General features: G+C 46.6%; 1 protein-coding gene across 4 annotated transcripts; it reads right to left on the bottom strand.

Annotated features, from left to right (window-relative positions):
• Positions 1–71,916: 71,916 nt before the first annotated feature.
• Positions 71,917–1,016,961, bottom strand: RAB11FIP3 (RAB11 family interacting protein 3). Of its 4 annotated transcripts, XM_069646893.1 has the most exons (16): positions 1,013,448–1,016,957; positions 843,848–843,941; positions 726,802–726,893; positions 602,258–602,433; positions 594,256–594,447; positions 591,433–591,567; positions 584,651–584,686; positions 503,953–504,040; positions 445,953–446,056; positions 445,255–445,395; positions 269,021–269,102; positions 240,650–240,787; positions 149,769–149,924; positions 76,538–76,678; positions 75,379–75,488; positions 71,917–75,292 (listed from the first exon to the last, which is right to left on the bottom strand). In XM_069646893.1, the coding sequence occupies exons 1-16, from the start codon at positions 1,014,426–1,014,428 to the stop codon at positions 75,283–75,285; spliced, it is 2,676 nt and encodes an 891-aa protein (XP_069502994.1). In that variant the 5' UTR covers positions 1,014,429–1,016,957; the 3' UTR covers positions 71,917–75,282. The 4 variants fall into 4 exon arrangements, with proteins under 4 accessions (XP_069502994.1, XP_069502995.1, XP_069502996.1 ...); XM_069646894.1 differs by lacking the exon at positions 591,433–591,567 and having other exon boundaries at positions 1,013,448–1,016,956; XM_069646895.1 differs by lacking the exons at positions 584,651–584,686; positions 591,433–591,567 and having other exon boundaries at positions 1,013,448–1,016,956.
• Positions 1,016,962–1,024,815: the final 7,854 nt, after the last annotated feature.

The following is a 1,024,815-nucleotide window of genomic DNA, read 5'->3' as shown; positions in this document are numbered from 1 at the left end:
TAGGGTGATGGTGGGAACCTGAGTGAATCTGGAGGGGGCATCAGAATGGGTCTGCAGCTGGTGCTAATGAAGAGGGGGAGTTGGATGAGCCTTATGACTAAGCAGGCTTGAAAGGAGCTATATAGGAAGGCTGCGGAAGGACAATGGCATAGAAGGGCGGTTCTATATGTGGCTTTGAAGAAAAATACTGGTGAGGCAAGCAGAGAGTCCTAGTGTAGCTGTGCAGATCAGTTTAGATTTGCTGTTGAAGCTGATAATCTAGTTGTGATTAGTTAAGCACACTTGCAGGTCCATCAGATGTCAAGAACATTGTGCCTCTACCCATTCAGGCCCCATTTGTTTGATCACAGAAAGAGCTGTTCCCTTGTAGTAGCCTTAGTTAACTTGTGAGTAACAGTGGTGGAACTACTTAGGTTAGCTCTGTAGCGATAGGTGTAGAATGAGCACACAACACAATAGAGCCATTCAGAAAATGTAATAAATTAGGCCCAGTCCAATTAGATGTTATTTATACAAGTTAAATTGCTTGATTAATGACATCTAGGACACATGCAGTAATAATAAAAGATTCATGGAAATCTTTCACAAAGGGTTTGATACATTAAAAACAATGCAATGCTGTATTAAATGGCATGGGGCACAAATGATAACTTTGCTGTAAAGAAATAGTATTGGTGTCTTTTTGATGGGCAGGGCTTTGCAAACCTCTGTCCTCTGGGTGCTTATGGTGAGCAGTGGCACTCTGTTGTTCTGGCTTTCTCCTTTGTGTGCTGCCATGAGCCCAACACAAAAATATAGTTCTTCAGACCAGTACGTTCAGACAACTCTAACATTGCAATTCTCCTCCTCCTACAAGCAACCTCATTTTATGTGCAGGGTTTCTGCATGGCAACCCTGTTAGAGTTCCTCTTCTAGCTATGCCACCAACTTGTACTGTGCACGTTCTGTAGAAAATTAGGTAATGACAAGCCTTCCATCTCACATCTCTGGATATATCTCCTTGGGGGGAGAGAAAGAGTGAACACCGTTAGGGTATTGAAGAAGGATGCTGAGACAAGGGTGGCATGATTATTGCTATAAACATTTATTTATCAAAAATTGCTATCCCCATCTTCTAAGAGGGGTTTCCTGTCTCAAACTAAAACTAAAGGATCTGTCCGAATATGTCAAAATCAAACTCCACCACCCCTACAACTAAAGAATAACTCAACAGAAAGTTCCTTCTCCTGGTGTTCAGGTGATGTACCAAAGTGTTCCTTTGTAAAAGAATGCCATGGGAAATGACTCCCTTCCTCTGGCTGGTGTTTCCAATGAAACGTTTGTTCAACTCTCGGGACCAGGAGAATGACTCCCTTCTTTCTCCTGGTGTTGATCCGTACCGCTTTATAATTCACAACACAGCCAGGGGGAATGACTCCCTCCCCTGGCATCTCATGAGTATACAAAGACGTCTGTTTGTTCTCTGGAAGAATTACTCCCTTCTCCTAGTGTTTGAAAGTTCTTTTCCAAATCTATTAACGTGATCTTTATTTTGCCATTCTCTCTCGCTATTAGCAAAGTCCCAAATCCTTCTCTGGATTTCAGTGGACCTATCGCTTCCATGCAACAAGCAAGATTTCCTTTGAGGTCCCAGAACCTTCCCTGGTTGGCAGTGGACTTATACCTGCCACTGCGACGAGGATACTTTTCTTGGATGCACAAATCCTCTCTCTGAAGGTTAGCAGCCTTGGGGCTACCACTGAGACGAGGAAACTTTCCTCGGATGCACAAATCTTCCCTATGGGGTTCCATCGCTTTGGGGCAACCACTGAGATGAGGAAGTTCTCCTGAGATGCACAACTCTTCAATATGGGGATCATCGACCCTATTAACAAAGTTCGTCTCATCACGAGTTGGCCAGGGGCTAAGCAGAAATCTTCTCACTGCCCGTGTCCCTACCGGTCCACCTGTGCCTCCAGTTACCTTCTCTGGACTCTTGGCACATCTCCAGTTCTCCCTGGGTCTGGGCACGGCATCTCGTCTGCTTCACACAACTTTCCTGTGCCCTGGATGTTCTCCGGCGGCTCTCAGCTTCTTACGGTCTCGGTGTCATTGTCGAGCCAACCGGCCCACCTCCCAGAGGTCACGCCAATGCTTCTCTAGGCTGTTCTTGGGTCAGCTCCTACCAGACCGGCCAAGGACTCTGTCACAGTTCGCTGGCGTCCTGCTTCGCCAGTCTCTGGTCTGCTGACAGGGTTTGAAAGTCCCGCCCTGGAGCATTTCCGCGCCTTTTGCCTCTCACGGTTGGGCTTCCCCTCTTTTGTCCATCTATTTTTATACAATGTTGCCAGTTCCGGCCTGGTGGATTGTCAACGTCCTTTGTTGATTTTAATGTTCTGCTCTTCAGGTCTCCCTGGCCCACCTCGTATCAGTACCAGCACAGTGAGTTATCTTCCTGTTTTCTGTGCTCTTCTTCATCTTAGTACTTTCTGTATCCCAAGCACTACAATAATACATGGGTCTGTTTTCAAGGAAGTGGCTTGGAGTGGAGGGGGAGGTTAGGGAAGGTTGGTGTTTGGGTATACTGGAGGACCAGGGTTCATACTGTTGAGAAGAAGCTAGCCCCTTCCTTCATTCCCAAGCGCTTTAGAATTGGGCAAGTCTGATCGGTCCCCTAAATAAAAAAACACGTCTTTCCTGAGTGGTTTTAGTAGAAGCCATTTTAAAAGAAATCCTCTCTGCTCACTGAAGCAGGGCGTGGCTCCAGAAAGACAGGCCAGCATGGGACTTCGTAACGGAGGAAAACGCAAGTGAAGCAGGTCCATGTCAGTTTACTCTTGCAAGTGATAACAACATTGGAACATGTATGTATGATATGGTGATGTGAATGATCGTATGGTGATGTGAACTAAATATTTGGTGATGTGAACGATAGTATGGTGATGTGGATGATGTACGAGGTCAATGGAATAGGACCTTTTGGTGATGTATTATGGAATAGGACTTTTTGGTGATGTGTTATGGAATGGGACTTTTGGTGAGGTATTATGGAATAGGAGTTTTTGGTGATAAGGAATAGATTGGATAGGATTTCAGGTTATGTGTTAAGGAGTAGATTGGAAAAGAGATGGGTTATGTATTGAAATCGTCACATATTTCTTTTTTTCGACTTTTTATAATGGAAAAAGGGAACCTGCGCATATAAAAGACTGAGATGAAAGGGAACCTCCTAGCTTATAAGGACTGGGAGGTAAGGGATCCTCAGCCATAACATGTTGAGAAGGTAGTACTACTCATTTAGTACTACTCATTTTTCTTTTATGATGATAAAAGCAATTGGTGGTATTGCAAAGGATATAAGGAAAAACAGCAGTGGCTCGGTATAAGGAATGGGCCTGGATTTTAGTCAATTATTTTTGTATATTTTCTCTTGCTGTCTTTTGTGGTAAAAAAAAAAAAGGAAGGAAGGTGGATGAGTAGTGGTGTGTGTATGTGTGAAATCAAAGTGGAAAAAGTGGGTTGATATGGATTTTTGTGTAAAAAAAAAAAAAATAGCTGCGTGTGCAGCATAACAGTAGGGTCTAAGTGAAGCATTAGGGACGTGCGCAACATTATGGGGGAAGAGATGCAAAGTATAATAGTACACTATTGTAAGAGAATGAAGGAGTAGGACAGGGAGACTGCCCAGAAGCGGCAAACGGATGAGGCAAAACTAGTGGAAAAGTAACGAAATAAGGTTGCCGTCCAAGCACCAGTGACAGCACCAGCTCAGGGGGAAAGACGGGAGGCACTCAACAAATTGTGAATGCCACAATTGTGGCACTATGGGGTGAAGGAGTACAGGGACAATGGGGTGGGGGGCAGTACCCCAACCCACAGTGGCAGTATGAAGGAGCACCAAGGGAAAGAGGTGGATTTTGAGGAGCAAGAGCAGGAGGCATTGGGAGGAGAGGGCCCTGGGGAGGAGGATTGGGAACATCATAGTGCTGGTATTGCGGGAAATGGGGACATTTTGCAAGAGAATGCAGGAACAGGCCTGGGATGGGATTTAATTATGGGCCATCACTTCAGGACAGGGATTCCAAGGGCCTCAAGGATTGGGACAACAGCAATTTGGGCAAGGGGGTCAAGATCAGTTCCCTTATGGGGCTGGCAGGCAAGGGCAACGTGGGCAACAACTACAGCAGGGTGAGGGAACACAGTTTAACAGGATGGCAGGGGGAACAGGTGCCCCATTCCACGGAGTTACAATGCGGGGGCAGCCCTTTTTCATTCCCCGGGACAAATACATATTCTGATTAGGACAGCCCACAGAGAGCACTCTCATGTCCAATCCTATTGATGACTGCAAGAGGAGCCCTTGGTGGAGGAGGAAATAGGAAACAGGCAATTTATATTTATGGTAGATTCAGGTGCAACTAAATCATGCATTATGGAGGGGAACTTTCCATTATCCTGTAAAACTCTTTACATGCAGGGACACTCTGGGGCTATTTCTACGGTTCCATACACTGAAGAGCTGGATATAAAAGTGGAGGGGAGGTAGTATGAGCCCCTGTTATAGTTGGAGAGTTCCCCTTTGAACTGTTATGGGTAGGGATCTGCTCAGTAAACTAAATATACCTATTTCATTCACTGACCAAATGGTAGTGTGTTTCACTCCAGGGATCTATGTAGCTCGAGCAATGGTAATAATGCAATAGCAAGGGAGTCAGTAGTCCACAGGGTTCCTGTAGTCTTAGATATATTTATTTTTATGGTATTAGTAAAAGCAGTGCCTCCAATTGCGACAAAGTGTTGGCGAGTGCCCACAGATTTTATTTTCCAACCCATGGTGCCACCCGAGATGTGACCCCAGTACAGATTACATTGAAGTCATGTACTTGGTCCAATCATCCAGTATGTAGATGATCGGTTGGTATGTAGTGAAAATGAACAACAGTGCAGGAGGGATTCTGTTGCATTATTGCAATTGCTGGCTCACAAAGGGTACAAGGCAGATAAAAAGAAGCTACAATACTGCCAACAGGACGGACTATACTTGGGACAACTCATTTTTGCTATGAGTACAAAATATTACCAGATAGGCCGGCGGCAGTACGTGCTGCCCCTTGGCCCAGTACTGTGAAGGAAAGGTAGCAGTGTTTTGGGCTTATGTAATTATTGTAGGGCATGGATCCTAGACTACGTAGTCTACACAATGCCACTGTTGCAAAGTCTCAGGGAAGGACAGAGGACTTAAAAGTAAATTGCAAAGGAATGACAAAATGAATAGACAATTTGAGGACTTGTTTTATTTATTTTCACACTCTGATGAACGGCGCATGCATTTTCGGAAGGCGACATATTACATGTTGATGGGGCATAAATAATTGACCAGGGGACAGGACAGTGGCACACAGGGGCCTTAGGCGGGCACGGTGAAGGGGCGGGAGGTGAGAAATAGTGACCAACCCTGTAGAAAGCGAGACCATAGTTCCATAGACAGCATTGCCCATATTACAACTGGACCCTTATTACCTGGGGAACTGATCAGCCCCAGGTTTGAAGGTCCATATGAGGTAGCATTCTGTACTCCTCGCTCCGTCCGTATGAAGGAGTTAGATATTGGGTGCATCTCTTGGATGTCCGAAGAGCACCTGAGACAAGGCAAAGCTCAATCAAGTGAGGACATAGCTCAAGAAGATTGTTTATTTTAAATGATCCATGCCAGGGTGGTGTGCAGTGGCACACACCTGATTTTTCTTGTCTTTTTTTTCTTTTTTTATTGTTTTTTCTTTTTTCGGTCTTGGTGGAAAAAGGGTCTCTTTCTCCCTCCCTTCCCTTTCTCTCTCCCTCCCTCCCTTCCCTTCTCTCCTCCCCTTTCTTTCTCTCGCTCTCTTTTCCTCTCTTTCTTTCTGTTACTTGATTACCTTTTTTCTCCTCTCCAGGAATAAGCAAAGATGGCTGACCGACCTCTCTGTTATGCAGGGATAATGATAATAAAGATGTTATTTATTCTAGAAATTAAGTAGTATAATTGTTTTGTGTGACACTGGTTGTGGTTGGAGTGGATGAAGGTATAATGGGGTGGCCATATAAAGAGGGGCGGACAGTTGGAAAATAAAATGAATATGTCTATAAAAAAGAAATACAAAATGGCTCACTTTTTGCCGGTCCACCCTGCAAGTTTTCTTAGACGAATGAAACGGGAAGTGTGAATGACGTTTGATTATATAAGGGGATGGGCTTTGACGTCATTTCTGATATTGAGTACCCAGAAGAATCCAATAGCTGGTACTCTGATATGCGCACTGCAGGAAGACATATAATCAATGAAAGCTGTTGCGTGTGTGCATTTATCCTGCACGTATCAGGGGCTCCTAAGGTTTTAGTTCCCCATCCAGTCCCAATTACAGAGGCACAATGCCTGGTACATCTTGCACTTTAAGGGGTAAAGGGTACATTCCAGGCACGAAGTGTGCAGTTGAGGAGCATTGATCTAGACCCAGCTACAATGGCAACACGAAATGCCGCCAGTGTCTACAAGTACCATATTTTTCCTGGGGATGTTACTCAAATGGCAGCGACAAATAGGAGGGCACCACAGTGACGTGTCCGGCAGATGGACTGATGGAGTACAGCGGAGAAGCAATGGCCCAAGTAGAGACTATGGGGGTGCAAATATGGTCCCAACACAGCACAAGGCCGACACAGATTGCAACAATGAAAAAGCCAGTGCGAATACATAGAGCCATAGACTCAATGAAGGAACAGTTCCTGGTGGCGCAAACCTACAGTGCAACCACACTCATGTGATCCCTGAAATGACGAAAGGTACGGCAGCAGTGATAGATTACTACTGGGGTTGTGGCCAACAAGGCTACTTGCACCTCCCACTCTCATGGAGGGGCAAGCATTCACTGGCCACCCTGCACTCAGTGCTACTAGTAACCCTGGAAGAACACCTGAAGGGAGAAAAAATGCCTGTCAAAGTGCCAACAGCCACTCCAGCACCTAAAGAAGCAGAAAGGAGTTTGCAGATCACACAAGAATTTGGTATGCTGACAGAAAAAGGATGATTTCAACGGCGGGGAAGAAAGAAGAGCTCAAACTGTCTCAAAAGACTCTTCTGCACTGCTCAGAGGAATACCTGACGAGTATCGGCTTTTTAGCTCAGCAGAGACTTTCTGTTCATCTTTTTTTGGCTCCCGGGGTACAAGCAAGTGCTGCACTTTTATCTCCCGGAAGATGGTGAGAATGGGTCACTATCCCACATCATCAAGACGCTGCACAATCTAGGTGTTCAAATGAAGAAAGAAGTTGGAGTTCAGAACATGGATTGTCTATCGCTTGCCTTTGATTGGGTCCTGTCATGGCTGGAGGCAGTAGTAAAAATACTGGTTCCTGTTATCGTATTCTTCTTGGTCCTCTTCTGCACGTGCCAATTGGGTCTCCGATGTGTTCATATAGTCCCTAATAGTGCAAAGATAATGATATCAATTGGGGGATCTAAAACACCTTGCCATATAATAAACAGCAAAACTCAAACTAATATTTCTGGGGTTGTAGATATGTTGGGTGGGGATGAGTTAGTTACTGTAGACGTAACACAAGGGGGGAATGTTGGGAAGAAGCTAGCGCCTTTCTTCATTCCCAAGGGCTTTAGAATTAGACAAGTCTTATTGTAACTATTTCTAAGCATTGCAAGAGTCCAGTGGGGAGGATAGCCACTAAATGAAGGTAGTTAGTATTTAAATATAAGGTGCAAATAACCATTAGCTGAATACACTTGCAAATGTTATTCTATGTAGTTTTTAAAATCTCAAAGCACAGTAAACAGCAGACTGCTCTGTGCCAAAAGGAATACAGCCTGTGCTAAAAATAGACTACAGGCATTGCCTGGATTTTGCTAAGGCTAGCGGAGAGCACGAGGTAACTCAGCAGCTGTTTCCTGTCCATCGAAAGACCACGCAGGCTAAAGTACTATGGAAAATAAGGTTTTAAGGGGAATTACTGGACCAGATAAAATGAGCATATTGAGTGAAGTGTGGAGAGTATGGCAGGAAGGTTTGTTTATATATAAATGTTTATAAGATTGCAAAATTATGATAAACAGGAGCTACAATATATTCTTGCACAGCTAGCAATATGCTAAGTAGTTTGTCCTAAATTGAAACCCGGACATGCAAGAGGGAAGACTGCAGCATCCCTTGTAAGGGAAGGACCGTTCTTGATGAGCCATTCCAGTATCCAAGTTAAACAGTATATAAGGCTCCTCCTTGGCATCAGTCTGCAGGAGCCAGCCATGGAAGAGGGACAGAACTCTGGTCGGGGAGCAGAGTTATTTGCCTCCTTCATCCTCATTGTCTTTAAAGAATACATTTGTTATCCTTGCAAGATACAGACTCTTAGCCTTCCTTCCCTAGAGGGGTGAACTTTAATCTGGTGTGAGCATGATTAGGGGTACCCCTGTAAATTGGGCTACCTTTCAACACTACATAAGAACCGTTCAGAGCACCCAGGGCTCAACAACCCTTCCCTCAGTATACAGATGGAGGACTCACCCAAGGGCGAGTTAGAACTGTCCTTTATTTTCCATAACAGACAGGGATCATACAGGAAATAGGAACATTTCCAGCAATCACAGCTGCTGAGCCCGTGTCGGGAGTGTTTGTTGTGGTTTGGCGTCATAAGCTGGGGCTATTCCCCAAAAACCTCTGAGCTTACACGATTGGATGGCTGGGGTGGTAGTGCCTATAGATGGCACCTATATAGGTTATCTGACTGGCCCTCACATGTCAGGTGGCTTTGCCTGAGCCTTCCCCAAGAACTATCTCTTACATTGTTGCAGGGTCGCAGGATTGGTCCTTGCCATTTCCCATCCACCCCTGGATTTGTGCACCCTGATTGGCTGGAGCAGGTCTCCTCAGTCTTGGGACCCAGCTCTGTTCTTAGCGCTCTGTGTACCTTCTCAAGGTGAGAAGAAAGACTGTGTCCCCATTGTTGCTACTGGCATAACCACTTTGCCTTAGAGAGTGCCTGCAGGGTTTCAATGTTGTAAAATATCACATGTATCAGTTTTTGTCTGCTTCGCTGGGAGCTGCTCCTTTTCCCACTGTGGGTAAATGGCTATTGTTCGGCCTCAGCAGGATCACGTGTTAGGACCGCAAACTGAGCTTTCTGGTCTGCAATTAGTGAGGATACTGTGAAATCTGTTTTCCTCCATTATTCTGAGGCCTGTGGCTTTATGTAATTCTGCTATAGTTATGCTATGATTTCTATATGTCTATATTGTATTGTTTTCCTTATGGGTTAGTGGTACTTGGTTCTTCCAGGTTCCTTATACGATCCTGTAGTTCCATATGGTTAGCTGCAATAAGCTGCTGCAATCTTGTTCTGCATCTCTTGCATTTCTGCGTTTAGCTAATGAGAGAAAAGAATAAAGGCTTTCGACAGTCTGCATATGTATCTGCCCTCTATCTACAGAACTGTGTAAGCATGTTCTTCGTGTGTGTCTGTTTAACTTTGTGCAGGGATGCAAGTTTGGTTCATGGCTAATGTTACTATGTCGTGGTGTCTGCACAGCTGGATATTTGTCATTAGTCGATAAGGTCCAGTGAGGCACCTGCATCCATGATCCGTGTCGAGGCACCTGTAGCCAGGAAAATGTCAGTTGGGTAAGGTTTGAATGGTTGTCTTAGAGAATATCTGTTTGCATATGTAGATGTCACTGGCCCTCCTGTGGGCTGGCCAAATGGTGACTGGCATCTTGCATTTCTGGCTCTTCGGGCTGTTATGCTTATGGGGGTCAGGAGGGCCATTCCAGGGACCCTTGCTTCAGTACCCCCTCTGGTCGACTTGTCAACCACTCCACCAAACCTATTCACCGTTGCTTTTGGTAGCCATATCTTTATTCCTCCCAAGATGTCCATAGTAATTTTCATGGTCATCAAAACTCCATGTCGTGTAACTGCAGTCTCCTTCCGGGTTATACCATACCCATTTCGACCAGTATTTCCTTTTGTCCATGGGATCATGGAATGTTATCATCTTGGTCGGGAACAATGGGCACTCCTTTATCTGTGTCCTTATTTTATTTCTTTCTTCTACTATCTTGTCTTCTTCACTATTTGTATTTATATCTACTAGTACTTTCATCCCTATTGTTTTCTCTGTCGTTTTGCGGCATTGTGGGATACAGAGCTTAATCACGCATAGTGCTACTAGTACCATTATTAGTGCTCCTAGTAATAATTTTAGTCCGTCTTCCATCCATGTTGGCACCCATAAAAATATATACGACAGCCAGCTTTGATCTTTTCTTGTACCTTTGGCTTTCCCCTCCATCTTGGCGTGCATTTTCGACAATATGGTTACTGCTTCTGAGAGTGACATTTGCTTCATCATTTGCGGGCACGAATGTACCTCAAGAAGACCCGATCTTGGCGCAAACTCCTCCTTCCATGGCTGTGAGAAGGTCTAGAACATGTCCGTTCTGGAGACCCATCAAGCTTTCTGCTCGGAGCTCTTCTTTTATTGTGTTGAAGCCATTTACAGTTGAGTTTGTGGTCTGCATCAGCTCCCATCTTGAAATCTGGAGCCATTTAGCATGTGTGTATGTCTGTACAGCTGGAACTACCGACGCAAAGAACATCTCTCTCCTACTAAACAATTGGTGTTCACGTGGTAAGTCATCCAGGGATGCTTCCAATGCTGATGAGAAGTAGTTCTGTCTTTTCACTCTACTCACTTCTACTGACTTCTTTCTTCTTGCATTGTCCGTCTTAGGGAACTCTTCTGTTTAGATTTCCTTTTGTGGCACTTCTAGTGCTGGCATATGGATGTGCACCAACAAACATATTCCTCCCCAGTTCGGTGGCAGCTTCTCAAATGCCTTAGATCTACATGCCCAATAATGATCCATTAATACTGCCGCCCCACCCTTCATACTTGGATGCTTTTTTGTGTACCTGCACTCTTTGTTTTCTCCAACCTTTACTGCGCCATCATTCTAGAAACGCAATGCTGCTTTCTTCAGTGGTATTATGGGCATTGGCCCAGCTTCATTTTCGACCCAGGTCAGTTACTTATTACTTGCATCCCCTTCTTTCAGGCATTTATCGTTCTTTGCTTGTACTGTGTTTACTGGAGCTTGTAGGAGCATGTGTGCCTTGCTGCCTACTACTCCCTCCTTCCATCCTTCAGCTGTGTACACTTGGCCATACACAAACATCTGTGGTCTCTCCCAGCTTCCTGGTTCTCCTATTTCCTTGGGTCCCTTTTTAGGACATGGCAATTCTTTCAGTGTTATTGTTTTTGTCTCTTCCCTTCTGTGGGCCGTCAGTTATGTATTCTATAGCCTCGTCTTTTTTCCAGTAATCGTCCATCATGTCAAGTGTTTTTATATAACTATATTCATATGGGAATGTTGCCTTAGACATCCATTGCAATGTTGCCGTTCTCCCTTGGAATCTTCCTCGGGTTGTAAACATGGACATGTACATAAGGCATTGTGCTCTTGCTGCTGGTATTTCAGTTGCTACAAACATTCTGGAGGCACTCATGGCATAGAGGATTAGTGAGCAGACATAGCAGCTCTCCCCTGTGGTTTGTTTACTTACTTTAGTCCTGTGCTTGTACCACACATTATTAGATACTCGAGCAGTATCAGTGAGATAGAGATCTGCCCCTCCCATGTCTGCATCAACACTGCTTCTACATCTCCTTACTGTACTTGCAGTGCTTAACTTTCCACCTGACATGGCCGTTCCACCTGCTGGAGTTGAGTTTGTGTTAGTAGAAGTTACAGTGGTATTACTTGCAACATATGACGTTCGCCAAGAGATGAGGGCAAATATACCACATGGAAATAAGACACAGGACACAATAAGCATTCTTTTAATAATGCCCCCCATCACTTACACCTCCTTGAGTTTTTGTGTGGTCTTCAAGATGTTTGTTGTCCACCTAAAATGTGCTAGAAAAGGTATTATTGTATTAGTTTTTTATTAATCCAAACACTGCAAACTTGGTGTTGGGTCATTGCAATAAGAATAGTTGTTACCAAACTTTGCATATTCTAGGATCATGAAGTACTGCAAGCACAGACTGGTTTCCTATCTCTAGGTGTGGGTTTACCTGGGCCAAATCAGATATAAAAACTCAGATAAACAACACATTAGGATGGCTTCTTCTGTTGCTGTCAGATCTCCTAACAAATTGGCCTTGGAAGATCTCGGGATAGGAATCGAGGGGAAGCATGGATAATGCAATAACAGTTGCACTTTCACAATGAATGCTGTCAGTGTGCAGAAAGAAAAATAATACTGTGCCCTCACTCTGGATGTGTAGGAAGTCCTTTCCCTATCTCTCTTGCTCTTGAGCGAGTAATCCTATGTTGGTCTCTGCTGGTCTGTGATGTTTTGAGGCAATTATTTTCTTCTGCTGGTGGATCGTTGGCCCTTTCATTGTTGGTGCTAGTAGCGGCCACTGCTTTGCAGGGCTTGAGTCTCCCATGTAATGCCACGTCTTCTTCCCTTTGACATTGGCATTACCACTTTTCCTGTGTTATTTTGCCGCCATAAGGCATCTGTTGGAGATACTGTACACCCCCTCTTTATCCATAACCCCGTTTTCTTCGCTGGGCCAGCTCCCTGCAATTCTATAATTTGTGTCACTGGTAATGTGTTATGTCCTTCGGTTAGTTTCATTGCTTGCGCATAATTGCGAGCTGGGGATGAAGCATCCATTTCTAAAATGTCCCCAAAATAGGCGGTGTGTTTTGCTTCCATGTCTACTGCTTCGTTGACCATAGAGATGGAGTCCTCCCACCTCGTGTGGGCCTGGCACTTCGCCACTGCCATGTGGAGTGGCCCTATCAGTCTGCCCAATAGAAGTGCGTGCTGCACCAGTGACCCATCACCACGTCTGAAGCCCCTCCTCAGCCAACGTGACAGCCCAGAATGCACTGTTGATATCACGTAGGCTGAATCTGAATATACTGTTACTACTTAGCCTCTGCTGTGCTCTAGTGCCAATATTAAAGCTAATCATTCTGCTGCTTGTACTGATAAATGAGTCGGTAGACGTGCACTTGTCACCAACTCGCTCATCCTGTCCCGTCATCTCTCAATCTCACTACTGCTGTCCTATTATGTCTTTCCTCAGTTGTTTGGTCAATTGTTGATGACCCAACAATATAAAGCACATCTCCCCCCTCAAGTGGATTCTTTTGTACCTTTGGTGTGTCGTTGAATTTTTCTATGTTGGCTGTGCAGTTGTGCACATATTCGCCCTCCTGTACGGGTTCGGCAATGAAAGTTGCCGGGTTGACAAGTCGGCATCTCACCATCTTGAGAGCTGGATTTGACAGTACCATCTTGTACCCTGAAGCTCTCTGTGTTGTCAATGTGCTTTTGGGCCTTTCCAGTATTGCGAAGAGAGCCTGCTCCACATAAAGAGTGGTGCTGCATCCCATGGTAATACTGGCTGATTTGTGAAAGCGGCAGCAGCCAATACATGTTCGCATGCATAATGTCCTCTCATTACTGGGTCTAATTTCCCACTGTAATGTGCTAGATGCTTGTGCCCCATGCTTGTTATTTGCATCAGTACTGCAGTCATAACCACTCCATTGGACTGTGAGAATAAGAAGAATTCACTTTGACAGTCTGGGATCCCTAACACTGGAGCTGTGCATATTGTTTCTTTCAGCTCGTCAAATGTCTGTCAGTTCTTGTGTCCATTGTAATGTACCCTCCCCTCGTTGTGCTTCCTTCAGTGCACTCAGTAAGGGCCTAGGGTAAGTGCTGTAGTCAAATACCCATGCTCTGCAATAATTACATAGTCCTAGGAACTGCTGCATTGGTTTTATAGCCATGGGCTTTGCTGTATTGCGTATTGCCTCTGCTCTTTCTGGTGTCACTTTTCACCCGTTGTGTGATATCAACTGTTGTAAGGAGAAACCTGTGCAGTTCACTCTGGGACTACTGCAAAAGATTTAAGACTACAGGTGGTTGGCAGTAAACCTAATTGGTAGCAGTCTGTACCACCGAGATTTACCTGGTAGCTGTGGCTGAGCAGTCCGACTTCTCTCAAGAAGAGTTAGGCAGTATACAGAGTATTCACAATAGGTCAATAGAACACAGTAGAACAAGCAAACACTGACCAGAGCTTGGTGTAAAAGAGATATAATTATTTATTTAAACACACATCTAGTTAAACACACTGGCACTAATATCAAGCAGTTCAAAAACACGGTCACTAAAAGATATACACTCCCTTCAACGATTATTAGACAAGTCTTAAGTAAAGCAACACTTATTTTCAGACAGCGGTGAGCGCTTAACGAGGATGGCACTCTAATCAATCGGTTTAAGAGGGAGAGAAAGGCAGAGCAAAGATAGCAACAGATTCCAACACTTTCGGAAAACACAGTAGGAGAAGAAGGCAGGTTAAAACCGTACACTCTAAGTTAAAAAGGCCAGACCCACTTTAAGAGGCTCCAGTCGAAATGTGTCCAAGGTCACACGGTTGAAAGTGCCCAAAAGTCTCGCAAAAGGTTCAGAAAGAGTTGGACCAAAAGAAAGGGACCAGTTAGATGGTCAAGGCTGCCAGCCCAGTCCAGAAGTTTAAGGGGTCATTGTTACCTTGTAGCAATCTTTAGAAAGGGAGTCCTGGCGGACACGGTACCTTAAAATGGTGAGAACGCTCCAGCGGGGGCAGTTGTTCCTGGAAGTGGGTGCAAGTCGTTGCTTTGTCCGGGGGAAGAGAGGATCTCGTCGGGGAGGAAAACAGGAGTCTGTTGCACTGCCAGGGAAGAAACCAGCCGCGGTGTTCTCAATTAAAAAGGAGCGGTCCTTTTATTCGCGGCCCAGTGGTAAGTGGCTATCCGGTTGCCGGGGTGCTTGGCACGGGAAATTCGACCACAAGACGTCCTGGGATGCGAGAAAAGAAGGTAAACTGTTGTGCCCACCAGTCAAGGGAAGAAGACTCTCCAGCAGGGAGATCTCCTCTGTCGTTGGGAAGTGGTGAGTCGGTTCAGCAAGGCTCCACCGGTGGTTTCGTCGTAGCAGGTCAGCTCAGCTTCTCCCTCGTCTGATTTTCAGGTCCTGTGGCGACTTCTGAAGTTCCAGTCCCCAAAGCCCTGCTTTTATGCAGAAAACCCCCATTCATTCAGCCTAGAAGTCAATCAAACATGCTAAGTGGTGAGCGGGGTGGCTCACCACTTGGGCCAATCACGTAAGAGTGCGACTTGGGTTGGCAAGGCAACTTAGTCCAAGGTGCCTAAACCCCCTGCCACACCCCCTGTGGTACCCAGACAGAGTGGCACCACTTTGGAGGGCTTCTGTGTAGAAGCCCGCCAAAAGTGGAAAAAAGGGCTCGACCTTTGGGTTGGAGTTACAGAGGCGAACACAAACGCCATTTTAAAACCAAGTTTTGGGAGAAAATACCAACCGGTGAATTAATATTAAATAAATAAACCGGCGGTATGTTAGAGGCTATGTAAAAAAGTATTAGCCTCAAACAATGGAAAAATCCCATAGAGATATATTTGCGGTTGAATATAAAAAGTAGTATCCACTGCCACCAGCCAAAACCCGACTAGGGGGGACGGGACAGTGCCCCCTCGAACAGACCCAGGGGCAATCAAATTGCCCCTACCAGCACGTCCACAATATGATGATTTGTACTGGTTCTGTTAGTAATTTGGGACTAGTAAAGCCAATGGTGACTTTACATGCCCTGAGAGACAGTAGTCAGTCCCAGGGTATGGAGTCTATGGTGGGGGGTCACTATGACACCCCGGTGTTACTGCACGGAGGTTGCTGTGTAACACATTTAGGAAAAACACATGAGACCCTATGGAGTAAAGGACCCCATAGCCCATGAAACACATTAACATTCAAAGTAACACCACAAATCATGTCCAAGAGTGGGAAAAAAGTGTCTCACTCTTGGCAGGAGACAAAAAAACAAACTCCAGAAATCCAGCAAAGCTGCTGGGGGACTCACTAGGTTAGGAAATTCAGCCTAAACAGAGAATTCTCCCTAACAACTGTCCAATGTATAACACTTCTTTCTGGCAATATTGTAATTTAGCCTTATCTACCTTGTACCACTTTTCTGCTAATACAGTCAACATATGCACAGAGTCATCTCTAAACTGTGTGGCTGTCTTGCTGCAAATCAATATGTCGTCTACGTACTGTATAACAACGCTCTCCAATTTTACATTTCCTAAATCCATTTGAAGGACTCTGTTGAATATTGAAGGTGATTCGCAGTACCCTTGAGGAAGTCTTGTATGTTTCCACTTCTTATTTCTATTTAGAAACAAAGTTAACGATTGTGAGTCTGGATGTAGTGGCATAGAGAAAAAAGTATTTGTCAAATCTGTGATCGTGAAGTAGGTAGCTTCCCTGGGAATTCTACACAAAATTGTTGCTGGATTCAGAACTAAAGGTAATTTGGCTTCTACAGTATGGTTCAGGGGCGCAAGTCCTGTATAAAATGCCATGCCCCCCCCCCTATTGCCTTCTTGACAGGGTACACCGCTGTGTTGCACGGTGATTCTGACTGATGGTACTAGGATGCCTTGCTTCACTAGTGCTGCAATTATCTCATAAACACCATGGTCTACCTCCCTCGACAGGGGATATTGCCTAGCTTGTGGTAAAATTTCTCCTGGCTTAAGTTTTATTTTCACTACTCCTAACCCATTCAGAAGCCCCACATCATAGGGACTTGTTGTCCATAAAATGCTGGGGACCTTTGCCAAGTCTTAATCGAGAAATGTCGGCGAAGCTTTTAGCATCATCACCATTCTTTGTGGTACCTCTCTGTACGTTACGCTCGCCCAGTATGTGATGCTAATTTCAAACACTACCTTGTGATCTGATTGTCTTTGAACAGTTCTTTGTCTGTGACTGTAGTCAATCTGTACCCTTCTGCCACAGCGAAAACTGATCGCCATGCTCGCCCTGTGACATCTGTCCCGTGTATGGCTATCCAGTCGTCCCCCACTATTCCTGCCTCTAATTCTAGTGGTGCCATCATCCCTTCTTTCTCGTCTAATGGTAATTCTGGCCTGAACAGGTACTCATTTGGAAGGTGCCACATGTTTCCCTGGGAGCCATGATATAATTATTTCAGTCCTATGTCGAAATAGTTCCTCGTCTGTTGGCACCACCCTCTGTACCTTGCGTCCACAATAAGCTTGAATAATCTCCCTCAAATGTAGGTGTTTCCCAGGTGTAGAACACACTATCGTCTTGTCAGTGAATGAGATGGTCATGTTAGGTTTGCTCATGTCTCTCCCCTGTATGTTTACTGGTGTCTGTCGGGAATACAGTAAGGGTAGAGCGAAGTTGTGCTCTCCTATAGAAAGTGCAATATTGTCTGTACATGGAACCAATTCAGTCGCCCCAGAGAATCCCTGAGCATTCATGGCATCGCCTGGCATTCTATACTTCCCTATATATACTAGTCGCCCCTGTTTCTACAAGAAAGGCAAATGTTTTGTCACCTATCGTCACCCCCCCTATGCGTGGGTCCTCTGCCGGGTTGGGTGTAATCGATAGGATGGAACACATCAGGTCTGTTTGGGGGCTATCCTATTGAGGATAGAATGGCATTCCTTTTCCTACAAATGGGTTGCCTCCATCCACAATAACCCCTCCTAGTTTCCTAATGGGAGAAGTCGCCATGGAGTCTGTGCTTGCCAGTGTCGCATTGTTTTGCCATGCCATCTATGATGGCTGTGTGTTTGGGACATCTGTGGGTAATGCTGCACTGGTGCCTGCATTTGTGACGTCTGTGTCATGGGCTGGTGTGTCTGTGGGTATGCGTTTGGTGCCTGTCCTTGTTGTCTGGTCCTGGGCATAGAACTCATTCTGTTCCCCTAGATATGCTGGCTGGTATTCTATTCCCCCATTCTTTGGCACCTCCCTTTGCTTCTACATACCATAGAGATATGTCTCATCTGTCCACACGCCCAGCACTGGGGTGGTTCTCTAATTTGCCTCGGATACCCTCCTGAGAACCCTTCTGGACCCTGCTGCATTTGATGCCCATACCCGTGTCGCCTAGGTGGCCCACTTCCTCAGAACCCATGCTACGAATGCCCCCGTACCATGAACCTTCCTTCCCGCGGGTGCATACTGTCTGTGGTGCGTTCTGTCCTCCCTTGCTTGTTAACATTGCCCCCTCCATGGCGTATTTAGACAGTTTCTTCTGCACTAACTTTGCTTCTTCCAGCTTTCTTTCCTCCCACTTTTTCCTTGCGCTTTCCTGCATTAACTGCAGTAATGTACTATTGTAAGTTGTATTTCTGACCACAGGTTTTCCTTCACCCCCACCAAATTCTTTAGTTGCCTTTGCACCTGTTCTTTCCACCCTTGGCATAATATATGATAGAATAATGCCACTGTTTTTTTCCCACAGTTCTCGCGTTTTCAAGGCGCTGTAACTCTTTAATAACCGGAATATACTGTAGGGGTCTTCGTGTTCTCTAATTCTGCGTGCCATAACCACACTAATATCTGACTTGTCGGTACTGCGCCCATAAAGCTTGCCATATGGCCGCTTGGCAGTTGTCAAACAGTGAAGCACCGTGTTCTGGGTACTGGTTGTTACTCCTGGGTACCCTGCCCTTTTCCTTATGTCATCAGCAATTCTCAGTGGGTAGCCACTAGTAAACCTTTTATGTCCCCCACTGCTAACTTTTGTCATGCTGTCATCCTCTCCATTTTGTATATCCATTTCCCCGCACCTGCGGTCAACAAAGGTAGCCTACACCTCAAATTTTCCTTGTCGATATGTTCCCATGGTATGTATTCAGGTCGCTCCCCTCCTTTTTCCAGTAAGGGGAACTATGTCAGCCCAGCCTCCCCATCCAGTCTCCCAGTGTCTTCAGTGGCAGTGAATGCCCTAGCCACTTCTCCCCTCCTTCGTGCTGAAAGGTCTCTAAGTCTCTGTGCATACAGGGTTATGTCATCTATGCTGTGTGTTGTAGGCCTGGACCGTCGTGGCCTCTCATCCTTGTCAACCTGCAATCCCCCTGTCTCTCTGTCTGCTCCCTGTCTTGAGCTCTGATCAGTGTGCTTCCCTGACGATCGATGAACAGGCTGCCCTACTCCCTAGCAAGTCATCTTCTGACTGGGTGTCTCCCAAGTCACTGCCGAAATCGTCATGGAAGTTCAGTCTCCTCAATACGTTTGCTCCCTGTGGTTCCCCTTCTAGGTCGATCAAGTTCTCGCAGGCCCCCTTATGGAAGACCCTGGGTTGGTTTTGTCTAGCAGCATAGCTGCCCTATCACTTTTCCTGCTGCGCTCTCGCTCGGGTTGCCTATCCCTTCCCACAGTGTCTGCTCCATCACTTTTCCTGCCACGCTCTTGCTAGTCTTGCCTATCCCTTCCCACGTTGTCTAAGTGGTCAATCCCAATCTTAGTCTTATGTCTCTTAGAAGCGTGTTCCTACTCCTTGCGTTTGTGCTCTTACGAGCCGCTCTATGTCCCACTTCCTCCTTTCCCTTTTTACTAAAACGTGCCTTTCCTTCTCCTCTTCGTCCCTTCACCTCCAGCTCTCTTTCTCCTCATTTCTCGCTGCCCCGGCTCTTTCTCTTCTGCCTTCTGCTTTTCTCTTCGCACTGTCTCACGTTGCTCCTTCTCCAGCATGGGTTTGGCATGGATTGACATCAAGAATATTCCCCATTGTCAGGCTGGGAATCCTCGGTAAAAGGTTTTGTTTCTAAACTGTCTTTCTCCTATAAACCAATGACTGAGCTCTGGGGTCATACTGCTCCCAGCCAATGACTGCTCTCTACCTAAGCCCTTCCTCAGGCAGCCATCTTCAGATTTTTACCACTTGTTCAAGTGTTGAGAGTCCTCTCGTTTCGCTCATCAAGCTTTCTGAGTTTTTTGGTAGGAAAACGTTTCGGTTCAATTGAGCCTGTGTGCTCCATCGCTTATCCTTTCGATTAACTGAGTCTAGTTTTTCGGCATCTTTCATTGCCCCTCAAGGGCAGAAATCATTGAGTGTTTATTCTTGGAAGCTTCCAGAAGTTCATCCGGCCTACACCGCTCCGGATCATGTCGGAGGAGAAGGACATAGCTTCCCTATTCAAGCTGTGCACCAGCTGCGGTTTGCGGAATGCTTTTACGGATGACAAGCATTCCCAGTGCCTGTATTCTCTACACCCGACGCATAAGCAGGAAGATTGTGAGATCTGCCGTGGCTTCACCAAGCGCACGATGAAGGATCAACGCGTCCGGTTGGCGACGTGGCTCAAGGCCAGGGCCTCTACCCCAGGCGGTTCACAGGGGCATGCCTCTTATGGATCCAGCCAACCTGAACAGGCTTCTAAGTCAATTTATGGCGCTCCATCCGTGGGGGTCCCAGACAGGGCCAAGCACTGTGAGTATGCTTCTGTCAGGGTTACTGCACAAGCGGGTCCTGCGGCGGTCAGGGCGTGTTCATCATCTCCGTCTGCCTCAATCTCCAGTCACCGCTCCAGCTCTTCGTCCAAGAGAATGTCCGCTACCCCAGGGAAGCTGCGAAAGAAACCGGAGAAGACCAAGCAGGACAAGTGTCCGACCTGCGCATGAAGGGCCAGGTGATCCAGGCCAAGACGTCCTTTTCCATTGAGATGGTTGATGCTGCCCTCTCAAAGGCAAAGGGGGCTGACCCGGTCCAGGGTGACCCGGTGGCGGCCAGAGTGACTCTTCCTCCCAGGCGGGAGGCTTCATCTAAGCCAGTAGAAAAGACTCGGGGAGAAGAGGATGCCAGAGCTTAGCCCGGGACCGACCCCTCAGGATCCGAAGAAGGGGGGGAGCGGGGAAGAACTCCAGGGCACAGACATTTCTTAGTCCAACAAGGAGGAGATACTTTCCGTCCACACCATCCAGGTGGCAATGTTGGGGAGACGCCCGCCGAAGGTGACGTCGACGTGGATGACGACATGGGCGCAGGGCGCAGCGACCCTGTTCCCCAGGTGCCTCCTAGAGACCTGTCACAGGATATCCTCTCGACCCTCCACATGCTGGTGTCAGAGATTCAGAAGAGGATGCCGATAGCTGCACCACCAGCGACAACCCCAGCGGTGACACTGGGGCAACCACCGGCGAAGAAGAGGAGGAGACACCCTAGAACTCCATTCCAACCGTCGCTGCCCTCCTCCCGCCTCCCAGGGGAATGGGGAGGGGTACAGCGACAACTGACAACGACGGTAGGATAGGAGATCCTGCATCAGTGCCGCTGAGGGCTTCTCCACCGAACGAAGTGGGATCCTGCCATGGTATCCCTACAAAATATCCCTGCCATACATATGGGCGTTTGTCTCGCCATAGACTATATTTTTGGGGAGGACATTTTGTGGGAGCAGGGGTTGTGGGGGTGTCCCCCGCACATTTTAAAATAACGCATGGGTTGCAGGGGTGTCCCCCGCAGGGTCCATGGGCCAATATCGCCGCAAAAATATCGCGATATTTTTGTAGCGCGATATTTTTGCGGGAATATTAACACATGGAACCCCTTCCATTCCATGATCGCCCGTGCATCAGAGCTTTTCCAGCTCACCCCAGAAGAAAAGGAGGGCCTCCTGTACCAGGGCCAGGAGGCGATAAGGAAGATCCTCCTGTCAGTACCACTCCTGGATGACTTCTGGGATGAGGGGCTGGCGCTACTGAGGAACCCCGCCTCAGCCCCAGTGAAGAGAGACCGACTTGAAAAGAAATACCAGGTGCCGGAGTCTGCGTCCAAGTGCCTGCGGTCTCAACCATCGTCAGATTCGGTGGTCTTGGCGGACGCCAGGAGGAAGTCATCAAGTTTGTTATCTTCATCTGCACCTCCGGACAACGAGGGGAAGAAATTGGATTCCATGGGTAGAAAGATAATCTACTCTGCGGCGACGACGGTCAAGGCAGCCAACGCCTTAGCGACTGCGGCCAGATACGACCGGGAGCTTTGGTACAAGATGGCTCCACTCCTGGATTTCCTCCCTGATGACAAATGTGTTGAGGCTTTGGAGATACTCCAGGAAGGTGAGGTGGCGTCAGACCACGCCATCACAGTGGCCCTGGACATTGCAGACACAGATTTCCGCCAGATGGGAAACAAGGTTTGCCTTTGCCATTGTGGCTGGCTCAAGGCCACCAACTTTAGACAAGAAGTCCAGACGAGGGTCCTGGACGTGCCGTTCGACGGAGACAACCTTTTCGGGAAGGCCGTCGAATCCCTCCAGGCCATCAAGACCGACGCGGAGACAGCCCCTGCCTTGGGCAATCTGCAACAATACCGGCCGTCCTTTTGTTCCTCAGGAGGGAAGTCTAGCAGGTCTTTGAAGGGTTTTCGGCAGGGGCTCATCCTCTTACAGCCAACCCTCCTGTGGCATGACCCAGGAAGCCAGCAGGGGTTGTTCCAAGGCCTTCAGAGGTGGATGCCATTGTCATCAAGGCTCCCAGGGTGGTGCGCCGGCATCCAAGCAGGACTGAACCGCCCAAGACGTCGGGGGCCCCCAACCCTGCACCCTGGTGGGAGGCTGGCTGGCGAACTTAGTATGCGTGTGGGAGACCATCTCCACTCACTGATGGGTGCTGGACGCTCTCACCCACGGACACACTTTGGAATTTTAACGGAAGTGTTCGCGAATACCACCAGTGGCTCGACCGGACCAACACATCCTTCAGCTGCTGCTGGAAGTTTGGGCCATGTTAAGAAAAGGGGCAATAGAGCTTGTTCCAAAGTGACTCCGGGGCTCCGGAGTTTACTCAAAATACTTTTTCATAAGAAAGAAGACCGGCGGCTGGAGGCCCATTCTCGACCTACGACGACTCAACAGGTACATAAAGTCCCAGAAGTTCAGGATGGTCACACTGAAGCACGTGCTCAGCCAGCTGGAGGAGGGAGACTTTCTGTCGTTGTTGGATCTAGAGGACGCGTACGTCCACGTCCCCATACACAAAAAGCATTGCAAGTTCCTGCGCTTCATCGTACAAGGAAAGCATTACTATTTCAAGGCTCTCCCCTTTGGACGGAAGTCAGTGCCCAGAGTCTTCACCAAGTGCCTGGCTCCGGTAGTGGCCCATCTATGACTACAGGGGATTCATGTGTACCCTTACCTGGACGACTAGCTCCTCTGGGCCAAGTCAAGGCACATTGCCATCGTTCACACGGCGAAGACCGTCCGACTGCTGATGGACCTGGGATTCTCAGTGAATTATGCAAAGTCCTGCTTGACTCCATTGCAGGACGCACTGTTCCTGGGATACAGGCTCGACACAGTGTCCTGCCTGGCATCACCGTCGGAGGAGAGTATAGGGGCCATCTTGGGTAAGGTGCAACGGCTGTTAGCACTGAAGATCGCCACGGTGAGGACCATCAAGTCGCTGCTCGGCATGATGTCATGCAAATACCTGATTCGGCTCCGCAGGTTGCGAATGCGTCCACTCCAGGAGTTCCTCAATGCCCGTTGAGTCCAGGTGTTGAGAGGCTTCCAGGACAGAATCGCTCTCGACGAGGAGTTCCGTCGAGCGATAAGGAAGTGAGGTGTGCACTCCAACATCGCCAGAGGCATGGACTTCCTGAGCCCCCGTACCAGGAGACGGTCATGACGGACTCTTCCCTGGAAGGTTGTGGAGCCCACACCAGACGTCTTCATGCCAGTTGCCTGTGGCTGCCGGAAGAGAAGAGGCTACACATCACTGTACTGGAACTAAAGGCTATGTTTTGGGCCATCAGGTCGTTTCTGCCATCCCTCAGGGGCAAAGTGGTGAGGGTCTTCACGGACAATATCACCACAATGTTTTACATCTGAAGCAGGGGGGCACCAGATCCCCAGCGCTCTCCAAACAGGTGCAGGACTTGTGGCACTGGGCCGTTGCCCAGGGGAAGTTCCTCATTCCGTTTCACCTGGCAGGAGTAAAGAACACAGTAGCTGACTCTCTCAGTAGAGAGCTGCGCTCTTGGCATGAGTGGGAGCTTCGGCAGGATCAAGTGGACAACCTTTTCCTCAATTAGGGCAGTCCCCAGATCGATCTGTTTGCAACGGCGACAAACACCAAGTGCTGGATGTTCGCCAGCAGGTTCCCCCAGCCGGGGAGCATGGGGGACGCATTCACCTTCCCTTGGGAAGGCCTGTTTCTACATGCGTTCCCTCCGTTGCCACTACTACTCAGACGGTACCGGTGCAGGATGATCCTCGTCGCACCGGTGTGGCCGAGGCAGATCTGGTAACCAGACCTTCTCAGCATGTCAGCGTCCCCCACAGTCAAGCTGCCAGTAGTCGCGGATCTCCTCGCCAGGGAAGGAGGCACAATTCTGCACCATGACTCGGGATCGCTGAACCTGAGGGCCTGGCTCCTGCAGCATTAGAGTTCAGTGATTAGGAGCTTCCGCCGGACTGCAGGGAGGTACTTGCCAAGGCGTCTTCGACTTTGAAGTGCTATGGGCATAAGTGGAAGCGTTCTGCGACTTGGTGCTGATCGCAGAAGATTTACCCTCTGAGGGTCAGGGTCACGGCCCCTCAAGTACTTCCGTATTTATTGTCATTGGCTAAATCGGGACTGGCGCACACCTCCATCAAGGTACATCTGGCGGCTATCTCCCGCTATACCAGGTCTCCGGAATGGTCTTCACTGTGGTTGCACCATCTAGTCAAAGAGTTAATCTACGGACTGTTCCGCTCGTTCCCGCCGGTGAAGGTTCCGGCCCCGGCATGGGAACTGAACGTGGTGCTGACTAGGCTCATGGGGTCCCCATTTGAACCTATGTATTCAGCTCTGCTCAAGTTTCTGTCGTGGAAGACAGCTTTCCTCGTGGCCATCACCTCTGCAAGAAGAGTAGGTGAGATGCAGGCCCTGTCCTGCAAGCAGCCTTACTTGACTTTCCACTAGACGAGGGTGGTGCTGCAGACGCACCCTATCTTCATGCCCAAGGTTCCGTCAGAATTTTATCTCAACGAGCCCTTGGTGTTAACTATGTTTTTTGCGACACCTTCGTTGCCGGCAGTAAGGACTTTGCACTCGCTGGATGTGGCCCGAGCGCTGAAGTTTTATGTGGCCCGCACGAAGAGTTTCTGGAAAACATCTCAGCTATTTGTGAACTTTGGTCCTGTGAACCATGGGAAGGCCCTGCCCAAGGGTTCAGTTTCTTGGTTACTCTCCGGCTGCATCACTCGTTGTCACTGGTTGTCAAACCGACCGCTGCCTGGCTGTCCGAGAGCCCATTCTACCAGAGCGATCGCTGCGACGACGGCGTTCCGGTCTGGTGTGCCCCAGCTGAACATTTGCGGGGCTGCTACGTGGAGGTCGACGCACACATTCACGAAATTCCACTGCATCAACAGGGATTCCAGGGAGGATTCCAGAGTTGGCCAAGCAGTGCTGCGCAACCTGTTCGCTTGAAGGTGAGCCTGGTGAGGAGGTAAGATATTGCTTCTGTTGAGCCTTGCCTGCTCCCGTGGTTTTGTAATTATGTACTGCTGTCTATTCTTTATTCATGAGCATGTGAATCCATGGCAGACCCCATGCTTGAGAAGGAACAAGTTACTTACCTGTAACTGTTGTTCTCCCGCATGGGTCGGGCATGGATTCACATGCAAACCCTCTCGCCTTCTCTTGGTCCTACTGCCACTCTACGTGCTACCAAATCTGAAGATGGCTGCCCGAGGAGGGGCTTAGGTAGAGGGCAGTCATTGGTTGGGGGCAGTATGACCCAGAGATCAGTGATTGGTTTATAGGAGAAAGTTTAGAAACTAAACCAAAACAGTTTTTTCTTTTACCGAGGATTCCCATCCTGACGACAGGGAATAGTCATGAGCATGTGAATCCATGCCAGACCCATGCTGGAGAACAACAGTTACAGGGAAGTAACTTGTCCTTTTCCTCTTTTTCTTGTCTCTCTACTTCTTCCATTAGCTCTGCCCACTTGCGTGCTTTGCTGTTCTCCATGCAACCATCTACTTCCTTACTTGACCCTCCTGTTTCTCCCGCGTTCTTCCCGTCTAATTTCAATAGTATTTGTCCTCCTACCCATTTGTTCAATGCTATACTCTCCAGTCCCTCCCTTGTACTTTTCTGTGTTTTGATGTGCACCCCTTTTCCACCTCCCCTGCTGCTTATCCAACCCCTTTCTGCCCCTCTTCCTTGCTATACAGTGGAGGTGTGAATGTTGGATTTGTGTACCCCTCCGTTGCTCTCAATTCTCATATAGGCTATAGTTCCTGTGCTCCTGCTGCAGCCACTTCGTTCCTATGTTCAGGAGGAGGTGGGGAAGTGGGGGAAGGGCTTTTTGCCCAGGGTCTTCTGTTGGCTCAGCATCCATTGACGCCACGCTACATCCCCCCGTCGTCCTGAAACGTTTTCCAGAGCTCCAATTTCACCATACGATTGCTCAACTTTTTCCCCTTACAAACCTCTTGTGTGTGTGTGTGTAACTGTTGCTGCACATATTTGGAGAAGCTCCCGCCTTTTGGCCATGGCTTAGTCAATTTACCGTCCATGCTTTTTGTCCATTCCCGTGCTATATTTAAATCTTGTCCTTGTATCACGCAAGGGCCTTACATAGGTACTGAGGGGCGTGTCCCCCGCACCATTACCACAATACATTGCTTTTTAATACTTGACTTCCTTTGTTATTCAGACACAAAAATTCGGTTTAAAATCTTGTTTTTCTCCAACTTTACAGATACAAGTTCTTTACAAAAATATCACAAGCCTCTCTGGCTCCCAACCAACTACTCAGGCGTGCTCCGCGCACCTCCCTTGTGCAACTCTCTGCCTCTTCAGTCACACCCAGCAATCTCACGCATACGCCTTCCACAAACCGTCACAGAACAGCCTACTCTGTCAATTTTTGATTGCCAAGACCGAACTCTTGTGCCCTCCTACACACAGACCTCCTTAATGACGTCACCTCTTCAGTAAGGGAATGATAGAAATCACTAATCACTAACAGAGCTCACAACAATATTGACCATTACAGACATTTTCACAAAACCCAACCAACACATAAACCCACGGCTGTCATCCTGCCTCCTAACAGGGGATACCAATATTTCACGTGCTCAATCTATACCTACTGCATCGCCTTTTAGATAAAACACCTCTGCGAGACTTAACCAGAAGAACACCTTACGCAATTCAAGCTAGCTCCATTTTCTAAACTCTATTCATGGGAATACCATCATCCATGACCTGAGCTAAAACGCCCAATCCACAGGAAATCCAATATCTACATAACTTCGGTCATTTGTACCCTTAAATCAATAGTCTAGGCTATTCGCATGAACCTTTTACCTCAGGATCGAATGTTCCTTAACCACAAACAAATGACATCTTACCTCTGCTCCTTTCTCTACTAAACTTCACAATACTTCGATACTCAACAATACTCATCACCACCCCCAACATTTCTTAGCCACGCAGCAATTGAGGGGGGTGGTAGAGCCAATACTCCCTTGATCCACTGACACTGCTCGGGCACCGGCTCTTCCCAAAACCGCCACACCGCCCTTCTGTTGGGCTCCTCACGGACCGTTGGCAGGATATTTCCCAAGACGGCTCCTGACAGTCTGTGCACTCCCTTGTGGTGTCTCGCTCCTCAGGGTGCCTCACAGTCATCCAGGCACTGCGACTGAAGAGGCGGCTCTATGCCAAACGGGCGTAGTGAACCATTCCTCTGCTACCACTTGTTTGGGTATAGCAGTGGACCGAGGTTCACACTACACAAGCACTGTTTAGATCACCCAGGGCCCAACAAACCCTCCCCCAGTAAACAGACGGAGGACTCAGCCAAGGGCAAGTTAGAACTGTCCTTTATTTTCCATAACAGACAGGGATCATACAGCAAATGGGAAAATCTCCAGCAGTCGCAGCTCCTGAGCCCATGTCAGGGGTTTTTGTTGTGGTTTGGCGTTGCAAGCTGGGGCTCTTCCCCAAACACCTGCGAGCTTACACGATTGGATGGCTGGGGTGGTAGTGGCTATAGCCGGCACCTATAGAGGTTATCTGACTGGCCCTCACATGTCAGGTGGCTTTGCCTGAGCCTTCCCCAAGAACCATCTATTACATTATTGCAGGGTCGCAGGATTACCATTGGCCCTTGCCATCCACCCCTGAATTTGTGTTCCCCGATTGGCTGGAGCGGGTCTTCTTAGGCCTGGAACCCAGCTCTGTTCTCAGCGCTGTGTACCTTTTCAAGGTGATGAGAAAGACTGTGTCCCCATTGTTGCTACTGGCATAACCACTTTGCTTTAGAGAGTGCCTGCAGGGTTGCAACATTGTAAAACAACACATATATCAGTTCTTGCCTGCTTTACTAGGAACCTCTCCTATCCGACGGGTAAATTGCTATTCTTCGGCTCGGTCGGATCACGTGTTAGGACTGCAAAACTGAGCTTCATGGTCTGCAATAAGTGAGGATTTATTCTGTTATTTTGCAGGTGGCTCCTTGTCTCTGGGGCCAGGAATGTTCTGCTCATCTCTGACCTTGGCCAGTGTGCTGCAAAATCTGTCCTCTTTGTCCCATAATCTGAGGCCTGTGGCTTCATGTAATTCTACTATAGTTATGCTATTGTTTCTATATTGTATTATTTTCCTTATGGGTTAGTAGTACCTGGTCTTTCCAGGTTCCTTCTACAATCCTGTAGTTCCATTTGGTTAGTTGCAATAAGCTGCTGCAAGCTTGTATTGCATTTCTTGCATTTGTGCGTTTAGCTAATGAGAGAAAATAATAACAGCTTTCGACAGTATGTATATGTATCTGTCCTCCATCTTCAGAACTTTGTAAGGATGTTCTTCGTGTGTGCAAGCTTGTGTCTGTGTAACTTTGTGCAGGGAGGCGAGTTTGCTTCATGGCTAACGTTACTATGTTGTGGTGTCTCTAATGACGTCAACACAGCTGTATATTTATCATTATTTGATCAGGTCCAGTGAGGCACCTGAATCCAGGAAAACGTCAGTTGGATAAGGTTTGAATGGTTGTCGTCTGAGAGAATATCTGTTCGCGTGTTTAGCTTTCACTGGCCCTCCTGGGGGCTGGCCAAATAGTCACTGGCATCTTGCATTTCTGGCTCTTCGGGCTGTCATGCTTATGTGGGTCAGGAGCGGGCATTCCAGGGACCCTCTCTTCAATGGGCTGTACCCTTGATGAACGTACTTATCCCCAGAGGGAGAATACCTCCCCATGAAGTGCTGTAGCATTAAACCACCCCTAGAGGGACTATTGGCCAGTGGCCACACTTCCCTAGCCTCATGGGAAAGGTCCCCCACCCCCAGCCCCTCTAAGGAGAAGTGACAATACCTGGCAAATCATCAAAAAACCCTCTGCACTTCTGGCTCTTCTTACTCTGGCCCGGCATGCTGACCTCTTTCTCTACTATGTTACAAGCGGCAACTTCATTTGTTTTTCTTTTCTGGAAATGGCTTGGGTGTGCCCACACCATCTGCTTCTCTCAGTTCTGGTGTCTACTGTGCAGGTCTCTGTATTGGACAGGTCCCTTTGCTGCAGGCTTATGGTTTTGCCCATGGATCTATACAGAACACGTTAATTACCTGTAACTACAGCATTTGTATCTTTCATAGATTCACATGCTGTTGAACATGTACCAAGGATTCCCAGTCTAAAAACGGGTAAATAACATAGCAGTGTTTATGTACAGAAACAAAAACAACACACACTTTAGTGCTGTGTCAAATCAATTTCATTCTTTTGGCTGCTGGCCAATGGGCACAGTTCCACCTAAGGAACTAATGTTTGTCTAAGCATTGTGTAGGGTTGGCTGATGGGTCCCATCCATATTAATCTATAAAAGATACTAATGCTGGAGAACTGTAGTTACAGGTAAATAACTTTTTCTTTTGAATCAGTGGATCTTTCATTGATTCAGATGCTGTTGTATAGATTACAAAGAATTTACACAAACTTACTCAAGGCAGGGATGATAAAACACAAGAGGCTTATCTTACGTGAACAGTCTGGGCAGGACTGCCTGTCCAACTCTGGAGTTGTCAGAAGACTTCTTGTCTGCACAGTATAACCCTGTGAAGGTATGTATGACCTTGCATTTTGCAGCTATGTAGATGTCTTCCAGTGGGACTCCTGCCAGCAGAATTGTAGTAGCCACCACCATCCTTGTTGAGAGCGCTCTTTATCTTCCCGGAAGCGGCCATCTAGCTTTCTTATGGCAGAAGGCAATGCAGACCGACAACAATCTGGTGATGCTAGTCTTTACAATGCCCTTGCATGCTGCAACTAGGATGAAGGCGCTAAACCGCTGGGTGGTTAAGGTCCCTTGTATGATCTACATAATACTTGAGGGCTCTTTTAACATCTATCAAATGCAGTGCCCCCACCCAGACACCCCCTTCCCCACCCCCTGCATGGACTGGATTGACGTAGGTTGGCAAGACTTCGGTTTTCTTTAGACAAAACATCAGTAGAACCTTATTCATGCATCAAGGGTTAGTGCTTGTCCTTGTAGAACTTGATAAGGTTTGTGGACCATCGGGACCTCATCACTCCCGCTGTTCTGGTCAAAGTAGTAGCCACCAAAAGGGTAGTAGGATTTGGGTTAGGGCCAGGAGAAATGATCCCATACATAAAAGGAACTTCAGCCAAGGCATAGGAACGGGTTAGAGTGTGAGTTTGTGTTTGGATATTAAACAAAAGGAGCATTAAAAAGTGCAGGTTGTTACTAGAAAGAATATGGTTGGCTTCAAAGTGATTCAGAATGATATTTGAATGAGTAAAAGTGCATAGAGTCAATCCTTTGTAGCTAACATTGCAGCCGTTCACTAATGATTTGTGTCATGCTTAGCTTTAGCCTGTTTCATGTCTGTGGCAAGCTATCAGAAGGCCATTAATCAACTTGCAATGCTTCTTACCTCAACAACGAAGATTGGACTACCAAACCTGCCGCAATCTTGGCTTCAAACTTACAATATACATAATCGTCAGATGACCATTTTTCTTACTAGTTAATGCTACAAGAAGACATACATAATCATCAGAGGACCATTATGCTGCAAGAAGACATATTCACAAAATCTAATTAATCTTGTGCAGGCCTGGATTGACTCCCCACAAACCTCATCCAGCAAGTGGGAACATTGGGGGATTGGATGTGTAGTATAGTGACATACTGACTAGTGTAATTTAGGATCTGTTTTGTAACACACCATTTATAGGCCACTTACCTTTTCATGTGTAAGCTACTCGTCTCAATGAACACTCATCTATGGAATGGATTTCGTGGGGCCTGTAGGCACTATGTGTACTTTGATCGACGAAAAAGCTAATCGTTGTTTTGCCTAATGAAGTAGATCTGAAAGAAGGTGGTATGGGCAACATTGAAGCAGGCGGATCCTTGCTGCCGACACCATGCATAGAACCGCTTCCATTTATTTTTTTGGTAACAGTTTGGTGAATTGAGCTCTCGCTGCAGTCGGGAGGATTCAACATTCCTGAAGCATTTCTATGTTACCAAACTCTCGGACCTCCAAGCCATATCATAGGCTCAGAGAGATGGTTGTTGTGCAGAATCTGACCCTGCTTCCTAGACAACAGGTTTACTGTTTGCAAAAGGCAAATGGGTTGGGCCAGGGATAGCTGGTTCAGAGTACTAGTTCTGCTGGGCCCATGCTAGGGCAATGAAGATCATCCGGTAGGATCATGTGGCGCAGAACCAGGGAAACTAATGGTAGCGTGGGGAAACTCGTATGGAAACATGTTTTCTAGGGGAGTGAGGAATTGCCTACTGGACTGTAAGGTGGGAGAATAGCTTTAGTCCACAATTTGGTGACATGATTTATCTGATCCTATTTCTGACTCGTGGCACAGTGTGAGGTCCCTGCTGAGCCAGTCAGCATTGGTGTAGTTTCTTTATCAGTTTCAATAACACCAACACCAACATGGTGATAACCCCTCCACCACACTCTAAGCATTTAGAGCACAGTGCAGTGTATTTTATTCCAAGTTTAACCATTGGTCCTGATGGCATTTGGCCTGGAACTCTCCTGTGTGGCACCAGTATTAGCAGCGGCAATGAGTTCATCTGTACCAAGTTCTTGCAACAGCTTATCTTACTATTCATAGGACCTTAAGAGGTGAGGGCCCCATTGTTGCCAGTGTAAGTTTCCAACTATACGTAGTTCTATGTAGTCTCATGGAGAGGGGGAGTCTCCCGGTTTCGGGGCTCCCAGCCGGATTGGGTGAGTTCTGCATCCTTTCGGCCATATAGTTTGTAAAAGGGCCCCAGTATTCATTTGGTCTGCTGGTACTTGGCAGTAGTGCTGCACATTGTGATTCTCTTCTCGCACAAGTTCATGGAGTTCAACTATCTCTGGAAACATATTTTCCCCAAGTCCTGGCGAGTAGGGATCTAGCTGTCATTGATGCCATAACCCAACAGTTTCCTTTCTGCATGGGTACCACCCTCAATCATTTCCATCAGCCACAACTCTGTGGAATAGAGTCTTTGGGTCATTAACATTTGAGACATGGCATTTTTGACCTTTTCCCATAATGGTCCGATATGTGGACAGGTCCAAGCAACGTGTAAGAAATCAGCCCGGCTGAGCCACATCTTATACAGGGAGAGGATCTATCGGGGAAAGAACCGGTGCAAGCGGGCAAGTAATAAACCTGATGCAGAAACTTAAAATGGATTAATCTGAAACCGGTTATTCAGGTACAGGTAAAGGGTATACATGCATAATGCCTTCCATTGTTCTTCAGATAGTAACTTCCCCAGTGCCAGTTCCCACTTAACTGTGTAGTTTTTCCCCTTACTTTCCTTTTGTGCTCTGATCAACTTTTATATAGAGGAGACCAGTTTCTTGGTGGTCAGTGGGGAAATTACATTGCAGTATCGGGGAGGGAGCAGGGGCTTGCAGGAAATCTGGCCATTTGGATTTTAGGATCTCCCTTAATCGGGAGTACAGCAGCATAGTCACTGATGTCCACTTTCCCTTAGTTCTTAAGGCATCCCATGTAATGAACTCCCTGTTTTGTACACAATCCCCCTGGGTTAGGATTCCTGTCTGTCAAAATGGGTCTGGAATATTCTTTCACGGGTGATAGGGACACAGCAGACTTTAAATATGGGCCGATTTGTGGAATACCAGGCTCCCTCCCCACCACCCTGTACACCTGGCTCCAGGCTCTACATGTGATTTCTACTGGTTGGATCTCCAGTCGCCCCGTCTTCTCCAGGTTTCCCCCACAGCAGTCCCTTCAAGTCGTTCGGCTAAATTATTGCTCTTTCTAGGTGTGTATGCGGGAGTTCAACAGTAGGGGACCACCACCAAACAGAATATTGTATTTGTGCTGCAAGGAAAAAAAAAATATACAAATCTTCGTACTCCATCCCACCCTATTCGTAAGGAAGTGCTGGGGTGTTGCAAGACACCCATGCCTGTTTACCTGCCCAGGCAAGTGGAACCATCAGGCTTTTTAGACAGGACCAGAAGCTCGCAGGGGGTCATTTGGGCACATTGTTGAATATGTATATTAGTTCTGGAAGGATCACCATTTTGGCCAGTGATATCCGGGCAGCTTGGGAGATGGGTAGAAGAGTCCACAATCCCACTCTATGCTCTAGTATCTTGAGTGTCTTCACATAACTTTCCCTATATAGGTCACCCGTGGATGGGGTCACGAGGATGCCAAAATACTGTATACCCTGTGGCCACCATTTGAATTCTTCCCCTATATCTGATTGATCTACCCCTGGAGTTAGAGGAAGTACCTCCGATTTGGGCCAGTTTATTTGCTGCCCTGTAAGGTCCCCAAACCTACTTATTTCCTGCACCAGCGGTCATGATTTCTGCCTGGAGTGTTTCACATATAGCAGTATGTCGTCCGCATATAGTGAAATAATGGAGGGATGCAAATTAATTCTGATGCCCCGGTGAGAGTGGTACTGCCATATGCAACATGCCAGCGGCTTGACAGCTAGGGCATATAGGATTGGCGACTGTGGGCAAATAAATTCTGAAGTCATTCCGTTAGTGTATACTGCCGCTCTGGGTGCCGTGCACTGCAATCGAGCCCATTGTAGAAAATGTAGTACCAGAGCTGCGGAGGACCTCGAGCAGAAATGACCACACCACAGAGTCGAACGCCTTCTCTGCGTCCAGAGCAGCCACTACGATTGGGATATCAGGATTTACGTTGTGCATGAGCGTAAACTGCCGCCTCAGTTTGTTTCGGGTGGCCCGCTCCGGGATGAAGCCCGCCTGGTCTGGGAGGGCCAATATCTGCATATATGGTAGAAGACGGTCGGCATGTACCACCATCGCAGTTCCCTCTTGTCTCTGGCAGCCTGGAGTAGAATATCTCTGTTGCAGTAATTGAATATTCTGGTGATAATAGGCCGTTCTGGTGACCGAGGAGGAGGTCTGGTCGCCAGAGACCTGTGTGTTTGCGCCACCATAAACATACTTGTGACCAGGGGGCTCTCCAGCAAATCCATGAGCAATTTTTCCACTAAGTTTTCCATGTTGTCTACAGGCCTGGATTCAGGAACCCCTAGGATACGGATGTTATTTCGCCCAGATCTGCCTTTGAGGTGCTAATTTTTTGCTGCTACCCTCTTGACTGCTGAAGTGCCGCTACCTCTAGTTGCAGGACGGCTACCTTATCTTCACCATCGGTTATCCGTTGCTCTGCCTCAGTCATGCAGTTAGTCAATTTGAGCAGCCAATACGTCAACCTTACAAGTTAGGGCGTCTATTTTGGCACTGAGGTAGTCAGTGCTGCTTTTCAGGGCCAGCAATGTTTGGTTTAGGGCCGATAAATCCAGCTGGATAGGGCCCTGGTTTGCCGCAGGAGGGCCCTGTGCTTGGTCCGATCGTGCAAATTGGTCCCTTTTTGCTTGTCTTTTTGGGTTGCCCATCACACAAGGACTGGTAAGGTGATGTCTGTTGTCTACACAACGTGGTGTGGGAGAGGCCCAGATCATGTTCCATTAGCAGTGCAGGATCCGCAGCCAGCACAGTTATTGCAAATGTCCCACAGAGGAGTACAGGCCACCTGACTTTCCCAGCAGGGGGGGCGGGTAGGCAGTTGTCCAGAACAAGGAACGCAGGCATTCAGTGCATATCGGACCTCCCGCACCGAGCTGCATATGGAAGTTTCATATGGAGCACAGCACCAGAGACTGCCAGGCTCGCAGGGCACACCACGAGGGCCAGGACGAGCCAGACCCCTGAGTCTTGGGGGTTTAGTATGGACCATGCAGTGGATCAGGGTTCCACCCGCTGTGTTAGCAGAGAAAGTCGGGGGGTGGGTATGTGGACCTCAACAGGGCCCAAAGGAAGCCCCCTTCCCCCCCCCCCTCAGGGACACACTTGTATTGCAGGCTGATCCGCATTGCCGATACAGCACGGCACTCCCCCGCCAATGTACTACCAGCCCGGGAAGGCCATGACGCGCAGCTCAGACGGGCCGGTATCTGCTCCCGCCGTCCAGCAGTGTGCCAGCTGTGGGACGGGAGGCACAACCACCGGGTAGCGGGGGAGCCAGACGGGGACTGCACAGAGGGTCTGTGGCTGCCAGAGCCGCAGTATCGCGCCACCACTTTAGCAGCCGGACCCCCGGGGGTATGTTCCTCACCCACTGTCTCTATTCAGCCGACAGGCTCTGCTAACATCGGCGAGCAATCCTCAACCTCTGCCCGGAGGTTAGTAAACAGAACGCTGTCGCTAGTGCAGGCTGCAGGCAGTATACACAAGGCTGTGGCGCTTCCCTCGGGTGCCCCGAGTCATCAGGCAAGGTGGGTGCCTTTCAGTCCAGGACCTTCACGTTCTACTGTCTCGGCCCTCAGACAGCCATACACCAATTTGTAGGACTAAACAAGTCCTCTGAAGGCAGGATATTAAAGAAGGATTCATAGCCATCGCTGGAGCTCTGTCAGGCAGCAGCAATTTTCTAGCTGTGTTACAGCAACCCCACCCCCCCTGCCTAGACCCCATTTCTATATCTGTTCCACATCCTCGATAGGATTTGGAAATCGGTTCCCCCCTGTTTTCATATATAAAACAAGGTTGTGGTTTTGTCAGGGAAGGCTCTGATGTTCTTTCCTATAAGTTGGAACAGGAAGAATTTGAGCATGTAATGAACCTCTTGGAGTTCCAGCAAATGTATGTTTAATCACTTCTCTAGGGAACACAGACCCGTAGCATGCAGCTTTCTCTGATGGGCTTCCCTGCCTTCTATGGACGCATCTATCGTGGTTGTCTCTATGACTGGCAGATTTGCAAGCAATGCCTCTCTCAACAGATTTTCCTTGTGTTGCCACCACACAAAATTGTATCGGAACTCATCTGTTAGGTGAACTTTGTTGTCCGATTCCCTTGATACTTGTCTCCAAGTGGCATCTAGATATTATTGGAGTGGCTGTATGTACGGCAGCAGTTTCGAAACTAGAGGGATGCAGAGTGAAAGTATGTCTACAATTGATTTGAATGAGTGATGTTCAATGGTCCTGTTGTCCTAAGGCCTCACTCTCAAGAAGGTCATATCCAGGAGACCCCCTATGTAAATAATGCTTCTGGATGCCTATGTGTATGATTTAAAAAAAAATAATAACTGAAAATCTGAACAATGTCAGGGTCTCCAGCATCATCTTCATTGCATGAGGGGCTCAAATCAGCCAGTAGTCCAAGACGGGGTAGAGCTGAAGCCCTTCCCTTCTTAAATGAGCAGCGGCAGGGGCCAAACATTTTGTTCAGATGCTCAGAGTTGACTTAGGTCCAAGCACATGAACCCTGAAATGATATAAACTGGAGGAACTTTCTGTGCTTGCAATGAACTTGATTATGGAAATAAGCATCTTCCAGTTAAAGTGAAGTGCAGAAATCTGGTTTAAGCTGCTGTCCTACTTTCTCCAGTGTTATCATCTGAAGGATTGTGACCTTAGAAACTTGTTGAGGAACCTGAGCAGGATGAGTCTCCAGGCCCCGAATTCCTTTCCGATCAGGCAGTAGCTGGAATATATGCTGCAATTCCTTTTGTAAATGTGGAATGTGTTGATTGCTCCTTTAAGGAAGAGCATGCTGACCTCTTCCTGGAGGCTATTATGATGGTATTCTTTCTTGTGCACCAGTTGTGTTATCAGTGACTTTTGCAGAAATTCTAGGGTAAACCCCAAGGCCAGCAGTGGTAACACCTAACAGTGTAATATCACAATGTGCTGAAATGCAGGGGCAGCTGGAATAGAGAATCAAGCTTGTGTGGGCATCTACCCTTTATGCTGGGAGATGTCCCTCCATCAGGCTGCCTTGTTAGCCCTGTGTGCATGCCTTATATGGGTTTACCAATGGATAGGCTGAGCCTTTGTATGTTTGTGAACAGTATGACAACTACACAGATGACTACAATCCGCCACTGACCGTTCAAATCTTCATCTAGGACAAAGGAGTGGCATGGATGTCTTTCTTGCAGAGATCCCTGTTATCGAGTCATGATAAGAATGCTGTCTACATTTTTACTGAAGCAGTATTCCCAGTCAAACGGCATGCCCAGCACGTTTGCCTGCACATTGGCCTGAAATTGGTTGCCTTGAGCCATCCCTCTATGTGAGGGATTGTGTTGTTTCCCAAGCACTGAAACCAGAATATGCAGTGTCTACCACCACATAAATGGCATAGTACAATGCAGCTTCCCCTATATGTAGGAGAGAGATGGCCTCGCCCTTCCAAGATGGGTCTTATCTTGTACCAGAGATCACAATCATACTGCAGTAAGATGGCCAGAGAAATTGCTGCTATTGCGATTACGCTTTCCGAAGAGGTCTGTTTTCCTTCCTTGTCTGGAGGGATAGCGCATAAGGAAGATTTGGCAGATCTCTTTAAGGCCGCTGCCAATAGAACATATTCTGCGCTAGGTCGGGGCTGGGGTCAAATCCATCTTCGCTGAACACAGGTCACCAAACTTACTGGCCACAAACACATGGACAGCAAAAGCATTGGTCCACTTTCTATGTACAGTTTTTGCTGCGCCCATCCACGTCAGCTAGTTAGGTGCTGCGTGCCATATCCTCTGCTATGTAGTAGTACAACCCCCAACATGTCCGAGTTGGGCTTAGCACCTTGGAAATTCTCTAGGATACACCCCTCTGTCATCTCCACCAAGTGTATGTGTACAGCTTCACAAGCTTTTATACCTGGAGCCCCCACTAGCATTCCTTACTATTCTGGGCCATTCTCTTCCTTCAGACCTGCACCCATGGCAGTTTCTTCTACACCCCTCACTACTATCGGCTTCTTGCCTGACTCACGTACTTCCTCCTTCACCTGCCACCTCCCATGGGCCAGCCCAGCCTACGAATTCCTTCCTACACGTATGGTTTTTGCCATTTCCTCCTTCATTTGTTACTGTCTCCTCATTAAGGTTATCATCTCCTTTTACCTCTGCCTTCTCCCACCACCTCCTCCTTTTGCCAGGTCTTACAATTATTAACCTCCTCCTGGTATAATCACCTCTAGCTCTTCACCGCCACTGCATGCTGTAACCATCTCCTCCAATTCTTTAACACCTCTCCCTGGCTCCTTCGCCCAGTTGGATTTAACGAGTGGACCAAAGCCTATAACTGGCCTGGCTGCTATGTAGAAGACCAGTACGCCCTCCATGCTCCTTCCCTTTGATCCGTGTACTTTGCTGGGAACTTCTGTATTCCCAGTGAGTGAATTTGTCATTGGAAACAGATCAGGTAAGCTTTTTCCATTCTTCGGTTTTCTGAACAGTCTGTGAGCCCGGGAAACCTGACACATTGGCCATCAATACAAGTGTGCCTGTCCGGAAGAAATGCTGGAAAAAAAGGCCAGTAATTCCGGGTCCGGCATTTATTTCCAGACCAGCGTACTTCAAGTCTGCCGGTGGGGGCCACGGATCATCTGGCAGCCCTGACCTGCAGGTAGATCAGGCCCCTACCAACCAAAAAATGATGGAATCACCAGCAACGGTGATTCCGGCAATCCCATCTCATGGAGTCATGGAAATGGGAACTCACCGGGACTCCACTGCCTGTAATATCACGGTAATACCACGGTATCAGGCGGCGGGACAGGAAGAACAGTTCCCCCGGTATCCCGCCGGTAATACTGGCAAACTCATAATGAGGTCCATTGAATTTCCACGAGAGAAACTCTTTGCCAAGAGACGAGGCTTCTATAACTGGTTTTGGCTTTGATACAATGTTCATTTGGAAAACTATGGGTTTGCAACATTGCTGGGACTCCGATTCTTCAAGTATTGCTTTTAATTAGTGAAATAACTTCTCTGATGTTCCAGACAAAGTTTGAACAATTTTATAGTATTTCCTGCAGTGTCTAGCAATGGGAAATGCTCTTCCTTCAGGGGACTGGAATTGTTCCTTTCACAGTGGAGCCGGAGGTCTGCTTAGGAACGGTTGCAGGAGCTTTCCTTTGGGAAGGGGATGCTTTAATATTATTCTGCAAGAGTTCTTCCCAGGGCTTTTGGGGAGGACAGCAGTTTCAGTACTAACCTGTGTTAGTGGACTCATGTATTGGGGGAGAATCCAGACCTTGTCCATAGGAGTACGACCTAGGGATCCTAAGCATTCTGCCCACAAGCCCATCATCCAAAGGATCAGTAAGTGCCCAGCCCACTGAGCCTACTCTCCTGGCAGTCAACAGAGTCAGGCAGGGGACGTCACCACATGTGTCTTAATATAACAGTGGGAAAGCACGATTGAGAGGGCTATTCAAATACTAGTCTAAGGTAGGAACATGGTCCTGAGTCTAAGTTCAATAGTCTACACCAGTTCATGATCGGTCTTGTATAGCCATTCATTATTCAAACTAATTCATTTACAGTTCTTGTGGCATCACCAAGTTGCAGTTTGACAGCAAATGTTGTTTCTCCTGGGCGGTGGTCACTTTACTTCCAGATGACAGTTGCTTTCTTCCTCGTCTATCCCTGGTGGGGTTTTTAGGCTGTAGTCCTTGGCCCTCATTACTGTTTTGCCAGTGCAGGAAAAATGCCAGTAAAAGTGCCAGTAATTCCATGCCTGGCACTTTTCCTGCACCGGCAAAACACAAGTTTGCCAGTGAGGGTCACTGATTTACCTCTAGCCAAAATCTGGAATTAAATCAGCCCCCCACTGGCAAATAAATGGCGGTATTACCGGCACCGGAATTACCGGTGCAGTAATACCAGCAATCCCCTCCATGGAATTGGGATTTATTGCCCTTTCCACCACCTGTAATATCCCGGTAATACAGGGATATGAGGCGATGGAAACGGTAGGGCAGTTTCCCGGTATCCTGCCAGAATTACCAGCGGAATACCAGGAAACATGTAATGAGGGCCATTGTCACACCCCCAGGCAAAGGGAGGCATGCTGAGATCTAAATTGGTGACTGGCTCAGGTCGATCAAGAACCCACCACTGGCTCTGTCTTTTCAGTGAGCCCTCCTGGCTCACAATCTCAGTGAAAGCCTTTGGTCTTCTTGGCTAGACCAATGCTCATCTACTTTGGGCCTTTCTGTCCACATCTCTCCTCCAACCACCTCCTATTAACTCTCACCTTTCTCATCCGCTGTCTCTCCTACATGCCAAACTCTCCCTCAGAAATCTGCCCCTCTGCTCCTTCCTGTGTCATGATGCCTACCTCCAAGGAGCCAGGTCCGACCCAGCAACCCCAGAGGCAGGCATCATTCCCCCCAGGGAAGTGCCAGCGGGCCCAAGCTGGGGCCCTTTGGACACAGTCCTGGCACCTTAGGCCCCAGGCTCATGTTGGACCCCCTGTCCTGGCGCCTTAGGTGCCAGGCTCATAAAGCTAGACATGTGTTCAAGTGTTTTAATGTGCACTTACCTGATGCAGACCACGCTGCTACATCCAGGCCCTCTTGAGGCCTGAATGGAACTAATTTACCTGTGGGACTACTTTCCACCTGGGTGTGGTCGGGGAAGGATACATACCTGATCGGTGGAAGGATACATGCCTGGAACTTCTTCCAAAGCTATTTAAACCACGCCCGATCAGCAACTCACGCTTCGCGTTGTTCTGCTCCTCGCAGCTGGACGCTCACCGTGTCAGCTCCTGCATCTGGACTTCAGCCACGCCTGTCAGCATCCTGGGTCGCCTGCAAAGGGAGATAAGAGAGAATTGGTGAGAAAGAAGACCTTACCTGCTAAAGCTGCATCACGGAGACATCACACTGACGATCCTGAAAGGGAAGACATCATTTTAAAAGCATTTCGCTTCGATCGCTGCAGCGCTGCATTTCACTCACCTTTCCTGGGCGCCTCCATCTTCAGCAGCGATCATCCGGATCCGCACCCACTTCCCAGAGCCTGGAGAGAAAAGACAAGAAAACAAGGTGAGAGAAGGAAGGGAAATAGGAAAAGCTAAGTTTCCTTCTAAGACTTACCTGTTGGGTCATTCCCATTTCATTTCGGGTCCTGCCGCTTCCTGGCATTCCGGACCCCGGCCCCTATGGGGGAAAAAAGACAAAGACATTGAATGAGCGAATGCAAAGACATTACCTGAACGCTCATCCAGAACTTACACTTCGGGTCGGCGCCATATCTCCGGCATTCCGAACCCCGGCCCCTAAGGGGAAAAAGACATCAGCATTAGCGCTTGCTGCAATAGGACAATGAACAATATTATTAAGCTTGAACTTTTGAACTTGCAACAGAACTCTTACAGCGCCTCACCTGAATAGTCAAGCTTATTTTGAACTTCCATCAAACCTCAATCCAGTGAAGTAACTGGGTTTCAACGTGCCCCTGCATCAGAAGCAGGATGGAGAACTCATCCTTCCAGACCCTAAGGTGAGACTTCACGGGGAATCGTGGAAGGGTATCGAGGAGGGTTGGAAGGGAGTGGGAGGCTTGAGCATTATTCCGTCAGTAGGTAATACTCCCTTTTCACGCACAGGGGAATATTCCTGCGAGCCAGAAAAGCCAGAGTAGAGGGGCCCTTCCTGTCCATCATCAGAGTCCTGCGCTTCACCATTGAAGAAGCATCAGCACTCGAAGCCAGACCTGCGCCTCCGTGGGAATCAGGTGAGCGTGACAGAACGCAAAGCCTACCCACAATTTCCCACCCGGGCGCTATGGAGACTTCCGAGACAGATCAGCTGGCCCAGCTTTTGGGGGAATTACGGGCAGAAGTGCACTCAGCCCGCCAGGAGACTAACGCTCTCAAAAGAGAACTGATCCTATCCAAGGAAAGAACTGATGACCTGGCTAAAAGGTTATTGCAGGCCCAGGCAGGGCACACTCCTTTACCTAATTCCGGAGGTATGTCCACTTCAATGGGTTTGAATAACCCGGTACAAATCAATCTACCTGGACACATGCCTTTGGTCACGCCTGAAAGTTTTGCGGGGGATCCCAAGAAATATGCCGTCTTTATGAACCAATGTCGTTTACACTTTCTATGCAGTCCCGGGGCCTTCCCTAACGACCAGACCAAGGTAGCCTTTATACTATCTTACCTCAGTGGCAGTGCTGCCGATTGGTCGATTCCATTGGTAAATCAGGATGATCCCATTCTCCAGGATTTTCAGGGCTTCCAGGCCAGCATGGAAAGATTGTTTGCTCGACACTCTCAAGGACAGGCCCTTGATAACGAACTGCTGTCCTTACGACAAGGTAATCAGGATCTCTTGTCCTACGTTGCCACCTTTAATAGACTGGTTGTGGAAACTGGATGGCCAGAAAACAAAAGGATCACATTGTTTCATCGAGGCCTGCGCGGAGAGCTTAAGGATGTTCTAGCTCAGATAGTAGATCCACCCCAGGTCTGCACAGACTACATAGACTTGGTGCTTCAACTTGATCACAGACTTCAAAATAGAAAAGCAGATCGGTTCAAGTACGAAACCCGAGTACCGATCAAAACCCACGCTAACTCCAAGAGTACCGACGTATCCAAACCTATGCAAATCGGCGGTGTTAAAGGACCATTAACGCAGAAGGAACGAGAGAGAAGGCGGCAAATGCAACTTTGTCTGTATTGCGGGACGTCCGGTCACTTACTTCGAAATTGTCCGGTTAAACCACCTAAGAAGGTGGTTGGAGCCACTGATAACGATTTATTGACACCTGATTCGGGAAACGACCTAGCCCGACAAGCGTAGGGGTCTGCTTGCCGAGCTTGAAAACAAACTCTTTGACCTCGCATTTTGTCATGCCAATGGTGCTCGTGGACCCAAAACAGCCTCAGCAGTTGCATGCTGTAAAAGCATACATCAACAGTGGAGCTATTGGAAACTACATAGACCGTGAATTGGCTTCCAGGATTAAGCTCCCTCTCCGCCCGAAAGTAACCCAAGATGTCATTACTACAGTAGATGGAACCGAAATAGCCTCAGAGCCTGTAACGCATTCCACTGTTGAAATGACACTGGTGGGTCAGGATGGACATCGGGAAGCAATCGTGTTTGATGTGATCAAGGCCCCACAATTTCAAGTAATTCTTGGAATTCCTTGGTTAGAAACACATAATCCCAGAATCGACTGGCGAGCAAAGAAGATAAGTTTTCCTGATTGTGAACCAACTTGTTATCCAAGAAATCCAGTTATGGGTCTAGCCTCAGCAACTTCCACCCCTGTACAGCTACCGTCTGAATACCAAGAATTCCAAGACGTTTTTCAGAAGGAACAGGCTAACACGTTACCTCCCCATCGGTCTTATGATTGCCAAATCGATCTGGTACCCAATACTCAACTACCTTGTAGTAGGATTTATGCTCTTACGGAACCTGAGAACCTGCATTTGCATCAGTATTTAGATCAGTACCTAGCCAATGGTTTTATTCGCCCGTCCAAGTCTCCTGTCTCCTCAGCTCTGTTCTTCGTGCCGAAAAAAGAGGGCGACCTTAGAACATGTATAGACTATCGCGCCCTAAATCAAATAACGATTAAGAATCGTTATCCTCTGCCCCTGATCCCTGAGCTTATCGACCAGGTGAAAGACGCTTGTGTGTACACCAAGTTAGATCTCCGAGGAGCTTATCACCTGGTGTGTATAAAAGAAGGCGACGAATGGAAGACTGCATTCCGCACCAAATTTGGGCTCTTCGAATATCAGGTGATGCCCTTCGGTTTGTGCAATGCAACTGCCGCCTTTCAGTACTTTATGAATGATGTTCTTCGGGAACTTATCGATGTCTGTGTCATTGTTTATATTGACGACATCCAGGTGTACTCTTCTTCAGAATCCGATCACAGAAAACATGTTAGGGCAGTTCTTGAGAAATTGCGCCAGCACAGACTATTTGCAAAGCTCGAAAAGTGCGTTGTTCATAACACAGAAGTTGAGTTTCTCGGATTCATCCTGACACCTCAAGGAGTCCGAATGGACTCGCGAAAGGTGGACGCCATCCTCAAATGGCCATCTCCTAGCTCAGTGAAGGGAGTTCAGAGCATGCTCGGCTTCGCCAATTTCTATCGATTCATTCCGGAATTTTCCCGAACAGTCCAACCCATCACAGCTCTCCTAAAGAAAAACAAACGCTTTGAATGGACTCTTGAGGCCGAACAAGCCTTTCAGGACCTGAAAACCAAATTCACCTCTGCACCTGTATTGAAGCACCCGCACCCAGATCTCCCTTACATTGTGGAAACCGACGCATCCAGTTCGGCCATGGGAGCTGTCCTGTCGCAAAGAGACCCAGAAACTAACCAACTACACCCTGTGGCCTTTTGGTCCAGGAAATGTTCTCCTCCTGAAATCAACTACCCAATTACCGACAAGGAGTTACTGGCTATTAAATCTGCTTTCAAGGCTTGGCGTCACTACCTTCTCGGGGCAAGACACACCATCACCGTAATTACGGACCACAGAAATTTACAATATTTAAAGACGGCCAAAGCTCAATCTTCACGACAACTCCGATGGGCTCTATTCTTTGCAGAATTTGATTTCGTAATTACCTATCCCCCTGGCTGCAAGAATGGTAAAGCGGACGCCTTATACCGGATTGGCATGGAAGAACCCAATTCGAGTTTAGAACCTGTGCCAATCATACCTGAACAAAGAATCTTAGGCCTAACTTCATTGCAAACTATTGAGGACATCCAAACGCAAGTAAAACAACTTCTAGACTCTTCAGCCTTACTGGAATGGAGTCAGAAGGGTCCTCATTACACCGTTAAGGATGATTTACCCTACTTCCAGGAGCGGTTGTTTCTGCCAAGTAAAGAATTGCAAGAACTTGTTATTGCCCATCATCATGAATCATTAATGGAAGGACACCCTGGTATCGCTAAAACGGAGGAAAAAATCAAACGCCACTTCTGGTGGCCTTCTTGGAGAAAAGACAAAGTCTTTTGTATTGTCTTGCGGAATTTGCGCCCAAAACAAGGGTCAAAAGAAAAGGCCAGCCGGCCTACTTCAACCCTTGGATATTCCACCGGCACCATGGCACACCTTGTCAATGGACTTTATAACTGACCTGCCTCCTTGTGCTTGTTACAACACGATCTTTGTAATTGTGGATCTATTCTCCAAAATGGCCCACTTTATCCCTTTAAAGGGTTTGCCTTCAGCTTCCACCTTGGCCAAGGAATTTCTGGAGAATATAGTTCGCATACATGGTTTTCCTTCCATATTAGTCTCGGATCGTGGAAGTCAATTTATCTCCCATTTTTGGAAGTAGTGTTGCCAACTAGCACAAATAGATGTGCGGTTATCCACCAGCCACCACCCCCAGACCGACGGACAAACCGAGAGAACCAATCAGACTCTCGAGCAATATCTTTGGTGCATGTTACACCAATCCGAGTTAAATTGGAAAGACATCCTTTGGATCGCAGAATATGCATACAACAATTCAGTGCATTCTGGAACCGGACAAACTCCTTTTTATACTTTGTATGGTCACCATCCTCGGACCTCTGACCTAGATCCACCTCTGACCCTGGAAATGCCCGCAGTAAATCATCTGCATTCCACAATAACCCGAGCCTTCAAAGAAGCTGCAACTCATTTACAGCAAGCCAAGAAAAAGTATAAAGAAAACGCTGATTTGCGCCGAAGTAAAACTCCTCCTTACCAAGTAGGAGACCAGGTATGGCTAGCAACGAAACATTTACCCCTCAAGGGCCCGCGAACCTTCAATCTCAGATTCATAGGACCTTATCCCATCAAGGCTATAATCAATCCTGTGGCCTTTAAACTGAATTTACCGTCTAACATGCGTATTCATCCAGTTTTTCATGCATCACTTTTGAAGCCAGTACAACCATGGACCCGACTGTCCAAGCCTCCAGACCCAGTTCAAATTGAAGGGGAATTAGAAGTTAAAGACATTTTAGACTCCAAGGTGTTACAGTCAAAACTCTTCTATCTTGTTGACTGGAAGGGATATGGACCTCAGGAGAGATCGTGGGAGCCTAGTAACCATGTTCACGCACCTCGATTAATACAAAGGTTCCACCGGAGATTTCCGAACAAGCCAAAACCCCCGGAGGGAACAACCTTGGGAGGGGCCTTGAGGGGGGGGTACTGTCATGATGCCTACCTCCAAGGAGCCAGGTCCGACCCAGCAACCCCAGAGGCAGGCATCATTCCCCCCAGGGAAGTGCCAGCAGGCCCAAGCTGGGGCCCTTTGGACACAGTCCTGGCGCCTTAGGCGCCAGGCTCATGTTGGACCCCTGTCCTGGCACCAGGCTCATAAAGCTAGACATGTGTTCAAGTGTTTTAATGTGCACGTACCTGAAGCAGACCATGCTGCTACATCCAGGCCCTCTTGAGGCCTGAATGGAACTACTTTACCTGTGGGACTACTTTCCACCTGGGTGTGGTCGGGGAAGGATACATGCCTGGAACTTCTTCCAAAGCTATTTAAACCACGCCCGATCAGCAACTCACGCTTCGCGTTGTTCTGCTCCTCGCAGCTGGACGCTCACCGTGTCAGCTCCTGCATCTGGACTTCAGCCACGCCTGTCAGCATCCTGGGTCGCCTGCAAAGGGAGATAAGAGAGAATTGGTGAGAAAGAAGACCTTACCTGCTAAAGCTGCATCACGGAGACATCACACTGACTATCCTGAAAGGGAAGACATCATTTTAAAAGCATTTCGCTTCGATCGCTGCAGCGCTGCATTTCACTCACCTTTCCTGGGCACCTCCATCTTCAGCAGGGATCATCCGGATCCGCACCCACTTCCCAGAGCCTAGAGAGAAAAGACAAGAAAACAAGGTGAGAGAAGGAAGGGAAATAGGAAAAGCTCAGTTTCCTTCTAAGACTTACCTGTTGGGTCATTCCCATTTCATTTCGGGTCCTGCCGCTTCCTGGCATTCCGGACCCCGGCCCCTATGGGGAAAAAAGACAAAGACATTGAATGAGCGAATGCAAAGACATTACCTGAACGCTCATCCAGAACTTACACTTCGGGTCGGCGCCATATCTCCGGCATTCCGAACCCCGGCCCCTAAGGGGAAAAAGACATAAGCATTAGCGCTTGCTGCAATAGGACAATGAACAATATTATTAAGCTTGAACTTTTGAACTTGCAACAGAACTCTTACAGCGCCTCACCTGAATAGTCCAGCTTATTTTGAACTTCCATCAAACCTCAATCCAGTGAAGTAACTGGGTTTCAACGCGCCCCTGCATCAGAAGCAGGATGGAGAACTCATCCTTCCAGACCCTAAGGTGAGACTTCACGGGGAATCATGGAAGGTTGGAAGGGAGTGGGAGGCTTGAGCATTATTCCGTCAGTAGGTAATACTCCCTTTTCACGCACAGGGGAATATTCCTGCGAGCCAGAAAAGCCAGAGTAGAGGGGCCCTTCCTGTCCATCATCAGAGTCCTGCGCTTCACCATTGAAGAAGCATCAGCACTCGAAGCCAGACCTGCGCCTCCGTGGGAATCAGGTGAGCGTGACATCCTGGCCCAGTCTCTCTCCCACGTCCATCACCACCCTTTACACAATTATTCCTTGATCCTCCCTCCCTCCAATGCCAATGTTTACCTTGCTCTACTTACTTTGTAGAGAATAAGGTGAGCCTTCTGAACATGGGAGGGTTATGGTGCCCTGGTCTTTGCAGACTCTCCAGACAGGCCTTTCTAGCGCCCCCGAGCCCTCCACGACCCTCCTCTGGCACAGCTCTGCAAGGCATGTCTGCAACAGCTTCTATTCAACTAGCATGAGGCAATGGAGCCTCTTCTATACTGGGTAGCCCAGGTGTCTGCTCCCTTATTGGCTGGTGTGGTCAGGTGGCTCCCTGCAGTAATAGGATTGCAGTGATGTTTTGTAGTTCAGAACTTTGAAAATGGTCTTTAAAAAGGATGGTTGCCATTTTGAAACCATGCCATGCAGCCTAGAGGTTGGTTTGATGAGAAAGGCGGTCTTCATCTCCCCCAAGTGTACTGCTTTTTCTGCAGATAAAAGTTAAAGCTGTGCTCATTTCAAATCCCTAAAGTCATTTTTCTTCCCTTTATTTTGGGTACAAGTTAGTGCTTCGTAAGAGGTTGAAAGGGAAAATTGATGTTTTGTTTGTGATAGACTTGTTGCTGAATTGGGGCAGGGGTGTTTTTTCCACTAGACTCTCCTGGGTGAGGGTATAGCACTATTAGAATGTGAGAGGAGTGCTGGGGCGTGTTTCCCTTTTCCCCTGGCTAATGCTGTAGCTCAATCCTTGTTCCCAAAATGGAGTAAATCCTTGTTAAATACTGGAGTTGTGCTCATCATTCAGCTTTTTTGGGTCTTAGGATGTTTGGAAGGGCACTCTAGAATCACCCCTGTATCACCTCCCAGGGTAATAGTTTCCATACAGGTCAATAGGACTAAGTTGTCCGACTTCTTTCACTTCAGGTTTCTAGCTTCTCTGGGCTCTTAGTCAAAACGTTTTGAGGGGGCCTTTCCCCATCTTTCACCCACCTGAAGGGCTTGGGACTTCCAGATTTCTGGCCCGGGTCTCTGGTCATGTGAATGAAAATATGTGTCCCAACATCCCCTGGTCACTTCTCGCGTCCATTCCTGCATTCCCAGGGCTTAGAGAAGCTTGTCTCGAGTCTGTACTATAGCTTAAATTTATTGTGGTCTATAGGGCTGTGGTATCTAGTTAATCTACCTGGTTTAGTAGGGAGAATAATCTCGGAGGAATACCCCATTTACCACCTCCATGGGTTGCATCACACAGTGGGGGCTTCTCCTCACTCCACAAGTCAGTCGCCTGACCCTCCTCTACGGATCTGTCTGGTATGACGGTTGTAGGCTATAAGGGAGCTACGAACCATGGACCAATCTTCAAGCAGAAAGATCTACCCCGTTTGCTGATGTTATACCAAGGTCTTCCTGACAGCCCTCAAGAAGGGGGCTTGGCCCAGCTCCCCAGTGTGACATTGGCAGGAAGAGTCACTGTGTCTCTGGATGACAAGTCACAGGAACACTGCTTCCATAATTCCAGTGGCAGAATATCTACTTCCTCCTTCCTGTTAGCTAAGTACTTTGTACTGTACTTCACATTTAAGATCTCTTAAATCTGTAACACCTTGTTTGACCGCCTTCCATTTTATTTCTCCTCGCCACTGCTCAATGTACTCTTTCCCTACTTTCCAAACCCATCTATTAGGCCCTGCCATTGGAGGAGGAACAGAATGCTTGATACAGTTATCAGTTGGGGAACAACAATACTTTATTATTATTCAACAGCCGGCATAAAATAGCAGATTAAAAAAAAAAGGATGGCCAACTTGGTGTTATTTGGCGGCCAGGCATCTGCAACCTTCGCCTCTCCAGATATTCTGGACTACAACTCTCATGAGCCTGTAACATTGAATATACTGGTGAGTGTGGCTGGGAGTTGTAGACCAAAACAACTGGAGCCAAAGTTGCAAACCTCTGTTCTAGACCAAGTCTACCCGACTGTAGTGTAGCAGGACACTGAATGTCTTTCTTTAGGGTTAACTTCACCCTTGAACTAAGAGTCTGGATTGGAGCACTTCCGAGACTATCTAGGGGATTACTGCTACAAAAAAGGTAGACTATAGAATAAATTGTTGCAAAGGTCTAATCTAAGCAGAACTAAATTCTGGAGTTTAATTTCCAATCTCTAGTCTAGCCATCAGGGTTGGCAAACTGCGGCACCATACTTCAAGTAACTGACACTCGCATGGCCTCATGGGACACCCAATCTTTCTTCTTTCTTGGCCTTGTCCTTTGGCCCAGAAGGTAAGTTTCCTCTTGGGATCTTTAGTTGCAGTCTTGACACACTCCTACCAGGGTAAGACAATGTAATTACCTTCTTGCTCTAGGGTAATCGTTGGGAAGAATTTTCTCCCCCATATCTCTTTTCAAGTTGCTGTAATTGTAATGTCCCAGCGAAGGGTCACCCTACTGGGTGTAAGCCAGTCACAGGCTGTTCTGAAATCCACCAAGATGTTGATGCCTCCCAGGCTCCCGCCCCAGCACTATAGCAACATGTTTCTCTTTCTAAACACCAGTGCTCTTAGTGCTACCACAAGGATCTGGCCTCTAGTCCGAACAGACTAATCACTCTGCTTCTCAGTGCTTTCTGGCTAGCCTCGGGTAATAACTCGCAGGAGGACACTTTCAGCAACCCCTCCTGGACTTTTCATCTCCCTCAGGGTTGAGAAGATGTGGCTTAGTCACATACAATTCTCTTCTCTCACTGTTCTCCCTGTAAACATACCAACTCTTTGGAACACTGTACTAACTCTCACACAGCATGGGGATTGATGTGTACCTCATTTCATGCTCTGGGTTTGTCTTTAATTACCCAGTAAGATTGGTAGGTCTGTTTTCCAATTATACAAAGTCTTGGGATTGGTCTGGGCTTTGTGGATGATCCTCTTTCCATGGGTTTCCTTTCTGTCGGGCCATCTTAATGGTATCTGGGGCCAAGGACACAGACAGCATTGGGGGCCCCCTAAACACCAAAACCCTTTTCCCACCCCCCTGAAACTCAAGTCATGCACCTCATCGAAAACCCATGCCCCTCCCAATCCGCAAAATCAAGTGATTACATACCTTGAGTCAAATTCAACAGAAACTCCTCTAGACTGTACATTGATTATCTAGTTAATAAAATACACATCTATGTGACATTGTTTCCAAAGAGGGTGCTATATTGGGGGTAGATCTCGGTCTTCGGCTGGGGACTCCCTCTGGAACAGCCTCCTTGCCACTCTAAAACTTGAGGAGAACCATCTCCGGTTCCGGAAGCACCTAAAGACATTCCTCTTTGCTCCCCCCTCTCCCCTGCTGATCTGTTCTCTCTTGGCACTGTGCACCTGGCCAACCTCTGTCCTCCGAGCCAGGTACCTACTCACCCTGCCACCCTCCCACACTGCTTCTGGGCCACCCCTTGCACTGGGGTCTGTATCTGTACCCCCACAGTCCCCCCTTTTTCTTCCTGCAATTATCAGACCTACCCTGTCTGTTGCCTTAAACCCAGCACTTGCCAATTGCTGGCTGCACTACCAATGTTTGTTGCCTTTATTATTTATGTATTTATTATTTATCTTTTTCTCTGCACTTTCCACTTCTCCCCCCTTCCATGCACTTTTCCCGTCTCCCGTGTACTTGCACGTTCTCAATGTCACTGGCCTAGTAAGATCGTTGTTTTGTTCTCCTCTGTTCAACTCCCGTGCCTTGGCACGCTCTAAAACACTTGTTTACGAGCGCAATAGATATAAAACATCAATATTGAAGCCATGTTCACTTTGTTTTTCCTAATATATTAATTTTGAAAGAAAATGAAGGAACATTATTTTAAAGTAATTATTTAATAAAGATGAAACAAGAAGCACCCAGTGAGTATATGCGTTCTACTGCCAAAGGCTGATGTGCCTGAAACACTGCCAAGATTAAACTATATATTTCCATCTAGATTTGCATATTGCAAAATCATTAATTATGTCAGAAGATTCTATCTCTTGAACCATTCCACACTCAATGCTTAACAGAGCCAAAGAGTTCAATCTGGCTTCAATCAAAGGTAAAACAGGGACAGTTGAGAGATATACCTCCTTCGCCTTTTGTGGTAACGTGGGCCGAGGGGAAAGCTAAGCAGTAGAGGCCCAAACAACACAGGATCACAGTCCAAAATAAAGGGAATGTCCAATTAAGGTTCTATAAAAATAGATACACTTACAAATAGAAAATACGGCACAAAAACCCACCCCTAAGGAAGAACAGACAAGATTTAAGAAGAAACTAGCACTCCGAGCATGGTTCCAGGGGTGGTAGGAAAATTACCAGCCATAAAAAGGATATGACGATGTTGAAAACAGGAGCCATCGTGGCCTAACCAGTCTCTAGGGCCCAAGTGGATTGAGGGGGCAGTTTAGGGTCAACCGTACCTGGATTTAGTTCTTGGAGGGCACTGAATGTGATCACACTGTGCAGCAGAAGGGGTGCTCTAAATGATGCAGTTCAGAGTGGTCCCAGGATTGCTGTATAGTTGGGCCAGGTCGAGTCAGGCTTTAGCCACTCGGAGGAGTCGATGAGTGACGCTCCAGTGGTTCTAGTAGACGGGTAACAGTCAAAGTGGTGACTTTGGGGGCATTGATGTGGCGGCCATTCAAGGGCTAGCTCGGACGAGCCATGGTTGTAACCCCTGATAAGAATCGGTGTGACTCACCACCAGTGATTCCGTTTGGGTCCATGCACCGAGCAGTCGATTCGGGCCTAGCAGATGATGGACTTAGGTAGGGCATGAGACAGTGTCAAGCTAGCTCCAAGTGCAAGCAATAGTTCGACTTAGTGGAGGAGCACAATAAACACGGTGCACGGTGATCGATTTGGTAGAACAGAGAGCTTCAGCTGATCTGGCCCTCTAGCTGTTGTGAAGCCTGCTCAGGGGGGCTTGAGGACAGGATGGTTCCATTCAGGGTCTGCTCTCCCAGATCCTAGTGCAGAGTGGTAGGTTCTGGTCCACAGCAAAGAGTGGGTAAGGGGCAGAACTTTCTTTATCCTTGGACGGTTCTTTCACCTCAGGCTGAGGGATTTGGAAAGCACAACTTTCCCAAAGAAAGTCCACTGAGTTCTTCTCCGGTTAATCCTCGTGCCTTGAGAGGATCAGAGAGAATCTAAAGAAGGGTGGGAGACACCTTTTAAAGACAAATGTCTCCAGGCGATTGGACTAAAGCTAGCCTGACTTAGTGGTCCAATCCCTGTTCTTGAATGGAGTGGACTTTGCCCTTCTGATGTCAAACCCAAAGTGTTTTGCCCCAGAGGAAGTGAAGGGGACAGGAAAGAGGGAGAGAAACACGATGGTGGAAGTTTCCTACCAATGACCAGTGCTACTGCCTACTCTAATCCTGCCCCTTTCCACTAAGAACAAACGCCCTTCGAGATGCAGCACCCTGGTGTGAAGCTACTTCATTTGAAAGGGTATGATCCTTCGATTCCCGGGCGCAGGACAGCTGCCCTTGGCAGGGGGTGTTACCTGCCCTCACAAGGTGGTCAAAGAAGAGACCCGGTCCTCTAGGTTCCTGACCTGCCATTTGGCATTCTCCACTCGGCTGTCAGAATACACATCACCTTCCACATCAGAGCTGACTCGCAGGATGTAGATGCCAGCCCTGCAACAAAGATGAACTGTAACAGACATGCTGCAAAGCGCATTCTAATGCGAGATTACAACCTATGTCTGCTTATTCTAATTTGTACAGCTTCTGCTACAACAGTTTGGGCACACACATAAGCGCCAGAGAAAGTATTCTCAATGAAAGCCATCACACACCAAAATGCATTTATTTTGCATTGGGTCAACATATTTACCATTACTATTACTTTCCGGTTACATCTGGGGACATGGCATAGCTGTCACCTGCTTTTGTTTTCTCTTGGAGACACAGGCTCCAGGGAGGTTACCCCCAGCCAATAACGACTGTGAATCAAATGTGCCACGGCTTAGAAATGGTTCAGTATCTGAGCGAGCGTGCATTTTCCTGGCCTATATGTGGTACAAGGCGCTATACAAACCATTAGAAGACAAAGACATGATATAGCACTTACAGCATGCTATGCGAAAACTATACTCAGTTGCTTTCAGAATTGTTGCCCTCTTGGGCTATACATCCCTGCTTTCGGAAACCATACACTTATTTACCGTCCTTGTGGATGGAGGAGCCCCCTCACTGTGCGTCTTGCAAAACCAAGGGCTCAGTGGTGCGGGGGCTGCAGATGCCAGAAATACATTCCACTAAAGTGAGGACCTGCCAATACCCTCCTCAGGCTCCCTCCCCCAATGTGACGACTCAATTTCTTCCTCAGACAAGCATTTTATTTTATCTACGCGTCAAGTTAATTTGGGCAATTTAAACTAACCTGGTGCTTAAGTAATCAGGGTTTTCAATGCTCGGCTAAACAGTACTCATATCTTCCTCTGCAAGGATGAAAGGCTGAGTCGGCCCGATTGGATGAAAGGCTGAGTAGGCCCGATTGGGTTCAGAAACGGTGTCCTGCAGGTTACAGAGCTCAGCGCCCCATTTCCTTTTCCTTTAAAGTTGTGTATATTTTTTTGTACTCTGAGCAGGTTATTACAAATCCAACATAATGTAAAAGGTGAACCGTTACAGCACGTCTCACATATCCTGCTAGATAAAAGCTGATATTTGATATAGATGGGTGTTGGGCCCCTTGAAATATGCGCTACCGCAGGCATAAAAATCTGGCCTTGGGGCTGTTGTGGCCGAATTAGAGAATGCTAGAAGTGATGGGATCTTATTAGCACACAGCAGCTCGTGGCTACATTGTCACAGCACATTCCACATAATTGCACTTTTAGACATAGGGAGATGCAGAGATTGGTCCAGAATAACACCATGCTGATCAGGTACTGAAGATGAGATTTAAATCAAAGTGTCTGCATTCTAAGCTCAGTAATATGGACACTAGGCCACACATCCCAATTTGTCATCACTAAGACTTCGCCGCAGATGCCAGAAGTGCTATGCAAATAATAACTTGCAACACAACACATGAGGAACCCCCAACTGGTGGAGTCTCCGTGGCCTGCACGGTCCGGGGCAGTTCGCCCCTTTGACCTGCACCCCCCCTTGTGACAGCCCTGCATGGATGATGAATGTACATACCTCCCCAAATTTGATGACAATTCATCTCCCTCCCCTCAAGCCTTGAGCAGGAGCGACTCTAGGAAGAGCTAAGGCTCCTGGCTGGCTGTCCTTCTGTGGCTGGCAGGCTCTAGGCAGCAAAGTGAAAGTGCGGATCATGGCGGGCAGACACACAGTAACAGTGGTGGCAACCTGCTACACCATACACCAAGTGAGGGCAGAGCAGCCATCTCAGGCAATCTGCTGCAGTGTGCAACCCGCACAGGAGGAGAGGAAGCATTAGACCCAAGGCAGGAAGGAATCCTTGCTCCGAGACTCGCGCAGTTACTCTCACTCGCTTTCATACCCAGCCATCACGGAAGGCAGAGAAAACAGTGACAAATGAGTGGCTCACTGCAAGGAGGAGTGTAGCCATCAGACAAAATGAACACCTCCATGCCATTCATCATTACTGTTTTTTAGTTTGGGCTATTAGGTTGTGCTATAAGTCAAAACTATTGTATTATTGTACAGATAGAGAGAAGTAGCATCTGAGGAGGGGCACAAAGCTTGTAGGTGTTGTTTGGTTATTTGCACACCAATTGACTGCCCATGGTTATGCTAATCCCTATGATCATTCCGACCCAGTTCCTGCCCCTCCCAGCCCAAAACACTTCCTCATGGGAACTCTTGTAGCATTGCCAGAGCTTGTTTAACATCTTCCTAGTTCCTGGCTGTCGTCCCACTCCGGCGCCAGCAGTGAGCAACACATGTCCAATCAGAAAACGGATTATTCTCCATGTGGGGGGGCTGCGCGGTCCAGGGGAGCAATAAGTCATCTCAGTTTGGGCTACTAGTTGGCAGAGCTTGAAGGTGTTGTTTGGCTATTTGCCCTCCCATTGACTGCCCATGGCTATGCTAATCCCTATGGCCATTACCTCCCAGTTCCTGCCCCTCCCCACCCAAAACGCCTCATAGGAACTCTTTCAGCTTGCTTTATTTAGGCTTTACAGCAACATTTGCTATTAAGTTGCCTGCCAGTGTTCTTTCAAAACAGTCTTCTGAGAGTTAATTACTTAATTTGAGTTGTCAACACGCAACTGGTGTACTAAAGTACTGTTAAAAACGAGCATTGGCAAAGCCAACAGCTTTGGCTTGTGTTTAAGTAGTAAGCATTTGCCAGTCACAGCTATAAGATGCCCAGGTACGCGCAACATTTTGCACCTTCCACCATCAATGGCCAGTTAACACCACTATGCAGTATCTGGCAAGTGCCTTCCCCATGCCTGTGCAGAAGCCCAAACTGTTGGCATTGTCAATGCTTGTTTTGTGTGTGTGTCAAATGTGCCTGCAGGCATACACGCACAAAGCATATGTTATTTTCAGAGTCTGAATTATGATGTAAATGAGAGAAATAAATTAATGCAAAATGTTTTCTGGCCTCGTGACTTTGCCACTGTGAGGAACCGGAGGGCATCCTCACTTCTTTTTCCCCCCAATATCCTCAACTCCAGTGACCAGGGAAGGGCCATCGCTTTTGAATCCCAACCCTGGGGGTGGATATGCGAGGGAGGATCACCTGGGTGGGGGAGACCTGGGGAGCGGAGTGGGGAAGTCCTCAAGTGAGACGCGGTATCCCCCATTTCCATTCCAGAATGAACCCTCAGTCCCAGCTGCATTTATGGGATATTGTTACCCTTTTCCATCTGGCCGGGATAACACCAGAAGACATCATCAATCTAGGAACATTAGGAAGAGGGTAAAGGAGGACGACTGCAGGCGAGAAATGGAATCCCCTTCCTTGTGAGAGCCAACCTCAAACCCCCCTGGCCTTTATAGGCTGTAGTAAATAATGTCCCCTCTTTTTCCTCATACATATACTTAAGACTACTGGGACGAGAAAGAGTTGACTAGGAGTAGTGCATGCCAACATGCCATTTCACCACTCTGCTACTGGGACCAGGAAGAGACTACAGGAGAAGTGCACACCAATATGCCATTTCACCACTCTAGTGCTCAGACGAGGCCTGTAGACTGTTGCAAGGATTAGGCATTACCGAAGTACTCCACTAACTATGGTCAGGCAAATGAGCCTGAGGACTCACACTTACAACCTATCAGATGGTTGCAGGTGCATAAAAGGTGGAGCCGACAAGGAGAACGGAGAGACCATCAGGAGAGAAGCGCGACTGATCGACGTGGGCCTGAAGGAAGAGGAACCCTGTGGCGGAGGAGGCAGCCGAGTTGGGTCCTGTCAGGAAACCAGGACTTTGGCAAGTAGCAGGAAGGAACTGTGGAGCCGAGGCCCGAGAGTGCCGTGAGAGGGCCACAAGGGTGGAAGCCTCACTGGACGGTGCCCGCAGCAGGAGCTGCGGGACACAGAAGAAGACAGGATAGTTGTAAGCTACCGGCAGCGTCCGCAGGAAGTTAGCAGAGCTGCCGGCAACTCGCAGAGAGTGGAAGGACCTGCAAGCAGGGCTCGCAATCCAATGGAAACGTGTACGCGAAGCTGAAGAAAATAAGCAGCCGCCCAGAGGTGATGCCAGGGACTGGTGAGTGAACGGAAGGGAAACACTGAAACCAGGATGCTCCTGGGGGCTGTTACATGGTTAAAGGGAATGCCGAGTGAACGAAAGATGATGTGCAAGATACCGTGAACCCACAGAAAAAGGTTGTGATGAATAATACGAATAAGATTAACTTTGAGCAAAAGAGAAGAACTTTGAACTATTGAATCCCAAACTAAAATAAAGCTTTTGACAAGCATAGGAAAGCTTTTGATAAACCTATGAACAGATGCCCAGTTTGTGTGAAGTGCACATACAATATATTGCAAGCTAAGAACCAAGCTTATGAAATTCAGTGAAAAGCAAGTATTTAGTATCGCTGAAGAGTGTAAAAGCAAGGTGGCGGAATAAAGAGCCCACCACAAAGTGAACTGAATGTAAGAACTCATTGTGGCAAAGTGAAGCGGCTGGCCAAGAGGAAAACGCATGGTGGTAAAGCCAAAAGGTTGACCAGGAGTAAGCCAATTGAGTGTTAACCAGAACACAGATGCATTTACAAAATAACCTGTGTGGGCAAGCAAGTCTTAGGTTACCGGTTGCACAACCTGTAGTGGGTGAACCATGTGGTCCAACAACTGCGCCTAGCTGTGCAAGACATGGAAATATACAGAGAGCAGAACCAAGTGTACGAGAGTAATTGCTAAAGTGAAGCAAAAGAAAGCAATCTGTATGAACTGCCAAGAAATCAGGTGTAAAGTTAACCTGGAACTGGTTTTTAAATATTGAGAGACCGAGACCAAGTACAAGTTGGCAAGCTGATGTCTTGGGGAAGGAAAACCTGAGACCTTTACGAACTTTGTTGCCTCCTTGAGGAAGGGAACCTTAAGGCCCCCCAGTTTTTGGAACTGTTGTCTTCTTGGGGTAGGGAAACCTTAAACTTTATGGAACTGTCTTGAACTTGGGGAAGGGGGGCTGGAAAGTAAGCCAGGAGCTGGAAGAAGGTCAGAACCTTATTTTGGAACACTATCTGGTTAATGGATGACATCCCTTCACATTGTTTAGTTTTAGTTGTGAGGGCAAGCTTAGGTTTTGGACATACAGACTTTTAAATAGAATTTACTGACTCAGACTTTCCTTTGTTTCGTTAGGTAGAGAAATCCCACCTTAGCATAGGGCAAGTTAGGCCTTCAACCACCCAGATATTTGAGTTCATAAATTACTTTTGTTTGAAATTTGAATCTATTGTCCGTCTCTTGCTTCATGATGCCTTCACACCACACACCATGAAGTACTGATTTCCCCCCCCCAAGCAGTGCCACCCCAAACCCCTGCAAATTGGGCAACACGGAGGTGAGCCCCGCTAAGCTTAACACCCTCGAGTGGACAGGGCAAGCGGGATCCCACTGGGGGTGACCAACTCCCCCGTGGAGGACAGGAAATCTCCAGAAAGGGTTATAAGGTATCTCAAGATCCATATATGTTTGTTGGCTATATAGGAGTTAAACTGGATGATGAATGGAAACTTCTTGTGCAAATGGCTAGTATGGTTTTTTGACCCTGTCCTCACCTGTAATGAGAGAACAGTGGATAGTCGCACCCCGTAACAGAGTGGGATATAAAGAGCCAATCAGAACTAAAGAGATAATGGAGACCCACAGAGCTGGAGAAGTCTGCGGACCACCCCTTGGGAGATGTGGCAGGAAACAGTGAGTGTACGCCAAGCACGGGAATGCTCACAGCTCCTGTTGGGCCAGAAGCACCTAACCCAGAAGGAGAGAATACCAGCCGAAACAGTGACAACCAGCACCCCAGGAAGCCGTCTGACATACTGCCAGAAGTCAGCGGGAAGAGAGGGCAAGCCACGCCCTACCCAGAGCACCATGGAGGAGCCGAAGAAACCATGCCGGGCAAATTTGTGAATCTCCTTAGGAGCACTGCCTGGAAACCAGAGGTAAACAATGGCTATGAGGAAGAGGGCAGCGAGGCCCAACAAGACCCTAGGTAGGGTGAGAAAAGCAAAATCCCAAGGTGGTGTATGAGAAACGAGCCCTAAGGCACAGTGAAAAAAACAAGGCCCTAAGGTGGAGCGAGATAAACTTGTTCCAAGGCAGGGTAAGAGAAGTGAGACCCCAAAGCGGGGTGAAGAACAGGCGACCCCAAGGTGGGGTGAGCTAAACGAGAACCCAAGGTGGGGTACAGACCAAGAAATCCCGATGTGGAGAGCGCACCAGGGGTTTCTTCATTGGTGGAGAACGCAAGGAGAACCTCCAGATAGGGGCTATGAGCCATTTATCCACAAATTGGAAAGAAGACAAGAGATGAGGATAGAACTCTGGTTGACCAGAGAAAAGCGAGACCAAACAAAGACTGACAACAAACTAGAGGAGGGAAAGAGCAAAGAGACTTTCAGTGAACCTGTTGGATCTGTGTTCCTGGGCGAGGAACCCCCTTTTTGATAAAGAGACACCAGGGGGAGGGGTCAGAAACCAGCCACTGTTCTTCTGTTTGGGTCAGGGCCTACTTATACCATAGTTAAATTTATATTTTCCTTTGGCAGAGGTAGGGACAGATCTCAGGTTAGTATAGGATTCTTGACGGAAGAACATTCTTGTTTTGTAAGACATCCTGACAAACACCCTTTGATGTGTTCCTTTGTAGAGTAGGACAAAGAATACTAGGCCTATGGACAGCTTAGGAATCATTCAGCCAACAATCTACCTTGCCTGTCTCTTGATTCTGACCTACTACAGTAATTACAGAATTGGCATATTGTTCTTTCAAGAAGAGATTCTGTTCCAATAAGAGACTAATCACTGAGAAAAATTGTGCATCAGTACATTCAGGAAATGTTTTTGTGGATCATAAATTGCCATGAAGGTGTGAATGCCATTCTCTGACCAGCGCTTGGAGCAATTCAGCAATATAGATGTGATAATGCATTCTTTAGTGCGATTTTGGTCCCTTCTTGTTTTGCACATTTCGTCGCAAATAAATTTGGGAGGACCCCTACAGGCCCCACCACAACTCCCCTACCTTAATTATTACCCCAACCCCACTCCCCATCTATTTTTGCAAAGTGATGTGTTTTTAAGTGATACCTTATGTACAAGAGTAAATGAGCATTAAGTCCAGGCGCAAGGAATGATTGGATCACCCATCCTTTATTAAAATCCATCTTTTAAATTCGGCACAATTAGTTCAGTGGCCTGGTGTTCTGGTCCCCTTCATCGATGATGAACATATTTCTTCTGTTCTGCATGTGTAAGACCTGATCGCTTTTCCATGTAACAAGCATCCGCTCTCCTCTAGGTTTTAGTTCATGCTTCACTTGGGATCTCCTGAGCCTTTGGACTGTACAGAGCAGACATTGCTGGCTCTGCAAGCAGGTTAGCAGAATAAGTTGAGAGAGATCTGGCTGCAGGTACCAAAGTTTTCACCAAACTAACTTTGTGCTAGGGAGCATATGTCTAAGGCACCTGGCATCACTACACCCTTTATTCTCTGTAAAGGGGAATAGGGTTGTAGAATATTCAGCTTTTTTGTTTGTTTTGGTTGAATTCTTTTTTCTCATTGTTTTGCTTAACTTTTTTTGATAGCAAGCTGGGGGAAAGGGGAGCGACTCCCTGCACCCAGTCACTGACCCTACCCTCCCCCAAACCCTCCTTCACCATCTACATTTTCGCTAGGAAAAAAACTGAGCAAAAGATTTGAGGAGAAATGGTTTTAACAGTTTTTGTTCAATCAATACACCTACTTCCAGGGAAGGTTGATGTCTATCATTTCCTTTTTTTTTCTTTTTTTCGAATCATCACAACCAACTCACCATCTCCCTTTTTGGGGAAAATGTGACCAAGAAAGTTCGAGCAAAGATGGCTCCACTAGGTTTTGTTCGATCAATAGACCTACTTCCCCACCTGCCACATAATACATCCCCACTGTCACAATGGGTGGGATCCCCTGTTGGGGTTTTCCCTGGATATGCTGCTGGGGAGTGGTAGACTGGAACAGCTCCTAGGGATTCCCCATATATTACCTCCTCCTACCCCCAGTCCCCCTCCCTGCTTTACCTAAATTGTAAAAGATATTGCACCTATAATCTGGTCCTATCTCTCCTCCCTCTTCATCCTCTCACTATTTACTGGGATCTTCCCTGCTTGCTTCAAAGTAGTGTGCTATCCCTAAGCAAATCAAGGTAGTGTAGCAAAGGTGAGCAAATCAAGGTTGTGTGGTAAAGCTGCGCAAAGACACAAAACAACAATGGAGAATGTTTCAAAACAAATGGTTTTATTCAGTGTTTGGTTATGGAAGGTGTTGGGCCAAACAATAGTATATGTTCTAGGTAAAACAAAGAAGAACCTATATCCATACCTAACCCAATAAGGAGGTTCCCAATTAAAATGGTATCACAGATGGGGCAAACCAAGTAAGGTTTGCCGCTAGTGTTCCACATCTACTGTCTGCGCCTTGAAACACATGTGTATAGGTGTGTTATAAATGCCATATCATATCACACCTCTAAAGATTAGAGTTCAAACTCTAACTATTTTAACCCAAACTTATGAGTCCTTGTCCCCCCAGGGATACCTTGTGCTACAAAAGCATATGCAACCAAGCGGGCAACAGAAAAGTTCCAAGTCCTATTTCTAATAGTCCTTCACGCCCGGTCTACCCTAATCTACAACACAATTGTTCTAACAATTGGCCAGCAAAACAGTTCTGAACCTAGTCTGAAATGTCCAGCCGTAATCTAAAACAAACTAGAACTAGATTTTCCAGAGAAGGCTCTCCCAGGGTTACTGCCAGTCAACTCTTCCTTCCTGCTTTCATAATGCTATGCAAGACCTCTCCCAGGTCTCGCCCTCACCAGTTACTTGCCTCAGTTGTCGCCGCCTTGTATTTTTTTATGGTTCGCCCCGATCTTGGGTTTCCCCGAATTCACATGCTATGTTACGCTGTCATAGGCAATGCTATGCAGTACTGCCACTTGTTGGCTTATGCTAACCTAAGTAGAGATTTGCCAAAGATCTATACTATGTTTAAACTGATGTTTTCATGTGAATTCCAATGCAAAGGAATACTTTCAAGCATATTGTACTATCACCTGCCACTGAGCATGCTCTTGTTTCAACAACGTGCACAGGGCTTTCTCAGGTAATCCACCACCGCATCCAGCCAGAACACTTCACAGCAAAGCGCTATGTTCATTAGAATGCCCCTACAGCAAAGGTTAAATGTCAGCCCACTTTATTTTACTATTTTTACACTCACTCTCTGCCCTCCACTAGAAGCGATTAGAGTATGGCGTAGGGTGGAGAGATTGTGTGATATAGTCCTTTTGTTCCCCCTCTCCACCCCCCAAGTTTCATGAAGCACACAGCCAATCCTTGGCACTGACACCTGTGCGGTAGGCTCAACATTACTAGGTCTCTTGAGTATTCCTTACAAGGGAACTCAAAACTAATACCTGTTTTTTATGCCCCCACAACTCACAGGAACTCTTGAGCACATCTCAAGGCCATCATAAATCGATATTAAATAATACCAACAATACATTGCACTGCTAATTGATTAATTAATAGTTCTTTACTCTTTTCATGACCTCTTTTGGTCTAAACCCATACTACTATACATGCATCCCAGCAATCACTATCACTCAACCTTATGTTATCGTTCCCTTTTAGTTGTGACCTATGTTTGTCTGTTTTCTCAGAGTTTACCATCTCCTGCTTACCTCACCACTCCCACACCCCGTTTCCTTTTCACTCCACAGGCCACAGTCTGGTTTAGGCCCTGGGTGGGGTCACATTTCACCCAATTGGACATGGTCTTGGTGCTTTAAGACCATCATGGGATGATGTGCGCAGTATAAAAGCAAATTAACATAACAAAGTTAGGTCTCTCAGCATTCACATTAGGCCTGTACCCGATCTTGGATTCCTCAGTATTCACATTAGGTCTCCCGCGACCATGAAGTTCTCAGGTTTAATGGGCATTTCTTCCCTATCATTCAGAGTCCTTTTCAGGCACATAATATTATTTGTTACTGCTGACAGTGGTCTGTTCTGTAGTAAGGCTTTAGGAAGCCCTTGACCTATGGGCTTCTTTTTGGTTCCTCTAGTTCTTTTGCAGATCCATATCAAGGGTTCTCTCTTCATTCAGCTTCCCTTCTTGTGCGACAGTTCTCAGGGTCACCATTCTCCAGAGCAGCTAAGGTACAACTATGCTCAGTTCATACATCTCCCTGCTATGAAGGTCCCCTTAATCCCACCATCAACAATATCCTTTTCCCTGACTACCTCTCTTAATACTACCTCAGGACCCAAAGTCCTGGGGTCCTTTTCGACAGCGACCTAAAGCACCAACATTTCATAGCCTCCTCCACTACAGCGGCAAGGATCCACCTACTAAGCAGGACTAGGTGACTAGTTATTCCTACTTAGTCCCCATCTCAGGGCATACATGGGAAGTGGAGATCATAGGGACCAAGGGAAATTAGGCTCTCCAGAACCCCTTAATACAGTGCTTTTGCTTCCACTGAAACTGGGGACTCTGTACCTATGTCCCTTTAAGAAAGCAGAATCCAGCCTTCCAATAGCAAAGGCTTTCACAAATCCCAGCTAACCTTCAGCTTTGCACCACAACCCATCATCCAAAAGCAACTATTACTGTTGCTGCAAGCGCCAATGTAGAAAACAACCTACTTCAAAGACCCATAGAAATTTTCCTGAAGACTTACATTCCCATGAGCTACAATATTGCCAGTCCATTGTTTACTGGCAGCACTATCACTCACGAGGAAACAGTTGCAAACTGAGGACACACACACATATTGCTGCCACATACAAAGTATCAGATACAGTTTTAAATTATTAACCACCCTCTAATCCCACAAGATGCGCAGTAAATGAAGCAGTTCAACTCTCTGACTGTTTCTACCAGCAGAAGGAGAGAGGAGAGGGAATGCATTCCAAGAAGCAAACAGGCTTGAAAAAGGCTTGGTCTCACCCTTTCACAGCCCCTCACCAATTCCAGGACACAGGTGCAGGCTCACATGGGCAGAGACAGAGACGGGATCAACGGGCAACCTAACAGCTGTGACCGTTTCCTTTTGATGAAACTAGAATGATATATATTGATTAAGACAGAAGAACAGACAGGCTTTCTACCTCACAGACACAATCAAGCCACATCAAACTGCATAGAGCCAGGTCTAAAAGTCATCTCAACATCGACTCGCTGAATCTCTAACGCGGTTTGACCAGAAGGACGGTGCAGAAAAGCCTGGTTCTACACTGTGAAATCACCCAAGTTCCAGAACAAGTGGGCCAGAATTTCCAATAAGTACGGCTAATGAGAAGTACTCAACACAACTAAATATTGCCTGCAACCAGCTATCCTTTTCCTGTCCTGAAGACGGCTACACTTGCAACAACAGACATATTGTGAAACTATGTGATTCTTTCTGTTGCCATTAGCCGAAACATATGTCGACCATCACAAAAAAGCCAAAGGTTTCGAATAGGCTTCTTTTTCGATAGAGCTGTTTATTAATAATAAGAGTACTCTACCCTTGTGTCTGTTTTTTGATTATTAGTTTAAAACAAGACACAATATTTACATACTAACCCCACCACAATTTTAATTGTGTTGTACCAGACCTTTAGTCTGTTTCTCACATTTCTTGTAATGTTTTCAGCTAAAGATCTTTGTAAAAAAAAAATAAATGTTTATTATTGTTTACATTTTTTATTGAGAATTTGAAAAAAATAAAATTGATATGTATTATTTACTGTAGGTTGATTTCAAAAATCTGTTTTCAAAAATCATTTTTTTCGTTTAACAACTATAATTGCCTCAAGTGATTTGGCATTCCCAGAAACACCGATTCAAAACTCTAATCCTGTTTTGTTAGTGAATGACCTCTTCCGACATTAGGTACATTCACTGGTAGATTGTAGTTTCAAGAGACACGGTCACCACCTTCACTGTTCCTTCTTTTTTCTCTAATTTGCATCCCCGAAGGTGCTGTTCCCCGAAATAGGATCTTCCCCCATCTCTCTTAACCGGCTCACATGGGGAGGCCTGCCCATGGGGAGGAAGCACAACTCTAAAGAAGCCCTAGGGCTCAATCTGACAGTGTGGTTGTTTGGAGTATGTGCTGGAGTCTGGAAACCAGAGAAAATTGTTTGTTCGGAAAAGGGTGAAGGAGAAAGCAAGAGATTAGGCAATACTGGAACCTGGAAACTGGAGAAAAAGACCCAGGTCACTAAACCAAAGAGCAAAGATAGCTGGAGTAAGATGCAAGGAGCAAGAGTGGTGACCAAAGAGGGTGTCATCATTGACAAAGAAGGTGGAATGGAGGAGGGAGAGATCTACAGACCGTTGAGCTGGAAAATAGAAGGTGGTTTCTTGAATGTGAAAATAAAGTGCAGGAGTGTGTTGCCCAAAGGGGCGAATGAGAGATTGGAAGTGTTCACGTGAAGAGGAACTCCGAAAGGGGTGAAGAAGTAGAGGGTGAAGCAGTAAGGAGGGCAACACTCAGTGGCGAGAATAAGGGTGCTGAGATGGGTGAAGACAGTAAAAGGGGTATGGTGGTCATTCATTCTGAGAATAGAAGTGACGTAGTGGTACTCTGAGTAGCACAGAAGAATACCAAGGGATTGTTCTCTAAATCCCTCTTCTCTATCCCACCTTCTACAATGACATTGGTACCCAGAGAGGTGAAGGTGGGAGAGAGAATAGTGATTTGCTGAACCAAGATGGAAAATGCCCAGAGGGGAGAAGAAGGTGAAAGAATCAGGCGAGATCTGCAGAGTATTTACAATAGAAACCAAAGGGGGTAAAGAAGATAAGAGAGAATGTAGATACTTTAAAATTGAAGGCTTGCAGAGGAATGTGGCCTAAAGGGCTGGAGGAGGTAAAAAAGGAGTGCAAAGAAGAGTACACAGATCAGAGATAGTAATGAAAGATGAGGGAATTAGAGGAGACAGCACCATATTTTATAGAAGGATTAACAGAAAAACTTCGTCTTGAACCGAGAATTAGGAACAGGTGACTCTAGATTGGTAAATAACAAGAGAGCCAGGATACGAAATCAGAAGTGTGGACGAAAGAATACTTTCTGGGAATACTGCCAACTCCAATTCCGTTACTGCATGTGGTAAGCATTAGATAATGGGGAAAAAACCCAGGATTAAAATCATGCAGTCCCTTCAACTATTCCCCATTTTGGAGTCTCATGGTACTTCATGGGGATCAGTAAATAACACATGCAGTAATGGTCGGATTTTACGAGTTTCACTTAAACTCTAAATATGCAGTGTGTTAAAAGTGGTAGTAATTGCAATTATGGATACAATTTCCTGCACCACTGCAATTCTTAGTGAGGCTCTATGTAAAACAACAACGTGGCATGCTCAGGCAGGGGCATTTGTGGTACACAAAAAAGATAATGCAGTAAAAGGGGTTTCATTTGTTACAATAGCAGGGCCAATGTCACCTTGCTTGAATCAGAATAGAGTCTAATGACCTCTGTTGGCCTTTTGATGATGTCTGGGGATACCTATCCCACTCGGGGTGACTATGGTCTCATGCAGCAGGTATGTGACCAAGCAGGTTTGGCTGGACTGCCCTTTTGGTGTGGGACGAAGCCTGATTTGCATATGATCTTTCCCCTTTGTGTAATGGCTTAGCAGGTGATGAACGATGGCCTGGAGGGTTGCACAGAGCAATGCCAGAGGTTAAGATTAATTCAAAACCTTCCAGCCATCACCTCTTTCGTTTTGCCACTATTCATGATCCTTGCTGCCACATCCAATTTGATATCACACATGGCTGCTTCTGTGAGCCAACTCAGCTGCGGGAGCTGATGTGTATTCTTGCCAGAAAGTCTGATCCTGCCAAATGACCGGACAAAATTCTGAATGGCCATGCGGTTACATGTCTTTATAATGAATCACTTTTTGAAGAATGCACTTATAAGGAAACCTTTATAATCAAAAATACATCGAATTTATTTTTGGGGGAGGGGGGACCCCACAAACCCCCGTTTCCCACCACTAAAAAAACACCCCAACTGTTTCCCCACAAGATTTAACAATTTACCCCACTCCTAAGTGCATTCTCCATAACATTTTTCGTTATAAAATATTCGATATAAGTTCATTCTTAATAAAAAGTTTGCTATAAAGACTGCATACCGGCCATGCCTCTTCCATTCAGATGGAGAGCCTCACACCAGGGTACTGCATTTCTAAAGGCCTTTGATCCTAGTGAGAAGGGAAGGGCGCAGGGTTAGTGGAGAAAGGAAATATCTGTACAGCGGGAGAATACTTCCACCATCTTGTTTCTCTCTGCCTCTTCTCGCCCCCTCCCCAGTTCCTCTAGAGCAAAGAACTTTGGCTGTGATGTCATAAGGGCACAGTCTAACCATTTCAAACGCCGGGACAGAACAACTAAGGTAGGCTAGCTTTAGTTCAATCACCTGTGGGCTTTTATCTTACACCACTTCTTTGAATCATCTTTTGGACTGCAACCCTTGGAGATTTAATTTGGACCCTGCTCGGATAGCAGCAAACTCTGTCCCCTAACCATCCCCAGTGACCATTGGGGTTGAACCTGCTGCAGGAGCAAGACTAGCCTCCTCTCTGCTAGCCACAGTTGTACTCATGAGCTACTGTGTTGAAGAACCCCTGAATCTGTGTGCTACTTCCCCACCCCATCAATGTGTGGGAGCACGATAAAATGACTCATCTTGTCTCTGAGACCCTGGATTGGGACTCGCAGCACCCTGAGTGCCAAGACAGCCAGGAGTCTAGTGTTTTTCACCATTGAACTATTTGGAGCTGTGTTTCAAGAACGGTTTGACACATTTGAGCTGCGAGGACCCTTCATTGCTGCCTTTTGCCCTCTTCCGATCTTTGAATTGCTTGTAGAGCGCCAAGAAGTCTGATTTGGTGCTGCCGGTCCACCAAGAACCACACAAAGGTACTACTGACTGATAATTGCCCCTCGTCCATTTTTAGGCCCTTGAAACTAATAAGGTCACTTGTATCCATTTTGCACCCAAGAACATATCCTTATTTAACATTGTGGTCTTTAATTGCCTTTTCACCCAGTCTCATTGCCCAGAGTGCTGTATCTGCTATCTTTGCATAGTATGTGTTCTTTCTACAGGGGCAGGTTTTTTGTAGTTTTTTAGTTAACACTGTATATAGTGTGTTTAATAAAAGTATACATGTTTTATAGAGCATTGACTGGACAATTTATTTTGGACTGTTGTACTTCCCCTTTTGGGTTGCTACTGAATCACATTCACATCACTCTTGAGAGTATATCCTTCCCTCAGCCCACATTACCACAAAAGGTGAAGAGGCGTATCTCTCAGCTGGGCCTGTTTTGCCTTTATGGATGCGTTCGTTGTTGGTTTGTAGACATGCGAGAGCTGTGTGGGCGCTTTATTCTCATCCTTGTACTCCTGCAGGGCAGAAGTCAATTTGTCTCAGTCAACCTCCTACATTTACTATTATTTTAATCTTAAAGTAGACTTCCAAAAGTCCACTCTTTTTTGTATTTTCCAAAGGGTTTGCTATTTTCAAAGAGGGTTTCCTCTATTACTTTCTTTACGTTTCGCTAACTACAGCTTTCCCCATTTTTCTATCTTTAATTCCTTTTTGAAAAAACGTGATCTTTTCCAGACAGCTTACCTTCTATTGCTAGAAAGTGTAGTTGAACTGCGTTTTGAAGCTTTTCACTGAAGAGATGGCTTTGACGACTGGGAGGAGAGCAGTCCAGTGAAGTGGGGTGAGTAGGGAAAGCGGGAGGCACGGGGGAGCGGAGCACACCACTAATGAGCAGTGAAGAGATGAGCAGAGAGTTTGAACAGGCAAGCACAGAAAGATGCATTTAGCAAGGTGGTGGGGGCAAGAACATGGATGCCTTTATAGACTATTAGCAGGAATTTAATGAGTAGTTTTGCATGGAGACCATCCAACGTGGTGACAGTAGGTGACAGTAGGTAAGAGGACTTTGTTGAGGGGATTAAAACTTATAGTGGTGTAGACCAACATGGCGGTACATACAGTTGTCAAGTCTCCTGCGTACAACAGTAGAGATATGCGTTTTATTTGAGTGGTGTGCGAGGTGTGGGCAGATTTATGCTAAGAAGTTGAGTACGGCTGCAATGAGAGTGGTCATGATAAACTCCCAAGAGTTTTGTGTCGCTGTCAAAGAGAACCCCAAGGTTGCAAGCCATGAGCTAGAGGGCGAAGAGGTCAGGGGGAGGAAAGATGAGAAATTGGGATGGCATTGGGGGTGGGGAGAAAGTATTTTCACCTTTGAAGAGTTGAGCATTAGGTAGCATTGAACCACCCATTGGTGGATGAATATTAGGAAGTTGGTTATACGTGTAGAAATTGCAGGGATGGATGGGAAGAAGGTCAGATTATACCCATCAAAGAAGTGATGGTTAAAGCCAAAGTCAGTTTTCTGAGAGAGGAGGTGTACAGGTTGAAGAGAATGTGGACACGTTTGTGGACATACTTGCACATTAACATATTTTGTCAAAGTTTTTGCCTATTAGACCTTCAGATCTATTAATCAAACTCAGGTCTATAATACATTCAGTTAGAGGTAAAACATGATTCCCTTTGAGTAGGTGGAGGTGCATTTTAGTTTTGAGCAAGGTGGCTACTTTAAGACCACTCTAATAAAGTTCCACCACTGAAGGCATTTCATTTGATTCATCTCAATAGATTGTTGCCCTAAAGCCGTAGTAGAGAAGACCAACTGTCATGTAGATTATTGTGATAGGGTGCTACTCACGAAAGGGACCATGTATAGAAATTCAGAATAGCCCTTCACTCATTTCTGGTGAAAGGAAGCATCCAGTTAAGTTCGGCTGGCTGGTCCAAAAGGCATCCACCCATACAATTCCCGGGTATTTGATTTAGAAGCTCATAAAATAAACCCCCAAATCACCCTCTCTGATCTCAGAACCTATTTCTTCTCTGTACTCAGATTTCAGATGGAAAGACAAATAAAGTATACTTTTGGGGTTCTGGAACCCAGCCTTTAAAGTAAACAACCTCACTCTACCCACCTGCCCTTTAGTTGGAGCCTAAATAACCCATACTTGTGTCACTGTATCTTGGCCAGGTCTTCCCTTGTTAGTCCCCCTGCCTCCCAACAATGGGATGCTGGTTGTCACTTGTGATTGTTGCATTGACATTCACATTGCTTGGAACCTCCCAGCGCATTGCTCCTATAATACGTGTTGTTTTATCTAGGTCACTGTCCTCATTTGCAATTTATTTTTGCAGTTTTCCTTGCTGTCATTGTCCTCAATTTTTTTTATATATTTTGTGTGTGGGGGTAGAGAGGCAGTGGAATGAGGGAGTCGGGTGTGATTAATTAAAAAACATATTTTTAGGAAAACTTCATGAATGAAGTGCAAACGAGGACAATGACCTTGAAAAAACACATAGAACCCATTGCTCCGCCTTAGAATGCCCTGGAAAATTAGCTACTCGTTCAAGGTGAGTTAGAGGGACCTTAATTGAGAGAAGGGAAATGGGGAAGGGATTATGAACGGATATGGCAGAATAGAGTGCAATTTATGGCTAACTGGGATCACCATGAGGGAGTAAAAGCTTTGTTTGGCTTGTAGGCTATGTTGAGAAACATAGATAAGGCAGGGTGGTAGACATTGAGACCAAGACAGTTAGTTTGATAACCAGAGGTTACCACATTTCTTTGATCTTGAGATGCTGGAAAAAGGTAAGAGTGGTGAAAGTGAGGATTTTATTGAGGGGCTGGAAAGAGGGAAGTTGGAAGCTAATGAAGAGTTGGATACAGTATCCGGTCTATTCAAGTGGGTATTGTGTCTATGTGGTGCTGTCTTTATGGAAGTAATTGAGGCAGTACCTTCTGTTTATTCAGTAATATGTAGTGTGGAGAGGTGGCAGCTTTGGTGGGAAAAGGCAAGAGAGCGAGTTTGCTGTCAAAGAGGTGGCTAAGGTTTTGGGTGAGAAGAGAGGGAAGAATGACCTTGGGATGAGGGGGCAGGATGTGGAATTCAGGACGGGGGAGAGTTTGATGATTTTGTGTGAGATTCAGGGAAAGTGCATTATCGCTTTTATTCAGCAGTGGCTGCATGTTTAACAGAAGGCCATTAAAGTGCCAAACTACTTCAGGGACAATGCTCAATAGCTCATCACCAAAAATTGTCGTCATCCCATTCCTGTTAACAGTTTATTTTAGAGAAAAGCGTACAAGTATTCCACTGAATGAGAGACTATATGGAGTATATTAAGACCTGTATATATTCTAAGTTACTTTCCACCATCTCAGCACTTTTAGCTATACACTTGGTTTGGGATGCGGTGCATGGATGGTCACATTGATAAAGAATCGGAAAGAAAAAATGGCACACCAAACAAAGTCATTGCAAATGTTTTTTTAATTGTGATCATTCATTAATATACAATGTCACACACTTCATATGAGGTCTTTTAAATCCTTAAGACATTTTCCTTCGTATACTGCGTGGCTATCTTCTTTCTCTTTGGAACTTCCTGTTTGTGCTCGAGGGTTCTTCTCTCAGTTGAGAAACTTTGCCATGAATGGTACCTCTCCATAGATTACACAAAATATGAAAGTTAATCCCCCCTCCTGCTCCTACATCACAAGGCAGGGCTGATCAACATATTCTGTGGTTTTGGGAAGTCCCACAACACAACCTGCTCCCTCCAACTCCCAGTTCTGGCTTTTCAAACGAGATACATATAAGATATCATCCAAGTATGCCTGTCACATTACATGCACTGCCAGCAAAGCCAAAGAATGTAGACGTTATGTGAGCAAGCTTTCTGAGTCCCTGAGCTTGCATGGTCTCAGTATAAAACAGACTGGTGTTCTCGAGTGTCCTCCAACATATTAACCGACTGGTGTCTTCTCAAACTTCTCCACCTTTAAAACATTTTCATTTCAAAAAAGGGGTTGAGGGGGAGGAGGCCTTGGCCAGCAGGCCCTGAGCAGCAATAGTGCAAGGACATTTTAGTCTGTAAAATCTCACTGCACAGATTTAAAATTTCACTGCACACAAACGCCCACAGGCACAATAGATTAGGCCTCGCTGCTTGGCTGAAAGAGCACCAAGAGAGGCAGAGAATGTCAGCAAAGGCAAGAAGTTCTAAATATATATACTGTATTTATATCATACAATTATATATGTACACGCACAGCGACAAAGGATTTGTTTTGTAAGGTATCCCAAAAAGCTTTTAGATCAGCCATCATTCTATAAAAAATACCTACTCTACAAGATAGAAAAATCTGTCCAAATATACACGAATTTACACAAACCTGAAAATGTACACCATGTATGGCTTCTTCTGCAAGCCAGGGGAAAAGGGTAGTAGGGGAAACAGTGTTTTAAAGGTGGGGGAGGTGGCCATCCAATAACCACATGGTTATCACTGAAACATACATCTTTAAACAATCCCATCACAAAATGCATCCTGATAATGCTTACACTTAAGACTTTTTCCATTCCATGTTCCTTTGCCTATTGATTTCTTTGTGAGACATTCAACCGAATACAGATTGTTCTCTATCCTGAATATGCCCTTCCAAAGCATGTGACATTGGGAAATGTTTTGCATAGCAAATTTCTAAGTAGGGAGATCATAGAGTAGTTGATACAGTTAGCAGGGAAATCCACAGAAGGCGATCTAGTGTTCTTTTACTCTGTCTGGAGGCTTCAGAGCTCAATATGAACCAAAGTCCTAAAGACTTTTATGACTGGATATGTAGTGTTAAAATCCATTCGAAAAATGATAATGCAGTTCTCATGAAGGTCCATGGATATCTACGGAGATATGTGGTCTTCGTATTATGAATATGGCGTGTGAAGAAATGGGTTGTGTGCATTTTTTTCCTTCCCCTCTACATCTTCTATCTGGCAGGTCTTCTATGTCTCAAAAGTGCAATACCCTTTACTCACGTTGAAACATTTACAATGTGAGTAAATGAGTATTAGAATAGTTATGAGACTAGTGTGACATTTTGGAGCCTGTTAAATCTGCTGATTCTATGAACGTATTCGTTTCCAACTTAAACTCCCTTGTATTTTGTGTTATTAAATAATTAAAGATTTGCAGGAGTCCAACAGCATATTCAAAGGAGTAGTTGAAATGTTGAATGCATAATTGTGGATTTATATGGGAAACTTGACCATGCACAGGAAATGGATGCACCCCTGTCCCACCAGGCAGAACACAGATCCGATGTAGTAGGACCTTCCTGCAGGCAGAACCTTGGCTCACCATAGGATTCCACAACCCTGGCTTGTTGGTTACCAGAGTGATAGGACAGATCATTAGGGATCATGTATTAGAGTTGTTAAGCCTGGCATTGTCTATACAAAACGATGGCTTGTGCTACCCAAGATTACTTTCCCTGTTTGTGACTAATTATCAGCTTTAAAACTATCTGCAAGCAAGCCTTTTACATCTTATTACACAATTTCACTAGTCCACCTTTTAAATTTGCCTCATCAAAAATCCTCTTTTAGCAGGATAGGGATATCGAAACCTTCAAAAGTCTTAACAGCTCCAGGAGCACTACGATTCAAATTATAGGATATATTTAGCAATTAATTGGTACCACTAGCTGATTGTTTCAATATTCAAACAAAAGAGCTATGGGGCAAATTACCCTAATGCTACAACTGGCCTATGGGCTAGAGATTGATGATCTGACTGCATATTGAACCTAGAACTTTAGCTTATGCAAACACATGATCATATAATAAATTAAAACAATCAACAGTGATTAATTTGTCATGCTTGACACGTAATAAATTATTTTCAACTAGAATGGTTGCCAACTGTATTCAGGATATACACCCAGCCACCTCTCATGGCTCCCATTTTTGTAGAAGAAAGGGTGATTCCAATTATAGTCAGATGTGTAATGGCTTTGCTGGTACTCTCACAATAAAAGGAGCCTTCTCAAGTGCATTTTGCAGTGCTGCAAACACGCGATCATGCAGTTCCATCTAGTGGCCATCCTTGTATGCGAGTTAACAAATTCACATACATATCACACACTGTGTGAGCAGGAAAACAAGTACAGCTTTAATTTAACGTCTTTCATTCACATCCCTCTCCTTTTTGCATTGCCCAACATCCTCTTGAGTCTCAGTTGACAATTCTAACCTAGCCTGAAAGTGATCCTGTTATTAGGTTGACTTCCTGTGATGGTGTTTTTCTGACACCCCGTGCAAAATGCATGCTGATAAACATTGGAAACTAACAATGTCATTATTAGGATGATTCATTTTTCTTCATTGCACAAAGAGTTCATGTCAGAGTCGAAGAATAGAAATCAAGATTTACATTCATTTACCAACTGTTTCTTCTTCACCGTTAACTTGCTTCCCCTTCTTGAGGACCATCTGTGGTCAGATTAATGCCAGTGGGACTAACGGGTCATGGAATAGCAGCAGGACCAGTCCGACACAAATAAAACTATTAAAACAATGGGAAGACATCAGACTCTAAGGAAGCAGCCTAGACTGATCTACAGCACTGGAGAAGATTTTCAGTTGGAGTGTGACCAGTTCCTGGAGTGTGATCCGCCTCAACATGGTTGAAGGTTTCATCAGCAGAGCTTCCCGTAGGCCAGAGCCCATTATTGCGACCAACGATTTCCATTTTCTCCCCTAAACATCTTTTTGTGGGGGGTTTACTTGGAAACATTCAGGCACATGGGGAAAAGGAAAACAAAAGCCGAGGTCCGGAGATCATTCCAACCTGTAAACAGAAGACAATATTGAAAGGTTTTGCCCATAGAATGAGAAGAATGAATAGTGTAAACGCTCAAGTGCTGTATTACTTACTTCACTTCCAAGATGGATGGATTGGTCTCCATGATTGCTACAATTATTCGGTCGATGTAGTCTTGAAGACGGAGATTGATTTCTTCCTGTTTATGAATAGCCTCCATGAGCTGTGGAGACAAGTGCAGAGAGGAGCAGTTACAGTAATAAACAACCTCATTAATTTATGAAAGCTGCATCTAATGAAAGGTTGAGTGATTCATGTTGGTATGCTGAGAATGTGTTGTCATATAAAAGAACGAACATAGGGATGTCTCAGTGAAGACCCCTACCCCTCTTGCCTTTGGTTATCACCTTGTTATTAGATCATATCTCTACATCTTGATTGCTTGGTTTCTACCATGACCTCTCCCCACCCGCTTCAACAACAACGGCCTTTGCCAGTCATCCTCCTCCTGCCTATAATCATTTCCTTACCGCAATACCAGGAGCTCCATACTCTAGTGCTTCCTACCTACCCTATCACTCACCCCATTTTCTCTTGCTTAGTTGGTATGTCATCAGATGTCGCCCCACTTCTGCCGGCCTGCTAGCCCAATCTTTCAGGTCCACAGTATGGTGTTTTGGTCCGAAACAATGTTGTTTGGATAACAAGGGACTGCATATTGTAGGGTTGATTTTTTTGTATTTACAATACATCACACAAATGTACAATTTAGATCGTGATACAATGAATTGCACAGAATCCTGTGATTTTTGGTTAAGCCGGGATCATGCCTCCAAAATGCAGCAACTTTGCCATTACATTACCACTCCTACAGCTCACCGTACAAACTGTCTTACATTTACTGTTTTTTTGTCACTGTAAGGTGTAACCACATTATAGCTACATCAGGTTTATAAATGTTTCTCTTTCTCTGCACCTTACTCAATGGAACAACAATGCCTGGTAGATGAGTTCAATTTTTCTGTAGGTTAGAATTACTGTTAAGACACCTTTCCAGCATTCGAACACTGGACTTGGTGCAGTTGCTTTACTCCCATTCACCATTTCTTTTCTCTTGGACTTGTGGTCTGGTTCACACTCCACCAACCCTCTGAATATAATCAATGGCTACTGGTTTTTCAGTCTGGGTCACAGTATTCATACTTGAAAAAACAAATCAACAAGTGCTTCCTTTTCTATTCACTGGTTGCTGAAGGTGATAATGTACATTACCTCATCCCTAGACACAGAACTAATCTCAGCAGCAAGGGAATCTGAGAACGATGTGGAAAAGAGATGCTTTGCTCCCTGAATGCTGAGGTTGATGATCTGCCCATTCAGCTCGTCATTCTGTTCCTTCAGATTCCGATTATCCTAATAAAAAGAAGTTGAATGAATATTAGTCTTCTTAGAGAATAATCTACCTAATTGATTTGGATACTGATCATCATCATGGTAAACTTAATTTTAAGATTTATAATTTGCCTTAGATTCGCAGTCATTTAAAACATGACTGCTCAAGTGATTTTATGACATTGGACAGTATGTATAAGGGAGTCAGCCTTTGTGGCTCCATAAGTACATAGCAATCAGGCTTAATGTTTTACTTTTTTCAGTTGTAACGGTGCAGAAGTATGACACAGTGGTGGTATGTTTGTTGGCAAGGACTTATTTGTATATAAAAGTAAAGAAAAGGAAACCCTATATTGCCCTATTTCTACAAGGGGTTGCCCTACCTGAACAAAAGACTAAGGACTCCGTCAGGATGTCCAATAAAGTAAAATGTCCACCGTCCTTTGTCCAAACATATTTCCATCCCTTACACTCTAGACTAACTAAAGAAAAAACAGGTATCTCCTTGATCCAGTAGAACACTTCTCTCACTCTGGATGCAAATTCAAATGCTCAGTTCTTAATGAGAATACACAATAACTAAAAGTTCTTGATGTTCATAGAAGCCATCACCAACATAGCCATCAACCCCGAACACCTAATCATCCTGGGGGACGTCCACATCTGGTTGGAAGACAGTCACGCCAACTCCCAAAACTCACAGATTGAACAACCCACTACCATGAAACTACGACAACTAGTCAACGGGGCAACACACTCGGCAGGACACACCCTCGACGCAATTTTCGCAAAGGGGAAAAACTCATCACCACGGCACCACCGATACAAATACCTTGGAGCAACCAAATCAACATCCCATTCGTGATCACTCTGCTTCCAACCTCCTAAACTGACAACCACCACAAAAAGAAACTGGAAACACGTCAAAGAAAGCAACCTATTCCAACAACTGGAGTTAACCAAACCCTCAACCACAGAACTAGAGCTAGCAGACCTAGACGAGAAAGCGGAGCTACTACACAAATGGATTGCAGATACAATAGACAAGATCGCCCCAGAAAAACCGTTCACCCCATCAAAAAAAAGAGCAATGGAAAATGGTTCACCCCACTATTAAGCACCATGAAAAAGGAAAACAAAAAGATGGAACTAGAATGGAGGAAAGAATACAACCCAGACAAAAACACTGTTGCAGAAACAAATCCGCGCATACAAGAAGGAAATTCAAAAGGCGAAACGAAGGCATTATGATGACAGAATCACCAATGCCACCAACACACAAAAACAAATGTTCAACATCATTAAAGAGATCAGAAACAACCAGGCTGCGATAACACCCCAACCGCCTCAGAGAAACTATGCAACGACCTAGCAGATCACTTCAAGAAAAAAAATCAATGACATCAATCAAACCATTAAAATCTACCCCACGAGTTAACGACTGTGGAGTACCACAAGAATCCTTACTATCACCACTGTACTTCAACACCTACCAGACTCCAATTATCGGAATCTTCAAAAAAATATATATATATATATATTTTTTTTTATTTTTTTTATTGTGTTTAACTGTTAGCAGTTTTTACAAAAGTGGAAGTGAAATTTGTTTTTTTCCCAGATTCTCATCAAAAACGGGCTAAGTCTTTTAAGGGCTCTCTGAACCTTCACCGATGGCGTCCAACTTCAGACTGTGTATAAAATTTACCACCGCGATGACCGGTCTTCGACTTAGCCCGTTCATCAAGTGCGCCCACCAGTAGTCCTCGTGTCTTTGAAAAGTTTGATTAGAGGTGGTCCAGGTGGATTTTCCGTTTGCTAGCTGTCCCTGGGCAATGGATGATCAGGTGTCTTAGGCTTTCCTTTAGCTCGGGATTCCGGCAGAATCTACAGCCATCGGATTTGGATTTTCCTCTAATTTTCAGTACCTCGTTGGTCTTTAGAATGTTTAATCTTGCTCTTAGGAAGGTAGCTCGGAAGATCTTATTCGGAAATTGAAGTAGGTAGCCGATGGGGTCGTTCAGTTTTTGGGCAAACGCCGGCAAGTGGGCTACTGATTTCTAGTTTGCTGATGTTTGTTGGGTCTCACACCAATCTAAGTCTGAGTTTTTTTGCCGTTCTTTTCGGGTTTGCCAAAAGCTCCTCGTCTGAGCTTCCAATTGTAACAAGGAGCTTTTGATTTTTTTCCCACCAGGTTTTGAGAGTTTTGTTAGACCCTTTTCCAATTTCTTCTCGAATCAGTGCATATATTTTCTCTGCCGATTATCTGACTTCTCTGTAAAACATCAAGGTATTGATGGATACTGTTCCTTGTAGAGAAGTGAGACCTTCTTATCAAGGCTATTGGAGTCGAGGGAGGTAAACGGAGCACTTTTTTCCAGAGTGCGCCTTCCAATTTGGGCCACATTGAATCAGGAATACCAAAAAATGCAGCTCTCCCATAGGTGAGTGCTGGCACCACTTTCATCTTGTAAAAATTTGTCGCCGCTTTTACTGAGAAGCGACCACTATATTTTTTGTCCACTATAATCAGTTGGTTTAGTAAAATTTTCTGTTTGTTGGTCAGTAGGTCTAGCATAGGTTGCTCGTTCCCTTTGTTGCTGAACATCGTACCCAGGTATCTAAAGGTGTCGACTTCTTCCAGACGGATGTTATTAAAAAACCAAGCCTTTGAAGTTTTGCGTTTGTCCGCTTTCATTAGTCGCATCACTTTAGTTTTTGTTGTATTGCTCTCAAGGTCGTTGATGTGGAGATATTCATTCAGGTTGTCTAGCTTTCGCTGTAACCCTATCATTGTCTGGTCAATAAGGATTATATCGTCCGCATAGAGTAATCTGCTGACTTTCTCGGATCCTATGGAGGGCGGGAAAGCTTTAACGTTCTTTTCGGCTTGTTGGTAATCACCAGTGTAGGCGTTGTAAAGTGCCGGTGCCAGAGGACATCCCTGCTTAACTCCGCTAGATGTTCCTATCACTGCCGATAGTAACCCAGTACCATTCAGTCTGACTCTCATGGATGTTTCTGAGTAAAGGTCTTAAATTGGGTCTAAGAGGTTCTGGGGGCAGTTCCAGTTGGCAAGTTTTATCCAAAGTTTTTCTCTGTTTACCTTATCGAAGGCTTTGGATAAGTCAATAAATGCCATGCAAAGGGGAAGGGCTCCTTCCTGAACTCTGGCTTTCAAGATGTTAATGGTGAAAATGTTCGCCATAGTGTTCAAGTTTTTCCTGAACCCTGTTTGAAAGTTATCCCATCCTTCAGAGGACTCTATCCAGGTTTTGAATTTGTCCAGTAAAAATGAACCGAAGAGTTTGCCAATGCAGTCCAACAGTGCTATTGGGCGATAGTTGTTGGGATCGCTTCTGTCTCCAGATTTGTAGATGGGGACTACATTGGCTGTTTTCCAGGACTTCGGAACAGATGTAGAGTTTGTACAGGATTCGAAAATTTCGGCTATTAAGGTTGACCAGACTTTTGGGTTACATTTTAAATCCATGTTCGCCAAACCATCAGGACCCGGAGCTTGTGATGATTTGAGGCTCTTGATTTTATCTTCAATGTTAAGTGGGCCAGGTTCTATTGCCCATCGGTCAGGTCTGCTTTTCCTGGGTTTCGTCTCGTTGCCCACTGGGCCGAAAAGGGTGGCGAAGTGTGTTATCCAAGCTTCTTCTGTTACGCTTGATGTTAAGGCGTCCTTGCTTGATGAGCTGTTAGAGTTGACCAGTGACCAGAATGATTTTGTTTGCTTACCGGCCAGCACTCGCAGCATTTGTTCTGAGTCGTCTTGGTAAAGTTGTAATCTAAAGCCTTTCAACCAAGTCTTGTAGGCTTTAGTGACTTTCGAAGCTGTTTCAACGTTAACACGTGATGGCGAGCTCCTGGCCTTTCTCACAGCTCTTCTCATCTCCCGCCTTTTGTTCCTGAGGGTTTCGTTGTTATGATGGTTGGTCTTTGCTTGTTTCCTATTTCCCGTCTTTTTGATGTAATATGGTTGGAGTAATGGGCAATAGTCCATAAGATGTTTCTCTTCTTTAGAATTTGCCCGCGCTTTTATTTGGCGGTAGTAAAAGGTTAGTGTCATTACTGCTGAGGTGTTCATCCTTAAGCGTGTGGAGTTTGCATAGGTCTCCATGTTGGTCGATCTCAGCGCCACATCACTTTCGTGCATTTTGAGGCGGGAAACTGACCATGTCAGTTTCAGGAGGTTGTGGTCACTATTAAGTGTTCTGGTGATGTCAAAGCCGGTGACCAGCGGGAGGAGATTTCTGGACAGATAGATGTGGTCTAAGGTGGCGCTCCTTCCAGCTAATTCCCAGGTCGGGATAGTCGGTTGCGATGCTTTTCCCAAGAAGTGGGCGTTGTGTAGGTCGTAGTTGTCCATCAGATTTGACCATTTGTTTCCTCTGTCTTGTGAGTTTTCCGGCAGTTGTGGCCAATTTGGTTTTGTTTGACAAAACTCCTGCCCATTCTTCTTGATGTTGACATTTAGGTCTCTGCAAATAACTATACTTTCCACTAGGTCGTTTGATAAGGCGTCTTTTAAAAGGTTTTCGATTTTCAGTAGAAAGGTGTCTGTTTCACATTCTACCGGGTTCCAGTACAAGTTAATCAGAAGGTATGTCGTTTTTTTTCCTTTATTAAAATTGTTTTGGTTGTTATTTCTCTGTATCAAAGTTGCCAGGATGTGCGGCTCTGTCTTTAACACTTTGAGAAGGTGAAGGTCGACTCCGATTCTTATTGCTGTGAGTAAACCTGCTCTTGGTCTCCCCGATGTTCCTTTCAAGGCTGGTGAGAAAGCGATCGTATAACCTTCTATCGACGGTTTGTGTTGGATCCAGGTTTCTTGAAGACACCAAATATCTACGGATCCTAGGTTAACGTCTGAGGAGTTCGTCAAATGGGAGAAGCCTCGGGTGTTCCACGAACCTAGGGTTATGTTGATCTCCGAACCCATGTTCAGTAGCTGGCCTGAGCACTTCTTGTTTAGCTGGCATTTGTTTAATTGCTAGTAATTGTGGTTTATTGCTAATGCTTTGGGCAGCCATGCCCAACGATTGACTTCTTCCTTTGTACTTTGTTGCTGCTTGTCCCAGTTTGGCTTTTCTTTTCCTTTTAGCGGAATATCTTGCTCAATTGTGATGTACCAATTTTTTGGGGGGCCCGGAGGTACCCTTTCCAATTCTAGAGAGCTTGGCCGGTGGGCCTCTGTCTGCTTTCGTGTAGTCAATCTTGGAAGGTGTTTCTCATTCACTACCGGAGCCTGGTTATTCCAGTATACAAGTTCGCTCTTTACATGGTCTTTCGTCTTTTTTTCCTGGGGGCGTCTCTCCGGGTAGTTCGTATAACATTACATGCTACAACTATGCAGACGATACTCAAATCATCTACAAAATCAAAGACACCCAAGACGATCATTCAACCCTAATCGACTGTCTAAAAGAAGTCTTCAACTGGATGAATGCCAACAGCCTGAAAATCAACCCAGGAGAGACAGAAATCATGATCATATCCAAAGACCAAGAGAATGTAACCACCCTCCCGTGGCAAACGGAAATAGGAACAGCACCGTCACCATCTAAGGTAGTAAAAAATCTGGGAGTCCTGATGGACTACACCCTAACCTTAGAACCACAGATAAATGCAACAGTCATTAAATGTTTTTTCCTCCTCCACACAGCAAGAAGAAACCTACCTTTCCTCCCCTTCACGTACAAAACACTCCCTATCTTTGCCCTCATCATGTCAAGAATCGACTATGAAAACAGGCTCTACCTCGGAATACCAGAATACCTCCTGAAGAAACTACAACGGATCCAAAATACAGCAGCCAGACTACTCCTCAAACTATCCAGAAGAGACCACATCACTCCTGCCCTAAAAACACTACACTGGCTGCCAGTAAAACATTGCATCACCTTCAAAAAAATGTGCATAACGCACAGGGCAATCAGTGGACAAGGAGCAGAATTCTTACAAAAGAAAATAATCTACAAGCCAACAAGACTCCTCAGGTCAAGCAACGAAATTCGCCTGGAACTAAAACCATACCTTAAGAAAAAACTTGGAGGTACCTCATTCTATCACTTAGCCGCAAAAACCTGGACCAACATCCCAAAAGAAATAACACCAAAGATTACCTAAAATTCAGGAAATTACTAAAAACCTGGCTCTTCAACAACCACAGACTCAAACGGAAAACCAAAACAACAGAAAGGAAAAGGATGACTAAACTGAGGACACGGACAGCCCCCAGAATGACGGGGAAGTTCCCACGGCACATGGACGGGAAACGCCGGGTAGAGTGGAACACAGGCGACACCCATGGAGATGGAGTCAACAACCCAGCCAATCCCACCTAACATCTTCACTCGCCCCTTAGTTCCTATCAGGTACCACAGTGTTGTTGAACTGTCGGGATATTGGCAATCATCACACTAGCTGAGTTGTGGACATTCACAGGTCCATTGGCTGTATGAGTGGGAAGGGAGGACAGGTGGGGTTGTGAGGGAGGCTGGGGTCAGATGTGGAAGGGACCTTGAATGCCGAACGGGCCCAGATCAGGACAGAGGCACAGGGGTGCTCCCACACACCATCTGGGTAGACTACACAAGCCCAGCGACACAATTCAGGATAGAGATGCCAACTAACCAATTCCACTAACAATTTCCCCTTCTGCATACACCTCTCAAACTCCAAACCAAACACAACCACAGACCTACCACACAACAAACAACACAAACTTCACTACATTGCAACAACAAAACAAAAACCACACATAGACTTGCACAATAGTACACAACGACTACGGGCCACAAGCCAACGGACCCACCGGGCTGAGGCCGCCAACAACACATCACTGCTCTCTTACACTTTTCTAGCTTCCTCCCACTACTCATCCTCTCTTCCTCTTTCAGAGCTGCCAGAGCGCCAGGGGACCACTCCGGTGGTGATAGTGCACGGTACAAATGTCCTTTAACATTAACATGTTGAATGCTCCTCCAAACGTAAACTAAAACACAACAAGATTAATGAGGAATTGCCTTCCCATCTCCTATTTCCCAGTCTCTCTTATTTACAAAAAAACAAACCGTTCCCAAGTATCTGGGTGGGGCAGGGGTTAGGGGTGTGGCAGGGGTATGTCTCTTCCCCTGTTCTTTCTGAAATGTAGAGTCAAGTCTGGATCACTGGTTCACCAGACTTGACTGTAGATGATATCATCACAAAAATACAGTTCCCAACTATTGGGTGGATTGGGGGGGGGGGGGGGGGGAGTCTCTTCCCCTGTTCATAACTGTAGCTTCAAGTCTGGTACACTATCCTGCCAGACATGACTGTAGATCTAAGTATTCCAGAAAATGTCCCTTCTGTTAGAAATGGGTCCTCAACCCCTTATCTTCACTTCTCGCACCTCTCTTTCTCTCTTATGTGGGTCCCAGACCTCACTAGGTTGTCTCAGGACCTCACTGACTTGTCCTACGCCACACCGTTTTTGTATGGGTCCTTGACTAGGGTTTTCTTTCCCCGTTGATTCTGCTATGGTTTTGCTAGATAGTAGGTAGGGACAGTGGGAATCTCATTCATCCATTCATGTGGGGCTGACTTCTTGTGGGTCCCAGACCATTGTGTGCCCCTCTTGCAGGGCTTCCCCAACCTCAGATGGGTCCCAGACCCTGGTGTGCTGCTCTTGCGGGGCTTGCCCGATTTTGCCCGAGTCCCAGACCATGGTGTGCTGCTCTTGCAGGGTTCCCCGACATTGTATGGGTCCCAGACCCCTCTTCTCAGGTTTATCGCATGTCGTACCGTAAGGAACCCATGGTGGCAACAGTAAAGACAGACAGATGTGATCACTGTAAATGCCGGGTGGAAGAATGCCTAATCTAAACCTAAATCTAAGAGGGGACCAAGCGTCAACATCAAATGAAAAATAAGGCAGTCTTTGTGGCACTGTGTCAAAAGGGCCTACACTAAGAAAAACCTATTGCCAATTCCTTACAACTAATTACACAAAAAGTGTGGGATAGGGGTTCAAAAAAGAAAGAAGTGTTCACAAATAATATGTCAGGATGTAATTGCCAGCGGTCTCTCTTCCACAAGTTTTCAGCAAGGGACAAGGTGGGACCTTGGAGCACAGCACACGCTCAAGCTTTCTCAGCACAAGGAAACAGTTCTGTTCCAGCTATCAGGTTCTTCTATGGATGAGTCTCTTTTCAATAAAAAAAAGTCTCTTGCCTTCATGGGTCTGATGTAGTCAACAACAAACAAACAAAAGGTTCCTTTCTTAATGGACTTTGGGTGAGGACTTTTCACCCTTGGATCTCCCTCAGCTGGGCTCAGTCCCACTTGACAAGGGGGACCATTCACTTCCCCTGGTCTTCCAATGCTTCTTACTTTCACGGGTCTTAATGTCTTTTTAAACAGTTCTTCAGGCTTCGCCTCGGATTGTCGGCTTCCCTCTGGCCAGCTTTTACACACAGTTCACCAGGGGACTTCAGACTTTGCCCCTTCTCGTTAGCATCCTTCCGCTGGGTTCACTCTTGCCAACTTTTAACAAACAGTTCATGTACTAATTTTCACCATGAAGGATTCATTTCTCTTTCTTTCACAATTATCGTTCGGTCAAAGACTTTCGACGGAACAGAGGATTTTACAAGACCCCTGTATGACCACTTTGAGCTCTTTTCGCCTCTTCCTAATGCCTTCTGTTTACGGTAGTCTCTTATCGGTTAATCGCCCAGAGTTTTCTGCGTGAGCACCCACGTGGTGCCAGTCGCCACTGTTAAGGGTTTTCCCCCTCTTTTCTCAATAGTTCCTTTCAAAGTTCAAATCAGCTCTCGCTAATTTACGTTCGACACAGTTCATTTTCTTATCAACTCTCCCATCGACTCACTGGCTGTGATAAACCACTTGGCTTTCTTCTCCTTCGAGTGAAGGTTGGTACCACCGAGACAAGCGTCTCTCCCCGGCTTGCTTATCAGCGGAGGAGGGTCTCGCGTACCATAGACATCTGCTGCAACACATACTGGCCTTTGTTTGCGGTCTTATGTTTCCGATGGCAGAGGTTTCATGGACCTGGATCGGAAAGGGTAAGGTCACGTCTCTCCTTGTCCCCCTCTCAGTATTCACTGTCGTTCCCCTCCTCTTGAACTGCCGTGCTGAGTTAGCCCTCATGTTATGTGGTCTGCCTTGCTCGTCCTGTACTCTCGTGCTCCACCTTTTATCCCTGTGGGGAAGGGAAAAGGGCATCAGGTGTGTGTGGTTTTGGTCAATTGCCTGACTATGCCTGACCTTTGTATTGGGACATTTCAGGTAAATGGCTCTGGTGTTAATCTGTTATCTTTTGTGTTGTGCAAAAGTGTTCGTCTCGGAAAAGGGGGGGGTAGTATTTTGGAATATCCTACTTGCTAGGAGGGGGAAAAGTTGTTGAAAGAAGGGGGCTACTGCGTCTCAACCATTGGTGTCCCACTCACACTCCCCTAGCACCCCACTATCCAGGTGATCCTCACTCACTGGTCCACCCTCAGGAACTGGATCCAACAGCGATGGCCGTGTCCTGGCCACCTGGATGACAGATCCCCGGGGACTAGCTAAGGAGACATCTTGAGGTTTCTCACATACCCATCCGCTATGCGATGTAGCCGCATTTGTTTCACAGGGGAACTGGGAAAGAAAATCAAAATGTTCCTGGTCTTTTCATTTTCAGTGATCCACAGTGAAACAATAGATTTGTATGTCTAGAAACCATTGCATGACCCGCGGGTTGGAGTCTTTGCGTTGGCTAATCCAAAGTAGGGGTGAGTGGTCTGTGACGAGTGTGAACTTTCATCCCAATAGGTAGTACCTAAGATGGCTAATGACCCACTTGATGGCCAGGGCCTCCAGTTCCAACACAGAGAAATGTCTTTCATGTGGGAACTGCTTGCAGCTGGTGAATAGTATGGGATGTTCCAATCCATCGCAAACCTGGGTAAGGGAGCCATCTGTCTGTAAGACAAACTCCTTAGAGAAGTCGACTACCTTTAGGACTGGATTCCGACCGCATCTGCTTCAAGGTGTTATAACATATCTCATCTTCGTCATTCCAATGATGTTTCTGGGATTCGGCATGCTTTCGTTTATCTGTCAGCCCGGCTGTTTTGTCCGAAAAGTTAGGTATAAACCTTCACTAATATCCTATTGACCCGAGAAAAGCTCCAAGATTTCTTTTGGTCTTGGGAGTTGGTTTATCTAAGACAGCTTTTACCTTCTGATGTTGAGGTTGTACATTCCCGTTCCCAATGAAGAAGCCAAGAGATTTTACAGCTGATTGGATCAACCTGCACTTAGCTGGATTAGCAGTTAGGCCAGCGTTTCTGAGAACTTTCATGATAGTATAAAGATGGAAGAGATAGTCCTCCCAAGTTTTACTATAAATGACGATATCGTCGATGTAAGCTCCACAGAAATCAGAATAGGGTTGTAGGATTTTATCCACGAATTGTTGGAAAGTGGCTGGTGCACCATGTAGACCGAAAGGAAGGACTTTAAATTAGAATAATCCGAACGGTGTGGAAAACGCGGTCTTTTCCTTATCTGGCCCATATACGGAAACTTGCCAGTACCCCTTAGTTAAGTCTAGGGTCGGTAGAAAGGTGGCTGCTCTGAGTTTATCAATTAGATTGTCGATGCGAGGCATGGGATAGGCATCGAAATCTGATATAGTGTTAACTTTATGGAAATCTATACAGAATCTCCAGAAACAGTCATGTTTATTGACCAACACTATAGGAGAGGACCATGGACTTGAGGAGAGCTCAATGATGTTAGCTGTCAACATTTTGTTGACTTCCTCAATCACTATCTGTTTACGGGCTTCCAGAAGTCAATATGGTTTTAAGTGTACACTTTACCTATAGGTGTTCTAATATAGTGGTATATACCTTTTACTCTTCCTGGTTTTTCTGAGAATACATCAGGAATTAAATTATTAAATTTTTTAGATCTTGTTGGTGTTGAGTGGATAACTCAGAAGAAATTAAATCTAAGTTATCTATATCTTTGAGAACCAGACAGGCTAGTCCTTTGGCGTGGGTGGCTGACGGGTTCTCTTTCCACTCTTTCAAGAGATTGACATGATATAATTGGATTTTCAGTTTTCTATCCGGTTGGGCTACTCTAGAAGTACAGGTTCCTGTTCTTTCTATTATCTCATAAGGTATGTGCCATTTGGAGACCAGCTTTTTCTCTGAGGTTGGTAAGAGGACAAGTTGCTGCCCGTTTGTTTGCATTTTCCTAGCCCAGGAGGGCCACCGTAGTAGAGGGGAGGCCACGCACCTCCCAACAAAACCACGAGCATTTACCCACAGGGCCGGAAGCCCGCGGGGTGCAAGGACACGGGTGTTGCAGCCTGTGTTTTTGCATTTTCCTAGCCTAGGAGGTGTTGCGCGTGCCCGTAGGGTGTTCGTCGCCTGGAGGGAGAGGCGCAAAGTTAGTCCAGTCTAATGGAGTGAGATCCCTGTGCATCACAGGTGTTTGTCGCAAGCTAGTGGAAGGAGGGAAAAGAAGTGTGGATCCTGAAGCACTAAAGCTACAAGGTTTCAAGCAAGGTAGGGCAAGACTGGATTATAGCTGCTTGAGGTCTGTTGGAACTGTTAGAACTGGAGTGAGAGGAGAACCAGCCACTGTTGTGCGCCATCAGCGTTGGGAGGGGAGAACCTGGCCTTTCTCCACCGGCACTCAAAGGCTCTGGGGGGTGTGGTGAGTCTCCTTGTCCCCCCTGGAGCTTGGAACTCTTGGATTTGTATTTTGATTTTTAGGAAACTCTTGTACCTCCTGAATGGTCTCCTAGAGTCCCCACTATCCAGTAAACCAACTACATGATGGTTGGTCCTCCTTGTGGTGCCACCTTTGGAGCCCCAGAAGAAGGAGACATCTCTTCCCCTTTCTCCCCCACCACCTTCTGCAATCCTCCCTCCTGTCGAACATTCAAGGTCCCCCTGTCCCTTTGGCATACTGCAAACCTATTCAAGGAAGAAGATTGAGGAGGGGCTTGATGTGTTTGGCTTCGGGGGCCATGCAGGTAAACGGAGCATGTCTAGGGACCCCCCTGTGGGATAGGGGCACCTTCCGACACTGCCTGCGATTAAGTGGGAGAGAAAGTGGGAGTCCCTGGGGAGCCCAGATCTATGCTCATCTTTACGCACAGCTTGCTGGCAGGGCCCCTACTATGATCCACCTGGTCCTGCAGTGCTGTGCCGTCTCCTTTCACTACAAATATTCTGGCTAGCCCCACCTTGGAAGGACTTGCACCCTCTGTTAACCTGCTCACCCCTGGTGGGGGCTTTGAATGTGTGGCTACATCGATCCTCTGAACAATCTGACCAATGGCTGTGAGGGGATATCAATGGAAATCTCAAAGCTGACTGGTGGTCTTGTTTCGCCAGCCCCACCCTTGGCTCCACCCTGTGCCCCTTTTCGGACCTGGCCCCCACTTATCCAACCTCTGGCTGAAACCCTGACATCCAAGCTCTGCAGTCGACATTGGCCCTTCCTGAGTCTAACTTACTCCCGCTGCCCGTGCCCATCTCTCCAGTTCCAGGGGGTGTGAGCAAAGTTGGCTTAGGCTCAGGCTTGGGAGAGAAGTTGAGCCCCCCCCCCCATCCAGTATTGGGAGTCAGCCCCTGTCTGATGCTCAATCTGGGGCTCATTCATTCCTTCGTCTTAGCCCTCTTTGGGCCTCCAAACCCCACACAAACGGAGAACGCTGTTCATCACCTCCAGCCTTCCACGGCTTCCACCAATCTGTCAGGTTGCCCCTGTCACCTCCTGCTCCCTGAACTGGCGAGATCAAAAATCTCCTACATGTCTTGATCAAGGTGGTGTTGGGGGCCAAAGGGGAAGGAGGTATGGGAAGGGGTGGAATGGGTCCACAGGGGGTCGAGGGGATTGAACCCAGTTTGTGTTAAAGGAATACATCCCTCGCACCCTGGACTGCCCACTGCCTCAGTGGATCAACCTACCCCCTTAGTCGTCCAGAGGCAGTCCACCCGCGAGTTTCATCTGTTCGGAGGGAGACTACCAGGTCCTTTGACTCGGGGTTGGGCCTTTACTATTGTGCAACCCCATAGAGCGAGCTCGGGGTAACATGTGGTCAGTAGGGAGGTCGGTTGGGGCTTCAACCTCTGGTCTGTGCAGGCCTCTGTCTGGGCATCATCTACCTGAAGGCGGTAGCAGCCCCGGGGTGTTCTCCATGGTGTCCCTAAACTTGTCATCCACTTAAGAGAACCAAGGGATGCCCTCCAGAACAAATGTCTCCACTGGTTGCGGCAGGTAGGTGGGGGATTGTGGGTTTGTGTCCAAGGGCCCTCTGTTGGAGTGTATCAGACTGTCTAATACCTTAGCCAAAACGGACACTGTTAAATTGGTCTTTGGGGACACCCTCATGGCAAGGACCATCCTGGAAAAGTTGAATGGCCATGGGCGGTCAAGGAACAGTAGTATTACAGCCAGTGCCTTCCCCACTCACGCCGTTGTGTGTCGGTCTGTGGACCCCACCTAGCAACAGTACCCTTTCAGGGGCAAACCTGACAGCCTTGGGCCCGAGGCACTACGATAATTGGTTGAGGCCAGGGGCTGGTGGGACATGACTATTGGCACAAAGACTTGTTCAGGGATTCACATGGAGGGTGTGGCCTTTCTGCACTGTTCTGTTCTAGCTTGTTTTGTGTCTTTTGAAAATTATGCACCAGAATGGTATCTTTATTTTCAGAATAGTATTTGTAGGATGCACTTTGATGGCCTTTTTTGGCCAAATAAAGTTGTTTGACTGACTGACAGACGACAAGTACTTTCTCTCCTATTGAGAATGATCTTAAATTCACTTTGTTGTCATAAGTGGTCTTTTGTTGGCTCTGGGCTTTTTCCATATGAGCGGAAACTAAGTCTTAGACCAACCTCATTTTCTCGCATTCGGGTGGCAGTTTGCGAGATGGGAATAGGGGCCTCCTCTCGTTGTTCCCAGGTTTCCCGGAGCAGGTCCACGACATCTCTCGGCTCTCTTCCATAGAGCAACTCCAAGGGTGAGAAACCTGTGGAAGCTTGGCGGGTTTTGCTCACTGCAAATAGTGCCCATGGGATCATTTGGTCCCAGTCCTTCTCGTCCTTGTCTACCAGTTTTCATAGAATTAGTTTTAGAGTTTTATTGAATCTTTCTACCAAGCTATCAGACTGAGGAGGGTAAACAGAAGTTTGCAAGGTGTCAAGGTGGAGTAGCTCTTTGATATGATATATGATATGGCATTTATAACGCGCCTATTCACAAGTGTTTCAAGGCGTGAGAACCATCAGCTTACTCAAAATTCAAACCCTGGTCCGTTGGGAAAACCTAACCTGGAAAAATACGGTAGAAGATGTTTAAGGATCTCCTGGGTAGTATTATTTTGCTTTGGGAATGCCTCGAGATATCGGGTTGCACAATCCACGATCACCAGGACATATTTATTACCTAATCTGGATGTTTCAAGCGGTCCAATTATGTCCATACCAATTCTCGAAAAGGATATTTCTATGATCGGCAATGGGTTCAGAGGGGCAGGTGGTGGGATGTGCGTGCTGGTCTTTTGACATATTTCGCACATATAGATGAAAGTTTTTACATCCCGGGCAGTAAGACTTCCCACTAATATGTGCCTGTGTTTTTGATTGTCCTAAATGCCCACTGGTAACATGGGAATGCACGATTTCCAATACAACTGTTTAGTGGCTTTTGGGTATCACTAATTGTGTGTTTCTACCATGCCTTCTGGGGTGGCATCTCTTCTGTAAAGCAATCCTTGTTTTACAAAGAAAAAGGGACTCCCCTTCTCTAAGCATTCTTCTGGAATTGCTTGTAAGAATGCTTCAGCTGGATCATTTCGCTGGGCGAAGGCTAGGCCGGGATAGATGGCGGGTTCTTCTCCCTTCCTTTCTTTCTTGGATGTTAATTTATCAGCTTTCCTAAAGCTGCCTCTTTCCGTTTTATCTGGTTCACTTTCTTTGAACTGAGGAAATAGAGCGCTTCCCAAAATTCCCATGGCAATTTGATCTCCCCGACGTACCTCGCCATGGTTTTGTAAAATAACCTTCACATCTCCCCGAAAGTCGGATCAATAACGCCTGCTAAGACCTCTATCCCCTAACTTCCACTCTAAGCCAGATTTTGAGGCCAGTCTAATGTAACCCCCCCAGGAGGGTGCATCAGAACCAAGTCTGTAGGAGTCATTCCTCTTTTCCCAGGGGGAATAATAGCTTCCCTACTGCTACAGATATCAAACCCTATTGATTCCTTAGTGGCGATGGAAGGGTTAGACGCACTCTGACTTAGGGGTTCCCCAATTAGTTTCAATTAAGTCACATCCTCCACCTGACACCATATTTAAGGAACTTATGGTGGCAACAGTAAAGACAGACACAAGTGATCACAGTTCAAAGGTGTTTATTAAACTGTAAATGAGGGTGGAAAAACACCTAATCCAAACCTAAATCTAAGATGGGAGCAAGCTTTGACAATCAAATGAAAAATAAGGCAGTCCTTGTGGCGTTGTGTCAAAATAAAAGGGCCTATACTAAGAAAAACCTATTGCCGATTCCTTACAACTAATTACACTGTGGGATATGGGTTCAAAAAAGAAAAGTGTTCACAAATAATAAGTCAGGATGTGATTGCCAGGGGTCTTTCTTCCCCACGTTTTCAGCATGGGACAAGGTGGGACCTTGGCGCACAGTACACGCTTGAGCTTTCTCAGCACAAGCAAGCAGTTCTGTTCCAGCTACCAGATTCTTCGATGCATGAGTCTCTTTTCAAAAAAAATTCTCTTACCTTTGAGGGCCTGATGTAGTCAAACAAACAAACAAAAAGTTCCTTTCTCAATGGACTTTCACTTCCCCTGGTATTCCAATCCTTCTTACTTTCACTGGTCTTAATGTCTTTTTAAAGAGTTCTTGAGGCTTCGCCTCTGATTGTCAGCTTCCCTCTGCCGGGTTCACTCTTGCCAACTTTTACACACAGTTCACCAGTGGACTTCAGACTTCGGCCCTTCTCGTTAGCATCCCCCTGCCGTGTTCACTCTTGCCAACTTTTAACAAACAGTTAATGTACTAATTGTCACCATCCGGGATACATTTACCTTTCTTTTACAATTATCGTTCGGTCAAAGACTTTCAACGGTACAGAGGGTTTTTACAAGACCCCTCTATGACCATTTTGACCCCTGCTTGACCCTCGTGTTGCCAGTAACCACTCTAACAGGTTTTTCCTTTATTTACTCAATAGTTCCTTTTAAAGTTCAAATCAGCTCTTGCTAATTTTCGTTCAACACAGTTTGGTTCCTTATCGACTCTCCCCTCGACTCACCGGCTGTGATGAACTGCTTGGCTTTCTTCCTTCGAGTCAAGGTTGGTACCACCGAGACAAGCATCTCTCCCCGACTTGGTCATCAGCAGAGGAGGGTCTCGCATACCATAGACATCTGCTGCAACTCGCGCTGGCCTTTGTTCGCTGTCTTATGTTTCCAATTGCAGAGATTTTCACAGACCTGATCGGGAAGGGCAAGGTCACGTCTCTGCTTGTCACCCTCTCAGTATTTGCTGTCTTTTGCCTCCTCTTGCGTTGTGCAGTCTGCCTTGCTCGTCCTGTCCTCATATGCGCCACATGTTATCCCTGTGGGGAAGGGAAAGGGCCATCTGGGGTGTGTGTGTGGTTTTGGTCAATTGCCTAACCCATGTATTAGGACATGTCAGGCAAACGGCTCTGGTGTAGTCTGTTGTCTTTCGTGTTGTGCGAAAGTGTTCGTGTCGGAAAAGGGTGGGGGGCAGTATGTTAGGGAGAATTCCATTAAATGTGCTAATTCCCCTCACCTTAGAGACCCCCCCAGCAACTTTGTTGGATTTTGAGGACTTGCTTTCTTTTACCTGGAGAAAGTGTGAGCCTTTTTTTCCCACTCTCTCGTGTATTTTGATGTGTGTTTTACTCTTGAGCTATTTGATTATGGGGTTTTAGATAACTACATAGGCATCATCTTTTCATGCGTCACAAAGCACCCTCAGTGCAGAGACACAGGGAAGCTTTTTAGGCTGTCCCAGGGTTGAAATACCTTCTCTGGGATAAACTACTGTTTCCTATAGAATGTAAGGTTAAATTGACTTTACTAGTATTTTTAAATTCCTAGACCCAGCAGACACTAGAGTGCTGAAAGGGTTACCTACTATCCCCTAGGTCTAGAAACTCATGTAGCAGTTAAATGCTACCCTTTCCTATCGAAATGGCTGGTGGCAGTGGTTTTACAACAAACTACCATGTTTTTTTCCAACCGCGAACACCGGTAGCTAAAAATCACGGGAGCCATGTTTTTCAAGATGGTGTCTGAGCCCCCTTTGTTTAAACAGGTCCCGGTCTTCTTTTTTTTCCATTTCTTTTTGGAAAGGTCCTTCTAGAGTTTGTCTCTGTGCGCCAAACCAGGTTTGGTCCCTTTATTTCCATGCCTTTGGCTGGCTTCAGGACTGAAGACCGCCTTTGGCGTCTGGGATGGGCAGGAAGTGAGGGAGTTGCCCGAAGCACCCTGTGCTTAGTCTTCTAGGAGAGCCAAATGCACTCGGGCGTGAATCGGTGGCTGACTGTCCGGCAAGGACAGCCACCCTGCTGGGTGAGTGGCAGCTAGGCTGGAATGAATGGGAGAAAACTGTTTAAAAGACGAGTCTCTTGGACTGAAAGGCAGAGTTGACCACTGGAATGAAAGAACCGAAGACGAGCTGGAACAGGACGGCTGCTGCAACTACTGGACCATTGGTTTGCCCAGTGGAGCCCTGCTGCAGGTCCGAATCGCCAAGTTCATCTCAACAGAGAAGCCACTTCAAGGACGACTTCTTCCTTTGAGTTGGTGGGACTAATCAACTCGTAAGCCACCTGGATGCCATTCTCAGAGCTGGTTAGGATTAACCAGGGGGAAGGATACCAGCTTGTGTGCTTGAAGAACAGCAACCGGAATCGAAGATTTGCCAATTTGCCAGCTTTGTGACCTGTCCGCGTGCAGTACAGGAGTTTCCCGACGTCCTCCCTCTTTTCCCCACTAATGAGGCCCAGGAACAGAGAGATTTGGAGGAACTGCCAGGAACAGAAGTCTTCAGCTACATCTTTTTCTTCAATATAAGGTACTGTGAAAACCTGACCGAAAGAACTTACTTCACACCGCAAAATATGAACCTTTCTTCCGTGAACTACTTCTAAGAACCGTGGCAAATACTTTTCCGTTTTAAATACTAGAACCGTTTTTACTTATACAAGACACTAGCCCATTGACTTTGGCCTACCTATTGCATTGAATCAACTCCTCTGGTGAACTCAAACTATTTGCACTGTTTTAGAGTAACTGTAATATTCGTTTTATTAACTTATGCCTTTTTGCTCTTACTTCAATGCCATTTGGCTCTAACTTCAAGGGAGCTCAACTGCTTAGTAATCAGTATTGTAGTATAATTCTTGTGTGATATTGGTTGCCTCATTTAGTGAATGCTTTATAAATGATTGTGTAATAAATTAATAAATGTTTTACCAAGAAACCTTGAGTATAAGTGTCTATCTGAATACTTGTCATTGTAGACCTTTGTGTAACGCAACTTACAAGCTCACATTCCCTCTTGAGATAAGCCTGGCTTCTCAGCTCACTACCAAAAACAGTGTGGTACAGACTTATACCAAAGGTTGGTTTTGCTTACACCTGTAATCCTAGTTGTGTGTAGTGGTCCCACAGGGTACTGCATGCAAACTCTGCCTAACACAGTATTTTGGAATATCCTATGTGGTAGGATGGGGAAAAGGTGTTGAAAGAAGGGGGATACCGCGTCTCACCTGCCAGTGCCCCACTCCCCAAGGACCCCCCATCCAGGAGATCCTCCCTCACTGGTCCACCCCCAGGAACTGGATGCAATAGCGATGGCCGTGTTCTTGCCACCTGGATGACAGATCCCCGGGCACTAGCTAGGGAGACACCTTCAGGTTTCTCACAGTACCCAGGCCTGGTTCACTAACCTGCAAGGCATTGTTTTTCATGTGACTGTCTCTTAGTATGATATGAGGGAGATGAGGTTCTTCAGCCTTCCCCAGCCACCTCCTTCGTTCTGTTCTATCTCCACCACCCGCTATGGTAACCCAAGTACCTTTTGTGGCATTACCGGCTTGCTTGTGCAGCTTCACAGAACTGCTTCTTCCTGCCGTAGACTTCTCCACGTGTCCTTGCAGCATTCCCAGTTCTGGTCGCTCTCAGCGTGTGCTTCTCAGTCTACCACACAGTCTTTTCTGGGCCTCCAATACTCCAGCCTGGTCAGCGGGGAACACAGCGTGTTCAGCGAGGCTCAGTCAGTCTTTCCTGTTCATCTCGGTGAGCCTCCAGCCAGCTCTCAGTTTCTCCAGGGAGGATCTGATAAGGTACACAGTCCTTCGCTTTTTTAATCGCTCGGACTGACTCTAGTTGACTCTACCACGTATATTGGTTTCGCGGTGGCCTTTTGCATCCTTGCCTGCTCTTCTTCGTGTAAGTGGTTGTAAGAACTCCATCTAGGTAAGCCTCACTCTTCCTCGTCCCAGTACAATCTGTATGGATGGAGGTCTTCTACACTACAGAGATACACAGACGTGTGAGGGGTCACATTGGACTGGTGAGAAGAAAGCGGGGACAGAAATGAGGGGTTGTATACCGTGTTCTCCCAAGATAATGACTGGTCCATTTGAGGGCTACCCTCCCCATGAGATTCAGCCGCTGAGTACCACGCCCAGGGGGATTATCGGGAAGCCGGCTCACCTCCCTCCCTGGCCTCAGCATTGAAAATACCCTGGGATTCGTCACACAGTATGGTAGTGTTATTTTAAGGACCTCAGTCTATTAAATGAGGAAAAAGGAAGAACAGGGAGAAAGACAGGCAGCAATGTTAGATATGTGTCAAAGTGTTGCATGGGACCAATGTTAGACAGAAACCTGTGCAGTTCCCTCTGGGACCACTGCAAAAGATTTAAGACTACAGGTGTTTGGCAGTAAACCCAATTGGTAGCAGTCTGTACCACCAGATTTACCTGGTAACCGTGGGTGAGCAGTCAGACTTCTCTCAAGAAGAGTTAGGCAGTATACAGAGTATTCACAATAGGTCAAAAGAACACAGTAGAACAAGCAAACACTGACCAGAGCTTGGTGTAAAAGAGATATAATTATTTATTTAAAAACACATCTAGTTAAACACACTGACACTAATATCAAGCAGTTCAAAAACACGGTCACTAAAAGATATACACTCCCCTCAACGATTATTAGACAAGTCTTAAGTAAAGCAACAATTATTTTCAGACAGCGATGAGCATTTAACGAATATGGCACTCTAATCAATCGGTTTAAAAGGGAGAGAAAGGCAGAGCAAAGATAGAAACAGATCCCAACACTTTCGGAAGAACACAGTAGGAGAAGAAGGCAGGTTAAAACCGTAAAGTGAAAGTCAAAAAGGCCGAACCCACTTTAAGAGGCTCCGGTCGAAATGTGTCCAAGGTCACACGGTTAAAAGTGCCCAACAATCTCGCAATAGTTTCAGAAGGAGTTGGATCAAAAAGAAAGAGACCAGTTAGATGGTCAAAGCGGCCAGCCCAGTCCAGAAGGTTAAGGGGTTATTGTTACCTTGTAGCAATCTTTAGAAAGGGAGGCCTGGCAGACACGGTACCTTAAAATGGTGAGAACGCTCCAGCGGGGGCAGTTGTTCCTGGCAGAGGGTGCAAGTCGGTGCTTCGTCCGGAGGAAGAGAGGATCTTGTCGGGGAGGAAAGCAGGAGTCCGTTGCACTGTCAGGGAAGAAACCAGCAGCGGAGTTCTCAATTAAAAGGAGCGGTCCTCTTATTCGCGGTCCAGTGGTAAGTGGCTATCCGGTTGCCGGGGTGCTTGGCACGGGCAATTCGATCACAAGACGTCCTGGGATGCGAGAAAGGAAGGTAAACTGGTTGTGCCCACCAGTCAGGGGAAGAAGACTCTCCAGCCGGGAGATCTCCTCTGTTGTTGGGAAGTGGTGAGTCGGTTCAGCAGGGCTCCACCGGTGGTGTCGTCGTAGCAGGTCGGCTCAGCTTCTCCCTCGTCGGATTTTCAGGTCCTGTGGTGACTTCTGAAGTTCCAGTCCCAAAAGCCCTGCTTTTATGCAGCGCACCCCCATTCACTCAGCCTAGCTGTCAATTAAACATGCTAAGTGGTGAGCCGGGCCAATCACACAAGAGTGCGACTTCAGTTACCAAGGTAACTCAGTCCAGGGTGCCTAAACCCCCTCCCACACCCCCTCTGGTACCCAGACAGAGTGGCACCACTTTTGGAGGCTTCTGTGGAGAAGCCCGCCAAAACGTGGAACAAAGGGTTCGACCTTTGGTTTGGAGTTACAGAGTCGAACACAAACGCCATTTTAAAACCGGGTTCTGGCAGAAAATACCAACCAGTGAATTAATATTAAATAAATAAACCGGCGGTAGGTTAGAGGCTATGTTAAAAAGTATTAGCCTCGAACAATGGGAAAATCCCATAGAGATATATTCGCGGTTGAATATAAAAAGTAGTATCCACTGCCACCAGCCAAAACTCGACGAGGGGGGACGGGACAGTGCCCCCTCGAATAACAGACCCAGGGGCAATCGAATTGCCCCTACCAGTACGTCCACAATATGATGGTTTGTACTGGTTTGGTTAGTAATTTGGGACTAGTAAAGCCAATGGTGACTTTACATGCCCGGGGAGACAGTAGTCAGTCCCAGGGTATGGAGTCTATGGTGGGGGGGTCACTATGACACCCCGGTGTTACTGCACAGAGGGTGCGGTGTAACACACATAAAAAAACATATGAGACCCTATGGAGTAAAAGACCCCATAGCCCATGAAACACATTAACATTCAAAGGAACACCATAAATCATGTCCAAGAGTGGGAGAAAAAGAGTCTCACTCTTGGCGGGAGAAAAAAACAAACTCCAGAAATCCAGCAAAGCTGCTGGGGTACTCACTAGGTTAGGAAATTCAGCCTAAACAGAGAATTCTCCCTAACAACCAAGAAGTACACAAAGTCCAGATGTTCAAGTTCAAAAACCTTTATAAGGAAATAATTAAAGTACAAACAAAGCAGAAAAGGGGATCTTCTTGTCCCCCTCGGCCATACTGTGTCCTCCTGACTACCACCCTCTTCTCTTTATATTGTCATCTCCTCCTGCCTCCTGGTCTTACCACCTCCACCTTCAATCTCTTAGCTCAAACCACTTCTTCTTGCTCACCACTGCTATCATGTCTCCATGTTCCTCCATCTCTCCAGCCGCCACTCTCTCAAATCTCCAGCTACCATCAAACTAGAACCCCTTGCGCCTCCAACTCACACTGGCTGACTGCATTCCTTGCTTTTTATAATGCTCTCACCTCACCCTGGGTTAGGATCCTGGTGAGGGTTTGTACCTCTGCCTTGAAATTGGGGCAGAGTTGGGGTTGGCTGCTGCTCTTGGATGCACCAAGCCTCACTTTTGAGTTGGGGGCCTAGTCTGCCACTTAGAATTGCACACCCCCACTCTAAAGCTTCTACAACGGCCAGTGCTAGACCCTTGTCATTTGACATCCCTTTCGTTGTGTTTAAACTCTTATAATATCTGTCCCATGGCGAATTTGCCACATTGTATCTCCAGCAAGGGAATGCTCTGCTAAAGGCAATGAATTGTAACTTTTATATCACATACAGTTAAATCGATAGTCAGGAAACTGAACCTTATGACATAGTTTCAAACATATTTCTCGGGAGCGCATACATGAAGAAACTCATGGTCAGAGACCTGCGAACTTGAAATGCTGTTTAAAGCACATGTCTCGAGGTCCCGGAGCATTGCACTGGGATTCATCAATGACTTCCATGACACTGTTTTGAACTGTAGCTGGATCGGAATGAAATCTGAGGCCGGGTGAATGAAATGGACTTTGAGGCAAATGTTTGTCCTTCCCCTGTAGGACATTGGGTCTGCTTAGGGAGAGCTTCAGGCTCGCTCTATTGGGCAGGAATATGGATATTGTTTTCTACCTTATCAGATCTAAATTAATATTCGTGAACCATGACTAGGCTTATGCTTGGGGAGACAGTGAAAACATGGAAAAGAAGAGGAATTCCTTTTAACATAATCCTTAAATATACCTGGACAACTTCAACATATGCTTTAGCACCAGAGGTTGCTTTTCAATTTTCAGAAATAGGCACAGTGCATCTGTAGCAAGTTTCCTTTTCACAAAATATCACTACAGGCTTTTCTGGGAGAATTAGATGTTCTTTCTGGTAACAATCTGCAGGAAATTATCCAGCATGCTATGGACTCCTTTGTAGCCAGAAAAACTGCCCTGACAGATTCATAATTGACAGAGTGGTCTTGAAGCTTTTTAGCACTTTTGTTCTGTCTAGGAAGTTTATATTTCATTTGCAGTTTTTGGAAAATGAAAAGTGCATCTCCAAAAAGCGGAGAATATTGAGGGGTGGACCACTCCCAAAGCAGAGTACTTTGCAAATATTTACAAAGCTATGATATATTAGTTTACATAGTAAAACATTGTCGGTGCTGGGAAGGCATTAAGAAATGTAAATGTGACCAGCACAACATAGTCTGTAAATATGTCTTCATTAATTAAATATTTCTACAGATTTGCAATCCAGTGCTATGGTTTCTTCGAGACATGTTGTAGGGTTGGATGAATTACTAAGGCTATAGAGGCATAACATTTTTCATTTCTTTTATATCACAATTCCCTTCAAGATTTACATGTGGTCACTTTTAAATATCAATACAGCTAGTACACAGGAGCCTTGCAGTGTAGATTGGCCATAACAGGCTGGGACGATTAATGGCTCTTGCGGTAGGTGAAGAAGGTCCGGGTACCATCATTGGTGAGGCAACACCTGTTTTATCAGGATAATGGTGGCTTTGGACTGCTTCACATTGAGAATGTTGTCAGCTACAGCTATGGAATGGGTTGTGGTTCATCCTGGACAGGAGATTCAATGTGCACAGCAGCCTATGATTGTCTAACGAGCGATGAAGATGTAGAAACCAGTACTGACTGCCAAGGCCATACCAGGGCTATCGGGTCATGGTAGTCCTGGATTCTTTGAGCTTCTGAATAACTTTTGGAAGAAGATGGATAGTAGAAGCGTAGAAAAATGTGCCCGACCAGCTCCTCAAAAAGGAATTTGTCTTTGCAGTTTGGTTCTAGGTTTAAGTATGGCATGACAGAAATCTCTTGAGTGCTCCACCTTACTGGTTGTACTAGTACATGGCTGTCAAATTGTCTGTCTGCAATTAAACTCTTATTGAAACTACTTACCTGATGAAATGCAACATATTCAAGTGTACTTACCTGTAAGTGTAGTGATTTTCTATTTGACTATTTGATCATTTTTATATAAATATTGTATTTTTTTTTAAATAAAAAACAGTTTGTGGACAGTCTCTCATTTGGGTATAGATGAAGTATACTAGACCTGATAACCACCCCACTTCACCTCCTGTGAGTTAGGTGTCGGCTACTCTGTTGCAACTGCCTGGTGAGATTGAGGGAATCACCAACAGTAACAAAGGGCTTAAGCAAAAACTCCCAAACAGCAGGTGGCTACTTTTGTAGAGATACCAGTCAGCCCTCACATCAGAAAAAATACAACCCACTAGGGAAAAAGGCCCAGCACACTTCTTGCAATGAGAACACGTTTTTATTTCCACAAATAACAAAGTTACTCACTGTAGTGACTACCTTACTCCTAGTCCATAGTCCCCTTTCATCCATACTTTTGGGACATTCCATCCATGGGGACGGGACCAGAACACTTTTGAAGCATCAAACAACTTTTAGTCCTTTTATTTTTACGCGGGACCACCGCACGTGACCGTAGCCCCGCCTTCCTGAGCTCCACCCTGCGCATCACCCTTCAGTCCTTTTCTATCGCCAAAGTTGAAGGACCATTAGCAAAATAGAGGATACTTTTTAGAGGGGACGGCGGGCTAGCGTATGTAGGAAAGGGGACTATGGACTAAGAGTAAGGTAGTCATTATGGTGAGTAACTTTGTTATACTCCTCCTTCCCGTTCCCTTTCCTCCATACTTTTGGGAGATTCCCAAGCATTGACCAAAGAAACAGGAGGATGGAAATGTACTGCCTGGCCGAACTGGAAGCTCAGGTCAAGACAATAGTGTCTGCAGAAAGCCGAGTGAGAAGCTCACGTAGCAGCCTTGGCTATGCACACCCAAGGAACATATTTCTGGAAGGCAACAGCAGCCGCTTTGCCACGACCAGATGTGGATGAATGCCTCTTGGGGTCTGAAGGCCTTGAATAGTATAAGCCTCTGAGAAGCATGAAGTGATCCAGCGTGAGATAGACGCCTTTGAAGCCGGTTTTCCCTTTGGGTCCTCGAAAGTAATAGAGTTGTGAGGAGCTTCTAAGTTTGCTTGTTCTGTCAAGGTAAAACTTTAGAGCTCTTCTATGTAGAACCCTTTCCGCATCCGAAACCGGGTTCAGAAAGAAAACCGGTAGGGATGTGAACTGATTTATGTGGAACTCGACACAATTTTTGGAAGGAAAGCAGGACAAGTACGAAGCACAACCTTATCCTTGTGAAAGGTCAAGAACGGGTGTTCGAGAGAGAGAGCTTGAAACACGCTTATTCGTCTTGCAGATGTTACTGCAATCAAGAAGGCCACTTTCCAGGACAGAAACAGGAGCGTAGTAGTGGCCATTGGTTCATATGGCTTGTGACACAAAGTGGTAAGGACCACGTTTTGATCCCATTTTGGGTGAGGAGGTCTGACCGTCAGAAAGCCTACAAAATGCCTCTTGATTACTGGGTTTGTCAGAGAAAAAGAGCAATTATCTGTAGAAAGATAAGCTGCAACAGCTGACAGATATGCTCTGCACGGTAAGGTGTGGATGCCAGAGGCTGCAAGGTCTGATATAAAAGACAAGACACAGTCAACAGAAAGCCATTTACTTTTGTACTGCGCTCTTGTAGAAGGCGTACGTGCCTCCTGCATTATGACTGCGTGGGTTAAACCACCATTTTGTCACCGCCTAAAGTGATCTGCATCACAGGTTTTAGTGAGGCCATTGTTATCAGAGGGATTGTAGGGGATTTGTAATCAATTTTAGCCCTCTGACAGGGAACCTGGGCAGAGCCAGTATTAGCAGACTTGGGGCCCTTTTAGTTTCTGCAGAAGAAATAGCCCTCAGTGAAGGAACCCCGGCAGGGCCGGTGAATGAAGACTTAGGGTCCTTGCCCTCCTTCTTTGTCCCCTGAGCAGGACGGATTCAACCACAAGATTGTTTGTGGGAAATCTTAAAGTCACATCCGGAAGCCTGAACCCCTAAATGGGGCCCTATGATCTTGCTGGTTTTGATTATAGCCCCAGTTTGGGGATCCTCTGGATTAGCCCTGGTACTTCTAGTCACTTTACAGGGAAACTCGAGACTAGGCTCAGTACATTTAGACCCAGACTGGGAAACCTCAGGAATAACCCCGGTTGAAGTAGTGCCAGACATTGTGTTGGACTGCCCAATTTTAAATCTGCATAGCTAGATCCATCAGAGGAGGTGCCCTGGTGCCCCCCTGCTTGGTGATGTATAACTGTCTGTGCACATTCACACCACTCTGTCAATGATAAAAGGCTGGAACAATGTCAATACCAAAAAGACTGCCAGGTGTTATAGGTAGTTGATACGAGACATTCTGTCCTTTGGCGTCTACAGATCGTACACCTTGAGGAGACGCAACATCGCTCCCCACCCTAGGGTGGAGGTGTCTGTTGTAACCAAAAGGGCTTCTGGAAGGAGGTTCCCACTGAAAGGGTGCTGGAGGTTGACCACCACTGCAGATCCGCCGTCATGAAGGATGGTATCGGAATTATTGTGGAGCCTCGGTCCAAAGCTTGGGACCAGCAGCTCCACAGCCCAAGCTGTGTGCGCCTCATCTTCAGTCTTGCAAGATACCTCTTCGAGAGAGAGAGCTTGAAACTCGCTTATTCGTCTTGCAGATGTTACTGCAATCAAGAAGGCCACTTTCCAGGACAGAAACACGAGCGTAGTAGTGGCCATTGGTTCATATGGCTTGTGACACAAAGTGGTAAAGACTACGTTTTGATCCCATTTTGGGTGAGGAGGTCTGACCGGCAGAAAGCCTACAAAATGCCTCTTGATTACTGGGTTTGTCAGAGAAAAAGAGCAATTATCTGTAGAAAGGCTGGAACACATGAAGCCATCAGGCCCAGGAGTCTCTGGTACCACCATGCTGTCCTGTGGGAGGAGTTCAGGAAAAGAAAGCACGTGGTTGATAAATCTGCAATTCTGTCCTCTGTTAGGAAAACTCTGGCACTGACCCCAAAGGTAGGCCCCTCTGTACCAGCCGTTGAGAATATTGGTGTAGAAGAGCTTGTCAAAATGGCTGATTCAGATGGCATGGGATGAACCGCCATTTTGTCACTGACTGAAGTGATCTGCGTCACAAGTTTTAGTGAGGCCATTGTCACTACAGGGATTCTAGGGGCTTTTGGATCAGGTTTAGCCCTCTGACAGGGAACCTCAGCAGAGCCGGTACTAGCAGACCTGCAGTGCTTTTTAGCCCTTTTGGTTTCTGCAGAAGAATTAATCATCAGTGAGGGAACCTCGGCAGGGCCTATGCTTGAAGACTTGGGGCCTTTGCCCCCTCAGCAGGACCGGTACGGCCACAAGATTGTTTGTGGTAAAGCTTAGGGTCACGCCCGGTAACCCGAGCTCCTAAATGGAGCTCATTGATCCCGCTGGTCTTTGAAAAAGCCCTTGATGGGGATCCTCAGGGTTTTACTCCAGTACATTTAGTCACTTGACAGGAAACCTTGAGGCTGGTCTTGGTACATTTAGTCCCAGACTGAGAAACCTCGGGAATCACCGCAGTTGAAGCAGCCCCAGAAGCAATGGGCTTAGTCTTAGCCCACACATGGGAACCTCTGAGGAAATTCCAGTCTTTGTGGTCCCATTTGATTTTCTGTGATGGTCTGCCATGCCTCCAGATGAGACAATATACGACCTCCCACCGGAGTCTCATGTGACTGATGGAAAACATCCTTGGAATGATTTATCAGGGGCAAGATCTCCTGTTGCATAGGAGGAGGGTGATGACAGAGAAAAACTGTCCACTTTGCCTTTGCTGCTTGCGTGGAGGTGCACCAGAGGAACCTTCCGCCCGGCATGCTCAACGCTCTTGTAACCTTCTAAAACCTGAGAAGGACCCTGTCTCGGTCCTTGGCCTCTGCGTGTAGGCTGCTGTAGCTGGGGATTTTGCAAGGACCAACAAAGATTTTGAGTTCCTCATCGGTGGAGGAGTGGAACAGCTCTTTACCTTCGAAGGGAAGATCAAGTACTTTGTCCTGAGCCTTTGAGAATTTTGTAGCATGCAACCACGCTTGGGGAAGATGTATACTCCAACCATAAGGCCCCGAGCAGAAGTGTCTACATGATGGGCAGCGGCCTCCAGCAGGTCCTGAGCGAGCACTCTGGCATCGGCTAGGCCCTCTTTAAAATCTTCCAGCCTTTCCTGAGGGATACTCTTGAAATTCGGAAAGCTCCTTCCACAGCTTGAGATTTACTGCTGCAAGGATGACTTCGGTATTCGCCTGGTGCAGCTGAAGACCAGAATTGGAAAATACTTTTTCCCCAATGGCATCAAGAAGTTTGTCCTTTTTGGACAGGACCTGAGAGGCAGCCATGGAGGATGTTCAGGATGGCTTAGACTGAAGGATAGCTGCTGCCACCACCGTTGATGGGAGTGAACATGCAGTCAAGGGTATGTTTTCTGACGAGTGTAGCTTGTAGCAAGCATCAATTATTCTATTTACATGCTGTCCGGAATTAGGTTTTTCCCAGAACTTGCGCGCTTCAGCGCGCACATCCTTTTGAAGGAAAAGGGCTGTGCGCTCCTGTTGCGAAGGAGTTAAGGCTCCTGAAAGTACACCTTCTTGTGGAGCCGGAGGCTCAGCTATCAGGATATCCAGAAACGCCATCATATCCACGACCCGGCCATGAAAGGCTCTGACAGAGTGGGGGGTGCCCTCACTATCCTGGTCTGCTTGGTCTTCGTCAGATGCGGCAGGAACAGAAAAACTGATCCGCAGCACATGGTACCTCAGACCAGAGGACATACTTGACTGCGCAACAGGCGTCTTAAGCACAGGTGAACGTGGAGGCAGTGGTGGCAGTGTAGGAGGGGGCCCCACCGGAAGAGAAGGGGGCAGCACTACAGAAACCTGCTGAGAGGTAAGTAGGAACAGGCTGAAGCTCGAGAGGCTTAGGATACATTTCTTTGAATAGATCCTTAAGTATGCCTTCATCGGGTCACAGTGCATAAAGGCCTGGAATTTGCCAAAGAACGTGTCCTCAGAGGAAGGTCTAGGCACAGGAGTGGGTAGAGGCTGCTCTGGAGGGGCATACCCCCATGATTGTAAAGCGGCTGGTTGCCAGGATGGCCCTACACCAAAAGGATCTACATAGACTATGGGAGCGGACGCAGGAGGGAACGAGACTGTGTGGCAGTGGAAACCGAGCACGCCAATCCATTGGAGGGCGGAAAGGATTCCTATTGTACACATCCTGTGGAAAATGCTGCCGGCCCCAAAAATAGGCTCCACTGCACCAGCCGTTGTGAACGGTGGTGTGAAAGAGCTCGTCAAGATGGCTGCTACAGATTGCGTCGGATGGACCGCCATGTTGTCACTGCATGAGGTGAACTGCGTCACAGGTGTCAGTGAGGCCATTGTCACCACAGGTGTTTCAGGGGCTTTTTTATCCATTCAAGCCTTGTGACAAGGAACCTCGGCAGAGCCGGTACTGGCAGATGGAACGCTTTTGAGCTCCTTTGGATTCAGAAGAATTATCCCTCAGTGAGGGAACCTCGGCAGGTCCGGTACTTGAAGACTTAGGGTCTTTGCGCTTCTTCTTTGCCCCCTCAGTCGGATCGGTTCGACCACAAGATTGTTTGTGGGAAGACTTAGGGTCACCTGCCGTAGCCACAGCCCTTGGAGGAGGCCCCTTGAACTTGCCAGTCTTAAATATAGTCCCTAGTTGGGGATCCTCAAGGATAACCCCGGTGCCTTTAGTTGCTTTACGTTTAGTTCCAGACTTGGAAACCTCAGGAATAACTCTGGTCAAAACAGCCCAGAAATGTTGGGCTTAACCTTAGCCCCCATATGGGGAACCTCGGACGAATATCAGGTCTTGACAGCCCCTTGACAGTGGGCCTTGGAGCAAACTCTGGAATCCAGGTTAAATCCCTTTCGGAACACCTCAACGGAGAACTAAGGTACCAGAGCCACTTGGGCTGCTCCTGGAACCAAAAGATCCCGGGAAGGAGTTCCCTGGCCGGGGTGCCCTTTAAAAAAAAAAGAAAAAAAAAAGGCGCTTACTGGATGCTTAATATTTTTGTCGATTAACTGCTGTAAATGTGGAGGAGGAATCAGTTCTAACACCTCCTCCCACCTGACGAGCCGATGCTGGCGTGCCGGGATGGAGAGGGAGTTGCAGTAGAAGCAAGTGTCCCATTGATGTTCCGAGCCCAAGCAATCCAGACAGAATGGGGATCCGCCCTTGCAAAAAGACATTTGCACGAAGAACCGACTTGGACATGAAACCCAGAAGCTCTGGCATAAACAGGAGTAAAAAAAGACCATGGAACTGGAGCAGGAAGTTGAAGGACAAGGGAACAAAAGAAAATGTCCCTACGACGCAAGTGAGTCTGACCCTGACCACGTGGAGAAAAGGACTGAAGGGTGATGTGCGGGACGGAGCTCAGGAAGGCGGGGCTACGGTCACGTGCCGTGGTCCTATGTAAAAATAACAAATGGACAAAAATGATGCTTCAAAAGTGCTCTGGTTCTGTCCCAATGGATGGAATGTCCCAAAAGTATGGCGGAAAGGGGACTGGACGTAGGAGTGAAGTAAAGGCGTGCCAGCAAAGGGCTCTGCTACCACAGAGCGCTCTTGCAAGATCAGGGCAAACAACACTTTAAAAAGGCACACTGTGCCATCAGTGACGTAGGTTACATAGGTTACAACTCTGAATGGTTGGTTGGTTGACCCGCAGTAACAAGTTAAAATCGCGGAGAGGATTTTGCACTTTAATACGTGAGTGAACATTTATTATAACGTTCCCAAAGTGGATTAATTGTGCTTTTTGTTTTACTGTTTTAAACACACAAGCTGGTATCGATGAATTAGCGTTTTTTGTCCCACAGGACACGCAGAATTTCCCGACACGGGACTTTGCGAAGTTCTCTTTAAAATTGCTGCGTCGCCAGCCCTGTCACTATGACAACGCCTCCAGGATACTCAGGAACATACAAACCTGAATCAAGAAAGCCTTGTATTCAAGCTTTTTAATCATGATTATTACCAACGACCACAGCGCTAAACCACATATCAAAGACACTGACCCACACTTGCTCATTGTTTTATAGGAAATGCAAGCTATTGAATATTTAATCAAAGCTCTGCAATCCACCACAAGTCCAACCTACTTCCCTGAGTTGAGTGGTAAGTGAAATTACTTTAGTAACATCACATAACCAAATGATAGATGGTCCAGTCATGGGACCCAACGCTAACATTTAGCAACTGATCCCGTGCCTGGCCATCCAACACTTATCCTTTGACATATTTGTTTGAGACCAGCTCTTATCTCTATTTCCCTCCAGTATTCATACCACTGGCGTCAGAATTTCTCCTCCTGACGACTTGATTTAACTTAGAAAGCCTTTTCTACTTTGGTACAGGACACTGAACACTCATGTCAGATGAATTTTGATTTCTGAATATATATTTATTTTACCAAAATACACATTTCAGTAATGTGTGTCAGGGTGCAGGGCGTTGTAAGGGGGAACCAGGGATCAGTGAGGGGCCCCAGATGCAGAAAAACCAACCAAAAAACAAAACAAACCCAAAGGAAAAGCCTGCAGCCTTATAGGAGGCTTCTCTGTCCCTTTTGCAGGCAAAAGGCCCTCCGGACCACAACTCTCAGCAGCCTCCGGGCCGGGAACTACTTTTTCACTCCCAAGTTGGGAGGGGCTCGCGCACGCGCAAAGAACGAAGGCACAGGGGTTGTGCTAAAGCTCCCGACCGGAACGGACGCATCCTCCAGAGCTCCTGCCGACGGGGATCACGCCCCAAGGAATCACCATTCCGGCCCCTCGCATATACAAGATAAGTACAGCAAAGCCCTAGCGATCCAACCCCACTTGGGAATTAGAAGCGCAGCTACGGGGGAAAGTGCGAAAGAAGCAGGGATGCATTGGAACTTTCAATCCACTGAGGGGCACGCGCAGGGGGCACCGCCCACCCATATTACGTCCCCTGCTAAGGGGAAAAGCTAAGTGCCTATCAGCGCTCCACAGCATTTAACCGACGCCGATTTTAGCTCGCATGCTTCACTGACTAACGTGCGCAGCGTTTCTTTACCAACCTGTCTTCAGCCACGTGCGGCAAACTTTGGCAGCACGGGGAGCCTTTCCGAATCACAGCCACGTGCGGCAAACTTTGGCAGCACGTAGTGCTTAGATATTAAGCCACGTGCGTCAAAACTTTGGCGGCACGAAGGATCTTATTCCCTTCAAGCCACGTGCAGCGAACTTGGGCCACATGTTCTGAACAACTTTTAGTTGGCCACCATTAAGCTCAGTGAGCAGATTAACCTTCTAAGTGTAATGTGCATGTGCCAGCATTAACAAAACCCAAGGTGGCATGCGTCACTAATGTATTTTGTGGTGGTTTGTATTTCGCCTTTGTGAGTTAAAACAGGCCACTAATACTAAACTCTCTTGCAGCATTTGAACTGCTCAGAGTTCCGGACCTGAGAGTGCGCAGGCAGGAGGCCAGCACTCAACCACAGAGCTAAGTGTCTTTTGCATCAAAAGTTATTGTACAGCACTGTGGGAATAGTGTATATATATTATTGTGATTGTTGTTTTTCCCCATATGCTCCCTTGCCTGTCCACTTCCCCTCTCCTAACTCTCAATCCGGTTATCCTCTGTTCGAGACCTATCCAACCAACGAGACCCTAACCCTCTTTCCCTGCTGGGGTCTCGGTGGCCTGTGTAAGCCTAGTCTTGCAGGTACCCAGACCGTAGCGGGGGTGTAGTTGGTTCGCGCCACTCCTGCATCTGGAATTTGGAGCCTTGACAATGTGACCTAGTTCTTTTTACTTGTTTTACAGAAACTCAACCTACTATTCACACCTGATGAAGGGCTCATTAGCCCAAAACGCATAGTGTACATACACAAGCAGTGGTACTGGACTATACAGATCTTCTCCAGTACAACTGGCTCCTTGAGAGAAATAGTAATGCTTCACACAGATGGAATTTCTTTTTTAAGCATGTTTCACATGAATGATGGACTTACTTTGATTCATTCTGTTCTATGTAAAATATTTATCACTTGAATCTATTTTTGTGAAAACTTTATTATTGAAAATGTGTACAAATTGAACGTACCATATGAAATGAATATGTATTAAGTTTTTATTTATTTTGCATCACTTAGTATGTTGATAAAAAAAAATTACGCACAAAGAAATGGGTCACTATTGACATTCAAGAAACAAGTGCATTGTTAGTCTTAAGAGAGCCCTGTTGTTGGCTCCTAAACTTGGAAAAACACTTTTCTTTTTCCTTATACATAGGCTACCTGCTCCATAAAGGATGCCAGGCCATTGGGCCAAGCCCATTCTGCCTGTCTTCTTCCACATGGGCTCCTCCTTGTGCTTTATCGGGTGCGAAGCTGCAGTTAATTGGCAATTTTGAGCAGAAAAACAATGTATTCTCCATCTCTACTATAACCAGCACATGGTACTGCAGACATGGACTAGGAGGATACTTTTGAGGTCACTATGATTTGCAACCCCAGCTCGATCTCAGATACGTTGGTGCCCTTCCAAAGCTTCCCACTCTGGTTTTAGGTTGTTTGTTCTGCCCCTCCTGGCACATCGCAGCACAAACCACATGACCTAGTGGTGGGGGGAGCCGTTGTTGCTTTCAGATCTTTTCTGATTGATTGGTGATCAATCAACTTTATGGTCGATGGTCTGGGATTGGCAGATACCTTGGAATGTGGGGGTCTTCGGACAGGGGCATCTTATCACTAGATCCTAAAGCTGGGACTGGGGAAGGTTGGAGGCTTGTGCCCTTCTTCTCGTGGGAACTTTTCACAGAGAGCTCTCTCCTGTCCTTGCAGGGCACATTCCACCTGGGATACAAATGCTGGCAGTATAAGACAATGAAATGTTTATGAATCTCTGTGGCTCTGGCCTTTCTCACTGCTGCCCATTTTCCAACCCATCACCGCATACACACACTTCTCTATGTTCGCGGGCTGGGCCTACTGCCCTGTTAGCAGCACAGCATTAGGTCTCGATCCAATATGGCTGCCATTTCTAAGATGGCGTTTCGCTCCAGTATACCCTATACCCCACATATGCACTAACTCGCCCTTGGTGCAGCTCTTAACACCACCCTCCTGCCCCCTTTTGGCCAGCACAAGCATCTACAGCATGTTCCGAGGCCTCCGCCTCACCCTGAACCTCTTGGGAGCCTGGGGCGATCACCCCCAATTCCCAACATTCCCCCCTTTTGTTAATCCCTCATTAACAAATTTCCAATAAAGTCTCTCCTTTTCCTCCTCCTATATTTTCTCCCTATCCAACCTTTCAGCCTCCAAATATGGCAGTGATCCTTCTTTTGGTACCCATGCTCAACACAGACAGTACACTTTCCCCTGCTTGTGCATATTGCTCGGGGGTGCATGTCATATATATGCACCCTCCATCCCCTGCCAACTCTACCCGGTGTTCTATGTAATTCTCAGGTTCTTGCGGGGGAGTTGTGGTGGTGCCTGGGTCATCTGTAGGAATGGCACTGTTTTTTGTACTGCAAGGCGTACCATGTACCCCAATTGAAACCATCATCCGTGTGCTGCTAGGCATTGCTTTGGCGCAGCATCAAAGTCCGATCTGGCATGTGCAGAAGATCACCAACACAAACACCATCACTGGAACCACTATCTTCACAATCACCCCTATCGACGATGGAGCCCAGGAAAAAGGTTGGTCAAACTAGCCACTTCTCTGGATACCTGCCTGTTTGCATGTGGGCACTGAGTGTGTGTGTGTGTGCAGGGTCCCTATTATTTGCGTCATGGCCCCATTGTCTGTGTCATTTGGAGGGATGGAGGTACTGCAGGATTCGCCAATTTTGCAGCACATGCCTCCTTCCATCGCAGTTAGTAGGTCTAGAACATAGCGGTTCTGCAATGTCATCAACCAGATTGCCCGCATCTCAGCCTTTATGGTGTTAAGGCCCTGCTCAGTGTAATTCGCCAGCTGGATCACCTCCCTGCAGACAGGATAAGAATGTTTATTCATTGGTGTATAGTCTATATTATCAGATATTTTCTTTAGCAGTTGTGATGAATCTTGAGACAGAAAATTAGACCTTCTCTTCCTGCACAGCAATTCCTCTTTACTTTTCCCTGGCAGGATACAAAATATAGGTGGTGGCGGTGAAGTCATTATGGGGGCGTGCATCAATAGTGTTGGGGTGACGAAGCCATGGGGTCCCACTATTAGGTGTTCTTCAGGGACCACGAGGAGAGCGGAGTGCAGCGTGGCAAGTGACCATGTGTCCCTCCATAGTTGCGGGAGATGCAGAAATGCTTGCTGGCTACAGACCCAGTAGTTATCCATCACAGAAGCTGTGCCTTTCTTGAGATCTGGGATATACAATGTTTTGTTGCACTTTCTGTTGGCCCTCACAAAGATGCTTCCTTCGTTGTAAAAACACAGTTCATATTCTTGCTGCTTTTGTACTTTTACTGGATTTTCAATCGCCTCAATCCATGTGAGTTTTGCCACATGCTCATTCCAATATCCTTGGCAAACATTCACCTTCTCGATCACCGAAGATGTTGGTATGAGGCAAGGCTGGAAATAATGGTGTGCAAAGCCCATTTTGGCACAAGGGGAGAGTAACTGGGATTGGGGTCTTTTCAACAGATTAAACCCATTAGAGTTGGGGCTAGCTCTGTCTTTCTCCTTGCACCTCCCTGCTCCTATTTGCCTCTTGACAAGCCCAATGTGCTGGCCGTATCACACTGCATGTGGTTAGTTTCATCCTCTGCTCCTTTTCTGTTTGTACTGTTTTTGGTGATATTGGTGGCATTGTTGCCTGAGAGACATCTGAACAAAAGGAAGGACAGTTAACCTTTGAATTTTCTCTTGGCAGACCATATGCAATGTTTCAGCATCTGCTTTTATACAAGAAATCTCATTGTCAGTATGTAAACTGTGTTGAAGTTCTCTCTGAGCCAGTAAATAAAACACAGACACCAGGGTCTTTTCTTCATAGTCATGTGACAAGCCCTATGCCACTGCAGGAAAAACTAAACAGATGCGACACTAGTGAATGCATCGTCCTGATCACACCAAAGACCTTCAGTGACTACAGTGAGCCGCTCAGAAGCCAAAAAGCAGAGTATGTTAAAAAGAGCAGGAGAAGCTAAATGTTAGTAAATCAGCGATATAGATGCAGTAACCTACATGATATGGCATTTATAACGCGCCTATACACGTGTTTCAAGGCGCGACGAGGCAAGGTAGGGGAACAGAGGGAAGACGAGATAATGATCCTTCTAGGCCAGGTGTCATTCAGATCGCGCAAGTGCATGGGAAGGGGGAAAAGGGTAAGTGCAGAGGGGAGGGGGCAGGGGGCAGGGGACAGTGCAACAAATGGGATAAATAGAATAAATAACAAGAATAAATAAAGAATAATAACAAGAAAAAATATCAATAAGTAAAAGTATGGCCAGCTGGTGGCAAGTGCAAGGGTAAGTGCAGACATCAGTCAGGTGCTGGTAGTGGGACTGTAGGGATACGGAAAACAGTCCGCAAGTGCGGGGTTGCCAGGAAGGCAGTGCACGTGTGCGACTGGCGGGGGGAGGGGACCTGGGCCCGAGATCAGAGGGTGGCCAGGTAACCAGTGCAGTTTCAGTTTCAGTCAGGAAAATGAGCAGGGGAGAGGAGGAGAGAAAGCAGAAGCAAAGGGAAAGGTTTTGAGGTGCTCCGGAACGGGAGATGATTCTCCTCAAGTTTCAGGACGGCAGGGAGGCTGTTCCAGAGGGAGGCCCCAGCTGAAGAAAGATCTACCACCAACTCGTTTCTTGGAGAAGCGACTGACCCTGAGGGAGTTGGAGGCGGATGAGCAGAGAGCAGGACAAGAGCAAGCAGGTATGCCCATATAGTGGATGCTCTAAGAGGGAGAGGAACTGGAGGACAAATCTAACACATGAAAAAAAGTCAGAGACAAGCTGTGTACATGAAAACTGAAAAGTGGTAAGGCCAGGGAGAAGCCTGCAGCTGCCAGGAGCACATACTAACTACCAAATGCAGGCGACAAGAATAGCTGGACCGAGGGCCATGGAACAAGGAGTGTTCACAGCTCTCAGACTTAAGCAAGACTTCTGCAACTTGAAGTCCAAGCCCCTAGAAATAATTGCCTGGTGAGAATTGAAGTCCAGGTTTCCTGAAAATGTCACAAAGCTAAGTAGAATCAATGTCAGGCTGCTAAAAAATGTAGGGTTTTAAATTACTGGTTTATTAATGATTATTACACAAAGGCAGCAACTAAAGAAAATGCTACAAAAACAGGATATCTTCTTGTTGAAGTTCAACCCATTAAAGTTCATGGCATCAGCAGACTGCTGAAGTTTCATACACCTCATTCCTGGGATACTTTCCCGAGATATATTATCCCTTCTCAGTTACTCAGTCTTCTTGGGGGTTTGAATTTCCTCACACTGCTTCTGTAGGTCTTTGGTCTAGACAAGTTAACTGCAACCCAGGTCGAAAATACTATATAGGGCTGGATTATGTGCCTTAACTTCCAGAAAAGCCCAGCCTCACCTTAAGAGGTAACCTGCCTCGCACACCACTATAACCCTCCCCATGAAGTACCAGGCTGCAGGAACTTCCAGGAAGCCCAGTGCAGTGCTTTGCCCCCAGAGGAGCCATGGTCCAAAACCCATTCTCATTAAATGTGCCCTTGTTTCCTTCCAGTATTCTGGTCTATAAAACCTGGCCATGTGCGGCCTAGGCCAATAAGTAGCAGGGCTTTGCCCACCCTTTCTGTCTGAAATGCCAAGCATAAGTGCTCTGAGACTACTGTTGAGCAGCATAAAAAAAAATAATAATGTAAACTTTGCTCATTTATCAGACAATTGCATGCATAGCAAATTCACATTTCTAACATACAGCCCCTCTGCAATGTTTATTTTTTTTTTTTCCAATACATTTTTATTAGCATTTGAATGAACCAAGAACAGAAATCCCTCTTATCCCTCTGTCCCTCCCTCTCCCCCCATCTTCCCTTCCCCCCCGAAAACGTACAGGTTTGGCAACAAAGCAGGTTAAAGAGATAAATCAGGTACATTATTCTCATGAATACTGCCCAGTAGCCCCGCATCCCAGCTGAATTGATCTCGAAGAGAACAGAATGTAAGCCTTCACAAGTCCAGTTCGTCTTGAGGTTGTACAATGCCCAATAGTTCCATGGCCTTGGGGCACCATGCTCGGCGGGCTCCGGCCTTTAAAAATGTCAACAGGTTGGCCCAGTCTGAATTAAATCGCCTGTGAGACCCCTGGTTCGAGTAGGTAAGCCATTCAATTGCCACCAGAGCCCACAGCTTCGCTAGCCACTCGTGTTCCTGTGGAGGGTCCTTTGACTTCTACTTCCTGGCCAAGATTAATGCTGCTGACATCATCATTATCGTGTATAATTTGCGGTCCGCTCTGGTTGGCAGCGTTGTGAGCACAATATTAAGGCCTAGCAAGTTGCGCGCCCTGCTACCTACCTGTGGGATCTCCACCACCTGGGTGATTGCCCGCTGAACTAAAGACCAGAAGGGACCAATTTTTGGGCATTCCCACCAAATGTGCGCCCAAGAGCCCAATGCGCCACATTCCCTCCAACAATAAACAGAGATCTTGGGGTATATTTTATTGAACCTGAGAGGGGTTAGATGCCATCTCAGTACCAGCTTCATCCAAATCTCACGAATTTGGAGAGATTTTGCTAGTCTCGGGATTTGGAACCACAATTTAATCCATTGCTTTTCTTCTATGCCCTCGTTTAGATCCTGCGCCCATTTGCTCATATAAGCTCCGGAGTGTACAATTTCCTCCCGTTTTATAAGTTTATAAATGGACGAGACCACCCCTCTATCACCCGTATCCGTATCAAGGTACTTCTCAAACTGGGTAAGGGATCGAGACCCCGCTTGTCTTACTAAAGGATGGGAGATCCAATGTCTAATCTGAAGATAGGAAAACCTCTGTTTCTCCCCCACCCCAAATCCTTGTTGCACTTTTCAAAGTCTTTCACCTCCCCCCCGCTAACATATCCCGTAGCATCCTACAGCCCCCCTGAAACCAAGGATCAAAGTTCGGCTCGTTTGCTGCTATCGCCGGAGAGACTTGTGGGTTACCGTGCAGGGGCGAGAACGGTGAGGGGAAAGAGGTGATTTGAGCCCTCTCAATTGCTTGGTCCCAGGCATCCCTTGTAGTCCCCGTTATTACACTACAGTACATTCTAACTGGCCTATCACACTTCGGTATCCACAGCACCCCTTCCAGGTCCTTTCCCATTACTGCTCTGTCCTTCTGTCTCCACACCTTGTCCCTGTCATTTCTTTGCCAATGTTTTTTTATTGAAAGGGTTTCTAGTTGTACAAGTTGCAAAGACCCCCATTTCTCTTGCCTTTGAGTCTGTTTCACAGCGCACTCACTTTTGCTTGTTGGCTGTCTCTGGAGGCCCTCTGTGCAGTGGTATTCACATTGTTGGTTTGGTCTGAAAGATTCCCTTCCTGCCCTAGAGTCCTGTGAGGTGGCCTTATGGTGGCATAAAATGCTGTCATGCAACTAAGCATGTCAGACTTATTTTTTAACTGCCAACGCACAGTAACATAACACAACAGAAGGGTACCAGACAGTAACGGCATATAGACAAGCAGACATCTGACCCTTCTCTCCCTATCTACCCTGTTTGTTGCACAACCACCTCCCCCTTTTTAATACAGTCTATGAACTCAGCCTGCATAGGTATGTGAGGAGCTAGGAATGAGATGTAGACAAAGAGGACTCTTGGTATTGATTGAAGACTTGTATTAAACAACCAGTGTACAAGCCAGTGTACACGGGCTAAAGTGCAGGTTTCCATTGACACTTTAGGACCACGATATATCCTAAGCCAACAGCTTCCCTCTAGCGGTGACAGCAGGTCAAGTGATGCAAATTGGCATTGTCTCTATATATCTTAAGGCAACAGGTCCCTCTAGTGGTGACAACTGGTGTAGCTATGGGTTGGCAAATGCCTCACTGTCCCTAATCTAGGAGGTAGTTTCCTACCTCAGCCAAAACTAAGGATCTTTCCTTTGTCAAGATGTCCAAAGCAAATGCCTTGTGTTTCGGAAATCCTATCCTAGCCCTTGCCTTCTAAAGCTAACTCTAAGGCGCAAAGGGTAACGTTTCTGACTTGAAACATGCACAAATGTTCAAGTTCAACAAAAAGATATAACCCAACACAAGTTCCAAATGGATAATGGTCACAGTTCCTGGGAATGGCTCTCTTCCCCAGGTTTCTCTCCCCCAAAACAAATAGTTCCAAAGAATAAGCAAGTTGTTTAAGGCCCAATAGGATGTCTCTTCTCTTGGTTTTACAATCCACTCCAGGGGAAAAGTTTTTTCTTCAAGTCTTTTTCACCAACCCTAATTCAAAACACGAGAGGCATGGCTCTTCCTTGGGATTCTCTTTTCAAAGTAACACAATTTGGGTGTGGTTCCCAGACTCGCAACACACCTGGTATACTCTCCTGAAAGGCTCTCATGTAGCTCCTTGTAATAATTGTCACATAAATATTCTAACACGGCCAGAAAGTACACAGAAAACACCTACCTGAGTCCTTTCCCTGCGATTTATGGCGAAAATGAGGAAATACCTAGAAGTCCCTCCACTGGCCGGAACGAAAAAGTCCAGGCCAGGGGTGAGCCCTCCAGGGAAAACCCCCGTAGGGGAAAAAACCCTGTGCCGAGAAGAGCTGCTGGGGTTCGAGGCGTCCAGATAGCTGCTCCCCGGGGAGGTTCCAGATGATCGGGATGTTACTTCTCAATGTAGTAAATGATCTTCGTGCAATCAATAAGGACTACTGGAACTGGATAATAATATAAGGGGAAATTTAAGATTTACCCACAACACAATCATAAACTGAGAAATGGAGTTTAAGAAGGAAGAAATGGAGGCTTACCCAAAACTAGCCAGAGATAAGCCTTGAGTGAGGAAAGGAGTGTCCCCCGATTTTTGACCCGGGATGTTAGTAGGAACTAACCAGAAAACTGAGAACAAAACAGAAAAATATGAACCTGGTAGCAGAGGGAGTTGAACTGACTTCCTAAAGATATTCGTGAGGAATCTTACCCTCGGAATAAAATGGTGAGTAAGGCTCGGCTCCAAACGTGGGTCGGAGTATATAATCACGACAGATGAGATGAAGCTTTTGCCTGAAGGAAAACAAGGAATGAGATACCTGTGAAGGTACAAGATCTCTCCCCACTATACAATGAGAAAGCAGAGGGAAAAAAAATATGAAGAGACGTACCCGCTTAGTGAGCGTTGGTGGTTAAAGGAGGCGTCTCCGCCCTGAAGTGCAGGCAGAGGGATTCGGAAGTGAGGAAGGGATTCTTCTGCCGAAAGGAAGCGTCTCAGAACTCTGTGGAGAGTAGCAACGCACTGAACTGCCGTTGCCGTCTCGTGATAAGCGTTGCGTGCGTAGAGGGGCGTGGCCATGGAAAGGTTGGTCGCTGCTTGCAACACTAGACCGTTGCCTGCAGTGCTGCAATTCGCCATGATACCGGAAGGAGCCAGGTAAGGTACTGCCAGATCGCTGTGCCGTGTCCTCATCTCGACAGTGTTTATTACACTCCTTTACACAATTTGGGTGTGGATCCCAGACTTGCCAAACACCTGGTATACTCTCCTGTCAGGTACTCTTTTTTTCCTGCATTGCTTAAATTCACAAGGTTCCAATAGTCTGTTCTGTTGTCAGCAAAATACTGGGTCTCAAATCCGCTTTCATTTACTTTGTTTGTCAAATGTTCAAACACCTGGTATACTCCCCTGTCAGGTTCAGTCTTTATTCTGGTATTTCTCGTATTCACACAGTTCCAATATTCTGCATTACTTTTGTCAAAGTGTCAGCTCTCAAACCTTATTTCATTCACTTTCTTTGTTAAACGTCCCAGTGACCCAACCGCCTTACTCGGGGTCTCCCGACTCATGTGCCTGGCCTTTGTCGGTACTTGGTGGGGCTGCTGAAATGCCCCGTTGACCCTGCTTCCCTTCTCAGGGCATACCAGGTTTCTCTGTCGACCTTTGGACCTCTCACGGCAAACACCTGGAAGCGCCCTGGCATCCCACCTCCACTTCACAGGCTCCATGTGACGGCTTCTAGGTCCTTTGTGGCTCCTGTGTTTGGGGGGCATAGGCACAGCGTCTCGGTTCCCGCGGTCACCAGGAATGATCCTCTTCTCTTCCTGCTGCGATCGCAGCACAGCAAATCAGATCCTGCAGTCCTTCTCTCACCGCCTCCCTGCTTACCTGTGGACTTCTCAGCTTGGCTTCCATGGCAGTAACTAGCCGTTGCAACTCTCTGTTAACTTCAGCTGTTCCATCTTTAAACTCCCACTTCCAGGAAGGGAGTTGCTTGGAGCTTCCTCCAAACACCAGACTGCTCCTTCTGATTCTGCTGAGTATTCGGCATTACTCGGCCCCTCTTCCTCGTCTCAGTCTTTATTATTGGGCTGGTTACAGAATATTGAGGGATACTATCAGCAGGCTTTAAGGGTTGTTGAAGAGGGCAATCATAGTATGCCATGAAGGCATGAGGAGTGGAAGGGGTATCCCTAAAAAAAGAAGGGGATACCAAATCTCATGTGATGATGCCAAGCTCTCCCCCTTAGAGTCGCCACCCCTCATGTGATCCTCCCTCATATAGCTGCCTGCAGGGTCAGAATCACATAGCGGCTTCTGCCCCCTTTGCCGCATGAGGAGAGGCTACCTCTGGGAAAGGAGTGATGACATCATCAGATTCATCACATGTAGCATAGACTATTTCCTTCACTATAGATGGCTATGTAGCACTGTACTCTGAAAGCCTACGTCCAAGTAAGGCACCTCCCTGCCTCACACTGAACTAAAATGAGTATTTCTACAGCCCATCACACAAACAAACATTACATGTTAACAGATACCTGGGACTCTTCGATGCTGCCTCATAATTTGAATTTGCATAACTCCAAATATGCTTAGAATATGCATCCATTCTACAATGAAAACTCATGGTCCCCCTTAACGGACCCACACACACTCAAGATATCAAAACCATTCCTTTTACCTGCTACATCACCCCCCTCCAATTGTCTGTTGTTCTTGCATCCACTTTCCTAGCCTCTGGCTTTATCCCAAACGCCTTTTCCTCTAGAGACCAAGGTCTGGACACCCCTTTGGGGGATGTGGGGAGTTGGAGGAGCGGGGGGGCAGAAAACACCAACTCCCAGACAATCCAGGCACTCTGGGACAGGTATGATGGTGATTTGGCAAAGGATGTAAAAGCAGATTAACATACCATTTGTCTGAATCACTGCATTGTGGGAAAAGGGCCAACCAAAAGGATACAAGGGAGGAAAGAGTTTAAAAGCCCAGAGAGGGGTTACATGTGATGATATTGAAGGCTGCATGCAAAAAAAGACAGATTTCTTTCCAGACGATTTGGTGCAGCCCTTAGTTCACAATTTCGGTGGCTTTCAACCTCCTCAAATTCTTCTGGAAGGTAATCCCATTTGCCCGCTTCCCATTTTCCTCGAAACCGACCTTCCCCACAGCCCATGCCCCACTTTGCTCCCCCGACCCCTGCCGTCCCCATCACATTTACCATCTTCCCTCAGACAGACACACATACACTTACCTGCTGTGCACGCCACTTCCCTCTACCGGCCCTGCCATGCCCGTCAGCTCCTGTGCCAACTCGTGTGTGGCGAGTGGCGTGGCTGGCTTTTATAATAGCGACCGTATTAAAAAAAAAAAATATATATATATATATATATATATATATATATATATGTGTTTTCCCTGTATACCCAGAGCATTATGAAAGACATTTGTCTGTACCACTACATGCTGAGAAAATGTAATATTAAGACCGGAATCAACTGGCCCATCGTGTGACACTTGAAAAGTGAGTCCTCAAATATAAACAGGAGCCGAGAACACTGCTAATGCAGCCCAGTGCATACTTGAGACAAAGACCGGAGCCAAACCAGGACACCCTGAGAAAATGATAAGAATATAGTTCTGTTTAAACATTCATTGTTGGAGTCAATCTTTTACATTGATGCCCGTCATACCAGCTTAAGCTGTAAAATCTGCAAGAACTCATTTTCCCACAGGAGGTGGCCCTGTAACTTGCAAGCTACAAAACTGCATGATGCCTAGTATGAAATCAGGAAATGCCCTAGCCGAAGAAGTACGCCTCTCCTCCAGGCCTCCATTCAGGTGAATTGATGGATTGGCAGGTGGCCTGGAGTGCCACATGCAGATTGAGCAGTTACCACTTTTAGAAACGGATCTGGAGCCACTAATCGGGTCTAGGAGTCCTTCAATTATAGTTGTCACTGGAGGAGTAGGCGGGATTCTTTGTGCTTAGTGAGCCCCTGGAGTCCCATAAAGAAAAGTCCAGGATTATATGCTTAAAATAGCTCTTCATAACTGGAGTGGTTTAAAGGTATGAAACCTCTCACATAAATCCTCCTTAAGGATAAACAAGAGATCTCACCCAAGGAGGTGGAATTAGACTCTTGGGCAAAGACTGAGTATGCTGACAAGCAGTAGGGTTCCAAGGACCTGCAATGGGCTCTGGGATCCGACACAACATTTGTGTTGGGGGTGTCGAGGCATCTTGGAGTAAGACACACAACAGATTCTGAATGAACAAAAAACGTTTATTAACTTAAAACGATAGAATGGAAAAAAGCCTATCTTGCCCTATCCTATGGTGGGATTCCCCTACCAATCCAAAACTACAGAAAGTCAAAGTACAAAGGTTCAACTTAGGAATCGGTCTGTGTCCAAACCCTATACTTGCCCTCACAACTAATCTATACAATGTGTAGGGATGTCAGCAACCAACAAAACAGTGTTCAACACAAAGTTCGGAGCTCTATCCTGCTCACAGCTTTCTTTCAGCTCCCTTCCCCAAGAACAAAGTAGTTCAAATACATGTCTCGGATTGCCTTAAGTTCAGATATAAAGTTAACCAACACTCAGGGTTCTCTTCCTCAAGTCCAAAAGCACAGTCCAACCATGAAAACCACATTAAACCTCAGGGTTCCCTTCCCCAAGATTTGCCTCCAATATATAAGGATAGGTTGCAGTTTTCTTAAAGGTCTGTGTCACAATTGTGCCCGCTGGATGTGCTTGGTCTTGGTATAACAATATAATTTGGCAGAAAGTTGTAGTTCAAACATTTATTAGCGTTCATCTCCAAAGTTCAATTCACTCTGGAGCTCAAAGTATTGTATTATTGGTTCACTTGTAATCAATTCCCTTGTGATTGTTAAACTTCTGTTTAAAGTTCACTTATAAGTTCAAATAGAAATTTTGCTTGTAAAGTTCACTTGGAAGTTGCATTCAGAAAAAAAGTATTTTGGTACAGTAAAGTTCATTTATGCTTATGGTGGCGTAGGTATTAAAGATCTTCATTCAGTTGGCCTTGGTGTTATATTTCACTGTATAATGCGTTGAATAACATGCCCACCAACAGGAGATGTTCGTAGTAATAAGCAAAGGTTGCATTTATTTAATCTTGGAGTTATAAGTTTCTGTATGGTGCTTTTATAATGTGCCCAGAACTCGAAGACCTTTGTTAAGACGTTGTCATTCATTTAGTTTCCTTGTTAGAAGCTTGTGAAAGTTGTCTTTGTAACGTACACAGTACTCAGAGACTTTCGAGAACGTGCCTCTCATGAAAGCAACCACTCCATTATAAAGTATACTTATTAGTTCAGATATTAATGAGGATTTCATTCAGAGACCTTCGACAGCGTGACTTCTGCACACGACCATTCCAATACATAGTAATCTTCAACGGAACTTCAAACACTTGCACACTGGGTTTGCTTTCACGTAGAAACTCACTGGCTGCATCTTGCAGCGTTTCTGCAGTGCAGGACTCCTTCTACCCCTCAGGCACTCCTGGGTCATCTTCCGATTCCAGGAGAACGATCACTGCGAACACCACAGTAAGGGGCAGCCTCCATGCACAGCTCACGTCGAATGCTCGCTTGATCCCACAGAGCCTCAGCACCCGGGCTGTACTCTTGTGAAAGAGTTAATGTGCTGCATGCACACGGCTTCCCACTGCTTTCTCTGCTGCTGCTCTCTAAACCCCATAGATTGTCTGGATTTGCCCACTCCTACTCCACCTCCTCCTGCAACTAGATTGAGCCTTCTATACACCTGCAGCCCCTTAGTAGGCTGCAGGTGCTGTTGTACAATTAGCCCTGCCTAACCATAATTAAGGGGACATGCCCGACGTCTACTAGTCTCAGCAGGCCTCTTCCTCGTCCCAGTACCAGAGTGGCAAAAGCACCTAGTGCTCCATGCTCCTAGTTGCCTCTTCTTCGTCCCCGTACTTCTAGCAGTCACAGATGAGTAAGTCAGGGGGTTGAGTCAAAATACCCCATAAAGGTGGGGGAAGTGTTGGGTTGATCAATCGTAGGAAAAGGGGAATGCCATGTCTCTCCTAAAGGCGTCCCACTTCCAGTACTCACAGACCCTCCCCCCAGCTGATCCTCCCTCGCTTGTCCACCCCAGGGTCGAGATCCAAAAGTGATGGCCTTTTCCCTGGCCACCTCTGCAGAGGACCCATGAGGAATAGGAGTGAGAATGCCCTCAGGTTTCTCACAGGGGAAACATAACAAAAACATATGTCATTTCTTCGCTCAAGCTGAAAATGTGTGCTTGATGATATAAAAAGACGCCTTCCTCTGTGATGTTTTCTGCTTTATCAGACACATAGGGCCTCATTATAAGTATGCCGGTCCGGTAACAACGGTGCCGGTAAGCTACCGGCACCGTTGTTACCAGACCGGCATACTCAGAGTTCTGCGAGCGAGTGCTTTTCAGCCCACCAGGTCTGATCTGATGGGCGGAACGGCACCCGCTCGCAGACCTTGACAGATGCACCGGCACATTCATGAATGGTGCCGGTGTATCCATCCTCCCCATTCCCAATGAGTCCAATGGGACTCGACTGGGGAGTAATTTTTTCCGGCGCCCGGCAATGGGGATTTACCGGGACGGCTGTCCCGGTAAGTCCCCATTGCCGGGCGCTGGAAAAAAAATGACTGCGGAAGCAGCTTTGCCGTTTTTACCAGCACGGCTAAAGCCGGGGTCATAATGAGGCCCATAGTTTTTCCCACTAGAAAATGTGGAGCCTGGAGACACAGATATTGGCCCAAATGTCGTATGACCTTCGTGTGAAATGGGATCAACATCAGATTGTGAGTCAGGTAAGCCCTAGAGAAAATGAACATCACCCCTTTTTGAAGCCAACATTGAGATTCTTATCCTTGGATCAGTTGTCTTCTGGAATCTTACTGTTATGCCATGCAGAACACCGTCCACACTTCTAAAGCAGGGAGATGCACTGCTGCAGTTACAGAAGCTTTGAAACCAGAGTTGAGGGAAAATCTGCATCAATGGACTTGTGTCCCCACCACACCCTCAAGCCAAAGCACCTGGGAAGAAACTCGAGAGCTGGGGTGAGATGACCTATCAGATCATGAGGGATCCCTGGGACAACCCCATCAAGGGTCAGTCCATAGGCTGGCTTTATGTCACTATAGATATGTTCTTAGGGATGTGTTGCGGTCCCCTGCCTAGCTCTGGGGACATATAGTGGAGTGACCAAGTGGCCAGAGTGTCTTCCCAAGTTGGTGGATGGGGAAAGCGGGGGGGAGGAGGCCCTGGTCAATCCCACTTAGTTCCCCTTCTCAGGACGGAACAGTCACATGAGATCCTCGAAGGTCCCTTTAAGAGAGGCAGCTCCCACACCTACGTAGCTTAACTAAGTCAAAAAGGCCAAGTTCATCCCATTGCTAAAGAGAAGGGCTTTATATATTTCGGGGGCTGAGGATTTTGTAAACACTGTCCCTTTAAGACAACCAAATGCAACAAGCAAAAAACACAATGGATACAAAGAGTCGAATTTCTTTTGCGCTGGTACTGAACACCCAGGGCGACATCACAGCACGTACTGCACAAATCTGTTCAAAATTTAAAGGCACATCCCACTTTCTTGCGGGTGCTCACCCACTTGCCCACATGGACCTCAGAGGTGCACCAGATTGTACTTACTGCGCCAGTGCCAAAGCAAAATGTACCAGTTAATGCTGAGCTGTTTGATGAGCGAGTTTGCTGAGAACCTAAGCACAGAAATAGTGACACATTTTGAAAAAGCTGTCATTTTGCTTACCTTAATGTAAAACACTCCTGGAGTAAGAGTATCTACTCCCAAGCCATTTTACAGCCAGAAAACACTAAAAGGAACCCAAGGCTGCACAGAGGTGAGGGGGAGAATCCAAGATGGCAAACCAATTCTAAAGGCGCCGAAACATACAGAGAAATTAGGTACCGTTAATCACAACCCCTCACTCATTCACAACCACAGCTGCAGGCCCTCACTGTAATCACAATACCAGGCAATGGTTCAGAGAGCTATAGTAGCGTGACGCCAATGTAAGGAATCATGGGTGTCTGGGGTAAAATTTGATGTTAGGAGCTTGAAGCAAGTTAGAGATTATAGGAAGGAAGAGGGTTGGAGACAATAGGGGGAGATAAACCAAGAGGAGGTTGGTTGGAGATATCAGATGAAAAACATCTGGAGGCAGTTGGTATAAGAAATCAGGAAGACGTTAGTTTGAGACATCAGGAAAAGAAGTGAGGATGCTTATCAAGGTCCCAGCTGGCGAAATCAAGAAGGCACGAGAGAGCATGCTTGGCCCAAGGCAGGGGGGTAAGAGTGGGACCCCCAATTGGGAGGGGTCAAGCGCACTGTGGGAGGAGGAACTAGCATGTGGTTTGGTTTCAAAGAGGTGCAGAACTAAAGAGGTGGTGATGAAGCAGGTCAGGAAACTAGGAGAGGGAGGAGCCGACTCTGGAAACTAGGGAAGGCAAACGCAGGTGGTTCTGTCTCAGTATTGAGGAAAACATCTATTCTCATCTATACATTATGGCCAAGACCAAGCAAGTCTACTAGAATCAAAATGCATCGAAGGTGGATGTATCCCATCCATAATTAGACCAGCAGGAAGAAGTTCAAGGAGTGTACTGTTAAGACTACGAGTGATAGGAAAATAGCCCAAACCTTGTTAACTTTATAAAGGAAACTCTAACCCTGTTAGAATGATTGAAAAGGGACTATTTTGGAGAGACCCTGTGTGTTTTAAATACGAATCTGTTTGAACCTCAGAGTTGTCGTCAGCTATTTGCATATATATGCAAAAAAGGAATGTAGAAATGCATATCGTGCAATGAGTGTAGCTGTCCCATTAGGTGTAAAAAAGAACAAGTGGGATGGAGTGGGGGCATGGGCATCTATTTTTTAAAATGGAAATGCTGCATAATGAGTGCCCTGGGGGTGACATCCCATATTTAATGAGAAGAACGGATGTGCTGTGGTAGTAGTTCTATGATGCCGAATCAACTTCAAGGCAAGGCAGAACATACAAAGGTAAGCAGCATAAGTATCAATCTCATGGCCTGGGCCATGCCGGCAAAAAATGCACAGGTGAGAAATGTTTGTTGAAATGAAAGGCTCAGGGCAGGCACATGGTGGAGGGACTGAATGCTTAGATTTTCAGAGATTGTCCTGCTTTGAACAAAAACGTTCGATATGGGACAGCAACATGGAGAAGTAAAGGCATATTGTGAGGCCTAGTGTAAGATCTCTAACCCTTCAATTTTAGAGGATACTGTAAGTGCCCGTGGGGTTTACAGGTCTCTCTGGCAGAACGTGTTACTTTACACATTTGCATTTAAAGCATTACTAACCTGGATGGTTTTTCTGACACTTGGAGACTGCTGGCTAAAGGTACAGAGCAAGGCGAGAACACCAATGGCATGCCAGAGAATAAACCATATAGAATCTGATGTCTGAGGATGGTAAAATTGTTATTGCAGAACGACCAACTGAATCAGGCACAGATGTCAGCGAGATTCACCCAGTCTACAATACCACAGGGATGAGAAGTCATACCAAAGCCAGGGGTGTCGGAAGTGACATCACAAATATGATGACAGCACAGAAAGTGGTCATATGACCGTTGAACCCGATGGCATCACATGAAATGACATTTAACTCTGATGACATCACTTAAAGTGACTGACAGGTGTAAAAAAAAAAAAAGCATACATAAGCTTACATTTTATAAAATACCAAATCCATACTAACGAAAGCTGACTTTAGACTTTTTTAAATACCAAAAACATTTTAAATACGGTGCTGCCTTGATATGCCATGCAGGGGGGGTCATGGTATGAGAGCGCTAGACCCAGCAGAACAGACTTAGGCTGAGGGCATTGTAATGCATATTCCACTACAGCCTCATATGGCCAGGTACTGCCATTGTATACCGATTATAGCTGCATATGTCAGGACAAGTAATCATATGCCAAGTAAAGAACCATATTCCCAAGTGCTGCAATAATACAGTATGCCAAATGTAGCCTAAAGTGCATAGTCAGATTGTTTCAAAGACCCAATAGATATTTGGGTTCCATTCAGGTCTGAAATATGATGACATATCATGGGAGGTTAGTTTGCCTACAGAAATATACCAAGGCCAAACACAAATATGATCACAACTTAGATGTTCCACTCTCACTGAACACAATCATTTCAAACAGCAGCTCTATCCTTGTGTTCTGGTCAGAGCACCACTTAATCAGTGGTCTCTTAGAATCCCCCATTCCCTGCCCCTGCCACAATAGACTTAGGCAAAAGAACCGGATAACCTCTAGAGCCAAAAACAAATCTCAATAACTGAATGTGCACACTTATTCAGGGCATTATCCACCCTAGCTACATCACCTGGAGATCTTGAAATGATGGTCACAACCACTCATGACGCCATCGCCCCCACCCATGACACATGTGCTTCTTCAGTCAAAAAACTGCATGAATCAGATACTAAGACGAGCAACAAATCGTTTGACGACTATGTCAGAAATCTAAAACGCGGAGGCATGCAACTTAAATCGACTGGGAGGAAATTCGGGAACAAAAGGCCTGACAGACATGCAAGGGGAGGTTACTCAGAATTCAAGATGCCACAAAGTCAGCAGAGATATTCAGCATCTATAACTAACTGAGCAAAGCTCAACAAGTGCTCTCGTTAGGTCTATCCCTCAAATCTAGCAGAATGCATAGCTAATTTTTTGGGTTGGAAGATTACTGAAATTGAAGGATGCATTCCAACAGTGTCTGAAACCGACCGCTGCACACAAATAGATGACCTACTATCAAACGTTCAAAGGTCCACCCTAGAGGCATCCAAATACTTCACTAAAACAGTTAAAAAGATGAACATTTCATAAAACCAAACCTTCTCTTGGCTCTGCCTGCACAATTAAAGTTCTGCTCGACATTCTTGCTCCTATTCTCTGCAAACCATGCAATGCCTACCATACCTCTATCTATCAACTGCTCCCCTCGCATAGAAAGACAAAACAGAGGCATGCAAATTGTCCAACTATAGACCTATTGTCAAACAATTGCGGGAGCCCAGTGAAGGAAATCTTCTTTTAAACAGATAATTGTGCTCCAGAGTAGGCAGTAATACACAATCTGCATTGCTGGACATAAAGGAAGAAATGCTAGTTTCCCCCAAATCAAACAAACTGGTTGTTTCTACTAGAGCTGACACACTAAACTGTCAATCACATTATCCTCTTCTATTTACTTCAGCATAACTGTCACGACCGCTCCCGGCAGGGGACCACGAGCATGGTCGCTATGGCAACGATGGCAAAAGCATTTCCTTCCTTTTTCCTAGTCACACTAACATGGAGGTCGTGAGGAAGAGCAGCGCTCTAGTTGTCCAAACCAGGAACTCCCAGGGGACTCCACCCCCAGCCACGGAGAATGGATTTCCTTCGGCCGCTGCCTCAACGCAGCGCGTTGCTACTGCTTTCAGAGGCCACTCTAAGTAAGTCTGCGACCCCAGACTTGCTCTACTACGATATAGGAAGGCTTTCTTTATCACTCCTCTAAAATCTTGTTTCCCATTTCTGTAGCGAGACTCCTCTCCTATCCCGAACACTATCTGTGTCCTCCCTCAACACCTGGCAACATTAGCTCTTCAAAGTCCAGTACGTATAGAACTTATTTTCACATCTTCCGCACACACTTTTTCCAACCGCAACCCTCCTAAACTTTTCCAATGCCCTCCTAGATTCACCAGCACCGTTTCGGGACTACATTTCCCAACAAGCATTGCCAACCCAACGATTATATTCAGCAAGCCGTACTATTCCGGTGGGTTTCTACCAAAACCATTTTCTCACCTGTTACAACTCCTCCTTTCCAACTATTAACTTTACAATACTTCATTTTCCAAACTAGCAGATACCTTTGGAATCAGCGGTTTCCTTTTCCACACAGATCTCAGACCTACAGATTTAAAAGGTATACAACAGCTTATAATAAGTATCCCCTTACTCTTAATCCCGGTTAACCAATCTGTTTTCCTTGTTTAGGATAGTCCAAGATAGCGAGTTCGTCACTCCTGAGGTTTCTGACATCGGACTAATAACCTGGAGCCAAAGCCTTCCACACAGCTGAACTCCACTCCTCGGCACAACAGGGTTTTATTCCCCAAGAGGGTTTCCCTGCCTTCTTCTCATTGTGCCGAGTTTCAGGCAGGTTGAGAGGAGGATAGGTGAGCCTTATATTTTTCTAATACGAAAGTCAAGAGAACAGCTTAGTGCCCTTTTGTTGTTATTCTGAGCTCTGCAATTGGGACTGTAAAACAGTTAACCTTAAGACTAGAGTGTTTCCCAAAACCGCATAACAATAACAGACATAAAAGATCGAGTCTTCATTAGAACACACCCTTCATAAAAGACCTCTCAGCGAAGATGAAAGTCGGAAATTCTGGAACTTTAATTCAAACCCAAGATTCAAAGTATGCAGGGATCAGCAGGATTCACGTTTCCCACCTCATATGTTGAATGCCTTTTTTGCCTAAAGAGCTTTCCTCATTGAAAAGCACTGACCACCTTTAATTACTGACTTAGATGGATGAAGACCGCAACAACCAAACTGCATTCGTATTCTGCCTTAAATAAATCCAGAACTGGATAAATGGCAGTTTCCTCTGTGTGTACAGTGCAAACCCCAAAGTGCTGCCAGGAGATACATTGGCTGAATCATAACTCTTGGCCCGTTGCCTTTGGCCAGCAGCTCTCCCCTGTGATTAAAGTTAGAAACTTGCCATTGTATTCAACAAATGCTCTCATTGAAGGCACAAATTCAAGGCAGATTGGAGGTGTTTCTGCCGGCGATGCCTAGATGCCGTTATCATGTGCTCCACAAACATTCTCGCTGCCCTGCAACGGCCCGAACTTCTCTACTCCATGGGCTCCCTCCTGCAATTTCCAGAACCAGCTTCGGTCTGCAGAGCGATGCTGCAACTAGGTCTTCTTAGCCCTATCGGCCGACTGTTGCCGACCAGTCGCTCTGCCACTTTTTCCCATCACTTCCCATCCCCTCACCTACCAGCATGGCCTGTCACATCGCTCTGCGCCCTTCCGCCAGCCACTCCATTTCTCTCTGCCCTACTCAAACTTTGTGACACAATAGCAGTGACTCCATGCCCCCTAGCACCATCCAGCCAGTCCGCCTACTCCACTCACGCTTCCTCCACGACAAGAGCCTCCGTACCTGACAGTGCTCGCATCGTCGCTCCACAGATGAAAACATCCCCCCTCCTTCCCACACGTGATCACCAGCACCACACGCTGCCCACCCAGGCCAGCCTACCTCAGACAATGCCCGCAGCACTTGCATCTTCCTCTCCACATGGTCAACTACATCAACTTACCCCAAGCTGGCCCCAAAACACACCCTCAATCTCTGTCAGAGAGAACAGCTCACCTAGCACCCCGCACCACTTGCTTCCCCCACATCGATGTCCCACTCAGCACCACCAGGAGCAACTATTTCCTCAAACTGCGCACCAGCCCTGGAAACGTTCTTACCCCGAATGTATGCCTTGTCAGTCCAGAAATACCCCTTGGGCGGAAGGAAATGCATGATAATTGGTTGGCCGAAGACCAATCGCCTCATTTACAGTGTTAAGAATATATACTCATTAGTTATAACGTAGCTATCAGTTCAACTAGAGTGAAGCCATTTTAAGATGACCATAATCGCCATTTTGTTTTCTCTCTGCTCTCTTTAACGTTGCTACTTTGCCTCATGTAAAACTGCTTTGCTGTAGATATTATTTCGCTTCAATGATCCAAGCCTAAGAAACATGTTGAAACATTACACTGGAAAGCCAGACAGAAATGCCCGATTCCCTCCCTCACATATCCTTGAAGGCAGGGAGCAAGGCATTTTAATCAGTACACGAATGCCAGCGAGTCTCCTGAAAGAATAGCAATGTATGAAACTAGCATTTAAAGAGTTGAATTATGTTCTTCTTTACGGCCCCCCTTTCTGAGCACAGTGAGGCCCCGGAGAGCGGGCTGACCTCTAGAGCAAGAATCAAAACTAAGAGATAGTGAGGCCTGGTATATGCCAGTCTCCTACGTGCAGCTTGCCCATGAAAACAGAAACGCTGTGTTCTCGCATATAAAGAATAGTGTCTGTAAAATTGGAGATTGCAAACCGTTACTAAATATGGTGGTCTAAGGTGTCATATGTGTCACAATGGTCAATCATCGCCTCTAATTCAAAGGGAAATGAATTGGGGGCGGCATCGAATGTGTCATACTGTGTCATTGCCGATTGTAAGGTGCTCCTTTTGTATATATGTAACTGATGTACGTCTCTCACTCTCTTGCGTCCCCCGAGGTCTGTTAGACACACGTCGCGGGGCGTGGGACCATTTGGCCAACTGGGACTATTTTGTATTGCAATAAACCCTAGATTTTGGGAACAGAACCTAGTGGCTGGCGTATCCATTTGTGTGTGGTGATTGTGCCTTGTTTCCACATCCGAGGGTCCCTAAGGGGCCCCTTCAAGATGGCGCACGAATAGGGACCCTCCCCCACTTGTTCCATCGTGTACCTTGCAAAATAAGGAAGGCGGTAAGAACGGCGAGGACGGGAGTGATCGAGCCGGGATCAAGAGGTGTTCGGGGTGCCCCTGCGAAAGAGAGACTCCTTTGCAGATCTGCACACAGCTGATCCCTGATCGACGTCTCTAGCCAGCGAACAAGGGGGCGAGGGTCCCGAAACGAGGCAGAGCCGAGATACGCAGTCACAACGTCATTGGTTGCGTCAGTATACGGACGAATTGTGTCTTGAAAAGACAAATTGACTAATCAGGTGAGTCGTGCCCCGATTCGTAAGTAATCCTGATATTGGTTGAGAGTTGATTTTGCAAAATCAAACACCCAGAGTAAGTTTGATTAGCCAAGGGTAAGGTTAAAACATGCCTGGGGTATTGTCCACCTTAGCGGGACTTTTCCGCTGCGGCGAACAATCTTTGGAAACTGGCCAGGTAGCGCCTCTGGGGGGAACGCCGGCTTATGATATGTATATAAAGTATGGTATTGGAGCGATAATGTTTTGTGAAACTTGGCATACTGCGCAACCATAGCAAGAGCGACTATTATGTCACGCCTTGACTATGGCAACCTTCTAGTCCTGGGTGCCTCCAAGCAGTGTCTGCAAGCTTACCAAGTTGTCCAAAACAATGCGGTTAGAATTGTTAAGCTCAAGACCAGATCAGAGCACATCAGCAATTCCAGAAGGGAGCTTCACTGGCTGAAGATCGAGGACAGGGTACATTTTAAGACCATAACCATCGTGCACAGATGTATCCACGGTAAAGCCCCTGCTTACCTTAAAACCAGGATTAACCCATATGTTCCTAGTAGAACACTTAGATCATCCAACCTTGGTAAAATCACAGTGGCACCATACAAAATCAAAAGTGGCCTAGGCAGATCCTTCCCGACTATCGCAGCCTCTCTCTGGAACAACCTCCCAGACCACATAAGATTGGAAACTAACTACATCTGCTTCCGCAAACAGGTGAAAACCCACATTTTCAAATAAACGACCTTCTTCGTCAATGCCTAGTACAGAGTAAACTTACATGGTCGTCCCGTCCTCATGTCTAGTCGCTGTCTGTCTGTCCACTGTGTCCTTGTATCTGCACCCCGAGGCTTGCGAGCTACCGGCGCAATATAAATACTAAATAAAATAAATAAAATAAGCGAACCAGAAAGCAGACAGACCTTCAGTGGCCGAGGAATGGAAGTTTTGAGATGGACCGGATAGATAACCTGGAAAAGGTTTTGATAAGTAAGAGAGCACACCCTGGGGTACTTGATATCCTTAGGGACTGGAGGAGGGAAGCAATGCTCCGACTTAGAAGTAGAGAGAAACATGCGCGCAGGCACAAGTCGAAAACAGAGAAAGCTGAGGAGAAGAGTGATAGTTTGAGAAAGACAAGGCGGCGCGATGAATTACACATAGAAAAAATATATCCACAAAGAGAGCTACACTCAGACGAATTAATAAACAAAATTTTAACTGAAACAACACAGGGCCCGAGGAGTGAGACTAAAAAGACTACGTCAGTAGCTGCTGCTCAACCCCCTCCCGTTGCTCAGTCCCTCCAAACCCCAGCACAGCCATAGGCTACATCAATAACTGCACTGCACACTAGCCAGCCAGCCCAGAGTGTATTGCAATTACCACAGCCCCAACAGATATCTCCCACTCTCACTGCCCCCTCCGCACCTCCCGACCAAGAGGGTGCCTCTGTTCCGACCGCCCCTCCCATGAGTGGAATTGAGCAAAATGAATGTATGAGAGTGACTCGCAGCGCGATCAGCAAGGAGAGAAAGCGTGAGCTGCAAGAGCAGGTGGAAATGTATATAGACGAGAATGATGGGGCATCCACGGTAGCGTCACTATATGACTTCAGAAGGAACAATGAAAGACAGGTATTGTTGGAATGCATGGGGGAATATTTGTCGGGACAATGGAAAAAGTTATTTGGGAAGTTACCACCTCAACGATTGTTGGATTTAAATGTATTAGCCCATTGTAGAGGGAGAGATGAGGAAATGGAAGAACATGTGAAGCGACTGTTTGAAATAAAGAATGAACTGGATGAAGAATATTCTGAAGTACTCGCCACACCGGGGAATAGGAGAAAAAATATTGAGAGGGGTAGACAGCAGCGATTCTCGTCACCAGCAGCTCAAATTAGTGCGGAGCTAAAAGTATGTATGCGGGAGGCACTAAAATGGATTTCAGATCCCAGTATTCCCACAATGGAAATGCATGGAATATTTGATGAATACACTTTATCAATGAAAAGGAGAGTGTTACAGACAATGGTTGAATATTTGATAAACAAAGATATAAGCGAGGAAAAGGTGAGCCCTCCTGAATTGTTGGCGGTATATAAGAGAGCAATGGAACGGGGAACAAGAGAGACAGCTTTATCCCTCGACCTGGGAATATTGTTGCATATGAGGGAAGGGGGAGGAATAGTGAGTGTGGCTTTCGCCATGAGAGAAGTGCCCCCTACTTTTGTACCGAAGGTAGAGACTCCCGCAGTAGGCAGTGCGCCACCTGTGGTAATCCCAGCACATTACACAGCCCAATATGTGCATGTTCCCTTCTCTAGACAGGAAGTGAATAATATAAAACAAACAATCCCTGACATACGAAAAAATCCATCAGGTTTTTATAAAGAAGTTGAGTCTTTATTACAGTCCTCGGTGTTCATTATGGGTGACATAGATCTAATATTCCCCGCGATTTTGCCAGCGGACATATGGAAACGAATAAGAAAGGTAGATGATGAGACAGCCTATGGCGCCACGTGGGCAAATTAAATACTGGAGGATAAAAATAAAGAGGTGGGTGCACAGCCAGGGGCGAATATGTTAGCATTACCGGCACAAATAGTACAGAAATAGAAAGAATTGGTCCCAGAGAAAAGAATTCAATGGGACAAGATGACTGCGTGTGTTCAAGGTAAAGACGAGTTGGCCACAGATTATTTCAACAGATTTGAAGAAGTATTTACAGATTTCAGTGGGCAGGATGTCAGTACGGAAGCAGGAAAAAGGTTATTTGTGGATAAATATGTAAGGGGATTAATACTCCCGATTCAAAATTTGATAATGACATCAGAAAGTGCATGGCAAACAAAAACGCTAGGAGAAGTATTACATATGGCCCAATATTATGAGAACCGGGTAAATACCGAGAAGGAAAGAGAAGCGAAGGACAGAACAAATTTGAAAACACGGGTGTTACTCCAGCAGGTAGCAGGACACAACAGGGGAAGGGGAAATGCACAAAGCAGGGAAAATTCGAATATGAATGGATGACCTTTGGGATTAAACCAATGTGCATATTGCAGAAAGGAAGGACACTGGCGGGCACAATGTTCGCATTTGCAAAATAGAGGCGGATATGATATAGTCAGAGAAGGCCTCATAGAGGGCACCCGGGAACAAATGGTCACAACAGAAATCAGATGTCACAACACGAAAGTAATCAAGGGAATGGTGCACAGAATCAAGGTCAGGCTCCAAATCAAATTACTCCTACTCAAAGTCAAAATCAGCAGGGTATACAAACTGGAAATAGAGGAAGAGGGGGGGAACATTTTTGATACTCAGACAGGTGCATACTATAATAACAGTGGTGATTACACATCAGATGATGTGTTGTTACCCCAATAGGACAGCCCATGACAGGGGTCGGAACCAGTGTCAATTCCCGTGAATCAGAAAGGACCCTACGTAGAGATGAAAATCGGGAATGAAGTGCATAGATTCCTCGTAGACAAGGGGGCACAAAAGGGCTCGATAGATCATCACTTGGTTCCAGACATACCTCTGTCAGGGCGACAGAGTATCTCAGTAGGGTTCGCAGGTACCCCAGTAATAAACCTGAGTCCAAATCAGTAGCAGTGACAATAGGGCCTTTTACTAAACGTTGTGCATTTCTTTTAACAGAGCATTGTGGAGAAACTCTTTTAGGATTAAATCTATTGAAAAAACTAAGCGCAATTATCCATTGTACACCAGATGGGGTATTTTTGACTATTTCTCCCCAGACTAGGCCGACTTCTGAATTTGTGACGAAACCTTTAACAGGGGAATTGAGTGAGCTACCAACTTGCATTTGGGCCGTGAATGACAATGATGTGGGATGCTTGAAAAAAGAGCCAGTACAAATTGCTTTAAAAGAAGGAGTAACGCTACCGCGTATTCCGCAGTATAAAATTTTAGCAGAAGGAGAAAAAGGATTGAAAAGTATTGTTTCTGATTTGGTAAAATTGGGAGTGATTGAAGAAATTACAGGTAGTGTATGAAACAGCCCCATTCTTCCAGTGTACAAGAAAGGGGGTAATGAGGTACCGTACCATAATTGATCTCCGTGCACTGAACAAAGTAGTAGATCCCCAATTCCCGTTAGGGCCAGACGTCACTACGATTTTGACAATGATCCCTGCTTCGGCAGAATACTTTAGCGTTATCGATTTGAAGAATGCTTTCTTCAGCATTCCAGTACATAAGGAAAGCAGGTATTTATTTGCTTTCACTCTAGGACGACGATCATTCACATTTACACGCATTCCACAAGGCTATACTGAAAGTCCGAGCATATTCAGTAGAGCATTGAAAGAACAGCTGGACATGTTAGAATTACCAGCAGACTGTGTGTTGTTACAATACATTGACGATTTACTAATCGCTGCTGACACGGAAGAGATATGTAAAAAAGGTACTGTTCTATTATTGACTCATCTGGCTACGCATGGACATAAAGCAAGCCTAAAGAAATTCCAGTACTGTCAGAAGGAAGTAGCTTATTTGGGTTACCTACTTTCAAAGGAAGGGAGAAAATTAACACCAGAGAGGATACAGAGCATTTCTGATATGCCTATTCCAACGACACAGAAAGGAGTGAGAGCGATAATAGGTATGGCTTCATATTGCCGTCAATGGATTATAAACTTCGCTTTGATTGTGAAACCAATGGTGGTATTGACAAAAAAGGATGCTGTGATGCCTGTGCAGTGGAATGAATGTCAGAAAGCATTTGATTCGCTAAAAACCATTTTGAGTTCTGCTCCAGTTTTGGGCACACAAATTATGAAAAGGTTTTTAGGCTATTCGTGCATGAGAACGAAGGATGCGCGTTGTCTGTTTTAACATAGGAACAAGGTGTAAGAAATAGGCCGTGCGGTTATTTTTCTTCTGACCTGGACCCTGTAGCACGCGCACTATCACGATGTTTGCGAGCTGTTGCAGCGGCTGCTGCTTCAGTGAAACAAACAGAAGGGATGGTATTGGGGCACACTTTAATTTTAATGGTGCCACATGCCATAGATGTTCTACTCAATAGAATGCAGACGCAACATCTCACTTCTGCTAGATTGACAAGATATGAAATTTTATTGTTCGCGCCCCACATCCAAATTATGAGGTGTAGTGCTTTGAATCCAGCAGAATTAATGCCAACGCCAGGGGAAAACATTGGTGGGACTGAATTGCCTCCCCATGATTGCTTAATGGTTACGAAGGAAGAAACAAAAGGGAGAATTGATCTAAGTGATATACCCCTAAAAGAACCAGAAGGGGAACTGTTTTGTGACGGCTCTTGTTTTAAACTACCTGACGGCACATCAACTGCCCATACGCTGTTACGACATTAGAAAGTGTTGTGGAGAGTAAAAGAACTCCTTATAACTCTGCCCAAGCAGCAGAGATAATTGCCTTAACAAGAGCTTGTGAAATTTCTGAGAACTTGAGCGTGAATATCTATACTGATAGCCAATACGCCTTTGGCGTAGTTCATAATTTTGGCCGATTATGGGGCGAGAGAGGTTTCTTAACAGCCCATGGGGCTAGAATTCAACATGGCCCTCTGATTGTACGATTACTGTCTGCACTTACGTGTCCAAAGCACCTGGCAATAGTGAAATGCGAGGCGCATAAAAAGGTGACATGTAAAGTGGGAGAAGGAAACGCATTTGCAGACAAAATTGCGAAACAGACTGCCACTGATTTGAATACAAAAATGTTGACAGTACAATCGGAGGAAGTGCCCTGCATGATAGAGAATGGAATTGTAACTGTTAAAGAGATGCAGGCGGAAGCTACCGCCGACGAAATACAGGGATGGGCCAAGGGCTCTGCAGAACTGGACTTGGAGGGTTGTTGGGTGGACAAGAAAAGCGGGAATTGGATGCTGCCAAATGCTTATGTAAACGCAAAGGTTACAATGGCTCACAATCCCACACACATCTGTGCTAAGAAAATAGTCCAACATTTAGCCACAGTCTGGGAAAATCCACTCATAAAAAAGAATGCCGAGAGGCTGGTACAAAACTGCATTACATGCCTACAGCACAATGTGGGAAAGGGAACGGTGACTCCAACAGGAAGTTTTGGACCTCCCTCTATGCCATTCGAAGTAATTCACTTTGACTTCATAGAAATGGAGAGATGCCAAAATCTGAAGTATGTTTTGGTGATCATATGTGCATTCAGCAAATGGGTGGAAGCATATCCATTGAAAGACTGCGCAGCCATGAGCACGGCGAAAGTAATGCTAAAAGAGTATTTCTCTCGCTTCGGTCTGCCCCCTGTCATATGGTCGGACAATGGTCCGCATTTTGTAGGTGCAGTGATACTGCAGATTTGTGCGGGATTACAGATCGATAAACAATTCCATTGTTCGAGACATCCGATGTCGGCCGGTCTTATTGAACGCCACAACGGAATCTTGAAGTCCAAAATCAGTAAGATCTGTGCAGGCAGCAAATTAAGTTGGGTAGATGCATTACCAATAGCGTTACTGTGTATGCGAACATCAGTGCAGGCCAGAACTGGGCTCTCCCCATATGAAATCATAATGGGGAGACCGGCGAATGTGTGGTACGCACCTCAGCCGAAGAGAATGAGAGAGATAGAATACCCTGTACTCGGCATTTATTGTAATCTGTTAGTAAAAAAACTGCGTTTGATTCATCAGCAGGTGCAGGAGGCATTACCGGTGCTGTATACTGGCCCAGGACATGCATTGGAGCCAGGAACCTGGGTGCTGATCAGAAACTACGAACGGAAAACATTGCTGGCACCCAGGCGGCGTGGGCCGTACCAAATACTCCTGACCACGCAGACAGCGATACGCGTGGGTGGACGGAAGGCGTGGATTCATGCCACGCACGCCAAGAAAGTCCCATCGTCATTTGACACGTCGATCGGGACAAAGACCAGAAAGAGACAGCAGCGGTTCCAGAAACGAAAAATGCCATTACCAGTCCCTTGCCACAGAAGCTGCCTGACCCTGAAACAAAGCCTGATGAGATTGCCATAAAAGCGGAAGGGCAAAGAGTGCCTCAACGTTGTCCAGCAGATGCTGCACCCCTGCTGGCGGACATCAAGCGCATACCCCTGTGGCGCCCACCATCTTCTGTTGCGCCACAGCCTGCATTGTCGCCTGGGGCACCCATCATCATCTGCCATTGTGCCCCAGGCTGACTCCAAGCTTGAGACCGGAAGCGCATCCACACTATTTGTCGATCACACGATAGCAGGAGCAAATCGGTACAAGCTGCGGAGCAGAAAAAAGGAGTGATCACATTTTCATCTCTTTGTGATTTTCTTGCCTCTGTTTCCTATTTTCGGATGAAGTGGGAACCGGAGGCCTAGAGGAGGGTGGCGTAACAGTTGTGCAAGTCAGACAGCTCACCAAACGCAACTCCTCGGTGCTAAATCCATGTGTCAGGAACCCGAGCGAACAAGCGGGGCGCTGTCAGGTACTGTTAGGATACAGTGACATATTCTGAGACATTAGGTCTGGGGAAAATTAGTATAGAAAGGTTTTTGGAAGTTATTATGAGTTTAATTTTAAAACAGCCAATTTTGCCCTTAACATTCATTGCAGTCTATGGAGAATGCCCCAAGCCAAGATGGAGGTCCTCAGTCTAAGTTCTGATTGGCTGGTGATTGTTTATAGGGAAGACAATGAACATTCTAAACTGCCTTTCATCGTCTTTGCCCAGCTGAGAGGTCGCGTATTAAGCTGCTCCTGCTTAACTTGTTCAGGGGTTTCAAGTTTCAAGCGGTCGAGCGGCTTATTTGGAAAAGCAAACAGGAATCTTGCGGAGATTCATTTTGGCACTGAACAGGAGTAAGAAGATTTCGAGTTATCCAAGAAGAAAAAGGTTTCAAAGACTCTTCACAAGATAAGTCCTTTTAAAACTCAAGACTCTTTCTATAATGTCATTGTAGAAGATTTAATCTGATTTTCAAGTTCATATGAAAAATATTTACTAAGAACTTTATTGCTGTCGCATGTTTGGCTTTGCTACGCTACGTTTTCTATCAAGCGCGTGGTTTTTCCGTTAACAGAAGCCTGCGCGTGAGAGACTTCGCTTGAGTATCTAGCGCGAGCTCTTTGGTGTCGCGTGATACTCTTGTGCGTGTGTTTTTTCTACCCGCGGTTGAACTTCCGCGCGTGTGCATCTTGTTTTAAGCGCGTGTGGATTTTTCCCGCTTTTCCGACTTTAGCGCGTGTGCGTGTGATCGCATCTTGGACTAAGCGCGTGTGGATTTTTACCCGCGGTTTGTCGTCAGCGCGTGTGCTCGCATATTGGACTAAGCGCGTGTGGATTTTTACCCGCGGTTTGTCGTCAGCGCGTGTGCTCGCATCTTGGACTAAGCGCGTGTGGATTTTTACCCGCGGTTTGTCGTCAGCGCGTGTGCTCGCATATTGGACTAAGCGCGTGTGGATTTTTACCCGCGGTTGAACTTCAGCGCGTGTGTGTGTTGTCGTTTAATCGCGTGTGGATTTTTTCCCGTGGTTTCGACTTAGCGCGTGTGGTTTTTTCCTGCGGTTTAATCTACAGCGCTTCAACGATCTTCACTCAGTTTGGATCCCTATGCGAGTTCAAGAGATTTCCACGTGAGATTTTTGACGCAAGTTTCAAGAACTGTTTATTTAAGTAAAAACACTCTAAAAAGAAATTTATAAGAAGAAATATAAATACTTTCCAGAAACACTAGAACTTCCATTTACTTTTAATGAATTTAAGACTTTGTTCAAGCTTCTTGAGTTTAAAGAAGATTACCTGGAAAGTTAATTTCACATTCATGGACCTACTAAGAAGGCTGAATGATCGTTGAGATTCAAGTCAACTAGTAAGGAAGTCTAGTCAGCTTATCACTTCTCTGGGCATTTTGTAGAGAAGTTCCAGGTATGGTTTTTACTTTATTTGGTAAAGGATATTGATACTTAAGGTTAGTATAGTGCCTCATGAATAACAAGGTGTATTATATGTTTATGTTTTACCACAGGTGAAGAACCAGCTAGTCTTAGCTTCCAGCCTGGTGTTTGTTAATTTGTCCCTTCCCCCTTTCCCCTGGAAGTGAGGTAAACTGAGCAGTTTATAGTATCAGCTCAGAGTGCCACATTTTGGGTGGATTGTCGGGGGCTCAGCAGCTTCTGCAGACACCAGGATCTCAGCCTGACAGGCGCATGTGGTACAAAGGCAGCTGCTCCGAAATTCTAGAGCAATGTGCAAAATGCACAGAGGCCTTGCCAAATGAATAAGCAATCCAGGCAGATAGCAAACTGGCATAGAAAGACTGTAGACATTGATTGAACTCTTTCAACATCCTGAGAAGCACATGAACAAAAGATATTCACGACGAGCACAGCGGAAGAAGGACGAGAGAAGAATGTCGGAACCAGCGAATGCCCCCTCCTGCACCAATGCTGATAGCGAGTTAAACGCAGTACATAGTAAGGTGAAAAAAGGACATGGTCGAAAGAATTGTATGTTGAGTCTAACCATAATAATGTGTATAATGAGTATATTAGCCCCAATATTGACCATATCAGTATTATGGTACCTAGAAGAAACGCACCCTCTTGAAGTACTTTTGCCTATTGTGAACATTTCCACAACGGAAAGCCCAGTCCATGTGATTTCCTATACCTTGTCACCAATGGAAGAGAGACAGGGGGGAAGGATATGGGAACAACACATTGCTATTAATAATGAATATGACACACTCAATCCTAAGAAAAAACAATTGTTGCGTTTGTGCCCACTTGCCTCAACATGGTGGCAAAGGAATAGGATGGTATGTACAGCCCCTGCCATTGACTTCTGCATGCTATGCCTCTCTGAGTGCTCTATACTATGGGAAATGGTACGAAAGTGAAACTGGTCAATTAGACAAAACAAACATGGATGAATTCGAGGAAGTGATTATGAAACCGGTGGGTTGCTCCATATTCCATAAAAGACTATTAATTACACCAGCAATAATTTCACAGGATGGATTGTCTGTACCTTATAAAACTTCTGTGATCACGTTCCACATGAACCCACAGGGGAATAAGGATGCGGAACCCCCTTCATATACAGTGAATTATAACCCCCATTCTGTCCCATTCTGTTTAAAGAAAAAGGGTTCTTTCCAGGTAGGAACATTTACCAGATGCAGGAACATAGCATTCCTTGATAAAGAAGTGGAACCAATATATGTGGGAGATCCTGTGTATTTCATATGTGGAGAAAAAGCATATCCTTGGTTACCTAGGAACTGGGGAGGCACGTGTTATTTGGGATTTCTGTTTCCTGGGGTGTTTCTTTTAAAAACATCAGATATAACCAGATTGACCAGGTCACGACCTCGCCGGAAAATTGAAGACAGGTTGATTGTAGGGGACATAGCAAAATCATTCATACCATTTTGGGGCCAGGCGATAAACTCTTATAACATAAGACGACTGTCTAGGCTATTGGAAGAACAATAAAAGCAACCACTGATATATTATATAATATGACTCTTGAAGAGAAAGGAATTAGATTGATGTCACTGCAAAATAGAATGGCCCTTGATATAATCTTAGTTGATCGCGGCGGTGTTTGCAAAATCGTGGGATCAGCGTGTTGCGTATTTGTAAGTGACTCCTCCCCCACGATTTTTGAGGCGATAAGAAAATTGCATGCATTAAGCTCGGATCTCCATCCCCCTGAAGGAGGCTGGGAATTGAACATAAGCTCCTGGTTTTGGGAAGTGTTTACGATCCTGGGGATGGATGCAAGCTATGTCATGATCACTGCTTCCAAGGAGTCAGGAACAGCCCAACATCCTTGGAAGCAGGCCCCTAACCGTTATCTTAGGCACCAGCCGGTCCCCACTGGGACCTTTTGGGCCTTGTCCTGGCCCCGGTGGCACCAGGCTCATCAAAGTCATCGGTCCTGGCACTGGAAGCGCCGGGCTCATATTATGTATGAAGATGCTTGGGTGGACTTACCTGCAGCAGACCATGCTGCTTACTTACCAGCCACTTAGAAGTCCTCTGTGAACAGGAACTACTTTCTTACCTGGGTGGGGCAAGCTCCACTCCCTGGATACAACACTGGAACACTTCTGGAACTGGAACTCTTTTCTTACCTAGGCGGGGCCGTGGAGGATGACGCCTCATCACTCCAAGGCTATTTAAACAACACCCGATAGATGAAACGTGCTTCGCGTTATTCTGCATCTGCAGCAGAACGCTCACCGAGTCTGTTCCGGCCTTTCTTCTTTCGATCCTGAACCTGCAAGAATTATACTTACCATTCCTGTATCCAGTCGACAACAGCACCTGCAAGGACAAGAAACAACAGGTTAGCAAGGCAACCTTTACACGCAGTGCTTACTCACCTGATCCATCGGCTGCGGCCATTTCTTCACGCTGCACCTCCGCCTGTGAAGACAAAAGCATTGTTATTACCTACCGGCACTCCGCGAATTCCGGATTTCTTCACGCTGCACCTCCGCCTGTGAAGACAAAAGCATTGTTATTACTCACCGGTACTCCGCGAATTCCGGATTTCTTCACGCTGCATCGCCGCCTGTGAAAACAAAAGAAGAGACATTAGACAGGTATTTACTTACGCCCATCGCGCTCGTCAATAGAACGCCTGTAAATACTCCGGCGTCTCTTCAGCACGGACTAAGCAGCAAGGGAAAAAGACAGTTTGAGCGCTTGCATTTACTTACTCATTTCCAGGCGCTTCACTCCATCTTCCATCTCCAGAGTCCTGCAAGACAAAAAGGGAAAAGCATTATACAGAGTCCTGTTCAATATTAACGCGCCACACACCTAAAGACTAAAAAGGTGCCCGGAAACTCACCGCTCGTGCAGTTAACGACGGTAACGATCCTCTGAGTTCAAGAGGCCTATGTTTCACCAGTGAAGGAACTGGCAACGGCACCCTGCACCAGACGCAGATGGAGAGTCCAGCATTCACCTATCTAAGGTGAGCACGTGACCTGGGGGGGCTCTACGGGGAAGCTAGGAAGAGAGGGAGAGGAACATTCAACAGCCCAGACCCTTAACCCCCATATTCTTTCACCTACAGAAACCTCACCCTTCGGGTTCGACACACAGTGAGAAGAGGTTCGACCCCAGAAGCCAATCGAGTCCTGCACATCACTTTTCGAGTCACAGACACCTTCCTGCCAAGACCAGCGCCTCCGTGGGAATCAGGTGAGCGTTACAGCTATTTGCAATCCTAGTAGCAATCCTAGGAATATTTGTGACATGTTGTTGTTGCATACATTGTCTCCCTATAGTATGTACTGAAATTAGTGAAGAATTTGTACAAATGATGGAACGAAAAACATTACTAAATCAAGCACTCACAATAGTAATGAATCTGAAACCATTAAAGAATTCATGGCAATCCACATTGATAATAATAAGGAGGAGACAACAAGTATATATGAGTCAGAATTTGAATCAGATTCCAAATCTGATCCCAAATCTGATCCAAATACTTGATCAGAGGAGGATGCAATGTATAGATGAGGCATTTGGCATACAGCCAAGAGGAGGGTTTGTCAGTCCAGAAATACTAAACACCCTTTGGGCGGAAGGAAATGCACGATTAATTGGTTGGCCGAAGACCAATCGCCACATTTACAGTTTTAGGAATATATACTCATTAGTTATTACGTAGCTATCAGTTCAACTAGAGTGAGGCCATTTTAAGATGACCAGAATCGCCATTTTGTTTTCTCTCTGCTCTCTCTAACGTTGCCACTTTGCCTCATGTAAAACTGCTTTGCTGTAGATATTTCGCTTCAATGATCCAAGGCTAAGAAACATGTTGAAACATTACACTGGAAAGCCAGACAGAAATGCCCGATTCCCTCCCTCACATATCCTTGAAGGCAGGGAGCAAGGCATTTTAATCAGTACACGAATGCCAGCGAGTCTCCTGAAAGAATAGCAATGTATGAAACTAGCATTTAAAGAGTTGAATTATGTTCTTCTTTACGGCCCGGCCCCCCTTTCTGAGCACAGTGAGGCCCCGGAGAGCTGGCTGACCTCTAGAGCAAGAATCGAAACTAAGAGATAGTGAGGCCTGGTATGTGCCAGTCTCCTACGCGCAGCTTGCCCATGAAAACAGCAACACTGTGTTCTCGCAAATAAAGAATGGTGTCTGTAAAATTGGAGATTGCAAAACGTTACTAAATATGGTGGTCTAAGGTGTCATATTTGTCACAATGGTCAATCATCGCCTTTAATTCAAAGGGAAATGAATTGAGGGTGGCATCGAATGTGTCATACTGTGTCATTGCTGATTGTAAGGTGCTCCTTTTGTATATATGTAACTGATGTACGTCTCTCACTCTCTTGCGTCCCCCGAGGTCTGTTAGGCACACGTCGCGGGCGTGAGACCATTTGGCCAACTGGGACTATTTTGTATTGCAATAAACCCTAGATTTTGGGAACAGAACCTCGTGTCTGGCGTATCCATTTGTGTGTGGTGATTGTGCCTTGTTTCCACATCAGAGGGTCCCTCAGGGGACACTTCAGCCTCACTTCATTCCCCTGTTCCATCCACATCCCCCAACAAGCCCCATGGCCTCATCTACACATCTCTCATCCACCTCCCTCCAGTGTGCCCTCTTGAACACTACATCTCTGCCAGCCCGCTGCCACGAAATCCTCGATGCATGGCTCACCCCCACATCCGGCCCTATCCTGTCCATACAAATCCCAAATGGCTACTCCATACTATGCAGTGAGCTCACCAAAAAAGGCCCTTATTTGCAAGGATTCTCTCCACTTACATGCTATCAAATCCACCACCCCTCCCAACTGCAAACTCCTCTCAGCCACTCACCTGCTTACATACAGCCTCCACCACCATCCACCTCATCTACCAGCCGCCTGGTCCGACCCACTCCTTCTAGGAGGACCTCATCCAGCTTGTTTCATCTAATCGCAAGCCCTCAACACAACTCTTACTCCTAGGGTGCTTAACCTGGGCTTTAGTGACCCATCCGACCCTGACGCCACCGCCCTCTCAAACTCAATGCTTGCCCTAGGCTGCACCCAACTCATTACGAAGCCCACTCATACCCATGGCCGTACCCTAGACTGAATTGTAGATCAGAACAGCAACATCGATGTCCTTTGCAACCATCCATACCCATGGTCTGACCACCACACAATCACCTTCTCCATACCTACCCTTGCGCCATGTTCCAAACCGGTAACTAGCCCAGCCACCATTATGACCCGCAGCTCTCGTAGCCTCACCTATGACCGCCGCTCGCCACTCCTGGACCAACCTATCCCTCCACTAAAGACACCACTACTCTAGTAGAGCATTGCAATTCGCTGATAGGCACATCCGTCGACCACTTAGCACCCCTCAAAGCCAAGAAAGCCAATAACATTGCTTACCTCAACTCCTGGGTCCCCCCCAACCTCTGCTTCATCAGAGCCTCCAAAAGAGCAGCAGAAGCAGTCTGGTGTAAAGAGCCCGCCTTAACAAACAAGGCTTGCATCTCCACTACCCCACTCCACTACAAACAATCCATCCTAACATACAAAGCTGCAACCTATAATGAGAGAATTTCTAAAGCACCATCCAGCTCACGCACTCTTCTCCATCCTCAAGGAATTACAGACCCCCACATTCCCCCCTCACTCCATCCTTAAAGACAATGCCTGGTGCAATAGCATCCAAGACACTTGCATTGGAAAAATCACTCAATTATAAGAACAAATAAAACTTAAACAGCAGGCCCTCCCAGTTCATGTCTCCAATCCCAACTCGCCCGGCATCTCTCCCTTTCACTTCCAACACGCTAGCACAACCAGCCTGGCCAAGATCATCAATGGCCTCAAGCCCTCCTGATCTAAGGGGGATATCTGCCCAGCCTCTCTCATCAAGGAATGCGCAGAACCTTTAATCCTGCTCATTGCTGCCATTATCAATACCTCCGTTGCCTCATGTATGTTCCGATCTCACGCAAAGAATCCTCAATCTCCCGCTGTTAGAAAAACCTACTCATGATCCAGCTACCTCACCAACTACCGCCCTATCACCACGGTTCCCTTCCTTCTCAAAATCAAGGACAAATTTGCCTACCTGCAGATTAAATCCTTCCTGGAACTTCACCATATCCTAGGATCCCAACAATCAGGTTTCTGCCTCAAACATGGTACAGAAACGGCCCTCCTAGACCTAAAAAACCAGCTGGATGCAGCCAATGACCAGGGATCCTTCTCACTCCTCCTACTGCTTGACCGCTCTGTCGCATTTGACCTTGTGGACCATGAGATCCTGTGCCAAGCACTGTCCACTGTCGCCCATTTCTGCAACCAAATGGATTTCCTCCTTTGTGGCCAACAGATCATCCCGAGTTTTCGCAGGGGAGGCAACTGCTGACCCATCACCTACCCCTTGTCGTGTCCCTGAAGGCTCATGTGGATCACCCACACTATACAACGTGTACACCAAACCCCTATTCGACCACCTAGATGTCCTCTGTATCTCATACATGAACTATGCTGATGACATACAAATCCTCATACCCCTCTTGGGAGATTACCCCACAGACTCATGCCGCATCCATATCATTTATGAAACACCATCCAATCCTGGATGGCCGCACACAGTCTTTGCCTGAACGATGACAAACCTGAGCTCCTCATCACCGGCCCACCAGCACACCTATCCAAACTGCACAATGCCTACAAAACTTTCACTATAGGCGGTCACAGGATACCAGTAGCATCATCCGTCAAAATTCTCAGGTGTTTACCTGGACTCCGCACTCACCATGACTCACCAGGTGAACCACATTAATTCCTCCTCAGGGTATGCAACCAAACTCATCAACGCTAGCAAGTCGTTCCTCTCTTCTCAGAATCGCCTTCAAATTGCCTGAGCCCTCATTGGGTCCAAACTAGACTACTGCATCTCCTTACTCTGCGGAACACTAGCTGCACTCGACATTGACGGGCATGCCCACACATTGGAGGTCAGAAAGTCAGCCAACTGGCTCCCATTTAAGGACAGAATTAAATTGAAGCTGCTCTCAATCACCTACAAATGCATCACCAACGAGGGACCCCAACACCTCACTGAAACTATCAAAAAACACTGGTCATCCTGACCGATTAGACCTGCCTAAAGACACTGTCGAATCACTCTGCGTTTCAACAGGAAAAGAGCAGGCGGGGCAAGCTTTTTAGCCTGTGCACCAGCCCTTTGGAATGAGGTCCCACCACATCTGCGAATGGAACCTTTGTATAATGCCGTCAGTAAACACCTCAAAACCTTCCCCTAAGTTTTGAACCTCACCCATGTGCCCCCTCTTCTGTAACCAGCGCGTAGATTCCTGCGGATTTTGTGCACTCCTACAAATGTACAAACTAAAATTAAATAAATAAGATTTGAACCCAATGTAAATTTCCTGATAGGCAAATGCCAACTTCAACCTCACATACAGAGTTACATTTTTCAACTACTTAATGAGAGCCAAACACTGGGCTCTCCCAGGCTTTGGTACAGTCAAGGATCAACAACTGCAACACAGTGTACATTGTCCTTGCTAAGTTAGGTATCTATAAAAATGATTTTGATTTAACACAAGCAGGGCTCCCAATCCTGGATCAAGGTGATTGTACCACACAGCTTAAGGTCTTCAAAACCCACACTCGCTCATAGTCATACAATTAATTGAGATGAAACTATCACCCTAAGAGCGCTCTGCAATGAGGACCCTAGGTATTTAATACATTGATCACACTATTAACGGCCCAAATGGACCTCAGTTCTGGCTCTTAAACAATTGATCTAACTATCCTAGAGATGCACAAGGACGTAAAAGTAAAATTCTCTTTGCCAGAGGATGTGAACAGTGGAACATCTGTCCCAGGAACTTACTTCAGAACTAAATCGATTGGCATGCAGAAACGCATTGAAAAGCATGCTGTTCCAAATGGCTCTCAAGCCTTTAGCACTGCTTCTGATCAATTTTAATCTCAATGTCAAATCAATCCTCCACTGCATGAATATCCCAGGATATCCAGAAAGGAGTTGCTGCAAACTATACCCATTTGCTACTTTATACACAATTCCTATTCTCCATAAGCCTTTATTCCCTTACTTTACCCATCAGTCTTCCATGACTTGCGCTCATAAGAGACTGCCATGCATGGAGCACATTACAGAGCAAGTTAGAAAAACAGGTTTCAGTAATTGGAATATACCAAGTTCGTATTCTATTCAAGACTTTCCTTTTAAGCCACACCAGATTAAGATGTGAGATTCCACCCCATCTTTAATGTATCGATGAGGTGTAGCGTGAAGCCCAGACTGTTTACCTGTTTAAGCCTTCGAATTTCCTGCTCCAACTCACTCTCCCGCGTTCTACTGTTGTATTCCTGCAATCCAACACCGTTTGCTCGACCATGTTTCTGCTCTACTTCCAGCTTGTAAAGCTGTAATTGCTCCAGTTGTTTCCGGAGGTCTTCAATCACCTGAAATGAAAAGAAATATGCATTTACCTCGATGGTAGAATTGTCAACAGATTCGTTAAATCACTGACGATGATAGAAGATACTGGATGAGGAAACTTCATGATAGTATAATTTTGAAAGGAGAAGAACACATTAGAGATAATCACATTAGCAGATCCAGTAGCAGCCAGATAAGAACGTAAAAGTCAAGATATAGACTGAAACTCAAACAGCAATAGACCTACGTATAAATGTAAGGCTAAGGGAATGCATCATTAAAAATGTTGGTAACAAAAGCCCCCCAATTTTAAATTCTTCACTGGCAATCATCACAGAAGTAACCATTTTAGAATGACAATCTTATTGAAAGTGGTTTCATGCAATTAATCAAAAAACACCCGACACAAACTCTGCCCATTCAAAATACCATCTACCAAAGGTATTAGAGTTGGTTTAACAGGATTCATTAACTTAAGAAATGAAAGTCATCTTATAACAATACTTCTCAGATTTAATTTCTGTATATTGTACCAATCGTGAACACATAGTTGACCACATTTTAGGAACTCATTATCTAATACTCATGAAATCCAACATGGGGCATACCTCTGTTGTGCCAGCCCAAATTCTGGCATAACACAAAGATGTTCCCATAATACCAAGATAGATTTTTTTTATTAATGAAGCGACAAGGGGACCTTATCGACAAAAGTACATTACATTGGCAACAAATGGGTGTGGGCATATCCGCATGAAGACAAATTTTGCAACAAAGATCTGGAGTTTTCCCCAATCCTCTCAAGCACTCTCTTGTGCACCCTCTGCTCAAAAAACCCTCCTCCAACCCATACATTCCGGCAAAGTATCGCCCGATCTCCATCACCCCTTTCCAGGGAAAACTCATAGAGAAGCTGTCTATCACTCAACTCCATACTGAATCTGTTGGTTGTCTCCATGGCCATTGGTCTGGCTTTAGAGCATCCAGAGGCACGGAAACTGCTCTTCTCAACACCTGTGAAGACCTGCTCTCAAATCTTGACACAAACGCTCCTTCTATCCTCATTCTTCCCGATCTTTCTTCTGCTTTTGATACAGTAAACCACAACATCCTGCTAATCCGTCTCTGTGAACCCTGGGCATCACAGATCAGGCCCTGGCATAGCTCGCCTCCTTTCTCTCTGACCGGCCCTCCCAGGTGGAACTTGGACCTTTCCTCTCCTCTTCCACTCTCTCTACCAGTGGTGTTCCCCAGGGATCTAACCTTTCCCACTTGTTCTTCAATATCTACATGGCACACTTGGCCCACAGGATCTCTACCTTTAAATTTAACTTTCAGTGCTACACAAATGCCACGCAGCTCTCTTTCAGGCTACCCTCGGCCTTCCTCCTACTTGCTCATCCTGGATTGTCTATCCAGCCTTCCTCCTACTTGCTCATCCTGGATTGTCTATCGCAATTCAGGCTTAGTGTGCTGCTAACGATCTCTGCCTGAATGCCAGTAAGACAGAGATTATACTCATCAGGACCCCTGCTCCCGCTTTCCCACTGGCCTGCCTCCCTTGGCCTGGAGCCGTAGCCTACCAATGAGGCAAAAAATCTTGGGATCATGTTCGACTCCACTCTCTCCTTCTCTTCTCATATTTCAGACCTCAGACATCTCGAAAAAATTTCAACTACCAACTGCACCTCCTCAGAGGTACTCTACCCATTTCTCACTTTCCCCCAGCGGCTCATCACCTCAAGAGCCCTGGTTCTCTCTAGGCTGGACTACTGCAACAGCCTCTTTCTCAATCGCCCTACATCTACTCTCCGTCGGTGTCCAGTCAATTCGTCGACCTCAAATTGGTCAAATGACATTTGGTCGACGCAATTTCGTCGAAAACCATTTCGTCTAATTTTTTTTTTTAATTATATATATTTTTTTGGGTGTTCGTTTAGGCAAAAAAAGGTTTTTTAAGGCAAAAAAGGGGGGATGGGGGGGACCCCCCAAAAAATAAAAATAAATAAAGGGTTAAAATAGAAAAAAAAAAATTTCGACGAAATGGTTTTCGACCAATTTGCTTCGACCATTTGTCTGGTCGACCAATTTTTTTCGACAAATTGACTGGCAACCCTCTCCGTCCACTACAACTCACCCAGAACAGAACCGCAAGACTTATCCTTGGCCTCAAGCCCTGGGACCGCATCTGTCAGGCGATGAAATCCCTCCACTGGCTCCCTGTGGCTGCAAAGATCAAGTTCAAGATCCTCTGCATAATCCACTAGGCTTTCTGGGTCCAGGGCTCGCACTATCTACAACGCTCTCTCCCTAAATGCTCTCCCTCTAGAGTCCTCTGCTCGTCCTCCTCCAACTCTGTGAGGGTGAGCTGCTTTCACAAACAGAGATTTGGTGATAGATCTTTATCCTCTGCAGGTGCCTCCCTCTGGAACAGCCTCCCTGCCTCTCTCCGTCTTGAGCTGGAACACCTTAAGTTCTGGAAACTCCTCAATACCTTCCTTTTCTCTTCCTCATCCTTCTCCCTCCCTCTCCCTTGCTAACCTTCTTTTCCCTTCTCTCTACCCTCCTTCTCACACCCCCAAACTCTGTTCAGTTTTTGATGACTGGTTGCCTGGTCCACCTCCAGAGCCTAACAGGTCCCAGGCTCCCCGTCAGTCTTTTTCACTTGCCTCTTGGCCACTGCACTTTGGCACTACTGCACTTTCAGCTCACGCTCCATGAGCATGGCAACCTCTCTGCACTTAACCCAAGACCCTGTTGGACCGGACTCGTTTTGTTCCCTCCCACCCCCCGTCCCTACACCTCTTTATGTATGTATGCATTACCTAAATGTACTAGGACCAGTTCATTGTCCGTCTTGTCTGTCCTGTCCGTCCGTTCATCCATCCATCCATCATCCATCCATCCCCCCCACCGTTTCTTGTCTCCCCTCCTGAGCTTGGTCACAATTGTAACACTTCATGCACTTACACTAGGAGAAATGTTGTTGAGACCTAGTATGCTAGTTTTCTTTTTCTGTTTAAATCATTCGGAATCGTCAAGGCCTAAGAATGATTACTGTATTCCCTTGTACCCTTCTCACTTTGAAGCACTTCACCAGTGTATAATCCCTGTATAAATACACTATATATAACATTTAAATAAATAGAAGTCAGATCAGGCCAACTGAACATTCTCACTTTTTATATTTTGGGCATGCTCAGTAGAGCAGAACATATACAAACAGGCATTGTTATGGATAACGCACACACACACACACCACCCCACACACAAACCCGCACGGTTTAATTTGGGCATGACCATTAATACTGAGAACACAAACAGGCACAATCACAGACCAGATTTATTTGCACATATCCAAGGATATGCATAAAAATGCACACAAAAATTGATAACCAGGTTTAGTCAGAAATTCACGTGGATACAGATACTGCATGCACACATGCAGGAGACCCGTATGACAACTAACCCAATGTATACAGATATCGCCATGTAATCCCATTGCACAGGTAGAAATACGGCCACCAGTTGGATGTATTCAGAAACGCACACATCTCAAAAATGCATGTGCAAATGCACACGCGCACACAGAACCACTAGATGCATTTGTAAAGAAATGCACACAGATGTAGATGACACTTGGTGAACACAAAAATTGTAACCTGTAAAATGAACTGCTTTGTATGATACGGTTATCAAAAATTAGAAAGGAAGACGACACTCATTCGAAATGCCAACTTTACAGTACACTCAGCCCAAATCAACTATTTCCCTAATTCATAGTCCACCGACTACAAGTTAACTCCGACAAAAGCACTTTAAATTGTAGGCTTTCGTCAATACAACTGTTACAGTGAGTTTTGTGAAGTAATGGTGCAGTGTAAGCTTTAGCTTGTAATAGGACTTTGTGTTCACAAAATAGTGAATTAGCCTGAATTATCTGCCTTAATCCTATGATTGTTACTTATTTTCTCAAACCCTAACCCTTGTTAAACCTTTTTTTTGAAAAACATGTACATACACTATGGGCCTCATTACGACCCAGGCGCTAATGGGTTAACGGCGCTGTAAAAGGCTGCGGCGCCGTTAACCTATTAGCGCCTAATTACAAGGTCCCTTTGCTGGACCCGACCTTAACGGCTGGTTTTACCAGCCGTTAAAGTAGGGTGCCGCAAAGGGACCTTGGTGCTAAGTACGGTGCCGCAATTTGCGGCACCGTACTTAGCGCCTTCCCCATTCCCATTGAGCCCTATGGGGCAAAAATGGGAATGGGGAAGGGCCCATGGTGAATGGGGAATTACCGCCCGCCAACCTTGGAATGGGGCGGTAATTCCACCATTCACCATGGCAGACCCCGGCATGGACCATGGTGCTAATAGCACCATGGTTTAGCGCCGGGGTCGTAATGAGGCCCAATATCTGTCTTTATAAAGCGTGTTGCACAGATTCCCCTAGTTTGCTGTGATAACAGTTGTCAAAGTATGAAAAGAAGAAGTGGAACTATGTTCCCCTCTGGCCTGCCCTGCTCCCCACAAGCCCCATCACCAGGCCCACTCCCAAGCACAATACAACACCCCAAACCAATGCACCTGCTGTTTAAGGGAACGTTCAGTGCAATGCACTGAAGTGCATGTTTCAACTGCTTCCTACACTTATTTTAAAACGAAACCATCCCGGAACAGTTTATTTTTATAATGAAAGTATAGGAACAGTAAAACGAATAAAAAAAAAAAGTAGAGGAGCACCGTTGCCACCCACTTCGACCACCGTGTAATAATAGCGTTTATTACTGCCCAATGAAACTGTACTTAGTTTATTGATTTCGGAAAGATGAAGGGCTGAGTTGACCCTGCTGGGGTTCACACTTGCCAAGTGAAAGATGCCCCTGAGCCAGAGGCCACTACTTACCCTGTATCCTTGAAAGTTTGCACACACACACGAAAAAGGATATCCGAGATTTAGAAAATGCAAAAGAGATCAGTGGGTCACAGTGTACATTAAAATGATGGATTCTCAGACAGTGGTGGCAGGTAAATTGTTGGAGCCTAAATAGGTTCCCAGAATGAATGCAGGCAAGTCTGCTCCCAACTATTTCACTAACAAAACACTTCAGCATTTTTCAGAAACAAATCATGTACATGGCAACCAAAAAATTGATAACACAGTAAAAATATAGCAGAGAAGAACAAGTTACTTACCAACTGTAACGTTCTTTCGATTGGATGTTCCTCCCACATATTCCTCATCTTAGATATATCCTTACCTTTAGGTTTCGCCTCGGAAAATGTTTCCTCTCTCCAGCAGAGGGCGCTCCATTCGAGGCCGCGGCATCGATGTCCCTCGGCGGCATCTGTCGTGCACCGACGTCATCCACTGTATAAGAGCCTCGAGCACGCCCGTTGGCTCCAGTTCTGTTTTTTCGTATATTATAGTCCGTGGATTTTAATTAGATCATGGCATGCCTCTTTTGACCCAAGCCTTAAAAGAGTTTAGAGTGTAATGCACGTAAACTGTACTGTGTGGTTGGTTGGGAGGGTCGATGAGGAATACGTGGGAGGAACATCCAATCGAAAGAACGTTACAGTTGGTAAGTAACTTGTTCTTCGAATGGATTGTGTCCTCCCACGTATTCCTCATCTTAGATAGACTCCCAAAGGTTTCGTATTGGAGGTGGGAGTACAGTATCTTTTTTAATCGTGTACAGAATGGAGTACAGATTTAGCAAATAGACTTCCTTGAGAAGAAGTCGAGTCCAGAGCATAATGTTTTATAAAAGTGTGCATGGATGACCATGTCGCTGCTGCACAAATATCTTGCACAGGGACACCCCTTTTTAGTGCTGTTGAAGTTGCCATACCCCTGGTTGAATGAGGTCTCAGTCCATCAGGTGGTTCTTTCCCAGCCAATCTGTAACATTCTGTTATGGCTAAAATTATCCATCTGGATAATGTTTGTTTGGTTACCGGAAGACCCAGTTTGCATCCAGTGTACCCCACAAAAAGTTGATCACACTGACAAATGTTTGCCAATCTTGAGATGTAAAAACTAAGCGCTCTTCGGGGATCTAGTCTATGCAGCTGCTCCTCTTCCTTGCTTGCATGAGGAGGAGGGTAAAAAGTGGGTAAAGTTATTTTCTGTGACAGATGAAAATCCGAAACAATTTTTGGTAAAAAAGAAGGTTTGACCCTAAGAACTACTTTGTCCTTATAAAAGATGGTGCGAGGAGGACCGCTTGAAAGCGCCTCCAACTCACTTACCCTGCAGGCTGATGTCAATGCCACAAGAAGTATTGTTTTCAAAGTAAGGAGCCTTAGTGGACAAGAATGTAAAGGCTCAAATGGAATACATGTGAGAAATTTTAGAACCAAGTTCAGATCCCACACTGGAACCTGTAAAGGTATTGGTGGAAACACATTATTTAAACCTTTTAAGAATTGAATTATTAAGGGTATCTTAAAGTAAGATTCTTCTTCTGAAGAGCGCTTAAAGATGGACAGCGCTGCCAAGTATCCCTTTATCATCCCAACCTGGAGCCCCAGATTAGCTAAATGTAATAGAAAAGATAAAATTGTGGGGATTTTACATTGAAAAGGATCGACATTCTTTTCTCTGCACCAGTTACTGAACATGTTCCAACATCACCGATACAGAGACTTGGTTGCTGGCTTTCTGGCCGAAAGCAAAATCTCCATCATGTCATCCGTAAGATCCCAATCCTTGTATCTCAACCTTTCAGAAGCCATGCGTGAAGGTTGAGTGTGTTGACCTCCGGATGGAGAACATGACCTTCCTGTCGCGAGAGAAGATCCTCTCTTCTTGGAAGACATATTGGAGGGCAGATGGATATGTCCAGAAGGTCTGGTACCACGTTCTCCTGGCCCAATACGGGGCAATTAGGATCATGGTTTTCCCGAACTTTGTCAACCTCCTGATTACTTGAGGGATCACAGGGATTGGAGGGAACGCATACAGAAGTGGAAACTCCCATTCCACCACGAACGCATCCCCTAGAGCTCCTCTCAGGGGAAATTGCCTTGAGCAGTACAGTTCGCACTTCCGGTTGGCTCCGGTCGCGAACAGATCCACTTGAGGGGTTCCCCAAAGGGTGAAGATCTCTTGAATGACTTCCTGAGCCATCTCCCACTCATGAGAGACTGTGCTCTGCCTGCTCAGAGCGTCTGCTGTTGTGTTTTGCTCTCCGGCTAGATGAATTGCCGATAGAGAGATCCCTTCTTGTATTGCCCAGAACCAGAGTTGCATCGCCTCTCTGCACAGCAGCAGTGACCCCACTCCTCCTCTTTTGTTGAGGTAATACATGGCCACTGTGTTGTCCGTCATTATCAGAACATTCTTTCCCCGTACAGAGGGCAGGAAGGCCTTCAGCGCTAGTCTGATTGCCCTCAACTCCTAAAGATTGATGTGTAGTTTGGACTCCGATGGAGACCAACGTCCACCGATTGTCAGATAGTTGGTATGGGCTCCCCACCCCTTGAGTGAGGCGTCCGTCACTACTGTTATCTCCCGCCATGGCTGCCAAAAAGATTCTCCTCTGAGGATATGATGTCTGCAAGCCCACCATTGTAGATCCTGTGCTACTTTGGCTTGGACCTGCAACAGATCTGACATTTCCCCTGAGAATTGGGATAATTGAGTTCTGAGAGCCCATTGAAGAGATCGCATTCTCAATCTGGCTTCTGGCACCAGAAAACTGCAGGATGCCATCAGACCGAGCAACCTGAGAAAGTCGAAGGCCGGAAGATACTGAGCATTCTGGAATTTTGTTACCATCTGCAGAATGTGGTGAGCTCTCTCTTCGGGAGGCGAGGCTTTGCCCAAGCAGGTGTCCAGGACTGCTCCTATAAACTGGAGTTGCTGTGATGGTATCATGTTTGACTTTTTTAAATTCAGAGAAAAACCTAGTTTGTGAAGAAAGTGACAAGTCTTGGACAGATGATCCTGGGCTTGTTCTGAAGAACGTGCCCTGATCATCCAATCATCCAGATAGGGGTAGACAAATCCCCCCTCTCCTGAGACTTGCTGCCACCACCGGCATCAACTTGGTGAAAACTCTTGGGGCAGAGGTTAACCCGAATGGCAGAACTCAAAATTGATAGTGAGAATTGCCAATCACAAACCTCAGGTACTTTCTGTGCTTGAGATGGATTGTCATATGAAAGTAAGCATCCTGAAGGTCCAATGATACCAACAAATCCTGGATTTGGAGAGCCTGAAAGATCTGAGAAAGTGCGACCATCTTGAATTTGTCCTTCCTTAGGAACTATTTCAAGTTTCTCAAGTCCAAGATGGATCTCAGTCCTCCGTCTTTCTTTGGAATAAGGAAATATGGGGAATACCAACCCTTGTTCCTCTCCGCTACAGGTACATGTTCTATTGCACCTTTCTGTAGCAGGGTCAAAACTTCCTGCAACAGGAGCGGATTGAGGAGGATCTGTTTGGCAGAGTTGTATTCCGGGGGGTGATTCTGAGGTTTCTTTAGAAAAGGAAGGCAGTACCTTGGGACGTAGCTTCCTTCGAGGGAGTTGTCGACTCGAGGACCTTCGATGTCTTCAATGACGATGTCGACTTCGATGGCATATGATCTTTCGACGCCATTTTGTTTCCCTCTACCTTCGATTGAAGTAATGCCCCGCCATTCTTCTAAATGCTTTGAGATCCTGCCTCCCACTGGGGTCTTGTGGGTCAAAACCTCACAGTGGTTTTGTGGTAGCTGCAGCAGCGGCTGAAGGCACAGATGCTGTTACTGGGGCAGATCTAGCACCTTTTCCTCGCCCCAAGGAAATTTTCTTTGACTTCTCCGATTGGCCTGCCCTCTTCCTTTTCCATTTGAGGAATAATAGCGAAAAGGACGACCCCTTCAGGAAGATGAGCCTGTGTAGGGGCGTTGCTGAGGTTTACTTATAGCGGCACCGAGAGATTTTGCCGCCGCTTTGGAGGTCTGTAGCTTCTCCAAACTTTCATCTGCCTTGCTACCAAACAACCTGGAGCCATCAAAAGGCATATTAAGAAGCCTGGATTGCACATCAGGAGCAAACCCAGACTTTCTTAGCCACGCAAATCTACGTAGCACTGTGCTAGTTGCAATGGACCTGCTGATACTGTCAGCTGTGTCCAAACCTGATTGAAGGCATTCTCCCGACGCCTCCTTTCCATCCCTTATAATAGCTAGAAAGCCATCACGTTCTTCATCTTCCGGGATGTGGTCAGCTGCCGCTGACATACAGTCCCACAGGGAATATGTGAACCTTGCCAAGGTACAAGTTACATTAGTAGACATCAAAGCCATACTGCCAGATGTAAAGATTTTCCTAGACCATGCATCCACCTTTTTATCGTCCCTATCTGGAGGGATTGTAGGGTATGCCACACTCTTTGTGGAAGTGGCTGCTTGTACTACCAAACTTTCCGGAGTTGGGCGTTTGCTCAGGTATTCCGGATCAGATCTGCAGGGTCTATATTTTGCCACAAACTTTTTATTTACTGCCGCTGTGGCTTTGGGACGTTCCCATGCAGAACTAACCCTTCTCTGTAAGGCAATATGAAAAGGTAGAATGGGGTCTTGTTGGGGGGGGGGTTCCAGATAATATATCCGTCATGTCATCATCTTGACAGACTGGTGAACTCCTACCCCACCCCATAAATTCTGTAACCCTGCTCATGAGTTTTCTGTAACCCATATGTTACGCTCACCTGGTATCCACAGGGACGCCACCCAGCCGTGTTACTCGCTGGTATGCTTCTCAGTTTTGCCCAGGTGTGGTCTGCGGGGAAGGTTCTGCCTGAAAATACAGGAGGACTGAGTTCAAGACTGGCCGACCGGGGTAAGTATCATCCCTCCACCCCCATATGATTTCAGCCCCTCTGGCGCCCTCTCCTCACCTTGGGGTAGAATTAGGCGTGCTCGCCGTTCTGCCTTCTTTGCAGGGGCGCGTTGTCTTTGGTGGGCGTGTGCAGTCCAGTTACTTCACTTACGCCGGCCCGTTTGATATCGTTCAGGTAGGTCTTATTGCTGTTCTTTAATATTGTTGCTATCCTGCATGCCCTCTTTGTTTAATAATGTCTCTTTTTCTCCCTTAGGTATGCAGAGCTTCAGCGCGCCGAACTGGCTTGGTTGAGCCCCACTGGTAAATAATGGCGCTTTAAGAGCGCTATGATGCGGTAAGTAAGCGCTATGCGCAGCACTGCGATGGCTTGCCTTTGCTAACCTGTTTTGTCTTCTTTCCTTGCAGGTCGCGGTGTTCTTCAGCGCGTGTGGAATTTCCGGAGTGGTGCCAGCCGAGAGGCGACCAGCCAGGTAAGCCTTTTGAACAGTTTGTAATTTGCAACGTCTCTTCTGCTTTCTTAATGTTGCCTCTATCTTCCCCTTTCTGGTCGTGCAGTCCGGGAGGCGTGCAGATCCAAGGAAAGCTGTTCTCAGGAGCTGCGAGTAACTAAAGATGAAGACTGCAGGTAAGATGTTGCTGCTAATGATGATCCTTTTGTCTCCATGCCGGTTCTGCTTCTCTGAGGTTCGGGGGTATAGCTGGACATGGTGAGCGTCACGTTGCAAACTGCAAAGTAACGCGAAGCGTGTTGTCTTGCTCGGGTGTCGTTTAAATAGCCCCAACAAAATAGTCCAGGTAAAGTAGTCCCTAGGCTACCACACCCAAAACACTAGCACCAATAGCTTGGTTCCAAGGAACCAAGCTATGTGGATGCCTCCAGGTTGGCTGACAACACAAAGTAGTTCCCAAACACATTGTTTGTCATGGTGTATGAGCCTGGCCCCAATAGGGGTTTGGAAGAGGATGCCAGGCTCTAGAGGCCCGAGTCCTGACTCCACCTGGCCAATGGGTTTCCCAGAGGGGGTTTTGGGCGAGGGTCGTGACACCATATCAATCTGTTCTGATGGGTCTGGTTTGTCAAATTCGTACTCTGGAGAAATGTCCAGGCCACTTGCTGTTTGCAAACATTCTTGCAGATTTTGAATTCTTGATTGAGGTTTAATTAACTCCTCTGGAACAGATCTTGTGCCAAATTTGACACCAGCAGAGGTGACTTCTTTCTCTTCCGATGAATCTCCCTCATAGATGGATTATATGGTTCTGAAAAAATCATGTCGACTGGAAACTGTCGAAGGAGCTTTCGAGGTTATCAAGCGTGAGCTCGAAGTAGCTTCCTTCGAGGGAGTTGTCGACTCGAGGACCTTCGATGTCTTCAATGACGATGTCGACTTCGATGGCATATGATCTTTCGACGCCATTTTGTTTCCCTCTACCTTCGATTTATGCACGGAAGGAACTTTTTTATGAGGTGATCGAGAAGAGTCTCTCGATGACTCTCTCAACATCTTTTTTATCAGCTTTCCTTGCTTTCCTTGTTTTGGACCTTCCTCTGTCTTATGAACAGGAGCATGGTCTTCTTTAGCTTTTTTTGAGGGGGTCTGGGCCGCGTTCTCAAAAATCTTCAGCATGGAAACTCGAAAAGCCATCCATTTACTTGGGGAGTCATGCTTTGATGGACATGCTATAATCTCCTCCGAAGATGTTCAAGAGGATGAGGGAGATCGATGCCGTCTTTTCTTAGCCTTTTTAGATGATGAAGAAGAAGACTTTCTCGATCTACTCCTCGATCGATATGTTTTATGATACTTTTTCGAAGACTCGGCCGAGTCTTTCTTTTTTAAAGTGGACTTCGATAAACCCTCCACCATCGCCAGTTTACTTCTACGCTCTTTTAAGGCTTTGTGGGTCATCGACTGGCATGAACCACAGTCTTCCGTATGGTGGTCGGGACGGAGGCACCAAAGACAATTCTTGTGTGGATCCGCCAGTGACATCTTCTTTCCACATTTTAGGCATTTTTTAAAGCCTGTCTTCAGTGTGGAAGGGTTCGAAGAGGACATAGCTTTTTCTCACAAAAGACTGAAGCGCTGTTTAACTCGATCCGAAGCAAAGCTAACGGAAAAAGGGAACTGAAGCCAACAGGCACGCTCGAGGCTCTTATACAGTGGATGACGTCGGTGCTCGACGGATGCCGCCGAGGGACATCGACGCCGCAGCCTCGAGTGGAGCACCCTCTGCTGGTGAGAGGAAACATTTTCCAAGGCGAAACCTAAAGGTAAGGATATATCTAAGATGAGGAATACGTGGGAGGACACAGTCCATTCGAAATATGTATTTGTGCCACATCACTGAAACCACCTCTGATGCAATAGGCCATCACTGCAGTGGGACAAGGCCAATCCTACAGCATCCTTTTTAAATAATGTGCCAAGAGATTTCTCATTTAATGCACACCATTGTTCCTGTACTAATTAATTAAATACACTTCCACCTGCCAACACGCAGGATGCTATCAGAATTAGCTGCAAGAATGTTGCTGCCTTAGGCCAGCTTACTAAAAAAGCCCAATGTTCATCCCAATGCGACGCCCAGTCAGTTTAATCATCTCAACACCAAAATCACATGACCAAGTCTGTTTTAAAGTGCCCGAGTTAATCACATATGAACGTAATGCCAATTTTAACTTTTGCTAGCTTTGCCGCAGTAAAACACATTATCATCCTGGCATCTACAATGCCACCACAACATTGTGATGCTTGGTACAACAAAGCTATGCCAGCGGTGTCCCAGTAAAATACATTATTATGCCAGCATGATAACATGATTTACATGAACAAAAATGGCTGGTATTTTGGTATTTTTAAATAGAATCACCATTTTCTAGGGGTAATGTGGAGAGATTTACATTGCCACCAGAAAACTGTGCTGCAAGTCTACAAAGGCCATGCAACTGTTGTCTTTTAAAAACACATTTCCATTCTGATATTTAGATACCTACATTTCACCGAATCCAATTTCAACTAATGAGAAATCTTTGAATATTTTTTTCTTCGAATTTGGTTGGGTAAGTGGGTACATTTTAAAACACAGAAGGGGGTGGGGTAAGAGGATAGGTTAAGGTAGGGGAAGTGGGAGGGTGATGGGTCTCCCACACTATTTTTTTGGGGTGAAGATTTCACCTTTAGGTGAAGTAGATTCGGTGAAATCACATACATCTGTGAAATCTACATTTCCCCAAGAACATTGTGATGTCACTCAAGACAAAGGAATGACAATTGTGCCCCACAGCATGTTTTACTTTGGCAACACTGATGACGTTTTATTTTTTAAAATAAAATCTTAATTTTCTGGGTGAAACATGTAAACATTGCCACAAGGAAATTGGGATGACTGTTTACTATTTCATAGCAGTGTTGTCCTTTAAAAAATGCCAGTGTTTGCGCAGTTAAACACATTTTCATACTGGTGTCTACATTTCTTCCATAAAATGGTGCTGCCAGCAATGGCATGCCAGTGTGACCAGATCAAAGCACATTGTCTAGCTGGTGTCTACATTACTCTGATACCTCTTCATATTGATCCCTGATGCCCATTGGTGGCACTTATATTACCCAAAGAACTGTTCAATGCCACTCTTCATTGACCACATAAGAAGCCATGTCACTTCACATTACCCCTTCACTTGCACAATGGTCCACTGTCCTCCCAGAACTGCGCTATGCACTTCACATTGCCCGAGAACTGCCATATGCCATATCACACTGCCACAGAACTCCCAATTTACTTCACATTGCCACAAGCATAGACACAGAAACACAGTACTTATTTAGGGGTAAGATAATCAGTACTTATCTCTACAACACATTTTGAAAACCAAAAAGAAGTTGGGAGTCTGGTCTAAATCCTCTGCACTAGAGCTCCTCGGCTCCCATGTTGGAATATGAAAGCAGGAAGAGCGTTATCAATCACCTTCCCCCTGAGGTCCAGCCTCCTTTTGTGCACCATTTCGGGCATCAGAGAAAATGTCATCACAGTGCTGGAATGCACTAGTCTGTGCTGTGAGTAACCTGAGGCGTTTCTTCCAGGCTATTGCCAGGGATCCTTTGTTCAGGTGGCCAGGGGAGGGCCATCGCTTTTGGATCCTAACCTGGGGGGCGGACGAGCGAGGGCAGACCACCTGGGCAGGGGGTCCTCAGGGACTATGGGAGACGCCCTCGGGTGAGACATTGTATTCCTCTCGTTCCAATACACTCCTACCTGACATTCCCTCAGTTGTCAAGGGATATTGTCAGCAGAGCCCCATCATACCCCAGTCCCTTTCTGTAAGAAAAAGGTGAAAACCACCAGGGATATTAAAACCCAATAGAAAATCCATTCACCCATCACAATAAAGTTACCCCCTTCATCCAGATGAAAACGTACATGGTTTTTCCATAATCTCCAGGAAAACCTACAACTCACACACTCCCTACTTCCATTCTAGAAGTCCAACTACTGGGACGAAGAAGAGGCAGATGGGAGTCATGAGGATTACCCATAGGGATCAATGGGAAATGGATTCCTATGGGCAGTCTCCATGTTATCCGAATAATGAGGTCAGGCAGAGTCAGGCAGGGAGGGAGGGACAACTACTCACACCTGACTCCAATCAATTCTTTCAAAGAGTATAAAGTCAGTCACCCAGGCACACATTGAGCAAGTAGGGGATGCTGAAGGAACTGTGAAGACCAGAAGGATAAGGAGAAGGAGAAGGAGAACCGTGGGAAACCAGAGGGGTGGTGCAGACTGCTAAACTGAGGACTGTGAGTACCAAAGGGAGAGGGGGGGGTGCCAGGGAACTAAAGCTGCAGCTACATTTTTCTGTTAGTGTGTTAATCAGTGCTGGCTCCCTGGGTGAATTCCAGAAACCCAGGTAGTTGAGGGGCAGGTGCTGGGACCTTGACCACAAATGAATCCCCAATTGAGGACCCGCTATCACCTCATTACTGATGGTAAAAGATGTTGACACTGTGACTCAAGGGAAGCAAAGGTGGGATAACCTGTTCTGTCAAGACCTTTGTGTACATCACAAAAGTGCCTGTAACTGGCAAAGTGGGAGCAAAACCAAACCTTAAATGTGCATTCTGGGACTAGTAGTCCAAAAGAGCAAAGCTGTGAGGCAGAGCTGTCCCGTGCCACGGGTGTGTCCAATTGAAGGTCTCTGTAAGGTATCCATCTGAGATGTGGCAGAAGTGAAAGTTAAAGAGTTGTAAAGAATTGTGAATTGAAATTGTCCTGCGACGGGTCAAGCAAAATCCTGCGCACAGTTGAAAGTCTTCGATTCTGGTGTCAAAAGGGATCTGAACCCAGACGAGGGGGGTCTATGGTCCAAGCCCGGATGAGGGAGACCAAATTGTGAACATTGTAGAAAAGGGGTCTGAGCCCAGATGGAGGTAGGGGGCCCTATGGTCCCAGCCAGAAGGAGGGAGACCAATTGTGAACTTATGAATGCGAGTATCTTGACAAAGGAAAGGAACTTTTGTGTTTTGTTTGCAACGTCAGACCCTCTTTAGAAATAGACTTTGAATGGCAAAGAGACTTTGGCACAGAAGGTCCTGATACTGAAATATTGAACTGTACGAGTGACAAAAGGAACTACAAGTACCAGCAGTCACTGGGAAAAAAGGTAATACTGTGTGTTTTGACAAGCAAAGTGAACATTGTTTGAAGGCGGAGGAAGCCTGTGTTTTGACAAGATACATTTCTTTTGAGAATTCTTTTTTGTTTCTTAACGACTTTGCCAGAGTGGTGTCAGACCAGCTGAACCATTGAACTGTGTCCTTGTGCCGAGGAAGACAGAGTGTGAACGAGGCTCGAGCACGCTGCCTTGTCCCGTGCTGAAAGTGTGTGGAAGGCAGGCCAACTGCTCAACTGTCCTGACTTTGTTTCTTGAACACTTTTCCTTTTTTTTGCATACACTACTGCTGATGGTTGTAACTTGCTCCCATCCTTAGATTTAGATAGGAATTTAACCAACCCTTTCAAATTCAATAAACAGCCTTGAACTGTGCCTCATTTGTGTCAGTCTTCATTGATGATACCAAGCCTTTCCTTACAGTGCATGCTTGTGAATGTGATAGCCCGATATCGCAAAGGCCTTGCAAGGGCCAGTTTGCACAGCCCCACCATGTGCCTACAGGGACAGCCGCCTGTAAGTGCTGTGTGTGTCTGGACAAAGACTGTATCCCACCAGTGATGAGTGTTTGGCATGGGTGCAGCTGTACCTACACAGACTTTTTTCATGTGCTAGCCAAGAAGGGCTCAGAAGTAGAGCGCTCTGCCAAGCCCCACAAAGGCTCAATTCTTCTTCAGTCTTACTGAGCAGCCTGCCCACCTCGTCCTAAACTCTGCGTCCCTGAGCTAGCGAGGAGCCTCACAAATAAGGAAGAAAGGCAAATCTAGTTGGTGTGGCAGTGAGACAAAGGCCATTTCACGAATATATTAGTATATAAATGGGTCAGAATTTGACATTACCTTTCTTCTTTTACAGAAACAGCAAAATAGAATAGGGTATTTACTCATAATGCAACAACAGAGGTTGGACTAGCAATTCACAGTGGCATACTCTGAATAACAACATCTGAACTAAAATAGTTCAAAGATCTCAGGATAGGAATGAGCTTTGTATAAATATCACCTGTAAAGAGCAACAGAAAATACAGCCACAATGAAAATTAAAAAAAGGTTATAATGATCGCTGTGAGCCATAGCCAAAATGGGCACAATGTGTGTGCCCCAGTATGCCATTCGTTTCTACCCCTGGAAACATGCAGACAGACCCCCACAGTAAGGCGTTTTACCAACGTTCCTGCTCATGTCAGGTGCTCATGACAAGCATCACATCTTCACTCTCCCTCCATCTGCTTCAAATCAGAGATATCCAACATGAGATTATAGGTGAACTGGCCATCTTCAGGTGGCAAAGTGGGGGCTGGGAGGTGTTCTCAGCATGGACAGACACCTTCACAGAGAGAGGAGTGGTTCAGCACTCTCGCTGCTGCATACCTCAGACCCCAAAGGGGCATAGAACAGGAGCTGTGATGTCAGATCCCCCTCCCCCCTCCATGATACACCACCACAGCGACAGTGTGAAAACAGAGCGGCAGCACGTGGAGCAGTCCCCATTAGTCTCAGAAAATCTTCCGTGAGGGTGATACAGGTGCACTTTTGAAGTGACAAGGAGGATCAGTTACTGGTTGCTTGTGCGTTATTTGTGCGCCCGCCGATGCAGGGATGGAGTTGTAATCTGGGCTGGGGCAGCTCGGTGGAATGTGTGTTCATCTCATTGCCACTACTTTGAGGGGAAATATGTTTGGGGCAGGTTTGTTAAAATGTGTTCACAAATTTGTGGGCATTGAGCAGTGATATTAGTGGCAGCATTACGAGTATGTGTTGCTACACACCACCTGCTTGGACGGAGGAGCAATTTGTGCTGTTACACATTGACTGAATGCATGCTAATGCAAAACTTAATACATTGCACTAGCCGATACAAACAGTTTACTTATTTAAACGACCACCATTTTGTCGGAAGGAAAAGGTGTTTGGGCATGCTCGGTAATGTTTTCATAGGCAAGTGGTTGCAGCAAACACTGTGCTTATTTGAAGCTCTGACGAAAGGATATGTGTTAAGATACGCAGTGCTTTCATGAAAACAAATCTGAAAACAATTTCCAATAAAAGGGAATTTGAGCGAAGGCAGCAGGGCAGGCGAGGTGCCATCTCCCTTGTTTGCTCCTCAGTCCCCCCCTCTGTGCACATCACCACCATACATATTTTGTGGGCTTTCATTGAAATTGTTACTTGGCTGTGTTGATGCCAGGAGTGGATGTCGGGGAGGTCTTGGGCTTACCGCACCCTTCTCAGACCCTTGCATGCGAGAAGTGCAGCACCGACTCCGACAGTCTGCAGTGGTGTACTTCCGGTGTTAACGTGAAGAAAGCAATATGCGTTTCTCTCTCATCTGAAGGGAGATGGTTTGAAGAAAGCGTTTTGTGCAGCCATTTCCCGGGCTTGGCCCGTGGTGGGCTCCTAGAGCCAGGCCTGACTCCCAGGCTCCGCCCTACCCATGAAATCCCTGGCTCCTCCACCTCTAGTATAGAGTGCAGAGAAGTGGGATAAAACCTATCTGAAGTATCACAAAATGAGCACATTTGGACACTTCTTTCATTCTCCTAAGGGTCTACAACTCCTTTTCACCTATTTGGAGGCTCATTTAGCTCTCTGGCAGTCTGTAAGGAGATACAAGACTATTTTAGCTCAGTAAAGCCCGCTTTTACACTCTTGGTTGGTGACATGTGTGCCACAATGTTACTACATTGTGGCACACATGTCACCAACCAACTCTATCAAGTTCCACATGCTTTCACTCTATTCCTTTCGTTAGGTGGCCAGACTGCTGTAACTTACTGGAATTTATTCGCCATAACACATTTGCAGCAGGTCACTCTAGAGAGCCACGTTGCAAGTTCTCTTGTACCTCGCACCATTAAGTGGATGCCACAAGCCTCGTGAAAACAACCTGGCTCGGTTACCCAAGATGATCTGTCTGATAAATGGAGTGCAGTAGGGGGCACAGACTGTTCCCCGGCCAGTATGCTCTTCCCCAGCCATTGGAACACGCCCAGGGACATCATTGTGGGTTGCCAGGGGTCGCAACTGCAACCCCTGAGGTCTCCCTTGCTCTCCCTAAAAAAAAAAAAGTAAAATAAAATGTGTTTACATTTTTTTATTGAAGCTCCGGGGCTGTGGCCAACGCCATGTGGCTCTTTGTTTCTGGAGTGGTTGGATTTCTTGTTCGGGCCTCTTAAAAAATAACACAGGGTTCCACAAGTGTAACACTTCACTTTCAGCAGTGACCCTAAATAAGAAAGACTAGGAATAACAAATAATTAGTCTTTCTGGAATTCTATACAATAATTGCTAGACTCAAAGGTTTATTTCAGGCACACTTCAGGAGGTGAGTCACTGATTTAGTCTGTTAAAAACCTCAAATTCACAATGCAGACAAAAACCTCCAAAAAGCATTTAAGCAAAAAGCATGGAAAAAGCATTCATTTCGGACTATGCATTTTGCTATTCTAAAGTTTTAGTTATAGCATGTTTTTTTTCTGCAGTTATCTCAGCTGCGACCATCAAAAGATATTCCACCTCAGTGTCTTTGGTCACTTGACAACATCCTTGTGCCTACAAGCTTGTGTACAGTGTAGAAATGTTTGGCCATAGCACATAAAGTGGCCCTTGATTTGATTGTGCCACAATTAATGCTTTATTGTAATGCGTCTATCTGACCTATTTCCCTGGCATGCTGTTCAGGATGTTTGTTTGCATGTATGAGGTAACAAGTGCCCGGGATGCTGTGTGATTGTGCTGCTTTCCCTGCACTACTTTAAATTCTTTAATACACAGTTATGAACCCTCCCAATGGTATGCATTTTGGCAACCTCTGTTGCCTGAAAAGTATGTCCATGCAGGCTTGACATGAGGCCAACTTTGCACCAGACCTGCAGATGAACTGGCCTGCTGTTAAATCTGTTACCAGTTTATTGGTATCCACTACAGCGTGTAATTTGCTTTCTGATTTTGAGAATATTCAGACATGTAATTGCTCATTTTACTATAAGTGGTAAGATAGCTATATGTGGAGAGATAGCTCATTGGGTTGAGCGCTTGGTGCTGTGATGTGTGTGATCTGCAGGTTCAAATCCCGGCAAGGCCAACTCAGCCTTTCATCCTTTGGAGGGTGATAAATGAGTACCAGCACAGGTTGGGTGATATTGTATGTATATTTGTTCTATATAATGCACTTACACATAAGTGCAATATAATAACACATCATTATCATTTGGCCTTGGACTTCTGCTTGCATTCACAGTCATTTGGTAATATGGGCCTATGCACACTGATATTAATGATACATATGGTGATCCATTTGTGTATGAAATGTATATCACATTACAGTGATATTGTAACTATATTGTTCGTCGTGTACTTGGGAACAATTCTATGTGATGCCACTTCCTGTTTTTTCAAGGGACAAAAGGTTGTGTTCCATCACTTCCTGTGTTTACATCAGAGGTCAAGGGTCGTGTGATGTCACTTCCGCTACCCCTGGCATTTTGGTGAAATGACGTCCATGAACACGCCATTACTGATGAAGCTGGAAATGGACACCAGATTGGATTAAGCTGTGCTTCTCAGTCATGAGGATCACTGGGAGAATTGGGTCTTTGGTCTGAATGACTGACTGACAACTACGAGGCGAAATGCCCTCAAACACGTTAAAGCTCTCCAATAGGTGACAGACTGCATGGACAATTTGAAATCCTGTTAAACTGTAAACATTATAGAATTCATGTTCTGGAAGGAAGCAAAGCAGGTATAGAAAATTGTAGTTGCATCTTTGCCAAATGGCAGCTACAGATTCCAGACCGAAGCCTCTTGGGCCTATTTTAATCAATTTTCTTTGACACTCTGTCCTAGAGAATGTGTTGTCGTTGATGGCCAGAATAAAACAACAAATTCTGAGCGCGAGTCGTGAAATATAGGTTTACCAAGACATGGTAAACTCTTTAAGAAAAAGAAACTGCAAGAAGCAAAATGATCCCTACAAGAACGTGGCATAAGGTACCTCTAAGGCTTTGCTTCTGTTTCGCTCAGGTTCCACATCAAAGATATATCCTTTGAGGTTGAGGGAGCTGACCGGAAAGAAAAAGCCTAAATACTAGATCAACATTGGAAAAGAAGCAGGTCAGTATCTCCCAAAATATCACAGCTTATTGCCACTAAGTCTGAAGCAAACCCTTCGAATAGTTTTATGTTGATTATTGACACTTGGCTCAGTATAGGCCTGACATCTGTAGATAGATAGGTGGATGGATGGGATTTAGCGTCTGGTCCTTATCAGTATACTTGTTCGCCTTGAACATATTAATCAGTAATGTTTGGGCAGAATTTAACTTTGGGATTCTAGCTCACTAACCTTCTGGGTCCCCTAAACTGTTGCTGGCTTCCCTGTTCTTTTTACTTTTCTTTTGTGGTCACAGCTACGTCTAATTAAGTCCCTCTGCCACGGAAACTCTTTCTGGTGTGCCCATATGGTTATCAGGGCAAAAGGACCACATGTTGGTCCCAGGTTGATTCCACAAACCTGAAAGTGTGTCTGTTGGGTAGGCTGGTGACAATTGCGATGTCGTTTTGGCAACAATATTGTTGTAACTACTTTTACAGCATTGGTAGCCCAAAGCACCCATCAGATATCCATTGTTCTACAACATTTGGACATCCTTTTTGTGGACCATCAGGCTCAGCTGAAATGGCAATTTTGCAGATGTGGGTTCATCCTGAGGTCGCAAAGGCATCCTGGTTGTGGTTTAAACTGGTGAAGACAGCTTTAAAGTCCCCCAGACTTACCAATTTACATCCAATGTGCGCATACCTGTGTGACTGGTGGATTTTAGGGCAAGCCTGTTTAGATGGCCAGCAATACCTTTATGTCGTGCCTAGAATTAGATTTGTCGATTGGCTTAGGGAGCCACCAACAATGTGTTATCAGTTAGAGACCCTGTGCATTCCTAAAATTCGTCCCCGATTATTAAGTGAAGGTTGCTGGTAGATGGATTGCAACTGAAGATCCTGCTTTAGCCATACTGGCTGGACTCTAGCTCCTTTGTACTGTGCATCCTGCTCCCCCTTGGTGGTGGAATCCTGTCCAGGGCTCTTCCTTGGATTCTTGCTGCCCTCCCAGTTGGTTGGGCTGACTGTCCTCACTGGACTCTTCCTTGCCTGCAGATATTGGTCCTCTGTGAACTTCCTTTTGGCCCAAGTGCCTAAGGTAGGGGATCCCTCCTGGTCTTCCTTGCTTGCTTGGAAATCCACACAGCGTGCTACTGCCTGCCCCAGCTCCATTGTCAGACATCTTGTTCTTGGGTCAGCCCTAATTGTTGCCTCCATCATGGGATTTTTTTTTTACTGGCTGTCTGGACGCTGCTGCTGCTCCCATGGGCAGACACGTGACCGTTTCTGGGTTATTCCATGCTGATGTCGCTGTCTCCGTTGCTGCTGATTCTTCTGCCTCGTGGGCCATTTCTCCAGTTGTCTTTGTTGGGTGTTCTGCATCTGGATATTTGCTGGGTCATTGGTTCCAGTCTACCCACTTTGAGCACCAACTGCCAGCAGCTGAATCTAAACCGACAGCCAAACTCTCCTGTGTGCTCGCTTGGTACTGGGCTGAATTTGGAGCAACCAGTTTGACTACCTATGTCTGGGTCCTGATACAATAGTTCATTCCATTCACAAGGGTCTCCCGGGTCAGCAAGAAGAGGTGTTTTGAAGCCCTCCCAAACTCAAGCGTTGATCATTGTCTGGAGTTGGTCTTGTGCGCTCTCTTTGTAAGGACTGGGGATGGTGTTGTGGGTTTGGTATGCTGTGGAAGGAGCCACGATATCCGGGCCAACAAGCTGCGGCGTTGTCAGACAGTCAGAGCGTCTTTTTTCAGGAGGAACAACAAAACGCTCATGAGAGAATATGGTTGAGTGAATCACATGTTAAATTAGCAAATCCAACCAGCCTAGCCTTGTACATGTCATGGAAGTCTATTCCTGGCTTTGAATGTTATTTAGATAGAATGCGGCCAAAACTCATGAGAATACTCAATACAAAGCTATGCATTGGCATTTTGCCCCTAGCCAGTCTGAAGCACAAACGGTGCTGGAGAACTCAGAAGCTTGCCCTTTTTGTCCCAATATTGTTGCAAGCACAGTGCACTTTATCTTCTTTTGTTCAGAATATTTTTATATTAGAAAGAAATACTTGTTACCTTTATTCAAGAAAACCTCTGTAAGAAGATTAAGTGATGCCTTTCACCTATGCCTGGCAGGGGGGAACGAATTAGCGACCCATTGTATGGGGAATTGTTTCCCAGGCATGAAGGAAGAGGTCAAAGTATATTAGCTCTGTGACAAATGCTGTTTTAGCCTCAGAATTGCTTATTTTCTAAAAACGTTAACACTCAATAATGCTTTCTTAATTCTTGGTTTTATTTTTATCATGAACTATATTGTTGATTGTTTTATGTAATGAAAGAGGTCGATTTGAGACACTTGTGCTTGCTGGAGCACTGCTTCGTGACAGGACTGCAGCTTCCTGCTGAGAGAGTCCGCGTTGGTGTTATAAACACCTGCCAGATGAAACGGAATGAGAAACATCTGTTGAGCAATGATCCAGTGCCACATATTTTGTGCTTCCCAAGAGAGAACAGCGGAGTGCACCCCACCCCGTTTCCTGATGTAAAACATGGTAGTGGTGCTATCCGTGAAGACCCGCACCACCTTCCCGTGGAGGTGAGGCTGAAATGACCCGATAGCCCAGAGAACTGCCTGCAGTTTTAGGGCATTGATTTGCAATTCCTTTTCTTCCGGGAGCCAGATGCCTCTGGAGTATGAATGTCTTGTGTGGGCTCCACAACCCTCTAGAGAGGCGTCGGTCATGACCGTCGCCTGATATGCAGAAATCTGTAAGGGAGCACCCTGTGAGAGATGTGGGAGAATAACCCACCATTGAAGGGCCTGACTGAATGCCCAACTGAAGGCAATCTTGTTCCATGCGCCAGTGACTTGCTGGCATCCAGAAACTCTTCAAGGGGTCTCATCTGTACTCTGCAAAGGCGAACAGATGAATGCAGTAAGACATCATCCACAGCAGGGACTTGATGGACCAGACTATAGCAATGGAAGCAGTCGATAGCTGTTCAAACTTTCCCAGGATGGCCTTCACTCTCTCTTCCGAAGGAGCCGCTAGATACAAGTGTGTTGAGGCAGAATCCCAGGCATAGCGCTTTCTGAGATGGCTTTATGCAGGATTTCTGATAATTTATCGCAAATCAACAGAGAAGTTAGGGTTTCGATGGTCTCTGTGGTGTGCTGGATTGCAAGTGCAGGACAGCGGGAACAGATCAGCCAATCGTCTAGGTAAGGAAAGATGTAGAATCTCTTGCGACGCATGTGCGTTGCCACCGGAGCCAAACACTTGGTGAACACCCTTGGGGCCGACTCCAGGCCGAACAGCATGACTTTGAACTGGTAATGTCTTCCCTGAACGACAAAATGCAGGAACTTCTGGTGTTTGCAATGAATAGAGATGTGGAAGTAAGCATCCTCCAAGTCGAGAGTCACCAGGAAATCTCCTTCCTCCATTCGGTCAAGCACATGCTGCAACGTGACCATCGGAATTATTTGGGCTTGAGGTATTTATTGAGGCATCGCAAGTCTAGAATGCTTCTCCACCCTCCTAACTTCTTTCACACCAGAAAGTATCTTGAGTACACTCCAGAGCCCTGGAGGCACTGAGGGACTAGCTCTATTGGCCCTTTGGCCTGAACCCCCATTAGCAACTGTGCTACGTGCTGTTTTTGTCAGGGAATGGGAGGAATGTTGGGCATTTGCCCTGGAATTCCAGATAGTGACCCTGTTGAATGATATAGAGCACCCATTTGTCTGTGGAGACATTGCAGCACTGGTCGACAAATTTTAACTGGCCAACAACTGGGGTGCGGAAGGGAGGGCACAGGCTCTGGACCGAGTCAGTCTTGCTTTTTCAATTTTTTATTAAATGTATATGGTTACATAATAAATCTTTACACTCACTTCCATACAAATGTTAAAAAACAATCCATCATATTATAGCATACGTACATTTAACTAGCTATCAGCGTCTCCACATCATCTTATTTACATAATTCATATGATCCTGGTGGCACGACATCTTTACTTACTGAAATCACATTATCAATGAATTAAAAGTATAATATAGCCTGTTTCCACACTAGATATGCTGCATTAGTGATTACTCTTGTCTGCACCAGCATAATCATGGACCAAAATTGATCCGTAGTTATATCTCCTGTTAGATGAACATAATCTGAATAGTGAGACGAATACGCATCATTTAATGGTGGGCACTGTATGAGAAGATGTCTCCGACTTCCTTCCACGCACACTATAAATTCTTTCTGTTATTGGAATGTGTTGCCACGCACCAACCACCATTCTAGTCGGATGTAGGTCAAAACGTAAATATATTATGCAAGGCATAAAATAAGCAGTGTCACAGAGAAATTTGCTATGCATTTCTGTAGGTTTGCTAATTAAATTGGCACTTGTGTAGCAAAGTTAGCTATTTAAGTTACCATGTTCAATGAAAGCACAGCTCACTCTGCATTCCTCTCTTGCCTTCAGAGCTCTCTCCACCCTATGTTTACTGTAAATTCAAAGGGGCTAATGGAGAGAGAGAGAGAGTGCAGCAGTAATCGTCCCCTTCACTCATGTGTCAAACAGCCTGTGTGGGAGTGCTACGCACATTTTATGTTTATTTTTCAAATAATTGCAAACCAGAAATAATCGGGATAATACTGTTATTAAGCTAACTGTATCTATCACGTCTGCCACAGACCAGTATGTGTTAGTCATTTTTAAAAAAGTCTTTCAATTACTTTTCTAAAAATTGTAATAGTTGACATAATGCATAATTGCAGCATTGCTACTGTAAAACACTGCATTGTCTCAATGCTTTACAGTGAAGTGTATCTAAATCTCAGTGTTAACTAGATTTCATTTTCTTGGGAAGGTGCATCATATTGACGGATGGACACCTTTGAAAATGTACATGACCACGCGGCCAAATGCTTTGATGGCAAACCGAGTCCTGTGGCCTGCTGGTTACATACAGCTTGCATAGTGCTCAACCCATTAGCTGATCCCATACTCCTTGACATTCCATTTTACCATGTTGGTTAATAGCCGCTACCCTGAAAGTGAGATGGCCGCAAATTACAATATTCTGCCTAGTTTGCTCATTTCTCTGCCTGCTATGCCTTCCACCTGCTTAGTAATTTACATAATGAATACTCAAAGCTAACTTGATATTTCATTAAAGTAGCGATCAATAGTTTCATCCAGTCTGTACATCTACAGACCTACTGCAAAACTGTACACTGTAGTTAGCCTCCAGAGCTCACTTTGCTCTATGATTATGATTGCATTATATATTTGCACCTGCAGTAGAGAGCTGGCCAGACTGTTTTCAGAGCCTTTTTATCATATCTATTTATTTGTCCATTCATGCAGCTTATCTTTTTAGACACTCCCCAGGGCTCAAAGTATTTTCGCCCACTCGCATAGTCAAGTAGATTTTAAGAAGGGCCAGTGCCATTTGCATGAGGATGTTGGAAACTTATTTAAACTTTACATTGTTTGCAGTAAATGTCAAAAAAAGTTTTTACTGTGCATGACTGGCCTCTGGGTGGCAGCAGTGGGCCAAATTAAAGTGGGTTTGTGGTGACATGCGCCATTTTACAGTAACAATTTGCAAGGCCCGACTTATCTCACTAATGTCTTACTTAAGCGTTATCCAAACTGCTGTATTGTTGCTCATTTTATATCTTGGCTACAAGTATCTTCTGGTGGCATTAAAAACATTAGTACAAAATTGCTACTCAAATGGGTTTGTTTGCTAATCAAGAACAATTTAATTGGCAAACTCTGCTAATCAATTTTTGAAAACTAATTATGTCTTGTTATGAAACAACGGAGGAGCTGATCAATTGTATATTTTAAATACTCTGCTGGCTGCATATATGGGAAGGCCTGTTTGGCATATTCTTTTAACATAACTTTCCCATGCAGATCTATTACATTTTTAGCTAAATTCCAGCAGTTTGCTTTATCCATCAGGGCTCTTTTCGCTACGACCAAATGAACTGGCTTGTTGGGACCAGCCCAACCAATCTCATCGTCAAATGATTTGCAGACATCAGACAAGGTTTTCTGAGTCTTAGTAGTTTTATAACAATTTACTCTCATACTCCTGGTGCCAGCCAAGTATAATCCTTCCATCATCTATCAATATTTTAAGATAGAGCATGGACCTTTTGATCTTAACCTGGGTCAGAAGAGAAACTAGACCCAGCTCTAAATCCAGGGCTTCTACAGGTACAGATTAAAGGAGCCCTAGGTTACGACGCCTCAGCTTCCCTTCCAGTGCGCCCAACCAACTTTGCTACTTCTCTAAAGATGTCTCCAGTCCATACAAGATTGTTGGAACAATACTTGTTTTTATAAACGGTAAGCATGCCTTCAACAGAGCAACCTCCTTTTGCATGTACAAACCTTTTGACCACTGCAAATTTCCCAAGAGATTTTGACGTAATGTGCAAATTTAGTGGTTTAGGGTTTGCAGACAAATAGGCGCCCAAGTATACATAGAATTTCACCCCTTCAATTTGTTGCTGACCTATACACCACCTAAATCTATGCAAACTATTTTTCTCACCAATGACCATAATCTTGGTCTTAATGATGTTAATGTTCACGTTATTCGCCAATGAATATCCATGTAACGCAATTAAAGGAGCATTGTGGCCCTAGTGGGGTTCTATCCAGTATTACGGTATCATACTAAAATGTCACCCACAGAATTTCGTCCTCTCGTTTACTGCGCATTCACTTCATTCCATAATGCTGACTTATTGCGACTGCAACTTTATTATTATTCCATCTACATTCAGTGCCCTTCATCTAGTTACCCACGTCACCGCTTCCTTGAGAGACACCCGATGTTCATTTATTTTATTTTCTGGGTCATAGCCTGACAACTGGTCTCATGAAAATGCGTTATTCACCCATGGGTGAAAAACCGCTATGTATTTATGGACACACAGGGCAGTTTGATAATTTCCCATCAGTAATGCCTCAAATGTCAGTGAAACCATTTACTTTACTGTTTTTTTCCATGTTTAACAAATAATTTAAAATAATTTCTTTGTTCCACTTGCATTTTAAAATGTACTTTTCCCGCGGTCATTTCCGAAAGGATCAAGTTTATATTTCAATGCGTACGGGCACATTAAAGCAAAAATTATATTTCTCTCCACTGAAGCATTTGCTAGTAATACATAAGGTAAACCTATATTCATATGCGTACCAAAAACATCAATTATGTACTATATATATTTCGAAAACGGATCATTCGTTTTACATTTTGGAAGTACATGATATGTTTTATTATGTGATCACTGACTCACCGTGAATGCAGTTGGCATATTTTAAGTTGACATTTTCGGCGGCGCAGTATCTCATAGATCGTATTACAAGGCTGTCAGCACAGGCCAACCACAATATCAGGGTTGGTAACAGTTTGGATGGGTAGATATTACTGTTAAATAACGTCTTCTCCATGTCAGCCATATAGAGGTTAAATAATATGGACATCAGAATGCACCCTTGATTGATCCCATACGCTGTTAGCATGGGGTGCGAAAGGTTCCCCTCTCCATCTAATCTTACCAAAACTGCCGTTTCATTATAGAATTGTTTTGTGAGATGCAAAAGAGCCGTGCCTATTCCCCATTTCACTAGTATGGTCCAAAGTCTCTCGTTTAACGTGGTCAAAGGCATTTGAGCAATATACAAAACCCATGTACAGGGCAGTCCCTTCCATCAATGCTTTTGTCATAAGCTTTTGGATCGTCACTATACTCCTGAAACCTATTTGTTGAGCAGGGAGGAGATGATTTTCCTTAACCCAGGTCCCAATCTCATCTAGTATAAAATTACAGAAAAGCTTCCAAGGGGCGTCCAACATTGCAAGTAATCACTAATTAGTTAGATCACCCCATGGCCCCTTCCTATGTACCAGGATCAGGATAGACTTTTTCTAAGAAAGCAGGCTTTCAGAAACCTGTATGATTTTTTGAAACACCATAAAAAATCTGCACCCAAAGCACCGTCTCTCTTTAATATCATAGCAGAAAGGCCATCTGGGCCGGGTGTTCGTAGCACTTTTACAAGAGCCATTTTTTCTTATACCTCTTCAAGAGTTAAAGGCGGTAGGATGTAGTTGATCTGGGGATTAAGATCCGATAATTCAACACTAACAGGTTACCATATAGAATTTCAATATGGTATTTCCCCTGCTCTTCATTGATTGGACCGATATCCTTAGCCACATTATTATTATGGAACAGCCTGAAATCCTTCCAGAAGGTATTACTATTTTTGTTCTGGATGATTCTATAGCTTAGCCAGGGTTGCGTTGGCATCTCGTTCTGGATGCTGGAGCGTGACAATGCTAGTTGACACTTCTGTAGGCTTGGGAACACCCCCTACATGCCTCCTGGGTGGTTGAACAGGAAGGCTGGCGATAGGGTGAGGAGAACCCTTTGGAGGACCTCAAGTCTTTTCCTTTAGAGGAGTGAAAGGATGGTCTCCTCTGTTGAAGAGTGCCCAATGAACGTGCCGTCTCAGTACCAGTTTTTTTGGCCTGCAGGGTGTTGGCAACTGCCTTCCCGAAAAGGTTGTTACTATCGAATGGCATGTCTACCACCTTTGTATGTACATCCATGTGGAAATTGGTGGCCTTGAGCCAACCTTGGCAGCAGAGGGCCACTCCATTGCCCATCTGCTGAAATGCTGAATCTGTGGTGTCCAGGGAGACAGTAATTGCATAGTCAGAGGCTATCTCTCCTTTGTGGAGCAATGCTAGGGCCTCAGGCTTCTTGTCCTCTGGGAAGACGTCGAGGATACCAAAGCTCTCTATCATACCGCTAGAGAATGGCTAAGGTGTTGACGGCCTTGGTAGTAGACGCTGCCGTTGTGATGATGCACTTCCTAGTTGCATCCAGCTCCTTATCCTCCTGATCAGAAGGGACCATAGAACAGAAAGATGCGTTAGAGGACCTTTTTCTAGCCGCAGCACAGACCACAAGAGTCTGGTGATGGTTAGGATCTGGGGCACTTAGGGGCTGTGTCCGGGACATGGTATTTCCTCTCCAAACGATCCCGTTTTGCCGGGGTCATGCCAGGGGGTCTTCATGACCAACATGCCATCTTCCCAAATGTCATCCAGAAGGGGAACGGAAATAATAGTGCTCTTGGAGGACTCCCACCGCTCAAAAAGTAAACCTTCCTTTTTCTTTTCTTCAGACATGAGGTTGAAGGAACAAGTTACTTACCTGTAACTGTTGTTCTCCAGCATGGGTCTGGCATGGATTCACATGCTCATGAATATTCCCCGTCGTCAGGCTGGGAATCCTCGGTAAAGAAAAAAACCAGTATCAGTTTCGTTTCTGATCTGTCTTTCGTAGTAGTAACCAATCACTGGTCTCTGCGTCATACTGACCACAGCCAATGACTGCCCTCTACCTAAGCCCCGCCTCTGGCAGCCATCTTCAGATTTGGAAGCACGTGAAGTGGCAGTATGACCAAGTGAAGAGCCGCAGAGGGGTAGGCGGGAGGGTTCGCATGTGAATCCATGCCAGACCCATGCTGGAGAACAACAGTTACAGGTAAGTAACTTGTTCCTTCTCCAGCATGGGGTCTGGCATGGATTCACATGCTCATGAATAAAGAATACATAGCAGTACACACATGCACAACCACGGGAGGTGGCAAAGGCTCAATATTAAGCATTACATCAAACTCAACATTAAGCAATCTTACCTCCTCACCAGGCTCACCTCAGGCGAACAGGTTGCGCAGCACTGCTTGGCCGACCCTGGACTCCTCCCTGGAATCCCGATCGACGCAGTAGAATTTCGTGAAGGTGTGCGTCGACCTCCACGTAGCAGCCCTGCATATGTCCAGCAGGGGCACACCAGATAGGAACGCCGTGGTAGCTGCGATCGCTCTGGTGGAATGGGCTCTCGGACGGCCAGGCAGCGGTCGGTTTGCCAACCGATGACAGTACATGATACAGCCGGAGAGCCATCTGGAAATGGAAGCCTTCGAGAGAGCCTTCCCCTGATTGACAGGTCCAAAGTTCACAAAGTTGTGACGTCTTCCGAAAACACTTTGTGCAGTCCACGTAGAACTTCAGCGCTCTAGCCACATCAAGCGAGTGCAAAGTCCTTTCAGCCGGCGACGAAGGCGACGGGAAAAACACAGGTAACACCAAGGGTTTGTTGAGGTGGAAGTCCGACGGCACCTTGGGCATGAAGGAGGGGTGCGTCCTGAGCACCACCCTCGTGTCGTGAAAAGTCAAGTATGGTGGCTTGCAAGATAGGGCCTGGATCTCTCCCACTCGTCGTGCGGATGTGATGGCCACAAGAAACGCTGTTTTCCACGACAGGAACTTCAACGGGGCCGAGTGCAGAGGCTCCAACGGAGGTCCCATGAGCTTGGTCAGCACCACGTTCAGCTCCCACGCCGGGGCCGGAGCCTTCACCGGCGGGAATGATCTGAACAGTCCCTTCATGAACTCTTTCACCAGACGATGAGACCACAAAGACGTCCGCCCCGTGGTTCTGGTGTATCGGGAGATCGCAGCAAGATTAATCTTGATGGACGCGTGTGCCAGTCTAGCCTTGGCCAGCGTCAACATGTACGGCAGTACTTGGGGAGCCGTAATCCTTAGAGGGTTAATCTTCTGTGCGTGGCACCAGACAGAGAACCTCTTCCATTTGTGTCCGTAGCATTTAAGAGTCGAGGACGCCCTGGCCTTTGCAAGAACCTCTCTGCAGTCGGCCGGTATGTCGTATCCTCCAAACTCTAGCGCTGCAGGAGCCAGGCCTGCAAGTTCAGCGACTTCGGGTCGTGGTGGAGGATGGCGCCTCCTTCCCTGGAGAGCAGATCCGCGTCCACTGGCAGCTTGATTGACGGGGACCATATCTGCCTCGGCCACGCAGGTGCGACGAGGATCATCCTGCACCGTGACCTCTTGAGCTGGTTGATGAGCCGGATCAGCAGTGGCAGTGGAGGGAACGCGTATAGGAACAGGCCTTCCCAGGGGAACGAGAAAGCATCGCCCATGCTCCTCGGCTGGGGAAACCTGCTGGCGAACCTCCGGCACTTGGAGTTCGTCGCCGTCGCGAACAGGTCGATCTGGGGTGTGCCCCACCGTCGGAAGAGGCGATCCACTAGATCCTGCCGTAGTTCCCACTCGTGGCACGAGCGCAGCTCCCTGCTGAGTGAGTCGGCGATGGTGTTTTTTATCCCTGCCAGATGAAACGGCACCAGAAACATCCTTTGGGCGACGGCCCAATGCCACAGGTCCTGCGCCTCCTTGGACAGTGCTGGGGACCTGGTTGCCCTGTTTCCTGATGTAAAACATGGTGGTGGTGTTGTCGGTGAAGATCCTCACCACCTTGCCCTTGAGGGACGGAAGGAAGGACCTGAGGGCCCAAAACACTGCACGGAGCTCCAGGACGTTGATATGGAGGGACTTCTCCGTCGGGAGCCAAAGGCCTCTCGCGTGCAGATTTTCGGTGTGCGCTTCCCACCCTTCCAGGGAGGCATCCGTGGTCACTGTCTCCTGGTGGCCTGGGGTCTGGAAGCCCATGCCTGCCGTCAGATGCGCGCGGGTGCCCCACCACCGGATCGCTCGTCCGAAACTCTCGTCGAGTGTGATCCTCTCCTCGAAGTCGCCCGTCGTTTGGATCCAGCGCGCGTCCAGGAACTCCTGCAACGGGCGCATCCGGAGCCTGCACATGGGAATGAGGTAGATGCAAGAAGACATCATTCCGAGGAGGGACTTGATGGACCTCACCTTGGCCGCGTCGGCAACCAACATCCGCTGTACCTTGCCCAGGATGGCCCTGGTCCTTTCCTCCGACGGGGAGGCCAGAAGGGACACTGTGTCGAGCTTCGCTCCCAGAAACAGTGCGTCTTGCGCGGGTACCAGGTGGGACTTGGCATAGTTCACGGAGAATCCCAGGTCCGTGAGAAGTTGGACGGTCCTTGCCGTGTGCTCCACGGCGAGCTCCCTGGTCTTGGCTCGGATGAGCCAGTCGTCCAGGTAGGGGTAGACGTGGATCCCCTCTCGGCGCAGCTGCGCCGCCACTGGTGCAAGGCACTTGGTGAATACCCTGGGTGCCGACCGTAGACCGAAGGGAAGGGCTCTGAACTGATAGTGACGCCCTTGGACCACGAACCTGAGAAATTTTTGGTGCCCCTTTAGGATGGGAATATGGAAGTAGGCATCCTCCAAATCCAACGACGACAGGAAGTCGCCCTCCTCCAGCTGACCCAGGACGTGCTGGAGGGTGACCATCCGGAACTTCTGTGCCTTGATGAACTTGTTCAGCCGTCGTAGGTCTAGGATGGGGCACCATCCTCCCGTCTTCTTCTTCACGAGGAAGTATCTTGAGTAAACTCCGGAGCCCCGAAGCCTCTTTGGGACGAGTTCGATGGCGCCCTTCCTGAGCATCGCCTTTACCTCCCGGAGAAGCTGAGGGACGTGAAGCTCTTTCCTGGCCACAGGGGGGACGCGCGGGCACCTTCTTTGAAACTCCAGCGCGTGGCCCTGGGCTAGGGCGTCCAGCACCCAACGGTCGGTGGAGATGGACTCCCACATGCTGACGAAGCTCGCCAGCCGGCCTCCCACCGGGGTGCTTCGGTGGGGGCCCGACCCCACGGCCGGTTCAATCCTGCTTAGACGAGGCTTTGACGCCTTGTCCTCCTTGGCGACGACGGCGGGGTCCGCCTGACTTGCCTCGTCCCCTGTAAGCTTCCTGAGACGACGAACGGGCCGCTTGACGGTAGGTGGAAAATCCGCCGCCGGAACCTTTGGAGGCGCCCTTGCCTCCGCCGCTCCGAAAGGGCGGCCGCCGTTGCTGGAGAACCCAGAGAGCCCGGGCCGTCTCCGTGTCCGCTTTAATGGCTTGAAGGGAATCGTCCACTGTTTTCCCAAACAGGTTGTTCCCATCGAACGGCATGTCCAGGACTCTGGTCTGTACGTCTTGACGGAAGTCAGTAGCCTTGAGCCATCCACGCCGCCTAAGGCACACGCCGTTGCCCAACTGGCGAAATCCAGTGTCGGCGATGTCCGTCGAAATCGTGATGGCGTGGTCCGACGCCACCTCACCTTCCTGCAAGATCTCCAGGGCATCCGCCCTCTTGTCGTCCGGTAGGAAGTCCAGCAGGGGAGCCAGTTTGTACCACAGTTCCCTGTCGTATCGGGCTACGATAGCCAAGGCGTTAGCCGCCTTAATCGTCGTCGCTGCAGACGAGATGACCCTGCGCCCCATCGTGTCCAATTTCTTTCCCTCGCCGTCCGGCGGGGAAGTCGATGTGGAGGCCGCACCCCCCCGCTTTCTTCCTGGCCGCCGCGGAGACGACGGAGTCCGGGGTAGGCTGTGCCCGGAGGCACAAGGGGGCCGCGTCCGGGACCATGTACTTCTTCCCCTACCGGTCTCTTCTAGCCGGCGTCGTGGATGGGTTCTTGAGGAGGGCGAGACCCTCATCCCAAATATCATCCAGTAGAGGTACCGCGAGGACCGTCTTCCTCTTGGCCTCGCGTCGCTGATAAAGGAAACCTTCCTTCTTCTCCTCCGGGCAGAGCTGGAAGAGCTCGGCTGCCCTGGCGATCATGGAGTGAAAAGATCCAATCTCGTCGGGCGGGGAAGCCCGGGTGGGAGGAGACGACGGCAGATCCTCGTCGTACACCTCGTCGTCCGTACCCGTCGCGGCCGTGTCAGTCCCCGTATCATCCCCTCGAGTCGTGGACGGGGAGGAGGGCTGAACGGGGCGCGACGGTTGAAAAGGAGGTGGAGGGTGAATCCTTCTTTTCTTAGGAGGGGGGCTGCCCGAAGGGCCTGGTTCTGGGTCCCCCGACGGGAGTGGTTCCTTCACTGGTAACGGCAGTCTCGTCCTTATCTCTGAGCATAAGGACTGTATAGCCAACAAAATGGCCGCCGAGTTGTCTTGCGGCACTGGCAGAGGGGAATCCGACGGGCGGTCAGGGGCCCCGTCGGTACCCTCGACGATGTCGTCGTCTCCTGCGTCGGGATCCCTCCCGACGGGCTGGTCTTCTTCCACGCCAACGCCGTGGCTTAAGACCTCGATCAGTTCTTCCTCAGAGGTTGAGGCCAGATCCACGACGACCTCCTGCCCCCCCCTTTTCTTCTCCGTCGGAGGTTTCACGGGGGTCCTGTCGATGGGCAGAAAAGAGGACTCCCTCCGCGGTGGCAGGGAGACTCTGAGCCCCGAGGTCGCCACCACTGGTGTAGCCTCCACAGGCTGAGCCAGGGCCGCCGCGACTGTCTCGATAGAGGCCTTGGCCGGATGGATTAAGGCTTTCACCACCTTAGGTGCGCTCACCGCCTTCTCCTTGAGGGGGGGGACACTGCCTCGCTCCCCCTCCGCCTTCGAGCTCGACCGGGGCCTCTCCAGGAGCTTCGCCGGGTGCTCGGCCTTCCTCTTACCCGACCCAGAGCATTGGCTCGTGGTTGATGGTGCCGGGGAGGGTGCGCCCTGCCTGGCGCCCGTAGAGCCCGACCGTTCGGCGCTCCCGGTGCCAGCGGACTCGCGGTGCTTGGCCTTATGTTGGACCCCCGTCACCGGGGCGTCCTCAAAGGTCTTATAAGACCGCTCGGATTTCTTCCTCTTCTTCTCGCTGGACGGGCTCTTCCCTTCCAGCCAGTTGGCGAGACGTTGATGGCGGTCCTTCATGGTCCGCTCCGACATGTTGCCGCAAAACGCACAGCCCTTCTCCACGTGCGTCTTGTCCTCATGTAGGCAGTAAAGAAAAAAGGAGTGTTCGTCTTCCTTAAAGACATTCTGCAGCTGGCATCCAGGGCAGACCCTGAACAGCTTTCTGGGCGTCGAGCTTCCCTTCTCCTGGGCCATGACCGAGATGGGCCTGAGAAACTTCTGGAGTCCTCCAAAAGCGTAGCTCGACGAATCTTCACCCTTGAGGGGCCTAGACGAATCCGACACGGGTCCCCGTTGATCGGATGGAGAGTCGGTGGAGCTTGAGGCTCTTTTGTCTGAAAAAAAACGAAGTTTTTTGAGAAAAAACGTGAAAAAATAGCACTAACGCTCGAGAGCAATAGCACGAGGATCCCAACACATGAACGTGCGGTAAAAATCTGAAGATGGCTGCCAGAGGCGGGGCTTAGGTAGAGGGCAGTCATTGGCTGTGGTCAGTATGACGCAGAGACCAGTGATTGGTTACTACTACGAAAGACAGATCAGAAACGAAACTGATACTGGTTCTTTTCTTTACCGAGGATTCCCAGCCTGACGACGGGGAATATTCATGAGCATGTGAATCCATGCCAGACCCCATGCTGGAGAATAGCTTTGCCACCAGTGAGATCATTGAATGAAACAAACTGATCTCGTCTGGCTGAGAATCCCTGGAGGACACCTTGACATCTAAAGGCTCCCCATCTGCGGGAACGTAGTCATCAAACTGATCCTGGGTCGTGGCAGTATCAGTGTTTGTCTGGGCTGCCTCTTCCACCACAGGATGAATGAGACAGTGTCAGCTGGGATCAGGAAGGCGTTGGAGGGCTCATTGATGGAGCAGGTATGGACACAGCCAGTAGACCCTGCTGGATTTCTGACACCAGCGTGTGAAACCAGAGTGGTCAAAATGTCCATTGACATATCCCTTGGTGCTGCAGGACCTCGTGCCGATTCATGAAGTTAAGAGTTAAGAGGACGAGATGGCAGGTGAGATGGTGGAGCCCCCTGTTGAGGCACTGCTCCCCGGACCACCCTCTTGGTCAGAGTAAAAACCTTCTGGTTGGTCCTCCTCAGAAGGACTGGAGGAGTGAATTAGTGGAACTGTGTGGCCTTGGTGAGTGTAGGGAGAAATGCACGAGCTGGAGGCATCTCTCTCTCCAAAATCGAGCTCTTAGGAAAGGAGACAATCACTGGGGCCTGTGGTGCAGGTGATGGTGACGTTGTTGACAGGGCTATTGTCGGTACCGCCGACAGAGGCCTAGGCAGCAAGGCCACTCTGGCAGTGGTAATCGTGGTCATGGAAACAGTGACTGTAGTGGACGTACCTCTCGATGGGATTGAAGTCATCGATGGAAGACTAGTCTTCATGGACAAAGTAGTCGACGGGGTAACATCCTTGGTAGATGAGTTTGATGGGTCCCTTGACGACTACAAGGTTGTTGGCGGTGGAGCCGCTGACGGGGTCCGTGGCGACAATGTCTTCTGCTTGGTAGCTGGCATCAGCGATTTCCTCGCAGACAGAACGTGGCTGCTCAACAGTAGACTACTGGTCGACGGGGAGGGTGATGATGACCAATATTTCTTACACCTGGGCTCTGCAGCTGCGGTGACCGTCGAAGAAGTAATCCGAGCGTGAAACCACTTAGCCTTTTTTGGCATCTTCCTCCGGGAAGTGTCCTGAAAGGATCTCAACCTCTTTCCTATCAGAGAGAGCATGCTCTTTGCATGTGATGACCCTGTAAGAGATATGACTGCGCACACAGGCAGAGTTAGAGGTCCTCCGTTCCTCAATCCACGCCACTAACCTTCTATGGCGATTGTTCTAAGTCTCAGAGGGAAATGCCTGGCATCTCGAACATCTGTCTGTGCCGTGGTCGGATGCACGCAGTAGATGCACTTGAGGTGCCGATCTTCAATAAAGAGGTCTTTCAGGCAGGAATTTGCACACACTTGAAGAGGCTTTTTCTTGTGGCGTCTGCCATGATGTGAAGAAGGCCCAAGCTTGGGCCTGCGGCCGCCCAAGGTGCAGAGATCCAATGATGGAAGGGTCTTCCAGCATTGGGTCCCTGCTGCCAGTAGTCACAACGTGACTGAAGATGAAGGAAATAAAGGAGACAATTTTTCACAAATAGGCAAACAAGTTATCGATATTTCGAGGAGCGAAACACAAGGACTCCCAACATGAAAACATCTGGTAAAAATCTGAAAATGGCCACCAGGGTTGGAGCTTAGAAGGACGAAAGTCATTGGCTGGGGCAGTATCACCCAAAGTGACAGCAATAGGCTATAGAAGCGACGATTAGTTTTGGCTTTAACGCAAAACTGCTTTAATATTACCAAGGATTCCCAGCCTGACAGGGAATATTCATGAGCATGTGAATCCCTGTAAGACCCCCATGCTGGAAAATACCAGAAAGAAAACTGTGACCACCGGGCCTGCTTCTAGATCCTTTTCTGTAGGCAACCAGGTGTCAGTATTACTACCCACATTGGGGAATAAGATGACCTCAAAGTGTTATCGACCCTATAAAATCCTGGAATGCTAAGATCCCCTTAACTATCTGGTCTCCCAGCTAAGACATAAGACAAAAAAAAAACAGAGTTAACATGTAAACTTATTAAACTCTTGGAGAACCAATCAAATAGAGCAAAGATCGTAACCATGCCTTTGCTCCTGGTGGAGGATGAGAAAAAGCCCAGCTCAATTCCTGGTAACCTCAGTAGGAAGACAAAAGAGAGTGTTTTCCTATTAGGAAAGCTTCGTCCCCTGCACACTATCTAAAAGGCCAAAGCCTAATGGTGATTAGAGAATCGTTAAAGATGGTAAGTCTTTTAAAGTCATTTCAGATATATATTCAAAATTTCACTAAATAATTACATTTTGACAACTTGAAGGATAAATTCATAAGCAAGACGATTTATTATTCATACAAGATGGTAGGCCCAACGCGTTTCGAGTAGCAAACAACTCTTCATCAGGGGCATTTTTTCTTTAGGAATAACATTTCTATAAAGAAAAGAAACATTTTAAATTTAAACAATATGATATTTTTAGTCAATAAGCAATTTCGAAAGCAACAATTTCAAAACAACCTCAATTCAAGGACATCTCTGAGATACATGTCAACACACAGATCCTGGACTTAAAGTGTACAGTGCATAATTCAAATGGACTTAATTGTTTTAGAGTGTCTAACAGCCTTTAGAGTGAAACCGTTCTCAAAAATTGACAAAAACCTAAAACTCTTAATTTGAATCAAAACAGATACATTTTTCATCAAAACAGATACATTTTTTCATACAACCAGGTTATTACTGGTGCTAAATGCCTGTATATGCTATTCACGGAGAGAATAATTCAATGCTCTAAGTGTTTTTGAACAAAAATGGATAAACTGAAGTTGTCACATAAGGAACAATTATAGCTAGTTGTTCTTACCTATTTAAAATAGGCCAAAAAAGATGGAGTGTCTTGTATGGCCATAGATGAAAGTGTTCCTCAGATGATTTCGCAAAGTTTGTTCTTGACCTGTCGTGAGATCTGGTCAAAGAAGCAATATTCAGATAAGGAGAAAGACGCTGTCTTAATGACAAGAATATAGGTATCTGGTTGTCATGTTTATGCATAAGTGAAAACACACTTACAAGTCTTTGGTTGAACAACTGATCCAATGGTAGAGCTGACCAGTCAATGGACACTGGGTATCTTAATCTGGTAAACGGTTAATCGATGAAAACTAATCCAAATCAACTGTTTCCAAGAAGAGTAACCTAAAAAACCAAGGTGGTAGAGGTAAGTAAAGGGGAAACGGGGTATTTTTTAGAAAAGCTGTCACAGACCAAGTAAAGGCTATGTGGCCAGAATGGAAATGGTTAGTCTCTTATTATGATTCTACATAAAAGTGTTTGGCAGAAGAAAAGCTTTATTCCCCAAAGTACCTGGCATAGAACAAGTTAAGGCTATGTGGCCAGATTGGAAATAGTAAGTATCTTATTTCGATTCTACATAACTAAGTGATACCAATAAAGTGATAAAGTCCAAGTCAACTTACTTCTCTTCCTTTTTTACAGGTCCCAAAATGGAGCAACATCCAGACCGGCGAAGGCTGTTGAGGCGTCTGCCATTTTGTGATGGAACTCGTCTTTATGAACCTTTCGGACAAGCTGACGTCATTCGCGCATGCGCTAGTGACGTCACTGTTGTTTATATATTGAGTGAGTGACGTTGTTCGCGCGTGCGCGTGCAATGTGTAAATAAAGGTGTCTATGTAATCAACATGGAATATTAGACGATCAGGTGCTCCAAGGGGCATGTCGTCTTGTTACAGCTAGAAAATAAGTTTTGAAACGATTCCAATGAAGGTGGAAAAGGTGCATGTCACATTATAGGTAATGACTCCAACTTAGTGACGTCAATCGCACATACGCGTTGTACATCCACCAAGTTAAATCTCTACATGTGTGTTAAAACACTTAGAGGGGAGAATGAAGAAGATAAGCCAGTGATAGGTTTGGTGCAAATGGCTGTCTGTATTTTGACTAACGTCATGTTTACACGTTTGACTAAAAATACAAATTAAATTTTGTCGGATGTAACTGTGAGGTCTTATTGACTGCTTTTCAAAGGTCCACAGGACATGCTTGGGTAAATGAGGGTGGTAAACTTAATAAGTAGAAAAACCTACATGGGCACATGGTCATAGATGCAAAATAGTCATGGAGTACCTGTCTGATTATTAATGGTTAAAGAAATGGATATCTTAGTGTCGACCATTATCCACATTTAAACATGTGATTGGCCTATTTGACAAATCTAGGACCTTGTGTAAACCATTATACAATTTTTAACATGTTGTGAACCTTTTTGACAAATATACCTCAGTAGGAAGAAACAGGTGGATCTTCAGGATTTACTGCTGCAATTCCCTGAAGTTTTTGCGTAACAACCAGGGAGGGTTAACAATGTCTACCATTCCATCAGAACACCTCCTGGGCAATCCCTAAGGTTCGAAGAAATATTATAGCTGAAGAAATAGAGAAAATTCTAAAACTGGGGGTAATAGAACCATCAGAAAGCCCCTGGTCCTCTCCTATTGTTCTCATCGAAAAACCCAACATTTCTCTGAGATTCTGCAAAGGCAAAACTATACCTCAGTCTTCAATAATTAGCCTATGCCCAGAATCGACAAGTTGATAATATGCCCAGGGAACGCCAAGTGCACCAACACCTTGGACTTGATGAAAGGCTATTGGCAGATTCCGTTGAATACAGATGATAAAGACAAAAACGCTTTTAGCACACCTCAGGGTCTGTGCCAGTTTAGAGTTCTGCTGTTCGGCATACATGAAGCCCCTGCCACATTCCAAAGATTAATGAATAAAATCCTTCACGCCTATTCGTCCTACGCAGGGGGCTATTTGGATGGCATAGTAATCCATAATACCAGTTGGGAAGAACATATATGCCATCTGTAAGAGGTCACTAGGGCTTTGAGGGCAGGACTCTGGGGCAACCCGATAAAATGTCATCTGGCCCAAAGTGCTGTAGAATGTCTAGTGTACTTTGTTGGTAATGGATTAATTCAACCCCACAGTGAGAAAATAAAAGCACTGGCCTTAATTACCGCCCAATATACCAAGTAAGAGCTTACAGCCTTCCTCAGCGCTGCCGGCTATTATCGGCAGTAAAGAAACATAACGGTAGTGGTCAGAAACCAGCCACCATTGCTTTACTCAGCAATGGCCCAAAGAAGCTCTTGATTGTATTTATGGTTTTCCTTGCGAGGGTAGGGAGAGAACTCAGGTTAGAATAGGATTCTGGAATGAAGATTTTATTTATGAAAGGCATCCTGACAAGCATCCTATTACTAATTTCTTTGTAGAGTAGGGCTTAGAATCTTAGGCTTAGGGACATGTTAGGCCTTGTTTCCGTTAAAGAAAAAATAAAGAAGTGTTCAAACAACATGCCTCCTTGTCAATCTCCTGATTCTGACCTACCACATAACCCTGACTCACTCTTTGTCTTCCCTCGCTATGTTCTGCCTCTCAGGCACATCCTTAAATCGAAGCATGGCTTAAACGTACAGCTCTTAGCTCCCCCAGTTCCTCCCTTTATATACTATTGCTTCTTGGTATTAATTGTTTGACTGCACTTACTCTGCTCCCCTGCCTCTGGTGCTTTAAAATGAGTTGCTTTATGGTCTTTGCATCAAAAATGATGCATCGAAATTACAATCCATCAAAAAAAATCCAACGAAAGTAATTGCATCGAAATGCTATCTTTTGTATTAAAAGTACATATCCATCGAAACTTGTCCATCGAAAATAGGAATGGACACGTTTTGATGGATATGTACTTTTAAATTTGAAAGATAGCATTTCGATGCATTTATTTTGCACATTATAACGTTACATGGAGCTGTCCAGGCCTGAAATCTTTTAAGTATTTCGGCACTGGCCAGCTTCATGTAACATTTTAGTGCTTATTGTTTATTGGGGGGTTCCCCCACAAACCCCCCCAAAGCCCAATGGCACCCCCCAACCCTAAATCTAACCCTAAAACTAATCCTAGCCCTAACCCTAAATCTAACTTTAAATTTAACCCTAACCCTAAAACTAACCCTTAATGTAACCCTTAATCTACCCCCCTTCCTCTCAATAAATCTCCCTTAGTCAAAGTCAACAAACCATCTGCTAAAGTAAACTCTTTAAGAACTCAAACTCCAGTGCAATGAGATACTACAACTCCGGAATCCCTGTTTTTCAGTTTCCTATCTGAACACTCCCAGTCGTTCTTCTCCACGTCCCTCTAATTATGGTTTGTCACACTTTGTCACACTCCCAGTCTATGTGGATCAAACACTACCGCTGCCACAATCTCCCTTGTTTATTTTCCGACAATAATCCAGGTTATCCCAGTTTGTTGCATAAACCCTGCAAACACCACCCTTCTGAATTAACCAATCAACCCCCATCTTATAATACCTTTTTCCCATCTTACCACGTAGGATACTCAAATACTTGTAGTATATTTAATATGTGAATACATCATCCTGCTGCTGCGACGAGTCAGCCACGAGATGGACTGCACGAGAAGCGGCTCCTGGAATACAGGAGACATGCTCGTGAGAGAGGAGTGCGAGCCCATTCGAATGTCAACAGCGAATCTGCTGCCAGTTGGTGGGGCTCGACGGGTCATCTCTTCCTCCCATATATCTCCCAATTAACTTACCTAATAAATACGCTACCTATACATCCTCTGACTATGTCGTGATCCTTCCCCACACTTCAATACTCTACAACCCCCCTTTTCCAACACAGGCACTTTCACACCCCATGAAAGACAATGGCCCTCATTACAAGTCAGGCGGTGGACCATGGTGCCATTAGCACCATGGTCCATGCCGGATTCCGCCATGGTGGATGGCGGAATTACCGCCCCATTCCAAGGTGAGTGGGGCGGTAATTCCGCATTCACCATTTGCCCTTCCCCATTCCCATTTTTGCCCCATAGGGCATAATGGGGATGGGGAAGGCGATAATTACGGCACCGTAAATTACGGTGCCGTAATTAGCACCAAGGTCGCTTAGCGCCTTGGACTTTAACGCCTGCAAAAAGCAGGCGTTAAAGTGTGAATCAGGCGTTAAGGGTGCCGACGGCGCCGTTAAACCCTTAACGCCTGCCTTGTAATGAGGGCCAATGGACTAAAACCAAACCAGTTTACCTGACATGTCCCAATACAAGGCTGAGGCAAAGTCAGGTAATTGACCAAAATCATACACACCTGACAGCCCTTTCCTTTCCCCACAGGGATAGAAGGTGGAGCAATAGAGCACAATACAAGCAAGGCAGACCACACGGCGTGAGAGCTAACTCAGCACAGCAGTTCAAGAGGAGGCGAAAGATGGCAAATACTGAGAGGGTGACAAGGAGAGAAGTAACCATACCCTTTCCAATCAAGGTACGTGAAACCTTCGCAGATGGAACCATAATACAGAAAACAATAGCCAGCGTGTGTTGCAGTAGATGTCCACAATACGCAAGACCCTCCTCTGCTGACAACCAAGCCGGGGAAGGAGGTTGGTCTCGGTGGTACCCACCTTGACTCCAAGGATAAAGAAAGGCAAGCAGTTCATCACAGCCAGTGAGTCGAGGGGAGAATCAACAAGAAACTGAACTGTGTTGAACGAAAAGTAGCCAACGGCTAATTTGAACTTTGAAAAACTTAAAGATACGATTAAGGAAAGAGGGGCAAAACCAGCAACAGAGAAGTCTGGCACCACGTGGGTGCTCAGGCAGGAAACTCTGGGCGATTACCCGATGGTAGAAACTACCGGAGCCAGAAGCCTTTGACCTCTTTTCGCCTCTTCCCAAAGTGGTCATATAGGGGTCTTGTAAAATCCTCTGTACCGTAGAAAGTCTTTGACCTACAGATGATTGAGAAGAGAAGGGAAGGGAAGGGAAATGAATCCCGCTTGGTGAAATGAGCGCATGAACAGTATGTTGTATAAGTTGTCGAGAGTGAACCCGGAAGAGGGAAGCTGACAATCAGGAACAAAGCCTGAAGTACTGTTTAAAAAGACATTAAGACAAGTGAATGTAACAGGTACTGGAAGACCAGGGGAAGTGAATTGTCCCCCTTGTCAAGTGGGTCCGAGCCCGGTCGAGGGAGATCCAGGGGTGAAAAGCTATCACCCAAAGTTCATTGAGAAAGGAACTGTTCAATTGATTGGTTGAATATGATACGTGAGGGGTCGGCGTCCGGAAGAGGGGGATCCAGGGGCAAAGCCATCACCCAATGTGCAATAGACAAGGGGAAGGAAGTGTCCCCATTGTCATTTGGGATCCGAGCCCGGTCGAGGATTATTCAGGGGTGGAAAGCTGCCACCCAAAGTTCACTGAGAAAGGAACTGTATTAGGAATTTGTTGAATACAACTACTGAGGAGTTTGCGCCCAGAAGAGGGGGACCCAGGGGTGAAGCCATCACCCAAAGGATATGTGAAGCAGAACTTTGTGTTGGTTTGTTATGGAAAACATCAGGCCATCGAGGGAAAGAGACTTTTATTGAAGAGAGACTTGACTGGAATGGGACTGTCAGCTCGTGCTGGGAAGGCTCGAGCGTGTGCTGTGCTCCAAGGTCCCACCTTGTCCCGTGCTGAAAATGTGGGGAAGGGAGACCCCTGGCAATCACATCTTGACTTATTTGGAACACTTATTTTCTTTATTGAAACCAAATCCCACATTCTTTCTATGATTAGTCTTAAGGACTTGGCAATAGGTTTTTCTTAGTATAGGCCCTTTAATTTGACACAACGGCACTAGGACTGTCTTATTTGTCATGTTGATGGTCAACGCTTGTGTTACGCTCACCTGGTATCCACGGGGACGCCACTCAGCCGGGTTGGTTGCTGGTATCTTCTTTCCAGTGTTTTCCAGATATGATCTGCGGGGAAGGTTCCACCTGACAATACAGGAGGGCTGTGTTCAAGGCTGGCCGACTGAAGTAAATATCCTCCCACCACCCATGTGACTTCAGCCCCTCTGGGCCCTCTCCTCACCTTGTTGTGGAATTAGGCGTGCTCTCCGTCCTAGCTTCTTTGCAGGGGCGCGTTTTCTTTTGTGGGCGTGTGCGGCCAAGTTCCTTCACTGGCACGGGCCCGTTTGGTGCCTTTCAGGTAGGTCTTATTGCAGTTTTTCCATCTTGTATTGTTATTCTTGCATGTCTTTCTTGGTTTAATAATGTCTCTTTTCTCCCTTAGGTGCGCGGAGCTACAGCGTGGCGAACTGGCTGAGTTGGGCCTTGCCGGTAAATGATGGCGCGTGATGTGCGCTACGATGCGGTAAGTAAGCGCTATGCGCAGCGCTGCATAGTCTTGCCTTCGCTAACCTGTTTTCTTCTTTCCTTGCACGTCGCATTGTTTCACCAGCATGTGTGAAACTCCAGAGCGATGCCGGCCGGAAGGCGATCAGCCAGGTAAGCCTTTTGAGCAGTTCGTGGTTTTGCAATGTCTAAAATGCCTTCCATAATGTTGTCTTTTCCTTTCTTCTTTCAGGTCTTTCGGTTCGGAAGGCATGCAGATCCAGAGGGAGCTGTTCACTGGAGCTGCGAGTGGATAAAAGATGGAGATTGCAGGTAAGATGCTGCTAAAGATGTTCCTTTTTGTCTCCTTGCAGGTTTGCTTCTCCGAGGCTCGTGGGTATCGCTGGACATGGTGAGTGTCACGTTGCAGACTGAAAAGTAACGCAAAGCGTGCTTTCTTGTTCGGGTGTGGTTTAAATAGCCTCCACAAAGTAGTCCAGGTAAAGTAGTCCCTAGGCCACCACACCCAAAGCGCTATACCGCATAGCTTGGTTCCTATGAGCCAAGCTATGTGGATGCCTCCATATTGGCTGAAAGCCCCAAATGAAAAAAGTAGTCCCCTGTACACATGTTGTTCAAGGTGTATGAGCCTGGTGCCATGGGCGCCAGGACTAGCCCCAAGTGAGCCTTGAAACTGGATGCAGGCCTTGAAGGACTTATTAGAGACCGGAGCCCTGATTCCACCTGGCCATTGGGCTTGCCAGTGGGGGTATGGGATGAGGGTTGTGACAGCTTGCTCCCATCTTCGATTTAAGTTAGGCATTTTTTCACTGTGCATTCATTGTGCATAAAACACCCTTGAACTGTGATCGCTTGTGTCTGTCTTTACTGTTGTCACCATGAATTCCTTACAGTAAGTACAGGAGCCTGTCCTTGAACATGGAGACCATCATATTTGCACACTGTAGGGTCAAGTAGGAGCGCATCTAAAGAAGAGGAAGGCAAGTCGTCCAGGGCTAGGCACAGCTTCTCTAGGAAGGAAGTAATGGACAAAACAAAAGTCACTTGAGGAAACAGGCGGCCAAACTGTCAGATGGAATTGGAGTATTTAGTTTTCAGAGGAAGAAAATCGGCTACAAGATTCTTTGTGCCAGGAATGTAAGTAAGTTTTATGGTATACTGGGCAAAGACGTAAGACCATCTTGCCTGGCGACTATTCTTACACTCAAAATTCGGAAGCAACTTTAGATTGCAGTGATCTGTACGTATTTCCAACGGGTGACGTGCACCCAGCAACAGGTGTCTCCACTCCAAGGCTAGCTTCATGGCCATAAGTTATTTTTCAAGTGCAGAAAAATGTACTTCAGAAGTAGATAGGGTCCGGGATATATAGGCTACTGGGTGCTCGAGCTGATCCGCTTGATGATCTTTCAATACTGCCACTATGGCAGCATTAGAAGCATCTGATTCCACTATGAAAGCCCTGGTGTTATCCGGTTGCACAAGGATATGGTCAGTGGTGAACAGCGTCTTTAAAGTATTGAAGGTGTCTTCCTCTCGATTCCCCCAATGAAACTCCACTCCCTTCCTGAGTAGTTGTGTAATAGGCAACACAATGTTGACCATCAGAATGTAGGACCAGCCCTAGAGCGCAGGTTATTTAGCATATCATAAGCAATTACTAATATATTGTAGCACTTTCACAATGGGGGATGTTACTCGGCACGATATTGCAGACATTTGGCAAGAACTGTCGACATCTCTCTTGTGACGTTGTGATGTAGCCTTGCTGGGACATTGTGTTTTATTATGGATAAGCGACATTCGCAGAAACCCTACTGTTATCTCCCACATATGGTGCTAATGCTATACTTATAGAGAATAAGCGGAAGAGAAGATCTGATGTGTCATCTTCCCCAAGGAGGGGTTTGGGTATGTCCAGAGTACTCCGTGCAGAGGGAAGATCTGAGGCCTAAATGTATGAGAGAGCGTCTAATGTAGTATACCATAGCATAACAATCCTGCATAACATAGCATCATATAACAATCCTGACACATTAACACCCCCCTTTGGTCGTCCCTGAGACGGGGTGTAGACCGCAGGGAGTAGTATTCGGGTATAGCATCAATCAAAGATGCCCAGGTACATTGGTGACATAGGGATGTGGTGGATAGGTACAGGGATTGTCACAGAAAGGATGCTGCTTCAGAGACATAGATCGTCTGCTTCTAAGGTCCTAATTCAAAAATGCATACAACTCATTGTCGGACATATGTTCTAACACATCTATCAGTTCCTGGTCATCGGAGGCGTCTTTTGAGGTGTCCTCCTTAATCAGAGGTGTCTCTATTTCGAGTGGCAGTAGCCTGGCCTCGGCGGGCAAGTGAGACACCTGTTTAGCACAGCATGACAGAAGGTAACAAATAAGAAACACTATCATTGCAAAGGCGGCAATTATAACAATAATTATTGAAATCTCTTGGAAGACTAAGTATTGGCAGAGTAGAAGAATCTCTGGGGAAAGGGATGGGTCATATTGACACAAGAGGAGCCATTGATCAGGAGGTCATAACACCATTCAGCATAAATTAATTGGACAGGTATGAAGGGAATCCTGCCCCCCCGCCCCCCACTGTCGTACATAGGAATGTGGGAGCATATATAGCAATCAGAGGCATTTGTTAGGTCAGCGTAGGCTCAAGAGAAGTTGAGGAAGATGTTGGTGTCTGGATGTAGGATGGTGGGGTGCGGCAGAGCAAATTCCATGTTAAGGAGCAGCAACATGTTGTACACAATACAGTTTAAAAAATGCAGCCTTGTTCCTAGTTTTATGCCCAAAAGTTCCAAAAGAGTGTCAGTCGTTACAGAACCGAGTACACAGGAGAGAGGAGGCAGCAAAAGTTCAGGAACCCTGAAAGGATGATGATGACATAAGCATAGAGCTGGATGAAATCGGCTGAGGCGCTGGGCACATTCAGTGCCCCTCAACCTCCCTTGGGCTGGAGGACCTATGCACATATACTCCAGGTGTGCTGCATTATTGTAGCTGCTTGGTGAAGAAAAACATTTGAGAGCGATGGTCTACCCATAGGTGACTAGTGTAGCAACCTTCGAGAGCAATGGTTCACCTGCTGATGTCAGGTAAGATGGTAGCCGCACTCTGCAAGTTGTACCTTGTGATAGGTAGCAGAACTTCGTCGATGAGGAGTGCTGGATGCAGAGTCACCAGGGCTTTAGCCTCTGGGACCCCAGTGGGCAGCTGAAGATGGGTCTCTTTCTCCTACACCCCTGCATATTGCAGCGTTGCTGTGTCTTTGGTGCTGGCGCAGGGCGGGTTGTTTTTGTCCTGGACCTCTTGATGTTTTTCATCGTCGATTGGAGGTGCTGTTTTTACACACTGGTTGGTGTGGACCCAGGCGTTAAGACCTCTACAGCGTACTGCAGCATTGGTTGCCAGCAGGATCTGGAAATAACCTTTCCAGCGAGGATGCAGGGATGATTTTCGCTGATGCACTTTAAGGACCACCCAGCATGCTGGCGGAAGGCTCTGGCACGCCATTTCAGGCGGTCGAGGCAGAGCTTCTTGGTTGTGCTGGAAGTGAGAACTGACAACGGGCCTTAGTCTTTTGTAATATGACACAACAAGATCATCATTCAGTTGTAGGTCACAGAATTCAGGGGAAGGTGGCTGAGTAACTGGCATTCTCCTGGGCCTCCCCATGAGTATCCTGTGGGCGGAGAGGCTGTGTACTCTATTAACCGAGTTTCTTAGGTCCATGAGGACAAGAGGGAGGGCATCAGTCAATTTTAAGCTGATTTCCGGGAAGACCCTGGCAAGGCGGAGCTTCACATCAAAGTTCCGGCGTGCCACTGCCCCTGCCAATTGTGGGTGGAAACTACAATGAAGGTGCTGGAGGATCCCCAATGCACTGCAAATGTGCTGTACCATTTGTGCAGTGACATGGGTGCCTCTGTCAGAGTTTATGGAAACTGGAAGGCCAAAACGTGGGATGAACTCTTTGAGCAGTTTCTTGGCCACTGTAATGGAATCAGCATATTTACAGGGGTAGCCCTCAGTCCTTCCAGAAAATGTGGCAATGATGACCAGGACGTACTCAAAGGAGGCGCACTTTGATAAGCTAATAAAGTCTATTTGGAGATTCACGAAGGGGCCATAAGGGACTTCATGGGCCCCTGGAGTGGTTTTCACAGGCTTTCCAGGGTTGAACGTGAGACATGTTGGACAGTTAGCACAGTATTTCTGAGCAATGGAGGGAAACTTAGGTGCAAACCAATATCTCTGGACCTCCGAGGTCATCTTTTCCTTGCTTGAATGGGGCACCAGGACACAGAGTGAGCAACACATGCAAGATATGGTAATAGAGCTCGAGGGGCCACTAACCGCCCTGTGTTATCACGCCATAGGCGATCAGAGCAATAAACACATTCAGGATTTTCCCAGCCCTGTTTCTCAGCCTAGGGGCCACATCTTGAATGTCCGAAAGGACAGAAAGATGCTAGGGGTCCTCAAATGAAAGGAAAAACAGCAGCACATAATCAGGAGCATGAGGGCCATGGAGGGCCGCATTTTTCACATGGCTGTCTGCTAGCGTGTGACCCTGCAAGGTGCTGTCCGAAAGTCGAGTGTGGGCTTTGCATTTCACAATTGCGAACTCGGTGGGTAGCAGAATCGCATTAAGCAGTGCTTCAAAATAAGGTGCATTAGGAATGGGAGTACCTTGGGCAGTCAGGTAAACTCTCAGTTTCCAGAGGGTCCCGTAGTCGTGTCAGATTCAAAATGCATAACATGAATCAGTGTATGTAGTGGCTGTGCGTTGTGTGGCGATCGTGCAGTGATCGTGCAAGCCCGTGTGAGGGCAATGAGTTCAGCAACTGGTGGTGATCGCACTGATGGGAGCTGAAAAGCTTCTACTACTTCAAAGGAGGTGCAAACGGCAAAACCTGCCTGAAGACTACCAGTTGAGACTCTAAGACAAGACCCGTCAACAAAGTGAATGAGGTCTGCATTGAGGAGGGGGATATCCTCGAGGTCGGTTCTTGGTTATGATACGTCAACCGCTGCAAGGCAGTCGTGCGGGTGACCGTCATCAGGTGTGGGTAGGAGGTAGGCAGAGTTGAGTGGGGCGCATCTGATGAGAGTGATGTTGGTGGGAGAGAGGAGCAGTTTTTCATATTTGGTGAGACGTGCAGCAGATAGGTGTGGTGTTTTAACCCTGAGGAGGAGTGCTAATACAGAATGTAGTACTGCTACGCTTATGTGGCGTGCTTGGGGGCGTTGTCCGCTTTTTTAAGGAGAAAGGCAGCCGTAGCTATAGCTCTGGGACATTTGGGAAACACAGAAGCAACAGGGTCTGTGAGCTAAAATAGGCTACCAAGTGTTGTAGGTCCCCATATTTCTGTGTAAGTACGCCTAAGGCATAACCCCTCTTTCTCATCACAGAACAGGGTGAATGACAGAGTAGTCAGGAAGGGCTAGGGCGGAAAGAATGGAGAGGGCAGTCTTGATCTTGGCAAAGGCTGTGGAAGCGTCAGGAGGCCATGTGAGTTTGTCAGGCTGGGAGTCATGTAGCATCTTCTGCATAGGTGCTACAGTAGAGGCATAATCAAGGATCCTGGGGCGACATAAATTGCTAATTCCTAAAAAGGTGCGCAGCTGCCTTTTAGTCGCGGGCATGGGACATTGTAAGATGCAGGACACTCAAGGGGGCAAGGTGCCTAAAGCCATCGGAAATGTTGTGCACTGGGTAACAGACAGTGGGTAGGTAGGGTTGCAATTTGGCTTTGTTCACTTTGTGACCCTTTTCTGCTAGGGCAGCGCGCAGCACTTCGGAGTCGGCGAGGGAGATCTGAAAGGAAGGTGATACTAATAGTAGGTCATCCATGTATTGGATCATATTGGAACCCCCCAGGAAGGTGACAGCCTGACGGTCTTCCTGCAGAATCTGGGAGAAGAGAATGGAGAGGGCAGTCTTGATCTTGGCAAAGGCTGTGGAAGCGTCAGGAGGCCATGTGAGTTTGTCAGGCTGGGAGTCATGTAGCATCTTCTGCATAGGTGCTACAGTAGAGGCATAATCAAGGATCCTGGGGCGACATAAATTGCTAATTCCTAAAAAGGTGCGCAGCTGCCTTTTAGTCGCGGGCATGGGACATTGTAAGATGCAGGACACTCAAGGGGGCAAGGTGCCTAAAGCCATCGGAAATGTTGTGCACTGGGTAACAGACAGTGGGTAGGTAGGGTTGCAATTTGGCTTTGTTCACTTTGTGACCCTTTTCTGCTAGGGCAGCGCGCAGCACTTCGGAGTCGGCGAGGGAGATCTGAAAGGAAGGTGATACTAATAGTAGGTCATCCATGTATTGGATCATATTGGAACCCCCCAGGAAGGTGACAGCCTGACGGTCTTCCTGCAGAATCTGGGAGAAGAGAGATGGCGAGTAAATAAAGCCAACTGGAAGGGACCAGTAGGTGAACAGACGTCCATTGTACGTGAATGCAAAGAGATACTGAGAGTCATGGTGGATGGGGACAGAGAAGAAGGCAGAGGCAAGATCAATGCAAGTGAAAAATTGGGCGTGGGGCGGAATACAGGAGAGAATGGTCAGGGGGTCCGGGACCACTGGATTTGAGGGTATTACCGCCCTATTAAGGACGTGCAAATCGTGAGCGAAACGGAACTTGCATGTGCCTTTTTTCTCAATTGGGAACACCAGACTATTGCAAGGGCTAGTGGTGTAGTAGAGGATGCCCTGATCAATGAGGGAAGAGATGGCAGGCTTGATAAAGCCTCTGCTCACAGGGATATTCTGTACTGTGGCATACGTGGGAGAGGGACCTCCGGATTGAGAGTGATGCAACAGGTTAAGCAGAGAGAATGTGGTCTAGCTCATTGGCATGTGCTGCTCAGAGTGCCACTGGCACTGAGCCAATAAGGTGGTGTACCTGTGTAGCTTGTGGGGGTATGAGGAGTGCAAGAGGTTCTGTAGGAGGCTGCGAGTGAGTGGGTTGTTCAAGGAGAAACAAACATTCAGCTTGCCTAGATTGTGGAACCTCTAGATAAATACCATCAGGAGAACAATAAATGGTACAATGCATGTTGCATAGCAGATCAATACTAAACAGATTTGCAGGTGAGCAAGGTCTCAACAGAAATGCATGGTGTTCAGTGATGCTACCAATAGAAACAGACAATTCATTTGATACCGGCTGTGGAACAGGATATCCCAACAGCATTGACAATTTCCTTTGAGACATCACCATTTGGAAATTCGGCCGGTCAAAGCGTGGAGCGCCTGGCACCAGTGTCATTCAAACAATTCACCCACCTCCCTTGGATGTCACATTTGTGATGGGGACCAGACCGGTCCAGTGGTAGCAAAGCAGAAGGTAACACAGCAGGGTCCCTCTAGCAATGTTTGTATAGAGTGTCTTTGAGCACTGCTCATAGGAGTTGTTTTCGGTCCCCAATGGTGGGATCATAACGGGCAATCACTGTGTTCAAATGTTCCATGAAAGCAGTGGGGTTGTTCGGCAAAGTGGGGAATTGTTATGCAATATGGTATAGGTCAGTGGAGCTCCAGGGAGTGTGAATTATCATAGGTTCAGCCTCAGTATTGGCTTGAGGGACAGTGCTCATAGGCATAAGGGCGGTGGCAGCAGCAGAGGATGTTGAGGCGTCCACAGACTGTAGCAAGGGTTGCTCAGACATGGATGAATGTGATCATTGAATATCTTGCCTGGGAAGTTGTCCTGGCCTGAAGTTCAAAGTGCAAGATTTGGACAGTGCCTGTACGTCATCCATGTATTTTTGGCAGATTAAATCAGACATGTGCCTGTAGTACTGGTGTGCAGGCAGGAGTGGTTGTGGATTGAGGTGGGAACCGACTTGGTTGAGAGACCAGGGCAGTGTATAGGTAGAGCCCGCTGGTGGCGGAAGTGGAGGCAGGGCAGGGGGAGGATGTGTTGTTAAGTCTCCTTGAGGAGTGGATGGAGTGGTTGGGGATACAGGCGGGCGTGTGAGAGGCAGGGGAGGATGGTGGGGGGAGTGTGGCGGGTGGCCGGGCTGGCATGTCTGCTTGTTGTGGCGCAAGGTATGGTGGGTCCCTCTGATGCATTATAGGTGGTGTGCGGGCCCTGAGGAGATTGGTGATGGCACTGGTGCTGATTTCTGTGGAAGTGATAGATACTATCAACTGGTGGCCTCCGCAATCCAATCTTTCTATGGGAACTTAATTTCAAACATGGGACTCTCTGCATCTTACCTTGGGCCATCTGCAGGGCCACACCACTTGGACCTCGCAGAAGAAAACACTTCAAATAAATGTATTCCAACTCAGTCATTTGGCTGGCTCTTCAGGCTTTTATCCCAACTCTATAGGGCCAGTCTGCTGGTCCACATGAACCATTTGACAGCTATGTATTATATCGGAAACAAACTGGTGGGCATGAAATCTCCCTTTGCTTTGCAGACTAGCCATTCAACTGTGGAACTTGGCCCTGAAGCATTCTATTCTTCCACACCCCAGTCCACAATAAGAAGGGTGACTTGCACACTGAGACAGACACCTAGTGTCTAAATTAAACTCCCGATGTAAAGGGTGTCCTCCTCAGCCTTTCCTTCAAACACGTGAATACCAACCTCAATATCTCCCAGGGTGATCGGATTGGGTAGTTGGTCTGGGACAAGAATGAATTACCTCTTCATCCCTCTTCCTTATAAACGTCCACATTAACAAGGATATATAGAGTATTGCTAGACCTATTGGACCAATAAACACAGAAAAAAATTGAATATGGCATTTCAATTACTGTTTATTCAACACATTAGTGATTGACACATTCCAGGACAAAGATGCCCAAAGGAGGTGTGAGAAAACTGAAGGTGTCTCACTTACTAGTCCCTGGGGGATCTGTCACACAGGTGGCCAGGACACAGCCATCACTATTGGATACAGTTCCTGGGGGTGGACCAGTGCGGGAGGATCATCTGGATGAGGGGTCCTCGGAGAGTGGAGGTGGGACACCGACAGATGAGACGCTGCATCCCGCTTCTTACAACACCTTTTCCCCATCCTAACACGTAGGATACTCAAACACTCTACACCCCTGCACCTTTTCCGACACGAACACTTTCTTACACCACGAAACACAACGGACTAATGCAAGAGCTGTTTACCAGACATGTCCCAACACAAGGGTCAAGCAAAGTCAGGCAATTGACCAGAACCACACATTTTCCCTTCCCCACAAAGATAAAAGGTGGAGCACGAGAGCACACTACGAGCTAGGCAAACTACACAATGAGACAGCTAAACCAAGGCGGTAGTTCAAGAGGAGGAGAAAAGCGTTGAGAACCGAAGGGGCGACAAGGAGAGAAGCGGCCTTGCCCTTTTCAACGCAGCCCCACAAAGTCTCTGTGAAAGTAATCCTAAGACCACGAACAATAGCCAGCATGTGTTGCAGCAGATGTAAACGGTACCCAGAGCCCTTCTACAGTGATAATCATGGAAGGGAGAGACACTTGCTACCGTGGTACCGTCCTTGACTCCAGAGACAACGAAAGCCAAGCGGTTCATCACAGCCGGTGAGTCGAACGGAGAACTGATAATAAACCGAACTGTGTTGAACAAAAGTTGCGAATGGCAAATGAAGGGGAAAACCAGGTGCAGAGGGGTCTGGCACCATGTGGGTGTTCACTCAATAGACTCTGGTTGATTCCCCTATTGTTGAAACAACTGATACCAGAAGGCACTAGGAGAGCCGCAAAGAAAAGGTCAAAGTGCCCATTCAGGGGTATAGCAAAACCCCCTGTACAGTTGAAAGTCTTTGACCAGCACGTAATTGGGAAACTAAGGGAGACAAATCCTCCATAGTGAGAAAGGAGAAGGAACTGTGCGATTGGCAAGAGTGAACCCGATGGAGGGATGCCCACAGAAACGGGCAAAGCATGATGCCCCAATGAACATAAAGTGAACCCAACTGAGGGAGATCCACAGTGGATTGTTTAAAAAGACATTAAGTCTTGTGAATGCAAAAGGAGAAATCTTTTGGGATAAAGGCTAACATTCGAGAAGGGTCGGAGCCCGGAAGAGGGAGATCCAAGGGTGAAAAGCCATCACCCAATGACTAGTGAATGCAACAGGTGAAATCTTGTGAATAAAAGCCATAGTCAACCCGACTGAGGTAGGCTGCTATTTGAGAGGGGTCTGAGTCTGGAAAAGGGGGACCCAGAGGTGAAAACAATTGACAAACATAATTAAATGGATGAAATCTTGTGAATAAAAGCCATAGTGAACCTGACAGAGAGAGGCTGCTATTCGAGGGGGGTCAGAGCCTGGAAGAGGGGGATCCAGGGGGTGAAAAGACATCACCCAACATACAGACGGAAAGGAACTTTTTATTTTATTATTTTGAACACATCAGGTGCTCGGCAGCAAGAGACTTTTTTGTAGAAGAGACCGAACCACTGAAGATCCTGATACCTAAAAACATAACTGTAGTCTCGTGCTGGGGCAGCTCGAGAGTGAGCTACGCTCAAGAGTCCCGCCTTGTCCGGTGCTCAAAACTTGGGGAAGAGAGACCCCTGGCCAGAACATCCTGACTTATCATTTGTAAACGCTTCTTTCTTTCTTGTGAACACTATCCCACACTCTTGTTGTATTTAGTTGCAAGGATTGGCAATATATTGTTTTTTTGGTATAGGCCCTTTTTATTTGACAAGATGCCACTAGGCTGCCTTATTATTTGATGGTCGTATTTTGCTCCCATCTTAGATTTAGGTTTAGATTAGGCGGATTTTCCAACCTAGCCATAGAGTTTAATAAATACCCTTGAGCTGTGATCGCGTGTGTCTTTCTTTACTGTTGCCACCATGAGTTCCTTACAGAGGCCACTGAAGCAACCATCACCCCTCTATAGTGATAAATAAAATAATCTGGCGGGGCCCAGGTAGCCCAACTGTTGTGACTCTTTAAAAGCCACACTGGTAATTACAACTCACTTTGTATGCGCTGTCCTCAGTAGGACATAAAGCTACCAGGGCAGGGGATACTGTAACATGCCCTCTTTGGTCCCGGACCAGTTTCCTCACCCTGAAGTGCATCAGAGTCACAGGTTGGTGGCAGCTGTGTAGGTTTTATTAGGTTGCACCACAGTTGAACCTTTTTACCACATTGGTAGCTGTCTCCCTGAACAGGAGCAAAACAGCAACCTATTTTATTTCAAAGTTCTGTGACCTGGCCAGTTCCTAGTAGTTCCACAGCGGGAACAACACGTTTGGCTATTTTGCTCATGGGAGCTCAGATTCAAAGCTCACACAGGCTTTCCTGAATGAATGGAATCAGCTGGGCGAGTGTCTGACAGAGGCTGTGAATCAACATCGTTGGTTTTGCCCGTGAAAGTTGAGTTTGGCTGAACCTCTGATATAGTAGCCGCCAACATTCTGAATGCATCTTGAGGGATAATTAGAGGGCAGACTTAGGCCACCTCTGACCCTGTGTGGGTATATGTCATGTTACTGAGATTTATATAGTTTATGACTACCATTTATAGTCCCCAAGTGCTTTAACTAGGGAGAATCTAGCCAGTCTTCAGGTCGACTAATGGACCAGGTACTGCATAAGAGCTAAAGAATGAACCGCGACAAAAGGCACTACGACAGACTGTTCAGTCGCATTTGAAAACAACATTTGTTACACCACAATTAGGTGCCCCTTATTCTTAGGCCAAGGTGCTGCACATATTTTTTGAGGAACACACACTCCACCTTCCATCTTTTCTGCTCCTAGTTTCATCGTGAAAAATCCCTTCAAAGTTGCAGCATCACTCTGATACTGAAGACCTGGTGCTGCGTCAAAACCTGGTGAGTAGTGGCTGTTGGTAGTGGGGAGAGGGTATGATTTTGGAGTGTGTGAGAAGAGTTTAGGGCTTGTGTTAAACAGCAGAGTAGACCTCTGGGCGGAATTAAGAGGTATTGTCGCACCTGACCGAACCAATCCCCTGACAAACGCCTTGCTCTACCTTGACGAGCCCTGCGCTGAATGGGCAAACGTTCCAGCAAGCTATGGTTTGAGGCATGTCTCACCCTGTTATCCAACATACTAAGGAAGGTGAAATGAATGACTGTGGTCCTAAAATTTCTAAACTGCCCTTACACTGAACCTTAAGTTCTTGTCAGACATAAGCCTTAGCAGGTTATGGTAATGTCTGAGTTTCTAGTGTATCTGTTTGAGCGAGAGTGTGAGAGGGGTGGCATTGGGAGGTAGCGAAATGAGACCTGTCTGTATATGGCTGTGGGTAGTAGTGCAGGGTAGTAGGTTGTTTTTGTCTTGTAAGGCTTACTGTCACCTTCCCCCAACTAACCAACTCCCCTCTAATATCTCCTACCACCTTACACCACACATACAACCCGACCTCCTCCCCGCAGAAGGCCACAACAGGCCTAGCCATTAGCACAAACACTAACCAAGCTACGACTAAACTCTCTTTATGCCCGATGTACACTGAGTCAGCACCTAACCAGATGCAAAGCGCTGTAGCCTATCAAATCTTGGGCTCTTCCCTGCGGATAACATACTCCCAAGTCTGTTCCGCCAAACCCACAGAAAGCTGATGGCACTCAGGAACTGGGTGCATCTGACCTGCCCCCATCAACACCACAGGTTTCCCATCTGCCTTTTCCACTGCCCCAATAATTAATCCCACCCAGTTTTCTCTTACAGAGCCAAGAGTAGCGAGGTCGCCAACAAAGGCAGATAGGCACTATACAAGACCACTTACATTTCATTGAGTAATGGACCACCAGAGGTAACTCTATTTAGAGAACTGATGAAACTCATTGTAATGCCTAAATGAAAGAGCGAAACTCCACTAACATCTTGTGAAGATTTCTTTCAGATCTGAAGAGTGGCACAGAGAAAAGCTTATGCCGGCAAATCTACTGGTTAAAGTGAAACACAAACTACTTTATGTAAAAATGAGTTAAGCCATAACGTCAATCCTTTAACAGAATATAAGGCACCAAAGCCTAAAGAGCCTCCAGTTCACTAAATCATTGAGCATCAGTGATTCCTACAGGAAATCTCACAAAGGAAGTATATTTCTTGTTGGGGAAACATTGTAAGGTTTGGGCAAAGGTAACATGATTACTGAATTCCTGCTGATTAGGCTTTGCAGAACTTAATCCGGACACCAAAATGGACAACAGAAGAGGTAAAAGAAGACATTATTAATCTAGCATGACCAGTATTAAAGTTCTTGTCAAAGGCCGGGTCAAGCCACCTTTATGCGTTATTTTGGTGAAAGGTTTACTGGCTAGCAGAAGAATATTTAAGCATCCCTCTGAGATATTAAAGTGCTTCTACTTTATATTTGTAGGCAGTAGACCATCAAAATGAGCGATTGACAACAGGGATCAAAAATCAAAGCAGCCCTTGAAAGGTCCTCCTATCATAGGACAGCTAGGGGACTTTGGGAGAACCGCATATGGAGAAGCAAAAACTGGGTTATGAATACTGTATTTTAAGGAGAGCTTTTATGAAATGTAATCATTATTGTCGAGATCAATGGAAGAGGCCAGTAGTATAGGAACTTACAATTCCCCTGAAGCAGGAGGTCTCCTATGGAGGTTTGATCACTCTCCATCCACACTACAGAGCCGAGAAAATTTGGGATGCAGAAAGGTTGAACGCGAAAAAAAACGCCACCTGGAAACAAAGATTGATTAGATTGCTTATGGGTGTACAACCACTCCTGAAGTGCAAGTGCAAGAGTGTAGTATGCCTGTCTTGTGATTCAATTTGCCTGCCAGGTGGGACGCTGAAACGCAAATGCCTTTATTGATTGCCCACACTTAAAGTGAACTAATACAGAGGGCTTTCAAGTAGCCTCTACATTGCTTGCCAGATGTAAAAAGAATTGTGATGGTGTCTGTGCAGATGAGCCATTTTTGTAGATCCACCATCTGGATAAAGAGTTGGCAAGGCTGGGCATGTCTTCATTGAACCATAGATTGGAATCTCCATTCAGTGCCCTCACCCCAATCCATATATTGATGAATCTGATGTTGCAGAGACTAACTCAAGACAGCTAAGGTGATTGTTACTGGTAGTTTGACAACCACTTGTAGTATTTTTATCCAGGAATTTGGCTGGCCTGTGCAATAAATTGGATGCAGATGACTGAACTTTATCATTAAATACAACATTCTTCTCTGTTAAGAAATTGGGACATTGACACCTCCTCATCTAAACAGTTATGTATGCTATTATGAACCCACCCTTAAGAATCAAAAGGGACAGTAATTTGGGTGGCCTGTGTGCCTGGTTGTTACTTAATTTAAATTTAATAAAAGACAAAATAATGGCTGATTCTATGAACACAGGGGTTTTCATGGTTAGATTTGGAATTTACTTTTTGTTCCTGCTGGTTAATTTGTATAATGCCCAAGGGTAAAAAAAACTTGATGGACCCTTGGAAGCATTGAAAAACGTCATGATTTGTATTTTGTTAACACATCCATACAGAATAGATCTTCGTACTTACTGTTTGGGGGATAACTGAATTCGGGATTCAGAATGGCTAATGGGACATCATTGAGCCTGCAGTTAGTAATACTCGCTGCGACGTGGAGGGACTGACATTTCTTGTTTGCTGTTATTGGCTGATCTAAGTGTGAGTGTCCCATGAAACCAAGCTTCCTATGCAGCATGTCTGTATCATTGATTTTGATGTTACATTAGGAAGTGGCTGGAATCACGTGATAAAATTTTTAGTTGAAGATATTGTAGAAGGTGGCCACAATCCAATTAGGATATATTTCAATTCTGGAGGTGAGTTTTATAGAATTGCTTGGTGCCTTAAAGGCAACCTTTGATACCAGATCAATTTGTTGGTCTGGTTTGGTACTGCTTTATTACATATAATAAAACTGTCTCAATCTGAAATTGCCTTACGTCTTGAGGATGATGTTGAGGAGGCCTCTATGCAATACCTTCATCAATATGTTGAAAATTAAACTGTTATTACTGCAACCATTCATTGTTGAGAGAGGACAAGCACATAATAAGAAACAGAGGCTTGTTTTTGTCTGCGTTTATTCTAGCCAAGAGAGAACCTTGAGCTTCACTTAAGCTAGAACCACAAACTAGAACCCGGATTACTTGAAGCATGATAACTTTAAGGCACTTGTAAAATTGCTAAAATGCAAGGGTGGAGTTGCAGTCTTCTGTGACCTCCAGTTATAGAAACAAGATTTTGGGAACTGTTAGGCTTCCAACCCTATTTGTTAAGGTTTCAGCAAGTGAACATCTTACCCTTCAGAGTGGGTTAGCTTCTTCACTAACATTTACAATGTAACTGACCAACTATATGAGATGATACTGAGTCAAACTCTGGTTCACCTCTTTTACCATGTGTGAAAAAGGATCTCAACTTTACTGTCAGAGCTTTCTGAGACAGTTAGGGCAAAGTAATCCAATAACAGTATGGGCCTTGCTGTCACACCTCAACTTATTTTTGATAGTTTTGCCTAGAGCATTCAATATCATTTGGTGTACATGTAATATCCCCCATAGTTGGAACATAGCAGTCATTGTTACAATCTTCAAGAAAGGGAATATGAACATATCAAAATCATATAGGCCCCGGTTCCCTTCTGGACACATCTTCCCAAATATTTGGTAGACATAAGCAATTATATGCCTAGGTTCAAGAAAAGTATATCTTAGCAAAAACCTATGGAGGATTCTGAGAAGTGATTAGGACATCCGAACAAACCTTGAATGCACCCGCCTCCCTGGCCTTCATGAACCCTACATTCAAACTCCATGACCTGCGTGAAATTCAGACTTGCAAGAGAACACACTAAGGACTTGCTAATCAAAAGGGGCGACAAGAAGGGGTGCATTTTGGCTCCACTCCTTTTCAACCTCTACACAAATTCTTTTCAGAATGATATACCATCCATGGGGGATGGGGTATGCCCTTGTTGAGTTTTCATAGTTAGGCCGACAATGCTGTACTTACTGTTGCAACTCCCAAATCTCAAAAATGTCTCATTAACATCTATGTAGTCTTTATGGAACAGAGGGACTGAGTAAGTCCAAAATCTTAGTCGTTGGGAGACCTAACATTAAATCTTTTTCCAACTCTGGGTCATCAAACTAGAATAGGTTTGAAAGTTTATTGATCAGTTAGACTGGCTTCCTGGTCAAATTCAGCAGAAATCACATATGCATGCCCTTTTATTTCAGCTTAATCACAACAAGTTGGGCTCCTGGTATGGAACCTATTCTACCCAGGAGGGTTAACTAGAAACAAAATATACAAATGAATAGGTCCAAAGACACTATGCTCATAACAGACACTCCCAAAGGATTGCAGACCTCTGCATTTAAAAAGAAGGAATCACTCTTCAGTGTTGTATTATAGAGATAAATCTCACTTTTTTATATAACTCTGTGTGAATCAGAATATGAATAAACAATTCAAGAAAGACATCAAAATGGTTTGCTGAGACAGAACAACAGGCAACAAGATACATTTATCACACACAGTGCCGAACATTTTTTGGAAAAGACTCCAAATAGTGTGTGTGTAACAGACCCCAAAATCTATTAGGATTTGTCAAGGGATTCACATAATTTCGTGTACATATTCAACAAGACAATATAAAAACATATAGAACTATTGTAAAGAACATAAAAATCATTTTGCTTGTGTAAACAGCATAAATATGCTGTAAATTAGGGGAGTAGTGAGTATACACCAGGTGTTTCAGCCGTTTTTTCGGTGGGCTAGATGTGCCTCATTGTTAACACGGCCTTCATCAGGACGGAGTTCTGTGTAGAATGACGTCTGTGCTGCAGGGAAGGGAGACTACAGTCAGGGAGGTGTCTGAGCAAAGAAATTATTTTAACCGACTAAATCAAAACGTGTGGTCAACAAGTTATTGAAAAACACACATCTTACCTATGGGTAAATAAATTTCACAGGCAAAATACTAGAGATGCGTACGCCGCATGGGCTCGTCTCTGTGTATTCCTGTCGCAAGAGACAGAAAAAAGACAAGGAGGACAAAGGGAAATGGAGATTAATCACGTCCCTTCACTATCAGGTCCGCTCAGCATGGAAAAATACATGCATGCGGAGTGTTTTACCTCTAGCTGGAGGTATCTAGATCGAAAAGCCAGATCCACGGTGGCGTCACAGCGAACGACCACGGCTTGCACGGCTATGGAAAAAATAAATAAATAAAATTCAGTGTGAGTGTTGGAACAGGGGAGAAACTATCTCCCAGGATTCAAGAAGGGGATATACCAATGTTGGCAGGGATACCTCTACAGGCTGCAGGGTGTACAGCCACACTGTAGAAATGTTAGTGCTGAAACTCCTCACGCTGCTGAGTCAGACGAGACTGCGGGGGCCTGGCTGCAGAACGTTAGCTTTGGTAACGCTGTTGCTAGGACCCTGCAGGTCTTTTATATGGCGGCCATTTTGGAAACCCTCCGGAACGTGTGGTGCACAAACACATGGAATCCACTCCATCCAGGGGAAACTATGCCGAAGCAATTTTTTATTGATGCACTATGGGTCAATGTGCATCTAAAAAGTGAATTTAGACACAGTTGTTAACATACTGTTGTCATGGCAACCATCAACCACGCTTGGCGACAATTTCTAGGGGCGTGGAAAAATAGCAAAACGTGTAAAGATACTATGCCACAGACAAATACAATTGAGATGCCGTTCAGACCAATAAGGTGCCATGGGCCAACATAGTGCAAAAGGCGAAACAGCTGACATCGTTTAAATGCATAACAAGATACAGTTAATACACAGAGACGAGCCCATGCGGCGTACGCATCTCTTGTACTTTGCCTGTGAAATTTATTTACCCATAGGTAAGCTGTGTGTTTTTCAATACCTTGTTGACCACACATTTTGATTTAGTCAGTTAAAATAATTTCTTTGCTCAGACACCTCCCTGACTGTAGTCTCCCTTCTCTGAAGCACAGACGTCATTCTACACAGAACTCCGTCCTGATGAAGGCCGTGTTATCGATGAGGCACATCTAACCCACTGAAAAAACGGCTGAAACACCTGGTGTAGACTCACTACTCCCCTAATGTACAGCATATGTATGCTGTTTACACAAGCAAAATGATTTGTGTGTTCTTTACAATAGTTCTATATGTTTTTATATTGTCTTGTTGAATATGTACAAGAAATTATGTGAATCCCTTGACAAATCCTAATAGATTCTGGGGCCTGTTACACACACACTATTTGGAGTTTGTTCCAAAAATGTTTTGGCACTGTGTGTGATAAATGTATCTTGTTGCCTGTTGTTCTGTCTCAGCAAACCATTTTGATGTCTTTCTTGAATTGTTTATTCATATTCCGATTCACACAGCGTTGTATAAAAAAGTGAGATGTATCTCTATAATACAACACTGAAGAGTGATTCCTTCTTTTTAAATGCAGAGGTCTACAATCCTTTGGGAGTGTTTGTTATGAGCATAGTGTCTTTGGACCTATTCATTTGTATATTTTGTTTCTTTTATTTCAGCTTACAAGCAAATAGAATTAGAACTATCTCCCAATGCAAAAATATGAGTCCAGACTTTAATGCCAATCTTGCGCTAAAGGTTTCACTCAATGCCATCCTGATTTACATTGCCTGAACTAATTGCAGATCAAGCGGTGGGCTTATGCACTCCAAAAATATTTAACTGATCCGATTAGTAGTAAAGAAACGTTAAGTACTTCAATATGCACTAATTTGTGCTTTGGGGGTATTACCCTTTACTGTCACCAGTGTGTAATCATACGACATCTGATGCTTGATTATTGGCCAGTATTAACTTACAATGTATGGATTATATTAAATATATGTGATTTCAGTTGATGTGCTTTCATCAGAGACTCTCCTGAAATACAGTTTATAGATTGACTGCACTGAGTGGTGTTCAACGTAGCACCTTGAGCAAGTCTGAATTCTGTAGTCTACAAGAGCATATTCTTTAACTTCACTTGCCATTTCCTTGGTTATGGTCATTACGTAAATGTGGTAACTGTGATGATTCTGAGGATGTTGTTACTTCTCCCCTAGCGGGAGAACTTTCCCATCAGGCCAGGGCAGTGCATCCACAGTACAATAGTTATCCTGAGGGTGATGCACCGAGAGAGGATCACATGGGGAAAAATTGAGGTATGCCCCCGCAGTAGTATCCATTAATCCCGCTCCAATGTTCCATCGTCTCTGCCCTTTTAGTGACCAAGCCAATATCTGGTATAGTCATATTAGTCAATCTGATATACTTGATAAAGTTAAAATCCTAGAAAATACAAAGTATGTTAAGTCTAACCCTCCGACATGCACTGAGGAGAAGATGGTCAGGAGTCAAAGGATCATTACGGAAAAACGGAAGGAGCATTCTAGCTTCTCCAGGACTGAGACGAAAAAGATGAAGATGAATCCAAGGATCATTATTGAAAAGCAGAATGAGCATTCTAGTTTCCCAATGAACGTGACTGGCCCAAAGCAACTCCCTTTCCCAACTCAGGAGTTTAAATATCAGACAGCTGAGGTACAATGGAGAGACGATCCTCCAAGGAGGAAACCAGCAAGTTGATTTGCGGCCAGCAGGTCCAGGAGAACAAAGGGGTGAAGGCGGATGCCACAGAAAAGTGTCTGGGACCCTGGAAACTGAGTGCAAGTCTGGGACCCACACTCATTTGTTTTTGTATTTATTTATTGAAATGTTCAAGTTAATACAATCCACAACAAAGTAAGAATAGGCAAGTAAACAAAGGTATATCAATTACAAAACATAGTAACACAAGTAAACCATTATCTATAAGCAAAGAAGGGAAGGGTGAGATGAGAGAATGGGATGAAGGAATAAAAGAGAGAAAGAAGAAATCTAAATAATAAAAGGTATACCTCAAGCATAACACTCACTGAAAACATCCCAAATGTCTGAGTATAGTCCTTACCTGGTAAATCACTCGTTCTCTACATGAAATAATAAATCATGTAGCCAGTCTTCAACAGAGGGCATAAGGTCATTTTTCCAGCACTTTCAAATGCTTTTTGGCCACGATTAGAGCTCTGTAGGACCAAAAGCGCAGGCCAATAGACAAATGAAGCCCGATCGGAAACAACCCCAACGCACACAGTAAAGGATCATGGGGAAGCACAAGATCCAGAATGAGGTCTACAAGCTGGAGGACATCTTCCCAAAAGGACTTGATATTAGAACACAACCAGAACATATCCCCGCATCAGATTTACAATTCCAGTAAGTGTCATGCTCAACCAGTTTACACTTTTTCATTCTCCAGGGGGACCAATAAATACAGTGCAAAATCCATTGCTGAGTATATCTAAGATCCAGATCTAATTTAAACTGTACAGACTAGAACATATAAGTTTCCATTAAACATCGGATATCCCGTACCCAAATTCAAAACACCAAACAGCCCCCCCAAGATCCGTAGCGTTATTTACTTCTGTAGGAGTAAGAAATGTGTACAGGAGAGAAGCAGAAAGTGGAGTACCCCTAGCCAAATGTAAAACAGGAGGGACGTTGTGTAACAAGGCATTCAGGGGTGAAAACAAAGTTTCAAAAACAGTACATAGTTTGCAATAACAACGAACGTCTGACCTATTCAATTTATATTTAAACCTTGGAAATTCGAAGGTGAGCATAGAGACACCATCATGAACTCCAAATATCAGGAGTTTGCCAAGAGGACCAAGAAAGAGTACGATTGTCAAGGCGTATAGCAGGGCTTTTCCACAGTGAGGACACCAGACTCAGAAGATACTTTACACCACCAATCTCGCAACTCTTCCTCCAGTCTTTCAGAACATGTCTAACAAATGGGGGCGTCTGATCATTTCAAATGCAAAAAGAAAAGCCAATTCGACCTTTGCAAGTCTTGGACTCGCACCCATATGGGAATCTAAAAACGAAACTGAACTCAATATTGCGAGTCTGGGACCCACACCCAAAGAGAGATAGCATATGTTGGAACTGTTACTTGGCAGCAGCGTAAGCCAAGCAACTGTAAACACTACAATGTTGGAACTCGCACCCATAGAGGGACAATCCATGAGAGAACGAAGGCTTGGCAGGAGAGTATACCAAGTCGAATTGAATGCTGCGGGTCTGGGACCCGCGTCCAGGCCTCCAGATAAGGTTGGTAACAAGCCTTTTTACGCATGAAAAACTTGAAAATACAACAGCTTTGTTATTTTCCTGAGTACATTTACGCACAAGTTTAGAGCAGACGGCAGTGCAAAGGTCAGATTATTTGACAGAACGCAGAATGCTTCTTTTGATTTTTATTTACATGGATGTAATTGCAAGCCATGGACAAAAGCCTCTGAAACAGAATGTATTTCTCTAAAGCGTTTCAAAAAAAGAAACTGGACACTGTGATAAAAGGAATGGGTTCTTTCCATTCAGCTTATGCTGTGTTCAGTAAAGATGCTCTGAGAAACCGGAGGGTATTCTCCCAGTAAGACCTCGGGAATTCCTTATTCAGGTGGCCAGGACACAGCCATCGCCATTGGATCCAGTTCCTGTGGTTGAACCAGTGGAGGACGATCACCTGGGTAGGGGAACCCGGGGTTATGCACAGGGGAATACCCCAGGTGAGACGCGGTACCATCACAGGGCGGATGGTGTGGGGAACGAAGTCCCTCAGGCTTTTATAAGCTATTCCCACTCATCATCTCTTCCACCCATTGAATCTCCCTTACCCAAAGGTAAAACCAACAACCCATTCACATCCAATACATACCTTAGGAGCACAAACCCCATCAGGATTAAAAAACGCCTCTCTCAGAATCCTTGCTTTCCTGTTCCCTATGCGAAAACTCCAAATCATTATTCTTCCTGTGCCTCTGATTATGTTCCACACTCCCAACCTGCTCAGGTAAAATACTACAGTTTCCACAATCCCCCTTGTTTATTTCACAATCCTAGCTATTCCCGTTTATCCCGCAAACCCTACCAATCCGTCCCTCTGATTGTCACTTTCTGAACTCTCAGTCGAAAGTGACCCACAATTACAATTCCCACCACCCCCTATGTTCTGTTCACAATCCTAGTCATTCTCATCCAGTTCACAAACCTTAACCATTTTGTCCTTTTCTGTCTACCGACCGACTCCCTTCTGATAATCGCATTACTTCCCCATCATATCCCATAGGATACTCCGACATTCCAACCCCCCTCTTTTCTGACACAAACACCTTTACACACCCAACACAACAAATTAACATTTTTGTGAACTGTGATCAAAACCGGACTAATATGGAACCTGTGTACCTGCCATGTTCCAACCCGAGGGTCTGGCAAAGTCAGGCAATTGACTCAAATCACACACATCCAACGGCCATTCCTTTTCCATACAGGGATAAAAGGTGGAGCAAGAGAGCGCAGTACGAGCAAAGCGAGAACGGCAGACAGCACAATGGCACAGCTACGCAGGCGCAGCTGTTCAAGAGAAGACAGCAGGAATCGAGAGGGTGGCGAGGAGAGAAGTGATCTTGCCCTTTTCATCCCCGGCTAGCTGAACCTTCATCAAAGAGAGCCTAAGACCGCGCGAAAAATAGCACAAGTGTCTTGCAACAGATGTCAATAGTACACGGGGCAAGCTTATGCTGATAAGCAGGACTGAGGGAAGCGCCCATGCCCGTGGTACCGCCTTGACTCCAGGAAAGCCAAAAGCCAAGTGGTTCATCACAGCCAGTGAGTCGAGGGGAGAATAGATAAGAACCGGGCTGTGTTGAGTGAGAAGCACAAAGTGGCAAGTTTGAACCAAGTTGTGTAAAGAACTGTAAGAAGTGTTAAGGGGAAATAAGCTGCAGAGGGAAAACCGGGTGCTAATTCAAGAGACTCTGGTTGATCCCCATCAGAGCAAAACTACGGGTAACAGAAGGCCGTAGGAGATTCGCTAGAAGAGGTCAAAGTGGCCATAAAGAAGGTCTAGTAAAATCCCTTTACAATCAAAAGACTTTGATCGGCAAACTGTGTGAAAGCAAGGGAAGTGAATCCCGCATTGAGAGAAAGTAAGGGAAGTGTATCCTGCATTGAGAGAAAGCAAGCAACGTGAATCCCGCATTGAGAGAAAGCAAGGGATGTGAATCCTGAAAAAAGGCAAGCAGATGTGAAATAAGCAAGAGTGAACCCGGCGGAGGGATGCTGATGAAAAAGGGGCAAGTCTAATGCCCCAAGAAACAGTGTGTTGACAAGAGAGAACCCGGTGGAGGAATGTCCATTGGAACTGTTTAAAAAGACATTGAGATTTGTGAAAGGGGGATCCAAGGGTGAAACCATCACCCAAGTACTGACAATCAAGAGGGGTCCGAGCCTGACTGAAGGAGATCCAGGGGTGATCACCCAAAGGTTAATTGAGAAAAGAACTGTCATATAATTTGGGAAATGAGATATTTAAGAAGGGTCAGTGCCCAGAAGAGGGGTAAAGCCATCACCCTACGTGAAAATATAGTAAGCCATTGAGAACAGTGAGCACCCAGAAGAGGGGGACCCAGGGCTGAACCCATCACCCAGTGAACATTGAAAACGATCTTTCATTTGTTAAAAGAACTTTATTTTGGAACCGGAGAGCCCTTGAAAGCGAGAAAACAACTACCCACAGTCTTGATATCATTAAAGAACTTTCTAGGGATTTGCGCCCAGAAGAAGGGAATCCCGGGGTGAAAGGCATCACCCAAAGCCCATGGAAGAGACTGTGTACTTTTTTTGTTAGTTGAATACGTCATATAATCGAAGGCAAGAGACTTTCAAGAAAACAAGACTTGGCCATTGCTGGTTCTGAGAACGGCCATCGGAACTTGTCCACTTGTGCTGGAGAAGGCAGAGACTGTACTGTGCTCCAATTTCCCATCTTACCCCCTGTCCAAAACGTGAAGGGAGACCCAGGCTACCGCATCCTGACATATTTTTTGAAAACACTTATTTTCCTGAAAACTATCCCACACCTTTTTTTTTATTAGTTGTGAAGTTTGGCAATAGGTTTCTTAGTATAGGCCCTTTTGTTTTGACACTAAGCCACTAGGACTGCCTTATTTTTCAATTGAGGGTCGACTATTGCTCCCATCTTAGTTTTATGTTTAGATAAGGCGTTTTTCCAAGCTGCATGCAGCATTTAATTGTTAAATAAACACCCTTGAACTCTGATCACTTGTGTCTTAATTGTTGCCACCATGAGGTTCTAACAATGCTCATTGAGCAAACAGAAGCACTGTGTATATTTATTTTCCTAGAATTTTAGGATTGTATAATTAATAAGATGGAAAGCCAAGTTGCAATAGAAATGAATCTTTAACAAATTATACTTTTTTTTCCAGTGAAAGCAAACCAGTATTGCACAATTGTAGTTTTCAGAGTTCCTGTGCTTTGTAGATAATCATGCGGAGGCAGATCATTTTTACACTTGTAATTTAACAGTGTGTGAAATTATGAGTATGCACAGTCTAGTTTACATCCATTCAACCTTGCAGTCAATGCGGTACATTACTTTGCTCAAGGGTGAGTGGCTGTTGTGATCAGAGGTGTTATAGCCTCTCAAATCTTCAAGACTACAATTAAAACATCCTAGACCTGACTCTCCAGGAATTGTAAGCGCTGTTCAAAAACATATGAAAGTTACATTTGTAGTTAAACGAAGCAAGCCCTGTCTCTGTGATAACCCAGATAGGTATTTAACTTTATGTAGCGCTTCATACATGGTTCATCCAACATCTAGGCACTGTGATTATTAAACCTCAGTCGATACTCAGTTTACTGACCTCTGAAGGATGTTAGACAATAAGATAGCTCAGCCAGTTGAGCGCTAGTTGCTGCGATCTGTTCATGATCTGTAGGATGCAGGTTCGAATCCCGGCAAGGGATTCAACTCATCCTTTCGATGTTGATAAACGAGTAATAACTTTGGTTTCGTTAGAAGTGTGATAAATATCTTCTATGTACAGCGCTTTACCAAAAGCGCTATATAATTAACTATTTGACCATGAGATTAGGTATAACATTGAGCATGAGGTCCTTGCCTCTCTGGACTGTTGTATCATAACATTGGCATAGTATTAGGTAGTACTAGCTCGAGGAAATGAGGACTTTTATTAAACATCAAAAGACAACTCTGCCATTGAACCTCAAAACACACAATACATGTTTGCTTTACTGTGTAATTGGCTAGGTTTTTGTGTTTTCAACATTTAAATATATACAGGAGAGATGAAATGGCCAGACCATAAGAGGAATAATGAAAGGTGTATTCTGTCACAATGCAGAAAGCTGTCGCATGGTAATGATTCCATACAGTTTCTGCACACGTCAGCTAAATGTCACATACATTTTACTCTCTTGCAAAGGAGAAAAGTCATTTTTACTCTCTTGAAATCACATTTACTCTCAAAGCTTAAAAATAGGGAGTAAAATACTCCCACCTCAAAATTTTAGCTGGAGCACTGCCTGCACCCAAATAGGAAGTTTTAAAAAAAGGACAACTGCTTCGCAGGAGAGTGAACCAAGCAGTTATATTGGTAGTCTGCGACCCGCACCCTAAACAAGAGAAGAAAACACAGTACAACAAATCCAATACTTGCCAAAGGGACTATGCCAAGTTGATAGGATTAATAGGAGCATAAGGAGGATATTATTTTGAACTGATTGACATTTGTAGAAGCAAGTACAGGCCTGAGGGGCCTTATAAAGAGAGAAACACTATATGAGGGAGCCTAGGGGAAAGGGCCATGACCCAAACATTGGAATCCTACAGTTTGGAACATGTCTTTATCACTGCCACTTTTTTGCCCAAGAGACTGGGAACTTTTCTGTTGCTTGGAACCAGAACAAACATTTTTACTTTAGGAATAGATCATCCTTGCATAGTTGGTTTATGTTATCAGTGTTAGGGTCAGAAGTAGGCTTCTTGGACATACAACATGGACAGACTTTATAATTTGGACATTCTTACAATTTCATTAGTTTTCTTAGGGGCAGGGAAACCCCTCTTAGGTTTAGGGACAGAGAGGCATTTTTCCAAACCTTTTTCATTTAATAAAGGTTTCTGATCACAAAGATGCCACCACTATGCCTGAGTCTTACTTCTGACCCCTCACATAACACAGGACCCACTTTAAGCAGGCCTTCAGAACAAGAAAGGTGCATGAGGGGCCGGAACATGTGAACCTACTGTGGTCACTTCTATTCTCTGAGAATGTGAAACTGCTTTTTTCAGGAATAGAACAGGTTCTATGCAAGAGGAGGTAGTCTACCCTTGTATTCAACACTGCATTTATGCTTTATTTAGAAGTCAGCATCCTGACTCACTTCCAAGACCTGAAGATGAATAGGAAAGTCGGCTTACCTGGGACCTCAGGTCAGTACTGCAAGTTGCAGGAGGATGTCTCCAGTATCCCTCTACAGCTTGCAACTACCATGCCGTGGTGTGCTTCATTTCCTGGTGGTTACCATGTTGCCTGGGGAAATGTGGAACTATCCTTCATGGCATTCCCGGCAGCATTCTCTGCCAAGTGTGCATGATATGAAAGGTTATTTATAACACGCTTAATACCCAGAGGTTTCTAAGCACGGACGCAGGGATCGAACCTGTGCTGCTCCGTGTTGGCTTGCTTCCAAGGTGAGCATGTTGCCCCCGAGCTATCCTCCAGAGACGAAGATACATATGATGCATCAGTCATCGCATGTAGTAAACAACAGCATTGCATGCCCAGCTGCTGCCATTATACACCAAATGTCACATTATTTGATTAGACACAAGCATGTGCCACTGGAACGCTATGCCCTACCAGCAGAAACAAATTTAAGACAAATGATTCCATTGTCAAGAATGTCAAAAATGGTTGGGGTGGACTGGGTGTGGAGGTAAGACTTGTGATGGGTAGCAGATTTTGGGCGGTTTTGGGCAATGCAATACGGCCTTTTACACATTGAAACCCTCTAATGTTCCTTTAAATCCAACAGTCAAAGCAAACCGAATAACAACTAGGTGAACTAATTTGAGGTAAAGTAAATGGGGAGTCCACAGGAGCAAGCATTTCTTCACAATTACGTCATAAGGGATCGGCACTGACTCCCTTCTCTCGACTTCTCTGGTTCCCTGGAGACACGACTCTCTCGCCACGCTTCCGCTCGCTGCGTCACTCTGCAGAATCTCAGCGTCTCAGAGTCTCATTCTCCACTGGCTGCTACTGGGCAACTCTAGCGTCTCAGCTGCTCGCCCAACTTGCTCGCCTTCCCCCCTGTGACTGCTCTTTTTATACCTTCCTGAGACATAGGTTGGAGGTGGGCATACTTAGTTTCAATTGCTTGAATTTGCCTGAACCTATTAATGGGACATGTCTGTTCAATATACTGGTGTGCCTCTTTAGTCCTCTTCTTCGTCCCAGTACCAAAGTGGTGAGAGTAAGAGGTGTTCATTAGTCCCAGTTGCTTCTTCCTAGTCTCAGTACTGTTAGGTACCCCAAGTGGGCACAAAAGGGGAACTGATCTACAGTAACCCATAAAGGTTGGGAGACGGTTAAACTTATTGTCACTAAGATAAGGGGGATACCATGTCTCACCTTAAGGTACCCCATCCCAATCCTTCTCCTCTTGCTAGTACGTCTGGGTTGATAGTATCTCCTGTTCTTCTCAGACTCAAGGGGATATGGGGAATAATATCCCATAACCATCTCTGGGATAGGGGTTCCTTCCTGAAAGGGGAATGTGGACTACCACATCTCACCTAAGTGCATCACACTTCCAATCCCTTCCCTCGCTTGTCCACCCCCACGGTTGGGATCCAAAAATATGATGGCCCTTCCCTGGCCACCTGTGTAGAGGATCCAAGGGGAGTAGATGTGAGGACGACCTCAGGTTTCTCGTAGGTTTAAAATGTTCCTAACACTGCTCATAGATTTATTTTCTAGACTTCTTCCTCGATTAGACTTTCACATAAGGTATGCATAGGTCTGTGTTGAATGCTTTATAAACCAATGCAAGTTATTTAAACTTGAACATAAGTGAACTCCTTACTAATGAGTTTGTCGCAGCTTTGTTGCAACGCAGATGGACAAGCATATAACGGCATAACATGTGCATTAAGCTGTAACTGTCAGGTTGGAGTGACATATTCTTTACATACAGTATCATATACTCATTTACATTGGGTCAGGGGAGACACATATTTAGTATAGAAAGGTTTTCGGAAGTTATTATAGGTTATATTTTTAAACAGCCAATTTTGCCCTTAATCTTCATTGCAGTCTATGGAGATTGCCCCAAGCCAAGATGGAGGTTCTCAGTCTAAATTCTGATTGGCGGGAGATTGTTTATAGGGAGGACAATGAACATTCTAAACTGCCTTTCATTGTCCTTGCCCAGCTGAGAGGTCGTGTGCCTTGTTGCTCCTGCTTAACTTTGTCAAGGGTGACAAGTTTCTAGCAGTTGAGCGGAAGATCTGAAAGTATAACAGGAGTCGTGTTTGGAGTTTGGTGGAGACACAGGACAGGAGTCAGAAACTTCCATTTTTTCTGAGAAAAGAAGTTTTCAAGTCTTATTCACAAGATAAGTGACTTTCCAGTTTTGTTGAACTTTGTAAAAAGGTTATATTTATCTAAGGGATTGAAATCAAATCTGTATCTAAAAAGATTGAAGCGCATACGTTTGTTTTTATCGCTACGTGTCAAATCAAACTAGCGCGTGAGTTTTTATCCGTTACTTTTCGCCCGCGCGTGTGTCTCTGCGCGTGAGAGTGAAGCGCGAGCGTGTACTTTGGACTCACGTTTACTGTTCGTTTACGCAAGGGTTTTTTCTGCGTGATAAAATAAGCGCGTGTGTATTTTGCGCGAGTACGTATTTATTTGTGAGTTGGACATTAGCGCGAGTGCGTTTTACCCGTGATTGAATTGTCAGCGCGTGAGCGTATTTTCCGCGACTTGGAGGGAAGCGCGTGTAATTTTTATTGCGTCTTGGACTTTAGCGCGAGAGCGTTTTACCCGCGAATTGAATCGTCAGCGCGTGTGCGTATTTCCCGCGACTTGGAGGAAAGCGCGTGTAATTTTTATCGCGTCTTGGACTTTAGCGCGAGTGCGTTTTTTCCCGCGAACTTGATTGTTAACACGTGTGCGTATTTCCCGCGATTTGGAGAAAAAGCGCGTGATTTTTTCTTCCCGCGGTTTCTGCCTTTCCACGTGAAGATTCCATCGCAAGTTAAATTCATTCCTGAGAAAAAGACTCTCTACAAAGAAAATATTAAAATCAAATACAAGAACTCAAAAGAACTTCATAAATCTTACTTGAAGACCTTGTTCAAGAATCTTAGATTTGAGCAGACTAACTACAAAGTTAAATTACATTCATGGACCTACTGAGAAGGCTGAATTATCTATAAGATTCTTGTCCACAAGTAAGGAAGTCTTGTCTGCTTTTCACTTCTCTGGGCATTCTGAAGAGAAGAACCAGGTATGGTTTTTAAACTATTTTGGTTAAGGATTTAGAGTTTAAGGTTAGTATAGTAACCCATGAGTAATGAGGTATATTGCATGTTTATGTTTTAACTACAGGTGAAGAGCCAGCGAGTTGATAGCTTCCAGCCTGGTGTTTGTTTCTTTGTCCCTTCCCCATTTCCCCTGAAAGTGAGGTAAACTGAGCAGTTATATTTATGTCAGCTCAGAGTGCCACATTTTGGGTGGATTGTCGGGGGTTCAGCAGCTTCTGCAGACACCAGGTTCTCAGCATTGCAGTATGATATGCATTTTACATTTCGCTGTTACAACAGTGTTCCCAGAGTCAAAAACAAAATGAGGCAGTCGTTTTCACATGCAAGACAATTTATTTTTGAAGTGTCGGATTGTTTTAACAGAACAATAACATTTTCTCCATTGTGCAGAAAATGCATTTCACACACAGCTGTCATTTTCATAATGTGAACCAGAAGCTCTATTTTGTAAAACACAAGTGTTAATTTAAAAAGAAAGAATTAATTTGGGCTAGCAGGCGTCGGTTGCATTGTATTATGCAGGTGAAAATAAAAGTGATAATTTGGAGGCTTCATGTTAAAATGACAGAGCAAGTGGATAATTATGTTTTTCGTCCTTGTGGGCTGGATAATTTTGTATTGTGGAAGGACACTTTTAGATTAGCCTCTAAGTGACATGCACAGAGCAGTTTTGCAATTCAAAGCACAGTCTACGGTCTCCCAAACCGGTTGGAGTTTAGACTCCGAGACAATTTGCTTCTGGTAGGTATGACCAGTTCTCAGGGGATGCCTCCAACTGCCCTGTACCGTCGACTGAGAAGGCAATCAGTGTATGGTCAGGGTCTGCTGAGGGATATTGTGAGAGACAATCAGCAGATTTTGGAAAGGCTCCTTTGTGGCAGGGCAGATTGGGGGGTTAACTGGTCAGATTTTGCACTCCTGTCTGACCTCTCAGTCACATTTACTTAGGGGGCGGTCAGAAGGGTAGTCCCCATCCTAGGTGGTTTAATTCAGATTGTACAAAACTGAAGTCTGCCCTGAATCCTGAAGAACCCCTTGTCAACAAAGCTTAATATAATCGGGGCACGTGCAGCTTATAAGAAAGCCATTGCCTGCAGAAAGCATGAAATTGAAGGGGAGACATGGGAGGAATGGATCAACTCCTCTGTCACTAACAATGCAAACCTTTTCTGGGAAATTGTTAGCAAGTGTTCTTTTTACAAATGTATGTCTTGTGGGCAATCTCTGATGGTTTTGCAAATGTCATGGATAGCTCACTTTTCCTCTGTATTTAGTAACAAATCTGAGAATAGGTACAACGATGACCAATCTAGTTTGGGACCTAGTGTGTCCTCAGGTTACAGGACAATATTGTTTTCACAGTGGAAGAAGTTCTGCTGGCTATTAACAACCAAGGTAGGAACAGGGCCCCTGGCCCGGAGAACGTCCCTGCAGATTTATTTATGGCGCAGCCGCAGCTGTGGGCCCCTGTTTTGACTCTGGGATTTAATGCTGTTTGTGTCACAGGCCCTATTGCCCCCTCTTGGTCTCATTCGCTGATCTATCCAATATACAAAAAGGGACTGAGGTCCCAGCCAGCGTCCTATAGATCGATTTCCTTGTTGGATTCAGCCTTTAAGATCTTGGGGTGGTCTATTCTAGGAAGACTAGAGACTTGGCTCCAGAGTTCACATATCTTTTCCCCTATTCTGCTCGGATTCAGGCCAGGACTGGGAACAGCAGAGCAAGTCCTGAACCTTTATTTGGTAATAGCACACTGGCTGTTCATCAAGGAGGAGCCTATCCTTTTGGCTTTCATGGATCTGAGTACAGAGTTTCATAAGGTCAACTGTGTTAGGTTGTGGAATGAACTCAGAGCCATTAATTGCCCAGATGCTTTGGTGGACCTAATGGAGAGATTTCACCACTCTACAGTGGCCCAAGTTAGGAGAGGAGGCGGTGATCAACGCACCCCTACTTTCCAGGTGGAATGTGGGGTGCGCAAAGGCAGCTTCCTGGATCCTGTGCTTTTTCTATGTTTATACTAATGGCTTATAAGAACATCTACTGAAATCTTCTGACTTCCATAGGCTGGGCAATAGGCGTTTGCCGTTACTTTCCTATGCTGATGACACAGTCTTACTAGCCCGCACCCCCAGATCATTACAATGCTTGGTCAATGACTATGCTGGAAGATAGAGCTTAAGCTAAATGCCCGGTAGTTAAGGTGTGTTGTGGGAGGAAGAGTCCCCCCAATTAAAGTGGGCGAGAACAATTTTTTAAAGAGCATTTTGGGGCTGCCTGGGTCTACCGCCGATGTTGCAGTTCATTGAGAGCTTGGCTGCCGGTTTTTGGCTGATCTGGGCACATCCTTACCGGTCAGCCATTGGCTCAAGATTTGGGGGAACACTAAAGCTTTTTTGACCCAGGAACTAATGAGCTACTTGGTGTACAGAGACCTCCATTCAAAAATCCGATGTCTTAGATATGTTGAAAACGAGGTTGGCCGAAGCGGTGTAGATCATTTTCATAGACCAACGTCTCTCATGGCTTCAAAGTCTGTGAGAACAAGAGCGATCCAGTCTCTCTTGGCCAGCAGAGAGTTGTGGAGCTCATGAAGCCAGCTAAAAGGACTACTCCGATAATCGCATCCCGACCTTCAAAAATATCTGAGCCGGGCTAATTACCCGTTCCAGTGCTTTCCTGTCTCAACGGCCCGTTTTAACTGTATACATCTGAGAGCCGTGATGGCGGTTTGGTCTGAAGGGAGGGTGGATCAATCATGTCCCTTCTGTGTGGTGTCTAAAGAAGACCTAGCTCATTTTTTCTTGTTTTGTCCTACCTCCTCACTGATCAGGGATCAAACACTGAAGCCCATTTTGCAGGGCCAGGGCTTCCGATGTTATGAGCCCGCTCTCTATTGTCTGTTATGGGCAAATTCAGTTCAGATGGGATGGGATGGGCTGGGCTGTTTTGACATTTCTAAAGTGTGCCTTATTAAGAGAACTCTTATTGAATTGAGACTGTTCATGATTTCACAGTTTTGTTAGGAAGCTTTTAGGATGATTTTATTTGTTTAATGTTTTATGGATTATGATGTAATTTGTTGTGTGTTTTTATGGTATGCTATGTCCTACCGAAATAAACGTATTTGAACTTTAAGTCTATGGAAAATGAACTTGACTGCCACTTTTCCATTTTTGATGGTCAGTGTGCTCAATTTAGGGAGGAGAGAAGATTACAGTGTTAGGGAGGAGGTACATATTACAAGCATGATTGATTTGTAAACTGTTCATTCTTGAACTCAATGGCACTTCTATGGGAAATCGCACTTTCAAAGAAGAAAACTAGTGATTAGGATGCTTACGCCCACAAGCCAAGAGTGGCTGGCAAGTAAATGGAGGTTTAGCTAAAGTTGGCTTCAAACATACATACAAGCTGGGGCATAGCTGGATGCCTTGACGAATCACAAGGCTGTACTACGTGAATAAAGAAAAAAAGCAAATAGCTAATTTTAAGCATTTGCCATAGCAGGGTATATCTGCCTATGGGAATACATTTGGCACTTCGCCAATATTTCTGAAATCAAATTTTTATGTTTGCTAAACCGCTTTCAAATGTCTTTACCATATGAGTAAATGTGCCCATTGTCCAAAATATGTGGACTTTCCAATTTTTGATTCCCATGGTTGAACCATCAAGAGACAACATTGCATTTGTTTAGGACTTCCAATTATCGGTGTGCTGGTGAAACACAGTTTCTTGTGATAAAACAGTGGCATAACGCATTAAGACCTTTGCTGGACATCGTATTTCTTAGGCCAGTATAAATGTATCAATTAAAGCACTGAGGAGGAAAATGGAGGATTTGGAGGAATCCTTACAGCTGGAATTAGCCTGTATTTTCTAATTAATGGCTTTAGATTGCTTTTTGGACCAATCCTTTAGAAGCCATGGACCTATGATAGAGTTGAACCCTTTCAGTAGGTTTAAAGCATAATCCCACCTGACCCCGGGTTCAGCAACCTTGACGGCACTAGTTGAGTAGAACAACACACACACACTCAGCTGATTGGTGGTAGGTTGTTTTACTGTTCTAACAGTGATCAGGAGATGAGTGGGATGATGGGACTGCATTTAACTACATCATTACTGATATTTGAGAAACACACTCCTGATATTGGGAACTGCATATTGTTTAACGATACTATTGTTTTAATTAATATACCGCCCCTAGTAGAGAATATACAAAAATTCTAAACAAAAAGAGTGCATTCTTAATATGTTCCCATTATGAGTAGAAAAAGACACCTAGTTCCAAGTGTAAATGCTTGTTATGTTGGTGATAAAACTGTAGTGCTAAATGATGAACACACAAAATGTTAAAACATTATCACGCAGGTTATTGGCTCCTAGATGCCATAAGAGGTAGACTCACAACAATATTGCTGTGCATCAGTAAACCGGGTAGGTGGTCAGGGGAAGTTGTTTCTCTTGCACTAAGCACAGAGATCCAACTCTCTCCAGGTCCTTGTGTCAGGTAAGGCACTATTGTCTGCTGCACAACCTGCTACTGTCTTACATAGGCAGTTAGACTGCTTTAGGGAGTAAGTCATGATACTTTCCCAGGTGACCTTTATCCCTCCACATCTTTCTTGGTTTCTCTCCTGTCCTGATTCAGGGCCTCAAACCACTCTTCCCTTAGGGCATCCACCTTTCTCTGCCCCCTTCTCCCTTTTTCTTGGTACATGATGCCACGAAATGGACAAGTTAGTTTGTGCATTAAATATGGTGACTAAACCATACATAAGAGGCACTGGATTTTATTACTGGGGCATTTGAGGCTGCACGTGGCATATAATAGCAGTACATGTGGTGAATACATCTTGCATCTGTGACACTGGGTGGTAGTACCTGGGAATTTGACATATGATAGAAGCAATGGAACACGTGAGGCTGCACATTACATGTGGTGATTATAACAATGCAATAACTGTCAATGGAAGACGTTTTTGAGGCCCTAGAGGTTGAACTTGGCATATAATGCCAGCTCCTGGTTTTGTCAGGCTGCACAACATCTAAACCAAGTCCCCAGCACATAGATGAGAAAAGAAAAAGAAAAAAGGTAGGTGTCTCAAAAAGGTGCAATTGGTCGGGTATGCTTCTGCGCAATCCGCACAGTAAAAGGGACTAACTGATGGGGCCGGGTGGTGTAATTAAGTTGCAGGTCTGTGCATACGCCTAGCAAATGTTTTGTTCTGCTTTTCCAATATGATGCTATCCCATACCCAGACTCATGAACACATCCTAAAAGAATTGAGGAATGAGGACAGAACATAGGGTATTTGACTTAAGCAGAATCTATACTTTTGTAACAATTCTACTGTATCCTTGTTGTGGTCCACCAAAACCACAGGACATTTTCTGTTGATGATAGCCTGTTAAAATCGCTTTTCTAATGAACTATCTGTGTTTACTTAATTCTTTGTCATTACTTGGCTCATAATTTCTAGGCAATCTCTTTATACAATTTACAGTGTACAGAGGCACTTATTTTGGGAAACAGTGCCTTCTTGTGGGCTGTTCAAACACCCTAAGCAAGAGATTAGTGAAACCATGTGCTTACACAGGTATCATAACGTGATTGATAGTTACCTGAAAGGACCAATTATATTCAGATTTCCCCACATGCAGAAAGGTAATATGGGGCACACCATGCTTTTCCAGCATGTCCATAGAGAAAGGGTTGTTACCCAGGAAAAGCTGGTGAGCCAGATTGTTTGTTAAATAAAGTGTACAACAGCACACAATGACCAGGCACACCAAGGAAATAACATTGCAAGTTTATTAACCCAGAAATTCCTGCTGAACTATATTAGAGTCCCCATCTCCACTCTGCAGAGGTTACAGCAAACCAGGGTAACTTGTAATCACTGATACTGTATGACAGGGCTGCGTGGTCTTGCCGACATACGCCTCTTGTTCAGCAACATTCTAGTGGCATCTCTTCAAGAGAAAGAATATTAAAAAAGTCATTGCAAAATCTGTACAGGATGTGGCTTTCTTAAGAAGTGTGTGTAACAATTGCTTTAATAGCATTAGGCACCTCATCTTTGAACAGTACCACCTTGTTGGGAAGGGATCCCAACAAAACCTTGAAAGGACAGACATTCTGGGTAGGCCTTCTGATTGAAACCAATGGTGTTAGGATCAATTTATTACATAACCAATTACATAACCAATGCCCGTAGGAGGAATTTAGTACACGTGTCAGAAGGCCTCAGACTAACACTTTAAACTGTTAGCCCATTTCCTCAAGAAAACCCCAGCAGTAAGCTAGTATCTTTATTTTCAAAGAAAAGTAAACTGCATCAGTACATGCTTTATAATGGCATCTATAAATAGACTTGCAAGCCTTTCACACCTAAATAAAAACATATCTCAACAATATAATTATGTAGTTTGCAAAGCTATAACAACTCACCATAACATCCAAAGTTTGAAATCATTCCACTGTGGAGGTTGATAAAAGCAACAGAGCATGTTGTGCTCACCCTGGCTAGAGAGTGGAATGGATGTTCCCAATATCTACCAAGTTATGGTTCATAAAACACACATTGCATCAGTTTCATTCTCAGTAGGATCTCCAATAACCAACCTAAGATCTGACTGCAGCCTAGCAGCACTCTAAAGCATAAATAATGATATGCAGCATTGTTTTAAGTTTCTCCAACATGCGCCTGGCAATTAGCCAGCCCAATCACCCTGTTGCAGTCCAGAGGCAATGCTTATGCACTGTGCCCTTTTCTGTAATTCTTTGTGCATATTAGAGTAGCAGGAAACATGTGCGTGGCCCAAAAGAAACAGACTAGCAAATAGCAAAAATCGTACCCAGATCAATTATAGTGACAGAGTAGTTCTCAGGAACGGATGGTTGGGTCATTCTATAGCAGAACTCGGCCCAAGTGTGTGTTGGGAGGCTCTCATACCAGGGATTACAAATTCTAAAATCTATAGCTGCAGAATGCAGAATCTTTACAGCAGCATTAGATCCAGAAGCAAAGTTCCCCAAGTTCAGAAGGAGGGAGTGTTGGGATGGAAGAGTACCTGCCCTTCAGGAGTTCAAATCTATTTGTAAGATATATAACCCATAAAAAGTGCTGGGAAAAAATGAGAGTTCTGCTCAAACTTCACAAACCGGTCAAAAAAGTAGATTATGGACTGGATTACAGTATAAACAATATGGCATTTAATTAAGTCGATATGCTTCTGGGTCATCTTGGTCAGATGTTCTAATCCAGTTTATACTTGAGTCAAGCCTTCATCCAATAGCCAAAAAAAGTGAATTACCTCTAACAAGAGTTCTCAAGTGAGGGTGTCCTTCCTGATTCATAGGCAACCCTTCCTAATGCCCCACATCCTCGAGAGGATTATAGGGCGAGCAAGGACACACGACACGTTATGCATATGGTGCCACAAACAGATTTATTAACTCTCTTCAGGGAAGGGGTTTGACCAAACTCCTGTAAGATCTGTAAGATCCAACAACTTTGTAAATAAAAGTGTAAATTCAAGTTTTAAAACTACTCTTACAGGTCCCCTTACTCTTATTTACTCTTACCTTACCCTTCTACAAAGTAAATGGTGTGGCCAACAGAACCTTTCAAAACCTAATCTAAATGATTATTTTATACTAATGGCTATGCTTTAAGCACAAAATGTTCCAAGGTTCAGCCAACAACAAAAGAGCTCATAGATCAGAGTCTGAAATGTTCAACCATAAACTACGTATGCTCGGAGGGCTCTCTGGGGTTTGTTCAAAACCCAGACTCATCTTGTCTTCTTGCTTTCACCAGCTCTCTGAAGGCCTCTCACAGATATCCATTTATGTGGTTCCTTCTTTGAGGCTTTCTCTTAGCCACTGGCTTCTCCAGTGTCCACTTTGCTCATTACACTCTTTGAGAATTTCAGGGCTAACAGACCTTGGGTTTCATTAATTTTCAAAATAGGTCTCTCTCCAATCTTGAATTATATCAGCTTTCAGAGTAGGTCTCCCACAGATCCTGGGTTTCCTAGCATTCACAATGCGTCTTTCACAGACCCTGGGATTCATTAACTCTCACAACAGGTCTTCTCCCTGACCTTGAGTTTCATCACCTTCACAGTATCTCTTATGGGTTTCCCAGCATTCAAAATAGATCTCTCCAAGACCTTGGGTTTCCAAGCATTTATTTTGAAGGCTATTTCTCCCTAACCTCCCATTCGGGGTCCTTTTCAGGTGGATGCTATTATGTCACCCTCCTGCCACGGGTCTCTAGGCTCAAGGAAGCACTTCATCTTTGGGTCTCTTCCTTGGCATAGGACGATCCACTAGGTTCCATCTCTCGTCCATCAATAGGTCCTCTTGTGGGATAGCCCCCTTCTGCAAGCTAGCCAAGGTTTGAACTACGCTTTATTAGGAAGCAGGGTCCTGTGTATGGATGGACCATTTGCAATTGCTCCTGCTTCCATTCAAACTCCGCCGCCATTACCCATTGCGTCAAGGGAGCATCAGCAAGCATTTCCGCCTTCTCCTTCTATCCCCTGGTTTTATTGTGCTTCCTTAAAACGTATATATGTTTTAGCCTTTTGGATTATTAGCTGGGGCTATTGTGATGTTGTTTTCAAGTTAATGGCAAGTTAATGGCATGCCTTGATGGGGGAGACGAGAATATGGAATCCAGCTCCTTGCACCCTCTGGGAGGCACATCTGGTAGATGCTGGAATAACCCAGTCCCTAGCAGCTTGCATCCTTCACATAAAATGGAGAATTCTAGAAAATCACCACCGTTTTTAGTTTGAACATTTTAAATTTAAAACCCAACTGTTTGAAAAACACGCATATTGTTATACTTTTTTTAAAACATCTTTTGTTAAAACATCTTATTCCAGGTGCATTTCTTTTGTGAATGTTAAAGTGCTTTTTCCACTGCTTCGCCTTCTAGCATCACACTTGTGCCATCCTATCTCTTCCCTCCACTGCTGCCCCATCCAATCTCTTTCCCCCCATTAGCTAATTCATGTTGCCATCCCATAGCCATGCATTTTTCTGGAGGAAAGAGGAACACACCATGATCCCCTTTATCCTACCCTATTGAACCCTGCTTCCCTTAAAGGCATGGGACCTTCTTCCCTTAGTATGGGCTTTTGATCCATTCAGTCCCCACTCCTGGCCACAAACTCCAGAGTGTAAAGTCCTGCCTTTATTATGTGGCCTGAGACCGCAAATCTCTCAGACACCCACACCCTCATTGCACCATTCAGCAATACTGGCATCTGATTCACAGCCTTCAACACCTGCCACAAGGTAATCTTGTACTACCCCAGGGTGGTCAACATGTTACCCGGCATCACAGTCATTGCACCAGTGATAAATACCATATTGGCCATGACCTAGAGTCTTTTAAACTCCCTATCTGGTGGAAGCGTAGGGAGCACAGTCCATTCCCTTTTGGTTGGTTTGAGAGCTATCAATTGATCCGCCAACGGGTGGTTAAAGAAATTGGACTGGCCACCACTAACAGGTATATATTTCCTCAGGGTATTACTATTCAGGGTTGGAACAAACATGTGTTTCCCTCAGATGTCCATAATGGGGAACAATCTCCAAAAGTCAGGAAAGGCTAGTCCTACTGGAGTCTCTTCTGCATCATGTCCATGATCTTGTCCTAACCCACATATTCACTTTCGCAGGACTGTTGGCAACTTTTTTGGCCAGTGCAGCTTTTAACGCTACCACGAGCACCAAATAGCAAATGTATGGGTCTGAACAGTTACCTGTGAGATGTCCTAAATGTGTAGCATGTCCTTAATTGGGAGACATACACACTCTAGGCCGAAAGACTGGCAAAATATTCTCTTGAGAGGAGGAGTCAGAAAAGACATTGGGGATGAAGGCTGGAACTTCAAGACCAGGCGTTCACCATTTTCTGGTAGAGGTCATTAACCACAACAAAACCTCAAACAGACCTCTAAGCCAGTAAGTCCAGGTAAAAACTTGTAATAGCCATAAAGGGTTTGATCAGTAGAGAAGCAGGCACTCCTTACATTAAATGGGGATCCAGTTCAGGAGCGGGCTCTAATGATGAAATGAATGTTATGCTCCATTGTCTCTGGACGTGCTAGTATACAGCAAAGGTGTGTGCGTTCTCAAACCCTGGGAAAAAGGGGTCACCATCCGAATTCCAAGAAGTATTCTCAAAGAAATCAGATGAATGAGATAGAAAGGTGACCCTTTCGGTTTATTGCCCACCTAATAACACATCATGAAACAGACTGAACAAACCAGGCACAATTCAAAATCAAGGGTTTCCTGTGCTGTGACAGAGGATTGGTCAAGTTCAGAACCATGTGCCATTGTAATGGCTTCATCTTCAGTTTTTCTAATTAAAGGGCATGAATGCACAAATCCCAGAACTATTTGGAACCACAATGCTGTGTTGAGAAGGAATTCAAATGTGAAGCACAGGATTGTGGATATACAATGCCAGTCCTCGAGGACTGGGGCGAGAAAGAGGAAAGTCTGCCCGAAGTATAGTAGGACTGTTCCAATAAAATTACTCTTTGGTAATATTGATGTTGCAAACCTTCTTTGGACTTAGTAGCAGATCCATGACAGCAATGGCATCACAAGGACTCTAACCTCGAGAGGCTGCTGCTGCGCTTGGTTCTACCTGTCTCGGGCAAGCGGGCAATTACAAGTCGTGTATTATCGCAACTAGCATCTCGGCATCCCCTTCCAGGGTGCTAATCATTTTAAATGTGTTTTTTTTGGCACACAGGAAATGGGGGAGAGTTTGCAGGATTCTGTGGGCACCCGGGGGGACAAAGGTGATAGGTGAGGAGGGAACAGGGAGGGTTATCTGTTCTAAGAACAAACAAAATGAGGGACACCCAGAGATGCACCTCTCCCCCGGGTGCTAATGCAGCTCTAAAATGCTGTTATTTGCTATTTCTCCGGGGAAAGGCACAAACCCATCAGAAAGCCGGGAACACGAGCAAAATCCAACAGTAACCACCTTTGTTCGACACCATTTACCAAGGACAACCTCTTGGTTAAAGTTGTATTCTGTTTAGACGTTCGGAATGAAAGAAAGAACAGTTCTTAGGTCCACCTTGTCCTTATGAAAGATAAAAGGATCTTCTGAAGACTTTGCTTGCAATCCTCCCACTCATCTGCCTTAAGTACAAGCAATTAGGAAAGCAGTTTTCCATGTCTCCAAAATGATCATGCATGCACAATTGGATCCACACACCCCTTTCTTCCTTAGATGACAGGTAATTGTGAAGTGTGTAGCACTAACCGAAACACACTCAGATCCCACCGTGAGAGAAACACAGAAAGGTGAGGCATGTGCTCTGGTAGATGACAAAAGGAAAAAAAAAACCTTTTGGGAAATAAACCTTCCTGTGTAACTGAAGCCACAATCTTCGTAATAGGTGCTGGAGGCTGCAATCCCATGGCTACTGAAGAAGAATGGTAAGTTCCGATGCAGCAGTATATAGGATGGCAAATGGCAGAACAGGGTATTTCTAGCGGAAACAGAGCCACCAAGGAACCAGAATAGCAGGTGAATAGAACAGAACTGAGGAGTCAGAAAGACAGGTACCAGACCAGTGTAGTGTTGGATGAGAGCAACAGCAGGATAGACAAGAATCAGGTAACAGAAGGATTCACCAGCAAGTATCAGACCGCTTGAGTAGGCATGAATAACAGAAAAGAATAGAGAAATAGAAAATAGTAGACTTACAAAGTCTTTGCGACGCATTGAGACTTATTTCTGTCTGCTTTTACTCAGTCTTCAGGATCAGCTTTCAGCATGTCAGTGCAAATTTAATGATGTAGGTATTTCGATCCGTGGCAAAGGCGGAGGACATCTTTGTATGGAATATATGATATGATGGGTTATTTATAACGTGCTTAATACCCAGAGGTTTCTAAGCGCAGACCCGGGGATCGAACCTGTGTTGCTCGTGTCATCTTGCTTTCAAGGCGAGCACGTTGCCGCTGAGCTATCCTACACCGATGATTTAGGTGTACGCGATTATGCGGTTTCCAACATTGCCATAATGACCAACGTTGTGAAAGAGGAAACATGACAAAAATGGAAAACAGATCTTTTGTTTTCAGTCAATGCTTTGGGTTGTGCTGGTGTTCGCTGGCTGTGGAAAAAAAGACCTATCGGCAGATTCCTATTTGCAGCCCAACATGTCAGATCCTGTTAATAGATCATGTTACAGGAAGGGAAGTGGATTGGCTCTTAGTTCTGGACCTGAAGGTATGTGACGAGCAGTGGCATCAGACTCCTGTAAAGGCGAGCCATACAAACTGCCATAAAGCAGTAAGCCTCTGGCACTATCAGGCCGTTGTAGACTCTCTTGTCAGGAAATTCGACTGTATTCTTTAGATTTGTGATCCTTTGTTCGATCAGAAACACATTGGCTTATCTGGTGTCTTGAAGTATTCGAGCAGCATCTGAGAATGATTGAGCTGCGTTTTCCAGGTCAAGTAAAAGATCCACCAGGGTCTGGACTGATGCAAACATCTCCTGGGATGGGGCTCCGTGAACAAGCCATTCATCCAGTAAGAAATAGCTGTGTATGCCTTTCAGGCACAGACTTGGGGGGCCACTACAGTCAAAATTGTTGTGAACACTTAAAGAGCTGTATTCAACCCAAAAGGGAGATCCGGGTTGTGGAACTGGTATTCCTCCAGAGAACAGAAACAACTTCCAATAAGGCTTCTAGATTGGGACATGTAAGTATGGGTCCTTCAGATACACTGAACAGAGTCAGTCCTATCAGAGAAAACAGTGCAGACATCAAAAGAAAAAAGGTAAAGTCAGTAGTGGTCTCCATGTCATCTTCATCTGAGAATATACCCATGCCTGCCCAAAGGCATTCCAATTTTGTTGTTATTTTATTTATTTATATACATGGAGGAACAATGCTCTTGCTCACAAAATAACCTACAATAGATACGAAATCAGATATGACAGTGAGCTTCTTACAATGGGGTGAGTTTGAGTGACAGATGAGAGGTAGGTTAAGAGGGTAGCTCAGAGGCGAGGAGGCAGGCTTTTAGTTTGGTTTTGAACAAATCAGTGTCTTTATTTCAAGGTTTTAGGGTTTGATCCTACGCAGGTGTTATACTCTAGTCTTGCGGTCAACTGGTAGGTGGTTAATTCACTCTTAATTAACATTAAAAATTTCAACATCTCACTCACACTGTCGAGCAAAGCCACATCAGAAAAACAAATCTTCCCTAAACTTGATGGTAGAAGACGAAAACATGACCAGTAGAACAGATGTCAGAAAATAAATGAAGGCCTGGAAAAACTGCAGCAGCAGAATGAGATTGGGCAATGGGGATGTATTTCTGGGTAATGTTTATGTTCTAACAACCTATTGAGGGTTTCATTTGGTTAGTTACAAAACTGTGTGAAGTGTCTACAAAGTGTTCTGGGTTCCCCCATTATGAGGCCTGGAAACATGCCAGCATGTCAATCGAATATTATGAGCTTTGATCAATTTCAACTACTGTGATGAATCCAGGGAATTTGTCCCTTTTCCCTAAGGGGAGCCACTCCCTTTGGGACTAGAGATGTGAGCCTGCTCCACTTAACAACCCAGAGGGGACAGAGTAAGTGAGATCTCAGTGGGGCGACACCCCCTTAGGGTAAACGGAATACCCAAATAAAGCCTTTACCATACCTTCCTTTGGAGTCCCAAATCTTTGTTGGATCTATACGGGTTGAGCAAAACCATAGTGTACAGGACTCTTTAAAGGTGACTGGCTTGGTTTCTGACCCAGTTCTGTTTGCACCTACCCGTGAAGAAAGGGACCAGTGGTGCCACTAAGGAACAAAAGAGCCGGGACACAGGCAGAGGTGAAGAGAGTCAGCATGAGGGCGAAACACAGAAGCCTGTATTGAAGTGTAGAGGACGGGGTGTCTCCGAGGCAGGACCACGCCGACCAACATCCTGTCATTCGCAGGCAGGAGGAACCGGACGCCGAGACCCATCCACGCAGACATCGGAGTGATAGTTGTGTGACGAACGGAGAAGCCGCCTCCCCTTAAAAGCACTGCTGCAGGAAAACCGGTATGCAACAGACCGAAGGAAGCGGGAGGAGGGCGGTGAGGCATTGAGACAGCCTTCAAGGAGATGAGCCTAAGAATACCCCATGAGGGGGTGACACCAATCAAAGAAGCAGATGGCCAGATAGCCCACAAGGGGCTGAACTTGAGAATACCACACGAGCCACAGAACACCTCAAGAAGTAAACGCCAGAACGCATCCAGACAGCCTGAGGGGCCAGATAGCCCACACAGGACAAATAGACATGAACCAGAAACGGAGTGAAGAATTCAAAAGATCAGGACTCATCTTTACTGTTGTTGCAAATAACAAACAAGTGCAGAAAACCAGCTACTTCAATGTAGCAATGAACTTTTTGAACTCATTAGAGTAACTTTTGTGGCCCGAGCAACATTCTTTAAGAGGAGAGGAAAGACCTAAAGGACCCGGTTTTTGAACTGTAACAACAGGGCGGCGCCTGTGAGAGAGAACAATTGGGTGGGGGTCCAGAAACCAGCCACCAGGAGCCAAGTAGAGCGGGAGTAAACTTACTTGGGCTACGATTATGTTGTTTTGTTTGTTAGTTGCAGGGATAGAGCATAGGATAGAACAGGTTTGGACCAAGCGCAGAATTTTGTGAGACATCCTTACAAGCACGAGTTGTTATTTTCTTTGAAGTTAGGGAAACCATAATCATAGCTATAGGGATTGTTTAGCCCATTTCATTTTCCTTTAATAAAACATGTTGAACCATGTCTTCTTGTCTGTCTCCGATGTCGGACTTACCACACCACTTAAAAAAACAAGCTGTAACTAATCAGTAACGTACACCATAATGAGAGCACTTCTGGTAATGTCCTGAAGATTGTCCAAGAAGATTACAGAATGTGATTTCACACAAAACTGGCTGCTTGCACAGTGGAAGTGCTAATTATATTAACTCTGAGGGACCAGCCTGCACCTCCCACATACTAGCTGCTCATAACTACTACAGCACTATCAGTCACTTCCACATGAAATAAAAGCCCTTATATACTACGCTCAGTAGAAGCCAATAGTTATTCCCATAAATGGCACTACATTGTCGAGAAGAAAGTTACATCATATTTCCCCTTTGCTAATAGGCTAATGAAAAGTTATTGACCTCAAAATTCCTGCTTGAATTACTGTCAAACAAAATTCCAACTGCACTCTGCAAATTAAGGTTTCTATAAGGGGACGACGTTTTGTGTTTTTGCAATATAAATTAAAATCTTATGACGAATTCATGGCATTTTCTTTATAGTTCAAGATGTTCATATAATTTATTGAGGTTTTACACCTCGAGCAGGCCTTAACGCGCCAATGACAAATACCCATAACAATAACAGACACAAACATATTCTCTACAAAATCTATTGTTCTTTATTCCGATATTTGTGCAAAGTGTAGGTTCACAGACAGCAATGAGGATAGGGCCTCAAGCTACCACGGTTTTGCAACAGTTCGGCAGCTTCCAGCATTAACAAAGCCTTGCAGTGCTAATACAAATATACATGGGACATCTATAGGAAATAACCCATCATTTAAACAGGCTATATCGAGCTTATGGGGAGGAAAATGCGGTAGTACAAATGTAGAATTTGCAAGGTGCTTAAGTAGATTGATGATCTAACGCAAGGTACATTCCTCACCAAAGTACACAGAGCTTAGGTTCAAGGGCATGGTTGTTTGGACTGCTTAGTATTGTAGAGCATATAATAACAAAGTGATGAAAGGAACTTGAAACCGAGCAGCCTCTGTATTCATAACCCAGTTGAGAACAGGACCATGAGTTAGGGCAGCCTTTCACAGCACTGGAAAGTTTAAGTCTGATTTTCGATTCCTAGAGGTGTGAATAAGGAAAACAAAGAAGCACAGTGCAAAGTGTGAAGTGTGTCTGACTAAAGCCTGCCAGTTCAGACTCACCTTCTGGGAACTCTCGCTTTCTTTTTGGTGCTTGTGTCGCTCACAGCTGAGCTTGTCCTCTGCTTTCTTTTTACATGAATGAGCCTCCTTCACTTCGCCGGCAGAATCTTCAGCCTTGTCCATCATCCGTCGCTTGATCTGCAAAATACCAATCATAATGTCCATGAGATCTGATAAATAGCCCAAGAAAACAATCTCCTCTGATTCAAATACCACAGCTGTCAGAATGAGACATTTCCCTTTTTTTTAAAGGTTTTTTTTTATTAAAGATCTAAACTAACAGTGCACATGCACTTTCAATATTTAGATATTTACTCAAGTGGCAATAAGTCCAGATGCTCAAATGTATTCACGTCAAGGCAGTATATTTTGAATACAAACATGTAATTCATAAAAACGTACAATGGTAGTTTAGTCCATATAATTTTAAAACAAAGATATACAATTCAACAGCCATTGGGGTGGGGGAAAGAAGAAACAGATGTGATAAAGTTGTTCTTCCACACGATTACATCTTCGTTATAAGAGTTTAAAACTAGTCAGAGAGAGTCAATCAACACTCTTGGATTTTTAAACTTCTTTAATTGTACTTTTTTGGATGATGTTATATGAAAAGTTAAAAGTGGGACTCGGTGGGAAACAAGTGGCTAGATCCTGGGGTACAGTAGTGGAAGGAGGCGGCTAAGGCAATAAGCAAGAATTAACAGCTTCTGAAGATGGTTATTGTGACATGATTTGGGAGTGGATACGTCAGAAGGGAACAGAGACCCCCTCCCTACCTGGGGAAGCGGACCTACCTGGAGTGGAGTGGGGGTAGGCCCAATCCCTGAAACCTCCTCATGTACCTTTAATGAAAATGATGGTACCACTTTCTGTCACACGATACCTCTTAGTACATATCCTGGCCGGAATTCACTCTTTTGTATTTCAGGACCACAATTACGAGAATACCCAGCGGCAAATAATGAGAAAAACAAGCAGCGAGAGAGAGACGCCACATGGCACAACCTGCACAATAATACAAGGAAAAACCTTCAGACAAAGCAGATAAACAAACTCAACACAGCGAAATAAAAAGGAAAATCCAGACCTGCATCACACGGAAGAAACAGCAGAGACTGCAACCAGACCTCTCTGCAGGCAAAGGTGGTCAGGCTAAAAGGGTTTTTTAAAAGCTATCCTACTGGATGACCCGACCGCTGGGGAAAGAGTAGCCACAGATTGGTCCAAAGTGTTTGGGGATTGGAGGAACCAATGAAATGGGGGGGGCATACCCAGGAGAAGTATAAAAGGAGAAGGGATAGAAGTGTAGGGTGTGTGGGTGTGGTCAGAGGGAGTGAAGATGGAGTGAAAGACCAGGTGGAGGACAGATGGTGTAGTGATTAGAGTGCAAGTGAGGTAACTGTTGTGAGAGAGTGGTACCATTTGTAAGTTTGAAGTTGTGAATGGGAGTGCGTGTGAGGGTGGGTGTAGCAGGGCCGGGGATAAGGAGAGGGGTTGGGTGAGAGTAGAGGGTAGAGAGAGAATGGAGGAAAGAGGGAGTGAACACTGGAAAGAAAGAAGGAGAGAGTAGGAAAACGACTGGAGAGTAGGAAAACGACTGGAGTGGGTGAGAAAGAGCAGAGGAGGGTTGAGTGAGACTAGAGGTAGGAGAGAGCTCCAGGAATGGACAGATCAGGGAAAGGAGAAAAGGGGTGTCTCTTACAATTACAAGAAAACCCATGATTTCCATTGAGAAAACCTTCACAGTATTACGATAGGGACCCGTTAGAAGAACTCCGAAGGGAGCCATATAGGAAAGGCTACAGCCTTTAGACCCTCACGTATGGGTTTTCCGGTCACTAGCTGAAAGACCAAAAAACTATGGGATGAAAGGATGCCCGGATTAGTGAGGAGTGGGCCCAAGGGATGTTGATATAGGGAAGCCCATTAGTAGACCCTTTCTGCAAACTGTACAAACTGACCAAAGCAAAATCCATAACTTATACTACTTGTGAATCAAAACCTTGGAACCATACTTTGGAGTCTGGGAGTTTGTACTGCCATCCGTGACGTAATTAAAAGGCGAAGGACTCTGGTGGGGAGCTCAGAAGGATTAGGTTTCTCCTGGGCTGTCCAAAATCACAATGGGAGCGACAACAGAAATGATTAAATGAAAGAACCTTAAAGCAGCGCCAGTAGGTGAATCAAAAGACCATGTGAGGTAAAAGACAGAGCTAGACACCTTTTCAAAAATGAAATATTACCTTCATGATTAAGGTACGACTCCATAACCCTCCCTCCTTCACAGGTTGTCGTAAATCCTAGTTCTGAAGGCTGTTCTACTTTGCTTTACATTGCAAAGCTGTTGCTTTAGAATTTACAACAGCATGCATGTAAGAATGCATCCCTCTTCATGCCATTCCAGGAAAACCTTCTCTTATGTATACCCTTTGAGTGATCCAACACCCATTTTGATTAGCTTTTACGCTTAGAACTCGCTAGTGATATATGCAAGAGGGGGACAGCAGGACAGGATGAAGAATGATTCTATGTCAAGACCGGAGGCTCCCATTATGCTTCTCTTTCTTTTATTAATTTATAAATAGAAAGCTCAGCAGCAAGTGTTTATGCATCTTCCTGAGAGCACAGGTATGCGTGGCAGACAAAAGGTGCATGAAAAACACAAAGAACTTAGAAAAACATGAACAATAACAGTGGGAATCCGAGAAATACTCAATTTCCCATGGTGCTTCAGGAAAGGTCCAGCAAGGGTCACCAACATGTGACCTAGTCCACCAATAACTAGATGTCCATATAAACAGTCCTGTAAATTATGTCACTTCCTCTTTCTTGCTGCTCACAGCAAAGATAAGTACCTTTTTTATCTCTTTGTCAAAAAAAATATAGAATTTTATATTTAAATAATATTTTAATAATTTTGAATATGTATTTACATATTATTACTGTATAATTGGAATATACGTTCCGCGTGTAGCCTCACACTGCATTTGCCTTCAATAACGTTTGTTTTGAAATACCTGCGTAGTGCACTTCCTTGTTTCTGTCAGTCTCAGCGATCCTCCACGTCAGCTGCTTGGTTGCCGCCGGAGGATCTCCGCCAACTGACAGGAGCCCTCGCGTTCGCGAGGGGCCCTGCCTCATTAGTATTCACTGCTCTGAAGTGCACAGCCCCCGGCTCGCCTCTTCACTCATGCAGAGCCCGGGGAGGCCGTGCACGGAGAGCATTTCTATCGTGGTTACCTCCCGCGACCCCTAAAGGGAAGCCTCTGCTCCCCGAGTCCTTTTCTCTACAGCTGGCGCTCGCTTGTCATTTCCGTTGCTTTTACAACAGATTTTGAAAGCGAGCGCCAGCTGCAGCTACGAGCCACCTTCTTTCTTCTATTTTGACCAAGTATATACAAAAAAAAAAAGAAAACGGAAAGAAAACAAAGGAAGCCTCTGAGGACAAGCTCCACAGAAGGGGGATTTTTTTCCTTTCCAAGACAGCAAGGTACCGTGCTCCACAGCTTCTTTGCTGAAATTAAGTGGGCTGAGAGAAGGCTGACTGTTGCCCAGAAGGAACATTTATATTTAGAAAAAAAAAGAAAAGTGCAATTAGATTTTGTTATGGCAGCTCAATACTTCCCTCAGGCAAACCAGGATTGGTCTGATAATGAGGAGAAAGAATATCAGATAGATGAGGTGGCAATGGCAGACAGCCTCAAAAAGGTGCTGGGATCTTCAGTGGAGACCAGCATCAAGAAGGCAGTATCTCAGATGTTCCTGCCTGTCCAGCAGCGCCTAGACAGTATGGAGGAGCATCTACAGGAGACCTCCCCCCGCCAGGGAGAAAGAAAACTCATAAAAGAAGCACCTTATAGATGGGGGATGTACACCGGCTCGTAGGAGCAAAGACTCCATGACCCCCCCCCCCCCCCCCCGAGCCAGCCTACACCTGCCACCGCTGCCGTCTCAGACACCTTCTACAGGCTGAAAAAATCCTTTATGAGCAGAAAGGACACCCCTTCCCTTGAAAGACCCCCTTACCCCGAGAAAGAAAGTTATTTTGTATTGTGGTGGGAGGGCTAATACCACGTTCCTTGGTCTTTTGAAAAACTGTTTGCCTACATCCTTAGATCACCTGGGGTAACGTTGTTTTACAACGCTCATCTTGGTACATTTACAATAATTGTGATATCCTTTTGTGGGAATCTTCTTTGCAAATTGTGAAAATCTTTGTATGATGGAAAAGTATTCCATTCTACTACAACGAGCAAGCACTCGTATTTCTATTTACTAATCTGCAGTGTCATTAGGAACTACAGTTCCCAGGAGCACCTGCTGCCTATTTCCTGATACGTCAGGCGCTTTCAGCGCCAGCGCTTTCAGGGGCAAGCCGGTCTGCGCCGGTCCTCGCCGTCCACGGCGTCCGGCGCAGAAAACGCTGTCGGATATACTGAGAAATACATCTTTTCTCTTAAAACCAATTCAAAATGAGCCTCCTTCCTTTAAACACCTTGCTCCTTGAGCAACAAAAACTTATCCGCCTTAACAAAGCCATGATTGCCACCCGGCTTATCCAGGATAGAACTCAAAACAGGAACAAAGAGGAACTTGCAATCAAAAGAAAACAAAGAAAAGAAACCTTTAGCCACTCAGTTGTCAGCTACACCCTCCACAACAAAAAGTAGTACTGATCTAAAAATCTGTCTACTTAATACAAGATCCTTAAATAACCACGCCCAATGTATCCATGATAGGATCATTGAGGAGAACATTGACATCTTCTGCATCACTGAAACATGGCTCGCTGACCCCATAGGCCCTACGTGCGACGTTGCTGTCCCTGATGGGTATGTCATTTACTACACCAATAGGGAAACCGGAAAAGGAGGAGCCGCCGCAGTTATAGCTAGAAGCTCCATTGCACTCTTCCAAGGCAAATCCTTATGTGGTGGATGCAAAATGATTCACCTCAAGCACCTGCCCACTGAAAACAACTGCCTTAACTTACTTGTAGTCATCGACCACCATCTCCCACCCTGGAATATAATGACAACTTTACACATCTCCTAAACCTCCTGAAAGGCCCAAATTGTGCTACATTAGCGGTCGGAGATCTAAATAGATGGTACGGAAATCAGGCTGACAAAGAGGCCATCTATCTAGAAAGCTCACTACTAAACATAGACTACACCATCACAAATAAAGAACCAACCATGAAAAATGGTCACCAACTGGATTGGATAATTACCAACAACCTTGAAACACACGACTACCAAACCAAACCTTGTATATGGTCAGACCACTACAGTGTCTCGTTTCAGGTCTCTCTTCCCTCACCTAAAGAAAAAAATTCCAATCCCCCCAAAAAAGTTATGCAAAGGAACTTTAAACATATCAAGAAGGAACAACTCGAATCATGCAAAAAAGACTTCACCTCCACTACTAAAGAACAGGACTCATGCGACATTATGATGTCGACCCTCTTAGACCTTCTTAAAATGTTAGTAGAGCAAAAGGAACAAGTTACTTACCTGTAACTGTTGTTCTCCAGCATGGGTCTGGCATGGATTCACATGCTCATGAATATTCCCCGTCGTCAGGCTGGGAATCCTCGGTAAAGAAAAAACCAGTATCAGTTTCGTTTCTGATCTGTCTTTCGTAGTAGTAACCAATCACTGGTCTCTGCGTCATACTGACCACAGCCAATGACTGCCCTCTACCTAAGCCCCGCCTCTGGCAGCCATCTTCAGATTTGGAAGCACGTGAAGTGGCAGTATGACCAAGTGAAGAGCCGCAGAGGGGTAGGCGGGAGGGTTCGCATGTGAATCCATGCCAGACCCATGCTGGAGAACAACAGTTACAGGTAAGTAACTTGTTCCTTCTCCAGCATGGGGTCTGGCATGGATTTACATGCTCATGAATAAAGAATACATAGCGGTACACACATGCACAACCACGGGAGGTGGCAAAGGCTCAACATTAAGCATTACATAAAACTCAACATCAAGCAATCTTACCTCCTCACCAGGCTCACCTCAGGCGAACAGGTTGCGCAGCACTGCTTGGCCGACCCTGGACTCCTCCCTGGAATCCCGATCGACGCAGTAGAATTTCGTGAAGGTGTGCGTCGACCTCCACGTAGCAGCCCTGCATATGTCCAGCAGGGGCACACCAGAGAGGAACGCCGTGGTAGCTGCGATCACTCTGGTGGAATGGGCTCTCGGACGGCCAGGCAGCGGTCGGTTTGCCAACCGATGACAGTACATGATACAGCCGGAGAGCCATCTGGAAATGGAAGCCTTCGAGAGAGCCTTCCCCTGATTGACAGGTCCAAAGTTCACAAAGAGTTGTGACGTCTTCCGAAAACACTTCGTGCGGTCCACGTAGAACTTCAGCGCTCTAGCACATCAAGCGAGTGCAAAGTCCTCTCAGCCGGCGACGAAGGCGACGGGAAAAACACAGGCAACACCAAGGGTTTGTTGAGGTGGAAGTCCGACGGCACCTTGGGCATGAAGGAGGGGTGCGTCCTGAGCACCACCCTCGTGTCGTGAAAAGTCAAGTATGGTGGCTTGCAAGATAGGGCCTGGATCTCTCCCACTCGTCGTGCAGAGGTGATAGCCACAAGAAACGCTGTTTTCCACGACAGGAACTTTAACGGGGCCGAGTGCAGAGGCTCGAACGGAGGTCCCATGAGCTTGGTCAGCACCACGTTGAGCTCCCACGCCGGGGCCGGTGCCTTCACCGGCGGGAACAATCTGAACAGTCCCTTCATGAACTCTTTCACCAGACGATGAGACCACAAGGACGTCTGCCCCGTGGTTCTGGTGTATCGGGAGATCGCGGCAAGATGAATCTTGATGGACGCGTGCGCCAGTCCAGCCTTGGCCAGCGTCAACAGGTACGGCAGCACTTGGGGAGCCGTAATCCTCAGAGGGTTAATCTTCTGTGCGTGGCACCAGAAAGAGAACCTCTTCCATTTGTGTCCGTAGCATTTAAGAGTCGAGGACGCCCTGGCCTTTGTAAGAACCTCTCTGCAGTCGGCCGGTATGTCGTATCCTCCAAACTCTAGCGCTGCAGGAGCCAGGCCTGCAAGTTCAGCGACTTCGGGTCGTGGTGGAGGATGGCGCCTCCTTCCCTGGAGAGCAGATCCGCGTCCACTGGCAGCTTGATCGGCGGGGACGCTGACAAGTCCAGAAGGTCCGGGAACCATATCTGCCTCGGCCACGCAGGTGCGACGAGGATCATCCTGCACCGTGACCTCTTGAGCTGGTTGATGAGCCGGATCAGCAGTGGCAGTGGAGGGAACGCGTATAGGAACAGGCCTTCCCAGGGGAACGAGAAAGCATCGCCCATGCTCCTCGGCTGGGGAAACCTGCTGGCGAACCTCCGGCACTTGGAGTTTGTCGCCGTCGCGAACAGGTCGATCTGGGGTGTGCCCCACCGTCGGAAGAGGCGATCCACTAGATCCTGCCGTAGTTCCCACTCGTGGCACGAGCGCAGCTCCCTGCTGAGTGAGTCGGCGATGGTGTTTTTTATCCCTGCCAGATGAAACGGCACCAGAAACATCCTTTGGGCGACGGCCCAATGCCACAGGTCCTGCGCCTCCTTGGACAGTGCTGGGGACCTGGTTCCGCCCTGTTTCCTGATGTAAAACATGGTGGTGGTGTTGTCGGTGAAGATCCTCACCACCTTGCCCTTGAGGGACGGAAGGAAGGACCTGAGGGCCCAAAACACTGCACGGAGCTCCAGGACGTTGATATGGAGGGACTTCTCCGGCGGGAGCCAAAGGCCTCTCGCGTGCAGATTTCCGGTGTGCGCTCCCCACCCTTCCAGGGAGGCATCTGTGGTCACTGTCTCCTGGTGGCCTGGGGTCTGAAAGTCCATGCCCGCCGTCAGATGCGCGCGGGTGCCCCACCACCGGATCGCTCGTCGGAAACTCTCGTCGAGTGTGATCCTCTCCTCGAAGTTGCCCGTCGTCTGGATCCAGCGCGCGTCCAGGAACTCCTGCAACGGGCGCATCCGGAGCCTGCACATGGGAATGAGGTAGATGCAAGAAGACATCATTCCGAGGAGGGACTTTATGGACCTCACCTTGGCCGCGTCGGCAACCAACATCCGCTGCACCTTGCCCAGGATGGCCCTGGTCCTTTCCTCCGACGGGGAGGCCAGAAGGGACACTGTGTCGAGCCTCGCTCCCAGAAACAGTGCGGCTTGCGCAGGTACCAGGTGGGACTTGGCGTAGTTCACGGAGAATCCCAGGTCCGTGAGAAGTTGGACGGTCCTTGCCGTGTGCTCCACGGCGAGCTCCCTCGTCTTGGCTCGGATGAGCCAGTCGTCCAGGTAGGGGTAGACGTGGATCCCCTCTCGGCGCAGCTGCGCCGCCACTGGTGCAAGGCACTTGGTGAATACCCTGGGTGCTGACCGTAGACCGAAGGGAAGGGCTCTGAACTGATAGTGACGCCCTTGGACCACGAACCTGAGAAATTTTCGGTGCCCCTTTAGGATGGGAATATGGAAGTAGGCATCCTCCAAATCCAACGACGACAGGAAGTCGCCCTCCTCCAGCTGACCCAGGACGTGCTGGAGGGTGACCATCCGGAACTTATGCGCCTTGATGAACTTGTTCAGCCGTCGTAGGTCTAGGATGGGGCGCCATCCTCCCGTCTTCTTCACGAGACAGTTGTTAGGGAGAATTCTCTGTTTAGGCTGAATTTCCCTACCTAGTGAGTCCCCCAGCAGCTTTGCTGGATTTCTGGGGTTTCTTTTTTCTCCTGCCAAGAGTGAGACTCTTTTACCCTCACTCTTGGACATGTTGCAGTGTGTTTTCTTGGTTAAACCTTGTGTTGAATGGGCTATGGGGTCTTTTACTCCATAGGGCCTCATGTATTTTTGTGATGTGGGTTACACAGCACCCTCTGTGCCGTGACCCAGGGGTGTCCTAGGGACTCCCCAACATAGACTCCATACCCTGGGACTGACTACTGTCTCCCAGGGCATGTAAAGCCACCAAAGACTTTGCTAGTCTTGAATCCTGAACAGAACCAGTACAAACCATCATATTGTGGACGTACTGGCTGGGGCAATTCGATTGCCCCAGGGTCTGTTAGTCGAGGGGGCACGTCTCCGTCCCCCCTGATCGAGTTTTGGCTGGTGGCAGTGGAAACTACTTTTTATATTCGACCGCGAATATTTCCCTATGGGATTTCCCATTGTTTTAGGCTAACACATTTAATTATTTATTTACGGTAGCCTTAAACATACCGCCGGTTTATATATTTATTATTATAACTCCGGTTGGGACTTTTTGCCAAAACTTGATTCTAAAATGGCGTTGGCGTTCGCCTCTGTAACTCTGACCCAAAGTGGAGCCCTTTGTTCCACTTTTGGCGGGCTTCTCCACAGAAGCCCTCCAAAGTGGTGCCACTCTGTCTGGGGTACTTAGGAGGGGTGGAGGGGGATTTAGGCACCCTGGACTGAGTTACCTTGGTAACTCAAGTCGCACTCCGTCCTGATTGGCCCAAGTGGTGAGCCGGCCGGCTCACCACTTAGCATGTTTGAGTGACAGCTAGGCTGGGTGAATGGGGGTTTGCTGCATAAAAGCAGGGCTTTGGGGACTGGAACTTTAGAAGTCGCCACAGGACCAAGAATCCGACGAGGGAAGAGCTGAGCCGACCTGCTTCGACGACACCACCCGGTGGAGCCCTGCTGAACCGTCTCACCACTTTTCCCGACGACCGAGGAGAACTCTTAACGGAGTGGCTCCTTCCCTTGACTGGTGGGGACAACCGGTTTTCACCTTCTTTCCGCTTCTCGAGGTATCTCGTGGCCGCCTTGCCAGTGCCAAGCACCCCGGCAACCGGAACCCCACCACTTTTACCCCAACCACGAAAGTCGGTACAACCCTTTAACCGGAGGACTCCGCGGCTGGTTTCTTCCCGGGCAGTGCAACGACCCTCTTCTTCTGCTCTTCAGCGAGAACTTCTTCTCCCCTGACCGACGTCGAGCCTTGCTACCACTGCCTGGAACAACTGCCACCGCTGGAGGATCCTTTCCGCTTAAGGTACCGTGTTCCGCCTGGCTTCCCTTGCCACCGACTGTACGGGGTAGATTTAGCCCCCGGCTTTCGAACCTGGGAGTGCCTGGAACACCCTGGCTAAACTTTCTAAGCCACTCTAAATTCTTTCTAACTCTTTGCAAGACTTTGAATCCCTAATAACAGTGTGATCTTGGGCACATTTTCGCTCCGGCTACTCTAAGAGTGGGCCCTGCCTAGTGACTTTTGCTCACCTGTGACTTTGTGCTTCTTTGAGCCTATTGCAAGTGTTCTGGACCTTAGAGTGGTGTGTTTAACCCATTTCTGTTTCTTTTTACCCCTTTCTTGAACCTACTAGAGTGTCATCTAACGTTAAGCGCTCACCTCTGTTTTAATTATGTGGTGTTAACCTAGAGTTGTCTAGATAGGAGTAAGGGTTGAAACTGCTTTCATTATAACTGTGTTTGAAGTGCTTTTACTATATTTTGCTAGAGTGATTTCAACTTATGTGTGTTTAATAAATAAATAACTATATACTTTTGAAACCAAGCTCTGGTCAGTGTTTGCTTGTGCTATTGTATTTGAGTACCTATTGTGTATACTTTGCATACTGCCTAACTCTTCTTGAGGGAGGTCTGACTGCTCAGCCACAGCTACCAGGTAAATCTGGGTGGTGCGGACTGCTACCAAGTGGGTTTACTGCTATACCTGTAGTCCTAAATCTTTTGCAGTGGTCCCCAAGGGAACTGCACAGGTTTCTGCCTAACACTGGTGTACAGCGGTGGGATTTGTATTAAGTATACATTTTAGTGTGCTTTAGATACCTTAGTGCAACTAACCACAAAGCTTAGCACTATAAAAGTAAACCTCTAACATGTCAGTTATAGAAAGCTATAGTCAGGAGTCCCTTGCAGCCAAAACTGCTGATTGTTTAAGAGTGCTCTGTAAACATAAAGACCTCCTGACTAAGGGCAAGAAAATGGAGCTGATTGAAAGATTGTTAGCTAACCAAAGTCTGGGTGAGGGTTCAGAGGAACCTACCACTCCAGCAACTGTAGATGACAGTATTGAAATTAACATGGAGCAAAATGTTGATGATTCTGAGGAAGAGTCAGAAGAGGAGGGTGAGGCTGTTGTGACTGTCCCCCCTAGGCCTCTACCTGCTGTACCTACTGGGCCTTTACCAGGTCCCACATTTAGTCCTCAGTACTTTGAACTGGAGAAAATGAAACTAGAATTGGAGTATAAGAAACTGAATGCTCAAACTGACAAAGAACTAAGGCTAAGGGAAATGGAGCTCAAGTATGAGCTAGAAATGAAGAAATTATCTGTTGAGAATGCTTCTCTCTCCGGCTCCTCTAGAAGTTCCAGTCCTAAAAGACCCCGGATGCCTAAAGAATTGGTTGGTATGTATGAGCCTAAGTTGGATGTGTTGGATTGGTTGTCTCTGTTTGAATATAATCATGGGCTCCAGAACATCACAGGAAATGACTTACTCACCTGGTTGTTCTCTAGGCTTCCCCCTGTTGCAACTGATGTGGTAATGGAGATGGGGGAGGAGGATAAGAAGGACTATGAATGTGTGAAACTAGCTTTGATAGCTAGGTTTGGGAAGACCCCTTCCCAGTATCTTAAGAGGTTTAGGAGCCTCAAAAAGCATGATGGTACCCCTTGGGCTACCTGGGTGAGTGAAGGGTTGAAAAACTTAGAGGGATGGATTAAGGGTTACAAGGTGAACACTTATGAAGGTATGAAGAATTTGTTTATGTTGGAGACTATTTATGATGCCTGCTCTCCTGAGCTCAGACAACACTTGGCTGATTCCAAGGAATTAGATTCCCGGAAACTAGCTAGGGCTGCTGACTTGTGGGTTGCCAACCGGGCCACTCACAAGGATTCTGGGGTAACTCAGAAAAAGGATGGGGAGAGACAGCCTAAAAAGGACTCCAAAGAGAATTCAAATACTACAAATTCCAAAGAGGGCCCCAAACAAAACTATAAGGGTAAGCCACAAGGGAAACCGAATCAGGCTAGTGTACCTTCTGGTCCCAGACCAGAAGGAGGTCAGAACAAGCCTCCATTCCAGCGAGCCTTTGGCTCATGCTTTGTTTGTAAGGCTACTGACCATGTGAAAGGAGATCCCAGATGTAAGGGTAAACCTTCAGGGGTCCAACTTGCCTCCTTAGCCTTCGCTCCAGAAGAGGAGGTACATATGGCAAGTGGAAACTTTCTATTACTGGCTGATGAACCCACTGGAGTCTCAGCTAGTGTTTCTTTAGTCTCTCTGGGGTTGTGGGAACAACAGAATTTAGATGTATATAACTCTATCCCAGATAATACTAAAGAGTATTATAAGGACAGTGTCCAAGTGAATGGCCAGGAGACTCCTGCCATTAGGGACACTGGGGCCAGCATAACTGTGGTGGATGAATCATTTTTCAAGGCAGAGGATGTTGCTAAGGCACCCAAATGCCTCACCAAGTTAGCTGGTGGGCCTGTGCAGATGTGTCCCCAGTTACCAGTTCTCATCCAATGTAATGATATGGCTGTAAAAATACCTGTCAGTGTACAATGTGAAGTGCCAGGTAGGGTTCTGTTGGGTAATGACCTCAAAGCTCTTGGAGTTGTATCTCATACCCCCAGACCCCCTAGCAAAAGGTTACAGGAGCTCACAAAACCTGCAAGAGAGAAAACCCTGAGAGGGTTATCTCAGGAGATGATGACAGAAATCACTCCTCTCCCACTGGAACAACTTACTGCAGTAACAACCAGATCAGGAGCAAAGGGGCAACCCAAGACTCCTAGGAAAAAGCCAGCAGCAAACACTCCAGTGCTTCCAACAAGGACTTCCCCTGGGTTGTCCAAAGTTACACCTGTAACTCCACCTCCAGCTGAGGCTGAGAGGGAGGTACAACCCTGTGTGGTTGAGCTAGACTCTGAGGAAGAGCTAGAGGGAGGCCCAAACCTTATTGGAGATTTGGACCCTGAGGACCATCCTGAGCTGCAGTCTTTACTGGCAGAAGGTGGGCCAAGCAGGGCTGCTTTCCGTAAGGGGCAAAGAGAATGTCCAACTCTGGAAGGTCTCCGCCACCAGGCAGCTTCTCAAGCTGATGGGCAAGAGCCTGGGAAGTATAGGTTGCACTGGGAAGATGGCCTCTTCTACAGTGAACCCACTGAGTCTGAACCTGGAGACTACAAACGCCTTGTAGTCCCACAAGAGAACAGACAACAGTTCTTACAACTAGCCCATGAGATACCTTTGGCTGGTCACTTGAGTTTCAAGAAGACCAAGGAAAGGCTCTCACTCTACTTTTATTGGCCAAAGATGGGGGCTGAAGTAGATAGATATTGTAAGAGCTGCCATACCTGCCAGGTTTCTGGTAAGGTTGGTTCCAAGAATGTGGCACCTTTAGTGCCTCTCCCAGTTGTGGGAGTCCCATTTGAGAGGGTAGGGATTGACATTGTTGGTCCCCTTGATCCCCCAACCTCCTCAGGCAACAGGTTTATACTTGTTGTAGTAGACCATGCTACTAGGTACCCTGAGGCAATTCCTATGAGGACTGTTACAGCTCCGGCTGTGGCTAAGGCCCTCCTTGGTATTTTCACCAGGGTTGGGTTTCCTAAGGAAGTAATCTCTGACAGGGGGTCAAACTTTATGTCCCACTACATGAAAGCCATGTGGAAAACCTGTGGAGTTACTTACAAGTTCTCAACAGCATACCACCCTCAGACAAACGGGTTGGTTGAAAGGTTTAACAGAACCATGAAGAGCATGATAGGTGCTTTAGAGGAACCCCTTAAGAAAAAATGGGACCTTCTACTGCCATGCCTGCTCTTTGCTTATAGAGAAGTCCCTCAGGAGGGAGTAGGTTATTCTCCCTTTGAGCTTCTCTATGGCCATCCGGTCAGAGGTCCATTGGCCCTGATTAAGGAGGGGTTGGAAGGTGCTCCTCCCCTCAAGCCAGTCAGAGTGACTGACTATGTGATAGGTCTCCGGAGGAGAATGTCACACATGATGGCAGAAGCAAGTGACAACTTGAAAGCTGGTCAAGCTCTGGTCAAACATTGGCATGACCAGAAGGCTAACATGGTTGAGTTTACTCAAGACCAGCTAGTTCTAGTTATGCTCCCAACAAGGCAGAGGGCCTTGCAAGACAAGTGGATGGGACCCTTCAAGATTGTGGGAAAACTTGGAGAGGTCAACTATCTGGTGGATCTGGGCAGACCCAGGGAAGCTCCTAGAGTCTTCCACACCAACAGACTAAAAGCATACATCTCCAGACCTGACGTAGGAGCCTTGCTTCTAGCTTCAGCTGCAGAGGAGGAAGAGAGTGAATCTCTCCCTGATCTCCTCAGAGGGGTGCCTTTAGATGAAAAAGTCGAAGGAGTTAATCTCTCTTCAGACCTGACACCTGAGCAACAAGAGGAGTGCAAATCTATGTTAAATCAGTTTGCCTCCCTGTTCTCACTGTCACCAGGCTTGACCCCTTGGGGCCAGCATGAGATACTCACTGGTGACTGTCTGCCAGTCAAAAGCAGAGGGTACAGAATGTCAGAACATATCAGAACCCACATCAAAGGAGAGGTCAAGAAGATGCTTGATCTCGGGGTAATAGAACCCTCTACTAGTCCATGGTCTAGCCCAGTTGTGTTAGTACCAAAGGCAGGATCCAAAGACTTGAGATTCTGTGTGGACTATAGAGCTCTAAATGCAGTCACCAAGACTGATGCCCACCCTTTGCCCAGGACAGATGAGTTGGTGGATAAACTTGGTGCAGCCAAGTACCTCAGCACATTTGACCTTACGTCAGGCTATTGGCAAATAGCCCTGACAGACCATGCCAAGGAGAAGACTGCATTTTCAACCCCAGTTGGCTTGTACCAGTTTAAGGTCATGCCTTTTGGATTAAAAAATGCACCTGCCACATTCCAAAGGATGGTGAACCACGTTCTGGCTGGGATGGAAGATTTCTGCATGGCATACTTGGATGACATTGCAGTCTTCAGCCACTCCTGGGAAGATCATGTGAACCACCTAGGACATGTGTTGCAGGCTCTGGAACAGGCCCATTTGACAATCAAAGCCAGTAAGTGCCAGATTGGTCAAAGTAAAGTGGTCTACCTTGGGCATGAGGTAGGAGGTGGAGAAATAAGGCCTTTGCTCAGCAAGATTGAAGCTGTGCAAAGTTGGACAACACCAACTACTCAAACCCAAGTGAGAGCCTTCCTAGGCCTCACTGGGTATTACAGGAATTTCATTGAGAACTATGGGACCATAGCTTCTCCACTGAATGTAATCTCCTCTCCTAAATTCCCTAAAAAGGTAAAATGGAATGAGGAGTGCAATCAGGCCTTTGAAAAACTGAAGAGAGCTCTTTGCCAAGCTCCAGTATTGAGGGCTCCTGACTACCACCAAACTTTCATTGTACAAACTGATGCTTCCAATGTAGGTATAGGTGCAGTTCTAAGCCAACTGGATGAGAAGGGTAGGGAGCACCCCATTTGCTTCATCAGTAGAAAACTGAAGGATCCTGAGACAAGGTGGGCAACAATCGAAAGAGAATGCTTTGCTATTGTGTGGGCACTGAAGAAGTTTAGGCCATACTTGTATGGTTCTACTTTTGTTATTCAGACTGACCACCAACCCTTGAGATGGTTAATGCAAATGAAAGGGGAAAATCCAAAACTATTGAGATGGTCAATCTGCCTGCAAGGGTTTGATTTCACCATTGAGCACAGGTCAGGGTGTCACCATCAAAATGCTGATGGACTCTCTAGGATGTATATCATCGACTAGAGGTATGAGGTTCATCCAGGAGTGGATTAAATCCTCCTGTCCCTTAGTCTGGGGGGGGCGAGTGTTAGGGAGAATTCTCTGTTTAGGCTGAATTTCCCTACCTAGTGAGTCCCCCAGCAGCTTTGCTGGATTTCTGGGGTTTCTTTTTTCTCCTGCCAAGAGTGAGACTCTTTTACCCTCACTCTTGGACATGTTGCAGTGTGTTTTCTTGGTTAAACCTTGTGTTGAATGGGCTATGGGGTCTTTTACTCCATAGGGCCTCATGTATTTTTGTGATGTGGGTTACACAGCACCCTCTGTGCCGTGACCCAGGGGTGTCCTAGGGACTCCCCAACATAGACTCCATACCCTGGGACTGACTACTGTCTCCCAGGGCATGTAAAGCCACCAAAGACTTTGCTAGTCTTGAATCCTGAACAGAACCAGTACAAACCATCATATTGTGGACGTACTGGCTGGGGCAATTCGATTGCCCCAGGGTCTGTTAGTCGAGGGGGCACGTCTCCGTCCCCCCTGATCGAGTTTTGGCTGGTGGCAGTGGAAACTACTTTTTATATTCGACCGCGAATATTTCCCTATGGGATTTCCCATTGTTTTAGGCTAACACATTTAATTATTTATTTACGGTAGCCTTAAACATACCGCCGGTTTATATATTTATTATTATAACTCCGGTTGGGACTTTTTGCCAAAACTTGATTCTAAAATGGCGTTGGCGTTCGCCTCTGTAACTCTGACCCAAAGTGGAGCCCTTTGTTCCACTTTTGGCGGGCTTCTCCACAGAAGCCCTCCAAAGTGGTGCCACTCTGTCTGGGGTACTTAGGAGGGGTGGAGGGGGATTTAGGCACCCTGGACTGAGTTACCTTGGTAACTCAAGTCGCACTCCGTCCTGATTGGCCCAAGTGGTGAGCCGGCCGGCTCACCACTTAGCATGTTTGAGTGACAGCTAGGCTGGGTGAATGGGGGTTTGCTGCATAAAAGCAGGGCTTTGGGGACTGGAACTTTAGAAGTCGCCACAGGACCAAGAATCCGACGAGGGAAGAGCTGAGCCGACCTGCTTCGACGACACCACCCGGTGGAGCCCTGCTGAACCGTCTCACCACTTTTCCCGACGACCGAGGAGAACTCTTAACGGAGTGGCTCCTTCCCTTGACTGGTGGGGACAACCGGTTTTCACCTTCTTTCCGCTTCTCGAGGTATCTCGTGGCCGCCTTGCCAGTGCCAAGCACCCCGGCAACCGGAACCCCACCACTTTTACCCCAACCACGAAAGTCGGTACAACCCTTTAACCGGAGGACTCCGCGGCTGGTTTCTTCCCGGGCAGTGCAACGACCCTCTTCTTCTGCTCTTCAGCGAGAACTTCTTCTCCCCTGACCGACGTCGAGCCTTGCTACCACTGCCTGGAACAACTGCCACCGCTGGAGGATCCTTTCCGCTTAAGGTACCGTGTTCCGCCTGGCTTCCCTTGCCACCGACTGTACGGGGTAGATTTAGCCCCCGGCTTTCGAACCTGGGAGTGCCTGGAACACCCTGGCTAAACTTTCTAAGCCACTCTAAATTCTTTCTAACTCTTTGCAAGACTTTGAATCCCTAATAACAGTGTGATCTTGGGCACATTTTCGCTCCGGCTACTCTAAGAGTGGGCCCTGCCTAGTGACTTTTGCTCACCTGTGACTTTGTGCTTCTTTGAGCCTATTGCAAGTGTTCTGGACCTTAGAGTGGTGTGTTTAACCCATTTCTGTTTCTTTTTACCCCTTTCTTGAACCTACTAGAGTGTCATCTAACGTTAAGCGCTCACCTCTGTTTTAATTATGTGGTGTTAACCTAGAGTTGTCTAGATAGGAGTAAGGGTTGAAACTGCTTTCATTATAACTGTGTTTGAAGTGCTTTTACTATATTTTGCTAGAGTGATTTCAACTTATGTGTGTTTAATAAATAAATAACTATATACTTTTGAAACCAAGCTCTGGTCAGTGTTTGCTTGTGCTATTGTATTTGAGTACCTATTGTGTATACTTTGCATACTGCCTAACTCTTCTTGAGGGAGGTCTGACTGCTCAGCCACAGCTACCAGGTAAATCTGGGTGGTGCGGACTGCTACCAAGTGGGTTTACTGCTATACCTGTAGTCCTAAATCTTTTGCAGTGGTCCCCAAGGGAACTGCACAGGTTTCTGCCTAACAACAGTATCTTGAGTAAACTCTGGAGCCCCGAAGCCTCTTTGGGACAAGCTCGATGGCGCCCTTCTTGAGCATCGCCTTTACCTCCAAGAGAAGTTGAGGGACGTGATGTTCTTTCCTGGCCACAGGGGGGACGCGCGGGCACCTCTTTAGAAACTCGAGCGCGTGACCCTGAGCTAGGGCGTCCAGCACCCAACGGTCGGTGGAGATGGACTCCCACACGCTGACAAAGCTCGCCAGCCGGCCTCCCACCGGGGTGCTTCGGTGGGGGCCCGACCCCACGGCCGGTTCAATCCTGCTTAGACGAAGCTTTGCCGCCTTGACCTCCTTGGCGACGAAGGCGGGGTCCGCCTGACTTGCCTCGTCCCCTGTAAGCTTCCTGAGACGACGAACGGGCCGCTTGACGGTAGGTGGAAAATCCGCCGCCGGAACCTTTGGAGGCGCCCTTGCCTCCGCCGCTCCGAAAGGGCGGCCGCCATTGCTGGAGAACCCCGAGAGCCCGGGCCGTCTCCGTGTCCGCTTTAATAGCCTGAAGGGAATCGTCCACTGTCTTCCCAAACAGGTTGTTACCATCGAACGGCATGTCCAGGACTCTGGTCTGTACGTCTTGACGGAAGTCCGTAGCTTTGAGCCATCCACGCCGCCTAAGGCACACGCCGTTGCCCAACTGGCGAAATCCAGTGTCGGCGATGTCCGTCGCAATCGTGATGGCGTGGTCCGACACCACCTCACCTTCCTGCAAGATCTCCAGGGCATCCGCCCTCTTGTCGTCCGGTAGGAACTCCAGCAGGGGAGCCAGTTTGTACCACAGCTCCCTGTCGTAGCGGGCTACGATAGCTAAAGCGTTGGCCGCCTTAATCGTCGTCGCTGCAGACGAGATGACCCTGCGCCCCATCGTGTCCATTTTCTTTCCCTCGCCGTCCGGCGGGGAAGTCGACGTGGAGGCCGCAACCCCCCCCCCCGCTTTCTTCCTGGCCGCTGCGGAGACGACGGAGTCCGGGGTAGGCTGTGCCCTGAGGCACAAGGGGGCCGCGTCCGGGACCCGGTACTTCTTCTCGTACCGGTCTCTTCTAGCCGGCGTCGTGGATGGGTTCTTGAGGAGGGCAAGGCCCTCATCCCAAATATCGTCCAGCAGAGGCACCGCGAGGACCGTCTTCCTCTTGGCCTCGCGCCGCTGATAAAGGAAACCTTCCTTCTTCTCCTCAGGGCAGAGCTGGAAGAGCTCGGATGCCCTGGCGATCATGGAGTGAAAAGATCCAATCTCGTCGGGCGGGGAAGCCCGGGTGGGAGGTGACGACGGCAGATCCTCGTCGTACACCTCGTCGTCCGTACCCGTCGCGGCCATGTCAGTCCCCGTGTCATCCCCTCGAGTCGTGGACGGGGAGGAGGGCTGAACGGGGCGCGACGGCTGAAAAGGAGGTGGAGGGTGAATCCTTCTCTTCTTAGGAGGGGGGCTTCCCGAAGGGCCTGGTTCCGGGTCCCCCGACGGGAGTGGCTCCTCCACTGGTAACGGCAGTCTCGTCCTTATCTCTGAGCATAAGGACTGTATAGCCAACAAAATGGCAGCCGAGTTGTCTTGCGGCACTGGTAGAGGGGAGTCCGACGGGCGGTCAGGGGCCCCATCGGTACCCTCGACGATGTCGTCGTCTCCTGTGTCGGGATCCCTCCCGACGGGCTGGTCTTCTTCCACGCCAACGCCGTGGCTTAAGACCTCGATCAGTTCTTCCTCAGAGGTTGAGGCCGAATCCACGACGACCTCCTGCCCCCCCCTTTTTCTTCTCCATCGGAGGTTTCACGGGGGTCCTGTCGATGGGCATAAAAGAGGACTCCCTCCGCGGTGGCAGGGAGACTCTGAGCCCCGAGGTCGCCGCCACCGGTGTAGCCTCCACAGGCTGAGCCAGGGCCGCCGCGACTGTCTCGATAGAGGCCTTGGCAGGATGGATTAAGGCTTTCACCACCTTAGGTGCGCTCACCGCCTTCTCCTTGAGGGGGGGGACACTGCCTCGCTCCCCCTCCGCCTTAGAGCTCGACCGGGGCCTCTCCAGGAGCTTCGCCGGGTGCTCGGCCTTCCTCTTACCCGACCCAGAGCGTTGGCTCGTGGTTGATGGTGCAGGGGAGGGTGCGCCCTGCCTGGCGCCCGTAGAGCCCGACCGTTCGGCGCTCCCGGTGCCAGCGGACTCGCGGTGCTTGGCCTTGTGTTGGACCCCCATCGCCGGGGCATCCTCAAAGGTCTTAGAAGACCGCTCAGATTTCTTCCTCCTTTTCTCGCCGGACGGGCTTTTACCTTCCAGCCAGTTGGCGAGACGTTGATGCCGGTCCTTCATGGTCCGCTCCGACATGTTGCCGCAAAACGCACAGTCCTTCTCCACGTGCGTCTTGTCCTCATGTAGGCAGTAAAGACAAAAGGAGTGTTCGTCTTCCTTAAAGACATTCTGTAGCTGGCATCCAGGGCAGACCCTGAACAGCTTTCCGGGCGTCGAGCTTCCCTTCTCCTGGGCCATGACCGAGATGGGCCTGAGAAACTTCTGGAATCCTCCAAAAGCGTAGCTCGACGAATCTTCACCCTTGAGGGGCGTAGACGAATCCGACACGGGTCCCCGTTGATCGGATGGAGAGTCGGTGGAGCTTGAGGCTCTTTTGACCGAAAAAAACGAAGTTTTTTGAGAAAAAACGTGAACAATACCACTAACGCTCGAGAGCAATAGCACGAGGATCCCAACACATGAACGTGCAGTAAAAATCTGAAGATGGCTGCCAGAGGCGGGGCTTAGGTAGAGGGCAGTCATTGGCTGTGGTCAGTATGACGCAGAGACCAGTGATTGGTTACTACTACGAAAGACAGATCAGAAAAGAAACTGATACTGGTTTTTTCTTTACCGAGGATTCCCAGCCTGACGACGGGGAATATTCATGAGCATGTGAATCCATGCCAGACCCCATGCTGGAGAACACACCCTTACAGACTAAAACTTTTAGAACCAAAAGCAAATTGCAAGAGGGGTTTTCTAAAGAACTACTCGAGCTTAAAGGAGCAAAAAGAAAACTGGAAAACACCTGGAAAAAAAACCCTACACTTGAAAATAGGGAAAAATTGAAAAATACGGAAACAAAATACAAGTAACAAATAATAGAGGCTAAGAAACAGTATTTCAAAAAACAAATCATGGCAGCAGTAAATGCCTCAAGTAAACTCTTTAACATCTTGAAATCTTTAGACAAACCCCCTGCCATCTCGCCTCCTTTTTTACCATCTCAACAAGTATGCGACAACACCCAAAAAGCTTTTTTTGAGAAATTAGAAAAGGCGAGAGATAAAATCACAAAAGCACAACTAAATAAATATAATACGATTAAAATGCCAGCGGAAGAATCACTTGTGAACATAGAACCCTTCCATTTCTCTTATATCACCACAGAAGAGATGAAAATAACTCTCGCCTCTATGAAACCTACCTCATGCGCGGAGAACATCCTACCCGCCAAGATAATTTTAGAAAACCCAGACATCTTCGCCTCTACACTTGCTAAGATCGTCAACACTTCCTTTAGGGACCAATTAGTCCCCCAGGCCATAAAAAAAGTCACAGTTACCCCACTAATAAAAAAACCTGGCCTGGATCCTAGAGACACAAGCAACCTTAGGCCAATAACCAACTGTAACTTCCTGCTCAAGATCATGGATAAAGTAGCCACTGCACAACTACAGGCACACATCGAGGCCTCTGACGCACTCCACCCACAACAATCTGGGTTCAGATCATCTCATAGCACAGAATCAGCTATGCTGGACTTACAAAGATGCTCAGCATCTTAGATAAGGGAAAAACGGGACTTCTCATCCTGTTAGACCTCAGTGCCGCCTTTGATCTAATGGATCATAATCTACTCGAAGTAGCCCTGGGCAAAACGGCCAACTGCTCACAAGAGGCAAAAACATGGATAATGTCTTTTTTAAAAGGCAGGACATCTCGAGTCCATTGGGGAGAAAAATTCTCCATGGAAAGGGAGATCCTCTGCGGGGTTCCCCAGGGAGCCAGCATGTCCCCACTGTTGTTCAATCTCTACATTAGATACTTATGCTACATTTTAGATCATGCAGATATATTCTTTACCAACTATGCGGATGATACGCAGCTGGTATTGGAACTTAGCGGGGACCATAAAACTGACAATGACCATCTAAACAGAATTTATAACATCATAGAACATTGGATGGATTCCAATTGGATGTGCTTGAACAGCAGCAAAACCGAGCTAATGGTTTTCAGATCCACCCAAGCCAGAAACACATTGCCCTGCGACTACACAAACTTCAAGATCAAAGACGTCAACATTAAAGTAATTGAGAAAGTAAAAACCCTGTGCATGATGATGGAAGCATCCTTAGGAGCAGAAGCCCAGACTCAATACATAAAAAAAACATGCAACTATTACTTGAGACTCCTCAGAGCTATTAGACCGTATCTATCAGAGAACAACTGTGCCACAGTGGCTAGAGCAACCATCCTCTCTCGGTTATATTACGGGAATGCACTTATGCTAGGAGCCAACAAAAAAAGCATACAGGCGTTCCAGATTATCCAAAATAACGCAGTTAGGATAATCAAAGGCAAATCCAAATCAGACCACATCAGTACATCCAGGAAGGAATTACACTGGCTCAAAGTTGAGAGCAGAACCCACTTCAAGGCTCTTACAATAGCCCACAGATGCATCCACGGGAAGGCACCAGGCTATCTAAAATCGAAAGTACGTCCTTATGCCCCAAGCCGCGCCTTAAGATCCTCGGATCAAAGTAGGATCGCAGTAATGCCTCACAAACGTAAATCTGGACTTGGAAAATCTTTCCCAGTCATTACAGCAAGTATCTGGAACAATCTGCCAGTCCACATAAGGAAAGAACCCCACTACTTACGCTTTCGTAAGTTAGTGAAAACGTACCTCTTTAACTGACCTCGCCACCCTTGACCCTCTAAACCTTTGATTTCTAGGAACTGTCTCGTCCCATTTCTGTTGGTCTTCGTGTCCATGTTTCTGCACCCCGAAACTTGCGAGTTACCGGCGCATTACAAATAAATAAATAAAAATAAATAAAGAAGACAACAGGGGTATTAGACCCTCAAGCCCGGAAGGGATATCAACAGGGCACTGATGACGAAGCTAGAGGGGTCTATGATAGCTATCATCCCCTTTCATCCTCCGAGGAGGATACCCAAACTATAGGGTTACGACCCTCTACCTCAGGGATTGTGGCAGTCCTCATCCCCAAGAAGGTAACGAGGAACTGTCCACTTCGAGCGGGATGTTTACTCCAGAAGATCTTGTGCACCCCAGATCCTCCGACTGGGAACCTTCGTCCAGAACAACCAATTACATCATGAGCAGGCTTTGCAAGCCTCTGGATAAGGAAGTAAGGGCCAGATTAAAGGCAGAATGCCCCGTCCCGAAATTCCTGGGTAAGTAGCCCTCACCCCGGAGCTAGACTCCAAGATGATCACATTTCTGGGAAAGAATGTGAAAGACCCGAGAAAGGGTATTGACCGCGCTTGGAGGTCCTGCCAGGACAGAGTCCTGGACGTTACCAGTCCTCTAGCTAAGATTATGGACCTGGCTGAGGCGGCCATTGATTCCAGTGATCCCATCGACCCAGTGATCCTTTCAGGTTGGGCGCAAAGAGCTCTCTGCCTACTGGGTAATGCCAATTGCGCCATCTCTGCTGAACGCCGTAAAGGTATCCTATTTAAAATTGACGCCAAGCTAGCTGAGCTAGCAAATATGGAATCAGGAGCAGCAGCCCAAGGTCTGCTTTTCGGAGACCCATTTATGAAAGAAATGTCGAAGTTCGTCGGCACCTTTACAGCCTTGGATAAGGCTCAAGCCTCCATCAGAAGAGTTTTTGCTACTAAGGTTTTCTCCAGGGCTGGACGAGGCAGAGGTCGCACCTCCGGCTGCTTCACCTTTGAACAAAGACCTCAGCAGTCCCGGGACCAATACAATTCTTGGCAAGACCGCTCAGACACTTTCTTCCCCTCAAGAGGGTGGGGAAGAGGTCGTGGATGGAGAAGAGGTGCAAGATATCCAGCCCAACAGCAAACTACAGGTCAGTGTACCCATAGCAGTGCCTGCACCGCAGACACCTATGGGGGGGAGACTAGCTCTTTTTGTGCAGGAATGGGACTCCTTATCAGGAGATGCATGGGTCAGGGACGCAGCGCGCGGCCTGCGCTTAGAATTCTTTGCTCAACCTCATCAGACCGTTCGCCCTGCTCCATTAGTTATGTCTATAGCAGACGAGGAAGCATTAGACGGCGAAATCCGCAGTCTATATCTAAAACAGGCAATTCGCCCCTGCTCGAGCCAAGGCGGTTTCTTCAGCCCTATATTCTTGGTTCGCAGGAAGCAGAAAGTACGCCCAGTGATAAATTTGAGGGCTCTCAACGACTTCATTGTCTACCATCACTTCAAGATGGAAGGAATACACATGCTCAGGGACATCCTGAGGCCAAACGACAGGCTTGTGCGCCTGGACTTGAAGGACGCTTACCTAGAAGTTCCCATTCACCAGGCCCACATAAGCTATCTCAGGTTTTCCTGGAAAAACCAAGACTGGGAGTGCACGAGTTTACCTTTCGGGCTCTCCTCAGCGCCTTGAGCCTTTACGAAACCTCTACATCCTGTAGTATCTGCTTGAGAGAATTGGGAGTCAGACTGGTCGTCTATCTAGACAACATTATCTTCATGGGGCATTCTCAAGCCCTAGTAGAGCATCAAGCAAGACTAGCCATCAACCTACTACAAAGTCTTGGTTTCCTCATAAACTGGGAGAAATCTGTACTCAGTCCATCTCAGAATCTAGAATTTCTCGGTTTCCTGGTAGACACCATGAACTCGCAACTTCATCTTCCTGTGGCCAAGATACACGCGACATGGAGGGAGATCCGCAGACTCCTGCAGAGGGACCTCATATCTCTTCGAGAGTTGGCAAGAGTAATCGGTCTCCTGTCTTCTTCCATTCAATCGATTTTTCCCGGTCCTCTTCATTACAGAGAATTGCAAAGGCTCAAGGGTCAGCACCTGAGACGGAGCCTCTCCTACTCTAAGCGTCTGACACTGTCCACCTCCGCGAGAACGGAGCTCAATTGGTGGCTCACTCACATGGAAGCCTGGAACGGCAGAGCCATTTTCGGATCCAACCCCGATATTATCATAGAATCAGACGCCAGTCGCTCTGGTTGGGGAGCGAGATGCGGCTCTGTCGCCACAGGAGGGACCTGGTCACCTCAGGAGCTGGAAATGCATTTAAACTGTTTGGAGCTCCTCGCAGGCTCCTTCGCTGTATGCTCTTTTGCCAGAGGCAGAGCGAGTTGTTGTATCTTGCTGAAAATGGACAACATTTCCGCAGTACGGTCCATCAATCATCTGGCAGGGACCAGATCAAGACCTCTAGCGGAGTTTGCCAAAGATTTTTGGCATTTCTGTTTGGAGCATCGGATCTCAGTGACAGTGGAATATCTCCCAGGGCTCACAAGCGTAGTGGCGGATTGGTACTCCCGTCACTCCACAGATTTCAGCGACTGGAGGCTCAACAGAGAGGTCTTTCTCCACCTCCAGTGAACATGGGACCCCATGTCCGTAAATCTCTTTGCATCCCATCTCAACACCCAGCTACCCATCTTTTACAGCTGGAGACCTGATCCAGCAGCAGCTGCGTCCGATGCATTCCTCCAGCGATGGACCCGGGGATTAATTATGCCTTTCCCCCATTTACAATGATAGCGAGGACCCTGGCGAAGGCCCGTCAGGAGAATACAGACCTGGTCCTCATAGCCCCGGTCTGGACCTCTCAGACCTGGTATCCAGTTCTTCTGGAACTTTCTTCGGATTTTCCAATCCTTCTACCTCAATTTCCAGATCTCCTTCTGGATCCGTCAGGGCAGCATCACCCCCTTCTCCTCAACAGATCACTGAATCTAGCAGCCTGGAGGATTTCAGGTCGAGGTGGAGGATTTCCGGCATATCAGCCATGACAGTCAACCTCATCGAGGAAAGCTGGGCCCTGCTACCCTCAAGAGGTATTCTAACTCCTGGAGTGCCTGGAGTAACTGGTGCCGTAGCAACGGTTCACATCCAGTTTCAGCACCTATAGAGGAAATCCTAAATTTCCTGGCATCATTAGTTGAAAGAGGTCTTGCCTATAGGACAGTTAACGCCTACCGCTCAGCTATTTCTGCCGGCCATGACCTCATTCAGGGGCTTCCAGCAGGAGAGCATCAGCTCGTTTGCAGACTGCTTAAAGGCATCAGACTTATAATTCCGCCCCAGTCTCGCTATGAAAAGCTTTGGGACATCAACAAGGTTCTGAATCTTTCATGGCCACATAACAAGGACCTATCCCGGACTGCTTTGTCAGGCAAACTTACTACACTGCTCTGCTTAGTCTCCTGCAGGAGGGTCTCTGACGTCAGAGCTCTCGATCTGGCGGGCAGGACCTTTTCTCCTAATGGAGTAGTATTCCACTTGCACAGGAGAATGAAATGTAACTCTAGGGTGATTTCATACCCGCTTTCAAGGACCAGCCTAAGCTTTGCCTAGTTAAATGCTTAAAAGTTTACGAGGAGCAGACCGCCCCGCTTAGGACTTCCCCTAACAGGCAACTGCTGATAGCCCTGCGTAAACCGCACAAGGCAGTTTCAGCTCCAACCCTAGCACGCTGGGTGCGCTGGACTAACTCAAGCAGGAATAGACACCCTGCATTTCGGAGCCCACTCCGTGAGAGGAGCTATGGCTTCCAAAGCATTTCAGGTCGGAGTCCGCCTAGAAGATATCATGAGAATGGCGGACTGGTCAGGTGAATCAATATTTAAGGAATTCTACCTGAAACCGGTAGAACAACCATCATCTATTGTGGTGAATAAGCTTTAAACAAGCATAATGGGAGCCTCCGGTCTTGACATAGAATAAAGATTTTCCATAATACCTTACTAGAAATTCTTGATTCTATTAAAGACACGGAGGCAAGCATTATCCCGCCCAGCAAGAGAAATAACAGCGCTAATCACCTTTGGGGTAATAATTGAGCGACTTGTTTGGGAACTGCTTATTTGACTAACTTATGTATGTCAAGTTAACACACTATTTCTCTCCCACCCCCGTAAGGGGAACTAGGGTTCTCTGATGCATAAGCTAATTCGTTATTTTCTCTTTCCTGACAGCGGCTACAGACAAGCCCTCCTGATAGCCCAATCAGCTCTGTTTCAGCTTCTGTCTTGAGACGACCTCAGTTGCAGTTCTTCTTTATTCCATTTTTCTTCTTGAACAGCCAAGTTGGCAGCTTCGAAAGAGGAAGTGACATAATTTACAGGACTGTTTATATGGACATCTAGTTATTCATTGGTGGACTAGGTCACATGTTGGTGACCCTTGCTGGACCTTTCCTGAAACACCATGGGAAATTGAGTTTTTCTCATATTTACACTGTTACTGTTCATGTTTTTCTAAGTTCTTTGTGTTTTTCATGCACCTTTTGTCTGCCACGCATACCTGTGCTCTCAGTAAGGTGCATAAACACTTGCTGCTGAGCTTTCTATTTATAAATTAATAAAAGAAAGAAGCATAATGCTTCACATAATTTTCCACTCGTTTTCACTACAAAAAGAATAATTTTGCTCTTGGGGCTCAGAATATTCCTTCAATCCAGTGGAATTAAATTCAAAGTACAAGTTGAGCTAGACAGAAGACAGCTTTGCAAAATTTAGCGCCCTGATTGGGCTGGTGTACAGCACATTCTTTGCTCCGATAGCTTTCAAGCCCTAAACGTCAAAGAACATTAGTTAAAACTTTGCAAGGTGCACAACACTGCATTAAGTGTGCTGCAGCTAGAGGTACTCCGAACAGAGTTCCAACAATGTTTTATATTCACTTTTCAGCATATTCTAGCACTCTGACCTCCCACAGCACAAGGGCCCAGCCTCAACTAATCTGTTACTTCGTGACTCGAGAAGTGTCTCCATTAAAAAGTCATCTAGACACGCAACTGGACCATACATATCTTCCCTGTGGCCACATGCTAGGCCCATGCAGACTATACCAGTTCTGTTGTAAGAAGAATGCTCAAAAGCCAGCACTGAGCACAAAGGAGGACATGTTTAAGATCAGAATAACTTGGGGAGTATATTGTGGGGTCAGAGTAAATAGGGAAACGACAGGCTTGGTCTTTGAGATCAGACTTTCTTCTAATGTTATATAGGCAAGGGGTACAAATCTCATAAAGTTACCTAGTTTTGTGATAATCTTTTTAGGTAAAAACCTCAGGGAGCGGCGCATAAGTGGGAGAACACATTCCCTGTAATATCAACTCTCCAACATTTTTCTCACCTCTTCAAGTCTCTCTGCATGTGCTATAATGCACGGAATGGTTGATCGTAATTCACGATTCTCATGTTCAATTGCCTTTACTCTGTAACAAAATATAAATAGGTTAAATACCCATAACATCACATATACAGTATCACTGCTTTAGCAGTCACTTCGGAATTTCTTTTATGTGGTTTTTAAGAGGTTTTTCAGTAGAGATTTACCAGGCACGCACATAGCTTTTTCTATGCAGATAGCAGACCTTCAACATAGATGACAAAGTTACTTCTTACCTTGTAACGTTCTTTCGACGGGATGTTCCTCCGACGTATTCCTCATCTTAGATATATCCTTCCAGCTCTGCTGGCCTCGGAAAATTTTTTCTCCAGAGGGCGCTGCGCGTCGACGTCCCTCGAGTCGATGACCTTCGACAGCCGCCGTATCGACGCTCGACGTCATCCTGCCTATAAAGGCCGCGCGCAGCGTCCGTTGCTCAGTTCCGTTTTGTAGCCCACAGTATTACTGTCTGGACTAGACTAATCACCCTGAAGGAGCGTAAGCTGCAACAACAAGGGAAGTAGAACTGCGGGGATGGATGGGAGGGTCGATGAGGAATACGTCGGAGGAACATCCCGTCGAAAGAACGTTACAAGGTATGAAGTAACTTGTTCTTCGAAGGGATTGTGTCCTCCGACGTATTCCTCATCTTAGATAGGCTCCCATAGCAGTATTCTATATTCGGAGGAGGGAGTACTGACTTCACGCTGTCTTCTATTGATGAATAGAATGTAGTACAGCCCTTCCAAACCTAGTCTCTTGACTAGAGGAGGAATCCAGATTGTAAAAACGTGTAAAGGTATGGACAGACGACCATGTAGCGGACGCACATATGTCTTTAATCGGCACGCCTCTTTTGAGGGCCGATGAAGCTGCAATACCTCTGGTCGAATGAGCCCTAAGGTTTTGAGGGGGCTCTTTCCCTGCCAGTTTATAACATTCCAGAATGGCTAGAATGATCCATCTGGAAATGGTCTGCTTGGTTATTGGTAACCCCAGCTTGTGACCTGCATAGCCTACAAACAGCTGGTCTGCCTGTCTTATCCTGGCTAGTCTACTAATGTAAAAACTTAAAACCCTCCTAGGGTCTAGTCTGTGTAACCTCTCTTCCTCTTTCCCCGGGTGAGGAGGAGGATAGAAAGATGGTAGTGTAATCTTCTGAGAGATATGGAATTCAGAGTCTACCTTTGGGAGGAAATTAGGCTTCACTTGCAGGACAACTTTGTCTTTGTGAAAGATTGTATGAGGGGGTTTACAAGAAAGAGCTTGTAATTCGCTCACCCTTCTAGCAGATGTAAGTGCTATTAATAAAACAGTCTTAAGGGTAAGGAATCTTAACGAACAAGAATGGAGAGGTTCGAAAGGTGTACCCATCAGGAAAGTTAATACTAAGTTTAAATCCCATAGGGGAACTTGGAATGGTCTTGGGAGATAAACATTGGTTAACCCCTTTAGAAACTGTATTACCAAGGGTAATTTGAAATAGGATGGTTCCTCTGCAGTACGCTTAAAGATAGATAGCGCTGCGAGATAGCCCTTAATGGTGCCAACTTGAAGGCCTGAATTTGCTAAATATAGTAGGAAGGACAAAACCATTGGTGTACCACATGAAAATGGGTCGATATTCTGTTCTCTACACCAGCTGCAGAATCTGTTCCAACGGCAGCGGTATAAAGACTTTGTTGCTGTCCTCCTTGCCGAAAGCAACACCTCCATAACATCATCAGGGAGGTCCCAATCCTTGTACCTCAGCCGTTCAGAAGCCAAGCGTGAAGGTTGAGGGTTTTGATGTCTGGATGGAGAACCTGACCTCCCTTCTGTGAGAGTAGGTTCTCTCTGAGAGGAAGTCGAATTGGAGGGCAGATGGACAAGTCTAGAAGGTCCGGGTACCACGTTCTCCTGGCCCAATCCGGGGCAATTAGGATCATGGTTCGCCGGAATCTTCTCAACCTCCTGATCATTTGAGGAATGACAGGGACCGGTGGGAACGCGTACAGAAGCGGAAACTCCCAGTCCACTATGAACGCGTCTCCCAGAGCTCCTCTCGGAGGAAATTCCCTTGAGCAGAACAGGTCGCATTTCCTGTTTAGGCTGGTGGCGAACAGATCTACCTGAGGGGTTCCCCAAAGGGCGAAGATCTCTTGAAGGACTTCCTGAGCTAGCTCCCACTCGTGGGAGACTGTGTTCTGCCTGCTCAGAGCGTCCGCTGTCAAGTTCTTCTCTCCGGCTAGGTGAACTGCCGATAGAGAGATTCCTTCTTGGATTGCCCAAAACCAGAGCTGCATCGCCTCTCTGCACAGGGGTAGTGATCCTACGCCTCCTCTTTTGTTGAGGTAATGCATGGCCACCGTGTTGTCCGTCATTATCAGGACGTTCTTCCCTTGTACAACTGGCAGGAAAGCCTTCAACGCAAGTTTGATGGCTCTCAGCTCTAACAGGTTGATGTGTAGTCTGGACTCCGATGGAGACCAACGACCGCTGATGGTCAAGTCGTTGGCGTGGGCTCCCCACCCCGTGAGTGAGGCATCCGTGACTACTGTTATCTCCGGCCAGGGTTGCCAAAACTGTTCTCCTTTCAGAATGTTCTCCTGACAGGCCCACCACTGAAGGTCTCGAGCCACCCTGCCGGGAACCTGAAGAAGATCTGTCATTCTCCCTGAGAATTGTGACCACTGAGTCCTCAGTGCCCACTGGAGGGATCTCATTCTCAGGCGAGCCTCTGGCACAAGGAAAATGCAGGATGCCATGAGGCCTAGCAACCTCAAAAAGTCGAAAGCTGGGAGACGTTGGGCATGTTGGAACTTGGTAACCATCTGTAGAATATCTTGAGCCCTCACCTCTGGTGGCGAGGCTTTTCCCAGGGAAGTATCCAGGATCGCTCCTATGAACTGGAGTCTCTGCGATGGTATCATTTGAGACTTCTTTAAATTGAGGGAGAAGCCCAGCTTGTGAAGGGAGTAGCACACGTGATTTAGCTGGATCTGAGCTTGCTCCGGAGAAACAGCTCTGATCAGCCAATCGTCCAGGTAGGGGTAGACGTGAATCCCTTCCCTCCTTAGACTTGCAGCCACTACCGACATTAACTTGGTGAAGACCCTCGGGGCGGAGGTCAGCCCAAAAGGCAGTACTCGAAATTGATAGTGAGAGTTGCCAATTGCGAACCTCAGGTATTTCCTGTGTTTGAGATGGATAGGCACATGGAAATAAGCGTCCTGAAGGTCCAGAGATACCAACCAATCCTGAAACTGAAGGGCCTGGAGGATCTGAGAAAGAGTGACCATCTTGAATTTGTCTTTCCTGAGGAATTTGTTCAATTCTCGCAAGTCCAAGATGGGTCTCAGTCCTCCGTCTTTCTTTGGAATGAGAAAGTAAGGGGAGTACCAGCCCTTGTTCCTCTCCGCTACAGGTACCGGTTCTATGGCACCTTTCTCTAGCAGGTCTATAATTTCCTGCAAGAGGAGCAGATCTGGAGCTTTCTGAGAGCTGATCCCCGGTGGATGACTGAGGTATACCTAGGAAAGGTAGGCAGTAACCTTGGGCAACTGTTTCCAATGCCCAAGCATCTGACGTGATAGCCTGCCATTCCGCCAGATGTTGAGTCAACCTGCCTCCTACAGGTGTCCTGTGAGGGAAGTCCTCAGAGTGGTTTTGGGGCGGCTGATGCAGATGCCGATGGTAAAGAGGCACCTGCTGTTGCTGCGGCTTTAGAATATCTACCCCGTCCACCTCGGGTAGTTCTTCTTTGACCCCTTTGAGCCGGTCGTCCTCTACCTCTTCCGAATGAGGAGTAGAAGCGAAAGGACTTGCCCCTCGCAGAGATTCCTGTGGGACGAAAAGGAGTCTGACGGATTGCAGCTCCTAGGGATTTTGCTGCTGCTTTTGAAGTTTGCAGTTTCTCTAAACTGTCATCCGCCTTTTTCCCGAACAAAGAAGAGCCATCAAATGGCATGTTCAAGAGCCTGGCTTGCACATCTGGGGCAAAACCCGACTTTCTCAACCAAGCGAACCGCCTGGTTGATGTACTTGCCGCCATTGCTCTGCTGATACTGTCAGCCGAATCAATGCCCGTCTGGAGGGATTCGCACATAGCGTCTTTACCGTCCTGTATAATATTCAGGAACGCATCCCTTTCTTCTCCCTCCGGGATGCAGTCAGCCGCTGTAGAAGCACACTCCCAAAGTGTATGGCTGAACCTAGCAAGGGTGCAAGTAGCATTAACAGACTTTAACGCCATGCTACATGCTGAAAAGACTTTCTTAGCCATAGCATCATATTTTTTATCGTCCCTGTCCTGTGGGACAGTAGGATAGGCCGTCTTGACGTCGGTAGAGGATGCTGCTTGTACCACCAGACTTTCTGGGGATGGATGTTTAGACAAGAACTCTGGGTCTGTGGAAGATACCCTGTACTTTGCAGACAGTTTCTTATTTACTGCTGGTATTACATCTGGGGTTTCCCAGTTTGTCATGATCTTTCTCTGAAGAGCTTTATGAAAGGGCACCACTGGATCCTCTTGTGGGCCTTTGTCAAGAATATCCGTGAGGTCATCTTGCTGGAAAGATTGTGAAGGTGTAGACCACCCCATGAACTCTGTAATCCTGGCCATTAAGGCTCTGTAGGGGGTTTCAGCATGCTCCCCCGGGTCTGGCTTAGCAAAATCCACCTCAGGGGAAGTGTCTAACCCACTTGCCTCATGTAAAGAATCATAAAGATCCTTTAATCTGCGCTCTTCAGAGGAAAATTCCTCTCTAACTGGGGTTACAGGTCCCTGTAACTCAAATGTGTCTTGTTCGGACAAATCACCCTCTTCTAAAATTGAGGATATAGTTCTCAATTGTTCTGAACTAATAAAGGGAGTAAATCCCATTTCCAAGGCAGAGGGTGCTGAACTTGTCATTATTGGCCTCGAAAACGTCGATGTCGTCGACGCCGAAGGCTTCGAGCGTGGCGTCGAAAACAGAGGTGGAGGCCTCAAGGACCTCGACAGAATTGGAATTTTACTCGACAATATCGACGCCATCGACGTCGAGGGCCTGGGGATCGTCACTGGATGTGTGGTCACCGTGACTTTTCTTGGCGTCGACGCCGGCGTCGAGTCGACAGACCTGTGTGTCGAAGGTCCCTTCGACAACGGCGTCGAAGACCTCGATGTCGACGGAACCTTCGTCGACGGCGTCGACGGAACCTTCGAGGAAGGTTTGGAGGTCATAGTCCTACTCGAGGGTTCGAGACGCGCTCGAGAGGTTTCTTTCGCCGGGTACTGCGACTCGCGGCGTTTTTGACCTTCGGGTCTTTCGACCAGAGCGTCACTCTCGGCAGTCTTCGAGGGGGTCGAGGCCGCTTTCTCGAAGACGCTCATCATATTTTTTCTGAATTCCTCCCATTCAGCCCGGGAACTATGTTTCGTGGGGCAAGGGATTCTTTTTGGCGAAACAGAGGAAGAGGAAGACGGAGAAGGGGATCTTCGACGTCTCCTCTTCGAGTGTTTCGATCTCGAGGAGTGATGAGACCCACTCCGAGACCTGGAGCGTGAATGGTGACGAGGAGACGAATGTCTCGACTTCGTCGAAGAAGAAGAAGCTTTAAAAGTCTTACCTTTCTCCAGCTTCCCCCTACGCTCCTTCAGGGCCCTAGCTGTCATGGACATACAGTCCTCGCACTCCGAACAATGGTGTTCGGCTCCCAAGCACCACAGACAATTTCTGTGAGGATCGGTTAACGACATCTTTTTCCCACAATCTCGACATTTTTTGAAGCCGGATCGAGGAGTTGTCGGTTCCGACGAGGAAGCCATCGAGTACGGTATCGAATAACTCGAGGTAAATAGTACTAAGAACTGAGCAACGGTATTCCGAGGCACCGAGTAGCGCGGAAAAACGGAACTGAGCAACGGACGCTGCGCGCGGCCTTTATAGGCAGGATGACGTCGAGCGTCGATACGGCGGCTGTCGAAGGTCATCGACTCGAGGGACGTCGACGCGCAGCGCCCTCTGGAGAAAAATGTTTCCGAGGCCAGCAGAGCTGGAAGGATATATCTAAGATGAGGAATACGTCGGAGGACACAATCCCTTCGAAATTGATATTTCTGCAACCAACTTGGCTTTAGCCAGGCATCAGCTTAAAACGTTCCATAAAAATACAATTAGCGACCTAGTCAAAGACTTTTCTAACCAAGCACATAGCAATCACACTTTAGAAAAACACAGGGTAGTCAATTTCTGTAACTATGCAGTCAGCAGAACTTGAGTGGACACAAGTTTAAGACCACTCCAAACCTAATGCTAGCAACAATTCTTTGTCGAACACATACTCAAAGAATTTTGAAACCATACATTTAGCAATACAACTGACAAACCTGCAGAGCTTTCTACAACCAGAATGGCATATTTTTATTTATTTGTGGTTCCACAGACTAAAAACCTATGTATTTTTGTATTTTAGTGTAGAAAACAGAAGCCGAAAGAAGCATCAACAGATCTACCATAATAATCTGAAAAAACAAGACACCAGCACGATAGAACCAATCCAAATGGCGATGTAGAAAACAGTTTGTGGAGCACCATTATAGGGGGAAGAAAAAGAACAAGTTACTTACCCCTGGAAACGTTCTTTCGATTGGATGTTCCTCCCACGTATTCCTCATCTTATGATAATTATCTCTCCAGCTTCAGCTGCTTTGGATTTTTTTTTTTCGACAGGGGGCGCTGTGTACCGTCTCGTCGATGTCCCTATAGGGCCTCCGTTCCACTGTCAACATCATCAGTATAAGTAGCGCACGTAGCGCCCTTTGGCTTCAGTTCTGTTTTTCCCCCACCTCCTGAAGAGGAATTACCATGCGTACCTTAGACCGTAGGCTCCCAGAAAGCCCAAAGTGTAAGAACACCACAAATTGTACAGCGGGGTAGGCTGGGAGGGGCGATGAGGAATACATGGGAGGAACACCCAATTGCAAGAACTTTACCAGGGGTAAGTAACTTGTTCTTCGAATGGATTGTGTCCTCCCACGTATTCCTCATTTTATGATACTCACAAAGCAGTCATAATTTGGTGGTGGGAGTGCGAATTTACATTTTTGTCTAATCATGGACTGAATTAAGGACTGCTTTTACAAATTGTCCACCCTGGCTGGAAGATGAGCCCAGACAGTAATGTCTCACAAAAGTATGAATAGACGACTAAGTGGCCGCTGAACAAATGTCTTTGATTGGGACACCTCTTTGAAGAGCAGCAGAAGTTGCCATGCACCTTGTGGAATGTGCTCTTAGGCCTTGCGGCGGGTCTTTGCTCGCTAATCTGGAACCAATCGCCAAGATAATCCATCTGGATATGGTTTGTTTAGTAACAGCTAGACCCAATTTGAGGCCAGTATAGCCAATTAATAATTGGATTTTTTTGTGAAATGTAGCCAGTCAGGATATGTAAAAACAGAGTCCTTTTTGGGTTCAGTCTATGTAATCTTTCCTCCTCCTTCCCTGGATGGGAGGTGGATAGAAAGTTGGTAAAGTAATTTTTTTGCGACAAGCGGAAGTCGGAGACTACTTTCAGTAAGAAAGAAGGTTTCACCTTGAAAATAACTTTGTCTTTATGGAAAACTGTGTGAGGACGCTTACAGGACAGGGCCTGCAACTCGCTTACTCTGCAGGCTGACATTATTGCAATTAGCAAAACTGTTTTTAATGTCAACAATCTTAATGGGCATGAGTGTAGAGGCTCAAAAGGAATGCATGTTAAAAAACTTAACACCAGATTAAGATCCCACACAGGTACATTTAATGGAACTGGTGGAAATACATTAATACAGCCTTTTAGGAATTGAACAATCAGAGGGATCTTAAAATATGAATCCTCCTCTGAAGAGCGCTTGAAAATAGACAGTGCTGCCAGGTAACCTTCAATTGTTCCAATCTGGAGCCCCATATTTGCCAAATATAAAAAAAGAAAGCACCATAGTTGTGTCACATTTAAAAGAATCCACATTCTTATCCCTGCAGCAGCTGCTGAACTTGTTCCAACGGCAGCGGTACAAAGACTTTGTAGCTGGCCTTGTGGCTGAAAGCAAAATCTCCATTACTTCATCTGGAAGGTCCCAATCCTTATATCTCAGCCTTTCAGAAACCGTGCGTGAGAGTGTCTTCATCACGTCCTCCTGGCCCATTCTGGAGCAATTAGGATTATGGATTTCCCGAACTTTCTCAACCTCATGATCACGTGAGGAATGACGGGGACTGGAGGAAACGCGTACAGGAGTGGAAACTCCCAGTCCTCCACGAACCCGTCTCCTAGAGCTCCTCTTGGAGAAAATTCCCTGGAATAAAACAGTTCGCACTTTGGGTTGACACTGGTCATGAACAGATCCAATTTAGGGGTTCCCCAATGGGTGAAGATTTTTTGAAGGACTTCCTGAGCTAGTTCCCACTCGTGGGAGACTCTTCTCCGACTGCTCAGAGCATCCGCCAACGTGTTCTCCTCTCCGGCTAGGTGAACTGCCGATAAGAGAGATTCCTTCTTGAATTGCCCAGAACCAGAGCTGCATTGCCTCTCTGCACAGTTGTAGTGACCCTACACCTCCTCTCATGTTGAGGTAGTACAAGGCCACTGTGTTGACCGTCATTATCAGGACATTCTTTCCCCGTGCAGAGGGCAGAAATGCCTTCAGGGCTAGCCTGATTGCCCTCAGTTCCAAAAGGTTTTATTTGTAGTTTGGACTGCAATGGAGACCAGGGACCGCTGATTGTCAGATGTGGTGTGCCCCCCCACCCCCTGTGAGTGAGGCATCTGTCACTAACATTATCTCCGGCCATGGCTGCCAAAAAGATTCTCTATTGAGAATGTTGTCCTTGCAAGCCCACCACAGAAGGTCCCAAGAGACTCTGCTCAGAACTTTCAGGTGGTCCGACATTCTGCCTGAAAACTGGGACCATTGAGTCCCGAGAGCCCATTGAAGGGATCTCATTCTCAAGCGAGCCTCTGGCACCAGGAAAATGCACGATGCCATAAGACCGAGCAACCTCAAAACAAAAAAACTGAAGGCCGGAAGATGCTGGGCACTCTGGAATTTGGTAACCATCAGCAGAATGTGTTGAGCTCGCACCTCGGGTGGCGAGGCTTTTCCCGAGGAAGCATCCAGGACTGCTCCAATGAATTGGGGTCTTTGAGATGGTATCATGTGGGACTTCTTGTAATTGAGGGAGAAGCCAAGTCTGAGGAGCGAGAGGCAGGTTACGCTAAGATGTTCATGGGCTTGCTCGGATGAACAAGCCCTGATCAGCCAATCGTCCAGGTAGGTGTAGATGTGAATCCCCCCTCTCCTGAGACTTGCTGCTACCACCGCCATCAACTTGGTGAAAACCCTCGGGCAGAGGTCAACCTGAATGGCAGAACTCCAAACTGATAATGAGAACCGCCAACCGTGAACCTCAGGTACTTTCTGTGCTTGAGATGGATAGGTACATGAAAGTAAGCATCCTGAAGGTCCAACGACACCATCCAGTCTTGGAGTTGGAGAGCCTGAAGGATTTGGGAAAGGGTAATCATCTTCAACTTGTCCTTACTGAGGAACGTTTAAGTCCAAGACGGCTCTCAATCCTCCGTCCTTTTTGGGAATCAGAAAGTATGGGGAATACCAACCCTTGTTCCTTTCCGCTACAGGTACATGTTCTATTGCACCTTTCTCTAGCACAGTCAACATTTCCTGCAAAAGGAGCGGATCCAGAATTTTGAAAGAGTTGTTCCTCAGTGGATGATCCTGCAGCCTTCGTTGGAAAGGAAGGCAGTAACCTTGGACTACAGTTTCCAGTGCCCAAGCATCTGAAGTAATGCCTTGCCATTCATTCAGATGCTCAGTAAGTCTACGTCCCAGGAGGCCTGTGAGTCAAGGCATCAGAGTGGTTTTGAGGCGGCTGAAGCAGCAGTAGCGGGTAAAGCTGCCACTGCTTGGGTTGGCATAGCACCAGTGGTCGAAGTGAGCGGGAGCGGTGCTCCTCTACTTTTAAAAAATATGTTTTACAGCTCCTATACTTTTATTTTAAAAAGAAACTTTTCCGGAATGGTTTCGTTTTAAAATAAAAGTGTAGGAAGATGTTGCAGCTTGCATTTTCAGTGCACTGCACTGAACGTTCCCTTAAACAGCAGGTGAAATTGTTTGGGGGTTTGTATTCTGTGTGGGAGGGAGCATGGTGATGAAGTGTGTGGTGAGTGGGTGCAGGCCAGCAGGTAACATAGCTCCACTACTTCTTTTCGTACACTTCGAACACTGCATAGCACCTCTCCCTCATCCATCATGAGGGAATCTTCTCTGACCTCTTTGGCCGGCTTGTCCTCTTCCAATTGAGGAGTAGAATCGAAAGGACTTACCCCTCCAGAAAGATGAGTCAGAGTAGGGGTATTGAGGCTGTCCAATAGCGGCGCTAAGGGATTTAGCCGCCACCTTCGAGGTCTGCAGCTTTTCCAAACTCTGATTCGCCTTGCTGCCAAACAGCCTCCTGCCGTCGAAGGGCATGTTGAGTAGCCTAGCTTGCACATCTGGTGCAAACTGTCAGGTTTCCTTCCCCTATTCAGGCTATTTTCCCTTATTCCAGTTTCTTTCCCATTATTTCTCTTTTATTATCCTTTTTAGATTAGCCTTGTGTGGGTGGGAAGTTTTCTATTGTAGTTGGTTTGGCCTTAACTTCCTTATTCAGAATCCTGGTTCTGACCCAAGGCAAAATGGAGTTTCACAGTGACAGCTCTGATTGGTTGGAAAACACTGCTGAACAACAATGAACATTCTAAACTGTCACTCTTTGCCTTTCATCATCTAAACCCCAGCTGGGAGGACGTGTTTAGTGGCTGCTCCTGCTTTAGACTTGGGCCTGGTGGATTTTATCCTTCAGGCGTTAGCAGTTGAGCGGCTACTTTCTTGGGGGTTTCAGGAGAAGCTGTCAGGAATTCGTTTTGAAGACAGGAAACTCTGAAGATCTTTAAGAAATTGTGCTGGAGATAAGTGACTTTGTTTTAACTGCAGTTCTGTTTATCTTAATGACATTTAAGTGAGAACTCGTAAAATTTAACCTTTGAATTCATATTTTTGAACTTTTGCGCGAGCGAGTGTTTTCCAGCGCGTGTGATTCGTAGCGCGAGAATCGGCTCGCCGCGTTAGAACTCTATAGCGCGTGTGTTTTCCAGCGCGTGTAATTCCTAGCGCGAGAATCGGCTTTCCGCGTGAGAACTCTATAGCGCGTGTGTTTTCTTAGCGCGTGTGCTTCCAAGCGCGAGGATCGGCTTGCAGCGTGAGAACTCTATAGCGCGTGTTTTGTTAGCGCGTGTGCTTCCAAGCGCGAGGATCTGTTTGCCGCGTGAGAACTCTATAGCGCGTGTGTTTTCTTAGCGCGTGTGCTTCCAAGCGCGAGGATCTGTTTGCCGCGTGAGAACTCTATAGCGCGTGTGTTTTCTTAGCGTGTGTGCGTCCAAGCGCGAGGATCTATTTGCCGCGTGAGAACTCTATAGCGCGTGTGTTTTCAAGCGCGTGTACTTCAGCGCGAGAACTCAATTGCGCGTGTGGTTACCTGCGCGTGTGTTTTAACGCGTGTACTCGACCGCGTGTGAACTCTTTTGCGCGTGGGTTATAAGGCGCGTGTGAATAGGCGCGGAAATTCATCAGCGGGGAGTTTACAAGTGCGTGTGTTATCTGCGCGTGATTCCGTTTGCACGTAAATTCTGCTTTGCGTGTTTTTACAAGCGCGTGTGGTTTTTTTTGCGCGTGGACTTTCCTTACAGTGCGCGTGTTCTTCAACGCAGGAAGTTTTTAACGTGCAAATCTTCTGTATTGAGATTATCCGCGTGTTTTGCACGTGTTTCTTCAAGAATTCACAAACTTTATTGAATTGTAAAAAGTTTGAAAACAAAAGAAAAGTTTGAAAGAAAAAGAAAGAAAAAATAAAGACTATTTAACTGGACAACTAGTGAATTTTGGAAAAAAGGCAAAGAGCAAAACTTTCCAGGTTTGCTCAAATTAAGAAGTTGCTGTGAATTTCAAGAGTCTCAAGTAAGAGAGATTTTCAGCTTCTTTACAAGCTTCTCTAAGAAATTTCAAGAGAAGAACCAGTTTCAGCATTGGTTAGCCTTGACGCAGTCAGCCTGGTGTTGTTTTGTTATCCACTTCCCCCTTTCCCTTTGGGGTGTAGTTTGCAGAGCTGAATTGAAACCTAGTTCTGAGAATTACATTTCAGGGGGATTGTCGGGGGTTCAGCAGCTTCCGCGGACACAGGACCTCTCAAGCCTGACTTCCTCAACCACGCAAATCTGCATAATACTGTGCTAACTGCCATGGATCTGCTGATGCTGTCTGCAGTATCCAGACCTGACTGGAGACATTCACCCATTGCCTCCTTACCATCCTTGATGATTCTCAAGAAGCCATCTCTTTCCTCCCCTTCCGGGATGTGGTCAGCCTCCATAGCTACGCAATTGCACAGGGTAAACGTAAACCTTGACAAAGTACAAGTCACATTTGTTGATTTTAATGGCTTACTGCTAGCCGTAAAACCCTTTTTCACCCAGGCATCCACTCACTTATCCCCATCAGGAGGGATAGATGGATATGCTGACTGCTTGGTAGATGTAGCAGCCTGAACCACCAAACTTTCTGTTGTTGGGTGTTTAGTTAGATACTCTGGGTCGCTGCTGGATGGTCTATTTTTTTATTTACTGCAGCTGCAGTGTCTGGTGTCTCCCAATTTGCAGAGACCCTTTTCTGTAACGCAGCGCGGAAAGGTAAAAGTGGATCTTTCTGGGGACCCTAGTCCAAGATGTCTGTCATATCATTGTGTTCAAAAGGAGTAGGCCTGCTTCAGCCTTAAAACTCTATAACCTTACTCATTAGTTTTCTATATGAGGAGTCAGCATGTTCAGTTGGATCCGGGTTGCCAAACTAACTCGGGAGAGGTATCTAACCCACTGGCTGACTGAAGGTTGTCATATAAATCCCTTAATCTGGACTCATCAGAGATTAGCTCTCTGGCACATTAGGGGTACCAAAATTGTATACCAAAAGGTGGTATGTTATCATCAGAAGGATGATCTTCCTCGGATGGCTGATAAAGACTTTTTAGGTAAAGGTTTGAATATCTTTTCCTGAACTACCACTGACTTCGAGAATTTAGAAGTAATCGTCGACAATTACCTCGAAGTCGTGATCACCATAGTTGGCGTCGACTTCGATACCGGTGTCGACAGCTCCGATGGAGTCAGCGTTGACGTAGTCGACTTCTTGTGCTTCTTGGACGCAACCTTTGATGGTCTAGGTTCCTGACTCGTCGAAGCCCTCAACGATTTCTCGTCAGATAAAGTTTTTTCTCGATGCAGCACTGGCTTAAGGCTCGGTTTTGAAGATTTTGTCTTCAACTTCTCTTTGTCGTCTTTTTGCAGATCGACAGGGGCATGGGCTTTCTGCTTGTCCTTCAAGGGAGTTGAGGCCGCATTCTCAAAGATCTTAAGCATCTCAGTACGAAACGCATCCCACTTTGCAGGGAAGTCTGATTTCCTTGGACACCTGATTACCTCAGCTGAGGAATCACTGGAGGTAGAAGGCGACCTAGGACGCTGTTTCTTGGCCTTGTTCGAAGAAGACGATGAAGAATGGCGTGATTTTTTACGCCGAGTGGAATACCTCGACCCATCGGTCATTTTTGAATTCTTGAAGGAGATTTCAAAAGGTAACCTCCCCACTGCCAATTTACCTTTACGCACCCTGAGAGCCTTTTCGGTCATCGCCTAACAGGAGCCGAAGGTACGATGCCCGGAACCAAGGCACCACAGACATACAGGGTGGGGGTCCGTGATCTCCATCTTTGATCCACAGTCTTGGCACTTCTTGAAGCCTGATTTAGGCGTCGATGGTGCCGAAGAAAAAGACATTTTCTATACGAAAATAGCTAGTGACTTCACAGAAGAACCGAAGCGTGCAGTAATTCTCTCGAAGCGTTAGCTTGAAAAAACGGAACTGATGCTAACGGGTGCTGCGTGCGCTACTTTTACTGATGACGTCGACAGTTGTACGGAGGCCCTCGAGGGACATTGACTCGACAAGACAGCACACATCGCGACCTGTCGAACAAAAAATCCAATGCAGCTGAAGCTGGAGAGATAATTATGATAAGATGAGGAATACGTGGAAGGACAAAATCCATTCAAAAGTTACTTACCTCCAACATGAGCTCCTCGGTATGAGATCTTCTTAACATCAATAACCTTGCAATAATCTTCCTCACCATCAGGGAGATAAGGTAACACTCTTTGAAACAATTTTGGAACTTTAAAAGAATCACATTTTTTAACACTACACAAGCCCTTATGCCTCTGCAAAAAATACCATGCCCCTTTATAAATATCAACTGCTGCACTGCACAATCCCAAAATGCTACAATCTGCAGGTGTGTTGTTCTACTTCGAGTTCTTAAAGGACAATCTTCAGATTCTAGGAGCAGCAAGAATTTGTCCACTGGCGTTCAATATAGAGGCAAAGGTTTGCTTATGCCATTAGTCAGTGGAGAAACAGATCAACCACATGTCCAGTTCTGGTTTGTCAGCAGCCTGATAAATCAAGTACAAAGTGTGACAAATCTGAGCATGTCATCTTTTTTTCCCTAGGAGACCTTTGCCATGGGGCCAGAGTGGTGCATCCAAAGAACAATAACTCCCCTGGGGGTGGTGCACATGGGAAAGAAAGACCCTTATGGGATTAGGGACAATCCTCCCCAGAGAATGCAGTATCCCCAATCATAACCTGACCTTAAACATCCTTCCTGCAACCCTAAGAACAATCCCTTCACTAATAAACTTATAGATTGTAGTCCTACCATTTTCCTAGAAAGTACTGGGAAAAGGAAGAATAGGAGTTACCTAAACGAAGATCCCTTTCCCAGTACTGCAATGAAGAAGATCCCCAATGACTCACAAGGGAGTTAGAAGATCAGTACTGTGACAAGGGAGAAGTGTGGAGGAATGAAGATCACCCTTAAGAATCACAAGGAACAGTCTAGTGGTTGGGAGTTTCCCATTGATCCATCTACAGTAGAAATAGAGGAGGTAAACCAGGAAGTATTGAGAAGCCCTGAAGGAGGAGCAAGGAGCAGGAATCGGGCGTTGCAAGAGAGTAAGCTGGGCACTACTATGCTATCCAGAGAGGGTGAACCCTTGATCCCCAGCAGCCTGTAGGGTACTGAGGGGAGATGGAGTCTCCCTCACTAGGGGAACTAAGGACCAGAATGCCTCCCAGAAAGGGGGGAGGTGCTTGAGCTCCAGCAGTGTGCAATGGACCAAGGTAAACAGGAGGCTGCCTCACTGGAAGAGATCAGCTTGGGAGCTGCCAAGAGAAGTCCATGGGAGCCCAGGGGAAACAGCAGAAGCTTACCAGTGTTGCCAAGGGACGGAACCCTTATGGACCAAATGCAGAGGTATGCGGAGGGGGACCAGGAAGGCACAGGGAGACCCCAGATGCTGTGTTTGTAAAGAAGTGCAGCGACATCTTCCTCATCCCAGTGGGACCAAGAGAGAGACCAAACAAGAAAAGAGGGGGTGAAAGACTACCCCAAAGAGAACTGGCAGAATAATCAAGTGAAAGGGATCTGGGAAGCCATGCTGGGGAAGTGCACTTCAAACAGGAATAAGAAGGGATACAAACTTTACACTCAAGCAATAATCCCCAAGGTAATTCACTTCAGGTAATGCTGCAGGGCCCATAGTTACAGGCCCGAGCGAAGCGAGGGCCTTGACGCAGGCCATGGTCCATTACCTGAAGTGGTAACGCCCCTCCCCCCCCCCCCCCAAGCTCAGGGCTTGTTGCTTAGTACCCATGTACGTTGGACCTGGGTACTAATAGAATTTTTTCAGAAGTTGTAAAACGTTGTTGGTGTTCACAACTGAAAGGAAAGAAAAAAAAGATGGCCACCGTGGAATAGGGAGAAGGGACTATGTAGTCCCTTCTCCCTTTCTATATCAGTCATTAAATCTCCCTTTCCATAACAGTCATTAAAAAGTAATAATAAAAAAAGTAAACACAGAAAATGGCTGACAGGGAACAGGGAGAAGGGACTACAGGTAGAAGCGAACATCGAGGGACGCAGAAGAAGGGCTAGTAACTACCTGGCTAGGGCCAATGAGATTGCATGTTACAATCTCATTGTCCCTCACCGTGTACTAATTACAAATAGTGCTAGCAGACCTTGGCAGGAGAGTAAACCAAGGCTGAGTCATAAAGAGAACTGTGAAGTTAGCCACGTGAAGGGGCTCTCGGACCCATGTTGGGGAGAGGTACCCCAAACCGCAATAAAGAGGAATCCAAAGTGTGCAAGCACAACAAACACTTAGAGACCTTGACAGGAGAATAAACCAAGGCTGTGCGTGAAAGTGAACTGTGAAAGCAAGAACGTGGAGTACCCCACTTGGCAGGAGAGTGGACCAAGAGGAGGGGTACTGAGGTCAGGGTCAGGGGCCCGTGGCAATGGAATTGAAAAGAAGATCCTTAATAGAGCATGGGAGAGAGAGCCAGGATGTTCTTCCTCGGTGCAGTACCTATGAGTTGAGTCTGCTCAAAAAGGGTCAGAAATGCGAGATGGCTTGGAAAATGTGTCCATGCCATTTTTCCGTGTTGCAGGGCCTGGGAAGGCCTACCAAGAAGGTTGGATAGACTCTGTGGAAAGGAAATCAACACCTGGAGTGTTGTGGAACATTCATTTACTTTTCTACTAGTCTGGATAAAGTCGGAAAAGACTGGGAAAAGGGAATCAATCCCTTGAGTCGTGTGGAACTTTTGTTTTGATTTCTACACCTTTTGGATTTTTTGTTTTGAACTGCAAAGCTGGGCTATAGGCAGATAGCCAAGAAACATTTGCCTTAAAACTCACTGAGTTTAGTTTGTGAGGGATAGGTTAGGATTTGGACACAGGACGGCGAACATTATTTTGGGGCATTCTGACACTTTCCATGAGCTAGTTTTGTCGAGGCAAGGAACCCCCTCATAGAAATAGGGTCACTTAGGTTTTCCACCAATTTCCCCCGTTTTTGGTTGAAAATAATAGTCTGCCAATTATCCTGCCACCCTTGTGTCCGTCTCCTACACCCTCACAGCAGGAAGTAACTTTCTGTCACTGCTGCTTATCCCAATTTGGACAAAAGGTTTGTTGAACCTGGTTGTTAAAAGGCTTCAATGCATTTGTGCATTCATTTTATCCACTTAAATGGCCTCATGCACTTTGAAATGTGTATATAGTTATTTCCGTTTTAGCTCAAATGACTTGTGAACCCATGATCACTGTTTATTTGAAGTGTAAGACTTCTTTCTTGGTGGCCTCTACCTTAGATCTTGGAGTTAACAAGCTGAAAGCTGGAAAATGCTCACTATAAATGACTTCCCAAATGCATTTGGAATTCCACAAAAATCACATTTGGATTCTGAATTTCGTCCACTATCTGACCTGTGAAGTGGAAAGGGTTTTGCATTATCCGGATGTGACTAGAGCACTTAATGCGAAGTTGGTTGCACTAAAGAGTTGTTGACATCCTTGAAAAGAATGGCTTGCAGCAGCCCTCATACTGTTAAGCAAGCATCTACGTCCTCTATCTTTCAATGGAGTGTTCTGTATTCTTGAATGTTACATTGTTAAGGCTATATCTGCCTAGAAGGGATAAACAGCCATGCTGTTAGGGCCAAGACAGCCTGTGGGGCCTTGATCCTTTCGAAGCTATCAGCAGGTGAGCTATGCAAGTCTCCATGCTTTCTCCCCATGGCCCTAGTTTATGGACAGATGCCAAATTTGGCTAAACTGTGTGGTAGGCTGAACAATGAAACAAGACACAATGTCAAGTTTCTACTTTTTCTTTATTTACGCTGCATATTGGTATATGGTACGGTTGGGACAAACACCCATCAGTCCAAGGGTTATAACTAAAACCCTATATTGAAAAGATATTATTATTATTATGTAAGGGACAGGGCAACTTAAAATAGTGCTCATGTTCGGCATAGTTCCCCCTCTCCAAGAAATGCCTAATCTTATTGAGCCCTTGACCATGTGACAAAACTCCACTCTAAAACAGACATTTTACAAGTTTAGGTCAAAGCAATAGTCTAAAACCTATTCTCATAGAAAGGTCTCGTCTACGCTAATGATACAGTTATTTACAACTTGTCTTCCAACTGGACCTTTCGATTCCTCCCTCAGACTTCTGACAGTCTGGTTATCCCCCGTTGGTCCTCTCTTAGTCTTGTGGGTTCCATCGGTTTTCAGTGGATCGCTCATCGTCCCTTGCCTGAAAACATTTCCTGGCTGAAATCCAAGACTGAGGGTAACTTCAGTTCTTTTTTTTCTTATTTTCTTTATGATTGCCTTCTCTTAGCTAAACGTTCCCATTTCTCTGATCTCATGCACAATCTGCGCACCCCAAATGTCTATTTCAAACTCTTTGTCGTCTTCCATATCCTCCTTCCCTTGATCATTCCATTAACTACATGATCAGCTTCTGCCCAATTTTTCTCTTGGAAGGTGGCTTCGCTTTGCTCTGCTATTGAATCTTCCACCTCTCATCTTTCTACTACCTTCCCCACTCCTGTTTCTTCAGGACTCATTTCTTCTTTCACTCCCATCACTAATGAAGTAACTTCTTGCCTTTTGGCTCAGGTGCATCCTACTGCTTCTCCCACTGACCCTATACCTACAGCGTTCATCCCTAAAGTCTACCCTTCCCTTATTTCCTATCTCACCTCTTTTTTCAATGTTTGTCTCTACTTCTACTCTCCCCTCTCTATTCAAACAGGCCTCTGTTAACCCTATTCTTAAGAAACATTCTAGTGACCTGTCACTAGCTTCTAATTTCTGCCCTATTTTTAGACTCCCTTATCTGTATAAGCTACTCGAGCGTACGGTCTACTCTCAAGTCTCTACTTTTGTCTCTGATAAAGCTATTCCCACTTGCTTTCAATCATCTGGATTTCATCCATTCCATTCTACCGAGACAGCTCTCCTTTCGGTTCTGGATTCTCTTTTCTCTGCTCGATCTTTCTGCGGCTTTTGATACTGTCGACCACTCTCTATTACTAACTTCTTTATCGTCTCTTGGTTTCTCTGGCTCTGTTCTTTTTTTAAGAGCTTCTCAACTAACTTTCTCAGTCTCCTGAGCAGGGTCTTCATCTGCCATACTCTCACTTACCTACGGTGTCCCCCAAGGTTCGGTCGTCGAACCCTTCCTATTTTCCCTTTATACCTCTTATTTAGCTGGTATTATTTCTGCTTTGGGTCTTCCCCATCACTTCTATGTGGATGATACTCAGTTGTTCCAATCTTTTTCATCTTTCTGCGCCGAGATTCATAGCAAACTTTCTACTCGTCTTTTGGCTATTCAATCATGGATGTGAGCTCACTTTCTGGTTCTCAACACTACTAAAACTGAAGTAGTTTTCTTTCCTGCTAACACTATACACCCTGCTGCTCGCAATCTTGGACCTCTTGTTTAAGCATCACATTTCTCTGTCCTCCTGTGCCTGCTGCTTTCACTTGTACAAGATTCGGAAGGCTCGCTCCTTTTTGACTTTTGAAGCCAACAAACTCTTGATTTCATCACTAATCTTTTCTCACCTTTTTTACTGTTCCCGGCCCTCTTTTGTCTCCCTCCCACTTGTCTAGCTCCTCTTAAATCTGTCTTTAATGCTTCTATTGATCTGCTCTGTCTTCTACCCCCCTGATCCCCTCCCCGTGGCTCTATCTCTTCTCTTTCGTCTCTTGGCTGGCTCTCTTTCCAGTCTCGCCTCAAATGGAACTTCTTGTGCCTGGTCTTTAAATCCCTCAATGGCTTGGTTCCAAATTACCTTTCTTCCCTAGTCTCATTCTATGCTCCCTCTCGTTGCCTCGATCCAGTTCCCAATTCCTTCTTGCTGTACCTCGTCCTCCTTGTGGTCAGTCGGGCTTTCGCTCTTTCTCTCTCCTTGCTCCCTTGCACCGCAATGCTCTCACTCTCTCGGCTCCATTTTGGTCTAATCTGTTTTTCGTGACTCTCTGAGATCCCATTTACTTCACTCTGGTTAAATTGACATTATGTTCTACTAATCTTCATTTATTGTACCGTTTTTATTTTAATGTACAGCGCTATGGCTTAAAGCTCTATATAAATCCCAAATAAAATACGAAAAAAAAAAAATAATCCCCCAACAGGATCTTGGCTACAGGGCTCCTCCCATGTTCCAACAGATGTCTATCAGACCTTAGTTTGCAGGTCATCCAACAGGCCTTGTCCCAGACCATGGCAATCAGTGTTTAGGAGGGGTCCTTTCTCAGACCTTTGGTTTCAGTGTTTTCAATAGGTCCCTTCTTGGGCCTTGGGCACATAACGTACAATGGGTCTTGTTGCAGTCCTTAAACTTTCTGGAGGTATCGCAAGTCTCCTCCTAGTCCTTTGGTTTCAGCTTGTAGACAGGACTCTAGACCTCCAGTTAAAGGTTGTAGCACCAGCCTCTTCTCAAACCTAAGGTTTTAGAGTTGAAACACTGCTCTCTCTTCGACATTGGCTTCAATGAAATTGATCGATCTCTCACCTCCACCCCCACTTACCAGGGTCCTTGTTAGACAGCCAATATGTTTCAAACCCTAATGCTAAAGGTTTGTTCCTCTATCGTTCTTTTTTTAAAAAAAACGTTCTTTATTAGCATTTTCAACATAACATACAGTGAGGCCATGCGCTGACCACAACTTGAGACCCACTCCCTCCACCCGCCCCACCCTTCTGCCCTTTGGATCAACAAAGTCTTTAATCCAAAACAGTTATCTGCGTGCCGCCGCCTGAGGGATTGTAGCATTGTGTGGCGTGCTGGCGACAGGACGCTGCGATGGAGATGGTGGTTGTGAGTCCAGGGCATCTGTTGACGACAGCAAGAAAGCTATATATGGTCCCCAGATATCCGGGGGGAGTGAATGGAGCAGTAGAGTCTTGATGAAGTCAGCCTCTACGTCCTGGCAGTATGTGATGTCTTTAAGCCAGAGTTGGGAGCTTGGTGGGGGGCCTCAGCCCCAGGTATATGCAACTCTCCTTCGAGCAAGGATAAACAATAAGTCAGTCAATTTCCTGACAGTGTTCGGTAGCGATTGTGTCAGGCCCAACATTGCCATCTTTGGGTCTATGTCAAGATCTGTTCCTATTATTGCTGATGTTTTCTCAAAGATCACGCTCCAGAACATAGCTACGGGCCGGCAAGACCATGCCAGGTGAAGGAGGTCTGCCTCCGACTCTCCGCATCTGTGACACTCTGCCGATATTGTTTCTCTTTGAGCATGGAGTGGCTTGGGAGTATGATACGTTTGGTGGAGGAAGTTGAAGTGAATCAGCTTAAATCTCGGGTTTATCGCAACCTTTTGCGTAAAATTAAGTATGTATGCCCATTCTCCATCCGGGATTCTAGTGTCCAGTGCTTTTTCCCATCTTTTTTTTGCTTTAGAGCAAGATAGTTTCTGTTAGCTAATGAGGGCTCTGTAGATATTCGTCACCAGGTGTCCCTCTCCTTGGGCTTCGATTGTGTTGCGCAACAGCAGCCATTCGGGTGGTTGTTCCGGAAAGGTCGGGAGTGCCACCTGGAGCGAGTGTCGTAGTCTTAGGTAGATGAAGGTATGAAGGGCATTGTTGCTTCCCCTTTCTCGTGCTTGTTGCAAGGTCAGGAAGGTTCCCTCTGGGAAAAGGTTGTGCATGGAGTTTGACTGCAGTTTTGCGGTCCATAATAAGAATACTTTCTCGGACGTGACAGGGATTCCCGGAATATGTTTGATTGGCAGAAGCGGGGAGAATCTGGTTATGACTCTGTTTGCCTTAGCGATCCTTCGCCAAATTGAGTATCTGGTGGTGGCAGGGTTCATTGATTGTTGGCTGGCTGAGAATTGACTGAGAATTATGGTGCGAAGGAGGTATGGGCTCGCGAGCGCCCTTTCAATTTGGTCATGAGGTCTTATAAACTACTTTGCGTACCAATGGCTCAAGAATTGTGCTTGGGCAGCCCAATAGTAGTGTTCCATATATGGGAGGGCCAGACCTCCTTGTCGCGTTGGCAGAGTTAGTGTGGTATATGCGACTCTCGCCACTTTGCCAGCCCAGATGAGGTCGAGGACCATGCTTTTAATGCGCTGCAGGGTCCTCTGGGGAAGCAGCAGAGGGATATTCGTGAAAAGGTACATAAGTTCCGGCAAGATGACCATTTTTACCAAGGATACTCTGCCCCACAGAGTCAGCGGTTGTGACCTCCACCTGTCGATCCTGGCTTGAATGGAGACCAGAGTGGCCTCGTAGTTGTCGCGTATGAGGTCTTCTTTCAGTCTAGACATGTAAATGCCAGGGTATCTTACGCCTGAGTGTTGCCATTGAAAGCCAAAGTCGTCTGTGAATTTGACGGTGGCGGCAGTGAGTGGGAGAATGACTGATTTGGTATTGTTAATTCTTAGTCCAGAGAAGCAGCCGAATTGGATTACTGCTCTCATAATGGGATTTAAGTTCTGGAGGAACAGGGCCACGTCATCTGCATACAAGGAGATGATCATCTTGTGGGGGCCGAATGAGAGGCCTCTGTGGAGATGGTGAAGGCGCAGATCGGATGCCAGGGGTTCCATTATGAGAGCAAATAACAGAGCAGAGAGCGGACAGCCTTGTCTGGTCCCTCTTTTTAGATGGATGTCGGCTGAACGTAGACCTCCTAGAATGATGTTAGATTTTGGCCTTTTGTAGAGCAGTGAGATTAGGCGTATGAAGCGTTTACCCATTCCCATCCTCTCCAGGATCGTGAAGAGAAAGGGCCACTCGACCGAGTCGAATGCCTTTTCGGCGTCTAACAGCACCGCCACCGCTTGGCTCTCTGGGTCAAGTGCCTCTATTGCTCCAAACATTCTTCTTATCCCATAGGAGGTGCTCCTTCCAGGGACGAAGCCTGCCTGGTCGGCCAACACCATGGCGGGCATCAGGGGTAGTAACCTCTTGCGTTAGGATTTTTGCGTAGATTTTATTATCCAGATTTATCAGCAATATGGGTCTGTATGAACCGCATTGAGTTGGGTCTTTGCCGGGTTTATGTAGGAGTATGATATTAGCCATATATAGGGTTGGTGGTAATTGGTCGTTGGCCAGGGCTTCGTCGCATACCTGTAGGAGTAGCGGGGCGAGGACGTCCGCGTAGGATTTATAGAATTCGCTGGACAAGCCAGCTGGTCCTGGTGCTTTCGTGTGAGGTAGCTCTTTAATGGCCTCGAGGATCTCTTCAAGGGTGATAGGGGCGTTCAAGAGTTCTCTGGGCTCCGAGTCGACCCAGAAGAGTTCCACTGTGTTTAGGTATTGTGCCAGCTTGGTCAGATTTACAGAGTAATTTGAGTCATACAGGTCTTGATAAAAGCTGCGAAATGTTTCAACGATTTCGGTTGCAGAGTGAACGGTGTTACCAGTGTGGTCTGTTACTGCATCGATTGACGTGGGTTTTCTGTCAGCTGTTATGAGTCTCGCAAGGAGGGCTCCGGGTTGTTGCCCCTCACCATATTGGCAGACTTTGTGGTGTCGGTCCAGGAATTTCACCTCTCTTTCGGCTGCATTCCTGAAGCTCTCCAGTTCAGCTTTGATCTCTGCAAGGACCTGACCCCTGATTGATGTCTAAGAAGGATTTTATTTCAGATCGGAGTTTGTCTACAAAGACGGCGTCCTGTAGCGCTCTGGGTTTGAATCTCCAGTGTGGGGTAGTTTTGACTGCTTGCGTGGTGGTGCACTCTAGGGACACCATGGAGTGATCCGATAGTGCTCGTGGGTGAATGTGGCACTCTCCCCATTGCAGGCGGCTATGTGTGGACAATAGGAGGTAATCTATTCTTGAGCTGGTTTTATGCACCCAGGAGTGGAAGGTAAAGTCTCTGGTGTCGGGGTGTTTGAGTCTCCAGATATCGACGAGGTGGTAGGCGTTGCATATTTCTTTGATTTGCATGCTTGCTTTGTATGGGACCACCGTTGAATTGTGCGATTTGTCTTTAGCAGGTCTCCGCCCCATATGATCGTGGAGTGCCCAATTGAATTTAGTTGGGTCATTACCCATTCATAGTTGTTGGGGCTGTCAGTGTTTGGCCCGTATGAGTTTACCAGGGTAATGTCTTCTCCATCAATCGTTGCACGTATTAGTAGCGATCTGCCCTCTGTGTCTTTTTTTCTGAGATTAATGTGAAGTTTAATGTTTTATTAATAAGGATAGCCACCCCTCTGGCATACGATGAGAATGATGTGAAGTAGCGGTGGCAGCCCCAGTCTTTTGCCCACGGGCGTTCAGTGGTCGGACTTAGGTGGGTTTCTTGATTGAGAGCTACGTCTGTCTTGTGTCGATGTAGCTATTGAGTCATTTTCCTCACTTTGGCCGGTTGGTTTCCCTCTTTAATATTCCATGTGGCTACGGTGAAGGTGCTGGCTTTGGGTTTCTTTGTGTCAGCTATTTTGGGTGGTTTTCCGGTAAAAGGCATAGGTGGTGAGTAGTGGTGCAGGTGGAAGCGTGGTCTCCTCGTGGGTGGCGCATGTGGTTAGCCTCGAACTTGGTGCAACTTGTTAACCCTCAACTGGAGTGTATCCCCCTCTCGATTCTCACGAGTAACCCCCAACTCGCTCGTCATGGTTCCTCCTTCCCTTAACGTGTAACTTATAAACATGAGTATTGCTGTGCTAGGGGCGCTTGGATCCTCCCAAGACGCGCGGCCATGGGGGTGTTTTACCCCCCGATTTATGTTCCGGCAGTGTTGTTTATCACAGTGAGCTACGTTCCCTTGCCTACCCCCCAATTTATGTTCCGGCAGTGTTGTTTATCACAGTGAGCTACATTCCCTTGCCTCTGTTCACCTATGGTGGGTTCCTCCGGACCCTTTCTCTTTGAGCTCATGCTTGGTTGTTCTCGGGTGGATGACAGCCTGCTTGATCAAGGTATACATTTGCCTCGTCGGGGGATTGGAAGAACTGGGTTCTTCCCTGGTGTTGTATTCGCAGTCGGGCAGGGAACAGCATTGAGTAAGGAATCTGATTTGTGCGGAGCCTCAGTTTGACGTTTGTGAAAGACCTTCTCTGTGCCTGGACGGCTGGTGAAGTGAAAAGTCTGCCTAAAAGTGGACGGTGTCACCGTCATGTTGCAGCTCGCCTTTCTCTCTGGCCATTTGGAGTATCGCATCTCTGTCCTTGTAATTGAGTAATTTCGCTATTATTGGTCGAGCTAGTGCTCCGGGAGCGGGCCTTGATGCTGGTATTCTATGGGCTCTTTCAATGACGAATAGGGGCGAGAGAGTTTCTGGAACAAAGAGGGATTTACACATTTCTTCGACGTGGTCCTCCCTTCTCCCTTACTCCTACTATCCGGATGTTATTCCTTCTAGAGCGCCCTTCGAGATCTTCGTTTTTTGCGTTGGTCATCTTCATTTGGGCCTCAAGGGATGACACTCTGGCATTTAAGGAAGATACTCCATTGTCCAAGTTAGATATTCATGCTCTGCTTCATCTAAGCGCTCATTGTGGGTGTCTAGATGGTGCTGGACTTGATCGACTTTGGCAGAGAGGCCATCTAATTTACTATCTAAGTTGCTGATTCCGGATTTCAGTTCTAAGAGGAGTGCTTTGATGTCAAGTGTTTGGGTGTCATTCTCTTCTTGGCTTGGCGCACGTGTTGGAGATTCTGATTCGCTGTGGCATCTTGGGGTTTTAGCTGATGTGCCGTCTTCAAAGTTTAATTTACACTGTAGTTTGTTGGTTTTCCCCATTGCAGACATGGGTGGGCGGTGTTGTCTGTCTCTCAGTTGCTTGGTTTGGGTAGTAGTTAAGGCGAGGTGCTGGCATACTGGTGCCTGTGCTGCCCAATGGGGTCTTTGTACCCCTGGGGGAATCTACCCGTTGCTTTATCTATTTGTGGTGCCATTCTGTGCTGGACTTTCAGCCCACCATCTGTGATTTAGTTAGTGCCGGGATCGCTGAGTTGTAGGTAGTCTGTTCGGTGTGAAGGCTATCTACCAAGCCAGCGGGGTCGCAGGGCAGTTGAATTGGCTTGTGTTGCAGTGGCCTCCACAGGCTGTTTGCGGTGGTATCGCTGTGTTGCCAAGATGGGGCCCTTTGCTGGGAGATGTTGAGCCACTTGTTGGAGGCAGCCTGGAAGGGTGCAGTTATTTAACCCTGGCCGGGACGTACGCCCTCTATGGCACCCGGTCGTGCTGTGTGGGGCTAGCTGCTGTTGTGGCTGGGGGTGAGGCAGGGGGACGTCCGCAGCGCTGGCGTCCCAGGAGGTGGACCCGCTCAGTCTTTATTTTTTCCCCCTCCCCGCGGGCTCGGTCAAGCTGCGTATCAGCCGCTGCGGCTCCTCTTCGGGGTCAGGGCGGGCCGGCGAGTGTCAGTGGATCCCCGGGACTCCGTTGCCACCGGGGAGCGCTGCAGTGCACCAAGCAGGGCCCAGATGGCCCGGGTCCCCGAATCTGGCTGCTGCTCGGCTGGTTATCTTCACTGGTCACCAGTGGGAGCGTCGGCGATGTGTTTCAGGGGGCTTAACTGCCGGAATCATCCGGATTGATTAGGATTTTAGAAGGCCGTGCGGGAGCTCACAGAAGAGCGGCCATCTTGCTCGGGTCTTTAGCGCCCTCTCGTTCCTCTATCGTTCTTGCATTTTCTGGTAGGTGGTTAGCCTGGAGGACCTCCAGCAGGGAGGTTGTGCTTTTTAAGTTCTTGGACCTTTCCCTCCGTTCCCGGGTTTTCGCATACTGGCAGCAACTTTGTATGTGCTGCAAAAGTTTCCTAGCGTATCCGCCAGTTGGGCTTCTTCCTGGGTAGCGCCACAAATTGTCCACCCTTGCAGTAAGGGTTAAAGGACAAGCCCCTTCTCCAGCATTGGATCTTTCATAGATTGTAACGCTCACCTGGTATCCACGGGGACGTCACTCAGCCTGTTCTGACCTCTTACGACCTCAAACCCTTCCCTGGATTCTACTTGACTGGAGACTGGGCCTTGTTTTCTTGGCAAAGTGTGCTCTCCGTCCTGCTTTCAGTGCAGGAGCGCGTTGATTGATGCGGGCTCGTTGCTGCCTAGTTACTTCACTGGCAAGAGTCTGACAGGTAAGTATAATGAGTCTTTTGAACAGTTCTCTAACTTCGTTCCTTTCCTTCCTTAGATGATGACCGGCGACCGGGGATGGCGACGTGCTGCTGAGATGAGTAGCGCTGAAGGTGAGTGAGAGTGCGATGCGCGATGCAACCCTTTCGTATTTGTATTGAACCAAGTTCTTTTTCTGTGTCTTAGGTGCCGCGACGTTTTCAGCGTGGATGCCGGTTATGAAGAAGAAATGCGGTGAGTAAGCGCGGTATGCGGCGCCTTTAGATGTTTCCACGCTAACCTAGAGTGTCTTTTCCCTCTTGCAGATGGATGAGAAGTTCCGGAGACAGAGTTCCCCCAGAGCGGTTGGGATTCAGGTAAGCATTTGAAGCTCGTACAGTCTTTAAAAAATAAGCGAAGATTTGCTGAATGCTTACTAATGCCTTTTTTCTGTTCTTTTCCCTTTTCCTTAGGAAGCGGCGTGCCGGGATGGGAATGACACCGCCGAAGATGCCCGCAGAACAGAAGGAGCGATGAATGATGGGCAGAAGCACCGCAAGGTAAGGCTGTTCCTAATGGTGTTCTTGTTCTTGCAGGAGCTGGGCGCAGAAGAAAGATGCAGGCCTATTGGAGACCGATCCTAACATGGCGAGTGTCACGCTGCAGGTGCAGAAAACACAAAGCATGTTTCTCAGCCTAGGCGTGGCTTAAATAGTCTCTGGGTATCCCAGGTGTCTCTGGGCTGAACCACACCCAAAAGACTAGACTACACATGCAGTTCTGGGAACCGAAATATGTGGGGGCATCTATCTTGTCCCTATCAATGCACTACAAGTCCAATCCCCAATGTTATCCTATGGGAGTGAGTGAGTCTGGTGCCACAAGCGCCAAGTCTGACTCCAAGTGGATTTTTGGAGGGATGGAGAGGCCTTTGAGGGCCATGTAGGTGATCGTGGCCTGGCTCCAGCCTGACATCTTGGAGGGCTGGGGAAATGAGGGGCAGGAATCATGACATAGATTCACATGCTGTGAATATTCCCCGTCGTCAGGCTGGGAATCCTCAGTAACATAGAGCAGTTTAAACTTAAACTGAAAACTTTCAGTCACTTTTGTGCTCTATTACAGTCATTTTGGGTCATACTGCCCACAGCCAATAGGAACACCTCCCTTAACTCCTCCCTTGTCGGCCATCTTCAGATTTTGTTAGGGCATGCTAGTGTAAGGAGTCCTCAAAAATCATCTCTTCAATAATCCTACAAATAGTTTAGCAATATAACATTTCCACAAAAAATGTATATTTTTCAATGTCTACTCGACGACTGGTGTTAGCGGTGACAGTGCTAGCTCAGTAAACCGTTCCTGCCGCTGATGATCTTCGACAAAGCTTTGTCTGCGCAGTTGAGCCTACTTCATGGCTGAATCCAGGAGAAAGAGCCAGTTTAAGGTCTGAGCCCACTGTGGACTGAAAAATGTACTGACTCTACTGCTTCATCCCCACCATGTAATCCAGGGCTGCAAGATCTGCTACTCGTTCTCCAACAAGACCGCGGTGGGGCCTCTGACTCTGCGTCGGTACAGTGTCATGCCTCGTTACAGCAGGGCAGCCCAGCGAACACCTCTAATAAGAAGTCCAAGTCGCACTAAGTCCAAGCCACCAGCAACAGGAGGCATAAAGACACCTCCAGCGATGAGCCCAGATCCTCACACAAGGACTGGTCTTCACCAAAGGTAAGTGCCCAAGGGGTGTCGGCATTGAAGGGGAGCCAAGGCCTTTCCCATCACCACAAGTAGGCAACGTCTTCTAAGTCCACTTCAAAATCTGGTGGCCACTCTTGGTCTTCAGTGTTGAAAGCTGGCTCATCATTGAAATCGGCGGCTAGTAAGTCGATGGCCTCCACCCAGGTGGTCTACCCTAAGGTCGTCACTGCTGTCCATCGGCACCCCTTGGACAAAGCCGTCAACGACCATGGCAACGACCAGTGAGTCATTAACTAAACCGTCAACAACCACGACTACTGCATCATTGAGGATCTCGTCTATGGCATCTACGTTGGTGGTTGCGATACCCTCATCAACGGGAAAAAAGTTGCTCTTCCCATAGGATTGTGCCCACTGGCGTTACTGACACCCACACCAGCACAGTTTCTGCGTTGAAAACCTGCCCACGGGTTTCATTCCCTAAACTTGGGGTGGGTTAGCTACAGGGAGGTATTATTGTATCAGAACCAAGTCTTTCCCAATCGGAGGATGTCTAGGAAGCAGAGGAGGAGGCCATCAAGTGACTGCCGCCGTTGCCAGAACACAGGTCACCCCCTCAACCCCCAGAAGGCAATTTAGTTCACCACGGGGTGAGGCAAGTGTTGCGGTAAGAGGTGGCATTGCCCCCCCGTCATTCCCGCAGTAGGTAGACCATGTGTTGAGCATGGGGGGGGGGGGGGAGACGTCCCCACCCCCTTGGCACTCATCAGCACAATATAACACTAACTCTCATGTAAATGATCTAAAGAATGTGCATGTTCAGAAACTCCATTTTGTGGCACGCCAAACACCATCTTTTACTAGGCCAAAAAATCATTCTCCAGCTCTCCCTTCCCCAGCACCACAGACAGCCCAAGACACCGCCTCCACTTGTCCGCTCCGCGCAAGCCTTGTTCTCATGGAAGTCCAGCCATTTACTGTTGAAATTGTTTAGTATCGCTTTTTCGCAGAATGTGCTCATTACAAAGTGTTAGACCAGAGCAAGCTCCAAACCCTGTGTCCATCCATCTCCGCTGACCTGCCCGTGCTCTCTCCAGCCCCTCCCTGCCAGACCACAGTCCTCTGCTCTGCTCTCCACTCTCTTTCATGTAACTACATGCAGCACCCCCTCTCACTGACCTTTCCAGAACACCCACCATATACCGAAACCTGTGCACCAATATATTCTCCCTAAAACCAACACTTGTCTATGTCTGTTCGTATCATGAGGCATCAGAGAACATAAATAATAGATCAAACCCCAAGAGTAAGGCACCTGGGAGAGGGGCCCAGTGCCAATATGGCCCCCTTAATGCAAAGGTCGGAATGCCAATATATCTGCCTATATTTTCTAAGTACCCCCCCATTCATGTAATGATTTTTATGTTCACCATTATTCTCTCTATGCCAATTCCTGTTTAGATTAGTTAGGAATGTGTCTTATTTCACCCGACATTCACCATGGAGATGAGCCCAGCTGACCCACGTGCCATCTGATCGACTTGAACACAGCAGCCAATTGTAGCCTGGAATCACCTATAGAGCAGACTGTGCCATGTGGGCCGCCCAATTGAAATTGTTATTTTGTACTGTATATCTTTACATCACCCGTGACGACAACTTGGTTCATAATATGCTGCCCGTTGTCAGGCTGAGAGGTCCTGCATCCGCGGAAGCTGCTGAACCCGCGACAATCCCCCTGAGATGTTTTTCCCAGAACTAGATTTCAATTCAGCTCTGTAAACTACACCCCAAAGGGAAAGGGGGAATGGGATAACAAAACAACACCAGGCAGACTGCGTCAAGGCTAACCAGAGCTGAACCTGCAGAGGATAAAAGAATAGCAGATACACTTCCTTAATTCACTTACTTAACCTTATGAATGGGAAGACATTAATCCTTAACTAATAATTAAGAATCATACCTGGTTCTTCTCTTGAAATTTCTTAGAGAAGCTGATATAGAAGCTGAAAATCTCTCTTACTTGAGAAACTTGAAATTCACAGCTACTTCTTACTTTAGGCAAAACTGGAAGTCTTAGTTCATTGTCTTTTTTCCAAAATGCCCTGGTTGTTCAGTTAGATTGTCTTTAAAATATTCTTTCTTGTTCTTTCAAACTTTTCAAACTATTTATAATTATCTTGAGTCTTTGAATCCTTGAAGAAAGAAGAAACACGTGCTAAATGCACACGCAGGTTATTTCCATTTAGATTAACGATGAACTTCACATAGAAATCTTCCTGGTTGAAGAACACGCGCAAACCGATGAAGACGCACAATCAAAATAATCCACACGCGCAAAAAATCCACACGCGCAATAATCCACACGCGCAATAATCCACACGCGCAATAATCCACACGCGCAATGATGTTCTCCTGCGAAACACGCGAAATAAAAACATCCGCGCTATTGAGTTCAAACGCGACGAAGTGATTCTCACGCGCAAAATCACTCGCGCTGGAAAACACACGCGATCCTTGTTCCGTACGCGACGTATTGATACTCACGCGAAGAAACACTCGCGCTATGAAATACACGCGCACTTACATCGCACGCGACAAAAAGATTCTCGCGCTTTGAACACCCGTGCTAAAAATCACACGCGCTCTATAGTTCTCACGCGGCGTATTGTTTCTCGCGCTAAGGATCACCCGCGCTATGAAATCGCACGCGCTCTTTAGTTCACACGCAGCGTATAGCTTCTCGCGCTAAGGATCACCCGCGCTATAAAATACACGCGCGTTTAAAGTTGCACGAGACCAACATCTACTCGCGCTCGGAACACCCACGCTAGAAAGCACGCGCGCACTTGAATTCGCACGCGACAGTCAAAATCTAGCGCTAAGGAACACCGCACTGGAAACACACGCGCACTCAGGGAGTTCAATAGTTTTAGTAGAAACACAACTTTTCACGAATTTTCAAGGAGAATGTTATTATGATGAACAGATTTACAGTAAAAATAAAGTCACTTATCTCCTGAGCGAATTCACAAAGATTTCCTGCTTTTCCTGTCTTCAAAAACGAATTCCTGCCAGCTGATGACTTCTCCTGTAACCCCCAAGAAAGTAGCCGCTCAACTGCTGATGTCTGAAGGATAAAATCCACCAGGCCTAAGACTAAAGCAGGAGCAGCCACTAAACACGTCCTCTCAGATGGGGTTTTGATGATGAAAGGCACAGAGTGACAGTTTAGAATGTTCATTGTTGTTCAGCATTGTCTTCTAACCAATCAGAGCTGTCACTGTGAGGCTCCATCTTGCCTTGGGTCAGAACCAGGATTCTGAATCAGCAAGTCAAGGCCAAACCAACTATAATGGAAAACTTCCCACCCACACAAAAGCTAATCTAAAAAGGATAAATAATGAAAAGGAAACTTGAATAAGGGAAGGAAACCTGACAAATAAGGGAAGGAAACCTGACAGTACCCCCCTCCTAATGCCCAGTCTCTGGGCCTATCTTGTGTGGGTTTTTAGCGTGAAACTTAGCAACTAAACGGGGGGCATGTACATCAACTGAATCTTCCCAAGATCGTTCCTCCGGTCCATATCCCTCCCAATCAATCAAATACTGCAACCTTCCCCTCACTTTCCTAGAATCCAAAATTTGTTTAACCACAAATTCCTCAGATGAATCCTCCAAAATCACAGGGGAAGGTGGTGTTCTAAATCTAGTTCCTGAACAAACTGGTTTTAAAAGACTAACATGAAAAGTAGGATGTACCTTCAACTGCTTGGGTAATTTCAATCGTACTGCCACAGGGTTGATGATTTTCTCTACCTCAAAAGGGCCTACAAATCGTGGACTGAACTTATTCTTCCCCTTAATTTTCAGGTATCGGGTAGAAAGCCAAACTAAGTCTCCCTCCTTATATTCAGGACCAGCTTTTCTTCTCAAATCGGCATACCTCTTATATTTCAACTTATTTTCTCCCAGAACCTTTTTTGCTCTATCCAAGTTATTTTTCATTATCAACAAACGATCTTCCACTCTAGGATTCCCTGAATCCTCCTCCAACACCTCAAAACTCAGAAAGCGAGGATGAAACCCACGACCCAACAAGAAAGGGGACATAGAAGTAGCATCTTTTCCACAATTGTTGTAAGAGAATTCTGCCAACCACACCAAATCCACCCATTCCTCTCTAGCTTGTAAATAACACCTTAAAAACTTCTCCAATTCTTGATTTACTCTCTCCACTTGTCCATTACTTTCCGGATGATACCCAGAAGTCAAACTAACTTCCACTCCAAGTTTCTTACAGAAGGCCCTCCAGAATTTTGAAATAAATTGAGATCCCCTGTCAGAGATAACTTGACTTGGGAGTCCATGTAGTCGAACTACACCTTGCAAAAAACTATGAGCCAGTTTTTCCACGGTAACCTCTCCCTCTATTGGTAAAAAATGTGCTTCTTTAGTAAGAAGATCGACCACAACAAGAATGGTAGTACAACCCTTATCTTGAGGGAGATCAACTATGAAATCCATAGAAATTGTGTGCCAAGGACGAGGAGGAACAGGTAACGGCTCCAATAAACCATGCGGCTTCCCAACTTGACTTTTCGCTTGTGCACAGACTACACAAGTTTTAACAAAATTCAATGTGTCTTGGCGAATTTTTTTCCACCAAAAATTCCTTCGAACCAGTTCCAGAGTTTTTCTGAAATCAGGATGTCCTGCTAAAATGGATTCATGACAATTTCTCAAAACCTTTTCTCTTAACTCATCAGTAGGTACATAAAGCTTGTTATCAAAAAAAGGAAGATCGTCTTTCAACCTTCTAGCTGGATCCAGTCTCACCCACTCCTCCATCTTCTGCAAGGACATATTTTGACGAACTTCATTCAAAAAATCAATTTCTTTAATGGCTCCAGCTAACAAAAAACGTTCTGGAGCAATTATAGGTTCTGGTTCTAGAATCTCTTTGTCCTCACTTCCTGGAAATTGGCGAGATAACACATCAGCTTTTTTGTTCTGACTTCGGGGTTTAAAAGTCACCATGAAATCATAGTCTGCAAAGAATAAGGACCAACGAAGTTGTCGTGGAGACAAAGTTCTTGCAGATTTTAAAAACAATAAATTTCGGTGATCAGTAAGGACCGTTACTGTATGTCTTGCTCCTTTAAGAAAATGTCTCCATTCTTCAAAGGCGGACTTTATTGCTAACAGTTCACGATCAGCAATTGTGTAGTTCACTTCAGCAGCAGAAACATTCCTAGAAAAGAATGCAACTGGATGTATTTGACCAGTAGTTTCATTCCTTTGAGAAAGCACCGCCCCCAACGCTAAATTTGAAGCGTCCGCCTCCACAAAAAAAGGTTTAGAAAGATCTGGATGAATTAGAATTGGACTAGAAGTAAATCTTTGTTTTAACTCTTGAAAAGCCTTTTCTGCTTCAAGGTCCCAGTCAAATTTCACTCCTTTTTTCAAAAGTCTCGTTATAGGAGCAACCAGCCGAGAAAAACCTTCTATAAATCTCCTATAAAAATTGGCAAACCCTAAGAAACTTTGTATTTCCTTAACTTTAGTAGGAGGGGGCCATTCAAGAACGGCTTGCACTTTTTTAGGATTCATTTCTAAACCCTTAGGTGAAATTATAAAACCTAAAAACTCCACAGAATCGGTATGGAATTGACTTTTTTCCAATTTGGCAAACAAATGATTTTCTCGCAACTTTTGTAAAACCAAGCGAACATGTTTCTGATGTTGATCTAGGTCAGAAGAGAAAATCAAAATATCATCGATATAAACGACAACAAAAATATCCAAGTATTCTCTAAAAACCTCATCAATGAAAAATTGGAAAGCCGCTGGAGCATTACATAGACCGAATGGCATAACTTGATATTCAAACAGCCCAAATCTGGTCTTAAACGCTGTCTTCCATTCGTCCCCTTCCTGCACACGTACAAGATGGTAAGCTCCTCTCAGATCTAATTTAGAGAAAATATTTGCTCCTTGTATTTGATTAAGCATTTCTGAGATGAGAGGAAGAGGATACCGGTTCTTAATAGTGACTTTGTTTACTGCTCGATAATCTATGCAAGTTCTAAGCGAGCCATCCGGTTTTGGTACAAAAAATAAAGGAGAGGCCGCCGGTGACTTAGAATGACGAATAAATCCTTTGGCCAAATTTTCCGACAAATATTCTTTTAAATAATCATTCTCTTTCTCAGTAAGAGCATATACCCTACTACTAGGCAAAATTGTTCCTGGCTCCAGTTCAATTTTACAATCAAAGGGCCTATGGGGTGGTAATTCACCTGCCAATTTCTCATCAAATACGTCCCAGAATTCTTTGTAACACTGGGGAAGTTGACCCACTACAGCTCCCACATCATGACCTCCAATTCCAGTCTCAGCCAGAAAACTAGACACGGAATTACTTTGTTTTACCTCTTCCTCTAAGAGACTTCCTGAAAAGCAATTCTCTTTACAAAAATCGGATTGCATGTCAATTGTCCTAGCACTCCAATCAATTAGGGGATTATGGAGAGTAAGCCAAGGCATGCCCAAGATAATCTTCAACAAAGGGGCATCAATTAGCTCAAACGAAATTATCTCTCTGTGACCTCCTGATAACTCCAAAGTTAAAGAACCAGTTCTATGAGTAATTGGACCAGAAGATAAACACGTACCATCAACAGCCCTAGCCTGCTCTACAACCTCCTTCAGAATAATTGGAATTCCCAACGATTTGGCCAGACCCCAATCCATGAAATTCCCAGTCGCACCAGAGTCAATCATTACAGGACCATTTCCCTTACACTCCAAATCAAAAAATAAGGATACATTTATGGTTATATGAGGAACCGCTGTCTGCACCGTATTGGCGATCTGTTGTACCTTGACTGCTGAGGAAGAAGTCTTCTTGGGAGTGTAAGGACAGTTTCCTAAAAAGTGCCCACCTCTTCCACAGTATAAACACAGATTATTATCTCTCCTCCTAGTCTTTTCCTCCACTGTTAACGGGCCTCTGATTCTTGGAGATGAATTATTCCCTTTGGGTCTACTCTCTATTTTAGGTCTATCTACTCTAAGTATAGACTTTACATCACTCTGACCATGACGTCTCTCTGCCTTCCTTTCACTCAAACGGAAGTCCAATTGAATAACCAAATCAATCAGACCTTCACAAGTAGGAGGGCGTTCAACTACTCCAGACAAAACATCCTTTAACTCATCTCTAAGGCCCCGATAAAACAACGAGGCCTGTTTAACCTCGGGCCACTTGCTTTCTAACACAAGGGACTTAAATTGTGTTATATAAGCAATCAAGTCTCTATTACCTTGTTTTAATTCTAAAAGTTCACCATCCACTTCCAGAGATAACTGTCTTCTATCAAACATTTTTCGGAATATCTCTAAAAAACTGGTATAATTTTCTAAAACCGCACTCTTTTGACTCACCAACAACCCAGCCCAAGCAGATGCCTCACCAGAAAGATATGACAACATAAATGTTATCTTAGAAGCATCCGATGGAAATAATTCTGGTCTACTCATAAAATGTAATTCACATTGTGTTAAAAACACCCTAAATCTCTTGGAATCCCCATGATAACGTTCTGGGGGCGCCAAAGGAACTGGCATAATTATACTCCTTACCCCTTCTGCCACTGGAGGCGCCCGTTGTATGTGTGGTAACTGATCTTCTCTCTCTAACTCAGGTGGAGAACCTGCGCCCCCTGAAACCTCATCCTCTCTCCTTTCTCCCCTCTGTTGAATTTGTGTAACTTTAACACTTAAGTCATCCACCTTTTGACTAAGTAAGGCATTTTCATCCCGAGAAATTTTCAACTCCTCCCGTAACTCCCTGATCAAAGATCCTAACATCTCCATGGATTCGTCGGGGTTCATGACAGCTCGGGCGGACTAAATTATTGGCCTTTCATTCTGTCAGGCTGAGAGGTCCTGCATCCGCGGAAGCTGCTGAACCCCCGACAATCCCCCTGAGATGTATTTCCCAGAACTAGATTTCAATTCAGCTCTGTAAACTACACCCCAAAGGGAAAGGGGGAATGGGATAACAAAACAACACCAGGCAGACTGCGTCAAGGCTAACCAGAGCTGAACCTGCAGAGGATAAAAGAATAGCAGATACACTTCCTTAATTCACTTACTTAACCTTATGAATGGGAAGACATTAATCCTTAACTAATAATTAAGAATCATACCTGGTTCTTCTCTTGAAATTTCTTAGAGAAGCTGATATAGAAGCTGAAAATCTCTCTTACTTGAGAAACTTGAAATTCACAGCTACTTCTTACTTTAGGCAAAACTGGAAGTCTTAGTTCATTGTCTTTTTTCCAAAATGCCCTGGTTGTTCAGTTAGATTGTCTTTAAAATATTCTTTCTTGTTCTTTCAAACTATTTATAATTATCTTGAGTCTTTGAATCCTTGAAGAAAGAAGAAACACGTGCTAAATGCACACGCAGGTTATTTCCATTTAGATTAACGATGAACTTCACATAGAAATCTTCCTGGTTGAAGAACACGCGCAAACGGATGAAGACGCGCGATCAAAATAATCCACACGCGCAAAAAATCCACACGCGCAATAATCCACACGTGCAATAATCCACACGTGCAATAATCCACACGCGCAATAATCCACACGCGCAATGATGTTCTCCTGCGAAACACGCGAAATAAAAACACCCGCGCTATTGAGTTCAAACGCGACGAAGTGATTCTCACGCGCAAAATCCCTCGCGCTGGAAAACACACGCGATCCTTGTTCCGTACGCGACGTATTGATACTCACGCGAAGAAACACTCGCGCTATGAAATACACGTGCACTTACATCGCACGCGACAAAAAGATTCTCGCGCTTTGAACACCCGCGCTAAAAATCACACGCGCTCTATAGTTCTCACGCGGCGTATTGTTTCTCGCGCTAAGGATCACCCGCGCTATGAAATCGCACGCGCTCTTTAGTTCACACGCAGCGTATAGCTTCTCGCGCTAAGGATCACCCGCGCTATAAAATACATGCGCGTTTAAAGTTGCACGAGACCAAAATTTCTCGCGCTCGGAACACCCACGCTAGAAAGCACGCGCGCACTTGAATTCGCACGCGACAGTCAAAATCTAGCGCTAAGGAACACCGCACTGGAAACACACGCGCACTCAGGGAGTTCAATAGTTTTAGTAGAAACACAACTTTTCACGAATTTTCAAGGAGAATGTTATTATGATGAACAGATTTACAGTAAAAATAAAGTCACTTATCTCCTGAGCGAATTCACAAAGATTTCCTGCTTTTCCTGTCTTCAAAAACGAATTCCTGCCAGCTGATGACTTCTCCTGTAACCCCCAAGAAAGTAGCCGCTCAACTGCTGATGTCTGAAGGATAAAATCCACCAGGCCTAAGACTAAAGCAGGAGCAGCCACTAAACACGTCCTCTCAGATGGGGTTTTGATGATGAAAGGCACAGAGTGACAGTTTAGAATGTTCATTGTTGTTCAGCATTGTCTTCTAACCAATCAGAGCTGTCACTGTGAGGCTCCATCTTGCCTTGGGTCAGAACCAGGATTCTGAATCAGCAAGTCAAGGCCAAACCAACTATAATGGAAAACTTCCCACCCACACAAAAGCTAATCTAAAAAGGATAAATAATGAAAAGGAAACTTGAATAAGGGAAGGAAACATGACAAATAAGGGAAGGAAACCTGACACCCGTGTATTGTTTGGCAGAACGCTCTCGGGCAGCAGAGTTCTTTGCTTGCTAATTTTATATTCTATATAAAATGCGTTTATCTTTGCAACTTATCTCCTGGTCTGATTCCCCAGCGGGGAGTGTCCATTATTTTGGTCTATTGGATATTGCATGCTTTTGGGTGCCCACCTTCATTTGGTGACCACTCTTGCGTGATACTCCTCGAGACCCCCAGTGCTTGCGGTGAGATCCAGGGCTTTTCCGGCAGTGCCCCCCACCTACGACTGACCAGTCCCCAAAAAACCTGTTTGCAGAAGAGAAAGGTTTTTGTGGGTTCCGTCTTTGCAAATACCCTGGTGCTCGCCTGAGCCGGGTGCGGCCCCTAGGGGAATGCCCACACATTGTGGAAAGACCGCAAACAGAGGCTCTTGGAAGAACATGGGAACGTGATTATAAATTGCAAAGACAAGATACATTTGGGGAATGCGGGGGATTTAGAGCTGAATGATTGAAGGGAACATGCACGGATCGGATTTGGATGAATAGCGTGATTGTTTGAAGTGAAGCGCTTTTTCTTTTCTTCATGGCCATTAGGTTTTTTGTATAAAGAGGAATAAGGCGAAAATGAAAGAGAAACAGGAACCTAGCTCCGAAAGGGGATGGAAGGCGGCGCTGCAATGCAATGTCCTGACCAGTGCAGAGAATAATTAAGGAAGAAAAACGTAGGAGCCGCATATAATTAGTGGGCTTGGGAACAAGTAGTGGTTACTGTCTTAGTTTGGAGTATTTTTATTCCATATGGAGGTAGGCCCAGGAGAGGCGGAGGTGATGTGAGTGTTGAGGGAGAAAGATAATGGTTGTATTCTAAAAAAAAAAAAGGGTGGGTATATGTTTTTTTGTATTTCAGTATATGTTTATGTTTAATGATGGTGATTTATTGTTGGTCTATTTTTTGTGGGTCTTTAAGACGTTCAATGTTTTTCCTGTGTAATGATACAATGGGTTTGATGTTCTGATATAAAAGATCTAAGAGATTAGTGGATATCCCAGAGAATAAGGTACCACAGCGATCCTAGAAAAGGGAAGAGGGCCATTCTGGTCATGGGAATGGACACCCCACTGTCGCACATTTGTAAGCCTCTCCCCTATACAGTCAACAAATAAAGAAATACCATAGTCAATGGGTAACAGAAACAAGGGGGGAGGGATCACCTCATGCCTGGCCAGAAGAAGGGTCTTTTGAGAAGGGGTTATTAGACGATATATCGACATATCTGATGGCAGAATACAAAGGGAAGCAGCTTCAAAATGGAAGAGAAGTGTTAGATTTGTGGAGAATGTTCGAGGAAAGACCCCCCCCACAAATAATAAGGAGAAAGGGGCAGGGTCACCAACAGTGGTGAATGAGGGTGAGGGTGAAAAGGGAACGAGGAACCTAAGAAAATCTATCCATTGCTCACAAGACCAGCAGAAGGATATTCAGACCCAACCTACGTCCCTGGGGGAAGTGTAACCAACGGTATCAGTCACTGCCCCACCACCTCCTTATGTCCCATCAACAATCACCCCTGCCCCCACGGGGCCAAGTACACAGGATCTAGAGGTAGCACTAACATCTACTCAAACAGAATTGGACCGATTGCGAGCAATTTGCAAAACGACACAGGTAGTGGGAGGAAAAGCTCCACCACTCAAAAGCTCTTCTCTCCTGCCAGAGGATGAATGGAAATCAGGGGACTTTCTCTTTAGGGTAGATAGTGCCCCTATAAGGGTGGTCCGGGTGGAATGGGAAGGGGAGATAGAAAGTGTAGGATATGACACAGTGGCCTCGGTGAGGGAAGAAGAAGATTGGAGTGATTTTGACGAAAGTGAAGAAGGGGCTGTGGGAGGGATACAACAAGTGCAATGGGTATCCCCACAGGCAAATGAGGAAGACGGATGGAAGGGAAGGCTCCGAAACAGAATGGGGAGAATAGCATTAGCGAAAAAGAAAGGAACAAAAGTAAACCGTGGTAAACAAAAATCAAAATTACAGATGCCCTTATTCATAAGGAGGCAGGACGACCTCACTATGTACCTTGGGCACTGATGGATAAGAATAACCTCCTCAAATCCCTCCCCCCACTCACAGCGAGCACGGGAAAATGGATTTATGCATTTGAAAAGAATACTGCGGGGTTGCCTCTGGCCATAGGAGATATTAAAAGCCTTTTGGTGTCAGCAGTGGGAGATCAAGCAGACTCGTTGCCTGTGTTGACCCCCGGGAACCCTGCCTTCGCCCACACCGAAAGCAGGGTTCCAGGGGGTCAACACAGGCAACGATACACATGATGGGGCATCGTTTAATAATGTTTGTGCACAGGTGTGGGATGCCCTGCAGAGAACCTTCCCAGATACCCCCGATTTACATTCTATAATGCAGTGCACTATGGGGGACGAGGAAGATGCTGCGCAGTTCATCCTTCGGGTTCAGGAGATGTGGTGCACAGAGACAGGCACAGCGTGGGACCAATCCACCTCCACCTCCCTATTTTATGTAATCATTAAGAGAGGGCTCCCGAAGGAAGTAAAAAAGGCCCTTGATAAAATAGCAGGGATAGAAGCCAACGGCTTGCCTGAAATACATAGCATTATCATACACCATTGTAGGAGTATCAAAGAGAGAAAAAGAAACGGTGCAGAGAAGATTAGCTGAATAAGCAAAGCTGGTACAGAGCAAGTTAGTGAAGGTCGCACCCTCAGAGCTGCTGGGTGAAGAGGGAGGTGTCCTGTAGCTGCACAAGCTAGAATGGCTGCAGCATGGACAGACAATGGGCAGGACAGTGGGGAGGAGAGCAACAGTACAAGGGACCCCAGTGGCAAGGAAGACCGGAACGAGGAAGAGGTGGGTTCAGGGAACAAAGTGGGGAATACGGGGGACAAGGGCCCAGGGGAGTTGGAAACAATGGGCAATGTTGGAGGTGGGGTCCCTTTTCATGGGAATGCCACAGCAGGCAAGGTGGTAATTATCAATACAACCCACCCCATCATAATAAAAACAAATGCGGGCATCCCCACCTAGGCAGCCCATATGGCCTCCCATGGACATTTTGAAGATGACCAACCGCACCATCCACCACCTCCCGACTATAACACCCTACATCACCCCCCACATAATATGCAGACACGTCTAACCCGCCAAAACCATCAGGTGGCCCATAGCCACAACAACCCTTTTGCTACCTCCCCAAAAGGTGCACCAGCGCCCTACTCGGGGACCTATGTGCTCAATGAGAATGTTTTTTCTTGCCCCGGGACAGATACACATCCAGATTAGGACAGCCCACAGAGAGCACTTGCGTGTCCAGTCCTATCCACTATCTTAAGACCAGATGAGGAACCACTGGTGGGGACAGAGATAGGAAATAAACAGTTCATCTTTATGGTGAACTCTCTGGGGCAGAGAAATCTTGTGTATGTGAAGGTGATTTTCTGCTGTCTGATAAGGTCTCTGAGGCTGTGGTCAGGGTTCCTTTCATCGAAGAATTAGATGTCAAAATAGGGGAAGAACAATACAAGCTCCCCTAGTCTACTATGAAAGTTCGCCTGTTAATTTGCATGGATGAGATTTGCTCAGTAAGTTAAATATTACAAGATCGTTCACCGACAGAGGGATTCTTTGTTCCACCCCCGGCATGTGCGCCCTTAGGGCAATGCTGTTGATACACACTGTGGCTAACAAACTAAAGGTGAGAGGGGTGCCAACAGATCCAGATATGTTTGTATAAGAAATAAGGGTCTTGGGCAGAACAGTAACAGAACTAACTAGAAAAGAATATAGGGTGCCTTCTGATTTTGTGTTTATCACTAGACTTGGAAGGAATACAGGTATCTTCAAAAAGAATATTGGTCATAGGAATGGACACGCATGGCTGCGAGTGGTGCACAGTGTTGTGCATTGACCCAAACATCCAATTGCACGAATTAACAGATGAGGAACTGTTCACTAACGACGACGGGGAGATTATTTTAGAAATAAGTATTCCTTGCAAAGTAATGGTACAATACAGAAAAGTGCCAGGCCCCCTCATGGCCGTTGTCCGTGCACCACATGCCTATTATGACACAGATATGCAACAAGTGCCCCACAACTCTGGACTATAAACCCCCATGATGTAGGACTACTGAGAGAAGTGACACCTGTAAAGATAAACTTAAAACCAGGAGCAATATTACCCAAGGTGAAGCAATACCCACTGTCCAGGGAAGCGGAGGAGGGGACCATTGAGTGCATTGTTACAGAAACGTATAATCGTCCCCTCAAATTCATCATGTAATATTTTGTGTACCCGATCAAGAAAGCAACAGGGGGGTTGTGGCGTATGATCCAGGACCTCTGCCCACTTAATGATATTGTCCAAAAAGAATTCCCTCTTGTCCCAAATCCTGCATCCATTCTATGCAGCATCCCAAAAGAGCCACTCATTTCACTATGGTTGATTTGACAAATGTTTTTTTCTCAATGCCACTTGACCCAGACTCACAATACCTCACAGCATTTACACTGGGTGGGCGAAGTTACGAACACCGTTGTTTGCCTCAGGGGTACTGTGAAAGCCCAAGCATATTCAACAGAATATTGCACGAAGACCTTGGCAATATTCAAGTTCCGAGCATCATCATACAATACATAGATGACCTTTTGGTCTGCAGTGAAGATCAAGAGAGCTGTAGAAAGGATTCCATAGTACTACTCCAGTTACTCGCCCATAAGGGGTACAAAGTAGACAGAAAGAAATGACAGCACTGCCTGGCTGAGGTGCTCTACCTGGGCCAATTGATCTCAAAAGATGGAAAAAGAATAATACCCGACAGGGCGGCGACAGTGCGCTCCTCAGCCAGACCACACACGTTTTTGGGAATTTGTTATTATTGTAGAGCATGGATTCTAGATCATGCTGTGTATAAAAGGCCCCTATTGCAGGGTTTTAAAGAGGCACAGAAAAAAAAGACAGACATAACATGGACCAAGAAGCATTCAACAGCCTAAAAGAATTGATTAGCACAGCACCAGTACTAGCCACACCTAATTACGAGCGTGAATTCTATTTGTTCTTGCATTCAAATGATACCCTCATGACAGCTGTCCTGACACAAAATACATATCTAGGACACAAACCACTGGCATATTACAGTGGTACACTCAATTCAGTAATGTAAGGCCACTTGGCTTGCGAAAAGGCCCTTGCAGCTGCCGCCTTCGCAATAGAAAAAAGTTCAACAATTGTAATGGGGTGCTCCATCACACTGTACGTGGAGCACTTTCTATTTGCTATACTTAAGAGGTCATAATCCACCCTCACCACACAGTGAGCAACGGCCTACGAGATCATCTTATCAAGCCCTAATATCCACGTGGTACGATGCAAAATTGTAAACCCGGCCACGTTCCTCACTGAGCCATGCACTGTAAAAGATATGCAGGAACATGACTGTGCCACATCCAAGGGAGAAGGAGATGACATCCCAAAAGCAAGAGAAAAAGCATTGCAGGAAGGAGAAATATTCTTTGTAGATGGTTCAGCATCAATTTGCCCAGAAACAGGTGAGAAACATGTTGGGGCAACAGTAGTGAGAATGGAGGATGTGGAATATGAAGTACTTGTACAAAAATGTTTACCCATGCATTACTCCACCCAGGCTGCAGAGCTAGTGGCACTAATTGAAGCACTACATGCTGCAAAAGGCCATGCGGTATCAATATATTCAGACTTAGCCTGCGCGACTACTGCAGTACACGCTGGGCTTTAAAGATTGAGAAGGAAGGGGTTCAGGAGAGCTCATGGGTCCCTGGTACAACATGCAGAATTACTAAACAAATTGATCAAAGCACTTGCAGAACCATCAGTAGTGGCCCTGCTAAAATGCCAAGCACACACCCACAACGATGACAAAATATCTTTGGGAAACGCAGCAGCAGATACGGCTGCCAAAGAAGCAGCTTACCGGCCCAAAGTACCGACTTTCCATTAATAAGTAAACAAGAAGACCCCAAAACAGATGGATATAACTCGCTACCCATTGCCCAGATAATAGAGCTGCAGAAAAGAACACCACCCACAGAACAAGAGTTATGGGTCAAAAGAGGATCACACAGTCATCCACTGATTTACTGTGGAGACAGGAAATGACAGGAAAAGTAGTAATGCCTGTGGATTTATTGCACAGAGCATTTGAATAACTACACTTCCCAGCACACACCTCAAAAACAGCATATCGCAGCAGATCTCCAGGAGGATTGGTTCATCCCAAACCTCCAGGAGCATCTTAATAAAATGGCGATAGAATGTACAACGTGCCAAATGTTTAATTCAGGAATGACACTCAGAACACTTACCCCGCCCATAGGTCCCTTCCTTGAGCTGCACATTGATTACACAGACATAGGAGAGAGATGCAATGGAGCAAGATATTTAATAATAATGGTCTGTCCCCTTTCAAGATGGATGGAAGCAGGGCCACGTGCCCACCCAGACACGAAGTGTACAGCTAAATTTCCTGTGAGGGATGTGTTCCTGTCTTGTGGAATATGCGATGTCATACGATCCAACAACGGAACACACTTTGTCAATGAACTGTTCAAAGAAGTTGCATCATTACTAGGAATAAAACATAAAATGTGCCCAATTTACCACCTGCAAGCAAACGGAATTGGTGGAGAAAATCATTGGCCTTCTCAAAAAGCAGATTATAAAAGTTATGCCACTCTCTAAAAAAAAGAACTGGGTATACTGTTCGCCTTTGGCCCTGTTCCAGCTGCACACGCAGCCAATGAAGGACCACCACTTGTCCCCTCATGAAATAGTAACTGGCAGGCGAATGCAAATGCCACTGTCACCAGTAAGGAGAATGTCTGACGCGCACCGAACAGCACCAGTCCTAGGACAAGAGTTCAAGGAGTATCCCACCCAGCTCACTAGAGCAGTAAAATGCATTGCCAAACAAATTGCACCGCCATTTACAAGAGAAAATTAGACAGGCACAACTACAGCAGCCTAGCACAACCCTTGATGCTTGGCGAGTTAGTGTATGTCCGGAGTTTTGTGAGGAAGTGGAACTCTCAACGGTTCCACAGACCATATGAGGTGATCTACTGTACACCCTTGACTGTTAAAGTAAAGGGATTACGGTACTGGATCCACCTCTCAGACGTTAGAAAAGCTCATGACAGCGTAACACCAAAAACACCGCACAGCAATGGAAGAGAAGCAGCGGTCCCTTGAAGTAGTTGCAGAATACAAAAGACAATAAGGGTAGAAACCACATGTGGAACCGATAAAAGACAGATGTATATGTATATGGCTATTTCTTACTGCTAAATCGCACTTGTATTAATTGAAATGTACAGTATTGTTTTCTTTCTTTTTGTCCACCTTCCATGCCTGCTTACTATTCTATCTCTTCATATCTTATTCCGTTTCCAAACTTTATTAATCTCTGTCCCGTTATATTCCTCTCTGTAGGTACTACGATGGTGGAGACAACGCCACTTGCAACAGAAATAACTGAGACAGATAGCAGTAGGAATAGAATAAGTGGCACTCTAGCGTACAGCTACGAGTGCAGCATTAAATTTGTAGCAATTGTCTTTACTATAATTATGCTGGGTCTCGGGATTTATTGTCACTCCCCCATCTTCATCCACGCGTTCCGTGGACACATCCCATAATCCAGCCCCCACTATCACCACCAAAATAAATGCCAGGACATATTCTCCCCTGCAGGCCTGCCGGCAAAGGGTGGGACAAGGTCAGCGATGCCGGTTTTTGCCTCATTTCCCATCCCGGCGTTGGTTTCCATTCCGGCGTTGGCAGTTGCCATGGAGACGCGCCACAGGCATTCTACAACGTCTCCGTTGCCGGCACCTGGGAGCTCCTCCTTCAGCACGTTCGATCACATGACGGATGAGAGTCACGTGATCATTAGTCAGCGTTCAAAAGCGACGCGCTGACTGCCCTCCAGCGCTTCACAGCTGATCCTGTTGGGCGCATTACGGATTACGGACTACCACTGACCTCGGATTGATCTTGGACTCTGATTTGGCTTCTTCCTTCACGGTACCTTTGCCTGGAACTTACTCCTTTGCTATACCCTGCTGGAACAGTTCTCTCCTGGACTCGACCACGTTTTCGTCCCCGGACTGCTATTGGATTGCCCTTTTTGTTATGAACTTTGTTCTTGGATCACGTATCTTTCAAATGGTTGACTCACAGCTTCTGGCTTCTACGTCAGGTGGTGACTTCATCCTACTAAGTGCATTACCAAGCTGTCATCTTGTCAGCACCCTTGCCGGCTGCCTCCGATAACATCCTTACACCAATATTGGGTCCCGACCAACTCCTAAGGGTAAGCCTTATTGTAGACTAGGGTTCTGTGTTTATGACCTAACCTCGTGTTTTCCTTACAGTGGTCATAGGGGGCATCTTCCGGTATTCCTGGTTCCGGCTGACGAAATTCACCACTTGTGGCCTCAAGGACCGCTCAGGCAGTAATTTCTTATTTGCTCGAGTGGTACTTGGGGACGGAGGTTTCATCGGCTACACGACCATCAAGTCTTGGACAGACTGTGAAGCCATTTTTTGGTCGTCCAGACGATGGAACCCGCTGCCGGGGACCCTGTGGCTGCTCTAATGCAAGCTGTTGCATACCTTAGAACCGAAGTGGCGACTGCCACAACCGCGATACATCATCGCTTAGATAATATCCAAAGGACCCGCAACCCGTTACCGGCTGATGCCGAATTTGGCGATCAGGCAACACCAACACCAGGTCCCTCTGTACCCCCTACACCACCTACTCCAGTGGTGTTACCTACCCAGTTTCCATTGGCACCCCCTGAGAAGTTCCAGGGAGATCCCAGAAAATATCGCACCTTTATTACTCAGTGTAAACTTCACTTTCTTTGCCGACCACTGGTGTTCCATGATTCCACCACAAAAGCTGCCTTTTTGCTATCCCACTTGACCGGGGTTGCAGCTACCTGGGCTAATCCTTTTCTTGAGAACAACCATCCAGCCCTTTACGATTTTGATCTCCTGATGAGCGAGTTGGCCAAAGTATTCGATACCAGGTACAAAGCCCAGTCGTGGGATCTAGAGCTCCTGGAACTATCCCAAGGCAGACAAACCTTAATAGAATACATCACACGCTTCAACCAATTGTCAGCTGAGACTTCATGGCCCGAAAACAAGAAAGCTGTGGTATTTTACAAACGTAACGCTATGAAGAACGCTCTTTCTGTCATCCCTTCCCTTCCTGACGCATATCCCGAACTAGTAGACCTAACTCTCCAGGTCGACGCTCGGAAAACCGAACGTCGGGCGGAATCTGGTTTTTCAGGTAAACCCTTGCCCTCTCCGCCGGATGGCGCAAGTGAACCCATGCAAATAGGAGGTCTACGAAGTCCCATCACTCAGACCGAAAGAGAGCGTCGGAGAACCGACAACGCATGCTTCTATTGTGGACTCAGTGGTCATTTCGTCAAAGAGTGCCCACGACACCCGAAAAACAAGTCCTCGGGTTTTCAGAAAGCTCGTCCTTGAGTATGGGGGACAAGACAAGCTCGATTCACAACCCCAGGCTTCCTACCTTCGGCCCAGTAAGACCAGTGGTCGTTCAGGCAGTGCTTCATCCTGATAGGGAGTGTTCACACACAGTACATATAGTTATTGATTCAGGGGCTACTGGTTGCTTTATTGATATTTCTTTGGCCAAAGCATTGAACCTTCCACTAGTGACCAAGACACATCCCGAGCCAGTCCAAATTGTGGACGGGTCCTCTCTCATTTCTGGTCCAATCAAACAACAGACCGCCCAGATGGAAGTGATTATTCAGGGTAACCATAAAGAGCAACTGTCCTTTGATCTGATATCCACACCACAGTTCGGGATAATCCTAGGCCTTCCCTGGTTAAAAAGGCATAACCCACTCATCGACTGGGGTACGGGTCAGGTTTCTTTTGAATCAGACATTTGCCAACATTTTTGTTTACTGGAAGAAGACTTCAACAACCCTGCGAGGGCACTTGGGGGCCTACGCTTAGTCCCTGTAGGGGAGAACGACCCACCCGAAACAACCCATACGGTGGGAGCCACTTTGTCAGGAGTACCCCCAGAATACCATGATTTTCATTCAGTTTTTGATAAAACATCTGCCGAGATACTACCCCCTCACAGACCGTATGATTGTTCTATTGATCTGATTGATTGGGCATCGCTTCCCAAAGGACGCATATATTCACTATCACCATCTGAAGAAACGTCCCTTAAAGAATACATCCGCCACGCCTTACACTTAGGTCATATCAGGCCTTCTTCTTCACCTGTGGCCAGTCCCATTTTTTTTGTCCCGAAAAAAGAGGGAGATCTCCGCCCCTGTGTAGATTACAGACGCCTGAATGCGATCACCATAAAGAACCGTTACCCCATCCCACTCATCTCTACCCTGTTAGACAAGTTGACCAATGCTTCCATCTATACCAAGCTGGATCTCCGGGGGGCATACATTTTAGTCCGCATGCGACCGGATGATGAGTGGAAGACTGCTTTCTGCTCTCGCCAAGGATTGTATGAATACATGGTGATGCCTTTTGGCCTCTGTAATGCCCCTGCCATTTTCCAACGGTTGGTAATCAATATATTTAGTGATATTCTGGATGTTTATGTCGTGGCGTATCTGGACGACATACTGATATTCTCCCAAACATTGGCCGAACACGTCCTTCATGTCAGAGAGGTACTCACAAGACTCAGGAAGAACTCGCTATACGCTAAACCTGAGAAATGTCTGTTTCATACAGCTGAAGTTGAATTCCTGGGTTTCCATATTTCACCTGGGGGGCTAACAATGAACCGATCCAAAGTCCAGGCTATCACAGATTGGCCGGTACCTGTTACATTGAAACAATTACAATCCTTTCTAGGGTTCGCAAATTTTTACTGGAGGTTCATCGCGAATTTTTCCTCCATTGTGGCACCATTAACCGCATTGGCCAGTCCTGTAGTATCATTTATATGGACCGCTGCACATCAAGCAGCCTTCGACTCCCTTAAAACCTCGTTCACCACGGCCCCAGTCCTGCAGCATCCTGATCCAGAGCTCCCGTATATTGTAGAAGCAGATGCTTCTTCCTTTGCCTTAGGGGCCGTCCTGTCTCAGCCTTGTCCTACCACCGGAGCACTACATCCGGTGGCCTACCATTCCAGGAAATTCACACCGACCGAAACTCACTATACGGTCACTGAAAAAGAGCTCCTGGCCATCAGAGACGCTTTCTTGGTCTGGAGACACCTGTAACGCTCACCTGATTCCCGTAGAGGCGCCGGTCTTGACTGGCGTATACCGTATCTTCAAAGGTGATGTGTAACACACGGCTGGGTCTTTGGGCTGGACCTCTGTGCACTGTATACCTGACTCGAAGGGTAAGATGTCTGCAGATAGAAAATATGGGATTAAGGAACTGGGTTATTGAATGTCTCTCTCTTCTTCCCTTTCTCTTCTCCTGTAGAACCCCAAAGGTTAACGCTCTCACCTTAGGTAAGTGAACGCCATGCTCTCCATCTGCCTCAGGGCAGGGTGCTGTAACCAGTTTCTTCACTGGATAAGGGGAGCAGGCCTCTTGACTTCAGAGGACTGCTGTCCGTCGTTTACTGCACGAACGGTAAGTTTCGAGTAATTCTAATGTCTTTAAAGTCTTTAGTAATGATGTTTCTTGTTTTGCAGGGTTCCGGCGATGGCGGATGACGGGCTGAAGTGAGTTGAAGATGGAGCCCGTGTGATGAATAGAAGCGCCTGGAAGCACGTAAGTAAGCGCTTGTTGCCTGCTTCACGATGCGCTCTAACTGTCTTTTTATTTTGCAGGTACAAGTTCGGAGCGGCTGCAGGGTGCCGGAATACCCACTGGGTTAGATGTGGAAAGGAGTAATGGCACGTGAGTATTAAAGTTCCCCAATGTCTTTAAACGCACCTTGTTTTGTCTTTCAGATGCGGGATGCAGCGCCGAAGGCCTCCGGAGCGTGCGAAGAGTTGGTAAGCTTTTGTCTTTCAGATGCCGGAATGCAGTGTGAAGACCTCCGGAGCGCACGAAGAGTAGGTAAGCCTTTGTCTTTCAGATGCCGGAATGCAGCGCGAGGCGTTGGTGACAGCCGATGGACCAGGTAAGTGAAGAGCTGTCACTGAAGACCGTAATGCTAACCTGTTCTTTCTTGTCTTTATAGGTGTTGCTGAAGACTGGATTCAGGATGGTAAGCCTTTTTCCTTAGGCCCAGGATCAGATGCAGAAGACACAATGAGCGTTCTGCTGCAGAGGATGCAGAATAACGCAAAGCAAGATTCATCCATCGGGTGTGGTTTAAATAGCCTCCTGTAGTGCTTAGGTGTCTCCTTCCACAGCCACGCCTAGGTAAGAAAAGAGTTCCTGCTTTCCAGAAGAGTTCCAGTGTTCTGAATCTAGGGAGTGGCTCCTGCCCCACCCAACAGGAAAAGTAGTTCCAAACAGAAGAGGATCAGAGGCTCAACTGGCAGGCAAGTAAGCAGCATGGTCTGCTGCAGGTAAGTCCACCCAAGCATTATGAGCCCGGCGCTTCCAGCGCTGGGACTGGGCATATTTATGAGCCTGGTGCCACTGGCGCCAGGACTGGGTCCAAAAGGTCCCAATTGGGACTGGTTGGCACTCGGAACCTGGGTTATGGATCTGCTTCCAAGGCAGTTGGGAAAACCCTGACCTTTTGGAAGCAGAGATCATGACAGTACCCCCCCTCAAGGCCCCTCCCAAACCGGGCTTCTCCGGGGGTTTTGGCTTGTCAGGAAATGTTCGGTGAAATCTTTTGATTAGGCGAGGAGCGTGGACATATTCAGCAGGTTCCCAGGATCTCTCTTGGGGGCCGTAGCCTTTCCAGTCAATTAGGTAAAATAGTTTAGATTTGGAGATCTTGGAGTCCAGAATGCTTTTGACTTCAAACTCGAGTTCTCCATCAACTAGGATAGGTTTTGGAGATTTAGTTAGTCGGGTTTGAGGTTGCACGGGTTTTAATAGAGAGACGTGGAAGACCGGATGTATCTTCATGTGCGGGGGCAAGTCCAACTTGACCGCTACTGGGTTTACTATGGTAGTGATGGAATAGGGACCAAGGTATCTTGGGTTGAATGTGCATGGCCCTTTTAGAGGTAGATATTTGGTGGATAACCAGACTTGATCCCCTACTAGATATTGAGGGGCTTCCTTTCGATGTTGATCTGCTCCTTTCTTGTATTGTTCTTTAGCCCTTTGAAGGTGAGAAACAGCTTCCTTAAAGGCTTGGGTGATTGTAGAATGCAGGTAGTCTACTGCTGGTGTTTCAAGATCTTGGAGGGGATCCAACTCCGAGGTTCGAGGGTGACTGCCGTACAAAAGAAAAAACGGGGTTTTCCCAGTTCCCGAATGGACAGAGTTATTGTAGGCATATTCGGCTATCCAAAGGATGTCTTTCCAAGTTTTTTCAGTTTGTTGCAGCATGCAGCGTAAATACTGTTCCAGAGTTTGATTGGTCCTCTCGGTTTGTCCGTCGGTCTGAGGGTGGTGACTGGTCGATAGTCTCACATCAATTTGAGCCAACCGACAGCAACTTTGCCAAAAATGAGAAATAAATTGACTACCTCGATCCGAAATTAGAACCGAAGGAAAACCGTGCAGTCGGACGATGTTTTCGAGAAATTCTCGGGCCAGAGTTGCTGCTGTTGGCAAGCCTTTGAGCGGAATGAAATGCGCCATCTTGGAGAATAAGTCCACGATTACTAGAATCGTATTGTATCCGGAGCATGGAGGTAGATCGGTGATGAAGTCCATAGAAAGCGTATGCCAAGGGCGAGGTGGGATGTCAATAGGGCGTAAGAGGCCTGCTGGTCTTTCCTTTTGACTCTTGTTTTGGGCGCATACTCCACAGGACATTATAAAGTCTCTGATATCTTTATTCCAAGACGGCCACCAGAAGTAGCGCTTGATCTTTTCTGAGGTCTTGGCCATACCGGGATGTCCTTCCATTAAAGAATCGTGATAACAAGAGATTACTTTTTTCTGTAAATCTGTGCTGGGTAGGTATAATCGTTCTTGGAAATACAATAAGTTGTCCTTTACTGCAAAGTCCTTTCCCTGCAGATGCCAATTCTGTATGTCTGCTGGAGTTACAAGTTGCCTGGCTTTATCCTTAACTTCCTCTATGGATTCTGTGGCGATTACACCCAGAATTCTTTGTTCGGGAATGATTGGTACAGGTTTAGGGTTGATCAAGTGTTCTTCCACTCCCATCCGAGAAAGGGCATCAGCTTTACCGTTCTTTGTACCAGGTCGATAGGTAATTATGAAGTCAAACTCGGCAAAGAATAATGCCCAACGGAGTTGTCTAGAGGATTGGGCTTTTGCGGTTTTCAAATATTGCAGGTTTCGGTGATCCGTAATCACAGTAACGGTGTGTCGGGCCCCCAGCAGATAATGCCGCCAAGCCTTAAAGGCAGACTTGATAGCCAGAAGTTCCTTGTCAGTAATCGTGTAATTGATTTCAGGAGGCGAGAATTTGCGGGACCAAAATGCCACGGGATGCAACTGATTGGTTACCGGGTCCTTTTGTGATAGAACTGCCCCCATGGCAAGGCTTGAACCATCAGTTTCCACGATGTAGGGGAGTTCGGGGCGAGGGTGTTTTAAGATTGGTGCAGAGATAAATTTAGTCTTCAAATCCTGGAAAGCTTGTTCCGCCTCGGTAGACCATTCAAAACGTTTGTTTTTCTTTAACAAGGCAGTGATGGGCTGGACTATTCGAGAGAATTCGGGGATAAACCTGCGGTGAAAGTTAGCGAAGCCTAACATGCTTTGCACACCTTTTACGGAGGATGGTGATGGCCATTTGAGAACTGCATCAACCTTCTTTGAATCCATACGCACTCCGCCAGGTGATAATATGAATCCCAAGAATTCAACTTCAGTCACGTTGAAAACACATTTTTCCAACTTAGCGAAAAGTTTGTGTTGACGCAATCTTTCGAGGACCATTTTCACGTGTTTCCGATGTTCAGATTCCGATGAAGAATAAACGAGGATGTCGTCAATGTAAACAACAACACACACATCTATGAGCTCTCTGAGGACATCGTTCATAAAATATTGAAAGGCGGCCGGGGCATTGCAAAGTCCGAAGGGCATGACCTGATATTCAAATAGCCCATACTTGGTGCGGAAGGCCGTCTTCCATTCATCGCCCTCTTTTACTCGTACCAAGTGGTAAGCTCCTCTAAGATCCAGCTTTGTATATATGCATGCTTTTCTGACTTGGTCCAGGAGTTCAGGGATCAAAGGTAACGGATATCTATTCTTAACGGTGATCTGGTTCAGGGAGCGATAATCTATACAAGTTCTAAGGTCTCCTTCCTTTTTTGGAACGAAGAACAAAGCTGAAGAAGCAGGGGACTTGGAAGGACGAATAAACCCATTTGCCAGGTATTGATCCAGGTATTGTCGAAGGTGAAGGTTCTCAGGCTCGGTGAGGGCATAAATTCTACTACAAGGAGGAGTAGATCCAGGTATCAGGTCTATCTGGCAGTCATAAGACCTATGAGGAGGTAGAGAGTTAGCCTGATCCTTCCGGAAAACATCTTGGTATTCTAGGTATTCGGGAGGTAACTGGGGAGTCTCTGAAGAAATTGCTGCCAGTGCAACACCAGGTGGAGGGTGACAAGTAGAGACACATTCTGGAAACTGGACCGTTCTTGCTCGCCAATCGATCAGAGGATTGTGTTTCTCTAACCAAGGTATTCCTAGAATAATCTGAAACTGAGGGGCCTTGATCACATCGAACACGATCTTCTCATGGTGTCCATCTTGACTTACTAGCGTCACCTCTTGAGTGGTATGCGTTACTGGCCCGGAGGCTATCTGCGTACCATCCACCGTAGTAATGACGTCCTTTACAGCCTTGGGACAAAGAGTTAGATTCATCCTCAAAACCATTTCATGATCCACATAATTGCCGATGGCACCGCTGTCGACGTAAGCTTCAATTGCATGTAATCGATCCGGATGATCAGGGCTAATGAGGACCATAGGTATCACGAAATGCGAGGTCACGGAACTGGTTTTCACGCTCGGCAAGAGGACCTCTATTCTTGTCGGGCGAGGTCGTTTCCCTGCTCAGAGTTTGTAACTTTGGTAACTGCAGCTCCTACTGCCTTCTTGGCAGGTTTCACCGGACAGTCTCGAAGAAAGTGCCCTGAGTTTCCGCAATAGAGGCATAATTGCAACTGTTTTCTCCTTTCCCGCTCCTTTTGTGTTAGAGGACCTTTCAGACCCCCTATTTGCATGGGTTCCCCGGAGTCTACTCCTTTGGAAGGAGTTGGCGGTTTGGAAAATACTCGAGCATCAAACTTGGAACGATCGGCCTTCCTGTTCTGCAGTCTGTGATCTATTTGAACGACTAAGTCTATATAGTCCGAACAATCTTGTGGGGGATTCACTACTTGGGCTAACACATCTTTGAGCTCTCCACGTAGACCTCTATAAAACAGCGTAATCCTTTTGTCCTCAGGCCATTGAGTTTCCACTATCAGTCTGTTGAAAGACGCAATATAAGCCAAAAGGTCTTGATTACCTTGTCGCAACGAAAGAAGCTCATTGTCCAAGGCCTGCCCCTGTGAATGTCTTGCAAACAGTTTTTCCATACTGAGCTGAAAAGCTTGAAAATCATGGAGGACCGGATCATCTTGATTTACTAGAGGGATCGACCAGTCTGCCGCATTGCCACTAAGGTACGAAAGCACGAAAGCTACTTTAGCTTGATCAGTTGGAAAGGCTGCTGGCCGGCATAAGAAATGCAACCGGCACTGATTGATAAATACTGCAAACCTCTTTGGGTCACCAGGAAATCGTTCGGGCGGAGCCAGAGGTACATTCCCAGGTAGGTTGATCTGCACTGGATTCATAGAGGATGTAGAAGGAAGATTTCCCCCAGATGCGGGTAACGGGGTCTGTCCGGCTTGTGACTGTAGCAATTGTCTAGCGAGATCATCTGTTCGCTCCTTGGAAATAATCAGTTCCCTTCTTAGAGCGTTCGTTTCCTGACGGGCTGCATGCACTTCTGCCCTTAGTTCCCCAAGTAACTGGGCTAGCTGGTCGGTATCCGAGGTTTCCATAGCGCCTGGACGGGAGTTTTGTGGTAGGCTTTGCGTTCTGTAACGCTCACCTGATTCCCGTAGAGGCGCCGGTCTTGACTGGCGTATACCGTATCTTCAAAGGTGATGTGTAACACACGACTGGGTCTTTGGGCTGGACCTCTGTGCACTGTATACCTGACTCGAAGGGTAAGATGTCTGCAGATAGAAAATATGGGATTAAGGAACTGGGTTATTGAATGTCTCTCTCTTCTTCCCTTTCTCTTCTCCTGTAGAACCCCAAAGGTTAACGCTCTCACCTTAGGTAAGTGAACGCCGTGCTCTCCATCTGCCTCGGGGCAGGGTGCTGTAACCAGTTTCTTCACTGGATAAGGGGAGCAGGCCTCTTGACTTCAGAGGACTGCTGTCCGTCGTTTACTGCACGAACGGTAAGTTTCGCGTAATTCTAATGTCTTTAAAGTCTTTAGTAATGATGTTTCTTGTTTTGCAGGGTTCCGGCGATGGCGGATGACGGGCTGAAGTGAGTTGAAGATGGAGCCCGTGTGATGAATAGAAGCGCCTGGAAGCACGTAAGTAAGCGCTTGTTGCCTGCTTCACGATGCGCTCTGTCTTTTTATTTTGCAGGTACAAGTTCGGAGCGGCTGCAGGGTGCCGGAATACCCACTGGGTTAGATGTGGAAAGGAGTAATGGCACGTGAGTATTAAAGTTCCCCAATGTCTTTAAACGCACCTTGTTTTGTCTTTCAGATGCGGGATGCAGCGCCGAAGGCCTCCGGAGCGTGCGAAGAGTTGGTAAGCTTTTGTCTTTCAGATGCCGGAATACAGTGTGAAGACCTCCGGAGCGCACGAAGAGTAGGTAAGCCTTTGTCTTTCAGATGCCGGAATGCAGCGCGAGGCGTTGGTGACAGCCGATGGACTAGGTAAGTGAAGAGCTGTCACTGAAGACCGTAATGCTAACCTGTTCTTTCTTGTCTTTATAGGTGTTGCTGAAGACTGGATTCAGGATGGTAAGCCTTTTTCCTTAGGCCCAGGATCAGATGCAGAAGACACAATGAGCGTTCTGCTGCAGAGGATGCAGAATAACGCAAAGCAAGATTCATCCATCGGGTGTGGTTTAAATAGCCTCCTGTAGTGCTTAGGTGTCTCCTTCCACAGCCACGCCTAGGTAAGAAAAGAGTTCCTGCTTTCCAGAAGAGTTCCAGTGTTCTGAATCTAGGGAGTGGCTCCTACCCCACCCAACAGGAAAAGTAGTTCCAAACAGAAGAGGATCAGAGGCTCAACTGGCAGGCAAGTAAGCAGCATGGTCTGCTGCAGGTAAGTCCACCCAAGCATTATGAGCCCGGCGCTTCCAGCGCTGGGACTGGGCATATTTATGAGCCTGGTGCCACTGGCGCCAGGACTGGGTCCAAAAGGTCCCAATTGGGACTGGTTGGCACTCGGAACCTGGGTTATGGATCTGCTTCCAAGGGAGTTGGGAAAACCCTGACCTTTTGGAAGCAGAGATCATGACAACACCATCATCTGGGGGCAAAACATCAGACCCTCGTCTACACAGACCATAAAAACGTACAGGACCTAGCGTCTCTGAAATGCGCCAATAGTAGACAAGTTCGGTGGCACCTTTTTTTGCAGCATACGACTTCCTTGTCAAACACAGACCGGGGTTGTCCCATGGTAAAGCGGATGCCCTGTCCCGTTCGCCTGGGGGGGGGGGGGGTTCCTCTTCCATCATATCCCGAAACTCTCCTGGGTAAAGGCCATGTTGTTTGTACCTGTACTCCGTCTCCGCCTATGTTAACGGCTATATGCCAATGGGTTATACAACATCCCCAGGTACTGGATGATTGGGATACCGTTATGCAGGATGGGTTGCCTTTTGTTCAAGGAAAACTGTTCCTCCCCACCAGTGACTCTCGCAACCAGGCTTTAGAGTGGTCCCACAATGCTCCTATCAATGGCCACCCAGGTCAGCGACGTACTCTGGAGTTGTTAAAACGCTGGTGCTGGTGGCCATCGATGCGGCGAGATGTGGAGACATATGTTAATACATGCGCACAATGCAAGACTCGGAAGGGTCGTCCGCTGGGACTGCTACAACCATTGCCCATACCCCTGAAACCATGGCATACGGTGTCCATGGACCTGATAACCGATCTACCACGTATACAAGGCTACGTCACGATTTGGGTGGTAGTAGACTCGTACACAAAAATGGCCCGTTTTTTACCATGCCAAGGCATTCCTACTGCTCCCTCATTGGCTCGAATGTTCTTTGAATCTGTTTTCTGTCTGTTCGGTTTGCCGAGTGTCATTGTGTCAGATAGGGGGTCTCAGTTCACGTCACGTTTCTTGTTGGCTCTTACCAAACTACTAGGTATAGATGCCCGCTTCTCTTCAGCTTACCATCCAGAAAGCGACGGCCAAACAGAGTAAACCAGGTCTTGGAACAGTACTTAAGGTGTCTAACTTTGCAATTCCAGAATACCTGGCTTAATTCTCTTCATTTTGCGAAATTTGCATATAACAACGCCTTGCACTCGTCCACTGGTTTTTCCCCTTTTTTCTCGCTCTATGGCCAACATCCACGTACCCTACCCTTTTCTAATTCGGATCTTGCCAGTGCCCCTGTATTGTGTACCAGTACCCCTGCGGCAAATGATTGTGCCAGAGATCTCGCATCCATCCATGCCCAAACCCTTGTCCTTCTCCAGGAGGCCCAGGTGTCTATGAGTACCGCCGCTAACAAAAAAAGGAAAGATGCCCCGTCATACAAGCAAGGCGACCGGGTATGGTTGTTTACACGACACCTCCTTATACCGGGTTGTCGTAAACTGCTGCCCCGTTTTGTCGGCCCGTATAGGGTCTCCAAGGTCCTGAACCCGGTGGTCTATCGACTCAACGTCCCTGCTTCATGGAAATTACACCCCGTTTTTCACACATCTCTCCTCAAGCCTTGTCCTGAGGCTACACGCATTGCTCCCGCTCCTGGTTCTGTCCCTGTGGTTTCCCAAGAGGAGTATGAGGTTAGCGCTATTCTGGGGTCCCGGGTTGTTTGAGGGAGGTTGCAATACTTGGTGGGACTGGTTGGGTTATGGTCCTGAGGAGAGGTCCTGGGTTCCTTCTGCTGATGTCCATGCCCCGTTGTTGGTGGCTTGGTTCCATAAGGAACACCCTTCCAGCCCACGGGGTCGTGGGCCTTTGAGGGGGGGCTCTGTCACGCCCCATCTTCATCCACGCGTTCCGTGGACACATCCCATAATCCAGCCCCCACTATCACCACCAAAATACATGCCAGGACATACTCTCCCCTGCAGGCCTGCCGGCAAAGGGTGGGACAAGGTCAGCGACGCCGGTTTTTGCCTCATTTCCCATCCCGGCGTTGGTTTCCATTCCGGCGTTGGCAGTTGCCATGGAGACGCGCCACAGGCATTCTACAATGTCTCCGTTGCCGGCACCTGGGTGCTCCTCCTTCAGCACGTTCGATCACGTGACGGATGATGAGAGTCACGTGATCATTAGTCAGCGTTCAAAAGCGACGCGCTGACTGCCCTCCAGCGCTTCACAGCTGATCCTGTTGGGTGCATTACGGATTACAGACTACCACTGACCTCGGATTGATCTTGGACTCTGATTTGGCTTCTTCCTTCACGATACCTTTGCCTGGAACTTACTCCTTTGCTAAACCCTGCTGGAACTGTTCTCTCCTGGACTCGACCACGTTTTCGTCCCCAGACTGCTATTGGAATGCCCTTTTTGTTATGAACTTTGTTCTTGGATCACGTATCTTTGAACTGATTGACTCACAGCTTCTGGCTTCTACGTCAGGTGGTCACTTCATCCTACTAAGTGCATTACCAAGCTGTCATCTTGTCAGCACCCTTGCCGGCTGCCTCCGATAACATACTTACACCAATTTTGGGTCCCGACCAACTCCTAAGGGTAAGCCTTATTGTAGACTTCTTACATATTCATATACAAGTCTAGGGTTCTGTGTTCATGACCTAACCTCGTGTTTGCCTTACAGTGGTCATAGGGGGCATCTTCCGGCATTCCTGGTTCCGGCTGACGAAATTCACCACCTGTGGCCTCAAGGACCGCTCGGGCAGTAATTTCTTATTTGCTCGAGTGGTACTTGGGGACGGAGGTTTCATCGGCTACACGACCATCAAGTCTTGACATTTATTGGAGTGCATCTTTTATCTGGGGTGCCCAAATAAAAGAAGGGGGGTGGGATAAAATTGGTATGGGACCAGAAAACATTCCTGAACCTCACTACTATCCACAAAAACGTAACAAGAGTAACCCCTAAGCCCGGTGTATTTGTAAATAATGAAACCGAGTGTATCTAATGTAGAAAATGTCTTAGGGCCAACACCTACTATGTTTACAGTAACACAAGCTACCTCACAACCTAACATTGAAGCTACCTCACGTCTCGATGAAATGTATGGTATGTTTCCCAAAGCAGCCACAAGTTCCCCATATTGGCAGCAAATCCCTGACACTGGTGAAATGACAAACATAGGTATTTTCGCAATGTATATTTTGAAAACTATGAATGTACGAAAAACATTATGTGTCACAGGTAGACTGTGTAAAAGGTCACTAGAGAAGACAGTCTTTCTTGCAGAACAGAAGGAAGAGAAGACAAACACGTCAATATAAATATGATGCATATCATGGTTTAGGATAAGATAGAGGACCTTCGTCACCCTAGCCAATCAAATAAATGGTTCTCAGATATGAGTGCCAGCGGAAGACAGGCCACAAATGGTAGTTGCTATGTGTGTTCATTGATACTTCATGCGTCTGGGACGCCTAAGGTTTTAGTACCACGAGAAACTCCTTTACCAGAAGCACAATGTCTCATCCACCTCACACTATGTAGGATAAAGAGTACCTTTCATGCAAACACAGTAAGAATGGAACTCCTTCTACCTGACGAGAGAATATGCAAAAAGGGATCAATGGAATAAAAATGTTTTAAAGAACCATGCTTTGCCATAAAAGGAACAGCATTCACAGAAAACAAGTGGCAAGATTCAACATTCATGTGCAAAGCTGAATCACTGCATGGGCTTTCAGACGAAAGGCTACAATGGATGGAGGACATGTGCAGAAATATAGACTGACCACATTGCCAAGCTGACATGGGTCACAGCACTTGAAAACCCGATCACGATCCAGCATGAAGAAAATGATTAACTCTGCTTCTATGGGGAAAGAAAAACACCCATTGGTTCTAACATGCATTGCAACAGAACCCTTGTCATTCCAGATCTGCGGAAAGGCACTGCTGCCTTGATGGACCATTAGTAGGTGTGCGGCAAACAGGCATACTTGCACCTCCCGTCATCATGAAGGGGCTACTGTGTTCTGGCAATGCTGCATTCCGCATGGCTGGTGATCCCAGAAGAGCATGTTAAGGGGAAGGGGTGCCTAATTGACAGCAACTGGCACCCCAACTAAAAGAAGAATCGCCCCCGATCTTCAACATATGGTCTGAAGAAAAAATGCAAGATCAAGTATCACGAAATAAGAGAGCATCCAATAAAATAAATGCTGATCCCCATCATCTTGTTCCTGTTGCTCATCTTCTGTGTGTGCCAGTTAGGGGTTTGATGCTGTGCTAAGCCAGATCCAAGTAGTGCGATGATGATGGTGACCATTGGAAATAGAAATGCCAAGATGCCTCATGATACTAGGGAAGCCAAAGTGCAAACTGGTGAGAGTGATGAGCCCAAATACTGTATGGTGGCAATATATAATACAGGAGATGTAGTGGACAATTTGTACCACACTACCATTAAGCAGCCCCAGGATCTCCACAATTATAAAGAGGTATGGGTTGATCTAGATGGGGGATGCATGTACTCCAGAAGAATATGCACACCGTGGGGAGAGCTTAAGAAGTGTGTGTAGAGCCTGGATGCCCATAAAAGGTACTTCTGCCTGGGATCAAGCGGTAAAGAATGCAGAAGAACATAGACGCACTGGGGGGGGGGGGTATTTGTTACTTTAGAAGTAACGAAAGGGGGGAATGTTGGGGGAGAGGTGGCATTATTCCGCCCCCCCTCGTCATTCCTGCGGTAGGTAGACCACGTGTAGAGCAAGGGGGAGGCGCCCCCACCCCCTTGGCACGCATCCGCACAATATAACACTAACCCTCATGTAAATCATCTAATGAATGTGCATGTTCAGAAACTCTGTTTTGTGGCACACCAAACACCACATGATTTACTAGGCCCAAATATCATTCTCCAGCTCTCCCTTCCCCAGCACCGCAGACAGCCCCTGTCAGCTCCGTGCAAGCCTTGTTCTCACGGAAGTCCAGCCATGTACTGTTGCAATTGTTTAGTATCGCTTTTTTCGCAGAATGTGCTCACTACAAAGTGTGAGACCAGAGCAAGCTCCAAACCCTGTGTCCATCTATCTCTGCTGACCTGCCCATACTCTCTCCACCCCCTCCCTGCAAGACCACGGTCCCATGGCCCCACCTGCTCTCAACTCTCTTGTATGTAAATACGTGCAGCACCCCCTGTCACTGACCTTTCTAGAACACCCACCATATACCTAATCCTGTGCACCAATATATTCTCCCTAAAACCAACACATGTCTGCATGACTGTTTGTATCATGAGGCATCAGGGAACATAAATAGATCAACCCCTAAGAGTAAGGCACCTGGTAGAGGGGCAAAGTGCCAATATGGCCCCCTGAATGCAAAGGTCAGAATGCCAATATATCTGCCTATATTTTCTAAGTACCCCCATTCATGTAATGATTTTTATGTTCGCCATTATTCTCTCTATGCCAATTTCTGTTATTTAGTTTAGATTAGTTAGAAATCTGTCTTATTTCACCCGACCTTCACTGCGGAGATGAGCCCAGCTGACCCACGTGCCATCTGATCGACTTGGTCACAGCAGCCAATTGTAGCCTGGCATCACCTATACAGCAGGCTGTGCCATGTGGGCCGACCAATTGAAATTATCATTTTGTACTGTATATCGTTACATCACTGTGACGACAACTTGGTTCCTAATATGCTGCCCGTGTATTGTTTGGTAGAGCGATCTCAGGCAGCAGAGTTCTTTGCTTGCTATTTTTATATTCTATATTAAATTTGTTTATCTTTGCAACTTATCTCCTGGTCTCATTCCCCAGCGGGTTGTGTCCATTATTGGATATTGCGTGCTTTTGGGTGCCCACCTTCACAAGCCTGATCAGACTACCTTCTTTACCTCCACGACATTCATCTCAGGGACAGGACAGTTTGCCTGTAATGCAGCCAGCTCCATTGCTGCACCCACAAAGAGATATGTAATTGGACATTTTATATACTTTAACCACTCTGGTGGCAACCTTGCAACAACGTCTACCTGCACGAGCCCTGAAGTCTCTTAGGCAACCTTACGTAGATGTCCTCTGGACCTAACCCTCCAGGGAAGTGGATGATATCCCTTGCCCCCACTCCCCCGGGAGGGCTGAACACGTGTCAGTGCCGCAAAGGTGACCTGATACTGGGACAGACACAGATCCCGACCAGTTGGAGGACGGGGTTTCCACACACAAGTTCCACACTGAAGAATTTGACTATTTCATCGCAGGTGGTGGGGAACCAGATGAGATTCCACTCAAGGACTCACCCTGTGATGAGTTAGGGGGCTGAGCTAATGTGCAACTCGGCCAAGATGTTCGGTCTTGCATGGGAGGACCAACGAAACTACTGTGTTGTACCAGTGCAGAGAGCAGCACAGGAGGTCTGTCATGTCCATCCCGCTGCTAGAAGACATCTGGGAGGATGGCCTGATCACCATGGCACATCCCGCAACTGCCCTGGCTAAATAAGACCCGTTTGACAAAAAGTACATAGCCCCAGAGACGCTGCCACCTGCCTCCGCACCCAACCCATGCCAGACTCTGCCGTCTCTGCTGCTGCCAGAAAGAGGTCGGCTACGCCATCGTCCACCTGCTCTGTCCCTCCAGACAAGGAAGGAAAACAACAATGCCTTTGGTAAGAAGAACATTACCACCGCAACCACGACTATCAAGGCGACAAATGCAATGGCCACACTCGTATGTTATAATCGCGAGCTATGGTACAAGTTGGGTCCCCTGCTAGAGTTCCTGCAAGAGGACAAGAAACAGGAGGCCATGGACATCTTCCATGAAGGAGAGTTAGCATCAGACCATGCCATCACGGTCTCCGTGGACATCACCGATATTGGTTGCGGTCAGCTTGGAAATGGAGCGGTCTTACACAAGCAGGGTTGGCTCAGGGCTGCAGATTTCCAACCCGATGTCCAGTCTAGGGTCGTTGATATGCCCTTTGACTGATCTGCTCTTTTTGGTAAGAAAGTGAATGAAGCCTTACAGTCCATAAAAACGGACACAGAAGCCACTCGCTCCTTGGGCACGCTACAGCAAAGGCGCCAGTGCTTTCGTTCAGGAAAAGGGCGTTATGGTAGAACTTTATAGGATAACCGCTCCACATAGCAGTCTTTCTCCTCTAACAAGACCATGTAGTCATCAGGAGACCAGTACAGAAAAAAAGTCCCAGTCCTACAGGGGTTCACAACGACACCGTGGCTCCTCCCAATCTAGGGGCCAGTCCGGCAAACAGACATGACCAGCCCAGGACCAAGTCATTCCGCTTCGGCAACCCAGTGGGAGGACGACTATCAAGGTTCGTCAACGAATGGGTGCAGATCACAACCAACAAATGGGTGCTATCCCTTTGCCACCAGGGCCATTCGTGGACTATTCATCAGAAAAATGTGCAGCACCTCTTGCTACAGGAAGTACAAGCTCTGCAGCTGAAGGGCTCAGTAGTGAAGGTGCCAAACTGGGCACAGGAGTCTACTCCCGCTACTTCCTGGTAAGGAAAAATTCACTGCACAACAAGTCAAGGGGTTGGAGGCCCATATTAGATCTAAGGGTGCTCAACAAGTTCCTAAAGGCACAGACGTTCGGCATGGTCACACTGCAACAGATATTGTCCTAGCAGGAGATTTCTTGGCGTCACTTGACCTCAGGGATGCCTATTTTCAAATCCCTATACGACGAAGAACCGAGGCCTGGTCGGGATCGAAAAACCAACACCAGAATCAGCCTGCCTCTTCGATGAGTCAACAAGCCAACCCTAATCAGAACCGTTTCGGGAAAAAACAAGTCCAGCAATCAGAGCCAAGGAGAATGTGTTGCTTTGGAAAAGAAAGATACTTTCAGTTGCTATTTGCTACACTCCTCCTGAAGAACCTCCACGACCGAGCGGCGGGGAAACACGTGTTGAGGAATAGCCACTTTGCACACCTCCAAGTGTGGGGGGGGGAAAACGTGAGGAATAGCTACTCTGGTCATGTCTCCCTGTATTTAGATGACTAGTTGGTGAGAGCCCTTTCCTATCCGCTGGCACAAGCCAACACCGCCGCCATGATTCAGTGTCTACAGCAATTGGGTTTCTCCATCAACTTCCCAAAGTCGTGCCGGGTGCCATCACAACAGGCACTCTATCTTCTGGAAAAGGTGTGCGATCTCAACGGTGCCAGGGTAACACAAGTCTGCAACTACAAATCCCTTCTGGGGATGTTGTCATCGTGCATCCCGTTGATCAACTGCTGGTTAAACATGAGGCTGGTGCAGGAATTCCTGGATTTCCGCTGGATCCAAGCCTACGGTTCCTGGGACGATCGCATTGCCCTGACAACTATTTTCAGGTGGAGCCTTCGCTGGTGGTCAGTGAGGGGAACACTAGTGCAAGGCACCCCCTTCAGGTTATGGGACCATCAGGTCACCATCACGACAGATGCATCACTGGAGGGCTGGGGCGCCCACTGCCAAGACCAACACACCAGTGGCTTTTGGTCGGATGAGGAAAAGAGCCAACACACCAACCTGCTGGAACTGCAGGCAATTTTTTAGGCCCTGAAGTCTTTCCTCCCACTCCTGTCGGGGAAGGCAGTGCAGATTTACAACGACAACACGACATACATGTTTTATGTCCACAAGCAAGGAGGAAAATTAGGCCCCCACAGCTTTCCAGGGAGGGCCAAGCCCTGTGACATTGGGCTCTACAGCACAAAATGTTTCTCATCCCCCCCTTCATCTACCAGGGATTCAGAACACTCAGCAGGGAGTTGCGCTTATGTCACAAGTGGGAACTGCACGACGACCAACTTCACCTATTTCAGACGTGGGGCACTCTAGTGATCGCCCTTTTTGCCACCTACGACAACAGTCGCTGAAAAACCTTTGCCAGCCCCTTCCCCCAATCCGGAGAGCTTGGGGGACGTCTTTGCGTCTCCATGGCAAGGGAAGTTACTATATGCATTTCCCCAATCCCTCTGGTGCCTCGAGTCCTACACACCTTCAGACTGTATCGGTGCAAACTAATAATAGTGGCCCCTGTGTGGCCGAGACAGTTTTGGTACGACTTGCCCTCTGGTACTGGCACAGCTTGATTTGCACCGTTGACCAATCGCTACTGTCCAGGAATCGGGGTGGTGGTGCAGCATGACCCGGTCTCTCTCAATCTGACAGCCTGGCTCCCGTGTTTTTAGATTTCGGGGCTCTGTCGCTTCCGTAGGTGTATCTGCAGAAATTATTGAATACAAAAATACCTAATGAGAAACGACATTTTTTGGGTCCAATTCGTTAGGTATTTTTGTTCATTTTTATTAAAAATAGAAGTGGGGTAAGGGGATAGGTCAAGGTAGGGGGAAGTGGGGGTATGGGGGTGCCAGCAGGGGGTCTCCCCCACATTATAAAAAGAAAATTGGATCAAAAATAATTCTGTCGGAGACCACCAGGGGGGGGCGCAGAAGGCAATGGCTGCCTGAAGCTCGGCGCTGCGCTCCGAGGGGAATTTAGAGATGATTAAGAGCCGTACCTGATCAGAATAATAAGGCAAAAGAAGGCTAATGAGCATCGGAGTCGGGTGGGAAGAATATTGAGCCCCGTTCACCAGTGATAATAAGGTGAAAAGCAAGAAATGCGAGGTCGCCCCTCTCACCCCCACGGACTGCCGAAAAAATCTGATATGACATCTAGTAGTGGACCACAGCATTCAGCGGAGCGCAGAAACCACAAAGAAGGAAGCGGTCCAGCGATCCCAGCGTAATCCCTCCAGCGTTTGAGGGGAGGACATCTGGGCCCCGGGAGCTGTCGCGAAGAAAGCGGACAAAGCTGAGGAGGAGCTGGTGAGAGATCCGAGTGCGTGCGGGCGGGTGGCACAGCACCCTCGAGACCCTGCAGTGGAGAAACAGGAGACACGGCCTCACTGAGACCGAGACAAGTAACGAGAGTGCCGCCAGTGGAGCAGTGCTGGGGCATTAGAGGTCGGGAAGGAGCCGGCAGTGGAGCGACGAGGGACGTATGAAGAGGACCAGAGGAGGAGACCCGCCCCCACGCCAGGGAAAGAAGCGCAGAGGAAGGGAGCGAAGCGGCCCCATAGCAGCAGAGTGGAGCCGCAACAAAACGCTGGCGTGGGGTATCTGAAGCACAATTGGAGCCCGGCCAGAGAAGGGAAAGTGGAACACCCCTCCAAGCGGACATCAAGCAACAAGTGCCACACCTGAGGGGGAGTCCCGCAGCAGCCTCAGAGGTTAGAGAGACGCTTGAGGTGATGGACGGGCGCACCGGGGAGCGGAGAAAAGAGTGAAGCACGGGAGGTAGCAGCGTCAACAAAGCGCTAGAGAGAGCGGTCTGTGGAAGCCCAGCAGAGTCCAGTGGGGACCCAGCCTGCATAAGGGGAGGGGGTCACTGGATGCAAGGGAGGGCCCAGAATAAGAAGAGAGCAACGCTTGAAGGTGTAAAAAAACACAGATGCCCAGAGAGGTGGCGCAGCAATAAGGCCCGGAAGGGGGAAGTAAAACAAACGAAACTACCCGGTGCATTGCGACAGGCACCCATAAACTCCAAATATCAATGAGACTTAAAGCCCCCCCAGTAAGGACATAAGAAATACAACGTGGTGCGTACCGAAGGAGATACGGCGGCATACTGGGTGGTAAAGTGCTCGCCCCATAGGGGAGAGCCCAGCACAAAGTGAGGCACCGAAAAGGGCCAGGGGCCCCTCCCAGCGCCAAAGAGACGCCCGCACTACTGTTGCAGCTCCAAAAAAACCACAAGGAATACACCCAATAGCCACTGCAAGGTGCATCGTGCCCACAGCCCCGATGAAAGACGCAGCCAAGGATAGGCAGTAGCAGGGATACCAGAGCAAAACCTGCAAGGGCCCATGCCAGGAAGGCTGGGGCGCGACGCACTGGAGGAACGGCAGGAAAGGGCGAGTGCCCGCCCGGAAGGTGGACTCGAGAGACTGTAGCAGTATAGAAGACCGACCTACAGGGCCCAAGAGAAACCACAGGGGGGCTCGGCAACAATGAGCATGGCAGCCATTAAGGACGCCATAACGGGAATCATGGCTGAAATCAGGGCGCCGAGACCCGACATACAGATGTCCATTTCCGAAATAAGGGGGAAAGCTGAGCGAATAGAAGGAAAGGTGGAAAATCTGGAAAACAACCAGGCCAACGTCGACCTAATAGAGATGAAACTCAATGCTAGAATGATGGACATTGAGCTGCGGGAGGAGATAATGCTCAAAATGGATGACATGGAAAATAGGGAAAGGAGGTCAAACCTGCGGATCCTAGGTCTGGCAGAGAAAGACAGCGAGACTCCACAGCAGGTGGAAAGAAAAGTCCAAGACATTGTGAACCACCTGTTTGAAGACGAGGGAGTAAAGGTGGTAAACATTGAAAGAGCGCACAGGGGGGGCAGAGCCTTCGGTGGGGGTCCCCGCTCAATTGTTGTGAAATTCCATAGCTACTAAGAAAAAATAGAAATTCTTATCTAAGCAAAACAGAAACAGGACACGAGTTTGAGGGATCCAGAATTAAAATATTTCAGGACCTCTCCACTTTCACGCTGGCAAGAAGGAGGGCGTGTAGGCCACTCACCATGTGGCTCACTGAGCAGTCAATCCGATACAGATGGGGCTACCCATTCGACTTAACCTTTGAGTTTAAAGGGGAAGACTATAGAATAACCACGCCGGAAGAAGCAAAACAAGTTCTCGACAGCCTAGCAGGCCAGATGAGTGCCCGAGGGCTCGTGGGTCCACAGGAAGCTTCACACCCCCCCACAGAAGATCATGGAGGAACCCCATGCAGACAAAGGAGGGCCAAAGTGGGGAGGAAGTACTTTAGGCCGAACCCAGTGTCCCCGTCAAAGCCACCATGAAAAAAGGTTCAAGAGTGGGGATTATAAGGGACATTGGCGCACAAGAAACAAAGGGGACACACGAACAGAGACCAATTACTGTTAAAAGAAGGGAAGCGTAGATCAGGTAAAGTAATAGAGACCCCAGGAGAGGGTGGTGATCAAACCCTGGTGGCCCTCAGTAATAGGAGCGCGTCTCAATTCACACGATCATATTAGCCATCTAGGGCTACGGTTCAATTAAATCTGTTAACTAAGTTGATGGTTATGGGAGTTACGGGGGTGCGGGAAAGAAACGGTTAGGCAACTTCAGTGGGGCACCACAGATGGGAAGGAAGGGGGGAAATGTCACAGAGGAGGCACAAAGGGGACGGCAGGAGGCAGTGGGACCCAGCGTAGTAATGGAAGAAAGATATGAAACAGGGAGGGGAAGGCCTACTGTAAGGGTTGGCAAGTTGAATGTCAAAGGGCTGAACTCGCCAACTAGGAGGTCTCTACTGACGAGAGAATGGGCTAGAGCGGAACTGGATGTGCTCTTTGTACAAGAAACAAGACATAAAGCAGGGGAAGAGAGACCATTGAGAGGTAAAGGGCTGGGACAAACGTTCTGGGCATCTGGAAGTCAGAAAAAAGGGGGAGTGGGCATCCTTCTCAGCAAGCGGTTCAGAATAGAGAACACAACAGTAGAGCAAACAGCGGAAGGCAGACTGATTATAGTACGGGGTGCATGGGGAACCACATGGATCGCGCTAGTGGGCGTCTATGCACTAAACCAAGGTTAGGTGGCCTTGGCCGCCCTGAGAGGGGAGGAAGAAGAGCTGGTGGTGGTAGGGGGAGACTTTAACACCTGGGCGGACCCCAGAATGGACAGGCAGCAGACAGGGGTGCAGATAAAGAGTATCCCAGTGAGACAATCAGTAAGTTTGCGGTCACCCTACTTGAGGAGGGGTTAGTGGATCTCTGGCGAGCATGCAACCCGGGGAAAAAAGGATACACATTTAAGTCGGAGGTCCACAACACCTTCACCAGCATTGATTACTTATTGATTAATAAAGAATGCAGATCCAGGGTGCACGATATGATGATCCGCCCATTACCATGGACAGACCATGATATGGTCATAACCACATTAGAAATAGAGGGGATCGGCAGAGGGAACACCAGGTGGAAATGCAACAACTCGCTGTGGCGGGCAAGTCATATGCCCAGGAGCTGCACACAGCAATAGAAGAATACTTCCAAGTTAATAACGGGGAGGTGGGCATGAACATGGTGTGGGAAGCGGGTAAGGCGGTTTGGAGAGGTCATCTTATAAGGGAAGGAGTGAGGCGTAAAAGAGAAAGCAAGCTACTCTAGGATAAACTGAGGGGGGAGATCATAGAACTGGATGGGAGGATACATGCCCAGGGGTTATACGCTAAAGAACACCTAGCAACTCTTAAGGTAAAACGGGAAGAGCTAAAAGCGCTGGTGAAGGGTGATATAGTAAGAAAGTTAAAGTCTTTGAAAAAATTTTTTTAGGAAAAGGGGGACAAGGCCGACAGAATGCTAGCCGCTAGGCTCTGGGCTCAAAGGGCAGAGAGATGGGTGGAGGGGCTTCAAACAGAAGAAAGAGGTCTGGTACGTTCAGCAGATGAAATAGCAGACCAATTTGCTACATACTATGAAACCCTCTATTCAACAGTAGGGAACCGGCTTGTGGGTGGGATGGAGGACTATATTAAAGCAGCCGGGCTAACGCATCTGACGGACACAGAACTGGCCCTCATGTAATCTGACATCACCCCTGAGGAAGTTCAGGCAGCCATAGAGAGACTTCCGCCGGGCGGGGCTCCGGGGGAGGATAGATATAGTATGAGATTCTATAAGCATTTCGCAGACAGCGTATCCCAGCAACTGGCGAGACTGTTTGACCACATAAGGGAGACGGGCTGGGCACCGCCCTCGTTCTCTGCTGCTCACATAAGTAGTGATCCCCAAGGAAGGGAGGGACCTAAAGTCCTGCAAATCATACCAACCCAGATCGCTCCTGAATGTGGACGCTAAGGTGTATACGAGGGTGTATGGAGGACATTATGCCCCGCCTGGTCCTCCCAGACCAGGTGGGTTTCATAAAAGGTAGGCAGGGAGCGAACGCTATGAGGAAAACCCTGGATATCATGGAACATTCTGGAGGAATCGAGGGAACCAAAGCTCTCCTCAGCATGGACGTGGAGAAAGCGTTTGATAGGGTGGAGTGGGATTTTCTCTGGACCGTGCTGGGTAACATGGGATTTGGTGAAACGTTCATACGAAGGATTCAGGCTCTGTACAGATCCCCGAAAGGAAGGGTGGTGGTAAACAACAAAGTCTCAAGAAAGATCATCATGATCAGGGGAACGAGGCAGGGGTGCCCCCTGTCACCGCTCTTCCAGGCACTGTCCATGGAACCATTGGGTAACAATATCAGAAGAAACAAAGATCAGAGGAGCAAACATAGGGGCAGCAGAGTATAAACTTGCGATGTTCGCGGACGATATCTTGCTGTACTTATCAAACCCACAGGAAGACATTCCGAAAGTCCTTCAAATGATTCAGGAATTTGGCAAATGGGCAGACCTCAAAGTGAATGCAGAAAAGTCCACTCTCTTTCTCTATAAAACCCCGCAATGCGAGGGCCAAAATACCATAGCGGTGGGGGGAATACCGGCTAAATACCAAACCCTGAGGTACTTGGAAATCAACATCACGAGAACAACGGACAAGATTTATGAGGCTAATCTTCCCTGCCTTATGAAGGAAATAGCTAACGACCTGGAGGGATGGGTCAAGCGGACAGTATCATGGTTGGGTCGAGAGAACGCCTTAAAAATGGTAGTATACCTTAAGCTTTTATACCAATACCAAATGCTCCCGATCAGCGTGCCACAATCCCACTTCGCCAAAGTGAAGGGAAGGATCCGAAAATTTCTGTGGCAGGGGAAAAGACAGAGGATAGCGTAAGATATCTTGACCCAGCCGAAAGAGAAAGGGGGGGGGTGGGTCTGCCAGACATGCATGCATACTATCGAGCCGCCCAGTTCACGGCATTGGTACCGCATCTGAGAGGACACGACCAAAAGCAGTGGGTGGCCATCGAGAACTATCGAATGAGGCCAGTCTCGCTCGGAGAATGGCTATGGGCCCCAAAGAAATCTTCGCAATGGGCTCCCTCATGCGGCTCTGGTGGAGCAAAAGGGAAATGTCGGGATTCACTACCTGGCCTTCCCCCGTGAGCTGTATATGGACTCCTCCGATTCGGGACGACATCAGAGACCCAATACGCTTCCAGAGTTGGTATGAAGTGGGACTGGAAAGAGTCGGCCAGATGATAAAGCCAAATGGGTGTATAACTATTCAAGAACTGGAATCAGGCCTGCAAATCGGGCCGCTACATGTGTTTAGATTCTTGCAGCTCAAAGGGACCCAGCTGTTGGCGAGATGGAAGGACAAGTTGGAGAGAGACCTCACACCATGGGAAAGTATCCTAAGTGAAGCAACCCTCAACAAGGGCCTCATATCAAGGCTATACCTGGCACTCCTGGAGGCGAGAGGGGATAAAACGGGAGGCCTCAGAAAAAGGTGGGAGAATGTCATGGGCCCCATGATAACGGACGCCGTATAGTCTCGAATCTGCTCGTCTGCGCACAAAACATCTATCTCAGCACAGTACAAACTGCACAGACTGTAGCTGCTGCATAGGTGGCAACTCGACCCCAAAAGACTTTCTAAAATGTTCCCGAAAACAAGCACCAGAGGCTGCAGAGCCGAAGCTGATTTCTGGCAAATGTAGTGGGCCTGCCCTAAATCGCAAACATACTGGAAAGAGGTCCTGGGTTGGATCAGGAAGATCGAGGGTATTCCCAGAGACAATGACCCCAGATTGGTTTTTTTCAGTCTAGAGCTGCAAGATGAACGATGGAAAAGGGTGCCACACATGATGCACTTCTTGCTCTTGGCGGCCAGGGCCTGCATAACAATAGCCGGGAAATCGGAATCACTCCCGTCCGAAGCAACCTGGGCCGGAAAAGCTAAGGACCTGTACGAGATGGAAAACCTAACGGCCCTCCTGCAAGATACGGCACAAAGTAGAGAATTGGAGTGGGTGCCTTTCAATGAGGCCTACAAATGACAGAGATGAATGCGCTCCCACGATACTCACAGACATAAGGAGCCAGAGTAGCCTCCTGAACTGTTGCGGATAACCCGTTTGAACCCCGGGGGGACGAGGGGGAGTAAGGGTAATGTTTTGTCCTTGTTTTTAATGTTAATGTTTTTGACCATGCTTTCGTGATGTATCAGATGTTTTATGCAAAAAATGCTTAATAAAATCAAATTTAAAAAAAAAAAAAAAATTCTGTAATTTCTCAGTAGGTCCTGGCCAGGGTTCGAGCACTCAAGTGCTACAAGAGCAAGTGGAAACTTTTTAAAGTATGGTGCACAAAACACCAACAGCAGACTCGGACCACCCAGCCCGAGGATATGTTGCCTTATCGGTTGTCTATGGCTCAGTCTGGCTTAACGCATGCTTCCATCAAAGTGCACCTGGCAGCGATCTTTAGGTACAACCGGTATGCAGGGGTTCCATCCCTGTGGTCCCACCGGCTAGTGAAGGAGTTCTTGCATGGGCTGTTCCGCTCTTTTCCCCCTGTTCGCCGCCCAGCGCCAGCGTGCAAGCTAAATGTGCTACTCGCTAGGCTCATGAAGCCACCTTTCCAGCCCATGCACCAAGCATCCATGAAACATCTTTCCTGGAAAATAGCATTCTGGTGGCCATAACTTCAGCCAGATGAGGTGAAATCCAGGCGTTTTCCTCAAAACCACCCAACTTGACGTTTCACAAGGACAAGGCTATTCTACATACTAATCCTACCTTTAGGCCTAAGGTGTCCTCTTCCTTCCATCTCAATCAGTAGGTGGTTTTGCCAGTATTCTTTGGCATGCAAATGTCTCCAGTGAAATTGAGCCTTGCACATGCTGGATGTGGTGCATGCCCTCAAGTACTAAGTGGCACGTACTGAGTCATTACGTACAACGGACCAACTGTTTGTTTCATTTGTACCTTCTGGGCCCGGGAAGGTGCTCTCAAAGTCCTCCATTACAAGATGGATTGCAGCCTGCATCTCGTTCTGCCATCAACAGGCCGCTTCCCGGCAGTCCCACGGAACACTCCACCAGGGCAGTGCTGCAACCACTGCTTTCCTATCCAGAATTTCACTGCCTAACATCTGCCGTGCAACCAACTGGAGATCAGTGCATACATTCATCAGATTCTATTGTGTCGACAGAGATTACGCACAAGACTCTAGAGTCAGCCATTCGGTTCTGCAGAACCTTTTTACGTAAGGTTTGTAAGTCTCCTGTGGTAAGTTATGCTGGGCGTCTTCCCATATGTACTGGTGTAATACTGCTTTGTAATCTATTCACAGCATATGAATCTATGAAAGATCCAATGCTGGAGAAGGAATAAGTTACTTACCTGTAACTCTGGTTCTCCAGCATTGGTATCTTTCATAGATTCACATGTGACCCTCCCATCTACCTCGCATGGCTTGTCTTTTGGCTCTTACTGCCACTCACGTGCGCTTGCCAAATCTGAAGATGGCTGACGGGAGAAGTTAATGGAGGTGGTGCTATTGGCTTTGGGCAGTATAACCCAAAATGACTGTAAGAGCACAAAAATGACTGAAAGTTTTCAGTTTAAGTTTAAACTGCTCTATGTTACTGAGGATTCCCAGCCTGATGAAGGGGAACATTCCCAGCAGAACAGGATCCTCTCTCTAAATGGGCTTTTCCCCCTGGCTTTTTATACAGGAGCTGGCCTCCTTGCCTCGTCTCTCATATGCAGTTACCTTTAGTAATTAAAACTACAGGATTTAATTGGTTCTTTTTCATATTCAAATTGTTCCCTCATATTGGTTCAGTTTCCCAGGTTTGTGATTGTTTACCCGAGGATTCTAAATGATTGCACCTTCTAGTGCTGGTATGTCGGGCAGTAATGATTACTAATTATTAAATTTAGTTGTCACAATTTCAACAGCACTGATGGATTATAGTTTAATGGTTAAATGACCGAAGTGCAACATGTCCACTATCGCATCATACTGTTCTTGGTGTTTACCAGTATTTGTAAAGATGTTGAGACAGTTTCCACCCTGCATCAGATTCAGACATGTGCAACCCCACTAACTACCCCAAACCTAGTTCATCATTGAAACATTTTCCCACAGCAACCTTCGATTCCTCTGACAGCTCCCATCTCTTGTCGATGCCCTAAACCTCCCTCTCTCTTCCCTCCATGCTTCCATGCACAGCTGTTCCCACATGCCTCAATATGCTTCCTGTTGTCAGGGGAATCCCCTTTGCCTTCCTTCAAATGCCCATTTCGTGTGTTCAGCCCAATCCTGTGTTCAACATTCTTGCTTGTTCACAGATGCACTTAAGAGAACCTTTTGAAATGAAAAGTACTCGTGCAGATTTCAAACTGGTGATTGTACACATGTACATTCCTCCATGTAGCTGCTCTGCAATTTCTTGTAGGGGAGCACTCACAAACCAGGTACAAGTCACAGCTTTGCTTTCGCTGAACGTGTCAACATCCTTCCTGGTAACAGTCGGCTTGCCTTCTCATAATAGAACTTAGACAATCCACCTTATTTATTTATTGGTCATTTGTAATGCACGTATACACAACTGTTGATTTTCTCAAAGTCTTAGTCCTTTCCAAGAACAGCTAACACTATTTTGCATCCAACATGAGAATAGCAAAGCTTATGCGACAGGATTTTGAAATAATATTGGTATAACCAGGTTACTCACCGTAGTGACCACCTTACTCCTAAGTCCATAGTCCCCTTTCCTCCATACTTCTGGGACATTCCTTCGTCCTGTGGGACGGGACCGGAGCACTTTGTAAAAGCATCAAAAATGTTATTCCTTTCCTCTATTTCTACGCGGAGTACAGCACACGGCCGTAACCCCGCCCATCTTGGCTCCGGCCCGCGCATCGCCCATCAGTCCTTTTCTATAGCTAGGTCAGAGACCTTTCAGCAATAACAGAGGAACCTTATTAGAGGGGACGGCGGGCGGGCGTATGGGGGAAAGGGGACTATGGACTAGGAGTAAGGTGGTCACTACGGTGAGTAACCTGGTTATAGTCCTACGTCCCGTCCCTTTCCTCCATACTTATGGGAGATTCCCAAGCACTCCTTACAGGAACTACACGGGTGGATGGAAAATCCCTTATTGAAAAAGGTTCTTCAGCATAGTCTGGCCAAACTGAGCATCAGATCTGGAGCTCAAGTCTAGACAATAATGTTTACAAAAAGCCGATGGGGAGGCCCAAGTAGCCGCTTTTCGGATGGTCTCCCAGGGGACATATTTTTGAAAGGCAACCGCAGCTGCCTTGCCCAGCACCAGGTGTGCATGAATACCTCTAGGAGGCTGCAGTCCTTTGACAGTGTAAGACTCCGTAATACAGGCAGAGATCCATCTGGAGATAGTCGCCTTAGAGGCCTGTTTACCTTGTGGATTACCAAAGGTCACCAATAGTTGGGATGAGCTCCTAAATTCAAATGTTCTGTTTAGATAGAACGTAAGAGCTCTTCTAACATCCAAACAATGCAGAACCCTTTCCGCTTCTGAAGCAGGGTTCGGAAAGAAGACCGGTAGCAAGATTGACTGATTCAGATGGAAATCAGAGACCACCTTCGGCAGGAAAAAAGGATTTGTCTGTAGGACCACCTTATCCTTGTGGAAAACCAAGAAGGGATGCTCCACCGATAAAGCTTGCAGTTTACTCGCACGCCTTGCTGAAGTAACGGCAACCAAAAAAGACACCTTCCACGAAAGGTGCTTGATGTCCACCGTGGCCATTGGTTCGAAAGGTTTATGGCACAACGCTGTAAGGACCAAATTTAGATCCCACACCGGGTGCGGTTTGCGAACCGGGGGATTAAAGGTGCATCAAACCCGCAAAATGTCTCCAAATCACCGGATTCGACAGAGTAAGAGCATTGGTCCGTGGATAGGTAGGCGGATACCGCCAAAAGATAAGTTCTGCATGACAGAATGTGAATGCCAGACTCTGCTAGGTGGGATACGAAAGACAGCACAGTTTCAATCGTAGCCGCCCTTCGGTCCAGCTGTTTGTCTAAGCACCAATGACAGAACCTAAGCCATTTGCTTCTATACTGAGACCTTGTAGAGGGTTTCCTTGCTGCTTTAATAATGCGCATGTTATCAGCAGACAGGTTGAGATGTTCTAAGGACCTGAACTCAGGCTCCATGCCGCCAAGCTGAACGATTGTGGGGAGGGGGTGCCACAGCTGTTGATCCCCCTGGTGAAGCAGATCGGGACTCACCAGTAGCCTGATCGGTGGACACCACGACAGGTGTTGAAGTTCTGAGAACCAGAACCTGGCCGGCCACCACGGGGCTATGAGCAGAAGAGAACAGTTCACTGTGTTCTTCAGCTTGCAAATCGTCCGATGAATCAGAGGCAGAGGCGGGAAAGCATAGGCCTTCATGTTGTGCCAAGGAATCTCGAGAGCATCTCCCAGAGCGGAGGCTCCCAGACCATTTCTGGAGGCATACAGAGGAAGTTTCTTGTTTGTCGATGTTGCGAAGAGATCCACATCCGGAATGCCCCAATGCAGGAAAATCCATGAGAGGATCTCCGCCTTAAGTTCCCACTCATAGCTAACCATTTTCCGCCGACTGAGGGCGTCTGCTGTGACGTTCTGCTAGCCCGGGATGTATACTGCTACCAGCCAGACACCATGAAGAACCGCCCACTCCCAAATCTGGATGGACAGGTCCACAAGAGGGGGAGACTTGGTGCCCCCTTGCTTGTTGATGTAATACATTGACACCACGCTGTCCGTGCGGATATGGACCACCTTGTTGGTAATGACCGGTCTGAATGCCTTGAGCGCTAGGAAAATCGCCAGAAGCTCCAGATGATTTATGTGGAGGAACTTGTCCTGAGGCGACCAAAGGTCCGAGACCTGAAGAAGATCAAACGTCGCACCCCACTCCAGAAGGGAGGAGTCCGTCGTGACCATTACCATCGGGCTGGGTCCTGAAACCCCGCACCCACCGACAGGTTGCTGAGAGACGACCACCACTCCAGGTCCGCTCTTATGGAAGCCGGAATCAATATCAACTTGGAGTCCGGATCCACAGCCTGACGCTAAGAACTCTGAAGAGCCACCTGAGTCCGCCTCATTTTAAGACGAGCGAGAGGTAGAGCCAAAACACACGAAGGCATGAGGCCGAGAAGCCTCTAGAACCACCAGGCCGACATGCCCTCCGACTGCGCAAACATCTGACACGTGGCCAACAGATCCGCCGTTCTGTCCCCTGTCAGGTAAACTCTGCAGTCGATCGTGTTCCAGCAAAACCCCAGGAAACTCAAGTCCTGAGAGACCGTCATGGAAGATTTCCGCGAGTTCACCGACAGCCCAAGATGGAACAGGAGCTGGAGGAGAGACTGAAGATTGCACGCGGCTATCCGCCGGCAAGGGCTGCGTAAGAGCCAATCGTCCAAATATGAATACACATGGGTACCCCGCAGACGAAGATCGGCCGCTATCACCGACATCATCTTTGTAAAGACACGCGGTGCCGAGCTGAGGCCAAAAGGAAGCAATCGGAACTGGAAGTGCTCCTCTCCCACAGAGAAACGGAGATATCTCCTGTGTGGATTCCAGATCAGCATATGCATTTACGCATCCGAAGGAGATAAGGTGAACAGGCACTGGAACATCCAGTAGACATGTCTAGCACCTGGTCGTGGAAAGCTCGAATAGAGCAGGAGCGGTCTTCGCTGTCCTGATTGCCCTGCGCATCATCCGACAGGTCAGGGTCCTTCCTGCTGAACTACGTCAGGCACTGTCTTGTCCACCAGGGGCAACGGAGGCAAGGGCGGAAGGGTAGGGGGAGGCACCGTAGGCAAAGGCGGCGCCGGCAGAACCACCGGAGGCGAGGGTGGAGCCGGAGGCGCAGACGGGCATATTTCCCTAAAAAGACCCTTGAAATACTCCCTCATGGGGTCAGTACGCATGAGTGTCTGAAACTTTCCGAAAAAGGCGTCCTCCGGAGAAGGCTTTGGAGCTGCCGGAAGAGGCCTCTCATGAGGATAATTCCAGGGACGCAGAGGACAGGGGTGCCAAAAAGGCCCATCCCCAGAGGTGTCCACATAAATCAAGGGTGCCGAACCCACAGGCAGCGAGATGTTGTGCGGAAGGGGCATCCGAGCGTTCCAATCGTAAACTGGACGAAACGGATGCGTAAAAGGAACCTTATGTTCACCCACAGAACCAATCCCCACACCTGAGGCCAATGGCGTAGTTGTAGGGGAAGCGCCCAAAATGGCCGCTGTGGTTGAGGCGGGAATGGCCGTCATTTTGATGTCACCTGAGGGGAACTGCGGCACGTGTGGAAGTGAGGCAGGGGTCCCCACCGGTGGATCAGGGGTCTTCATTTTAGCCTTTAGACAAGGAGCCTCGGCCGAGCCGGTACTATGAGGCCTGGAATGTTTCTGCGACATACCAATAGCCAAACTAGCCTTCACATACCAATAGCCAAACTAGCCTTCACAGGTAGGACCTTGGCACTGCCGGTAAAGGAGGAACTTCGGTTCGAAAACTCACTCCTTGCCCCCTCAACGGTTCTGGCGTCGCCACAAGAGCGGGAACGGTGATAAAAACCTTTCACCAATAAGGCCTTTTCAGGCCTCTCAGAACTGTTGGTTGCCTTAGCCTCTGTACGAGGGACCTCGGACCCGAGTCCGGTAGAAGCCTCTTCACAGCGGGCCTCGAACATACGTTTGGTCTTAGCAAGCCCAGCCGAGGCCTCGGGGCGCACCGCGGTAATTTTGAGGGAAGCCGATAAGGAGGCCTCAGAGCGAGCTCCGGTACCCCACGACTCAACAGAACTGGTCTACGAGCAGCCCCCACAGAAGGGGCCTCGGAGTGTACTCCGGTGTCCACAGGCCCCTTACAGAGACCCTCTGAGAAAATTCTGGTACACTTGTTAGGCCCAGAAAGCACTTCAGGGCAAGCCCCGTTGACAGAGCGGTCGACGCTCCTCCCGGACCAGGAAGACCCCGGGAAGGAGTCTCCCGGCCGGGGTGCTCTAAAAAGTAAAGTACTTACCGGGCGTTTCTTCTTTTCGTCGATAAAGGATTGAAAATGCGTAGGAGGAGTGCGTCGAAACACCTCCTCCCACCGCTCTAACCAACGTTGAAGGGCCCGGACCGAAAGGGAATCGCAATAGAAACAGGAGTCCCAACGGTGATCGGGACTCAAGCACTCCAAACAAAGAGGATGGGGATCCGCCCTCGCGAAACGCCCCTGACAGGAGGTACAATTTGGAAAGTCTAGCTTAAACGACAGACTACTACGCGATCGCTAGCGAGAGCCTGAGGAGGAAAAAAGGAAGAAATTCTTCCACAGATGCAAGCGCGTCCAGTCCCGAACGAGCGGAGAAAAGGATTGATGGGCGATGCGCGGGGCTGAGCCAAGATGGGCGGGGTTACGGCCGTGTGCTGTACCCCGCGTAGAAAGAGAGGATGGACTAACATTTTTGCAAAATTTTTGATGCTTTTACAAAGTGCTCTGGTCCTGTCCCACAGGACGGAGGAATGTCCCATAAGAATGGAGGAAAGGGGACGGGACGTAGGAGTATGGAGATGCTCTAGTGCAAATGGAAGCTGCACATAACTGTTAGTCCTCAAAATTAAAGACACCGGAGTGGAACATTTAAAGCTGAAAAGGGACCCCAGCTGAGGAGAATTAAAAGGAACAGCTGAGGCAGAAGCAGTCCGGAAAGATACAGAAATGGTTGAGGATGCAGGAGGAGTGCGGACGCCAGCAGAAGCTGATGCAGTAACAGAAGGCGTGCGGTTTTGCAGAGTATGCAGAGTAGGAAGCAGAGTCGTGACAAGTAGCGGGTAGAGAGGCCAAGCTGTGTGGGAGACATGCTCCCGACACAACATGAGTTCCCTGGAGGTGCTGTAGGACACAGAGACCCAACAGGACCAGAGGGGCTCAGGAGATAAACTGTGCAGGTGGTGACAGATACAGAAGAGCTGTCAAACACATTACTGGACTGCTGCAGCAACAGGGAGCACCACAGAGACGCAAACTAAGTCAGTGAGTTGGCCTGCGAGGTAAGAGTAATGCCGTGGCACTCAGAGTGGAACGTTTGCTAAAATCAGCCAATTTTGAATATTGTGCAAATAGAATAAGAAGGCAAAAAGGGCGCAATTCTCCATTTATGAAACATCAACATGGGGAAACCTGTAGCCCACATTGCCTACAACTTTGAGGCTATCCCGAAGAAGCAAGAGGGCAAAAAGGGTGCAATTCTCCATCTTTGAGAGGTCAACTTGGGGAAACCTGTAACCCACATTGCCAACAGCACAGAGACTATAACAAACAGATAAAAGAGCAGCACGGGCGTAATTCACCTTTCCCAAGACACCAGTTTGGGGAAATCTGTAACCCATATTGCCCCTAACACAAGAGACCAAAATAGACGAACTGTAGCAGTAGGAGTTTTTCTTCCTGGCAGGTGAGTATACCAGGAAAGAACCAGTTGCTTTGAAGAAATATGGTTGTGGTAAAAAGGTGGTGTGGAAAGACATTGGTAACGTTATCATTCTGACAAACTGTTGCATTACCAATGGTAGTTGCTGTGCTATACAGACAGAAGTATTCCACTGCAGTTTTGCAGAAGGAGGGCCTGAAGGATCTGAGAAAGTTTGACCATCTTCAACTTGTCCTTCCTGAGGAACTTGTTCAAGCATCCAAAGTGCAAGATGTGTCCTTCTTGGGGATAACGAAATAGGGAGAGTACCCCCCTTTGTTCCTCTCTGTTACAGACACTGGTTCTATAAGCACCTTTCTCTAGCAGGCTTAAAATTTCCTGCACAAGGAACGGATCCGGAACTTTGAATGAGTGGCTCCCCGGTGGATGGTCCCGAGGCCTTTTTAGAAAGGGGAGACAGTAACCCTGGGCTACTGTTTCCAACACCCACACATCTGAATTAATACCCCCACCATTCTTGCAGATGCAGTGAGACTCTGCCTCCCACCAGGGTCTTGTGGGTTAAGGTCTCAGAGAGATTTTGAGGCAGCTGAAGCAGCGTCTGATGGTAAAGTAGCTGTTGCCTGGGCAGACTTTGCACCTCTCCCTCATCCACCATGAGGGAATCTTCTTTGGCCCCTCTGACTAGCCAGTCCTCTCGCTCTTCCAAATGAGGAGTTGAAGCGAAAGGACTTACCCCTCCAAGATGATCCACTGTAGTGAGATGGATGTGGCTGTCTGATGGCGGCACCAACGGATTCGGCTGTCGCCTTTGAGATCTGCAGCTTCTCTAGGCTTTCGTCAGCTGAGTGCCATCAAAGGGCATGTTGAGGAGTCTGGATTGCACATCTGGAGCAAAACCAGACTTCCTTAACCACGCAAACCTGCGTATTACTGTGCCTGCCGTCAGCCAACTCCAGTCCTGATTGTAGAGACTCACACATAGCCTCCTTACCGCCTCTTACAATATTCAGGAACCCATCTCTCTCTTCCCCTTTGGGAATATGGCCAGCCACCATAGCTACACAGTCCCACAGGTTGAATGTAAATTTTTCTATGGCGCAAGTGGCGTTTGCAGACTTGAGAGCAAAGCTCCTGGCAGAAAATACCTTCCTAGCCCAAGCGTCGAAACAGTCATCATCCCGGTCTGGTGGGATGGTTGGGTAAGCACAGCCTGTTTGGAAGTAGACGTTGCTACCTTAACTACCAGGCTCTCTGGTGTTGGATTCTTTGACAAATAGCTATGATCGCTACTTAAGGCCCTATTCCTTTTGGTGAGGTTCTTATTCACCGCTGGAATTGATTCAGGAACCTCCCAATTTGCCATAACCCTTTTTTGAAGTGCAGCATGAAATGGGAGAATGGAATCCTTTTGTGGACCTTTGTCGAGAATATCTTCCAGGTCGTCTTGTTCGAATGGTGGAGCAGGTCTGCCACATCCCATAAAATCTATAACTCTGGTCATAAGGTGCCTATAAAGAGGCATCTGCATGGGCTTTCCGTGTCTGGCTTACCAAATTCAAGTTCAGGTGATGTGTCATCACTGTTAGCAAATTGGAGATTCCCATACATATCTTTTAACCTGGACTCCTCCAAAATGGCACTTTCTGTGTCATTAGGTGTGGCAAACTCTAACCCAAATAGTGGAGTGTCCCGATCTGATGGCTTGTACTCCTCACAAATGGAGGATAAAGACTTCAAAAAAATCCCTCTTTGGCAAAGGATTGTAGGATTTTTCAACTTCTTTAGAAATTGTTGAAGGTTTAGTGGGCAAAGGTGTTGATGGCTTTTGCCCCGATGGCGTTGATTGCTTCTACACTAATAGTGTTGCCTGCTTTGATGCTGATGGCGTAGACGGTCTTGACGCTAATAGTGTCAATGTTTGCGATCATTTCTTTGTCATCGATGGAGCCCTCGAAGGGCTTGACCCTCGACTCTACGTGTTTTCATCGCGTCGAGACCTCTGGGGTTTTCGAGGGGTCTCCATCCTACATCCCGGGGTCGAGGGCGTGCAGGATTTAGCCCTAGCCTTTTTCTTGTCGGCTTTTGGTGGCACAACAGGAGCATGGCCTCTTTCTCTTTAAAGGAGGTTGGGCCGCCTTCTCAAAAAGCATTTCCTGGCAGAATTCTTCCCACTCGGCTGGAGTGAAGAATTTGGTTGGGCAGGTTATCATTCTCGCTGGAGAGGAATCGGTTGAAGACTAAGAAGGGGATCTGTAGTGCCTTTTCTTCGCCTTCTTCGAAGAGGACGAGGAATGGTGCGCCCACGCCTGGAGCGAGAACAATCTCTTCCTTCGAAGAGAGTCACCTCGACTCGTCAGACGACCATTTCTTCGATGGAGTCATCGATGGGGATTTAGTAGGGGGCCTACTCACCGCTAATTTCCCTTTACGCTCTTTCAGGGCCTTACAATTCATGGACTGACAGGACTCACAGTCCGCCGTCCTATACTGCACGCGCAGGCACCACAGATACACACAATGAGGGTGCTGCAGTCGTGGCATTTTTTTAACCCAATCTTCTGGATTGATGGTGTCCAAGACGAGGCCATCGAATTAGAGTATCAAAGTTTTTCTCAAAAGAAATGAAGCATGCCATATTTCTCAAAGCGCTAGCTATCGTGGAAAAACTGAATGAAGCTAACGGGCGTTGTGCATGCTATATATACCAACGATGATGTCGACTGTGAGATGGAAGCTCTTGAGGAACATTGAGTCGACTGCATCGACACACAGCGCCCTCTTCCAACATTTCTTTTCCCAGATGATGTCGACTCTGAGATGGAAACTCTCGAGGAACATCGAGTCGACCGCATCGACGCACAGCGCCCTCTTCCAACATTTATTTTCCGAAACAGCTCAAGCTGGAAGCCACGATATCAAAAGATGAGGAATAGGTGGGGAGGACAGTCCATTCGAACTGAGCTTTTATGAAATTTCTTATTTTGCACATAATATTGTGCAACATCGCTCTTCCAATTGGCCCAACACGGTATCTAAGCAATAGTGTTTTGAGGAACTATCGAGGGAGGACCACTTTGCAGCATTGTAAATGTCCTGCACTGGTACACCTATTTGTAGAGCCGAAGTAGTTGCCACTCTCCTGGTGGAAGGGTCTTTTAAATTTTCAGTGACATCCTGTCCAGCAATGTAGTAACACTTCAAAATGCATAAAATGATCCAATGTGAGAGTGTTTGCTTGGTTATTGCTTGGCCTAATTTGTGACCAGTGTAACCAATTAATAGTTGGTCATCCTGTCTGATGGCTGATGACATTCTTGAAATGTAAAAGCTAAGAGCCCTTGTCGGGTCAAGCCTGTACTAGAGCCTGCATATCACCCCTTCGTTCATAGATGTGTTGGCAATGTTCTGGTACACATTTAAAAATGCTAGTGTTGGTACTTAATATTTGTTTAAAAGATTGGTACCCAAGACTGAGGCTGAAGGAAGATCTTCCCCCGAGGAGAATTGAGGAACAGTAGAAACCTCTTCTCTTGTCGGGATACTAAAAACCTCTTGAGGAGGTATCAAAGTAATCTGAAGGATCAAAATGATCAGCCTCTATCCCAGACCGAAATTACATCTGAAGACGAGCGTTGGCCTTTGTGTGCCCAAGGAGATGCCGGTAACTGTGCTTCTTGTGTTTCAAAGAAGCTTCTGCGAGTACAGAATGAGGTCTATGGTCATTCCTCTTCTGGTGGGTATGACCGGAAGAGGAAAAGGGTTGGCGCTACTGGAACTCAAGAGGGGGGGGTAGATTCAACCTCTGAAATAAGGGAGCTGCACTACCCCTTCTTAAAGACCTTTAAGTCATCACAGTGGATGTTGCTTGTTCAGGACAGAGCCCAGGCAGGAACACTCCTTCCAGTACCTTCTGAATCTTGCGTGAAACGGTTGTCAGGTAGCCAAGGTCAATCCCTATGACTTCGCTTTTCCATCGAGAGGTACTCGCAAGTGTGTTTGGAAGGACTGCACTCCTGAACGGGCAGTAGAAAGTTGCTTGGGATCGGAGTTGATTTTCACACCAGTACCGAAAGTCAATGCCACATTGGAAATCGTGCCCTGTCCTGACCACCCCCTTTTACCGCTATGATGCAGATTCTTTCATCCCTCCAGGAAGCACACAGTAGCCTGTGGTCGCAGACCCTGGTTGATCACGGAATGAACATGTTCGCAGAGATCTGGGCTTGATAACGACTCAGAATTGACAGTACTCACTGGATGCAAGTTCCAGAGACAGCTTACTTAGGCTCTTTGAGGGTCAGCAGCCACAAAGCGCTTACCGCTTCTTAGGCACCACTTTGTACCCTGTTGTCCGCAGAATGCACAGCGAAGGAGGCAATGTTGTGAACAATTTGACCAGTCAAATCCAAAAATTAGCCCCTCATGGAGGGGATAAAGAAAAAGATTAAAAGAAAACGCTCAATAAAAAAATTAAAAAGAAAAGGGAGGCATGCAAGAAGCTCTTTTTCACATATAACCAAACAGGTGGAAAAATAGCAACTGGGAGGTTTTGGTTGGTGATGCACAGGGGCAGGGTGAGGAGAGGCACACAAAAGGATGCTAGCCCTGTTCAAAAACTAAGTCACAGCATTCTGTTTTGGAGAAGCTTTTTCTGCAGTGCAAGCATACCCAAGCAGTTGGGAAGTACGGAAAGCCGGACGTTGGAATACTGGAGAAATTGATCAAAAACTGGGAATAGCATGGAATCCAACAACCTCTTGAATCACAACACAGATTGCGGTTGATGAGGGCAACGGGCAGCTCAACTCTCCACCATTTGAGACACTCTCAAATAATAATGGAAACACGACAAGTGCGCTCATATTCTATCTTCGTAGCATTGAACACCATCTGCCATGAAGTCCTGCTAAAAAAGACTTGAAGGCATTGCATCATTTGGAACTGCAATATGCGGATTATTTCATTCCACAAGGATGGAAAGACTACACACGTCATTTGGGGCATTCTACACGGGTGGAGTAGAACATTTACTTACCCCTGGTAATGTTCTTTCTGATGGATGCTCCTCCCATGGATTCCTCATCTTTGTTATACCGATATCCTGCTTGCAGCTTCAGAAACCTTTCGACAGCAGAGGGCACCAAGTGTCGTTAACTCGAGGTCTATTCATCAAACTCTCAGCTGTGACGTCGACATTGATATAAATAACATGCACAGCACCCATTGCCTCAGTTCAAACTTTTCCCTCTTCTTGCACAGTCATCTCGAGGATCAATTAAACACCCAGACTTTGAAAGAGAGCAAGGTCTAAAAAGCATCATTTCACCCATGGTCAGAAGGGCAGGCTGGGAGGGCAATGAGAAATCTGTGGTTGGAACATCTCATCAGAATTAACGTTACCAGGGCTAAGTAATTTGTTCTTCTAATCGATCATGTCCTCACACAGATTGCTTCTCTTTGATAGACTCCCAAAGCAGTTTGTAGATGGAGGTGGAAGAATTTGCTAATGATTTATGCTGTGAAGAACAGCCTTGCCAAATCTAGCTTCCTGTCCGGACAAGAAATCTAGGCAGTAATGCTTAGTGAAGGTGTGCAACCAAGAGCAGGTTGCAGCATTACATATATCCTGCACCACTACAGCTCTTTGAAGGGCTGAAGTGGTAGCCACTCTTGTGGAATGAGCCCAGCTAAAGTGTAACATTCAGAAATACATAGGATGATCATTCGCGCTAACGTCTGTTTGGTAATAGACAGCCCCAATCTATGTCCAGGATATGCAACAAAAAGTTGGTTGACTTGTCTGACGTTTGCTAATCTGCTAATATAGAATCTTTTTTTTCCCAGTAAATTTTTATTAACAATTTTCAGTGAAACCAGTATCAAGAAACAAAGGAGAACAGCAACTCACACCCCCCCCTCCCACAACCGTCCCCACAGATCCAAGAGGTCCGTTGAAAACATCATAGTTATGCGAACAGTACACCAAATGGTAAATTATTTCAAGTTACTTTGGCCCGGGTGGGTCGTTGAGTCTAGAACTGGAAGCGGGCTCTACGTAGGGTTGTAGGTGCTAAATATCTCGTGACTTCACAGGTCCGACTCGTCCTGAGGGCTAATGATGCCCAGTAGTTCCATCCCTTTGGGACACCAAGCTCCCGCCTTTAGGTATGATAGCAAATTGGCCCAGCCTGAAGTGAATCGCATGTGTTGGCCTTGGATAGAATAGGTGAGCCATTCCATGGCTACCATTCCCCACAGCTTGGCGACCCACTCATGTTCCTGTGGGGGGACCCTCGACTTCCACCTCAGAGCTAGTACTAGCGCTGCTGCCATAATCATTATTATGTAAAGTTTGCAGTCCGCTCTAGCGGTCAGTGTTGTCAGCAAACCGTTAAGGCCTAATAAATCCAACCCTCTGTTTTGGGCCATGTGGACTCCCAGCACCTGCGCGATCGCATCTTGGACCCAAGACCAAAATGTGTCGATTTTAGGACATTCCCACCAGACATGCGCCCAGGAGCCCACTCCGCCACATTCCTTCCAACACACCTCCGACACATTGGGGTACATTTTGTTTAACCTGGATGGGGTAGGTGCCACCTCAGCATCAGTTTCAGCCACATCTCCCGAATTTGGATGGATCTAGCAAGTTTCGGGATCTGAGACCACAGCTTTACCCATTCCTGTTCCTCTATGGCCGACCCTACATCCTGCTCCCATTTGCGCATATAGTTCCTCGATTGCAAATTTACTTGGCTTTTGATAAGTTTATAAATGGACGAAACCACCCCCTTATCTCCCGTGTCAGTATCTAAGTACATTTCGAATTGGGTGAGGGAGCGTGAGCCCGCCTTCTTAAGCGTCTGCTGAGAGATCCAGTGCCTGATCTGGAGATATGAAAATCTCTGCTGTTCCCCTAAGCCAAAGTCATTCCTACACTGCTCAAATTGTTTCACCTCCCCCCCCCTCCAACATATCCCGCACCATTCGGCAGCCTCCCTGGAACCACGGAGCAAAGGTCAGCGGGTTGGTAACTGCTTGAGTGAACTGTGGGTTCCCATGTATGGGGGTATACGGGGATGGAAAAGTGGTAATGTGTGCTCTGCTAATGGCTTGATCCCATGCCTCGCCTGTAGTTGTTGTTATATCACTGCAATACATTCGTGGAGGTCTATCATGCTTTGGCACCCACAGAACTCCCTCCAAGTCCTTCCCCACCACCGCTCTATCCATTTGCCTCCACACCTTCCCTCTGTCATTTCTTTGCCAATCTCTGATGACTCTAATCTGGGCTGCGAGATAGTATACCCTAAAGTCCGGCTCCCCCACCCCTGTCGGACAAAGCTTTCATGAGGGAAGCTGCCAGTCTCGGGCGCTTTTGATTCCAGATGAAGCTACTGGTCATTTTTTTGTAGGGTCCTAAAGAAAGTCGCAGGGGTTCGGACAGGGAGAGCTGAGAAATGATAGAGGAGCAGGGGAAAAATTGTCATCTTCAGGGCGTTGATTCTGCCCAGCCATGAGATTTCTAGGGGTCCCCAGTCTACCAGTTTCGATTTTACTTTCTGAAGGAGTGGAGGGAAGTTTGCCTTATATAATTCCCCCGTGATCTTGGTCAGGTAGATTCCCAAGTACTTTAGGGACGAGTCAACCCACCTGTATTTATAAGCCTTCCTGAGGTCCTGGATTTCGCTAGGAGACTGGGTGAGGGGGAGCGCTTCCGACTTGTGGGCATTGATTTTTAGGCCTGGAACTTGGCCGAACCTGTTCAACTCCCTCGCCACTGCTATCAAGGAGGTGATCGGGTTGGTCAGTGACAGTATCATGTCATCTGCGAAGGCCGCGATCTTGTGTTACTCTCCTCCAAACGGGATCCCCTCTATATCCTCGGCTGCTCTTACCGTCTCTAGGAATGGTTCTAGGTGGAGGACGTAGAGGAGTGGTGACATCGGGCAGCCCTGCTTAGTGCCCCTTCCCACCCGAACCGGGGTTGATATACGGCCGTTTATTGCTAGTCGGATTACCGTTTTACGGTAATTTGCCCTTACTCGCGCTATGAAGCCCGGGCCAAACCCCATTTTGCCCATCGCCGCGAACCGGAATCCCCATTCAACCCGGTCAAATGCTTTCTCGGCGTCAATGGCCAAGAAAAGGGCCGGAATGTTCTTTTTCTGTGCCTTTTCGACCAGGTGGGCCAGTCTTCTAACATTATCCGATGTTTGCCTGCCTTTGATAAACCCTGACTGGTCAGTATGTATTAGTTTGGGGAGGACTGATTCAAGACGGTTGGCCAGGTCCTTGGTATGAATTTTTGCAACTACGTTTATTAAAGCTATTGGCCGGTAGGAAGCACAGTCGGTCGGGTCTTTGCCCGTCTTGTGTATTAAAATGACTTTGGCTTCATTCATCGAGCTAGGGAGAGTTCCTGTCGAGCCTATGCAGTTGAACAGTTTGGTGAGAATAGGGATTAAGACTTCTTTATGTGTCTTATAAAATTCGGATACAAACCCATCAGGGCCTGGGGCTTTGCTGGGCGGAAGGTTGTTGATCACCCTCCTTACCTCATCTGTAGTGATCTCCAGCTCCAGTGCCTCCATATCCTCCTGGGAGATTCGACTGCACCCCGCTTGACTAAGATAGACCTCATGATCCGCATTTATAGGTTCTCCTGATCTATAGAGGTCAGAGTAAAATTTGCAAAATTCACTTTCAATGTCGGGATTCTTAGTAAGGAGGACCCCTGTCTGCCCCTTTATTTTCAAGATTGTTTTATCACCCGTCTCCTTCCTTAGCTTTCTGGCCAGCATGCGGTCCGCTTTATTGCCTCTGATGTAGAACCTTTGACGCAGCCCGAGGAGATTTCGTTCAGTTGCCCTAGTCTGTACAAGGTTCAACTGACCCCTCACTGCCCTATATTCCCTCTTAGTGGTTGCTGACATCCTGTCCCCCATGCGAGTCATGACCTCCTTGAGTCTAGCTTCTAGTTGTTGCTCCTCCAATCTCAGCTCCCTTTCCCTCCTGACCTTAATTGCTATGATCCTACCCCCGATTGTGGCCTTGAGGGCATCCCACCAATTTCGGGGGTTCGTGTCTTCCCAGTTAATATGATTAGTGTACTCCAGCACTCCATCCTCTATTTCCTTGACCAGGACTGGGTCTCTAAACAGCGGAGTAGGGTATCCATCCTCTATTTCCTTGACCAGGACTGGGTCTCTAAACAGCGGAGTAGGGTATCTCCACTTCCAAATCCCTGGGGAGCCTTTTGGTCTGGCTATTGAGAGGGTAAGTGGAGCATGATCCCCGAGGGTAATTGCCCCTACTTCCATGGCTATGGCTCTCCCCAACAATGGTTTAGAAATCCAGGCATAGTCTATTCGCGAGTGTGACCTATGTGCATGTGAATAGAAGGTGTATCCCACCGCATCGCCGTAAAGTTCTCGCCATGCATCAACCAGGGCCAGGTCTCTCATTTTCTTCACCAGGTCCCCTGACGGTCCCCCCTGAGGGCCCCATGAGGTGCAACTCCTGTCTTTGGCTGGGTCCCAGGCTAAATTAAAGTCTCCTAGTAGGAGGATTTTCCCCTTCGCGAATTTCCCTAAGCGGGTAACCGTGTTTTGTATATAAGAGTCTTGGGCTTGATTTGGAGCATACAGAGTAGCTACCGTGAAGGACTCCCCCTTTTCCCTGGAGTATCACCGCTAAGTATCTACCTTGGTTATCCTTCTGCGTATCTCCGATGGCCAGATCCAACCCGTCTCTCAAGGGTATTAGGACTCCCCCCTTCTTGCTGGCTTGTGTGGCCTGTACCCCATAAGAGTAACCCCGAATTCTTATCCTGTGGGTGTCCCTGGTGTGCACGTGGGTCTCCTGCATAGCCACTACATGGGGATGTTCTCGCCCAAGGAACCTCTCGACTTTCTTCCTCTTAACCGGGGAATTAAGGCCATTCACATTTAGTGAAAGCACTTTCAGTGCCTCCGAGTTAGCCATATGAAATGGTTATGGTAGACCTGGTTGACCCATTTCTGCCCCCTGAGCCCTACTCCGGAAGTTCCTCGATGTGTGTACTCCATTCGTGGGCCTCTAAGAGACCCCTTCAGACCTGAACCTTGGATCTTCTCCTCCCCCTATGCCTCTCTCCACCCCCTCCCCCGTCTAGGCGAATATGGCTGGCACCAAGCCCCTCTCGTGACAACACTACGAGAGACCGGACTCCAAACAGACCTAGAAACTCCCCACGTGGGATATGCGGGAACTCCCCTTCCCATTCCAAGATGTCGGGTCCCTACCTCCTACCCGCTGCATCCCGCTCTTGTGTAGGCAAACGCCTCTGATACTTTTATATGTACGTTTGTTTCAACCTGTGTATGCCCTCCCCAGGGTTGGTACAGAGATATGGATTGTGCGTCTTAATTTCCTTGTAGGCCCCTGTTTCCGGGATGGTCCCCCTGTTCTGGGACCTAGACCTGTACTGGAGATCTGCGCTGGGGTTGCTTATGCTCCCTCCTTGTTTTCTTTGGGCCCACTTCTGACCATTCCCATGGCTTCCGTGATACTGCCTGCCCAGTCGGGGACGCTCTTGGCAGAGGTGTGTCATCCTCGAGACCTAGCAAAGCTACTCCTTGGTCACAGGTCGTAATTCTCTGATTCTTCCCCTGCCACAGAAAGCTGAGGGCAAATGGATGGAGCCACCTATAACGCACTTGATTTTCTCTTAGGTGAGCTAGGATCGGGGCCATGCGCCACCTCCTATTCAGGGTAATTTGAGATAGATCTTGATAGAGCTGAATTTCTGTGCCATTGTGGGTTATCCGTCCCGCCTTCCTAGCAGCTTGCAGGATCTTCTCTTTTTGAGTGTAACTATGGAACACCACCAATACGTCCCGTGGTCTCGCTCCGGGTTCCTGATGCTTCGGCCCCACCCGGTGGACCCTGTCGAATTTGATGTCCCCGGTCAGGTCCGCTTTCATGAGGTCTCCGAATATTGATTGCATCGTTTCGGCCAGATCCTGATCTTGCACTGCTTCTGGCAAGGATTTAACCCTTATATTGGACCTTCTGGACCTATTCTTCAAGTCCTCTGGCCTTAATTCGAAGTTATGTGTTGCCGTAGCAAGGGTTTCCAAGAGGGAGTCTGCTTTCCGTGCGTCTTCAGACGCATCCTGTATGGCCCTCTCATTCATGTCGACTCTCTCTTCCATTTTGTTGAGGTCCCTCTTTATGTCTTGTAGGCCCATGGCCAGGTCTTCCCTTAGCGCGTCCATCTGTTTCTGCCCTGCTTCCGTGATTTTCTCTACTATTTCCCCAAGAAGGGTTCTAAGTAGCGATTGGCTTACAGGCAGATCTTGCTGTTTTTGGGTGGTGATCGAGGCAGGCCCAGTCTTTGGGGTCCTGAGGTCCCTGCTCTCTGAGTTCCTTGGCCCAGATCTGAGCTAGTGACCCCTCCTGAAGCTTTCTCCCCATCCTTGATGAGGCCGGGGTATCCTTAGACTTACTTCTGGACATCTTGCCTGGACGCGGGGGACCTCCAGGTGGGTGGCAATGTCTGCCGTTCTACAATATGGCTTCCGGAGAAAATTCAGAGACCTGACCCGCTCCTTTGGTGTGTCCGGGCGAGTGCACCTGCAGGGCCGTCTAGGCGCACGCAAGCAGTTCGGGGCCTAGCCCCTTTCGAATAAGACTGCCCTCCTCACGGGGTCACGTTCTGGCCCCTAGAGCCCAAGAGAGCCCAGGGTCGCAGGGATGTGATATTGATGGAGGAGGCAGTGGATCCCAGAGCCCCCGTCAGATCCCAACTTGTTGGGGGGGGGGGGGCCACCCCCTCACCCAGTATTCGGGCTCCTGAAAGTCACTATCCCAACTGGGGCGGGGGGGGGTGCAGGGGGCCCCCTCTTCACAAGCACTCGTCTGCGGCCCCCCACCACCCGCCCACTTACTTGGGTGCCAAACTCGAAGAGCGCCTGTCTGGCGCCGGGTCTCTACCCCTGGCGGGGAGATGCATCCTCTTATCTTGCCCCAGGGGCCCAGGCTCGCTCTGCCTGCACTCCTCGCAGCTGGCTCCGCCCCCAGGCCGAAGCCACGTTTCCTCTGGCACCCGCGGCCGAGCCTCCCACTCGAGACCGGGTGCACAGGGATGCGGCTCCCCCTCCCCCACTCACGGGGGACCGCAGCCCCACTTCTCCCGGCAGCGGCACTCTGGGCCCGGCACCCCCACCGCCCGCTGGTATGGCTGCTTTAGTGCAATGTCCACTGGGGGGCACCGGGGCCGCCCCCTCCACCCGCATCCGTCTCCCGGCGCAGTACGTGCTTCCTCTCGCACTGATGGCAGGGCTCGGGGCTCCTCTTCCCACGTCAGGAACCGGCGGCCGCAGCAGAGCTGTTGCAGCAGTCGCTCGACCCCCTGAGAGCTTCTTCCTCACTACACACTTCCCGGGGAGGGCAATATCCGTTTCTTAGCAGTTTCTACGTGCTGCTTGAATGATGCAGTGCAGGAGCTGTGGGCGACGCGTCCTCACACCACCGCCGCCATCTTCGAACCCCCTGCTAATATAGAATCTTAAAGCTCTTTTAGGATGTAACTGATGTAACCTCTCCCCATCACTGGAACGATGATGGGATGGTATGAGAAACCTGAGGGAGTCTTCACTCCTAAACCCCCTGGATTCTCTTCTCAGGCAGCCAGTGTGAGAAACCTGAAGATGTCTTGCCTGCTAGTCCCCTGAGATCTGTCGTCCAAGTGGCCAGGACACGCCATAGTTATTGGATGCAGTTCCTGAGGGGGGACCACCTGGATGGAGGGGTCTTTGGGGAGTGGAGGTGGGACACCAATGGGTGAGACGCAGTATCCCCTTCCTTATAACACCTTTTCCCCATCCTACCCCGTAGGATATTTAGAAGCTCTACCCCCAACCCCCATCCGACATGAACACTTTCTTTCACCGTGAAAGACAACGGACTAACACTAGAGCGGCCCTAACACAAGGGTCAGGCAATTGACAATAACTACACACAGCTGACAGCCCTTTCCCTACCCCACAGGGATAAAAAGGCGGAGCCCGAGAGCACACTTTGAGCTAGGACAAACGCACAAGAAAGTAGCTATTCCAGGATGGCATTTCAAACGGAGAAGAAAGGCAGCTGGTTCCAGGCAGGCACAGCAGAAGACAAAGAACAGCAGAGACCTGCCTGTTTTCCTGTCCTCACAGACACATTGGCACCTGTTTGGGCTTTACCATGGAAGCCCAAAGACAAAAGTCAAACAAAGGCCTCCCCCACCCTGCATGGCAGAAGGACCAAGAAAGGACAAGCCATCTTGAATTGGTGAGAAAAGAACAAGGTCACCATCTTGGGTCAATGGTGACCCTTTTTGTGCACTACCGCGCGGCTGTGAGTATAGCCGGGGAGCAAAAACATTGCACAAAAGTAGGTAGGATGAAACCTGCCACCAGCCATTCAGATTAGCTTGTCATTGTAACAAAAAGGTTAAAGGAGCAGTGAGAAAGGGGATATGGTGTAGCCCCTCAGCACTCCACATAAGGTGGGGTGTGCTGATCTCACAATAGAAAAGACCTAAAGGATAATACATATTCTCCCTCCCCCCACCCACTTCCTGGGGTAGATGAGTTCCCACAACGAAAATAACAGAAATAAAAAGGAAAGCCCAATGGGCTCACAGCAACACTGCACAGAATGATGTCAAAAGTGACTGCAAAAGTCAATGACAGATGCCACAAAACTTGGAGGAAACCATTACTCCAAGAAAAAGGTATACAACGAAATACAAAAGGATCCAAAAAATAGGGTAAAAGAATGAGTGTGGAAAAAGGTTCCTACTACCTCAGGAGAAAGGACCAAGAATCCAACAGTCCAGCAAAAAGTGCTGGGGGACTCACATGTGAAGGGGATTTCACATAAAAATGAAAAACTACCGAACGGATATGACTGAAACCAACAGTGGGTCCTTGACTGGACCACTGCTGGCTGTTTGCAGGGTGCAGATCCTTACCATTGGTGGGCATGGACATGATTTCAACCAGGCTTTTTGGATAAGAGGACTCCTGTAGACCTTTTTAGAGCTCAGCATTGGAGCCAGGAATTCCGTGTGGTAGAACAGCCGACTGAAGAGCTGAAGAAGACTCCTGAAGAGTGCAAGCCTACCTTCCTACGTCTGGCCCGGTGAATCCTTGTTGTGCTACCTGATCTTTGGTGGACCGGCGCAGTGCTTCAACCCCTGGAACTGGTGGGACCAACCAGTTTATGTATTCAAGCATCCAGCCTTCCCGATCCTTCGGAATAGTCCCTGGATCACTCGGTGGACTGACCAGCTCTCCAGTGGGCTACCTCGCTAGAAAGAAACATCCCCGTTCGGAGTTTGCAGTCAGAACTTCAGTGGTTGCCAGCTTGTGGTCTAAGCCGCCTTCCTGACAAATTTCAGCCACTCAAATTCAGGGGAAACTGCTCTGGAAGGTCTTCTTCAACTGTGACTGGAAGGATGCCTGCCATCGTCTGTGTGCAATGGCCGTCGCTGGAACTTGCCTCCCCCATCCTGTGAAGTGACCTGAAGAGGTCTGCATCGGTGCTTGCTGCATCTTTCCATCGCTAAGGTTTGCACTCTGCTCCTGGACCAAAGGGAAAAATCCTTGCACGCGCAGCTCCTGGGCACCTCTCACCAGAACCAATGACAGGAAATCCAACCTTCCACAACCCCAGTCATTAGGGAGTCAGGGGGACAAAAGAAAACGAAAAGCCGTTGTCTCCCCCCGTGCTCCCATAGGATAAAAGTTGAGAACAAGTCTCTTTGTATCGTTCCATTCCACTGCTTTTTGGTCATCACATCTGAGCAGCATAACCTGAAAGATAAGAACACATTTTTACTTACCAGTAGCTTTGTTGCATCTCTCCTCTTGAACAATACCAACACAAGTAGTTTACCTGCATCATATACATTCTGAAGGACAACATTGTGGCTTTTGGGCACAAGGTCCCACTATTCATAGGGATTGGACTTCTGAAGCTATGGGACATTTCTTGCGACTTGGTTCCATCTCACTACATCACTGACTTACCTTATTTTATCAATTTAAGTAATTGTATGCATATTAGAACCTATGGTGACTGTATATAGGTTTAGTATTGAGTGTTGTGTGATATTATCACCTACTTGTTTTATTCTTTGTGTGTTCTGGACCTAGATTAAATGTAGTAGTGTTGTACATTCTTGCCAAAATTAAATTATTATGTGCTTCACAGTGTGGACATATTGTGGAGCCCCTAACCTCACTCACTCTCCAGAGAATAGCCTTGCCTGCTTTCCATTGCTACCTTGATTGGGTTTTGGCTAACATCTCAAGAGTTCAGTTCCCCTGTTCACTAAAAATAGGGTGGCATCATAAATTCTGTTCACCAAGCCAGATTCTAGAAATCCATCATAGAAACTGGGCAAATGTAGTGGCCAGAAGCTGTTCAGGATGACACAGCCCCTGCCAGTTTGAATGGTGCAGGGTCTTGCCATTGGTGGGCTGGGGGCAACTCCAGCACAGATAATGGATAAAAGGAGGACTTCTGCAGCCACATGTTAGAGCATTGTTGGCGCCAAGACTTTTATGAATCTTTTTAATCTAAGGCCTTAATCGACTTCTGGGCCAGTGGGAACAACCCATTGCAACCTCTGCTCGAAGATGCAGCCACTGAAAGATGTGAGACCGGCATGGTATCAAGAGAGACACAGACTCAATAGTAACAGTTTAAAAACCTTTATTTAATCAAGTTCCCTGGGGTTGATGTAATACCTAACTAGCCCCAACTCTAAAGGGATTGTTCCCTCCAACTGATGTTTTAAGGGCTGTCGATATCTGTAATTCCAAAACAAACTCCATTTGTGTCTAAACCTATGGTTGACCTCACTCTTTGACAAAATGTGGTAGGAATTCTTCTTATAAGGAAATAGTGATTCCAAAAAGAAATAAACCAAGGATGGTCTTAGGTGATTTTCCCACCAGGTGTAGTTCTGCCATTGTCATAAAAATGTGCGCAATCAAAGAGGATTCTTCGTGAAACCTTCTCCACAGGATTCTTGCAATATTTTCAAACAACCTTCAAGGTCTCCGGTTCCTTGAGATTCCCTTCCCCAAGCTTCAATTCTTTCAAGTTTCAAACAGAATACAACACAGTTCCTCGTAGCTTTCTCAGGGTTCCCTTCCCCAAGCTTAGGCCCCTTCGATGCAACGCAAAAGTTCAGCTTCCAATAATTCTGTAGGCCTCTCAGGGTTCCCATCCCCAAGTTTATGCCTTCTTTTACGTAACACAAAGGTTCCGCTTGACAGGATGAACCCTTCATTAATCACAGTTCTTCCAGGGGCAGTATCAGAGACTTTTGAGAACGCCAGGCTCTTTGCTCCTCCTTAGCATGACCACTCTGATAAATAAGCCCTCTCCTTTCTTCTACTTTCATAAGTCTCTTAACGTTCCTGGGTTGGGGTTTCCTGCACCCTTTTTCACACTTTCCATGCCGTTCATACTTTCTTCCTGCTTTACTGTGCAACTGTGCATACTTGCACCCATTTCCTGCTCCTTTTCAGTTTACTGTGCCTCTTGCACACTTTTCTTTTTATTGTGCTCAATCGCACCCGTTTCTTACTTCCAGGTCGCTGGCACCCTTTTCTTGATTTCAGGCCATTTGCCCCCTCCCTTTCTTTTGGGTCGCTCATACCCACTCTGTTTCTTTCGCTTTTCTTGTCTCCGCACCTCTAGCGCCTTTCACTTTTATCTCCTTTTAACTCTGCATGTCTAGCACATTAAACCTTGCTTCCTTTCTGTCTTCTTTCCTTTCGGAACACTTGCTACACGATTTCCTTTAAACCTTCTTTACTTTCATGCTGCTTGCAACAATGTTTCAATTCCACTCCAGCCACCCGCAGGCTACTGAGTTTCTCTTTTCCTTTCTAATGAAACTCACCGGTAAGCGCAGCGCTGGCAAGAAGTCTTCTTCTTGTCGCTTGGGTTGAGGTCAGGGTCGCACCACCTGCCCCTCCTGACAACCTTGGCATCGGTACATGTCCCAAGGCAATGAGCAGTTCTTTAAACATGGGCAGCAGCTTGCAGTCGAGTGCCTCGCTCTGGCTCCTAGGAGACACGGCTCCCTAGCCAAGCTGCACTCCCCTCTGGCATACCGGGTCAGCGTCTCGACACTGCATTCTTTTCCAGATTCTCCCAGTCTTCCTCACGGCTTCCTTCTGCTGCTTGGCTCCCATACTCCACACTGCATCTCCAGCTTGCCCTTTCACATGTGCAGAACTACACCTTTTATAGTCCTCAGTGGAGTCAGGTGTGCACAGTCGTAGAAAAGTGCCTGACCTTGCCTGACTATTAGTGTGACAATTCAAAGGCGTTAGATGGTAGGCCTCACTTTGTATTACTATGTTGTCTATATGGGTAATCCTCATTGCTCCGAATTGCCTCTTCTTCGTCCGAGTGTTTATTGGAAATGGGGAGGGGGAGATGGAGTGTAATTGGAAATACCCCATGAAGACTGAGGAAGAGTGGGTTGGTGTATAATTTGGAAAAGGGGAGTACCAAGTGTTAGTGCTCTATGCAGAGCACAGCAATATATGGAAGTAGTGAATGTTTTGGTGTGTTACTTACCTGTGGTTTAATTGATAAGAGCAGCCTCAGACTTAAATAACTATTTTTATACATTTTACCTAATTTGAATTATTAAGAGTGCTTAACTGAACCCTTTCACCGCTCTCATGCCATCCTAATTCTATGCCTTGCTGGTCTACCAAGATAGAGTTTGGCTAAATATTAGTGTTTGACCTTGCTCATCAGAATAGGGTTGCCTCAGAGAATCTGTCCACAGGGTAGACAGTCTTGCAAGTCTCAGAATTTGGAGGTAATTCAGGTACCAGTATGGCCACGGTGCTGGAGGTGAACTCTGCAGCTTGTATCCTGTAGGCACTCCAGGTAGTCATGGTTCTGGCAATACCTTGGGACGCCAGCTTTCCTGGGCTGTAGAGACCCATCTCCTGGTCATAGAATGAAGTCTGAAAGCTTCAGCGTCCGAGTTTGCAACTACTACTGACCGCCTTTGATGTCCCCTCTACCTTATTTCCCCATTCTTTCTCTCCATTGTTCTTTCCTTTTGTTTTGTCCTATCCACACTTATCACCTTCTTATGCACTCTTAATACCTACGGGTGCGTAGCTCAACTGCCAAGGATAAAACCCTCCCTGAGATTCCTTCCAGTAAGGCCGAAAATGGGCTGTGGGACTACTGAAGGGGCCAGGCACAAGGCCTTACAACGAATATGCACCACACAAATGGAAGAGAGATTTTAGTGGTCCACTAATGATTTTTAACATGAATATATTTATGAACGAGGAACCCCCACCCCAAAAAGAAGCAAGAGAGAGTGCCAGAAAGTAAACTAAAGTATTCAAATCTGATGACGAGCATCAAGACAAGAGGCAAATACCTGGGAGGAAGGTCTGTATTGCCCGTTATGCTTTTTGAGCTTCCCTAGATACCGTTTTGACTTGATGTAGAGGAATGTGTGACTTCAGAGAATTGCATACAAATCACATGATCACATCGGTTTTTCCATAAAACGGCTATTTAAAAATCATGGAAGAGACCTAGAAGGATGGTCTTCATTGAGGCGATATGTGCAGAGGTGGTGGGCCGACCTGTAGGGAATGGCCCGCCGCCCAAGTTAAGGGCCTGAGCACAGAAAGGGTTCCTCAACCAGGGTAGCAGTGCCGTTACCGAAAGGGTTGGCACGCCACCTCGGGGCATATCTCCATTAGCACCGGCGTAGCTCCCTACACGGGTGCTAATTATGTCTTTTTCTTTTTTAATAAACGTACCTTTCTTATGCTGCCTGGCGCTGCTGACAGGAAGCCCGTTTTCGATGCTGATGACTGTGATGTCATCGACAAGGAAACAGAATTCATGAGAGCAGCACTGCTGCACGGCCGGGCAAGAAAAGTACGCCGGGCAAGAAAAGGAAGTTTATTTACAAAACAAAGTCACCATTCGCACCCATGTAGTAAAGTATATGGGTGCCAAGTGGTGAAGTGGGAGCGGGGAAGGGAAGGGGCGCTTCCCACCAAAGAAACTCGGAACGCGAGCCTGTTCGATCCGGCTTCAAGAAATGTCAATAACGGATCCAAACAGGGTCTATTTATGGTGCTTGGGGTCCGAGCACCATTGTTCGGAGTGTGAGGACTGCATGTCCATGATGGCGAAAGCCCTGAAGGAGCGAAAGGGGAAGCTCGAGAGAGGTAAGTCGGCCAAATCCTCCTCGAAGGTTTCGTCGGCTGAGTCGAGGCATTCGTCTCCTCGCCGTCGAAAACATTCCCATTCTAGATCTCGAAGCAGCTCTCACCATTCGTCGAGATCTAGACACTCAAAAAAGAGACGAACGTCCCATTCCTCGTCGTCTTCTGTGTCCCCAGAAAGAGTCTGCTGTCCCACCAAACACAGTTCTCAAGCGGAGTGGGAGGAATTCAGAAAGAAAATGTTAAGCGTCTTTGAGAACGCGGCTTCGACCCCCTCGAAGACAGCTGAGGGTGATACCCCGGGTGAAAAACCCAAAAATATCAAAACGGCGCGAGTCGCAGCACCCGGCGAAACATTCCACCCGAGAGCGCCATGAGCCATCGGGTAATAAGGCACCGTCTACGACGCCGTTGTCGCGGGTTCCTTCGACGCCGTCGTCGAAGATTCCTTCGACGCACGGATCGGCGCCATCGACGCCGTTGTCGAAGGGTTCCTCGACGCATCGGTCGATCGACTCGACGCCATCGTCAACGCCGATGAAAGAGAGGACCAAGGCTCCACAGCCAACAGTGATTTCAAGGGCCTCCGGCAAGACGCTGAGACAGTCGTCTATGCCCTCGAGTAGGATCCCGATCCTCTCGAGTTCTTCAAGACCCCTTCCAGTTTTTTCGGCGCCTTCGAAGCCTGTTACATCGGCGTCGACGACATCGACATTTTCGACGAGTTTGGCTCCTTCGGCCCTAGAGATGGGCTTTACTCCATTTCAGACGTCAGAATACCCTGGTCTTTCTTCAATTTATGAAGAAGGGGAAGATTCTGACCAGGAAACATTTGGTTTACAGAGAACCACACTGCCTACTGCAGAGGATTTCACCTCTGAAGAAAGAAGGCTGAAGGAATTACAGGAGTCACTTCATGAGGCAAGTGGACTGGACACTTCCCCAGAAGTGGAATTTGTAAAGCCAGACCCAGGGGAGCATGCCGAAACACCATATAGAACCCTGATGGCTAGAATAACTGAGTTTATGGGTTGGTCTGCGCCTTCACCTGTTTTTCAACAGGATGATCTAACAGATATATTGGACAAAGGCCCACAGGAGGACCCAGTGGTCCCCTTCCATGCAGCCCTACAAAGAAAAATTGCATCTAATTGGGAAACTCCCGAAGTTAAGCCAGCAGTCAATAAAAGATTGTCGACAAAGTATAGGGTAGAGGCTGCTGACCCCGAATACCTGTCAAAACACCCGACCCCAGAGAGCCTGGTGGTTCAAGCAGCAACTTCATCCAGCAGTAGGACTGCTTACCCTACTGTCCCACAGGATAGGGATGACAAGAGGTACGACTCTATGGCAAAGAACGTCTTCTCTGCCTGTAGTATGGCGTTGAAGTCCATCAACGCCACCTGTACGCTCACCAGGTTCAGTCACACGCTATGGGAGTGTGCTTCAAGAGGTATGACTCTATGGCAAAGAAAGTCTTCTCTGCCTGTAGTATGGCGTTGAAGTCCATCAACGCCACCTGTACGCTCGCCAGGTTCATTCACACACTATGGGAGTGTGCTTCATCAGCGGCTGACTGCATACCCGAAGGAGAGGAAAAGGAAGCCTTCCTTAACATCATTAAAGATGGCAAAGATGCCATGTGCGAATCACTTCAAACGGGCATCGATTCCGCTGACAGTATCAGCAGGGCCATGGCGGCAAGTACAACAATCCGCAGGCATGCGTGGTTGCGAATGTCGGGCTTTGCCCCTGATGTACAGGCCAGACCTTTGAATATGCCCTTTGACGGCTCTTCATTATTCGAGAAAAAGGCTGATGACAGTCTGGAAAAGTTACAGACTTCTAAAGCAGCAGCAAAATCCTTAGGAGCTGCTATCCGCCAAACTCCTTTTCGCCCCTCAGGAACCTCTGGGAGAGGAAAGTCCTTTCGCTATTATTCCACATTCGGGAAAGGCAGAGGACATCCGGCTCAAAGAGGCCAAAGGAGATCCACCCGAGGTGGACGGGTCAAGAGTACTAAGACCGCAGCAGCAGCAGGTGCCTCTTTACCCTCGGCATCTGCATCAGCCGCCCCCAAACCACTCTGAGGCCTTCACACACAAGAGGCCTTCACACACAAGACACCTGTAGGGGGCAGGTTAACTCACCATCTGACGGAATGGCAGGCTTTAACGTCAGATGCTTGGGCGTTGGAGACAGTTGCCCAAGGTTACTGCCTACCCTTTCTACACATCCCTCAGAGTCATCCACCGGGGAACAGCTCCCTAAAAGTTCCAGATCCGCTCCTCTTGCAGGAAATTATGGACCTGCTAGAGAAAGGTGCCATAGAACCGGTACCTGTAGCGGACAGGAACAAGGGCTGGTACTCCCCCTACTTTCTCATACCAAAGAAGGACGGAGGACTGAGACCCATCCTGGACTTACGAGAATTGAACAAGTTCCTCAGGAAGGACCAGTTCAAGATGGTAACTCTCTCTCAGATCCTTCAGGCCCTCCAGCTCCAGGACTGGCTGGTATCGCTGGACCTTCAGGATGCTTATTTCCATGTGCCAATCCATCTCAAGCACAGGAAATACCTGAGGTTCGCAATTGGCAACTCTCATTATCAATTTCGAGTTCTGCCATTTGGGCTGACCTCCGCCTCGAGGGTCTTCACCAAGCTGATGTCGGTAGTGGCGGAGGAAGGGATCCACGTCTATCCCTACCTGGACGATTGGCTGATCAGGGCCGTATCTTCGGAACAGGCCCAGACCCAGCTAGATTATGTCTGCCTCTTCCTTCACAGACTGGGCTTCTCCCACAATTTAAAGAAGTCACAGATGATACCATCTCAGAGACTCCAGTTCATTGGAGCGGTCCTGGACACTTCCCTGGGAAAAGCCTCGCCACCACAGGTGAGGGCTCAAGATATTCTACAGATGGTCACTAAGTTTCAAAATGCCCAACGTCTCCCAGCCTTCGACTTTTTGAGGTTGCTAGGCCTCATGGCATCCTGCATCTTCCTCGTGCCAGAGGCTCGCCTGAGAATGAGATCTCTTCAGTGGGCACTGAGAAGTCAGTGGTCACAATTATCAGGGAGAATGACAGATCTCCTCCGGATTCCGGATAATGTAGCCCGTGACCTTCAATGGTGGGCCTATCCAGAGAACATCTTGAAAGGAGAACTGTTTTGGCAACCATGGCCGGAGATAACAGTAGTCACAGACGCCTCGCTCACAGGGTGGGGAGCCCATGCCAACGACTTGACCATCAGCGGACGTTGGTCTCCATCGGAGTCCAGACTACGCATCAACCTATTAGAGCTGAGAGCGATCAGACTAGCGCTGAAAGCTTTCCTGCCATCAGTACAGGGGAGAATGTCCTGATAATGACGGACAACACGGTGGCCATGCACTACCTCAACAAAAGAGGAGGCGTAGAATCACTGCCCCTGTGCAGAGGCAATGCAGCTCTGGTTTTGGGCAATTCCAGAAGGAATCTCTCTATCGGCAGTCCACCTAGCTGGAGAGAAGAATTTGACAGCGGACGCTCTGAGCAGGCAGAGCACAGTCTCCCACGAGTGGGAGCTAGCTCAGGAAGTCCTTCAAGAGATCTTCGTCCTTTGGGGAACCCCTCAGGTGGATCTGTTCGCCACAAGCACCAACAGGAAGTGCGATCTGTTCTGTTCAAGGGAATTTCCCCCGAGAGGAGCTCTAGGAGATGCGTTCGTAGTGGACTGGGTGTTTCCACTCCTTTACGCGTTCCCACCAGTCCCTGTTATTCCTCATATGATCAGGAGGTTGAGAAGATTCCAGAAAACCATGATCCTAATTGCCCCGGATTCTAGATATGTCCATCTGCCCTCCAATCCGTCTTCCACTCAAAGAGAATCTTCTCTCACAGAAGGGAGGTCAGGTTCTCCATCCAGACACCAGAACCCTCAACCTTCACGCTTGGCTTCTGAAAGGTTGAGGTACAAGGATTGGGATCTCCCTGAAGACGTCATGGAGGTGTTGCTTTCGGCCAGAAGACCAGCAACAAAGTCTTTATACCACTGCCGTTGGAACAAGTTTTGCAGCTGGTGTAGGGAAGAGAATATCGAGCCTTTTTCATGCGGTACACCAACGGTGTTATCGTTTCTACTCTACTTGGCTAACCCAGGCCTTCAAGTGGGCACTGTAAAAGGCTATCTCGCAGCGCTTTCTATCTTCAAGCGCACTGCGGAGGAACCATAGTATTTCAAAATTCCTCTAGTGTACAATTTTTCAAGGGTCTAACTAATGTTTACCCTCCAAAACCGTTCCAGGTTCCATTATGGGACTTAAATTTAGTTTTAAACTTCTTAATGGGCACTCCATTCGAACCTCTTCACTCTTGCGCATTGAGATTTCTCACGCTTAAAACTGTCCTATTGGTAGCACTAACATCTGCTAGGAGGGTGAGTGAGCTACAAGCTCTCTCCTGTAAACCCCCACAAACAATCTTCCACAAGGACAAGGTTGTCCTACAGGTGAAGCCTAATTTCCTCCCAAAGGTGGTTTCTGAATTCCATATTACTCAGAAAATTACCTTGCCTTTATTCTACCCTCCTCCCCATCCGGGGAAAGAGGAGGAAAGGCTACGCAGGCTGGACCCTAGGCGAGCTCTCAGCTTTTACATCAGCAGAATGGCTAGGATCAAGCAAGCAGACCAACTGTTTGTAGGATACTCAGGTCACAAGTTGGGACTACCCATAACAAAACAAACCATCTCCAGGTGGATTATTTTGGCCATCCTGGAATGTTATAGACTAGCAGGGAAAGAGCCACCCCAAAATCTCAGGGCTCATTCAACCAGGTGTATCGCAGCCTCTTCGGCTCTCCAGAGAGGGGTACCGGTCCGGGACATATGTGCGGCTGCCACATGGTCGTCCGCGCATACATTCACAAAATTTTACAATCTGGATTCCTCCACTGCTCAAGAGACCAGATTTGGCAAGGCCATATTACATTCGGTCCATCCCTAAAGGGATACATAACACTATCACTCCCTCCTCCAATTACATACCACTGCTATGGGAGTCTATCAAAGATAAGGAATACGTCGGAGGACACAATCCCTTCGAAGAACAAGTTACCTCTTACCTGGTAACGTTCTTTCGACGGGATGTTCCTCCGACGTATTCCTCATCACCCCTCCCATCCATCCCTGCAGTGATAACTTCCCTTGTGGTTGCAGCTTTCGCTCCTTCAAGGTTACTAACCGATTCAGGCATGTCTTTTCTTATGCTACAAAACGGAACTGAGCAACGGACGCAGCGCATGGCTATTTATGGGCATGGTGACGTCGGCGCCGATACGGTGGCCGTCGAGGGACATCGACTCGGCGGACGTCGACGTGCAGCGCCCTCTACAGAAAAAATTTCTGAGGCCAGTAAGCTGGAAACATATTATCAAACATAAGGAATACGTCGGAGGAAGATCCCGTCGAAAGAACGTTACCAGGTAAGAAGTAACTTGTTCTTCTATAGAATACAGCCCACGTTTGAAGCATCCTGATTGGACAGCGCCCCCTCCCTGGGGTGCCAATGCTAGTTATGCTTCATGATCTCACCTACATACCATTGTGACTTGCTGTTGAGCAATTTGTGATTCAAGAGAATTACAAACATGATCCACGGTTCTTTACATGACATTTGCCATTTAAAAAATCTTGAACATTAAACAATGTAGTAAATCATGATTAAAAAATATAAAATGCTTTTTAACACAGGAGAAGGCCTAGAGTCAAACAAGAGCTCACTTCCAAGACTGATATCCAGAGACCTCACACAGTGCCCTCTGGCAATGAGACCATTTCTATGCAATTTTAAGCTCAACCTGGAGTGGACCCGTTAAACACTAATTCTTTATTTTTAGCAAGTAGTATTTATTTTTCTCTTCTTTTTTTCTCAAAAGGGTATTTTAGTCTTGGAAGGAGGTCATTCTAAATGTTTGATTCCAGATACCATAGCCTTATGGCACAGGATTTCCAAAAAAAGGGAAGAGGCTTGTCCAAAAGGGCATTGCAAAGGCAGAACTCCCTGTTTGTGATTCTTTTGGCTCACTCTGGAGTCCCCTGTACAATTTGTTGGCTTACTTGGTTTTTAAACTTCTTTTTCCATCAAGGGTGCTTTCCTCTGCATATGTAACTCTTTTCTGATGTGCTGCCACAGTCGCCAATATGGCTAGAAAAATAGGGTTGCACATAGTTTTGTCTCTGGATGAGTTGGCTCAACCAAAATGGGTGTGGTGAGTAGGCTGGTAACTGGTATACCTTTTGTTTTTGGCTACACCACTCTGCAGGCTTTCTACCACATCAGTAGCCAAATGCCAACATTTGGCAGCCATTTGGGTGCAAAGGAGTTTTAGAAATTCTGCAGCCATCCAATTGGTTTTTCTTTTCTTTCTTTGGTAGACCCGGACACGTAGGACAGCCAAAATGGTTGTTCAGTCTATATAGGTTCCGGGCAGAGCTTACCTCTGCTAGTCTTCGGTTTCCCTCCGGCGTTGCAAGCTGGAACTCATATGCTGCAGCTTTTGATGCCCTCCTAGAATAGAAGCCTTCCTGTCTTTGGGGCTGTTACTGGACTGAAGATGGTAGCCCCTCTTCCTCTTTCTGGAACTCGAAATGGCTTGCTGCTAACTCTGCCTCAACCTGCGTGGTTATGGGAGATTGTGTATCACTTCCTGCAGCGGTTTCCCTTAGAGGGACTGTTTCCTAGCTTATATGTCTGTTAGGGAGAATTCTCTGTAAGGCTAATTTCCCAAACCTAGTGAGTCCCCCAGCAGCTTTGCTGGGTTTTTGGGGTTTATTTTTTTCTCTCCTGCTAAGAGTGAGATTCTTTTGCTTCAACTCTTAGACATGATTTGAGGTGTTCCTTTCACTTTCCATGTGTTTTATGGGCTATGGGGTTTTTTACTCCAAAGGGTCTCATGTGTTTTTTTTTTATGTGGGTAACACAGCACCCTCCGTGCCGTAACCCAGGGGTGTCGTAGCGACCCCCCAACATGGACTCCATACCCTGGGACTGACTACTGTCTCCCAGGGCATGTAAAGTCACCATTGGCTTTGCTAGTCCCAAATTATGAACAGAAACCAGTACAAACCATCATATTGTGGACGTACTGGTCGGGGCAATTCGATTGCCCCGGGGTCAGTTGTTCGAGGGGGCACGTCTCCGTCCCCCCTGATCGAGTTTTGGCTGGTGGCAGTGGATACTACTTTTTATATTCGACCGCAAATATATCTCTATGGAATTTTCCCATTGTTCGAGGCTACCAACTTTAATTATTTAATTCTGATAGCCTCGAACATACCGCTGGTTTATTTATTTAATATTAATTCACTGGTTGGTATTTTCTGCCAGAACTCGATTCTAAAATGGCGTTTGTGTTCTCTTCTGGACTCCAACCCAAGTCGAGTCCTTTGTTCCACTTTTTGGCGGGCTCCTCCAAAAGTGGTGCCACTCTGTCTGGGTACCACAGGGGGGGTCGGAGGGGGTTTAGGCACCCTGGACTGAGTTACCTTGGTAACTCAAGTCGCACTCGTGTGTGATTGGCCCAAGTGGTGAGCCGGCCAGCTCACCACTTAGCATGTTTGACAGCTAGGCTGAGTGAATGGGGGTGTGCTGCATAAAACCAGGGCTTTGGGGACTGGAACTTCAGAAGTCGCCACAGGACCTAAGAATCCGAGGAGGGAGAAGCTGAGCCGACCTGCAACGACGACACCACCGGTGGAGCCCTGCTGAACCGTCTCACCACTTTTCCCCGACGACAGAGGAGATCTCCATCCGGAGAGTCTTCTTCCTTTGACTGGTGGGGATAACCAGTTTTGCCTTGTTTTCACCTTCCTGGAGCATCTCGTGGCCGCCTTGCCCATGCCAAGCACTCCGGCAACCGGAATACCACGGTTTACCACTACCGCGAAGAGACCGGAGGACTCCACGGCTGGTTTCTTCCCTGGCAGTGCAACAACCTTCATCTTTCCTCCACGGCGAGACCTCTTCTTCCTCTGGACGAAACACTGACTTGCACCTACTGCCAGGAACAACTGCCCCGCTGGAGCTCCGTTCCCACTTAAGTCCAGTGTCCCGCCTGGCTTCCCTTGCGACAGATCGTTCGGGGTGACAGTAAAGCCTCGACGTTCTAACCTGGGCTAGCCTGGGACAATCTAGCTAACTTTTCTTGACTTGAATTTCATCCTTTTTGTGCAAACTATCTACAAGACTCTTTGGGCATAACCCCACTGTGTGAACCTGGACCCCTTCTGCTTGTCCTCTCCAAGAGTGGGCCTGGCAATTGACTTCCTTGCTCTCCAGTAGAACTCTGCATATCCTGCCTTTCTGTGGTTCTTTGCAAAAGTATTGAAACTTGTGTGCTTCTTTAACTCTGCCTTTTTCCCTCCCTTTCTTTACAATCTATTAGAGTGTCATCTTATGTTAAGCGCTCACCTCTGTCTGAAAATAAGTGGTGTTTCTCACTAAGACTTGTCTAATAAGTGAATAGGGTTGTGTATATATATGATAGTGACTGTGTTGAATCTACTTACCTCGTTTTTGCTAGTGTAAACTACAAGTGTGTTTTTAAATAAATAATTATATACTTTTACACCAAAGCTCTGGTCAGTGTTTGTACTACTGTGTCTCTGTACCTATTGTGTATACACTGCATACTGCCTAACTCTTTTTGAGGGAAGTCTGACTGCTCAGCCACAGCTACCAAGTGAATCTGTGTGGTACAGACTGCTACCAAGTGGGTTTACTGTCAAACACCTGTAGTCTTAAATCTTTTGCAGTGGTCCCTAAGGGAACTGCACAGGTTTCTGCCTAACAATGTCCCCACCGAAGCTCCCTGTACCTACTCGCTAGTTCTCCTTCAAACCTCTGTGGTGCAGTTGAGGCTGTGGTGCCCTCCTTGGTGGTTGTGCAGATGTTTCTTCCTGGGTTCAAGTGTTGTTGTCCTGCTGTCTCCCGGGTCTTTACTCTGTGGAGCTGGAACCCTGAACTGGCGTTTAGACAGACCCAATCCCGGCCTGAACATTTCCTGGGTCATTTCTGCCTCAGGTATCAGAGTGAGCAGATAATTAAAGTTACTCAATGTAGTGACTAGAGTGTGCATAGTCCATTGTCCCCTTTCCTCCATCCTTGTGGGATTCCCCCAACATGGGACAGTACTGCAACATTTGGCAGTGAAAAATTGAGCTTCCCCTTTAAATTTAGTATAAGCCGTGGGGGCACGGCCCCAGGCGTGGGAACACCCACCACGAGGCCCCGCCCTCCGGCACCTCCCCTCAATCACCTTTTAACACATCGGACGCTTAAATACCCTTGAGCTTTCTGACAGGAGAGTTACTTTCAAAACCCTTTTAGATCAGAAAACATAAGGCCAGGAAACCATGCTAAAGAACTCTGCATTGTATGTTGGAGATACCAGAGGCCGTCCTGCGTAGCTAAGTCGGAGAGGAGCAGCAGCCGCTGTGGTATCGTCCTTGGCTCCAAGAACAAAGTAACGCTAGAGAGATCAACACAGCTGCTGAGTTGGAGAGGCCTTGGCATATAAACCCTTGGCATATAAGCGGGGGAATGTGGGTGGGAGGTATGGATGGAAGAGGACTATGGACTAGGAGTACTCTTGTCACTACAGTGAGTAAGTTTAATTACTCATACGTACTGTCCCCTTTCCTCCATCCTTGTGGGTCATTCCATTGAACAAGACCACAGGGTGCAGTTGTGACAGCCTGCCTCATATCTAGGACGAAGCAAAAAGGTTCTTCAGAACCGCCTAACCAAATTCTTTAACGGTTGACGGAGTGGCCCAAGTAGCCACCTTGCGGATGACATCCCAAGAAGCATGTCTCTGAAACGCGATAGCCATGGCCAAAGTTGTTACCGCATGGGCATGAATCCCCTCCGGAACTGGTTTGCCCATGGCCATGTACGCCTCCGAAATAGCCTGAACCATCCAACGGGCGATTGAAGCTTTAGAAGCCTGTGTGCCGGGGGAGTTACCCGCGAAGGTGATGAACAAAGCATCAGACTTCCTGAAGGATTTTGTCTGAGAGAGGTAGAACATGAGTACTCTGTTGAAGTCCAAGGAATGCAAAGCCCATTCTGCTTACGACTGTGGGTTCTGGAAGAACATCGGCAGGGAGATTTCCTGGTTCAAATAGAATGGAGAGACCACCTTGGGCAGAAAACCTGGGTGAGCATGCAAGATGGCCTTGTCGTTATTAAACATGGTGAAGGGTTAGCACAAAGACACCTGAAACTTGCTGACCCTGCGCGCAGAAGTGAGCGCCACCAACCAAACTGTCTTTAGTGTCTCCAGCCGTATGTCCACCATATCCATCGGCTCAAAAGGCTTGCGCTGCAAGACTGGCAGAACCACATTGAGGTCCCAGAAGGAGGAGGACTGTGCACCAGCAGAAAGTCTAGACAACCCCTTGAGTAGGTCCTTAATCACTGGGTTGGCTGCTGAAAAACGTGCTGTGTGGAATTCTTGTAGGCCCCGATGGCAGCCAAATAGGTGCGGCAGGTATCCACCTGAACGCCAGAGCAGGCCAAATGCACGGAGAAGGCCAGCACGCCGTCCAGGGACGCAAGTGAAGGGGTCCAGCCAAAATCTGTCCTACTTGCTTTTATACTGGGATCGGGTAGACAGACTCCTGTATGATGCCCCAGTTGTCATCTGAAAATGGAGCACGTTGCAGTCCTGTTCAGGAACAAGGCCAAAAAGGCCAGCCTGGCCGGGGCCGGGTGTGCCACTGCCCCGCCCTGCTGCGTAAGGAAGCCCCTACTGGGGATCGGGAGATGGACAGGCCCCTGGGAACACAGCTGAAGAAGGCCCAAAACCACACCCCAAACCGCCATTGCGGGAGATCAGGGTGAGGCTGAAGCCCACCAAATGTCCAGAACTTGCGGAGGGTCTGCTGTAGCAACAGAGGAGGAAACGCATAGCACCTGCGGCTGTGCCAGCAGGCTGGAACGCGTCCCTGTGAGAAACCAGAAGGTGTCTCACCCGCTAGTCTACAGGGATCTGTCATCCAAGTGGCCAGGACACGGCCATTACTTTTGGATCCAGTTCCTGAGGGTGGACCAGTGGGTGAGGATCACCTGTGTGAAGGGTCTTCATGGAGTGGGACACCGGATGGAGAGATGCGGTATCCCTCCCCCTGTAATATCTTACCCTATCCTACAAGGTAGGATATGTGGGAACTTTACCCCCCGCCCCCTGTCCCAGCAGAAACACTTCCACATAGACGTCCCGCTCTGTGAAAACAGACTCACACCCGAGCAGTGTACCTGACATGTCCCGCTGCTATGGTCAGGCGAAGTCAAGCTATTACTGACACTCACACCTGACTTCCATTAAACATCGCCAAGTGGATAAAAGGCAGAGCACACACTGAGCGAGGCAACGCACATCAAAATGCAGTCATTTCTAGAAGGCAGTTGAACAAGGGGAGAAAAACGGCAAATCAACAAGGGTATGTCAGGAGGGAAATACCCTTGAGCTTTCCGAAAGGAAAGTTACTTTCAAAACCTTTGTAAATTAGAAAACATAAGGCCAGGAAACCATGCTAAAGAACCCTGCATTATATGTCAGAGATACCAGGGGCCGTCATGCGTAGCTGACCAAGTCGGAGAGGAGCAGCAGCCACTGTGGTATCGTCCTTGGCTCCAAGAACAAAGTAACGCTAGAGAGATCAACACAGCTGGTGAGTTGGGGAGGCCGATGCAAGACTGGTCTGTGTTGAAGTGAAGGTTGCAAGCAGCAATATTGTAAAACGTGCGCAGAAACAAACATTGTTAAATGTGGGTAACTAAAGACGCGAGTAAAGCTAAACTGCCGATTAATTTTTTAACTTGAGATGGAAAGATACGATACCGTTAACAGAGTTGTCCGGCACTATGGGTGTGCTTAATCAAAGGTCTTTGTAAGGTATCCCGCCAAGAGAAACGGAAACCAAAAGATTGATGAAAGTAGTGTATGAAGTAAATCGAAGTGGCCCTGCAATGGTTTAAGCAAATCCCATTGCACATTCGAAAGTCTCTGATTTTTGATACCAAGAGGAAACGTAGAAAGTGAAATTGCATGGCCTGAGCCCGAACGAGGGAGACCAAATATGAATATTGAGCTAAAAGGTTCAGAGCGCGAACGAGGGGGACCAGTTGTGAAAATTGTGGTAAAAAGTGGTCCAAACCTGAAGGAGAGATCCATGATGAATATTGAAAACAAGACCTTGTATATGTGAAAGCCTTGATAAGTAAGGAACTTTGGTGCTTATGTGTTGTGACAGGCCCTCTGTAGTAAGGTACTGTTATTGGAAAAGAAGCTTTGGCAAAAAGCCCGGTACTTTTGCTTTGAACTGTATCCTCGTGGCAGAGAAGCCAGAGTGTGTACGAAGCTGGAACGTGCCACCTTGCCCAGTGTTGAAAACGCAGGGAAGGGAAGCCAACTGCCCAACTATCCGGACATATTTCTTGATCACTTCTTTTTGCATACACAATTGTCCCACACCACATTTGTATTTAGAAGTAAAGATTGGCAATAGGTTTATCAGTATAGGCCCTTTTATTTTGACAGACTTGACTAGGACTGCGTAATTTTTATTTGATGGTCGTAGGTTGCTCCCATCTTTAGATATAGGTTTAGATGGGCGTTCAACCCACCCATTGTGGTTCAATAAACACCCTTGAACTGCGATCACTTGTCTGTTTTCACTGTTTGATAGCATGCCTTCCTTACAGTCCACCAGAGATCCCTGACCCCAGCAATTGGAATTCAGAGGAGATGCAAACCAGTTCAGATCGGGGAACCACCATCTCCGGAACAGGGGCAACAATGAGTTGAGGTGCAACTCGCACTCATAGGTGTTGAACCCCAAGTAGCTGAACTGGTCCTCTTCCGCTTTGCTGTCCCCGGGAGGTGGACCACTGAAATCTGAATGCCTTCCTTAAGGGCCCATTCCCAGATCACCACCACCTCCGAATTGTCTGTCCTGATCAGAACTGCAGAGTCCCTGATGAGCGGCAGAAAAGCCTTGAGTAGCAGGCCCACTGCCCTGAGCTCCAGTAGATTGATATGCAGGAGGGTCTCCTCCCTGGACCATACGCCATGAATGGAGTAGCCCTCCAGAGTAGTTCCCTAACCCGACAGTGAGGAATCCGTTGTTACCACCAGAGTGGGCTCCGATCGGGCCAAGGGGGCTCCCACTGCCACATTGCAGTCCATCAGCCACTAGTGAAGATCTGGGATGAGGAGGCCCTGTCTCCTGGTCCCAATTGGCTTCCAGATGGAACAGGAGGCACCTCATCTTGAGGTGGGTCTGCTTGACTGTGAGCATGCAAGATGCCATTGGTCCCAGAAGATGCTGAAACCATCATGCCGTGGAGGCCAGAAAGTGCCCTACCACCTTGCAGAGAGAGGAGTGGGGAACACACGCTGTACCGCTATGTCCCAGAGCACTCCAAGGAACACTAGGTCCTGGGCAGGAGTGATCTGTGACTCCCGCCGGTTGAGGGAGAAGCCCAGCTGGTGCAGAACATCCACCAGATGTTGGCAGGAGTACACCGCCCCCTTGGGAGAGCTGGCCCCGACTAGCCAATCGTCCAGAAAAGGGTATAAGTGCAGAGGAGACTCGCCACTGAATTCAGTTTCGTGAACACACAAGGGGGTCGAATTGAGGCTGAAGGAGAGCACCTTGTACTGGAAGTGGTACGACATAATCGTGAACCGCAGAAATGCCCGATGTGGCGGGTAGATGGGAACATGAAGGTATGCATCCTTGAGGTCTAGGGAACACATCCAGTTACCCTGCGCACAGCGATTCCGCTATGTGTGCAGGAATAATCATCTCGAAGCGTTTGAGCGGTAAAGACAAGTTGAGGAAATACAGGTCCAGGACTACCCTTAGGTCAGCCTGGTTGGTCTTGGGTACCGGAAAAATCCTGGAGTAGAAGAAGCCGTAGCCCCAGTCTGAGGAACCAGCTCCACCACCTGGATCTCCAGAAGAGAAAGGATCTCCCGTAATAAGGCCGGAGACCCTATCTGATGAAGAGAGGAAGATAGAGGAAAAGGAAGAGGAAGACTAAAGCCTGTGGAAACTAGTGACAGTATCGAGGTGCTCTCAAAATAACGCTTCCAGGTGTCCTGAAAGAGAGCCAGCCGGCCCCTTAGTGGGGAGCTGTGTTCCCCGACCATGAGGTCACTGCTTTCTGGCGTTTGAGGCAGGAGCAGAGGAGGGGGGAAGCGGAAAAAGGAAAAAACTGTGCAAAGTCCTCTGCTGCTTCCTCCTGTTGTCGCTGGGCGACCTGTCAGGCCTACGTGTACCGAGCTCCAAAAACCCCCTGAAGCCGGTGAAAGTGTAGGGTTTGAACTCAGCCATGCCCTGAGACTGAGGCAAGGGCTTCTTGTCTGGGCTTAGTTGGGATGGCTAAGGACTTGGCGGTTTGTGTGGAAGTCTTCTTTGAAACTCATCATCGGTGGATGAATGAAAGAGGTCCATGCCCTTGAAGGGAAGATCTAGGAACCGCTCTTGCATGTCGGAGGAAAACCTAGTGGTATGCATCCACGCCGTCCTCATCTCGATTCCCAGGCATAGCCCTCTGTTGACTGTGTCGATGTGGGAGACCGAAGACTCCATGAGGTCCTTTGCAGTGGCCCGGGCATACGCCAGACCGGCCTTGAAGGGGGACTGCCTTTCCAGGGGGAGGTCAGGCAGAAACTCCGAGCTCTCGCCACAGCTTCTGGTTAGCCACAGCCAAGAGGACATGAACATTAGCCTGCCACAAGTGCAGCCCTGATATGTCAAAGCACTGCTTGCCCAAAGACCTTGGACAGGCAACTGAAGGAGGTTCCAGAAGAGGAAGATGGTGAAGACAATGGGTTAGAATAAAGGTAGGCCGCGGACATCATGAAGAGTGCGACTGAGGGTGGGGGCCAGTGGGACCGGCTCCCCATCAGTCAACCTGAACCTGCAGCCAACTTCTTGTTCATCTGGGCATAGGCCCTGGGCTTCTCCCAGACCTTTCTCGCCACATGCAGGACATCTTTCTGGAGCGGAATGCCAGAACGGCAATGGTGCATTTGCCCGAAACCTCTGCGAGCACTCATGGCTCCTTGGGGAATCCGCAGGCAGGGGGTCCCCTAAGAACTGTGCATGGCCCTGAAGGCTGTAGTGAAAGGCCTTAACAGATGCAGAGGGTTCATTGTCCTTTTTACTGACTGAGGGTAGTCCTTGCCCTGGGACACAGATGCCAGCGTGGTCCCCCCTTTGTCCAGAACCGAAGACAGGTCCAACCGTTGAGGGGGGAGATGTTGGTGGTACAGGAGGCGGTGGAGGGGTCTGGATGACCGGCAAGGCCTGGACCGGTGGAGAGGCAAGCACTGGTACCAGCAGTGCTGGAGGAACAGGCAAAGGGCCCAAAGGTGGAGTCCGGGAGGCACAACCTGCGGGATCACATCCTTTACTATGTCCTTGAGGGGCCCAGTCTTCGGTGGGGAACGCATGAGAAGGACCTCCTAAGCGCTGGGTTTCCGCTCCCAAAATCACTGCACTCGATCAAAGCACTGAGGCGCGTGAGAGGCCTGTAGCCATAAGGCTGCAGTGGGTAGATGTATCTCTGAGGAGACCAGCTGGCTGTACCATACAGTCTGCCTCCGCTTCCAGAGGGAAGGGGACCGGGATCTTCTTGCAAGGCCCATTCAATGGGAGAGAGCACAGGCAGGCCCTGACTCGAATCCAAGATGGCCGACCGGCCCAGCAGATTCCGCCACATGCTTATCCACCATCTGGGGGCCTTGTGCCACGCCCCCTGGGCGGGAGGAGGATAAGGCCCCAAGCCACGTGCTAGCTCAGACATGGGAGGACACACCTTGTGCCCTGATCCCAAAACAGAAGCGTCTACCTCAGATATCACTCTGGTAGGCACTGAGCCCTCGACCGGACGTCGAATTGCCCTGACCCATGACCTCGGGAGGAGCTCCAGTAGGCCTCGACATCTGCACCAGTAGTCGCGCTGGATCTTGCTAAGGACTGACTCTTGGAGGTAGAACACAATGATTCTTTGCCCCTTGGGGTCGATAGAGGATGAACTCAATCGCCTCTGAGCACAGCCCAGTAGGGTCCCTGAGCCTCTCGGCTTGAGAGCTGGTAGCCTTGACAGTCTCAGGTCTGCCCATGTATCGCCCTGAAGAGCCTGCGGGCCCCTCGGCTTGGGAGCCGGTAGCCTTAGAGGCCTCGGGCCTACCAGAACCTGAAGCCAAGGAACCCTTGCCCGAAGGAACCCCTGGGAAGGAGTCGCCACGCTGAGGAGCCATACCGGATAAAGGGGCTACCTTGCCTTGATGTGAGGTCCTGGAGACCCAGTCTTTAAGGTGAGTTGGAGAAGAAGTGTGGACGATCTCCCTCCAACGCAACAACCAATTCTTCAATGCCTGATGACTGAGAGCCCTCCAAGCCATGCATGCATCTGAGCAGTGGTCGGGCCCCAGGCCCTCAAAAGAGTGCACGGGGGTCCGAGGCCGGGAACAAGCTGTCGCAGGACACACATCTCGTGCCTCCTCATGAAGCCGACATGTGCCGGGGCAGGCGAGGCACCGAAGAGCGGTGAAGATGATTGAAAAAAAGGACGGGGAGCAAGCAGAAAGTCAAAAAAGTCTCTGTGCCTAGCTGCCAGGTCCAACAGCGTCCATGCGGAAAAAGGGACTGAAGTGATGCGCCGGAGGGCTGGGCCCTGGGGGAGCATTCCCACGCCCCAGACCAACGCGCTATACTAAATTTAATGGGGAAGGTCAATTTTATTGCTGCCAAAGGTTCCGGTGTCGTCCCCATGTTGGGGGACGCCCACAAGGATGGAGGCAAGGGGACAGGGCGTATGAGTACTCTGGCCCGATCCTATTGTTGTCTTTTTCTACCAGTGTTTCTTATGCCCAAAGACCATGCGTGAACTGGATCCTCCCATTGCAGCCATCCTTATCCAGGTTTCTAATGCTGTCTCAAGGGACTGGAAATCTTCTGGTGTGGCCCCTTCAGACTCCTCTGCTGGTGGGCAGTCGTCTTGCTCACGCCCGTGGGCTGTAAGTACAACTTAATTTTGCTCATAATTGCAAGAGAATGATTGGGTGTCATGTTAAATCGTAGGGACGAACTTTCAGGAATGTCTGAAATGCTAAAATTACCTATATTTCTAAAGTAAGCAGATGCATTTTAGTGTGATTAATCGCTCACAAGTACCTTCCATAGCAGTTACATTGTGCCTGTAAGTGCCTATAGTTCTGCTGGTTTAGGGGTAAACTGGGGGGCTCTCACCCAGACCTGTATTTTATTTTTGATACTTGTGTATGATAAACTGACTTATGACCATAGTAATTTATCCTTGTGGACCATGCAAAGTGCTCACTATTTTAGTTCAGCCTAACTGCCTTGTAATGGCTTTAAGAGGGGGTTGGTTTTATTTAAGCCCTTTACATTTTTTCTTATATTTACTTTATATTCTTTATAGCTTTGTCGAAGAGGATGATAAGGCATTCACTGGAGACTTTTATCATGGTACCTCACTATGTCTTTCTTTACAACACTTGGAAACTACTGTGTGTGCCTTATCTTTGTGCCGACCAATTCCATGATAGCCACTAGGGTCAGGCTGTGATGTCATGTACTGTCCAAGTGATGGATTTAGCACCGCTACCGGAGGGATGCTGTAAGTCTCGAGCTCAGGCTGGATTCCTTGAGCAGACATTTTTGTGTTCCAAGACTTATTTCTCTGTCCTGTCTGTTGTGTGTGTATCCTGCTCTACCTTAAAGCTAATTTTCTTCAAGTTTCACTGGGTAAATGTTTGCCAAGACTCCGGCTTCATTTAATCTTCTTCAACCTCCAGCCAGTTAGTCTGGCTACTCTACACATCTTCTGTCAACTTTAAATACTAGTCTATTTTCTGCTTCTTGCTTCCTCTGCTTCCGATTTTGAGTTGTTACTTTGTCCTGAATTGGTATACTGTGATCTGGGAGAGTGTGGCACTAGGAAGGACTGGCCTTACCCTCTTCTCAGCAAAAATCGCCACTCTCAGTGGTAAGTAGGTTGGTGGCAAATTGAGATGCCAACAGAGATCCCTACAAATTGAGCAAGCGCAAGAATGGGTGAATGCAGTGGGCATTGAACACGAAATTACAGACCTTTCAGCAAAAAACAAATTGTTACCTAGAGAACCACTCCTGGCAGTCTTAGGAACCAGTGGTTTTGAAAGATCACCAAAAAGATAGAAAACGATCTTAGATACCTCTACCATTCAAGGTACCTTTAATTCCTTGTCACTTGCCTCAAATAGAGTAAAAGTAGACTTTATAAATTTTATTTTAAATATGACTGGTGGTGCTCTTGCTTGCGCAAAACCTTTGGGGACCTCACAGAGTTCACTCCTGGCTTATTAAGAAAGATTCATTAAGGCCTTCAAGGAAATGTTTGGTCGGTCAGAGTTCCTCTATACAGCCCAAGAAGCACTTCTCGGTCTGTCACATGACTGCAGTGCCGCTGGTCTTTTAATGGACAATGAAAAGGCAGAATTGCATCATGTACCCAGAGAGGAAAAAGGAAATGGGTTACCAGTAAAAGGAGTTAATTGCAGGCTCCTGTCTTGGAGACCAGTAATGAAAAACACCAGACCCATTGTAAAGACCACTCACTGCCTCTCACCTAAAAGTCCTTTTATTTCTTTCTTTCTTTTTTTACAAACTTTATTTATTTTATTTTCAAGAGCACAAATTGCAAGAGCATCGCAAGCATCATTTAAACCACAAAACCATAGTGTTGTCGGACAAGTACTCATGAATGTAAATCTTATGACACCCCCCTCTCCACCCCTCCTCCCCTTGTCATATAACTTCCAACTTTGGTTAAGGCAACACGACAGGGTCCAGTTCGCGAAAATGCATTGTGCATCTGTGCATATCGTTAATGTGCGGAGTTCATAAGATAGAAACCTTGCGGAGGAGGTTAGGCTTAAAGTACATCTGCTCCCTGTCCTCCATAAACTTGTGGAGTGGTTGACATATGCTCTGGTATTTCGAAATCGATCCATACGCCAATGCTGTTACCTTCTCCATGGCCATCACTCCCCACAGTCTCACCACCCACCACCTGGCCACTACAGGCCCTTGCTCATCTTTCCATGCTTGCGCTAGAGTGATTCTAGCCGAACTCAGCATATGGGTGATAAGAGCAGCTCTATTCCCAGATTTCGCATAGCACCCCTCAACCGCCTTTCCCAGCAGAATTACCAATGGATCTGAGGGGAGTTGAACGCCCACCACTTCTTAAATATGGCTCAGGATCTCCTTCCAATATGTCTCTACTAATGGGCAAGCCCACCACATATGGATCAGGTCTCCAGCTTGTCCACACCCTCTCCAGCATACTGGGGGGTACTCCGGGTTAATGGAATGCAGCCTCTGCGGCGTCATATACCACCTCAAGTGTAGTTTGTACGCCGCCTCTAATTGCGGAACACCTAGAGCCTCTTGCGGCCCGATGCCATATTTGACTCCAGACCTCCCCGGGTATTGGCTCCCCTCCATCCTGCTCCCATTTCCTCATGTGTTGTAGACTTTCTTCTGGGTCTGCCCCACTCATCAGCTTATAGAGCCTTGACACCCCTTTCTCCGGCCGCCCTTACTTTAAGGTGAGTTCTAGACCTACTGGGTCCCGGGTTGCCCCTTGCCTTGTTTTGGAGTTTGTGATCTAGTGTCTGACTTGAGTATAGCGAAAGCGCTCCCCCTAGGGGATTTGGAATTCGTCCTTACATCCTTCAAATGTCAAACGTACTCCCGCCTCGTACAGGTCCCCCACTGTCAGAGTTTGTCCCCCTACCCAATGCATCCAAAAGCCAGGCTGGAGTCCCGGCGTGAATTCCGGGTTGTGCATCACCGGTGCAAGAGAGCCTCCGCCTTTTCTTATCCCTTTCCCCCGCAAAACCTAGTCCCAATACCATAATATGGCTTTGGTCGTTTCCAGGAGTGTTCCTCTGTTCTCTCTATATCTAGTTGGCAGGAAACCGAGACTTTCCAGAGGGATCCTAGTTGCCTCCCTTTCCACCATTATTCACCTATTTTCGTTCTCTTCTGGTACCCTCTGCAGCATTGCTGCCACTTGAGCTGCCCGTAGATATCTGCAGAGTTCTGGTACCCCCCATCCTCTCCAGCGCCGATGGGCGGTACCAGCACCTTCCTGGGAACCCGGGGCTTTTTCTTATTCCAAATAAAGGATATCACTTCCTTTTGTAGGTTTCGAAATTGCTGGGCCTGGTACCCGTATTGGGAGTGCCCCCATCACATACAGGAACCAAGGGGAAAAGGGACATTTTGTCTGCCGTTATACGAGCCAGCCAGGATAGCTACGGCCTATCCCAACGCCTGAGGTCTGCTATCAGTGTTTTCAGTAATTCCGGGATGTTAGCCCCATATAGCCTCCCATGCTCAGATGCCAAATTTATCCCCAGATACCCTACCGATTTCCCCTCCCATTTCAGTGTGTACCGCTTTTCCCATTCTGGCACGCAAACCGGGTCTCAGATATGTTAAAGGCCTTAGATTTAGAGTAATTAATATGAAACCCAGAGACCCTGGCAAAGTTATCAAGCAGCTTTATGGTCGCAGGCAACGAGTGCGCTGTATCTTTTAAGAACATCAAGACATCATCTGCATAGAGTGCAATTTTCTGGGGTCCCCCATTTCCCACCTCCACCCCGTGGATTTCCTGGTCATCGCGTACTTTCTGCGCCAGGTGCTCCATGGCCATCCCAAAAATCAATAGGGACAGTGGGCACCCTTGCCTTGTTCCTTTACTAATCGGTATGTTATCTGCGAGTTGGCCGTTAACCATTAACCGAGTGGAGGGATCCCTATAGTTAGCCAGGACCATACGGGTGAAAATTGGACCACACCCAAATTTCAAAAGGGCTAGTTGTAAATACTCCCAATTTAGGCTATCAAAAGCCCTGGAGGGATCCAAGGCCAACACCGAAAACTGCTGCCCCGTCCTTCGCCCCCATTCAATGATGTTAATTGCCCTACGAATGTTGTCATACGTGTGACGCCCTTTCACAAATCCCGCCTGATCCGGATGGATTATTTTAGGGAGAACGCTTGCCAATCTCCGAGCCAAAATTGTGGAATACATTTTCGCGTCTCCATTCATTAATGAGATGGGGCGGTAGCTCGCACATTCCAAGGGATCCCTGTCTGGCTTTAAAAGGAGGACCGTAGTGGCTGGGCCCTTGTCCCGGGAGGCTTGTCCCGATTCTCTTATTTCGTTGAACAGTTTTGTTAAGGGGCCTACCAGGTTGGCCCTGAATGTTTTATAGTATTCATTACTAAATCCATCCGGACCAGGAGATTTATGCCCTTTCAGTGTGCCAATTACCTGTCCAACCTCTTCTTCCGTCATGGGTGCTTCTAGCATTTGCCTATCCTCCTCTGTGATCTGCGGCAGCTCCACCTGTCTCAGAAATGCCTCCTGTTCCTCCCGATCCAATCCATCCCCCTTCAGATGTTGCATGTAGTATGTGTGCATTGCCTCCTTAATCTCTTCTTCCCCCCTCAATAGGGTGCCGTTATGGTTCCTATTCTTCTGCATTCTTAATTTAGCCACGAGGTACCTGTTGTCCTTATCCCCATGTATATAATACGACTGTTTTGAGCGTAGAATGAGTTGAGCGGATTCGTCTGTCAAATGCGCCTCTAGGGCCGCCTGGGCTTTTTTAAGTGTCCGCCATGCCTTTTGTGACCCTTTACTTTTGTATTGTGCTTCCGCTGCTCTTATTTCTGCTTCCATATCCCACCTCACCCTCTCTTTCCTCTGGACAAAGTGTGCCGTATGTGCTATGAACTCGCCCCTCACCACTGCTTTACTAGCGTCCAATATCGTTCCCCAGTCGACCCCCTGTGTGGTGTTCTCTTGAAAGTAATTGTTTAGGGAGCGCTCTATGTCTGCCCTCAGTGCCAAGTCTTTTAGAATTATTTCATTCAATCGCCATGGTCTCTGGGCAAGCAGCAGGGAAGCGGGTAGTTCCACGCTCAGGGAGACCAATTAACGCACCCCTATTTCTATCCCTGTAACTTGTGGGACCAGGGTAGCTGAGATTAGCACCATGTCGATCCGCAAACCGCAAATAGCTTTTATGTGCGGCGGAATAATGACTGTAAGGCCTTATCCTGGGGACGGAAGAACTGCCAAGTTTCGATCAGGTTAAGTTCTCCAAGGAACCGAGCCAGGGCCTGCCTGTAGGTGTTGTCATGAGAGGTGGCAGGGAGGGTTTTGTCCATCGGTGCATCCATCACGCCATTCAAATCTCCCCCTATCAAGATTTGCCCTATTCCCCACTCAGCAACCCTGGGCAACAGCTCCAACAGAAACTGATCCTGCCTATCATTGGGGGCATAAACTGCCACTAAGGTAACCTGTTGGTCAATCAGCATCCCCCCTACGGCTAGATATCGTCCCTCTGGGTCCTTTTTTATAAAGTACCTCTCAAATCGGACTTCTTTGGCTATCAATATGCCCACCCCCCTCTTCTTGGTCCCACTGGAGGCTAGATACTGCATGGGAAATGCTCTGTGTTTTAACCTGTGTTCGTCAGCAGGAAGCAAGTGTGTTTCCTGTAGCCACACAACTGCAGCCTGGAGATCCATACGCCTCTTCATCATAGATTTCCTTTTTATCGAGGAATAAAGCCCCTGAACATTTAATGTCACAAACTTTAACTCAGCCATGATTGAGATGCCAGCAATAGTCTAATAGTCTGCTATAAAACTTCTCCACACCCCAATAATTGTTGTCTAAGTCCTGTGTGCCTTTAACCCGCTCAACGTATTCCACAACCTTACCCTCAACCCCCAAACTTATAACAACCCCCCCAACTTTTAACAACAACTTCCACCATGCTTACCACAGTGGTTCACCGGGTGGGTGTTCGTGTACCCCCGGGACTTTTGGGGATCCAAGCTCCCCCACCCCGTGGCATGTTCCCATTGCTAATTCTTCTCAATTTGCAATTTGTGTTCTCTCTCCCTGCTGGTATTATGGGCATTCACAGCCCCACCATGTCATGTCCCACCAAACTTAACTTGGAATCCCCCTGGTTGTAACACTGGACAAACTTTACTTAAGAGGTGCTCCTCTGATCGCGCCATCTGCCGCTGTTTCTCATGTAGGGTCATGCGCCTTGGAAGCTGTGTATCAGCCCTTCAGCCGGGGACGTGCTGGTCTCCATCGCTCCCTTTCTGATCTGACCCCACCTTCCTTGTTTGCAGGCAACTTGTCACCTTTGTCCCCATTCCTGGCTTTGTCGTCCTCCCTCATGAGGCCATCCATCTCCTCCTCCTTCCGGATTACATGTTGCTGCCCCTTCCACTCAAAGCGAAGCCCTGCTGGGAATGCCCACTGATAATGTATATTTCTGGTTCTGAGCCAATCCGTGACTACCCTCAGGCGTTTCCTCCTCGCAAGGGTGGCTTGAGCCAAGTCCTGATAGAGCTGAATGGGCACCGATGGGAAGTAATTAACTCGGATCAGCACATCTGGGGTCAGGTTTCTGCTGAGTTGGAAAGTGGAGTATATCCCATGTGTGCGGTCCAATACGATCTCTCTGTCTTCCGCCGCCCCCAGTATCTGCCTGAACAGGTCTATTACATATTGCTGCAAGTCGGGATCCGCTACTGATTTTGGGATCCCCCGGATACGTATGTTATTTCACCTAGACCTGTTTTCAGCCTCCTCCTGTTTAGTCTGAACCCGGTCCATCTGTTGTTCCAGTTTAGCCACTCTCCTGGTGAGCTCATCATGTTCCTGCCCCTTCTCCGCCACTGCTGTCTCCATCTCAACAAACCCTTTTCTCCACCGCCATGATTCCCTTGCTGAGATCCGCGATTGATATGGCCACCTGGGAGGCGCTCTCCTTGATGTCTCTTTTGAGCTCTTGGAGCATTGCCATCAAGTCTGATTTCCTAATCAGAGGATCCTCCGGTTCCCTAGTGCTTTCTGGAGGCGGGGAGTGAATCTGCACAATTGCCTGTTGTTGGCTACGCTTGTTGGCGTCTGCAGACTGCATAAGGGCCTTAATGTTGTAAGGGAGGACTGGTCCAAGAAGACTCCCCTCGCCTGCGCTTTCTCCCCAGGTGAGGGCTATGGCTCTTTTGGGCGTCCCCTCATGCCACCCGGGCCCAGGTGGTGGAGGGCTCACCCACTGAAGACATTGCCCGCACGTATTAATTGCCCACATGTGTTAAAATTTAGCTAGGCCTAGAAACCATTTTGTCTGGTAAGGATGGTGTGAGCTCAGCGCACTGTAGCGCGGCCCCCACCCTTGGAGGGTTTCAGTCATCCTTGTTGCCGCAGCACCCTGGCAGATCCGCTGCGAGCACGTTCCCACGAACAAGACGGACATGAGCTAGTGTAATACACTAACATTGTAACAGTTCACCTCCCGCAGTGTATCATCGCTCCCAGCATGACCCGGCCAGAAGGCCTAGGCAATGAAAAGAACAGTAAAATAGTCATTAGGTGACAGACAATCTTTATATATTAATGTTGAGACTACTCGCAAGGGATGCTTTCTTCCACGAAATCCCTTATATTACAAAAGCCTGTAAAATGTATAATTACAAGAATTCATGCTTCCATGATATAAGCAATGATGAGCCCACACCATTGCAGTCGGGTGCTAGTAACAAAGGAACGCACCAGGAATCTATTTTGTTCCGTGTATTACTGGGAAACTTACACCCCATGGGCTCGCGCCATAACTGAACTAATGCTGCTAGAGGACACAAGAAAAGACGAATGTAACCATACCGAGGACCCATGTGAAGGAGGCATGAGAAGGCGCATGTCATGTGTGCATATCCAGGTCCCATATGTGCCACCACCGTCACGAATAGTGGCGGGGTACTTTCTATGTTCTTCACCAATCCTAATTCTACCTCACTTGTTGCAAATATATATATATATGCATATAACTAAATACTGTACTTATTAAAACATAAAGTATGAATAAGGTGCTCAGACTGGGTATAATCGAGACACATCCAGCAAAGCTTAAATGCATGTTTTGTATTGCTTACAATAAGTATTATAGAGTGTTCAAATGTTTGTGATGTTTTTACCTAAATCGGCAACACACGAGGGAGATACCTTTGTGAAATACGTGCAAGGCCATTCCCCCTCCCACCCTGCGAAGGCTGCCAAGGCATGAGAGCAGAGACCGCGCCGCGCTGCGTTACCTCCCCCAACCAGACTGTAGCCGCTTCAAAGACTTGTAACCCCCTCTGTAGCACCCAAGGCCGCCACCCGCCACCTGCATTATTTACAGCACAGCAGTAAACCTCTGCCTGAACACACGCGCCCCCTCGTAAACCTCGCAACCCACCGGACCATCTCAGACTTATGGCCCTGTGCAATCAGGACACCCAACACTTTGACAACACACAGCCGAACATCCATAACAACTTCTAACAAGGCAGAAAGACATGTACCGCCCGTCCCAGGCCCTGAAGCTTAGCCCCCCGACCTATGGCCCCGGTCAACAGGACACTGGTAACCATGCCCTGACGTATTACCTCCAGTCCCCTCACAAGGTGCATTCCTCCTGTGTTGCATTAACCTGTTGTATAACCTATTGAAAGATTTACTAAAGAAGATAATATCAAAATGCCTGAATGACTGCGGTGTGCATGGCCTAGGGCTAATAAGTCAGGAGAAGACATTCGTCTCTGCCACTGGCCGCGATGGCCCACAACACCGCCTGGATGAACTCCACCACCCTGCCAGGCCCAGCCCAACCCACGAGGCTGGCCAGTGACGTCTTCCAGCCAAAGCCAACCACATCGCAGCAGCACCTATAGTTAGTCGTCGCCACCCAATCCCATTGAACTTGTGCCCCCTATAGTGTGTAGGTTCTTATGACGTTTTTTGTAAATATATACGCCTGTCTTTGCTATTGTCAGACAGAGCGCTCTCGGAGTTTGCAGAGTTCTTTGCATGCCCTATTCTGATTGATAAACTCCCATTTACGCTCACCCGCACTCTGTCTTGGCCTTATTCCCATTTTGGGAGAGTCCTTCATTGTCTCTCATTGCGGGGAGGATCGTGCTTGTTGGGGACGCTTGCTTTCAGTGGTGACCCCGATAGCGTGATTTCATCTCTTCCTAACTCATTATAACCGTCCCTTTTGGCACGAGAATCTCCGGTCGAAAAGGGATACGCACGGTGAGCCGGCTCCGGGAGGCTGCCCGCCAACGGCGACCGGTACACTAAGAAGTGCGCACTCAATAGAGAAAGGGTACGGGATCCCGGTTGAAAAATCCCCTTTGAGTACCGCTCGCCGGAGCCGGGGCTGACTGTTGAGCTGACGGCGACACTGCCTGGACGGACCCAGTTTCGGAGACTATCGGTTCAAGAAGGGCACGTGAGTACTGAGTGTGAGCGATTGTAAAGGGAGCGGGGAGAGAAGTGTAGGACAGGGAACGAAAAGGGGGTACGAAGATATACTAAAGATCATTCTAAAATTTCCTTTCTTTTTCTTTGCATATGGCCATTAGGATTACGAGGTGAATAAGAGATAAAAGTGACGGGAACCTAGCTCCGAAAGGGGGTGGAAGGCGGCGCCGCATAGTGCTATATTGACTAGTACTGGGAATATATGACGAAGTGAAATACAAGATAAAAGTGTTCAGCAAAAGGGGGCACTGAGAATATATTAGTGATCGCTATTACTTCTTTCTTTTTCTTCTTCTTTAGGGGTAGGGGGAGAATAAAAAGCGAGATTAGCATGAACTTGGGAAGAAAGTAAGAGAAAAAGGGTCCTACTAAAAGGGGGAGAGCAGGTTAAAACATATAAATATATGCATATGCGCATCCATTTATCTAAGTAAGACAGACAGGGACAGCCGGCTAGGGAGGAAAGGGAGGGCAGCTTGAATGGTGCATTGAGTGTTACCAAGAGGTGTGTGCACCTCGTATGTGTCAGGGGACGATTTGAGGTTGTGAATGTGCATAACGGTTATAAATGTATAATAGTTAAATGGTCATGGTAAGTGGGATGTGCATGTTTTGACTTCCGGATTGATATTGTCAAAATAAATGATGGGTTGCCCTTGTATGTGCCCCCCCCCAAGAGAACAGAGTAGACGCTGTGTATAGCTAGTTTTGTATCGCGCAATAAGGGGAAGGGGGGAGAGCCCAAACGAGCCCAACGTTGAATGTGAAGTAGCATAAAAAAAAAATAAAAAAAAGATATATATTGATACTGCATTGACCTTGTAGTTGCAGACACAGAAAAACACAAGCACTAGGAGGGCGCGGAGATGGGGGCTGAAACACCCTTATCACATATTTGTAAGAGTCTTCCAGGGTACGCGGAGCGGATTAAAAAATATCACGACCAATGGGTAACTGAGTTGAAGGGAGAGGGGTTACCCCAGATATGGCCAGAGGGAGGGTCATTTGATAAAAGCGTTCTGGATATGGTGGTCACATGCATTTTCTTGAAGTACAAAGGAAAGCAGTTGCAAAATAGGAGGGAAATATTAGATCTTTGGAGGTTATTTGAAGAGATACCACCGCCTAAAGCACCAGCATTAAATCCTGATCTCCCGTCCACTACAGACAATCCACTGATGATAGAGAAAGATATCAAAGAATTGTCAAGTGTAGCGCCACCAGTAGAAGTAATACGTTTGTACCCAATATTAAAAAAGCCTGTACCCGCAGAAGGATACAGTGATCCGACGTATGTGCCTCCCCCGACAACCACTACACCCCACCGGCCCACTGCACCCCCACCATATGAAAGTACAAGGGAGCGAGGCCAGGCGAGTACACAAAGGGTGGACATAGAAAAACTCACAGATGATTTACAGTCAAGACTCTCAATAGCAAAAGATGAGCTCTCGAGGATAAAAGACATGTGCGGACAAACAGCACTTAATGCGACTAGATCAGGGCGCACGTCTAGAGCGCCAGGCGAGAACAGAAAACCTGAAGAGGGGTGGAAGAAAGGTGAGATACTGTTCAGAATTGAAGAAGAACCAACACGAATAATTGAAATAGAGACACGCGAGGGAGATACTGACAATGATGAAAGGCCTATGGGAGATAGAGAGGAATTACTATGCGACATAAGGGACGAGTTAGAAGAAAGTGACAGGTTGAGCATGGCTATGGGAGGGGGAAGCGAAGGGGGGGATGGCACATGTTCAGTGAGAACACTGGACGATGAGTGGACGGGACGACTAAGGAACAGAGTGGGGAAAATGGCATCACTGGAAACATCAGCATCCAAATCGGGTTCGGATGCCGTAACGAAAGGAAAGCTACAGCTCCCGTTGATACACAGAGGAGGAGGGAGGCCTAACTATATCCCATGGGCACAGATGGATAAAGCCAATTTATTAAAGCTATTGCCCCCATTATCAGGAGGGGCAAGTAAGTGGATATACGCCTTTGAAAAACATACTGCTGGGGTACCCCTAGCTATAGGAGATGTGAAAAGTCTGCTCGTATCGGCGGTGGGCGATCAGGCTGAAAGAGTATGGGTTAAAGCCGGTTTCCCGGGAGTAACGTTAGATTGTGACCGCCATGATGGGGCCTCCTTTAACACAGTGCGGGCTAGGGTGTGGGACGCCTTACGCGAAACATTCCCAGATACACCGGACTTACAGTCAGTGATGCAATGTACAATGAATGACGGGGAGGAGGATATGGATTACATTTTTCGGGTCCAAGAGATGTGGAGAGCGGAGACGGGCACGCCTTGGCATCAATCAACATCTTTATTTTACTTCATTATAAAAAGAGGGCTCCCAAAGGAAGTGCAGAAAGCGCTCGACAAGATAGCAGGTATTGAAGCAAAGGGATGGCCAGAAATTCAGAGCATAATAGTACACCATTGTAAAGGAATAAAGGAAAGGGAGAAGGAGGTGGCTCAGAAAAGATTGGCAGACGAAGCGAAGTTAGTACAGACAAAACTGGTGAAGGTCGCAGCAGCAGTAGCTGCGCTCCCACACAGCAGGGAGGGAGAGGATGAGGAGGAGGGGCTGATAGCAATAGAAGGAAGGATGGCAGCTAATTGGGCGGGAGCAGGACAGCGGCAGTGGAATGAGCAAGAGCAAGGTGGAGGTCCGCAGTGGCAAGAGTGGACCCCTCGAGGGGGACGAGGTGGGTACAGGGGCCGAAGAGGAGGGGGAACGGGGTACGGGGGAACGGGAGGAAATGGATGGCAGGGCCCTAGAGGTGCACAAGGAAGTTGCTGGAACTGTGGGCGATGGGGGCACTATTCTAGAGAGTGCAGAAGCAGACCCAATAACGGGTTCCAAGAGGTAGAACAATATGGCCATCCCCACCCGGGAAGCCCATATGGCCTCCCAATGGGACAACAACAACTAAGAAACCCGGGACAAGGTAATGCCGGCCAGCAACAGGGACCCCAGTATAGAACACAGAACCACCCACAAAACAACGACAGTATGCAATATACGCCAGGTAACCCTTTCGCGACAACAGCAAACGGGGCTCCCGCACCAGCACCTTACAACGGCATGTCAGTGGTCTCAGGCAACGTATTTAATGAGGGGGGGGGCGATGAGACACCCCGCATAGGACAGCCCACAGAGAACACTTGCGTGTCCAGTTCTATCTACCACCTACAGTGCAGCAGAGGAACAATTGGTAGGGGCGCAGATAGGAGACGAGCAGTTTATATTCATGGTTGATTCGGGAGCGGAGAAATCATGTGTCAGAGAGGGCCGGTTCCCGTTATCTAACAGGAAGTTAGAGACGCAGGGGTTCTCTGGGGCTGTAATTGAAGTTCCTTACACAGAAGCTTGGGATGTAACGGTGGGGGGCAAGACTGTGAGGGCACCCTTACTGTATTACGAACAGTCCCCAATAAATTTGTTGGGGAGGGATCTTATGAGTAAACTTAACATGACCATATCATTTACTGAAGGAGGAATAGTGTGTTCTACACCCGGGATATGCCCCTTGCGTGCGATGTTGGTAGTGCAAGCTTACACAACCACACAGGAAATACGAGGGCTGCCACAAAATGAGGAAATGTTTATTGAAGGGTTAAAGACTTTGGCCCTCGTAATTCCAGAGCTAAGAAGCATGGATTGGAGGATTCCAGCAGAGTTCCTCTTCCGCCCCATAGTGTGTCCAAACGCAGCGCCAGGATCAGTGGTATCGTTGGATTTGCACGCCGTGCAGGTATCAACGAAAAGGATTGCTGTGATTGCAATGGACAGGGAAGGATGTGAGTGGCGCACAGTGCTGTGTACAAACGCCAACCTCGCCCTACGCGAGGTAACAGATGAGGATCTCTTTTCAGACACAGAAGGCGATGGTGAAATAGTAATGGAAATAGCGATGCCCTGTGACATTTTGATCCAAGCCAGGGAGATCCCCGTCCAATTGATGGCAGTGGTAGGAACACCACCGTCATTTTTTGATGACGACATGAGGCTCGTACCAAACAATTTATGGACAACAGGCCCCCATGATGTAGGGCTGTTGCACGGAGTACAACCTGTGATAATAAAACTAAAGCAAGGAGCAATCTTACCCCGAGTAAAACAATATCCATTGTCCCGTGAAGCTGAAGAAGGGATAAAAGAAAAAATAAATGCACTACTAGCACAAGGGATAATAGTGCCTTCAAACTCCCCATGAAACACATGTATTTATCCAATCAAAAAAGCGAAAGGGGGATCTTGGAGGATGATACAGGACTTACGCCCCCTCAATGACGTAATTCAGAAAGAGTTCCCTCTAGTCCCGAACCCTGCATCAATACTATGCAGCATCCCAAAAGCGGCATCACATTTCACAGTGGTGGACTTGAAAAATGTATTTTTCTCAATACCCCTGGCTGAAGAGAGTAGGTACCTTACAGCCTTCACACTGGGGGGTAAGAGATATGAACACTGCAGACTACCACAGGGATACTGTGAGAGCCTGAGCATATTCAACCGCATATTGCATGAAGATTTGGGAAACCTATCAGTTGAGAGTACGATTATTCAGTACGTAGATGATTTATTAGTGTGTGCACAAGACGAAGCAACATGTAGAAAAGATTCAACAACGCTCCTGACTTTACTAGCCAACAAAGGATACAAGGTAGACAAGGAGAAGCTACAGTACTGCCTGACTGAGGTCCTATACCTGGGACAGCTCATATCAAAAGATGGAAAAAGAATAATTCCCGACAGGGTAGAGGAAATAAGATCAGTAGGAGAACCCACAACAGTGAAAGATATGCAGAAATTCTTGGGGATGTGCAACTATTGCCGAGCATGGATACTAGACTATGCAGCATACACGAGACCCCTCCTACAAGCACTGAAGGAAGCACAACAGGAGAATGAAAAAATAAAATGGTCAGAAGAAATGAGCATGTCATTTCAATCATTGAAAGAGCTAATTTCAAGCGCTCCAGTACTAGCAAACCCTGATTATGGACGCGAATTTTACCTATTCTCACACTGCAAGGGAACACTCATGACAGCAGTACTGACACAAAAAACATCCTTAGGACACAAGCCATTGGCTTACTATAGTGGTACTTTAGATGTCGTGATGCAGGGTCATTTTGCGTGCAAACAATCACTCGCTGCAGCCGCATTCGCGATTGAGAAAAGTGCCACAATAGTAATGGGTTGCCCTGTGACATTGTTTGTGGAACATTCATTATTTGCAATACTTGAGAGATCAAAGAGCACACTGACCACACAGCGGGCGACAGCCTACGAGATTATATTGTCCAGCGCCAACATCCATATAGTGAGATGCAAGACAGTGAACCCCGCCACATTCATTACAGAAGCGTGCACATTAGAGGATATGCAGAACCACGATTGCGCAACCTACACAGGAGAAGGAGGGGAGGACACAGTGGTGTGTGAGAACGCTCTAAGCGAGGGGGAAGTGTACTTTGTGGATGGGTCGGCATCAATTGATGTGGACACGGGAGAAAAACACGTTGGCATGGCAGTAGTAAGGTTAGAAGAAGGTAAGTATGAAACACTAGTACAGTACCGCCTCCCATCACATTACTCTGCACAGGCAGCAGAACTGATTGCGCTCATAGAAGCACTACATGCAGCAAAGGGTTGTGCAGTGACAATATAAAGAGACTCAGCTTACATGACGACGACCGTACATGGAGGTCTAGCAAGATGGGGGCGTAGGGGATTTAGGAGGGCAGATGGAACACCAGTACAGCATGTAGAATTGTTAAAAGAGTTAATTGAGGCCCTACAAAACCCTACTGCAGTAGCAATAGTGAAGTGCCAAGCCCATACATCCAACACAGACGTTGTGTCTTTGGGGAACGCGGCAGCGGACGCTGCCGCCAAGGAGGCTTCCTATTTTCAGAAATATGACACAGGTGAGTACGTGCTGAAGAACAAGAGAACCGAAGAGCCCCCAGAAGGGTTCAACATGATGTCCATATCACAAATACTAGAATTGCAGGAAGGAGCTAGTGCAGCGGAGAAATTGACATGGACAAAACGGGGGTGCAGCCAGTCGGGAACAGACCTACTATGGCGGCAAAATAACTCAGGGAAAGTGGTAATGCCTCTACAGCTACTAGAAGTTGCATTTCAACAACTACACTTCCCTGCACACAATACCAAACAGCACATCGCAGCGTAAATACAAGAAGAATGGTTCGTGCCCTGTCTCCAGGAGCATGTGTCTCGATTAGCAATGGAATGTACAACATGCCAAATATACAATTCAGGAATGACACTACGCACACTCAGGGGAACAATTCCTAAACCCATTGGCCCATTCAGAGAACTGCATATAGATTACGCTGACATGGGGGAGAGGTACAATGGCGCACGGTACATGATCGTGGTTGTGTGCCCATTTTCAAGGTGGGTGGAAGCAGGACCATGTGCGCGACCTGATGCCAAAAGCGCCGCCAAGTTCCTAGTAAGGGAAGTGTTCCCGCGCTGGGGAATTTGTGACGTGATTCGCTCAGACAACGGCACTCATTTTGTGAATGAGCTTTTCAAGGAAGTTACTACATTATTGGGAATAAAACATAAATTGTGTTCGATTTATCATCCTCAAAGTAATGGCGTAGTGGAAAAGATGAACGGACTGTTAAAGGGCAGGTTATCAAAACTATGTTTTACATTAAAGAAAAATTGGATTTACTGTCTACCCCTGGCGCTATTTGAATTGAGAAATCAGCCAAGCAAAGACCACCATTTGTCCCCGCACGAGATCGTGACCGGGAGACGAATGAATACAGCACACTCTCCAATGCGCGAACACTCAGATGCTCACAGAAGCGCCGCAATATTAGGAGATGAGTTTACAGAATATTTGAGGAAATTGACAAGGGCAGCGCGCGCCATATCAAAACAACTCTCCCCACCCTTCACTAGAGAAGAGGGAAACGTAACAGGATCTGTCACGGAGCTAGAGCAACAGCTACAGCTGATGCCAGGCGACTCAATTTATGTTAGAAGCTTTGTGCGTCGGTGGAATGCACCACGATTCCATGGCCCATACGAGGTAATATTTTGCACGCCCACGGCAGTGAAGGTGAAGGGCTTGAGGTACTGGGTGCATTTGACCGACGTACGGAAGGCATACAGCAATGTACAGGAGGAGATAGATGAGGAGGCACAGACAACAGCAAACGATGAAACTGAGTAAAATGTCTAAATATGAACCTGTGTGTGTGTGTGTCAGCACTGGACTAGAGTGGGAGAATAACTGATAAGGATATTTAAAAAAAAAAAAAAAAAAAAAAAAGACAATGTGTGTTTCATTTTTATCTTGTTGAATGGTATGTAATTAATGAAATAACAAAATTATAGCCTGTATACACCCTTGTCTGTGAATACCCCTCCCCGCATACCCACCCGCTTCCATTCCCTGTCATATATATATTGGCACCGATGGTGCCAGCAAAACGTTTACATGCATGCACTTAATGCACTTTTATATCTCAAACAGGAGCTTCCATGGCATCTAACGGGCAGCCTGCAACGGATAGAATTAGTAGAATGAGAGAATTAGTATATGAGAGATGTAGATATTCGTATGAGTGTGGATTATCAGTATGCATCACATTGTTTTTTATGATAATGTTTGGCCTGGTTACATATTGGTTTATAGCGTTCATCTCTATCGAGATGTACGAGGGGGGAGGGAGTAACAACACTACTGGACGAATTAACAGTACCACCGGGCCCAATGCAACCGCAGGTGTCAATACCAGGGAAGGTGATTTTTTGATATGGGACGGAACTAAACTTGTATGGGGGTATCATACCACACCATCCAGTGTTGTCACCCCACCAAGAAAAAAGCCACAAGGTGGAATGCAGAACAACACAGTGTCTCCACCTGGGGTATCTAATTACAATGCCCACAGTCTCAATGACCGAAACCCGTCTGCCATATCATGGTTGTATAACACCCCCACCAGCCAGCCTGCCCCAATCCTAAAAAACAATCTGCCAGATAACGTCAGGAAAGAAGACGAAAAGCTACTAGCAATGCACGAAATATTATATGATGAATGGGCCAAGGGGGGCGGGAATGAGAAAGGGGGGTCTAGTTTGTCCACTGCCCAGGGAGTTGGGAAGTACATGAGGAACAAGAACAACAGACGGAAGAGGGAAGCAGAGAGGAGGAAGTATGATGAGTACTATGGGCTAGGTCTAGATAAGATGGAAGACCCACGACACCCCCATCAAACAAATAAGTGGTATGCAGATATGAGTGCCACAGCTAAACAGACAACAAACGAGAGCCGTTATGTCTGTTCTCTCATCCCTCACGCATCAGGTACACCCAAAGTATTGTTACCCAAAGAGTTGCCTATTGTGGATGCCCAATGTCTCCTTCATCTCACGTTGTGCAGGATTAAGAACACCTTCCAGGCACACGAAGTGACTTTTCAAATGCTGCAGAACGAGAAAACGTGTTACCCAAAAACGGCAGGGGTGGTATGTTTGAAAGAACCATTTTTTGTAATAGAAGGGACACTTTTTTCTGACAACAAGCGGAAGGATGAAGAAGTACTGTGCAAAGCGGAAACACTAAGGTGTGGCACCGGATAAATTGCAGTGGATAGTGAAAACATGTACACCAGTATGGAGAGAACACATTTCAAAACTAACTTGGGTAACTGCCATTGAAAAGCCGTTCAAACTGCAGAGCGAAATGGACTATGGACTGTGTTTTAAAGGAGAAGGGAGAACCCCCATGGGAACAAACAAGAACTGCAACAAGACCCTCACCATTCCAGATCTAAGGAAAGGAACAGCGGCCCTGATGGACACGTACTGGGTGTGCGGCAACCAGGCATACCTACACCTCCCCCAGGCATGGAGTGGCAGCTGCTCAATGGCCACTCTGCACTCAGCCCTAATGGTGATACCAGAAAGCCACATCGATGGGAGCAAAAGGACACAGGAACGCATGCAGAGTGTGTCTCAACCAACTGCAGAGTCACAAATATATGTTTTGTCTTCTGGAAGCAAGGGAGAAGTGCTGACCCGTAACAGACGAGCATCAAATTACATATCAAAGGCATCATCAGAACTATTGGCTCAGATCCCAGACAAATATCGATTATTCAGCTCAGCAGAAACGTTTTTTGCCTCGCTCGTCTCAAGTGTCCAAGCAAGGGCAAACGCAAAATGGCTCCAGATAACACGCTGGGAATTGATTCAGCTAGCAAACGACACTGAAGAAGGATTCAATATAATAAAAGTGGAACTAAGAGCTTTACGACTAATGACCATGCAAAACAGGTATGTCCTGGACCTGTTGACGGCGATGGACGGCGGTGTTTGCCGAAAAATAGGAAGTGCCTGCTGCACTTTCGTACCTTCTGAAGACGCAGAGAATGGCTCCCTGTCCCATGTGATCGAAGCAGTCCACAACCTAGGAGAAAAAATGAAAATGGAAGGTGGAGCGGAAGAGAGTACATGGTTCGACATCATCTTCTCCTGGGTTCCCTCATGGCTTGGAACAACTGTGAAATTTTTAATACCAGCTGTTGTGTTCCTCCTTTTACTTTTTTGCCTGTGTCAGGTGGGTCTTCGGGTTTGTGCTAACGCAGTACCAAATGGTGCAATGATGATGGTGACAATGGGCAACTCACACGGTACAATAAATACAATGCAAGAAGCACAAGTACAAACAGGGATAGATAACTCACCCAGGTACCAACTGGTGCCTATGTACCACGATAAAGATATTGTGGATAAGTTGTGGCACACCACCATCAAAGAGCCCCGTATATTAGAATGGTATGAGGAAGTTTGGGTAGATTTGGAAGGAGATGGTGGATGCATATATCTAATGTGTACCCCAGATGAATACGCCCGGAGAGGTGAGAGCTTAAGGGGGGTGTGCAGAGCATGGATGCCCATCAAAGGAACTCCTGCATGGGATGAGGCGGTGATGGACGAGGCAGAATGTAGGAGGATAGAAGATTTAAAGAATTCATTACTTTAGTAACGAAAGGGGGGAAATGTAGGGGAGGACTGGTCCAAGAAGACCCCCCTCGCCTGCGCTTTCTCCCCAGGTGAGGGCTATGGCTCTTTTGGGCGTCCCCTCATGCCACCCAGGCCCAGGTGGTGGAGGGCTCACCCACTGAAGACATTGCCCGCAAGTATTAATTGCCCACATGTGTTAAAATTTAGCTAGGCCTAGAAACCATTTTGTCTGGTAAGGATGGTGTGAGCTCAGCGCACTGTAGCGCGGCCCCCATCCTTGGAGGGTTTCAGTCATCCTTGTTGCCGCAGCACCCTGGCAGATCCGCTGCGAGCACGTTCCCACGAACAAGACGGACATGAGCTAGTGTAATACACTAACATTGTAACAGTGCACCTCCCGCAGTGTATCATCGCTCCCAGCATGACCCGGCCAGAAGGCCTAGGCAATGAAAAGAACAGTAAAATAGTCATTAGGTGACAGACAATCTTTATATATTAATGTTGAGACTACTCGCAAGGGATGCTTTCTTCCACGAAATCCCTTATATTACAAAAGCCTGTAAAATGTATAATTACAAGAATTCATGCTTCCATGATATAAGCAATGATGAGCCCACACCATTGCAGTCGGGTGCTAGTAACAAAGGAACGCACCAGGAATCTATTTTGTTACGTGTATTACTGGGAAACTTACACCCCATGGGCTCGCGCCATAACTGAACTAATGCTGCTAGAGGACACAAGAAAAGACGAATGTAACCATACCGAGGACCCATGTGAAGGAGGCATGAGAAGGCGCATGTCATGCGTGCATATCCAGGTCCCATATGTGCCACCACTGTCACGAATAGTGGCGGGGTACTTTCTATGTTCTTCACCAATCCTAATTCTACCTCACTTGTTGCAAATATATATATATATGCATATAACTAAATACTGTACTTATTAAAACATAAAGTATGAATAAGGTGCTCAGACTGGGTATAATCGAGACACATCCAGCAAAGCTTAAATGCATGTTTTGTATTGCTTACAATAAGTATTATAGAGTGTTCAAATGTTTGTGATGTTTTTACCTAAATCGGCAACACACGAGGGAGATACCTTTGTGAAATACGTGCAAGGCCATTCCCCCTCCCACCCTGCGAAGGCTGCCAAGGCATGAGAGCAGAGACCGCGCCGCGCTGCGTTACCTCCCCCAACCAGACTGTAGCCGCTTCAAAGACTTGTAACCCCCTCTGTAGCACCCAAGGCCGCCACCCGCCACCTGCATTATTTACAGCACAGCAGTAAACCTCTGCCTGAACACACGCGCCCCCTCGTAAACCTCGCAACCCACCGGACCATCTCAGACTTATGGCCCTGTGCAATCAGGACACCCAACACTTTGACAACACACAGCCGAACATCCATAACAACTTCTAACAAGGCAGAAAGACATGTACCGCCCGTCCCAGGCCCTGAAGCTTAGCCCCTCGACCTATGGCCCCGGTCAACAGGACACTGGTAACCATGCCCTGACGTATTACCTCCAGTCCCCTCACAAGGTGCATTCCTCCTGTGTTGCATTAACCTGTTGTATAACCTATTGAAAGATTTACTAAAGAAGATAATATCAAAATGCCTGAATGACTGCGGTGTGCATGGCCTAGGGCTAATAAGTCAGGAGAAGACATTCGTCTCTGCCACTGGCCGCGATGGCCCACAACACCGCCTGGATGAACTCCGCCACCCTGCCAGGCCCAGCCCAACCCACGAGGCTGGCCAGTGACGTCTTCCAGCCAAAGCCAACCACATCGCAGCAGCACCTATAGTTAGTCGTCGCCACCCAATCCCATTGAACTTGTGCCCCCTATAGTGTGTAGGTTCTTATGACGTTTTTTGTAAATATATACGCCTGTCTTTGCTATTGTCAGACAGAGCGCTCTCGGAGTTTGCAGAGTTCTTTGCATGCCCTATTCTGATTGATAAACTCCCATTTACGCTCACCCGCACTCTGTTTTGGCCTTATTCCCATTTTGGGAGAGTCCTTCATTGTCTCTCATTGCGGGGAGGATCGTGCTTGTTGGGGACGCTTGCTTTCAATGTCCAAAGATGTGGCACCCTTCAGCTTTGCTGCTTGCTTGGACATGGTTGTCAGTATAACCCCTCCTCTTGTCTTCGTACCTCAGAGCCTGGCTTGTTCCACAGCTCTGTCCAAGCTGTAGGCCCACCGTCACCTTCAACCCTGCGGGAGTGCAAGGGTGCCGCTTAGACCCGTCTCAGATCTTCCTCCTTATTCACCTCCTCCAGGTTGCCACCATGCTCCCCATACCTCTGTCATAACTCGCGTCCGCAGGGGTCAGAAGCCCTGCTCCGGATGCCCACCACTTGATGCTGCAGGGGCTAGCAACCTGTTGTAATGTGAATGTGATGTATTGCTGGCGCGGGTGGAATGTTGTTCCAGCTTCAGGGATCAACATTCCACAAGGGTCAGTTGATTGGTGGCTTTACCCGGAGGCAGCTGCTTCGGGGGTTCAGGAAAATAAAGCACTTGATATATACTCACCAGGTGTGCATATTTCACTGCCGACGAGGAGCCTGAACCCCCATGTTCAAACTCGCGTGTGCAGGACTTGACAGTGTTTACCCTGACGAGGTAACCAGGGAGCAGTGCGGCTGCCTGGGATGGAGTACTCCCGTGGTTCGTGCGGCCGTTTGCCGGCATGCCGTCCGCACACCTGCGCCGGAGCGCACCCCGTGGAGCCCCTGGGTGGAGGCTCCCCGCTGAGGTGCGAGTGGAGGCGCGGCACTGCTGGACAGCGGCGTGGTGCCGGCGCTGAGGAGTGACGGTCGGCGGTGACCGTTGGGGCTGACCGGTCACCTGCCTGCGGCGATCCCATAAGGCTGTTGCAGGGCTGGAGCCTTGATCTGTGGTGCCGCCTGGGCCGCTGGCCTTTGCCCCATCGTGGTCTGCGCGGCTGAAGGGGAAGGACCGCTGTGTGTGCCTGCCTGCGATACGCAGCGTTGGATGGACGCGGGCTGAAGGCGCTCCTTGCCCCGCCTCCCAGGAAGTGTTTTGGTCTTCTCCCCGCCGGGATTGGCTGTGGGTGACACGCCCCGCATACGTGTGCTTCCTGCACGCTGGCTTTGTGATTGCGAGGGCTAGCCAGACGTGTGGCTGTATGTTGGAGGAGCTGCGGGGAGGACCTGCGTATTATTGGTTTTGGGAGTTGCAATAACGCTCTTGCTGGTGACATTGTGGGTCCTTTGAGGTGAGCTACATACGCATTTCTGTTGCAGTTGGCGTGGATTGGGCGCGACCGTAGTGTAGTGGCTTGCATTAGTCCACAAGGAGGAACAATCTGACAGTTCATAAAGGGTTGGAACCTGTTATTGCTGCATTCAGGTACAGTTGCTTGTTTTGACATGTTGCATTCGGCTGCTAGACCCCCGACAGAATTTCTGCCCACACCAGGTGAACATGTTGCTCCTTAGGATCAATGGGTGGATTCTTTTAAAGTGTACTTGAGGACAGCTGGTGGTTCTAAATTTTCGGATGATGAGAAGGAGGCTGCCCTATTGAACTGTATTGGCACTGAAAGATTGAGAGTCTTTCACCATTTGCCTGGTGAGGATGTGACAGTGCCGGGAGGTGGTGAAGGAGAGGTTGTTGTAAGTGCCTATGAAACAGCGCTGAAAAAGTTGGAAACTTGCTTTGGGAAGAGGATTAATGTGGTGCTGGAATGTTATAAATTCTTCTCCAGGGCACAGGCTTCTTGTGAGAGCATTGATACTTATGTGACTGCATTGCGGGCATTAATTGCCACATGTAAATTTCCAGGGAATTTGGATGAGCACATCAGGGACCAGGTGATGATGAAGACCTGTAACCAGAAAATAAGGGAAAGACTCTGGATTGAGAATGATCCGCCCCTGGACAAGGTCTTGGAAATTGCCAGGGCGATTGAGACTTCCAGGGCAAGTGTGCAGATTGTCACTGAGAAGGATAACTCCAGGAAGGAGTTCAAGCTGTTTTGCCTCGGAATAGGGGTGGTGGTATGGAAAATAAAAAAGGGGTTGAGAGGAATAGCACTCAGGGTGGCAAAGGGTTCAAAGGGAAGGAGTGTTGCCGGAGGTGTGGGTGGTCAAGCCATTCAACTGATTCTAAGGTTTGCCCTGCTAGCAACATGGAATGTAGGAAGTGTAAGCATGTTGGTCACTTTGCCCGTTTGTGTAAATTCAATTGGGTAGGCAAGTGTAATACCGGAAGCTGGTGATTCCAATCAGGAGGCTGGGCCTGTTGGTGGCCCTGAACATGGGGTAATTCTTCATGTTGATGGGATGGCTCGCAAGGGTCTTTTGGTCTCAATGTTGGTGGATGACTGCTCTTTGGAAATGTTGGTTGACTCTGGGTCACCCTATACCTTGGTGTCTCCTGAGGTGTATGTGGATAAATTGGGGAAGGATATATCTACACTGCAAGGAACTGACATTAACCCCAGTGCTTATGGCAAAAACCCGATTGAAGTCTTGGGCTATAACCTGTCCACCTTTGGGTTTAAGGGTCGGCACACCATGGGAAAGTTGTATGTGGCACACAAAGGTATTAGCTTTCTGGGTTGGGAGGAGCAGGTGGCTTTGGGCATGGAGATACACCCGGGAAGGGAGGATCCGGTGCTCAGTGTTTTGGAAGGGGGTGAGGTTAACAGGCAATGGACATCAGAGTCGGTCAAGGCGGAGTTTCCTGAAGTATTTTCTGATGCCTTGGGTAAGCTTAAGGGTTTTTCTCACCGGATTGTGTTGAAGAGGGGTGCCATACCTATGGCTCATAAGGTGAGGGGAGTTCCGTTCATGGCAAGGGAGGGTTTGAAGGCTGAATTGAACAAATTGATGGCTGCGGGGGTTATTGAACCTATTGAGGCATCGGAGTGGCTGTTTCCGGTGGTTTTAGTTAAAAAGGGGGATGGCAGTATTAGGATGTGTGTGGATTTACGTGGCCTGAATTCAAACATCTGGGTGGATCACCATACCTTGCCGAATATTAACAAACTTTTGTTGACACTGGGCAGAGCGACGTGTTTCTCCACACTGGATTTGTCAGCGGCATACCACCAAATTGATTTGCATGTTGACTCAAGACATCTTACCTCTTTTGTGACGACATTTGGTGCTTACAGGTTTTGTCGCATGCCTTTTGGATTGGCATCGGCGTCAGCAGTTTTCCAAAGGTTAATGCAAGAAATGTTTGATGGTTTGCCTGGGGTATGTTACTTTCAAGACGACATCCTGGTGTGGGGTGGATGTAGGAGAGAGCATGATGACAGATTGCGGCATGTGCTGGAAGTGTTGAAGGAGAAAGGTCTAACTGTGAAATTGTCTAAATGCAAAATTGGTGTGGATGAGGTGACATATCTGAGGCATACTTTGAGCGCTCAAGGGGTCAGTCCTAAGGCGGAGTTGGTTCTGACGATGAAGGATACCCCTGTGCCCACCAGTAAGGACCAATTGAGAGCATTTTTCGGTTTGGTGGAGTATTATGCAAAATTAATTCCTTGTTACTCTGATAAGACGGTTGCCATGAGGGCACTCATGAAGAAATCAGCGAGATTCGTATGGTCGATTGAGTGTGGGGAGGAGTTTGTGGCGGTGAAGAATGAGGTGGAGCGGGCCCCATGTTTATGGTCCTTTGATCCTAAGCTCAGGACTACTCTCACGTGGATGCCAGCGAGGTGGGCTTGGGAGCAGTTTTAGAGCAATGGTGGGGAGGGGAGCGCACACCAGTGACGTTTGCATCGAGGACATTGAGGGATGCCGAGTGTAGATGCTCAGTTATAGAGAGGGAGACATTGGCGGTGGTGTGGGCATCCAAACATTTTAGGACATTTCTTTGGGGCATTCCGTATGTTGTGAGGATGGATCATAAACCCCTAGTGAAAGTGTTTTCCACCCGGGGTGTGGTTTCAGTGTCGCAGAGGATTGCCAACTGGTCGGTTGAATTGCAAGAATACAATTTTGTTGTTCAGTACGTTCCAGGGAAGGAAAATGTGGTTGCTGACTGTTTGTCGCGGCTGCCTCTCTGGGGGCAGGCGAGTTCTTGTGATGATTCTGGCAAAGGGGAGGATTTACGTGAGTGTCAGATTGCTTGTATTGTTCCAGCGGTGGATAAGGCCGTGTGGGAGGTGGAGAGTAAAAAGGATACTGAATTGAAGTGGATAAGAGAGGGCCTTAGCAAGGGCTGGGAGTCGGTCAGGGACAGGCCGGAAGGAAAGGGGTATGCTCAGTTTCTCAGTGAGTTGGCTGAGGGACCCTGGGGTGTGTCCAAATTGGTATCACCGGTCAATTTGAGGGGCAAAATTGTGGATTTGGCCTACGCTGGGCATATTGGTCATTCCTTGACCAAGAGGAGGCTACGGGAGGAGTACTGGTGGCCCTCTATGGATCGAGACGTGGAGGCTTGTGTGAAAGATTGCTTTGCATGTGCTTCTAGTGACAAAAGCAAGGTGATGTGTCCCCAACCTGTGCACCCGGTTGAAGTGCCTAAGGAGGTGTGGTCCAAGCTTGCGCTGGACATTATGGGCCCTTTTGAATGTTTGGAACAGGAGTATCGATTCTTACTATTGCTCATTGATTATACGTCCAGGTGGATAGAGGTGGCAGCGTTTGGCAGTGTTAACACCGATTGTGTCATTGCATTTCTCACCAGGGTGTTTGACAGGGAGGGTATACCGTCTAGTCTTGTTACCGATAATGGCGTGCAATTCACCTCGAGGGCCATGAGAGAGTTCCTGGGGCGGTGTGGGGTTGAGCACCATCGAACAGCTTTGTATAATCCTAGTGCCAATGGTCTGGTGGAGAGGGCGAATGGCACAATTAAGAGTGCCATACAGTTGGCTTTGGCAAATGGTATGGACTGGAAAGAGACGGTTTCGGATTATTTGGCTGCATACCGCATAACTCCGTCTGTTAGTACGGAAAGATCGCCTTTCAAGCTCATGATAGGTAGAAAGCCGGGGACCACCCTCAGGCCCGTGGTGTTGGGGGGTGGTGGTCCGTGTGGGCTAGATTTGGAGAGCGTTCATCGGAGAGTGGTTGCTCACCAGGAGGGTGTATGACTTTCCCAGAGTGGTAGAAAGGAATTGCAGGTGCAGGTAGGGGATTGGGTGCACATTAAAAACCCCAGGTTTGTTCAGAAAGGGGGATCTGCATTTCTGCCTGGCAGGAGAGTAGTGAAAAGTGGTTTGGGGCATGTGTGGTTGGAGGATGGCTCCACTTGGAGTAAGAGGAGGGTTGTGGTTTCGGATAGGAACAGTGTCAATGATAGTGCACCTGATGAAACTAGTGATGTGCTGGATTTTGTGCCTGCCAATGGGAGTGAGAGGTCAATGGAAACTGGTTGTAGGTCGAGTGATATTGGAGGCGATGTGAATGAGAGTGGTATGCAGCAGGTGGTGGTTGACCAGGCAGGTGAGAAGATTGGTAGGTTGAGTGATGAAGGAAGTGTGGGGGAGGGACGTCCATCGAGACGTTGTGGTCTTCCTGCAAAATTTAGAGACTATGGGCCTCATCACGAGTTGGGCGGTAACGCCGGCGCTATTACTGCCGGCGCTATTAGCCCTACCGCCAAACCCCCCATCGCTATTAGCGCCGGATCATGGGTTTGGCGGAACGGTTAGTGCCAATTTCCCCATTGGGCCCATTTGGGAATTCCTCATTCCCCATTGGGCCCAATGGGGAAAATTTGCGCTATTACCGGCGGCGGATTTCCCGCCAGCGGTAGTAGCGCCAAAAATCGGCAAATTTGCCGCATATTTCCCCCCAGCTCAGAGCTGGGGGGAAATCCGCCAAGGCCATGATCTGGCGGACCCTTAAATGCGGCGGTAATAGCGCTACCGCCACATTTAAGGGTTACCGCCAGACTCGTGATGAGGCTCTATGTCTTATAGTGGTACAGTGCGTTCAATTTGGTTCATGAAATGTTCTGACAGTTTATGTTTTTAGCATTTCAAGACACTGTTTCGCTAATTGGTGTTATATTCTACCTATTTCAGGTTTTATTTTGTGTATTTTTAAGAAATGTTTTGCATTCCTGTGTGTGATGTTTTTCATTATAATAACGGAAGAGGATATGTTGTAATGTGAATGTGATGTATTGCTGGCACATGTGGAATGTTGTTCCAGCTTTCAGGGATCAACATTCCACACGGGTCAGTTGATTGGAGGCTTTACCCGGAGGCGGCTGCTTCGGGGGTTCAGGAAAATAAAGCACTTGATATATACCTCACCAGGTGTGCATATTTCACAACCCTTAAATTGCAGGGATTTATATGTGGCAGATCGTAGGGGAGAACCTCATCTCCTCTGCCTTACTTCCATACCCAATTATCCAATGTCCTGTAGGGAGAGTTCATGCTTGTCTCCTAACAGGTGGCCGCTAATATGGAACAAGTTACTTACCTGTAACTGTTGTTCTCCAGCATGGGTCTGGCATGGATTCACATGCTCATGAATATTCCCCGTCGTCAGGCTGGGAATCCTCGGTAAAGAAAAAACCAGTATCAGTTTCGTTTCTGATCTGTCTTTCGTAGTAATAACCAATCACTGGTCTCTGCGTCATACTGACCACAGCCAATGACTGCCCTCTACCTAAGCACCGCCTCTGGCAGCCATCTTCAGATTTGGAAGCACGTGAAGTGGCAGTATGACCAAGTGAAGAGCCGCAGAGGGGTAGGCGGGAGGGTTCGCATGTGAATCCATGCCAGACCCATGCTGGAGAACAACAGTTACAGGTAAGTAACTTGTTCCTTCTCCAGCATGGGGTCTGGCATGGATTCACATGCTCATGAATAAAGAATACATAGCAGTACACACATGCACAACCACGGGAGGTGGCAAAGGCTCAACATTAAGCATCACATCAACTCAACATTAAGCATCTTACCTCCTCACCAGGCTCACCTCAGGCGAACAGGTTGCGCAGCACTGCTTGGCCAACCCTGGACTCCTCCCTGGAATCCCGGTCGACGCAGTAGAATTTCGTGAAGGTGTGCGTCGACCTCCACGTAGCAGCCCTGCATATGTCCAGCAGGGGCACACCAGATAGGAACGCCGTGGTAGCTGCGATCGCTCTGGTGGAATGGGCTCTCGGACGGCCAGGCAGCGGTCGGTTTGCCAACCGGTGACAGCACATGATACAGCCGGAGAGCCATCTGGAGATGGAAGCCTTCGAGAGAGCCTTCCCCTGATTGACAGGTCCAAAGTTCACAAAGAGTTGTGACGTCTTCCGAAAACCCTTCGTGCGGTCCACGTAGAACTTCAGCGCTCTAGCTACATCCAGCGAGTGCAAAGTCCTCTCAGCCGGCGATGAAGGCGACGGGAAGAACACAGGTAACACCAAGGGTTCGTTGAGATGGAAGTCCGACGGTACCTTGGGCATGAAGGAGGGGTGCGTCCTGAGCACTACCCTCGTGTCGTGGAAAGTCAAGTACGGGGCCTTGCAGGAAAGGGCCTGGATCTCTCCCACTCGTCGTGCGGAGGTGATGGCCACAAGAAAAGCCGTTTTCCACGATAGAAACTTCAACGGGGCCGAGTGCAGAGGCTCGAACGGAGGTCCCATGAGCTTGGTCAGCACCACGTTGAGCTCCCACGCCGGGGCCGGAGCCTTCACCGGCGGGAACGATCTGAACAGTCCCTTCATGAACTCTTTCACCAGACGATGAGACCACAAGGACGTCCGGCCCGTGGTTCTGGTGTATCGGGAGATCGCAGCAAGATGAATCTTGATGGACGCATGTGCCAGACCAGCTTTGGCCAGCGTCAGCAGGTACGGCAGTACTTGGGGAGCCGTAATCCGTAGAGGGTTAATCTTCTGTGCGTGGCACCAGACAGAGAACCTCTTCCATTTGTGTCCGTAGCATTTAAGAGTCGAGGACGCCCTGGCCTTTGCAAGAACCTCTCTGCAATCGGCCGGTATGTCGTATCCTCCAAACTCTAGTGCTGCAGGAGCCAGGCCTGCAAGTTCAGCGACTTCGGGTCGTGGTGGAGGATGGCGCCTCCTTCCCTGGAGAGTAGATCCGCGTCCGCCGGCAGCTTGATCGGCGGGGACGCTGACAAGTCCAGAAGGTCCGGGAACCATATCTGCCTCGGCCACGCAGGTGCGACGAGGATCATCCTGCACCGTGACCTCTTGAGCTGGTTGACGAGCCGGATGGCAGAGGCAAGGGAGGGAACGCGTAGAGGAACAGGCCCTCCCAGGGGAACGAGAAAGCATCGCCCATGCTCCTCGTCTGGGGAAACCTGCTGGCGAACCTCTGGCACTTGGTGTTCGTCGCCGTCGCGAACAGGTCGATCTGGGGTGTGCCCCACCGTCGGAAGAGGCGATCCACCAGATCCTGCCGTAGTTCCCACTCGTGGCACGAGCGCAGCTCCCTGCTGAGTGAGTCGGCGATGGTGTTTTTTATCCCTGCCAGATGAAACGGCACCAGAAAAATCCCTTGGGCGACGGCCCAATGCCACAGGTCCTGCGCCTCCTTGGACAGCGCTGGGGACCTGGTTCCGCCCTGTTTCCTGATGTAAAACATGGTGGTGGTGTTGTCGGTGAAAATCCTCACCACCTTGCCCTTGAGGGACGGAAGGAAGGACCTGAGGGCCCAAAACACTGCACGGAGCTCCAGGACGTTGATATGTAGGGACTTCTCCGTCGGGAGCCAGAGTCCCCTTGCGTGCAGATTTTCGGTGTGCGCTCCCCACCCTTCCAGGGGGGCATCCGTGGTCACAGTCTCCTGGTGGGCTGGGGTCTGGAAGTCCATGCCCGCCGTCAGATGCGCGCGGGTGCCCCACCACCGTATCGCTCGTCGGAAACTCTCGTCGAGCTTGATCCTTTCCTCGAAGCTGCCCGTCGTCTGGATCCAGCGCGCATCCAGGAATTCTTGCAACGGGCGCATCCGGAGCCTGCACATGGGAATGAGGTAGATGCAGGAAGACATCATCCCGAGGAGGGACTTGATGGACCTCACTTTGGCCGCGTCGGCCACCAACATCCGTTGCACCTTGCCCAAGATGGTCCTGGTCCTCTCCTCCGACGGGGAGGCCAGAAGGGACACTGTGTCGAGCCTCGCTCCCAGAAACAGTGCGACTTGCGCGGGCACCAGGTGGGATTTGGCGTAGTTCACGGAGAATCCCAGGTCCGTGAGGAGTTGGACGGTCCTTGCCGTGTGGACCACGGCGAGCTCCCTCGTCTTGGCGCGGATGAGCCAGTCGTCCAGGTAGGGGTAGACGTGGATCCCCTCGCGGCGCAGCTGCGCCGCCACCGGTGCAAGGCACTTGGTGAATACCCTGGGTGCCGACCGTAGTCCGAAGGGAAGGGCTTTGAACTGGTAATGACGCCCTTGGACCACGAATCTGAGGAATTTGCGGTGCCCCTTTAGGATGGGAATGTGGAAGTAGGCATCCTCCAAATCCAACGACGATAGGAAGTCTCCTTCCTCCAGCTGACCCAGGACGTGCTGGAGGGTGACCATCCGGAACTTCTGCGCCTTGATGAACTTGTTCAGACGTCGCAGGTCCAGGATGGGGCGCCATCCTCCCGTCTTCTTCTTCACGAGGAAGTATCTCGAGTAGACTCCGGAGCCCCGAAGCCTCTTTGGGACGAGTTTGATGGCGCCCTTTCTGAGCATCGCCTTTACCTCCAGGAGAAGTTGAGGGACGTGAAGTTCTTTCCTGGCCACGGGGGGGAAGCGCGGGCACCTTCTTTGAAACTCGAGCGCGTGGCCCCGGGCCAGGGCGTCCAGCACCCAACGGTCGGTGGAGATGGACTCCCACACGCTGACGAAGCCCGCCAGCCGGCCTCCCACTGGGGTGCTTCGGTGGGGGCCCGACCCCACGGCCGGTTCAATCCTGCTTGGACGCGGCCTTGCCGCCTTGACCTCCTTGGCGACGACGGCGGGGTCCGCTAGACTTGCCTCGTCCTCTGTAGGCCTCTTGCGACGACGAGCGGGCCGCTTGACGGTAGGAAGCGAAACCGCCGCCGGAACCTTTGGAGGCGCCCTTGCCTCCGCCGCTCCGAAAGGGCGTCCGTCGTTGCAGGACTCCAAGGGCCCGGGCCGTCTCAGTATCCGCCTTGATGGCCTGAAGGGAATCGTCCACTGTCTTCCCAAACAGGTTGTTCCCGTCGAAGGGCATGTCCAGGACTCTGGTCTGGACGTCCTGCCGGAAGTCCGTAGCTTTGAGCCATCCACGACGTCGAAGGCAAACACCGTTGCCCAGCTGGCGGAATCCAGTGTCGGCGATGTCCGTCGCCACGGTGATGGCGTGGTCCGAGGCCACCTCACCTTCCTGCAGGATCTCAAGGGCCTCCGCCCTCTTGTCGTCCGGCAGAAAATCCAGCAGGGGAGCCATCTTGTACCAGAGCTCCCTGTCGTAGCGGGCCACGATAGCCAAGGCGTTGGCCGCTTTAATCGTCGTCGCTGCCGACGAGATGACTCTACGCCCCATAGTATCCAATTTCTTTCCCTCGCCGTCCGGCGGGGAAGTCGATGTGGAGGCCGCACCCCCCCCCCGCTTTCTTCCTGGCTGCCGCGGAGACGACGGAGTCCGGGGTAGGCTGCGCCCGGAGGCATAGGGGGGCCGTGTCCGGGACCCGGTACTTTTTCTCGTACCGGTCTCTTCTAGCTGGCGTCGTGGAAGGGTTCTTGAGGAGGGAAAGGCCCTCATCCCAAATGTCGTCCAACAGAGGCACTGCGAGGACCGTCTTCCTCTTGGCCTCGCGCCGCTGATAAAGGAAGCCTTCCTTTTTCTTCTCCTCAGGGCAGAGTTGGAAAAGCTCGGAAGCCCTGGAGATCATGGAGTGGAAAGATCCGATCTCGTCGGGCGGAGAGGCCCTGGTGGGAGGCGACGACGGAAAATCCTCGTCGTATGCCTCGTCGTCCGTACCCGTCGCTGCCGTGTCAGTCCCCGTATCATCCCCTCGGGTGGACGGGGAGGAGGGCTGGAAGGGGCGCGACGGTTGAAAAGGAGGTGGTGGATGGATCCTTCTTTTCTTGGTAGGGGGAACACCAGAAGGTCCCGGTTCTGGATCCCCCGACGGGAGAGGTTCCTCCGTCGGTAACGGTAGCCTCGTCCTTATCTCGGAGCATAAGGACTGTATGGCCAACAAAATGGCCGCCGAGTTGTCTTGCGGCGCTGGCAGAGGGGAATCCGACGGGCGAGCAGGGGCCCCGTCGGTATCCTCGACGATGTCGTCGTCGTCACCTGCGTCGGGGTCCATTCCGACGGGCTGGCCTTCTTCCACGCCTAGGCCGTGGCTTAAGACCTCGATCAGCTCCTCTGAGGTTGAGGCCGACTCTACGACGATGCCCTGCCCCCCCTTCTTCTTCCCCACGGAGGGTTTCACGGGGGTCCTATCGATGGGCACAAAGGAAGACTCCCTCCGAGGAGGCAGGGAGATTCTGGGCCCTGAGGTCGCCACCACTGGTGCAGCCACCACAGGCTGAGCCAGGGCCGCCGCGACCGTTTCGATAGAGGGCTTGGTCGGATGGATCAAGGCCTTCACCACCTTAGGTGCGCTCACCGCCTTATCCTTGAGGGAGGGGGCACTGCCACGCTCCTCCTCTGCCTTAGAGCTCGACCGGGGCCTCTCCAGGAGCTTCGCCGGGTGCTCGGCCTTCCTCTTACCCGACCCAGAGCGTTGGCTCGTGGTTGATGGTGCCGGGGAGGGTGCGCCCTGCCTGGCGCCCGTAGAGCCCGACCGTTCGGCGCTCCCGGTGCCAGCGGACTCGCGGTGCTTGGCCTTATGTTGGGCCCCCGTCGCCGGGGCGCCCTCAAAGGTCTTAGAAGACCGCTCGGATTTCTTCTTCTTCTCGCCAGACGGGCTCTTACCCTCCAGCCAGTTGGCGAGACGTTGATGGCGGTCCTTCATGGTCCGTTCCGACATGTTGCCGCAAAACGCACAGTCCTTCTCCACGTGCGTCTTGTCCTCATGAAGGCAGTAAAGGCAGAAAGAGTGTTCGTCCTCCTTGAAGACGTTCTGCAGCTGGCATCCAGGGCAGACCCTGAACAGCTTTCCGGGCGTCGAGCTTCCCTTCTCCTGGGCCATCTCCGAGACAGGGCCTGAGAAGCTTCTGGAGTCCTCCGAAGTGTAGCTCGACGAAATCTTCACCCTTGAGGGGCACAGATGAATCCGACACGGGTCCCCGTTGATCGGATGTAGGATCGGTGGAGCTTGAGGCTCTTTTGACCGAAAGAATCGAAGTTTTTTTTTGTAAAAAGCGCGAAAAAATAGCACTAACGCTCGAGAGCAATAGCACGAGGATCCCAACACATGAACGTGCGGTAAAAATCTGAAGATGGCTGCCAGAGGCGGTGCTTAGGTAGAGGGCAGTCATTGGCTGTGGTCAGTATGACGCAGAGACCAGTGATTGGTTATTACTACGAAAGACAGATCAGAAACGAAACTGATACTGGTTTTTTCTTTACCGAGGATTCCCAGCCTGACGACGGGGAATATTCATGAGCATGTGAATCCATGCCAGACCCCATGCTGGAGAACGCCAGGTTTCCAAGTCCGGGCTCTCTGTGTACCATATCAACCCTTCCAGGGGCTCCAAGCTGTTAATATGCCTGTATCCTTTCTTTGGGCAGAGTCCTTAAAGCCTCCTTCCCGTTATAGCGTGTGCCTGCTGCTTCATTTGCAGTCCCTATTGCCGGCCGTGTAACTGGGTGAGGCCCCTCTCCGTCGTGCTCCAAACTCACTGTCTGCCTCCCCAACACCTCCACCTCCACCTCCCCGCTCCTTCAGCGCTCCTCCAGCGATGTGCTCCAGCAGCGCTGCTTTCCGGGTCGCTCCCCGGCTTTCCCTCTGGCCGTGTACACTACCCCTGGAGCTGCCCTACACCTCCTTACTTGTGTCGGCATCTCACTGCTGCTGCTGCTGTCGCTCTGGCCGCTTCTCCTCTGCCGTCTGTCCTCCCGCCGGCTGCGCGGGGATGGGTGAGGGGCGCCGAGTCACAGGCTCGGACAAATCTGCTAAGCCGGGGGAAGCCCGACTTCTCTCCTTCTTAGCCGCACACCCCGCGGTCATCCGCCGGTCGATGCTAGGCTCCTTCACCCCCCCCGAGGCTCTGCTCCTCTACTCTCAGGTCCGCCCGCGCCTTGGGGTTCGCTGTGGCTCCCTGCCACAGCTCTAGGTGTTCAGGCACCCCTGGGCTTTGTCATCTGGGGGTGTATACTCAGCGGAAGGGGGTTTCAGGGCTCAGGGCCGGAGGGGAGCACGGAGCTCAGCAAGGAGGCATCCGTCAGCGTCCTCCGTCGGCCACGCCCCCCAGTCCTTTTCTTTGATATCATTAAGGTGGCCCATTTAACAATTATTTTGGATAGCCTATGGCTTCACCAAAATAGTCCATACACTAATTGGCCAGTTAACACTAATTCTTAGATTGGAAGTGTTAGGGAGAATTCTCTTATAAGGCTAATTTCCCAAAACTAGGGAGTCCCCCAGCAGCTTTGCTGGATTTTTGGGGTTTGTTTTTTTGCCTGCTAAGAGTGAGACTCTTTTCCTCCCAATCTTAGGCATGATTTGAGGCATGTCTTTGACTTATTGTGTACTTATGGGCTATGAGGTCTTTTACTCCATAGGGTATCATCTGTTTTAATGTATGTGTTACACAGCACCCTCAGTGCAGTAACACAGGGGTGTCATAGTGACCCCCAAACATAGACTCCATACCCTGGGACGGACTACTGTCTCCCAGTGCATGTAAAGTCACCATTGGCTTTACTAGTCCAAAATTGTGAACAGAACCAGTACAAACCATCATATTGTGGAAGTACTGGAAGGGCTTAATTCGATTGCCCCTGGGTCTGTTTCTAAGGGGGCACTGTCCAGTCCCCCCTTGTCGAGTTTATGGCTGGTGGCAGTGGTTACCACGTGAAATATTCCACCAGAATATTTCCTATGGGATTTTCCAATGGGAACGCACCACTTTTGGTGCAATGTTAAAGATACCGCTGGTTTATTTATTTAATATAAAATCACCGGTAGGGTCTTTGCACCAGAACTCTTTTCGAAAATGGCGTTTGTGTCCGTCTCTGTAACTCCAACCAAGGTCGGGCCCTTTGTTCCACTTTTTGGCAGGCTTCTCCACAGAAGCCCTCCAACTGGTGCCACTCTGCCTGGGTTCCACAGGATGTGTGGGTGGGGGAATTGGCACCCTGAACTGCGTTGCCTTAGCAACCCAAGTCACACTCTGTTCTCAAGGCTCACCACTTAGCATGTATGAGTGACAGCTAGGCTCTTGAATGGGGGTTTTTCTGCATAAAAGCAGGGCTTTTGGGACTGGAACTTCAGAAGTCGCCACAGGACCTAAGAAATCCGAAGAGGGGAGAAGCTGAGCCATCTGCAATGACGACACCACCGGTGGAGCCCTGCTGCAACAACCTCACCACTTTCCCGACGACGAGAAGATCTACTGCTGTAAGAGTCTTCTCCCTTTGAGCTGGTGGGGACAACCAGTTTGCCATTCGCCTTCCAGGACGTCCCTTGGTCGAATCGCCCGTGCCAAGCACCCCGGCGGCCAAGCTTCACCACTGTGACCGCGAATAACCAAACAAACTCCGCGGCTGGTCTCTTCCCTGGGCAGTGCAACGACTCCAAGTTTCCTTCTCGATGAGATCTTCTCTTCCCCTGGTCGAAACCACGAAATGCACCCACCCAGGAACAACTGCCACCGCTGGAGCTTCCTCACTCTTTAAGGTACTGTGTTCCGCCTGGCCTCCCTTTCTGCGGATTGCTAAAGGTGACCCTTAAATCCTTTGCTTTCCAACTGCGTTGGCCCCAGACCTTCTAACTTTACCTTTCGCATCAAACCAACCTCCTTTGAACATTTCTGCAAAGACTTGAGTGCTTTTTAAACTGTGTGATATTGGGGACATTTCGCCTTGCTCCATTTAAAGTGGGCCTGGCCTATGAACTTTGGCTCTACAGTAGACTCTGCCTTCACTAACTTGCTGTGGTCTTAGAAAAGTGTTGGGAACTGTTTAATTTTTATGACCTGCCTTTTCCTCTCCCTTTAGCTTAATTATTGGAGTGCCATCTAAGTTACACGCCCCCATTTGTTTTTACAAATAGTGGTGTTTTGACCTAGACTTGTCTAATAATTATTAAGGGAGGTGTATATACTTTAACTGACTGTTTGAACTTGCTTTGATTTAGAGTGCTCAGTGTATTCCCTAAAGTGTGTTTTAACTAAATAATTATATACTTTTGATTCCAAGCTCTGGTCAGTGTTTGCTTGCTCTGTGTTTTTAGCCCTATTGTGTATCCTCTGTATACTGCCCTACTCATCTTGAGAGAAGTCTGACTGCTCAGCCACAGCTACCAGGTAAATCTGGGTGGTGCAGACTGCTACCAATTGGGTTTACTGCTTACTCCTGTAGTCTTAATCTTCTTGCAGTGTTCCCCAAGGGAACTGCACAGGATTCTGCCTAACAGGAGGTTGGTATACAGTTGTGTAATTCTGGTCCTGCGACTAAAAGCACTCTCACCCAAAAAAAATAATTAATTACCACCCATCCTGGTTTTGCATTCGATTCCATCCAAATACAAATCTGCTTAACCATGGAAAGATATCACCACATCGTCCAGAGGATTGTTCCAGCCTCATTATAGAATTAAGTTCTCCTAGGAAAGCATCCTTGTTTTTCGTCACAATGAAGGATACATCCGTGTTATTGGCATGCCTGGAGTTCTATGGTCTTACCGAGACATGGTTTACCAGCCAGCTCTGTCACAAGCTTTGACACTCTCCTCCCTGATGGCTACAAGATCCTCTCCGCACCCAGATCCACCCGGCCTGGATGGGGTGTAGCCCTGATCTTCCCTGAGTGGATTCCTGCCTCTATCATCCCTACTCAGACTTGCTCCTCTTTCGAATGCCTTGTCTGTAGGCTTTGTCTCTCCTAGCCACTCCCTAACTGTTGCTACCCTCTACCGGCCCCCTGGTCACCTCTTTTAACTCCGAGTTGCTGACCTCTCCTTTGCGCTACTGGCCTCTACCTCTCAACTCCTCCTCCTTGGTGACCTCAACATCCACCTCGATTCTCCCTGTTACTCATCTGCACTCTTTCACGACCTCTGAGATTCACTCTCCCTTTCTATCCTCCCCTCTGGCCCAACTCATTCTGCTGGCCACACACTTGATGTCTTGATCTCCTCTGGCTCCCCCCCCCCCCCCCATCTACTCCCCTCATCACTCCTCTTTCCTGGAGCGATCACTGCCTCCTCTCCTCTCATATTTCCATCTCCTCCCCTCAAGTCAAGACTGCCACCCACCTTCTCGGACATCCGGCCCACGAAGCGTGTTTCAGACGAGGCTTTCGCTGCCACCTTCTCACCCCCTCCTCCACTCCTGGATGACTCTCACCCTGACACAGCCCTGTCTCTCCTCTACTCCTCTATTTCTGATACTCTCGATGCTCTTGCCCCTGTCATGAGGATCCGTTTGAAACCCAAAATCAAGTGCAATTCTTGGTATGACTCCGACCTAGCTACACTTAAACGTAAGTGTAGGGCGGCCGAGAGGAAATGGAGGGCCTCTTGCTCATCCTCTGACAAACTGGCCTGCTGCCTACTCCAACGGCAATACCGTCTCTCTGTACACACCAAGAAGCGAGTCCATATTCAAGCCCGTGTCTGCGGTATCTAACAACTTCGCTCCTCTACCTCTAACTCCCTCAGGGTCAGTCGTTTTTCAAAGAAACGATCTGGTGGTAGATCTCTGTCTTTGGCGGGGTCCTCCCTCTGGAACTGCCTAACTGCCACCATGAAACTTGAGGAGAACCATCTTCGGTTCTGGAAGCTCCTCAAGACCTTCCTCTTAGTCTCTGCCTTTGCCCCTCTTCTCCCCTGCTGATCTTCTTTCTCTCTCGGCAATGCTGCACCTGGCCACCCTCTTCCCTTTGGGCCCAGGTACCTGCTCACCCTGCCACCGTCCTGCAATGCCGCCTGGCCACCCCTTACACTGGGGCCTGTATCTGTACCCATACAACCCCCCCCCCCTTCTCTGCACTTATCAGATACTCCCTACCTGACTAACCCTGCACTTAGCCAACCACAGGCTGCACTACCACTGCTTTGGATCACCTTATTTATTTATTTTACTTATTATTTATCGTGTCCGCTTCTGAAACACCTATGAACGAGCGCGATACAAATAAAATATCATATCATATCATTATTGTTGAGGAGGAGAGACTCCTCAAAGATTTAGTTCTTGAGTTCTTTTCTTAATTTTAGGAGCGTAGGGGAGAGGCTGATGCCAACGGGGAGGAGGTTCCATAGTCTTGGGGCATAGGCAGAGAATAACAAAGTTACTCACTGTAGTGACTACCTTACTCTTAGTCCATATTCCCATTTCCTCCACTATTTTGGGACATTCCGTCCTTTGGGACGGGATCGGAGCACTTTGAAGCATCAAAAACAAAGGTTTGTCCTTTTATTTTTACAGGGCCAACGCACATGGCTGTAACCCTGTGTTCCTGAGCTCTGCCCCACGCATCGCCCTTCAGTCTTTTTCTATCGCCAAAGTCGTAGGACCATTAGCAAAATAGAGGAAACTTTTTAGAGGGGACAGCGGACGGGCGTATGGAGGAAAGTGGACTATGGACTAGGAGTAAGGTAGTCACTACGGTGAGTAACTTTGTTATACTCCTACGTCCTGTCCCGTTTCCTCCATACTTTTGGGAGATTCCCAAGCACTGACTAAAGATACGGGAGGATGGAACTTTCCCTTACTGGAACAGGTTTTTAATAACTGCCTGACCAAAACTGGGCATCAGCCTGGAAGCTCATGTCAAGACAATACTGTCTCAAGACAATAGTGTCTACAAAAAGCCAAGAGAGAAGCCCACGTAGCAGCCTTGGCTATGGACTCCCATTAGGAAAATATTTCTGGAAGGCAACAGCAGCTGCTTTGCCACGGACCAAATGTGCATGAACGCCCTTCAATTGTATAAGCCTCTGAGATACATGAAGCGATCCATCGTGAAATGGGCGCTTTTGAAGCCGGTTTCCCTTTTGGGTCTCCGAAAGGAACAAAGAGTTGTGAGGAGCTTCTGAAATCGCTTGTTCTGTCAAGGTAAAACTTCACAGCTCTTCTGACATCCAGGTTATGTAGAACCCTTTCCGCATCCGAGACCGGGTTCGGAAAGAAAATCAGGAGAGATATTGACTGATTAATGTGGAACTCCGAGAACATTTCTGGAAGGAAAGAAGGATGAGCGTGAAGCACAACCTTATCCTTGTGAAAGGTCAAGAAGGGGTGTTCGACAGAGAGCTGGAAAGTTCCCGTATTCTTCTTGCAGATGTAACTGCAATTGAGAAGGCCACTTTCCAGGAGAGAATGGGTTGTGACACAGAGCGGTAAGGACCACGTTTAGATCCCATTCTGGGTGAGAAGGCCCGACTGGTGGGAAGAGGTGAAGGAGACCTGCGAAATGCCTCTTGATTACTGGATGTCAGAGAAAAAGAGCAATTATCTGCAGAAAGGTAAGCTGCAATGGCTGGCAGATATGTTCAGCAGGATAGGAAGTGGATGCCAGAGGCTGCAAGGTCTGACATAAAAGACAAGACACAGTCAATAGAAGCATGTCGAGGATCAATGTGTTTAGCAGGACAACAATGACAAAAACAAATCCATTTACTTTTGTACTGCCCTCTTGTAGAAGGCTTACGTGCCATATATATTATGTGCATAATATCCTCCAAAAAGTTAAACTGTGCTAAGGCCCTGAACTCAGGCACCAGGCTGCCAAGTTGAAGGATTGTGGTGAGGGGTGCCACACCTTGCGATTGCTCTGTGGCAGGAGACTGGGGATCTGTGGTAACTACATTGGGTCGCACATCGATAGGTGCTGAAGCTCAGAGAACCAGAACCTGGCTGGCCACCAAGGAGCTATGAACAGGAGAGTGCAGTTGGAGGCATTCCTGAGCTTCCAGAGTCGACGATGAATCAACAGCAGGAGGAAAGGCATAAGCCTTCATGTTGTCCCACAGAATCTCGAGCGCATCCCCCAAGGAAGATGCTCCAAGGCCGTCCCTGGGAGCATAGAGTGGTAGTTTCCTGTTGGTTGCAGTCTCGCAAAGCAGTCCATCGTTGGAGAACCCCATTGCTGGAAAAGCTTGGCAAGAACATTGCTGTACATTTCCCAATCGAAATTTGCCACAGACTGGCGCCTAAGGGGATCTGCTGCAACACTGATCTGTCCCGGAATGTGCACGGCCTGTAGCCAGACATTGTGATTGACTGCCCAGTTCCAAATCTGGATAGCTAGATTCCCCAGAGGAGGCGCCCTGGTGCCCCCCTGTTTGCTGATATAGAACATAGCTACACAATTGTCTGTGCAAATTCACACTATCCTGTTGATGATAGAAGACTGGAAAGCTTTCAATGCCAGGAAAACTGCCAAGATTCGAGGTAGATGTAAGGGCTCCTGGAAGGAGGTTCCCACTGAGAGGTTGTTGGAGGTTGTCCACCATTGAAGATCTGACATCATGGAAGATGGGATCGGTATCATTTTGGAGTCTGGATCCACAGCTTGGGACGAACAGCTACGCAGTGCTAGATGTGCAAGTCTCATTTTCAGTCCTGTAAGAGGCGGAGCTAGAACACGAGCCATCAGGTCAAGGAGTCTCTGGAACCACCAGGCTGACCTGTGACAGGAGTTCAGGAAAAGTTGACATGTGGTTGCAATTCTTGAGTAACTGTCAAAGACGATTTGCACCAGTTCACCGACAGCCTCAGTGGAACAGGAGCTGGAGGAGAGACTGAAGATTGGCTGTTGCAGCTGGGGGCAAGGACTCTGCAGAGACAATCATCTAAATATGGATAGATGTCAACTCCCTGCAGTCTGAGGAACGCTGCGATGACCGCCATCATCTTCATAAAGACACGCAGTGCTGAGCTGAGACCAAACTGCAGCACTCGATATTGGAAATGTTCAGTTCCCATGGAAAACCGAAGGTATTTCCGATGTGGGGTCCAGATCAGGATGTGCATATCAGCATCCTGGATCTCTGCCACACTGAGCTAATCGTCCTTCCAAAAAGAGGAACTTATCTGGCTAGGAGTGATCGTCTTGCATTTCTCTTGGGGAACGAAAAGGTTGAAGTTGGAGAGGTTGAGAAAAGTGTGCAGGCCAGCCTGGTTGGGTTTGGGCACTGTAAACAGACATGAGTAATAGCTCTCCCCTTGCTGCCACAAGGGTACAAGTTCCACCGCTTTGAGGTGCAGAAGTTTTTGTACCTCAGCTTTGGGTGAGATGGTGGGGTATGAGGGAGGGGAAGGCAGAAGCCTGCGTCGGCGACAGACAAAACCCATTGGTTTTCTGTGATGGTCGTCCATGCCTCCAGATGAGACTATATACGTCCTCCCACCGGAGTCTTATGTGAGCGATGGAAAAATTACAATTTACTCACCATAGTGACTAACTTTCCTCCATAATGCATGGGCGTCCCTTCCTAGGGACGGGAGACGGAACCTTTTTCCACCAGAAAAACCTTCTTCCCCTATAAATTTAGAGGCGTGCAGGGGTGCAGCACTGGGAGCATGGGCTACCCGGACTACACCCACGGGCGCCACTCCTCAATCCCCCATTGACGCGTCGACAATATTTAACATTGCCTAATGACAACCGTATTATTAGGGGGAGGATGGTGGGACATATGGAGGAAAGGGGACTAAGGACTAGTCACTAGGGTGAGTAACTTGTAATTACTCTTACGTCCAGTCCCCTTTCCACCATACTGCATGGGCGATTACAAATGAATGTAGCCCCAGGGTGGAGAGGAGACGCTACTTAAGCAAACAAGTTCCTTAGAACCGCGTGTCCGAAGGCTGCGTCTGACTTCGAGCCGGCATCCAAACAGTAATGCTTACAGAAAGTCGAGGGGGTGGCCCAGGTGGCCGCCCTGATTATGACTTGCCACAGCAACTGCCGCTGGAATCTTATGGCCGTGGCCTTGTCTCTGACCGCGTGAGCGTGCATGATGGCTGGCAGCGGCTTGTGCTGCCCATCATAGGCATCTTTGATGGCCGCAACCATCCACCGTGCAATGGAAGCTTTGGAGGCCTGATAACCAGGTCTGGAGTCCCCAAAGGTGACAAAAAGTGCGTCCGACTTGCGGAAGCCCTTGATCCTGTCCAGATAGAATTTCAGAGTGCGTCTGACATCTAGACAGTGTAAGACTCTCTGAGCCTCGTCCTTGGGGGTCAGCGAAGAACGTAGGCAAGACTATTTCCTCGTTTAGATGGAAAGCGGAGGGTACCTTAGGTAGGAATGCCAGGTGAGTCCGCAGGACCACCTTGTCCCTGTGGAAAATGGTATACGGTTCTGAGGCCACAAGAGCCTGGATCTCGCTGACTCTGCGAGCGGAGGTAAGACCCACCAGCAAAGCAGTCTTAATGGTGACCAGCCTGATGTCTGCGGACGTCATTGGCTCGAATGGTTTGTGCGCCAAGGCGCCCAACACCACATTAAGGTCCCACACGGGGTGTGGTCTCTTGATGGGCGGGTAGAGCCTGGACAAACCCGCTAGATGTTTCTTGACAATCGGGTTGGAAGAGGAGAAGACCTCTGAATTTTTGTAGGCCCCTATGGCTGCCAGATAGGTGCGATAAGTGTCCACCTGAACACCAGAGTGCGTGAGGTGCGCCGAGAAGGAGAGCACATCGTCCAGTGTGCACGTTAGGGGGTCGATCTTCTTAGAGTGCGCCCAGTGGCAGAACCTGCTCTATTTGCTCTTATATTGGCTACTGCTAGCTTTGCTCCTGGGGCCCTGAATGATCTCCAGGTTAGCACCTGATAGGCTCAGGTGCTTGAGGGTGATCTGCTCAGGAACCACGCTGCGAGGGCTAACTTCCAAGGTGCGGGGTGGAGGACCCCCCTGTTGGGACAGGAGAGGTGCCGGACCCAGCGGAAGGTAAATGGGTGGTCTGTCCGTGAGGCTGAGCAGCTCAGAGAACCACAGTCTCGCCGGCCACCAAGGAGCTATCAAGATGATGCTGAGATGACAATCTTCCTTTTTCTTGCGGAGTAATCTGGGGATCAGGGTGTGGGAGGAAAGGCATAGGCTGTCATGCCCTCCCATTGAATCTGCAATGCGTCGCCCACGGAGCCGGGGCCCAGCGCCTGCCAAGACGCGACCTGATGGCACTTCCTGTTCTTCCCGGAGGAAAAATAGATCCACCTGAGGATGGCCCTATGTGTTGAAGACCACCAGCAGCACCTGGTCATTCAATTGCCATTCATAATTGTCCGCTTCAAGTCTGCTGAGCCTGTCCGCTTCCAAGTTGGCCTCCCCGGGAGGTGGACGGCCGTGAGGTAGATGTTTTCCAGGGGCCATTCCCACATGCTGACCGCTAGGCTGCACAGCGGAGGGGACCTGGTATCCCCGCTTGTTGACATAGTACATGCTGGTGGAGTTGTCGGTCTGGATCAGGATGGTCCTGCCTCCTATCAGCGGAAGGAAGGTTCTGAGAGCTAGCCAGATGGCGTTGAGCTCCAGCCAGTTGATGTGACTCCTGCTCCTGCCGGGTCCAGACTTCCGTGGGCACTGTGACCGTCCAGGGTGGCTCCCCAGCCCTCTAGTGAGGAGTCCGTAGTGATGATGACCTGCGGGGACGGCTGCCGGAAGGGCTTGCCCGTCCGCAGGTTGCAGTCCTCGGACCACCACGTGAGGTCAGACTGGAGAGAAGGCGGTATGCTGACCAGCTCCGCTTGGCAGCGCTTCTCCTGATTCCAGGAGGCTGTGAAGTGCAGCTGTAATCTCCTCATCCGAAGTTGTGTGTGGCACGGCCAGGAGGACCGCTGCCATGATACAGAGTAGGTGTTGATACAACCAAGCCGAGGTCACCGCTCTGGTAAGTGCGTAGTGGCCCTCTTGATGATAATGTCCTCCGAGAGAAATACCTTCTCAGAGCTTGTATCCCAGATGAGGCCCAGGAAGGTGAAACTCTGCGTGGACTGCAACTGAGATGTCTTGAGGTTGATAGTAAACCCCAGGTCGTGGAGTGCACTCATGAGCACGCAGGAAGTGTGGGTAACCCCCTCCGGGGATCTCACCCTGATGAGCCAGTCATCCAGGTATGGGTAGACATGGTGGCCCTGGGTCCTGAGGAGGGCTGCCACTGCATTCATGAGTCTGGTAAATACCCTGGGGGCTGAGTTGAGGCCAAATGGTAGCACCTTGTACTGGAAATGACAGCCCATGATCCTGAAGCGTCGGAAGAAGAGATGAGGCTGCCAAATCGGGATGTGTAGGTAGGCGTACTTCAGATCCAGGTAGCACATCCAGTTTCCCTTTTCTAGTGTCTCTGCAATGAGTGCTGGCGTAACCATCTTGAATTTCTTAAGAGGGAGGGAGAGGTTGAGGGTGGATAGGTCCAACACAACTCTCAGGCCAGCCTGGTTCTTCTTTTGTATGGCGAAAATCCTGGAATAGAAGCCTAATCTTCTCTGGGAGGCTGGTACTTCTTCCACTGCCTGGCTCTCGATGAGTGACCGGATCTCCGCCAACAGAGGTGCTGTCCCAATCTGTGGGAGTAGAGGGGAGGAGGGAGGAGAGGGCAGTATTGGCAGGCGGTACCCTGTGGATACTACGGAGAGTATCCAGGGGTCTGCAAAGTTCTGGCGGCAGAAATGCACCTGAGCGGCAAGCATGCCCCCCACTGGAGAAACGTGGACCTGGAGGGACGCGTCATGCATTTTTACCATCTGAGGCTGCTACTGAGGGGGACTGGAAGAAGCCATTGCCCTCCCACCCCCCTTTTTGTTGCTTGCGCTGGTGCTGACTCGGCGAGCGGTCAGGTTGTCTCTACCTCCGTTCCTGGATTCCCCGGAACACACAGAACGCCCGCCCCTTGTCGGAGCGTTGATGCGACTGGGTGTACGCCTTGGGCGTGGCCTTCATCAGGATAAAGACTTTGCAGTTTGCGAGCTGTTCTTTTTATCTAATTCCTCGTCGGTGGTAGAGTGGAAGAGGTCACTACCCTCAAACGGAAGGTCCAATATGTCATCCTGGTCATCAGGGTTAAACTTAGTGGGCCAAAGCATTCTCATTTCCGTGGCGATGCAGATGGCCCGGCAAGAGGTATCAATGTGGGCCACTGTGGACTCCATGATGTCCTGTGCTACCACCTTGGATTCTCCTAGACCCGCCTTAAAGTGTGCCTGGCTCTGCAACGGAAGATCCGGAAGGAAGTCCGCTATTTCCTGCCACAACCTCTGGTTAGCGGCTGCCAGCATGCCATCCGCGTTGGCCTGACGCAAGTGCAAGGAGCCGTTGAAGTACAGCTTCTTCCCGTACGCCTCTAAGATCTTCTCCTTGCCTAGCAGCGCTGAGGACGAGGACGACTGAGGCTTAGAGTAGAGTGACGCTGCCGCGATCACTGAAATGTGCGGCTGGGGGTGTGCGTTGATAAGAGTGTATCCACTTCCATCTGTCTGTGCTTGGCATCAAGGCGCCGATTGACAGGTTGGCCCGAGGGTGGCTTGAGCCATCCCTTCTTGGCCAGAGCCACAATGTCCTTCTGGTTCGGGATACCCGTCTTAGTAGGGGGGGGGGGTCTTAGGGTGAGGACTTCTGCCAAGTCCACCTCCTCGGGCTGCTCTACCAAGGCCCAGATATCCTGCCAAACCTGCAAGCCTGTCGTGGAAGGCCTTTGCCGACAACGGCATGTCCAAGTCCTCCTCCTCGTCGGTATCCACCAGAGTGTTCGGCTGGTCCGGAGCGGGAGTAGGGGTGCTGGGTGCCGTGAGCTGCGGTGTGGAGACTGGAGCCAGAGGCTGCTGCGCAGGCTGGCATAGAACCGCCTGTACTGAGGGAGGCAGGGAAGCTGGAATCTAAGAAGCCAGCAGGGTCAGCGGGGGCTGCGCTGGGGCCTGTGGTGCCAGAGCCATGGGAGGAATGACTTTGGGCACTGGTGGAGTGACCGGAGGGAGCACGTCCCTGACTGCATCCCATAGGATGGCCCCCATCTGGGGGTTCACATCAGCGCCAGAAACCTTTTGAAGAACCTGCCTTCAGGGGCAGAAGAGGAGGGAGGAGATATTGACGGAGTGGCTGGTGGCTGCTGGGGCCGGAGCGCTCTCTGTCTAGGGTGCATGGTGAACTTGCCCTGCGCTGCTGATGGATAAACTGTAGGCCACGTACCTGGTTGACACCAGTCCCACCTTGAAACTCGTTCACCCGCCTGCTCTGTGTTCCTAGGAGTGGCATCGAACGAGCAGCCTTGTTGTCTGGCGCGGCAGCCACTTTGTCGGGCTGCGTGCCACATGCCAAAGTCGTGGTGCATGGCCCCCTGGGCCCAGTCTCATCAAAGAATCTTGGGTTTGGAGCATGAGACCTACCCTGCACCTCAGGTCTAGGCCTGGAAGGCGTATCGCCCTCAGCATTGTCGCTGGTAGTGCTGCGTGCAGGCGCCCCCCTTGGACATAGACCCGGTACTAGGGCGTAGCTCCTCGGGTGTACACCCGGTAGAAGAACCTTGCGGTCCCTCAGCACTGATACCGGCAGGATCTGAAGACCCCTTGGCCGTGAGGCCGGTAGCTGGACTAGCCTTGGTGCGTGTGCTGGTACAAGAACCCAAGAGGTTCCTCCCGTTTGGGCGTTTCCTCTGGAAGGAGTCGCCCTAACGGGGTGCGATGGTAAGTAGCAGCCCTCCCTTGGGCCTCGATCTCTACTTGACAAACTTCTTCAAGAGTACCAACAGCAACCCCCATACACGTGTTTCAGCCTTGTTGGGCCTCATCAGTGAGGTGAAGCTGTGCCTCTCTGAAAACAGTGAGCTGCGAGTCCACGTCTGGTTGCCCCCAGGTAACTTAGGGTGACCAACCGCAAGATCCTTGCAAATATTTCAAAAAAGGTAGCAGGCGCTCCTCTCCAGAAAGAACATGGCATATCAGTCTTTGTCCCGCCCAACAAGGCTGAAACACGTGTATGAGGGTTGCTGTTGGTACTCTTGTTCAGAGAGGAATTGCCATAGCATTTTGGTGCTGGACAGCCCATGTGGGCGGGACAAAGACTGATATGCAAATAGATATTTCCCATCTGTGAAAGGTACAGCGAGCAAAAAGCGTGTGCTGCAAACTCATCTCAGAACAGGTTATCATGCTATGTTCTTTCTGGAGAGAAGCGCCTGCTACCTTTTTTGAAATAGTTGTTAAACACCTGGAGATGATCTAGTAACTCGCACAAGAATCGAATGTACAGATAGAAGAGCAATGGTGAAAGGCTGGCTCCCTGCGGTACGCCACAGAAGATGTTGGGGTCAGACGAGAATTTATCTCCCCAATGTACTCAAGAGATTCTGTTCTCGAGCAAAGAGGACAGCCAACTTATTGCTTCCTTGGAACAGTTAGCAACTTTATCAAGTGCTTGTTGAAGTAACTGGTGATATAACAGATCGAACGCGGCACTGAGATCCAGCAAGACTAGCAGGCCAGCCTTGCCCTTGTCCATAATTCCCAGCATTTTGGTCTGCAAGTCCAACATTGCTGTCTCAGCGCTATGTACGGCTCGAAAACCCGATTGTTGTGGGTGTAGGATCGCATGACACTTATTCCTGAGCTGTGCGGTTGCTATCTTGTCCATGACTTTAAGAGTAAAGTTACAGTTCGTGATAGGTCTTAAGTTGTTAGGATAGCGTTGGTCTAGATTGACCTTTTTTACCAGGGGTGTAATGGTGACATTTTTTTATATTTTTCGGTACTATTTGGTCACGAAAGGAAGTGTTTACTATTTTAGTGAATATTGGAGCAAATACGTCTGAATGTTCGAGAATGATCTTGGGAGGGAGTTTATGATCCGCGCAGGAGAATGGTTTCATAGACACCAGAGTTTTCAGCATGATTTCTGTAGTTATTTGCTGGAACTGGAATTTCTCCTTGCCTTCGGTGGTCGTCGTTTCTATATGTTGACTGGGTTTAGGTTTATTGGCTTGAGCGGATGCTATGCGTTCTCTAGCTTTAATGATTTTATTAACAAAGGCTGCCTGTGTATTCTCACATTCGATTGGGATGGAGTGAAGGCAGGGGCCAATGCCTGGGGCTTGTCTATAGATTTGAGGATTTTGAAAAGTTTACTAGCTGAATTTGAGGAAGCTTCAATTTGACTATTAAAGCAGTTCTTCTTAGCCTCATTGAAGTTATTCTTGTGGGATTTTTCTACGTTTTTCCAGCTAGTCTTATTGCAGTCTGTTGGTTTCTTTAACCAACGTGTTTCACTGCTTTTATTTTCCTTTTTTAGGATTGCCAGTTCAGAGGTGAACCATTTTTGGTGATTGGGATTAGGTCTGACCGTTTTTTCCCCGGTTAGGAGCTTTCTGATTTATTAGTGTGAGCATTTGCTGATCATATTTTTCAATGATGGTGTCACAGGAATCATTTTCATTAATGTCGGATAGAATGCCATTTACGCAGAGTTGTAAGTCAGATCTTTGAACAGATCCTTAAAGTAAGCCTTCATCGGGGCCTTTCATCGGGTTTGAGTGCATGAGGGCCTTGAATCTGCCAAAGAACACATCTCAGAGGAAGGTCTAGGCAGAAGAGTTCGTAGAAGCTGCTCTGGAGAGGCATAACCCCAAGATTGCATCGAGGCCAGTTGTCAAGATGGCCCTCCTCCACCTGGATCCACATAAACTAAAGGAGTTGACGTAGGAGGAAGCAAGACTGTGTGTGGCAGCAGAAACCTTGTATGCCAGTCAGTTGATGGGCGAAAAGGGTTTTTATTATCCATGTTTCGTGGAAAAGGCTACTCTGACCCAAAAGAAGGCCCCTCTGTACCAGCCATTGCAAACGTTGGTTTGGAGAAGCTCATCAAAATGGCTGCCTCAGGCCGTGTGGTTTGGGCAGCCATTTTGTCACTGTCTGAAGTGATCTGCGTCACAGGTTTTTGTGAGGTCATTGTCACCTCAGAGATTGTAGGTTCCATGTGTTAATATCCCCGCAAAAATATCGCGATACAAAAATATTGCCATATTTTTGCGGCGATATTGAGCCATGGACCCTGCGGGGGACACCCCCACAACCCCTGCATTATTTTTAAATGTGCAGGGAATACCCTCGCAACAAAGAGAGTGGCGGGTGACGTTGAGATGATCCAGGACTTGTTCGGGAGAACGCGCCTTGATCAGCCAATCATCCAGGTAGGGGTAGATGTGAATCCCCGCTCTCCTGAAACTCATTGTCACCACCGCCATCAGTTTGGTGAAAACCCTCGGGCGGAGGTCAGCCCGAATGGCGGAACTCATAACTGATGATGAGAACCGCAAACGGTATTTTCTGTGCTTTAGATGGCTTGGCACATGAAAATAAGCATCTTTAAGGCCCAATGACACCATCAAATCATGGAGTTGGAGGGCCAGAAGGATCTGAGAAAGTGTGACCATCTTGAACTTGTCCTTCCCGAGGAACCTGTTCAAGTATGATATATGATATATATTTTATGTATATCGCGCCCAAACACAAGTGTTTCAGCGCACGACGAGGCAAGGGAGGGGAACAAGGGAGGACAAAACAGCTATCTTACTAGGCCCAGTGACATTGAGAATGCGCAAATGCAGGGTAGAGGGAAGGGAGAAAGTGCAAGGGGCAGGGGAGGAATGGAAAGTGCTGAACACATGATCAAAACAACAACAGGTAGTGCGGCCAGCAGGTGGTAAGTGCAAGAATAAGGCGCAGACAACAGGTGTCTAATAGTCCAAGATGGATCTCAGTTATCCGTCCTTCTTGGGGATGAGGAAATATGCAGAGTACCATCCTTTGTTCCACTACGCTGCAGGTACTGGTTCTATAGCGCCTTTCTCTAGCAGGGTCAACATTTCCTGCACAAAGAGCGGATCTGCAACACTCAAAGAATGGCTCCTCGGTTGATGGTTCCGAGGTCTCTGAATGAAGGGAAGGCAGTTACCTTGGGATATGGTTTCCAATGCCCAAGCATGCAAAGTAATGACTCGCCATTCTTTCAGATGCTGAGACAGCCTGCCTCCCACTGGTGTATCGTGACAGAAGACCTCAGAGATGTTTTGCGGTGGCTGAAGCAGTGGCTGTTAGTAATGATGTTCCTGCTTTAGCGTGCTTTGCACTTCTCTCTCGTCCACCACAAGGGAATCTTCTTTGGCCTCTTTGACCAGCCATTCCTCTCTCTCTTCCAACTGAGGAGTAGTAGCGAAAAGATGCTGCCCACTGGGCCAAAAGGACGGAGGCTGCCTAATGGCGGAACCTTAAGATTTGTCTGCCGCCTTCGAGGTCTGCAACTTCTCAAGGCTTTGGTCAGCCTTGCTGCCAAAAAGGTGAGACCCGTTAAAAGGCATGTTAAGGAGTCTAGATTGCACATCCGGGGCAAATCCAGACTTCCTCAACCATGCACATCTGCGCATTACGGTGCTTGTTGCCATGGCTCTGCTGATGTTGTCTGCAGAATCCAGACCCAACTGAAGAGACTCGCACATGGCTTCTTTGCTGTCTTTAACAATAGCCAAGAATGCGTCTCTTTCCTCCCCCTCAGCAATGTGCTCAGCCGCCATGGAAATACAGTCCCATAGAGTGAATGAAAACTTTGCTAAGGCACATGTGGAGTTGGCCGATTTAAGAGCTATGCTCCCTGCAGAAAATACTTTCCCTGCCCATGCATTTACTCTCTTGTCTTCTTTATCTGGAGGGATGGTTGGGTAAGCTGCATGTTTTGAAGTTGCCGAAGCTGCCTGCACCACCAAACATTCTGGGGTGGGGTGTTTTGACAAGTAGTTGGGGTCACTACTAGATAGGCAGTATTTTCTAGTTAGGTTTTTGTTTACTGACGGACTTGACTCTGGCATTTCCCAATTGGCTGTCACCCTTTTTTGAAGAGCAATGTGGAATGGTAAAATGGGATCCATTTGCGGACCCTTATCAAGGATGTCTGTTAGATCATCCTGCTTGAAGGGGAGGGATGGTCTACTCCATCTCAAGTAATATACAACCTTGGACATTAACTGTCTTTATGATGCATCTGCATGCTCACCATCTTCAGGTTTACCAAACTCTAGCTCTGGTGAATTGTCCAATCCATTGGCTGTTTGCAAGTTGTCAAAGATCTTTTAGACTTGACTCTTCTGAAATAAAACTTCCAGGCACATTTGGTGTACCATATTGTAGGCCAAATGGCGCATCGTTATCCGATGGCTCATTTTCCTCATAAATTGAGGTTAATGATTTGAAATAATCCTTCCTTGGTAAAGGAGTTTAAGTCTTATCAGTATTGGGGATCGAAGGCTTCAGAAATTTTGAACGACACTCAAGGAGTCGTTGATATTTTTACTGAAGTCATTTTTAGCTTTAATGGCATCGAAGACTTTGATGGTGTCGAGGGTGCCATTGGCGTTGATGGCGCAGTTGGCGTTGATGGCGCAGCTGGCGTTGATGACCTTGATCTCGATTTATGCTTTGATTTACAGCTCGAAGGATCCTTCGAGGATTTCTCATCGCGTCGAGGCCTCAACGGCTCTCAATGAGGATCTGGCCTATGTCCTAGGCTCGAGGGCGTGCAGGATTTGCCTCGAGCCCTTTCCTTACCGGGTTTAGAAGGGGTGGTAGGAACATGGCTTGTCAAGGGTTTTTTGTTTCTCAAATAAGTTTGGCATTTCTAACCTAAATGCTTCCCATTCGGCAGTATTGGAGGCCTTTGTGGGACAGGATAAAGCTCTCTCAGGAGAGGCGTCTGATGACAAAGTCGAAGAGGAATGAGTAGTGGGAGCCACTCCTCGGCCTGGACCTTTTCACCTTCCTTTGAGGAGAGTCGCCTCTCGCATTGTCAGAAGATTTTTTTTGACAGGGTAGTCGATGGGGATTTCTTGGGGTTTCTACCTACCGCCATTTCCCCTTTCGCTCCTTCAGAGCTTTTCCGGCACCGACTGGAATTTTGAGAAGGCCGAGGTCTTGTGCTCCACGCCAAGACACCACAAGCAAACCCGATGTGGGTCAGTTATCGACATCTTGGAGCCACAGTCCTGACACTTCTTGAACCCGGTCTTTGGGGTAGTAGGCGTCGAGGATGAAAACATTTTAGCAAATTAACAATAGAAGCGCTCCGTAGTTCTAGAAGCGTCAGCTTACTTAGAAAAATGGAACTGAAGTCAACGGGCGCATACATACCTTCAATGACATCACCCTCGGGACAGAGGCCCTCGAGGGACATTGAGTCAACTGCATCGAGACACATCGCCCTCTGCTGGAAAAAAAAAATCAGAAGCAGCTGAAGCTGGATATCAAATATCAAAGATGAGGAATATGTGGGAGGACACAATTCATTCCAAAAGGACTGAAGGGCGATGCGTGGGGCGGAGCCCAGGAAGTCAGGGTTACAGCCACGTGCGGTGGCCCCGCATAAAATAAAAGGACAAAAAGTCATTTTTGATGCTTCAAAGTACTCCGATCCCATCCCGAAGGACGGAATGTCCCAAAAGTATGGAGGAAAGGGGACGGGACGTAGGAGTAGGCTTGTTTTCTTGTCCTTTTGTTTTTGTAGCAGCTGATTTCAAGTCTGCACGTGTCCTGGCTTCTGGTGGTGCGCTGTCTTCCAGAGATGCACAGCTTCTCCGGAAGGTAGCTGGGTGACTTGAGGGTGACTGCCTTACAGATGAGGCAGCAAGACTTGAAGGTGATTTGTGTGTGCAGTGGGAGCCAGTGAAGGTCGATGAGGGGTGGGGTGAGGTGGTCGTATCTGCATAGGCCCTTGATAAGGCGTGCTGCCGTGTGTAGGATACTTCTCAGGGTACAAGGGAGGATGACGGGAGGCCTTCAAAGAGTGCATTGCCCCCACCCAGGTGGGATAGGAAGAGTGCTTGAAAGGTGGATCTAAAGCTGTCCAGAGGGAGGAAGTGCTTGACTTTTCGCAGGAGGGAGAGTTAATATCAAGCTGAGTTTTCTAAGCTACGTGTCTTGAAGGAGAGTGGTTTGTCGATGTGGAATCTGAGGGACTTTGTGCAGGCGGTGAGCTCGGGTGTGAAGCCCTCAGAGTTCATGGTTGATAGCCAGGTCTGTATGTCTGGGTGTTGGGTGTTGTTGGTGAGGAGTCGGAATTTGGTCTTGGAGGGGTTGAGCTTCAAGTATGCACTGAACATCCAAGACTGGATCAGCGAGAGGCAGGTTTTGAGCCTATGGATGTCCTTGATCAGTGGTCAAAGTGAGAAGGAGCGGTTGGGAGCGGTGCTCCTCCACTCTCTTTTTAATGACCTTTTACAGCTCCCATACATTTATTTGTAAAAGAAACCGTTCCGGAATGGTTGAAACTTGTACTTTCAATGCACTGCACTGAACGTTCCCTTAAACATCAGGTTTAAGTGTTTGGGGGGTGTATTCTGTGTGGGTGGGGATGTGGCGATGGGGTTTGTAGGGAGCGGAGGCAGGTCAGCAGGGAACATAGCTCCACTACTTCTTTTCGTACACTTCGACCACTGTCCTTGATGGAGTTGATGTCGAGTTATAGCTGTGTGTTGTCGGCGTACCGGTGGATGTGAATGTTGTGTGTGGCTAGGAGGGCTCCCAATTTACTAAAGCATTTTGGTCACGCAGTCGCTCAGGTTGTATTCCAGCGATTCATGGACCATGTTTTTGTATATCTTGTAGCCCACATTGTAATTTTATATCTGAATGATATCTTCATTTATTTCAAGAATCCTGTAAATCACACTAGAGATATATGAAAAGTCCTACAGCATTTAAGAGTGCAATTTACTGTTCAAAGCAGAAAAATGCAAATTTTATGTATCCTCAGTACTCTTGTACACTGACTGACTTGAGTACACCATCGCTATGGATCTTTGAAAGGTACAAGCAGTGTTACAATAGGCAATCCCAAATTGAACTTGAACCGATACACAAAGTTCCTGTGTTTGGAAAATGTCTTAAGTAATTGATGACACTTTTCTCAGATGGATCTTCCTAGTACCAGTCTTTAAAAGAAAAACACCAACTTTAATTGGAATCCAAAGGTACAACATGCCTTTACGTACCTGAAGCATGCAAGAAAAGTGGGTATCTTTTGCCAACTTGATCCTCGTAAATCTTTTATTTGTGAAAGCTGACACATAGGGCTCAGTTCTTGAGGCAGTATTGAAAGAAGATAAAAACACCTGGTTGCATACCTAACTGTGGCCTTGTCATTTAGTGAATATTCCATTATAGAAAATTAGCTATTTTGCTAGTGAGCAGGCCTGTAAGAAGTTGAGACACTTTTTGATAGGATGCTAAAATCTTGTGCAGACACATTCCTAGCAAAGAAATCTTTAAGCTTTGCAGCAGTTAGAAAGGCATAATTAGCAGAGAAGCCAGGTAGGTATTTTTCTTTCCAAAATACAGCTTCTTTATCATTTACACACACAAATCCTTGAATGAGGTGGCAGAGGCCCATTTTCGATGCACAACCTCAAATCATAAAAGAAAAGAGGAAAGAAATGTTTTTCATGTTATCACAATCATGCTAATAAAATTATAGTAACCCATGCCAACCATCCCAAGTCCTCAAGTCGACTTCTATAACATCAAGTACTTTTCAAAACAACTGTTTATCCCTTCTCCCGAGCTACAGCAGGTGTTATATCTATTCCATTATTGCTTGCCACAATGGAATTCAGGCCACTCAAGAGCTTCCCCTTAAACATTTCGGGTGATCTACAATAAAGAGAGATACCCATTGTCAGTTAATGTGATATCTCTGCACAAACCAAAGTACACCAGTGCCTAAATCACAGGGAAGCTCTATCAACTAAAGCGCTCACCCTCTTTTCGCTGTAGTATGGCTATAATGAATGTATTCACTAAGATGGCTCATAATACCAAAAGCAGCGTAGATGTCTCAAATCTTTTTAAATGATGTGTTAGACTACATGGCCTCCCTAATAGCATGTCAGAAAGAGGAAAAAGAAATACCTAATTTTTAGGCAGCTTCTTGTAAGGCACTGAGCATCAAAAGAGCCCCATCAACCACTAGAACAATATAATATCTCAGATGTGTTGCATCATCCACACAAGATACTTGGTCTTCCTTGCTCCCTTTAGCATGGTGCGCCTTTAGGAACACTGTTCATTCAGCCATAAAAGTGAGACCATTCTTTTGTACACAGGTTTCCCTTGCCTTCCAATGCCAAAACTTTGGATTCCATCCCTAGAGCTTCATGTCCAAAATCTTCAACAGGGGCATAAGACAGCATTGCAGTGCCTTGAAGTCTCTCGAAGGAGGATTAAGCAGTCAATCAGAAGCTCCTTCACTTAACGTTGATAAAAGTGTATAGTTGGCTTTTAAATGTCTTCTAAATCACCAAACCCTTGCTAAATATGGTATTTTGATCCTTTCATAATCATGAATCTGGTGTGCTACAAACTTCAGCGGCCAGTCTCTAGGAAACTGGTGCATCAGATGTTTGATGTCTGTCACTCTTGAAGACCTTTGTGTCAAGTTGGTGCTAATGTGTTTACAGTCTCCTCTCATGTGGGTTAACTGAGCTGCAGAATAGGAAGAGAAAGACATCTGCAGTTCACTGTAATCGAGAGGAAGATTAAATGCCAAATGGCGCCGGTGTTGTACATGAGGCATTGGGTAGTGAAGACTCATACACCCCAGCTTCATGCAAGTTCGGATTAAGCACTTGTACCAAAGACATTCCATAGTTCAAGGCTCATGGTATATTCCTGCAGAGTTGGAGTTATTGTGTTCAATGACTTATTTCATATTTGTTCTGTTTCCTGTCTGTTTCGTGTATCCCTGCTCTATACGCTAAAGCTCCTTGTCTTCTCCTTCGATTGAGGGGTGACTCCGTCCACTGGGAAGTTGGTTTTCCAGACTCTGGCTTTATTACACCACCTTCAGCCTCAGTCTTGCATAGATAAAGTTGACAAAAGATACGTGGACAGCCAACAAAGGCTTCTATGCTTGAGCCATCCAATATCCAGGGATTGAAATTAAGATTGGATAAGCCAGAGCTAGACGCAGCTCCTGGCTATCCAGCATTAACAAGTGACCAGGATCTACCACTGGGGAACAAAGTTGTTTATTTTAAGCTTAAAACAAGGCAATTTCTTTTTTTGTTATTATTTATGTATAGGATTTTCATCCACATTAGTTCAATTCTGTAACAAAATCCAATAAAGAGAACAAGAAATACAATACAGGTTCCATACAATTAAGTGAAACAATACCATAAAACATTGTGAAACTGCAATAAGACAACACTAATACGACTAATAACATAATAGCAATCAAAGTAAATCATTTGTTTTAAAACACCACATAAAGTAATTGTGCACAATCCTACACCCAATCCCGAGAGGAAGACAATTTCTTAACCCCCTTTTCTCCACAGCGTTTGCACATCATGCACTAAAGGTTTCATAGAAACTACAGCTACTATTACATCATAAGGGCACCTTTGGAACCGTTAGTGGTAATGTAGTCATTTATCAGCAGTGCACTAAAGGGGATAAAAAAGCAACACAATGACTTAAAAAAAAAGACAAGGCACACAAATAAAGAATATAGGAGATTAAACTGTGGGCCTTCATAATTATATTAAACAAACCTGGTCAGAGAAAAACACAAAAGTAGAAGATACAAAGGTGAAGGAAGCAAAACATATGTCTGAAATGCACGCAATAAAAAAGTCAACAAGGCGTCTATAGAGATCTTACATGCTGTGGACTGCAACTTTCCGAGTTTGTGCTCTGCGCTGATTTTTCGCATGAGTGTCTGGCAAGGAATATTTTCTAAATGTTAAAATGTAAGGAAGAGGCCATGCTGCAGAACGAATGCAATCACCTTGTGTGCAAAATATGCCCCTAGAGAGCAGAGTGTTGTATAATTACATTTTACTGCCTTCAGACAGAAGCACATTATTTTTTATATAATGAGCACTTTACTATTAAATTGCATAATTCGGAGTACAGATAGAGACATTAAATTGATAAACACCATTCATTTGGTGTTTAAAGGAAGAAAACAATGCTGGACACTGCTTCTATAGCCACATCAAGACAAAGGCCTCAGAGGCACTAATGCAGAAGGGATGCGCGCAGGAAAGAAAGAGGGCCTAGCATACTTGGCTCTCGTGGGAGGATCAAGTAAGCACTCTGCTGACTTTGCAGTATGGATAATATTACTAAACCCCCTCACCGCCATGGGGATGTAAAACACATCCAATGAAACAAACAATAACTAAACTCCACCTGGAGGATGCATGCCTTTAACTGCTCAATGCTGGAGAAAGAATGAGGCTTGTAAAACTTTAACAAAGCAAAAGAGTTGATGGCTGGAAGGTTTAGAATTAATATCAATCTCTGGCATTGCTCTGAACAACCCTCCAGACCATCATTCTTCACCTGCCAAGCCATTACAAAAAGGGAAAGACCATGTGCAAATCTGGCTTGGTATCACCCCAAAATGGGCAGTCCAGCCCAACCTGGTTGGTTACTTCCCTTCTGCACAAGACCACAAGCATCTCGAGACATGTTTCGGCCTCACTGAGCCTCATCAGTGAGGAGTAGCTTGGGTCTCTAGGCCCAGCAGGCACAGGACCAAATGTCTGGACATACCCATCCCACTGAGAGTGACTAGCAAAACAAAATAGGTGATGTCTCAAAGGTTTGTTAAGCTTTAATACAAGGACAGAATGGAGACCAACTACTTATTTTAGGCCATGAATGAGAGAATGATTATCGATAACAGGCTTGACATGCTAACCAGGGATTTACTGTTGAGCATAGTTCAATATTGCATCAGTGGGTATTCTTTGTCTGTTAGCACATATTTTGCTTCAAGTTCCTGCCCCAAATACTTCACAAGGCAACAATTATGCAGAATGCAGTTGAAGGCAAGTTTTGACACATGGCCATATTCATACAAAAAGGCACTCTGCCAATGGTCTGAACGCTGATGAATGTCCTTACCTGCAAGCTAACTGCTCATAATCCATGTCCTTCTCTCGCTCGGTTTTGCTCAGGATCTCTTTATGCCTTCGAATCTCCTCAGAAAGATCCTCCTCCGCTTTTAGCTCCTGCTCCTTCAGCTGTTCCTCAAGAGCGTTAGCCCTTAAAGGGGGGAAAGCACATTTAAGGACAAGACTGTGTTAGTATTTATCGTAAAGTACATGTCATGATACAACTTATTTATCATAAAATCTCCTCTACAAATCGTCAAAAGCCCTATGACACCTGTGATCTTTCTCAGCTCAAATGAAGGTTCCACAAAAAGGTTTGGATGAATGCCAAGCAAACAGGATACTTTGTTAAGGTAAGATTAGCATGCTTTATTTGTACGGAAGCCTGTAGACTGAAGAATATTACTGTGCATTCAGCATGATTCTATTGGAATCACAGTTACTCGATGGAAAAGCAGCATTGATGTGTGCTTGGTTATGGATGGAAAAGCTACTGATCTGCTAAGTACGTTATAGTCAGATGCTTAGAGTATTCATTAGTGTAGCAGTGAAACTCTGAACCTTTTCATCAAAAATAATTCCAATGTCATTTCTCATTCAGGGCATTTAAAGAAACTGAGTTAGGACCAAGTAAGTTTCCAGGCTCTTAAAAACCCCACCAAAACATTGCAAGGAGCAGCTCCAATTCAGTAAAAAAGAGCTCCCTACCTGTGAACGAGCTGCAGGTTCTCCTGCTTTAACCGTCTGTGCTGCTCTTCGTTGGTGGCAGCGTCCTTTTCCAACTCTGTTATTCTCTTCTCCAAAAAAACGACCTGTGGCAAACAGAATACATTTGAGTTTGTAAAACTAAATGCTGTTTTTGGTCTTACCCATGTGCTAGCCAGTAAAATCATCCCAGTATGGTCTTAGCTTAGCCCTTTCGGGCATTAACTCTATATGGAGGCTTTCTTTCTACACCAGAAGCAAAACACAAATTCCTCCCCCACAGCCCTCAGAGAGCTTAGAGAGGGCACCACTTTTGAAAATAGTTGAGAAAACAGATTGGCTAATCAAATTAAGTTACAGTATACAAATTGATGCCAGGAGGCATGCAGAATATTGGAAGGTGAGAAATGAATTATTACATTGGGGCATTTGAAGTGTATTTTTGGTAAAGAACCTACCTGAAGAATTAGATGGAAAACACCCAAGATATAAAAGGTATAAAAAGCTATGTTCCGTCCACGGGTTATGTAAGAACATCATTTTGTTGTTGGCTACAAAGAGACTTATTACATCCGTGTATTTCTTTCACCTAGGCTCCACCTGGGGACCTGGTCTCCCTCAATCAAAATGTGTAGATGATGCCCTTAACAGAGGATTTGGTTGGTCTTTTGGACCTTAGGAGCTCCAACATTCTTCCGATGATTATCAGTATCAAAGTTATTTTAATGGCACATTGTCACTTAAAATGACCCAACCTACCTGAAACTGCCTACTCCTCTTCCAATGCAGCACACTGACAGGTTTAATATTCCCAACTGGACTTACAACACTGGCCCTTCCTGGTCACACAGCAGTCACAATGCTGCAGTAATGACATCACAATGCACTTGTAAGTCAGAGCTGACCAGCCCATAAAGCTGCAGGTCATGTGGCTTGGCAGGGCACTTATTTTTGGTGGATTGCTTGCAAGTTTGTAGGTTAATTGCAAAACCTTGGTGTGTGAATATTGTGCCTGGGGTAATAACATAGCACCCAGGTAACAAGACCCTTATAACCAACATTTGCTTCCATTGCTCAGGCAGTTAATTTGGGTCATCGGTGATTAATAGGCATTATAGCCCAAACATGCAGGCAAGAAGTCTTACAGACTTAAGGACAAGATTAGAAATCCTACGAAATAATCTTCTGGTGGGAGTCTAGGGGGGTTACATGCTCTTCCTATTAACTGTGACTGGGGGCATGTTGATGACAAAGAACAGACCCAAGCTAAGGCTCACAAGAGATCCCAGTATTGTCTGGTTACTCTGTAAAGAAATATTTACTGTAGATTTGAGCTGTGTGGTGTGGCCTACAACAAGGAACCACAGAAAACTATGCTCAATGATGAGCGATTAAAAGAGTTTCGAATATAAATGGGAATCGAGAGGTCATCAAGGTAATCCTTTTGCCTTAACAGCAAAGAGATTATATCAAAACCACATTACAAATCAGCAGTGGTGGAGCTTGGGATTCCCATCACTCAAAGGTTACTATTACATTGAAAATGTCTTGGTAATATCAATAGCATTTAAACAGGGAATGCAAATCACAAATGTTTTACCTAATTTGAACTTGGATCAGCCTGGAGGGCAAAACAATTAACTCTCGATTGTTCAACAACCAAAGTGCAAGAGTCAGAGGACTCCTGAATTATATAGCTAAACTATGTTAATTTTGCTGCCTCAAAAAAAAAAAAAAATACAGATCCTCAATGCCATCATGGCCTTGCAGAAGGAGAGGTCCAAAATATATAATGTACCACATTGTAATAACATTTAACATCAAAATAGTTCTCATTGCCTACAGATCTGCACCATTTCTAAAATAAAGTCACACGTTTGAACAAATTACTACTTTGATGAAGATACTGCATAAAACAGTGCCATTTCCTTTGTGTTGCTTCAATTATTCTTTGAACTAGTACCCCTTAAGAAAAGATACCACTATCCTGACCAATCATGGAAGGAGAATAGTATTCCGTACTGCCACAGTACTTCCAAGAGCAAAAGGTCCTTACACAAACTATTACTGCTTCACAAAGCACCTTAATCTCAATCCTATATGACATGCCAGACATGCAATCAGTGAAGAACACCCAGATAACAAAAGCTTTTTATCATTAACACTCACGTATGCCATTATGTAACAATCAAAAAAAGAAAAATACAAACATACCTATTTGCTGTGACCAGCTCTCAGTTTAATGAACTTTTCTCTCCCTTGTCTTGCCTGCCAATTGGCCCTTAACCACCTAGCTTAAGCAGTAACCAACAAAGCTCACAATGCTGTCATGTCATCACAGTATGTGGTCATAGGCTGGCTAAAAGTCATGTGGCAACTTAAAGAAACATCTAAGGCTTGCTCTTTATGGTCCTGAAGATATGTTGTCCTTGGGTGGAACTCTGCAGAAGGCCTTTGGAGAAATGTACAATGCTTGAATTAACAATAGGATTTTTACTTTCCAGTTTTGGCATACTAACTTGCCCAAAAGTAGTTTATCACGTGTAAATAATACCACTACACTGATCATGTCCAAAGCCTAAGCCAGTCCACCTTGGAATATTCTAGGAGAGCCCGATATTCCTCTGCATTCTCTTATGCAGATGATATTTAACTGGCAAGTAAAGATTCTAAAAATACTTGGCCAACACCAATTCATATCACAGCAAAAAAATCCATGTCTCTGAGCAATATAAAGTATTGTCTCAAAGCATATAGCCTAATGCTTCCCTTCCTCTTATGCGTACCATCCTTGCAGAAAGCTAATCAGCATCAAATGTAGGGCTAATTTGCGAAGAAGGTTCTCATTTGGAGTAACAAATCAAAAGTTATATTTTGAAAAATGATCAATAAATGATCTGAGCTACACTATTACCAGTTGCATTTCATCAATCTACCACCCACAGGGGCATCAAAACAGGAATAACCATCTTGCAGTAAAGACAAGTTAGTCTGTAATCACCATCACACCAATTCGGCAGAAAAGCTATGTGTCTGCCTATTTTGATCCCGAAAAATAGTCCAATATTTATTATTTAAAGACTATCTTGCATTGATTTGCTCTATTAAAGAAAGAAAATCCAGAGGGGAGTTTTTCCTCAATGTTAGGTTAAAGAAGGAACAAGTTACTTACCTGTAACTGTTGTTCTCCAGCATGGGTCTGGCATGGATTCACATGCTCATGAATATTCCCCGTCGTCAGGCTGGGAATCCTCGGTAAAGAAAAAACCAGTATCAGTTTCGTTTCTGATCTGTCTTTCGTAGTAATAACCAATCACTGGTCTCTGCGTCATACTGACCAAAGCCAATGACTGCCCTCTACCTAAGCACCGCCTCTGGCAGCCATCTTCAGATTTGGAAGCACGTGAAGTGGCAGTATGACCAAGTGAAGAGCCGCAGAGGGGTAGGCGGGAGGGTTCGCATGTGAATCCATGCCAGACCCATGCTGGAGAACAACAGTTACAGGTAAGTAACTTGTTCCTTCTCCAGCATGGGGTCTGGCATGGATTCACATGCTCATGAATAAAGAATACATAGCAGTACACACATGCACAACCACGGGAGGTGGCAAAGGCTCAACATTAAGCATTACATCAAACTCAACATTAAGCATCTTACCTCCTCACCAGGCTCACCTCAGGCGAACAGGTTGCGCAGCACTGCTTGGCCGACCCTGGACTCCTCCCTGGAATCCCGATCGACGCAGTAGAATTTCGTGAAGGTGTGCGTCGACCTCCACGTAGCAGCCCTGCACATGTCCAGCAGGGGCACACCAGAAAGGAACGCCGTGGTAGCTGCGATCGCTCTGGTGGAATGGGCTCTCGGACGGCCAGGCAGCGGTCGGTTTGCCAACCGATGACAGTACATGATACAGCCGGAGAGCCATCTGGAAATGGAAGCCTTCGAGAGAGCCTTCCCCTGATTGACAGGTCCAAAGTTCACAAAGAGTTGTGACGTCTTCCGAAAACAATTTGTGCGGTCCACGTAGAACTTCAGCGCTCTAGCCACATCCAGCGAGTGCAAAGTCCTCTCAGCCGGCGACGAAGGCGACGGGAAGAACACAGGCAACACCAAGGGTTTGTTGAGATGGAAGTCCGAAGGTACCTTGGGCATGAAGGAGGGGTGCGTCCTGAGCACTACCCTCGTGTCGTGAAAAGTCAAGTACGGGGCCTTTCAGGAAAGGGCCTGGATCTCTCCCACCCGTCGTGCGGAGGTGATGGCCACAAGAAACGCTGTTTTCCACGACAGAAACTTCAACGGGGCCGAGTGCAGAGGCTCGAACGGAGGTCCCAGAGCTTGGTCAGCACCACGTTGAGCTCCCACGCCGGGGCCGGAGCCTTCACCGGCGGGAACGATCTGAACAGTCCCTTCATGAATTCTTTCACCAGACGATGAGACCACAAGGACGTCCGCCCCGTGGTTCTGGTGTATCGGGAGATCGCAGCAAGATGAATCTTGATGGACGCGTGTGCCAGTCCAGCTTTGGCCAGCGTCAGCAGGTACGGCAGTACCTGGGGAGCCATAATCCGTAGAGGGTTAATCTTCTGTGCGTGGCACCAGACAGAGAACCTCTTCCATTTGTGTCCGTAGCATTTAAGAGTCGAGGACGCCCTGGCCTTTGCAAGAACCTCTCTGCAGTCGGCCGGTATGTCGTATCCTCCAAACTCTAGCGCTGCAGGAGCCAGGCCTGCAAGTTCAGCGATTTCGGGTCGTGGTGGAGGATGGCGCCTCCTTCCCTGGAGAGTAGATCCGCGTCCACCGGCAGCTTGATTGGCGGGGACGCTGACAAGTCCAGAAGGTCCGGGAACCATATCTGCCTCGGCCACGCAGGTGCGACGAGGATCATCCTGCACCGTGACCTCTTGAGCTGGTTGACGAGCCGGATTAGCAGTGGCAAAGGAGGGAACGGTAGAGGAACAGGCCCTCCCAGGGGAACGAGAAAGCATCGCCCATGCTCCTCGCCTGGGGAAACCTGCTGGCGAACCTCCGGCACTTGGAGTTCGTCGCCGTCGCGAACAGGTCGATCTGGGGTGTGCCCCACCGTCGGAAGAGGCGATCCACTAGATCCTGCCGTAGTTCACACTCGTGGCACGAGCGCAGCTCTCTGCTGAGTGAGTCGGCGATGGTGTTTTTTATCCCTGCCAGATGAAACGGCACCAGAAACATCCTTTGGGCGACGGCCCAATGCCACAGGTCCTGCACCTCCTTGGACAGTGCTGGGGACCTGGTTCCGCCCTGTTTCCTGATGTAAAACATGGTAGTGGTGTTGTCGGTGAAGATCCTCACCACCTTGCCCTTGAGGGACGGAAGGAAGGACCTGAGGGCCCAGAACACTGCACGGAGCTCCAGGACGTTGATATGGAGGGACTTCTCCGTCGGGAGCCAAAGGCCTCTCGCGTGCAGATTTTCGGTGTGCGCTCCCCACCCTTCCAGGGAGGCATCCGTGGTCACTGTCTCCTGGTGGTCTGGAAGTCCATGCCCGCCGTCAGATGTGCGCGGGTGCCCCACCACCGGACCGCTCGGCGGAAACTCTCGTCGAGTGTGATCCTCTCCTCGAAGCCGCCCGTCGTTTGGATCCAGCGCGCGTCCAGGAACTCCTGCAACGGGCGCATCCGGAGCCTGCACATGGGAATGAGGTAGATGCAAGAAGACATCATTCCGAGGAGGGACTTGATGGACCTCACCTTGGCCGCGTCGGAAACCAACATCCGCTGTACCTTGCCCAGGATGGACCTGGTCCTTTCCTCCGACGGGGAGGCCAGAAGGGACACTGTGTCGAGCTTCGCTCCCAGAAACAGTGCGTTTTGCGCGGGTACCAGGTGGGACTTGGCGTAGTTCACGGAGAATCCCAGGTCCGTGAGAAGTTGGACGGTCCTTGCCGTGTGCTTCACGGCGAGCTAGGGTAGACGTGGATCCCCTTACGGCGCAGCTGGGCCGCCACCGGTGCAAGGCACTTGGTGAATACCCTGGGTGCCGACCCTAGTCCGAAGGGGAGGGCTTTGAACTGGTAGTGACGCCCTTGGACCACAAACCTGAGGAATTTTCGGTGCCCCTTTAGGATGGGAATATGGAAGTAGGCATCCTCCAAATCCAACGACGACAGGAAGTCTCCTTCCTCCAGCTGACCCAGGACGTGCTGGAGGGTGACAATCCGGAACTTCTGCGCCTTGATGAAGGCCACGGGGGGGACGCGCGGGCACCTTCTTTGAAACTCGAGCGCGTGGCCCCGGGCTAAGGCGTCCAGCACCCAACGGTCGGTGGAGATGGACTCCCACACACTGACGAAGCTCGCCAGCCGGCCTCCCACCGGGGTGCTTCGGTGGGGGCCCGACCCCACGGCCAGTTCAATCCTGTTTCGACGAGGCTTTGCCGCCTTGACCTCCTTGGCGACGACGGCGGGGTCCGCCAGACTTGCCTCGTCCTCTGTAGGCCTCCTGAGACGACGAGCGGGCCGCTTGACGGTAGGTGGAGAAACCGCCGCCGGAACCTTTGGAGGCGCCCTTGCCTCCGCTGCTCCGAAAGGGCGTCCGTCGTTGCTGCAGAACCCCAAGGGCCCGGGCCATCTCAGTGTCCGCTTTAATGGCCTGAAGGGAATCGTCCACTGTTTTCCCAAACAGGTTGTTTCCATCGAACGGCATGTCCAGGACTCTGGTCTGTACGTCTTGACGGAAGTCCGTAGCCTTGAGCCATCCACGCCGCCTAAGGCACACGCCGTTGCCCAACTGGCGAAACCCAGTGTCGGCGATGTCCGTCGCAATAGTGATGGCGTGGTCCGACGCCACCTCACCTTCCTGTAGGATCTCCAGGGCATCCGCCCTCTTGTCGTCCGATAGGAAGTCCAGCAGGGGAGCCAGTTTGTACCATAGCTCCCTGTCGTAGCGGGCCACGATAGCCAAGGCGTTGGCCGCTTTAATCGTCGTCGCTGCAGACGAGATGACCCTGCGTCCCATAGCGTCCAATTTCTTTCCCTCGCCGTCCGGTGGGGAAGTCGATGTGGAGGCCGCACCCCCCCCCCCCCGCTTTCTTCCTGGCCGCCGCGGAGACGACGGAGTCCGGGGTAGGCTGCGCCCGGAGGCACAGGGGGGCCGCGTCTGGGACCCGGTACTTCTTCTCGTACCGGTCTCTTCTAGCTGGCGTCGTGGAAGGGTTCTTGAGGAGGGCGAGGCCCTCATCCCAAATGTCGTCCAGTAGAGGCACCGCGAGGACCGTCTTCCTCTTGGCCTCGCGCCGTTGATAAAGGAATCCTTCCTTTTTCTTCTCCTCAGGGCAGAGTTGGAAAAGCTCGGATGCCCTGGCGATCATGGAGTGGAACGATCCAATCTCGTCGGGCGGAGAAGCCCTGGTGGGAGGTGACGACGGTAGATCCTCGTCGTATACCTCGTCGTCCGTACCCGTCGCTGCAGTGTCAGTCCCCGTATCATCCCCTCGGGTGGACGGGGAGGAGGGCTGGACGGGGTGCGACGGCTGAAAAGGAGGTGGAGGGTGAATCCTTCTTTTCTTGGTAGGGGGAACACCAGAAGGTCCTGGTTCAGGATCCCCCGACGGGAGAGGTTCCTCCGTCGGCAACGGTAGTCTCGTCCTTATCTCTGAGCATAAGGACTGTATAGCCAACAAAATGGCCGCTGAGTTGTCTTGCGGCGCTGGCAGAGGGGAATCCGACGGACGATCAGGGGCCCCGTCGGCACCCTCGACGATGTCGTCGTCACCTGCGTCGGGATCCATCCCGACGGGCCGGTCTTCATCCACGCCAAGGCCGTGGCTTAAGACCTCGATCAGCTCTTCCTCCGAGGTTGAAGCCGAATCTACGACGACGCCCTGCCCCCCCTTTTTCTTCCCCGCCGGGGATTTCACGGGGGTCCTATCGATGGGCACAAAAGAGGACTCCCTCCGAGGTGGCAGGGAGACTCTGAGCCCCGAGATCGCCGCCACTGGTGTAGCCTCCACAGGCTGAGCCAGGGCCGCCGTGACAGTATCGATAGAGGGCTTGGCCGGATGGATTAAGGCCTTCACCACCTTAGGTGCGCTCACCGCCTTATCCTTGAGGGGGGGACACTGCCTCGCTCCCCCTCCGATGGGGCCTTCGAGCTCGACCGGGGCCTCTCCAGGAGCTTCGCCGGGTGCTCGCCCTTCCTCTTACCTGACCCAGAGCGTTGGCTCGTGGTTGAAGGTGCCGGGGAGGGTGCGCCCTGCCTGGCGCCCGTAGAGCCCGACCGTTCGGCGCTCCCGGTGCCAGCGGACTCGCGGTGCTTGGCCTTGTGTTGGACCCCCGTCGCCGGGGCGTCCTCAAAGGTCTTAGAAGACCGCTCGGATTTCTTCCTCTTCTTCTCGCCTGACGGGCTCTTCCCTTCCAGCCAGTTGGCGAGGCGTTGATGGCGGTCCTTCAGGGTCCGCTCCGACATATTGCCGCAAAATGCACAGTCCTTCTCCACGTGCGTCTTGTCCTCATGTAAGCAGTAGAGACAAAAGGAGTGTTCGTCCTCCTTAAAGACGTTCTGCAGCTGGCATCCAGGGCAGACCCTGAACAGCTTTCCGGGCGTCGAGCTTCCCTTCTCCTGGGCCATGTCCGGGCCTGAGAAGCTTCTGGAGTCCTCCAAAAACGTAGCTCGACGAAATCTTCACCCTTGAGGGGCGCAGACGAATCCGACACGGGTCCCCGTTGATCGGATGGAGAGTCGGTGGAGCTTGAGGCTCTTTTGACCGAAAAAAACAAAGTTTTTGAGAAAAAACGTGAAAAAATAGCACTAACGCTCGAGAGCAATAGCACGAGGATCCCAACACATGAACGTGCTGTAAAAATCTGAAGATGGCTGCCAGAGGCGGTGCTTAGGTAGAGGGCAGTCATTGGCTGTGGTCAGTATGACGCAGAGACCAGTGATTGGTTATTACTACGAAAGACAGATCAGAAACGAAACTGATACTGGTTTTTTCTTTACCGAGGATTCCCAGCCTGACGACGGGGAATATTCATGAGCATGTGAATCCATGCCAGACCCCATGCTGGAGAAATGTTTTGAAATGTTGAGCAATTGAAGTTATTAAGCACCCCATAAATGGCTAGTGCACTTCTTTCTGTGACAACTTTTGATGTGGTAACTAATTCACACCACATGGGATTAGAGCACAGAATGCAAATACGTGAAGATCAGAGATCTAGGTTTAGTGGCCATTTCTGTAGTAGAGGCAAAATCCCCGGAAAGGAATTGCACAGAAAAAAGATCCTGGTACCTGCGGAGCTCAACACCATGAGATTGTTTTAGTAGCAATGTAAATCATTTTCAAAGTAAAACTTTACCTTCTTTTCCGTACAACTTAAATTAATCACACTATTGAATCTACACATAAAGACTGTTCTATGGCATGGAAATTAGTGTGTTGTCCATGGATGAATGCTCAAAACTTTCAGCTTTTGAATTTGATAACGCCAACACATAGGAGTAAAAGCTTGTTCATCAACCTGTAAATCCATGCTTCCACTACAGTCTTGAATTCGTCAACACAATCAAGGCATGAATATTCAGAGAGAAGTAGTTCTTGTAATTCATTCTTTCTTGCAATAAAATAAACATCATAAATTGGGAGCACAGCCTAACCTGCCTTTTCCTGAGGTTTTGCAATTCCTCCAAGGTTTAATAAAACAAAAAAGTCAGACATACTTTTCCTTCAAAGCTATACAATTAAAAACTAAAATAAAACTTACTTTAAAAGGGATGCTATGGTTAAGTTGCCCTTAAAAAGAAAAATCCACTCAAATAATATGTTGTAAAAAAAAAAAAAAGGACGTGAATGTTTCAGTGCTGATCATACACCAATTAATTTTTCTAAAGCATCGCAACTCTGCCATAGTAGATCACCTCCAACTCTCCCATGGTCATGCCACCGTTCATGACATTTCCCCTTTTGCCGATTCCTTTGGACAATTTTGGTCTTCCAATACATTTTTAGATTTACATTCATGTTTACATTACATTGAAAAGGATTTCAACTAGTTTGAGGCACTCTTTTTTCCTTCTCCTTTTTCATTGATCAATCCTGAGCTAATGGAAGATGTGACCTGTCACTGTTCTGCCTCGTCCGGTATGGGGACTCCTCACTGCATTGTTAGCTTGCAGCAGTCAGTGCTGTGGAGCGAGCTTTGCAGCTTTGTTAAAGGAATCTGCTCCTCTCTACCAGATACAGGTATAGGGGCCTTGCTAGACCTGAAGTCATTTGTCCACATTCACTGTTACCTGCAAATCCTTGCTGGGTCAGCAATGCTGCTTATCCTGGCTGCTGCATCGTCGTGTTTCGTCCTAATCGTGGGTCCAAAGCACAGGTCCATTCATTGTTGAAAGTCTGAGGTGTAGCTCCTATTGGTATCCAAAAACGTGAGCTAGGAAGTCAAGGCTGGAACAATGTCCCTCTCGACCAAAACCTACCCCAGCACCTTCACTTCTTTGTCATAGCAACAATCTATGAGAGCAGTCAAACCTAAAAGTCTCTGAGCCATTTATCTTCTTGGTCTGAATCCAAAGACCTTTATTGCAAACTGTCCAGATGGACTTTCAGAATCAGACCGGTGGACACATTCTGAGAGACCATCCTATTCTGGTGTAGAGAGACATACACGAATGTCTAGCCAAGCTATCTGGGTAGTGTGACTGAGAAGCAAAGTGTAGATTTAGGAGTGCAAGATTGGTGAAGCGTGTTGTTAACCACAGAGCTCTCTTTATAACACAAGTTAGACAGAATGTATATAAATACTATTATTTATTTAGGCCTTAGTCAGACTTGGCCATTCAAAACCACAGGCAAGTATTATACTAAAACATTCACTATTATTATATACACATTCACTTTTTGGGGTGCTCCAGTTACAGAAAACAATTTCAGCAACTGTAGTGTAGCAAAGTAAGCGAATAACAAACAAGTAAGAACCAAATCAGTGAACTATTATGTGGGAAAGAAAGGTGTTAAACACCATACACAGCCTTAAAATGAAAGAGGGGGCCTAGTGCCCTTAGAATCACAGGTCCCAATGCAGTTCTTTTGAGAAGGCTATAGGTCTTTTTAAAGAGTCTGAACAAAAGGAGTTGGCAAAGCCAAGAGGTTGTCTTTAAGTGTTTTAAAGTAGAACAATTGAAGAAACGTTCTTAGCAGACCATCTCGCCAACCAACAACCTTAGGAAAAGCCCAGTAGAGGATCCTTGACTTGAACTCCACTGATCATGGTCAGGTAAGGGTGAGATAGGGTAAGGACTTCATGCCCAATAAACCTTATGTGGGCAAGGAGCAGGGAGTAAGAACAGACATGTTTACTCACCCCCTGTACTCAGATTCATTCAGGGACAATTTTGGAAGCGCCTGAAATAGCTGGGCCCCATACTCTTTTTGGTTCTGTAGAAGGAAGTCTTGGGTGTAGATGCCACTTTAGGCGATGTGATTGTAGATGCCGCTAGTCGGTGGTTTCGCGTTCTGATGAGACAGTATCTGGGACTGGACAGTTGTATCATACTTGCACGATGAAGAAAGGACAATCACGTTGTTGATAACCTCAGGAGGACCCACCAGGTGGAGATCAGTGATGGCCACCTGAAGAAAATTGTGGAAACGACCCTAGTGGTATGAACAAAGAATCTGTTCCTGCAAGCCCCTTCTTTGTTCTGTACAGCTGCAACTGCAGGGGTAGGGGGGCACTTGTTACATAAGTCGAGGGTCTACAGAGTCTCAAGTTCGAGTCGGAATGACTACCGCTGAAGTGAGGTAGCCCGCAAAGAAGCTGGCCAACCCACAGGATGATCCGGGACACATGAATGCTTCGAAGGGCAGTATACTCAATCAGGATTCGAGACTGGTTGTTCCCCACTGGTCATGGGGTCGAAGCACCAATATTAAGACATTCTGGAGAGCAGCAGAGCTAGGACATTTGAAGACAATGCAGGCTGGCTGGTACAACCAGTTCTGGGTCTTCAGCAGGATGTTGAGCTTCGTAGGGGTCGGGGTCTTGGCTCCAATGGCGATATATTGAATGGTTGCAAAAGTCCTTTTATCCAGGCTTTGAGCTGGAGTCTCCCCCAAGCCCAACACTGTTAAGGAACTCCACCATTCACACTGACAGGGGTTGTCCAATCATGGACAGCCGCCGCCCACCAAATCTGCACAGCAACAGACACTTTGGCATGGATGTGGACTGGGACCAGATAGCCCCAGGCCCCACATTCGACCACAAACACACACCTCTGGTTTCCGTGGGAAAAACTGGACCTTTCCCTAAAAAAGAGTTTATCATACATGGCAACTCTGGCCCTTGGATGGCAGGAAGAAGACAAAATACAAGATGGCCAAACAACAAGTGAAAATCTCATGGCACAGCCATTTTAGAATATTTGCTACCCAACAGGCATTAAGCGGTAAAATGCAAAAGTGCACACGATAATTAATATAAGAACAGTAGAAAAAGACTGCTGCCACCAGCTTGTCTTGGAAACATCATGCAAATAACCACAAAGTTACAAAAAACAAAGGCATAGGGACACAGTTTCCCTACCAGACCTCACTGTAAGGTGAAGAGTGCAGTGTAAAAATAAACAGGATTTCACAATGGAAAGCATAGGTCTCCTGCACTAATCAAATCTTGCGCAAATACCAATCCGGCTTTTACACCAACCATGAAACTGAGACAGCTCTTATTGCCCTCAAATCACACCGTATCCAAGGCATGGATAAGGGCCGGATTGCCCTCTTGATGATTTTAGATCTCTCCGCAGCTTTTGACCTGATGGACCATTCCATCTTGTCCACCAGGTTAAGGGAGAACGCATTCTTCTCTGAAGAAGCAATCCAATGGATATCTTCTTTCTTGGAAGAAAGACAAATCAGAGTGGCCAGTGAGTCAGTAGAAGCTAATCCTATGCTTTTACTGTATGGGGTTCCACAGGGAGCTTGCGTATCACCATGTTTTAAAACATCTTTATTCTTAATCAGCAAATATGATCCCCCCCTCTTCCAACATCTGGAAGAGGAGGGGATCATATTCGCTAATTATGCTGATGATACGCAATGTGTTCTACCCATTTCGGACATACATCAAAAAGACGAAGCATTCATCAATAAAAAATCTAAAAATCCCAAACTGGATGGTCTCTAATAGGCTGGCCCTAAATAGTGCCAAAACCGGATTTCTTCTGGTGGGCTCTCCCAGTAAATTGGATAAACTGGGGGACAACTACAAGAATTTCTATCTGGATAATTGTGTCATCGAGGTCTTGAATAAGGTTAAGACTCTAGGTGTATACCTGGACAAACATGAATATGAAGGCCCAGGTGAATAGTCTTATTTCCTCATCCTCATATTTCATCAAACTTTTCAGCCACCTACGCCCTCTTATCTCTAAAAGAAACCTCAGAAACACTGGCAAGGGATATTATTGGATCCAAATTGGATTATGGGTGTAGCCTACTGGTGGGCATCCCGCAGGCAGAGATCTAACGCCTTCAGGTGATCCAGAATTGGGCGGTGAGAGTAGTGAAGGGCCTAAGTAAAAGAGATCATGTATATGAAGCTAGAAGGAGCCTCCACTGGCTACCGATCGAAGCAAGAGTTTTGTTTAGGCTTCTTCTCATTACTCACAAATGTATCATGGGGCAAATGCCATCCTATCTGAAGGAAGCCATTCCCTTGTCAGCCGCTTTCCAGCTTCATGAGATGTGCAGCTTGTTCTGTAGAGCTCGTGAAGCTGGAATGCGGGTTTTGAAAGTGAGCAGTTGGTTGGATTGTGCTGAGGTGTGCCCGTTACCATAAAGATCCTCAACTCTATTTTGGTTCTGGCATATCCTTTTATTGCCGATGAGGTACAGGAATGCAGCAGGTCTGCCGTATGTTGTTATCCTTTATCTTCTGCTGTTTCCATTTGTGCGTGGTGAGAGGGGTTGATATAACTGTCGACCTGGCCGCCGTGCTGTTGTCTCCGCATAAGTCGCTCCGCTCTTCAGGCATTGCAGTGGTCAACAGGGAGCCTCTGGCTTCGGAACAGCTGTTCTGTTCCCGCAGCACAAACCGCTCTGCCTCCACCCAGGGCGTTGCAGCGGCCAACGAGGGACCTGCCGCCCCACCCTGTATACACGCTCATCTGACATCACGGATGGTACCGTAATAACTGGTATAGGAGGTCAGCATCAAGTGTCTGCCACTATTTACTGAGGTGAAGGAGATTAGACAAACGGTGACAGGCCAGACCGAGTAATACGGGCTCCACCGCTGAAGCAGAAACATATTAAAGAACTCAGTCCTATAGAATCTGCATACAAAAGATAATGAGGGTGAATTCTCAGGTGCCAAACCACCACATATGATTGGCAGGCACGGAAAGTAAACAGTGTGGCAAACCATGGAAAAAGGAAGTGTCAGAGGTTATTCTCAAACTCATGTGGAGAATACTTGAAGCATTATTGATTCACAATTGGCTCATCTGCTGGTACATATCTTCAAATCTCAAGTGGAGAATACTTAAGGTATTACTGACTCACGATTGACCACCTACTGATATTGCTGACTCACAGGTTGACCACAGGCCCTTAAAACTAAAATGGCGGCTGCGAGCATGCCTCCTCCCCCACCCTTTCTGGCTAAACCTGGTACACCGCCAATCAGATAGGACAGGTGGAAGAAAATGTTCGATACCTACTTGGTGGCCATTGGGGGTGACAAATTTGCTGTAGCTAGGAAGGAAGCTGTGTTACTACATAATCTAGGGACTGAAGGACGCAATGTCTTCGATGGGTTGGCGGAGCCCGTTGAAATGGGTCAAGGTGATGAAGACCAATTCTCTGTTGCTATTAGGAAGATACAATCACACTTTGAACCTAAGAAAAATGGCACTTTTGAGAGATATAAGTTATTTTCGAGAACACAAGAACTTCATGAGCCTGTAGAAACTTTCATTGCCACGCTTCGCACCCTCAGCTACTCGTGTGAGTTTGGGCAATTGGCGGATTCCCTTATTCGTGATCAGCTAGTGCGTTGCACCAATAATAGTAGAGTGCAAGAAAAGTTGTTGTCAAAAGACCTACCTCTAGAACAAGCTGTGGAGGTAGCTAGAGGAATGGAGGAGACATCGAAGTATATGGGCAGCATGAAGACGGACAAACAGGTGAATGAAGTGGCAGCAGTCAGAAACAAGAAGTCAAGCAGTACTAGAAGTTTCAAGTGTTTCAAGTGTGGCAGCAATCAAACCTATTTTGTCCAGCGCGAAATGCAAATTGTCTCAAGTGTAAGAGGAAGGGGCACTTTGCAAGAGTATGCAGGGAAAATGCCTCAGTGGAAAACATTGAAGCCAATGTCAATGCCAGATGCCCTGAAAAAGAAGAAAACACTGGAGATTATCGACAATCCAAGCATGTCCTAGAAACAGGAGAAGTGTCCAAATCTGAAAAGGGACCTATAGATGTCTTGGTCAATGGCAATGGCAGGGGGGTTACCATGAAGGTTGATAGTTGCTCTCCATGAACTATTATATCCAAAAAGACATATGAGAATGTTGTGTATGGAGACATTGAACAGTTAAAGCATCCAGGGATTGAGCCTTACGCATATGGAAACATCAAAATAGAGTTGCTTGGAAAGTTTTCAGCCAACATCAAGTTTAAAGGGAGGAGTTGTGAAGGTGACATATTCGTCACTAAGGAAGGATCTTCATTGTTGGGCTGGAGTGAGCAAAAGAAACTTGGGATCAGGATTCAAGCCAATGCCGAGAACCCGATTACCATTGCGGAAGTGAGAGATCAATGGGAAAAGGAATTTCCAAATGTGTTCACTGAAGATTTAGGGAAACTGGAGGGGTATGAACACAGGATTAAACTGAAGAAGGGAGCTGTCCCAACTATACACAGGATCAGACCAGTTCCACAGAACATTAAACACAAAGTGAAGGAGGAGATTGAAGCATTACTTCAAAGGGGCATCATAGGGAGAATGGAAGGGTCGGAATGGTTGTCTCCAGTTGTTGTAGCTACCAAAGGCAGCGGGGACATAAGACTATGTGTAGACCTGAGAGACCTTAATAAGAACATCTTGGTGGACCATCATCCCTTACCCATTATCAGTGAAGAGTTGGCCATGTTGAGTAAAGCGGAAAAAATTCTCTGTAATTGACTTGTCACAGGCTTACCATCATATTTCACTTTCAGAGGATTTTCAACATCTAACCAGCTTTATCACTACCGAAGGAACATTCAAATACTGCAAAATGCCGTTTGGTTTATACTCAGCGGCTGCTGTCTTCCAGAGGGTTATGGAAATGGTGTAGACAAAGTTGGGGGAAGCTGGTCTGACTGTTAAAAGGAGTAAATGTAAGATTTCGGTAGATAGTGTGGAATATCTAGGTCACATGGTGTCAAGTCAAGGTATAAAACCCAAATCAAATCTTGTTGAGGCTATCGAGAAAGCTCCATGCCCTAGAGACAAGGACCAAGTTAGGTCTTTCTTAGGGCAGATGGAGTATTACAATAAATTTGTGAAAGATTTTGCAGTGATTACCACACCATTGAGGGCGCTATTAAAAAAAAGGGGTCAGGTTTCAGTGGTCCACACAATGTGAAGAGGCTGTTAAATTGATCAAACAAGGGATTGTTCATGCCCCTACAATTGGGATGTTTGACACAAAAGATAAAACAGGGTTGATTGTTGATGCCAGCACGTTGGGGTTAGGAGCCACGTTGATGCAGTATGACAGTGGTTAGGTCGAAACAGTTATAGCATTTGCTTCCAGAACACTCAAAGGGGCTGAAGAAAATTACTCAGTAATAGAACGTGAGGCGCTAGCCATGTTTTGGGCGGTGAGCCATTTCAAGTACTTTCTGTGGGGAAGGAGGTTTACGATGCGAACAGATCCTAAAACTTTAGTACAATTATTTATTAGTAATAGATGGACTGTAGGTTCCCCAAGAATAAGCAGGTGGGGTCTTGGACTTCAGTTATACAATTTTGAAGTCTGTTACTTACCGGGAAAAAAATATTTGGTAACGGATTGTTTATCAAGATTGCCAGTAGTGCAAGATCATCCAACTCATTTTCAAGAGACCGAAGAGTATGTTGTGGCCGAGTTGGTCAGTGTGCGCAAAGAAGAGTGGGAACAAGCAGAAATGGCAGATCAAGATTTTAGACTTATAAAGCAATGGACACTTGAGGGATGGCTGGATAAGGAGCTTCTTCAAAAGAAATTTGAGGTTTGGTGGGAAGTACTGTTGCGCCCTGCTACCTGTGGGTTTGGTGCGCATTATCAAATAAAACAAACAAACAAACAAACAAGGTGACAGGTTGAGGGGGGGGAGTTGTATAGTACCTCCTGAAGGAGTGAGAAGGAGCTTGTTGGAATTGCTTCACCAAGGTCATTTAGGTGAGGGAGCCACTAAGAGGAGGTAGAGACATAGCTATTGGTGGCCCAAGATTGATAGAATGGCTGAAGAGATAGTGAAACAATGTAATGCTTGCCAGTTGGGGGATAAAAGCAAAGTGGTGAGGGAAGAGGCCGTTGATACCAAATTCGGTTCCAAGTCAACTGTGGCAAAAGCTAGCAGTGGATATTCTGGGACCGATAACAGGTTTAGGTGATGAGTTTAAATATATGTTTGTGCTAGTGGACTTTCATTCCAAATGGGTAAAGTGGGAGGCAGTCAGAGAGGTGACGGCTATTGAATTAGTGGGTTTTTTGGAAAAGGTATTTCTCAGGGAAGGTTGCCCTGCGGAATTAGTATCAGAAAATGGAGTACAATGTGTCTCTCATTTCATGAAAAAGGTTTGGGGGGATTATGGCATCAAACATGTGAGAACAGCACTTTATCATCCAAGAGCAAACGGTCTGGTTGAGAGAATAAATAGATATATCAGAGGGGGAATTGAACTTGCAATGGTCTTCCTTGGAGGGAAGTAATGAACCACATGATGTGGAGCTACCTAGCGACTCCTCACTCCACTACCAACATATCCCCTTTTGTTTCACTCAAAGAAAGGGAGCCCGGAACTAAACTGTGTCCTGGGTGGTTGGGTCTGGCAGGGACGGTTGAAGTGGATAGGGGTGCCATAATGAGAATGATTGAAAAAACCCAAATGAGGAGTAAGGAGATATTTGACAGGAGGGAGTGTGTCAAGAATAGAGAGTGGAAGGTTGGAGACTGGGTATGGATAAAGAATCCCAGGTCTGTACGAAAGCGTGTGGAAAGTAAATACATAGGTCCCAAGAGGATTTCTGCTGTACGTGGGAGTGTTATATTGGAGGGAGGAGAGGTATGGTCGTAAGGCAAGTTGGCAAGAGCAGGAAACAATGTTTATGGAGAAGGGGAGAGAGCATTGGATGGGAGCGAAGGACAATCCACAGGAGGGCAAAAGGAGAGTGAAAGTGGTTATCCAGAAAATACCAGGGTTATGGGAAGCAACAATGGTGAGGAATCTAAGAGATTGTCACGCAAACCTTGTTGGATGAAGGACTTTGTTCAATGAAATTTTGCTTACTTTACATTCTCAATCTCAATTATATTATCTTTATATTAGGTGATGTCAATTAAACTGTTTGGTTACTAGTTATTTCTTCCAATTGTTTTTATGTCACATCTTAGTTGTTTTTCAGGAGTGTTGAATTTATTCTTTGTGTACTATTGTTTTAAGGACGGAGATATGTAGTGACCTGCACCTTCCCTTGTCAGCCGCGTTCCAGTTTCATGAGATGTGCAGCTCGTTCCGTAGAACTCGTGAAGCTAGAATGCGAGTTTTGAAAGCAAGGAGTTGGTTGGATTGTGTGGAGGTGGGCCCGCTGCAATAAAGATCCTCAACTCTATTTTGGTTCTGGCGTATCCTTTTACTAGGACATTGAGATCAGATAATACCAATATTCTTAAAGTCCCACATAGTAATTCTAATAAAGCAAGTCAGGGGTAATTTGAAGCAGCAGCTCCAATCACCTGGAATGCCCTCTTGCCCGTGCTAAGAATGATAGCCTCGACAGAATTGTTCAAGAAGCAGCTGAAGATCCTGCTCTTTGCTTAGAGAGTTATCATAGCCACTCGTGCCTCTGCCTATTATCACTCCGAGTGTTGTCTCATCCTCCGTTTTATTATATGTTTTTTGTGTGTCGGTCAGCGCCTATCAGCCCTTGGGTACCAGGTGCGCTTAATAAATGCCCTAACATAACAAATTAACATGTAACAGATTAAAATTAGAGTCCGATACAAAACAACAGCAGCAATTTGGGGTGAGGCGTACATACATGTCTATGGAAGGAAAGCAGCAAAAGGAAAATCTTTCATAACGCATCACTTGTGTTGCCCCCCAAGACCCACTAGAACCAAAAGGGCCCAATGCCCTCTCTTGCAGGCACCCCTACCTTTCTTTTGGTGGAGGAACCTGGGTACTGTAATCTTGTTGGAGGTCCCCTCTGATACCCAGGAGAGATGGCTCCATTCTCTCAAAGAAAAACCTGCAAGTACCATTTTAAATTCCCTCTCTGTAGCTACACCTGGTTTACCTACCTGATAATTGATCAACAATTGTTCCTAGGAGGGTGGTGGACTTCTTAAGGTTGTTTTGCAGCATGTTGGTGTGCCCTTATAAAGCTTGTGATATAACCTATTTCCCCCCTGCTTTAGCCTAGTGCGTATAACTATTTTATACAAAGTGAGATAAGTGTACCAATTGGACACCAATGTTCTGTTGTATTTATTAAATATATTTATCTACTCTCTCGTTTACTGTACTTCATGCAGATGTCTTGTTATAAGAAGTATATGTTGCTTCTTATCTGTATGTACAATCTGTTGCTTGACAACCTTTGTGTATGGGATCTATATTGTACACAAGTTTCCTACCCTCCTTAGTATAAGCTTTACAGCTCGGTTATGTTACCAGTGAGAAGCTTGGTCTAACCTGGTGTAAATCTTGCAGGTCCACTAAGGTTGGTTTCTCAGAACTCTGCAACAAAGGTGGTCCTAAAAAGCCATCCTAACACACTGCAACTCTAAATTCCCTTTAACGTTTTTTGCATGGCATGTGGCAGTGATGCAGGCACTCACAGGGTGTCCCCCCCTCCCAGTCACCTGGTGAGCACACTTGGCATGGATTCAGTAGTGGTCTGCACCAGGGAAGGGTTTAAGGGCAGTACAAGATAAACCCATTTGCGTTGTCTGCCCCCTCCCTCGTGCTCACACCCTGTACCTCATGTACTACTTCCTGATTCATAACCTGTTGACAAGGTGGAGTATTATTTGACTTTGTGGCCTCTGAAAGAATATTTGCAAACTGTAATAATATCCTCTTACTCTCTAAATAAAGCAAGTTTACAAAAAAATACTTTGAATCAAAATAAACATAAAAAAATCAAGGAAACACACTTCAGATACTATGAGCAAACTGCCGTTAAAATTTGAAGAATCAGTCTTTTGTCAGAGGGCTGCTAAGTGCATTTTTTGGTGTAAGCTATGTAGCCCTATGTCCCGATGTGCACGTAGGCAATGGATATCACAAAGGTAATATTGTAAAAAGATTTGTATTTCAAAGTATAAGTAATTCTAGTAATATAATACATATGTATTGAATATAAAAACGGTCTGGGCAATCGGTCTGTCAGTGAGGAAATATAAGCTTAAAATTCTATAGAGAATAGTACTGGAAAACTAAACTCTAGGTATCAGAGTGTGTGTCCTTTTACATAGCATTATTTCTGTGAAAACTTAGTTTGCGGGTCACAGACCAGCATACAAAAAAAAATATCTTCATGGAGTTTCAGGTTCTCCTTCCTTCATTACCGTTTTGGACATCCTCATTATCCATGCATCAGCAAGTGCCACACCCAGTTCCAGCCCCCCCCCCCCCCCCCCCCCCCCCCAGAACCCTCCCTCATTTTGCACAGACGGGGATAACAATGTATAGGCTTTACTGGGAGATGGTAGGTTGGATGTTGTGAAAGTGCGAGATCAAGTGCTATCAGACAATGAATTACCATGAAGGTATTTTATTGTTTTTCTGATATAGTGCTCTCACTCCTTCCCAAATGGTAGGAACCAGGTACACTGTGTGTTGAGGAGATAGAGAATAACCCAAATATAGAAGCAGTGCGTCTGTCTGAAGAGGGAGGGTGTGTGTGCTGTAGGGAAAATTAGACTCCAAATTTAAGCTGAGACTACATAATTTCATCCAAAAAAAAATGGACACTCCAACAGCAAGAGAGGTGAGACTCTGGGCTGAATCAGGTGCGAGTCAGTATTGACAATGCATAGAAAACATACAAGGTAAAAGGGGGTGGAATTCGGCATTACATAAAAGCTGATGTAATCATTTGGACACCAGACCATGGTTCAATATGGACTGAATTGTAATGAAATATAATACTAACAATGTACTTACTCACTAACACCCCTAAATTACTCCTCTATCCCCCACACTAATATTAAAGGCAACTCAGTCCGTAGCTCTTTGGTGTAAAATATTGGAGCAGCACCATGGTACAAGCCGGCACTTTCTATGAAATCGTACCAGCACAGGCTGTGATAAACGTTCAGAATTAAAGCTGTTATGTAAGGAAGATGTGAGCTGAGCAATGTGAAAAGCCGTGATGCTCAAAGTAGCTCAATTTTTCATGTTCTGCTGCAGGAAACCAGCATTGAGTATTGTAATTCTTTCTACATCAGCTTCCTGCTGCCTTGAATCACTGTCAAAGGTGCAGGCTGAACACGTGCTCTCTGGAACCTTCGAGTGGGTTGGAAAAAATTAGGTAGTGTTTGCACGCGACATCAGAGTCTGGGGCAGGCAAATTCTTACATTTTATGTAGGCAAACATACATTTTATGGGCAGATAACAGAAGAGAGGCCTTAAAAGGGATGTGGAGAGTAGGCAAAGGGGGCTGTCTCAGAAGAGTGTGCTGCGTTGCTGATGGTATGCAGGCTGGTTGTCTCTTGGAAGAGTGTGTGCTGAACTGTCCTACCGAAGCCGAGCTGCGGTGGGGGAAATTCTCACCAGCCGAGCGGAGAGGGAATCCTAGCCTTGCAGTCCGAGGGTGCACAAAACCAAGCGTGCTTTAGAATGAGGTGCACGGGATGAATGTTTTATGAACATTTTTTATGGACAGCCAGATGCTGCTGAACTTTGTCCTACATTAACAAACGTGGATCGTTTTTTTTTTATCTGTATTCTCCACCGTCCAAGAAGCGAGTTTCAAACAAGACAACTGATAAGCTTCAGGGTCAGTTACAGCAGGGTTCTGAACAACTACTAATTGAAGATCATTATTTAGAAGAAAAAAAAGCTCTTTACCGCAGGGAAGACAGATTGGGATGTGCATGTTCATTTTTTAACTGCATGGAATGTCATGTTAAAAAAAAAACGAATTGTATTTTATATGTTGCTTGTTTTACTCATGAAACCTAATTACCTATTAAACATATAAATGGAATTGGATCAGTCTGGTCTATTCACTGTGTCTCCTAGTTACTCATGGTAGCATATAGACATGCATAAAACCAAAGAGGTATTTGTTTTTACCGAGTGCGGTGTAAAACGAAAAAAGGAAGGTACAATAAATCACTGAACTGGGGAAAATCATTAGTAACTGGTATTACAAAAAAACAATTGGGTCCTAGTGCACACTAAGTCTGGTTTTTAGCTTGCCGCTCATGATCCCAATATAAGAACAGTCTCTTTTTTGCACTTATGGTGTGCTAAAAGACACATGCTCTACCACCTTGGCTTTGGCATGTGTTAGCTGCCCCCCAAATGAAGATAAACATTAATTTTATTAGGTTTTCTCTGGGTAGGCAGGTGCAGATACAAATTAGTTAAAATTGTGAAGAATTTTCTTCAGCGAAGGTCTCTCTTGAGGTAGGTCACTTCAGATAAAGAAAGGGTCCCTGGATACTTTTAACAGGGTAACCTCAAATGGAACGAACAAAAACTGTGCGGTACGTGTTCTGCACTAGGTTAGAGTCGTTCTCTTAGCCGACCGGTTTCTGTGGTGCAAATAAGTGGGCCCCATTCATCAGGGCTTGTACATGACATCTGGGTGTGTGCCTGTTGTTAGTCTCATAAAGCAGCACTGTCTGCATATCTTGACGTCCTCTCCCTGTAGGGGTAACAGGAGGCAGGGAGGAGAGAGAGAGGGAAAGCAGCGGTAAATATCACATGCTGTCATTTCGAACTATTAGAAGACACTGCACTGGTGTGTCAAGAGGGGAAAAAAAAAAAGCTTACCCGCTCCGTGTGATCTGGTGGCTTAATCATGAACAGTGAGACGGCCCGATACCTGGGGGCCAAAGGACAATAATTATTGTCTTACTTGATGCCTGAGTACTTCAGATCGGAAAGGTGACAGTACAAAACGTTACTAATTCTTTTAACCAAATTGAGTAAATCTCCTAACGCGACACGCGCTCGGCGTTGTCGCTACACGTTTAGCAAACATTTATCCAGGACATCCAGGGTGATCACAAGGGCCCGCGTGTCTGACAACAGGGGGAGGGGGAGTGGCTAAACCAGGTGGGCTACAGGGGGCTTACCTCTGAGCAGAGTTCAGTCCGTATTACGAGCCGCGCGCGAGAGGGCTACATCTGCGCGGGCCGTGTTAGTACACTATTTATGTTGCCATGGGGTAGCGCGTGATCACGCGTGCCTGACTCTGGCATGGCCGTCCCATAGAGAGGAGGCGGCGACCATCGCCAGGTCAGGCCCCGCGGGCTGCGGGTCCCCAGGAACTCAACATCAAGTGTTATGAGTGGGATGAATCCCCAATTTCCCATCATTGTTATTGATGCTAGTGCCTACATGTATCATCCTAGGCAGCCATTCACACATACAGCACTTATCATGAACACAATCAGGAACGCCAAGCCAGAGTGCATCAGAATCAAAAACCTCCCCGCAACAATCGGTCAGAATGAATGTTAACCAACTGGCAGTTTGGTTCATAAAGTAGCCAAGGTTTGCCAGCTGGTTGCTTCGTTCAATCCGTCTTCGTCTGTTTTGAGCCGGAATATCCAAAGTTGTTCACGTTTGAACAGTAGGTTCTGTAGGTTCCCACCTCTTGTCGGGATGGGCAATTTTTCAATTATTGTCCATGTGAAATCTGCCAGGGTGTGTTTAGCAGCTAGGAAGTGTTCTACCATGGGTGCCGTGATCTTCTTAGTGCGGATGCAAGATCTATGTTCTGCAAGGCGTGTTTTTATAGGACGTGTTGTCATGCCTATGTAGCGTTTGCCGCATGGGCATGTGATCATGTAAATCACGTTGCTACTATTGCAATTCGTCAGGGTTTTCTGGATCCACGGGTAGTGCCACCCTATGTTGATGGAGGTTGTTCTCTTGGTACTTGAGCAGGCATTACATGTGCCACAGGGAGTGTGGCCACGGGCTGTGGACTAGAGCTTGAAGTATTCAAGTACCCACACCATTTTGCCTGTTTTCTGTTTAGCAAAATGTTTTCTGTTTAGCAAACATACCAAGACACCCGACCCACACCTAACCGCAGTACAACGATGGCTGAAGCGAGATGCCTAGCTTTTGCCGAAGAACTGGTAGATACCATACTGGCAAGTCCTTCAATTCTGGGAGACGAAATATCCCTTCCCACACCAGGGATGGCAAATAATGAATGGAACGAGCTGGAGGTCCTGAAAAAACATCTGATAAGAACCGAATTGCATGGGGCAATAATGACTGAGTATCTACGAGCCCATGCAGCCCCCTTGCGATTGATCATTCGGATAGAACCCAGAATCTTCCTAGAACACTTAGAGTTCAGGAAGGACTGGAGTTATATCTCCAATAAATGCACCAGGGACTGGCTGATACTAATCATCAGTACAGCCAAATCAGTGTCCGAAAAATTAATGAAGGAGAAACAAGAGAGCCTTAACTCTTTGAATGTCCTTGCCCAATATAAGAAAAGCCTGGAGGACCTAGAGGCCACAATGAAAGAATTTAGAGACTTCAATCTAAACAAGAAAGTCACCAAACTCAAGAAAGATCTGGCAGCCTACACACAAGAAAAAATGTACCCTTATATCACAGATGCATACTATGAAGACCAGAGTGCTAATAACACCTCCACGCCGGGCCAACAAGTAAACCAACATAACAGAAAAAGAATCCACAATAACCGAGCAAGACCAAACCAATGGACATTCTCAAGTGGAAGCTCGGGGAGTGGATCTAACACCTCAGGATCTAATAGCTCATTGGGGGGAACAGCCCCAAACATTAATGGTCCATCGAGACCTTTTTTTCCAAGAGGGCAAGGAAAAGTAAAAAACAGAGGGAGAGGCAATTGGCAACCGCAAGTGCAATGGCAGAATCAATCTACCCGAGTTACCCGCAGCAAAGGACGCGGCCAAGGACAGGCACTAGCACTGAACGAATGAACCACCAGCCCGTAGTGCGGTCACAGGAAAGCACACCTCGAACAGAAAGCCTAGTGATGAACCTTTCACAATATAGCCTGTCTCCAGAAGAAGAAGCTCTACTTGAGAAAGGACTTTCATTTGTACCCACAGCCGAGCATGACCCATTCCAAACCAGGATCGAAATTGCACAACTTGTCAGAAAAATCAGATTGAAACAATACTTCGGGCAAATGACACCCTCGGAAGAAAAGAAGGCCACCACCCTGAGAGGGAAATCCACATTCTATCCTCCACCCAATGCCATCACACCAGAGTCTATCACGTTTGAGAAAGCGCTCCTGAAGAGACTGGAGGAACTGGAGCGAGAGATTATGCCGGGATTCAAGAACTTGTCCAAGAAAAACAGACAGGCACTCCAATCCTTATCCAATAATGATGCCATTATCATAAAACCAGCCGACAAAGGGGGTGCCACGGTAATAATGGACACCACGGCATACCACCGTATGGTGATGGAGCTCCTTCAAGACCATGCGAGCTATAGACAACTTGGAACGGACCCCACTGAAGCTATCAGACAGCTGATAGTACCAATTCTCGAGGAAGCAAACGCTGAGGAACTCATCAGTAACAAAGAGTATGAATTCCTCAATCCAAAATACCCCAAAAAACCGGCCTTCTATGCCCTCCCCAAAGTGCACAAAGGAAGGAATCCACCACCCGGCAGACCCATAGTATCTGGGATAGGCTCAATACTTGAACCACTGTCACAATTTGTAGACTACTTTTTGAAACCTGAAGTTACAAAGATGCGTTCATATCTGAAGGATACCACAGCTGTGCTAGAACTCATTAAGGACCGACCGTTTGATCCCACACTGAACATTCTGGTGACACTAGATATTGAATCACTCTACACGAAGATTCCGCAAATGGCTACACTCAGAGTCATTGACAAAATACTACGGGAAAGAGACCCTCCGATGACAACCCCAGTCTCCCTGGTGATGCAATTGGCAGAGATTGCCCTAACTAAAAACTTCTTCATCTACGAGAACTCGTTCTATGAACAAATCTCCGGGACCGCAATGGGAGCTACCTTTGCCCAGAGTCTTGCGAACCTTTATGTAGCAAACTTTGAAGAAGCAATCATCTACAATCTAACCAATCCATGGCTACCCAATTTGGATCTTTGGGCTAGATACATCGACGATGTGTTACTAATCTTTAAAGGTACCGAACCAGAACTTGCAATGTTCATGATATGGCTCAACGGGCAGAACTCTTTTCTCAAATTTTCAGAGACACATAGCACTGAATCTGTACACTTCCTGGATCTCACTCTGGAGATAAGGAATGCAACCATCATCAGCACAGTATTCAATAAACCTACGGACAGAAACTCACTTCTTACATATGGAAGTTTCCACCCCACCAGTCTGAGAAGGAACCTACCATTTGGACAATTCCTTAGATACCGGAGAAATTGCTCCACACTAGCAGACTACAACCGGCAATCAGCAAGCCTCGCAGCCAAACTCCGCAACAGGGGTTATCCTAAACGAATAATCAAACAGGCACGAAAACGAGCCAGCAACATCCCACGAGAAGTCACTATGGAACATCATGCCAAGCCCAATGAAGCCGAGAACACTATAACTGCAGTAATGAGCTTCTCCCCAATTGCCAACAAAATCAAGAAAGAGATTGTGAAATTATGGCCAATTTTGAACGTTGGCCAGCACAGTATTGGAATCTCGAGGTTCGCATTTAAAAGAAGGAAGAATCTACGTGACGCCCTGGTACATTCATATAGAGAAAAAGAACCCAGATTGAACACACTGTGGGGGCAGAACCCAGCGACGGGCCACACTCCCTGTGGCACATGTAATGCCTGCTCAAGTACCAAGAGAACCACCTCCATCAACATAGGGTGGCACTACCCGTGGATCCAGAAAACCCTGACGAATTGCAATAGTAGCAACGTGATTTACATGATCACATGCCCATGCGGCAAACGCTACATAGGCATGACAACACGTCCTATAAAAACACGCCTTGCAGAACATAGATCTTGCATCCGCACTAAGAAGATCACGGCACCCATGGTAGAACACTTCCTAGCTGCTAAACACACCCCGGCAGATTTCACATGGACAATAATTGAAAAATTGCCCATCCCGACAAGAGGTGGGAACCTACAGAACCTACTGTTCAAACGTGAACAACTTTGGATATTCCGGTTCAAAACAGACAAAGACGGATTGAACGAAGCAACCAGCTGGCAAACCTTGGCTACTTTATGAACCAAACTGCCAGTTGGTTAACATTCATTCTGACCGATTGTTGCGGGGAGGTTTTTGATTCTGATGCACTCTGGCTTGGCGTTCCTGATTGTGTTCGTGATAAGTGCTGTATATGTGAATGGCTGCCTAGGATGATACATGTAGGCACTAGCATCAATAACAATGATGGGAAATTGGAGATTCATCCCACTCATAACACTTGATGTTGAGTTCCTGGGGACCCGCGGCCCGCGGGGCCTGACCTGGCGATGGCCGCCGCCTCCTCTCTATGGGACGGCCATGCCAGAGTCAGGCACGCGTGATCACGTGACCACGCGCTACCCCATGGCAACATAAATAGTGTACTAACACGGCCCGCGCAGATGTAGCCCTCTCGCGCGCGGCTCGTAATACGGACTGAACTCTGCTCAGAGGTAAGCCCCCTGTAGCCCACCTGGTTTAGCCACTCCCCCTCCCCCTGTTGTCAGACACGCAGGCCCTTGTGATCACCCGGGATGTCCTGGATAAATGTTTGCTAAACGTGTAGCGACAACGCCGAGCGCGTGTCGCGTTAGACAGGAGATTTACTCAATTTGGTTAAAAGAATTAGTAACGTTTTGTACTGTCACCTTTCCGATCTGAAGTACTCAGGCATCAAGTAAGACAATAATTATTGTCCTTTGGCCCACAGGTATCGGGCCGTCTCACCGTTCATGATTAAGCCACCAGATCACACGGAGCGGGTAAGCTTTTTTTTCCCCCCTCTTGACACACCAGTGCAGTGTCTTCTAATAGTTCCAAATGACAGCATGTGATATTTACCGCTGCTTTCCCTCTCTCTCTCCTCCCTCCCTCCTGTTACCCCTACAGGGAGAGGACGTCAAGATATGCAGACAGTGCTGCTTTATGAGACTAACAACAGGCACACACCCAGATGTCATGTACAAGCCCTGATGAATGTGGCCCACTTATTTGCACCACAGAAACCGGTCGGCTAAGAGAACGACTCTAACCTAGTGCAGAACACGTACCGCACAGTTTTTGTTCGTTCCATTTGAGGTTACCCTGTTAAAAGTATCCAGGGACCCTTTCTTTATCTGAAGTGACCTACCTCAAGAGAGACCTTCGCTGAAGAAAATTCTTCACAATTTTAACTAATTTGTATCTGCACCTGCCTACCCAGAGAAAACCTAATAAAATTAATGTTTATCTTCATTTGGGGGGCAGCTAACACATGCCAAAGCCAAGGTGGTAGAGCATGTGTCTTTTAGCACACCAGAAGTGCAAAAAGAGACTATTCGGAAAGCGCAATTAGGCATATTGGCCTTTCTTTGAAAAACTCTACAAATCGATATAACTGTGTTATTATTAGTGTGAAAACGAGATTGGGCAATACACAGTTGCATTACCCTAAAAAAAGTCCTCCTTTTGATTTGGTTTAGTTCCCAATATAAGAACAACATCAGGTAGTCCTGTGGCTCTGGGGTCCACAAAATACCCTAACAGTGCCCCACTCTGATACTTTATTTGGGACATGCTGGGATACATTCTATACTATACTATATTATGCCATGCTTTTTCTGTTTGGCTGTGCTATGTTACCACATGCTATTTCTGTGATGCCATGCTTTAAAATGGTATTCTCTCAGGTTTGGTGACCTTTGCAAATGTGTTACGCCATGTCATGTTTAAGATGCAGGGACATATTGTGAATTTTGGTTGGGATCAAAATGTTTTGCTCCAGAATACATTTTTGCCAGAAAGGCTCACTTCACACACTCCCGTACGAACAAAGACTTCCTCCCTCACGATATCTAAACTTAACCCCGTTCCCAAAACGTGAACGTTTTGGTGTTTAAAGAGGATTTGTTTGTTCATTTGTCATTTTCATCTTATCATTTATGTTTTCCTTTATTTTCTCTTCAATTTAGTTTTTGAGACATGATGCTGCTTTTGTCAGACTAGTAGGTTAGGGCATGTTATGTCGGCTTACAGTTTCGTCAAGTCATTTAACATTAATGTCAAGTCATGTGCTTTGAAGCAGTGGTAAGGTGGCAAGTAGTACTGCACAAAACACTGAAATAAACAAATAATACACAAGACAGGAAAAGTACCAGACCATAATGCCGAAGAAGACCTGCAAACTGAAGCTGGCAAACAGACTCAGTACCTCTGTTGGACTTAAGTGCCCCATGTGGCTGTCTATTAAAAGGCAGGTTAACTGTAGGGTAGGTTGAGAAGGATAAACAAGGTTGGATTATGCAGACTAACTCCTATAACCATAACATATACAGTATTAACTCCTAGAAGAACCCAGCTGTTGCAAAAGAGAAATCCTTGCTCCCATTAAACAATCCCCAAGAATTTCCTAGCAGGCCTTAAGAAGTCCCACGAAGCCTGGTCGGTTGCTTTGCTCACAGAGAGGCACAGTTCAAATCCCACACTCATTTAAAATTGCTAGTAGCTCCTACCAGCCTTCCCTATCTATAGAACATGACATTCTGTAACCAAGTAGCAAGCCGAAGAGTGTGTGCTCTCCTGTTATGGTTATAGGCTTTTAGACTTTGCCAAATCACCACTGTAGTAGTTTCAGAGCACCTTAGCCAGTCTGTGGAGTGTCTTGCTGTTCCCTTTGTCTGGAATACTCAGATCTTAGTCTGCTGGAGGAAAATACTAGAGCACGAAGACATACGAGGCACTGCAAAGCCAAACCTTTAGAAGATCAAAATCAAGAAGGGGCACCGGGCGGACGAGGAGAAGTAAGAAGAAACAGAGAAGAACGAACAGATCTAGAAAGCCGATACCAGGAAACCAAATGGCAAATGTAGTCTGGGGAAAAGGCAGAAGTACATTTTAAAATATAAAGAAAATGTTACTGAAAACAAGCAGGAATATGGAGCCAGTGGAGTTGAGAAAGACTTTGATAGATTCTAGCATAGGAATTAAGTTCAAAGAGAACACGAATAGCAGAGTGCAAGATAGAACGAAAAGGTAGTAAAACATAATTAGGCAAGCCAAAGTATAGTGAACAACAATAATTTAGGCAGGAGAGTACCAATGTTTGCAGAAGCAGTTTAGAAAATGAAAAGGTTTATCGGGTGACATTTCACAAATGTTAATTAACTAAAACTGACAAGTGAGCACAACCAAAAGAATGTGTTCATGGCAAGAGAGATTTCGAACCAAAGATGAAACCAAGATTTCTAGAGATTGGAAGTTGTAATGGGGAACTAAGATACATAATGGAGGCTGGACTGTTGTAGTAGCTTGAAAAAAATGAAATGTCTTTTTTTGTTTGGGGTGAGACAAAGGAAATGTGAAGCCATCAAAGAATTGATGGACAGTAAACAAGAAGATAATTGTTGATACAGAGAATCAGTAAAGGACATTATTATGTGGGGTATTTGGGTATCCTCAGCATAGAGCTGTGCCTGAAACCAATGAATAGTAATTAAGGAGGAGAGAGGAATATAATACAAAGCGAACAAGAGTGGCCCCAGCACTGACCCTTGGGAGACACCAAAAGAGTGAAGATGGTGAAAGCATAGATCCTTTCCAAGATACAATAAAAGAACAATCAGAAAGATAGAAAGAGTACCAATTAAGAGCAGAACCAATGTTCCCAAGAGAAGAAAGATCAACAGTATCAAAGGCGACACAGAGATCGAGTAGGACCAAAGTTGAAGAGAGCTTGTGGTGGCATGCTTGATTAAATTAATCTGAGACAATTAAAAGAGTAGCTTCAGTAGAAAAGCCAGAAAGAAAACCAGTTTGCAAAGGAGAAAGAAGTGAATGAGTCTTCAAGTATGAAGACATTTGAATATTGGTTATCGTCTGCGATATTCAAGTGAGCAAAAGCTATCTTCTCAAAAACCACTCTTTCAAGAACAGCAATAGTAGGGAGGGTTAAAGAATCATTCTCGGCCTCCGGGATTAGTATATTAACTATGTGATGAAGATCCGGTGGACTGAAGAGTGCCTTGGCTCGGAGACCTGAGACCCAGCTCTGTGCGGCCAGAACAAAGCATACAGGATCATAATTAAATGGCTGGAGTGCCTGAATTCTAAAGAGATTTCCAAATTAGTTGGAGAGGAGAAAAGGCACGATGGCCTGTGGGACCAATGGAGAAGAAGAGCACCTCCTATGTATTTTTCTTCCATTACCATCCAGGATGCATATGGAGGGCAATGCACTGTGCAGCAAATAGATGTATTTGTGGATGGCCTCCCTTAAAGAAAATGATCTTTGTCACAGAGTGGTTCCACTCGCAATGAGGAGGTGTTTGAAGAGGCTTGCTCGAGAATGTCATGTCGATCTTTCCTTACGGATTGGGATGCAGTCAGGAAAAGATGGTGCTGAAGCGCTCACTGCCAAATGTTTTCTTTCCAGTAGGACACAAAGAGGCGAGATCAGGCAGCTTCAGGTTTGTTAATATAAAACATTGCAATATTGTTATCTGTACAAATCTGAATCACCTTTGCCTGAATGGAAGAAAGGACTTGAAGGTGAAAACCATCCCGAGTTGCAGGGCATTATTGTAGACCTTGTTCTGAAGACTCTAAAGCTTGTGAACCTGCAGCTGAAGGTAATAAGCTCCCTAGTCGTGTTCTTACAAGTCTGTTGTGATAAGATACTTAAAATATGACACTGTAAGAACTCTACCCACAGTCTCATGGACCAGACCGGGTAAATGCAGGATTCCATGGACCATAGAGGTCTATGGAACCATTAGGCCAAAACAATTTCTCTGTAGCGCAAGAAGCACAGATTTGTGCTACCAAAGAACATTTTTACATGAAAGGTCTGGGGGCCATGTTGAGAACAAATGGAAGATGGCTATACTGATAACTTTTAGAAACCGGCAGTGCTCAGAGTAGGATTGTGCAAGTAGGCATCATGTAGATCTACCGACAGCATCATCATCAGAAGCTATTTCTTGAGTAATCCCGTAAAAGTATAATACAATAACATATCCAAACTTCATCGTCTTAAAACAGAAATTAGAACAATATGATATAGCATTAAAACATAGGAGATACATTTGTAACTATCTAGTCTATTCAAAGTAACGTGCTTAGAGAAGTATATGGTTTAGGTTCCAACTATCTTCCAAGTGCTTGTGGCCCAATTCAGTATGCACTAAAGTTGGGCAGTCTGGGGAAGACCCAGTTGTATTCTACAGAATTTAAATACAGCTCTTTGCAATAGATCAGTAGGCACAAATCCTCACACCATACAATGTCACAGATTTTACCTTAGCATCAGCTTTATTGGATGGGGCTGGAAATTCTTTTTCTACATGGTGAATACCAGCTAAATTAGCTATAAATGGAATACTGAAATTGTTATGATCAACCCACGCAAGCCTTTCGGTTAAAAGGCTTTGTTTTACTAGGGAGGTTTTTTAATACCCATAATTAAAGTCAAACAAAGTAATTCAATATTACTTCTGGATCACTAGTCACAGCGAGACAGAATACAATAGTGTCCAGATGGAGAGAAAAGATTTGAAGAAGTCCATTGATGCCCAACTAAGCGTTCTCCGATTATCAGAAATCTTTCCTTTGATTATAGTAGCAATGGGATATTCTACAAACAAGTGAGCATCAAGATTAACCTTAGGGTGTAGTGATCCCTCTAGATTCGAATCTATAGTCTATTTACCCTGATGCCTGTGAAAAATGTATTTACCCAGGTAGAGCAGAACAGACTAATGTTAACTGATCAAGCAATGAATAATCAAATCAACACATATCAACTCGGGCATCATAAATGAACAGAGAACCAATGTCCAATGTCGGGTCTTCCCTATGACCAAATAACGTCTCAGGGTAGTCATTACAAAGTTTTAGGGTACGCTCTACCCAAAATATAATGAAGGGCAAATTCATACCATAATAAAGCAAGAACTTCAATATATAGTCATGAAAAGAGGTAACATGATTTTTTCATAACAGACAAGCGCAACAATGGATTTTTTCAAAACAGACAAGGGAGTATAGCAATTGAAGACATAAATGCAGCCAATATCCGGGCAGTTCATCTTAATTAGAAAGTCAGACAATTCCGGTAAAGATTACATTTTACAAGTAGTTCCTGAAGGGATCGATATGCATAGCCCACTCAAGTTTATTCTTCTAGTACTCTTTTTAGAGGTATTTTAGAGGTATAGCAAAAGTGAAGAAACCATCCATGTGCAGAGAAAAAGCGGGTTCCAGTTTCTAGTAACAACAATATATATGGCAGGGGTTGAAATAAAGATTGGATAAGCAAGAGCTAAAAGCAGCTCTTGGGTATCCAACATTAACCAGTGACCAGGAGCTACTACTGGGGAACAAGGAGCAAGTACACAGCCTTCCCCAAATCGGATTTCCACATGGGATGCAAACATATAACTGTGTCTATTATTTATGACCCCTTATGCTTTAAATATTATATAGATGTGTCCTAATGTTTATTCATAGATTGTCCCAAATGCACAAAGTTAAATTCACAAAGGTGTGTTCGTTCAGCCTCAACTGGCCTGGGGAGCCAAAAGTAGTTCCTGGTAGCAGTTGTTGTCAAGCTAACCAGCTCTTCTAGGCTAGAAGGCTAGCTTCCAGCTCCCCTACATTTTGAACACTGCATGGGTCAATGAGCGGTTAGGCAAGGGGGTCCTGTAACTTCTTGCTCAATTCTGTGATATTCCAAGATAAATAGGATAATTCATAAGGCGTTTAGACCTTCTTGAGGGACCTTTTATATGTAACAATGATTTTAGCGACTGACTGTCACACAATGTAGTGCAGAAACTACTATCAAGAGGCACTAATGCTAGTTTTAGATGAAGCCCCCTTTGCATCATTAATAGTAACAGGTAAATCTAGATGCACAAATGAATAAAGGGATCAACCGTATTTGTCAACGGGACAAAGGATAACCATTGCCAAATTTGGCGAATATCATCAGGCTTAGTTCTTACAGATGATTCACTTGGCTTGCCACCCTTGCAGCCTGATCTATATGTCATAAGATAAAAGACAATGCATTACTTACCGTAAAAGCATTTCTGATGGTTGTATCTGCTTAGATTCACATGCTGTGCATATGTCCGACATCCAGTGGTCACTGCGGAGTATTGCATTTTGTTTTTCGTAGTCGAAAAGGGGACGTCGACAAGGCGTGTCTGTAACACTATCCCTATAGTGACGTGCGTTGTACCCACAATCCCTCACGCGTCGAGGTCCCTCTGTTTGTATTTTTCTGCCCTGAGGGAGCCTTTTAGCCGTGAGTGAGTACAGAAAAGAGAGAAATATATATAAAAGGATGTCTATGTTCCTTCCATCCGAGCGGGGAGGAAGGGTGGGCGCATGTGAATCTAAGCAGATACAACCATCAGAAATGCTTTTACGGTAAGTAATGCATTGTCTTCTGATGTTTGTTAATCTGCTTAGAATCACATGCTGTGCATAGACTAGCGAGCAGTACCCGGAGTTGGCGGTGGGTTATGAGAAGGAACAGTAGAGAAAAGATGTCTTAATACTGCCTGCCCAACCTGGGAATCAGATCTAGAGTGTGCATCTAGACAGTAGTGTTTTGTAAATGTGTGCACAGAACTCCAGGTTGCCGCTTTGCAGACGGACTCAAGGGGAACATTTGCAATGAATGCTATGGAAGCCCCCGTGCCTCGAGTGGAATGTGCTCTTGGCTTGAAGGGTAGTTCTCTCTTAGCAAGAGTGTAACAGAGAGTGATGCATTGAACAATCCATCTAGATATAGTGGATTTTGAGACCGCATCTCCTTCTCTTCCTGCTGCCACCGAGACAAAGAACTGATTAGTCTTTCTCAGTGGTCTGGTTCTTTCCATGTAGAACATGACAGCTCTGCGTACATCTAGTGTATGCAGACTTTTTTCTCCCGAGCTGGAAGGGTTTTGAAAGAACGTTGGTCGTTCTATAGTTTGGTTTACATGAAATTTCGAGATGAATTTAGGTGTAAACCTTGGGTGTGTGCGTAGAACCACCTTATCTTTGTGAACTGTTACGAAGGGGTCTAGTACAGAAAGAGCCTGTAGTTCACTTACTCTCCTAATGGAGGTGATAGCTATTAGGAAAGCAGTCTTAAGGGTGATATCTTTAAGAGTTGCCTTGTGCATGGGTTCGAAGGGAGGGCCCATGAGTCTGGAAAGTACCACATTTAAGTCCCATCCGGGAGCTGGGTTAGCTATCGGAGGGTGTATCCTCTTTACCCCCTCCATGAAGGCTTTGATAACTGGTATCTTCCACCACGACACTTTAAGTTGGGAAGTGGTGTATGCAGAAAGTGCCGCTAGGTGGACTTTAATGGAATTGAACACTAAACCTGAATCCAGTAAATGGGTCAAGTATAGAATAATGTCAGTAGGAGAGCAGTCAACTGGGTTGATGCTAGTACCTCTACACCAGATAACGAATCTTTTCCATTTGCTAGATTAGCAGTGTCGAGTATTAGGTTTTCTGGCTTCCCTGAGGATGTCCATACATCTCTGTGGGAGTTGTAAATGTCCAAATTCTATGATCTCAGGAGCCAGGCTGCTAAGTTCATGGTCTGAGGGCATGGATGCAGTGTTCTGCCCTTGTCTTGTGACAGCATGTTGTACGGGCAGGGAAGTTTCACTGGGGGAGATAGGGACATCTCCATCAAGTGAGCGAACCATGGCTGCCGGGCCCACATTGGGGCCACTAGTATCATTGTAACCTGCTCCTGATGCATCTTGTGCACCACTTTGTTGAGAAGGGGAGTCGGGGGAAAGGCGTAAACAAATTTCCCTGACCATAGAATCGACAGACCGTTCCCCTTGGACTGGTTCTGGGGGTACCTGGAGGCGTAACTTTGGCATTGTGAGTTTTCCAGAGTTGCGAACAGGTCTATTTCCGGGAAACCCCATTGAGTGAAGACGTCTAAGACGATGTCTTTGTGTAATTGCCATTCGTACTCTCCGGGCAGGGGGAAGTCTCTGCTGAGTTTGTCTGCTAGAAGATTGAGTTCCCCTGGTACATGTTGTGACAGTAGGAACATGTTGTGTCTGAGAGCCCACTTCCATATATTCTGGGACAGTTTGGACAGTCCTGGAGAGTGAGTGCCTCCTTGCTTGTTGAGGTAGTACATGGCTGTGGTGCTGTCTTGTGAGGACCATCACTGTCTTTTCTTGTAGCTGTTTCTGAAAGGCTTTCAGTGCTTTGAACACCGCTAGTAGTTCCAGCAGGTTTATATGCTTGGATGCTAAGCTCGGAGTCCAAACTCCGTGGGCCGTCTGATGGGATAGGTGAGCCCCCCATCCTGTAAGGGATGCGTCTGTGGTTAGAGTGGCTTCCACTGCGGGTGTGGCAAAAGTTTTCCCTAATAACAGGTTTTCTTTTGTCCACCACCGTAGCGAGAGAACCAAGGCCTGCGAGACCACCACTAGATCGTCCCATTGTCCGCTGGCCTGACACCACTGGCTGTAGAGCCACTCTTGCATTGGGCGCAGGCGCGTGTGAGGTACCAAATAAATACATGACGCCATCATCCCTAGCAAGCGCATTGCTTTGCGTACCGTCACCTCTCGGGCCGTCCTTTGTTCGAATTAGAGCCCCTAGGAATTGTTTGGTTTGGCTGGGGTCTAAGCTGGACTTCTTTTCGTTGATGGAGAAGCCCAGTTGGGACAAAAGGTCTACGGTCTTTTGGGTATTGGAGAAGCATGTTTCGTAAGAATCCCCTGTTATGAGCCAGTCGTCGAGGTAAGGGTATACCGGGATGGATAATCTGCGCAGGTGGGCCGCTGCCACTGCCAGTACTTTCGTGAATACCCTTGGTGCAGATGCTATCCCGAAGGGTAGTACTCTGAACTGGTAGTGTTTGTCCTCTATTTTGAACCTGAGGTATTTTCTGTGCGATGTCAACATTAAAATATGAAAGTATGCATCTTTCATGTCCAGTGTTGTCATGTAATCCCCTTGTGATAACAGTGGGATTACCTCCTGTAAGGTCACCATACGAAACTTTTGGGGTTTGACAAATATGTTCGCTGGGCGCAGATCTAATACAGGGCGCATGGTTAAGTCCTTTTTGGGTACAAGGAAGTACACTGAATAAATACCTTCTGTTACCTGTGATAGGGGGACGGGCTCTATAGCTTCTTTCTTCAGTAGTTCTTCCACCTCTTGAAGAAGAATGGAGAGGTGTTGCGGTGTCATGCGTCGGTTCCGTGGGGGTTTGTACTTCGGGGAACCGTTGAAATCGATGCAGTATCCGTGGGCTATGGTGGATAATACCCAACGGTCTGACGTGATTCCCTCCCATGCTGAAAGGAACGATGTTAGCCGGCTCCCGACCGGTGATGCATGGGAGGGGACCCGAATTTTCGGGTCATTTGCTGGTATTGGGCGTGGAACCTCTGGGGCTGGAGCCACGACCTCTTCCTTTGCCACGGCGTTGGCCTCTTTGACTGAACTGGGTGTTACCCTGGTTAGTGGGCCAGTTGGAGCCAGAGTAATATTGTTGTTGTTGGTTCTGCTGCTGTCTTTGGCCACGAAAGGAGCGTTTATTACCATAGCCTCGCCTGTTAGGGGGCCTAGAAATTTGATCAAGAGTCTTGATGGTATCAAACTCTTTTTTAGCATGTTCTAGGGCCTCATCTACTGCTTTCCCAAACAGATGCGTCTGTTCAATGGGTTTATTTATGAGGGAGGCTTGGGTTTCGGGCTTAAAACCTGAATTGCGTAGCCAAACGTGGCGCTTGAGAAGTATTCCCTGCACTAGGGAGCGGCCAGCCGTCTCAGCGGCATCTAGGAAGTTTTTAACGATGCCCTGGTTTACCAGTGTGCCCTCTGATATTATAGCTAGCAGGCGAGAACGCAGAGGTTCAGGTGCTTCCTCTGCTTCGCTGCGCAGCTTGTTCCACTGTGCATCTGCGTAGCTAGCTAAAAGTGAGTTGTTATTAGCAATTCTAGTAGAGAAGGCGGCGGAGGTCGTGATTCTCTTCCCCAGTGCGTAGAGTTTTTTGCCTTCTTTGTCTGGAGGTGCTTCACTAGTGGATAGTGGCACCCCTGCTCTTTTTCTTGTGTTGGTAACCACAAGGGAGTCCGGAATAGAGTGTCCTCTGATGTATAAAGGGTCAGAGGATGAAGGGCTGAAGAGCTTTTCTATTCTAGGGTTGACCCCTCTTACTAAAGCTGGGTTAGTAAGGGAAGGAGAAATTCTTCTTTTAATAGAAGCCAGAAGTGGAATAGATTGGCTAACAGGGGCTTTTTCTTTGATGACTTTTTCTACAAAGTCAATGTCTGGAAGAGTTTCCCCTGTATCAATCTCAAAATGCGCTGCTGCCTTGCGCAATAGTGCATTGAGGGAAGGTTGGTCATCTATGGGAGAGGAGTTCCCATGTGAATCCTTCAGAGGAGAAGGGAGAAAGGCATGAGGGTCTGAATGTACTGATGGGGATTGCCCAGGCTGCACTGACGGTGAATGCCAGGGCTGCGAGGTAGCTGTATCCTCTTCAAACCCTGTAGCAGTGGTGTAAGGATCTTCTTCGAACCCCTCTTCCTCAAGTTCTACCTCTTCTTCTCCACCCAAACACTCCTCATCTTCTTGGAGGTATTGCTCCTCCTCAGTGAGGTCAACCAGCCTAGGAATCTTGACTCTAGGGTCATCCTGTGGCCATTCTCTTTGTCTTTTGTGAGTGGGTGGGTCTTGGTTTCCTAGAAACCTTTCCATTTTCTCCATGCAAGAATGGAGTCTTTCAAGGGTCTCATGGGGTACCCCTGAATAGTCTAGAGGGGGGAAATTAGTGTTTTCGCCTTCGAATCGTTTCGAACGCTCCCACAACGTCGACGAGAGGTTCCCGTCGCCTTCTGAAAAGCCTTCAGGTAGTTCGGAAGCGTCCTTTGGAGAAAGGGGGAGTTCCTGGCTACTTTTATGTTTTTTCGACGCGGTATTCGACGTTTGTTTCGTCGTCCGCGTATGTTTGTCTTCGGCGACAATTCTCGCTAGGCTCTCGACCACGACTTTGTCCGTCGAGGGCTCTGGTGTCGACGTTGTGTGCGTTGCGCGTTGTACCTCGACGGTCGCTCTATGGAGCGTTGCGTCGGATGTTTTTGGGGTAGCGCCCGTGTTAGATGGAAGCCCAATCGCTGGTCGCGGCTGCGTTTGCGGGTGGGGCTTGTGACCTTTACGGTCTGCGGTAGACGCCGGAGTGCCCTGCGTCCCCTTCGGCGCTGATGGATCCTTCGTTCTCGACGAAGAAGAGCCGTGGGTAGTGTGTTTAGCCTTATGGGGTTTGTGTGCGTCCTTGTCGCCGGGGTGTTCATCCCCATAACAGGGCGTGAGCCGAGCCCGTCGGGGCCGGGGACGGACGACGAGGAGGAGCGGGAGCGCTCCTTCTGGGGGTTCATGACTTCCGTAACGGACGTCGAGTTATCGCACTCCTCGTCACTTTCAGTAACAGCGGCAGCGGGTGAGGAAACTGACTTCGACATCGCGTAGTCCGCCCACCTCTTAACCCTACGTTCTTTAAGAGTCCTGGGTTTTAAGAGCTTGCAGGCTGTGCAGCTGTTCTCTATGTGATCGAGGGGTAAGCAACGATTACAGAGCTTGTGCTTATCTTTCCAAGTATATTTGCCCCTGCAGCGTGGGCAAAACTTAAATGGTGTCCTCTCCATAGCTGAGGCAATAATAGCTGGCGATAACAACCCCAAGGGAAAGAAAGGGGAGAAAGAAAGACATTCTCAAAGAGAAGAGACAAAGTTTTAACCCCCACTCTCCCTACTGTAAGTTGGCCGTCGAGGCCAGGCCACGTGTTCGGCAGCGCCGAAGGATCTCCTCCGCTCTTCCTCTCCGTCGAAAATCAGTTCGGCGGAGAAACAGCTTCACAGCTAACGTCGAGGGGGAGGGATCGTTATCAGTATATTAAGTTATGACAAAAGGACCGAGGTCCGTGGCAAGTATAGCAATGTCTCTCTAGGAGCTCCGCGAAAGGCGACCAGAAACTGGGCGGAAAAAAACAATCTGAGGGACCTCGACGCGTGAGGGATTGTGGGTACAACGCACGTCACTATAGGGATAGTGTTACAGACACGCCTTGTCGACGTCCCCTTTTCGACTACGAAAAACAAAATGCAATACTCCGCAGTGACCACTGGATGTCGGACCTATGCACAGCATGTGATTCTAAGCAGATTAACAAACATCAGAAATACTATTACTGAAGTGCCAAAATATGTGGAGCGGAGCACAAGGCAGTTAAAGTGGAATGCAACAAGCATTAGACCACCTCTTGATTCCTAAACAAAACAATACAGGACCCGAATGTCCATGGGCTTCTAGTGCTATCCATGTTACCCTCCAGGCCAAAAAATCGGATACCTTTCTATATTTGTATTTAGTCAGTGGGTGGTTTTATTGATACGCTTGAGGGTGTCCTTTCACAGTCGTGGCAAGCTCAGGGACTTGGGCTAGAACCACTACCAGCAAGGCAGCTTCAGAGGGCTATTCAGGTTGGGGACTAAGGAAGCCGAAGGTTCCTACCAACAGCAAGTTCTTTACTAAATCTTTATTAAGTTCTAAACTACTTGCAGGAGGTACCTTGAGACAGTTTAAACAAGTCACCATCGAAACACCTCATCAGTGGCAGTGCAGGGTATAATGAACACTTGTTTAGTAGGGTGCTCATTCCTCCTTTGCCATCTAACACCTGCCTTAGGCCAACTGGGCCACCCAGAATGTTCCTAATCGTTCCTTAAATTCCTTCATCTGGGAGCCTTAAGCCTCTTTCTTCCAGTCTCTCACCACTTCCTCCTGATAGTCTTCCAAATGCTCAGATTTCCCACCATGTGCTCCTATTTTGACATACATCTCTCTCTCTGAAGACCAAGCTACTTCTTTGCAACCTCCATCCCAAACACCTCTCACTAACACATTCACACTTCTCCAGCTTGCTCTTGATGCTACCCTCCTAGAATATTTTGATGTTTTCCTCCTACCACCTACTGACATACTCCTACAAACACCTGAAGCTCTTTTCCTAACACCTTTTACTGAAATTCACAAACCCCTCCTAATGTTCACTAACCTTTCCCTTACTCTATAAATGCTTTCACCAACCTCTTATTTCCCAACACCAAACTCCTCTTGTCTGTCACAAATCGCCTCTTCTTCATATCAACTCTTCTTTTGCTGTTTCCCAGCCTCCTCCTTACCTCAGTAACCAAGCCTCTACTCAACCAGCACTTGAATGCTTTCCGGCTCTAGATTCCTCCTCTCGCCTCACAGGTAGTTATCCAGGTCAGGTCACTTATGGTGATATCTCACCTAGCCCTTTGTGTCTCTCCTCCTACCTCCTGGGTCTTTATCTAAATCAAGTTCGCTCTGGTCTGGCCTCACCCAACTTCCTGGACCACAGCCTCCTGGTCTTTATACACCCCTGTTTCTTCCCAGCCTGGCCTCACCAAGCTTCTGGGATATCTCCTCCATCCTCCTACATACTCTCAATTCTCCATTACCTAGCTCTAGTCCCCTCTCCATGCTCTGATCTTCTCTCTCTCCAAATATCACTCCCATCTGACTGAATCCTTGAGCCTTTTTAGGACTCGGATTGCTCCCTTGGGGCCGAGTTCCCTTTAATGTTTTGCACCTGTTTGGTGAAATTGGTGAGAGGCTGCAATTGGCTGCCCCTTATAGATTCACCCACACTTACTTCAGTGCTTGGAGGTGGGGGAGGGGAGAACAGGCTTGTATCTGGTCTGTCTGCCATCTTGGAATACATTTCTCCTTTCCTGTTAATGCATAGCCCTGTTTTGGAAGTACACAGGGTGGCTTCCCCAGTATGCAAGTGTGATACTGATAAAGGCTTTGACCATTTTTTGGAACACTTGTAAATGTGAATGGAATGCTTGTCCGCTGTAAAACTGCAACTCTATCCCCAGCAAAGGTGAATTCTGCCGGTAGACAATGAGTTGGTAAGTGTATATCTTTCCTGGGTATAAATACAGCCTGAAAACCACAAACTGGCAAGATTACATAACACGTAGGAACTTGGTACTCAGGAGAATTTCTCTGGGCCTTTGAATTCAATTATTCACTACTGATCATGTTGGCAACAGTTACAGTGTGGATTTAAAAAATATCATCTGAGTAATGTGGTATGTTGATAATCAGTGTTTTTTTCATCTTTGGGACTTTGGCTCTGAGAATTGCGACAGTGAGGTGCTTTCACTTAGCAAGGGGGTCCATGCAGATTCCTCCAGTCACAGTATCCTACCATGTAAAGGGGGCTAAGGGAGGGTGACAATGGGATCTTCTGGGTCACCTCCCCTTGGAGTCCCCACAACCATGCACGGGACCCTGTCACAGGAATATATCTTTTTGAGTGCCTCTAAGAAATCCTTAATCACAGGAATACGAAAAGAAAAAAAAAAGAAACAAAAAGAAAAAAATAAAGAAAAAAAAAAAAAAAAAAAAGGCTTCCCTCGAGGGATGATTTTTGGTCGGACACAATAGAGTAGGCAAATGCACTTTTATGGAAGAAATCTTCAAGCCTGACTTCACCAAATAAACAAGCTAAGGTAGTATACAGCCTGCTCTTGACAGGTTATCAGAACCCATGTGTCTGCCCACTAAAGGAAACAAGCATCATCGAGTTGAAGTATAGCAGAACCTTGTAGAAAGCCTTCTGGCTTCTTTACGCAACCATATTGAGTTCTCTGACAAGTTCAAGTGTCCATATTGCAGGAGCTCAGTAGCCATGAAGTTAGTTTCAATGATTGTAGGTTGTGGTGGTACATACTGCAGTTCATTCTGGCTCTTAGACCTGGCCTGCACAACAGAGTCCATTGTGGTGCTATGGAAAGATAAATCCAGTCTGAGTAGCATTACTGTCCTAGCTAAGCCGGAGCGATGGGAATCATCTACATTTTGCATTGTTTCAGCTTATCTAGGACTTTGGCCAACCCCAGCATCAGAGAGAACACAAGGACAAATACCTGACCACCTGATCAAAAGAGCATCCCCTTGGATCCATTCCCTGGGAACCTGGAGGCGAGGCTTGGGAATTACGTGCTTTCTACTGCTGCAACAAGTATAGTTGTGGTCTTCGTAGATGGGCCCGCTTAGTGTACCTGCTTGACTATTCTGGATTCCAGGAAGATGAATGGCCAGAATTGAGATATTCCTTTCTGGATGCCAATGCCAGATCTTCTGTGCTTCTCTGGAAAGAAATATGGACCTTGTGTCGCCCTCTTCGTTGAGGTAATACACAGGCATAGGGTTGTCCGTTTGGCTCAGGATCCAGGACAACGTTATGGAGAGAAGGAATGTATTGCGGTCAAGATGGACCTCTTTCAGTATGTTTGTGAGATATAATTTTTCTTTCTCCAACCGTGTACTGTTACGCTTACCTGATATCCATGGGGACGCCACCCAGCCCTGATTGGATGATTTGTACTCTCAAACCCTCTCCCGGTCCCTTGGTAAGGCCTCTTGTTAAAGATGGGTATGCAATATAGGAGAGCTGGATTCAATACCAGATTGTCTTTATGTTTTCCCACCTCCATTGGTCTGTGGCTCATCCTTCTGGCTCGACAAGGGGACCTCTACGCTTGCCGGCTTGGTAGTTTTCGGACTCCTTGTTATTATCTTCCTTCTCTGTGGCTCCAACAGTTCTACTCGGTGGTTTCACTGGACATTCTTTGAGGAAGTGGCCGGATTTTCCGCAATATAAGCATCATTGCTGTTGCCTTCTCTTGTCTCGTTCAGTTTTAGTTAAAGGGGGCCGTACACCTCCGATTTGCATGGGTTCTACCGTGTTTTCCAATGTACGTAAAACATTATCCTTTGACCGGACACAGCTCGAGTGTCTAACCTTATCCGGTCCGCTTTTCGGTCTTGTAATCTGTAACCACAAGGTTGATGAATTCTCCACAGTCTTTAGGTGGGTTTACCACTTGAGCAAGGACATCCTTTAGTTCCCCTCGTAGACCCCGATGAAATAGTGTGGTCCTTTTTTCCTCAGGCCACCCAGCTTCAATGACTAGTCTGTTAAATGTTGCTATATATGTAAGCAAGTCTTGACTTCCTTGACGGAGTGACAAAAGTTTGTCTAATGCTTGGCCTTGAGTATGACGAGCAAAGAGTTTTTCCATTTCCCTCTGGAAACCCCCAAAGTCATGTAACAACGGGTTATCCTGACTTACCAATGGTACCGACCAATCCGCAGCACTGCCACTCAGATATGACAAGAGAAAAGCAACCCGCGCTTGGTTGTTAGGAAAAGCCCCAGGTCTGCAAAGGAAATGAAGACGACACTGGTTCATGAACGTTGCGTACTTCTTGGGGTCACCTGTAAATTGTTCAGGTGGAGCTAAAGAACTGCCCCAGGAAGGGTTATTTGTACTGGATTGGTGGAAGAAGTTGGTACAGGTGCTGGCGGAATGTTACCAGGCAATGGGGTCTGTCCTGCCTGTGATTGGAGCAATTGTCTACTTATTTTGTCGGTACAATCCTTAGTAACAATTAAATCCCTCCTAAGAGCATTGGTTTCTTGCCTGGCTGAATGTAGTTCAGCGCGTAATTGTCCCAACAACTGAACTAACTGGTCAGTCTCTGAAGTCTCCATGACGCCCAGGTGGATAATATTATTGAGGCTTTGCGTTCTGTTACGCTCACCTGGTATCCACGGGGATGCCCACCAGCCCTGGTTGGATGACTTGCACCCTCGAACCCTCTCCCGGTCCCTTGGTAAGGCCTCTGGTTAAAGATGGGTCTGCAATATAGGAGAGCTGGATTCAATACCAGATTGTCTTTATGTTTTCCCACCTCCCTTGGCCTCAACTCCTTCCTCCCTCTTGGGCCTTCTCCTCACCTTAATAGTGTGAAAGGTGGATTCTCCGTCCTGCTCCTCGTGGCAGGGGCGCGTAGATGTGGGGGGGCGAGCAGCGACCAAGTTACTTCACTGGTGCAAGCCCCCCTGTGGGAATACAGGCCTGCTGAGACTCTGTAGGTTTGCTGCTTTACAGTCTTTATATGCAGTTCTTAAGTTCTTCTTAGTTCGAATAATAATGTCTTGCTTCTTTCCTTTTAGGTATGGAAAGGGGGAGACTGTGCTCTGCCTGCTCAGAGCATCCGCTGCTGTGTTTTGCTCTCCGACTAGATGAATTGCCGATAGAGAGATCCCTTCTTATATTGCCCCTTATATTGCCCAGAACCAGAGTTGCATCGCCTCTCTGCGCAGTGTTAGTGTTATGGTCTTGATGGTCGTGCAGATTAATAATGCCTCCGTCCCCAAGTACCACACAGACAATTGGTATAGAATGCCTGTGCAGTCTTTGAGGCCACAGGTTTTTGTTTGTGAGCCGTCAGGTCTGGAACCGGGAACTGCCAGAAGGACCCCTTGAACGCTGTAAGGCAATGAGTGGTTATCAGATAATGTGCGATTGTTACAAGGTATACCCAGCAGTGAGATAAAGTAGCTCTTACCTAGAAATACGGAAGGTGACACCCTAATGGAAGAGGCAGTGAAACCCGGGACAGAGGGCTTGGTGGGCTTCTCGGTGTGGAATGTGGGTGGTATCCAAACCCTGGATGGCGGCACACACGTGGCTTGTGGTACTGTAGTCAGGCAAACGCCTAGCAGAAGGCCAAATGGCCAAAGTCACTGAATCCAAAAACGAAATCCGTAAGACAGTCCAATTCCAAAAAACCAAGGTCGGTTAACAAATGCCAGGAGTTGACAGAACAATCCAGTAAACAGAGTCCGAGGTCTGGTAACGTGTAAGAAGCAAGAAGTAGACAAAGCAATCCGGTAGACAAGGCAATCCAGTAGACAGTATCCGAGGTCGTAGTAAACGAGATTCAAGCATGCGAACAAACGCCGTAAAGTCCTGAAGGTAAACAGCTGTGAAGCAACGCTATCGATTTCAGGAGGCCTTTTAAGCCAACAGGGAAGGTCACCTGATGCTGGAATGATCATAGACGTGCGTCAGGTGATGCAGTCACGTGAGATGTTGTCGTCACGTGACGTTTGGCCCGATCACGTGACGTGTAGATCTTCGTTGACAACGTGTAACGTTGCGGGCCAGCAGATGTTTCCATTGTAGACGCCAGCGATGCGAAGGCTGGTAAACACCTGATCCAAATGACCATGTCCTGGCATAACGGGTGAGAGGCCGCAACCTCCGTAACCCAGAATGTGTGCGTGGGATACCCTTGTTTTGAAGTGTAGTAGAGGGGTTAGTACGTATGGGGTTAGCACGTGTGCCTGTGGGTTGTCTGGCAGGAACAGGGCATGTCGTGGGAAACATAACAGTTAGTGACCCCACTCCTCCTCTCTTGTTGAGGTCGTACATGGCCACTGTGTTGTCCGTCATTTTCAGGACATTCTTTCCCCGTACAGAGGGCAGAAAGGCCTTCAGCGCTAGTCTGATTGCCCTACTGTTATCTCCGGCCATGGTTGCCAAAAAGAGTCTCCTTTGACCCACCATTGTAGATCCTGTGCTACTTTGGCTGGAACCTGCAACAGATCTGACATTTCCCCTGACAATTGGGACCATTGAGTCCTGAGAGCCCATTGAAGGGATCTCATTCTCAATCTCGCTTCTGGCACCAGAAAAATGCAGGATGCCATCAGACCGAGCAACCTGAGAAAATCGAAGGCCGGAAGATACTTGGCATTCTGGAATTTTGTTACCATCTGCAGAATGTGGTGAGCTCTCTCTTCGGAAAGCAAGGTTTTGCCCGAGCAAGTATCCAGGACTGCTCCAATAAACTGGGGTTTCTGTGATGGTATCATGTTTGACTTTTTTAAATTCAGAGAAAACCCTAGTTTCTGAAGGAGGTGACAAGTCTTGGACAGATGATCCTGGGCTTGTTCTGAAGAACGTGCCCTGATCATCCAATCGTCCAGATAGGGGTAGACATGAATCCCCCCTCTCCTGAGACTTGCTGCCACTACCGGCATCAACTTGGTGAAAACTCTTGGGGCAGAGGTTAACCCGAAAGGCAGAACTCAAAATTGATAGTGAGAATTGCCAATCACAAACCTCAGGTACTTTCTGTGCTTGAGATGGATTGTCATATGAAAGTAAGCATCCTGAAGGTCCAATGATACCAACCAATCCTGGAGTTGGAGAGCCTGAAGGATCTGAGAAAGGGTGACCATCTTGAACTTGTCCTTCCTTAGGAACTTTTTCAAGTTTCTCAAGTCCAAGATGGGTCTCAGTCCTCTGTCTTTCTTTGGGATGAGGAAATATGGGTAATACCAACCCTTGTACCTCTCCGCTACAGGTACATGTTCTATTGCACCTTTCTGTAGCAGGGTTAAGACTTCCTGCAACAGAAGCGGATCCGGATTTTTAACAGAGCTGTATCCCGTAGGGTGATTCTGAGGTTTCTTTAGAAAAGGAAGGCAGTAACCTTGGGATACTGTTTCCAGTGCCCAAGCATCTGAAGTAATGCCCCGCCATTCTTCTAGATGCTCTGAGATCCTGCCTCCCACTGGGGTCTTCTGGGTCAAAACCTCAGAGTGGTTTTGCGGCAGCTGCAGCAGCAGCTGAAGGGACAGATGCCGCTGCTGGGGCAGATCTAGCACCTTTTCCTCGCCCCGAGGAAATTTTCTTTGACCTCTCTGACTGGCCTGTCCTCTTCCTTTTCCAATTGAGGAATAATAACGAAAAGGACAACCCCTCCAGGAAGATGAGCCTGTGTAGGCGCGTTTCTGAGGTTGTCTAATAGCGGCACTGAGATTTAGCTGCCGCTTTGGAGGTCTGCAGCTTTTCCAAACTTTCATCCGCTTTGCTGCCAAACAACCTCGAGCTGTCAAAAGGCATATTAAGAAGCTTGGATTGCACATTCGGTGCAAAACCAGACTTTCTTAGCCACGCAAATCGAAGTAGCACCATGCTAGTTGCCATGGACCTACAGATAATGTCAGCTGTGTCCAAACCTGATTGAAGGCATTCTCCCGAATTTATGGCTAGAAAGCCATCACGCTCTTCACCTTCTGGGATGTGTTGAGCTGCCGCTGACATGCAGTCCCACAGGGTATATGTGAACCTTGCCAAGGTACAGGTTACATTAGTAGACTTCGAAGCCATACTCCCTGATGTACAAATCTTCCTAGACCATGCATCCAACTTTTTATCGTCCCTATCTGGAGGGATTGTAGGGTATGTAGCATTTCTTGTGGAAGTGGCTGCTTGTACTACCAGACTTTCTGGAGTTGGGTGTTTGCTCAGGTATTCTGGATCAGAATTGCAGGGTCTATATTTAGACACCATTTTTTTATTTCCTGGCGGGATGGCTTAAGGGTGTTCCCATGCAGAATTAACCCTGCTTGGCAAGGCAATGTGAAATGGAAGAATGGGGTCGTGCTGAGGTGTTCCTGATAGAATATCTGTCATGTCATCATCCTGAGAGACTGGTGAATTTCTATCCCACCCCATAAATTCAGTAACTATTCATAGGTTTTCTGTAACCCGCATCACCCTGCTCTGATGGGTCTGGCTTATCAAGTTTGTAATCTGGAGAAGTGTCCAGACCACTTGCTGTTTGCAGACATGCTTGTAAATCTAGAATTTTTGACTGAGGATTAATTAATTCCTCTGGAACAGATCCTGTGCCAAATTTAACACCAGCAGAGGTGACTTCTTCATCTGCTGATAATTCTCCCTTATAGATAGATGACATGGTCCTAAAAAAAATCAGTAGTGTGGGTTTTTCCCTTATTAAAGGCTTGGGCGTCGAAGAAAACGTTGATGGCGTTGATGCCGTTACCACAACCTTCGATGTCGTCGAGGGAACCTTCGATGACCTTGAAGTAATCGGCGAGGGAGTTGTGGAAACTGTTGAAGGAGCTTTCGAAGTTATCGATCGTGAACTTGACGTAACTTCCTTCGAAAGAGTTGTCGACTCGAAAGCCTTCGAAGTCTTCAATGGTGTTAATGTCGACTTCGATGGCGTATGATGTTTCAACGCCATTTTGTTTCTCTCTACTTTCGAATTATGCACCGGAAGCTCTTTTTCATGAGGTGATCGGGAAGAGTCCCTAGATGACACCCTCGACAACCTTTTGTCGGCTTTTCTTGTTTTGGACCTTCCTCTGTCATGTTTTTTGTGAGCAGGGTCATGGTCTTCTTTAGCCTTTTTAGAGGGGGTCTGAGCCGCGTTCTCAAAAATCTGTAGCATGGAAACTCGAAAGCCTTCCCATTTACTCACGGAGTCATGCTTTGATGGGCATGCTATCACCTCCTCCGAAGACGTCGAGGAAGAAGAGGGAGATTGATGTCTTTTCTTTGTCTTCTTGGATGACGAAGAAGACTTTCTCGATCTACTCCTCGACCTATGTTTTTTATGATATTTTTTCGAAGACTCGGCCGAGTCTTTCCCCTTCGAAGTAGACTTCGATGAACCCTCCCTCATCGCCAGTTTACCTCTGAGTTCTTTTAAGGCCTTATGGGCCATCGACTGGCACAAACCACAATCTTCAATTCGGTGGTTGGAACCGAGGCACCAAAGACAATTCTTGTGTGGATCAGTCAAAGACATTTTTTTTCCACATTTTAGACATATTTTAAATCCCCTCTTCGTTGTGGAAGGGTTCGATGAAGACGACATTGCTTTTTTCACAAAAGACTGAACCGCCGTTTGAAACGATCCGAAGCGAAGCTAACGGAAAAACGGAACTGAAGCCAACGGGCGCGCTTGAGGGTCTTATACAGTGGATGACGTTGGTGCTCGACGAATGCCGTGAGGGACATAGATGCCACGGCCTCGAGAGGAGCACCCTCTGGTGGAGAGAAGAAAAAAAATTCCAAAGCAGCAAGCTGAAGGTAAGGATATATCTAAGATGAGGAATACTTGGGAGGACACTCCATTCGAAGTTGATGCTGCCATAGGATTTCAGGCACAGCTAATAGCATCTGAGAAAATGAAAGTCAATTTGTGCACTCAGGCAAAGAAAGCACGTACAATTAAGGAGGTGGTCCAATGGCTGATCTGGGATCTGCATTTCTGTGGGTATTGTGAGAAACCTGAGGGTATTCTCCATAGTAGATCCCGAGAATCCCTTATTCGGGTGGCCAGGGAAGAACTGGCCCTCTCTTATCCCAACCCTAAAGGCAGACGAGCGGGGAAAGATCACCTGGGAAGGGGAGCCGGGGTTTTGCTTGGGGAAATAACCCAGGAACGTGTGGAGGGTGAAGTCCATGAAGCTTTTGTAGGCTGCTCCAGATCTACCCCCCTTCCTACCAATAACATCTCCCTTATCCAAAGCCAACAAACCATCCACCTATGGTGAACCCATTAAGAACCCAAACCCCAGTGACATGGAAAACTACATCTCCCAGTATCCCTGTCTTTCTGTTACACACCCAAATACTGCTGGTCATTCTTTTCCACGTCCCTCTAATTACTTTCCGAACTCACAATCTGCTTTGATTAAACACCATCCCCCCATTTATTTCACAAACCCACCAAAATGACCTTTCCGAAATCACCTACCCCCCTAGGACAAAGGCTATAATTCCATATAACGCCTCTTCAGCGTCCTACCACGCACAATACTTAGAAACTCTACCTCTCCCCTTTTCCGACACAAACACTTTCTCCTGACACAAAAGACAACAGACTAACACTAAAGCTGTTTACCTGACATGTCCCAACCCAAAGGTCAGGCAAAGTCAGGCAATTAACCAGAACAGCACACACCTGACGGCCCTTTCCTTTCCCCACAGGGATATAAGGTGGCGCACGAGAGCACAATACGAGCAAGGCAAACCACACTACGAGACAGATATCCAGGCACTCCAGTTCAAGAGGAGGAGAAAGGCGGCGATACCCGAAAGGCTGATAAGGAGAGAGGCGACCTTGCCCTTTCCAACGAAGTCCCACGAAACCTCTGCAGAAGGAATCTTAAGACCGTAAACAATAGCCCAAGTGTGTTGCAGCAGATGTCACTAGTACACAGCGTGCCTACGCTGATGAGCAGGACAGAGGGAGACACCTGCTACAGTGGTACCAGCCTTGACTCCCGATACGAAGAAAGCCAAGCAGGCTCAACGCAACCGGTGAGTTGAGGGGAGAACTGATAATTAAATCGAACTGTGTTGAACAAAAGAAGCAAATGGCTGATTGTGGAAAGCATAAAGAACTGTAAATGTGAAAGGGGAAAGCCAGCAGAAGATGAGCCAGGCACCACTCTGGGCGATTAACCGATTGTTGTAACTACTGTTACCAGAAGGCCTTGGGACAGGTGGGAAGAGGGTTAAAGTGGTCATATGGGGCTCTAGTAAAATCCTCTGTATAGTTGAGTCTTTCACTGGTAGATGATCGTAAAGATAAGGCAAGTGAATCCCACATCGTAAAGAAAGTGGAAAGAACAGTGTGTTGACAAGAGTGAACCCGGCAGAGGGTTGTCCACAGTGAATGGTTTGAGACATTAAGATTTGTGAATATCACAAAGAAGATTGTGTAGAAAGCCTTTGTGAACCCGACAGAGGGGGGCAAACGGATGAAAAGGATCTGCGCCTGGAATAGGGGATTGCAGGGGGGAGAAATCCTCACCCCCAAAAGCATGTGAAAGCAACCGAGAAATCATTTTTGAATACAAGCCAGGGTGAACCCGACAGAGGGAGGCAGATATTCGAGAGGGGACTGAGGCCCGGAAGAGGGGGACCCAAGGGTGAAGAAATATCAACTCAAGTGCAACCCAAAAGGAAACTTTGCTTAATTTTAAATATATCAGGCCATTGGAAGCAGGAACGCTAACCTCTGTTATTTTGAAGACATCAGGTCCGCGAGGGCAAGAGACTTTGTGCATAAGAAAGAGACTTAGCCATCAACGGTCCTGATAATTGCGAAGGAACTGTCGTCTTGTGCTGGAAAAGCTTGAGCTGTGCTCCAGAGTCCCGCCTTTTCCAGTGCTCAAAATGTGGGGAAGGCAGACCAGGATTACTGCATCTGACTTATTATTTATGAACACTTCTTTCTTTCCTGTGAGCCCTATCCCACACTCTTTTGTATTTAGCGTAAGGAATGGCACTTGGTTTTTCTTAGTATAGGCCCTTTTATTTGACAAGACGCCACTAGGGCTGCCTTTTTTGATTTGATGGTCGCAGCTCGCTCTCATCTTAGATTTAGGTTTAGATTAGGCATTTTTCCATCAAACCTATACAGTTTAATAAACACCCTTGAACTGTGATCACTTGTGTCTGTCTATTCTTGATACCATGCAATCCTTACAGTATCTTTCTGTTTTTTGGAGTTGTGGGGGATATTTGGGGCAATTTGCTATTGCACTGCATCTGTTTTACTGACCTGGTGGGCTGGTTTTATTGCAATACAATACTGACTTGAGTTGTTCCCCAACTTCCAACCCATCAGTGCGGCAATAAATACACTGTGGTGGGACTGAGAGTGAGAACTTGTGGCTTTAAGTGTGAGGTTTCCTATATAACTAAAAGAAGAAAGGTGATGAAATATATTCAGTGGGTAATTGCTTTAGTTACTTGGCATGCTATAGTAGAAAGTCTGAAGGCATCTTGATGCTATTACAGAAAGGAGGATGAAAAAAGATGGCAGTGAACCAGGACTGTAGACTCCCGACAAGCACGTCCTTTAGTTCTTAAAAGTCAGATTATTGGAATCTAGTTGCATGTTTTGAGAGGAGTTCCAGCACATTTCTGCCAATAAAGCAAAGTACATTTTCCAACTATTCTCGTCTTCCTTTAAATTTAGGAACAGAAATGGAGTAGCCTGCCAGAACACAGGGATTTCTTGGTCTGTATGTTTGAAGGAGACTGGCAATTAAGAAAAGTGAGGTGCCCTCTACCCTTTTGGGTAGGAGGCACATACATTTAAACAACTCTTTCCTGTGCAGGAAGCCAGCGCAGGGACCTTAGTCCGGGGAGAGGTTGTCACTCTTGCCCATCTTCAGCAAGTCAAGCTGCTGTATTCTGTACTCTTTGTAAAGGGTGCATTAATTTGACCTGAAGGCCAAGATAGATAATATTTCAAAAATCCAATGTGGAAGATATAAATGCATTAACTGCTATAACTTGAGTGAGAAAGTAAGACGCGATAGCATATTTTTTAACTGCAAATGCACTTCTTTAGAACCTAAACCTGAGCCCCACGAGTTCGCTCTGAATCTAGCAGGTTTAAAGTTCTATAAATGTTCCATCTGCTGTTCAGCTTGTAGAGCCTTAATGTATTGTGATTTGAATGTGGTTGGCAACGGTCTCTTGACTCCGTTAGTTTGAGTCCGATTTGATTAATGTAATATTTTCATAAATAAATCAACATGGTAATTCACCAATGATTATGATGAGTGTATTCTGGATACTAGCATAGTCTGGTTAGAAATGTCATTAATAATGGAAGAGTCTTCTTTTAACATTAATTGCATTGTCAATTTGGGATTGAAAAAAGGGCAGTTGTGCTTTACAAATGGGGGTTTTCTGTGCATATACATGCACCTTCTAAGTAGGATTGTAATGTTAAGGTCAAAATCTGCACACCTTTCTTTTTTTTAGATTCCTCAGGATGCGGCATTTGGGAGTGGGCATTTTGGGAGTGGACATCTAGGAAGGGGTAATGCAGAATGTTTTTATCTCAGATTTTATTGCGCAATAATGTGCAAGTCTACGTTAGTCTGGTATGTCAGTTTTGTGAAGATCTCTTCAGCATTACCCAATGTAATGATACTATTTAATGTAAAAACAGAGATTTCGCCTTGTAAATTATCTTTTGCTATTGGTTTTCAGGAGTGAGCCATGCTTGTATAATTGCAGTCACCTTTCCTTTTGTTCATAAGAAGGGCGAAGAAGAGCAAGAAATGGTCTGATGAAGCAGTTTGGCCTATTTACAGGTCCTTGTGTAGTGTTAGTAAAAATATGATCTAAGATGTGACCACAGGTGGGTGGGTTGTTCTACTATGGGGGAACAGGCTAAGGTCCTACAGAGATTCTATTCGATTTTTAGTGTATGGATAGGTGTTCTTATCACAACAGAAATTAAAACTATCCAGGATCATTAGATGGAAGTAGTTTTTTGGAGTTTTTTGAAAAAGTGCAACATTTTCTAAAAAAGTGATGTTTGTATCCTGTGGGCCTGCATACCATGTACATATGAATGCAGTGATATATTCAACATTACTGTCCGGAAGCCACCTTTCAGTTGGGCATATAATTTCAGGGAATTAATCGGTCAATAAATCATGATGAGAGGTAGTTTTTTATTGCAAATGATGTTACCTCTAAGTTGTAGCATAGGTTTCTGGTTTTAAAACCTGCTTGCGGCAGACAAGGTTGTTTGAACTGAAACCTCTTTCCAAAGGCATTGGGTGAAACAGGTTCTCAGATTTCAAAACATCCTTAATTTCCTCCACTAGGTTACAACATGAGGAGAAGTGGGTTTTCTGCCCGTGGGGTTATTACCCACATAGCTGCGAGTTTATCAGCTTTCAAAATGTCCGAATGCATGATTTGGCCGATTTTCGGCTGTTGGAAAATTCCGAATGGCTGAAAAGTTCGACCAGATCACGCATTTGGTGCTGGGGGCGTGTCCCCCGCAGCCACCCCCCTAAAAAAAGGGATGCAGTGTTGTCCCCTGAAACCACTGCTCACTATACTATTAGCAGGGGTTGCGGGGGTGTCCCGCGCAGCTGTCCCGCAGTCCACCAACAAATAAAAAGGGTGCAGATGTGAAAGGGAACAGGCTGTGCCGGGACACAGCTAGACGGAATGCAAGTTAAGTTGGGGGTGAAGGGGTACAGGTGTGTTGGGGGTGTGGTTGGTGTTTGGGTAACTCAGACATGTTCAGGGGAGAAAAGACGGAAGATTATTGTGAAAAAATAATCTTTGGTCTTTTCTCCCTTCAACATTTCCGCTTCGGGCATTCAACCCCAAATCTTGCTAGCAGCATCACTGGCCCTACGGGAGAGGCCAAGCATGCCAGGTGCTTACGGGCTTGCTTCAGGCACATCTGCGGTGCATCCGCTGCCTTGATGATTCCGGTTGTCCATAAATACCTTAACCGTGCTTCAGGGGTATGGCCTCAGAAAGCAGATTAAGGAACAAAGTTGAATTGCACGTTCCTCAAACAATTATTCAGCCAATTCTGTCCCTCATCCCAAACAGTGGGGCGTTGTTGCCCTATCTACCCAGTAAACATGCATTAACTGTGCACGAATAAAAGTAAAATGATTAAAAACCCAATATCAATGAGGTCAGTCAAAAGTTAGCAGACAATCATAACCGTAATCCATGACAAAGTGGCTCCTACTTGTGTCCAATGGTCATATCTAGAGTGCTTTGCTCTGTACTGTAACCATGCTTTAATACTAAATGAAGATGGGAAAAACAAAAAAAGAACGCTTATAAAAGAGAGTTTCAATAATGATTATATCAACTTTAACAAGGCAGGGACAAATGGGGCAGGTGCCAAAACAATCATACAGTTATAGCTTCGTGCATGATGAATGCAATTGCATTAAACGCACAGTGCACAGAGAGCCTGATGTCCCTAGTTGCTAAATGTAAAAAAAAGGCCAAAGTAAAAAGAATGTTTGTGCAAGGTCGTTTTTTTTTTAATGTGGCCCAGAGTTAATTTATTCATTCATAAATAAAATTGGCACAACGGTCAAATAGCACAGCGAGTAGAGTGCTTGCTTTGGTATCCATGCAGAGCCTGCTGATGCAGGTTCGAATCCCGGCAGGGCCAAACTCAGCCTTTCATCCTTCCGAGGTCGATAAATGAGCACCACACACCGTGGGTAATAATAAGCAGTGCTCAGATACCTGAGGGTTTGTAGAACTATATAAATCCTAAATTATTATTAATTATTATTAATTATTAATATGCATTCAGCCATTAAGGCTTTACATATAAACACCAGTATACTTGATATCACATTTCCACAAGTTAAAAACATTGCTAAAACATAGCTCTTCGCAAAGTACAAACAGAGGTACACATAATCAAAGTACAAACTTTAAAACAGTATGCCCCTAGACAATTCCATTACTATCAATACAATTGTGTCATAAAATGTCATCATATGATACATTGCATTTAAATCATTCCCTTGTAATAGGATTTTCCATAATCTGTGCATATTTACTACCTCAAAACCATTATTATACGCTTTCACATTGGAAGTTGAACTTGAACAAAAGGTATTATTGTCTTACTATTGTACAGTTTGGATAAGCTAATTGGTGCCCAGGCTTGGACAAGTTAGGTTCTCAATGCTCTAAGAATAGACCGCTATTGGCTCTGGTAGCCAAGTTTATCTCGTCACGCTCTACGGCGTAACTGTGTATCGATAGTTTTATCAACCGTTTGGTTGCTGCATAAGATCAGTGTAGCCAGACCTCTGAATTATCTTTGGCCCGTCTAAGATATACCTTACTTAGCTGTGCAAGGGTACCATTTACAATCGTAAATTCCTTTTTCAAAAAACCAACCATTATTTCAGCTATGAATGTGTTAATAGTCAAGGTACACAGTTGTACATAGTATTGCTTTTTTGTATTCAATAAGATCAATGGCACTCATAAAATTACATTCTAATATTAAAAATTCTCTTGATAATGATTGAGGCATCCTGAATAAAATCTTTAAAAGTTTTAATTCAAAACTATTTATTTATTTAGTATATCTTGTGCCCCATACCTCCGATGCATACAAAAGGCAAGAAACCACCTTAGCAGAATAAAGCAGCATTACAGTGTGAACAGAAAAACCACCTTGTTTGCCAATAAATAGACTAAGTGCATGTGCAATTTGTAGGCATTTAGTTTTCGTCCCAGTCCAGTGCTGTTTCAAATTCATTTTTTTATCAAAAAAGACTCCCAGGTATTTGTAATTTGCTACTTCTTCAATGTATTAGGGTCTTTCCAAATATGTGCACAATGAACATGTTGTAAACAAAGTGTTCAACCAATGTGGTGGAAAAAGGCTTGTGTTTTTAACAGAAAGTCCTTGACATCTCTAGTATTTTTTTATATGAAGAATACTGCATTGTCAAACATCAAAAAGTAAACATATTTCAAAAATAAAAAAATAAAAACAACTGGTTTGCACCGGTTTTCAGTCACACTTTTTTGTAACATGCTGTAGTTTTGAAAGATAAAAAGAAATGTACAGCATTGGTCATTGTGGACAAAGGTCAATGCAATATCTATTCCTGCTGTGTCACAGATCATCTAATAACAATTACACTGCTCCTATCAAATTGATGAAAGGACACCATAATCTCAGAATGCATAGGCACAAAACAGATAAAGACTCGGTTGATGTAAAATGGTTCACAGAAGGTCTTAGTGGCAGAAGCCCTGTACATACCTTATCATTCATGTCAGTGTCATCAAAATCCATGTGGTTGTGTACAGGTTCCTCTGTGTTATTCAGGGTGGCGGTCTGATGCAGACGTCTAAACCAAAACAATTAGTCTATTAGTGGAGTGCAGCCCAAAAGCCCATTAATAAGATCAGTGTGTTCTTAGGGTAAGCCAAACAAATACCATGTTAGAAAATAACACTTCTTTACCAATGCATCCTCACTATTTTGGAATATGCACGTATCCATTGCTCTACCAATGTATCCTATTCCTAGACATAATACAACTTGCTAATCTGATACTTACAAGTGGTATTCAGGTCAGAAGCCTCTTCATTCAAGAACTGGGAACGGGACGGGGATCTACCTGCAGAAACCCTTGCGTTAATTTGTTATCATTAGCCCATTGAGTCATAGTGTTACGTCTATTGACTAGACTGTGTTAGTGAATGTGCCCAAACACTTTAAGAGAGCTCAGAAGCACCCATGCCCACACCCTGCCCCCTCCTCTGTAACCCAAATCTGGTTCACTAGGTCCTCTTTAACAATTGCTAGTGCAATCTATAATATGCTCAGCATGAAGTTTAGGGGACACAGTATGGGTAGTATGTTTAATGGGGTGGAGGGTCTAAGAGCTGTGATGGTAAGAATATGTTACTTACATGTTAGCAGCATACTCCATCAATGACCTCTTATAGATTACTATGCTAATTTGAAAACTCCTCAACTTCAGACTGGAAATCCTACTTTAAATAAATATTATACTAGAACAGTACACTTCAGTAGGAATTCTGCAATGAAACCTTTTGCTACATTAACTAGGGTTTCATTTGTTCCACCCCAAGCGACTGTTCATTGAACCCTCGTCAGCAATCATACGTTCAAATCTTAGCATCCGACACCACTCTCTGAAGAGGGATTTTAGTTTAGGCTGACTGGATAGCATGTAAATCTATCCAAAAATAAATAACCAATGCAGGAGAAGAGCCGTTACAAGACAAAACGTATTTTTCTTTAATACTGGATATTTAAAAAAATGTAGAGGCTGGTTTGAATGTACCTTCAAAGAATAGTACAAGGGTGGGGGGTAAAGAGTTGGTGTTTTCAACTTCAGAGGTTAGTTCCTGAGTATACCTGACATTCCTTTCCAGACAACAGTGGTATTAAATATTTTAGAGGAAGTTCAATACGGGTGCTTTGCTAATCTCACATAATGTAATATTTTAGAATATTGCTTCTGTGTCCCCTTGTCCTCCAGTTGAGTGAGCTGTCACGTGGCCAGGAAGTTTCAATGTTTCTGTAACAGAACATGACATAGTCCGCTAGTAACCCTGATGTGCCTTGTTTGCCAACTAACTTCCCCCATTTGCAGTTTCGTATGGTAGGAACAGCTCGGGACCTTTGGCAGGACTGAGGAGACCGACAGCAAAAACTGACTTCTGTTAGGCTACATGTGCCATCAGGCTGTGCAAGACCTCAGACACTGTCTTTCGCTCTTTATTTTGTACCTGGTCTAATGGCCTAGTTATAAAGGCATCTGCTGGGATAGAGGATGATGAGGGGGGAAACACTGCTCTCTTCTTTCATGCTTAGTCAATTATCAAAATTGCTAGGCTGAACATTTGTGACCCTCTGCATCCGGGCCAGAAAAAAGAGTTTGATCATTATAACATCATATTAGCTTTATTCTGAAATTATTCCACAAAAACATCACAAATTAATATTTTTTTTATTTTTTGATGCAGTTGAAATAAAACAATGTTTCAATATCTATGAATACAAAGAAAATGTCCTAGGTTAATATATACATCTTAATTTTTACAATTATTACATTGTCATCAGAAATATGAAAGTTATATAAACATTGTTTAAAACAAATCAATTCAAATTATCAATTAGATTACATTTCATAAGTAACATGATCAACTTCAGAGGTCATAAAAAACAAGCATCATATGAACAGATATTTAGAAGAATAAAATTAAGAGATCTCATTGGTTGATAACTCGACATTCACACATTTATATATAAAATTACATTGTTGTAAAACTAATTCATTCATTGTTGATCACATAGTTTTGGTATGAAATTAAACGATTACATTTCTGAGAAAATAGTCAAGAAATTAATGGTAGCTATTCTTAAACCATATTAGATGTGATTAATAAAGGTTGCCATATATCATCAGCATCCGTATTTTTTATGTAAATTAGTTGTCTGCGGAAGTATTTGACTCTCTGGGGTGTCAGAGCTGAACACTCAGTAAAGCAAGTGTCTTAGAGTTTCTTTCTGGTCTATTTTAGTACAAAAACAGCAAAAATTATCCTCTTTTTTAATGACGGAACGCCTTGGTAGAATTTCTCTGGATGGCCAAAGATTCAAGCGGAATCGTAGTATTGCCGACCTGTACAATGTTGATGGATATCTAAGCAAATACGTTTCCGCAGTGCAAAGTCGTGTATTTACAAAAGGATTATTTTTGAAATCTTTATGTTGATTACATAATCTACGTGTCTCTATCCAGTCATCTACGTATAGCTTGGTTTTTGCTCTATTAGGGTCTGAGATTAGGACTTCAATGGTTATTTCAGCATTAGCCAAGATCTGGATAATTTGTTCTCTTTTTTGAATTGGAAATTTGTGAGGAGACAATAGCATGTAGTCCGATATTACTTTTAATGACGTGGCAGAATTGGAGGCCAAAAGGCACTTCCTAAAGAAGGCACACAAACGCCACTAATACATGCAGAACAAGGATGTTAATCCTAATTTGTATCTAAATAGACAGCTAGGAATACATTGAGGTCATTTTAAGACGTTTTTCCAGTATTTACCTTCAAAACTAGTAAGTATTGAGTTTCCTGGAGCTTCTATTGTCTCCAGACCGTACAAAAGCAGGAATTGTTTTCTGGAGGTAATATGTGATTGCTGCCTTTACTGAGAATTTGCCGTATTTTGATAGAATCTTTTTAGTTTGTGAGATTGAGCTTTGATGTTTGGAGACAAAGATGTTTAAATGTGATTTATTGTTCAATTGGTTATCAATAACCATGCCCAAGTACGTGTACTGTGTAGCCACTTGTTAGGCAGAAACCTGTGCAGTTCCCTCTGGGACCACTGCAAAAGATTTAGGACTACAGGTGTTTGGCAGTAAACCCACTTGGTAGCAGTCTGTACCACACAGATTCACTTGGTAGCTGTGGCTGAGCAGTAAGACTTCCCTCAAGAAGAGTTAGGCAGTATACAGAGTATTCGCAATAGGTCAAAAGAACACAATAGAACAAGTAAACACTGACCAGGGCTTGGTGTAAAAGAGATATCATTATTTATTTAAAACCACATCTAGAAAAACACACAGGCACTAATAGTAAGCAATCCAAAAACACGGTCACTAAAAGATATACACTCCCTTAAAAGAATATTAGACAAGTCTTAAGTAAAGCCCCACTTATTTTCAGACAGCGGTGAGCGCTTAACGTAGATGGCACTCTAATAATTCGTTTAAAAAAGGGAGAGAAAAGCAAAGAATAAATTGGAACAGATCCCAACACTTTTTCATGAACACAACAAGAGAGGAAGGCAAGTAACACCGTGAGTTTAGAGTCAGTAGGCCGGATCCACTTTAAGAGGATCAAACGAATTTTGTCCAAGGTCACACAGTTGCAGTGCACAAGAGTCTTGTAAAGGTTCAAAAAGGAGTTGGACCAAAGAAAGGGACCAGTTAGCAGGTCAAGGCGGCCAGTCCAGTCCAGAAGGTTAAGGGGTTATTATTACCTTGTAGCAATCTTTAGAAATGGAGGCCTGGCGGACACGGTACCTTAAAGTGGTGAGAATACTCCAACGGGGGCAGTTGTTCCTGGCAGCGGATGCAAGTCGGTGCTTCGTCCGGGGGAAGAGAGGATCTCGTCGAGGAGTAAGACAGGAGTCCGTTGCACTGCCAGGGAAGAAACCAGCCGCTGAGTTTCTCAGGTGAAAGGAGCGGTCCTTTTGTTCGCGGTCCAGTAGTAAGTGGCTATCCAGTTGCCAGGGTGCTTGACACGGGCAATTCGACGACTTAGCCGGTCGGGGGTGCGAAGAGAAGAAGGTAAACTGGTTGTGCCCACCAGTCAGGGAAAGAAGCCTCTCCAGCCGGGAGATCTTCTCTGTCGTCGGGAAGTGGTGAGGTGGTTCCGCAGGGCTCCACCGGTGGTGTCGTCGTGGTAGGTCGGCTCAGCTTCTCCCTCGTCGGATTCTCAGGTCCTGTGGCGACTTCTGAAGTTCCAGTCCCCAAAGACCTGCTTTTATGCAGCATACCCCCATTCAGTCAGCCTAGCTGTCAATCAAACATGCTAAGTGGTGAGCCGGCCGGCTCACCACTTGGGCCAATCACACAAGAGTGCGACTTGAGTTACCAAGGTAACTCAGTCCAGGGTGCCTAAACCTCCTCCCACACCATGTTTGTTTAACGCTCACCTGACTCCCACGGAGGCGCTGGCCTGGTTCGCGCTGCTGTGACCTCTTCTAAGGTGATGCGCAGGGTTCGGAAGACGGACTGGACCGGGCCCCCAAATCTGGCTTGTCTGGCTCGCAGAAGTATCCTTCTGTAGGCGAAAATAGGGGATTAACTGTCTGCGGGGTAATGCAATCAGCCTCCCACTTTCCCCTCTCACCCTCCTCGAAACCCTTCTGTGATTCCTCGTAGCGTCTCACCTTAGGGTCTGGAAGGACGAGCTCTCCATCCTGCTTCTGATGCAGGGGCGCGTTGGTATCCAGTTACTTCACTGGATTTTTGGATTGGTGAGAACCAAACTTGCTTGGGTTCCAGGTAAGTTTTTTGATAAGAGGTTCCCCTTGTGTCCATGCATTAATGTACTAATGCTAGTGTCTTTTTCCCCATAGGGGCTGGGGTACGGAATGCCGGGGAACAGGCACCGACCCGAGATGAGAGGTGAAATCCTTGTAGAAATCAGGTAAGTCTTTAATGAACGTTTTTTGGTAATGTCTTTTCATTCGCTCATTAACGCTGATGTCTCTTTTCCCCTTAGGGGCCGGGGTCCGGAAATGCCAGGATGCGGCGCGGACCCGAAATGAAGAGGGAATGAATCAACAGGTAAGTCTTAACATGGAGATTTAGCTTTCCTTTTTCCCTTCTCTCGCTCACCTTTTGTTCTGGTCTTTTTCTCCCTAGGCGCTGGGGCGTGACTGCGAATCCGGATGATCGCTGCTGAACATGGAGGCGCCCAGTAAAGGTGAGTGGAATGCGGCGCTGCAGCGATCGACGCGATGAACTTTTAAATAAAAGTCTTTCTTTTCAGGATTGTTGGCGAGATGTCTCCGGGATGCGGATTTAGCAGGTAAGGACTTTTCCTTCTTCTGTTCTCTTCTTCTCTTCCTTTGCAGGTGATCCAGGATTCTGGCAGGCGTGGCAGAAGTCAGGATGCAGGAGCAGACACGGTGAGCGTCCAGCTGCTAGATGCAGAACAACACGAAGCACGTGTGGCTGTCAGGGTGGGATTTAAATAGCCTTGGAAGAAGTTCCAGGTATGTATCCTTCCTCCAATCAGGTATGTATCCTTCCCCGACCACGCCCGGATGGTAAATTAGTCCCACAGGTAAAGTAGTTCCTTTCAGGCCTCAAGGAGGCCGGGATCCTGCAGCATGGTCTGCATCAGGTAAGTGCACCCAAACACATCCATAATGAGCCTGGCGCCTATGGCGCCAGGACTGATGTCTTTTATGAGCCTGGCGTAGGCGCCAGGACACTGTCCAAAGGGCATCTATATGGGGTTGCTGGGCCCTTCCTTGGGGACTGGATGTCCGCTTTCGGGGACGCAGGGCTTGAACCGGCTCCCCGGGAGCGGGCACCATGACAGCACTCCACCCCCCCCCCCAAGGCCCCTCCCAAGGTTGTTCCCTCCGGGGGTTTTGGTTTGTCTGGGAAGAGTCGGTGGAATTTCCTGACTAATCGAGGTGCATGCACATGGTCGCTGGGTTCCCACGACCTCTCCTGAAGTCCGTACCCCTTCCAATCAATTAGGTAGAACAGTTTTGACCTAAACATTTTTGAGTCTAAAATGTTCTTCACTTCGAATTCGGGCTCCCCATCTATTAGAATAGGTTCTGGAGGTTTGAGTTACTCGGGTTCCGGGTACCACTGGTTTCAGAAGTGACACATGAAAAACAGGGTGAATTTGCATACTAGCTGGTAAATCAAGTTTAACAGCCACTGGGTTAATTATTGCCGTAATAGAATAAGGTCCCAGATATTTTGGGTTAAAAGTTTGAGGCCCTTTGAGTGGTAAATGTCTGGTAGCTAACCACACTTGATCCCCAATCTGATACAGAGGTGCTTCACTCCGATGTAGATCAGCATTCTCCTTGTATTTTCTCTTGGCTTGTTGTAAATGCGTAGTTGCCTCTTTGAAGGCTTGGGTAATTGTAGAATGCAGATGTTCTACTGCAGGCATTCCTAGGTTCTGAGGTGAGTCAAGGTTTGAGGTTCGAGGGTGATGCCAAAACAAAGTATAAAAAGGACTGTGGCCAGTTCCAGAGTGTACCGAATTATTATATGCGTATTCGGCTATCCAAAGAATGTCTTTCCAGTTGCTTTCAGATTGCTGTAACATACACCGTAAGTATTGCTCAAGGGTCTGATTTGTCCTCTCGGTCTGACCATCGGTCTGAGGGTGGTGACTGGTCGATAATCTTACGTCGATCTGCGCCATTTGACAACATTTGCGCCAGAAATGGGAAATGAATTGGCTTCCCCGGTCAGAGATTAGTATAGATGGGAATCCATGTAGCCGAACAATATTTTCGAGGAATTCTTTGGCTAGGACAGAAGCTGAAGGTAAACCTTTCAAAGGAATAAAGTGGGCCATTTTGGAAAACAAATCCACAATTACCAGAATAGTATTGTACCCCGAACAAGGAGGCAGGTCCGTAATAAAATCCATTGATAGGGTGTGCCAGGGTGCTGTCGGTATGTCTAGAAGTTGAAGGAGACCGGCTGGTCTTTTCTTTTGACTTTTATTTTGGGCGCAAACACCACAGGACATCACAAAAGATTTAACATCTTTTCGCCAAGAGGGCCACCAAAATTGTTGTTTCACCTTTTCCTCTGTCTTGGCAATACCGGGGTGTCCCTCTATTAATGCATCATGATAACCGGAAATAACTAGTTCGTGTAATTCCTTATGTGGCAGGAATAAGCGTCCTTGAAAATAAGGTAAACCATTATCTATGGTAAAGTCTGATCCCTTTTGTATCCAATCCTGTAAGGTTGTAGGGTCCAGGAGTTGTTTCACTCTGGCTTGAATGTCTTCAAGCGTCTGTAACGAAGTCATGCCTAGAATCCTCTGTTCGGGAATTATTGGTACTGGTTCCGAGTTTGTATCAGATTCTCCCATTCCAATTCGGGATAAGGCGTCTGCTTTGCCATTCTTGCAGCCAGGTCGATAGGTAATCACGAAATCAAATTCAGAGAAAAACAAAGCCCATCGGAGCTGCCGTGATGACTGAGCCTTGGCGGTTTTCAAATACTGTAAATTCCAGTGATCAGTGATCCCTGTGATGGTATGTCGAGCGCCAAGCAGATAATGCCGACAGGCTTTAAAAGCGGACTTAATGGCTAACAGTTCTTTGTCCGTGATTGCATAGTTAACCTCAGGTGCCGAGAATTTTCTGGACCAAAATGCTACGGGATGCAGTTGGTTGGTTTCGGGATCTCTTAGGGACAGGACAGCTCCCATGGCTAAGCTGGATGCGTCAGTCTCGACGACATAAGGTAGATCTGGACGTGGGTGTTTCAATATAGGTGCGGAGGTAAACTTAGCTTTTAAATCCTGAAAGGCCTGCTCGGCTTCTTCAGACCATTCAAAACGTTTATTTTTCCTCAAGAGTGCAGTAATGGGTTGTACCACGCGTGAAAATTCAGGGATAAACCTGCGATAGAAATTGGCAAAGCCGAGCATGCTTTGAACCCCTTTTACAGAGCTAGGTGATGGCCATTTGAGGATGGCATCCACTTTTCTTGAGTCCATTCGGACTCCTTTGGGTGTCAGGATGAAACCTAGAAACTCGACTTCTGTGGTATGGAAAACACATTTCTCCAATTTAGCAAATAGTTTGTGTTGGCGCAGTTTTTCAAGTACTGCCCTGACGTGTTTTCTGTGATCAGATTCCGAAGAGGAGTAAACCAGAATGTCATCGATATATACGACAACACAAACATCGATGAGTTCCCGAAGGACATCATTCATGAAGTATTGGAAGGCTGCCGGCGCGTTACACAATCCGAAAGGCATCACCTGGTACTCGAATAATCTGTATTTAGTACGGAAGGCAGTTTTCCATTCGTCGCCTTCTTTAACTCGTACCAGATGATAAGCCCCCCGGAGATCTAACTTGGTGTATATGCAAGCATCCTTCACCTGGTCAAGGAGTTCAGGGATCAGAGGCAGAGGATAACGGTTTTTAACCGTTATCTGGTTCAATGTGCGGTAATCGATACTAGTTCTAAGGTCGTCTTCTTTTTTGGGCTCGAAGAACAATGCCGAGGATGCCGGGGACTTTGACGGGCGAATAAAACCATTAGCTAGGTATTGATCCAAATATTGTCTCAAATGCAGATTCTCAGGTTCGGTGAGGGCATAAATCCTGCTACAAGGGGGTTGTGCACCGGGCACCAGATCGATTTGGCAATCGTACGATCTGTGAGGAGGTAACGTGCTGGCCTGTTCCTTTTGGAAGACGTCCTGAAAGTCTTGGTATTCCGGAGGTAGTTGCATGGAGGCAGAGGTTACAGATGCTAGATTAATCTTCAGGTTTTCTGGGTAGCAGGTTTGTGTACAATCCGGGAAGGTTATTCTCTTAGCTCGCCAATCAATTCGAGGATTATGTGTCTCTAACCAAGGGATTCCAAGAATAACCTGAAACTGTGGAGCCTTGATTACAGCAAACACAACACCCTCCCGATGGCCGTCGGGACCAATAAGAGTCACCTCAGTAGTGGAATGTGTTACCGGTCCAGAGGCAATTTCAGTTCCATCGACTGTGGTGATGACATCTTTGCTGGTTTTAGGACAGAGAGGGAGGTTAATCCTCGAGACCAATTCACGATCCACATAGTTTCCAATAGCCCCACTATCGATGTATGCCTTTATTGCATGCAACCGCTTAGGCTGTTCTGGATCTACGAGAACCATTGGCACAATGAAATGCGAGGTCTGAGAGTTCGTTTTCAAGCTCGGCAAGTGGACCCCTACACTTGTCGGGCGGAGTCGTTTCCCGAAACAGAGTCTTCATGGTTTTTATCAGCGGCTCCTACCGCCTTTCGGGGCGGTTTTACCGGGCAATCTCGTAGAAAGTGTCCAGAATTCCCACAATAAAGACAATTTTAACTGCCACCTCCTTTCACGTTCCTTTTGAGTTAAGGGTCCTTTAACCCCTCCAATTTGCATAGGCTCAGAGGCATCAACTCCCTTGGGATTAGCATGAGTCTTGACCAACACCCGGGTCTCAAACCTGGACCGATCTGCTTTTCTGTTTTGAAGTCTGTGATCCAATTGGACCACTAAGTCTATATACTCTGTGCATTCTTGGGGCGGATTTACAACTTGGGCCAAGATATCTTTAAGTTCTCCGCGTAGGCCTCGATAAAACAACGTGACTCTTTTATCCTCTGGCCATCCCGTTTCCACAATTAGTCTATTAAAGGTTGCAATATAGGATAGGAGGTCCTGATTGCCCTGTCGCAGGGATAGAAGTTCGTCATCCAGAGCCTGCCCCTGAGAGTGTCGAGCAAATAACCTTTCCATGCTTGCTTGAAACCTTTGAAAATCACGGAGAATCGGGTCATCTTGAGTAACCAGTGGAACTGACCAATCGGCAGCGCAGCCGCTGAGATATGACAATACAAAGGCTACCTTGGTCTGATCATTAGGGAAGGCCCCAGGTCTGCATAGGAAGTGCAAACGACACTGATTCATGAATACGGCGAATCGTTTGGGGTCCCCAGCAAAGCGTTCGGGTGGGGCCAGCGGCATGTTTCCAGGTAGATTAATCTGCACAGGGTTACTGGAAACCACAGGAGCGGGGTTCCCTCCGGAACCGGGTAGAGGAGTTTGCCCAGCTTGACCTTGCAAAAGCTGTCTGGCCAGGTCATCAGTTCTTTCCTTTGATATTATTAATTCCCTCCGGAGGGCTTTAGTCTCTTGACGAGTGGCATGTACTTCGGCCCGTAATTCCCCCAGTAATTGGGCCAACTGATCAGTCTCAGAACTTTCCATAGCGCCTGGGTGGGAATTTGTAGGAAGTCTTCGCGTTCTGTAACGCTCACCTGACTCCCACGGAGGCGCTGGCCTGGTTCGCGCTGCTGGGACCTCTTCTAAGGTGATGCGCAGGGTTCGGAAGACGGACTGGACCGGGCCCCAAATCTGGCTTGTCTGGCTCGCAGAAGTATCCTTCTTTAGGCGAAAATAGGGGATTAACTGTCTGCGGGGTAATGCAATCAGCCTCCCACTTTCCCCTCTCACCCTCCTCGAAACCCTTCTGTGATTCCTCGTAGCGTCTCACCTTAGGGTCTGGAAGGACGAGCTCTCCATCCTGCTTCTGATGCAGGGGCGCGTTGGTATCCAGTTACTTCACTGGATTTTCAAATTGGTGAGAACCAAACTTGCTTGGGTTCCAGGTAAGTTTTTTGATAAGAGGTTCCCCTTGTGTCCATGCATCAATGTACTAATGCTAGTGTCTTTTTCCCCATAGGGACCGGGGTACGGAATGCCGGGGAACAGGCACCGACCCAAGATGAGAGGTGAAATCCTTGTAGAAATCAGGTAAGTCTTTAATGAACGTTTTTTGGTAATGTCTTTTCATTCGCTCATTAACGCTGATGTCTCTTTTTCCCCTTAGGGGCCGGGGTCCGGAAATGCCAGGATGCGGCACGGACCCGAAATGAAGAGGGAATGAATCAACAGGTAAGTCTTAACATGGAGATTTAGCTTTCCTTATTCCCTTCTCTCTCTCAGCTTTTGTTCTGGTCTTTTTCTCCCTAGGCGCTGGGGCGTGACTGCGAATCCAGGTGATCGCTGCTGAACATGGAGGCGCCCAGTAAAGGTGAGTGGAATGTGGCGCTGCAGCGATCGACGCGATGAGCTTTTAAATAAAAGTCTTCCTTTTCAGGATTGTCAGCGAGATGTCTCCGGGATGCGGATTTAGCAGGTAAGGACTTTTCCTTCTTCTGTTCTCTTCTTCTCTTCCTTTGCAGGTGATCCAGGATGCTGGCAGAAGTCAGGATGCAGGAGCAGACACGGTGAGCGTCCAGCTGCTAGATGCAGAACAACGTGAAGCACGTGTGGCTGTTCGGGTGGGGTTAAAATAGCCTTGGAAGAAGTTCCAGGTATGTATCCCTCCTCCAATCAGGTATGTATCCTTCCCTGACCATGCCCGGATGGTAAATTAGTCCCACAGGTAAAGTAGTTCCTTTCAGGCCTCAAGGAGGCCGGGATCCTGCAGCATGGTCTGCATCAGGTAAGTGCACCCAAGCACATCCATAATGAGCCTGGCGCCTATGGCGCCAGGACTGATGTCTTTTATGAGCCTGGCGCCATAGGCGCCAGGACACTGTCCAAAGGGCCCCTATATGGGGTTGCTGGGTCCTTCCTTGGGGACTGGATGTCCGCTTTCGGGGACGCAGGGCTTGAACCGGCTCCCCGGGAGCGGGCATCATGACAGTTTGGTACCCAGACAGAGTGGCACCACTTTTGGAGGCGTCTGCGGAGAAGCCTGCCAAAAAGTGGAACAAAGGGCTCTCCCTGGGTTGGAGTCACAGAAGAGAACACAAACGCCATTTTAGAATCGAGTCCTGGCAAAAAATACCAACCGGCGAATTAATATTAATTAAATAAACCGGCGGTATGTTTGAGGCTATGAGAATTAAATAATTAAAGTTGGTAGCCTCGAACAATGGGAAAATCCCATAGGAATATATTCGCGGTCGAATATAAAAAGTAGTATCCACTGCCACCAGCCAAAACTCGATCAGGGGGGACGGAGACGTGCCCCCTCGACTAACAGACCCCGGGGCACTCGAATTGCCCCGACCAGTACATCCACAATATGATGGTTTGTACTGGTGTCTGTTAATAATTTGGGACTAGTAAAGCCAATGGTGACTTTACATGCCCTGTGGGACAGTAGTCCGACCCATGGTATGGAGTCTATGGTGGGGTGTCACTATGACACCCGTGTTACTGCACGGAGGGTGCTGTGTAACACACATGGTAAAAACATCTGAGACCCTATGGAGTAAAGGACCCCATAGCCCATAAAACACATTAACATCCAAAGGAATACCACAAATTATGTCCAAGAGTGTGAGGAAAAAAAAGAGTCTCACTCTTGGCAGGAGAGAAAAAACAAACTCCAGAAATCCAGCAAAGCTGCTGGGGGACTCACTAGGTTAGGAAATTCAACCTAAAGAGAGAATTCTCCCTAACACCACTTCTAGTCGCATATTATTTAAGGTCCATACAGGCTTTTCCATACTGTGCGTTTACTCACACACATTAATATCTTGGTTTTTTGTATGTTTATGGAGAGCTCATTTAATTCTATATATGCAGCTAGCGCGTTCAAAAGATTTTGTAATCCCACTGGCGTTTTGGAAATTAAAACCAGATCGTCAGCGTATAGTAGTGCAGACACCACTTCAGATTCCAGTTTTGGCGCATCAGTGATAACGTTACTAAAGGCATTTCTAATATCATGAATGAAATAGTTAAAGATAGCAGATGCAAGAATACAGCCCTGTTTAAGGCCCCTCGTTGTTGGAATAGGGACCGAAAGCAGTCCTTTGCTGGTTAGTCTGACTTGGATTGACATGTTGGAGTGAAGAGAGCCTATAATATCGATTATAGTGGGTGGACAATTTGCTTTGTGCTTTGCTTTGTGTTATTTAATAGGATCCGTTTGGATACAGATTCAAAGGCCGTATGAAAATCAACAAAGGCGAAATAGAGTGGTTGTTTGTTTAATAAGGCATGTGATTTTTTTTCATTGAAGATTGTAAGATTAATAGTTGTCCCCAAGCTGGCCACGAATCCGGGCTGATATCAGTCTCTCTGATCGTGTGCCAAGGTGCATTTGTTAAATTGTTGAAGGACCAGACGCGCAAAAATCTTCCCCAGCACGTCTAGGAGGGCTATAGGTCTGTAATTAGTGGCCAAAGAGCGATCAACCCTTTTAAATACTGGGACAATAACGGATTGTTTCCAAGATAAAGGTATTGTACTGGTGTTGATAACTTGCTTAAAGATGTTATTTAAGATACCTGCCCAGATTTTAGGATTTCTTTTTATCGTGAAATTGCTCAGCCTATCGGGGCCCAGAGCTCTTGATCGGCTAGACTTAAGTATGACATTTTAGAAGTCCACTTCAGAGGTGTTCAGCTGCCATGATTGAGAAAGAGGAACACAAAGAGCTGCTTCATCAAACATTGGATCTTCATACAGTTTTTGGAAGTGTTCGCACTGAACACCATTAATTTGGATCTTCTGTTGTGAGGGCTGTGTTATTTCATTCAATAAATGCCATATTTGGGCAGTGTTTTTCCGCACCATGTTGCGTAACATCATTTCACCATCTCGTGATATTCAGGCACGGTGTTGAAACTGCAGGGTCTGAAACAGATCCATTGCACACTAATGCTGCTGAATAAGGTGTCTTATCACATGATAACTGATTCTACAAAATTAACTGGTTTAGTTGAGATAATTTCCTGTCACTCCATTGAAAGCGATTTCTGTCAATATTGGAAGTTACAGATGTTTTATACCATAGTTTGGCCACTGCTGGAAATTGATGCAGCCAGTTCCATTGTAGGCATAGCAGGAGATGATCGCTGTGATTCTGCTTTAGCATGCTGAATGATTCTGCGCAAGCAAATAGTTGCTTGTCTATGTAAATATAATCAATAATGCTCTTCCTGGAACTCCAGGACCACGTGTGATGGCATGGGAGGTCTCCAGGCAGTGAGCCATTAGCCATATACAACTGTTTTTCGTGCATTATAGTTCACCACTCAGCCACTACAGAGTTTTTTTAAAGGCTTTGCGCTGTTAAGCAGTGTAAATTGAAGTCATCATGAGTCATTTGCAATGGTATCGAATAATAATCTGATTTCACGAAAAAAAACAGTGATCAGTGATACCTACTGGGTTCCTATATATATATTAAGTAAGGCAATCATGCGATCATGTCTTGTTATCCTGACCAATTGTAAAAATATATTTGGGGCAGCCCACGGTTGCACAGTAAAACCTGAGGTGGATTTGACTGCCACTAGTAAGCCAGGACCGGAACGCCCTTTTCGAGAAGGTTTAGCTGGCACCAGTGCTATTTCATGATCGTCTCATATTGGTGCCACGGTTAACCAAGTTTCCTGCAAGGCTACAATGTCAAATTAGTTAATTTGATTTTCATTGGACACCTGCAGATGAATGTAGCCTCGGGTGTTCCAACTGGCTAGTGTCAACTGAACTTTAGGGGTTTGTTCTAGTTGTTATGGACATCTAATACTTTGTTGTGATCCTGTTCGTTCTTTGTATTCAGCGCATTTAATTGTACAATCGATGGAACTGGCAGATCAGATTTTCTCATATCAGATGAGAATCAGTCTTGGCCAATAATAAATCCTAATGCAAACAACTCTATTTTGGCCTTCCACAAGGTGTTTAATACTACTCCAGAAGGGATCCAGAGTCTTACTATAGATAGATCAGCATTGCTAAGAAATTCTTTTAATTTTTTTATTTATTGTGATAAAACCAATTTAGGTTTTTTACACACACCTTCTTACATAAAAAGAAATAGTTCATTATACAAATAAATCATTTCAATACAAATTATCTTCTTTAAAATAAGGAAATGAAGAACATCCACATAGCAAAAATTAATCAGAATATAAATAACATACAAGGAATAATAAAAATATGTTTTTTCCAGCTGTAAAATTACCAGAATTATTGTGCAATGAATCCTGTATGCTGTAGCACTCAAATGACATTTAGTGTCAATTTAGTCTCAGACCCAGACATCATTCTTTCCCAAAATGTGCTTGATGAAAGGTGGTCAATGGATCTAACTGAGCTACTCAAGTATTTAACCCTGATGTCCAAACGTTCCTCTGCAGAATCTCAGTATATGCGCGATCGTCTGGTCACTTGGGTCTGTACATTCGGGGCACAGAGTCCGAAACCCCGCTGCTATTCCCCATTTGGCCAGAACCAAGCCGATTTTAATAAGGTTCAGACATACTCTCAAGAAGTTCTGCCCTCCTTTCACATCTGGGATCTTCGTTAGGTACCTTGGAACGTAGTCCTGCTTTTTACAGTACTTGAAGAAAGAGACAAGAATTGAGGAAGCCCTCACAGTATCTGATGTTGTAATCCAATATCCTACTGTGAGAGCGTTCTTAACCTTCAAAGGACTAGTGATCAATGTATGGTTGTCTTGCTCAGAGTAGACTAAAATCTCTTCTGCTGTTTTCTTGAGTTCTATTAGGGTCAAGGAGGAATCTGCATTCAATTGGTCCAAAAGATCTTCATAAAGGGTATTGGTCATTGCCGCCATTATTGATCTATACAGAGAGAGCAGCTTACAATCAACTAGGGTCCTGAGCGATCTTAAACCTAATTCATAACTTAGAGTTGACATCTGGAGGCTTTTAGGGAGACTTAATACTTATTTCCAGATGGTAGCTTCTATTTTCTGCCAGTCCATGGACCAAAGATGGGGTTTAGCCTCAATTACATAGAGTAACATTGGAATCGTATTTGCCATATAGAACTTTATTATCGGCAGAATGGAAAATGTACAATAAAGGCCCAATATGTTCCTCATTTGAGCTGTTAGCTGTGTGCACTTAGCCAGTATTTCTGTGAATTGCTTCCCTAATGTAGGAACCGCATGCAAAGTATATCCTAAGTATTCCACTTCCTTGACCACAGGAGTTAACTGACCTCCTATTGTCCAGGGGAACCCGACTCCTCATGCACCTCTTTCTCCAAAGATTACAACCCTAGATTTCTGTGGGTTAACAACCAGATAGTTTCCTCTCATATACAGGTCAAGAGCTCTCAGAAGTATTTGCAAACCTACTGGAGTCCTGTTTAACAGGACAATATCGTCTGCGTACATAAGCCACTTGATAGCCAGAGACCCCACCTTTCTACTTGCCAATGCTGAGGAATCTATTGCCTGACCAAAATCTCCCAGGTAGAATTTAAAGAGAAATGCATACAGCCTTGTCTGACCCCCCCTATTTACGTTTATGTAATCTGATAGATGGCCTTCCAGATTAAGTCTGACTCTGGCTGTGTTACCTTTGTGAAGACTTACAAAAACATTCCTCAATGTTTTCAGCGCCCCTTTATGCTCCAGCTTAGACCAAAGCCTGTCACGATTAACCAAATCGAAAGCACTCGATAAGTCAATGAATGCTTCATAAAGTCTACCTGCATTGTTTTTGTCTTTATTGTTTATTAGTGAGGCTAGTATTATGCCATTCAGTGATGTTGAGTGGCCTCTTCTGAAACCTGTCTGTTGTTTGGGAAGTATGTTGCCCTCATTTGCCCAGGTTTCAACTTCTCTTAGTACGAGACTAGTGAACAGTTTGCTCTCTACGTCTAATAACGCGATTGGCCTGTAGCTTATTGGACTTTTGCGATCCCCCTTCTTGAAAATCGGCACTTTCATTGCCGACTTCCAAGAAGGGAGAATCGATCTTTTGTCTACAATTTCCCTGAATAGTGTGTAGAGGATCTGCGTCCACAAGGTCACATTTCCCTTAAACACTTGATAGGTGAGGCCTTTCGGTCCGACTGATCTAAATGAAGATTTGGTAATGAAATCTAGAATGTCTCCCCTATTGAAACTTAGCCCCCATTTTCCTCCAACCCCTTTGAAGACCGGTTCTCCTCGTGGTTTTTGATATTTTTCTCCAAAGTAATTCAACCAGCTTAACTCTGGTACATTATTCGTTTGAAGAACCTTCTGGTCGGTTTTCAGGTTATTTATGAGGGACCAGAAATGGTGCGCAGTTGTTGCTCATAGCACGCAACATTGCTTCACCGTCATTTTGTAGTAGCTCCCCTCTATGGTGTCTGGACCAACTCCTGTAGTTGTTTTTAATTATTTTTACTGCTACGACAAGACTAGATTTATTTTCTGCCTCCTTCCTTGCTATTCTTATTTGTTTCACACTTTTTTGCCCTTATGGCTTCGTCAGAATTGTGTTTATACACATACTGACGACCCCTCTGCGTGTTCTGTGGGTAATCTATAGACCATATGAAGTCATGAAAGGTAAGTGGATTGTAATTTTTATATAGGACTTCGGGAGGCGTCCAATCGCGCGCCTCACCCCTTCTTTTTTCTACACATTGGTTCGAGAGTCCCGGGCTCTAGAGGCAGCGGCACCGGGGTCACCATGCCCTACCTAGGAAAGCCACATTGATGGTTTTCCCCTCTCCCCCTATTATGGGAAAATATTGTGTTATTGGAGGGGCGTTGGTTCCTGGTTACCAGAAGTGACTACAGCTACCAGAATTCCCTGAGACTTAAATTGAGATTAATTAGTAACACCTGAAAAGACTGCCTCTCCAAAGATTGTAAGAGACATGAAAGCGCTTGGAGAAGAGCAACTGAACTGCAGGAGTTGGGATTTAACCCTGTTATTACTTGATCATTGAAAGGATTTAACCCTGTTACTATCTGCATCAGGTATACAAAACTGGGAACCAGAGTGAGCCCCTTACCCCCTCTTTTTCAAATCTAGAGAGGTGGTGCCTATATTCAAATGCCCCCAAAGATAGCTTGAACAGTCCTGCCCAGGACCAAACTGTACAGACTGGACAGATGCAAAGTTGTTGTCTCTTGGTCAGAATCTGGCTCTGTATCTTTGTCCACTCTGTTTTTCAGGAGAAACTCTGAGAAGGGATTTGGAAACGTAAAGGGTTCCTGAATTGGATACTTCTGAAGCAGGACTTTATTCTGTTACCCGTGGATTGTTCATATTTTTGCAAAATTCTAGTAATCATCGTCTTCGTGCACTCCACATCTTCATGAGGAGCAACAGGCACAGGTAACTGCTATGTTATCTAAAATAGGTGAAGGAGCAGTGTCCACCAGTTAAGGTTCCTGAATTGACGAATTGATAGTATTAAAAATGGCCTCAATAACCAAGTCTCAAAGATAGTTCAAGGGTTATTATAGATTTTAAGGGGATCCAACAAATAGCTGTCACGCTCTCTCTCATCCTTTTGTTGGATCCCTCCACCCACGCCCAGAGTTCCCCAATTTCCAAGATGATGGCCATTAGAGATCAGTAACTCCCTATTAGGCCTAAAGGACAGAACCTTATCTTTCTCCCTCTGGATTTCCCAAGGGTTCTCTAACCTTTCCCCAGATATGAAATGATGTTACCATTGTGCCAGACTCAGACACCCTGCCCCTTACACACTTCACTTGCTTCCCCTCTTTTTTCCGTTCTTCCTTTCCCGTCTCTTCCTCTTTATCTCCTCTGTCCATCTGGTCTCCCCACCTCTCACTGCATCCCTCTTCTCACCTCTCACTGCAATCCCCTTCTCACTGCACCCCTTTTCTCAACTCTCACAGCACCCCTCTTCTCATTCTATGTATTAACACTCCATACTCATTTCTTCTCTCTAATTTGACCCCCTTTCCTGCATCTCTCTGCCCATATCTCTACTCGAACACACCCTCGTACCCTCTCCACACACTCACCATACACTTGCACTCTCACTCTGACTCCAATTCCCCCTACAGGTCTCTCCCTCTCCATCTTTCCTTCTCTCTTTCTCATCACCTTTTACACCCCCTCACATCTCACTACATACAACTGGTACCACTCTCTCTTACAAGTAATATCTCACTTTCAGTCTCTCTCTATACTCCAACATCCGCTGCCGCCACCTTCCTAACCTGGGACACCCTCCTCACGGATCTCTTGGTCTGAATCCTCTCCACCTGACCTCACCCAAACAATCAACTCTGTCTCTCATTGTTAGGAAATACTTTCTTTTTACTGCTTTCCTCTGATACACTTCTATGAGACACCCTTTCTTTTTGCTTTATTTCGAACCATGTCCAGACTTTTTGGAGGGAAGCAAAGGCTTCATCTTTACTTCCCTTGACTGTTTTGCTCATTCTTATGGGGAATCTGACTAGTCACTAAGACGATCAGAGGGACTATGGGCCTCATTCTGAGTGTGGCGGTCTGGAAACAAGGGTGCCGGTAAGCTCACTGGCACTGGACCGCCACACTACGAGTCTGCCTGCAGAGGCCGTTGTGCCCAGCGGGTCAGACCTGCTGCGCCAACGGCCCCTGCAGGCAGGCTTTTCACAGAAGCACTGGCACCGTTTGGTGCCCGTGCTTCCAAGTCCCCATTCTCTCTGGGACTCCACGGGACTCCTCCTCTGGGACTCCACGGGATTGGAGACTTACCATCTACCCCGCCTGACTTCACACTCCGCCGGGATTAGTAATGTCCCAGTGGGACCGGGAAGTCAGGCGGCGGATTCGGTGTTTCGAGGTTGGCGGCAACCAGTCAGTAGCACTGGCGGGTTACCGCCGACCTCGTAATGAGGCCCTATGTCTCTCTGTGAATTCTTGTATTGATACAAGGAACAAGTTACTTACCTGTAACTGTTGTTCTCCAGCATGGGTCTGGCATGGATTCACATGCTCATGAATATTCCCCGTCGTCAGGCTGGGAATCCTCGGTACAGAAAAAATCAGTATCAGTTTTGTTTCAGATCTGTCTTTCCTAGTAGTAACCAATCACTGATCTCTGGGTCATACTGCCCACAGCCAATGACTGCCCTCTCCCTAAACCCTGCCACCGGCAGCCATCCTCAGATTTGGTAGCACGTAAAGTGGCAGCATGACCAAGTGAAGAGCCGCAGAGGGGTAGGCGGGAGGGTTCGCATGTGAATCCATGCCAGACCCATGCTGGAGAACAACAGTTACAGGTAAGTAACTTGTTCCTTCTCCAGCATGGGGTCTGGCATGGATTCACATGCTCATGAATATAAGATTACATAGCAGTACACACATGCACAACCACGGGAGGTGGCAAAAGGCTCAACATTAAGCAATACATAAACTCAACATTAAGCAACATTACCTCCTCACCACGCCCTTCGGGCGAACAGGTTGCGCAGCACTGCTTGGCCGACCCTGGACTCCTCCCTGGAATCCCGGTCGACGCAGTAGAATTTCATGAAGGTGTGCGTCGACCTCCACGTAGCAGCCCTGCAGATGTCCAGCAGGGGCACACCAGACAAGAACGCCGTGGTAGCAGCGATCGCTCTGGTCGAATGGGCCATCGGATGTCCGGCCAGCGGTCGGTTTGCCAACCGGTGACAGTGCATGATACAGCCAGAGAGCCATCTGGAAATGGAAGCCTTTGAGAGAGCCTTCGCTTGATTCACAGGTCCAAAGTTCACAAAAAGCCGGGACGTCTTCCGAAAACTCTTCGTGCGGTCCACGTAGAACTTCAGCGCTCTAGCTACATCCAGCGAGTGCAAAGTCCTCTCGGCCGTCGACAAAGGCGACGGGAAGAAAACTGGTAACACCAAGGGCTCGTTGAGGTGGAAGTCCGACAGCACCTTGGGAATGAAGGAGGGATGCGTCCTGAGCACCACCCTTGTGTCGTGAAAAGTCAAGTATGGAGGCTTGCAAGATAGGGCCTGAATCTCTCCCATGCGCCGTGCAGAGGTGATGGCCACAAGAAAAGTTTTTTCCACGATAGGAACTTCAACGGTGCCATATGCATAGGCTCGAAAGGGGCCGCAATGAGCCTAGTCAGCACCACGTTGAGCTCCCACACCGGGGCTGGGGCCTTCACCGGCGGGAACGAGCGGAACAGTCCCTTCATAAATTCCTTCACCAGGCGATGAGACCACAAGGACACCCGTCCTGTTGCCCTGGTGTATCTGGAGATGGCAGCCAGATATATCTTGATGGAGGCGTGAGCTAGTCCAGCCTTGGCCAACGACAGTAGGTACGGCAGTACTTGAGGGGCCGTAATCGGTAGAGGGTTAATCTTCTGTGCGCAGCACCAGACAGAGAACCTCTTCCATTTGTGCCCGTAACACTTGAGAGTTGAGGACCCCGTGGCCTTTGCAAGAACCTCTCTGCAGTCGGCCAGCATATCGTATCCTCCAAACTCTAGTGCTGCAGGAGCCAGGCCTGCAAGTTCAGCGACTTCGGGTCATGATGAAGAATGGCGCCTCCTTCTCTGGAGAGAAGATCCGCGTCCAAGGGCAGTTTGACTGGTGGGGACGCCGATAAGTCCAGAAGGTCCGGGAACCAGATCTGTCTCGGCCACGCCAGTGCGACGAGGATCATCCTGCACCGGGACCTCTTGAGCTGGTTGACGAGCCAGAGTAGCAGTGGCAACGGCGGGAAAGTATAGAGGAACAGGTTGTCCCAGGGGAACGAGAAAGCATCGCCCATGCTCCTCGGTTGGGGGAACCTGCTGGCGAACCTCTGGCACTTGGAGTTCATCGCCGTCGCGAAGAGATCGACCTGGGGTCTGCCCCACAGCCTGAAGAGTCGATCCACTTGATCCTGGCATAGCTCCCACTCGTGGCACGAGCGCAGCTCCCTGCTGAGTGAGTCGGCGATGGTGTTCTTTATCCCTGCCAGATGAAAAGGTACCAGAAACATCCCCTGGTCGACAGCCCAGTGCCACAGATCCTGGGCTTCCTTGGATAGGGCTGGGGATCTGGTTCCACCCTGCTTCCTGATGTAGAACATTGTGGTGGTGTTGTCGGTGAAGATCCTCACCACCTTGCCCTTGAGGGACAGAAGAAAGGACCCGAGGGCCCAAAACACTGCGCGGAGCTCCAGAATATTGATATGAAGCTGTTTTTCCTCCGGGAGCCAAAGGCCTCTCGCGTGGAGATCTCCGGTATGCACTCCCCACCCTTCCAGGGAGGCATCCGTCGTCACTGGTGAGCTGGGGTCTGAAAGTCTGCGCCCGCCGTCAGATGAGTGCGGGTGCCCCACCACCGGATCGCTCGTCGGAAGGTCTCGTTGAGCGGTACCCTGTCCTCGAAGCTGCCCGTCGGCTGGATCCACCGTGCGTCCAGGAACTCTTGCAGTGGACGCATTCAAAGTCTGCACAGGCGTACCAGATAGATGCAGGAGGACATCATCCTGAGAAGGGATTTGATGGATCTTACCCTGGCTATGTCCGTGGCTAGCAGGCGTTGCACCTTGCCCAGGATGGCTTTCGTCCTTTCGTCGGGCGGCGAGGCCAGCCGTGTCACTGTGTCGAGCTTGGCTCCTAGAAACAGGGCGACCTGCGAAGGGACCAGGTGGGATTTGGGGAAGTTGATGGAGAACCCCAGGTTCGTGAGTAGCTGGACGGTCTTCACTGTGTGTTCTATGGCAAGCTCCCTTGTCCTTGCTCGGATGAGCCAGTCGTCCAGGCAGGGATAGACGTGGATCCCTTGTAGGCGTAGCCACGCCGCCACTGGTGCTGGGCACTTGGTGAACACCCTGGGTGCCGACTTTAATCAGAAGGGGAGGGCCTTGAACTGGTAGTGCTGTCCTTGGACCACGAACCTGAGGAACTTCCGGTGTCCTTTTAGAATGGGGATGTGGAAGTAGGCATCCTCCAAGTCCAACGACGACAGCTCCTCCAGCTGTCCGAGCACGTGCTGGAGGGTGACCATCCGGAACTTCTGAACCTTGATGTACTTGTTCAGTCGCCGAAGGTCCAGGATGAGACGCCAACCTCCTGTCTTCTTCTTTACGAGAAAGTATCTTGAGTAGACACCGGAGCGCCGAATTCTCTTTGGGACGAGCTTGGTGGCACCTTTCTTGAGCATTGCCCTTACCTCCAGCAGCAGCTGGGGTACGTGGTTTTCCTTCCTGGCCACGGGTGGCACGCGAGGGCACTTCTTTAGAAACTCAGGGCATGCCCCTGGGCCAGGGTTTCCAGCACCCAACCGTCGGTGGAGATGGACTCCCACACGCTGACTAACTTCACCAGCCGGCCTCCCACCGTGGTGCTTTGGTGGGGGCCCGACGCCACGGTCGGTTCAGTCCTGTTTTGAGGCCGCCTTGACCTCCCTGGCGACGACGGCGGGAACCTCCAGACTTGCCCCATCCTATATAGGCCTCCTGCGACGAAGAACGGGCCGCTTGACAGTAGGTAGAGGAGCCGCTGCCGGAACCTTTGTAGGCCCCTTGCTTGCCTCTAGGGTTCCGAAAGGACGGCCGTCGTTGCTGGAGAACTCCCAGGGCCCGGGCTGTCTCCGTGTCCGTTTTGATGGCTTGCAGGGACTCATCGACTGTCTTCCCAAACAGGTTGTTCCCGTCGAAGGGCATGTCCAACACTTTGGCTTGTACGTCCTGGCGGAAATCCGTCGCCTTAAGCCATCCGCGCCGTCTGAGGCAAACACTCTTGCCCAACTGGCGGGTCGTCTGGCAGGAAGTCCAATAAGGGAGCGATTTTATACCAAAGTTCCCTGTCATAACGGGCAATGACAGCCAGGGCGTTGGCCGCCTTAATCGTCGTCGTCGTGACGACTCGTCCCATCGCGTCGAGCTTGTTTCCCTCGCCGTCCGGCGGTAAAGTCGATGCGATGCCGATGCCCCCCCCCCTCCGCCTTCTTCCTGGCAGCCGCCGAGACGACTGAATCCGGGGTCGGCTGTGCTCTAAGGCATAGAGGGGCCGCGTCGGGGACCCGGTACTTCTTTTCGTATCGGTCCCTTTTTGCCGGCGTCGTGGACGGGTTCTTGAGGAGGGAGAGCCCCTCGTCCCAGATGTCATCCAGTAGACTTACCGCGAGGACCGTCTTCCTCTTGGTCTCTCGACGTTGATAGAGGAACCCCTCCTTCTTCTTTTCTTCGGGGCAGAGCTGGAAAATCTCAGATGCCCTGGAGATCATTGCATGGAAGGATCCAATCTCATCGGGCGGGGAAGCCCGGGGAGGGGGGGGGGGGACGACGGGAGGTCCACCCCGTCGTCACCGCCGTCGTCGTCATCCATGCCCGTCGTGGACGTGTCCGTGCCATCCCCGCGGACCATGGACGGGGAGGAAGGTTGAGCAGGCCTCGAGGGCCGGAAGGGTGTAGGTGGATGTTTTCTTCTCCTCTTGGGTGGTACATCCCGACGGGCCTGCCCCTGGCTCCTCCGTCGGGCCTGGCTCCGGCTCCTCCGTCGGGGGTAAAGGCAGTCTAGTCCTTATTTCAGAGCATAAGGATTGAATTGCCATCAAAATGGCCGCTGAGTTGTCCTGCGGCACTGGCTGCGACGGGCGTGACGGTTGGTCTGGGGTCCCGTCGGCGCTGCCGTCGCTTTCGTCGTCCCCATCAGCGCCGCCGTTGCTTTCGTCATCCCCGTCAGCGCCGCCATCGCTTTCATCGTCCCTGTCGTCGGGATGCCTCTCGACGGGCTGGTCCTCCTGACGTCGTGGCTCTCAGGGACTTCGCGTCGTGGCTCTCAGGGACTTCGACAAGTTCCTCCTCGGAGGCTATGTCTGAATCCACGACGGCCGCTTCGTAGGGGTTCTTTCGATGGGCTTGAAAGATGCCTCCCTCCGAGGTGGCAGGGAGACTCTGGGCCCCGAGGTCGCTACCACAGGTGTTTTACCTCCGCAGGCTGCGCCATGGTTGCCGCGACCTTCTCCATAGAGGCCTTGGCTGGGTGAATCAAGGCCTTAGTCACCGACTGCGTGCTTGTGGCCTTCAGCTTGGGGGAGGGCTCCCCGCCTCGCTCCCCATCAGCCGAAATCTTCGAGATCGACCGGGGCCTCTCCAGAAGCTTGGCCGGGTTCTCAGATTTCCTCTTACCCGAGCCAGAGCATTGGCTCGTGGTCGATGGCGCCGGGGAGGATGCGCCCTACCTGTCAGCCAAGGAGCCCGACCGTTCAGTGCTCCTGGTGCTCGCGGACTGGCGGTGCTTAGCCTTCTGTTGGGCCCCCGTCGCCGGGGCGCCCTCACAGGACTTAGAAGACCGCTCGGATTTCTTCTTTTTCTTCTCTCCTGACGGGCTCTTTCCCTCCAGCCAGTTGGCGAGACGAAGATGGCGGTCCGTCATGGTCCGCTCCGACATGTTCCCGCAAAACGCACAGTCCTCCTCCACGTGCGTTTGTCCTCATGAAGACAGTAGAGGTATAAGGAATGCTCGTCTTCCTTGAACACGTTCTGCAGCTGGCATCCAGGGCAGGCCCTGAACAGCTTCCCCGGCGTCGAGCTCCCTTTCTCCTGGGCCATGTCCGGGGTAGGCCTCAGAAACTTCTGGAATCCTCCAAAAGCATCGCTCGATGAAATCTTTACCCTTGAGGGGCGTAGAAACTTCTGAAACGGGTCCCCGTTGATCGGATGTAAAGACAGTGGAGCTTGAGGCTCAATTTAACCGAAAAATGAGAAATTCTCTTTGAAAAAGCGCGAAAACGCAGCAAAAGCCCGAGAGCTATAGCACAAGGACTACCAACACTTGAACGTGCGGTAAAAACCTGAGGATGGCTGCCGGAGGCGGGACTTAGGGAGAGGGCAGTCATTGGCTGTGGGCAGTATGACCCAGAGATCAGTGATTGGTTACTACTAGGAAAGACCGATCAGAAACGAAACTGATACTGATTTTTTCTGTACCGAGGATTCCCAGCCTGACGACGGGGAATATTCATGAGCATGTGAATCCATGCCAGACCCCATGCTGGAGAATTGCACACATCACCTTATAGTTAAGTGCAGTTGGGATCCTTTGCATCCTTACATCATTTTATATAATGGCTTTTTGGTTACTTTTACAATGTGCCTAAGACAAGCTGGTGGCAGTTGTGATATTTTTACAGTTTGTGATATTTTACTTGTACACATTTGTAATTACCGCAAAGGACTACTAAAGGGAGCTAGCACCCTAAGATGGCCGTACAACAAGGTTTTTTGTTTATTCTTTGGCCAGATTGTTCTTTGGCCTTCTTCCTGCTTTCTCAGATCAGGAAATGCCTTAAATGGAAATCCCTTTCCTGGGGAAAGCTGTGGCTCTCACAGGGTAAGGGGCAGTTTGTGTGTGCTAGAGAAGGGGGATGGGACTCTAGGCCCAATCCACATGCCTGGTGCCCGATTGTCTGTTGCTGGGCAGATGTTATGGCCAGTGGCTACTGACTGAATGGTGCAGCTCCTTACTATTGGTGGGCTTAGCCTGGCTCCATCCTGAATCATGGATAAATGAAGGCTTCTGCAACTGTTCAAGAGATAACCCTTGAAGCCAAAACCACTACGAATAATTACAGTCGCTGAAGACACCTGAAGCTCACCAGCATCAACTCCAGTGCTGTGTCAGTGAGAAACTGCTCCTCTGTCCTGACCTGAAGAAGGCCTTCATTGGTGCTTTGACCTCTAGAAACAACCAGTCTCGCCTCCTCCTCGAGGACCGTGCCTGCTGTGCCTTCGGAAGTGCCCCTGGACCAATTGGCGGACTGACCAGCTCTCTCCTGGGATACTGCGCTGCAGTCATTGCCGTTTTGAGCAGAGCCTTGGAACTTTGCATAACTTCCGTTTGTGCCACAAGTTGCGTGCTCCTGCATATTGAGCCACCTCACACCAAGGAAAGCTGTGCTGGGCCTACTCCTGTGTTGTCTGCTGGAAGATTGCCTGTGCCCACCTGACCGTGGTGACGTCTGCTCATATTTATGGTCTTTGTGTCTGAGAAGTGTCCCATGGCCGTATGTCCTGCAGAAGTCTTCACCTTTTTTCATTTGGGTGTTCTGGAAGCTGTCTGGAACGACTTCCAAGCACTGCAACCGAATACAACTAAATCCTGCAACCGAAAGTAGCCTCTACTGTCTAGACATCTAGACGGACCTTGTGAAAGGAACCAAGACTGAAGAAGAGGCCTGACACAGACTTGGGAACCTCCAAAGTATTCACCAGAAACCTCTGAGCCAGGGGGGCACGTCTACATACCTGTTGCTGTTCCCCCTCTGTCTGCCACAGGGTAAAATTTAAAATCCTGATCCCAACTCCCTCTTGCCTGTCCTTTGGTGGTGGAACCTGGGTGATGGATCTCACTCTAGGCCTTACCTACTGTGTTGGGATTAAGTTGAGTACTTACCTGAACTTTATCTAACTTTTTGACACTTACTAATCATAACCACTGGCCCTGCAATTCTCTACATAAACCTACCTGAAACATATCTACAATTCCAATGGTGACTTTTGGGCACAGGCCCCAACCATCTTAGAGTTGGAATTTGTAAGAGCTAGGTGAGCTGTTCTGTGATCATCTTAAAGATTACTATGTTTCTATGCACCCAAGTACTTGTGTTTCACTGGTCATATGTTATTCTAATTTCTCTTAAGGGTTGTACATATCTGTTTTAAAACGGTTTGTGGGACAATATTTAACGAGACGTTTTATCTGCTTAGTATGTAATTTAAAGGCCTAATAAATAATTGCATTTTTATACTTACCTGTCTAACTGGAATTACTGGTGTTGCTCTGTGTGAACTCAATGTAGTCCTGGACCACTCTCACATGCTTCCCGAGACTAAGCCTTGCCTCTCTGCTACCGTACATTGATTGTGTTTGGCTAACCTCCCAGTGTCCTCCCTGTTCACCAGAATAGGATGGCCTCCCGAAATCCTCCCACCAGGGCTGATTTTGGCAATCCATCTTAACACTCATTAACTCACCTTTTATACTCGTCTCTCCCCGATTCTACCCTCCTACCTCCATGTATTCCAGCGCTCACCTGACTCTGTGGGCCAATATGTCACCCGTCCTTTCCCCTGGGGTTGGAGTACAGAGATGCAAAGCTTTAAAATTCCCTCTTCCAGCATGGTTTAGTTTACAGCCTCTAATAGTGTGCTACCAGCCAGGGTGCTCAGGCTGCTAGTTTTCTTGTAGCTTCCTTCATGTGCTGGTGAGTTTTTTCCCAATTCGGAATGGTAAGGATTTGTATGTTTCTCCTGCTCCTCTGAAGCCCCTTCTCAGTCTCAGTCCTTGCTTTGTTGCCCCACGATTCCCCTTGGGTCTGTGTGAGGTTGGTAGGTCTGTGTTGAGTGTATCATCTCTTTTGGCAGGAAGAATCCCAGTTCATTCCATTCCAGATTGACAAACAACCTATTCCTTGTTCTTCACCACTATGCCAACAACCTTTGTTGTGAACAAACTTTCAAGTACAGAATTATCTTGCTTTCAACATGTACCACACCAATCGCTTTGTGACTATTGTGACAGGGTCAGTACTGAACCCTGTCAAAGATGGTGGGGACACTCCCTAAAATCCCCTTGTGTGTCTTGAATGTTGTGGGTACCTCTCTAGGTTACCCGATGCCTCCCAGCACGTATCTGGCCAGTATTCTCTTTTTTTTGTCTTTCAGAACCACAACTACCAAAAGGCATCAGAGTGCCACCCACTAAGACAAACGAGACTGGAACCAGGGGAACAAAATTGAGAAAAGGAACAAAAATTCAGTCTACACTCCAAATATGGAGATATAAAACAGAAAGAGAAAACCGTGGCAGCGGATTAACAGTATTATTATTGATATTTTATTTGTATCGCGCTCATACACAAGTGTTTCAGAGGGCGACGAGGCAGGGGAGGGGAACAAGGGAGAACAAAAACAGTGATCTTACTAGGCCCATAATCATTGAGAATGTGCAAGTGCAGGGGAGAAGGAAGGGGGAAGTGCATGAGGGGGTGGCGGGGGGGAAAGTGCTAAGCAAGTGAAAGTAATAACAACAAAGTCGTAGTGCAGCCAGCAAGTGGCAAGTGCTAGGTTTAAGGTACAGACAGGGGTTGTCTGATAAGTGCAGAAAAAGGGGGAGACTGTAGGGTTACAGATACAGACCCAAGTGCAAGGGTTGCCAGGAGGCAGTGCGGGTGATCAAGTACCTGAGCTCAGAGGGTAATAAGGTGCACGATGCCAAAACAGAACAAATCAACAGGGAGAAGAGAGGCAAAGGCAGAAGCCAAGAGGAAGGTCTTGGGGTGCTTCCGGAACCAGAGATGGTTCTCCTTAAGTTTGAGTGTGGCACAGAGGCTGTTCCAGAGGGAGGCCCCAAGCCGAAGACAGAGATCTACCCCCAGCTTGTTTCTTTGAGAAACGACTGACCCTGAGGGAGTTGGAGGTGGAGGAGCGAAGAGCCCGAGAGGGAAGGTGTTTACGGAGGGAAAGCTGAAGGTATTTTGGACCCATGCCCCAGAAAGCCTTGTGGTCAATACAAAGGGTCTTGAATTTAATCCTTGCAGCCACCGGGAGCCAATTAAGAGATTTCAGAGCTGGAGAGATACGATCACAGGGCTTGAGGCCAAGGACAAATCTTGCAGTCTTGTTCTGGATGAGTTGCAAAGGGCGGAGAGTAGAAGCAGGTAGATTTAGAAAGAGGCTGTTGCAGTAGTCCAACCTAGAGAGAACTAGGGCGCGGGAGACAGTGAGCTTCTGTGGGGAAGGAGAGGAAAGGCAGAATACCTTTGAGGAGGTGCAGTTGGAAGTTTGACTTTTTAGAGACATCAGAGATGTGGCCAGAAAAATAAAGCGTGGAGTCAAAGATGACCCTGAGGTTCTTAGCCTCGCAGGTGGGGGTGGGCGAAGGGCCAAGGGAGGCTGGCCAGAGGGTGACAGGAAAGGAGGGTGAGGGTGTGCCGATGAGGAGGATCTCAGTCTTGCTGGCATTCATGCAGAGATCATTAGCAGCACAACACTCGTGAATAGCAGACAGGCAATCAGAGATGAGCGAAGAAGAAGAGGTGGCAGAGGGAAGCTTGAATATGAGTTGAATCTCATCTGCATAGCACTGAAAATTGCAGCAGAAAACGGCAATGTGGTGGCCGAGAGTTGCCAGCTATTGGTTGAAAAACCAGGGTGAAAGGTTAGACCCATGGGGAACACCACAGGTAGAGAGGGAGATAGAGGAAAGGAAGAATCCAAATTGGACCTGGGAGGGTTGATCAGAGAGGAAAGAGGTCAGCCAAGCCAGAGCCTGATCAGTGATACCCAGGTTGTCACAGAGACAGTTAAGTAGGATGGTATGGTTGACCGTGTCAAAGGCAGAAGAGAGATCAAGTAGTATGAGGACAGAGGGGATGTTAAGAGTCAAGGTTGGAGAGAGGATCTTCATGGATGTTCAGGAGAGCAGTTTCTGTGCTTCAGGCAGCTTTAAAGCCAGACTGATGGTCGTGGAGACAACTGACAGAAGAATCACAGTGACGGTTAAGCTGTGAGATGGCCAGCTTTTCCCGGATTTTGCCCAGGAAAGTAGTGATGTAGATTGGGCGATAGTTAGCAGGGCAAGAAGGGTCAGCAGTGGGTTTCTTGAGAAGAGGGTGCACAAGAGTGCTTCAGAGGGGAGGGGAAGACTCCTGAGTCAAAAGCGGTTGCAGAAATCAGCCAGGGCAGGAACGAGGGTGTCAATGTGGTCAAGATGATTTTGGAGGAAAAGGGAAGAACCTGTTTTGACAAGACTTTCATAGATTGGACTTCATCTCGTCAGGGGAGAAAAGGGGAAGGGAAGAGAAGGAGGGTGGGGGCGGCTGCAGGAGGGCCAGCATTCACAGAAGGGGAACGGAAAGGAAGGGCAGGGGAAGAGAGGGTGGACAGGGTGTCCTGGGTTTTTGAGATGAAGTGAGAGGCAAGGGCTGTGCAAAGGGCCTGGGAGGTGACAGGAGAGGTAGAGACTGCAGAAGGGTTGGCCAGCTCCTTAACCTACTGGTGTATTAAAAATAAGCAGAACTTGGGGTACAGCAAAGGTGGTGAAGCATACAAAATGTCCTAATGGATTGAAGATGTGGTAAGAATCAAGTGAGAAATACATTCTGCTTTTCTGTGTGTTCAGAGTGGTGTTTTGAGACTCTGTCCTTTCTATACTTATTAAGCTGCTATTGACGTTTAAAAGAAGGGACCAGAGTGGAGTAAGACTCCGATATTAAGTCTGAACGGAGGGATTTTAAGTCTCATTTGTGTATTTATTTATTGGAGTTTTATATTGAGTAACTGTGAGCAGAGTCACTTCGTAAAACATTCTAAGCAGGGAAAGAGAGAGTAAAGGGTGATTTTTCATGGGCTCCCAAAAAATACTCAGATCAGAAAAGTGCAAAGTAAAAGGCAGAAGACAAAAAGAAAACTTATTTGCATGGGCAAAGGAGGGAGAATAATAAGTGCAAACCAGAGGCATTATAAATACCATCTGTCCAAGAGGGCAACATCATAAGTGCCAGTATTTAGTCAGGAGAATTACTTAGGCAGTGAAGTGAAAACAGATCACATTGGCAGAGGTAAAAGACAGGAATGGCACTTGGGTGGCCAGTTTCAATCTGATCAGACCTGATCGTTCCTGTTCCTTACGTTGACTATTTTATCTGTACAGTATGAGGACCACGGCTAGGCAAGGAGATTATAAATCAAGACAAGACGCTTTCCTTAAACTTCTTTGAGCTAGGAAAACCAGTCTCAGAAAGTTTACACATTTGGAGGTGTGAGTATGGGGACCCCGAGTGGAGGTTAACTTGACTACTGTACAGCTCCTGCGGGAGGGATACACAGTTTTAGGAAACCTAAGCAACACTAGGACACAGTGTACCTGAACAAGCTTGTGCCAAAGATTTGGTGTTACTCTGCTTTACCTTACTCACCTCATTTGGTTTTTCAGGTGTCATCTAGTACCGCAGGATGTCTGGTCCTTGAACAAGGCACTTTCCCTGAAAGAGATGCTGGTTTGAGCAGCTCCCTCACTGCTCTCCCTGCTCTGCCACACAACGTACAGCCCTACACAAAGTTGAAAGTTGCTGCAGTATCAGTTCCTTTATGTAGTTCAGCTGGAGGCTTGCCCTCAGTGCCAATCCATTATAAAAAGTGCAAGTATTCGCAGCATGGAAGCTGCAGTGGCATGCCACACAAGTTCAAGTGTTGTTGAGCAGTAGAGAAATGCCTACTGCAACACATGCATCAGTTGATGTCAGTCATTTCTGGCAAGGGAAATGGTACATTGTGATATTTGTAACGTCGAGTCAAAAGAAGAACAAACAAAACACTTCATAGTGAGTGTCCATGTGGGGTGCCTTAGGGACAAAAAGGTGAATAATAGCAATCAGATGCCTAAAAGACCTAACAATAGATGAAGTAATGGATTGAGCTTGTGTGTGGATGCTGCATGCAGAGCACCATTCTCAGCGAGAGGAATCGTTTAGGGATGCTTTCAGATCATGCCTTCAGTGCAGTCCACTCCCAGTCTGGCGTGGAGAAAAGGCGTGCGGGATGACAGACAACTGTTTGGTACTAGTAAGAAAATACCCACTGGAGCTGCCTCCGGGCCACCCTCAGAACCTGAAGGTGACTGACCACAGATCGGCGGATGTAGGTCTACTTCCTCTGCATTCACTTAGGCACATTTACTTCTCCATGCCTTTACTTTTCCTGTATTTCACTCCCCCTAGCATTCACATAGTCATTAAAGAGGAAGTCCCCGTGTGCCATCCCTTCTTTTTTTACCCCATATTCTACCCCTCTGACGCCCCTTGACCCCAACGCTAACCTTTAGCTAACCTTAAACACATGCACTGCCCCCTACACAATGCGAAGATGCAGACGGAGTAAAAGCACGAAGAAGTAAATGTATGACAAACTAAATGCCTGGTGAAGTGAAGGTAGACTCAAGTAAGTGTAGCTGAGGAATTCTAGCCGAAGTAAAGAGGAGGATACCAGGTCCACGTCTGATCAGTGACCCTAGATGCCCATCAGTTGAAAGCCAGCACTTGTGTAAAGTTCCTTCATGTGGCGCAAGAGAGCCCTCTAGCGGCGCAGTAATATATCAGTTCAATGCGCAATGCCAATGCCATCTATGCTCAATGTCATCTGTGGCTACAGCTGATACTGACTCATTGAGGACTCATTGCTCTCAGCGGGCAGACCAGCAGAGATAGGGAGTGTAGCCGACAAAGTCTTAGGATAAAGCCAGATGCAGGCATGTTTACCCATTGAGCATCCTTCCTGTATATTCTAGGAGACTAATGCATAGTTGGCCCTAAAGACTGAGAAAATCCACTTCACCCATTCTGTGAACAGATCTAAGGATACTGCAGCAGGAGCCGGTTCTAGCCACAGAGCGGAACTTGTTTGGATATTTGATGTCAGGTTTAATATGGAAAAAATAGGCTATGGGAAGGAAGTGGAGGGTTTGCAAAAATAACATGACTTGTCCTTGTTTTGCCCAGTTAGCAGTTACAGCTCAACAGATGGTGACTTGTCGATAATTCGGGAATAATTATTAAATTAGATGAATGGCCTGGGTCTCTTTCCATTATTGCGGATTTGTCCTCGAGTATAACCCAAGCACATTTAATCGGTGGATCACGGCCTAATTTATTACACTGCCTTGTTTGAAGATGACATTTTAGTTTTCCTTTATAACTCCATTTGGCAAAGATAATGCACTTAGAACGTTGCCTTTGAGTTAGTCGACCCAGCAACATTTGCTGCCAAACAAAAAAGTTCCCACACACAGTTTGTGACAAAGTAAGTGGGTGTTGAGCAAACCAGGACAACTATTGTAAGGCAACTTTAGGGCGTTTCTCCCTCATCACTCTAGGCACATTCTTATCAAGTGCATCTGCTAGCAAGACCCAATTCACTGCCTCCATAGAGCAAAGAAAGGTCAGGCATATTTAGAAAGAATGCCCACGAGACAGGATAACGAATAAGGGCCAACAGGCAAAATTTGCATCATAGACCAGCAGACACGAGATCTGTAATAAGGACAGCAGGAAGGGGATCAGCATTATCGACCGGCAGCACTGATGAGCGGGATTTTCTCAATTGATCCACTGACAGGGGATTAGCAATGTTGGCCTTATTCAGAATTACTAATAAAAGACGACTGCACTAAATAAGCCATAATACTGAAGATTGGCAACAATGACAAATTAGACAGCGCTGTCATTGTAATTATTTTATTTGTAACAGGCTGGGGTGCAGCCCTAAGGCATAGAAGCGCGAGGACAGGACAAGCGCAACATAGAAACATAAAAGTAACAATTAAATACAAGGAATCAGCAGCGAATATCTATGACAAATTATTCAAAGAGAAGGGTCTTCAGTCTGCGTTTGAAAGAGGCCATGGCCCTGCATATTCTTAGATCAGGGGGTAGGGCATACCAGGGCCCGGGGGCTGCTGCAGAAAAACAGCCCTCTAGTACTTGTGATAGCTTGGCAAAGGGAACTTGCAGTAGGGCTGAATGATTTGATCGTAAAGGATCACTTGGCAGGAAGCCAAGCTAGCTGTTTTGCCAAATACACAGGGCTATTCCAGTAGAGGCACGCATGGGTGATACAAAATGTCCGAAAACAAAATCCGTCTTTGAATGGGAAGCCAGTGGAGTGATCTTCTAGCCAGGGATACGTGATCCGTTCTCCGGAGGCCAGGGACTACTCGTACCACATTGTTTTGAACAACTTGCAGTCGGTTAAGCTCTCCGATGCCTACAACTACAAAAGGCTGGAGCAACAGTCAAGGCGAGCGCCTATTATGGCACCAGCCAATGTTGCACTATCCTCTGTGTCCAGAAATGGCCTGATTTACGCCAGTAGATAATGTAGTAACTTGAACAGGACACATGATTGCCAACATGCGCTTTCATAATAAGCTCTTGATCCATTATCACACCCATGATTTTTACTTTGGGTGGTGTTGCCAGCTCACACTCTACAGCTTGAAAGGCAGAATAATCAGGGTCCATCTTGCGAACTTTGAAGCAGTTGTGACCATCATGATTTCGGTCTTTGCAATGGTAAGGACTAGACCATTTAGCACAATCACCAGCTGAATTAAATTGTGGGTGTTATTTACCGCCACTGAATCAAGCACATGATTCCCAGTAAGAGGAATAAGGCACTGGGTGTCACGCGCATGGTTTGCGTACAGGATGCCTTCTGAATCTAGAAGATCAAACAGTCTGAATCTAGAAGATCAAACAGGAGAAGAGTAAAGATATTGAACAAAGTAGGGGACACACAAGATCCTTGTGGTACCCCACATGCTAACTCATATACTCAGGTATTCAGCCAAAACCCAACTCTTCTTTCTCTATGGCATCTCAGTTAAAGCCCCCCCACCTGGACATATTGCAAACACTAACCAGGAGGGACATCCTCAAACCTACCACATGTATGCAATTTCCCATGGGCCACCACCTCGCCCTTCATCCTACCCTCTAGTTCACAGAGAAAGCGCACCTCCTGCCATCCATACACTCAGAGGCACATGCCCACCTTCCCCACACTCTACTCAGAGGTGCACAGGCAGAATGGGAGAACAGGAAATAGAAGGGCGAAAATGGCAAAGTAGGGAGGGGGAATAGACAGACGTGAAAAATAAGGACTCGTGAGTTGGTTGCCAATGTTCCAACCAGAAGATCTGGGTTTATTTATTTATTAATATTTATATAGTGCACAGCAGCCCGGAGGTATCATGGGTTTGAATTCAGCTTCCCCACCTCCCCACGGCTATCGTGTGCATACCACTACCATTATCTAATTGTGCTTCTGTTTGTGTGGCTGCTAAAAATGGAGAACTTTAGAACTAAAATTAACCACCAACAAAGGGCATTTTGAAACCAAATGTACTGCCTCAAGAAATGAGATGTGGTCTAGTGACTGAACTGCAGACTTTGGAACGTAACGACAAGGATTCTAATCCAGACTGCCCCAGCTGACAACACGTGTCATCATGGGCACATCACTTTCGCTAGCTATTCCCCATGCTCCTTACAGCCAAACGGGGAATGGCATTGAAAAACTGAGAACCATTAAATTGTGCTTAAATAAAGTAAATAGATGGGAGAGGAGCAGAAAGGGGACATATGCAGCCCAGCAGCAAAATTGCAAATTCGAAACACAAAAATCGAATCTCTAATATAGCTTCTGCGCATGCGCACACAATCCTCTGAGATTTGCTCGGATAAGGGCTATTAAATCCGCCTTGCGGAGCTCCCGGCTGGTGCTGTTGCCGAGGACACTTGTATCTCTGCAGTTGCTGGGAATTGGACCCAAGCAGCAATAGCAGCCCTGTGCATACCTTGTAATTCATGTATTGAGGGCTTCCGGTCCTGAGGGAGGTGAATCGATTCAGCATGCTAAAACGCGGAGCGGAGTGGACAGAGTGTTTCCAGTGTTTGGCAGTCTGTTTGCCATTCCCATTATGAAGGAGGAGCCAGTTCTCAAAAACCCCTCGCTCAACGAAGCGGATCGGAGTGGACAGTGTTTCCAGAGTTCCCAGTGGGTCCGGGGAGATCCGGGAGCGCCCCGCTCTGTGGAAGTAAAGAGTAACTCAGCGACGTAAAGAACCAGCCCGGAGCCCCACTGAGCCCCTGCAGATTGAAAGAACAATGCAGGGAGCTGGGGCGGGAGCGCTGGGCTACGACCAGCTGGAGGACGCCGAAAGCAGCATCAAGAGGTGGCGGGAGCTCCGCTCTACCGGAGCTCCGGACTCACATCGAATCCTGCGGAGTAACAACAAGACTCTTTCCAAAGGAGAGCGGAGGTCGCTGGTGAAAAAAGGTAAGAATCCCGTGCACCCCGCATCAGACTTGAAAACTCTTAAAGAGTTGACGCCCACCGCCACCCAACTCAAGTCCTTAGGAGTTGGTAGAAGGGGGGGAGGATACACCCCGTAATATGGATACAAACAAAGAGTCACTTGAAATTGCAACAGCGCCCCCGTGGACATCAGCAAGGTGGCGAAAACAGCGCAGGACCAGAGCACGGCTTCGGCGGGTGGTTCTTCAGTCCTGACTACCGGAGGGTGGTCAGACTGGGACCCTGCCCTGGCCCTGCGCGCTAACACACGAGGGGGGAGGACGGAGCTACCTAACATCTATAAGTCCCCAGAGAAGAACGTAGGGGACTCAGTACAGACAGTGCTGAGTGAAAGACCGGTCATTGTAACTAGACCCCTAATCCACAGTACTAAAGACGTACAGATGGCGACAGATGGGAACAGAGATTTAAATGATAGCATCGGTGCACCTAGCCCCGCACACACTGTAATCAGCTACTCAAACAACCAGCCAATAAGGACAAAGGAGGGAAATGTGAGTTTGGAGACTAGAGTAGCACCGATTGACTGCATAACCAAGGAATCGAATCCTGATACAGGAGACTGGGTCGATCTTGAGTCCCCAGGACTTACGAATATGTTGGACCCAAAAAAGTGCAATAAACCCAATGGCAATAAGCGCTATTATATTAAGCGCCAAAAGGGGAAAAAAACAGCTGCAAGCGCATCCTTAAAACAAAACCACCAAGATAATAAAATATCCACGCATCATCAGAAAAACCTCGGTACTACGGGGATAAACAAAGTTAAACGTATGCCAGTGGAAAAACCAGCAGCAGGGCCGGGAGCGCACCAAAAACCCTGTATCCCAAATGCCCTGCTTACCTTCTTCAAGACCAAACAGAAGAAACGCAAACTAGAAACAGAGGACAAAATCACTGATGCGGAAATTCTAGAAGTGATAGAGGGGTCTTTCCCTTCAACAAAAGAGAGGAAAACGGATACAGATATGACAGATAGTGAGTGCAAAATCGGGGTTGGTGAAAGGAGATCAAGAGTAGCGGATCAGCCAGGGGTCAGCCCAAATAAGATGGAACAAAAGGAAGCAAACGTAGAGGAAACAAGCCAGGCAATCCAGTCTAGTCCAAGGAAAAAAATGAGCCTAAATGAGACCGAACAAAAGAAAACCAACATAGAAGAAATAAAACAGGCAAATCAGTCTATGACGAAAGATAAGGAGATGCAGACCAAAGAGATGGCCACGGGAAAAGACCTGCCGACTGAACCGACAAGCCCAAATAAAGCCGTCAGGGAAGAAAATATAGCATCAGACTCTCTAAGGAAGGTGGCTGACCTTCCAAAAGCACCCTCGAAAATTAGAGAGAGCCATCTTATTCCGCAGCTGGGGCCTGAAGAAACCAAAGCAGGGCTGAGTACTAATTTAAGGAGAAAATCAATCTCCACTGAGCCACTGATCCATGGCGCATACACACTGCCAACGTCGAAAACAACGTTACAAAGTGGGCCCCACAAATGGACTGAACAGGAAGAGATGCCGGCCCTATTAAAAACCCAGAACCCCCATGATTTAGTACCAGGCGAATTCCCAAGAAAAAGAGCAGAGGGACCTGCAAGTACCACCTGAAAGTCCAAAAAGAAACTTGAGATACGAAATACAGGCCAGAAAGAAAATAAATAATGAGACAGGGAGACATCAAGAAGGCACTCTATGCCCAAGAGCTCAAATGAGCGATCAATCCTGGACAAAAATCCACCACCAGCATACAGAAAGAGGAGCAAAATTAACCAGGCAAGCCAAAGAAGGAGGAACAATAGATCCAATTGCCTCTAAAACACTATCAGACTGCTCTGAAGTATCTATCGCGACAGCTGGGACCTCGATATGGGATATTTCAGCTACCCAAACCGAAACTGGCCCGGGCAGGGAAAGTTTGAACACGCCTGCCAAACACAGAAGACACAGCGAAATTATGATTGATTCCCAAAAACCATCCCCTAACAAAAAACCCGATATGACCACAATTATGGCGGCACTTACGATCGCACTTGCACCATTCTGTAAATTATATGAAACAATCAGTGATACGGCAAAAGACAACACTACACTATTGTGCAAGATGCAATCTAAGCTAGAGTTTCTGGAGGTTTACATCACAGCCGCAGAGATCAAAAACAGCAAGCAGGAGTTAATTTGGGAGGAGAATTGGGCTAATCTAGAGATGGAAAGAAAAGAAGCAATAGCTGCAAAAGAAATTGTAAAAAAATGTATGGACAGAGCCTGTCAAACAACGGCGAAGTGGGACAAGATAGAAATGGAACCAATCTTCAATAAGCAAAAATCACAAAATGCGAATGATCTGTCAGAACTACAAACTCAGAATATGATTGGGGCCGCAAAAATAGCACCAGCAACGACAAATCAAAAGAAAAAAGTGGCTCTGTGTTTGACAAGTGAAACTATCACAGGTCAATCAAACAAAACAAAAATAGTGCCATCCGAATCCGAAAAGGAAGATGAAATAATCAACTTAACCCAAAGCCCTGAAACTCCATCTCATAAAATTGTGGCGACGAAAAAAAACTTGAAACCGACAGAGAAATCACCGAGAACGGTGAATGAATTCATGAGCGTAAGTGCACTGATGGACTTATCATTACATCTCGAAGCAGACGTGCAGGGTGAAGAGTACATAAGTCCAGATGGACTAGCAAAAGAAAGCAAATCTGTCCCTGAAAGAAGGAGGGAAACAAATAGCGACGAAGCTCTAGTTAGTTCAATGCCAAAACCTATAAAGAGTAAAAAACAAACAGACAACGAGACTAGCTCTAGCCATGGATCATCCCCCCTGAATCAAAGATTAGACCGGTGCTACGAAGGGAAAACAAGTAAAAGGGGTGAGGGGGAGAGCAGAGAAATTGCACTTAAATACCACTCGGAAAAAAAAAATAAGAACCCAGACAACACCGAAAAAGAATCTAGAGTTTTCAAACTAGAACAAATATCTTGCAAAAGCAGATACATCGTGCTTAACAGGAAAACGATATTGCACTTATTAAGTAAGGTACACTGCTTACAACATCTGAAGTCCGAAGACTTTCTACTAATAGAACCCTACCATCGTGATCAAAAGGCGAAGTCCTATCTACACATTCAATCCAAGGCACTAAAAGAAGTGCCGGAGGAAGCCTATAAAGACTTAGAACAAGCCGGATTTATCTTGACGGAAATAGGTACGTCAAAAACAGACCTAAAAGCGCAGTCCTCAAAGGAGAGAGAGAGCCTTAAATGGCACTATACATCCAGAACAAAAGAACTCTACAATAGAAAAAGACATGCCCCCTCGGACCATATGGAACAAGAAAACCGTCGGCAGTACGAGTGGGAAAAAAGGGGGAGGAGAAATGAAAGATATAGACGAACAGAGCCCGAATATAGGGAAGAACGAAAAGATGAACGATCCAGGTATGGGGTCGATCCCAAGAAAGAAGGGAACGACATAGAGCTGAAACTGTGGCTCAGTTGCAAATGACCAAGACCAGGCGTGAAAGGTCGGAAGAGAAGTGTAGAACGATAAAAGATCGAGAATTGAAAATGGGAGGGAGCCAAGAACTTAGACAACCAAAGGGACCATGGAATTGGCTGAAAAAAACGTTAAACCCTCAACAGGACAAATAGCAACCACCAGGAAGTGGGTCTAGAAGCACACCACCTCCAACCTACTACCAAGCAACGATTCCTCTGAAATTGATCTCGATGGCCTCATGGAATACGAGAGGCCACAGACAATTGACGAACCCTGAAAATCAAGATCTGGGGGTTTTCGACATCCTATGTCTCCAAGAACACTGGCTAACAGAAAAACCATCCTTAGACGGCTTTCAGATAGCCTTCTCTCCTGCCATAAAAGGCTCGCTGGGTCGTCTGTGTGCGGGACTCCTGCTAGCAATAAAGGCAGGTTCAGGAATTTCCATCATAAAAACGATATATGAGTCGTATGGCATACTGGCAGTTTCTACAACATGGACCCAAGTCGACGAAAGGGAAAAGGAATGTGAAAAAGAGAAATTAGCTTTGATAACAATATACTGGAACCCGGAAAAATCTACATCATCAGATTTTTGTAACCAAATAGCAGGAACAATTGACGACATCATTCTTGAAGATCCACAAACGCACATAATAATCTGTGGAGATTTAAATGCTAACTGCAGCAATGAAAATGAAAATAGGGTGAAAAAGATAAAATCTTCAGGGGAACACAGAGGACAAGTATGGATGAGGCTAATGAAATCGAGAAATCTCCACAATGTGGCCTCTCTGAAATCCTGGAATATAAATACTCCCACATGGGAAAGGGGCAATTCTAGTGCAAACATTGATTACTTTTTCATTTCCAATAGTCTAGTGGCATGCATAGAAGACTACTCAGTGATAAAAACCCAAGAGAGTGACCACAATCTGTTGGCTATAAAGTGGAAAGCACTACGATCTGTAAACAGCCACTACAACAACCAGATTGAGTCGAATAATCAACAAAACCGAGTATGTCTGACTGCGGCTAACATCGAGTCCATTATTAAAAAATACAAAACCAGTATCCACGAGCAAGGGGAAAAGACCCAAAGGCCGGACTATCTTCCATTTCTACTCCAATACAGAGCGAAGAAGTCAGCGAAAAGGCAAAAGGCAAAACAAAACAAACATATATTTGACAACCTGATCGCGGAAAGAAAAAGAGCCCTGAGAAAATTGAAAAGAAAAATAAAAAATGATAATTCACCTACAGCATGGAACAAATGGAAAGAAGAAAATTTAAAATACAAAGCCTGGATCCGAGGTCACAGACACACAATGTATCAAAAAGATGCAGTGGACATGCTTTGCACGTTAAGCACCAAAAAAACTGGTGACTTCTGGGCACTTATCAAGAAACCAGATAAGAATGTGGACAATCAGATCGTAAACGCAGTGAGTGAAAATGCATGGGTACATTTCTTTGAAAACTTGTTTATGGCACCGGAACATCTCTCACTGGCGGTCGAAGGACCAGTTACAACACCTTGGATCGATATTTCATCGATAGATGACATAAAAAGTGCAATCCTCAACTTAAAGAATTCTAGAGCCCCTGGTCCAGATGGGCTATGTAACATCGAGCTAAAACAAAATCCGGAAAAATGGGCTATTTTCATCAGCTCTATTTTCACTCAATGCAGACAGACAAAATCTATTCCGGCGTCCTAGGTCACTGCGGTGGTTGTGCCGATTTTCAAGCGAGGGAATAGAGAAGAGCCGGGTAATTATAGACCCATTGCCCTACTAGATATAATAGGTAAAATCTTCGCAACTCTTCTCCTGCACCATTTCCAAATTTGGGCTAGAACCTCTCTGGCCTATGATTCTTTCCAAATGGGATTCCTAAAGAAAGGGAGCACGTCAGTCAACATCCTAATCCTTAATCTCATAAAAGCCAAGGTAAAGCAAGGGTCTCCTACGATGTTCCTTGCGTTTGTAGACTTATCACAGGCTTTTGACAAAGTTGACAGGCAGATGCTATGGAGCAAACTTAAAAAATGGAACTGCCCAATGGAAATATTAGACCCTGTGATGGCCCTGCACACCAACACGACACTAAGAGTACGTTTAAACAACCAAGGCCTTCTGTCTAAAGAGATAACAGCGGAGAGAGGGGTTAAACAGGGCTGCCCTCTGGCCCCAGCACTATTTATTGCCTTTTTGGGAGATATAAAAGACTCAGAAACATCTGCTAAAGCGTTCCCCTCCCAAATTGGGTAAGGTAAATATATCGCGTCTTCTCTACGCAGACGATTTGATATTACTAGATCAAACCCAAATTGGCTTACAACGCCAACTTACAAATCTGGCACAATACATGGAGCGAAACAATCTGAAAATAAACAAAACAAAAACGAAAATAGTGATCTTGGGGAAAAGTGCGAAGATGACCCGTCCAGGGTACAAATGGGTGTTGGACAAATCTGAAATCGAAGTGGTCCATAGTTTCAAATACCTAGGAGTTCAGATAGACCACTCAGCAAAAGAAGCATCTATGCAGACCATCCTTTGGGGAAAAGCAAAAAATCTTGCTGTTCAAATGAAAGTCATCGACAGAAAATATGGCAAATTTTCATTAAGTCCGGTGATAGCATTCTACAAAAGGGAAAATTGTCCCAACACTGACCTATGGCATGGGGGCAACACTGAGCATGCCTAACGACATCTGGCGGAAGCTAGAGAGTTATGTCTGGAAGACGGTCCTAGGACTCCCAAACTCAGTGTCAATGGATCTCATCAGAAGAGAGCTGGGACTACTCTCTCTGGAAGCGACAGTGACCCAAAGCGCAATGCAACTCTTCAGGAACACTCTAATGACAGATAGTCCACCCATATACAAGATCATAGCAGCAGAAATAACAAATCGCCATTTAAGTATTCTCAACAAATGGACAGACAGGCTCAAAGAAAAGCTTTCTGAGATCGCATGCACAGAAGAAAATTTGAAAATAAATCCAGTAAGAGTGAAATCTAAACTCCAGGCTCAAGACTGGATAATGACCCTGGAGAAAGCGCATGCAAACATACTGACAAGAGATCTTCCACCTAACTTTAACAGACTGAAGGAGCCGGTGGCATACTGCACGAAATTCCCAAACAAACATCTAAGGAAAATGTACATGAGAGCGCGATTTAATCTTCTGCCGACCCGTGAAATCATGGCGATCCGGATGCAATCCAACGACAAAACTTGTCGGCTCTATAAGGAATTATCCAAACCAGAAACAATAAAGCATCTCTTACTGCAATGTTCAGAGTTGACAAATGTAAGAGCTACATACCTACACAACCTTCGTACAAACCATTTAGAACTGCTTGAACATGAAGACTCAACTTGGTGGAATAGGTTGATGTCAGGGGAGAAAACAAAGTGGACTATAGCGTCTGTAAAAATCTTGGAAAGCGCTTTTGAAAATATCACCCTACGATCCACCTTGGTGACCAATTCTGAAGATCAAAGTGTGAGGGAGTTACCTTAACAAGAGACTGGCAGTGATACAGCTCCCCTTGCGTTCTCTCGCCGATTACTGTGCGAAAACAACGCCTGTTGCTTCGGTATTTTCTATTATGTGGCTCTTTAGAGACGAACAACAAGAGTTTTGTAAAAATTGCTAATGTAATTAAATACAAAGTCAAATAAAAAAAAAAAATTAAAAAAAATATAGCTTCTCCATTTAATTAAAATGGTTTGATCCCGAGCAAATCATTTAATCTCTCGGTTTCTTGATTATCTGTCAATTCTAGAGTGCTTGGAAACAAACTGAACACCGGTATACTGCGCAATACTATGAAAGAACTGGTAAGGAGGTGTGTGGATTTGATGGAAAAATCGTAGATTTTCTAATCAGGTCTGTATTAAAACCAAGGTCATTGTCTTGGTGTAGCAATCGTCACTCTTAAAAAGCATCACTGGTGCCAAGGGTCATTTGATATGCAAAGATGGGCCCAGAGTTGTGCAATGCATTGTCCGCAAAACCTACACCTTTGGAAATGCCACACATTTGAACGGCGGTTTCATCACTTGTCCTAAACTTTGCGATCTTGGGCAAGTGTTGGTATCGGATAATTTTGGGGATGATGTGTTGGGTTGTTCAGAGCCACCACTGGTGTAGGGTTCTGAGAAGCCATCATCAGTTGACCTGTAAAGGTTTAACACAAAGGTCTAACCAAACTCCCACTTTGTAACAATGCTGAGAAGTAATGCTTATACTGAGGAGATTAGGAGCTTGGTGTAAAAGTACTGAATCCCTACAAATACCAAAATAAGAATCAGAACTTACCTAATTTATTTGATCGAAAGAAATAGGTATTTTAGTATATGTATGGTAAATAATAGGTGGGGGTGGGGTAAGGGTATAAATTAGGGTAGGGGGATTAGGGGGGTGCAGGCAATTATCACAGATATCCTAAAAGTACACAACTGGTTAAGCCCGCAGCCGTGAGAAGGGTGCAGTGTTGGTGCCTAGTGACAGAAGGTCTCCATTTCCATTGCTCCTTGAAGGAGGCCACAGCCCCCTGTACATATATTCTCGGACCAGGCCCCGCAGCAGTGAAGCCCGCGGCCGTGAGAAGGGCGCAGTGTTGGCGCCGCTTGGTGTTTGCGCTGCGGGCGGTTACTGGTTGCAGTAGCAATGACAGGGAGTACAAGTGCGCAAGCGGTGGCAGGGAAGCCCAAAACATCAAACGCTCCAATGTTGCTCAACAAGAGGCAAGTCACTGTCCTGCCGGATTTCAGCACCGGAAGGATAACCCAGGGGCAACGCGCTCGCCTTGGAAGCAAGAAGACACTGAGCAACACAGGTTTGATCCACGGGTCCGCGCTTAGAAACCTCTGGTTATTAAGCGCGTTATAAATAACACATTACAATTACAATTTCAAGTAAGGCTGTGATAAGTGGGAAAGCAGGGCTCAGCATTGCTAATCTGCTCAAATCCAACACATGTGGCATGCCCCAATGCCCCAGAGCTAAAATCTTAAGTGTGTTGGATGGGCTAAACAATAATATCTAATAATAATTAGGCAAGCTTTGATAAACATCGCCCAGAACTTCTTCCAAGACGGCCTGTGTTGGTTAAAAGGCAGGTCGCAATTCTATTTATTCATCTAATAAGAGGGGGGTGGGGGGGCGGAGTCGGACTCTGGTTGAACCTTGAGCCGCTCAAGCGTGCCTCGCTCCTGTTAATTCCTATTTCAAGTACTCTCAATCCACTTGATGCGGATTGCGCGCTCTGATTGGGGCATATGACTCCTCTGATTATCTACTGAATGTCCTACTGATTGTTAAAGAGACGGGCATCCCAATCTGATAGAAAGCAAGGGGCGGGGGCTACGGGGAGAGCGTCAGACTTTGGTTGCCCTTCCAGCCACTCGGGCGTGCCTCGCTCCTGCATAAGTGCAAAGTGGGTTTTGGCTATACCACTGGACAGATTTTAGAATTTTTTTATTAATTTACTTGTGCCAATTAATTTGAGTCAGCATACTGCACGTGTGAGTTTTATATGAAGTAATTTATTCTTTTTTTTAGCATATTCTTAAAGTATATTCTTAAGCATTTGTAATGTTGTATGCTCCATTTTAGCAGAAGTATAGAAATTAGTGCCAAAGGGAGGAGCTGTAAGAGTTTAGGCCGAATTGAGAACCAAGGCTTTCTTCCCTTTGGAGTAAAGCATATTGCAGTTTGCACATTGTGCTCAGCCCCTTATTGCATCTCTTTGCACAATTATATGTCATATTAAATACAAAGCACTTTACTGCTGGCATTAGTTGGCTGCCCTTGAGATTGGGGGGTGGTGGCTGACACACCCGCATTACCTGCATTATCTGTACACTTGCTCACGCAGCCACTGTTAGACTAGTGTTAGATTGTGTTAGATGGAATATTGAAAATAGTTTACAAGTAATTGCTTTAATATTTCCCTTTCACTGCTCCCATATTATAGTCTATCGGTTTTCTGTAGCTCTGTGTCTCTTTCCACTTTGTACAAGTACTTTATTGTCCTTGCCCCAAGGTCGACCCCTTGGCAAAGGACGAGGATTTTTGGCTGGAAAACTTGCATCGGAACTGGGGTATAATATACCCAGTTTCTGAAAGCAAGTCTTGTAGATCCCCTAGGGTGCGCTTAGATTGTATCTGGGGGTTCTCCCGAATATTCAGTTGAGGTTGCTGGGGTTGTGCTGTGTTGGGGCAAGTGGGTTCGGGGATACCGGGCACTGTGCCCCAACAAAATAGAGCACCGCTGATCTTTAAGCCGGTTGCCTTGGGGAGGAGAAGGCAGTGGGTTTTAGTAACCAGATTTGTTTCTACTAGGGTAAATGTGAAAGAGGAAAGCAGAGGTGACAGACCATCCGGCTCCACCAGGAATAACAAACTCTAAAATGCTGTAGCCAATAAAGGATGTCAATCTGCTAATCTCGGAGATAAAGGTTTTTCAGAATTACTTAGATGGGATTCAGGGTGTAGAAGGGAAGGAGGTGGGGAAGAAGAGTGAAGGTAAGCCAGCAAGGGATACAAGGGAAGACGTTCCAGCCAGGGCAACACCACCAAATTGTTTAACAATAAATAAAGATCTAGATAGGATTGATCTATGAGATTATGAGCCAGTGGTAAAAGTAAATGTCTCGAGGAAGGGTAGTAACCAGGAAGGGAAACGAGATTGGTTGGCCCCCTTTGAAGTTGCACAATCTCCTGGACAAGTAGACAGGAAAAACTACCAGTTCAAAGTACATAAGGTTAGGGGCCAGGAAGCGCTAATACCTAATATCATAGAAATCTACCAGAAACCCATATCGCCTGAAAGTGGTCTTAAAGAACAAACAGCCACAGTAATTGTCAAACAACCTAAGACCCCTGGCAATGCCCCGCTAAAAGTACAAAACATTAAGGCCCATAGTATTCTCCGAATTGGTGAAGGTTTAAATATGAATGGTTCGATAGATGTACCCACAATCGCTCCTTCACTAGTGATATTGGACCGTTAAGATGTTCTTCCCTTCCAGAATTTGTCTCTGTTGGCAAGAGATCCCCAGGCCAACTCCCAAAGATCACAGGGAAGGAAAGAAGAATGGGTGATTTGCAAAGTCGGGGCCAGAAGTAAGAGGAAGGTTCAAATTGATGGGCATATAAAAAGGGGGACTTTGAGACCAACTTTGATTATAAATCACAAACAGTGAGCACCCAGACGGACAACACAGGTGTAGAAGAAGGGGAGTCAATTGTTCTAGCTAAAACCATAAAATAACTGATTGCCAAAGAGTTAAGGACGTCCTGGCAGAGATTAAAGAGATCAAATCTAAGGCGACAGACCTAGGTTAGGTTTAAGCCTGATCTGGCGAAATTGCAAGAGGCTCCAAAGGCGCAAAGCACTGCTCAACATGTCATGGCCCCAAGCAGTTTGCCCAATATGGGAAAAGGCGATAGGAATCTAGGAAGGGGTGGAATGAGATAGCCCACCGGTTGCTAGGGCTCCCCCAATGACAGGCCCGAATACTATACTCTCTGAAACTTTCCCGCTAAATGAGATAAAACGGAAAGGCTTGTCCATATCACCAAGGAGTAATCTTCGTCCCTCAATATTGATGATGAATGTTCCAGCAAAGGGCCAGGGGCTGTACGAGGACTAGGAGAGCCTTAAGAATAAATATATTCATTGGCTGCAACATGTAATAGGTTGTCGCTCAGTCATCAGAGATGACTTGCTCTATTGCTAAAGAGCTAGGCAGCCAAATTCCAACTTAGATTATATACAGATTTTCTTTCACACATGGTCGCTCGTAGAGGGCCTAAGTATAGATCGTAGGGTCATTTCGGTGGAAAGTCATCAATTGCTTTAGGGGCACCAGATTATTTAAACACACTTGGGAACTGTACTCCACCTAACAGCAGGAGCAGCAGTGAAGTGAGGAGTAATTGGGATGGACCACTTGTTCCATCTGGTAACATGAGGAGGGATATGGATCCAAGCCCACAAAAAGAGAAGACTGAGTGGCGGATTGTTAATTTGGATAGATGCAGGTTTGCGTTAGAGGACAGAAGTAAAATATACAGACTCCTCAGACCTGCAATGGCTCTCTATTACTACCCGGGACAAGGACACTTTAGATCAATTCAATATCTACAATGGGCCCTCCCTTAAAACTGGCATGGAGACTCTCCACTCCCTTAGGGATTGTTTTGATGCACAACAAGGATTAACATTAAGGGGGGGTATGACCGTAGTAGCTGGAGACTTCAATCTACAAATTGAACCAGTGGGGTTGTTAAATGATCTCTAGGAAGACCAAGATTTGGCCTGGGAAATTCCGGATGCAATAGTCCCGGTGCCAGCAAGGCTACATCGTGTAGCCGTAGAAAGAACTTGCCTCCTGTAGAGCCTACATTTGAGAGCATGCAATGGGCATCTTTCTAAGGACCAGCCAGCAAAATTAACATTTAAGGGCAATAACGGTTCATCGCTCATTGATTATATCCTAGTAACGGGGGGGAGGGAGAGCCTGGACTAAGATCATAGACTTTGAAATCCAGCAAAGAACAGAGAGCGACCACCTGCTCATGGCGTTTCAAATTGGTAGTAGGGTACAAAAGGTACCAAACTCTGAACCACCAAGATCTGCTCACTCATTAAGGGCGGTTGGCCACGCTCGCAAATCAGTGAAGTAGTCTAAGTTGATCTCACAGAATGGGACGATCTTTACAAATCAATTCTATCCAATATAGAATCTATTTGTAACCCTGAAACAGATGATCACTTGGCACCAGCGGAGTTGGAAAATATGAAAAACAACCTTGTACCCCCACATCGCTGAGCATAAGAGGTCTATTAGAAAGAAAACACTGAAAAAAAACAAGTGGTATGACGTAGAATGCTGGTTGGCCAAAAAAACAATTCTGGCCTATATTAATTCAAAGGGGGTAGTAGATCAAAATAATCTACGGCAGGCCCGTCTGTAGTATAAAAGGCTGATTGCTATTAAAAAAAATGATTTCGTACAGGAAAAGTGGAGGTCATTGTCTGAGGCATTTGAAAATAAAAACAATGTACTATTTTGGCAGATAGTTACAGACAAAAACCTCAGAGGAGAACAAATGCCTAACTGTTGCATAGGGGCAGAGGAATCGCGTTCTCACTTTGAGACCCTGTATGGTGGAGAGGTGTACACTGATGTTGCAGAGGTTCGGCCCAAGAAAGCTAATAAATTGAGCGATGGTCTAGAGAGTGTGTCATTAATGGATGTGGTGCAGGTAATCAAGTCCCAAAAAGGACGTAAGGCAGCTGGCCCAGATCTTATCCTAGCATATGTATTTAAGGACGAATTGGCCACCTGGGCCGGGTCCTGTGCTGGATATTTAACGCAATAATAAGGGAGGGTGTTATCCCAGAGTCATAGTCATAGTCTAAGGCAGATAAACCCTCTGGTATCTCGCAATAACTGTGAAACTTTAGTCAGAGCCATTACTGTGCCCTGACTACACTACTGCAATGCCCTTGTGGCTGGAGCAAGCAAGGGGAACATCCAAAAGTTGCAGATAACTCAAAATGATGCAATCAGAATAATCTACAACAAAACTAAGAGGGACCATGTTTTAGATCATTGCAGGGAGCTTCACTGCTTACCTGTCGGGTAAAGAATATTATTTAAGACATTGGGCCTCATTACAAGGAGGGTGGCCACAGAATGTATGGTGCCGGTAAGGGACCGGCACCGTACATTCCGGGCTGCCCTATTACGAGGTCTGCAGCGGGTCCCGTTCTGGAACGCCTGGTCAGACCAGGCGTCCTTAGCGGGACCCGCTAGCAGACCAGGGTGCATCCTTCGCCTTTCCCATTGAGCCTTATGGGAGCTCAAATGGGAATGGGGATGGGGATGTACCGGGTCCGGGTCCCGAGAATGGGAATTACGGGCCCGCCAAAGTCAGCATGGCCCGGTAATTCCCTATTCCTGGAACCCGGACCGCTAAAAGCGGCATGGCTACCTCCATACTCATAATGAGGCCCATTGGCCCTTACGCATAAGTGTCTGTATGGAGACGCCGCACAGTATCTGAAACAACCACTGAGGAAAAATGTCTCCCAACAGGCCTTTGCGATCTAGTGCCACACATCTTCTGTCTATACCTCATGTTAAAAGAGCCAGAGGATCAGGAAGATTTTTCCTCAGTAATGCATTCAGCAACTGGAATAAACTGCTGGTATCTATTTGGGCAGAAGTAAACTATACTGCGTTTAGAAAGAAAAAAAAAAAAGAAAATCAGAAAAACCTCTTTGTTTGAATGAATTAACCCTAGACCGTAAACCTTTATGTTGTCTGTTTTCTGCCCTGATGCGTGCGGGCTATGGCGCGGTATAAATAAAAAATCATGGCGCAGGGCCATTATAATCCCCATTTCTAAAAAAGGGGTAGGGAAAGCCCAGCAAATTACCGTCCAATATCCCTTTTGGACGGCACAAGGAAATTGTTTGGGAAAATCATCATAATTCACCTGCAACTTTGGGCCGATAACAACAGGGCAATAAGTGATTTGCAGGCAGGATTCTGGAAAAATAGGGGAACTATAGAGCATTGCTTGTTTTTGTACACTGTGTTGAAGTGTATGAAACTGTATGCCGTGTTCCTCGATCCGAGGACTGCTTTTGACTCTGTGTCCATAAAAAGCTCTGGAAAATACTCTGCTTACGTAAAGTTCCGGCCCATCTGATTAGATTCATTAGGCTTCTATATACAGGGAACAAAGCCTCTGTGCATTATGGGCTAGGTGGGGAATTGACAGAGTACCTTGATGTTACAAGGGGGTGGTGCCAGGGTTGCCCTAGGGCAACCATTGTATTCAATCTATATATCCAGGAGATTATCGATTTTCTGCTCACAGAATGTCAGGATTGTCCCAAACTAGATGAGGACAAGATACCTGCCCTATTTTACGCCGACAATGTGGTACACCTGGCAACAACCCTGCAAGTGCTGGCCAAATCACTGCCATTGTTTGTACAAAAGTGCGAGAAATTGGAGCTGCACTTGGACACCGATAAGACAAAATCCATGGTGTTCAGGCCTAGGTTTGCAAAAAAGATGGATCTTTAAATTTGGGGGTGAAAGGAAATTAAATAGAGCAGGTAAACGTTTTTGATTACCTGAGGATCCTGTTCCAAGAGACAAAGGGGTAGGGGACACATCGCTCTGCAATCATACTCGGTAAGCACGGGGGGGTCTATAATTGCATTCCATGCAAGGCATGGTCGTGGTGCAATTTCCCCAGCGCTAGATTTGCATAGAAAACAGGTAGTGCCTGTATGGGGCCAAATTGTGAGGGCAAAGTAATCTGTAAGAATTGTCCTTAATTGAGGCTAAATTCCTGAAAAGTCTTGTTATCCTAGCCAAAAGTACCCTGTATTGTTGTTTCTGGAGTTGGGGGTAACTCCAGTGGACTCTCTGGCATCACTAGGCCCGGCTTTAATATGGCTGAGAGTCAGGTAAAGAAAATGCTCTGGGATTTAGATGGAGTTAATCTGGGAAAGCACCCACAACCAGCCACAGCGTATTAGAAAGGAGTTAAGGTCACGTGCTATAGAAAAAATGAGGGCCCAAAAGGTGGCCAACGCGAGTAAGTTAAAATTGGGTCCAGTATATCTTGAACTTTGGTCGCCGGGCAGGAAACACTATCAAGACTACATCTCACCTCCCTTTGAGAAGTCTCTTTATGTCCAAGTGAGACTGTGCACCCTCCAAGTGGCAAACCTTACGACCAACTGGAAATAATTGAATTCCGATATGCGTTCAATGTGCAGGGGGGTGGGGGGAGAATAGAAACTATGACTCATTTCTTGTTGCTATGTGAGAAAACAAAATACCTTAGGAAAGCATTCTTAAAGCCTGTGCTGAGAGAAGCAGGATTAAGAGACACTAAATCAGCGATGAAATATTTAAGACAAAGCACCCAGAAAGCTGTCGTTTTTGCAGTTGCCAGATACACTCGTAGATCATGGCTGCTAAAGAGGAAGCTAATCAAATTGCACTCACAATACAATTGAATTATTTGGAACCATAAAGAGGCTATAAGCAGGGCTCTCCTCTATGGGATGCATCATAAAGTTGTGTAACTTATATGTTTTTATCTTCTGGCCGCCACAATTGAACTGCTCAAATACTCCCACCGATCATGTTGTTTTTATGATGGTGTATTTTATAGTGTCTTTTTATGTTTTTATGTAATGACATGAAGATTTGTATAGGTCGAATAAAAGTATGTTGAGTGACTGAACAAATGGTTAAGCAATACATTGTCCTAACAAGTGCAAAAGTACACTTATATCATTCACAGTTAAGAATTCATCCAGGTCTAGTTCAACACTGTTACAATGATTTAAAATGAAATTATACAGCAACAGTTCTAGTTCAAATTAATTATAAGGCAACACCAGTACCCAGTGATGACACTGAACCCCAATCTAAAAACAAGTGCTCAAGGTTAGTAACCAGGTTTTGGTTATTTTGCGAGATCTTTAAAATCTGTTCTAAGTGCTCCCATAGGAAGCAATGGGTTAAGTGCAATAGTGTTTTAGATGAACAAGTTACTTCTTACCTTGTAACGTTCTTTCGATGGGATGTTCCTCCGACGTATTCCTTTTCCTAGATATCTCCTTCCAGCTCTGCTGGCCTCGGAACATTTTTCTCTAGAGGGCGCTGCGCATCGACATCCGCCGAGTCGATGTCCCTCGACAGCCGCTGTATCGACGTCGACATCATCCTGCCTATAAAGGCCGCGCGCAGCGTCCGTTGCTCAGTTCCATTTTGTAGCCCCCAGTATTTCTGTCTGGACTAGACTAATCACCCTGAAGGAGCGTAAGCTGAAACAACAAGGGAATTAGAACTGCGGGGATGGATGGGAGGGTCGATAAGGAATACGTCGGAGGAACATCCCACCGAAAGAACGTTACAAGGTAAGAAGTAACTTGTTCTTCAAAGGGATTGTGTCCTCCGACGTATTCCTTATCTTAGATAGGCTCCCATAGCAGTATTCTATTATTGGAGGTGGGAGTACTGACTTCATGCTGCCTTCTATTGATGAATAGAGTGCAATACAGCCCTTCCAAACCTAGTCTCTTGACTGGAGGAGGAATCCAAGTTGTAAAATCGTGTAAAGGTATGGACGGACGACCATGTGGCGGCCGCACAAATGTCTTTAACCGGCACTCCTCTTTTGAGGGCCGATGAAGCTGCAATACCTCTGGTCGAATGAGCCCTAAGGTTTTGAGGGGGCTCTTTTCCTGCCAGTTTATAACATTCCAAAATGGCTAGAATGATCCATCTGGAAATGGTCTGCTTAGTTATCGGTAACCCCAGCTTGTGACCTGTGTAGCCTAGAAACAGCTGGTCTGCTTGTCTTATCCTGGCCAGTCTACTGATGTAAAAACTTAAAGCCCTTCTAGGGTCCAGCCTGTGTAACCTCTCTTCCTCTTTCCCCGGATGAGGAGGAGGATAGAAAGATGGCAGGGTAATCTTCTGAGTGATATGGAATTCGGAAACCACCTTTGGGAGGAAATTAGGCTTCACTTGCAGTACAACATTGTCTTTGTGAAAGATTGTAATTCGCTCACCCTTCTAGCAGATGTAAGTGCTATTAATAAAACAGTTTTAAGGGTAAGAAATCTTAACGAACAAGAATGGAGTGGTTCGAAAGGTGTGCCCATCAGGAAAGTTAGGACTAAGTTTAAATCCCATAGGGAAAGCTGGAATGGTCTTGGGGGATAAACGTTAGTTAACCCCTTTAGAAACTGTATTACCAAGGGTAACTTGAAATAGGATGGTTCTTCCGCAGTGCGCTTAAAGATGGATAGCGCTGCGAGATAGCCCTTGATGGTGCCAACTTGAAGGCCTGAATTTGCTAAATAGAGTAGGAAGGACAAAACCATTGGTGTACCACATGAAAAGGGATCGATATTCTTATCCCTACACCAGCTGCAAAATCTGTTCCAACGGCAGCGGTATAAAGATTTTGTTGCTGGCCTTCTTGCCGAAAGCAACACCTCCATAACATCATCAGGGAGGTCCCAATCCTTGTACCTCAGCCTTTCAGAAGCCAAGCGTGAAGGTTGAGGGTTTTGATGTCTGGATGGAGAACCTGACCTCCCTTCTGTGAGAGCAGATTCTCTCTGAGTGGAAGTCGAATTGGAGGGCAGATGGACAAGTCTAGAAGGTCCGGGTACCACGTTCTCCTGGCCCAATCCGGGGCAATTAGGATCATGGTTTTCCGGAATCTTCTCAACCTCCTGATCATTTGAGGAATGACAGGGACCGGTGGAAACGCGTACAGAAGCGGAAACTCCCAGTCCACTATGAACGTGTCTCCCAGAGCTCCTCTCGGGGGAAATTCCCTTGAACAGAACAGATCGCACTTCCTGTTGACACTGGTGGTGAACAGATCCACCTGAGGGGTTCCCCAAAGGGCGAAGATCTCTTGAAGGACTTCCTGAGCTAGTTCCCACTTGTGGGAGACTGTGCTCTGCCTGCTCAGAGCGTCCGCTGTCAAGTTCTTCTCTCCGGCTAGGTGAACTGCCGATAGAGAGATTCCTTCTTGGATTGCCCAAAACCAGAGCTGCATCGCCTCTCTGCACAGAGGTAGTGATCCTACGCCTCCTCTTTTGTTGAGGTAATGCATGGCCACTGTGTTGTCCGTCATTATCAGGACATTCTTTCCTTGTACAGATGGCAGGAAAGCCTTCAGCGCAAGTCTGTTTGCCCTCAGCTCTAACAGGTTGATATGTAGTCTGGACTCCGATGGAGACCAACGACTGCTGATGGTCAAGTTGTTGGCGTGGGCTCCCCACCCCGTGAGTGAGGCACCCGTGACTACTGTTATCTCCGGCCAGGGTTGCCAAAACTGTTCTCCTTTCAGAATGTTCTCCTGACAGGCCCACAACTGAAGGTCTCCAGCCACCCTGTCGGGAACCTGAAGAAGATCTGTCATTCTCCCTGAGAATTGTGACCACTGAGTTCTCAGTGCCCACTGGAGGGATCTCATTCTCAGGCGAACCTCTGGCACTAGGAAAATGCAGGATGCCATGAGGCCTAGCAACCTCAAAAAGTCAAAGGCTGGGAGAAGTTGGGCATTTTGGAACTTGGTAACCATCTTTAGAATATCTTGAGCCCTCACCTCTGGTGGCGAGGCTTTTCCCAGGGAAGTGTCCAGGATCGCTCCGATGAACTGGAGTCTCTGCAATGGTATCATTTGTGACTTCTTTAAATTGAGGGAGAAGCCCAGTCTGTGAAGGGAGTGGCAAACGTGATTTAGCTGGATCTGAGCTTGTTCCGAAGATACAGCCCTGATCAACCAATCGTCCAGGTAGGGGTAGACGTGAATCCCTTCCCTCCTTAGACTTGCAGCCACTACCGACATTAACTTGGTGAAGACCCTCGGGGTGGAGGTCAGCCCAAATGGCAGCACTCGAAATTGATAATGAGAGTTGCCAATTGCGAACCTCAGGTATTTCCTGTGTTTGAGATGGATTGGCACATGGAAATAAGCGTCCTGAAGGTCCAGAGATACCAACCAGTCCTGGAACTGAAGGGCCTGAAGGATCTGAGAAAGAGTTACCATCTTGAATTTGTCTTTCCTGAGGAATTTGTTCAATTCTCGCAAGTCCAAGATGGGTCTCAGTCCTCCGTCTTTCTTTGGAATGAGAAAGTAAGGGGAGTACCAGCCCTTGTTCCTCTCCGCTACAGGTAGCGGTTCTATGGCACCTTTCTCTAGCAGGTCTAAAATTTCCTGCAAGAGGAGCGGATCTGGAGCTTTCTGAGAGCTGATCCCCGGTGGATGACTCTGAGGTATGCGTAGGAGAGGCAGGCAGTAACCTTGGGCAACTGTTTCCAATGCCCAAGCATCTGACGTGATAGCCTGCCATTCTGCCAGATGTTGAGTTAACCTGCCTCCTACAGGTGTCCTGTGAGGGAAGTCCTCAGAGTGGTTTTGGGGTGGCTGATGCAGATGCCGATGGTAAAGAGGCACCTGTTGTTTCTGCGGCTTTTGAATATCTACCCCATCCACCTCGGGTAGTTCTTCTTTGTCCCCTTTGAGCCGGTCGTCCTCTACCTCTTCCGAATGCGGAGTAGAAGCGAAAGGACTTGCCCCTCGCAGAGGTTCCTGTGGGATGAAAAGGTGTCTGACGGATTGCAGCGCCTAGGGATTTTGCTGCTGCTTTTGATGTCTGCAGTTTTTCTAAACTGTCATCCGCCTTTTTCCCAAACAAAGAAGAGCCATCGAATGGCATGTTCAAGAGCCTGGCTTGCACATCTGGGGCAAAACCAGACTTTCTCAACCAAGCGAATCTCCTGGTTGTTGTACTTCCCGCCATTGCTCTGCTGATACTGTCAGCCGAATCAATGCCGGTCTGGAGGGATTCGCACATAGCGTCTTTACCGTCCTGTATGATATTTAGGAACGCCTCCCTTTCTTCTCCCTCCGGGATGCAGTCAGCCGCTGTAGAAGCACACTACCAAAGTGTATGGCTGAATCTAGCAAGGGTGCAAGTAGCATTAACAGATTTTAACGCCATGCTACATGCCGAAAAAACTTTCTTTGCCATAGCATCATATTTCTTATCGTCCCTGTCCTGTGGGACGGTAGGGTAAGCAGTCTTGACGTCAGTAGAAGATGCCTGTACCACCAGACTTTCTGGGGATGGGTGTTTTGACAAAAACTCCGGGTCTGCAGAAGATACCCTGTATTTTGAAGACAGCTTTTTATTTACTGCCGGGACGGCATTTGGGGTTTCCCAGTTCGTCATAATCTTCCTCTGAAGAGCTTTATGAAAAGGCACTACAGGATCCTCCTGTGGACCTTTGTGAAGAATATCCGTGAGGTCATCTTGTTGGAAAGCCTGTGAAGGTGTTGACCACCCCATAAATTCTGTGATCCTGGCCATTAAGGCTCTATAGGGGGTTTCAGCATGCTCCCCCGGGTCTGGCCTAGCAAACTCCACCTCAAGGGAAGTGTCTAACCCACTTGCCTCATGTAAGGAATCATGAAGATCCTTTAACCTGCTTTCTTCTGAGGATAACTCCTCTCTAACTGGGGTTGCAGGTCCCTGCAACTCAAATGTGTCTTCCTGTTCAGAAGGTTCTCCCTCTTCCAAAATTGAGGACATAGTTCTCAATTGTTCTGAACTCACAAAGGGTGTAAAACCCATCTCCAAGGCAGAGGGTGCCAAACTTGTCATAATCGGCCTCGAAAACGTTGATGTCGTCGACGCCGAAGGCTTCGGGCGTGGCGTCGAAAACAAAGGTGGAGGCCTCGAGGTCCTCGATAGAATTGGGATTCTGCTCGAGGAAGTCGACAATCTCGATGCCATCGTCATCGAGGACCTGGGGATAGTCACTGGGTGCGTCATAACTGACTTTCCTTGGCGTCGACGCCGGTGTTGAAGATGGCGTGGAGTCGACAGACCCGTGTGTCGAAGGTCCCTTCGACAACGGCGTCAAAGACACCAACCTCGGCGTCGACGGAACCTTCGAAGAAGGTTTCGAGGTCATAGCTTTACTCGAGTGTTCGTGACGCGCTCGAGAAGCTTCCTTCGCCGGGTACTGCGACTCGCGGCGTTTTTGACCTTCGGTCTTTCGACCAGAGCATCGCTCTCGGCAGTCTTCGAGGGGGTCGAGGCCGCTTTCTCGAAGACGCTCATCATATTTTTGCGGAATTCCTCCCATTCAGCCCGGGAACTATGTTTCGTGGGGCAAGGGATTCTCTTAGGAGAAACAGAGGAAGAGGACGACGGAGAAGGGGATCTTCGACATCTCCTCTTCGAGTGCTTCGATCTCAAGGAGTGATGGGACCCACTCCGAGACCTGGAGCGCGAATTGTGGCGAGGAGACGAATGTCTCGACTTCGTTGAGGAAGAAGAAGCTTTTGAAGTCTTGCCTTTCTCCAGCTTCCCCCTACGCTCCTTCAGGGCCTTAGCTGTCATAGACATACAGTCCTCGCACTCCGAACAATGGTTTTCAGCTCCCAAACACCACAGACAAACTCTGTGAGGGTCAGTCAGCGACATCTTTTTCCCACAATCTCGGCATTTTTTGAAGCCGGACCGAGGGGTCGTCGGTTCCGACGAGGAAGCCATCGAGTACGGATCGAATATCTCGAGGTAAATAGGATAAATTGTCTACGAAACTGAGCAACGGTATTCCGAGGCACTGAGTAAGCGCGGAAAAACGGAACTGAGCAACGGACGCTGCGCGCGGCCTTTATAGGCAGGATGACGTCGACGTCGATACGGCGGCTGTCGAGGGACATCGACTTGGCGGACGTCGACGCGCAGCGCCCTCTAGAGAAAAATTTTCCAAGGCCAGCAGAGCTGGAAGGAGATATCTAAGATAGGGAATACGTCGGAGGACACAATCCCTTCGAAAGTGACACTTTTAGTGGTATTTCACAAGTAGGTGTCCTGCAAAGAAAGGTGGTCAGCTAGCAATCCTGGTCATCGCAGGGGGGTTCCATACTTGATTTCTATACCTCAAAACAGGGATGTAAACCACTCTATCATACCCTAATCAGAACGGACGACAACCCAAGGTAAGTCTAGATGTTGGGGATAACTGCTCTCACCATATGTTGCACGTTAGAGGTCCAGGGGTTACATGTGCAGAGTGTTCTTAGTTTTACAACTTTGATAACCGGGTCCAGCCGTTTCGGTCTCCATCAGCGAGCTAATGGTTCCCAAGATCACCAGGTTGGACTCAGGATCTAAATTAGGTAGCTGAATGGGTTAGTGAACCCTATCATTCTGCAGTATGGAAATCCGTATAGCCTCACCTGCTTAACAAATGCGACGTGGATCAAGATAGCCCATTCTAAGATGGAAAGTAGTATGTTCATAGAAACAATGATTAAACAAAAGAAACTTTTATAGCTTTCAATCTCATTTGGAAGTGCCAAACTTAAGCCAAGGAGGGTGGAAAGCCACATGGGTTGCTCTACGACAGGAACCACAAACGTTCTTATTTTAAAATAGCAAGTTTGAAGTTACTAATCATAGCAAAACAAATCCTCTCAAGGGGAGGATGGGTGGCACACATGTGAGTCTAGAAGGTTATCCATACTGAGGACTTATTAAACCGGCGAGTAACCCATTCTTCAATGGAATTCCTATAGGCTCACATGCTTAGCATAAACACTCAAAAGAAGTGTAATCTCACCTGGGAGGAGAAAAGAAAACTGATGTTTCATCTGAAGTGAGTATGCAATAATGCTCGTCTAACCCAATCTCCTTCTTTGCACCTGTGTGATAGCAGTAGCGATAGGTGAACGTATGACCTGTTGTGGTGTCTCCGCACATTTCCTGCAGTGGCAAGTTACTTAGCCAAGCCATGGTCACTGCCTTACTCTACACCCACCGCCTCCCCCAAGTGGAGTGTGCTCTAATACTGGACATCAGATTCCTCTTACTAAGAAGGTAGCAATGAATCTAGAGATCCTTGTTTTAAAATATCTGTTCCCCGTCTTGCGACCCTTCCAAACTATAAAATCTTGCCCTCTTTTCCTTAAAGTTTCAGTTTTATGTAAATCGAGTTCAATTGCCCTCTTTGTATCCAACATATTCCCTCTTTAAAGCCAACGTGTGCAATGCCTGCTACACTGGTGAAGAAGAGGAATTGAAGAGCACTGGCAATTTTATGGACACGTTCAAATGGAAATCAGAAATCATCTGGGTGTGAATCTTGGGATCGATCTCAACACAACCTTTTCTTTCTAGAAAGTAACATTGTTTGGATGATGATGGAGCCTGAAATTCAATGACGTAATGGTCACCAGGAAGCCACATTCCGGAGAGAAACTTTACGCAACAGTCCTGCATTCGGTCAAACTGAGGATGCATCAACCTGGGAAGGACTATGTTAATTTCCCACGCAGGTGCTAGTCTTCTAACTTGGGGACATTGCCTCAATATGCCTCCCACAAAAAACTGGAAAACTTTCCCCTTATATAAAGAATTATGGTTCTTGTCTAATCCAGATCTGGATATAGCAGCAAAATTAGCATTAAATCAAGGAATGTTGAAGGGCACCTTATGCAAGAGTAAGAAGATGAGGCACATTTTTTACAGTTACAGTGCGACAAAGATTCAAGCCAGAATCCCTACACAAAATAGAAAATCCTTTCCACTTCCTATTATATGACAGTTTAATGGAGAGGTTCTTGATGTGATTAAGTTGGTTTCTCTGCACTCTTCCAGGCTGCTAACTTGTCAAAAGCTGGATTATGGTTAAGTACCTTGGCCCCGATCAATGACAGGCGCGATAAACGCAGACGCGAGGGCAAGTGCTGGCAAACTGAGAAGTCAAGTACCAAGGCATGAATGGCCACATGGGGGGCAATCAAGGACATAATAACTGGCTCACTCTTCAGTTTCCACAACAATCTGTGAACCAAAGGCCTTAGAAAAGAGGTGTTTCGAAATATGCTGGTCCAAACCTAGAAAACACCCCCCTCTACTGTCCCCCTTGTGCAGATATCTGGCCACAGACAGGTTGCATTAATTCTGAGTTGTTGCAAAAATATCTATTTGTGGGGTTCCCGTGTCACAATCCAAATACCACTTACGCTCGGAGTTCAGCTACCTGCTGAAAGTGTCTGCAATCTGATGTGACGATCTTGGCAGATGGTAAACCAGCAACGTGATGAGATGTATGCCGCACTTCCATGTATCCATTGTCAGAAGGGAAAGCGGTCTTGATCTTGTAACTCCTTGTTTTCACAAGTAAAGCATTGTGGTCACCCTGCCTGTGAGGATTGTTAACACTTTCCCTTTGATTAGTGGGAAGAACAACAGTAACGCTAAGTGACCTGCCCTCAGCTCTAGGAAGTTGATGCGCAGAGACGGAATTCCTGCTTTGTCCACAGACCTCTTACTTGTAGCTGCTTCCAGTGCCCCCAGCCACCAGTGAAGCATCTCTCACGATAGTTCAGAGAGATACCATCCGCACAGCAGATTGAAGGTATCGGTCGACCAGTGCAGAAAGCATTTCAACTGTTCTGAAATCATTATATGATCCTCCCAATCATTGCCAATCTGCCATAATTGCTGGTCTAGATTCTCCTGGTTAGGTCTTATCATTAACCTGTAGTTGGTAATGATGGAAATGCAAGAGGACACCTTCCCTGGGAATCTTTTTACTTCTCTTACTGGCCCCTTTCGCTTGTGGATGAAAGTGGAAGCCTAGCTCTCTCTCTAGCAAAAGGTGGGAGTAGCCATGCATGACACAGTGTTTAGCATAGTGCCCAGGAACTGGATTGAGGTAGCCGGATCCTCTCAGCATTCAACTGCCAACCCAAATGCTGAAGGGCTCTTGCAGTGACTGATGGACAAGGCGATCTTTAGAGACAAATGGGCTTTTATCAACCAGTTTTACAGTTAAGGCAATATATACACCTGGTTTCTTCTCAGAAACCAGACTACTGAAGCCAAGCAAGTGGCCAAGACCCTTGGCGTGGACTTTAGTCTGAAAGAAAATGACTTTGAACAGATATGGTCTTCCAAGTATAGTGAGCCTTAGAAATATAGTATCTTGTGTGCATCATTATGGGCAGACAGGAATCCTGCAGATCAATTGAAAATAAAAAGTCCCTCCTGTTGATGGATGGAATGTTCTGCAGGTTCTCTATCCTAAAAGAAATGCAAAATTGGTTGTCTAAAGCACACCCATATACCTTTGAAAACAGGGGCCAAAAAATAAATCAGATTAGACTCTCTGGTTCCTTTGTCCCTTTGGAACTTCCTCAGCTGTATCTTTTTCTATCAGCGGCTGCATTTCTTGCCAAAGGAACAGAATAGGGGACCTCAGATAAATCTTTCTTCTTGTGGGACTAGGGCTGGTGACTTTGTAAACTTCAGAGTAAGGTCAAACTGTGCGAGTTGAAGAACCCATCTATCGGTTTTCATTTCCCCCCAGTTTCTGTGAAAATGCTAAATCGTACCTCCTACTTGCAGTTTATTGGAAGAAGGGAGGGTTGGCTATGCTATCAAGCTTGTTAAGGGGCCTTACCCCGGGAGTACTGTTGCAACTTTTTATTCTGTTAGTAGGTCTGTAATACTTGCCCCTTTGGTTTTGGTTGTACCAATGCTGATCATGGAAGTGTCCTAAACCTCTACCTCTAAATCGACCATGAAAACAGATATATCAGAGATTTAACTGTGCAGAAACTGAAGGTGTCTCCCTGATTAGTCTGCAGGGATCTGTCATCCAGGTGGCCAGGACACGGCCATCTCTATTGGATCCAGTTCCTGGGGGTGAACCAGTGAGGGAGGATCACCTGGATGGGGGGTCTTTGGGCAGTGGAGGTGGGACGCAGTATCCCCCTTCTTATAACACCTTTTCCCCATCCTACCCCGTAGGATACTCTAACACTCTACCCATTCCCCCTTTCCGACACAAACACTTTCGCACACCACAAAAGACGTTGGACAAACACCAAAGCCATTTACCCGACATGTCCCAATGTCAGGGTCAGGCAAAGTCAGGCAATTGACCAGAATCGCACACACCTGACGGCCCTTTCGCTTCCCCGCAGGGATAAATGGTGGAGCATGAGAGCACACTACGAGCAAGGCAGACCACACAAGAGAGTTAAATCAGCACGGCAGTTCAAGAGGAGGAAAAAGACGGCACGAATCGAGAGGATGCCAAAGAGAGAAGCAACCTTGCCCTTTCCAACCAAGGCCTGTGAAACCTCTGCAGAAGGAATCATAAGGCCGCGAACAATAGCCAGCATGTGTTCCAGCAGATGCCAACAGAGCACAGGGTCCTCCTCCGCTGACAACCAAGCCGGGGAGAGACGCTTCACCCAAAGTACCAGCCTTGACCCCAGAGACAAGAAAAGCCAAGCGGTTCATCACAGCCGGTGAGTCGAGGGGAGAGCCGATATGAATCTGAACTGTGTTGAACGAAAGTAGCAAGTGGCTGATTAAAGAAAGTACAAATAACTGTTGATACACAAGGGGAAAGTCAGCATAGAAGAGTAAAGCACCACAGGGGTGTTCACTAGGGAAACTCTGGCCGATTACCTTGTTGTTGAACTACCGTTACCAGAAGGCCTTGGGAGAAAGGCGAGACGGGGTCAAAGTGGTCATACAGGGGTCTAGTAAAATCCTCTGTACAGTCGAAAGCCTTTGACCGACAGATGATTGCGAAGTTAAGGGAAGCTAATCCTGCATCGTAAAGTTGGCAAGAGTGAACCAGACCGAGGGATGCCAATAAAAGGGGGCAAAGTCTGAAGTACTGATTAACAGTGTGCTGACAAGAGTGAACCCGGCAGAGGGATGTCCACGGTGAACTGTTCAAAAAGACATTAAGATTCATGAATCAAATAGATGTCACAAAGAAGATTGTGTTGAAAGCCATAGTGAAACCGGCAGTGGCAGGCTTACAATCGAGAAGGGTCTGGGCCCAGAAGAAGGGGAACCCAAGGGTGAAAAGGCATCACCCAACGTGCAAGCAGAAAGGAAATTTTTTAAATTATTTTGTTGAAGACATCAGGTCCTCGGAGGCAAGAGACTTTTTGTAGAAAAGAGGCTTTACCACTGAAAGCCCTGATAAGCTAAGAGGGGAACTGTTAGCTTGTGCTGGGAAAGGTTGAGCGTGTGCTGTGCTCCAGAGTCCCACCTTGTCCCGTGCTCAAAACGTGGGGAAAGGAGACCAGACTACTGCATGACTGACTTATTATTCGTGAACACTTCTTTCTTTCCTGTGAATCCTATCCCACACTCTTTGTATTTAGCGCAAGGATTGGCAATAGGTTTTTCTTAGTATAGGCACTTTTATTTGACAACACGCCACTAGGACTGCCTTATTATTATTTGATGGTCGTCGCTTGCTTCCTTCTTAGATTTAGGCTTAGATCAAGCGTTTTTCCAATCCGCATATACAGTTTAATAAACACCCTTGAACGGTGGTCACTTATGTCTGTCTTACATAAACCGTGGCACGAGTGGCCTCCAGGTCTGTTTTAATAGCGTGTAACATCTGGTTGACTTCCTTTTCAGACAGAGAATGCAAATCAAAGCTAGCTTTGAGAAGCCTTCTCAAACCCTCCGGCCCAAATCTTGCTGCTCTTGACCAGAGAAGCTTTTTCATGACCGTTCTGATTCATTTTCCTGGATGCCAAGACTACCAGATACATTATGACCTTCAAGTTCTGAGATGAAGTGACCCGATTCCTCTTTTTTTTTTCAAGTTGTTAACACTTCATTTACACACTTCACACGAAGAACAATTTACTTCAGGGGAATTAATCAGGACCTGACTTCCTCTTAAAACATTTTTAAAATCCTCCTGCTTGTACTCAAGGAGGCAATCTATAAAATTGCCCATATTCTCCCACAATGCCAGGGGCATCCAACCTGTTGTTGCCCTTAACCTGTGCAATACAGAATGCCACCAGATTCACTGTCTTTCTTCTAAGAACAGTTGCTATAAAGGACTCTGCTGATTAATGCCCTCAGAGATAAAGTGGGGTGTCTGCAGGAACTTCATTTTTTTTCTTCATCGTTGTGCACCAATGAGGATTTAAAAGGATTGTTAAAATTGTCACTTCCATGTGTCAAGCTACGAACGATTAGTAAGGCATAAAATAGATTAGCAGGATTGTTAATGCATGAAAACGAAAAGGAATCTTCCTTCATCTTGTACATATTTAATGTTATATCCATCTCCTCTGCAGCCTTCTTCACTAAGTGAATGTATTGCATAAAGTCAGAAGGTGAAATATATGCCCTACAGAGTGCCCCTTCTTAGGGTGTAGGCTGTCTTCAGGGTCTAAGACATCCTACTCATCCTCTTGGGGATCAAAATTGAAATGCTCACCCAAAACAACTAAGTCTGCAGGGTTTTGTAGTGGTAACACCCCGGAAATGTCTTCCTCAGACTCAAAAAAAGGGACGTTATGGGAAGCCTACTAATCAGCTTAGATTTAAGGTCCCTCAAGAAAGTCTTTTTAGAGGTCTTTCTGCAAACGGATGCAGTAAAGCTGGTTCAAGTAAAAAATCATGCTCATAGAGTCTGATTCATATGTAAATATCTCCTCGTCTTAATCTTTCTGCTTGTAAAGCTACAAGGGTGATCAGGTTATTTCTTTGGAGTGATTGCACATAGGGCCAGGTAAAAGACAAAAGAAGATGCAAGTGACTTTCCTGTTGATACCTTAACCATGTCTCGGTGCAGACATCTTGTGCGATCTGGTCTCCTGGTGCCATATCCCTCGGCACTTCCACTCTCAGTGGTGGCTCTTTCGGCAACACATCTTTCAGAGATTTCTCACTCGCACCTTGTCTCCCACTGCTCCTTTAGGGGACTTATCCTTCAGCACTTTAGTTCTAGTTGCCAAAGCAGTCTGTGCCTTCTCTGGGGCTACACCATCTCTGGCCACCTTGTTTTTCACAAGCACCATCCTAGCCCTTTCCGGTGGAGGCGAATAACTTTCCAGAACCTCATCCAATAGGCTCACAGATGCAGGCGTCTAATGCCCGGCCTGAGCACTTACTAAGGCAATAAAAGCAGGGGACTTAGAAACATTACCCTTTGCTCATGGCATCCCCACAGAACCCTCAGCAAAAGCATGGAATTTACTAGTTTTAGCTGCCTGTATGCTAAACAATATTGTGGCGGCTTTAGCACCACGTTCCAAAAGCTGGAATGGGGGGTAATGTCCTGGCAGCCCGAGTTAAGGGCGGTTATCGCAGGCTCTGGGCTGTTAACAACCCCCCCCCCCGTTGCAGCCCTTCGAACAGGGTGCTAACACCGAATGAAAATACTTATCCAAAATGGCCGCCATTGTTGTAGAAGGCGGGGCTCTGTACGGAGCCCCTCTTCTATTACCATGGCAGCTGGAAACGCGAGGAAGGAAGCTGTGCAACAATCAGGTAAGTGGGACTGGGAAGGGGGTTTGGTAAAACCTTTTTAAAAAATATACAAAAAAACGAAGGGGACGCTGGGGGTCGGGAGGGCGATGGTGGCCCACAGGGGGGTTTGCAGCCTGTGGGTCCCATGGAATGCTGGCTGAGATTAGCGGGTGCAGCCCGCGTTTTATGGAACCTGATTGGCTGCTCCCCTGCCCCAGGCACGAATGGCACCACTCTTACCTTGTAAGGCTTATCTCCCTCAGAGCAATGACTTTACCTCTTTCTAGTCTAGTCTAGTCTTCAGCTGAAAATTGCTGAGAAATAACTATTTTCCACTCTTGCTAGGTTCTGGTATTGAAGGACCTGCAAATCTCACAAACCTCTGTATGATAAGGCTCCAAACGGTAAACACAATATAGAGAACCATCTTTGTTTCCTTTGATTCGTTTGCCACATGTTTGGCACTCCATGGAGACAGGCTTGTTAAAACAAAATGGGGAAGATGAGAATTATCACTCTGCATTGAGCAAAGAATGAAAAGATGTAGCAGAGAATACATGGCGCAGTGCAATCTATGACCCACCTCCAGTAGCAGCAAAGTAAGAAAAACAATCCTGAAAAAAGATAAAATAAACTCTGTGGGACTCCCTTACCAAATGTGCAGTGAAAGAAAATCTGACAGTTGGTGGCTCAGGCTTTCAAGGAGACCTTGCTTCTTAGCACCCTCATAGGCTGCAGTTTGGGACTTCCTAATGAGGTTGACAGCCTACCAATGTTTTTAGATTTTTCATTGTTTCTATGTATACACACTCGACACATAGCTAAGCAGGTTAGTTGCCAATTGTACTCCAGAAAAAGGAAAATATTTCCAACAAAAAAGGAGTAAAAATACACTCCTCAAAACATAGTAACCAATGAGCACACAGAATCCTTCTCCACGATTAAATCTGCAAAGATCCAGTGACATTTGTCTATCAGTGATACCAACAGAGCAAGGGCAAAGGAAGGAGCACTAATAAGATTTCTGCATGATCCAAAGAGGAACTTTGAGGGGGAAAAATCATTCTTTAATAAGCACGAGTTACTAGATGGAAAGAAACATTGATTACAAAAAGCCAGCTGCGAGTTAAAGCATATTTTCACTTGCCTAACAAATACCCACCATTGGCAATGTGGATTACTTTTCACTCCTTGAACAATAAGTTTACTCCAAACTTTAAGAAATAGGGAGTAAAACATTTGCATTTGGAAATCTTATCTGGAGCCGTGCATATACTACTTTCCATACTATCATGAGCTCCTTTTACTGTTACTGTTGTATATGCTGAACATGTGGGTCTATAAGCAGGTCTATACAGGAGAACTTTTGATTCTATTCCCATGACCTCGCGAGGACCCATAGGACACCATAGAAGAGACATGAAGACACAGGACCACAAGACTCAGGCTCCAGCAAGTCTCCTTTTCTTGGCAAAGAGCAGCATTGTCAAAAGCCCATGATGAACCTGCACCTTTCATAGCACTAGGGTGAACAAGATTCGTAATAGTGCAAGTGCCTTCCTTGGATGGTGGACGCCAGCTACAAGCCCACGACTGTTTGCATTTGGAAATCTTATCTGGAGCCGTGCATATACTACTTTCCATACTATCATGAGCTCCTTTTACTGTTACTGTTGTATATGCTGAACATGTGGGTCTATAAGCAGGTCTATACAGGAGAACTTTTGATTCTATTCCCATGACCTCGCGAGGACCCATAGGACACCATAGAAGAGACATGAAGACACAGGACCACAAGACTCAGGCTCCAGCAAGTCTCCTTTTCTTGGCAGAGAGCAGCATTGTCAAAAGCCCATGATGAACCTGCACCTTTCATAGCACTAGGGTGAACAAGATTCGTAATAGTGCAAGTGCCTTCCTTGGATGGTGGACGCCAGCTACAAGCCCACGACTGTTCATGGCCACAGGGAATGATCTCGTTGATGCAGGACTCAGAGCTGATTATGCCCACCAGTTCAATGGAGGGTGACGCTATGGATGGTCTCCCCGGATCATGAAAGTACAGAGCTTCATGTTGAAGTCCATGGTTTGGCAGTGCTTGCCAAAGTAGAAGTCTTCCAGTGTCCATCTATGGCCACTCGTACTTTGGTATTTTGGCACCAGTGGTTCACTAAAACAATGGCTCCAGACCATTCCATGCTACAAACTCCTGGACGGGAGATACCAAGCCACAGATCAGGGAACCTGCAACATATAAACTCTCGCCAGCTTTCCAAGCAGGGACAGCCAGCCCGGGTATAAGCATGAGCACATGCAAGGTTTGGGATGTATATACTGGGACTGTCTGCAGCACCTTACCCAGCCCAAACCAGTTCCACGTACAAAAAGACTACTTCAGGAGCTCTGGCGAGAGCCTTTGAAGAGGGTGCCCATATATGGCAATTCCACACTCTAGGCCAGGAGCAAGACAGCAAAGGAGGCAGAGAAGCACAAAGGCAGGCCTTTGAAAACATGGCCTGCTATTCAGAGCACAGCAGTGAACATAAGACTATCATGCAGTAAAAAATAAGAAAACACAAGGGTGCACCGAAAATGTATAAAATGAAGCTACTACTGGGCTTCACTATGTATAGGAGAAAAAATGACCACACAGTCCAAAGAAATGGTACTCTGGTTCACATTCACTACCCTCCTTAAGGGAAGTAGAAGTGCTATGCCCGGGGGCACCCCTCCTCCCCCCTGCACTCAAAGCCTTAAGGACTAACCAGGGGCCTGAAAACAAAAGGGGGCATGAGGTTAAAAAATTACCTTGATCTTAAAATCAAGTCAGGCTCTCATAAGTCAGCAGATATTGTGTGTTTTGTACTGAAGAATGGACATCTTCAAAAAGCAAAATAACATTTTTCAATAAATGAGCACCATCAAGAAGCCACTCGTAAATTGAAAAGATTGATGAAGCGATTTGGGAAAGTGCCAGTTTGGTGATTTTGTTGAACTAGAATAGCTAAACCCGAATCTCGTTTCCCTATTTGACCAAAATGGTTTGGTCTTGTGCAAACCACATCTCCCTATGCTTCAGTTCCTTTATCTATCTGTCAATTATTTTCTACCCCAAATATAAAATCCAGTGTCTTCAGTGCATATTAATGCACAAATGCAACATCTATATGCTTTTAAAATGTCAGTGCCCCTAATTTCTTTATTTTAATAAACATATTCTTTTTGCTTGGATGTGGCCTGAGGCCATTTAAACTCTAATGACCACCATGAAATATTTCCCACACTGTGTACAATTTCTCATGAACCTGGTTCCCATGGTGGAGGCATTTTTTGCACAAGTTAGTGGTTGTTTCAAATACACAGAAGCCAAACATCTCCTAGACGTTATTCAACTGTTTCAATGTACAAGGTGATAGTATGAAGTGAGGGGGGTATTAAGCTGCAATCCTGATTAGGAAGATTTGAAACAAACATGTATGAAGCTCTCCACTCTCTGGTAAACAGGTGACAATATCCCACCTTATAAAAGGTTTGCAAATATGACCCTCGAATATCCGAAATAGAAAATGCGTAATTTCAAGAATAACATTTTTAAAACCATCATATAAAACGCTTAAGAAAAGTAAACAGTGGTGAAATCCAATAGATTTCTAACCACAATAGGTGAAGGTGACTTGCAAAGTGAAGAAAAGCCAGGAGTATGACCACCCATCCTTCTGCTTGGTGGAGAAATTGGGAAGGAGCCAATAGGAGCTGGCTGGAGAAATGGCACAGGTCAGGATCACTCTAGTTTCATATTAGGCTCTGAGTCGAAGGAATGAAAGGCCTGGAATAAAAGAATCAGACCCTATGCCATTCAAACCATACATTCAGCTTTGGTCTGCAGCACACCTTCATTTCCATTTCTGCAGTCCACAAAACCTTGTCAACACGGATCTGCAAAGCCCACTGACCTTGCTAAAACAAAAGATCCCTGTATAGAGCTTAACAAATGCATCTGCTGAAAGATTTTAAAAAAAGGTCACCGGGATTCTTGTGATTTCAAGCATGGGGTCAGATCTTCTTTATACTTGAGCTTAAGTAATGCTGCCTACTTCCCAGATTCACCATCTTTTCAATAAATCACTGTCATCGGGAAGGGATCTGAGTACCATCTTTGCAAATGTTTGTTTTATAGTCTTGACACTTCAGCCAGATTTTGCCAGCTCTAGGAATTACAAGTTCCACTGACAATGTAGACTCAAATAAGGCTTTAGTATAATTGAACTAGGTCAATTAAATGTTTGACAAATGCCATCATGACCAGAGCTGTTCGCTAGGTTGTAGGTATATCAGAGAAAGACATGCTAGGGAAAGCGAAAGATGATTTTTTTTTTCTAAACAAATCAAAGGTTTCTGGAGAAAGCCCCACACATTTCAAAGGACAGTCCCTCCCTTATTATAATGTAAAATTGGCCTATAAAGAGATTAAAAACTGTACCGAATGACGAAAAGGGAAAAGGGTATAAGGATCAGATTCCTAACTCGACTGGTAGGTGGAAAAGCAGTTTAGCAGATAGGCCACTGGCCCGGTTTATGGGAAGAGGAGGCTTGCATAACAAGGATTCTGAATTCTAAAATCTGATGCTGCTTTTTGCAGCATCTTTAAAGCAGCTTCCAGCTTGGTCTGTTCTGGAGTAGGGCACCTAACAAGCTGGGTAGGAGGGAGAGTCCAGGATATAAGAATAAGTTAGTTAGTTAGTTAGTTACTCTAATAAATCCTGCAATCTTAGTCCATCTGCCCCTCAAGTCCCCCTAATAAACAGTACTATAGAGCAGATGTGGTTGCATTATATGATCAAAGCTCCAAGTACTTCCACTCCCTCTAAATCAGCTCCTGTCAACTCAGACCACTCTTCTAAGCCTGGGCAAACCTTTTAAAATAGGGGTATGAGGGTGTTCCAAGTGAGATCATAGTTATTTTATTATATTGTTGTGGACATTTCTTACAGGCTGAGTTTCATACAGTCAGGAGGATAGCTCAGTGGCAACACAACAACGTCACCAACATCGTTTGATCCCAGGTGAAATGCTTAGAAGTTGGAGGAGCCCAAAATAACACGCTATATAAAATCACTAATAATAGTAATAATACAAAATAATACTAATAATAACAAGTCAAATTCATGAATCTCTAAACAATGTTTTGCTGATTAGAGATGGTTCTGATTTTAGAGCAGGAATAACAGTAAAGCAATCGAAAGGAAGAAAGACGGGAGAAGGGGAAATGCAGGAGTGGGAGGGCTGGATGGGAGTAAGCAATATTAAATAGTGTGGTGTGCACCGGCCAATGTGAGGCAGATAAAACATGCTGAACTCTGGAGTAAGATCTCATGAGGTGAGTGAACCCTCTGCAGAGGTGTAGTAAATTCCAGGTTACAGGTTTTAATCTGTGTAGAAACAACTTTCCTCCTTTTGAAGGAGATTAAATAAGTGCTTTTGAAGTGGAAAACTCACATTTTTATCGTGTAATTGCAACTCTGCATGTCTGGGCAGAGGCCATCAAATATCAGGTATGCCATGTTCCGATTCTGATTTTCACCCTTTGAAGGGTGGTACAATACATGTTATTGAGGTGAAATGCTATGGAAAGCCCTAGAGGTTCAGGGAAGTGTCAGTCACATCTTAAGCCTGCATGACACATTCATTCTTCATTGTGAGGGCACCTACATGAGCAGCGCTGTAAGTGGTAAACATACAACACAGAGTGAAAGGCAGGAAATTGCCTCTGAAAGGGCCATTTGGCCGGACCATTGTCAGTGATTTATCAAGCATCCATTATGTAGCTATTTATCCTTCTGAGGTTCCTTAGAGGAGTACTAATTAGGGTGCAAATAGTACAATACACTGACAAATTTAAGGACATTCAAATTGCCTTTGTCAAAATACTTGCGCTATCATTTTAGAGAGTCACCAATTTAAGAGGCACGTTTCGCTTATGGATGTATCTTTGTGGTCTTTTTTGTTGGAAGAAAATCCCCTATTGATTCCGATATGGTGGATCTGGATGAGGAAAGGTTATCCTCGAAGGTAGTCTGCGAATTGGTTGAGGCAGAAAGTGAAGACTGAGCACTGGCCGTCGTAAACTGGGTACCTCTTTCCATCTCCCAGGCCTTTTCTGATGCTACAAACTGAATGGAGTCACTACGTTTTGGGAAGAGCCATTAGGGCCCTACCCTGTTTACGCCTCTAATAAGAAAGGACTCCTGCGGCCATTTCTTTGGATCAGCGTTCCACTCAAGAATCCTTCATAGATGAACAGCCAACTGAAGATCCGAAGAAGACTCCTGAAGAGGCCGGGCATCCCTTCTTGCGTCTGGTCCAGTGAAGCTCTGTTGGACTTCCTGATGTCAGAGGAGCCTGAGCGGTGCTTCTGCCCTTGGACTGCTGGGACCAACTCGTTTTGACACCTTCTTGAGGATCCAGCCATTCTGAGCTTTCGGAAGTGTCCCTGGACCAACCGGTGTACTGACCAGCTCTCTTGTGGGCTAACTCACCAGAATTCATGCCGTTCCGCGCTTGTACCCGGAACTTTGGTGGTCGTCAGCTTGTGGTACATGTCGCCTTTCCTGCAAATTTTAGTGTCCCAGTATCAAGGGATCCTGTCCAATAGAAGCTTCATCAACTGCGACTGGAAGGATGCCTGCTGTCGTCTGTGTGCAGTGACCATCGATGGAGCGTGCCTTTGCACGTCCTGTTAAGTGCCCTGGAGAAGCCTAAATCAGTCAATCTTGCATTTATTCATCGTAAGGAGTTGCACTTTGCATCTGGACTTGACCGGAAGAATCCTTGCCCCTGCAGCTCCCGGGCACCTCTCACTAGTACCAATGGTGGAAAATACAACCACCAGCGACCTCCTGTCGAACCACCAAGCCATCTGGTAAACAGACTGAGGGGTAAGTAAACGCAAAGTATGTGTTCCCACATGTCCTCCATAGAATAACATTGGGAACGAGTAATCCCTTTGTATCCTAATCTTCTATTCCACTGGCTTTTGGTTGTCAAACCAGAAAGATGAGAACACAATTTACTTACCTAATCACATTACTGAATATCTTCTCTTGAACTATCACCAACACAGATAAAATTGGAACTTATCTACAGAGGCTATATTCTTTTTTTTTTAAACTCTTTATTTCTCATTTTCAACAAGGTACAATAAATAACAGAATGAACATCCTAGGTCATTGAATTACAAATACATAACAGTGGAAAACAACGTAGCACAGAATTCCAACCATAACTCAGTATTCCACCATATGAAACTTAAGACGAAACCAAACAAAGCCAGATGTACCGAAGAAACGACAACAGACAAATAAGACCACACAAAACAACCACAAAGACAACACAAACCCCCTCCCCATATATTAACGTTTCTTGAAAAAAGACCAAAGCACTCCATTCTTGAACCCAATCTAGCATCATCCATAAAGGTCACTAAAGCTTCCCCACATATCTTCATAAAGGGTTTCCCTGTTTTGTCTACAATACATCGTTTTCTCAAATCTGGATAAAACTCTAACATCTAAAATCCATTCCTCCACCATCGGCTTCTTCCGTGTCTTCCAGGCCCTCAACACCTGTTTAGCCGCCACCAACAAAGTTTTGTTGGTGGCGGCTAAACAGAGGCTATATTCTGGGGAGAAGCAAGTGGTTCCTGTAAACTTTGGGCACAATGCCCCGTTGTTCTTCGGGATTGGACTGCTGAAGTTAGAATTCACTTGTGAGTTGGTCCCATCTTTACTGTATTCATTTACATACCTTCTGTGTTGAATAAGTCACTTGAATACATTTTAAGAACTTATGGTGAATATATGAAAACATTTCCCTCGATGGGGATTCAAGAAAAAGCTGGCTAAAAAGATAATTGCCTCTTTAAGAAAGTTGAAGTTGGTGAGACTACGTCATACGTGCGTCCTTCCATGTGCCAGGCTTACACCTACGTCACCAACTGTTCACACCCAGTTCCTGATTTTCACCACTGGTGGTTGAATAGGAGTATATGCTTAAACGGGGATGGCTGGGTGGGTGTTATGAAAAAGGGAGAGCCTGAACTAAGAGAACCTGAATCACCATGAAGGTATTTTTTTCATTTCTCTTACGTCCTGCTCTTCCTCCTACCCAAATGGTTGGGACCAGTCTAAAAAGCCTTAATATGATAAGGGTGGAGGAGACAACATATACGCAATTCAATCAAACAAGTTGTGGAGCACCTCTTGGCCAAATTTGGAATCTTCGCTGGAGGATGCATCCATAGCGTAGGGCTTGCAAAAAGCAAGTGGAGTAGCCCAAGTAGCAGCTCTACACATTTCTGCTACGGGAACATGCATAATAGAGGCTACCGATGCTACCATGGCTGTTGTGGAATGAGCCTGATGTCTTTGCAGAACCACAAGCCCCTTCAAGTCTTAAGCCTTGCGCTACAAACAACAACCCATCTGGCAAAAGAAGCTTTGGCAGCTTTATTACCAGGGGAAGGACCACCATAAGTAACTCAAAGTTGGTCTGATTTTGTAAATGCTTTAGTTTTGTAAATAAAATGTGAGAGTTCTTGATACGTCCAGATTATGCAGTATTTCTGAAAGGACTATATTTAGATCCCACTGAGGTGGTGGTGGTTCTCAAAAGGGTGCATGTAAACGAAGAAGGCCTTCAAAGTGACTTTGAATAGCTTCAATTAAGAGAGGATATGGCTTTTGATCTCTATTCAGATAAGCCCTAAAAGCAAATAATATTAGCAAGTATCAACTTTATTTCCTGTAGGTACTAAACAGGACATGAAAGACATAATTAACACTTTCAAGGGGCTGAGACTGTGGTCTAGTGCCCAATGGTAGAACTGCAACCATTTACTGCAATACTGCTTTCTTGTTGATGCTTTCCTGGAAGCTGTCATAATCTTGAGGTTCTGTTCTGATAAATGAAGATGGAAAAAAGCGAGCTCTTCAGAAACCAAGCCTTCAAGTTCAGCAACAGACAGAGGAGTGAAGCACCTGCCCCTTCTGTTGAGTCAATATATCCTCCGAGATCGGTAAATTCAACTTGGGAGCCCCTGCTAGTTCTAGGAGATCTGGGAACCAAATCTGGCATGACCAGAACGGGGCTACAAGAATCTGACAATCTGAACTTGAGTAACATCTTGCATACACAATATTTACTCAAGTTTAGATTGTCTCAGAAGTGGAGGGAACGCATAACGCATTTTGTTTGACCAGTCCATCTGTAGGGCGCCTTCAAAGGGATGAAGACGCAGGCCCTCCCTTGAAGCAAACTGAGGACAAAGAGCATTGTACTGTTTGGCAAAAAGGGCCCACTTATGGAATATCATAATGACGAATGACATTTTCAGTTCCCACTTGTGTGGAGCGGATTAAAGCCTGTTGAGTTTGTCTGCTTAGATGTTTTTCTTTTGCTCTGGATGGGACAACAACAGGAAAATGTGGTTCTGCATGGCCCAATACCATAATTTCTCTGTGAGGAGACACAGAGTAAGAGAAAAAGTTCCCCCCATTTGTTGATATAAAACATGGCAGTGGTATTGTCTGTGAGTACTTTGACCACCTTTTCCCTGAAGGGAGGGAAGAAAGGATTTTATGTGATCTTTCTTTTCTTAAACTGTCCAAAGGCCATGAACCGTCAGATCCAGACAGTGGGCTCCCCAACTGTACTCAGAGGAGTGTGTTGTAAGCACCGTCTGATGAGGAGCTTGAAAGAGAAATCCGATCAACATGTTCTCCGAAGTGTTCCACCAAATCAGGGAATCTTGAATGTGACTCCGAACTGGAATTTTTTAATCCTCAGGATCGGACTGTTGGTTCCAGTTGCTGGACAGGCACCACTGAATGGCTCTCATTCGAAGTCTAGTATAGGGGACTAGATTGAAGCAAAAAGCCATCAGCCCAAAAGTCTTTGGAACCACCATGCCGAAAGAAGTTGGTGCGTCTTTAACACAGAAAAGACCTGCTGAATTGCTAACACCCTTTCTGGTGGTGGGAAGGCGTTTTCTTGAGTATTATCGAGTACCGAACCAAGAAACTGAATCCTTTGAGAATGAATGAGTTTTGAATTTGCCAATTCTACTGAAAACGCTAGATTGGACAGCATGTTGCATGTAAATTGCATCTTTTGGAGCAATTACTGCAGAGATAATGCCTTTAAAAGCCTATCGTCCCGGTATCGATATAGATTCAGTGGGCTGCAACAGCCCCCAGGATTTTGGTGAAGACTCTGGGGGCTGAATTGAATCTCAAAGGGAGACAAGTGTAATGGTAATGTGACTTCCCTATGGTGAAACTCAGATACTGGCAGTGTACCTTGAAAATGGGAATAGGACAAAAAAAGAAACCTGAAGATCTATGTTTGCCATCCAGTCATTGGGCTGGACAGCCACAAGAATCTGAGGAACTTTGACCATATGAAAGGTCTCCACCAGTAAAAACTGGTTGAGATCGGTAAGTTCTAGAATTGGAGGAATTCCACCTGACTTCTTTGGAATGATAAAATAATGCGAGTAAAACCCTCGACCAAATTCTGTTGCTCCCAAAAAGAGATGTTTTGAAATCTCTTTTAAAAGTTCTGCAGATGTCTTTCGGAACTTTGGAGGAGAAGATAGAAGTGTTGCAGGAAGGTCTAGGAAGTACCTGCGGCGAATGATATTTAAAACCCATTCCTTCTGGGTGATGTTTTCCCATTGATGAAGAAAACTGGAAATCCTTCCTGTTACTGGGGATGTATGCTCTTTAACAACCTATAGTTGTTGAATGGCCGCCCTTCTTCCTTCTGAGTCACAGAAGGAAAATTCATCTGCTGCCTCCAGAAGTAGTTCTGTGAAGCGATCCAGGTATTCCCAATTTAAAATATCAAAACATGCAAAGACTGTGGCTGTGTTGACTTGTCTGAGTAGGGAGAGAAGCATTGGCATATAATTTCCTTCGTTGTACCTCCCAGGCTATGGAATTTTTAGTCAAGACGGTAGAATGAGTAGGTGCAGGACCTTTGCTCTTGTTGCCTAGAGCTTCTGAAACTACAGCAGATTGAGCGGGAAGATTACCCAAAAACACAAAGGGTTCTTCTTAAGGCACTTTGTATTTAGTGTCTAAGGATTTTGAAAGGAGAATATCAGAGTGGGGCTTACCCCAACAAACTAATGCCTGTTCCATAACGGATAGTTCCATAGGAAGAGGGGACTTAGTCTGTTGCGAAGGAAGTTTACTAAGACGACTGCAGTCTCAGGTGTGTCTTTAGGTGTCATTTCTAAGGCCTGCATGGCCTTTGCCATGATTTCATGGAATATCTTTGATGGAGAAATAGAAGAATTGTCATCTTCTGAGTCTGAATCTGGCTCCTTGGGGTCCGCTCCCTGAAGAGGTAAAGCAGGAGCCATTTTATGTTTAATGCGTTGAGCTAAAACCTTTAGAAAAGGCTCAAGAACTGTGCTGTTAATGTCATTAGCAATATCAGAAGGCTCCATTTGGGTTTCTCAAATGTCTCAGAGGAAATGTTGAAGAGTCAGTTCAGAAGTGTGTTGAGCAAGATTATATGTATTGAATACTACACGTCTGGGTACCTGTTTATTGGTTAATACCAATTGTGGAGCCAAATGAGCTGTTGGAGCCTGAATAGGATCTGCTAAAATGTCCTCAGTCTGAGGAGAAAATTGTGGAAATATTTCCAAAGTATTTGCTCTCACTAGAGCGCTAAATAATTCTTCAGGAGGCAATGCAAAGCATTTTGATTAATCAAAATCTTCTGAGTTCGAAATTAGATTGATATGTTCATTTTGACTCTTTGGTAACAAGGTTAAAACTGTGTCATTTCAAGACTTACTTTGTTTGTGCCAGTATGGAAGTATGCTTCGAAAGAGAATGTGTATTCCTTTTATGTGAGCTTTTCTCCGTTTTTTCGATACAGAGGAATCAACAGACTTAACTGCAGTAACAGAAACTGAAACCTGATTTTCCTTCGGTACCAAGGTACTCGAAGACTTAACTGCATTAGCTACCCTGGGTACCAATGCAGACACAGGAGAATCAGTTGGATCCAAATCGACCCTGGATACTTTCGCCTCTTTTGGGGAACTTTTGCTGGTTTAGATAGCCGAGGCAGATCAGCTCTTAATCGGTGCTGTAGTGATTTTGTCAGGGGTGAATACATATTCCGGTACAGGGTGGATCTTCCCAGACCCTTTCCCACCTGGAGGTACTAACATTTTTCCACCAGGAGGTATTCGCGTTTTCCCAGAGGTACGCACAGGTGTAAGCGCCTATGGTTTCCCCCTAAACGGTCTTGGAAAGACCCAGGAACTGGGGAGGCGGTCTTCACTTGGACACTGAGGGAAGGTGCAGCAACACGTACTCCACCTGAGGGTACATTACCTAGTTTACCGATGTCGGTCTCCTTCCTGGTCCTTATGAAGTCCTTGGTCACCTTTGGCACCTGTCTCAGCTGTGACACGGAGAGAAGACGACTTGCCAGAGACCTCGGGTGTATTCCACAGCAGAAAACACACAAGCTCACTGGGTGATGGGACACAGGCATGATGAGGAGCGGCCGCTGAGAGTTGCTTCCTACAATGGATGCATTGTTGAAATCCTGTTGTAAACGGCCCCCTGTGTGAAAAAAGGAAAATAAACCAATCACATGAAAATGGGATGGATAGCTAAGAGGTAACGGCCCAGAAAAAGAGGGAGTCACAGAGCATAGGAAATTGGAAACCCAGTAGGTGGAAAAATAGGAACTGGGTGTGGGCAGTTCGTGACCTAGAGGTGAGGTGTGGGATTAGCGCACGGAGGGACGCACGCATGACGTAGTCTCACCACCTTTCTTAAAGAGGCAGCTATCTTTTTTAGCCTGCTTTTTCCAGCCTGCCTGCAGATGCAGGCGTTCCCAACTAGTGGGGAAGGAGGGAGAGCCAGGACGTAAGAAAACTATATATTTATTATTGAGTATTGTGCAATAAGATCACCTGCTAGTTTCATTTCTTTTAGTATGTGTAGAGGCCTAGAATTAATATCTGCATTTTTGTATGCATTCCCTGTGTGGACTCATTGTGGACCCCGGCCCAACTCACACTCTCACGTGAATAGCATGGACTGATCTCCAGGTTACCTTGATTGGGTTTTGTTTAACCTCTCAGAGGCCAGATTCTATAAATCCATCTTAACAGCAATCACACAGCCTCAGCAAACCTAATGAAATGCCCCAATAACATCCCTAACAGACAAATGTGAAATGACTGTTGATGAAAGACGCAATTCAATAATTGAAATCCGATTCTCTTCTCATTTAAGCTCTGAATGGAATTGTACAGCTTAAGGGCTTTGCACTAGAACACTCCTTCCACCTAGCCAGATATCCCAATGTGGAAGATTCGATGAACAGAGACCAAGAGAAGGTGCCCTATCTATAATCTACAAAAGATTTTTAAAAGTCCTCTAACACTTTGCATGTTTTTTTAGATAGTGGGGTTGGCGCCAAGGCAGGAATCAAAAACAGCTCAATAAATATTCTAGTATACCCACCTCAATGAAAGCTCATTTTAGTTGGTAGTAAGCCTGCAGAGCCTTGAATAGTGAATGATATTGGGTAACCTTACAAGAGAATCTTAAAAAGCACTAAAAGGGCTCTAAAATGCTGAACCAGAGACGGTCATAAACGAAACAGCCCATCTTCACAACTTCACACTGGAACTTTGGGATGCAAGTATCTGCAGTTTCCCTCTTCATATGCTTCTTGATCATCATGGTTTAAGGGAAGTATGTCAAGAGGCTCACACCTTCCAGCATTTCCCCCACAGTCAAGTTTCTTCCCAAATCCTGACAAACCTAACCCATCTTTTCATTTTTTAGGTTGACAAAATGAACACCACCGAGCTAAGTATGGGTCTACACATACTTGTACTTTTACAGTGCTTGGTCTCTATATGCAATCTACAAAGTTATCTTGTAAATGTATTATCTCACGCAGGAGGCAGATGACTCATCGATGTATCTAGATTAGGCAGAGATGAGATGGATGAAGCAGACTCAATATGCATGACAATATTACTGGTATGCCATTCTATGATCCCAAGAACCTCATACAAAACATTTTAAAAATCATAAAAGGCAAAAGAGAAAAAGACCGATTTACTATGACCGATTTTCTTTTGATCGGAAAACAGTCATTGTAAATGTATTTCCTGGTGCTGCAGAACCTGTCAGCCCCTGCGTGAACTCGTGTGCGGCCGGGGCGTGACAGTTTGCTTTAGAAAGACCGCTCTATGTGGTCACGGAGCAGTTTTTCTAAAGCAACCTTTCAGTGAAAAGATCTTTTTATAAAGATCTTTTCATTGGGAACAGTCTATATACATCTTGTGTTCGTCATGAAGGTGCATAGCGCCATTTAAATTGTCTGAACAGTAACAATCGCTTGATTTAGTTGCCACATTGTTGCTGCAGGGGGAAATGAAGACCCTTGCTTTACTGGTACTTCGAAATACAGACATTTTGCTGAAGCATAAACCATTCAAGAGCTATCATTACTAAACAGTGAATGGGTGTATAAGGTAGAAAATGGACTCTGGGATAGACGTCAACATGATTGAAGAGTTTGAGGAGCATGGGCTTACCTTGCCACCTTCTTGCTGGATAATCTTTTGTCTGGGCTACAGAGAGAGGAAGAACATTTAAAAAAAAAAAATCAGGAAAGGTTCATGATTTAGAGACAATTGCCGGAAATTGATAAAGGCGGATATCCTTTAAAAGGAAAAAACATCCCTGGGCATTCTGTGTTGATTAGAATAGTGTGCCAGTTGTCAGCCCACAATTACTCCATGCAAAGCTGTGCTTTCACCTGTGACTGCTTATGTGTTACCACATCCAAACATTAGGGGCCTCATTACACGGTAGGCGGAGAACCATGGCGCTATTAGCGCCATGGTTCATGCTGGTAAAATACCAGCACCGTCTTGGTGGAAAGGGGAATTACCGCCCCATTCCAAGGTTAGCGGGGCGGTAATTCCCCCTTCCACCATTGCCCTTCCCCATTCCCATTTTTGCCCTATAGGACATAATGGGAATGGGGAAGGCACTAATTACGGCACCGCTAATTGCAGTACCGTAATTAGCTCCCTGGGTCCCTTTGCGGGTTGGTTTTTAACGCCTGCAAAAAGCAGGCGTTAAATTCGCCAACAAGCAAAGGGACCTCGTAGTAAGGCGGTAAGGATTTACCGGTAAAATACCGGTACGGTAAACCATTACCGCCTACCGTGTAATGAGGCTCTAGGTGTCCTCCAAAACATCCCTCCTCCCTGTCATGCCAACTCATTAAACATAAAGGTGTTCAACAATAAAAGAATAAGACTTCACTCTGTCTACGAAGTACACATCATGTTTTATGTACCATGTCCCTGCTCAGTGTCTTACGGCAGCACAGGAAACGATCCTCCAGGCCCAGCAATGAGTGATGCACTGCTGCCAATGACTTTACACAATCAGCAGCCACTCTGCAAAGAGGAAGCACTTTGCTATATGTGCATCTGTCCAGTGTAGTCTCACATTCATCGTTCTTAGTATGTTCAGGTCTTCGACACAAGTTTGCCAAGAGCTGGTCCTAATCTCTTAGCTTGTCAACATCATTTCAATAGAGAAACTGTAAAGAGGCATTCAATAGCTTGGATGGGCGATGAAAGTGACTCACCATATTTCCCTCCCTACAGGCCATCACGATCCAGAGTCACCAGACGGAACAAGGCACTGAGTGAGAAATCTGCTCTGGGCGTTCTGCAGCTCTATGTAGAGACTCTCCCAGTGTCTCTGCCCATTTCAGAATTGTATGCACGGGAGAGGCAAGGTTCTAGGGAGAGTGGGTAGGACTCATGGCCAGTCTTAGAGGCTAGTCAGATTTACCTTTGTTCACTTGCATTGACCTTCATCAACCCAAAGCCCTTAGTTTTCCATCGTAACAATAAAGACCCATGGAACTTGAAAGCAGGCTTTGAATTGTCTGCTTTTCCCCTAGCCTGTGACAGTAATGACACCTGACAGCTTGTGCAACTGTGATCATAGTGATTTTCCGCCTGACAGGGATAGAGGCACATGAACCTGGGGGCCACTTGAAGAATCCTCTGTTGGTAGAAAGATGAAGCAAATGGTGGTCCCATTTTGACCTTTACTTAGTCAAGATTACCCATTATGATCAATGGAATCATATTTCATCCTTGAATGTGTAGTTAAAGAAGACACCTCTGCCCACCAAGAGCTTTGTATCGAGTATTAGCTTGGCATGTGTGATGTGGCAAGACGGAAAGAATGAGTTACTCTTGCGAGAGCCAAGAGTAAAAAGGAAATTCCAGAAACAATATTTGGTAATTGCAACCAAGACATCTCAAACGAACTTCTGTTAGCTAACACAGGTCACAAACATTCTAAAGCTGCCGACATAATGGTAGATGCTGATGGTGATCGTAATTACAAACAAAACAATTTGAAAGGACTGATCTTCCTGATCTGGCATCAGCCTGTGTATCCCAATCGATACATTAAGGCTTGGGCAAGTCTGAGAAAGAAGCAAATCCTGACGTTTTCAGTTGTCACCCATTCTGAATAGGCAATTTGAAACCATCGTCCTACATCTTATATCAAAAGGAATGAGACTGATCAAACCTCATGAGGTTAACCTGACTTAATAATTTGAATTTCACAATAGTCTTTTCCTTTGAATGTTAAAATGTAGAGCCCTTCTATATGCAGTTTAGCTATTTTGTCAACAATGATAGAGTGAAGCATTAGGAAAAAACTAGCAGGTGCTACTAGAGTAATGGTCAAATTCTATGAAAAGAAGTAGTGGAACTATGTTCCCTGCTCACCCGCCCTGCTCTCCACAAAGCCCATCGCCACGCACACTTCAAACCCTCAAACAAATGTACCTGCTGTTTAAGGGAACGTTCAATGCAGTGCACTGTACTGAAGTGAAAATTTCAACTGCTTCCTACACTTTTATTTTAAAATGAAACCATTCCGGAACGGTTTCCTTTTCAAATAAAAAGTATAGATATGGAAAAATGTAATTAAAAAACTAGGAGGAGCACCGCCGACGCCCACTCCGACCACTGTACTTGATTCAGAAGGGACGAAACCACAATCCTAGACAAAACCATGGAAATTACAGGAAGAACAAACTGAAAAATAGTATATAGACACATTAGTGGCACACCCTCTACCCCTTATATCCCTTTACCACCCCCAAAAACCCCATATTTTCCGATGAGTCTTTTTGGCTGAAAATCTGTGGCAAGAAAACCTGTGAGGAAAAAAAGCCCTTGCAAAGAAAGAACGTACCGGAATTTCCATAGTCAAGCTGTGATGGGAGTTACTAGTGCAAAGCTCTGCTATAACCTTTGCTACACTTCTATCATGGGTGAAAACTGTGGCACTTTTCTTTTTTAACTATATCCCGCAGGCTTGCTGATTATCAGGAGCAAGGTATTAAGTCCTCCTCTCTACCAAGCTTCAAAGGTCTGTGTGGGAACTGCACAGCAAAGGCAGTCAGCAACTTGCATCCCTGATGGTGCCAGTTGCAGTGGAACACACACTTCTGCCCTTGGAATCCATCCTTCAACTCTGAATCTGGGGAGGTGGATGAAGAGGAGTAAAAAAAGAAGAGTTTGATGCAAACCTCTTCCTAGTAGTTCACACCAGCGAGCCAGCAGGAGGGTACCTCCTAAGAAATATTCGATTGGCATACGGGGCCCTCCATTTCTTCTCTCGTCTGTGTTTAGGTGTAATCTGAGTGGAGGTCATAAATGTCTACATTAGGTCCACAGGAACCCTAGAACCAATAGAGTAAAAGGCCTTGCAGGGTCTTTAAGAAAGGCAGTTGGTAATTGATTTCAGAAAGTAGGAGCAGCCAAAGAAAATGCCTGCCTCTGGGTCTGTGCTTTATAGATCCTTGGAACTTCAAGAATCAGGTTAGCCTTACTACAACATTCCCAACATCACCACCAAACGGGCAGTTTTTAAGCCAAATAGGAAGGATGGCTAGGTTGAATTCCTTCAAATGGCATGCAACCTATTTGAAATGAGATCCAGGCTTCACAAGGAAGCCAGCATAACAATGTCAAAAGGGGCAACATAAGATTATATTTTCTTGCATCTGTAATCGATCTAGTTGCAGTATGAAAAATCCTTTTCAGCAGTATCAGAGCACACTGCATTGCCACCGTCAACGTGGGAGAGAACCAAAGATTGAACAACCGGTTGAAAAGAATCATCCAGTAAAAAAAAAATATTTTGCATAGAAGGTACAATTCATAAAGAGCCAGCTGCGTATTTTTGGTATGTGATGTTTTAGAGTTAACTTTGTGTCCAATAAAAATGTACAAATAGACAAAGATGGTATAATTACTACACTAGCAAACATTGTTAACAAGACTCAATTTGACCAGAGAGCTGCTCAGGACTGAACAGCACAAATTCGTTTTGGAATGATTAAACTTTAGTTGAACGGATGCCATCCAGAGTTAAATTGCCAAGAGGCAACAACCCCAGTGGACAGACATCTTTGAATGACGTTGGAAAAGTTGAGCGTTATCCACATACAGATGAATGGAAAAGACATATTTTACCAGCAAATCTCCCAGCAGCTTCATATACAGAGTGACACGTATAGGAGCAAGAATGGACTGCTAGGGTACACCACAGCCCAAAGGCAGGGGCGGGCCTGGAGGACACCAACTGATCTACTTGTAGTCAATCACTAGTAAAGATGGAAGCCACTTCATAGCTACACATCCCAATCCCATGAACTGTGAAAGAATCGAAATGTCACATGGTCCACTCTATCAAAGGCTGCAGAAAAATGCTTGTGCAAGCAGTAAACGTGTTACTGGATCGGCCTCACAGGGTCAGGGGAAATAAAAGTGCCTTAAACTGCCAGTGCCAAACATGATGCAAGTAAGGGTGTTGGCTGCCTTAAAGTGACATGGCCCTTTTTCACTTTTAATTCAAAGCTGCCTACTCCCCGTTTACTCGGTTTAAGGCTTCCTACATAGGTGCTCCGCACCTCCTGTATGTACACAGATTTATTATGGTGGGTGGACACTAAAATGCATGAATCAGAAGAGTAAAATGTCGTTACAAATGTTATGATTGTGAGTAATATTATTATGAATATCAATGAAGATCCCAGGATTGAGATTAAGAAATTAAAGTTATTCAGAGTAAAGTCTTTGTGAATCACTCTCTTAGTCTTCACATCATTCTGTCTGAGAAGTTTGGTTATTTTAATAATTTTAATATGCACTCAATTAAGATTAGGTGGCCTCTTGTTGATGAAGACGACACAGATGGTAGCATCTACCGATATGGCTATAAGGATAAATAACTTTCATGTGAATAGATCAGTCTTAGAATTTTTAAATAATGCCAGGTGAGACAGTGGAAAGAACATCCACAAGGTGAAAGGTAGCAGAAAGAAAGCTTGTCAGACCATCCTTAAATTTGGTCAGTCTTCTAGCAAGGATATCCTGTGGATTTTCAAAGCTGGGCATACATTTGGACATGTGAAATGACTAAGTGCAGTCCTCTTCCATAATAGGTCTTGCTGTGCAAGTATAAGGCCTTAAAATAATCTTTTTGGGAGAAACAAAAAACTGCTCTACAGAAAGTTAGTGCAGTTTACAATGAATCAGTTGGATTATGGGCAGGGTGGCCTGCACCCACTGCCAAACAGGCCTTTTAACTGGGTTGAAGCTGATGCATATGGTACCAAGGGAGGCCCAGGTAGAGACATTTATGAGTAGTCAGTACTTGAGATGACAACTGCAGAAATAATCACTTAACGTTGTTACTCATGAGGTTCTGCAAGATAATTTTCTGGTCCAAGAAATAGAAACAAAAACACTTTCTATGGTTTCATTAATATGCATGCCAAGCTTCTTGGCCAGGTGAACAGGTAATGGGGCAACCCGGGTCAGCTTTCCAGAAGACACATAACCACATCTGTGTGCATTTAATAAAGGATAATGTCTTGGTTTTACTACCTTTTAGCTTCATCAAGATGGTGGTTTTCCAATCATACAGGGCACGGGAGGAACAGGAGTACTCACTGTCTAGCCAGAGAATAAGTTACGTTTTGCCCACATTTGTGATAAAGTCTGACCCATAAGATGCGGCTAGTGCTGGCATGTGGCAGATTTAAATGTTCAACAGTAGGAAGGTGAAGGTACATCCCCATGTCACCTCACATATCACAGGCACTGCGCTGTTAGCAAATTATGCAATTTGGATTAGTTACATGTAGTCTTTTACAAAGGAAAACACGTATTGATGGAATGTGCCCTGAATGTCAGGTGCCAAGGAAGGATAGTTTATTCAACGGTGTCATTATCCAAGAATGTTCTTTCCTAAAGTAAGACGACCTAAAGGTCAAGAAGATGGGTACGCTCCAAACATCTGAATCTGAGCCACTACTAACTTCCTAGTGTAGGAGAGGTTAAAAATAGGGAATCAGCTGGGCAGCTCAGCTGCATTAAGAGATGGTTGTTAAATAGTAGGGTTAAGGTATCCTGCTTTAGGTAAGGTGAACTGTGCCAGTGTTCGAATGAGGAATTTATTAAGGCCTAAGTAAGAGGCCCTATATTTGATCATATTTCCCACAGGAAGTGACCTCGACAAGCATAATTTGCTGAACCAGAGCATCAACTAATTTGCATTACGAGCCAGGCAGTAATGAGCAGCAAGGATCAAATCTATAGTCGCCTGGAAGAGGGTATTATGCCCTGGAGGTTTAGCTGAACCTGTTTTCTGTATGGTATTGTACTTGTACTAGAGAGTCCTACATCATTTATAATGGCTTCCTTCCTTGAGTTTACCTTGTCCTTTCAAAAATATTGCTAGCAGGAAGTTTGCCTAGGTGACCCTAAACTGTCAAATTCAGGAGGATCTATTAGCTCCCTGTGAATTTGTAACACTTATTTAGCAGCAAAGAGTAGCCATTTCCTGGGTATGTTTTAAGACTGCTAACCAAAATGCCATTTCAGATAGGCATTTAATGCACATGATTATAAGCAAACAACAGTACAAACGACTAATAGTTTCCTAGAGCCTACACACAGATGACCAATATAGTGTCAACTGTTCATTAACATATTAGCAAATCTTTCCTGGCGTGTTGTTTTTCAGAAGAGGAATTACAACATTGATAGTATGCAAAATAGTAGCAACACACGCTAACAATGTTGCCACTTTACTTACAAAACATGCAGACATTGGACCCATGTGGCAGACAGTAGAAACACATGCAAATACAAAACACACATGACAACAACAAAAAAAAGCATGCCAGCACCGAATGTGACACACAGCGGGAACGCATGCGGACACCAATATCATACACTGTGTCATGCGTTACCTATTCATTTCAAGATCGTTCAGGCGGGCAGAGAGATCTTCGAGGCGGTTGACCTGTTTGTGGCACTGGCTACAGTAAAACTCAAAAGCCTCATCTGTGATAATGCTGTGAAGTTTTGCTGCGATTGGCTGGATGCTGAAGAAATCACAAGTAGCATTGTTCAAGAGTGATCAGATCCCAACCTGACAGCTTTCACAAGTTGCAGTGTGTGCAGGAGGATGGGTCGATTTTCCATGCAAATGAACAACCAGATTATAGGGGGGTATGGAGCAAGGACACATTTTAATTGTATGTATACATTTAAGCCAGTATTATTCCAGCGTGTGCAGATCACATCCTGGCAAAATAAGGTCTTGTGGATGTTTGGCTACACTATTTTGAAAACAGTGCTATCCCCTCTATCAACTTTTATTGGCAAACTACTGCACTGTTACTGTAACAAACAATGGTTCATTGTACTATTGTTTAATTGGCCAAGGATCACCATTCACAATTCTCTCAAGCATGCACATTGATTTCTCTGGTGCTAGACTGCTTCAGTAAAATATAAAAGAATGTGAAACTGTTATTCAGCCTCCCATACTCCAAACAACACAAAGCTCTGGAGGCATGCAGATATACTGTTATGCTCTCCAGAAGATTATTTTTACCAACCGGCTTTAAGATTTGGTTCCAAGGGGGAGATTTCATGGAACATTAAGACTAGGATGGAGGCCCAGGCCACTGGGTTCTGTATGGCAGTTTTAGAGATTGGGGCCTGCATGGCACATGGGTGCATAGGGATCTAGTGCCATTTCACCAAATCTGGTGTTATTTGGTCTCTGTGCCCCATGTTAGATTTGGGTGTGGTACACAGTTTTTGCATTAAACTAGTATCAGAATGATGAGGACTGTTATTCTGCTTTAGTAGTGTCCAATGTGCTTAGTCGGCTGTGTTTATCCTGTTCCAACATTGTTGGTAACTTACCTGCACCCCTTTCCTGCCACAAGGCTATGGCAGAGAATTTGTTCAACTGAGGACAAGATGGAGGTGTGTTGCAACTCTCAAGAACTGTTAGTCTCATCACCTGGTTTCTGATCCTAGTTCTCTGAAACTGTAGACCAGATCCATCTATGTTCCCGATGTTGTGAGGATTGGCATATGGCTGTTCCTCCCACATGCCCCCTTACCCACTGGATAGCTATTCCAGTGGGCATTAGGTTACTCTGTTTCGCAACTCGGAAGGCATTTTGGTTAAGGACAAAAGGGGATAGAGTAATGCCTGTGCTCTGAGATATTCACAGATGGCCTCATTTAGAGTAAAGGGAATTGTGATCTTCAGTTACTCTGCCTCAATTGTTGGTTTCTAATATTGTTTATGGTAATGCCGAGGTTAATATTTGAGAACACAAGAGCAATGTCCATGCTAAACTATAGTAAGGTCCTGTTTTGGGGTCTGTAGTCCTCTAGTATTAAATATCTTCAGTAAGGTGGAATGAAGGCACTGAACATGGTCACTACAACCATGTAGAAAACAATTTGGTCATTAGACAGGCTCACAATTATCAGACTTCATTTGAAAGCAATTAAACATACCGAAGTTCAAATTCTACCCCCAACTACTTAAAGTTAACCTACTAACAAAAGCTTACAAACATCCTGCAACCCAGAGTGGAAAGTTTTTATTACCCGACGATGGCCTAAATCTTGGGCATTTCTGGCTTACTTCATGCCATAGTTCGCTAAAAAGAAAACTTTCATAGTTTCAAAGAATCCCTTCATTGTTCTAAAAGAACTGTCATTTCATGTTCTATTTTAGAAAATGTAAAACTCACTTTCAATTTCTTAAACACCTAGAAACATACTGTCTGCAAGTTGCCTAGTAGCGTATAGATATCTCTCTGAGTGAATGTGTGTGTGTGTGTCCGTATGTGTCTCTGAAAAGAGTTTTCTATGAACAGCATCACCAAAAAACTGGTTTGGTTAATAGAAATGTACTCTCCCTCTTTGGTTTAATGCTGTTTTTCAGAATAGTTGGGAAAATGAGAGGATCAAAAAATTACAATATCTTTCCATACAACAGCAACACAACTTGTGGAAACCACAATTTAAATTATAAAAAGATAAAGGAAAAGAGGTGATTTTGATTATATCAAACAGTCAACAAATCAAAGATAATGAAGAAGAGATTGCAACACTGTTAAAATGAGTAAGCAAACACACAGTCCACTGTCTAAAGGTTTAAACAACCATATTTTGCAGAAGACTGTGCCACTCTGGTATCTACAGCCTTTGAACAGACATGCCCTGTCCTCTAAACCATTGACTGAAGAGCATTGCGTCTGCTAAGCATCAGAGGAAATCCCCCACACAGTTGGCCTTTGTTCGTTCAGCAGTTTTTTTCCATCTCTTTTGAGGCCTACTGCTTGTGACTGTGGCACCTGATCAATTTTGCAGCAGAAGCGTGTACATCAGGATGTAAAGAACATTTGAGAAAGTAAGTATTCTTTAATCTTCAATAGGAGAAGACAGTAATGCATGTAGGGCGTTCCTAACTACATTGCAATAACAGCACACTCAAAGCAGAACATTATGCATCACTGGTACATTTGGACTCATGCTCATGGAACAAATAAATATAGCCAAGAGCCCTGTAACCTTTGGCAGAGCAGCAGCTGAGTGCTGTTAATGTGTGCCAAGGTGGAGTCAAACAACTCCTCTAGAGACGTGCAGATATCAAACTGAAAAACTTTATCAGACAGAAAGCGATGTGAAAACTATTTATAGAAACTGTTCAGCCAGACCTCATTTTCCACATGCACAGCCCCCAGTCTTGGCTTTACCTTGGAGAAAGCAGCATGGAGCCATCCAAAGAGTCAGTGAAAATGGATTCTCCGTTGCACAGGGAGCTGGAGAAGACATCTGGCTCATTGCCCTCTCCATAGTCCTCAAAGTGCTCCTCTTCACCACCGACCACTGCAACCATGGAATCTGGATTGATGTCCGTCCCAAGAGACAGATCGTCCAAGTGTGGCCTAAAGCAAAGCAAAGAACCTATTTCAAGTAGTTATCCTGTCATATTCCAAAGACATCCAAGCAAAGGCAACTGCTGATTTACAAAATTGCCCGCACTGCGATGGAACCCGTCAGCAAAAATAATTAAGGAATAAGCAGGTGAATGTAACTAGTAGGATAGTCTTCGATGAACTGTGCCAATAACATGAAGTGAATATTGCCAAACAACTCTTCAACGATTTGCTTCTAGTGCATCTATGCAGAAATAATACACAAATTACCCATAACACCTGTTTGGAATCAAACAAAGAGAATATCATCCGTTTCGTAAAGCAACACATTGCTACCAGACGACTCCAGGAATCACAGTTTGAAGAGCAGCCAAGAGGGCACATTGTGGTATATTCCTAGAACAGCTCTCTCAAAGTTAGTTGACTGTTAGTGCTCCCTTTTACCTGTTTTTGCAACCTATGCAAGAAGACCTCTAAAGGTAAAGAGGTTAAGTCCAAAATCATGTGTTGGTTTATCGACAAATTAACCTCAGGAAATATGTTTAACCTATATGACACTGTTTTACTAATAGATCAAAATGGCCCCAAGATTATTTACTGCATGCACCAAAAAAGTTATCTAATTACAAACACAGAAACCACATAAATTACAGTAAAGAAGATAAAACTGACATTTGCATGCAAGTAACTTGCTTACATTCTTACCATATTCTTACCAAACAACTACCGTCATTGCTCTCATCATGTCCAGATTAGACTATGCCAACAGCTTATATCTAGGCATGCCTGAATGACTCCTAAATAAACTCCAACGGATACAAAATGCAGCAGCCAGATTGCTCCATAAACTACCTCGAAGAGAACACATCACACCGGCACTGAAAACGCTACACTGGCTACACATCAAACAGCGGATCAAGTTCAAATCAATGTGCATAACGCACAGATCAATCCATGACCAAGGTGCAGAGTTCCTTAGAAGAAAACTAAATGTACATCACACTACAAGGCCACTCAGATCCAGCAGCGACATCCGTTTGGAACCCAAATCATGCAACAAGAGAAAACTCAGAGGATCCTCTTTCTCTCACCTTGCCCCAAAAACCTGGAACGAACTACCAATGAACATAGAGATCACCAACAATTCAGGAAACTCCTAAAATCACGGCTCTTCACCCCATAACCAGAAAGAATGCCCATAAGGACATACACAGCGGAACTAGGCTGAGAGAGGAACCTATCCCGATTCCCTAAGCCATCGACCCTTAAAGAAGTAAGGATATACAGATTAACAACATCTCCACTTATCGATAAACCACATCAAATCATACCAAAGAACATCCACAGATCAATCGGGACGGAGGGGAAGGTATGACCCAGCAATAACACCTGACCCAACTCGTAAACACAGGCAGCAATAGACCACCAACAGTAAATAGAAAGGAAGGTGAATGATAATAACACCACTATCGAACTAGGGGATAATGCCTCACCACTGCCCCTGAAACTAGGCAGTCAGAAAAGGGAAGAGAAAGAATATACCTACCCAATGGACTACTGACAGTAAATAGAAAGGAGCAGGTGAATGATAATAACACCACTATCGAACTAGGGGATAATGCTCTCCCAACCGGGTGAACTACGCTCAAATAACTTTGCTAGGAACCAGCCACACCATCGCTCTAGAAACTAGACAGTCAGTAAAGCAAGAGAAAGAATTTACCTACGCAGTATGGCAAACTGATACATAAACAAAACTACAAGGATTAAAAGACATATAACCAACTAAAAAAACTTCAAATTTCCACATACTTAATTCACACAAAAATCCACACAACCACTTCTCTCGCAGCAAATCGCATGGACTTCACCACACTGCAACAACAAACAATCAACACATAGATCGCAACAACAGCACACAGGACTCGCTTTGATCCAATATCCACACCCAAGCTCAGCGCACAGTTAAAACCGAACTGAAGCTGCCAACAGGACACCACCTTCTCACTTTCTCACGCCCTCTTCACCCACTAACCCACCCCCCACCTCTTTGTTTACAGAAACGCCAGGAGACCACCTCCGTTGGGGACGGTGCGCTATATAAATACCTTTAACATTAACCATATGGCAATCGTGGGTCTCGACAAAGATGGTGGTAAGACTGGAAATCATTTACAGTGGATAAGTCCACTTAAGTATTAAGGGAAGTGTCATCAGAGATGGGAGCAAATCCAATGCAGTTACAAACCAGAAGTAATCAAAAACCATCCCAAAGCATCTTTGCTTATTTCTCTCTCAGAAAGCCATCACCAAGGAAATTGGTATGTAGAACATAAATGAGGAATCCTTGGGATGTTCCTCCCAAGGATTCCTCACTTACGATATCTAGCTCCCATTGCATCGGTTCTTTGGAAACTTTTCCGCCAACCAGGGGACAACACTGCTCCGCTTCGGTTCCACTCGAAGCCAATATACTCCCCGTGACAGACATGACAATGGGGCCAGAATGTACCAAGGGGCCGTGTCCCACAACCTCAGTTCCTGCCTTTTTCCCCTAGCACTCTGACGCTGAGGGATGGCAGAGCATGGAAGGTGTACTAGCTATTCGCCAAGAGGGGCAGGTGGGGAGTGCGATGAGGAATCCATGGGAGGGGCATCAATCAGAAAGAACATTACAGAGAAGTAAGTAATTTTTTGTTTTAATAGATAGCTTTCCTAGCACAGACTCCTCATCCATGGTATACTCCCATAGCAGTATGCAGATCTGGAGGAGGGAGGAGTGCATGAACACCATCTATACCAGAAAGCTTAAGAGCACAACTCTATCAAACCGAGCATCCTGCCCTGACTGGCAAACCCAGCAGTGATGGTTGACAAATGGGTGCAGAGAGGCCCATGTCCAGAACAAAGACTCCTCTCTGTAGGGCAGAGGTGGTAGCCAGTCCTCTGGTTGAATGAGATCTGAGACCTTCAGGCACATCGTTCCCAGCCAGACTGTAGTATTCTGAAATGCAGAGGATGAGCCACCTTGATATGGTTAGTTTTGTCACAGCCCTGCCAGCACGGGCACCAGCATAACCCACAAACAAATGGCCATCCATCCTGCCAGCCCATGTCTGAGAGACATGGTAGCTGAGGGCGCACATCGGGTGCGAGTTGAAGAAATAACACAAGAAGATGGATTGTTTGAGAGATATGGAAATGCAAGACCACTTTCGGGAGGAAGGATGGCCCCACTATCAACATCACTTTCGGGAGGAAGGATGGCCACACTCTCAACATCACCTTCACTTTGGAAAGAAACAAATAGGGAGGTCTAACAGACAACGCCTGGACCTCACTCCCCTGTATCGAGGCAGTAATGGCAACCAAGAAAATCACATTAAGCGTAAGCAACGTTAAAGAACAAAAATGCAGGCGAAGGATGGTGTGGCTGTTTGCCTCCTGAGGGAAACTGCCCTATGCCTCTGTGGGTATAAGAGGTGAAGGGTCAAAACCCTCTACCTCAGTTAGGGAGGCAATGGGCTGCTGCACAGCCAGGCCTAGGAACTTGGCCTTAGTCTTAGGGGACTGGAATCTCTAAAGGGACTCGTCGGCTTTTGCCCCAAATAGATTACGAACATCTAACGCATATCCAGGCGTTTCACATGAACATCCTGAGCGAATTCCAATGTCCTCATTCAGGAGTACCTCCTCAATACCATGCCTGTTGCCATTGCTTGTGGCACACATTTGGCCATGTCAAGGACCGATCATTGCACCTGTTGGGAAGCCTCCTTATCGTTGTGGACCATGGTCTTTAAGCCCTAACCCACTTTCTCAGTTGGCAAATGTTGGCTGGCATCGGAGACTGCCATCCAACGACTAAAGGGGCATTTCATCCGAGCGCAGGAGGCATTAATCGCCCACAGGCCCAAACTGCCTGAGCCAAACATCTTCCTTCCACAGGAATCCAACTCTTGCTCTCTTTGTCAGGAGGCAAGGAAGGGAAGGGGAGCTTGTTTAGGTTCACTGTGGCAGTCTTAACCACATGGAGGTTTGACGGGACGGAAACACTGGACCCAAAGGTTCTGGTTCCGCCAGGTCCAGATCACCTGTTAGGAGGGCAGCAGGCTTCTCCCAGATCTCCAACACTGGGCCCCCACTGCCAGACTGAAGGTTAGTCAGGTCCCTCTGAGGACCTTCATCTAAATTGTCCTTCAGTTCAAAGTGAACTTTCAGTCTGAAAGGTTCTGAAAACCCCAGAGTCTCCACTATTTTTCCATCAGGACTTGGAAGGAAGCCTGTGGTTTCCCTGGAGTCACTGTAGGTAACTTTTCCAACTCTGGGGAGGCGTCCTACCCACTGGAAGTTGGAGGCAAGGTCCAACAAATTTGTCTTCCTCATAAAACCCCTCAGAGAAATCCTTGACTTCCCTAGGGTATTAAGGTTCCGGGCCAAAAGGGTTGGGAACTTCTTTCTCTTCTAAGAGGTCTCCCATCTTTCACACGAATGGTCCCAAGGGAAGCAGAGGATACTTGTGGGGTGCTTCAGCAACAAAGGAACCGTGGAACCAAGAGACGGCACTGAGCTCTTGTTGTCAGAGGACTGAGCGCCTCAGCGCAGTGATGGATCTTCGTCAGAGGGAGGCTGAGTCCAAAGGCACCCAACCATGGTCCTTGCCAGCAAATTTAAGAGTGGCAGAACATCATGATGCCGCCAAGGCCATCAGCCCCAGGGCTTTGGCAAAGATGTCTAGTATCTTTAGTCTAAATGCCTCCCATTCCTCTGTATTGGAGAATTGGACTGGGAACAGTATGTGTGGTGTAGTCTTCACCGAGGACGACCTGGAGAGATGACCCCTCTTTTTCAAAGAAGAGTGGTGCTGAGAAGAGTTGCTGGGTAAGTGGGACCTCTTACAGCGTTTCAAATTTTTCTTTCTCCTTTCAGACTGGGACAGAGTCTTCTGTTCTTCGTTCCACACCCAACGACCCCGAAATGGTCCATCTGATATCTTTTTCTTTATGGAAAAAGGAGAACAGCTTTGCGGCCCGCACCTCGAGGCCCTTTGGGTACATCTACTTACACAACCCACAATCCGGCATGCTTTGTTCCTCCCCCAGACAGTAGAAACATATCCTGTGCGGATAGAAAACAGCCATCTGATGCCTGCAGTCAGCACAGGGTTTGAAACCAGGGGCCTTCACAAGGTTCGGCATGGTGCGAAACCAAAAATACTTCAGAAATAAAGCTACGTTCCTAAAGCGTGCAGAGAGCATCGTAAAAAACAACCGATATGATGGGGCGCAGCGCCTCGATATATACTGGCCTGGACGTTATGTCCAGTGTATAGGGGTGTTGAGCGGAGCCAGCGCAGAGCCGTGCTGCGCTCCCTGGCGGTGGCAATGTTTTCGAAGCGCAGCTGCTCTGGGACAAAGATATCCTAAATGAGGAATTGGTCCTAGGAAGGAATCCACTAAAACAGACAATTATGAACCAATTTCTCATATCACTGAGAGAAAAGGTTACTAACTATTGTTGCAGAAAGTATGGGGAGGCCAGGTTTAAACAGCCCATGTGAAGCGTTAAGAATATTAGGAACAATTGAGCGGCACTACAAAATGTTTTATTCCAAGATCCATTACTTCTCCCCCCATCCCCACTGCACCCTCAGAGTCCTCTTTCGCCAACAAGGCAGAATATCCAAATTAGTAATTCCATGATTAGGCAAGCCTTGCATTTTATTCCAAGATCAAATATCACTGCAAATGTCAGTATCCTTTTCTTGCTCCCTCATATAATGCAATTTGGGTCTACAAAAACGCCGTCCATTCTGAGTCACCAAAGAAACAAAGATATTGGCCCTCATTACAAGTGAGCCAGTCTGTAAATATGGTTCCGGTAACAACGTTACCTGCAACTTTTCCGGACCGGCTCACTCTATGTCTGCCGGTAGCGGCTGTGAACTACCCGCAGACCTGAGCTGCTGGAAGATCAGGTGCCTAACAGCAGTAAATTTACTTGAAGTAGTGTTCCCATTCCCATGGAGTCCTATAGGTCTCCATGAGAATGGGAACATACTGTTCCACCGCCTGTAATATCCCGGGATATCGGGTGGTGGAAACAGTAAGCCAAGGTTGCTGGTAGGCTGCCGGTACTACCGCAGCCTACCGGCAACCTCGTAATGAGGGCCATTGTCTCAGATACCTTACCTGCATAATTGACAAAATGTTCCATCAAGGAAACAAGGGTATCTTGCTGCAGTTTGGATTAATGAAACACCCCAAAAGTTGCCAAGAGCCTACTTGCAATCTGCATGTTGTGAATGTGCTTCCATACGGAGCTATTAGTACAGGAACAGTTTTCTAAATGCTGTGTCCTCCTATCATGACGTCACATGATAGCAAATACTATTCCACTGCAATGATGCCACGGCAGGTTAGGACATCATTTTCTCTGCATCCCCCAGACTTTCTAAGGAAAGCACAGAAGACCCAGGCTCCTTTCCCAATTAATTCAGCAAGACCTACCTATGGTGTTGGAGCTGTAGCCTGTCATCCCTACAGAAGTGCTTGTCCCATGTAATGAAGCAGCACCAATCCTATTTGACTCCAACAACTTTTGAAGAGGGTATCTAGCGAATGATATCACAATAGGTTAAAAAAAAAATATCAATCTAGTGAGATTATGGCTATCTTGCTATTGGCGATTAGTGATGATGCAGGCATGGGTAAAGCGAACTAAAATTGTTACTTTTTACTCTAGAGACACTTAGTACCTTTTCGAGTCAGCGTTAATATTTTGCACATGACCTTCTTGATCATTATCGACATTTTAATTTACAGACCGAAAGCACTTGAGATTGGTCCCAGAACAAAGTGGGAGCTGTGGCACAATAAAACGGACATTCCTCATGACTCGTGGCCCTGTCAGTTGTACAGTTCCACAGCTCCGGCAGTAGAACGGGTCAAATGGAGAGCCAGCCTGCTTCTGTGTAGTACGGGAGCCATGGCCCTGTAAAGATGACTGCATGCATCCCTGGCAGCATCAAACAGCTGCACTGGAAGTGAGATTGGGTAGAAGGTCTGGGAGGGGGCTGGTTGCTGGATACCTTTCCTTGGTAACAGGGCTGCGGGAAACACAAACACGTGTGAGGTGCGGGAAAGTGGAGGCACACCAAGTATTGCTTCAGTTTTGGGTTGGGCAGGGATCAATGAAGGAGGTGGTGGGAAGGCAGGATGCCAGGTCCTATTTTGCTTTATGGGGATAAGGAAAACATGAGCCATGGGAAGAGGTTGGCAGGGTTCCAGGGATTTTGTTTGGTCTCAGGGGTGGTAGTGTAGGTTGTGTATGCTTCCTTTAGATCTACCTTCACCATCCCCAGCAATCCCAGTCCATGGGGCCAGTAGATGGAGTGGATAAGGGACTTGGGGGCCATGCGCAATACTTAGTTGTATATGAGCAACTCTCAACAATGGGCTGCACTGCATCTCTATATTCTGAGTGACATCAGACAACTCTTAGCTCTTGTTGTCCATTATATCTCATTCTAAAAGGCTTGTTGGATTATATCCCCATTGTTGATAGGTACAATTCCACATAGTCTATAAAAAGGCAACAAGGGCTCTGACAACATTTCTTCCTGCAATGCTACTTGCACACCTACACAAACATTAAGGGACACTTGCTTTTTTAAATGTAACAATGTTTACGTTAAAATACCTTGCCACTAATTTTCTCTAGTTTGGGGAAAGGATGGAAAGCTTGAACAAGACTGGCATGGCATTTAAGACAGACTACTCCTATGAAGCTTTAAAAGGCTGCATTCTTGCATGCTTACCGGCCGGTGGTGAGAAGGAGTGACCCATTCAGGTGGACCTCAATGGCGCTGTCCAGCTCCACCTCATCTCCCATTTCATGATGCGCCAGCGCGCCCGTGTCTTCATCTGTGAAGGTCTCACACTCACTGTATGTACTCTCAGAGCCTACATAGGCACTGTCCGTCACCTCATTGGCCTGTTGAAAAAGTGAAAATGTGTAACTGACCACTTTATTTCTGGGTAAAATCACCAACAACTATAGGGATATAGGAGCAATGAGGTACATCTGAGAATTAGTCATCATATTTACACTTCTAGTCTACTCAACATCTTTGTCGAAGGACCAAACCCAACTCTCCTGCAAAAAATGAAATCATTATTATGATTTTAAGAATGTATTGATCACCGCAATTTGGACTTGGAACATATCCCAAATGGCAATACGTGAACACGATAAAGCGGCTCCCCGCGCACTCTCCCACCTATTTGATTAATAGGGTGTAAAGGTGCAGAAGAAAACAACTGACCAGGTGGTGTCATGGTGGTTGGCATAGACTTATTTAATTAAAATACCCATCTACCCCTAACTCTAAGAAGGGATCCCCTGCCTCAAACTAAAGACTAAAGGATCAGTCAGAATGTGCACAAACTGAAAAACCCCTGCCCTGAATCAAAACCCTTCTTCTGTCCCTTACACTAGTCTTAACCAAAAGTAAAGTTCTCTCATTAGGTGAATGATTCCCTTCTCCTAGTGTCTTAAAAGAAAGTCTGTTCCGCACTCCAATCGATACTAGGGAGAAGGACTCTCTGGCCCTAGCTTCTATGGTCATTTTTTTGTATTATTGGTTAAAAAAACACCTTTAACATCATAAATAAATAAGTTGAACAGTAAAAAAGAAAATCATGAGTAAAATAATAAAACTAAAAAAGTAAAAAGAAATATTCCGAAAACTTTTTTTTCACATCATGGTTATTAAATATGACAATAGTAAAATGTTTAGAATAAAAAGAGAAACATTAACCATCAGAATTCCTGTCCATATTCAAAGATCTAAAGAATGATACCACTGCTATAACAACGGAGGTAGTAGATCCCGATAAACAATACTTCCACGTAGCCTCAGAGCCTCTACTATTGATCCTGTGGACATGCTTTCTAAATACATTCTCTCTAAAGTCTTGTACCGCACAGCAATGGAGTAACACATGTTTATTGGTCCTCACTGTTCCCTGTCTTGACAAAACCTACAAAAAAGCAACTCTTCGTTAACCAGCCTATACGTACCAGAATCTCTTGTGTGGATTAAGTTCCACCGAAACCTTAGAAAGAGATGCCGGGTGCTTTTATCAGGGTAAAATCGACAAGAAGGGCACCAGTGTACCTCGCTTTTTGTGACTTCCCCCTTCAAATGACCCATTGAGGGGATTCATCCACTTTGTTAACCCAATCTAGGACAGAGTGCTCGTTTTACATTGCACGGGTTCCCAATCAGTTCAGCGATGTCACACCCACATTCAGCCATTATTGCAAAACATAACTTTGAAGTTCTTTCAGGACACGCAAACGCTCCTCCCCCCCTCCCCTGACATATTCCTCTGAGATCCTCAAACAGTGTTTTTTCACTAGGTACCAGGGTTTCCTGTATAGTGAGAGGTGTCTCCGGGGGAGACGTAGCGCTTTCCTCCAAATCAAAGCTTCCAAAAAAGCTAAATAGTCGACTTATGACAGATCGTAAACTTTGATCCCATAATTGGGCGAGACAACTGTCCTTGATGATTTAAACAAATTCGGATGGTCGAGTGTTCATAGACGCCCACTATCAACCTCAGCAGTCCAGCCGGTATACCTCACTTCTGTAATTTGCACCACAGAAGATCTCCATCAACCGCGTTGAAAGCTGCTATGAGATCCACAGAAGAAAAATAAACCAGTTTACTTTCCTTTGCCCAGGCTTGATGTTGAAGGCATTTAATCATTAGACCATTGAGCGTGGTACCCATGTTTTGCCACTTTGAGATTCTCCCAGATTCCCTGGCCCAAATCTCTAGATGCTGCAGCAAAATGCAAGCAACCACTTTGCTGTCAGCATCCAGAATCACAATGGGCCTAAAGTTACATGCATTTGTTCTTGCACTTTTCTTATTAATGGGAATAACATGGGCATGTGACCAAGAAGGGGGGAAACGCTCGCCAGCAGCACGTGAGTAAACAAAATCGACAATACCCCTGCCCAGGTCATTGGAACTGATTTGAATAGTTAATTCGACAGCGTGTTTGGTCCTCAAGGCCGGGACGGACTAATGCCTTTGATCACTCCCAGAACCACCTCTAAACTAGCATTGATGTCATATGTTGTGGTACGTAGTGGGGAAAAAAACAGGTCTGCAGGCAAGGACCGCTCAGGAAGAGCATAAAGAGATTCAAAGTGAGATACCCAGTAGGACTCTGCTACCGCATTGACCATCCTACCAATTTGGTGGGTGTCTGTGTCGTTAATCAAAGACCAAAATGCCGGAGAATGTTTTTTGGAAAGGACTGTCAGCATATCCTCAGCGTCCAACTGATACCTTTGCGAGCGCAAAGAGCACAGCCAGTTCTTATAAGATTGACGCGCTTGCCTTAGGTAATCACTTTTCTCTGAGGCAATCAGGAACTTTGAATGTTCCTGATCAACCATCCCTGCTCTTTTTTCTTAAGGACAAGATATTTCGAGTATGCATGGCAGTGTTTCCTGGGACCCGGCACTCTCTTGGTTTATTCTTGGTAGGCTAGGCTCAATTGTGTCCGTCACAAAACATTCAAAGTTGTCCACAGAGAAAGTATCGAGCTGCCAGTCCCAAGATAAGACAATGCGTCTATTAAGAGTCTCATTGACTCGCGAGCCAATTCCGGACACCATGTAATTCGGTTTCCCTTGCTATTCAGAGAGATTGTGGTCCGGCCATTAGGGTGACAATTCACTGCACCCGCCAGGACCAAATTGTCGAAATAGGCTGTCAGCAATGAGTGATTGTTTAGGTCGGTACTACTTATTTCAAGGCGGCAGCATTTCTCCAAGAACCAGCTGCCCACAAAAATATAGTCAATGGTTAAATTAGAGAGCCCATTAGACCAGGTAGGACAGGCACAGTCCTAACAGGCCATCCAACCACCTTTTCTCATTTATCAGCTTTGCACCTTACTGGGTATTCCCCTCCCATCTAGCCACGAATAGCAACAACCAATGCAGTCCGAGTTCAGGTGTCCTACCACCAAGACATGCCCCCCTGGGAGATCTATTAAACCACTCGGTGACAAAAGATGTTATAAATGCCAGTTCATCGTCCACTGAGCACATGTCTGGGTGTCAATATACATTCCTAATCAGAATATTTAACGGCCCCCTCGTGTGAATCCCAATGTGTGTGGCCATAACTCCAAAGGAGATGTCACAACTGGCAAAAAATCTGACCTCAGGACATGATCTTACAAGTGTCAATAGGTTGCCATACGGGTGCCTGTAGTCGCCTCGTCGAGCTCCCTGGCAGGACACATAATAACCATCCAGGGACAGAGGAGATTGAAGCCAGGATTCCAGAAGCATAATAATAGTATGATTTCTTAGTATTTTGCACATCACAATATTGTTAAATAAGTGATTATGCCCCAGCAGGTTCCAAGAAACCAGTGAGAAGCCACAAGGACCCTGCAAAGCAGAGCTCCCAGACTGTTGCAAAGCAGTCTACTTTAAAGGTGTACCCAGCAACCATGACCAATCGCGTCTTTCTTCCGACACCATTATTCTTCTCTTCAGTGACAAGACTTGCTCTTCCACAAATTCACCTCCACCACTACAGGTAATGTTCAAGCTGGGTCCAGGGGAATGACTCCCTTCCCTTGGATATTAGTTTCAACACAATTCCAGTTGAGGTCAGGGGGAATGGTTCCGTTCCTGTGTATTCACCTTGTACTTATTTGGGTCCCAGACCCTGTTCGCTCCCACTTTCTTGTCAGGCCCACTTGGTTCACTCTCCTGCCAAGTACTACCTGGAGGAGGATGACTTGTATGATGATATACGTGACTTTGGTTTGGGTCCCAGACTCCGATTTCATTTATTCTTTTATTAGGCACACTTGGTCCACTCCCCTGCCAAGTACTACTACGAGGAAGATGACTTGTATTAATATAGGCTTCACCTTGGTTCGGGACCCAGACCCTTGGTTCTCTTCCCTTCTCACTAGTTTCACTTGGTTGACTCTCTTCCCAAGTCCTGCCACGAGGAAGAAGATTTGTTAGTTTTTATGTGCATCTCAGGACGACTCCCCCATGGAAGTCTACACCATTCCTGTATCTTCTCTCTGCCGTTCTTCATGGCTCCTGGGGGCCACCTAGTCTCAGTACTGACCTTGAGGGTAAGCTTCATGTTTTGGGGGATCTTTTTCGTGCCAGTATTGGAGTTAGTCAAACTATTTCTAGCAATCTTCTTCGTCTGAGTAGAAGTAACTGGTATAATGTTACAATAACAAAAAGAAGTGAAATAGACACCTAAGCGCTTCAAAATACTGAAGGGAGACATCAAGGTGAGCGATGGATTTAAGTCAAGAATAGCTTAGTGCCAGGCATGATGCATTTCTATGCACCATATCAGAGTCTGTAGAATTTCCAAATGACACCCAAAGCTGCAGCCTGTCACTTATCGCCATTATTCTCATACATGATGCCCTTTACTAACCGCATTGCCGTTCCAGCCCTGGCCCATTGAAGTTCCTTTTCATGCAGGCTATCCAAATCATGAGCATAGAGCAGAAGTCCCATAAGCAGTTAAGTGACAGTTTGCACCCCATCATTTACACTGTTTTTTATTTAAATGGAGCAACTATTTTAATTAGTTGTGGATACTTTTCTCATGGGGCCCCTCGCCACACATACCCATACCACCTAAAAGACAAATTCCTGACAAAATTATTTTCGCAATCTTAAATATTCGGTGCTCCTCCTTTTGATATATTTTCTCTTCTGTTCCACATCTCATTTTCCAGTACAGTTTCCTCAACTTTATTCCCCTCTGTTTTTTTTCTCCCATATCTTATTTTGCCATTTTATTTCGCCTTTTAACCTTTCATCCTGTGATTATTGTTGGGTCTCTATATTCTGTTTTCTTTTCCCTGTACTGCACCATCTTTTACAGCTGGAGAAAAAAGGCCAGTCCTTTTCATTGCAGAGGCTGGGCAGAAACAGTGTTAGATCAGAACTTGCTTTTACTATGGCACTAAAAGCCACCTCCAAAAGATCAACGCAACAATATCAGCCTGGACCACACCAGATTGCTCACCAAGAAGTGCAAGGAAAAGATGAGGAAGCAAGCCTTAAACTGCAAACCTATAACATGGAACAAAATGCCACCTGATGTCAGAAAATTTTGAAAAGGTCTGAACATGCATCTATTCAAAGAACTAATCATAGACCCATTTCCACCCGGGGTGGGGCTTTTTTGCCTCCCTAACCTGTATTCCATTCCGGCCCACCTGTATCCAATCTTTCCTTATCCATCTCACTGTACCCATAATATTCTATCATTTGAACTAGCCACATTGGGCCTCGTTCCCAGTGTGGCGGTCCGGAAACAAGGGTGCCGGTAAGTTTACCGGCACCCTGGTTTCCAGACCGCCACTACGAGTCTGCCTGCAGGGGCCGTAGCGCCTGGCAGGTCTGACCATGCTAGGCGCTTCGACACCGGTAGGCAGTCGTCACGGAAGCACTGGTGCCGTTAACATCAGTACCAGTGCTTCCATCTCCTCACTCCCATGGAGTCCTACAGGACTCCACAGGAATGGGGAGTTACCGAAGCGGCCGCCTGACTTCCCAATGTGCCGGGACTTGTAATGTCCTGGTGGCACCAGGAAGTCAGGTGGCGGATTCAATGTTTCCGGATCGGTGCATTTACAAGCCAACAACATTGCTAGTACTGTAAATCTACCCAGCAGCTTGGGTGAAGGGAGGCCAAGCAAACATATTAGGGGTCATCAAACATCTCAGTTTGCAGGACGGCTGCTACCGTGTTAGTAACCACTTGCCAGATCTCCACTACATGAAAACAGGACCAGGTCATGTGCAAGAAGTCTGCTTCCAGCTGCTTACATTTGGGTCATGTGCCAGATGTAGGATCACATTTTCGGATTTTCAAAGTTGTGTAACATGTTTGGTATGGAAAGCTATATTGCAGCGCTCAAGGTTTGTAGTTCAGGGAGATGCGTCTGGTTTCCCAGCATATTTGTCCCATTGTTTACTATCTATGAGGATGACCAAGGCCAGTTCCCATCTCTTCCTAGCCGCCTGATGGCATGTTTGTAGAGTGAAGAGACAGCTCGCGGTGTGGATCAAATAGGCAATACATAGGCGAGTGTATGAAGGGGGTTCTCTTAGGCTCCTCTCGTATAGCTGAATATCTTTTCTTCAGTTCTCCCTTGCCATGGTTATAAAGGAGAGGTGAAGCGAAGGAGGTGGGTGGCTGCTCACGGAACCAAGCCAGAGGCAAAAGCTGCCCTTCCACAAAGAGATCCTCGAATCTTGTGAACCTTCTTTTATGTAGCTTACGCATGACACTTTTCTCTGCTATAAACTGTAGCCCTCAATATTGTCTAAGAAATAAGATGGGGCATAAGGTGGCGACATACCATATCGACCGTGTAACCTTTGAGATGCCCAACGAGTGAGCCTTACAGGATCAACAGATTTCCAGTGACACGTAACTAGTTGCCATCGGCAACACCTCAATTGGTGCCGGCTCTGCTAGTGTTTTCTCTAAATACATTGGGGCATGGGAGAAGCTTGGTACTAGTAGACCGCATTATGGCACATGCAAATCAAAGCATATATTTCAAAGTAAGGTACATTTAACCCACCCTGTTGGTATGGCAAGACTAGCGTTTCCCACTTGATGCAAGGTGTTTTTGTACCCCATATAAGGTCAATGAATAATGATTTCATCTTACCACACAATTGAGCATGGAGTTAAATAGGAACATTAGTGACCGTATGCAGGCACTTGGGGAGTAGTATCAGTTTGATCAAATAGACTCTGCTCATAAACAAGATAGGCATTGCAATCCAATTCTTGACATTAGCTTGCAAATCAGGAAGAAGCGGGGCATAGTTCAGAGAATACAAGAGTTTGGATGAGCGGTTGACATGTATGCTGAGGTATCTAAAAATATGCTGGGACCTTATCAAGTGCTTGCACTATTCAGCGGGCTACACTGCCTTTGTTAGGGGGAATAGCTCCATTTTGTGCCAGTTAATTTGTAGCATTTAGTATCTACTAAACTCCACTATCTCCTCTACAATCGGAGGAAGGTTGCACATGGATTGTTTGATGAAGACCACTTGGTCATCTGCATAAAGTTAGAGTAACACTGATTGTTTAAAAATCTTTATGCCTCCATCTGTATGGTCTTCCTGATGATTTGCGGCCAATAGCTCAATGGAAAGTGCAAATATTATAGGGGATAGTGGGCAACCCTGGCGAGTGCCTCTGAAGATTCAAAAGCTCTCGATGCGACTCCATTTGTGTATAACTGTGCAGTGGAACACTGGCACCTTCAGCATGAATTGTTGAATGCCTTTTCGGTATCCAAGAAGGTCACTAGAGCCGGTACCTCGGGGTCTATCAATGTCATGACACTGAATTGTTTCCTTCAATTGTGTGTTGCGGATTGGCCAGGTACAAAAAAACAAGATTGGTCATCGATGACCATTTCAGGTAGGAGAGAAAGGATTGTTCGGGTCAACACTTCGCAAGTATTTTATTGTCCATATTTAACATAGGCAGTGGTCTATAAGACTGGTGTCCTCAATGGCCTTTGTGTTTGGGAAGTACTACAATTCTGGATTCATTAGTCGATGGAGGTAGTGTACCACCTACCAGGCTCCTTATAGAATTTGACATTGAGCCATCTGGGCCCAGAGGCTTCCCAGACTGCAGCTCAGCAACCGCTGTTCCAATTTCCTCTGCAGTTTATTTATTCATTTGCATTTGATAAGCGCACTAAACCAGAGACATCAAGGCCCTGGTTACAGGTTAAAACAGAAAGTTCACAGGCAACTACAATTCTTAAGTCTAGAACAAGTCAATTTAGGAGGTGAATAGTAAAGTCTTGAGGTGTTTTCTGAGGATTATTGTGAAATCACCTACTGCGAAATTACTGCTTTTTTAAAATCACATTTCTTTTTTAATATTGCGGGGGGACCACTTGAACGCACCCACTTCCTCCTACCTTAACCTACACCTTATCCCATGCCCCATCTATTTCTAATAAAAATTGATAAAAGTCCCTAACGCATTTCACTCAAAAAAATCAGTAATTTCTCATTAGGTATTTTTGTATTCAAGCATTCATGCAAATACCGTTTTCTGAAGGTCCAGCAAGATTATTCAGATCCAAGGTAGGGGGAAGGGCATTCCAGTTCTTAGCAATGGATACCGGGAAGCTTAAGCCCACTGATTTGTTTCTTCTGAATCTCAGGATGGTCAGCAGTTCGGTGAGTAGGTCTGGTCGATTGGGATTTGGATAATCTTTGGATTTGGATTTAATTTTTGGGATAGATACTTAAGTGCTGTTTTGGAGAGACCCTTGTGCATGATGGCTAGTGACTTAAAGATGATGCACTCCCATATAGGAAGTCCATGAGCATCTTCTCTTACTGTTGAGATGTGGTCAGGCTTGGAGATAATGAGTGCTGCTCTGAGGGCCACTTTTCAGAATGATACATCGTTTTTATGAGGAGGCTTGCATGAAAGAGCCTGCAACTCACTTACCCTGCAGGCTGATGTTAATGCCACAAGAAGAGCAGTTTTCAGAGTTAAGAGCCTTAACTGGCAGGAATGTAAAGGCTCAAAGGGTATGCAAGTTAGAAACTTAACAAAAGGTTTAAATCCCAAGCAGGGACATGAAATGGGACTGGAAGGTACACGTTAGAGAATCCCTTCAGAAATGGAACAATTAAAAAGGTATTTTGAAATATGAGACCTCTTCAGAGGAGCGCTTAAAAAATGGAGCCCCAGATTGGCCAGATTCAACAGAAAAGAAAGCACCATAGGAGTGCCACATTGAAAAGGATCCACATTTTTATCCTTGCACCAATTACTGAATTTATTCCAACAACTCCGGTACAAGGAGTTGGTTACTTGACTTCTGGCCGAAAGCAAAATCTCCATTACGTCTTCCGGGGGGTCCCGATCCTTATATCTCAGTCTCTCAGAAACCATGCGTGAAGGCCGAGTGTCTTGACCTCTGGATGGAGAATCCGACCTTCCTCCTGCGACAGAAGATCCTCTCTTTGTGGAAGACATACTGGAGGGCAGATGGACATGTCCAGAAGGTCCGGGTACCACGTCCTCCTGGCCCAATCCAGAGCAATTAGGATCATGGTTTTCCTGAACTTTCTCAAGCTCTTGATTACGTGAGGAATCACTGGGACTGGAGGAAACGCGTACAGGAGTGGAAAGTCCCAGTCCACTATGAACGCGTCTCCTAGAGCTCCTCTTGGAGGAAACGCCCTCGAGCAGTACTGATCGCACTTCCGGTTGACACCGGTCGCGAACAGATCCACTTGAGGGGTTCCCCAAAGGGTGAAGATCTCTTGTAGGACTTCCTGAGCACTCGTGGGACACTGTGCTCTGCCTGCTCGGAGCATCGGCCGCCATGTTCTGCCTCTCTGCACAGTGGTAGTGACCCTACACCTCCTCTCTTGTTGAGGTAGTACATGGCCACTGTGTTGTCTCGTCATTATCAGGACATTTTTTCCCCGTACCAAGGGCAGAAAGGCCTTCAGCGCTAGTCTGATTACCCTCTGCTCCAAAAGGTTGATGTGTAGTTTGGACTCCGAAGGAGAACAACGACCGCTGATTGTCAGATCGTTGGTGTGTGCTCCCCACCCTGTGAGTGAGGCGTCCGTCATACCGTTCTATCCGGCCATGGTTGCCAAAAAGATTCTACCTTGAGAATGTTGTCCTTGCAAGCCCACCAAATTAGGTCTTGAGCAACTCTGCTTGGTACTTGCTGGTGAACCGACATATTCCCTGAAAATTGGGACCATTGAGTCCTGAGAGCCCATTGAAGGGATCTCATTCTCAATCGGGCCTCTGACACCAGGAAAATGCAGGATGCCATGAGACCGAGCAACCTCAAAAAAATCAAAGGCCGGAAGATGTTGGCCATTCTGGAATTTTGTTACCATCTGCTGAATGTGTTGAGCTCTCACCTCCGGAGGCATGGCTTTGCCCGATGAAGTATTGAAGACCGCTCCGATGAACTGGGGTTATGTTATGTTACTTTGCATTTGTATAGCGCCTTATGTATCATTGGTATGATCTCAAGGCGCTGGTAGGTTGAACGCCCTCGGGAACTGTAGTTCAGGTCAGGAGAGAGAGAGAGAGAGGGAGACATAAGGTGCGTGGGTGCACCGGCTATGTGTGCAGCTGGTGTGGCACTTGCACGATAGCTGCTTCTTAGCGGTAGGTGTGGTGGTTGGGAGATCAGGAATATGTTTTCATTCTGGTGGGTTGATACCCAGACTGATTTCTGGCTGCGTTAGGCCTGAGGAAACGCATAGGCTGGGGGGTGTCCCGAGCAAGGGGTTTTTAAATTCAGGTGATGAGGAGTAAGTGGCTGGTGTTAGTATGAGAACAGTTATACTGAATCTGTTGTAGTATCGCTGTGTTCTAGATGAGTGATAGTGTATAGAAGAGAGTGAGCGTGGAGATGAGGATATGAGGTATGGTGGTTTTCAGTAGGTGTTTGAGATCTTAATGAACATCTGAACTCCATCCGTCCCGTGCACTCCATTTGTCCCATACACTCCATCCATCCATCCATCCAACGCACTCCATACGCTGGATCCGCTACATGTGCTCCTTCCGCTACATGCACTCCATCTGTTCCATCCATTCCATGCATTCGGTATCATATGGGACTTCTTGTAATTGAGGGAGAAGCCCAGTCTGTGTAGGGAGTGGCAGGTGATACAGAGATGTTCTTTGGCTTGCTCGGGTGAACGAGCCCTGATCAACCAATCATCCAGGTTGGGGTAGACATGAACCCCCCCCCCCCCTCTCCTGAGACTTGCTGCCACTACAGCCTTCAACTTGGTGAAAACCCTCAGGCGGAGGTCAGCCCGAATGGCAGAACTCAAAACGGATAGTGAGAACCGCCAACCACGAACCTCAGTTACTTTCTGTGCTTGAGATGGATTGGCACATGAAGTAAGCATCCTGAAGAACCAATGAAACCAACCAGTCTTGGAGTTGGAGAGCCTGAAGGATCTGAGAAAGGGTTACCATCTTAAACCTGTCCTTCCTGAGGAATTTGTTCAAATTTCTTAAGTCTAAGTGGGGGGAATACCAACACTTGTTCCTCTCTGCTACAGGTACATGTTCTATTGCACCTTTCTCTAGCAGGGTTAGAATTTCCTGCAACAGGAGTGGGTCCAGAATTTTTACAGTTGTATCCCGGTGGATGATCCTGAGGTCTTTTCTGAAAAAGAAAGCGGCAATCCTGGGCTACGGTTTCCAGTGCCCAAGCATCTGAAGTAATGCCCTGCCATTCGTTCAGATACTGAGAGATTCTGCCTCCCACTGGGGTCTTGTGGGTCAAGGCCTCAGAGTGGCTTAGAGGCGGCTGCAGCAGCGGCTGAGGGTACAGTTGCCGCTGCTGGGGCTGATCTAGCACCTCTTCCCCGTCCACCACGAGGGAATCTTTTTTGTCCCCTTTGTCCAGCTGGTCTTCTTCCCTTTCCAAATGAGGAATAGAAACAAAAAGGATGACCTCTCCAGGAAGATGAGCCTGAATAGGTTTGTTGCTGAGGTTGGCGTATGGCGGCGCCAAGTGATTTCTGCAGCTTCTCCAGACTCGCATCTGCCTTGCTGCTGAACAACCACAAGCCGTGAAAGGGCATATTGAGTAGTCTACCCTGCACATCTGGTGCAAAGCCAGACTTCCTCAACCACACAAACCTGCGTAGTACGGTGCTAGAAGTCATGGACCTGCTGATACTGTCAGCAGTGTCAAGTCCTGAATGAAAACACTCCCGCATTACCTCCTTTCCATCTTTCACTAAAGCCAGGAAGCCGTCTTTCCTCGCCTTCCGGAATGTGTTGAGCCGCCATGCTAACACAGTCCCACAGGGTGTAAGTAAACCTCAAAAGGGTAAAAGTTGACTTCAAGGACATACTCCCCGAAGAACAAATCTTGCGAGCCCAGGCATCAACCCTCTTGTCATCCCTATCCGGGGGAATAGAGGGGTAAGCGGACTGTCTAGTCGATGTAGCTGCTTGGACCACTAAGCGTTCAGGTGTAGAGTGCTTAGTCAAATAGTCTGGATCAATGCTAGAAGTTCTACATTTTCTGGCAAAGTTCTTGTTAACAGCTGGTCCATATTCTGGAGTTTTCCAGTTTTCCATGACCTTCCTTTGAAGGGCTGTATGAAACAGCAATACTGGGTCCTTCTGAGGGCCTTGGCTCAGGATATCCGTCATGTCGTCTTGTTCATAGGAAGGTGAATTTCTGCTCCAGCCCATGAATTCAATAACTCTGTTCATGATAGTCATGTATGCTGAATATGCATTTTCAGTTGGATCAGGCCTGTCAAACTCCAGCTCTGGCGAAGTGTCTATGCCACTAGCTGATTGAAGGCAATCATAAAGATCAGATATCTTAGAAGCCGTGTCAATAAGCTCCTCAGGAGCATTTTCGGTGGAATAACTCAATCCAATGGTGGGAGAATCCTCCTCAGAGGCTTTCTCCTCCTCAAATTGAGGCAATCGACTTGAAAAAGTCTTTCTTTGGCAAATGTGTATACATCTTACTAGGAGTGGGTAGAGGCCATGAAGGTAACAACACTGGCTTCGACAATGGAGTCGATGACGCTAATGAAATCGAGTTTGTCTTCGACAATGGCGCTGATGGCACTGATGTCATCGAGGCTGGCTTCGACAAAGTCGTCAATGGCGTCTTGGACAATGGTGTTGATGAAGCCTTCGGCAAAGTTGTCGACAAAACCTTCGACAATGGTGTCGATGAAGGTTAGGACTCTAGTGTTGTTTTGTCCGGTGTTGCCTTCGATTTATGCAACGATAGGCTTGTCACTTTGCTCATTTTCTGAGATATCGGAGAAGGTTCTCTAGACGATACCCTCAATTTCCCGCCGGACATAGAGCATTTGGTAGTCTTTGACCTTCCTCGGTCATCTGATGTTACGCTCACCTGGTCTCTGCAGGGACGTTGGGGCATGGTTGCAGCCCTCCCTGGAAGTAAATTCTCCTGGTCAGGCTTCTTCCCCTGCTCGTGTGCTGTGGATTGCGCTGGTTATGGGCACTGCTCCTGCAAGCATATGAGAGATCGTGAGAATGCTGCTATATGACTGGTGTCTCTCTCGAACCCTTCTTCCCAGAATGTGGTGAGCATGCACCGACCCATATAGTCTCACCTGTTGATTGATGATGGTGAGCTCTCTGTCCTGCTTCTCACTGTAGGGGCGCTTTTGATGGACCGAGTTCCTTCACTGGCCCCTGTGCGTGGCAGCCCAGACCGGCTTATGGCTTTTAAAATATTGTAATGTTGATTCTTGATTATTGTTCGTGTCTTTTTAATGATGTCTTTCCTCTGTTTCCTCCCAATAGATGATATGCGGCCCAGCGGTAGTAGCGGCGCATGAATCGAGGCCAAATGGGAAGATAATGGAGTCCACGATGCTCCGACAACAGGTGAGTGTTGGTTTAAGGTTAAGCGCAAGGATTTGTCTAAGCGCAACCTGAAACGTAATGTCTCAGCTAATTCTAACCTTGTCTTTATCTTTTTCTCTTGCAGGCACCGTCTGTCACAACGTCGGGCTGGAGCGCTGCTTCCAGAGGTCTGGAGATGGAAGATGAATGCAAGAGTCCATGATGATGCGTGCCGAAGGAAGCAGATTCCTAGGTAAGTGCTGCGGCTTGTAGCTAGAAACAAGGTAAGATGCGCTCTGGCGAGTAGCTGAAAACAGGTCAAATGTGCTCATGCTGGTAGCTGGAAACAGGTAAGGAGCGTTCAGGCCAGTAGCTGGAAACAGGTAAGATGCGCTTAGGCGGCGGTGAGCGTTAAGCTGCAATAGCAGAATTAGTCCTGACTCATCGGCCCCACCCTGCCACTTCTAAAGGATACTTACACGTGCAGTCTGACTCTCCCCAGCAGCCACGCCCCACCAAATGCACGTGGGGGCCCCTGCAGGGGAAACAAAGTACTTGTACCAAATAAAAATGTGCTAGTGCACATTTATTTATGAGCCAAGGCGCCAGGACTGAGTCCAGATGGGTCCTCCATGTTGCATTGTCCCCTAGGGACAATTAAAGGTTGTGTTACCCCTTGCTCTCGTGCCCTGATGGTGCAGTGTCTGGGGTTCCAGGCCCATGGCCATGCCATCCGAAGGATGGACCGGGGCATGGTCTTCGCGTGACTCCTTCGAGGGGGTCGGGCCGCATTCTCGAAGATACGCATCATAGAATTTTTGAAAGCCTCCCATTTTCTGGAGGAATAATTTTTAGTCGGGCATCTGATAACCCCTGTAGAGGAAGAAGAGGAGGAAGAGGAAGAGGAAGAGGAGGAGGAGGAGGAGGAAGAGGAGGAGGAAGAGGAAGAGGAGAAGGAAGAAGAGGAGAAGGAAGAAGAAGAGGAAGAAGGAGACCAAGACGTCTGTTCTTTGCCTTTTTCGACCAAGAAGATGAAGATTGTCTCGACCCACTCCTCGGCCGAGACTTCTTCCGACTTTTTCCGCGATGGAACGAGTCCCTAGACTCCCCAGACTTCTTATCCCTCTTCAAAGAGGTCTTCGAAGTTTCCCTCCCTGCCGCCAGTTTACCTCGCCGCTGCATGAGAGCTTTTCCCGCCATGGCCTGACAGGACCCGCAGTCATAGGTCCGATGTTCGGAACCTAGGCACCAGAGGCAGACACAGTGGGGATCAGTGATGGGGATTTTCTTCCTGCAGTCATGCCATTTTTTAAAGTCAGACTTTGGGGTTGAACGGTTTGAAGAAGAAGACATATTTGACGAAAACTGAAGCGTGCCGTTCAATACTCGAAGCGAAAGCTTTTGGAAAAACAGAACTGAAGCCAATGGACGCGGCTCGAGCTATTTGTTTTGCTGATGACGTTGACGCTCTACGGCGGCCCTCGAGGGACATCGTCACCATGACATCGAGCACAGCGCCCTTTGATGTGGAAAACATTTTTCCGAAGCAGCAAAGCTGAAGATACGAATATCAAAGATGAGGAATATGTGGGAGTACACAATCCATTCGAAATATAGTTCCCATCAGGTTGTCTATTTTGTTAGGGCCCTTGGCTTGCTTCATTAGCCAGGGTAGTATTTTGCCAGGCTTGTCAGATTCTGCATATCTCCTGGCTGTAAGCGCACATTTTGTTTCCCTGTCAGCCAACTACCGGAACCTGGTCTGGAAACGGTGGAATCTAGAAGTGTTTTCACATGGCCACTAGTGGTGTGTTCCTCAGATTGCTTTCAATTGAGACTCGCATTTGCTCAGCTCCCTCTGCACCAATTTTAAAATGCCAAATTTTTTTGAAGCACAGATTCCTCTGACAAACAGTTTAAAGGGGTTTTGGACAATTATTGGATTGTAAACGGATGGACAGTTGGTGAGAAAGACGTGTGCAATCTCTTCCCTTACTTCGGTTTTAGACACCAGGCCCATCAGTGAATCGAGTTTACATCTCCAGGTTGAGGCACATGACGAGGGGACTGAATATCTAACAAAGCTGGGCTGTGGTCAGACAGTATCCTAGAGAGTATTCCACAGTGTTAGGGAGAATTCTCTGTTTAGGCTGAATTTCCTAACCTAGTGAGTCCCCCAGCAGCTTTGCTGGATTTTTGGGGTTTATTTTTTTCTCCTGCCAAGAGTGAGACTCTTTTACCCTCACTCTTGGGCATGATTTGAGTGCGTTTCTTTGACTCTAGATGTGTTTAATGGGCTATGGGGTCTTTTACTCCATAGGGCTTCATGTGTTTTTGTGATGTGTGTTACACAGCACCCTCAGTGCAGTAACGCAGGGGTGTCATAGTGACCTCCCAACATAGACTCCATACCCTGGGACTGACTACTGTCTCCCAGGGCATGCAAAGTCACCATTGACTTTACTAGTCTCAAATTCTGAACAGAACCAGTACAAACCATCATATTGTGGACGTACTGGCCGGGGCAATTCGATTGCCCCGGGGTCTGTTAGTCGCGGGGGCACGTCTCCGTCCCCCCTGATCGAGTTTTGGCTGGTGGCAGTGGATACTACTTTTTATATTCAACCGCAAATATATCTGTATGGGATTTCCCATTGTTCGAGGCTACCAACTTGAATTATTTAATTCCTATAGCCTCGAACATACCGCCGGTTTATTTATTTCATATTAATTCTCCGGTTGGTATTTTTGCCAGAACTCGGGTCTAAAATGGCGTTTGCTTCTATGACTCCAACCCAAGTTGAGCCCTTTGTTCCACTTTTTGGCGGGCTTCTCCACAGAAGCCCTCCAAAGTGGTGCCACTCTGTCTGGGGTACTTAGGAGGGGCGGAGGGGGATTTAGGCACCTTGGACTGAGTTGACTAGGCAACTCAAGTCGCACTCCGTCCTGATTGGCCCAAGTGGTGAGCCGGCCGGCTCACCACTTAGCACGTTTGAGTGACAGCTAGGCTGAGTGAATGGGGGGTTTCTGCATAAAAGTAGGGCTTTGGGGACTGGAACCTGAGAAGTCGCCACAGGACCTAAGAATCCGACGAGGGAGAAGCTGAGCCGACCTGCTACGACGACACCACCGGTGGAGCCCTGCTGAACCGTCTCACCACTTTTCCCAACGACAGAGGAGATCTCCATCCCGGAGAGTCTTCTTCCTTTGACTGGTCGGGATAACCAGTCTGCTTCCTTTTTCGCTTCCTGGAGCATCTCGTGGCCGCCTTGCCTGTGCCAAGCACCCCGGCAACCGGGATACCACGTTTCACCCCTACCGTTAATCAAAGGGTAGTTAGTACCTTTAACCGGAAAACTCCACGGCTGGTTTCTTCCCTGGCAGTGCAACGACCTTCATCTTTCCTCCACGTCGAGATCTTTGCTTCTGGACGACGCTGCAACTTGCACCCGCTGCCAGGAACAACTGCCCCCGCTAGAGGATCCTTTCCACCTAAGGTATCGTGTTCCGCCTGGCTTCCCTTGCAATCGAGTGTACGGGGTAGATTTAGCCCCCGGCTTTCGAACCTGGGTTAGACTGGGACACCCTGGCTAAACTTTTCTGAGCCTCTCTAAACCCTTTCTGAACTCCCTGCAAGACTTTCCAAGCCTATTGTAATTGTGTGATCTTGGGCGCATTTGTGCTCTACTCTCTCCAAGAGTGGGCCCGGCCGATGGACTTTGGCTCACCAGTAACTTTTGTCTTTTCTGCCTTGCTAAAGTGTTCCAAAGTACTAGAGTGGTGTACCTTCCTACATTCTGCCTTTTTCCCTCTCTTTTTCGTTAACTTATTGGAGTGCCATCTATAGTTAAGCGCTCACCTCTGTCTGGAAATAAGTGGTGTTAAGACTTGTCTGATAAGGAATAAGGGATGTATATATAATAATAGTAACTGTGTTTAGAGTGATTTACAATAATAGTGCTGGAGTGTTTCAATAAGTGTGTTTTTAAATAAATAATTATATACCTTGATACCAAAGCTCTGGTCAAGTGTTTGCTGTGCTATTGTATCTGAGTGCCTATTGTGTATACTTTGCATACTGCCTAACTCTTCTTGAGGGAAGTCTGACTGCTCAGACAAAGCTACCAGGTAAATCTGGGTGGTACAGACTGCTACCACGTGGGTTTACTGCTAACACCTGTAGTCCTAAATCTTTTGCAGTGTTCCCAAAGGGAACTGCACAGGTTTCTGCCTAACACACAGCTAACCATTTTACACCTCACAACCATGGATTCCAGCCACATATCGATCTTAGTGTATGAGTCATGAACCGTGAAGTAACATGTGAACCCACAATCTATGTGGTGTCCTTTGCACCAACTATCTACCAGATTAAGGTTAGAACATGCATCAAGGATGACGTGAGTGGCTTTGGGGTGTCTCCTTTCCAGTGTAGAGGATCTGCCGAGCTGGTTGCACATGATTGTATTGAAGTTTCCTCCTATAAGCATATCATGTCCGATGTACTGAGTGCATTTGGGGAATATATTAAGTGCTACTCATCGGAGTGACTAACTTACTCCTAGTACATAGTCCCCTTTCCCTCATTCTGTGTGGATTTCCCTCGCGAGGGACGGGAACGGAACCCTTTTTCACCAGAAAAAACACCTTCCCTTTAAATTTGCAGGTGCGCTGCCCCAGGAGCACGGCTCCCTTAACCCCGCCCACCAGCGTCACACTTCAGTCCCCTTTGATGCGTTGGCTGCATTACTCTGAACAACCTCGCTGCTCTTATTAGGGGGAAGGATGGTGGGACGTATTGAGGAAAGGGGACTATGAACTAGGAGTACGCCAGTGAACTCCGGTCAGTAACACTCAATTACTCCTACGTCCTGTCCCCTTTGCTCCCTTCTGTATGGGCGACTCCACTGATGAAAACACCCAGGGAGGAGAGCTTGATACTCTATGCAAACAGATTATGGAGGACAGCCTGGCCAAATGCTGCGTCAGCCCTGGCACTGGTATCCAGACAAAAGTGCTGGCAGAAGGCCGATGGGGTGACCTATGTCGCCACTCTGCTAATTACTTGCCACGGTACGTGATGTTGGAAGGCAACAGCCACTGCCTTGGCCCTAATAGCGTGAGCGTGCATGTCCCTTGGTGACTCTATGCGCTGAGTCTTGCATGCCTCTTGGATGGCAGCAGTCATCCATCTGGCTATTGAGGCCTTGGATGCTTGTTGTCCAGGCCTTGAGCCTCCAAATGTGACAAATAATGCGTTGGTCTTGCGAAAGGCCTTGGTCCTGTCTTTGGAGGTCCAAACAGTTGAGAGCCTTCTCAGCGTCTTCCTTGGGGTTTGAAAAGAAAACGGGGAGCACAATCTCTGTTAATGTGGAAAGAGGAGACCACTTTTGGTTAGGAACCTGGGGTGCATGCAGAACACAACCATTCCCCGATGAAACATAGTGTAAGGCTTGGAAGCCACCAGTGCCTGAATCTCGCCAAATATGCGAGCTGAAGTAAGACCCACTAATGAGTGTGACCATTTTGATGGCCACTGTGGCAATGGGCTTGAATGGTTTGTGCGCAAGGGCGCTTAGAACAACGTTGAGATCCCAGACTTGATGTGGGTGTCTGACCGGAGGGTAAAGCCTGGTCAACCCCGCTGGATGCCTCTTCACCACTGGATTAGCCGAGGAGAAGGTAAACCTGTCCGAGTTCCTGTATGCGCCAATGGCCGCTAAGTATGTTCCGCAGGTGTCGACCTGGACCCCTGATCTGACTAAATACGCAGAGAAAGACACCATCGGGTCAAGAATGCAGGATAGCGGGTCCACTCCATTTTTCTTGGACCGGAAGCAGAACCTGGTCCATTTGCTCTTGTACTGTTTTCAAGCAGCCTGACTCCTGGCTCCCTGAATGATTTCTAAGTTGTCTCGGGACATCTGGAGATGTTGCAGTCACCTGCCCAGGTACCAGGTTGCTAGGGCTAGCCTCGCCAGGCAAGTGTGAATCTCCGCCCCTTCCCTTCGGTACGAGGAGCGGGCCCTTCGTGAGAGGGAGAGGTTCTTCCGTTTGGGGTGACAGTTGCCGGAGGTCTCAGAACCAAGGTCTGGTCGGCCACTGTGGCGCTATGAGGAGACACAGCTGCCGGGATTGTCTGATCTTGCAAACAACCTTGTGGATGAGCGGGCTAAGAGGAAAAGCGTACACCCAAACCCGCCATAGATTGGTGCAGCTGGCATAAGGTTCTCTCTGCTTCCATCAGGCTTTAAGAGGCCAGAGAGAGAGAAAAGAAAATGCAATATCTCCATACCATGACATCACCATGACATCACTGAGTAAACAAAGTAAGCCAAACACATTTCTTGCAGCCCTTATTTAGGTTGTGCATGAGAAAGTAACTACATAGCTTAGGGTCCTATTGCTCATTATTCAATAGGCGAAGGCAATGCCAAATGTATACCACATTGTGTGTGGGTGAGGGGGTACAGCTCTGGGCATGCCACTCATGGGCTCAGCCTTAACACTAACCTTCCATAATCTCAGTTAGGGCCAGAGCGGGAAAGAAAAACAACTTGCTACATATGACCCTGATTTTGATATACAAGTCTTAAGTGATTTATTGTAGTCATAAAAGTACATGGCAGGCTTTAATAGCTGTATAAAACTCTTTACAAAATGCCCTAATTACAGTATAATGACATGACTACTCACATATAAGAAAACTGCATCACTACTGTGCATGTAATTGTTTATTTCAGGTGGGTTGTGACATTACTATGCTTGCTGCTTTAGCCAGCATGGAGCAGAATTCAAGCCATAACTGTAACAATTAAAGTCATGACTGCCATTTTATTTCCTTTCTTCTAAAAATAGATATCTGTGACACTTTACAGTCACTCACTGATAAGGTACTTACTGTTTATGATACAATTTTTATGTGTGCACTGCTAGAGTTTAACACAGGAGAGCAACAATTCATCTTCGCGTGATCACTTATTTTAAACCTGAAAACGTCTCTTAAATGCTTTATATAGAACTACTTAACATATTTTATCAACACATTAGAAGCAAGACGTATACCCCCACCCCCAAACAGGTCCTTCACTAAATATATGTACCAACAACTGAAAGATCTCTTGAACTAGGTCAAGGAAGAGACAAATTAGGGGCTCATTAAGGGTATGGCAGTGCAGTAAAAAAGTGGCGGTAATGGAATAACTAATATGTGATTTACCTCCATCATGCTGGATGCAAATGCTCCCAATTTCTGGCGAAAAATCAGAAACTTCAGTGGGGACTAACACCGCCACCACCACTTGTAATCCGGCAGCAAATCCCCAGGACCTAGTGGCAGTAATGGAAATTCCGTTGGGCAATATTCCGGCAGATTTACTGCCAGAATACTGCCCAACTCGTAATGAGGGTATAAGTATTAAAAAGGTATAAAAGTGTGATCATGTATTAAAAGGAACTATTATAAGGAACAAAATCCCCCCCCCCCCTTTACATACATGTAAGTAAGCTTGGAGTTCTGTGACCTTTTAAAGGAACTCTGCTTTCCGCCTCATTCTTCTATTTAGTCACAAAACTCCTTGGTGATTTGCTGCATCTTCAGAACGTCCATTATCCATATAATATATAGATTTTGTTTAATAATACCAATTTTATATGGCACTTCATGACAGATTCCTCCTGTTTTAAGCACTGTAATAAAAAGTCTCATTACCAAATTAAATGTCACTCACTTTACCTAGGAAAAGTGAAAGGCGGAGTCAGCCCTGCCACAGGATTTGAACTTTTGTCCTACAGGCAGAACACAGATGTCTCAGGCAAGTGTAAAAGTCGTTGGCCTTTATTGCTGGCTTCATTGGAATGAATATATGGGTTTCCGGTGTAGAATAGTAATGAATGCGTACACATTAAAGTTGCATATTTCAGCAGGCCATTAGTGAATATTATCCTTAGGACTATGCAGAATGATCCTTTGATAAAACTTTACGGTGTACACTTAATAGCCTTTGAGACAATTGTTGCATTTAACTGACTTGTGATAACAATATTTGAGCAGTCGATCAAATGTGGGAGAGGAAACAAACCCACCCTTTTACATTTACTCAAAGAAGGGGCACTGCTGCAGGCGACAGCAGATAAAGGCATGCAACATTTAGGCTTTTGTAGCATGTTCTGCCTTTATGTCTTGATATCTGGAAAACCCGAGACATCTGTTTTAGTTATACCAATGAATCCCCACAGGAGAAATACATTGGTGGTAATCTAGTAGTAGGAATTCACCCACCCATCCTTATATAGAATTAAAATGATCTGGAATTTTTGAGAAAGTGGTTGAAGGTGAGAATCTAGAAGGGAGTGAACTAATGGAGAGGTGTTTATAGCACAAGTCTAGCTCAGAGGTAGAGGCGAGTAAGTTAGAGTTTTTGCTCACTAGAAAGTGAGTAAAGAACAGATTTGTATGAACATTCATCAGAGAGGAACAGGTATGAGCAACAGAACAGATAAGAATTTTAAATAAAAAAGAATGTAACAAGCAGATTTTATGGGGAGCCTGAGATCGAAAAGGAAGATTGAGGAAAAGAATTACATATTTTTTAATACAGAAATTCATCAATAAGAGGAAAAGAATTTGGGGGGAAAATGAACCAACTTTCAAAATTCAAAACATGTGTTGGTTTTGCAACAAAATGGAAGCAGATTCTTCTGTACACTAACCTATGCAATCATATATATTTGATCTTAGTAATCAGGGGAAACAAAAGAAGGTTTGCTAAAAATGGAATCCCATTATTGGACAGGCTACTGACATAGGAAATACCACAGATGTCCCATCATACTGGTAGATGGTTATAGATTAGATGAAGGATCTTTGCAGCATTTCTTGCTTTTGTATTTCATGCACAGACCAGAAAGAAAACAAGCATTAGCAAAGACAATAGGTCCGACTGACATATGTCAAATTCATCCTCAAATACCTTCATAAACTTCATTCCATAGCTAAATGACAGCAAACATGCTCACATCTACAGGTGAAACCGACACTGACATCAAATAAAAAAGGTAGATCTAAACAAACGTATGTAAAGCTCTGGATATCTGGCACTCTATCCATTAAACTGACAGCTGAGGCAACCAACCGCAACAAAGGCACACAGAATGTTCACCTTTCAGCAAATCGCAATAGCAGAAACCTACGAAGGAGGGAATAATGACATCAATGAGACGAATTTGAATTCATATACATTTACAAGTGGCAATAGCATCAGATTTTGCTGTGTTATGTGTTGCTAAAGCAACACCTATGAGCCAAAACTTAAACAAGACTTCCCTAAGTAACCAGGTGCTCGGGAATAAGGGCTGTAAAATTGATAACCTGTTCCTATCGGCTGACGAAATTGCAACCTTTGTAAGAGCAAAAATCATCTGGAAAGTCAGTAAAGGACCAAGACCACCTGATGTACAAATAATTTGGACATTCCATTCCAACCACACAGTACACTAAGGTGGGGGCTCAGATTATCAATGCCAGTTATCTCGCCCGTCCATTATAAACTGTCTGAAAGGTATTCTTAACTTCCCGCAGTAACATGTTTACCTTCAGTGTTATAATTGTTCCATTAATTTGACAAACGCCCAATGGTACCACTTATTCTTTTCAAATGAAAATAATATATTTAAACATTGTTGTGTAGAACAACAAAACATTAAATACCCTGATTAAAATTATATTATAATAGTGGTCAGACCAAACTAAGCATAGTAGGTAGAGGTACAACAAATAAAAGAGGAGATGGAATTCTGAAACTTGGTGCAAGCAACAAACTGAACAATGACCTGAAAGCTGAAGGGCTGACCGAGCAAGTGTGAGCAAAGTGGCTAATGTTTAATGAACTACTAGAGAAGATTAAGATTTGAAAAGATGCTTTTATAGAAAAGAGGAAGATGTTTATAATAGGTTTGTGTTTAATTGATGATGTATTAAGTGTGGACAAGGTTTGAGATTGCAAAATAAAAATAAGCGTTTGTGCAAAGGTGGCATAACTGTAAGTGAGCACAGTGAAAGGGCAACACAGTTCAACAGACAAATGGAGAAGATCATTTCAGCTTGAAATGGATTCATTCATAGCTACTGGACACCCAAAGATTTGTAAATTGCGATAATACAGCCCCTCCTGTCAAGAGTGCTTTAAAAATATGAGATAGAAGAACATTACATACTAAAATAAATGACACGGCTAAGCTATTCATAGTCATGGCCGCCTGACTTTACATTTGGGGTGCATATGGAATTTGATATGAATGCGTGTCAGAAATGGATATGTAGCTGTATCTTATCCAGGAGGCTGACAGAGCACAACGCAGCCTCTACAGTCCGCTTACACTCTCTTGTGCAGGGATGATGGACATCATTACCTTTCGAGTGAAACCAACATTAGTACAGAAGGGTAGAATTTGGGTAATGTGGCATCTCAGAAATACAGGGGCACCAGAGTCAACACAGATGCTATCTATGCTGCACACACAAAGGTAACTGCATAGAAACTATTTACTGGAGAAAAGAAAGAAATCAGAACATCTATCTGTGGATTTTGGAACAGGGCAGTGGAGCAAACAAAGACCTAAGTGCTTTTACTGTATATAGAGGAATACAAACATGGAAATGCACTATGCTGAGGGAACTGTGACCAGTTCTAAAAGGGTTCATATCAGAATAAGTACAAGTCGCTTTCTTTCAAATATACAATATTTATAAACGCGGTCTCGTTTCCCTTTTTCTGCAGCTAAAACTGGAACTTACTCTGACATTCTCCAGCGTTGGCTAGTTTTCTTCTAGTACTCTTAACATATCCCTGCTTTTTTCTTCACTTATATGAATCCCTTATGTTTCCTTACTATAGTTTTCAAATATTGCAAAGGCCTCACTCTCCTTATCATTCCAAGTATGTTACATTCTGTGTTGTGTCGCCACCTCCCCCATAGAGCCAATCTAGTGTTAAGTCTTTTTCCGGAAGTCTTCTAAATAGAAGTATTCTTCAGTCTTGAAGGCTCCCTTCTTGGCTACTTTGCATTCTCTTCTGAAAAAGTCTGCTGCTTTTCCAGGCTATTCTCTTCAGCTTCAATTTATTTTGTTTGTCTGCTTTCATTTTTATTATTTTATACTATTGTATCAGGCCAAACAATTCTTGCTAAACAATTTACCAAAAGCATTTTATAAAAACAATAAATGGGAAAGAAAGTAAACTACTTTTAAAATAGGGTATGGCGAAGGTGTAGTTGTAAAAATCAGCATTATGTACTTTAAGCATCTGTAGCTCAAGGAAGATCATCTGAAAAAGAATAGGAAACACACCCAGCGCAGTCATCCAACAAAAAATCCTGTGAGTAAGAGTGGTCAGAGAACTCTGTCCAGAAGAGGAGGTCTAATTTTGGCACCAATGAGTTTCAAAACGACATTAGCCATTGTGACGGATCTCACAATGTCACTGCTTCCATACGTGGAGCCCCTTCTCATGAGACCGCTACCTGATAGTCCCCCTGTGGGTGGTATTCAGCGAGAGGATCTCATGGGAAGGGAAACCCATGTGGGACCAGTGACGACTATTCGGAGAGAACGCGGTATACCATCCATACATTACCCCTTCCTCGCCCACTTACCCTTCCCAGACTTCATCTATCCCAGACACCTCCATATGTCTTTGCATGGTAGATACTATCACTCCCTGAAAATACTGATACGAGGAAGACTATGCTTTACTTAGACAGAATATTCTCAGAAACTGGGATGACAGAGAACACTGACAACCCAATAGAGCGAGCATAACTACTGAGACGAGGAAGAGGCGCAGAGAGATGTGGAGTGGACCGCGGAACCAAGGCAAGCAGACTATACAACCTGGAACCACCAACTCAATGTGTACCATAAAAAGGGAACGAGGACTGTTTTTTGTCCAATCCTTTCTTGAGGATCTGTGTAGGCATGAGAAGCATGGAGACTGACTGAGACGCCGAGAGAGGAGCAGGAGGGACCGGAGCTGGTCGGGAGAGAGAGTACGACCACACGATCTGGTGGACCAAGGATCCTGGTGTTTGGAAGGTCAGCGGCACGTGGAGAAGGAGAACCACGTGACCAGAGAGACTGCAGCCACACTGCCGTCCCGCAGCAGCCCCTGCCAGCCCCAGCAGTATCGCGGCTGCCTGCAGACACCTTGAAGAAGCCACGGCTCTCGCAGACTAGAATTAATATGGTCTTATAGAATAGAAGGGGGCAAAGAAGATTGCCCACACAGAGTCTGGGACCCACGATTGAGTAACCAGGAAAAGGGGTATGGTACCCAAAACGGAGAAACCAATGTGAGGAGGGTTTGCGACCCACAACCGAAGAAGCGATATACACGTAGTCTGGGACCCAAGATAGAACCAAAAGCAATCTGCACCAGGGCTGTCCATGGAAGAGCTTAGATAGAACCAGGGGAAGGGAATCATACCCTCTGGTGTGTTTTCGAACATTGTGAAAAGCCAAGAGAAGGGATGCATTCTCTTGACAGTGCAAAGAGCTGAGAGAGAACCAGGGGAAGGGAATCATACCCCCCGGTGTAAATTTATGAACATTGTGAAAAGCCACGAGAAGGGAGACAATCTCTCGGCAGTGCAAGGAGCTGAGAGAGAGCCAGGAGAAGGGAGTCATACTCCATGGTGTGTTTTTGAACATTGTTAAAAGCCATGAGAAGGGAGGCATTCTCTTGGCATTGCAAGTAGCCTGGAGAGATCCAGGTAAGCCATGAGACTGGAGGCATTCTCTTGCCAGTAAATGGAGCCAGGAGAGAACCAGGGGAAGAGAGTCATTCACCCTGGTGTGGTTGTGAACATTGTAAGCAATTTTCTGGAAGAACGAAGAAAAGGGAGTCATTCTCTTAATACCAGAACCTTGAGTTGGAACTTTGTTTTCTTGCTGAGACAGAGAATTTGTTGGCTACTTTAGAATGTTGTGTTAACCTTTTGGAAAAAGGACTGCGAACTTGGGATGGGAACCAGCACCCAATAATATGTTTCTTTGATACATGGAACTGTACCTGTCCAGAAGAAGGGAGTCAATCTTATGGACCAAGAAGATAGCAAACCCCTTTAGTTTTAGTTTCTAAGTGTAAGGGTTGGAGATCGGTTTAGGTTTTTGACACTGTGACAGACTCCTATATTTTGTTGAGGCAGTGAAAGCCCTCTTAGAGATAGGGCAATATAGGGTTTTCTTTTCTTTTTCCATAAATAAAATAAAAGTGTATGCCAACCACCATGCCACCACTGTGTCAGATTCTACTTCTGCACCATTACACTATTGAGAAAGTATACACCTTAATTCCTAGGGGCTATTCCATGGAGGAGATGTTTGGTATATGTAAGGGCAGAGTCACATAAAATGTACCGGTATTAACTCTGACTTACAGGATCACCTTCGCTTACTCTTCTCTGTCAAGGAGTAAGTCAACCAGTAACTTGTGAATCGAATATTCCCTCGCTGGTGCCATCTGAGAGTTACTCCTTGAAACTTCTTTGGGAATCAGCCCCTTAGTTGCTATCATTTGTGTCTCTCTATAGATCTAAGACAACTTGGATTAGTCAGCTCAGTTGCTCACTGGACAGAATTCTGCTCTCCCTTGAACTACCAAAAGCCGTGCCCCTTCTTGGTGGTGGTGTGAATGTTTCCTGCACTGCAACAGAAATCTACTAAAAGAGGGGCTGATTTGAGCATCCTATACAAGTATGTCACATCAGGAGTTTAAAGAGAGCATGTTCAGCTAGGAGTTCACCAGACAACAACAATGGAGCAGAGCAGAAATGGGTGTGTTGTGAACACGTGGGCAAGCTATGAAGATGACTCGGTCAGCAGAGCTGACATTATACTGAAAGTTTTAGTCTCTTTTGCCATGTCTCACAACGCTTATATGTTTCAACAAGCAGGTTTTACTTGTTGCATTATATCCTATGCAATCCAGAGGCATCTCAGTCGTTCCTCTGAATGTGCTTTAAAAAACCTATCCGCCTTCGCGGTTCACTGAAATACTTCTATTTGAAAGTGCACTCTGTGTAGTCATAACTACTAATATTAATGAGTCTCGCTCACTGGCTTTTCAGGATGAGCATTTCACAGTCTCTACCTTGATTTCCACTAGAAAGTCCTAGGTTAGGTGTTTGGTCTGCACACAGGCACACATTGCTTTTCCACAGTGGGCTCACCCTGCCACCGTCTTTTAGCTGGGAAGGCAACTAAAGAGCCGAAATGCAAAGGGATCACGTAAGTCTAGGTTTTCTAGAGGTGGTCACAGTCAACCATCCAACATGACTAGCCAGTTATGGAGAATGTCGGAGGCCAGGGTCAGAGCATCAGACTAGAGCACATTGGCTGAGCACCTACTCAGTTCTGTGTCCTCAGTCTTTCACAGTAAGGTACCTATGGTACAAAATGTTGTTGGAAGGACGGGTGGGGCCTGAAAGAGGAGGAAGGCCTTCACTATCCTCTCCTTGTCAAAGTCCCTGGCTCAACACCTTTTCACACCCCCTAGGATTCTAAGGTCATTTGGACAGTGGGCACCAATGCAGACTTCAGCCATCACCACCATAAACACGTTACCTTTCATATGCATTTAAGCCCCTACGTCTATAGCCAATTCGGCTCACAGGCTAAGCTCCATCTACATGCAGCCCTATGCGCGCTTTACAACATATTGGCCATTCAAAAACTGCCATAATTAAGCTGCTTGTTTCCTGGATTATCACTATGAAATCCACTGAATTACCTTTGATATGGTGGCCTCAGAGCTTTCAACTTTGTTTCTCGTAATTCTTTCTTAAATGCTCATTTGATTCCTATATACTATGTACGCGATTTCAGGGACACAAAATTTCTAGTCACAAACTTCTACCCAGCCACAAAAAATCACTTGCCACATACACAGCGCACACCATTTCTTACTCTCTATGAGGCAATCGTCACAAGCCAATGGCTAGCAGAGTGCACATTTTGCACCCATTTTCATCTTGTTCCTTAGTTAATGATCATAGAAATTATTGTAAGAAACAGAACATTGCTTGGTGCATTTCCTCAATGTGAACATTATTATGCATTTCCTCTCAGTGAAACGTACCTTAATGTAGATCCTATTGTTCTTTGGTCTTGTTTCGTTTTGGATAAAACCATTATATTTACTTAGTTTTGGTCAAAAAACATATTTTTAATGCATGTATGTGCAACTCTAGGACCTCGAGAGCAGTGGGAGGAGGGGAAGGGTTGGAGCAAAATGGCTGCAGGTCATGTATGGTAAAGGGAAGAGGGAGGAAGGGAATAGTTTCTTACCTGTAACTCCATTTCTCCAGCATTGGTATCTTTCATGGATTCACATGCTTAGAATATTCCCCGTCGTCAGGCTGGGAATCCCCGGTACATTATATAGACCCTTTCCCGTAGGAAAACTTTTTCGACGCTTATGCGTCCTATCCACCTCGTTTTGTATCATGCGTGCCCGCGCCGTCAGGACGCCATGATATAAATACAGGACCCGCCCCCGCGCTCCCTCAGATTTCGGCCCCCAAAGTAGTGGGGGAACCAGTTTGCATGCCCAGGGGAGGCAGGCGGGCGCATGTGAATCCATGAAAGATACCAATGCTGGAGAAATGGAGTTACAGGTAAGAAACTATTCCCTTCTCCAGCATTGGATCTTTCATGGATTCACATGCTTAGAATAGATTACATAGCAGTACCATCCCGAAAAGAGGAGGCGTGCATGCAAACTCACATACTTTTTTCACAATGCCCGTTGCCTATGGTCGTGTACCCATCAGCAATTGTTAACATAGAAAACGAACAATATTCAATCATAATTGCAACAAGATCTAACCCCGCAACCGGGGCTTACCTTATTGGAATAGGTGTCGAAGCACCGCCTGTCCCATCCGAGTTATCTTCGGCATGTTGTTGTGACAGGCAGTAATGGCGGGTAAAAGTGTGTGTAGCCGCCCAGGTAGCCGCCATGCAGATGTCCCCCAGAGGGACTCCAGACCACAGCGCCGTCGACGATGCCGCCGCTCTAGTTGAATGAGCTCTTGGGCGTCGCAGAAGAGGCTTCCCAGCCTTGGAATGGCAGTACGAAATGCTAGACGATACCCATCTTGACAGTCCTTGCTTTGAAATGGCTTTGCCTTTAGCACCCAAACCATAGGCCACGAACAATTGCCTCGTGTTCCTGAAAGGTTGCGTGCGATGAAGATAAAACTTGAGAGCCCTTTTCACGTCTAATGTGTGTAACGTGCGCTCCGCTCCCGAGCATGGCTCTGGAAAAAACGTAGGTAAGATAATAGAGGAATGTTTATGGAACACTGAAGGAGCTTTCGGTATGAACTGTGGGTTATTGGCAAGGACCACCTTGTTCTTGAAAAATCTTAAGTATGGTGGGTCTACCATTAGAGCTTGGATTTCCGAAATACGTCGGGCTGAAGTGATGGACACCAGGAAGGCCAATTTCCACGACAAAAACTCCAGAGACGATGATGACATTGGTTCAAAAGGAGGTTTCATAAGAGACGCTAACACCAGATTGAGGCTCCACACCTGAGGAAATCTCTTCTCGGGAGGGAAACTCCTAAACAAACCTTTAAGGAAGTGCTTAATCAGGCGGTCGCTGAATAATGGTGCGGAATGTCGTTGACGTGTAAACCTGGAGATGGCGGCCAGGTGTACTTTTATCGACGACACTGATAAGCCCTTTTGAGCTAAGAACAGCAAGTATGGAAGGAGCTGTTCCGGCGTAATCGACTGCGGAACCAAACCTGGTTGATCCACACACCACTGACAGAAACTCCTCCATTTGTACGAGTATGAAGTGTTTGTGGAAGGTGCTCTTGCCGCTTGCAGAATACGACGACACTCCTCCGGAATCGTTAGCTGACCAAATTCGGCGAAGTCAGGAGCCAGGCCGTCAACTTGAGGCTGTCCGGGTCGTGATGCCAAACGATACCCTCCTGTCGAGACAGAAGGTTGGGGATCTTCCTGAACCTCATTGGCTCCGCCGCCGCTATGTGCAGCAGGTCTGAAAACCACACCTGTCTGGCCCAATACGGGGCCACCAGAATCACCCGACATGGGTACTTGAGGATCCATTGCAACGTCCTCCGGATAAGAGGAAATGGAGGGAATGCGTACAGGAATTTGTTCGTCCATGGGAAGGAGAACGCATCCCCCAGTGAGCCCTGCTGAGGCCATCTGCTTGCATACTGCGGGCATTTCCTGTTGTCCTTCGTCGCGAACAGATCGATGGAAGGATGGCCCCACTTCTTGAATACGTGTTGTAGTTGCTGGTCGTTCAGCACCCATTCGTGAACTTCGTTCATTTCCCTGCTGAGGGCATCGGCCTCCGCATTTCTCACACCTGGCAGGTGGAACGCCAAGATTAGCATGTTGTGTTGCAGGGCCCAATGCCAGATTTTCTGTGCCTCCATCGACAGGGACCTGGAACGTGTTCCTCCTTGTTTCCTTAGGTAAAACATTGTAGTCGTGTTGTCCGTCATGACACGCACCACAGAGTCTCTCAATTGAGGAAGAAAAGATTTTAGAGCCCACCGCACTGCTCTCAGTTCTAGCAGGTTGATATGCAGGGAGGACTCTTGTAACGACCACCGGCCTTGTACCTGTAACGTATCCAGATGAGCTCCCCATCCGCTCAGCGATGCATCCGTCACCACCGTCTTCTGGAACTCCGGTTCCACCAGAGGCATTCCTTTCGTTAGATGAGTAGAAACTCTCCACCAACAGAGTGCTTGTACCAGTTGTTCGTCGATGACCAGTCTGTCGGACCAGCGACCTTGGCTCTGCGCCCAACGGTCCGCTAGAAATTCCTGGCAAGGCCTCATAAACAGACAGCAGTTGTTTATCAACGGAATGCAGGATGACATGGTCCCTAGCAGGGACATGTATTTGCGCACCGACACCCTGGTACCGCATCTCCATTCCGACGCCTTGCTTTGTAGCTTCTGTATTCTTTCGCTGGATGGTCTTACAAGGCTTGTGTGCGTATGAAACTCCGCTCCTAGAAAGACCAAGGTCCTCGAAGGCTCTACGGAGGACTTGCTGAAGTTTATCGCGAAGCCCAGTTCCTGTAAGAGGGACATCGTGGCCCCCAGACTGTTTCGCGTTTGTTCCATGGACGAACCTCTGACCAGCCAGTCGTCTAGATAGGGATAGACATGGTGACCGTCCTTCCTTAATTGGGCCGCTATAGGGGCCAAACACTTGGTGAACGTCCTGGGGGAGGACTTGAGACTGAACGGGAGGACCTTGAACTGAAAATGCTTTCGCCCGACGACGAACCTTAAATATCTCCTGTGTCGTGGACGTATTGGGATATGAAAATATGCGTCTTGAAGGTCTAGCGACGACAGATAATCCATAGGTTGCACTGACCTGATAACCTCCTGGAGCTTTAGCATTTTGAATTTTGAGCTCTTTAGCCATTTGTTGAGTACCCTCAGGTCGAGAATGGGCCTCCATTTTCCATTTGGCTTCTTGACAACGAAGAACCGGGAATAAACCCCTTGTCCTTCCTGTGCCACAGGAACCCGTTCTACCTCTCCTTTTTGCAGCATAAGCGCCACCTCTTGTCTTAGAACTCGAAGGTGGGGCTGGGCCGAAAACACTGGAGGAAGACTTGGAGGCTTGTTTTTGAATTGTAGCGCATGACCCATGCGAATCGTGTCCAGAACCCATCGATCTGTGGTGATGCATTTCCATTGGTCGATATGATGAGAGACTCGACCCCCCAGGACGTTCCGAAGGCCGTCATTGGTTGCTGGTTTGCTTGTCCTTCGTCGACGAGGGACCCGAGCCGCGTCGTCTGGAGGCTTGATAATCTCTGCCTCTACGTGCCGACTGGGATGCACGTCTGTAACCTTGTGAGGAGTATGAGGGCCTGTTAAATCCACGGTCCCTAGAGGCTCCAAAGCGGGAGTTTCCGGAAGCACCCCTGAAGGGGCGAAAAGAGCGAAAACTTCTACCTGTCTGGAGGGCACCGAGAGACCTAGCGGTATCCGTGTCTTCTTTCATCCCCTTCAAGGCTTCATCTACCTTGTCTCCAAACAGATGTTCTCCTTCACATGGCATGTCTAGAACTTTGTATTGGACTTCAGGTCTGAAAGTAGTACATTTGAGCCACGCTTGTCGACATAGTATTACGCCATGATTGATTTGTTTGAAACCAGACTCTGCTAGGTCCACCGCAATATTAATTGCGTGGTTCGAGGCCTCCTCACCATCTCGTACTAGCAACATGGCTGCTTTTCGATGTTCTTCCGGCAGATGTTCTAGGATAGGGGCTAGTTTATGCCACATCTCCCTATTACAATCGCCAAGGAGTTGGCTGCTCTTACCGTCGTGGCGCCGACTGAGAGGACCTTTTTTCCAAAGGCGTCCTGCCTCCTGGCCTCGCTTTCTGGTGGGGTTGAACATTTTTGTTGTACTCTGGCCTTCCTAGCCGCTGCCGCCGATACCACAGAGTCTGACAGAGGCTGTGATGTTAGACATTTTGGAGTGGACTCCGGAGCTTTAAACTTTTTCTCAATACGCCCCTTAATAGCCGGTTCCGAGAACGGATGACGCATTGTCTTGAGGCCTTCTTGCCACACGTGGTCCAGGATTGGGATGGCAAATACCGATTTCCTCCTTTGACCCATGTGATCAAAAAGAAAACAGTCTTTCTTTTGCTCCTCAGGAATTAAGCCGAACTCGGAACACGCTTTTCCCATCATTGCATGGAAGGCTCCCACATCATCCGGAGGAGATGGTTGTGCCTGGCTCCTCGTAGACTCTACCTCTACATCCGAATTCCATGTTGGATCTCTCGACGGTGACAGGGAAATGTCCGACCCTGAGTCACCTCGTATAGAATCGGACTCCGATAGCTCACCCTCCTCCTGCGCTCGAGGACGATCCTTCACCACCTGGGAGGCCGACGGGCTTTTGGTCGTCGAGCGAGCTGCTTGAGCTTGTTCGTCGACGTAAGGTGCAGAAAATAGCAACGATGAAGTGCCAGGCTGAGGGATCTGCGTAACCAGACGCTGCAGGAGCTTCTGAAGTGTATTAAGCACATCCAGAGACAAAACCGTCTGGGGGGTCAGCAACGTCGAGGATAGAGGGACCACACCCCCACTCGCACGTCGTCGACGTATTGGAAGGCCGTAAGCCCAAGTCCGACGGCTGCATAACCCTGCCACATTCTCCTTCCACCGACGACACCGACAAGGCTGTGTCTGGCTGCAGTAGGACCTCAGGGGGGACCGGGTCACAAACCTCTGGCTGCCAGGCCATAGATTGAGTCATCGTCGACGAAGGAATCCCCACCGCTGCTGCCTGAATAGTAATAGGCATTGTCAGCGACACCGGGGTCGACGAGCAAGTAGCCGGCACCGAGCCTTTAGACTTCGTAGCTGATTTCGTTGCCGACTTCCCTGCTGAAGAGTCTCGACTCACGGAAGACCTAGGACGGTCCCCTGAGGAGGGTTTTGATGCCACTTGCCTCTCCGTCTTAGAGGATGAGGAGGAGGACTTTTTGTGTGATGAGGAAGACCCAGCATGCTTCCCCGTATGCTTGTCCGCAGGGTGTTTTTTGACTGGCCGCACCTTCTTCGAGGGAGGTTCCGACTTGCTCCTGGAGGCCGTGGAGCCAACTTCTGATGCCGGATAGGCACCCGCTCCGTCGTTAAGCCAGTCGACCAACCTTCTTTTCCGGTCTTTAAGGGTTTTTTGGGAGAAACCCTGGCATATCTCGCATGTATCCGCCGTGTGGTGCGGGTGGAGACAGTAGATACAATCCATGTGGGCATCACCTTCATAGACTTTTCTGAGCCCACATGTCGCACAAGGACGAAATAAAGCTTTTCCGGACATATTTTTTCCAGAATGCAATGTCGCTGAAGCGAAAATACAACCTAATTTCGACTAGCAGTAACCACGAGGATCCCACTACTTTGAAAGACGGTTGAAATCTGAGGGAGCGCGGGGGCGGGTCCTGTATTTATATCATGGCGTCCTGACGGCGCGGGCATGCATGATACAAAACGAGGTGGATAGGACGCATAAGCGTCGAAAATGTTTTCCTACGGGAAAGGGTCTATATAATGTACCGGGGATTCCGAGCCTGACGACGGGGAATATTCTAAGCATGTGAATCCATGAAAGATCCAATGCTGGAGAATGGAACTGACGCAAGGGAGGGCATAAAGTAAAGTTGGTGGGAGCACGGGAAAGCCCCAATGTTGAAAAATACGAAGAAAGTTATTTATTTTCTGGGCTTTGAAAGTGCCATCTTGACCCTAGCTGTCCACTTCAAACCACTTTCAAGCAATAGAAACAAAACAGCGATATTTAGTATATGCAGTCACTGGAGTATTAATTGTGCAATAAGCAGGTCAATGAGCTAAGAGTCTTCTTAAATGTGCTCTCTGAAGCACTCTTTCAGAGGATGGCTAGCACTACAATATGACCATGCCCTTCAAACTATGTTTTTTACACATTGTAGCACTTAGTGACCCTACTTGATCTCTGCATTTACAATGGCTGCTGCCTAGCTCTTACTGCACGTCTTAATCGTAGGCATCTGGACAATGTACTTCCTGCTGCTCAATCCTACTCCCCACCTTACTGTGTGAGAGGGGTGCACTGCAAAGGACTAGCTCAACCACTACCCTATGTGCCTCACACAGAGTGGAAGAAGTGGGATCCCACATGCCTGCCACCCCCACCAAGGCGCAGTATCAAACCGACTAAGGGGGCTAAAGACCCCCACTTCTAACCTCAGAGAGGAATGTTTGGGACATCTTCCTAAGACAAAGAACAAGACTACTATGCAACTCTGCCTAGTACTGCTTTCCTAGTAAAAGACCCTCCTGAGTCTAGACTGACATATGCCCACCCTAGACTCGTTCCAAATATCAAATGAGAGTTTCCCAAGCCAGCCAGCAAAACATCAGGCGAGGTTGGTGTGAACGCAGTTGTGGAGACTTGGGGAGACTAGACATCAGAAGTCACAAAGCTTCATGGCACTCACAGAAAAGGAGGAATTAGAATATGGGGACGATACAGACTATGCTTATAGATGCAGAGACACCAGATGCAGGAAATTTCACAATTAACCAATGTGAAGCGAGCTCAAATCACAGATTAAAATATCTGTTAGAAGCAGCATCACTCAATAGAAGCAGTATCACTCAATAACGCAAGAGGCTTCCTGGTTGACCTGTGGCAGGAGGGTGAATCTGCCTGAAAAGGTCTATGAATGGGGGCAAGGTGGGGTTAATGTGAATGCTGGGAAAAACGGGGTTGATCAGAGACCTCTTGTGAATGCTATGAAACCCAAGGTCTAGGAAGAACCCCATTTGTGAATGTTGCCGAAACCCAAGGTCAGAGGGAGACCTGCAATATACAAGGAGTGTTGTGATGAGTACATTATACTTCGGGGAAACCAGGCGGCGAAGAAGAGCCTGAAAGAAGGAACCTGACACAAAGAGCTGCAGATCTTGGAGAGTTCTTCAGGGAGCTGGCGAAGGCTGGGCGTCAAGCAGAGTCTGGACTCTGAGTAAACCCCAGAAGAGTCTTTCCAGGAGTACTTGCTGGTTTTGCGTTATTAGTTTAGGCCTGCACATTGCGGGATAAGGATTGATGAACGTTTTTGTGGCTGATCTTCTGGAACCTTTTGTGTTTGAAGCTTAGAGTGGCAGGAGGCTTATTAAGGATAGGTTTTGAAACATTTCTGTTGACCACACCTCTGGGATATTGTTTTGCAGGGTAGAGGCCCCAAGGAAGGTCAAAGACCTAAGGATACATTTTCAAACTTTTAGGTTGGAACACAGATCTCCAAAGGTGCTGGACATCTAGAGCAAACCCCACTTTATGTTGTTCCATCATAACAGTTTACTTCAGCTGTTACCTTATAATGCATAGCATATCCCCTAGATCCTATTGGCATTTGGCCCAACCCCTTGCCTAGAAGAGAGTTAACAAAGCTAAATGTTGAACCCTAGGCATACCTTGTATGTGCCATTGTTTTGCCTTTTCCACATAACTTGGACCTATAAATATTTTGATTAATGACGCTTTCAGGCAGAGGTGAATGTCTATCATCCAGTCTTGCATCAGGACTAGACTAGAAGCCCAACAAAGATTCTACACTTTGAAGGCTTTTTGTGTTTCATCTGCATACATTTGGAATGGTGGTGGAAACAGTTTAAGGCCTTAGCAATTAACTAGGCATAAAAGTGACTAAAGAGCCGATAAAGCTGAGCCATGGGAAACTCTCTTCCTGGCGCGAAAAGGTTTAGAGAGAAGTTCCTTATTTTTCCATTACCCAGTGCTGTAGGAAATCCTTTACACATTTAAGAGCCTGGCTGCAGTGCTCAGATCATGCTGAAGTCTTTTGCAGCGGGCTCTGATGACCGACAACATCGAACGCTGCTTATAGTTCTAAAAGAAGGATTGCTGGTGTATTATTACCATGTGCTGTCATTAACACGTTCTTCAATTACAGCAGCAAGGATTCAGTGCTGTGTGAGCATCAGATGGTGGATTGATTGTGCTACCGCAGTTGTACTGAACATTTTGCCCATGAAACGATTTTTTCAAAATAAGCTGGAAATTGGACAGCTAATTTGTGCCAGCTGATTTAATGTGTTCAATGATGTGGAGGGTGGGGGTATTGTGGCCTTTTTTAGGCTTTTTGGAACTTCCTCTAAGCGAGAAAGTGGTTGACAGAAGCTGAAAGTGCTGGTGTTAATGTGATCACATTCTATTTGATGGTGATAGCAGGGAATGGGTGTGTTTGCTCTGATGAGTTACATCGGGAGTGGTATGTAAGTTGCTGTAGAGAGGTGGTTGAAACCTACGGTATAGTGGAATTAGATAATTGCTATGTGTGTATGACATTGTTGGTGTACTATGGGGTGCCAGAGTGGATGAAGGTGATGATAGTGTAAGTGAGGGGAGGCAAGAAGCAATTCATATCACCCATAAAGGGGATGAAAATGTGGATAAATATTACACGTGGATACAAGGGCACACAATATCAGAGTCAGCTAAGGAGGAAGCAGTAAGCATGCTACGGGTACAGCAGCAAAACCATTAATCCTGGTTGTGAGAGGTTGTATGTGATATAATCACTGGAAATAACATTGAGGGAGACTCGATTTTATTTTTTTAAAGAGGCACTAAACACCCTCCCCATCATATTGTATGACTGGTGTTTTTCGAAAGTGTTGTTTAGTACCTTTAAAAAAAATATCGAGTCACCCTCAATTTTATTTCCAGTGATTATATCACTGGATAGTGTTGTGAAACATCCTCGATTGGCTCTCTCCGTGGCCAGGTAGGTAATTCAGAGATCATGATGGAGGGATGCACTAAAATTGGTGCCAATCTAGCACATTCGGTTTCCTAACCGTTGACAAATTGTTATGTTGCCCGGACCTGTGCTCTGTACTGCCTCCCAACTTGCACATACAAGTGAGCTCTTCGGGGGAAACAAGTTTGTCTCAGGAGGATAGCTCTGGGGCAACATGCTCACCTTGGAAGCAAGAGGACACAGAGCAACACAGGTTCGATCCCCGGGTCTGCGCTTACAAACCACTGAGTATTAAGCGCGCTATAAATAACCTATCATATCATAAGTGTTCAAGTCCAGAGGGTGACTGTGCCCTAAAACAAAGGAGGTGCCGACTAGACGCGTGTCATGATGTTGACCGGGGAACTGTAGTAGTTGGAATTGTCTGGAATCCTATGGGAGGCAGCTCCAGTCTTGTTGTGTCCAGTCCCCGTGGTTGGCATGCTTAAGGTGTGCTTGGCATCTAGGGAGGGGAGGTGGGGGGGCATGTTTTTGACAAAACATGCAGTTTCAAAACGTACCTTGCTGCTGGGCCTTAACAGAAAACAAAGGTTGAAAGGGTCCTAAACAGGACATAACTTTGTTCAGTTCCTAAGGGGAGACAAAGGTCTATGTACCACTCATTGGAAAGAGTGAAGAAGAATCCCCTGCAACTTTTAATGCAGAAATAGCTGCCAAGCATGACTTGGAGGAATATGTGATGTGAGATTCTGCAAAATATATGACGAAGGAAAGTAAAGTGTGCAGCAGAGGGACTATGGAGTTCACTTCCTTATTAAAGTGAAAAGTGGTAGAACTCAAGCCATTTGTAGCAGTACCCCCAATTTCGTAGGCAGCTTGCAAAGTGCTGTAATAATGGTCATGTTCCTGAGAAAGCATTAGGGGACCTGCAGAGGTGCCCTTTGGTTCCAGGCTGTCAAATTCAGCAATGAAATGGACGGATGAAGTATCTATTTATTCATTGGTATTTGTGGTACAATCCTCAGAGCGCAAGCAGCACCAGGTACAGAAAAAGCCAGGGAACAGATAGGGGAAGCTCAAAAGCAGCGGTAATGCGGAAAGTCTTTAGGTGTTTGCTAAAGAGAACAGCTTGTTTTCTCTCTGAAGGTGGATTGGTAAGAAATTCAACATCTTCTGCAAGTCTTCGGTCTTCACATTTGACTTTCTTAAAGACAGGGACTTGAAAGGGCGATTCTGCAGAGTGAAGGGGCTTGGCTGTTTAGTATTTCTTGAAACAGTCCTTGCAGGTAAGTGGGCCAGGCAAGTGAATGGCTTTGTGGTTGATCCAAAGCGATTTAAGCAAAATGCTAGAGATGACTGAAAGCCAGTTTAACAGCTTTCAGTGAGGCAGCAGTCTTATTAGGGAGAAAACATGGAAGATGAGAATGGCTGCTTGTTCCAAATTCCTTGGAGTTTGTCCAGACAGTATTGGGGTAGGTTATAGAGAGTGTTTGCATAATGATGCCCCTGACAACAGATGCTCTGTGGTTGGTCAGTAGAAAAGTGGCACTGATTGTTGCCAGCCTGAGGGTGTAATTCGATGTTTCTTGACTGGCTGGGCAGCGAAAGCTCGTCATTGAAAATTATTTAAAGGTTTCTGGTGGTGGCGGCATGGCTGGATGCCAGAATGAACTGTATGCGGCGTTGAGGGCTGCAGGTTGAAAGACAGGGATTAAGGGCCTCGAGATCCTAGTAGGACCCTCCCCACTCCCCCATTGGTTGCAAATTGGTGGGTATGTAACTCTGCCTCTATTGCGGCGCACTGCAGATGTAGCTTCTATCCCATAAACCTAATGATATATTCCTAGTCACCTATGGAAGGGCCACAGAGGAGGATCCAAGGAATTAATATAGCATACATAAGAGATGCACAGGTAACACTGGGCCCAGTTTGGGAATCTACACGTGGAATGGGGCTCTGACTCGTACATCTCTGATGGCCAAGTTCAGACGTGGAGCACAACGAAAAATACATGGCATTGATGGAAAAGACACCACAGCGCATGCAACCTCCAAGCGTGTATGCCAGTAACGCAAACGTGTACTTTCTCAAATCCTCTGGAGCAGAATTGGGGGGGGGGGGGCTGAGTGGTCACGATTACACCGGCACCTGTTCCCAAGATTGTGGACAGCCTTCTTGAAATCACAGGCCAGGGCAATGGTCGAATTAGATTAGGGGGTAAGCTAAAAACACTAACCATGATGATGAACCCAGGGCATGCACACAACAAAAGGGAGGGTGGAAGAAATTTGACATGCAATAAAGTGAAACAGTCACAGATCCATGCTGTCATTAATACAATAAACGCCTAAGACAAATTATAAAAAGAGGAAAAACCCACCAGACTGAGGGAGTTACGAGCACTGAGAGGAGCACGTGCAACAGAGAAAGCAGGAGGAAGGGCCCAAGCCAATTAGGAAACACGAGGTGTGAAGCAGGAGGTGGCTAAACCAAATATGCCACAAAGTTACGGATATCATACTTGCAGGAGATTAAAGAGCCAGTTGGGGCCTTGACCCAGAAGCTGGAACGAGCCGGAGGATACTGAACAGAGCCAGTAGTAGAATCACTTTCTGGGGGCGCTATCCCAGATACTGTTCATTGCTGCAAGCAACCAGGGTAAAGAGAAGTTGTGACCCAGAAAATCTGACTTGAGTCTGTAGCAGGCTCAAGCACCGGAGAGCTGCTCTTGGCTGGGGGTATAATTCCAGCATCCTGACAATAACCCAAGAAGGAGCAAACCTACACAACAAACACCTGGGGCAAGAGGGAAAACTGGAAGGCCATGTCCCGGTAGGAGTGCATTTCAAGGATACAAGAACCACAGAGGATTGTACATTGTTGGGATCATCTGCCAAATAAATAAGTATGCTGAGGCACTTAATTACACCATGGTACAGTGAGTAAAGTAGTCTTTCATGGGTGCCGCCCCCCCCCTAGATGTGTGTGCATTAGGGAATTAACTGGACTTTGGGACGAAGGTCACGCTGTCCTTTTAGCTTAAGACCCCGTTCATGGGCCATAAGTTACTCGTCCAGCTGACATGGTTGTCCAATAATTCCCCTTTTGTGTTTTAGTTAAGGAAGCTACTGACTAGGAGAAAAGTGGTCTTTGGACATAGAGTGATAGAGGAGATGTAAAGAAAGGGAACTTCCTTAAAATAATATATAAAACAATGTAGGAAAAAGACCCCCTGAAATCATTTCATTCACTTTCATCCTGTCAAACAGGGTTTGCAATTGCTGGGAGCTACTCAGCTCCTGGTTGAGGCCTAGAATAGGATGGCAAGTCTATTGCCATTAACTACTTTGGTCTCGGCAGGCCAACCAATGCCTTACAATCATATCAATATGTTAGCTTTGATCTTTTGGGAATGTGCTCAAAAGGTGCACCAGGACACATTTAGAGGACATTTTGAAGCATAATGAGTCATTAAACTAGTTTGCATCTTGTATGGAAATTAGATTTGTGGCATACTATGTACTACCTCCTTGCTCCCCCGAGACAGCTCCTTCTTACTGTGAGAGGCTGGAGATATACGGGAACTGCTTTAAGCTCCTATTCAACAAATCTAAATTCATACCACTACACAAAGCCTGTCAATTCCACACCTGGTTTGTTCTTAGTTGCACAAAAATATGTGGTTTACATTAAAAAACATAGTTGCGTTTTATTCCATTTCTACTTCCTGAGTCCCTTGTTCCAGCTGCCCTTTGGCAGTTAGTTGTAGTAACCCAATGGATAAGTGAATTTTTGTTGAAATGCATTTTTATCTCTCTCGCTGAGGAAAAATCCAATTTTGGAGAGGTCCAAATTAATTCTGAGACGTTGTAACGCTCACCTGATTCCCACGGAGGCGCAGGTCTGGCTTCGAGTACTGATGCTTCTTCAATGGTGAAGCGCAGGACTCTGAAGATGGACAGGAAGGGCCCCTCTACTCTGGCTTCTCCGGCTCGCAGGAATATTCCCCTGTGCGTGAAAAGGGAGTATTACCTACTGACTGAGTTATGCTCAAGCCTCCCACTCTCTTCCAACCCTCCACGATACCCTTCCACGATTCCCCGTGAAGTCTCACCTTAGGGTCAGGAAGGATGAGCTCTCCATCCTGCTTCTGATGCAGGGGCGCGTTGAAACCCAGTTACTTCACTGGATTGAGGATTGATGGGAGTTCAGGTAAGCTTGACTATTCAGGTAAGGCTCAGTAAAAGTTCTGTTGCAAGTTCAAAAGTCCAAGCTTAATAATAATGTTCATTGTCTTTTTCCCCTTAGGGGCCGGGGTTCGGAATGCCGGAGATATGGCGCCGACCCGAAGTGAAACGTGCAGTTCCAGTAAATGACAGGTAAGTTCTGGATGAGCGCTCGGGTAATGTCTTTGCATTCGCTCATTCAATGTCTTTGTCTTTTTTCCCCATAGGGGCCGGGGTCCGGAAAATGCCTGGAAGCGGCAAGACCCGAAATGAAATGGGAATGACCCAACAGGTAAGACTTAGAAGGAAACTGAGCTTTTCCTATTCCCTTCCTTCTCTCACCTTGTTCTTGTCTTTTTCTCTCTAGGCTCTGGGAAGTGACTGTGGATCTGGATGATCGCTGCTGAAGATGGTGGCGTCCAGGATAGGTGAGTGAAATGCAGCGCTGCAGCGATCGTAGCGAAATGCTTTTAAAATGATGTCTTCCTTTTCAGGATCGTCGGTGTGATGTCTCTGTGCTGCTGATTTAGCAGGTAAGGTCTTTTGTCTCCCTTTGCTGGTGATCCAGGATACTGACAGGCGTGGCTGAGGTCCAGATGCAGGAGCTGACACGATGAGCGTTGGTTTAAATAGCTTTGAAAGAAGTTCCAAGTGTGTATCCTTCCTCCGATCAGGTATGTATCCTTCCCCGACCACACCCGGGTGGAAAGTAGTCCCACAGGTAAAGTAGTTCCATTCAGGCCTCAAGAGGGCCTGGATGTGGCAGCATGGTCTGCATCAGGTAAGTGCACATTAAAACACTTGAACACATGTCTAGCTTTATGAGCCTGGCGCCTAAGGCGCCAGGACAGAGGTCCAACATGAGCCTGGCGCCTAAGGCGCCAGGACTGCATCCAAAGGGCCCCAGCTTGGGCCCGCTGGCACTCCCCTGGGGGAAATGATGCCTGCCTCTGGGGTTGCTGGGACGGACCTGGCTCCTTGGAGGTAGGCATCATGACAGACGTGTGTTGCTGTTATTCTCAAAACGAAAGAAGCAGGAGAAAGGAGCCCTAAGAGATTGGAGATGGTGGGACTTGTCATGTCTCTTCAGTCCAGATGGTTCTGAAACTCCATCTGTAGTTGTTCAAAGAAGGGACCGGGTAGTAAAAGGGGAGGATGGAAGATAGCCTGGAGACGGAAGCCACTTGCCAATCACTGAGTGTGCCCAGTGTCCCTGGTGAAGACCTTCCAGGCGATAAAAAGAAGTTTGGCATGGGTAAACCTATGCAAGGACTATTTTTGTGGCTTGCCAGGTTTCTAGCCCAGTGTGACTGAGGAAAAGTCTCAGCAGCTGTGTTGTGATTCAAACTCTCTTAAACATTGGATCTCGGTTTAGCATCAAAGGGCAGATGCAGTGATGTAGGTGTGTGGGTTATCATGGAGGTTTTAAAATGAATGCCTGGTCTTAGTAGTCATAGTGCTTGTTCTGCACTTCATGAGCAGTTTCTAAATTGTTGCACCACAATGACCCTTTCCACTGAATGGCAGATGTAAAGCCATGCCTTGTGCCTCTTAGTGGAGGACTGCGGCCAGGAACTTGTCGCTTCTACATCGGATTCCTTACCCTTTTGGATCTTTCCATGTAATTTCATCAGTGTAATTTGTGGGGCCATTTGTATGTGTTATTCCTGACATCAATAGGAGTGTGTGGTGCAACCCAACAAATAAGAGGTGTATCGGCCATTTTTACTCCCTACAATTGGTAATTACTGCCAGAAAATGTAAATAGGGAGTAAAAATACTCCTAACAAAAAATAGGAAACAGACACGTAGAACCTTGTGTGGCAGCTTTCACCCACACAGCTCCGTGGATATGTTTGAACCAGTAGTGCACGTAGTATCACAGGAAGAGATTGTAATATTTACTGCCCCATCGGAAGAATTAAACATGTATCCTTTAGTGTGCATGAATAACTTGGTGGCAAGAAATAATTACTGAAAAAAACATTTCAGTTTTCCAGTTAAAACCTTTTTATTTTTCCTCGCTCATAAAATGCTCTCATTGGCAATTTGATTTACATGTTTACTCCCTAAAAATCATTTTACTCCTAGGGAGTAAAATACTCCCACTTCCAAATCTTATCTGGAGCACTGGTCTGGTGGGAGCAGACACAGTGGGTTAATGGTACGTTGGCAACCATAACTGGTGAATCCGTTTTTAGTATTTGTATTTGAAGCATAATGCGCCTTCAATTTAATTTGTCTGGGAATATAGAAGGCTTTTATTAACAATGGTTATTATATAAAGACATCTGAGAATTAAAACATCTTTTACTTTTTTTGGTGGATTTTGTATGCTTTTTCTAAAGCTATTAGCTGTGGCTCAGGCCATGGGCACAGTGTGCCTTCCTGCAATGTTCTTAAGGCATGCCACCCAGACTCTGCATCCAGGATTTGGCCTTTGGTTAAATCCCAGGTACAGTGCTCATTCCTGCAGTGCATGCAGGGTATAGCCTGCGTCCATGCACCTCAAGAATTGCGCTCAATGCCCATCTTATCAGGGTATGGTGTGTGCATACATGGACTAGGCACAGTATGCCTACCTTTAGCACACTAGGTTAGTCTTAAGATATCTGAATATAAACCTCCACACAGGCTGCTTATTTTACATAAAGCAAGGTTTAAATATCTGGAGATTCCACGTTGGACTGCCTTGCTGGTCCAATAATGTGGGGTCTGATATGGGAAGCCTTAGTGCATTATCTGCACCACGAGGAGCTGCGATGGGTCAAATTGAAATGGCCCGTTTGACTTTTGAGCCAATGAGAATGAAGATATGGCAAGCTCTTAACACCAGGACAACAGCACTGAACTCCATTCTTTACTGAGACCCAAAATTGCATGACATTTTAAATCTAGAACTGGACTGAGGGCAATGTTCTACCTTCCTTGGATGCTTGATGACTGACATCTCCTCAATGAAGCACGTGTGACTATAACTTTAAAGAAGATAATAACACAAACAAGGAGAACATGCGCATTGGTTGAAGCAAGATTAAACCTACTGGGTTACCAACAGGTACATATGGACTAAATTCTGCTCTCTGTTAGCATGAGGCTTTCCAATGTTTGCAACATGGTTGCTTATGAAGAGGCACATTGATAGTCAGTGGCATCTGGCTCGATTGAACTCCAAACACCCATACATGCACAGCACATACTTTACAGTCTAAAATACAACTGACAGTAAACCTTCAAGGAAGGTTAAAATAATGTTCCTAAACATCAGAAAAGAAAACAATAAGATGTCTTGGTATGATAAGAAACATATATACTGGCATAATACAGGAAATGTATAGAGGCATTATAGAGCTTTAGCGTGTGTTTGAACCACTGAATATGAAACAGATTCAGTTGCTTGCTTCCAAAGAAAAGAAAAAACCCTGGCATTAGGATTAAATGGATATTTAGGATAAAATAATGGCAGTTGGAACTCATTGCTCAGTGGTCTTGCATAGCTCCAGGTGGTGGGGGAATACACACCACTATGAAACTGATCACTGGCCTTTAACTAGCTGCTACAGCAAGTGGGTGTGCATTGCAATGTACCACTGATAGGCCTACTAAATGTGCATGTAATATGCATGCTGTTACATGCAAATCACATGTACATTAAGTAACAAGCAGAGTATAGCAGAGCCTTCGACTGTAGACAGTTGCCTTTGGGATTGATAGCGAAACATGCACTGACCCCATCCTGCAGCTTTAGTACTTCGCTTCATAGAATACTCCGGAGTTCCAAAGAAAATGTGGTCCAGCTGTCAAATATTCAATAACAAAGCAATCCACGCTGTGCCTGAACTCCCTACATTCTACTGCTAATATGATGTCACTGCACTATTCATCTCTATTAATAACTGGACCTTTTCCTGTCCTGTAATTATAAATTCTACAGGTGCATGCAATGTAAAACACTTGTTTTTTTATGGAATAGTTTCATTCTATTTTCATTTTTATTTCTAGAGTCCCAGAAGTCCCTTCCAACTTTCGTCCCATCTCAAATATCTCACATACAGCCAAAATGCTAGTGCGGCCAAATCTCAGAGCATGTAGTGTCTAATAGTCAGTTTTAGACATACAAGAGCACTGAATCAGCACTAGTTTCCAATTGAAACGACTTAAAAAATAGCAGCTAATGACATCCCCTCAGCACTTGTATGCCTCAACGATTTGGCAGCCTGCGACAATGTTAACAACAATACACCAATTAAAAGGTTTGAAGAAACCAGACTCCATAACACAACTTCACAATGGATGAGACTGTTCCTAATGGACAGAAGAGAAATCACTTGGCTCCTCCCTTTCAGTTCAAACCCAGAACCCATTACCTGTGGAGTTCCCGACGGATCAAGCCTCTCACTACCCCTCTTCAACATCTATATGAACCCTTTAATGAAGACCATCAAAATGTATGGGCTCACCTGTTACAACTGTGCAGATGGCAAATCATATATAAAATGACAGAGAATGGAAACACCAGCAAGGGCCCTCAGCAATTGCCACATGCGAATAAACGAATGGATGAATGCCAACTATCTAAAACTCAACCCAGACAAAACAGAAATAATTATAATGTCATCTCATGCTGCACTTGAGGCACCTCAATCGTGGTCTTCAGGTCTAAACTAATTGGGAACCTAGACATATCGATGGACAACTGACTCATGCTGGAACCCTAAGTCAATGCAACAGTCCAAAAGTGCTTCTGTTATCTCCACTCTAGCTGGCAGAGTATGCCCTATCTCTTGTGTTCACAGAGAGGGCTGGCTGTCATCTCGGATTCTTTTGAAAATAGACTACGCAAACAGCATTACCTAGGTATGCCAGACTACCTCCCACAAATCTTCAACAGATCCAAAACACAGCAGACAGACTCCTACTCAGACTCAACAGGAGGGAATAGGACACCCGCTCTCAGGGCACTCCACTGGCTGCCAATACAAAAAAAGGATGCCATTTAAGGCCCTATGCACACCCACAAAGCACTTGAAGGTCCAGGGGCCGAATTCCTCCAACACAAAATGTCACACGATCAACCAACCAAAGACCCAAGATCGGGAAATGTCATACTTCTAGACAACAGAACATTTTTCATAGAGACAATGAGGCTCCACCTTTTCTACTATTGTGGCAACACAGTGGAATGCGCTTCCAAGGTAAAGAACCACCTATCTCGGGCAAGTACTCGAGATAAGCATCACTTTGCCGCGGCTCTCTGTGGTCTTCCTGGAGTCCTGGTGTTTATCGTGGCCACGACGAGCTGTGAAGAGCTGAGGACTGCTTCAGGCGATTCAGTGTGTCGATTGGCTCCCGCCCTTCTTAAGCAACGCTCAAACATTGCTCGAACATTTTGCTCGAACATTTGGCTGATTGCATTTTGTTTTCCTCCCATAGTTTGATTGACATTTCCAATTGGCCCTCCTCCAGCTGTTACGGATTGGCCTGTTTTTGTGGCCCATCCATTGGATTGTGTACTTGAATCACAACACACGTGCATCGCGCACGCGCATCTCTGGCAAGTACTCGAGATGAGTACCGCTTTGCCGCTTAGCCGCGTAGACACGGAGTTGCGGCTAAGTTCTGGTTTATTTTTTCAAATACTTAATTTCCTGCTTCTATTTATAAGGACATAAAGGTTTGGGTGAAGCGTTTCTCTATAACACACATTGGCCCTCTGGCTTGTTCAACATTGTGGTTCTGTTCATAGATTGATTAACTCACAGCAGATTGTTTACTTTTTGATTGTTTTTTCAAACGTTACCCTGCATTATTTTTTGTGCTGCATTGAAACATTGTGTTCTCAATATATCTTACATAATGACTTCCTACACTTCCTATAAACAACCTGTATGCCTCCGATTTTACCATTGTCACTTGTTTCTCAATCCAAACCAACATTACAAAGCCCTCCCGATTCTGCTCTGCTTCCGCAAACCTCCTTTTCTGCCACATCGATCACACCTCGGTCTGGCGTTATGCAAACAAGATTTCCTTTTAACTTTTCAAACTCTAGACCAGATATATCCCTACCATTGTCTCCAGTCTCTAGTCCAACAAGCGAGACTCACACTCCCTCCCCCTGACCATCGGCAAAGTCAATGTGGCTCACTGTACTCCACCTAGGCCCATTAACACTCAGCTCTCTGACTCTCGGACTTGACAATGATGGAATCCACTAACAATTGCCAAGGGGGCCATAATTCGGGGCTGTCTTTTTCCCCAATAGCATTTCCCCAACTATTATCTGACTCTATGGCGCTTTCAATTCATGCTAGTATACATGAGTCTGGTCACTCTACTCAGAGGTTTCAATATATATCCAACGCCACCTCTGCATCCTCTGACGCGTTGCATGCAAATGCTTTACCAATGCTCAAATCATTTGCACTACCAACCCCACGTCCTACCCAAGCTTACCCTACTGACAATAGTGCCCAATCGTTGCTATTGATACAACCTGCTCTTGCAGCAATTAATACAGCAGTGTTCAGTTTGTGAAAACTTTTTGAATCCTTAGATTCTAAAGTAATGCGACAAACCTTACAATTCGAGGAACTGATGAAATGATCGTCTACGCAAGAGCTGACCAAAGCCTCCCTAAGTAGGGAAGGCTCAGATGAGTCTGTTAATAATGATCCCCAGACATGTGGACGTAGGAAATTTAAACCCTACCACCACTCATTCTCCGCCACCAACATTGCCGGTGTTGGCTCTGGTTGCTTTGGCCCCCTGTCCTCTTCCACCAATTTCTGGTATTATTGGCCTTGAGACATCTTAAGTGGAGGAAACTGGCCTGCCTGTACCAAATACAATTGCAAGTGATAAAGTGCCTTCTAGTCAAGTGGAGAAATCTAAGGCGCAATCCGCTTGCACGGACATTCAAAGTCATTTACAATAATTGAAATCTAAAAATCCCAAGCTCAAAAGTAACAGAAAACCAGCCGTGATCCATTCTCCATTAACACAGTTGATTCATGCTCTTCGTGATGTCCAGAAAGTGCCCACTGTTAAATCTAACTGAGTGTCCACTACCTCCACATGTGGTAAGCCAATTTTATCTTCTAATGGCCGGACGGTAGTGGACTCTGACTCATTGGGTTTACTCGTGCCTCCACAGTTGGCCATGATTCCCCTAGTACAACACAAAACAGTATCCTTTGCACCATTACCGCAACAACCATGCTCGCTGGATACCACTCTACCCCAGCAAGTAACCCAAGAACTGAAAAAAAGAGTGGACGAATATCTATCTAGTAATCTTGCAATGGCAGTTTCACAAGTCGCTGCCCACCCTTCTTGTTCGAATAATGTGCCCCGAGGAGAAAGTGACATGGCTCTTTGTTCCAACCAAGCCAACTTAGGCGAATCAAGACCAACACAGAGGCAAAGGAATGATTGGCAAACTAAGACAGCTGGTACTGTGGCATCCCCAAAATGGACACCCTGCAGAAATGACATGCGGTTGCCCTCTCGACATTTACATCTAAAGCGTGCTAAGTTTCACACGCTGATTTTAAAATGTAGAGAGGGCAACTACCCAGTTTATGATATTAATCAAAGTGTACTCAACATATTTGGTGAAATTGATGACTTGTCCAACATATCCACATTTGACATAGATCAGATTGAATTCCTAACCGACTCTCCGCTTTCTGTGGTGAGACTCTGGATAACATCAGGAGTTGTTTGGAATTCAATCTGGCGTAGCAAAATGCTCTTATTCAATATGGGTTTTCTACTAGCGGAGGACCCTCACAATGCTTTACCAAAAACCAAAACAAATACTATCGCACCTAAGATTTACCAAGGATCTAGGCGCGGAATCAGAGAAAATTGGGCAACCGAGAGGTCAGAACAATAACCATTACAACCTTCATCCTTACAATGTATTTCGTTTGATAATGTGAGTATTGTTAGCTGGAATTCCCGAGGGCATAATCATCCATCTAGTGCATTTAGAGAGATGTCTGAATCTTTTCACATTACAGTGTTGCAGGAGACATGGCTAATAAAACCTCCAGTGTGGGACAATTATGAACTGTCACTTATTCCAGCAATTCCGACTAGAGGTCGGCCTTCATCTGGCCTCCTTATTGCAGTGAATATTAAAGAAGGTCTTTCAATTGTTCCATGGGCCTCTGTGGGAATACATCTACAGTTAGTTAAAATCCTCCATGGCCAACAAGTATTTGCCTTAATCAATGTTTATAGAAACATTGCTAGCATGGCTGATGACATGTTTTTTGCTTGTGTACATGAACTGCTCCATCTTATTTCATTAGACAGTTCAATTATTTACACTATCATATTGGGAGACCTAAACCTAAATTGGTGGAAAGACAGTTCCCAGAATCAAGCAGTGTCAAAGTGGAAATCACTCATGCATGAGCGAAATTACCATATGGTAATGGCGCAGTGCAGGGTGACACGCCTCCCCATCATACTTGGCACCGCGGTCCCTTTACCAGCATAATCGACTACATGTACGTCGACATTGCATTGTTTCAAAGGATTGAAACTTTAACCATCAAAGAACATCCAATGAGTGACCACCGTCTATTGATCCTCACGCTAAAATTCCCACAAATGCCGAAACGAAGTGGGGCTCATTATCATGCATCTAATTGGAATCATGGCTCAGTGAGACAGCTCGAGCGTCTGGTTAATGACAATTTAAATGTCCTAGATAGAAACCAGTATACTGATTTGCTACATGCGTTCGCTCAAACAATTACAATCCCAAAAGGTAATCTTATTAGACATCCACATGCCTTTGACTCCATTATTGCAAAAAAAAGAGCTGAATTCAGGGCGCTCAAAAGGCAAATTCTCACTTTCAAGTCAACTTCTAAGCGGCAAGATTTGAAAACTGCGAAATGCAAATATAAGATATATAGGTTTTTTCGATGTGGCACATGCAATTTCTGCAAGCATGCAATCAGCTCGGATTCTTTTTCGTGTCATAATGGTTTATCTATAAAAATACGCGACTTTAGTAATTGCAAGACCAAATTTGTGGTGTATGCCATTCTTTGCATATGTGGTAAAGTTTATGTGGGTTCAACAATTAGGGAATTGAGAATTCGCATCCGAGAACATTTTGCCAGTTTGAAGAAGCCTGATTCCAAATTGCCATTGTCCATCCATTGGCAAGAACACCATCAAATGGATAATGTTAGAGACCTACAGTTCATTGGTTTAATGCAAGCACGATCTCACCCTAAGGGGGGTGACCGCCTTGCCCTATTACGACAACTGGAAGCACGTACTATCTGTAGATTACACTGTACCACCCTGGGTCTGAATAGCGATACTGAATTACATGTGTTCTTGTAGGTGGTGAATGTGATGCGACATCCATCCTGTTATTGAATTCTTATTGTAATAATATTATCACATGTGTCACCACTGGAGCTTGGGAGACCAGTGGGGTGCCTGCACTACGCTTGCTGGATCATTACATTGAACATAGCCAAGCATTTTATTTTATTTTCTTACTAACCCAATTAGCACCTATTACATATGTCACTCATTTCTTGTACAGGACTTTGCAAGCAGTTATGAGGATCGTTACACACGTCACTCTTTCTATGTACAGGACGTTGCGAGTAGCTTTGTGGATCGTTATCCTCCCCCATTCACCTTTGCTACCAGTTTCTGCAGAATCTTGGCTAATTGATTTAGTGATGGGTAATATAGGATCACACCAATGTCTTTTTCTTGCACCTCCGGATCAGGAGCCTGCACGTCTATCATGCCAAATTTAATTCTGAACCCTGAATTTACACAACCGTATTTATGTTACGGGCTTACTTCCGCACTATGCGTTGTTACAAATTTGCATTATGAACACCTAACTAAATAACTAATTTGTTTTTCTACATGTTTACCATACAATCTGTCGTTATTGCTTGGGTCCCTATTTTTTGGATCATGTGACCGCATTGGATCACGTGACCAGTGCCGTGATATATGATCGGACCATTATTTTCTCTCTTGTATTACATTACGAAACATATATTTCTCATGAGCTCACGGCTTATTCTCAGATAATTACTAGCTTTTTGGCAATAATTGCCTCGTGTTATCCCATATGTTTTTCCGGATCATGTAATTTGGTAAGTTTGCATATCACTGTACACCTATAATGTGACATCTTAAGCTTCTTTACGTTGGGAGTCTGTTGAGTTTCTAACACAGACGTCCCTCTGCTTTAATAGGTCATGTCATTTTGAGACTTGAAGCGTTTGGATTAATCGGGCATCCACATACGAGTCGCTACCCGACGTATTTTCAATATCGCAGCAGTTAAGTTTCTTTTCGAGGTATGTGATAAGTTTCACCATGAATTCTTCGATCATAGCGCATTGGCTCTATGCTTCTTTTCAGTGATTTGTCTCTTATCATTTAATTCAGGATGTCAGATTTACGAGTGCGGTTACGCCTGAATGCATTTAGAAACTAGTATTAATTGGCGAGAACTGGAATTTTGGTAATTAACCCACGATGTTGCACAACTGGGACACTGCATGCCATCTTGATTGAAGTGGTACTTAAACTAGGTGCATGGCACGAGTATGAATTAGGCTACCTTTTACATTCCAGACAGTGTGCTTCTTTCTTTCTGTCAGCGGGTGCGGTGGCAGGCACGGCTTTTGGAGATACTGGGCTTCTGCTGGTGACTCATGTGATCTAATTAGCTAGTTTCTATTTCAATTTAACATTTTATTTCAGACGACATATTGATTTCATGCCATTTTTCTGCTTTCATTGCTTTTTGAGCATACGTTTTCGTTTGTCATGTTCCCTTTTTTCCATGTACCGGTGGTGACATGTTCCTGTTTACTTTATTCGCCAATCTGTTCTTGGTAATGTATACCCTATGTGTGTTTTATTTCCTGTTTTTATCTCCATGCATTATTCTTGTCATTTTGCATACTTTGCCCTGTAATCTTTCACCTTGTCCTTGTTTTGGGTTTTGCAATGTGGATTGTGTCTAAAACTATGTATGTACATGTCTTTTTTATCACTTATTGTGAGCAGAGCTTTGCCTTGAAACAGACCTGTGGAGGTCGAAACACGGGTTGTCATACAACTCTGGCTCCTGAATACGGACATTATTAAATATTATATGAAAAAACAATTTTGAGGAGACCACCAGGGGGCGCAGACGCGATGGTCGCTTGATCCACCGTCTCCCTCTTCGAGCCCGCTAAAATCACTTTTTCGAGCAGGGCAGGGGAAACTAAAGCCCGACAAAACCAGCAAATGAAGTAGATACAGCGTCCTGGCACCCACCCAGCTATAATCCAGGTGACGAGGCTGCGAGGAAAAGCAGAAATCAGCCTCCGATCGGTAGCCCCCAGGCAACACAGTCGGCCTGAACTCGGGACAACGAGGAGAGGGGGGGAAAAAATGGCCGCCGCCATCTGAAATACGCGCCGCGCGCGTAAGAGGAAGTTTTACAAGGAATTGAACCAGCCCGCCAGCAACATCCAGCGCCCAGCGGACGGGAGTACTCCAGCCCTTCAACGAGGCGCGGCAGCCGCGTGATCAGCCACAGCGGTCCGCGGCGCCCGGCCCTCCGGTGGAGGTGGGGCGACCGGCCAGGCAGGCCACGACCGGAGTGATCGGCCCGGTGCGGGTAAGCAGTGCCCCAGGCTTAGGTGCCTGCCTTCCCCCCCCCTCCATCAGAGCCAACTCCTGGGCCCCTGCGGTTACACTCCACGGTGCAAACCGTAAGCGAGGGTCTTATCCCACTACCCACGCCGCTTCTCAACACTCGTGAGCGCACTCGGCCACGCCACACCTCCGTCCAGCAACCCTCGCGGGCCCAGGCGCACAGCCGCTGGACGTTCTCCCCATTCCTCTCCGGGGGGGCTGTACGCGGCAGTCGGCCACGGACACTAAGCCTCCTGCGAAATAAGGCTCGTGCTTCCTCGGCTCAACCGAGGCTCCCCCCCCCCCTCCCCACCAAGCAACAAGAGCGCAAGCAGCCATTCCCGTTACCACGGAACTTACCCCAACAGCTCTGACTCACCGCTCCTACACCACGGCCCTCCACGGGCACCAAACTCTGTTGAAACTCGTTACCACTAGCGGAGCCTCGCAGCCAACCTAAAGATCACCAAGGACCCTCCAGGCACCTTGCGGGGCGCAGAGACAGCCGTGTGGCGGGGCACCCGACTCGCCCGCAAAAGCGCTGGTAACGTGCTGCGAAGTCCGGGGCAGACCACCACGGAGCTTAGAGAGACCCCACCCGAATAACTAGCCAACCCCTGAAACACGACCGTGGACATAAGCACACCTTAGCACGACGGTCCTTGCTCACTGGAGCTTCCATAGGTAACAAAGCTGGATCCACAAACCCTGGCGACCCTGAGAAAGTTTAGACGCAATAACGCAACCATGGAAGCGGAAGAAGCCCAAAGCACTTCAGACATTCCAGGCAATGATGGCGACAGTGCGACAAAGTCTGACATCCGCCTGCTGCTTGGGGAGATTAGATCAATGCGAAACAACCTAACCGGAATAGTATCAGACCTACAAACGAAAGTGGCCAAAGTTGAGGACCGCCTGGAAGCAGTTGAAAACAACCAACAATCAGGAGACATCGCCACCATGCAATACGAGGCTAGACTCCTAGACCTCGAGCAGAAGGAAAGGGATATGGAATCAAAAGTGGACGACCTTGAAAATCGGGAGCGACGCTCCAACATCCGCATAATTGGTCTGGAAGAAGAGCGTGGAGAGACACAGTCAGGCCTTGAGAGTGCGGTGAAATCCCTAATCTTGTCTCTCTATGACGAGACCGCCCCCCCGGCCCTCGAGTTCGACAGGGTGCACAGGGCAGGGGGCTCAGCGAGAGGCCCACGATCGGTCCTAATCAAATGCCATTACTACACGCAAAGGCAGGACATTTTACAAAAAGCAAGAATAAAGGACACGATCAATTTCCGTGGCTCAACAGTCAAAATATACCAGGACCTCTCAGCAATGACCCTTGCAAAAAGAAGAGGGTGTCGTCCCCTCACGATCTGGCTCCGAGAGAAAGGCGTGCAGTACCGATGGGGCCATCCATTTTCCCTCACATTCGAGTTCGACAGCGAAGAATACAGGCTTACCTCGGTGGAAGAGGCGGAACGGGCTCGTCGCCACCTACAAGGCCCAGCAAAGGACTCGGACGCAGAGGGCCGAAGAGAACCCAAGGGCCCGCGCCGAGATCCAACTGAAAAGCCCTCGAGAAGAGGCCGTGCGCAACAGAAATGGAAATTTAAACGTTCGAACACTCCTTGAACTGCCAACACTGCATCTTGTGTCTGTATACTGCTTGGGTGCTCTAACCCTGGCTGAAATGGTTGCCATGGAGCTCCATTGAAGTTCCCTTTTATTTCTTTTTTTCCATTTAAAGCTCGTTTGCCTAGATGGGGCTTGGGGCTCAGAGACATTCTAGGTTTTTGTCCACCATTACGGTCTCCTGTGCACTCTGCCCCTGCACAAAGATCAACGCTACTACAAGGGCTTGAAGAGGGTATCTCCTAAAGTGGCCCTCTTTGGACGAGGGCGTCTCCTTTCTTTTTTCTTTACTCTTTTCCCTTCCCGGGTGGAGAGGATGCCCCGTATAGCATTCCACACTAGGGAGGGGGCGGAGGGGACGGGGGGGAACCACATAACCACTCGACAAAGTAAGCTCGAGAAGCACAAAGAATCATTTCAAAAGTACCACAACACAAGGCAGTTTTTCACTAACTCTAATATGAAACAAAGGGGTCAAGCAAGTAACAATACAAAAAATGCACTCCAAACCCTAGATTATGGCTAACTCACAGGGCATAGTCTTCGGCTCCCTCAATGTCAAGGGCTTAAATTCCCCGCAAAAGAGATCAATGCTAGCGAGACAGTTCGCGCAATCCAAACTAGACATTCTCTTCATACAGGAAACAAAATACACTAAGGGTGGAGAAAGAAAGATCCTGGGGAGAGACATAGGGGAAGCTTTTTGGGCGTCTGGTCTGGTGAAGAAGGGGGGTGTGGGCATTTTGCTGCGTAGGTCCCTGGGAATGCAGGTTCTTCATATACACAGAGACACGCACGGGAGATACATCGCACTTAAGGGGACACTGAGAACACGTACCATCACACTGTGTGCAGTTTACGCCCCCAACCAGGGGCAGGCGAGCTTCACCGACCCCCTGTTCGATTTCATTGAGGAATGGAGGGAGGGCTCACTAATTTGCGGGGGTGACTTTAACGTAGCTATAGATCGTGAATGCGACTGGTACTCAGCTCGACCAAATTCCCTTCCCCCAAGCACGCTTCAGGGTGACAGATTCGCAACTCAGCTTAGGGAACATCATTTAATAGACACCTGGCGTGTAACTCATCCAGGGGAAAAAGTTTTTACTTTTTATTCACCACCACACCACTCCTTCTCCAGGATAGATTACCTATTACTGGGGGCGAAAAATGAGGGTGACATCTTAAATTCATCCATCCAAATTGTAGCCTGGTCAGACCACGACCTGTGCGGTCTAGAATTAGATCTGGGCCCACTCCCAGCCCTGGACCGCCGGTGGCGATGTAACGACCTGTTATGCAGAGACCCAATTTTTAAGGACTTCCTCTCGGAAGCCATCACAGAATACTTTGACATCAACGACACTGACGGTATGTCACTGAACACAGTGTGGGAAGCAGGTAAAGCCACAGTAAGGGGCATTCTTATATCAGAGGGAGCCGCCAAAAAAAGACTCCGGCTACTCAGGGAGAAAAAACTTAAGGAAGAGATCACCCGACTAGAACGCTCCCTTAGGGATCTCCCCATTAGCGACATTGAAACGGAGATGAAAATTAGGAAAATGAGAGAGGAATTAAAAGATATATGGAAAGGTAAAGCCCTCACTCAGATTAAATACCTCAAACAGAAGTTCTATGAAAAGGGAGACAAAGCGCACACCATGCTAGCGAATAGACTCCGCAAACAAAGGGCAGATAGAGCAGTCCATAAAGTAAACAACGAACAGGGCACCCCGCTTACAAATTCCCAAGACATAGTGTCTCGCTTCTCCGATTTCTATGCAGACCTATATGCTGCTGAGACTGATAGTACCTCCCCCGACATCAAAGAATACCTAACCAATATGTCACGCCCTCCCATCACGGAAGAACACCTAGAAATGCTAAATGCCCCTATCTCCGCAACAGAGGTGCAGGGAGCGATTTCAGCCCTCAAGGTAGGCTCAGCCCCAGGACAGGATGGTTTCACGCCAGCCTTTTATAAGAGAAACGCCGGCACACTTGCGCCTTTCCTCGCCAAATTATTCACTTCCATCTTAGAATCAGGTCGAGCTCCCGACTCCTTCACTGAATCCATTATTATTGTAATCCCCAAAGAAGGTAAAGACCCCATAGAGTGTTCATCATACCGGCCAATTTCGCTCATAAATGTAGATGCAAAAATTTACTCCAGCATACTGGCCGCCCGCCTAGCCCAGATTCTCCCGCAACAAATCCACACCGACCAGGTAGGGTATTGTAAGAGGCCGGCAAGGGGCAGACAACGTTAGAAAAACCCTAGACCTCATGGCAACTCTCCGAGAGGCCGGTGAGGACCCCCTCTTGTTATCAGTAGACGCCGAAAAGGCTTTTGATCGTGTAGAGTGGACCTTTTTGAGAGCTGTTCTAGAGTGGGTAGGGTTGGGAGCAGCATGGACACAAGGAGCGAAAGCACTATACCGATCTGCCAGGGCCAAGGTATCGATCAATGGTATCTCATCGCGAACCTTCAACCTTACTCGAGGTACAAGACAAGGCTGTCCACTCTCCCCTCTCATTTATGCCCTGGTCATTGAACCCTTTGCCCAAGCCATCAGGTCCAACCCGAACATCAGAGGAATCCCGCGAGGCGGTAGGGAGTACAAACTGGCGATGTTTGCCGACGATATCCTTTTGTACCTGACCGAACCCACCACTTCTATCCCGGCCTTTTTCCAAGAGTTGTCACGATACGGTCCCCTATCAGGCTTCCGGGTCAATCTACAAAAAACCATAGCTGTCCCCTTGAAAGACAATACTGCCTTAGCACTACGTTTAGAGACAGATTGGAACTTTAAGGTGCAAACCGACTTGGTCCGCTACCTAGGGGTTAATATAACGGTCTCCCTGCCCGACCTTTTCGATGCTAACTACACACCTCTGTGGGTAGCCATCCAAAAAGACATCTCCAGATGGCGCAAACTCTCCATGTCATGGGCGGCGCGTTTTACTGCCATCAAAATGAACATACTCCCACGATTTCTATTTTTATTTCAGTCCCTCCCAGTCATTGTTCCCGATTCCTTCTTAGTAGAAGTAAAGCGCACACTATTAAGATTTCTATGGGCAGACAAACGAGCAAGGATCCCGTACTCCACACTGATCCAACCCAAAGAGATGGGGGGCATGAGCTTTCCAGACCTGGGAGAATATTATAGAGCATCACAACTCCGTATACTCCCGGACCACTTGTGGGAAAACCCAGAGAAACAATGGGTGGCAATAGAGAATGACATCTTTGATCCGGTCACCCTGGGAGAGTGGTTGTGGGTCCCGAGATCAGCCATGACACAAAGGATTAAACAGCACCCCATTTTGAAGGTATTATGGTCTCTCTGGCGCCCATCCCGAGCCATGCAGGGAATCACAACATGGCCCTCTCCTTTAAGTTGCATCTGGTCCCCACCTATTCAAAACTCACTGAGAGCAGTCCAGCAGTCACAGTCATGGTACGAGGCAGGCCTGAGTCGGGCAGGACAGCTCTGGAAAAACGAGGTGTTCACAACCCGGGAGGAATTACAGGCTGACTTGCAGGGCACAAGTGTCTCCCTTTTGTCTTTCCTTCAGCTGCGAAGTGCCATGCATGACCCAAGGTGGGGTAATTCGTTAAAGCGCCCCTTGACACCATTCGAGCAAATTTTAAGCTCCCCCCAAACATCGAGAGGCCTGGTATCAAAATTGTACAGAACACTAGTCACGAGGGGTCACAGTCCACGCCCACCTTCAGAAGTGAAATGGGAAACCAACCTATCCATAGAAACCCAAGGGGAGGTATGGAAAGGAATATATAGGGCGGTGTGGTCATCATCGGTCTCCATGCAATACAAAATGCACAACGTGCGATTACTGATGAGATGGCACTACACTCCCCTCCGCCTGTCCAAAATGTTCCCCGGGACATCTCCCTACTGCTGGAGGGGTTGTGGTGAGCAATGTGACTACTGGCACCAGTGGTGGGGTTGTGACAGAGTCCAAGTGTACTGGCGGGAAGTGCTGGGCTGGATTCGAGACATAGATGGGATCCCCAGAAACTCAACGCCCACACTAGTTTTGTTTGGAGTAGAGTCGGAAGATGACGAAACATATGAATCTTTAATGTACTTACCACGCAATCTTCTATTAGCAGCCCGAGTGTGCCTGACCATAAAATGGAAATCGATGGTCCTTCCATCAAAGAGAGAATGGTTAATTAAGGCCCACGCAATATACGAAATGGAAAGCCTAACGGCAGCGATAAATGAATCTCGCAGAAATATCGAAATGATTTGGTCGCCCTTTCTAGAATACTACACGACATATTGGGAGCCCACAGACTAAGAACACTTGCTTACCATCTCAGCCAAGCAAAGGAATCAGGGCAATGCCCTATGCCGCTGGACGATTGCTTGCTCCAAGCCCTGTGAGAGCCTGTCCCTTTCTTGCAGTAGCAACTTGCAGAGCCCTTGCAATGCTGTAATGCCCAAAGTGGTGTTGATTTTTCGTTTAGAGTTGTGTCCAAAGCGATAATGTCGAGTGGAGGGGGGGAGGGGGGAGGCTGGGGAGGGGGTGGGGGGGGAATCAGAAACACAGGACTAAAGTTTATCATCGCTTTGCACTTCTCCCCTCTTTATGTTCCTTATATATACGTTGTATGAAAATAATACAGGGGTTTTTTGTTGAAGTGACCAATACTGCAATGGTCTTGATGTTGAAAATGCAAATAAAAACATGTTTAAAAAAAAAAAAAAAAAAAACAATTTTGAGATCCCTATGAGCAGCATCTTTGAGGACTTTGCTTCATTGGCAACACTGAACCTCATCATTGAAAGTTTTGAACTTTTGTGGTGCTAGCAGCGCATCTATTTGGTGGAACAATTACTGTTTCTTCTCTGTGTGTAGTAGGTTTTGAGGTGCCTACTTGTTTCATCAGAGTGCAGCAGCTAGTTGTGGTACATTATCAAGCAGTTTGCACGTGATTTGCTTGCTCAAGCGCTTCCATTCTCTGGCACACCTTAGTTATACTGTTTTTTAAATATAAGAATTGGCTGCGTGATAAAAAGTCGATTGCATTCCAACAAGATAGTGAAGCCATGGCCCACGCAATGCATAACAAAAACTCCTCTGGCATGTTGTTTTTGCTAAACAATCACACCTGCCATTTACAAGCCGACGCCCAACTAAATGGTGTCTGCGCAAGTGTGGATAGACCATTTTTCTAACTTTTATGTGGATTACAATATGCCAGTCGCCCCTATACACCAATCTCTACATCGACTTGGCAGGTGGACCTAGCACATGATACAATATATAACATTATACAGAAAATCAGCTCTTCACGAGCAGAAGGCCCCGACGGGTTATCTAACCAGATGTTTAAAACACACCTCAAATCTGGACAAATATATTGTTCACAATCTTTTCAGACATACTACAGACAAGTAATATACCTACTTCATGGAAATCTTCTATTATTCCCATTTTCAAAAAAGGTGATCAAACTGTTCCAGCTAGTTATCGCCCAATAGCGCTGTTAGATGCTCCAGGCAAGATATTTACAAGGCTAGTACTCCGTGAATTCAACAGCTGGACACAGACCAGTAATCATCGCGACCCAAACCAGACAGGGTTTATCGCGGGCATGGGGACGAACATCAATTTACTGACCCTTAATGCCATACGTCTGATACTGTTTCTTTCCTGTTTTAACGCGCCTGACTCCATTCTTTAAGCGAGGTAATTTTCTTCCACCTATGAGCTCATGACATTAATTGAATGATTGTAAACGTGAATTTGCACTGATTTCTATTTACTTTATTTTTTCTGTTTTTACATATTACACCTTGACTCGAATTCTTCCATTGGGGTATGTAACCATTATTCTTCTATGCGCTTTATGATCATTATGCTACCATTACATATCATTATGTATCTCTTGCTTTATATACATTGTATGCATTTTTTGTTGATGTTATTGTTTCCTAAAAGTATAGACTTGCCCTGATGAAGGAGGTTTATACTCCGAAATGCATTGGCATTTTAAGTCTACTTGCATAATGCAACATGTCAGCTGCGTCCTCACTAAGATTTGATTAGTGATCATTCTTTTGATTTTTTTGATAAAAGAATATATATTACATAAACAAGGTCTTGGAACTCATTTTTCTATGAACAATTCTCAAATTAAGAAGAACCAAACTAAAACTATTTGGAATTGTTTTTTCGAATATAATTACCCAGACTAGGTACAAACGGAGAGCGGTTGTGTGACTAGGTTTCCCATCTAGTCTATTGCCTCACTTGTTTTCTTGGGTCAGGGTGACTCCAGACCCTTCTCAGCCTGCTCCCGCAAGTGTTTAGATATTTCTTTACTAAAAATTTAAAATACAAATACGGACTGAAGACGACAAATAATAATATTTACCCTGTGGTGCCCACTTATTTCTCTTTTTCTTGTCCCTCCTGTTTTGAGTCACACGAAAGTGGAGGCACACATTGCTTAAAACTATCTATCCATATTTTGTTACGAACATGTCCTTTGAAGACATAGAAGGACTCTCGTCTAAATGTGCAGAAACCTTAGGGTTTTCCACTGAGGAGGCGGCTGCCATCCTTGAACTGATTAGCGAAACGACCATTGGCCCACATGCCACTGGAACCAAAGACCCGGGTAAACGGATCAAACAGCTTGAATACTTAATACGCAAAGAAATCAACCGCAAGCTCCATGCCATCACCCTTGGTCGTTACTTTAAAAACCAACGCATCCCAAGAGGCTTGCGCATCCAACTTCGTCCGACCCTCTGCAAGGAAAGCAAAGAGTTTGTACGTAAATGGGAAGCTATCTTGAACAAATGCTCTTTAGATCTCATTCTATTAACCATCCAAGAGTTGTCTAAAAATCTTATTTCCCTCAACACAGAAATCCAAGAAATTGAGAAGGAACTCGTTGATTCATTGGGAAAGGAGGAGTATGATATAATTGTAACGGATATCAACTCGAAGCTTGAAACATACAAGACAGAGTTAGAACAGAAAAAAGTCAAGAAGTTTAAACGCGATACTTATGATTACATTAATGAAGAGGTATATACATGGATGGACAAATATGGACCAATAGCTCCTAAGAAACTTCACCGATACCCACCGGACCACACATCCAGTTCTGATTCAGATGCACAAAGAGATTCCGACGTACCAATAGACGAGACATCTAGCGGTTCCAATCGCACAACTGATCCTTCTACCCAAACACCAATGACCCCGCTTTTTTTAGGAGCACGACCAAAAGAACCCGCAGGGGGAGGAGGAAACCCCAGAACCAAGCCTCAAACGAGACTTCAGCTGAAGAAAACCTAGTGATTAACATATCTGAAAGGGCATTAAACAAAACAGAAGTAAACACGCTACAAAAAGGACTTAGCTTTGTGTCCACATACAGCACAACTCTGTTTGATACCAAGATTGAACTTTACAAATTTGTGAGGAAATTGAAACTTAAGGTATTCTTTGAAGAACTTGAAACTCACGAAAACATTTCTGATGCCCCAGATTTCCAGGAGTTCAGAGCAAAGAGTGGATTCATACCACCAATATCGGTACCATCCATTGATATTTTCCAGAAAATGGTCACCAGAAATCTGGAACGCATTAGCTATAAAATTCCACCCTATAAGAATATGAAACCCCACGAGATGCAAACCATCAGAAACTTCTACTGTGATAAAAATATAACCATCCGTCCAGCAGATAAAGGGGGAGCCCTGGTGATCATGAATACCTCTGACTATGATGCAGAATGCAACCGGCAATTACAAGACCAAACAGTTTATGTACCCCTTGACCATGATCCTACAGCCTCAATCAAACAGAACTTGGAAACTATACTCGACAGGGCAATGGAACTGGATTGGATAAATGAACACACTCGCAAATTTCTGAACAACAAGCATCCCAGGATACCCAATTTTTACACTTTACCTAAGATTCACAAGGATCAGGCTAAACCACCAGGGAGACCGATTGTTGCCGGCATGGACAGCATCAATCAGCCATTGGGAATATACATCGACTTTTTTCTTCAGCCACTCATACAAAAAACTTCCACTTACATCAGAGACACAACACACTTCCTGCAAAAACTTAATAGCTCGATTTTCCAATGCGAAAATTTGATGTTTACCATTGATGTTAAGAGCCTATATACATCCATACCGCATGATCTAGGTATTGAATCTGTTGAATGGCTCTTACTTGAATCACCCGAGGTCCGTGCTCAGAAAGAATTCATCATCGCTCTTCTTCAATTCATTGCAGAAAATTCATATTTTCAATATCAGAATAAGTTTTTTCTTCAAACATCGGGTACATCGATGGGCGCCACTATGGCACCATCATATGCAAATTGCTTCATGTATAAATTTGAAACAGAACACATTTTGAAGAATCAAGAATGGAACAGCAATATTCACTTATGGTCACGGTACATCGATGACATTTTTGGAATCTGGACAGGAACCGAATCCACATTTAACAATTTCTTTGAATACCTCAATAGCATTGATCCGCGTATCCAGTTCACGAGTGAGATATCCAAAGATAGGATCACATTCCTTGATGTCTTAATAAAGAAGGGAAACAGCGGTTACAGCACAACTCTGTTCCGCAAAACCACTGACCGTAACAATTTGCTACACCGTCTCAGCTTTCACCAGCCCAGTCTCTTGAGAAATCTTCCATACAGTCAACTCTTGAGAGTCAAAAAGATTGTGAGTGACCCTGAAGAGTGCCTAGCCCAACAAATCGAAATGAAGAACAAATTCCTGGCACGGGGTTATAAGCAAGCAGAAGTACATTTAGCATCTGAGAAAGTGAATGCCCTCAGTCGTGAGACCTTGTTGACCAATATCACCAAATCCAAAAGAGAACTTAAATCTCCGGTCTATGTTTCAAAATATTCGATTCAAAGCAATAAAATCAAGAATTCCATTAAAAAACACTGGGGCATTTTCAAGGATGATGTGAGAGTTCGGAAACTATTTGATCAAACACCAGTATTCGCCTATCAAAGAAGTAGGAATCTTCGTGATGAACTTGTTCATACTAGACCTCCTTTAAAAGAACCTAGCACTCAACGGACGGGCACATATCCCTGCCTACACTGTGCCAACTGTAACATGGTGATCAAAGGAAATGTTGTGCACCATCCCCGCACAGGCAACAAGATTCCTCTTAAGTCTTTCGGCACTTGTGACAGTGTGAACATAATATATGGAATTAAGTGCCCATGTGGTAAATATTATGTCGGCCAATCCACGAGAGCTGCTAAAGTACGATGGAATGAGCACCGCTCGTGCATCCGGAATTCAAATCCCAATTCAGCAGTGGCCAGACATTGGAGTGAGAAGCGACATGGTTTGGCACAAATCAGGTTCCTGATTTTGGAAGTACTAACCAAGATCAATCCACATGAAGATTTGAGTCTTCGCCTCAACCAGAGAGAAACTTTTTGGATCGATAAACTTGGGAGTTTGCATCCCAATGGTCTCAATGATGAGATTAATTATCATTGCTATCTTTAATGCTTCAACTTGCAGTCAATCTGTTACCATTGAAATGCATTTGTTTTGATGTGGATGTGTCTCTTCATTCTCTGAACAGGACATAGGTTCTAACACAACAAGTCTGTTTCTCCTGGTCACATGACTGGGACCCAAGGTGGTACTTTTTCATGCCACCGGTTTCAGACTTTTTGTCTGATTCATATGCCAATAAGCATAGATACACATGGTTATGATTTTTGTTCTATTTGCTTGTTTCATTTTACAAATAAGATACATTATGATTCACCCCAACCAGTCTGCTTCTCCTGGTCATTCGACTGGGACCCAAGTGGTACCACCTGGCACCACCACCACCTGCAGATCGGTCGTATACATTGTTTATGCTGTTTTGAATGTTCATTATGTTATTGTATACATCTATTAGTCTTGATACATTAGGTATAGCACTTCTAATGAACGCTTTGATATTTTTTCATTTGAAGGTGATACAGTTCTGTATAACACTTTTTGAATACGATGGAGTTCGATTACACTTGCCTTATATAGGTTATGTTTGACTTATAATGTGGATGTTTACATATGATGAGAGTATTTTTTCTATGTCTATGTTATGCACAATTTATTTTATTTTTTCCTTCTTATTATTCATGACTCAGCCCCTACAGCCCCCGTAATGGTTTTTCTTGCACCATTGTTGCCCCCAACGGCAGTATGCTGCCACTTGAATCACATTTCGCATCGCGCGGGTTCGCCCAGCGGGTTGCGGTCACGTGTCTATTTCACTTACCGTTTCCCTAGCAACGATTTCAGTCAGCGATGCACTACGGCTCGCTGCGTCCACCGCTGACACTATTCTTTGAACTCAGGTAACCGCATCGGTTGTGGCTTCTTACACTCCGTGTACTTACTCTTTACAACCGCACCCACTGAAGTAGATTTCGCTTTTACAGATCGCATACTGGATCCCCTCCAGCATCCGATCGTGTTCTTTGCGAAAACATACGTCTGATACTGTTTCTTTCCTGTTTTAATGCGCCTGACTCCATTCTTTAAGCGAGGTAATTTTCTTCCACCTATGAGCTCATGACATTAATTGAATGATTGTAAACGCGAATTTGCACTGATTTCTATTTACTTTATTTTTTCTGTTTTTACATATTACACCTTGACTCGAATTCTTCCATAGGGGTATGTAACCATTATTCTTCTATGCGCTTTATGATCATTATGCTACCATTACATATCATTATGTATCTCTTGCTTTATATACATTGTATGCATTTTTTGTTGATGTTATTGTTTCCTAAAAGTATAGACTTGCCCTGATGAAGGAGTTTTATACTCCGAAATGCATTGGCATTTTAAGTCTACTTGCATAATGCAACATGTCAGCTGCGTCCTCACTAAGATTTGATTAGTGATCATTCTTTTGATTTTTTTGATAAAAGAATATATATTACATAAACAAGGTCTTGGAACTCATTTTTCTATGAACAATTCTCAAATTAAGAAGAACCAAACTAAAACTATTTGGAATTGTTTTTTCGAATATAATTACCCAGACTAGGTACAAACAGAGAGCGGTTGTGTGACTAGGTTTCTCATCTAGTCTATTGCCTCACCCTTAATGCCATTAAAGCACTTTGCCAGGAAAGCAAACAGCCGGATTTTTGCTTTTCAAGAGTATTTAAAAGTAAATGAACTATCAATTAATTCCTCCAAAACACAAATTGTACAATACTCTCCCAGATGTCAAGGGCCTCTCTCGTTTGTTTGGACCATTGGCTCTATTCCAATTCAGGTAGTACCAAACTACTGCTATTTGGGAATGGTCTTCGATGGTAAGTGGAAAGGGCAAGGACAGCTGGAACTGATAGAGACTAAGCTAACATCAGCCATATCTCAAGCACGTATCATCATGCACAAATTTGGCAAATTTTCGATCTTGTCGGTCTGGCACTTCTGGACCAAAAAAATCATCCTGATATTATTATACGGGGCTATAGTCAATGAGTCCCCCTTAAAATGTAATGAATGGGAAGCTAAATTGTGGTGTTCTGTGCTCCATCTGCCGCAAAGTACACCTACTGTATGGCTGAGATATGAGCTTGGGTTACTCTCTCTCCAAGCCCATTACAGCTGGCGTCTGTGCGCCTTATTTAGAAAATGCCTGTTGTCATCAAAGGAAGAGGTACTACTAAAAAAACTTTCATTCCATTTGTTTTCTGCCAAACATGTTTTTGTAAGCAATTAGTTAAACAAAATCTATCACATCTTAGCCAAAGCTGACATAACGATCGATCTGTTATTGAACAATCCGGACAAAGCAAAATTTAAGATACATCAATTGGATTGGATCAACACCTGTGACCAGTGTTTGACCTTCCGCGATGGTGACATATTGCGTTTCCCTCTGAAAAGGGCAGGCATCTTACCCCCATATCTGATACCGTGTCCTGCTCCTAAATATTGTATTGGCATTTTACGACTTCGCCTCAACCTGTGGATCACAAACGACATAAAAACAAGACGACATCTTGTGAGTATAGACCAAAATGTATGTCGTTTTTGCAAAATTGTCACTATCCCCGAAACTCTCACTCACTTGATCACGGAGTGTACAATGCTTAGGTCTAAACGCGAAATTGTCTTCACAAGACATTGTGAATATTTGGGGAACTTATCACAAACCGAATGCTGGACGGTAGTGCTGGGCTGTAACAATATGGCAATACAGATTGCAGCGGTTAACTTCTTGCACAGCCTAAATTTGGAGGAAGAAGAAACTGAAAAAAGGGGAAGATAAAAATGATCAGAGTGACATTGTTTGCTAATGTTTGCTTTCTGTTGCTTTTTTCCTTTCTTTATCTCTATCCTCATTCATTTTTTGTTTTTAATGATTTAGTTGATTGGTATTGCTCAAGATACGAGTGTTAACTTCTTGTTTTTGTTCAAATCATTAATTTCTGGATAATCTGCTATGGTACTGCGCAATCAACTAATTACTGCTAGATTTACTATGTTAGCTTGATAATAACGAATGAGATAATTGTAACGAATTTGTGTTGTAACCAATTTTTAACATAAGCTTGTGATTGTTTTGTGAATGTTTTTATTATGATCTGTTTTAAATGAAATTTTGAAAGGTTAATTAAATTCAGCCAAACCAAATAAAAAATAAAAAAATAAAATTCAGAAAAACTCTAAAAACATGGCTCTACGAAGCTTAACAGAACCAAAGTTAAACCTAACCCAGCAAGGCAGCAAAAACAACACTTTTCAATAGCCCCTGACCTTCTGCCAAGAACATTGCACACCCCTCAGGAAAATAGAATGACTGGAAGTGATCACATTAAGGCACTGTAGAAACCCTAACGGAATGTCTTTCCTGTCTTACATTATATCTAAACCTCAACAGGGGACGTCTTCTTGCATTAATGATTAAAGCCAAACACTACTTACCATAACGCAACCGACAGCAAATCCAAAAAGTTGAAAGCCCTACGTAAACCCCGAAAACACTCCCCCACCTTTTGACTAACCGTTAATTTCTAGCCACCTTACTATCCACACACAAATGCTGGCTAGCCACTAGCATATGTCTTCCAAAACAAATAAAGAGCCTCTCCCCAGACTTCAAACATCACAGAGATACACCTTTAACTGCAACTGACCTACTCTGCTCCAGGACAGCACACGCCCACACTAGAGGCACACCGCTTCCACTCTGGACACTGGGCCTTCGATGACTCCTACAGTTCATGCCTAGTAATCTTAAAAGCACACAGGAGTTCAGGGTACTTTTGATCTGCAATCCCAACACAAAGCACTACAATCTTGTCTTTCACTCTCCTCCCAAGTAACCAAACCCACCCACCCACCCTCTTCCAGATTGTCCAGGTAGCCCGGAGATCTTGTAAATATCAGTGGTGTGAGTTAAAAATCCTTAAAACATAATATGCAGACCCAAACAACACCCTCAACAGATGCATCACTGGCATTTACAGCTGGATGACAACAACAAACTTAAGCTAAACCCGATCAAAACAGAAATAATGATCTCACCCCCCCCCCCACCAAGGGACAACGCAACAGACACACAACTGAAATGGCCACCTGGCATGAGAACTCAACCGAAAGTCAAAATATTGTCAGAGATTCAGCTTGGTGCCAGGAAATACAGAAGCATGCTGCAACTTGGTCTTAATGCTATACGTAATGGCCTCCATATTACTGTAGCGACCCCTTCTAGTCCTACCATTAACCCTCCGACATCTAAATTCGAGTTCAGACACTGTTCTGAAACAAAAATACTTAAGATAGTTACCGACCTGAAACCTACATCCTGTCAGGGAGACATTTGCCCTGTGAACATCCTCAAAGGGTGCCTACATGTGTTGATCCTGTGGATCACGAGAATGGCCAACCTGTCATTGAGGAAAGGTAAAGTGCCACTATCACTCAAGGAGGCCTAGATTACGCCTCTATTGGAAGAAAACACCCTTGATCCTACTCTGGACAAAAATTATCAGCCCATAACTAATGCCCCATTCCTGGTCAAGATCTTGGACAGGGTGGCATATTTACAACTCCAGGACTTCCTACAGAACAATTACATGTTAGGTACCAGTCAACCGGGGTTCAAAGCAAGACATGGGACAGAAACAGCCCTTCTGGACCTCAAATACAACCCCATAGGTACAGTGTAAATAGGGCGGCCTGCTCTGTTAATTCTGTTAGACCTTTTAGCAGCATTCGATCTTGTCGACCATTCCATATTTATCTTCCAACAGAGCCTCAAACTGGATTGCCTCATTCCTGTCCCCTCGAATCTCTGGAGTGGCAGTAGAGAATGCCCAATCTACACCCTCCACCATCACTGCTGGAGTGCTGCAAGGATCATGCATAGCCCCATCCCTATTTAATATCTATATTAGTCCTCTGCTTGACCTCCTGCACTGCTTGGGTGTCCATTATACCAACTATGCTGATAACACTCAGGTGGTCCTAGAGTTGTCGGGTGACCACATCACACCGATACTGAATAGCCTACAATGGCTCCCAGTAAATAAAAATGCATTAACTCCAAAGCCCTCAGCGTCGCCCACAAATCACTACACGGAAAAGGAGCCGAATTCCTCCCAGGCAAGATCAACCACAAAGAAACCCAAGATCAAGCGACAACCTCCAAATCGAAACAAAACAATGCGAAAAAAGAAAATTTGGAGTTACCACAAATTAATACCGAAACAGAATAATGACTGAATACCATCTCACCTTCAGAAAATAACTGAAAACCTGGCTATTCAACTCACAGTGAATAGCATAAAACGGGCCCTGCCAGCAATATCACCGGGGATCCAAGATAATCTAATAACAGTCCAGATTCTGGAACCAACATTAAAAGTAACGCAACCGGACTAAACTTCCCTTCTCCTCGTTCTTCTCCAACATACCCCACACCTACCTCACACTATCTGTCAGGAAACCAGTGATATCCATGCGCTGAAGTGGCATTCATAGGTAACTATATTGCCCAAGAATGTATCAGGTCAGTTGTTGCTAATGACTAAATGCAAGCACCATCTACGCTCCAGGTTTCACTACGGCAGGGATTCCTTGCGTAGCGCGCGCTGCGTAGCCTTTTGTGCATGTCGGTGGTTACAATGGAGACGCTGGTACCCTGCGCATGTGTCATGAGGCACGTTGTTGCAGCGGCGTCGCGTTTCTCGGGTCAGGTGATTTTCCTTTTAAGCACCGGCATCACTCGACTCTGGTGCTTCTGAATTGGTTTACTTGTCGTCAGTAGCTTCCATGTATCCTGTATCTATGACTCTTGTGTTTGCTTGGACCTTGGTTGCTTACCGGATTGCCATTGCCTAGTCCTACGTCCTGTTTTGATCTGCTGCTTTCGCCTTACGTTTTGTACCACGCAGGCCAGATACACGCCAACACCGACTGTTTCCTGGATTGCTTTGCTTTCGACCTTAAACGCCTGCAAGTTATCGACTTCATTTTCATCCCAGGATTTTCTGCTTCATTCACGTTTGTCAAGTTGGACTGCCGTCTTCTTCCACTAGTGCTTTGATTAGACACCTCTGTAGGAGCACTAGTTCTGGAATATTAGGCGTCCTCATGCCGTTGGTTGTCATGGGAGCTTCAGTAGGTGTCCTAGTGCCATTGGGTCTCAGGGGAACATTACCTGGACAAAGACTCTTTTTCTACTCGTTCTTCTTCTGCTATCACAGAGAGATTACTATAGTAAGAACCCAAATGTTTTCTCGGATTATTGGTCATGTGTCAGTTTGTAGTGTGTTGCTTACTGCATTGTCTAGTTATAGGGCTGACTCAACTCCTAGCCTCTAAAAGAACTCCATCTTCGGGTTTATTACCACGGGACACTTACAATTCCACGCCACCATACAACCAGAGGCCCCGGGAGTATCCAATCCCAGTTCAGGTTAGCTAGTTGAGAATACATCTTGTAATCAAATTAATGTATTCAAGATCTGTTTTTTTGATACTGTACCCGGTTTCTTTTCAGCCAGTGGTGTCCCGGGAGTGTCCTACACCTCTTCCGTTTAATAGATCCCTCAGTTGGTCATTGGCAGGAAGAATTAGTCTTCTTCACAACAAGCTCAACTGCCTGTCCTGACGTAGGCCCCCAGGTGAGTGGCGGTGGTTCGCGAAACTAGCTAATGGATCAATCTCACCCAATAAATACACAATGCACCAATCCACCATAAAAATGAATTGCCGCAAACAAACACCCCAATCACTGGACATGTCCCAGCACAATAACCACGGTACACACAATCTAGACCCCTAGAAAACCGACTCGCACAGATGCCAGTTTCTCCTTGTTCTACAAGAACCAACAGAAAGCACAAGCTCTATCCTACTCCCTCTTCCCTCAGTAACCTACCCAATACACTTTCTTACAGAACCACATGAGCGCCTTGAGACCATGCCTATGGTAACAGTGTGTGGTATAAATCAACGTAACATAACAGAACATATTCAGACTATGGTCTGCAGTAAGGCCACTCATCAAACGTGATTTGAAGCCATAATTATGGCAGAAGAACAAGTTACTTATCCCTGCTAACGTTCCTTCCACTGGATGTTCCTCCCATGTATTACTCATCTTTTGACATGTATTGTCCAGCTTCAGCTGCTTCGGACGAAGAAAATTCAGCATAGGGCACTGTGTGTCGACTCAATGTCCCTCGAAGGCCTCCGTCGAGGTTGATGTCATCGAAGGAATATGTAGCACGTGCAGAGCCTGTTGGCTTCAGTTCCGTTTCTTCCCTTTACAGCAGAAACACCAGCATAACCATGGGAATGACCATACTTAGCCTTGAAGGAATGAAAACTGTAATAACATGAGAAATTCTACTGTTGGGTAGGCTGTAAGGGAGATGAGAAAGAACGTTACCAGCAGTAAGTAACTTGTTCTTCAAATTGATTGTGTCCTCCCACGTATTCCTCATCTTTTGACAGGCTCCCAAAGCAGTTTTTGGTTTGGAGGGGGGAGTAGATTATTAGTTTACATGTTGTCATGAACCGAGTGCAGGACTGCTTTACCAAAGGTACCATCCTGATTTAGGAAAGATTCCAGGCAATAATGCTTTGTGAATGTTGTTGGAATGTTATGTTATATTAAAGGTATTTATATAGCGCACCGTCACCAACCTTCAGGAGGCTCCTTTCCTGCCAATCTGTAACACTCTGAAATGGCCAGAATTATCCATCTGGATAAGGTCTGCTTAGTGACATCCTGACCCAGTTTTTGACCTGTATATCCAATGAAAAGTTGGTAATCAATACTCAGTTGTAACATTCTAGATACATAAAAGCTTAAAGCTCTACGAGGGTCCTCCTCCTCCTTGCTACGATGAGGTGGGGGATAGAAATGAGGCAGAACAAACTTCTGTCCTATGCGGAAATCAGAAATGATTTTTGACTAAAATGAAGGTTGGACCCTTAGAACAACCCTATCCTTGTGGAAGGTAGTTAAGGGTGGCTTGGATGAAAGTGCCTGCAACTCGCTTACTCTATGGGCTGATGTTAGAGGTACCAATAGAATGGTTTTAAATGTTAGCAACCTTAAAGGACATGAGTGTAAAGGTTCAAAAAGGACTGGCACAGTCCCGTGCCTGTGTTGCACACACTGCAACAATGTAACCAACGGAGACACAATTTCACATCCACATACCGGGAAGAAAATCAGACTAAGATTACACAACATGTATGACCACAGGTGTCATATATGCCATCAAATGCCCTTGTGGGAAACTATATGTGGGTCGGACCACGAGAGCTATTAAAGAGAGAGTGACCGAATATAAATCTAACATTAGGTGTAAAAACAACAAATCAGCCCTTGCTAGAAATTTTCTAGAAAACAGCCACCCTGTGGCTGGCACAAGTTAAATTTCAAGTTTTAGAAGTGGTAAAAAAAACATCCAGAGCTGGTAACTACCAAAACATATTGTCCACAGGGAGAAATTTTGGATTCTTGACACTTTACTCCTGAGAGGACTCAATGTCGAATTCTCATTGAAATGTTTTATCTAAATTGGATATGTACATGTTCAACATACAACGATGTTGGACTCATGACCTCATATCCTTCTTTTAAATCAATGTATGTCTCTTACTTATTTGCTCCCCAAGGAATGACCCCAGATTGGAGAAATTGTTATTAACTAGCTACCCATAACTATATTGGCTCCTTGTAAACTATGTTTTCTAATTGATTGAAATTACCCTAATTGCACAGATGTACACGGGAAGATACAACACTAGCCTTTATCTTCGCATGATTGACTCTGTGAAGACTTAACAACGTTTGGCTTGTGATCAACTTTGCTAAATATTCCCTCTATGTACCATATGTAACTGTATTCTATGCTCCATCTAAATCCAAATTCACTGACTTAAACGTTCAAATTAATATGTGACCTTATATATATATTAATATATATATAAAATAATGTTCCGCCCCCAGCAATTCTCTTCTCTCTCGTATTCTCTCTAGTTGCAACATGTAATTTCTCTCGTGGTATTCGTGATACACGAACCTAAGATAGATATACTCACTAGCAGTTTGAGGTTCCATTCAAATTATAAACACCATTCCAACATGGCTGCCATGGAGGTATGCTTTCCAAATGGAACCGACATTACTTACGTGTATGTCTTCACTGTCTACACCGATTCAGACTTTTTTCACTTTCTATACAGAGGACGCGCTGCATCCCACTCGCATCTGCCACCTGGCAACAGTTGCCATTAGCTACTACGCACGAAGCCCATCGCTTGGAATACATCCTTCTGGGACCATTGAACGCTTGGTTGCTACATTACTCACTGGCATCAGTATCCTGATTCGGCTTTTCAAGCTATAGATATATACTGCCCACTTCCTTGCCAACACTCAACCTAATGCCTTTACATGGTTGTACGTCTTTTTCAGCACCCGGCTAAGAAATATGACCTTACATGCGAGAGATTCACACTGCACAACGCCTTGTGGCTCCACATTTACAGCACAGATTGAATTAGGTGTACCCTTCAGACTCTATACTCTGGTGAGTCTTTTTTTGTGATTTCTTGAACCTTAGACGCCCCACATATGTTACGTGTTTTCCCTATTTAAGTTCACCATTTCATTTCAGGATCAACTTTTTGCTGCATTTCCAAAGTAATATGGTCGCCGACCCATGGAATGTTAACTAGACATACGCTTGGGTCCACTTTTTGCATCTTAGAATGGTGAGTGCCAGTTGATCTACTACCACCATCTTGAATTTAGAATACCAGAACCACTATGGGTGAGAGATCAGAATTTTGCAAAAACCGTCACTTTGGGAGTTGAAATTTGGGCTAAATCCTCACTTGAATGAAACAGCACCCTTAATATAGGTTGATGTTAACACGTGGTGATCAGTGAATTTGGATAAAGATCTTGAGTGTTAAAGATCTTTTTACAGCATCATATGAAGAATGTATAATAGGTTATGTGTTTGAACTTTTGTGATAATAGTCATCTATCTGCACTTACTTTGGCCTTTGCCTTACTGCCTCTCATTTGTTTCTAAATTGCAGTTCACAATTATCATCTGGCTCTGGAAAAAAAGAATGTCTTTCTCGAAACGCGTCAGCCATTTTTAAATTGACCTGCATATTTTTTGGCCTATTTGTTTTGCTTACTTTACCATTAAATACTTCCTTATTTATATTACAGTTATATGTATAGCTGTCTTTTTCTGAATGTACAGACTTAACACATTTGTTTCAACAGATTTTTCAGTGAATAATGACTTAACCGCCTTTTGGCGGGATTGTAAGGTGTGCAGGGGACGGGAGGGTTCCACTTACGGATCCGCTTTTCTTTGTGCTGGTATATTGTGTTGACTCTGTGCGAGGGCCACTTTTCCTCCCCTGCATCTAAAAATGACTAAGGTTGTTTCTCTATCCTTAATTGAAAAACGCTTATCTTTGTAACTTAGGAGTGCTCCATCTAATTCCCCGATCGCTATCACCACCGCCATCAGTTTGGTGAAAACCGGTGGGGCGGAGGTTAGCCCGAATGGCCGAACTAGAAATTGCTTATGAGAACCGCCAACTGCAAACCTCGGTATTTTCTGTGCTTGAGATGGATTGGCACATGAAAATAAGCATCCTGAAGGTCCAATGACTCCAACCAATCCTGGAGATGGAGGGCCTGAAGGATCTGAGAAAGTGTGAGCATCTTGAACTTATCCTTCCTCATAAACTTGTTCAAGTACCTCAACTCCAAGATGGGTCTCAGTCCTCTGTCCATCTTGGGTATTAGGAAATAAGGGGAATACCAAGCCTTGTCCCTCTCCACTAGAGGCACTGTTTCTATAGCGCCTTTCTCTAGGAGGGTCAAAATCTCCTGCACAAGGAGCAGATCTGGAATCCTCAAAGAGTGGTTCACCAGTGGATTGTTCTGACGTCTCCTTATGAAAGGACGGCAGTAACCATGGGCTACAGTTTCCAGGGCCCAAGCATCCAAAGTAATGTCTCACCACTCTTCTAGATGCTGAGACTGCCTGCCCCCCCCACTGGTGAACTGTGACTCAAGACCTCAGAGGTTTTGAGGCGGCTGATGCAGCAGCAGATGGTAAGGAAGGCCCTGCTTGAGCGGACTGTGCACCCCTTCCTCCTCCACGACGAGGAAAATCTTTTTTGGCCCCTTTGACTGGCCATTCCTCTCGGCCTTCCAACTGAGGAGCAGTAGCGAAAAGATCTACCCCTCCAAGGTTGTCCACTAGGTCGGAAAGGCTGAGGTTTCCTAATAACGGCAACTAAAGATTTGTCTGCCACCTTCGGGGTCTGCAACTTCTCAAGACTCTCGTCAGCCTTATGGCCAAAAAGTTGAGACCTGTCAAAGGGCATGTTGAGAAGTCTGGATTGCACGTCCGGTGAAAAACCCGACTTACGCAACCACGCAAACCTGTGCCCAACAGTGCTGGTAGCCATGGCTCTACCGATGCTATCAGCAGAATCCAAACCTGACGGAAGAGACTCGCAAATGGCCCCTTTGCCGTCTCTACCTATGGCTAAGAAGCCGTCTCTTTCATCCCCTTCGGGAAGGTGCTCTGCCGCCATTGAAATGCAATCCCATAGAGTGAACGTAAACTTTGTGAGGGCACAATTGAAGTTGGCAGATTTGAGTGCCATGCTACCTGTGGAAAATACCTTCCTTGCCCATCCATCTACTCATTTGTCATCCTTATCAGGAGGGATGGTAGGGTACGCCGCCCGTTTAGATGTCGCAATAGCTGCCTGCACTGCCAAATTCTCCAGAGTTTAGTGTTTTGACAGGTAATCGGGGTCACTACTGGAAGGGCAGTACAAGTTTTTATTAACAGCCGGATTGGTCTCTGGTGTCTGCCAATTCGTTGACACCATTTTTTGCATGGCAATGTGGAATGGTAAAATGAGATCCGACTGTGGACCCTTGTCTAGAATGCCAGTTAGTTCATCTTGTTCATACAGTGATGGAGGTCTACTCCAACCCATGTAGTCCACTACTTTTGACATAAATTACCTGTAGGATGCATCTGCATGCTCCCCATCCTCTGGTTTCCCAAACTCTAGTTCAGCTGAGGTATCCACCCCACTTGCAGTGTGCAAGTTATCATAGAGGTCCTTCATCCTGGACTACTCTGCAATGAAACTCTCAGGTACATTAGGATTACCATATTGTAGAGTAAATGGGGTCTCTTCATCAGACTGCTCATCTTCCTCAAAGATTGATGAAAGACACTTAAAATAGTCTTTCCTAGGTAGCTGGGAATATCTTTTCTCAGGAATCATGGGGTTTGACAGTAATGGTTTCGACGTTGGAGTAGTCGTCAAGACCTTCTTTATCGGCGCCATTGGTTTAAATGGGCGCTCGGCGTCGATGGCGCAGCTGGCAAAGATGGAGCAGCTGGCGTTGATGCCTTCGGTGTCAACGATTTCGGCGTTGCTGTCGATGTCGAGCGTTTGGCAGGCTTCGAAGGCGCTACCGGAATCGAAGGTGTTGATGGCGTCGACTACCTTGACATATGTTTGTGGCTTGAATGATTCTTCGATGAATCATCGGATCGAGGCCTCATGATGCAGATCAGGCCTTCGTCCTATCCTTGCGGAAGGTAGTAAAGGGTGACTTGGACGAAAGTGCATGCAACTCGCTCACTCTGTTAGAGCTACCAATAGAATGGTTTTAAAGGTTAGCAACCTTAAAGGACATGAGTGTAAAGGTTCAAAAGGTGCATATATTAGGAATTTTAGAACCAAATTAAGGTCCCAAGTCGGAACTGGGAAAGGAGATGGTGGGAGGGGACACATTGGTGAGTCCCCTTAGAAATTGTGTCACCAGTAAGTAATTAGGAACATTCCTCTGACAAACGCTTAAAGATGGATAGCGCAGTCAATATCCTTTAATAATACCAATCTGGAGCCCCAAATTAGTCAAAGAAAGCAAAAAGGATAAAACATCTGGTGTTTTACACATAAAAGGATCTACATTCTTTTCTCCTTCGTGCCGGGCTCGAGGGAGCGCAGGATTTAGGTCGAGCCCTTTCCTTACCGGGTTCTTTCGAAGGCATGGTAGGAGCATGTCTTGGAGGCTTTTGCTTTTCAGAAATGTTGAGCATCTCTGCTCGGAAAGCCTCCTTTTTGGTTGGACAAGCAACTCGGGGGAAGTGTCCGAAACTAAGTCGACCTGCAGTGCCTTCTCTTCGATTTCTTCGAGGACGAAGAAGAGTGAGGGGAGCCACGCCTCGATCTCGACCACTTGGCCTTCCTCAAAGGAGAGTCGCCTCTCGACTCATCAGTCGAAGGTTTCACGGTCCGGGTAGGGGATTTAGGGATTTGGCCTACCTTCAACTTCTCCTTACGTTCCTTCAAGGCCTTTCCAGTCACAGACTGGCACTTGGAGCAGTCAGAGGGTTCATGGTCTGGTCCGCTCCGAGGCACCACAAACAAATTTGGTGGGGATCGGTCAGAGACATTTTCGAACCGCAATCCCGACACTTTTTGAAACCGGACTTCAGAGCCATCGGTGTCAATGATGAAGACAGCTCGATCTTGAAATAGCAAAGTCATCACAAGAGTGAAGACGCGTGCCATATTTCTTCGAAGCGATAGCTGTCGGGGAAAAACGGAACTGAAGCCAAAGGGTGCTGCACATGCTATATATGCCTTTCATAACATCATCCTCAAAGGAGGCCTTCGAGGGACATCGAGTCGATACCATCGACGCACAGCGCCCTATGCCGAAAAAACATTTCCGAAGCTGGACAAAATAGGTCAAAAGATGAGGAATACGTGGGAGGACACAATCCATTCAAAAGGTGCTATTCAAATAACAATAATGTAACATCAAAGCAAAAACACCACATCTGACCCTTACTAGCCTGTGATTGTGGGAAACAACTAAAGAAACTTGTTCTACTGCACAAAGCCCTTAAAACATGGCATTTAGGAGAGCAGACTCAGATGGCTCAGTCTGGTATAACTCCTTCCCCATCAATTAGAAAAAAACAACACTACATAATCATCGTACAGCACGTATTCCTCCCTATGATGAATAACAACACACCAATACAAATTCTACCTTTGGATTATCAGCAGACTAGTAGACAAACAATTCCGTCTATCCCTAAACTCCAAAAACAAACTCGCAATGAACCACAAGCCTCCCTGCCATTTTCACAACTGACTCACCTCTTTATGTACCAACACCCTTACACAACACACATGCACTTTTCAGCAGATTCAGTTGTATGCTAGAACTGCAGAAGTTGACACTTTGTGACCGGAAACAATTGTTTTAAGAAGAACTAGGGGCATTAGAATGGAGCTTCATTGTTTACTTGGAACCCCTTAGTAAGGCCCTTTTAGGGATTCCCCTCATCCCTTTGCTGGAGACCCAGAGTGGCAACACTAACACAAATTGAAAAGTCAGTGTCACATTTGAAACGCAAAGTTGATAAAGAGAAAAGGGCCTAAATCAGAAACCAAAATAACTACCATAGAACAAAGCACTAATGAGGGAAAGATACATATTTTGACAAAGAGGGGAAAAAAGAGAGAATCGATAATGCATGACAATGTTTGGTCACGCTAGAACCAAAGGTGTGTGGGCTTAGGTGGATCGCACTCCTGGAGGAGCCAGGCCATTGCTAGGCTCGAGGCGAAATTGGCACACAAAGAGGGGTAAAAAAAAAAACAGTAAACAAGCTGCTTCTTGCTCATTGCCCGCCTATTGCTGGAACTCCACCCCAGTGGCAATCCAGACTGCAGCGATGCTCCTGAGGTTCAAGAAGGAACTCGAGACTAAACTCTTCAGTCAAAACCTATGACACCAAGGCTTCTTGCATTCCCCAGCATCAAATCCTACCCCCATGGCTGAACATCCTGTCCCACATATTGTAACTCCCTCTCCTTACCACATCTGTTATCTTCAAGGACAATTACAGCACTCTGTTGCTTTCTAGCTAGGTGTGCACTCTATAAAACCCCAAACATAAACAGAAAAATATAATCCTTTCACAAAACAAGTAAAGCCAGACAAATGAGAGTGATCGCCCTGTATGGAGAGGCAGATGATGATGTGGTGTCCTTAGTGTTTTAATGGATTGTATAGGCTCTATGACTATATAAGCTACATTTGAATCCACCTGATTAAATCCTACAGGAGCTGCAATATGAGACTAACGAATGGACTGGAACAGACTGTTATCTTTAATAAGGTAGCTTGTTAATACATTAGCAGAGTGGCGTATGTGTAATCTGAAGGTCACAAGAGGAGCTTGCATCCCTGTGGGCCAGTCAGCATTTTCAATATGAGTGCCATCTGTGGCACTTGTTATAGCGCCAAGCAGCAACTGCATGCGTAGCCTCACGCAGAGGCAAGACAGCCCTTAACCCACATAAAGGGGAGATGTAGTCACCATCTCCTTTTATAAAGTTGAGGAAGCACTGCACGTAAGTGGCAGGGAGCAATCTCATTGCCCATGCATACAGGTGAGGAACAGTCTTCGTACCCTCGCAGTAAGGTGGGGGAAGGAACCTTCATACATGTGATTTCACAGTGCAAAGTTCTTGCCAGTCTCACAAGGCCTTGGAGTAGAGCAAAGTCCTGGCTAAGGCAGCCTGATAAACGCGATCGTTGAGGAAACCCAGAATAATGAAGATTAAAGAGCGTCCCAATTACTGGTCTCTGAGCACAAGGTGGGGGCCATACACAACACATGGTGTTCCAAATCATTCTACCAACTTCCCTGTTTTAATTTTAAACTGCGGTTCAGGTGTAAATGATCGTATCTATTTGTCCAGACTCCATGAGCAAAAGTATTTTTTTCCCCAAGGATGCATAAAAAGTGGAATTTCAGCCGAGGCAGTTCTCCTTGCACTAATGATAAATAGACGTACACTCCCTTGCCTTAATTGTTGGTGTTTCAGCAATACCCTTGCCCACCATTTGTTTTGGCTCTTTTCTATCCAACCTCCACGACATTGTAAATACACGGGAGAGACAAGGACCCCGTGAACAAGGTTTTACCAGTGCTCCCCGAGGCAACCGACACAATCATGTTTCCAATTCATACACTAGAAACAGATGCGTCACAACATGCTAGACAAACTAGCAGAATTTCCCTCAGCGTATCTTACCTGCAGTGCTGTGGAGGCGCAGGTAGGGCTGTGAGTGGCAACTCTATGAGCCAGTTTGACTTAATTCCACCTTGAAGCAATGCGAGTGCCCCGTTATCTACAGCGTCTGTTGACAAAAGTGCGGCTTTCACCAGCACAGCAAACAGCCTTCTCTACCCATAGCAGCCAATGTTTAATCCCGACCGAGACACGCTCTGTTACACGTCCTTGCCATTGCGAGCTAGGGAAGGGAGGGAGGAGGGCATTACAAAGTCCAGGAAGTACTACCGATTTGACAGGCTTACCTCAGGTCTGTATACAGAGTCCCTTTTGTTTCTGACTTTGCGCAGTTCCCAAAATCAAGGGCAGAACCAAGAAGGATTTCCATAGAGCTTCGTTACGTTAATGTGCATGAAGAGAACAACAATGTCAGAAAACAAGTACAAAAGGCAGAGGCTCCCATCGCTCGCAATATCCGCACTCACAGAATCACTGAGTTTTCTCCCCCTACCTAAGTTTGATAGCAGCCACCAAAACATGATGATACTTCTTGTTCTTTCGCCTAAGAAGTTTCTGATTTGTTTTTGAGCAATTCTTATTCGAAGTCGTTGGAGAATGCACCTTGTGTTTACCATGCAAAGCAAAGTCTCTCTGAGCAGATGCGATTTGAGTTTGTAATAGCTGAGAGCTTCAATGAGCCAAGTTCTCCTGCATGGTGTTTTCTAGTCATTGCGAAGTGTAGATACCGGCCCTCGGGTTTTGTGTACATTCCTGTGAATACTGCGTAAACTGTAGTCAAAAAGCTCATACATCCAACAGAGTAAACATCGAATAGCATTTGAGATATATAATCTACGATATTTCCTATGTAGTGTCCAAATGGCATACACAATTGTTGACAGATCTTCGATTACCCAAAAGTCTTGGCATTCATCTCATTAGCCCCTGAATGATAAATGGCCGAGTTGGGCCAACCAGGACTGAAATAGGAGACCTTCAAGTTACGTTCGAATATCCGCAGTGGGTGCCTAAACCCACTAAGCTCTCTTAATTGCTAGTTTGGCAGTTGTTGGTCTGTTGACCATTGACGCTAAGGCAGGTAGGACCCGTGCCATTATTAATATTAAATATAATTCTGAGACGATTACCCTTGAAAAGTGAAGCGCATCTTAAGTAGCCATTCAAAGAAAAATAAATAAAAATGCAGATATAAACTTAAACAGGGCTACAAAACATGTCTGCGGTTGCTTGTGGCATTGTGCGGAAAGGATGTAACCTACAATTCAGTCCGGACTGCCTCTTTTGTGGTGCAGACCAAGCAATGCTTGCATATGGTCTTTCCCCTTGTGTAATGGCATTGCAGGCTAAAAAATAATAGTCCAAAGGGTTGCCCCACGTATACCACGTATCTCCTCAAGCAAAGTCGCTATATCTTTTTTGGTGGAAGACAGGTCAAGAGCAGACTCCGGCATTGTCTCAGGTCCTGTGACTGGCCCCAACGCAGGCAAGGGAGAGCTACCAAAGTGGAACCTCTGCAAGGAGGACTTCCAGTCCATGAGTAAGAGGGGAGTAGAACCCAACAGACTATCCTCCTGCGATAGCACCAATTCCTTACCACAGGATAACGCTACAGCCTGGAGCAGCCCGACTGTCCAATCAGGCAGGGTGCACATGAGAAAATCAGCCCTGCACTCTGACCAGCAGACGCCAGGGCACAGTCCACCTCCACCGTCCTTAGGGGAAGCCGGGAACAGCATTCAACAGTGTCCTCACCACTGGGCTACAGGGCTACACAACTGTGATGAGCTCCTCTCAGAGCCGCCGGGTGAACACACCTCCAGCCCCACCTTGTGCATGAACTGGAGATCAACCAGGAATCTTCAAGTCTCAAAGTCCACCACACAGCGGGGTGGCTCCGGGTCAGAGACACTCCCGCTTCCAGCGCAATCGCTATACCCCCCCATGTTGTTTCTCACCTTCTTTGGGGCACCCAGTCTTTGTGGACCCCACTTCACCACTTGCCTCAGGGGACCAAACTGACCCAGCAGGTCGAGCTGGCAATTAACCCCAGGAGGACACCCTCTCACAGCGGGCCCTTCACCAAAGCTTCCCCACAGGGCCATCTACTTGCAGGGGGACTAAAATGGCCAGGTCGCTGCATCCACCTATTGCAGCAGTTCAGGAGTGGGACCCCAGAACTGCTGCAGTTCCAAGGCAGGGCCACCAAGAGCTGCCACTCGCCCTGGGGGGCAATTCCAAGAGAAGGAGCCATTGTTCAGGCCAGCCCCACGTGGCTCCTGCTGTCAGGGGCCTCACCACGTTCCTGGCCACCTCAAGGAGTTCCACGGCACTCCACAGATTTATTTGTATTTTTGTGCCTTTGTTCTTTTTTTGTCTTTCGTGTTACGCAGGAGCCGAGAGGAGGTAAGGGAGGATAGAGCATCATTTGAAGAGAATAAGGCGAAGTCTTAAAGAGATGGGAGAGAAGAAGAGCAAGTATCGAAAAAGAGGGTAGCGTCGAAGTTACGAAAGTCACGTCGTGAGTAGATTGGAGGGGAGAGATTAGCAGTAGAGGAGTGGGAGAGAGGAGAAAGGGAGAATGAGAGTAAGGTATGATCAGAGAGATAAACAGGAAGAGAGAAGACTGGGGAAGAGGGATAGGAAGAATTGAAGATGAGGTCAAGGGTGGAGCCAGAGGTGTGAGTGGGGGAGGAAGGAAGGGGGGAGAGGAGGTAGGAGTCAAGGATGGAGAAGAGGGGAGAAGATTGAGGGGGAGAAGGAAGATGAATATTAAAGTCGCCAAGTACTGATAGAGGAGAGGGGGAGCGAGAGATAAGTGAGAGGAGGTGATCAAGGTCATCATAGAAACAAGAGAGAGGGCCAGGGGGACGATAGATGATCAGGAAGGAAATAGGGTGGGGAGAGGAGAAAGACTTATAAAGGAATTCAGAGGAAGGGAAAGAAGGGAGAGTTGGCGAGGAGGAGGAGATGTATTTGGGATGGTAGAGGAGTCCAACGCCTCCATCACGGCCAGAGGGGCGGGGGTGTGTGAAAGTAGGAGGAAGAGGAGGTTGTTAAAGAAGCAGGATAGAGGTGTTATGAGGGGGAATCCAGGTTTCAGTTAGGCAGAGGAAATGAAGGTTAAGGCGAAAGAATAAGTCAAGAACAGCTGTGGTTTTATTACAGATGGATCTGGCGTTCCAGAGAGCCATGTTCATGAGGGCGGAGTGGCTGGCGGTAGGGGGTCACAGAAGATTAGGGCGGTGAGAGAAGGTAGGAGTGTGACAGGAGGAGTGGGGCGAGCATAGTGGAGAGGAGTGGACATTAGTAGGAAAAAGGAGAGTAGGAGGGAAAGGAGAAGGTGGAAGGGTGGAGGGGGGGTGGTGGAAAGGAGTTTTGGAAGATTGCATAACAGAGGTATCAGATAAAGGACGAGTAGAGAAGGGCCGTAGCTGTAGGTGTTAGGGATGGCGGGGATAGGACCAGTATGATAGTTACAAGAAGGGGAGTGTGCAACGGACAGACCTAAGGAAGGGATGGGGAGAGGATAGTAACAAGTTAGGAGTAACGTGGGGAGGTGCCAGTCAGAGGGAGCAGGCACTCGAAACTGGAGTCAGAGGTGATCAGGCGGTTGAGACAGGAAGAATGAGGTACCAATTCTGGGCTGCTGCACCTGGTTTTCAGTAGGAGAGCTACAGGTATTAGTACTTAGAAGGAATCACTGGGGTATGGGACCCGGGTGAAGGAAGCAGGAACTGGTGACAGGGTGCTGGGCTGCAGCCCTTATTCTTGGACGGATAGGGCCAGAGTAACCACGCACAGAGAGAGGGAGAGGGTCAGTGTCGGGTGGGACTATTACAACAAAATAAGGAGGCTCAAGAGAACAGGGTAATTAAGGAGGGAGGGCAGAAATAGCAAGCTAGAGCTGTTGTATCAGATCCTGGGAGGGAAGGGTCGCGGGTGGTGGTGTCAGGGATGGACTGGAGGCACCAGGAACAAGAAGTGAGGGCGTAGGCAGCAGCACCAGGTGCAGTACGGAGGCGTCAGCGGATGGGATCAAGCAGTTAGGTGAATGGTGAAAAGCAGGGAATGTAGGTAGCTGCAACCACAATTGAACGTGGAGGGCAGTGGCACAAGGCACAATGTGGAGGCGCCAGGGGAGGAAAACACGCAGCCAGGGTATGAGGAAGAGTAGAGGGATCCTAGAAAGCTGCAGTCATGTTTGAACAAGGGGAGGGAGCAGAAAATGGCAACGGGATCAGAGTAGTGGCACCAGGAAAAATAAGGTCGTCAAGTTGGAGGGCCAATGCAGTGAAGTTCTGTAACCTCGCCCACCCCTGAGTGGGGAGTAGAAGATGGTGTGGAGGCACCGGCAGGAGGACGCAAAGCAGCAGAGGCAGAAGGCTGTAGTGGGGATCCCGGCCAGCCACGTTGGTCGAAGGCAGGGAGGCCGCAAGCAATGCGCCAGGTGGCAAGAGGATACAAAACACCGCTGTCACAGCCGATAGGGACTTCAGGCAGGACACCTTGCAGCAAAAACAGTCAGGTAGTGGTGAGGATCCCGATCAGTCACAGTAGGCAAAGGCAAGGAGTGTTGTAAGGAGTCGCCAGGAAGATAGGCGAGAAGAGTGCACCGCTGCCTCGGCGGCTGTCACGGACACAGGGCGGAAGGAATGCAGGAGGAGCCAGGCAGGAGAAGGCGTTGCTGGATGTCAGCTTTTGTTCTCAGGCGGGCAGGACCGCTGTAGGGACCGCAAGTGCAACGAGGGGACAGGGCGGTCCGGAGACTGCGCAGAGACGCCCCGCAGAGCAACAATCCACTGGGATCACAATCAGCCACGTCCACCTCGGGAGAATGCAGAGCGAGGGCAAAGCCACGTCCGAGGCCAAGAGGATATTACTGATATGCTGGCAGCTGCAATGTGAATTCGCATCATAGCAGATGCACAGTAACATGTGCCTTCCTAAAACAGCCTGCTAAAATCCAAATCAAGTACTTCCAGTAGCCATGGGCTAACATTAAAATTGCCAACACCAAAGTTCAGATAACTTTAACTCAATGTTCTCATTTGTCTGATGGCAGTACTTTGATGAAACATAAGTAAAAGCTTTATCTGAAGAAATACATTTAAAAATACCAAAATCCAATCCGATTTCATTTTTATGTTTTACTTGCTTTCCGATGCGATCTGTTGCTGCAGAGCCATATGTGTATTATTTGGCCCTGGAAATTTCATCCACAACAAATGCAGCTTTGACAACATCCTAGGAAAACAGGACATACCTTGTCCAGGGGTGGTGTGGGAGCTGGAGGTTACAAAGGGGCCTCTGCAAGATAATGGGGGTGTGATACCAGGGAGATGGTTGCGCGAGTCCTTTTGATCTGAGGCAGATGGATTAGGAAGAAGGACAGTGTAGATGGGAGAGGCACTTCAAACTGGAGAAAAGCCCACCCCCTCAGTCTCCCCGACCTCCTCCCACACATACCACTAGCAGGCAAGGGACTCTGGGATTTGACATCCCAAGGATTAAGCCTTGATGCAACAGTAAGAATTGGCACTCACACGAGTCTGGGAACAGATTAATCCGCAGTGGCAAAGTGACTATATATGTGGGTGAAACCCCCTTAATTGAATCATCTTGGAGATCCCGTTGGAGAAGCATCTTTAAGAAACACCTTGAATAATCATCTTGGAACAATTTAAACGTTTCTATGGAGCCTTGTTTCGGTAAACACTGGCCAAAACGATCCGTTGGGGGAAGACAAGGACCTCAAAGGAGGGCATATACCTTCTCCCTAACCAGTTCTTAGGAATATTTGAAACAACCTGCTGTAGGAAAGTTTGACTGCTGCTGGGCACCATCACCCATAATTCTGCCAGAGTGTGGTTGGCCCCACAAGTCTCCCATCAAAACTTCCTGGCTGTGAAGGGGTTGGAGGGAGACTGACCCACCTTTCCTCAGAGATCCAGTGAAGCACTGCACATTACTACAAAGACAAAAAGCTAGTTACAACTCTACAACCTTGAAATGCTTAGAGATGCTTTGAGCACTCTCAACTCCTTTGAGATGCTTCAAAGATAAAACTGATCTGCCTTCAACAACCCTTCAACTTTTAGCCATTTCATGCACCTTTGAGTTATGCTGACCTGGACATTACTTCCTGTGCAAAGTTGATAAGAGTAATTACCTCTTGCCGAAGTGCACCGCTGTGTTGTATCCAGTTGCACCAGCTTACCACTGAAGCCAAATCTATGCTCTTCTTGTATTGTGACACCACTGAGCCTTCGAGCTACGCTAACTCAACCTCATGCTTTATCAAGTCGTTGCGGCTTGTCGAACCGCATCGCTTTGTTGAATCCCATCGAGCCAACTCGCCAACTCAAACTCAACTCAATGCACTGCAAAGTGCCTAGAAACTCAACCCAGGAGCACAACTCGATGCTGTTGAGATCCTGAAAGGAGATAAAGTATAAATCGGTAGTTCTGTCCCCGTGGCCTAGTTCTATGGGTACTAGTGACATGTAAGACTCCAGCGTATGCCTTAAAGAAACATTTGTGAACTTATTTGGTTTTTCTACAACACTGCTCATTTTAATTTTATTTATTTGTTTCTAGTGCGCCATAGCCCGCAGGCATCATCTGCAGTGCCTTGTTCTTCAATACCCAGAGTACCCTTTTCTCCCAAAGTCTGGACTCTCAGTGTATCTCATTACATGGGTAGGTTGTTAGTTTTGTTAGTAGGTTAGCTGTCCTTTTAGTTTGAAGTTGTACTTTTATAGAACCTTGATGGAACATTTATTTTATTTTTGGCACTTGCCTGTGCTACTGTTTTGGAGGCTTGCATGCTGGCTCCAACCCTGTTGAAGAGTATTGCCCGTCCTCAGCCCATACTACCTGCCACAGGGGAATGAGGTATACCATTTATGCTGTGCCTGTTTCACCTTTAAGATTAGGATTCCTGATTTTCTAATAGTAGTCTAGGGTCGAGAAAAAGCTTAGAAGCCCTGTTCATTTTGTCACAGTAGTAAAATGATGTTTTGGGGAGAAATAAGTTAATGCCCATTTTAAATGGGGTATATGTAATGTGAGTGAACATGAATTTTAACTCTTAAAACTGGTAGTGTTTATAGTCCAGACTTCTTTACGAGTAGCAGTTCATGCAATTGAAACGTAATAATATTGCCACGTTGCTGGTACTGTTGATCCAAACCTATCTCTGGAGCTGTATAGGTGGTAGCGGGGCGGTGAGGGGGGGGGGGGGTGGTCAAGACCATCTGCGTCTGTTTTGATCTATTTTTAGGAAGTAAAAGTGGCTGGTCACACGCTTATCTGCAGGGCTGTTCTTACTCCTGTTTCACAGAATAAGAAGGGATGAACAATCCCCTGTCTGTTGAAATGGACTCCACATCTCATGGATGGCCTGCCTGTGATTTTAACTACAAACATTTAGTCTGATGCTCTAAGCGCAAGTGGTCATGTATCCTCGGAATACTTACCTGATATGCTAATACTACATTTCTTGCTGCAGGGGATGGCTTATAAGACTAATTTGATCCTAAAGAAAGCCCAAAAAAGTTAAACATGTGCATCTCTACTGCCAGTTCAAAAGTCAAAGGGGGATTTCTATAAGCAGGTAAATTGGTTTCTCAAAGCCTTACTTGTCTCCCATACATACTGTCCAGCAGTTGACTCCGAAGCTCCAAACGTCCAATGGGCCATAATACAAATGGTTCCAGTGTAAGCCAGGATGGTTTGGTTTTTTTTACCACCTACAACCGTGCCAAGTATGTCACATGACATTCCCTAAAAGACCAGAAAAGACGGCATTATAGCAAGATGCTATATCACAACCATGTTTTCTTGATCTTAGCATTGTAGCTATGGAGATTCCGAAATCTTTAACGTTTTAATCTTCTGTTGTAGGGAAGATTGAAGAGGCCGCACTGTGATCCATGTAATATGGGGTTCGAAATTGCTGGGAGCGATTTAGCTCATGCTTCTAGCCCAGGAGCGCCTGGTTAGCTTGATAGGGATTGCTATCACAAGCTACTTTAGGCTCTTGAGGAAAATTGGCGCCATGCAAACAAGCCTATGTGGCATTAACTTTCTATATCTAGGAATGTGTATAAAGAACCATTAAAGGCATCTAGAAGACATTTATAAAGCATAATGAATTGTATAAAATCGACAAAATATAAAGGTTTGCATCTCACGTACGTTGGATATGCAGCGTGCTATGTGCTAGCTCCAGGTTACCTAGGGCTAGCTTCTGCCTCCTAGGTGGTGGCCGATATCCAGGAGCTAGTTTTAGCTCCTGCTCATGAAATCTGAATTTCGACCCCTGTAATAGTCTACTGAGCTAAGTGCCTGCCCAAGACCTGTAGGTTGTTTTAAATCCTGGATAATCTTACTCAGCCTTTCAACCTTCTAATTTGGATATAGTACAATTGAGCTGGAAAGATAACTATTGTTCAAGTGCTCAGAAGCACTTCAGTTGTGGTGTGCGCTACATAGTTATTTTTTAGTACATATTATTTAAACATCCAGTGCACAATATAACATCTTCAAAAGCAAAATATTCTAAATTTGATTTCTTTACTGGTGCCTTTCATCTGTTAAATCCGGTCAACGGTATTCTCATAGGTTATTCATTGTCCTGACAAGTCTTCAGAATCCTTGACATCAGGTTAATTGCCGGTTGTCAGCAAATATATTACTTGAGCATCTGGATTAGAACTGAGAAGTTGTAATGATAACCCAGCACAGTATAGGGCATTCCCTCCCCCCTTTGAATAAGCTGGGCAATGTATAGCAGAGAATGGTTTAAGAGACTGGAGTGGAGATGTGGTGGTGCTTTAAGTCTGCAAGTACAAGAGCAGCTGCCTCTACTTTCGGAAAATGTAATGCACATGAATGATAGACATTGGAAAACAAAAACCTCTGAATAATATGATAACTTGAGGGGTTATTTTGGCGGGGGGAAATATTTATTTATTTATACACACTTGTAGAGCGCACAACAGCCCTTAGGCAACGTGGCGCTTGTTACATGAGAAGAGCTTTGCTTAGTTACATATAATTGGTATACAATTTAAGCTTGTTACATGCGTAGAGCTTTGCTTAGTTACTGTAGCGGCAGATTTACACTTTGACCATTGTTGCTAGAATACAACATTTATCAGTAGAAATAGTTAAGGAGGGAGGAGGGATAAATGGCAGGATGTAGGTGAGAAGAAAGAGGGAGAGTATTAGTTGAAGAGTGACGTTTTCAGATTCCTTCGAAAGGCAAGTAGAGTGCAAGTAGGATAGATGTTGGAGCAGCAATGTCAGTCAGCCAGATATACTTAGTCACAGGCTGAAACTAATAGCCGAGTATCAGCAGGCTCAGAATTGCAGTTCCGGGAAATAGTTCAATGAGAATATTCACAAACGTAAAGCAGTTGAAGGACACGCAGGACAAATTTTAGAGCATGTCTATAGTAGTGATCAAACTGAACAGTCTTAATAGTGAATGGAAGGCACATCAGAAGAAGTGGTAGGGTTAATGTTCAGGCAATCATTTGTAGACCAGATGTGTCAAACGGTTGAGGGTAAATTGTGAAAGGAATCATTGGGTCACATTCTGAAGACTAATGGCATCATGAGGAATGCAAGCACCAGCCTGTAGTCCCCAACATAAACACCACCTGGGCACTCTACTCCAGAAGTAGTTTCATTTGTCTGTATGCTGAATGCACGTGGCCCCCGAGAGGCAAACGTGAATTGCTGTCACTACACTTTTTCCAGATGCCCTTTTATTGTGTATGCTTCTTGGTTTCCAGCAAACTTGTTTATACTCTCAATAGTGGATCTGGTACGTTTATACCTTGTTGCTAGCATCTCTTTCTTTTGAGCTCGCAGCGCAATCTCGCGGGCAGTTATGGTCTACCTTGTGAGCTCCAAGGGCCTTTCTGCCCTGGATCTTGCATCTACAGATGCTTTCCTCACAGCCCCTGAACAACAGGCATCCTGTAATAACCCTCTTCTGACTGGGTCCCCGGTCAGTAACACAGCAGTGTCGGACTCCTTGTCTGGGCCTCCCGACTTGATGTCTGCTCTCTCAGAAAACTGATTACATTCAGTCATTGTGATGTGTAGGAAAAGGCCCTTTGGCGGATCTTATTTTTTTAGGTATATCTAGCCAAACCAATACTGCAGTTGATGGGCATGCTGCAATTTTCCATAGAGATGTTCTCAGAAGATTTCAAATCTGATGTTCATGTTAATAAATTCAAGTCATGGCCATTGTATTTTCGAAGTCCTTCAACTCTGCGTAAACCCCATTTTTAATACTTTAACTCACAGTTGCAAGTTTTTAATACCTAATGTGTCAAAGACGATGACTAAAATGTTATTGGAGCTTCATCTGTCACTGGAAACGTTATTTAACCAAGCATCTCCATGAGATACCAATGTTAGAGAACATTGTTACATATCCTGATTACATCCCCACTGATTTTTTTAAACGAAGCCTGATTTATCGGCGTGGGTTTTAACAAGATTATTAAACACATTTTTTTCTCCGGTAGAATTCCAGATAGCTGGATTATTTTGTTTAAGAATGTAGGTGTTCGTTTATCTCACGTACGTAGCCCCGTTTCTTTGTTCCAGCAAGGAGGGTTTTTTGCAGTCTGGCAGAGATTGTGAAATGTAAGCATTGGGTATTCTCTTAAGTGGCAAATCAAAAAGCATTCACAACGCCAATAGGTCTGGTTATGTACGTCTGCTTATGTAACAGTACAGGGTAAGGTTTTTTTTTATCCTGAGGTAGCTTTATAAACAATATTAACCTCTACATTTATAAGGCCAGGCCTACTGGCTTTGTCAATCACCAATCAATTCCAATGCCAGATGGTCTCGCTGTGAAAATATCAGGGCTCCAAAATGTTCAGCAGCTATAAAAAGCGGATCTTGTCAGAAAACACAGGCTGACCGAAAAAAGGGAAAACTCGATTTCATCTTTGGAAGCACCTATGCAAACTGGGGTTCTGAATTAAAATGTATTAATCATTTACGGCTTCTCCGCTTCTCTAATGTGACTATAGCCAAATAACTAGGGTTAAAAAAGGTAACTAGTTTCCTATTTTCAATTCAACAATATTACACATAATCCAGGTAATGTAGATTGTAGTCCCTCTAGGAAGAACAACAATGCTTTAAACAAACATGAGCGCTTTCAACTGTTTACATTTCATCATTCATCAGAACATTTTTATCAAAGGAGTTATTGTTAGCCACACATTCTGAGAGAAAGCAATATAGCAGCACTCAAAGTAGCTGAGGGCTGTTTAGCTCCTGCTTGAAACCTAGAAGATCCTGGTTAGCGTGACACTTAGACCCAAAAGGAGCTCCCGACTGAGAGGATGGGTGGTCCTACTCCACCGCAGCAGATGGATAGCCTCTGTGCTGAGGGGGCTTGAAGGGGGCCCGTGGCTCACAAGGCGGTAACTGCAGTATCTAAATTCACATGTGCTGCTTACTATGTGCCTCAGGGTCGCTCTTAATCAACCATTTTAAGTCTATGGCACTTGAAGCAACGTAATGGGTTTACAGGGGGAACCAATTATAGTGGTTGTTTATTCAATTTTTTTTTATTTTGTATACCTTTTTTTGATTGGCGATTTTTATTTAGGGTCATGGGTTTTAATTAAATGCCTGTGTTTGTATATGGTGTGCGCATGGGAGAGGTGGGATGATGTTTCCAGTATGTGTGTATGCTTCTGTATACATAGTGCGTGCGCAGGAGAGAAGGGAATTGGGGTGAACTGTCGTGTGTGCATGCGCTGAGGGCAGAGGCAGGGCTGGAAATTAAGATTGGATAAGCAGGAGCTAAAAGCAGCTCCTGGATATTGTGGTGTGATGGAGTAAGGAGGCCGACAAGGTGGTATCATTTTGGCTATAGACTTTTATTCAAATAAAGAAAAGACCTTCTCTCCCTATTTCTAGAGGGGTTTTCCCTACATCAACACAGAATAACTCGGGTGCTCGTTCAGGGGTGTCCGGTCAATTGGTCGACAACAAATTGGTCGACTGCAATTTGGTCGACACCATTTGATCGAATGCCAAATGGTCGAATTTTTTTTTTTTTATATATATATATATATGTGTTTTGTGGGTTTTCGTGTGGGAAAAAAAAAAAAAAAAAGAAAAACGGGGTTGGGGGGGACCCCCCCAAAAAAACCAAAAAAGGGGTAAAAAAATCAAAAAAAAAATCGACCATTTGGTATTCGACCAAATGGTGTCGACCAATTGTCCTGTCGACCAAATGTTTTCGACCAATTGACTGGTAACCCTCATCAGGATGCAAGTAAAAAACTAATATACCGTCCTCTGTCCAAACTAACTACTCTATCCCTAACACTAAGAAATGAACCAAGAAGAAGAGGGTTCAATGAACTGCTTATCCAAGCCACCAAGAGAAAGGCCCCCTTCTCCTGGTGAAACAATCCAGTTTTAGGCTGACTTAACAGCAGTCTCTTGTATCAGGGTCTGATTTACCAAATATAACTAGATCAGGAGAATGACTCACTTCTCCTGGTCTATGTGGAAGAGCTTTGAAGACTATTCTTTGATTGTCCATTGTACAAGTCTCTTTTCTTCCTCCCAAGTATTTGCGAACAACAGAATTAAGACTTTATGAACTCTTCTTCTTATGGCTGGTGCTTTGTCAGGACTTTTTATATTTGGATGATACTCCCTGAGAGTTCTTGGTCCTTTTGGTATCATTCACATATGTTGGGTTTCCCACTGTGACAAGGGGGATCACTCCTGAGGAATATTTGATTCTTGGTTCTCTGGGTATCACTACTGTGACGAGGGAGATCCATCCCGAGGAATATTTGATTCATGGTTCTCTGGGTATAACTACTGTGAGGCGGGAAATCACTCCTGAGGACTAATTGACTCTTCAGGCTCCCTGGAACCCACCCGGCTTTCCAGCAACCCCTGTTTCCTGTATCTTCACTGGGAAGCACTAGCGGTTCTTCCAAGGGTATCAGGTCACTATGCATTCTGCTCGTATTCCTACTGTCCTCCTCTTTGGTCTGTGCGGCTCCATGGAACTGTTCCTGCAGCGGTTGCTGCATGCTTTATGCACCCCACTGTCCACCTTGGAGAGGCCACGCCATCGCTGGATTCTTCCTGCTTCTGCGGCGAGTCTGGTTTACTCAGGCTCATGTAGTTCCTTTCGGCTTCTTCTCAGAGACCGACTGTCTCTCGCTGCTTCGGGGTTTGAATTTTCTGACCCTGCAGGATGGATGCCAGCTTTCCTCCATGCTCTTCCTGCTTCCGAACACACTTAACCCCTTCCTCTATCTTTATATTGCTGGGCCCACCCCAGCGTACCATCAATGTTTGTTGTCAATGTCTGTGAAGTTATTTTCATACCTCCATCGACCACCTCGTCACAGTTCTTTGGTAATCTCTTCTACTGTAGTTCTGTATGTTTCTTTGGTTCTTCTTCGTCTCAGTCCTATCTGGTCTGGCCTTCCCAACTTTGCTTTTTCACCTCTGGATAAAGTCCTCAACTTTGCGGTCTGCACAATTTACAACCTTTCTCACTTTACCTCTACTCCCTCTGTCCGTCGCCAGATTGGCTGGCTATCCATGATATAGAGAACTAACTTCTAATCATCTTCAAAACTAGCCATGGACTCGCCCTGCCCTACCCATCTGCTCATTTTGCTCCCTACTCTCCTCCCCGCTCGTTGCGATCATCCTCAACTCACCTCCTTGCCACCACTTAGGCCCCCTGTGCTTCCTCTCTCACTCTCCCCTACTCTGGAATGCTCTTACTCTCCCTTTCCCTACCACTCAAACTGTACCACTATTTCAATCCACCCTCAAAGTCATTCTTTCTGAAGAACATATCATGTAGTTAATACTCCTTTCACAAGCCAATACCCATTGTGGTAGTTGAACACTGTTTCACTATGAAAGCAACTGGCGTACAATGGTTTCTGAAAGGAACATTGCAGGTCTAACCAAAGCTTCAAACCTTCCTCCCCTTCCAAGAGCACAACAGGCTCGAAATATGCTGTGAAAAATACACATTGACATTTCTTTTATAAAAGACCTTCGCTCAGATGAGGTCATTGACAGCGCATCCTTAAAACATTGGGCTTATTTATACTACTCCTAAATTCCACTGAAAGGAATGCATTTATGTGCAAAGGTTCCTCGCAGTGCACGATTTGCCGTTTTCAAAATAGTATGAAAATGAAAGAGAGAAACATCGGCAAAATTGTCTTTACTCTTCACATTTCCAATTTGCATCAGAAAAGTGTAAATGCCTGCAAATTGTGCTTTGCAGGCAGCATTTTCTGTGGATTCTTATGTAATCTGCATGCTTTTGCCAGGTGGTAAAGTCAGGCGATTTGATAGCAATTGTGACGAATTGAGGTAATTCGCCCCTTTTCCCCAAGGGGGGGGGCCTTCATAAGAGGCTAGGGAGGTGCGCCCACTGCTAAATACCCTCCCAGAGGCCAGTGGGACCTCACCGGTAAAGACTACCCCCTTGGGGGACAAGAACGCCCGTTCCCATGAGGAACTCCCTCTAGCTGGACGTACTGTGGCCTATATTGGGTGTTTTAAAGCACAAGAAAATATGAGTTATAAAGACTGGGATGAAGAAGCTCCTAAGCAATATCATTATCCTGTGAGAAAAGGTTGCTTCCCTCTAAATCAAGATGTCCACTTTGCATGCACAAGGAAATTAAATAACATTAATCCAAAGAGGGATGAATGACGCAGGAGCAGAGAGAGCGGACTGCCGACACAGGCGGTCGGAAGCCCCAAGGCGCACACTGCCAAACGAGAAGGGGAAGCAAGAAACACGCGAGTTTCAAACTAGCATACCGAGGCTAGTTGGGACACCAAAGAGAGCCGAGAAATCTACTGGGCGAGAGCTCTCATCAAGTGAAGGTGGTAGAGAGATCACAGAGAGACATCTCTGGTGGACCATTTATCCAACAAACATCGATGAGACTGCCCACAAGAACAAGTTGCAGGGTGGCCATGAATGCAGCCAGGTAAAGAGACACCACAGGCAGGGGAGTGAGAGACAGAGGATACGAGCGCCTGTTAGAAGACAGCATCAATGGGGCATCTGTAGGTTCTTATATGAAGGTTGTAAGCTAAGAGAAAATGCTGAGGAAAGACGAACGAGAACCATTGTGAGAAAATATCCTGGAAAGCGGAAAAAACCCCAATTGGTATCCTGAACAAAAGCAAACTAGTGAAAATGAAGAAAGACAGGGCCATGACCCTATATGCATACATCTGAGACAAACCCCAGAGATTCATGAACAATGTAACTGTCAGAGTAAGAGTGAAAGCCCTTGAAAAGTACATTCCTTCTTCAAAAGGATCCAAGTAGGTCTATGACCAAAGCCATAAACCAGTTAAGGGAGAACCAAAGAGGATTCAAGGACAAGAGAAAAAGTGGAACCTCCCAAATGGGTAATTAAAGAAATGAATCCAGGAAGTCAAGGCAGACTATCTACGGATTGTGTATTCAAGACGGTGCTAGCAGTAGCCTCAGGAGAACGGGAGTGATGCTCCCGATTTAAGTTCGTTGCGTCTTAGTGATAGGGATTTAGAGTCGCTTTGGACATTTACGACCGACAGACGAGCACCTTGGTTAGTAAAATGGGCAGGACCCACCCATAGTCATAGGACAAATTAGGTGTTCTATTTTTATTTTAATAAACAAGTGTACATCATGCCCTCCAACAGTCTGTGTCCTTCTGACTCGCCACGCAATCCATAACTGTTCCACCACATGCGAACACATGCTGGTGGAAAAACAGAGGGCTATTAAAGGCGGAACGGGAAAGCACATTAGAAATGTATATCCCCATTCCGTGCCCCCACCCAGTCTCCAAAGAGCAATAAAATCACCTGGATCATAAAATCCAAGCTTAGAGAGCTCACACCTTATCTTACACTTTGATTTTACAATTCGGGGGCCCGTGGATTAGAGCAGGCCCCCCTCTGTCTTCTGTATCCTCAATGGCCCTAGTAGTGCTGCTTTAGCGGAGATCTGTGATTCCTAGGTTCCAAGTACTGTGAAGAAGATGGAAGCACCCGAAGAAAAACCAAGCAGGCAAAACGTTGACTCATTAATTTCTCCCTGTGCCAGCAAGCTTCTGCAAAACAGTTAACCGTCTCAGAAACAGGGTTGGAAGCACGATCCCTAGCAGAACCCATCTGCTGAACGGTGAGCGCCGCTCATTTGGCAGGGTCGGGAAAAGCCTATATGGGGGAGGAGACCATATTAAAAAAAATAATGTGAGAAAGAGAACCAAGTTTGGTGAAACGATCTGAGGGCACACAAGGAAGAAAACTGATTGGCACTGCGAGGAGGGAAAGAGCTAGAAATAGAAGGAAATGTGCGTATATCTCAGGGCCCCAATACTGTTCCCAGTGCAGCCACCATGCCTCCTAGCACTGCCAACACACCTCAGATCTCTCTGAACGGGTTTCAACTATTAAAGATCTCTCTGAACGGGTTTCAACTATTAATAAAGATCTTTAAAGAGTTGCAATTACCCAAAAAAGGTTGTACATGAACACAGGAGCGGCAGTAGCCCCTAGCGTGTGAGGGCTTAGGGCCCTCCCACATTGAGGAGGTTGCAGGCAAAAGGGAGCACTCTGCCCTGGCTCTCAGCCTGGGGCACCGATCGGAAAAGGGCGCTACAGCAAGAGCCTGCCACATTGTTTACCTGGAAGAGCAGAATATTTACGATTAAACAATTATTAACGTGCAGCAGCAAACCTACAGTGGAGGAGGGCAAAAGCCTGTCCAGGCATATCAATACACTCCTTATGATGAAGCCAAACTTTAACTGCTGGGCTCTGCTTTTAGATGGCCCACGCCGCCAATGATTAGCATTCCTTTGTGAAACTGAATATCATCTGCCCTGGAATAAAAGAAGTATCTGAAGGACAAAAAAAGGCTAATAGCAATTCAGCTTCATTGACTCAGGAAAGGGCGAAAGCCCAATGGGTTAATAGACCCATTCAGGAGTTTTGCCTTACCAAAACTTCCGCTCCAAGGTAGTTTCATGGATGCAATCAGAGGCCCACTAGGACATATAAATGCCGCAATACCCAGTGCTTTAAGTGGGCCGGGGCCTGCCGGGGCCGGGCCCCGGCAGTCTCCAAAAAGTGAGGCTGAGCCGGGGCCCTGCCGGGGCCCCCCAGCCCCACCACGCCATGGCAGGACGCATTATCCCGCCGCGGCCGCAGCCGCAACGAGAGATGCGCCCGCCAGTTAAACGTCAGGCAAGCTGACAGAAGTGCCAGCCAGCCACAGCGTCGCTGTGACTGGCTGGCACTTCCGTCAGTCTCTGTAACTTTCTCTGATGACCCCTCATCTGAGGGGCCATCAGAGGAAGCTACAGTCCCTTAGTTCCCCTCGCCAGGTCACTGACCCTCAGCGAACCCGCGGGCTCCATGATCTAATATGTAGATTAGATCACGGAGCCCGCGGGTTCGCAGAGAGTGAAAGACGCCTCGGGGTCAGTGCTCTGAGCAGAGATCACTGAGCCCGAGGCGCCTTTCTCCTTTGGCAAGGCTTTATAAAAGATGCCTTCAACTGTGTACGTTTAAGCCATCTTTTATACACGTAGAAATATTTCTATGTTTATAACAGATGGCTTGAATCGTACACAATTCAAAGCAACTTTTATAAAGCTTTGTCGACGGACAAAGCCACCTTGGGTTTTGTCCGTCCTCAACGCTTTATAAAAGATGCCTACGTTTCAAGCCGTCTTTTATAAACATAGACATATGTTACAAATGTCTATGTTTATAAAAGGCAGCTTGAATAGTACACAAACCATAGTAAGGTAAGCACACAAGTGTGCGTAACTTACTATGGTGTGTGCACTTTCAAGCCACCTTTTATAAACATAGAAATATGTAACATTGCTATGAATATAAAAGAAGGCTTGAAAAATACACAAACCATAGTAGTACGCAAACAAATATATAAATGCTCAAATACATTTATATATTTGTTTGCGCACCTTACTATGATTTGTGCACTTTTAGGCCACGCCCACAATGGAGGCCACGCCTCCAAACGAGGGCCCCCCCTCAATTTCTTACCCCACTTAAAGCACTGGCAATACCTGCACACAGCTTAACCATATGTGCCTACATGTCTACTTGTATATAATGCTTGACTCGTTACCTCACTGCTGCTTTGTATATAACTTTGGTTTACTTTATTGTCCCACGTTTATGTATATGTTATGATGATTGTAACTAAGCCTAGAAAATTCTTGTAAATGCTGCGCCCTGATACCTCCGGGTACCCTCGCGCATTATAAATAATAAAAACAAACAAACAAACCAACTTTCAACACTGTCATTCGGCTCTCTCAAAATGTATAAGCTGGCTCGATCCTGAAGCAAAGAATACCCCAAACGTAGGTGAAATAATCAAGGCTTTGGTCCATCTGTGAGCTTGGCCACTTGCGCCTGTCACAAGCATGTCAGATTTCAGACTCTGCGGTCTGTCTTCTGCTACTTCTAACTTTGTTCATTTTCAGATGTGTGCTTTGGGACATCTAGGCTCCCTACTCAAACTACCCAAACTACGAAAAGTGCTAGAAGTAACAGGAGGTTTCACAATGGATGCAGGGCATTCGAAATATCACCAACAGAACCAGAAATCTGAAATATGGTAAAAACGAATCGTTTTTGTAACTGTAATACTGTTTGTGTTATTCGCCTTCTCCGGCTGTTTGGTTCGGTTGTATCGTGCTGAATTTGCCCCCACTCCATCCTACACACAACTTCTTAGCTTCCGCAAGCAGACGTGTGTAGACGTTCTCTGCAAATTAAATACAACGGCAGCAGGAGGCGCTGTTGTCGTTGCAATACTTTTCTGCATTGAGAAAGAAGTTCGACAGACCTTAGGGCCCGTTTCCATGGTACTACACAATGCCGCCAAACCAAAGATGGCGGAACCCGATCCAAATCCTACAGGGCCGGGGGTCCAATTACTCTGCTGTTTAAACCTCAAACAAGCACGCGGCAAAGGAGAACCTGGTTTAATTCCAAAGAGCACACAGCTCGTCATCCTGGTAGATGGAATTTAGTTTACCTCAGCGCAGGCCACTGTCCAAGTTTCAAATGAACACAAAACTCTTACTAGCTGCCTACAGTTTAAACATTGTATTTTCACTCCTGGAAAAAATCCATATGCTGAAATATTGTACTCCTAAGTATTTGAAGATGAATTCGATGTTGCGACATGCCCTAAAAGGTGACTCTTGTGTTGCATCTGCATTTCTGTACAGTGAAGAGCGCAAACAATATCCTCTCGGCGCTGGAACACGTGGCTGTGAAAGGTGTGCTGACGGGAACACTAGATCAATGGAAGGAGGAAGAAACGTGAAAACTGACATGTGCTTGAGAATAGAAGCTGATGGCCCATTAATGAGGAAACCAGTGGACGTATAGTGTCCACATAGGATGTGGACGGGTCTGTCGGTGGAAAGCCCACTTCTAAAGTGTGTGTTATGCCCGGCAGAAGCACCTTTGTGATCTGTTCCCGTATTTAACTGCTCCACAGGTTGCACGCATGAAGAACAAGCATTGGAAATACTAAGGGTTTTGGCATTTAAGTAGGCATGTGAAAGGCATTCACCAGGCACTGCCGTAGTGGTATTAACTGGCCATTGATGGTAGCAGCTGCAAAATGGTGCAGGTACCTGCCAAATACGTACACACAAGTGTGATGAATCTGAGGATGTCGTCCATTCTTCCTTAACGGGAGCCCTTTCCCATGGGACCAGGACGGTGCATCCACGGTACAATAGTCCCCCTGAGGGTGGTGCACCGAGGGAGGATCACATGGGAAGGGAACCCCCCCCTTATGGGATTGGGGCGACTTTTGCTTAGGGAACGCAGCATGCCCCTGCCTTAATACATCCAATCCCTTCCCAAATACATAATCCTCCTCCCCATCTCTAGGTAGAGCAAATGTGCTCTGTTGTCAGGTCAGTCACTTTAATATGCTCGACAAACCTAAACTACAAGAGAATACCAAGGGCCTCATCACGAGTTGGGCGGTAGTGCTGGCGCTAATAGCCCTACCGCCAAACCCCCCTGTGCTATTAGCACCAGTTCACAGGTTTGGCGGAACGGTTATTGCCCATTCCCCATTGGGCCCATTCGGGAATTCCTCATTCCCCATTGGGCCCAATGGGGAAAATTCAGGCTATTACCGCCGGCGGATTTCCTGCCGGCGGTAAACGCGCCGAAAATCAGCAAATTTGCTGCAGATTTCCCCCAAGCTTAGAGCTGGGGGGAAATCTGCCAAGGTCATGATCTGGCGGACCCTTAAATGCGGCGGTCATAGCGCTACCGCCGCATTTAAGGGTTACCGCCAGACTTGTGATGAGGCCCCAAGTGTCTTGTATCTGAGTTGAAAGTGAGTACTGTGAAGTAGACTATCATTGAGAGTCAGAGGATCACTCGGGAGAAGCAGAGAGAGAGGTCTACCCTCTCACGAGATGCCACTTGCCCAAACAAATACAGCAGGCCGGAGCGGGAGTTCAAAAGGAACTCAGCTGGGAGGGAGAGCGATCCTCCAAAGAAGAACTGTGTGAGCCGTGCACTGGGTGGGCAGAAAGAAGCTAAAGGGGACGAAGCCACAAAGCGAGGAGAAGGAGAACCTGCTCGGGTGGCTGCCAATGCGCACCCTCAGGGCACCCCAGGCTCCGCCGAACCGCTTACAAGGAAGGGCACGCAGCCGGGCAGAGTGACACGCCTACAGAACCGTTGCAGACGCTGCCATTCATCCAAAGCTGCTGGAGCCTTGAGGAACAACACAGTGGCTGGTGAAACACTAGTACCTACAGAGAAGTAGGAAACAGGTACGCAGGTTTTCAAGGAGGCCTTGGAGGTCCAGGGAAGCCAGGAGGTGAATACAAACATTGGAGAAGGGTCTGGGACCCTCAAGGGAAGTTGCAAGTCTGGGACCCGCACCCATATGGAAACGAAAGTACAAGTGGGCCGGGTACACTGAGAAACCCAGAGAGAAAGGAATCATATGTTTGTCAAGGGTGTCAACCAAACAGATGTGATAACGAACACATGAGCCACGAGAGGATATTAGTTTGGAACCAAGCTATATTGTGAGTCTGGGACCTGCTCCCATGTTAAAGGCAAAGTGACTAAAATAAGGTAGAATAAGAGGGTCTGGGACCCACGTGAAAGAGAGAGTCCACAAGAGGACACTAGCTTGGCCGGCAAATGAACTGAGCTATATTGCAAGTATGGAACCGACACCCACATGAGCCATGAGTGGATAGTTAACCAAGCTAATTCAATAATGTGTCATATACATAGTCTAAATTAGCACCCTGGGAGGGGTGCTGACCAATCAGGATGCTCGGAAGGCTGTAATGTAAAGTACAAAAGCTTGCGCTACGAGCACCATGGTTAGCAGCGACCGCCCTTCCTTTCCCTGCTCCCCCTCACCTTAGCACCATTGTAGTTTCATAAACGGATGATAAAAGGTTTTTTTTCTTTTTTATTTGAGAAAAATAAACATACCTTTACAGCGCGGCCTGGCACTGCGGAGTGCTGGTGTACTCGAAGTTCTTTTTCAATGTTGATGGCGTAACCGTCAAAAACTTTGAAAACGGACTTCTAGCACACCAGCACTGCACTGAGCTTGGCCACACTGTAAAGGTAAGTATCTTTTTTTATTTAATAAACAAAACAAAAAAAAGACACCATTAGCACCTGTGCAGGTAACTACACAGGTGAAAATGGCGATATGCCCCTCAATGGCGTGCTGACCCTTTTGGTAATGGCACCACCACCCTCATTAAGGGACCTCCTCTGCGCTCGGGCCCTTAACTTGGTATTCAGGCCGTTACCTGCAGGGTCGGCCCGCCACCTCAGGGCATATTGCCTCATTAATACAATGCGACTCCTATTCAGGATAAGTATAGTATTTATTAAAAAAAAAAAATAAAAAAAAAAATAGTCGTTATAATGCTTGTGTCAAAAAAATATGAGTGCTTCTATCCATTCTGGGACCAAATAATAATTGTTTCAAATCAGTAATTTAGATCTGAGTAACGGTATCAAATCGTCAATATCAACTCCACATTTAGTATACAATCAGTATCAAAACCACATTTAGTAAAAGCTGTATCATTTTGGTGTTAGGTTTCCATTACATTTTGAACCATGTTATAACCAATCAAGCATCCAAAACTGCTAAATAGGTCTTCAAATTCACTAAACTGACCTGTTTAAAGGAGCCTTTAAATCACTAGTTTAGCCAACACATGTTTTGCCACTCAAGGCTTTTTCAAGGATGTAGTGGCAATGGTGATATCAAATTTCTGATACTTCCAAATACAAGATTTCATGACATGTAATCTGTATTATAATTCATACAGAAAGATATACGGAGAAACATGTGTTACATTACAATATAATTTATGTATACCACATTATAGGATATTATCAGTATTAATGTTGTGTCTTTCGACTGCTGTTGAACATTATAAAATCCCAATTTAGGATTTGTGGGGTAATGCCATATCAATGTGTTCTTTGGTACCCTCAATCCAAACTTTAAGTACGAATATCGGACTTCATGTTAAAACCAAAACAGCACAAAATGGATACTACCAGCACTCGGGACGATTGTAATCGCTTCAATACATTAAGACTGATGTACTTAATCAGGATCACCTCCAAACTTCACAAGCAAGAGAACATGACGTCCTATAATCTAACTTATAGTTTGGAAACCTTGTTCTCCCTCATCATTGTCTCAACCTGGACCCCATGATCACCTCACACTCCCACCATAGGAGCCAGGCAAGAGACTTTGTCACCCTTTGCTTCAATAAATTAAGGTATTTGCTGTGTAATAAGCAGCAGTCCCGTTCACATCTTCTATTTGTGCGTCAGGGAAAAAAGTCATAATTTCCAAGAGGGCCATGAACATTTTTTCCCCTTAGGAGTGAAGCAAGTCTTAAGAAACTTGGGCTTTTTGTAGACGCAATGGAAAAAGCAACCACCTAACTGGAGCGCGTCCACAAAAACAAGCCATGCTGCAACTGTGCCACAACATAGACCGGAGATAACAAATAATCATGTGGCGAAAAAGGATGCAGAAGAACAAGTTACTTCTTACCTGGTAACGTTCTTTCGATGGGATGTTCCACCAACGTATTCCTTATCTTTGGTAATTCGTCTCCAGCTTGCTGGCCTCGGGAATGTTTTCTCTGTAGAGGCCGCTGCGCGTCGACGTCCGCCGAGTTGATGTCCCTCATCAGCCATCCTATCGGCGCCGACGTCACCATGCCCATAAATAGCCACGCACGGCGTCCGTTGCTCAGTTCCGTTTTGTACCATAAGATAAGTCACGCCTGAATTGGTTATTGACCTCGAAGGAGCGTAAGCTGCAACCACAAGGGAAGTATTACTGCGGGGATGGATGGGAGGGGCGATAAGGAACATCCCATCGAAAGAATGTTACCAGTTAAGAAGTAACCTGTTCTTCGAAGGGATTGTGTCCTCCGACATATTCCTCATCTTTGATAGACTCCCATAGCAGTGGCATGAAATTGGAGGTGGGAGTAATAATGTCATGTATCCCTTTTAGGAATGAACCGAATGTAATACGGCTTTGCCAAATCTGGTCTCTTGACTAGCGGAGGAATCCAGGTTGTAAAATCTTGTGAATGTATGTGCGGACGACCATGTGGCAGCCGCACATATGTCTCGGACTAGCACCCCTCTTTGGAGGGCCGAAGAGGCTGCAATACCCCTGGTTGAATGAGCCCTAAGATTTTGAGGGGGATCTTTCCCTGCCAGTTTGTAACATTCCAGAATGGCCAAAATAATCCACCTGTAAATGGTCTGTTTTGTTATGGGTAGTCCCAAATTGTGACCGGAGTAGCCTACAAACAGTTGGTCTGCTTGCATAATCCTAGCCCGTCTGCTGATGTAAAAGCTTAGAGCTCGCCTTGGGTCCAGCCTATGTAGCCTTTCTTCCTCTTTCCCCAGATTGGGAGGAGGGTAGAACGAAGGTAAGGTAATTTTCTGAGTGATGTGAAATTCAGAAACCACCTTTGGGAGGAAATTAGGCTTCACCTGTAGGACAACTTTGTCCTTATGGAAAATTGTATGGGGGGGTTTACAAGATAGAGCTTGTAATTTGCTCACCCTCCTAGCAGATGTTAGTGCTACTAATAGGACAGTTTTAAGAGTGAGAAATCTCAGCGAACAAGAGTGGAGTGGTTCGAAGCGAGTACCCATTAGGAAATTTAAGACTAAATTTAAGTCCCATAAGGGAACTTGGAATGGTCTTGGAGGATAAACATTAGTTAATCCCTTGAGAAATTGTATTACTAAGGGTAGTTTGAAATACGATGGTTCCTCCGCAGTGCGCTTGAAGATTGATAGCGCTGCGAGATAGCCTTTTACAGTGCCAACTTGAAGGCCTGAGTTTGCCAAGTAGAGTAGAAACGATAACACCGGTGGTGTATGTTAGGCACTAATAATAAGTAATTCAAAAACACGGTCCCTAAAAGATAGACACTCCCTTAAAAGAATATTAGACAAGTCTTAAGTAAAGCCCCACTTATTTCCAGACAGTGGTGAGCGCTTAACGTAGATGGCACTCTAATAGTTCGTTTTAAAAAGGGAGAGAAAAGCAGAGAACAAATTTAAACAGATCCCAACACTTTTTCAAGAACACAACAAGGGAGGAAGGCAAAGTAAAACCGTGAAGTTAGAGTTCAAGAGACCGGATCCACTTGCAGAGGATCCAAACGAAATGTGTCCAAGGTCACACGGTTGCAGTGCACAAAGGTCTTGTAAAGGTTCAAAAAGGAGTTGGACCACAGAAAGGGACCAGTTAGAGGGTCAAGGCGGCCATCCCAGTCCAGAAGGTTAAGGAGTTATTATTACCTTGTAGCAATCTTTAGAAAGGGAGGCCTGGCGGACACAGTACCTTAAAGTGGAGAGAACGCTAAAGCGGGGGCAGTTGTTCCTGGCAGCGGATGCAAGTCAGTGCTTCGTCCGGGGGAAGAGAGGATCTCGTCGTGGAGGAAGACAGGAGTCCGTTGCACTGCCAGGGAATAAACCAGCCGCAGAGTTTCTCAGGTACAAGGAGTGGTCCGATGATTCGCGGTTCAGTGGTGAGTGGCTATCCGGATGCCGGGGTGCTTGGCACGGGCAGTTCGACCACAAACCGGGCTGGGGTGCGAAGAAAGAAAGGAAAACTGGTTGTGCCCACCAGTCAGGGGAAGAAGCCTCTCCAGCCGGGAGATCTTCTCTGTCGTCGGGAAGTGGTGAGTCGCTTCTGCAGGGCTCCACCGGTGGTGTCGTCGTGGTAGGTCGGCTCAGCTTCTCCCTCGTCGGATTCTCAGGTCCTGTGGCGACTTCTGAAGTTCCAGTCCCCAAAGCCCTGCTTTTATGCAGAAAACCCCCATTCACTCAGCCTAGCTGTCACTCAAACATGCTAAGTGGTGAGCCGGCCGGCTCACCACTTGGGCCAATCACACAAGAGTGGGACCCGAGTTACCAAGGTAATTCGGTCCAGGGTGCCTAAACCCCCTCCCACACCCCCTGTGGTACCCAGACAGAGTGGCACCACTTTTGGAGGCTTCTGTGGAGAAGCCCGCCAAAAAATTGGAACAAAGGGCTCGACTTGGGTTGGAGTCACAGAAGAGAACACAAACGCCATTTTAGAATCGAGTCTTGGCAAAAAATACCAACAAGAGAATTAATATTAATTAAATAAACCGGCGGTATGTTCGAGGCTATGAGAATTAAATAATTAAAGTTGGTAGCCTCGAACAATGGGAAAATCCCATAGGAAAATATTCGCGGTCGAATATAAAAAGTAGTTTCCACTGCCACCAGCCAAAACACGATCAGGGGGGACGGAGACGTGCCCCCTCGACTAACAGACCCCGGGGAAATCGAATTGCCCCGACCAGTACGTCCACAATATGATGGTTTGTACTGGTTTCTGTTAATAATTTGGGACTAGTAAAGCCAATGGTGACTTTACATGCCCTGGGAGACAGTAGTCAGTCCCAGGGTATGGAGTCTATGGTGGGGTGTCACTATGACACCCCTGTGTTACTGCACGGAGGGTGCTGTGTAACACACATAGGAAAAAAACATATGAGACCCTATGGAGTAAAGGACCCCATATCCCATAAAACACATTACCAGTCAAAGGAATACCATTAATCATGCCCAAGAGTGGGAGGAAAAGAGTCTCACTCTTGGCAGGAGGAAAAAAACAAACTCCAGAAATCCAGCAAAGCTGCTGGGGGACTCACTAGGTTAGGAAATTCAGCCTAAAGAGAGAATTCTCCCCAACAGTGTACCACATGAAAAAGGGTCGATATTCTCTTCTCTACACCAGCTGCAAAATTTGTTCTAACGGCAGCGGTATAAAGACTTTGTTGCTGGCCTTCTGGCCGAAAGCAACACCTCCATGACGTCATCAGGGAGGTCCCAATCCTTGTACCTCAACCTTTCAGAAGCCAAGCGTGACGGTTGAGGGTTCTTATGTCTGGATGGAGAACCTGACCTCCCTTCTGCGAGAGAAGATTCTCTTTGAGTGGGAGACGGATTGGAGGGCAGATGGACATATCCAGAAGGTCCGGGTACCACGTTCTCCTGGCCCTTTCATTAGGATCATGGTTTTCCGGAATCTTCTCAACCTCCTGATCATTTGAGGAATAACAGGGACTGGTGGAAACGCGTAAAGGAGTGGGAACTCCCAGTCCACTACGAACGCGTCCCCTAGAGCTCCTCTCGGGGGAAATTCCCTTGAACAGAACAGATCGCACTTCCTGTTGGTGCTGGTGGCGAACAGATCCACCCAAAGGGCGAAGATCTCTTGAAGGACTTCCTGAGCTAGCTCCCACTCGTGGGAGACTGTGCTGTGCCTGCTCAGAGCGTCCGCTGTCAAATTCTTCTCTGCAGCTAGGTGGACTGCCGATAGAGAGATTCCTTCCTGAATTGCCCAAAACCAGAGCTGCATTGCCTCTCTGCACAGTGCCAGTGACCCTACGCCTCCTCTTTTTTTGAGGTAGTGCATGGCCACCGTGTTGTCCGTCATTATCAGGACATTTCTCCCCTGTACTGATGGCAGGAAAGCTTTCAGCGCTAGTCTGATCGCTCTCAGCTCTAATAGGTTGATGAGGACTCCGATGGAGACCAACGACCGCTGATGGTCAAGTCGTTGACATGGGCTCTCCACCGCGTGAGTGAGGCGTCTGTGACTACAGTTATCTCCGGCCATGGTTGCCAAAACAGTTCTCCTTTCAAGATGTTCTCTGGATAGGCCCACCATTGAAGGTCGTGGGCTACCTTGTCCAGAATCTGGAGGAGATCTGTCATTCTTCCTGAGTATTGTGACCAATGGGTTCTTAGTGCCCACTGGAGAGATCTCATTCTCAGCGAGCCTCTGGCACAAGGAAGTTGCAGGATGCCATGAGGCCTAGCAATCTCAAAAAGTCAAAGGCTGGGAGATGTTGGGCATTTTGAAACTTGTTGACCATCTGCAGAATATCTTGAGCCCTCACCACTGGTGGCGAGGCTTTTCCCAGGGAAGTGTCCAGGACCGCTCCGATGAACTGGAGTCTCTGTGATGGTATCATCTGTGACTTCCTTAAATTGAGGGAGAAGCCCAGTTTGTGAAGGAAGTGGCAGACATAATCTAGATGGATCTGAGCTTGTTCCGAAGATACAGCTCTGATCAGCCAATCGTCCAGGTAGGGGTAGACATGGATCCCTTCCCTCCTTAGACTTGCAGCCACTACCGACATTAGCTTAGTGAAGACCCTCGGGGCGGAGGTCAGCCCAAATGGCAGAACTCAAAATTGATAATGAGAGCTGCCAATTGCGAACCTCAGGTATCTCCTGTGTTTGAGATGGATTGGCACATGGAAATAAGCATCCTGGAGGTCCAGAGATACCAGCCTGTCCTGGATCTGAAGGGACTGAAGGATCTGAGAGAGAGTTACCATCTTGAACTTGTCCTTCCTGAGGAACTTGTTCAATTCTCGTAAGTCCAAGAAAGGTCTCAGTCCCCCGTCCTTCTTTGGTATGAGAAAGTAGGGGGGAGTACCTTGTTCCTCTCCGCTACAGGTACCGGTTCTATGGCACCTTTCTCTAGCAGGTCTACAATTTCCTGCAAGAGGAGTGGATCTGGAACTTTTAGAGAGCTGTGCCCCGGTGGATGACTGAGGGATGTGTAGAAAGGGTAGGCAGTAACCCTGGGCAACTGTCTCCAATGCCCAAGCATCTGACGTAATAGCCTGCCATTCCATCAGATGGTGAGTTAACCTGCCCCCTACAGGTGTTTTGTGTGGAAAGACCTCAGAGTGGTTTGGGGGCGGCTGATGCAGATGCCGAGGGTAAAGAGGCACCTGCTGCTGCTGCCGCCTTAGTACTTTTGACCCGTCCACCTCGGCTGGATCTCCTTTGGCCTCTTTGAGCCGGCTGTCCTCTGCGAAAGGACTTTCCTCTCCCAGAGGTTCCTGAGGGGCGAAAAGGAGTTTGGCAGATAGCAGCTCCTAAAGATTTTGCTGCTGCTTTAGATGTTTGCAACTTTTCCAGACTGTCATCAGCCTTTTTACCGAATAAAGAGCCGTCAAAGGGCATATTTAAAAGTCTGGCCTGTACATCTGGATCAAAGCCAGACTTTCGTAACCACGCATGCCTGCAGATTTTAGTACTTGCCGCCATGGCCCTGCTGATACTGTCAGAGGAATCGATGCCAGTTTGAAGAGATTCGCACATGGCATCTTTGCCATCTTTAATGATGTTAAGGAAGGCTTCCCTTTCCTCTCCTTCCGGTATGCAGTCAGCCGCTGATGAAGCACACTCCCACAGTGTGTGACTGAACCTGGCGAGCATACAAGTGGTGTTGATGGACTTCAACGCCATACTACAAGCAGAAAAGACTTTTTTTGCCATAGAATCGTATCTTTTCTCATCTCTATCCTGTGGGACAGTAGGGTAAGCGGATCTGCTGCTTGATGAAGTTGCCGCTTGAACCACCAGGCTCTCTGGAGTCGGGTGTTTTGATAAATATTCAGGGTCAGCCGCAGCTACCCTATACTTGGCTGACAATCTTTTATTGACTGCAGGGATAACCTCAGGAGTTTCCCAATTTGATGAAATCTTCCTTTGTAAAGCTGTATGGAAAGGGACCACAGGATCCTCCTGTGGACCTTTGTCTAGTATCTCTGTAAGGTCATCCTGTTGAAAAACAGGTGAAGGCGCAGACCAACCCATGAATTCAATAATTCTTGCCATCAGGGTTCTATATGGGGTTTCGGCATGTTCCCCTGGGTCTGGTTTGACAAATTCCACTTCTGGGGAAGTGTCCAGCCCACTTGCCTCATGTAATGATTCCTGTAGGTCTTTCAACCTTCTTTCCTTAGAGGTAAAATCCTCTGAAACACGTGGTGTGGTACTCTGCAGCCCGAAGGGTCTTTCTTGGTCAGAATCCTCCCCTTCTTCATAGATTGAAGATAATCTGGGGTACTCTGACCTCGGAAATGGTGTAAAACCCATTTCTAAAGCAGAAGGAACCAAACTTGTAATTATTGGGCGAGAAAACGTCGATGTCGTCGACGCCCATGTGAAAGGCTTCGAAGGCGCCGAGAAAGGCGTCGAGAAAACTGGAAGAAGCCTCAAGGAACTCGAGAGGATCGGGATCCTACTCGAGGATGTCGACGACGTTCTCAGCGTCGTGCTGGAGGCTCTGGGTATAACCGTTGGCTGTGAAGTAGCCATGGTTTTTTTCTTTTATCGGCGTCGATGTCGGCGTCAACGATGGCATCGATTCAATCGACCGATGCGTCGAAGAACCCTTCGACAACGGCGTCGATGGCGCTGATCCATGCATCGAAGGGATCTTCGACGACTGCATCGAACATGGTGCCTTCCTACCCGATGGCCCGTGGCGCTCTCGGGTGAACTCTTTCGCCGGGTGCAACGACTCGCGGCGCTTCGATTTTTTGGGTTTTTCATCCAGGGTATCACATTCAGCTGTCGAAGGGGTCGAGGCCACTTTCTCGAAGACGCTTAGCATTTTCTTCCTGAATTCCTCCCACTAAGCCTGAGAGCTGTGTTTTGTGGCGCAGGAGACCCTTTCTGGGGAAACAGAAGATGACAAGGAAGGGGATCTTCGACGTCTCTTCTTTGAGTGTCTAGATCTCGACGAGTGGTGGGAGCTACTTCGAGACCTAGAATGGGAATGCTTTTGACGGCGAGGAGATGAATGCTTCGACTCGGCCGAAGAAACTTTCGAGGAGGTTTTGACTGACTTACCTCTCTCGAGCTTCCCCTTGCGCTCCTTCAAGGCTTTCGCCGTCATGGACATGCAGTCCTCACACTCCGAACAATGGTGCTCGACTCCCAAGCACCAAACACAGATCCTGTGAGGATCCGTTATCGACATTTTCTTTCCGCAGTCTCGACTTTTTTTGAAGCCGGAACGCGGAGTCGTCGGTTCGGATGAAGAAGCCATCGAGAACGAGTTGGTTTTATCAAGGAAATATAAGAGGTTTATCTGACTGAACTGAGCAACGATATTCCAAGGCCCCACAAAGCGCGGAAAAACGGAACTGAGCAACGGACGCCGCGCGTGGCTATTTATGGGCATGGTGACGTCGGCACCGATACGGTGGCTGTCGAGGGACATCAACTCGGCGGACGTCGACGCGCAGCGCCCTCTACAGAGAAAACATTTCCGAGGCCAGCAAGCTGGAGACGAATTATCAAAGATAAGGAATACGTCAGAGGACACAATCCCTTCGAAGTAAAGGATCTGGAAAAGATATTAAATGCTTCCACTGGTCCAGATTGCCAAAGGGCAGTAGGAAGGATGCCTGTTTTAGCTTGTGCTCTCTCTCTCTCTCTCTCTCTCTCTCTCTCTCTCTCTCTCTCTCTCTCTCTCTCTCTCTCTCTCTCTCTCTCTCTCTCTCTCTCTCTCTCTCTCTCTCTCTCTCTCTCTCTCTCGGGAGCAGATAGTATTCTGTGACAATGGCAAACCATAAATAGAGACGACCATAAAATCTGTGATATGCCACTGGAGCAAAGGGAACATTTTTAAGGGCATTGAGCTGAAACACCAGCGTGTCTTAAACATGATTAATCGGTACCAAGACATTCTAACCCAAAGAATGTACAGATTTCCAGGTTCCAAAGCCACGTGCAAGAATTCCCTGAGGCCACAAGCATTGTTGTTTTGTTAGCAGAGGAACATATGGGCGGCATGCTGCAAACACTGAACGAAATGTGGGAGGTGCAAGAGTCTTTCCTGATCTTAGTGCCGCTACACAAGAAAGCAGAGAAATCGCAAATCTCTTAAAATCGTTTCTGCAACGTTGATATGAAGGTTTTCATTGCTCATCTTTCTAAATTTAAAGTAATTATAGGGGAGAGGAGAGATGTTCAGCGACACCCACACGGCATAACCATTCATTTCTCCTCAAATTCGAGTAACCCTCTCGCAAAACTAAGCAATGACAAAGGAACTTTTGCAGAATATAGAATGGATTAAAAAGGGCTGTTACTGCATTTTCAATTGCAATTTTCATGTTTTAGTTTCGAGGAAGTTGGCTCACACGGTGGTGCTTGGTGCTTGTGTAAGCAAGGAGTCTTCTGTGGTAGTTAACGGGCATATAAAGCACTACCCACACGTGCCAGAGACCTCAACCTGCCCCAGGCTTTGCAAGGGAACTCTGGGACTGGGGAAAGCTGGTTTACCGGGGCCTTTGGGGCAGAGATGCAAGCTTCTCAGAGATGGTTTAGGGTTGGAGTTCCAGGCCCACCTCATCACACCCCTATGCCAGGAAGAGCCATAAGCATAGAGACCTTTGTTGGTGCTTACCCCGAGTCCCGTTCCATAGGTCACTGCCACAGCTGTATATGGGGGTGGAAACAAGAATAACCAGACAGCCAGCTAGAAAACTGAGAGCTAGCCCTAAAGGCCAATAAACCCCTCAGGGAGACAAGACTAGCTAATCATCTATATCAGGGGTCGCGTATGCGACAGGCATCCTGACTTTCAGTCGAACACCATGGAAGAGGAGGAATAATTCCAGACAGACTAATGCACTGTATGAGCACCATGGGACCCATATGCCAGGAGGGACTTACAGCAACAACTTACAGCCAGAGACCTCCAGTAGAAAGAATAATCACAGATGCCTCCCTCCCCCTACACCGCAGGCTCATATATGACAGGGAGGACCCTCGCATGCGCTTACCAGCGAATTGGGGGGCGGAAGAGGTTGGTACTTTGGGACACCAGAGTGGCTGGCCAATTCTCAACATAGTATCTAATATTCCCCTTGGAACATGCCTCGTGATGGACTGTTCTGGATAACAGTTTGCAAGAGCTGGAGTTTAGGATGGCTGCAGGAGCAAAATACAGTGGGCTTCAGAGAGGAAGGTAGGGCATCTGCCTGGCTCGAAAATGGCAGCAGAGGTATTTGAAACCTTCGATTAAGGCCAGGAAGGCACAGGAAGCCTAAAATGGGAAGGAGCCATGACAAAGCCTATGGCAGCATGAAAAGAAGGTTTTTCCCATCCCTTGATACAGGATCAAGCTACCGGACAATGTCCAGAGGGGACGGGGACCACCTCTAAACCTGAGGTGGGAGGCCTACCACAGAGATTTCCAAAGCCAGTCCTGCCCCAGAGGTGGGGTCTGGGGAGGGCCCAGTCCCTGTCCCTACTTTATGTCCCTTATCTTGCCCAATACAAGGATTGCACAATGATTCCCAGTCTCTCTCTGTCACCCCTGACAAAACAAAATTTCTGTGACAACCCGGCCGAAAAGGAACGAGTAACCTGCCCAACCAGGAGAGACTTCACAACAAGACCTCCAGGAGGCAGCAAACCTCTGCAACCAGCACAGCAATCTAAGCTGCCTACACAATCAGAGCATCAACAGCGAATACAAGAACAGAGCGTGGAGAGCTCGGTAACAGATAACAACGTGGACACCCAAAAGAAGTGGATTGTTACCTGCTACTGGACAGAAGAGTGGTCCGGTTATGAACCTATAATCCTTTGTACCCTGTGATGCCTTCACATGAACTGGTGCACTGTTTATCGCTATAGCAGGCTGTCATTGCTGAGACTCGGCAGATCCACGCATTAGAAGGGGCAGAGTTTAAGCCCCCATTTATGCTTTTGCTCAACTATAACACCTCCCAGGAGGGGACAGAAGCTAGAAGTTGGCCTAGCAACCAGGTGAGGGAGTTAGCTAATAAAGGGGGAAGGGAGATACTAAAAGGAGGGACAGGAAATGGGGCGGTATGGGCTATTCGGTTGAGGAAGAAGGTGGAAGAGTTGGACTAAGAGACCAGGAGAATTGCTGTTGGGAGTGTGCAAGGTGAGGTGTTGGTTAGGAAAGAAAGTTGTACTTGGTTGTGAGCATGTGTTGAAGGTGTAACAGTGAGACAGAGTAGGGAGTGCATTGTAAGGTGAGTGGAAGATTTAAAGGAGGTTGACTTGGAAAGAAGGTATAGGAGGAGTAGTATTAGAGAGAAGAGAGGCGAAGTAGTAAAGTGGTGAGAGGGGTAGAAGTAATGTGGAGAGGGGAGGAAGTATTTGTGTGATAAATAGAGTAGTAGTGGTGGTGGTGTGGAGCCTGTAGGAGAGAGTAGGAACGCAGGCTGGAGGACGATCGTACAGAGAACAAGAGGAATATGGGCGGGGAGAGTAGAAAAGTGAGAGGGAAAGAGGAGAGACGGTGTGTGGAGATGGAGGAAGGAGTAGAATTGAGTGAGGTACAGAAAGACACAGGGAGAGGAACAAGAGGGCTTTGAAGTAAAACACCAAGTGGGGCCTGTGTGTCTGAAAGCCTCCTATCATGGTAGACTACCTTTATTTATTTATTCATTCATCGTTTGCTTGTTGGGTGCTTATACAGCTAGTGAAATACCGTTTCAAAGCGCCCACAGGGCGAGGGGAGCGAACAAGGGAGTGAAATACAATACAAAACACAATATTTAATAAGAACAGTGGGGATACTGATGAAAGGACGAACCTACTAGGTCTTGTGAGTATTCAGAACGTGCAAGTGCAGCAAGGAACAGGGTAGAAGGAGGTTAAGCGCTGGGGAGTCCGAGCTCATGGGTGAGCCACAGACGAAGTGCTAGAGCTGTTGAGTGCTACACGGCCAGGAGCCACGTTAAGAGTAAGTGCAAGCTTCCAGAGTGGAGGGAGTGCCAAGGGAAGTTCTTGGGGTAGGCAGGAGCGGGGGCGATTGGGTGTGGTCGATCTGGGGCCTGAGGATGAATAAGGGCCCAAACACCAATCACAGCAACTGTGGGATTAGCACAGGAAAGAAGAAGGGAAGGAGGAGGTAAAGAGGAAAGTCTTGAGGAGCTTCCAGAATTTAAGCAAGTCCTGCTCAAGGCACAGAGTCAGGGGGAGGCTGTTCCATAGTAGGGAGGTATGGAGGAAAGCGATCAACCACCTACCCTCTGTTTAGCAAAACGCTTTACACACAAAGAGTTGATTCCAGAGAAACCTAGTGGTCTAGAGGGAGAGTATTTAGTAAGATAAAGTTGAAGACAGTGTGGTTCCCAGGCCCAGAATGCAGGGGTGTTTCTAGGTCTGGAAAAGATCTGGGGCTATGTAATTGTCAGGACTGTCAGAACTCGGGGCTAGCTATCCTTTTGGTTGAAACCCCAGAGGTTTTGTATCGGGGGCTACAACTAAAAAATCCAGGGCTATAGTCCCCCTCAGACACTCCCCTAGCAACACATCTGCCAGAGAGCCGTGTGGATGATGCAGAGGGAATACTGTTTAGGGCAGGAGAGATGTGGTCCCTGGGCTTAAGGCCAAGGATAAGTCTTGCTTCCCTATTCTGGATTAGCTGGAGGGGTCGCAGAGTGGAAGAAGGTAGATTCAGGAGGAGGCTATTACAATAGTCAAGCCTAGAAAGAACCACGGTTCGGGTAACATTGAGTCTCTGGGGGAAAGTGAGAAAGGGGAGAATTCCTTTGAGAAGCAAGAGCTGAAAGTTGGACTTCTTAGCAATATCCAGAGCGTGAGGGAGGAAGGAGAGAGAGGAGTCAATGATGAATCCAAAGTTTCTGACTTCAGCAGATGGAGCAGGGGGAGAGCTCAAGGAGAATAGCTAGAAAGAAGGGAAGAAGAAGGGAGCAGGGGTCCCGATGGGAAGGATCTCAGTTTTACAGGCGTCGAGGCAGAGATCGTTGGTGCGGCACTAGGACTGAATGGCAGTCAGGGATGATGGACGGTGCAAGATAATCAGCAGGAAGTTTGAAAAAGAGCTGTGTGTCATCTGCGTAACACTGGAAGTTGGAGGAGAAGGAGTAGATGAGGCATGCAAGCAGCGATAGGTAGATGTTAAAGATTCAAGGGGAGAGGATAGAGCCCTGGGGGGCATCACAGGTGGAAAAGGAAGTAGGATGATTTGGAAAGAGCAGTCAATTAAAAAGTATGTCAGCCAGTCTAGTGCCCAATCCGAGATACCAAGAGTATCGCGGAGCATTTGTATGAGGATGGCATCGTTGACTATCAAAGGCTGAGGCGAGATCAATAAGGACGAGGACAGCTGGGGAGTTGGAGTCAGAGATGCTAGCAGTTCTTCACGGGTGTTCAGAAGAGCAGTTTCTGTGCCTCTGGATGCTCAGAATCCAGATTGAAGGTCATGGAGACCACCAACAAGTTAGGCGTGTTAGTTGAGTAGAGTTGGAGCAAGGCCAGCTTCTCCAGCAGCTTCCCCCGGAAAGAGGTGATGGAAATAGGGTGGTAGTTGGAAGGGCAGGCCGAGTCTGCTGAAGGGAGTGCTTAAGAAAGGAGGGGAAGATCCAGTGAGAAAAGAGTGATTTCAGAAATCAGTCCCCTTTGAGGACCTTCAGTTGGGAGATCCCTTAGATTGTTTCAAGAGGGAGTTCGAGAAACAAAGCATTTGCCTTTAGGCTCCCACCGTCAGAGAGTTTTTAGATTTTAGGGGTTACTGATCTCTAATGACAAGCCTGCAATTGAGGGGTGCCAGGGCTAGGGAGGGAGTTGTCCATCCCTAGGTTAGAGAGGGACGGCTCTTAAAGAGCCCTTTGGCTGCAAATCAAATTAAAAACGTTGAACTGTCTTTGGGAGTTACATCCAACACTCTACATTTAGAGTGTTCCATGGAATGAAATTCCTTTTTCGTCTTTAGCATTTCGCCTATTCCTCTGACCCCTAGAGGCACTTGACACAAATCACAATCTGACAATCAAATAAAATCCCTGAAACAATATACGAGATCCCTGCTGTGCTGCATTGCCACAGATTAGATACGTTGTGATGAACAGAGAGCCTTGCTATCTGGATGTTGAATGGGAGGCTTGACATTCACAACACAGGACGGGACTGGAGTTGTTGTTTGGGACTGGAGTTGTTGATTTTGTGAGAAACCTGAGGGTATTCTCCCAAATAGACCCCAGGAGTACCTTATTCAGGAGGCCAATGAAGCACTGTCCCTCTCAGATCCCAACCCGAGAGGAGAGGCGAGTTATTATACTGGTGGAGAAGGTAAGGAGAACAAAGTCCCTGTGGCTTTTATAGGCTGCTCTACAGCTACCTCCCTTCCGCCCAATGAATCTTCTTTACTAGAATACAATAAGCCCTCCGTATCTGGTAAACCCATCAGAAACCACAACTCCCAGAATCCCTGCTATCCTGTCTTCTACTCAGATATTCCCAATCATTCTTCTTCAGGTCACTCTGATAATTAATTCCCAAACACCCAATCTACCTTGACAAGACACTAGTGTTGCCACAATCCCATATGTTCAGTTCACGATCCGGGCTATCCCAGTTTGCTTCACAAACCATACAAAAAAAAACTTCCGGGATCACCATAAACCCCTCTTGTACAAGGGTTATAATACCATACAACACCTCTTCCTCTCTATATCCTGTAGAATACTAACAATCTAACCCCCTCCTCTTTCCACACAAACACTTTTTGGCACCATGAAAGACAACAGACTAATCCCAGAGCTGTTCACCCGACATGTCCCAATAAAATGGTCAGGCAATTCACCAGATTCACACACACATGACAGCCCTTTCCCTTCCCCACAGGGATAAAAGGTGCAGCACAAGAGGACAGAACGAGCAAGGCAGAGTGCACAACGTGAGAGCTAACTCAGCACGGCAGTTCAAGAGGAGGAGGAAGACGGCGCATACCGAGAGGGTGACAAGGAGAGACGCGACCTAGGCCTTTCCGACCAAGGTCAGTGAAACCTCGGGAGAAAGAATCATAAGACTGCAAATAGTAGCCAGCGTGTGTTGCAGCAGGTGTCAACGGTAGACGAGACCCTCCTCCACTGATAACCACGCTGGGGAGAGAAGCTGGTCTCCATGGTACCAACCTCGACTCCAAAGAGGAAGAAAGCCAAGCGGTTCATCACAGCCATTGAGTCGTGGGGATAGAGTCGATAAAAAACCGAACTGTGTTGAATGAAAAGTAGTAGACTGCTAATTTGAACTGTGAAAGGCTTAAAGAGCTATTGATGGAAAGGGAGTAAACCAGCAAATGAGGAGTCCAGCACCATGTGGGTGTTCACGCAGGAAAATCAGGGCGATTACCCAATGGAAGAAAAACAACCGTAACCTGAAGGCCATGGCAAAAGGCAAAAAGGGGTTAAAGTAATCATACAGGGGTCTTATAAAATCCTCTGTAAAGTCGAAAGTTTTGGACCGACAGATGATTGTGAAGAAAAGGGAAATGAATCCGGCTTGGGGAAATTAGCAAATGAACAGTGTGTTGCAAAGGTTGGCAATAGTGAACCCGGCAGAGGGATGTTAAGAAGAAAGGGGTTAAGCCTGAAGTCCCATAAACAGTGTGTAGACAAGGGTGAACCCGGCAGAGGGTGGTCCACATTGAGTTGATGTTAGTGAAACACTGAGGGGAAAATAGCCTGCCTAACAGGAACAAAAGAAAGCCCTGTGGGACAAGAATGCACCCGACGGAAGGGCCTCCAACAGTGGATTGTTAAAAAAAGACATTGAGACCTGTGAAATACAACAAGTGAAGGTGTTTGTGAAAGACCAGGTGAAGTGAATTGTCCCCCTTGGCACTCGGGTCCGAGCCCGGCAGAGGGAGATCCCGAAAGAAAAGCCTGACCCCGATTGAGAGAGGCCAGAAAGACCAAGGGAAGTGGATTGTCCCCCCTTGGCACTCATCAGACGGAGGAGTGAGGAAAAGAAAGCCACAGTGAACCCAACGGGAGGGTGGCTGGTATTCGAGAGGGGTCTGCGCCCGGAAGAGGGAGACCCAAGGGTGACAAATCGTCACCCCAAGTGCAATCCGAAAGACATTTTTGTTTAATTATTTATATATCAGATCATCGGAAGCCAGAGAGACAACCTCCAAAGATCCTGATATTGCTAAGAACTTTCTAGGGATCTACGCTTGGAAGAGGGGCATCCAGAGGAGAAAGATATCACCCGATGTATCTATGAAAAGGAAGTTTTTGTTTATTTGTTGAATACATCAGGCCCTTGAAGGCAAGAGACTTTTATTGAAAATAGACTTAACCATCGAAGAACCTGATAGCTGGTGCAGAATTGTCAGCTCGTGACTTATTATTTGTGAACACTTTTTTCTTTATTGAAAACCCTATCCCACACTCTTTCTTTAATTAGTTGTAAGGATTTGGCAATAGTTTTTTTTTTTTTTTAGTATAGGCCTTTTATCGGACCCGACGCCAAAAGCACAGCCTTATTTTTCATTTGATGGTCGAAGCTTGCTCCCATCTTAGATTTAGGTACGGCGTTTTTCCACCCTGCATTTACAGTTCAATAAACACCCTTGAACTGTGATCACTTGTGTCTGTGTTTACTGTTGCCCCCATGAATTCCTTACATATGGTGTCAGAAGTGGCATATGATCCAATTGATGCTAGTTGGAGAGCCCACTTATATAAAGAAAGACCAATTAGGAATTTCCATGCCCTATCCACAGTGTTTGGAAAATAAGTAATGAACAAATCCCTCAGAGGTGACTCAGAAACCTTCGAGTCAATAGGCAAATCCAATCAAACCCCTTTCTCCACTAAAGGGGCAAGATCTGTGGAAAGCATGCCTGCCCCCATTCAAGCCCACGGAACAGCAAATGGGAATCCAATTTCTTCCCCTGAGCTCTCAAGCCATCTCACTGGTCTGAAAGAACATTGAGGGCAACACTTATTATCTTTTTTGCCCTCAAGATGATTTGCTACAGGGAAGGGACAAAGACTTTGTTTCACTACAATTAAGAGTACGATCCCTTAGGCTGGTCCTTCTACATGTTACCCACTAAGGAAGGCCAAGTGAAAATGTTACCCCTTTTTTCCTGTGAAGACAAATTCACCTTTATCCTCCTGAACTTTTCCTCAAACTCCATAAAAATCCATATGGGAGACAGTAGGGATCCTAGTGTATGAAACTCCTTGGAAATCACCTAGAGAGAACCCAACATATGAGATCTTCTCATAAAACATCAGGAGACCTAGAAATCCCTTGTACCGAAAATAAGATCCCAGAAACCCTTCCTTACTATATTCAAAGGGAAAAGTAGAGGGGGAGAAAGGGAGAGAGAGAAGGTGAGAACCCCAAAGGGGAAGATACCTGCCCTATATTGACCAGGAGAAGCAAAAACCGGAGAACAGTCATGTCAGCTAAAAAAATGCTTTGCCCCTGAATAAGAACAGGAGAGAGTCAACATCTACCATATCTCTAGGTGAATCAGAAACATCCCAAATAGACCAATGCTTATTTTGTGGAGAGTGGGGCCATCTTACAGAGGTTTGCCCTGAAGGGATAGAGGAGAAGTTGATGGAAAATCAAGATGGAGAAAGGAAGATCAAAAAGGGAAAGTGAAGTAAGAGTCGCCAGCTTTTCAATGGTGGAGAGCTACCTTTTGTTGAAATAGTTTTGGAAATTAATCAAAAGGTTGTGAAGAATTAAATACAAAATTTGATTTTAAAGTAGCTTTTAAAAGCAAAATTGTGCTAAAGTGACTTTTTTTTAAATGTAAGGTGGTAGGAAGTGATGTCGGCACTTTAGCCTGAACATTTTACAACCCATTAAATCCCCATTCGACAGTTTCAATACCAAACCATTCACATATACAATCATAAACGCTTAATTATAAATATCCAAATTCAACACTATAGCTAGAAAAATATACACTATTCCTAAATCCCCATTTAAAGCGCTTTGGTTCAGCGAGAAATTCACTTCAATGTTGGATAAACACCTTGGAGCCCTGACGGAGCAACAACTGCTCCCCTCCCACCTATCAATTACCACTTGTAGAACCAGACAATCGTCTTCCTTCACAATGCATGAAAACCCAACAGGCTGCTGCAGGGGATTCAGCTGACTGATCTTAAAAGCAAATTTTGATGAGCGTATTAAAAGCTTTTTCAAGCAACATTAACATTACAAAGGGACTTTCAGCCGTGGCAGCAACTGGCTAACTTAACAAGCATTTTCTGGTTGGAGGGGGTTAAATCAAATAAGCAGGCTTATGCAGAACCTTAAGGAATTCTTGTGCCGACCATGCACTAATCTTAGGTCAATTGTTAAAATGCGTACAAGTATTAAGCCGCAGCAGCGAACAAAGTAGCACTAGAGGGAATTTAGTCTGGGGAGTCATCTTACTACTGTACAAGATCTTAAATGATTCAATATATTTTCACACTGTATTAGTACCACTTCCAGGAAAGACACCGAAGCACTGTACGGCCTGAAAATTGCATTAATTTGAACAGAAAGCTAGAATTAATCTTTTCCTACCTACATTATATGAAAGTAGTTCATTAAACTAATCAAGAGCCGGACGTTTTTAAACAGCCAGCTCAACATATATTGTCATTTGTTAAGGAAAGTGCTAACTGGAATTAAAGATATAAGAGTTGGGTTCACAGTGTAATGTAAACCTAATATTAAAAAGGCAGTAACCGAGGACAGGTGTACTACCCCAACAGGAAAAAGAGCACACAGAACAAAATTACCACACACATGTTGAAAAGTATTGTAAGAAGGAAAAGTTACTCACCGTAGTGACTACTGTACTCCTACCCCAGAGTCCCCTTTCCTCCATAATTCTGAGGCATTCCGCCCTATAGGAAAGGGCAACAGAATCCCGTAGGACTCAATGTCGCAGAAGTATGAAGGAAAGGGGATGGGGAGTAGGAGTATTACTGAACATAATCTAAATATGGACACTACCTTCTGGAGTAACCACTGTTTTATGAGCCACAAAAAAAGGAATGCCAGTGTGGTCCGTCTTCGGTTTCCCAACATTTAAAAACAAGTGCTTTGTTTCAGAGGAAAGCAGATATGGACCCGGAAAGGTTGTAATAATGAATTTTATGAATGGCATTGTCTGAAATTTTCTTGCTCTCTCTCCCTGGCATAATTTCAAGAATGCGTGTCAATGTCCATAAATTAACAAATAATTCAACTGATGTCAAAGACCCTCAGGATGGGCAGAGGAGTTGCATATAGGAATGAGTATGAGGTGCTGGCCCATAACTTCAAATCCTCAACGCAGCAATATTTAAAATGCAATCAACAAAAAAAGGTTTCATACTCGACTTCAGTAAAGATGCTTAACAAAGGTTTCCAAATAATGAATTTATGCTGGGCATGTGGACCAAGCAAATACATTATTATCCCACATGATGTGCTTTTATGCAAATGTTTTGGTTAGACAGAATTTATAAACTATTGTACTGTGCATTTTTGAAGGAATTAATCGTTCTGGGTTGCAAACATTTTATATTAAAACTCAACAGAATATCCAAATGCTTGCTACAGTGTCCACTTTTAGTACCAAAAATAATATTCTGAATTCAGAAACTAAGTCACTGACCAAGTACTCAAATCTGAATACATGAACGGAGGCTTGTTTTTACTGGAGAAATAAAGAAGTCTAAAACGACAAACTCTAAACAAATCTGATGACACATGAAAATGTGATTGTATGCATACAATTATTCCTTTGGCATTATTACAGTTTCATTTTATGAAGTTATGAACTGCAGTTCTTCATTACCACATCACCAGCCCTCATCTTTTTTAGGTTGTACGAGTTCCCCTTTAAACAACTGGTTGTGTTTAGTGTCCCCTCACTTAGGCACAGGATTAACTGCACTTCATCTCTTAGGAATATTCTTTAAAGCTCATAATGTTTACATTGTAAATTAAATGTTTACAGTGCAGCTAAATATTTAATTGAACAATAATGGTATCCCATCATTTAAAAGACTTCAATTTTGGTCTTCATTTTGGTCGTGCAGTTTTCGTCAACCAGAATGAAGGCTTTTATGAAGTCTTTGAAAACATATAGAACCAGCAGTAATCTATTTGTGTAATGTATGTGCACCACAAAATAATTGTAAAAATAAAAATATATACTATGTATATAAAATATAAACATAGTCGGACCTGATATTTCATGGCATTGAAATGTCAAGTATTGAACAAGTAAAGACAAGCCAAGTCCACAACTCAAGAATACATTTGTCAACTCTCAGCCTCCGGCACTGAAGCAACCTGAAAGGCACATTATAATGTACAAAGAAAAAGCTGACCGGTCGTCTGAAACCTCCATGACGAATGCTGACAAAGAAACTCTCTGGAAACCTAAAACTAAGATTGGAGGAAAGGATTCAAGTCCACCAATGAAGGAACTGATCAGGAAACCTACACTGGAACTCGAGCAATGCTGAAACATACTAGGAGTCTTAATCAGGCTGGCTGTATGAGGAAAGAAAACAATCCTAATGCATTAGTCAGGAACTAACCCACAACAGATAGAACAAAACAAAATCTCATCAGGATCTTACAAACGACCTCAACATTGCAACAAAACATTTCAAATCCTCTGCACAGTTCAAAATTTCTGCTTATTAACTCCGTTGCTCACAGATTATTCTGCTTTTCGTTCCAACACATACCAAATATGCCCGATCAGGATTACTGCAGTGGCCACACAAGCCTTGCTATGTTACGCTAGGTGATAGTTATACTGCACCCATCCCCAGTACCAGGTCATGTTCTAGACCTGTGAATCATCACCAACAAGCACACCATTCTTACCTCAAAAGTGGCAAAATCATCAAACTCATCTGGACATCCTGGGTGGTCGTCCTCGGCACAATAACCCATGTCATAGAGCTGGTGGTCTGGATCTGTAGAAAGGCAGAGGAACAATTGAAAATTTGCTTTTTTAATTGGTAGTTAGAACAGGATTGCAGACTGAAAAAGGAAGTACACATGGATACAAAGGACCATGGAAACGGTTTGGGAGAAACGTCCAAGTTCATTTTTCATCCAGCCCTAAACCAGCATTTAGATACCTTTGCAAACCCTGTGTACATTTACGTATGAATCACACCACAAAACAAATTCTAGCAAACTTTCATTGCCACATTGATCGGCTCTCTAAGTACCTTAATTTAGTACAACAAATAGTTCAACGGCAGTCCTGCAACAGCTCTTTACCTGTACATTTAGGAATTTTGAAACGTGTGCTATGGGTATTACCCAAATTGTTCGAATTACCTAATTGACCGAAGGTCGAGGGTCCGAATTGACCTTTGCACAATTGACCATATATATATATATATATATATATATATATATATATATATATAAGCCAGTTGTTTTGTAACCAGGCTTTCCCTTTTTGCTGCACCTTTTTATTAATAAAGAAACATTTGTCCTGCCTGGATTTGCTGTCACGCCTTTTCCTTGCTGAGACTGGATTTTGTTTCTCAGCTGCTCTTGGGAGTGCAACCTGTCGAATTTTGCCCTGTCCTAGGACATTTTTTCGGTTTCTGAAAAAAAAAAATATATATATATATATATTCTGTTTCCGAATATATATATATATATATATATATATATATATATATATATATATATATATATTCAGAAACAGAAAAAATGCCCTAGGACAGGGCAAAATTTGACGGGTTGCACTCCCAAGAGCAGCTGAGAAACGAAATCCAGTCTCAGCAAGGAAAAGGCGTGACAGCAAATCCAGGCAGGACAAACGTTTCTTTATTAATAAAAAGGTGCAGCAAAAAGGGAAAGCCTGGTTACAAAACAACTGGTATATATATATATATATATATTCAGAAACAGAAAAAATGCCCTAGGACAGGGCAAAATTCGACGGGTTGCACTCCCAAGAGCAGCTGAGAAACGAAAGCGTTTCCCCCCGCATATATGTAACAATTGACCTTCACAATTCGGTCAATTGTGCAAAGGTCAATTGTAGTTCGAACAATTCGTGCACATCCGTGCTATGCAGTTAAACAAAGTCAAGTGATTAATACACAACAAACCCTTTTAGTCATTAAGCAAGAGCAACATTCAATGAAAAGGAAAATGATTAAGTTTCCGCCCGACATTAGTTCAAGTGCTCTGGAATAACAAAAACATAGGTAAAAGCAAAATGATAGAAACCAAAGCCTTAACTTCTGTGAGAAACCTGAGGCGTTTCTTCCATGCTATTCCCGGGGATCCCTGCTCAGGAGGTCAGAAGTGGCCCATAACTTTTGGATCCCAACCCTGGGGATGGATTAGCGAGGGAGCATCACCTGGGAAGGGGAACCTGGTAGACTGTGGAAGAAACGCCCACGGGCGAGACGCAGTATTTTCCCCGTTCCAGTATATACCTGCGCAAAATCCCTTCAGTCGCTATAGGTTATCACTCAAAACCCATTCAACCAAAACTAACCATTATCCTCTTCATCCGGACAAGAACTACAATTCCAACAATACCTACATTCATCATGCAGAACCAAAAAGGGGAGGAGCCTTTCTGACGCTATACAGTGGTCATATGCCAGCAAGAAGAGAAGGCCAGGTCAGGTTGCTATTCACCAACGCGACCACTCTGTTCTTAGAAATTATATACAGTGTCATTCCATGTGACCCCCCGCACCCCTTTCCTAACAATATCAACACGAAGAGGCAACCGAGAGGAATGAAGAGTGCAAACAAGAAACACACTAAGGCACAGAAGACGGACTCTCCCCTAATAACAGCAGGCTGTCCTGTTAATGAGGGCAGGCAGGGTCACGCAGGCCCAACCCACACACCTGCAGCACATTAACATCCCACAGGTGATTAAAAGGAGCCTGCAGGAGAAGGGAAGGCAGTCGCTCTTGGGAACCGAGGAGGGAGGCTGCAAGGCTGAAACCGGCAGAGGATTCTTTCCTAAAACCCAAGCAATCAGGGAGCAAGGCCGAACGCACGAGGACACAGCTATACTGGACCGGCAGTTCAAACAGAGGAGAAAGGCGGCGAGACCTGGAGGGGAGACGAAGGGGGAAATGCCCTTGCTCTTTTCAACTCAGACCCACAAAGCCTCTGAAACATTAAATAGCATACCAGGAGAAAGGAAAATGAAACAAGCTACTGCATAAAGCAATGGCTGTGATGGGTTCAGTGAGACAACGAAGATGGAGTGGTTTAGGTTGGTTTTGCTTGCACACATCACATTGTGGTGACAAACAAAGTTACTCACCGTAGTGACTAACGTACTCCTAGTCCTGTTTACTCCATACTTGTGGGAATATTATGTCCTTTGGGACGGGAGCACTTTTTGATAGCGTCAAAAGAAAAACACTTGGCCTTTTTTCATTTCTACGCGAGGCCAGCGCACGTGGCTTTAGCCCCAACTTCCTGAGCCCCGCGCAGCGCATCGCCCTTTAATCCTTTTTTATTGCTAAGGTCAGACATTTTAGCAATAGGAAACTTTTTTTAAGCAGGAAGGTGGGTGGGCATATGGAGGAAAGGGTACCATGGACTAGGAGTACATTAGTCACTGCGGTGAGTAACTTTGTTTTACTCCTACGTTCCGCCCCCTTTCCTTCATACTTGTGGGACATTCACAAGCACTGGTGTATAGAACTGGGTGGATAGAAAAGTTCTCTTACTTGAAGAGGTTCCTAAGAACAGCTTGACCAAACTGAGCATCCGGTAGTGAACTGAGGTCAAGACAATAGTGTTAACAAAAAGCTGAGGGAGAGGCCCAGGTGGCCACCTTAGCAATGGTTTCCCGAGGCACATACTTCTGAAAAGCTACAGCTGCAGCTATGCCTCACACAATGTGAGCATGTATGCCCTTAGGGCCCTGCAGTGCCTGTACTGTGTAAGTTTCCGAAATGCAGGAGGATATTCAGTGGGAAATAGAGGCTTTAAAGTGTGTGTCCCCTTAGGATTTCCAAGCAATACAAACATATGTGAAGAGGTCCTGAGGTCTTTAGTTCTATCCAGATTAAATTTGAGGGTTCTCCCAACACCAAGACTGCTGATGAATTAGACCCAAGTGAGGGAACCTCGGCGGGGCCGATACTCGAAGACTTAAGGTGCTTAACCGGCTTCTTTGTCCCCTCAGCAGTATCAGTTCCACCACAGGTCTGAGTGTGGGAAGGCTTAGAGTCACCCCCTGATGCCAGAACCCTCAAAGGGGGTCCCTAAATCGAGCTGATCTTAGATAAAGACCCAAGAAAGGTAACCTCGGGGATAACCCCAGTATGTTTAGTCACCTTGAGAGGGACCTCGAGCCGAGACTCGGTACACTTAGTTCCAGATGTGAAAACCTCGGGGCTGAGCCTGGTGACAACAGCCCCATAAGTACTGGGCGTAACTTTAGCGCCCAAAAGGGGAACCACGGGTGAACATCCCGTTTTGGCAGCCCTTTTGCGAGGGTCCTCGGAGGAAACTCCGGAGCGCCGGTTAGATCCCTTTCAGGACACCTGAGGGAGATCCCTGGTAGTAGAGCCACTTGAGCCCCTCTTGGACCCAGAAGATCCCAGAAAGGAGTCCCCTGGCTTGGGTGCCCTGAAAAGGAACAAACTTACCGGCAATTTCCTTTTTTCTTCAATGAGCTGCTGTAAATGTGGTGGAGGAGCACGTTGAAACAACTCTTCCCACCTGACAAGCCGACCCTAGAGTACCCGGACAGAGAAGGAATCACAGTAGAAGCGCGAGTCCCGACAGTGTTCCGGGCCGAGACACTCCAGGCAAAGAGAGTCGGGATCCGCCCTCGCAAAACGATGTTTGCACGATGAACAGGACACGAATCCCAGACGCTCCAGCATAGACGGAAGAAAGATGACCGTGGACCAGAGCAGGAATAAAGGACAAGGGAACAAAACGAAAAATATTCCCTGAGATGCAAGTGCCTCCGAACCTGACGAGAAAAGGACTGAAGGGCGATGCTTGCATACATGCCTATATTCCAAAATGAAAAAAACAGATCTACGTCACTGGAATGCCCACATTTTCACTAGGCCACGGCCACAGATTCGGAATATATTTTACTTTGTACTATGTGTTTTATAAACTCCCAGGATTGTAATAAGAGCTAAATGTGCAAAACATATTAAAGAATCCATCATAAATATATATGTACATGTACGTGAACTTAGTGCATTATTAACGTGAGAAAGGAATCTCGAGAACACACGCCACGATAGCTTTTATTTTATTAATCCACGTTCAGTACAAGTAGCGGAGGCCGTAACGTGTGCCCTTCATTACCGTTAACTCGTTTTGAAGGCAAACATGAGCGCATTTCGGGAGGGACAACAAAGAAATGTTTACTCCCGTCAGATGTGCTGTTAAGAAGTGCTGAAAGGCACATTTACTTGCTGGTTATCGCGTGGCAGGAAAGGGACCAAAGCACAGATCTAGTGGAGACGAAGGGACGACTGGAACACCCATAGACTCCACGCTCTTCCTCAGAGACCCAGAGAAGAGCTTAAAAACCCTGAGTCTCTGGGTTAAACCCAGAGATTAGGCAGGTATGGATGCTCGGGGCTGAGCTCAGGAAAGCGGGGCAATGGTCATGTGCGGTGGCCCTGCATAAAAATAAAAGGACAAAAAACGTAATTTTTTTGATGCTTTAAAGTGCTTCGGTCCCGTCCCAAAGGAAGGAATGTCCCACAAGTATGGAGGAAAGGGGACGGGATGTAGGAGTAAGGAGTTTACTTGGCTTGCCAGAGTGTTCTTGCATCTTCAGCGTATAACGTCTAGCAAATTTCTTGTTGCCTGAGCCACCACTACACGCTTGTTCCTGAACCAGAACAATTTGGCTGTGCACCCTATGTGATGGATCTGTGGATGTTGTCCCTTCTCCCCTAGGAGGAGACCTTTTCCATGGGGCCAGGGTAGTGCATCCACAGGACAATAGTCCCCCTGGGGGTGGTACACAGGGAGAGGTTTGCATGGGAGCGGAAGGCCCTTATGGGATTAGGGACTACCATCCCCAGAGAATGTGGTATCCCCTTCAATTACTTGGCCCTAGACCCCCTTCCTCTAACCTTAACAACAACCCCTTCCCTAAGAGGGTCATGAGGTATAGTCACCCTAACATTTCCCTAGAAGTTACTGGGACTATGAAGAGAGCACTACCAACCCAAGGGAGATCAAGGGAAGAACTATTGAGACAAGGAAGAATAGGGAGGAGTTGAAAGATATACTATTGACAACCACTGAGACGAAGAAGATGCGCCGAGCAATGCAGAGTGCTCCGCGGAACCAACATGAGCATTCAAGACAACTTGGAATAAGTACTGGGATGAAGAGGAGGAGCAGCGGCATGAAGAGTATGGTTTAAATTACTTACCTGTAACTATTATTCTCCAGCATGGGTCTGACATGAATATTCCTTGTCGTCAGGCTAGGAATCCTCTATAAAAGAAAAAACTGTTTCACGTTCACTTAAAAGCTGTATGTCTCCTTTAAACCAATCACTGTCCTCTGGGTCATACTGCCCCCAATCAATTACAGTCCTCTCCCTAAGCCCTTGCTCTTGCAGCCATCTTGAGATCTGGTAAGCACGTAAAGTGGCAGTATCACCAAGAGCCGTAGAGGGGTCGGAGGAAGGGTTTGAATGTGAATCCATGCCAGACCCATGCTGGAGAACAATACTTACAGGTAAGTAACTTAAACCTTCTCCAGCAGGCGGTCTGGCATGGATTCACATGCAAATTCAATTTAAATGAGCATGAGAGTCCTCTTTTATATAGGCGGCTATGTGGAGGAGAACTAAATAAGTTCAGCCAAAATGCAGGTTCCAAAGATAGCTACCCTACTTTTACACACTAAGGTCATGAGAGCCCACCGATTATACTATACAGATCGGCAACATATTGATTTAGCAGTAATACAATGGGTCAATAGAAATATAAACATATTTTAATTTGTATACACATATAAAACCCATATAAAAATGCATAATCAAACACGAAAAAATTGATGTATCCAAGCAAATATATCAAATTGATATTTCACAACACAGGCAAAAATGTCATCAAGCCTATATTAATTGAAGACAATTTTATTAGGTTAGTAACAAATGTGAGAGGCTCATTTCACATTTATGTGTATGCACTGGTCCCCTCTATTTGATGTCTACACTGATTGGTGTTATTGAATTCGGAGAGCACCATCATGAGCTAATCTATTTCATGTACTCCTTCGAACCTGTTCTTCAGGACACTTGCTGTAAATGGAACGTGAACTAAATAGCATGTTTCTTCATTCACATGTATCCAAGTGCAAAGGATACTACAATGAAAAGAAATAATAACAAATATTTAAAAGGCTTATTTGACCCAAAATGCTGCGCCTAGGCCAATTGTATTATGCTGACATGGGCTGTATTCCTATTTGACGGACCTTTCAATTCTTGCAAGTGTATAAGGTGATTTTCACGGATTTCCCATTTGTGGCGCTATCCGGGTAGTTCGTATCATTCACAACTACAGGAGGGAGAAAAATGACCCAATTTGCTTCTTCATATTGTAACATTTGATGAATTTACCGATTTGTAAAATGGTGATGTCCTACTTTATTAATTCACAGGCATTAAATGCTATTAGGAAATGCAGTGGCCAATATGCTTTTGGCGCTCAATGATCAAGAATATGCCTGGACAGTCACACACTTTAGTGTTATATGTACCAAATATCGTTGCATGTTATTTATAAATATGGGCAGAATGCAGTTGATGTGTTTATAATCGGGATTACCTGCAAGGAAATGTATTTTCTCTTGCAGGATCGAATGCTGAAGGTCTGTTTTTAAGTTTCTGTTTCGTCTGTGATATGTTAACTACCGCCATGTGATGGGACTTATCCTCACAGCTAGATGCTACAAAAGAAATTGAAAAAACCTGGTTCGAAATGTGGTTCCGCTTGTACAATGCTATATGTAATGGTGTCATATTTTTTTTAAAACTGCTTCGGTGCACCCCATTATCAGAATTGTCGGTGTCGAGCGGCAGCATTTTACAAACATGTATGCACATCGTTACGTGACTATCAATGTCTTCCAAACACTCATTCAAGACAAATGGTGGAGGGATTTTATCTTCCGACGTATAATGCAGATGGTTATCTAGAATGCTGTGCAAATGCAGTTCCAAGTGTTAATTTCCCTGAACATTCGCGCTGCGATTTCCTGGGTGTTCCAAGTGAAAAACTCCCTCGAGCAACCATGTCTACGGCAAGGAGAGAGAACAAATATCTGACTGTTAGTTAAGCCTGTGTCTAGTTTTTTCCCCTATTGTGTACGTTTTATATCCTGCAAAATCCACGGAGTAAACTTACTTCTCGTCTCTATTTCTCGCCGCATTCAATCGAGACATTTCTGTTGCCGCGGACGTCCGCTGCTGGTCATTCATTCCAGTCCAGGTCATATGACTTTTAAAGGGAACACATAGCGCGGCTACTGTTATATCAGGACCGGCACTTATAGGCGCCATCTTGAGAGTCTTCTTTCAAAACTTAAAGTTCAGTTGTGGTCCATTTAATCACGGATGTTACCAATTGTTTTACTTTTTAACTTATTGGTGTCCTTTTGGGTTTCATCTCTTGGAAACCCTGATCAGAAAAAATTGATGTACTAAAATTGATGTACCACCGGACCATTTTGGAAGCTAAAGCTAGATGCATTCAAATGCCTTCATATTCAGACGTCATTCATTTCGTGCACATTATTGTATGAATTGCACATTATTGTATGAATTGCACATTATTGTATGAATTGTGTGGAAATACTGATTTATCTACCCAACAAAAAACGTAATTGTCTAGTGGATAAACAAATTCCACTCGATGGATACATTAAGACCAGTCCTGAGTTTTTTCAACGACAGATCCCGGTCTCCTGCACGTGGATGTGGTTTGATGGTTTGGATAATAAACCAGAAGATGTCTTCAGAACTGTGTTTGGCTTCTTTGAAATGAGCAACTAATGGCTTGTCAGCTGCCCAATTTTTTACGCACGATCGATGTTCGCAGATTCTCGGATGTATCGGTCTCTTTGATTTCCCCAATATATAAAAGTCCACATGCGCATTTTATGCCATATATGGCCTATTTTGTAAGGCAGTTTGTGAATGTTTTTAAGTGCCATATTCAACCATTGAGGTGTATTTATCTTAAAGGCATCAGTGTGAATCATCCTCCAATGTTTTAGAATGCTTTTTTGAAGGTCATTGCAAATAGGGGAGAAAGAGGCAACGTGTGTAATTTTTTTCTCCCGGATCTTACTCTGTTTTGTAAGACATGTCTGTCTGTTGGTATGATGGGCATGTTTCATGGACCGTCTAATGATAAGGGGGATAACCACGATTTTTGAATTAAGACTTAGTTCTTTCCCATTTGCCTCATAATACAATTCACCTCTTTGCTGTTGTCCACCTCTATTGTTCATGGATTGGCCACTGTTGGAGTCAGAATCACTGCTGTTTGATGGATTGGAAAACGTCACAAATGTACTATTATAAGATCTTATGTTTTACTGTCCTCTATTATTGCCCTGATTTGCATTCATCTGTTGAAAAAAAGGAAACTAGATAAGGGTATGTAGTTTCTTCCTTATAATTCAAGATATCTTTTTTCAATTTCCCGATTTTGTTTGTCAATTGTGAGGGTTTTAAACTTTTTAATTTCTTCACTAATGTTTTCTAAAAGTGTTTCTCTGACGTGGATGATTGATTCTTCCTGTATTTTCTTCTCAAGGAGGGCCAAATCAGAGAGGTCAACCATCTCTTCAGCACGAAAAATCAATATCCTAACAATTTAACAAAGGTTGAAAGAACTGCCTTAAAACATCTGGAAGAGAATCCCGTGTTCTTAATTAAACCAGCCAACAAAAGGCAGAGGAATTGTCTTGTGCGACACCATCTTGTATCAAGCAGAGGTTAAAAAACAACTTGAGGATAAGAAATTTTATAAAATCTTTGGCGGTAATCCAACCATCAGAATTACTGAAGAAATAGAAAGAAAGCCTCATGAATCATGCTTTCATTGAAGGATGGATTGTCCAAGATGAAAGAACGTTCTTAGTCAAACATAATCCTGTTACTCCAGCTTTTTACTGCTTACCGAAAATGCATAAACATGCATGCACACCACCGGGCAGACCAATTGTTTCTGCAATTGGGTCACTTTTGGAACCCTTACCAATCTACGCAGACGTATTTCTGAGACCGTTTGTTAACAAGTTGCATTCTTATGTACAAGACGCCACGTCCATGATCAAAATCTTAGAACAACTGTCTATTGTTACAGAGGACTTACTTGTCATATTAGATGTTGAATATCTGTATGCAAGCATACCTCAGATTATGTGTGTTCAGACTATGTACACATATCTGGAGAAAAGAGAAGATTGGACAGTTCCCTCTGACTTTATTGCCGAATTTATCAGGTTGGCTCTTACACAAAAAATGTTCTTGTGTGAAGGTACCTACTATCAACACGGAACAAGTATGGGAGCTACCTTTGCCCCTGATCTGGCAAACGTATACATGGACAATTTTGAATTTAATTCTGTGGACTCTGACATCAATCCTTTTCGCGACCACATAAAATCTTGGCACCGTTATATAGACGATGTGTTTATGTTATGGAGTGGAAGCTCGGAAACATTTGTCACCTTTCTTGCATGGTTGTACGTACAAGAACCTTTCATCAAGTTCACCATGACAACCAATAAAGATAAAATTGCCTTTCTAGACCTTGTGATATATAGGTCCATGGATAATAAACTTGGCACTACCTTGTATAAGATACCAATAGATAAAAACACCCTCTTGCTATTCACCAGCTTCCACCCACAAAGTCTACAGGAAAAGTTACCCTATGGACAATTTCTGTGCATCAGACGGAACTGTAGCAAACCAGAAGATTATGAGGCAAATAGTAAAGAACTAAGTCTTAAATTTAAAAATTGTAGTTATCCCCCCTCATACCATTAGAAGGTCCATGAAACGTGCCCGTCATACCAACAGACTGACATGTCTGACAAAACAGAGTAAGATCCAGGAGGAAAAAATGACATGTGTCACCTCTTTCTCCCCTATTAGCAATGACCTTTGAAGAAGCATTCTAAAACCCTGAAGGATGATTCACACTGATGACTAAGATAAATACACCTCGGTTTGCCTTCAAAAGAATGCCAAATTTTAGAGATAAGTTAGTGCACACTTATGCACTCCAGAAAGAAAGACCTTCTCAAAGCACGCTTTAGCAACTTCAGCTGGGTATATGCCACTTATATGTTGCATTTGCTAAGTGTGCCATCTGACAAGCAATATTAAAGATACTGACCTCAATGGTTGAATTTGGCACATAAAAACATTCACAAACTGCCTTACAAAATGGGCCATAAATAGGATAAAATGCCCATGTGGACTTCTATATATTGGGAAAACAAACAGACCGATACGCCAGAGAATCTGCGAACATCAATCGTGTGTAAAAAACTGGGCAGCTGACAAGCCATTAGTTGCTTATTTCAAGGAAGCCAAGCACAGTTATGAAGACATCTTCTGGTTTATTATTATCCAAACCATCAAACCACATCCACATGGAGAAGGCAGGGATCTGTTGTTGAAAAAACGTGAACAAAAATGGATCTTTAATCTTGATCCGGTCAGGACGGTGCTTAAATATATAGATCGAGTGGAATTGGTTTATCCACTAGACAATTATGTTTCTTGTTGGGCAGATATATCAGTATTTACACACAATTCATACAATAATGTGTGTGAAAGAAATGACGTCTGAATATGAAGGCATTTGAATGCATGTAGATTTAGCTTCTAAAATGGTCCGGTGGTTCAATTTTAGAACATCAATTTTTGCTGCTCAGGTTTCCAAGAGATGAAACCCTAAAGGACACCAATAAGTTAAAAACTAAAACAACTGGGAACATTCGTGATTAAATGGACCACAACTCAGAGCTTTAAGTTTTGAAAGAAGACTGCCAAGATGGCGCCTTTAACTGCTGGTCCTGATATAACAGTAGCCGCGCTGTGTTCCCTTTAAAAGTCATATGACCTTGATTGGAATGAATGACCAGCAGCTGACTTCTGCAGCAGCAGTAGCATCTCGATCGAATGCAGAGAGAAATAAAGACTGTGTATTTTGCAGGATTTAAAATGTATATGAGGGGGGAAAAAAAGCTATACACAGGCGTAACTAACAGTCAGATATTTGTTCTCTCTCCTTGCCGTTGTTAGGCGATCCTCTGCACACCAGGCCACGACACATCAGAACACTGCTCACATTCCCCCAACATCTCCTCCCAAGCTTCGAGGCTCAAGTGATTCGGTGAAGCCACAGAACCGAAAGCTCCGTACCGTTGTACGGGCTCGATTGCAACCCTTTCTGCATTGGCAACTGCCTTGGAGAACGTATTGCAGAAAGGGCGGCCTTACGTCTCCACGCCGGTCACGTGATACGCTATGGCGTTCCCCATGTGATCTTGGTGGACGTCACATGATCCAGAGAAGTCACGTGACCCAGGGGCGATCAGTATAAAGGTCTGAGAGACAGAACGCTCATTGCTTCTCAGCTGGCTTCGGACACTGTTTGGCGTTACATCTTGCTCCTTGTTACCTTGATCACGGAACTCTATCTCGGACTCCCTTGGACACCCCTTGGTACTTTTGCTTGGAACTGTTTACCTGTTGCCGGATATTTGGACTGCACCTCGACTTGTCTTTGGATCATCCCTTGGTACCTTGCTGATCTTCTACGCCTTTTCCCTACTGGGGATTCAAGTCAAGCCCTGACTCCCACAGGTGGCTACCCTTCATCCACGCTAACCTGCGGTTCTACTATTCCAGGGACCGCCGCATCTAATGAGCCTCGAACCTCCCTACTAGGTTACCTGGGTTTCCCTTACACCAGATAGGTAAGACACTTTAGATTCTTTTGTTTACCTGCCTGTATTGTGATTGCCTGGTGCTTAACCTCCTTCCTTCTTGACAGCAGCATCGGTGTTCCAGAGGCTCCGTGGATCTGGGAAGACATCTCTCACCTGTGGCCTCAAGGGTCGCACAGCGGGTTTCTATTTCGTTCCCCTGTGCGTCACTTGGGGACGGAGGTCTCATCGGTCTACACGACACTCAAGTCAGAACAGACTGAGAAGCCGTATAGTCGTGTTAGACGATGCAGGGATCCACGGACGAACCCATAACTGCTTTAGTTCAGGCAATTACAATACTAAGGGCAGACATGGCCGCCGCGAACACAGTGATCCACCAAAGGCTGGATACCATACAGAGCGTTCAGCATCCCCTTCCTGCAGACCCGGAGTTTGGAGAGGGCAGCTCCTCCCCTACACCGCCAGTACCGACTCCAATAGTCCTCCCAACTCCTTCCCCCCTGGCTGCTCCTGAACGTTACCAGGGTGATCCCAAGACATTCAGAACCTTTGTTAACCAGTGCAAGTTACATTTCTTATGCAGGCCTTTGGCTTTTCCCACGTCCACTGCTAAGGCCGCCTTCGCCCTTTCCCATTTAGCTGGAACAGCTGCCGCTTGGGCTAATCCCCTGTTAGAAAACAATAGCCCGGTTCTTTATGACTTTGATTTGTTGGTCCTAGAAATGTCCCGAGTATTCGATACTCGGCACAAGGCACAGTCTAGGGATTTGGAGTTGTTGGAATTGACTCAGGGCAAAAGAACGCTGATAGATTACATCACCAGGTTTAATCAGCTAGTTGCGGAAACATCATGGCCAGAAAATAAGCGGGCGGTGGTCTTTTACAGGGGGTTGAGTAACACCATGAAAGACGCTTTAGCAGTAATCCCTTCTATGCCTACTCAGTACCAGGAATTGGTTGATCTCGTCCTGCAGGTAGATGCACGCCGAGCGGAGCGTAGAGCTGAATCGGGGGCCTCCTCCTCTCCTCCTCTTGTTAATACTCCCGTTTCCGTTACTGAAGAACCTATGCAAGTGGGAGGGGTACGCAGTCCTATTACAACATCCGAGAGGGAACGAAGAAGGGTTGATAATGCGTGCTTTTACTGTGGCACCACTGGACATTTTGTGAAAGAGTGTCCTCGACGTCCCAAGAAGAGTCGGGTTTTTCGGAGGGCTCGACCTTAGAACCGGAGACCAGGTCGAGTGTCCCATCTTCTTCTCCGGGAACCCCTCTTACCTTTGCTCGTGTTCAACCTATCTCTGTAAAGGCTACTCTATGTCCCTCTACTGGCCTTCTGCATGCAGTCAATATCGTTATTGATTCTGGTGCCACTGGTAATTACATAGATATTGATTTGGCCCATTCCCTCAATCTACCTTTAGTGGTAAAAACACGACCGGAACCTGTCCAAGCCGTAGACGGCTCCGCATTGATTTCTGGTCCTGTTAGACATCAAACCGCACCCCTCTTGTTGAACATACAGGACATACACACAGAAACCTTGAGTTTTGATTTGATCACCGCACCTCAATTCGGTATCATACTAGGGATACCTTGGTTACGTGAACATAATCCATTGATCAATTGGCAAGCAGGCACTGTACTCTTTGAGTCCGATATTTGTCAGAATTATTGTCTTCCGATCCATCAAGCCCCTGACACACCCTCTCGGGTCTTGGGAGCCCTAGCACAACTCACACTGACGGTTGACGATCCAGAAGTCATACAGTCCCATACTGTTGGGGGGTTGGTGTCTGGGATCCCGCCAGAATATCTGGCTTTCGAATCTGTTTTCGATCGAGGCTCGTCTGAGGTACTTCCTCCACATAGACCTTATGACTGCCCAATCGAATTGCTTCCTGATTCCACCGTTCCTTCGGGCAGGATCTACTCTCTGTCTCCTTCGGAGGAACTGGTGTTAAAAGAATATGTACAGAATGCCCTGCGTTTAGGACACATCCGCCCCTCCACTTCACCAGCGGCAAGTCCTATCTTCTTTGTACCTAAGAAGGAGGGGGATTTACGTCCTTGTGTGGATTATCGGCGTCTTAACGCGATCACCAAGAAGGATAGATATCCCATCCCGTTAATCACTCCACTTTTAGATCATTTAACACATGCTACCGTTTTTACCAAACTTGATCTACGCGGCGCATACAATTTGGTACGCGTTCGTGAGGGAGACGAGTGGAAAACTGCTTTCTGTACACGTTACGGGTTGTACGAATATCTTGTCATGCCCTTTGGCTTATGTAACGCCCCGGCCACGTTCCAACGGTTCATGAATGACATTTTCAGGGATATTCTGGATGTGTACATGGTTGTATATTTGGACGACATCCTGATCTTCTCTCGTGACCTGGATGATCATGTAAAACACGTCCGAGAAGTATTAACCCGTTTAAGCAAACATTCCTTATTTGCCAAACCTGAGAAATGTCAGTTCCATAAGACCTCGGTTGAGTTTTTGGGTTTCCACATCACCCCTGGGGCGGTATCCATGAACGAGTCTAAGGTCAAAGCAGTCTTAGATTGGCCAGTACCTCAAACACTCAAGTCCTTGCAGGCCTTTTTAGGATTCGCCAACTTTTATAGGCGTTTCATCTCTTCCTTTTCCACGATTGTAGCCCCACTCACGGCCCTGACTAGTCCTCGGGTGCCATATCAGTGGCAGAGAGAACAGCAGGAGGCTTTTGAGACTCTGAAAACCGCCTTTACTACCGCACCGGTACTCCAACATCCCAATCCGGATCTTCCGTTCATAGTCGAGGCAGATGCCTCTTCCTTTGCCCTCGGGGCGGTGCTGTCACAAACGTGTCCTAATACCGGCAAGTTACATCCAGTGGCATTCCACTCCCGTAAGTTTTCCAGTACTGAGTCTCATTATACCGTTACGGAAAAAGAACTCTTGGCGGTCATGGACGCGTTCCGTGTTTGGCGTCATCATCTTCTGGGGGCTAAGTATCCTGTCACAGTATACTCCGATCATCGGAACCTACAGGATTTGGCCTCCCTGAAATGCATTAATAGCAGACAGGTCCGATGGCATCTTTTCTTTTCCTCCTTCGACTTCCGTATTATGCACCGTCCTGGAACGGCGCATGGGAAGGCGGATGCCTTGTCACGTTCCCCGGGGGGGGTCCAATTGCCTATTTTCCCCGACACTGTTCTCGAAAAGAGTCATGTGATTTGTCTCTGTACACCCTCATTGTCACTGATAGACTCGGTTCGATCCTGGACTAGCGATCATTCTGACCAGTTGCGAGAATGGGATCCGGTATATTCTGATGGTTTACCTTTCGTACATGAACGCCTGTTCCTTCCTACACCTGATACACGTAATCTTGCCCTTGAGTGGTCTCATGACGCCCCCTTTAATGCCCATCCCGGACAAGAGCGCACTTTAGACCTTCTCAAGCGTTGGTGTTGGTGGCCTTCTATGAAGCGCGATGTGGAGTGTTACGTCAGGTCTTGTGCGGTATGTGCTCAGGCTAAACATCAAAGGGGTCGACCGATTGGGTTGTTGCTTCCGCTTCCGGTACCTCCCAAGCCCTGGCATACATTAACGATGGATTTCGTTACCGATCTCCCCAAGTCGAAAGGCTTCGATACCATCTGGGTAGTGGTGGACACGTTCACAAAAATGGCCCGTTTTGTCCCTTGCAAAGGTGTCCCTTCGGCCCCTGTCTTGGCGGACTTGTTTTTTGAACATGTGTTTATGCTATTCGGCCTCCCTTCGGTCATTGTTTCCGATCGAGGTTCACAGTTCACCTCTCGGTTTTGGAGATCCTTGACGAAACTATTGGGCATTGATACGAGGTATTCTTCGGCCTACCATCCGGAGACCGATGGTCAGACCGAAAGGACGAATCAATCGATGGAACAGTACCTTCGTTGCCTCATATTGCAACACCAGTCCTCTTGGTTGGCCGTTTTGCGGCTTGCGGAGTTTGCGTATAACAATGCGGCTCATTCAGCTACTGGTTATTCTCCTTTTTACGCCCTCTATGGTCAACATCCTAAGGTTTTGCCGGTCCCTGATGCCTCTGGTTCTTCGAATCCTGCGGCCACGACATGTCTTAGGGATCTTTCTGCTGTTCATGCGAGTACAGTGGTTCATCTCACTGAAGCAAAGGCCTCTATGAAGGCCCGTGTGGATGGCAAACGTCGTGCTGCTCCCCCTCTGGTGGTGGGTTCTAGGGTCTGGTTATCTTCCCGACATCTTCGCCTAGTGGGTTGCCGGAAATTGCTGCCTCGCTTTGTCGGGCCGTATGTGATCTCACAGGTTGTTAATCCGGTGGCTTTCCGTCTAGTCCTCCCCAGCTCTTGGCGTATCCATCCTGTGTTTCATGTCTCCCTCCTCAAACCCTGTCCTGACTCAGTCCGTCTTCGTACCCCTGTTGCGCCGGTGTCCTTGACCTCTCCTGATGTTTTTGAGGTATCGGCCATTTTGGGTTCTAGATGGTTTAGGGGTAGGCTCCAGTATCTGGTGGATTGGACGGGTTACGGCCCGGAGGAGCGTTCGTGGGTTTCCGCATCTGATGTGAACGCCCCGCGGTTGGTAGCCCGCTTCCATAGGGATCATCCGTCCTGCCCACGGGGTCGTGGGCCGTTGGGGGGGGGGCTATGTTAGGCGATCCTCTGCACACCAGGCCACGACACATCAGAACACTGCTCACATTCCCCCAACATCTCCTCCCAAGCTTCGAGGCTCAAGTGATTCGGTGAAGCCACAGAACCGAAAGCTCCGTACCGTTGTACGGGCTCGATTGCAACCCTTTCTGCATTGGCAACTGCCTTGGAGAACGTATTGCAGAAAGGGCGGCCTTACGTCTCCACGCCGGTCACGTGATACGCTATGGCGTTCCCCATGTGATCTTGGTGGACGTCACATGATCCAGAGAAGTCACGTGACCCAGGGGCGATCAGTATAAAGGTCTGAGAGACAGAACGCTCATTGCTTCTCAGCTGGCTTCGGACACTGTTTGGCGTTACATCTTGCTCCTTGTTACCTTGATCACGGAACTCTATCTCGGACTCCCTTGGACACCCCTTGGTACTTTTGCTTGGAACTGTTTACCTGTTGCCGGATATTTGGACTGCACCTCGACTTGTCTTTGGATCATCCCTTGGTACCTTGCTGATCTTCTACGCCTTTTCCCTACTGGGGATTCAAGTCAAGCCCTGACTCCCACAGGTGGCTACCCTTCATCCACGCTAACCTGCGGTTCTACTATTCCAGGGACCGCCGCATCTAATGAGCCTCGAACCTCCCTACTAGGTTACCTGGGTTTCCCTTACACCAGATAGGTAAGACACTTTAGATTCTTTTGTTTACCTGCCTGTATTGTGATTGCCTGGTGCTTAACCTCCTTCCTTCTTGACAGCAGCATCGGTGTTCCAGAGGCTCCGTGGATCTGGGAAGACATCTCTCACCTGTGGCCTCAAGGGTCGCACAGCGGGTTTCTATTTCGTTCCCCTGTGCGTCACTTGGGGACGGAGGTCTCATCGGTCTACACGACACTCAAGTCAGAACAGCCGTAGACACGGTTGCTTGAGGGAGTTTTTCAATCGGAACACCGGGAAATCACAGTGCGAATGTTCAGGAGAATTAACACTTGGAACTGCATTTGCACAGCATTCTAGATAACCGTCTGCATTATACGTCGAACGGTAAAAACCCTCAACCATTTGTCATGAATACGTGTTTGGAAGACATTGATATTCACAAAAGGGTGTGCATACATGTTTGTAAAATGCTGCTGCTAGACACCGACAATTTTGATAATGGCGTGCACTGAAGCAGTTAAAATATATATGACACCATTACGTATAACATTGTACAAGCTGAACCACATTGTGAACCCAGTGTTTTCCATTTCTTGTGTAGCATCTAGATGTGAGGACAAGTCCCATATCACAGACGAAACAGAAGCTAAAAACAACAGGCCTTCTGCATTCGATCCTGCAAGAGATAATAAATCTCCTTGCAGGTAATCTTGTTTATAAACACATCAACGGCCTTCTGCCGGTATGTTTTGAATAACATGCAACGATATAGCATTTGGTGCATATGGCACTAAGTGTGTGAATGCCAAGGCATATTCTTGATCATTAAGGAAAGCATATTGGCTACTACATTTCCTAATAGCATTTAATGCCTGTGAATTAATGAAGTGGGACATCACCATCATTTTACAAATCGGAAAATAAATCAAATGTTACAATAAGAAGAAGTAAATTGGGTAATTTTTCTCCCTCCTTTAGTTGTGAATGATATGAACTACCCGGATAGCGCCACACATGGGAAATCCTTGAAAATCAGTTTATACACTTGCAAGAATTGAAAGGTCAATCAAATGGGAATACAGCCCATGTCAGCATAATGCAATTGGACTGGGCTCAGCATTTCTGGTCAAAGAAGCCTTTTTAATATTTGTTACTGTTTCTTTTCATTGTAGTATCCTTTGCACATGGGTACATGTGCATGAAGAAACATGCTATTTGGCAGTGTCCTGAAGAACGAGTTCGAAGGAGTACATAAAATAGATTAGCCAATGATGGTGCTCTCTCCGAATCCAGAAACACCAATCAGTGTAGACATCAAATAGAGGGGGACCAACGCATACACATACATGTGAAATGAGCCTCTAACGTTTATTACTGACCTCACAAAATGATCTTCAATTAATATAGGACGGGTGACATTTTTGCCTGTGTTGTGAAATATCAATTGGATATATTTGATTGATTACATCAATTTTTTCGTGTTTGATTTTACATTGCTATGCGTTTTATATGTGTATACAAATTAAAATTTATATATTTCTATTGACCCGTTGTATTACTGCTTAATCAATATGTTGCAGATCTGTGTAGTATGATTGGTGGGCTCCCACAACCTTAGTGTGTAAAAGCAGGGTAGCTATCTCTAGAACCTGCATGTTGGATGGATTCACACGCTCATTAATAACGAATACATAGCAGTACAACATTACACAATCACAAGAGGTGGCAAGGCTCAACAAAAGCAAATAACTTGCCTCTGGAACAGACTCACCTCAAGCGAACAGGTTTTGTAGCATTGCTTGGCCGACTCTGGGCTCCTCCCTGGAATTCCTGTCGACGCAGTAGAACTTTGTTAAGGTGTGCGTTGACCTCCACGTAGGAGCCCTGTAGATGTCCAGCAGGGGTACACCAGACAGGAACACTGCTGTTGCAGCGGTCGCTCCAGTGGAGCGGGCTCTCAGACAGCCGGGCAGCGGTCGGTACGCCAACCAAAGACAGTGCGTGATGCAGCCGGTGAGCCACCTTGAAATGGACCAAAGTTCACGACCAGTTGTGACGTCTACCGAAAACTCTTTGTGCGTGTCAAGTAGAACTTCAGGGCACAAGCAACGTCCCGCGAATGCAGGTAACACCCAAGGCTCGTTGAGGTGGAATTCTGACAGAACCTTCGGCATGAAAGAGGGATGCGCCTGCAGAACCACCCTCAAATTGTGGAATGTCAGGTATGGTTGCTTGCAGGATAGGGCCTGAATCTCACCTACCCTCCTGACAGAGGTGATGGCTACAAGGAAAGCTGTTTCCCATGAGAGGAACTTGAGAGTGGCCTGATGCATAGGCTAGAATGGGGCCCCCATGAACCTCGTCAGAACCACCTTGAGTTCCCACGCAGGCCAGGAGCCTTCACCGGCAGGAAAGCTCATAACAGTCCTTTCAAGAACTCCTTGACGAGTCGATGAGACCAAAGTGAAGATCTTCCTGGAGACCTGGTGTAGCGAGAGATAGCCGCCAGATGTACCTTGATAGAGGCGTGCGCAAGTCCTGCCTTGGCCAAGGATAGCAAGTATGGAAGAACCTGCAGGGACGTGACCCTCAGAGGGGTAATCTTCTGAGACTGGCACCACGTAGCGAAACACTTCCACTTGTGACTGTAGCACTTCAAAGTCGACGACGCCCTGGCCTTGGCGAGGACCTCCCTTGTGTGTTGCAAGAAACAGAGAGAAGGAACCTTGACAAGGGAGTTGTTGCCTCGGGTTGTTGTGTTACAAGAAACAGGGGATTGTCAAGAGAAGGAACCAGGGCAAGGGAATCATTGCCCCTGCTTGTTGTGAAACTTGTTACAGAGAAATATCCACGAACTTTGTGGAACTTTGTTTTACATTTAAGAACTTTGGGTTTAGAACCTTTATTTTTTAAAGCTCTCTTGAAAAGAGGAACAGGACCCGAAGAAGGGAGACATTCTTGCAGAATAACTCTTCCCCTACTTTGATTGGATCTACAACCTATTCTTCAGAGTTAAGTAGACCTTTTGTTCTTTTTAAATTAGTCAATAGTGTGAGGGATGGAAATAGGCAATGGACTTGTGACAGTGGACTATGTAATTTAGCCAAAGACATCCTGACAGTTTCCTTAGTTTTGGTGGATGTAGGGAATGGTAGGAGGTTCCCCAACCCCCACCCTTTTACTTTCAATAAATGTTAATGCCCATCAACATTAGCCCACTGTGCGAGTCCTAGTTCTACACCCGTACACCTATTTTTCCAGTCTGGCACCCATTCCAGTGAACCCATATTTGTTAGCTTTCTGTCCTTGGAGAGAGCGAGAGTATGCTCTGTTTACAGTTGTAGTCTTTTCTTTCCTCCCCCCTGCCCTTTCATGGCCGAGTTTCTTTTGGTGTATGTTACTTGGTTTCTCCTTGCTCCTATGTACTTGCTTCTTGGTGTTTATTGTGTATTTTGGTGAGTGTTATGGCATGCTTGCTTGTAGTTGTACGATTACCTATACTTTTCATTACTCCCCTTAACCAAACAGTTTTGTTCCATGTTTTACATTCACCACACTTCGGTTTCCTCTTTTCATGTTCCTGTGTGATCACAACTGCCCATAGGCCCAGCCCGCACTCCCACTGGGTGCTTCTTTAACCCTGTTAGGCGTGCCTTAAGGTAACATCAGAGGTATTACGAAAGTTATGAGCTTCACTGCTTGGCTTACAAGTGGACCTGTTGCACGCAGGAGCTGTAACTGTGGTAAGGGACTTGGCAGTGCTTCAGTGCAATCTGAAAGCACTTGAGTGCTTACAACACATTGCTTAACATTTGTTTGATAGCCTTGTCTCTCACAACCTGGGTGTTAGTCTGTGTAGAGGACAGCTTTGAAGGTGTGTTCCTGAGAAATGCTTTGCTCCTGTACCATTGGGAACCCATTTGCTTTGGGAATATCATTTGTCTGGTTTTGTCCCTTGACAAACACTTCAGTTGTCTTTTGTAGTAAAGTCTAGCTAAACGTCCAGTGTGGTTGCAAAAAGAAATAATTTACTTTGGTGGCCTATCTAGGGTATTACCTTGTTTTCAACAGACAAGCACTATGTTTTATATAGTACTTCAGTTTTGTGTTACACACAACCTAAATTGTAAACTGGAACATTTCTAGAGGAACATGCACTATAATTTTAAGATCCTAGCTATATTTCTGTGCATAATATGTAACAGATCTGCACCAGATGTTCCCTAAAAGATTCCCTGCCTACTCTTATCTACAATCTTGGTGATCAGTCAAGAACTTTGAGTCTTCTTCCCCATATCTAATAGGTTATTATCCTTTGCGTTTTGAACACTGGAGGCTAATTGGCAATGCTCCTCTTTTATGCCCTCCCACTATTGCTTCTTTGGTATCCGAGACCCATATTGTACAATTCTGTGAGATACTTGATTTCCTCCAATGATGGCATGTAAGGGTTTGAAGGGATTGGCAGTAGTCCACACCATCTTGAATCCCACACCGCTCCAGACTGCAACGACACAGTGCTACCTCTCCCTGATCTTGTCTGCTCTGGTGCCCTTCTGGTGGGGTTGGCATACTACCTATGTGGTCCTATGCATTTTGCTATCTGCCAAAACAATGCACGTTCGAATCTCTGACAAATGCTGCTAGCTCACAGACAATCCAACTTTGTATGCTGTGAGGGCATCTTGGAGTAAGACACAGACAACAGATTTAAAGTACAGAACAAACACTTTTAATAACTTAAATGTCAGGATGGAAAAACTCCTATCTTAGCCTATACTATGGTGGGATTTCCCTACCAAACCAAAAGGAAAGTCAATTAATTCAAATTAGGAATCTGTCTGTGTCGATAACCTATGCTTGCAGTCACAACTAATCTTATACAACGGTTAGGGATGTCGATAACCAGAAAAATAGTGTTTAATAAAAGGTTCAGACTTTGATTCAGCTGGTAGCGGTCTTTCAGCTCCCTTCCTCAAGTATAAAGCAGTTCTTACATAAAGACTGAAGATTGTCTTGAATTTCAAAGTGATATAAAGTTGAAAAATACTCAGGGTTCCCTTCCCCAAGTTTCAAAACACAAAATATCCTGAGGATCCTTCCTGAAGACAAAGAAACAATTCCAGTAAATAGAAAGAGGATTCAACTTGGGAACCCTCCCGTCCCCTGCACACTTTCAAATGTTTGGATTAATCCAATACAGTTGTTTAAACTGCGTTATATGCATTGTACATACATTTGTTTCTAACACATATGGTCAGACACAGGAGTGTGAGATAAAAAAATATATATCTTTATAGTCAGGCTGTATTATTTTCAGCAAAAATTATAGTTCAGACAAAGATTATTTACAGTGCATAGAAACAGTATCGATAGATAAAGCTCAAATTGAAGAAAAATGGAGTCCAAATTGATTAGCGACGCGTTTCGAGGAAGTTCTCCTCTTCTTCATAAGGCCACACTTGGACTCTTAATGTAAAAGGGAAAGCATAAATTCAGTAAAGGAAATTTTTTGTAAGCACAATGCATAGACTGTTCATGTCATATTCAATGTATACAGTTAAAAAATAAATGGCATTAATTGTATTTAGAACATTCATCTGTCCCTAAAAAATAGGGAATTGAAACAATGTAACATGTTCTAATATGCATTGTAATTCACGCAACATTATTAGAATAACTAGGTTGCCCCTGCTCAAGAGAGGGGCTGAAGATCTACTGAAGCATCTTATCCTGCAAAATTAACTGTATAACGTCCATCATACTGTAATTTAGTGGAGTACTACCTCTAATGGAATCTATCACGTGGATGGTGAAACATAAGCTAAAGAACATTTAAATATGTAGGTAAAACAACACACTTATAGTTCTTAGGCTATATCAATCTAATATGGAAGAAATACAAAAATCGTTACCTCTGTGAGTAGAAAGTGCCGGAAACAGAGAACCGGACGGAGCGGTGAAAATAAATAGACAGTCTTCGTACATCAGTTAGTTCCTTAAAACATGGCTAATTCCCAAAAAGATACCAGAGATCTAAAGAAAACAAAGCCTGATCAATGCCAAGCTCAATGTTCAAACGTAACAGTTATAGGTGTGAGATAAAAAAATTGAGTAACATACCTAACCAAAATATGGAGGGCGGAAAATAATCAATACAGCGGCCCACATAAGGATGTAGAACTTAAGTATCTCGCCGTCGCTACAGAGGTGCCTCAGTATGTGGGAATTCTGTCATACGAATAGCCAAACTGAACAGGAATGAAGTCCTGATTAGTATAATATACCTAGCAATCTGATATGAAGTAATGGAAACATAATATGGTGTTAAATCAAGGCAACAAATGTAAAGAATTACCGTGGTAAGAATGTGCAAATGGCATAATTCTCAAAGCTGATGTGCAACTGATGTCAAGATTGTGTGGCCGGTCAACAGCTGAAGAATCCGGCAGTAATAGGTCAGTTAGAGTATCAACTAAAGAAAGTGTAAGGAAAACAGAAAAAAAAGAATCATGAGACTAAGGAACTATTTCCCTGGTCCCTAGATGGATAAATGCACATGCATTCACGCTTACCTGGAGCATAGGGGAGCAATCCTGAACAGAGTCTTGTTCAGCCGAGTGGCTTGTTGTTCACAAACCATGGAGACTACATGTGACCATGGAGATAAATAGAGGACTGAAGTAATAGGTAAAGAAAAAAGACTAAGAAGTAAATGGGCCTCAAGGTCGGCCGACCTATGCTCCAGGTAAGCGTGAATGCATGTGCATTTATCCATCTAGGGACCAGGGAAATAGTTCCTTAGTCTCATGATTCTTTTTTTTCTGTTTTCCTTACACTTTCTTTAGTTGATACTCTAACTGACCTATTACTGCCGGATTCTTCAGCTGTTGACCGGCCACACAATCTTGACATCAGTTGCACATCAGCTTTGAGAATTATGCCATTTGCACATTCTTACCACGGTAATTCTTTACATTTGTTGCCTTGATTTAACACCATATTATGTTTCCATTACTTCATATCAGATTGCTAGGTATATTATACTAATCAGGACTTCATTCCTGTTCAGTTTGGCTATTCGTATGACAGAATTCCCACATACTGAGGCACCTCTGTAGCGACGGCGAGATACTTAAGTTCTACATCCTTATGTGGGCCGCTGTATTGATTATTTTCCGCCCTCCATATTTTGGTTAGGTATGTTACTCAATTTTTTTATCTCACACCTATAACTGTTACGTTTGAACATTGAGCTTGGCATTGATCAGGCTTTGTTTTCTTTAGATCTCTGGTATCTTTTTGGGAATTAGCCATGTTTTAAGGAACTAACTGATGTACGAAGACTGTCTATTTATTTTCACCGCTCCGTCCGGTTCTCTGTTTCCGGCACTTTCTACTCACAGAGGTAACGATTTTTGTATTTCTTCCATATTAGATTGATATAGCCTAAGAACTATAAGTGTGTTGTTTTACCTACATATTTAAATTTTCTTTAGCTTATGTTTCACCATCCACGTGATAGATTCCATTAGAGGTAGTACTCCACTAAATTACAGTATGATGGACGTTATACAGTTAATTTTGCAGGATAAGATGCTTCAGTAGATCTTCAGCCCCTCTCTTGAGCAGGGGCAACCTAGTTATTCTAATAATGTTGCGTGAATTACAATGCATATTAGAACATGTTACATTGTTTCAATTCCCTATTTTTTAGGGACAGATGAATGTTCTAAATACAATTAATGCCATTTATTTTTTAACTGTATACATTGAATATGACATGAACAGTCTATGCATTGTGCTTACAAAAAATTTCCTTTACTGAATTTATGCTTTCCCTTTTACATTAAGAGTCCAAGTGTGGCCTTATGAAGAAGAGGAGAACTTCCTCGAAACGCGTCGCTAATCAATTTGGACTCCATTTTTCTTCAATTTGAGCTTTATCTATTGATACTGTTTCTATGCACTGTAAATAATCTTTGTCTGAACTATAATTTTTGCTGAAAATAATACAGCCTGACTATAAAGATATATATTTTTTTATCTCACACTCCTGTGTCTGACCATATGTGTTAGAAACAAATGTATGTACAATGCATATAACGCAGTTTAAACAACTGTATTGGATTAATCCAAACATTTGAAAGTGTGCAGGGGACGGGAGGGTTCCCAAGTTGAATCCTCTTTCTATTTACTGTTTATTGTCGGGGTCTTGTGCCATGACCTCAGTTTTCCCCCCCGCACCTAAAAGTTTATACAACATAATCCTCGAATCTCTTTACTAATCTTACTTACTATAGGTGTGCACTTCTATCTAAACCCTTCGAAAGAAACAATTCCAACCTCAGGGATCCCTTCCTCAAGACACACTGTCAGTGATTTATTCATATGAGGGTGTTTCCCAATTTCATTCATGTTCTTTGTCACTCTGGGGTCCTCTGTATATTGCTGGTCTTTGTAGCACAAGGTTTTCGTTGAAACTGACAAATCATTTGAGTTCACCTTTTTAAAGTTCATTTCCCAAAGTTCCCTACAATTTGAGAAACAATAAATATTGGGTTCGCTGGCCTTGGCATTCACTTTGTAGTTCAACATTCGTTGGCCTCTTTTGTAGAAATAACATAGTTGAAAGTTAGTTGCAATGTAAAGTTTCTTTCACTTTAGATGTTATCATCCGATGTATGTAATTACATTGAGAAAGCTTCTCTTCTCTTGATTTATTTATTTGGATTTATTAAGCGCCCAGCGGCCCGGAGGCGTTGTGGCGCTGTTACAGAATATTCAGCTTGGTGCATGTTATTAACATTGGTTACAAGCAAGAACATGTGTATTATTACAATAACAAGGGTGTTCCGTGGTAACAGTGGAAAAGTGTAGGGGGGCAGTACAGAATGGTACAGACTTTAGTTGAACAGTTTTGTTTTTAGCGCTTTTCTAAATGTGAGGGGGGATTCTTCATTTCTTAGACTGGGCGAGAGTGAGTTACAGGCTTTAGGGGCTAGGACTTCAAAGCTGGATCCACCGGCTTTGGCTCTGTTGAATGTTGGGATTGAAAGTTGGTGTGAGTATTTGTTGCGTTAAGGTCTGTGGGTTGGCGCTTGGTGTATTCTCTCTATTAGATAGGCTGGTGCTGTCTGGGCAAGGCATCTGTGTGTGATTGTGAGGGCTTTGAAGGTTATGCGCTCTTTGACTGGGAGCCAGTGGGCATCTTTTCTTGCCTGGGAGATATGTTCTCTCTTAGGGATGCTGAGGGCTGCTCTAAGGGCATTGTTTTGTGCGATTTGCAGTTTGTTTATGTTGTTAGTGGAGGTGCCAAGGAGTAGAAGTTTTGCTCCAAATGTGGCTCTGGCAATGTTTAGGCAGTTCTTAGGCGATAGGTAAGGTTTCACTGCATTAATGATTTTTGATGTGTGCACTGCTCAGGATGAGATAGCGCAGACTAGCCTATTCATGGATAATGTGGAATCCAGGTAGACGCCTAGGGTTTTTACTGCCGGTGAAGTGGTGATAACTGTGTCTTCGATGATGGAGTTATATGAGTCATCTAGTCTTTTTAGGGCTTCTTTGGGGCCTACCAACAGTTTTCGATTTTTTTCCCCATTTAAGCATAGGCCATTGGCCGCCATCCAGGCCTCGATGCGGGCATATATGTCTTGGAGGGTGTTGAGGTCTTGCTCGTAGTTGCCCGTTAGTGGGGCTAGAATTTGTGTGTCATCTGCATAGTTTGTAAAGGCCATGCAGAAGTCTTCTAGGTCACTGAAGAGGGGGAGGGTGAAGAGATTGTACAGTGTAGGGGAGTTACATGAGCCTTGTGGGACTCCACAATCAATGGGTGAAGGAATGGCAGATGCTTGGTCAGAGGATACTCTCATCGCTCGACCGTCCAAGAAGGAGGTGATCCAGGCAGTTGCTTCTTGTGATAAGTAGGCTGTTCCAGTCAGATGTCTACAGAGGATCTTGTGATCAACCAGATCAAAGGCCGCTGAGAGGTCTAGGAGGAGTGATGTTTTGCCTTTGTCCATAGCTTCAAGTAGTTTGTTCTTGAGGTCAAGTAGAGCTGACTTTGTACCATGGTGGGGGCGGAACCCCAACTGCCTTTTTCCTATGATGCTGTGTGTTACTAGGTAGGACTGAATCTGTATGTATGCAGCCTTGTCTAGAATTTCCAAGAGGAATGGCACGGTGGTAATAGGCCGATAGTTGTTTGGGGAGTCAAGGTAGAGGGTAGTTTCTTTTAGTAAGGGCCGAACCCAGGCTTCCTTAAGGATGGGTGGGATGGTGCTGTTGGCGAAGGAGGCATTGATGAAGGTGGTGACAAAGGGGGCAAGAGCTGTGGCGCAATCTTTGATTAAGTTAGCTGGGCAGATGTCACCTTTGCATATCAATGGTTTAGTGTGTTTCATGATATGAAGGACTTCGGGGATAGTTACTTCCCTGAATCTGAAGGGTTTGGGTGGAGTTTTGCTGTGATTAGCGTTTCCCTCTGGCGTGTTGGTGGAGGGCTTAGGTGGTAGTGAACTAGTGTTAGGCAGTTTGTTGAATTGGGTTTTGATGTTGTTTTTAAGTGTTTTGATTTTGTCTAACATGGCGTGTTGGATGTTACACCAGGTTGCCTTTTTCTCGGTAGGTTGTGCCGAGGTGTGGGGGATTGTAAGCTCATTGTATATGGTGAATAGCTCTTTGGATTGTGAGTTAACTTTCTCTATTCTGGCATTCTATGTGGCCACTTTAGCTGTGGAGATGGCTTTTTTGTATTGTTTGGCGACAGTGAAGTATGTTTCTCTTGTGATAGAGGAGGGATTTGTTTGCCAGGACGTTAGTGCTGCTATTTTTGGCGGTCCGTTCATCATTGAGTTCTTGAGTGAACCAGGAGTTGACATGGAGTATTCTTTTGGCTTTTTTCTTTTCCAAAGGGGCTATGGCCTCCACTTTCTCTTTAAGAGTGGTGTTGTAGATCTCAACTAGTGTTGTTGGGTCGTTCGAGGTAGGGTGGGCGAGTCCTGAAGTTTCCAAGAGTGGGAGTAACCTGTCTACAGTGAGCAGTTTTTTTGATCTGGCCATGGTGTCTGGCGCAGGTGGATATGCGTTAGCTCCTGTTTTTATTGGTATGAAGAAGTGTAGTAGGTGGTGGTCTGTCCAGGGGCGAAGGGTGTTAGAGCTGATGTCAGCTGCACAGTTATGGTCAGCGATGCAGTCTAGGATATGACCTTTGGTGTGGGTAGGTTGGTTCACTCGTTGGGTGAAACCCAAGTCTAGGACAGCTTTCAGGAGCGCTTTGCTTTTTTTAATCTTTTGGGTCTTTGAACCCTAGGTTTAAGTCACCTAAGAGTATGACTCTTGAGTTAGCTTTAAGGTTGTCTCCTAGGATGTGGATGATGTTAGATTGGAAGTCTAGTGTTGGGCCTGGTGGGCAGTAGACATTATGTATTGTAATGGTGTCATTAGGTGAGGGAAATATTTTAGCAGATAGTGTGTCAAAGTTATCAGCTTCATTAGTCTTTAGCTGCCTAGCGTTGAGGGTTTCCTTGAGGATTAGAGCAACCCCTCCTCCTTTATTGGAGGTTCTGTCTTGGCGTAGGATGATGTACCCTGTTGGTAAGGTTTGGCAGATGGCTGGTCCAGAGGCTTCATGTAGCCATGTCTCGGTGATAGCTAATATGTCTAGGTCTAAAAAAGATCATGGATCTCCATTGCATGTGCTGGTAGGGAGTGAGCGTTAATGAGTGCACAATGGAACTGTATTTTCTGGTTGTCCCTTTGTTTAGAGTTAGCATGTGTAATATCAAGGGTGTTGGTTTTGCTTGTTAAGGCTGGAGCGCGGGTGTCGGTTGGTGGTGGTGGTGGGTGTTGGGAGTGCGTTGCAGGGAGGGTCTTAGTGTGGGATGTGAGGCGGGCAGAGATGCAGCCTAATCTCTGGTTTCTCACGTGGAGAGGCATGGGGCTGGTGTTAGTTTGTGTAATGATAAGTGGTTTAGGGGGAGTGGTGGTGTGGGTGATCATACGACCCGGGCAAGTGATGATTTGACTAGGAGTAGTACTACCCATGGAGAGCGTGGGAATATTGTGGGAGCAAAGGAGAGAAGGTGCCATGTTTTAGTGAGGTGTACTTCTTGAGAGGTGAATGAGGTGGTTAAGAGTGGGTATAGTGTAAGGTGTTTACTAGTGAGGTAGGCACTGGGTGTTGGAGAGTAGCAGGCTAGCCCAGTGGGTAGTTGGTGGAGGTGGGCTGAGTACAGGTTGCAGAGCACCTGTGGGCTAGACCCAAGGGCAGTGGGACATTGGTGGGATACTAAGGTGGTTGGAGTCACTAGTAATTTCTTCATAAGTAAAGGTTTTGCTTCAATGCAGTATTCAAAATGATACAGTTTTATAAGTTGAATGTTCTCTGCCGTTCGCAACCTCTGTAGCGTATAAAGGGTTTAAGGTAAGTTACTTTCATTCAATTTGTTGTCAAAATGCGGCATTCAAAAATGGTGCAGACTTTAAAGTTTGAATATTCCCTGCCGTTTGGCACCTTCGTGATGTGTATAGGGTTTAAGTATAATTAACTTAGTTATGCTCGTTCAAATCATTAAGTTTTGTAATTCTCATGTGCCATTAAATTGTTCTCTTTCAGAGACCTCCGATAACAGGTTTTCATTTGCCTGTGACCACTCTGTAACAAAGTATTCAGCTGGCTTTCAGGAGTTAATAAATCGTTAATGTTTGTTTTCATAAGGATTCTATTCAGAGACATTCGACAACGTGCCTTTCAATTCACGCGTCCACTCCGTAACACAGTATCCTTACGCGCAGCATCAAACACTCGTATACCGGGTTTCTTTCTATCCAGAAAGTCACTGGTTGCTTGGATGCGTGTTCCGGCAGTGCAGATCTTCTGGCCTTCTCCCCCTTGCTTCAGGGCTCCACCTCCTGCCTCCTGGGTCTGAGGGGCAGGAGCGGGCCGCTCTTCCCTGAAACAAAAGCGTGCTGAATACGAACAGCACTCTGCTGTACTTCTTGGCATCTCTGCTGCTGCAAGTCACTGCCGCCGCTCCTGTTACCATTCCCTCCATTACACAAGTTAGATTGGGCTTTGTAGACACCTGCAGCCCTGTAATAGGTTGCATATGTCAGTTCTCAATTAGCCCTGCCGGACCATCATTAAAGGGACATGCCTGCTGACACAGTACTACACGGAGAAACTACTGATATAACTGCCTGATTGGAAGAAGTAAACATGCATCTTTTAATATGTATGAATAACTAGGTGCAAAGATATTATTAAAAAACATTTCCATTTTCCAGTTAAAACATATTTTACTTGCTTATAAAATACTCCCATTTGGAATTGAACCTACATTTGTACTCCGTAAATATCTGAAGCACTGCCTATACGTGTAAAGGGACCCTGCTCGAACAGACATACACCATGATAGCTTTATACGGCCCAAATGATAGACCAGACACCTTCATAGGTAAAATCCTGCGAAACCCGAGTAGCCGATGCGAGGGACAAATCATTGTGGGGGGAGATTTTAACTGCATAATGGACCCCACCCTCGACAAGACCCTCCCCCCCACGATGGCAGATGGCAGGAACAGACAAGCATTAGGTAAACTGTTCAGGGACCTAGAGGTAATAGAGACGTGGAGGCTTTTTCATATCACAGAAAGGGAATACACCGACTACTCGCCAGTACACAGGGGCTACTCAAGGATTGACATGATCCTGATCTCGCCCACCCTCATCCCACAAGTAGAAGAGGTGCAAATAGGGGTACAGTACCTCACAGACCATGCCCCAGTTATCCTAAAAATGCCCCCCATGAAAATGACACCCCGCCCCCACAGCACCTGGAAACTGAACGAAATCATACTCAGAGACATAGCCCTTAGAGCCCATATGGAAACAGCGCTGGATAACTATTTGAGACAACGCTAATGGGGAAACAAACTGGGGGGTGATATGGGACGCAGGAAAAGCAGTCATGAGGGGGGAATTCATATCACAAACCACAGCATACACACGGGAAAGGAAGCTACTCAAACCAAAACTGGAACTAGAACTGAAGGAGGCGGAAACACAACACAAGGCCAAACAAACACCCAAAACAGTGAGGAACCTACGGAAAGCGAGAGCCCAACTAGAAACCCACATGGCAGATCACACCGCACAATCCATTCTACGCACTAAACAATCTTATTACGCACACGGCAGTAAGGCCAATAAATTCCTAGCAGCTAAACTCAAACAAAAAACACGAAACTATATTGCCAGCCTCAAGAATCCTGAAGGGGGGATAAGCACATCGGAAGAGGCAAAGCTAAATATCTTGGAAGAGTTCCACCGAGAACTCCTCGGGAAAGAGGACCTGTCCCCGCAGTTCCAACTAGATTACATGGCCAAAATAACCCTCCCCCAGATAACGGTAGAAGATAATCTAAATCTCCAGGCCCCCATAACACCCGAAGAAATAAGTGACGCCATAACGCACCTCCCACATAATAAAACACCTGGGCCAGACGGATTCGGGAATGGGTATTACAAAACCTTCAGGAACCAGTTACTGGGACCGCTAATGAACCTTTTCAACTACATCAGGGAAACCGGGAAAATCTCGCCAGACATGGGTAGATCAACTACAGTCCTCATCTTGAAGCCGGGAAAAGACCCCACAGACTGCACAAGTTACAGACCAATATCACTACTCAATAGCGATGCCAAACTATACGCAAAGATCCTAGCAAACAGGCTAGCGGAGGTTCTACCCCAAATAATCCAAGAAGACCAAGCGGGTTTCATCATAGGGAGACGCACACAGGACAACATTTGACGGGCAGTGGATATTAAAGAAGTAGGGAACAAAATAAAACAAAAATTCTCCATAGCGGCTCTGGACGCACGCAGGGCATTCGACAGCATAGACTGGGCATACCTGGAGCTAACCCTTAAAAAATACGGTTGTGACCCCACCTTTGCAAAGATGGCCCTTGCAAATTATAAACTTCCCTCCACCACATTCATAATCAATGGCAGATCCACCACGAACATACAAATCCGTAGAGGTACACGGCAAGGATGCCCACTATCCCCCCTCATATTCGCAATGGCTATGGAGCCAGTGGCACAAACTATAAGACAGGACCGGGAAATAAAAGGAGTACTAGCAGGAGGTGTAGAACATAAAGTAGCCCTATACGCGGATGATATCCTACTGTTCCTATGCGACACCGCCAAGTCACTACCCAGGGCCCTAGGAAGACTCCAGGAATTTGTTAAAGCGTCAGGGTTCACCATTAACTTCCCAAAATCTAAAGCCCTTAACATAACTGAAGAAGAAGAAACGATACCCCAAAGAATGTCAGCCCAGCACCCACTGACCTGGGAAACCAAGGCGATAGACTACTTAGGAGTCCAACTAACACGTGAATATAAACACCTATATGGGGAGAATATAGTCCCTCTGTGCAAACAACTAAATGAGGACCTTCTGAGATGGGAAGCCCAAGAACTCTCATGGTTTGCGCGTATAACCGCACTCAAGATGACCCTTCTACCTCGCCTCTTGTACGTAATTAGCTCTCTCCCGATAGAGGTCCCCCTGTAAACATGTAGAAAGTTACAGAAGGACATGGTGACCTTCGTATGGAACAGAAAGAAGCCAAGAATACAGAAAAAAATCCTGACTAGACCACCCCTACTGGGAGGGCTGCGACTCCCCGACATCGAAAGATATGCACTGGCATCCCGGATAGCCCCCATGCTGAAATGGATGGGAGACAACCCCCACAAAGGATGGGTAGGAATAGAACAGGGAGAAACTAATATCCCAATTGGGACCCTACACGCTCTACGGTCGGGGACCAGAGAAGCAGAGGGACACCTACTGGACTCAATCCATTCCTCACTAAAAGCATGGGACACAGCTCTCAGAAAACACCACATAGCCCCTGGGTTGGGGCCCTTCACACCGGTGGCACACAAACAAGATTTCACCCCGGGTAGACAGGATTGTTTCTGGGCAAGCTGGGGGCAGACACACCTGATCTTCCTCAAAGATCTCTACCACGCAGGGTCCCCATTACAATTTGAAGAATGCCATCGGAAATTCGGCATAGGAGAAAGAGAGAGATTTAAGTATATTCAAATCAGGCACTGGATCTCCCAGGGAGGGGTGAAGAAAGCGGTCACTAGGACTCCCATAGGTCTCGAGCTCACACTGCAGGAAGGCCAGACCCATAAAGCAATAACAAGGATATATAAGCTCCTAGACACGGCTCGAATGGAGGACCTGATATCTTACAGGGATAACTGGGAGAGGGATCTGGGGAACCCTATCACGGAGGAGGAATGGGGCCAGATCTGGAAAAGGGCCCAGAAATCATCCAAATGCACCACGATCAAAGAGACATCATATAAACTATTCACAAGATGGTACCTAACCCCACAAAGGTTAAACAAAATGAATCCAGCCTACCCTCCTAGCTGCTGGAGACAATGCGGCAACCAAGGGGATCTTTACCACATGTGGTGGACCTGCCCCAAGGCTGAAATATATTGGAAAGAGATACTGGGGCACATAAGAGACATCACGGGGAAACAACTCCCACACGACCCAAAGGTGATACTCCTGGGGACCGCAGTCGAAGGCGTCTATGCAGAGGCAGGCAACAACGCTACCCTGATTACTCAACTACTAAACTTGGCAAGAATAACTCTGGCCCAGGGATGGAAGAACCCCGAAGGCCCAATAGTCGCATGTTGGTGGGTCAAGATATGGCACATTCTGGCGATGGAGAAAGTAGGGGGCCTAAAGGATAACAAGTATCTGAAATTCAGGGCGGTGTGGGACCCATTCATAGACTATGTCACAGACAGGGAAGCTCACTTTCATAGACCTAATCTGCTGAGATCAATCTTGAACTAAGGCCCTTGACAAGGAGGAAACATGAGAGGGCCCAAGCCTCCAGTCAACACAGGCAGTCAAGGCCCGGGCTGTAACAAAACAGCCTAATGGTGGACGGATGTAGAACCATCCCAGCTTTGTTGTTTTGTTTTTGTGTTTGTTTTTCACCTGGGGGGGGGGGGGGGGGTGAAAGGGGAAATATACTGAAGTTCGAGAGAAGAGGGGGCGGGGGAGTTATAAATGTTAAAACTCATGGACGTACTACAAATTTGAAAACGTACTGGGGGAAAAGAGGGACAAGAACAATATTAAGGTTTAGGTATACTGTTTCTTACCTGAATGCTTATAAGTAAGACTCCATGAGAAGAAAATAAAGTTGGTTAAAAAAAAAAAATACAAAAAAAAAGAAAGTTATGGTGGGTTTAAAAAGGTTTGAAAAAAACCTTTTCACCTGAAATGTGAAAATGGGAAAATCCATTTTAGCCAGGTCTCACACTCCAGAGCGCCCCTAGTAGCCATTGCTGGAAGTTCACCTCCAGTTCTGAGCCACATCAGCAATGCATTGTGGGTATGAAAATAGCATTTTTCTCCGGTCCTCTGTGTGACTGCACGTTGTAATGTGATTTTGAGTTGGTGTGGAGGAATGAATGGACTGTGGTGATACGCATACCTCTAAGTGGTGCCACAGAGATCAACATATTTATATGCTGTACAAAGTTACCTAATTTAATCGAATGTTTAAAGTTTGGTATTGCACGTGTTTTGTATGTAAATTGTGAAGTATGAGCTTGTTTTGTGCAACTAGGTGCCTAGTAAGCCAGCATATGTCTGGGTCCAGAGCACTGTACATTATGCAATCTTGCTTTGCATTGCCCTTCCCTGTTCACCAAACTCAAAAAGCTCATTGCAAATTGTCCCTAATCTGCGACACCATTCCACAGTAGCGACAGTATAGTGAATGGCATATACAGCCCTTTGAAGCCAGTGTCAAAGCCAGTACTTAAGAACGGTACCTGGTGCGACCATCTCTCTTTTAAATTACTTGAATTATTTCCCTGCCCTCACCATCTCCCCCCACTCCCTGTACTCCTCTGCACCCACCCCTTGGGTCCATTCTATAACCAAACCCCAGACACTACTTGCTATCACTTGGCTTCATTTTTCTCCGGTCCTCTCTGAGAGATGGTAAGATTTTACATGCTTTTCTCTGCACTTTGTAATGTGATTTTGAGTTGGTGTGGAGGAATTAATAAACTGTGGTGATTCCCCCTCGGTGGTCGGATTAGGAAAGAATGAAAAATTATATGCCACAAAGATCAACAAAGTTGCCGAATTTATTTGTAAAAAATATATATATATAAATATATATGTATATATGCACGCACACATGCACACACATATGAAGAATTCAGCAGTAGAGTGGGATGCAAGTGACATTTAACAATGCCTATAAAGTCGCCAGCTGCCTACATACTGAAGGAAATTACTCAGGATTTTCATGTCAACAAGGTAACAATGACTGAGCACTATGGGGAGTTGGAAGGAATATATTCTCTTAGGAGACCAGTCGGGTTGTTTTGCTGGTACCTTGTTTGTTTATAGCCCAGAGAAAAGGTATTTCTCCACATCATGCATGGCTGGGGTGGAGGAGTGTGCTTTATATTTTTTTTAACTTTCAGTTTTGTAAGGATCCTTTCCTTACCTTTTGTCTCAGACACAAGTGTTGTATTCATTTTTGTTTCTGCGCAACAGTGATTGTTGCTTTAACATTTCCTCACAGGTCTGGGAGGGAAAAAAATGCATAATGATAGGGAGGGATAATTAAAAAGCAGTAGCACCCAGGTCGGGTCCACAACCAATTAGATTGAGAAATTATGCAACACAGTCTACCTTGTACCAAATATGTTTGATGTGACGAAAACGGCGATTACCACTTGAATGTTCTAATTGAAGATTTAATATTTTTCTTTTAAATAATTTATCAATTAATTTCATCAAACTTTGGCTTAGTTTAATATCTTTATTCCACTTTTTTCGGTTTGTGTGGTTTGTGAAACAAACCATTTATTTTGTAAAACAGTGGTTATCACTGTTTTTGTAACACCAAACTAATTTTACCCACGGTATATTGTGTTCCATGCATACTTTCAATACCTTTCTCTTGAAACAGGAATTTAAGGAGTTTGGAACTGCTTTTTTAATACAGATTGCAATGGGTCATAAGTAACAATCAATCATATTGCGTAGAACACAGACTGCATCGCACAGTATAAGCCAGCATTCTAAGCAAGCAGTTTCCTCCCACCACTCGCCGCCTCTTTTTCCCTTCCAAAAAAGTAATTCTTACCTTCCCAACTTCAATTACTGGCCTTCACTCTACCCACCGCCACTCAGAAACAACTGCAGGTCCTTTTATGTTGTTGAAATGGGCAAGTAGCCTTTGCACACCTAGCCTCCCCCTGTCCCCTTTCCCCAGAGGATCTGCCCTTGACCTCAAATCCAAACAATAGTTTTTTCAGCAGGCCAATGGGGAGGTCAGAGTAGCTTTTTTTGCAATCAGATCCCAAGGGATGCATCTCTGAAAAGCCACAGACGCCGCCTTGGTCCTAACCAAAATGTGCATGTAAGCTTTTGGGTTAAGGCAGCTTTTGAATAGCATAACCTTCAAAGATACAAGACACAACCCATCTGCTGATAATCACTTTAGATGCTGGGGAACCCCCTATTCACTCTGCCAACGGTTTCAGAGAGCTGGAAAATGTTCTAAAATTTTTGGTTCTGGCCAAAAAGAATTTAAGGCCCATCCTAATGCCGAGGGAGTGAAGAACCCTCTCCCCTTCAGTGGTCGGAGTAGGAAAGAAAACAGGAAGAGAAACGTCTTAGTTGCAATAAAACTCTGACACGTCTTGCGGTAAGAAGGAAGGGTCTGTTTTGGTAAAGTCTTTATCCTTATGAAAAAATGTCAACGTTTGATAAGCTGAAAAGGCTTGAATCTCACTAATGCATCTGGCAGATGTAATTGCTATGAGAACGGCTACCTTGCAGGAGACCAGCTTGATGTCCACTGACACCATAGGCTTGAAATATTTATGACAAAGAGCGGTCCTTGCAGTGAGGAGGCCTGACGGAGGGAAAAAGGCAACCCAGTTAATCAAAATGCTGTTTCACCACAGGATTTGTTATTGAAACAACACTGCTCATCAGAACGGAGGTAGGCTAACAAGGCAGACTGCTTTTTACTAGCGCCTTAATCATGTTTCCAGAAGCCGCTAGGCTAGAAATAAAAGACAAGACATTGTCTAAGGAAGCTGTCAGAGTTCTGTAGGGAAAACATGGTAAAGTATTGACATGGACACAATGGATACAATTTGTAAAACCTTTATTGAAAATGTTGTGGTTGGAGAAACTCCTATTCTGCCCTATAACTAAGATGGGAGTAGTCTCGACAGGGGCGTAGGCGACACATAAAATCTGGGGGGGGGACAAGGGACATCTTGGGGACTTTGCTTTATTTATTTATTGTGTTTTAGTCAAACAACTCGACTTTTCACAAAATTAGAACTAATAGCAGTATGTATTAAATTACAAATACCACTGTATAAAACAAGAGAAAAGAAGTAAATTAAAGGATGCAGCAACAAAGAACATGTCTTTGTATGTTGCATTTCTGGATTTTTCATCTGACTATGAGCTCATGATAAGAGAGGAAATAACAATTACTTCTAGTGGGCCACAGCTAGGACGCCAGCTCGTTAAGAGGCAGATCACCTATAAGTGGACTCCTGCCAAATAAAGGAGTTGAAGCCTTTTCTACCAACAGCAAGTTGCTCCTTCTTTGTGTGGGGCAAGGAGACATGTGCGTCTCTTGGAATGGAAAGATGGGGGTTTCAAAGAAAGAGGAAATCTTGTTTGTACCTCTGAGTAAGCCCTGTTATGGGAGTAGAGGGACCAGGTGTGTGATGTTGCTGCTTTGACTGTCCTCTGGGGGTGTGGGGTACACCAAACAAGGAGGATGAGCAATCGCAAGGCCCCCTTATAAGCACTCCCCAGGTCCGCGCCCAGATGTGTCAGACCCGGGGGATGCCTAGTAGGTGGGGTGTATGTGTGCCCAGGGGGGTGGCCAGAGGGGCAGCCCGCTATGTGGGCTGCCCCTCTAGTGCCCCTGCGAGGGCCGGGCCAGCCTCTCATGATGAGTCTGGTCCCTCTTATTCCATCTCATGGTGGCTTCCGAGCCTAGCCTTTCTTTGCCTTTGTTATTCTGAATGCCGAGCTGGACTCTTCCTTTCTCGTTTAACATTTGCTGCAAAGCTGATCTATTTCATTCTCTCATATGTTACTAGGACGGCAGAGCGTGGGTCCTCTGCCCGGTTACATTATTCAAAGAGCCCCTCTGGCCTTTCTTTGACTCTCCCTTGTCTCACTGCTTGCTTACTTATTACATACCTCCTTGCTTGAACACTCAACATATTCTCCCTAACACAGCAATGGCAGCTGCAGTCTGTCTTAACTTCTATTTGTTCTGTTTCTTGAATTGGCCTCTTATTTCCGCTATTCAGTCTGCAGGGGAAAGGCATTTGCCAGTCACTGCCATGATGGTTCTACCTGGCCATAGGAGGGCAACAGCTAGCCAATATTGGAAGAATATGGCATATTATGTCAGAGGCTGGCAACTGCCTCCCTAATGCCTACACAAGAGACACAACTCTTGCCTTTGTTTCTAACAATAATTCAGTGGATGAAGAAACGCGAGAACACACATATTGCTTATAAATGAAGGGGGTGATGTCACACTTGGTTAAGACATTTTGATCACGCCAGGAGCTAATTTCCAGATGCAATTGAGCGATGACCTTTTAGACTTCTGGCTTTAAATAACGTTAGTATCACCTGGAAAGCACAAAGGGTTGCTCAACATCTGTCGCCCTGTGGGGAAGACATACACAGAAAGAGCAGGGTACAGTGCCCTTGTGGGGTTTTCAAACTTCTTCCTCGGGGTGGGCACAATTCACTCCTCAGAGAAAGTGGCACAGGCTGGGCAACATTCTCCAACTTTGACAATGTCACCTAAAGAGTGAAATTGGCCATTTGAAATACCTCTGTTGACTTATTATTGTGCAATCCACACTGATGGGTTTAAGCACTTGCTTAACGTGAGATGGCAATTAAGGGCATTTGCCAACGCACTCAAGAAGCACAGGACACCCTCTTACCAGCGACATGCAATGCTCACTCATTCTGATCACAAATTGGCATTTATCTGGGGTCATGTTAAATGTATTTATTTATTACATGTGTAGCATCACGCAAAACCCCCAAGCATCAAGGCACAAAGTAAACTGCATGGTGTGGACCACTTCCATTGGAGCACGTTTTTACTTTTCTGCCACAAAATGGAAGATTTTAGCATAAAAGGCAGGTGAAATCACATTGCTTTTCCACTTTGGAAGAGTGTAAATACCTCGCGCAATTAGCGATTGCTGGCGGAATTGACAATGGCTTCCTCTGGACTCCGCCCGCTTTTACTAGGCTTCATTTCCAAGCAGATCCCATAGGAATCCCTTTCCTTGTTTCGAGCATGAGAATCCATGCTGGCAATAAGGCCGCATTTGCCTGGTGGAGCGGGAAATACAGGGGTTCTGGTGTGTCCATTGAGCTCCCAAACTCAACCCAGAAAATGCACGAAAATCTGGCCAATTAGAAAAAGCAACAGTAATAGTGTTTTCCACCACTTTTTCTGAACCAATTGACCTTGGAAATGCTGTGTTGCATCGGAAGCTGAATGCATTCACTCTGACTATTATCCCACCGGAAGATTAAGCCAGGTGCTGAACACATGTGTTACATATATTCCTGTGCACAATCTGCATTTGGAGAATTAACTAACTGAGCTACCTTAAAAATGATATCTCCTCTGGGGCTTTACAGTCTTAACCCCTTAAATGCCATGGGTATTTCCCCCCAGTGCCAAGGCCTTTTTTGGTGATTTCGGTATGTCGCCATTCAATCCCTTGTTACTTCGTAAAATGAGATATTTTGGCCAAAGTTAGCCCCTTTTTTCCAACATGTAGGCTGTCGTAACACCACCTAGGAATCCTAGTTTGCTGTAGTGGGGTGAAAGAAAATAACCAAAAAGGAGAGCATTTGTTTTTTTTCAGAAAATGCCAATAAAATGTTGTACAAAGAAGCCTGTGGGGTTTTCCTTGTATGAGCTAGGAACAAATGGTTTGCTGTGCTGGATTCACCATTTTCCAGGCTTTCAAGAACAGATTGAGTGGAAACCAAAATAACATATTTTCATATGCTAATCAGCCGTTTTGTGAGAGGTAGGCGATTTTGGCGTTTTTTGTCCAATAGGAGATGCCTGGTCGGAATGGAAGAAAAGGGTAGGAAAGCTGAATGGGAAGCCAGAAAGGCATCCATTTCTGAAAAGCAGACAACATTCCAAGTTTAGGAAGGGGTGATTTGCGCAAGTCAGGCAACAACTATGTAGGGAAAGATTCCATAGTTTGGGGGAAAATCGGGAAAATTACAGAAAAAAAACCCACAATTTCTGCACATTTCACTCTGGTCACCCACCGAAACACGCAGCCAACACCACATGGCCTACCTTCCCGGATGCAGGATGGTAGGACATGTGTTGTTGGCGGCGTGTTTCAGTGGGTGGCCAGAGTGAAATGTCTGAAAATTGTGGTTTTTTCCACCAAATTTCAGAGACATTTCCCTCTGCCCACCCACCGAAACACGCCGCCAACAACAATGTCCTACCTTCCCGCATTCCCACAGGTGTCCCGACGAAAACGGTAACTCACGTGTGGATGCACCTACCTCGGTGCAAAGGGAAAAGGCTAACCCACTGACAACCCCAAGCCTTTCGGCAAAGCAGATTTTGCTCATGTGGACAACCTACAAATTTGGGCCTAGGGTGTCAAAGCCACCAAGGAAAACCGAACCCCATACATTTCCGAAAAGACTCCCGTGGGCACCCCCTTTTCACTAAAAACATCCATGGTGGTTTAGTGACCCCCACACCCACCCAAAACAAGTGATCTTTTTTTTTTGCATCTTTCTTAGGGGCAGATTGTGCTAGCAATCTGCCCCCAGGGAGGGCTACATGGGATAACCCCCATCCATTTGAGGTGGGGGGGAGGGCCACCCCCCTTTGCACTAAAAACATCAATGGTGGTTCAGTGGCCCCCCACACCCACTCAAAACAAGTTATAACTTGTTTTATTTTTGTTTTGCCCCTTTCCTAGGGGCAGATGGGCGCATGTGTGTGGCCATCTGCCCCCCAGGGGTTGCAAAACATACTGTCCCAGGCTTGGGGGGTGGCTCTGACAATATTTGCAGTGGCACCTCCCCCACCCCAAATGGATGGGGGCATCTCAAGTACCCCTTCCTAGGGGCAGAAAGTGCCCCCTCATCTACTCCTGGTGGTCTAGTGGGCCTCCCGCCCCCACCCAAAACAAGTTATAATACATATCTTTTTGTTTTCCCTTTCCCTAGGGGCAGATGGGCACATATGTGTGGGTGTGTGGCCATCTGCCACCGGGGGGGTTGGTCAAAACGTACTTCCACAGGCTTGCAGGGGTGGCTCTGCCAATATTTGCAGTGGCCTCTCCCCCCCACCCCAAATGGACGGAGGGCATTTCATGTACCCCTTCCTAGGGGCAGAAATCTGCCCCCAGGGAGGGCTACATAAGGTGCCCCTATCCACTTAGGGGGGGGGAAGAGGGCCACCCCCTTGCAAAAATCCCTGGTGGCTAGTGGTCCCACCCGCACCCACCGCACCCAAAACTACATTTTTTTAAAAAAACATTTTTTTTGTTTGCCCCCTTCCCTGGGGGCAGATGACCACCCATCTGCCCTGGGGTATTGCCCCCGTGCTTTGGGAGCCAGGGGGGAAAGGGCAGCTTACATAGTAAGCAGCCCCTCCCCACTTCAAAAACAGATCCCTGCACGATATTCTTGGGGGGATAAATGACATTACATCCCCCCCACTTAAAATTGTGGGGGGATTTGTCCCCCCCTGTCCTCCCCTTGTCCTATGCCCATGAGTCTCGACCATCAAACGATAAACAAAAAGTCCTAGTGGAGTCTGTCACATCAAAATGGTCTATGCAACAACAAAAAAACGAATTCCTGCCCTATTTTTTGTACAAAAAGTATAAAAAGGAGAAAATGTGTGCCACAGGAAAAGGCAGTGTTCAAATAATAATGTGGTTAAACCAGCTCTCCTCCCCATGTTAGGCCTCACTGGGTAAGGCGATCCTTGTAGGTAGGAAGACACACTCTGGCTCGGCTTCCAACACAGTACACAGTTCAAAACAGTGGATCAAGGCCCGTCTGGCCTTCCATGTTTAAAGTTCCTTTCTCTGACTTTCAAAAATAATGTTTCAACCGAAACGTTCACAAAGGTCCCCCTCTGCCGGGCTCAGACCTTTCACCACACTGTTCACATAGGTCCTCCTCTGCCGGGCACAGACCTCTCATGATACAGCCCACACAAAGTTGCAAGGGGGCTCCCTTCTCTAAGCGTAACACACTTCTGGTCTCCCTTAATCAGACTCGGACCACTTTCGGATGTCGAAGTCTTTTGAATGTGGGTGGCTTTCGTTACAGAACACCGCAGGACCACTTCGACTTAAAGTTCACTATTTACTTTCACTCTTGCAGTTTGTTCGCACTTTAGCTTCAAACAATGCTCCTTTCACAGAGACTTTCAAATGGGCTACTTCCTGTCATCAGCCACTCCGCATGGAGCTTATGGGCGAGATGGCGTTTGAGACGCCATTGATGCCCCGCTACATTACTTCGTAAAGTATTCAGCAGTCTAGCTTTTCTTCTAATATGGCAGCCGCTGCTTCTATAATTCCTCCCTGCGACGTCCCCACCACGCGTTGCAACCCTGCGCTTGATTCTTTTTGGGTCAGATGCTGTTTTCTGGCATGTGTGCTCTTTGCTCTCTCCCACCAGCGGCATCTCTGTTCTTTGTGCTGCTGCATCTCTCCACTTCCTGCTCCTTACTTGACTGCGGTTTTTCTTCGATGGGATTACCCCCTCCTTGCTTTTGCCGCTTTGCTTGCCTGTTGTGTCATTTTTTACCTTCCTGTGGATCCTTTCCTTGCCTTCCACTTAACTCCTGGTTCTGCCGCAGTGGTCCCATCCAGGTTTCCATCCCATTCCTCCTACCCACTTATACAGACTACCAAAGTACTACAGGATACTTCCTTCCCGTTCTTGGACATTGTAATTCAACATCTTCTGTATTTCCCTGCCACTCTTTATCTCGGTTTGAAGGGTGTTTTGGCACCTCCTGCCTTTTTCCCTTCATTGGGTCATATCGGTAGGGAATCTCGTGCCTTTGCTGGTGGGCAGTTGGCATAGTGGCTTCCCCCAACCCGCCCCCCAAACCCCTCCCCCTTAACCCCCCCCCCCCGAGATCGACCATACCTCTACAAGAATAGACGATCCTCCCAAAAGAAAGTAATGCCTGCACCATAAAAAGATTAGTCTAGACTATCCAGCAACAAAGACTCAGGTGAGGAAGACATCCTTGTTGTTGATACTTCCTTTTCACCGGACCACTCCATTACTTAGTATCGCTGATCTTGCAGCTGTATTTTGCTTTAAATTTCAATCACGGGTCTGCCTTCCTTCGCATCTCATTCACACGCTGGTAGCCTTCACTTGTGATATGATGTTGCTATTTCATTCACTTTAACACACACCAGTCTCAGGTCCCTTGCCAACTCACCGGCTGTGTGTGCTTCTTTCTTGTTTTGCGTTTTCCGAGTCAAGGTTTAGTACCACAGGCTTGACCTCGCCTCCCCAACTCTGCCGTTCACTGGGGAGGGTCACTGGTATCCTTGATCACAATGCAATCTTCACTTGTAGTATCGGGCCTTCCCCATGTGTCTTTTGCTGTCTGTCAGATGCAATGGCCTCCAGTAGGGAAGCCTCAGTGTTTTCGGCCCGCTGCTCTCATCCCTTGGTCCGTTGTTCCAGTAGGTGTGCCTTCACCCCAGATGTTTTGCTCGTTCTCGTGCTCCGCCTTGCTCAGACTGTGTTTTTAGGTGTTGCCTTTTATTTGTGTGAGGAGAGCTAATTTGTATCAGGGATATGCACTTATGGTAAAGTGCCTGACTTTGGCTGAAACGATTAACAAGACATGTGCAGTACAATGTGAGAGAGTTAGTCTGGTTACTCTCAGTCACCCTCTTCGTCGGCCCAGTGTTTGTGTAAAAAGGGGGGGGGGGGGAGTTGGGACTTCGGAAAATCCTAAATAATAGGATTGGGTACATGAACAAAAAAAGGGGAATATTGCATCTCACCATTGGCTACCTCACCCACACTCCTCAAAAAACCTTCACCAAGGTGATCCTCGCGGACTGGTCCACCACCAGTGTCTGGATCCAAAGCCGATGGTCGTGCCCTGGCCACTTGAGAGATTCCCGGGACTAGCGGTGAGACACCCTCTGGTTTCTCACAGTTCCTACATTTCTCTAGGCTACAATTGCAGAACCTGAGCCGTTTGCTCTTGTACTGCGTTCTTGTGGTATCTTTTCTTGCTGCTTGAATGATGCACATATTATCCTTGGCAGACCAAGCTGTCCTAAAGCCCATATTTCAGGTACCACACCACAAAGCTCAGCGATCGCAGGCAGGAGTGCTGAATCCGACCGCTCTCCTGGCTTAGAAAGTTTGAGAGATCCAGAAGACAGAGCAAAGGGTTAGCAGGGAAGAGAGGAGGGGGCCGGGGGTGGTTCCTGGGCCAGACTCATCAGGTCTGAGAACCAGAACCTGGTTGAAAATAGCTGTGCAATGTGTTGCCTCCCAAAACTTGCATAGAGCCCTCTGAATCAGAGGCAAGGGAGGAAAAACCTAGGCCGTCATGCCCTCACACAATTCTCCTAGAGCATCCTCCTGGGGGAAGGGGCTCTGGCCCTGGCCCTCCCTTGAGGCAAAGAACAGTAACTTACTGTTCAATTCAGCGGTGAATAAGTTCACTGGTCGAGTCCCCAAATTAAGAAACAGGGACTGAGTCACCTATGGATGCAGTTTCCATTCCCGATTTTCGTCCACAAGTCAACTTAGGCGATTCACCCCTTTATTGGACAAACCTGGTACATGGACTGGGAAGAGCCAGATATTGTGCTAGAAAGCCCACTCCCAGATCTGAATCGATAGGGAAATAAAATGTATCAACTTTGCTCCTCCCTCTTTGCTGATAACAGTCTGTTTTTAGCAATACTCATTTGTTCTGGATATTTGGCAAGAAAGCCTTTAGAGCTAAGAATATTGCCTTTAACTTCAGACAGACAATTAATATGCTGCATCTGATCCTCCCAAGACCAAAGATCTTACACAATTTGTAGTGGTGCTGATCAGAGGTGTGAGGTCCGCAAAGGGCATCCTTGACAGATTCTGAGGTGTTGACCAACAAATTATATTTATAATTGCTCTTTTATAAAGAGCTTAATAGCAACACTTGTTTTTTAAGCGTGGGATCGGGATTCAAACCTGTGCTGTGCTGCGTTGTCTTGCTTCCAAGACAAACGCGTTGCCCCCGAGCTATTCTTCCTCCCCTTGGTAATTAGTTCCTGCCTCAGAGTGAGGAATAATTATGTCTTTCCTTTGAGGATCGGAGGCCTGAGACCAGGATTCTCTCAGGGACATCTAGGATTAGCACATTTTCAGTAAGGCCAGAGGCACAGCCTGTACGCATGATGCCATGACCTGGAGCCTCTAAAAACCCCATACGCTGATAAAGGTGTTTCGAGTGTCCGTGATTCGTTCTGCCGTTGCAAAATTCCAGGAGAAGTGAGTCTCACAGCAGAATCTGATGAAAGTCTAGTCTTGTGCAAATGTCAAAGACAACATCCTCCAGTTGGCTGACAGGCCTAAATCAAACAGCCGGTCCAACAGATAGCGGAGCTGTGCTGTCACTATCTGCAGGGAGCATGCCCTCACCAACCAGTCATCCAAATAAGGCTATACATGGACCCCCTGGGGACAAAGGGAGGCTGCCACTGCAGACATTTTGGAAAACACCTTGCGTGCAGAGTTCAGGCCAAAAAGAAGCACTCCACACTGGAAATGGAGACACTAACCGCCCCACCCTCCCAACACAAAAGTGCAAAAACCTGCAGTGAGGCACCAAAATCACATGTGGTATAAGTGTCCTCCAGATCCAGCACCTAGATCCAGTCTCCCTATTGAAGGGTAGAACGGATCTGGCCTGGAGTGATCATCCTGAACTATTCTTGGGGGCCAGGGGTGTTGTGAGGGGGGAATACAGGTTGAAATCTGCCAAATCCAAAATGGTGCGCAGACACACCTGGATGGATTTTAGCACTAAAAGAGCCTGGAATAAAACTCTTGGCCTCTTTCCGGAAATGGCAGTGCCTCTATATCTTTTCTCTCCAGTACCTTCGAGCGCTTTTTTTTTTCCAGAGAAGATGATACAACCTACACCTGAGAGCAGAAAGGTAGGACAAGGGGCAGGGGTAATCAGAACTCTTTGCTGCCCACTGAAATCACCCACATGTTGGAGGTGATGGTTGGCTTGGACTTGATTCAAGGGAAATTCTCCACCCCACAGGACTACCATACGATCCATCATTTATTGAACTTCTGAGCTGTGGCTTTAGATGATCCGGATGTTGCTGCTGAGAAGGAGAAAAAACCTAGAGCTCTGGACTTCTGTTGCTTTTTCCTTGGCAGACTTGGTATTCTCTGTTGCTGCCTGTTCTTCCTGTCTTGGAACACCTGAATATCTGCAAAAGAGCGTGACCGGCCTCCAACCTCAAATGAGCTGTCCGCTTAGACCTTTGTGGTTTTGTAAGCACAGACAAGGACTTAGCAGTGAGGGTGCTTGCCCTCTTTTTTTGAAAGTTCGTCATCAATGGTGTGGTGGAACAAATCTACCCCATCAAAAGGGGAGATCCAGAACCGTATCCTGAACTTCCTTTGTAAATTTGGTAGCGTGAAGCCATGGCAGTCTACCGCTATCCGCCCCTAGGAGGACTCCACCCAAAGACGAGTCTACATGATGGGCTGTCGCCTCAAGAGGTCCCGAGCAACCCCTTTAGCATCCATGAAGCTAACTTTAAACTAGTCAAGTTGTTCAGGTGGAATCAGCTTTTCAAACTCATATAGATCTCTCTAGAGTCTTTGGACAGTCTCTGCTAATTCAGCTGTAGCATAAGTCTGGCGTAACTGCAGCACTATATTGGCATCAATATTTTGGCCTAGAACTTCCAGTGCCCATTCTTCTTTGCTTAAAATGTTTGAAGCAGAAAAAGTTGGTCTCCAAAATAACATGGCGGCCCGCACTACCGAAAAGCGATCGACACACTGAGCACACCCTCTTCTGGATAAAGTAGTTTTGTTTTAGCCATACGGATTTATTTAGCAATTGGGGCTAATGTTGCGTTACGTAAAGGTGCGGGGGAGAGGTACTCAGCCTTGGTATCTAGGCTGGGGGGGGGAGAGACAAAAAAGAAAATGTTTTCCTAATTAGGAAAGCTTCGTCCCCTGCACACTATCTGCAAGGCCAAGGCCTAATGGTTGTTTAAGAATTAGGTGGAAAAGGTACCTATTGTGTGTTCCTCCAAGTTGGAAGCACACAAGACATGTTGCCACCCTTAGTTAATGGAAATAAAAGACATTTTTAGGCATTTTAAACATTTGATCCGAGATAAAGATCTCCCCAATAAATTCTGTTTGACAACTTATAGATCAATTCAAAACAATACAATGTATTATTCATACAAAATAATGGGAGTTGGCCCAACGCGTTTCGAGTTTAAAAAGACTCTTCATCAGGGGCATGTTTTCATTTTCAATTACATTTCCTATTCATGTTGCCAAAGAGGGTAGAATCTCCTGAATGGCCAATGAAGTTATTTTTCTAACAATTCGTTGTTTTCCGACCCAGAGAGGATAGTGCTCATGAGTCTTGGAGCTGCCCTAATGGGGTTTATCAGGTCCGCAATAACAGTTTGCCTTTGCAGATGTAGCGATCCTGTTGACTGATCTGTGCATATAGATCTGCTTCTAAAGGTAGATGTCTACGATCTCTTCTTTTTAGATCCTGATGGAGAGCTGCTTCCAGTCCGGCGAGGGCGCCGGACTGGAAGCAGCTCTCCATCAGGAGATTCTACCCTCTTTGGCAACATGAATAGGAAATGTAATTGAAAATGAAAACAGTTTGCAGGTTTGAATGTGGTTTCAACCAGATCTTTCTAACCTCAGCGAGAACATCTTTGTGCAGGCCAACACCCGACCTCTGTCGTTTTTATTGAAACTGCTCCTTCTAGAACACCAGCTTTCGTAGGTAGTGATTCTAGGATGGGAGCATCCAAAAAATCCATCAGTCTACAAGCCCATCATGGGATGACCTTACGGAAGAAGGAATCTCCTTCTTCCTATGGAGGGTCATCAGTTGATCTGTGGGGTTCAAAGGCAAGTCCTTAGATACATTCATTGACTTGAGTTGAGGTAAAAGTGGCACTGGCAAGGGTTTATAGTCATAAAATCGAAAACAAAAAAGTCGAAAGTCAAAATATCGAGATAAAAAAATGTCAACAAAAAAAAACAAAGTCGAATTTCTTTTTTATTACGTTTTTTATTCGAAATGGGGGGTTCACCCCAACTCCCCCCCCCCCTTTTTTGTTTTTACCATTTTTTTTTTTTACACGCGAGAGCCAAAAAAAAAATATAAATAAAAAATTCGACCTTTTTCTTTCGGCATTTTTTTTTCGATTTTTTTGACTGCACACCACTGGAGAGGTCTCCCTTATCTGGTCTCTTTTAGGAGTCTCTGGCACCTTTTCAGCCAGTTTGGGTGGATTTAGTGGTTTCAGGATCAAGTATCGAAACAGGTCCTGGAAGTAATCCTCCATCGGTTCCGAATGTATGATGGCTTGGAACTTGGCGAACAATGCAACCTCTAATGACTGACGGCACCCCTGAGGAGGCAGGGTGCGGGACCAGTATTCAACAGAAGATGGTTACCAGGTTGTCCTAGCAAGCCACAGATCCACATTATATAATGCAGCTGGTGTGTGGGCTGAAGACACAGATGGCGGGAGCAACATCAGTGTTGATGTGAACCATTCCACTCTTGGTGCAAATGGATCTCTCCCCAGATAGGTGTTAGCGGTACAACTACGCCGCCAGCCAGAAGCTCACATTGCAGATGAAGGTGCCAACTGACTCCGGTAACTTGTAGGACATTTTGACAGAATTGGAAAGTGGTGGGCCTAACTGCGTCTCAAAAGGAGCTTCTCTTATAGCCTGAATGCATGCGACAGACTCAGGGGACTGATGCTTTCGAAGGAGGGTCCCTGTTTTTTTAGCCCTTGAAGAGGGAACCACGGATGGGCCAGACAGAAGATTTGCCCTCGATGAGGGAGCCTCGGGAAGTATCCCAGTAATGTTGGCCCCACAAAGGGGAAACTTAGGTCCACTGGTGAAAAGTTGACACCTCCTGAGAGTACCTCGAAAAGAGCTCTGGTATGGTTAGCCTCCAAAGGGGTATCTTCGGCCTTACAGGTACTGACGTTAACCTGTAAACAGGGATCCTCGGGCTAGCCAGTACAGACGTTAGCCCCTAAGCGGCGAACCTCAGGGCAAGCCCTGGTATCCAAATTAGCCCCTAATCGGGGATCCTCGGGGCAAGTCCTGGTACTGCTAAAGTCACAGTGGCCCCATCTGTAACGCTCACCTGATTCCCGTAGAGGCGCCGGTCTTGACTGGGCGTATACCGTATCTGCAAAGGTGATGTGTAACACACGGCTGGCTCTTTGGGCTGGACCTCTGTGCACTGTATGTCTGACTTGAAGGGTAAGATGTCTGCAGATAGAAAATATGGGATTAAGGAACTGGGTTATTGAATGTCTCTCTCTTCTTCCCTTTCTCTTCTCCTGTAGATCCCCAAAGGTTAACGCTCTCACCTTAGGTAAGTGAACGCCGTGCTCTCCATCTGCCTCGGGGCAGGGTGCTGTAACCAGTTTCTTCACTGGATAAGGGGAGCAGGCCTCTTGACTTCAGAGGACTGCTGTCCGTCGTTTACTGCACGAACGGTAAGTTTCGAGTAATTCTAATGTCTTTAAAGTCTTTAGTAATGATGTTTCTTGTTTTGCAGGGTTCCGGCGATGGCGGATGACGGGCTGAAGTGAGTTGAAGATGGAGCCCGTGTGATGAATAGAAGCGCCTGGAAGCAGGTAAGTAAGCGCTTGTTGCCTGCTTCACGATGCGCTCTGTCTTTTTATTTTGCAGGTACAAGTTCGGAGCGGCTGCAGGGTGCCGGAATACCCACTGGGTTAGATGTGGAAAGGAGTAATGGCACGTGAGTATTAAAGTTCCCCAATGTCTTTAAACGCACCTTGTTTTGTCTTTCAGATGCGGGATGCAGCGCCGAAGACCTCCGGAGCGTGCGAAGAGTTGGTAAGCTTTTGTCTTTCAGATGCCGGAATGCAGTGTGAAGACCTCCGGAGCGCACGAAGAGTAGGTAAGCCTTTGTCTTTCAGATGCCGGAATGCAGCGCGAGGCGTTGGTGACAGCCGATGGACCAGGTAAGTGAAGAGCTGTCACTGAAGACCGTAATGCTAACCTGTTCTTTCTTGTCTTTATAGGTGTTGCTGAAGACTGGATTCAGGATGGTAAGCCTTTTTCCTTAGGCCCAGGATCAGATGCAGAAGACACGATGAGCATTCTGCTGCAGAGGATGCAGAATAACGCAAAGCAAGATTCATCCATCGGGTGTGGTTTAAATAGCCTCCTGTAGTGCTTAGGTGTCTCCTTCCACAGCCACGCCTAGGTAAGAAAAGAGTTCCTGCTTTCCAGAAGAGTTCCAGTGTTCTGAATCTAGGGAGTGGCTCCTGCCCCACCCAACAGGAAAAGTAGTTCCAAACAGAAGAGGATCAGAGGCTCAACTGGCAGGCAAGTAAGCAGCATGGTCTGCTGCAGGTAAGTCCACCCAAGCATTATGAACCCGGCGCTTCCAGCGCTGGGACTGGGCATATTTATGAGCCTGGTGCCACTGGCGCCAGGACTGGGTCCAAAAGGTCCCAATTGGGACTGGTTGGCACTCGGAACCTGGGTTATGGATCTGCTTCCAAGGGAGTTGGGAAAACCCTGACCTTTTGGAAGCAGAGATCATGACACCATCTATGACAGGAAATCCCCAAGTGGAATCCCCAGCCAGGGTTAACCTGATAGGTAAATCACTTACCAGTCACTATTTCTTCTCTGAAATCAAGTCTTGAAAATGTTTTGGAGTTGGACGGTGGAAAATCTCCTCCGAGGGACGAAGTTGGCAACCTAAAGTGTGTACAGAAAGTGCGTCGAAATAAAAACAGGCATCCTCACCTGTGCTCCGGTCCCTGACACTCTAAATAGAGTGAGTGCAGGTCTGCTGCCGCGAAGTGGCACCTGCAAGACAAAAAAGGCTACAAAGCCTTTATGTTCTGACATAAGCGGGAGGAAAACCAAACAACTCCCCATGGGAGGGGACAAAAAGTGTGAGAACGACAAGAAAAAAGGTCGGAAGAAAAAACCTTCATGGTGCAAACACATCTGATATTGACGGCGCAGAGAAAAGGACAGAGGCAGGGCTTGGGATCTGGGCGCCATTACAGTGCATGCGTGGGGCTCCGTGTAAAAATAGGATGACATTTTTTTTGTGGCACTACAGAAAAACGCCTTGGCCCCATCCGGGTCGACGGAATGCCCCATAAGTATGTAGCGGATGGGACGGGACGTAGGAGTATTATGGAGTTTCAGCAGTTCCACTTCACATGATCTGCATCGCATATATTTCTGTACAATGTGGCCAAATACGGAAGTCTCAGTCTGGATAATGCACGTCTGAATCCGAGACACTGTACACTCGGTGTTCAAAAGCTTAGACAATGGAAGCAAAACGAGACAGCTAAGGGGCAGAAGCGGAAGCTAATGTTTTGGGAATTTCCCTGACCTGGTAGAGCAAGGCCTGACTTTGGCTCGTCTGCCACTGAATGGATGCTGGATTTAACACCCACTGTTGACAGACGTACAAACGCATCAGGTAATAATAGCATGGCAAAAACAGTCCTGTCATTCCTTCAAAGCTAAGTGGCTTTTCTAAGCCTTCAACACTAATATTTTAGTTCGCTCAAAAGGAGCGTATGTTTTCTAAACCTTTTTCAAAGACAGCACCAGAAAATGTTAAATGTCGTTGTTGAGCCAGTATTGTCAAGCACAACAACGCATTAGCAAAAACTCCTTTCCCGCGGGAAGATCTAATTCTGGAATGGATGGAAAACACTAGAAACCTCTTCGGAAACAGCAGCTATGCAGAATTTTCTGTTCAAGCATTTCCCATACATATCAACAAAGTATAACATATCACCATGATAAAGGGAGACCAATTGGACGTAAATTGCGGCCAAATGAGTACCTGTAGCCAGTGGTCGAAGTGAGCGGGAACGGTGCTCCTCTACTTGTTTAAATTACTTTTTACAGCTCCTATACTTTTATACTAAAAAGAAACCATTCCGGAATGGTTTCGTTTTAAAATAAAAGTGTAGGAAGAAGTTGAAACTTGCCCTTTCAGTGCACTGCACTGAACGTTTCCTTAAACAGCAGTTGTAAGTGTTTGATGGTGTGTATTGTGTGTGGGAGGGGACGTGATGATTGGGTTTGTGGGGTGTGGGGCAGGCCAGCAGGGAACATAGTTCCACTACTTCATAGCTCTCAACTCACACACTTTTGGCGGTGTCACCTGCCTTGTAAAGGGCTGACTCACCCACCAAGCCTCCTGCACGCCCAAGCATTCCAATGGGCGTCTCACCCGCCAAAAACAAAATCGGGTGGTTTCACCCGCCTTTGCAACACAAATGGCGGGCGAACGTGCCAGCGAAGGTGGCATGGCGGGCGCCGCCCCTTAGTGGGGGTTGCCCAGCCGACCTCCTCCCCCCACTCCTCATACGGGTCAAGGATGGGGGAGGAACACGAGAACCCGCCCCCGGAAGCAGACGAAAGCCCGCGAAACGTGAGGGGCGGGGCAGGAAGCCGAGGGAGGGACCAGCCCCATAAAGGGGCAGGTTACAAGTACCAGCACATTCTCCCTCGGTTTCCTGCCTCGCTGGTTCGTGGATTCCGGAATATCATTGTGGCAGAATTTGTAATTTGCAAGTGGGGGAAGGAGCTGGCCATAAGCAAGTAGATAGGGAAGAAGGTTTTGTGTCCGTAATGTGGGGGCAGAGGGGACGGGTAACAAAGAGGCCCGCGGCGTGAGAGGATCGGAAGGGGGCCCGTTGCTTGTGCACCTCTCCAAGTGTCTCTCCCTAGGTCGGCCACTCCAGGGGGGTGCTCGGGGTAAGACCTGTGTAACGAAGGGACCGCATAATGAATAAATGAACTGGGGGACAGAATTGTCACAGTGGCAGGCAGCACAAGGAAGTAGTCATCACTAGATGCGATTCCTGTTTGCACACGGCTAGGGCGAAAAGAAAACCTTACATGGGCGGAGGCAGCAAAGTCGTGCGGCCCGGTAGAAGGGTGGCAGTGGTTGAATCAGATACAGGGTATCGGGTGCGTAACTTCAAAAGGTTTGGGTGGCCGTGTTTCGTTATAGGCGCGTTTTGCATCAGGCCGGTGGGGTTAGGGCCAATGGGCTAGTTCAGTGAGTGGTGCCCAGCGGCCTCAGGAGGTAGCCATTGCAGGGCACCCCAATTAGTGGGGGTGGGGAGCGCCGACCCAGTCCATTATTAGCCTCGTGGCTAATGGCGGCCGCAAACAAGGGGCGAGGCGCAGGTGGGGATGGTGTGCGCGCAAGGATCTTTAGGGAGGCATCAGAAAAGTGGCATCATCCGTAGCATACGGGGGGGTTGCAGAAGCCAGTGCGGCTGGGTCATACGGGAAACGGTGTAGCAAACAGGGTCCTGCTAACTCGTGGCCTAGGTGGCAAATTGGGGAGAAGGGGGGCAGGGTTGGGGGTGGTCAGAGGGGGCAGTGGACGAATGCGAGCAAAGCGCGGCACACAGGAAAGCTCTTCGTGCTATCAGACGGTCTGATCGACATGGCATGTTACAACGCGCCCGTACATAAGGGTACAAGACTGTCATGCGGGTTCTAACGCTATGACGCTGGAGGTGCGTACACGTATAAATACGGGCATTTCGGCTTGTCCCCCTGCCCCCTTATCTTCAGTGAATAACATAGCGAGGCGGGGGCAGGGGCGGGAGGGATGCATCACCAGGAGTAGAAGAGGGGATAAGAGAAGTGCAGGCAACACATGCTCTGTAAAGCGCCTTGGTTTTAAGGCCCTATACAACAACACATTGTATTATGGTTAACCGCGCTCCGATCAAAGAGCAGCGTTTCAGTTTTAGCAAGTACATTCTGCCTCGATCAATTAATCATTTAATGCTTTCGGCGTTCACTGCGGTATATATAGTTGTGCGTTGCTTGCAGCCCAACTCCCAGAGCATTCTTTCCTTCCTGTGGCAACTATGTTCTTCATGGCCAATAGCCAAATGTGAAATATTTCGGCAAATTGAGTGTCTCAGTGGGTCAGATGCTAGCTCAGGGTGTTAAGCACCAATTGCAGAGATGTGTCGGCCTATGCAGGATTAGAATAGCACATTGCTGTACGGCTGACTGAGCCTATCCTACGTCTGAAGGTTATATACCTGCATGTGTATGTACTTGGTCTTGCAACGCACCAGGTGCTATTATCAGTAATGAACCGGCACTAGATAAGGGTTGCTATAAATAACGGACATGTCATCCTTATGGGGAAGGTCTAATATTGGTTTGTGCAGAGCATAAACTGACAGTCCAAGAGACGAATAAGTATCCAAATTGGGAATCAAAGCATTCATGCTATTTAAATAAAGGTAGACGGAAAGGAGCGGACCAGATGGAGCAGGACTCGAGCAAGCATAAGTTAAAGTCTGCTACAAAAAAATAAAATAAAATAAAATCGAAATTTTGTCAAAATCAAAGGTTTTATACACGCTTGTAAATGACAATTTCACAAGCCAGTGCTTTGGAACTACGTAAAGCTTCAAACACTTAACACCAACCCAGATTGAATCTGTTAAATCACACTGATTGGTATGCTGGTACTTATTTACGTGCTTGCTGATGGAGAGAATGTAGCCAGATTCATTCCGTTACACCCTTCCATAACATTGTGTTTTAAAAAATGGTCATGTTTGGTAAGGTGGCGTACTTTCCAAGTCAGTTTATTAAATTAGATTAAGTTAGTTCATGGTAAGAACGGGTAATGAATGTGTGCAAGTGCAGAAATTACACAGTGGGCACACATCCGAGATGCACCCCTTAAACAGTGTGGTAATGCTGAGCATCTAATTTAATCTTGTATTGCCTGGCATCTCGAAATTGTCAGTCCCTAACCCTTTCAAAATTAGCAGCCCTTCTGAAAGATTTCCCTCTCATGGTATGACATTCAAAACAGCCTGACTCATGGTTTCACTAGTTATTGTGTTGTTTCCACTATATTAGTGAGCATTGATATATTCCACACCACAAGCACTTTAATCTTTTGATCTCTAATGGCAACACTATTGGAAAACCATGTCCCAGTTACAATCTTAGTCTGTCTGGTACAGATACCTGCATGGTAGCTTCTAATCTACATCCACTATCCACGCTAGGGTATGTGTAGCTTTCTCCTTCCTACCAATCGGTCTCCTCTATCCATGCTTAAGCATTTCTGCATTCTGTGAGACAGCAAACGTGAGTTCCGTGTCTAGTCTGGGCTACATGTAGCTGTCACATACAGTCAAGCATTAATACTACAGGTCGCATACCTTCCTGGATTCCATTATAAAAGGTCTCCCGAATCTATGCTAGAACAGATGTAAGCTCTTCGAGACGGATAATGTGGGCCTTCAAAGGGTACTGGTTTATCATCCTGATTGGTGCACGAGTGAAGAGGGTAAGGGGACTTAAAGGGGTAAACATTGCCGGAAGCTAGACCACACGGAGCACCCCACATTTGTCTCGAGCCCCCTCACCCCAAGCAGAGAGTGCTGGGGAGTGGGGTGCTCGGTCTGCTGCAGCGGGGGGCGAAGTGAGGTATAATATTAAAGGGTACAGAACTGGGCACCACAAATTGGGGTTGCAAGGGTCAGGGCACAGATAAGGTGTGTCCGTATGGCACGCGCAGTTAGAATACACCAACAAATTAATTATTTATCACACAGCAACGCTACCGTACGTGGAAGTGCGGTTTAATAGCTAATAAAACAACAAGTTAAGTATCATAAGGTAGCGCTGCTGCAGGCACAAAGTGCTGATACATGAAATATGGCAGGATGGCAGCTAAAGTCACCAGGGTATGGGTCGGGGGTCACTCCTTCGTGGTCAGGGCAGCTACCAGAGCACGGACGGCGTTTTGGTACAGTAACTTGGGCCCCCGGAATACACAGATCAGTTGGATCACCAAGGGAGGTTTAAAATAAATAAATAAATAAATAAATAAAAAACACGCTCTTAGGGGATACATGGGAACATGCAGCTCAGCAACACCCTCCTCCCGACATTCTTTTGATACACATCGGGGGCAATGACATTGTGACAAAAGGGAGGAAGTATTTGACAGAGCTATTAAGAACTTTACTAACCAGAATAGGGAGGGCATTTAGGGAGTATGAGGTGATGTGGTCCGAGATAATCCCAAGGCAGGAAGGGAGGGGGGCTCTACGCCACGGGGGCAATTCCCCGTACCCCTTTACCCCCTACCCGCTTCCCTTCCCACCCCCAAACACCCACATGCCAGAGCAGAAGTGGAGACGGGGTGGCATGGTAGAGCAAAACGAATACTAAGAGTGGAGTGCCCTGTGCAGGCTGGGGGGGGAACTCTCCGCCGTCGGCAGCCAGCACAGAGTCTTGGAGGTGTCACAGGTCAATCCCTTTAGCGAAGCACTGGCAGACCCATAGGGGAATGATCAGCCAACAAGATTAGATTTACGGCGCCCCAGGAGTACTAGGCTCGGGGGAGGCCCTGGGAAAAAGGGGAGGGATGCAGGGGACTTGGGAGCCAATTCCAAGCCCAAAATTGCAGGGGGGAGGGTGGGGGGGGGGATAAATGAATAACAAACTCACAAACAAAACCATCAAGGGAAGTCGGTCGGGGGGGAGCAAGAGAAGAATACGGGGGGCTCAGGTAACAGTGACAAAATAACAGCAAGGGGAAGTCTTCACGGAAGGAGGGGGGCATGAGGGGAGGGAGGTGGGGGATCCAAGATAGGGCGGCAAGGGAATAGAGGGAACAGGGGGGAGGAAGCCAGCCCCAAGGAATAAGGGGGGGGGCAAGGACCAAAAGCTGGGGGACAGGAGACGGGGTATGGAAGAATAGGGCTGGGAACTCTGCCCCTGGGGGGAAATGGAGCTAGGGTAGGGAGGGGCTGAAACGGCAGGGAGGGGAGGTCTGGCGGGACCCGGAAAACGGGGGACCTGGTGAGTGGAGGAGCAAGCGAGGGAAGGAAGGAAGGAGAAGGTAGAGGGTACACACTGGCAGGGGGGCACCGGGCCAGACTCCACAGGGAGGCCTGGGGGGGGAGAGGGAACTGGGAGGATTTAGGGGCTCGGCAAGACGGAATGGAGACCTGGGGGGCGGGATAGATAGGATAGGGCTTCCGGTACAAGCGGCACTTGGGGGACGGGGGGGGGGGGGGCAGAGTAGAGTCGAAAGGTCTCAAACTAGACGGGCAGCGCAAAGCGATGACCATATAGGCAGGCAGAAAGTTGTGGGCCGGCACCGGACGGCGGTGTCGGCCTTAAATGTACGGATGTGCGATGTGTAGCGTTGGGGCACTTGTGGTGGTGCCGGTATAGGAACCTGAACACTAGCGAGGCACCGCGTGGCTGCCGGTTTTTACCTAGACCCAAAACCAGGACACGGTGCAAGTGTCAGGGGAGGGGGGGCAGGGGATTCCCAACAAAGACCTAGAGCAAAAGGGGGGCCTGGGGCAAAAAATGTCGGTCATCGGAAATCTACAAACGGCCAGGGGTAGAGAGGGGTGAATAGCAAGGGCCGGGCTCAACCTGAGGCGTCCACCGGACGAGGACGGTAAGGGAGAGGGGGGGGGCAAGGGATACCTAGGTAGCCGCACACAGAGTAGAATACCTGTGGTGGTGAATTACGGATTGTCTGTAAGATAACTCCAAGACTTTATGCAAAATAAAGCTGCAGAGGCATTTCACTCTTCCAACTTTACAAGGTGTCTGTGTTGTTTCTTTTCCAACATGTAATGTATGACATATGCCGGTTTGTGTGGGAGTGGGGGGGAGAGGGGCCATGGGGCCAGGTCATGGAGGAGGGGGGAGGACGAGGCACTGTGGTGCCCACGCTATGGTTGAGAGCTATGCTACTTCTTTTCGTACACTTCGACCACTGCCTGCAGCTAGGGTTTGAGTATCAGTTTCCGAGTGAAGACTAGCAGGACGAAACAGTACTATTTTGGTTAACAAACCTCCAGGAAGAAGGAATACATACATGCATACATACATACATACATACACACTCCCAGCGCAAGACCAGAAAAGTGTATTCATCGATCCTTTGTAAAGTGCTCCGATTATTTGAGACACAACCCATCTAGTCCCTAAATACGATTATCCAAATCCGTTCCTAGCTAAAAACAAAAAACGGTTAAACTTTCAGTTTCCGGGTCACAAGTTCGTCGATCCGATGAAGTGGCCAGTGCCACAGATGACATAAGAGGAGGTTAGTTCGATCATAGAAAAATATAAAAGACGCAGCATAACAACGTTTAGGGAACAGCTAGGTGCCTAGGATGAAGCTGCCTAGCGAAAGGAGCATGCGACTGTTATGAGTACACCAGTTAAGCTACCAATTGACTGAGGTGCAAAGCACCTATATAGCTAGCAACCGCGGTAAAGGCACCAGCAAATCACATAGCCAAAAACAAACTCTAAATCAAACCATGAAAGCTCCCAGCACCTATACTGCAGTTGGCTAGGGGAGACGACTTGCGAATCTCGGAGGGGTGCGCAGAATTTAGAGCAGCGACATCACCGGAAGTGGCATCATCTGAAGTAACAGTACACAGTGAGTCAGACTCTCAAAACATGTAGTGGCCCAAACCAACCTCTAGAGCCTGGTGATCCCCCACTAGGATATCAAAGACTCATTTTGTGAAGTGATTTTTTTCGACGAGGTCAGTACATATGCAAATTAGGTGAGGGGGGGCACATCTTTTGCGATCCAGGGCCCTTCAAATCCTAGGGCCGACCCCAACTGAGTTCGATGGCATGGAGAGACAACAGGAGGTTAAAGGGAGAGGGAAGGTGTCCGCACGGTGGCAGAGTCCTTTGCCAAAGGATGCGAAGCAGCCTGGGGATACAGAGTTAAAGAGAGGCCCGAGAGAGGGGCCAGTGGGAGCAAGAAAGCCAGAGAGGGGACAGGGGAAGAAAGGACAGACATAGGTGATAGATGGGGGATAAGGGTGGTCGGAGGGACGAAAGAGGGGGGAGGAAACGGGGGTGAGTGGGTTTCAGGGGGAAGAAAAGGACCAAAATAGGGTACCTGGGAAGCAATTACTCGCCGGTGGGACAGTTTTTGCTGCTTGCAGAAGTTGCGGCCACCTGGTACCTTGATGGCCTACAGACTGCAGTCTGCATTCTGTGTCCTCTCTCCAGCGGACTGGCTGCTTCAGGAGGTGCTGCATAAGAGGAAGTTGGAGGCATGAAGTTGCTGCTGCTTGCACAGCAAATGGAAAATGGAAGCCTCTTAGCACTGACTTCATCCTTTTGATGGAATATAAAAAGGGGTTGTATGTCTCGATTTAGCAACATATGCCAGCTGGAGGGAGGATTTTTTTAATCTATTGGGTACAGCCCCACAGATAAAGGGTGATTCGGCCACTTTACTCCCTTGAATTGGCAAATACTCCCCAAAAATAAAAAGTAGGGAGTAAAAATACCAGAAAAAATGGGTAATGGACACAAAAGAGTGTGTGCCCCTGCTTTCACCCAAACAGTCCCATGGATGTGTTTGGACCAGTAGTTCATGTAGTACCACAGGAAGAAACTACTATAATTATGGAACAGGTCAAATGAATCTTCTAATATGCACAAATAACTTGGTGCAACAAAGTATTTTACAGTTTAACTTACGTTTAATAGTTTATAAAATACTCCCATTGGGAACGGGACTCATGTTTTTACTCCCTAAAAAATCATTTTACTCCCAACTTTCAAAAATAGGGAGTAAAATACTCCCACTTCAAAATCTTATCTGGAGCACTGATTGGGTATTTATAATGCGCCCAGGTCTTGTAACTTCTTAAAAATCCCATTAGATCTAAAGGGCGAGTTTCTCATTTTACATACTCACCCTAAGAGAAACGCACTTGCCCCAAGGTGACTGGTGACAAAATATTTACCAGTGCTTTTTGTAAAATCGTGCATGTCGCCATAAGCACACTTCATATTTGCTGCACTGCTGTCAAGCATGCACAGTGAAACCTGTGAATTGCCATTTACTGCAAACAAAGTGTGTTTGCAGTAAATGAAAAAAATATGTTTCTAACATTGCCATACTCGCCAGCAAGGTCGAGTATCATGCAAATGGTACTCGCTCTGCATTAAACGCCCTGCATAAAAACTATTCGCCAATGCTAGTGTGCTAGTAGATTTTGCGAGCCCTGGCACCTATTCACAATGTGTTTCAAGGCACAACAAGACAGGGGTGATGGGGACAGGGATGACAGAAACAAAGATGGTCCTACTAGGCCATGTGACGTTCTGATTGTCCAAGTACAGTGACAGAGGGGAGGAGGTGTGGGGGGGAGTGCAGGGGGGAGGGCCCTTAAGAAAGCAAGTGCCAGTGGAGGCCAGGTGGACAGAGCCAGGTGAATGCAGAGAGTGCGGGGAGTGAAGGTCCACGAGCTAAGTGCAAGGTAATGGGCTGGAAGGGCACACGGGGTGCAGGCCCAGCCAGGCTAGTGCGGGGGGAGGGGGCCCAGAAGTGTAAGTGCAGGTTTACGGGGGTCACGGGATCAAGGGAGACCAAGTGCAGGGGTAGACTGGACGGGGAGGGCCTGGTGCCTTGTAAGACTCTAAAGAAACCACGCAGCCAGTCAAGAGGCAGGTGGTCTTGAGAAGCTTCCGGAACTTAAAGAGATCCGACTCAAGTCTAAGAGAGGCAGGAAGGCCACTCCAGAGGGAGGCATCTGCAGAGGAGAGATCTCCACCCCCCACTTTCTCTGATCTGCAGAGAGTTGGAGCTAGAAGACAGCAGTGCTCTAGCAGTAAGGTATTTAGGGGGAAGAGAGAGAGAGTTGGATGTAGCGGGGTCCCAGGCCCCAGAAAGGCTTGTGGATGAAGCAGAGTGTCTTGAATTTTATCCTCAGAGCAACCAGGAGCAAGTGGAGAGATTTTAGGGCTTGAGAGATGAGGTCTGTGGGATACATTGACCCACTCAGCAGGGTTCCCATCCATAACCAAACTGCACTTCAGCAGTTAACAGCAAAATGTCTGTGCTGGCTCCTTTGAGCACCACTACCTTGCATCAAAACTGCGTATTGCAGCTACTAAAGGATGGCTGCACTGTTTTGCCAAGCACCATTGGGCAAGTTGGAACAGGGAGCACCCAGAGAAAGCATACCTGCCTCACCTCCGGAATTTTTCCGGAGACTCTGGAATTTCAAGCATTTCTCCGGGTCTCCGGAAAAGTTCCTTGAATCTCAGGAATTTTGAGATTCTTACCGGGTCCCGTCATATTTTCCACCTGATTGGCTGCCGCCGGTAGCCAATCAGGTGGAGAATATGACGGGACCCAGCGCAAAATGTTCGTGCCCACTGCCTGCACCACTATAATAATAGTGCTTTCAATCCATATCATTGGATTGAAAGCACTATTATTACGGCGGCGGTGCCACGTTCCTTTTGCTTACTATAGCTTTGAATGATTTTCAGTGCTATTTTAAGCAAAATGAAGGCGGCGGTGGCGCTGCCGAAATAATGCTGCGTTCAATGCAATGACATGGTTTGAAAGCACTATTATTTCGGCGGCAGCGCCACCTTCATTTTGCTTACACTGAAAATCATTCATTCAATGCTATAGTAAGCACACTGAGGGCGCCACCGCAGCAATAAAAGTGCTTTCAATCCAATTACATGGATTGACAGCACTATTATTTTGGCGGTGGCGGCGCCGTCTTCATTTTGCTTACTATAGCATTGAATTAATTATTTTCAATGCTATAGTAAGCAAACTGAAGGCTACAACAGCCGAGTTTACCTTTTTGACAGGTGGGCGGGTGTGTGTGTGGGCGGAGCCGTGTGCAAATGGGCGGAGTCTTGTGTGGCTGTGGGCGGGGCATAAATCTCAGGAATTTTGATTTTCAAATGTAGGCAGGTATGCGAGAAAGGCTGCCAGGGTGTGTTCTTGTGTGTACTAAAAAAGCTAAGTGAAAAGCTACGCTGCTTTGCTCCTAGCCCAAGGTTTCCCATGGAAAAGGCGAAATATTTTACATTTAAAATGATGCCACTCTGATGCTCTTTTCATCTGTTCGACATTACTCTGCTTTTATCAGTAAGGCCCGGACATGCCCATCCATATTCAGATTGTGCCCCAGCAGGAGAGGGCATTATTCCTGAATGGCATGCTGTGTCAGATCAAATCTGGGAAATCAACAGAAACTTCATTTCAGCTGCATGGAAAAATGCTTGACGTTTGGGCTACAAAATGTCAAAATTCACTATTTCAAAAGAAACCTTAGCTCTAAGGGCATATGTCAATTTCAGTGGACCTGTGTCAAACAGATGGCTGTATAAGTAAAACTGACTGGGGCTGCAAACCATGGGGGAAATTCAGATGGAAGAGAAAACCTTTTGAAAGGGACATATCAGCAGACTTCACCACATGTTTAAATGTGCTTTTGCAAAATAAGAAAAATACCTGTTTTAAAAGTGTATGTTGGATAAGGCCCTGTCCTGGCCTAGCAATGTAAAGGGGTTTTTGCTGGGAAACATATGGGATGTTTTATTTCAATAGGCTTGCTTCTGATTCAGAACAAAATAAAATAAAATAAAGAATTAAATGCATTGGTTTGACTGAGAAAGCTTCAGAACAGGTTTTTCTGCTGGCTAAGCTGAGGCCTTCCCCCAGCAGGAGCCACAATGATCTTCTGGGACACATGCATGTTAATCACTACCTTTGAAAACTTTGAATGGACCAAGACAAAGAAATGTCACACGCTCGTCAGACATTTGTCTGGGCTTTAGCATGATATAATAGATCTGGAACACCTGTATGTGAAGTGGGGGAAGTGGCAATAAACATTTAATCAAACTGGGAAGCCCCCATGGCCACCCTGGGCTGAAACTGACAGTTGGTGGTAGCTGGAAAAAAAAATGGTTATAGTTGAAGGACAAAGGCTGACCATCTGTCTCAAAATACTATTTGATGAATAAACTTTTAAAACTGTTAATTTTGTAACCGGACAGCGCAGAAATGTAAAAGTTGTACAGTTTAAATGTGATTTTCATGGCTTCTAAACAAGATATTGCAGCCGTCCATAGCGTTTTATGGGACACAAACACCAGGAGAATGTAAATCATGGGCAATGTACATATGGTGGAACTATAAAATGTATAGAAATATGCCCCATGATAATATGCACACAAAATTAAAATTGTGGGATTTTGGGGTGAAGCAGTTCTCACTAAAATCGCGAAAAACTATTAGAAGGGCGAAACAATGGCGTACAGACCTGGGAGTGGGAATACCATGCTCTGTATGTCACAACCCTCGCCCAAAACCCCCTCTGGCAAACCCATTGGCCAGGTGGAGTCAGGACTCGGGCCTCTAGGGCCTATGATCCTCTTCAAAAGCCCTCATGGGGCCAGTCCTGGCGCCTATGGCACCAGGCTCATACACCATGAAAAACAATGTGCTTGGGAACTACTTTATTGTATTGTCAGCCAACATGGAGGCATCCACATAGCTTGGTTCCTAAGAACCAAGCTATGCGGTCTAGTGTTTTGGATGTGCTAGCCTAGGGACTACTTTTCCTGGACTATTTTGTTGGGGCTATTTAAACCACACCTGAGCAAGACAACACGCTTCGCGTTACTTTGTAGCTTGCAAAGTGACGCACACCGTGTCCAGCTATTCCCTTGAACCTCGGAGAAGCAGAACCTGCAAGGAGACAAAAGGAACATCATTAGCAGCAGCATCTTACCTGCAGTCTTCATCTTTAAAGACTCGCAGCTACTGAGAACAGCTTCCTCGAATCTGCACGCCTCCCGAACCGAACGACCTGAAAGAGGAAGATAGAGGCAACATTAAAGAAAGCAGTAGAGACATTTACAAATTACGAACTGCTCAAAAGGCTTACCTGGCTGGTCACCTCTCGGCTGGCATCACTACGGACATTCCACTTGCGCTGAAGAACACCGCGACCTACAAGGAAGGAAAATACAGGTTAGCAAAGGCAAGACTTCGCAGCACTGCGCATAGCGCTTACTTGCCGCATCATAGCGCTCCTAATGCGCCATCATTTACCAGCGGGGCTCAACCAAGCCAGTTTGCCGCGCTGAAGCTCTGCATACCTAAGGGGAAAAAAAAGACATTTTAAACAAAGAAAGGCATGCAGGATAGCAACAAAACTAAAGAACAGCAATAAGACCTAACTGAACAAAATCAAACGGGCCGGCGTCAGTGAAGTAACTGGACCGCACTCGCCCATGAAAGACAACGCGCCCCTGCAAAGAAGGCAGGACGGAGAGCACGCCTAATTCTACCACAAGGTGGAGGGTGGGCCAGAGGGACTGAAATCATACGGGGGTGGAGGGAGGATACTTACCCCAGTCGGTCAGTCCTGAACAATGTCCTCCTGTATTTTCAGGCAGAACCTTGCACGCAGACAACATCAGGGCAAAGCTGAGAAGCATACCAGCGAGTAACCCGGCTGGGTGGCGTCCCTGTGGATACCAGATGAGCGTAACACTGTATAAAATATGTAATCTGCTTATGTAATTTGTTAAAGTCCCACAACTGTACAAATGTGTAATTTATGTCATGAATGATTTTTGGCAAAAAGGAGTGGGAAGGCTTTGCACCTCATAAAACACAACCCCCTAAACTGAGTCCCCTTGTAGAGGAGACAACCAACATTGGCTGACCTATCCGGTGCTTGGGGGCAGGTCTAGTTTAGTTCTGACCTACCATAAACCCGATGATGTCACCCACTTTACATCAGTGGTGGGAGCGCACAGGGACAGGACACACTCTCTCCTGAATTTCCTGCTCTGCGTATCTTGACATTCCAGATCCATCTTTGCAAGATTCCAGACTCCCAGCAAGGCCAAAGCATAGCTGATCCTATCCCAGCACGTCTATTGATCCAGAAATTACACTAAAACTCCAATAACAAAAGGGAAAAGCTGTGGTACCCTTTTGGGAAGCATCGTATTTCCAGACCGGCTTTTTGCCCACTACCTGCATGCCCGCTGTACCCTTGCCATCATCCAGTGACCCGACTTGCCTGGCTGTTTGCTGTAAGCGTCGCCCGCTATCCTCTCACCAGAGCTTTTAAGTCCAGAACCGGGTGACTTTCCAAATTACAAACTCCAGCGCTGATTGTGAGTATTTCCCCATCCCATAGCAACACATTGCCTACCCATCTTTATATCTTGTCTTTTTTCCACTTTTTAAGTAATCCTATCCATACCTTGATTCCTTGTTTAAAACAATTAGAATTCTCTGTGCATCTTGGCATTGATCTCAAAGTGTTAGCGCCACTTTTCTCTTCATTTCTGTCTTGCATAGATCATACGTCCTTAGCAATATTTTGATTAAATTAATTAATTTTCTTTAAAGAAAAGGGGTACACTGCGTGAAGGGTCACAACTGCAGCGTAACTTTTATATTCACGGCTGGCGTTCCTCTTTTCTAGCCATTAAATCTCGTGCAAGTTAAAACTTTTCCTTTTTCTTTCAAAACCGATTTTCGCTTTTTAACTGCTTTATTTTCCTAAAAACGAACCTCCTTTCACCTTGAAAATCTCATCCAATTCTTCAGCTATAGTCACCCTTTCACTTCTATATTGTCCCTGTGATGTGCATCTATCACCCAGCCTAAAAACTGCATTCTGATTCTGTGTTTTTCACCAGTTTAAAAAAAAAAGAAAAACAGTTTGACATTTAAAGCTGAAAGAGAGAAAAATTCAACTTTTCCATGTGTGATTTGACTGCACTGTGTTTTCAATTTCAACCTGCTTTGTGAACTGTATGCCTTTTGTGATACCTTACCTTACAGTTGCTAGTGATAGAACATCCCTAATACTGTGATAAAACATATGTACTCGATGCCTCTGGGCTGCAAGTGCGCTATACAAATGTAAATAAATAAATACATCATTATTTAATTACACATATACTTAATTCTTTGATCAAATCCAAGTGTCAATTTAGGCCATTGCAAAGGGTTAAAAGTCTTATTTTGTGAGGGAAGGTCGGATTCTGATTCAGTTTGCTGCTTCATATCCCGGACTACCTGCTGCTTCTTTCTATCCACTCAGAATTCAAGTAATTGTGGGAACATTGCAGAGGGAAACCTTAACTTAGGTGCTATCTATCCTAATTCAAAACGTGCTCCTATTCATTTGTGCTTTGGATATGTTCTTGTAGAAGGTTACCCAGGTGTATTTCAGTGGTTTTCATTGTAATTATCACCCCATTGGTGATTGCTGCTCCATATAAAAATGGTGTGATTTTCTTTGAAATTAAATAAATAAATATTGTATTCCACCAACCGGCCTGGTTCATGGTCCATTGTGACCCGGAGTATTTGAAAAAGTGTGTGTGAGACGAGTCAGGTATCAGCTCAGTTAGAATTCGCATAAAATTAAGAAAAAGCATTCTTATCGCGCGCTACATCTAAGGCTAAGGGCGAAGGTCCTGGTGCCGGTGTGTGATGCCCGATTGGAATCCTTTACAGGTCACAGGGCTTGATGCCAAGGATAAGTCTTGAATATATGAAACAACTGTACTATTGTGCAAAAAATTATTTTTGCTGTGCTCAAAAAGCTGCAATGTCGGACCCTGTTCACTGAGGCTGTCCAGTGCCTTGAAAAATAGTCAAAAAAAAAAAAAAAAGAGAAGTCGATCCAATTGTAATTGCGCCAATTGTCTTTATTATTGTTGCAGATTTTTAAGTCAAAAATCTCGATTTGATACAGGTACTTCTTGCCTTTTTAGACAATTATGTCCTTTGTTCATTAATTATACATTCCCTCTTTATTCTCATTCCTTCAATAAGACGTTCTTTTATATATTCACTCAGTTTATCGTTTGTGCTTAAATTATTCATTTCCTGACTCAATTTTTCATATTCTTGGTGAATTGTGCATTCCCTCGACATGCGTTTCCCCATTTTTTGTTATTAGACAGTTCATCAGGAGGGGTTTCAATTCAAATTTTGTTAATACTTGAACCTTTGAGAGCTTATTTTTTGAATAATCTTTGCTCGCAAAAGTCTTTTCACTTGATGGATATACTGTGTTTTCTCTCTAGTAGACATATGCTGCTGTCACCTTGATTAAATCGATTTTATGCTCTAATTATGGGTATATTGGAGTCTTCTTTTGTTGGGTGGGGATGGCATTATTTGCAGTGCTCTCAGGTTTCCGTGGCCTTAAGGCAATAAGTACCCATATCAAATCCATATTTTTGACTCCAGAATCTGCAACAATAATAAAGACAATTGGCGCAATTAGAAATGGAGCCACTTCTCTTTTTTTTCCAAGGATAAGTCTTGCAGACCTATTCTGGATTAGTTGAAGGGGCGAAGGGAAGAATTAGGTAGATTGAGGAAGAGGATATTGCAGTAGTCCAGCTTGGAGAGAATCAAAGCTCTGGAGACATTGAGTTTCTAGGGGAAGGTGAGGAAAGGGAGAATGCCTCTGAGGAGGTATAGCTGAAAGTGGGCCTTCTTGGCAAGGTCAGTGTGATGTGAGGAGAAAAAGAGAGAGAGGAGTCGAAGATGGCATCATTATTTGTTGCCTCACAGGTGGGTGAGGGGAGGGAAATACCACAAAAGACCGAATATATTAAACCGTATGGCATATTTGACCGAATTTAGGCTGTACGAAAAAAAAGGAAAGGGCCGTGCAGCGCCGGTTCCCAAGCACATACGTGAATGGTACCGGTGTCGCAGGGAGGCTAGGGAGTCGGCAGCATCCAACGAGGTGTGCCGCCAAAAGGTAAGTAAGAGTGGAGGGGGTGTATGTCTAGTGTATGGGTTGTATGACCATAACGGTCAAGTTAGCTACGGTCATATAAACCGCAATCCTTTCGGTTACGGTCAACCAGCCCAAATTCGAGGGGAGGGGGCCCCAATGAGGAGGATCTCTGTCTTAATGGCATTAAGGCAGAGATCGTTAGCAGTGCACCATCACTGAATAGCAGACGGTCAGGAATGAGAGAGGAGGAGAAGGAAGAAGCAGAGGAGGGAAGCTTGAAGGAGAGCTGCGTTTCATCCACATAACACTGGAAGTTAGGCGAAAAGGTGGAGATCAAATGGGCTAAAGGGGCCAGGTAGATGTTGAATAGCCAAGGCAAGAGGATAGAAACCTGCGGTACACCTCCGGCGGAGAGTGAGATGGAGGAGAGAAAAGGGCTCAGTTGAACCTGGGAAGGTCAGTCAGAGAGGAAGGAGGTCAACCAGTCCAGAGCCAGTTCTGATATGCCAAGGGTACCACAGAGCCGATTTGTAAGGGTGGTATGATTGCCCATATCAAAGGCAGAGGAAAGGGCAAGAAGGATGAGAACTGAAGGAGAGTTGGAATCAAGATTAGAGAGCAAGTCTTCATGGGTGTTCGGGAGTTCAATTTCCGTGCCTCTAGCAGCTCTGAAGCTAGACTGGTGGTCGTGGAGACAACCAACAGATTCAGTGTGGTGGATAAGCTGGGAGATGACCAGCTTCTACAAGAGTTTGCCCAGGAAGGGAGTAATGGAGATAGGGCTGTAGATAGCCGGACAGGAATGGTAGGCAGAAGGCTGTTTGAGGAGAGGGTGCACAAGGGAATGCTTGAGGGGTGAGGGCAAGGATCCTGTGGCAAACGGGTGATTGCAGAAATCAGCATCAGCCAAGGCTGGAGCAAGGGAGACAATATTGTCCTTGATAGTTATAGAGGAGCAGGGGAGCACCTGTTTGGATGCGACTTTCATAGAGCGGACTTGTCTGGTAACCTCATTAGGTGATATGGGAGTTAAAAAGGAGAGAAGGAGGGAAGGGGGGACAAGGGAGGCCTGAGAGTGTATGGGGGAGAAGGGAGTCGTATAGAGGAGAGTGAGGACAGGATGTCTTGAGATTTAGTGATGCAGTGAGAGGCCAATGCAGAGCAGAGAGACATGGAAGGCAGAGAAGAAATGGAGACTGGAGTAAGATTGATGAGTTCCTTGCAGATTAGTGAAAAGTTCAGCCATGTTTCTAGTGGCCCCAGGGATGCAGGTTTGAATATAGGCCCTCTTCTTCGAGCAGATGGTGAGCCTGTATTGCCTTTGGAACAGGTGGCAGGCCAGTTTGTCAGAGGATGTTCTCGATGCCTGCCATTTCTGCTCAGCAGCTCTGCACTTAGGTTTCATAGAGGCCAGGTCGGAGTCATACCAGGAGTTGCACTTGGAGGCAGGCTTCATGCGGATCCTCATGACAGGGGCAAGGATGTCGAGAGTGTTGGAGATGGAGAATTGAAGGTTAGTAAGAGCTGTGTCAGAGTGAGAGTCAGACGAAGGAGTTGGGTGGAGGGAAAATGAATGTTGCGGCAAAGGCAGCAACTGACACTCGCTTCATAGGTCGAATGAGCGAGAAGGCGACTGGCAGTGCAGGCGAGAAATTAGCCGGGGGACCCAGTAGGTCCAGGTGTGAGGAAAGGAGAGTAGGATCAGACCAGGAGAGAGGAGTAGTGAAAGGGTTGGAGCTGGGGATGTCTGCACAGATGAGAGCATCCAAGGTGTGTCCGGCTGAATGAGTCGGACCAGAGGGAAGAATGAAAGAATGGAGAGGAAAAGAGTGTGACAGAGGTTGCAGAAAAGTCCAGAGGCCGCATCGGGGTGTCAAGGGGACTATTGAAGTCTCTGAGGAAGAGACATTTAGAGGTAGAGGCCAGGAAAGAAGATGTGATGTCAGACCATTCTGAGATGAAGAGGGAGAATGGGCCAGGATGAGAAAGGCCATTGCAAAATACATTTCCAAGAACACATAGAACCTCATGTAAGATGGTAGTTGCCATCTTGGGTGCTAGCAGGTATACCCCCCCACATCCCCACGGCAGCTGCACCCTGTAAAGAAGGCATGGTTATCAGAAGCACGACAGACACAAGGAGTACAATCCAAGGGTGTTTATTGAACAGTATTATAGGTGAGAAAAACGCCTAATCTAAACCAAAATCTAAGATGGGAGCAAGCCATGACCATCAAAGTAAAGAAGATGATGTCCTAGTGGTGTTGTGTCAAAACAAAATGGCCTATACTAATAAACCTATTGTCAAATCCTTACTCTATATAACAAAACGGTGCGGTACAATGATATGTATAACAAAAGAGTGTAATGCAAACTAAAATGTCCAAAAAGGTTTCAGTAGGTCAGTACTGCTGAACTAATACACCCCTTTCCCCACGTTGCATCACAGAACAAGGCAGAACAGTGGCATGACTGTGAGTACCCCTTGAGTCTATGGCATGGGTGCACAACATACGACCCGCGGGCCAGTTGCGGCCCGCCATGCTCTTTTGTCCGGCCCGCGAGGCACAAAGACTTTCCTAATGGAGGGCGGCCAGTGGCCGCCCTCCATTAGAAAAGTCTTTGTTGTCTCCCGGGCTGGACAAAACACTGGCCCTCATTGGCTCAGCACACACACGCACCACGTCGCTCCTACGAGCCACGTAATTCGTGTGTGCTGCACCAATGGAGGGCCAGCACTACGGCTGGCGTGGTCCATAAGGCTTGATGCCGGAAAGGCATTTCAGCCTTGGACCACGCCAGCCGTAGTACGATTCCAGCTTACCTGCCGCTTACCTGCCTGCCTTCCAGCACGTCTGCGGTAAGTGGTCTGTTTGTGTGTCGGGTCTGTTTTGCTTTATGTTTGTGTGTGTATGTTGCGAGGGGGGGTCGGATGTGTGTCGGATGTGTGTCGGATGTTTGGATTTTAATGTTTTTTTGTGTGTATGTTGAGATGCGGGGTGGGGGGTGTCGGATGTGTGTCGGATGTTTGGATTTGAATGTATTTTGTGTGTATGTTGAGATGCGGGGGTGGGGGGTGTCGGATGTGTGTCGGATGTTTGGATTTTAATGTTTTTTGTGTGTATGTTGGGGTGGGGGGGTGTTTGATGTGTGTCGGATGTTTGGATCTGAATGTATTTTGTCTGTATGTTGAGATGTGGGGGTGGGGGGGTGTTGGATGTGTGTCGGATGTCTGGATTTGAATGTATTTTGTGTGTATGTTGAGATACGGGGGTGGGGGTGTCGGATGTTTGGATTTTAATGTTTTTTGTGTGTATGTTGAGATGCGGGGGTGGGGGGGTGTTGGATGTGTGTCGGATGTTTGGATTGTAATATTTTTTGTGTGTATGTTGAGATGCGGGGGTGGGGGGGTGTCGAATGTGTGTCGGATGTTTGGATTTTAATGTTTTTTGTGTGTATGTTGGGGTGGGGGGGTGTTTGATGTGTGTCGGATGTTTGGATCTGAATGTATTTTGTGTGTATGTTCAGATGTGGGGTTGGGGGGGTGTTGGATGTGTGTCGGATGTTTGGATTTGAATGTATTTTGTGTGTATGTTGAGATACGGGGATGGGGGTGTCGGATGTGTGTCGGATGTTTGGATTTTAATGTTTTTTGTGTGTATGTTGAGATGCGGGGGTGGGGGGTGTTGGATGTGTGTCGGATGTTTGGATTTTAATGTATTTTGTGTGTATGTTGAGATGCGGGGGTGGGGGGTGTGTCGGATGCGTGTCGGATGTGCATGAATGTTTGGATTTGAATGTTTTTTGTGTGCTGAGTTGGGGGGCGGGGGGGTTTGGGTCTGTATGGGTGCATGTTTGTGTGTGTGCTGAGTTGGGAGTGGGGGGTTCGGGTCTGTGTGTGTGCTGATTTGGGGTGGGGGGTCGGGTATATATGGGTGCATGTTTGTGTGTGTGCTGAGTTGGGGGGTGGGGGTTTGGGTCTGTATGTTTGCATGTTTGAGAGTGTGCTGAGTTGGGGGGTGGGGGTTCGGGTCTGGTTGGGTGCTTGTGTGTGTGTGTGCTGATTTGGGGGGTGGGGGTTTGGAGATGGGGGGTGGGGTGTTTGGGTCTCTATGGGTGCATGTTTGTGTGTGTGCTGAGTTGGGAGTGGTGGGTTCGGGTCTGTGTGTGTGCTGATTTGCGGTGGGGGGTCGGGTATGTATGGGTGCATGTTTGTGTGTGTGCTGAGTTGGGGTGGGGGTTTGGGTCTGTATGTTTGAGAGTGTGCTGAGTTGGGGGGTGGGGGTTCGGGTCTGGTTGAGTGCTTGTGTGTGTGCTGATTTGGGGTGGGGGGTTCGGGTCTGTATGGGTGCATGTTTGTGTGCTGAGTTGGGGGGTGGGGGTTCGGGTCTGGTTGGGTGCTTGTGTGTGTGTGCTGATTTGGGGGGAGGGGGTTTGGAGTTGGGGGTTGGGGGGTTCGGGTCTATGTTTTCATGTTTGAGAGTGTGCTGAGTTGGGGGGTGGGGGTTCGGGTCTGGTTGGGTGCATGTTTGTGTGTGTGCTGATTTGGGGGTGGGGGGTTCGGGTCTGTATGGGTGCATGTTTGTGTGTGTGCTGAGTTGGGGGGTGGGGGTTCAGGTCTGGTTGGGTGCTTGTGTGTGTGTGTGTGTGCTGATTTCGGGTCTGTATGGGTGCATGTTTGTGTGTGTGCTGAGTTAGGGGTGGGGGTTCGGGTCTGTATGGGTGCATGCTTGAGAGTGTGTGTGCTGAGTTGGGGGTGGGGGTTCGGGTCTGTATGGGTGCTTGTTTGAGAGTGTGCTGATTTGGGGGGGTTCGGGTCTGTATGGGTGCATGCTTGAGTGTGTGTGCCGAGTCGGGAGGCTGGGGGGTTCGGGTCTTTATGGGTGCATGCTTGAGTGTGTGTGCTGAGTTGCGGGGTGGGGGGCTTGGAGTTCGGGGGTGGTGGGGTGTTTGGGTCTGTATGGGTGCTTGTTTGAGAGTGTGCTGATTTGGGGGGTGGGGGCTCGGGTCTGTATGGGTGCTGGTTTGTGTGTGTGCTGATTTGGGGGTGGGGGTTTGGAGTTGAGGAGGTGGGGGGTTCGGGTCTGTATGGGTGCTTGTTTGAGAGTGTGCTGATTTGGGGGGTTCGGGTCTGTATGGGTGCATGCTTGAGTGTGTGTGCTGAGCCGGGAGGCTGGGGGGTTCGGGTCTTTATGGGTGCATGCTTGAGTGTGTGTGCTGAGTTGGGGGGTGGGGGGCTTGGAGTTGGGGGGTGGTGGGGTGTTTGGGTCTGTATGGGTGCTTGTTTGAGAGTGTGCTGATTTGGGGGGTGGGGGCTTGGGTCTGTATGGGTGCTGGTTTGTGTGTGTGCTGATTTGGGGGTGGGGGTTTGGAGTTGGGGAGGTGGGGGGTTCGGGTCTGTATCGGTGCTTGTTTGAGAGTGTGCTGAGTCGGGGGTGGGGGGTTTGGGTCTGTATGGATGCATGTTTGTGTGTGTGCTGAGTCGGGGGTGGGGGGTTTGGGTCTGTATGGGTGCATGTTTGTGTGTGTGCTGATTTGGGGGGTGGGGGGTTTGGAGTTGGGGAGGTGGGTGGTTCGGGTCTGTATGGGTGCTTGTTTGAGTGTGTGTGCCGAGTTGGGGGGTGAGGTGGGCCAGGGTGAATAACATCAGAGACCACGGGCAGCCTTGCCTGGTGCCCTGTAGGATCACACAGGCAAGTGAAATGTGTTTGCCAGTGCGAACCCTGGCCACTGGCCTGATGTATAGCAACTGCACCCAGTGTGTAAATCCCGGGCCAAACCCAAATCGGCATCACCATGTAGCTCTGTTCCCATTTAGTGATGCTCTTTGGCATTCGCTGCAGTCTCCTAAAGATCATACCCCTAGGTCCAGAATTGTCCCTGGACATGGTATGATAGTAACAAATGTTTGCCCCCCACCCCCACTTACTATCCCCTCTCCCTCTCCCTCTCCAGCACTATCTGAAATGTCGTCAGGCCTCGTACGATAAAAGCTTGTTTTGTTCCTCTCCCTCCTTTCTCCTCCCCTCTCCCTCACCTTGTGTAATTCTCCGGCTCTACCAGAAATAAACTATCATAGCATATCATTAGAGATGTTGGGCCAGAGTGTCAAGGGTCAGCAGTGGGTGTGGTTATTTGTACATTCCTAAAGCTTTCAAAATCGGCTGCAGCCTTTTCTAGTATGGTCCTGGATGATGTCTGCTCCTGTAATTTTGCAACTAAACCTCGATCAAGCGTTTGAGACCCATTGAGTGTGGGTAATTGTTACCTTTCTACAACCCCATCAAGCATTGTTCAGGGGGATAGAAGCACAAGCAGAAACTATTTCTCTGGCGCAATATGGGGGTGAGGGGGCCAAGGGGCATAGTGTTTGGTTGGGGGTGAGGGGGCCATGGGGCATAGTGTTTGGTTGGGGGTGAGGGACATGGGGCATAGTGTTTGGTTGGGGGTGAGGGTGCCATGGGGCATAGTGTTTGGTTGGGGGTGAGGGTGCCATGGGGCATAGTGTTTGGTTGGGGGTGAGGGACATGGGGCATAGTGTTTGGTTGGATGTGAGGGGGCCATGGGGCATAGTGTTTGGTTGGGGGTGAGGGACATGGGGCATGGGGCATAGTGTTGCACTCCAAGAGTGAACCCAATAATAAAGCTAAAACAGGCACAGTTAGGAGATGTTCATCTTTGGCTTTTTGAGGAAACCCGACTCAATGAAGGTCATACTCCTCTTGGGCAACCCAAATAGCAAACTGTAGCAGTCCAAAATAACGGCATGTCCAATCTAGGGTCAATAAAATATATATAAGTTAACTAAACATGCGAGATACAATAACTAAATAGAAATAAACTATAACAATGGAAAATGTGTAGTACAAAATGTAAGTTTGAAATGCAAATAAAAATCATTTCCCCTCAAAAACATTCTTTTTCCATGTGTTTAGTACAAATTGGGGGTTTAAAAAGCCTCCTGCCACGCCCCGCCTACCGCCCCGCCCACATTTACTTTTCGGCCCACTTCGGCCCACTATAGCCCTCATGTAAGGTACTTTTGGCCCTCTGTCAAAATCAGTTGTGAGGATCCCTGATGCCCATAGACCTGGGGTGCACAACTGATTTTCCTCCATACTTATGGGACATCTCTCCGTCCTGTGGGACGGGACCGGAGCACTTTGTAAAAAGCATCCAAAAATGTTGCTAAAATGTGTCCTCCCCTTTCTTGCGGGGGGCCCGGCACGTGGCCGTAACCCCGCCCACCTTGGCTCCGCCCCACGCCTCGCCCATCAGTCCTTTTCTATCGCCACGTCTAAGACCTATTAGCAATAACAGAGGAACCTTATTAGAGGGGACGGCGGGCGTATGGAAAAAGGGGACTATGGACTAGGAGTAAGGTGGTCACTACGGTGAGTAACATTGTTATACTGCTACGTCCCATCTCCTTTCCTCCACACTTATGGGAGATTCCCAAGCACTCCTTACAGGAACTACGGGTGGATGGAAATGCCCCTTGTTGAAAAATGTTCTTCAGCACAGCCTGACCAAACTGAGCATCAGCTCTTGAGCTCATGTCAAGACAATAATGCTTGCAAAAAGCAGATGGGGAGGCCCAAGTAGCTGCCCTAGCGATGGACTACGAGGGGACATATTTCTGAAAAGCAACTGCAGCTGCCTTGCCCCGCACCAGGTGCGCATGAATACCCTTAGGAGGCTTCAGCCCTTGGACGGTGAAAGACTCGTAATGCAGGCAGCGATCCATCGAGAACTAGTCACCTTAGATGCCCGTTTACCCTGAGGGTTACCAAACTTCACAAACAATTGAGAAGAACTCCTAAGCTCGGCTGTTCTGTCCAGATAGAACTTAAGAGCCCTTCTGACATCGAGAAAATGCAGAACCCTTTTTGCCTCTGAGGTAGGGTTTGGGAAGAAAGACCGGCAGGGAGATCGACTGGTTCAGATGGAACTCAGATACCACCTTCAGCAGGAAAGCAGGATGTGTCCGTAGGACTACCTTATCCTTGTGAAGGACCAAAAAGGGATGCTCCACCGACAAAGCCTGGAGCTCACTCACCCGCCTTTATGACGCAACGGTGACCAAAAAGGACACCTGTCAGGATAGGTACTTGAGGTCCACCGGTACCATTGGTTCAAAAGGCTTATGGCACAACGCCGTCAGGACTACATTTAGATCCCACGACGGGTGCGGACTACGAATTGGAGGATAGAGGCGTGTGAAGCCTGCAAAATGCCTCTTAACCACTGCGTTACACAGAGAATAAGAGCATGGGTCCGTAGAAAGGTAAGCGGAAACCGTTGAAAGGTAAGTTCTGCATGACAGAACGTGGACACCCGATTCTGCTAAGAAGGATACAAAGGACAGCACTGTGTCAATTGTAGCCCTCCATGGGTCCAACTGCTTTCCTAAACACCAATGACAGAACCTGAGCCATTTGCTTCTGTACTGGGACCTAGTCGAGGGTTTCCTGGCTGCCTGGATAATACGCATTTTATCCGCAGACCAGTTAAGATGTTCTAAAGACTTGAACTCAGGCACCATACCGCCCAAGCTGAGCGATCGTGGGGAGGGGTGCCATAGTTGCTGTTCCCCCTGATAAAGAAGATCGGGGTCACTGGTAACCTGATCGGCGGATACACCGACAGGTGTTGAAGTTCTGAGAACCAAAACCTGGCCGACCAACACGGGGCTATGAGTAGAAGGGAACAGTTCACAGAGTTCTTCAACTTGCAAATTGCTCGATGAACTAGAGGCGGGAAGGCGTAAGCTCTCATGTTATGCCATGGAATCTCGAGAGCATCCCCCAGAGAGGAGGCTCCCAACCCCCCTCTGGAGTCATAAGGAGAAAGCTTCTTGGTTACCGCCGTAGCAAAGAGGTCCACATCCGGTGTGCCCCAACGCAGGAAAATCCATGAGAGGACCTCTGCCTTCAACTCCCACTCGTAGCTGACCACTGTCTGCCGGCTGAGGGCCTCCGCTGTGACATTCAGCTGGCCCGGGATGTGCACTGCAAGCAACCAAACACCATGAAGTACAGCCCACTCCCAAATCTGGATGGATAGGTCCACGAGGAGGGTGGGGGGGGACTTGGTTCCCCCCTGTTTGTTGATGTAATACATCAACACCACATTGTCCGTACGTATGCGGACCACTTTGTTGGCAATGATTGGCCTGAACGCCCTGAGCGCTAGGAAGATCTGCAGAAGCTCGAGATGATTTAGGTGGAGGAGCTTTTCCTGAGGCGACCAGAGATCCGAGACCTGAAGAAGATCTAACGTCGCGCCCCACCCCAGAAGGGAGGAGTCCGTCGTGATCGTCACCGTAGGGGCTGGGTCCTGGAACCCCGCACCCACCGACAGGTTGCTGGGAGAGGACCGCCACTCCAGGTCCACTCTCATGGAAGCCGGAATCATTATCAACATGGAATCCGGGTCCACAGCCTGACGCCAAGAACTCCGAAGAGCCATCTGAGTCTGCCTCATCTTGAGACGAGCAAGAGGAAGAGCCAACAAGCACGAGGCCATAAGGCCCAGAAGCCTCTGGAACCACCAGGCCGACATGCTCTCCGACTGCACAAACATCTGACACGTGGCTAACAGGTCCGCCATTCTGTCCCCGGTCAGGGACACTCTGCAGTCTATCGTGTTCCAGCAAAAACCCAGGAAAATCAAGTCCTGTGAGACCGTCATGGAAGATTTCCGTCAGTTCACCGACAGCCCAAGGTGGAACAGGAGCTGAAGGAGAGACTGAAGATTACACGCTGCTTTAAATGGGCAAGGACTGCGTAAGGGCCAATCGTCCAAATACGGATACACATGGATACCCTGCAGACGAAGATAGGCCGCAATCACCGACATCATCTTCGTGAAGACACGCGGCGCAGAACTGAGGCCAAAAGTAAGCACTCGAAATTTGAAGTGCTCCTCTCCCAAAGAGAAACGGAGATACCTCCTGTGTGGATTCCAAATCAGGATATGCATGTACGCATCCTGAAGATCCAACACGCTGAGCCAATCGCCCATCTGTAAAGAGGACCGTATCTGGCCGGGCGTGATCATCTTGAATTTATCTTGGGGTAGGAAAAGATTGAACTGGCAAAGGTCTGAGATGGTGCGCAGGCCAGCCTGGTTGGGTTTGGGCACCGTAAACAGCCGGGAGTAGAAACCCTCCCCTCGCTCCCCAATGGGAACAGGTTCTACAGCTCTGAGGTCCAGAAGCTTCTGAACCTCGGCTCTGAGGGAGGGTGAACCCGACAGTTGAAAAGGAGGGCTGAAGGGTGGGGTAAGGGGTAGGGGTAAGCGGAAGCCCGCCCGAGCGACTGACAGGACCCATCTGTCTTCGGTGATGGTCTGCCACGCTTCCCAATGAGACGCAATACGTTCTCCCACCGGGGGTCTCGTGCGAGCGCGGAGAACCCTCATTTTGTAGGTTTTTCGGTGGTGTTGCCACCTGAACCCGAGGAGGAGGCTGAGGATTGGGAGAAAAACTGAGTCAGTTGTTGCCTCCGGCGGTTATTCCCCGAAGGGGTATCCACTCTGCGAGATTTCCAGTCTAGGAAGCCCCTAAAACCAGAGGAGGGCCGACTTTGCGACAATGGCCCCTGGGTCTTAAAAGGAGTTTTAACAAGGACTTAGCTGTCTGAGTGCTACCTTTCGTCTTGGTCAGCTCTACATCTGTTGTAGAATGAAAGAGCTCTTTACCATCAAACGGAAGTTCCAACACCTTGTCCTGTACTTCCTTTGAGAATTTGGTGGCATGCAGCCACGCCGGTCATGAGGTATCAACCCCCAGCATAAGGCCCCGAGCCGAGGTATCTACGTGATGAGCCGCAGCCTTCAGGTGATCCTGGGCTAAGACCCTGGCGTTGGATAATCCCGCTCTATAATCTTCCAGCTTCTCAACAGGGATAAACTCCTCAAACTCCGACAGACCTTTCCACATCCGCATATTAGCCCCCGCTAACACCAGTTCGGCATTGGCCTGCCGGAGCTGCAAGACCGAGTTGGCGAAAATCTTCCTCCCAAGGGAGTCGAGGAGTTTATCCTCCTTTCCCAGAACCTGAGTAGCCTTCGTAGAAGAGGATGCTGCAGGCCTGGATTGTAAAGTTGCCGCAGCCACCACTGTGGAGGAGGGGGGCGGACAAGATGGCAGGGCCACCTCTTCCGAAGAATGCAGCCTGTATTGCGCGTCAATTTTCTTATTGACGAAAAGTCCAGATTATGGCTTTTCCCAGACCCTCCGGACCTTGGCCAGAACGTCCTTCTGCAAGAACAGGCCGGTATGCTACAAAGGAGACAGGGTGAACGCCCCAGAAAGCACGCCCTCCTGCGGAGCGGGTGCCTCGGGCACCGGAACATCCAAGAAGCACATCATGTCCAGTACCCGGTCATGAAAAGCTCGAATAGAGCGGGGCAGGTCCTCGTTGTCCTGATCGCCCTGCGTGTCATCCGACAGGTCAGGATCCTAATGAACCGTGTCAGGCGCTGCCTTGTCCACGGGGGACAATGGAGGCAAAGGCGGAAGAGTAGGAGAAGGCACCGTAGGTAAAGGGGGCGCCGGCGGAACCACTGGAGGAACGGGTGGAGCCGAAGGCGCAGGTGGACGTATTTCTCTGAAAAGCCCTTTGAAATATTCCCTCATGGGGTCGGTATCCATAAGCGTCTGAAATTTGCTGAAAAAAGCTTCCTCTGAGGACTGTCTCGGAATTGGAGGAGGCCTCTCATGAGGAGGATAATTCCAGGGACGTAACGGGGAAGGTTGCCACACCGGCCCATCTCCCGAAGTATCCACAAAAATCAAAGGTGCCGACCCCGCAGGCAACAAAACATTGTGCAGAAGGGGCATCCGAGCATTCCAGTCATAGACTGGCCGAAAAGAAAGATGCACACAAGGAACCCTAGGTTCACCCCCACAGCCAGGTCCTACACCTGAGGCCGATGGCGTAGTTGTAGGAGTAGCACCAAAAATGGCCGCCGGGGTCATGGTGGCAAAGGCCGCCATTTTGTCATCACCTGAGGGGAACTGCGGCACATGAGGAAGTGAGGCAGGGGTCAGGAAAGAACAGCTCAGTGGAACTTCCACTGAGCTTCGGAAACGCCTGTTGGTGTAGTAAATACTACTTCAATTGTATTGCAGTTAAGCTTTCAAACTTTGTTTAGTGGCACTTTGTTAGTAGTCAATCTATCATAGATCGACGCGTGTTGTTTGGTTATATTTCAATCATTTATCCATCGTTATTTTCAAATTTCTCTTTATTGTCGTCATAATGGCAGAAGCCCTTGCCGATGCATTTCGGACTGTGTCCTTCGTCAGGGCGAGTTTGCGGGTGGTGGCCCTTCCTTGCTAAGCAACAGCGCAACGGAAGTGAGGCAGGGGTCCCCGTCGATGAATCAGGGGTCTTAAATTTAGCCTTAACGAAAGGAACCTCGGCAGAGCTGGTACTATGAGGCCTGGAATGTTTCTGTGACATACCAACCACCAAATCAGCCTTCTCAGGAAGGACCTTAGCACTGCCGGTAAAAGAAGAATTTTCCTTCTTTGCCCCTTCAACAGATCTGGTGTCGCTGCAAGAGCTGGAACAGTGAGAAACAACCTTCCCAGACAAGGCCTTGCCAGGCCTCTCAGAAATGTTGGTAACTTTAGCCTCTATATGAGGGACCTCAGACCCAGGTCCGGTAACAGCCTTACTAGCGCGGGCCTCGAACATCCGTTCGGTAACACCAAGCCAAACCAAGGCCTTGGGGCGCACCCCAGTCTTATTTTTGAGGGAAGCCGACAAAGAGGCCTCAGAGCAAGCTCCGGTACCACATGACTCAGTAGAACTGGGTCTACAAGCAGCCCCCACAGGAGGGGCTTCGGAGCATACTCTGGTATTCACAGGCCCCTTACGGAGACCCTGGGAGAAAACTCTGGTAGAATTATTAGGCCCCACGTGCACCTCAGGGCAATCCCCGGTGACAGAGCGATCAACGCCCCTCCCAGCACAGGAAGAACCCGGAAAGGTGCCTCCCAGCCGGGGTGCTCTGAAAAGTAAAGAACTTACCGGGCGCCTCTTCTTTTCGTCGATAAACTCTTGAAAGTATGAAGGGGGAGTTCGTCGGAACACCTTCTCCCACTGCTCTAACCGACGTTGAAGAGCCCGGACCGAAAGGGAGTCACGGTAAAAACAGGAGTCCCAACGGTGATTGGGACCCAAACACTCTAAACAAAGAGGATGGGGATCCGCCCTCGCGAAGCGTCGGTGACACAATGAACAATCAGGAAAGTCTAGTTTGAACGACGTAGACAGAATAGTACACGATCGCTAGCGAGAGCCAGAGAGGGAAGAAAATCTTCTGCGGATGCAAGTGCGTCCAGTCCCGAACGAGCGGTGAAAAGGACTGATGGGCGATGCGCGGGGTGGAGCCAAGGTGGGCGGGGTTACGGCCGCGTGCCGTGCCCCGCGCAACAAAGAGGGGAAGGACACATTTTTGCAACATTTTTGGATGCTTTTTACAAAGTGCTCCGGTCCCGACCCATAGGACGGAGAAATGTCCCATAAGTATGGAGGAAAGGGGACGGGACATAGGAGTAAGACAGTATTCTCCAGGCATTTTTTCCTGACACTCCAGCCCCTCCTTAAATAACTTGCAAATGCCCATGCAACAAAGATTGGCTGTGCCTGTAATCAGAAGGTTAGTGCTGGTCGACACTGAATACATTTCTCTCGCTTCAATATCTGGAGGATGGATTGATTGCCTTCTTAATTCCCCATAATGTGGACAAAGCAAACCAAAGTGCATAAAACTTTCAGCTGCTAGATTGCAGGAAGGACATACAGATTCCTGGGCAGCACACGCCCATTTTGCTGTATTTCTTCGAAGCATCAAAGATCAAACCTGGCTCTGGTCACTATCCAACGGTCTATTGGGTTGCTACTATGGGTCAAGTAGGGTTGCATCGAGTCTACTTGTGACACTTTTGCGTGGTTCCTGTTGGAGGTCAAAGAGAACCCCACTGATTCACGTCTCTCTTTGTTTAATGTGACAACATTTCTTTTGTGGACTTTCATCTCCCCCTTACTCATCAAATGTGTCTGTTAAAAGACACTTGTAACATTTAACTTAACCGTGCAAACAGAAATGAACATGAACCAAGGGATCTTTCTCTAGGCTTCACTACAACTTAGTGTTACAATAAGATCTTGTGTTACCTTTGCTCTTGGATTAGACCAGATATTGAGCCATTGTAGGTAAGGTGCCTGGTACCATTCATCTGCCACATAGTTTGTTCCAAGCTCTGCATGCACTGCAAAAGTCGGTCCTTAAGTGGTAAACCCAAGGTTTTCTTTAGAACAAAAAATCTACAGTCTGTATTAGTGCAACATTTTCGTGCTCCCAGAGCGATGCCCAATAATTTGTTGGTGTTCTGGTTTGTGCATTATATACTTTCATGATCAAATCGAGCGGTTTCCCCTGACACATTTGCATAACATGATATACCCCCGCCCCTCAATGCTCCTCTTGTTCCTTTATTTATGTGTGCAGAACCCTTCCAATTCTCCAATTCTCTGAGAATCTGATTCCCAAGTAATCAAACTCTTTCACCCTTGGTATTATGGAACCCTTGCTATATATTTTAGGCATTTCTAGTTTCTTTTTCCGTCCATCAGCACACATCATGACAGCGGACTTCGATGTGTGTAAACATTAATCAATCTCTGCAAGGCTTTTTATCGTCTGGGCAATGATCACTGTCATCAGCTGTTAGGCAGAAACCTGTGCAGTTCCCTCTGGGACCACTGCAAAAGATTTAAGACTACAGGTGGCTGGCAGTAAACCCAATTGGTAGCAGTCTGTACCACCCAGATTTACCTGGTAGCTGTGGCTGAGCAGTCAGACTTCTCTCAAGAAGAGTTAGGCAGTATACAGAGTATTCACGATAGGTCAAAAGAACAGTAAAACAAGCAAACACTGACCAGAGCTTGGTGTAAAAGAAATATAATCATTTATTTAAAAACACATCTAGTTAAACACACTGGCACTAATATCAAGCAGTTCAAAAACACGGTCACTAAAAGATATACACTCCCTTCAACGATTATTAGACAAGTCTTAAGTAAAGCAACACTTATTTTCAGACAGCGGTGAGCACTTAACAAAGATGGCACTCTAATCAATCGGTTTAAAAGGGAGAGAAAGGCAGAGCAAAGATAGAAACAGATCCCAACACTTTCGGAAGAACACAGTGGGAGAAGAAGGCAGGTTAAAACCGTAAAGTCAAAAAGGCCGGACCCACTTTAAGAGGCTCCGGACGAAATGTGTCCAAGGTCACACAGTTTAAAGTGCCCAAAAGTCTCGCAAAAAGTTCAGAAAGAGTTGGACCAAAAAGAAAGGGACCAGTTAGATGGTCAAGGTGGCCAGCCCAGTCAAGAAAGTTAAGGGATTATTGTTACCTTGTAGCAATCTTTAGAAAGGGAGGCCTGGCAGACACAGTACCTTAAAATGGTGAGAACGCTCCAACGGGGGCAGTTGTTCCTGGCAGCGGGTGCAAGTCGGTGCTTCGTCCGGAGGAAGAGAGGATCTCGTCGGGGAGGAAAGCAGGGGTCCGTTGCACTGCCAGGGGAAGAAACCAGCCGCAGAGTTCTCAACTAAAAGGAGCGGTCCTTTTATTTGCGGTCCAGTGGTAAGTGGCTATCCGGTTGCCCGGGTGCTTGGCACAGGCAATTCGACCACAAGACGTCCTGGGATGCGAGAAAGGAAGGTAAACTGGTTGTGCCCACCAGTGAGGGGAAGAAGACTCTCCAGCCGGGAGATCTCCTCTGTTGTTGGGAAGTGGTGAGTCGGTTCAGCAGGGCTCCACCAGTGGTGTCGTCGTAGCAGGTTGGCTCAGCTTCACCCTCGTCGGATTTTCAGGTCCTGTGGTGACTTCTGAAGTTCCAGTCCCAAAAGCCCTGCTTTTATGCAGCACACCCCCATTCCCTCAGCCTAGCTGTCAATCAAACATGCTAAGTGGTGAGCCGGCCGGCTCACCACTTGGGCCAATCACACACGAGTGCGACTTGAGTTACCAAGGTAACTCAGTCCAGGGTGCCTAAACCCCCTCCCACACCCCCTGTGGTACCCAGACAGAGTGGCACCACTTTTGGAGGCTTCTGTGGAGAAGCCTGCCAAAAAGTGGAACAAAGGGCTCGACCTTTGGTTTGGAGTTACAGAGGCGAACACAAACGTCATTTTAAAACCGAGTTCTGGCAGAAAATACCAACCAGTGAATTAATATTAAATAAACCGGCGGTATGTTAGAGGCTATGTTAAAAAGTATTAGCCTCGAACAATGGGAAAATCCCATAGAGATATATTCGCGGTTGAATATAAAAAGTAGTATTCACTGCCACCAGCCAAAACTCGACGAGGGGTGACGGGACAGTGCCCCCTCGAATAACAGACCCAGGGGCAACCGAATTGCCCCTACCAGTACGTCCACAATATGATGGTTTGTACTGGTTCTGTTAGTAATTTGGGACTAGTAAAGCCAATGGTGACTTTACATGCCCTGGGAGACAGTAGTCAGTCCCAGGGTATGGAGTCTATGGTGGGGGGTCACTATGACACCCCGGTGTTACTGCACGGAGGGTGCGGTGTAACACACATAGAAAAAACATATGAGACCCTATGGAGTAAAAGACCCCATAGCCCATGAAACACATTAACATTCAAAGGAACACCACAAATCATGTCCAAGAGTGGGAGAAAACGAGTCTCACTCTTGGCAGGAGAAAAAAACAAACTCCAGAAATCCAGCAAAGCTGCTGGGGGACTCACTAGGTTAGGAAATTCAGCCTAAACAGAGAATTCTCCCTAACATCAGCATAGGCTAACAGAGGGAAAGATTTGTTCCCAACATGTGGGTAATCTGCCCTGAGGCAACCAGGGCCCTGTAAAGATAATGTATAGGGTGAACAGGACACAGCCCTGACAAACTCCTGTGTTAACATCAAAGAATCCTGTGCACTGTCCCTGCTCCCCATAACGAACACTTGTCATGGTGTATTGATGTGTCAGCTGCAAGATTCTCAGTAGCCCACCTGGACTACCCATGGACCCAAGCACCAGCCAAAGCTTCTCTCTATTGACCTTGTCAAAGGTGGTGCTTAGGTCCATGAATGCCAAGTAAATTGGTTCACCCTTCAGGAACACAGATTGTGCCCCTACCAGATACAGATTCAGGGACTGATAACAGGTTCCCACTCCCGGTCTGAAGCCATATTGGACCTCTGAAAGCACTGTGTTGGTTGGAATCCAATTTCAATCCGCGCCAATATGACAAGTTCGAATATCTTAAATGAGGTGTCCAAAAGCAAAATAGGCCAATAGGCCGGCCTCTGGACATTTACAATTGCCCTACTGTATTAGAATTTAGTCCAGCAAACATTTAGCTCCCTACCAATCAGTGCAAACAAACATTAGGTCTTTGAATGGAGCACATTCACTCCCCTGGTTCAAATCTGTTCGTATGGAGCTCACCAGACTGGGCTTGATCCCACTCTGGGCTAGCCCACACACCATAACTCAAGGGTTTAATTTGATTGCTAAGAGAAACATTTGCAATTTACTGAAAGGCAGGATGAAGCAGGACTGTATGGCACTGAGTACCGGGTGTTTGTATATGATCTCTGAACCGGTATATGGCTTTGAGGAATATCTTGACAGAGGGAGGCAGGGAGAGATGACCGCCAGGACAGATGCAAAGAGACACCTAAATGCCTGAGCCAATTGCAGAGGGGTTGAGTGAGGGAAGGAAAAAAGAAACAAAGGACTACATGTGCAAAGCTACAAGCCGCTGGGCATATTTGGAAGCAGTGGCACATGATTGGATATATTTTATGTGACAGATCACAATTAATAGTAGTCTACAACTTTTGGCTTTTTTGCACAGATTGGTGTATTTTGCAAATTGTAGGAGGTGTACGATTGATCTTTGTGTTGCCCATATTGTCCTAAGTGGTATATGTGTTGCAAGGGAAGATGAATGTATGAATGAGATCTTTTCAATTACATGTTTGAATTTATATCATTATGCATAAGTTATTAATGAATTGTTTCATTATACAATTAAGATTTAATTTATTGAATATGAACATTAAAATGTAACAAACATTTTGCAAAAGTAATTTTTTGATTAACTTAAAATGCAGTAAACTCACAAAGAATATTGAATGAGCAAAGGATCATTTTTTTGGTGCTGTTACTGGAGGAAGGAAGGAGCGGCAGCTTGTGAAGGAGATTGTTGATCAGGTGAGGCATTGGCTTAGGAGTTAAAGTGATTCTGCGGTTTGAGTGTGTGCAGTTATGTGACAAGTGAGTAGAGGAAGTTATTGTAAGGAGTTAATGTGAAGTGAATGGTACTGGGTGAAAGGAGGGTGTTTGGGTAGTTGGGATGGGAGTAGTAGTGACAGGAGGAGAGTAGCACTGGATGGAAAATTGTAGCAGCGGGAGGAGTGTAGCAGTTGAAGGAGGAGTTTAGCAGTGAAAGGAGGACTGTAGCATTGAAAGGAGGGGTGTAGTAATGGAAGGAGGAGTAATAGGAGGGAGAGGGAGTAGTGGTAATATCAAAGTGTGGAGGGGAGCGTAAGAGAAGTGAAACATCTGAGCTATGGAGGACTGGTGGACTGGTGAGAGGAGTAAGCCAGAGGGAGTAGTAATCAGTGTAGAGGAGAAGGGGTGAGTGCATGACTGAAGTAGTCGGAATACCACTGAGCAAGTGCAAGGCACTATTCAACTTCCCCTCTGGTTAGAGCTGGGAAGTCCCAGAGGGAGTTTAGAAAGCCTCCACTCGGGGAGCCAACAGTAGTCACCGTCAGCCCTTAGACAGAAGGGGTTACCATTCAATAGCATGAACAGGGATTATGGACGCCCGAGTTAGGGAAGAAATCCAACCTGAGACTAGTGAGTGAGGGTTCGCCATAGGGCCCACAGAAATACAAATAAAAACTCTTGAACAGTCTCAGACTCAGAGTGATTGTCTGTGTCATCTGACAGCTTGTCCTTTAGTCTGGTTGGCATACACAACCAACAATTGTTGAGCTTGCCTGAAAGTCTGTCTTTTGCAAACAAAATGCCGAAACTCTTTTCACCCAGAGTATAAAGAGCTCTATCCGCCCAACCTGCAGGCATCTGGAAACACATTGGCAAAAAGCAGCTCTGGTTTATATGGTATCGTGAAACCATTTTGGGACTAAAGCAAAAATGAGCCCTCATCACCACTATTTTGGTCCTTGTCTTGGGCTGGCACATTTCCGATACCCCACTCAGTGATGTTACTGCAATAACTAAAAATGTAAATGGTAGGGCTGTAGCATTGAAATAGCACACCCATCAATTTGGACACAGCCACATTAACTTTCCTTAATGGAGCAGATCTGTGCAAACCAGTGGAAACTTTAAAGTACACCTCTCAAAAATTCCTTCACCACCATCACTATGAACAAGACTTGTGACACAATGGTTTTCTTAATCTTGTAAAGGATGGTAAACAAACTCCAACTTTGCAGGCCTGACCTAGTCAAAATCAAAAACCACGTAACAGGTCACAAGGTTAACATCGAACAGGAGGTAAGTTTGAAGCAGCATAAGAAATATAGAACCTTTTCCATTTCTTTGCACATGCAGATCTCTTGTAGCTTGTGCCTGGGTTATTGTACACTTAGATATTTAGATGATCAAGCTAATTTCACGGGCTATACTGCCAGACTGAAAGATGCCATGCTTTACTGTCTGGAAAGTGGGTACGTGTCATCGGTCAATGGAACATGCAGTTACATAGACCACTGATGTGGGTGAAGCAACTATTGTGCATAGAAATGCAGCAGAGTTACTAGAATTAACTTGCAAGGGAATATTCAACTTTTGGGCAAACCCTGTGACGAATCAAAAGTATTCGTCCCTTCTCCATAGAGGGGAACCACCCCCTTTGAGGCTAAGGATCTGAGAGCGCTAAACAAGAAACTCCCTGGGGGTCTGAATAAGTAAGACTTCACTGGGAGTGACTCCCCTCTAGGGGAACAAGGACTTCCACTCCCATAGTGAACTCCTCTATGAAGGCAGTATCTGCTTATATGGAAATTGAGAAACATACTAGCAGCACTTTTGCCTATACCAAGCAGTGGCACTGTACCCTTCTTGTTGGCTTTGAACAATGCTGGAGCATAACCCCATTAAAAGGAAGAACAACACACCCCTTGCCTGAAACAATGTAGTGAACAAAAAAGGACAAAGAGCCCAGAGAGAGGGAGAGAGAATCCAGCAAAGAGGCAAGCATCTGATGACAAGACGTCAAGGAGGGGTCGCGCAGTACTGTGCAGCCGGCGGTAGCGCGAGCACAAAGAGCAGAAAACAAAGGACGTCGGAAGATTGGCAATATGTGCGGTGGACAAGCCACTGGAGATAGAGGCAGAAAAGTCCTCTCCACTGGTGGCATGATCACACCGAGGCCGTGATGGGCTAGGAGCCCGCTAACAAAACGCTGACACCAGAATCCTGTCATGAAGCGAAGCCTCAAGCCCATTACAAGACACAAGGACTACCGAAGCTGGTAGCAGCACAGGATCCATCAGAGCAGTACCGCATTGAAAAGAGAACCAGAGGTTAACAGAGGAGTCGTCCGAGCAGCCCTCATAAGCCAAATAGAAAAGGAGACATGGGAGAGTTTCCCCGTGAAGACAGCAACCCCAGGGAGAAGACCTGACACAGATACAGGTAGCATGGCTGCTCGGGGAACCAAGAGAAGTAAAATATAAACACGGTTGCGGGAACCCAAGCAACCTGAAGCAAATAGTATTCATTATGAAGCAGCCAAAGGGTCTGAAGGACCCCTTTGAAGTAACAAGTGGGAACGAACCAGGAGGGTTCAAATATATGGAATAATATGCATTACTCACTGTAATAGAATTTCTGATGATTTATCTGCTAAGATTCACATGATGTGCATATAGTCCGACATCTAGTTGAAATCGCGGAGCATTGGATCTTTCTTTCGAAGATCGAAAATGACGTCGACATGGCTGTAACTGTAACACGATCTCTAACGTGACATGTAGTGTACCCAAAATCCCTCATGCGTCAAGGTCACAGCGGTTGTTTTTTTCTGCCGTGAGGGAGCCTTATAGAGTATGTGAGCGAGTACAGAAGAGAGAAGATGTAAGAAGCCTATGTTCCTTCTACTGCATGAGGGGCGGAAGGGTGGGCGCATGTGAATTGAAGCAGATACAAATATCAGAAATGCTGTTACGGTGAGTAATGCATGTCTTCTGATGCTCGGGAATCTGCTTAGAATCACATGCTGTGCATAGACTAGCAAGCAGTACCCAGAGATGGTGGTGGAATGTGTGAAGGAACAGTAGCAAAGATAAGTCTTAGCACTGCTTGTCCCACCTGAAAATCAGACCTAGAGTGTGTATCCAGGCAGTATTGTTGTGTAAAGGTGTATACAGAACTACAGGTTGCTGTTTTGCAAATGGAATCTAGAGGAACATTTACAGTGAATGCTATGGTAGCCCCTGTGCCCTGAGTAGAGTGTGCTCTAGGCGTGAAGGGTATATCTCTCTTGGCAAGAGAAATAGCTTATTTGGAGACAGGGTCCCCTTCTCTACCAGCTGCCATTGAGACAAAGAACTGGTGTGGCTTTGTCTTTTCCAGATTAATAAAGTTACTCACCGTAGTGACAACCTTACTCCTAGACCATAGTCCCTTTTCCTCCATACTTATGGGACATTCCTCCGTCCTGTGGGACGGGACCGGAGCACTTTGTAAAAAGCATCACATTTTTCAAAAATGTGTCCTTCCTCTCTTTTTATGCGGGGTACTGCACGCGGCCGTAACCCCACCCTCCTTAGCTCTGCCCAGCGCATCGCCCATCAGTCCTTTTCTATCGCCAGGTCTATGACCTTTAAGCAATAACAGAGGAAACTTTTTAGAGGGGACGGCTGGTCGGCGTATGGAGGAAAGGGGACTATGGACTAGGAGTAAGGTAGTCACTACGGTGAGTAACTTTATTATAATCCTCACAGGAATTACGAGTGGATGGAAACTCCTTACTGAAACAGGTTCCTAAGCACAGCTTGATCGAACTGAGCATCAGCCCTGGAGCTCAGATCCAGACAGTAATGCTTACACATTTTTGGAAGGCGACAGCAGCCGCCTAGCCCCACACAAGAGGAGCATAAATTCCCTTTGGTGCCCGAAGACCCTGAATGGTATACGCCTCAGAAATACAGGCAGCGATCCATCTGTGATGGTCGCTTTCGAGGCCGGCTTTTCTTGCGGATTTCCGAAGGTCACAAAAAGCTATGCAGAGTTCCGAAGCCTTTCGGCCTCTGTGGAGGGTCTGGTAAGAAGACAGGCAATGACATTGATTGATTCAAATGAGAATCAGAGACCACCTTCGGAAGAAAGGCAGGATTTGTCCGCAGGACAATCTTATCCTTATGAAAAGTAAGGACTGGATGCTCCACCGACAAGGCCTGAAGCTCACTTACACACCTTGCCGAAGTCACAGCAATCAAAAAGGACACTTTCCACGAAAAGGTACTTAAAATCGACAGTATCCATGGGCTCAAAAGGCTTATTACACAAGGCCGTAAGGACCACATTCAAATCCCACCTTGGATGCAGGCTGCAAACAGGAGGATAAAGATGCATCAGGCCCGCAAAGTGTCTTTTAATGACTGGATTAGACAGTGAAAACGAGCACTGGTCAGTGGACAAATAAGCAGCCACAGTCGATAGTAGCCTCCCTGGGGTCCAGCTGCTTAGCCAAAGAACAGTGGCAGAAACAAAGCCATTTATTTCTATACTGAGATCTTGTAGAGGGCTTCCTGGCCGCCTGAATGATGCGCATGTTATCCGCGGACAAATTGAAACGCTCTAAAGATCTGAACTCAGGCACCAGGCCGACCAAGCTGAACGATTGTGGGGAGGGGTGTCACAGCTGCTGATCGCTCTGATGAAACAGATCGCGGATCAGCGGAAGCTTGAGTGGCAGGCACACCGATAGTTGCAGAAGCTCCGAAAACTAAAACCCGGCCGGCCACCAATGGGCTATGAACTGCAGGCAACAATTCACTGTGTTCCTTAGCTTGCAAAGCGCCCAATGGATCAGAGGAAGGGGTGGAAAAGTGTAGGCCTTCATTTTGTGCCATGGAATCTCGAGAGCATCCCCCAGTGAGGAAGCTCCGAGACCATTTCTGGAGGCATACAGGGGAAGCTTCCTGTTTGTAGACCTTGCAAAGAGGAGCCCTTCTGGAGTGCCCCAACAGAGAATAAAATATCTGAGAGGATCTCTGTGTTCTGTTCCCACTTGGAGCGGACAATTGCTCGTCGGCCGAGGGCATCTGCAGTGACATTCAGCTGGCCCGGGATGTGTACTGCTACCAGCCAGATTTCATGCTGAATGGCCCATTCCCAAATCTGACTGGCAACATCCACAAGAGGAGGAGACCTGGTACCCCCCTGCTTGTTGATATAGAACAGGGACACTGCATTGTCCGTGCAGACACGGATCACCCTGTTGACAATGCCTGGTTTGAACGCTTTCAGCGCCAGGTATATCGCCAAGAGCTCCAGATAATTTATATGAATTTGTCTGTCCTGTGGCGACCGAAGACCGAAAACCTGAAGATGATCCAGCGTCGCACCCCAACCCAAAAGGGAGGAATACGTTGTGACAGTCAAAAGTGGGCAAGGGTCCTGGAAGGGAGCACCCACCGACAGATTGCCGAGAGACGACCACCACAAGAGGTCCGCCCTCATGAAGGGTGGAACCAGCATCATTTTGGAATCTGGGTCCACTGCTTGAAGCCATGAGCTCCGAAGCACCATCTCGTCCACCTCATCTTGAGACGAGCAAGAGGAAGAGCCAGCACGCGTAAAGCCATGGGGCCCAGAAGCCTCCTGAACCACCAGGCCGACATGCTCTCCGATTGCATAAACACCTGGCACATGGCCAACAGATCCTCCATTCTGTTCCCAATCAGGAACACTCTGCAATTGACTGTGTTCCAATGAAAAACCGGGAAGATCAAGTCCTGAGAAACCTTCATGGAGGATTTCTGCCAGTTCACCGACAGCCCAAGGTGGAACAGGAGCTGGAGGAGTGGTTGAAGGTTGCTCGAGGCTTTCAGTGGACAAGGACTGCGCAGCAGCCAATCATCCAAATACGGATACACATGGATACCCTGTAGCTGAAGATAAGCTGCAATGACCGACATCATCTTCGTAAAGACACATGGTGCCGAGCTGAGACCAAACAGGAGCAGACGAAACTGGAAATGCTCCTCACCCATGGAAAACCGTAGGCATTTCCGATGCGGGCTCCAAATGAGGATATGCATATAAGCATCCTGAAGGTCCACCACGCTGAGCCAGTCGCCCTTCTGTAGAGAGGACTTTATCTGACAGGGGTGATCATCTTGAATTTCTTTTGGGGGAGAGAAAGGTAGAACTGGGAAAGGTCTAGGATGGTGCGCAGGCCAGCCTGGTTGGGCACCTTAAACAGAGGGGAGTAGAAGCCCTCCACTCGCTCCCAAGGGGAACAGGTTCCACCGCCTTGAGATCCAGAAGCTTCTGGACTTCGGCTATGATGGAGGGCGTCCCCGACTGCTGGAAGGGAGGATTGAAGGGTGGGGTAGGGGGAAGGGGCAAGCAGAAGCCTGCCCGAGCAACGGACAAAACCCACTGATCCTCAGTGATGGTCTGCCACGTCTCCCAGTGAGACGCAATGCACCCTCCCACCAGGGTCTTGTGCGAGCGCCGGAAAACCTCATTTAGCGGGTTTCTCAGTGGCGAGACCCCCAGATCCTGAGGAGGAGGCAGAGGACAGAGAGAAAAATCAGTCTCGATGCTGACGCCGATAGGAGTTTCCAGCTGGAGGATGAACTCTACATGGCTTTCGATCAGAAACCCCCAAAAAACAGGAGGACCGAGGCTGCAAGAGCATCCTCCGAGCCCTGAAAGGAGGTTTCACCAGAATTGATAGGGACTTGGCTGTCCTTAGTCTTAGTCAGCTCTACATCCGTTGACAAATGGAAGAGTTCTTTGCCGTCAAAGGGCAGGTGCAGAACTTTATCCTGGTCCTCCCTGGAAAACTTTGTGGCATGAAGCCAAGTCTGACAAGAGGTGTCCACGCCAAGCACGAGGCCCAGAGTCGAGGTGTCGACATGATGCGCCGCAGCCTCAAGCATGTCCTGCGCCAGGACTCTGGCATCTGACAAGCCAGCCTTAAAATCATCCAGGTTGTCCGCAGGAATTAACTCAAATTCCGACAGACCTTTCCACATTTTCATATTCGCCCCCGTTAATATGAGCTCTGCTTTCGACTGGCACAACTGCAGGGCCGAATGAGCAAATATCTTCCTCCCCAAAGAGTTAAGTTGCTTGTCCTCTTTGTCCAGAACCTGAGCCACCGCTGTAGACGACGCTGAAGCCGGCCTGGATTGTAGCGTGGCGGCCGCCACCACTGTGGAGGAAGGGAGCGGGCAAGAAGCTAAGGCTACCTCCTCTGAAGTATGAAGCCTATAACGAGCGTCAATCTTTTTGTTAACGTGCAGTCCAGAGTGCGGCTTTTCCCAGACCTTGCAGACCTCGGCCAAAACGTCCTTCTGGAAGAACAAGCCGGTGCGCTCCTGAGGAGACAAGGTGAACGCTCCCGAAAGCACCCCTTCTTGCGGAGCGGTTGCCTCAGGTACTGGAACCAGAAGAGTCATGTCCACTACCCGGTCATGGAATGCCCCAACAGAGCGGGGCTGGTCATTGCCATCCTGATCCACTTGCGTGTCATCCAACACGTCCGGATCAACCTGCGTCACATCTAGCTCCGCCGAAGACTTGTCCATTGGAGACGAGGGAGGCAGGGGCGGAAGGGCTGGAGGTGGTCCAACTGGTAGAGGTGGAACAGCTGCCGGAAAAAACGGTGCTACGACAGGAACCGTCGGCACAGGGTTCGGCACCGGAGGGCAGATTTCCTTAAAAAGACCTCTGAAATACTCCTTCATGGGGTCAGAGTGCATGAGCTTCTGAAATTTTCCCAAAAAAGCCCCTCTGCCAAAGGCTTAGGGGTGGGCGGAGGCCTCTCATGAGAGGAGTAGCTCCAGGGCCGCAAGGTCGAGGCCTGCCAAAAAGGGCCCTCTCCAGACGGATTAACATAGATCAATGGCGCAGATGCCGCAGGAAGCGAGACCGTGTGCGGTAATGGCATCCGAGCGTTCCAGTCATGCACTGGACAAAACGGCGCACAAGGAAAACTATGTTCACCTGAAAAAATGCTCCCAGCACCCAAAGCTGATGGCATAGGTGTAAGGGAAGAGTCCAAAATGGCTGCCGTAGTTTGCGTGGGAACGGACGCCATATTGGCACTGTGTGGCCTAGGATGTTTCTGAGACATACTATCAGCCAAATTAGCCTCTAAAAGAGGAACCTCGGCCACGCCGGTAACAGAGGAATTACGGTCAGCGACCTCATTCTGTGCCCCCTCGACAGAACCAGTATCAGCACCGGGGCGGGAACGATGTGTCATGACCCACAGGACGTGCCCCTTTTGGTCTTCCTGGTCCTTATCGCAACGGGCCTTGCATTCCCTGACACTCCCAACAGAGCCGTCCAGCGTGACACGCCTTCCGCGGTCTATACGTTGGACGTAACGTATTCTAATAGACCGCACCCCCGCGGCTCCGCGCGTATCAATGCTATTGCCAAGTAGCGATCAGACGTGTGCTCTGTAGTTCGCAGTATTGCTTTCCTGGTTCCTAGCTTTTCTACTTCCATTCCTTGCCCCTTTCCCTTTTCCTCTTGCTTCCTGGACTCGTGCGCCATCAGCAACTCTTCTTCGTTTCCTGGATCCCCGGATTGCTGCATCCCGGAATCTTAAACGCACGCTGGAGTCGGAAGAGACTCGCTCAGCCTTATTCAAGTCCAGGTCTATCCGCAAAAAGACACCGCCCACGGAGTCCAGCAAGGATCGGTCTCAGGTGAGAAGGGGGGAACTCCGTGACAGTTTGAGATGCCTAAGTCGACATGGAAGCGGCCGTCCAGGACCTGATGCGAGGTATGCAAGAATTAACCACTCAGGTGCAGAATTTAAAGGCGGAAAACGCTGCTCTCAAGCAATTAGTTCTATCCCGTGATTCAGCCGCAAAAGAAAGTGTGTTACTGGGCAGCATTGCTGACAAATACGATGGGTCGGCAAAAACCCTTCGTGGATTCCTGGACTCATGTTTGGTTCACTTTACATTTAAGCCCTATTACTTTTCCACTCCCGGGGCTAAGGTGGGGTTCATAATCTCTCACCTTTCCGGAAATGCTTTAACTTGGTCTACACCCCTATTTAACTCCGGCGACGCTCTCCTAGATGACTACGATGGTTTCATACGGGCCCCAAAGACCATGTTTGATCACCCAGAGCAGGCCTTTAGTGCCCAGGAACGCCTCTTAGACTTTCAGCAGGGATCCCAGAGTGTGCTCAGGTATGTAACCTGCTTCAAGCAATTGGTCAAGGAAGCCGATTGGTCTCCGGAGGCAAGTTTTACCCTTTTCAGGAGAGGACTAAATTAGGAGATTAAAGATGAGTTGGCCAGAGTGGCCCGACCGAACTCATTCCAGGCTCTTATGGACCTTGCCATGCTCGCATCCAGGAAAGGAAGGCAGAGAAGAAAAAATCTAGGGGAAACCCTCCAAAGGTGTCCTTTGAGAGTACCTCCAAATCTGACACCAACCCTGGATCAGTCACCGAACCAGAACCCATGCAGATAGGAGCCTTCCGTGGACCCATATCCCCGCAAGAAAGGATGAGAAGGATTAATACGGGGTTGTGCATGTATTGTGCCTCAGACAAACACTTGGTTAGAGAATGCCCTCTGGCCCCTCCTCAGCGTTCGGGAAACGCCAACTCCCGATCCTAGATGGAGCAGGGCTTCGGGAGAGAGAGATGTTTGCTCCACATCAATTGCATCATTGAACTCTCCTGAACAAAACAATCTAGTGATACTACAGGCCTTCCTATCAACCTCCGGGAATAAGACCTATCCTGTTTTGGCCTTGGTAGACTGCGGGGCTATGGGAATATTCATTGATCAAGATTGGGTTTTTAGTCACCACACCCCATACGAAACACGAAGCATCATGCAGCCGGTGGAAGCGATCGATGGAAGACCCCTCACTTCGGGGCCCATAAGCCTGCAGACCAAAGAGATCCAGCTTTCAATTAACCACCACCAAGAGCGGATTCGATTCGACATTATTAAGTCAGCTTATTACCCCATGGTACTGGGCCTGCCCTGGTTACAGAAGAACAAGTTACTTTCTTACCTGGTAACGTTCTTTCGATGGGATGGTCCGACGATGTTTTCCATATCTATGACAGGTAATGTCCACAGCTGTGCTGCTTCGGAAAATCTTTGGCGTCTGCGTCCTGCGTCGATGACGTCAATGACGTCGATGCGCCGTGCCAGAGGACCTCCTCCGACGGCCCACGTCACCCGATGTGATAAGTAGGACGCACGACGCCCATAGCCTCAGTTATAGTTTTTTCCCAGAACGTGTGCCACCAGTTTTCTGCCAGTCAGACAGACAAGGCCTTGCGGAACGCAAGCTGCAATCGCAAAAGAAATTCTGCAGCGGGGAAGGCAGGGAGGGAGCGATATGGAATACGTCGTCAGAACATCCCATCGAAAGAACGTTACCAGGTAAGAAAGTAACTTGTTCTTCGAGGGGATTGGGTCCTCTGACATATTCCATATCTATGACAGACTCCCAAAGCAGTACCAAGCAAGGAGGTGAGAAAGAATTTAGAATACAAATTTAGCATGCCCAATCAAATTGCGGAATAGAGAACTGCCTTGCCAAAGGCCAGATCTTGCCCTCTGATGGAATCGAGGGAATAGTGACGTACAAAAGTATGTACTGAAGCCCAGGTGGCTGCATCACAGATGTGAAGAATAGGAACTCCCCTCTGCAGAGCAGTAGACGCAGCCACTCCTCTGGTAGAATGGGCCCGCAAGCCAGCCGGAGGGTCCTTACCCGCCAAGCGGTAACACTCGGAGATAGCTAAAATAATCCAACGAGACAAAGTCTGTTTCGTCACAGCTTGTCCCAAACGCTTTCCAGCGTAACCAATGAAAAGTTGATCGTCCACTCTGACCCGGGACATGCGCGAAATATAAAAGCTCAACGCTCTCTGAGGATCAAGCCTATGGAGCCTCTCCTCTTCCTTACCAGGATGTGGAGGAGGATAGAACGCCAGAAGAACAACCTTCTGGCTCAAATGAAATTCTGAAACCACCTTCGGAAGAAAAGAAGGACGAACTCTAAGGACAACCCTGTCCTTATGAAACACAGTGAAGGGTAGCTTAACTGAAAGTGCCTGTAACTCACTCACTCTGCGAGCGGAAGTAACCGCAACCAAAAACACAGTTTTCAGAGTCAACAGCCTCAAAGGGCAAGAATGTAAAGGCTCAAACGGAGCACCCATAAGAAAAGAACAAGGTTCAAATCCCAACCTGGCACAAATAAAGGTGACGGAGGAAACACATTAGTGAGCCCTTTCAAAAACTGCAAAATTAAAGAACCTTAAAATAGGAACACTTCAGACGAGCGCTTAAATATGGACAGCGCTGCCAGGTAACCTTTAATGGTCCCCACTTGCAAGCCCCTGTGGGCCAAAGAAAGCAAAAAAGACAAAACCATGGGAATGTCACATTCAAAAGGATCCACTTTCTGAACTCTGCAGCAGTCGCAGAACTTTCTCCAACGGCAACGGTACAGAGACTTTGTTGCCGGCCGCCTGGAAGAGAGCAACACCTCCATCACGTCTTCAGGGAGGTCCCAATCCTTATACCTCAACCTTTCTGAAGCCAAGCGGATCTGACCTCTGGATGGAGAACCTGACCCCCTCTCCCGTGAGAGCAGATCGTCTCGGTAGGGAAGACGACGTGGAGGGCAGATGGACAAGTCTAGAAGGTCCGGGTAACAAGTCCTCCGGGCCCACGCCGGAGCAATGAGGATCATCCAGGAAGCGAACCTCCGTAACCTCCGCAGCATCTTGCGGGATGACGGGGACTGGAGAAAATGCGTACAGCAGTGGGAACGACCACTCCACCACGTACACGTCTCCTAAGGCTCCTTTTGGAGGAAATTCCCGCGAGCAAAACTTTTCGCACTTCCGGTTGACACTGGAGGCGAAGAGATCCACTTGAGGAGTCCCTCAAAGGGCGAAGATCTCCAGGAGAATCTCCTGAGCCAGCTCCCACTCGTGAGAGATCGTGCTCTGCCTGCTCAGAGCGTCCGCCGTCTCGTTGTCGTCTCCGGCCAGATGAACAGCCAAGAACGAAACTTCCTGCTGGATGGCCCAGAACTCGAGCTGCATCGCCTCCCTGCACAGCGGAAGTGACCCTGCCCCCCCTTTTTGTTGAGGTAGTGCATGGCCACCGTGTTTTCCGTTAGAATCAGGACACTTTTTCCGCGCACAGTCGGCAGAAAAGCCTTCAGGGCTAGCCTGACGGCCCTCAGCTCCAACAGATTGATATGGAGTCTGGACTCCGACAGAGACCAACGACCGCTGACTCAACTCGTTGGCATGAGCTCCCCATCCCATGAGGGATGCATCCGTCACGATCGTCACCTCCGGCCAGGGCAGCCAATATGGGGCCCCCTTCATCAGATTGCCCTCGACGGCCGACCACAGAAGGTCCCGGGCTACCAAGGACGGCACCTGAACAGGGTCCGACAGCCTGCCGGAGGACTGAGACCACTGGAGCTTGAGTGCCCACTGCAAAGAACTCATCTGCAGACGAGCCTCTGGCACCGGAAGAATGCAGGATGCCATGAGGCTGAGCAGTCTCAAGAACTCGGACGCTGGGAGATTCTGGGCAAACTGAAACTTGTGCACCATCTGCTGAATGTGAAGAGCCCTCACCTGAGGAGGAAAACACTGCCCCAGGGACGTGTCGAGCACTGCTCCGATGTACTGGAGCCGCTGCGTTGGTGTCAAATGGGACTTCTTTAAATTGAGGGAGAAGCCCAGACTGTGAAGGGAGAGGCAGGTGACGGACAGATGAGCCAGGACTTGCTCGGGAGAGCTCCCCCTGATCAACCAATCGTCCAGGTAGGGGTAGACGTGAATCCCGCCTTTCCTGAGATGCGCTGCCACCACCACCATGAGCTTGGTGAAAACCCTCGGGGCGGAGGTCAATCCAAACGGTAGGACCTGAAACTGAAAGTGCGAGTCGCCAACCGCGAACCTCAGGTACTTCTTGTGCTTGGGATGGATCGGCACATGGAAGTAAGCATCCTTGAGGTTGAGAGACACCAACCAGTCCTGAAGTTGAAGGGCTTGGAGGACTTGAGAAAGAGTCACCATCTTGAACTTGTCCTTCCTGAGGAGTTTGTTCAAACCGCGCAAGTCCATGATGGGTCTCAATCCCCAGTCTTTCTTCGATATAAAAAAATAAGGGGAATACCATCCCTTGTTCCTCTCCGCTACAGGCACCAGTTCTATGGCGCCTTTCACCAGCAGGGCTTGAATTTCCTGTGCGAGGAGCGGATCCGGACTCTTCAAAGAGAGGCTCCCTGGTGGATTGTCGTGAGGCCTCTGCCGAAAAGGAAGACAGTAGCTGTGGGTTATGATCTCCAGAACCCACACATCCTAAGTAATGGCCTGCCACTCTACAAGATGCTGCGCCAGCCTTCCCCCAACCGGCGAACCATGGGACCTGGCCTCATGACTGAGTGGTAGCGGCTGTGGCGTTGCCTGAGGGTAAAGAGGCAACTGCCAGAGCGGCCTTGGCACCTCGAGTATCTTTATTTCCACCTCTGGCAATCTTACGATGGCCTCTTTGACTGCTAGCTCCCCTCGCTTTACTGAAGGACGAGTAATGGCGAAAGGAACCTCCCCTCCATTGCTGTCCCCTAGGACGAAAAGGCGGAGGTTGGCGAACTGCAGCGCCAAACGACTTCACTGCAGCTTTGGAGGTCTGCAACCTCTCAAGGCTCTCGTCAGCCTTGCTGCCAAAAAGGTGTTCACCGTCAAAGGGCATGTTGAGGAGCCGGGACTGCACATCAGGAGCAAACCTAGACTTCCGCAACCACGCAAACCTGCGCATTACGGTGCTCGCCGCCATGGACCGGCTGACACAATCCGCCAGGTCCAAACCCGACTGAACGGCTTCACGCATAGCATCCTTGCCATCCTGAACCATAGCAAGGAAACCATCCCGTTCGTCCCCTTCGGGAATATGTTCAGCCGCTAATTTAACACAGTTCCACAGAGTGTGTGTGAAACGAGACAAGGCACATATGGAGTTGGCCGCCTGAATCGCCTTACCCCCAGAAGAAAACACTTTCTTCGCCCAGCCGTCAAAACGTTTGTCGTCCCTATCCAGAGGGATGGTAGGATACGACGCCTGCTTTGCCGGGGCCGTAGCCGCGTGCACCACCAAACTCTCCGGAGTGGGGTGCCTAGACAAGTAGCAGGGGTCGCTACTGGCTGGATGGTATTTTCGCGACAAAGACTTGCCCACTGCCGGGAGATTCTCCGGAGCAGTCCAAGCCGCCGCCACACTTCTCTGCAGAGCCATATGAAAAGGCAAAACTGGGTCAGTGGGGGGACCGAGATCAAGGATGTCCGTGAGATCATCCTGAACCAACTCCCCTGGGGGAGCTGACCAAGCCAAGTACTCGGTAACCCGAGACATAAGGCGCCGATATGAAGAATCGGCATGAGTGCCAGGCTCCGGCCTACAAAACTCCACCTCCGGAGAGGTGTCCAGTCCACTGGCATCATGCAGCGACTGCCGCAGGTCATCAACTGGCTATGGCCCGAGATAAGTTCTTTGGGAACCGGAACCGGAACCGGAACCAAGCCACCATCAGAGCCTTCATCACCCTCAGAAATGTACTCCAGGCGGGAGAGGAAGACCTTTGGGGACCAAAGCAGTGCCTGACCTTAGCCAGAGCCTTTCTAGGGGCAAACCCCGTGCCACGGGGCCCCTCCGACACCACCGCCTCGAAAGGCATCGAACGAGCCTGCGCCGACAGAAAAGGCGTCGACGTCGAGCGAATCGGCGTCGACGTCAGCTGCAGCGCCGCCAGCATCGGCAGCGTCGACACAGGCCTCGAAGCCGGAGCTCCGAGCGTGTCTCTCGGCGACCCAGGTGCCGACAGGGCTTTGCCGACCCCCTCGGAGGCGGAGCCTCGAGAGAAATCGTCGACGACCTCGGCGCCACAGGCATCGACATCTTCTTCGAAGACGGCACAGGATCACGCGGTCTCGAGTGCGTCGAGGACCGGGACCTGGAACGGGCATGGCGAGAACGGCTACCCTTGTCTGAGCGGGACCTCTCCCGCGAGCCGTGCCGACCACCCGAGCCCAAAGGCGTACGAGCGGTGTCTCTCGACCGGTGCCAACCGACCCCACCCGGAGGCGCGGATGGACCGGTGCCCTGCGATTCAAGAATCGCTAGCATCTGCTTCCCGAAGGAAGCCCATTCCTCCAGTGTCGTTTGCATGGAGGGATGAGCGACAGTCCTCGGAAGAGGACGTGGAAGGAGACCTATGCCGACGCTTCCGGGAATGCCTCGAAGAGGCAGAGGAGTGGCGAGACCGACTCCTGGAAGGAGACCCACTGGACTTCCGACGATGACGCGGAGAGTCGCCCCTCGAGTCATCCGTCGAAAGGCCCGCAGACCTCGACTTCCGGGGCTTAGACACCCGGCCTACCGACAGCTTCTTCTTGCGTTCCCGCAAGGCCTTTGCCGTGAGCGACTGGCAGTCGACACAGTCGTCCGTATCGTGGGCCTCCCTGAGGCACCAGAGGCAGGCGTTGTGCGAGTCCGTGACCGACATCTTGGACCCACAGTCCCCGCATTTCTTGAAGCCCGGACGCGGGGTTGAAGATGAAGACATCGCCACGAACAGGTCTTCACAACAACCCGAACAGGTTCAACGAACCGAGAATTGAAAACAGCAAACTCCAACGAGTCGAGGCGTACCGAGATTCACGAAGCGAACACGTTCGCGGAAAAAACGGAACTGAGGCTATGGGCGTCGTGCGTCCTACTTATCACATCAGGTGACGTGGGCCGTCGGAGGAGGTCCTCGGGGACGCCGCATCGACGTCATCGACGCAGGACGCAGACGCCAAAGATTTTCCGAAGCAGCACAGCTGTGGACATCACCTGTCATAGATATGGAATACGTCGGAGGACCCAATCCCCTCGAAACACAATCCGTATATCAATTGGACGGCAGATCACGATTCCTCAGCTCAGAGTTTTTTATGTCTCACTGTCTAATCCTGGATCCCTCCTTAACCCCCTCCAAAGAACCACCAATAGTCCATCAAGCACCTCTCATGGTTTCCAATATCGTGCAGGTTCCTAAGGCCTATCAGGGATTTGTTGATGTGTTCTCAACTGCCATAGTCCAGGCCTTACCCCCTCGCAGGCCTGAAGACTGCGCCATAGACACGGATCCCTCAGCAGTGATTCCTTTTGGCAGGATGTTCATCCTTTCCGAACCTGAGAAAAAGGCCCTCCGAGAATACTTGGATAACAACCTTGAGAATGGCACCATAAAACCTTCAAAATCTCCAGCCGGAGCTTCATTGTTCTTTGTTCCCAAGAATGACACTAAGGAACTCAGACTCTGCCTCGGTTATCGTGGATTAAATCAATGCACCCTCAAGGACCGGTACCCTTTACCCCTAATCTCGGATATCCTGGAAGCGGTCAGAGGAGCTGTGATTTTCACGAAACTGGACCTCCGGAGTACCTATCATTTGATTCATATCCGGGAAGGAGACGAATGGAAAACAGCATTCAGAACACCCTTTGGTCACTTCGAATATCTGGTCATGCCTTTTGGATTAGCTAATGCCCCAGCAGTCTCAACGTTTTATGGACAGGGTGTTCTCTGACATGCTATTCCTCTTCGTCATCGTCTACCTGGACGACATTTTGATCTACTCCAAGGACCTTCTAAAGCATGAAGAGCATGTAAAGGCAGTACTACGATGACTCCGTGAACAAACTCGTGGCCAAACCCGAGAAATGTCTGTTTCACGTTGCTTCTGTTCATTACCTAGGATTTATCCTTACTCCAGAGGGAATTGGCATGGACCCTTCAAAAGCTAAAGGTTATATTATCCTGGCCTGCTCCCACGTCCGTGAAACAAGTTCAATCCTTCCTGGGGCTTGCCAATTCCTACCAGAAGTTTATACCCACCTTCTCTGAGATTGTTCAACCGATTGTTGCTCTCCTGAAGAAAGACACCCCCTTTGTCTGGTCTATTCCGCAAGAAAAGGCATTCCAACTCTTGAAGACAAGATTTACTCAAGCTCTCATTCTGGCCCAACCCGACATTGATCGACCATTCCTTGTGGAAACGGATGCCTCTAACTACGCCATTGGAGCGTGTTGAAGCAAGAATTTGAGGATAAACTAGAACACCCCATTGCTTACCTTTCACGAACCCTGACTCCCAGTGAGACACACTACTCCGTCCTGGAAAAAGAACTTATAGCCATCCGCCAAGCCTTCACTGAGTGGCGACATCTACTCCTGGGAGCACGATATCCAGTCCAGGCCCGTACGGACCACCGAAATCTTCAAATTCTACAGCCATTAGAGTGTCGGAACAGTCGTCAGGCTCGTTGGGTCTTCTTCTTTGCCCAGTACCAGTTCCACATCACTCATGTTCCTGGATCACAAAACTTGATTGCTGACGCCTTATCTCGACGGCCTGACTATGAAATTACCGAAGATAAGGCCTATCCTAAGATGTTTCCCCACACAATTTTTGTAGCTCAAGCAGTCAACCTCCTGGAAGAAATCAGAGTACAAACCCAATCCTCTGAACTCTGGAAAAATATTTCAAGAAAGAATCAATGGAACCTGAGAGTCAAGGAAGGATATATGTGTTCAAGGACAATGCTCTGCTCATTCCTACACAAAAATTACAACAAAGAATAATAAACCTCTGTCATGATACCCTTCACTCCGGACATCGTGGCATCACCAACACCCTCCACCTCATACAAAGACAATTTTGGTGGCCTAAAATGAAGACTGACGTACAACTATACGTCCAAGCCTGTGCAATCTATAGTCAGAATAAACATGACAACAAGAGGCAGGCGGGTTGTCTGCTACAACCCGCACTGCCAACAAGGCCATGGGAATTTATCGCTACAGACTTCATTGTGGAATTACCGCCTTCCAGAGGGTACACCACCATCATGGTCACCATTGACTTGTTCACTCATATGGCTCATTTCACACCCCTCAATAAGCTACCATCATCATCTGAACTGGCTGGAATCTTCCTGGAGCACATATTCTGCCTTCGTGGACTTCCTTCCAAGATAATTTCCGATCGAGGACCTCAATACGTCTCACAATTCTGGAAACACCTCTGTCAAATATTAGGAATCCAACGCGCTCTTTCATCAGGTTATCACCCTCAAACCAACGGGAACACAGAACGTGCTAATCAGACTCTGGAACAATATCTTCAATGTTTTGCTACTAAGGTTCAGGATGACTGGTCGCTCCTGATACCCGTGGCTGAATTCGCCTATAACAATTCCGATCATTCAGCAGTTAAGACCAGCTCCTTTTATTGCAGCCAAGGATTCCATCCATCAGTTCTGCCCTCTGTTCTTCCACAACCCACACCGGTACCTACTGTCGACTCCTGGATTGAAACACTCAACATACATAAAGAGCACTTCGAGAAGGCCAGAACACAGACCAAGAGATATGCGGATTCCAAAAGAAGAACCAGGCCTTCTTATTTAGTTGGAGATCAAGTCTGGTTGTCCTCAAAATTACTACCCCGACATCTACAGCCAAACAAATTGGCCCCCCGGTATTATGGTCCGTTTTCCATCAAGGAAATTATAAACCCAGTCTCATACCGGCTCAAGCTACCAGAATCCTGGAAAAAGATTCACCCAGTTTTTCACACCTCCTTATTAAAACCTTACATTCAGTCCTCCCGGAAATCCTGCAGACCCACTCCTGTGGTGGTGGACAATCAACTGGAATATGAAGTTTCCCGGATATGCGACTCCAGGTATAAACGGGGTCAGCTTCAATACCTGGTTGAATGGAAAGGATATCCCCCCAGTGAAAGAACTTGGGAACCACTTTCTAATCTGAATACCCCTCGACTGCTCAGAAGATACCACCTCATACACCCAGGCAAACCTGGAGGAACAGGTTTTCGGAGGAGGCATGCTGTCATGACCCACAGGTCTTCCTGGTCCTTATCGCAACGGGCCTTGCATTCCCTGACACTGCCAACAAGGCCGTCCAGCGTGACACGCCTTCCGCGGTCTATACGTTGGACGTAACGTATTCTACTCATAGACCTCACCCCCGCGGCTCCGCGCGTCTCAATGCTATTGCCAAGTAGTGATCAGACCTGTGCTCCGTAATTCGCAGTATTGCTTTCCTGGTTCCTAGCTTTTCTACTTCCATTCCTTGCCCCTTTCCCTTTTCTTCTTGCTTCCTGGACTTGTGTGCCATCAGCACGTCTTCTTCGTTTCCCGGATCCCCGGATTGCTGCATCCCAGAATCTTAAACGCAAGCTGGAGTCGGAAGGGACTCGCTCAGCCTTATTCAAGTCCAGGTCTGTCCGCAAGAAGACACCGCCCACGGAGTCCAGCAAGGATGGTCTCAGGTGAGAAGGGCGGGGAACTCCATGACATGATGAGGAATCCACCTCACCGACAAGACCTTAACAGGCCTCTCAGTTCTGTCGGTCACCTTAGCCTCAGACAGAGGAACCTCGGACCCAAGTCCGGTAACAGCTCCCTCACGAGGGGCCTCGACCCTTGGTTCGGTACAGAAAGCCTCTACCGAGGTCTCGGGGCACGCCCTGGTGTCTGTATGGGAAGCTCCAGACAAGGAGACCTCGAAGCAATCTCCGGTAACCCCAGCTTCAGTATGACTGGGCTGTTGAATAGCCCCCACTGAAGGGACCTCTGACTGCAATCCGGTGTAGGCAGGCCCCTTACGGAGGCCCTCGGAGAAAACTCTGGTACCTTTTTTATGCCTGAAAAGCACCTTAGGGGAAACCCCGGTAAAAAAGCTTTTGAAGCCCCGGCCGGACCGGAAAGACCCCGGGAAGGAGTCCCCCGGACGGGGTGCCCTAAAAATGAAAGAACTTACCGGGCGTCTCTTCTTCTCTTCGATGAAACTCTGAAAATGCGGGGGAGGTACGCGCTGAGACACCTCCTCCCACCGCTCCAGACGACGTTGAAGTTCCCGGACCGAAAGGGAATCGCAGTAGAAGCACGAGTCCCACCGTTGATCTGGACCCAAACACTCTAAACAAAGAGGATGGGGATCCGCCGCAGCAAAGCGTCGCTCGCAAGAAGAACAAGAAAGAAAATCTAACCGAACCGGCATAGACTGACTACTACGTGACCGCTAAACCGGAGCAGGAGAGAAGGACACTGGAAGGAAATAATCTTCCGAAGATGCAAGTGCGTCCAGTCCCGAATGTGCAGAGAAAAGGACTGAATGGCGATGCGCTGGGCGGAGCGAAGGAGGGCAGGGTTACGGCCGCGTGCAGTACCTCGTGTAAAAAGAGAGGAAGGAAACATTTTTGAAAAATGTGATGCTTTTTACAAAGTCCTCCGGTGCCGTCCCACAGGACGGAGGAATGTCCCATAAGTATGGAGGAAAGGGGACGGGACGTAGGAGTAAGTAGATAACCGCTCTCCTTACATCCAGTGTGTGGGTGCTTATTTCTGCCACGTTAGCGGGGTTCTGGAAAAAGGTGGGTAGTTCTATGGACTGGTTTACATGGAACTTTGAGATAAATTTGGACTCAAAGCGAGGGTGTGTGGGCAAAACCACCTTGTTTTTGTGAATCGTGACAAATGGGTCCTGAACTGGAAGGGCCTGCAGGTCACTAACTCTCCTTATAGAGGAGATAGCCATCAGAAGAGCGGTCTTGTAGGTGAGTGCTTTAAGGATAGCCATGTGCAGCTGGCTAGAAATAGTGGGAAGAAGTCTTTTTACCCCTTCCATAAAGGCTTTAATTACAGGAATGTTCCACCATGAAACCTTGCTCTGGGACGTGGTGTACGCCGATAGCGCAGCTAAGTGGACTATAAGAGAATTGAAAACCAGTCCTGAATGTAACAAGTGGGTTAGGTAAAGGACGATATCTTTAGGTGAGCAATCAATAGGATTGACGCTCTTGACATTACACCAGATTAAAAAGTGCTTCCAATTGCTGGAGTAGCAATGTCTAGTGGTAGGTTTCCATGCCTCTTGGAGTACGTCCATGCATCTCTGAGGGAGCTGAAGGTGACCTCAGGAGCCAGGCTGCGAAGTTGAGAGTTTGAGGGCATGGGTGTAGTGCATCTCCCTGATCTTGAGACAGCATGTTGTATGGGCACTGCAGCCTCCTGGGAGGGGTGACTGACATTGCCATGAGATGGGAGAACCAAGCTTGGCTGACCCACCAGGATCATCGTAACTGGTTCCTGGTGCATCTTGTGCACTATTCTGTTGATCATGGGAATCAGAGAAAAGCGTAGACAAATCTCCTGGACCATGTTATCCAAGGACCGTTCCCCTTGGAGCGGTTCTGTGGGTACCTGGAGGCCTAATCTGGGCATTGGGAGTTCTCCAGAGTGGCAAATAAGTCCATCTTTGGGAAGCCCCATTCTGTGAAGACGCTGAGTAAAATGTCCTCCTGTAGCCACCACTCGTGCTCTACGGGTAGGGGGAAGTCTCTGCTGAGTATGTCTGCCAGAAGATTTAGTTCCCCTGAACATGTTGTGAAAGAAGGAACATGTGTTTGAGTGCCCACTTCCAAATGTTCTGAGACAGTTTGGACAGCCGTAGAGAGCGAGTGCCCCCCTGTTAAGTAGTACATGGCTGTAGTACTGACCGTGAGGACTAGAACTGTTTTCCCCTGAAAGTGTGTTTGGAAGGCCTTTAGGGCCTTGAACACTGCTAGAAGTTCCAACAGGTTGATGTGATTGGATGCTACTGCTGGAGAGCACACACTGTGTGCCGTCTGTTGAAGGAGGTAAGATCCCCACCCCACTAGAGATGCGTCCGTGGTGAGAGTGGCTTCTGCTGCGGGGATGGTGAAGTTTTTCATCTGTAGAAGGTTTTCCCTTGACCACCATTGCAGAGACTGAACAAGGGCTGCCGAGACCACCACTAGATCGTCCCACTGGCCGCTGGCCTGACACCAATTGGCCCGAGAGCCACTCTTGCATGGGGCACATGTGCAGGCGAGCGTTGGGAACTAGGTAGTTGCAGGAAGCCATCATGTCCATCAGTTGCATGGCTTTGCATATGGTCAATTGGTGACTGGCTACATAGTGAGTAATCTGGAACAGCATATTTTGGACCCTCTCATTGGAGGGGAGGACGAGCCTGTCTTCTGTCTGAACTAGAGCCCCCAGAAACTGTTTGACTTGGCTGGGGGTCAGACTGGTTCTTTTCTCATTGATATAAAATCCTAGATTGAAGATGAGACTTACTGTCCTCTGGGTATTTGTCTGGCATGTTCCGTACGAATCTCCCGTTATGTGCCAGTCGTCGAGGTAAGGATAGACTGTGATGGACTGCCTGCACAGGTGAGCCTCTACTACCACCAGCACCTTTAAGAAACACCTTGGGACTGAGCCAATGCCAAAAGGGAGAACCTTGAACTGATAGTGGGTGTCCTCTATCTGTGCGCTGGCAACATGAAATATGAAAGTATGCGTCTTTCATGTCCAATGTGGCCATGTAATACCCCTGCTGCAGCAATGGGATTACCTCCTGAAGTTTTGTCATCCTGAACTTTTGAGGTTTTACATACTTGTTTGCAGGGCGCAGGTCTAAAACAGGGCGCATGGTGAGATCCTTTTTGGTTACAAGGAAGTACACTGAATAAATAACCTTGTTTACTGGGAGAAGGGGGACGACTGCCCTTTTCCAGCAGGATCTGAACTTCTTCCAGCAGGATGCGCAGGTGTTCTGGCGACAGGCGTCTGCTTCTCAGTGGGTGGTAGCGAGTGGGTCAGAGAAACTTGATAGAATACCCATGGGCAACGGTCTTTAGTACCCACTGATCTGAACTGATCCCCATCCACGCGTGGATGAATTAAGACAAGCGACCCCCGACTGGGGAAACGTGAGAGGGAACCTGAACAGGTGAGTCACTTTGAGGTGGAGGCCAGGGAGCCTTTAGGAGTAGAGTATCTGCCTCTACTCTTGCCCCTACGAGAGACTCTTTGTTGGTATTGGAAGTTACCAGAGGATCCTTCACCAGAGGACCATTCCTGAGCCGTATTGCCCCTGGGGCGAGCGGGAGAAGGATTAGCCACAAAAGGCCTGGCACGAGTTGGAGCCTCCATGCTGGTGAAATGGCTTAGCAGTGATCTGGCTAAGTGATTTCAGGGTCTTGTGTTCTTTCTTTGCCTTCTCTAGGGTGTCGTCAACCGCTTTGCTGAAAAGGTTTGAATCCTCCACTGGCTTATTAATTATAGAGGCCTGAGTTTTGGGTTTGAACCCAGAGTTTTTTAACCAGGCATGTCTTAAGCAGGGTACCCTGCGCGATGGTGCATCCAGCGGTCTCAGCCGATTCCAAAGTGTTCGTCAGTATGTTTTGGGTTACTTGTCTGCCTTCAGCCACGACCAACAGCAGGCATGATCAGGTGGGCTCTGGAACGTCCTGAAGACCATCCTGTGCTAGGACCCACTAGACATCACTGTAACTTGCCAGTAGTGTGGTGTTATTTGCAATCCTTTTGTAGTAGGCCGCAGAGGAGGTGACCCACTTGCCCAGAGCATAAAGCTTCTTGCAGTCTTTGTCCGGAGGGGATTCTGCTGTGGACAGGGGTACCCATGCCCTTTTCCGAGTGCTCGTAACGACTAAGGAGTCAGGTGTAGCATGACTCCTAATGTAGAGGGGGCCTGAGGGCGATGGGCGAAATTATTTCTCCACCTGGGGGGGGGGGTAACTGCCCGAGTGAGAGACGGTGACAGCAAAGAAGGGCCCCGGTGCTTCCTTATAGAATTCAATAAAGGGATAGCTTGGCTAGTGGGAGTCTTCTCCTTGAGGATATCCTCCACGAAGGCAGAGTCTGGGAGTCTGGAGCGGCTTTGTGTGTTGCAATTTTAAAATGGTCAGCTGCTCTTTTTAAAATGGAATTGAACAACAACTGGACCGTCCACAGTTGATGACTGTCTTTGTGGAGGGGTGGCAGGGGGATCCAGACAAAGGGCATCTGGGTCAACAGTATGTGTCGGTGTAAGCCAAGGACCCTGATCCTCTGCCTGGTCCCAGTCTGGGTCCTGATCAAAAGGGTTAACCTCTTCAAAAGACTCCTCCTGGTTTGGGTCATCTGGGACCTGCAAGATGTCTTCTTGGTGTCCTTGTGCAGAGGTGTGGAGTCTCTGCAATTTGGAGGGGATGGGGCAGGAGTCCACTTCCGTAGGTCTCTTGGGTACAATATACCGGTCTGAAAAGTCAATGAACTGGGATATTTTGTCCATGTATTGCTCAAAACTTTCCCTAGTCCATAGAGAAGAAGCTGAATGGTCAGGAGGAGGAAAGTGGGAGACTTTCCTAATAAGGCCGTAGGCTGGGGAGCTTCAGAATAGTCCTCTTGACGAGAGGGGTGCCCTTGTACTCCTTGGCTTGCGTGCTCTTGGATTGCGGGTCGGTGACAGAGGATTTTTAAGCAGGAACGCCCATTCCAGAATGGTGCCCAGGTGCATGCCGCGCATGCGGTTGTGTGGAGGGCGTCGAACTGCGAGGTTTGACAGGTGCCGCTGAAACCTTTGACGGTCCTGCAGGTGTTGAGCGCTTCTTCAACAATTCCATCGGGGGTTATGTGCTTTTGTACACATGATACGTGGCTGCCCTTGTCGCTGGGGTGTGATTTCCCCTTAACAGTGCTGGTGGCCTGTCTACCGAGGCCAGGGACGGGCATCTGGGAGCACAAAGGCTCTGGTGAGAGGTTGATGGCTTCTGAATCGGAGGCATGGGCGCCCACAGATTCCTCATCGTCTGAAGTGACGGCGCCGACTAGGGCAAGGCCTTCGGCCTGCATAGCATAGGACACCCACCGTTTAGTCCGCCTATCTTTCACTGTCTTTGGTCAAAAGAGCTTAAAGGCCTTGCATGAACGCCCGTTGTGGTCACGATGAAGACACTGATTGCATTGGAGATTTGTGTCCTTCAAAGGAAACTTGCCGTTAGACGGGCAGAATTTAAAGGGAGTCCTCTCCATAGCAGAGGATAGCAGCAGCCAGACAAAGAGGAGAAAGAGGGGAAGGAAATACATTCTCAGATAGGAATAAAACCCAGGCCCCCACTCTCTCTACTGTAAGGGCTTGGCCGGAGGGCCGAGGCCATGCGGTCGACAGTCATTGAGCAGTTGAACAGTCACCAAGCAGATGTAGATGTCATCGGCGGCAGGAAACCCACGAAGCAGCCATCGAAGTGACTAGACATCATTAGGCCGTGGAAATAAACGTTAGCAATATAAACTTTTACCAGCTGCGCATAAGCGACCAACTACATTGACAGAAAAAAAACTATCTGGTGGGACCTTGACCATATCGACGTCCTTTTCGATCTTTGAAAGAAAGATGCAATACTACGCGATTTCTACTAGATGTCAGACGATATACACAGCATGTGATTCTGAACCGATTCACAAGCATCAGAAGCAAGCATACAATAAACCTACAATTGGACAGAAAAGGGAGACAAGAGGAATCCCTCGAATAAACAGATCTTTACGTTTAAACCATTATCAAGAATGGATACAGCTCATGATGAGTCTGAAGGGAATGAATTATAAAAATATTTTGGGAGATAACAGAAGACATTTTCACCTATAGCTAATGAAGGACGTTTTGTGATATTTTCCCTTACATCGAAATGAGAACGGCTTTTGGAGATTAAAGCCAGTGACCTTGGCTGGGCAAGGCCCATCAAATAGTAGCAGAAGCCTCTGGGTATTTAGGCTGTTTTCAATAGTGGTAGGGCTTGATAGAAAGTAGGTTTTGAAGGGGGACATTTTTTTCAATTTCTTTAGAGGACAAACAGGCACCTTTATTTTAGTTTTGTAGGTAGGGAATAGACTGAAAGTGATAGGGATAGTGAGTCCTTTTGTTATGACTTAAGAATACACATCCTTGAAACAATACACTACACAGATATACATGTATATATTATATATTTATGTATTTATTTAATGTTACACATGTAGATCTCCATCAGGTCTCATAGGTACTAGAGAACATAATAAATATTATTAAAATGTGCTGTATATGTATAAAAACAGAAAATGTCTGTGGGCTCTTCCACACCTCTATACTTTATGTGGGTTCACTATCACAGATAGGCAGACAACACATGGTGCCAAGGGATAGGGGAGAAAAAAGGAAACCACATTCAAACAAAACAGTTAAAACCCCTAATGCTAGCATAGCACAACAACCATACAATATCCAAAAGGCAACTCAAACTTGAAAATTGTTGCAGGTTCTATATCTGGTGGTAAACACAGATTTACAATGTGTGAAACGAAATTGGAACCAGACATTTTACCACACAGGAAAAAAAGCCATAAAGTTGGCTAAGCCCAACACCAACAACTAAAATTAAATGTGAGCCTCTAGTGCGTAGTATCTGAATAATGTAACACAAATGTACATATCACAATCAAAGACCGTGCTAGATTGTGGAAAACAATTCAAACACAGAGCCACAGGATTTCAAACAAATCTGGATACATTTTAGCAAACCATTACACATGGAATTAATTCCCTTCATGGAAAATTTATAACAGTCACCAAAATGAGCTAGAGTGTAAAAATGCATTCACAGTGAAATGGAGAGCATGATTTAAAAAATAGATTTAAAAAGAAATCAATGGTAGGTACTACATTTCCAGTTCCTAGAATAGAAAGCCCTGAAACACAGATGAGTACAGGACAAATATCCAGGGGATGTAAGTACACCCAAAGTCAATTATAGAGATCTCCTCAGTGATTTGAATGTTCCATAGAGTTCAATGGGACAAAGTCAGTAGGACATCTTCGCCTATGGAGAAGAAGAAGGGGAGGACTAGAGAAGTCAGTCAAGAGATCCAGAGGTTGGTTTGAGAACCAGAAGCTGCAGATGAGGATGCAGCAAAGCAGAACAATTCTCAAAGTTAGTCCATGGGAAATGTGGAAAAGGCATGCTTCCAAAAAGCCTTGACCACATACCTCTCAAATAAATGCCCCCCAGGACACAGCGGTAACTACTCACTGCAGTAGGTTTGGAGAAAACTGCTCCAGAAAGATGAAACAACCTAGGCAAGTACAGGACTTCTTCCTAGGTGCATTTTACAAGGATCTAGTGCCCAGGGGCTTGAGCCAAATAAGACCCCACAAAAGGAAGAATAATAAGCTTTCCCGTAAACACAATTCTGGAAGCTCAACGGGCAAGAGAGGGTGGCACAGCCACAGAAGGAAGTCCCATGGTAGAAACAAGAATGGGGGTGATCCAGGATGGTCCAAGGAGTAGATGAAATGGGGTAGTGGTGTCCCACCATCCTTCCAGGCAATTGAAGCAACCTGCTCCAATGCGGGAGACCTTGGTGGCAACAGGGGGAGCAGCAGCAGTAAAACAAACTGGAAATGGTCCCAACACGGAAGGCCCAACTCGACACCAAAGTAGAGTCAGCAGGAAGACAAAGGAAGCCTGGGCTGGACTTCTTGCAACAGAAACCCCAAATTGGATGTGCCAAAACGACTGCATCCAGCCAGCATGGGCAGATGAGGGCAGAAAACTCCTCCAGCAGATCAACAGACCGGTTTCTTCCTTGATCCACCGACAGGAGCAGAAGACAAAGAGAAAGCAGTGACTGGGAGACCCCTTAAGCATCATAACTACCAAGCCAATATCTATCGCCTCCTCCCTTTTTAATCACTATGCTCACTACTATTCTTCGAAGATCTCTAAAATGAATGACACTCACTGACCTCCTCTCTCTCCTTCCCAAACCAACCTTCTACCCACCATTTCTCCCCTACCCATTCTACTATGGACTACTCTTCTCCTGACAAATTAGTACACAGGCTTCGCAGCACCAACACATCTTGCACTCCTGTTGACCGGTTTGCTCCACAAACAGTCAAAGACTTAGGCTCTCATTACGAATTTGGCGGTAACCCACCGGTACTACTGGCGGATTACCGGAAAACTTGTCTTACCGTTACTGGGATATTACAGGTGCCGGGAATGGCAGTAAGTTCCTATTCCATGGTGTCCCTAGGACTCCATGAAATGGGCTTGCCCCTATCACTGGTAGTAGCGGTGCCGGTGATGGGGGCAATTCTTTGACTCTAGGGGCGTGAACAGCCGGCTGGTCAGGCCTGCTGGTAGTTCTCTGCGCCTACCGGCAAACGCAGTGTGCCTGTTCGGAAGAAATTCCAGATCCGGTGTTACCAGCATTTGTTACGGCATTTCCTCTCCACCTGGCACAATTGTAATTTATTCTAAGTCATCGGCCCTTGTCCCTCTGAATTCTTCAATCACTGTCTTTCAAATATGCCACTGTCTTACCCCTATTGAAGAAAACCTCTGCTGACCCAAACATCTGGGGAACTTCCTAGTTATGACCTTGAAGAACCACTTCAACCTCACTTCCATAGTGAATGCTCCATGGGGACTACACGCAACTTTCTCTCTGATGCTCATCACTCTGAACTCACTTCTGTACTCATCCTTTTGAACCGCTATGCTGCTTTTGGCACAGTCTTCTAGTTCATCTGGTATGCCAGTGTATTACGTCACAGAAAAAGCTTTTCATGTATAGTGAAGCAATATTGTTTGATGCATAAACTTTAGCCTTGAAAAAGCCAATTTGGGTAAAACTCATTGCCATAGTCGGCTAAATAGGTTGCAATGTACATGGCTAATCTGACACTAACAATCTCACAAAATTAAGTGATGTAATATTTGTAGAATTGAGCAAATTTGCCAACTGTAATACAAGATTGACGAATGTACCTTTTTGCGAAGAGTGATAACAACATTGTTTATGAATTTTAAAATCACTTAAAATTGTTAGAATTTTGATGTTATTATATCATACGATTTTCTCACTCGAGTAAGCGCTTTTGCTCCTAGGCCAACGGCTTTCATCTTTAAAACGTAACGCTCTTCTGGTGGCTCAAACTATGGGTCATTCTGGTGGCGGAAATGGTCACTGCGACCAAGGCAGGCTTCCTACACCGGTTCACTGACATTTGGGCCCCTCTCCCAGCACAAATTTATAAGCCCTGGATTGCCCGTTTGGCCCTACGCGATAACATGGAACTCGGACCACCTGATCCTGACCAGGGCGGCCAAGGGGATGCCTGACCGGCAGAGCAGGGAGGGAGGGGAGACATATCAGGGCTACAGGAGTTCTGCTGTGCAATCATTCAGTCTTCAAATTAATTTGTGTCATGTGATGATGTATGCTTTGTATTTCTAACCTGTTGCCACTGTGCAACGGTTTAAAAATATATATATATAAAAAAAAGTAACGCAGTCCCTGTTCCTTCACATTGAAGGGTTCTAGGTAAAGCAACAAATGGGGTGTTAGAAAATCGGGATGGACCAATTCCTAAAGGTTCTGGGGTAAGGACAAAGCAAAGGTTTAGATTCTTGGTTTTTCTTCCCCACTAACTGTACCCATCACTCTTAACCAACAGGAGCCCCCCCCCCACTCTGTAACGAGATCTCTAGTCCTGGTCCTTTCTCATCCTGGTGTGCACCTCTGCACCAGGGTACCTGTTACTCCTATACTGGGGGTCTCTTAGGTTTTTGTATGAGGATGCTTGTTCCAAGGCTGGTGATGGCCAGGAAGGGCTTAAAGGACCCTCCCTTCACCTACTACTAGTCCTACATCAAAAGGTGGATGGTTGTATCTGGCCTCCTTGGTCAGCCTGCCCTGTCAGCTGGCCTGAATACAAATACACACTAACAGTTCAACATGTTATCACAAAGCAAGTGCGCAGTGTTGAGGACATTAAGGCCCTTCAAAATCATAAGAAAATAACTAATTAGGATGCCTGCCTAAAATCTTTTGTAACAGAAATGTTTTAAACTATTCTGGGCCACCATCAGCAGTTACGACCTAACTTGCTTGCACTGTTTGTCTACACTCCATTTGTTCTCTTTGAGAATGGACTCCAAAAACAGGCATTACCAAAGGCTGCATAGAACACCACAAGGCAGTAGGTCTTGAATGTCAGTGACCATCAAAAGATCAGGAAAGAGTGTCAATAACTGACTCATGGCAACTGGTACTAACTATTTAAGCAACATACACAATGTGCATAAATAGTATGAATTAATGTTGTAAGTAAAATAAGTGCATCCTGTGCAGGAAACATTGGAGGTCAATGTTTATATATTAAATTTGAAGTGAATTAACTCACCTCCATTTCTGATCTCTGAAATTCCACGATAAAAATCTTCAAAACCAATGACACCGAGGCCAGCAGGGTCCAAGTATCTGGTCAAGTCCTTTACCTGCAGAAACATCAAAGCAAAGGAAGAGGCAGTTTAAAATCTGTGAATTTGCAATAGGTACATATGGGTAATCGTTTGTTCTATCAAAACATGCGAGAGAGAGATTAAATCAGCAGGGCTGGGATTTTCAAGCAACTAAATGCCAGAATGGAGTTGGGTTTTCAAAGCAGCCATGTTTTTTGCGCGTATTCTGCAAATAGTACTAGGTTTATACATTCAGGTAACTTCCAATGGCAGCCCTACTGATCTGCACATTTAAAAAAGGTTACAGGGCCAGGAGGCAACTGCTCATTGAAACCTCAACACTTGACATTTACTTATTGGTGTATACATTTACAGAGATGGTTGTCCTTAACAGCACTCTAGCAGGACTGCGGATGTCAAATTACATAACACTAATCCCAGGAATGGGACAAAAATTAACTGATTTGGACCAATTGTGTTCATACTGAAGGAATCTTCTCTTATGGGATCCATCACAGTAACTGGGTAGATGGACAATCTAACACGTAGTTCTATTTACCGGATACTAGGCATCAAAATGTGCATTTACCAGTCACCACTATCAATTGGTGATGGACAATTGACTCTTGGCGAGTAAGAAAAACAAGTTACTTTCCAACTAACGTTCTTTCAACTGGATATTCCTCCCACGTATTCCTCATCTTATGATATTCGTATCCGCCAGCTTCGCTGCTTCGAAAAAATAATTCTCGGCAGAGGGCGGTGTGCACGAGGTCGTGGCGTTGATGTCCCTCGACGGGCTCCGTACCGTGTCGACGTCACCAACAGTATAAGTAGCTTGTGCCGCGCCCGTTGGCTTCAGTTCTGTTTTTTTGAGGAAATATTCGAGGAACACCCAGGCGTGCCTCATGACTGAAAGACCCTTCGTGAGAGAGAAGTGTAACGTAAACTGTACTTCGGAGTAGGATGGGAGGGGCGATGAGGAATACGTGGGAGGAACATCCAGTCAAAAGAACGTTGCAGTTGGTAAGTAACTTGTTCTGCATTGTGGATTGTGTCCGCCCACGTATTCCACATCTTATGATAGACTCCCATAGCAGTGGTAATTTTGGAGGTGGGAGTACTCATTATTTTTGTCATGGACGGAATGGAGTACCGCTTTGGCAAATAAACCTTCATTGGAAGAAGAAGCATCTAAGCAATAATGCTTGATGAAGGTATGCATTGATGCCCATGTTGCAGCTGAACAAATATCTGCTGCAGGGACTCCCCTCTTCAGAGTGGCAGAAGTAGCCATCCCCCTAATGGAATGGGCTAGAAGCCCATCCGGTGGGTCCTTTCCCGCCAATCTGTAGCACTCAATTATAGCCAAAATGATCCAGTGGGATATAGTCTGTTTTGTCACTAAATCTGTTAATCCCATTTTATGGCCAGTATAACCTACAAAATGTTGGTCATCCTGACGCAATTTTGACATTCTTGAAATGTAAAAACTGAGAGCCCTTTTAATGTCCAGTCTATGCAATCTCTCCTCTTCTTTGCCCAAACGAGGAGGAGGGTTGAACGTTGGTAATATGATTTTATGTGACAAGTGAAAGTCAGTGAAAAGTCAGAAACTACTTTTGGTAAGAAAGAGGGTTTAACCTTAGAATGTAAAAAGTAGTATACGGAGGTTTGCATGAGAGAGCCTATAAGTCACTAACCCTGCGGGCTGATGTTAAGGCCACAAGGAGGACAGTTTTTAATGTTAGAAAACTCAAGGGACAGGAGTGCAGAGGCTCAAAAGGTATGCAAGTTAGAAACTTAAGTACCAGATTTAAACCCCAAGTTGGGACATGAAAAGGGACTGGAGGGTACACATTAGTAAGCCCTTTCAAGAATTGAATGATCAATGGAATTTCGAAGTAGGAACCCTCTTCCGAGGAGTGCTTGAAAATGGAGAGCGCAGCCAGATATCCTTTAATTGTTCCAATCTGGAGCCCCAGATTGGCTAGATGCAATAGGAAAGAAAGCACCATTGGGGTGCCACATTGAAAAGGGTCCACATTCTTATCCCTGCACCAGATATTGAATTTATTCCAACATCAGTACAGGGATTTAGTTGCTGGCCTTCTGGCCGAAAGCAAAATCTCCATTACGTCATCATGAAGATACCAATCCTTGTATCTCAACCTCTCAGAAACCACGCGTGAAGGTTGAATTTTGACCTCTGGATGCGAGAGAAGATCCTCTCTTTGCAGAAGACGTATGGAGGGCAGATCGACAGGTCCAGAAGGTCCGGGGACCACGTCCTCCGGGCCCAATCCGTGGCAATTAGGATCATGGTTTTCCCGAACTTTCTCAACCTCCTGATTACATGAGGAATCATGGGGACTGGAGGAAATGTGTACAGAAGTGGAAACTTCCAGTCCACCACGAACACGTCTCCTAGAGCTCCTCTCGGAGGAAATTCCCTTGAGCAGTACTGTTCGCACTTCCGGTTGACCGTGGTCGTGAACAGATACACTTGAGGGCTTCCCCAAACGGGGAAAATCTCGAGAAGGAGACTGTGCTCTGCCTGCTCAGAGCGTCTGCCGCCGTGTTCTGCTCTCCTGCTAGATGAACTGCCGATAGAGATTCCTTCCTGTATTGCCCAGAACCAGAGCTGCATTGCCTCGCTGCACAGTGGAAGTGACGCTATGCCTCCTCTCTTTTTGAGGTAGTACATGGCCACTGTGTTGTCCATCATTATCAGAACATTCTTTCCATGTACAGAGGGCAGGAAGGCCTTCAGCGCTAGTCTGATTTCCCTCAGCTCCAATAGGTTGATGTGTAGTTTGGACTCAGATGGAAACCAACGACTGCTGATTGCCTGATCGCTGGTGTGGGCTCTCCAACCCGTGAGCGAGGCATCCGTCACTACTGTTATCTCCGGCCATGGTTGGCAAAAATATTCTCCCTTCAGGATGTTGTCATTGCAAGCCCACCATAGTAGATCCTAAGCAACTGCGCTCATGACTTGCAGAAGATCCGACATACTCCCCAGGAATTGGGACCACTGAGTTCTGAGGGCCCATTGAAGGGATCTGATCCTCAGTCGAGCATGTGGCACCAGAAAAATGCAGGATGCCATGAGGCCGAGCAACCTCAGAAAATCGAAGTCTGGCAGATGCTGGGCATTCTGGAACTTTATTACCATCTGCAGAATGTGGAGAGCTCTCACCTCGGGAGGCGAGGCTTTGCCCGAGGAAGTATCCAAGACTGCTCCGATAAACTGGAGTTTTTGGGATGGTATCATGTGAGACTTCTTGAAATTGAGGGAGAAGTCCAGATTATGAAGGAAGTGACAGGTGATCGACAGATGTTCCTGAGCTTGTTCGGGAGAACGCACTCTGATCAACCAATCGTCCAGGTAAGGGTAGACGTGAAACCCCTCTCTCCTGAGACACGCTGCCACAACCGCCGTCAGTTTGGTGAAAACACTTGGGCGGCGGTCAGCCCGAATGGCAGAACTCAAAAGTGATAGTGAGAACTGCCAACCGCGAACCTCAGGTACTTTCTGTGCTTGGGATGGATTGGCACATGAACGTAAGCATCCTGAAGGTCCATTGATACCAGCCAGTCTTGGAGTAGAAGAGCCTGAAGGATCTGGGAAAGGGTTACTATATTGAACTTGTCCTTCCTGAGGAACTTGTTCAAGTTTCTTAAGTCCAAGATGGGTCTCAATCCTCTGTCCTTCTTTGGGATTAGAAAGTAGGGGGAATACCAACCCTTGTTCCTCTCCGCTACAGGTACATGTTCTATGACACCTATCTTTAGCAGGGTTAAAATTTCCTGCACAAGGAGCGGATCTGGAATTTTGACAGAGTTGGTTCCCGGTGGATGGTCCCGAGGCCTTTTTAGGAAGGGAAGGCAGTAACCTTGAGCTACTGTCTCCAGTGCCCAGGCATCTGAAGTAATGCCTCGCCATTCTTTCGGATGCTGTGATGCTCCCACCGGGGTTTGTGTGATAAGGCCTCAGAGTGACTTGGAGGCTGCTGCAGGAGCGGGTGAGGGCAAAGATGCCATTCCTGAGGCTGGTTTTGTACTTTTTCCTCGTCCACCACGAGCAACATTTATTTTACCTCTTTGTATGGCCTGTCCTCTTCCTCTACCAAAAGAGGAGTAAAAGAACGGCCTCTCCAGGAAGATGAGCCCGAATAAGGTTTTTGAGGATGTCACATAGAGGCGCTAAGAGATTTAGCCGCGGCTCTTGAGGTCTGCAGTTTTTCTAAGCTTTCATCAGCTTTAATGCCAAACAGCCTCAAGCCATCAAAAGGCATGTTGAGTAGCTTGGCCTGCACGTCTGGTGCAAACCCTGACTTCCTCAACCACGCAAATCTGTGTAGCACTGTGCTTGCAGCTATGGATCTGCTGATACTATCAGCAGTATCCAGTCCTCCTTTCCGTCTTTGACAATATTCAGGAAGCCTTCCCTTTCCTCGCCTTCCCGAATATGATCAGCTGCTGCCAAAATGCAGTCCCACAGGGTATGGGTGAACCTGGCCAGGGTACAGGTGACATTTCTTGACTTGAGAGCCATTCTACCTGAGGTAAAGACCTTACAGGCCCAAGCATCCACCGTTTTATCCTCTCTATCCGGGGGGATAGATGGATAGGCCATTTGTCTTGACGAAGTTGCTGCCTGAATAACCAGACTTTCTGGAGTGGGATGCCTCTTTTAAGTAATCGGGGTCAGAACTAGAAGTTCTGTACTTCTTTGGAAAATTACTGTTGACTACAGAAGCAGTATCAAGAACCTGCCAGTTTTTTTCCGCTGAAGTGCCCTATGGAAGGGGAGAACTGGGTCCTTCTGAGGGCCCTGGTCTAGTATATCAGTCATATCATCCTGATCAAATGTAGGTGCCCACCTCTCTCTCTCCTTTCTCATAGAGGATCTACCCCAGCCCATGTACCCCAGCCCATGTATTCAACAACCCTATTCATCAAACTGCTGTACCCTGAATCTGCATGTTCTGCAGGGTCAGGTTTTGTAAACTCTAGCTCTGGTGACGCATCAATGCCACTAGCAGAGTGAAGGGTGTCACACAGGTCTCTCATTTTCGATTCTGGATCAATTCATTCTTCTGGAACCTCTCTGGTACCCTATTGCACTCCAAAAGTTGAAACAACAACTTCTTCTGAGGCACTTTCTACAAATATAGAAGACATAGACTTAAAGAAGTCTGACTTGGGTAAAGGAGTAAATCCCCTTTCCTGTGCCTGAGTTTGGGTCGAAGAAATCTTCGATGGTATCGAAGGAATCTTCGAAGGCACTGATGACGTCTTCGACAAAGGTGTCGAAAACACTTGTGGCTTCGAAGTTGAAGCCGTTGGTGCCGATGGCGGCGACAAAGTCGTTGAGGGCTTCCACAACTTATGTTTTTTAGTCGGTGTCGGGGAAACACTCGATTATCGATGAATCTTCGACGATCTGACGTTGACTCGGGATTTTCAAGGTTCACCTTTACTACCGGATCTTTCCACAGTAGTTCCTGACTTCCCTGTGTCGTCCAACGGAGCGACCAGGGTCTGGCTCTTTTGAGGTTCCTTTGAGGGGGTCCAGGCCGCATTCTCGAAGACCTTCATCATCTTCTTTCTAAATTCATCCCATTTTCTTGGGGAATCCGACTTAGTCGGACATCTTAACAATTCGGTAGACGTATCAAAGGAAGAGGAGGGAGATCTAGGTCTCTTCTTAACCTTCTTTGATGAAGAAGATGAACAACGCCTCGATCTACTGCATGATCAAGACCTCTTAGAATGTTTACGGCAATCCGAATCCTTTGAATCGCTCGAGTTTCTATGTTTTGACAAGGCCTTCAAGGAGGCCTTGGAAGCTTCCCGCCCCACCGCCAGTTTATCTTTTCTCTGAACCTAGGCACCAAAGACAAACGCGGTGATGGTCCGTAATCGACATTTTCGATCCGCAGTCAATACATTTTTTTAACCCCGTCTTGGGAGTAGAAGGGGTGGAAGAAGACGACATTTTCTTGACGAAAATTTCAAAACGCGCCGTTCAAGAGCAAAGCAATCGGAAAAACGGAACTGAAGGCAATGGGCGCGGCACAAGCTAGTTATACTGATGGTGACGTCAACACCATACGGAGCCCGTCGAGGGACATAGACGTCACAACCTTGTGCACAGCACCCTCTGCCAAGAATTATTTTTTCCGAAGCAGCGAAGCTGGGAGGATACAAATATAAGATGAGGAATACGTGGGAGGACACAATCCATTTGAAACGGTGCATACCTGGCTAGTAGGTAGCAACTTGACATTTATGCCTCTGGCAATAGTTTACACTTTTACAAAATTGAAAATGTAACTTCATGTTTTTCCTGTACTTTAACACTGGAGAGCCCAAAGGGGGAAGCAAGGCTGGCTCTCAGACTTCTGACAGACACCAGAGAGCCGTCCAAAAAGGCTGAAGGGCAATGGTCACCTTGCTATGTGGCAGGTACTTTTGCGTTTGATGGCAGTTTGCAAAGGGATGCCATGAAACGCCTTTGAATTTATAACATTTCAGAAATTCCTGTTAAATGCCCAGCTACTTGTGCTGCCGAGGATTGCCATCTAATGCTCAGACAATTGCTCAATGCCCATTCCCAAGGATAACCATCAACTGCTCAGCTGCAGCCAGACTGCTGTCGCTGCCTTTATCCTGCCAACATTCCTCATTCTCTACCTATCTTAGCACCCACCACCACAACTCTTCCTCAAAGCAGATGCGCGGGACCAAAGTAAAGCAATGCTCAACTCCTCCCAGAGGAGACGGCAATGGGGCTGTACATGATCAGTTGAATGCAAATTTGGTAGTGGGACAAGCAGAAGGGCAGTTGATGGCCAACCTCTCCAAGCCTCAGCATTTCTCCCTCCACATTCCCGCTGGGATCGATCACCCTAGGACGGTGACGGGCAGTGCTTGAAGAGTGCAACAAAGCTGCAGCTCACCTTTCGCATATACCCCTTTCCTATGGCAGCGAGTGCCACGAACTCATCTTTCTCCAGTTGCCCAGGTTGTTGGTAAATTGGCAGTGGAAGAAACACTTGCAACAACTACAGTTTTGTAACGCGAGAGGCTTGCTTGCTCTCCTCTTACCATGACATCATAGATAGAAAAAAGGCTAAGGGAGAATGCAAAATGAAGGCGGATTAGCAGTATAGTCTTTGAGACACATTGAATTACCAATGGCTTTCTCTCCCCATTTGTGGCATTTTTAGTGCCACTCGAGGGGCCAAAATAACAAAAGGCCCCTCTCTGAGTTCTGCCCATGGCACTGATGGCACAAAAATCCTTCAGAGTCTTTGAGACAGTTCAAGAGATGTTATTCTAGCTTTTGTGGGTCCTTAGGTCATCCATCTCTCTCGCTCTACCCCTCATCTCCCCTGGACTTCCCTCCCTAAGCCCGGGTGTCCGTAACTCGGGATTAGTGCTACTGACCAGTAACCCACATGGCCGAAACAATTTTATGCTATGGATCGTTCCCTAAAACAATGACTCTCTAAACTCCCTCAGGCACTTTATACCTGTCCTTACTCTATGCAGATGTTATGTAATAAAGGGAATTGGGAAGTGTCTTACAGACACTCTGTATGATTTGTTGTCATCTTCCACGCTCTCCTTTCCCTCCTTTCTCTCTGGACCGAGACTCCACTCGCACCATCTCTCTCTTCCCCTGTCCCTTTATTCTCACACACACAATCTAGTCCTCACCTCCACCCCTTGATTTTACCTCTCCTCCCACTACTCCTCTCTACTACTACTCCCTTCAGCCCAACTACTATATCCTGCTCCTTTCCATACTATTGCCCTCCTCCACACTACTTCCAATGTGATTTACACCACTATTACTACTACTACTACTACTTTCCTTCCACTAGTATTACTCTGTCAGCACCGCGCCCTGCTCCTGCCTACCTCCGTCTTGGCATTGTCTCTGTCCTTGATGGTGGGTGGCGTGGCACTGAGTGTTCCCGGCTTACCTGAATGCAGGATGTCGTGCATGGCGGATCAGCAACCTAGGCGCTGCCATGTTGTTTCATCAGGGCATATGCCAGGGAACGGTGTCTGGAATCCGGTCATGCGCAGTAACCTTTGCACTTCGGAGCCTGCGTGAGGATACGCAAGCCTCGTTTCCGTGCTGGCAACTTCAAAACACAGCCAGAGAATCTTCTGATCGTGTCTCAACTCATCCTGGTGAATGACGCTGAGGCTCCTGACCCTTTGACCGCCTGCCTTTTTTCCTTGTTGCTTTGCCTTCTCCTAGCTCCTGTCCGGGGACCTAGCCTCTTGGTTCTCCCTTGTTCTCTTCTCTCCTTCCTTGATGGCTTGCTTTGGCCTTTCTTGCCCAGGTTGGTCCAGTTCTACCTTGGACCCCTTACCTGCTGCTCCTGGCCGCCAGTATCCTTTCCTCTCTAGTCTGCCATCACTTTAACCTGCTGCCTTCTGCCACCTGCTACACTCTTGCCTATCCACCCAGCGCCTACACTGCCCTTGATCCCTCTGTTGACGGTAAGCTATCTGTGGAGTAGGGAGCTGAGCACTTCTCGTTCCTGGTATCAAACCCTGGAGGTCTGGTAGTGTTTTATTCCCTGGTTCTACCTAAAAGCAACCCTGAACTTGTATTTCGATTCATCCATCACTCAACCATTCATATGTCTACCACGTACGCGCCAACATGACACTCCTCATGACTACTCTCATCCTTTCCTTATATACCAACACCTGTCTGCCACGCTGTGCCAACCACTTCAAATTATCTCCTTACATTACCTTCTACTCACTTGTCTCGCAAACAGGCACACTAAAACAGCAGACCCAATGCCATTTCTTCGCCAATAACTCAACTGCTCCAAGAATCTCATTCACAAGCCGCCACTCCTTCCTCCAGCTGATCTCTTGGTAGTCCTCCAAATCTGAGCTCACCTGAATAACCCACACTTCATGCTTCCAGTCCCTTGGTTAAGTATCCCTCCTCCTCTGCTGATTGGTCAACTCTCCCTGCCCAATCAGGCCCGGTCTTTTCCTCCCAGGACGTGTATGTGCCAGAAAAAGTTTTTAAATGGGGGTAAAGCCCCACCCACTTTCTTCACGCTGGCTGTATGAGCAGGACAGCATTGGATTTTCCAGTCTAATGTCCCCAGATTCGTGGGGTCTCTTAGTATGTTTGCAGGGGAAGGGTGGAAGTCCTGTCTTTCCCGGCCATTGCGGCTTCCTTCTGGGATACCCTACCGGTCGCCATTAGAGCTATGTCTAACCTACGGATATTAAACAAACAAAAAAAACTGGAAACCCATCTTTTCAGTTAACCTCTAGACCTTCTGTTTCCTTTTTCCACAGTTTATTTGCTGAGCTGTGAACCTGCTGCCCACTGTCCCGTTCATTTTGTTGTCCCTGTGTGTTTTTCCGTGATACCTGCGGGCTGTTAGCGCGTTATGATTATGAATAAATAAATAAAAATAATACAAGCCTTCGCAAAGCCAACAGTTTTGGCTTGTGTCCAAGTATTGAGCTTTTGCCAGATACAGCTATTAGATGACTACGTAATCGCACCATTTTGCACTTGCTACCACCAAGGGCCAGTTTATTCCACAGTGGCAGTGTCTGGCAAGTGCCTTTCCCATACCTACACAAAAGCCCAAACTGTTGGCATTGCCAATGCCTATTTTTTTTAATGCGTCTCCTCATTCTGTCAAATCGTGATTTCCGAACTTTCTTCCCAATCATCCCTTAAATATTGGTCTGTGCTAGTTTCCCTCCTTTTGCAACATTCTTCGAGCATCACAGCACCTACAGGTTCTCCTCGGCTGGCCGCACTGACACACAATGCAGTTTGAATAGCACATGTTAAACAAAGACCTCATCAGATTTGTATTCTTGTACAATCTCCAACAGCTCCACGCATGCTCCAGCAAAATTTCCAAGCCCCATAAGACACTTGCATATCGTCCCCAACAGATCCACACATACCCTAAGGAGGCACTCTCATTGCCCCTAAAAGACTATCACAACACCATGTGACAGTCGTGTGGGTCCCACCTGATCCGTGCATAACTCCCAACTGTACCTCACATTGACAGAAATTGACAATGATGTATTGGGTGTTTGCAATTTTCTCATGCCAAATATACATACTGCTTCAGAGTGGAAGGGTGAGCAGGGAAAGAAACTAGTTGGAAGATATGATCAAACAGGGTAAGAGGAAAGGAACGTATGTATTTACTTTGGTAAGTTTGGCGTGATAAATGGGTCTTCGGCTGTAACTAAAAAGGGAGAATAGTTTGTGTTCTCTCTCAGATGGGTAAGCAGAGAGTCAGAAGGGTGGGGCATGCACTGCAAAGTGGCAACCAACAAGCCAGTGCTTAAACATTTGGTCTCTCCACCTTGTTGACCAAGATTCTTTAACGAAGGTTGCTGTCATTGAAAGTGAGACATGATATAAGAAGGGCCATTATTGAAGTTAGCTTTGAGTGTGACAGTAATGCAAAAGATCTGAAGTATAATGGGCGAAGGGCGAGGACTCTATGCTGCTTCAAGACTGAGGCAGTGTGGTCACAATGCTTTAGACTAGAGAGAGGTCTGAAAGTTTGTGGTTGGTTTACAACTTGGTTTTATGGGATTGTTTGAAGACCAACAAACTGTGGTGGAATAAATAAGCCTTAAGAGGATCATGGCCTAGATGAGAGCGGTATGGAGGGGAGGGAGTACGAAGAAATGTAAGGGTGTCGAAGAAGGATGCTGACACAAAGGTGGCATGATTTTGGTAATAGACTTATTTCTTTAGGTAAAAAAGATTGTTACTATTGCCAACTTCTAAGAGGGGTTTCCCTGCCACAAAACGAATACTAAAAGGGTCTGTCCTGTGTCACAACCTACTTCTGTCGCACACACTGCAACTAAAGTAAACTAACAAAGTTCCTTCTTTAAAGAGAATGGTTCCATTCTCCTGCTTCTTGGATGGGGTCCAACAAAATCAAAACAAATATACCAGGAGGAATGACTTCCTTCTCCTGGCTTGTGGGTTTCAGTCCATCTTTACACAATGTTCTCTCCAGGAGAATGGCTCCTTCCTCCTGGTGTGGCTCTGTACAATTTCCAATAGAACCAGAGGGGAATTGACTCCCTTCCCTTGTATGGCTTGGTACAATTCACAACAAGGCCAGGGGGAATGACTCCCTTCCCCTGAGGTTTTTATAAGAACTTCTGATTTGGTAACAGAAGAATGTCTCCCTTCTCCTGGTACTGCTTGATGCAGTTCTTTCTCACTGCTTCCAGCTTGATACACCCTTTATCACTGACTGGTTTTCAACAATATTCCAAATCCTTTTAGGGACCTAGCCCTTTCTCTGGGTTCTAGGGCTCTCCTCTTTACCACTGTAACGAGGAAGAGACCGTTGAGATGTTCGCTCATTCTCGTTGGTGTCCCAGACCCTTCTCTTGTAACTAATGGACTTATCTCTGCCACTATAATGAGGACGACTTCTTCTATGCTTTGGTTTACTTCTGTTGGGGTCCCGACCCTTCATGTATCGCCAGTGGTCTCCTATTTCCCACCGTTATGATGGACAGAGTCCCAGACTCTTCCCTAGTGGTCAGTGGGCTTCTCTTACCCACTGCTTTGGTAGACAGGGTTACAGAACCTTCCCTGGTGGCCAGTGGGTTTCTCTTCCCCCCCTGTTATGAGGAGGAGGAGGCTGGATACACTCTCAACTCTTTGGGAGTCTGTCAGCAGTATGCCTAGTACAAAGGAAGGTAAGGATTGCCTGTTTCCAGGCATCCCCTCCGGGTCTCCCATACCACCCTTTACCTGCTTACGCGCTTTGGTATGTCACCGGGCTTCCAGGGATGGAGGTCTGACTTTGCGGCTGGCTCGGCTTTCCCCAGCTGCTGGCTCCTCTGACTCTTCTTGCCCTTGGAATCGTGCATGGGTCTGCACCTGTGGAACCCTGTGAGAACTCATATGGACTACCCCCAGCATCCTCGGTTCCTCTTCTCCTCAGGTTGGCAACCAGACTTTGGATTTCCTGCGCCGAACGCTCTCCAGGTCTATTGCTTTTCCAAGCAGGTGCTGCAGCTAGGCTACATGTTGGGATTAACCACAACTGTTGTCCATTGTTTGTCTTGATACATTATAGCCGTTCTCGAGTGGCAGGCTGTCAAAGGTCCCTTGTTACTGTGGACCGGTTGATCTCTTTGCCTCCTTGGGCCCACCTCGTCTTCATGCCAGTAGTGGGAGAAGTCTTTGTGTTTTCTGTGTTCTTCCTCGTCTTGGTGTTTGAGGCCATTTATTTATTTTGCGTTACAGTAATCTATGGTTCTGTTTTCAACAAGAAGGTTAGGGATGTTAAATGTTAAAGGATATTTGTACTGCGCTCTATCACCACCGGAGTGGTTCCCTGGCGCTCTGGCGGCTCTGAAAAAGGGAGAGGGGGGGGGACTTAGTGGGAATGAGCTGGAAAAGTGCAAGATAGCAGTGATGTGCTGTTGGAAGCCTAGAGAATGTGTCAATGATTTGCTATTCCCTGGGCTAACCCCAAGATGGTTATCTCTGTTCCCAAGGAGGGAGTTCATTCGCCTGAGGTCCTCCCGCATTAAACCATCCCTAGGGGGACTATTGGGTAGCGGTCTCACCTCCCTAGCCTCATGAGAAGAAGCTCTCCCTAGGGGAGAAGTGATGACACCTTGTGAATCGTCACTGAAAGCAGAGATGCTTAAGACTAGATTCAAGTGATAATTGCATTTCTTGATGAGCTGGTAAATGTGGTGGAGTTGCAAGAGCATGTCAATGACCTATGCCCAGATTAAGCACAGTGTTGACAGGTGGGAAGCTAGCGGCATTCATCTGGCTAGAGGAATAGCAAAATGGCAGTTCCTTGGAAGCCTAGGGAGAGTATCTTGATTCTGTCAATTGAGGGTGAGTATCATTGTTCATCAAGCATTGCATTGGTTTCAAATAATTAGGGAGGGTCTCCAAGAGTCGTAATGTTCAGTATAAAGTGATGATGGTCATGCAGATCTATCAATGAAATGGGTTTCCTTGGCAAACGTATCAAAAGTCAAGATTATGCCTTCCTCTAATGCGAGCATATACGCATTGCAAAGGAGGCTGGAGAAGAGGGAACCCTGTGGCATTCCTCACTCAAGGTAGTGATTGGGGAAATGATTAGACCATATTTTACCTACTGGAAAATCCAAAAACATTCTCACAAAGATTCTTGTGATCAGCCATTGAAAAGTTGCAAAAGATCTAGAAGTATTAGTAGGTCAGGATAGTAAACATCCAGTTTCTCCAAAAACATTCTGAAATACCTAAAAGGCTAGATACAGCACTGTGTAAAGATTTGAAGCCCAACGGATAAACGTCTGGCAAAATATTTTCTTCAACCAGATATTACAAATCGTGAGCACGCTTTTCCATTAGTATTCAATCCAAAGGTAAGCTGCAGTTCATGTAAATAATGACATGATTTTCAGATGGCCGGAGAGGTTTCTTTCAGTAAAGATGCAATAATGACATACTAGTCATTACAGAGAACGGACTCAAAGAACGGTTTATTATAATGCATTGAGTCGGGGGTAAGGTTTTAAGTTGAAAGGAGGTTGAAATATTTGGGGCAGGTAAGGAACCCTTAATGACCTCTGGGTTCAAAAGCCTTTTGGGTGTCAAATCTGGAGAATGGGACTTAAGTGTGGTATCTAGTATTGTGAGTTTTGGGGATTAAGGAGAATTCGGTAGACTACGGGGGCTTTGAGATGGTGTGTTTTGGTATCCAAGCATTTGGCTTCAATAAGGGAGCAGAAATTCTTGAAGTGTTCAAATGTATTGTTGTCCTCTGCCTTTTTGAGCCTTCAAAGAAGTATACTATTTTGCTCTTGCAACGGCATACTCGAGGGCCCAGTCATTGGATATAGCAGGCTGCTTTATCTGGCTGTGCATTCGAGTTTAGGTCACATTGTCCTTGTGTCAGAAAGGCAATGAATGAGTGACGCATGTATTTTGTAAGTAGGTCGATTCGTGTGGATTTAACTGGGTGAAGTATGTCGCATATTTGAATAACTTTCAATATGTGGAGTAAGAGTAGACGTCCACCCACATATTTAGCTGTTGCAGTCATCAGAGCTTTGAGCAGCATAAAGTTTAATTAGAAGCTTTAGGGCACAGTATGACTGACAGATACAAGCATAGGAACACACACAAACATGCACACACATGCACAATCACTGGGTCCTAGGATCAAACAAGCTAGCCAAGGGTAGCAGTAAGTGGTCCCAAGCAATGTCTCCTTGTGTTCACTGGTACACACCTGCTCAAAATAGGCAGCCGACAAGTCTTACTTCAGCTAATAGGCTATGAGGTTGGAGGGGGGGGTTTAGGGAACTGCATCCAGCTCAAGGCTTCCACTGATCCTGTACAGGCTCAATGTGGAAAACAGGACTTGGGATACCACGGATGAAAATATAACAACTTTGCAGACTACAGAAGGCCTTCACACTCTTTCCAGCATAGTCCGTCCAAAGCATGATGGCAACACTAGCCCGGCCAGGAGACGATTGTCACATAGGTTGGAGGGTGTGAGTGGCAAGAGATTTGTCAGAGAAGTGTATCTAGGAAGCTTGGGATATGGTGTGTACTATCACATACTCTTTCACAGAAGATGACCCATTTAATAACCTAAGGTAAAGCATTCTAAAACCAATGAAAAATTACACTCCAGAATGCCCTTACATTATTCTTGATTGACAACACTGGCCTGTATTCACTTTGTGGCATAGGAGCTCCCTTTTAACCTCTAGCACAATCCTCCACCAAATTCTTACTTTCAGTGAACTTGTTTTGGGTCTGAATAACTGTGAAATACAATGGTTTGTCTGAAAGAAAGAAATGCAAGGCAGGCTTATCAACTTTGAGGCAATCGCTGTGCAGCAAGCCAAATGCTATTTACATTAGCACCCGGGCGAGGGACAATCCGATTGTTACAAACGATCTGATTAGCCCTCGCTGGGTCGTTACCCAGCTGACAAAGACACACCTGCTACGCTCTGATCGGAGCGCTGCATCCTGCAGAGTTCCTTCCTTTTCTTCACCAGCCACCATAGAAGGGGAGAAGGGACTACATGTAGTCCCTTCTCCCAAATCCATGGCAGCCATTTTGGGGGATTTGTTTTTCTCAAGCGTCTCCCATTCCTGTGGCTTACATCCACATTTTCCTAGCGAAACAAAGCAAACACACACAAACAAGCAAGTCTCAGATTGGTGATACATTTAAAACATATCAATATTTGTATCCTTTATCATCACTTAAAGGTGTGAGGAATTTACGTGCTTCGAGACACACCTTCCACTCACTTAGATGGCAAAGACAAATCTAAAAGATTAGTCCCATTTAACCGATGCCCATCTGGCCCCCACAACAGTTTCTCCAGCTTGTTTGGCAAAACATAAAACGCAGTATACTGCCCTTCCAATGGTGCATCTTTCGCACGTCTGTGCTTGACAACACTATGAAGACTGGTTGTCTCCTGTGTCAGATCATGAGAAATCTGGACAATATGCTATTTCTAGACCACATGCCGTCCTATTCTAAACAACCATGTGCATCAGCTGTGTCATCACTTTAAAGAAGTTTGTTTTTTCGACAACAGTTTCGATTAAAATCCTAGGATTTCTCATAGACTCAGTGAATTCCTCTTATTCTCCTAACTTCCCCACTAAAGAGACTTTAAGACACAAAATCAGTTTTGTCAAGACATTGGGCCTCATTATAAGTATTGCGGAATGGGTTAACGGGTGCCGCTAATGGTGGCGGACCCGTTGAACCCATTCCGCAATATTACGAGGTTCCCTCGCGGGACCCGATGTGGACGTCTGGTTTTACCAGACGTTCTTCCCGGGTCCCGCAAGGGGACCAGGGAGCTAATAACAGGCCGGTCGTAATCGGCCCGTTGTCATCTCCCGCGCCCATTCCCATTGAGCCCTATGGGGGCTCAAATGGGAATGGGGAAGGTCCGGGGCTGGGAACCCAGAGGGAGGAATTACCGGGCCCTCCAAACTCAGAATGGCCCGGTAGTTCCCCATTGAGGGAACCCGGACACGGTTTTGGAGGCAGCCATGCCCTTATTAAGTGCATGGCTACCTCCAAAGTCGTAATGAGGCCCATTCTGTTTCTCTTAGACTATTACCAAAGGGTATCCGGTAATATTGTCCCCATATAAATGGTTGCCATGCATAATGTCGCTGGGAAAAGGTCATGGTGACATTATATATGGTGACCATATATAAGGGGTTAAGAGGAGCGGTGGATGCAGGGGTGTCCCCTGCTCCCTTTGGGAAAAAGAAAAGGTTTTTGAGGTTGCAGGGGTGTTGTCCCCCGCATGTTCATTGTGCTAATGTGGAGTAAGTGGAGCGTTTGGGATCACTGGAAAAGGGGCCGCCATTGATAGTTTCATCACGCTTCCCCCTGCGTCACATTGCCGGTCTAGTTCTTTTGTCTCGCGTCCGTCACCGGTAGTTTATTACCAGCGACTTCCGGGTGACAGACGCTTTGCTTTAGGTTTCCTCCTGTGTTGTACCGCTCCGTATCATTTCTCCTTGCGGTTTCCGCCTGCTTACCTGTTGTTCCTCTAGCGCTATTTGTTTCATTGCAGCCTCTCTTTTCCTCTCCTCTCTCCTACACTCTTCGAACGGCTCCTCCCTCTCCTTCCGTGTTCCTGATCGCCAGTGCCTGTTGCCCACATACTAACTTCCCAGCTTCTGCCTTTTTTTTCCCGGCTTCTGTTGCATTTACCGCACTCCCTCATTTTCTTCTGTCTCCTTCAGGGTTTTATTTCCCGGAGCATAGCTGGCCTTTCTGCGGTTTATCCTTTGCCCTCGGCAAGCCACTGTCCAGCTTACGATCCATTGGGTGCTGTTCAAGTCTTCTACCATCTCCAATCATTCCTGGGGTTTTTTGTGCCTCTGGCTATTTCCCCATTTCTGGCGGTCGCGGAGGATCGAACACACTCCACCGATTCAATGGCGTCCATCCGTGGTCGACACTACCGGCACAAAAAAATGGAGAAGACTGGTCTGAAAGGAAGAAAGAAGACAGACCCCAAGAGGAAAGCTAAAGGTGAGGAGGAAGGGGAAGGAGGGGAGACGGAGTCCTCTTCGGATGAAGAGGATATTTCAGACCCATGTGATATAATGTTCCTGCAAAAAACTGCAATTTATTTAGCGACTTTTTTGCCAGCGACATGTTGTGCAGGAACATTATCGCATGGAACCTACCAAAGATATTTGTGATGTTTTCAGCCTGAGTTCAAGCTATTTTCCTAGACCCCATCCAGCTCTTGAATGGCTCACGTTTCCTCCTCTCCAAAAAGGAATAGGTTAATAAGAGTTCATTACACTTTCTCAAAGGGACAGAGAAAACCTCTGGTGGTAGTTAAAACATGTGAATGCTTGGCATAGTCTGGCAATTTTTCGGAATTCCACTCGCCCAGATCATAGAGTCAGAGCCTATCCTTCAGTTTTAGAATACACTGTTTAGCTCGTTTGTGTAAAATGTTCCAGTTCAGAGACAACCCTCCAGAAACAAACGTCTTGTACTTTCAAAGGTTTTGCCAAAAACAGGGCAAATTTGTTGGTGCTTCTCAAAACGTACAATATATCTGCAGTTCGCTACATATTTCCTCCAGAAGGAACAAGATTGACAAGAAAACATCCATTCAGGCTATCTTCCATGCCTTTGCAATGTACTAGTTGATTTGAACTTGCATGACATCGAAGACTGGAGCAACTGGACGTTCAACAGAAATACATTTATTTCTCTCCTTAAAATATGGGGCTCTTTAAGAGATATATTGTGCACCTACCACCTAAACTCTCAGCATCCAAGCTTCATCAGCTGGAGACCAGATCCAGAAGCACTAGTGCTGGATGCCATTTTTCAAGATCGTGCTGGTCTCAGTGGCTATTCCTTCAACTTTCCTCAAAGCTTGCATTCGGAGGTCCTACTCACGCCATTTAGGCTGTCCTCAAGTGTTGTAGCCGAACCTGGATTGATCTGTAGATTTCCCCAGACTAATTCTTCATCTTTTCACAGTACCTCATTTTGCAGGTACGGTTGATGAAAATGGCATGGATGTTTTTAGGTTTCCCTTGCCTCACCTGGGCCTTTTAACAGGCTACCTCCATTATCAGAGGTTCCTTGGCTTCATACTGTCATTTAGAGTACAAAGGAGCTTGTTCACTCTGGGTTAGCTGGCACTTGGATGGGCATTCAGACCCCTCGTTGTCCCTCAGGTAGTACCATTTCTTAGTTTAACTTCTTTTAAAAATGAAAAGTTTATTGCACCATCAATGGCTACAGTTCAGCGATTTGCCCAGTCACAATTTATTTCATTGTAAACAAGTCAGAAAGCACTGGTTGGTTGGGTGATCTTGAAGGACTACCAACATTTTCAAAATAGAATTTGCTTTGGATGTTAACGATGAAATGCAATCCAAAACCAATTTAACATCTTAAAAGTGGAGATTGCTTAGGTTGAGATGGGATATTTATTCGGTCTGCCATTGGCATGTCCTCATTCGCTGCTCATTTAATCAGAGGGGGCTGGTGGTGGTCATGAAGGTGGCTGACTTGTATTATAGGTCTCCTTTCAAGTCATTTCACCATGAACCAATCTCTCATGCTCCCTTCATTGTGTTCATATGCTTTAAACTTGCATAATATGAGCCCTCTGTGTTGGGCATCGAATGAATAGAACAATTCTAGTAAGGTAAATTCCCTAACTAGAATTGAGAAAAATGTTGGATTCTATTCCCAACTCGGAGAGGAGTATTATACATGCCAAACCCCCTCTAATCTGTATCCTTCAGTCCAGTAGCTTGTCTGGGTGAGAGGATGCCTCTTTGTATGCCCCCAGCGTATCCTTTGTTCTGGGTAAAGTTAGATTAAAAGGGCCAATTTTGGGGATCTTCAGAAGAGGAGTTGGCAATGACATCAGGCCTTTTTATACAGCTAAACTCTGCTGCACGTAACTAGTGCCATGTCTAAGAAACTTTACGTTACTTAATCATTTAACGGCTTCCTTTTTACCCCATATTTGTATACATGTTTTTTGATGCTGGAGTTTTCAACAAAGAAGAAATTGCATAATACGCGCCTCGTTTTGTTAATATAAATAATCAAAGCCTCCTTGCACAAGTCTGGTGAAGGAGATTAGTCATTGCTGAACATAAACTGGGGTCATTATTTAGATTCCGACACTGAGCCTTTGCTTGATACAATTGAAGCCAAAAAGTGTATATTTTACTCTGAAAATGTGCAGAGTTCATACCCGTGCCTTGGTTATAAGATATAACACAGGGTGGCTGTGTGGTTTCCAGATTATTATGGCAAAGTATAATTTCCGCTAGACATTACTATTCATGGAGCTTACCCCTTCTTTTTTACTTGCTGTATCCTTGCGGTTGCTCAGAATTCCTCCTTTCAGAGATGTGCTGCCAAGAGCTGCAACGAGCGCAAGCGCCGCCTGTGATTTTTGATAATGCTTCACTTACTGGTCTAAAGCTCAACCAGCAAAGTATCTCTCCAATGATGATGAAGGTCATTGGTCTTGGATAGCCAACCAGGTATGCCGACATGGCAGGTCAGGCTCCTAGCCCCGAGGTGGTGTGCCACTCGTATCTACTCAGTTGGAATACACATAGCAACACACACCTCTTTGAACAAGGGGGCCTCCTAACAAACATTGACAAATTCCAAATTATTGCTCTACAAGAGACATGGCTGACTTTGCAACTGGTGATTGATGGCTGGAATATTCTCCCTTCATTGGCTACTCGGAGCCCACGAGGAAGACCTAAATGTGGTCTGGTGCTGAGTGTAAGGAAGAACTTGGGAATAAAACTGATTTTGCCTACACATCATAACATCCTTGCTGGCAGTCCCTCATTCAATTATTGCCTGTGTCTGGCACTACACTCAAGTTCCTTTATGTGATCAACATCTACGATACTCCTAACAGAAACCTGTCACAAAGCAGCCCTAAAACACACAAACACTATTAACTAAGCTGGGTAACACCTATCTGATCTTGCTATGTGGCGACTTTAATGCTAAAATAACAGAGCAAACCGGACGACGTTACGAGAAACCAAATGGCTGGTTTAACCTCCTGCTGCAAAAGAGGAATGGAATGGGCAAATGCACTATACCGTCTTAAATTTACAATGATAAATGGCAACACTGCTTCAGACTCACCCCCGGCCTACACAAGGGTGGGAAGGGTCACCAGCAGTATCATCGACTATGTGTTTGCCCTGAAACCTGATCAGGTTGTGTTGGATAGGTGTATTGGGAACTGGGCCGAGAGTGCCCACTTCCCACTTTTCATCCAACTGAAACACTGCCTGCATTTGGATGATCGGGTTGTACTTGGTGCGCTCTCCGTGAAGAATACCCTTAATAGGGTCTCATGGCATGATGATATTCAGAAAGCCGTTATCAAAGCCTGGTCCTCATTGGGAACATTCTGTACCGCTTGGGGAGATGCAAGACCTACTGATATGAACACTCCAGAAAGAATCGCCTTCTCCCATTTCGAGGCCTGTATGGAACAAATGAAAGCCTGCTCAATGGATCCCCAAACCGCCTGCCACAGACTGGGTAAGATCCACTCTAATGCTCATGTACACAGCTATGATGCCGAAATATACCGGAGGAAGAAACTGCTGCGTCATGAGCTCCATTCAATTGCCCATCGAGAGTTAGATGCCCTAGCACAAACAGGGGCAGTGAAGGAGGAGAAAATACACTAAGGGAAATGGCTTAAAAACCACAAAATTGTAAAGGACTGCAACAAATGGCGTACTCTGGTGTGGTCTTGTAAAACAAATGACCTTATGCTATTCTGGAAAACAGTCAACGGGAAATCCATACAACACAGAGACTTGAATGGGGTGCCCAGTGAGGTCTGGGTGGCTACACAACACTTCAAAGGCAACTCCCCATATGCAATGCCGCAGAATATACACAGTGCAGTCTGGCATTATGTTAAAAGTATCCTTGATGTTGAAAGAATGATCAGATCTTCCAAGAGCTTGCGAGCAACTGGCCCGGATGGAGCCTGCAGCTCTCTTTTGAAGATGAATCCAGGCAGGTGGGAAGAAACTTTACATTGGTTGTTCACGTGTATAGAAAGGACTCAGACCATAGTGGATTCCAGGCGAGATAGCATCATCATTCTGATCCACAAAAAGGGGAGACCCGAAGACCCCAAGAGCTACCGCATGCTTGCAATGCTGGACCTTCCGGCAAAAAGCTTTGCTCGTATCATCCTAGACAAGCTGGAGGACTGGACCCTGAATAAGAACATCATTCCATTCCAGACAGGGTTCCGGAAGGGCTGTGACACTACCATCAACAGCTTGGCCCTGGTCACGGTCATACAACAATCCTGGTCCATACATAGCACTCTGGTGTATGCTGCATTCATTGATTTCAGTGCGGCATTCGACACTGTTAGGGAGAATTCTCATAAATGGCTGATTTCCCTTACCTAAAAGAGTCCGCCAGCAGCTTTGCTGGATTTCTAGGATTTATTTTGTTCACCTGGTAAGAATGTGAGCCTTTTTCCCCACTCTTACATGTGTTTTGCTGTGTGTATTTTTACTGTTTGTGTGATCTTGGCCACTGGAGCCTCATCTACTCCATGTGCACCTTTTTTTGTGTGCGTTACACAGCACCTTCAGTGCAGTGACACAGGGTTGTCTTTGAGACTCCCCACTTGGAAAGGGTTAACTCTTATCCCTTTTTGTCTGTGCCTCTTGCAGCCTTGTTCCGCTCCCTTAACATTAAGACTTGGCTGGTGGCAGTGGTAACTACCCTAACTTTCCTACCACAATTATATTATATAAATGTGGCATTGTTTTAGGCTATTATATTAGACTCGAACATAAACCAGCTTGACCAAATACATTTTATTTTGGCTTCTGCTGGGTCTTTTTGCCATTACTTTTCGTTAAAATCTTTCTTGTGTTTTACTCTGCACGCCAAACCGGGGATGATTCCTTTGTTCGCTGTCTTTTTGCGGGCTTCTGCACAGAAGCCCTCCTTAAGGCATCGGATAGTCTAGAGGGGCAGGATGTGAGGGAGGGATCTTCGGACCCCTGCCATGGGTTGCCTTAGCTACCCAAGTCGCACTCTTGTCTGATTGGCTAAGGGGACTGGCCTTGCTAGGCCAGCCTCCCTGCTGTGTGATTGACAGCCAGGCTGTATGAATGGGGAAAAACTGCAAAAAAGCAGGTCTCTGGGACTGGAAGAGCAGAGTCGCCAGTGGAACGAAAGAACCAACGAGGAATTGGAATAAGAGGACCCCTACCACGACTGAACCGTCCGGTGAAGCCCTGCTGCAGGTCCGAATCTCCAAATCCGACAGAGAAGATCCTCCAGGAAACTTCTTCCCTTGAGCTGGTGGGACCAACCAGTTCACCCAAACTGCAAGCCAGGACCCCTCCTCTGGTCGAATTCGCTGTACAGAGCTACAGTGGGCCGGATAGCCAGGAAGGTCGGACCCTGCTTGGGTTTTATGGAGCGCACCTTTTATTTGTTGTTTTGCTCTGCTGCTGGTTTCTTCCCTGGGTGGCGCAGGACCCTCCAGTCTTCCTACTTCATGTCAGTCCGACAGTCGCTTCAGGAACTGTGAGCCTGCAGGAAACACCAGGAACGTCCGCCTCAGCTACAGCTCCCTCTCCGTTTTAAGGTACTGTGAAAATCCGGTTGTCCAGTTCGGTCAGCCGCGGTGAAAGTGTTTGAAATCTTTCTCCAATCCGAGGGCTTTTTCTTCTCTTCTCTTTGAACTAACTTTTCTACCAACCAACCTCGTCCAGAATCTGTGCCATGAACTTTACCGCGAACTACCCTGAACTGTATGATCTTGAGCAAAAGACTTTTTTCCTATTGACTTTGGCCCTAAGCCTTTTTTATCTGATCTCCTCACTGTAGTCTCTCTTGTTCCATTGCCCCGATTACTTACCTGTAGGTTTTGCCTAATTTCTAATAACTTTGTCTTTCCCTCCCTTTTAAATTGCTGCAGTGCCATTTTGCTCCCATTTCATTTGTGAGCTTAGCTTGTCTGGAATTTAAGGGAAGTAGTGTGGTGCATTTATGATTGTGATTTTTGACTTGCTTAGAAAGGTGAACTGTTATACAACTGATAAGTAAATAAATATATATTCTTTTACTTAGAAACCTTGAGTCAGTGTTTGCCTGAATCATAGTAATTGCTGTCCTTTGTGTAACTATTTGTACTGCTCACTTACTCTTGAGATAAGTCTGGCTGCTCCGCTACTACCACTACTGTGTACTACAGGCTCGTACCAAAGGTGAAATTGTACTGTCACTTGTAGTCTTAATTGTGTGTAGTTTTCCCAAAGGGTACTGTATATAATTCTGCCTAACAGACACTTTGGACAGACCGAGGCTGTGGGCCAAGTTGACAGCCTGAGACATTCCATCAGGGCTACTCAAAATGATCATACTCCTGCATAATCACACACAAGTTAAGGTCTGAATTGATAAGTCATGCAGGACGACAAGATGGGTGGACACAAAGAAGGGGCTAAAACAAGGATGCCGCCTCGCCCCCATATTATTTGATCTTTATCTCTCGGACCTTGGTGGAGAACTGTGCAACCCTGCAGCCAACCCTGCTAAACTGGGATATATTGTTCTACACTGGCTTGGTTATGCAGACGACCTTGTCATTCTTGACTCTACCCCCTGGGGCTTACAAATGATACTGAACAAGCTATCAAACTATACTGATAACAACACCTTAATCATTAACACAGATAAAACCAACAATGCGACATTCTTCAAGAGGGGCAAGAGTGTGAAGAAGATGAATTGGTCCTTGGGGGACTCGAGTAGAAGTGGTACCTGACAACAAATATCTGGGGGTATACCTGGATGCAGAGTTAAGTGGCACAAGACAACTCGATCATCTCTGTTTTAAAACAGATATGGCCACTGGCCTGTTAAAAAAATCTGTCGGGAAAATGTGGTAGCTTCTCTATAAAAATCTTACTACAACTCTATACAGCAAAAGTGGCCTCGATAATGTTGTATGGGACAGAGATTTGGGCCTTAATGCAGTCGGAAAGTCTGGGGCTTGCGGAAAGCTTAGATAAGCTTGAAGGAAAATGTCTCAGCAAACTACTCCGCCTATCACACTACATCCCTGCAGATTATATATATATCTGGAACTCAATTTAACACCAATCGGGGGCCAAATAAAAATCACGCTGTACATTGCTGTACCAGAAAATTCACACTGCACCAGATGGAACTTTTCTACGTCTACTCTTGGACGTTGTAACGCAAAATAGCAATGTGATGAAAATCAAAAAGTGTTGTCTTACTCACCTAACAAGTGACATGGATGATCGAATGAACTGGCCACGAAGTAAACTGAAGTACATCAGCTCACATCTAGACCGGGATGGATTTGAATAGTGCAAACTAAGCTATCTGGCAGGATGCGGGCACTATGTTTTATGGAATATCTTGCGACCCGCACTAGGGAGCTGGGGTACATTGAGTGCTTTGCAGGAAACTATGTAATTTAGGACTACCTAAAAATCAAATTCAATTGTGTCAGATGTTTTGAAATCTGTGGTGCTTGACAGAACATCCCTCGGGAGGTCAGGCTGTGTCACTTATTTGGTAATGATTGTGTGGAAAGCATGAAGCACCTGTTACTACAGTGCGAAAAGCTCTCTTCCTTAAGGACTATTGCACTCAGAAATGCAGGCACTGACCTGAATTCACTTCTGAAGGAGGTTTGGGGGACATTTATGATGGGAAATTTGGAGGGGTTAATCTTCCATCTCTCTTTGCTGTGGAGGAAAGTTGATTCAATTTTGCGTGTAAGTATTGTGTACGAGGATAACTCTGTTCTCTATTTTTTTTAAGTTGTATCTTGTATCAACTGAATAAACATGTTTTCAAATTAAAATAAAAAATGTTGCATAGCAGCAACATACCACACTTGTCCCTTCGGCAACATCAAAGCACCTTGAAGTTTAGCTATTCCTTAAACCCCAATCCTACGTCAATCACTCGCGCCCACCCCGGCTGATTTGCCAGCTTCCCACCCTCACCTGCAAAATAACATGCACAAAGCTTAGTTGAGTGGGCAGAACATGGGCATCAGCTGCTTGATTAGGCCGAGTTACTTTATTGGTGGTCCGTAACTTGAACGGGTCTGGTTCAGGACTCTGCGCCCAGCTGGTGTACTAGCTGCACACAGAAAGAAGTTCCCATTCCTGGCAAAGAGGTTTGCAGCTCCCAATTCAAAAGGCCGTTGCCACCCCTCTAAATATGTCACTTTGTTTATGTCACTTAAGCATCACTTTTTTATATCAACTTTTGACTGTCTTGTGTCACTTTACTTAGGTCCATCTCATAGTTTTATTTTCTTTGACACTTCCGCTTCACTTCCACACTTCCAAGGCTGGAAAGAGTTCAAGCCTCTCACCAACCCAAAATGTCCCATGACCTCACAGTAGTCTTGTACCCCTGAGCGGCTTTGACTAAGTGAGCTTCAGCCTTGTGGTTCCCAACAGCAATTTCTTCTTGGATGAACCGTGCAACTCCACCACAACTCCATTACCCACGCTTAGCTGCGGCCCCTTATGTGCCCTCGAGTGCAAGAAACTCAGCATGAAGAAGCACATTTTAGACACCATTGCATTAAACAGGAAAAACAGCTGCGTTTAAACCTCTCTTGTTTAAACCAGAGAGTAACCTACGTCTCTATGAATGCCTTAACATGCAATCAGGAGAGCAATTGGGCCAGAACAGAACGAAGCTACGCTCTGGCAAATACTGTCTTCATTGAGGGATGAGTAGCCTGAACGCTGTGTCGAAGACGCAAAGGAAACTGCAAGCTGCAGTCAGGGGCAGAGGGCTTCCTAAACTTGCGGGGTTTGCAGTGCTCGTTGCATTTGGCTGCTAAGCTGCACACAGACACAGTGCTTCTATGCATGCAGCTGAGCCTCGATATGCAACGACTTCACAGACTGCATCCGAAAGCCGTCCTTTGCTCAACAGCCCAAGCTCAAACAATGAAACCGTTCAAAGCTATATATCCCACGCTTTGCACACATTTTACCGTCAGGGTGACTATTCTGACAGAGGAACGGAGCACCATACGAAGTATGCATTGCATGCTGAGAAGGAATGCCTGTTTGAATTACTAGCACAGACCTGTTTCATAAACTGGTGTTCCTTCTCATGTTCCCAAAATGCACTTTGTTATATGCAAACCAGCCAGCATCCGATATTTAGGCCATGCACATCATTCGAAATGATGCGAGACCCACCCACATCACTGGCAATCCACGCCCCCCCAACCCTGACCCCCTCATGAAAGGCGGTGCGGAGTGCTTCCAAGTACATTTTGTCAATTTCCAGCACTGCATGTAATGGTATCCCCAATCCACCTGGCGTTCCGGGTCCAGAGCACCTCCCTCCCTCAAGTATACATGCATCCGGAAGAAAGGGCTAGAGCGGGCTGCAGCTACGCTCTGTGCAGGCCAATGAGTCCAGAGAAGCCCAGAAGCCCTTAACTTAAATGTCAGAGTCCTCCTCTAAATCGAACCATGACAACCAGAGCCGGCCCTAGGCATGGGACGTCTGTGCCGTCGCCTCGGGTGCACGCACTCTTGGGAGCCCTGCAGCTACCTTCTGCCGTGAGTATAATAAGTAACAAGGGCTGGGCTGCTTCGAGTCACAGGGCTTTTCTTTGTGCCCGTTTTAGCGAGGCCATGCTGTCAGCTCACAACCCCCTGTGACGCTCTCCTAGAGACCAATACCTCCCCAGCAGCCCATCAGACCCGTGGGGCCTCACAGTTAGGGCTTAGCATGCTCTAAAGTAATGCTCCATTTAAGAACCTTTGTTTTGGACAAGTGGTCGAAAAGGGGCATTTTATTCTCAAAGCACATACAGAAAAACTAGTTGCTGCCCAAATCTGTCTTTGTTGAAGACAATTAAAATATGTTGACAAAAAAAAAAAAAAGAGTTGTGCACCATCTCGGTCGTATTCATATGTCCACATTTGGTGTGTTAAATAAAAAACATTGGGGGACTAGGGGAGACTGACACTTCATTCACATCATATAATGCAAACAATGCAAAAGGTTACCATTTCACATTAAGTCATTGTTATGATTAAGTCTTAAAAGACAGCCTACGACCCATTTTTTTTTAATAATGTGGAATTGCATTCTATGGTTTGTAGTCTTCAAGATGGGGTGAAAAACCACATCTGTACTCTTTGTTTAACATATTTCTATAAGGATTCCTATATTGGTGCAGTATTTTAATTCTATTGTGTGTACTTTTCAAGTCCGATTTATAAAAGAGTCTTGTTGAAAGGCAAACATTGTGGTGAGGAGGGGAAAGGATCAGAGGGCACATTTGTTGTGATGATTTACAAGGTCCATGGATGTGGGAAGAGAGGTTGCTGGACTGAAGATGTTCTACATGGCCCTGTGATGATTTTCAGGGTACAAGTTGACATTACATTTTGGTTGACAGCGTCCGCCCACTTTTTTCACAGTGCCGACTCCATCCCACTTGGGTGTTTTTTTAGGCCAGCATGCAAAAAAATGTGGTTTACTTCAAGTTTTGGCCCACCAGGTTTTAACCCACTAACCCACAAAACAACATGTCTTCAAAGCACACGTCTTGTGTTGATATTTTGCTTTCCATTGACTATTTCATTATAGATTTTTGGGTTCAAATGGTACATACCTTTTATACTTCGACAGCGGTGTTATAGTCTGATCTTCTCGAGCTGTTTTTTTTCTTCCAGGTACTGAGGATTCATTTTGTGAAAGACAATTCTCATTTCTATTTTGAATGTTCTTCCATTAGGAAAGGCTAGTTGAGTTAAATGTGCGTATTTCACTTTAGGATACGTTCAGTCCCTGTGCGTATGTCAATGATCCCCCGCATTTTTTTCTGGTCTTCAGCCCTATTGATGACATTTGAAAACCTGTGGAATTGCTTGTTCCAACTGCCTCAGTACATTTCTGTTAAATAAGACTTGTTATGATTGCACTATCTTGCATCAAAGGCACTTTGCCCTGTCTGGCCCAGGGCCAATCCGTGCCCTTACATCCTTGGAATGTGCAGTCAAATTAGGTATGGCTGCATTACTTACCAGTGATCTTCATTACTCTTCCTCGTCATAGTACTTTCTTTTGAGGTAGCCATCTCTACAAATGATTCAGCTCACTCAATATTGCTACAAGCGTATACTAAGTTGAAATTCATGATACTGAACGGCAGTTTATTTGAACACCACGGATATTAATTACTAATTTTGTGAAATAATTTTCAGCAATACAATTGAAGGGGCGCAACACATCTTTTGGCCGCACGGGTTCCCGCAAATCCTAGGGCCAGATCTACTGCGCGCGGCAATATATATGTTATGAAACCATTCGGTCATTTTTTCCGACATGCCTTCTTTCAGAAATGTGCGGCAACGCGTAAGCACCTCCTGTGCTCTTTGATAATGTTTCACGTACATTTAGTTTGACAGAGGCGGCTTTTCAGTCCGAACGGCTGGCGCACGAACATCCACCGCGCGCCTCTCCGATGAGTTCACCCCGCAGCGAATTGCAGAAGACCTGGCCACAAAAACAACGTCACGCCCAGTTCGGCTACCGTACGTAAAAATAAACATCGTGTTGGATTTTGGGTGGAGAGCGCGCCCGACCGACATCATAGGAGGCTGAGATAAAAGACGGTTGTTATGGCGACTGCAAGTCATGTGGTTTGGTTTGTAGGTGGTAAATTGCTCGATGAATCAGCTCTGCGAAGGACACAACCCGAAACATTCCTGCCGCTGGTTTCGGTCGGCGCCCACTATGCGCATAATAAAAAAGCGAGAGCAAAAGTAAACCAAGGCTGGTGTACACCATCAACGCACAAAGACACACACGTGACCTGAGGCAGTGGCGCGATTCGCACTGGTCACAGTCAGTGCCTGCGAAATTACTAAAGTGTAAGCACCACGATGAAATCTGATGCCAGCCTAAAAACCTCCTCCAGCGGGTTTACTATTGTATTTTTAAAAACTAACAGGCACGCAAAGGAAACTGATGCCACCTACTCATGGTCATTGTGTGGCAGACATGCGGCTGGTTATTCATGATGTCAAGATGATTTGGATTCATTCAAAAAAGCAATCCTTTGACAAAACAAGAAAACATCATGTAAATGAATGCAACTTAAATTAAATCGAGGGTATTTTGCGATTTAGCATAATTGTGGTCGGAAAAGAATTACATCTTGGGTACTTAACTGGGGCTACGTGCCGGTGGACAGTTAAAATGCGCCTTTGAAAATTATTAAAACCCATCATTAGCGCCTATTCGGAGGATTTGCCGGAGGCAATGTTCACACCCCGGTGTATTCTGGACATGGTAAAACGTCAGAGGCCAACACGAAACACGATTTAAACCGACTATTCATTGCAAAGCTCTCGAAAGCATGGGGAAGGAAAGGCCAATACTGTACTATGTTCTATAACTAGAGCTGGCATCTCTTCAGCACAAAAAAGCAGCACGTCTGTTGCAGAATGCTTTCAAAAGTGGCACAGAATGTGGCGCCTATTTTCCAATATCAGAAAACGGGTCTGTGGGCAGATTAGGATGAAGCAAAGAGGTGGGCACTACTAGATGCACGACATTGGTTAATTTATGCCATCTTTTTTATGTACTGATTCGGACGGTTGGATAACTTAACATGATTACAATGTTGAATTCATTTATTTACAATTGTACCTGGTATGGCTCAGACCTGATGCAGGAGAATCCCTCCGAATTGGCTTAAGAGCTCTTTCTAATGAGGCAACTGGCCTATAAATACATACCCTACTTTTGTTATTAGAAAAGCCTATGACTGGTTTTGGAAGCCTTACATTACTTGAATAAACTATTTGCACGAATTTCTCAGAAGGGATATTTCATATACTTACCTTCCTTCAACTTACCTGCAACTCCTGAAGGGAAAAAGAGTGAGAGCGACTGCTTTACTGTGTGGTTCCCACCAAGTTTTTTTTCCATGTGGCAGATTAGGATGACCCAGTATTATTCCAAAAACAGCAGGAGATGTCATTATAGAAGATCACTCTATTTATAGCTACACGCATTCATTATGGCTGTGTAAATCAGGTCTAGCTCCAATACAAAAAAAGATCCTTTTTAGTAAATATGATGCGTAACATTAACTGACTTATGAAAAAAAAAGTATTTATTGTGCTGCTTTTTGAAACAGTAAATGAGAACAAGGATCAACTCCTGCAGTAAAACGGGCCATTTTAAGGAGAGGCCAGTTACCGTGAATGTATCCACAGTCCTTGGACGAGGGCGTAACCTGGTTACAGTTGTGGAAATTGAAAACATTTGGAGGGGATCCCACAAGGGCCGGGGGTGGAGTCCGAGGAGGCAGGGTCCAGAGGGGGCAGAACTGACAGTTGACCTCTGATCAAAAGGAAATGTTCACAATAGTTTAAGAACAGCACAATTTCTTTCATGCTGCTTCTTTTCCAAGCACTTCAGCTGGGGCCTCCCTTTGGAACAGCCTCCCAGCCACCCTGAAACTTGAGGAGAACCATCTCCGGTTCCTGAAACACCCAAGAACTCTCTTCACTTCTGTCTTTGCCCCTCTTCTCCCCTGCGTTTCTCTCTTGGCACCGTGCACCTGGCACCCTCTGTCCTTTGGGCTCAGATACCTGCTCACCCTGCCTCCCTCCTGCACCGCCTCCGGGCCACCCTTTGCACTGGGATCTGTATCTGTACCCATACAGTCCCCCATTTTTTTTTTGCTTCTGCAGCTATCAGATATACTCTATCTGACGAATCATGTACTTTTCACTTGCTGGCTGCACTACCACTGTTCACTGCCTTCATTTATTTATTCACTTACTATTTATTCTGTTCTCTCTGTTCCCCACTTTCCACTTCTCCCCCTTCACTTGCACGTTCTTAATGTCACTGGGCCTAGTAAGATCGTTGTTTTTTTTGTTCTCCCTTGTTCCCTTCCCTTGGTCGCGCTCTGAAACTCTTGTGTATGAGCGCAATATAAATAAAATATATGTTATCACCACACTATGTATCAATTCCACTTCCATAGCAAAATTAGGTCTATAAAGGGAATTTTTAAAAGTGTGAGCCCGTGAAGGATCTAATCTGCATCACTGTGCGAGCGCACTGTGCACACAGTCATCTGCTCTGTGTGCACAGTGCTTGCACAGGGCCAAGCCCCCACCTTGGTGGGCTCGGAGACCTAATCTGCCCCACGCTGCTGAGTGCACTGTGCACACAGAGCAAAGTACTCTGTGTGCACAGTGCGCTCGCACAGTGGGGAAGATTAGATCATTTGCAGGCTCACACTTTTTCAAGGTTGATGGTGGTGGCGGCTCCTCAAGATGACGTGGGCTAGGGCCGAGTGCAGTTTCCGCCATCCTTAGGTCTTTGGTCTGGTGTCCTGCTGTAGGCTGCTCATGACGCCAATGTGCTTCTCTGCCCCCCTACTACATACCGCAGCGGGAGAGTGTTTTTATTGATTTTTTTTTTTTTAAACAATACTGCACAGAGCGATCATGGCATGGGTTGTTTGGAACCGACTCTGGCCTGATCACGAGATCCGGGCTACACATCTGGTGCCGCATCACGGATCCCACGAGAGCCGGCCCATTGGCCAGCGCTGGTAAGCAAAACAGAAGGCCGTTCAGCAATCTGAAACGGAAAGGCTACCTCTACCAGTAGGCCCTGTTGCATGGTGCATTTTGGACTATGGGTACCCAGAAATCCCACTGGGCGACATATGGATAGATGGAACCCTTCAACTTTACCAGCGGTGATGTTTTGTAGTACCAGGCAGGCTTGGGTTTGGTCACCCCTATCTTGTTCTGGCGAGAACATTTCCTGGAGTTCAATCATGGGGCGGTCAAGTCCTTCCTTGCACTGCTTTGCCCCACCGCTAGGACAGCAGAAATTGGACCAGTGCTGTTTATATAGCCCTAGCACAATAACCCAATGTGGCCAGTGCGATAACATCTGTGCTGGTGTTAATACCAGAGCTAATAACACCCCAACAGGGCAATGTGTCAGCTATCACATCCTGTACATTCTTTCATTGCCCCCAACACTAAGACTGCGCAAATCTGCCCCTTATGCTGGTGCTACAACAACTCATGTGTGCCTGGCATAAAAGGCAATCAAGGCAATTAAGGCACACACCTAGGATATTCCACGTTCGCACAGTGCCAGAAAATTCCATGCAACACGCCAGGAACTAGCTACGTTTGTGAACCCCAAAGGACAGCAACATGAAATTCAGTTTTCACAATCCCAATATACTCCTAATTTGGCATTTCACAGTTGGCACATTCCAAGTAGGACCAACACATTATTTTTGACATTTTATTTATTGTGTTTTGGTTTTCATAATATCTTTCACGACAATTTAACACAATACTAAATCTTCTCATAATAAAAAGACAAACATGATGTACAAATATAAACACTGTATGTAAAAATGTAAAATAAAAATTTCTATTCATATTTATAATAAGAAAAATCCCAGTATTTCAAACATTTTGAAGTTATGAATTTCACTTTGTGACTATCTACCCTGTAATATCATAAGTGACGATTTTGTGTAATGTTTTTATGTAACAGTTTTTCTAACGCTTGAAATTCAGGTCATCGTAGTATGTCCTACAGACATAGTTCTGTTATTCCGTTCCACATTTAGCCCACTTTAATGGTATGCTGTCCAAATCTGCAATTCCTAAGGCGTTTGAAGTCCATTCAATGGAGTTCATTCACTGATGAAGTTGTGTATAAATTACAATTTCGTGTAACATTTTATACGAGTCTGGTGACATTCCGTTCCACATGCATCCAACTTTGACGGTATACTTACCAAATCTACAATTCCTAAGGCATTTCAAGTTCATTAACTGACAATAACGGATGATGTTGTGTGATTAACTTGTGTAAGTGATAAGCGACGGTACCCAAATGCTTTGGGGTCATTCTATGCCCTAAAGATATGGGTATGCTGTCAATCCATCCCACATTTTTCCACCTTTGCTGGTATACTGTTCAACTTTCCAATTCCCCAAGGGGGATGCGAACAAAGCAGTCACCAGGGGAGAGGGGCGGAGCGAGCGATGCAAGACCCTGGGTGGATGGGCGCCAAAGGCACCAGGGGGCAGAGCCCCCTAGTTAATTGTAAATTTGCACACATCAAAAAACATAACCACTCCGTCTCAATAACTTCATTACCAAAGCCTGAAAATCCCCAAGAAGAATCGAAATTTCGGCCAAGAGGTGAAACAAACCAGTAAAGTAAGACAACGGATGCATTCTCATTACACAAAAACCACACATTTTCAGGTAACATAGCAGCAATTGGATGAAATAAAAAGTATGTAAAATATAATGTTCTTCTACACTGTAACCTATTACAATATCAAATGAAAGGAGGTAAGGTTTTGATTTCTTGTTTTACAAAGTCTGCAAGTACAATCCCCAAGACCAATAAAAGGACCAGTGACCTCAAGAGTCGGGTAACAGTCGGGTAACAAATTAGCCTGAATCTAAGCTATGTCTCTCTATATGATCTAGAGGGTGCCTTAAGTATATATGTTTGCGGATAAACTGCAAATGGCTGACTCTCCATATAATGACCATACGCTTTAAATAAGGTCAACGTCTTTAAATGGACTAATGTTTTGTTTCTAGCCTGTCCTAATCTTTTTTTTCACAGTTGGGCGCTTACATTTCTGGTGAGGCCTTAATCTCATTAAGAAACCTTTCACACTCACGTAAGAACATTGATCCTCACTTATACACTCTTGCCGTGGTGGATTCTCTCAACTTTGGCAACAGGAAGTTGTTCCCTTCCTTATTCAGCTTATAAAAATAAAAATAGTTCATCTTTTCCATTTCTACAGGCACCACCATGAAGCTAAGTGAAGTGCTAAACTAATTACTTCTATGGGGATGTGCGGGGGTACATACAAAATATTTCCCCTCCCAAGTATCCAACTCATGCTTAATTAACCTAGGCATAAATTTGCATTCCTACAATACCATCAGAGTCACTTTCGCCTTCTAAAATTGGATCACAGATGACAGTGAGTAAAAACGGAACTTCAGGTAATTTGCCTTCATCTGGGCAATTAAATGTTCCCCTTTTGTCCTTAAGCACTCCTTCACTAAGGTCAGATGTTTTTTTGGGGGCAAATAAATAGGCCAGGTAGATACCTCTATCCACCTAAGGAATAGTTTTTGCCAGTTTATCCAATCCCAATTTATTCCCAGTTTGACAATCCCACTTTACTGCAAAGCAGACCATTCAAGTGTAACCCCATTCCGTAAAGCAAAGATTAGCGCTTTAGTAAATCATTTACACACCGACACAGCTTAATTACAACCACTCAGGACCACTGCCTGCAACCGTGTTGCACTCAGTTTTAACATAGTAATGGTTGGTATTGGGCACAGCCACAATTGGCACCATTAAGATAGTTCAGCTGTTTGAGTGCTCGCTGCTGAGATCTGCATGCAATTTGCAGGTCACAGGTTCAAATACTGGAAAGGCCAGCTCAGCCTTTCTACCCCTTCATCCTGTAAGCAGCCCGACCTACCAGGTACAGTATCAAGTGGGTTATGTCCTGCAGCAATTAATCAATATTAGAATGAGCCTTTCAATTGGTCTATAAGGGGGTGTTGTCTTTTGACTTGTCTGCAATGATCTGAATCTAGAGTCTGCATTTGGTGCTTCCCAATACCAGTCTTTCAAAAGGGAAGGGTTATAAAATGATATTCATAAAACCAACCAGCATTTAAACGTAGGCAGTTCTGCGGCAGTCGTCTTAGAGCAGGGTGTCGGCAACCAGTAGCTCTCCAGAGATTATGGACTACGAATCCCATGATCACTCAGCAAAAAACAGGAATGTTACTTAAGGCTACAGCTTGCAAGTCAAAGGATGAATTAGCAGGTGACACCAGCCAAACGAGGTGGGTTTCCAAATGCATCCTTAAGATGGATGTGCAGGATTGGGGAAGGAGTACTGCAGTACGGGGGGGAGGGCAGGGATGTTTGTATTGATGGAAAGACTTTATATTGCTGGATATTTATACTCGCACCTGAAACGCTTTTCAGAATTTTGTTATCTTGTATGTGTGTTCAAGTACCACTCTATAGGTAGGTGTTATATTAAGTTACTCTGCTTTTTACTGTGCAAAATCACCACTGTAGTAGCTTCAGAGCATCTCATCGTTGTTCATTATGCCCTCACGTAGGGTATCAGAGACCTTAGTCTGGTGAGGAATAGTGAGCAAAACTGAGGACAGCAAGAGGAGTGTGTGGGAAGAGAAGGATTTGGGGGAAAATCGGATATGCTTTGTGTGAGGATGGAAACGTGGCATGCCATTTTATATGGATAAACTCCTGGAGAAAGTTAGCAAATAGATGTGCGTTGAGATAATACAAGTGATTCAGTTCCACGGCAGCTTTGGAGAGCTATGAATGGAATATCTAATGAGGTTCAAGTATTACCACTTAAATACAGTATTCTCACATTTATGGTCTTGTTCATTATTAAAGATATGATATATGATATGACAATTATAAACGCGCCTGTACACAAGTGTTTCTAGGCACGACAAGACAAGGAGGGGAAAACCAAGGAAGGCCAAACAATGATCTTACTAGGCCTTGTGTCATTCAGATCGCGCAATTGTGGGGAAGAGGGAGGGGAGAAGTGCCAGGGGGGAGGGGAAGGGAGAAGTGCAGCTAACTCAATAAGTGCAGCCAGACGGTGGCTCATAAGTGCGGACAGAAGGGACTGGAGGGCTGCAGATACAGACCCTTAAGTGCTGGAGGAGCACAGAGGCAGTGCAAGGGCAACTGGACATGCAGGAGCCTGGGGCTGAGTTCGGGGGGTAGCCAGGTGACCAGTGTGGAGCAGTCAGGGACGTCAGCAAGGCAGAGGAAGAGAGAACGCCGAAGCGAAAAAGGAAGGTCTTGAGTTGTTTCCGGAGCCAGATGTGGTTCTGCTCAAGTTTGAGAGATGCAGGGAGGCTGTTCCAGAGGGAGGCCCAATCGAGGAGAGATCTGCCCCCCACTCTCTGCTTGGAGAAGCATCTGACTTTCAGAGAGAGGGAAGTGGATGAGCAGAGAGCTCGAGAAGGAAGATATTTAGGAAGAGAAAGTTGGAGGTAGTGCAGTGCCAGGCCCCAGAAAGCCTCATGGACGATGCAGAGGGTCTTGAACTTCATCCTTGCAGCCACAGGGAGCCAGTGAAGAGAATTCAGAGCTGGAGAGATACGATCACTGGGCTTGAGGCCAAGGACAAGTCACACAGTACTGTTCTGGATATGTTGTACAGGTCGCAACATAGAGACAGGAAGATTTACAAAGAGGCTGTTGCAGTAGTCCAGACTAGAGAGCACCAGGGCTCTGGAGACAGTGAGCTTCTGGGGGAAAGTGAGAAAAGGAAGAATACCTCGGAGGAGGTGCAGCTGATAGTTTGACTTCTTAGAGATGTCGGAGATGAGAGGAGAGGGCGGAGTCAAAGATGACACCAATGCTCTTAGCCTCACAAGAAGGAGCAGGAAGAGGGCCGCTAGAACGCACCAGAATTACACATGGAAATGGCCTACCAACTGGCATACAACAAAGGCCCATTGCCTTAAAACAGGAAATGCCTCAACGTTCACAGATTATAGAGGATTGGTTTGAAAACAAAGTTCGACAAAACAAAGGCTGACATTTAGATCTCAAATTCCAGTACGAAAGTACACCCTGTGTACATTTTGCATTGATTTGCGCCCTTGTATTCGAAATGTAAGGTTGAAAATATGCATTTTTTAAAGCATTTGCTTTGATTAGGTTTGGTCTAAAATGTCCATCTGCTGCCTGCCTGGCATCTCCCTGTCCAGTCCTGCCTGCTGCATTCGTATTCCCAACCTTCAGCCATCCATTTGCTATGGGATCGCAGGAGGCAACACCCTTTCATTCACCTTTGGCACTGTGGACCCTTCCACATCCTTTCCCAGAAACTGCATTTCTTTTTGAAGTTGTTCAAAAAGATAGTTTTTTAATATTAAAAGGGGTTTACTGTGCTTCTTGAGGGGGTTAGGTAGGGGAGGTATTGTTTGTTTTGTTGTTCTAAATAAAATGTGAAAATCAGCAGAAACCCTGTGCCGTCTCCTCAGACCGACTTCTTTCGTTTTGTATTGAACTATCTGCTAATAATGTCAAGTTGAAAAAAAAGGGGGTTTACAACTCTGCATTCAAGCTTGCAACCCCCTCCGCACCCGCTTTACCACTTCCACCTGATCATTTTTACTGGTTGTGTCATTATTCATTATTTTGCACTTTTTAATGTCAGACTTGTGTTTCTGAGATTTTTTCCTCAAATGTTAATCTTTCAAACTTGTGTTATTTAATTGAACATCAGATAGTGGCTTCACAAGCCAAAAAAGTCACAAGGAAAATAAACGATGTAATCGTTTGATGGAGGTCTACAAAGGGACACCATAAGGGCCATAAACCAAAGGAAACATTGTTTTATGTGTTTTATGTAATTTATCTGGTTTTAAATTAAAATATTTTGTGAGGAAATTAATGGATACTTAATGACTTGTGTTCACAACTAAATTGTTTCTAGCAATAGAGGAATAGGCTTTTGCAATTCCCTGACTCAGCCGAAACTGATTGGAAAACAAAGGGATAGCGATATATGCAAAGAACAGAGGCTCATACAAAGAGAAATGAGCACCAATTCTGCCCATGGTCAGGTGGTACTTCTTACAAAGAGGCCAAAGGCCAGTGTGCAATATTACTCTCAAAAGTGCTACTTGTGAGAAAAAAACAATACAGGTCGCTGCTGACAGCCCAGAATGGACTATGCAGGTGCAGATTCTGACCTTGATTAACAGAGGAATTCTTCTTTATGCAGCTGGAGGAGGAGGGACCCATCTGCACCATAATCACCACTGGAGGGGATAAGGCAAGGTTGGGAGGAGTGATTCGGAAAAGAGATCCAGAGAGGATGGGCAAAGAGGACAGAAAGATTAGAGGAAGTGACAGGAGGAAGGACTGAAAGTAAAGAAATTCGAGTGAGAATGGAACGGGGCAGGATGGTGGAGATAAGGAAATAGCACATTCAGAGAGTAAGAACAGAAAGGAGGGAGAGAGAGGAAAAGGGAATGTGAGCATGGACAAGAGAGGATGAGCGGGAGTAATAACTAGCTGAATTTGCTTAATTTTATTCTGGTGGATAAATATTCCAAAATGTCGATCTTGTCCCTAATCTACTAACAATCATGCTGCCTTTGGTGATTAGGAGTCAACACATAGCATGGTGAAGTGGAGTAAGGAGTTGGACAAAGGGGTATAATGTTTCAACAAGTAATTTTAAATAGAAGGGAAAAAAGGTCCCACCTCTGTCTATCTCTAAAGAGTTATCTCTACTTAACAACTATCAACTCAGGTGCTCGTGATCAGGATGTGTGTCCAAATGAAAAGGTCCGTGCTCTGTCCAAAAAACAACTTTAATCCGACCACTAAGGATTCAGCATCAAAATGAAAAAAAGAACACCAGGAGAATAGCTCCCTTCTCCTGGTAAACCAGCTCCATCTTTATCTCTTTCTTATCAATCTTTTGCTCTAGTTTCGGATTCAACAAAGATGGTATGGTCAAGAGATTAACTCCCTTCTCCTGGCCCACGTTGCACAGTCTTGAGGGCTGCTGTGGGATATTCTTTGACAATAGTCCTTAAAACTATCGTCACTTCTTCCTAAGGGCTTCTGAATGCTTGCTTACAGCTCTAGCAATTCTTTCCTGTCGTAGGATGTTATAACGATTATCTCCAGATAACTATTGTTGTCTCGAATCTTCTTTAGTCTTACTTGGATTATCACTAGGATGAGGGAGATTCCTCACGATGGACTCTTGATTTCCAGACCTTTGGGTATCACTACAGTGACAAGGGAGATCACCACCGAGATTCTCTTGAATCATGATTCTCCAAGTATCCCTATTGTGACGAGGAAGATTACTCCCAAGGCTTTCTTGACTCTTGGTTCTTTGAATATCACTAATGGGACGATGGAGATTACTCCTGAGGCTTTCTTGACTTTTGATACGCTCCCTTCGTTCTCTTTGCTGCCACTTGGGAGCCTGATCTGGGGTTTATTCCCTATTGGACATTCTTTTCAAACCTTATGAGACAATGCTGTGAGGATCTGGGAGTGCTAAATCTTCATTTTCCATGTCACTTCCCTTCTGGATCCATTCCAGGTTTTGGCAGCCAGAATGCTGCTTTAATCAAAAGACTACGCTTCCAGGAATGCCTGGATCACTGCGTGATTGCCATCCTTGCAGGACAAGGTTGGGTGGAGGGACAAGCAGCACCTGTGGTTCGCCGGTGCTAGCAAGCAGCACAACGGAGGTATGTGCTCGTTAGCAAGCTTTAAGAAACTCAGTTTGCTTCAGTCCAGCACTGGTCATGTTTGTGACCAATCCATTGTTCCTGGTTCTTAGCTTAGTGTCTAGTTCCTACTTTATTATTTCTTGTCACCTTTTGCCTGGATTTCTAATTTAGTGTGCTAATTAGTATTTACTGCTTCTTGGATTCCCTTTCTGTCTTCTGTTTTGCAGGCAGAACTTCCCAGTGCTTTAATTTTCATATGCACATCCTTTATTGTTTTTCATATTCAGAACTCTACACGCGTTTCATCCCTTTAGAATCAAAGGGCTCCTCAGGAGAGTATATTTTGCTACAAACTTGAAAGTTCTGGTGTGTGCTTTCTTCTAGTTTTATGTTTGTTTCTTAATTTTTATAGTCTCGGGTCTTATTATAGTCTAGTGCCTTTCAGTTAGTGCAACTTAGTGTATAAATGGCAGCCTTCTTAGAAAGGATTTGATTGTCCTTCTTTTTGATGCAACAGATCTGCTTAGATCAGTCTCTGAACCCACAGGTCATAGGTTCAAATCCCAGCACTTACTATGCATTTTTCAACCTTTCAGGAGGACGAATGAAACGTCATTTAATTTGTATGATATTGATTGTGTACTTGTTCACAAACTTTCTTTCATCGCTTCATAAAAGTAAAGATTGTTGGTGGTGGCAAAAACGCCACCCAAGTCCCTACAGAACTGTCCAATGACTACTCATGCACTGATCATGTGTGGTAACATTCATGACACCAAGACCAACTCTTCTGCATTCTATATGAAGGATGGCAGCAACATCATACGGGTAAACCAGTATCCAAGATATGCTTTCACTTTTCCTTTGTAAACAAAGCTCCACCGCTGCTTAACGAGAACATATACCTGTGCTCTTACACCCGAAAAAATGAGACATAGAAGACTCATATCAAGGTAGGATCCCAAAGGGGCCCCAAGCCACAACCAAAATGTAAAGTGAACATGCAGGAAGAATCCGTGCAGACATCTTACAACCAACCCTGACAGAAACGCTTTCTCCTGGCTCCAAGTACAACAGAAGAGGAAGAAACACATTTGACCGAAATTTTCAACAATACATCATCTCTCATCCACGTGCGAGTGCAAGAAAGAAGTCCACCGATGATCAAATCGGAATCTACGACAACAAAAAAAAAAAAAAAAAAAAAAAAAAAAAAAAATCACACCACTGAAAAGCCTCAACATTTTTAGCCCCAAATAATACCGACATAGCAACCTCAAGCGATTGAGGTGCTCTTTCCTCAGAGAAGGTAATGAATGGGTTAGAAAATAAAAGTAGGACAAAATACAGCTGTATCAAAGAAGGCAAAAAAACAGTTGATGAAGGTACTAATACTTCCATCACAGGCCCACCGATGGAGTCCAGCCCCGTCTCTTAAGAAAAACAAATCTTCTGAAAGTAGACTACAAGAGGCCCGTTTCACCTGTCGAAGCCTTGACTGGGCTCAAACGGTTGCCCGTCCATATGCGCTAGTCTATTCTTATCCCACTTCTTCCAGACGTCCAGAGTCACAGGGTTTTGAGCCAGTTTTATAGCTTATGATGAGAAATGCAGAGACTCAACTTTCCTCATGTGAAACGCTTTCCACTCACGCAATCATCACATGCCACATTGCTTTCAATCACCACTCTCTTGTGGCATCTTAAGTCCCTTATATTTGCACTCAATGTACTGCATTGCCACTCCCATCCATGGAGGGCTCAAATCCTTACTGTGTCCCATTTCCTGCATCATGGGAAACGGGGACTGCCCAGTTGCAACATGCAGGTTACTGGGAAAGGCCAAACTGTCATTCTTGACTGCCTTTCACCTCATGTCAGTTGCAAATGACAATTGGGTGTGCTCTTTCAGAAGCGGTGGGTACGCGCCACCAGCCCTCTACTTGAGGGATGGCAGTCTGCCGTCCCCAAATTCGCAATTCCACTCTTTTCGAGAATATCAGCTCTTTAGATGCAAACTGCATCTCATTGTTCACGCCAATGTCCTCATGGCACGATATCCATCTCCCATAAAATGTCACTTAATGAACAACCATGACTTTGTAACACTTTGGAGGTGTAATCAACTAAAAATGAGCAAAACACGCTTCATGTCCCATGACCATCGTCTCAATGAGAGCTAATGCTAACTTTTCTCATACAGGAATGGGAACACCACAGAGTTGAAAAGGAGCGACACTTGTTTAGTAGGTTTTGTCACTCCGAGCAAACACCTTGTATTTCTTGACCCATCTTTCTAATGAATCATCCTTGGCAGGCCACCAATACTGTTATCTTAACCTCTCTTGGTGAGTATTTTGGCCTAGGTACCCTCATACGCACTGACTGCAGGAAAGTACTGGACACCCTGTCTGGCAACACACTACCAGTTTGTCCTTCATTCACACAAAACCTTGATCACACTCAGGGTCACTTTTGAAGTGGGTAGTAGACTCAGTGGTTGACCAGAGGAGGAATCATTCTAGTACCCGTGTTGTTATTGATCTAGTCTATGGAGCACTTAGGCCCACTGCGGTATATTAATGTATACAATTTAACACCTCCCTGCCTCAATCTCAATATCCAACCTTACTCCTATGTCCCGCCCCATTTCCTCTATACTTCAGAGAACTTCTGTCCTATAGGACGGGACCTGAGCACATTTTTGTAGACCCTAAAATCGTGTCCTTTATTTTCACACAAGAGCCGGTGCATGTGTAGCCTTGGCCCCACCTTCCTATGGTGATTACTGACCTCAGAAGAGGTAACTCTCACTGCTTTCCCTCAAACATCCCTTACTGTGACAGCAACAGCTACCCTTTATTCAAGACAGTCTTTACAAATGCTCCATAAGGAGGCGAACGCTCTCAAAGCTTCAGCTCAGAAACGCCATCAAAGCTTCAGCTCAGACAGGTGAAGATTTTTTACAGAATCATTGGTCGATAAGTGCATTTTAGCCCTCATAAGAATCCTCGACAGTGCTGCTGTCTCAGTGTTGGTGCACACCCTGGAGTAGTTAGCCCCTTATAGGGGAGTGTTGGCACAATCTTGGGTAGAGGTGAGATGTTGGATCCCCTAGCAGTTTTTCGATTTGTGGTGCTTCCTAGAAAGGAAATTCCATATTAACATCACAGTGATAACTGCCATATCCCTAGCCCTGAAAGCCAGAGTTGTGGAGGGATCAAGTAACCATCTGAGGAGCGGTTGGTATAAACTATGCCTGTGGATTAGTTCTTTATAATAACCCTTCACATGCCAAGAGTGCATTAAGTTTTGGAAACGTGTGAAAAAGCCATCGTCTTCAACCAAGAATGCTTTTGGGGCGATGGAGGAGAAGAAGGGAACAGGCTTTGCTGCGGTATGGGCCGGGTCCAGGAGTCAACCAACATGGTTTGAAACGATCGTTCGACCAAACAGGGGTTCAGGTAACAGAATGATGACATGGCTGGATAGATTATGTGGGGAGATCCGCCATCCAAGAAGAAACTGACCACTTCACATGATGAGCAAATTGAGTAATTACGGGGTTCATACGGGGCCGACAGACGTTTGACAATAAAAGGTGCATAGTCCAAAGTACAAAAACCTTGACCTCAGGTGTCCTACTTTCCCTCGAGGCTGAGGAGGCCTTCGACCAGGTGGAGAGGTCCTTTTTTATTTAAGGTGATGGATAAAATGGGTCTGGGCAGTGAATTTATTCAGATGGTTAGCAGCAACTATAAATCCCCTAGAGCAAGTCTTCTCATTAACAGCTCCCTCGCAGGGGCATTTTTTATTGAGCAGGGGTGCCGCCTGTCCCCCCTATTATATGCAATCTTTCTGGAGCCATTGCTCCAGACCGTCAGAGAAAAGGTTGAGGCACAGGGTATCACATTCTGGGGAAGACAGCATACAGTAGCAACGTTTGCAGATGACATGCTGCTTTCATTAGCAAATCCGGTGCTATGCCTGGGGGGTGAGGGTTGTGGCGGAGTTTGGGGCAGTCTCAGGCCTGAAAATGAACTTCGCTAAATCAGAACTGCATAACCTGACTGTGGGGGTGGGGGGGGACGGGGACAGCAGCCCTGAGGGCATCTTTGCCTTTCAACAGCAGTCCGAAAGGAATTAGATATTTGGGGGTGTTTATAACCCTGACACTAGCTGAATGGTGCGCAGGCATCTTCCCTCCAATGTTGGCATCCATCAGAGCTGACTTTAGGAAATGGAGCGCGCGTAAGGTCTCCTGGTTGGGCAAGCTGGCTGCGCTCAAAGTGGTTATTCTTCCCCGGCTTCTCTATCTGTTCCAGGCCCTCCTGGTGTCCGACCCCAGAGATTTTCAAAGCACTGCGCAAAGTTACAGGCCACTTTATTTGGGCTGGCAAGAAACCCAGGATCAACCATTCTCAATTTACAGCCCCGCAAGGGGAAGGAGGAATGGGGTTCCCTAACATTCAACTATACTGCAAGGAGTTGCAGATTCAGATAATCAGAGAATGGTTTGTGGGGGAAGAGGGGGAAAATGTGTGTGGGTATGGACCAGCGGGGGTGAAACAGGACCTGAAAGACGTGTTTTGGCTGCTGTGCTCAAATAGGCCACAGCACAAGAGTCGGAGTGCAATAACAAAACTAATTGCAGACACGTGGGGCAGACTTGCTAGGAAATACGGCATTGCCCATTTCCCCTCACCATGCACGCCCATTTTTAACAATCCGGAGTTCTCTCCAGGAAAGAAGGGATGGGCTTTCCACAAATGGCACATGGGTGGGTGCCCTAGGATCAGAGATATGTTTCTGGCGTCCGAAATCCGATCATCAGTGGAATGTAAACAAGGCTTCAGGGTAGACGAACAGGAAAGGTTGAGGTATTTTCAAATTAGACACTGGCTCTCAAGTCCTGAGGTCAAAGTGGCGGCTGTATGTCAACTATCCCCCTTTGAAACATTTCTCACAACATAGGATGGTTCCAGGGGCCTCCTCTCTCGGGCCTGTACAGGACACTGAGTGAGTCAGTCCCCCAGTGATCTTGGTCATTTATGGGGCCATTGGAGGGAGATACACAGGGGAGGGTGGCAGAGGCTTTGGAGACCCATTCCTAAGATGGTTAAGTCCTTGCAGCTGCAGGAGATATGGTATAAGATACTATTCCATTGGCACTATGCTCGGTTAAAACTCCACAAGATGTATCCGGGAGCATTGGCGGTATGCTCGAGAGGGTGCAGGGGAACTGGTTGGTGATCCCACATTTGATGGAGATGTCCCAAAATGGAATCCTTCTGGAGGGAGGTGCAAGAGGAGCAGGCCAAGGTATTCATGGAGGAGGCGAGGGCGACGCCAGAGGAGATTTTGCTAGGTCTGGATCGAGGGTCCCCGGAAGATATGTCAAAACCGCATAGGAAAGCCTGTATAGTTTTGACACACTCAGCTATGCTGCTCATTGTGCAACGTTGGAAGTGGGCAGAGATCCCAGCCCTCCAAAACTGGCTCAGGAAGGTGTGGGCATTTGTGGCTCTAGAATGGGCACCAAACGCTATGGTTAATGAGATTACCAGATTCACCACAGACTGGAGGGAGGTGCTCGACTTTCTTAAGGAGCATTCTAGAGTCCAGTGGTGCCCCCAACGCCTGGAACCTTTGGAGCTGGTTTGAACTGGGATACTAGGGAAATGTGGATCTATGTGCCTGAACTCACTAAGCACCTCAGACGGGGAGGGGTGCGAGGAGCGGGTGGGGGGAATTTCAGTTGTGGGTTGCAATTACGGTTGTGATATGTGTTTTGAAAACTAATAAAAAGATTATTTAAAAACAAGAACAAAAATGCTCTGGTCCCGTCCTTAATTGGACAATATACCAAAAGAATGGAATAAGCCAAAAGCACGTAGGAAAAGGAGACGGGCACCGGATGATAAATATTTATGGAGCGCTGTATAATACTGCATGAGTAAAATCAACTGCAACTACACGGAGTTGTTTAAAATACTAATTGATATAGACAGCAAATACATGGCACGATGTGACTGGCCACATAGGCTCGCAGCCTAACTCAACAGGTGAGGAGGACCCTTATTGAGGGCTAGTGGCAGTTATCAAAGGGTACGGCCCAACGTATTGCGGCTTATTGCCAGGATACACCCTCGCATAACATCGGAAGTGCTAATGTCTTTATGGAGCTCCAAGTGGGGGGAGAGGGGAGAGGGGTGAAGGCAGAGGAAGCAAGGAGGGTTGGTGGGACGAGGAGGGCTGCAAAGCTAGAGAAACAATGGACAACATAATTGAAAGTTGCAGAGCAGAGAAAAATAGCAGATTCGGCCTGTGTTACCCGTAATTTGAATGGTCTGGACTTTACACAACACAGTCGGATGCCGATAAGTAACTAAATATAGGAAGAGACTGAAAAGGTGGAGTTCAAAGTCAACTTTGCACACTTTCAACATGTGCTAAGACTGGCCTGCTGCCATTTCCCAAAGGGACCCTAGAACATGTCCTACTGAAACCTGCAGGGGAATTTTGCACTTTTATATTCTATTTCCACTGCAAATAAAAAACATGTTCACAATTCTTGGGGTGCTGGATGTGTTGGGAAGCCAGATGATATGGGGGTGAGGAGTGGGGTGGTGTTAGGGGTGTTCATGGTGGGTGATGGAGGGGTTTGTTCATTCCACAATAAGTCATCAGTGAACATTTGCAGGTTATTTTTTGCAGGATTTGCCTGGGATTAACATTGATGCACCAAGACTTTTTGTCAGATATTAAATGTTGAGGCAGCAAAGGAAAACACAGAAAACTCGATATGCACACAGAGGGCACGAAAGTAAACGGAACAGCAAAGGAGACCACCTGATCCTGAAACGTTCTAGGGCAACAATGACACAAACAACATGTATGCAGACTGCTGGACTAAAAAACATCTTAAGCACACAAACACACCATCGTTCTTTAATCATATTAAAACATCACATTAAAAAAGCACCACTTATATAGGAATCTAACTACCTACATAAATATGTGGACCTTTGTTGCACACCTGAAACATAGTTGTCACACTGCTACACCTGTACACTTAGTTGGAAAGTCCACAAAATAATTTCCAACTCATACGATTTGTGAAAATAATGTCAAATTTGCAAAAGGTGATATATCGCCAATAAACAAAAATGTGTTACCATAGATTTCATCGAATACAATTTTACCTAATGAGATTTCAGCAAATCTATCTCACCAAAAATGGTCGGTAAAGTGGTATAGGTGTAATGCATAATAGGTGGGTTGTGGGGTTAGGGTAGGGTCAAAGTTACTTTTGGTTTTCAGCTAAATGGATTCAGTAAAATATCCATTAGGTAAAATATTCTCAAAGAAATCGCATACATCCCAAAAATGCACATGCATGTAATCGATTCCTATAACACTCAAAGTGTAATACAAACTACAGCGAATCCAAATAACAATGACAAACTTCCTACAAACAAACCGATGAATAAACAGAAAAATATTCAACAGAAACTAAAATGTCTACTGAAGCCACTTGAGTTTCAGCTGTGTGGGTCCCATAACATCTGAAATGTGAGACCCAGACTTCCTCAGGATATAACAATTGGTGAAGGAAGCAGATCTAAATACAAAATATTTGTTGCAGTTGTTCACAGGTAGTTTTATCTACAAGTGAATTAGAAATTAATTGACAGTATAAGCTTAAATAGAATAGGAAACAACATATCTTAATATCACTCCATCAAGGAATGAAATTAATACCTTGAAAAGGATGTTGTATAGAGTTTATCAGGTCATCGCTATTGTCCCGTCTAGGGGTGGATTGCTGTAACAATCCCAACGTCAGGGTGACTGCCTTGTGGAAATTGACACAATGTCTATCTCAGATTGTGACCTGGATATAGTAACTAGAAACTTGTATTCCTATGGGTTGTGTTAAAACACTCCAGAGTGCAGCAAAGACAAGAACTCGCTGGTGCCATGTACCTGAAATATTCGGGCCGACAGGTCTCTCTCGTTCGCAGTGTTTACAAACAGATGCTGTAATAGTTTGTTTGCAACAAACCATGACCCGACAAAAACAACTAAACATGCTCTAAAAGATGAAACAACAACTTACTCTCCCTTGAGCAGCGGTGGCAGGAAATGTTATCACGCCAAAGTCTAGTCGCATTTGCAGTTTGCATTCGATAAATGTGGTGGCAACCACTGCTCGTTACTTGCCTTATTGAAAAGCTCAGGTTTGCATAAGCTACTGCAAACACTAGACCGATAATGTGCTGGGTGGGTTGAACACAAACCAGCAGCCATCTTTATATATAAAGCTGAATGTATGTATGTATGTATGTATGTATGTATGTGTGTGTGTATGTTTGTCCGGCTATACAAATCCACGCCTATGAACTCTCGTCTACCAAATTTTGCATGGATACCTCTTTTGTCTGGGGCAAGATCGTAGTTTATGTTTGGATGCAAACATCTTATATTCAGAAATAAAATGTGTATGTGTGTTTATGTTTGTCCGGCTATACAAATCCACACCGTCAAACCCACTGCTACCAAATTTTGCATGGATTCCTTATTTGTTTGGGGCAAGATTGCAGTCGATGTTTGGATGCAAAAAATGTACTCCGTAGACACCCTCATTTACTGATACTCACCCTGATTCATTAACTAAAAGGAGGCAACATTTGGAAACGTGTCTGAAGCAAAATGTTTGATAAATTGGTTATTCCTTTAAAATGTATTACTACTGTGTATAGTTCAAAACTGTTTATTAAAGCATTTTTAAAGGGAATAAAAAAAAAATGTCATTTGTTTTTCATCACGCCACTTCAAATTTGGGAAATGGCAAGGTTACAGTTTACTTAAGTTAATTCACAAGAAGAGGGCACAATCTCTCAATCTTTTTTGGACATTTCTCAAATGTGTTAAAGCCATTGATTGACAAACACGTCGCACAAAAAACAAACATACTTGGAAAAGCTCCATCTCATGCAAAGCAAAAATCATTATCAAGAGCTCCTGAAACACAACAAACAGCAGCACGACTTGCTGACAAACGTACAAGAGCAACATCATCCAGGGCACATGAGACATCAGAGCGAACTGAAGCAAGACTTGCTGACAAGAAGAACATCCTCCAGGGTATATGAGACACCGCTCGATCAGGACACGGGTAACGCCGAGTACCTCAGCTAGTATTTGATAAGACACAAATGTCGAGAACCCCACTGTGTGGCGCAATGCTCAATCGGATAGGAGCATCCAAATCGAAATAAAGCTAAGTTCTCAGCAAAGCCTAGAGCCACATATTAGTGCAGAATAGGAATTGCAGACAGCTTTTCCATGCCAAAGTAGGAGCAGCCACTCCCTATCTCTTAAGGGGAATACCCAGGATCATACCCACTCGAGTGCAATACTCTTTACTCATATTGGGAGTAAGAGAGACCTATTCTGTTGCTCAATAAGGCCCGTGCTGTGGGTATTTAATCCATGAATCCAGTGTTGTTCCAATTTATAAAGCCTGTAGTAACTGAATAATTACTAGCATCTGTACGGATGGTTTCAATAATAAACCACTCCAAATCATACTCAGAATGGGCACAATCCAAATAATGTCCGACCGATGGTGCTTGCAACTATCTGTTCCTAATCTTTGTACTGGTAGGGCGTGTAGTCATGACTATGTACCACCAGTTACACGGACAAATGAGAACATAAATCACGTTTTTAGTCTGGCATGTGGTAAAATGTTTTAAAGTCCACACGACTTGATTGTGCCTGAATTCGGTTCTCTCTGCTCTAAAGGGACAGGAAGCGCAATGGCCACATTCAATAACCATTTAGCGAACATTCCACAGACATTCAACGGCTTACACATGCCGTACAGGCCTAAAGGACATGACCCAATCCTCTCACATCTACTAGGTTGGGTGTGCTTGAACCCAACTGCAACAACTGGTCTGCAGAAGAATTTCTTTGAATGATAGAAACTCTGGTCTCTGCCACATAGAAGCTATCCAGTATTTTGAATGGGGTAGTGTTACAGAAGCGGGTCTAGGGCTCACCAGGTCCCTCTGCACCCCATGTGGCATGTTGATTAAGGGTACCCCGTGGAGTGGATCCATCATCATTTCCGTTTCGACCCGTAGTGGATGTATTCTGGGTAACATTCTCTCCATGCATACGAATCAGTGTACATGGTGGCGGCAAACCACACAGATGTGAGAGGAATAGCTCACAATTGCTTGGCTGGTGCGACGTAAGTCTTGTGTGGAATGCGATTGGAGAATATTGGCCCTGGAAACATAGCACGGCTCCGTTTGCCATTCAGCTGGTTCAAGTGGCCCTTGCTAATGACAACCTCTGTGCAAGCTTTAAGATCGCCCACTCAGTTCGGCACCACAGCACCCCCATTTGGTCATCACAAGATCAAGCATTTGAGATTCTATTATGTGTTGCACTGTGGTTTAAAGGCCGCAACCGAGAAGCGCCTTTATGCTGCGAGGTCACTCTCCTCAGTAATAAAACACAGCGTGGTGAGGGTTTTGGTATGTTTCCTGCTCAGATTTTCAGTCCACATGTGCTTTCGCATTTGCAATGACTGGCCATGACAGACTGTGCTGCTGAGATTTGCACAGCAGGCATGTTCCGTTTCCGGTTCGCCAGCACTTATTCACACTCTATGACCTCCAGTAAAGGGCAACGCAGTGTTTGCTCCTGTGCAACCAACTGTGAGCTATGAGGAACCGGTCAGCTAAATCACAGGCGGCCCATTTTTCTCCGGGGCAGGCTCACAGGCAAAGCGAGGCACAGAATAATAGAACAACTAATAATGAGCTTGCTCTCTAAAGACCTAAAGAACACAAACATTCCAATGCAAGCAATTGAAAATGGAAAAACGTCCCGCCTAGAAAAGCCTACATGGCTGGGAACGAGTTGGGAAAATCGTCTTAGTTTGATGAGAGAAGGCAAATGGTTCGTGATATTGGAGCGAGAGGCCGCTGGGTAAGCGGAACCTAGGCATGAGACTATACTACAGTGGTCGAAGTGTACGAAAATAAGTAGTGGAGCTATGTTCCCTGCTGGCCCGCCCCGAACCCCACAAACCCCATCCCTGCGCCCCCTCCAACACACAATCCAAAACCCCAAACACACCCGCTATTTATGGGAATGTGCAGTACAGTGCACCGAAGTGCAAGCTTCAACTTCTTCCTATACTTTTATTTTAAATCTAAACCATTCCAGAACGGTTTCTTTTTAAAATAAAAAGTATAGGAACGGTGAAACTTAAAAATAAAAAAGTATAGGAGCACCACTTCCGCCCACTTCGACGCGCGCTGCCTTTAAAGAAGTAACATTGGCCAGGCTAAGTCAGGCGGAAAGGAGGTCATTCAGGCCCAAAGAAAGAGGCACACAAAGCAACGGCGAGCCCTACACCAACATCACGGATTAGCGTAACATAAACATATGCTCAGGTAAAACAGGGACAAACAAGGACACAGCACCTTACTGTTGCCATTTAGCAGACGGGAGTCGGCAGAGGCAAGGCGGTAGCAAGACAACAGCAGCCGCTGCAACAGCAGCAAGTGTGCAGCAAAATGTTGGATTCGCAAGTTCGGGGAATTAGACGATGGGGCTGGCAGCTAAAAAGAAATCTATAGCTAAAGATGAGGGACAAAAAGCAGAGCAGACGCCGCTTTAACCTCGCTCAGGGTGCACTGGGGCCACAACAAATAGTAGCTAAGTCTTGTATTGCCATAAATGAGACCTTGCAGCAGCCAAAGGCCTGCAGTAGGCTTCTCTTCCCCACTCTGGTCCTCAGCATAGTGCGCACACTTTCAATGCAACGTGAGGCGATAGTGGTTCTACAACCATGGATGAGCCTGGCCGCCATGACTACACAGCGGGTGTGGAAGAATGGGAGTGCAATGAAAACACATGGGGAATGCTGGATTGCTTACTGGAAATCTTGGTTACTCCAAGTCCTATTATTTCTGGTCACCGAACTCCAACTACTGAGGCTCCTCCACTAGAGACCTGCAATGTTTCTGACAACACATCCTTTTAGAAACAACCCCTGTAATAACCCCCACCCTCCTTAGCAAAATAATTAGGTTACTCACCGTAGTGACCACCTTACTCCTAGTCTATAGTCCTCTTTCCTCCATACTTATAGGACATCTCTCCGTCCTGTGGGACGGGACCGGAGCACTTAGTAAAACGCATCCAAAATGTTTCAAAAATTTGTCCTTCCTCTCTTTCTTGCGCGGGGCCTTTTGTATCGCCAGGTCAGAGACCTATTAGCAATAACAGAGGAACCTTATTAGAGGGGACGGCAGGCGGGCGTATGGAGGAAAGGAGACTATGGACTAGGAGTAAGAGGTCACTACGGTGAGTAACCTGGTTATACTCCTACGTCCCGTCCCCTTTCCTCCATACTTATGGGAGATTCCCAAGCACTCCTAACAGGAACTACGGGTGGATGGAAATACCCCTTATTGAAAAAGGTTCTTCAGCACAGCCTGACCAAACTGAGCATCAGCTCTTGAGCTCATGTCAAGACAATAATGCTTACAAAAAGCAGATGGAGGCCCAAGTAGCTGCCCTAGCGATGGACTCCCAGGGGACATATTTCTGAAAAGTAACCACGGCTGCTTTGACCCGCACCAGGTGTGCATGCATACCCTTAGGAGGTTTCAGCCCTTGGGCGGTGAAAGACTCTGTAATGCAGTCGGCGATCCACTGGGAAATAGTCGCTTTAGATGCCTGCTTACCCTGAGGGTTACCAAAAGTCACAAATGGTTGAGAAGAACTCCTAAACTCGAAAGTTCTGTCCAGATAGAACTTAAGAGTCCTTCTGACATCGAGACAATGCAGAACCCTTTCTGCCTCTGAGGTAGGGTTCGGAAAAAAGACCGGAAGGGAGATCGACTGGTTCAGATGGAATTCAGTTACCACCTTCGTCAGGAAAGCAGGATTCGTCCGTGGGACTACCTTATACTTGTGAAAGACCAAGAAGGGATGCTCCACCGACAAGGCCTGGAGCTCACTCGCCCGCCTTGCTGACGTAGCGGCGACCAAAAAAGACACTTTCCAGGATAGGTACTTGAGGTCCACCGTGGCCATGGGTTCAAAAGGCTTATGGCACAACGCCGTCAGGACTACGTTTAGATCCCACGGCAGGTGCAGAGTACGAACTGGAGGGTAGAGGCGTGTCAAGCCTGCCAAATGCCTCTTAACAGCTGGGTTACACAGAGAGTAAGAACATTGATCTGTAGAAAGATAAGCAAAGACCGCTGAAAGGTGAGTTCTGCATGACAGACAGAACGTGAACACCCGACTCTGCTAGGAAGGATACGAAGGACAGCACTGTGTCAATCGTAGTCTCCCTTGGGTCCAACCCCTTTCCCAAACAGCAATAACAGAACCTGAGCCATTTACGTCTGTATTGGGATCTAGTCGAGGGTTTCCTGGCTGCCTGGATAATACCCATGTTATCCGCAGACAAGTTAAGATGTTCTAAAGACTTGAACTCAGGCACCATGCCTGCCGCAAAGTTGAGCGATTGTGGGGAGGGGGTGCCACATCTCCTGTTCCCCTTGATGAAGAAGATCGGGGGTCATTGGTAACCTGATCGGCGGACACATCGACAGGTGTTGAAGTTCTGAGACCAAAACCTGGCCGGCCACCACGGGGCTATGGGTAGAAGGGAACAGTTCACTGAGTTCTTCAGCTTCAAAATTGCTCGGTGGACTAGAGGCAGAGGCGGGAAGGCGTAAGCCCTCATGTTGTGCCATGGAATCTCGAGAGCATCCCCCAGAGAGGATACTCCCAGCCCCCCTCTGGAGGCATACTGAGGAAGCGTCTTGTTTGCCGCCGTAGCGAAGAGGTCCACCTCCGGTGTGCCCCAACGCGAGAAAATCCATGAGAGGACCTCCGCCTTCAACTCCCACTCGTAGCTGACCACTGTCCGCCGGCTGAGGGCATCCGCTGTGACATTCAACTGACCTGGGATGTGCACTGCAAGCAGCCAAACACCATGAAGCACGGACCACTCCCAAATCTGGATGGACAGGTCCACGAGGGGGTGGGGGGGGAGACTTGGTTCCCCCTTGTTTGTTGATTTAATACATCAACACCACATTGTCCGTGCGTATGCGGACTACCTTGTTAGCAATGATCGGTCTGAACGCCCTGAGCGCTAGGAAGATCGCCAGAAGCTCTAGATGATTTATGTGAAGGAGCTTGTCTTGTGGTGACCCGAGATCCGAGACCTGAAGAAGATCTAACGTCGCACCCCACCCCAGGAGGGAGGAGGCCGTTGTGATCGTCACCGTAGGGGCAGGGTCCTGAAACTCCACACCCACCGACAGGTTGCTGAGAGATGACCACCATTCCAGGTCCACTCTCATGGAAGCCGGAATCATTATCAGCTTGGAATCCGGGTCCACAGCCTGACGCCAAGAACTCCGAAGAGCCATTTGGGTCCGTCTCATCTTCAGACGAGCAAGAGGAAGAGCCAACACGAAGGAGGCCATGAGGCCCAGAAGCCTCTGGAACCACAAGGCCGACACGCTCTCCGACTGCGCAAACATCTGACATGTGGCTAACAGATTCGCCATCCTGTCCCCGATCAGGTACACTCTGCAATCGATCGTGTTCCAGCGAAAACCCAGGAAAATCAAGTCCTGCGAGACCATCATGGAAGATTTCCGCCAGTTCACCGACAGCCCAAGATGGAACAGGAGCTGAAGGAGAGACTGAAGATTGCCCGCTGCTTCCAACGGACAAGGGCTGCGTAAGAGCCAGTCGTCCAAATAAGGATACACATGGATACCCTGCAGACAAAGATAGGCCGCAATCACTGACATCTTCGTGAAGACACGCGGCGCCGAGCTGAGGCCAAAAGGAAGCACTCGAAACTGGAAGTGCTCCTCTCCCAAAAAGAAACGGAGATATCTCCTGTGTGGATTCCCAATCAGCATATACATGTACGAATCCTGAAGATCCACCACGCTGAGCCAATCGCCCATCTGCAAGGAGGACTGTATCTGGCTGGGTGTGATCATCATGAATTTCTCTTGGGGTAGGAAAAGATTGAACTGGGAAAGGTCTAGGATGGTGCGCAGGCCAGCCTTGTTGGGTTTGGGCACCGTAAACAGCCGGGAGTAGAAGCCCTCCCCTCGCTCCCCAAGGGGAACGGGTTCCACAGCTCTGAGGTCCAGAAGTTTCTGAACCTCGGCTTTGAGGGAGGGCGAGCCCGACAGCTGAAAAGGAGGGCTGAGGGGTGTGGTATGGGGCAGGGGTAAGCGGAAGCCCGCCCGAGCGACTGACAAGACCCATCTGTCTTCGGTGATGGTCTGCCACGCCTCCCAATGAGATGCAATGCGTTCTCCCACCGTGGTCTCGTGCGCGCGCGGAGAACCCTCATTTAGTAGGTTTTTCGGTGGTGTTACCACCTGAACCTGAGGAGGGGGAGAAAAACCGAGTCCGTTGTTGCCTACAGCGGTTATTCCCCGAAGGAGATTTCCGGTCGAGGAAGCCCCTAAAGCCAGAGGAGGGTCGGCTCTGGGACAACGGTCTCTGGGTTTTGAAAGGGGTCTTAACAAGGACCGACAAGGACTTAGCCGTCTGAGTGCTATCCTTCGTCTTGGTGAGCTCTACATCTGTTGTAAAATGAAAGACCTCCTTACCATCGAACGGAAGGGCCAACACCGGGTCCTGCACTTCTTTTGAAAATTTAGTGGCATGCAGCCACGCCTGCCGTGAGGTATCGACCCCTAGCATAAGGCCCCGAGCTGAGGTGTCTAAGTGATGAGCCGCAGCCTCCAGGAGACCCTGGGCCAAGACCCTGGCGTCGGATAATCCCCCCTTAAAGTCTTCCAGCTTCTCAACCGGGATGAACTCCTCAAACTCCGACAGACCTTTCCACATCCGCATATTAGCCCCTGCTAACACCAGTTCGGCATCTGGACTGCCTGAGCTGCAAGGCCGATTTGGCGAAGATTTTTCTCCCAAGGAAGTCAAGGAGCTTGTCCCTTTCCCAGAACCTGAGTAGCCGTCATGGAAGAGGATGCTGCAGGCCTGTAAAGTGGCCGCAGCCACCACTGTGGAGGAAGGGGGCGGACAAGATGACATGCCCACCTCGTCCGAAGAATGCAGCCGGTATCTCGCGTCAATTTTCTTATCGACTAAAAGTCCAGAATGTGGCTTTTCCCAGACCCTATGGACCTCGGCCAGAACGTCCTTCTGCAAGAACAGGCCGGTACGCTCCAAAGGAGACAGGGTAACGCCCCAGAAAGCACACTCTCCTGTGGAGCAGGTGCCTCGGGCACCGGAACATCCAAGAAGCACATCATGTCCAGTACCCGGTCATGAAAAGCTCTAATAGAGAGGGGCAGGTCCTCGTTGTCCTGGTCGCCTTGCGCGCCATCCGACAGATCAGGATCCTGCTGAGCCGTGTCGGGTGCTGCCTTGTCCAAAGGGGATAATGGAGGCAAAGGCGGAAGAGTCAGGGAAGGCACCGAAGGTAAGGGAGGCGCCGGCGGAACCACCGGAGGAACGGGTGGAGCCGGAGGCGCGGGCAGACATATCTCCCTAAAAAGCCCTTTGAAATATTCCCTCATGGGGTCAGTACGCATAAGCGTCTGACATTTGCCGAAAAAGGCGTCCTCCGGGGACTGTTTTGGCACCGGAGGAGGCCTCTCATGAGGAGGATAATTCCAGGGACGTAACGGGGAAGGTTGCCACACCGGACCATCTCCCGATGTGTCCACAAAAATCAAAGGTGCCGACTCCACAGGCAACGAAACATTGTGCGGAAGGGGCATCCGGGCGTTCCAACCGTAAACTGGCCGATAAGGATGCGCACAAGGGACCCTATGTTCACCCAAGGAACCAAGCCCTACACCTGAGGCCGATGGCGCAGTTGTAGGGGTAGCACCCAAAATGGCCGCCACGGTCGAGGCGGGAACGGGCGCCATTTTGTCAACGCCTGAGGGGCACTGCTGCACGTGAGTGTTATAACCAGGTTTGTGATAATGAAACACAACAGATACAGAAGGAATGTCTAAGTTTCACTTAAAGGATACAGACTGGCAGTTGCAAAGGATACACTTGATGTCTACTCCCATCTACTGTTGTCAGAGGTAGAACGTAGTGTCTCAAGAGAAACCTAACTAATGTCACTCTCTGACTAGTAAAACCCACAGTCCAAGAGAGCTATTAGTGAGAAGGGCAGGAGTGGACCAAGATTCACCAGGCTGTCGATAGAGAGTGGACTAATTAAAAGGCTATTGGTACAAAAGGACAGTAAGAACCTATGTTAAATACACTAACCTGAATGTACAGCCACAGGTAAGTCCCAACAATGTCCGATGAATCGAAGGAAAAAACAACGACAAGGGAAGGGTAGTGAGGAATCTAACCCGGGCGGAACGAGGGCCGCACTAGAGTCGGGTTGGTGCACACAAGTAAGCGTCCAAAGTTCTGTGCACTTTGTAGTAGGAGGAAAAGAAAACCTTGATCCAGGAAGACAAAACCTTTACAATAGTTGAAGGTCCAGTTGAGTCCTGATAAGTAGTGAGTACAGAGACTGTCAGACTAAACTCTCCTGCAAGTAGGATGGGATTTAGCAGAGGAAGTATATCCACAATGGAAATAAATGTCTACGGAGAATGACAAAGAGTAATGAGGTTAATGGTATTGCCGAATTGGATGGATATGGAGTGGAACTCTGCCGGGTGTTGATTGCAGTCCGTGGAAATTGCTATGTCACGTAGGAACATGGCGGGGCTCCGTCTTGCAACGAAGCAACAGGTTGAAGAGCGTCACGTAGGAACGCGACGGGGCTCCGTATTGGAACTAGAATAAGTGCTGCGTAAGAACGCGGAACAAAGGAGTAGCTCTGAGACGAGCTGGGAGGTTGCTTGAAACTGCGTAGGAACGCAGGGAAAGGCAACCGCTTCTTGCGATGAAAAGAAGAGCGTCTGCGAAGAACAGCAGAAGCAAGCTCCGGAACGCAGATACCAAAAACGATCAGAAGCGGAGCTGTAAGACATCAGCCTCGTTAAATAATGTCAGCTGACGTGCATCTGACCAACGCGATGACGTGTACGTTGGTCATGTGACACAAGCTCTCTCAGTAGCGTCTACCGGCCAATTTCCATTGAGTATAGAACAGCCTTCAGAACGGCCAGGCCGAGGATGGTGGGAAATAGGAGCGTTTGGGGTAAGTAACGGATCCTGGGGTGGCAGGCATGACAGTGAGGAAGTGAGGCAGGGGTCCCCGTCGATGGATCTTAACTTTAGCCTTAACATAAGGAACCTCGGCAGAGCCGGTACTAATGAGGCCTGGAATGTTTCTGCGACATACCAACCGCCAAATTAGCCTTCCCAGGAAGGACCTCAGCACTGCCGGTATGAGAAGAACTTTCCTTCTTTGCACCCTCAACAGATCTGGTGTTGCCGCAAGAGCGGGAACGGTGAGAAACAGCCTTCACCGATAAGGCCTTATCCGGCCTCTCAGAAATGTTGGTAGCTTTAGCCTCTGAAAGAGGGACCTCGGACCCACGTTCGGTGACAGCCTTATCCGCGTGGGCCTCGAGAATCCGTTTGGTGACAGCAAGCCCCGCCAAGGCCTCGGGGCGCACCCCGATATTATTTTTGAAGGAAGCCGACAGAGGCCTCAGAGCGAGCTCCGGTATCCCACGATTCAGTAGAGCTGGGTCTACAAACAGCCCCCACAGGTGGGGCCTCGGAGCGTGCTCCGATATCCACAGGCACCTTATGGAGACCCTCGGAGAAAACGCCGGTACAATTATTAGGCCCAACGGGCACCTCAGGGCGAACCCAGGTGATAGAGCGATCAATGCTCCTCCGGGCCCGAGAGGAACCTGGAAAGGTATCCCACGGCCGGGGTGCTCTGAAGAGTAAAGAATTTACCGGGCGTTGTTTCTTCTCGTCGATGAATGCCTGAAAATGTGAAGGAGGAGTCCGTCGGAACACCTCCTCCCACCACTCCAACCGACACTGAAGTGCCCGGACCGAAAGGGAGTCGCAGTAAAAACAGGAGTCCCAACGGTGATCCGGACCCAAGCACTCTAAACAAAGAGGATGGGGATCCGCCCTCGCGAAGCGACGGTGACACGATGAACAATCTGGAAAGTCTAGTTTGAACGACATAGACAGACTAGTACACGATCGCTAGCGAGAGCCAGAGAGGAAAAAAGGGAAGAAAATCTTCTGAGGATGCAAGTGCGTCCAGTCCCGAAGGAGCGGAGAAAAGGACTGATGGGCGATGCGGAGCCAAGGTGGGTGAGGCTACTGCCACGTGCGGGCCCCGCGTAAGCAAGAGAGGAAGGACACATTTTTGAAAACGTTTTGGATGCTTTTTACAAAGTGCTCCGGTCCCATCCCACAGGACGGAGAGATGTCCCATAAGTTTGGAGGAAAGGGGACGGGACGTAGGAGTACAAGACTTTAGAAAACAACACCCTCCATCAAGACGTGCTCCATCATTTACACAAGCAAAACTGCCCATTTTCTCCACTTTTGCTATCTGGCAGAGGGGCCTTTCAGCCCTGATCTTTGGGCACCCAGGTTGTCACGTTGTTGGCTTGCAGCCGTAAAGCTTTCCTCCCTGCTCCTCAATCCTGTCACACGGCCTTACTGTGGCATAACGCGCTGTACAAGCAACAATGTGCATCTTATAGCCTCATGGTAACAGTCAAAGCATAGTGACATAAAAACAGAAGGGTGCCAGACTGTTGCTGCATATAGGAGAGCCACCTGGCCCTTCCCTCCTTATTACTTACACATCCATCTCTGCCTCTCACACACAGTCTGCATAGGGAGCTCAGGGTAGGTTGTCTCACTATAGATGGCTAAGGATTACTGTACTTTGATAGCCTACCGCCAAGTTAGGAACCATTTGGATTTTGTGTTTATTTTGAGACCAGGACATCATTTCAAAAAGAAATGACTTGCAAAGTATACACTAAAAGAAAGCAGAGGCAGTCCTGGGATAAGCTGATTTTGTATTGAAAGGCTTGTCGTTTTGAATGACAAATGCCTGATGGTGAAGGGGTACAGATGGGAACATAAACCTGGGACAGGAGGACATTAAAACATTGGGAGCCTGAGGCCAGCAAGTAAATATTTAGAAATTACATAGAGTAGTCCAAGGGAAAAATGCATGCACAGCGAGTTGGGTGGGTAGCTTGGATATGATGGAGGGATATCTGGGAGCTCTTTCAATTGCTAGAAGGTGGAGAACGAGCCTGGTTTTAAAAAGTACCACTGATGAAGATTTGGCTTTGATGGCTGGGGGAGAGCATTCCAATGGGAGTGGAGCAAGTAGGGGAAACGAGTGAAAGTGGGAGGAGGCGCAGGTGGGGGGACTGATCAGTGTGAAGAGTCGAGGAGCAAAGACTTCAAGAGGGAGAGTACAAGGAGGTGCATTCAGTGAGGAAGTGGGGGAGGAGGGGCAAGACCATGGATGGATTTATACATGAGTGGAAGGAATATAAAGAGCGATTTGGCCTGAGTAGCCATCCAGTGTGGTGACCATACATTCAGTTGGCGGGAAGGATCAAAGTAGGTTGAAAAGGGTGCAGGTTAACAAAGTTGAGGACTTTGTCGAGGGGAGCTATAGCATAGAGGGGTATACCAAAAAGTAGGCTCACGCAGTGACCCATTAAGTTTAGGAGGTTGAGTCTAGCTGCAGTGGCCATAAACAAACAATAGAGCTTCATGCTGCTGTCAAAGAGAACCCCAGGGTTGCAAGACAATAGAAGCTTGTGATGCAGTCAAGGGAGAAACAGATGAAAGAGGGCAGAGCAGGGTTGGCTATGAAGGCAGAGAGAAAAACGACTTGCATCTTTAAGGAGTTCAGTATGAGGCACCAGAGAGCTTTCCAGTAAGAGATTGTAGTTAGGGAGTTGGTTATGCATTCGGAGATTGCACAGGTGAAGGAGGCGAAGGAGAAAAATATCTGAGCATTGTCAGTTAAGTGGTGATAGCTAAAGGAGGAAAGGAGTTTGCCAAGGGATGAGGAATCTGTATTGAAATCTGGGTGAAAGGATGTGGGACCAGGACCGATCCTTTAGGGACACCCACGGAAGGGGGTGTTGGGGAGGAGGTGCAGGAGTACCATGTGATGGAGAAGGAGTCAGAGCTATAGGAGCATAACCCGTCGAGTACAGTGTCCTTGAAGTCAAAGAGGTAAAGAGTTTGAAGGGGAGAGGGATCCCCCACAGTGTCAAAAGGCAGCTTAAAGGTCTAGAAGAATAAGAATGGAGGAGAAGTGAGAGTGGGATTTGCAGGGGGAAGAGAATTAAAGGCACGGATGAGTGCTGCCTCAGTGGAGTTTTTGGACCAGAATCCAGACTGGAGGGGCTCAGCAAGTGAGTGTACCTCGACATAGTTGATTTTGCGTTTGAAGAAAACCCTTTGAGGATTTTAGAGAGGTAGGGAAAGAGGCAGGCCTGTAGAATGAGGGGTTGTTGGGGTCAACAGTTGGTTTCTTTAGAAGCGGTATGGCTGTGGCTGTTTTGTAACAGGCCGGGAAGATACCAGTGGGGAGTTGAGCAGAGGCAACAGGTGCAAGTTCCTTAACAATTTGTGATGCAAAGTGGGTAAATTGGACAGCAGGATGGATTGTCAGAGTGAAGAATGGATACAAATTTAGTAGGGGAGGTTAGAGAACAAAGAGACAAAGGAAAGTGTGGGAAAGTTGGGCGGAGGTGTCTCATTTAGGTGATTTTAGTGGTGAAGGAGAGGGCAAAAACGTCTGAAAAGTGAGGAAGAAACAAGGGTGTTCTATTCGGGGGGAAGGCCATGCGTGGCCGGGGAGAAGCACGACCTGGAAGTCATGTGTCAACATTAACTAAAATAAAACCTACCATGACATGACATAACCTGAAACAAAAGCTTAACAATGATATTTTCGTGTCAACGTGCAAGGCGTTTTCAATGTTACTGTACCAGTTTGAGCATTCAATTGCCTTACCTTCTTTTTTCGCTACCAACAACAATCACCTTCACACATTGTCTATTCTTGATTAGGCCGTTCTTGGTACCAGGCCTGGCAGTGCCAACATTTATATTTTGGAGTTTTACCTGGTATACAAAGTACAGAGATTTCCTAAGCATACGCTTGAACCCCTCATGCATCCAACGTTACACTGAGTACAAACTTTAAATTCTCCAGATCGGTCTAGGAAACACAACCTTACTATTATGACACTTTAGAACATATCCGCCTCTTTCCTTTTTCAGAACTATCGTTCGGCTAACAATAACATAACTGACATGCACCCATGCTAACACAAGACATTCTTCTGCTGCTGCATCCTTTCCTCCCTCGTTTTGTTTGTAGCATCTATTTGCTGCTTTTCCATCCTTTTATCGATAAAATCTGGTTGACAAAGAGAGGAAGAGAAGGGACCAATGGCACTCTGATTTCAGTTTTACTTTAACCTGACCAGTATATAATTCAGGCATAGACCCTTGTAATCGTTGCAATCGTATAAATAGTGAGGCTCTAATAAGCATACAGTCTTTGATCATTAACCACCAGATGAAAACATTGTAATAAACCAAGATTCAACTGGAAACAAATTGAAACTGAACAAGCCCACCTAGTAACTACTTGCCACACCTGGTGGCAAAGGAAACCTCCGAACATGGAGTCTGTAAGCAATATAAATGTGGAAATGTTTGCCCATCCAGCTCCCCTGCAAACCACAGACTTTGAAGCATCACTAAATTCTGCCCATCAAGACACTATAACAGGATGATCAACCCTAAATCAGATGGGCAATGGAAAACCTTGCTGCTTTAGGAGCATAATGTAGCTACATAACTGGCCTTCTTAAAATCCCAAAGGTTGGTTTCCCCTCTGATCCAATTTGACCACAAAGTATCATTCCCCAGAATCTATGAAGCTCTAAAAGATCAAATGTGGCCCTCTGCAGCACTTTGGTGGACTTGACTTTTAATCTGGGTCTGTGAGCAAAATGCCCCCACATCCTCAATTCACAACAAATTAAGTTGCCACAAGGTTGTTTGCTCAAAATCAGGACTGCTTGGACCATTACGACTGGGCAAATGTTTGGAGAGTGTGAAAGGTAGTCGAAAACTCTCCCCGATTTGATCTTTCCTAACTACATTTTAGACCTCCATCACTGGTCTGAATAGGACTGTATAGTGGCACCTCAAGATCACTTGCCGGCATCTATGGTAAGTACCAAAACATCCAAAAGACGTAGAGGTAGGAGTCAGCACTAGTGAGAGGATAGCAGAACAGAAAACACCAGGATGTGAACCATACAATCCATGGTGTTCAGGGATCAAAACTGGAGAACATGCTGCACCATGCTGTAGGTCAAGTGTAGTCTTGCCCACGGCACTGAAGACGCATGCGGAAATCTCCACCTGCACACAAATCCACTGACTGGATGATGGCAAACATTCCTTCAGCGTTGTCGCTAGAAATTCATGCACCACCTGTGCCTAATGAGGTGGAACAAATACTTTTCTTCAGAGTATTAGACCTTGCTACCATTAAGTCTGGGGCTCAAGATGCTTTGCGACAAGATTAAGGCAATTAGATAATCCATCACTGTTCCGTAAACACCCATCAAACTTTATTGGAATATTCCAAATCCTGCTTTGAAGAAGGTGAATGCAGTAACCATTTATTGAAGTGTTTCTGTATTGGAATGCTACCAATCTGCAGAAGCCCCACCAATAGGACTAGAGCTTTGGTGAACATGCAAAGAGCGGACTTCATGGAAACGCGCCAGTCTGATGATAGGGCTCAGTTACTGCAGTGCAGGAAATGGATGCCTTCTACAGTCTGGGTTATGCCATTCTGCACACAGAGGCTCTGTGGTGGACATAAATACACTCTATGAACAGTTTTAGAAAACCAGAATAAGTCTGCGCACATGTATCCTTTTATTAGCACCCTTTAATAATGAGTAGCTGGTGCTTTGTGATTTAACGTGAGGCAATACCACAAGGGGTTAAATGGTGAAGCTACAGAAGCGAACCTCAAAACCAAGTCACCCAGTAATTAGCACACTTGCCTGCATTTAATTACCCTGCTTTTTCACTAAACCCTTCAATTAGAGGTTGAGCAGCATGAAAGGGAAAAAAGCAGAGCGCACAGATGGAGCGGGCACCATAGAATGGGAGACATGAATCGCTAAGAGAGAAAGCTTCCTTCAAACGAAAATTAGAAAGGGTACCCTAGCAGGTTGCATGTGGTAACGCCCCTGCAAAAATGTCGCCAACAAATGGCCGTGGTTTGCAGGGACATTATCACAGTGAACATGCAGGGGACACTATTTTATTTCCAAGTGGAGCGGGGGCCACTCCTGCAACCCCCGCTCACCTTGATCCCATATATATATGGCCATCATATATAAAGTCGCCACAGCCTTTTCCTGGCAACCATATATATGGGGATAATACTATCAAATACCCCCTAGCGTGGATTGGGTTCTACCCCTACTCCCTACACCCCCACATACTGCTACTTTCTAATTCCTCCAGGACAGATCAAACTTGTGCATGTGTTCTCATCCCATCAACAAGCAATTTGAATCAATCAGCAGCTGAAAATATAAAGGTCATGTATTGTCATGAAGACTGGTTTCTCTTTGAAGATACGAGAGCTGTAATAAAGGATGCAAGACTCAAATATGCTTTTTAAATGGACATTTCACATATACATAAAACCATATACTTTAATAACTGGGTTTGCAAATGTGTTGCCATCCCTATTTGAGTAATTTGGGACCTTCCAGTGGAAAGGACGCAACTCGCGGTATTAACTCTTGCACTGGTCGCTGTCCTCCTGCGCCGGCGTCCCTACGCATTCATGGAACGGGACGTGGAGTCTTCAAAACGCCACCACAGGACGCTTTGGCATATCAAAAACAAATCGAAAAAGCAAGCTCCGCATGCATGGGCTGCTACAGCCTCCACCCTCAACTCGCTTGCCAGGTCACTGCACCTCAGCCCTTCTCTTCAATTCCACACTCAAGAAATGTTAGACACATGGGTGGTGGGTAAAAAAGAGCGCACTGGGGAAGGGGGGGGACAAAAGTGAAGAGTCACCATAATAACTTAATTGCAATCACCGGTACGCTCTGTCCAACCTTCCTCCATTACTCTTAGTAGATCCGATCAGGAGGAACAGGAACAGAGATGATTTCAAGCAGAAAAATAATTTCTGCAAAGTGATTGGCACGTGTAGCCCACCCCGCCAATCTTTTTTCCATCTGCTTAGGTCAAGACTCAACATGTGCAGTCACTACTAGCCATTGGCTAGTGAAAATTGATTATTGGAGAGTAAGAACGATGTGTTGTGTGTATGTGTAGAACTGAGGTGGCAAGTGACTTTTTATGGGTGCTACCTTTACGTTTTTACATCTGGCCAAGGACATATGTGACTAAGAACTAGTTTACAAAGGGAGGTGGAAGGCAAACTGAGGAAGGGGGAGGAGGGGGCCTGTAGTCACTAAAGTTAGTAACTCGTACTTAATCCAACAATCGGTCACCCCTTTTGGGAGAATACCAAGACAGAAAACTAGCGGGGCAGAATACCTACCTATCGTGATCAGACAAAACGATTTCACAGCACTTCTTGGCCTTACTGGGAATCCCTCGAAGAGCTGGTATCCAGACAGTGGTGCTTGCAACAGGAAGAAGGTAAGGCACATGTGGCGGCTCTGCAATAACCTCCCACTGGGACATAACTTTGTAAGGATATAGAGTGGCCTGGCTCTCACCACGTGTGCGCAATCCTTTAGGAGAAGAAATTCTGACCTTTGTAGCTTTCAGAGACTATCCCACAACCTTTGGGCTGCCAGTTTTCCCAGAAAAGTAGGAGTGCTGTGACGAACCCAAAGGATGCGTGCCTATCTGCAAACAAGGGAACACTACCACAGTTCTGAAAATCCAACTTCACTGCGCCATACCAAGCTAAATATTCTAAAGTGAAACCGCTAGTTGCAAGTACTGTGACGAGGAAGCCCTATACGGAGGAACATCAGCAATGTTCTAGTTGTTGCCCAGTTGCAAGAGATACTCTTCTTATAAAAGGAGTAGAGAACAGATTGGTAAGAAGCAGTAGCAGTGGTCACGGAAGTGGTCCAAGTAGTAGCGGTAGTGGCTGGAAAGGGCGGAACGGTACAAGGAAAGAGGCGGAGATCCATGTGTGGTATGGGACGTGAAGGAGGAAAGGGAGGGCGAAGCACTTCATATGAGATTACAAACCACATTGGTTCAAAAGTCCGGAGAGAAGCCACTCAAACGACGACAGAAACCAGGGTTGGGTGAAGTGGTGCAGCTTCCGTTTTAATAGGCACAGCAGAAGAATTGAACAGCCGACTGCAAACAAGGAGGCGCGGCCGAACGAGTCGGGAGGACTCGGGTGAACCCAGTGCTGCTTCCAGAAGCAGAGCGCAAGAGTGCGAGTGGCCATGTTCACTAAAAGTGAATAGCGGCCTCATGGGGAGACACAAAGCTGACAACCACAAGCCGGGGACATTCAGTGTCAAAACCCCAACACCCCTGCGAGCGGGAAGCAGGATCTGTTCTTCTGTGATATCCAGCCGTGTGAGTGGAGGCCTGAGCGGAGGCTGGAGTGAAGTGCTACAGACCCAGGAGACTTGCCGCTTTCTCATTACCTGCCAGGACGTCAGCTGTCCAAGTTTTGACAAAGGTGGCGCGTCCGTGCAGGGCATAGAGTGGATCCCCACAGTCTCAAGAGACCAACAGAGTGAAAGCAGCACTCCAGAAATAAAGAAACGAAAGGGCAAAGAGACAGCAAAGACATCTCCAAAGCCAAACCCTTGGAGTGGTGGACCTGCCGCTTTGAGGAGAATCCACAGCACCTCATCAGAGTGTCCTTACCAAGCCACCAATGCGGGCAACGGTGCAGAAGTGACAAATAACCAGGTTACTCACTGTTGTGACCACCTTACTCCTAGTCCATAGTCCCCTTTCCTCCATACCTATAGGACATCTCTCCGTCCTGTGGGACGGGACCGGAGCAGTTAGTAAAAAGCATCAAATTTTTCAAAAATGTGCCCTTCCTCTCTTTTTACGTGGGGTACTGCACGCAGCCGTAACCCCGCCCTCCTAAACTCCGCCCAGCGCATCGCCCATCAGTCCTTTTCCATCGCCAGGTCAGAGACCTTTCAGCAAGAATAGAGGAGCCTTATTAGAGGGGCGGCAGGCGGGCGTATGGAGGAAAGGGGACTATGGACTAGGTGTAAGGTGGTCACTATGGTGAGTAACCTGGTTATACTCCTACGTCCCATCCCCTTTCCTCCATAATTATGGGAGATTCCCAAGCACTCCTCACAGGAACTATGGGTGGATGGAATCCCCCTTACTGAAAAAGGTTTTTTTTACCACAGCCTGGCCAAAGCGAGCATCAGATCTGGAGCTCAAGTCCAAGCAGTAATGTTTACAAAAAGCCTACGGGGAGGCCCAAGTAGCCGCTTTCGCGATGGTCTCCCGGGGGACATACTTTTGTAAGGCAACAGCAGCTGCCTTTCCCCGTACCAGACGTGGATAGATCTCTTTAGGAGGCTGTAGACCTTGAATAGTGTAAGCCTCCGAAATACAGGCAGCAATCCATCTGGAGATAGTCGCTTTGGAGGCTTGCTTCCCTTGTGGGTTACCAAAGGTCACCAAAAGTTGAGAAGAACTCCTAAGTTCAGAAGTTCTATCCAGACAGAATTTAAGAGCTCTTCTGACATTCAGGCAATGCAAAACCCACTCAGCTTCCGAAGCCGGGTTTGGAAAGAAGACAGGCAGCAAGATTGATTAAGATGGAAATTGGAAACCACCTTTGGTAAGAAAGAAGGTTTTGTCCTAAGGTGGAAAACCAAGAAGGGATGCTCCACCGAAAAAGCTTGGAGCTCGCCGAGGGGTTACGGCGACCAAGAAAGCCACCTTCCACGAAAGGTGCTTAAGATCTATCGTAGCCATTGGTTCGAAAGGCTTACAGCACAAGGCTGTAAGAACCACGTTCAGATCCCACGTCGGATGTGGTATACGAACAGGAGGGTAAAGACGCATTAGACCCGCAAAGTGACATTTAATCACAGGATTAGACAGTAGGAAAGAGCACTGGTCCGTGGATAGGTAGGCAGCCACAGTCAAAAGATAAGTCGTGCATGACAAGACATGAATGCCCGATTCTGCTAGGTGAGAGACGAAGGACAACACAGTGTCAATCGTAGCCACCCTGGGGTCCAACTGTTTGGCTAAGCACCAGTGGCAGAACCAAAGCCACTTACTCTTATACTGAGACCTCGTCGAGGGCTCCCTGGCTGCCTGAATAATGCGCATGTTGTAAGCGGACAGGTTTAGATGTCCTAAAGATCTGAACTCAGGCACCATGCCGCCAAGCTGAACGATTGTGGGTAGGGGGTGCCACAGTTGCTGATCTCTCTGGTGAAGCAGATCGGAAACTAGCGGAAGCCTGATCTGTGCACACACCGACAGACGTTGAAGATCTGAAAACCAGAAACTGGCTGGCCACCACGGAGCTATGAGCAGAAGAGAACAATTCACCGTGTTCTTCAGTTGCAAATCATCCGATGAATCAGAGGCAGAGGCGGGAAAGCATAGGCTCTCAGGTTGTGCCATGGAATCTCGAGAGCATCTCCCAGAAAGGAAGCTCCGAGCCCGTTTCTGGAGGCATACAGCGGAAGTTTCTGGTTTGCCGATGTCGCGAAGATGTCCTCTTCCGGAGTGCCCCAACACAGGAATATCTTTAAGAGGACCTCCGTTTTCAATTCCCACTCGTAGCTGACCATTGTTTGTCGGCTGAGGGCATCCGCCGTGACGTTCAGCTGGCCCGGGATGTGTACTGCCACCGCCAGACACCATGCTGAACCGCCCATTCCCAAATCTGAATAGCCAGATCCACAAGAAGAGGAGACTTGGTGCCCCCCCTTCTTGTTGATGTAAAACATGGACACCACATTGTCAGTGCGGACACAAACTACTTTGTTGGCAATGACTGGCCTGAACGCTTTCAGCACCAGGAAGATCGCCAGAAGCTCCAGATGATTTATATGAAGGAACTTGTCTTGTGGCAACCAGAAGTCGGAGACCTGAAGAAGATCCAACGTCGCACCCCATCCCAGAAGGGAGGAGTCCGTCATGATCGTCACCATCGGAGTGGGGTCTTGGAAACCCGCACCCACCGACAGGTTGCTGAGAGACGACCACCACGCCAGGTCCACTCTCATGAAAGCTGAAATCGATATTATTTTGGAGTCCAGATCTACAGCCTGACACCAAGAACTTCGAAGAGCCATTTGCATCCGCCTCATCTTGAGCCGAGCAAGGGGAAGAGCCAAAACGCACGAGGCCATGAGGCCCAGAAGCCTCTGGAACCACCAGGCCGACATGCTCTCCGACTGCGCAAACATCTGACACGTGGTCAACAGATCCGCCATTCTGTCCCCGGTCAGGTAAACTCTGCAGTCAATCATGTTCCAACGAAAACCCAGGAAAATCAAGTCCTGAGAGACCGTCATGGATGATTTCCGCCAGTTCACAGACAGCCCAAGGTGGAACAGGAGCTGGAGGAGAGACTGAAGATTGCTCGAGGCTTTCAGAGGACAAGGACTGCGCACCAGCCAATCGTCCAAATACGGATACACATGAATACTCTGTAGCCGAAAATAAGCTGCGTTAACCGACATGATCTTCGTAAAGACATGCAGTGCCGAGCTGAGGCCAAAGGGGAGCACTCGGAACTGGAAGTGCTCCTCCCCCACAGAAAACCATAGGTATCTCCAACGCGGATTCCAGATCAGCATATGCATATATGCATCCTGGAGGTCCACCACGCGAGCCAATCGCCCTTCTGTAAAGAGGACTTTACCTGACCAGGCGTGATCATCTTGAATTTCTCTTGGGGTAGAGAGAGATTGAACTGGGAAATGTCTAGGATGGTGCGTAGGCCAGCCTGGTTGGGTTTGGGCACCGTAAACAGCCAGGAATAGAAGCCCTCCCCTCGCTCCCCTAGAGGAACGGGTTTCAATGCCCTGAGATCCAGCAACTTCTGAATCTCGGCTCTGAGGGAGGGCGATCCCGACTGCTGGAAGGGAGGATTGATGGGTGGGGTAGGAGGAAGAGGTACGCGGAAGCCCGCTCGAGCGACTGACAAGACCCACCGGTCCTCGGTGATGGTCTGCCACGCCTCCCAATGAGACGCAATGCGTCCTCCCACCGGGGTCTCGTGCGAGAGCAGAAAATCCTCATTTCGCTGGTTTGTCGGTGGCAGCACCACCTGAGGAGGAGACTGAAGAGCGGGAGAAAACCGACTCTGCTACTGCCTTCGGCGGGAATTTCCCGAAGGAGTGTCAACCCTGCGGGATTTCAGATCTAAAAAAACCCTGAAACCAGAGGAAGGCCGAGGGTTTGACAACGACCTCTGTGTCCTGAAAGGAGTTTTAACCAGGACAGACAAGGACTTGGCAGTCTGAGTGCTGTCCTTAGTTTTGGTCAGCTCCACGTCTGTTGAAGAGTGAAAGAGCTCCTTGCCATCGAAAGGAAGGTCCAAAACCTTATCCTGCACCTCCTTAGAGAACGTGGTGGCATGCAGCCAAGCTTGACGAGAGATATCCACACCAAGCATAAGGCCTCGGGCAGAGGTGTCAACATGGTGCGCCGCAGCCTCCAGGAGATCCTGCGCCAAGACTCTGGCATCCGACAACCCCGCTTTGAAATCTTCCAACTTTTCGGCAGGAATAAACTCCTCAAACTCTGAAAGACATTTCCACATTTTCATATTCGCCCCCGCTAAAACCAGTTCTGCATTGGCTTGACGCAGCTGCAGAGCCGAGTTAGCGAAAATCTTCCTCCCAAGGGAATCAAGAAGCTTATCTTCCTTGGCCAGAACCTGTGTAACCGTGGAAGAAGAGGATGACGCAGGTCTGGATTGCAAAGTGGCTGCCGCCACTACCATGGAGGAGGGGGGCGGACACGACGCTAAGGCCACTTCTTTTGAAGAATGGCGCATGTAACGCGTGTCAGTCTTCTTATTGACAAACAGTTCAGAGTGTGGCTTCTGCCAAACTTAACGTACCCCGGCCAAAACGTCCTTCTGAAAGAACAAGCCGGTACGCTCTGAAGAAGATAAGGTGAACGCCCCCGAAAGCACACCCTCCTCCGGAGCGGGTGCCTCAGGTACTAGAACATCTAACAGACACATCATGTCCAGCACAAAGTCATGAAAAGCTCTAACAGAGCGGGGCTGGTCTTCGCTGCCCCGATCGCCCTGTAGATCATCCAACAGGTCCGGATCAGGTTGAGTCACATCAGGCACCACAACAGCCTTGTCCACTGGGGACAACAGAGGCGGGGGTGGAAGAGTTGGGGGATGCCCAGCCGGTAAAGGCGACGCTGGCCGAGGCACAGGAAACGCAGCCGGAACCGTCGGCACAGGCAGGCAGATCTCCCTGAACAAGCATCGAAAGTACTCCTTCATGGGGTCGAAACGCATCAGTTTCTGAAATTTGCCGAAAAAGGCGTCCTCCGCCGATGACTTAGGTGTGACAGGAGGTGGCCTCTCATGAACTGAGTAATTCCAGGGGCTTAAGGGAGAGGGTTGCCAAGAGTGCCCTTCCCCACTGTTGTCTACATAAATCAAGGGCGCCGATGCCGCAGGCAACTAGACATTGTGCGGTAGAGGCATCCGAGCGTTCCAGTCAAACTGGACGAAACAGATGTGCACAAGGAACCTGATGTTCACCTGAAAAAGCACCCCCTACACCTAGGACCGATGGCGTAGTTGTAAGGGTTGTATCCAAAATGGCTGCCGTGGTCTTGGCGGGAACGGACGCCATTTTGTCGGCACCTGAGGAGAACTGCGACACGTGTGGAAGTGAAGCATGGGTCCCCACAAGTGGGTCAGGGGTGTTCATTTTAGCCTTAACACAAGGAACATCGGCCGAGCCGGTACTGTGTGGCCTAGAATGTTTCTGTGACATAACAGCCAAACTAGCCTTCAAAGGACCTCGGCACTGCCGGTAACGGAGGGATTACGGTCCAAAACCTCACTCCGTGCCCCCTCAACAGCACTGAGAACACACCTCACCAACAAGACCTTAACAGGTCTCTCAGAACTGTTGGTCACCTTAGCCTTTAAATAACTGGCCTCAGACCCAAGCCTGGTAAAAGCCTCCTCACAAGGGGTCTCGAACATTCGTTCAGTATCAACAACCTCAACCGAGGTCTCAGGACGTACCCCAGTGATTTTAAAGGACGCTCCAGACAAGGAGACCTCGAAGCAAGCTCCGGTACCCGATGCCTCAGTAGATCTGGGCCCACAAACAGCCCCCACAGGAGGGGCCTCAGAATGCAATCTGGTGACAACAGGCCCCTTACGGAAGCCCTCGGAGAAAACTCTGGTAGAATTTTTAGGCCTGGAAGGCACCTCAGGGCGAGCCCCGGTAACAGAGCTTTTGACGCTCCTCCCAGATCGGGAAGACCCTGGAAAGGAGTCCTCTGGCCGGGGTGCCCTAAAAAGTAAAGAACTCACTGGGCGTTTCTTTTTTTCTTCAATGAAAGTTTGAAAATGCGCCAGGGGAGTACGTTGAAACACCTCCATCCACCGCTCCAAACGACGTTGAAGCGCCTGAATCGAAAGGGAGTCGCAGTAAAAACACGAGTTCCACCGGTGGTCCGGACCCAAACACTAAGCACAGAGGATGAGGATCGCCCTAGCGAAGCGTCGCTGACAAGAACAAAAATTTGGAAAGTCTAGCTGAAAAGGCATAGACGGACTACGCTAAGCCAGAGCAAGAGAGGAGGAACTGGAAGGAAAAAAATCTTCAGAAGATGCAAGTGCGTCCAGTCCCAAGCGAGCGGAGAAAAGGACTGATAGGCGATGCGCGGGGCGGAGCTAAGGAGGGCGGGGTTACGGCCGCGTGCGGTACCCCACGTAAAAAGAGAGGAAGGACACATTTTTGAAAAATGTGATGCTTTTTTACAAAGTGCTCCGGCCCCGTCCCACAGGACGCAGGAATGTCCCATAAGTATGGAGGAAAGGGGACGGGACGTAGGAGTATGCATTATACATTATAGAAGTTGTTTTCACATCTACCCGGTCAAGGACAATGTTTCTTTCAATAGGGGTACATTCAGGCATATCAGCGAGGTCTGGCAGGTGCGCACTCAGTGCATGAGACTGTTGCCTGTAGCGATAGTGTTCAGTCAGTGGGAGACCAAAGTTATCCGCCAGGCTCGCAAAGGATATTATTTTACCTTCCTGCATTACATCACTGAGCCTGGCAATGCCAGCCGTCTCCCAGTTTACCCATTTCGGGAGCGCATTGAGTTCGGTTAAGTGTCTGTTCTTCCATAGAGGTTGAACCGGGATGATCGTTTTGTCCCAACCTATATGTCTATGTGCCTCTACCCAAATCTGTGTCGTGTGAGTTACCATTGTGCCGGGGGGTAGATGTTTGATGGATTGAAAAAGGCTTTCCTGTGGGGAAATTCCCTGCCTTGCACGTATCTCTGCGCAGATATGAGGGAGTTCAGTGTTGACATGTAGAATGTCATTTACAACCGCCATTTGGGTAGCCCAGTAGTATGTCTGTAAATGTGGGAGTCCAATGCCGCCCTCCCATATGGATCGTTGTAGGGTGTACAGGGCTATCCGCGAGTGTCCCCCTCCCCATAGTAGTCTCCTGAGTATCCTGTCTACTTTGCAGAATTCCACCATGGATATGTGCAATGGTGCATTCTGCAGGATATACAAAAAGCGTGGGAGGGTCAGCATCTTGAACAGCGCCGCTCTTCCCAGTAGAGTAAGAAGTAGAGTCATCTAGTGGCTCACGTCATTCAAGAATCTATCAATTATTGGGTGTAGGTTTTTTTGCACATAGTCACCAAGGTTAGTCGCGACCAGTATGCCAAGGTAACGGAACTGCTCCCCCTCTATCCGGTATGGGCAGACATCTGGAACACCACCATTTATCCCTTTTACTGGGAATGGTGTTGATCTACCCCAATTCACCCTCAGCCCACTGAACAACCCATATCTTTCCAATATCTGCGTGACAACAGGGCAGGAGTCCACTGGTCTACTTAAATATATGAGTAAGCCATCAGCATATAGGGACATTTTATCCTCCCAGTCATGAGCCCAGCGAAATCCCGTCCAAGATGGTGTGTTCCTCAGCAGGACAGCCAGGGGTTCAATTGCCAGTGCAAACAGCATTGCAGACAGGGGGCAGCCCTGTCTTGTTCCTTTGCCCAGGTTAATGCTACGGGATGACCACCCATTCACCCCGATTTCCACCATCGGAGAATTATATAATAGTTTCACCCAGCCAATGAATTGTTCCCCAAAGCCCATTCTGCTCATTATTGCCCATAGGGCCACAGAACAGACCAAGTTAAAAGCCTTCTCAAAATCGATTGCCAGCAATGCTAGCGACTCCTGGAGTGCTGGTGCCCTCTCAATGGCCAAATGGAGCCTGCGGATATTCATACGTGTGGATCTTTTAGGCATAGCCACATTGATCTGGATGGACCAGAGATGTTATCACTCCTTGCAGTCTATTGGAAAGTATCTTTGCAAGGATTTTGGCCTCGCCATTTATAAGGGAGATCGGCCTGTAGGAGCTAAACCTATCTGGGGATTTAGCTTCTTTGGGAATTACTACTATGCTGGCCCTCCTCAGGTCTGGGGGCAGAATACCAAAGTCTTTCGAGTGTAGGGACATATGAAGCATATGTGGTGCCACCTCACTACCTCCTATTTTCTTCCAGGTTTCTATTGGAACACCATTTGGCCCCGGGGTCTTCCCTGATTGTAAATGTGATAGGGCAGCTAGAAGTTCCTCCTCTGATCTCTTCTTCCAATCGCACCTTCTGCACATCATTCAACACTGGCAGATTGATGTCATCTAGGATTGTAGGGTCGATGGGGCCTGAGGGGGCGCAATACAGTTCCTCATAGAAGGCTGCAAAGCACTCCGCTATTCCCTGATCTGTAGCGACTTGCTCTGCGTTTCCGGTAGTTATGTGCCTTACTTGTTGGTGCCCTTTATCTCTCCTCTCTAGCCACGCCAGCAATCTGCCAGCTTTGTCCCCCGTCTCATATATCCTTGCTCGCATCGCTCTATGTGCTTGTTTTGCGCAGTTTAATGTTACATTTTGTAGCTTCTTTTGTGCCAGAACCAAGGTTCTGTTGTCCTCAGGTAGGTTAGTTTTAATGTACATTGCCTCCGCTCGCTGGACTTCCTGTTTGGCGACTTCCACATCCCTCCCATGCGCTTTTTTATGTGCCACCGTCCACCCAAGAATTTCGCCTCCAAGGAATGCTTTATAGGCCTCCCAAAGCACAATAGTATCGTCTATCGAGCCTTCATTTATTTCCAAATATAAGGAGGTGGGTGTTTGGATCTTTTCTACCAGTTCCGGTGAGCCTAGATAGTAGTTTAGGCGTCAATTTGGTGGGGGGGGGGGGGGCTTTCTTTTTCTATAAGTAGTAGCAATGAGGAGTAATCGGAGATGCCCCGGGGAAGCAAAGTTGCCTCTGTTGCTTTATGAATGTCTGGTGCAGGCAGAAAGAAATAATCCAGCCTGGAGAGTGATGCATGTGCCCCAGAATTAAATTAATATTCACGCTCAGTAGGGTGTAGGTGGCACCACACATCTTTCAGCCCTAATGCCGATGTGAAAGTAGCTAGTTTGGTGGGTATTGCAGGGTTCCTTCCCCTTATATGTGTGCGATCTATCTCAACATTCATAACCTCATTGAAGTTCCCCCCCGATGATCCAGGTATCTGATTCAGTATTGGTCAGTATGGGCGTGATATCCTCGATCAAGGCCGACATAAGCCTTGGGGGAGAGTAAACCGCTAGGATACCAATGGTCTGCCTCCATAATGTTCCGTGAAGATATACAAATCTTCCCCCTGTGTCTCGGATTACATTTGAGATCTCAAAGGGAATTCTCTTGTGGAGTAATATCAGTACACCCCTCGACCCCATGGAGAATCCTGCATGTACCGCAGTGTGGTAGTTCGTTCTCTTGAAAAATTGGCATGTCGAGCCTGCTAGATGGGTTTCTGTAAGGAGTGCTATATCCAGACTCTGTCTGTTTATAAATTGTATCACCAGTCTCCTCTTAATACTGTTGCCTAGGTTGTTTACGTCCCATGTTAGGAGCCGTAGTTGTTTAGTGGTGGGTCCTGCCTGAGTCATTGTATGGTATGTAAATGTCTGTGTGCAGCATGTCACGCCCTCTGTATGGGGTGCTTTCTTTTCTATGCATCCCAACTACCCATTTATGTTTTGAGTCTAGTGCAAAAAAATCGACCTGCGCTTCGATAAACAAAAATAATCCCAGTTCCCCCTCCCCATATTCCATCCAACATTGAAACAACTGTTGTCCAATGGGTGAACAGCACATCAAGGGAAACCATTACTTTAACAAAAACATCCCCAATTCCCCCCTCCCCATAATCCATCCCAAACTGAGCATCTGTCGCCCAGATATATTAACTCGTAATATTAACAAATTAACCTTCTACATTGCAGTCAACCTAACTTACAAATACAGGTGTACAACAAGTGGTAATAACTGTCTCGTGGGTCCGTGCTTTCCGGGGTCGCCAGCTATGCTGTAATCATAACCATCAGCCGCGTTGTCAGGTTAATTGAGTGATGACGCTTTGGCTCCGGGTTCTTGCGAGCATTACTTTGCATGAGCGAATTTGTGTTACTTATGAGTCGTTGCCTTGATTTAGTCGTACGCCTATCTCTCGTTGTGGGCGCTCAGGTGGCGCTCTCTCTGGTCTCGGCCTGTTTCTGCCAATATCTTATCTCTGAGGCGGTCTCCAGTCGCCCTCCAGGTTCCTTTCAGCCAAGTTCCATGCATCTTTGGGATCGGAAAAGTGCACAGTCGTAGCATTATGGTACATTTTCAATTGTGCCGGGAACATAAGTCCATACTTTAAATTGAGGGCTTGAAGACGCTTTTTAAATGGGTCGAAAGACTGTCTCGCCTTCTGAACCTCCCTAGTGAAATCCGGGAAAAAATGTTTGACCCATTTGTACGTTATTGCGCCCTTAGTTCTGGCCATCTGTGATATGGCATCTCGATCCCTATAGTTCAGGAGCTTTGCTATCACCGTGAGTGGAGGAGCACCGGGGATCTGCCTGCCTGTTGGTATGCGATGAGCACGCTCGATTGAAAAGAATTTTGATAGGGTCTTGGGAGCGAAAAGATCTGCAAGCCACTGCTCTAAGAACAGTTCCATGTTCGGGCCGTCAGATTTCTCTGGTACACCAAGAATCCGGATGTTGTTCCATCGCGCTCTGCCTTCTCCCTCCTCGACTCTCTCCTCTAGTGCGTTGAGACGTATCAACACTCCAGTAACTTGGTGGCCTGCAGACCTCAGGCCATCCTCTGTTTCCGATATGCAGCCCTCTGCCTCACCTGTTCGGGCCGTTAATGTTTGCAGGTAGTGGCGCAGTAGGGATACCTCTGTGCTTATGCCATCCATTTTTTTCTCCATGGAGGTTCTCGAGCTGGCAATAGCATTCATGACATCCTTAAGGGATAAGCCATCATCTTCCGTTCCCATTGTGTCACTAGATTTGGCCTGCTCCTGTACAGGAGCTTGGGTAGTGATAGTGTACTGTTCCATTTTGCTCTGTGTCGTTGTGTTCTTTGCTCTACCTTTCCCCATGTTGGTCAAGTGAGCGTTGGGATGCAATAGCCTTCAACCCTGTTGGCCTCTGTTCACACAATCGTTTAGATCGGTGGGGTGCTCAATTTCGGGTGCGACGAAATGGTAGGGCACCTTCCAGCTGTTGCAGCTTGTTTCAGGAATCTGTGGGGGGTAGTCAGGTGGTTCACTAGAAGCCCTCAGTACGCCCTATAAGATATATTAGTTGTCGTTCACTGCCAACCGGTGTTGCCCGTAGGCACTGGTCTGCCGTATCTTAGAGACGATAGAACCACAAGTCTTGGGTTCTGTCCCATCTGGGAGGCGGTATTATATAGTTGAACCCTCCCACCCCACTCTTCTTTCAGTTGCACTTGTGTGTTTTATACATTGTCTTCTTCTTGTTATATTTCAAGAGGTCTCCAACCGATCGCCCATGCTCTCCTGGCCTTATATTGGTTGTTCCGGGGCCTGATTCAATTGACTCCCAGACGTTCTAAGGGGAACCCATTCGCATTACCTGCTGATCGGGCGGGTATCCCAGGTCCATACAGTATAGGATTGAGGCTACGATCACTTGGTAGCGTTGGGGTCGAATAGGGTGATATTCCAAATGTTTCTTCCCACTGGTGATGTCCTTAGCTTGGAGCTCCGTAGCTTCGATGTGCGCATCGGCACCCAGGCAGCTAATGAGACACTGGCAAGATCACTTCCTAACCACAGGCCGCGTTCTTCATTGGATTGGGCACACAGGTCATCACAGGCTCACAGATCTCACTCCCCCCTGCGTGTTATGATAGCCAGTAGATATTTTGACCGGGTACAGCTGTGTTTATCTTAGGCTTGCCACAATCAGCCACATTATCACTGCTATGGTGGCTTGGTGTGTCATAATAGCAGCGTGTGATTCCTATTTGTCCAAGACCAGCTGCGCCTATCGTGTGAGCAGTTTCTGCTGTTTGTGGGACGTGATTTACTGTTCGCCTACTGAGTCCCTGTACGAGCGGTTGGAGTTCCAGGGTGTTCTTAATTTGACACGTCAGTGTCAGGTAGTGTAGTGCCGTACATCGTCACTAGTCAGGGGAGCCCTTTCAACCGCGGGCGCTGCATACGTTGTCGACGGTCCAGATTTCCCGCAGTCGGGTCACGCCTGAGAAGGATTTCCCTACCTTCCCGCTGCCCTCGGTCTCGCCGAATCACCACAGGAATCCACCACCTCTCCTGTGTTCCGTCTCTTCAGATGGGAGGCAGCGTCCAAGCATTGCCGACGCCTGGAGCCTCATCCCAGCAGCAATCAAGGGTTCATCAACGGTGGGTCCACTGCGGCGTCTGCAGCCAGGGCGTGCGCACCACTCCTCCGGAGGGCCAGAGCCACTGTGGGCTCTTTCCGTTTTGTAGTGCAGTGCGACGTTGGAAGCCGCTTCTGCAGGGTGCCCTGGACAATGGAGCCGATGCCGCGATGCGTACCTCCCAGTCAGCGTGCAGTGCTGGTGGCCATCTTGGTCAAGGTACGCAGTCAGCTGCCTTATTTACCACCGCATGTAGCTCCGATGCGACGCACCAGTTCTGGTTCACAATGCAGCGATTTGTTGTATAGGAGTTCCGCCACCCATTGGTGTAGTTTTTTTTGAGGTTGTGAACGTATAATATCAGGATAATGACAGGATCTTGCTGGCAGCCCGGGAGCAACGAGGAATCAGGTCCTCATCCCACAGTCGCTGGCCACGCCCCCCTACATTCACATTCTTAATCCGAATCCCATAGGTCTAAATTGTTATTACAATCTGTGAGATAGAATGCAAGGAGCTTAAAGCGTCAAGTGTGCTAGGGGCATACAACTTTATTCATCATGTTTATGTTTCAACTGCTCCACTCCAGGCAAGCAAGCATACACTGGCTTCTGTAAAAAAGACGAAAGCCAGCCACAAACCTGGTGAGCCAGAAGGACCCCACCAAGAGGCCCTTAACTACCAGGCTCCACTACCAAATAAGAGATGGCGGATGGCTGCAAGCATGTGTAAACCGATATTGACAGCCTGGCGCCTTTAAGGCGGCACATTCTTGTTAAAATAACCAGTCTCCATCGATAGCTCCCAGAACACACTTCAATTTACATAGAAGTCCCATTGAACAGAGGACCAAACAACTTACATAAGATTTGCAAATCATAGGTTGCAGATAGAATCCTATACAGTAAAATCCATAACACCACCCAAGAGCACGACTGACCCAGAGGGTACAGCACACGTACCTGTCCACCCCAAGTTCCCCACATACAACATCAGAACAATAAAAGAACAAAAGCACAGAAGTCAAGACAAAATGGAGTGTAGCGCATCTGTGACAAACATTATGTGAAAGTTAGAGGAGGCGGTCAGTAAACCAATATGAAATGTGAGGGAAAGAGGGTGGTTGTTAAGCTGTGTTTTGCGGTGCCTCCAGACGGTTTTAATTAGAAGAAACAGATGAGTCTTTCCGATTGGTTTAGAGTGCTGCTTAAATCAAGAGAAGGTTCACAACCTGGGCCTTCTTATATAATGTCAGAACAGGTTCCTTTGTTATAAGCGCAACTCCCACAAAATAGAACACGTAATGCATGACTTTCTCTGTTCAAGCTTTTATATATTGACTAGTAGCATGTATTCTGCTTGGTTACATCATAATTACAGTGCAGTAGTAGTTAAGTGACTGTTAGCCTGACATATTGGTCTAATGTGCCGCCAACTCTTATGGCCAAAAAATGTTGCCAGCTGGGCTTTCTCAAGGCGTTTAACATATATTAAGTTTTCCGCTTGTCCAGTAAGTACATGCAATAGTTCCTTTAGGCTTCCAATTTTTTATTGCAATTATTTTACTCATCAGTTTTCTTGTGCTTGGAAGATATCCAAGGTTGCTCTGTTCAGTTCTCTGCTCCATATTCATTTCATGGGTTTGCCTTATTTTACGGAGGTTCCGTTCCCCAAAGCGCAAAAAGAAAAAATTGCGCATTACGTATTCTATTTTGTGGGAGTTGCGCTTATAACAAGGGAACCTGTTCAGACAATATGAAATGTGCACACAAATATATCCTACATCCGGATTACAAAATATGAATAACTTGAGAAGTTGAAGGATATTGACTTTAGAGAAGTCGGACTTAACAAGATGCTCTATAGCCCATCATTTGCTGATACTCCCCGGTCACCCATCAGCCTGAACGCAAAGGCCAAAAACAACTGGGCCAGAAATGGAATGCCACTGAAATTAGGTTGCACTCAGTCCAAAATCAGATTAACAAATCTTCCAATTTGAATCTAGTTCCAAAATCTGCACCCTTTCCTTCCATTTCCACGAACATTACTGCTCTCCATCCATGAACCAAATCCTACGACACAGCTAAGTATTACCTAGCCTGCCAATTTTTCTCAGTCGTTCATCCACCATAGTTTGCAAAGCACCCTTGCACCCAACCGAACAACTCAATACAGACTACTCAATGTATCCCATGTTTACATATGCCTAATTTCTTTTCTTCCCCCTTCCGCCACAACCGCTTTCCTACAACCCTCTACCGCTTCATCTGAATCCATTTCCAACAGAAGACAGCTAGGCCCAAGTCCACCCTTGCACCTCCCTTAATCTTCCTCCCTATTGCGCTCCGAATCCTAGTAATGAGACCAATGGGCCCAGAGCTGTCCCAAGAAGGGGGACTTAATCACTGTAGCTACTACTGTATTACTCGTTCAAGGTCCTCTTTCCACCATACTTATGGGACATTTAGACCTGCGGGTAAACATCCAGCGTTTTTTTGTAGCACAAAAAATATGCAGTACGTTTCTCATTTTAATTCATTGTCGGGGGGGATGCACAGTCTCTCCCCACCTCCCCAGGCCATGAGCTCAAGTCCTTTTCCGTCTTTCTCAGTCATTACCTGACTGGCTACGTTTTAGAGGGGGAAGGTGGACAGGTGTATAGAGGCAAGAGGATTATGCAGTAAGGGTTCAGTAGTCCCTACGGTGAGTAGATTAGCTTCATTCATACATTCCATCCCCATTTCTTCATACTTCTGCGCGATTTCAAATGATCACTTTTACCTCAAGGGAGAATGCAGAAGCAGCTAACTTAACCAAACAAACGTCAGTGGACTGACAGTATGAACTGTGCATAGGATCTGGAGCTGCCGTCCAAACCGTACTTCTCGTAAAAGGCTGCTGCTGTGGTCCAAGTTGCTGCTTTACCAATACCCCGCAGGAGATGGGTCTCTGAAAAAGCCACCAATGTTACATTTACACACACTGCATGAGCTTGAAACCCCTTAAAATCCTTCGAGCAGGGCGACCTTGAACTAAGTAACCCTTGATTATGCATGAAACGATCCACCAAACATTTCAAGCTTTAGAGGCCGGATTGCACATAGAACCCCCAAACGTCACGTAAAGTATTTGAGGACCTCAAGGCCTGAACCATGTTGAGGTAAAATTTAACAGCACATCCCAAGTCATGACTTCATCCCAAGCAGGATTGGAGAAGAAAATTAGTAAGGAAATGTCCTCATTCAAATGGAATTCCGGGATCACCTTTGGGACAAAAAAAATGAGTCTGAAGGACCACTATGTCTGAAATATCACAAAGTAACTCGGCTGAGAAAGCTTGGAGAACCCGAATACCACCAGCCGTTGTAACTGCTTATTTCTTTTCCCATGCCTCTCCCTTCGTCCTAGAAGTAGTAAAAGCAGAGACTCTGGCGAGTGGCTGTGCTAGTTAACGTTCCATCTCTAGACTGGGCTTAGAGGGGAAACGTTCCAGGCTCTTTCAAGGATGGTCAGCAGATGGACAGGTAGGCTCGATGTGGGGTCAAGCGGCTTCCGGGTCCTCTGCAGGTAGAGGGGTTCTGGTTGAGCTGGATAGAGCAGTCTGTATCAGGCTGGGCAGGATTACAGACGGCGGTACACTTGTCAGGGGTCCATGTCAGTGTTCACAGAGGTAATGTAAGTACCTAAAGGGTGAAGTCCGTGGCTGGAAGCAGCATTTATATGTAGCCCAGGGTGTGGAATTGCTGAGCCAGGGCATTCAAGGTAAGGAGAGTGGGATGGCACGGAGTCAGACATCTTGCGCTGGGCTCAGGGGTGTCTCAGCGTGTGAACGTGGGCATGCTCACTCATTGCCAGGCAACGAGCTGGGACTGTACGCTGTTACCACAGTGCCCACATGTGGTTCACGCATGTTGCAATACCACGACACGCTCACGCATTGCTAAGATTGTAAACCTTTGTTGCAGCCTTGGCGTGTTAGTCAAGCACGTTGTTTCAGGCGGTTGGGTCTGGAGGCAGGCTCCTAGCCAAGTTACAAGCAACTCCACAATAAGTACAAAAAGAAGGGAAAAGCATAAGCACCTAGAGGAAACCTCCTCTTCCAGCTCAACTTCCCCTGATCGGAAGCAGTGTCGTGAAAAGAGAAAAGTTGCTGAGGACATTCTGAAAAGCGGATAGTTCGCATTTTCACAAAGGATTTACAGGAAGAAGGTAAACAGAGGAAGAAGTCATCCTCATTTTCTCTGCATCTCAAGAGAAGGAGTTAGCGTGCCACCAGCAGTCCCCCCCCTCTCACGGCAGCCATCCTCATGCAATCTTCCATCTGAAGGTAGGCCCTCTCTGGCTCTACTAACTGCACTGTAATCCCAACAACTTGCTACAAAGCAAGAAAGAACATACTTTAAAAAACAACAACTTTAAAATAAGCATTATATTTGGGTTTTGGCGCGCAACTCAGGCTAAAGGCCTGAATGTACTTTATAATCAATAATTTCGTCATAATGTTGCCACACCCGCATCAATCTGTTGGCTTGGGTGCTTTCTTGGGACTCCAGCACTTTATGAACATCGTTCTGATGGGCAGTGCTTTATTGAAGATTGCCGCACTGTTTTGGGTTTCCATTTGGGCCTCCCACTCCCAGCATTGGCCCCTCCATTGGCCGCCTGCTTTCCTTATTTCAACCAACTGGGAGAACCAGCAGGTGGAAGCCAGCCCCCAACAAAGGCCCTGTCTGTTCCTGTCAGTGCCTGGCAGGGCCTTCGGGCCCCACTTACTTTCTTTCATTTAATGCCAAAGTAAATTAACTTCCAAAACTTCAACACACCCATGGACCCTCACGCATCATTTGAGTACTGACTGTTGCTTGGTGGCTGCTTTGTTTTCTACATGACTCTCTCGCTCTGCCCCCTCCATTGCAGTTGTCCCCTGTACTACTGTGAAACTTCTCTCCGTCTCAATCAATGAGTTACTACTTCCACTGACCCATTTGCAGTATTGCTGTGCTGCAATTCCTGTGTCATCCAGCACTGTACTTGTCTTTTAGTTTAAAATCTAATTTAGGTGTGACTTCATCCAGCATTGTCTTTATAAGTTAGTGAAAAAAACGAATTTAGGTGTGTATTTGTCTTTTAGTGTAAATATCGATTTTAGGTGTTCCTTCATGCAGCATTGTATTTGTCTTTTAGTGTGAAATTCGAATTTAGATTGCCTTCATCCTACATGGTTTTGTTTCATACTTTTAACACCCACTTGGTCAACTGTGTATCTGGCTCAGAACCGTGCATTGCAGCACACACATCACCACCCCACCTCTCACTTCCTCCTCTCGCTCCAACATGACACTCTCCATCTCCCAAATCTACTCCAACTGCTACACCATCACCTATCCTCCCTCTCTCACAAAATCTGGACAGAAAAAGCATAATAAAAGACATCCTTGCTGCAAACACTGGCCTCCCAATTGCAGACACCTATGTCAGTGCATCAACTAGATAAATGTTCACTCACATCCTCTTCTCTGTCCCATCTCCTGACCCATGGACCTCTCACCTCACTTCCACTCTCACACCTTACTCTTCCACATCCATTAATGGCGGCACAAAGCGGGAAGTTCTCCTTACAGGCTTCTTCTCATCCCACTGCTGCATCAATGTCTCTTACGGGCACAGTCCTGGTTCAAGGCCCTCAGGCCAACCTCCTTCTCTTTGACCGGATCCTGCCACCTCTCATCAATTTTCTTCCTTCCCCTGCCTCTCCCCCTTCCACCCTCTCTGCTCCACCACTTCTGATTAAAGCCCCACACCCCCTTCACTCTGCCACAAAAACCCTTCAAAAGGCAGAGATCTTCTCCACCTGGCGACCCTCAACTCACGCTCAGCCATCAAACACTCTGTTGACATCTGCCTTCTCCCTGAAGACACTGACCTTGACATACTTGCACTCACTGAAACCTGGTTCAATGCCAGCTCAGTTACTTCCTTTGACTCCCTCCTACCCGACAGCTTTAAGATCACCCCAAAGCCTCGCCCCCACCACGCTGCCAGAGGGGTTGCCTTAATCTTCCCAGTCTTCCCAGAGTGGATTCCTTCTTCCGTCCTTCTCACTCAGCCCTATTCGTCCTTTGAGAGTCTAGTATGCAAACTGGTCATCTCTCCTTCTACCACCTTGACCATTTATATCATGTACCGGCCCCCAGGCACTCCTTCTCTGTTCCTCTCTGAGTGGGCGGACCTCTGTTCATCCCTACTCTCTACCACCTCCAACCTGCTACTACTAGTTGACTTCAACTTCCACTTAGACTCCCCTTGAACAGCAACCACCCTCTTCACTGACCTCTGCTCCTCCCTATCCCTCTCCATTCTTCCTTCTGGCCCTATCCATTCTGCTGGACACACGCTAGACGCCATCATCCACTCTAACCTCATTCTCTCTGCTCCGCTAGTCACCCCTCTTTCCTGGTCTGACCACTCCCTCATAACCACTCATCTGGGTCCCGATGGCCCTGTGACAACTCCTCCTCAAGCACTGTCAACCTTGTTAATGAACATCCGGCCAATGAAACAAGTGTCAGCTGCTGCCTTCTCGTCCAACTTCATTCCCCCTTTCTCCCCAAACACTGACTACCACTGATTATGCCCTAAGCAACCTCAATCTGTCCATTACCAACACCCTTGACATCCTTGCCCCAGTCATGAGGATCCACCTGAAACCTGCCTGCAAGTGTAACACCTGATATGACTCCATACTTGCAGACCAAAAACGTAAGTACAGGGCTACTGAACGGAAGTGGCACTCTTCAGGCTCACACTCTGACAAATTGGCCAGCCGACTGATCCAGAGACACTACCGACACTCCATCCATGCCAAAATAAGAGCCCACATTCAGGCACGAGAGTCCAATCGTCGAACAACACAGCTGAACTCAAATCTGCAGGGAACTTGCCAACCTATCCGCATTATCTTCTGCCCCTACTCCTTCCCAGGCCCTTTGCAATGCGCTCGCCTCTCAAATCACCTCCAAAACCCATGACATACTGAACAGCCTTGTCATGCACTCTTCCAACCCAACCCTCCCCCTTTTACCCCCCACCACTCACCCTCCTCTTTCCTCCTTCTCCTCCTCCTCCTTCGCGCCCGTCACCCCTAAAGAAGTCTCCAGAATTGTCAACTCCATGAAGGTCTTGTCCAAACAGGTTGCCCCATGCTCTTCCAGAACCATCAAGGACAACATCTCCTCTCCCGCCCCTGCTCTTGCGGATCTCTGCAATCACTCCTTTACAACTGGTTCTTTTCCATCCTCTCTCAAGCACACCCTTGTGCACCCCTCCTTAAAAAACCCTCTACAGACACTTCCTGCCCAGCCAACTAACGCCCCATTTCCATTACCCCCTTCCTGGGGAAACTGCTCGAGAAGTTGGCCCTCCACCAACTCACCTCTCATACCGAACTTGTAGACAGTCTTGTAGGCGGTCTACATGACCACCAGTCTGGATTCCGAGCATTCAGGGGCAAGGAAACTGCGCTTCTGAACACCCGTGAAGAACTCGTCGCATCCCTTGACTCCAACTCCCTTGCTGTCCTCATCCTCCTTGATCTCTCTTCTGCATTTGACACAGTGAACCATTCCATCCTCATAAAAAGGCTCCATGATACCCTTGATATTTTGGAGCGGACACTGGACTGGCTTACCTCCTTCCTAACTGACCATTCCTCCAAAACCATTCTGGGCCCTTTCTCCTCCCCTACTTCCTTCTCCACCTGCGACGTCCCCCAGGGCTCCATTCTCTCACCCTGGCTCTTCAATAGATACCTTTCTCTACTAGCACGCCCAATTTCCTCCTTCTCCCCAAACTTCCAATGCTACGCTGACGACACACAACTCTTCTTTAAACTCCCAACTGATGCCCTTGCACCTTCCTTCATCCCTGACTACCTCTCTGCCATTCAGGCCTGGTGCATTGCTAATGATCTCTGCCTCAATGCCAGCAAATCAGTGATTTTCCCCATTGGGTACCATGCACCCTACTTCATCCCTTCACTCTGGCCTTCCCCTATGGGCTCCCCCCTCTCCTCCCTCCTCTGAAGCCAGAAATCGGAGTCATCTTCGATTCCTCCCTTTCCACCATCCCTCATATTCAGGACAACGTCAATAAGTCCCACTTTCAGCTCTTCCTTCTCAAAGGATCTCTTCCCTTCCTCACCTTCCCCCAGAGACTCCATGTTACCCGTGCTCTGGTTCTCTCCAGGCTAGACCATTGCAATAGCCTCCTCCTTAATTTTCATTTGTCCACTCTGCGACCCCGCCAGCTAACCCAAAATAGGGCAACAAGACTTATCCTTGGCCTCAAGCCCAGGGACCACATCTCTCCTGCCCTACAAAGCCTTCAATGGCTCCCGGTCTCAGCACGGATTAAATTCAAACCCCTCTGTATCATCAACATGCTATCTGGGGCCGGGGACCACTCTATCTTCAACGCTTCCTGACTAAATACTCCCCTTCTAGACTCTGCGTTCCTCTGGAAATAACTCCCTGCGTGTGAAGTGGTTTGCTAAACAGAGAGCTGGTGGTCGATCACTTTCCTCGGCGGGCTCCCTCCTGTAGAATAGCCTCCCTCTCCCTCTGTGCCTTGAGCAGGAAACTCCTTAAGTTTCGAAAAAGCCTCAAGACCTTTCTTTTTACCACTTCCTTCGCCTCCTCTCTTCCCTGCTAATCATACAGCAGCACGACTGATTTGCAGGGCCCTTATGTATCCTCGGGACCCTGACCCCTCCACATCTCTCATCCCAGCCTCTGTCTTTTTGCTGCACTTACTTAGGCTCACCCTCCCCTTGTGAGGTTGCACTTACGTTCTTCTTTTATTAGCACTTCACCCAACCACTTCTACATGAGCACCACAGCACCTTTCCCATGCCCCCCTTCCCCTTTGCACTAGCACGTACTGAACACTCACAAGGCACAGTAGGTTTCTCTCTCCTCCCTGATATTCTCATCATTTGTTCGTACTATTAATTCAATTATTTATCTTGTTCACTATCTGCCTTCCCCTTTCTACACCCTGTTGCCCTGTAGGTTCTTTGAAACAGTTGTTGCTAATTGTATAAGCGCCTAACAAATTACCAATAAATAAATAAAAACAAATAAATTCTCCTCAGAGACCTATGACCCAGAGGAAGAAGATCTGAATGTGAAGTAGCTGGACAAAGTCAGTAGCAAGATTGCTTTTGCAGGTGGCACAATACATGGGATTCCAGTAACAGGAGCCAGTTGTTTCGGGTGTTTGGAGGGTTGAGAGGGTATGCGCGGCAGGGGTCACTTGTCCCCAGTTTAATCACACCCTGAATACCAGCCTTTCTCTTATACCGGAGATGAAAGACGAGGTTGTGAGGGAATGGAAGGACCCAGATAGGGCCTGCATCCCTCGGTTCATGGCTAATCTTAACCCTCTTCAAGGAGAGGAAAAGGCTCTCCTGCAGGAGGAGACTATGGTTACGATAGTTGCAAGTCTGGTGCGGAGGTCATCGAATTTCTATGAGGACATTATGTGAAACAGTGTTGATAGGAAGGTGGACTCCAGTCTGAAGACTCCCAACGTTGCCTTGCGTGCAGATACCCAAGCTTCGTATGCTGGGGTAGTGGCCCTGGGGTCGGTGTGAAGCCAGGCGCACAGCTCGGGGGAAGGTGCAGACTATGCACCCAGTTTTACAGAACCTGCAAGGGCAAATTGAGCTGCTGTCAGACCTGACCTATGATTAGGTGAAAGCTGCAGCCATCTCCATGAAAGCAGCCCTTGCAGGCAGGAGACATGTACACGTTAGAGATTGGCACTTAAGAGTCTCATGAAAAGGCCACTGCAACAAGAATGCCATTTCAGGGCAAAATGTTATTTGGAGATGATTTGGAGTACAAGGTCCATAAGGCCTTCAGGGCCGATAATACATGCTGGAAAGCTACACAGAAGACAGGCACGGAAGTCTAGACCCATGGAGGAGACGAAGCAATATGGCAGGACCCGGCAACCCAACAAGTGGTTTCGGAAGAGCTAGAGAAAAGCAAAGCAACAGACTGAGGAAAATTAGGGAAGCGCCCGCACCAGTATGTACGCAGAAGTCCTGGTGTAAGGCCTGTTGGGGAATGCGCCAAATCTGTCCTCCGATGCCTGGATGAACACAGCGTGATAAGGAAGGGTTACATGATAGAATTTCGGCCCCCTTCTACCAGGACTGCAGATATCATCACCCCACTGCCCAGGGACAGGTCCAAGAAAGGCCATCTCAACCATCTTCCTGGAACTGCAGAGAGTTCCAAAGGGCATGGACACATCAGGATTTTAGTTGGTCATGTTTCTGGTGCCTTAACCATCGGGAAATACAGACTTATGCTGGACCTGACGAGATCGAATCTGCCTGTGGCCAATCAAACATTCAAAATGGAAAGTCTAAAAAAAGGAATATGCTAAGGAGTGGGAACTTTCTAGCTTCCCATGATCTACATCACGTCCCCATTTGGAAGGCCCATCAAAGTTTTCAGAGGTGTATCGTAGGCAAACACCACCAGGCTCTCTCCTTTGGGCTCAAAACAGCTCCAAGAGTTTTCAGAAAGATACTGGGTCCGGTAGTGGCAAAGCTCCCGTAGCAGAGTACACAGACATTCCCATAGGTGGACGACTGGCTTGTCAGGGCCTCATCTCTGGAGGAGTTGCTACAGCAGGTGACTATCACCTGCAATAAATTGGTGAATGTGGGGCAGTTCTTCATGACAAAGCAAGATCCCATCTACATCAGTCTCATGACCTCAAGCCAAGGGCATGGTGCTGTTACCGGATAACAGAGCAGTCAGGATTCATAACCTGATCCAGTCTTTGGTAGATCGGCGGCAGGCCACTGCGAGATTTGTTTCTGCAGATCCGGGGTCATATGGCCCCCTGTGCATTTTTGGTCCATTGGGTCAGGTTGCACATGCAGTCTCTGCTCTTGTATCTGCACAGGCACTGGATTGCATGACAGGATTTTGAGAAACTGATTCTGGCCCCAGAGGTCCTGAAGGGTCAGCTCAGGTGGTGGTTACAACCCATGAATCTCCTGAAGGCGATTCCACTCTTTCAGCCTTGTACGTTCATGGTTACAACTGATGCCAGCAAGCTGGGGTAGGGTGCTATGGTGGGACACCTCACGCATCAGGAAAAGTGTATGATACAGGAGGCAGCGCACTTCTCCAATTAGAGGCAACTGTCGGCTTCAGGCAGGGCTCTGCAAGCGTTTGGATCAGTTCTCAGCGGAAGGCTGTAGTTCTCAGAACAGACAACACTTCGGCCATGGCGTGTACAAAAAGGGTAGGTGGACCTGGTCAAGAGGTCTGGAGAGGTAGACAAATTCCCTGTGAGAATTTGCAGAGGTCCACCTTTTATCATTGAAGGCTGTTCATATCAAGGTGGAAGAGAATTTGGTGGTGGACCGTTGAGCTGGGTTTTCACTGACAGCATCATGGGTTTTTAACAGGACGTTTCAGTCGATTTGCCAACGGTTTGGGGTCCTGGTTCTGGACCCTTTTGCCTCCCCCTTAATACGAAGGTGGTGAGATTTTGATCCAAATTCTCTTGTCAGGGAGGGTTGGGGGCACAGATGCTATGAGAATCCCATGGCTGGTGGACATGTTGCATGCTTTCCCACCTCTCCCATTAATTCTGAAAATGGTGGTAAAGATCAGGGACTCCGCAGTGGAGATGATTCTCCTGGTGCCCTTTTGACAGAGGAGATCTTGGTTTCCTTTGGTGTTGGGAGCTGGTGGTTGCTCCAGTGACCCTGCTGCCAACTTCCTTGTGTCCGTTGATTCTGAGATCAGGAGAGACTGTGTCTAAGGTGCCTCGCTGGGGGGCATGCGAACTGAAAGGGAAGACTTCCCGAGGTTAGGTCTCGCTCCGTACAGAGGGCGCAGTATGCAAGGAAACCGGCCTCCTGAAAAGGTGTACGATAGGCACTGGGGGAATTTCTCAAAGTGGTGTTCTATAATGGGGTGGTGTTCTATAATGGGGTGGCGTCCTACCCTGGCCATTCTGTGGTTCTTGAGTGAGGGATTTTATATGGGGTTGGCTGTTTCAACCTTACAGGCCCAACTAGGGGGCATCAAGGCAGTGCAGGATCCATGGGAGAAGGAAATCGATTATCTGGTGAACAGATTGTTGAAGGGGTTCACTAATTCCAGACCTTGTCAGGGCTATCCAAATAGGACTTGCCACGGGTTTTGAAGGGGTTACAGGTTGCTCCCATTGAGCCTCTGCATGAGATTGACTTTAAGTTTAATGATTATGGCAGTGTTCTTAGTGGTGATAGCCTCTGCTAGAAGATTGTGACCCTTTTGTGTAAGGTCCCCCACTTGGAGATTGGTGCAGAAGTGATGCATTTGAGACTTCTTTTTACCCAAGGTCCCGAAGTTTTCATTTGGTGCAAGAGATTGTCCTTCCCTCTTCCTTCCAGCACCCGGGTTCTCTGGAGGAAATGAGTAAGCATACTCTGGATGCGAGACAGGCCCTTATGTTATCTAGACAAGACAGCTTCCATGTGCAGATCAGATATAATGTTCATCACCTTTGGTGGTGAAAACCAGGGTGGAAAGGCTACTGTCCCCAAGATCAGTCGCTGGATAAGCAATCAGATTAATCAGACTTAAAAGGGATCTGACCAGCCCCTTCCTTAAAGGTGTTATGGGGCATTCTTCCTGGGCGGAGGCCCATGGCATGGACGTGGAGGACATTTGCACGGCTGCAACCTAGGCTGATCCCAACACTTTCAGAAGACATTATCGCTTTAATTTGGGGCATTCTGAGTGCTGGAACGTGTAAGCAAACTTCTTTAACCTGTGGGCTATATTGACCCACTCAACGGCACTGCCCCACATCACTAAGCTGCATTTGCGCAGAAACAACCACAAAAGGGTTGCGCTGGCTCCTTTGAGCGCCATAGCTCAAAACTGCGTTGCAACAACAACAAAAATGGCGGCACCGTCCTGCCAAGCACACATGGGGCAGGATGGAACCAGGGGGCACATTGAAGGAGATTGCCAGTGTGTTCAGACATGAATAAAAGGAAGAAAGTGGAAAAAGAAACGTTGCCTTGCTGCAAAAGCCAAAATGTCCATTGAAAAGAAACCCCTTTCACCTTTAAAAAAATGTGGCCTTGATGCTAATTCCCTCTGTTCCTTAACGCCACTGTGATTAATAAGCCCTATCAAGCCCTGTGTGTTTCACTGTGCCTCAGGCACGATTCTGAAATGACAAGCCCAGTCAAACCAACTTTAAATTAAAAAAAAAAAATCAACCAGGAACCTTACTTTTACTCACACAGGAAACATGGTCATTTTCTTTGCAAAAGTATCCAAAACTCAGCTGTTCAGAGAGACGCTCTAACGAGCTGAGCCATGCCTGCTTCAATGTATCCATGCTTCAGACCAACTCCAGCACTTCAAGAGAATAATAGCTGCAGACAGTGTGTGAATCTGCTGGAGATTAAAAGTTTAATTTGAAAAGGAAGGCCATCTGCACCACATGTAAAAAAATTGGCTTTTGCAAACTAAAGAAAAACAAATGCCTGTGTGTTGGAACAGTACTCTGGTAATTGAAAGCCTGCCAGTTTTAGGCAATATGAAGGGGTTTGTGGCTGGTGAGATTATATAACATGGGTTATTTTATGCAACCGGCTTGCTTTAATTCTAGATCTAAGATCAGAAATTAAAGAGTAAAACAATGGTGGCTGGAGTTGCAAGTTGAAAAACAGGTTTCTGCTTGGAGGGTTGTCGTCAAAAGGAGGGCTCTCTGTCAGCAGATACTAACAGCCCCCTGATAATTATGGGGTTGAACAGACTTCCGTCTCTGCTGTGACCCGTACAATGAAGCTCCCAGGGAAGGAAGCCTGAGGTGTGAAGGGGCAATAAACCTTCAATTAAGCTGAGAAACCCTCACCTTGCTTTGAAGGAAATGACAGTTGGTGGCAACTGAAATGGTCCAGGGCGGGACAAAGGATTGCCATTTGTTCCCAAAGACTATTTCATGAATAAACTTTAAAGACTTTTATCTCTGCAGCAAAACTTTGTAAAATTGTAAAAACTTTGCAGTTTAAAAGTGATGTTCTTGGTGCAACTCTATCCAGTCCGCCATGCTTAAAAAATTGGAAACCTAACAGGCCAAAATCCTCACCCACCAAAGGGAGATCACCAAACTGGTCACCAGTAGTCAAAGCATCCATACCTCTACTACCAACTCCAACTCCTCCCCTTTGTTTGACTTCAAAAACATGAGTGAATCAGAGGTCATTTCACTTCTCCAAACCATCAAACCTTCCAACTGCAAAGGTGATGTCTGCCCAGCACAAGTCATCAAGGACTGTGCCCCCTCCCTAGCCCCGATCATAAGGGCGTTCATTAATGCCTCTTTTCGTTCTGGCTAGGTACCACTGGGACTAAAGGAAGCGTGGGTTTGTCCACTCCTTAAGAAGCCTTCCCTTGACCCATCCATCCCAAGCAACTACAGGCCCATCACCACTATCCCCTTCCTATTGAAAATTCTGGATAAAGCAGCCTACCTGCAAATTCAGAAATTCCTAGAGGACAACCATCTCCTTGGACTTAGACAATCAGGGTTCAAGCCACATCATGGGACCAAAACGGCTCTCCTTGACCTTAAAAACGAAACTGATGACCTCAGAGACGCAGGCAAACCTCCGCTCCTCCTGCTCCTGGATCTGTCGGCGGCCTTTGACTCGGTCGACCACAAAACTCTATGCCATCACTTATCCTCAGTGGCCAACTTCTCTGATAAGGCAGGCAAATGGATAGAGTCCTTTCTAAAAGACAGAGCTATGAAGGTCTTCTCTGACTCTTCCTACGCTGACCCTAGTACCATCAGGTGCAGGGTCTCGCAAAGGCTCATGCCCGGCCCCTACCCTTTACAACCTCTTCACGAGGCCCCTGTTTAAAGTCCTGGACTCCCTGGGCATCTCATACACAAACTATGCAGAGGAAACTCGGGTACTGATCCCCCCTCTCGGAAGACTACCTGTCCGACCAGAATACCCTGAAGTCCATATATGCAACAATCCAATCCTGGATGGCAGAAAACTGGCTTTGCCTCAACAGTGAGAAAACAGAGCTTCTGCTGGTTGGTTCACCCTCCACCCTGAGTAAGCTGGGCAACCAATTCTCTTCTTTCATCATTGACAATATTCCCACCCCCGTGTCACCATCCATCAAAACCCTAGGTGTCTTCCTAGAACCGGACGTGACCATGAATAGGCAGGTTAATGCCATAGCCTCCACGTCAGCCTACTATTCCAAACTTATCAACGCAGTCCGACCCTTCCTGTCCCAACAAAACTGCCTCACCATCGCCAGGGCCATTATTGGCTCCAGGCTCGACTACTGCAAAGCCCTTTTCATAGGCACATCTGCCAAGAATGTGGCCAAACTTCAAATTGCTCATAACAACGCTCTCAGAGCCGTCACTGGTCTTTCGCATAAAGAACACATCCCTGAACTTAGGAGACAAGTCCATTGGCTTCCAGTTAAGCAAAGGATCATCTTTAAAGCCCTGGCCCTGACTCGCAAGTGTCTCCATGACCTTGCTACTCCTTATCTAGCACTAAGGATCACCAAACCCACCACCTACAAACCTTCCAGATCCCCGTACTTGAACCTGCTGTCTGTTCCCAGAACTTGCAAAGCCTGTGTGGGCGGCTTTAGCTTCCCCACAGTCACCCCCACTCTCTGGAAGGACCTCTTTGTTTGATCTGTTGTAAACTGTGATGTGCTGGAACATGCGCTTCTTTAATGTGAACAAGTTCTTTCTTTGGGCGGCTTCATTGTAACCCTCAAGTAAGTCTCCTTAAGCTCTGATACAGCACCTTGATGCCTGCGGGCTGTAGCGTGCTCTACAAATCCAAATGAATAAATACATTTTGTGTGTGCTTTCTTTAGAGACATGATAGTACTCACTGACACCTTGGGGGCAGAAAGGGCAACGTATTGAGGATAAACAGAAAGGTATCAATGTTGCAAACATACATTTTTGTACATACATCCCTTGGGGGAATGCACATCTGTGTATAAAGTTAGGGAATTTTGGACCGAATCCTTCATGCTCAAAATTACCAAAAGGTGTCAGAAGTGCAAAACAAGGTCCCACAGACTGGAGGATTGGACGGACATGTGCTGCACAAAATATGTAACCTGTGTATATAATTTGCCAAGAGATTGCAATGGTGTAAATGTATGTTTTTGGCAAAATCGGATTTTAAGTAAAGCAAATGTGAGAGGTTTTGGACATTACAAAACTCTCCTCATAAATCTGACGACATTCCCTTGGAAATCCAACCAGTTGAGAGCAAGGCGGAGATTAGCACCATTGTCCAATCCAAGTAGTTTAGGGGCGTGCTTAGTTAACCCTGCCCAGCCTATCCTTTGATGATGTCATTATGCACCATAAATAAGGGTCCCTGACAAGACTCTGGACACACACACTTCCTGATTTCCTGCGCTGCGTTCCTGTACCAGTCATCTTCCTGATCCAGATCCAATTACCAGGCCAAGCATTGCTGATCCGACTCCAGGGCCCACTGCAAAACCCAAGCAGTGCCGATCCCATTCCCAGCAAGGCCTCCAATATAAAAAAAAAAACACTAGATCTCCCGTTAACAAGGGGAAAACGGTGGTAACTTTGGCATCCTGATCCATCCTGGCTTGCTGACATTCACTGTATGCTGTTGCAATCCTGCTACTCTGATGACCTATATTATCCAGTTACCAGAATTGCCAGTCCAGAAGTGCTACCCGGTAACCAGAACTGCCCAGCTGTTTGACATGCGCCCTGCCGTGTAGTGACCAGAACTGTTAACTGTCCAAAATCCAAACACTAAAAAGTGGACTGTGAGTATCAATTGCCAACCCACCTAAACCCATAGCCTATCTTGTCTTTGTGCTCATCCTACTCTCTAAGTCACCCTATCCTCATCCTGATAACTTGTAAAACTGTCACAATCATTCTTGCAACCCAGCCCTTGATTTCTAGTGCTAGCGCCATCTCTTTAGTAATTTTGTCTTGTGAAATCCTAAACCATTAATCCTATTTCGAGTGATCGGACTGGTGGGCACTGGGGCGAGAAGGATGAACACGCGAATCAACCCTAGAGCTTACTGTGTCCCTCCTTGGTGGCCTAGCCTGAATACTCTAGTGTAGAGTAAAACTATTCTTGCCACAACTTATTTTCTTTCCTTTTTCACGCCTTCATTTACTCAAAGTGCACCTTCTTAGATCTTGCATAACTTATTCAATTTACCAGGTAGAGACTTACTTTCACTTCCATAGTGTACCTGTGATATATAGCTATTCCCCAACACAACCGCATTAAGATTTACAATATTTCACCCGTTTTTCAAAGAGACCGTTTTAGTACATTTACACGGAAAACTGAAATATTTGCAAAGTTTCCAACGTGTCATTTTGATTGTAAACGGTTTTAAATCTTCCATTCATTTTTCGAACTGTATGCTCTTGCTAATCAATTGCTGGTGATTGTTAGTACCTTTACAGTGTTGCTTTAGTGAAGAAGTGTATTTGTTTCAAGGTTTTTGCACACATTCCTTATTTTATTCATCCATTTCCGAGTGTCCTATTTAACATTGCAAGGGTTTCAAATCCGTTTTTCGCTCTTATTTGGGGAGCAGAGGTCGGATTTGAATTCTGCTTTCAGCTTCTTACTCCTGATCACCTGCTGCTTCCTTATATCCATTCAGAATTGATTATTTGTGGGTTGAGGGAACTGTGCAGGGGGAAATCCTAACTTCAGTGCTATCTTTCTTAAAATCAAAAAGTGTTTCTATTCCCTGGTGTGTTGTATATGTGTCACTAAAAAGTCAAACCCAATGTATTGCTCACATTCTCATTTGTAACTATCACTCCATTGGTGATTGCTGCCCTATATTAAAAAAAAGTGTGGGATTCCTTTTGAATTTTAAATACATAAATAAATATTGCATTTGACCAACCAGCCTTGTTCATGGTCCATTGTGACCTGGGGTATTTGAAAATATGGTGTGATATGAGTGGTGTACCATCCCAAAATTGAATCCACATAAATAACGATAAAAGCACCTCTGTTAGGCGCTACATACTAGGCGGAGACCACGGTGTGCGTGTCGCCTGATTGAAATCCTTAACAAACTATACTTTTTAAATAAAAATTGGTGGCAGGGTGTGTGCACTGCATGCTTCTGGCCAGAGTCTGATTTCTCAATCCATTGCTTTGGTATGCCTCATAACTAACTATCGAGGATGGATGCAAACAAGTGGTCAACGGTACCACCTCAGAAGACCAGAATGTATCTGAAAACGTTTTTTTGGTTTATGTGTGGCACGAATGTGATTTCTCCCACAACGTTTTTGCTTCTGACAGGACATCCTTTGCAGGAAGCATCACTCTCAATTCGATGTCTTTAGTGATAGAGCGCCCACTAAGACTCCCATCTCAGGCTGGAGCGATTCAGGCCTCGAAATGCCCAGATATTGACCTCATGTTATAACAGGGTTGTGAAACACAAAGACTGAAGTTGATGGTTCCTCTTTTTCCTCCTCCGTGTCAGCATCTCCTTTATCAGTGGGCTATTCCGTTGGTTATACTTCTTGTGGAGGTTGAGGATGTGGTTAGTTTGACGCCCCCACTGGTGGTGGTGGTGGAGGAGGAGGTGGTGGTATGTCCAGGGCTATATGCATCTCCGTGGTTGCGGAAGAAATTCTCTGAAGAGAGCCTTAAAATAATTCTCCATTGGTTCGGAATGAATGATGGTTTGACATTTTGTGAAAAAAGCCTCTTCTGAGGAATGTCTCGGCTGAGTAGTTGGGATAGGTCTGTTGAAAGGGTTCTGCTTCCAGGATCCAGATGACACAGTTGGTCACGAAGGTCCTCCTAACCACACGTCCACATATTTTAATGGGGAGGAGGTGGGAGGAAGGTGTAGCATTGAAGGCAATGATATCCTGATGTGTGGTGTCCATTCCACTCTCTGGGGCAAAGGAGCTGTTGCCAAATGACACAGATCTAGGTCTAGCGTTGGCGAGTGTAGGAGCAGAGGATGTACATTTTGCGGGCCATCATTCTGAGTGGATCTGTGGTAAAGTGTGCAGCAGGCTTACCATAAGATACAGGCAGATTGGCCGTTAATTTGGGGGCCTTTCTCTGAGTTTGAGGATTATTGATGGTTTTATCCTTTGAGGGATCTTTAACAATGCCCATTTTTTAAGTCTTTGGGTGAACCTCCAAACTCTTAGCCCTCGCGGCGACATCAGTGCAGATGCTACTTTTTCTAGCAACTTTCTGGGGATCCTCGAAAGTTACTCTGTACCTGCAGCCGTGTAATGGGGATCCTCTACATTGCCAGTGGTTGTTTCAGGTATTGGAGGGGGAACCTCAGGGTTACACCTGGTCATTTTAACCCTGAATGGGGAACCTCTGGTCTCCATCTTAGCCCCCTTATGGGGTACCTCAGGAGAAGTCCCCTTTAAGGCTAGGGTCCCTGATGCAGATGACCCTGGAAAGAGGTCACCTGGTGCTCTGAAAAGAAACGCACACACCAGAAGAGATGCTGCTCTTCTATAAATACCCTCAGGTGATCTGGCGGAACACAATTGAAGTATTCTCTCATTGCCCAAACTGATGGGATGTCACAGCAGAAACAGGAAATCCACCAATGTTCTGGACCTAAACCCTTGATTCAAAGATTATAGGGGTCTGCTGCAACGTACTGATGCCCTCAGGACACACACAACGCAAACCCCTTACTTCGGCATAGGCGGAGGGGAAAAAAGGCAGGGTAAAACAGCCCAAAGGTTCTTCCGTATGTCCGGCCCCAAGCGTGCAGAGAACAGGACTGATAGCTGCGGCGCAAACCACGGGAAGACAGGGCTAAACCCCCACATGTGCTGGCCCTTGCATAAAAATACATGTTTTTGGGTGCTACAACAAAGTGCTGTGGTCTCTTCCATATGGACGGAATGTCCCATAAGTGTGGAAACAAGGGGATGGGACGTAGGAGTAAATTCTATTATATTTAACAAACCTTTTTAAATTATCTCTCCTATGCAGGCACGAACTTGATCTCAAGTGTTGGGAAAAAAAATGTTTTTTGCATAGACCATAAACCTTTAAAGATTCTGTAGCTATTTGCGATTTTAGGCCCACCCCAATATCCTTTCACAATTAGTTAGGGCCTTGGCCCACTCGATTTCTTATCCCACTTGAAGCACTGCAGTTCCTGCATATATAAGAATGAATAGCTCTACGACTGACAACTTTCCAACATGAAACCTAGGTAACATCTATTCAGCTTGATCATGGGTACATGAGAATTGACACCTAGGACTAAGGGCCTCATTACAAGTTTGGCAGTCCAAAATGAACGTGCTGGTAATTCTGTTTATCAGCACATTTCCGGATGGCCAAACTATAAGTTTGCCAGTGGAGGTTGACTAATTTACCTCCAGGTCCCCACCAGCAAAAAAATAACCGGTATTACCGGTGCCGGTAATAACGGCAATTGTCCCCATGGAGTCCTCCATGCAATGGGGAATTACCACCGTTGCTGGCATCTGCAATATCCCACAAATTCCGATACATCCAGTGCTGTTTAAGGTAGGTCCTTTTGCCGGTATCCCGCCAGAATTACCGGCAGGATACTGGCAAACATATAATGAGACTGTAAGACTTCTTTGCAGCAGGGTGTAATGAAATTCTGATTGCAAATGTGAAGATACACGGGATGCCCCAAATTGTGTACAAAGCAGCAGAATTTTGGAAAGGATACAATTCGCAAAATGTGGATATCCATGGCAATTCCTGGAAACAGAGGAGGGCATCAATTTCTGCAACTAATCAGGAAATGCCATGAGTTTATAATGGGTTTAGTGGACTTTACTTACTATGAGTATTGGTAAACTAGGCGCAAATGCCCCAGGACCTGGCCTATGACACATGCCCGCACATCATCTACCAGCATATACCCTTTGGCCTCCTTTTGGTGTAACTTAACAGTCTCATTACGCTAGTAGTTTTGAATTTCTAAAACATATCACAACACTCAGAAGAGACAGCAAGGCGGGCAATAGAATTAATCAACATCACATGATGTAAATGGAAATTTAGAAAGAATAAGTAAGTGCAAGAAGAGAAATCTGTCGTCATTCCGAGGAGAGGCCCACTGGTGGGGGCGTGGCTGGCTATCGAAAACAGAGGGTGCAGGACTTCAGAAAACACATTACGTATTCTAGGAATGAAATGTCGCACCTCACTAGCAGGCTCCACTGGGTCAAGTTTCGGTATTAGTGTTACAATTCAAGTAGGTGTCCAATTATGCCCTTGGGATCTTGGAGTTTTATAGGTCTCTGTAACAGCCCAAGAAAAGAGAGGCCTAAGTATTCTGTCATTCCCTGAGCCGTTTGAGCCTCTGAGTCCCACGAGGGTAGAGCGTGCGCCCGTGCTGTTTAGATGCTTGCAGTTCTGAGCGAACTTTGGAATTTTTCTCTGTTATTTGCAATTTTTGTAGGTCGGGCTCTGCCTTGCAGGTTTCCCTAGTTGCTTCTCCTTTTTTGTTCCCTGGCTTAGGGCCTTTCTCCGGGTCCTCTTATGTTAACGTCTGCAAGGTGCCCTTGTGGTGTATTGCGGTTCTATTTTTATTGTGGTTACTAGGCAAAACGTGTTAGTCCCTCCCAGCCCTGACCTTCACTGACCCCCTACCATTCTTTCTTCCTCAATGTTTTCAAGACAGTTGGGAGCAAAGAGAAAGCTCAAGTATGAGGGCTACTGAGGCTAGAGTGCACAAACTAAAAGCACAACAGATAGTGGACCTTGAGGTACTTGGCGGGGCAATAGGTGATAATGTATGGCCCCATTCGCTAACAGGTTTCTAAAACTGTTCTCCACCCCTCTCTCTACCCAATAAATGGTGTGGCTGCATTCTCCCCGGCTCCAAAACACAACCAGGGCTCTTGTCGGGCAAGCTCTCATAGACTCTCTCTTTGGTGCAGCTACCCCAACAGCTCATATTTAGGCTATTGGCCTGGCCACCTGGACAAAGTGTCATAAATAGCCTGCGCCCTGGGTGTGGTCACTTCCCTAAAGACCCGATGTCCTTGTCCTCCCAGAAGCCCCGCCCAATTACATACGAAAATAAGGGGTGAGGGGTGCATCTGGTGGTGCTCTCAGTCTCACCTTTCCCAATTAATTTGAGCTCTTGCTCGTCAGGTAAAACACACCTGAAAGAGACAGTAACTGGAAAAGACAACTTTACTGCGACTATAACCCCAAGGCTCACTCTTACCAAGCTGAGGAATCATTGTGGTGAGTACTGGAAAATCGGTTTTCCATTTTCAAACAAAAAGCAGCATGCAGCCAGAATCCTGAGTAAGTATTCCTCCCGAGCTGCCAGTCCTGCTTGGTCACACTAACAGCAAACCCATTCCAGTTCCCTTTAAAGAACATGGCTGTTGCGTTGATTCGCTGAAGCAGTCTGGGTGAGTGTTAAAATGCTAGAATTCATGCTAACCGGGGTCACCACTCCAAATTCTGTGCCTGTACTAGTCCCAACTCGTTAGAAGAGATTCTGAACGGCGGATTGACAGGACGAGGCTATAGGCACACATTGGTTATGTGTAGTTAATTGTTGGTAATATTCATTGTATAGGTTTTGTATTAACTTGCGGTGGAAGGTTTTCATTAAACCAATGCATAATAAAGAAAATGCTCCAACAAGTGTCGCCTACATTGAACACAAAAGATGGGTGAAGCACACACAGCATTGCTTGCAGAAACCTTGTGGATTCACTCACGTGGCGGACAGCGCAGATATGTCTGATTTGGAACCTTCATTCACGTTTGCCCCAGCCCTGAACAACTGAACTGGAGCAATGGATTTCACTACGCACAGCGGGTTACTCTTCTGGTCTCCGATGCTACGCTACATTAACGCTTGTAAGTACCTGAACCACAATACCCAGTATTAGAATGATCATTAGTCTGCTCAACTCGTCTAGGGGTTAGAGAGCAATGCACGTGCATTCAAGTCACTGATATCCACTGCCAGGGTACGTGCATGTGCGGAGAACATCAGATGAGTGATTCAGTTTATGGTTAGTTGTTGTATCAAGAGACATTTATGTTGGAGAGTTTATTGTGTGGAAAGGACAGTGGATAATATGTTTCATTTGAGTGCAGAGAGCAGGCGATGCCAATTCGTGGTCCCACTCATCGTTGACCTGATGAGAGCATGCCGGTTGAAGGATACATAAGCTCCCGGAGACCTAGTGAGGATACGAAGATGAATCACAAGTAGCCCTTTAACACCCCAACCTATGCAAAACCTATCAGTTCCATGGATTGCCAACCAGTCACCCACCAGATGTGTTGTCCTGCAACTTCCATCGCACCTTATCACTGCCCATGATGGCTAGGTCTGGTGGGAATTGTATGACACAGCATCTCAAAAGTGACAAGTTGGCAATAACTGATTTTTGCAGATGCCATTTCTAACATCCATTCGCCTGAGGCAGTGGCTACACATGCAGAAACGTTATGTTACCATGTAAAGCTTTTATATTGAGCCAATCACTGCCTTGGTGGGCTTACGGAGCCAATAACTGGGCTGAGAAATTGGCATATTGTGCCAACGCCCAGAGCAACCAGACCACATAGTCCATGAAGTAAGAAAAAAGAAAAATGGCACAAATGAGGGCTTAGGAGAAGAGGGGAATAGGAAAAGGACAGAAAGAACTAACACATTTGGAAGATTGAATGGGGTGGTGGAGGTCAAGAGAATGTGCTTTCAGAAGTAGGGTAGCGTATGTAAATGGTACAGTAGATCAAACTGAAAACTGATCGTAAAAAGGTAGAAGATGAGAAATCTTGTGGGAATGAGCAATTTTACAGTGATGGTAGTTTATAGAACATTGGATGGAAGTACCAGAACTAGCGAAGGCCAGAATTGCCAGGTAGTACTTTTCTAGGCACCGCCTGCAAATCCAATGTGAAATGCATCTCTGATAAGGTGGCAGAGCTTTGGGGCACATTTTACATCAAATTCATGGAGGAACAATTGAGCCTTTACCAAATGGGAAGGTGAATGGGAAGGTGATTCTAAAATTGAGTGAAAATCTAAAATTAGCTTGGAAGAGAAATTACTTGCAAGCACAAAATATTGCCTTTGGAAGAGCATACAGGGCTCCAGAACTGAACTTCGAACAACCCAATCCTCCTCATGCAGGAATGGACACCATAATGAAAATAATGATAACAAGGTCAGAAACTTTAACTCGCAGGTTACCATAGACTTAAATGCTATAGGTATCAGCCAGGTGAAGATCAAAGAAAAGTATCTCGAGCCTACTCCCTATTGAGAGCAGTGCGTTTTGTGAAAGGGGTACTAAAATATCTGAGTGGATGAAAGGTTAATCCAATTTAACAGTGCAGTATGTAAGGCACAGTCTGTGAAATACAGCAAGGAGTCTTCGCTCATTTCAAATTCTACCAGGGATAATGGCTTTATAGAAACAACTGACATACCGTTTTTGTAAAATGGTCAGCAAAGAACCCAAACATACAAATAAAATGGGAATTTTAAGTACTTAAGTGCTAGGTTTTGCATATCAGACAGGAGAATGTATACCAAGAGAGCACATCATTCAAGCACGCACATAAAACAGGAAAGGAAAGTTGAATCAAAGCCAAGGAACACAAAAATGCATCCGCAGAGGCAGTCAACACCCCTAGAAAATAACTTGAATCCAAGGAAAAACCAAGAAAGCCTGCTTTCATTTCAACAGAATGCACCTCTCACTAGGCTACTGTACACAGGAAAGCTGGTCTCAAGTATGCAAGAAACGGGACTGTGATCCCAAAATATAAACCTTTAAACAGAGACTGAATGTATTAATACGAGTTTAACTCAGACATTAGACACACTGACAGAGGAGAACGATACTCCCAAAAACAGAAGCAGCCCCATTACTCCCTCCCACAATAATTTCGTACCAAGGGTAGTACAGCACAAGCAGTGAAAGGGCAGGCTTCCTTCATTCCAACAAAGGGCAAGTCCGGCTACAACCATTCTTTTAAAATAAAAGAGTGCACAAAAACAAGTTACTTTAATAATAGCACCTCACAAAGGCGGGTAAATCTTATCATCTCGAAGTAGTACTTAAGTATCTCAAAAATGTCATCACTATCGGACTGCAAGGCTTCCATTTCTACAATGTTCTATCCCACTTTGGCATTGGGCTGGATCATTGAAATAGACTCAAGAGGTCAGTAAAAGAGCTGCCTGCAACAGCGATTACACCAATGCAAAGCAAAGAAGGGCCCGGTTGTGGGGTGTTAGTATTATTATGGTATTTATTGAGCGCAGACCTAGCTTCGAGAGTGGTATGCAAGTGTCACAGGGCTAGAAGACATCAAGACAACTAAGCAACAATCCACCCTTTTGCCTAGATTGCATATACTTCAAAGAGGATAACCTGTTATTACCGTGAGAGCCAGTGTGGACATAAGAGGAGAACAGGAAGGAATGCATGGAAGTCCACAAGGTCTTCTTTAATGGTGTCAGATACAATGCCCATTGCCTTGGCTGCCTTAGTGAATGGTGGGGGCTCTTGTGTCACCCACAAAAAATATTGTTGATCTGCCACCCAACGAAACCCTTGCCTACTTTTCTTTTGTGGTATATTACTCACCAGAGGGTGATTGTAGACTGCTTATCGTGGAAAGAACTGTGGCAGTGGGGCAGTTATGCCTGCTTGTCCGGGTCAGAATGGTGACCCATGGTATCCTGGCCGGCATACCACAGACGGAGGTTTGTGCTTAATAGAAGAAGTGGGTATCGATTCCAACCTGGTATCCTGCAGCAGTGAGTCGAGCTGAACGCTGGGAGCTTCAGTGTATTTCTAATGCTGGTGGCATTCACTGCTATTCGGGCACTAATGCGAGGCTTTGTTATAGAAGGATTGGTTTATATTTGGTTGCAAGATGTCAGTGTTTTAGGATGGCTTCCTTTCTAGGTATACAGGCTGAAGCTAGGTTTCATCTAATCTTTCAAGATGGCCAGCACTGCTGATGCTCTTCCAACTTCATGGCGACTGGTGATAGGACGGAGGCATGTCACAACCCTTCTCACTCTGGAGGACTCAGAGGATCTTCATATGCTGGTCTTGGAAGACTCAGGATCACTGCATCCATGGCCCTTGGTTTTTCTTCCACTACGCAATTTCCTGCAAGTAAGTGGACGCAAGAGGGGCAGCATTCATATAGTGCACACTACTTTGAAGAGTATTCTTGGATCCGATTACCTTGCTCTGCTGTATTTAGAACAGATCATAAGCTGCTTTCTCAAACTGATCAGAGAGGAAAGGCTGTGAAGGTCTAAAGGGAGAGTTTTTCAGATTTGTATAGTTTGGACAGAAAAATACTGTTCAGCTTGCGAGCAAGATTGGATTTGGGTTGTTTCAGCAGGCATTGGGAGCTGCTGCACAGTTTCTGAATAGGGACTCCTTTATTACATTTTCCTCCTGAGAATACATAATGGGGCAACGTTTTATTGGTACTTCAAGGCCAAACACATGATCTTAAACGGCATATGCACCTGCACAGGAAGCCAACAAAGTGCTTATCTAGCTTCTGTCACATGGTCCAGTTTACTGAAGCCATGCACCACTGTATTTTGGGCCCTTTATAGATTGGAAAGGAGGGACGCAGGCAGCAAGGCATACAGGGTCTTGGGATGGTCTGGGTGGGTGTGTGTGTTAATGGTAGCCTGTAGCACCAAAGTTCTGCGATTTAAAGAAAGCCAACTGGGGTACCCAGCGTTGCCTGTGTCCTGATCGAGTGGTGTCTCATGTGCCCTGGAGGATGTTGCTCTTGTCCTCATGTCAGCAAGTCTTGCTTCAGTTTGCTCTGAATTTGCCCTGGAGAAAGTTGCTCCTGTCCTTTGGTCAGCAAGTTGTGCCGCTGTTTGTTGTTGTGTTTCAGAAGCTCTCGATATTGATTTTTGCTTTGCATCAGATGGAACTTTTACCAGTGATGTTTGTTTTTTGTGGGGCATGTTTCAGTCACTCAATGACATTTGAGAAAGTGTCCAAGAAAGACTGATTGATTGTGCTCTCTTCTTGTGGATGAACTTAACTAAACTGTAACCTTGCAATTTCCCATATTTGGAGTGGAATGATAAAAAAAATAGTTTTCTTTCATTCCCTTTAATAAACACTTTCAAACCGTATACAGTAGTAATACATTTCAAAGTTATAACCAACACATCAAACATTTAGCTTTAGACACTAATTCGAAATTGTGCCTCCTAGTACCTACAGTAGTGAATCGAGGTGAGCATCAGTAAATGAGGGTGTCTACAGAGTGCATTTTTTGCATCCAAACAGACTGCAATCTTGCTGCAGACAAATAAGGAATCCATGCAAAATTTGGTAGGCGCGGGTTCAACAGTGTGGATTTGTATAGCTGGACAAACATACACACATACATACAATTCAGCTTTATATATAAAGATAGGCATGGCTTTCCAGAGTTCTTTTTCAACTGGAAAAAAACAGCTATTTACTAAATTGTTCTAGGGAGCCAAATTAATCTTTTGGTCTAATCAGACTGCTAAATCTTAATTTGCAATGGCGTTTCAGAACTTGACCAAGACTGCTTGGGAGACACAGCTCTTATACAGTGGATCTCCTTGGGGTTTCAAATAAGACGATCTTCTAAGTCTTTGTTTCATTAAGATGGAGACAGGAGCGCATACAATCTTGAGCCTTGCATAAGCATACCTCAAGTTCTAAGAATTTGCCCTTCAACGCAGATCGGTGCACAGTACCCGTAGAACAGGCTGTTCCGTAAGGAGGTCACAATACAGATTCCACAAAAACAGCTACCCTGCTTTATAGGCTCAGGACGTGAGAGAACCACACATATCAGTTATGGGGAATCGTCTTATTTCATTTATACCAGGGTACACAATCTCATAAAATAATACATATTCTAATTGATATAGAGCATGTTTCTACAGAATTAAAAAAAATATCAAAAACAAAAACAGACAAACATTATGTTCAAGCAGCCCAGATATCAGTTGTATACACATTTTTTCCTAAATAGGTTGTCTACCGTAGTAGCAGCCAGAAAGGGTGAGGTTAGTAAAGAAAAGTGAAGGATCTTAGACAAATAGCCCTTTAGAATTATATTGTTATCTTGTCCACAGTTAATAGTGTTTCTTGGTCCTTGTTTTGCTGCACATCCACAATTAGATCTACTTCATGTGTGCCCTTGGACCCGTCTTCGGGACACTGCTAAATTCTAACACTACCTATCATTGTGTTGGGCAATACGTAATGCCGTTGGCGTCAAAAAAATAGAAATCAAACTGGTTATTGAAAGTTGTGTACCAGAAAACTCCTATTTAGGAAAAAATGTGTACACAACTGATATCTGGGCTGCTTGAACACAATGTGTGTCTGTTTTTGCTTTTGAATTGTTTTATTTCTGTATAAACATGCTGTATATGAATTAAAATATGTATTGTTTTATGAGATTGTGTACCCTGGTCTAAATGAAGTAAGACGATTCTACATATCCGATATGCGTGGTTCTCGCACATCCTGAGCATATGAATGAGGGTAGCTGTTTTTGTGGAATCTGTATTGTGTCGATTCACTTGGGTCCTCATCCACACAGCCCCCTAAAAAAAGAGGACCACCCCTTGTGCTTATTTTGCATATACCCGTAAGCAGGCCAGAAAGGAGCCTTATAAACATTGCACAACATTCAGGATTGGACTAAGGGAAGGCTGCGGTATTCTACATGAACCCGCTAGAGAATCAGAAGGCTAGTAGTTCAACACATTGTGACCTGTACTGCAGAAAGAAATCAAACCCCCTGATGGGGCAAGCCTACCCGGTGGACACAATGGTAGTGGACGATCTCATAGCCAACAGATGTAAATGCTGCCAAAAGGCCTCATCTTGACTAAGACAACTCGTCCATTCTCGTCTACCCTATGCAGGGCACCGTCCCAGAAACTCAACAGGATGGTGTTGGTTACATGCATAGGTGAAAGGCAGATTGTAAAGAGAAGAGGCTGCATTGATGAAAGAATGAAGTTCACCCAATGCAACAGCCATTGGTTTGGTGAGGACAGGGAAGTTTGTGGAGGGTGTGAAATTGGAAGGATTTTTTTCCATCGAGGAATGAGGTTTTCAGAAGCATGGAAATAGTTTGAACCTTACGGTGTGTGTGGGGGCAGGTAGATCAGGATGATACCATTCGGAAGCTTGCATTTATAAACCATTTTCTGGTTGGTGGAAGTGATGAGAACGGTTTCAAAAGCCAAGCAGAACCATCTCAGCCAGAGTTGATGGATTTCCACCTGCATGTAGATTAAACTGTGAATGAAGTAGAGCTAAACAAGCATTGACAAATCTAATAGTTTTGGTTTTTGTTTATTTGTTTAGGCATTGGATCCACATTTTTCAAGCAGTGCCATAATGGTTATGGCCATAAAATAGCAATAGTTGGCAAATGGTGCCAGTTCCCGATCAGATTGTTCTCTGAACAGAAATTCAGTACAAGATTTAAGGACAGACATACTGCATATAAATTAAGTGGCTAGATACACACTTGGTTAAGACATCAGGAGCTGGTTTAAAGCTGTAATAAAAACATTACATTTCAGATGCCTGCTAAGAAAGCGAACAGCTAGACTTGGAGAACCCAGAGGCATGTGTTTTGGGCTGGGAGGGCAGATAGTGGGTGGGAACGGTCATAGGTACTTGCAAGGCCATGGGCAGTCAATAGGTGGCTAAGTAACCTAACATCGCCCACAGACTGTGTGTCCCACCTCACATCTCATCTCTCTTCTACCTTTACATCCCAGGGCAGCCATTCAGGGACACCCAATAGCTAAAAGTAAAAATGAACGACAATCTTTGTCTCCAGAGTATTATTATTATTATTATTTCATTACGCGCTTACTACCAGAGAGCAGTGTCTAAGCGTGGAATTCGAACCTATGTTGCTCTGCATTGTCTTGTTTCCAAGACAAACGTGTTGCCCAAGAGCCATCATTCCAACTAGAGACATGCAACAGGGTTTGGGATGATTGTGGCTGCTTTTTGTTTACAGAGAGGATGCTTTTGTATTTTTATTTTGAACATGTTGTTTGAAATATATGTATTGTCAGGATTTTGCCATTTACCTCATTTGGTAACACCCTTCCAGTAGCTTGTGCCATGCTCTTGACAACTGGGTTTAACTACGGGACACTATGAGATCGAAATCTAGCAGGTGAAAAAATAGACAAAGGATTGACACATCCACTGTATTATGGAATCCCGAGGTCATCACATGTGGTTGCTTAATCAGCAACTGTTAAGAAAGAATTGGTGATTTTATTCAAAGACGGGTCGAGCACTTCTTCTCCAATTGAGGGGTTGGATCTTTTTCTTCAGAGATAAAAGGAGGATGGTGTTTGATTGGTCGTTGAGTGGTCATTAGATCAGAATTGAGGAACAAGTGGTCTGACGAAATGACTAGAAGAGGAGTTAAAGAGGTTAACCCTGTGGGTGTTGTGTAGATCATATCCAAGGTGTGTGCCTCCCATTTTATAGCACCTGCGATTCATTTGGTAGCACTCAAAAGACATTTGCGCATTGAAATCCAGGGGAAATGAGTCAGCAGCATTATCGAGCCAAAGATTTTAGCCACTAAAGATAGGCTCCAGGATCCCTCGAGACTAGGCTCCTGCCAAATGCATCTAGGTGGATGGCGGGTCTGGCAGATATTGCAGCTGTGCTGGCTGCAGTGGCAGAGCAGCATCTCCAGGAAGACAGCACTGGTCAGGGGAGGAGCAGGAGACACAAAGGGCTAGTGGCAACAGCGAGGAACATCAGCGGCAATCCAGGTGGGCTGCCAGGAGTTGTGCAGGGCTTCAGCGGCCAGGGCATGGCATGCTATTAGGAACAAGTGGTGGCATTCCATCGTGTCTGTAGTTCAAGAGCCACCATCTTAGTTTAGCCTTGATGTAATGACTGATCTTGGAAAGAACACACTTGCTCTGAATGGTGTTGAGCAGTATTTCTGATCTGGAGGGTATTCCATGTATCTGCACTCTTCCCGCTGTGTGTGTTGCCTTGACGAATTATTGGTTTTTGTGTCTTTCTCCAGATCATATTTCACAATTTTGTCCACCGCTGCAGATCCCTGCTCCTTGCATGTTGTTGTTCTTTTGCTTTGGTCTTGTAGTATGTCCTGGTAATGTTTGCAGCACGTGGGCACTTGGAACTTCTGTGAGGTCTTGAGGGAGTTGGAAGTATTCTCCGTTTAGCCATTACACTTGCTCTTCTGTCTTGCTGGTGTGTTGCTGACCACTTGCACACCGTCTTCCAAGTGGGGACTGAGCTAGTACATAGGAGCATGACAATATTAAGTAGCGTGTGTTGTAGTACTAGCATAGTCCAGTGTTAATGTTAAAGGACATTTGTACCGCGCACTATCACTACCGGAGTGGTCCCCTGGCGGCTCTGAAAGAGGGAGGGAGGGAGGGTGAGTTAGTGGGAGGAGGCTGGAAAAGTGCAAGAGTGCAGTGATGTGCTGTTGGTGGCCTCAGCCTGGTGGGTCCGTTGGCTGGGCCTGGTGTGTTTGCGGCCGGTAGTCGTCGTGTACTGTTGTGCGAGTCTATGTGCGTTTTTTGTTTTGTTGTTGCAGTGTAGTAAAGTTTGTGCGGTATGTTGTGATGTAGGTTTGTGGTTGTGTTTGGTTCGGAGTTTGGAGGGTGTATCCAGAGGAAGAAATTGTAAGTGGTATTGGTTAGTTGGTATCTCTATCCTGAATTGAGGAGTTGGGCTTGCGTAATCTCAGCAGATGGGGTGCATGGGCACCCTGTGCCTCTGGATAGGTCTATGCCCGTTCTGCATGCGAGGCCCCTTTAACATCTCGCTGCCTCCTCCACCCGTACATGTTCCACACTCCCACTTATATGGCTAGTGCACCTGCCAATGTCCAGGTAGTATCTCGACAGTTCCACAACCCAGTGGTACCTGGTGGCAGCTAAAGGGGCGGTTGAGGATGTTGGTTAGGATTGGCTGGGGTTGTTACCTCTGTCTCCATGGGTGTCGCCTGTGTACCACTCTGCCCGGCGTCACCTGTCCAGGTGCCGTGGGTGCTTCTCAGTCGGTTCTGGGAGCTTGTCAATGTCCTTTCCAGTTTAATCATTTTTCCTTACTGTTGTTTCGGTTTTAGTCTTGGGTATTGAAGAGCCAGGTTTTTAGTAATTTTCTGAATTTTAGGTGATCTTTGGTGTTTCTTATTTCTTTTGGGATGTTGTTCCAGGTTTTTGCGGCTAAGTGGTAGAAGGCGGTTCCTCTGAGTTTTTCTTAATGTATGGTTTTAGTTCCAGGCAGATTTCGTTGGTTGACCTGAGGGGTCTCGCTGGCTTGTAGATTGTTATTTTTTTTTGTAGGAATTCTGCTCCTTGTCTGCAGATTGCCCTGTGCTTTATGCACATTGTTTTGAAGGTGATACGATGTTTTACTGGGAACCAGTGTAGTGTTTTTAGGGTAGGGGTGATGTGGTCTCTTCTGGATAGTTTGAGGAGTAGTCTTACTGCTGTGTTTTGGATCTGTTGTAGCTTCTTCAGGAGGTATTCTGGTATTCCAAGGTAGAGGGTGTTTGCATAGTCGATTCTTGACATGATTAGGGCGATGATAGTGAGTGTTTTGTGTGTGAAGGAGAGGAAAGGTAGGATTTGTCTTGCCGTGTGGAGGAGGAAGAAGCATTTCTTGACTGTTGCGTTTATTTGCGGTTCTAAGGTTAGGGTGTTGTCCATCAGGACTCCCAGATTTTTTACTACCTTAGACGGTGATGGTGCGGTTCCCATTTCCGTTGGCCACGGGATGGCGGTTTTGTTCTCTTGGTCTTTGGATATCATCATGATTTCTCTTTTTCCTGGGTTGATTTTCAGGTTGTTGGAATTAATCCAGTTGAAGACTTCTTTTAGACAGTCGGTTACGTTTGAATGATCGGCTTGTGTGTCTTTGATTTTGTAGATGATTTGAGTATCGCCTGCGTAGTTGTAGCATGTAATGTTGTGTTTCTTGAAGATTCTGATAACTGGGGTTTGGTAGATGTTGAAGTACAGTGGTGATAGTGAGGATCCTTGTGGCACTCCACAGTCGTTAACTCGTAGGGTGGATTTGAAGGGTTTAAGCCATACGGTTTCTGTTCTGTCTGCTAGGAATGATTTAGTCCAGCATAGTGCTGTGTCTGTTATGCCTATGTCTTCTAGTCTTTTGGTTAGGGTGTCATGGCTAGCTGTGTCAAAGGCTGCAGAGAGGTCGAGCAGAATAAGGGCTGAAGTTGTGTTGGAGTCTGCGTTTGTTTTTAGGTCGTCCCAGATGGATAGTAGTGCCGTTTCTGTACCTCTTGTGGGTCTGAAGCCGACTTGAGCTTGGTCTAGCAGGTGCTGTTTTTCAACGTGTTCTTGGGTTAGTTTGTATATGTAGGTTGAGGAGTTTTGTCGGGTAGGGGATGTTAGAGATTGGTCTGTAGTTGGAGAGGTCATCTACGTCGCTGCATGTGTTTTTCAGAAGTGGTCTGATGTAAGCTGATTTGAAGATCCTTGGTACGGTTCCTGTTGCTAGTGATAGATTTAGAATGTTTCTGTAATATTCTGATGGCGTTCCTTGCGCAAGGATAGCGTTGTAGTGTCCAAAAGTTGTGGGGTTTTGGTGTGATCGGCATCCATAACCGATAAACCTGACAGCATTGCCTTTAGGAGACAGGGGGAAAGGGAGAAGAATTCCCAATACTGCTATCAAGACAGTGGGGGTGTAGCTGAGCTGTGTAAATGGGCTTCACCTCCCCCTATTCCGATGGTAAGGTATATATGGCAGATTTTGTACACTGGAGAGATTAAAGTTGTGGGGAAATATGAGAAGCAGGAGTGGTCAACTGGGTTTCTGTGAGGAGGCATAATGTGACATGATTAGCATACTTAAATAAGAGTCTGCAGTATTTGAGTATTTCAGTAAAACATACTTTAATTGCCTGGGTTCCATATGTTAGGCTCTGGTGAGAAGGGAGTGTGGGAATGGGCAAAAGTGGTTCAGATGCAAGGTTCCAAATTTGCTCTGGAAGGCTTTAGCGGTGTCTGGCAAGGGAAATAATTAATGTAGTTCACAGGGCATTGTGGTGCACTATGGTACGACAGGCATTGCCTGCGATGGCAATTCCTTCCACCAGGCAGTAAATGGGAGAGCAGTTGCGTTGGGAGCACCAGGTACAGTGGGTTGCCGCGCCCTCCATCTCTGTTATCGGTGCACTGGCAGCCGGTCGGTGGGAGCTTGAAAAAAGGCCCGTGCTTGTGGTGTGTATCAAGCGAGATTTGTAAAAGCTTACACTCATTCAGCGCGTGTGCTGTTAGATATGCTGGGATTTATCCCATTGCTTCATTGGCAAATTAGAAATGTAATTTCCACAAAGCTGCTGGTTATCATTACTTACAAATTTGTATTATTCTCTTGGATTCATCAATTGATGGAAAAACAAGTGGTGCCGACACGTGTTTCGACCTAAAAGGTCTTTTTCTAGGCTGGTAGGTGATGTCTATAGTACAGCTTGTCTCTGGTACGTCAGGTTGATCCTGGGTAGTTGGGTTCATCGGGACGGTTAGCAACAGAATACGAGAGGTAATAACCTCTGGAATTAATTAATTTACTGGACGGACCTCAGTTAGGTCGAAACATGTGTCAGCACCACTTGTTTTTCCATCAATTGATGAATCCAAGAGAATAATAAAAATTTGGAAGTAATGATAACCAGCAGCTTTGTGGAAATTAGCCGGTCTGGCTCACAAGGTCACCACTTGGAGACTGCTATCTCACGGTATAAAACACAAAGCCTCAAAGCAGCGATCCTGTGGAAATGAGTCTCCACGGACCTGCGTTTCCCATAAAGGTCACTTGCTGCATTTTAATGTATTGCATGATGCTTCAACCAGCTACTGTATTTTTCATCTTATGCACTCGTTCCCACCCCAGGCACAGCTAACGGCTTCCAGTTTTACGACCAGTGAATCACCTCTTCCTGAAGAACACTTCCCCAGTCCCTGCATGCGTACCCAGCTGTCCCCGTCCTGTGACCTCCTCCCCCCTTTTCTGTTACTTGAACTTTCCTGCTCCCCCAAGGGGATCTACCTATTCTCTGCGATTTCTGCCCCTTCCTTCCTCCCTGGACTCACAAGAACAGCTGTGGTCACCACAGGGATGGGCAAGAGGAGCCATTCCATCTCCTTCCTTTGCTGTTGTTCCTGGATGTTTGCACACCTTTCATATCCCTGCCCTCTTCTTCCTTAGTCCCTTCATCCCCCTTCTTAGGACAGCTGTGGAGCAGGGTCGGGGTAGTGGCTATGCATCCACCATTGTGTCCATTCTAGTATGTTTGCCCACCTGTCATGGCCCTGCCCACTTGTTTCCTTCATCCCTTTCTTGAGAAATGTTGACCTTCTGAGAAACTTTTCTCCTCCCCTATGGAGGGGGGAAAGTGACAGCTGTGGAGGGGGACCTGGGCCTGCATGTGTCATCCTACACCCGGTCATAATCCCTGCCCCTTCCTATTTGGATCCTGTTGCCGGGATATGCAGGGGTGGAGCAACAGCCTTATAAGTGGGCAGAGAACCAGGGATGGCTCTCTTTTTGGGCTGCAGTGCTGGATGCGTGGTTGGGGACAGGGGAACTACAGAGACCCAAGCAGGTAGTGTGTCTGTGTGTCTGTGTGTCACCCTCACCCTCACCCTCACTTTCCTTCTGGGTGTGCCTAGCCAGTATTCCTTTCATCAAGTCCCCTCATTGTGCCTGCAGACCTGTGCAGACCATCATCCATGTCTAATGTGCCTTACTTACTCTGCTGGCAAGAAGCCTACTTCCCTGTCTGTAATAAATGTGTTTCCCGATTTCTCCTAAGACGTTGGTGCCTTCTTTTACGTTCTCACTTTCTTGGGTAACCTGCATGTTATTGCCAGACGGGGGGACCCAGTTCGCATACACACATCACCCAGGTCTGTTAATTCCCCGACCCAAAACTGTGGCTCTGCCTGGGGTCTACAACACGGCCTTCACCATTTTGGGCTGCCTTCCACTTCCACAATCCAGTAATTCTTTTGTTGTTGCAATTGTTACATTTTTCCATTTTCTTTTCCCTGATGAGCTCTCATTGATCATTTTAACTGATTGACCAGAATTGTTTTGGATATACTTGATATAATTGTTTTACATTATTTCTTCATCATCTGTCCATTAGAGGAAAGGGTGGGTCCATGTGGTGTCACTTCCTCTTTAGTGTAACACTGTCCAAAGAGATTAACATTCCTACAGCGCTCGAACTCGAAGTAGATTTTCTCAGCGTACAAGAAAGGGTACAGTCTGACTGACCTCAAGGTGCAGGATCTTCGGAGCTGCTGGTTGCAGCAGCAATAGGTGTCCTTTGACATACCAGAATAGCAAATTTTTGAATGACAGGGGACATCTCAGTTTTCAGCGTCCCTCATTGGATACAGTGCAAAGTGATTTTGGAATATTGACAATCTAAATCATTAGGCACTCCCTAACGAGGTATAGACTACCCATGAAAGTCACATCTCTTAATGAGAGAAGTGAGCCCTTAAATTTTTCATGAAGGTCTTGAAAAATGCAACATTAAATAATCCATCCAAATAAGGCCAGCTGAGTTAGCCGTAAAGGGACATTTTGCAGACTGAAGGATGAGCAACCCTCTTTGGCTAAGGCTGCTCATGTTACAGCAAGATTTCCTATGGGCGGTCATATTGTCCAAACACACTTCGATCATGATGTGGCCACCATTGTGAAAGTTAGTACTAGGTACTCAAATTCCTTTGAGCCATTTAGCCCCTGCTTGAAGGCTCGAAGGGCCTAGTTAGCTTTGCACCATTACCTTACACTCCCCAGGTCAACAGGTGTCATAGCAACAAATCTAGGTGAGATTACCTCTGTGTAATGTAATATGTTCTAGTCACGACTGTTTTGGTCTCCTGCCACCAATGTATGCCTATGGTCACAAATAGTGGCCCGGGGAGGACTATATCGGTTTCGGGTGCACAGAGATCCACAGTGTTTGTTTTAGCCTTTCTCTTCTCCACTTCCTTTGTTGAGACAATATAGCGTCAGAGAGACGGGTCTTAGCACAGAAGAAAAACAGACTTTCAGTCAAGTAGTGCCCTTCTTATGGTTGTATGCCTTGTTGAAACTGTAAAAGACGAATGCATTTTAAGGGGGAACTCTTATTTCCATACAGAGCAACAGGTACACACTGGGGGATTGAGCCGAAGCTCAAACTCAAGCAGTTTGTTTACGCTTGGAACATATGTTATAAAGCATCCGTGTTGTGGTCGAAAACATCGGCACAGCCACTGAATGAGTAACCATTAGTCCATAATACAGGCACGTGGGAAAGAGAAACGGTTTGGCCCTTTGGGAAGGGTGGAGGGGAGAAAATGCAATGAGAGGTAACACATGCCATCTCATTGCGACAAGAGCTAGCATGCAGTCTGTCCATAATCAAGAGAACTTCACTATCACCCGCAGCAGAACTCTAGAAAGGACGTCCTTGATCATCCTGACAAAAGCATTGGTTGAATGAACTCAGGCTTAGGAGAATACATAACATAAGGGGAACACTGAGAAAGAAGCTAGTTACTTCACCTCTCGTTAAACGGCACTTTGCTACACAATAGGTGCTTAATAATTGCAATGGTCCTTCCTCGTTCAAACAAAAAGCTACTGGTGTATAATTGTAGGCTGTCGGGACATAGACTAGCAATTAGTATCACATTTCAACCATGTATTAAGTTTTATTCCATAATGAAGACTGAAATGGAGAACTACACGGATGGTCATAGGATAAAAGGTGGGCAAATTGGCGAAGTGATAGGTAAGTGACAAGAAGACATATTGATGGTGAATGAAGGAGGCTCACTGCTGCAATGGAAAGGTAGACACATGGCTGAAGATAAGCGGCACACCAGTCTGTTTTACTTGCTCAAACAGGCCACTAGCCCCAACAAAGAATAGGGAGTAGCTGGTATGCATGTGTCTGAACCTTTATGACACCTGCAATGCTCAGGCAATGTGTTCAGACCAATGGCATGAGATGAATCGTCCACAAAAAGCAACCCTGCTTTAGTTCTGACTGAATCATAAGATTGCTTTTGTCATTCACAAGAATTGCTGGCTACAAAGGATGTTTCGATTACAAGGAAAAATGCAATGTTTTCATACACTTTCAAATACGATATTCGGGAAGGAGAAAGGATTCCACTTTCTGAAGAGAAAAAAAAAAAAGATGATGGCAAAAATCTCAAAATAGATGACAGCATTCTCTCTTTTCAAATACATAACCCACAAACCCTGGAGGACAAGATGACTACCACAATATGCAAGTCCTGGGCGCAAGCAAGCTAAGTACAAATACTGTAGAGTAAATCATTGCACACATTTATTGATGGACAGAAAGAGCTGCCACAAAGATTTAATGAGTACATCTTTAAAACAACCTTGAGAAGTAGGTCATGAGGATGGAAGCAAAAACACGTAGCCACACTGAAACCCAAAAAAGTACACAATGGCAATTAATTATCATCAACCAAAGAGAAGTCTCTAGGATCATCACTTGGATGGGTGCATTTTTGTGTGAATGTTAAACTAGACAATGTGAGAACACAACACTTCAGGAAGGGCAGAAACATGGAGAGGACAGGCAACAGACTAGCAACCAAAATAGTTGAGGGCTTTTATTACCAGTTCTAAGATGGTTTTATGGGCTAAAAAGTGTTACATTTCCCCATGTGGAGACAGCTCCACTGACTCCTGTGGTGGGTCAGAAAAAGGAGTGTGAAGAGTCCGGAATGAGACACGGACACAGAGGACTCATGGTGTTTGCCATAAACATTTATTAAATAATAATGGGGTGGGAAAATGCCTCACTAACGCTAACTTAAGAGGAATTTCCCTACCTCAACCAAAACTAAAGGGCTTGTCGTTTGTCAAGTTTTCCAAAGCAAAGATTTCCTGTGTCTGAAATTCTTTCCTAGTCCTTACACTCTAAAAGTAACTTTAAGGTGCTACGGCTAATGTCTCAAACTTGCAAAGTGCGTAAATGTTCAAGTTCAACAAAAAGGCATAAATCCAACAGAAGTTCCAAATGAATCATGTTCACAGTTCCAGGCAGGGGTGTTGCTAGGCTTGTAAAAGATCTGGGATACCCTGATCTTGAGACTGTCAGGACTCGGGCTAGCTAGCCTTTTGGTTGTAGCCCCTGAACTTCTATCCAGTGCTAGCCTTGGTCTCCCGTGTTTGTCTGCAGCATATCGTCAGATCTGCGGAGCGCTTCCCTTGCTCGTCAGATTCCACCACGTCACCGGCTCCCCTTGGCAGCTTATTCTTTTCACTGCTCCTCAGTGGCAGTGCTTTGACCCGTTAGCTTCTCTGGGTGACTTTCACAGGCCTTGTACGAATTGGCAAGACTATCCGCTTCTTCTGGCTGTTCTGGCCCACATCGGAAGCAGTGAATCTTATGCGCCGCCAGTCACGGAATACTCCCAGTCTCTCTGTGGCTGTTCTCACCATAGCTGGGTAAGCAGACGAACTCCATGCTTCTTTCTTCAGCATGGTTTTAAACCATGCCGGGCCAATCACTACCTTCTTCCAGCTACTATACTGCTGGCGTTGGTTCGCATTATGAGTAATCATTATTGCTCCTTGCCTCTTCCTTGTCTGTTTTTGTTAGTTTATTTGCTCTCTGATGTTGAGGAAAATGGTCAGTAAAAGTATCAAGTTATTGAAGGGGATGAGGTATGCCATTGGGGAGGGAGGGCATATCCCGGAAAGGGGGATATTGTGTCTCACCTGATAATGTCATGTCATTCCCTCCCCCTTGAGCGTCACCTCCCCCCATGTTGTCCATCCTCAAATAGCCAAACCCAGGCTCAGGAAGCGACTGCCCTCCCCTGGCCACACGAGGAGAGACTATATCAGAGAAAAGGGTCATGACATCATCAGAGTCATCACAGGAGACAGACTAGGGGTTGTCATTTTCAACAATCTCTTTATTGAAATAATAAGAAAATAGCCTCACTATCCCTAGACTATGGATTTCCCTGCCTAACAAAACTAACTAGGGTGCTTTTCATCTATATGTGAAGTCCAAAAGAAAAGTCTGTCCTCTGTCCAAAACGAAGCTACGCTGACCATAGTACTAAGACAAAACAATTAAAGCCCAGGAGAATTACTCCCATCTCCTGGAGTGGCTTCCTCAGCCTTATATAGATTCTTTAGATAGTTCTTGGCTAGCTGTTGCTTTAATTCATTCAGTTCACTTAAGGGACTTTTCGAACTCCCTGGTGGGACAACAGGAAGGAGGGTGGAGTGAGACAGAAGTAGTCGGAGAGTGTGGATGTGCAAGGACAGTCTGAGTCAAACCAGAGTAAATGCAAGGGGCAATCTCTAGTCCCTTAGAACACTAACCCTTGGATAGAGTAGGGAGAGCAAATTAGTCCTAGAGGGAGATTAGAGAGCCAGTGTTTTAGGGAGCCATCAGTAACATAAAACAGTACTTCGACAGTAAGGGTCAACATTTGATAGCACTAACCAGGCATTAAGGATGCCTGGGTTTGAGGAAGTGGGTTATTACGCAATGAGAGGGATGGCCTTATGACCCACAAATGGGAAAATACAAGCCTTTGAACTGTCTCCAACAAGTGATTTCTGTGCCATCTCTGAACGATTTTTAAGTATGCACCATACATTTTTTCTGCCAGGCAAACATTATCATGTAGTCTTATGCAGCGAGCCCAAATTGTTTTGGGAACAATCTTCATTTTTATCACCATTAACTCACAATCATTTTCTCCAAGACTGGGTGAGCAAGACCAAACACCACACTAGGTCAAGGCCTTTGAAAGGAGCTATGGGGACTGAAGTCCTGAGATGGCCTACAGAGAGAAGTGGTAAAGGAGGAGAAAGGGGATGGGTAAAATATGATTTATGAATTGTCATGGTCATCCACAAGGGAACCTTCTATTTAGTCATATTGGCTTTGCTCTTCCCCTTTCTTGTTTGTGGTTGTGATATAAAATTATAAGAAATCGTTTTGAGCCTCCATTCTGTTGAAGTGTATTTGTGAGCCAGCAAGTCACTGTGTCTTGCCCAAGTGCTACTTGGAGATCCCCTAAACGCCCAAAGGGGAGACACTCCATACACTCACCTTGTGGCTTCGGATATACAAAAGGATTCAGGTGATATATCACAATTGGCAATGATAGCCCCTCGCCTGTACAGGTGCAGCACAAAAGCACATCCCACTCGCCATCTAAAGCGAACGCAGAGAGTTGTGCCAGCCAAAGGGCAGGGGGGTCGGGTGATTGCATAAGTAGGGAGGAAAGTGGACTGATCCATAATTACCTACACTCAATGCATATAAAATTGCAACATCGCGCTCAGTTTGCTGCCAACCCATGTCATCAATATGGTGCGCGCAACATGAACCCTTTGTAATCATGGGGACCCTTACTGACTACCACAACACAGCCAATCAGGGGGCAAGGTATCCAAGCCTCACCTTCAGGTATGGTTCACAAATGCAGTCTCCTGATGTTTAGGACACCGCCATCTTCTATCCAGTCTACATCGTGGCCCCCACACCATTTCCCCTTGCAAACCTTGGCTTACTAACGTCTCATCTCCTACTTACCGGCCTTGAGTCTAACACGACTGCTCGCCCTCCCTCACTCTCTCCTGTCACCAAATTGGCTGCCTTGTACAGTACGCAGATGGCCCATCATTGAATGGGGTGGGGGTTAGAAGAAGTAGCCTTCTACTTTCCCTTGGCATCCTTCCTATTTTGTGGTCTTTAATTTGGGATTTTGCGATATTTCACAATTAAAAAAAGGAATAGCTACTGGCACCCCGGAAAGCATGATGGGGTGCTTACAGTTTTAACCCCCTCATTGGTGGAAGCTGTACAGCCCCATAATGCCACCATAGGCCGCTCATGAGGCCCTACCTTTGCTGGTGTCTGAAAGTTGGTCGACAGGCTGTTACTGGCTGGTGACGATCGCCAAGTCGGGGTGTTATTGCTTAAGTAATCAAAAACTGTACTTCTGCACAGACAGGGAACCACATAAATGAAACTCAGGAGAAAGAATGGATGCAAAAACTAAATATAAACCAGTTTGAGACAGATACAAGTCAACTACAAAAGATTTTTTGAAATATTGGTAAAAATGGGTAACAAAGTAGGATCCTGGAAACTGTTGCAAGATAAAATGCCACATAGATTAAGAAGGCTCGAGCAGAGCCTGTCGTTTGAAAATGAGTGGTAGACTACGACCACCATGGTATTTTAATATAAATCTCCCCTTGATTGATGAAATACAGTATCTACTCAATTTGGACTACATTTATAATACTGTCTGTACTTCGATCCCATTACCTGTATTTATTAGGCAAAAAGCATTATGTTTGAAATAAGGTTGCTTTTAGCACATATGCCTTTGTCTCATTTGGACTATCATTCAACCACCAATTTGAGTGGTGTTGTCCAATTAATTACATACACAGCGTTTTGCAAACAAAACCAAATAACCTATAATTTATAAGTCAAAAGAGAACCACGACAAGCGTTTCAATCTAACATGGTAGCATCTTCAGGAGGATTTTAAGGGGAAGTCTATTTTAAGAAGAGGTTGCGTGTATGTGGCAATATGATAAAGGTTATGAAGATAAGTAGAAAACTCCAATGCTTCACTTCCTCAAGATACCAATGCATCTGTGCCAGGGCGCAGTGAAACGTGTTGGGTTTCTCTTAGCATGTGTGCAAATTAAAGATCCTTATCTATGTATCTAAACAATTGAACAACAACAAAATACTTGTTTGAATGTTACGTTATCTTGCATTAGTAAAGCGCCTCCTGCCATAGGTTATGGCATTGAAGCGATTTGCCTGTCAGAGAGGCAAAGGAGGGGTATGATAGAACATGCAGGGGTGGCAGAGAGGAGCAACGGCGGATAGATAGTTGGGATAAGGTGAAGGAAAGATAAGTTGCTAAGGAGGGTATGAGAAGAAAAAGGTGAAGGAGTTATGTGTAAAATTGGACCAAATTTAACATGTGCCTCAACTGTATTCTATGGGGTGCAGTGCCGTAAGGAGAGATAGCTGGCGAGAGGTGTTTGCCGCGCTCAGGAGGTATGTCTGGAATTTACTCACCAAACGTCATGCCCAAGAAAACAGATGGTAACACCCTTCTACTTACTTCCATAGGCCCCCCCCAACAACATTTGGGAGGGGTTGGTATGTCAGAAATCCGAATTTGCCAAAGCTCCCCGAAAAGTGAGCAAAAGCACATCGAATGTATGGGGGTTTCGTCATTTATGTCATGGTTACCACAAGGATTTTTGTTTTATACCCGACCAAAACCCTAGGCTTTTTGGGCAAAGGACGCAAAGCCGGTCTTTGCCTCAGCAGTGGCCAGGCTTGTAAGCCTTCCAGAGTGTCATAGTGTGCTAAGGCATGTTGAAACCATGCCCACGAAAACACAGCAGGCAAAGCTCTTCTACGTACTCCCATAAGCCCCGAACGGGCATTTTATATAGATGGGAAAGCTGAAAGTAAAAATGGGAACATTTACCTGAAGGTGTGATTTCGACCAATAATGCTAAATATAGCTTTTCATCTCATTTCAGATAATCAAGGAATATGTATCAAAAGAGACCTTATATACACGAAAATGCTGTCCCTTTGGAAACCCAGCAGAGGGCCATAAGGATGTAAGCTGCAACATTTCACTGACGAGATTACTTTTAGAATCGGTGCACAACCAAGTCCATACATATAACTATACATATTCTTGTCTGCCATGCACAATTCCTCTTTTACACAAAGTACCAAATGCAGACCGTTGCCAATAATACATGCTTGCAACCAGAAACAATGAACACAGCCATGAACTATTGGCAATCCTCTGAACTGTACTCGGTTCAATTAACAGTGCGTCTTCCTTTCCCGCCCTAACCTTCTCCCTCCGTTCCACACGCATGCGCCGATAAATACCGAATTGAAGTTAGGCAACAGCCTCTATGCTCACAGATATTCTTGCTTTCACAACTTGGATGATCTTGCGGTGTTCGCGTGGAACTAAAATTGCGCAAGCTGATCCTATATAGAGACAGGCCAGATCCTGGCCCCATCCTAGTGTTTTTGTCATGCGGTTAGACACCTGCCAACTGCAGGCCTCCCCTTATTTATACTAAATATACTGCGGGTGCGCCTCCACTGCTAGCTGAGCGGCTAAACACACGTACTGCCCAGTCCTGACATTGCATAGGACAGACTCAGCCTTTCAGCTTCCAGAAGACGATACAGCAAGTACAGTAAAAACGAGTTGGGCAATAAGTCACCTGATTTATTTAAAGTGCTATCCATCCGCAGAGCTGAGATGGCAAGTGCTGTTTGACTACAAGACACATCAGGGATGTAGCGAGCACTAGGTCTGGGTGGACAGCTCATGAGTTAAACGCTTGTCCCAGTCACTGGCCCCGAGTGCGCTGCATAGGTTCGAATTCCGGCAATGCTGGCTCAGCCCTTCATTGTTCAGAGGCTGATAAATCGAGTATCCTTAAACTGGGTAATAAGGACACGGATTATTACAGCACGAAGAAGTACGGGCAATCTGGCATTAAACACTACACATGACCTGGAAGTTATGTTGGCTCATCTGCAGGAGATGCTCGACATCTGAGGGGGCATCACTGCTGCCTAGCCAAGAGCTCACAACTATACCCATGTCAGGAGGTTGTAGCTCATAGGGCCATTTCTATTTTTGGGAAAAGAAAAATTACAAATGGCAGAATGCCATTATAAATGCAGGAGAGGGAACTGGCAGTCAGGTAGGAGCACAGTTCTCTGGGGTCGCAAACAAGTGCTGCTCTGAGAGGGAAGGAGGGGAAAGCATAGGCAGGCATCCCCTCCCAGGTAATTATTTGGGGCGGTTTCCCCAGAGATCCTGGGCAGCTTCCCTGCCTCGCAGAGAACAAAGGATGTTGCCCGTCCAGGTGGCTGGTGATAATATGGTCTAGAACTGGACCCCATTGACTAAGCAAGGTAGTTCCCTGGAACTCCCTTTCATGATTCGCCGAGGACAGACGCTCGGGTGATTCCCCTTATGTTTGAGGATCCAGGGACATGAATGTGAAGCACTTCGGCCCACTCCCTCATTTTCATTGATTCATGTGTGGAGAGGCTGGACGGTGCCTTCCTACTAGTTGTCATACAATATGGCTGTGGTGTTGTCGTGGGGAACTGCAAAGCCCTGTCTTCGATGTTGGGGGAGAAAGGCCTTAAGAGCAAGAGAGATGGTGCAAATATCCAGCACACTGATGAAATCTTGACAATCCCTGGCAGACCTGTGACGGCGTGGGACCTAAGTCACTAAATGCGAGGACCTCGCCGGCCTTAATGCACCCCGTGCTGCGACAACCACGAGAGGCAAGGACCGGCCCTACCGGGAACGGCCCAACTTCGTTATGCAGCCCACCAAGAGAACCATACTCGCAAGAGACCGGCATCGGCCTCTGGGCAGAGAAGACCGTACATCCAAGGTACCCGGATAGTCGGGATCAAATCCCGGATATACCCACAAGGAAGTAAACTCAAATGCAGTACAGCTGCCTACCGGCATTTATAAACAAAGACACAAACCAATCTCGCTTACCAGAAACAAGTGGTAGCTCGAACGAACCAAGGATATAGGAAAACCAGATTCATGCCTATTCTCAGAAGGTCTCAGCAACCAAGGACAATGGAGGAGTTGACAGCCTCATGGCGATCAGGCAAAGTGGGAACCGAATCAAGGGGGCGGAGTCACCAGTATAAACTCAAGTGACTTGAGTGGTAATTCAAGTGAGGATTGGCCAGGAAACAGGAAATGGGAGATAAAAGCTGGCCAAACAGTTACATTTTGTCTTCTGGATTTCTCCCTTCCTAGGGACAAGATGGTGAAACAGAGCAGGAGGGGGAACTACTGGGCCTATTAAAATGATATGCAAATTCACATCGAAAAGGAGAAGCCATCCATATCTACTTACACATGGGAAGTCGGACCAGGAAGACACAGAGTCAGAAAAGAAACCCCAATAGTGCTGCAATTTATATTTTGCTGCAGAACTCGTTTTTTTTTGTTTCTCAATAAACGTCATTTTTTTAACCAAATGCCTCTGCCTCTCGATCCCACAGGACCACAGATCACGGACTAGAGGACATGGATGCTGACCCCTCCCCGTCCCAATGCATTCAGGCAGGAGGGTGGGGTTGTTCATGATTGCCACCAATGAAAACCGGAGGAGAGGACGATGAACTTCTAGGGGGAAACTGCTGCATCTTGGAGTATCCTTGGCTTGAGACCAGGAAGCTCCTGGGAAAAGACAAAGCTGGCATGCCTTGAAGAGAGCAAAGGCTACTGCTAGAACACAGGGTGGTATCAGGGTAAGAAGTCTCGAACTACCAGGCAGGGGTGATCATCTGAGGAAAACAGTGCAGTTTGGACACAGACAACATCTACTCTCTCCAGAAGGGAAAAACTGAGCCATTATCGTGTTTCATTGAAGACGAGGACTTGAGAGACCGTCAATGAAGATTTCCCGAGGTTCACCGACAGACTCAGGTCGAAGGATAAGTCTAGAGGAAGCTGAATGATCAGCCCAGCTGTGAAGAATGGGCCCGAACAAGCTAGAAGTGCAGGTAGAGAGGTATGCATGGACACCTACAATGTGAACTTATGAAGCCACGGCCGACATGCATTAGGTGAAGATGTAGGGGACAAATCAGTGGTGAAAATTGCAACTGCACAACAAAAAACAAGGAAGCACTAGTGCGGTTCTCATGCAAGGCACTGCCTGTGTACCAATTCGCATTACAGCAACATTATTGCTATCTTACCACTTCTTATAGTTATGCTTTTGCGTGTGTATGTTGCACTTTCTCTAAGGTTTAACGCAGCATTTTTCAATACAAGGTAGTTTTGGGGCTCTAGCCTGCAGTTTAAATCATGTTGTTTACACTAGAGGGGGCACAATTTAGTGACTTTTCTGAAGCAGGATTCTAAAACATAAGGGTCACCATTTGCATCTTCTTGGGATTCTTGCTTGGCAAGAGAAACCAGTTGGCTGTGCACTACAGCACATTCAATTACTCATTTACAGAACTGGATATCTTTTTGGTGCTCGTTTATGCTCGGGTCAATAATATTTACTGCTAAGCATCTAGCACCCCACTACGTGGGCATGACCCTCTCAACAAATAGTAGATATCCCACCTACCCCCCACTATGCCATGAACCTTGAATACGCAGAAACCAGTAAAACAGGCATGACATAACAGCCAATTTAACAAGTTGGACAATAAGTTCCAAACCAACGTGTAACCCCAACAACAGGCCACACAATACCCGGATCATGACTTGTCCTCACCTATACTAAAAACGCCAGATCATTAAAGCCATAAACAGGAGAAACAATTCCAAATTACATGTTACTATTTAATCGGATCTACAAAGCGCACCTGCATCGCAAAAAAATATTCATATGCAATAATTGCAGGTACACCTGTAGGAACCTGGGACCCACTGAAACTTACAAGGATCCAAGTAACCTTCCACCCAAGACATGCTCCTTAGGAGTTCCCCGGTCTGGAAAAAATGCCGGTGATTTCAACACTGGAATTTTTTCTGGACCAGGGAAACAAGTTTGTCGGTAGGGGCAGTGATCTACCAGCAGGCCTGACCTGCCGGTAGTTAAGGACCTACTGGCAAATAAATGCCAGAATCCCCAGCAGTACCGGTGCTGGTAATTCTGGCATTCCCATCCCATAGAGTCCTATGGGACTCCATGGAATGGGAATTTACCAGCATTCTCCGCCACCCGTAATATCCTAATAATACTGGAAAACGCAAGGAAGATTTGCTGGTATCCTGCTGGAATTCCGGTAAACCTGTAATGAGGGCCATGGACATACGATAGGATATGATAGGTTATTTATAATGCGCTTAATACCCAGAGGTTTCTAAGTGCGGATCCGGGGATTGAAACTCTGTTGCTTTGTGAGCTTTGCTTCCAAGGCGAGCATGTTGCCCCCGAGCTATCCTCCCGAGACAGTAATAGACACCTTCCACCATCCACTGTCCATCAACCAAATAAGACACAGCCAGTAGGAGCTCGGCCGCACAAATCGCGCGCACAACTACTAAGTTACCAACAGAGGAAGCACAGCAACAGGAAACAGCAAGACCTAGCAGAACTAAAGTCATGACACCGCAGCTGTGGAAGACCACAAAGACCCGTGAAGTCACCGAGGTCTGCCTCAGGCAGGCAGGAGTTGAATAGTTCGAGTCCCTTGTTAATAACACGGTCTCACCTTTTGTGGTTACTGTGCAACCTGATCAGGTGTTGTCCCTTACCGCGAGCCTTCACAGGTGTTCCGCTTCCGCGTGGTGAAGGAAAACCCTTGCAATCAATTCATTCGCACTAGGAATTTAACTGGAAGAGCAAACGGATATAAATCTTGGAGCAGTAGTGCACACAGGGGACAGATGCATCTCATTTACAAGCTTGCCCGGCAGCGCGGGCTCTCTGAAACGCAGACCAGGGACCGCGCTAGGACGCAGATCTAATCATTTGCTTTCTCGCCGCGACCTTGCTCTGCCTCGGCTAAGAGCCGCGTATCTACCAACAAGGCGAACTGGGGTTCGCAGAGGACGAGGTCCAATCCCTCAAAACTGTCCCACATAGGAGGAAAACCAGGAAGTACTGGGAGAGAGAATTCTCCTGATAAACTAAACAAAGCTTTACGCGCACAAAACATATGCCTCCTCCTAGGAGTAACAGAAAAGGCAGCAGAATGCAGATCTGCGTGTGAAGTCTTCCAAGACACCCACAAGTACACGTGCAACTAACGTATTAGAGTGACCGTGACAAAGACTTCATAAACATTCACTGGGTATAGGGCATCATCCAGCGAGCGGGACCTAACCTCTGGAAACCGCAAAACTAGTCAGTGCATACCATGCCACAAACCCAAGCCCCACACGAGATGTAAATTATGATTGTGTGCCTATTAGATAAGACCCACCATGCTTTAAATGTCTTATAGCTATTTCCGAATGCTCCCGGTACACTCCCGCACAGAGGTAAGATCACATGTTTGCATGGCACACCTCGGCCTTGGGAGCCAAAAGTAGCCTGTGGTTGCAGTTTCCATCGAGCTTCTAGGCTACAAGCGGAAGTTGAATGTCTCCAAGCTTTTGTCTCAATCCCTGCATTACCCACGAGCCTTTAGACCACGTGGACAACATGTGTAACTTCTTAAGTCTTGCCAATGAAGCATTATTGTGATGAATAACATAGCAACCAGTTAGATGAGTAGGATCAGCTAATTAACAAAATCAGAGTGTGGGGGGGGGGCAGGGGGTTGGGTATTGGTGCCGGGTTAGGGAGTCTTTTTCCTCTATGTCTCTCCCTAAATGCAACCTCGATGGGTACCTAAGGCTGTTAGGTGGCCAGACAGAACAGAACAGAATAGTTATGCCAAGTGGAATGTTTACCACAGACATAGGCCAGCATTAAAGGGCCGTTACATATACCACAACAGAGAGGCCTATAGTCTTGGGGTTATTGAACGTGGAGACCCTTTTGCCTATGGCATGGAGGAGAAGGTTTTAGGTGGCCATACTGTAGCTGTTCAGCATATAAACAAATGACTACTGGCTCACAAACGTTTAAGTCGGCCATTTTCCACAGTGACCAAAAATGCACATGAAATTCGAGCAAGCGCCGAGAGTATGCTCGCTCGTTGATTTAAAGTGCATTTTCCAACTCCCTTCTTCTGAGACCAGGCATAAGCCACGTGCCACAAGTACATTCTTACAACGCAACACCTTCCAAAAGCATGAAGGCATAGGCTCTTATGTTACGGGGAAGAGGCGGTGCGGTGTGCTCCGCTCCCAGGCAGAAGCGAGGCTTGGGATAGAGCTGTACTCCCCCGACAGCTGTTCCAGTGATAGGAGGAGTTCAAAGCCTGCGGCTCAAAGTTACAGCCCTGTTTACCTTCAAATGTCCCCGTTGCAAGCAGAGAGATGAATAAATATTAGCGGCCGAGCGTGGGCCAAAGAAGCTTTGTTAGCCACGTGAACCTTTCCGTGCTTACATACCACAGGCATTTCGCGCTGGGATTATGTCAACAAAGCAAAGTGCTTCTGAGATCCAAGCAAGGCACTGCAAGAGTCGTTCAGGTTACCAGAAAAACAAGCATGGCCAATGCCAACAGTTTAGGCTTTATTGTAGGCATCGGAAAGGCACTTGCCAGGCACTACCCAACAATGGCAGCTGCTGCAAAATGGTGCGAGTACCTGGGAATATTCTAGCAGCGACTGGCAAATGCCGAATACTTATACACAGGCCAAAACTGTTGCTTTGCCCACGCTCATTTTTAGCGCTATCCAGTGATAAAGTCTACTGGGAAAAGGTCGCCAGGAGCGTCATTTCCCCAAATTTGCACGGCCACGAAAACAAGGCACTTTCCCCCCCAAATACTGTAGGACTGGAGTTAGATTAGTAATCAATTCCCGCCGTAGAATATGTGGGGGGGAAGGCTTTTAAGCAGGGAAAAAGACAAAGGAGCGCATTTTAATGGGGACATTCTCACATAGAACGTTACAAATCGAATGGCTGAAAGTAACCTGGTGAAGAAAGGTTTCTTACACCATAAGAGAATTTACAACTCCAATTCAGTAATCAACTCGCAGAAGATTTCTTTGAAAAAACACTGGCAGGCACTGCGAGTGCAAAGTTTGATGGTACGGCTTGATTAAAGAGACCTCAAAGAGTTCCCATGAGGAGGTGTTTTGGGTGGGGAGGGGCAGGAACTCATTGGGAATGGCCATAGGGATTAGCATGGCAACGGGAAATCAATCAGTGAGCAAATAACCAAACAACACCTATAAGCTGTGTGTCCCTCCTCATATGCCATTTCTCCCTAGCTTTGCTCTAACGCAAAGCGCCACCTAATAGGCAAAACTAAAAAAGGTAGACCAAAAGACCACTGCGGCTGAAGGCTCGACATTAAATGTCCTGCACTCATCTATGATCTATGTATTCTTGTTGTTAAATTGTAAAGCGCTTTGGAGTAAAGCGCTATTTAAAAACAAATACAAATGCAAATACAAATCTTCCCACCATAGACTAAGGTCTCGGTGGGAGTAATATCTAGCCAGACAAGCCTCAGCGCTGGGTGACCATTACAGGGTTAACAAGCGCAGTACAAATGCCCATTACGTTTCATAAAACCGTTTTACATTTATCACATGTTCGCTTACCAAAACAAGGGTATCAGAAAAAAAATAAAAAAATAAATCACACTGGAGTTAAAAAAAAATACACAGAATATTGAATTTTTGAAAGTCTCCCTTGCCCAATATGTTCCAAATATTCTTAAAATTGATACGAAGTCGAAAATAAAATACTTTCTTTTTTTAACAGTGTCAAAGGGGTGGACAAAACTTTGAGGCACAGTGGATCTTCTTAGCAAAAGAGGATTAGGTTTATTTTGTGACCTTTACTCGGCCAATGACTAGCCAGAATCACACCGGCTTAGGCAACAATGATGCTTAATTTGTACAGGAAAAAATAAAAAAATACTAAAATAAAAAATAAAAAAAATATATATATATTGATTGGTGGTCAAAAAGTACAGAACAGAAGCGTACCATCGATTGCGCAGTAGTAAAAGGTGAGATAGAAAGGCCAAAATGACCCCCCCCCCCCCAAGATCACTGTTTCTGTCCCGCTTCATGTCTTAAAACATTCAAGTACGAGGCACAGAGGCTGCACGCAGGATCCTAAAGTATGTCTTGGGCCAGGGTGGCATTTAACTATTTCAAAGCCGACTTAAAAATGCACATATTGGATCTGGAGAAACTTCATCTCCACAATCCAGTCCTAAGAATGTGCAAATTACGCATTAAATTGACATGACAAATGTGAACCGTAACGTTTGGCTTCACTAACTTCTTACTACGATAAGCATGTGACTGTGAAGTGTCTTCCCCTCTAAACCACTTAGTCTCATTCTTTTGAGGGCAATGCAAGTTCCAATGAGGAGGAGGGGGTTACTCTCTCTCCACCAAATAGATGCAACGTGTCAGTCTCCACCATTAGCAGTCATCAGTCCCCGTCGCTTCACTGCTAAGGCAGACACCTGCTCGCTCCACACGAACTGGCAGGGCAGGGGTTCGAACTGGCAGGGCAGCGGTTCGCACCACTCCAAACCAACTCATGCGCAAGCGTGGCACAGCATTATCACTCATTCAGCCTTCCATCCTTAGGCAATCCCTGTCTCCCTGCACTCAGTACATGTGTGGTTTCTCCTCAAAAAGCCAACTATTCTTACTGCCGAACTGCGACTCAGTACAACCATCTACTTCTAGTGCTGGCACATGCAGAGCTTAGTTTGGTAATCTCACGTTCTAATCCCGCCACAGCGTCTTGTTCTTTCCTCCTTTTGAGGACTTTGGAATGCAGTTGAACTTGTAGTCCCCTCTCCTGCCCTTTGTGTCAGGACTGTGCCACTCAAGCACCAATTGACACCCACTGTGTACAATGTGGGACTCATTCATCATCATAATCTTCTCTAGACAATCCCTATTCATGATGTCTTTACTTTCCGTTTTCAAGCCTTCGGCACTTACTTGATTAATTTCACAAACTACATACCCCATAAAGCACCATGTGGCAGTTATTACCTGGCTATTCCGATGCAGCAGTCTTAGAACTACAATCCCCAGAAGACTTAGAGATCTGTGCTACTTTCACTTTCCAGAGAGGGAGGAGGTATATTACCTTAAGGTCTGTTGCTCCAGGTGCTGCTAATAAGTCTGCTTCAGCACAGTGCAGGTCAGTATTTAAGCAGCTGCCTGCAGGAGCACAGGGCTCATGCATGGAGTTCACTCCCATCACCTTGTGCTTTGATCCTTAGCTTTCTGCTGTGTCCTGTTGCTTCCAGAACCTGCTCCTGTTCCAGTGCCCGGAGCTCCCTGCCTTGCAGCCTTGGTACTCTGCCTTCACATCCATGCCTTCAGCCCTGCACCTCTGTGCTTACAGTACTGCAGCCTTGCTCCCCTGCTGGCAGTCCTCTGTTCCGTGTCTGCAGCCCCTTACGCTCTACCACCAATTACCTTAATCCATGCCTGCAGTTCCTTGTTCTGTGGACATAGCCCGTGTTACCTGGCTTTAGCTTCATAGATTCAGTCCTGCATTTCTTTGTTATCTGTCTACAGTCCTGCCCTTGTTGTTCCAGTCCAGAGTTCCAGTTCCTTGAATTCCTTGTTACCAGTCTGCAGTTCAGCCCTCTTTATCTTAAACCCTGGTCTATAGTTCAGTCCACTGTTCCTTGATTCTGGTCCTTAGTTTCTAGTCTGCAGTTCCAATCTCCTGTACCCTTGCACTTAGATTCTTGTGTTCTTGCTTTCCTCCTTTTTTCTGTTCTCTGCCCTGAACCTTGCTCACTTTGACTTCCTATTCTTTCACTGGATATTTCTGTTACTGTTCTTGTCCTCACGTATGCTTGTGTAATTCCTTTGTTCAGAGTTTGACTGCTGGGTTTCCCAGCAGGCAATCTCTGCCCCTTCAGTGATGAATCAGCAATGGTTCCCTCAGAAAACCTAGTCTGGGACCCTTCTCATGTGGCCAGGGAAAGGCAGACACTTTCTGATCCCAACCCTAGGGGTGGTGTTCTGCGGGAGGATCACATTTTGGGCAGGGGGGGGCAGGGATACTGGGAAACCCCCTTGTTAAACTTTCCCCGAAATCCCACACTTCTAATGGTTTATTGACAAATAGGAGAAATGAGAAAGCCTAATACTGTTGTTGGGGACTACAAATCATATAATTCCCTAAGTACTGGGACGAGGAAGAGGGTTCAAAAGCAATGTTGCAGGAGTAGTCAGCCTGTTAAGCATAATGATCCAGACCTGGGGGTGGAAGAGAGGCTTCGAAGGCCCCTTCAGGTGCAGACCATTAGATGGAGGTGGAGCTGAGGTAGTAGCAGCGTTCGCAGCAGCAAAAGGAGAGAACGGTGTTGGCATTCCAACCACAAGTTGGTGGAAAGAGAGGATGCCGGGACCACTGTGAAGCAGATTTCAGCTGCTGGTCCCCGAGAGGGTCCTTTTCCCCTTGAATCTGAAGTGCAGAGGTTGCGCAGCGGAAAGCGCATCAGGGACTTTGGCTGGAAGTTGGTATGCAGCCATGGTTCCCAGAAGCAACACGAGCTCTGTGACTGCGCGGCGGGATCAAAGATACCTTCACAGAGGAAGCGGGTCTGTTCAAAAGATGCCAGAAGCAGTTAAAATTCTGCAGAATGCAAAGGGAGCGAGGACAGAAGCCAGTGAGTGTTACTGAGCGTTCTGATCCCTTGCGCAAACAAAAGGCAGGCAAATGTAGCTAAAGTGAATCACTTGCATGCGAGTGAAAGCATTATTAACCTGACCAGAAATTGTCGTACAATGGAACACCACAAAAGTAGCACTTGCATATGAGTAAACTTATTTAATAGCATTCACGTATAAGTAAAACTCTCTGAACCTCACTAATTGAATACTAAACTGAAGAAAACAAATGAAAGACTAGTCATGTGTGCTTAAAAGTGATTCTGAGATGAAGGCTACCCGAAGAGTCAATCATGAAGCAGATGAAATTAATGTATCACTGAATATAAGTGACTGAACTTTGATAGTTGTGAGTTCCTGGGAACAAGCATTGCCCAAAGCCAAGAGTGGTGCAAGCACTGCCAAAGCATAAAGACTTATACAAGCATTGTCTAAAGCCAAAACAGACCAACAACAAGGCATACAATTAAGCTAGTCAGTTGGCAGGAAGAGAAGGGGCAAATGCAAGGTTGTAAATGGTTGAAGCTTGTTGATTGATTGTTCCCTAAAAGCTGGTATAAAAACTCACATTGCCAAAGGCAAAAGGAAGATAGGTAGAAGACATCCTTAAAAGCATTTTTGCTTATTGGTGTTGCAGAAAGACATGAGGCAAAGAGGCTGCCCTTCTGGAAAGTGAATGTTCAGAAGAAGAGCGCCTTGCCTACATAAAGGTGTTGAGGAACAGGAATGTGAATATTGTCTTTTCTTTTTTTTTTACATCTTTATTGATTGGTTTCAAACAAGTATATGTAAGATAGCAATACAAAGCAAATACATACAGCAATATCTACAAATCTTATGTCTTTTCTTTTTTATAAATCTCTTTTTATTCAAGTTTTCTGCAATGTTAACATAACAACAACGACTTCAGTATCCCCTTATTCCCCCTCCTGCTTCCCTCCCCCACAACAACAGGTGCAGATACAGTTGTGTAAAGCGTACAAATATAAACAGAATCCCTGAGAAACGTAAATCCCAAGGAGAGCTGATCCAGCTACTCATTCTACCGGGGTTGATAAATGGAGTACCATTACATTGGATAATACTAGCAGCTATTATTGAATCACTTACAAGCAGAAGGAATCCAGCATTAAACACTACACTAAAGAAATATCTATTCTGGTCAATGTCTTTCACTCCTAGATTCAACCAAAATCTCATTCACATGTCAGCACTATAAGACTGAAATCAGAAGGTTGTGCTCCGATTTGTTCGGTTATAAAATGTAATCAATCCACATTGAGTTACCAACAGGGCCCAGGATCACCATTTCCCCAATGCTGGCTTCATCATTGTCACTTTGAATGCATGACTTGTGGAACCATACTCCTGATGGAAAAGGCAGAACTCCATGGCCAAGCATGCAGAATGTTGCTGATTATCAAGCTGTGACATTAATGAATTCTGAATACAAAAGGGATATACGTTGCCTGGAATCAGAGTTGCAAGTGTGGCATATTGAGAGGCTATATGCTGGACAGCTGTCAACTAGTTTGAACTGGGCCATGGAAAGGAGAAGGAGGATGAACTCACTCCCTTACCAGACCCACGTCCCCACTTCATTTATTTGGTGCCACAATTTTAGAGGAGAGGGAGGAGGGGACAAGGCATATTGAGGAAATGTGTAGAGCTCTTTAATTGTGCTATGATTTGTACCATTAGCTCTGGTTTTATAATTTGTATTTCACGTTTTACTAATCAGCACAGGCCCAATGATGTGCTATAAATCTCCTGGCACTGTATTTGAAACTGGTGTAATTATACCTCCCGACAACATGTTATTAACTAGTGTAATTTCTACCAATCTAAGATTAATGGTTGGTATTTTTCCCAGTGTTGCGTGGTATAAATACCAGTGACATAACAAGTATGAGGAGCTGCTATCTGGCAGGGGTTTTATTTTATTAATAATAAAATGATATGGATAATTCCATCTCTGAAAGGGTGGTTTGCTAACCAGACCCCCTACTTTAAAACTTCATGCCAAAATCATAGTGTACACCTATATCCTGCTGCATCAGTATCCCAATCTTGCAATCTACAGAAACGTTCTGCAGCCAACTTGAACAGAAGGCTAGCCTGAAGGTCTAGTCCTGGAGAAGCTGGCCATAACTCCAGCCCAACTTAAAAATGGCGGCATAGCCTTTTAAGCCTTTGATTGTCACTGCGCACCAGGATTAGTCCTAATTACAAGAAAGGCACTAGGAATCAGTCAAAAGGAGAGTCACTTCAGGGAGAGTAAAACTCTGGTCAGGTGGAAATTGAAAAGAGGAATAACTAAACAGTGACAGGAAATTGAGACAGAGGGGGAAAACAATAAATTAGGGAGTTACATTGGAGAGGACATTGGACAGAGTAACCAGCCACCTGATAAAACTGCACAGCAAAAAGAGCAATACCCTGGCAGACACCATAGGGAGGAAATGGACAGTGGCAGCAAACAGCCTGCTTTGGCCCATTTCTCAGACCCTGGGAGAGAGTCACAAGCAGGCCATGGGCTATATCTATGACAATGAAGGAGACCATACACAGAAGGAAAGGAACTGAAGAGCCCACGGAGGGCTATATCCCAGATGCTGGGAGGAGACCAAATTCAGAGAGAGCGAGACAAGAGTGGGTGTGGCCCAGGAGGTCGACCCATGGCTTCAGGGTTACAATAGCACAGCCTGGCAAAAGCCTTTAGCAAGGGGGTGAGAAATCGGATGTAATCCCCTTTGCCTGTGCTGCTGGCCGGGATGACCAAAGGTAGGACGTGAATGAATGTTGTGTACATGAAATTCAGAGACAGTGGAGTGTGTACATTTGAATGAATGTGGTGTGTGTGAGCAGTTGGGTGCTGCAGCGAGATGGATCAGCTGACTGATGGGAGTCTCCCAACATGCATGTTCTTAAAAGGTTTAAAGATGAACTGAACTCAAATCATTAAGCCCTTGATTTTATATAACTGGTCACCCGGGATTTTCTCTAAATCGCCCATTATATATATATCAAAATCCTTGCTGAAGGAGTGGGTAAATAGGTATCAACATCAGCCAAGGAGGACAACCTACAGCACTGGGAGATAATATGTGAGCCTAACCTATAATCTAAGGGTGTGGGTGGAGGGGGCTGAAGAGTACTTGCTGGTAGACAAGGTGAAGGAGTGAATTGGGTGATATATCTATGAGTCGAGGGAATCAAGAAGCGTATGGCGCACTATATCCCAGACAATGTATGCAAGTTCGGGAAGAATAGGGAAAACAATCCTTTTTGCAGATAGATTTTTGATTCACAACAAGCTAGCTCATCCCAACACCTTTAGTACTGGTATCCATTACGGTTTCTATACCAATTCCCCTAGAGTCGAGGGGAGTTAAACTTACCTATCCCCATTCAGACAATAAAAGTACTAAACGTGACTGGCGGCTCCTGTGTGTGCTCGATCCTTCAGAATTTGCAGTGCGAGATCAAGCGTTAAGTATCAGTGAAGTCTCTTTCTAATATTTAGGATACCAGGTGGTGTGAGGTAACAACTTCATTGTAATAGTTACTTGCAGAGTACCAGAACAATGACAAGATTTCGGAACATGCAAAGTCATGCGGTATCAATGGATTTCACATGGTAAGAAACTGTTCTTTTATCTGATTATGCCGAGCAACAAAGAATGCATCGGAACTTTCGTGCACCTGATCAAAAGCGCAATGCTCAATACCGGTTGTGCAGGATACATTTGGAAAAAAGAATGTTGTGTTCTCGCAGGTTTGTTTGAAAATGATTAAGGATGCATTTAAAAATTGCATTCGAACACTGATTAACATGGAAGACGAAAACATCTTATTGAGCAACATCGTAATTAAAATGAATCATTTTTGGAAACAGGTGTATTTTGAGTAAATCAACTGAATATCTGCATGTAGCTAAATTACAACGCCAGACGGTGCATTAAAAGAGCTTGACACGACACCTAGGAACTGTGGTGTGCCCATACATCTGAAACTTCCATTTCCCTCTAGCACTAAGCGGATAAAGATGTTAGTGCAAACTGTACCAAGGAGCGTGCTGGAACCAGTTTTCGGAAGATGGTAAATAACATGGGTGCAACTCATGTTAGCATGGGTTTCCCTTACCACAACTCTTGTACATCTACAATTAGGTCTTCCATGAGGCTTTTTGGAGATCTGGCAGACCTCTGCCTCGACCAGCTTGCGGGGTAGGATGGGGGGGGGGTGGTGTCATGCTGCCCATTTGTTCCTCAAAAGAAGCCTTCTCTGAAGTCCGGATTGGGTAGGTTTGATACCCTACGCCTCAGGTATGCTCTATGAAACACTCGCCACACACCAAACTCCTCGTGACCCGAGTAAGATATCAGGAAGGGGCGTATAGATGCTCTCTTAGCGGTGCCATATTGGTTAAGGATGAAGTGGTTCCTGTGGTCCAGCAGTTGCCACTAGAGTAGATTCTGACTCTTCCTCCTTACAGCCCACCACTGCTGGAGAGGTCGCTCAGAAAATTACACTTCTCAGTCTGGAAATTGATTCCCAGTATCTGCAGCCATGTGGGGTTGCTCATCCCCACTCATAACAACTAAGCAGTAGCTCAGGCCTTCTACAGTGCAGTCACATGCTAAGCATTGGGGCAGTGTTCGGAGGTGGTGCAACGTAAGTGTTTGTGTCTTTTGGAATATGATGCAACAACCTGGCTGATGAGGAGCACGGCGAGGAAGGCCCGAAAGACTTGGTGGGGGAGAGACCCATGTGGTACAACAACACTAACACAGAGGCTCACGTACCAAATCACTGGAAGCAGTAATACTACTCCGGAACGCCATAAAACCACATAAAACCAGGGAGTACACGATAACTGCGAAAGACATACTGCGGGGACAGGAGTGGAGAAAAACCCTCTCACCAAACAACAAAGTATGAGGATTACTACAACCCCTTACGAGCGACCTCCCAAAAGTCGGTTATCCAAACGAAACGAAAATATTCCAAGGGATATGTAAGAACTTCCAGCACTTACCGAAAACTCTGTGGCAGGAACAAGGAAAAACCAGCGTCCTCCCCGAGGCACTAGCGCTGGTTCCATTATGGCGGCCGGTGTCCTCGAACAAAGGGGTCGGGGCTTGGAGGGGCTTATCAAGCCTACGCTCAGGGAAGAGCCCCGATTGGTCTATTAGACCCCAGCCCCTATTTAAGGCAGGAAGTGAGAAGGAACCGATTGAAACCTCTCCTTTGTGTTTCAGGGGCAGGTTGGATGCAAGGAAGAAGCAGCTCGGTTCCGCTGGACATATGAAGACTACAGTACGCTTCTTGCCATATTCTTTAAGGAAGCTTACTCACAGGCTGCTCTGGACTGAATAAGGAAGATTGAATTCCTATTCTGAGTTTCTTTTATTTTACCTTAAAGTCAATAAAGATGTCATGCCCGCACCGCTGGCGCACGCATTGGCAACCATCATGGACTACTTGGTACTCATTTATCCTCCTAATACTCCTTGAACAACTCCTTTTCACGCCTTGGTCTTTTATTTCCATTTGCTCAACTTTGGTTCTTTCTTATTTTATTCAATTAACTACATTTACCATAATGCACCTGGCTGCAGTCCTCAATTCCTGGCTATTCTCATTCATCGTTATTAGGACCACAATCCCCAGAAGCCCTGGCGGCCAGTGCTGCTTCCACCTGCTCAGGACCAGAGAGGGAGGAGGCAGATTGTCTTCAGGTGTGCTGCTCCAGGTGCTGTCAATTAGCCTGCCTCAGAACAGGGCAGGGCTGTATATAAGCAGCTGCCTGCAGGAGCACAGTGTCTTGCATCTTGAGATCTCCCCGCTCCTGTTTGCCTTGACCAGCTACTTTGTATGCTGTTCCTGTTGCTGCATTATCCTTTTTTGATCCAGTGCCCTTTCCGGGCTCTCTGCCTTGCAGCCGATCTTGCTCCGCTGCCTTCTACCTACAGCCCTTGTCCTCTGGGCTCCCTGCCCTGCAGCCTGCCTCACTCCGGCTGCCTACGGTCCTTGTCCTCTGGGCTCCCTGCCCTGCAGCCTGCCTCACTCCGGCTGCCTACGGTCCTTGTCCTCTGGGCTCCCTGCCCTGCAGCCTGCCTCACTCCGGCTGCCTACAGTCCTTGTCCTCTGGGCTCCCTGCCAACAGCCTGCCTTACTCCGGCTACCTACAGCCCTTGTCCTCTGGGCTCCCTACCTTGCAGCTTGCAACCCCCTGCTGTCTCCAAGCCCTTGTCCTCTGGGCTCCTTACCTTCCAGCCTGCACCTCTTCACTGCCTACAGCCCGTGTCCTCTGGGCTCCTTCCTGGCAGCCTGACTCCCTCCACTGCCTACGGCCCTGCTCCTCTGGGCTGCCTACCTCGTGGCACTGTTCTTTTGGGCTCTCTGTCTGTCGCCTACTACTTATCTCTCTCTGTCCTGTTCTTCTGGACTCCCTGCCTTGCAGCCTACTACAGACCTCCGCAATCCACTACAGTTTGCCTGCACCTAGTGCCACTCTTGACTGCAGACCTGCTTCCTACTTTGCAGCCCTTCTGTTTTCCTGACTGCTGCACCCTTGTTCTCTTCCTCTGTACTCCACCTTAGGTTATCTACTTCAGTCTAACTGCCTTTCCTTCTGCTAGATTGCTCATTGACTTCCTTTTCGCTGGATATATCTGTTCTTGTCTTCTCATGTGTCTTATGTAATCCCTTTTGTACAAAGCTTGCCAGTTGGTTTCCGGCAGGCAACCTCTGCCCCTTGTCCCGTTTTCAGTGTTACAGACACCCACTGCTGTTGTTCCCAGCCATGAGCATACAGCATGGGCCTCTGTGATAGCAATCTGTGCAGAAGGCTGGAGTTTCCTAAGGTTCGTGGAACACTCTTTCCCATTTCAGCATACACCCCAAGAGTGAATCCAGTTTGTTTGTACCTTTGTATCTTTTGCCCCTTTTGACTCACAGCTACAGTTTCCTACTCTTCTTTCTTGTTGAACTTCCTGCTGTGTGTGCTTATCTGCTACCTTACTTCAGCACAGCCACCCAAAACCTACCTGGGTACCCTGTGCCACTCTTGACGTGCCATTCTTGACAAAAGACTATCCTTGGTTATACAGAACGACGGGTCCGAGTATTCCATCACATATGCGATCAGGGTTTGCTTGTTACTTCATGATGGGGTTCTATTGTGGTTGTCAATTTTCTCACTTAGAGCGTGACCAGTTGCTCTCAATGGTTTCAGGCAAACTTGGAATCATCAGTTGACTGCTGAGGGTTACTGGTCAAAATTTGACAAGTCTGTTACTTCATCCTCCCGCGGGATCCCACAGGGGCAACATCTATCAATTGAGTGAGTGAAAGGGATCTGAGCCAGGCTGAGGGGGATCCAGGGTGAGCACCCAAATTGAACACGGAAAAAGGAAAGGAACGTTTGCGTGTTATTCTTTTGTACAAAAAAACCAAAGGAAGTGGTCCGTACACCAGGCCCTCTTAGTCAAGAGACTTGCAAGAAGTAAAGAGACTTAGAGACAGAAGGGCCTGAACAGTGAAAACCGAACTGTATCCTCGTGCCGCAGAAGTCAGAGTGTGTGCTTTACTCAAGTGACCCGCCTTGCCCCATGTTCAAACATGGGGAAGGGAGGCCAACGGCCCGAGCATCCTGACTTATCATTTTGTGAACACTTTCTTTTTCATGAACATCATGAAAACCACACTATTTGTAAATTAGTAGTAAGGATTTGCAATAGTCTTTTTTTAGTGTAGGCACTTTTTATTTTGACGAGACTCACTACGACTGCATTATTTGATGGTCGTAGCTTGCTCCCATCTGTAGATTGAGGTTTAGGTAGGCGGTTATTACACTCTTGTGAAAGTTCAATAAACACCTGTGAACTGTGGTCACTTGCGTCTGTCTTACTGTTGATAACATGGCTTCCTTACACTTCCCAGTGCCTAGGCTCTTTCCTGCATCACGTTCGAGAAGAGGACTTTGGGGCCTCTTGGGTATTAACAAGATGGACTAGCCATGCTACTCCTTTTTGTAGTATCTGTCCATTTCAGAGCGCAGGAATTTGGCTTTTGGAGAACAAAAACGAGACTCATCTGGAATGTGCAGTGGTGCACCCTATTGATGGGAAGGGGTGGGATGTTGAGTAGAAAATGAAGTAATGAGGCATCCGGTTACGACATATCTCAACATCTCATGGAAAAAAGGAAAGCCATCAACATGTGGTCCTAGGTAGGGAAGACAGGACAGCAAATTACAAACTAGTTTTACTAAATAACGTTGTTTCCAAAATAATACAGGGAAGCAGAGATCAGTGAAGCTGAGATAGATTTCGAAAGGCTTTCACTTAATGTAAGACCTGGATTTGTGGGAAGGCAAAACACCTAGTTGAAAAAGAAAAATACATTGGAAAAAAAACCCACCACCAAAAGCCTTCAACTTCCTTAAGAAATTTGAATGCATGTTGAGGTCGTAGGATTAATAGGCTCCCCCTCCACTCACGCACCCCTACAACAAATGCAAGCCCGGTGAGTTCTCCCGCTTTCACCAGACAGGAACCAGGTTCCCAGAGGAGAAAACACGAAGACTACTTTTTGCAGAATGGAGGATGGTCTAGTGGCAAAGATTTATTTATTTATTTTATTGGTCATTTGTAATTCGCCTATACAGAAGTGTTTCGAGGCGCAGCATTACAGGTAGCGATCCTAATAGGACTTGCGACATTATCCAGATTGTGCAAGTGCTGTAACGGGAAGTGGATCGGGAAGGAGAGGTGGGGATGTGCAGGAACTGGGTGTAAGGGCCCGTGAGGAGAAGATTGCCAAGGGAGGCCAGGTGTTCGGGGCCAGGCGGAAACATAAGTAAAGGGGGACCACAAGTGCAAGTTTAAAAGGGCTGGTAAAGCTCCAAGGAGTGCAAGCCAGCAAGACAAGTGTAGGAGGAGGGGCCCGTCAGGCCAAGTGCTGGTTAAGTCAGTGGAAGGGAGGTCATGGGAGGAGGACAAACGCTGAGGGAGTCTGGACACAGGGGGGGGGGTGAGGGGCTGGTGCACTATATGACTCCGAGGGAACCAGGCAGTCAGTCACAAGCAGAAGGGCCTTTAGCATGGAAGGGGGAGGGGGAAGGAAGAAGAGAAAGGCAAGGTCTTGGGGAGTTTCCAGAACTTAAGGAGATCCAGTCCCAGTATGAGAGGGGCAGGGATGCCATTCCAGAGGGAGGTACCTGCAGAGGAGTTCTACCCCCACTCTGCTTGGATAAAAACGTCTGTCAGACAGCTGCTGTTTGCCACCAAGTCTTAAAAAAGGACTTCTAAGCGGTTTTACCACTAATTATTTAACCCCAACCCATCTGGTCTGGGCCCTTTCTTTTTCCCAGAATAGGTTAAATCTACCACTAAGATGGAGATTGCAGCGGTCAAGGTTATCCTTCAACCCTGCTCCCTGTGGGACAACCTTTGCATCAGGCCCTTCAGCCACACTGCCTCGCCTTAAAAGTAGGTAACGGGCAGATGCAAGGGGTTAGACTGATTGATTATGTATTGTGTGCTTATCATACAAAGGGGGAGGCATCAGTGACTCTCCCCGGTTTTGGTATTGGTATTGTTTATTTATAAAGAGCTTATACACAAAACAAGTGCTTTAAAGTGCTCCAAGACGGGAGGGGAACATGGGAAACTATCATTCATAAGGCCTTGGAGATTCCGAATGATATGCCGTAATAATAGCATACTAGGCCTGACAACGTTTCTGCTAATTCATGTGCGGTAACAGATAGTGGGGAAGCAGCGGGGGGGCGGGTGATGAGGGGAGGTACATAATAACAACTGACGGTAAGGTAAGTGTGTGACGGGGAGGAAGGGGAGAGAGGTGGAGTGTCGTGGACAGGAAGTGTGAGGGAAGGGAGAAAAGGACAAGTGCGCCTGGTCCAGCAGGGACGGGATAAGTGCAGAGGGTAATCTCATTGGGAAGTGCGTAGCGTAGTAAGAAGTGCTGCGGGGCCCGGAGGCAGATGTAGGGACTGGTGTGGGTGCCAGGGACCTGTAAGGTTCTGAGGTGAGCCAGGCGACCAGTCAGCTGGCTGAGCAGAAAGAGGAAGTAGCAGCTAGAGAGCGGAGGTTAGCAGGGGAGAGGTAGAGAGAAGGCAGAGGAGAAGAGGAGAAGAGGAAGATCTTCAGGAGTTTCCGGAATTTAAGGAGATATGGCTTGAGATGGAGAAAGGCGCGTAGACTGTTTTAGAAGGTGGCTCCCGCAGAGAATAAGGATCTACCCCCAAGTCTCTGTTTGGAAAAAGGGCTCACTCTCAAAGAGTTGGAGGACGACAAGAGGGAATGTATTTGGGAAGAGTGTGCTGTAGGTAGTGTGGGCCCTGGCCCCAGAAAGCCTTGGTAACTATGCAGAGGGTCTTGTACTTGATCCTTGCAGCGACAGGGAGCCAGTGGAGGGATTTCAGTGCCAGATAGATGTGGCACCTGGGCTTGAGGCCAAGGATAAGTCTTGCAGTTCTGTTCTGGATGAGCTGTAAACGTCGGAGTGTAGAAGTAGGGAGATTGAGAAAGAAAGAGACTGTTACAGTAGTCAAGTCTAGAGAGAGCCAGAGCTCTGGGAGAAAATGAGAAACAGTAGGATACCTCGGAGGAGGTGCAGCTGGTACTGAGATTTTTTGGATATGTCTGAGATGTGAGGGGAGAAGGACAGAGTGGAGTCGAAGACATCCCCCAGATTTTTTGCCTCAATGGTGGGTGTGGGCACAGGGTCAAGGGAGGCCAGCCAGAGTGAGAGTGGGAAAACGTGAGCAGGGGTCCCAATGAGAACAATCTCTGTCTTACTGGCATTAAGGCAGAGATCGTTAGCCGCACACCAGGACTGAATTGCAGACAAACAGTCATGAATGAGCGAGGAGGAAGAAGAGGCTGAGGGTAGCTTGAAGGAGAGCTGCGTGTCATCCGCATAACACTGAAAGTTGGAAGTGAAGGAAGAGATGCTGTAGGCCAAGGCAGCCATGTAGATATTGAAAAACCAAGGGGATAGGTTGGATCCCTGAGGGACCTTGCAAGTAGAGAGAGTGATAGCAGAGAGAAAAGGCCAGAGTTACACCTGGGATGGTCGGTCGGAGAGAAAGGAGGTAAGCCATGCCAGGGTATCACGGAGACGATTAAGGTGTTACGATTTACTGTGTCGAATGCTGAGGAGAGGTCAAGGAGAATGATGATAGAAGGAGGGTTACAAGATTTGAGAGCAGGTCTTCACGGGTGTTCAGGAGAGCAGTTTCCGTGCCTTTGAATGCTCTGAAGCCAGACTGATGATCATGGAGATAACCAACAGATTCAGTGTGGGGAGTAAGTTGAGAGATGGACAAATTCTCCAGTAGTTTGCCCAGGAGAGGAGTGATAGAAATTGGTGGATAGTTTGCCGGGATAAAGGGGGCGGCCTAAGGTTTTTTTAGTAGTGGGCGTTTGAATAGAGGGGCACAGAAAGGATGTGCTATGCTCTCCTGCAGCCCCTTGCATGAAGGAGACTGCAGAAGAACCTTCATGGCAGTAACCAAAACAGGCACCCACCAACTTCAGGGGGAAAAGGTCCCCGAAAGGGGGCGAGGGAGGCTTAGGGGCAGGAGGGGAGTACATGGACTCCAAAGAAAAATACATGGGATTACCTCTAAAAGTATCTCCTTCTCTGTGGCTTTTAAAAGAATTGTCAAATATGGCAAGGCTCTAGAATAAGCAGTGTCTCTGGTGCTACAAAGTATGTCAATGTGCAGAGCGCAACGTGTTTCCCCTGCCATCCTATTGCATGCATTCAATGTTTCCATGCAGCCTTCTCCGACTAGAGTACACAGAGGTTCTTGGTTTAAGGAAACTGTGACGCAAGGATTAGAAGTCACTACATTGAGAAGCTCACTGCTTTCTGGCGTTCGTTCATTCGTGTGAAGAAAAAAAGACAGACACGGAATGGAATGAGCGAGGAGACGTGGAAGTCTTTCACTCGTTGGGGCTGGTCTGCTAGAATGGAATCCCCTTCGACTTCTGTGCTGGTAAAGCTTGCATAGATAGTTTTATGGGTAGCATAGAGACATGGGCGTTTGGAAGACCCAGACAGCCTTTGTTTGTGCCGGTCTGTGGCATATTGGCTTTCCCGCTTTAAAACGTTGCTGGCCCAGCGCTGCACAGGACACCAAAAACGCTTGACAGGATACAAGTGCATGTTCCCGTCCAGCTCTTCCTAGTAAGTAACCTGGCCTTCCAGCCCTCCCCTCCCCCACCCTCTCTTAGCAGAGCATGAATAGGAGATCAGATAGCACTGCCACACAATGGAGACGAAGGAAGTCAAAAGGAGAGGTCTCCATCTCACTGAGCAAAAACAATGCGGACAGGAATGTGATTTTTGTGTGCGTTTCGTAAATGCCATCACACCAGAGGCTCAAATGTCCCGTTCATAGTACATTAAAGACACCAACCATACCGCAACTGTATTCTCCCACAAACACTTTGAATTGCAAAGCAACGGCGCCGAAGGAAGAATAAACGACGAACGCCAAAAGAGCAGCCAGTTTGCGTTTGAAGTCTTTTTCAGCACAAAGGGAATATGGAACTCAAAGCCACGTGCTCCTAGAGGTCAGGAAAAGAGTAACTCTAATACCAGGACATATTTGACAACTCCCCCATTCCTCTGTGTTGAATGAAGTCTCGCTCTTGCAAACAAAAAGGGTTGTGTAGTGTGGCCTTACATAAACACTGCACAAGGCGTGGATTGAAGGGCGGGTTTATTCAGCATATACAAATCAGCCAGAAAAATGAGGTGATCAGTACATTGCCACTTTAGTCCCTTTAGCAAGTCCTGCACTTGATTTACTGACAGCGTGCACCGTCTTAATTGGGGGGTCTGCGCTCAGCCTGGATTCTGTTATTAAAGGAAGGCCACAGCCATGGGCTGCGCCTGGCAAACGTGCTGAGGACAAACGCATGCCCAGGGGATGATATCAATAGACCCTCTATGTGGAAGCTAAAGGCTTAACTGCTGGGCTCAGCTTTTAGTTGGCCCATGCCCCCAATGATGAGCGTTCCTTTGTTTAACTAAATAGCCTAGATGCAGAGCTTTAGACAGGGACGGGCATGAGAGGGTCCAGAAGGAAACGGGTAAGAAGTGAGTGGATTGTATGCATGAATATATGCATGCATGCAAAGGTGTGTGTACGTGTATATTTGTATTTGAGGGGATGTCCAAGTGCATGCCTATGAATAAATGGTGTGTGTATGTACCAAAGAAAAAGTGACCCACAGTTGCAAATGGCAATTCATTCCTTTTGTGACAGACTATTTCACTAATAACCAAGGGTGAGTTTTTTTTTAATAAAATGTGATGCAAATTGTGCATTTTAAATAATATTTATCAGCAACACTGGTCAAAACTATTAGCCGCATAGTGAAGGCACTCATCAAACTGGTCCACAGTGGCCTACTTTGACCAAAAAACTGGCCACACTAACGTTTTGTGTTTTTGGTTCGGGCATTGCAAGTCATAGACTGCACGTCATTCAAAACAATGCGCTCAGAGCCGCATTAAACATCCCCAAAAGAGATAACATCTCTCATGCCAGCTGTGCTGCCCACTGGCTCCCTGTAAAACAGTGGATCACCTTCAAGACTTTAGCCTTAACTCACAAGTGCCTAACGCTCACAGCCCTCCCTACCTGTCTGAGAAAATGATCAGAGCCACCTCCACCAGATCCCATCACGCCAACTAGCTATACATCCCCACAATAAAAAGGATCAAAGCAGGCGGTGATAGCTTCCTTCACATTGCGCCCAAACAATGGAATGCCCTACCAAACACCCTCAGGGCAGAGACCTCACACATGTCCTTCCAGAAATCTGTAAAAAGCACGCTCTTCAAATAACCTACTCCCGCCCACGACAAATCAGTGGCCCTAGACTCGCTTCACAAGGACCCTCACTATCTTGCCCTGTTGTATCATCTGCACCTTTTAGTCACTTCCTTCCTCCCCTTTCTACCCCCCCCCCTCCATCAGTAACTGTGTACCTCACTGTTTTTTCAGGTTCACTGTAACCGCGAACCACAGTCAGGCTGTTTCTCTGTTCTCCCCTGTTCCCCTCCCCTGTACATCATGTAACTAAGTAAGCCTGCTTGTACAGTGCCTCGATGCCCCGGGGCTGCTTTTGAGCGCTATATAAATGTACAAAAAATTTATTTAAAAATTGCCCTATAGGCCAGTCCGGGCATGGCACGCGCATCGGAGTATGACATTTGTTTGCCAGGAGAATGGTTTTGCTGTCATTTTTGGGCAAACCAAAGCCAACTTTAGTGTTAGGTCAAGGAGGGGTTGCAGTAGGGCAAGGGCACTGCAATGGGGATTCCAGGGTCCTACTGTGGCATTGAATTGTATACTAGTAATAAGGATAACGCCAGCTTTGCAAGTGTTTTTACATCGGGAGGGCACGTTTCCTTAATGTGGCATGGCATTGTTTTACTGGTGTTCAGGTCAAATAAACATGGTAAGTGTTTACATAGGAGGGGGGGAGGGTAGCCTTTGTGCAGCCCGCAAGGCAATGTTTTCTTACTGCTGCGTGACATTTTCTACTGGCATTAGGGGACAAATAAAACAAGAGTGTTCTTATATGTGGGATGTGTGTAATGATTATGGTTTGCTATATTTATAGCACTTTCGCCAAAGCACTGTACAGAGAACATAGTCATATAAAATGATCACCCACCCGAGGTTGGGACTCGTTTGTTAATCTCAGAAGGATGAAAGGCTGAGTGGGCCATGCTGGCATTTGAACCTATGCCCTGCAGATCAATCACAGATTGGACCTTTTTCTAGTCTTACCCAACAAAACCTATTGTAAACTGAGACTTTTTACCCAATGTATCACAGAAAGTGTACTGTAAAATTCACCATGTTAACCCCTTATTTAAACATTTTTCTCTGGGAGAGAACCCCTCTGAACCCACCTGGGTTGGTTTGCTCTCCCGCGCTATGTGTGGTAGCTCCAACAGATTTGGTCAGGGGCTAAACAAGTCCACCTTTTCTGGGGCTCCCCTTAGGGCGAGTCCTACTAGGTTAGCTCAAGGCCCCACTTGTTACACAATCCTTGATACGCCTTTGGTGCGTTGGGGGTGAAGGATACATCTAATGGGCCAAAGGAATGTGCAATATCTACTCCGCCTACTGGGCTCCAGGTGGGAAGAGCGAAATAGGTTTAATGACCCCAATCTCTACCGGCTTTCAAAACTGCCCTGCAGCACCCCCCCCCCCCCAAACATTTTGTGGCTGGCTCCGCCCCTGGCCTCAGTCATGGAGGAGGAGGAGAACAGGGGAGCTTGGTCTGCTTTGCGCGCCAAGACACGCACATCAGCCTGTAGTCTCACGAGATTACGCGCAAGCCGTGATCTCGTGAGGCTGCAGCTCTACAGGTTGCTAATTCACAACTGTTCTTATGCATTCCCCCCTACCCTGCCAAGCGAACCTAAAATATCCATGACGGATGTTTCTTCCCCTCTGTCACACCGGATCTTCCTTCCATCCATCCATCCATCCTCACCCAGCATGGACGGCGTGACATCTGGAGAGCCTCACATCGAGGAGATTTTGTTGAAACTGCGTGCGTAACGCCAGACGCTCATGCCTCCAACAAGCAAACCCATTGGCTCAAAAGCTGGAGGGCAATAAGAGGCACCTCACAGGCCAGACAGGTTTCAAAGCAGGGATTTGGTTAAAGATATTCCTTGTGCAACACCACCAGCGAGGACATGAAGGTCAAGAATGGCCTAACAGTTGCTCCCCAGAGACACGCGATACAGGGACCGGATGGGCACAGTGCACTTTGATGAACCCCATAGTCGAATGAACCGGGTGCATATGGACAAAGATATAGCTAACAATCCAACAGATGAAAGAAGACCCTGCGCCAAGGTGATGTAGATTAATGGTGCCACCCCAACCAGTGGCAGACAAGCTCTTAGCAGTAATGCCAACTGGCTCGTAGGCCTCTTAAGGTAGGGGCAAGGGAAGTGTTTGGGTAATGGGGGAGAGGTGTATCCAGATGTGGCAGGTGGTAGCAGGATGGGGGTGAAGAGAAAAAGGTGTGGCGCCAAGTTTGAAAGCAGTGGGAAAACTCAAGCAATCTTCGTGTTCACCCGCAGCAAAGTTCAAGTCCTTGCTAACAGGGCTCCAGCAGGGTAATGGACTGAAAGGGACGCTGCTGCCTTTTGTCGCCTACTAGGATGTGGGAAGTTGGTGTGTGGGTTAGGGGGGAAGGTCGCATGGTACAAATGTCTATGTGGAACTGAATGGGAGAAAGGTGAATCGCAATTAGTACTATCAACATAGAGGGCCAGAAACAATAAGAGTGTCTCTCTGGTGGCGTTTGAGCCATGGTAGGAATCTTGTGGGGGCACCCGCTGGTGGTGCTAGCCGCCAGAGAGTAATGGCAGAGTTACAAGGCGCTTCCATTAAAAAGGCACTGCCATTGGGACGGTACGATCAGGCCAAAGTGGCACTGCAGAATCACAAGGTTACCACAACGTGGCTCAGGGGCTGAAGACCAAGGAGGCCAAGGGATGTTTGGGAGAGAAAACTCTTTCCAGCCCGAAAAACGGTATGGAGGGGGGGGGGGGGGGGATGTCCGTCGAAAATGAATATACTGAGAAAGAAAACAATAAGGGGAACAACAAAAGTGAAGGGAAAAGTACAGTAAAACGTGAAATTAAAAGATGAAAAGCAAAATAATAAGTTCAAAGTAAATTGTGTAGAGAGGGATGGATAGGGAGATGTGGAATGGGGCGCCCCACGTGAGGAACAGTGTCTAATTCTCACGTGGGGTACAGTTTACGAAGCCAGCTCAGCATAGAATGCAGATGCCGTGACGTTTGTACGGAGCACCTTCAAGTTAACTCCAGCTATAATAAAACAAGCTCCGCCTTCTTCCACCCAAACTCTGATCAGTTATTGGGGAACAGTAGAAGTAGGGCTCACGCAAGGGGAGGGTGATGTATGCATTTGAAAGGTGAGTGGTGTAAGAAGGTGGAAAATGTATATGCCACCACGGCCAGGTCTGTGCCGTGGCTGCTATGCTTTGGCAGAGTCATCTTTGTGGTAACCTCCCACTGATTGTGGCGAGATGAGGTTCTGCCTGCCATGGATGCAATGTGTTGTTGTTCCGAGCTAGCACCCACATGCTCATTGTGTTTTGAGATCAATGCATTTAATTGGATTTCTATAGCAAGGGCCATACCCACTTCACAGCAAGTATATAATGGAGCACCCTTTTGCTAATTTAACCGACTGCTTGCTCTGCCAGTCAAGAGTGCAGAATTTATGGAACCAATCATAGAGCAAGGAATTTCTCCAGTGCTGTTGGCAGTGTCCCCTCACCTTTCAGTTCCTCAAGATCCTTCCCTTTGGCCTCCTTGCACCCCGCCGCCTGGGGCGAAAACCTGTAGGAGCTTTGGCCCCGTGCCTGGTTCTGACTACTGTGCCAGCTCGTCTCTGCTTCCCGCTGCATCGCCGCATCAGCATGCGGATGCAGCGTGCCAGACTGCCTTCTCCAGTCCCTGTATACTTTCCACAAGACCGAGTTACCGGATAGTTGCTCCTCACCAAGGGAGTTAAAGAATAAGTGCCCCCAACAAGGGCAATGTCTGGCACTGGGCGCTTTGACTCCACCATAACATCCCTCGTTTTGATCAGGCCAATAAGTCGGGTTACAAGGCACCCAATCCCCCCCCCCCCATTGGGGGTGTTAATGCTTAATTAGCACCCTGGTGGGGGGAGCCAGCCAATTAGTGGCTAGGAACGCGAGCTGAAACCGGCAATCTCAGCCCGCATTCCATGCCACCAGGGGGCCGGTTCCCCCTACAGCCATCTTTCCCCCCAGCCTCTGTCCCTGTCCCCCTCCCCACACACACTTACCTTATTTCTGCAGCAGTCCTCCTTCTCGGCTACTGCAGGCCCGCATGGAAAGGAAAGGGTTCTCTTTCCAGGGCTGCCATCTTGGAAAAGTATTTTTTTTTTCGTACCCCGGGTTACCACTTTGGCAACACTGGGTGCTAATAGCCTTAATCCCCCGTTCCAAGGGCTGGAACAGAGGGTGGGGGCTGTTTAACGGACCAGAGCCCTCACTATCTGCCCTTCGCTTCGGCCGATAACTTGAGCTGCCGGGCGGTTACCTCCCCATTCCAGCCCTTGGAACAGGGTATTAACGCCATAGTAACACAGCTAATATTCAGGCCAACAAAGACTAACGCAGGTAAATCTAAAAAGGGAATAGCTGAAACATACATAACATTAACAAAGTTTAAGATACAGGCAAGCAAGGCAATGTCTAAAGTGTTTACACTAAACAAACGTGTCTCATTTTGTAACCTGCAGGTTAATCAAACAAGTTTACACTAATATTATAATATTAATCAACCATTCACTTTGCAAACAAGAAGGCCAGGTCTATGCCAAACCTCAATACAAAAACGGATTAGTGTCTGGATGTAACCATCGATAGGGTAATTGTGGGGTTTCCAGGAATGTAAAAGGTGGGGTGGGGCGGGCGGGGGATGATTTCCAACATGTGGTTCATGGGTAAATAAGCAGGCCTTCTGTCCTGTGCTTCGGATAACTACTTAATCTTAAACGAACATGGGTATTAAAATCAACAGACATTGTAAAACAGGCACTCGAGGGCCCCAGAGAGATAGCCTTCTGGCAGGTAAGCTTTTGGGGTCTAGCTGACAGGAAGTGGGAAAAGGGGGTGATCCAGGTGGCAAGTGGGGACAGGGAAACCAGCGGCTCATATGGGTGTCGTTTCTAAAGGTTTTTATGCTGAGCTCCACTCAAGTCAAAATAATGTTGGCTGGCAGTGCTCCAGATAAGATTTTGGAGGTGGGAGTATTTTACTCCCTATTTTTAAACTGAGAGTAAATGTGATTTTAAGAGAGTAAAAATGACTTATCCTTTGCAAGAAAGTACAATGTATGTGACATCGAGCTGACAAGTGCAAACACTGTATGGAAATCATTACTATACGGAAGCTTTCTGTATTGTGACAGAATACACCTTCCATTATTTCTCTGATGTCTGGCCATTGATCTCTTATGTATACATTTAAATGTTGAAAACACAAAAACCTTGCCAATTACATAGTAAAGCAAGCATGAATTGTATTGAGTGTTTTGAGGTTCGATAGCAGAATTGTCTTTTGATGTTTAATGAAAGTCTTTCTTTCCTGGAGCTATTACTACCTAATGGTTATGCCAATGTTATGACGCAACAGTGCAGGGAAGGCAAGGACTCCATGCTAAATTCTATATCTAATCTCATGGTAAAATGGTTATTTAGATAGCGCTTTTGGCAAAGCGCTGTACATGGAACATATTTATCATAATTATCACCAAACCGAAGTCGGTACTCCTTTATCGACCTCGAAAGGATGAAAGGCTGACTTGGCCATGCCGGGATTTGAACACGCAACCTACAAATCGCGCATAGATAGCAGCAACGCGTGCTCAACCGGCTCAACTATCTTATTGGCTAACATTCTTCAGAGATCGGTTAACTGAGTATCGACTGAGGTATAATAATCACAGGGCCTAGATGTTCGACAAACCATGTATGAAGCGCTACATAAAGTTAAATACCTTTCTGGATTATCACACGGACAGGTTTTGTTGAATTTCTATTTCAATTACAAATGTAACTTTCATTTGTTTGTTTTTGAACAGTGCTTGCACTTCCTGGAGAGTCAGGTTTTGGTTGTTTTAATTGTAGTCTTGAGGATTTGAGAGGCTAGAACACCTGTGATTGGTGTAATGACAATTTACACTTCCTGGAGAGTCAGGTTTTGGTTGTTTTAATTGTAGTCTTGAGGATTTGAGAGGCTAGAACACCTGTGATTGGTGTAATGACAATTACTCACTTGAGCAAAGACTCTGCTGCCACTGTCAATTTTTAGTAATGTACCCCATTGACTGCAAGGTTGAATGGATGTAAACTAGACTGTGCATAGTCATAATTCTACACACTGTTTTAATAATTAGAGTGTAAATTAAGTGTAAAAATTATCTGCCTGCGCACGATTATGCACACAGCACAGGAACTCTGAAAAATATGATTGTGAAATACTAGTTTGCTTTCACTGGAAAGAAAGGCATCATTTGTTACAAAATGTTACTTCCCAATTGCAACTTAGTTTTCCATCGTATTAATTATACAATCATAAAATGCTAGGAAAATAAATATGCACAGAGCTTCTGTTTGCTCCATGAGTATCAACACAGCAGAAGTTGAATGGAAATAAACCGTTCCTTTAATACCAGTGTGCAGTTTCTTTTTTTTAAAGCTTCAGAGAAATACATTCTGTTTCATAGGCTTTTATCCATGGCATGCAATTACCTCCATGTAGATCAAAATCAAAAGAAGCGTTCTGGTTTGTGTCAAGTAACTTGCCCTTTACACTGCCCTCTGCTCTAAACCTGTTTCTAAATGTACATAGGAAAATAATAAAGCTGTCATATTTACAAGATTTTCATGCGTAAAAAGGTCTAGTACGCACCTCATGTGGAGGCCTGTTGGCTGGGCCTAACAAAATGCTAGAACTGATTATATTTTCAATTAAAAGAAATCCTCCTCCTCGTTTTGTTACACCACTTACAATTGTTGAAGTATCAAACTATCAGTAGGTGAATGCATCTTGCAGAAAATAATCAGTTCAACATTTTCCCATCAATAGGCTGAACATGTGAGCGCTGGAGTCCCCTTATGGTCTCATGGTGGGGCAGAATACAGTCGGTAAAGATGAACATTCTACCCAGGCTGTTATACTATACTAGATCATTTTTCAAATCGCTATCAAAGGCAATCTCTACTTGTTTATGGAAAAGGAAACCCCCCCAAGGGTTGCCAGAGCGGTCCTCACAGCACCTATCCGGGCAGGGGGGGATGTCCCTCCCTCACTTTAAAAAATATTTACAAGCTGCGCAACTAAGGGTACTGAAGGAATGCTTGGGGGAAGAATCAAAAACAATATGGGTGACAAGATAGGGCAGTTGCCAGATCCCCACTGGCGGAAACGCTATGGAAAACAAAACAACATAGGCACCCTAACCTCCGCATCAGTGTAGTCATGAAGACCACTCTGGAGGCCTGGGACGAACAAACGCAAAGTGGTATCATGACTACAGTGGAAGCTCCCTTCACACCCATCTGTCGGAACCCCCTATTCCCGCCGGGAATGGAAAGAGGGGCCTTGAAGAAATGGGAAACTGCAGGGTGTACAAAAATTGGGGAAATGTTTCAAGACAAAGAAATAAGATCGTTTGAGGCGTGTAAATCTTTACTAGACCTAAAAGAGGTGGACAGGTATAAATACGACCAGCACAGGCACTGGCTTGCGACACCCGAAGTCCTTACAGATTTTAAAGAATTCGGCCAGTTTGTAAGATGCCGCAGAGACATGGGCTTGGATGTGGACTCGCTTCTTGGTGCGTACAGAGAGTCGGTATTGCCTTTGGAGCAGGCGGCAGGCCAGTTTGTCAGAGGATGAGCAAGAAGCCCTCCATTTCCTTTCAGCCGCCCTACACTTACGTTTAAGTGTAGCTAGGTCGGAGTCATACCAAGAATTGCACTTGACTTTGGGCTTCAAACGGATCCTCATGACAGGGGGAAAGAACATCAAGGGTGGCAGAGATAGAGGAGTAGAGCAGAGACAGTGCTGTGTCAGGGTGTGAGTCAGCATGGGGTGAAAAGGTGGCAGGGAAAGCCTCGACTGACACACGCTTCATGGGCCGGATGTCCGAGAAGGTGGGTGGCAATCGTGGGGTGGGCTTGGCTTGCGGGAAGGAGATGGAAAGTTGAGAGGAGAGGAGGCAGTGATCACTCCAGGATAGAGGAGTGGTGAGGGGAGTAGATAGGGGGAGGCCGGAGGAGATCAGGACATCAAGTGTGTGTCCAGCAGAGTGAGTTGGGCCAGAGGGGAGGATAGAGAGGGAGAGTGAATCGCAGAGGTCGCGAAAGAGCGCAGATGAGGAACAGGGAGAATCAAGATGGAAGGTTGAGGCCACAATGTTCAGGGAGGGGTATCATTAGCCAAAATAATAAAAAACAAGTCTTGGCAGTGCCCAGAAAAGGCCTAATACTTATGCACTGTTGGGTTTGCCAATGCTTGTTTTTAACAGGACTTCAGTGAAGGATACACATAGTACTTATACATTGAGTGGCTGAAGGCAGACCTGGTTAAGATATTTGTATTACACCAGTAGAGTAGCGGGTTTACAAATCCAATTAAATCATGAACTCTCTGAAGACTTTGAAAAAACACTGTCAGGCAATTCAAGTGCAAAATTTGATGGCAAGGTGGGATTAAAACGAACTCAAAGAGTTCCCATGAGGCAGTGTTTTGGGCAAGAAGGGGTGGGACTGGCCACAGGAATTAGCATTTGATAGGTTATTTATAATGGGCCTATACACACGTGTTTCCATGGGCAATCAATGGGTGTGCAAATAACCAAACAACACCTCCAAGCTGTGTGCCCCTCCTTGTATGTTATTGCTCCCTATCTATCCTCTAATGCAATAGTTAAGGCTTATAGGTGTAGCAAGCAGCTCGTGAGGATAGCTCAGGGGCAACATGCTCGCCTTGGAAGCAAGATGACACGGAGCACCACAGGTTCGATGCTCGGGTCTGCGCTTAGAAACCTCTGGGTATTAAGCGCGTTATAAATAACCCATCATATCATATCATATAATAGCCCAAACTAAAAAGAAAAAGAAAACCAAGAAAATACATAAAGCAAAAGCTAAAAGGCCACATTAATGAAAACAGAAAAAGAAAACTCACAAATGAGAAAAGCAGTGGCATCGTGAAAAAGCTAGCAAACCAAACAGTTTCGTGGCTCCCACACCCCACCACCATAGTCCAGGGATCCCCCACCTGTGGCTCTCCACATCTTTTCGACGACTCCCATGATGCCGTAACACGGGCTTTATGTTGGTTGGGAATTGCAGTCCAAAACACCTGGAGATCCAAAAGTTGTAGGCCCCCTGCTTGAAAGTGGGGAAGGCGGGAGGGGGGCTCACAGAGCCATCAGCCTCACTGCACAGTAAATAGCAAGAGTTAATTACCCAACTAAATGGGACCCATTTTATCAACAAGTGCCAAGACAGCCTTGCCAGAATTGGACCATACGCATGCAGGTTGGCGAGCCATCTCTGGAGGGCTGCATACGGGAGTGCATGGCCATATGGGACGATCCATTTTAGTTACAAGTACATTTGTTCTCTCCTGCCGCGCTACATAATGCAGTTACTTAACATGCACAAAGTATGAACATGCTGGCAGGGTGCAACATTTTCACTCGCCACTAGCCAGTGGCTCGTGACAATAGACTCTTGGCAAGTAAGAAATGCTGTGCTGTGTATTTCTAAGATGGAGGTGGCAAGTAACTTCCAGGTTTGAAATGTTTACCGTGGATGCGGTTATCGACGAATGCTACCAAGATGAATAAACCAAAGCCTACTTTTGCAACCTAGCATCACTACTTCATTGAACGCTTCATTCACACTTTTTTGCTTACACGGTTATGTTGCAGGAACTGCTCTCAACTCATATTCCGCTAGCGCTAGCCTTTTGAGCACACTATGCAGCATTCCTGTAGCCATTATGATGCCCGTCTATAAGCACAAGAATGCAACATTATAGCCTAAAAGCCAGGACCAGTTGATTCGTTCACAACGAACTTGAGGAAGATTGAGATCTCTGTAAAATTATTCTAGGGGCTGCATTACTTGCAAGGCTCAAAACTGCGCCCCATATGCATGTGTGGCAACATCAACTGGTTTTAGATTTGGCCCAAGCATGCATCTTGTTATTTTGCACAAAACAAGGTTTATGTGCATCAAATGAGCAGATATCACAGAACAGTCATCTTTGTGGTTTGTAATAGAGGCTTATTTTTATATTCATGTTCACATTTATAGCAGCGCACAAAACGCGCAGGCATCTAGGCGCTAGTTACAGTAAGTGCAAAGTGAAATTGTACACAGTGCAGGACCATGCATAAGGGTTACAACATGGAGGTGGTTCTTGGAGTCATAATCAAGCAAAGCCACACCTCAAGGTATGGGGGCTGCATCAGGTATGAATATACACAAGAGACAAAATTAGGGTAGGTGCACAGTCTGGCAAAGCCGGTCCTCATGATTCGGAGGGCTACATAAATTTTGCATATATGCAAAAGACAAAATTAGGGTAGGTGCACGGCGTGGCGAAGCCGCACCTCATGGTACGGCGCACTACATCAGGTACGCAGACAAGCAGTAGGGTATGTTACATTGCGATTCTGTTTACTTTGGAGTATGCACACATTTTCACAAGAAGCACTGTACAAAGGGCAAATTGAAGGAGGAACCATGCCACTGTGCGTGCTTTAAAGAACCAATCAGATGAGACTTTGTGAATGCCCATGGCCCAAACAATAATACTCAACAGGAGCAGCGACTTGTCAGAGAAAATGAAATGGTCCAACACTTTCTGCAAAACTCGCGATGGTCCTTTCTGTGACTCAACAGTAAATGCGACAACTGCCCAACGGTTCTGCTTCCCAGCACCGTGGAGCCGAAAGGGGGGGGGGGGAAATGGGAGGGGAGCATCTCTTCCCCGCCATTCAGAACATCACTAAGTCTTGTCAGCTATGGGAAGAAAGCAAAGCTACTGAGGTGGTCTCGGGGTGGGGGCGGGGGCTTTGAAGTGTAGACCTTGTGTTCACACGGTGGGAAACACCCTCTGCACCGATGTTTACTCTTGTTATCTTAACGCTGTGGCCACCAAAGAATGCGAGTCTAATCTAAGGACTGCTCAAAAACGAAGCATGTCCCCAGTGAGTTCAAATATGGAGGAAAAAGAAAAACTTTAATATTGATCGCTTTGCCAACTTGATCTAATAGAAACTCACCACCACACCGAGGGCCTGATTCACAGAGCTTTTTCCAATGGGACTGCACCATTATAAAACACTTATGTGAATCAGGTCCTAAATGGTTTTATATGCGAGGAGCGGACATCTCCCGTCAACTCTCGTGGCTTTTCTAATGTAACTATAATCATCTTTAAAGTGGGATGTGATTATTTTGTATGCGGTCTTGTGCGCAGTGCCATTTTCCCACCACAACGTCACACGTGGTAGGAATGGACGTCATCCTCTACCGATACAATATTAAACAAAGGGCCCAGGTGCACAAATCAGAATCAGAACCGACCTACCCCAAAGGCAAAACCCTGTAGCGACTACTAGCCTTTCCTGCTCATGACACACTAAACGTCGTCAGAATTCCAAATACGGAGCTGGTCTTTAAAAACAAAAATACAAAATCACACACACCACAGCTTGCAAACAAGGATTGCAGCCAATCCGACAGGCGGTGCAGTACAGTATAGGAAGGTTTCCCACGCTGAAGTATCGTATGCTGTACACCCGGGCCCACCCGGATGGGAGGCCCGGGGCCGTAAGCTGGGAGGTGGGGGGTTTGTGCTAAGTCCGGTGGGGCAGTGCCTTTTGGCGCTGCCCCACTTAGCATGCACATGGTGGGGTCGGGCTGCTGGGTCCCTTTACAATGGGAACCCAGACAGCGCGTCTCCAAGACAGGAGGGTGAGGTGAGAGGGGCAGGTGACAACCGGCAGTCGCTGCCCCCTGTCACCTCGCCCTCCATACTTCAAAGGCCCCCCTTCCCATCCTGCGGATGCTGAGCGGGGGCCTTTTGAAGTTCAAAGAAGGGGCCGCCTTGCCCCCAGGCCGAATTTTGCCTTTATCTGGCGGGGGCAAGGTGGCCCTTCTCATGCTTCCTCCCCGTCAGCCACGAACAGCAGCAGGACGGCTGCAGGTCTAAAAAACCATCCCTCCCACCCTACAAATAACCGTAAGGAAAAGCTATAGCGAGGGCCAGGTAGAAAATGGAACACAATCATAGCATTAGGGGAGGCTAAAACGCCTCACTTCAAAAAATAATCATAAAAATTAAACTCCAAGAAGGGCCTTCTTAAAATACCGGGGGGTCTTTTTGTCTATTAGTTAATATTCCAGGAAAATACAGTTATAGAAGACCCAGGCGCTCAGAATCCACCAGAGAACATCAATACAGATGGGAGCCCTAGGGGTATAACAAAAGTGAAAAGGAGAGAGGAACTTGAGCAGAAACATGTACTAGTAAGCCTCAAGTATCCACCTCCATGCATGCAGAAGGGGGGGTCTCACCACAAGTGGATCAGGAGCAGGGTAAGTTCCTAGTAAGGCTCCGGAACCCACCCCCTCACAATTTTGTTTATGCAAGATAAGCGCACTGGGGTACGCAAGTGGATCGTGGGCGGGGGAAGTTCCCAGCTAAGCCCTTAGAACCCACCCCAGCAGCAAATTAGTACAACACAAGCACTGAAGGGGTCTCACAACACAAGTGGATCGGGAGCAAGGTACATTCTAGTAAGGCTCTCCTTTTGAACCCATTCCAGCTGTAAAAACAGGCAGCCTTAAGCGCTGAGGGGGTCTCACAACGCAAGTGGATCAGGAGCAGGGTAAAAACCTAGTAAGGCTCTTTGAACCCACCCCGGCTGTAAAAACAAGCAGCTTCAAGCGCTGAGGGGGTTTCATAATGCAAGTGGATCGGGAGCTGGGTAAAAACCCAGTAAGGCTCTTTGAACCCACCCCTGCTGTAAAAACAAGCAGCGCTAAGCGCTGAGGGGGTCTCACAAGGCAAGTGGATCGGGAGCAGGGTAAAAACCTAGTAAGGCTCTTTGAACCCACCCCGGCTGTAAAAACAAGCAGCTTCAAGTGCTGAGGGGGTTTCATAATGCAAGTGGATCGGGAGCTGGGTAAAAACCCAGTAAGGCTCTTTGAACCCACCCCTGCTGTTAAAAACAAGCAGCGCTAAGCGCTGAGGGGGTCTCACAAGGCAAGTGGATCGGGAGCTGGGTAAAAACCTAGTAAGGCTCTTTGAACCCACCCCGGCTGTAAAAACAAGCAGCTTTAAGCGCTGAGGGGTCTCACAATGCAAGTGGATTGGGAGCAGGGAAAAAACCCAGTAAGGCTCTTTAAACCCACCCCGGCTGTAAAAACAAGCAGCGTTAAGCGCTGAGGGGTCTCACAATGCAAGTGGATTGGGAGCAGGGAAAAAAACCCAGTAAGGCTCTTTAAACCCACCCCGGCTGTAAAAACAAGCAGCGCTAAGCGCTGAGGGGGTCTCACAAGGCAAGTGGATCGGGAGCAGGGTAAAAACCTAGTAAGGCTCTTTGAACCCACCCCGGCTGTAAAAACAAGCAGCTTTAAGCTCTGAGGGGTCTCACAATGCAAGTGGATTGGGAGCAGGGAAAAAACCCAGTAAGGCTCTTTAAACCCACCCCGGCTGTAAAAACAAGCAGCTTTAAGCGCTGAGGGGTCGCACAATGCAAGTGGATTGGGAGCAGGGAAAAAACCCAGTAAGGCTCTTTAAACCCACCCCGGCTGTAAAACAAGCAGCCTGATGCGCAGAAGGGGTCTCGTAGCACAAGTGGATCTGGAGCAGGGAAGACCCTAGTAAGGCTCCTAGAACCCACCCCCGAGGAAACAACTAGCCCGCAAACGGAGCGTGGGGGCTTCAAAAACTCAAGTGGATCATGTGTGGAGAAAGTGCCAAATTCATCTCCAAAGAGTGGACCAAGAGGCTAAAACGCCTCCATCCGTGGAAAAGTACAAAACACATGACCAAAAAATCAAAATGGCTCCAAGAACACATCCCGCGGAGGATAAGGTGAATGGCTTCACAATGCGGGGTTTTGTTTTATCAAGAAATACGGATCAAGAGCCATAACTTCAGCGAAAATCACCCTGTGAGCAAGAGAGGGCGCAAGTGCTAAACCTGGTCAGGTTGGACATCAGTAAAAGGCACACAAGCGCACACCTACCCACCTCACTTGGAAAGGACAAGAGAAAGCAGGATGAACCTGCTCCAAAGACAAGCAATTATGAACATGTCACAGCTCACACGCTGTGGCCAAACAATTGTCACAAGCTTTCATATGAATGGCGGCGGGGATCAGCCTCGAGCGGGCCCCTAATTGGGATTAGGGCCCCCCGCTCACCTGTTCCCTCTGTCCCCAAAATATAGTATTGTTATCCTTATGTGATGTTATGGCTGGTTTTTCTTTTGCACCATGGCTTGTACTAAAATAAAGCTTGTGGCCAAAGTTTTTTCCACCTCACATCATGGTCGTCAGTCTCCTCATTTCTGCAACTGACATTCCGTATTGCCTGTCTTGTCACACTTGTCATCCATCCGTGTCACCCGCATGCCACTCCCCAGCACAAAAACACTTCCAGGCTTACTGCTTGCCTGCTTTATTTGGCAACAAAGTGGATTTTCTGTCCGTAGCCCAAGGCGGACTGAGAGAGTAACGTTACAATGGAAAAGAAACAAGTGATACTCATCCCCAATTACCACACGACACCTCCGATCACGAGTACAGTCTCTCAAAGCAACCAATAGGGCAAATTCCTGACATTCCATATTTATGTATGTATTTATTTATTTCACTTATAAAGCGCGCAAACAGCCCAGAGGCATCGAGGCGCTGTTGCAATCCAATTACTTACAATACACTTTTACAATACAGTTACTTAAAGTACAGGAGGCGTACAGGCACTTTTACAATCTGGTTAATTAGAGTATATGAGGCAGGCATTACTTGGGGGCAAGAGAATGCACTTGCATATAGGTGGTGAGATCTGCAGAGCCATTTTGCCCAACTACAATGGAAACTTTAGAAGTCAACTTTGCTACTTGACATTTGATAGAGGGCACTCGTATGTTTCTCTTTTCATGAACTCTTCCTATTTTGACCGCTACAATATGCATATCGGTCAACAGGCCGTAAAAACACAGAGGCGTCATGTTCGTACCATGTCAATAAAAAACATTAGGATTGAGGGAGTTATGTGCGAGACAATGTCAGTCATGGTCTCCTTTAAGAGAAGACTTGATGCAAGAGAAAGGGGAGGAGTCATGGTGGAAAGTGAGGTCAGAAAGAGAACAAAGTATGGTGATACCTTTGCAGCCTGTGCACATTATTGTGCATAAGACAGGTGTAACAACTGACGACAAAGGGGAAACGGCTCATGCCGCAGGACAGGCACGCTTTATCGATCCAGCGTCCTTTATCCTGCTACAATCCAGGGTGTCCCGCCACAGCCCGTGGCCTTCAGAGTGCTGCACTCTGCAGTGTGCATTCCTACCAACGGCTGCCTTCCGTGGCACGCTCCTCCCACCGTAGTGCACAGTGTCCTGGGTACCTGCATGATGGGGGGAGACCATTCATTTCTTGCGAGTTATTATGCAGCATCCGATTGTCTCTTTGTCTTCTGTGTGTCCGGATGCCTCACTGAATCAAGCTGCCCCGGCCCCCAGTGAACAAACACGCTGCGGCGCACCATCCCACCGTATCCAAAACACGTCCGGGATCCCTGCGGCGCACCATCCCACCGTATCCAAAAAGTGTCCGGGATCCCTGCATGTTCGCAGGCACCAAGCCTGCCTTCATGCAGAACTCTGCAGTACATGTGAAAGCCCGCACATGCCTCAACGAGGATCACCTCACATTTCTTGGCACCCATTGATGCCTAGCTTTACTGCCACATATTAGCTGTGCCCTGGGGTTCTACATGCTACAGACCCGAGCCCACAGGCCTGTTGCCACATTGTGAGTTCTGGCAACCCCCCCCATCTGGGCCTGCACTACCGAGGGACATTTTCAGTTGTTGTGCCACACACCACAACGCTGTGACGAGAAGAGCCAGAGGGGGGGGGGATGTGGTTTACTGACAGGGGTCTGCTTCAGGGACACCTAGCAAGTCCAGGACTACCCACACCTGTCGCACCATACGATAGGCAAATGACCAGGACAGATTAGGCAGAAGACTGGCAGATGCTGGGAATCACAAAATCCAGGGCCTAATTCCTCCGGAAACCCACGCCATTTGTGCTGTAGCCCCAACATAACAAAGGGCTCCGGCGGGTAGAAGAATTCAACGACTTCATCAGGGCCGGAGAGGATAAACCGCCTGCCATCAGCAACATTTTCACAACTCTGGCAGGCAAAGAAGTCAAAGGAATCATTAAAACAATCTCTGATCAGGACAACATGTCATTTGAGGAACTGGTGGAAGCACTAAATAAGAATCTAGTCATACAGGCCAACCGAAACTACGAAAGATATGTCTTTAACCAGTGCTTGCAACAGCAGCACAAGACTATTGATGAGTTTATAACCAGGCTCAGACAGAAACTGGTCCATTGCCAGTTGGCTTGTTTTTTGGACGAAGCTTTCTGGTTAAGCGTGATAGAAGGGTGCACGTCCTCCACCTTCCGAAAGCAGCTATTGAAGAACCCACTCCCGATCGACAAGGTGATTTAGCTGGCGAGGGTACACGAGAGAGTGGAGATTCAAGCGACATCAATGACAAAGACGTGACGTGGTAGCAATTGATTCTGACACAGACATGTCAAGAGAACCACCTAGCATCCCTTCCACGATGAGAGGATCGCTCAGAGAAGGATACCAGCAAATGATGTTGGGGCCCAGGCTTAAGATGTGGGTTGGCGTTTCCGCACTCGGGATGTGCCCCGCGATAAACCAAAGGGCCGCCAAATGTGGAAGAGAAGGACACTATCACACCGTGTGCAGAGAGGGGAGGCCTTTCCCGGAAATGAGATTGCCTGAGCAAACGACATAGAGGGCACCGACCGGACAACCACTGAAGGCGTCATGAGGGCCGTGCAGACATATGCACGATGCCATGGTGGATGATGAGAGCAATGGAACAAGGCCTGGATAACGGAGAAATGCAACATGGGGAACAGACATTGCAATATATGTGCTATCCAGAGCAGGACGACTACCCAGGAGATTCCTACCAGGGGTAAGAAGACGTTGGACTGGACATATACCCAGAGGGCATAGGAGGAGTTTGTGAACTTGATGCATGGAGAATAGGAAGCAGTGGGAGCATCAAAAGTCATGGTTGAGATGATCGGAGCGACACACTGTTTCCCCGATTGACATGGGTGCAACTGTCAACAACATGGGGGAGCGGGAGTTCTTACAGATTGGCGTTAAGAGTAGTTTATCACAGTCGAAGGTGAGCATTTTTCAATGGGGTGGTAGCACACTTTTACCATCAATTGGACAGTTCCAGGGCACGTTGTCAAACAAGGGAAGGTCAACAACCACCACCATACATGTCTTCAGAAGCCCTGTCAGCGGAAGGTGTTTGCTCAGTTACCGGACTGCGAAAGAACTAGGGCTGATTGATGTTCACTACCAAGAAAATGAGGTGGTGAAGTGCACTGGGGGTCATCGCCTGAACGGTGGGGACGACAATGTCAAAAAGAAGTAATACGAGACACATTTCTGGAACAGTTCCGTGGCCTAGGAAAACTGCAAGGCATAGTGGTACAATTGCACATTGACAAAAAGGTGCGCCCCGTACCGCAACACCCCAGAAGGGTCGGATTTCACCTGCAGCAGGCAGTGTTACAGGAGCTATAGCAGCTGTTGGAGAACGGAATAATAGAGAAAGCCGTAGGACCAACACCATGGATCTCACCAATGGTGGTAGTCCCAAAGGAAGGAAACAAGATCAGACCATGTATCGACATGAGAGTAGTGAACACAGTGATACAAAAGGAAAGACACCCAGGTCTGAAAATAGAGGGCATGATTGTGCAGCTAAACAGAGCCACAAAGTTCTCGAAGCTAGATTTAAACCAGGGGTCTTATCAACTGGAACTACACCCCAAATCAAGATCAATAGCAACGTTTGCCACGCACAAGGGTTTCTTCGGATACAAATGCCTCAATTTTGGCATTTCCTCTGTGCAGACATTTTTCAGGAGGCTATCAAGCAACTGTTATTTTCCATCACGTCAGCATTCAACTATTGTGAGGACATTCTGGTCTACGGTACTTCTCAGGAGGAACACGATTCAACCCTGCTGGCCCAATTTGAGACTCTGAGCATGGCGGGCTTCACGCTTGACTATGGTAAATGCAACAATAAGAACAAGCTCATGTTTTATGGTCACATGTTCTCGAGCCAGGTGTGCAACCTGACCCTAAGAAAGTCTGCACCACTGAAGAACTCTCCGCTCCCACGCAGGTGGGGGAGGGGGAAGTAAGGTTGTTTCTGGGGATGGTGGGATATTGCACCCGCTATCTTCCCAAGTGTACCATCACCACAGATCCCCTACAATGGCTGCTATGGAAGGAGGAGCTATTCCACTGGTCTCTGGCGTGCCAGCAAGCTTTCGACCAGAAAAAAAGAGGAACTAGCCAATGCCAGGAATTAAGCATACTTTGACCCAGCCTGGCTCACCAAAATATTGGTTGACACCAGCCCAGTTGTCCTAGGTGCCATCCTGGCGCAGAGGGAAGAAGTAAACTCACCATTGAGCCACGTTGTGGCATATGCCAGCAGGGCCTTGACACACACGGAAAGGGCGTACTCCAAGGCAGAAGAGCCTTGCTGCCATCTGGGCGTGGGAGTACTTCCACCATTTTGTCATTGCGAAGAACTTCACATGGGTGACGGACCACCAGGCTTGATTGTCCTTATTTGGCAACCCAAGGACAAAGCTGCCCCACGCATTGAGAGATGGATTATGACTACTAGATTATACATAGACCTGGCGGACAGAGCAACCCAGCTGACTACATCTCACACCACCCAGAACAGCGTCAGCCACGGCTGAGAAAAGGGGATGCAGAATACCTATATTACATCACAGAAAATGCCCTACAACCAGCACTGACGCTAGAAGAATTCGCAGAAGCGTCAGAAGAGGACCCGGTTGATAGCAATGGCCAATGAAATGACCAACACCAACAAGTGGAAGGACAAGCGACATCTACAGCGCCATAGAGACACCAACAGGAGAGAGATGGAGAGGCAGGCTAAAATCCATGCACAGCTAGCAGTTTCTGGCCAGCAGACCCTGCTATGGGGGTGTTGGCTAGTGATACCAACGGCACTCAGGAGAAACTTGGTACAGACAGCGCATGAAAGGCATATGGGGGTAGATGCCACAAAGAAATTATTACGACAAACTGTGTGGTTCCCCTTCATGGATGAGATGCTGGAAGAAGCAGTGAAAAGATGTTTCCCATGCAAGTGCAATGCAAGGGGAGACCCCCCTCACCACTGCAAGAGGCATTCCCGAATAAATTGGTACAGAGTCGCCATGGATTTTTATGGACTGACGGAAACAGGTGATTACTTGCTGGTGATGATGGATGAGTTTTGAAGATTTCCAATAGTGAAGAAAATAAGCACCACAGTGTTTGCGCAGGTGTAATTGATGAGTTCTTCAGCGAATGGGGCATTCCCCACACGGTAAAGACAGACAATTGTCCCCCGTTAACAACCAAGAGTTTCACTGATTTGCGAGCAACTTGGGGTTCATACACCAGAAAGCTACCCCCCTTTGGCCACAGACCAATGGTATGGCCGAGAGATTCATGCCATCCATTAAGAGAACGATTCAAAAAGCCATGATCGAGAGGATGCACGTAAAGCAAGCAAAGTGTGAGATGCTGCGGCACTATAGGAACACGCTGCACAGTGCAACAGGAAGAGAACTCCTGGGGAACTAATGGTGGCATATCGAGCCAAGTCGAGGATACCCCGAACAAGTGGGGGAAGACCTGGAACCTTGGAAGCTCGACCTCAAAGGAGTCACGCCAGAGTGAAAGACCAAGCCAAGGAGTGGACTGAATAGAAATGAGGAGTGAAAATCAAGGTGTACAATGAAGGGGATGAGATGCTGATGAAACCGAGGATGCAGAGGAAGACTGATTCCCGGTAGAGGAGATATCACTGCGTGTAACCGAGATTAAAGGGACGATAACTGCCCAAAACAAGAGGAAATAAGTTACCAAAGAATACATCTTTCTTCAAACACCATGTCAAAGATACAGAGGAAGAAGGGAAGAGAGAAAGAAGCAGGGAGCAGGCCAGTTAAGAGACAACCAGTGGTGAATGGAGAAGAGATGAGCCGGAAAATCACAAACAACCACCTGGCAAGCAAAGGGGCGGTGGCCGGCCATCAAGGTGTATTAAAAGACCGGTCAGATTCATTGAGGAAATGTAAGATGGACGTAAGGAGATTTATGAGGGGGAGGTCTTACGTGCGCGACAATGTAAGTCATGGTCTCCTTTAAGAGAAGACTTGATGCAAGAGAAAGGGGAGGAGTCAAAGTGGAAAGAAAGGTCAGAAAGAAAATAAAGTATGGTGAGAAGAGACCTGTGTGTGTCCACCTTTGCGGCCTGTGTCCGTTATTGTGCATAAAACAGGTGTAATAGCAGTCAGTCGCAGGTGAAGTGGGGGGGAACTTTCCCAAACGAACAGTACTCTCAAACGGCCATGGCAGTCTGCAAATGTTCCAAAGCCATGTCCACCCCTGGTTCTATTGGCATTTCCCTGCTAGGATTTTACCACACTTGATATGCAGCTCTTTAGTATCACTTCAACACAACATAAATCGACACTCATCTCCCTCCTCCAACCCCGAGCCCCACCGAGAAAAGCAAAGGCTTGTAAAACTGTAGACATACAAAACGAGAATACATATATTAGAAGGTGTCGTTAAATGGAGCAGCAATTAACAGGAACAATAAATGCAGGATACAAAAGCATGATAGTTGACCAGTCGTGGTATGGAACGGAACGCACAATCCCGTCCAAGAAGGGAGAGAACATGTTGAGCTGCTCAAACATGACGAGAATGTCCAGCCCCAAGCAAATACATATCAGAGGGGCCAACGACGTACTAAAGTAAGTCACACACATCTGACACAACCCTCCCACAAATAAATGCATTTGACATTTCCACATGAACTGCTAGGCCTTTCCATGACTGCCATACTTTCAGGTTCCTCGAAGCACAGACATGATAAAAAACGCTATAGAACGTAGCGAGGCCTGCGGTTAACCAATAATTAATAGTCTTACCTCTTAAAGTACAGCTGACGTTTAAAACAGACCAGTAAAGTCTTCAACACTTTAATACACCAGGTCCACTCCAGAAAACCCCAGCAAATGTCATTCTACCAAGTTTGTCGAACATTATAGTTCCTAAAACAATATTTACCTTCCCAATACGACTGGGAATGCTGCTATCTGAAACATGCATGAGGTGGCCCAATATTGATTGCGTACACAGTCTATCCTCACATTCTCTTACCAGCAGTCTTTATCAATTTATTAAGCGCCAACTGCAGGTTGTAGCACCACCGGAGTAAAGGGTAGGGGTGGTGGACAAGAACAGGCAAGCGCAGAAGTAGGCAATACAGATGTTGAGAAGATCATAAAAGCATTACATGCAACGCATGCAAACTAAGCATTGCATTAAGCAAATAACAGACACAAGGGCCAGACAAAACCACATTAACATTGTGATTGAAGTCCGGGCCAGGGAAAGGGATGAAACAAAGGCGCACGATCGTCCCAATTCAGTATGAGGCGCATCAAGATAGACGCATGAAAGACTTCATGACGAGGGAGATCTTCAGTTTTTCCTAAATTCAGTTTTTCCTAAAGTAGAGGCGATCTTCATCTTATAAATCCCCTGGGAGTGTGGGGGCAGGGGTGGGCAATCCAGGCCAAAGCCCTGGTTTTGCCTAGTGTTTCCCTCGCTGTGTGACGAGGAGGATCTCATGCGTCTTGTCGGACAAAACTTCTTGGTTTTCAGGATGAGGACGCTTTGGTGCACAGTTCCAGAGGACTTAGTGCAGCATGCAGAGTTTTGACTTTAATGCACACAGACACGTAAAGCTAATGTAAGACAGCGAGCGGAGGCCCAGTGCCAGTTGGGCAGCTTTTTTCTGGATCACATGGAGTGGGTGAATTGGGCGTTTGGGGAGACGCAAGTAGAGACTGTCACAGTAGTGTAGGCATGAGAGGATCATTGCTGAAGTGGCATGCACTCTGTGAGACATGTTCAGGAGGGCTAGATGTATGAGGATATGCAATTGCAAATGAGATTGTATTAATCTGTTGTTGCTGGAAGACGAGGCGCCCGTCAATAAAAACAACTATGCTTTTTCCAGATGCAGAAAGAGTAGAAGGAGTCCCCAAGAAAGCAGGCACGGCCAAGGCAAGAGCAGGTAAGATGTCACAGCCAAAGTGAATGAAGGAAAGTGTATGATGCAAGCTTACATAGGAAGGAGGAGGAGTGGGGTGAAAAAAAAACAACCTGGGATACTTTTCACACGAGAATATAATCTTACAAACGTATAGAAGGCAAGGAAAACATTACTATTCATAAGCACTTGCAATTTATTAATACAGTAATACAGATTAATCACTTACCTGTTCAGCTCCGTAGGCAGTTGCAAATTGTAGAAACTCTTCTATGCTGACAAATCCATCCCCATCTTGGTCCAGGGCATCAAACACTGCGCGGAGGCGAGCAGTCTCATTTCCAAAGGACTGTGGATCGACCTGGACAGTGTCACTCTGAAGGAGATCATCTATGGGCTCCAGGTTCCGGTTTTGTTTAGGGGGTAAATTCACAACACAACTGGGGATATCATCGCTGTCAGGAGGAAACAGTTCTTCATTGCTTAGTGGAGGGTAGCATACTTCCTCAGCACACACAGAGGGGCTCTGCGTGCACCCCACATGTGTGTTATCACAAGCCAAAGAATGTGCTAGTGCTGAAGGATGGGATTCACTGAGATCTTCTTGGGGGCCTACGTGGAACAGGTCAATTGCCCCTTGCAGGGATTCCAGATCGACCAGATGCCTGTTTACAGCTGTGGGTTTTGAATCACCATCAGTAGGATCAGGAGAATCTGACAAGTTCACCAACAATTCCCCATCTGTAATTAAACTGCTGCAAGTTTCAGCAGCAAATGGATCCAGTCCATCAAAGTCGAAATTTGATTCCCACGGCTCATCTTCCTCAATGAGATTAGGCAAGGCTGCTAGGCGGTCATCACCATGCCCTAAATCATGATATATCTGATGTGTGCCAATATGGCTCTCATCCAGCCGGCATAAATATTCAATAGGACCTTCGGTGAGGGGGTCTTGGTCCCCCACTCTATTCTGACTAGCTTTCTCCAGGAGAGGTGGGAGCTCACTGTGCGTCAATAGTAGCCTGGGCTCTCCAGGAGGGTCCTCCTGACCACTACTTAAAGGATCTGTTCGTTTCTTCAACTCCATGATGAAATATTTTCCATTCTGCTCTGGTAACAACAATTTGCCAAACGTCTGCCCCCCAGGATCCAACCCACTTTTTGTACAGGGTTCTGATAGAGTTCTTAACAGATCCGCCTCCATTTTCATCAGTTCCACAAAGAAAACTCGCCAGAACACAATGCTAATGTGTTACTTTGACATGGCCATCATAACTTTGCAAAATGCACCAACGCAAAACCTTCAACATAAGAAAGACCAATCTGCTCTTAGTTGCATTTTCCTCAGGCAATTCCAGCATGAAAAAAGATGAGGCGCACAACGCGGTCATTCTCTGATCCTTTGCATTCATTGCAGAGCAGGCACCAAGAAAGAATCCATTCCTGGTTTTGATGTACGAAAAACAGGTTCCTAAAAATATAGCAGAAAACTGCAGCAAAGTTCAAAAGATTCCTCAACGTGCAATTCCGAAAGTAGTAGTGATCTTGGGAGAGTGATACGGCGGTGCAAGGAAAGGATGTCGGATTCTGCCTTGAGGAAAGCTGCGGTCGTAGTGGGATGAGCTCTGGTCTGGAGCTTGGAAAGGCAACAAGCTTTGATCAGGCTCTGGGAATTGTGTAAATAGTGAGGACACCTGATCAGGGGGGATAGTAGCTGAACTTTGGTCAGGATACGGGAACTGCAATAAGCTTTGGTCAGTTGTTGGCAATTGTGAGCTTTGGTCAGGAGTGGATTGCAATGGGCTCTGATCAAGACTTCGGACTTCTGAACTTTGGTCGGGATTCGCAAACTGTAATGTGCTTCGATAACGCGTTGATGACTGTGAAGAGCTCTGGTCAGGCACTGGGAACTCAGAAGAAATCTGGTAGGAGGGGAAACCTAATATGCTGTGGATGAACTCTGGGAATTGTGATGCACTCTGATCAGGCTCTGGAAAGTGACACAAGCTTTGGTCAGGTTCTTCACATTCTGTTAAACTCTGCTCTGGTGATTGAGACAAGCCCTGGTCAGGTTCCAGGGATCGTAATAAGCCCTGGTTTGGAAATGGGAAATATGATGAACTCTGGTCCGGAACTGGGAACTGTAAGGAACTTTGATCCGGGGCAGGGAAAGGAAACGAGCTTCGGCCGAGAACTAGCATCAATGATGAACTCTGGTCTGGAATTGGAAACTGTGATAAACTCTGGTCCGGCACAGGGGACTCGATTAATGTATGGTCCGAAACAGGGAGCTGTGATGAACTCTGGTCTGGAACAGGGAACGGCACCGAGTGCTGGTCCAGAAGAAGGATCAGTGATGAGCTTTGGTCAGGACTAGAGATTTCTGTAGAGCTTTGGTCCGGCAATGGAAACGATGATGACGTGTGGTCTGGTGCAAGAGATAACCATGCACCTGGATCTGGAGCAAGAAACAGCAAAGTACTCTGGTCTGGTGCTTGCTGATGGGATGAGCTCTGCGCAGACGCTTGGGCGTCCAGGTTACCTAGTGTAGAGTTCTGGTACCAATCGGTATTCTATGGTCTAATGTTTGCCCACAGACTGCCAGTGTATTTATACACTTTTCTCAAAAAACCCAAAGTGTTGTATCCTTGCTCGTTAGTGGTAGAAAGCTAAGGTGTGGATGGAAACAAAGACTCTGCAAAGGACGAATTCAGTTGTCAACAGTGGTGCAGCTTTGCTTGAAGAAGGGTATTTTGTGGTTGTTAAATCTCCGCAACGAATCGGATTTCTGTGCCCACATTATTCCTTGAGGAGCCCGACTTTCTCATACCTTTCTCCTGCTTAGATGTAGGACCGAGTACCTTAATCTTACTGCCCTGCAGGTTGCAGCTCACTTCAAAGGACCTTACTGGGCAGGGGCTCTGTCATCGGTATATACCAAATCGACTATGACAGTCTCTTTGGGGCCCGGTGGACTAGTGCTCTACCCTCCGAAAATACAGATCTAGGGCTCTATCCACACAACGATTTCTAAAAGAACATAGCCGTCCCCCAATCCAGCAGTAGATGATGGCGCTCCCCGGTGCTCTCGCCTCAATATGTAATAGACAAGGGGTCGGCACCTTTTGCCTGCAGCCGATCAGCCCCCGTTGTTTTCGGCAACACGACTCCGTTAAATATCAAACCCGCCCTTCCAACCTACCACTTCACCTTCTCACCCCATGCAAAGCAGTGGGCTCTTAAGTGCGAATGTCCCCCTCCCTACATAATCGGGTCTTTCAATAAGTAACGTCTCCTATCCCCGAAGAGACGTCCTCGCTTCAGTACCATGGACAGCGCTGGGGGGTCCAATGCTGGGCTCGGGTTTCCCCCCCTCAGAGCGCGCTCCCGGCACGGCGGCCCGCTCCCTGCACAGGTGAAGCGGGGCGTAGGGATGGATAGACTGCCGGGATGCTGAGGGGGCGGGCGTTGCTTTCTACCGGCAGAAAGCCGAGGCTTCCATTGCAGATCGCTTGCTTCTCGCCCGGTTAATGATGGGATACAAGGCTGATGCTGTTTCCGTGTCCTCTTGCCCCGCGGTGAACGATGAGGATGCTGCTTTCCTTGTCCTCGAGACCACAGGAGAACGTCTTCCCCCCCTCCTCCTCTTGCCCAACCGCCGCAGCACCAATGGAGTGATGTCACAGGCAGGCGCGCGTACTTCCACACAGAGATTCACAGGGCCAGCACGCACACTTCCCAGACAGCTAGAGCGCGCTCGCTAGTCTCTTACGGGCGCCGGCGTTTCCTGTGCACTGCTCTGCTGCCGTGTTGCCAAGTCGGAAGAAAAAAGGAAGCCTAATGTCCTTTCAAAACAAGCCCAAAACAAGCTGAATCCCGTCCAGATTAACAGGAAAACAAGCGCACATCTAAAACACTGTGGATAGATCAAAAAGTAAGGCACATGACATAAGTAAACATATATAGCACAACACAGACATGGTCAAAAGCTTTTATTTTAATTTAATGTTTTCTGATAATGTCTCTTGTTTCAATTTCTTGCAGGTATGGGATTTATAAAAGCGTATTGTTTGCTACTCTAGTCCATCAACCAGCTGGTCCTTTGCTCCTGTGTAACTATCATTTGGTCCTTGGCTCCCTTACATAACTGCAGTATGTTAACAGTAACCAGCTGAAAATAATTCTACATCCCACCTAACAACACATCTGTGAACACAACTCTCCTATCACACCACCGAAGACGTGTCTACACTAAATTTCCCTCAATAGTACTCTAGCCCACCGCAGATGTATGAACACAGCTCCCTAAACTCTTTAAATTCTACTCCAAGAGACAACACAATCACACAATTTACATTACCAACCTGTAGTTCACATCTGCTCTAGACATCTCAACCCGACAAAGCCCGTTTAGGGTGAAACTCGCTGATTGTTTTTTCTTGCTTTCGCTGCTTCCCTCTTGCCCATCGATAATGCATTAATAAAGGACCTTTCTGCACAGCAAGGATGCCTGGGGATTAAATCGGTACATTGCTTTTCATATTTGCCAGAGCGCCGCTGCATTTTGGACTGTGCTACAGTCCGCCCTCTCCTTTTCATATATATATATATATATATATATATATATTTATATATATATATATATATATCATACATACCAGAGAGAGCCCTATCTTTTCAGATCTGCACACATCAATATTGCATACATGCCGAGAATAAGGGTTGGGGAGCGCTGTTGAGCACAACGAAGATGGCCGACTGATCCCTGAGCTCCGGCTTCCATGAATCCTTGCAGTTGATCATCCTGATTTGGGGCTGCCCTTGAAGTAAACAAAACACAACGTTGTGTGGCGGACAGTTGCGGGCTCCTTCTGGCTGATTCTGGGGCTGGTGTGCTGAACCGTGCGGCAGATAAGCCACACTGAAGATCCGGCGGACTGAGGCAAGGACGGTGGCTGCTTGCGGGCTCCGTGCGACTTCCCCTCTGAGCCACGCGGGGGGGGCTGTATGCAGCAACACGTCCTGGAGACGAACAGAGCGCTGTGACCGGCGGATCAGAGCGACGTGTGGACCTGGCAGGGCTCAGCGACTGCGGGGGCTCCCGGCTGGTATCGATCCGCGGCCCCGCGGGTTGGAGACTGGGGCCGTGGTGAGCTCCGTCGGCGGCCGTGTGCGGTGAGGACGACCGCTGCGCCGCACTCCGCGGACCGCTGCTGAGCCGCCCGTTGGTCCTGCCGGGTGGCCGCCCCCCGATCTCCGTGGGGGCTGCGCGGGGCCCGGATCCCACGGAAACCATCCACGGCGCTGCCTGGTGTCTCCTGCTGAACGGGACGCCCCCTCCCCCGAGGGACCCTGCCACAACACAAGTAAGATCGAGTGGGGCAGCCTGTGAGGGAGGTTCACGCCTCACGGGGAGCTGGCTTTGGAGGGGATAAATACATCGGATGCGGCTTCCCCCGGTCGGTGGCTTCTATTGGGGGTGTGAGGCATTGTTTGAAGCCGCTTATACGGCGAAACAACTGAGGGTGCAGGCCTGCGAGCTACGACGTGAACCTTGGGCTGTTCTCCTGGTGACAACACAAGGCCTTAAGTGGCTGGGACCCTGGACTGGGGCACCATAACACTAACCCTGTGGCTGAACTAGGTGGCTATGTCCAGCTGCCTCTATTGATCTGTGGTGGGCTACACCACATACAGTACCGCTTGATCCTGAGAGACTGGTTATCACCCTCCTACACTGTACCCACAAGTCCTCCTTGCTGGTGCCACTAACACCTTGTTTTACTAGAGTCAATCATCACCAGGCCTTGCGGCCCGATTGCTTCCTGATCACACTAGATCAACCCTCCTATATTAACACTTTCCGAGCCCCTACCACGCGACGACTGAGCTCGGATACGCCGCCAGCCCTATATAGCGCCTCTAAGACACGTGGATATAAGGGACACTGGAGGTATTAGAGAACCAGGCCCGTCTTCCTCTGCATATGGGCCGCCACGAGCAGAAGGGAGTACGCTCCAAGAAAACCGGCCCAATGGACTCCTTTGCTAGTGCCCAGCCTAGCGGGTTCGCAGAGCCCCCGTCGCAGCAGGCAGTTAGTCCACCCAAATTGCCAATGGAGGAGAGGGTGGATAGACTGATGGCTATGGTCCAGAATGGCTTTCTGGCGGTGAACACAAAATTGGATGAAATAATGGCAACAATCAGTTCCTTAAAGGCGAGGGTGGACAAGGAGAGCGCTCGCATTACTAAGGCCGAGGGCAGAATCGCTACCAATGAAGACTCGATAGCACAACATGGCCGCGAAATTGCCCAACTGAAGGGGGACCTCCGGAAAACCCTTGATAAATGCGAGGATTTGGAATCTCGCTCTAGGAGGAATAACATCCGTCTGGTCGGGGTGGCCGAAACCTTTGGTAAGGGATCCATGGAACGCCAAGTAGAAGCCCTTTTGAAAGAACTCCTGGGCCGGATTCATTCTCGGACCACTTCCTTGTGGAGCGAGCACACCGTACATCAGCACCTCCGCCCAAACCCGGAGCGCCGCCTCGCACAATAATTGCCCGTCTTCTCAACTACAGGGACAGAGACGCTATCCTGGGAATATCCAGGGAAAAGGGCACTTTATTATATGATAACAACAGGATACATATATATCGAGACTTTTCCACGAATGTCCAAACGTTGACAAGATCTTATGAACCCGTCAAGAGGCAACTGAGGCTTCGCCAGGTCCCATACTCCCTTGTCTATCCGGCGAAAATGAGAATACAGCATGGTGGCCGGGCTCATTTCTTTGAAAATCCAACTGACGCCATGTTGTACGTTGAGGCCTCCATCCCTTTGCCGGCCCGGGACCGGGCTGGGAACCACAATCTGCCACCCCGGGGTGCAGCGGAACCCGACAGCCCCGAGGGTTGATGCATCTTCCTTGATGCCACACTGCTATAATGCTTTAATCCGTTGGCTGTTGGGCGGCCCTGAATATTAATGTTTGTTTAAATGAAGCTGTGCAGATCGCTTGGGTTGGAGGAGGCCATGTGAGTGAGGCTCATACCAACAGGAGTGTTCCTAGGTTATGGTTCTAGGGGTACATCGTCCAGTTGGGGTTGATGATGCGGGTGGGGGTTGGGGGCGGAATAGAGGTATGGTTGGGCCGGATGATATGCCGGGTTTGTTGGGGGAACTCACATTCAGAGTTGTTATGATTAAATCAGAGAGCAGTTCTGCAGCAAGACTTCCATTTTTCTCACGGAAGGGGCGGGAGTGTGGACATCCACCCAGTTTGTGGTACGAACATGACACGGGTTAATAAGGGTTTGGACATTAAGCTCCTTTCCTGGAATATCCGGGCATTAAATAACCCGATCAAAGCAAGGAAAATCTCAGCGTATGTGGCACGCCATAACCCTCAGATTCTGTTTCTGCAGGAGACACGTGTGCTTGGGCAGGTCAATGTTACATTTTTGCCGAGGTGGGGCCCCACAGGTATTACACAGATTACTCAACACAATCCAGGGGTGAACTGACTCTTATACACCCCAGGCTCTGCTTTAAATACCAATCCAGTAAAATAGACCCACAGGGTAGATACGTGCTGGTGTCGGGGGAATTGGCGGGGTATCAGACGATCCTGGTAAATACATATGGTCCCAACCTAGACGACCCACAGTTCTACTGTACAATAATGGATATGCTAACTCCATCTGGGGAGGCGCGAATATTCTGGGGTGGCGATTTCAATATGATACTGGACCAATCCCTGGATCGCTCGTCGACGGTCCCCAGGACTCCCTCCAGGGCCGCACTTGTTGTTAAACAATTGATGGAACAGATGGGGATGTTTGACACATGGCGTGCATTACATCCAAGTGAGAGGAAATACACTTTCTATTCGTCGGTGCACGATTCTCATTCGCGCATTGACTACTGGATCATTAGTCAATCCCTAGCTGGGGCGGTCTCTCGATGCGATATACATCCTCGTACCCTATCGGATCACTCGCCGATAACACTTGATATCAACTTGAGTGACGTTTCCCCGCCGGCGAGAAGATGGAGGATGCCCCCCACAATCCTAAGAGACCCTAACATATGTGAGTCGCTACATACCGAGATTGCAGAGTTTCTGGGGTTAAATGAGGGTTCGGTTTCCACTTATGCGATCCTGTGGGACGCATTTAAGGTCTGGGTCCGGGGAGCCATCCTGGGTAAGTCAACAGGTATGTTGAAGTCGGTACAGGAGGAATTGGGCGCGACTGAGGTTAAGCTTGACTTATTACAGACTGAATATAGTGTTACACAGAACAAGGAAACCCTTTCGCAACTTCACACTACATTGGGAGAATTCCATAAGTTAGCCCATAGAGAGGTCCTGTATAAGGCCGCACCAGCCAAAGCCCGACGATATGGGGAAAGTAATAATGCTGGGAGATTCCTCGTCAACATGCTTAGAACTGATAGGCACCATAATCCGATCCCTAGTATACAGACCCCTAATGGAACACTGGTGAATGGAGAACAGGACATCAACTCCGCATTCATGGAGTTTTATTCCTCCCTCTATTCCAACCACGATCAAAAAAACAAAGAGGATACATTCCGATATTTGGACAACCTCGACCTTCCCACATTAACTGCTGAGACCCGAAGTGCATTGGATGGGCCAATCACTGTGGAAGAGATTGTGGAGTCCATAAAAGCTTTATCGAACGGTCTCTCCCCTGGCTATGATGGCCTACCTGCGGAATTATATAAAGAGTTCAGTGATGAACTGTCCCCGATACTGTTAAAAGTATGGGAGGAGGCGATGGGCCTGCGGGTGCTTCCGGAATCGATGCGAGAGGCGATTATCACTGTCCTCCTGAAACCTCGCAGACCGGCACAAGACATGGCGTCCTATAGACCCCTATCCTTAATTAACACCGATGCAAACATTTTTGCAAATGTGCTGGCCACCAGACTTCTCCCGTACATGCCGATCCTAGTCCACCCCGATCAGGCGGGCTTTATTCCAGCTCGGTCTACTGCTCTCAATTTGAGGCGCCTATTTAATGTCATGGCACAAATAGACCCAGATGCCAAGGCGGCCGTGGTTGCATTAGATGCCGACAAGGCTTTTGATTCAGTGTCCTGGACCTATCTCTTTCTGGTACTAGAACGGTTTGGCCTTGGTCAGTACTACACTAACTGTGTGCGTCTACAGTATACACAGCCGACAGCGAAGGTTTTGACCAACACCACTCTCTCCCCGGCTTTCCATCTACATAGAGGGACTAGGCAGGGATGCCCCTTTTCGTCCATACTTTTTGCTCCGATTATCGAACCAATGGCAGAATACATACGTCAACACCACGCACATAGAGGGCTCAGGATGTCCGGCCCTCCTCAGATAATTTTGTTATATGCAGACGACACCCTGCTATATGTTCGAGACCCCATTGAGAATGTAAAACACATAATGGCAGATATACAGGAATTCTCAGAGCATTCTGGATACAGAATTAATGTACCAAAGTCTGAAATATTCCCTCTCACGGACGGCACGGGAGACCTAACTGAAGTAGAGGGATTTAGATCTGCCCCCACTAAAGTAAGGTACCTAGGGATACTGGTTGCCAGAGATAAAGACCTGTTGTACATGCACAATCATGGGAAATTGCTGTCTACCCTTTTGACTAAATTTCAACTGTGGGCCAACCTTCCGCTATCCTTATACGGGAGGGTGGCGTTACTCAAGATGGTGGTTCTCCCCAAGCTCCTTTACTACTTTAATAATATCCCTGTCTGGCCCGGTAAGCCCTGTTCGCCAAACTTAAATCTCTTGCCTCCTTGTTTATTTGGAATGGGAAGACAGCCAGGATGGGTTGGGATAAAATGGTTGAACCTTTTGCGCAGGGTGGTATTGCTGCACCGGACTTTGAGTTATATTATTTATGTGCGCAAGCTCAATTTGCTAAACATTGGTTTGACCCTGAGGACACGGCCCCACACATATTGATCGAGAAACACTCTCTCCGGCCAAATGACATACGTTCAATTCTCCTTAACCCACGCTATGGGGACATATGCCCGTTTGATCCAGTATATACGACCACTCATGCATGGACCAAGATATATAAGAGGATTGGCCTGGAATCCCCCTATGACCCGGAAGTTCCCTTGTGGGACTTTTCTAGCATCTCCCCCACGTTCGATCGGGCCCTTCAGCAATCCTGGGATCCCAACAAACTTTTCACACTACGTGACATGTTCCCTGATGGGAAGTTCTGTGACCTCAAGGATTTTGTTGAAGTGGTGGGAAGGGGACAGCTTAAACGCCTCCAATATAACAGGATGAGGGCAGCCTTCTCGGCAAAATGGCCAACATTCCCACAGGAACCTCAGTCCCATGAGTGTATCAGGTCAATAGTGTCCACAAATAGTTACAGCAAGGGGGTCTCCATGCTATACACCCTGGTGCAGGCCCACTCCCCTTCACTCAACACGATGAGGGAGGTCTGGGAGCGAGACACAGGCACTCAGATAGATGAGGTCCGCTGGGCTCTGTCAATTAACCCGATCAGTGTCCATGAACTCTGGGCTCAGGCTAATCCAGTTTAAAGTCTTGAACCAACTACATTACTCCCCTTCCAGAGTGGCTAAATTTGTGGATAACTGTACAGGTGCCTGCCCTAAATGTGATGCCCCCGCTGCGGGGCCCTATCATATATATTGATCATGTCCATTGGTTGTTGAATTCTGGAGGGAGGTGGCGGAACTTCTCGAAGACATTACGGCCATCCAGGCGAACCTCTCGCCCTTGAAATACCTTCTGGGCGACATAGGAAAGGTGAAGGAAACCACAAGGAGGTTATTTAATATATCATGCATCATCGCTAAACGTTGTATTCTTAAATGTTGGAAGTCCCCTACCGCCCCGACCAGGGCCATCTTCTTGAAAGAACTTTGTATGGTGAATGACGATGAGGAACTATTTGTACTGTCGGTCCCGTCGCCCTCTCGGTCCAAGGACATTTGGACATTGCTGCGTCTCTACCTTTGTGGCCTTGACTCAGACTCAGATGTAGCGCCTGAATCCTCACCTTGACCTGTAAATTCTATTTATCTTGTATGTGGTGTCATCATACCTGTAACACAGATGCCTTAATTCTCTCTTTTGCTCCTTTCCTTGTGCGTTGTAAGAAATTCAGAGGCTGTACAGATGTGTGTATGTTACTGTTGTGCTGCTGACCTGCTCTCTTAATAAAAATATGTTTTAAAAAAAAAACATTGCATACATGCCAACCCTCCCAATTTAGGCAGCAGACTCCCACTTTTTCAATTGAAACAATTAGAACCCCAATGCAATCTTAGGAGAAAAATTACATTCTCCCAATTGCTGTGGTCAAATCTCCCTCTCAGGGCCTGCAGAATGTTGGCATGTCTGACATTGTAACAACACAACCTTGCCCTGCTCCTAAGTTAGTCCCATGCCCCATCCCTTGCAGATCTTGAAATTCAAAGAAACCATAAAAATGGCAGACTGTATTTGACACAAGACTCCATAACATAGCACAACATGACATAGCTAAAAATGGCACTTATTCTCCTATGGG

This window comes from Ambystoma mexicanum, chromosome 2q (assembly GCF_040938575.1).
Source record: "Ambystoma mexicanum isolate Mex_15411 chromosome 2q, UKY_AmexF1_1, whole genome shotgun sequence".
NCBI lineage: Eukaryota > Metazoa > Chordata > Amphibia > Caudata > Ambystomatidae > Ambystoma > Ambystoma mexicanum.
Note: the sequence above shows the minus strand (reverse complement) of the source record. Positions and strands in the feature narration are given on the sequence as shown.

What these genes read in the sequence shown, in the direction of transcription:
- RAB11FIP3 (XM_069646893.1), bottom strand. Translation starts at nt 1,014,428, where the DNA reads ATGAAAATGGAGGCGGATCTGTTAAGAACTCTATCAGAACCCTGTACA. An exon ending in CTCCTTCTCACCACCGGCCG is followed by an intron (nt 594,448 to 602,257) that starts GTAAGCATGCAA and finishes GCTTTGCTTTAG; the next exon opens with GCCACACTTGGACGATCTGT. An exon ending in AAAGCGAGAGTTCCCAGAAG is followed by an intron (nt 149,925 to 240,649) that starts GTGAGTCTGAAC and finishes TTTTCATTTCAG; the next exon opens with GTGATTGAAGACCTCCGGAA.